The sequence below is a fragment of the Solanum verrucosum genome, unplaced genomic scaffold (genome assembly GCF_900185275.1).
Source record: "Solanum verrucosum unplaced genomic scaffold, falcon-dt-bn FXZP01000125.1, whole genome shotgun sequence".
NCBI lineage: Eukaryota > Viridiplantae > Streptophyta > Magnoliopsida > Solanales > Solanaceae > Solanum > Solanum verrucosum.
The window spans coordinates 1,617,920-2,722,643 of NW_026019923.1; the positions used below are offsets into that span (position 1 = coordinate 1,617,920).

General features: G+C 32.3%; 86 protein-coding genes, 2 long non-coding RNA genes, 5 other non-coding genes and 4 pseudogenes across 106 annotated transcripts; 53 read left to right on the top strand and 44 right to left on the bottom strand.

Moving 5' to 3' along the window:
* Positions 1-268: 268 nt before the first annotated feature.
* On the bottom strand, positions 269-2,323 carry LOC125823876 (wall-associated receptor kinase-like 20). Its single transcript, XM_049503244.1, has 2 exons — positions 1,488-2,323; positions 269-1,334 (listed from the first exon to the last, which is right to left on the bottom strand). The coding sequence occupies exons 1-2, from the start codon at positions 2,215-2,217 to the stop codon at positions 325-327; spliced, it is 1,740 nt and encodes a 579-aa protein (XP_049359201.1). The 5' UTR covers positions 2,218-2,323; the 3' UTR covers positions 269-324.
* A 731-nt stretch (positions 2,324-3,054) lies between these two features.
* Positions 3,055-9,673, bottom strand: LOC125823887 (peptidyl-prolyl cis-trans isomerase FKBP16-4, chloroplastic). Its single transcript, XM_049503252.1, has 10 exons — positions 9,570-9,673; positions 9,117-9,263; positions 8,513-8,568; positions 8,369-8,424; positions 7,995-8,052; positions 7,048-7,122; positions 6,046-6,135; positions 4,610-4,687; positions 3,496-3,536; positions 3,055-3,375 (listed from the first exon to the last, which is right to left on the bottom strand). The coding sequence occupies exons 1-10, from the start codon at positions 9,640-9,642 to the stop codon at positions 3,348-3,350; spliced, it is 702 nt and encodes a 233-aa protein (XP_049359209.1). The 5' UTR covers positions 9,643-9,673; the 3' UTR covers positions 3,055-3,347.
* An 855-nt stretch (positions 9,674-10,528) lies between these two features.
* On the bottom strand, positions 10,529-12,856 carry LOC125824442 (protein CHUP1, chloroplastic). The gene is made up of 2 exons (XM_049503820.1): positions 11,646-12,856; positions 10,529-11,009 (listed from the first exon to the last, which is right to left on the bottom strand). The coding sequence occupies exons 1-2, from the start codon at positions 12,732-12,734 to the stop codon at positions 10,545-10,547; spliced, it is 1,554 nt and encodes a 517-aa protein (XP_049359777.1). The 5' UTR covers positions 12,735-12,856; the 3' UTR covers positions 10,529-10,544.
* Positions 12,857-20,099: 7,243 nt separating this feature from the next.
* On the top strand, positions 20,100-25,376 carry LOC125824868 (threonine dehydratase biosynthetic, chloroplastic). Its single transcript, XM_049504221.1, has 9 exons — positions 20,100-20,547; positions 21,126-21,305; positions 21,458-21,605; positions 22,029-22,354; positions 23,034-23,282; positions 24,062-24,135; positions 24,235-24,352; positions 24,469-24,603; positions 25,024-25,376. The coding sequence occupies exons 1-9, from the start codon at positions 20,131-20,133 to the stop codon at positions 25,165-25,167; spliced, it is 1,791 nt and encodes a 596-aa protein (XP_049360178.1). The 5' UTR covers positions 20,100-20,130; the 3' UTR covers positions 25,168-25,376.
* Positions 25,377-26,194: 818 nt separating this feature from the next.
* LOC125824479 (uncharacterized) lies at positions 26,195-30,547 on the bottom strand. The gene is made up of 7 exons (XM_049503864.1): positions 30,332-30,547; positions 29,809-29,876; positions 29,566-29,706; positions 28,543-28,584; positions 26,946-27,085; positions 26,662-26,763; positions 26,195-26,589 (listed from the first exon to the last, which is right to left on the bottom strand). Exons 1-7 carry the CDS (start codon positions 30,406-30,408, stop codon positions 26,461-26,463), a joined length of 699 nt encoding a protein of 232 aa, XP_049359821.1. The 5' UTR covers positions 30,409-30,547; the 3' UTR covers positions 26,195-26,460.
* Positions 30,548-32,009: 1,462 nt separating this feature from the next.
* On the top strand, positions 32,010-34,041 carry LOC125823868 (GDSL esterase/lipase At5g03820-like). Its single transcript, XM_049503238.1, has 5 exons — positions 32,010-32,262; positions 32,354-32,484; positions 32,567-32,800; positions 33,277-33,532; positions 33,801-34,041. The coding sequence occupies exons 1-5, from the start codon at positions 32,025-32,027 to the stop codon at positions 33,992-33,994; spliced, it is 1,053 nt and encodes a 350-aa protein (XP_049359195.1). The 5' UTR covers positions 32,010-32,024; the 3' UTR covers positions 33,995-34,041.
* LOC125823857 (E3 ubiquitin-protein ligase UPL7) lies at positions 33,067-48,322 on the bottom strand. Of its 2 annotated transcripts, XM_049503230.1 has the most exons (15): positions 48,269-48,322; positions 48,001-48,123; positions 45,998-46,238; positions 44,661-45,253; positions 42,672-43,643; positions 42,234-42,568; positions 39,821-40,099; positions 39,471-39,723; positions 37,838-38,008; positions 37,665-37,757; positions 36,689-36,796; positions 36,323-36,439; positions 34,732-34,821; positions 34,479-34,573; positions 33,067-33,520 (listed from the first exon to the last, which is right to left on the bottom strand). In XM_049503230.1, exons 1-14 carry the CDS (start codon positions 48,290-48,292, stop codon positions 34,490-34,492), a joined length of 3,483 nt encoding a protein of 1,160 aa, XP_049359187.1. In that variant the 5' UTR covers positions 48,293-48,322; the 3' UTR covers positions 33,067-33,520; positions 34,479-34,489. The 2 variants fall into 2 exon arrangements, 1 of the variants encoding a protein (XP_049359187.1); XR_007442742.1 differs by lacking the exon at positions 33,067-33,520 and having other exon boundaries at positions 34,555-34,573; positions 36,689-36,786.
* Positions 48,323-49,514: 1,192 nt separating this feature from the next.
* On the bottom strand, positions 49,515-50,989 carry LOC125826702 (uncharacterized). The gene is made up of 3 exons (XM_049506053.1): positions 50,833-50,989; positions 50,277-50,359; positions 49,515-50,006 (listed from the first exon to the last, which is right to left on the bottom strand). The coding sequence occupies exons 1-3, from the start codon at positions 50,987-50,989 to the stop codon at positions 49,515-49,517; spliced, it is 732 nt and encodes a 243-aa protein (XP_049362010.1).
* An 8,788-nt stretch (positions 50,990-59,777) lies between these two features.
* LOC125825996 (probable glycosyltransferase At5g03795) lies at positions 59,778-64,310 on the top strand. The gene is made up of 5 exons (XM_049505292.1): positions 59,778-60,062; positions 60,147-60,334; positions 61,109-61,362; positions 63,123-63,471; positions 63,586-64,310. Exons 1-5 carry the CDS (start codon positions 59,915-59,917, stop codon positions 64,258-64,260), a joined length of 1,614 nt encoding a protein of 537 aa, XP_049361249.1. The 5' UTR covers positions 59,778-59,914; the 3' UTR covers positions 64,261-64,310.
* Positions 64,311-68,309: 3,999 nt separating this feature from the next.
* On the top strand, positions 68,310-73,271 carry LOC125825533 (GTP-binding protein At2g22870). The gene is given in 6 exon segments (XM_049504867.1): positions 68,310-68,431; positions 68,434-68,787; positions 69,843-69,912; positions 72,117-72,279; positions 72,459-72,702; positions 73,075-73,271. Coding segments are annotated over 5 exon segments (894 nt in total). The 5' UTR covers positions 68,310-68,337; the 3' UTR covers positions 72,672-72,702; positions 73,075-73,271.
* Positions 73,272-77,868: 4,597 nt separating this feature from the next.
* LOC125826713 (uncharacterized) lies at positions 77,869-78,531 on the bottom strand. Its single transcript, XM_049506062.1, has one exon. It carries the CDS (start codon positions 78,529-78,531, stop codon positions 77,869-77,871), a length of 663 nt encoding a protein of 220 aa, XP_049362019.1.
* A 10,789-nt stretch (positions 78,532-89,320) lies between these two features.
* LOC125824560 (uncharacterized) lies at positions 89,321-89,963 on the bottom strand. Its single transcript, XM_049503964.1, has one exon. It carries the CDS (start codon positions 89,961-89,963, stop codon positions 89,361-89,363), a length of 603 nt encoding a protein of 200 aa, XP_049359921.1. The 3' UTR covers positions 89,321-89,360.
* A 9,473-nt stretch (positions 89,964-99,436) lies between these two features.
* Positions 99,437-100,111, top strand: LOC125824807 (uncharacterized). Its single transcript, XM_049504156.1, has one exon. It carries the CDS (start codon positions 99,437-99,439, stop codon positions 100,109-100,111), a length of 675 nt encoding a protein of 224 aa, XP_049360113.1.
* A 406-nt stretch (positions 100,112-100,517) lies between these two features.
* On the top strand, positions 100,518-101,000 carry LOC125824851 (uncharacterized; annotated as a pseudogene).
* A 1,928-nt stretch (positions 101,001-102,928) lies between these two features.
* On the top strand, positions 102,929-104,547 carry LOC125824734 (late embryogenesis abundant protein ECP63-like). Its single transcript, XM_049504092.1, has 2 exons — positions 102,929-103,780; positions 104,197-104,547. The coding sequence occupies exons 1-2, from the start codon at positions 102,929-102,931 to the stop codon at positions 104,545-104,547; spliced, it is 1,203 nt and encodes a 400-aa protein (XP_049360049.1).
* Positions 104,548-124,374: 19,827 nt separating this feature from the next.
* Positions 124,375-128,891, top strand: LOC125824702 (sulfite exporter TauE/SafE family protein 4). The gene is made up of 12 exons (XM_049504090.1): positions 124,375-124,626; positions 125,212-125,371; positions 125,904-126,104; positions 126,192-126,253; positions 126,355-126,394; positions 126,477-126,532; positions 126,644-126,730; positions 126,846-126,896; positions 127,119-127,358; positions 127,825-127,918; positions 128,015-128,155; positions 128,264-128,891. Exons 1-12 carry the CDS (start codon positions 124,462-124,464, stop codon positions 128,344-128,346), a joined length of 1,380 nt encoding a protein of 459 aa, XP_049360047.1. The 5' UTR covers positions 124,375-124,461; the 3' UTR covers positions 128,347-128,891.
* Positions 128,892-131,494: 2,603 nt separating this feature from the next.
* On the bottom strand, positions 131,495-138,037 carry LOC125824627 (uncharacterized). The gene is made up of 4 exons (XM_049504028.1): positions 137,494-138,037; positions 135,531-136,493; positions 132,870-132,917; positions 131,495-132,782 (listed from the first exon to the last, which is right to left on the bottom strand). Exons 1-4 carry the CDS (start codon positions 137,719-137,721, stop codon positions 132,375-132,377), a joined length of 1,647 nt encoding a protein of 548 aa, XP_049359985.1. The 5' UTR covers positions 137,722-138,037; the 3' UTR covers positions 131,495-132,374.
* Positions 133,682-367,597, top strand: LOC125824718 (enolase). The gene is made up of 18 exons (XM_049504091.1): positions 133,682-133,692; positions 362,695-362,805; positions 363,417-363,480; positions 364,235-364,299; positions 364,386-364,433; positions 364,539-364,625; positions 364,715-364,795; positions 365,332-365,433; positions 365,511-365,591; positions 365,769-365,843; positions 365,930-365,992; positions 366,085-366,162; positions 366,270-366,464; positions 366,593-366,643; positions 366,745-366,833; positions 366,932-366,983; positions 367,068-367,124; positions 367,249-367,597. The coding sequence occupies exons 2-18, from the start codon at positions 362,740-362,742 to the stop codon at positions 367,327-367,329; spliced, it is 1,335 nt and encodes a 444-aa protein (XP_049360048.1). The 5' UTR covers positions 133,682-133,692; positions 362,695-362,739; the 3' UTR covers positions 367,330-367,597.
* On the top strand, positions 139,783-142,620 carry LOC125824824 (60S ribosomal protein L24-like). The gene is made up of 5 exons (XM_049504180.1): positions 139,783-139,917; positions 141,434-141,509; positions 141,614-141,715; positions 141,978-142,126; positions 142,253-142,620. Exons 1-5 carry the CDS (start codon positions 139,907-139,909, stop codon positions 142,404-142,406), a joined length of 492 nt encoding a protein of 163 aa, XP_049360137.1. The 5' UTR covers positions 139,783-139,906; the 3' UTR covers positions 142,407-142,620.
* Positions 143,830-146,972, bottom strand: LOC125824785 (putative homeobox-leucine zipper protein ATHB-51). The gene is made up of 3 exons (XM_049504136.1): positions 146,603-146,972; positions 146,100-146,446; positions 143,830-144,215 (listed from the first exon to the last, which is right to left on the bottom strand). Exons 1-3 carry the CDS (start codon positions 146,697-146,699, stop codon positions 143,925-143,927), a joined length of 735 nt encoding a protein of 244 aa, XP_049360093.1. The 5' UTR covers positions 146,700-146,972; the 3' UTR covers positions 143,830-143,924.
* Positions 161,751-172,643, bottom strand: LOC125824768 (F-box protein PP2-A15-like). Its single transcript, XM_049504121.1, has 3 exons — positions 172,189-172,643; positions 171,167-171,285; positions 161,751-162,617 (listed from the first exon to the last, which is right to left on the bottom strand). Exons 1-3 carry the CDS (start codon positions 172,498-172,500, stop codon positions 162,149-162,151), a joined length of 900 nt encoding a protein of 299 aa, XP_049360078.1. The 5' UTR covers positions 172,501-172,643; the 3' UTR covers positions 161,751-162,148.
* On the top strand, positions 182,887-184,856 carry LOC125824689 (nonsense-mediated mRNA decay protein 2). The gene has a single exon (XM_049504084.1). The coding sequence runs from the start codon at positions 183,280-183,282 to the stop codon at positions 184,771-184,773; it is 1,494 nt and encodes a 497-aa protein (XP_049360041.1). The 5' UTR covers positions 182,887-183,279; the 3' UTR covers positions 184,774-184,856.
* TRNAR-UCU (transfer RNA arginine (anticodon UCU)) lies at positions 186,272-186,344 on the bottom strand. The gene has a single exon. It is a non-coding gene; the product is annotated as a tRNA-Arg (tRNA).
* On the bottom strand, positions 187,318-194,785 carry LOC125824657 (pyruvate kinase 1, cytosolic-like). Its single transcript, XM_049504056.1, has 16 exons — positions 194,658-194,785; positions 194,439-194,535; positions 194,241-194,338; positions 193,304-193,459; positions 193,031-193,108; positions 192,382-192,513; positions 191,468-191,548; positions 191,003-191,074; positions 190,788-190,877; positions 190,278-190,422; positions 190,053-190,141; positions 189,213-189,308; positions 189,024-189,091; positions 188,837-188,936; positions 188,048-188,107; positions 187,318-187,614 (listed from the first exon to the last, which is right to left on the bottom strand). The coding sequence occupies exons 1-16, from the start codon at positions 194,724-194,726 to the stop codon at positions 187,462-187,464; spliced, it is 1,584 nt and encodes a 527-aa protein (XP_049360013.1). The 5' UTR covers positions 194,727-194,785; the 3' UTR covers positions 187,318-187,461.
* LOC125824646 (uncharacterized) lies at positions 197,837-205,205 on the top strand. Its single transcript, XM_049504047.1, has 7 exons — positions 197,837-198,723; positions 199,596-199,749; positions 200,911-200,964; positions 201,061-201,152; positions 204,063-204,298; positions 204,375-204,545; positions 204,684-205,205. The coding sequence occupies exons 1-7, from the start codon at positions 197,930-197,932 to the stop codon at positions 204,779-204,781; spliced, it is 1,599 nt and encodes a 532-aa protein (XP_049360004.1). The 5' UTR covers positions 197,837-197,929; the 3' UTR covers positions 204,782-205,205.
* On the bottom strand, positions 207,470-212,038 carry LOC125826724 (leucine-rich repeat receptor-like protein kinase PXC1). Its single transcript, XM_049506072.1, is given in 4 exon segments — positions 207,470-208,359; positions 208,885-210,296; positions 210,298-210,344; positions 212,027-212,038. Coding segments are annotated over 4 exon segments (2,151 nt in total). The 3' UTR covers positions 207,470-207,679.
* LOC125826746 (uncharacterized) lies at positions 232,422-233,531 on the top strand. Its single transcript, XM_049506088.1, has one exon. The coding sequence runs from the start codon at positions 232,422-232,424 to the stop codon at positions 233,529-233,531; it is 1,110 nt and encodes a 369-aa protein (XP_049362045.1).
* On the top strand, positions 251,964-254,474 carry LOC125826757 (iridoid oxidase). Its single transcript, XM_049506097.1, has 3 exons — positions 251,964-252,264; positions 252,632-253,236; positions 253,851-254,474. The coding sequence occupies exons 1-3, from the start codon at positions 251,964-251,966 to the stop codon at positions 254,472-254,474; spliced, it is 1,530 nt and encodes a 509-aa protein (XP_049362054.1).
* Positions 263,813-266,150, bottom strand: LOC125824669 (cytochrome P450 76A1-like). The gene is given in 4 exon segments (XM_049504066.1): positions 263,813-264,574; positions 265,218-265,976; positions 265,978-266,078; positions 266,081-266,150. Coding segments are annotated over 4 exon segments (1,536 nt in total). The 3' UTR covers positions 263,813-263,968.
* LOC125824679 (cytochrome P450 76A2-like) lies at positions 271,395-273,218 on the top strand. The gene is made up of 2 exons (XM_049504074.1): positions 271,395-272,306; positions 272,607-273,218. The coding sequence occupies exons 1-2, from the start codon at positions 271,395-271,397 to the stop codon at positions 273,216-273,218; spliced, it is 1,524 nt and encodes a 507-aa protein (XP_049360031.1).
* Positions 275,020-275,586, top strand: LOC125826768 (cytochrome P450 76A1-like). Its single transcript, XM_049506107.1, has one exon. The coding sequence runs from the start codon at positions 275,020-275,022 to the stop codon at positions 275,584-275,586; it is 567 nt and encodes a 188-aa protein (XP_049362064.1).
* LOC125824750 (heterodimeric geranylgeranyl pyrophosphate synthase small subunit, chloroplastic-like) lies at positions 275,505-279,685 on the bottom strand. Of its 3 annotated transcripts, none has more exons than XM_049504096.1 (3): positions 279,528-279,685; positions 277,838-278,217; positions 275,505-276,349 (listed from the first exon to the last, which is right to left on the bottom strand). In XM_049504096.1, exons 2-3 carry the CDS (start codon positions 278,177-278,179, stop codon positions 275,687-275,689), a joined length of 1,005 nt encoding a protein of 334 aa, XP_049360053.1. In that variant the 5' UTR covers positions 278,180-278,217; positions 279,528-279,685; the 3' UTR covers positions 275,505-275,686. The 3 variants fall into 3 exon arrangements, with proteins under 3 accessions (XP_049360053.1, XP_049360068.1, XP_049360060.1); XM_049504111.1 differs by having other exon boundaries at positions 277,838-278,220; positions 279,528-279,684; XM_049504103.1 differs by having other exon boundaries at positions 277,838-278,237; positions 279,528-279,684.
* LOC125824620 (protein PSK SIMULATOR 3-like) lies at positions 281,821-285,376 on the bottom strand. Its single transcript, XM_049504020.1, has 2 exons — positions 285,132-285,376; positions 281,821-283,830 (listed from the first exon to the last, which is right to left on the bottom strand). Exon 2 carries the CDS (start codon positions 283,778-283,780, stop codon positions 282,038-282,040), a length of 1,743 nt encoding a protein of 580 aa, XP_049359977.1. The 5' UTR covers positions 283,781-283,830; positions 285,132-285,376; the 3' UTR covers positions 281,821-282,037.
* On the top strand, positions 308,065-312,534 carry LOC125824858 (AT-hook motif nuclear-localized protein 7-like; annotated as a pseudogene). The gene is made up of 6 exons (XR_007442816.1): positions 308,065-308,146; positions 308,251-308,791; positions 309,245-309,312; positions 309,421-309,552; positions 311,252-311,413; positions 311,992-312,534. The product of XR_007442816.1 is annotated as an AT-hook motif nuclear-localized protein 7-like (transcript).
* Positions 316,731-318,101, bottom strand: LOC125824814 (uncharacterized). Its single transcript, XM_049504168.1, has 5 exons — positions 318,024-318,101; positions 317,852-317,918; positions 317,599-317,769; positions 317,455-317,515; positions 316,731-317,147 (listed from the first exon to the last, which is right to left on the bottom strand). Exons 1-5 carry the CDS (start codon positions 318,074-318,076, stop codon positions 316,969-316,971), a joined length of 531 nt encoding a protein of 176 aa, XP_049360125.1. The 5' UTR covers positions 318,077-318,101; the 3' UTR covers positions 316,731-316,968.
* On the bottom strand, positions 325,634-327,628 carry LOC125824778 (uncharacterized). Its single transcript, XM_049504129.1, has 6 exons — positions 327,349-327,628; positions 326,912-326,993; positions 326,732-326,798; positions 326,482-326,652; positions 326,338-326,398; positions 325,634-326,032 (listed from the first exon to the last, which is right to left on the bottom strand). Exons 1-6 carry the CDS (start codon positions 327,590-327,592, stop codon positions 325,833-325,835), a joined length of 825 nt encoding a protein of 274 aa, XP_049360086.1. The 5' UTR covers positions 327,593-327,628; the 3' UTR covers positions 325,634-325,832.
* Positions 333,326-334,024, top strand: LOC125824835 (uncharacterized). Its single transcript, XM_049504191.1, has one exon. It carries the CDS (start codon positions 333,479-333,481, stop codon positions 333,920-333,922), a length of 444 nt encoding a protein of 147 aa, XP_049360148.1. The 5' UTR covers positions 333,326-333,478; the 3' UTR covers positions 333,923-334,024.
* On the top strand, positions 335,921-336,364 carry LOC125824846 (uncharacterized). The gene has a single exon (XM_049504201.1). It carries the CDS (start codon positions 335,921-335,923, stop codon positions 336,362-336,364), a length of 444 nt encoding a protein of 147 aa, XP_049360158.1.
* TRNAA-AGC (transfer RNA alanine (anticodon AGC)) lies at positions 337,257-337,329 on the top strand. Its single transcript has one exon. It is a non-coding gene; the product is annotated as a tRNA-Ala (tRNA).
* On the top strand, positions 346,462-353,425 carry LOC125824636 (glucomannan 4-beta-mannosyltransferase 9-like). Its single transcript, XM_049504038.1, has 9 exons — positions 346,462-346,905; positions 347,505-347,603; positions 348,141-348,393; positions 350,962-351,072; positions 351,387-351,523; positions 352,180-352,293; positions 352,401-352,600; positions 352,908-353,102; positions 353,183-353,425. Exons 1-9 carry the CDS (start codon positions 346,576-346,578, stop codon positions 353,343-353,345), a joined length of 1,602 nt encoding a protein of 533 aa, XP_049359995.1. The 5' UTR covers positions 346,462-346,575; the 3' UTR covers positions 353,346-353,425.
* On the top strand, positions 357,127-357,972 carry LOC125824796 (peroxiredoxin-2E-2, chloroplastic-like). Its single transcript, XM_049504146.1, has one exon. It carries the CDS (start codon positions 357,141-357,143, stop codon positions 357,840-357,842), a length of 702 nt encoding a protein of 233 aa, XP_049360103.1. The 5' UTR covers positions 357,127-357,140; the 3' UTR covers positions 357,843-357,972.
* On the top strand, positions 358,224-358,910 carry LOC125826794 (peroxiredoxin-2E, chloroplastic-like; annotated as a pseudogene).
* Positions 367,598-369,151: 1,554 nt separating the features above from the next.
* Positions 369,152-369,234, bottom strand: TRNAL-UAA (transfer RNA leucine (anticodon UAA)). Its single transcript has one exon. It is a non-coding gene; the product is annotated as a tRNA-Leu (tRNA).
* A 2,462-nt stretch (positions 369,235-371,696) lies between these two features.
* Positions 371,697-619,875, bottom strand: LOC125823997 (uncharacterized). 2 transcript variants are annotated; one of them, XM_049503363.1, is made up of 9 exons: positions 619,100-619,875; positions 617,585-617,682; positions 374,420-374,448; positions 374,299-374,337; positions 374,058-374,197; positions 372,715-372,759; positions 372,532-372,622; positions 372,103-372,205; positions 371,697-372,006 (listed from the first exon to the last, which is right to left on the bottom strand). In XM_049503363.1, the coding sequence occupies exons 1-9, from the start codon at positions 619,862-619,864 to the stop codon at positions 371,943-371,945; spliced, it is 1,374 nt and encodes a 457-aa protein (XP_049359320.1). In that variant the 5' UTR covers positions 619,865-619,875; the 3' UTR covers positions 371,697-371,942. The 2 variants fall into 2 exon arrangements, with proteins under 2 accessions (XP_049359320.1, XP_049359313.1); XM_049503356.1 differs by lacking the exons at positions 371,697-372,006; positions 372,103-372,205; positions 372,532-372,622; ... (2 more) ...; positions 374,299-374,337; positions 374,420-374,448 and adding an exon at positions 615,124-615,990 and having other exon boundaries at positions 617,490-617,682.
* Positions 374,455-376,254, bottom strand: LOC125824044 (histone deacetylase HDT1-like). The gene is made up of 3 exons (XM_049503397.1): positions 376,118-376,254; positions 374,858-374,928; positions 374,455-374,773 (listed from the first exon to the last, which is right to left on the bottom strand). Exons 1-3 carry the CDS (start codon positions 376,128-376,130, stop codon positions 374,468-374,470), a joined length of 390 nt encoding a protein of 129 aa, XP_049359354.1. The 5' UTR covers positions 376,131-376,254; the 3' UTR covers positions 374,455-374,467.
* Positions 380,082-388,186, top strand: LOC125824007 (delta(14)-sterol reductase). Its single transcript, XM_049503368.1, has 13 exons — positions 380,082-380,231; positions 380,337-380,454; positions 381,136-381,206; positions 382,035-382,091; positions 382,238-382,329; positions 383,100-383,147; positions 383,751-383,871; positions 383,961-384,007; positions 385,089-385,170; positions 386,887-386,963; positions 387,107-387,226; positions 387,472-387,546; positions 387,635-388,186. Exons 1-13 carry the CDS (start codon positions 380,184-380,186, stop codon positions 387,786-387,788), a joined length of 1,110 nt encoding a protein of 369 aa, XP_049359325.1. The 5' UTR covers positions 380,082-380,183; the 3' UTR covers positions 387,789-388,186.
* On the top strand, positions 406,116-416,288 carry LOC125823897 (DNA glycosylase/AP lyase ROS1-like). Its single transcript, XM_049503264.1, has 20 exons — positions 406,116-406,264; positions 406,713-407,382; positions 407,884-409,632; positions 409,714-410,073; positions 410,649-410,739; positions 410,844-412,209; positions 412,334-412,413; positions 412,502-412,586; positions 412,667-412,758; positions 412,836-412,904; positions 413,203-413,239; positions 413,327-413,409; positions 413,856-414,320; positions 414,436-414,472; positions 414,597-414,654; positions 414,925-415,064; positions 415,197-415,262; positions 415,351-415,465; positions 415,552-415,590; positions 415,900-416,288. Exons 2-20 carry the CDS (start codon positions 406,860-406,862, stop codon positions 416,016-416,018), a joined length of 5,574 nt encoding a protein of 1,857 aa, XP_049359221.1. The 5' UTR covers positions 406,116-406,264; positions 406,713-406,859; the 3' UTR covers positions 416,019-416,288.
* LOC125823959 (serine/threonine-protein kinase CTR1) lies at positions 425,954-443,444 on the top strand. The gene is made up of 17 exons (XM_049503309.1): positions 425,954-426,733; positions 434,000-434,301; positions 434,389-434,533; positions 434,782-434,885; positions 436,188-436,396; positions 438,141-438,258; positions 438,347-438,552; positions 438,691-438,731; positions 439,033-439,101; positions 439,244-439,344; positions 439,428-439,512; positions 439,586-439,684; positions 441,112-441,180; positions 441,281-441,412; positions 442,474-442,568; positions 442,647-442,849; positions 443,090-443,444. The coding sequence occupies exons 1-16, from the start codon at positions 426,116-426,118 to the stop codon at positions 442,759-442,761; spliced, it is 2,508 nt and encodes an 835-aa protein (XP_049359266.1). The 5' UTR covers positions 425,954-426,115; the 3' UTR covers positions 442,762-442,849; positions 443,090-443,444.
* LOC125823949 (uncharacterized) lies at positions 428,269-511,270 on the bottom strand. Its single transcript, XM_049503298.1, has 5 exons — positions 509,385-511,270; positions 509,061-509,164; positions 503,115-503,270; positions 502,236-503,033; positions 428,269-428,279 (listed from the first exon to the last, which is right to left on the bottom strand). Exons 1-4 carry the CDS (start codon positions 510,961-510,963, stop codon positions 502,260-502,262), a joined length of 2,613 nt encoding a protein of 870 aa, XP_049359255.1. The 5' UTR covers positions 510,964-511,270; the 3' UTR covers positions 428,269-428,279; positions 502,236-502,259.
* Positions 449,461-451,802, bottom strand: LOC125823989 (heat stress transcription factor A-3). Its single transcript, XM_049503344.1, has 2 exons — positions 451,350-451,802; positions 449,461-450,617 (listed from the first exon to the last, which is right to left on the bottom strand). The coding sequence occupies exons 1-2, from the start codon at positions 451,800-451,802 to the stop codon at positions 449,568-449,570; spliced, it is 1,503 nt and encodes a 500-aa protein (XP_049359301.1). The 3' UTR covers positions 449,461-449,567.
* LOC125823904 (polyadenylation and cleavage factor homolog 4) lies at positions 455,640-463,562 on the top strand. The gene is made up of 7 exons (XM_049503272.1): positions 455,640-456,221; positions 458,067-458,168; positions 458,548-458,802; positions 459,542-459,658; positions 459,764-460,168; positions 460,838-462,711; positions 463,400-463,562. The coding sequence occupies exons 1-6, from the start codon at positions 455,829-455,831 to the stop codon at positions 462,698-462,700; spliced, it is 3,135 nt and encodes a 1,044-aa protein (XP_049359229.1). The 5' UTR covers positions 455,640-455,828; the 3' UTR covers positions 462,701-462,711; positions 463,400-463,562.
* On the bottom strand, positions 466,057-467,137 carry LOC125824053 (putative phytosulfokines 6). Of its 2 annotated transcripts, none has more exons than XM_049503407.1 (3): positions 466,934-467,137; positions 466,748-466,824; positions 466,057-466,328 (listed from the first exon to the last, which is right to left on the bottom strand). In XM_049503407.1, the coding sequence occupies exons 1-3, from the start codon at positions 467,031-467,033 to the stop codon at positions 466,218-466,220; spliced, it is 288 nt and encodes a 95-aa protein (XP_049359364.1). In that variant the 5' UTR covers positions 467,034-467,137; the 3' UTR covers positions 466,057-466,217. The 2 variants fall into 2 exon arrangements, with proteins under 2 accessions (XP_049359364.1, XP_049359372.1); XM_049503415.1 differs by having other exon boundaries at positions 466,748-466,809; positions 466,934-467,098.
* TRNAL-AAG (transfer RNA leucine (anticodon AAG)) lies at positions 479,258-479,338 on the top strand. The gene has a single exon. It is a non-coding gene; the product is annotated as a tRNA-Leu (tRNA).
* Positions 483,148-486,201, top strand: LOC125823914 (gamma-tubulin complex component 3). Its single transcript, XM_049503277.1, has 2 exons — positions 483,148-485,720; positions 485,815-486,201. The coding sequence occupies exons 1-2, from the start codon at positions 483,223-483,225 to the stop codon at positions 486,122-486,124; spliced, it is 2,808 nt and encodes a 935-aa protein (XP_049359234.1). The 5' UTR covers positions 483,148-483,222; the 3' UTR covers positions 486,125-486,201.
* Positions 487,342-487,422, top strand: TRNAL-AAG (transfer RNA leucine (anticodon AAG)). Its single transcript has one exon. It is a non-coding gene; the product is annotated as a tRNA-Leu (tRNA).
* On the top strand, positions 491,235-493,397 carry LOC125823978 (PAN domain-containing protein At5g03700). Its single transcript, XM_049503332.1, has one exon. The coding sequence runs from the start codon at positions 491,276-491,278 to the stop codon at positions 492,779-492,781; it is 1,506 nt and encodes a 501-aa protein (XP_049359289.1). The 5' UTR covers positions 491,235-491,275; the 3' UTR covers positions 492,782-493,397.
* Positions 495,812-500,312, top strand: LOC125823923 (uncharacterized). Its single transcript, XM_049503281.1, has 5 exons — positions 495,812-495,887; positions 497,006-498,628; positions 498,932-499,041; positions 499,246-499,422; positions 499,494-500,312. The coding sequence occupies exons 2-5, from the start codon at positions 497,023-497,025 to the stop codon at positions 500,310-500,312; spliced, it is 2,712 nt and encodes a 903-aa protein (XP_049359238.1). The 5' UTR covers positions 495,812-495,887; positions 497,006-497,022.
* LOC125824027 (tyrosine-protein phosphatase RLPH2-like) lies at positions 530,222-535,194 on the top strand. The gene is made up of 4 exons (XM_049503384.1): positions 530,222-530,773; positions 534,196-534,263; positions 534,508-534,687; positions 534,944-535,194. The coding sequence occupies exons 1-4, from the start codon at positions 530,245-530,247 to the stop codon at positions 535,112-535,114; spliced, it is 948 nt and encodes a 315-aa protein (XP_049359341.1). The 5' UTR covers positions 530,222-530,244; the 3' UTR covers positions 535,115-535,194.
* On the bottom strand, positions 536,930-546,544 carry LOC125823969 (dnaJ protein ERDJ2-like). The gene is made up of 11 exons (XM_049503321.1): positions 546,392-546,544; positions 545,072-545,291; positions 544,887-544,982; positions 544,219-544,339; positions 544,014-544,120; positions 542,801-543,018; positions 542,353-542,530; positions 542,107-542,226; positions 540,079-540,165; positions 539,371-539,481; positions 536,930-538,074 (listed from the first exon to the last, which is right to left on the bottom strand). The coding sequence occupies exons 2-11, from the start codon at positions 545,255-545,257 to the stop codon at positions 537,238-537,240; spliced, it is 2,061 nt and encodes a 686-aa protein (XP_049359278.1). The 5' UTR covers positions 545,258-545,291; positions 546,392-546,544; the 3' UTR covers positions 536,930-537,237.
* LOC125823934 (1,4-alpha-glucan-branching enzyme 1, chloroplastic/amyloplastic) lies at positions 555,881-576,578 on the top strand. 2 transcript variants are annotated; one of them, XM_049503284.1, is made up of 22 exons: positions 555,881-556,211; positions 559,460-559,617; positions 559,835-560,136; positions 562,150-562,248; positions 563,091-563,133; positions 564,315-564,374; positions 564,706-564,786; positions 565,043-565,159; positions 566,900-566,983; positions 567,985-568,106; positions 568,260-568,379; positions 568,609-568,738; positions 568,825-568,935; positions 569,115-569,243; positions 569,921-570,024; positions 571,027-571,171; positions 571,565-571,712; positions 571,831-571,931; positions 572,407-572,484; positions 574,871-575,026; positions 575,884-575,958; positions 576,056-576,578. In XM_049503284.1, the coding sequence occupies exons 1-22, from the start codon at positions 556,082-556,084 to the stop codon at positions 576,200-576,202; spliced, it is 2,640 nt and encodes an 879-aa protein (XP_049359241.1). In that variant the 5' UTR covers positions 555,881-556,081; the 3' UTR covers positions 576,203-576,578. The 2 variants fall into 2 exon arrangements, with proteins under 2 accessions (XP_049359241.1, XP_049359245.1); XM_049503288.1 differs by having other exon boundaries at positions 556,070-556,211; positions 559,465-559,617.
* Positions 576,757-581,054, bottom strand: LOC125824014 (growth-regulating factor 3-like). Its single transcript, XM_049503374.1, has 4 exons — positions 580,747-581,054; positions 579,957-580,142; positions 579,127-579,460; positions 576,757-577,364 (listed from the first exon to the last, which is right to left on the bottom strand). Exons 1-4 carry the CDS (start codon positions 580,955-580,957, stop codon positions 577,010-577,012), a joined length of 1,086 nt encoding a protein of 361 aa, XP_049359331.1. The 5' UTR covers positions 580,958-581,054; the 3' UTR covers positions 576,757-577,009.
* On the top strand, positions 599,668-602,673 carry LOC125824037 (uncharacterized). The gene is given in 5 exon segments (XM_049503390.1): positions 599,668-599,868; positions 599,870-599,956; positions 601,277-601,387; positions 602,128-602,208; positions 602,319-602,673. Coding segments are annotated over 5 exon segments (501 nt in total). The 5' UTR covers positions 599,668-599,721; the 3' UTR covers positions 602,394-602,673.
* Positions 619,876-638,156: 18,281 nt separating the features above from the next.
* On the bottom strand, positions 638,157-639,497 carry LOC125824590 (UPF0481 protein At3g47200). Its single transcript, XM_049503998.1, has one exon. The coding sequence runs from the start codon at positions 639,495-639,497 to the stop codon at positions 638,157-638,159; it is 1,341 nt and encodes a 446-aa protein (XP_049359955.1).
* A 1,942-nt stretch (positions 639,498-641,439) lies between these two features.
* Positions 641,440-642,051, bottom strand: LOC125824602 (ethylene-responsive transcription factor ERF024-like). The gene has a single exon (XM_049504008.1). It carries the CDS (start codon positions 642,049-642,051, stop codon positions 641,440-641,442), a length of 612 nt encoding a protein of 203 aa, XP_049359965.1.
* Positions 642,052-659,345: 17,294 nt separating this feature from the next.
* LOC125826804 (trihelix transcription factor PTL-like) lies at positions 659,346-662,233 on the top strand. Its single transcript, XM_049506148.1, has 2 exons — positions 659,346-660,018; positions 661,141-662,233. Exons 1-2 carry the CDS (start codon positions 659,531-659,533, stop codon positions 662,231-662,233), a joined length of 1,581 nt encoding a protein of 526 aa, XP_049362105.1. The 5' UTR covers positions 659,346-659,530.
* A 6,667-nt stretch (positions 662,234-668,900) lies between these two features.
* On the bottom strand, positions 668,901-671,179 carry LOC125823852 (fructose-bisphosphate aldolase 6, cytosolic-like). The gene is made up of 3 exons (XM_049503226.1): positions 671,000-671,179; positions 670,062-670,289; positions 668,901-669,871 (listed from the first exon to the last, which is right to left on the bottom strand). Exons 1-3 carry the CDS (start codon positions 671,025-671,027, stop codon positions 669,051-669,053), a joined length of 1,077 nt encoding a protein of 358 aa, XP_049359183.1. The 5' UTR covers positions 671,028-671,179; the 3' UTR covers positions 668,901-669,050.
* A 7,284-nt stretch (positions 671,180-678,463) lies between these two features.
* On the top strand, positions 678,464-678,838 carry LOC125826813 (agamous-like MADS-box protein AGL29). Its single transcript, XM_049506159.1, has one exon. It carries the CDS (start codon positions 678,464-678,466, stop codon positions 678,836-678,838), a length of 375 nt encoding a protein of 124 aa, XP_049362116.1.
* A 1,677-nt stretch (positions 678,839-680,515) lies between these two features.
* On the bottom strand, positions 680,516-681,832 carry LOC125825516 (protein ELC-like). Its single transcript, XM_049504845.1, has one exon. It carries the CDS (start codon positions 681,776-681,778, stop codon positions 680,570-680,572), a length of 1,209 nt encoding a protein of 402 aa, XP_049360802.1. The 5' UTR covers positions 681,779-681,832; the 3' UTR covers positions 680,516-680,569.
* A 3,962-nt stretch (positions 681,833-685,794) lies between these two features.
* On the top strand, positions 685,795-687,034 carry LOC125826824 (F-box protein At4g12382-like). Its single transcript, XM_049506170.1, has 2 exons — positions 685,795-686,263; positions 687,003-687,034. Exons 1-2 carry the CDS (start codon positions 685,795-685,797, stop codon positions 687,032-687,034), a joined length of 501 nt encoding a protein of 166 aa, XP_049362127.1.
* An 8,240-nt stretch (positions 687,035-695,274) lies between these two features.
* LOC125824505 (uncharacterized) lies at positions 695,275-696,311 on the bottom strand. The gene has a single exon (XM_049503901.1). It carries the CDS (start codon positions 696,295-696,297, stop codon positions 695,419-695,421), a length of 879 nt encoding a protein of 292 aa, XP_049359858.1. The 5' UTR covers positions 696,298-696,311; the 3' UTR covers positions 695,275-695,418.
* Positions 696,312-704,495: 8,184 nt separating this feature from the next.
* Positions 704,496-709,553, top strand: LOC125825492 (ankyrin repeat domain-containing protein EMB506, chloroplastic). Its single transcript, XM_049504820.1, has 8 exons — positions 704,496-704,996; positions 706,135-706,214; positions 706,449-706,547; positions 706,644-706,742; positions 706,840-706,938; positions 707,016-707,114; positions 709,347-709,453; positions 709,534-709,553. Exons 1-7 carry the CDS (start codon positions 704,609-704,611, stop codon positions 709,449-709,451), a joined length of 969 nt encoding a protein of 322 aa, XP_049360777.1. The 5' UTR covers positions 704,496-704,608; the 3' UTR covers positions 709,452-709,453; positions 709,534-709,553.
* LOC125825485 (cyclin-L1-1-like) lies at positions 707,503-709,089 on the top strand (annotated as a pseudogene).
* Positions 709,554-709,977: 424 nt separating the features above from the next.
* Positions 709,978-711,077, bottom strand: LOC125824069 (protein BUD31 homolog 2). The gene is made up of 3 exons (XM_049503423.1): positions 710,915-711,077; positions 710,621-710,808; positions 709,978-710,411 (listed from the first exon to the last, which is right to left on the bottom strand). Exons 1-3 carry the CDS (start codon positions 711,006-711,008, stop codon positions 710,256-710,258), a joined length of 438 nt encoding a protein of 145 aa, XP_049359380.1. The 5' UTR covers positions 711,009-711,077; the 3' UTR covers positions 709,978-710,255.
* A 58,366-nt stretch (positions 711,078-769,443) lies between these two features.
* LOC125824529 (double-strand break repair protein MRE11) lies at positions 769,444-781,197 on the bottom strand. The gene is made up of 23 exons (XM_049503932.1): positions 781,184-781,197; positions 781,010-781,049; positions 779,925-780,060; positions 778,429-778,586; positions 777,907-777,997; positions 776,608-776,727; positions 776,463-776,531; positions 776,285-776,380; positions 776,043-776,144; positions 775,836-775,943; positions 775,687-775,749; positions 775,502-775,573; positions 775,286-775,363; positions 775,118-775,180; positions 774,944-775,004; positions 773,869-773,951; positions 773,476-773,589; positions 773,271-773,348; positions 772,380-772,451; positions 771,991-772,253; positions 771,367-771,487; positions 770,430-770,633; positions 769,444-769,724 (listed from the first exon to the last, which is right to left on the bottom strand). Exons 2-23 carry the CDS (start codon positions 781,024-781,026, stop codon positions 769,692-769,694), a joined length of 2,202 nt encoding a protein of 733 aa, XP_049359889.1. The 5' UTR covers positions 781,027-781,049; positions 781,184-781,197; the 3' UTR covers positions 769,444-769,691.
* A 4,637-nt stretch (positions 781,198-785,834) lies between these two features.
* Positions 785,835-862,484, top strand: LOC125824878 (uncharacterized). Its single transcript, XM_049504225.1, has 63 exons — positions 785,835-786,091; positions 790,404-790,485; positions 796,912-797,015; positions 798,709-798,804; positions 798,946-798,993; positions 803,329-803,379; positions 806,787-806,890; positions 807,075-807,192; positions 809,325-809,426; positions 809,588-809,788; positions 810,560-810,717; positions 813,052-813,210; positions 815,407-815,499; positions 815,663-816,008; positions 817,283-817,396; positions 820,889-820,984; positions 821,082-821,149; positions 824,874-824,994; positions 825,068-825,277; positions 825,404-825,631; positions 825,715-825,824; positions 825,939-826,035; positions 826,745-826,843; positions 826,938-827,078; positions 827,240-827,308; positions 829,222-829,632; positions 829,741-830,064; positions 830,226-830,357; positions 831,158-831,271; positions 831,787-831,971; positions 834,436-834,544; positions 834,623-834,766; positions 835,069-835,344; positions 835,551-836,168; positions 836,366-836,578; positions 838,586-838,689; positions 839,160-839,455; positions 839,544-839,628; positions 840,977-841,672; positions 841,772-842,090; positions 842,253-842,411; positions 842,498-842,661; positions 842,765-842,942; positions 843,022-843,291; positions 843,383-843,589; positions 843,996-844,050; positions 845,276-845,406; positions 845,614-846,096; positions 846,172-846,990; positions 847,149-847,225; positions 851,469-851,919; positions 851,993-852,079; positions 852,900-853,052; positions 853,160-853,344; positions 854,125-854,652; positions 854,775-854,952; positions 855,054-855,196; positions 855,280-855,406; positions 855,902-856,123; positions 857,343-857,699; positions 861,048-861,206; positions 861,331-861,618; positions 861,800-862,484. Exons 1-63 carry the CDS (start codon positions 786,077-786,079, stop codon positions 861,923-861,925), a joined length of 12,603 nt encoding a protein of 4,200 aa, XP_049360182.1. The 5' UTR covers positions 785,835-786,076; the 3' UTR covers positions 861,926-862,484.
* Positions 862,485-863,487: 1,003 nt separating this feature from the next.
* On the top strand, positions 863,488-892,655 carry LOC125825387 (uncharacterized). Its single transcript, XR_007442852.1, has 2 exons — positions 863,488-863,534; positions 892,533-892,655. It is a non-coding gene; the product is annotated as an uncharacterized LOC125825387 (long non-coding RNA).
* LOC125824900 (serine/threonine-protein kinase KIPK2-like) lies at positions 887,623-892,495 on the bottom strand. Its single transcript, XM_049504245.1, has 2 exons — positions 890,239-892,495; positions 887,623-888,583 (listed from the first exon to the last, which is right to left on the bottom strand). Exons 1-2 carry the CDS (start codon positions 892,455-892,457, stop codon positions 887,740-887,742), a joined length of 3,063 nt encoding a protein of 1,020 aa, XP_049360202.1. The 5' UTR covers positions 892,458-892,495; the 3' UTR covers positions 887,623-887,739.
* Positions 892,656-907,416: 14,761 nt separating the features above from the next.
* On the top strand, positions 907,417-912,523 carry LOC125825076 (monodehydroascorbate reductase). The gene is made up of 10 exons (XM_049504423.1): positions 907,417-907,524; positions 908,793-908,864; positions 909,436-909,487; positions 909,855-909,935; positions 910,064-910,182; positions 910,269-910,488; positions 910,627-910,745; positions 910,830-910,955; positions 911,411-911,551; positions 911,980-912,523. Exons 1-10 carry the CDS (start codon positions 907,474-907,476, stop codon positions 912,298-912,300), a joined length of 1,302 nt encoding a protein of 433 aa, XP_049360380.1. The 5' UTR covers positions 907,417-907,473; the 3' UTR covers positions 912,301-912,523.
* Positions 912,524-912,734: 211 nt separating this feature from the next.
* On the bottom strand, positions 912,735-915,867 carry LOC125825117 (APO protein 3, mitochondrial). The gene is made up of 3 exons (XM_049504458.1): positions 915,471-915,867; positions 913,728-914,158; positions 912,735-913,416 (listed from the first exon to the last, which is right to left on the bottom strand). The coding sequence occupies exons 1-3, from the start codon at positions 915,830-915,832 to the stop codon at positions 913,007-913,009; spliced, it is 1,203 nt and encodes a 400-aa protein (XP_049360415.1). The 5' UTR covers positions 915,833-915,867; the 3' UTR covers positions 912,735-913,006.
* Positions 915,868-916,941: 1,074 nt separating this feature from the next.
* Positions 916,942-926,336, top strand: LOC125826835 (protein CIA1-like). Its single transcript, XM_049506181.1, has 10 exons — positions 916,942-917,143; positions 917,828-917,983; positions 918,231-918,443; positions 918,663-918,730; positions 922,747-922,812; positions 922,929-922,988; positions 923,932-923,994; positions 924,279-924,384; positions 925,389-925,472; positions 926,241-926,336. Exons 1-10 carry the CDS (start codon positions 916,949-916,951, stop codon positions 926,334-926,336), a joined length of 1,107 nt encoding a protein of 368 aa, XP_049362138.1. The 5' UTR covers positions 916,942-916,948.
* A 3,877-nt stretch (positions 926,337-930,213) lies between these two features.
* LOC125826846 (protein CIA1-like) lies at positions 930,214-935,684 on the top strand. Its single transcript, XM_049506192.1, has 10 exons — positions 930,214-930,408; positions 931,211-931,354; positions 931,617-931,832; positions 932,042-932,109; positions 932,544-932,609; positions 932,700-932,753; positions 932,964-933,026; positions 933,290-933,398; positions 934,419-934,502; positions 935,272-935,684. The coding sequence occupies exons 1-10, from the start codon at positions 930,214-930,216 to the stop codon at positions 935,362-935,364; spliced, it is 1,092 nt and encodes a 363-aa protein (XP_049362149.1). The 3' UTR covers positions 935,365-935,684.
* A 2,044-nt stretch (positions 935,685-937,728) lies between these two features.
* Positions 937,729-944,391, top strand: LOC125826856 (protein CIA1-like). Its single transcript, XM_049506202.1, has 10 exons — positions 937,729-937,995; positions 938,787-938,930; positions 939,199-939,414; positions 939,637-939,704; positions 940,113-940,178; positions 940,302-940,352; positions 941,791-941,934; positions 942,208-942,316; positions 943,335-943,418; positions 944,180-944,391. The coding sequence occupies exons 1-10, from the start codon at positions 937,801-937,803 to the stop codon at positions 944,270-944,272; spliced, it is 1,170 nt and encodes a 389-aa protein (XP_049362159.1). The 5' UTR covers positions 937,729-937,800; the 3' UTR covers positions 944,273-944,391.
* A 1,930-nt stretch (positions 944,392-946,321) lies between these two features.
* Positions 946,322-947,148, bottom strand: LOC125825315 (uncharacterized). Its single transcript, XM_049504662.1, has one exon. It carries the CDS (start codon positions 947,019-947,021, stop codon positions 946,560-946,562), a length of 462 nt encoding a protein of 153 aa, XP_049360619.1. The 5' UTR covers positions 947,022-947,148; the 3' UTR covers positions 946,322-946,559.
* Positions 947,149-951,349: 4,201 nt separating this feature from the next.
* LOC125825035 (cell division protein FtsZ homolog 2-2, chloroplastic-like) lies at positions 951,350-975,003 on the bottom strand. Of its 4 annotated transcripts, none has more exons than XM_049504386.1 (8): positions 974,880-975,003; positions 972,390-973,126; positions 969,329-969,628; positions 964,174-964,264; positions 954,380-954,504; positions 952,645-952,737; positions 951,896-951,961; positions 951,350-951,790 (listed from the first exon to the last, which is right to left on the bottom strand). In XM_049504386.1, the coding sequence occupies exons 2-8, from the start codon at positions 973,014-973,016 to the stop codon at positions 951,659-951,661; spliced, it is 1,434 nt and encodes a 477-aa protein (XP_049360343.1). In that variant the 5' UTR covers positions 973,017-973,126; positions 974,880-975,003; the 3' UTR covers positions 951,350-951,658. The 4 variants fall into 4 exon arrangements, with proteins under 4 accessions (XP_049360343.1, XP_049360350.1, XP_049360356.1 ...); XM_049504393.1 differs by having other exon boundaries at positions 974,766-974,963; XM_049504399.1 differs by lacking the exon at positions 974,880-975,003 and adding an exon at positions 974,652-974,709.
* LOC125825271 (uncharacterized) lies at positions 958,001-958,879 on the bottom strand. The gene has a single exon (XM_049504625.1). The coding sequence runs from the start codon at positions 958,877-958,879 to the stop codon at positions 958,328-958,330; it is 552 nt and encodes a 183-aa protein (XP_049360582.1). The 3' UTR covers positions 958,001-958,327.
* A 4,855-nt stretch (positions 975,004-979,858) lies between the features above and the next one.
* LOC125825335 (iron-sulfur assembly protein IscA-like 1, mitochondrial) lies at positions 979,859-994,318 on the top strand. Its single transcript, XM_049504684.1, has 3 exons — positions 979,859-980,143; positions 993,009-993,126; positions 993,983-994,318. The coding sequence occupies exons 1-3, from the start codon at positions 979,954-979,956 to the stop codon at positions 994,074-994,076; spliced, it is 402 nt and encodes a 133-aa protein (XP_049360641.1). The 5' UTR covers positions 979,859-979,953; the 3' UTR covers positions 994,077-994,318.
* Positions 994,319-995,861: 1,543 nt separating this feature from the next.
* Positions 995,862-997,999, top strand: LOC125825103 (F-box/LRR-repeat protein At1g67190-like). Its single transcript, XM_049504451.1, has 2 exons — positions 995,862-996,005; positions 996,303-997,999. The coding sequence occupies exon 2, from the start codon at positions 996,729-996,731 to the stop codon at positions 997,986-997,988; it is 1,260 nt and encodes a 419-aa protein (XP_049360408.1). The 5' UTR covers positions 995,862-996,005; positions 996,303-996,728; the 3' UTR covers positions 997,989-997,999.
* Positions 998,000-1,002,396: 4,397 nt separating this feature from the next.
* LOC125824990 (uncharacterized) lies at positions 1,002,397-1,004,718 on the top strand. The gene is made up of 2 exons (XM_049504338.1): positions 1,002,397-1,003,303; positions 1,003,433-1,004,718. The coding sequence occupies exons 1-2, from the start codon at positions 1,002,441-1,002,443 to the stop codon at positions 1,004,157-1,004,159; spliced, it is 1,590 nt and encodes a 529-aa protein (XP_049360295.1). The 5' UTR covers positions 1,002,397-1,002,440; the 3' UTR covers positions 1,004,160-1,004,718.
* A 5,679-nt stretch (positions 1,004,719-1,010,397) lies between these two features.
* On the top strand, positions 1,010,398-1,011,453 carry LOC125825237 (F-box/kelch-repeat protein At3g23880-like). Its single transcript, XM_049504582.1, has one exon. It carries the CDS (start codon positions 1,010,454-1,010,456, stop codon positions 1,011,342-1,011,344), a length of 891 nt encoding a protein of 296 aa, XP_049360539.1. The 5' UTR covers positions 1,010,398-1,010,453; the 3' UTR covers positions 1,011,345-1,011,453.
* Positions 1,011,454-1,012,780: 1,327 nt separating this feature from the next.
* On the bottom strand, positions 1,012,781-1,015,338 carry LOC125825085 (protein ABSCISIC ACID-INSENSITIVE 5). Its single transcript, XM_049504428.1, has 4 exons — positions 1,014,240-1,015,338; positions 1,013,809-1,013,880; positions 1,013,630-1,013,659; positions 1,012,781-1,013,220 (listed from the first exon to the last, which is right to left on the bottom strand). Exons 1-4 carry the CDS (start codon positions 1,015,335-1,015,337, stop codon positions 1,013,128-1,013,130), a joined length of 1,293 nt encoding a protein of 430 aa, XP_049360385.1. The 5' UTR covers position 1,015,338; the 3' UTR covers positions 1,012,781-1,013,127.
* A 5,253-nt stretch (positions 1,015,339-1,020,591) lies between these two features.
* On the bottom strand, positions 1,020,592-1,027,277 carry LOC125825157 (uncharacterized). The gene is made up of 5 exons (XM_049504497.1): positions 1,027,043-1,027,277; positions 1,025,186-1,025,445; positions 1,024,892-1,025,103; positions 1,023,931-1,024,195; positions 1,020,592-1,021,069 (listed from the first exon to the last, which is right to left on the bottom strand). The coding sequence occupies exons 1-5, from the start codon at positions 1,027,125-1,027,127 to the stop codon at positions 1,020,779-1,020,781; spliced, it is 1,113 nt and encodes a 370-aa protein (XP_049360454.1). The 5' UTR covers positions 1,027,128-1,027,277; the 3' UTR covers positions 1,020,592-1,020,778.
* Positions 1,027,278-1,027,971: 694 nt separating this feature from the next.
* LOC125825126 (uncharacterized) lies at positions 1,027,972-1,032,692 on the bottom strand. The gene is made up of 5 exons (XM_049504465.1): positions 1,032,479-1,032,692; positions 1,030,467-1,030,729; positions 1,029,623-1,029,834; positions 1,028,820-1,029,087; positions 1,027,972-1,028,450 (listed from the first exon to the last, which is right to left on the bottom strand). The coding sequence occupies exons 1-5, from the start codon at positions 1,032,570-1,032,572 to the stop codon at positions 1,028,145-1,028,147; spliced, it is 1,143 nt and encodes a 380-aa protein (XP_049360422.1). The 5' UTR covers positions 1,032,573-1,032,692; the 3' UTR covers positions 1,027,972-1,028,144.
* On the top strand, positions 1,029,625-1,042,017 carry LOC125825393 (uncharacterized). The gene is made up of 2 exons (XR_007442853.1): positions 1,029,625-1,029,788; positions 1,041,970-1,042,017. It is a non-coding gene; the product is annotated as an uncharacterized LOC125825393 (long non-coding RNA).
* On the bottom strand, positions 1,033,400-1,043,489 carry LOC125825143 (uncharacterized). 2 transcript variants are annotated; one of them, XM_049504491.1, is made up of 8 exons: positions 1,042,997-1,043,489; positions 1,041,804-1,042,015; positions 1,041,433-1,041,700; positions 1,040,904-1,041,116; positions 1,034,816-1,034,977; positions 1,034,480-1,034,691; positions 1,034,107-1,034,371; positions 1,033,457-1,033,777 (listed from the first exon to the last, which is right to left on the bottom strand). In XM_049504491.1, the coding sequence occupies exons 1-8, from the start codon at positions 1,043,252-1,043,254 to the stop codon at positions 1,033,472-1,033,474; spliced, it is 1,896 nt and encodes a 631-aa protein (XP_049360448.1). In that variant the 5' UTR covers positions 1,043,255-1,043,489; the 3' UTR covers positions 1,033,457-1,033,471. The 2 variants fall into 2 exon arrangements, with proteins under 2 accessions (XP_049360442.1, XP_049360448.1); XM_049504485.1 differs by lacking the exons at positions 1,040,904-1,041,116; positions 1,041,433-1,041,700; positions 1,041,804-1,042,015; positions 1,042,997-1,043,489 and adding an exon at positions 1,036,064-1,036,180 and having other exon boundaries at positions 1,033,400-1,033,777; positions 1,034,816-1,035,078.
* Positions 1,043,490-1,053,327: 9,838 nt separating this feature from the next.
* LOC125825167 (uncharacterized) lies at positions 1,053,328-1,081,902 on the bottom strand. Of its 3 annotated transcripts, XM_049504510.1 has the most exons (6): positions 1,081,857-1,081,895; positions 1,081,136-1,081,303; positions 1,056,911-1,057,005; positions 1,056,039-1,056,250; positions 1,054,719-1,054,986; positions 1,053,328-1,053,832 (listed from the first exon to the last, which is right to left on the bottom strand). In XM_049504510.1, the coding sequence occupies exons 2-6, from the start codon at positions 1,081,299-1,081,301 to the stop codon at positions 1,053,527-1,053,529; spliced, it is 1,047 nt and encodes a 348-aa protein (XP_049360467.1). In that variant the 5' UTR covers positions 1,081,302-1,081,303; positions 1,081,857-1,081,895; the 3' UTR covers positions 1,053,328-1,053,526. The 3 variants fall into 3 exon arrangements, with proteins under 3 accessions (XP_049360467.1, XP_049360461.1, XP_049360472.1); XM_049504504.1 differs by lacking the exons at positions 1,081,136-1,081,303; positions 1,081,857-1,081,895 and adding an exon at positions 1,057,984-1,058,083 and having other exon boundaries at positions 1,056,911-1,057,173; XM_049504515.1 differs by lacking the exons at positions 1,053,328-1,053,832; positions 1,054,719-1,054,986; positions 1,056,039-1,056,250; positions 1,056,911-1,057,005 and adding exons at positions 1,079,324-1,079,694; positions 1,080,154-1,080,421; positions 1,080,575-1,080,786 and having other exon boundaries at positions 1,081,041-1,081,303; positions 1,081,857-1,081,902.
* Positions 1,081,903-1,087,322: 5,420 nt separating this feature from the next.
* Positions 1,087,323-1,089,724, top strand: LOC125825281 (CEN-like protein 2). Its single transcript, XM_049504635.1, has 4 exons — positions 1,087,323-1,087,532; positions 1,088,078-1,088,139; positions 1,088,889-1,088,929; positions 1,089,507-1,089,724. The coding sequence occupies exons 1-4, from the start codon at positions 1,087,335-1,087,337 to the stop codon at positions 1,089,722-1,089,724; spliced, it is 519 nt and encodes a 172-aa protein (XP_049360592.1). The 5' UTR covers positions 1,087,323-1,087,334.
* A 5,273-nt stretch (positions 1,089,725-1,094,997) lies between these two features.
* On the top strand, positions 1,094,998-1,098,759 carry LOC125826868 (fatty acyl-CoA reductase 2, chloroplastic-like). The gene is made up of 9 exons (XM_049506213.1): positions 1,094,998-1,095,342; positions 1,095,686-1,095,789; positions 1,096,155-1,096,354; positions 1,096,467-1,096,567; positions 1,096,781-1,096,994; positions 1,097,090-1,097,251; positions 1,097,746-1,097,827; positions 1,097,912-1,098,297; positions 1,098,597-1,098,759. The coding sequence occupies exons 1-9, from the start codon at positions 1,095,000-1,095,002 to the stop codon at positions 1,098,757-1,098,759; spliced, it is 1,755 nt and encodes a 584-aa protein (XP_049362170.1). The 5' UTR covers positions 1,094,998-1,094,999.
* Positions 1,098,760-1,104,724: the final 5,965 nt, after the last annotated feature.

Here is a 1,104,724-nt window from a genome sequence, read left to right on the forward strand (position 1 = left end):
TCAAAAAAATTCAATTTGAATTAAGCTAGAATAGTCAATCTTTGGAAAAAGGGTAGCCCGGTGCACTAACCACAAGTTACCCTGCATTTGCAATAGAATGTTTCGGCAGCTCGAACCCTTGACCTTCCGCATGACAACAACTTTACTAGTTATGCCAACGGTCCCTTCTTTAACTATTCCAGTGTAAGAAAAAGAAGCATCTGATCCCAACCTCAAAGTACAACAAAAAGATCCATGCCTTTTATAAAATTCTTCTTTACACTAATATGAATTTTAAAAGATCAAGACCAGTGACATTTTTTTTCTTCTAGGACTATGATACTTCTAACTAACCTCAATAGGCTCTTCTTGATCAACTATTTCACTTATGCAGTGAAGTTGCTGAACAACATCTTTCATGCAGGGTCTCTCTGTCTTCGTTTCTCTTAAACACGAAAGTGCAAGCGCCAAGAACGAGTCCATACCAGTAGTTACATTAGTCAAAGGCTCCTCGCCAAGCAAGCGCCTGTCCACTACATCCATAACTGAACCGTGGTTTTCTTGCTGAATGACATAAGAGACCAAGTTGACACTATTTTCGTCTCGTGAGAAGTCAACTGCCTTCTGAGAAGTAAGAAATTCTAGTAACACAACCCCAAAGCTGTAAACATCACTTTTATCGGTTAGCTGGTAGTTGCGAAAATATTCAGGGTCTAAGTAACCTAATGTACCCTGAGCACAAGTGGACACATGACTCAACCCTGGACAAGCCAATCTTGATATCCCAAAGTCGGAAACTTTGGCATTGAATTCGTTATCTAGGAGTATGTTTGTAGATTTGACATCTCTATGGTAGATGGGAGGGTAAGCAGCTGAGTGAAGATAAGCCAATGCTTCTGCAGTTTGTGAAGCAATTTTCAACCTTGTTTTCCAGTCAAGAAAGGTGGAGTACTTACCATGAAGATGATCGTGGAGGGTTCCGTTGGAAATGTATTCGTAAATCATCAAAGGCTGTTCAGCTTCTATGCAGCACCCTAAAAGCTTGACCAGGTTCCTGTGATTGACTTGAGAAAGGATCCCAACTTCATTGAGTACTTGTTGAGTGCTCTTGACATTTCCCACTTTGGCTAACTTTACTGCTACAATCGTTCCATCGTGAAGCTCGCCTCTATAAACTTCTCCGAAACCACCATGGCCCAAGATTCTGTCTTTTGAGAATCCATTTGTAGCTTTCTTCATCTCCTTAAGACAAAACATCCTGGCCGGTTTTCCACCATTGTTTGATTTTAGAATGTCTTCTCTTGCCTTAGCAAGCCTAGCCCTGGCTGAGACTCTTCCTGATCTTTTCAAAGCAACTGCAATCACCACAACAGCAAAAGCCGAAAACAAGGCAATCCCAATAGATATATTTAATACAAAACCAGGGTGTTTCTTCTTCATGCAATTTCCTAGACTTTGGTTCCAATAATAGTCACGATTGCAAAAACAGCGAAAGACACCGTTTTTACCAGAAGGTGAACATGTAGAAGCTCCAGAGCAATCAGATTGTGATTTACAGTGTGGCTCGGGTGGAGGAGACCATTGAATTTCCAATCCCTCTTCCCATTCATTAGCTGGCTTCATAGCATCCAAGTGTAGAATGCTTCTAAATGCTTGGCAACCCGAGATATGCAGGCGTATCTTGTATGCTGAGGGCATACCGCCAGCAATAAATGTGCAACATGGATCAACATCACTTGCACACTGAAGTTCCCTTTTAGCATCTACATGTCCAGAGCTAAGCAGATATTTATGGCACAAGCTAGAAGGTGTGCAATTTAAAGGGGATACTAGAAGACGAGGAGAACAATTAAATAAGAAGATAGTGTTAGAAGAAGTAACATTAAACGGAAGAGTCTGGTTCAACCAGAGTCCCTCACTCACTGACATGTCTTGTGTAACACAGGTACCAGGCATCCAGGGTGATGGTTGCACCACCATACGCTGGAACGAGGCCATAATTCTGAGGATGACATAAGAGCTTCCATTAAGGGTATCAAGATAGAGCTTGTGAGAGTGAGGATCACAACGGATAGAATAGTCAGGGTTGCCACAGTTGGGATTCGTGCTCAAGGGATATGGAACTTCTAGAGAACCACAGTTTGGACATGTCTTTTGGGAACAAGAGTAACAAAAGAAGTGGAGTAACAGTAAGACATACAGGTTAGTTTTCCTCCTGTAAAGAATAGTCATGGTCATTTTGTGAGAGCAAAGAAGAGGTTGAAAATATTATGGTAGAAAGGATTTCATAAGTGTTTAAATATAGGCAAAGGAAAGAGAATAAAGTGGGTGAATGAAAAATGAAAAGGAAGTATTCAAAAGAATCTAGGTAAATATAGGCAAAGGAAAGAGAATAAAGTGGGTGAATGAAAAATGAAAAGGAAATATTCAAAAGAATCTAGTAAAAGCAAAAAGATTTGGCAATCATTGAGCAAAGGGATTCTTATCTGAAGGTGACAAACACAAAAAGGGCAGCCCAGTGCACTAAGCTCCCGCTATGCGCGTGTCCGGGGAAGGGCCGGACCACAAGGGTCTATTGTACACAACCTTACCCTGCAATTCTGCCTGTAGAATATTTTTATTATACCTGCAATTCAATTACCACTTTCTGGAAAGAGGTATATAATCTTTGCTTATTAAGGTAAGAACTTGCCTAAAGGAGGATAATGACAGAGAATCGAATTCTAAGGATGATTTCAGTTCCACATAATTACTTTGCAAGTTGTCAATAAACATACATGTGCAGCAGTCCTCTATTACTTCATCACTATATAATAATGCAGTCTGCAAGAAGTATGTAAACAACTGTGCCAATATAAAATTCAGTAACTAAAATCTATAAAGAGAGAGGACCGCAAGCCATAATGAGAAGTATAAGCCATCTTGGTAGACACTATAAATGTCATAATCTAGCCAATGAGAAGCTAAGAATTTTGTCCAAGACGGTGAAATTTGACACCTAAATGACTCTTACAGAGCTGAATTTGTCCTAAACTAAATCTTAATGTCTTTTGTACTATTTATATCTCTGGGAACTAGTTGCTTCACCCCTGGTTGATTCAGTTATCTATATCTGAATTTTCTCACTGGCATTTCTTTGGGGTTATTCTCGAACAAGTCCTTACAGCACTTTTATATGCTCAAAGCAATTTGAATCTCATAACATGACAATGAGTTTGAACTATACAATATTAACATATTTAGGGACATTTTCCTGGTAAAATACCAAATCAGAAGCAGATCTCTTAGTATTCTCAAAATTCATACAATAGGCTGAGTGCTTTTGCAGGTGATGAATCAATATAACATGAAGTAGGTGAACACTGTGGTTATCCTTCAACAATTTTGACAGGAGATCTGCACCGAAAGAAAAAAAAAGGAATTTACAGTAAATACATAAGATGCTGAGGATAATGAAGCTAAATCAAAGAAACAAGTCCATTAATTTTTTGAATATTCTAAAAGCTGGCTGCTCACCCGAATGGGCTTTGTTTAATAGACAGCAGTTCAATATCCATCTGTAGATTAAAAATTCAGTAGGTGAAAGAAGTAATAAAGATACAATGACCACATAATAATGTTAGAGACAATACCATCCATTTCGAGAATAAGTAAATTATGAGAGATGAAACTTGCAAAAAGGCGTGGCGGAAAACTGATATTTCCGTTCTTTTGAGTAGAGGTGGTGTTTGGGCTAGCTTGCGCGGAACTGGGGCAGAAAACTGATCCTATTAGATGTTAGGAAATGATGTTGTGATCCAAGGTGCAGCTCTTAATTGTGGGGGTTATGTATAACGTTACAGTCTTGACACAAATTTTAATCGAAGTTTCTCTACATTTGTTCTCAGTTTGAAGTTTTCGTTCAAACTACAAAGTTGCTAGGTTTATCAGGCTACTGCAATATCACCACTTTGTAGCCATATTATAAAACATGATGACACACATTATTACAAGGGGGAGAATGTGTAGGAGGTAGCAGATTTTATGTTTTTCATTTCTCTAAAAGGTTTAGCTCAAGCACATGCCACTCAGTTTGGAAAAGGACTTGAAAGAATTTTCATATAACATTTCTTTGGGGTCGTTCTTTTTTACAAAGAACAAAGCTAACAAGTGACCACATAAAAAAGAATATTTTAAAGATTATGTCATCTTTGTTTTCGGAGGTTTACACTTTTATGAGGCTGATGTATTTTGCACACCCACATACTTTTCCCAAGAAAGATAAAATTCCATACGTGCAGGATACACTTTTCTGTTGATAAGAATGTTCTGCATCTGTTAGATGCCAACACGATATTTCTATCAACACAAATCTCTGGTTCACGGTGAAGGCTCCCATTAAAAAGGTTTTCTGCTAGCCACATATTTGATGATTCTGATAAGTTATTCTAAAAGAGTGATGATGATGATCTTTCATAGCGAAAAGGTAAAGACAGCATTTTGAATTCCACAGACCAACTTAAAGGTTTGATAGACCACAATGGGTGCAAAACAGTTGAATCCAAATGGCCTTCAGAAACTATTTGATAAACAAGATTAGTCTTTCTTGGAATTTCGGTATAAGCACATGAATGCAACGACAAAATGATACCTCAATTGTTGCATTTGGAGGAATTTCCTGCACGCCTTTCTTCCCATAAGCTAGCTCAGGAGGAACGATGAGCAGGCGCTGCAAATACATAACATTTTCATTTTCAAATGTTTATCGCCTCCATGTAAAGTAATTAATCCATCATTATTGATGCAACTATGCTGAGTTATATTTCATCAGTCATCGGCATGACACCCTGAATTATGACTTAACTAGTTGTAGTTCATTATTCTAAGCTCAGGGAAAAGCTAGAACCTAAAGGACATTCTGATGAAAAGCCTACATATACTTAAATGTTTTGTGCACTGACTATCAAGTACAGGATGATCTCATTAATGTGACCACAATTATACTTTCAATCAATTATGCCTCAATTCCAATACATTAATATGAATCCTCTATATCCATGCTCTATTCGGGCACATTTCATTACAATAACTAAATAGTTTCTCTTTTAAGGCAAGTATAGTTTCTCTTTTAAGGCAAGTAGAGTTTCTCTGCAACTAGAGGTTCTCTAAAATCTCACATTTATTCTTATACTGATATTCAAGTCTTCATTTAGATAAGGAGGACTTGTGGAAAAGTCAAACCTTATGTGAGTGTAATAATAACAACTAAGTCTTATTCTCAACTAGTGGCATTACCTATATAGATCTTTTTCTTTTATCGTGCTTAGTTCTTAGTTAAGTCTGCACTAGATCTAGAGACTGCAGGCCTCTTGAGTTAACTTCCCCAATGTTGACTTTAGGTTTACAACATTTCCTTTAAAAACATTCAATCATCACATTGTTGCACCTATTGGATCTATGCATTTGTAGGTCTATTTAGGACATAACCAGACCATCTTAGCAGCATTCTCTCAGGTTATCTTCTATATATATCCACTTGTGCAAATTTGTTAGATGTTATAATTTCTAATCTTGTATGATCGCACATCAAAATTTAACATCTACATTTCAAGGGCACCCATCTTAAGCATATGTTGCACATTAGAAGCCCAATTCACCCCATAAAACATTACTCGTCTTAGAACTGCTCGACGGAACTTCAATTGTAGTTTGTCCGATCTCTTCTTACTGCATAGAAGTCCTGTATCATTCCTTCAGTTTGAGCTATCCTATTTTATTTCTTCTTCTTTTGATCTGACTTCAGCAATAGTGTTGGATTTTCATTTCAAATTGTTCCCATTTTCTCATTTTGAGGAAGCTAACACTGAAAAGCTTAGAAAACTTTAGCAGTTGAATATTGATCACACAATTAGAGCAGGAGGTTTGACGGGGGCATGAAGTTGACTCTTCAAATTAGAAAAAATAAAATATATAAAAAAACAAGCTTTAGCATATTCCTCTCCTCAGGAAACTCCATTAGAAGGTTATGCAGTTCAATTGAGAAATATCCTGAATGTGATGAAAGTACAATTAAGGTAATTGTCTCACCTGCCCTCCTACTCGCATCCCTTGAACACCGAGATCTAATCCTTTAAGGACTGTTCCCCTTTCTGATTGGCCAACGTCAAATCCATATGGCTACAGGAAGTAAAGGATATTGGATAAGAAACATGATGGCATCTCAAAAACAGAAAAAGTAAGTCACGTAGTTCATCGTACGATAGACGTAGAGAATACCACTCCATCACAAATACAAATTAATTCTCGATCATTTTGATATTATACCCAGATCAAGTACATCGTAACCATAATGCTGTCAAACCCAAGCAAATTGAATTAACGAAATCTTAAATCAAAACCAGGCAAACTGTACAAAGGTAGAGGAAAGAAAGAAAAGTTTCTATAGTTCTTCATATCTCTTAGAGGATGGATGTTCCCAGTATCACTTTCAAAGGGACGACTATGGATACTCAAAAACTTAGAAAGAATGACAATATATTTTGGCTCTTGCTTTACTCAATGTAATCATTTATTTGTAGTTTCCCATGAAATGATTCCTCTCCAATTAGGTATCATATAGAACTGGATTATGAGAATTGACAAAATTTCCAAATCAAGGACTATTAAATAAACATGAAGCAGAAATATTACATAGGCATTGTCCAGAAGCAGGGAAATGACATCAATCTATCAATTAAGCTAACGGGAATGTCATAACACAATTATACCTAAGGTTTCTATACAAAACATTTCAAATGAAGGTGCTTGAGTTCTAATCTAGCTTTCCAAGGTGCGCCTTGACTAATCATGCAATAGTATTCATTGTTTTACATGTAGCAGGTTTCCACACTTGAAGCTTGAATCTGATATTTCCAATACTTTTTTTTTCTAAAAGGGAAATGGGGAAGGGGATTATAAGGTAGGGAAGCGAATCCTCACCAACAAGGAGAAAAGTTCAGGTAGTCAGCCAACCAACTGAGCTGCTAAGATTTCCTGATATTTGCCATACAAATTATACAGGTTGGAAAAACTAAAGCAGATGAATCTTACTGTTCCACCACCAACTCCCATTCCTTGTCTACTTGTCATGAATGTGATGTTCCTCCATTTAGCAACATAGTGGATCTAGAATTATGACATAATAAACAATTCAGATTTTAAGAAGCATTCTGTAAATCTAGATTTCTGACAAATATATTATACTTGAGTATGAACGAAGAAACTGCAAAGTACAGAGAGACTACATGCATTACATTTTCAAATATATCATAAAATGACTCAAAATATAAGGTTTCAAGGGCAACATTGGCATGTGACATGCCTAACTGTTACGATAAACAAAGAGATCACCAATACCATTAAACAATTCATGAAAGGTCTATGGCATTCCTTGTAACCTATGAACTAAATAATTTAGATTGATGAAGCATTTACTGAGATGTCGTTTTTAGCTTCATTTGACTCATTGGTAGTGGGATCAACATGATTGGTTATTTCGGTTCTTGTATAATTCTATCCTAAATACCACTCTAACGATATCGTGCTGGCCTGAACTTCAGAAAAGCATTGTGGAGGGTGAAAGACAAGTAGTGGTTGTGGAATGAGAAGTGGCAACATGTCACCATAACAGAGATCCTTTTGGGGCTCAGTAGGAAATTTGAACCTCAAACAAAAGCCCCTGAAACTTCCATACAGGACAGCAATCTATTACATCCTGTTGTCTGATTAGTTCTTAATATAAATCCTATGAGTCAATATTAGTATACCACATGTGATGCAATGATCTCAAAGTGTTTTGCTCTAAACTAGAAAAGCTTGGAAGCTGTGGAACTGCTATCTAGAAAGCTCAAACAAAGAAGGTACATTTTACCTATACAATGCACTTAATGGTGGATTATTAATGATGTGGTGTTGCATATTAACTTATACAAATATGTTTTTCGAGATAAATCAAACATTGTACTTAGATACTCAATTCAACTTTGGCACAACCGTACTGCAACTCTAGATCCCTTCACTGCTTCAGCTCCAGCACCGACCTTCAAGTCATAATACCTGAGAGATTTACACCGAAGAATAAAGTGAATAATCCACAAATAAGGCAGGAAATCACAAATCAGACTACTGCTTCTAGCCTCGAAATTAGATGGACGAATACATATTTCTTTTCCTTTATTGTAGGAGGACAATGTTGTATATGAAAATGTGTACATTATATGTTGAGCTAAGATATTGCGTCCCTAGACTCAAGTTAGCTACAGTAATCTTGTTTCAAGTCCAAGGGATTTTATAATTTGTGTAACAACCAAATGTAAAAGGAATCCAAATGTAGGGAAAACAGTACTCAGATGCTTCAAAATTGTATACTAACTTTAGACCATTTGGAAGAGTTGTGTACTCGCTCTCTGGTATTTTTGCTCCCCTGAGCTGCAAAAAGAAAAATACACAAAATTTCCATAAATACAGAAGAGAGCATTCTCAGCATCCATATAAGGCAGATGGAAATTATTCTTACAGCTCTTCTGCTTGTGCTAGCGGCTCCAGCCACATCGCAGAGGCAAAGGCCAGCAGCTGAGTAGTGAAAGAGATCAAATAAGTAACAACTAAAAGGCAACCCAATGTACAAAGCATCCCACATTCATACAGACCAGGGAAGACCGGAAGGGCCGCATCCCAAGGGGATGAGAAATAAGTAATAATCCATCAAAAAATAATGAATCTTGAAAAGAAATCTGAAACAACTACCAATACTCTTAATGGACAGTCATACAATAAAATACCAATTAACACTTAACACAGAACTAGAAAGCAAAAGTATTAAAATGACGAGAAGGGAAAGTGATGGAGTTTTTCTTTTTCGTTTTTTATAAAGGTGGTGTCTGGGCCAGCTTACACGCACATCCACAAATTCCACGGGTACCTGCTTCCGTAGCGGTATGTAGGGTGCTTTTCTATGAACCAATCATACAAGTTTATTCTATGGGGTATAACATCTACAGATGATAATTAGCAACAAATTTCAAGAAATTCTATTGATACTAGCATTCTACAACTCAATGTGCTTCAAAATGATGAAATGTAAAGACTGAAAAACAAGAAATAGAAATGAAGAGAGCTACCAGCTATAAGAAAAGAGCCCATCATTGCCCTTCTTCCTTCATTCTGCTGAGAAATATTAATTTCTGGAACATCCAAAGATGATGATTTTGACAAGCAAACACAAGGTAAAGCTGTTCTACTCCAGTTGGCTGAAAGGGGTCTGTTTCCTGTAAATTCAACATTCAAACTTTAACATGGGTCTGTTTCCTACAAGTTCAAGATTCAAACTTTAGCTTCAATTAGTAACATGGGCCATCCTACAAGATAAAGATTCAAACTTTAGCTTCAATTAGTCACATGGGTCAGTTTCCTACAAGTTAAAGATTCAAACTTTAGCTTTAATTAGTGACATGGGTCTGTTTCCTATAAGTTCAAGATTCAAACTTTAGCTTCAATTAGTAATCTTTTCATCTTCTGTGTGTGTGTGTGTGTGTGTGTGTGAGAGAGAGAGAGAGAGAGAGAGAGAGAGTTACCTGAGAAGGGTGTTGAGGGGAGAGAGTTGAGGAAAGGGGTGGCTTTGAGAGGATGGTAGAGGAGAAGATCCATTCTTGACAGTTATGGAAGTAGCAATAAGATTATTATTTTCATCTTCTCTGTATGTGTGCCATCTTTTGTTAGAGAAGAAGAGGGAAAATAGAGATAACATCCTCAATATGAACCACAATTTGTATATATCACTTAGGACCCATGGCAATTTTCCCTTTCAACTTATACTCAACTTATTTATGTAAACAAGTGCAATAAGTTTTAAGCATTGAATACCTAGACCAAAAAATAAAAAATTGGACTAGCACATGCTACTCTATTTTCTCTTCTTTTTTCCCCTAAGGAATACTAGAAAAGATCATACTTGTGCTTGTGTTTATTATAGTAATTGAGTGATTAATTAATTGATATATGCATAAGTGTTCGACGTAGAATCAGTGAAAAAATGTGTTGATAAAGAAATTACAAATACAACATATAATTGGGCGCACTTGTTTCATGCAAACACATATTATACATTTACATTACTGTTTTCAAAATCGGAGATAACTCCAACTTCCTACTGAGGAGACTAGACAACCCTCACTAGACAAAGATAAATAAAACTCGATCAGTGGATTGACGGGATAGATCACTATTACAGAAGAAGGTAAAATCGTAGGAAGAGTTATGACTATAAAGGTCCCGAACCTCTTAAGCAAATGGTTCTAAAGATTCAATCTCAAATTAGGCAATAATAAAAGTAAAACATAACTAAAACTAGAGTTCTTTGCTCCTCCATTTGTACCAAGAATCAAGTTCAGAACACAAGGATAGTAATAGATTCATCTATTATACGGTACAAGTTTGTGAGACTATTTTGAATATCTCAATTAAAAAAATTTAGTGTAAACATTCAATGCGGGTAAGTTTTTACCAACCACAAATCATGAAGGAATTATTACAAATATATAGTCACATAATTAGGCACTAGAACATGATTTTCTAGCAGGATGAATCAAATCCTCAGTATGATCAGAAACACAATTCCTCTTAAAGCAATTTGTTTCATTTTTCATTTTATCACTTCCCTCTACCCATTTCTTGAACTTTTGCATTAATTTTCTCCTTTTTGAATGATCATTAATAGGTGAATTTAAACAAGATTCATTATGCCCAACTGATGAACTCCTCCCAATTATTAAATCATGTACTTTTGGTACAAATTTTTCAACATTTTCTCTATTTTCTTCTCCCAAATTCAATTCTTGATTTTTCCCTTGTTCCATTTGTTCTTGATTTCTTCTCATTAATTCATGTCTTAAACATGCATTGCACCATCTTAAGTATATTAGCTCTTTGTCTTCACTAGCTTTCTCCTTTTGCAATTGCTCAAGTTCATTTGCCAATTCTTTGTAATCTTCTATTGTCACAACTTCAACATCATTCTGCAAAACAAGGAATTAATAACATTTCAATACAATGTATTCACAATTTCATGTATGTGAAATAAATAAACGGATTAGTTTCGTGGATGGTCATTCAACTTTTTGTTTATTGCAATTAAAGTCATAAAACCAATTTTTATAACGGAAATATAACTCAATTAAGCATATATATCACAAGAAAAAAAACACCAAAAAATGATGTTAGGTGGTAGATATTATGTAACTTGAAGTTGAATTGTTTTTCTTGGTGGTGCAAAGTGGATATTACGATAAAGTGAGTTGTTGACATGGCTATACATTTCATACATGCGGCGATCTACTTGCATTTTTCCTTGTTATGATAGAAAACACAAATAAACAAATAACCATAAGGAACCAACGACTTTTTCTTCTTAAACAATCTTTATCCTCTGCAGTTAACTATTCATCTCCGAGCAACGTTATTTATTAGTGGAGGTTCGATTCGTTTGTTGGTATTTATAATCAAATTTTCATGTGCACGAGGTTGATTCTATGATATGTAAATATGATTAAATTATTTTTCTACTATTAAAATAGTTTTACGATTTTAATACGTTAAATTAACTAAAAGTTGAATGACCATCCATTAAATCACGGTTTATTAAAAATACCTACCTTTGATTGATTTGAAGTCTTTGCCAATTCCAGCTCCATTTTCAGCTGCTGAATTTCCAATTCCATTTCCTTGATGACATGATCTTTCATTTCTAGCCCCTCTTGATTTCTTGAAATTTCTTTTTCCTTAGCTTCAAGTTGAAATTTTTGTTCCTTCATAACTCTTGAATGTTCTTTAATCTTCTTCAAAAGCTTCTTAACTCTTTTTTGAAGCAAACTATTTTCTGAATTTGACAAATCAAGAAGTTCCATAATTTTCAAATATTCAATTACCATATTTTGAAATCTTTGGCTCTCTGCTTCCATTAGTGTAATTTCCTTACTAAAGAACTCAACTTTATTGATCTCTAGTAACAACTTGTATTGCATATCCATAAGTGCAATTTCTTTCTCTTTCAAGTGAGTATAGTGTTGAAATTTGGCCTTAATATCTTCTTGAATTTTGTGTTTTTCTTGATAAAGATTGAAACTTTCTGATGAATCTTGGTAGAGGGTATGTGTAGAACAATGATCATCATCATTAGCTTCAATACAAGATAAAGTTTCTGAATTTTCAAGATTTTGATGACCATCTTCATTTCTTGAAACCTCATGAGGATTTTCTTGAATTTTGCATTTTTCTTGATAAAGATTGAAACTTTCTGATGAATCTTTGTAGAGGGTGTTTGTAGAACAATGATCATTATCATCAGATTCAATACAAGATAAAGTTTCTGAATTTTCAAGATTTTGATGACCATCTCCATTTCTTGAGATTTCATGATGATTTGCTTGAAATTTGGATTTATTTTGATAAAGATCAAAACTTTTTGATGAATCATTGTAAAGGGTATTTGTAGAACAATGATCATCATAATCATGTGCTTCTATACAAGATAAAGATTCTGAAGTTTCAAGATTTTGATGACCATTTTCATCTTTTCTTGAGACATCATGAGGATTTTCTTGAATTGGTGAAATTTGAAAATTTAAGATTTTTCTAGTTGTGATTTTGGCAATTATGTAACCAGCTAAAGTGAGGGCTATTGGTATTCCAGCCTTGAGGAATACTGGCTTCATCATCTCTACTTTTGAGCTATTGTTTTCCATGTTTATGAATTAATCTAAAGTTTTTTGAGAGATGAAATTGATATATCAAGATTCTATAAATGGATTGTTTGGTGTGTGTTGTATAATTGTGAAGAAATAATGGTGTTTATAACAAATTTAAAGCTTAATAGATTCTTTACCTATGTGTTTGCTTTAAGCTATCTTTTGTAAAAAAAACAGTGTTTGTGTTTGCTTTTTGACTACTCAATAGTTCCTTACATATGCTTTTTTGGGGGAATCTAATTCCCTATGGCATTGATATTTAATATTAGTAACTTGTTTTTCCCTTGATTTGATTTCCACCATGATATGCATGTGATATTGTGTATGTAATAGTATATAGTGTCGAATTTTTCTTTTTCAATTGGTTTTCTTCTCTTTTGCATTAGTCCTTACTTTTAAGTTCATGTTTTGTTATTATCTGTTGTTTTTTTATTATTATACGTTGTTTCTTGATACTTTAATTATTTCTTTTTTTAAACTACTTTTGATTGTTTTTCTTTGAGTTGAACGTTTATCGAAAATAATTTCTCTATCTCTAAAAAAAAATAAAAATGTGTGTACACTTATCCTCCCCAAATCTTATTTTATTATTGTTATTGTTGTTTTCCACTAGTCCTTTTCTTGTCCAACTGACTATATTGCAACGTGTAAACGCGTGTGTATTTTGTAATGAAAGTAAATAGTGGGGAAACTTTTCCTTTTGCAAGATCTCCACTTTCTAGGATTGTATAGAAGAGATATTAGAAGATATATATATTCCATTCAAAAATAACTTAATTATGATTTATATCTATAGTTTGCTAATTACAATTCGTAGCTATATGTTAGAGGGAGGAGAGAGGTGAGCGAGAGAGGGCAAAGAGCGGAGAGAGACGAATTGTATCTATATATCTGTCGAATTGTATATGTATATATGTAGTTGGTATACATATGTATTTGTATATCTGGCGAGCGAGATTGAGAGAGGGAGGAGAGAGGCGAGCGAGAGAGGGCAGAGAATGGAGAGAGGCAAATTGTATATGTATATATATCAGCTAATTATATATATAACTAGTATACATATGTATTTGTATATCTCGCGAGCGAGATTGGGAAAGGGAGGAGAGAGACAAGCGAGATTCGGAGAGGGAGGAGAGAGGCAAGCGAGATTCGGAGAGAGAGGAGAGAGGCAAGCGAGAGAGGGCAGAGAGTGGAGAGAGGCTAATTATATTTGTATATTAGTCATATAATTGTATATATATGTGTATAATTTGTATTTATATATATATATATATATATATATATATATATATATATATATATATATATATATATATATAAAGTAACATAATTACAACTAAAATTAAGTTGTGACTGATCCATTTTACCTTGGCAAATTTTGATTTTTGATGAGCTTGAACGGATTAACTCTTCATTTATAAGGACCTTAAAAATGCCAATCCAATCCAATTCTAAGTGGGCCGCAAACTAAGATTTGCCTCAAGGGTGGCAAAATCGCATCCAACCCGCCCAACCAGTCCATTTATCAACTTAGTTAATTTCAACTGAACTCATTTTAGTCCGATTCGTTTTAGCCTATGAAAAAATTGGCTGATCATATATATTGAAATTGACTAATGAAAACTCTTGCCAAAATATTATCAAACGTAACCTTTTTTACGGAGTTCACTATGGAAAGATCAATGGATAATGCAAATAACATACATGAACGTAGTGAGGATATTGTGAAGTAAATGCTTTTGTAGAACCTAATTAGAAATAAATTGAGTTAAGCTCATCTAGTTAGAAATGTTAACAGCTTGAAGAAAAACAATTTGTTTATCAAGATCCAAATGTTCCAATCAAGATTATGATGAAAGAAGTATGTTATATATATAGAGGCGATACGAAAGCAAAGATTAAATTGAGACATATCAATATGAGACAAATTTGTTGATCGTAAGAGGATGAATGATCGATGTTAAAAAATATATAAAACACAATAAATTTAAGATATTTTACATAGTAAAAAAGAATCTGATTTGTTTCTCTAGATTTATTAAATCAAGACTAGTAGAAAAATGAACAAAAAGGCCTATTGATTAGTCACTTTAATTACTTTGGTCCTTAATTATTGATTATGAACCTATCATGATAATTTCGAAAGTAGAAAAGAACAAAAAAAATATTTTGAGGCCAATGTGAATTAAATAAGTATTTTAAGAACAAGAAAATTTATAAATTGTGAATAGCCACATCTTCTAATTAAATAATTTCTTTAATATTTTGGTCTCCCCCCCCCCCCCCCCCCCTTCCAATACAAATTTAAAAGCATCACGAAACTATATGTTTATTGGCATTTTGTTGAAATGTGTATATATACACGTTTTTGGTATATATGAAATTGATTTTTTTAGAAAATCACAGCAACGGCTTCCAGTTTTCAATTACAACCTTGCATTGAATTATTTCAAATAATATATTCTATTTTTATTTTTTATGTGAAATTAGTGATCAAAAAAGTAAAATATATAGTCTATCAATACTAATTAGTTGAGATTAAAGTTAAGTCGCTTCTGATATTCGTATATTACATCAGTGGCGTAGCTACATGGTGGATATCCTTCGTCGAAATAAAATATTGTATATATAAGTAAAATGATACACGAAATAATTAAATAATATATTTTGGACACCCTGAATTCAACAAACTATTGTAGCCTAATGCTTTAGACGATTGGAATGAGGTAGTATTCACGTGTTCAATTTTCACTAGTTGAATTCTACTTTTTGAAAAGAGCTTTCGTTGTGATATTTGAAATAAGTTTCACCAACCTTTACTCGCTCCAAGGTTTATTCTCTAAAATACCCCAATGCACGTAGAAATTAATGTAACACACATTAAATAATTGATATTTTTGATATAGAAATATTACATTGAAGATTCATATAAAACAAAACTTAATTTGAGATAGGTCACGTATACTCAGTGGATTTGTGGGCCTATATTTCCAAAAAACCAGAAAGAGAAAGGAAAGTGATAACAGATGGATACTCCCCGTCTCATATTAGTTGATCATTATATTAAAAATAGTTATCTCATATTGTTGTTCATCTTACTAAATCAAGTAAAAATTAATTAACTTTTTCGGCTTTTCCTATATTGCTCTTGCAATTAATTCTTTTTGAAAGTATTCACATTTGTTTGTAAAATTTCCAAGAAGTTTTTTAAGAGGTGAAATAATAAAATCATGTTCTTATTTATAATTTCTTAAGCACGATACAAATAAAAAGTCATCAACTAATATGACCTGAAACGGATGGAGTAGTGAATAATGGTTGGAAATGTAGATTTTTGACTATTAACTTTTCAATTTGTACGATGATATTTGATTGAATGTACGAAAAAAAAATTAAAAAATTAAAATTAAATTATAAATATTTATATTGTTTAAAATTCATTTCATTACATATAAAATATGAATTTTGAGATTAAACTTTTCCATGTGTATATTTATTATCGTAAAAAATTGTTTTTATGGTAATAATAGTGGCCACGGTGTCCGCGGTCGCGGTGCCCCAACCTTTTCTGTGCTCCAATAATTACTCTCTCAAATATCCAAGATCGCTACCTAACGCTTGTGGAGGGGGGGGGGGGAGGGGGGTGGATTTTTTAAAACAATAAAATAAGCTAATTTTTGGTTTTGAGAATTATGATATGTATATATAATGATACTTTATATCTTATTTAACTATTATGATAAGTAAAAGTATGTCAAAAATTTAATGTAATGATATTGTATAGTATGAAGAAGGAATGATGTAAAAAAGCAAACATCATTCATTTTTCCTCATAAAATTATGATCAGTGCATATAATGGACCTATTTAAATATAATTGTTTCCTTTTAAATATTTAAATTTGAAATTTATCATCTGCATGCATGACATTAATTATGACTATCATAAATATTTTAATATTCTTTATACATAATTCTTACACAATATATATTTGAGTATGGCTACTAGGGGTAATTTTACAGAAATTATATTGCTATAATGAATATCACTAGTATAGGTACAATGTTATTATAAGAAAAAAAAAAAAATGAAAAACCAATTTAGAGAAAATCAAACAATTATAATAAAATATTAATTTAACTGTAATTGCTTTAAATAAATCTAATGCCTCTCATAAATATTGATTTAGACCACAAATATATTCGAGTTGCCCCGTAAGTATCTCCATCCACAATAACTATTCCAACGGATTAGAAAAAATAAACATGTAAAAATAAATGTAACACTCATTAGAGAATTGATAGTTTTGGATATTAGTATGTTTTGATATAAAAAATGGTACAAAAAAAACAAAACTTAATTTGAGATAGGTCACTTTTATTCACGTGAATTGTGGACCTATTTCCAAAAACCCAAAAGAAAAAAATAAACGTGATAATAGATTGATAGTGAATAGTTGAAATGGTGTTTAATTGTATTTAAAACAATTTAATTATAATTTAAAATAAATTATAAATATTTATATAATTATAGTTTATCTTATTATAAATAAAATAAAAGGTTTGAAATTAAAAATTATTTATGTTTTAAGTGCCCGTTTGGATTGACTTATTTTAGGTGCTTTTAAGCCAAAATAATTTTAAAGCAGTTTTGAAGTGTTTGGGTAAAGTTAAAAAGTGTTTATAAACACTTATTTTAAAGTCAAAATAACAAAAATAAGTCAAAAGCCATAAGAGCGCGTTTGGATTGGTTTAAAAAGTAACTTTTCAAAGTGCTGAAACTTATTTTTAAAATAAGTAATTATGTGTTTGGATAAAAGTGTTGCAGTTGAAAAAAAAAGTTGTTGATGTGTTTGGCAAATAAGTGCTGGTAAACATTTTTTTTATCAAAATATCTGAAATACCCTTAAAGCTGTTAAACATGATCCACAAAAAAAACACAAAATAGGATCAGCGACAAAAGACACACAAAAAAAATACATAATAAAAAAAATAAAAAATCAAAAGATAATCAAGAAAAAACTTAAAACTATTCATTATTTTCCTACATCTGATACCATTGCTATCAATCGAGAGAAAAGGAATAAAGCTAATCGAAAGATAACTTACTTCACACTTTAGATCTTCACCCTTCAAATTGAGAGAAAAGGAAGAACACTTCACGCTTCCAGCCGCACAAACGTGAAAAAGAAATTTGAGGTAAAGAAATGTTAGGGTTTTAAGGGCAATTTGGAAATTGTGTAAAAGAATTAAAGGCAAAAAGGTAATATACTTGGTCAACATAAAATGACTTTTAACTTTTGACTTAAAATAAGCCAAGAGTGACTTATTTTAAGTCACTTTGATAATTGTCAAACAGTCTAATAAGTCAAAAACTGACTTTTAAGTCAATTTGACCAACTTAAAAGCCCATTCAAATAGGCTCAAGTTAGAAATCCTAACAGTCATAAGCCAAAAGTCAATCCAAACAGGCCACCCTTTCCTTCTTAGCTTTCTACAATTATTGATTTTTTTTTTTAACCTTTTCTCCTTGTAATCGAATCACGTGATGTTTCACCTTTTTCCTCTTCAAGAATGAATAACAATATTTGATACTTTGATACTATCTTTTTGTTTGTTTGTTTGTTTTGGTTTCTCTATTGGTACCCCGTATAATGTAATTGAGTCTGATCAATTTGAATTCACATATTATTGCAAGATACATTTTTGGAAGCCACACTCTAAATAGGGTTTTTTTTTTCATTCTTGCAGACTAGAATTCGAAATATTTGATTAAGGATGGAGGGATTTAAACCATCTCATAATACTTCCTCTGTTCGAATTTACTTGTCAAATTTTGACTTGGCACACCTATTAAAAAAATAATAATTAATATATTGAGTATTTGAGTTAACTATTTTACCCCTATTAGTTGATAGAGTTCTAAACAAATTTTACTCATTATATTTTTCAAAGACTTTATCTCAGTGTTAATAAATTGAGGATATAATTGAAAAAACAAATTGTCTTTTTTTGATTTGTCAAAAATGACAAGTAAAAATAGAAATCAAATAAGGAAATATTTAACAAGTGAACCCGAATGGAAGGAGTATCATTTTAGCCGTTTCTTGGGGTAAAATATTTTATTTTTAATCAAAACTTTCGAATTTGAGTTGTGAAAAATAAGATGTTTTGGTATGAAGCATTTTAGCCTCCATAGAGCCCTATCCAAGGTAAATCAAAGATTAATCAAGGGGGAAATTTCGGAAACAAAATAATTAAACCGAAAAATAATAATTTCACTATGGTTACATCTTTAAAAGGAAATTTTTGAGATTTACGTTTATATAGATTTCCTAACAAGAAATGTTTAAATATACATTTTCTTATAATATTTCAAAAATGCAATTATATGTCCCTAAATTTTCTATACTACCAACTTTAGTACAATTCAAGAGTCATGTTAGTATGTAGTAATCAATTAAATATATTCGAGCCTTTGCTGAATCAGAGGTGTCAAATTTTAGTTTTTGCTGAATCAGGGGTGTCATAAGATGCGAGCCTTTGTTGAATATGGAATCATCTCTATTAGAGTTTTTTCTCCCATGTGAGATTATTTAAGAAAAAAAAAAATCCTCCCATGTGAGATTTCTTGATAAAAATTTAAATTTAATCAAATTTTAATATGAATTTCATACACCAAATCAAAAAAGAAGAAGAAGATGGTACATTCTTTTTTCATAGACCAAATGTTTTCAATGGCTAGTTGTTGGCCACTTGTTTCTTATCCATTTTCATGATTCGGAATTTTATTGAGGAATTATTATTCCAAATGTTTTCAACTCAACCATCCCTAATTAAGGCTTAACTTATTGGAGAGTTTATAATTACTTTATTCTATTAATTCTCAACATGCCTGTTTCTACATACAACTCATGATCATATAATTGATGTCGAACACCCTCCTCCTTTTATCCCCATGCGTACATAACTAGTCACAAAAAAATATGAAATTAACTATAAAATTTATCAGTAATTTCTAACTAATCCATCGCTACGTACCTTCTAGCTAATTAATTTTTTATATGATCGATCACTAATTAATTCATAATTAAATAAAATTAACATTAAAATTTTATTATTTCGTCTCCCGCTAATTTATTATTTTCTTGTAGCCTCCCTCCCTACATAAACTAACAAGGGCGTTTTACACATGTTAGTATTTTCCATGTCACATCAATTTTAGGTGAGTCATAATTAAGTGTGCATGAAGTTCACGTAACTCCCCTTCTTCATATTTTACACCTATATATACCCCTTCAACTTAGTGCAAGTGATCATATCATAAAAAAAATATTTCTCTCTACTATAATATTGAATAAAATTTTCGATCTAGTATTATAAGTTACAATAAAAATGGAGTTTCTTTGTTTAGCCCCAACACATAGTTTTTCCACCAACCCCAAATCCACAAAAATTATTTCTATTGACCGTACTAGTACCACGGGTCGTATCATGAAAATGTACCAAAACATGCGGGGCTCAACGGTAAGACCATCGGCATTGCCGTTAAAAATGTCACGAATAGTTACTCTTCCAGATATTTCAGCTCCAGTGGTGGGTACTCCTACAATCTTGCCAAAAGTCGACCCCGGGGAGTTGGTAGTGAATAACCCAACGGGGGGCGATCCCGATGAATTGATTCAATATTTGGTTGACATTTTGGCATCGCCAGTGTACGATGTAGCGATTGAATCCCCATTAGAGCTCGCAACGAAGCTTTCGGCTAGGCTTGGAGTTAACTTTTATATCAAAAGAGAGGATAAGCAGAAAGTAAGTTTTCTCTACGCTCTATTAATTTTAGTTATTTTTTTTATCAGGTATCTGATATTTTTAGTAAAGATCGACACATTTGGATTTGTGTCATGGGGAAAGTGCTAGCCCCTTATCAAGTTTCATAAAGAAGTTTGATATCTTTTTTATTTTTTTAATAATAACTTGAACTTCCTATTTAAAATAGGAATTAGTGACGACTAACTTCTGTAACTAAACAATAAAAGTAACGAATTATTAAAGAAAAAATTTATGTTAGACATGTATTTTGAAAGTTATAGGTTTAAATTTACTACTATTTTCTTACTTTTCTTTTCAGCGTGTCTAAAAAAGAATGATCCCTTCACGTGACATGTTAAAATACCCCAAGATTAAATGACAATTTGATATATTTGACATAACTTTAATTCAGCACCACAACATTGAAAGTATTCTTTATTTTCATAAACTTCGTGTCAAGTCAAACTAAGTCATTCTTTTGTTTCAATTCAGTAGATTAATTCTTATATACTCTGTGTTGAAAGTACTGAATTCAGATGAATCTCACGTTGCAATGTTGCATTTTGGTATATATATAGGTGTTTTCATTCAAGCTTAGAGGAGCTTACAACATGATGAGTAACCTCTCAAAGGAGGAATTAGCTAAAGGGGTTATAACAGCATCAGCTGGAAATCATGCACAAGGTGTTGCATTAGCTGGTCAAAGACTTAATTGTAAATCTACAATTGTCATGCCTGAAACCACCCCACAAATCAAGGTAATAATTTATGTGAATCGATTTGATTGGATACCGTAAAGTTATGATATTTCAAATTTTTCTTAAAATAGTGCCATGTTAACTAAAACGAAAAAAAATAAATTATTGTGAAATTAAATATTTTCTAACAATCATATATTTATTTTCTACAGGTTGATGCGGTTAAAGCCTTGGGAGGTACTGTAGTTCTTCATGGTCAAACATTTGATGAAGCTCAAACATATGCACTGGAATTGAGTGAAAAAGACGGGCTCAAATACATCCCACCATTCGATGCTCCAGGAGTCATCAAAGGCCAAGGTACTAATGGGGGGGGGGGGGGGGTCCAGCTTAGATTATATGGTATTTAGTGATCGAAAATTTTATCATTTACAAATAAAATAAAAGAATTATTTTTCTCATGTTTTAACAAGGAAAAGAGTTTTTAAATTTTTTATTTTTTTTTCAAATAAAGATCTAAAATTGCCTATAAAGTTGATAATAAGGAGGGTAATCAAGCATTTACCTATAAGTAAAAGTTCAAGTAGTCAACCAACTGAGCTATCAAGATTTTAAAAAAAAAAAAAAAATTGGGGGGGGGGGGGGGGATTGGGCGTCAACAAGCTGAAAGTTCAGTTCAGGTAGTCAACTAATTGAGCTACTAAAATTTTTCGTCTTCAAGCTGTTTATTTATCTACTTGTTTAAATATGATCATTATTTACGAAAAATTATGTGTACGTCAGGTACAATTGGAACGGAGATAAACCGTCAACTTAAGGACATTCATGCAGTGTTTGTACCTGTTGGTGGTGGGGGTCTAATATCTGGTGTTGCTGCCTTTTTCAAACAAATTGCCCCAAATACAAAAATTATTGGAGTTGAGCCATATGGTGCAGCTTCAATGACATTGTCATTGTATGAAGGACATAGAGTAAAATTGGGAAATGTTGATACTTTTGCTGATGGTGTAGCTGTTGCACTTGTTGGTGAATACACTTTTGCAAAATGCCAAGAGTTAATTGATGGAATGGTACTTGTTAGAAATGATGGTATTAGTGCTGCAATAAAGGTTAGCCAGACACATCATCTTTTGTCCTTTTTATGTTTCACGTTAGATATTTGGTATCTATTTTGGAACTGTGAAAAATCTGAATTAGCATCGAGTATGACCTATTGAAGGAGGAATCAGTTCCTTTTAGGTATTTCTTTTTTTTTCATTTGTTGGGCTTGAATTTTAGACGTCTACCTATAGTCTGTTTGGCGGAGATCAAATTAGTCAAGCACTAATTACTACTCAAAAGTATTTTTTAAAAATTTATTGGTCAAACACAAATTGCTTCTCACCAGAAATACTTTTCAAAATAAGCTGATTTTAGAAGTTGAAAAATCACTTTTCAAAATTTATCGCCTCTTCTTGTAAAATGGTATCTCTTTTTAAAAAAAGGGAAAATAATCAAATTTACCTACCTAGTATCAGAAATTGAACCTTTATTCTAAAAGAATTTGGACACGTGGAATCCAATCATTTCAAGACAGAGTTTCACGAACGATAAAGTAAATGCACGAACGAACCAAAAGTGTAACAAAAAAAAAAAAATCGAGCAATTTCGACTAGTACAAAGGTATATCTGAACCTTTTTGAGTACACTTCTAAAGGTTAGACAAATTTTCTCGAAGAATTTGAACACGTGAAGTTCAGTCATTTCAAATCGGAATTCAATTATTATTTTTTTCTTTTTTTCAAATAGGATGTGTATGATGAAGGAAGGAGCATATTAGAGACATCAGGTGCAGTTGCCATAGCTGGAGCTGCAGCCTATTGTGAATTCTATAACATTAAAAATGAAAATATTGTAGCAATTGCAAGTGGAGCTAATATGGATTTCAGCAAACTACACAAAGTTACAGAGTTAGCAGAGTTAGGTTCAGACAAAGAAGCTTTGTTAGCTACTTTTATGATAGAACAACCAGGAAGCTTCAAGACATTTACTAAACTTGTAAGTTTCTTGCTCAAACTCTTTAAAAATATCGTTTGGTATCTATAGTGACGAATCAAGAATCATCATTAAGTGGGGTTGTAAAGAAAAATTTACTTGTTGCATCGTTGTTTGAATTCATTAAAAATATCGTTTGGTGTCAACTGCCAAACATAAGTTTAGAATTTTCACTAAGAGGGTTGAGAAAAAATTATATTAGCTTGATGCGTTGTTGTTTAAACTCTTTAAAAATATAGTTTGGTATCTGCAGTGAAAAATCCAGAATTTTCATTAAGGAGGTCATATAGAAAAATTTACTTGTTGTGTTGTTGTTTGAACTCATTAAAAATTATCATCGGGTACCAACTACCAAACATGAATATAGAATTTTCACTAAAAGAGTTGAAAAAAAAAGGATACGTGTTGCATTGTTGTTTGAATTCTTTAAAAATATCAATAGTGAATTTAGAATTTTTATTGAGGGAGTTCGAATTTACTTGTTACATTGTTGTTCAAACTCTTTAAAGATATTGTATAGTACCAGTGGTGAATGTTTTCACTAAAGGGGATAGAAAAATTTACTTGATACATTGTTGTTCAAACTCTTTAAAAATATTATCTGATAGTCGATCTAATGACGGATTTATGATTTCACTAAGAAGGTTCGAAAAATAAAAATATAGTATGCAAAATCTATATATAATAATAATAAATTTTTAAAAAAAATTAACTTTCATTTAACAATTTTACAATTTTTTTTTATTTGGGGATAAAAACTGAAATTTTAACTTGGATTACAGGTGGGCTCTATGAATATTACTGAAGTGACATACAGATACACTTCTGAAAGAAAAGAAGCTCTAGTTTTGTACAGGTAATTAAATTAATTTTCTTCAATTTTAAATTTTATTTATTATTTACGATTATATTCTATAATATTTTTAGATTATTTATTTATTTATTGAATTTGCAGAGTTGATGTTGATGAAAAATCAGATCTTGAAGAAATGATTAAGAAATTGAATTCATCAAATATGAAGACTTTTAATTTCTCACATAATGAATTGGTTGCAGAACATATAAAACATTTGGTAATGTCCTTTTTTTTAATTATTATTATTATTATTATTTATCAAATTTATTTTAAATATTTTAAATAATCAATTATTATATTATATTATTTTATTTCTATTTTCTTTTTTAATAGGTTGGTGGCTCAGCAAGTATCAGTGATGAAATTTTCGGTGAATTTATTTTTCCTGAGAAGGCTGGAGCTTTAAGCACATTCTTAGAAGCTTTCTCCCCTCGTTGGAATATAACTTTATGCCGTTACCGTGATCAGGTAAGTTATATATACTGACAATATAAGTTTATATTACATTGTTATTAATGTGCGATCATCTTATAAAAATGACCCGACTTAGAAACAAATCCATTATTTAAGTTTTGTGAATTCAACCTAGTACTTGTTGCAATTTTAATAGGTTTCTACACATATGCATTACCCATCATGTCGAAAGTATTAGGTTCATATAAATTTAGTGTTGCAAGACTGTATGTGACTCTGATTTGATTATATAAATATTCCTAACACCATTTCTACATGAAACTCACACTTTTATTTTAGGTGATTCGTTTACAATACGATTTTTTTCTTTTGCACCTATCGATATATATAGAAAGTAAACTTTTTTGTATTATATAATAATAACTTGGGAAGATTTATTATAACTTTATTTATTTTATTGTATTGCCATGACAGGGAGATATAAGTGGAAATGTGTTAGTGGGATTCCAAGTCCCTCAAAGTGAGATGGATGAGTTCAAAAGTCAAGCTGATGGACTTGGTTATCCATATAACCTTGACAATTCCAATGAGGCTTTTAACATTGTAGTAGCTGAGTGAAGAAAAAAAAAATTGTTGTTCTAAGTTGCAATTATTGCAAATCCTACTTTTTTTATAAAAAAAAATAACCGTGTTGTACGGATCAACTTATTAAGGAATAATTGATGAATTAACTTGTTATAAGTTAATTTCATATTGTATGAATAATAAGATGCATGTATCCAATGTAATGGCCTTTTAAGTTCCTTTAAGAAATAATTTATTATTGTCAATTACTTTTCTCAATTATTACTATTAAGTTGAAGTGACATTTTCTAATGTGGCCATGGAAATAGTATTCACTGATCACTTTTTCTTTTCGATCACATATTTATGAAATAAAAATTGTCATTATCATAAAATTTTACTTTTGAAATTCGAAACTCGAAAAATGGACGTTGATGGTGTAAAAAAGTTGGGACTACAAACATTTCAATGCAAGGAACTAGGAAGCTTTAAAGATTGTTCCACTCACATGGGAAGAAGCAATGATTCGATTGAGGATGAAGAACAAGAATTCTTGATTAAAGTTCCCCCTTAACAACATAATATGAAATCGATCAAATTCTATAGACTCAACTCATAGTGATTATAAATTTCTTGGATTAGTTCTACCCCTTAATGACATATATAAGGGTGATCAAATTTTATCAAGTCTGACTCATAGTGAACATAAAATTCTTGGATCATTTCTATCCCTTAAAGACAAAATATAAGATTGATCAAATTCTATCGAGTTTGACTCATATAGTGATCATAAAATTCTTGAGCAGTTCAACCCCTAAATGATAGAATATAAGATTGATTAAATTCTATCGAGTCTGACTCATTGTGATCATACAACTCTCGGATCCATTCTACCCTTAACATCATAATATAAGATTGATCAAATTTTATCAAGTTTAACTTATAATGATCATTAAATTCTTCGATCAGATCTACCACAGGATATAAGATTGATCAAATTCTATCGAGCCTTACTCATAGGGAACATGATCATTATCAAAAAAAAGACTGGCAAGCAAAAGGTATTTGAAAGTGAAAGCAAAAAGTAAGCGTAAATTCTAAAAGAAAGAAAGAAATGTGTACATCCACTTGATTCAATGTCATAGCAGAATTTAACAATCATATAACTTGAACCAATAATAAATACTACTAATCTAAAATATCATCATCTTCTTCACCTTCCCAAACTCATATAATTTCCAGTACTTCTCCCCTTTCTTCTGTCCCTTTTTCGTATCGCAAATGGCAACCTACTGATAAAGCTATTTGATGATTTTTCACCAATAAGAAACAGTAAGAGAGAACGAGTTAACGCACAAACTTCCAAACTTTGTGCATGATTTCATCGTCTATGTAGGGGCGCAATGACCACATGCTGGAGTAGCTCTCCAGTTCTCCAGAAGGTGAAGTGAGGTTAAGGGAAGAAACAATCTTTTCCTGATACAGGCAAAAAAATGGATTAAAATTACGCGCTTAGCTAATTCTAAGCAAACGGAAAAAGATTATTACCTGCATTGTGTAGTCACTTTTTACCATGGAGTATACCACTGCCATCATTATTGCAATATCAGTGATTTCATGTTCCAGAGGATCAACAGACGACGCTTCTGCCTACATTATTATAAAAGATCAGTTACTCGGGAAGCATAGATACGTGCAAGATCAGCCTAAAGATCATGATCGCTTTAGATATTTTTTTCCTTTAAGAAATAAGGACACATGAATGAACCATGTCTGTATTAGTAACTTAAATTGGAAATTTGAGTGAACATTACGAGTTAAAAGGATCTTACTTCATCATGACAGGTTTCCAACGGGTTTGTACTGTTGTCAACATTTAGTTCCCCCACTTGAGCCAAATTGCAATTTATCGATTGCACTACAGCTTCCGCTTCCTTTAAAAGACATGCAAGCTCATCAACTACAACCTTTGCTGCAATTAAATATCAGCATTTCATGATCTGAACTCCAAATCCAATTTGAAAATCACCTAATTGTTCACTTATCGTAAAAACTGTAAATGAAATTATTCTATGCAGGGTAATTCGAATAACAAACAAACCAATAGTAGCGCCATATAAGTTCTGAGGAAAACCCAGATTAACATCTTTGCATATAGAAGTAATGTGACTGTGGTCACACTCTTATACAACCTTCTCTAAAACCGAATGTATGAAGCCCCATATGTGTTCCAAATCAAGAGACTTTATTTGGTTTCATAAGTTGAATCAACCTTTTTATTCCTAACATGTTAATCTTAACGCAAGCCAATGTGTGTGGCATGTGCTGCTGAAGAAGACACCGCTTAACATACTTCTATTAGCCATACACAGTGGCAGAGCCAGAATTTTTAATAAGGGGGTCGAAATCTAGAAAAATAGACACACGAAGTAGCCGAAGGGGGTTCGACATCTACCAACAACAACAACATGCCCAGTGAGATCCCACTAGGTGGGGTCTGGGGAGGGTAAATTGTACGCAGACCTTGCCACTACCTCGTGGAGGTAGAGAGGCTGTTTCCGGGAGACCCTCAGCTCAAGAACACCAAATCTAAGTGACAGGAGAGATATATATAAAACATAACAGAAAAATACAAACGATAGCGTATAATCAACAAATGAGACAGTAACAACAAGAAAGTAATGCGATGCGTGAAACGCAATAAACATCATAAGGCTAGGTCTACTCCAAACTCTAACAACCCATAACCCTTGCAAGGGAAGACAACACGCTAGCCCTACTAACCTACAACCTTAATACGACATCTACCATATACCTAAAAAAATATTTTAACCATGTATAAATAATATAATTTTCCGCCAAAGGGGGTTCTCATTGTAAGGTGGCTCCGCCACTGGCCATACATAGATGACATTCTAGATCTCACAGGCAAAATTAACCGTGCGTTAGCATCTATAATTAACTTGGTGCGTTGGATCAGACGTTTTTCCTATCACTTCTTTGCTAGTTAGCTTAGTACAATTCAGACTTCCCCACCTATCCTACAATAGGGATTAATTTATCCCATCAAAATTCTCGGATGAAGAATTAGCAAGATAAAGCCATAAAAGCAAACGTACCAGAAACTTCTCCTAAACTAGCTATGTCCCAGCAACTATCTTGTGGTGTGTATGTGGTTGGAAAGGGACCGTAAGCGTTTTCATGGCATCACAACTTCAACCTACTCCCTCAAAACTAGATGCTTAGAAAGCCTATAGTTGGAACTACCTCACCCATGTTAATAGCGCAGACTACATTTTGGATTCTGTTAGCTCCATGACTTAAGAGCATAGAATGGATATACCCTGGTAGTGAAATTTCTTGCTACGTCCAGGTAAAGTAACAACATAAAGATGATATAGGAAAAAATTAATTCAAGACAGGGAATACCTTCATTTACGTGATTCTGAAGTCCAAGGTGGCTTGTATGTACTTCTGTGCAGAAGAAAACCCAAGTTGTGAAGAGAAATAACACCAAAACAAATCCAAGGAAAGAAATTGGAAACAAAAAAGGGGAAATTCGACTGGACTAAATGTGAAGACAGTAACAGCAACATAAATTAAATCATTAAGACAATTTTCCACGCCTCTTGTTAATATATACTATATAGATATGTGAAAGATTTGTACCAAGATATTTAAACAGTCTACTATATGGAAATGATATAAGCGAAACATAATTATAAAACCGAAACGCTGGAAGCGAAAAATAAAGATATAATACATTACTAAACACTCAAACTTTCCCACAACTGGCTGGTAAGTATTTCAACTTAGAGTATATATATCTTGACACCTCAACTCGTCTCCACTGTGTCAATTGAACACTCCATCTGATAAGATGATCATCTAGAAACCTCCAAAATTTATGTGCCACATCGGCATCAGGTGTTCGCGACACAATGGAGACGAGTTGAAGTGTTTAGTTGCCAATTGCCACCAAGTTAAGGTGTCTAGATATGCAATCTCAAAGTTGAACTACTACTTACTTGCCCGTTGAGGCCAAGTTTGAGTGTGTTTATGTATTATGCCAAAAAGAAATGACGAACCCCCTCCCCTTCCTCTTTTTTTTTCATTTCAAGCATGGACCTTAACTTACCGAACTGGCTTAGTAAAGTAGAAATCATTAGCTGTCAACTATTCATAGTCAGCAGTGGAAGAGGGTCATCGATTCTCCCGAGAGGTCACAATTGCTGCGAGCAAAGATATTAATGACGAGGAAGGCTTTTTTGTTATGCTACTAATCTGGTATGCAATACGTATCAATGCAAATAACTCAAATTATCGTAAAAAACAAGAGAAAAAAATTCTACAGCATCTTGTAAACTTACTCTGAAAAGCACCACCTCATATAATTCCTTCACATTAACTGTTCTTTTATATAGATAGATTCAAGATTTACGAAACACTTACACTTGGACATATTGTGTACAGAATCATGAGCATTCAAATATCCAGCTTCTATATAGGAGGAAAGCCTCTTGCTTTCATTATCTCTAATGATACGCTCGACCAATTCAGAATTCTTTTCAATTGGTTGACGCCGAAGATACTCTGACAAAAGCAGGCAAAATAAGCTATATTCATTATAGAGCACACAAAACATTAATTTTACTCTAGTAGTAGATTCATTCAAATGGATGCTACAACACTCACCAAGTCCTTGCTGAAATCCAACTAGTAATCTACTTCCCACTTCCACTAATTCATCAAACTTTGTAATCCTGAAATATAGAGAGAACTAACTTAGTGTAATACTTTGCAGAATTGTTCACCATTTTCAAATTACAACAAAAAACCCCGTGTATCCAGACCTTACCACTACCTCGTGGAACAGTTTTCAAACAAATCCTACATGCCAACCCATGTTAACAGTGTGAATTCTTTACTATCTGTTTAAACCCGGAAATCACATTCATTAATTTTTTTTAATTGTATATATAGCAGATGATGAACCCGTTAGCTGAGAATTCTGCAAAAACTACATTTTTAAAAATTTACAGAAAGTTCAAATCGGACATTTATCCATCACAAAATTCGAATTAAAATACATACAAATGTTGTTTGCTCGTGTAAATTGAATTAAAATAAAGTATAAAAGTAAGGAAGAACGAAGCAAATAATTTCTTGACTAAGAAAAAAAAACAGAAACAAAATCACGGTAGTCAGAGTTGTGTACCTAAGCATAAAATCTGAAAAAGTATGAAAAATCTTCTCTTTGGATTTATACAAGGTACAGCCATCTTCTATTTCCATGGCGAAGTGAACGGAAAACACTCTTTCACCGGCAATGGCTTCCGCCTGAAAGTTATCGGCGGCGATTTTGTTCTGTTTACCTCTTTAAGGAGTTTATAACCAAAATTTGAGCACATTTAGTCCAAAGTAACAAAATATACTCACTTCCCTCAGTAAATTAATTTGGAAACGTCATAAATGGTCCTGAACTATTGAAATAGCCCCTTAATTATACACTTATCGAATTTAGTCTTTTTAACTACTTAAAATCTATTAAGTTTGGTCTTTAAATGATACACTTATTGATTTTAGATCTTTAACTAATACACTTATTGATTTTTAGCCCCGTAACTAAAATTGTAAGTGTATAGTTAAATGATCGAATTATCTGATAAAGTTTAGGATAGTTTAAAGGGCTAAATTCGATAAATATATAGTTAAAAGACTATTTAGACCTACTCCAATAATTCAGGAACCATTTATGGCGTTTTCTTGAAAACCAACACATGTATAACTATAGGTGACAAATATGTAGATTGAGTTGAATTTAGACGGATTAAGATAGATTGAGTTAATAAGTTAGCGAGTTATTAAATTGTTCAAAATTATTTGGACTAAATGGACTATGCATTCATAACTCAACTTGTCTAACTCTAATTAAGTTTTAATTGTTCTATTTAGTTTTTATAATCTTTTTAATATCTTGTAAAACTATTATCTTTTGTTATTATAACTATATATAACATATTAAATTTAAAAAAAAAAAGAAAATTGAAACTATGTTTGACAAAATTTCTTATGAAGTGCTAGATATGGGCCCAAAGTTTAATGGATTGAAATAAGCTAATTTATAATCAATCAAAATTTCAACAGATAGAATGAATTACGATTTTATACACTGATTTTTACCATGTTTACATATGCATGAAGTTGAACTTAGATATAATAATAAGATTTAGTGGCGAAAACTACGACCGGTATTGAAATTGAACTCAAGTGTAATAAAATTTTCAGTTGCGCAAATAATTCTATACTTGAGGTGTTGTTGAAAGTTTGGTACGATTCAAGCAAATTGGGGTCTCAACTCTGTTATTGGTGCGAATTGGGGTCTCAACTCGATTATCATATTATTTGTTATTGCTATTGTTTTCCAATATGACTTCTTTACTACTATATTTACCTGACATACTTGATTTTTGATATTCATTACTATGGCTGAAGATCTACTAGAAACAATCTTTCTACCTTCACAAGAGTAAGTTGCGTACACAACACCTCTTCAGACCCCACTTATGAAGTTACACTAGGTGTGTTATTGTTGTCTTGTAACTTGTATAACTTGTGGTTGGATCAGAATAAACCAATATGAAGTTGCACGAGGAATGGTTCACGCCATTTTTGCTTCAAGTTTATACTAACACCTGGCCAATGGCCATACTCCTAATAATATACTTTATCCCCAATAATCTTACTTTACCATTACCTTTAGGAGGTGCCAAAGATGCCTCCTCACCTGGAAATGAGCAACTTTCTATCCAACAGTCATTTCACTTCAACCTTAAATTGAAATGTCCTCAAAATTCTCATACCAATAAGATAAAGAAAGAAGAAGAGATTTACTATAGGAGAAAAGAAAAATGAGTTTCTTGATGTCTCTCTTAGGAGGTTTTCTTCTCACGATGGTATTTTCTGTATCTAATGGAAACCCTTTAGTTCCAGCATTCTGCATATTTGGTGACTCTGTAGTTGATGTGGGAAACAATAACAACTTAAGCACTCTCATCAAGGCAAATTTTCCACCTTATGGAAGAGATTTTGTTACCCATAAACCTACCGGAAGGTTCTGCAATGGAAAGCTGGCCACAGACTTCACCGGTAATGTCTAAAACATTTCAATAATTGTCTCTGCAAAAGAAAAGTAAATGTCCTCTATTGTTTCTCATGCATGCATGTGTTTTATCCACAGCTGAATATCTTGGGTTCACTTCATACCCACCGGCTTACCTGAGCCGAGAAGCTAGAGGGAAAAGAGTTCTTACTGGTGTCAACTTTGCCTCTGCTGCTTCTGGTTATTATGAAAGGACTGCTCGACTGTTTGTAAGTACTCGAATATGTCTGAGAATAGAAATCAGTCGATTTTTAGAGGATGACTAACTTGGAAATGTCATGGTTTTTGCAGCGTGCTCTGACGTTGAAACATCAACTAAAATATTACAAGTTGTGGCAAAGGAAAGTAGTGAATCTGGTAGGGAGGACCAACGCTACTAACATTTTCTCAAGAGGAATACATCTTATAAGTGCAGGAAGCAGTGATTTCATGCAAAACTACTATATAAATCCACTACTCAACAGAGTCTACTCACCTGATCAGTTCTCAGATATCCTCATGAAGTCTTACTCTACATTCGTTCAGGTCCAACTTCCTCTTCTGTGTACTAATTGTTACCGCTTCTTCAACTGTTACCATAAACTAATTCTTAAATCCGAGCAACCTGCAGGGAATTACTTTGCATAACAAGAACATTATCAAATGAAAATGCAATTAGGACTAACCTTTTATAATGTCCTAACTCAAGATCATTGGACTAAAATTTACTACGTACGATAGTAAGAGCCCTAGAAAATAAATTTAAGTTCCAACTCTTATTTGACAAACGGGAGCAAGCAAGCACATGCACGAATCATAATAAGCACTTATCAAATTACAGAAAATTAGGATTGTTACAGGATGTACAAGGATGACATACACTTGACCACCAGGTAGACTTATCCTGAAACTAAGAAATAAGATCAAGCTGTATTTATATATCACAAACTAAGAAATATTATGTGTATTCATTTATACACACGCCAATCAGTATGTTAATATCAGTAGCGATCAATGTACAGAACCTCTATGATCTGGGAGCACGGAGGATTGGGGTTACAACTCTGCCACCAACTGGTTGTTTGCCAGCTGCCATTACTTTGTTCGGCAGAGGAACCAACAAGTGTGTTGCAAAACTGAACAAAGATGCTATCTCTTTCAACAAGAAGCTAAACAGGACATCTCAAAAGTTAAAGAGCAAGCTTCCTGGCATCAAGCTTGTAGTCTTTGACATCTACCAACCTCTCTTTGATCTGATCACAAAACCTGCAGAAAGTGGTAACATGCTGAGACTTTTTCTTCCTTCTCCTTTCCTACCTCTTTTCTCAAACTCGCTTATCCTTCAAAAGTATTGAAAGCACAAACATGTACAGAATTTTATTGTCAATTTTTTTAAAAAAAATTTGTCTCATATCTTGAAACTTGACATAGGAAGAAATGTAAATTTCTATAATGGGTTTCCTGCTACTGTACTAAAATAAAAAAGGTGAATTAGGAAATGTCCCCTTCTTGATCCATTTTTGCTGATAATATTCCTATTTTCCAGGATTTTTCGAATCAAGAAAGGCTTGCTGCGGGACTGGTACACTAGAAACATCATTCCTTTGTAATGCCAGGTCCATTGGAACATGCTCCAATGCTACAAATTATGTCTTCTGGGATGGATTTCATCCCTCACAATCGGCAAATGAGAAGTTAGCTCAAAGTCTGTTGGAACAGGGTTTTGACCTCATATCTTAAAGCCTCAACGCTGCAGAATGGTCGACTTTGTATGATAATGTTTATTCCTTTCGAACTTGAAAGAGGCTTTAGTCAGCCTTAGTTCATACAAGGGCTTAAGTATATTTCATATGATAGCAGTTACAGCAAGTACAAAATGTCTGACAGCTTTCCCAGCTTGGGAATATGTTTTTCGGTATTTGATGTACTGTCAAATGAAAGTCAACTGAAAGAACAGTATTCTGTAAGTCTTTGAGTCATCCCATGAGATGAGCTCTATTCAACACTAAATATTCTACTTGATTTCCTACCCATAATTTATTTATTTATTTTTAAAAAAGGAAGACCTGTTTAAATTAAAGTAAGTTATAAGTATTTCCATTTGTCATAAAAAAAAATAAAAAATCAATCTTCTGGTATCTTCTTTCTTTTGGCGGCGGGGAAGGAGAGGGAGTTGATCTTTTGCTAGCTCTAGTGTTCACAAACAAAGAGAAAACCACTTTACCTGCGCAATAGTTATGAAAGTTCGAAACCAGCATTGGAACTGATAGCATATAGAAGCTTTGCTCTCAAGGTGTTCTGGCGTTTGTATGTTGGAAGCTGTCAAAGGCAGAAGGAAAAATACAGATTATTGGAATATGTTCGAGTTAAAAGAGATCTTGTTGTTGAAAGCTACCTTGATTTTCAATTTGACAAAATATGAGTTGGATTAGGTCCATTCAATGCCTCAAACTTAACGTAGTTTAATTTAACTGTACCTTGAGGGTGTTGTAGCAAGTAGACGCTGAAGGGAGCCGATCAACATCCTGTCCCCCGAATGTCGCCAATAGTGGCAAATCACAAGAAACCTATATTTACAAAATTTCATTACTATTAACCACTGGTTATCAAGGCATTCCATTTAAATTTTGGTATGTACATTTTCTCTAGTTTTCCTTTCCCTTTATTTCAAAACTTTTTGGTATTTTATTTGTTTTCATGGCCATCTCCCCCCTCCCTCTTCACCCTAAAAATGAAAAACAACAAGATAAAAACAGGCCTTTAGAACATAAAGAAGTGCAACAAACATCAGGTAGCCAGAAGAGTAAGATTTTTAACAATGCTGGTGTTGAGTGATTACTGGGAAGACGAGAAGCAAAAACAGCATGTAATCAATAAAAGTATGTACGAGGAGCCACTTTCGAAAACTCACACACAAGAACAAGTACATCATGCCGATAAATGCCAGAAAGTTACTGAAAATGTGTAAATTAAGTTGTTTAGGATATTAATTTAAGAAAAAAGGAATATTCTTGCCGATTGTTAGTTTAAAGAAAACAGCATGACACATAATGTGGCCATATCAAGTGAAGCATTTGTTTCCTTTTATAATTTGATTATTTTATAAAATTTGGTTTCTTGTTAGGGAAGGGTATTTCTGATTAGTTTTAGTTTGTTCCTATTAGAGTGGGACAATCTACAAGAGTTTTCTCTGCATAACCTTCCTCAAACAACTGAGAAACATGGAAATAAAAGATTGTAAAAAAAAAGACTGCCTGGTGCACTAAGCTCCTGCTAAGTGCAGGGTCCGGAGAAGAGCAAGACCACAAGGGTATATTGAACGCAGCCTTACCCTGCATTTCTGCAAGGAAATGATAGATTGTATCCATACTTCACCAAAATCAAGACTGCCTCCTTTCTGCCTCCATAAGGCATAAGATACCGAAATACTGAATGAGTCTGAGCTCATCCAGACATCTACATATGACGATGCACTATTTAAAGTTTCAAACCTCAGCCACATTTGCACCTCTGCAACAGTCACTGTCAGCCAGTGGCTTGCAGGAGAAAGTTAGTATCCTAGCACTAACACATTAGGGTTGAACTCAATTAGGAGACATGGGTCCTGTTCAGTTCCACACAAATTTCCAATCTACGGAGAAGATAAAATCTGGTTGTTTGCCCCAAATTCCTGTTTCTTTATGAGGATTTTGCAGAAATTTTTTAAAAGACGCAAAACTGATAAATATCATCTATCCTGCATTTTCCATCCAAAGTGAAACACTGGAGCCGGTATACCAGTTTCACATCAGTTCACCAACCAATAAAAACTTTCCCTGCGCCCGGGTTCTTTCGGCAGCTTAACTCTCAATAATTTTACCCCCTTGTTATACTTTCACCATTGTCGGTTGACCATTTTGAATTAACACTGCCTATTTACCACTTCACTCAACATCCAGAAAAAAAAATACGGTGCTCATTATTAACCTAGCACAAAATCTGGTAATAAAAGCCTTCTTATCTGTTTATCATCTTCATGTGTGCTAGGTGGTTTCGTGATTTGGGGGGAAGGGACAAGAAAGTGTATACCTTGTGAATGGTGAAGGTTGGCTGCAGATATTTGAATCCAAGCAAAGGAGCTCGCGAACAACTTGTCACAAACTTAAGCAGCAAACACCGTTCTTTTGGTTCAAAACTAGCAAATACCTAAACCACAAGAACAATTAGTTAGAAATGCTTAATTGTCTTCAATGGTTTATTCTCCTACTCTAACACTTGCCACCACATACATATGACTAGATAACACCAAACAATAAAAAGATCTTTGCTTAGACCAAGTTCCTTCTGTCGAGAGATGTTTGTTTGAAACGGTTCAAGTAGACAATGATGGATATCACATTTGAAGTTTCTTAACATAAAAAGAAAAAGAGAAGGAGAGGGATAATTCATGCATACCTCCCAAAAGAGTTTAACTGTCCGACTTCCTTCGGTGTAACCTCCAGTATAGCGTGTATTCTTCCTTAAATCATCAATGTCAATATCATGGTTTCCCCCTGAAAGCAACTGGATAAAACTTTAGATTAGCTGAAATGAAAGCATGCAGTCCAGCAAAGAAGAGCCTTTGTAATTCATGTGGCTTTCAACTTATTCTCATACCACATAAAAGCATATGCACTCTATCTAATTTATTTATGCCTTCCATTCTATTGTCTGCATGTCATGTCAGTTCCTTAATTTTAAAGAAATGTGGAGAACCAGATAAGATAAAACAAAAATTGCAGAGGTATTGCCAATACATTCAGCATTTACAAGCCAATCGTTGATTCGAACAAGCAAAGAGATAAGGAAGTCTAAAACTAGCATGGAAAGAACAAGGAAAGATCAATTGATGGTAGAATCTCATACCCCATGAGGAATACAGTAACATTCTATGGATTGATGGTAGGATGACAGAGTAAGCGCATACATAACTCACCTTTGCCCACACACATAGCAACTACATGCACATGCAAGTATATATGCATCTGTAATAAAGCACAAGTCGAAATAGAGAGGCATCTGCCTCTATTTTGCAAGAAACAATAAAATCACAGGGTATGCAATCAAAATCTATGTTATGCATCCAATACAACTTCACGACTATTCCTTACAGGTGGATTTCATTTAGCAGGTTTTATTTGTGTTTTGCAGGATCCAAACTCATACCCATATCAGACCTGTTTGATGTAATTAAATTAAGTCAAATGAAGAGTCCATGTTACATAGATTTTGTTCTACTAACCACCTCCTAGGTCAAGCTTTACATGAAAACTCAGGCTATAACCTGCTACAGTATATGTGGAAGGGGTAAACAGTAGGGAAAGAAAATTGTACACAGAGCTACTAAAACTGAAACACAAAATTCTGCTAAAATATGCACAGACGGAATTACCGGATTAAATTCACTTGCATTAAACAACTTTAACCAGGAAGGGGATATAAGGTCCGTCAGTCCTCTATAGAATGCATTTGAGAAAGGAATTATCTGCCATTGAGAGCTGGAAACAATAAGTCACCAATACCAGCAAAATGGGGATCTCAAAGTAGGAGCACAAGTATCAATACCTGCCGATTTAATTTAAAATCTGCCATTGCATGAACATATTGCAACATGTTTTCTTTTGTTACAGAAATATCCTTGCCACCAGGTTTAAGCTCAATAACAATGTGTTTCCCCAATGACTCCTCAGTAACTGTAAAATCCAATGCGAGGTCCTTGACATCACCATCATAGTGCTGCATAGACCGAAACCAAATATAATTCTTCTGCACAGTTCCATTAAAATTGGATATGGATATATAGAGGCTTGGGGTTGTTGATTATGTAAGATTGAAACTTTATTACTGTCCTCATTAGATAACTTCTTTTGTTTTTGATAATGGTCATAACTTCTTCTTTTTTTGAGAATGGTAACATTACTGTCCTAGTTAGATAATTATCATTAATATAAGTACAAATAGGTGTGTCTATATTCCATATTAATCAAATCACTAATACATTTTTATCCTTAATTTTTCATAAATTATCGGAGCCATAACGATCTTTTAAGAGACGACTTCTTCGATTGGTAATGATCTTATAAGAGACCTAAGTAACTTCAGTTATCTACTGCAGCCCTCTTACTTCCCGATATAGTTCCAGCAGCACCATTCATCTTAAATTCAAATGCCTTCTTCAACGAGTGTTCTGGAAACACCACTCCTCTTATCAGTTACGAGCCCTGCAGTGTCACCTCTTTCCACCCATTATTTCGCCACTATATTAAGCAACTGTTGTAATTTTCTGATAGTCAGAACCTTTTTGCAACTTTTCTTTAGGCAATTCTCGAAAACATGGAATTCACTTATTGAAAGATTGACAGCTTATGTAGCAAATTACACTAAGTTCCTTCAGTTTCGAACACTTAAACAATCGTCTCCACAATTATTATATGACATTCAAATCAGTAATCATATTTCTTGTGTTTCCCAGTCCTCCACTCTGACCTAAAATCATTAACTCGGGAGCTTACTATCACCTTTCTGGTAACAATTCTTTTTTTCTTGACAAGTCCCTGGTAATAACTTTTTTTCTATGCTATTTCTTCATCAATAAATCAATATGGCATCAGAGTAAGTAGAGACAATTTACACAATTACAAAAGTGGGCACATTTATTTTATCATTTTAGGTTTCCAACATGTTCCATCACATGCAGGGTTAATTCTTTTTTCTTCACCCAAACACATGAAAATATTTCCTGACCAGTGACGGTGAAACTCAAACCTCCAAAATCTCAAGGTGCTTTAATTTGAAAACTTAACAGGAAGGAAGAAAGAGATTATTAAGCGCTGAAAAGGCACTTAAGAACAAAATAAATTGGAAATGAATGTTGAAATCAACTTCTCACCCCTAAGCTAAAATTCTTTGTGGACTATTTGCTTAAATATAGTAGAGATAAAGTGATTAAAGAGTTATTTTTTAAAGTGATAAAGTGCTTAAAGAGTTTTTAGAACCTTCTGTTATATGCAAATAGAAAAATGTTTTCTTCTACCAATGTTGATTTTGGGTAGATAGAGTTTCCTACCCTTTCAACAGCTCTTTTAAAGCACATCAAGGTGACCATCACAAGGAGTAATTAGCTACTCATTTTTGCTTGTCGTTTAGTCATCTGTAACTCTTAAGAATGAAATTTCTGGAATTGATTAGAAGCATTTACCTTAACATACATAAGATTCCTGTATAACTCAGGATCAAGTGTAGACAATTCATCAAGAAAGCTATAGCGGCCCAACAGCTTTTGGACAAAAACATGTGAAAAGGAATAATCTAGCAATATTCCTTCATAGAGTGCTTTGCCAACGATTCTCCCCAGAAACTCGATCATCTGAATTCCATTGTCCAAAAATCTTGCAGCTGTATTAGGAATTAGATGTCTATCTGAAGTCAAGGTCTGTGTGAACAGGCCATACCTTACAAAATAGAACCAATTACAAAGATCTCAAGTCATTTCAGAGAGCAAAAAAAGAGACGGCTAACTTGATAAATACATGAGCAAAGGCAACTCACTCAGGTGAGAAGGCTGCTTTGGCTATTTCTGTCAAGAATTCCTTGGATAACCCACCATAGTCCAGGCCAGCCTCTGGAAGACCAGACTCATTCACGAAAGAGACATGGATGCCGGACTTTAACTTTGATCCTAAGTTATTTAGTTGCTGAAATCCATCTTCAATAATATGACCACGACGAATTACTATCTCGACGGAACGTCCACCAGGTCCAAGAACTTCACCAGCCATTTTTCTCGATGCCTTATCCATGTTGATGAATTCTCTAAACATCTCAACCCTGCCAAGGACCAGAAATGATTTAGATCATTGCTAGACCAGAAGAAAACAACTGGGACCCTTTGATTTGAAAAGGCTACAAACACTTGCATGTGTGATTCCAAATTATACCCCTGATGCAAGAACTACACATTTGAATTCATGTAAGTCGACATAGCAACATCTCTTTGTCTAGAAATCAAAAGCAAATTATTCTTTTTATGATTACATTGGACCTACGAGACTGACCTCAGCGGTTTAAGCCACAACATGCAACATCATCATATACAGTGGTGACCAACATATAAGTATAATTCCAAATTATTAAGGAAATACACGGAAAATTCACACAACCATGTTGCACATGTATTTATGCCAGTCAAATATTAAAAGGACGGAGCATAAGTCCATAAAGCTTCTTATTGGCAACACAAAAAGGAGGTTAATGTATTTATACTGTAGACAAAGGGTCGAACCAAAACCCCAACCTAAAAAAATGAAGACTAAACTACCTCAATTCATGATTAGAAATTTTACACTCCAGGGTGCTAAAGGCAATAGCAGTCGGCGTTAAAAAATACTACTGTCCCAAATCAATTTGGTGGTGTTGGTGTCATTGACTTCCTCACCCCAGCAGGGGCTTCAAGAAGATACCTTAATCACATGATGATGACGTTCAAATGTTTAAAAATTACGTGCCTAGTAACATAAATTGGGACGGCTGGAGTACCATATATCTTAACGTGGACGAGCAAGACTAAGTAGGCGTTTGGCCATGCGATATCATATCACGATATGGTATCGTGAGATGAAATCAGCATTTGGACATGCGATTTTACGCTGACTTCATCTCATGATTTCATATCATGAGAGGTGATACCATATTCTCCAAAAACCATGATATGGAATCACCATGTGATTTCATATCATGATTTGAGATATTTTAATACAATAATTGATCCATGAGTTTATATTTTGTTAAAACAACCCCACATTTATATCTACTAACCATTTGTTTCATATGTAAATAAAATTTATAATCACATCATTACTTTTTAAAATTTATTATTCTCACCAATATAAAATTTATTATCACTTTAAATTTGGTGAATATAAATGATAAAGTAGAAATTCATTTGGTGAATATAAATGAGAACAAAGGGAGTAATACTTTTTTGATTTTTCATAATAAAAAAAAACGTCTTAATCTTATGACTAAGCATAATATTGATAAAAGCCAATTTTCATTGGCGGTGCCGCACTTTCTTAATCTTAGTATTTGCAAAATGTTCGTTCACATGACTGAAGGATATCAAGTCCAATTGATTGAGGACTTAGGAAAATTTGATCAATTAGTTATTAATATTTAGTCAAGTGGACTAGTTATAATTTTTTTGATTAAATTTTATTAGAAGTGTTTTTGACTCAAACTTGTGGTAACTTTTTAAAATTTCGTTATTCAATAATATTTAACTATTGATTTTTCTTGTAAATAGTTAGAAGTTAGTGATGTTTGTTAATTTTTATCTTAGTGCATTTAACTTCTAAGTTAATATTTACTCACTAATGTATGTTTTTTTTCTACTTTATAGGTTATTTGTAAGAGTAGTTGAGAGATATGAACATATCAAGTACAATTTATGTTCAATTTTTTTTAATTAAATTAAAGTTAGATGAAACAATTATTTAACTGAAGAACAAATAACTTTGTAATAATTTATTATGCGATTTTATATTTTTTGTTTATTTGATAAGATTGAATAAACAATTGGGGCTATTTTAATAGTTTTACAACTTATGAGATTTTTATGTTTATGAGAAAATATACAACACAAAAATTCCATATCACATGTCCAAACAAACCGTCAATTTCATCTCATGATTCCATATCATGATACCATATCATGATACCATATCGCATGGCCAAACGGGCCCTAAAACAAAAATAAGAACAAACAGATAAGAATCTTAACTAATTCACCCAAACAAGAAAAGATGAAGAGCACAGAGCGTCGCAGACAAAACCCGTGAGCTGTCAATGTCAAGCACAGGAAAGGAGCATTTGGACAAACTCTAGACAGTAAAAACTGTCAGAATAAACTTAAAAGGTAAATGAATGATGACAGCTTATGATGAGTTTTTCATGTCGAAACTACCTTTCTTCAAATGGGAAGATGTGTGGGATAACAGTAATGATGGAGCCCATGCTCAAAGTGGTTGAGGCATCATCACCGTTTGAAGTAGCTGACAAAACTTCATGAGTCCTGGCAGCTACAGCACTGGGTGGCCGATTATTTCTACCTGGTGAAAGCCACAAAGTGGGAGGGCAAAATTGGTGCCTGCAATCCCTTTCATACAATAAATGAAGACATTTGATAGCAGAATCTGTCAGAGGTCTAGTTTTAGGACCAGTACTGTGCGACATTGTATTATAAACCAATGTATTCAACACCGACACAATTTTCTGCTGCTGCTCCAATGTAAAGGGGACCTACATTCACGTAACTCTTACTTTTAGGACATATTAATATCATTCTAATGACATTGGAAAATCAAATATAACTTGAAATATTTAAATTAAAAAGAAATCTGACCTGTTTCTCATAAAACTCTAGGTCATCAAGAACTAACAACAGGTGTGAATAACTAGCGCAAAACAGATGTAGTAGACAAGACAAATCTTTTGATAGGCCATCAGGACCCTGCCTTAGCAATTCAATGTCCCACATATCAGAATAATGCTTGTCAATGTGCGCTGCTTTTGATTTTCCATCAACTGGATCCACACTTTTGAACTCAGTTTGTGATTTCCCAGTTATCTTTTGAAATACGCTAGCCCATTTGTTGCCTATATCTTTAGAAGAATGTTTTTGCTTTCTCTCAGAAGCTTCAAGAATCTTGTTTTCAGAAATTGTACTTTCATCCAAATATTTGCCCTTACTGACAAGATTCTTTCCTTGAAAAAGTGATTCATCGAGGGTTCCCCACAGGTTGGAAAGAAACCCAGGAGTAAAAGACAGCATGTTGAGGACTGGCATTGCCCCTAGCACCGGATTCAAAATAGAAAATATTCTGAGCATCCATGAATAGTAGTAAGCAACATCAAGCAATTCACAGCTCCCAGAAGATTCTGCTCCGCATAAGGGTAAACTTTCAGCTTTCTGAATGAGACCATCTTTCTCCAACACTAAAAGTTCCATCAGATGCCTCTGCAGCCAAACAGGCTTAAAGAGGCTCATATACGACATCTTTAAGGATCCAAAAGTTGTCTCGACTTCAACAGAATTTCCGTCACCTTGAACTTCTTGGTTCTCCTTTCTCACCCATCCAGCCCTTTCAATCTGAGACAATAATTTCTCCGTCAGCATAATCACTACACGGACATAGGATTGACGGTCTAAACCAGACACTAACTTTCCAGAATCTAAATTATTGCTTTCACTGCCTGCAGCAAGGTATATAAAATTTCCAAGAGCCCAACCAACTGGTGGCATCTCCCTGTTGTGAGAAGAACTTGTCATCTGATCCATATCTGACATATCCTTTAGAATTTGCTCCTTTGACATCTGCCATCACCTGTCACAGTTTGATCAGTCCCTTCGCATTCTAATAGCCATAACTGCATCAGAAATAACGCAAAATATGGATGCTAATTCAACTCTGGAAAGGTATCAGTATAGTAATTTGCACAACAAACTGTAGATACAGAGATGATCACCAAAATGGAATTGGTAAGTGCTATTGCAGGCTGCCTCAGCAATTTAGTTAATGTGAGTCATCATAAATTCAAGGAATAATACATAAAAACTTCTCTAAATTTGGCTCCATTTGCAACTTACACACCTAAACTAGGAAGTGATTATATTACCCCCTGAACTTCCTTTTTACCTATCTATTAACACCTTGAAGTGCCAAGTGGCATAGAGAAGTTTCAACTCTTGTATGGTGCACTCGAGCAAAGAAAGAAATATATAAAAAGAAACTATATTGACTTTTTGTTTTCCAAACGACTTTCATTGGTTACAACTATTTGTTCCAACTGTGTATCTTTTTTCTTGCTTTTTCTTGTTTACTTCTCTCATTTATTTATTTTATTTGTTTAGAATGTTGGATCAGATCCAAGCTTTTCACAGATATGATGGGGGAAAATGGATTCCATACACTGCTTTAGTTAAACAAACAATTTATTAGTAAAATGCCACATGTTTAAAAAGTCCACGTGATTAGAGTGTGAAAAAAAAAAAAAGGAAGTTCAAGGCTGTAATACAAGTGCCTCATAATTTAGGCGAATAAGTTGCAAATAGGGCCAAGTACTATAGCAAAATTCAAAAATAAATTATCAGTTAATTTCAAAAAAAAAGTTTATATATATATATATATGTTTGTTCAAAATTTGAAGTATTTCCATATGTTTACAATGAAGTGGATCTAATCAACTTATTCTTGTGGTTGTCTGGTAGATTTTCTAGCCCAAACTGACAATAATATTGTCCCATAGACACACTGCCTTAAAATTATGTAGGTACGGGCATATACGCTCATATAGTTAGTTGCAACAATTCCCTTTACTTTGACAAACTTACCAATAGTATCCTCAAGCAAGGCGTTAACACAGACTTGTGTTTCAAAGGAGGAATCAACACCACTGGTAACCGTTGAGCAAACCAAGGTATTGTGAGTAGATAAATACAGTATTGCTCCGCAGCACTCTGAACTTCTAGCAAGTCATTTTTATTATCCCCAACTAGATTCACGACATGAAATGGCCGTAGTGCTAAAGTAATTGCACTTGCAGTTATCAGTAACTGCTCATCTGTCTGAGAAGACAAAGTCACCTGAACGGAACTAGGAGCCTCAAGTTTACAAATGTACCTCCTTACAGAATTGTATAGTCCACTTTTAATACTTCCCATGAACTGAACTAAATCCCTAACAGCCATTAATGGACCCTGTATATTGGTATTGCTGATGCATTTCCAACCTTTCACATCAGTCAGAATTACTGCCAAGCGCATTGCTAATGATGCAAGTAGAGCATCGTTACTCTTGTGACAAGAATTATCATATTCTGTTAAAATAAACAAGCAAATGGTAATCAACTTCTTTGCTTGATAATTCCAAACTTTTCTCTCTTCCACGGATCCAGTAGCCATTGAGCAAAAGTTTTCATTGGGATCTAAAAAAGAAAGAAGTAGACAGATAAAGTCAACGTACGCTATAACATAATCAACTTAACTGACAAATAGCAATGGATAAATGCCAGATCATGCAAGGGGTAGGATTTTTAAAAATAAGGATTTATAGCTGGTATTTGTGCTTTTATGGTTCAAAAAAATAGGGAAACGGATTGTTTTCTTTCATCTTTTTATAGTATGTAAGTGAGTAAAAGGTAAACAATCATTATTCCATAACCAGCCATCGAATTGTTGAGAGTGTGTATGGTGCACAATTTAGCATCCTGATGAATTGTGATCCAGAGAGACGCTCAACATCATTGCAAAGTATTTCAGATACAGTCTTTATTATTTAATGTTTTATCTTTGATAAGGTTCTTTGTTATTATATGCTTCTAGAAGACAATGATTCTTCTTTCTTTCTGTTTTTTCTATTTCATTAATAACCCAATGCAGCTGGGAGCAGAACATCCACCAATTCAATGAATATAACTTTTTCGAAATTAAAAAAGGACTGGATTAAAGCACTTGTCAGGTGAAGCTTAGAAATATGGACATCATTCTGACAAAGAAGAGTTATTCTATAACCATATTTCATATGAACTCATAAAATGTAGAAGGAGACATCGAGACATGGGATACTTTTCTTGCCAAGACTTGCAAAACACAATTGTTATAGTAAGACAATCATGACTACAAAATTTGAATAGAAACTTAAGCACTTGAAATATATAAGAATAGCATACTTGTTGAGTTTATGCTCTCCAGGATAACTCCAAAACAACTCCTGATGCAATCTTTTTCTCTGGGTTGAATTCTTGGATATCGCGCCAACAAGAATGTAGTAAAGAAAAGAAAAGGCCTCAGAACTTGGCTGGATATAGACGATTTCTTTAGAGGAGAAAGATGACTATTTATCAATGATTCCCACTGCTGCTGAAACTCCAGGGCTATACGTTTTTTAACATGATAACGATGCCAAGCTCTCTGCACATATTTTAAGAAGCCGCATTCATAGTTGGCATCACACTTGAAGATGAGATCAAAACATTGTTTTCTTACAAGGCTTTAAGAATGCTACTGGTTTATATAAAAACTTCAAACAACAAAAGGATCATAATGAAAGAAAGCACAACACTATTTCTGCTGTATTATACAAAAGTGACCTCAACAAATAAAAAAATTGCAATGTGTATGCATATCAATGAATGATAAACCTTCAAACCACAGAACCACAAAAAGATTTATCATGTTTGCAATAAGAAAGAGATTACAGATTCCGAGTATCTATTTGTTCTTTCTAGTCCATTGTGATGGCATATTATTCAAGCTTCAATTTTACTTCTGAAGTTCATCCAAATAGCTAAATACATATCAAATTCTAAAACCAAAAAGATAGTCAACAAATAAAGTAAAATAGCCTTTCCTCTTTCTCCCGATAATTGACTTGGATTCCCCAAGTTTTCAACCCCCCATTATCTGCATTTGATTGTTATCTATACTGAGGTACATTAACCACTTAGGCAAAAATATACACCTCATCAAAATGAACCTTTTCCTTTTGCCTTTTCTTTTCTTTCATAGGTGACTTCACAAAAATTATAAGCACAAAATATACTCTTCAATATCAGGGTATAATCAGAGGCGAATCTAGGATTTTTCGAACATGGGTGCACCAAGTAAAATGTATTGAAGTGAGAATTGATCCTTAATTCTCAAGGTCAAAAGCTCAACATCTAACCATGTGGACCATTTAGACTTCTTGTAGTACAGGTGTAAGAATATAGTATTATACAAAATCTTAAAAAATATACATATAAAATATCTAATTTTACGAAGAGACCACGGGTGCGGGTGCCCTATTTTTTGGCTGTAAATTCGCCACTGGGTATAATAACTCCTCGGCTTGTTATTTAATTCAAAGAGAGTAAAGCACAATCAGAACATGGTCTCTTAAGATATTTCTAGTTAGGACTACGATCAATTCACTCTGAAACATAAAGTAACAAGACCATAACTGTGTGCCCCTGCCTTAAAAGATCTCAACTCATGAGCCTCACCTCCAACTTATTTGAGGTCTTTTCATTTTTAGGTAACTTATTTTTTTCATTAATCACCCGAATCAAAATTACAAAGCAAGCTAATTACCACAGTTAGCTTAGTCTCACTGCTAATAACTCCGTATCCAAATGCTATCTACCATCAACCTCACCAAACTAAATAACTAGGAGTCATTACTTTACAAAATCCACGACTGCGCTACATCTTTTGCACCCTTTGGTGCTCTAACATCACAAGCATAAGCAAAATTCCTAGTCAATCTAAGGTCATCCACAGCCAGTCATTTGAGGTTTTAAGGTGCTTTTGACATAGTAATTTTACTATCGCGACAATGAAAAGCCATTAAGTTTAGCTTATAATTACATGATCATCTACAACTTATTCGAGGTTTTAAGGTGCTTCTGACACAGTAGTTTAACTACTGTTACAATGAAAATCCACCAAGTTTAGCTTATAATTATCTGATCATCTCCAACCTATTCGAGGTTTTAAGTTGCTTCTGACACAGTAATTTTAACTATTGAGACAATGAAAAAGCCACTAACTTCAGCTTATAATTATATGATCATCTCCAACTTTTCAAAACATGTCGTGAGCACTTTACAAGCTAAAATAAAGTCATACTTCACGATCAAATCAAACATTGGCTCACGGCTATTTTTAAGCTAATAAATCCCGATTCACTGACCTGAATTAACCGCGCGGCAGCAGTAGCTCGCCGAGTAAAATTCCTCAACGCTCTCTCTTGTGAAACTTTTTCCAAAAGCACATCCCTCGAAATCTCCTTCGCACTTGAGCCTCGCAATGAAACCTGATCCAAACGGATAAACAAAATTCAACAAATTACTGGAATTCAAAATCATGCAAACAAAAAAAATGATCAATTTGATCAAATTCGCCGGAAAGGATAACAATTAACAACAACAATGATGATTATTATGCATATATAGACGAACCTGGTTCTTTCGAGATTCGCTCATGGCGGATTAACAGGAAAAAAAATGACTTTTGATGCAAAAGCTTGAAATGAATTGAGATTTGAGAATATGGGGATATGACAATTGGTTGAGCGGGTTTGTTTTTTGACCCGACTCCTAACCGAAAATGCAATATCCTTGTGGTGTTGTCATTTCGTAAACAGTTTAATTAATTTTACGAGATACTTATTATTTTCTACAAACAATGAATACTGTAACAAGTAATTTTATCAGAAAACGCTAGAACGGATTGAAGAAATTATCTAGTATTTAATTTCTACTGGAAATTGAATTTAAGAACTCAGAACAAATATTACTTCTCTTTTTATTTGACAAGAGGAAATTGTTCGGATGATAAGCACCCCTCACTTCCAACCCAAATGTTACGAGTTCGAGTCACCAAGGGAGCAAAAGGGATAGGAGCTCCTAGGGGAGGGTAAAAAAAAAAACTTCTCTTTTTATTTGTTAATGTTTACCCTACAAATCCAATCAATAAATAAAATACCTAATAATTTTCCTATATTACTTTTATGAATGGAATCAATAAGGCCTAGACTCTAGAGGTTTATCTGAACCACTTCAATAAATAAAAATATTTATACATAATTGAATCTTCTTTTAGCTTTTTCATGCGTTTGATCCATGAATCATTATCGTTTTTTAATTATTATATAATTAATTTTAGGGAAAATTATACGGTTGGGCAAACTTATACTACTTAATTACTCATCATAGCTATAGTTTGCTAAAATGACCACTCGCGACAAATATTATACAATAATTATGGTGGCTGACTTCGAGTTTGTATAATTAGCCACATTTGTGTATATATAATTCGCCAGAATATACAAATACATATGTATAATATACAATTATCTAACCGATATACACATAGAATTCACCTCTCTCCCACTCTCTGCCCTCTCTCGCCTCTCTCCTCCCTCTCCCAATCTCGCCTGCCATATATCAGTGGCGGATCCAGGATTTTCGTCAAGGGTGTTAATACTTTAGGACAAGTAAAAAAATAAACCTTGCTAGTCAGATTATAAAGATTGGCTTCAAAATATTCATACCTCAATATCAAATTAACCAACTATCCAAAATGAAAATTCTTAAAACGGAAACTTACAAAATATCAATGGATAAACTAATGAAGATGAAGTAGGACAAATATATTGACGAATAGTTTCATACACACCAAAATATGTAAATTGTAAAGTGGTAACTACAATTGCACTCGACGACACTTCATCTCTTGAAATGTTTTCATAATGCACTCATTAGAAACATCTTTAAATACTTTTTTCTCTACATAAGGCACTATGCAACCATCTAAGAATTCGTCATCCATTCGATTTCGCAAGTCATTCTTGATAATCTTCATTGCCGAAAAAGTTCTTTCAACTGTAGCAATGACAACAGGTAGAAGTAAAGCAAACTTCACTAAAAGAAATACGAGAGAATAGGTTAAATGCTTCTTTGTCTCAACCAACTTTCTTGAAAGTTCTCCAAGTCCACTCAAATTGGAGAACCTTTCATCAATATCACGAACATCAATAATGTAATTAACAAGGTGATTCTCAAGAGCTCTCATGTTGGAGCCATCAAAATCATCAGGATATATTTCAGTCATTCTCATTATCTTCTTTATGTCAAAATTAGAAAATGAATCAATTGGATTCAAGCAAGATACTCCATTAAGCAAATCATTTGTCACCTCATTAAAACGATCATTAAGTTCTTGCAGTTGCCAATCAATGATTTTATAAAACACATCCACACGATAATGATGCAAAGTAGTACAAATAACTACTTTACGTCATGATCTCTCAGAATTAGCATATGGATCATCAAAATTGGGTAATGAAATGTCATGTTTGATACAAAATGCTTCTACCTTTTCTTTAAGTGAATCCCATCCAATATTTTTTTTTAAGAAAGGATCTCATTCATTATCTCTTAAAGCTTGCAACCTTCTTTTTGCTACCTTTACAAGAATCATGGCATTTGCAATGTCTTGCTCCTTTTTCTGTAATGAAACATTAAGATCATTTGTGATTCCTAAAACATCTGTCATCAAATGCAACAAGAAAATAGTCTCAAACGTTTGACAACTTCTGAGAAATCCCAATGCGCTTGCTCTTTCTTTCAAAGTACTTGCATTTTCAACAAGAGTATCAAGTACATCAACAATAGAGTCAAAGCTACTAATAAAGTTTCCAAATGACTTGTAGTGAGATCCCTAACGAGTATCACCGGCTTTAACAAGACCAAGTTCTTGATTCAACCCTCTACCCGTTTCTAGTTCACCCATATCCAATGCTATTTGGAGATTTTTTTTGAGATTCTCGAAAATTATCCACACGTTTAAGAAACTCCCAACACATTCAAAATATTTGAAATTAATAATACAAGTTTACCTACTTGAACACACTTTTTAGAAACCGCAACAAGGGTCAATTGAAGTTGATGAACAAACCAATGAACAAAATGAGCCGATCTACTTTCTTGTCTAATCAACGTTTTAAGACCACCTAGCTCACCTTGCATATTACTTGCCCCATTGTAACATTGCCCATGTACATTAGATAAAGCCAAAGAACGGTGAGCAAGTACATCAACAATTGCTTTCTTTAGAGATAAAGCACTAGTATCTTTAATATGAACAAGTCCAATAAATGCCTCCATCACAAACCCCATTTTGTCAACATATCTTAGACAAAAAGCCAATTGCTATTTGCGTGACACGTCTCTAGATTCATCAACCAATAAAGGAAAGTAGTCACTATTTATATCCTTTATTATAGCCTTAACTGCTTCAATTTTACACGCAGTCACAATATCTTTTTGGATGTCATGAGAAATCATTTTATTATTTTTTGGAGCTTTTTCTAACACAAAAGGTTTAATTGCATCACATCTAGCAGCTAACCAAGAAAGAACTTCAAGAAAATTACCCTTGTTTAATGACGATTCACTCTCGTCATGACCACGAAATGCAAAACCTTGATCCAAGAGCAGTTTTACCACATCGATTGAAGTGTTTAACCGAATCCAATATTCATGCTTACTTTTATCATCCAACTTGTAAAATGCGGCTTGAATGGATTGTTGTTCTCGCATGAGATCTTCACACTTTCTTTTGGATTGATTATGAACGCTATTTGGTGGACCAATATGTGTAGCAAAACTATCCTTTCTATGCCAATTTGTAAATCCCTTAGTCGAAAATACATTACCACCACCTTGATTTAATGTTTTCCCCTTGAAACAAATAACAGGGTAAACAATAAGAAGCATCCACACTAATACTGTATTCCAACCAATCACGATATTCATCAAACCACGTATAAACAAAACGACGTGGTGTTCCAAAAAAATCAGTTTGAGGAAACTGATGATTTTGAGGTTGACAAGGACCTTTAATGATATATGCCCTCCTTATCTCATCACGAAGATTTGGATGATAATTCAAAATTGGAGTTCTTTCAGTCGGATCAGCCTTTAAATCATTTACATCAAATTCTTGTCTTTGGGAAGAGTGAGATGATATTTCTATTTGATTGACATTTTCATCTCGGCGTAGTTGATTTTGAGGCGCCAAACTTGTTTTGGGTACTCTAAAAAAATACTTCTCCAAACTCATTGAACACCAAACTGAAATAGTAATCAAGTTGAAGTATACCAAACTTATTAAAAATCATCCACAATACACCAAATAGTTGATCGATACTCAAATAAATAAAGTAGCTTTTAACATAAAAATTAAGATATTCAAGTCTTTCAACACATGATTAGAAAAAACTAAACTAAAGGAAAAAAAGAATTAAGAAATACCTTTTCACACTTCAATGGCGGTTGAGGAAGAAATATACAATGATTAAAGCTTCCAATTTCTTAAAACTTGCAAATATGTATGAAAGTTGAGAAGAGAGAAAGGTAAAGAGTAAAGTTGTAAAGGGTTTTTGGGAGAAGAAGAAGTCAAAAAACTAAAAGGAAAAGACAACTATGAATCTATTCTTTTTTTAAATTAAGAAAAGTCAAAAATAGACCTTTTGTTTCCTTAACTTAAAAAAGGTAACTTTTGTACTTTTTCTTAAGAGAAAAAGGGAACAAATATTAAATAAATGAAATGTTCAAGCCCCTGGGATCGAACCCAGGCTGAGTTTTGCCTTTTCTAAGAGAACAACGGAATAATGAAAAAATTTAAAGAAAATGTCAACACTTGGGCTCGAACCCGGAACATTGATGCATCTTTGCACAACCTTAACCGCTGGGCTGTCAACCTTTATTGTGTCAAGGTTGTTCAACAATTAGTATATATCCAAAAAACTCGATATTTAGTATATATACTCGTAAAAATTTTCCGACGAAGGTTGTTCATCTGACCACCCTCGCCATATCATAGCTCTGCCCCTACCATATATACAAATGCATATATATAATATACAATTATCTAACCGATATACATATACAATTCACCTCTCTCCCACTCTTTGCCCTCTCTCGCTCGCCTCTCTCCTCCCTCTCTCAATCTCGCTTGCCATATATACAAATGCATATGTATAATATACAATTATCTAACCTATATACATATACAATTCACCTCTCTCCCACTCTTTGCCCTCTCTCACTCGCCTCTCTCCTCTCTCTCCCCTCTCTCTCCCCTCTCTCCTCCCTATAACATGTAGCTACGAATTGTAATTATCAAACTATAGATATGGAGAGTAAATAGACTATTTTTGAGTGGCTATATGTGAAAGTTCCTCTTCAATTATTAGATACTTATGAAACATTTTTTAAATTTATATCTTTTTCCGCACAAGAGATTTGTTAATAAAATATAAAAGAGTTTTTTTTGTTAAAAAGAAGAAAACATAGATTCAAATTATAACTACTCATAAGACATTATTCCTCAAAACCTATCACTTCCAGTATAAAAATACATTAACGAGTCCTTAATAACTTGTGTTAATTTATTTTGGGATAAGGGTCTAAAAAATATCTCAATTTTAGTCGAATTTGTTGTTGCGATATTAAACTTTCATGAGGATCTATTACCTCCCTAGACTATTTAATACCGTATTTTTTACCCCCTGAACTATTTAATAGTGTATTTTAAAGGTATATATGTGCCCACGTGGACACATTACTATTTATAATTTTGCATTATTTTTTATATCCACATGGGCAAATATATATGTTTAAAATACGGTATTAAGTAGTCTAGGGAGGTAATAGGTCCTCATGAAAGTTTAGTATCACAACAACAAATTCGACCAAAGTTAGGATATTTTTCAGACCTTTATCCCTTTTAATTTCGATAAAGGGCCAAATATACCCTTGTACTATAGGAAATAGTTTAAATATACCCCTAGTCATACTTTTGGGCTAAATATACCTTTCCCGTTGTACTTTGGGGCTAAATATATCCTTATGATTAACTAACGACATGTGGATGGCCAAAATTAAAAGAACCATTCAATTAAAATAAATCAAATTTGATATGACCCGCCCCACCCCGCCCAATAATTTAACCCGATTTAATCTATTGACCCACCCAATTTATTTTTCAACCAAAAAACTTAACATCAAATTGAGTTCTCTCCAGAATTCATAAACCACAAACACAAGTCATAAATTATACACAAATATCTTAGTCTACAAAATAAGTCTAAGGATATGATTATGTGGTGGCCTGTTTTCCGCATGCTCCTTTCACCATCTTCATCAGTAGGCTCATCTACAAGACTTCGTACACCAACTATGGATTCCAAAGAGCAAGTGGACTGCTGCAATAAAAAAACGGGTAAATTACAGAAATCACATACTTTTAAGGCAAAATTATAATTTATCCCTTAAAAGTTTATAATTACAGAAATCCCTCAAACGGATACAATAATATAAACGCTGATACATTAATCTGATGCACGAGATACATTAATCGTTAAGTAAGATACATTACATTTTATACATGATACACTAATCTGATGCGCGAGATACACTAATCTGATGCGCGAAAATGAGGAATTTTGGAGATTTGTAAAACTCATAGGGGATAATGGTAATAAGTAAATTAAAAGGTGGGATTTCTGTAATTTTTCCATAAAAAACGCTAGCGTTTGTTGCGGCGTGAAAAAGTGCAGCAATTTAAGAAGTTAAAGTTGAAGTAGGTTTTCTGGAGAGAACTCAATCGGACATTAAGTTAGGTCGGGTTAAATTATTGGGTGGGGCGGGGCGGGTTATATTCGAATTTGATTTATATTAAATTGAATAGTTTTTTTAATCCTGGCCGTCCATGTGTCATCAGTTAATCATAAGGGTATATTTAGCCCCAAAGTATAACGGAAGGGGTATATTTAGCCCAAAAGTATAACTAGGGATATATTTTAACTATTTCATATAGTACAGGGGTATATTTGGCCCTTTTTACCGTTTTAATTTAAATGAGTAATTTTCATGATTGAAAATGAAATATAAAATAAAAAATTACAAAGACTCATTTCAAAAACTCAATTTACACATAGCTAAATAACTAAACATTTCGAAATTTTAATTCGAACCTCGTATATAAAATCATCGGTCATATTTACTTCGATCCAAGTTCAAGGTTGCACTTGACGTTTTTTTCTCAAAAAATAATAATCGAAATTCAGGCAAATTCATAATGTTTTAAGACTTGACATTTATTATTTTTAAAAATTAAAATTCTCAACTTTATTTCCTTCCTTTTTTTAGTGATGACATAAAACGTATAAAGCAAAAAATAAAAGACATAACAACTACAGTAGTAATAAAGATAGCACTTACCACCATGGATGTGTTCGAATCCTAGGTATGAATTTTTTTTTGATAATTTTAAATGGATCGTATCGATTATGGAGAGCGAATTCAGAATAATTAGGCTTTACTGTAGATATTGAACATCGGGCGAGAAATAAAAATAAAAGAAAGCACTTGATTTGTCCTATCTTTTTTCGATTATCTCAATTTTTTAAAACAAATTCACATTATTATTATTTCTGTTTTAATTTGTTTTTTTTTGATAAAATTTAATTTTAATTTTTCACGTATTTTATTTAAGGCTACATATTATAAGATTCAATTTTTATTTTTTAAGAAAATATTAGAGGGAATATTATTTTTTGTTTTTTATAAAGGTTTGGAAGTGATATGTGGCAACTAGCAATCAAAGAAGAACTAAAATTTGACACGTAATATGACTGCTTCGGTAAGAATTCTATTATTCTATGGACGGTTTTGTTTTTTAATGCCACCGATAAATATTTAGAATGTTAAAAATAATAATTAAATAATAAGACAACGTTTCTTTGGCTTTTAATGAAGAGGTATATAATAAATAATATATACACAAAATACTTCTTTCGTTTCATGTTTGAATTTTAAAAGTTGATTTTTTCTTAATTTTTTTTTATTGAGGTATCTGGCACTTCGATTAATTTCAGAAAATATTTATCACCTTTCATCAATAACATGTATTATTATCAAGTAATTTTATTCATCAAAGTCGGGACAAATAAATGAATCATATTTTCTCATATGTTTCTTTAAAGTATTTTTAAATATTTATTAATTATTACTATAACTTATAATTTTAAACGTTCCTTTTGATTCGTACACTTCCTACATTTTAATGTATGTGATGTTGTTTGATTTTTTGAAAGTTTATTAGTGTATTTTAATTATATTTTTCCTATGTTTTAAGTATATTAATTATATATTATGATTAAAAATATATTTTTAAAATTTTAAAAAAAATTGATATCTCAATTACTAACAAAACTAAAAAAAAATTAACTTTCAAAATTTGAACAGTACCAGATGAGTTGAGTGAGACAGTATATGACTAGTTTTGAATTATTTGATTAAGATTATTTTAGTTATGACTTGTTACAAAATTGACGTGATTATGACTTATGAGTATCGAGTATTTTGGTCAATATTGGAGTATTAATTTCTTATTATTAATGTCATTTAAGCTCTTTTAAATCATCTCATTTTAACTGTTGTTTAGGTTTTTTTTTTAAAATTTTATATTTATTAAGAAGAAATAATAACCACAAAATATAATAGCTAATAGCAATTTTTATTAAATTATTTCTATTTAATAAAGATTGATTATTTTTTTCTTAAATATTGTGCATATATACTTCTATAATGTCAATCGTATAGATGAAAATAATTATATTATTAATTTTGTATAGTCTTGATTTTCTAAAAAACCAATTATATTAAGACAACTTCTTTATGTTAGAACAATGTTAAAATGCGAAGAAAAGTGTTTCTTACGTTTAAATCAGCAAATCATTAATTTGATTACTAAAAAAATCATTTAAATCACATGTTATAGTACATTTGACTAAACCAATAATACTATTTAAAATTCTCTAATTAAATAATTAACTCGTTAATACAAGTCTTCATCGTACTTTTAGTGTTTTGTTTTTTTGTTTAACTATATTCGGATATAATTATTTTTAACAAAACATTACTCCCTCCGTTCAGTTTTACTTGTCACTTTTGACATATCAAGAAAAGACAAATATTTTTTTCTTTGTTTTACCCTTAGCATTAAATACTATTCTTCAAATTATTTTTCAAAATTTAATACTGAACATCAATTAATAGGGACAATATAGTAAAATACCTATATTAATAATTATTTTTTAATGAATGCGTCAGATCAAACCTGACAAGTAACCGTGAACGGAGAATTATATTCGAAATCTTTGATAGCAATTATTTAACTAACAAAGTTATATGGTGAGTGTGATTAAGACCTCATTCCTATCTTCGACAAGTCCTCTCAATAACGTCATAAACATGTAATTAATAATTAACCAAACCAAAAGAGTAAATAAATTTAAAATAATATTCGCATTTGTTATAACTAACTAAAAATAATAATGATATAAATAACCAACACAACCGTTCCTTTTTAAATAAACATCATATCATATCTCTTTAAAAAAAAACACAACGCTAAGTTCACACAGTGATAGCATATAATAGTGATCTCCATATTCTTATTTTATCTTCTATACACATAATAATAAATTCCTACGTTCATGTATAACTTATGCTGATAAAAAAAAGAAGATAATTAATTGTAACATACGCTAAAACTTAATTTACGCAATAATTTAAATGCTAACTAAATATTAAGGAACTTTTTCAATTTTAACAGAATGAAAAAGACATATATTGATCATTAAGGAAATTTAACAGTAGCTGAATTAATTACAAGCTAATGTCAAGATTAAACACTGTTTTTGAGATGCCAATAAGTGTTGTTCATCCTGTTTTTCTAAGATACTTAGAACAAAAACTTTGAAGAACTTGATAAAAACAAAAAAGTTTAAAGAATATTTTCAAAATAAAAAATAAAAACTAGTAGAGAGAATTGAATCAGAAACATATTAGAAATAATATACAAATATTTTTGTCAAGGAAGAAAATCGAGTCCACTGAATACACATTGTCCCCTTAAGAAAATATATCCTCCCAGAAAATTGGTTGTTTCAAAATGAGAGAAAATCCCTCTATTTATAGACAACAAAAGGTATGTGAACGAAATGCTTATTATTGTTCCTTATCAAAAAGGTCACAACCCTTTGGAAAGTTACAATCTTTTGTAAAGGTCACAACCTTTCATAAAAATCACAACTCTTCTTTTTCTATTCACACCTTTTAAAACCCAACAATATAGTTGTTGATCATCTAGCTACATTTAGCTTGAGCAGGACACTATATGCTTTAACAACTTCTATTAACAAATGTTTGTGGGGGCTAACGGTTACGTTATTTTTCTATAAGTCAAATGCTTTTGATAAAATTTTAATTATCTGGAAAAAAATTATGCTAATTAAAAAGAAGGTATGATTACTCCTTAAACTTACAAAATTCTCTCTCTGTCCCTAATTACTTGTCCACTTTTCCTTTTTTAGTTGTCCCTAATTACTTGTCCATTTTAACAAATCAAGAATGAACAATTTTTTTTTTTACCTATTATATCCATAATTAATTACGTTGAAAAAGATAGAACTTTTTGAAAATCTGGACAAGTATTTAGGGACAGAGGAAGTACAACCAAACCACTAACTTTCTCTTCTTGAAAAAAAAAACAATTTTTGAAGAGATTTGAGAAGTGAAGTAGAACCATATTATAGAGGACACAAAATGGCATGTATACCTTGTATGAAAAAGGAAAATAAAAAAGTCAATGACAAAAAATGTCATGATGCATGTCCTATAAAATTTTAGTAGTAATTGCATTTTTCTTACTTTGACAAAATATGTCAATGCAAATTTTGAAAACTAAAACTACTTTCCTAGTCATATGAGTATAGCCCCATCCTAAATAAATTCCTTGCCATAACCTAATTAATGACAACAATTAATTGCAATTATGGAGATCTAATACAAATTTCAGGTTCCAAAGTAAAAAAAAACGAATCTATTAATTACCTCCATTAACTTAATTTTCAAAAATTCAAAATTATACTCATTAAATAACTTCACATCCATCCCTTCACTAACCTCTATTAATTAGATAATGGTATGGCAAAATAAGTGAATCTTTTGGGACTCCTTTTAGATTACAACTTACCATTCTACTCATTTTAGATTTACTAATCAATATTGCTAAATATTTTTAACTATATTTACCTTAAGTGATTTGATTATATAATAAATATTATAAATAGAACTTAAAACACTAAAATATAGTATAGTAAGGAGAGATCGTAAAATGATGTAGTACAATCATACACGCATTCAAAGTCATGAATGTACCAATTTCATTCAATCTCAATTTCTATGACGTGAAACATAAATTTCTATAAAAAAAATATTTTTTAATTTTATTTTATGTGATATCATTTAATTTGACACGATATTTAAGAAAAGAGTAAGACTTGAAACTTTTAACATAATTATCAGATACTTGAGTGATTGTAAGTCATTTCGTTATTGATAAAGAAAATCTTAAAGTTGAATTGTTTCAAATTATGCCGAGTTTGACATTCTTTTTGAGTGTCACGTACAATATAATTCTTATTTAAATTTAAGATCTATCAATAACAATATCTCAATCTGTACGAGACAAAACTAAGGTCTACAAATACATTATTCTTTTGCAATTCAGATAAAATTACACTAAATATATCATTATTGCGATGAATATGAATCTATAACTTTTAAAAAATGATTTTAATACGAGAGGGACGGTGCTGAGCTTAGAAGTTTGTTTGTAAATACATCAAAGCCCATTAGTATGCATTATTTTCTGGGAAATAAATAGGAAAAGGACAAAAAAAGAAAAATAAAAGAAAACTAATGTATTTTTGCATGAAGAACTTGAAAATAAAGGTTTTTAAAAAATTATATAAGACGCTTGGCAGAGAATATTGCAACCATTATTCACCAATTGCTTCTTCTCTTTCTTCAAAAATAAAAATAAATTCTCTTTCCCTTCACTTTTCCCTCAAAAAAAATAAATATATAATTTTAATTTGAATATGTATATAAGGAAGGTTGTAATCATTATTAATTAGTACTATAGTTTCCTAGTTAGTAATTTTTTTTTTGTGGTCTAAAAAAAATATGAAGATTTGTTCATCATGGTGTACTAAATCAGCATCAACAAAACTTTTATGTATTATGATTCCATTTATTTTAATTTCTATTTATTTTGCATTTGGGAATTCAAAGAATTCATCTTTTTCAACTTCAACTTGGTTTTTCAGTTCAGGTTAATATTGATGATTTTTAGTGGTATAATAATAATAATGTTTTAAAGGGTACTTTGGTAATTATTTCTGTTTTTTCTAAACAGGAAAAAATATTTCAGGCGACGGCGGCGGTGAGCGGCCGGAGTTGGTGGCGGTGGCGGTCAACGGTGGCGCTGACCGTGAAGAAGCAATTTTGGAAGATTATAGTTTTAATAGTAGTAATAATTTTTCTCCACTTACTGCTGAAGCTGATCAAGAATTTCAAGAAGAATTTCAAGAAAATAAAAAACCAGTAAGTTTTTTTTTTTTTAAATAAATTTATTTTGATGTTTTAGAAGAATTTGTGATTTATGCATGTGTCATTTTTTTAAAGTTTTTTTCTTCTTGTTTTTCATGTTCTAGAAGAATTGTGTTTTTTTCTTGTATTATGCATGTAGTACTTTTTTTTTTCCTCTACTTTTTCCATTTTTAATGTTTTAGAGGAATTTTTTGGTTTCACTATGATTTTTTTATTTTTTTTCTTAAAGGTAGAGCTTGAAACGAGTTTTACTTAAACAACAATAACATACTTAGTCTAGTCTCACGAGTGGCATCTGAAGAGGGTAATATGTACTTTTTACTATTTCATTGAGAGGTTAGAACTTAGAGCCGGTTTGAATTGACTTATTTTAGGTGTTTTAAAGTTTTTTCGAGTGTTTTTATAAAAATTCTAACATAGCTTTTGACTTGAGCCCATCCAAATAGGCACTTAGAAGTTGTACTTTTTATCCAATGATAGGGGAAAAGAAAAGAAGAAAAGATGACTTTTCTTTTTATGTTTTTGTTTTGACTTTACCTTATTTTGAAGTGATTTCATAATTTAAAGCAAATATTGATATTAATACTAGTAGTTATTATTAGTATGGAAATAATTTGCATGTACAAACCAATTATCGTTACATATTTGATGAGCTAGTTCAATCTCTGTGATTTGGTAATTTTGTAGCGAATGTCGTGGATGAATCTTCCCTTTTTTTTTTTGGATCGAAGATCGATTGATTTAATTTATATGTGTTTTTTTAAGCAGATTATTACACAAAAGAATGAAACTTTTAACATTTCATTGGAGAAACCACATGAGTTGCCATCTTTGAATGAAACTCATGCTCTTCCAATTGAACCCAAAATCAAGAAAAAGTTAACTAATTTGGAGAAGTTAGAAGTCAAATTGGGGAAAGCTCGAGCCGCCATCAAAGAAGCTGCTATGTCTGGAAATCAAACGGATGATTCAGACTATGTTCCATCCGGTCCAATGTATTGGAATGCCAAAGCTTTTCATAGGTATGATTCTGTTTTTATTGGTTGTCGAGAAGTCTTCCACTCTTTTTTTTTGACCGAGATGACTGTTGTTATGATATGCATTTAGATAATTCAAAAGCTTTTCATACGTATGACTCTGTTTTTATTGGTTGTCGAGAAGTCTCACATTCTCTTTTTTGGACCGAGATGACCGTTGTTGTGATATGCATTTAGATAATTCAAAAGCTTTTCATAGGTATGACTCTGTTTTTATTGGTTGTCGAGAAGTCTTCCACTCTCTTTTTTGGACCGAGATGACTGTTGTTCTGATATGCATTTAGATAATTCAAAAGCTTTTCATAGGTATGACTCTGTTTTTATTGGTTGTCGAGAAGTCTCCCACTCTCTTTTTTGGTCCGAGATGACCGTTGTTGTGATATGCATTTAGATAATTCAAAAACTTTTCATAGGTATGACTCTGTTTTTATTGGTTGTCGAGAAGTCTCCCACTCTCTTTTTTGGTCCGAGATGACCGTTGTTGTGATATGCATTTAGATAATTCAAAAACTTTTCATAGGTATGACTCTGTTTTTATTGGTTGTCGAGAAGTCTCCCACTCTCTTTTTTGGTCCGAGATGACCGTTGTTGTGATATGCATTTAGATAATTCAAAAACTTTTCATAAGTATGACTCTGTTTTTATTGGTTGTCGAGAAGTCTCCCACTCTCTTTTTTGGTCTGAGATGACCGTTGTTGTGATATGCATTTAGATAATTCAAAAACTTTTCATAAGTATGACTCTGTTTTTATTGGTTGTCGAGAAGTCTCCCACTCTCTTTTTTGGTCTGAGATGACCGTTGTTGTGATATGCATTTAGATAATTCAAAAGCTTTCCATAGGTATGACTCTGTTTTTATTGGTTATCGAGAAGTCTCCCACTCTCTTTTTTGGTCCGAGATGACCGTTGTTGTGATATGCATTTAGATAATTCTGTTGAGGTAGACATGTTAATGGAATAGTATTCTAGTCGTTGCCATAACATTGCTGAAATATTATGTTTGGTTGAGATGTTCCAACTGGTCCAATCTATTAGAATGCCAATTCTTTTCGTAGGTGTGGCACTTTTTTTCCGATCATTATCAATATAACATGACTTTTATTAGTTGTCAATAAGTCTTCTACTTTTTTTGGTCCCGATATGATCGTTCCATCATTGTGATATGTGTAATGATATGTTGTTGAGGTAGACACGTGAATGGAATAGTATTCTAGTCATTGCGATAACATTGCTGAAAATATGTTTGATCGAGATGTTGTTAATGCTTTTCATAGGTATGGCTCTGTTTTTCGATCATTATCAATATAACGTGAATGTTTTTGGTCATCTAATCGATACCTCATTATCGATAAGTCTATTTTGATTATGTCTGATATGATGATCGTTTGGTCCTATATTTTTTTCTCTCTTTATGATAGATAATTCTTTCGAGGGAGATATGTTAATGCAATAGGTTTCTATTCTCTGCCTTGACGTTTGATGGAAGTATGTTTAGTCGTTGTTGCTGTAACTAATAGTTATGTTAGACTTTTCTCATTTTGCCTTCTTGCAATTGAAAGTATCGTCGTCCTTGTCATTTTAACTGTTGATGCACAGAATATGTTGTCGCGTATAGTTTTGAAAAACAAAAACAGAGTCAAATTAGTTTGCTATATAAATTATTCAGTAAGATTACAAGTTAAATTTTTGAGATTGCTTCCAATTGAAGCAAATTTATGAAGCTATGTTTTTGGTTCTAATTTCAGGAGTTACTTGGAAATGGAAAAGGAATTCAAGGTATTCGTGTACGAAGAAGGAGAGCAGCCTATTTTTCACAATGGTCCGTGCAAAAGTATATACGCGATGGAGGGAAACTTTATTTATCAAATGGAGACGAGCAAATTCCGGACTAGAGACCCCGAGAAAGCTCATGTGTTCTTCCTACCTATCAGCGTGACATCGATAGTGCACTTCATATATGATAGAAACTCCAGAGAACATTGGAATCCGATGAAACAAACACTTACGGATTACATTAATCTTGTTTCTGGGAAATATCCTTACTGGAATCGAAGCCTAGGCGCAGATCATTTCATGCTTGCTTGCCATGATTGGGTAAGAATCTTACACACTCCTAACATGAACCGTCTTTTGTGTATCATAATTAGCAACTTGGTAAAATATGTTGTCAAGAGTTAATGATTGTTTTGAAATGTGTTGATCTTGTAGGGGCCTGAAATTTCAAAGGCTGTTCCAGAGCTATTCAAGAACTCAATTCGAGCGTTATGCAATGCTAATACCTCAGAAGGATTCAAGCCTTCTAAAGATGTATCCTTCCCAGAGATCCTCCTCCCAGGAGGTACGATGAATGGCCTGATCGGTGGTCCATCTCCATCACGTAGATCAATCTTGGCGTTTTTTGCTGGAGGGCTTCATGGACCTATACGGCCTATACTTCTCGAGCATTGGGAAAACAAAGACGATGACATCCAAGTCCATAGGTACCTACCAAAAGGCGTCTCGTACTATGGCATGCTAAGGAATAGCAAGTTTTGCCTTTGTCCTAGTGGTTATGAAGTTGCGAGTCCACGAATGGTTGAGGCACTCTACACGGGATGTGTCCCGATCCTCCTTAAGGACCATTACGTGCCACCATTTAGCGATGTTTTGAACTGGAAATCGTTCTCCGTTGAAGTCCCCGTTGATCGAATTCCCGACTTGAAGAAAATTCTGGCTGGGATTTCAACAAGGCAATATATAAGGTTGCAAAGAAGAGGTAAACAAGTTAGGAGACATTTTGAAGTTAATATGATTCCACAAAGATATGATGTTTTTCACATGATACTTCATTCTGTTTGGCTTAGAAGATTGAATATGAGGCTTCATGGTCTTGAATATTTGTGACCTATGAGTTTTCATGTACAATATCCTCGTGGTCTGGCTTTTTCCGAACCTGGTGCATAGCAAAAGCTTAGTGCATCGGGCTGCCTTTTATTAGTTTGTATGATACTTCTTTTTGTGTTTATGTGTGCCACGTTTTGTGTTACAATGTAATTGTGTAGACTTTAGAAATCTACTTTTTGATTAATTTAGTGTAATAATTTGTTTTTTTAAGCGATTAATGTAAGTTTCATTATATATCAAAGTTTAGTTGGCCAATGGGTTATAATGAAGTGTTTTTGGTTTTTTCTTCTAAATTTCCCGTTTGATATTTGTTGTATATATATCGGTATTGTGGTTTGGTTAAATTTGAATTAGTGCAGAGAACTTTCACATTATGGTATAATAAGTTTTTCGAGAATGATTTTGTACTTCGATTTGAATCAAGATAAGAAGATAAGAAGTACGTATTACTCCATCATATTGATAATGACGTGTCATTCTAATTTAAGTTAATGTTTATATTTTGTAATTTTTTTGGATTATATGAAATGGTGACCTTCATTAATTGGTCATAGTTAGATCAAAGATCAAAAGCCTATAATCAGCATTGCAATATAGCATGTGAAAATTACTATACTTTAAGGGGTCGTTTGATAGAGTGTATTAGGAAAAATAACTCATGCATTAACATTGTGTATTACTAGTATCTTGTTTGGTACTCTTTTCCAACCTATGTATAATTAATGCTTGCATTAGTTATACACTCTATTGTGTATTAAGGTGTGTATTGATAATACCATGGATTTCTAGGTATTAGCAATGCAATGGTTTTAATGCATGCATTAGATTAACTAATGACAAAACTAATAATAATAATAATAATAATAATAATAATAATAATAATTATTATTATTATTATTATTATTATTATTATTATTATTATTATTATTGTTATTATTATTATTATTATTATTTTTGTAAAAGAATGTGGGGGTATTTTTGTAAATAAATATTTTTTTAATAGTCTTTATACAAGGTTTGCTATTTCCAATACATCAAACCAAACAATATATAAGAAATAATGCAAGCATTACTAATGCTTGCATTACTAATGCTTGCATTACTAATGCATGCATTACTAATACATCATATTCAGCATTATTCTTATACACTCTACCAAACGACCCCTAAAATTACAAATTCCAATTTAGTGTTGGTCAATGGTCATTGCATCACGGATTTGGAGGCCAACAAATTGAGGAATTCTGTGAAGAGCTGTACATTTCAATAATAATAATACTCCTTCCATTCCATATGAAGTTCATTTTTGAGGCATTTTTTTATTTTTTAAATTAACTTAGTTCAGTTTTTAAGATTATTTTTAGAGTGTTTTTTCAATTTTACCCTTCATTAGTTAGTATTGAAATTAGTAATTAATTAATATTTAGTTATTTTAATCATAAATTTAATAATAATTAATAAGGGTAAAAAATGGAAAACTAAGTTCAATTTATGTCTTAACCTGCTTTTCTTAAAGGGGATGAAACACCTCAAAAATTAACTTAATATGGAATGGAGGGAGTAATAATATACTACTCATATAATAATAATAATAATAATAATAATAATAATAATAAATATATATATATTTTTTTTAAAAAGGTGTTCAAGGTTATGTCACATTGGCCAAGTGGCTTTGTGCATGTAGATTGAAGATTGTCATAACGTAGAAGGTGGTCGTATATATCTTGCTATTTTTAGTAAAAAACATAAATTAAAACACGAAAAATGAAAAATAGAATCATATTATATTATATGGGTATAACAATCAATTACTATAATAGAAAAAAAAATCTCATAGCAAACGAGACTGTTATGACTTATGAGGATGTTTTGACTAGATTAATTATTTTTTTTGAATATTTTTTATTTAAAAAAAATATTTACATTTATTATCAACAAACTCGCTTTATTAGAGAAGCACACATATTCAAAAAGCACGAAAGGACATATTTTTGGTTAATAGTATATATTTTTTTTCACTCTCCTTCTCCCCCATCTCATTTGGTGAATATTTGAGTTTGATTTGAATTTAAAGAAAAATAAATTCACATTTATTATTAATATAAACTAGCATTATTCAAAAAATTTATATATAGCACATATATTCGAGACAAATGAGAAGACATATTTTTACTTAATTAATACAGTACTAATTTTTCCTCAAGGGTTAAATGTTGTGAAACGTATTAAGAGATTAACTTACCTATATAATGAGCGATTGAGAGTATGCGTACGACTTTTTCTAAATATTACTTAAAAGTGTTTAACAATAATCATTTCATATCACTTTCAATATAACGTTTTCAAGTGTTTGAATGAGCTAACATTTAACCATAAAACTCAAATTAGATTTTTAAAATTTTATTAGATTTTCTGTTGTGAATCGAGTTGAATCCGTAAGGGCTTATGGGCTAGAATTGATGAAGGAGACTGATTTAGTTGAGATTATCAGGTCGAGTAAAATATTGGAGAGTTTTTTATGAGATTTAGGCCCAATTATAAATTGATTAAAAAGGATTGTAGGTTAGAAAAAAAAAATTCATGTCTAGCTTTAGCTCAGTCTGTTCTTCTCAACCCTCTCGTGAATGTGTCTCTCATTCCCTTTCCAATTACACATCCTAATTCTTCTGTCGTTCTACAGTTTCACTTTTATTGTTAACATTTCATAGTTATAATCCTTTCAATATTGAAATCAATATAATATATAATACCTTAATGTTTTTGTTGAGAAATCCTGGTCATTACATTTTCAACTTCCCAAAAATACACACACACAAAACTTCACTTTTTAATAGTAAAATACATATTGAACACGATTTTAAATTTTAAGACTTATAATTTCACAAATACAAATATAAAGTTTCAATTTTTTAATTTCAAAATCGACATAGATAATATATTTTGTTGGTGTATATGCATTTTATTATTAAAATAAAATATTAAGTGCATATGTTAGTGGGTATAAATTGTGATAAAAGATGACTATTGATTTTTATAACCTATATGACCATTAGTTCTTGTAACTCATACGTCCATTAGTTTTAACTTATGTGACATCTATCACATTCATCTACGCCACATTACTACCCCTCCTTCTACCCATTGATTATATGAAAGACTTTTTCACATATAAATAGTGGTCTTCCTTTGGGTTGAAATATTTGGAGAGAAATAATGTAAGCAAAGATGAGAAGTTTATTTTGAGGTTAGTGTAGTGAAAGAGAGAGTTGAGACAAAGAAAACATTCTAAGTCTTCAACTATATTCACAATACAAAATAGAGTATTATATGTTGAAGGAATGTGTTCTTTTTGTGGAGCTTTAGACTCTTCAACTAATCCGGAGTTGCTTAAGTTGTACGATATTGTTGGGTTGTTGTATCCTAAAGGGGACAAGTCAAGTGTGATACTGCTGGATCAGTGTAGATTATGTGCAGTGGGCTTGAATCTCTTTAAAGAGAGCGAAATATCTGCGCCTCAGCATAAAGATTATTTATTCATTTTTGTTATTTTATTTTCAACTGTAATTTATATTATTTGTGGTATATTACACCAACATATTTTGCCAATTCTTATTTCTACTCTAGAAAGATAGAAATGATGTGTAACATTCATTTTTCCACCCACAATTGAGATCATAGACTGAGGAGAGATACCACTATATCTTATGATACCCTTATTGGAGAACACTTTGATTCGATTCACGCAGTTAGAGATTTTGGGCTTACCTGATAAGTAAGGCCCTATGATTTCCCAAACCAGCTCTTGGCCTTACTTGGCGGAACCGGTTAAGGTATTCGCACAGAGCTTTTTTCATAATAATAGTGGACCAGTTTCATGAGATTTATGCCAATTGTCAAAATTAAACGAAGATCGAAGGACCATTCGATTTATTAAGGGGCATAGCAGCGCCGAGACTTAAAAAAAAATAACAAAATACAATTTTAGAATTGAGCTAAAAAATATATAGGGAGTGATAAAGTAGTCTCGAGCCAGAGCAGCCATTGAAGTAAAGCTCAAAAATCATCAACAAGAAAATGCAAATAGCATCAAAATGCCGTCTCTTCAATTCCCATTTCTTCTCCATTTTCCCTCAATCCATCAAACCCAAATTCCCCTTTTCTCCCAAAATCCCAAAAATCCCCAATTCAGTATTTATGCATCATCTTCAAGAACCTTCAACTCTTCTTCTTCTTCTTCAGCTTCAATATTGGCCAGGAAAGTACTTTTTATGGCTCCTGGAGTTGAACCAGAAGATATTAAGGAAGATATGATTTTACCCGGATCCAATATAGTTGTCGGACCCTATGCGGGTGATGCGAAGATTAAGGAGGTTGAGTTTGTGAAGAGTAGTAATAAGCCTAAGGATTGTCCTAAAGATGAAAGACCCGAATTTGCTATGTTGGGTCGGTCGAATGTTGGGAAATCATCCCTTATTAATGCTTTGGTTAAGAAGAAAGAAGTTGCTCTTACTTCTAAGAAACCAGGTTTGAATAATTTGCAACTCTATTCTTTTATTTATGTTTTTATGTATCTTATGATTACTGAGCTTGGATATAGTGGTTATGCGCAAATGCTCACAATATCGAGGTGTGAGAGGTTGAATATAGTGGGAGAATGTGGAATTAGTCGAGGTGCCTGAAAACTAGTTGAATATGGTGGTTATGAGGAGAGGTAGCGGTTGAGTGAAGAAGTATTGGAGAGACATGATTAGATATGACATGAGGTAACTTCAGTTTATCGAGTACATGACTTTAAATAAGAGGGTATGAATGTAGCGGATTAGGATAGAAGGTTATTAGGTAGTTGAGTTTTGACTCACTTTTCGGTGAGATTAGGCTTGGTGTGAGTCTGGGAGCATTGTGTCTGTCGCAGTATTAGTCTTATACATGTAGTTACTTGCTTTTGATATATGTTACCAGTTGTTGTATATTGTGTTTCAGTTACTGCATTATTGAATGCTCTATATAACTTTACTTAATAATTGGCATGTTTTCTTTACTGTCGTATTCCCTTTATTCATAAATACTTTGATTTGTGTTGCACTTGAGCTGAGTGTCTTTTTGCGCCTTTTGGGATTTCATGGTGTATCTTGTTGTTGGTTTAATTATTGAGCTTGTTATAGCTAGCGGAGCTAGGATTTTCACTAGAGAGATTCAAAATATAATAAGTAAATGTAAATCACTGTAATTTTTAGGCCAAGGGGGTTTGGGCGAATCCTTGCGGTACCAACCTAGCTCCCCAAGGTGAAGCTAGGATTTTGAGACAACTGATAAGGTTTTGGATAATTTTCTTTATATATATCAAGTGGATTTTTAAACACAGATACACGGTCTAGGCCAAAGCTATTGAGTTCTGCGGCTTGTAGCTCCCGCCTGCTAGCTCCCCTGATTATAGTCTACAAGTATGGGTGTTGGATTTACATAGCCATCAAAGTAGGAATGGATGGCTAGCTTTGAGTGTTGTAGCTGGATTTTGGTAGTTAATTGGTACTTCTATGGATTAGAGGTGGATTCTGATGTTAGTATGTTTAACTGTACAGGGAAGACTCAGCTGATTAATCATTTTTTGGTGAACAAGAGTTGGTACATTGTGGATTTGCCTGGTTATGGGTAAGCCTTTCTTGATTTTTCTTTTGTTACAGTACCCTTTGATAGGTTGAGCTGTTTTACCATTACAATGAAATGTGTTGGGTAAAGCTATTTTAGAAAGTGTTAGCATTACCTGGTTGGGGACTAATAGGCTGAGGTGGAGCCAAGGTTTCAACTTTATAGGTTCTGGATTTTGAACAATGATTTCACTGCTAATAACCGGGTTCTAAAAGTAATATGTGTATCTATTTAATAATTTTTTAAAATACATACACTTTTTAAGCAAAAGCTCTTGGTTCGGCCGAACAGTGTATGGGTGTGATAACCTCCGTCCCTGCCAGTAGGCTATAGCGGTAATCTCAACTAAATGCTTACCGTACTTGATGCTTCTATTCGAACGAAGTAACACGACTTCAATTGGTATGATAAATGGCTACTGGTTTGTTACATTATGCAATAAAGTGCACCTCAAAACCAAACTAATTGGGGTAAACTACATGATTTACCATGTTAAGTAAAAGAAATTGTGCTCGTTTGGTCCTGCTACTTTCAATTTGTCATTCCTAGCAACTAAACTGTGTTTTTAATGAACTTTTAGTTTGTATGGGGAGCAGGGTGATGATATTACAGGCAGCACATTAAAAGAAAAAGAGGGAAGAGAAACAACTACTTTTCCTACAACAGAACTACCTTGATGGATTTTGAAAAGAGAGTGTTTTCCACCAGGAATTTGAGAATCTTTGTCTCAAGCCATGGAAACAGCCTCTTGCAGAAATGCAGGGTAAGGCTGCGTACAATAGACCGTTGCCCGTACCCTGCACATAGAGGGAGCTCTAGTGCATAGGGCTGACCTTTTTTTTCCTTTTTTTTTTTCAATTTGAGAATCTTTATAAAAAGCTTCAAATGAGAAAACACCTCATCTTGATCTCAGTCATCTAATTTTATGTTTGCCATCATCTTGGAGTTACAACCACAAACTATTAAAATTTCGGAAAACTTACTGTGGTCAAACATTGAATGTCATATCTTTACTTTCAGATATACCTGTTCTGGCACTCATAAAGCACATTGCATCCTTCTCCAAGATGAAAAATAGATTTGCAATCCAAAGAAGATCCACGTTCTTCTCTTTTGCATTGCTTACATGCTACTATTATTTGAATGTTACTGCTTTTACTACTGTTCCAAATAAAAGCATCACGGTTCCAACCTTACCTGGAAATAGTATCCTTCATTCTTCCCAATAAAAGCTTCACAGTGCGAATGCCCAATTACGTTTAATTAAAGTTTTCAATTCAAGAAGCTGTAATGTCTTCTCTCGGACCATGTGATATTATTCCACTAAACCATTGAGTATACCTTGTTGCTGCAGCAAAAAACCAGGTCATACAAATAACTTTCCCTCGTTACCTTTGTGAGAGACATGGCTTCTTTCACTTCCGATAGCTTTTCACATTTTCAAGAGCAGGAACCACACATAAATTGCTATCAGAAACAACTCTAAATATGTAAAAGGAAGGAGGAAACTGCTGTCAAACATAACGTCTATTGCCTCTAGACCGCAGAAATAGATGGTTGCAGACAGTGCCTCAGGGAGAAATTAGCATATTTGATAAGATCCAAAGAGCAGAACTCAGTTTACAGTTAGTATACAGTAGGCTAGACAAATCAGTTCACCTGGCTTCAACCTAATTCAGTGGAAGTGTTGTAAATGCTAAACCAAAAATCAGACATGTCCATTCTTGTGCACATCTTGATAAAACAGTCTAGATTATTCTGTTGTGATGTTTATTTGAAGATGTATTGGAGTAAAATAAAATGTTGTGTGAAGTTACAAATCTACCAGCCAAATGTTGACCAAGGCTATATTTGCTTCATTTTTTGTTCTTTTATAGATCTCGATAGGCTTCCCACTGTTTATGAATTACAAGTCTATAGAACCTGACCTTATTCAATTTCAACTTCTATAAAATAGCCAGAAGTGTATCATTCATCAAAGTAATTGAATCTGATTCCTTCTCCTTTATCTTCCCCTTCCCTGACTTAAGCATAGTTGTAGAAGCTCTCCTTTTGTAGTGAGTTTGTATTCTCTTATATTTGCTCTGTCCGCTAGGTTTTTAGCTATGCTTTTCCATCACTTATTGATAGTTCTTTGTACATTTTGCATTAATGCGGAAATCGACTATTTTGACTACTTCTAAGTTATTTCTTGTAACTTGTTTCAGTTTTGCTAATGCATCTGAAGCTGCTAGAATGGATTGGTCCTCCTTCACAAAGGGTTACTTTTTGAATCGAGATACCTTGGTGTCGGTTCTGCTTTTAATTGATGCTAGTGTACCCCCTCAGAAGATTGACCTTGATTGTGCTAATTGGCTTGGACGCAATAAGGTATGCTTCTGATTTGCTGATCTTCGTGGTCTTTGTTAGTATTTTCGTTCTTTTCACGTGGTTATTATCATTTATCCCGTTTACTCCTTATAAGTAAGTCATTTTGTACCATGGTGGACTTTCATACGACATGTTTCTCTTTTTTCCTGATAACTGACTTTCATGCAACACATTTGCAGATACCAATTACATTCGTTTTCACGAAGTGTGACAAAATGAAGGGAGGGAAGGCAAAAAGACCCGATCAGAATATTAGAGATTTCCAAGAGCTAATCAGGCAGAATTACAATCATCAACCTCCATGGATAATGACTAGTAATGTCTCTGGTTTGGGCCGGGATGAGCTACTTCTACATATGTCACAGTTGCGAAACTATTGGAACAATGAGTAGCTCAACTAAAACATCAGTCTTATTTTATGAGGTAAACCCCTTATCTGAGATCTTGATATTTACCAGGATATTGATCTTTTTGGCCCCTTAGAGGTGATGAACATAGCCACATAGAACTCGTAACGCTACTTCATGATGGAACGTAAATTCTCCCATGCATAATGATAAAATGTATTACCAGCCTTGCTTGTAATTTTCATATGTTACCTTCTCAAAAAAAAAAAAAAAGTAACTTTTTATAATTTTCGTGCCTGATTTTATGGTCGTTCCTTTAGTTGTCAATGTTGCCTATGATGTTGAACCTAGTGCAACATAATGTAATGGTGTGCTATATAGAACATTCTGATAGTTTCTTCTATTCATTTCAGAAGACGGGTTAAGTTTTCGTAGTCCTCTATGGAAGGATATTCAACCTGGTCCAAACACAACGATTATCTCCAAAAATGAAAACATGAAAGGAAGGATACTCTAGAGAAGATGCTGGAAACATTACAAGTAGAATCCACAAAGGAGTTTTTGCAAATATTTAGAGCTAGCGTTTGGGTATAGATTTTGAAAATTTATCTTAAATATCTGTTTGACGATGAAATTGGTTCATACCTAGTCATTTGTTAAATTGCCTTTGTGGAGTAATTTGGTCAGTTAAAGCATAGCTACTTTTTGTTATTATTCAACACTTGGGAATAGAAGGCCAAAACAGTACTTGTTCTAATGATGATACCTGATTTGTGGATAAAGACAAAGAAGGTAGCTTGGTGCACAAAGCAACTCGAGCTCAAGGGCATGTAATGTAGATAGTCTATCTTCACACGAGTATTTCTTAGCGTGTTTCTATTAAGTATTACTCCATCTATTTTAATTCATGTGACACACTTTTCTTTCTAGTTTGTCATAAAGAAAATGTCAATTAGAAACGACTTAATCTTGAAATTAAAGATTTATAATCACACATGTGGTCGAAGGAGTATTTTGGATTCACAACTTTTAAAAGTTTCTTTTTAAAAAAGTTGTGTCAAATCAAACTGTGCAATATAAGTTAAAACCGATGGAGCACTTTTCTTCCATTGACACCTTTTGATTGGAGGAGTAAAGATGCTAATTTGATTTGACTATTGTTGTAGAAGGGGAAAAAACACATCAAAGTAACAAATGAGAAGTTGGTTTGACAAATGTCATATCAAAATGTTAAAATTTGAATAAGTTAAACATGTATTTAAATTCTTGAAAATTGTATAAATAAAATTATTAGCGGAATAAAGTCAAAACTCTTTTTTATTATTTATAATTGTGTTGTCTGAGCCAAGTCACGCATTTAGACTTCATGAGGTATTTGCCGCCACCTACTACAAACAACTATTAATTCAACGAGATATTTGTCACCTCTCACTACCAACAACTATCAGGTAATTTTTCCATCAAAACTTGAATCGATGAAAAGAAATTACCAAGTGTTTCTCGAGACGTTCATGATGTATAAATTGGAAGAGTTGTTATGTGGTTAATATGGAAGTTGGGAGAGTTTTTTCATTTTGGTTTCCAACTCAGTCTTAGGCATTTAGGGCCTAATTAAATTCGAATTCACGTTGAAAAAGTTCCACATTGTGTTTTGAAATGGATAAAGTATTCTTTAACAAAAACGACTTCGAGCTCAGGCTATGTTGCAGGTGAAGTTGTTACCTGTTTTGTTTGGTCAAAACATGAAATGGGCCTACTTCTGATGCATGATCTAAATTTGGTTTGTATTCTGTTGTCCCAGATTGACCTGAATATAGATGGACTTGCCAGCCTGGGGGTGGGGTGGGGTGGGGTGGGGGTCATTATCCTTTTTAAAATTTGTCTTCTTTGGGACTCTTCTTTTGTCCTGAAATAATATGTTTCTATTATGAAATACATCATATTGTTGTAATGCTTGCATATGCAAAATAAGGATTTAAACTTTATAGATTCAATACTTTAATACATAGGGTTTGTCTATATAGTTAATCTTCTAACTTATCTTGATGCACTAAACACACAGTTACCAGTGCAGTGGTGTCTCTATACCACTACCTCCTTCATCAATGAGCGATCGTCTTAGACCATTGAAGGGTGATCTAGGTCTCTTTTGAATGTACTATTAAATTTTGATAGAGTTGTTTATGAATAACTTTGCGACCAGATCAAGAGGTTATTGGTTCGTCCCTTAGTTTCTTTGTTGTATCTATTTTTAATAAAATCTATATTTTCGCGATGGACTTGATTTTACAAGAGATGATGAGAAAGTGATAGATGACAAATATGTCTCAATATAATTTTTTTTTTCTTTTTACCCTCCCCGAGGAGCTCCCACCCCTTCTGCTCCCTTGGTGACTCGAACTCGCAACCATCGGATTGAAAGTGAGAGTGCTTATCATCCGAGCAACTCCCTCTCGTCCAATATAAATATTGATGGTTCTCCTAATTTGGAATATTTTTTTTCATCTTTGCTTATAGCAGAGAAACTATTTACCTAATGAAATTACTTAAATAATTATGTCAACAAACTTCATTAACATATACTAAACCCCATTTTTGAGAATTTTGCAACCAGTTTATAAATAGAAGTTCTTTTCTTTCTTTTAAAAAATAATCATAAAAGGTAAGAGGAGTGGAAAAGGAATAATAGGACCTTCAAAATTGGTAATTATGATATACATTATACTAATTACTTTCCAACCTTAAGACATGCTCAAACCATATAATATACTATTGTAGTCAAACGATTTTTTTCCTGATGGTCCGATATCTGATACTCGTATTGAGGTTTGACATTCTAGAAAATCTTATATCTGAGTAAATTATTTCCTAGCAAAAATGATTTTGTACTCGAGATTCGACTTTAAAACCTTTAATAAAAAATAAAAGATTACTTACTACTCTATCGTAACCTTGATCGGTCGGTCAAATGATATGCCTTGTTAATTAATAATACGACACCATCACGTAGGATTTATTCAAAAGTCATTTTTAGACTATTGTATATGGTGTGCACGCCCACAAGACTTTCAACTTTCAAATGACAACTGGATATTGAAGATTATAATTTATAAAAATGGAAGTCTTGTGCCCTTTTTTCAATATAATATTTGAAATTCCGTTAGTTCATATTATTCACATTCGTGCTTACGCAGGATATATTGATGGGGGATCGTTTTTTATTGAGGTTTTCTTTACTTTCAAAGTCTGAAGTTAAATTTTTTAATTAAGGACGGAGGAATCGATTCTTGATGGTGGAAATGTTTGAATCCCACATTAGTTGAGGTTGGGATGATTTGTCCCCTTACGAAATACTTTAATTTTATCGATATTCTAATTGTGACATCAAAATTACTCTTGACATAAATAAAATACCTAACTTTGCAACTAGTTAGTTGACAATTATTTTTTCATATATTTTCCTCATTGGAGAAACAGTAAACAACAATAACATATTCAATATAGTTTTACAAATACTGAGGCTTGAGAAAGATAAAATATACACAAATTTTATTCTACCTTTTTGTAGGGTAGAGGCAAAAATAACTAGAGTCTATAGGTTAGAAATCAAGAGCAAACACCTCACTAACTCTATAACACAAGGACAAATTTTGTTCTCTTTTAAAGAATAAGTCATATAATGTTCCTTGTTTTGCTTCTTGATTCAAAGTTGAATATATATATATATATATATATATATATATATATATATATATATATATATATATATATATGGATGTTTAATTAAAAATAGTTCTTCATTCAAATTAGTTGAATATTGATGATAAATTAAACAAATGGTTTTGTGTGTTGGCAAGACATTAATTTTCTTTTTTAAATTTCTTTTGGGCCAGAGATTGTCTTTGAGTTGTAGGACAAAAATATGTATTGTAAGAGGAAATTGATTTTAGTAGTATATTGAAACTGTAAACCTATTTATTAGTGTAAAATAGATGAGTTAAAAAGGTCAAAATGCTTTTAAATTATTTCAGTTTTTTGAGTTTCATACCTATATCATTGAAAGTCTGAGTTTCTTAGTTAGCGAAACATAACTTGACTAATTTTTTATGATGTGTGTACTACACTCTCTTTTATTTAAATTTTTTGTCACATAACACTCCATGTGGAAAAACAATTCCACATGACAAATCTAAATAAATTAATATTAAGCTAAAGGTTAAAACTATTATCGTATAAATTAATTTATTCCGATCGTGACATTCACTATCCTCTTCTCCACCTTCTTAGCCGTGATCTCATCTCTGTCGCGGCGTTGATATCTCTAACTTGGAAGGAGAGAGTTTAGGATTTTAAAGAATTCAATTAAAAATATATTTTAAAAGTTAATGTGTTAGCTAATAGAGTCGTTATATATGTCTGGTGGACGGAAATTGTATGAAAAAATGTGCCTATAAACATTTCAAGACAAATGTTTGGTCTAGGCAACGTCTAGAGGTTGTTTCGCTAACCTTTGGCTGATAGTTTAGCGTTTTAGGTAGGAAACTCACTCCCAATAGTTCAGGTATAAAACTCAATAAAGTGAGATAGTTTTAAGTGTGTTTTTTAAATCCTTAACTCAAAATAAAAATGTAATCAGGCATAAGAATTAACGACTAGACGTGCTAAAAACATAGGAATTACCTTGCAGCTCTTTCGCTCTATAAAGATTGATCGAGATAGGGGTGGGAGTCACAATTCTTCTTGAAGGAAGGTTGTTTGCTCAAATAACCAATTATGCCATAATATAGTTTTACCTATTATAACATCAACAATCAATTAATTCGAACCTACATATGATGACTACTTCATATGTTACTTTAGAGATAACATAAAATTATCGAATAATTTTTGTCCGAATTTCTCTATAAGTTTTTTGCTTAAAAACTCTGTTATGAGTTTGACTATTTTTGGTAAGCAATAAATAGTAAAATGTCAATGCTACAAACTAAAGACCATACTTGTGGAATAATAATACCAAATATTTGATATTTTGCAGTAGAAATTAAGTAAAAGTGAAAATGAAAAAAAAAAAACAACTTCAAGTGTTTGAATTGTGATAAGTTACAAACTCTCAAATGAGTTGAGGCTAGCGACGGAGCTAGAATTTTTGTCTTATGTATATATATAGTAGATGATATAGTAGATGTTGAAACCTCTTCAGTGAAAATCCTGTTTTTGTTGGTTGAGGCAATGACAATGGGAACTAAAGAACCGCGCTTGGTGAAGTAAGAGTACCCGGGCTTAGAAGAATAAAAGAACACCATGCAAAAGAAGCCGGCGATAGAGGGAAATTAGCCAATGGACTACACGATCCAAAATAATTTTCTGATGGAATCCGGGGCGTTACATGTGATCTTTCTTGTGCTCCATTATTTGTTGAGTCAATGCATATTTCGATTGATTCTACTACTTGGTTAATGTTAGAGGAAAAAGAAGGACGAAGGAACTCGCTCCATTGTGCAACAATATTATCATTACTTCTTTCTAAAGAAATCGGTGAGAGATCAAGTGGTGGAGGAGCAATATCTTGTAAACGCCTTGAGTTGAAAGAACTAGAGCCAATGCCAGAGCCAGAATCAAAACGAGAGATAGAATCATTGGAGACAGATTGAAACTCGGGAGATGAAGTGAGCATTTGGACAACATCCTTGAAATCATTAGGTTCAACTCTATATATTTTAGGAGGTGTTGGTGGCAAAGGTGCAATTGGTAGTTTAGTCATTGGTTTTAATGGGAGCCTTCTAACTCCATGAAGTGAGGAATGATATGAGGCTAATTTTTTATTTTTCTTTTGTTCTTGTTGTGGATATGTTGAAGAAGAATTAGAAGAAGATGAAGAAGAAATAGTATATGAAAAAATATCCATATTAATTTTTTTGTGGTAAGTTTATCTTAGCAAGAAACTTTAGTAAGAATATACATTTTGTTGCTTTTGCATTTTGGTTATATATAGAGAGAAAGAAGATTAATTATTAAAAGGAAACTTGAAAAGGATGTATGTGATTATAATAATTAAAGAATTTGTCTTTTAGCGTCGGCTTTGGTTGAATATATATAAGATAATTGAACATATATATATTTGACCTCTATTTAAAATTGCCCCATTCTTGTTTTTTTCTTACATACATATATAGTCCCTTAGAAGGTAGACAGATCGATGCACAAAATATTTTGTGTTTATGCAGAGTTTAAGAAAAGATTCGCACTTAAATAGGTGTGATGCAGATAGTCTGCAAGTATAAATGACTGTTTTTACGATTCAAATCGATGATTTATAGGTCACATGAAAATAATTTTATCATTGCTTCAAAACTTCGTTTTATTGAATTTAATAGCTATGCAAAATTATAGCTATGTTCCGTCCCATATGGTATTTGTAATATTTAGATTTGTATGATGTGAAGCTTATTTAAGGGGTAATTAGTCTCTAATGTTAATAGGAGATTCTTATTTCGAAATTTAAATATGATATCTCTAATTAACGACAAATTAAAATGATCACGTCCATCCCACATCATCCCTTGTTGGTGCTTTGTTCCATATATCTGTGATCTGTATTAAAAGAGTATGTTAAGGTTACATAATTAAATATTACATTACAACTTGCCATGTTTGTCTAGTACTACTGTTCATATTTGACTTCTATTTTAAAATTGCCTCCATTATTGTTTATTTCTTACATTTATAGTCCCTTTGAATAGCTATCTTCTACTCCCCCCACCCCACACCCCTTTTTTTTTTTTTTTTTAATATCATACGATATCAAAATTCACTAATCGACTAATTTAAAATTATGTTACGTTGGACTTATTTTAGAGAGAAATGCTCATTAATTATTTTTTTAAAATTCAGTTTCGAGGTTCAAATCAAAGACTTATGATTAAAAAAAAAGTGATCACATTCATTTTACCACATTCCTTGTTGGTGATGTGTGCTTTGGTTCATACATATGCATATTTAGAGCTGGTTTAAATGAGCTAATTAAACATAATAAGCATGAAGTCCTCAAAACTACTCGTAGGTGCTGAAGTTGATTTATAAATATCAATTACGTATTTGAATAAAAGTGTTGAAATCAATAAATAGAAATATTGTCCTTCGGATGGCTTAGTTGATTTGGAGGGTGATTATCCGTATGGATGATTCGGGATTGATCCCCCTCAATATCTTTTGAGTCGAGTCTATCGCATAGGGCTTGCCTAGTGCAGTTTACATCTCATATGTGGTTCGCAAGCTATTACACAACGGGGATTTAGCCAGTGCGCACGAAATCCTCACCGCAGAGTGCTCATCCGAAGAATAGTGATTGATGAGACCAACTTATGACTTTTGACTTAGTTTATATACCCTTCACTTTTAAACATTTTTTATGTTTATAAAACACATAAATAAGTTTTAAAAAAATGCATATAATCTAGTTTAACCAACTTATACCCTTAGGGTGTGTTTGGTATGAAGGAAAATATTTTTCGGAAAATGTTTTCCAATTTTCTCATGTTTGGTTGGGTTAAATGTTTTGGAAAATGTTTTTCAAATCAACTCATTTTCCTCAAATTTAAGGAAAATGACTTCCCTTCAAAACTTAGGAAAACATTTTCCAAAACTCTCTTCCAACTTCAAATTACAATTATTTTTTTGTTGAAAAAAATAATTTATTTTGTCCCTACCCTCAAACCAGCCCCCCCAACCACCTCCAAAAAAAATAAAATAATTTAAAGCTTGTTTTTAAATTTAATTTTATTACCCCACCCTCACCCCCACCCCATACCACCACCCCCTCCCAAAAAAATATTAAAAGTTGTTTTTAAAAGATATTTCTAATTTCAATTTTTTATTTTTTACCCCCTAACCCCTTTCAAAAAGAAAAAAAATTAAATTTGTTTTTAAAAAATATTTTCAACTTCAAATTTTTATTTTTTCATCGCAATCCTCGACCACCCATCCCCCTCCCCAGCCACCCCCCCCCCCCCCAAAAAAAAAATTGAGTTTGTTTTTAAAAAATATTTTCAACTTCAAAATTTTATTTTTTCACTCCTACACTCGATCCCCCCACCCCCCACCCCCCCAAAAAAAAATTTAAGTTTGTTTTTAAAAAATACTTTCAACTTCAAAATTTCATTTTTCACCCCTACCCACGACCCCCCATCACCCCTACCCACCCTCCCCTACCCCCAAAAAAAAATTTAAGTTTGTTTTTAAAAAATATTTTCAACTTCAAAATTTCATTTTTCACCCCTACCCTCGACCCCCCTCCCCAAAAAAATTTAAGTTTGTTTTTAAAAAATATTTTCAACTTCAAAAATTCATTTTTTCACCCCTACCCTCGACCCCCCCACCCACCCCTACCCAGCCCCCCACCACCCCCCATCCCCCAAAAAAAATTTAAGTTTGTTTTTAAAAAAATATTTTCAACTTCAAAATTTCATTTTTTCACCCCTACCTTCGACCCCCCTCCCCACCCCTACCAGCCCCCCCACACGCCCCCTACCAGCCCCCCCTCCACCCCCAAAAAAAATTTAAGTTTGTTTTTTAAAAATATTTTCAATTCAAAAATTATTTTCTACTCTAGTAAAAATAAAAGATATTTCTCAAAAACATTTTTCATTCATAAATCAAATACTAAAATTTTTTTCCGGAAAATATTTTCTAGTCATCAACCAAACATGAGAAAATAAATCAAAAATCAACTTGTTTTCCAGGAAAACATTTTCCTTCATACCAAACACACCCTTAGTCAAACACTTTTTTAGTTGCAACTTGATTCAACATCTAATTGTTTTTATATTCAATTAACTTTTAGCAATTATGTGGGAAGTGTTTACTCTTGGTGTAAAGCTGACTGCTTAGCCGCCAGACCCCTCTCTAATTAATAGGGTTGCAAATTTTCATATGTTAATTAATGATAATATCTTAAGAGTTTTGGGTAACGATAAAGTTATTTTCGTACAAATTTTCATAAGTCACATATCTGAGTCATGAAAGTAACTAATAATGTTTGCCCCCTTAAAAGTGTGATTTTTTCCAAATCTTATTAATGCAAGATGTTTTATGTATCGAACTGTTTTTTTTATGGTAAGAGTTTTTTTATTACTTAATATATATGTGTCTACTGAAAATATAATTTAAAAAAACTATACAATCTGAGTGTGATAGTGCATGTTTTAGATGCTAAGGCGTATTCAGAATTTTAAAACGATGAATGCACTATTATGAAAAAATGCATTTAAGATATAAATTTGATCGGTTTGACCTTTACGATCTTAATATTTAACCGTTAAATTTTAAAAAGTATAGGTCCAATTTCCAATATATATAATACTACTAGTTTTAAATTTTAATATACGCAATTGATTTAATTATGTAAAAATTTTACAGTGCTAATTTTTTTTTGGAATTTTCAGTGTCACACACTTGAAAATTTTGAAAGATTAAAGCAAAAAAAAAAAAGAAAAAAAAAATTGAAACGCCAAAAGTGTTACTGATAGCCATTTGGAGGGGTGTTACTAAAAAATATAAGATAGATATAAGATTTAAATTTCTATCTTTGCTTAGAGAGGTGCATTCCATCATATTATTTTATTCTACTTTTAACTTTGGTTCCCATCTCTATATTTAATTTTTTTTAAAAGTATAATATTTCTATATATGATCTAAAAAAGGGTGTATGAGTTCACGTGAACTCACGAAACCCCTTAGATACGCCTATGTAATTAGGTGTAAAGTAGATATTATAACGTGAATTTTTAAACGTACTACTAATGCATTTCAACTTATTATTAAAAAGTTATCTAATTTGATATGATACAATGAACCTTCAAAATCACATTTTATTAAAATGAATCCTTATTTGGATATATAATTGCTTCTACTTTTTTACACTACCACTCCACAGTTTTCAATTTATTCAACCTGTCGACTAAATCAAACCACAAATCATTTTTAATGATTAAATTAAAGGGAAAAAATTGCATTATATTAACATAACAACAACATCAACAATGCTATCAGTATAATCCTTCGAGTGGAGTCTCGAAAGGATGAGTAAATGCAATTTTAACCTTATTTTTGTGAGGCAAAAAAGTTATTTTTAACAAATCATCATTTCAAATAATTAAGTTAAGTAAATTATATTTTTATGGGCTAATTTTATCACGGGTATTCGTATTTCAATATTTACCATCAACGCAAGCATTGCATTTGGTGACGTCCAAGATATTACTATTATATAGAGAAATCTAGAAGCATGTACCTCTTAGTCGATGTGTCTGCTTCTAGTCAAGGATATTTATGTACTGTTAATGTTTTTTATTTAATTTTTTTTTTAGTGTTTTGAATATTTAAAAATTACGTAAGAAAATTCTATAAATGATATTTTAAAAAATATATATATAATTCAAGTCTATGATTGTGTGTTATGTTTTTAATCTTGAAAGTAATTATTAATGGGACCAACTCTTCCAATAATTAAATTTGATTATATATAATAGGATAAGTTATTCAAACAAAGAACAATTAATGATTTTTTTGCAACTTAAATCCTTCAAAGATCTTGTAAACATTATTTTTATGTGAAAATATGTCAGCACCTACGTAATATATTTACAACTTTTATCATCTACTTCTTCACTACATTCTTTCTTTAGTACTTTATTTAATCTTTTTGGTTACACCACCACATTTATTAGACTAATTTAATCTGAGAAAATGATAAAAATAATCTCTCATGTTTGAAGTAGGTTTAAAATACACCACATTTATTAGACTAATTTAATCTGAGAAAATGATAAAAATAATCTCTTATGTTTGAAGTAGGTTTAAAATAGTTCCTTATGTGCACTTATAATTCTGATCCTTTAAATTTGTTAAAAATTAACTCTATTTATTTTGGTAAAAAAAATGTTTATTGTATTTTCGGTAGGCTTGACGAAAACATTAAAATAAAAAGATTTGATTAAAAATAATGAAAATAGCATTAAATCTTTAAAAATGCAACATAAAGAATTACACTAAACACTAAATGGGTATCTTTGTCTCAAATTCATCATTAATCTTTCACTAAATTGTTCATATAACTAATTAATTTTTTCAAATAATTCATCGCTAAATAAAATTAACGATTGATTTTTCTGTTAACTACTGTTTTTTAAGTAGTCAATTATTCAGGAAACAGACCACCACTCTCAATATTTATGACATAATTATAACGTAGGGATGGTATCTATATAATAGTTTGTTAATTAACTTTAATTTTTGTAATCTTAAATCCTAAAAATATATAAAGATCTTGTTAAACATTATTTTTATGTGAAAATATGTCAGCACCCACGTAATATATTTACAATTTTTTTTTAATCGAATCTTTTTGGTCCTTTTCTTTTTCTTATAAATAGTGCTAAATGGAGTGAGGTATATATATAAAGACTAATTAATCAAAAAAATCTGTAGGCGGCTGATCTTGTTTTTTAATTTTATTACGTAATTCTTACTAAGCTTATTGAGTTTAATTATTACAAATCAAATTGGTTCATTTTAGTTATCGTGTTTTTATTTTACACGTTTTTAAAAAGAAAATATTAATAAAAATATTTTTTCTTTCTAAATTATTACTCAATTTATCTCAAATTATTTATCGTATTTTTCTTTTACCTTCTTCTAAAGAATGATTAGGAGGTATTTTTGATTATTTTATGTTATTTACTATGTCCTAAGATATAATTCTCTTCATTAAATGTTAAGGTGTTTGTGATTAGCTTTAAGAACAACTACTAAAACTATATTTTAAAAAAATTCTTGAACTTTTAAAATGACAAATAACTTGAGATAATTATTTTTAGAAAATCACAACAAATAATTTGAAACGAAGGAATCAAAATATTTAGTTATATCTTAATTTTTTTAATATAAAGATTTCATTATTAATAAACGCAACAATTAAAACGGATTGGTGGAAGTATTTCTTATAGTTCACACTTCTCCATGATCAAATCATATTATTCACGTTTAAAAAGTTTCACTCAATTACTTTATTAATATTAAGTTTACCTTGTTTTTTTTTCTTCTAAACATTACTATATAATATTAATCGAATTCAAATATTCACATTTGAATGCAAAGATTCTGTGTGTAAATGTGACTATAAATAGAATGCAAAATATTCACATTTGGACGCCTAATTAATAAGAGACATTATATAACTTGATGTCTGAATTCTTTTTTTTCATGTTCATAAAAGGAATTTATAATCGCTATTTTTTTAATGCATACAAAATAAAATTAATTTCGATATAATAGCTCATAAATCACACATAAAAAGTGGATTATACTAGACAAATTATATACGACAAGCTTGATTAAAAAAAGGGAAAATTGTAGATAATAGCAAACTATTAATTCAAATTAAATGCTATAAATATAGTTTGATTTAATTGTACCTCATAGCAAACTGTTGCTATTTCACCTCTCTCCTAGTGAATCTCGCTCGCCACTCTCGTCTCTCCCTTGCCTCGTTTTTTATACAAACGCAAGTGTATAAAGTGCGTTTGTGTTTGTATAAAGCGAGAGAAAATTGTATATATACATATATTTTTGTTCCCCTCTCTCCCCTCTCCCAGATCATGCTCACCACTCTCCCATATTTCGTTCTCTCACTCGCCTCTCTCACTTTCTACAAAAAATGCAAATTGTATAAAATGCGTTTGTGTTTGTATAAAGCGAGAGAAAATTGTATATATACATATATTTTTGTTCCCCTCTCTCCCTCTCCCAGATCTCGCTCGTCACTCTCCTAGATCTCGCTCTCTCACTCGCCTCTCTCACTTTATACAAAAACGTAAATGTAAAAAATGCTTGAAAATTGTATATATACATATATTTTCGTTCCCCCCTCTCCCCTCTCCCAGATCTCGCTCGTTCACTCGCCTCTCTCACTTTATACAATTGATCTTTTTGTATATGTATACCAAAGAAGATTATACAACTGCTTTCTTTTGTATATGTATAACGAAGTATACATATTTATGTTTGCTATGGAGCTCAATTATGCAAACTTTGCTATAGCATACAAATATGAATTTTGCGTTTGCTTTATGTGAAAGTTGCTCTTAAAAAAAACATACAGAAGAAACCTCCAATTAATTTGAGAGATCACATGTTCAATAAATTTGGATATTCTTACGAATTTGTCTCAAATTTAATTATTAAGAACTTAAATAGGTTATCACGTCATCAATATTATGACATATTTAAATATTAGGTAAAAAATTTTTATATGTCCTAATTTTGATGGACAGAATTATCTAATAATGATAAGTGTCTCATAAAATTAATTAAGGTGTGCAAAATTATCCGAATACCGCAATGTTAAAAAAAGGGATATATAAGAGCTTAATTAATTATTAGTTGCCCTGGCGACGAGATAATGACAGCATTCAGCTTGGTGCATGTATCAAATTAAGTACTTTTGAGTCAAAATGTAAAAAATTTCCACTATTAGACTTAATACTCTAATTAGCAATTACTTCAATCATTAAGGAAACAAAGACTTTCAAGAAGATTACAGAATTAGCTAGTTTAGAGTAAGTAGAGTTTGCCATATAGCACAAGCAAGTTATCATGCGAAGTGAATGAAGTTATGAATCTTGCACAATTTTTGAATTACCGCATACATAACTTTTTGATTTTTTCGTCAACAATAAGCTATTCAGAAAATTTTTAAATTACGATTGCAAACACAACTTTTTGGTAAAAAATAAGCTAGTCAAAAATCAAATTCAACAAACGAATAATATTAACACGTGGCAATGCAAGTGAAATTAAATGAATCTTGCACAAGTTTTGGATTATCACAAATACAACCTCTTGACCCTTTCGTCAACAACAAGTTTCTCAGAAAAAACAGATTTAGCAAACGAACAATAGTACAAACAAGTTAACAAGCCAACAAAGTTAAACGAATCTTGCATAGCTTTTGAATTATCACAAATACAACCTTTTGACTCTTTCGTCAACAACCTCTCATTTGTTTGACTACTCGCGGGATTTGCTGATGTGGCATCACTTAATTGGATAATTTCCATGTCTTTTTGCACCACCCACACAAGACTTTTCACTTTCCACTCTCCAAAGGACAATTGGATAGACTAGCCCCACATGAGGTGACATGCACCTTAGAATATATATTTTGAAATTATCCAATTAAATACATTTATCATTTACTATATATGTTTTTGAAATTAAATCCTTTGATTATTTTTTTTGGAAATTGTGTACAAATAATCATTTAATAAAATGTAACTGTCCCCGGAATATGGGACATCTTTATTTTAATCTTAATACTAATGAGGTCTATATATAAAACTATATCATCTTACATTTATATAAAAGTTTTTATGGTTAAAGCGCATAGTCATCTCATATTTTAAAAGTGTAAGTTGTTAAAAAGCTTTTAATTTTATTTACTTAATTTATTGATTGTATTTTAAAATGTCTTTGCATGAGGTAGTTTGATTATTTTTCGTAAGCTAAATACGTGATTTATTTTATAAAGATTGTGATGAGTCTCGAATGCAATATTTCTATTCATTCTAATGTCATGTTAAACTGTACGACTAACATTGTTAGGAAAAATACACTTTTATTTGTTTAACATAGTTATATTTGCTCAAAAATGGGTTAAATTCAATTTGAAAGTAGAATCAATAAAAATGAAAGTTTAGTTTCGCTAAAGAAATTTGATTATGAATTAAACCAACAAATTAGGACTCTTTACTAGTTGGTATGAGTAAGTGTTTAGTGCGCTGGGTCATTAGGGATGGTAATGGGGCGGGGCGGGGCGGGTTGAGCTTAACCCGCAATTTTTTTAATCCGCCCCCGCATAACAAACTACTCTGCATCCACTCGCTCCATTGCCATCCCTATGGGTCAATCCTAATCTGACACACTAAACACAAGTGGTGTTGATCCCAGCAATTTCAATCGTACTACTTTTAATGGGCCTAGTTGGGCCGACCTTTATAAAAAGACATGTTTGCATCACTAAGACAATCGTCTAATTTTAAAGAGGACATTAGGTTTCACAAATATAGTAACATGTTTAATAAATCTATTTGCAACTTGATTAACTAATCAAAAACCATATATACTTCACTCTAGATAATAATAATATACTAGAAAACTGAGTAAATTTCTCAGACGATAACTTAAGTAGGGTTCTTTCGGTTATACTATAAATAACTAACTTTATAAAATAGAGTGATTTTTATATCATATACACGTGGACCCCAGATAATAATACAATATCAAATGACCCGACCCAATAATCAAAATGGATCTTTAATTAAAAATCCCTCTTTGATTCCCCTGTTCAGAAGCATATTTAATTAATTGTTGATTCAAACACATCATTTTTCTTTTTACATTTCTGCTGGGGCATTAATAGTCTCTTGATGAGTAGTTGGGAAGAATTTGTTGGGATTGTATATCTAACTAATAACAATATTGATTTGGAAAATTAAATAACTTTCGATTTTCTACTAACTTGGTATTATAATCTTCAATCTCCGTGATAGGAGGTCATGTCTTCATTAAGTAGCAGATGTGTCGTGTCTTATTTAATCCTGACCTAACTCTAATACTTTTTCAGCCTACTTCTACCCTCTCCTCACCAGGGGCGGAGCTACACCCTAGCAAGGATGGTTAGATGAACAACCTTTGTCGGAAAATTTTGATGAGTATATGTATTAAATATCGATATTTTTGGATGTATACTAATTGTTGAATACCCTTGACATAATAAAGAAAGATAGCACAATGGTTAAGGTTGTTCAAAGTCACCTTAATGGCCTGAGTTTGAACCTAGACTTAGGCATTTTTGTTTTATCTTTTTTTGTTCCATTTTTTCTCTTAAAAAAAGAGCAAAATTGACGTTTTTAAGTTAAAAAAACAAAAGATTCTTTTTATAGAGATCAATAATTGAGGTATGACTATTTTGTAGCTAATCTTTATATTCTGACCGGCAAGATTATTTTTTTACTTGTCCTAAAGTATGAACACCTTTGACGAAAATTCTGACTCTGCCACTGCTTTTCACATCCATTATAGCTAACATCTCACACCTTCTTGTCAGAATATTTATTCATCTCATCACCACATGTCCCAACCATAATTCAATCTCGTCTCCCTTGTCTTGTCCAACATGAAGGCTACTCCACTCTATCCTGAATATCTTCGTTCTTAATCCTATCTCTCCTAGTAATACCCCACACATATATCTTAACATTCTCATTTTTAAAACTCTTATTTCCTGAACATGTGAATTCTTTATCGATCAATATACAACATACATAGCTTGATCTGACAACCATTTTATACAACATAGTACTACTTTTGCTTCCTAAGCTTTTTGTTACCAATTTGACTATTTAAAAAAGTAGAATAGTAATAAAGAGAAAATCCTCAGTGTGGTAGGGAGTCACAAAGAGACCACAAATAATTACATGCAAACCATACAATTGAAATGAAAATTTGGAAATACAATACATTTGATCATATTTTGGAATTGAAATTAAATGGTAATTGAATTGTGATAACTTCAATTTTTAGTTCCAATTCATATTCTTGATCGATATACAAAGTAATTAAATGTAGTAGTACTCACTTTGTAAACCATGAGGATTATAATTTTAAGTTACAAAACATTTAAATGATTTGAACCGCGCTTGGTGAAGTAAGCGTGCCAGGGCTAAGAAGAATAGAAGAACACCATGCAAAAGAAGACGGCGATAGAGGAAAATTAGCTAGTGGACTACACAATCCAAAATAATTTTCTGATGGAATCCGAGGCGTTACATGTGAGCTTTCTTGTTCATCACACGTTGTTAAGTCAATGCACTCGCGCCATTGTGCATCAATATTGTTGTTTTTATTATTTCTTTGTAATGAAACTGGTGAGAGATCAAGTGGAGGAGGAGCAACATTTTGTAGACGTCTCGAATTGAAAGAACTAGAGCCAGAGTCAGAGCTAGAATCAGAACGAGAGATAGAATCATTGGAGACAGATTGAAACTCGGGAGATGAAGTGAGCATTTGGACAACATCCTTGAAATTATTAGGTTCAACTCTATATATTTTAGGAGGTGTTGGTGGCAGAGGTGCAATTGGTAGTTTAGTCATTGGTTTTAATGGGAGCCTTCTAACTCCATGAAGTGAGGAATGATATGAGGCTAATTTTTTATTTTTCTTTTGTTCTTGTTGTGGATATGTGGAAGAAGAAAAAGAAATAGCATATGAATAAGAATCCATTTTATTTAACAAGAAATTAAAATTTTACTAAGAAAAATTCATTTGTTGCTTTTGCTCTTAACTCTTGCATATATATAGAGACACAAGGTGACAAGACTCAACAACTTGTCTTAAAAAATTAGGATATCTCAATTCTCAATACTGAGTCATTCCGTTTCAGAATTTTGAGTTTATAAGTTAGAAATTTTAGAAAAGATAGTATTTTACTCATTTTGGATAGAATATTTATACTTATAAGTGAATTACTTAATATTAAGACAAGTTTTTTATTAAAATTACCGAGTTTTATTGAATCTGTAACTAGAACTCTAGCTCCGCCTTGAGCGAGAATATTAGATAGAAGGAATAAATATTGTCTAATGCGTCGGCTATGGTTGAATATAATGTCACATTACAACTTGTCCTGTCTTTCTAGTGTACTACTTGTCTTATTTGACCTCTATTACAAAATTTCATCTATTTTTGTTTAATTATTTGTTCCATACATTATATTGTCCCTTTGAATTCCTCTGTATTATTAAGTCATAATATAATGTGTTATAAATTCATGATATGATTTTTTATGTATGATTTTCAGTTGTTGGAGTAGGAAGGGGACTGACATGATAAGTTATTATATGTATAAGATAATAAAGACATTAAGAATCTGAATAATTACATGATTTCGTATTTATTAGAATTAGGGCAAATAAAACTAAGACAATCTAGTTTGACGTAAGTCAGAAATGTCTAAGTTATGATCGTTGGGGTTCCTTGCTCATAGTTGGCATCCCTTAAGAGGGTGCGGAGAGTTCTGAGGCAGAATCAACTTTGTTATCTGATAATATGTTGCTTTCATAAGAGGGGAAGATTAATCATTGTGTCATACAACAGAGCAATATTCATTTATTTAAAAATTTCATAAGAAAAAAATATATATGAATCATAGTGTAAGATCTTATTGACATAAAAACTTTTTATGTTATCCGCAATTAGGTGGGGGGTGCTTACGAGTGGAAGTAGCCGATTGCTTAGTGGCGCTAGGTATAATTTGGGCAAATCTAATTAAATTCGGAAATTATTTCTCATTTGATGGTTGAAATTATGATTCGATGTTTGCTTAAGTTCTTGAGAAATTCAAAATTCTGTTTTGGGATGAAATTAACTTCTTGATACAAATTTGATATTTTAACTAAGGTCTTAACCAAGATTTGATGTATAAAAAACAATTTCAGGACTGCGGATTGAAAGTTCAGCACAATATTTAAAGTTCGAGCTTTAGAAGTGAAACTTATTGAATACTTTTAGAATATTTTTTGGAAAGCAACATATTCATGTACATAGTCGATCAATAGGTCTAAAATCAATTTGTTGACGTTAACTGTATATATTTGAATTTTATGATAAGGTACAATGAACCTTCATATATATAATTTAATTAATTTATTTAAAATAAATTTTATTGGATAACTATTTGTACTTATACTATATGCTAAAGTTTTGAGTAGAAACAGCCAATATAAAGATTCAACTTATTGACTAATAAGAAAATTTAATTCTATGACAAAGACAGAAGAGATTGCTTACAATTATATATTGTTTATGTGACCATCCCATAAATAATTACACTATTATTATTTGGAAATAAACAACTTTTATATTTGATTGCGATATTGTCATATATTTTCGATATGTATTATTTAAATAGGAGGTAAACAAAACAATTTTTTCTTATCTCTAAAAGATAAAAATAAGATTTGTGTATATTCTATTATCACTCTTATACTTTATCTGTGAGACTTCACTAAATTCAATGCTTCGAATGTGGATATTCTAAAACTAATGATTTCTGTCGAACTCACATATATAATACTTCCAACTCTTCGAATAATGCAACTAAATGTCTCTGAGTTTCGAGGCCAATCTGGAATTTAAATTCGATGAATTTAACTTTTATGATTTTGAACACTAATAAACTTATTATACTTTTTAAAATTATTGATCCATAACCTTGTATTTATTTTATTAAATATTTATGACTTTTCACATTTGAAAATGTTAGAACCTATTAATCAAAGTCAGCCAAATATTTACCTTCAACTCATGCATTAAATTTTTAAGTTTCTAGTTGTAGAAGTATTTAATGATCTTCAAGTCTATGCTTCTATGACTTCAACGTTATGTAGTACTCTCTTCGTTCACTTTTAATTGTCATGTTACCTTTTTTTAGAGTCAAACTATAAGAATTTTGACTAATATTTTACGATATGTTTTTTCATCGTATTGATATACAAAAAATTGCAATTTACAATAATTTTCGTATAGTTTTTAAATATTTTAAATTTTTTGTTTAAAATATCAAATTAATGTAATCTAATTTAACTTAATTTGAAAATTAATCAAATTGACTTTCGAAAATGTAACATGACAATTAAAAGTGGACAGAGGAAGTATATAGTTATGATATAGCAAATGGGACCAAGTCTTGCAATTTTCAAACTTAATTAAAATTATTTAAACAAAGAGCAATATGTTAGAAAAATTGCTCATCGGTCATAGCTAATAAAATTTAGAATTAATGGGAAATTTTGTTATTTAAGTACAAAATTTATCTGACGCTAATTTTATTTTTTTAATAGATAAATTTCAAAGATATCTTGTTAAATGTTACTCTCTCTGTCCCAATTTATGTGACTTATTTTTCTTTTTAGTCAGTCCCAAAAAAAATGACACATTTCTATATTAAGTAACCATTTGATTATAAAATGTTTATTTTACCCTTAATGAAATAATTTATAGTCACACAAATTTCTATCATTCATTTTGGACCACAAGTTTTAAAAGTCTTCATTGTTTTTCTTAAACTCCGTGCCGAATCAAAGTACCTCACATAAAATGGAACGGAGGGAGTATTTTTATGTGAAAATATATCAGTATTCAGTTACACATTTTAATTATTTAATCTTTTTGCTCAGTGCTAATTGAGTGACTAATCAAATCTAGCCTCTAGCTAGGCGGCTGGTAATTTTGTCGTTTTATTACATAATTTAATCTTTTTCAAAATAATTAGCTTGAGTTTAATATAAAAAAAAAAAAATCACATGTGCACACGTGAGAACTCATATTGTTCACAATTTCTTACTCAAATTAACAGTCACTTCAATTTAAAAAATTACTATTACAAGATCATTATCATCGTAATTAAGATGAAATTTGATAAATATTTTTTAGTGTATACTCTTAATATTAAAGTTATATTTTTTTTAATATAATATATTTATGTAAGTTTTCCTTTTTTTTAATGGTATGAACCAAAAATTGAGTTTGACATTTGGACGTATCAAAATGTGATATACATATACTCCCCTGTCCCAATTTATCACAATTTACACTTTTCATTTTTCAAAAATCAAACAGTTTAAGTTCGACAGGAAATTTGCGCATGGAATCTTTAAATTTTTTGAAATGAAATTTATATATTTATAAACTACGTAAAAAGTATTATAAGTCACAATAATTAACAATTCAAAATATTTAAAAATTATATGAAAAAATTGTTTGGATCTCGAAATTCAAAAAGTGCAACATAAATTGAGATAGAAGGAATAGAAATTAAAAGCTAATCGAATCCATGATGTCTAAAGTTAATCCAAATGGGCACTTAGAATTAGGCTATAAATTTATTTATAATCTCTTCACGATAAATAATAAAATGCAAATTTTCACTTTGGATATTATCGATGCTTCAATAGGACATTATATAAATTGATTTATGTAACATATATAATTTTTGTCTCAAATTTGATTATCAAGAAATAGACCATATAGTACATCCAAATATTTATTGCCTTTTGGCAGGGCTAGATAATGATAGCATTTAATGTGGTTCATGTTTGTTCTCAAAATATTTTTATTTTAGTCAAAATAGAAACTTTCAGTATCAGTCTCTAGACTCTTTGCTCCAATCATTTTAAGGAACAAACCTTTCAGATGATTTCATATAATTATACGGAGTCAGAATTTTTACGAAAAAAGAATAAATATAAGAAGAAATTAAAAAGATTTACATATGTACATATGCACGCAGAGTATATATAAAGACATCTGAAACCAGACGTATAGAATATAATCAATATAAGACATTATTACTCTTTCAAGATTATTTTAAATTTTTTTTTTATCAAATATAAAATAAATTAACTTCAAATTTTATCTTGAAATTAAATTATAATCCTCTTATATATTCTTATAATCTAACGTCCCCCAAAGAATAAGTTCTTACTTTCACTAATTTAACACTCAAGCATATTAGTATCTTATGTCGTGTCTAGGCCCCTTCTTCCTTTACCTGATTAATGAATCGATTCTAATTATTAACAACTTTTGTGAATTTAAAATGAAAAGAGAAATTTAATACTTCTCGAAGTATAATGTCAAATTTCTAACAAAAATGTTCAAGCTCAATAAAACCTCATAATTAGCACTTTGGAATATATATGATATTTTGCGGCTGATTCAATTTAAAGAAAAAGTTTTCTTGTTCAATTGTTATGAAATATTCTGGAAGTATTTTGGTTTAATTTATTAAAAAAATTGAAGTAATTAATTTGATAGTGAAGGTCTCTACTTTGACTAACGAATAATATTAAATACCAGATTAATAATGGTAGATTAATCTTATCTACCATAATTATTTATATAAAAAAATATTGAGGACATGATGGTCCATTTCTTGATAATTAATTAACTTTGGGACAAAGACGATGTTAGATCAAGTTATATCATATCATGTGCCATATTAGCATCCAAATGTGACTATTTTGCGAAAATTTATGTTATATATACTGATTATCTATGCAGAAAAAGAATCACACTATCAATAATTTATTTATTTATGATAGATCGATAGTTATTTTTATCCTATTACCAATTAATATTAATCAAGAAATTTAGTTACATGTAGTTCCTTAATTAACAAATGACATAATTGTGCAAATATTGTTACACCATTATGAAAATATTTATTAAGGTCTTGGCAATATTATAAATGCTTGAATTAGATGTTCAAACTCTTTCAAATAGAGTAAATGGCCAAAAACATCCTTTAAGTATACCTCAAATTCAAACTACATCCTTATATTATTATTGTGAACAAAAAACATCCCTGAACTATTTTGAAAGTTACAATTTACATCACTCCTTAATTTTCTGTCAAAAATCTAACGACCATCTCCTAATGAAAAGAGATTTTGTCCCCTCACCGTCTTCTTAAACATAGAACAAACATTGTCTTTGCTAAACGGATTTGTGAATGAATTTGAAATGTGGAGCTTTTTTCCCTACGTCAATTAGACAAGTCATTTTTTAAAAAAATTTTAAGAACTTGTTTTCTTAGATAAAATATTTTTCAAAAACTTTGGCCAATTAATTATGAAAAATTGAAAATATATTTTTAAAAATTATTTTTCCCAGCACCAAAACACATACTAAGAGTTCAAATCCTTCTATTTTAGTATCACATAATATTTTTTTTATGTCCAAAAACAAATCTGCAAGGTTTACATCTGATTTTTATGTTTAAAGTTTTCATTTAATTAGTTGAGAGTATAGGAAATTTGATGAAAGTTGTTGGAGGAGTAACATACCAATTAGAAAATGAGAAAATAAAGCAAACTTGGAATACTATGAGATCAATAAGATTCTTGATAGAAACACTAACAACATAATAACAAGCTCAGTAAAATAAAATAAAAAAAGGACAAACTAAAGTTGAACAAATCCCAAGTTATAAATCTTTAGGCCTTAATTAATTAATATTCCTACAATAATGCTAGTCATATAATACCTTTTAATATGATTACTAGTTTACTACTTGATAGAGAAGATCAGTGAGTGGGCAAAATTGTTTGCCTTTATCGAAAAGTTGTGTGCTTCTACTTAAAAGTGGTTAGTTTCTTGATAGAAAGTTAACAGAAGGATGTAACTTGCGGTTTTTTTAGATAGTTTAAGAAGGCGTTTTGTTCAATGTAATGATAAAAGGATATAGTCTGAGTTTGAGGTATAGTTAAGGAATATTTTTAGCCATTTACTCTAAAAACTCCTTTCAAATAATATAAAAAGTTATCGAGTTGTTATGAAATCGTATAATATAAATATTGAATAGGGATAAATTTAAGTTTAATATATTGGTCATAAAAAAAATATTAAAAAATAATAAAATATATATATATATGAGCTAAAAGAAATTGTGAACATCAGTTCACGTGTGCCCCACGATTTATTTTGTACAATAAATTCAAGTTTAGCTTGAAAACAAATTTAGTTACGTGATAAACCGACAAAACTAGCCGCCTAGTTGATTATATTTTTTCGTTCGGTGTTTGATATTTATAATAGTGTTCAAATAAACTTATTAAGTACATTACAAGATTTTTTTAGGAGCGGCACTTCTAATTGATTTTTTCCTATTTTTAAAAACTCAAATTTAAATTTTCTCATTAAGAATTAAAAAATAATAATCAACCAGTTCATTACTATCTATATTAATGTCTACCTATAAATTTGACTAGTTTTACTATCACTCATTTAACATAATAAATTTATTTTTTATTTATTTGTTCTAGCTATATGTTTATAGAAAATTATTTTTTACTTTTCAAGTAATGTCCTACTAAAAAATATAATTATACATATGTCGCTAATTTGTTATTGTCTCCATCCACTTTTAATTGTCATAGTTTCCTTTTTTAGAGTCAAACGATAAGAACTTTGACTAACATTTTACGATATATGTTTTCATCATATTGATATGCAAAAAATTGAAATTTATAGTACTTTTCGTATAGATTTTGAATATCTAATTTTTTTTTTGTTTAAAATATCAAATTAATGTAATCTAATTTAACTTTGAAAATTAGTCAAATTGACTTTCGAAAAGTGCAACATGACAATTAAAAGTGGACAGAGGAAGTATTAAATACCCTCTTGCTAAGATAACATTTCGATAATTTATCGTTACTTCATTACTAAATAGAATTATCAACACATTTTTAATGGACGTCAGTATCATAATTAACATAAAATAATATTTAACAAGATCTTGAAAGGATTTGAGGATTTCAAGCTTACCTAAGTCATTAATATTGTTCTTTAATTTGTTTGAATAGCTAAATTCAAGTTTGAATATTTTTAGACTTTGTCCCATTGGCAATATATAATTATAATATATGTTCATAATTTAGAAGTCATACAACCATAGATTTATTATTGTACAACTAAAAACTTAAACTAATAATTAAGTATATCTGAAACATTACAAAATTGAATGCATGAAAGTGATTGCTGATATGTTTAGCCGTCAGCTAAAGATCGAGACGGATTTAATATTTAAATTTTATCAATTCGACGATGTGTTTTGATATGTTCAATCAATTGTATAAATAAAATTTATTTTCTAATTAAACAAAAAATAAATAGACTTAATTAATTTAAATTTCTTTTAATAAAAAATTGAACCAAATTAAATATCGATCATTACTATCTTGTGTTATGTAAGAATTATTTAACAATAATAGAGGCAAATTTATAGTCCAGGTCAAATATATTTTAGATAGACGTGGCAAGTTGTAATGTTACATCGCATTCATCTATAGTCGATGCTAAATAATAATAATAACGAAAGTTTTGTAATGTTAGTCGTTTTGAATGAATCGTTGTCTTTTTTTCATCTTTTGAATGATTTAAAAAAAATATTTGTGGATACTTAATAATCGAAACGAAAATAACAATAATCAAACCAATAAATATATATTATATTTTAGTTTACATTAAATGTACATCCTATGCATCTTCACTAAAACCACACCCTACGTCAGAGGCGAAGCCAAAGTTGAAAGTTTGGGGGTTCTAAGTTAATTTTGTTTGAGGGTTCACATAATAATATACATATATTTATTTAATTTTCTAATACAAATATAGAATCTACAAAAAACTAGTGAATTCGTCTGAACCATGAACCCTACCTTACTCCTCTTCTAATGAAAGTTACTATGCATCACAAATAATCTAAAATTGAAACACTTTAGTATATGTGAAGAAATCATAATTAATATAAATACTATTTTTATAATATTCCTCAATAAATTCACAGTCGCTATTTTTCAGATGGAATGAACCTCCTCCTATGCAGATATTCATGAGACGCAACACGAACAATAATTTAATTAATTAAGCAATCTCTTTAGTCTTTGGTCAAGGGAAAATGACTGTGTTTGAATTAGTCAACAGGTTGATTTCCTATTTTGGCTATTTCCAATTTTGAACTATGATCAATACAAGTAGTGCAGAAGCAATCATAAAAATCGTGAATTCCTGAGTTATTTATGCTATAAAATATAATTTTTTATTTAATTTTTCATCAAATCGGTTCACTTAAAAATCGTATAGTGAAAAATATATTTTCATAAAAATAGTGGGAAACTTCTTAAGTTTTTTTCATAATTTCTTCTTTTTTTTTTTACTGATTCAATCAAAATATATATTTATGAAAAGAGTTACTAAACATTTTTTTAATAGGTAAAAATAGAGTATTTTTTTAATAGTAGTTCATTTTAATGATGTGTTTTGAGGTTCTTTGTAGTTTGTACCATATCATATTCAAACTATATAGTACCATCAACATTAACAAACTATATGATTAAAAAATTAGCACATAAAAATATATAATCTTAGGTTGATTTTGAACTATATATGTAAGGTAGTACGAGTAGAAGAATTGATAATATGATATTGTAAAGATTGCATACACTACAAATGTATTTTAAAATCTTACAACATATTACTTGTCTTATTTCATGTTATTAATTTCACTTATTACCAAAAAGAAAAGAGAAAACACTAACACTACAATCAGTAAACACCTCCCACATATTGGCGGAAAATAATAATAATTAATGCACATAAAAATAATAAATGTTGAATTAACAATTAGTGACTTAGTAGTACAGATATATTAACAGAAGAATTAAACAAGAATGGAGGCAATATTATAATATAGGTCAAATATAATGAACAGTTTTTTTTATAGACTAGACACTTAGACATTTTGCAAGTTGTAATGTTACATCATATTCATCCATAGCCGACGCTAAAAACAAATTTTATTTTGGCACGGAATTTAAGAAAAAAAATAAAAAATTTAAAATTTGTGATCTAAAATAAAATTTATTGATCTATTTGATTATAGATTATTTCATTAATTAACATCAAATTGAAAGTTTAAAGCTTAATTATTAGTAGTAAAAATAAAAATATATCATTTTTATGTAATCACATTAATAAAAAAAATGTATCGCATAAATTTAGATAGAGGAAATATCATTTTAAGACAAGTTGCTCAAGTTTGTCACCTTTCTCTCTATATATAGAAGCAAACAATTATCCAAGTACTATTTCATGTTATAAGACAAACTTGCAATATAGAAAACAAAAAAAAAATGGATTCTTATTCATATGCTATTTCTTCTTTTTCTTCTTTTAATAATTCCTCTTCAACATATCCACAACAAGAACAAAAGAAAAATAAAAAATTAGCCTCATATCATTCCTCACTTCATGGAGTTAGAAGGCTCCCATTAAAACCAATGACTAAACTACCAATTGCACCTTTGCCACCAACACCTCCTAAAATATATAGAGTTGAACCTAATGATTTCAAGGATGTTGTCCAAATGCTCACTTCATCTCCCGAGTTTCAATCTGTCTCCAATGATTCTATCTCTCGTTTTGATTCTGGCTCTGGCTCTGGCTCTAGTTCATTTAATTCGAGGCGTTTACAGGATATTGCTCCTCCTCCACTTGATCTCTCACCAGTTTCATTACAAAGAAGTAACAACAACAACAATAATAATGATGATGTTCTTGCACAATGGCGCGAGTTCCTTCTTCCTTCTTCTTCTACAAACGACCAATTTGAGGTGTGTGTTGATTCAACAATGTTTGAAGCACAAGAAAGATCGCATGTAACGCCTCGGATCCCATCAGAAAATTATTTTGGATCGTGTAGTCCCTTGGCTAATTTTCCTCTATCACCTGCTTCTTTTGCATGGTGTTCTTCTATTCTTTTTAGCCCGGGTACACTTACTTCACCAAGCGCGGTTCAAATCATATGAGTGTTTATTTCTTGATGTTTATTACTTGTGGGTTGATCAAGAATTTGAATTGGAATATCTAAATGGGAGATATCACAATTCAAATACTTGATGAAGTTGTTTTTTTTTTTTTCTTTCTTTAAGATGTTTTGTATTTCCTAAATTTATGTTAATTTGTAATTTGTTAAGTACTTCACATTTCCTAAATTTATGTTAATTTGTAATTTGTTAAATACTTCACTATTTTCTTCAATTGGGTTAACATGTGAAAGAGACAAATTAAGGGTTGCCAAAGTAGCCCATGAAAAAATTGACATCTCTAACCCAATCAAGTTTGGGAATGTCAATGACATGCTCAATTATTTTGATCCGTCCAATTCAATTCATCCAGAGTCGAGATGCAATTAAATTTAAATTATAAATATATAGAGTTGAACCTAATGATTTCAAGGATGTTGTCCAAATGCTCACTTCATCTCCCGAGTTTCAATCTGTCTCTAATGATTCTATCTCTCGTTCTGATTCTGGTTCTGGTTTTGGCTCTGGCTCTAGCTCTAGTTCTTTTAATTAGAGGCGTTTACAGGATATTGCTCCTCCTCCACTTGATCTCTCACCAGTTTCATTACAAAGAAGTAACAACAACAATAATAATGATGTTCTTGCACAATGGCGCGAGTTCCTTCTTCCTTCTTCTTCTACAAACGACCAATTTGAGGTGTGTGTTGATTCAACAACATTTGAAGCACAAGAAAGATCACATGTAACGCCTCGGATCCCATCAGAAAATTATTTTGGATCGTGTAGTCCCTTGGCTAATTTTCCTCTATCGCCTGCTTCTTTTGCATGGTGTTCTTCTATTCTTTTTAGCCCGGGTACACTTACTTCACCAAGCGCGGTTCAAATCATATGAGTGTTTGTAACTTATGATTATTTCTTTATGCTTATTACTTGTGTGTTGATCAAGAATTTGAATTGGAATATCTAAATGGGAGATATCACAATTCAAATACTTGATGAAGTTGCTTTTTTTTTTTCTTCTTTAATTAAGATGTTTTGTATTTCCTAAATTTATGTTAATTTGTAATTTGTTAAGTACTTCACATTTCCTAAATTTATGTTAATTTGTAATTTGTTAAGTACTTCACTATTTTCTTCAATTGGGTTAACATGTGAAAGAGACAAATCAATGGCCAAAGTAGCCCATGAAAAAATTGACATCTCTAACCCAATCAAGATTGGGCATGTCAATGACATGCCCAATTATTTTGATCCGTCCAATTCAACTCATCGAGAGTCGAGACGCAATTAAACTTAAATTATAAATATATTTCTTAAAATAGATATTTTTTGTTTGTTAGTTCATTTCAATATAAATAGCTTTTTAACGAATCGTTGGATCGCTCTTTATCATTTAGATCATTTTAACTCACCAGATTTGACACTCCTTAAACAAAACAAGAACTTAGAGAAAAGGCAATATATGGGCATAGGTAAAATGTGGCAAGAGTGAATGCAAACTAGTAGGTTTATACAATCAAGTGAGTGCCACTAAATTGTGAGGTTTAGGCATATTTCATACTTAGTGAGCACACTAATTATAGCAGAAAAAAATTAAATCCACGTAAGGAAAATTTAAATAATATTTTATAGGTATGTACTAAAGTTTTAGATTTAAAAATTATAACAATAAACATCTGATTTAAAAAATTCATGTGCAAATATTTAGAGCTTAAGCATAAATGTTTGAAGTTCATTACACATCTAAAATAAGATGAGACATGATACAGTAATTCACGTCTGTCCAACTTATATCGAGTGAATCGATTTAATGTAGAGATTACCCGCTGCTTATTCATATACCATAATTTAATTATCATCAATATTCAATGAGTAACTCAAAACGAATAATATCAAATCAACGTGTGTTCGTTAACTAAGATAGAAAATAAAGATGTCATTAGCAAATTCAAATGAGTACCGATAACCCAAAAGTAACACAAGTCAGACTAAACTCTAGTTTAAAATGTCAAAAGTAGATCTTAGCAAATCATATCAAATTTTAGACAAAAATATTCAAAATTTAGTATTCACTTCAATCGCAAATATTTAACTTCAATCGCATACTCCCTACATCTATCTATTGTAAATATTTAACTTCAATCGCATACTCCCTCCAACCCAATCTGTCATGACTCATGGGCTTCTTATCTTGTTATTGGACCTATTTACAAACATTTTCAGGCCAGCTAGCCCTCAAGCCACTGGATCCATCTTTTGTATAACCCAATACAATTAGAGGCTGATGTAAAATCAAATTTAGTCGAATTCAATATTTTTGACGTGGAGTATATTTGTAGCATTTGTAATTAATAATTAATATGAATTTGTAACTTTATAATAAAATAGTCTAACATAAATAACAAAGTTAAGAATTTTTATCAAGATCAAAAATAGTGTAATTTTTTTTTTTAATAATCCCCTCGATTCTGTCTAACTCCGCGCTCACGCATTGACGGTAAGCTAGAAACTTCTACTCTTATCCACCCACCTCGAATCATGAACCATTTCCTACATATTAAGCTTTATCCTTAACACATTACAAGTACACCTCTCAAATGCTACGTGTCAAACACCCACAACACCATCCACGTGTCACTTCATAACTCTCCTTTCCTCCACGTGTCCAATCCAATTTTCTTAACCACCTCAACATAAATACCATACCCCAATTCCTTCCCATTCATCACACTCCTTAAATCCCAAAAGTGCAAAAAAAAAAAAAAAAAAAAGAGTAAAATATTAAGAGATATTATCAGTGTTTTGTAATTAGAAAAAAAAATGGAGTCGAGGCAAGCAGTGAAAGAAGAAAGAGCAGAAGCAGCTGCAAAAATAGCAGCAAATGAACTTAGTGATGTGAATAAAGAACGAAGGGATGAAAGTCAAAGAGATGTTGAACAACAGAAACCCGGTGTTATTGGCAGTATAATCAAATCCGTTCAAGGTACACTTGGTCATGCTAAAGACGCCGTCACTGGAAAAGCCCACGAAACCGCCGAAGTCGCCACTGACACCTCTGATATAGCGGCGGAAAATGCAAGACGGTCTAAAGACGCTGCAGCTGATAAAATGGGAGAGTATGCTGATTATGCTGAGGATAAGGGTAAGGCCACTAAAGCATCTGTTTCAGATAAAGCACAACAAGTTAAAAATAAAGCAGGGGAGTATACAGATTCCGCTGCAGACAAGGCGAAGCAAACGAAGGATTATGCAGCGGAGAAGGCGAAGGAGGCAAAGGATACAACAGTAGATAAGGCCAAAGAAGCAAAAGAGAGTGCAACTCGTAAAGCAACAGAGTACGAGAAGTATGCAGAGGATAAAGCTAAGGAAGCTAAGGATGTGACGATGCAGAAAACCGGAGAGTATAAGGATTATACGGCTGAAAAGGCAAAAGAAGGGAAAGATACTACGATAGGGAAATTGGCTGAGCTGAAGGATAGTGCGGCTGACGCCGCGAGGCGGGCGATGGATATGCTTACGGGTAAAAAGGAGGAAGCTCAGCAGAAGGTGGAGGAAACGGCTGAAGCGGCGAAACAGAAAGCTGATGAGACGGCAGGAGCGGCTAAACAAAAGGCAAGTGAAACGGAGGGAGCGGCTAAGCATAAGGCGGATGAGACGGCGGGAGCTGCTAAGGTTAGCCGTTTATAGCCGTCTTACTTAGTTTTCTTATAAAAATTTAGAATAAGAATCAAATAATACATGGCACTTTGTTGTAGATTTTTTGGATGCCATTAATAATATGTTGCAACAAATTTTGAGTAATCGATCTTGTCTTATTTTCAAGTCATGATTAATAGCAATATTCTGCCTCTATGTGGGTAGCTTTTCTGTATATTCTATATTTGTACTAAAAAATTAATTAAATATATATGTATATTAATTTGTAAATCCTGACAAAATTGATTGACAGAAATAACGAAATTTAGAACTCAAACTCTTAATTTTGGCTTCGTCTCTGATTTGCGATTGCGAAATGTGAACCCATTGGCTATCTATATATTTTATCGTCTTGGATAAAAAAGATGAATGGTTAATAGTCTCAATTGCAGGAAAAGTATCATGAGAGTGAAGAAGCAACAAGAAGAAAAATGGAGGAAATGAAAATGCACGAAGGTGACGATGATCAGGATAGAAAAGTTGCTACCGGTGGTATTTTCGGTGCGCTTGGAAGCATATTAGCACCGAAACACACCACCGATGAGACAACTACTAGAGGAGGATCGAAGATCGTGGTGGATGTGGACGATACTCGGGCAGGTAAGACTGCAACGACGTTGAAACAGGCCGATCAGATGACCGGCCAGACGTTCAACGACGTTGGGAGAATGGATGTTGAAGGGAGTATTGCTCAAGTTGAAGCTAAGGATTCAACTGGGAAAAATGTGAAAGTGAAGTACTAAAAATAGATTATGAATGATGAATGCATATCTTTCTTTCTTTCTTTTTGGCTATGTGTTTTGTGTAACTTTTGAATTTGGTTGTATTTTGTATTTTGTGTGTTTTGGTTTGTGTTAAGAAGTTAGTAAAATCATATTTCTGTTTTGTTTCTTGTGATTATTTACTTTTCAAGTACTCCAAATTTATGTATAGCAAACTATTAATTTATGGAAAAATAAGTAAATATTACGGGTTTTAAATTTATTTTTAAAATTTTTTTGCTTATAACAAATTATTTACGGGCTATGACATATCAGTTAAATTTAATTTTATTTTAAAAACTAAATTATATTTATTTAATAAATTATTAATCTATTTATAGTTTTTTTTATTATTAATTAATAATAGATCATTAATTTTATTTTACTTCCTTTTTTAAAAAACTAAAATTTTCAGTTACCCAATTTTAGGGATTTCCTTTCCTTGTTTACCGTTACCATCTCCAATCATTGATCACACCACCATTCCACACGTTTCTTCACTCCCACACAACTCAACCCACAATTCACTATCAAACTTTCTTCATTCTTTCTCATCTAGTCCAACATCAAAATTGATTACCCAGTCTGCTGAGGCAAATTTAATGTTAAATGACATTATATGTTGAAAGGAATTTCCTTTCAAATTCATGATGGATTTCTTATTTCTCATTTTCTCTTACAGATTAAAGAAGGTCTTGAACTAGTATCTCAACAAGCCTATTCCAGTGAAAAGGCTCCTCTTTCATCAGATACTCGGACTACAACAGACTGGGATCCCTTGAGCAATTTTCAGAGGAAGGGGAAAAAAATTGTTGAAATCCTTTCAGAGTCCGACTCTGACTCAGATTCAAATTTTGTTGGTAACAGCATGTCAATAGCATTATGTATTATCTACGAAAGAAGGCTAATTACTCTTCAAGTCCATTATCATACAACACTGTTGATTGTTGGTTTATGTCGTGGGTCAATAACATTGAGAAACAGTGGAGAGATTCAAATTGCGGCATGAGATCCATCTCCCCCAACCACAATGTTGGACAGTGCATTAGAGGCTTCAAATTGCTTGCCAATATTCCATGGGACACTGTTGACGATGTAATTATTCCTGTGACAAATTTCGTTGGTTAAGAATTACATATTTTTTTTTTTAACTTTTGGATAATTTTTTCTGTTTAACTTTTGGATAATTCTCTTTTGTTTAAGTATTTGATGATATATACTACAATGTGTTATCAAAATAGTTTATTGCACCTTTTGATTCTCTTTTGAATGTTCTAAAAATTGTAACACTTTGTTGCTAATTGTACACATGGTGACTGACATGCACTAACCTATTATGTTTGGATATTATAAGTTCAGGACAAAAACATTATACAGACTTTATACAGTTTTGATACACTATTTTTTAAAGTAGCACTGTGTTTTTAATTTCTATAACGAATAGATGAAACGTGTATAAAATACATTTTATATGCATATGTCTATGATTTCAATATTAAATGTTGGATATTTGTATTTAGTCATGGTATAATTTTTATAGTTGTATTTTGTCTCAGTATGCATATGTCTATGACTTCAATATTAAATGTTGGATATTTGTATTTAGTCATGGTATAATTTTTATAGTTGTATACTGATACAATAATTTTGTATCAGTATGCATTCTGTATGATTACTGAATGAACAGTGTATAAGTGTGTTTCTATATGATTACTCATTAGTTGACACGTGTATGAAATCTATTACTATGACTTCAATATTAAATGTTTGGACATTGTATTTAATCGTGGTATGATTTTTATATACAAATGTTATGAATTGTGTTTTCACATTTGTCTTATTTTCTCATGAATTAAATATGATTAATATATGTATGACCAACCCCTAAACTAGTGTTGGAATGAATTACATAATTAACTTTTTATAATTATTACTAATATATACAATATACTTAATCTGGAACAATTTTTAGTAACAAATGTATGAATTTTGTGGACTTAATGAATGAATCGTGTATAAATTGAAACACAATATCAAGCACTAAATTTATAACAGTATGCATTCTGTATGATAACTGAATAAACAGTGTATAAATAATAACCAGTACGCTAAACACAAAATTATTATGTTTTATATCAAACCAAAACATTAATATAACCAACAAAAAAAATAAAAATTATATATAGTCTTAACAAAATGAACATTCATTATTTTTGCATAGGATAATTTGAATATGTTTTCCTGTTATGTCCAACTTGACGACATCTACTACAGCTAACTTTTGACCTTTTGAATTTCAAATCAGCAAACCCCCTCCATTTGAAAATCGACATAATCCCTGTTTCATTAAAAAAAATATAAATTAGTCTCACATTATAAACAAACAATTCGAAATACAAATAACATTCAGACAGACAGAACATTACAAAACAATTTTTATATTCAATCAAAAAATATTTCATACAAATATCATTCAAATAGTACATTCCAAACACTTTCATACTATTTTAATACAAATTTTATACAACAAATATGTGCATTTTTTTTACGAAAATACTTCATTAATGTCACACAAATTTATACAAAAATGTCAACAATAAAATTTCAAAATTAATACAACCTTAAAACACTTATCATACAATTCGTCAAAATTTCAAATAACTTTTTTTTTCCAGATTACTGGACACGCTTTCATACAAATTTCATACTTTCTTAATATACATTTCATACAAAATAATCATACATTACAAATATCTATATCTTATCGTACCAAATAATTCATTTCTAACTCACTAATTACTTTAGAAATGACAACATCTAATATAACACACTAAAATTTATAATTTAATACCAACTTAAAACACTTGTTATACAATTCGTCAAAAATTCAAATAACTTTTTTTACATCTTACGAAACACATTTTCTTACAAATTTCTTTCCAATAATTCTATTAAATTCATTCATAAATATACAATTACTTTATACTTTAAGAAAAAAATACACAAAAACAGAAAATCACTAATATTATACATTTCACAACAGTTAATACGTATTATGAACAACTGTATTGTTTATACAAAAAAATATATCACATTCAATATAGTGACGATGTACAAAAACAAAATCACAAAATATAATTTACAATTTCATTTTTTTTTCATTTCACTGAAATCCAAATACAAATAGTAAACAATTAAAAATACTAACCTGAAGGATCCCATCTTCCGCCATGTTTAATTAATATTGATACGTAGTTGTCCATCACAAAAAAAATAGGATTTTTCAAACAAAACAAAAACTTCAATTAGTCGCCAGTGATAATATTTCTGGAAGAAAATTGAAGAGAGAGAAACGTGGAAGAAAAATGGATAAAATCAGATTTTTGAATTAATTTTAACAAATTAGAGTGAATTAAGGAAACTGAATATTCTTACTTAGTTTGAGATTCCTTAATTCATGCTAATTAATAATTATCTTAAATTAATTCAAATTTAATTGACACCCCTATTTCCGTTTTTTTTTTCATTTTTTCCTTATTAATTACATATTATTAATTAATAATAAAAAATCATAAATAGATTAATCATTTATTAAATAAATGGAAATTGATTTTTAAAATAAGATTTTTGAATTAATTTTAACAAATTAGAGTGAATTAAGGAAACTGAATATTCTTAATTAGTTTGGATCCCTTATTTCATGCTAATCATTAATTATCTACAATAAATTCAAATTAAATTACAACCCACAATTTCAGTTTTTTACTTTATTATTTCTAATTCCGTTTTTTTTTAATTTTCGTTTATCTTTTTATTTATTTTTTAAGTTTTTTCCAATTAATAAAAATATTTCTTTTTTTTAACTTGTTATAACCTGAAATTTTTAATGTTATAGCTTGAAAGTCTAAATCTACTATTATAGCTTGAAAATAGTACTATAATATATGTCATATATGAAATTTACACTTATAAGTGTATAAAACAAATATATATATATTTGTATTTATATATAAAAATACAAATAAAAACACAATTTCTAGAAGCGAATGAAATAAATTAAGTGTAAATTTCATATATGAAATTGTGTTTTTATTTGTATTTTTATATATAAATACAAATATATATATATTTGTTTTATACACTTATAATTATAAATACAGAAGTTCTCTTTTGTCACTTTCTTGCTTTATACAAACACAAATTATTCAAATTACAATGTGTCATTTGCATAATTTGTGTGGTATAAAGCGAGAGATTTGATATATAAATATTTTATTTCGATTTATGTATACAAATTTAAATTTTATGTAGATGTACAAACACAATCATTTATACATATACACAATCATTTATACATATACATAGTAGTTATACATATACAATTATCTAAACAATATACATATACAATCGATGCACTTTTATATAAATGAGATCTCTGCTATATAAATGAGATCTCTGCTAGCTGCTTATATAAATTTGATGCTCCTAGCAAAATTGTAACTATAAAGCGCTAATATAATTTTTATATTTGCTAAACCTAAAATTTACTTTATTTTGAATTATTGCTAAATGAACGTTAAGCCATGACTCACATAATGGGCCGAGTTGAGTTAAAGCATTAAGCTATTGAAATGGACTCGGATACATCCATTTTGGCACTTCGAAAGTAGTACTTTTGTTTGTGCTTAATTTGACGCAATGTTACAATATGCTTTAATACTTTTGACTCTAAAACATATTTTAATGAAAAATGGAAAGTTAAGAAATTAAAAGGGATTCTATTTTATTTTTTGGAAAAATATCAAAAAAAATAAAAATAAAAACAAATTGAAACAGAAGAAACGGTAATAAGACAATATATATATATATATAGTGGCGAAGCCAGAATTTTCATCAATGGAGTTCATACTTTAGGACAAGTAAAAAATAAACATTGTTGGTCAGACTATAAAGATTGGCTACAAAATAATCATACCTCAATTATTGATCTTTACAAAGAGAATTTTTTATTTCTTTAACTTAAACTTTTTTTCTCTTTTAAGAGAAAAAATAGAACCAAATTTTTTTTGAACAAAATGCGTAAGTTAAGGATGACTTTGAACAACCTTTAACCATTAGTCTATCTTTCTTTACTGTGTTAAAGGTTTTCAACAATTAGTATATATTCAAATATATCAATATATAATTACAAAAAAAAATCGACGAGGGTTGTTCATCTGACCACCCTTGCTAAGGGTAGCTCTGCCTTATATATATATATATATGTGTGTGTGTGTGTGTTTGTTACTATCTTATTTCACGTGTTAAGATTGTTGTGTTGGTTAAATCAATGTGTCATGGCGATTGTTGTGTTGGTTAAATCAATGGGTCATGCGATAGTCGATTATAAGTTGGAGAGATTGACTCATTCAATTAATCAATAATTTTGGATCTATCTAAACATATCTTCCTAAAAAGATATGTTGTGCGAACAGGAAGAACGGATCTAGTGGTGTGATGTATACGTAGTGGCGGAATCACATTTACTTGAGATGTGTTAATTGATATGTTTTTTTTCGAGAAAATTATATTGTATAGCTAGATAAAAATACTTTTATAATATATGACATGCATGATGACATTTTTTTCTTTTCTTTATTAATATATCATCAACAAATATTATGTCACGATAATCATTGCAAAAGAATAATTGATTCGTTAATAACCACTCAAATAATTGAAACCATACTATTCTTATTTTATTTTTAATGATATTGTTTTATCAAACTGACATGACATTTTAAGATTATACGATTCAACAAGCCAGTAATCTTAAGACATTTATCTTAAAATTATAGGATCCAAAAGTTTTCATAATATTCTTTAATTTTGAAATAATTTTAGACATGCGATGTCTAAAATTAGGTTTAATAATATATACAGGTGAAGCTCAAGAATTTCTTGGTTAACAAGGGTTAAAGATTAATTAATTTGAAAGTGTAATTGAGTTACCGCAGTGTAAATGATATATTTCATAAGATCAAAGATCATAAATTGATTTTTCCTGTTAACGCATTATCAATTGATATTATCGCATCGAAACTAGACTACTATATATAATTTAATTATTACATTACTATTTGGTTCTCATAATTTCATTTCGTTACTTCACTTTCTTCTTCTTCTTCTTTTTTGTAATTTCATTTCGCCACTTCATTTTTTTTCCTTTTTGAAAAAAAAAACTATTTCATTTAGTCATTTCCCCATTTTTTTTATTAAAAAAAAATCTTGAAGTTTTAGAACGTTCTAATAGGTAGAATTAATGCATTAATGACACCTGTACAATCGCCTTAGATCACTCACAGCATATTCTAATTATAAATTGTTTACCTAAACTTTTAGGCAACAACATTATTTAAATAAGGATGTTTTTATATAATGATATTTGTCCTTATTTGTTTTATTTTATTTATATACTATGATTAGATTAATATCTATCTATATATAATAGGAGAAGAAAAAGTGACACATATCATCACCACATAAAATTAGATTTTTTAAATAATTTAAATTAATTATATGTAATTTGTTTAAATAGAAAATTAACAAATTACTATTTTATTTTTTTAATAAAATATGAATTTAAAGCATTTTCAATTAAATTTAAAGCTTTTTTTTTTTTTTTGTAATTTCATTTCGTCACTTCATTTTTTTCCTTTTTAAAAAAAAAACTATATCATTTAGTCATTTCCCCATTTAAAAGAATTAAAAAAAAAATCTTGAAGTTTTAGAACGTTCTAATTGGTAGAATTAATGCAATGACACCTGTACAATCACCTTAGATCACTCACAACATATTCTAAATATAAATAAATTGTTTACCTAAACTTTTAGGCAACAACATTATTTAATTAAGGATGTTTTTATATATTGATATTTGTCCTTATTTGTTTTATTTTATTTATATACTATGATTAGATTATGATTAGATTGTATTTAACGAACCAAGAGTTACGTGACACTTCTTTTAGACTAATACAACAAACATGCACAATAATTGACATCCAACAAAACTCGCACACAATAACAATAACATATTCAGTTAAATTTCATTAGTAGGTATTGGATGGTGGTGTTACGCGACTTTATCACTACATGAAGGTAGATAGACTATTTCTGATAGACACTTGACTCAGGTAAAGCATAGCTAAATCAATTAAAAAATCTATTTATAAAGAAATCATATTAAAATAATGGAGAAAAAAATACAACAATCATAACAAAAAAGTGCGATAAACAAAATTGTAGAGGAACAACGTGTAAAAAAAAATGAATAAAAAAAATTGTAATGGGGTGTACTAATTAATAATACTACTACTAATAAATAAAACACGATAACACTCAATTATCTGCTAATAAAATCAAAGAACAATCTCATTAGTGTAACAAAATACTGTAGTAATAACTAATACGTATCATACAATATAACCTAATACATAATATGAATTTTAATAAATGTTTAATCAGAAAGATCAATCTTCTAAAATCTAAAGATAGATCTCTCTTACTTTTTACCCATTTTTCTCCTTCTACTCAACATATATAATCTTCCTAGGGGGTGATAAAGTGATATTAACAAAATTAAAAGAATTTATTTCTTTATTTTTAAAAAGTGAAAACTTATTTTCTTACCTACCCCCTTTGGAACAACCTATGATTATTAATTAATCATTATTTGAAAAGTTAGACCACATTTTATAGCATGTGGACACCATATGATATACTAATACTTATCATTTTATAATATGGTCAATTTATCATGTAGTAATTAAATTTAAAATGATCCAATTTTGAAGGTGGCAATTACATACATGGAATGGACTTTGAATTCATGAGAGTATGAGACCACATGCCAAATTAAATAAGATAAAGTGAAAATGTATATTAATTAATATAATTTAGAAACAAAAATGTATATATGCAAATTATAGTTTTATTGATCTAATGTAAAAATAGAGTATATAGTAACTTTTTTACTATTAATCAAAATTATCATGAGCTTCTTTTAAGAGTTAAAGGGCAAAAAATAGGTTCGTTCATTTCTACTGTCGGGGGCAATATTATTCTAAAAATCTATAAAAAGATAAGTAATTACTTAATTTCAAATAGTACAATAGTAAAATTTGACCTTTTTCCATTTACCTATATTATTGAAGAAAAGTGATTAAAACGCCGCATCTATTACGACTAAGTGAGGGCGTGGGGTGGGGCGGGGGCTAAGGAACGTAAGGAGGTTCATCTGAACCCCTCTTCGCTTCTTTGTGTATTAATGTATATGTAATTTGATTTTCCTTAACTTCTTTATGTATTTATTTCCTTATATCGGTTTGGTCTTATATCTGACACACCCACATAATTACAAATATATATATATATATATATATGGATGAAATTCAAGAAAAAATTAATGAAACACCTCTATCACTTAGTATTGTTTAGTTGAGAAAAATGTGATTTTTTTTTCTTGTTTTAACCAAGAAATATCTCTTGTTATCACGCTATTTAAATATTGACCATAGCTATATATTTAGAAATCTAGTAGTACATACTTTAAAGATTCTTAAATGAATGATTAATGAAGAATTGAAGAGGGACGTTAATGATTAATCAACAATGTTTTTTGGGTCAAACAACTTTAATTTAATCAATTTTTTTTATGGGAAAACAACTTTAATCAAACAAGTAGCATGCATTACATGAGCATTATAATTGATGTCACATGTCTATCCACCTCAAAGTTTCACAATAATTCAACTAAGAAATTGTAGTAAATATATATATATTATAATAAGCTTAGCAGTCGGTCAATTGGTACGCGGGATAAAATAAGATTTTACATTTCATATGGAGTAGTAATTTCATCTTTTTAATAGTATAAATAAAAGGATAAAATAATTCTGAGATTAACTAATATTTTAAATCAATTATGAGATAAAGTTAATTTTAAATTTTTTTATTTTGAAATGGAAAAAAGGATAAATATACCCCTGAAATCGTAAATGGTATGCAGATACCTTCCGTTATACTTTTGGAGCATTGGTGCCCCTGCTGTCCAAAAACTAAAACATATATACCCTTTATACTAACTGACATACACGTGTCATAATTTTATCCACCGACCCGACATTTATAAAATATCAAATGGGCGGATAAAATTGCATCATGTGTCTCTATTTAGTCTTCTGTTAGACTGAAGGACATATATGCTCTAGTTTTTGGACGGCAGGGGCACCAATGTCCCAAAAGTATTAAGGAGGGTATCTTCATATATATCATTTACAATAATTCGGAGGTATATTTGTCCATTTTCCCTTTTGAAATTGATATTCTTTCTTATCTTACGTACCAGACTACTTTTTACTAAATTATTTTTTAATATTTTGTATTATCTGACTCTTTTTTTTTGTTGGGTGTGGGGTGGGGATGTCGTGGGGTTCATCTAGTCTCCAATATTCATATTAAAGCTCCAATTAAATTCAAATCAATCACTTACTTCATGATTGAGATGAAAGAGGTTTTTGGAATATATCTGCAGGTTCAGTGTATTCAAGTTGGTCAATATTTTGGCAGAAATATTCCATTTAGTTCAGTTTATTAATGAATATATATTATGTTGATTTTTTTGTTTTCTGTCTGCAGCAGCAAATTTTAAAATTTCAAGGTTATAGTAATTAATAGAATTGTTTCACAGTTCAATGTGTGTAATTTGATTTAAGAAAAAAGTAACTCTCTCCGTTCACTTTTTCTAGCCATATTTGACATTTTAAAAGTCAATTTTTATAAATTTTGATTAATATTTTAAAATATTTATTTTTGTAAAAATTACATAAATTTCATAGTGCTAAGAGCTAATTACATTTTATCCTTATTCTTTTTTCAATTACAAAAATTTCTTAAAATTATAGAATTTCGGATACATCAAGAAACATGCGGATACATAGCTCACAGATTGTAAATGATACATTACTTAATGCGAAGGATTTATCCTAGAGGGGATAGATATACACCAGAGGAGATTTTTGTTATTTTTTTAAATGGTAGAAATTTTAGAGTTTATGATATGATAAGATGTATTTATGTATTTTTTCCATATTTGTTACCAAATTAATATAAAAAGGATTGAAATTAGTATCGTTTTCAAATATCAAAATTTAAAATTTATAAAATATTGAATTACTATAATTTAATTTAGCTCCAAAAAATCAGTTAAATTAACTCCCGTAAAGTAAAATGTAATAATTAAAAACAAAATTTTTCTTATTTAAATTAGGTAGGAAGGCTTAACATTTAAAATTAATTAGAATTTTATCTTATATAAATCATTTCTTGTTTGACCTATGTAACATAAGGTCAAGTTTGGGTTTTTGGAATTGGAGCAGTAAGAATTGGTGAGTCAAAGTTTTAAGTAAGAATTGGTGAGTCAAAGTTTTAAGACAAATTGATTGAATTTTTAATTAATTAACTCCTCAAATAGAACAAAAGAAAACCACTTTAGAGATTAGGGTTCGAATTCAATTATTAAAACAAAAACAAAAAAGAAATCACTATCAATGAATATTATATAACGATGAAATTGTATCTTTCTTAATTAATACGTATTTATCGAATATCGAATGAGAAAAATGAAATCCGTTTCCCATTCATAAAGTTAATTTGATTACGTTAGACTACTATAGAAAACTTATCAATCAGTTACTTGATTCATGCATTAATTGAATATTAATTACTATATTTTTATATTTCTTGACATGTAAATTAAAACACATATAAGTCAATTTCTCTTTTTCACCTACCTACTTCAATTTCTTTTATATTTTAATAAGACAGTATTGACAATTAATAAAAACGTGCATACACTGTATAAGAACTCTTCTTTTGATATCCAATAATAGCTATAAATAATCATCGACTTTTGAAAAAGAATAGAAGAATGCAAAGGCGGAGCTAGGTGGGGATTTTTGGGTTCGGACGAACCCAGTAGCTTTTTCGTAGACCTGTATTTTTATTGGAAAATTAAATAAATATATATGTCTATTAACTTGTGAATCCGGTTCGATGGTAAAGAAGTGATTGTGAAACGCTAGAGTTGTGGCTTCGAACCCCCCTTAATCCGAACCACGATCTCTTTTAAAAACCCCAAACTCTTAATCCTGACTTCGCCTCTAGAAGAATGCAGGGACAAAACCAAGAGAAAACAAGATGTTCGTTTGATAGAAAATTATATTGTATCCATTGAAAAGTCGATCATGTTATAGAATATATACAAATGTACAAACATATGATCCATTATGTGATATTTTTGTTTTTTGTATCGTCACTATCATTCGATGTGCACCATATAAATTTATTCATAGCGATTACTCTTAAATCACAGATGAAATGTAATATGTTCTAGACAAATTTGAGATAATGAACCCGATTGAGAAGAGGTTAACATGGAATCATTACGTGATTATAAAACTATTACTATTATAACTAATTTTTTTGTGGCTATAAAACTCGTGAAAAAAATATTAAGTAAAAGCATAAATTAAGTTCTTACCAATTTTAGTTAGAGAGACGAAAAACGTTTTCTGTCCCATCAAGAAAAAAAACTCCTTTTTTTTCTTTAACTTAAAGTGAGATTTTCTATTTTAGTCAAAATAATTAAATAAGAATAAACAATCTAACAAATTTAGAGTTCGCAATAAATTTTAAATTGATAATAATAAAATATGGAGAAACATAATATTGATAAACAATATGAGTATAAATGTATTTGTTCTCTTGATTCTTCTCTCTTTCATGATACGATGAATGTTAGTAAATAACATATTTCTTGAACTAGATTAATTTGGATTTAATCTCCATAAAATGATTTTGGAAACCTTCTTGACATATTCGATTATCAAGAATTCAGTCATATTTCAATCTCTTAATGAAAATCTCCAACATTTACGAAATATTTGAGATATATAATTTCTTTGCAAATATCCAAGAATTTATAGGATATTTAAGATCTTCTTTAAGAAAATATAATATTATTTATAGAATAGCCTTCAAAAATTATAACTTAAATTCAATATATTTTTATAAAGTTCTAATTAAAATTGAACACGTCAAATAGTTATATTTAAAATGTCTGCATTTAGATAGAGATTCGTTTTTCTTGCAAATCTGTCCATATATTTTATATATAGTAAACGTATTCGATCCCAATTTGAATTCCTTAATGAATATTCCACATACATCCAATTCAGAAATTACCACGAAATTGCTATTTTCTTATATATTTTTTTCTCTTTTTGTACTTATTGCAATAACACAATATGTAGGCCACTATTTAAATATGTGGTCATAAGTTGCAAAAAACTACATCCAATTTTTGACTGGTCAATACTTGAATTATTAGGTTACAAACATCTACTTTTTTGTCTCAATTGTGATATATTTCGTTTTTCGAAAGTCAAACAATTTAAGTTTGATAGAGAATTTATTGAATTTTTTAATTTTCAATTTTAAAAAAAATGAAATTTATATACTTGTAATCTACGTAAAAATTATTATAACTAACAATTATTCACAATCAAAATATTTAAAAGATATATAAAAAAAATTACGGTAAAAAATAGACTTGTTTGAACCTCGAAATCCAAAATGTGTCACATAAATTGAGACATAGAGAGTATAGGATAATAACAAATTTAGTATCATCATAAGCGAAGTTCAGAAAAGATGATTCGTATGCAATTTTATTTTTATCTCATAAAAATAAAAATGTTTTTTTACGATAAACTTCATTCAAATAAAACATATCAAAATTAATATGAAAAAAAAATATAATAATAAAAAGGTCATATAACAAACAATAGTAACAATAAATAATACGATAATTGAAACTATGATTCCACATATAAACAACTACCATGTTTGTATTCAAACATTGTCTATTTTTTTCTGTATCACTATTATATATATTAATAATAGTGATAAGAAAAAACAAACAAGGCTCGAATATAAACATGCACGGTAAATGTGGAATCATAGTTTGAGATTAATATTATAAACAACAATAATAACAATAGCATATCTGGTGAAATCCTACTAAATAGGGTTTAAAAAGAATAAAGTATATGTAGACCTTGTCACTATCTTAAAAAGGTAGAAAGGGAAACGACATGGATTCCCCTCTGAATTTGTCCCGAAAAGTTAGTTACACGCTTAAACTATCATGATGACCTATTACACACATTAACTACTCAAAAGTGAATTTATTACCACCCTGAGACGTGTAACACCACTCTCTCATTATGTGGTGTATTACACTCGCTGCCACATCATCGTCATGTCATAAATTAGTATAAATTTTTGTTTTGTTTTCCTTTCTTTATTAATTAATGTTTCTTTTGTTAACTATTTTACTCTAACTAATCCCTAATTAATTGTTTTAATTCTCTAATAATTATATCTTCTTCATCACTAATCTCACCCATTTTCAATTCTCATTTAATCGGAAAATCATATCCGGCCCCATCTTCACCATTGATTTTGTTCTTCACCACCACTATATCACCTTCAATTCTTCTTCTTCTTTGTCACCCAACACCAAATATCACCACTACCATTATCAATATTGATTTTTTCTTCTTCACCACCTTCAATTACCTCTTTTAATGTTTGCCACCCGACACCCATCACCATTAAACCCATAAAGCTGCTATTACCACCAAAACGAAAAGTCAATTTTTTTTTTTTGAAAAAGATAGAAACAATCAATCAAATTTTTCACTAACAAATCTATGGGAATTAACCTAATTGCGAATAAAAAAAATTGTGCTTTAAGATTGTGATAAAAAATAAAGAAGTGTGATGAAAATAAAGAATGAAGAAGAAGAGGACAATGAGTGGGGTTTGAAGAAGAAGAAGTGTGGGGTGGAGGTGGAAAAGAGGATTCTAACTTTTTTTTTTACTTTAATTTCAAACTGACGCGCCTATTTTTTATTTTTGTTTTATTTTTTTGCCACGTCAGTTTTAGGGGGTAAGAAAATTCACTTTTGAATAGTATATGTGTATAATATGTCACTATGATAGTTGTGTAACTGACTTTTCGAGATAAGTTCAAAGAGAAATTTATGCCTTTTTCCAAGCTAGGTAGAAACACTATTTCTGAAAGACCCTTGTCTCAAGTGTATCAAATTCAAGTAAAAAAAAAACAATGACGAAAACATCCTCATTAATAAAAAAAGCAATATAAAGTCTAAACAAATTATAATAATAATTATAACACAATACACATCATATAATACTACAATAAACACTAACAAATCTAAATCTAGACATGACATGGTAACACTTTACCCCTAAAAAACGTAGGACAATAATGTGTTGAAAAAGTTATAGTAGTAAAGTTTTTTTTCATATATTCAAATAAAGTGAAAAAGGTTATTAACTTTCTAAAAACAGCCAATTCTTGATCTTTTTAAGAACCAAATAATTGTTATGAGACAAAATAGTGTGTATCACATGCTGTCAGGGTTGGTTCAGTATCTCATATAGTTTTCATCTTTAATTAAAAAATTTAAAAAGTATTAATAATAGGGAATGTTTTTTTTTTTTTTGGCTCATTAGCTTTGCGCGGTGTAAAGTTGTATTATTATTAATAATACTATATAGGATATTAGATGAGAAATTGGGCAGCACCACGTGGCATATATTTGTCCACTTTATATTTAAACAGACAAATGCAGATATCAAATATCAAATCATAGAGAAGTATTGAAAACTCCTAAATTCGACGTGAATTATTAGTTTGATCTATGGATTATTGACAGTTTTAAAATTAGCTCTTTACTTGATTAACTGAATTTAAATACACCTCCGATCTTACAACATGAGTGAAATACACCCCTAAATTCTCGTCAAGTTTAGAGGTACTTTAACACGGCTCTCGTCTTTTCATTAAGAGTCACATGCTTTTACAAGGGTTTGAGACCACTTGCTATGTCATGTGCAGATTAGAGGTATGTCAGGGATTTATCTAAATTTAATTAGTCAAGTAAAATAATATTTTTAATATATCAATAATTCAGGAATAAAACTAATATTTTTTGTCAAGTTAATAGATATTTTCAATACTTCTCTCTTGAAAAAAAAATTAAATCCGCTTGAACTATGCAACTTAAAAATACATTCACGGATTCATTTTAGCTCAAGTTCCACCCGCACACTATATAAAAAAATATTTTTTTTATTACGTTACGTTATATAAGATAAATATGGGTGATTTCTTGTCAAGCTATGGGCACAAGGAGATAAGGTATAATAAGTTACTTCTGCGTTGCTTGTTAAATACTAAGTCTAACCTAATATAACGATAACCAAATTAAATTTAAAAATATATTAATAGTTTAATTTATTTTATTAAATCATCAAAACATATATTTTTTCTATTTTAATTTAATACAAATTTTTTTTTAAAAAAACTTTTTAAATTTTATTGTCTTATACCAAAGAAAGATAATAAATACGAATATTATATTGACAAAGCAATCAATAATTTTTTTTTTGTCTATTTCATAAACTGCTAAGTTGTTACATGTGCCTCCATTAATTTATGCCCCCCACCAGAAAAAGAAAACTGTTTCAGAAATAATTCTATGAATGTGTTCCGTACAGAAGATTTTTTTTTTCTATTTACTAGATTAAATATTTTAGAAAAAAATATCATTTAAGAAAATAAATTTATTAAAAATGAAGAGTGTGACTTTTCAAATGAAAGTAGAAAAAATAAATTGAATTAGTAACTTAATCAAATGAAAGTAGAAAAAATAAATTTTTGTTTTGTTTTCCTTTCTTTATTAATTAATGTTTCTTTTGTTAACTATTTTACTCTAACTAATCCCTAATTAATTGTTTTAATTCTCTAATAATTATATCTTCTTCATCACTAATCTCACCCATTTTCAATTCTCATTTAATCGGAAAATCATATCCGGCCCCATCTTCACCATTGATTTTGTTCTTCACCACCACTATATCACCTTCAATTCTTCTTCTTCTTTGTCACCCAACACCAAATATCACCACTACCATTATCAATATTGATTTTTTCTTCTTCACCACCTTCAATTACCTCTTTTAATGTTTGCCACCCGACACCCATCACCATTAAACCCATAAAGCTGCTATTACCACCAAAACGAAAAGTCAATTTTTTTTTTTTTGAAAAAGATAGAAACAATCAATCAAATTTTTCACTAACAAATCTATGGGAATTAACCTAATTGCGAATAAAAAAAATTGTGCTTTAAGATTGTGATAAAAAATAAAGAAGTGTGATGAAAATAAAGAATGAAGAAGAAGAGGACAATGAGTGGGGTTTGAAGAAGAAGAGGTGTGGGGTGGAGGTGGAAAAGAGGATTCTAACTTTTTTTTTTACTTTAATTTCAAACTGACGCGCCTATTTTTTATTTTTGTTTTATTTTTTTGCCACGTCAGTTTTAGGGGGTAAGAAAATTCACTTTTGAATAGTATATGTGTATAATATGTCACTATGATAGTTGTGTAACTGACTTTTCGAGATAAGTTCAAAGAGAAATTTATGCCTTTTTCCAAGCTAGGTAGAAACACTATTTCTGAAAGACCCTTGTCTCAAGTGTATCAAATTCAAGTAAAAAAAAAAACAATGACGAAAACATCCTCATTAATAAAAAAAGCAATATAAAGTCTAAACAAATTATAATAATAATTATAACACAATACACATCATATAATACTACAATAAACACTAACAAATCTAAATCTAGACATGACATGGTAACACTTTACCCCTAAAAAACGTAGGACAATAATGTGTTGAAAAAGTTATAGTAGTAAAGTTTTTTTCATATATTCAAATAAAGTGAAAAAGGTTATTAACTTTCTAAAAACAGCCAATTCTTGATCTTTTTAAGAACCAAATAATTGTTATGAGACAAAATAGTGTGTATCACATGCTGTCAGGGTTGGTTCAGTATCTCATATAGTTTTCATCTTTAATTAAAAAATTTAAAAAGTATTAATAATAGGGAATGTTTTTTTTTTTTTGGCTCATTAGCTTTGCGCGGTGTAAAGTTGTATTATTATTAATAATACTATATAGGATATTAGATGAGAAATTGGGCAGCACCACGTGGCATATATTTGTCCACTTTATATTTAAACAGACAAATGCAGATATCAAATATCAAATCATAGAGAAGTATTGAAAACTCCTAAATTCGACGTGAATTATTAGTTTGATCTATGGATTATTGACAGTTTTAAAATTAGCTCTTTACTTGATTAACTGAATTTAAATACACCTCCGATCTTACAACATGAGTGAAATACACCCCTAAATTCTCGTCAAGTTTAGAGGTACTTTAACACGGCTCTCGTCTTTTCATTAAGAGTCACATGCTTTTACAAGGGTTTGAGACCACTTGCTATGTCATGTGCAGATTAGAGGTATGTCAGGGATTTATCTAAATTTAATTAGTCAAGTAAAATAATATTTTTAATATATCAATAATTCAGGAATAAAACTAATATTTTTTGTCAAGTTAATAGATATTTTCAATACTTCTCTCTTGAAAAAAAAATTAAATCCGCTTGAACTATGCAACTTAAAAATACATTCACGGATTCATTTTAGCTCAAGTTCCACCCGCACACTATATAAAAAAATATTTTTTTTATTACGTTACGTTATATAAGATAAATATGGGTGATTTCTTGTCAAGCTATGGGCACAAGGAGATAAGGTATAATAAGTTACTTCTGCGTTGCTTGTTAAATACTAAGTCTAACCTAATATAACGATAACCAAATTAAATTTAAAAATATATTAATAGTTTAATTTATTTTATTAAATCATCAAAACATATATTTTTTCTATTTTAATTTAATACAAATTTTTTTTTAAAAAAACTTTTTAAATTTTATTGTCTTATATCAAAGAAAGATAATAAATACGAATATTATATTGACAAAGCAATCAATAATTTTTTTTTTGTCTATTTCATAAACTGCTAAGTTGTTACATGTGCCTCCATTAATTTATGCCCCCCACCAGAAAAAGAAAACTGTTTCAGAAATAATTCTATGAATGTGTTCCGTACAGAAGATTTTTTTTTTCTATTTACTAGATTAAATATTTTAGAAAAAAATATCATTTAAGAAAATAAATTTATTAAAAATGAAGAGTGTGACTTTTCAAATGAAAGTAGAAAAAATAAATTGAATTAGTAACTTAATCAAATGAAAGTAGAAAAAATAAATTGAATTAGTAACGTATCATATTAATTGTGTACTCCTTTCCTTCAACACATTTCATTTTCATCCGAGCACCCTTGCCCTTTGTTCCCACCAATGGCGCAGAGAGAGATTTGATGAATAGTATACAAATTTTCTTCTTAGTTATGTTAAGAATGTTGCAAAATTAAATATACATTTATAATAATCACTCTCTTTATTTCATATTAAGTGAATTTTTGAAGTTTTTTTTCATTATTTAAAATAATTGAATTACTCAAAGTGCAAGATGGATGTTTGAAATTCCTTTAATGAAATTTGATATTTTTTAGGAGATAAATGACACTACTTACAAAATTATATTTATGATTTCACAAAGAACGATAGTGGAAAATATAGTTTAAATTATGTCCTTGAATATTTTTCTTAATAAATGTGTAATAACTCACAAATTCTATTAATATGGAATAGATAAAGTAATATTTCACTCATGTACACCACATAATTGGTGAATAATGCACTAGACCATCTTTCGCTTGCACTTTGTTTAGATGATTGTTACGTTTTGTTTCATAATGTATTGTATCGTATTGTATTGTATTGTGTTGTATTATTTTAATAAATATAATGTTTGGATAGACTGCATCGTTCTCCGTCGTTACATAATATTATTTATTCATAGTTTGAATGATAAACCTATAATAAAAGTAGGGTATGTGGTAAAACTACTATGAAAAGGTAAGATAAAAATGAAATATTATTATTACATATAAATAAAGATAAAATGAGAAGAAAATATTAAGGTATCGATCCGATCACACCAAATCAATCGTTATACAAAATAGGTCTTTTCGTCGTTATATAGATTTAAACGATATGATTTAATATAATTTCAATAACAATCAAAACAAACATTATATTTAAACTAACAATACAATACGCAAACAAGGTGTTAAGGTGGTTCCGCCCATGATTTCCACTCCAATCGCTTTTCACCCCAATTTTTATAATATATATCTAAATTATAAATTAATGTTTTTAAGCCAGTAATATTTACTTACCTAAAGAACACCAAAAGAAAGAAAAAAATTAAGTAAGTTTAAGAATTAGACTCCAAAAAAAAAAAGGGAAAATGCATAAGTACCCCCAGCCTATGCTCGAAATCCCAGAGACACACCTAACCTTTACTAAGGTCCTATTACCCCCGAACTTAATTTATCTATAATATTCTACTCCTTTTCGGCCTACGTGGCACTATCCTTGAAAAAAATGTCAACATGCACTGGGCCCACAAGATAGTGCCACGTAGGCCTAAAAGGGGTAGAATATTATATATAAAATAAGTTCGGGGGTAATAGGACTTTAGTAAAGATTAGATGTGTCTGTGAGATTTTGGGTATAGGCTGGGGCTACTTATGCATTTTCCAAAAAAAAAAAACTTTTTAGTTCCAAAAGGATTCTCTACCGTTCTTGTAATGTCCTATCCTAATATAAATATGTCGCAGCCAACTTTCTCTAAGCCAAATTTTTTTTCTTGGCGTTCAAATTGTTCATTAGGGAAAAAACCCAACTTTTATAGTTGAAAAAAATATTGAATTTTGGATTATGGCTACAAAAGGCTTTGTGATTTATCTATTAGCTGGCTTTTCTGTGGCAATTCTATCAGTTTTCTTTGTGCAGAACTTCAAAAATGGCGATTTTGAGCCAAAATTATATCAAAGTTCTAATCTTTTGCAACGACCAGTTGGATCTGAAGACAAAGTTTGGCCGGTAAATGATGTTTCTTGTTATAATATTATCAAAGTTTTAATCTTTATTGTTATAATGTTATCAAAGTTACAATCTTTCTTGTTTTTTCATTGTCATGTTTCTTTGCTTTTGTTTCATGTGTTGGATATATATGTGGAGCAAAACAGTTACCTTTAATGGTGTTTTGGTTTGTTTTTTCTTGTTTATCATTGTAATGTGCTGTAGAGATATGGAGCAAAACAGGGGTGTTGAGTTTACCTCAAATGGTGTTTGGTTTTTCTTTTTCTTGTTGTTTTTCTTTGTAATGGGCTTGTAGAGATATGGAGCAAAAAAGGGTCTCGAGTTTGCCTAAAATGGTGTTTGTTTTTTGTTTCTATGGTTTTTCTTTGTCCATTTGTTCTCATGTGGTGTATAGATATGGAGCAAAAAAGGTTCATGAGTTTACCTCAAATGGTGTTGTTTTTTTGGTTTTTTTCTTGAATTTAACTTAAGTGGTGTTTGATTTATGATTTTCCTTGAGTTTACCTTAAATGATATTTGGTTTATGATTTTTTTGAGTTTTTTCTTGTTTCTGTAATGACTTTTGTTGGTGATGGTGTGTGACAGGAATTGGAGTTTAGTTGGAGGATTGTTTTGGCAACTGTGATAGGATTTTTGGGGTCAGCTTGTGGTACTGTGGGTGGTGTTGGTGGAGGTGGCATTTTTGTTCCTATGCTTACTTTGCTTCTTGGATTTGATACCAAGTCTGCTGCTGCTATTTCCAAATGTAAGCATTTTTTTTTTCATTTTGCATTTCATATATAGATAAGAAGATTAATATTCATTGGAACTTGTGCTGGTGAAATATGTTGAGACTTGTGCAAGCTTTAGAAATAAAGTTACTTGGATTATCACCCAATCCTTGGTAGGCAAATTGCTCGATACTTGTGCTGGTGGGAACTAATAGATACCTCATGAAATTAGTTGAGGTACATCCAAATCAGTCCTGATACCACCATCCAAAAACGGCAGCCCGGTGCACATAGCTTTTGGGGAAAGGGCTGGACTACAAGGGTCTATTCTATGCAGCCTTGATGGATCCATAGCTTGAACCTGTGACCTCTAGGTCACATGTCGGCAACTTTACCGGTTACACGTAGGCTCCGCTACTCCTGATAACCACTATCATTAAAAAAGAATAACTTGGATGAGTCAAAAGTCAAAAAAAGATATAGCTGGAGCTATCTGAGATCTTATTTGTCTTTTTGCTTTTATAGTAACTTTTATTATGTTAGAAAGTTGATTTGCTTTTTTTACAGGTATGATAATGGGGGCATCAGCATCATCAGTTTGGTACAATTTGAGGGTACCACATCCATGCAGAGAAGCACCTATTCTTGATTATGATCTGGCTCTATTGTTTCAGCCCATGCTCATGTTAGGCATCACAGTTGGTGTTTCTCTCAGTGTTGTTTTCCCCTACTGGCTCATCACTGTCCTCATCATCATCCTCTTCATGGGTATAAACAATCATATCGAACTATTTTTTTCGCTCACCATGATAAGTTTTATTAATGATTGCTTAAAATGTTATTGTTTGGTAATAGGGACTTCATCAAGATCATTTTTTAAGGCCATAGAGATGTGGAAAGAAGAAACAGTTCTCAAGGTTAGCTCTACTTATCCAATCATTTTTCTCTCAAATGTACTTAACATTTATTTGATGGTAAACTAAGTCTTTTATCTTTGTCATTTTTGGGGAACTTGCAGAAATCGATGAAAGAAGTTCCAGTTAATTCACGTGGTGAACGTATGTCATCGAAAAACTAAATACCTCTCTCGTTTTTTAAACTATGTTGAAGTAACTAATGATTTGATCCTTGTTCTTTCAGTTGTTATTGATACAATTTATGAGCCATTGGTCCCTAAGGAGGAGAAAACCGCACTTGTGAGTTAATTTACCATATCAAATGGATCAAATTTATCCGTTTTCTTTCTTGGCTCCCCTTTTTAAGCTTATCTGGTTGATTTTAACTGTCTAATTCTGCTTATCTCACAGGAAATTTTCAAGTTCAACCTTAATTTGAAGAGAATTCTGGTGCTCTTTATAGTATGGTTCGTGTTTCTGCTTCTTCAAGTGTTCAAGGCAAGTGAATTCTTGAATATACATGTTTCTTTTTTTAATGTGCCATCAAATAACTTCTCCGTTAAACGCTCCTTGCTATGCACCTAATTTAACTCTTTTTGTGACATGTTTACAGAATGATCTAGTGGCTTGTACTCCATTGTACTGGGTGCTCAACTTAATACAGGTACATGAACATCTTTCATATTGAACACTACTTTTTATAATTCTATCATCTCAAGTATTCACTATGATTATTATGTGTGCAAGCGTTTGCCTTTTTTTATGTATTTACGAATATCGTGCTACTTTGGTACTTACAATATCCTGTCGTGTATTTGAGTCAATATCGGTAGTATTATCTTTGTATGGTGAGGTTGAGTCTTATTGAATGCATTTGTGTTTTCAGTTTCCTGCAGCACTGGCGGTGTTCGGATATGAATGTGTGAAATTGTACAAGGAGAGCAAGAAGAGGAGACTAGAAGGGAACCGAGAGTCAATATGTGAGGCTGACATTCAATGGACCGCCACAAACCTTATATTTTGTGCGCTTTGTGGTATATTGGGAGGCACTGTTGGAGGATTGCTCGGATCTGGTGGTGGATTCATTCTTGGCCCTCTTCTTCTTGAGATTGGAGTTATCCCTCAGGTATGGCCATCCTCATTTTTTCGTATCTCGATTAGGATCTCCTATTTTGGACAATGAAGATTCGTATAGCTGACCTCAGCTTACTTGGGATATTCAATTTGCATATTTTCCTCATTGGAATTTGATTAGGTCGAGCGGCATAATTTTTGAGAAGTCAACACATGAACATACTTTGTTAATTAGCGCACGCGGTGTCACCTCTGTCTCTTCCTCTTTAAAAATTAGTCATTTCTTCTAAACTTTACTGCGATTTAAGTCCATTATGTGTGGCGGGGGGACGGTAGGGGGGCCTTATAACTTCCAACAACTCGAGTAATGCAAAAGAGTTCATTTTCAAAATAACAATTACTTTGCTATAATTGTCATTCAAATCAGTCACTATAACATCATGTTATTGTGCTTATATTACAGAGAAATATTGCTGTTCCAAAATTGACAAAAAGGACCTATTTTTTCACTTCTACAGGTAGCTAGTGCGACAGCGACATTTGTGATGATGTTCTCGTCATCTTTATCAGTTGTGGAGTTCTATCTCCTCAAGAGATTCCCAATTCCTTACGGTATATTCTTAGTCTTAATAAGTTTCTTAAGATTTCGACATAAAACTTCTGCATCGATCATTTGCAACATTATCCATAACTAAACTCCTATTGCAGCTCTATACCTCATGAGTGTATCTATTGTTGCTGGATTTTGGGGACAATGCTTCATTAGAAAACTTATCGCAATTTTAAAGCGAGCATCAATCATTGTGTTCATACTCTCTGGTGTCATTTTCGCCAGCGCTCTCACAATGGGTAAGTCGATAAACTATTATACAAAAGTTCAAACTGCCATAAAATCTTGAAAAGCATAGAAAAGACTGAATTTCCCCCTATCTTTTGTTAATGTGGCGATGGTTTCAGGGGTGATTGGCATAGAGAAGAGCATTCGTATGATCCACAATCACGAGTTCATGGGGTTCTTGGATTTCTGCAGCAGTCAGTAATTCTATATTTTGACTAGAAAATTATTGGTGAACAAGAATATATACATGTAAAGAGCAGCAGCAGCAGAATAACAGTTGTTGGCCAATGCCTAATTGACCAACCATTTGAAGAAGTCATATTCATAACACAAAGTATAGTACATCATTGAAAAACGGGTAATTTGCTTGTGTTTTAGCCAGCGCTAACACCAGCATCAATCATTTTTCATACATTTCCTTTTAGAGTTGTCATACAGAGTAAGATGTTAGTGTGACTATTGTCTGTGAGTTAGCTAGCGCTAACGCCAGCTAGAGCCACTCCTATTTTCCATTTATTTGCTGTAAAATCGTGTGCCTAGGTTCTCTATGGTTGTGACTGAGTGTTAGCTAGCGCTAACGCCAGTGCATTATTTACATTTGCTTTATTTTTGTGTTATTGAACTGGTTCTGTCTGAGGGTTAGCTAGCGCTAACGCCAACAGAATCCTCCTCCACCACCACCACCATTTGTATTTTTACATGTTATATTGGTCACCTGATGTGGAATGAAGTTTATGATTCTTTCTACTATTTATCATACCTAATATGGTCCAACCCCTCTCTAGACTCTCCATAGCCCTCGTTTTATTTGTTATTTATTCATTTCTAGTTTTTAAAAGTCATTGTTGGTGACATAAGATGACTCTCTTCAATTATTCTTGGGATGAGAAGGAGTAGATGTATTCATTTCTAGTTTAGACGTTTGCTCGTAGCAATAGCTTAGTGCAATAGGCTGGAAAACCTAAAATATATTTGAAGTACCTATGTAATGAAAATAATGTAATTTGCTTGTGGATTAAGGTATTGTTATTGTATTCAAAATAAGTCATCACCATGTAATTTTAAAAATGAAAGGGATCTTGTGTTAATCCTGTTGTTAAGGTTTTGAGATTTTATCAAATTATAGGATCTGAAGTAGAATATAATTTTAAATTTTTGGTTAACATCACAAATATTATTAAACAAAAGGTGGCCAGTATTTTAATGCTTGTTGTCTTTTATCCCTGTGGTTTTTCATTCACCCAAATGGACCACAATTATTCTAATATAATAATATCACATGAGAATGAGGTAAAGGTGATGCTTGCTTGTTTCCCCTCTAAGCCCTCCAATCTTAAGTAGTTGTTTTGAAGCTCGACTAATCAGATTCATGCTAAGAAATTTGACTTTAGAAGATAAATGTGACTTCACTCTTAAATCTCATCAAATTTAAGATCTTTATCATAACTTTTGATAGTACAATATACATCGTCTTTTTCTTTTCTTTTTTGTTTTTAGTTTTTCACGTGGTGTTCAAAATTCACTTTGGGGAATAACAGCTCATATGAAAGGTCACTCAATTCACAAGTTTCAAAATCAAGATTTTTTTATCAAGGAGGAATGAGTATTTACCAGTCAACTAGAAATTGGGAGTCTATCGAAAATAGACTCTCTATCTCCACGAGGTAGAAGTAAGATTTGCTTATAACTTATCCTTTCCAAACTTTATTTATGGGATTACCTTGGGTATATGGTTGTTGAGTACTTATCGCCTCACACACTACAAATTCTGGTGGTACAATAATTGTTTTCTTTTTCTTTTTTTTGATTCAATGTTTGATATCTGCAACTATATGTTATGTGAACTCGCATCAAGAAGTTGTATTTTGTAGAATAAAATACTCTCTACCAAAGACACCTCTATTTTTAAGGCTCGAACTCAAATCCTCTCTTTAAAAATAAAGAAATATCAATGAACCATCACAGACTAATTTGGGGGTGCAATAATTGCTTTGTCCTTTGATAACAACTTGTATAACGTGAAGCACCACATGTACCGATCGTCGTCCATCGTCTTATTTGGGACAACTCATTTAATGATGAAAACGTAAATAAATATTTAAATTTAATCTCAGTTAATAAATAAATATTCTAACTTTGAAAGTGCATATTTAAACATCAGGTTAAACTACTTATGTCACATTTTCTTTTGAAATATCGTTTTTTCCCAAACCCTATATAAACGTGAAATACTTTGTTCATCCAACTGATAGAGACAATGAATTTGGAATAATCATTTTCATTTTTTGGCAAGTCTCTTTTCTTCTATTTTGTTCTTTGTTTTCCCACTTGTGTAGAGCAAGTGGAAGGAATTTATTTAGTAAAAAAATTAGTAATTTATGTGATAATTGAACACACACATATATATGGACCATGAGATTCATTAATTAATGCAATATTGACATATGAACAAAAAGATTCCTCTAGAAAAATGACATTTTCAACTTTGTTGCTTAAAGTGGGTTCCAAGATTAATAATGTTCTAATAATTAAGTACCCCTTGACTTGACATCATGTTGTCAAGTGCCAATTAGTTCTAATTAATAACCACAAGTCATGATGATTATAATTATAATTTTGGCATAATTACTTGTAGTTCAACAACTATGCTTCCAATTGGTTCACATATTTTTTTATTATTATTCAAATTATATATAATTTGTCAATGAAAGTAATGGGAGTTTAATCTGTTGTTCTATTCTAATTAACTAATTAAGTACCCCTTGACTTGACATCATGTTGTTAAGTGCCAATTAGTTCTAATTAATAACCACAAGTCATGGTGATTATAATTATAATTTTGGCTTAATTACTTGTAGTTCAACAACTACGCTTCCAATTGGTTCACATATTTTTTTTATTATTATTCAAATTATATATAATTTGTCAATGAAAGTAATGGGAGTTTAATTTGTTGTTCTATTTTTCTACTTAACTTATCACCATCAATATGTTTAAACACAATTCGAAGCCGATTAGGTTGACTATCAATTATTCCCTTTTTTAACTTGAACAATTATATGATGATATTTTAAGTATGAAAAAAAAAAAACTGATAAATTAAATATGAAATTTGCAAAAAAGTAACAATTCAGATATAATTTTGACCTCTTTAATCTACTATTATGTATCTTCAACCTCTACTTTAAATTAGAATTAGGCTTTAACTGATAACCAATAGATTTCAAATCGATGCAAGGCTTGAACAGACGGGAAGAGAGGCCTAAGGAAGAATTTCTTTTAACATAAAATCGCGCAACCAGATAAGTGTGAACTGAATAAATGGTACAAGCAAGAAAACAGAACAGCTATGAACAAATAAACTTTATATTAAAAATGCTCGCGATAAGCATTGTATCGAAATCATTTATGAATTTTATGTAAACATAACAAGGATTCATGAGCTAAGTGTGCTATAGTTGTATCCTTACCTGTACATGGTCCAATGAATTGATAAATTGCTTTCAGCTTTAAGAAATGGTCTGGACCGCGAAAATCTGCAGTGTCCTTTGCATGCTTGTTCTGGAGCAGCTCACATATTTGGTCCCCGCGGACACCTTTTCCTTCGCACATTCACCTAATAGTATCCTTAAGGTGGAGCCATGGCATTCGTTCAACGACAAGATGATTGAATAGCAGAAGTGCCACATAGTAGTAGAAACTCGAAGAGACACACAAAGAGGGGACTCACTTATATTGGTCCCCTCACACACACCTACCTTTTTCACTTTAACATTTACCTTGTAACATCTTCATTGTGAAGCCATGGAGTTCATTCAATGAGAAGATGATTGCATAGTGCAAGTGCAATTTAGTAGTAGAAACTTGGAGAGACAAGAAAGAGAAGAGACTCTTTTATTGTACCTGATAACTCTAGGATGAGTAGTAGGTCCCTTGTTTTTGGCAAGAAGAGTTACATGGTTCCCTATGCTAATGAATCGTAGAGCACGCTGTCAAACATCATCTTGGAGAAAGATGATGTAAAGGGCATGTTCATACTATGGTATATAGATTGGACATCTATTTGAGACGAAGTGGTTAAAACCTATGTTTGCTTGGACTCACCAAAAATGTTGTCGTGTCTGTGTTGGATCCTCCAGAAATGCACTACTTTTGAGGGATCCGACATGCACCCATTGACAATCTTGAAGAGTCCGAGCAACATAGGTTAAAACTTGAAATTGCCAAGTATCAGAATTTGACTGAGTAACTTCTGAAATTTTTCATGTTATTGTTGATAGATATTTTCCCAATTCCAACCTCCATTGCCTCCCTCTCTTCTTCATTTTGTTTCTTGGTTTGCTCAGAGTTTAGAGCATCAACGGCTTTAGATTGTGCATCAGGCAAGGAAAGTTCCAACAGGCGTGGACCTGCATTGATCCACGGATGAAGAAGACACTGAGCTGCAGTAGGCCGTTTCTCTGGGACAAAATCAAGTATTGGGACCAGAAAATCAGACAAGTCCTTTGCGTCTTGCTCGCTTAATTCATATTTCTCTACTAGAACCTTCTTTAAGGGCCAAAAGCGCAACCGTCTGATGTGCCTCAAATCACCATGTCTATTGAATAAATCACGTGAATAACGACCACCCAAGGCAATCTGAAAACAAAATAGCAAACTTTATAAAACTACAAGAGGACAAAAAACATAATTCAAAGTTGGAAGTGATTACACGAATTTTCTTACTTTTCGTGGCATCATTCCTAGAAGCTCCATCATCAGTGCTAAGTGATCCTGCAAAGATTAGGTTACCCCTTTAAATTTTATAACCATAAAAGATTAGGTTAAAATATGCTCTGTTTGAGTTGCTTCACCAAGTATGTATAGTTAGATGGTCCCAGACCTGGATAAAGAAGTGTCCCGACATACAAATCGTCTAACTATGATGCATACTTCTTTTATATAGCTGATCCAATCCCATCTAACTTGGCCATGAAATATAGTTGATTGATTGGTTGAAAAAGATAAGTTTAAAATAGAGCAAAACATAACTGAAGCAAGAATTTGCAACGACTTTATATGTACACCTCCCATTTCTTGCTTGACAACTAGAAGTATTTTCAATATCAGCCTAAGTGCATAATAGCATTCTAGCCCTTTGTTCATCGAACAAAGAGGATATGAAATTCCACAAGATATGTTTTTTTCTCTCAACAGTGATTAAAACTTGAATCCAGCATTCTGTTCAAATTAACAGGGTTCACTTCGCAGAAAATAAATAAAAACATTGACAATCAAGAGTGGAATAACTAACATGATGATCGACATTTTGGTGAAAAACAGAACCAAAACATCGTAAGAGAAAGTTACTTACCTTGGTACGGAAGAAGAGTAAAATGATTGCTTGGAAATAGTGCTCAGAACAGGATGTACTTTTTGTCCTCTAAATTTTAAATTTAAATGCAGGGAATAGCAAAACCACGTTTTCACTTTATCTTCTTCTCTTTTGGTCTATTTGTTCACATAAACCGTTGATCACCTAAATCACATAATTGACCAACTATAAACTAAAGCATTGGATGAGCTGATAAAAGAAGATTGCTAGAGTATCAACAAAAGACGTGTGTTTTGAACTTGACATGGATCTGTACGAAATGCGGAAGGAAAAGGAACTGGTCCACGCTACAATTTCACTTGTAGAATTTTGGGGAGACCAAGAAGGAGTGGAATAAACTGTCCCTAGCTTAATCGTGTACTTGGCACCCAAGGGTGTGCCCTAGTGGTCAATGAAGCAGGTTGAGCACCATGACATCTTAGGTTCAATTCCCAGAAGAGACAAAACACTACGTGATTTCTTCCCATCTGCCTTGGTGGGGTTGGAGGTGACACGTACCCCGTGGAATTAGTCGAGGTGCGCGAAAGCTGGCCTAAACAACACGGTTATCCAAAAAAATAAAAAGATTAATCTTGTACTTGTAAGGTACTATATAGACTACAAGCGGTATAATAATACCCAGGATGAGTAGAAGATTGTGTTCTTCCGACATCTGAACACCGTGTGCATACGAATCTCCCCCCTACTTTTCACAAATTCAGTCATCAAGAGAGACTATTTGCTGATCTGTGTTCCAACACCAACCATTAGAATCCTTAAAGCATATTAAATTTTCTTATAAAATCTATAGTGAAACTTTTGAGGTTGAGATGACTTGTTGAATAGAAGTTGACTTTTTATTTGACAGTAATAAAGCAATCATAGAAAAAATTAGATAAATGTGTCATCGAGTAAAACCATTTCTAGTATGTTGCAACTCTTTAGTTCAGCAATTTGACTTTTAGTAGAGAATTTATAGCATAATCAGCAAGGAAGTGGGACGCTAAAACATCGTTTAATTCACAACATGTCAAAGGTTTGGGTTGGCTCAAATACTCTGTCATTGAGATGGCCAAATCAAGTAAGGTGTGACCATCTCACAAATAAAATCTGCTTAAAAGTATCAGATGAAACTGAAATGGTTGACAATCGGTCATTAGCACAATTATGGGCCTAATAATGAACCTTTAGCTTATGATCTATTCCATCCTACTTGAGGAGGGTTAGAGTATATCCCAATTCAGTGTATATATCATGTTAATTTCATATTGTACATAATTTTTTAAATATTCGTGCCGCAATTAAGAATCCAATTAAATGAGTAGTCTTGTTTCAAGTCAAAACATCTTATACCATGAAGTAGAATTAAGCAAATGACTACTAGTGCTCCAAGTATGTGATATGATGGTCGAGTTGCTTAGAAAACTCCCAGACATTTTATATAACCATGCTTGAGGACAAAATCAGATAAGTTACAAGCTACAAAGCATCTCCAGACTAGACATATCTTTACTTATAAGGAAAATAAAACGCAAGGCTAACGATAAGATTCAAGGGCCTTCTATTTAGTTGATGCTTCTGTTTCCTTTGATGGAGAGGTAGTAGTTGCTTCTCTCGTCAAGTTCACGCGAGTTCTTGGAGTGCTTTTGTAAGAAGTCCCCTCCTGCTGGCGTGCTATAAAATGAAATTAGAGTGAACGTGAGGGAGGTGGGAAGCTACCACTTCTAGAATGGAAGCTTATCCTTTACTTTTTTTTAGAGTGTATCACTATTTTGAAACGGAAAAAGGTTTATGAATGAGTAATCGGAATGACAAGTGGTTAAGGTTGAGGAAATCGGAGAACAAAAAGTATAGACAGAGGCATCATAGACTTAGCAAACCACAATTTAATGCGCTGACAGCATCTTAAAGAGAAATCACCCAATATCAAAGTCGACACAAAGTTCTCTCCCAAAGTATGCAAATTTGCGCAGAACAATAACATTAAACAAACCAAGCAGAAAATAAGGAGTAATGAAGTAATGCACCTTTACCTCATCTCTGTCAAAGTTATCACCACTGTGAGGATCAAATAACACATCGCCAGTTGCAAGCTCAAAACAAATGCATGCGAAGGACCAAAGATCTGCTGAGGTTGAATATTTTGATCCAAGGATAACTTCAGGACACCTGTACTGTCTAGTTTGAATATCATCCGTGAACTGTTTGTACGTCCAACAAGCACTGCCAAAGTCAACAACTTTGCACTTAAGGTCGACTGCCTCCAAGAGCTTCCTCCTTGTAGAACGGCTGCCTCTCTTAGGACCCTCATATTCTTTCCCGCTGCCTTTTGCAGCATCGGCATTTGACATTCTATTAGAACTATTCAACATGTCCGAATTTGATTTTGCATTGACAGATGACTCCGCAGAAGCTGAGCTATCTTGTCCACCCTTGGTCCCGAGAGAAGCTTCTTTTCCCACAAAACATTGAGCTGCTTGTTTGGCCTTTCTTCTAATCTTCTTATTGTGGTTCTTACTCAAATTTCCATTTGATGTTACATAACCCTTCGCAGACCCGCCATCCAGCGTGGTTATATCCTTATGACTAGAAAGTATAAGAGGTGTTCCAGATTTTCGGGGATCCTTAGATGGATCTATTGTGGAACAGAGAAGTATGTTCTCGGGTTTCAAATCGGTGTGTATGATAGAAAGCTGTCTATGCAAATAATCCAATCCCACTAGAACATGATAACAGAGCTCTTTAACCATATGAATAGGCAGTCCACGATAATCAGTATATTTAAGAAGTGTCAAGAGATTGTCACCCAAATACTCAAAAACCATACACACATGTTGCCCATTTGGACCTGAGTGCTTAAAATTATCCAGTAACTTCACAACACATTTTTTATCATCCTGATCGCATTCTGCAATCTGTTTTAGAATAGTGATCTCATCCATCGCTGCTTCCGTGTAATGCTGAGCACTCTTTTGTACTTTCAATGCCACAAATTGCTGCATCATTAACAAAAATATACACATCAACTTCTTACTTCTCGGTGAGAGTAACAAACTAAAATTACTACCAACTCAGAATTCTAATCCGAGTTCTTATTCATTAGGTATTACAGAGGTTTGAGCAGGCATCCATCTTTATGCAGTTATGCACAATTAGTTAAACTTCGAAGAACATTTTACTCCTACATCAAGTGCCGCACACCACTTGTAGTCCACTAATAACCACCACAACAGTGTGTAATCCCACAAGTAGGGTCTAGGGAGGGTGGGATTCGCAGACCTTACCCCTACCTTGGTGGGGTAGAGAGGATAGAAACCACTTGTAGTCGACTATGATTATTATTATGATGATTATCTTGAAGATGTATAACATTTAAGCTCATTTAAAAGAAACTAACTGCTAAAAACTTGATAAGCAACCTAAAGATTCAACCTTTTTTTCCCATCATATCACACATCAAAATCACAATATACAATATAAACCACAATTTACTCAGTGTAATCCATAAGTGGGGTCTGGGGTCTAGGTAAGGTAGAGTGTAAGCAGACCTTACCCTACCTCGTAGACATAGAGAGGTCGATAGACCGTCAGCTTAAACAAGGCATACCACACAGTTTGAAAAAGGAGGGGATACAAACACAAGAGCAATAACAAAAACGACATAATGAGAATTACACAACAAACAAGAGAAAGAACAGTAACAACAACAAAATAATGCAATAATCGGAGCACAAAAAACACCAGTGATAGCTGAACTGCAATCATTGATCACCCTCCATCCTAAAACTTCCTAAAACTAGCAGACTATGACAATTCACATGAAAGGGTTTGCTCTAAACTAGGCCAAAGATGAATACAAAACAAAAGGTTCATCAGGTTCAATTCCCAGCTTCAAAGCCAAAAAAACACTAGGTGTCACAGTAAGTAACATGAAATTAGTCGAAGTGCGTGTAAGCTAGCCCCGACACTACGAAAAGGGGTCATCAGAAAACTTACAGACATGAGAGTATCCCAAGCCAACCAAACAGTAGAGAAATGGCCCCAACCAAGCTTACTCTGCACCACATATCTACCTCCATTAAAACTATCACCAATTCGAACAGCATGATAACCTCCCCTCCGGTAATCATCAGTACCTTCATCCTCTGAACTACAATCATCACTACTCTCCTCCACCTCCACCGCCGCAGCATTCAGCCGCCGTTCTTGATTAAACCCCTCCATTTTACCCCCAAATTGAATTCTGTGAATTGGGTCTACGAAAAGAATCAATTTTTCCTCTTTCTGAAGCAAATGGGGTTCACAATTCACACCAAAACTTTATAAAATCCTCTTTTTTTGAGGTATTAACTGATTAATTCAATTTAAAATGTTGGGGTTTTCTTCTTGGAGTTCAAACAGGACATGGGGATTTTGTGAATGTGAGTGAAAGAAGGAAAAGATGATAGAGATAACGACGAGGAAGCAGGTGAAGTTGTCTACTCTTCCATTCGTTTGCTTGTGGACTTGTTCCACATGTATACCACTGAATTCTTAACTCTCATTCTTCAATTACTTCTTTTATAACATGTGTTTTCCGTCTGTCCAATACCTATATTTGGACGGCCAATTTGACGTAAATTATTAGTTTCATAGTTGAACTATTAACAATCTTAAAAATACTTATCTACTTGACTAATTAAATTTAGATACACATCTGATCACCCTTGATTTGCCACAATACATAGTAAGTGGTCTCAAACTCTTGTGTGACATATAACTTTTAATAAAAAACTGAGAGAAGTGTTGAAAACACTCCTAAACTTGAGAAAAATTCAAGGGTGTATTTCACTCATGTTGTAAGATCGAGAGTGTAATTAAATTCAGTTAGTCAAGTAAAGAGGTGTTCTTAAAGTTGTTAATAGTCTAGGGATGGGATGAAACTAAGAATTCACATATAGTTTATGGGTGTTTTCAATACTTCTCTCTTTTGACTTTGATACGAAAATTTTAAAAATAATAAATCTTGTAATATATTACAAAGATGTGTTTAATGTACGAAAATAATTTTTGTTTTTGTTTAAATATGTCAAGTGAAAAGTTAAACGTGTCTTGAGATAGTGTTAATAAAATGTAAGTTTCAAACCAGTCTTATGCCCTAACATTGAATTTGGGTATTTGTGATCTTCTATCAATTTTTATTTTAAGAGGTAAAATGTTTTGTGTAAGATTTATTTATAAGGACGATATTTTTACAATAAGAAGAAAATAAAATGATACACTTTTTGTTCATTTTTATTTATCTATATATAAAAATAATTATTCATTTTAAAAATCGAGACATAATTTGTGACTTGATTCCTACTTTAGCCTTCGAAAAAGTCATTTCTATAAGCAATTTTGAACAATTTTAAAGTTATTTTACTTTAACACTTCACCAACTTAGACCAAGTTTAAGATGACTTTGTGGATCATGCTTCAATGTATTATATATCAGTTGTCAATTTTGTCCTTGTCACAAAAATCTAAATGATGAGATAAGTTATTTAATCCAATATGATTTCAACATTTACATGTTTTTGATGAATAATTCAATTTATATGTATTATTATACAATACCTAAGTATTAATATACTAGTACAAAAAAGATTTTAAATGAGAGTTGACGATGAAGCTTATCTCCATCGTCTTACTAAATGATCATATGTTATTTTAAATTCATATCTAATATTTAAAGTTTGTCGATTTGATTTATACATTAACATTCCATATAAACTATCTAATTTTTTTGACCATAGTTATCATAATCTGTCAAAGGTGTCTTCATAGACTTCTAAGCAAATTAAAAATCATACGAGAAAATATTAGACCGTATTCTAAAATTTTGTAGGTTATTGCAAACGTTAGAGAGCTTTTATTTAGTTGTATTATTTCGTATTAATGTAGTATCTTATTTTTTGATTTTTACTACTATATATTGCTACATTTGCTCTGTTTATCTTGTTATTTTATTGTCATTATTTTTCTTTCTATCATGTTTTGTGGTTTATCGGAAACAACCTCCCTACTACACAAGGATAAGGGTAAGGTTGTACATACTATCCTTTTCGAACCTCACATATTAAACTACACTGAGTATGTTATGATTATTATAAGATTGAACGATATATGAATTATATTTGAATGTAAGGTTGTCCTAAAAGATAATTTCCGAAGGTTAAAAATGGAATAATTGTGTACACAAGTCCATATTGAGGCCCATTAAGTTGGGCTTGAATAGTAGATCTGATATTCTTTTGGGCCTTTAAAAAACCTAACAACAAATCCCCAATATATAAAGTTAAGTCTCATTAGGGTTTTATTTTTCTTCCATTGAAGTACCGCACCGGAGGAGGAGCTCGCCGCCGCAGCAACAACAACAACATCAGACATGGTGCTAAAGTAGGTTATCTTCTCTAAGTTGTAATTTTCAACAATTTTAGTATTTTGGAGAAACTCCATTTGATAATTGTATTGCTAGAAAGTTTATTTTACCATTTTCATTGGAGGTGAATCAGAAGTGTTTATAGGTTGATCCTTTCTGGGTTTTGCTGATTTGAGTTTTTATTACGTGGGAAATGGTCAAAAATCGAATCTTTATTGATTTTGCTATTGATTTTGGGAGATTTATGGTCATGTGTAGTGTAGATTGAAGTTTATTGTAGGAGGTAAAGAAGTTCTTGAAACCTTATGTTGTTTGGACTCTTGGAAAGTATTGCTGACTGTGTGTTGTGTCCTCCAAAAGTTAATTGGGTTTTTTACTACATGTGAAATGGTTAAAAATCAAATCTTTATAGTGTTCATCATCTTTTTTGGGTGATTTATGAACACGTGTAGTGTAGATTGGAGTCTATTGTAGGAGGAGAAGCGGTTCATGAATACCTATGTTGCTTGGACTCTTTTAAAGTGTGGTTGGGTGTGTATTGGATCCTATAAAAGTTAAGGTTTTTTTGATGATCCAACATGGGTGTGTCAGCAGTTTTGGAATGTTCAAGTAACATAGTTGACACCCCTCTATTGGTTAAATGTAGCTTCACGCTTCTTGGATCTTGTGTTTGATTATTTGGGTGTTTTGGAGGATCCAACATGGGGTGGCAGCATTTTTGAAAGGTGCAAGTAACACAGTTGAAACCCCTCTATTGATAAAATGTAACTTCGCTCCTCTTGGATCTTGTGTTTGGTTATATTTGGGTTTTAGTTATTTGGATTGATTAATGCACGATTAATATGAGAGTGGAGAAAATGGATGGGAAGAAGCATTGTTACTGTTAAGGTTTTGTCCTTGTATATTGATTCACTAAGAGGTTAAATTGGATGTACCTGAGTATTGTTTCTCTGATTATTGTTAAGCTAGCTTAATTGCTTGGTCAAAATGGAGATTAATGCACTGACGTTTATGTTTTAATGAGCTCCTTTTATACCTTATGTTATTTGATTAACCATTGAATGTGATGTTACAAATTGTTTTATACTCTTTGAGGTGTCCTGTAGTTCCCTCGATGTGGAATTTTAGTATATATATGACCACTACCTTTATTTTATTGAAGAAACTTCTAAAGACCTTGAGAGGATGACATGTTTTTGCTGCATTGCTTGCCTATATATTATTTCTGAGAATTGTTCAATGTTTTCATGATTCTGAATGGTTACAATTGATTCAGCTTTACACTGTCTGAAAAATGTATACACTGCCTATGATATATATCATTGACAATAAGCACAGATGATTTATGAACTGCCTTAACGGGGGAGGTACTTGCTGGTTGAATTTGTAATGATTCAGCTAGTCATTGGTTCTATTAGAGGAGTTACCTCTTCCTTGTGTTATTGATGACATGCCTTTACATTTGGTTTTGCCCCGGTCCTTTGTAGCATTGTAATTGATGACTCATTAGTTTTATTCTTATTTCCATTGCAGGACAGAACTCTGCCGTTTCAGCGGTGCCAAGATATACCCTGGGAGGGGAATCAGATTTATTCGATCAGATTCTCAGGTAATATGAAAACCCATTTCTTGGTGATGGTAGTTCAAGTGATTTGTGTACTGATGGTAGGAGACAAAGTCATGATTGCTTATAGTATTTTCTGGTCCTTGTAGGTGTTCCTATTTGTCAACTCAAAGTGCAAACATTACTTCCACAACCGCCTGAAGCCTTCCAAGCTTACATGGACTGCCATGTACAGGAAGCAGCACAAGAAGGTGAGTCCAGAATAAAGCATTTACAAGCTTCATTTTCTGAACTTAACGTTCTGCTTTCCACTTTGAATTTTTCCACCAACATTCCAACATTGAACGATACAACTTTGTGATGTGAAGTTGTACCCAGAGATTCACTTTGTTTACGTAGTTTATTGAGGAAAAATGTTTTACAGATTTTACCGCCTTTATGTTTTGCCATTTGATATGCACTATTGCCAATTTTAATTTGTTTTTCTTTTGTGCGTGTGCTCGGTAACATTAGGATATTGCACAAGAAGCTGTTAGGAAGAGGAGACGTGCCACAAAGAAACCTTACTCTAGGTCCATTGTGGGTGCAACCTTGGAGGTAATCCAGAAGAAGAGAGCTGAAAGGCCAGAAGTTCGAGATGCTGCCAGGGAGGCTGCTCTTCGGTGCGTATTAACCAAGCTCATATTTTGCCAATGTGGCTTTGTGCATCTTTTGAAATGGGATTGTTGACCATAGTAGTTTTATCTGCTGACGATGGACTGATTAGTTTGTTTGTTCGGTTTCTGCAGTGAAATCAAGGAAAGAATCAAGAAAACAAAGGACGAAAAGAAGGCCAAGAAGGCAGAGGTGGTGGCTAAGTCACAGAAAGCTGGAGGTAAGGGTAATGTGTCAAAGGGAGGATCAAAAGGCCCTAAGCTTGGCGGTGGTGGTGGAAAACGTTAAGCTATTGTTTATGTTGTTCTCTCAGTAGTGCTAGAGTGATTTTGCATCTTGATTGAGTGTAGCTATTCTGATCCACCAGCGTTTAGCGCACTCTGAAACAATATATTTCTGAATTTTGGGCTTGTTTTTCAAATATGCAGATTGCTTTACTTTCATCATTCTGTTATGATAATTATAATCTTGTTTCATTATGAGAAATTTATCTTCCTTGCAATGTATTGATGGTAGTATTTGCCTATAGTATACCCTCATTCTATTTTGTTTCTTTAAGAAAGTTCAATGAATAAAAGAAAGTTGGTGAGCAAAAACATCATTTGGTTGAACGGAACAAACTTCTTCAACTTGTTGAGAAGTGATGCATGATAGATAAAAAAGAACAAAGTAAGCATTTGTTTTGAAGTTCGATTAATTTAGTGTTGTGTCCTTCCATTAAAGCGGAAGTGATCCCAAATAATTTTGTTTTCTCCGAACCAAGTAGAGCATGCATGAAGAGTCAGATTCTTCTATTTCTACTTCCATGATGTAGCTATGTCATCGTGGACTTGAATAAGAGACCTCGTTTGTGAAGTAAATCTCCCAAATATTTTTGTATTTTTTCGAGCCAAAAAGAACATGCATGAGGAGTCAGATGCTTCTTCTGCTCTACTTTCCGAGTATAGCTATGTCATCTTGGACTTGAATAAGAGACTTCGTTTGTGAAGTAAATCGTTGCACCTACTATCTAAATATATTTTGAAAAGTAGGGAGTACAATGTTACACCTAATGTTCAAGTATGTGTCCTAATAACATACCTGGAGTTGAATGGTGGGAGACTAAAGAGCAAGCTAGAAACACACATTGTGTTAAAGATGTATATTTTTCTACCATGTTGTATATTTGAATAAAATTGCATCTTAGATCTTACAAGAACTACTTTTCATGTAATTTTAAATATCTTAAGTTTGAAATTTAAAAATATTAAATTAATTTAATTTAGCTACAAATTTAATCCTTGATAATCAAAACATGACAAGTATTTCAGACGAAGGAAGAACAATTTATTTCAAATAGATTTCTTTTTTATTATTTCACTCATGTAATCGTCTTTACAAATTTATATATTTGATGCCACGACAACGACTGTCTGTGAAGATTACGTATCATATCACAATTATAGGAAAGAATATTTTATTTGTACCTCTATTAAGGCCTGACAAGATTCAATCAAAATTCAAAATTTGAAAAAGTATTATAACTAATGACATCAATTAAACATCACCCATCTTATACTATATTAAAAAAAAACTGATGATATTAATGTCAATACAACAATAAGAGTAGTACAACCTTACAAATGACAAACTAATAAAAACCACTTAGTACTCCTAATCTTAAATATAACATCAACTTATCAAACTAAACTCTGCTACTACTCTATTCTCAATTTCTAATTAATCTGTCTTAGGTGCTAATTAAAGAGAAAATTAAACCTAACAAATTAATTAGAAGTAGCACAATTAAGTTAAATTAATCTCACTTCATGGATATGTTGGCAAAGTGGCCCAATAAGGTGGCATCACTGGATTAAGCCCATCTACAACATTATTAAAAACATAGCTACATTCAGCAATATTATTATTATTATTATTATTAATAATATTATTATTATTTTGATGGTTACTTATAGTAATTCCTCTTGTAATTGTCTTGTTGGAACTTGGCATTGATGTGCTTTCAACTGTTTCTTCACCTGATATTTCAGTGTAAACTGTGGAATTTACTTGTTTCTTTGTGGCTTGTTCCTTCAAAATTGCTCTTAATGCCAATACCTATCAAGAAAAAAAATTAAAAAAGAAAAGAGTTTAACTTCTGTACATTGACGGTGTAAAGGATTTGTACAATATAATAATAACAATAATATATACAGTGCAATTATATAAGTGGAGTCTGAAAAGGATAGTTTGTACGCCAGTAACATAAACCTTAGGGTGAATTTTGAACATTCTAAACCACTGAGTCAACTTCTAGTCTTATGTTCAAGGGATTCAAAATTTATTTAAACATACAAAAATAATACCTCATTTATACAATATAATTTTTTGTTGAGGGTGGTCGGGTGAATCGAACCCCTAGATTCCCCCTGGACCGTACGCAGTATGCACAATCTTTATCTTACCTTTTTAGAGGTACAAAGATTGTTTCCAATAGATCATCAGCTCAAGTAAAACATATAAATCAACATGTATACAATTTGAAATGTTCGAATAATATAGCCAAAAATACAAGAGAAATTACAAATAACCATCCATAATTTTTTTTTAAAGTTGGATTTGTGAACAACCTCTTGCAAAATATATGATAAAACTACGTATAATATCTAATGGTCCAAACCTTTCTTGGCAACGACAGAACCACTAGGTTTAAAGATATTCAACTGACATCTTTCACCGAAATACTATATTATGTATATAAAAAAAAACATTTCGTATATAGAAAATGATACATATATCTAGGTCACATGTTATTTTTTATATTATATAAATTAATTTTTGAACACTCTTAACGAAAATTATCATTTTTCGTTGTTCTTTGAAATATTAATATACATAAGTTAAATCTGAAAGAAAAAATGAACATGTACAAAATTTAAACTGCATGAGAGAGAATAATTTTTTTTTTTAATTCAAAAGAAAAGGAAAGGGAAAGAGGGAACAAAGTTGTATGATGTGTCAATTTCAATTTTTAATTTTATTACAAGGTTTTAATAGGGGACACAAAAATTTATTTTTAACATTTATTTATTTGCATTCAATTAAGCCCACCTTGCTTTAGAATGATGTGGACTACTGTAGTAAAAATTGTCTCCAAGTTAATTATGGCACCAATTATTATGAGTTCAATAAATATTAGGTATAAGTTCTTAACTTTAAAAATATAACGAGTTCAATTTTATTTTTTTTAAAAATAAATTCCATAAAGAAATAATTTTGAATTCGTATTTGAACCACAATTATATACTATGATTTTTAAGTTTCACAAAAATAGTTTTTTTGTCTTCTTCTTAAAATAGACAGGAAGAAAATTTGATGGATAGTTCAATACATGAAGCATCTCTCGTCTATGAAGGAGTCATATTCTAAGATATATATCAATGATTGATTTTATGATTTGAATTCATTAATTATATAGGTCACACAAAGTTACTACAATGGACTTTTACTTTCAGTATTGACCGGGACTTGTAACCTATAGGTCCTGGTAAATATTGAAATTTTGTGAGACTTTACAAGACATGTTCAATTCGAGTTGGGATTCTACAAGGTGTGTTCAATTTCAATTAGGATTCTTGGATGCTACTTAACCCTAAACCCTAGTTCAGACCTATATATAAAGGGTACTATATTCCCTTAAAAAGGCATCTCAAATATTCTGCAAATTCATGGAGTATTCATAAAGAGATCAAATCCAAATCAACCTAGTTCGAGAAATACGCTATTAACGACCTTGATTAGGGAGTAACAAAATTGTACCTACATATTTATCAATAAAATTATGTTTCTTCATTTTTTTTTTTGTGATTGGGATTTATAATTTTCTGTGACTGGGATTTATAATTTTCTGTGACTTTAAAATTTGTTGCAAACGGTCCGAACATGCAATTGTGCATGAATTGCATGGATATACAAGAAATTAAATGGAGAAAGAATTGTCACCTCATCTTGAAGCTTTTGTTTTTCCCTTGAAACAACATCATAGTCTTGTTTAAGTGAATCATAGAGTCTTTCAAGTTGTTTAGCCTTCCATCTAGCTCTCCTATTTTGGAACCAAACTGCAATTTGTCTTGGTTGTAATCCAAGTTCTTTAGCCAATTTCATTTTCCTGTCTGGATCAAGTTTTATCTCTTCTTGGAAACTATTTTCTAGTGACTCTAATTGATCACTTGACAACCTTTTCTTCTTGTCCAATTGATGTTGATTGAGTACAAAGTTGTTGTTGTTGTCCATTGTTGGGACTTGTACTCCACCATGTTGTGTTTGCATTGCATGCTTCATTTCCATACCTTCAAAAAAAAAAAACTTGTTATAATACGAGTTTAAGTTTTATACACTGATATTCTAAATCAATGAAAAGTAACATTATATGTTAGTTTCTAAGAATGATGTATAGTATATGAATAAATAAATAAAAAATTTGCTATTTTTTGTAATATATTTACCTTGATATTGGTCATAATTGTAGTTGTAGAGAAAATTGAGAGAATTATCAATAACTGGTCTTGAAACAAAAGGTCTAATATTTCCATTCCAATCCATATTTTTTCCTTCCTTCTAAACAAGGCAAAGTTTCAAGAAAACACACAAATTCTACCCCCTTCAATATATTGATAAATACTCTTTTCTTTTTCTAGTACTCAAAACAATGGACCACCTTAAAAAATAAAACAATTTTTAAAAAAAAGGGGTTTTTATGGTTTTGTCTTATTGATAAAGTTTGAAGACTTTCTTGGTTTGTTTTGAAGAAACAAAAGTGAAAAATGATAAGAAGATGTTGTAGGGAGAGTTTACTACACTTGTAGATATTATGTCAATTTGTGAAAGAGATAGTTAGAGTATAAAGAACTTGCGAGGGCTCTATATATGCTTCACTTTTTGGAGCAACTCATAAATACCACTCCCTCTTTTGGTTCTTGGATGTTCTTTATTTGGGACCTTGGGTGGGTGAGGGTACTATAGTGATATTAATTATACAAAAAAAATAAAATTATATATATATATATATATATATATATATTTATGATTAGTTATGAGGGTATCAATCTAAAGAAATATGTGATTTTTGTAATTTTGAAATAAGACAAGTTATCTGCTATTAAAGATAAAAATTATTCTCTATTTTTTATTTTATGTGGCATCGTTCTACTTGGTACGGTGCTTAAGAAAAAAAAAGCTCTAAAACAATCTTTGAATATCTGTGTGGCTGAAAATTATTTTAATTAAGGGTAAAAGAGGAATTTTAAAGTTAAATTATTTTCAATTATAGTAGGTTATATTATTTTTGGGACAGACTGAAAAGAAAAGGGTATCACATAAAATGAGACATAGAAAGTGTACATATGCATATGATAGTGTAAATATTTCTTACACGGAAGATACATATTATATGAATGAGTTTAAGTTATATACAACATTGTTATAATAGAGAGTTTTTTACACTGCATGTTATTGATCAATTGTAACGATTAATCTATTTTATTTTTTAGATTATAAATTTCTTTGTTTTTTTTTTCTTGGAGGCTTACCTATAAATTAACTTAAACTGTTAATTAATTGGGGAATTTTATTAGTGCTAAATTTCAAAAACAGAATTTGGACTCATTGATGTATATTTAAAGAACCATAAAATATGTGCATTCTTTATTAACTTAGGAGTTATTAATTGAGACTTAAAATCATATATGGGGTGAAAAAAATCCACTCCATATATTTTATTGGGGATTTAATTTAGTACTGTTAATATTTTTTGGGACCTTGAGTGGGTGTACTATAGAGATATTAATTAATTGGGATTTAATTTAGTGTTAAATTTCAACAGGAAAAAATTAACTCCAATGGTATGTTTAATTAAAGACCATAAAATTTGCACTTCCTTCATTAACTAGCTAGGAGTTATTGAGATCATTTAATCCTATATGAAGTAAAAAAAATCCTAATTCATCAAGTGAAGTGGTAAAAGAAATTAAAAGATGGGAAATAGATTGAGATTTTAAAATTTATGATTTTTATAGTAATTTTGGGTTTATTATAATGACTAGATTTGTAGGCAAAGTTTATAGATATTTAATAATTTTTTTAGTATATAATAAAGTCTGTGAAAACTACTAGGTTTATGTGAATTCGCTTTCGACTTTCTAGATTCAACATATATATACACATAAAGTCTTTGGGAAAAGATACTAGACTTACCGTGAATTTGTAAACCCCCCCCCCCCCTCCCCCACCCCACTCCTAAATTTACCCTTGGATTTACCTTATGTACACGATAATATTGTAAATAATTTTTACACATATCAGCATAATTTTTCATGCTATAACAAGTTGTCTATCCGTATTCTCCACATTACTAGTTATTTTGAATAATTTAATAGTGTAAAAATCTCTTTACTTTATCTGTGTAAATATAAAAAGTAAAACGCAAAGACACTTTGTATACTTATTGATGCACCTTAACCAGAGAAGAACTAAAGGAGCAAAAAGGCATCATTCAAATTCTTCAATTGAAAAATCACACTATATGAATATATAAATTTTATTTATTTTATTTTATTATGTATAATATATGATAAATTTTCTTAATACAAATAATGTATCCATCACTCATCTTTGAGTAAAACTTGAATTATTATTTTTCTGGGAGTGAAAAAAAGGATATATCAAAAGTCACCATCTAGAGGAGTGAAGTAGGTCTCGAGTTTCTGTCATGGATATGAAATTGTCTTGATACAAAGAGTGCTCTAACTTTAAAATGAAATTTTTCGACACAAATCCAAACTAATCAGACTCTAAATCCGATATATAAGTCACCATCTAGGGGGAGTATATGGTCCCCTACAAGGCCTAAAAAAAAAAGAGACAAGATGCCTTGAGCTATTTTCACGCCTATTGTCTTTTTTTTTTTTTTTATCTTTCTGACAAAATTAACAACTTTCTCCTTCCCTCTTTAGTACTTCTACTTCTTAGTACTTGTTTTCTTCTATATGCACCAATATTGAGTGCTCTTTTCTGTCTATTTGTAAGAAGATCATGAGGTTAAAGTTCACAAAAAAACAGTATTAGCAAGAGACAAATAATGTCTCTCTAGGGGGGGCGGAGCTACAGGGAGGGAGGCAAGAGGTTCAATTTTGAATTTTGTTCGTTAGAAAATTATACTGTATGTATGTATTAATAAGACAAATTATAATTTTTGTGGTTATGTATAGACTATTGGATTTTCTTGACATAAGATTAGATTATCATAGTGTAGTAGTAAAGGAGTCACTTTTCTGAGGAGAAGATTATCCTAATGTAGTAGCAAAGGAGTCGCTATTAAAAAAATGTGATTTTTTTAAGGAAAGTTCTATTAATGTGAAATTAGGGACGGAGCTAAGGGACACAAGAAAATTTTGTTGAACTGTATATACACAAGGTCAAGATTATTCTATATATAATATAGTATTGAATCTTTTCAAACTCTTCCTATATTTATTCTTTTATATTTTGAACATGACAGAACTGTCATTTCAATTATGAGTTCGACAAAACTCATTATCTTTGAGGTAAATAAATATTTATGTTAGAAAATAGTCTTAATATATATAACTAAATTATCAAAAATTTAATAACTTTGATTTTCCAATCTTAGCTTTGCCTCTAATTAAAATCCTCTTAGATTAGTAAAAAATCCGGCTTCATCACTATGTGCAACAAGTTTTTACACGGATTGCCTATGACCTTTAGTTTTTGCCCTTTAAATCAATAGTCTTTAATTTTTGTCCTTACTTTTCATTTACTAAAAATTTATAGGTTAAAATATTTTTAACCATGACTTAATTTTGTAAGGCAAAAGTCCTTGTCCGACAAAAGTTTTTTTAAACAAAAAAGACATAACTTTGTGAGTTCTTAAAGTAAAAACTTATCCCCATAATACATAACTCACGCCTAGCGTTTTTTTTTTTTTTGCCTTATAAGACATAACATGTGTCTTATTTACTTTTTCTTCGATTTCAAGTTTATTTTTTTTATTACTCAAAGTGTTAAAAACAATTGAAGACCATCTTAAAATAGAGACATTCATGTGAATGGCTTTACATGTCATTTAACATTGAGTCATTATTTAGCCTATCTCAACCCAAATAAATCGTGAAACCAAATTGTATAATAACCTATTTTATTTACTTTATTCATATTAACTCGCTTAAATTCAGTTCAAATCGTTCATTTACCGCGACTAGTCATACCTTAGGAAGATGACAAATTGATGAAAGGGGTCATTGATTAAAGCAAAGGAGGAAAAAAAAAAGTGTAAATGCATCAGAAATATGGTAAGGAACGAGGTAGTAGTGGTTAATAATAAATAAAAAGAGTAATGAATTGTTCTGCTGCTGCTGCTGCTGCCTAAAGGCCAATGGGTAGGTCTCCTATAATAAATGAACTTGCATACAAAATATATTGATTTTTTTTTCCTCTTTTGTTTTTAGTGAGTGTTCGATTTTTATATTAGAATCTAAAGCGTATATTGATCGGTTTGATTCTATTCAATTTATTAATTTTTAATTTGTAAATGTGTTTTATAATGGTTTGATATCGATTAAACAGATAAGAAAATACTCATATGATCATATTTTATATGATGTTCATAAAATGGAAATAGAAGTAAGGATAGAAGTGCCAAATTTATAAATTGATCATTTTTGTATAGAATAGAATTGATCGAATTTCTTATAAAGACTTGTGTAAGAACTTGCGAAATTAATTGTTTGTCAAATCTAAAATTGAGAAGAGAGAAGGTAATACTAATTTATGTCGAGAAGAGAGAAGGTGTCCCAATAGAAAGGAAGAGGCTGGTTTGTGTTGCCTATGGACGAAAGTAATACTAAAATTTACGAAATAAAGTTGGTAAAATGTTAAAGTCATAGTTATATAATTAGGAGTAAAATAGTAATTTTAATAGAATCTTATTGGGTTATCGATTTAACCATTAACTAAAATAATAAAATTAGAAATCGAATCGATATTGACAATTGAGTTGTATTTCCTTTTTGGTTCAGTTTATTGGTTAAATCGATTTTTGCACACCCCTATTAGAGTCCGTCCAAATTTAGATTTCCATTGAAAAATTTCACACTAGTGCTATGTCATTGTGTTCATCATCCAAAATGGGCCTCGACTGAATCATAATTTCCGTCTTAAAGTTTTATATTGAGGGTTAGACGTTTCCTAACAAAGACGATCTCATACAAAATTAAGATTTAAACCTCAGACCTCTGATTATTAAACAATACTTATCACTCCACCATAACTCATAAAAATGTCAGTCAGATACACTAAGCTCCTGGTATGTGAAGGATCCGAAAAAGGACCAGACCCCATAAGGGTCTATTATACGCCACTTACCAAATATTTCTACAAGAGACTATTTTCACAGCTCAAATATTCATGATCTCTTACACGACAACAACCTTACTAGTTACATCTAGGGGTGTTCACGGTTTGGTTTGGGTCGGTTATTGGTCAAAACCAAAACCAAACCAACTTAATCAGTTTTAAAATTATCAAAACCAAACCAAACCAAATATAATATACATTTATCGGTTTGGTTGTTTTCGGTTTTGGTTTGGTTTGGTTATTAACCATACATAAAAATAAAAGAAACAATTCATTCAAAACATGAAAAAAGTGACAACAATCCATTCAAACAAAAAAAATAGTTAGAATGAGTGGCATTACAAAACTTTCAATCATTGAATTTACTGAATAAAACTTTAAAATTCACTATTTTGGCATAGAAGGAAGAGTCAATGACATTTTCAGACCCACAAAGAATTTGCATAGATGCTCATATACATGAAACCAATAAGAAAAATGTTCTCACCCTGAACATTTTTTCTTTCATAAGTAAATTATAAATAAATTTTGATGAAACATATATAAAATCTTTAAAATTGTTTACGAATATAATATATTATGTATGTATAATAATAAAATTTATGTATATAACTTGTTGGTTCGGTTCGGTTATTTCTTCGATTTTTTTTGAACAAAACCATAATCAAACCAAATACTATCGATTCTTAACAATCTAAAACCAAACCAAACCAAAACCCAAATTAAATCGGTTTGGTTTAGTTTTTCGGTTTGGATCGGTTTTTATCCAAGCCATGAACACCCCTAGTTACATCAAACTCCCCTTCAAATGTATTAAGCATGAATTGGAAGTATGCACCAACAACCATGCACCTACCAAAAAGAATTACTTATCACTTTACCACAATTCTTATGGATACAAATATTAAATTTCTTAATTTTTTGTTTCTCAACCGATACTCAATTTTTACATTGTATATCTACATACTAAATTTAAATTTGCATCGAAATATCCCATGTTAGGAATAAATCTCCCTAACAAAGACTATAACATATCCAAGACGGTATTAGTATAAACAAATATTTATCAGTCCACCACAATCGATTAGTCAATTTGATGAACCTTCCTTTTCACTTACACATAAAAATTTAACACACAGAGAAACAGTCTTTTTTCTTGGCTAGTTATGTATAAAGATCAGTAAGTGGACCTGTATCATGAACACATATAATTAATATTCAATATTTATATTATATATATATAACAGAGGGGAAGAAGAAATTAAATTAAAGGGTACTGTTAGAATCCCAAAAAAAAATGTGACCAACAGACTGAAATGGGGTTTGATAGGTATAGAACGTTACAAATTGTACGTCATAAACCTTCATTAGTTAAAAGGACACAAACACAGTAAAAATAATAATAACGAGTTTAAATTTTATATATTGACGATGTAAAAAGGACACTAACATTGTCACCTAAATGGTAAGATTGTGCCACCGGAAACTCTTAGGAAGTGAGTAATTTAAGTTTGATATAAAATATATATATAGGCATAATATGCCCTTTAATCTGGTCTTATCTTACATTTATAGAGTTGAACAAGTAGACATTCGCGTCCTATATGACAATTTGCGTCCTACACGACATTTTACATGTTGTTCTATGTGTAGTATGTCACATAAGATACATGTATCTATTTGTTCAACTCTATACAAGTATAAATGTCTACTTGTGTATATATACACAAGATTGAAAGATATAAATATCAGCTGATGGCAAGTTAATATTAATATATTTATGTATTATGACTAAAATATATATTAGACATTATCAGGTCATGTAAAAGGTAACAAATACCTAAAAAATTTAATTTTATATTGAATAAGGTGTAGGTCTTAATTCTTTAGTCTCATCGAATAATTTTGCATCATTTCGATATTTATGTCCTTGCTTCAAAAAAACGTTGATGGACCATAAAACAAAAGTTTTTACCATGTTTCAACTTTTTGGATAGAGTGCTTATGTTGTAACAAGGGCATGCAAATTGACCATTAGTATGTTATCTTGATAGAGAATTATATGCTGAAAAATTGTTTATGGTCCACATGAGAATACATAGCTCGCATTTGAAATGTCTTCTTAGTAAAAGACATCATATATTTAAGTTTTTTGGACCCATAAATTATTTAACTCTTCTATTAAAGGTTTCAGGAAAAAAATTAATATTATTTTCAAGTTTTTTGGACCCAAAAATTAAATAAAGATAAAATGAAGAACTCTTATTTCATACATAATCATGGTGAAAATTTATATGGTACAGACACTAGATAGTCGATTGCATGACATGACATGATATTATTTAAAATATATTAAAATTTTAAAATATTATATAAAGTTTAGTCAATTTTGACAAATTTTGTCATATGTTTCTTCCCATATATCATACACCTCCAAGGTGTTTTAAAATGAATAAACATTGACCTATGTTCATCAAAAAGACACTGTAAAACACTTCTAAGTAAATCTAGATAGGTGTTCAAATATACATTGGTAACTAATAAAATTGACTTATGCTCATCAAATATACATTCAGATATAGACTTATAAATCTAATATTTGAAACTTTAAATTTACGATTTTCAACTATAATTTTGTGAGTTTGAATTTAATTTTAAAATAACAAAAGTTTTTTGTAAACTTTGGCTATTCTTTGAGTATGAGTCTTAAAAACAATAATTTGTGCACTTCACACTTTAACTATCTGGTATCTGAAAGTTGACTAAGTTCTATTAACTCGAATTCACTCGGGGGTAAATTGACTAAAAAGATAAAAACATGTTCCATCAAAAAGTTTTTATTCCTTTTTTCCAAAGAATATAATAAAAAATTTGTTTGGACCTAAGTGGTCTTTCTTGTTGGACACATTATTTGACTTGCCTAGCTAGCTAGGAAGCATAATTATATATTTGAGCAAATGTGGTGGCAATTTAATGTCATGTACTTATTCAATTTCAAATGCATTCACATAAGCTCCTCTATAATTAATTCATTTGGGTACATTTATCTATTTCATTCTCATACAAGTTTGGAAAAAGAAGAAATTTTGGTTTTCAAATTTTACATTAATCGAACAAATGCATCTTTACACAAGAAATAAAAAAGTTGGTGAAAAGAATCATTAATAAAACTAATAAAAAAGTAGTTGTCACAAACTTTGAGGATACTTCAAAATGATTAAGGTGGAAAGGGAAAAAAAAGTGTTAACTCCTACATAACTAGTGAAAAAAAAAAGGAAAAAAAACTTACACACACATTAATATTTATAGTTATTGAATAATATAGAACATGTGTCTTTATATAATAAAAGATTGTTATCAATTAATTATAATTAATTAATACACATTCTTATATCTATTTTATTTACTAGCTTCATGATAAACTAATTTGGAATTCTTATATTGTATAGCCTTCTACCAAGATATACATATTATATACATAATTAATGTATATGTATTGTATATTGACTAACGGCTATAATTATTTTTAGCTGAGCGGCCAGATGTTCAAAAATCCTAAAGTAATTTTTTAACCTCATTAGTACTCCACTAAAAGCCCCCCCCCCCCCCCACAACCAACACACACACACACACACACATATATATATATATATGAAGTGGATTAAATTCAACCTTTCATTTTCTATTGTTTCCCACTTGAATCGTTCCGACTAATTTTTTTAGCAATTAAAAATACTTTTTACTAAAGATGATTTCATTTGTAAAGCTCGAAATCAAAATATCTGATTAAAGAATGAATGGAAGTATGGGTAAAAAAGGGTGATTGGTATTGTAAGTTAGTTGGTAGAGAATAGTGTTTGTTCCATTTATTTCAGTGAAATTGATTTTGTGGGCTAAGAAGTTAAGTATATATAGGGTATACTATTCTAAGTTTTAGAGTCAACACTAAAAATAGTACTTCCTATTTTTTGGTACAAAAAACTACTGCTATAATATATCATTTCTAAATAGGGCAGTAATTAATAAATTAGGTAGTAGTTGGATCTCTTGGGATAAATTTCTTCATCCTTATCCCTATAATTTAAAAAATGATAGTACTAGTATTCCTAATACATATTTTAAGTAATTTCATTAGGAGAATTCCTTTAGTTGGTGAACAAGTTATATCGAGATTATAGTGATAAAATTATAATATGAGGATTAAATAATAACATGATTATTTATTGAATAAATTTTGTTTTTATATGTTAAGTTTATTGGATTAAAAATGAAATATACATTGTATATCAGGTTGTGAGGCTTTTTCTTTGGGTGTTTTTTTATTTGTATTCCTGTTTTTTTAAAAGAGCAACTAAATCATTGAACCAGACAGACACAAGTAGCGCTTGGTCGTCTTATCAATCATTGAAACACAAGCTTTAATATAAATTATGTTTTGATTTCATACTAGATAAGTTGGGATAAACTTTTATTTTCAATTTAGTCTTCGATCTTCCGAAAGGCAATGGGCAAAGAGTCTCAAGGAAGGGCATCTTGGTAATTTTGATGCTTTACTCCAAAATTGTTATCCCACGTAGTATTAATCATAAGTATGGTGTAACTAATACGAGAATTGATAATCCAGAATAGATAGAATCAACTAAATGCAAAATAAAATAATCTAATATTTTATTTTAAAATTATTATTCTTTATTTCACGAATCAGACGACCCCCGAAGGATTAGTCTTTTAACTTCTATCAGATAATGATTTTAAATGTGAGAAACTAAATTATTATGTTACTTGTAATATTGTTATCCTAGGAAATAATTATAATGTATCTACTTAGGCCCTTCTATTGTGTACTGTCTATTCTACTAGAGCCTTCAACTAATTAAGTACTAAAATAGATTCATATTTAGAGTATTCTATTAGATTCTACTAACTATTTAACCTATAGAAAAGGACAATGCTTGGACTGCTTAAGGTTTAAGTTATATGTATTGACGATATAAATAATAACATTTATGATTACAAACTTATCAAGCAAGGAAAAACTTTTTCTATGAGATAAAAATATAATGCTAATTAGAAGTAGAAAAATCTTCGAAAGATGTTTGTTATAGTTTCATCGATAGTTCAATTAGGTTTTGACACACAATTAATAGTGTTAGTATGTCACTCAGTCTCACTTCGATTGCAAAGACTTTCTTAGTAATTGTATGCCTCAATAACACAAAATATAAATTTCGTTTTTCATTATAAAACTTGGTCAAACATCTGAAAAATGAGGGGACAATATTCATGCAATATATGTATCAAAGTTAATACCGTCATGTTAAAAATATATCTTCATTTACCAAAAGGTGGTAAAATTTCGTGTTATTATGAATCAAATTACATCACATGCTTCATCGTCGATTCCTTTTAGTTTCGAAATAGACGGCTTTTACTCTTTTATCGTCTCAATTTACGTGATATTTAAATTATGACTTATTTTAATTGAGTGTTTTAATTCATAGTAAAATGTTCCTATTAAATACTATTTTTGTGTGTATTCTAAAACGTTTATTAGATAGTTAAGTCAATTGCATAAAATATGATATCTCCTTTAATTAAATATATCAATCTTAATTGGAACATGCTTAAGAATTTACGACTTGTTATGCTATCTTATCTCATCTATGTAATGAGCACTTGAGAACAAGCGCAAAAATCTTTCGAAAATATAAATCAGAAGTGTTTAATATAAACACTTTATCAAGTGCTCAATTAAAATAAATTATATACAATTCAAATATCTAAATAAATTATCGATAAATTTAAAAGACCATTGACGTACAAGCCTACAAAATTTTAAAAAAATATTTGGGACCATATAATTAATCCAAATTTCAAATCATCACAGCTAAGAGGACTACAAAAATCTAATCAAACTTCAACAATTAATTTAATCCACAACGTGTTGCCTATAATGTTATATAGGCCTAATGTGACATAATTTTTAACAAGTAAAATGGTCCATATGCTATTTCAAAGTGTTTAATTATCAACCACAAAATTAATCTTTCTACAAAGGTACATTTTTTTATTTTTTAAAAAACAAAAGTACAATATTTGTTAATTTAATTTCTTCTCTGGATTTTCTGCTATTTATTATTATTAATATATTAAAAGAAGTTGAAAGGATCACATATTAATGAGATATTATGATGCGCCTCAAACATGAAGTAGCCCACAAAATGCATGGTCCTCTTTTGTACTAAGGAAATATTACCCCCATCTTATATTTATCATCATACGTAGATTCAAAATTTAAAATTTATGCATTTTAATTTGATCAAACTAGTTCATAGATTGTTTTAGTTATTTAAGTCATAATTAAAAATATAAAAAATGGCTCCTCTACTATTCAACGAGGAACGCTTTTATCCTTCGATAGAAAAATGACAGTTTATACCCTTTGCCGTGATAAAAAGTGGGACATTCACTACGAGTAATGGAGGCTTTTCTCATCGCAAATCGATCAGAAATTCATGATTTTTCCCATCGAATCAACTCACTAGAAAAATATCGGATGAAAAATAGATTCTTACTGAAATAGTCATGAGAAGCTTTCTAATTTTTTTTTGTGTAAAAACATTACTATTTTCTCATTTCTCTTTTCTCATTAATTCAATCAAAATATGTGTAGAACATGAAATTTAATTGTACTTTATGTGATGATCAATATAATTTCGATTTTTGAATGCTCAATCTTTGTCAATATAATATTCCTGATTATTCAAACCTTAATCAAATAATATATTCATCTATTCTGAATTTACAGTTAGAAGGAATTTAGTTGAAGCATAAATGCAAAGTAGTAAGTAGCTATTTGCTTGTCCTTTAATTTCTTAATATATAGTTAATATTTGCAAGTATATATGCCTTTACTATCAAAGGACAAGCCGCCCATAATGATGAAATCTTCACGTACACATTAAATATATATTGTTTTCTCGGTTTCAATTTATCTGTCTTATTTTGATTCGATACAAACTTAAAGAAAGTAATATATATATATATATATTAAATTTTATAATATTAAGTTAAAGATAGGTACAAAATCAAATGGTCTTAAATTGTCACATGTAAAATTGAAATTAAAGAATTGTCAAAAAAAGTCTTTTTTTAATAAATTGAAAAAAAAAGATAAATAAATTAAAACGAAGAAAGTACAATTTTTTTCTCCCTGCTTATCTATTGTACTTCTACATACACAACACTTCCTGATTAATAGGCTCATGCCTATAAATAAGTGATAATAATATATAAAAATATATATTATGTATTTATTAAATTGATATAAATATGAGAAAATTGTATGAAATAACAAATTATCAATTCAAAATAAATGTTATAACCACAATTTCATCTAAGTTTAATTCATAATAAACACTTTGTCATTCGTCTCTTTCCCCAGAAATATCGCTCACCACTCTCCCTGGATCTCGCTTGCCTCTCTCACTTTATACAAACACAAATGTATAAATTATATTTGTGTTTGTATAAAGCGAGAAAAAATTGTATATACAAATACAAATGCATATCTCTTCGTCCTATACACTTATAATTATACAATACAAATCCTCCCCTGCCCAGTTCTCTTTCGCTTTTCTCTCTCTCGCTTTATACAAACACAAATTATACAAAATACAATGTATAATTTGTTTTTGTATAAAGTGAGAGAGATTTGATATACAAACACAACTGTTTTAACTTGATTCAATTGTATACGAATTCAAATTTTATGCAGATCTACAAACACAAAGAACATATACATATACAAATGTAATTTTCATAGACACGAACGCCTGATTTATACAAATCACTGTGATTTATACAAATCAGATGCCTGCGATTTTATACAATCATATGTTACCTGCGATTTTTATACAAATTTGATGCTCCATAGCAAACTATGTTTGCTATGATAGTTTGCTATGGAGCGCAAATAGCAAAACCATAACTATAGAGCACTAATATAAATTTTTATGTTTGTTAAACCTAAAATTTACACATATTTATTTACTCAAATATTAATGTGTGTAAATTTTAATTGCATGGAAGATATTTTGATCTTGGTTGATCTGCCCAAGGGATGGATTACTTCTTTATAATGATAGTGTTTGGATTAGGTATTTGTAAAGTTTTATAGGTTCAATATTTTTATGATTTTTAATATTGAATCTAGTATATTTTAAAATTGTGGAATCATGTCTTTTTTTTTTTTGGTAATTTTATAGAATTTTTATATATAAATTTATACTTCATATCAAAAGTATTGAATTCGTATAAATCTGATGTTGATAAACTCTATCCGATCCTATTAATGTATAGATCAATTTACTCATATTTCGATTAATTAATTGGTGATTAACACTAATTATCTAGGTTAGTTTATTAGTACTTTGGCTATTTAATCATTATTCTGCTTCTTACACTATTATATAGGTATCATAACGTGGCAAGTTGAAATTTTCATTATGATATTCAAAATATAAAGATGTGAACACATAAAGAATCTAACATTTCAATATTTACTATTTGTTTTGACTTTATACATAAAAGATGTAATTTTTACGGTGACTAGTTTAAATTAGATGAAGAAAAGGTCACCCTATTATTGTTATTACTTTTTTGTAGTACTGGAGGTCGATGATTAGGATAAAAGATTAATAGGTACATAGTTGAACGTTGTTTAATTTCTTTATCAATTTGATTATTACTATTTATTATTATTCCTCTACTATCTTATTCTTCAATTTAGTATTACATGTTCTCTCCTTAGCTTCAATTATAGTACTATCACATGTTCTCTCCTTAGCTTCAATTATAGTACTATCGGTTGCTACTACGTTTCTCTTCTTTGTTATTTTTCAGTATGGTTTCTTCATTATTATATTTACTTTACATACTTAATTTACATTATGTATTGCTTGATTCGAAGGGCTACTGAAAATAACCTTTCAATTTTTTTCCGATAGAAATAAAATTACGTACACATTAAACTCTTCGAACCTTTTCCCAAGATAGGGATAGATTTACACAGGAGCTGGAACATCAAAAAGACAGCTACTTAATAATCAGTGAAGTACTGTTCAAGGTCACATGCACTATACAATTTTCTAAAGGGAAAAAGGAAAAATATATCTCCAAACTATCGTAAATGGTATGTACATACCCTCCGTCATACTTTTGAGACATTGATGCCTCTGCCGTCCAAAAACTAGAGCATAGTTACCATTTATACTAACGGACATACACGTGTCATAATCTTATCCATCAACCCAACATTTATTAAATATCGGATCGATGGATAAGATTGCGCCACGTGTCCATGTTTAGTCTTCTATTAGAGTGAAGGGCATATATGCTCTAATTTTTTAACGGTAGGGACACCAATGTCCCAAAAGTATGACAAACAGTATATGTATACTATTAACGATAGTTCGAGGATATATTTGTCATTTTTCCCTTTTCTGAAATCTAAACCACATTTCAAAAGAGTTGTTACAAATTAATGAACAAAAAGGTCTAGAGGAACGTGTTATGGTTGCTATTCTTTGAGTGCGCATAGTATAAACTTGTTTATATGCCATAGCTTATCAATTATATAAAAGATATAAAGCACACTACACAAATCTGATATAACGAGCTCAACTTAAAATGTGTTAGTAGGGAGATTTGAGCACAACTAATGCTACAACCAAACACTTCTGTAGGCCTCCCACAAGGTAACGGAGGCGTGCAGCCTCCCACAAGGTAACGGAGGCGTGCAGAGGTTTCTCAGGCCAGATAGAGATTAATGCTCAAATGCAGGGAGTTTGACAGCAAGACCCACCCATCAAACAGAAACAAAAATCGACTATAGTTCTCTCGAACAGGGACAAAAGTCGACCTTAGTGATCCAACGGTGCCAGGCTCCACTTTCAAGCCTAGCAAATAATCTCAGTACCTTCCTTCTTCAGAAAAATCACGTTCTTCATTACAAGCTTTTACAATACTTTTTGTTAATCTGTTCCAAGAAAATGTCATACGTTCATATTTAGAAACAATTAATATTAGACTTTAAACTTCTCACTTACCCTTGTGATTTATAGCAAGCTCAAGTTTCAAAACTCTTCATTTCTTTATTAAACTCTCTGCTCAATCAAACACCGGCACATATGTAGTTAAAATAACACAAGAACAGGGGTGCTTCAAATATAGCACTGACATAAATAATATCAGAACCTTTACATTATCAATGACCGATAAGCCAAGTATATTTTCTTCAACTTCTGCAGATGAGATTCTATGCAACAAAACTGGACCAAAGATGACATAGTAACATTTACATGGACACGGGGATATACCTCCGGCAAAAAATGGCAATGACTATCCTCCACGAAACCAATGTTTTTAGGTAGTATATGCCCCATAACAGAACCCCAACCAAAACTTTCTAGGACAACAACAACATACCCAGTGAAATCCCACAAGTGGGGTCTGGGAAGAATAGAGTGTACGCAGACTTACCCCCGACCTTGTAGACGTAGAGAGGTTTCCAAAGGACCAAAACTTTCTGAGAGCAGTGGAAAAAAATAGAAACAGATGACTTACTGATACTTTGACACCCCTTTTCTTCTACCTGCTTTCAGATCACTTGGGGCAATCGATACAGAATCTACACAGAGTCCACCTTTTGAATGTGTGCAATCGATCTGTTTCATTGAAAATCTAACTTCAGTAGCAGGGTCGGACTTACTCACTATAAATTCACCCACCTTGTACTCTATCCAGTCGCCACGCTTTAGATTCGCATTTGCATCATCTTGATCGCTATCATCTAGGGAGTACTCACTCACTGCATGTTGCCCATCAGATGTAAACAGTTCATATCGAACTGGCCCTAAATCCCATCCATGAGTATGCTCAAAGTTGCAAACACGTCGACCAAGTCTCTTGTAAAATTTCCCAAGGCGGACCCTAAATGTTAGTGTGTATATATCTGGAGGAAATGGGAACTTCACTGACCCGCTTACTTCAAACCACCATACTTGCTGGCAATACGCCACAACATGGAACCTATGGCAGCAGAAATATTAGAAGTCAAAGTCTTAGACATCCTGAATAATATATTCTTGGCTACTTTATTTGAGAAAAAAGCAAATGCACGCTAGCAGTTTCCTAACAGCGCATTATATGTGGACATACAAGAGGTAGTCTAACAAAAGTGAACTAAAAGGAAAAAGGAGGAAAAGCACAGGTCTTTAAATAGTCAGTATTGTCCAATGACTAAGAAGAATAAAAGACAAACTGGCCCTCTTTTACATCCCAATAAGCTAAAGACGGTTAACCAACAGAACAAAGCTTGAAGCCCATGAGTTATCAGATATTCCAAAGAAAAGGTTTAATCTAACCCATTGTCCTTGTGCAGTAATTAGTTGCCTGATAGGATAGATAGCACCATAGCGATAAACACGGCGAGTAATTTTGCAATTTTTATTAACAGATATAGAATAGTGAAGCCTAAATCAATTAAATTTATTAGCAAGAAATCCCAAGGAAATATGTGTTCTTACTTCTGAAACAAATAATCTGGTCTTATACACTATATAGAGTAAGTTTACTGGCCAAGTGGCCGAGTCAGAGAGAAAGAACCACCCGTTCCAATACCATAACCATTATTATCATCATAAATAACCAAGTAGTAACTTTTGCATTAAGCAAGAGAGTAAATTTTGAACTTTTGACCAAAATCCTAATTAGAAATTGGCTACAATAAACTAATAAGTCCTCTATATATCTTCTTCCTCATGCACAAATAGGAATTTAGAACTTGTACTGTCCAGCAAAGGCACACCGACCAAGACAAACTATCCACAAATTTATCCAAATCTTATTACCCCATATTATCAACTGAAAAGTTCATGTGCTATAGTACAGGATTCAAGGCCTCTTCAAAGAGTGAGGAAGAAAAGTGTAACAAGAGGAGGACCCTTGTTACTAGACTGTTGAAAATGGAATAAGAGAATAGAGAAAGGAAGAAGAGAGTAGAGGAAGATAAGATATTTTGATAATTTTCTACCTTTCTCATTGATAGTACTACGGATATAAGTAATTGACAGATACAATCATAAGACGACACCTGTCTACTTCCAAAACAGAATTTAGGACTGAAAAGAAATTACTAAGTGTAACTAATTAAAACTCGAGGGACTAAAACAATTTATTGAAAACTTAAATAAACTAAGTCACAAATAGACATTTGTGACACCCCATCCTCCTTGAAATCAGTCTTGCCTTCAAGAATCTTCAAACGTAGGAAATTGTGACCTGATAAACTGATAATCTTCCCAAGTGGCTTCTTCCGGCAACAGGTTGGCCCATTGCACTAAAATTTGAGTAGAAGCTATGTTTCCCTTCTTGACCATTCTTCTGTCTAGAATAGCAACTGGCTCAACTAAAGGCTGGCCTCCTGGAGAGCAAATGGGAGGGTCTGTAGCCGGAACTACATGTTTACCCATTTTTTTCTTGAGTTGGGAAATATGGAAGACTGGATGTATTTTAGCCGTGGAAGGTAAAGCTAGCTTGTAAGCTACTGGTCCAATCTTCTGGATCACTTGATAAGGACCATAAAATTTAGATGCTAGTTTCAAACTCCTCCTCACAGCTATAGATGTCTGTCTATATGGTTGTAGCTTTAGGAATACCCAGTCACCTACTTCAAACTCTCTTTCAGTCCTCTTTTTGTCAGCATACATCTTCATTCTGTTTTGAGCCTTTGCTAGATTTTCTTTTAATGCCTTAGCCATGATCTGTCTTTCTCTGTAGTACTGGTCAACGACATCAACACTTGATTGTGCAATTAACTCGAAAGACAACTGTGGTGGTTCATAACCATATAACACTTTAAAAGGAGCCATTTTGAGGGACGAATGGTAGTTGCTGTTGTACCAGAATTCTGCTAGAGATAGCCATTTGTTCCAATCATTAGGCTTGTGTCCTGTCATACATCTCAGATAGTTCTCCAAACACCTATTCAGCCTTTCAGTTTGTCCATCAGTTTGTGGATGATAGGCAGAACTGTAAAGTAATTGCACCTGCAGGAGTTTGAACAGTCCCTTCCAGAAATTACTTAAGAACACTTTATCTCTATCAGTGACTATACTTTTAGGCAACCCATGCAGCTTGTAAATATTATCCAAGAATATTCTAGCTACTTGGGAAGCAGTAAAAGGATGAGATAGTGCAATGAAGTGCGCATATTTGCTATACCTGTCTACTACCACTAAAATTGTATCCTTTCCCTCTGATTTTGGCAGACCTTCTATGAAATCCATGGAGATGTGTTCCCATACTCTATCAGGTACAGGTAGTGGTTGAAGTAAGCCAGGATAGGCAACTTGTTCATTCTTGCATCTTTGGCAGATGTCACATTCTTGGACTAAAACTTTTACTTGATCAATCATGGCAGGCCAATAGAACACAGCTTTCAACCTCTGATATGTAGCCCACACTCCAGAATGACCTCCAAGCCCAGAATTGTGAATTGTGGAAATAAGTTGTTGTCTCAACTGCCCATGCTTTCCTACCCAAGCCTTCCCCTTGTACCTCAACACCCCTTGTTGTAAGGAGATGTCCATCGTGGGATCAGGACTGCTGCTGAGAAGTGTAATAGCTTGTAACACCTCTTGGTCTCCTTTATAACTTTCAAGAATTTCTTCAATCCACTTGGGCTGTAACTGTGTGATCAGCATACATTGTTGAGTATCAGTTCTCAACTGATGTTCTTGCTTCCTGGACAGTGCATCAGCTACAAGATTTTCTACCCCTTTCTTGTAATGAATTTCAAAGCTTAACCCCATCAGTTTAGTTAAACCTTTGTGCTGTAATGAGGTAGTGATCTTTTGTTCCTGCAAGAACTTCAAACTAAAATGATCAGTTTTAATTATGAAGTGTTGAGGATGAAGATAATGTCTCCACTTGTCCACAGCATGAAGGAGAGCAATTAACTCTTTCTCATATGTAGACAACCCCTGGTGTCTGTTACTTAATGCTTGGCTCATGAATGCAATTGGTCTCTTGTTCTGCATTAACACAGCTCCTATTCCAGTGTTGCATGCATCTACTTCTAAAACAAAAGTCTTAGAGAAATCAGGTAGTGCCAACACAGGAGCACTAGTCATAACAACTTTCAACTGATCAAAGGCTTTTGCAGCTTCTGAGGTCCATTGAAATTCTCCCTTTTTCAGTAGGTTGGTTAAAGGCTTGCTTACTTAGGCGTATCCCTGTGTAAACTTCCTGTAGTACCCTGTCAACCCTAGGAAACCCCTTAATTCCTTCACTGTTTTGGGATATGGCCATTCCACCATAGCAGTGACCTTAGACTGATCTGTGCTCACTCCATAACCTGTGATAATGTGGCCCAAGTATTCAATTTGTGGTTGTCCAAACTCACACTTGCTTAGTTTGGCAAACAACTTGTTGTTTTTCAGCAACTTTAACACCACTTCTAGGTGTTTAATATGATCCTCCATATTTTTACTGTATATTAGTATATCATCAAAGAATACTAATATGAACTTCCTTAAGTGATCCTTAAAAACAGCATTCATGAGGGATTGAAATGTGGCTGGAGCATTAGTCAACCCAAAAGGCATGACTCTGAACTCCCATAAACCATGATGAGTTCTAAATGCAGTCTTATACTCTTCCCCTGTTTTCATTCTCACCTGATGATAGCCAGCTCTCAAATCCACTTTAGAAAAAACATTAGCCCCAAACAACTCATCCAGCAAGTCATCGATCATAGGAATTGGATATTTGTTTTTAACTGTTAGACTGTTTAGTCTCCTATAATCAATGCACAATCTCCATGTCGAGTCCTTTTTCTTCACTAACAATACTGGGGAAGCAAATGAAGATTGACTAGGAACCACAGTAGTTGCTTTAAGCATGTCATTGATAATGGATTCAATGGCATTCTTTTGGTCAAAGGAGTACCTGTAGGGTCTTAGATTGAAGGGCTGAGCTCCAGGGATCAAATTGATGACATGATCAGAACTCCTTTCAGGTGGCAATTCACTTGGTTCCTGAAATATGACAGCATGAGTCTTCAACAACATGGCTATGCCAGGGTGTACTTCTTCCCTCTTTGGCATAACTACTCCAGCATTAACCATTGACAATTCAGCAACCACCTCACAGGTTCCACATTGCAGCATCCTCCTCAATGCTTCAGTATCAACCGTGGTTACTTCAGATTCTTCTGTAATTCCATATAGAGTGACCATTCTTCTATCACACATGAAGCTCAAACTGTGCGGCCTAGTATGTAGAATGACTGGAGCCACCATATCAATCCAGTCCATACCAAGGATCATATCATATCCTCCCACTTTCATTAGTCTCAGTTTAAAATTAAATTGTTCATTCTGCATTTTCCATCCAAAAGAAGGGCACTCCAGTTGACAACTCATTTGTTGCCCATTTGCAACTGTCACTCTTATAGGTCGTTGCATTGGTTGAACTGGCAACCTCAACAGTTTGATAATGTGAGGATCAATAAAAGAATGAGTGGATCCACTGTCAATGAGGATTGTCATAGGTAATTTTCCAGCATAGCCTATAATTTTAATGGTAGAGATTCTGCCACTTGTGGTACTCAGCCCCAACAAAGCATTTAGAGAAACCTCAGCTTGTTCCTCCACTTCTTCTTCCAGGGTCTCAGGTACATCCACAAATTCCTCTGGTTGTTCTCCTTCAGGTTCCGCCTCTACCCCTTCTATAGCATGTAAACCCCTCTGTTTGCATTGATGTCCAGGTATTTTCCTTACACCTGTAGCACAGACCCTGTTCTCTCAATGCTTCCAAATTCGGTGGTAGGGTATTTGGTTTGAATGGAGCTCGAGTTTGCAACGACTTCTGATTAGGATAAGTAATCTTCAGAGGTTGCTGAGGAGTAACATTAGGTTTACTGTTTGTGACTTGTGGATTTCGGGGGTATGTAATGGCTAAAGGTCGTGTAGTAGTGGTTTGAGGAGGTCTGGTCGACACAAAGGGAATGAGAGCCTTGAAGGATTCTTCATACAGTTTGGCCACTTCATAGGCATCCAACACTGTCGAAGGATTTGCAAGCTTTACTAGAGGCTTAAGCTCAGATCTAAGACCACTGATGAAGCTTCCGACATAATGAGTCTCATTCAGCAAGGGATTAATGATGGTCATATAACTTGCAAGTTCCTCAAATTTATCCTGGTATTGATCCACAGTTCCAACTTGCATGAGTTTATTAAACTCATCAATGATGTCTTGAGGTCTAATGTTGCCAAATCTCCTACAGACTTCAGTGCAGAACCTCTGCCAAGTCATTCTTCCCCTATGGTTCATCACACAACTATCAAACCATATATCTACCCTTTCCCCTAAATGTACTGAAGCATAACTGAGTTTATCCTGCTCAGGTATGTTATACAATTCGAAGAACTTCTCACATTTCCTCAACCAGCTCCTTGGGTTTTCTCCTTCAAACTCTGGGAAATTTATCTTTGGTTTCAGGGTTCTTTGATTGTTGGTAGGTTCAGGGATATGAACAACGGGTGTGGGTAGTAATGGGGAAGTTGTGGAATGAGCTGGGTTCCTAAATATTGGTGGGCTTGAGAAGATAGGGGCAGGTGGAAAAGTGAATCCACGACCCACTTCAAACGTAGATGGAGTAAATTCGGTCTGGGACCTTACCATCGGGGATTTCGTGTTAGAGGTCTGACCGACTTCCCATCGGTGCAAAGTTCCTTCCGGTGTTGTATTTGGAGTCTACCTCGGAGAAGGGGTTTTTGCTGGTAGCTCCAAACTCGAAATAATGAGCTCTAATTTCTTGTTAGTCTCCTGCATCTCAGAAAGCTGGCTCTGGAATTGTCCCTGAGTTGATTCCATAGTTTCAAATCGTTTGTTCGCATCTCCTACAAAAACAGAGAGCTGGTCTCGAACTGCTCTTACGTCGTCTTGTAGGCTTTGAAATTCCGGTGAAGAAGCCATCGACGGCAGCAGAGGAACCTGCTGCTCTGATACCATTTGTAACAAGAGGAGGACCCTTGTTACTAGACTGTTGAAAATGGAATAAGAGAATAGAGAAAGGAAGAAGAGAGTAGAGGAAGATAAGATATTTTGATAATTTTCTACCTTTCTCATTGATAGTACTACGGATATAAGTAATTGACAGATACAATCATAAGACGACACCTGTCTACTTCCAAAACAGAATTTAGGACTGAAAAGAAATTACTAAGTGTAACTAATTAAAACTCGAGGGACTAAAACAATTTATTGAAAACTTAAATAAACTAAGTCACAAATAGACATTTGTGACAAAAAGCATTGTTTTGTAGTCTTCTATTCTACTCTCAACAAGTGGTGGACACGATGCGGGAAGAGAGGATGAGATGGTTTGTGCATGTAAAGTGGAGGAGCATAGATGCCCCAGTAGAAGGTGTCGGAGGTTGGTAGTGGTAAGTATAAGGAGAAGCAGAGGCACATAGGGGAAGAATTGGGGAGAGGTGATTAGACATGTCATGAGCTCACCAAGGACATGACCTAGAAAGGAAAGCATGGAGATCGAGGAGTAGGGAGTAGGTAGCCGAGCGATTTCTCCCTTTCCTGTGGGAGAGCGTGATTCTAGCTTAGAGCACCTTGTCTACTTAAAGGTATCATTATTGTTATCCTACGATTATCTTATTCTTCAATTGTATTACTACTGTTGTTCCTTTTACTTGGGTTATCTTAACTATTTTTAATGTATGTACTTTTATTTTCTACATTATTTATTTATCTTCAATTGTATTACTAGATTTTACTCTTGTATTTGTCAAACTTGTTTTTGAAAACGCTTTTCTTGAGTCGAAGGTCTATCGGAAATCACCTCTCTACCTCACAGAAAGTAGGGGTAAGGTCTACATACACCTCACCCTCCCCCAGACCCCACTTGTGGGATCACACTGGGTATGTTGTTGTATGTGCATATTCTATTTCCATTGAGAACAAATCTCAAGAATAGCTTCTATGTTTTCCATCTCCAGGATCTTGATTTCAAGAGTTTCGTTCACATTGTAGAGGGAAATATTGAAAAAGTGTGTGCTGAGGATTGCCTTGTCTTCCAAAGATAGTCTTTATGGGATTGGAATTGCCTGCTGCTCCTCTTCTTAGTTGTTTCTCCATACCCATACTGTCTAAAAACTCTAGCTATTCTTAAGCGAACATAAGCTTCTCACCCTACATCAAACGTAAGTTTCTCACCCTACATGACTGAATGTATGAAGTTCAGGCATATGGCAAGCCAAACTTCAGTTGTTTTTTCTGAAGTTCAAACAAACATGTCTGAAGTTTGCTTGCACAAGCAACATGCCAAACTTCAGAAAAAAATTATAACTTTGGTGACGGATTTTCACAACTTCAGTCGTGTATGTCTGAAGTTCATTCAGAAGAGAATAAGCTTACAAAACTTTGTAAACCTAGGCTATATACCTTAAATAGAGGACTCAAAATCAGCTATATGTGCACTTGCCCCACCAACAGATCACAGATTGGTCTCAAGGCCAAGCTATCAAAGCTCTTCTTTCAAGCCTTAACACCCAAATTCCATTCCCGTTGCAACCCATTGTCGCCAGACTCCCATATTATCCGATATTCCATTATGGTGTTTTATTTCCAAATTTGAATGTTCTCAGTTAAAAGTTTCAAACTATTTATGATATTAAATGATTGTTGTAGGTTTGATTTTTTTTCATTAACTTTTTGTTCAGGAAGATATAAATTCGCAAAGAAAGATGACAAATGTCCAAGTCAATGTTAGGTTGATCAATCACAGAAGCCAAAATCCTCTAAGAAATTACAAATAATCATAACCCCTATTAGTCAACTTCCTTTGCAGCACAAAAATTGTATGATTAGAGTAAAAGGAAGACTTGGATTAGAAATTAGCCGGTATAGCATACCTCAGTTAATATGCCTTCTGGGGTTCATAATTAGGAAGAACCCAAATTTCTAATCTGTTTCAAATAATGCTACATCAAATCATTCCCTTAATTTAGGGAAATGAGTTATCAATTTGTGTTTGTTCAATTATGAAATCATGTTGATTTGTGTTGTTTTACCCAAAAAATTAACTATTTCAAATCTTGCCTAATTCGTTTTCATTTTACCATCCAAGATAGATAAGGGAACTGCAATATGGGTATCCGTACTATCCGTCACTCTACCTGTTTCTTACCCGTTATAAAGTATGGGCAGGTCGGACATTTTATCCATTTTTCTCTAATCCTTTTTCAACCTGCCCATATCTGATCCAACCCGCCCATTTGTGGGAACTAGCAATGATTACCCTCATTGTAAAGAAACTATAGTCAAAGTTACCAGTTCCAAGAAAAAAAAAACTAGAGGTTATTAATCTCAGGCACTGTCTTCACCATATACTAGCAATGAGATCAGAAAAGTTCGACCCAAAGTCGAAACAACCTGTCTGAGGTTCACAAGAGAAAAGAAGATAAACTGAAAGCTAATGCCAAATCGGTACTCTAATCAAGTGATCTTATTAATCAGTTAAGACATTTATTGCATATAGTTAAACATACTAATCTAACCTTGACTCTTCAGTAGGAAACCAGCTCCAATGTCTTCTGTCTTCACCACTAGTTATCAACATTGCTTTCGTGGAGATAGACATGCAAATCCTTCCACTAATTCTATCCAACCAAACTTCCTGCAATTTCTCCCCATCGAAAGAAAAGTATACATTAGCAAAACAAAGCATCACCTTATACTTTATCTGCACAATTTTTAGCCAGAAAGCAAAAAAGATCCCCACAAACTTCTCATCCTTTCCCCACTAACCAGGTGCCCAGGAAGTCATCTTTTTTGTTTAGTCCGCAATTAAAAAAAAAGGAAGTGGACTCTTTCCCAATGAAGTTCACATTATCACTATTTGGAAAGTGAAACAGTTTCCTCTTGACTATGTTTTCTTCATAAACATTTTTTTGAGCCTATCTGAAACAACCTCTTTACCTCCCAAGGCAGGGGAATAAGTTTTGCGTACACTCTATCCTCCTCATATCACAAGTGGGATAACGCTGGGTATGTTGTTGTTTAACTATAAAAACTTCATAATTCATTATACTTCTTATGTAGTTTCTAAATATGTACTCCATCTGTTTCAATTTGTTTGCCTGATAGTGACTTGACACGAAGTTTAAGAAAGTAAAAAGAACTTTTTGAATCTTATGTTCTTAAACTAAAATGCTTTTTAATCTTGTTTTTAAACATGTCATGTGGAGAGTTGGAATTAAGGATTTGTTAAAAAAGGAAAGAGACGTTCTTTTTGGAACAGAATAAAAAGAAAAGTAAGACAAGCAAATTGAATAAGTTGACTCTCATACTCTTGAACACTATTCTTTTTGGAATGAAGAGACTTCTAGTTCTAACATAAGTAAATTTAGCACTTTGAAAACTCCCATCTCAACATGAAGCTCTATTTGATTCCGACTTAAATTCAACTCAAAAATGCATTTCTTCATCGAAACATAGAGAATATTATCCCAAATAGCAATTCTGATCCAGAAGCTCAAACAATGAAAATATCAGATAAACCCCAAGAATCAATACATACCTTATTGCCGTCATCAAATGGAACAGGACGAGATAAGAAAGCAAAGATGTCTTTTTTGGAAAGACCTTCGTATATTCTCTGAGGCAAAACGTCGAGCAGGTGGTGGTAATTAGACGGAAGCTTAGAATCCCAAACGGAGTCAGAAGATGCAGCTCCACGAAAGGCGTGGTTAATTCTAGCAAGATTACAGATTTCCGGTGGGGTAAGGTACATAAACACACATGCTACACAATTTTCCGGTATATCGCCGAGACCTGGTCTACCGTTGGCCGTCGATTCGTTCTCCGTTAGGCTGGACAATGATGCGCCCATGCGAAAATTACCTTTTAAGTCCTTCCGATTTTTGGTGTTGTTGTAGAAGAGAAGAAGGGTAATTTGGTCAATTCAAAGATGTCGTCGCCGGCGCCGGTGACTGGAGAAATGGAGTGTTTGGGCAGATATTAATAGGGGGAAGTGAGAAAGAAATTTCTAAAGATCCTTTTTCTTATTTTTTTATTTGATAATTTGTAAAGTTGCCTTTTGTAATGTAACAATTTTTATTTTTATTTTATTTTTAAAAAACATATGTACTCTAATGTTTCATCAATTCAATTTGATTTTAAAGTTTATTAGTTTAATTTATTGATTATTAATTTTTACATATGTTAAATTGTTATAGAATTATTATTGATAAATCGTTATCGATTCAGTTATCGATTTAACAGTTAAGATTTTATTCAACTTTTTTTTAATCGAAAAATCACGTAGAAACAAGGTGACAAATCAAGATGAATCATGCACATTGGTTGACAAATTGCATTTTGTTTAGAAACAAACACTACATCTTATATACCAAGAGTTTGAGACATATAGAAGTAAGAGTTTAAACTAAATACTAAGTTAAGATCTCTATATATATTCGAATGATTTATATAAATATAATCTATTAATTTACTATCGGGTTATCAGTTAATTTGTTAAGAGAAAATTTTAAATCCTTAAGAACTGATAATTTGATATAAAAAAAATTGTTACCAAAATTACTAAATTAAATAACTTTTCTTTTATTCAGATTATTAGTTTCTATTCAATTTTGAACAACTCTAATCATGGATATTTAGCTAAGCTTATAAGCTCAAAAAGCTTTTTAGTTTATATGTGTACTTGATAAACACTAGTAAAATATTTGTAAGTCAATTAGTTTATAAGTTACCCTAGGTGGCCCATCTGGGCTTGGGACTTCCATGTTGGAGGTCTAAGTTCAAAACTCATTGCCAGCAAAAGTAAGGAATTTGCCTTCAGGATCGAGCTCGTCGCACCGAGCTTGCCTAGTGAGGGTTACCTCTCTTGTGTGGTTTGCGGGCTATAGCATATGAACGGGGGTTTTATCATGTACGCACCCAAAGGGTAGCGGCTGTGGATTTCTCTTGTCATCAAAGAAAAATTAATTAAAAGTTATAAGTGATTGGTTATTTGTAATTTATCGTTTTTCAGTTTATGAGCATTTTTCAAATTCTCAATATATATATATATATATATATATATTATTTTTTCAAATTCTCAAAATATATTTTTCAAAATAAAATTCATGTTCCCTCCGTTTCAATTTGTTTGTCTTACTTTTATTTAGTCCATTTAATAAAAATGTCTCTTTCTTTTTGGACGATTCTTTAATTCAAACTTTTCAAGTGTAATGTTTCAGAGCACAAAATTTAAAAATATTTTAATATATTTTACATATATTTAGCTTTAAATTACACGATTTAAAAATCTTCTTTTTACGATCTAAAATCTCGCTTCAAAATGAAGGGAGTATAGCTTCATTTTCACTCTATATATGTTTCCTCCTTTTCATTACAATGATACTTTTAAATTTAGGCATTTAGCAAAAAAATTAAAGGTATTTTAATCATTCTAATAAAAGTTACTCTAGGTAATTATTTTTTAATAATTTTAATACTTCTATTCAAATATATAACTATATATTTATATTTAAAAAATAAATTTCTAATCCAAACAAACACTAGTTTTCTTTTTAGATTTTTATATTTAGCAGAGTAAGACCAATAGCCAAAATTGGTCATTGCTTACACTTTAAAGGAATTTATTATTATTTTATAGTTGGCTTGCTTTGACCATTGTGAACATTATTACCTTGATTAAATTGTTTGAAGAATATCTTCAAAATTATGAGCCAGAATTTATATATATGCTACATTACATATAGGTCATCGACGGGATGTTAACGTTATTTAACAACTCTCTTTTAATATCTGATAGTAATAATGTAATTTTATTTCTTAACTAAATTTACCAAACAAACGTTATATTCAGTCATGACTTCGATCTTGGTCATTCAACTCCTTCATAGGCATGACTTCGATAATATTGATGTTTTCAAAACTCCTTATTTATTAATGGCTAAAGTACAATTATAGCTCAATTCTATAATTAAAACTCAAATTTGAGACCTTTAATTAAGAACGAAGAAATAACTTTTGGTGCTTGGGCATATCTACTTTGTATTACATGCATTTTAACGAGTTAGTGTGAAGTGATAAAACAAGAAAACTACACTAACTTTATTTGGTTAAGAAAAAAAAAACATTTAGGTAGATATTAATATATATTCACAATATCTTACTGAAATGAATGACCAATTAATATTCGTACAATGTTACTCTCTCAGTCTCTAATTGCTTGTTCACTTTTAAATTAACACATATATTAAGAAAACAATAATAAACATATTGAGTTTACAACCCTTATTAATTATGAAGTTGATGAATAAAAAATTTATGATTTCAAGAAATTCTACCTTTTTCATAATTAATTAATTGAGAATATAATTGGTAAAAAAAATATTCTTTCTAAATTAGCCAAAATGAACAAGTAAAAAAAAAAAAGACAAATAATTAGAGACTCTTAATTACCCAATTTAGTCTTTATAGTACAAGTTATTTTCACAAAGATACGTAAAATTTTGTAATGCATCGATAACTGACCCTTTTCATAAATATGTTTTCTTTTCACTAGACATGACATATTGTTTATTTGATTTTATTGGTATCAAATATTTTCAATGATTTCTATTAGACTTTATTGAGAATTTTTAACTAGTACGATAATTTGTTGGCCGTGCAAATAAAATTTTACAATGAAAAATAAAAAGATGAAGATAATTCAAAAATGCTTTTAGAGCTTAAAAAGATTTGTCGTTTCTATGTTATCTCACCTTAATTATTCAATTATTTCAAAAATACACTTGAGGTAATCTCATTTACACTATATTAAAAATATATCGATGTCTTAAGCTAATATTTTGGGAGGCGCATGAAATTATGGGTTGCATTATCTTATTCTTCAATTTTTATTTATTTATTTATTATTATTATTATTATTTCACTTCAGTTATTTTTACAATATTTACTTCGATCGGTGGTATTTTTATAAAATACTATTATAACTTTTGCTCTTCCATTTCTTTCAAAGCATGCTCTGAAAAAATTATCTTCTTGATTAAGCTAACGGTCTAACAAAAACTACCTCTCTAAATTAAACCACAAAAGTAAAGGGCAAGATATGTACGTGCATCCAATTTTTTCAGATCTCACATCTAAAACTATACTAAATATATTATTATTGTATATTTGTATTAAAAAGCCTCTAGTTAATATATCAGTGTGCAAATAAAAATTTTCATTAAAGAATGTTTTTTAAAAAGTTAAAAATAATCTAAGAATACTCTTAACGTTGTAAAAAAGAAAATTTCTAAACAAATCATTCTATCTTTGACAAAACAAAGGAAGTTAAACGAACGATATTACACTATATTAAGAGTGTCGGTAATGCCTTGACTCTTTAGCAACATTTTGGGCTCCATACTAATGTCCAAATAGAGAAGAATATATTCCTCTTTCGTACAAATTAATCATTTTGGTTAATTGATTATAATTTCATGACGTTGATTTTTATTTTTTAGTGATTGATCCGATATTTTTTAAGATTGAATTTTTTCACTTTTAACAATTTGATATAAATGTTTTGGTGGATAAGTTTTTACGAAGAAAAATATCTAAACTTAAACTTGTTATAATTAAGGTTATGGTATGGTAAATATTGAACTTGAAATTTTTGATACCATAATTTCAGTATTATGATATTTGATATGATGTGTAATATACATTTAAAAATATTTAGTATTTGATATTTATAAGAGCAAATATTGAAAATACCAATTAAAGTACCGAAATATATATTCATATTATCATATATACAATTTATATTTTATCATTAATTATATACTGACATAATTAGTATAAAACTAATTAGGTAGCCATTGAAATTTTCTTTTTGTGTAATTGATTAATGAAGAGAATTGCTTGTACTTTTTATAAAATTTTCAACATGTTAGATGTGTAAGTGAAGTTGAACAAACTATGATTACTAATCGTATCGAAAAATATCAAAACTCAGACTTAAAAGAGAAAATGGTCAAATGCCCCCTTAAGCTATGATCGGATTCTCAACTACACACTTATTCTTCACGGGAGTCCTATCACCCCCCTATACTTTTTAAAATTGAAATTTTTAACCCCCTAAATGCCTACATGGCAAAGTGGGTGTATTGCACTTTCCTTGAGTGAGTGAAGATAAAAAAAAAAAATATTAAAATTTTGCTTTTAATATTTTTTCATAAATATATGCATTTTAATTTATTTTTTCTTATTTGTTTCTACTTTTAATTTGGCTTCTTTTCCATAGCAACTTAGTAGAGCATCAATGGCCGTCACCAAATTACACCACCTCTCACCATTTTGAAACCACAATCATTATTACATTAATCAATATACCACAAAGCGTAGATAATAATTCCATCCCTTTTCTCCACAATCAGAAACTACGGGCTCAAAATCTTTAAAAGCAAACAAATTTAAGCTTAATACAGTGACACTCAACTGATTTTCTTGAATTAAACATTCAATACAAGGACAATTTTTGATCCTATATTCAATACCCAAAAGACCCACGAAAATTTTTATATGCACTTGCAATTTTTGGGATTTGAATTTTCTTCGGTTCGAAGCTAGTTTCGATCGATGGCGGTTTAAATAATTTTCTATAAGTTTGACAATCAATTCAACGGATAAATTTTATTTCAGCTTCAAATAATACTCCTCAACTGATTTAGCAACTTGTAATTTTCTTGCAAATCTGAAAAAATGCAGTTCATGTTCTTCATCTTCTTTATATGATTGCTACAAAAAATTGATGCAAAACCACCCTAAATCTTCTCCAAATTGCCTCAAATTTTAGATATAAGCTTCTGTTAACATTTCGACTCTTTTGATTTATTACCCATTCAAAACGGAGCTAGTATGTGGTAAGTCAAAATTAGAACTCAAGCTTATAAACTAACTTTAATGGTGGTTTCAAGTTGTGCTTCAAAGTTGCAACCTTTAGCTTCGATTATCAGCCATACGAAATTCTTCAAACCATCAACGAACTCAGTTTCTCCTAATCTAAGAATATAGATTCACAAAATTCATACAAATGCTCGTCGATTTTTATGGAGTTCCGACATTCTTCAAATCCAAAAATTGCAGCTATATATAAACTCAATTAACCCAGTGTTTTCAGCTTCAAACAATTAGCAATCAACATTATAATAAGAAAGTTTCAATAAATGAAGATCCAAGACACAAATCTACAAATTTCAACCTTTTGACCTTCAACATATTTTTTAGAACAATAAATTAAAAAGAGAAAAAATAAAATAAAAAGTTTTAAATAAAATTTCCAGCTGTCAAACGCGTGCACATCACCTGCCAATATAAATGTGGTTGTGACTTTTTTAGGGGGCTAAAAATTTAAATTTTAAAAAGTATAGGGGGTGATAGGACTCCCGTAAAGAATAAGTGTGTAGTTGAGAATTCGATCATAGCTTAAGAGGGCATTTGACCATATTCTCGACTTAAAATGATCAAACTTACTAATTTAATTTGACATAGTATATATGTTTTAAAATGAGAGCTGTCAAACTGAAATTTTTCATCCTAGTTATAATAATGATTATGTATCCGAAATTCGATCTTCAATATGATTTTTGATTGTAGATATTATGATTATCCAGTTTGAAATAATGTGAGATTTGAAAAGAGGAATATATAATTTCTTGGTAAGAATATATATCTACTCTCTTGTTTTTATTTGATAACTATTTTGAGATTTGATTGATCCAAAATTATATTGGGTTATTTTATTTTTTTATTAAAATATATATTTTTTACTAAAAACATTTTATTTCTATTCCTCAAATTCGATATCTATAATAATAATGAAGGATATTAATACAATTCCCACAATATAACTTGTGGTAGTCCTGAGCCATATTTTAGAGGCGCACAAATTCATAATAAGTATATAAATTTTGAATTTTAGCTTAGACGTGATTTCGATCAAATTATTAAGTTCTTTCGAATACCCGCCCAATATATCATTCCGTATATATTGCCTATACTCTTTGTTTGATAGTGAGGAAAACATAATTTATTCGCTTCAGTTTTAATATCTGAACTCATATTGAAGACTTCTAATGAATTGATGTAAAAAGACGATTAAAACAAGAAAACTATGCTTCAAATGGTGGTAACAAGTCATTTAGTTAGATATTCATGATAAGTTATAATGAAATGATGGTACAATATGTTATTTCCCTATCAATATAAGTTCTTTTTATAAAGATACGTTAAATTTTGTTATGCTGCCATACGTGAAATGTAATACATTGATTAAACCCAATGGATAATATATGTATATTATATTATGTTATGATACGTTAATTTAGTTTGATGTTATCTAATTCAATAATAATAATATATCAGTATAATTTCACACGTAATACACCTAACGTCTAATTAATTAAGGATAAGAACTTAAAGTCGAGGAGACGTGCATTTTAATTTGTTTCCATATGCATGCATGGAATAAATAAAAACTTAATAGATGTTTGTGTACGATTTTATTTGTTATTTTCTCATGATAAAGACTATTGTCATGATTATGCTAAATGACCCAAATTAAAAAAAAATCTAGTACTACTTATGTTTTGATCACTAGACATGACAATAGACATATGATGTTTTATCTGAATTTGAAAATATCTCAATACTAGTATGATAAATTATACTCTTGTCTCAATCTTTGTGACGTTTTTCGGATTTTAAAATTCAAATAAGTTTATTATTGATCGTAATTTTTTCATAGATCTTTTAATTATTTTGAATTATCAATTATTGTGACTTATAGTACTTTTTACGTAGTTACAAATATATAAATTTCATTTTTTAAAAATGAGGATTTCACGCGCAAATTTTTGGTCAAACTTAAACTATTTGACTCTCGAAAAATAAAAAAATGTCACTTAAATTGAAATAGAAATAGTAGATCATTCCTTAAATTTCACTTGTCGATCCTTTAAATTTTAATATATTTTATCGTCGTATTTTAGTTAAAGGTATTTTATTTTTAAAAAAAAATTCCATATCGAAAGAGTGGCAAAATCGACAACCGTTATCTACTTAGGACTCATTCTTATCTAATTAGGATTTTATAATTTTCTATTTACTTTTATTTTGTCTATTAACCAGCGATTATGATGTATATATAAATATATTTATTATTGTGTAAATTAAAATAAGACAGATTTTGCGTATTTGTATTTTTCTATTATTACTATTATTTTTTGCTTGCGTCTCTGACAAGATTTGATATTCCTTTTAAAACTTATCCCATGGTAGATAATACAAGATACCTTTAATGTTTTGAGATCTTTTTAAAATAAAATATACAAATAAATATATAATATTACGTTATTTATTACTTATTTTGAAGATTAATGGGGCAAACAAAATAAAACACACGATGAGTCAATTAATTGGGGCGACCAAAATATAAAGCCTATGAAAAAAAACGGGACAAGCTACATAAATCCCACTAGTTTATGTTATAATTACTATGATTCACGATTAGAAAATTACTTTCTATATCATATTTCGGCCTTTAAATACATGTATCAATCCTCGTCAGATACATTATCCGTCAATTTTAAAAGTTGAGATACATGATGTATTAATTTGAACTAAAACGGTGTAACTTATTTTCTTGACTAAGTGAGTAATTAATGATAATTAATAATTTAAACGGATTTACTGCATCACAAATGCTTAATTTAAGTAGGAAATCACTCTTTTAACAATTTTTGAGTATAATTACTCTAACAATTGCTAAAAGAATTTTTTTTTAAAATAATCTAATTTCTTCCATTTCTTTTCCAGCAACAACAAAGTGAACAACTTTTTTCAGAAATTTGAATTTATTTCTTTGAGCTTTGAGATTATTTTTTTCAAAAAAAAAATTCATGTCTAGAGAACAATGTGTATCTTGTACTATGTACATGATTCATGTACCTAGTTTCATTAAATGTATTTCATTAGGTGTATCTTTATATACGTATATCTGATACATAATATGTATTTGAAACTTGTTTTGTATATGAAGTATGTATCTAATGATTCGATATTAATCTTTTCAATGGAATTTGATTCGATAAATGTGCATTTTGGCTTTGGTAGGTCTTTATTATCGCTAACTGCGCTAACAGTGAATTTGTGATTGTCGTAATTTCATAAAAGTGTGATCTACAACAATCTCATTGAAGTATGACCAAATACATGACAAAACCGTCTCATATACACTAAAGAAAACACACTATATCATAACATAAAGATCTCAAATACATAGAACAATATGCTCAGATATATGATAGAAAATAGCTCATGTATATTTAATAGAAAATACATATACATTTAATAAATAAACAAATATATAAAATAAGAATATATACATAGAAGAAAGGAAGATACATAAATAAAGGTCATATACATATAACATTTAGATACGTCTAACAAACATTGTATCTCTACACATCAATTGTAAATTCATCAAGTCCGGAACTGGAATCCAACGCTGATAAGGCTCTGCATCTTGTCTTTCAACTTTTTTTCCCTCCATTCTAATAACTTGTGTTCCGTTAACCGTATTTGTTGTAATATTCATTCCTGTTTTTTCGACGACGAAACACCATCACCATTTGTATAAAATAAATACCCAAGAAAGATTGTATTACTCAACAATCAGATTGTATTGCTCCGTTTTCAATTTATTTTTCGATGGTTTAGTAAAGAAGATCTACGAGGGAGAATGAAGAAAGAGAATGGGGTGATGAACTTGGGATAAGAGATTGAGGATGCATAAAGAGAGAATATGGAGAAGTGATGGCGAACGTAGGGAGTGGGGTGGGGGGGGGAGAGAGATATACAGTTGGCATGCAAAATTGGTGTGATGTGAGAGATAATAAAATCTGAATTGTTAATATTCCATTAATTAAGGAGGTTAGATTTTAAGATAATTATCCAATACCATATTTAAGAGATTTGTTTATTGATTAACTTTTTAAAATATATGGTATAATTATTAAAAAATAGTATTATATGTAATTTTTTAAAATTATAGGTAAATATGTATATATGGTAGTAAAATATGTCTAGTTATATAATTTTTCCAAAACAAATTTCAAAAGTTTCAATATTCACAATCAACTTTAGGCCCAATTATAAGTTCAACAAAAGAACTCTTAGCAAACTTGGATTTTAAAATTTTAAAATAATGGGCCTAGTCAGACTTGGATACCTAAACTAGCCCAAGTCCACCCACCCTCCCAAAAAAAAAAAAAAAAAAAAAAATTATCTCTATGTAGTAGGTCCCATAAGTTGATCCTTGGAAGACCTTAGAAACTCCACCTAAGAAAACCACCTATATAAAATGGATGGCACTATAAAACCACTACCTTAGATGTTTTAGTACTTTTTGCCTTACAAGTTGTACATCTCCTTTTATGATAATAAGGTTAAAATCTTCTTTTTAAGATTCTAAACTGCCTAATTAATCTAAGTTTACAATTTTGCCCTTCTTCACTTAGGGGTTGTTTGGTTAGTAAAATAAGGAAAATTCTTGTATAAAAGAGCATTTTGGCTTGTATTATGTGGGTGTTTGTTCATGTTTCATAACAAAATTTGAAAAAAAAAATAATAGTTTTTATTTTCAATGTGAATAAATGATATTTGAAAATTATAGTTATTTCGGACTTTTTGTGAGTAATTTGAAGTGAAACGCACTTTTGTTGTTTTTCAAATTCTTGAAAATTCTGAACTCAACTTAAAGTTAAGTTAAATTCTATTATAATCAAATGTGTTTTTCAAAATTCGACTTTGAAAAAAAAAAAGAAATTTCATGGTCAAACATCTCTTACCAAACAATCCCTTATCATCACTCCACAATCCACAATCCACATCCAATGGCTATAAACAGAACACATAGCAAAACCACAATAAATAGAAAAAAAGGTGATAGTTTGCAAAATTCTGTGGGACTCTTTCACTTTATTTTAAAAAAAGGAAAACCAAAGTTTTAGCTGACAAATTTGTTGAAAAGTGAAAAACCATGGGCAGTTTTTATCTGTATAATCACAAAACCAAGAATCCTCCCACAGCTTAAAAAACCAGCTGCTCAATCTTGTATAAACTTTCCTATTCTCTCTCATTTTCACTTCTCAAAAAACAAACCACCCCACTCACAAAATTGTTCCCAAAACATAAAAAACAAGTCTTGTTTGCTTTTCTTGAAGTTTTAGCTGCATTTTTTTTTCAAAGATTGAAACTTTATGCAGTGAAAAATGAAGTCTTGGTAGTCTGGTGATGTTTACTTAACTTTCTCTTTAGAATCTAGGGTTGTTTTGTTTTCTGTTGTTTAAGCTACTTTTTCCTCTGGTTTTTGGTACCATTTTGTGCTCATAGGATTATGAATGTTCCTGTGAAAGTTATAATTTTGTGCTTATCATAACATTTTGCCTTGTGGGGTTTTGAAAGCCTTGATTTTTTGTGGTTATCATAAGATTTTGCCTTGTGGGGTTTTGAAAGTTTTGATTTTTTGTGGTTATCATAAGATTTTGCCTTGTGTGGTTTTCAAGATTTTGAATTTTTGTTGATCATTTAGATGGATTCTGGTAGTTTATATTCAAATATGGGTCCTGGTATGTTAGGATTAGAAATGTCATTGCATCATCAAATCCCTCAACAGAACACTCACCATCACTTGCATCAACAACCTCCACCTCACCCCCAGCCCCCACCCCACCACCCCATGGTTTCATTTGCACATCAAGAAAATGCTGATAACCAACAACAAACATTGAGGCAAGTGTTTCCATTTGGTAACAACAAGGCTAAAAATCAAAGCTTGAATTTTAGTGATGATGATGAACCTGTTCCTGGTGTTAGTGCTGACAATAATAGTACAGATGATGGAAAAAGGAATGGTAATAAAACTTGCCCTTGGCAAAGAATGAAGTGGACTGATAACATGGTGAGGTTGTTGATTATGGTGGTTTATTATATTGGTGATGAAGTTGGTTCTGAAGGGAATAACAATAATGATTCTAGTGGAAAAAAGAAAGGTGGTAGTGGTAGTGGTGGGGGTGGGGGTGGAGGTGGGGTTGTAGGGGTTTTGCAAAAAAAGGGGAAATGGAAATCAGTTTCTAGAGCAATGATGGAAAGGGGTTTTTATGTGTCTCCACAACAATGTGAAGACAAATTCAATGACTTGAATAAGAGGTACAAGAGGGTTAATGACATTCTTGGTAAAGGTACTTCTTGTAGAGTTGTGGAGAATCAAAAGTTGCTTGAAACAATGGATCATTTATCACCAAAGATGAAAGAAGAAGTGAAGAAGTTGTTGAATTCTAAGCACTTGTTTTTTAGAGAAATGTGTGCTTATCATAATAGTTGTGGTCATAATGGTGGTAGTGGTGGTGGTGCTAGTGGGAGTGGAGTTGCTAATCCACAAACTCATCAAAACCAATCAGAGCAGCAACAAAGGTGTTTGCATTCATCAGAAAATACAAATGCAAGAATTGGTGCTAGTTTAGTAGAAGGGCCTAAAATGCCAAAAGGGGCAAGTGGGGAAAATGATGAGGAGAACGAGGACGAGGAGGATGAGGATGAAGATGAGGAGGACGACGATGATGAGGTGTCTGGTGCTAGAGGACACGACCACGACCATCAGTGCCACGGAGAGGAGGACGATGACATGAATGAAAGATCGAGAAAGAGGCAAAGAAAGTTGGGAACTTCATCACCAATTGTACAACAATTGAGTACTGAATTGGCTAATGTTGTTCAAGATAGAGGGAGGAGTCCACTTGAGAAGATGCAATGGATGAAAACTAAAATGATACAATTGGAAGAACAACATGTTAGCTATTTGTGCCAAGCATTTGAACTCCAAAAGCAAAGATTGAAATGGAAGAAATTTATAAGCAAGAAGGAGAGGGAAATGGAAAGGGATAAACTAATCAATGAGAGGAAAAAATTGGAGAATGAAAGAATGGTACTTTTGTTGAAGCAAAAAGAGCTTGAACTTCTTGATTATCATCAACACCATCCAAACAATAACAATAGGAATAGTGACCCTTCTTCTGTTACTGGATGATGAAAATATTGTACAATACTATCAGGAACTAAGCTAATAGATCAGATATATTATGTAAATATATAGTATGTATATATGTTTTTGCCTCATGTTTTTCCAAATTTGAATCAAAGTATATATTTTGTTGCTTCTTCATAGTCTTCAATTTATCTGTTCTGCTTTTAGTTTATATCTATGTTGTTTGGACTCTGTAAAAACGTCGATTGAGTGTGTGCTAGATACTCCTCAAGTAGGTCCATTTTGGAGATAATTTTTCCGACTCTTTAAAAATGTTGATGACGAGTGTTTAAGATACTCTTTAAAGTAGTCCATTTTGGAGAATCTTGATGCGGGTGTGGCAATAATTTTGAAATGTTCGAGCAACATAAGTTCATACTATATATGAATAGCATTTTTCTTACTTTTGGATTTATCTTCATTTGTTTTGTTTTTTGGGTGATAAAATTGCTGGTTTCTTGAATTGTTTGTTGTACAACTACATCAATGATATAATCACCAATGACACTACAAATGGTGCATAACAGAATGAACAAGAGTGCTGCACAAAGAAGCTAAAGGCAACTAACTTGTCTTTTTTTTTTTTTTGTCTGGTGTATGATATTGATACCTATATTGGAATTCGACTAAATCTGAAGAATTTCTTAGTCAATTGAACTTTTCATCTGCAAGTTTTAATCTAGACATGTAGAAATCATATCCCATGACTAATATACTCGATGGTTTCAATATTCTCATTTTTTATTGCAATGATATACTCTCCTTAGTCATTAAACAATGTTTTGACATAGGGGAAGAAACATATATGGTAGTGTTATGTGAAAATAAACACACTATATCAAAAGAAAAAATTAGCGGTAATAATTTAATTGTCACTAAATATGTATTTTTAACAGTGATTAACACACTCTTTTGCAAATGTTTCTAGCCTATAGCGACATAGGATCCAATGGTAATTAACTAATGTCGAAAAAATTTTTAGCACTCTTTATTAATGTGTATATTTATTGCCGTTAAAAACTGTTTTTATTGTAGTGATAGTTACATGACTTTACTGTTATAACGAATAAATATAGTTCATTTTTGTGGAATGTTTTTCTTTTTTACCTTGGAGGATTATTTTATAGTGTTTAGGGGTATAAAAGTAGGTGCCTAGTCAATACTGGTATGGCAATAATTCTGGAAAAGTTCGAGCAACATAGATTTATACTATATATGAATCATACTTTTCTTAATTTTGCATTTATCTTCATTTGTTTTCATTTTTGGGGTGACAAAATTGTTGGTTCTTGCTATCACCAATGACACCAAATAAAGAAGAATTGAAGAGGGGTTTGTATTAGTCATCAAACATATTAATGAACAAATAACTAAAATATTATAAAGATTGAATTTTGACTATCAAACAAAAATTAGTATTGTTAGTAATTTTTTATTTTAAAAAAAGAAGATAAAAAATGGAAATAATTTTTTTGTAAAAAAAAAAAAAGGAAAACAGATACACGCCCAGTGGGACTCGAACCCACAATCGCTTGATTAGAAGTCAAGCGCCTTATCCATTAGGCCATGGGCGCCTGTTGATTATGTTATGGTTGGTATTTTATGTAACTTACAACATTTATAATCAAACATCACACATCCATTTTTTTTTTCATTCGATGTACTATACTTGTATTAGAGCCCACTTATTCCGGATTAATATTATGTAAGCTTATGAAGAAGAAGCGTTCCCAAATAGAATTGGCTCTATATACAGAATTTGAATTTAAGACTTCTGATTAAAGGTGGAGAGATCTTATCCATTCCATCACAACCCTTATTGGTGATACACCCGTTTGTTAGTTTAGTCATTTAGATCATCTGTCCAATTTTTCGTTGTCCTTGTCATTTTATTTAAGCCTGTCGTAATTTATTATTATACAATTGTAATTTTCCTAACGCTAGAAGTTCTCTACATTTTTTAGTAGTGATATGCTTTTATATTTTAAAATATTTCGGAACTTAAAACTTTTCATTTTACCTTTAACTATATTATTTTATTATCACACAAATGTCACGACATATTTAAAACCAAACATTGTTTGATACTCATTAATAACTCTATTTGGGATAAGGGCAAAACTCACGTGGAAAGTACAAGTTCGACATAATTCAATAACTTTAATAATCCAACCCTATATATTTATTGAAAATTCTGAATCCACCTCTCCTTTGAAATAGTTTCATTTTTAATATTCAGTAATTTTGATTTCGTTTATAGTTTCTGCTGACATATAAATCTTAAAACAGACAAAAGACTTGTGAAAACATACTTCAAGATTTTTTATTATTAATATCTGAGTGGTAATAAAATAACAAAATAACTTCTTATGGACATCTCCATAACACCATGAAGAAAAATAAACAAGACTCATATACCTAAACTAGATAAGAGACACCATACTTCTCTTTCTTTTTTCTTTTTTTTTATAATCGTGATGTCGGGACCAGCTTGCATGCACCTCGACTACTTTCACGAGATACCTGCCTCCCGAAATTTTCTCAACTATTGCAAGTTCTGACCACAAGAAATGTCCACAATATACTAACTATAGGATATCACATATTGTAGCTACCAAAGCCTTAGATTAGAACCTCAACTTGTGATGACTTTAACACTCTACCATCACATCCAAAAAAAATGAGGATAACTTATCCTTCAAGTTCAATAATCTTAACCACCGATGCGTCTCCAACTTTCTGGCAGATGACAACTCGGTCATGGGACTTCACAACTCCTGAGGCCTTCCCGTGATCGAGGGCAACTTTCAGCACAGACTCGTTTGATGCATTCGTAGACTCAGCCTATGGAAAGAGTAAAGTAAGATTGAGATTCAGCTCAGGGGAAAAAAGAAGGTATAATCAAGATTCAGGGGCGAAGCTATAGTATAAGTACAGGTTTGGATGAACCAAGAAGTTGTTTAAATCCCGTATTTGTATCAGGAAATTGTGAATCCAATAACCAAAATGAGCTATGAGTTCGGTGGCAAGTTCAGAATTCATACCCTGCCGTTGGTAATAATTGCAATAAAAGAGTACTAAGAAAGTCTAGAGATTCTTTTATCTGTCTAATTTTATAGCTGAAAAACACTTCCATACAGCCTAAAGATAGCTAAAAGAACAACTATTCCAAGATATCAAAATATGAGTGAATATTATTGTTGTGAGGTGAAATAAACTAAATAAATACAAAGTGATGCAAACAGAAAATATGGAACACCGAGACGATGAGACTTACAGGATGTCGAGGATCAGCAAGCATTGGGAAAAGACCCCTCACAATAAGAGACTGCCTTGCCTAAACATGGAGAAGTTAAAAAAATTTAAACCTGTCAGCTTCAATGTCAATGAAATAAAAGGAACAACTTAAACTCAAATATTGCCCGAAATCCTACTAAATTGTTCGGAAGCAATGAGAACTGCAGGCAAACGGAAGAAGGTGAAAGGACACACTAAGAGATCATCCTATTAACAGTGGAAATGGAAATAAATGACCAAGGAAATTATGGAGGGCCTCTGATACTCGATATTGCAACTCTAAGATCTCGTTAGTCTGACTGATAAATCACACGTTAAAAAATCTATAGCAATAATTGAGCAAACAAATTGACCAGCAAGAAACGGGATGCATATGAAAGTAAGAGTAACAAGAGTCACTGTGATATTAGCAAAATTAAAAATAACTATAATCCAGTTCTCACACACTATCATGGCTTTAGTCGTTACTTGAGACCAAAACTGATAGGATTACCTTCTCTATTATTATCTTAAGGATTTTGTGTTGGGGTTGAGTAGAAATCATTCCATCATAAAATTTGACCAACAACAACAACAACATACCCAGTGAAATCCCACTAGGTGGGGCATCATAAAATTTGACCGATAATAGGTAATAAGGAAGTGAAGAAGTATTGGATAAGCTATGTTCTGTGAGGAACATAATAGTCCTTCTCAATCAAATGCATTAAAAAGGTCAGAACATCATGAACTGGATTTGATTCTTGAACAGATAATAATAAGGGTATACCTCAAATGCGCCGGTAAAGCTCCACTTCAATTGATTCGTCTTCAGTCGAGGAATTACAACAGACAATACTGGCATTGTTGGCCTATATTTGGCTATCAATCTGAGCACGTAAAGGTACCATTTACAGCTCTTAATAATAAAGATATAGTAAAAATTCTAAGAATTTTTGTAAGAACAGAGAGATTACCGTGCTGCCCTTCCAGATGAAGTGAAACAAATAATTACTGATGCTTTCACCTTAATTGCTGCCCGGACCTAAACGGCAAGTAAATAAATAGTCATATCTGTAAAACTTGTACGCAAATGAAGAAATCAATTAAATTTCTGGAATTCTCTCTTATCATTTCAAGAAACGGATTTATGTCCAAAAGAATACCGCAGAGGACGCAATTGATTCCAGGTGTGACATAGGCTCCCCAACAAATTTGACTGTTCTCTTGAAGTATAGATCTTGGTTAAAGACCTTCTCTGCCTGCAAGGAAATTAATTGTTAACTAGGGCTACTCCCTATACTCTCTGGAAAAAAAACCGGAAGGTGGTAAACACTACGAGAGGGTAGGGACTTAGAGTATCTGATACAATTTAGGGAGAACCACACCCCAAAAGCTAGCCATTGAGGTGGAAGAGCCCAAGGCTATATAGGCCCCACATCAGCTCCCCATTAAACCGGTGTGGGACTCAAGTCCCATACTTTATAATAGGATCATAACAAACCATCATGCTCAGCAGCCATTGTCCTTGATGGCTATGCGCTAGACCATTTCTAGCCCTGGGCTAACACTGTAATACCGGTGTCACCATCCAAGGCACGCCGAGCACGTAGGGCAGTGGGTGCCTCTGATACCCAAAAACTAGCTATTGAGGTGGGAGAGCCCAAAGCCATATAAGCCCCACATCAGCTCCCCATTAAACCTATGTGGGACGAAAGTCCCGTACATTGTAATAGGATCATAACAGTATCCCTCATCCCATAATCTGATCCTGAAGATAACTACTACGCCGTGTATTTGACAAGAGTAGACCTAACTGAGAAAATGTCCCTTAATATATCATAGAATAAACCAACTACTGATGCCTTGGCAGGTAAAAAGGTGTTCAAATGGAAAACATTGTAGAATGTACTTAACGTGGAAAATATTGCCAAAAGAGTAAACTGTAATATTGCACACAGATCCTCTTATTTCACACAAAGGTTAAGGAAAAAAATGAAAATCACCTCAGCACAAATTCTTCCAACAGTTGAAATAGTCTCAATTGGGTATAATCCACGTAGAGTTTCAGCACCAAGAAGAATTGCATCAGTACCTGCACAAACGTTAAATGTCAAAAGCTCCTACCAGAAACAAACTAACAAGACATCATATGAAGGATGACAAAAGGAACTGAAATCTTCAGAGGCAATAAGGGACAGTAGAACCACTAAGATGGGCAGCAAGATTACCATCCAAGACAGCATTAGCAACATCTGTTGCTTCGGCACGAGTTGGCCTAAGATTGTCAGTCATACTATCAACAACACGTGTTACTACAGCAGGCTTGCCAGCCATGTTACACTTGTAAACAGCTGCCTTCTGGAACAAGAACACCTGCGTACCACTCAAAAATTAGTTGAATGATGATCCTACAAAGAAATGATGATTATAATACCATTCAGTATTTTGCAACGATGATAAGTTAACAGGAGAGATTGGAGCGTTTGCCTCCATATCACTCAATTAAATTGCTAAATGGATCCATTGCACCCCCCAAAAGCTGAACCACTGGGGTTTGGTTGGTGGATAAAGATAATAATCCCGGGATAAAATGTGGGATTACCAACAAAACAACATACCCGTGTAATCAAACAAGTGGGGTTTGGGGAGGGTAGAATGTACTTAGATCTTACCCTAACTTGGAAGGTAGAGAGGTTGTAAGAAAAAAAGAGAAGAAAAATTAACAGAATCAAACTTACCTTCTCAGGTGGGAGATCTATACCAAGGTTTCCACGAGAAAGGATGATCCCATCAGCCTCTTGAAGTATATCATCAAAATGTGTCAAGCCCTACGTAAATCACCACGGAAAGAAGTAAATTGCAAGCCTGACAATTTATCATATTCAATACCGATCTCACAAAGAACTATCCAAATGAAAAAGATCAGACAGAAAATAACAGTTTACCAACTAACCTCTTCGTTTTCAATTTTGGCAAAGATCAGAGTTTGGCTTAGATCACCCAGCTTACATAAGAATTCACGTGCCTGAATTTATGAAAGAATAAAGATCCAATGAGGTTGATTTGGTATTCAAGCTGTTATAAACCTAAATGAATAAATAAATAATGTTGTCCCCTCTCAACGGTTTAACTTTTAGACGAGGTGCTCACACAAACCACGTATGGTACTAAAGAAGACAAAGGTCCAAAAGTCTTAGATTCAAGCCTCACCACTCATAAAGCAGAAATATTCACGTACTTGGCCATTAGAAGACAGAATCAAACATGAGCAGGGGCGTGTAACAGATCTAAATATAAATGAAAAACATGAACACTCAATACAACACTAACTATTAAATGTAGCATTATGAAGACCATCAATGTAGTTAATTGAATCAAGAAAATACATAAACAAAAAAGAAGACAGTGCAATCATTACCTCACGAACATCCTTAGCATGCCTGGTAAATGATAATGAAAGAAAATCAATTTTGTTTTGGACTCCCCATGTGCTAATAACCTGATTCAATTAGCATGCCAAGAGCACCACAAAAAATCAAAAAGGATTGCTGCACAAAGTCAAACCATTAAAGAGGCAGACGACAGAGAGATAAGTAGTTTGAGGGAGGGATAATCACTATAATTCAAAACTAATATGCTTGCATTAACATTAAAGTAGTATAGTAATTAGCCAATATTACAAGTACCAAAGATAATAGAGGAACCCTTGAAACTCTTTGAGTGTAATACAAGTTAAAACTTCAAATATCAAGAGAAAGGACATAATTTTGGCACAAGCAAGATAGTCAATGTTGATATTGAATATCGGATGAGAATAAATATTGTTGATGGTGCTTAAAATAAAAGCCGATTTCCAAGATATTGCTACAGAAAGTGGAAAGATGAGAAGAAGAGAATATGAGTAGGTCCCACCAATCCATGCTTACATAACTAAACAAAACCACATCCATCTTAAGACTCATCTGATGCATACACACAAAGCCTAATTACAATTTCTATCAAATAGATAAGTAAATTTTAACACTTCTATTAAGTGCCCAAGTCCCCAAGAATAACAACAACAATAACAACATATCCCGTGTAATCCCTTAAGTGGGGTTAGGGGGGGGGGGATAGTATGTACACAGTCTTCCTACCTTCTGGAGGTAGAGAGGCTATTTCAGATAGAGCCTCAGCTCAAATCCTCAAGAATAAACAGCCATATTTACTCAACCACAAAGTTCTCACAGAAATTTTTCCATAACCATGTGAGCTTGTAACATGAACTTCACTATTTGCACACATAATGAACAGGATGATTTTTATCGGTTCTAGGAAGTTTGAGTAACTTACCTTCTTATCTTTATCTGAGAGAGTAGGTAAATCAATATGAATCTGAGCAGCATGCAGAGTGAACAATGACCCAGTTAACGTGGCAGAGTTCTTTACAATGCAAACTACATCATCCCCTTTCACTTGATCTACCTGTGCAACGACATTTGGAATTCTTAATCAGCGGATTCAAACAACCTTAAACTGCTTTCTTACTGGAGCAGTAGAAATGTATTAATCCTTTTGTTTTAATTAGTTTGTCTTATTATCCTTTTTAGTTTGTTTAATAAAAGAATGCCTCTTTCCCTTTTTGGCAATTTTTTTATTTCCAACATTCCACATGAGATGGTTAAGATGACAAAATTAAAGGACATTTTGGTACATTCAACATATCTTTTTTTTTTAACATTAAATTATTTACATTCAACATATCTTTAGCTTTAAAAGTCTTTTTTACTCTCTTAAACTCCGTGTCAAGTCAAAACCAGACAAGCAAATTGAAATAGAGGGAGTACCTGTCTTTGTCAAAAAAATTCATAATTGTGCAGTTGCAAACACATTGCAAAATCTACTCATCGATCAACTTAAACATAAACAGCAGTAGCTAAACACAACGGATTAAGAAAACATAGGGTGGCTGGGGATATAAGGAGGCTTTCTAATGTTATACCTCCAGCCACACAGACGTCGTTTCACTTCCTGTGAAGAGGTATTGGCCAATAAAAATGGTGTCTCCCTTCTTCACTGCCTGCAAGAAAAAATTAACACCATAATTTAGTATCATGAAGGACATTCACCCCTCCTAATCGACAATATTGATGATATTCTCTCCATCAAATTCAGATTGAATTTGCTCTTTTCACTTCCATTGGAAACAGTTTTTGGTTAACAAAACGCACTGCAGAGGAAAATGCAAAGCAAAGACGAAGGGAACTAATTGAACCTTGGATAATCCACCAAAATTGATTGGAAACACTTCAGAAGATGCTTCCTGGCCTTCATCAGGTGTAAGAGTAATAGTTGCATCTGCCTCAAGTGAAATAGGTTTCTCACTCTTGTTAAGAACTGTTAGCTCCGGACCTGCAGTATCTAGCATGACCTGACAAAATGAAAACAAAAATAGTCTTAATACCCTTGTCAAGTTACTGGACAATGCTCAACAGATGCAATGACATAGTCGTAACTAAATCCGTAAATAGAGGCTACGCAAAATGTGGAAGGAAATTATATGCTCTACAATTTATCCATTTAATTGTTCACAAATGCAAGATAATACTCCCTTTAACTCAAAACTAACAACGCTACAACTATTTGACGAGTCCACTTTAAGTATCCACAGTTAACAGTTTTCAAATATATTTTAACAACCAAAACTTGTGATTTATAGAACATCTTATATAGTTTCTACATACACAGTACTTATTTTAAAAGGGTTAATAGCACTTTTATCACCTTTGTTGGTGATAAATATTAATTTTACTCCTTGTGACATCTGACTAAACACATTTGACTTCTAATGAATTGAAACGTGCACTTTTGATCCCTTTGCTTGTGAATATTCACAAATTTATCAATGATTCCAAATTGTTCCACCTATGATTACCCATTTCCCATGATAATCTTGTACTATTACTCCATACTCAACAATAATATAGTTCTAAATATATTCAAAACACAACATATTTCCTACGTAAAGGATCAAGAGGCACAAATTTCTATTAGTTGAAGGTTAAATGTGCTTTGTCGAATATCACAACGACTACAATCAAAATATAACTGAGTGACCGAAAGAGTTATGCAACAACGGAAACCAATACAATCTAACCAAACATTGTATTCATCAAAATAATACAGTCGATACAATACAATATAATACATACAGAACATAGCTTCTTAGTGCTCTTAATAGCACTCTTCAAATTCTCCAATGTCTCCTGATGATACTTAGTATCACCCAATGAAAAATCAAATCTTGCCACTACAAATCCAACAAAAATAACAATCAAAACAAACCCTTTTAGCCATTCATCACAACATTTCCAAAAAAAAAAAACTGAAATTTTTCAAGATATTAATACCTGACATTCCAGCTTTAAGACATGCTGAAAGAACCTCAACGGATCGAGATTTTGCACCCAATGTTCCAACAATCTTCGTCATTGCAGGAAAAAAACCCTGCCAAGATTTTAACAATTAAACAAACCCCATCAGTCATTATCACCATAAATACACAAATCATATGAAAAAAATACAGATCTAAAGTATGAAAAAAATGGTTTTGTTTTTGGGAAACTTACAGCTTTGGATGGCTCCAAAATGGAAGCCATTCTGATGGGTTCTTCAAGAAGTAAATGATTTGAATGCATGGTTTTGTTAGTGAAAAATTAACAAATTGAATCAGTTTTTCTGAAGAAGAAAGAAAAAAAATGAGAAGTTTTTTTATTTTTATAGAGAAAGAAGAGATCACAGAAAGCGCAAAACTGAATAGTTTGGTAGTATAGTTTTTTGGTGGGTTATGCACGTGACAATGTATAATATTTTTTTAATATATATAATCATGTGATTTGTTCTCATGAGAATAATGTTTTTCTTATAATCATGGCATTTGAGCAAATTGGTGTATATCTCAGACTAATTTCACGAGGTATCAGCATAGGTATCGAACAACAATATCCAACAATACTTGTACATATGAAAGAAATTGTCTAATGTACTTTGCCTCCATCAAAGATTGAACGTATAATCTCATTATTCTCAGTATATTTTATTGATTACTTGCTTACCCTATTAAAGAATTATAAAATCAAATTTTTGGAGATGTTTTAAACCTATCCACAAAAGAAATATTTTAAAAAGATTTGGATTAAATAGCTATTGACTTGTTGAGACGATGAAAGCAACGTTCTAAGATTGATGGTTGTGTATGGTTAATATATAATGATCATTTTTATGAATTTTGATTGTCGGAAAATTTTATCATTAATGTTTTTTTGTTAATACTCTGGTATATTGACATGATATATTTAATATCATAAGATTTAAAATATATTAGTATATTATATACCTTTTTAATTCAAGATGGTTAAATAATAATTTTTTCTTTTAATTTCGTGTTCCATTAAATTAAGATATAGACACAATAAAATGGATAAATTACTATATGTTCTGAGGTAAAACTATGGTATAAAGAATGATAATACGAAGAAAAGCAATAAGAATTGAGATGGTTGTTCTTAATCCTCTTTCAATATGTATACCACATGAAGTTAAATGTGTCAATTTATAAAAATATAAGTAGTAAAATAACATTTATCAAAATTCAAGGTCAGAAATTGACGCAAAACTTTAAAACATGCTATTGAAATTCTCGTAATTAATCATATAGAAACTATCTTTATGATAATATTTCAAAAAATATCTAAACATGTCTAACACTACAACATCATATTGTTGAGTTGAAAGTCTAAGAGCTAAAAGTGTAAGAAATAATATAGGCCCCTTTTATTTAACTTATTTTTTTTCACATTGATCAATTATCAAAATGTCAAATTCCATGGGCTATGGCAGTATGGCACTTTGTTTTTTTTTAATTAAATTAATGCATCTGATTAATCCATAAATGCTGAAATTTTACTCCAAAAGCAAAATCACCTACTCAATGATTCTGACCACAATTATAGGATAATATTTTTCATACCTACCAAACACATGAAAAAAAAATTCTTTCATATTGAATACACCCTATATCTACTTGGGTAATTATAACGGAGCTAATCTTAAGGGTGAATTTCTTTAGTAATTCATAATTCAAGTTTGGCGATTTAGGCCCTAAGATTCCATGTTGTCATGTTGAATGTTTAGTGAAGTGTAGGACTATTCAAAATCGAACCAAAATCGATAATTTGAATCGAAAAAAGAATCTTGGTTTATTGATAATGGATAATTGATTTAATGATTTGATTTTTTTTATTATCGGGTTATCAGTTCTTAACGGTTTAAGGTTCTTTAATTTCTTAACGGGTTATTTGATAATCCGATAGTAAATTAAATAATCATATTCATAACATTTGGTATATAGAGTTTAGTTTCATACTTTTATTTTTTATTGTCTCAAACTCCAGTTATTCTACTATGTGACAGTGTTTGCTTTTGATGCAATCTGTCAAGTCATAAGTATGGTTCATTTGGTTTGTCACCTTATTTCCAAGTGATTTTTAATATTTTTTTTGTGTCAAATCTTAACGGTTAAATCAACAACAATCAATAATCGATACACCAATAACCGATAATCTTTTAATGATTCTATAACAATTTAGCATGTCTACAAATCGATAAGTCAAATTGATAAACTTCGAAATCGAATTGAACCGATAAAATGTACATAACTTTTTTGCTAATGAGCACTATAGTTTTGTGACTCTGTCTCAAATACATTATATATAATCTTAGATAAATCATTTTAATAGATTATATGAGTGGATTATGGGTGTGGTGAAGTGGGTGTGATGTGTATTAGAGGGTTAAGATAAGATAATAATTGTGTTGTATTATTTGTAGAATTTGTTTTGCTACTTTCACAAGAAGACCTTTCTCTTCATTTTGAAAAACTTTTTTCTTCCTAGAGAAAATATAATTTAAATGTTTTAATCCATCAAATGTAATAATTAATAACATACTCAATGTAATATATTTCATAAGGTAAATAGTTTCTTACCTGTAGAATAATATTACGACTACTAGTATGTAAGGATGTTCAAAATCGATGACCTAAACTATAAAAAAAGTTATTGATTTATTGATAATGGATTATTGGTTTAGCGGTTGCAACAATGATTTTAATTTTTTTATTCGATTATCGATTCTTAAAGGTTTGGGTTTTTTCTTAACGGGTTAACCGACGACTCGATAGTAAATCAATAGATTACATTTATATCATTGGGTATATAAAGTTCTTGACTAAGAGTTTTGTTTCATATTTTATTTCTGGTTGAGTCAAACTCTCTGTTATTTTACAATATGTTAGTGTTTGCTTTTGAGCAAATGCAATCTATCAACTCATGTGCATTGTTCATTTGGTTTATCACTTTATTTCTAAGTGAAATTTCATAATTTTTCTTATGTCATATCTTAACGGTTAAATCGATAAATATCATAATCGATAGATCAATATCTTAATGGTTCTATAACGGTTTAGTATGTCTACAAACAGATAACTGATAAGTCAAACCGTTAGACTTCAGAACCAAACCGATCGATACGCAACTCAACCAGTATAAAAGGATAATCCCGACCACACTCTACCATCTACTAACCTGCCATACCAATACTAACTTTCTATCTAGAATCATCTTTTTAATAAGCAAGCTAAACCATATCGATCTCACTAGTACTTCTTCGACCTACCTTTACGATATGAAATTTGTAAGTTGGCAATAACTCACTTACCTAACGGACTCTCAACATTTGTAACGGTTCAAAGGAATGCATTGCATTAACGGTGAACCTCACAAACGTTACCTTTCACGTCGTCTATTCTCTCCGTTTCCCAAGCCCTAACGTACGTCGTCTCATGGCTTCTTGTGACGACGATTTCTCTCTCCTCGGTGACGATAACGCCGCCGTCGCCGTCACTCCCACCACCACCACCGCAAACCCTACTTACCACCACCAACCTTTCTCCTCCGTCCGGTACAAGCCTGTGCAAATCCATCCCCCGCCGATCTCCGCCGGTAGTCCGAAGAACATTTCCGGCGATGACGAGGACGGTGACGGATACAGCGATAATAACGCGCAGTCGTATCATATCGGAGTGAACCCCTACGAGAACGATTCAATTCCGTTTGAGAACGACACCAATGTTAATAGATCGAGAGGTAAATTATCAAACGACAAACGAGCCGATCGGGAAGATATCGGTGATAACGGGACACCGTATAGTTATAAGAGATCGAAAATCAGCTCATCCTCCGGTAGTGGCAGCGGAGAGTACCGGAAGGATAGAGAAGAATGGAGTGACACGGCGATAGCGTGTTTATTGGAGGCGTATATGGAGAAATTTGTGCAATTGAATAGAGGGAATTTGAGAGGGAGAGATTGGGAAGAAGTCGCGGCGATGGTGAGTGAAAGATGCGAGAAGCAATCGAAGAGTGTAGAACAGTGTAAGAACAAAGTTGATAATTTGAAGAAGAGGTATAAATTGGAGAGGCATCGGATGAGTAACGGCGGCTTAACGATTAGTCATTGGCCATGGTTCAAGCAAATGGAACAGATTGTTGGGAATTCGGTATCAGTAAAAGCTACATCTGAGGAAGACAAAGCCATTGTTCCAGTGAACAACTCCAGCACTGGCAGGCAATCGAAAAGGTAATACCTTTGGTATGATAACGATATGAAATGAGCTTAAATGGGAAGTGGGGATTCAATAGCTGACGTTAACTTGTTTGGGACTGAGCCGTAGTAGTTGTTGTTTGCCTTTAATAAAAATCCTTAATTTATCGAGTACTGTTGGGGTTTGACATAAAAATATTTAGTACGATGATGACGTGAAATGAGCTTAAATGTTGGAGTGGGGATTCATATAGCCGACCTTAACTTGTTTGGGACTGTGGTGCAGTTGTTGTTGTTGTTTGCATCTAATAAAAATGTTGATTTATTTAGTAGAATGGATACAAATGATTCATATAACCGATATGGCCTCAAAATATTGATGTTCGATGTAAATCAAGGTTGATACGACATTGGTGAAATGAAATTTCTCTGTTTTTTTTTTTCATTTTTAGACTAATTTTTCTGCTACAAGGATCACATGAACTTGTGCTGGAAAAAAAGATGAATCTTTGTATATGGTTAACGAATGAGTTATTTTGTCAATACACAGGGAACTGCTTATCTAAGTCGTTATCTTTCTTGCTTTTAGTGAGCTATAGTCCTTATGTGATTCATTTTATTAAGATGTGAATTTTGTGTTCTAATTTGGTAGGAAAATTCTAAATCTTCAATTGTCTTTTAGAACGGATTAATTACTTTTCGAGTTGTCCCTTATAGAGAACTAATCAGTTAAATGTGTATCAGTTTTAGCATAAATTGGAGTTCCTTGTCTTTTCTTTTTTTGATGTAGCAGCTATTTGCTAACCTTGTCGTATTCTAGTGAAAATCTGCATATAAAATACTTTGAAGTGTTCTTCTTCCTGTTTGGCGGATTATCTAAGATTTCTGTTCCTCCTAACCTTCTTCAGATATGGAACAGCGGTGCCTAGTCCCAGCGGACAGATTGTGAAGGCGAAATCTTCTATGAGTCCAAGGTGGAGAAGGGTAGTTCTTAAAATTAGTGGTGCTGCACTAGCTGGAATGACACCAAACACTAATGATGCCAACAACATTGATCCAAAGGTTAATTTACTACCAATATACTCTCATATTTTGAAGCAAAACTTGTTTAACCCTGGAAGAAACGAACTGGGCTTAAAATTTTGATGGTAGTTTGGAGAGGACGTGCTACATGATTATTTTCATTCTGAGTGTCAAATTCAAGATATTACATTATGTTGACATTTTTTACGTGCAAGTTTGGATGACAAATCAGTGGATCTATTGATGGAGACATATCTATTGCATGAATACAGGGTTGACTTATATTTGCAAAATGAAATTAGTAAAATTTATTTAGGTCAAGAAGCTAAACATGTCTTTTAAGTTTGAATTTCAGAATGATTGTAACGCTGAGGAAAGCTTTTTCCTTATAGTTTGACTATTAGTTGATGTGGCATTTAACAGTCTAGAGCACAAACCTTTACAACAATTACTACTATACCCCAATACCAATCAAGTTGGGGTTGTCTGTATAAACCCCTTACTGTCCATGCCGCTCCATTGGAGTCTGTCTCAGTCAAAATTTATAAACTTTTAGTTTCTTTAGTGCTAAAAGTAGTCGAGATTTTCTTCTGGCATAAAACTCAAAACACTGACAAAACTAAAAGACTCTTATCAACCATTTGGACCTAAAGTAAACATATTAACATGACTAAAACTTGAAGCTCAATTTTTTTTACGAGGAACTTAATCCCACCTTGTTTGTATTCTTGCATATAGATCTTTTTATTCCATTGTTCTCTATTTTTGCCTTCTCCTAAGAAATTTTACCAATTTAATCCAAGCTGCTGTGGAAGTAGGTTGGCCTACGACAAATAGGTCTATGAATTTTGGGATGACTAAGAACTTTAGATTTTCTTGTAGGATGGTCATTACTTTGTTACCCTATATTCAATGAAGAAATCATGTTATGACCCCTTGGTGATTTTCCCGTGACCTTCCATGGAAATGAATATATCACAAACTTGATGTCAATATTACCAGTGAGATGAATGCATAAAACCTTTTTAACTTGTGTAAGAGAATTCGATTGGGCAAGCAAGATGTTGTTATATTTATTGCTGCTACATTTTTACTCTGTTTCCTGATTAAGTGAGATGTAGTTATTTGTATTTGTAAATGGGGCAAGTCTCTACTTTATTGTCAATGCTGATAATAAAGTTTGAATTTTTAATATACCAGGTGGCCACGCTAGTTGCTACAGAAGTCTCAATAGCTTGTCGTCTTGGTATAGAGGTATCAGTCAGAAATGCTTCTGAATTTTTTCCCGAGGATTATTACATTTGTATGTAATCTGATCCCTTGAAATATGCATGTTTATTGTTGCCATAGGTGGCAATAGTTGTTGGCGGACGCAATTTCTTTTGCGGAGACACATGGGTAACTTCAACTGGACTGGATAGATGTACTGCCTATCAAATTGGGTAATTTCCCCGTCTCAGTTATAATTTGTTGTGCGATTGTTAGCTAAGTTTTACTGTCGTTCATTTGGTTTGTTTTCATATAAGAGTTGGAATGATAAACTCACATCCTCATATGCGGATGATCTTGATAGTCCAGTGAATGTTTGTAGCTTCTATGTTCTGTTTGTAGTTTTCGGTTTCTATGCTATTTATATCTATGGTAACTCTTTATTTTGGTTGGATACTTTTGATAGCTTTTAATTATTAAGATATATTATGATTGTTTCATTTGTATCTTTATGCATGTCAATATTGGAATGACTAAATAGTTGAAATGCATGAGGAAAAAGGAATAAAGAACACAAAAGAATTTAGAGAGTTTGGTCTATGACATGCAGATCATTTTTTTTTGTTGAATGATCTCTAATATGAACTATAGGGGCTTGTACTTTGTACAACCGTGGAATAGTCTTTAAAAGAAAGGGAAAGGGAAAAAAATTGAATCTAGAGACTCAGGTCTATGAACCCCACGCATAGTGGGAGGTGGGAGCTTTAGTGTACCGGGCTGCCCCTTTATTTTGTAATAACAATTATAGGGGCTTGTTTGGTTGCCAGCATACCCTCATTGCTGATGAATACAACTTTACCATTCTCAAAAAAAAAAAACAATTATAGGGGCTTGTACTCTTTACAAACGCGGAATAAATTTTTCAATGTGCTTTACCAAAAAAGATAAAAACTTCGGTACAAACAGGGGTATGATTATTTGATTTGAGGTTCCTTGGTTACGAGATTCTGGGTTTTTAATTTATAATAAGTGCAACAAATGTTTGGCTAAAATAATTAGTTTAACTTGAATAAACTGACAAAAAGTTCAATTTGAATATGGCTAGCCGTGGCGGATCCAGGATTGTAAGCTTGTGGGTGCTCTTCTTTTGATATAAAGTTACTATAATCGCATAATATAAGTGCACAACTATTTAAACATAGTAGTTTTAAAGAACTCTTCATTTCTTAGAAAATGAACCGGCCAAAATTTCTCAAGAAAAACAAGAGAACACTGATTTTTTAAGTCACACTAAATTACACTAGTATAGAAGAAAATTTACAACTAAACGTAAAGGTAATGAAGAAAGTTAAATGGGGGAGGAAGAATCACTAAGTTGAAACCAAATTAAAAGGAAAAACCATAAATAAAGTATAAGAAAAGGAATGAAGAATCTGTATTGGAGAAAAAGAAGGAAACATTTGACTTCAATGCAGAAAAAGATAACTTGAGTTATAAACAATTTGCAGCCACCTAGGTATCGAACCCCTTCGCACATCTCCCCAAGGTAAGACTTCAAGTCAAGGGTTTTTTATCACTGGGTGCTGATGTTTAATACATCTATCTGATAATAAGTTCCTATATAACAATACATAATTTACATCGGGTTAATGGGTGCTCGAATACCCGGCAGGTTATACATGGGTCTGCCCCTAATGGCTAGTGGAAGAACCAAGGCTACTTTTAACTTTGAGAAAATGAAGTTGGATTAAATCATATGATTCCAGCCCCAAAATTTGATTTAAAATGTCAACTAGCTTTGATAATCTTTACCTGCTTTTCTGCTACTCTGTCCTTGACCCTTGTACCATGCTTCCCTTCTTCTGCCCCTCAACATACTCACTAAGTCACCTTTTAGCCTCATCTCAATACCATACCGACGGCTGCTAACCCAATGGTTTGCTTGGGGTAGTGAATGGTGGTTTGCAGGACATGGTGGCAAGTTGCACAAGGAGAGTGGAGGGGATTGGAATGTGGTTTGTATAGTTTGAGTGAGGTTTAATGGGGGTTTGGGGGAGGGGGCGGATGTGGAGAAGGCAGGGGGATCTAGAGTTGCGGTCAATCTCTTTCTCATTTTGATTCAATTATTAGAAGCATAAGCTAGATTATTTCACACAAACTTTACCCTTTCATAAAGATAAAAAAATTGTTTCACACAATCATGTCTTAAGTATGTGTTGAACAGGGCAGATTTATTCTAGGACAAGCGGTGTCATGTGACACCTCTTTGTCAATTTTTTATACTAAATATGTACTCCCTCTGTCCCTAATTACTTGTCCACTTTTGAATTGACACACCTATTAAGAAATCAATAATTGACATAGTGAGTTTACCATTTTACCCTTATTAATTATGAAGTGGATGAATTTAAAACTTAATATTTTCAATAAGTTCTACCTTTTTCAAAGTAATTAATTTAGGGTATAATAGGTAAAAAAATTTGTCCTTACTTGATTTGTCAAAATAGACAAGTAATTAGGGACAACTAAAAAAGGAAATGTGGACAAGTAATTAGGGACAGAGGGAGTATTATATAATTAAATGGCAGAAACATAAATGAGGGTATATTCATTGACATGACACTGCTTGACACAACATGCTGTGTTGCTCTACTGGTCAGGTGCCACTGCTTTCAAGTAAAGCTCGCGAGTTCGAAGGCAAGCCACTTCATTTTGTATTTTAAATTTTTCACGCCTCATCTGTAAAAAGATGTTGTCTAGGTTTGAACCACTGACCTCTTGGAGCTTAACAAAAGGTTGAGCCTAATAGTCCAAGAGTTACACTTGTAAAGAACGACGACAAATGTTCATGGAGTGATGTTTCTCTTTTGTGGTTGTGCTATCATCTTCTTTCTTGCCAAGGAAATTGATTAAGAAGAGTTGTAGTAATATACGTAAACTGTGTTTAATTTTCGATATCTTTCTTAATATGATATTGTAATGTCTTATGTACCTGTTATCATTTTAAAATGTGACGCCACTGGTGTTGACTAATGGTCTAGTTCACTAATGTGAGATAGTTTGCCTCACTTCCAGACTTAATAATGATATTTTCCATTCTTCTTTAATGAACTAATTGTGCCTCTTATTTCCTAATCTTGCAGAATGATGGCAACTCTGATGAACTCCATACTGCTGCAGTCGGCATTAGAGAAGGTTGGTGTGCAAACTCGTGTGCAAAGTGCATTTAACATGCCCGAGCTTACTGAGCCATACAGCAGGCAACGAGCTATGCGGCATCTTGAAAAAGGTAGAGTTGTGATCTTTGGTGGTATTGGAGCTGGCACAGGGAATCCACTCTTCTCTACGGATACAGTTGCAGCACTCAGAGCTTCTGAAAGTACGTAATGTTACACTCGAAATGTCTGTTTTTTATTCTCGACGAGTGGTTAATGATTCGAACTTTTCCTTTTCAGTTCATGCTGATGCCGTACTCAAGGCTACAAATGTAGACGGTGTTTATGTCTGTGACTCCCGAAATAATAATGTTGTTGCTGAGCATATTCCCTTCAGGGAGCTGGTTTCCGGAGGAGATTCCCCATTGGACCTAATGGCTGTTACATTATGCGAGGAGAATGCAATTCCTGGTCCGTATTTTCTGAGCGTGCTCTTTACATTGCCAGACACTATCTTATAGAATGTTGCCTCTAATATCCATCTTTCATCGATATACTTCATGGAAGTGTGTCTAGTTCCTTTCTTGACACGCTTTGCTTTTCTTGCAGTTGTTATTTTCAATCTTCATGGGCCTGGAAATATATCAAGAGCGTTATGTGGAGAGCAGGTGGGTACACTGATCGATCAGACAGGACGTGTTAGCTAGCGTTCTCTTGAGATGTGTGGCATTTACCTTCATCTTTAAAGATAAAAGAGATTTAGGGAGAGCAGCATTGAGGCTTCAATGACCATGGAGTTTTCTGAGTTGAATGATGATCTCCCCACGACTTTATACTCAGACGATAATTCGATCCAACTTCAAACAGATTATTACAGAGATAAAGATACCATCTAGTTCATGGAACTGATGAACTGTATGTTGTAGTTTAGGTTTTTTTTTTTTACTGGACTAGTGTTATAGTTTGGATTATAAACATGTGTAGTGAGATAAGTTAATGTTCTTGGAAAGAAGGAAAACCTTTTTTTTTTTTTTTTGCTGTCTTAGAACTTGGAAGGGACTTAGTTTGCATTGTCTTAAATATACACAGATTTTGGGATCTTTGAAGATATGCAAGTCAAAATACTTTCTAGTTTTGGTCCTCTTTTTCATTTCTTTCCTTTTCCCTTTGGAGTCATGGAGCAATGGTAAAGTTGTTTTCGCTGTGACTTATAAGTCACAGATTCAAGCGGAGGAAACTACTACTACTACTTGCATTAGGATAGGTTGTCTACGTCATACCCCTCTTGTCGTCTGACTCTTGCTACAATTAATATTGTTAAAGAATTACTTACATTGGTAAAGTTGTTTCCGTTTCAATTTATGTAACGTTTAAAATTAGTATAGAGTTTAAAAAAGAAATGAATTTTTTGAAATGTGTGGTCTGAAGTATATCATAGCATTTATGTTGCTATAGAACTTTTAAAACTTATGATTTTAAATGTCATTAATATTTCTATGGTTATAAAATCTTTACATTGAAATCTTATACTCTCGTTGTTTCAATTTACGTAACATAGTTTAACTCGACACAAAGTTTATATAAAAAGTAGGCTTGGAAAGCTTCACGCGAAGGGTAAAATGAGTAGTGTACAAATGTTTCAATGTATCATCTTTTTAAAGATTAACTAATAAAGATACATTGCCGCATAAATTAGAACATAAGGGTTAGAATTCTACTCTTCTTGATGTTGTCCAGGGCTGGATCAACAATATAACATGCCGATCACGTAAACTCAATAATTTTTACCTAAATACACATATATACTATGAAATTCATTAAGTATACATACATATTTAAATTATGAATTCGTCTCGGACTATGTCATAAGAAGAGTACATGTTGTCATAAGTTAGGTATAACATCTACAAAAGTCTATCGGATTATGTCTCTTGTTTTTCTATATTATAAACCCCAAACTAAGGCTAAATGTACTATTTTTTAAACCCATATAATATATGGTCCACAAAAGGAACACAAAATATCACTGTCATAAATTCACTCTATTCATTTTTGATTGGTATGAGTAGAGCAATAAATGAGTGAATCAGATTGAATATAGACGGATCAAACAAAAATAAACAAACCATTTGATTCACTAAAATTTAATATGAATTAAAATGGTTAATTGACCGATAATATAAATTCATATCATAAGCTAAAAATTAAAATAAACTTAGTTTAGAAAGTAAAAACTCGCGAAAAATAAAATAAAATTGGATATCGATAATATGACAAATGTCCAATTCTTTAGTAAATTATCTATATTCAATTATTTTTATATGATCTATTATCCAACCCTTGTCTAATGGATCGAATTGGATGTGTTACCTTTTCTTTTAACCACTTTCACCCGATCACTCTGGTAATCGTCTATGCTGCTCAAATTCTTTACAGATATTATTATATTCCAATTGAATCCTTAAAATAAAATATATAGCGGTGAAGAATTTGACACTCATAATGTATTTTCCGAAAAGACTAAATAACATTGGACTCAACACACAATGCTTTTTTTTTTACAAGTCCGTAAAATCAGTTAATGCTATGTTGTTAGAACATTTTAAAAGTGTTATCATACCCATATTAAATTTGTCAAAAATATTTTATTGTTGAAAAAATTGACATATATACATTAATATTTTTATAAAGTTTGAACAATATAGATTCAAAGTATGTCTCAAATTTGTGAGTTGACTCATTAAACACCAAAAGTGGCAAGAGTGAAATTGCGCAAATCACGCCAAAGTGAAAATAATGTAAAGTCTGTTAAAAAAAAGAGGTAGTGTCTTTTGACAGCCCATCAATTTGCTTTGCTTTTTCCCATCAGTGATGAATACTTGACAGTCTAAAAATTGATAATCAAGTCATTATTATTATTATTTTGGACAGTCAAAAAGGAATTTTATAAATACTTAATTCATTGAGAATTACAAGTTTTGTATAGTGTACGCGTTCAATAGGAACAAGTTCTAGTTTAAATGTCAAAATAAAAGATAGCAGAAAATTTTAACAAGTTTCGAAGGTCAAACGTTGAAAATGGAGTCGCTTTTGGTAAGGAACATGTTGCTCTTCATAATAGGACTTTCTGATAAGAATCTGAATTAGTCAAACCAAAACGGACACCAAACGAAAAACCAAAAAACAAAGTTGATTGAGTGTCTAGTGTCATATTTGGACTGAGTTGCGAATAGCGCGCTATAAGTTACTCCTTCCCTTCATTTACTTTTACTTGTCACGTTTCACTTTTCGAAAGTCAAGCAACAAGGAGCTAGTAGAGTGAGGTTTTGCCTTAGAACACAAATCTTGAAAATGAATTAAATACAAAGAATTAACATTACATTACATTAAAAAAAATACATAATGGACTGATTGCTGCACTTCTTATATGCTTGTTGGATCATCAGATTTTCCAAAAGTGCAGTAATTTGGAATAACACAAAGCAATCAAATAACTACTAAACATAAGTCCATAGCTTTTGAACTTCCCAATTTGCAGTAAGATGCTGCAAATTTGAACATATACTACTAGGACTATGAAACATCAATGCCACGATGATCGAAAATTAGTAACCGGGGAGTCCATCTTCAGTGGTGGCAAGGGAGGGGGAAAGAGAATTGCGCGATTCGTCATAATCTTCACCTAATGGAGATTGTTCAACTCTAATCTCCTCAATCAACTTAACAACTTCAACCATAGTAGGCCTTTTTTCAGGTAGTGGCACTACACATGCCATGGCTACATGTAGCATTGACACCAATTCCTCCTCAATGTTTTTGTACCTCAACAGTTCTTGATCAAACACTTCAGCAGTCCACTCGTCCCTCACTACTGATCGAACCCATTTAGGCAAATCCACTGGCAATTCTTCCTCCTCATCGCGAGGCCTAGTCGGTGAAGGGTACTCTGAAGGAGCTCTACCAGTGAGAACTTCTAATAACAGTACTCCAAAGCTATAAACATCAGATTTTTGAGATAGCCTCTTGATTTCAGATTGTTCGGGTGCTTGGTATCCTCCTAATCTAGCTATGGCATGAACGGGATTCAAAAGCAATGACAACCCAAAATCAGATATACAAGCCACACCATTTTTGTCAAGCAACACATTAGATGATTTCACATTCCCATGTGGGATTCTTGAATCTGCATACTCTTCATGAATGTGAGCAAGCCCTCTAGCTACCCCTAGCACCAAGCTAATCCTTGTTGTCCAATCCAATGGAATTCTCCCTGGTCCTCTGTTTCCTATTAGAATCAAGAAAAAAAAATCCCATCAATATTAGTATCTTACCTACAACTTGCTTGGACTCTCCAAAAATGTTGCCATACCCGCATCAGATCCTCCATAGATACACTATTTCTGGAGATTTCGAGAGGATCCGACATGTACCTGCCAACATTTATGAGAAGTCCGAGCAATATAACCCTTACCAACCCCAAAAAAGACAATCTTGAATTACAAAACATGTCATACCCGTGTAAGTTTCTCCAAAAATGCACTATTTCTAGAGATTTTTGGAGAATCTGACACACATCCATCGATATTTTTGAAAAGTCCAAGGATTATAACCCTTACCAACCCCCAAAAAAGACAATCTTGAATTACAACGTCAGAATTCTCCAAAAATGCACTATTTTTGGAGGATCCGACACACCCCATCGACATTTTGAAGAGTCCGAGCAATATAGACCTTAACAACCCCCAAAAGAGACAATCTTGAATTACAAAACAATCTTTAATCTTTGACATGAACATTTACTAATGTTTACCATGAAGAAGTGAATGCAAACTCCCATTAGGCAAGTAGTCATAAACAAGCAATTTTTCTTCCTTGGCATAATAGTAAGCTCTAAGTTTCACCATATTTGGATGCTTAAGCTTTCCAATAACATCCATATACTGTTCAAACTCCTTTCTTGGACATGGATTTGCATCTTTCAATCTTTTTACAGCAACTGTAATCCCATCATCAAGAACTGCCTTATAAACAGTACCTAAACACCCTTTACCAAGCATCTCAGCTGATGCTCTTAACAATTCCTCAAGCTCAAATGGCTTCCTCCTATCGAAAAACACGAGTTTACTTCTATCAGTAGCTGTTGTACCATCACTATCACCACCACCACCACCATTGTTATTAGCGTAAACTCGTTTTTCGCTCGAATAACTACTCCTCCTCTTCCCACACTCACTTCCTGACATTGAAAAACTCTGAGTTCTTGAATACTTCCCACAGTAATATGCTACCATAAATGACACTACAACTAACAATGCCACCACATTCACCATCACTATTGCTACTACCCCTCCTCTACTCAACCCTTTTCGCGATTTTTCGTGGGGTTCTTCGATTGTTGCAGTGGAGGTTGTAGGCAAAGAGCTAGGGTTTGAAGGAACTATTTCCCCTGTATATGAACATTGAGGTAAATTCCCAATTCCACATAAACCCTCATTTCCATCAAAGCTATTTTCACCAAAATGATTATATAAACCATTTGGAACAGACCCATAAAGCTCATTATTCGAAAAGTTCAATTCTTTAAGATTTTGAAGAGAATTTAGGGATTTTGGGATTGTTCCAGAAAGTTCATTGTTCTGTAAACGAAGGGTGAGTAATCGGGTCAAATTCGCAATCTGGGTCGGAATTGAGCCTTCTAGGTTGTTATTTGAAACGTCAAGGCGGAGGAGACGACGGAGAGAAGAAATTTCCGGCGGAATTTCGCCGGAGAAATCGTTGCCGGAGAGGTAAATGAGCTTAAGATTAGTACATTGGGTAATGGGTGTGAGGGTTCCGTTAAGGCGATTGTTACGGAGGTCGAGAAGGCGGAGTAAAGGTAAAGAAGAGAGAGCGGTAATGGGTCCCCGGAGATTGAACGACGGGAGGATTACGGCGGAGACACGGTTGTTTATGCATTTTATACCAAGCCATTGAGCTCTGCAAGCGGTGGTGGAGTTCAACGGAAGTGTCCAATTGTGAAGGAGAGTGCCGTGGATGTCAGTTTGGGACTGAAAGAGGAGGAGTGCGGCGGTGTCGTTGCCGTCGCCGGTGGCGGTCACGGCGGAGATGAGAAGTGTGAGGAGGAGAATGGAGGAGAAAAAACGGTTCATTTTTTTGGGTTTAAGGCATAAAGCGCGGGAAGTTAGGAAGAGAACAAAAAAACACAAGTTGAATTTAAGGAACAAAAGAGTTGAATTTGTGCATAGTGTAGATGATGATCGCAGGTAAAAACTTATTCGTACCCGATATTTATATTAAATTATATTAATTTATTCCTGATCTTTTGTTTTAATTATTGTATTAGCTATTGTTATTACGGTTTATTTTTCTACTATTTTTAAAAATAATTCTTTTACTACTCTATTTTCTCTTCACATATGTTTCAATTTGCTTTATCAGAGTCGAGCGTCTATCGGAAACAACTTTTCTACCATCACAAAATAGAGATAAGGTTTGGATACAATTCACATTTTACAGTCTCAGCTTGTGGAATTATATTGATATGTTATTATTGTAATCTATTTTAGAAATTACTCCACGATGTTAAAAATGACTGATCATGAATTTTTGAATTCTCGATTACCTCACGGTGAACTTTCAAGGTCAAAATTAAATTTTTTTGCTTATAGAACAAAACTTGTTAAACTTAAAGTTATATCCATGAAACAAGTGAAATAAAAAATTTAAGATCACGTAATTTCAAATTCATTATGATAATTTACACCTATTTTTTTAGTTAAGTGATAAATTAAGAAGACAAATGTGTATAATTAACGATAATTTAGTTATTAAAGTTATATATTCATGTATATCATATATAAATAACAAAAGAGTACAAAAAGTAAAGTTGAATTTGTGGACAGTATGTAGATTAGATTGTTTGAATTTTTTGAAAGAAAACAGTACAATAAAGTTGAATTTGTGTACATTATCTTTTTTGTTTTGTCTTTCCATTTATATGTAAGAAATTATAAGATAGGGAGAAGACAATGTTGAGGATGAGAAAATAATAAAAATGGTCCCTTAGTTATAATAATTTTAAATTAAATGAGAAGGCATGATTGATAATAGTCAAGTGATAAAAGAGTATATAAATGTTACTCTACATTCATTGATTTAACGTGATAAAACAACTTTAAATTCTGTATTCGTTTCTGATCGAGTTAATCTTATCACTATGATTTCTTTTTTGTTTTGGGAGAGAGAGGAAAAGAAAAGTTGTGTGAAATGATTAAAGATGGTGCATGAGCATATGAGGGGTGGTTTTATGGAAATGATTGAAGTTCTTTTTCTCCACTCCCATAGCAAATGGAATCAAGTAAAGGCAAAGTGGGTTAAAAAAAGAGTGGACATGAGGTGAAAGAGTTTTCTTTTCCTTTTTCTAGTCTTTTCATTTTAGTGAACTTGAGTTTGTTTGTTTGTTTTTATGATTATATAGAGGGCGGAGAAGGATAGATGAGGGAGAGAATTACAAAATGAGGAATCAGACGCTAATCAATGAGGTGAAAGATTAAATTTTCAATTCACTGAGCTATTAAAGATCATTCAAGTGACTTTTAGTTCGACATATGATTCTTCCTTTTCAATACTAATTGAATTGAGATTCATATCTATATCACCTACAACTCGCTAAAGAGAAAAACACTAGGGAAAATACCATAATGATTGTCTCGATCCTTTATTTCTATCAGTCTCACACAACAAAACACCTGATTTTTGCTCAACATGATCATAAAGGAGACACAAAATTACATAGATAGAAGGATGAAACGAATCAATTCATTTGTCTTGATAAAACGAAGAAAGAAAAAGAATGACTTTCTATTAAAAAAATCTAATATTTAAAACTCGAATTCGAAATTTTTAATTAAAAATGAAATTCTATCTGTCTTACCACAATTCGTGTTGATAACCTGACTCGTCATTATAGGACAAAACATCAATGGCTTAAATTAACCTAAATTTGAATATTTTTCTCATCAAGTGAACCATGCAACTTTTTTTTTAATCTTATTCTCTTTTGAAAAGTTTCAATATTTGTCATACATACAAATATTATAATTTTAAACTTAATGAGCAATTTTTTCTTATACAAGGACCGTTTTCTAGGACATTCAAGTTTTGAATAAAAGAGCGGTATACAAATTTATATATTTTGTAAAGTTTGGGAATAATTAGTCCTTTTGTTACTTTTAACATATAATATAATGCACAAATAAAAGTAGTAGGCAGCTAAGGTGAAACTGACCTATCAACTTGTCAATTTGTCTTTTAGAAAGTTGTAACTTACTCGTAATTTTGATTTATGTGAAGTAATTTAACTAAACATAAAATTTATGATTTTTGAACTTATAATATATCATAATATTTGTGTGATAATAATTTTTTTTAAAACCTATGATTTAGACATATCGTAACGTTTGGTGTAGTTATAAAAAATTGTTACGATTTATGAAGGAGAAAAGAAAATCAGAAGTTTGAATTAAATTGTTTTGAAATTTAGAAAAATTTAATTATTTTTTAACGAACTTATAAGATTCTTTTTGAAATAAGAGTATTTTATTTAAAAAAATTGAATGTATGATATGCTCAGTCAAAAATAGTTCATAACCTAAATCAATCAAATAATCACGTTGTTGCAAAAAATTTACCCTATCTAATTCATATGTAGATCAATATCGACTAAAAAAGTGACAAATGATATCTTTTTGGAGAGTTGACTTGAAGAAAATCATGGATTGCGTTGTTAATTTAAATATAATATTTATTTTGATTATTACTAAAATTTTATTATATTATATCATTAAAATTTATTATTGTATGTGTAAAGGCGAAAAATCCCATTGTATGTAATAACTAATTGGGTATAATCACGTTGTTACTCTGTTCTCTCATTTGTTTTTGCTGGTTATATTATAATCATATTTTATGAGTTTTTGATTAAAATCACCCCTTAACTATGACTCAAATCTAATGTACATCATTATATTATCTAAGTGAGCAAAAAACATCCTTATACTATCCAAAAAATAACAAGAATCATCCTTCAGTCTATTTTTGTTAAGAAACTAATTGAACCAATAAACAAAATAATTTTTAATTTGGTCACGTCATGGCCACGACGAGAAGATCAAAGTTACCTAAAAAGGATAAGGATATGGATAGGAAATGAATCTTTCATTCTCAGAATTTAAATTTTGTGTGTTGTTAGTTTATATGTTTTTCTGCATCATCAAGTAAATTGACTTGCAACAATACATAAGTTTTGAAATATTTATACAGTACGTTTCGATGGTTAGAAAGATTATGTAAAAGAAATCATTTCAAAAATATTACGTCTAACTATTTATAAGAGATTTTCTTTAATAAAATATTTAGGGCGTATATATACTATGAATACAATACAATTCACATTTTATACAATGTACAAAAATGCTAGAAATTTAGTGAAATTACGTAGGTGTTTAGTTATGAAAATAAAAAAAAAAATTACTTTATTTGAAAATTTTGAAGTTGGAGTAGTATTTTGCCATATTTTTACAAAGAATATTTAGAATTTGAATAAATTTTGTCTAAATATGATTTAAACCCTCAATTTCTAAAAATTAAAAAAATCACCTAACTTGATTAGCTTAACCATGTGTACATATATTCATTCGACTTGGCACATTTTTTGTTGGTGGCTTGAGTTTCTTAAAATAAAAATAGACAGAAAGATGAATCTTGCAACTTTTTGTATAGTTCAAAGATGTTTTTTGTTCACTTATATAACACAAGGATGTACTTTAGGTGTAGGTCATACTTTAGGGATGATTTTAGCCAAAAACTTCATATTTTATCATTTATCATATTTTTTATAACTGTTTTACTTCGTATCGTATTTTGTTTGGTAATTCTATTCTTTAAATTGTTGATGTATGAAGAGTATTATATAACGATAGAAAACAATATAATACAATCTATTCAAAACTATATTCATCAAAAGAATATAATACAATACGATACATTAGCCTACATTAACGACCATCCAAACATATGTGTAAATCATATATTAGATGGTGAGTCTAATCACCATAAAAGTTTCCATGATAACATTTAACTTTAGAAACTTTAAACCCTACACCTTTATTAAGGTCAATTTGGTGACATTTTAACAGAATGGAACATAATAATTATCAATAATTAGCCAAAATTTTCAAATTTAATTATGCACCAAATTGAAATGATTGCAATATTTGCCACCATAATAAAGCTATTTTCTCCATTATTTCTTTCCTGCCAACCAATAATTTTCTAATTTTCCTCAAAAACCATTCTACAAAATAATCTTTTAAGAGCATCAAATTAGATTGAAAAATAAATGAATATAATGTTTTTAGTAAATATTTAACTAGTATCCAAGGCAGACCATCTTCAAATTAAAACAATTGAAGAATACTGCTCGAAAAAGTTGGTTATGATTTAGCTTATAAAAAGTAAGTTTAAATCAAGTAGGTATTATATTATATATTAATTAAGCTTGAAAACATTAACAAAGATAACGATTGATAATTTAAACACTAATAACACACATTTATGCTATTTCAGGCTCGTATGTCAGAAGTTATTTTCTAAGTAGCTAAACGTATATACAAGAAAATTCTAATAATTTTGTTATGACTTAAATAATGATCCTAAAATAGATTAATATAGTATCCAATATTTATTAATCCAACTAATTTGAATTTACGTTACAGGAGAACAATTTAAATTAAAAAATTCTTCATTTCCTAACTCAAATTTAAATTGTTTATTTATAAAGTGAAGAAATAAATAAAATGTATACCTTATTCATAGAAGATTCCCACAGGAAAAACACTTTGATGGAAATTAAGCAATGAGATCTTAAGAAGATATGTTGCTAATTAGATTGGTCGGATAAAGGGGAATAAAATGGATTATAACTTTAATATAAAGATTTTTGGTAATACTTTTGACTTCTGTGCCTTGTCAATTTTATAAAAAAAAATAGTTCTATTTTAATTATAATATTAATAAAATAAAGTGACATGCAACAAACCTTAGCTGTATTTTATTACCTAAGAAAAATAAATAACCTGCTAAAATACGTTAATGATAAAAGATCTTTACACTATGAACGTGTGGTGCAAAATATTTTATGATTTGTTAATTTTTTTTTTTTATGTTTGATAGATTAAAATGCTGTAAAAAGTATCATTTTGAAAAAAATAAATTGTTTAAGATGAGGAAAATGTTATGAAATAGAGAAAACAAATTACATAATCATAAGTGACATTTCAAGTTCATTGTCTCCTCCTCGCTCAACCAATATTCCTCTCGAGTCTTGACCATCACACTCATAACTACCTCCCGAACCCCACTCCCAGTCCCAACTAGGGGCGGATTTATGTATGAGATTGGGGATACGACACCCAGAGACCTCAGATAAAACTTTATATGTATATATGTATACGTATAAAAAAAAATAGAGTATATACTAAGTTTGAATCTTGCGTTTTTGCTTTCTTTGCTGGAATAGCTTCAACTCTTTTTTATTGTTTTATATTGTCTTTTTCATTAATTCTTCTTTACTTCAATTCTTTGTTAATTCAAAAATTAATTTAATTAATTTTCTTTCAAGTATACTTACATGTCAATCCCTCTGATTATATGGAAAAAATTTCTTGTCAAAATAATGGTTCCCATTGGTTTTGATTAGGGGTGTACATGACCGGGTTGGTTCGGGTTTTTCAAATATCAAACCAAACCATTTGTGTGAAAATTTTAAATTTATAAACCAAACCAAACTAATAAAATTCGAATTTGTTGGGTTTTTCAACCTCGGGTTGGTTCGGGTTTTTCAACTACCAAACCAAACCATTGTGTCGAATTTTTAAATTTATAAATCAAACCAAACTAACAAACCTTGGATTTTTTCAGATTTTTGGGTTTTTTCGGTAAAGTTTGCATACAAACATATAATTAACTTGTGCTCCAAATATTTCTTTAGTCCAACCAAAATACAATTATCTAAGGTGTTTCTGAAAAAAAAATAACACAAAATATGAGATGAGTACTGATGACACAAAAATATTCAATAAAAAATAATAATAAAATCATCATATAAAATAAATATTGCAAAGTCATAATGAAAATGGTCATAATTTAAAAGTACTAAATCATGCTAAAATAAGTTTAATAAGTATTAGTTACATTACTAAATATTTAAGAAAAATTAAAATTAGATTATGCATTTTAATTGTCTAAACCAATGTAAAACTAAAGAACAAATATTCAATATTATTGTCATTCTTAGTGTTGAATTGATTTTTGTTTTGCATTAGTATTAATTTGATTTTGATTTAAGTTTTATTATAATTATCAACATCTATGTACTATAATCTTTATTGGACCATTCTGAATTCTAAGTTTTAAACTTGAAATAATATATTAAAAGATAAAAACTATGAAATAGTATAAGAAATATTTTAAAATTATATCAAAGTAAATATTTTTATGTATAAAATAAAATTTTAAAATTACATATATAATGTTGGGTTGGTTTGGTCTCGAGTTGGTTTCTTTTAGTTAAAACCAACCCAACCCAAATATAGTCGGGGTTTTTTTCCAATACCAAACCAAGTCAAACCAAACCACTAGTCGGGTTTTTTTCCCGATTTGACTCGATTTGTGGTTTGGTTCGATTTTCGGTTCGATTTTGTACGCCCCTACTTTTGATATTGCTTTGGGCTTATTTGGTGATTGGAAACGGCCCAAACTTCTTTTGGAAAACAATTAGGTTAGTTCATGTAGTAAGGTCCATTAGTTTTCAAAGTAATTACAACTGAAAATTTTACACAAATCTCATAGTGTTAAAAACTAATTCAAAAATTCCTTAAATTTGGTTGAATCATGATACATCCCAAAATGCTCCAATACTTGGTGTAGATAAATAGAATTTTATTCAAATAACACTTATTTTTAGACTTAAAAATTACGCTATGTTTTACCCTTCTCATCTCCACTCAAAACAACAATTGATACAAAATCTGAATTTCTTGTTATTCTTCTCATTTATTTCAAGAAAATGTTTTTTACATGCATCTTACAATTTTTTAGATAGGAATAAGAAATGAGAAAATACATTGTTACGAATCTAGCCACGATGGAGGATCCAATTGATATACAGTCAAATTACATTTGAGATCCTGGTTAAAGGAATGAGCATGTGCACTAAAGATGCCTATATATACAGAGGATGAACTATCTCATTGGGGTTATGCTATGAGTTATGTTATTTCTTTTAATTAGCTATTTTGTAATAGCCGTCTGGAATCTCCTTTTTCTATTTTCCGCTTATAAGTTCTTTTAGGATCAATACAAACCTTAGTTTGTTACATACATCTCTCTTACATCATATGTTGGTTTGGAAAATTGAGTTATCCTTCGAGATATTTGAATTGCTTTCTTACAGAATTTAGAACGGCAAACTCTTTAAGAATAAAAGGCATACCATAAATCGTCATCCGAGTCTTGTATTCTATATGGGACATGGTTCTTCATATTGATTTGATGGTTGCTCTTGCAGGCTTTCGTTACACACGCCCTTAAAGTGGAAGGCATTAGAAGCATAATAGCTATATATACCGGCAAAGCTTGAGTCAACCACCCTCATCTTTGCTCACAAAGTGATCTCTTTTTCACTCAGCTTGCTCCTTCAAAGACATACGACTCTTTCACCGATGATTTCAATTATGCTTTGCTTCTCCTTACCATAGTTGCCCTAGTTATATTGATTTTCGTAACTTGTATATGGTCTGAGAGGAAAGATTTACCGGAGAAGTGGAGGTAACTTGTATGTTTTGCATATTAAGTAGTGTTTATCTTTTCACTAGCTCTTGTTGTAGGAACATTATATCTCTAAGTAGAAACCACCCTAGGGGAGGCTTGATGCCCTTTAAAAATGAGGCATCCGTTTTAGGCCCCTAAATTTGAGGGCCCCATTTTTTTAGTAATAACATAATTATTATAAGTATTATTTAACAAAAATAAATTATATTTTGTCTTTGTTTTAGTTCGTTTTGAAACATTAAAGAATGTTTCTTTCCTTTTTGTCAATTTTTAAATTTAACTTCCACATGACATGTTTAAGACTATAAGATTAAAAAATATTTTGGTATATATATATTTTTTAAGACCATAGAAAAAATAAAGTGTTTCCATTAAAAAGAAGAAATAACTTTGGATTTTTTTAATAAAAAAACTAGGGCACTAAGTAGCTTGACCCGCCACTGAAAACTGAATTTGTGCCGCCACTGAACCACCCGCATGTAATATATACAATTGAGTTATCGAAAAGATCGATAAGTACTCTGCACGAAGTTTTAGGTAATCAAATGAAACTGTACAACGAAAAGTTTCAATGAATTCCACGCCTGAAAGTGCCCTAAATAACATTGAACAATAACACCTATAATCTAATTACTCATTGCTTAAAGAGTCCATAAAAACCAATCCTAAAAAAGTCTCAATCACGCATTGTTGAAACACTCCATAAACAGTTAATCTATAAGGAATTTTGGAAAGAAAACTTTGATTTTGGTAGAGGGTTTCTCTCTGTTGGGTTTCTTCCGAGTTTCTTCTAACTTGGACAGTGTAACTGTTTCTTTGTAAATGAGGAAGCCTAAAATGTCTTTTAATAGTTTTTATTGTTAGCCAACTTATTAAAAATTAGTTATATTAGTTGTTTATTTTTTTTCCACATATCTATTAAAAAATATAAATAAAAAAGATAAATTTTATTTTATTAAGAAATGAGAATACATCTCTTTTACATCGTAATTCATATGTTGGTCTGAAAAACTGATTTGTCCTTCGAGATATTTAAATGGCATGTTTACAGAATTCAGAACGGCTAACTCTTTAACCATAAAGGGGCATATCATAAATCATCATTCGAGTCTTGTATTCTATATGGGACATGGTTCTTCATATTGATTTGATGGTTGCTCTTGCAACTTTCGTTACACACGCCCTTAAAGTGAAAGACCTTAGAAGCAAAATAGCTATACGGGCAAAGCTTGAAAGAATTCAATGAAATCTTGAAGAATTATTTGGGAAATTTTTCTCTATTTTCACTGAACTAAAAATTGTACAAAGAGTTGCTTACTTATCCATGTAAACTAAGGACTAGAAAGTCAATTTAAAAGGAAGTAGGTAACCAACTCTGACTATATACTTTACAGCTCATCCTATTCTAAAATAATCTAAAAAATCTTTTCCTATACAATGTGAATTAATATAAGCAAAGCTGTATATTGAAATGGGCTGCTGAAATGGCATTTGTGTGCTTCAGATGGGATGAAACCCAAAGATAAAATATCATTCCCAAGAGACGTTTATTCCAAAATAAGGCCATCAACCCATGTCTGAATGAAGCTTATCTTCTTCATTCGCATTCTTCATTCTTGGTACTGCCAGTCGGTGATCATGAGTTCCAACATTCCCCCTCAAGTAGGAGTCCAGAGATCGGACACCTAACTTGCCTAAAAAATGTCTGTGCAAGGGACCAACCAATGCCTTGGTAAAAATATCGACAATTTGAGAAGAGGAGGGGGTGAAATTGAGAGAGATGAGACCATCTACCAATTTTTCTCGAACAAAATGACAATCGAGTTCAATATGCTTCGTGCGTTCATGAAAGACTGGATTTTTGGCGATGTGGATCGTTGCCTGGTTATCACACTGCAAAGATATTGGGAGAGAAGGAGAGACAGAGAGATCTGAGAGTAAACGGACAATCCATGCAAGTTCAGCAACCAATCGACGCATGGATCGATATTCTGCTTCTGCAGAAGAGAGTGCAACAACAGGTTGTTTCTTGGACTTCCAGGAGATAGGACAACCACCAAAACTAATGTAGAAACCACTAACAGATCGTCGAGTATCAGAATAAGCCGCCCAATCTGCATCACAAAAACCAAAAATTTGGAACGAAGAATTCGAATTGATGAATAGCCCTAGTCCCGGATCCTTTTGTAGATAGCGAAGAGTGTGATAAGTTGCCTGGAGATGACATGTCCTTGGGTTTTGCATAAATTGACTCAAAGTCTGAACAGTGTATGAAAGATCCGGACGAGAGTGAGTCAAGTAATTCAATTGCCCTAAAAGTCGTCTATACATGCTGGGGTTGGAAAGGAGTTCTCCAGAATCTGCAGTCAATTTGATGGAAGAATCTAAAGGTGTGGAAGCAAATTTTGTCCCAATTTCTGGATGTTCAGCAATGAGGTCCAGGGCAAATTTCCTTTGGGTAACAAGTACTCCATCATGTACATGTAGGAATTCCATACCTAAGAAGTAATTAGCAATCCCCAAATCCTTAATTTTGAATTCTGTGTTGAGAAACAATTTCAACTCATCAATTTCCCTTTGATTGTTACCCGTCAACAGGATGCCATCGACGTAAGCAACCAGTATAGTGACAAGGGTACCTGAAGATTTAGAAAAAAAATGAGTAATCATTCAATGATGCAACATAACCTCGTGTACCCAAAGCTGCTGATAGACATGCATACCATTGGCGCGAGGCCTGCTTAAGTCCATAAAGAGACTTACGCAGCCTGCAAACATGCGAGGAAGATGAAGAAGGCATGCCCGGAGGAAACCGCATGTAGACCTCCTCATTGAGGTCCCCATGGAGGAAAGCGTTGTTTACATCAAGCTGAAAAAGAGTCCTATTGCGTTTAACCGCTATGCTAAGAAGGCAACGAATGGTTGTCATTTTTAATACAAGTGAGTAGGTTTCATTGTAGTCGATCCCTTCTCGCTGTATGTCTCCATGTACAACCAATCGTGCCTTTAAACGTTCCAAACTCCCATCTGACTTAAGTTTCATTTTGTACACCCATTTGTAGGGTAATGACTTCATTCCAGGTGGTAAAGGTACCACGTCCCAAGTAGAATTGGACGCAAGAGCATCCAGTTCTTGTTGCATAGCAAGTTGCCATCCAGGGTGTGAGGCTGCTTCATGGTAAGACCTGGGTTCCCTTATGCCACTTGTAGCATCACTAAGATTCTGGTTATGTGTGCTAAAAAAGAAATAAGGAAAAGAATCAAGAGGAAAATAAGAAACACTAGGTGAAATCACAGTAAAGGCACTATCACAAATAAAATCACCTAAATGTCTAGGAAAAATAGATTTTTTGGTTGATCTGCGCAAATCTTCTGCATGAGGTAGCACATGAGAGAGAATAGGTGAAGTGAGAGAAAAAAAATCAGGAGTAGACACGATGGGAGCTGGGGAAGAAACAAGATCGATAGGTGAAAGAGAAGAGTCAAAAGGATCCTCAAGATTTGGACGAGGGTTGTTTAAGGGAGTACAAACCCGAGGAGATGTGGAAGGAGTAAGAATAGGGGATTCTGGGAACAAAGGTTCATTTGAAAGAAAAGACCCTGGGAAAAGTTTAGACATAGGTTTTGATTTGGTGAAAGGAAAAATAGACTCAGTAAACTTCACATTTCTGCTCACCACAACTTGGTTAGTCTGAAGATTAAGAACTTTATACCCTTTCTTCCCAAAAGGAAAACCTAGAAGAACACCTGGAAAAGCTCTTGGAGCAAGTTTGTCCCTATTAGCAGATAATGTAGACACAAAACAAAGACAACCAAAGGGTCTGAGTTGAGAGTAAGAGGGAATCTCTTTAAACAATTTTTCATGAGGACTGATGTTTCCCAAAACTTTAGAGGGAAAAAGATTTATCAGGTGGGTGGCAGTAAGAAGGGCTTCTCCCCAATATTTGGAAGGTAGGTGAGACTGATATAAAAGAGCCCTGCAAATTTCAAGGAGATGTTTGTGCTTCCTTTCTGCTATCCCATTTTGTTGTGGGGTAGCAACACAAGTGGTTTGATGAACAATACCTTGTGAAGTAAAGAAATCTGAGAGGAGAACACCTGAACCTAATTCATAGGCATTATCAGATCTAATAATTTTTACTTTTCTATCAAACTGTCTCTCAACATAAGATAAGAAAGATCTCAATATTGGGAATGCATTGGATTTTGTAGAAAGTAGAAAGGTCCATGTAGATCTGGTGTAGTCGTCTACAATAGTGAGGAAGTATTTTTCCCCTTTGTAGGTTTGGGTCTTGTAAGGTCCCCAAGTGTTAATGTGCAATAATTCAAAACTGTCTTTAGTGGTAATATGACTTTTAGAAAATGGCAATTTGTGGAGTCTAGCCATTGGACAAATATCACAAGGAAAATCATATTTCTCACCTTCTGAATAACATATATCTTTAATGTGCCTCATAGAAGCGTAGGGTAAATGCCCCAACCTATAATGCCAAAGTTTTCTAGAGTCAAGAGAATCAGAAAGAGTATTCATTGCATTCATATTCTGATCATTACAAATTACAGGATTCTTGACTAATTTAGAACGAAAAGACTCAAAATCAGACACTACATGTTTGGACTTAACATGATGTTTGGGAGAAATTAAAGAAGATTGAAAACTAGAAGACTTCATTGAAAAGGGATTGGAATCTGATGTGCAATCCTTCAGTACATATAGACCAGCTGCAGCTTTACCAAAAATCTGTTTCCTGTTGAGATTGAGGTCCTGTAGAAAACATCCACGTTTAGTAAAAAGAAAACCAAGCTCGGTTTGATCAACAAATTGTCTTACAGAAAGTAAATTGTGTTTAAAAGAAGGAACATAGAGCACACTCTGTAGCTCTAAATTAGGAGTGAGGGAAACTATTCCTATGCAAGTGACAGAAACCTTATAGGAATTAGGTAGAGTAACCAAAATTGGTCTAGAAAAATATTTTATGTCATGAAGCAAAGATTTGTCATAAGTCATGTGTTGAGAAGCCCCCGAATCTATGATCCATGATTTAGTATTAAAAACAGTGAAACATGAAGAATATGCACTCAAAACAGTTGCAATACCAGCCATGCTTGCAAAATGGTTTTCAGAACCTGATGCTTGGGAATCTCCACTTTGGACATACTTAAATATATGTATCAGTCTATCACATTGATTCTTAGTGAAACCTTGAGAATTCACAATATTTGACATAGTGCTTGATCCCACATTTTTGCCAGAATGCTCATTGAGCATAATTCCTTCCTCAGAAGCAGTAGTGAAATTGTTTTCTCCTGTACCAACTGCATTAACTTTAGCATTGTTGTGAGGCTTCTTTGTCTTGTTTGTAAACTTGTAATCTGTAGGGTACCCAATCAACTTATAACAATTTAATCTTACATGGTTGGTCTTCTTACAGTAGGTACAGAACATGTAATTCTTCTGTCCACTGTTTTGGTAACCTGCTCCTGCAACTTGATTGTTCACCCTGGATTGTGGATTGTTCCTCTGTTCATTCCATCTTGTTACATTAAAGCCAACAGAATATGGAAATCCTATGTTTCCATTATGCACTTCTCTTTGAGATTCCTCATGTAAGATCATGGAATAAGCTTGATTAGTAGATGGTAGGGGTTTCATCATTAGAATATTCCCCCTACACCCTGAATACATTTCATTCAAACCCATTAAAAATTGCATCAATTTGATATCTTCATTCATTTGGTTGTGTGTTTTAGCACCACACTTACAATCACAGCCACAAGTCATAAATGTGTTCAAAACCTTCATTTGGTCCCATAGCTTCTTTAGTTTGTTAAAGTAACTAGCAACATCATTTGTACCTTGAGATATGTTGTTGAGATCTCTTTGTAACTGAAAAAGTTTTGCTCTATCAGGTTGTCCATACCTCTCTTGGAGCTCATTCCACAGATCAACAGCAGTCAGGCAATAGATAACACTCTCTGAGATCTCCTTACTAAGAGAATTCAACAACCAAGCAATGACCATGTCATTGCACCTTCTCCAGTGGTAAAAAAAATGTGAGTCTTCTTGTGGAACAATTGCTTTGTCATCAACAAAGCAAAGCTTATTCTTAGCTGACAGAGAAATTAAAACTCCTCTTTTCCAGTTTCTATAATTAGAACCATCGAAAATGATGTTGATGAGATTGTTTTCAGGCGAATCTAATGGAGTCAAGTAGTATGGATGACTGGAATTGACTACATTAGTGGTTTTCTCAGCTGAAGAGGAAGATTTGTCAACTACGGTCTCAATTGCCATCTCACTGAAATTGAGTGAAACAGTATAATGAAGAAAAAATAGGAGAGAAGATGATGAATTTCCCCTAAAATGCTCTGATACCATGAAAGAATTCAATGAAATCTTGAAGAATTATTTGGGAAATTTTTCTCTATTTTCACTGAACTAAAAATTGTACAAAGAGTTGCTTACTTATCCATGTAAACTAAGGACTAGAAAGTCAATTTAAAAGGAAGTAGGTAACCAACTCTGACTATATACTTTACAGCTCATCCTATTCTAAAATAATCTAAAAAATCTTTTCCTATACAATGTGAATTAATATAAGCAAAGCTGTATATTGAATTGGGTTGCTGAAATGGCATTTGTGTGCTTCAGATGGGATGAAACCCAAAGATAAAATATCATTCCCAAGAGACGTTTATTCCAAAATAAGGCCATCAACCCGTGTCTGAATGAAGCTTATCTTCTTCATTCGCATTCTTCATTCTTGGTATTGCCAGTCGGTGATCATGAGTTCCAACAAAGCTTGAGTCTCTCATCTTTGTTCACAGAGTGATCTCTTTTTCACTCGGCTTGCTCCTTCAAAGAAATACAACTCTCTCACCGATGATTTTCAATTATGTTTTGCTTCTCCTTACCATAGTTGCCCTAGTAATTAATATCAATTTTCGTAACTTGGATATGGTCTGAGAGGAAAGATTTACAGGAGAAGTGGAGGTGAGCCTTTCAACCAACAAAGTGGAGGCGAGTCCAAAGCCATTACACTTCCTTCAATTGTTGTAGTGTTTACTCTCCATTTCTTTTGGCACTTTTAACTTAATCTTCTTAGATTAGTAAGTTAGTTTAAAGCTGTAACTTTAGTAATTTTGTAAAAGAGGCCCTCGTTTTGATTTTTGTACAGATATTTCATATTGGTGGCAAGAGGTGCAAAAATTCACCCACAAGTTGCTTATCTGCAGTACTATTTTTGGGCTTTCGATTATGCTATATTATGTTTTAATTTGCATATTAAGTAGTGTTTTTTTTAATCTCTAAGCACATGAAAACATTAAGTTCAATTTACTATTATAACACGAGGCATGAGCCATAATCCGATTCCTCTTGAATATTTATTGTGCCATGAAAAATTGGATTCAATGCAAGCTTGATAGCACTTTCATTATCACATCTAATTTGAACAACATAATCAACTTTGCAACATCTCTCCTATTAATTAATCTATCTCTTTAACCACATACATTCTTCCGCAACCATAGTCGCGGCTACGTACTCAGCTTCAGTGCTAGATAATCTTACCCCACTTGTTGTTTCTTGTTAGCACCAAGAAACCAAGATCCTGAAGTTGAATGTCTATCATTTGTATCTTCAGCCCAATCCGCATCAATAAATCCATTTAACACGAATTTCTCATGTCTTATGTACATAAGACCATAATCTAATGGGCTCTTCACATAACGAAGAATTCGCCTTGCTGCATCTAGATGTGAGCTTCTTGGACACTGCATGAACTGAGAAACAATTCCATCAAAATAAGCCATCTTCCGGTCTTGTGATAGTTAAACTACCAACAAGTTGCTGAAATTCTTTGGCATTTTTTAATGGCTTTCCTTCCGCTTCAGATGTGGTTCCATTGGAGTTGCTTTTTCTTTCGACTCTCTCATACCAATACGTTGCAGCAGTTTCCTCGCATATGTCTTTTGAGAAACAAAATATCCTTGATCTATTTTTTCAATTTCCAAATCAAGAAAACAGCTCACTTCCCCCAAATTCTTCATCTCAAATCGAACTGAAAGATAATTTTTTAACATAGAAATCACAACTTCATTATTTTCAGATATCGAATAGAAAACCAAAAGGAAAGAAATAGTACTTCAAAACATGTCCACTCTCGTCATTAATCAATTCTCTCTGTAATAATAATTTGTACTGGGCCTGTAATTTCCTATATATGTATCAGACCCAAATTTAGATGTCAATACCACATGTATATTCAAAAAACAAAGAATTTCATTCAATAGTATCTATTTTTAGACATTAATAAAAAAACAGTGTAGAGTATTCAGGCAAGAAATAATAACACATCAACAAAATAGTGCAATCACCTAAACATAATAAACAGATGGACGAAATCACCTAAACATTATTCTATAATTAAACTACACGAAGCAACAAATAGTAAGAAACTACAAGAGTGGTACTACGTCCACTAGTCAGTTAATTAAACAAGACAATACACTCCTACTTACTAGTATACATGCATCCCTACATACTAAGCTTCTACCCTAATTTGTACGCTCCATGCCTTCCTATCTAACGTCATGTCCTTGGTAAGATGTAACTACGTCAGATTCTCTCTAATCACCTCTCTTCATTCTCCAATAATTCTTCGACCTACCTGTACCTCTCCTGAATACATCCATGTCCAAGGAGACGTCATGACCATTGGTTGTATATTGTACTTTGTATGGAAACATATATATTTTCTGTCAACCTCAAAACAAAAATTGATCATCTTGTCCCCCACAGAAGGACCACTTCTTCAAATGTATATGACCTATGATAAAATTCAATTAAATTGCCATGATGTATACAACTTGTATCAGTCCAAGAATATGTAAATTTTCTCAAATATGAGGACCACCTCTATTTTATTTATGCCATTTAGTACCTCCAGAGGCGGAGCCAAGGTTAAGAGTTTGGTGGTTCTAAATCAATTTTGTTTGCCGTTCACAAGTTAATATACATATATTTATTTAATTTCTTAATACAAATATATAGGATCTACGAAAAAGCTAATGGGTCCGTCTGAACCCATGAACCCCTCCCTAGCTCCGCCTCTGAGTACATCTCAAAAGATAAGTTAAACTCTGCTGAATGCAAAAAACATAGAATGTGTGTTATGTTATCCCTTCCCGGTTGGTTCAATTATAATTTCACAACTTCATATTACCGATAACAAGACTCTAGATAGGAAGAAGTGAAGATTGGGTATATAGAATGTTAGTAGGGGCAGATCGAGTGTTGTCTTACCTTGCTTTTGTTATCTATCAACACATGTTATGTATTGTATTTCGATGATCACACTATTTTGAGGGTATCTTTTGTTTTTAATTTGTTCTTACGCTGTATACTGCTTTTCGTATTAACTGTTATGCTTTTTTTTTTTACTCGAGTTTGATCCACTTATGAATTGAGAAAAACAACCTCTCTACCCTCCACGAGGTAGTGGTAAGATCTGCATACCCATTTGGTATGTTGTTATTTCAATTCAGCGGTAAAAAATTAGGGTCGACTAACATAAATAATGAACTTGATTTCAAGATATATACCATTAGACAAACTCTTAAATATGAACATCGTTATCCAAGTATGAAGCAGGACCACTAAGTTCAAAATAATTTCACTTCAACAGTAAGATCCTTTTAGTTTATATCCAAAACATCAGAGCACTAAGAAACATAACGATATATTAAATGAGGAATTTTCGCATATAGTCATTCAAAAATAATTTAATTATGCTCGATAGCTATAATTTGCTAATTATGATTCGTAGTTACACGTTAGTGGGAGCAGATAGGCAAGCGAGATTGGGAGAGGGAGGAGAGAGATGAGCGAGAGAGGGCAGAGAGTGGAGAGAGACGAATTGTATATGTATATCTGTCAAATAATATATATATATATCTAGCGAGCGAGATTGAGAGAGGGGGGAGAGAGGCCAGAGAGTGGAGAGATGTGAACTGTATATGTATATATGACAGATAATTGTATATATGTAACTAATATATATATATATATATGTATTTGCATATCTAGCGAGCAAGATTGGGAGAGGCGAGCGAGAGAGGGCAAAGAGTGGAGAAAGTTGTATTTGTATATCTGTCATATAATTGTATATGCATAATTTGTATTTGTATATGTATAAAAGAGGAGAGAGGTGAGAGAGAGGAAGAGAGGAGAGAGACGAAGTAATTATAGCTAAAATTTATATAGTACAAGCTATCACTATAATACACGAATCGTGTTCATAAGAGACAAATAAAGAAAACTAATGAAGCCCACATTTTTATAAGCACTTCACTAGGATAATGTGGAATAATTCTCGATTAAGTTAGGGATATGATTTATGCCATGTTTGGTAGACATTATTAATTTGTCTAACTCTTAATTCAAACACAATATAAATTTTATTACTTAATTCTGAAATATCCCATCTTATTTCATTCAACTGAAATTATTTAATTTCATCTCTCATATAAATTAATATAATCAAATCTCTCTTTAATAGTGATCTTGCATAACCTTATTTCACGATCTCATATTTTTTGATATTATTGATGACTCATTACTTTAATGAATAATTTCTTCGAACAAAAGAAGATTATTATATAAATACTTACTCAAATTTTTATTTCTCAGATTCTATTATGAAAGGCACAATCTTTTGTGAAGAAATCTGCAAATTGTTGGTCCTCCATTAACCATGAACACCTATTTTATCTGTCATTTTCATTTGCTTTTAATTTCAAAATTTTATTATACTCTATAGGTTGAGTTTAATTTCTGTTAGAACTTTTGAAGGTTACTCTAAGAGTAATATATATTTTAAAGCATCTTGAAAATTTCAAAGCTCTAGAAATATTCACACAGATCAAGATATGACCAAACTATTATTGACAATCAGAAGATTCTCAAAATTCTTTCATGGAGATCAAATAAAATCTTAAAGAGGTCCACATTATCATAGTTCAAAAATTACGTCACTAGCGACCTTCAAATCACGAAAAAAATTTAATAGAGAAAAAATCAATAAATAAATAAATTTATACCCACATTATTTTATTAATAAAATTACATTTCTTTATATTTTATTTATAATTACGATTTAAAATTTGTTGGAAACAACGTCTCAATAAACGTAATTTGAAGGAGTTTGAATTGAAGAAGGAGTCTTACTTGAAGTAGAACTCTAAGTCAAAAGAATTCAAGTCAATGAGGAGTTTGAAATAAACAATAACTCTATGAAGAATTGTGCTTAAATAGAGGCGAAGTCGTTCAGAATACTAGTGCACTTACAGAGCAAAAAGAGCAATTGAGAAATTGACTTCGCAAGTACTACCAACGAACTGAAGGAACACATTGAAGAACCTGATCCTTTTACAAAGTTTATGTGGTAGGAGTTTTTCTTTGTGATTGAGTCTTGATGTAATCTTAATTTAGTGAGTTATAAACTGAATTAGAAGTGTTGTCTTCAGGTTTTGATAACTTGAAGAGTTGGGAACACATACCTTGAGAGGTTTGTGTTGAAGTTTGGGAATTGTAGTTCGTAATTCCTTAGGTTACATAGGCTTGTAATCTGTTTTCTGTGAAGACTCATGATTTAGTGAAGTTGAAGTTAAATCCTATAGGATTACATGTCGTGGTTTTTTACACCTTTTGAGCAGGGTGTTTTCCACGTAAAAATACTGTGTTTTTACTTACTGTTCTTACTGCTTTGCTAGAACATGTTAGTCAACCTGTTTCACACTTAGACGAAAAGTTAAAATCAGTAAGTTGGTCACTAACAATTATCGGTTTTAGTGTGCTCATTAATCAAAAACCAATGAATTGGTTGATGCACACCCCTACTGATCCATGTTGCTCAAGTTCTCCAATAAATATTGTGGAACTCGTGTTGGATCCTCCAAAAATGATTATTCTTTGGAGGATACGAAACACACTTAGCGAAATATGTTGGATCCCTTTTGTTGTTCTATAGCACTATTCAAGTAGCTTCCAAAACCCTTGGTTTTTTAAGCAGAAGAAATATGTGCATACCATTGACGAGAGGCCTGCTTGAAAGACTTACTGAGCCTACAAAACAAGGGAGGAAAACCGTGCATATACACTAATTCTTCGTCAAGATCTCCATGTAAGAGCGCGTTGTTTACATCTATAAAATACAAATTCCAGTTCTTATTCACTGCAATAGTAAGTAAACATCTAATTGTTGTTAGTTTAACCACAAGAGAAAACGTTTCAGTACTGTAATCCAATCCTTCTCTCTTATTGCATATTCAGGTTTACAACAAAGCATTTGTATGGTAAATGATTTAATTATTTCATTATAGTTTGGAGCTTCTTGTGCTGTTCCATTATTTTAATTTACAACGTGTTTCAGGGCTGAATTTCACAAAATATATCTTTAAGCCTACGATGGGAGAGAGTGGTGCAATGTTGTAAGTATGCAAAAACAGTTATAATGTTAAACAAAAGTTCCCAACATTGTCTTGAATATTTGCATAGCAAGAAAAGATGTTCAGCGCTCGAGTACAACAAAATTTATTTAAGTAACCATCAAAACAAAAATGATACTTAAACTAACAAAAACACTTTTGACATCTCTGTGAAGACATTTGGAACTTTTTCTCTCATTCAAAGCTGTTTCATCTCACGCGTCCGTCCATAAGCTTTAACCAATACGAGGGTGGCTTTGTCTTGGAAATATGTGGGCAAGGAAGGGATACTGATATGCTCTGTGTTTCCAAATTGAAAATACAGAGATAACGTCCCTTAATGAAGTAGATGGATTCTTTTTTAATATTAGTGCCTCTTGTACAACATGTTGTTCCCCCAAAACAAGGACCTAAGAAAATTGCAGTTTCACCAATGCTTTTCTTCTCTTCCCACACTTTATTTACAAAGTCAAACCGGAATACTATAATTTTGTAAACATCCTCAAACTCCCTTCCATGGAACAACATGCGAATATATAATAGCTCAACCTTGTCCTTGTTGTCGTCTTCAGATTGAATGAGGTAATTTCCAAAGCGTGGCATGTCTAAGTATTCTGTGAAGTAATTATATGGAGGTTCGTAAGTCATTGGTGTAGCTGATATTGTTCCTGATGAATCATCTACATCCAAACGGAGTAGAATTCGAGTCTGCATTGTTAATGCATAAAAATCTCCCTTGAAAACTGTCCATACCGAAAAACAATTATCTCCAATAATTGATTTCAGATCTTGTTTATGAAACTCCTGACTATAACCTGGTTTGCACAAGTAAAGTGCAGCCGCATTCTCATCATTGTTCACGTCATCATCCTGATTGTCATCGTTCGCCTCATTGTCTGTGTCATCATCAGTGGAATCCAGGTCATCATCATCGCGATTCTCATTGTCTGTGTCATCATCATTGGAATCAGTATCATCATCATCATTGGGATTCTCATTGTCCGTGTCATCATCATTGGAATCCAAGTCATCATCATTGAGATTCTCATTGTCCGTGTCATCATCATTGACATCTGTCTCATCATCATCATCATCGGGATAGTCATCGTTTGTGTCATCATCATCTAAATTCTCATTGTCTGTGTCATCATCATTGGTATCTGTGTCATCATTGGAATTCTCATCCTCTGTGTCATCATTGGAATTCTCATCGTCATCGTTGTCAGGATGAGTAGTCTCATGAATTAGGAAGAGAATGCAACATTCAGGATCATTAGGTGGTGCAGACAAGAGACACAAAAGTTGGTCGTCATAAGGGAGTGGTGGGAGCTGAATTTTGTCGTTTGAAATAGCATTCCAGAGATAACAATTACTAGAATCAAAGTCTTCTAACACAAGCCACTCTTGAGCATAAGCACGTATTAGTGCGTTACCAAGCTCAGGTATACTTCTTATATATGATTGATCTTCTGATATACTGAAAAAAGTTTGTGTTTTTCTTGACGGACATATAACAAGCCACGGGTGTGGTTGTGAAGAAAGTGGTGGTCCATAGTATTCCAAGTTTTCCTTCTTTTTCTCTTCCAACCTCATCATCACGAGTTCAACAGAATTCAGTAGATACAAATTACAGATTAATGAATAGCTAGTATCGTCTCATGTGTATTTAAAAGAATGTCATTCAAATTAAATATAACAATAATAATGAGTTCAAATACGATAAAGAAAAGGAATTAGAGTATCTCTAGGACAAGCAAAATTGTTTTCCTTTCCTTTCAAATAAATTATTGGGATTTTCCATAAATAAATAAAATAATTGGGATTTCCGATTCAAATAAATAATGCAAAAAAAACAGTTACACGTTACTAATCTTGTTCTATTTAAATAGGGTAATAACATGTCCTTTTTCCGATTCAATTAATAGTAATTTAATCTCTCAAGTTCAAAGTAATATTTTCTGAATAATGATGGAGAATGCAAATTATGACAAATTGTGGTCAGATTGTATTCCATCAGACGTACTCGGATTAATATCATCCCATCTTGTTGCTGTTGAATACTTTATTTTCCGTGCAGTTTGTAAAAAATGGCGCTATGCTCCCCTAATGCCTCCTCTTCCCCAACCATCATCTTCGCAATGGCCTTGTTTGATGACCTTGCATAAAGAAACAGGCATGTTAGAATTCTTTGATCCGGTGTACAATGTCGTAACTACTCACAAGATGGGTATTCAAAAATTAAGGGGGGCCCGAATTCGGAGCTCAAAAGCTAATTGGTTGCTCATGAGTCATGGAAATCGCGGCATGTTTTTCTTCAATCCGTTTAGCAATGGCATAATTGAACTCCCTGATCTACTGGAGGAGCACAAAAATTCTTGCTCTGCTTGGACTTTTTCGTGTCCTCCTGACTCATTATCGGATTGTTTCGTTGTTGGTTTTGAAGCCATTGGTTATGTCCCAGATGTGTACATCATCAAAGTTGGAGATACTGAATGGACGTATCACTACTCCTTGAACCCAGGAAAATTTATGGCAACCGGGTGCAATAATCCGTTATTTTTCAAAAACAATACTATCTACTTACTCGGAGATAAAGGTAACTTGGGAACACTACGCATCAACAAAAACTCAGCTGCACAAAGACCTAGGTGGAAATTTTACGGGAGTTATTTTCCAAGTTCAAAACAAGGATTAATTAGAAAGGCATACACAGCAGAAGATGTGGATAATGGAGGAATGTTAGCTGTGATTTTAAGTCGTGAAAAAGGGGATGTAGGGGTTTGGAGGTACAAAATAAATGGAAAAGAGTTGGAAAGGGAAAAAATAACAAGTTTGGATAATAAAACATTATTTGTGAGCTCCGGAGGATCATACTTGAAAACATGTGTTGCACCGGGACTAGGAAACAAGATATATTTCTCAATGTTTCACAACAACAACAAGGGCGTTTTCTATTGTTTGGCCAATCGCAAATATTACTCTTTCGATTACTCTGTCAACAAAGCTTACTCAAGTCCAAATATTTTTAACTTGGTCCAACCAAGATCCTGCATTTGGATCGAACCAGAGAATGATTAATCGTTCCCCTTTTGTTGCTATTTATTTTTCCATTAGTTAGCAATGTTTTTTTGGGCCAAACTAACATGGTTTTTAATTTCTACTCAGTAGTATCGGTGTAGCAAACAAACTTTTCATATTCTATCTTCCAAGCCTGCCTATAGATCACACTCGACCTAAAATGTAGAAAGAAGGAAATCGATGTTGAAGCTCAGTATTACACTTTTTAATGCAATGTATCTCACCTAATACTTTCTATAAACCATGTTTTTGTGTATGAAAATTTATGTTTGCTTTGTAAGTTTGGTTAGTTGACATTTAAACATACGATGAACAATCAAAATTTGCTCAGAAGCATAGTTTTATTTTACTTATTTTGACTTTATTTAAATCAATAACATATATAGAGATTCGTGTGCATATGTAACGTGCAGGGGCGGACCCATCCTTACCTAAAGGGTGTCAAGCGACACTCTTTGTTGGAAAAGTATGTTATATATAGAGGTCAAATTTTGATTTTATATATATAAGTATTGACATCACTTGACATAATTAGCTAAAGATTTAATCTAGTGATTAACGTGTTGTAAAAATTCCTTTAGGTTGTGTGTACTAATCCTACTAGCGGCCTTTTGTTTGGCGTGGTGAGAACATATTTAAATTGCAACTAGCTCAACTACATTTCATGATGAAATTTTTGGAATTGAATTTTGTTGCATTGCATAATAGTTATATGGCTTTGATCAATAATTTCATTTACTGAAGTTTGCATCGATTTGGTGTTTTCTTTTATATAAATATTTTTTTCTAAAAAAGACCTTCCAAAATTTGCCTATTGGCATCATATTCTAGGAACCAGATGATTTCATGCCTATTGATATTTAATTTACTTGAAAGTTGTTAAGAGTGTATTTAAATGTCCATATAGTTATAGTACTAAAGTAAATTTTACATTCAAGTTCAAAAGAATTTGATGTTTTTACTCCTTAATTAATTACATACTAGGAGTCAGCGATAATCACAAAAGGCCGATGGTTCATGCTTTGTCTTCACTTTAGAGTCTCATGGATTTACATCAAGGAAGATTTCTCTGATGGGAGTGAAAATAGGGATTTTCTACGAACGAATGCACTACATGAAAATTTGTTTGCTTTTCTTTCAACCCAGTGGAAGAAATTTGAGTTTCCATTAGTGTCCATCTATTTAAGGAATTTGTGAATCATTCTAAAACAAAATTAAAATAAAATAAATTTATAATTATACTTTTATTGAAACTAATCTAGTGGGATAAATAAAATAAAAGTGTTAGAAATCATACTACAAAAATCTAGATTAATAAGACTCATGTTTCATTTTATTTGTCACTCACTGATTTTAGATGACCTTACCTAGAGAAATCGACATTGTAGAATTTTTTCATTCGATTCGTAACTACTCAAAACAATGATATCCAAAATTAAGGAGTAGTTGCTCAAAAGCTAATTGGTTGCTCATAAGTTCTGGAAACTACGACAGATTATAATGGGAGATTGTGTTTATGCTTTTTGGGATGAGAGCGATTTTAGAATCCTTACCTTCATGGTAATTTTTTTTGGACCACAATTATCGTTGAAGAACAAAATAAAAATAAAATTTATGTAGTTGGAAGACTTTGATAACAAAGCTTTGATTATGGTCTTCCGTATTGATGTTCAAAACACTGTACAAGTCTGGAGATATAGGGATGCTACGAATTATAACATCTTCTTCTGTTTGGAAAAATAAAAATACTTTTTTTATGATTACTCTAGCAATAAAGATTCTTCCAATGCAAATTATCTTCGCATGGGAGAGCCTGTATCGGGTATATGGATTAATGACGACATCTTTTGATCTGATATGGTTGCTTTAATATGAATTAGTCCTTCCCATAGTTATTTTTATTTTTGTATTTCCTCCCTTCTCTTTACATTTTGTTACATTTTTTTCTCTCATGGCAACGAAATTTTTTAATGGAATCTTGTTATATCATCCAAGATTTTACATTTTAATTAGCACACAATAAATGCTCAAGACATAGTACATGTTTATCTTTTTGAAATTATTGTATGGATGAAGATTAATTGTTTATATATATATATATATATCAAAGAGGCATGATCCGTGCTGAGGACATGCCCAACGTTTTATACTTTTAGCAATGGTTAATTTTGAATGATTTGCATAGTCATTTGATCACGAAGGACAATAGAAAAGAACGAAAAACTAACACACCAAAAAATATAAAGATAATTGAGTTGATGCTAGGCCATTAGCAGATGAATACCATATAGGTGAAATGATTGGCGTGCGATAGATGGCTTAATATAGGGTGTATTAGAGTAACCGTCAATATATAAAAATTGACTTAGGTATCGTGCTTACAAATGTGCATTTAGCTGACTGGACTAAAATGTGAAATCAAAATTAATTTTATCAATCATATACTAATTCAACCCTCAATTAAAGAGGAAACATTCAGAACTAACATTCTTGCTAAAGATACAATAAGACATACATACCACATGTATATTCAAAAAACAAAGAATTTCATTCAAATAGTATCTATTTTTAGACATTAATAAAACAGCAGTGTAGAGTATTCAGGCAAGAAATAATAACATCAACAAAATAGTACAATCACCTATCTGTAATAAACAGATTGACAAAATCGTATGTACAAGGAATTGAAATAACTGCAAATGAAGAGAATTAAATGGAGTAAAACTATGCCAATATAATTATGTTAGACTATTTTAAAGTTTTCCATTCGTGGAAGAAAAATATGTAATTCTAAGTTTCTAATTTAGTTGACCACTTTACTTATGCTAAATTCTAACCTATTGTTGCTAATGACTAACAAATTCATCCATAACAAACAATACTACATCAATAATTCTATAATCGAACTACACGAAGCAACAAACAGTAACATAAATCAAAGAATAAGAAACTACAAGAGTGGTACTACGTCTACTAGTTAGGTAATTAAACAAGAGTACAATACACTCCTACTTACTAGTATACATGCATTCCTATATACTAAGCTTCTACCCTAATTTGTACCCTCCACTCCTTTCTATCTAACGTCATGTCCTTGGTAAGATGAAACTACGTCATGTTCTGTCTAATTATCTCTCTCCATTCTCCAATAATTCTTCGATCTACCTCTACCTCTCTTGAATCCATCTATGTCCAAGGACACGGCATGACCAATATTGATTTTGAAAAATTTCACTTTCAACATTAAGATTCTTTTAGTTTACATCCAAAAAATCAAGTTCATATAAACACAAAATCAATTCCAGGAGTAATAATATTTTCTTCCCCCTTAATTGTATCTTGTACTTTGTATGGAAACATATATATTTTCAGTCAACCTCAAAACAAAAATTGATCATCTTGTCCCCCACAAAAGGACCACATCTTCAAATGTATATGACCTATGATAAAACTCAATTAAATTGCCATGATGTATACAACTTGTATCAGTCCAAGAATATGTATTTTTTTTATCAATTATGAGGACCACCTCTATTTTATTTATGCCATTTAGTACATCTCAAAAGATAAGTTAAACTCTGCTGAATGCAAAAACATAGATTGTGTGTTATGTTATCCCTCTCTTGTTGTCTCTATTGTAATATTTTAATGTCGCAGTGTCACATTACCGAGGATACATGACTCTAGATAGTAAGGAGTGAAGGTCGCGTATTATGGTATATGGAATGTCAGTAGGGTAGAGTGTTGTCTTGCATTGCTTTTGTTATCTATATATAGCATATGTTATGTATTGTGTTTCGATTATTACACTATTTTGAGGATATATATTGTTTTTGTTCTATATGCTCTATACTGCTTTTCGTAATAACTGTTATGCTTTTTTTTTCTTTTACTTGAGTTTGATCCACTTATGAATCGAGGGAAACAGTCTCTCTACCTCCACGAGGTGATTGTAAGATCTGCATACTCCATTTAGTAGGATTTCACTAAATATGTTGTTGTTATTTCAATTCCGCAGTAAATAAGAAATTAGGGTTGACTACCATACTTGATATATTTCAAGATATATACCATTAGACAAAATCTTAAATATGAACATCATTAATTCATTATATATCCAAGTAGGCAGGCTGGACCATAAAAGTTCAAAATAATTTCACTTCAACAGTTAGATCCTTTTAGTTTATATCCAAAACATCAGAGCACTAAAAACCATAATGATATATTAAAATGTAGCATAGTCTTCCATACACATTTCTTCCCCCTAAATTTACATCGTCTATCAAATGCAGTATAAATCATATGAATTTATATTTTCAATTAACCTCAAGAGAAAAATCAATCTTATCCCCGCATCCAAATAAAATAAATTAATACAATTAAATTTCTCTATAAACAGTAATCTTGTACAACCTTATCTCACGATCTCATATTTTTTTATATTATTGATGACTCATTACTTTAATGAATAATTTCTTCGAACAAAAGAAGATTATTATATAAATACTTACTCAAATTTTTTATTTTATCAGATTCTATTATGAAAGACACAATCTTTTGTGAAGAAATCGCCAAACACATAGTACCTAAAATTGATGGTCCTCCATTAACAATGAGAACCTATTTTATCTGTCATTTTCATTTTTTTTTAATTTCAAAATTAAATTTTATTAGACTATAAAATGAGTTTAATTTCTGTTTGAACTTTTGAAGGTTACTCTATGTAAAAGAGTAATATATATTTCAAAGCATCTATCAACATGGGTTGTGGTGCACTCAGGGCCGGCTCTTGCCTTTGTAAAATAAGGCTTATGCCTTAGGCCCCCAAATTTCGGGGCCCCCAAATTATTATCAAGAATAAATTATGTGTTAAATTTTTATAGAAAAAAATGATTAATTATGATAAAAAATGTATTATTTTACCCACTTTAACATTTTTTATACTTGTTAAAAATAAAAATTAATAGTGAAAAGTGTTGAACAAATTGAATTACAATTTTTTTTAATTTCTTTTTAAATTTCAGTTTCAAACATTACAATAAGCATATTAAAATGGTGTATATCAAGTCATCAACTTCTTAAATCAGATTCAATGGTTCTAACTCTTATCTTTATTTAATATTTGTCAACTTATTACTTATAAAATTATGTTAACAATTCATATAATAATTGTCTCACTGAAAGGATGATTTCAATGTTAAGTTGATAAAATCTTACCTAAAATCAATAACTGAAAAATAATATTAAATACTAATAATTTTCATCTAAATAGTGTAAGAAAAATAAATTTTGAATAAATATGTATACGAAGTTTGTTTATATTTTAGGCCTCAAATTAAAATTTTGCATTAGGCCCCCCAATTACGTTGAGCCGCCCTTGGGTGCACTGGTGGGAGTGCTTCACCCTTAACTAGAGGTCTCGGGTTCGAGCCCTGGGTATGGAGAAAATCTTGTTGGGAGCGCCACCCCCGAATGGGCCCTGCAGTGCGCGATTTGGATTTAGTCGGAGCTTCAATGTGGGCTCCAGACACCGGGTGGGAAACAAAAAAAATAAAAATATTTCAAAGCATCTTGAAAATTTTATAAACTCTAGAAACATTCTCAAAATTCTTTCATGAAGATCAAATAAAATCTTAAAGAGGTCCACGCCATCATAGTTCAAAAATTACGTCTCTAACTACCTTCAAATCACGAAAAAATTTAATAGATTTAATCTAGTGATTAACGTGTTGACATAATTAGCTAAAGATTTAATCTAGTGATTAACGTGTTGTAAAAATTCCTTTAGGTTGTGTGTACTAATCCTACTAGCGGCCTTTTGTTTGCCGTGATGAGAACATATTTAAATTGCAACTAGCTCAACTACATTTCATGATGAAATATTTGGAATTGAATTTTGTTGCATTGCATAATAGTTATATGGCTTTGATCAATAATTTCATTTACTGAAGTTTGCATCGATTTGGTGTTTTCTTTTATATAAATAATTTTTTCTAAAAAAAACCTTCCAAAATTTGCCTATTGGCATCATATTCTAGGAACCAGATGATTTCATGCCTATTGATATTTAATTTACTTAAAAGTTGTTAAGAGTGTATTTAAATGCCCATATAGTTATAGTACTAAAGTAAATTTTACATTCAAGTTCAAAAGAATTTGATGTTTTTACTCCTTAATTAATTACATACTAGGAGTCTGTGATAATCACAAAAGGCCGATGGTTCATGCTTTGTCTTCACTTTAGAGTCTCATGGATTTACATCAAGGAAGATTTCTCTGATGGGAGTGAAAATAGGGATTTTCTACGAACGAATGCACTACATGAAAATTTGTTTGCTTTTCTTTCAACCCAGTGGAAGAAATTTGAGTTTCCATTAGTGTCCATCTATTTAAGGAATTTGTGAATCATTCTAAAACAAAATTAAAATAAAATAAATTTATAATTATACTTTTATTGAAACTAATCTAGTGGGATAAATAAAATAAAAGTGTTAGAAATCATACTACAAAAATCTAGATTAATAAGACTCATGTTTCATTTTATTTGCCACTCCTGATTAATAAGACTCATGTTTCATTTTATTTGCCACTCCTGATTTTAGATGACCTTACCTAGAGAAATCGACATTGTAGAATTTTTTTTCATTCGATTCGTAACTAGTCAAAACAATGATATCCAAAATTAAGGAGTAGTTGCTCAAAAGCTAATTGGTTGCTCATAAGTTCTGGAAACTACGACAGATTATAATGGGAGATTGTGTTTATGTTTTTTGGGATGAGAGAGATTTTAGAATCCTTACCTTCATGGTAATTTTTTTTGGACCACAATTATCGTTGAAAAACAAAACAAAAATAAAATTTATGTAGTTGGAAGACTTTGATAACAAAGCTTTGATTATGGTCTTCCGTATTGATGTTCAAAACACTGTACAAGTCTGGAGATATGGGGATGCTACGAATTATAACAACGTCTTCTTCTGTTTGGAAAAATAAAAATATTTTTCTTATGATTACTCTAGCAATAAAGATGCTTCCAATGCAAATTATCTTCGCATGTGAGAGCCTGTATCGAGTATTTGGATTAATGACGACATCTTTTAATCTGATCTGGTTGCTTTAATATGAATTAGTCCTTCCCATAGTTATTTTTATTTTTGTATTTTCCCCCTTTTGTTTACATTCATATTCTGTAGCAGCGACTCAACATACTGTGATTGTTAATAGAGAATTTCTATCTAATTGTCTGTCTATTTTTTTTTCAATATCACATTCTCTTTTCTTTTTTTTAATTAAAGGATGTTGTGTCGTAATTTTACTATCTCTAGAAAAATCACTTTTTTTGAAATATTCTAAGTATAAAACAATTTGAGAAAAATACTTAGAAAAAGAGTCGCCACTTAATTTTTTAAAGAAATTAAGAAAAACTTATAATTTTCAAAGATTTAAACAGAAAAAATCATTTGAAAATACCAAAGAGGGTTCGTGGTTCAATTTACACTTCGAGAAGGGTTTAAGCATTCGAAGTGCCCGCTAACATGCGGTTGACCTGCGACTTGACTAAAATATATTTGACTATTTTTAGGAAAATAATGATTTAACATAAAAATAAGAAATTTACAATATTTGATTAACTTTGAGAAAATAATTAAATAAATGACGCATTTTTTAATTTTTAAGAAAATTGGAACTTAATTGTGACAACTTGGTCAATTAAGATTTTAACAAAATTAGAGTAATTAAGATTTAATTGAATCATTTTAGAAAATAATAATTTGCACTTAAACCATTTAAATTGGTTGGAGAGTAAATTGAGTTAAATTATTATTATTATTATTATTTCGACAAAATGACTAAGGAAAGGAAAACACTTTAATTATTTTTAAGTTTATTCAAGAAAATTGTCTATCTTAAATAATTTTTAAAAATGCATAAAATATGTTTTAAGTGAAGAAGCACCGAAGAACATTTTTCCTTTTTTGAACAAAAGATTCAACTTACTTAAAGTGATAAAATTTGACCGACTACTTGCTTAATTAATAAATCGCCACAAAAGAAAGAAATTTATTGAAAATGGATCAACACAAAGAAAATAACTCCTCTTTTGGGGAATCTAATTAAGTTAATTAAAATAAATTAAGGTTAGAGATAAATGAAGTTAGTCAAAATAATTAGGAGAGTAAAAGAGAATGAAATTGGGCCCCTTTTGGGCCAATTTTGCTACAAGTTTTTGGGTTTTAACCCAATCCCGTTTTTGTATATACCGACTGTATATCAGTGTATATGAGCGCATATATTAGCTCTTTTCAGGTATTTCTTGCTTCCAAACACTTGTATTTCACTCCAGCCCTGTTTTTTATTGCGTTTTTGACCTGTATATAAGTATATACAGCTGCATATAGCGTATATTGAATGTATACAACGTGTATACAGCCTGCTTTTGGACTTCCGGGGCCTGTTTCAGCTCTCAATCTTGATCCATTTAGAAACAGACTTAAGGAGATAATTAGGCCACCATGGCCCCACAATCAGAAATGCAGTGGGATGAGAGTCCAATGGACTCGGGATGACATTCGCAACAAAACACAAAAAAGAAGACAAATTAGCAAAGAGAAAAGCACATTCAACTTTAAGCTTCTGTACCTAATTAATGTATGTGAAAACAATAAACTTAAATATACATACAATATTAGTAAGTGAAGGCAGTAACCAGACGTGTTTTGAAGTGCTTAACACACCATCTAAGACAATTCAAGCATAAATAAGGAAGAGTTCCAATCACCCATGTTAAAATTAAACTTATACAAACCAAAGGAGGGAATTAATCACAAATCAGTTAATTTGAACTTAGTTAAATCATATTTCCAACCAACTAACTATAGAATTTAGACATACACATAAGCATAGTTAGATGTTTGCACGAGGATCTCATCGAGGAAACAAACACATGAGGATGAGGAATTTAAGCACTAGCATTTGGTGACTTTATTAATGCACAACTTAGTTCCATATTACCGTAATATAAAAATCGGACAGTGACCAATTCTAACCATCAATTTTGCCGATTTTGAACAACAATGCACAGTATAACAACAAGTTTTGGGAAGAATAACAGAGGTTTAACAAACCTTAGAGCATGATTAAGCTATATCAAACCTAATGAATTAGCGACTAACATCTAAACCAAAGCACGACTCAAACATGACATGGTAAACAATAAGACGAAACACGAAATAAAAAAAAATGGATAAAACGAGATACTACATCAACAAACAGTAAATAATACCAATAACTATTTCATTAGCAAGAAGAGTAACACTTAGTCATATTCAAATGTTAAAACCATAACTTTATATCTTTGTTAAGGAAATCCGAAAATAAACAGCAGCAACATGAACACAAAAATTGGAAATTTCGACACAACAATAACACGAGATGAAAAAGAACTTAGCAAAGGGAAAGGGATATTACCTTCGTCGGGGCAACGAGACTAGGACAACGAGCTTGATCGTGAAGCAATACACCACCACAAATAAATCTCCGATGAGTTTCGGAAAATTCCAGTTAGGGGCAACGAGAGGGAAAATATAAACCTATTCTTGAATATCTAATGAGAAATTATTGTGCTTCCCTCTTCTCTCACCAGTGATCAAAAGAGAGCAATATATAGCTGGAAAATCAGGGGAAATCGGGTGAAATTTCGAATTTGAAATCCAAACTTGTATGCATTTTTTCGAGGCAACAGTGGGAGGGATGGGGAGTTCTGAAAAAGGAAAAAAAAATGGCCATGGTGATGGTAATTGCAGACGCCTGCTGCTTTCCGGATTTGCTGGGATTTGGACGTTGCTTGCTAGTCGTTTTGGAAGGAAGAAGACGCAGGGGTTAGGTCTATGTCGGCTACTGTTTGTTGTATTAGTACTGATGTATGTATTGAAATTAAAGGGGAAAAGGGGTTGGGTCGGGTCAGGAAGTTAATGGGCCGGGATGGTGGGCTGTGTCTTGCATCTAAGGGCTGCTGGTTGATGTTTGGATCACTGGGAATTGGGCTGAAAAAAATGGGATTGGAAATTTTGAGAAAGGGAAAGAGTTGGGCCTTTAGGAAGTGGCCCAAAATTATTTTTAAAGATGGGATAAATTGTTATTAAATAATGGATTTCCATTATAGCCTAATAGAATTTAATTGTGAATTCGGCTAAAATTTAAATAAGAGGAGTTAATATAAATTAATTAATGAGCTTCTTAATCTTAACGAAATAAAATAAAAAAAATAATAATAAACTTAATTATATACTAACTAATTCAATTACAAAGCTAATTAACTCGAAATTATAACTATAACTTAAAGTAAATTAATAAAGTATTTAACTAAAATGTAAAATCTTTTGTGATGATATTTTCAAATATTTATAAAATAACGTGATTGCAAAAATATACATGTTTATTATTAAGAAAAGGTAAAATTACTTTAAAAACTGACTTGAAAGCATCTTGAATTTCATAAAACTCATTAATTCAAAATTATAACCATCCCTAACATTTAAAATATAAAATCTTTTTTGAGACGATTTTCGAATAATCATAAAATATACTAATTATATACATAATTATGTAAAACATATATATTATCTAAAAATTATGAAAAGTGACAAAACTATTTAAAAATCTTGCAAACTATATTATTATTACTATTTATTTATTTTTTACTATTATTAATATTTTATTTTATTTTTAGAAATTTTATAAAACTAATAATTTTAAATCGTTTGAAATTGGAGAAGCTCGAAATGATTAATTTATATTGTGGAGGGTCAAAATTGGGTGTCAACAAAGGACATATCTCGTTCTCACTGAAGCATTTTGTTACATTTTTTTTTCTCTCATGGCAACAAATTTTTTTAATGGAATCTTGTTATATCCTCCAAGATTTTACATTTTAATTAGCACACAATAAATGCTCAAGATATAGTACATGTTTATCTTCTTGAAATTATTGTATGGATGATGATTAATTGATTGTTAGTATATATATATATCAAAGAGGCATGACCCGTGCTAAGTACATGCCCAACATTTTATACTTTTAACAATGGTTAATTTTGAATGATTTGCATAGTCATTTGATCATTGACTTCTAATACAAACTTATGGCTAGTTTTGATAGTTTTTAAAACTTATGGGTATAAATCACATTTTTCTAAAAAAGTCAAATATGTTTCTCAAATACTATAGCCAAACACATGGTGAAATTTCACCCAAATTTTCACCCAAATAATATTTGCCAAAAATATTTGAAAATCAATGACCAAACGCTAGCATAATAACATCAAAAAAATAGTACAATCACCTACAGATCGACAAAATCATATGTACAAGGAATTGAAATAACTGCAAATGAAGAGAATTAAATGGAGTAAAACTATGCCAATATAATTATGTTAGACTATTTTAAAGTTTTCCACTCGTGGAAGAAAAATATGTAGTTCTAAGTTTCTAATTTAGTTGACCACTTTACTTATGCTAAATTCTAACCTATAGTTGCTAATGACTAACAAATTCATCCATAACAAACAATACTACAACAATAATTCTATAATCGAACTACACGAAGCAACAAACAGTAACATAAATCAAAGAATAAGAAACTACAAGAATGGTATTACGTCTACTAGTTAGGTAATTAAACAAGACAATACACTCCTACTTACTAGTATACATGCATTTCTATATACGAAGCTTCTACCCTAATTTGTACCCTCCACTCCTTCCTATCTAACGTCATGTCCTTGGTAAGATGAAACTACGTCATGTTATGTCTAATCACCTCTCTCCATTCTCCAATAATTCTTCGACCTACCTCTACCTCTCCTGAATCCATCTATGTCCAAGGAGACGGCATGACCATTGATTCCGAAAAATTTCACTTTCAACATTAAGATTCTTTTAGTTTACATCCAAAAAATCAAGTTCATGTAAACACAAAATCAATTCCAGGAGTAATAATATTTTCTTCTCACTTAATTGTATCTTGTACTTTGTATGGAAACATATCTATTTTCAGTCAACCTCAAAACAAAAATTGATCATTTTGTCCCCCACAGAAGGACCACATCTTCAAATGTATATGACCTATGATAAAATTCAATTAAACTGCCATGATGTATACAACTTGTATCAGTCCAAGAATATGTAATTTTTCTCAAATATGAGGACCACCTCTATTTTATATATGCCATTTAGTACATCTCAAAAGATAAGTTAAATTCTGCTGAATGCAAAAACATAGATTGTGTGTTATATTATCCCTCTCTTGTTGGCTCTATTATAATATTTTAAATGTCGCAGTTTCACATTACCGAGGATACATGACTCTAGATAGGAAGGAGTGAAGGTCACATATTATGATGGTATATAGAATGTCAGTAGGGGTAGAGTGTTGTCTTGCATTGCTTATGTTATCTATAGCATATGTTATGTATTGTGTTTCGATTATTATGCTATTTTGAGGGTATATATTGTTTCTATGGGCTCTATACTGCTTTTCGTAATAATTGTTATGCTTTCTTTTCTTTTCTTTTTTTACTTGAGTTTGATCCACTTATGAATGGAAACAGTCGCTCTACCTGCACGAGGTAGTTGTAACATCTGCATACTCCATTTAGTAGGATTTCACTGAATATATTGTTGTTGTTTCAATTCCGCGGTAAATAAGAAATTAGGGTTGACTACCATACTTGATATATTTCAAGATATATACCATTAGACAAAATCTTAAATATGAACATCATTATATATCCAAGTAGGCAGGCTGGACCATTAAGTTTCAAAATAATTTCACTTCAACAGTAAGTTCCTTTTAGTTTATATCCAAAACATCAGAGCACTAAAAAACAAAACGATATATTAAAATGTAGCATAGTCTACCAACATTTCTTCCCACTAAATTTATATCGTCTATCAAATGCAGTATAAATCATACGGAAGCATATTTTCAATTAACCTCAAGAGAGAAATCAATCTTATCCCCGCACCCAAATAAAATAAATTAATACAATCAAATCTCTCTATAAACAGTAATTCTGTATAACCTTATTTCACGATTTCATATTTTTTTATATTATTGATGACTCATTACTTTAATGAATAATTTCTTTGAACAAAAGAAAATTATTATATAAATACTTACTCAAATTTTTTATTTTATCAGATTTTATTATGAAAGACACAATCTTTTGTGAAGAAATCGCCAAACACATAGTACCTAAAATTGTTGGTCCTCCATTAACCATGAGCACCTATTTTATCTGTCATTTTCATTTGTTTTTTAATTTTAAAATTTTATTATACTCAATAAGTTGAGTTTAATTTCTGTTAGAACTTTTGAAAGGTTACTCTACGTAAAAGAGTAATATATATTTCAAAGCAACTTGAAAAATTTCATAAACTCTAGAATTTAGAAACATTCACAAAGAGCAAGATATGACCAAACTACTCTTGACAATCAGAAGATTCTCAAAATTCTTTCATGGAGATCAAATAAAATCTTAAAGAGGTCCACATCATCATAGTTCGAAAATTACTTCACTAGCGCCCTTCAAATCACGAAAAAAAATTAATAGAGAAAAAATCAAAAAAATAAAAAAATTTATACCCACATTATTTTATTAATAAATTTATATTTCTTTATATTTTATTTATAATTACAATTTAAAATTGGTTGGAAATAACATCTCATATTATTTGGTACAACAATAAACTAAACCACAATCCATAATACCAATAATTTATTAGTGCATAATTTTCAATATGGCCCTCCATTATCACATAAATAAATGAGAAAGCAACAAAACGATCCTCACATTGTAATATTTTATCACATAAATTGAAGCCATTCCTATGTAAGGATAAAAAATGATATAATATATCTAAATAATTGACTTATCAAAGCATTGCAACACATTGTGAAATAATATATAATATATACTAACGTCCATCCAAATAAAGTGTAGAAGAAAAATAGGAAGTACTAATTTTTAGAGTGAGAATGGGGTATTGATATGTGATTTTTAGAGTTTTTAATGTGTCATTAGGATGAATCTAATATTGAATACGACTTCTCAACAAATTAATACTGTATATCTTTTTTTTTAAATAAAATAAAATTCTTTTGTTTAAGTATCATAAATTAATGAGCATATTTTAAATAAAAATGGTGTTATTATAAGGTCGGAAAATGGCAATGAACTCCCATAAACTCCATATGCAACATATTAATTTTAAATCAAATAGTCAAACCAATTGAAACAAATTGCATGTTTTCTAATTAATATATATTTTATTTTAGCATTTATCATAAGAAATTATGGTAAAATACCAAGTATAATTTTACTATTACTAGACATAAAGACTTTTCTAATTGTGAATTAATAAAAAATGTATGTTATAAAATATAAATTTTTCTATTTATTTTTCATCGAATCAGTTCATGTAGGAAATAGAATTTCACTAAATTATTGAAAAGCTTTCTAATTTTTGCAGATAAAAACAATATTTTGTGTGTGGGTGTGGGTGGGGGGAGGGGGGTAGGGGGCATGGCAGAAGTGGAAAAACCATGACAGAATATAAAAAGCATGACAAAATACAAGAGATATGAAAAAGAACAAGATAAATAATTTTATATTTACAGAACCGGGTCGAACCGGTCTGCTACATGATTATGAGAATATCATATTTATTACATTGTCTATACAACAACAACAACAACAACAACAACAACAACAACAATAACAACAACAACAACAACAACAATAATAATAATAATAATGTAATCTTATCAATGAGTTTAAGAAAAATAAAATATACGTAGACTTTATCCCTACCTCGTGAAGTAGAGAGACTTTTCGAAACATCTTTGGCTCAAATGTAACAAATCAAAGTAGTGATGAAAAGATACGGCAATAGAGAAAAGGAAAACTACATAATTAGACATACTTAACTACCATATATACATATTTTACCTATAGTTTAAAAATATTACTTATAATACCACTTTTTAATAATTATACCATATATTTAAAAAAATTAAATTAGATACACAAATTCCTTAAATATAGTATTGAATAATTATCTTAAAATTTAAATTCCTTAATTAAAGGTACTTTAACAATTCAACCTCCCTGAATCCCCCCCCCCACAATATATCTCCCCTACCTCATGTTCTCCACCATTTTCTGTCTCTTCCTTCATCCGTTCAACACATAATTTCTTCAGAATATCTATCAAAAAAAGAATTTGTGTTCATCCTCTCAACACATAAATGAGGATTGCTCCTATTCAAACATCAATTGTTCCATATTAATATTCGTCTGAACTATTCAAACTAAACAATTTCACGGCCAAAACTTGCAAATTCTATATATATAGGAAGAAAAAAAAACCCAACAAGAAGAGCGGATCGGAGTAACTGAAATCATTATCACTGTTATACCTAGACTCAGCATCGGCACTACTACTTTCTTGACTATAATAACCATCGTTGCCGACACGGTCATCTCTATTCAGCCAATTTCCTCCGCTTCCACCGTCGACGACTATGAATTGTGTCTGATTTTAAATATCTTATGTATCTGGTTTGTTTGTTTCATGTATCTGATGTAATATTTTATGTATTTGATCTTTTATGCTAATGTATCTAAGCTTTCAATGTCTTGTATATGCTTTCTATTAATGTATCTAGTCGTTATGTCTTGAATCTGATTTTCCTGTTAATGTATCTAGTATGTATATGAATTTGGCTATTGTGAAAACAGCTTCACCGTCACAGTTTTGAAATGGAGTAAAAATGGCTATTGTGGAAAAAAAAAAACAGAGATTAAGATTCAAAGAAATAAAATTGAATTAATGGAAAGAAGAAGATTTTATACATCTTTTATGTTTCTCAGAAAAGAATGAACGAAATTCTATATTTTTGGATTTTTTTTTTTGAAGTTGTTATGTTGCAGATCCTCAAAAGTTATTAACAGTAGTGAATTACTCTATTGATCGATTAGTTATAATCATTTAATTCAAACACTTTAAAACATGTATCTAGCTTCAATTGTATCTCATAATTTACTTCGCTAATTGAGGCATTAAGATACAATATTTAATTCAAAAGTATTTAAATTGCGTATCTCGATCTTATACACCCGACTAATACACGTATTTGAGTCTTTAAATCATGTATCTCAGCCTTATACACCCCACTAATACACGTAATTGACGTATCTCAACACATGTATCCAACAACCAAAAATAGTATAGAATGTAAAATTAAAAACTATCGAGATTCCTAGTAATTAAGATGTAAACTAGTGAGATTTATGTAGTTTATCCAAAAGAAAACATGTCAATTAATAAGAAAAGCAGTACAAAACATCAGGAAAAAAAATAGTAACAACAACAAAACAATATGATAACTGAAACTCAATAAAAAACATATGGTAACAAATATCGAAAGTAAGAAACTACATATATAAGACTAATATTACGACATATACAGTATTTTCAGACTTCCACCAGATTAAAAAAAAATAAGACAACTCTTTTTATTAGTTTTGAGAAGATTGTTGGTAAACAAATCATTTGATTATAATCAAATAAAATGTGCGTACATTCTTTTTAAAACTATATATTTCTTCCTTTTTTTAATTACTCATTATTCGTTAAGAATTTTATTTAGTTATAATAATTTGGGAGTATCTCTTTAATACGACAATGATATTTCGGTCCAGGTTGATACGTCGTCATCTTCTTTGACAGGGACTCGGAAAAGAATATACGCAAATTTTATTTTTATCATATAAAAGTAATAAAATTATTATAATAGTTTATAACTTGTTACTTTTGGATACTCTAATGAGTCAATTTGAATTATACATGTAATCTAAATTGACGGCATAAATTAATCATTTAATACCTCTGCTTAGTTCATCAATAGACTCACTTTTTATAAATTAGAATTTTTATCATTTCATCAAGAATAAAAATGTATCTTATTGACTAATCTAGATAACATTACACTGTGAAAAAAATGAAATAATTAAAAAATATTATTCAAAAATATATACTAAATGTTAAAATTATACATTGAATTTATAATCGATATTCACATTAAATTAGTAAATGCATGATATGTGTCGTCACACTCATAATTATTATTTTAATTATAATTAATTTTGTTCTTTTCTAAAAGAAAAAAAAGATACTGAACCAAAAGGATGAAGATGCCATATTTCTTGTCTTCATCACATTGGCTGTAGAAATGTGTTATTACTAGTTTGTCATTTTATGTATAAACTACATTATATTATGGTAGCTAAATGTAAGTCGTTTACATTTAAGAGCCATTACATTGGCAGTAGAAATGTGTTATTACTACTTTGTCCCCACATGGCTGTTGAAATGAATCATTACTACTCTGCCACTTTGGGAAAATTCTTTACTTTGAATATGAATAATTAATATTTCCTCCTCCTTATTACTCTGTACTCTTTTCTTTTTAATTCGTTGAAAAAAATAATGTTACTTTACTATAATTATAAATAATTTAAATTTGAATTTTTCTTTTATTCTTAATAAAATAATTTACAATCACACAAAATCTAATAATATTATTTTAGGTCATAAATTTCAAAGGTTTTTTTTTCTCTGAAACATCATGACAAACCAAATGCCACATAAAATGAGACGAAGGAAGTATTAATTATATAGAAGCCGATAGTTGTCCGTTGACATGTCTGCTTCTAGCGTAGGGTATTTTAAAAAATTTTGTATTCTCTTTATTTTAATTTTATCTTATTTTTCTTTTTAATCTGTTATATTAAACCCGTGCTAGCACGGGCTCATATATATATATATATATAATTTCCCAAAAAAGGGGGAAAAACAGCACTACAGTATGGTACTATTCTCTATAAATACTCTCATTGGTTAAACACAAAATTTGTACATCACTCAGGTTGATTCCTTCAATCTTTTTTCTCAGAATTATTTTTCATTCTTTAAATTCTTTCTAATTTCTTCATAGCTAGTCTTTTTACCTTTACTATCAAACACTTTTTTTTTCAAAAAATTGAAAATATTATTGTTTCATAAAGTAAGCTATCCTTGCTATTTTGCTGTCATTTTTTCTTGCAAATTTGTTTTAAAAATATTTCTTTTGATTTGAGTCTAGGGTCTATCAAAAATAATTTTTCTACCTCACAAAACTTAAGTGTAATTATGCATGTCCAAATACGACTTCAAGCTCCAAAAACTTTTCTTCTTTTTTTCTCTTTCTTTTTTCAAATTTCAACTAAATTTATGGTCAAACGCTAGCTTTATCTTAGAAAGTTATTCATTACTTGTTATTTCTTTTGATATGTGCAGATTATATACTAAAGAAAAAAAAAGGTGAAAATGGAGTATGAGATTTTAGGTTTGGTCCTACTTTTACTTGCATGGGTTGCATGGGCTATATTGACAGAGCGACGACAACGACGACTCGAGGAATACGGACGGTTACCACCAGGACCACGGTGGTGGCAACTAGTAACCAACATTTTTCAATCAGGTTTTGCACCACATGTATCATTTGCAAAATTGGCTAACAAACATGGTCCTATAATGACCCTTTGGTTAGGTTCAATGACCACAGTGGTTATTTCATCTAATGAAGTGGCTCGTGAAATGTTCAAGAATCATGACATCGTGCTTGCAGGTACAACTTTCACGTACCTCGATTATATATAGACATTTTTTTTTGGTATATAGTGAAATTTGAACCCTGATCTCTCATAATTTTCATAACTATACGCATGACTATATGTGGATGTTTTTCCTATATATAGTGGAATATCCCATGATTTTCATCGCGCAAATTTATGTGTACTAAAATCAAATTATCAAATAACTTAAGGAACAAAAGTGTATTAATATTAATTATCAACTTGTGTTTACCTCGACTTTTCAGGTTTGGTTAAATTTACTCTACTTTTCTTCCATTATTTTCATATATACTTCATTAGCTAATAAAACTATTTTAGTAAACTTAATTAACCGCTAGGCCACACCTCTGGTGCTGTCAGGTAGAAAGATATACGAATCCATGAAAGGCGATATAGTAAATGAGGGTTCACTCATCACTAATCAATATGGTCCACAATGGCGTATGTTAAGGAGATTATGCACGACAGAGTTCTTCATAACAAGTCGTCTTGATGCCATGAGAGGTGTACGTACAAAATGCATCGATCAAATGATTAAATTCATGGAAGACGCGGGGAATTCAGGCACAACTTCCATTGATGTTGGAAGGTTTTTCTTCTTAATGTCATTTAACCTAATCGGAAACCTATTGATTTCAAAAGACCTAGTTGATCCAACATCGGATAGAGGTGCAAAGTTCTTTTACCATGCAGGAAAAGTTATGGAGTTTGCAGGAAAACCTAATATCGCAGACTATTTTACTATTTTGAGATGTCTTGATCCACAAGGTATAAGGAGGAAGACGCAATTTCATGTTAGAAGGGCATTTGATATCGCGGGTGGATATCTTAGAGAAAGAATGGACGATATCGAAAATGGTGAAGAGAGAAAAAAGGATTATTTAGATGTACTTCTTCAATATCGTGGTGATTGTGTGGAGGGTCCTTCTAGGTTTTCATCTCAAACGATTAATACCATACTTTTTGTAAGTATACTCTATATGCTCGAATATTTTGAGATTTAACTTATGTATACTATATTATAACATGTTATAATAGATAACATATTTTATTATCAAGTTACTAACATCATTTAATTTGTTGGTAGTTAAATGAGTCCAATAATAATGATCATTATTTATTACCTAATGATTTCAAATTTAAATTATTTTGTTGAATATGATTTTGGTGTTCAATAACCACCAAATAATAAATCAAATTAATAATATTATATATTTTGTTGGGCTACACTTTGTGTGGTGGTTCTATTTATTTGGATTGAGGGAAAAAAACAGAACTCAAGCCAAACATTTGACTAAATGACAATGAAATTGTATTTAGCGTACACTTTCATAAGTAATGAAAAAACTCTCCAAATGGATATCAAAAGTGCTTGTTTTTGACAAAATTTACTAAAGGACCAAGTTTACTATCAATATATTTAGGGGATTTATACTTTGAAGCTTCGTTAAGAGGCTTTAAGTTTCTTTTAATTAGTGGTATACATATTGTTTTTAAAAGCTAGAAGACATAATCAAATAAATAAAGCATGCTATATATATTAAGATTATATAAAGTGTTTGATTTGTCTTTTTATCAGGAGATGTTCACAGCAGGGACAGATACAACTACCAGTACATTAGAATGGGCAATGGCAGAGCTACTCCACAACCCTACTACTCTTCAAAAAGTCCAAGCCGAGTTAAGAAGAGTCATCAACCCCTCGAATAAGCTAGAAGAAGAAGACTTAGACAAACTTCCTTACTTAAACGCGGTGATCAAAGAAACCCTAAGGTTACACCCTCCACTTCCATTCTTAGTCCCACACATGGCCATGGACTTTTGTACCATGTTAGGTTATCACATCCCAAAAGAAACACAAATTCTTGTTAACGTTTGGGCAATTGGTAGGGATCCAAAGACGTGGAAAGATCCTTTGAAGTTCAAGCCAGAGAGATTCTTGGAACCTAATATGATAGATTATAAGGGTCATCATTTTGAGTTTATACCATTTGGTTCTGGTCGAAGAATGTGCCCTGCAATTCCCCTTGCTTCTCGTATGTTACCACTAACTTTAGGGTCAGTTTTACACAAGTTTGATTGGGTTTTAGCTAATGGAGTGAAACAAGAAGATTTGGACATGAATGAAAGAATGGGGATGACTTTGAAGAAAGCAATTCCATTAAAGGCTATACCATGTTTGTACATAAAAAATATTGTGTAACCCCCCTCCCCTCCCCCTCCCCCTCCCCCCAAAAAAAAATAATAAGTAGAAGTTGTAGTTCAAATAATTGTAATGTATCCCTTTGAGCATGATTCAATGTATGTGGTGTTTTTTATTTTTATTTTGAGATGTCATTACACAATTATTATATACATATATATACACATACTAGATGCATGAGTTCATACAAGTAGTTTTATGAAGATATTTGAAATATTTGAGAAATATTAGCCCATTAGAAACATTTTTGGTCCATTTGGATAGTCTGATACAAGTCATATAAGCCGAACTTTTATTTAGGCAAAAATAAAAAAATCCAGTCACAATGTGAGCAATAGCTATGGTATTGGATTATTTGCACAATATAGCTTTTTTTTAGGCAACTCTTTAAATTTTTTCCCTAAATACAAGTTATAAAAATGTAATTTTCGTAGTAATGTTTTAGAAAACTATTTTCCACATGTAGGACTTCATCAAACATCATGGGCAAATGTAGGAGTACATGCCGTGAGTTCATCCGAATTCAATAACTTAAACTCAAAAATTTACAAAACAAATATAAATAATATATTTTAATAGTAGAATTTTACTCATAAAACTCATTTTTTGTCGGTTGTCGCCATAAAAGGTGGAAACAAAGGGTAGTATGATATATTGCTTCAACTCTAGTAGTTCTAATTAAATTGTATTTATATATTCACATTTGGTGTTTATATCAAGTCAATAAATACATAACACGTGTTTGTACATGACTTTTAACACTTAATCATGATTAATTAACATACATTCTCACCTCATTAAATCATCCAAATTGTAATAAATTTACATGATTTGATATAAGAGACTACCAATCTCATAGAATTTCAACCAAACCAATACTAATTCATGAGAAAAATTATAAATACACAACTAATATCAAACTCTTTTTGGTATCACTTTCAAAGGTTGTTTTTTCCTTGCTGTAATTCGCATACTTTCCTCCATGTTAATGGACTTAGGAGAAACATTATGAGGAAGCTCCCAATCAAATTCATGAAGCAACAATCCAAACGCGAAATGCATCATACGATGACCTAAAGGAAGGCCAACACACATCCTTCGTCCAATACCAAATGGATTAATTCGTGATTATGCCCCTTAACATCTACTTTTGATTCTAGAAACCTCTCGGGCTTGAACTCTAAAGGGTCGTTCCAACATTCAGGATCTCTTCCAATTGCCCAGATGTTCACAAGCACTTGAGTCCCTTTTGGTACATCGTGCCCCATGAACTTTGTGTCTTGAATTGCTTTTCTTGGAATTAAGAAAGGGAGTGGAGGGTGTGTGACAAGGCTTGGGTTGAGATAGGTTTGTCATTGGCATGCCAATCATGGCAGCAAAACTATTATTGGGACTACTCCCGCCAGAACCTCCTAAAGTGCCACCGCTATCACCTTTGCCATTCCTGAGAACGATAAAAGAAGATAAAGAATTTTAAACATACAAAAAAAAATAGACAGATACTCACAACTTTTCAGTATCGTTAATCACAACAGAATGTCTTGGGGGGCTTGGGTATGTGACGAGGCTTTGGTTGAAACACCTGGTGGTGGGGGCACTTGGGGGATGTTGAGTGGACTTGGGTGTATGACAAGGCTTGGGTTGAAACAGGTTCGTCATTAGTATGCCAATCATGGGCAACAAAACTGTTATTAGGACTACTCCCACCAGAACCTCCTAAAGTGCCACCGCCACTACCTTTGTCATTCCTGAGAACGATAAAAGAAGATAAGGAATTTTAAAACATACAAAAAAAAAAAGAGAAAAGAAAAGAAAAAAACAGACAGATACTCACAAATTTTCAATATTGTTAATGACAACAGAATGTCTTGGAGGGACTTGGGTGTATGACGAGGCTTTGGTTGAAACACTTTGTGGTGGGGGCACTTGGGGGATGTTGAGGGGACTTGGGTGTTGGCATGCCAATCATAGGAAGCAGAACTATTATTAGGAGTACTCCTGCCAGAACCTCCTAAAGCGCCACCGCCACCACCTTTGTCATTCCTGAGAACGATAAAAGAAGATAAAGAATTTTAAAACATACAAAAAAAAATAGACAGATACTCACAAATTTTCAGTATCATTAATCACAACAGAATGTCTTGGGGGACTTGGGTGTGTGACGAGGCTTTGATAGAAACACCTGGTGGTGGGGGCACTTGGAGATGTTGAGTAGACTTGGGTGTGTGACAAGGCTTGGGTTGAAACAGGTTCATCATTGGCATGACAATCAGGAACAACAGAACTGTTATTGGGACTACTCCCGCCAGAACCTCCTAAAGCGCCATCGTCATCACCTTTGTCATTCCTGAGAACGATAAAAGAAGATAAAGAATTTAAAAGATACAAAAAATGAGAAAAGAAAAGAAAAAAATAGACAGATACTCACAAATTTTCAGTATCGCCAGAACCTCCTGAATCGCCACCGCCTCTGACATGGCCACGAACTGGACCCTGATTCGGGCCCGAACCCGGACCCTTACTCGAGCTTTTACCCTTATTCCTAAGAACAATAAAATAACTTTACATACCAAAAAAAAAGAAAAGAAATAACAGTTTTAACAGATACTCACAATTTTTCAATATTATTCATGACATTAATATCAATAAAAGAAGATAAAGAATTTAAAACATACAAAAAAAACGGACAGATACTCACAAATTTTCAATATCGCCAAAACCTCCTGAATCGTCACCGCCTTTGACACGGCCACGAATCGGCCCCTGATTCGGCCCGAACCCTTACCCAAAATCGGACCCTGATCCGAACGAGGACCCTTATTCCTGAGAACAATAAAAGAATTTTACATAGCAAAAAAAGAAGAAGAGAAATAACAGTTTTAACAGGTACTTACAATTTTTCAATATTTATTCATGACATTAAAATCGATAAAAGAAGATAAAGAATTTAAAACATACAAAAAAAAGAGAAAAGAAAAGAAAAAAATAGACAAATACTCACAAATTTTCAGTATCGTCAAAACCTCATGAATCGCCACCGCCTCCGATATGGCCACGAATCAGACCCTGATCTGGGCCCGGACCCTTACCTTTATTCCTTAGAACATTAAAAGAATTTTACATACCAAAAAAAAAAATAAAAAAATAACAGTTTTAATAGATACTCACAATTTTTCAATATTATTCATGACATTAATATTGATAAAAGAAGATAAAGAATTTAAAACGTACAAAAAAAAAAACATACAGGTACTCACAAATTTTCAGTATCACTAGAACCATCTGAATCACCACCGCCTCTGGCACGGCCACGAACTAGATCTTGATCCGGTCCCGAACCCTTACCCAAAACCGGACCTTTATTCCTGAGAACAATAAAAGAATTTTACATACCAAAAAAAAAAGAGAAGAGCAATAACAGTTTTAACAGATACTCATAATTTTTCAATATTATTCATGACATTAATATCGATAAAAGAAGATAAAGAATTTAAAACATACAAAAAAAAAGAACAAAACAGATAGATACTCACAAATTTTCAATATTGCCAAAACCTCATGAATCGTCACCGCCTCCGACACGGCCACGAACCGGACCCTTACCCTTATTCCTGAGAACAACAAAAGAATTTTACATACCAAAAAAAAAAAGAGGAGAAATAACAGTTTTAAGATATACTCACAATTTTTCAATATTATTCATGACATTAATATCGACTAATTTCATTCTCATCCAGAGTTTAAGGTCGGTAGAATTGACAACATATCGATAGTGAATGACCTCTTGGAGTAAGGGGTATCCATAGTGTTGAATCATTAAGTCAAACTCATCTGCCGCCTTAAAGTATTTCTAAAATAAACATTATGGACAAACACAATCAATTTCGACGTCGTCAAAGCAGACATACTCTTCTACACAAATCGAACAAAACTCATCTATATGATCTAAGTCATAGAATCTGTAAACAAATAATTTTTTTTCAAAAATAAACTTCTTTTTAAAATAAATTAAGTGTGAGCATTGAAGTACAGAACGCAAAGCAGAGAACCAAACGGACGCAGAAAACATGGAATCACAATGCAGTGACATTAATGAAAGATAAAAAAACAAAGCGAAAACAAAACAAATACCCAAGTACAGAAAAAAAATGCCGTGAAGCTTAGCTATCTTGGAAACAAAATCGTTTTCAAACAAAAAAAAACTTCAGAAAAAATGGAAATGAACAAGGAAATTAAGTCATTAAACCATCAACTACAAAAACAACTCCATCAACAAACAAAATGAAAATAACACCAAATATATCCAAAAAATTGCAGAAAAATGTCGTGAAGTAACCGATCCCTAAAAGCATTACTACAAAACGTCCAAAAATGTCAAAAAAAAATGAAAATAAATGTCTGAAACTAGTAAAATGGAGATTATCAAATACACTTTTAGAAGAATCACTATCACATTGAACATAATACGCATTATAAAAACAAACAATTGATACCTTCGTAACAACAATGGCCACTATAAGAAAAATAACCTTTAGCGAGGGGACATTTGGTCGTTAAAAGTAAAATATGATCGTTAAAGGTCATTAATGACAAGAATAAATCCGGTCGTCGCCCGTCGTTAAAGGCTTAGACGTATAAAGTTTAGCGACGACTTTCTATCCGGTCGTTAAAAAAAAAAATTAACGACAACATGAAATCTTGTGGTTATATGTCATTTAGTGGCGATAGGATTTTCCCTACGCTAATTTATAAATATGGTCTTTAAAAACATTAGTTGCACCTAACATCTAACCACTACAAGTATTTTTAACGATCGAAGTTACATTCGTTAATTTGTATTAAATTGAACTTTGATCCTAATAAAATCCTTGTAAAATAAAAGTGTTAGTTTAATAACAAAGTATTAATAGTTCAAAAAAAACACGTAGGATCTCAAAATATTAACTATAAAAGATGTAACAAAAAATTAAAGCCTCTAAAAAAGCACGTGAACAATAACTAATATACTTATCGGAGAAAAAACAATGAGTAGGGACTATAAGGTTTTGATAGAATACGTGCACATTAATACATATTATCAAATGCACATATGTAACCCTTATCCATCCTTAGAAAAGCATTAAAAAGATCTAAACAAACGGTAAGAACAAATCTGTAAGAATCATACATTTAATTCAAAAGTTATATATTTATCTTCATTTTTAACATTTTGGTATTCGGTGGGATAATTGGAAAAAATCACAGGAGTTAACTAACATATTTTTTATCCAACATGTGAAATTCAATTCAGTTATATCTTGGAACTACCTAGTGCATGAAGGTGAATTATAAATCTTTACAAGTTAAAGAACCTCAATCTAATGCATACATTGATCTTATTTATGAACGTTACTCCACTAAAGAACAAGCAACACTTGGACCCCATTAGTTAGAAGAAATTTATAAGATTAGAATTGCTTGATGATATACTCAATTTGCTGAAAAGGTTGGAAAATTGGACTGCCAATAAGATCAGATTTTAGAGGCTAACTTGACAGAACCTTACCTCAGGCATAAAATAGTACAACCAATGCATAAAATAGCACAACCAATGTTGGTGAAGACGCAATAATATAGAATAGATTACATAGTCATTTGGCAAACTTGAACTACTATCCTTAATTAATAGTGAAAAGCTAGTATAAGAGATATTTAGACAAAAAGTGGTTGATAGATTTAGGGGATGTCCACTGCTAGTTTTTTCTGATTTGTAAAGTTCATTTAGTAAATAAAATCTTTACTTACCAAGTACTTACTCATAGTTTAAGATTAGACAAGATTCAAGTACATATTCATACTTTTTTCGACGTGATTCCATTTTAGTGATTAGACGAGAACTTTCCTTTTGATTTTCTACAATACATTAGTTACTTCTATGTTCCACTTGCAGTTCATTCTTTATAGAATGAGACACAAATCAAATTTCTACAATAATAATCATAATCTTACCTCCTTTTATTTTCAATCAGGAGTGTACTATAACAAACTAAGGTTCGTATTGATCATAAAACGATCGAAGAACAAAAGAAAAATAGAAAAGAGAGATTCCAGAGTGCTATTACAAAATAGCTAATTAAAATAAAATAACATAACTCATAGCATAACCCTAATGAGATAGTTCATCCTTTGTGCATAGGCTCATTCCTTTAACCCAGGTCCTAAATGTAATTTAACAGTATATCAATTAGGTCATGCATCGTGGCTAGATTCGTAACATTACTTTATTCCTCAAAAAGAACCTTGCCCTCAAGTATTAAGTAAAGTAGCACAAAGATCATATTGTTGTCATTGTTGTCTCTATCCAAGTTAGCATCCCAAATGAAGTCCTGTCCAGAAACTCCAATTGCCAAGGCAATACCTCTGTGCATTTGATCTACCAACCAATTGAGCCAGTTTGCCTCAAGGACAGCCAAATTGTGAAGAATAACAACATTGACATCTTGAATAACTAAGCATCCGTTCCCCATCTCTGAAGAGTTACAATCACAACTGTTTGTGTTGTCAACAATGCTGGTAGAATAGGCCATGTCATTCTTAGATCTTTTCCAATAAACTATGTGATTTAGTCCATAACCTAATGCACCAGATGTTTCACAATACTGTGTATAGCCCTCACCAACAAACATTAGTTTCAGCAGTATTGGAAATACGTTAGTTTCATCACATTAATCAATTGGGATATTTGTGTCCTCTATATGAGGTAGTTTGCTGGCTTAAGTTTAATGAAGCAAGCGACAATGAGTTGGTGAAGTAAGGAGGTCGACATATTTTTGGTAGAAGTGGTCATTGCAACGTGTTTTTTTTATCAATACTCAGAGTGCAGAAAAGCTTTTATGCTCTGATACCATGTAGAAATCTCACGTCTAGGATTAGAGAAATCAAGGATTGTATTGATAAAAATAATGTTGAGTTACAATCTCCTTATATATGAGAGAATTGTAGAGTCCTAAGTTAACTATACTTAGAGTCCTACTACAATACCTATTACTACTACTACAATAATAATAATAATAATTCAATTATAAATAATCTAATCCTAGTTGTACTATAATCCTAATCATAATATAAATCCAGACGAAATATAATCCTAATAAATATAATTAGTCTAATTCTATAGTAGTGCAGTAAACTTGTCAGTTAGCTTCGTTGGACCTGTTCCTTTGACATGTTCCAATCATCAGCTTCCTTCATCTTCAACACTTCATTGTAGACACGTCAGTCAGCTTTGTTGGACATGTTCTTTTGACATGTTCAATCGTCAGTTTCCTTCTACTTTAACATTAATAAAAAATTTATGTTATAAAATATGATTTTTTCTATTCGTTTTTCACCGAATCAGCTCACTAGGAAAACGTGTGGTAGGAAATAGATTATCACTGAAATATTGAAGTGTGTGTGCGTGCGTGCGTGCGTGGGGAGAAGGGGTTAACCATCGAACATATTTTAGTGACAAATCAATGGGAAAATAGTATTTTTTGTAGTAGCGCACAAGTGGAATGCAAAGAGAGTAGAATGGCAGAAGTGGAAAATTGACAAACTATAGAAAGCTAGACAAAACAATATGAAAAAACAGAGCAATAATAATTTTTAAAATAAATTAAAAGATTTATACAAATAAACAAGTTGAAGAAATTAATATATAAAACATACAAAAGGATAAACAAAAAAATACAAGAGATATGAAAAAGAACATGATAAATAATTTTATAATTACAGAACCGGGTCGAACCGGTCTGCTACATAATCTATGAGAATATCATATTTGTTACATTGTGTATACAACAACAATAACATGTTCAATGTAATCTCATCAATGAGTTTAAGCAAAATAAAATGTATGTAGACTTTATCTCTACCTCGTAAAGTGGAGAGACATTTGTTAAAATATGACACCTAGGTCTAACTCAACCTCAAAAGCTAGCTCATGAGGGAGGTTTGTCCAAGTCCATATAAGGAGACTAAATTCCCATCAACCTACCGATGTGGGACTTTTTAATACTGCCCGGCGTGCCCAGACCTCAACTGGAGCGTGAACATTTCTAAATGGGGGCCCACCATCGGTGAACAACAAATTGGAATGGGTCTGGCTCTGATACCATGTTAAAATATGGCACCTAGGCCTAACTCAATCCCAAAAGCTAGCTCATAAGGGGAGGTTTGTCCAAGTCCATATAAGGAGACCAAATTCTCATCCCTCTACCGATGTGGGACTTATTAACAACATTTCGAAACATCTCTGGCTCAAATGTAACAAATCAAAGTAGTGATGAAATAAATACGACAATAAAGAAAACGTGTTAATTAATAAAAAAAGTAGTACAAAACATTCAGAAAAAAAGATTAGTAACAACAAAGTAATATGATAACTGAAACTCAATAAATAACATATGCAGTTCCCCTTGCTTCTTGTATGTTACCAATTACTTTAGGGTCAGTTCTACACAAATTTGATTGGGTTTTAGCTAATGGATTAAAGCCAGAAGATTTGGACATGAATGAAAGAATGGGGATGACTTTGAAGAAGGCAATTCCATTAAAGGCTATACCATGTTTGTACATAAAAAGTTGTAGTTCAAATTGTAATGTATCCTTTTGAGCATGATTCAATGTATGTGGTGTTTTTTATTAATTTTGAGATGTCATTAATTATACATTTATTATATACAGATATATATATACATACTACTGTACTAGATAAGTACATATGAGTTCATACAAGTAGTTTTATGAAGATATTTCAAATATTTGAGAAACATTAGCCCATTAGAAACATTTTTGGTCCATTTGGATAGTTTAATACAAATCATATAAACCAAACTTTTATTTAGGTAAAAATAAAAAATTTCAGTCACAATGTGATCAATAGCTATGGTATTGGATCATTTGCACAATATAGTCTCTTTTTTTTTTTGGTAACTCTTTAAATTTTGTCCCTAAATACAAGTTATAATAAAAATGTAATTTTCGTAGTAATGTGTTGGAAAACTATTTTCCTTCCACATGTAGGACTTCATCAAACATCATGGCAGATGTAGCATACATGTGGTGAGTTTATCTAAATTCAGTAACTTTAATTCAAAAATTCACAAAGCAAATATAAATAATATATTTTAGTAGTAGAATTTCAAATTTGCTCAAACTCAAAAACTCAAATTTTATCGGTTGTCAGTATAAAAGGTGGTAACAAAGGGTAGTATGATATATTGCTTCAACTCTAGTAGTTCTATATTGTATATATTCACATCTAGTGTTTATATCAAGTCAATAAATACATAACACGTGTTTGTACATAGACTTTGAACACTTAATCATGATCAATTAACATACATTCTCAACTCATTAAATCATTCAAACCTTAATAAATTTACATGATTTGATATAAGAGACTACCAATCTCAATGACTTTCAACCAAACCAATACTAATTCATAAGAACTTATAAATACACAACTAATATCAAGCTCTTTTTGGTATCACTTTCAAAGGTTGTTTTTTCCTTGCTGTAATTCCCATACTCTCCTCCATGTTAATGGACTTAGGAGAAACATTATGAGGAAGCTCCCAATCGAATTCATGAAGCAACGATCCAAACGTGAAATGCATCATACAATGACCTAAAGGAAGCCCAACACACATCCTTCGTCCAGCACCAAATGGAATTAACTCGTGATTTTGCCCCTTAACGTCTACTTTTGATTCAAGAAACCTCTCAGGCTTGAACTCAAACGGGTCGTTCCAATATTCAGGATCTCTTCCAATTGCCCAGACGTTCACAAGCACTTGAGTCCCTTTTGGTACGTCGTGCCCCATGAACTTTGTGTCTTGAATTGCTTTTCTTGGAATTAAGAAAGGGAGTGGAGGATGTAAACGTAACGATTCCTTGAGAATGGCTTGCATATAAGGTAGACTGTCTATATCACGCTCTTCGAACTTTTTATTAGGACCAATTACTTGTGAAATTTCTAATTTCACTTTGGTCATTGCTTGTGGATGGCGCAATAGCTCAGTCAATGCCCACTCCACACTGCTGCTAGTCGTTTCTGTTCCAGCCAGAAACATTTCCTAGAAAATTTCATATGCAAAGTAAATTTTCAAAACGAGTTTAACTTGTATACATCGTCAGTCTAAAGAATTTTTATACTATTACATCACAACCTGATAAATATGTATAGGAAATTCTCTATAAAAAATGAGATTTGTAATATTGAAAATGAGGTTATTAAGTTACATGTTACAACAAATAAAAATAATATAATTATGTAAAATTCTTTATACTCGTGTGTATATAAGTCAAATTCTTTCAAGATAAAGTACTACACCTTTTGTTTCATATTATGTGACACTTGTTATTTTGAGAGCCAAATAACATTTTTAACCATATATATTTTACTACTTTTGAATATTTTGAATTGTTCATTATTGTACTATAAAGTACTTGTTTTATATATGTATATTTTATTTAGAAAAAAAATTGAAGATCGTACGTTTAAGTTCACACTAAAAATTAGTCAATATATGACCTTTGCAGGCCAAATCATATCACATAAAGTAGAACAGAGAGAATAAAATTTAGGACCTAGGCAAAATCTCGGGATTAACTATATATCACATCATAAAACAATTGAACGGCAAAAATATCTCTCTTTAAAAAAAATAATTAGAAATCACGATAGATAATTTGAGACGAGGAGAGTAAAGAAGTTACCAATATAATAATTGTGATTTCATGTTCTGATAATTTAGCTGGTTCATCTTTTCCACTTCCTTCAAAATCAAGCAAAACATCCAATAAATCTTTAATTGATTTATTTTCTTCACCTTTTTTTCTTTCTTCGATACGTTCTTCAATAAATTTCTTAGTAATTTCTATAGCTTTTCCCATATCACGTTTCATTTTTTTTCTTAAACCTTGTATATCAAACATTTTTAGACATGGAAAAATATCCGAAATATTCGGAACGCCGGACCATTCCATGATCCCTATCATCGCGTTAAAAAACATTGACCCTTGTTCAGATTCTGGATCCGTCACTAAGTCCTTAGACAAAATCAAGTTACCTAACATATTAAACGATGCTAGAAACACATAACGTGTCACCTCAATCCCCTCTAGTACCCCTCCTCCCGAGGTCGCCTTTTTCTCAATCCATCCAAGCATTTTATTCATCGATTCTTTTCTAATGAGTGTTGTCTCGTTTATCCTTTTATGTACAAACATTTCCATGGTACAAATTCGCCTTGAAAATCGCCAATAATTACCATAGGGAGCTAAAGCCATTGACCCTTTATAGAAATTATGTGCTAAATTAACATCAACTATGTTCCTGTCTGAAAATGTAACATCATGATTCTTGAATAATTCACTTGATGAATTTGCTGTTTGAATTACCATTGTGTTCATTAAGGGACCAATTTTTAGCCACAAAATAGGGCCATATTTGTCTTTTAAACTTGCAATTTTTTTTGTATGGTTCTGATCCAGCAAGATCAAACATGTTACCAAAAATTGGTAATCCATATGGTCCTGGAGGTAAATTGTACTTAGAAAAAGAGGATTTTTTTGGTAAATCATGAAGATAAAAGCTAATAAAAAGATTATAGTAGAACAAAGTATGTAAAAATTCAATTCCCAATCCATATTTATTTTTTTCAAGAATTTGAGGAAGAAGATTGATTGATTGATTTTTTGTATTTAACAATGGTAGTGTGGTCCCTTAAATAAGGATATGAAGACATGCTAGCTATTATAAAAATATTGAGTTTAAGTTGTATACGTTGACGGCAGGAGCAGAGTTAGCTAGGAGTACAAGGCGTTGAAAATTTGTATTGTATATATAAAGTTAGTATTATGTGCATGTATATATAGTAAATGTTGAATTCAGTCGACTTTTTCATGTGTTTACTTCTTTATATTTTAAATCTCCTTAGTGAAATTCTAGCTCCACAAGATTTATTTTTTAAAAAAAAAATATCAAAACAATCAAGTCATGTAATTGGTATTACATATAAATTGCAAGTTTAAAAAAAATCATATGGTCAGTGTATGTAATTTAAATTATCTTAAATTATTTCAATTACTATTAAAATCTTATAAGATCCACGTTTACTTTTTTCAATTAAAGAAAACAATTAAATACAATCCTGTCCTTCCACATGGTTAATAATTTATATTTTGCAATTAAAAAAAACACAAAATATAGTCCTATGAGATATTTTCAAAGCTGGAAGAATATATAATTGGTATATTTAATTATTACAATACCTGTCATTTAGAAAAATGAACATTTTTATTTTATTTTATTTTTGTTTGTCAACTTATGAAAAAATATAATAATTTGGTCATTACTAGGTAACAAGAACAAAAATAGTAATATTATAATATCGCTAAAATATACAGCACCCACCGTCCATTTAATATATTCTGTTTCTTTATTTCTTATTATTACTGTATTATAAATATCAATTAAGCAATAGGTTGAAAACTTTATTATTGTTAATTCATTTGAAAATGATATAAAACAACTACGACAGAAAAAAAATAATATTTATCTACATTAAATGTTTGTGTCAAATTAAGTAATCTAATCTCAAGACTTGAAATTTTAATTGACGATACATATATCGCTTAACCATGGTTAACAAATATATATATATATATATATATATGTCTTATATTCAGTACTTCAATGTATGATTAGTCCATGAAAATAATTAACTTTCCCAATTAAGTTATTTCTTAATTTGTCATAGTTCATAGAAGGCAAAGGTCTCTAGGAGAACAAACATGCACTCTTGACACCCAGGAGCGGACCCACGTGGAGGTCAGGGGTTCATCTGAACCCCTCGTCGAAAATTTTTACTGTATATATAAGGTTTATTTTTGATTTTATGAGTATATATATTAAAATGAAGCCCTTCAATAAAAGAGAAGCATGGCTCAGCGGCTAATGGGTTCAACTTTGATCGAAATGCTTTGGGTTCGATTCTGGCTTGCAATATTTTCCCATTTGTTTTTTTTTTTTTGCTTTGAAAGCTGAATGGGCTCTTGTTTTGGGCTCAAATCAGACTCCATTTCATTGGTTTTAGAAGGCTGAATGGGCTCCTTTTTTTTTTCTTTTTTTTTTGGGGAACTTTCACATATAGCCATTCAAAAATAGGGTAATTACTCTCCATAGCTATAGTTTGATAATTACAATTCGTAGCTACATGTTATATGGAGGAGAGAGGCAAGCGAGACTGGGAGAGAGAGGAGAGAGGTGAGAGAGAGGGGGCAAAGAGTGGGAGAAAGGTGAATTGTATATGTATATAGGTTAGATAATTGTATATTATACATATGCATTTGTATATATGGCAAGCGAGATTGGGAGAGGGAGGAGAGAGGCGAGCGAGGTTGGGAGAGGGAGGAGAGAGGCGAGCGAGAGAGGGCAGAGAGTGGAAGAGAGGTGAATTGTATATGTATATAGGTTAAATAATTGTATATTTTATACATATGTATTTGTATATTCTGGCGAATTATACATATACAAACGTGACAAATTATATAAACTCGAAGTCAGCCCGCGTAATTAATGTATAATGTTAGTCGTGAGTGGTAATTATAGCAAACTATAGCTATGATGAGTAATTAAGTAGTATAAGTTTGCTTAACCGCGTAATTTTTCCTTTTTTTTTTGGGCTGAATGGGCTCTGGTTTCGAGCTCAAATCCCAACTCAATGAAATGCCTCATTGTTTTTTATTCAATGTAAAGCTTCATTACTATTGAAAAAATTACTTGGATGGACACCTTTTAATAAATAATTACTGATTTTAACGATACTTTTCATTTATTACCATTTATAGCAATATATAACAATAATATGTTAAATCTGCAATATGTATTAAAAGTGAATTAAGTATGCAATATATATATGTATTATAACTGTTTTTAAAAATATATTATGCTTGTTTGGTAAGAAGTTGACACATTGTATTATAAGTGTATTAAAATGTGTGATAAATGTATTATCCATCAATAAAACTTGTATTATATGTGAATAATAAATTATTCTTTGTAATATGTATTAAAACTGTATTATAAATGTATTAAAAGTGATCAAGTGAAAAAAAATTGTTATTGCTATAAATGGTAAATATTTTTTTATTATAGTATATTTATGTAAGTTCTCCATTATTTCTGTTATCATTATTTCTCTCTCTATGCTATTTTTTTTTCTCAATTTATCTTTATTTAAATTTATTAGACATATTTTAGATAATTTTGTCTTTTATTCTTCTTATTTATACTTCTCATTTTATTTCTACAAAAGTCTATTTCCATGTACTAACGATGAATTATTATTAAATTTGAAATTGATTTACAAAAAATATTATATAAAATAAATTAAATTAAAGTTAAAACTACAAATTTAAAAGTCGTGAATAATCTTTTAGTAAAATCTAATTAATTGATTTCCCCCCTTAATTTTATAGTATTTCTTTCTTATTTTTTTCAGTTCGATTTTAAAAAGATGAAAACTAAACTAAACTTATTTGTTCTATTCATCATTTGTCTTTTTCACGAATGACTAACCTATTAAATTGAATTAAATGAACTAAAAAATCGACAATGTCAATTATTTATCTTATGAATATATATTATAATATCTTAGTGGTTGAATTTTTTAAAAAAAAAATCAAAAAATAGAGTAGAACACTGCAATATAAAAGAGAAAAAAATCACAAGAAATATTTTTTTAAAAAGCTCGATGGAATAGGGTAAAAGTAAAAAAAAAATAAACGCAGCATGACAAGGCAAGTTAAACTTATTAGATTCAGATTACTAGTTTCCTTCTATCTCGCTCAGTTTTTCATCTTGTAATTTTCACATGTTTACTTCTTTATATTTCGAATCCCCTCCACAGAAATTCTAGATTCGCCACTGTTAACACCCCTTCGTTAGAAAACTATATTGTATAGATAGGTAACTTATTTATTATATATATATGTGTGTCGAAGATATCATATAATAAGAAAGGGCTTACTTTTCTAAGTGATCTTTCTGTGCCAATTATTTAGACGTCATTTAGATTGTCATCTATTAATGATTTTGTGCCAATTATTTATAAGATCGCATAAGATATAAACATTCTTTTTTAATTTGACCTCAATTGATATATGTCTATGTTTTTTAACTTTGGATTCAAGGAAAGGAAAAGGTTACTTTCGGATAAAAAATAATAAATAAAATGAAAACAAGATAAAATCTTATATCAAAACGACTTCTGGCATCATCGGAAGGATCGAAATTAAACCACATTCGTATATAAATAGACACTTGAATTTGTATAAAATTGAACAAATAGACACATCTTATGTGACGTCTACATGTCAATTATGTGTCTTATATATATATTATACCACGTACGATACATGTATATATCTACTTGTTTAATTTTATAATACTACATCATAAATGAGTTGAATTAAATTAAGGAGACTAGAGTAACTACGAGTTGATTCTATATGACGCGGGGAGAAGGATATATGCGTTGACCTTTCTTTAAATGTAAACACTCATTGGGGGCAGTGTCGGAGCCACCTTCAATTAGGGGTTCATCCGAATTTCCTTCGGCGAAAAATTATATGATTTATACATGGTTAAAATAATTTTTTAGGTATATATAGTATATGTCGAACCCCCTTCGACTACTTCGTGTGTCTATTTTTTTAGATTTTGAAAATCTTGGCTCCGCCACTGGGGTAAATACTTATCAAAACATGTACTCTTAAATGTACAAGTATTATGCTAATTATTAGACAAAAGAGAAAATCATTAAAATTAACTAATGATAAACTTTGTAATGTGAGCCAATCTCATCTAACATGGGCAGATCAAGTTCTATGTTTAATACCTTAAAAAAGTTGCAGCTAATTCAGTTTAAAAGCTATTTAAAAAATTAAGATTGCATCTAATAATATTATACACCTTTGTTTTTTATAAAGAAAATCCTATTATTATAATCAATGAATATCTCGAAGTTGGCAAATGGCAGCACGTTCAGTACATTCTAATTTTTCTGTTTTAATTTATTCTATGTGAGATTTTAATTTAATACAAAGTTTTAAAAAAATGAAAAGATTTTTGAAACTTATCATCTTAAAACATGTTATATCATTTGTATGACTATATGTATAAAAGCTTACTAGTGTGATAATATTGAGTTCTACTTTTAATGCGGAGTATAAATTTATGTGCTAAAATTTATACTGATTATAAATATTCATAAAACGATAATTATATTATTGTCACTAAATCCTTTATTTATTGTAATGTATGTCGGAGCAACTACTATCTATATCACAATCTAAACCTTAATGACTTGTGGTAAAGAGAGGGAGTGGAATGAGAGATCTTTACGTCGTATATCCTATTCATCTATTGTAGTTTTACTTATATAGGAGAAATTAGTGCCATCGGTGATCTATATGCTGCTGATCAAACTCTTCAAATATGTCGACGGATACATATCAAACCCTTCAAAAGTCATGCATCTTCTGCAAGATCCAACACGAATACAACATTTTTGGACAATCCAAGCAACATAGAGGGTAATTACTAAAAAATACCCTCAAAGGCTTTTAATTAGAGCACCATAATCATTGAAGTTATACTTATATAAGAAAAATTAGTGTCATGTGTGATCTATGTTGCTCAGACTCTTCATATATGCCAACAGATGTATATCAGATCTTCCAAAAGTAATACTCATCTTTTGCAATATCTGACACGAATGCAGCAACATTTTTAGACGATCCAAGCAACATAGAGGGTAATTACTACTATAAATAAATGGCATCTTGAAGCAACACACCAAAAAAACAACTTGAAAATTTGAGGAAAAAATGGAATGGGAGTGGAACTATGTTGTTTGGTCTATAATCATCATAGTACCAACAACTCTAATCATAGTATTTTTCAAAAGAAATTCTTCTTCTTACAAGTTACCACCAGGACCACCTGGTTTCCCAATTTTTGGCAACATGTTTGATCTTGGAACATTACCATATCAAACAATTGCAGAATTTAAACAAAAATATGGCCCTGTTGTATGGTTCAAAATTGGCTCTGTCAAGACCATGTCAATTTTATCAGCCAACACAGCTACAGAGTTTTTCAAGAACCATGATTTCGCCTTCGCGGAGCGCAAAATCATTGACACCATGTTGGTTCATGACTACAACCTAGGGTCATTAGCTATAGCCCGGTATGGCACATATTGGCGCGTGCTAAGAAGGATATGCACCGTTGAAATGTTCGTGCACAAACGGATCAATGAAACAGTGGATATCAGGAGGAAATGTGTTGATGACATGATTCATTGGATTGAGAAAGAAGTGAATTCAGTGGAAGTCAAGGGAAGTGGGATTGAGGTAACGCGATTTGTGTTCCTCTCAACGTTTAATATGCTAGGGAATTTGATGTTTTCGCGTGATTTAGTCAATCCAGGATCAAAGAAAGCTTCCGAGTTCTTCAATGCCATGATGAGGATCATGATTTTGTCAGGCACTCCAAATATCTCAGACATTTTTCCACGTCTTAGGAGGTTCGATTTACAAGGTTTGAAGAAGAAGATGCATCGCGAAATGGGAATAGCTCTTGACATTGCCTCTACGTTTGTCAAGGAACAGATGAAGGAGCGCGAAGATGGTGAAGAAAAGAAGAAAGATTTTTTAGATGTGTTGCTTGAATTTGAGGGTAGTGGGAAAGATGAACCAGCTAAGTTATCAGAACATCAGATCACCATATTCATATTGGTAAGTCTTAATGCACATACAACTTATCTTTACGCTCCAGTCCCAAACAAGCTACTCCTTCTGTTTCAATTTGCTTGTCTGATTTTGACTTGGCACGAGATTTAAGAAAGTAAATGAGACTTTTGAATCTTGTGGTCTTAAACATGTCATGTGGAAAGAGATATTCTTTTTCAAACAGACTAAAAAGGAAAGTAAGACAGACCAATTGAAACAGAGGAAGTAATTAAGACGGTGTTGATATCAAGAATGCTAATGTACATAGTTTACTTGAGATGAGTCTTGATTAGATATGAAATGCAGGAGATGTTTTTAGCCGGATCAGAGACGACTAGCAGCAGTGTGGAATGGACGTTGACAGAGCTCCTACGCCACCCTGAAGCAATGGCAAGAGTAAAAGCAGAGATCTTTCAAATTGTAGGACAAAACAAGAAGTTTGAAGAAAGTGACATTGACAATCTGCCCTATATGCAAGCTGTGGTTAAAGAAGTGCTAAGATTACATCCTCCACTTCCTTTCTTAGTGCCAAGAAGAGCGATGCACGACACTAACTTCATGGGGTATGACATACCAGAAGACACTCAAGTGTTCGTGAACGTTTGGGCAATTGGAAGAGATCCTGAATACTGGGACGACCCTTTGGATTTCAAGCCCGAGAGGTTCCTTAACTCGAAGACTGACTTCAAAGGACAGTGTTACGAGTTCTTACCATTTGGTGCTGGCAGGAGGATGTGTGTAGGCCTTCCTTTAGGTAATCGAATGTTACACTTTGTTTTAGGCTCGTTGCTTCATGAATTCGATTGGGAGCTTCCTAGTAATGTCACTCCTATATCAATGGACATGAAAGAGAGGATGGGAATGACAGTGAGAAAATTCAATCCTTTGACAGCAGTACCAACAAAAACATCTGGTTAAATCGAAATCGCTTTAAGGTTGTCCTTTGATGCTGTGAAATGAAGCCACAGAGAACATGAGATTCGACTTTCTTGTGAATTTTCTTGTAATAAAAAGCTGAGATATTAGTTCTGTTTATGCATTTGAGTTATCTTAAGCTTAGAGTTGGAATATTTGCCTCGGTAAGCTTTCAGATCCTAGATTCGCCTCTGTTAAATGTATGGACGAATCATCAACCAACTAGTCAGGTACTCGAATCTAAGCAAACTACGAGAGAGTTACACGAAAGCATACAAAACTACTATAACGACCCAAGTACATGACACGTACTGTACGGTTTGGCCTAATAGACTTCACGTATTTGTCTTTTGGGCTACTTGAGTCCAAAAGTATGTGTAACATCATGTGACCTTGAGCTATGTCTTATAAAGCTCTTCACTTTTCTCTCATTTTGATGTGAGATTCACCTAAGATGTCATGTGCACCTCATCTTCAGAAGCTTGTCAAGTCATGTTTGACCCGCCCTCTATATACTACTACTACAATTTAGAAGGCCAACATCAACTCTCCACAATATGACGTGAATAATTAAGTGATAATATGGCGATCCACATTAAACATTTACATAAATTTTATATTTTTTTCTTTGATGTATAATTATTAACTCACATATTTGTTTTAATACTTTTAATATTATTTTATGATAACGTATTTTGTATGACTTGACATACACATGCAACACACTTATCAACAAAATCAACTCTCTAGAAACTGTGAACATTTTAGTTAAAAATATCACGCAATTCAATGTAATATTAGAGCAGGCAAATCTTGCTTGAATTATACTGTAACTAATTACAAAAATAAAAAATAAAAAAAACCACATGGTTACTCTTAACAAAAACAAATATAGGTCTACATGTGAGTGAATATGCCCAAAAAAAATAAAATCAGGTGTTGATCACGATTCCCTAATTTGGATCGTGACAACAAACATATAAAATAAGAATAGAAAGAAATATAAATTTGCTATTGATTTTATAAATTGCTTATATCATACTACTTTGAAGTCTTCGTCTTTTTGGAATCTTAGGTGAACACAAAATGCTTAATATACTACTATTATTAATAATAGTGTTCAATTCTGAAGAAACATATAATAAATAAGCACAATTTAATAAATAATATATATATTGTATTTATTTATTTTTTTAATAGGTGTAAAAAATCTAAAACGATACTTATTTTGAGGGCGAAGAAGTATTAGATAAAAGAGAAACCGTAGAAATTAACAGATGATTATGACTTTGTAATGTGAGTCAATCTCAAACTAATTTCATGGCCAGATCAAGTTCTATTATTTAATACCTTAAAAAATTGCAGCTAATTCAGTTTTTTAAAATAATTTACCCCGTAATTTCTTCATTTCAATTCATGTGACATATTTTAACTTAACATAAAGTCAAAGGAAAAAAATAAAAGACTTAATATTTGTGTCTTATTAAACTTATTGCATCATTTGTATGACTATAAAAGCTTCTTGTAGCGGAAGACTAGAACACATCGCGATTATAGAGGGGTTGGTAGGTGGCGGATGTCATGTTATGTTGGAGCAACTACTTATATCACAACCTAAACCCTAATGTTTTGTGATAGAGAGATAGTGGCGGAGCCACCTTATGCTAAGGGGTGTCAAATGACACTCCTTCGTCTGAAAATTACATTGTTTACCTAAGTCATTAAAATTTTAGTTTTATGTTATTCCACTACTAGCACCAGCGTGGAATGGACGCTGACAGAGCTCCTGTGCCACCTTGAAGCAATGGCAAGAGTAAAAGCAGAGATCTTTGAAATTATAGGACCAAACAAGAAGTTTGAAGAAAGTGACATTGACAATCTACCATACACGCAAGCTGTGGTTAAAGAAGCATTAAGATTACATCCTCCCCTTCCTATCTTATTTCCAAGAAGAGCAATGCACTACACTAACTTCATGGGGTATGATATACCAGAAATCACTCAAGTGTTGGTTAACGTTTGGGCAATTGGAAGAGATCCTGAAAGCTGGGACGACCCTTTGGATTTCAAGCCCGAGAGGTTCCTTAACTCGAAATCTGATTTCAAAGGACAATGTTTTGAGTTCTTACCATTTGGTGCTGGCAGGAGGATGTGTGTAGGCCTTCCTTTAGGTAATCGAATGTTGCACTTCGTTTTAGGTTCATTGCTTCATGAATCCGATTGGAAACTTCCTAGTAATATCAATCCTAGATCAATGGACATGAAGGAGCCAACATTTCATTGGACCGACTTTAATATTACATTTCTCTATAGCAGCCAAAATATATCCGGACAAAACGTCAATGCTATAAAGAGGTGTGACAGTATTTAGCTGGGGATATAGAAATTATAGCTTCATTAACAAGACCTCTCCATACAACAAAGTTAAATAGTTCATGATGAAACACAAGACAACAATGCTAAATATTGATCTAGACTTGGTCGTCAATGCTAAAACCTCTATCTGCAGCATAATCAAGAAAACTGTAAAGTGGTATGACTTTATCGCCGTATTTCTCGAGACCATCTAACTCTCTCTTAGCCTGCGCTCTAAGATCCTCAGCAACTTTCACAGCCTTCTCAATGCCATAAACGCTGACATAGCTTTTGCCTTTCTTTTTCTTCCCCTCGGTTTTGTCCTCTGTCTTCTTTGCGTCCAATATATCGTCAACAACCCGATATAAGACACCAACAGCTCGACCATATTTTCTCATGTGTTGGATCTCCTCATCTGAAGCACCAGCCAAGAGAGCTCCACAAACGGCAGAGCACTCACCCATTTCACCATATTTCTTCTCTTGAACAAAATCAATAGCATTTGGTCCACCCTCAAGGTCAAGGAACTGGCCAGCAGCCATGCCAGTGGACCCCACAGCTCGAGCAATCTCTGTAATGACCCTGAGGACTCGATCCTCGGGAACTAGATCACTTGGAGTATGGGCCACAATATGCTGGAAACCAAGAGGGAACAAGGCATCCCCGGCTAAAATTGCCATATCTACACCGAAAACTGTGTGATTTGCAGGAAGACCTCGTCGAGTTGTGTCATCATCCATGCAGGGCAAATCATCATGAATCAATGAAGCAGCATGAACCTAATATAAACAGATCCAGGTCAAATATGGAATTAAGATATGGCGTCAAATGTAAACATCAATACAACAGCAAATCTCAAGCTCAACCAGAGGATCAACCCACAAAGATATTGAGTTAGAGATCGCCATATCATATACAGTTAAAATTCATTCAGTGAGCACATTACACAAAACCAAACACAAAAATTAGTGATGCAAACGTGATGTAGCAAGCAGCTGAACCTACCTACTGTTGCATGTTTAGTTGCCTCAAGAATTTGGTCAAGTTTTATCATGAATAGAACAAAAATAAACGCATCCTTTTTTTTCTTTGATAAGTCAAAATAGACCTCATTGAACCTGAGTACAGAAAGATTGTGCAGAAACAACAGTTGCAAGAAACGTCGGCACCTTCTACTCTACAAGGCAGATGAAGTTCACTATACTTCTTTACATCACTGGTGTTGCTCACTTTGCACCAAAAAGCCAAAAAAAAGACAAACATCTGAACTTGATCTAATAATATTTCAAACTCTAAGAAATTGACCAAGCGGTCGAAAACATGAAATAGCCTTGGAGACCAAGGTATGAATCCCAAACAGAGGTGTCACTAGGTGTTTCTTTCCACATGTCTAGCTTTAGTGGCTGAGTTACCTGATATTTGTTCTTGTAGAATTTACCAGGTACCCAATGGATTAGTTGAGGTGCATACAAACTGATCTAAGATACCACCGTAATCAAAAAACAAAAAGTCAAAATGTTATATTTCTGCTTTTCAAAACTCTTTTTTCCTTAAACTGGATAAGCATGGCTAATACAAAAGTAAAATGGTTCGGGTGGGAAAGCTCAAGCATTAGATCATAGAAGCTTAATTTAAAAAGGTTATATATATATACACGACTGCTGCAGTTCAAAGGCCAGAAGGCAATAGTATCAAGCAGTTCATTTACCAGAACCACACACCCGACACCACACCCCAGCCAAATTTAATTTCTGCATTGGTTCAAGGATATATTTGTGGAGACAAGCAAGGAGAAGATACTCAAGTTATTCGGTGCAGCTGTGCAGGCTATGAGAGTCCTGAATAACAAAAACTAAAGGTTAACCCTACAACGTGGATGCTTTGCCTTCAGTTTATTATCCAACAAAAGATCCTCAATCAACTTAAGTAATGTTTGCACCTTTCTACCAAGGCTACAACGAGTGGAACAAGCAGAACAAAGTCTTAAGAAACAAATGAGGGTCAACCAGTGGTGTCCTCTATAATCCAAAACAAATAAATGAACAATACAAACAGAAAATTAGAAGGAAGAACAAGTTTTCATCTGTAAAATTCAACAAGGAAAATATCCACATACCAAACCATATACATAGTTTCTCAGTAGTTCCATTTGACAATTTTCTTTGTAAACACCCCAACAACATCAATTTTATCTTCTTTTTTTTTTTTTTTTTTCGTGTGTGTGTCGTGGGGTGGGGAGCAAAGCGAATAAAGATGAAAGAACTAACCATCTCTAAGGCACAGGCAGTGGGAAAGGCAGCAAGCCGATTTCCACCAAAAAGCTCACATGCTGCGACACACATGATGGGTGGGGACCTTTTGGTACCCTTGGCTAGGACAGAGTAGCGCATTGCCTCATAAATCTGATTTGGGTACTTAACTGGAACCGCCTCATCAAGTTTCTGGTTGATATCACTAATTAGAGTTGTCCAATAGGTCTTAAGATCAAACTTGATGGACTCAGACGCTGTCGAAACAGAAGAAGAGCACCGGATTGTTTTCTGCATAACCATGCGGCTCCTTGGAAGACATAAACTAGGTGAACAGCTCATCACCATAGAGAAAACCATAATTGATCTCTGTTTTCTTCTCTTTCCTTGATAGCTTCCTGCTAATATTCACAACCATCTGAGATAATTTGCAGTTAATTATGCATATTATATTACCCAACGAGCTTTCTCCACACAATCATCAACATTTGAGTGCAACATTGAAGTAAATACGTTCAACATGCAAATCAACACCGCCTAAATTACACTTTTTTTAATTTAGTGACATCTTCCAACCATCATCGGTTACAGTTACGGCAATCAGAGCCTCAGACAATAAACACTAATCAAACGGGAAAAACAAAATTTGAAAAATAAGCAAAAATATCAAGATTGCTACTAAAAAAACAAACACGTTATACACAAGCTGGAATTACAAAATTACTGCCAAGTGTTCCATCACTTCACCACATCACACTATCAACTCTTCATCCCAAAAGAACACGGCAGACAACACAAAGTAATTAACTATTAGCAGGAAATGAAATATCTCCCATCTTGCAGACAAGCTTACACAGGCCACATGGAAGAGTGAACATGACCCAATTTACTAAACGTATCACCCTGAGTCCAACTGATGGCCTAAACAATTAATCACAGTTTATCCTTCTTGCTCACCATTTAAAGTCTAAGGTGGCTAATATCATCAATAAATCACTTACCCCTCAACCCCAAATTAGTTGGGGTAAGCTAAATCAACCTTTTTATCCATTCCGCTCTATGTATTCAAAGAACTCATCGTGGTTAGACTATAATTAGACTTAGAGGTTGTTAGTTATGGGTTCATCTGAACTCATGAACCAAATCGCTTTGGCTCAAACTCTATATATGTGTTAAAAACTTCACTACATAAGTACAAATCATTGATTCCCAACCCATTTAGAATCCTGAACTCGACCCATAAAATTCAAACCCTGAACTCGCCTCCATGTAGACTGGCTCGGACACGTCATATGTATCCCGAATTCCATTCTGCTCTATGTTTTCAAAGAATTCATCATAGTTAAGACTATCATTAGACTATGGGTTTGTTACTTACATGTTCATCCGAAACCTATGAACGTGAACCCAATAACTTTGGCTCATATTCTATATATGTGTTAAATACTTCACTAAACAAGCACAAACAATTACAATTCCCAATCCATTTAGAATCCTCATGTCGAACCCATAAAATTCAAATCCTGAATACACCTCTAGTTAAACTACTCATCAACCTATCGCAACCCTCCTACTTTACACTAATACAACATCGCCGAGTTCTAAGGAGTTAATTAGAAACAAAGAAATTAAACTTGTTGGAAATTTAACAAGGAGTTAACTAATGTAAAAAAAAAGTTTTTTTTTTGGAGAGATTCAAGAGTTGTACCTTAACAGCAACGGGGAATTTGATTCGCCGGTGAATCTGCTCTCCGGCGCCGGCGAAATCGGCTTATCTACTCTCAGTTCTCAGTAATTTCTATCTATTTAGTTCGGATCTCAGATTGTGTATGTTAAACGGATTTTAGTTCAGATTCGTTAAATAACTATCAATTCTTACCAAATGGAAATAATGTGTCACTACCTAAAATATGATTTTAAGTAAATATTTTCGAAAACAGTCTCTCTATTTTATAGACAGTGGTAAGGTAACATATGCATCTATTTTATCCTTTTTCGGATCCGCTTACACTTTATTCAATTATTTGGGTTGTTATTACGTATTGTTTCATATTGTATTGTATTGAATTTGTTTTAATGAATATAGTGTTCGGATAGATTGTATCATTTTGCATCGTTACACAATGTCACATATCCATAATTTGAATGGTTAACATCCCAATAAAGTAAGATATGGGGTAGAGGTACTACGAAAGGTAGAATACAAGATTAAATATAATTATTAAATAATAAATAAATAAAAATAAGAAGAAAAAAAATTAAAGTAACGACGCCATCACACTATTTGAACATTACCTAAAATGAAGTTTTTTCATCATTATCGATTATCTAATGATGAATTTAAAAGATATAATACAATAGAATCAACGTATCAATAAAAATACAACCACGGTATTTTACTCCAAAATACATTGAATTAATATGGTTTACTATGAATATCTAGTGTAGATAATTTTTTGTCAATATTCACATTTAGTAATAACCTATTTGGTTAAACTTTAAGAAAACACTTCCTTTTAAAATTAAAAAAACAGCTTTTTTTTTTTAATAATATGCAAAAGAAAAATGTATTTTGGGAATAATATAGAAGTAAAAGTAAAATATGAATTAAGAGTTTACTTATTGAGTTTTTGATATATACATAGAGTTTGATTCATATTAATTGCATTTTGTTAGGAATCTGAACTTTACCCCTATTAGTATCCAAGTAATAGATTATGATATGATGGTTGAAATTATTAGTGTGTATATATTATGATCACGAACTTGAATTGTGGATATCGTTTCTTTAAAAATGTGAGATAGAGTTACATTGAATAGATCCTTGTGAGTGGATTCTAACTTAAATCTCATGCCTAACGAAACCTAATGCATTGAACTATTTTTTTTTTCTCTAATGTTTATATACTATATAGCAGTATGCACTTATTACACATTCTTAAGAATTTATATCCTAACACATAAATAAGGATTAAAAAAAGTCATGCGTACACCTTTTTAATAAGTTTTTTAAGATATATGTAAATGAAAAATACGATAAGTATTTTGAGTCGGTGGAAGTAATACTTTTTGGGAGTCAACACCACACCCCATTATCTCTTTAAGTACAAAACTCACCAAGAAAGTAATTCAAGTCATTTCCCAATTAACTAAAATTTTCTTCCACTAAAAATGTATTATATTATTTATTTATTTATTTATAAAGTAACATTTTCCACTAAAAAATGTAGTATTAAACATCACTAACCCATTGTGGACCAAGAACTTTTAAAGAAAATAATGTAATACTAATCTGTACTAATGGCCCAACAGCCTGGATAAATGTTTTATTGTCCAACTGTGTCTTCCTTTTTGTTCTTCAAAATGTTTTCTTTCCATCTCTTTGGAATGATTAATTTTTGTTTGTCCATACATATATGATTTCAAATATAATATTTGCAAATTAGGGTTTGGTTATGATATTTGGTCCATGACCTAATCTAGAGTCAACAAGTTCTGAATGAGCGAAATTTTAGTACATATATTACTTTTATATAAGTATGTATAATATAGTTCGAGTTGAAAACACTAGCTTCAGTAAAAGCCATTATGTAACTCTGGCATGATCATAGACTATGAATTTATACAATTATGTTTTCAAAGAAAGCATTGCATTGTTTGACTAATGAAACAAAAGCATTAACATATCCAGTGTAATTCCAGAATGGGAGATCTGGAGAGAGTAAGATGTACATAGGCATTATCCCTACCTCGTAAAGATAAAGAAATTGTTTCTGATAGACCCTCAGCTTAAAAAAAAAAAAAAACTATAGAGATGAATATAGTAATAACGACAACAACATGCCTAGTGAAATCCTACGAGTGGGGTCTGGAGAGGGTAGAGTGTACGCAAACCTTAACCTTACCTCGTGGAGGTAGAGAGGCTACTTTCAGAGGACCCTCAGCTCCAATGAGAACAATAACAATAACGAAATAATGTGAAACGGAGAGCAGTAGACAACATTCATTAATTCTCCAAATAACAAAGTTCTTGAGTATATATAAATCAATAGAAGAGCACAAGTTTTATGTCAACATGAGGAATGAACAGTTTGGTTATCAGATGGAACCTTAAGCAGCAGCAGGAAGAAACAAAGAATGTACAAAACCTCACTACAAACTCAATCAAGCAAACAACAAACTCATCTTTAAGTGATTCTGATCAGTCATTTAGGTGTATTAATCATGATACATGTGGTACGCGTTCGAGTTACTATCCCTGTGGAGAAAATACTCACTACTAGTTCTACCGCAAGATGACTCCATCAACGGTTTTGCACTAACCTCTCTTCCGAATCTTGAAAGGTAATTCAGACCCATGAGAAGTTCAATGACTGCTGCTTCAGTTCTGGTTTGGTTTGCAAAGTAGAGAGTCTGCACGAGAAGCACGTTAGCCCCATAAACCAGTCGTTGTTTCTCAAAGTTCCGTTCAGAATGCCACCTTATCGTGTTATGAGCGAGTGGAGACAACCATTCTAATATCCTTCCGAGTGCCAAACTCCACTCTGCTGCAAGAGAAGCATCATAAACAGATGAAGTCAATGATTTAGCGAACAATTTTAATCTTAACCTTAGAGAGTTTCTAATGCTAGCAGGCAGCATATTGTATAGATCATCTCTTGCATCAAGACTGATTAAATGTGGAGCCGACGCCAGTTTCTCTATAAGTATGATGATGTTCGCGTACTTGAGTGTCAAAGCAGCATAACCAAGAGTATCTTCAGGAACGATTAACAGCTTTCGCTTGAAATTGAAAAGAGAAGCTTTAGTCAAAATTACGCTATTGGAGGAGGCAGGAACAGGATTCGTGTCTTCAAACTTATCGGTATCTTTTTGGAAACTGTCATCTGATTTTGAGACGTCGCTGTTGGAAGGCATGCAACTCTCAAGAACAGGTGAATCAGTGCCACTATTTATGCATCCTTTAAAAGATCCAACATTAGCAAATCGCCTGGATCTCGGCTGTGGTGGCTTTCCGCAAAAGACAGATGACTGTCGAAGAAGAGACTTTCTATTAGTTGGTCTATCTTTATTCCCACTTAGACCAAGGCTTGAAAATGACCTGCCTATAGAACCTAAATAAGATTCCGACGTGCTATTTTCAGATGGATAAACAGAGGACAGAGTAAGAGCAGATATAGACCGGCTACGATCAAGATAACCGTTATCGATGCCCTCAAAATGGTTGCTTCCTCCGGAAACTCCTGTCTGATTTGTCCCGAATAGGTACTTAATCCTCATGATTATTGTGAAAATAGATCGAAGCAAAAGACGAACAGTATAGTCATATGTTCTAACCCAAGGAGACATTTCTCTCAAATTCTTCACTTCCTCTCGTTGCCATATAACCTTTTGCCTAAACTCGAGCAGTTTCATCTGACCTGAACTAGCACCAGCCTGCATCCGCCTCAATGTTTGCTCAAGCTCTGCGAGCACTTCGAGCTCCTGATACAATTGAGTCGTGGCTGCAACAAATCTCTCCATTTTCTTAACCTTGCGCTCCATTTTCTTAAGCTTATATCTCCATGCACACCCATTAAGTTCGATTTCGACTGGATCTTCAAATATTCGTTCAAGATTGTGATAAACTGGATCAGAACATCTCTTACCGAGCGTAGTCAATGACTTCGTGAGAGATCCCAAATTGTCAATTATCTCTGCAATAGCAAGATCCATAAGATATTTGTCATCTTCAGCAACAAGCTTCTGAATGCCAAGTGAACTCGAGATTTCTTCTCTTAACTTGTCAATTCGCCTTTCATTTAGGCACTGCCACAAGTTAACCACCTTAGACATCAAAGTTGCAATTTCAAATGCAAGAATTCCTATCACATTCTTCCTCTCGGGCTCTGAAGCAGAGCTCTTCCGCGAAGTTCTCCACAAATTAAAAAATGATTCCGTCACAGTTTCGACTCCCATCATGCCCCAGTACAAAAACAGAACTAGATTATAATCTCAGGAATTCCACCTACCTGTTGAAAAGAGAAGAGATAGCATTAACCACCATGACAATGACAAGACAACAACTTTGAAAAAACATTGCTTAAACCACCATAGTGTGGATTGTTATGATGATCTGACTAATAAAGCTCATCTTATTATTCTAAAAGCAACATTCACACTCCGATTCTAAATCTCGCAACTTAGCAATTTATATTCAGAAAAGAAAAAGGACAAGAAGACTAGCAAATATTCTTTCCTTTCTGGTGTCCAACTAATTGTTGAAATCCCTTTTTTTCTTGTTCTCTTTTCAATCTAACTCTTCGACATCCTTAAAGATGCAATTTTTATCAAAGCAAATAACTAAAGTCCAACAAAAATTACTTTCACTAACACATTTTCAACTTGTTATCTACAGAAACTTGAAAAAGGCACAAGGCTGTGGCTATTTACTTCCATTCAGGTTTCAGGATAACTGAAAGAACAAGAAAACAAAACTCAAACGGAGAAGAAAAGTCAGAAATAAAGAACAAAACAAACCCCACAATCTAGTTTTTCCATATCTTTTGCCAATTAAGAAAAACAACCTCAAGAAACAAAGAAAATACAAAACCCTATTTCAAAAAAAAAATTAACAGAACACATCCATGAAATTTCAAATCTTTAAATTGAAAAAGGGTTCTTATAAACTGATTATCAGCCAAAATTTTAAAAAAAAAATTCTTTACAAAAAAAGAAACATTAAAAACCATCACAAAATACTTTTGGAAAATCAAGATTCAAATTTGACCCTTCTTCTTCAAACAATAAATAAGCAAATACATAAATTCTTTGCTACAACCTGAAGATCAACTATAGCCCCAAGAAAAAACATGAAGATTCCATTTTTAGCCCATTTTGCACTTAAATCATCTTCACCATCAAACAAACAAAAACAAAATCTTTACAACAAAAATGCAGCAAATAAATAAATTCTTTTGCCACAAACTGAAGATTAACAGTAACCCAAACAAATAAAGATTCCATTTTTACCCTTTTTCTTCACTAAATTCATCTTCACAATCAAACATAATATGAACATCACAAAAATAAAATAAAAAACAAATCTTTACAACAAAAATGCTTCAAACAAATAAATTATTTGCCACAAGGTGAAGATTAACTCTACCCCCACCCCCAAAAACAAAAAAAAGATTCCATTTTTAGCAATTTTTTTGTCATCTTCACCATCAAACAGCATATGAACAAAAGAAGAAGAAAAAACATATCTTTACAACAAAAATGCAGCTAAAAGAACACCAAAAAATCCCAAGAAAAGAAAATTAAAACTCACCCTTCGTTTGGAAAATGAGAAGTAAGCTGAAAAATCTGAAGAAACATTTGATTCTTTGAGAGAGAAAGAGAACTGAGCTGTGAGGGTGAAGGTTTATAACGTACGCACCCAGCGCAAAATAGGAAGGATCCGTAACAGAAAAAGGGAGAAATGTAGAGTTTGTGCTACTTTACACTTGAGATTTTATGAGTAGGCTAATAATAAAAAGGGGAAGATGCTAAAGTGCGCCGTAAGAACCGAAGAAATATAATTTGTAATTATCTGATATTTTTATTCTTTTTTAAATATATTCACTTTTACGAAATGCCACTGTAATTTTTTCTTGTTTTGGCTGTCTCTTGGGGAATTTAATGGAGCATATCCCTGTTGGAATGTTTTTTTCTATTTTGGTTATTGATCGGGTTGAATTCGAGTTTTGAGAATGAAGAAGTTTTTGAATGAAATGTATTTTACCTTGAAAGTGAATTTTACGATATAAATTTGAATTAGTTGGATTTCAAAATAGGTAGTAGATATCGAGGAAAAATAAAAGAGATAAGTTAATCGTTGAAGGCTATTGTATAGTGGTACGTATTCTTCATTGTTAATCGAGAGATCTTGGATTTGAGTTATGATAATGTAGTCGTCTTTGATAGGGATTGTTTTTACCTCCAAAGTAAAACTTTACTGTATGAATTTGAATTAGTCGAATCTCAATACAGACACTGAACATTAGGTAAGAAACAACATAATTGAAGTTATTCGTTAGAGGTTATCATACGGTAGTAAGTATATCCTTCATTTTTATTTGTAATTAGAGGTAATGAATTCAAACTTTAAGAATTAAATTATTTTTTATAAGTAGCACATTTTACCCTCAAAATAGAATTTCACGGAATAGTCAGGCATTAAAATGGATACAATATATCAGATGAGGAAAAACAAAAATTACTAAAAGCTGTGAAGTTAATTAATAGAAATCTATGGGCTGTTTGACCACAAATCTTTCATTGTGATTTCAGAGATACTAGGCATATGATGTGTCTAACAATATTCTTATTTATTCATTTTATTATTTTATATATATTCATTGTTATTGATTATGATGATGTGCTAGTTGTTTTAATATGTTCTTGCATGTAATGTGTCTCTTCAAGTGCTTGTTGAGATTAGTTTTATACTATAGTTTTGTTATTAAATTTTATAAAACACGAGGAGACTATGTGTCTATTAGGAAAACATCAAGATATGTCATATCCTTAATCATTGATTTATCCAATACAAACTCTTACTAATTTGTTTTAATTAGACATGCCTCATTTAATCAATAGAATAGCTCGTTCGCTTATATTGGGAAGAGATGATTAAATAGGACATGATATATCACATATTACTAAGGATATGATCATAGATGAGAGAACATGGAGGTCAAGGATTATAGTAATAAATTAGTAATAGTCGCGCACCGTCTAATTTCACTTATCAATGGTACTGTTATTTCCTTGTTCTCCTACCTTCTTAGACTTTGAATTTGTTATTGCATGTTGTTTTCTTTCTTTTGGTTCTTATATTGATTGTTGTTACAACTGCTAGTTTTTTTTTTACTGTATTTTTTTCCTACTTGTTTGATATGTTTTACTTGAGTCAATGGTCTATCAGAAACAGTCTCTATTCTTATATGGTAAGGTTGCGTACACTACAGTCTTTTTAAACCTCACTTGTGAATTTTCACTGAATATGTTAATTGTTTGAACACTTAAAAATTGTATTCTTGCATACCTAAATTAATGTCTAGTTTCTACAATGAATGGAGGAAATTTGGGGGCATTTGAGAAATGGTCTTTTATGTCACTTTTTAAATTACGACCCTTTAGCTCATAATTGTGAAATTTGTCTTCAAAAGGAAAAAAGATAAATCATCCAACTACTCCCTTTTCAAAGGGAAAGTTTTGTCCACTAGATTAATGAAAACATAATCTAAACAATTGCCTCAAAATTGGTCATATAATGCAAATATTCTGAAAATTAGTAAGATTATAAACACATATTGTAGTGTGATTCTTCTATAATGATCCATCAAATGTTGTCCTTTGAAATATTTTAAAGAAACGGAGAAAGAGAAGAAATAATGTGATTTAACTTTGTCAAAAAATCACAAGGATGACTGAATTGATATAGCAAGTGATATTCATAAAGGATGATGTCTTTTCAATTGTACACATCATATTGGGTTTGTCTAGTGAATTGTACATCTCATGTGTGGTTTGCAATTTTTGTACATAAATAAATTTATTCCGTGCACACTAAAAAAATAGTAATTCCAGATTTTCTAAGGATTTCAGAAAGAAAAGAAAAAAGAACTTTTTTTCAAAAGAACTTTAAAATTTCGTCATTTTAGTCAAATCAATAATTTGATATTTGGATAAAACAGAATTAAAGATAAGAAACAAACTAAAATCAAGTAGTAAAATTACCTCATGAAATTATATAGTGACATCATGTTTCCTTTCTATAATAAATCTTGTGGGATAAAGATTCCATTTGAATTAAATAATTAAAAATATCTAATACTAACTAATAAGTATATAAGATATTAAAAAATATTTTAAAAAATTATTAACATGTCAATTCAGTAGAACTCCGTAATTTTATCCTAAACCACATATTATGCCTATGAATTCTCTTATTGTGTATAGTAATTTGTCAAGAAACTTATAAGCTTCATTTTTTAGAATTCAAAAACTCATAAACTCAAAAGTTTTGTTTAATCTTTAGTTATCAATCATGTGTTTGAATAGAAGTGTTTGAAATTAAAATAAACAACAAATTTATCAATATTTGTAGCTTCTCATTTGCTTGTTTAATTCGTTAAATAAATTAGCCAATAGCCTAACTAGTACAAAGATATCAATGTCAAGGATTTTTAAAAAAAAATAAAAAAATTGCAGAACTAGCCATATTAATTAGGTGAACCATCCTAATCTAAGATTCTGCATATTACATTCCATTTATTTTAGGTGAATGTATTTAGAATGGCGGCCAATAATGTGGTCCTTGGAATAATTTTTTCTTCAATAAAAAAGGAAATACATAAAATTATAAAATTCTTTATTTATCCCGTCCAACAATTTATGGAGATTTGATTAAATTCAAATTCATACATTACAAGTTTCATTTCAAAAAGTTATCCATTCCCAAAAATTCCAATCCAAAATTTCTTATTAAGGATAGAGAGATTTCAAATATCTCATCATAATTCAGGTCGGTAGAAAAGTAAGAGAAGAGGAGTCGTTTTTGTGTGAATGAAGAGAGAAGTCATGGGACCGACATGGGTTGTGGTGTACTGGTGGGAGTGTTTTATCCTTAACCAGAGGTCGGGTTTGAGCCCAAGGTATGGAGAAAATCATGTTGGGAGTACCACCCTCGAATGGGTCCTGCAGTGCGTGATTTAAATTTAGTCAGAGCTCCAACGTGGACTCCGAACACCGAATGGAAGAAAAAAAGAAGAGAAGTTATGGGTAGTAAAAATCCAATATGAACCAAAAAGATTGAAGGAAATCGAATATAATCCTAAGGGGATAATATTGGACCATTGGTCCATAAATTATTGGTAGCTACTTATTTTGGTTCTTATAATATTTGGTTTAAAATGATTAAATTTTTAAAATTATTATTCTAAATTATAGAGTAATAGTACAATTTTAACATATTAATTATTATATATTTCTCTGTCTTTAATGGATTAGTTTTGTATCTCTGAGTTAACCTCCACCCTGTCTATAAAAGGAGAAATGTTCACTACTCAAATTTCTTGTGTTTAAAACTTGAGTTTGTGTCTCTGCTTTAAAGTGAGAAAATCTCATTCATTTCATGATACTCTGTAGTAATTGATAATATGTCTCGATTAGAAATGAAATATGATTAAAATTATTGAAGAATCAAGCATGTAATAACTTAATGCTTTTATCAAATTAAAACGACGATTTCTTTTAACCTTAATGATATGTGTTGTCTTTAATTTGTTGTTTTTTTTTCCATTGCTCTCATGGGTGAAATCATAAGTTACGGTGAAATATGTGTTATAATAGGGGGTGGAACTAAGGTTTAAAGGATTCGTCTAATTAATTTTGCATGTGTTGTTATAGTTTCACAGGACTCAAAATTGCATGATTGTCTTGTAAAATAGAATTGTATTTATTAGGAAACAGAAAGTGTTACCTTTCAAACTGAATTTTTTTTATATAATTCTGTATTAATCAAATTCCAAAATAAGTATCAAATAATACTTGATGAAATTTTTTAAGAAGAAAATAAAATGTAGGAGCACTTTCAAATTATAGTGATTTTAACTTTAGTTGTCATGAAATGATATCATTAGAAGTTTGTAATGAAGTCGTAATCATACACTTTTAACGTCTAATATTCTTCTAAAAAGTAGAAATTAAAGATTTCTTTTATATGGATTATTCACAAAAATAATATTTAATATATATTTTTTATGATTATTGAATATCTCAGCTCTGTCAAAGGAATTCAACAAAATACCTCGTAACTTGAGGAAAATGATGCTTTCGTATCTTTTGATTATAGGAAAGTGGCATATATCAGGGTAGAAGCTGATAATTATTTATTAAGAATACAAAACTGTGCAATATGTGGTAACACAATGTATGAAATCTAAAACATATTTGGTGCTAAAAGGTTAAAATATTAGTAAAAATGACTTTTAAATTTTATAATCTTAAATTAAAAATATATCATATATATATATATATATATATATATATATATATATATATATATATAACGTATAAAAAATATCACTTGAAACTTATAATTTTAAGCATATAATCCTATAAAGATTATCATTAAAGATAAAACAGAAATATTGTTATTTAAACTTAATAAATATATAAAAGCTAATCTTTGAACTAAAATAAAAGGTAGAGACATAAATTTAAACAGGGGAAATTTCCCTTTTAGATTAATCATGTTGAAGTCAAATTTTTGTATTACATTGTGTTTTATCTGAATTACTTTTTGATTATTATAGCAAAATTTTGTTATTGATAACATTTAACATAACATAATGTTCAAATTGATTTCTAAGGAAAACTAGTAAAATGTTATTATAGGAAATAATTATTATAACATAGGTGGCCAAAGAATTTTTATTGCTAATTAGTAATTACTAGCTCTCCAACCCTAGTTGGAGGTGGGCATTTTTTTCTATTTGAGACATTTAATATATTATGTGATGTTTTCGGGGCATTTTTAAATTCATGCATCTAAGTATAGGGGTGTAAGGTGTTTCTAGTATTAGGTATAGTTCAAAGATGAAAATAATAATTTGCATTAAATTTAAGAATATTTTAATCACTTCAACTATAAATCAAATAGTAATATTCTTCCTCTTCGTAAAATGCAAGTTCCTTTCTTAACTATTCGAAATTAAGTCCACTAATTAGTGGAAGTTAAGAAAAAAGTTCTAGGGAAAAGAGGTTTGCAAAATACTTTAATTTTGGTCGAAATTACTGTTACGATATCAAACTTTGGAAAGGACCTTTTACCTCATGTACTATTTAATAGTGTATTTTAAAGGTATATATGTGTCTACGTGGACATCATAAATATTGCATCATTTTAAATAGTAATGTGTCCACGTGGTCACACATATACCTTTAAAATACACTATTAAATAGTTCAGGGGGATAAAAGGTCATCCATAAAGTTTGATATCGTAACAGCAATTTTCGACCAAAATTAAAGTATTTTTCAGTCCCTTCTTCCAAAGGTCTATGAGCAATACTCATGTTGATTGTCTCTTTTTTATCCTCCAAATCACTTCCCCCTACCTCGAACCTCTAAATAATGTTTATCTGCATTAGATATAAATATTTTTGAAGTGAATTTTTTTCAGACTTATCAAATATAAAAATTAAATAAGAAAATTATTTAGTTACTTTAGAGATATTTTTATAAAAAAATATTTTTCTTCATAATAAACACAATCAAAAATATCGAAAGTCAACTAGTCACCCTATCTCCCTAATCATCCATGTCTCAATCTTCTTGAAAGGATAGAACAAAGCTATCTCCCTTTTCAATAAATATAGGATTGAAAAATCATACTTACAACCCTATTAAAGTTCTATCTAAAGTCATATCACTAAATCCCTTTCAAATATAAGCATCAAATATTTTTATTTTTAATTATATATAAGGGAGAGAAAAAACGAAAATGAATTAAGAAATTATAAGATGTGGAATCAAAATTTTAAAATTCAGACAATCCATCAATTAAAAAAACTAAGATTCTCCGTTTATTAGGGTACATTTTTTCACTGGTTAGAGTTATTTAGAAATTAGTATATTCGGGGGATTAAATATTCTATTTTTTACCCCTAAAAATTAAAAATGCATAGTAACTCATACTACTTATTTTATTTATGTCAGATTGTCATTCACCTACTTGATGAGCTGATTTTTTGAGAAAATGAAAAGGATACGTCATAGGAAAGAAAATTAGTTTTTTTTTATAATGGTTTGTAGCATATTTTACTATTTATTAAATAAATTGTGATCGAGAAATTATTGCACGTCTTTGTCGCTATTTACTTGGAAATATTCAAAACAAATTACTCCATATTATATTTATTAAACAAAATAAAAAATATATATGAAATTGACAGATTAATGCAGAATGAAAGAGATGGTATTTCAAAAGCATGAGATAAATTTTCTTAATTTTTTCCTATGGAGAAAAAAATCTATACACACATAAAATAAAACTCATATTTTCCAAATGTAACAGGAGATTTCGAATTACTAAACATAGCCAAAAAAAAATTCCAAAATATATATGAAATTAGATTTCAAATCTTACCTAAAACTTAAAATTTCAATCATAATTCCATAGAAAGAAAGAAAAAAAACAATCTTCGAATCTCGCTCAGGATGTCACGTATAAAAAGCTGTAATTTCAAACTGAAAATATCAGTAAAAGGCCCATAAACTTGTCTGCCTAAACTGAAAATTTGTTGTGGGCTTATTTCCAAAACAAATTTAAAAGCCCAAACGTTTTTGTTCCACTTTTTAAGGCCCGCTTAGTTTATCGGATACCGGGTGATCCCGTACCATCATACAATAATAATATGAAAAGAATATAACATCGCGTTAGCTCGAAGGTGTCATTTTAATAGAATAAGTATCGTACGAGGAACGACGTATTATACTCGTAATCGTAATCATAAGAAAGTGGGCTTTTTAGTACTATGTAAGGTGTTTTAGTATTCCATAATAAGTTTCTTCATGGACTTTTGACAAAAAACTAAAATGGTTGATCCATTTATAAACCTAGGCCCATCCACTAGGATTTGAGAGTCCATTTTATTATTGCCTACCCACTTTGCAATAACTTCAAATATACGGTATCGTACGGTGAAGTTCAGAAATTTCTATTTAAAAAGTCTAACAAAAATAACTAAACTTCGTTATATATGTATGAACTTCAAACAACAGGACGCATTAACTTTAAGTAATAACGACTTAATTCATTCACACATGACTGTAATCTGCAGTTTAACTGCACTTCAACCATGTATATCTAAAATTAAGGTAAAAGTAATAGAATTTAACAACATACAACTAAAGTTCAATAAAACGAGTTAACTTCAATCATGCGCCTGATGTTCTAACCAAAATGATTAACCCTAAGATATATAATAAATGTCGTATGTCTGAACAAATAAATTTAATTTTTTTACCTACTACAAATATGACTTAAATAATGGATCCCAATTCCCAAATTGACTATTTGTGCACTTCGGCCACCTATAATTTTATTTAGAAGGAAAAAAGAAAAGAACTTTAGTAACTTAATTAATAAATAAATAAAGTCTCGTAAATTAGCTTTTGACCCTACAATTTCTTTATATTTTTCAAGTTTAAGCCATGACATTTTTATTAGAATTAAATTACAATAACTTTCGAGAAGCGAGTTATATTTAGTTTAATAGTTTTTTACAAATTTAATTTATTTTATGTTTTTTTTCACGAGATATTTAAAAAGGAGATATTTTTTAAATTCAATTTATAATTTATCATAAGAAATCATTTTTTCTAAGAATAATAATTGTCAACATAAAAAACACTACTCAAAATATATACTTACTAGAAAAGTTGTATTTTCTTCTAAAATATATAATATGTTAAGAAAAGGAAAAGAAAGAGTAAAAAAAAATATACTACGTACTCCTATTCTATATATTAAAATTAATGTTTGACCATAAAGATTAACAATTTAATCACTCTTCAAATTACCCATAATATTAACAAATTAATCACTCTTGTCCTTATCTTTAAAATTGATAATTACCCTTATTATCATGATTAATTGCCTTGTAAGGAAGTACTAATATCTTACAATTCAACTATAACCATTTATTGTTATTTTTAATTAATGCAAGAAATGATTAACTTTTGATCTTATCTCTAGCATGCCTAAATCTATTAAATGCCAAAATACACAATATATACAATATTTTATTATTATTATAAGGTGCACACTTTTCGTTGGGGGTAAGATTTGACTAAACGTGAGAAAGCACAAACTTTGAGTCCAAGATATTTATGATTTATTTTTTCTATTATAAAATTAGTAACTTTCTTCGATTTTTGTAAATTAATGAATTAATTAATTAATAATAAGGTCTTGGGGCGTGAATATTAAAGAATCAAATCACATGGGGAGGGCCTTAAAGTTTTATTAGATTCTGAATTTATAGCCTTTAATTATCACATTGCAGCTTTATTATTTTCAAGTTTATTTTTCATGGGGCAAAAGAACAAAAAGAAAATTGATTTAAATAAAATTTCATTTTTTTTTATACTTATTTGAGAAAGACATTTGATACCCTATATGAAAGCATGTTTGAGTTACGATTACTAACGATTCCAACTTCATGTTTTTGAGTTGTGGAAAATAATTTAAATTGTGTCACATATTTTAAGTTTACTTTAAAATGACACATTTAATATGCTATATGAACTATTTAACGGCATATTGAATCGCAATTACTAACGATTTTCAATTTCATATTTCTAAATTGTAAAAAATAATTTGAATTGTGTCGATCTTATTAAATTCACGCTATCTGTAATTATCATTATAGTATGTGTGGCCAGCCTAAATGCTTTTATCAGATTTAAAGAATGTATTTACTCAATTAAATCACCTAACTATAATAAATATCTTAATTTGATATAAACAAGTATTTATCACAAAGGACACAAATTTGGGTCAACAGATTTTTAGAAATATATATTTTGAAGTGATATCACGGAAATTATATGTAGTATTAGTTGCTAATATGATTATATTATATAGTCTTTTTTTTTAATGTGACAACTTACAAATGTTTTTTTTTATTCATTTCACCTTTTTTTAATATACATATTTTATATTGTGATAAAAAAAAATTATTTTACTTGAGTCGAGAGTTTGTTGAACTTTTATTTTGTATCAACAGTTCAGGACATAAACACCTTTTGTATCATGTTCAGTCTAGTTTTTTTTATATATATATATATATTATCCTGAATATATTATTATTGTTAATATATATTTTAAGATTTATAAGCATTAAGTGAGTTATTTTTTCATGATATAACTTACTTTATGTCTTTTGATTTATTAAATTGCAAATTGGATAACAAGTGGTCCCTATTGCACTATAAGATTGACAACACAAATGAATTATTATTAGTTTAATAATATACTTGTCTATAGTATACTTGGACTTTCTTCCTTCTAAAGATAAAAAAGCCTATTTTTTAAAATTTTCTTTTTAGTAATAATTAATTTGTTGTTGGGACTATTGAATACTCTAATTTTATTTTATTTTTGATGCATGTAGATGACCTACTGCTTTACCAAGACAATTCTTTTGGAACTCTAAATAAATTAAAGTTTTCAAATTTAATTTCTCTTTTGTATTTTAATAGTAAACTCATATTTGGCTGTCACACCAATGGCTTGATTAAATAATACAAGAAAATAATTAAATTTGGTAAAATTAGATATTTTCCACCATGCTTATCACTAGGGAATCTGCTTCTTTTCATATTATTACTTCTCCTTTACCTCTGTATATTTTCTATTTTCAATTCCTACCCCCACCCCCAAAAAATAAAATAAAATAAAATCTCCTTGTTTTGTCTTTTCCTTTTTGGTTGATAATTTTTTATAATTACAATACTAAGTTAAGAAGTATATTTTTAACCTTTAATTAAGTTATTTCTTTGACTATTCATTTTTATAATTTTAATGAATTATTAAATACTAAAATAAATAATTTAATTATCAAGGTGCTACGTTGAATTTGAAATATTATTCATGCTTGAGGGTAATATAATTCAAACAATATTTTGAATATAATAAAGAAGAGGATTTAAGCAATTTACTTTTTTTTTGAGTACGGATAAGTCAATTGATAGGGTGTGTTAGGATTTTTCACCTAGGTGATGGATCGAAATGAAGAATTGATATAAAACGAAACACATCTGTTAAATTAGGTTTTAGGTCTAATCACACCCCAAAAGTTTGCTCGAAGGGAGGAGGATTGTCCAAGGCTTATAAGGAATCCACTCATCTCATTAAACCATCAATGTGAGACTTTTGTTTCAACACCCCACCTCACGCCCAATGTGTAGCATCTGGTGTGTGGGCAATATTGGGCAATTTTTGATCCACCTCACGCCTAATGCTTAGCATCTGGTGCGTGGGTAATTTTGGGCGATTTTTTATTTTTTGGACCCCAGCATTGGGTGAGATGAGTCCTGCTTTAATACCATGTTAAATTAGGTCTTAGGCCTAACTCACATCCCAAAAGCTAGCTCGAACAGAGAAGAATTGTCCAAGCCTTATAAGGAGTCCACACATCTCATTAACCACCAATGTGGGACCTTTTACTTTGACAACATCATTGGTCTAAATTGTAGAAATAATAGAATATAGACCTAATCGTTTTGCTTGAATCGCTTGATGTTAAGAAGTCTCACATCAGAATAGAGATGCGTAGTTGGTCTCTTTATATGAACTTGGACAATCCCCATTTTATAAGCTAGCTTTTGGGGTTGAGTTAAACTAAGATTCATCGTTACATGATATTATAGTCAGATCCATCCTAATTCATTGTTTATCAATGGTGGGCCCCCATATTAAATAATTTACACTTCAGTTAATGAGGTCTGGGAGTGTGGGGGTATTAAGAAGTCTCACATTGAAAAAAGGGTGACCAATTAGTCTTCTTATATGAACTTGAACAATCTTCACTCTATAAGCTAAATTTTGAGATTGAGTGCTACGACGGATAAAGGGGAGAAAGGGTCAACCAGAGAAATGCAATACAATAGAAAAGTTTGTTCCGTCATGTCAGATCCTCGAATCAACCATGACTATCATTTGTTGTCTATTTTCATTCTTTTAATCCTTGGAAAATATAAATCAAACAAAGATACTAACTTATACTTTTTCTAAATAGATGACGACTTATGTGGTGGTCAGCCTTTTGAAGAGGATCAAAACTATATATTTGAACATTAGACCTACACAATTTTATAAATTTAATGAATTATTAAATACTAAATAATTTTGTTGTCAAATGTTATGTTGAATTTGTAATATTATTCATACTGGGTAATATGATTTCAAAAATAGTTTGAATATAATAGAAGAGAGAATTTACGGATAAATCAGTTGATAGGATATGTTAGGATTTTTCACTGAGAGGATGGATTGAAACGATTGCAATGGAGAATTGAGACGAAAAGAAGCACGTCATCTGTCTAAAATGTAGAAATAATAGAATATGAATCTAATCATTCAGCTCTGTAGAATTTAGTGAAAGAATTCATTTGGGGAAATTTTCATCTCTATTATTCTGTTAGATCAAAATGAGAATATAAGTCATGCATATATACAAGTCTGTCAAGGCTGTTAAGCCAGCTGTCAATTCACTCCACTAACTAACTCTTCAACTAACCAATGGAATATATAACAAATTAACTAACTGACTAATATGCTAATTAGATAATTGTATGCTAAGTACTATTATTATTCTCAATACTCCCCTTCAAGCTGGAAGTACTGAAAATGTTCAGGACTTCAAGCTTGGCCAAAAGAAAAGCATGATGAGTACGCCCAAGAGCCTTTGTTAATAGATCTGCCTGTTGATCCTTGGTGGGGATGTAACTGGTTTTGATCAAGCCCTGTTGTACCTTCTCTCTGATGAAGTGACAATCGATCTCGATGTGCTTAGTCCTCTCATGGAAGACAGAGTTAGCAGCAATTTGAATAGCTGCATTGTTGTCACAATGAATAGTAGTGGGAGTGCACAAATCCACTTGTAACTCCTTGAATAAACTTGTAACCCAAACCACCTCTGCTATCAAAGTGGCTAAACTTCTGTATTCTGCCTCTGCAGAGCTTCGAGACACAGTATTTTGCTTCTTGGATTTCCAAGAAATAAGAGAACGACCAAACTTCAACAAATACCCAGTCACAGACCTTCTAGTGCTAACACAACCAACCCAGTCTACATCACAAAATCCTGTTAGTGTGTGGTCTTTATGGGAACTCATAAGCAAGCCCAATCCAGGATTGGCTTTGATGTATCTGATAACTCTCAGTGCAACATTTTAGTGTGAGAGTTTGGGTTGTTGCATGAACTAACTCAAAGTCTAGACAGTAAATGCAATGTCAGGTCTGGTGTTAGTCAAATAGAGCAACTTTCCTACCATCCTTTGATATCTACCAATATCCTGAAACAAGGAATCATTGATATTGGTATCATAAGCTGCTGAAGTGAGTTTTATGTTGCATTCTAGAGGAGTAGAAATAGGTTGTGCACCAGCAAGACCAGCCTCAACAATCAACTATAAAGCATATTTTCTTTGATTCATCACTATGCCAGTGGATGATTGACATAACTCAATACCTAAGAAATATCCCAACTCTCATAGGTCCTTGATCTTAAAATGGTTGTGTAGCACCTGTTTTGTGGCCTGAACCAATGCAAAATCACTTCCTGTGATTAATAAGTTATCAACATATACCAAAATGATCACTAAACCAACAGTACTCCTTTTAGTGAATAGTGAGTAATCCAATTGACTTTGACTGTAGCCTGAATTACATAAAGCTTCAGTAAGCTTGGCATTCCACTGCCTAGAAGCCTGCTTGAGGCCATACAAAAACTTAACAAGCTTGCATACATGGTGCTTATCTCCAGTGTTAAAACCCTTATGCAACTTCATATACACTTCTTCAAATAGATCACCTTGTAAAAACGCATTGAACACATCCATTTCGTAAATAGGCCAGTTCTCAACTGCAGCCAATGCAATGAGGGATCTCACAGTAACCATTTTGACTACAGGAGCAAATGTTTCTTAATAATCAATACCCTCTGTCTGGCAATAACCTTTTGTAACAAGTCTTGTTTTGTATCGATCAAGCTGTCCATCTGCTTTATATTTGATCTTAAACACCCATTTACAACCAATAGCAAACTTGTGCTCAGGCAATTTCACAATCTGCCATGTACCATTTTCCTCTAGTGCTTTAATTTCCTGCTGCATAGCTACCACCCATCTTGGATCTTTAATAGCCTTTTCATAACACATAGGCTCAATATCAACAAAAAATTTACTAAGGAAAGCTTGATAACCAGGGGACATATGGTTATAGGTAATGTAGTTGGCCATGGAATAAGGATGATTATGAGTAGTAGCAGTAGTGACAAAGTACTTTAACCATACTGGTGGAGTAGTTGTTCTGGTGGAATGTCTTGTACTGTGCTCAATTGAAGGTACATTAACATTATCACATACAACATCATTTCTTGAATCATTTTCCAAAACAATATCTTCTTGCCCCACTGTTTCAATATCACCAATCAGAACTTTTGGATCATCAGTCATAGCCTGTAAATCATCATCTGCTTTAATGTCCATCTTCTGTGGAAGAAATAAAGGAATAAAATGATCCCTCTTCTGTGCAGCAAATGGAAAAATATCCTCTTTGAAGGTGACATCTCTACACACCATCAACTTTCTTTGATGTAAACCATACACAATATATCCCTTCTGATTAGATGAGTAGTCCATGAATACACAAACATCAGCTCTAGTAAAGAATTTATCAGGTTTAATAGGCTTTGTAGCATAACACAAACAACCTAAGGTTCGTAAATGAGTTAAATCAGGCTGGTAACTATGGAAAATAACATAGGGTGACTGGCCCTGCAACACTGTGGTTGGCAACCTATTGATTAGGTGAAATGCTGCTAATACACATTCTCCCCAAAATCTAATTGAAAGGGAACCTTTGAACCTGAGAGCTCGTGTTACCTCAAAGATATGTTTGTGCTTCCTTTCGACCACCCCATTTTGTTGAAGGGTATGAGAACAACTAGTCTCATGAATAATACCAAAACTTTCAAACAATGATCTACAATCTCTGTTAAGGAACTCAGTCCCATTATCTGATCTAACCTTCTTAACAACTGTATTAAACTGAGTCTTGACCATAGTAATGAAACACTTTAGAATACAAAAAACATCACATTTGGATTTCATGAGAAATAACCAAGTCATTCTGGAATTATCATCAACAATAGTAAAAAAAAATATGTAACCAGCATGAGTAGGACATCTATATGGTCCCATACATCTAGGTGAATCAGATAAAAAATAGAATCTGTTCTAGATACACTTGAAGGGAATGGAACCTAGTTTGTCTAGCAAGAGAACAGACAGCTATTACAAATGTCGAAATCATCATTATTTCTAAGCAAAGATAAAATGTGTAACACTTTTGTTGAGGGGTGTCCAAGTCTATTGTGCCAAAGTAATCCTCCTGAATGCTTGGTATGTGCCAAGAAACTGTGTTCAGCAGATTTGATCTCTCTTGGAAGATGAGTGGGAAGATAATAGAGACCATCCTTCTTTTTACCAATCCCCTTCACCATTCCATTTAAGAGGTCCTGAAATACACAAAACTCAGGGAAAAATTTCACAGAACAATTCAGTTGTCTTGTTAATTGAGTAACCACTAGCACATTGTGTAAAACATCACCAGTTGATAACTTGTAGTCACCAATTTGAGTTACTAAAGATGTTTGACCATTAGGCAAATTAACTTGTCTATCTATATTCTTACTGGATGCTTCAATTAGATTAGTAACCTTGGAAGTCATATGACATGTTGCCCATGAATCAATTATCCATGATGTACTAGTAAATCGCAGTTTAACACGTTCTTTTCTACTAATATTATTTACTGACAATGCAGTAGCATAATTAGTACCTGCAGTGTTTGCCATGTACTCCATTGTGTTCTGATTAGGCTGAGGATTTGAATGTCCTGTCATCTGAGAATTATCAGCTCCACCAGAGTTGTTGCTGCTTGATCCTTGACCTGAATGAATCATACCATGACCTGTATGTACTAGTTTAAAATCATCCCTAAATTCTCTATCCATGTAAACATGATTTGTTGCTCATCTTCCAGCATTCATCATTCCTGAGTTTGGACCAGATTTCTTCTTGAACTTCCAGTCAATAGGATAACCAATGAGCTTAAAACATATATCATTAGTGTGACCATGTAGTTTGCAATAGTCACATACTAGGTGCTAGTTTTTCTTCTGTCTAGGATTGTTATAGTTACTATTTCCAGCATTTACATAATCGTAGTTACCATTTCCAGCATTTGTGTAACCTCCTCTTCCAACATACAAAGCTAGAGATTCCTGAAAAGGACAACCAATTTTCCCTTTGCTAGAATGCTCATTAAATCATTTCCCCTTCCTGCATATAGAGCCATAGATTCATGCATATCTCTACCTATTCTGGAATCAGCTGTCATACGCTGACTTTCATCAGATGTTATCATGGCATAAGCCCTGCTCACATTAGGTAGTAAATCCATCATTTAAATCTGACTTCACGCATGACTGTACACCTCATTCAGACCCATCAAAAAAGCAAACAATCGCAGGAATTGTAAATGATCAACATACACTTTCGACTTATCACAATTACAAGCAGGAGGTGGAACCAGTGCATCAAACTCATCCCACATAAGTCGCAATTTAGTAAAATACCCTGAAACTGTCAAATTACCTTGATTAATTATGTAGATCTCACGATAAAGCTGATAATTTCTAGATCCGTCAACCTTGTTGAAACGCTCATTCAGATCTTCCCAAACCATTATTGCATCTGATGCATATACGATTCCACTCAATAATTTCTTTGATACAGTGTTCATAATCCATGCCAATACGAATGCGTTGCATTTCTCCCATTGCTCCTACAATTCAGGTTTGTAATCAGATTTGCGATAAGTTCCAAGTACGAATCCCAGTTTGCTTTTTGCACGAAGGTTAATCATTAATGATCTACTCCATAATGAGTAATTTTCAATCCTTGTGAGTTGTACTGATGTCAATACACTGCCCGGAGTATCGGAGGGATGAAGATATAATGGATGATTTCGATTCTTCTCAATTCTGTCAAGAGTATCAGCTGAAACTCCTGAAACTGCAGCCACTACATTTTCCTCTGTCATCAATGTCATCTTCTTCGAGCTCAATCAATGGATGCTTCGAAGTTTTCCGATTGAACCAATTATGAATCTAAATCTCATGGATTCACTCCTCTGATACCATGTAGAATTTAGTGAAAGAATTCATTTGGGGAAATTTTCATCTCTATTATTCTGTTAGACCAAAATGAGAATAGAAGTCATGCATATCTACAAGTGTGTCAAGGCTGTTAAGCCAACTGTCAATTCACTCCACTAACTAACTCCTCAACTAACTAATGGAATATAAAACAAATTAACTAACTGACTAATATGCTAATTAGATAATTGTATGCTAAGTACTACTATTATTATCAATAGGCTCGAATCACTTGATGTTAAGATGTCCCACATTGAAAAAGGAATGGGCAATTGGTCTCTATATATGGAGTTGGACAACCCTCACCCTCTAAACTAGCTTCAAGGGTTGAGATAGCCGCAATATCCACCTTTACATGATATTATAATCAGGTTCATCCCAATTCTTAGTTCATCGATGTTGGGCACCCATATGATATTGTCCACGCTCCAGTTAACGAGGTTTGAGCACCCATATGATATTGTCCACGTTCCAGTTAACGAGGTTTGGGCATGCGAGAGAATGTTAAGAAGTCCCACAGTTGAAAAAAGATGACCAATTAGTCTCCTTATATGGACTTGGACAATTCTCACTCTATAAGCTAGCTTTTAGGATTGAGCTAGGCTCAAAATATATCTTTACACTCTAATACAATGGATCAAGGGGAGACGGGGTACTGAACTAGGGATGGACATTTAGAATTCTCAAATTTTGGGATCGATAATTCGGTAATTGGTAGTTAGAAGTAGATACCAAATATCAAAATTTTAATTCGATTCCGTAATTTGGTAAGCGGTAATTTAAACTTCGGTAGTTCGGTTTGATACAATATTCAGTAATACCGTATTGAAGTTGTAGCCGATTGTATTACAAAGTTAATATTATTTCTCCCATTATTTCTATTTTTCTATGTGGAGACACAATATAATAAAAAATCAAAAAGTAAGAAGACATCAAGAAAGACAAATTGATACCGTTGAAAGACATGTATTAGGGTTGTTTATGTTTATTCTTTAACTTTCTCTTTGGACTTGTACTAATGAGAAATTGACATGTTGATATATGACCTTCATTAAGTAAATACTTTGATATTCAAGAAATACCGAATACCAAATGGTACTAATGTCTCATATCGACCCCAAGTCTGAATACCATGATCCTATAATTTAACTCCCGAATATCGAATTATTGAATAACGAATTATTAAAAAGTTCAGTTAAATTTGATAATTCGATTTTCGCTATTTTACCTCAAGCCCTATAGTCAATCATAGAAATGCTAACACAATAGAAAAGTTTGCTCTGCGTGTCAGATCCTCGAATCAACCATATTACCATTTGCTATCTATTTTCGTTTTTCCCTCCTCTGAAAAAATAATCAAAAAACGATACTAACTTATATTTTTCCTAAACAGATGACGACTTATGTGGTAGTCAACCTTTTGAGAAGGATCAAAACTACATGTTTTACTTAATTGGATATTAGAAATACACAATCTATTAAAGAGAAATTTTACACAAATCTCATAATGTTAAGAACCAATTATATCATATTTCTATTCTTTTCTAAATTACAAAAATTCCTTAAATTTGGTGGAATCCGGATACATCCCAAAACGTCTCGGTACATTGCGTTCCCATTTTGAATACATCCCTCAACATCACATTTCAATTTCGAATACCTCATTCAACGTCCGCGATACATCGCGTACATCCCGGTACATTGCGTAAAGTGATGTATCCGACTAATACGTCGCGTAACGTGATGTATCCGACTAATATATCGCGTAAAATAATGTATCCGACTAATACATCGCAAAAAGTGATGTATCCGAAAATAAGAGAGTAGAAATTTTTATAATTTTTTCAATTAATAGAATTTTTTAAAATATGATAAAATAACTTGTATATTTAGGTTATTTTTCCATTAAATTTATCAATAATTGAAGATCAAAAGAGGAATTATCCCTTCCTCCTTTTATGATGTGTGCAGATTTTTTTTTTTCTTTTTCCATTTGGTTTAAGAAAAGTAAAATTGAAGATTTACATAAAGGGGTGTCTAGATATAAAATAGGAGGGTTTTGAGATAACGACATCCAAAATAAATATTTATAATTTAATTTATATGAACAGGCACAGCTAATATTAGTATAATTTAATTTGAATTTATTATATTTATTGTAATAGAAGGTCTATTGTACGAGTTATCTTAATGAGGTGTGGGGTCTTACATTTAATATTTATTGGGCTTTTCTCTTAAGAAGCCTAGAACAACATAAACTCCTCGAAAAATCATCCGCTTAATACATCAAATCAAAGTAAAAAAATATAAAAATAATAAAGAAAATATAGTAGTTAATAGAAAAAAAATGTTGTAAGGTCTACAAGAAAGAAATAACGGTCACAACAAAATAATGGGATAATCAAAACATTATAAGCTATATGATAAGAACTATAAAGGTACGACTAGTACTACGGCAAACACTAACAAGTCTAAACCTCCGCAAGGCAAGACAATACTCTACCTATACTAACCTTCTATATTAATACAAGATCTTCACTCCTTCCTATCTAAAGTCATGTCCACGACAATATTAAGTCACATCATGTTCTATCTAATCAAGTCATTTACGAATACTTTTTCGGCCTATCTTTACCTCTCTGCATACCCCCTACAACCAAGCTCTCACACCTTCTCATTGAGGCGTTAGCGCACCTCCTCTTTATATGCTCAAACCTTCTCAGTCTCGCTTTCCTCCTCTTATCCGTCACAGAAACCAATCCCACATAATTCAATTATACATTTTTTTCAAAAGAAGACGAGTTACTATTTTGTCTTTTTAATAATTATTTGTAATTATCTTTTAAATAATTTAATAATATAAATATTCTTTTACACTCAACATATAGAATTGGTAGTTGAATGAATAAATGGTTTTTGTTAATTTTGACTATGCAGGTTTTACATTCATCCACATTATAAGTGCTTGTCAACAAATGAAAATCATGAGAATATTCTCAATTTGTTTTAATCAAGTTTGTCATGAAAAAAATGTGAAAGATTACCTGTTATCATAAATTAATTTGTATTACACATTTTTAAAATTATTATATATATGGATTTTTTTCTTCTTTCGTCTAATCTTTAATTCTGAATTTATATAAAAAAATTTATAGGTCTTTTGAGATAGTTTTCTTCATATAATTTCAGATTGATCATTTTTTTTTAAATACCTTCACTTATCATTGTTTTACTCTATATATTGATACATTTATAAGTTTATACATAACATACACAAATAACCTTCTCTCATTTTATCTTCAATATCCGCTACTTCGCACTTCGAAATTTCAATGAAATAATATTACATGATAAATTTAGCCCCTAAAATGGGAAAAGTAACTTATAATGCTAGGGAGTAATTAGGTAAAGAGTCAAAATTACAGTAGAGAAGGCCATAATTATGTTTGATTTTTTCTTCTTTTCAATTTAAATATCTTAATTGCTTTTTTTTTTAAAAAGAATAATAATAAAAATGTATAAAGTATATAGTGTAGTGAGAAATAAGCAAACCCAATGTTTCTCGAATTTTGATTTTTTTCAGTTATCTTATAATATTAAAATCGAGCCAAGAGGACTTTGTTTGGGGATTTGTACTTTTTTTATAAAAAAATTATTTGTATATTTTATTATTCAATAGAGTTTTGATACAACTAACAAAGTTATTATCGAATTTGAGTTATAAAAGGATTTATTGTAAAAATGTTGAGTAAAACTATGTAATGCAAATCACATATAATAATCCTTTTTGATTCGACCTTTTAAATTATAAAATTAATCTATCGCAAAAAAAAAATATAGGATAAGATTATATATAATAATTACGACCCCTTTTTCAACTTAGAATATAGGGAAAACTTAGCGTATGTACTATATTTTTAAATTTTTATTACTAATAAATAATTGAATTAAAGCATTATTTTATTGCAGGATTTTAAGCTTTAACAGCACATCATACGTTGACTGGCTTTTTGTTGTTTGAATATTTTCACCGGTTTTATTTATTTGTGTATTAATAATATTTAAAGTCGCTTTTACCCCCCAAATTATTTTCATTTGTCATTTATGTGCATATCAATTGTCATTTTCTTTTCTCACACTTTTATTTTTCTTCCTTTAAAAATTCCCATCTCTTATATCAACTACTATATACCTAAATTTACTGACTCGACTAATTAGTATATCCATTTTCAAAGAAAAACGCTCCCTATCAAGAGTTTTTGTCCATTTACAAAGCTCAAACCCAGTTTTTTAAATTAAGATGGGAAGAATTATATTTATTCATTACTTAATATATATTTTAAAAAAGATTTTTGTTTTTTACATTAAAAAATGAAAATAACACCCAAAAAATCTAAGTAGGGTTATTTTATTTTTTAAATCGTGAAGGTCTATGTTATCTTTTAAATGACTTATCATCAAGTTTAATACTTCTACCCAAATATATAATTATTTATTTATAAAATATGTTTTATTACTTAGAAGTACATTTATTTTTATTTTATGATTTTTAATTCTATATCAATTAGAACTCTCGATTAATTTAAATTTGTGTCACATAAAATCAATTTAAGAGGAAAGCTGTCAATAACATTTATCCTTATTAAACTAATATTTAATCAACTAATTTTTTTTTAGTTCTAATCTACTGTTATTGTTTTTGCTCCATCATTTTTAAAATATGCTAATAAGATAATTATATCATTTTAAAACTTTTACGATGAACATTAAACTTGTTTTATTTTTAGAATAAATTTTAAATACATACTAATTAATCTAAAATAATCTCTTTTGTAACGGAAGAAAAAAAAGGTATAGTATAAGGAATCATTTTTATGGTTAAAGGGATTGCATTTTATTTTTTTATTTTATTTTTTTGGCCAAAAAGCATACGTTTTTATTTGATTTTTTTGGTATTTCTAATTGAGAAAGAAAATAAAATACTTTCTTTTTCCACATAAATTATAACGTTTCCCGGAATTTTATGATATAATATAGACAAATTATTGACAACTAAGTCAAAAAGATACAAAAAGATATGACAGAAATTCTAACTTTAAAACTTATCAAATCACAAATGAATTTAATTAAAATATTCTAATAATGAGTGAATATGATAACAAATAAAATATTTTCTTTAAAAAAACATATCCTTCTATAGTCTATTTACGGAAAATTAATAAGATTTGATAATTACAATTCATAAATCATAAATCTCTAAATATGAAAACAAAATATTGTCATTCATCTAAAAAAAAAAAAAAGGCTCAAAACTACCCTTTTAACTATACTAAATAGAATAATTTCACACCCATTAAACATAAGTGTTAAATCTATTTTTCTTTCATGTGTTTGGACCACACTTGATAGAAATAAGATTTACGTACGCATAACTCCTTAAATCTTACTTGTGAGACCAAATTGAGTATGTTGTTATTATCACTATGTCTGAATATATAGCTTTTTTCAAATACTAAATACGTTAACTGATAATTAATTAATCTTTGACATGTTAATCTAAAATGACAATAGACAAGTCATACATGTTTGTGTAAAACAACACATAGCTTTTCTTGAATTCCAAATAAGTAACTGACGATTAATTATCTTTGACCTGTTAATCAAAAAGAACAAAGGCACAAGTCATAGTAGAAATTTACTCATTTTCGCGTAAAACACATATAGCTTTGTTCAAATGCTAAATATGTCAACTGAGGATTAATTAATCCTTGACCCCGTTAATCGAAAAGGACAAAGGCAAGTCATAATATAAACTTACTCAAGTCCGCGCAAAACAATCGATACATAACACGTGTTTGCATATAAATTTCACATTTTGACTTCATTTAAACCTCTGGTATTTACCACTCGTAACGAGAACAAATTCGAGACCAATTTTTAACAAAGGGTAAAATTACTTTTTTCCGCATAGTTTAAGGACAATTTCGACCTTGTTTCGTTTATCTACAAAGGTAATATACGAACATAAAAAGTAAAGCCAGGGGCATTTTTGTCATTTCATTATCTATTAAATAAACACTTTTGGTGTAATAGAGTCCAGACAAAAGGCAAATATTATATTTATATTATACATATAATATAATATACATATATATCAGTTTATTTTATTTTATTTTTTTTATCTTTCACTTTTGTTTTTCTATTTTTTCACTCCATTAATGGAGGGAAGCTCGAACTTTACAAACTCCAAAAACACAATTTTTTTTTACTGAAAATCAGATATCAGTACTAATCTGAAAACCCCTTTTTTTTTCTTTGTGGCGCCATTTGTTCACCAACCCTTTTCAATTTGAACTTCATTCTTGATAGTACTCTGTTTTTTTTTGTAGATGATGGAAATGGAAGATAAAGAGAGTACAGAATCTGGGTCACTAGGGGTTAACTCGGAGTATGATTCACCACCACCACCACCGGCGGCACCAGTGGTGGCAGCAGCAGTAGCAGGAACAAATGGGAGTTTTAACAGTGGGGGTGGTGGGGTAGTGGTACCCCAAGTTATGAATATGAGTTTAGGAGGAACTGGGGGTGGAGGGGTGGTTGGTAGTGGGGGTAATGGGGTAGTGGGTAGTGGTGACAAAAAGAAAAGAGGAAGACCAAGAAAATATGATGCTGATGGAAATTTAACACCTCAATATATAAAAGCTGCTGCTGCAGCAGCTGCTAAAGCAGCAGCTGCAGTAGGAAGTGGTGGTGGTGGCGGTGTCGTCGGCGGAGCTGTCACTTCACCGGGTGGTGGTGGTGGAGTGACATCGCCGCCGACTGGTTTTACTATAACGTCGCCGGTGCTTTCTTCCGGTGGCTTTTCTTCATCTAAAAGAGGACGTGGAAGGCCTACTGGTGCTGGTAACTTGCAATTAATTGCTTCTTTGGGTAAGTCTAAAAATCCCCAAAACAATAAAAAAACAAACTTTGTTTAGCTCTGTATTTTTTTTGGGGGGTTCATGGAGATTTTGCTTAAAGATCTGTTAAAAAAAAATTGGGGGTTGGGGTAGGGGTAGGGAAGCGGAAATGGGGGAGACGATTACAAGGTGGGAAATCGAACTAACAATTGAGCTACTAAAATTCCCCCATAGAAATTTTTTCTTATGTTTGTGTTTTTGTTTCATTATTTTCTTTGGCGTTTTTGGGGTATTTTTTTGAAATTGTTTTGTTGATTAGAAGGGAGAAGAACCCTAGAATTTCTAAAAAAAAAAAAATTATTTTTTTTGGGGTAAATCTGAAATGAGCAGTCAAAAAGATCCAATATTTGGTTTTGTTTGCTTTAGTTTGTTTTACCTAATGTCTTTATGGTGATGTTGAGTGTTTGCTTTTTGGTCTATGAAGGTGAATTGTTTGCTCACACAGCTGGAGGTGATTTTATGCCTCATGTGGTTACTGTTCATACTGGAGAGGTAAAAAAAATTCTTGTTTGTTTTTTCTGTTTTTCAGATCTGAGATGTTTGTTTACTTTTTGATTTTCTTGTAAAGATTTGAGAATTGTACTCTGGTGTGTTATGTAGGATGTGGCAGGAAAGGTTTATTCTTTTGTGCAGAAGGGTTCAAGAGGGATCTGTGTTCTGTCTGCAAATGGTGCTGTTTCGAATGTTACGATTCGTCAGCCTGGTTCTTCTGGAGGTCTATTGACATATGAGGCATGATTCTTGTTTTCATTCTTTTCTCCTAATCTTGTGTTTTGTACTCGTCGTTTTGATTTGTTTGTCTCGTTTTGACTTGGTAGGGAGTTTAAGAAAGTAAAGGTAGGTAGAATGTACCGAAACGTTCTTTAATCTTTGGTCTTAAACATCCGATGTGAAAAAGTTGGGAACTAAAGAGTTGTTAAAAAAGGAAAAAGACATTCTTTTTGAAACAGACTAAAAAAGTAAAACGGACTAATTGAAACAAATAGAGTACTTGTTATCTTTTTCAAGATTGCATCAGCTTTTACTGGATTTTAGTTACCTGGGGTTCTTCTGTTATTGTTGTTGCCCTACCTCAACCACCTTACATGAAAAAACAAAGAAAAATAATTTGGAAAATTGTCATGATCAAGAATCTAATTATTTGGAGGATGGATTCTCTGCAGGATACGGTTCCTCCCCCCCTCCCCCCTTCGAGGTGCATTCGAGTTGGTCTAGAAAACACTGTTATAGCTATTAAAAAAGCAGTATTAGTGGTAAGGGCACAACATGTGATGTGTGGGTTAGGTGAATGTCTTGAGTTCGAATCTTGCTGTAGACAAAAGTCTGGTATTTAAGTGGGGAAGGGGAGAGAGGCAGGCTGATCATCCAAAAAAACAGATAAATAAACTTCCTCGAAGAGTTGTATTACTACCGTTAAAAGGAAATTTGACTAAATCACTCCCTTAGGGCTTAGTGTACTTGCTAGCCTTGATTTAGTGCAGCATTTACATGTGCATAGAAAGATTAGCTTATTACTGAAATCTACTCCAAAGTTAGTACGAAATCGCTTTGTAGAAGAATGCTAATTACTGTCTGAATCATTGTATTAATGGAACTCTGGTTGAAGCCTGAATCCTATGTTGCTTTTACATGGTTGGACTTGTAAAGTAGCAAAGTTTACCAGGAGTTCCTGTGCTTATTAATGAAAGCACAATAATGACGAGGAAATTCAAGTTTGCAATTGCATGTGCAATGAATCTTTAATTGATAATCGTCACTTCTCTTATTTGTTCTAGTAATTTATTTTAAACGGGATCAAGTTAATTTACCTTTTATGAGTTCAAATCTCCTGTATATGTTATTTCTGTGTTCATTCTGAAGGACTTCGCTTATGTTACAGTACTAAGCATAAATCAGTTTCTTGTTTTCGGTAGTTGTGTTAAAATGTTCTTCTTGTTTTGCAACAACTGTTTTGACTTGGACCCATCGTACTGAAATTCAAATTTAGAATCACAAAACACATATCACCAGAATTGTCGTAAGCACCCAGATTTTTGCTCAGCATAGCATCACGTAATGTTTGGAAGGCTTAGGGTCAGATAGAGTTGACACTGACACTACATGCTCAATGAAAATGGTTATCAGATGCCCTATAATCGTCTCACTTCGATGAGGCTGTTTCAGTTTTTTTTTAAGAAATCAATGCTCCCTAACTCTTTTCAGCAAGAAAAATATTGTTGCAGTCTAGAAAGGAAAAGTAGGCCTTTTTTTTTGGTTCACCGATATGCTTTCTACTATAATTATATAGCCTTAGAATCTCACTCTCCATCTTTTTATTAGATCAGCTTTCATGTACTTTTTGTTTCAGAATTGTATTATCCCGTCTGAGTAAATTGAAGTGTATCACCTTCCATGTCCTGAAAATTTATGTTAAGTTACTCTGACAATGCAGGGACGCTTTGAGATCTTAGCATTAACAGGGTCATACACTGTTTCTGATAACGGTGGCATGAAAACTAGGTCCGGTGGATTGAGTGTTTCTCTAGCTGGCCCAGATGGGCGTGTTATTGGTGGTGGTATTGCTGGTTCGCTTACGGCTGCAAGCCCCATCCAAGTAAGTCCTTTTATGTGTTTATATATATAAAATAAATTACAAGTCCCTGAGAGCTCTGAGCTCTGCCTCTGTTTGCTTGTTCCCTATCCAAGTAAGTCCTAGTTAGCCTCGCTTGTCAAGTGTCCACCTTTGTTCTACCCGTGAGATGAGGATGTGACAGAATCATTTGTCTGCAATTTCAAAAATGTTTTACAACACATAACATGTTAGTCCGAGATATGGTCATATCGTGTTCAATAGATCCTAAAGCCTGTTATGACTAATGATGCCACTAGTTGGAAATTCAGTACAAAATTGTTTAACAAAGTATCTATATTTCTCGATAAGTAGTCTACATCCATTGCTTAACTGAAGAACACAACAAATCTGACTATCCTTTGACAGAAGATGATTGTCTTCTTTACGAGCTAAGTCGTTGATTATGTTGGTGAATCAGAAAATGATGGAACGTGTATCATCTGCGTAGGCCAAATATCCTCTCCGATTTAAGTTAATGCCATGTAGTATACCTCATTCACAACCAACATCGTTACTTGTTAGCATACTTATTGAACATAATTTCTTCTTATATTTGCTAGATGGTGGTTGGAAGTTTCATGCCAAACGCTTTTAAAACACACAACAAAAGGAAGCATCATCAGATCGAACCAAGAATGCCTCCAGTCATCCACAGCTCTCCGGACCCTGTTTCAATGATAAGACCTGTCTCACAAGCACCACCGGCGAGCAACATTACTCTGACTCAGACATCTCACATACCAATCCACAACCACGGTGAAGCTGACAACAGCACGAGCAACAAAGACATGCCGAATTCCACCTCTACAGACACTTCTGACTGTAATGGATCTGAACCAACATTCGAGCAGAGATCATATCCAGATATTAACGTGTCTATACCTATGGAGTAAAGTAAAGCTCGACGAATCGAACCAAAACTTGACTATAGTTCTTTTCTGCTTAGCTGATTCCTTGTTTTGTGCTCATGTCTGTGCTGATTGTAATTTTGAGGAATCATTAGGACTGCTTTATTAGAAACTTTTTTTAAGTATTATGCTGACATGACTAGAAAAAGGGCTAATATATCTTTTGTTTTTCTGGTTGTTGTAATGTTTTTATACTCTTTTTGGATATTATGATTTAGGAAGAGATGTTGACAAAGGAAACTGATTCATTATTATGTTGTCTTTTGGAATAGGGTATAATAACCATGGGTATCAATGCACGAGATCTTGTAGCACTTATGAACGATAGTGTTATACGAAAGAAATCAATTATCGACTCTAATACAATTAGATTAGCTTGTCATATAGTTTTGTGATGAAACTATATAGCCAAAAGAAATCATGAACTAGAAATGATGAGCTCTTGTTCCTTGCATGAGTAAATATTTCATAGTAGCTCTGATATGATGGTATATCTTTCTATCTTATCTTAGATATAATATAATAGGTAAGAGTATGAACTAAAGTATTATGGGGCTAACAAAAATAACTTGTTAAATCGTTAGCATGGCATGAAAACATCCCTCTTAGAGTATCAGCTGATACGAATAAGAGTAACTCTGTAAATGGTCATTTGTGTATAAATTTACTAAAATATTCTTAATTATTCTAGGATAGGAGGTTTGATTAGAATTAAATAATATATGGTAAAGGGTAAAATAGTATTTTGAAATATTATGTAAAGATATAATTGGAAAAAGAAATTAAGTAACAATGGGAACACACCAAATCGGTTGTTCCATAAAATAGGGTTTTCATTGTTACGTAACAACGAAAATTAACAACACAATACAATACATTTTAAGTAACAATCAAAACAAACGTTGTAGATATAGTAACGATACAATACAATACAATGGATAACAATGATCCAAACAGAGTGTTAGAGTTGAACATAGTAAAACAAGTACATATCTGAGTTTATGCAATCCGACATGATGAGATTGAAAAATACTTGAGAGTTTTTTTTTTTTGAGAAATACTTAGAGTTGAACATAGTAGATATTGTGAAATTAAGTAACTAAAACAGTAACATAATAATAATATTCCATATAATTTCTACAAAATCTCTTTTTTTATGCCAACAAAACATATAATAATCTTAGCATAGTAATTCCAATCAGGATGAGAAGTTGTTATGGCAGGTTGTCCAATCAAGGAATGTTCTTCAACGTACGTTGGAACATCGTTTGCATCAACAAGACCATCTAGAAACTTCTGTAAATCACCCTTGGGACCTACATAAACAAATCAAATCGAACTTATTATATACATTGACAGTGGAAAAAAAAGTACATTAATCGATCTACTATGATTAACCTACGATTAGGTGTGTGTTTGTTATGAATGAAAATGATAGGTTCAAATATAATCTAGACAAATATCGAGAGCAACTGAGGATTGAGGAACATACAATGAGGAGTTTGAAATGCAATTTATTGAGGTTTGTTTCCCTACTCTCTCTAAATACATCGTTTTCGTGATTATAAGAAATTCATTTCCTAGATAAAATGTTTTCCAAGATACTTTGACCTATTACAAGAGAAAATTTAAATTTGATATTTAATTTTTCCACCATTATACTAAACACACCCTTAATGTATATCAATTAGTGAATATCAAGGATATATTATTAGAATAAACAATTTGTTACCAAGAAATGTGTCTTTGCCATTTCCTACTTTGAAAACAGGAGGAAAAATAGCAGTATTAGGCTGCAAATAAAATCAAACAAGAAATATAAATTAGTCTCAATAAAACAATTTCTATATATTATGTACGAGTTTAAATAATATACATCGTCAGTATAAAATAAATTACTAAAACCTTACAGGATTTATTAGAGCAGTATGTGGCTCATCATCAATCATAAGTGTGTTGGATTCTGAAAATTTTCCACCACGAAAAGGAAGAAGATTATACTTATTTTCCCATATTTTTTTCATTTGCTTCAAGAATATGGGCTTTTCTTTTTTCTCCAAGCACTTAAATCCACTATCAATACATTTTTCTTGATCCTACAAAAAAAATAAATTGAATTGTTACTATTTTCATTAAAAAATATTAGAACGGTTGGATAAAACTTTTCGAATTAACTTCTCATTGATATATCATTGTTCATCATCACTAATAGGGGCAAAACTTTTATAATTAAGTATATAGTTTCTTTAAACAAATTTAACCACAATAATTAAGCAAAATTAGTTCTTAGCTTAGATTAAATTAAAGATACTTACCCAAACAAATAACAACTTTCTTCGAAGACCAACCATAATGTTATCTAAAATAGCATCCATGTTTCTCCTATAATAATAAAAATATAGTTTCAATCGATTATAATAACAATAACAACATAACATACTCAATATAATCTCATTAGTGAGATTTAAGGAGAGCACAGTACACAAACATTTATGATAAACCGTCGACTCAATCGAAAACATTTAAGCAAATTTAATTAGGGAAATACTAACTCCATTGCAGAAGACCATATACCAACTTCAAATCTTTCAAGGCAAAACTTCAAGAATTGGTCACAAAAAGGCCTCTTGAAAACTGCATTGAAGTAGACATCATATAACATAAATTGAACAAACAATAACAAAAAAATTATGAAGAAATCTTATTTTATGTCATAATAGATTACACTTATTTAACATGTTACTAATCATACCACTTTATTATTATGGTGATACACACAAAATCCTTGATCAACAAATCAAAGTTTGCTTCATTATTGTGTATTGAACAGAAGCAAAAACATCATTAATAAAATCGATCAAACAACAATAATGTCAAAGAAAATTCAGTAGCTACTTGTACTAAAAATAAATAAATTATGTAGTACTTACCATAATTCCACTAAACAATAAATTAAAGTATAATCCCCTCCCCCTCAAATCTCAATTATGTGCCATAGTTCAGATTTGAAGAATCAAATTCTAAATTTTACACATAAATTCAAACACAATTATATAAGACATATTAATTAACAATTCAAATTATCAGTTCGAGTCTCTGTAATTCAAACAACGTCACATAAATTGAGACAAACCTGTGAAATTTCCACAAACCAAATCCGGTTTATAGGTTTGAACACTGAACCGGTTTTGTCGGTGAACCCTATGAACCAATAAACCGCCAAGATTAAACACAAGGAGTTTCTTTTTTGGACCAAGGTTCAACTTATCTAGCGGAAGGTACAACTCTAATTTTCCACTAATTTTATTTTTATGTTTTTCATCTTCATCATCACTATATTTATCATTATAAGAAATTACATTCTTCAATTTCAAGTTGGGAATTTTTTGAGCCATTGTTGAAGTTTGAAGAAAATAAAAAGACTTTATAAGTGATAGTTTGTTGGAAAATAAACCTCGGTGATTTTATATTTAAAGTGGTATTATGGTTTATTTTTAATTACTAATAGAGGAAATTAAACCCTTCAAATTCTTTAATTAAATGAAGGAGCTTTTTCAATTTTCGAGGAGCAAGAGTTTATCAAGGGTTCGGATGGCTTTTCTTTTACTCTTCCGTCTCAAATTATCTATCTTATTTTTTTTTTACACGTTTAATTATTAAAGATTTAGATAATCTTATATTTTATTAAGATTTCATGGAATATATTGTTGCTATAATAGATACCCTTTGTTAAAATATAATTTGTATTCATTAATTAAAATATTTATCTGTTTATGTGTCATCACTCCATATATATAATTGATGATTTTAGTAGACTTTTAAGAACAATTCCTACTAAAAGTGAAAAGGGAGACTAACAATTAATTGTATCTTTGACCTCTAAAATAATAATTATTTTGACAGTATTATCTTCAAAAACCACGACAAATAATTTGAAACAAGCGTAATATACGAATTACTAAAAGCACTCAATGAATAGAATGTATAATCGTACTCTCGTTCTTTTATATTACTTGACCCGTTTTGAAATGACATGCTTTTTAATAAAACTTTAATCAGAAGTGTTTGTACCAAACTAGCTAACCTTATATTTTTAAAAGAAAATTAAATTGGGAGTAGGGGAAGGGGAAATGGAGGAGGTAGACTGTTAGGTGGAAAATCGAATTCTCACCAACAAAGTAAAAGTTTATGTAATAGACAACCAACTCAATTGCTAAGAATATTCATCAAACTTTATTAGTGATATTTTGAAATAATAGTTTTCTAATACAAAAGATAGTAACGAAAAAATATAGCAAAACTCTTCTGATTTATTAAAATGAACAAGTAAACTGAAACGAAGGGTTATATAATAAATATAAAACATTGGAAAAAGCATAAAAGATCATTGACAATATGAACATAAGATGATAGAAACATTATCAAAACATAGTAATATCATTAACAACCCATAGACAAATAAAGTCCCAAAAGACTTGCAACATGCAAAAAACATAAGACAAACACCAAAACATCACAAGTACACAATTACTAAGAAAAGATTTACTTAATGTTCTGGGAAAAACCATTAACCTTCTTCGTAGAACATAATACTAGTAATTAAAGTCCTTAATCAGAGTACTCAGATTCTTAATCAGAACAACCAAAGCTAGGATCTTCCGCAACGCGAATTATCTTAGCATAATAATCCCAATCCTTGTGAGTATTTGTTATCGCAGGTTGTCCAAATTGATGTCCTTTAACGTACGTTGGAACATCATCAACATCAACTAGTCCCTCCAAAAACTCATGCATTTCACCCTTAGAATCTAACAAAAAAAATGAAAACAATAATTTTTTATCAAGTTATCATATCAGGATTGATAGAAACAAACTTTACATATCATTGTAGGCCAAACTTTATCATCAGTGCATAAAACTTAGAATTTTGAACATGAACCTAGTTATTATATAGAATTTTATTTTATTTTTGAGCTAGGTAAATCCGCTAATGTACAACAACTCATTAGAATTAGATCCCTAAAGTCAATTATCAGATACCACATATTGCACTAACTCAGCCAGGTACAAAATTGAAATTCTATTAGCTATGAATATCAAGGACAAGTTTGTTACCTAGAAATGTGTCTCTCTTATTTTTAACTTTGTAAGCAGGAGGAAAAACAGCAGTATTAGGCTGCAAATCAAACAACAATTCACAATTAGTCTCCCTAGACATCTTGTTAATTAATAAATTCATGAAAAATAATTAAAACTTACAGGGTTTAGTAGAGCAACATGGGGTTCATCATCAATTAAAAGTGTGTTAGATTCTGAAAATCTTCCACCATAATAATTATTTTCCCATATTTTCTTCAATTGCTTCAAAAATATTGGCTTATTTTGCTTCTCCACAGTTGGAAAGCCACTATCAATACATTTTTCTTGATCCTAAAAAAAAAATTAAAAAAAATCAAGAATAATACAATTTTAATTTAATTAATTAAACTAAATTAAATAAAAAATGGCTTACCCATACAAATACCAATTTTTTTCGAAGGCCAATCATGATGTTGTCTAAAATTGGTTCCACGTTTCGACTATCATATGGACAAAAGAAAAGTTAAAAAGTAAATTAGATTAATTAATCAATTAATAATTCACTAATTAAAAAATAAAATTATATTAATTTAATTAATACTAACTCCATAGCAGAGGACCATAGTCCAACTTCAAATCTTTCAAGGCAAAACTTCATAAATTGATCACAATAAGGTCTCTTGAAGACTGTTCTAATACAAAAAAACAAAAAAAAATTATAATTATGTTTAACTTATAACATAATAAAAAAAATCAAACTTTATGATTTGAAACACATCATCCTGGGATAGAAATCAATCCATGAATCTTGAACAACGTGACTTAAAACAACATCAGATCAGAAATAATAAAATTGTGATTTTTCATCTTGATCCAAATATTAGTACTAAACATCAGATCAGAAATAATAAAAACGCGGACACACGTAAACGTACTAACCTAGGAAATTGCCGTGAGCAAGGTCTGGGGTGTATCTCCGCACCGCAGACTCGTTGCGGCGATGCACCCTATCAACTAGTACCCCACCAAGATTAAGCACAAGAAGTTTTTTTTAGGACCAAGGTTCAATTTCTCCAAAGGAAGATCCAATTCTAATTTTTTAGTAACTTTTTCATCTTCACGATCACTATTATCTTTATCAGAATCAACCACAACATTTTTCAACTTCAGATTACTTGTCATACTTGAAATTAATTTGAAGAAAAATTTAGAGATAAAAGATTGTATGGACACAAATGAGTGATATGATCCTATAAAATATATATAGTGGCATAAAAAGGTCTATTAATTAATGGTAAAAAAACTAAAATTATGTATAGTTAAGCTGGATTTTTGGTAAGTGGTATTCTCATTTAATCAAATGAAAAAAAAGAGGAGATCAAATCAGTGTAACATCTTTAAAAATTCATTTTTATATCTCATCTTTTTAGATTTCACTTGTATTAAAAAGAGATAAGGGTCTGAAAAACACCCAACTTTGGTCGAATTTACTGTTGCGATACTAAATTTTCATGAGAACCTATTACATCCCTAGACTATTTAATACCGTATTATAAACATATATATATTTGCCCACGTGGACATAAAAAATAATGCAAAATTATAAATAGTAATGTGTCCACGTGGGCACATATATACCTTTAAAATACACTATTAAATAGTTCAAGGGGTAAAAAATACGGTATTAAATAGTCTAGAGAGGTAATAGGTCCTTATGAAAGTTTAGTATCGCAACAGCAAATCCGACCAAAGTTGGGGTATTTTTCAGACCCTTATCCCTATTAAAAACTAAGCAAGTTAACAATTCTACCCTTATTTAATGTTTTTTTGAAGTCAACTTTTCAATAGATGATAAATAAATCCATCTTTCATTTTTAGTTTGTTTGTTAAAATTTCTTTTTCAAAATCAGATTTTATAAAGTAATGCAATGGTGACAGTAATTAATCAATGTATGAAGTAATTACAATGAACATTAATTACTTATTAATTTTCCTAGATTAATTAACTATTAAAGATATAATAGGAAGAATATTGTAATTTATGTATCAATTTTAAGAAATGACAAGTATTATGGACCAACTATTTATAGTATTAATGACTTATAAAAAGAAACGAAAGGAGTATAATATTTCAAAATATTTGTCATGATTTTAAGAAAAAATACTTATCTCAAATTATTTAAAGAAAATGGTTAAAAATTCCTCTCTAGTTTCATTAGTTAACGTTGTGCTTCTTTATTTTTATCCCTTCCGTCAATGAACTTAATATGACAAGATGAGAGAATTTTTTTATTTTAATAATCCATATGTCATCTTTAAATTGAATGATATACATTAATTTAAGAGAGAAGTAATGGAAATATTTCTAAACTCGGTGTGAATTATTAATTTCATCTTTGATCTATAGACAGTTTTAGAAACACTTCTTTATTTGACTAACTGAACTTAAATACATTCTCGATATAATGAGTGAAATACACCCCTAATTTCTTGTCAAGTTTAAGAGTGTTTTCAACACTTTCTCTACTTTTTTTATTAAGAGTCTCATGCTTCTACGAGAGTTTGAGATCACATGTTATTCACGGGACAAATTGAGGGTGTATCTAAGTTTAGTTAATCAAATAGAGAGGTATTTTTAAGACCATCAATAATTCAAAAATAAAACTAATAATTTACATCAAAATTTAGAGGTGATATTCAATACTTTTCTCCTAATTATATTATACTAGGTAATGTTGCCCGTGCTATGCACGGGCACGGGCCCAATAATATAAATGGTATGTTTTGGGGCTAATAACGGAGATTTTGAAGCGATTGTTTGCGTGGATAAAGGAATAAATTTTTTTATCACAAACTTGTACTTTATTTGACGCTATTCAAGGCACAATAAGACTATCCACATACAACATTTTTGAAATATTTTATGTTGTCAATTATCATGATTTATAGTATTTTTACGATAGATTTACTTAAAGAATGAGTGGAAATTTTTGTATTTTTTTTCAAAACATATTTTATGTTGTCAATTATCATGATTTATAATATTTTTACGCATTTTTTAAATATAAAAAACCCAAAAAAAATAAGACAAATAAATTAAAATGGACCCAATATATGTTATTATTGTTGTCTCAATTTATGTCACACAAATAAAATTTGGAGAGTCATCCAAATTTTAATTTTTTTTTAAAAATGTTTTAAGTTATTAATTATTGTGATTTATAATATTTTGATGTAACTTTCAAATAACCAACATTACTGGTCACTTTGTCCTAATTTATGTGATATGGATAAAATTACAAAACTAACCCTTTTAAAATGTCTTTCAGATATTTCAAGTTGTTAATTATTATTATTTATAATACTTTTTTGGTAATTTTAAAATGATATGTGTTATTTTTTCTGTCCTAATATATGTGAGCCTGAAAGAATTCTGAGAGTGAACCTATTTTATTATATAGCTTTTAAATATTTTAAATTGGTAATTATTGTAATTTTTAATGCTTTTTAAGTCATTTGTAAATGATATATGTTGCTTCCTTTGTCCCATTTTATATAGTATAAATAAATTTCCCAAAACCAACTAAATTTTTAATATATTTTTTAAAATATTTTAAATTATTAATTATTGCGATTTATAATATTAAAAAAAAAGTACAAAACTTGTATCAGCCTAAAAAATGATCACGATAATTCGAAGCCTACAGAAAGCAATATGGTTGTACGTAATTTTTAAATACTTAATATATATTACTCCACTTGTCTGAATATATGTAGCATTGATAAAATTTCAAGATTCAATCAAATGTTGTTAATTGTTAACATTTATAATACATTTTACGTAGTTTTCAATAATTTCACATTAAACAATACATATTACTACTTTTGTCTCATTTTATGTGACATTGATAGATTAATTTAACAATCAATCAATTTATTTTTTCTGTTTTTTTACTAAATATTTTAAGTGGTCAAAATCACGATTTATTGTATTTTATACATAATTTTTAATGATAGATTAATTTCAAGAATTAATCGAATTTTTTTATATGTATTTATTTTTGAAATATTTTATGTTGTCAATTATCATGAGTTATAGTATTTTTACGCAATTTTTAAATATAAAAAAAATTAAGACAAATAAATTAAAATGGACGCAATATATGTTATTTTTGTTGTCTCAATTTATGTGACACAAATGAAATTTGAAGAGTCATCCAAATTTGCATTTTAAAAAAAAATGTTCTAAGTTATTAATTATTGTGATTTATAATATTTTTATGTAACTTTCAAATAACTTACATTGCTAGTCACTTTGTCCTAATTTATGTGATATGGATAAACTTACAAAATTAACCCTTTTAAAATGTCTTTTAGATATTTTAAGTTGTTAATTATTATTATTTATAATACTTTTTTGGTAATTTTGAAATGATATATGTTATTTTTTCTGTCCCAATATATGTGACCCGGATAGAATTTTGAGAGTCAACCTATTTTATTATATATCTTTTAAATATTAAATATTTTAAGTCAGTTGTAAATGATTTATTATATTATATTATTATATATTATATTATTATATATTATATTATATATATATATATATATATATTATATTTATTTCTACTATATAATAAAAGGGGTTTTATTATGATATTACATATTATATAAACTCCCTTTTATTATATAGTAGAAAAATAAATATATATTATATAGTAGAAAAAATGATTTCTTATATATATATTATATAGGGAGTTTATGATGGGACACATAGAATGTGCCATGATAAACTCCCTCTTATATAATAGTAGAATTACAATTACAAAATTAACCCTTTTAAAATGTCTTTAAGATATTTTAAGTTGTTAATTATTATTATTTATAATACTTTTTTGGTAATTTTAAAATGATATATGTTATTTTTTCTGTCCCAATATATGTGACCCGGATAGAATTTTGAGAGTGAACTTATTTTATTATATATCCTTTAAATATGAAATATTTTAAATCATTTGTAAATGATTTATTATATTATATTATTATATATTATATAAACTCTCTTATAGTAGAAAAATAAATATATATTATATAGTAAAAAAAATGATTTATTATATTATATATTATATATTATATAGGGAGTTTATGATTGGACATCACAATGTCCCATCATAAACTCCCTCTTATATAATAAGAGAATTTAGATATTATTACAAAATACTTCTTTATTAGTCGAAGTTCTATTCTTTTTCCTTTTCTTCTCAGTGTTTTTTTCTTTTCTTTTTCCAGTGGTCCTTCTTGTTTTTTCACATTTAGCAAGAAAATTAGTGGAGTTACTTTATAATTAAGTCCGATGCAAAATTATGATTGCAATTTTATGAATTTTAAATGTTACAACAACAAGTTTAAGTGATAATTATTAAGTTTAAAATTTAATAAATTTATTAATATAAATATATTATTTAAGCAAAATTTATTAAATTTGAACGAACTCACTGCCATTACTGGCTCCACAATTTTTTAATTATTCCATCTATCAAAGTACCTTATAATGGGGTCAAATATACCTCCTTCTTTTTGACAGAAAAGTAGTCGATAGTACTTATTAGTCTTTTTATTTTTATTTTTATATGATTGAATTTTTCTACTTGAGAGTTTTAAATTAATTTGTACTGTCACCATTGCATCAATAAAAGTGAGGTACGGACATCACATAAAGGGAAAATTTGAAAAAATCAAACCTAAATTTTATTTTGGGTGTAAATAAAAAGTGGGCTATAACTATTGTAATTAAAGCATAATTTTCCTTAATTGTAATCAAAATAACCAATACGATCCATTCCTAGTTAATTTTTTAACATAAATTACATTAAAATATAATTCAATATTTAAATATCCAAATTCTGTATGTCCCAATTTACGTGACAATTTAAATTTAACTTAAAATTTGGGTATGAAATTTTCACAATAATTGACAATTAAAAATATTTAAAAGATATGAAAAAATTTATGATAAAAAATAGACTTAATTGAAATTCAAAATCTGAAATGTGTCACATAAATAAATTGAGATGGAGAGAGTAGAAGTCAATTAACTAGCTATATATAAGTCAATTATTTAGCTATTATTACTATTGTTAGTGTGGAAGAAAAAACTTGTGACACCAAGATTCCTACAGTGCAGTTAACATGGTTATCTCACTTTGTTTCACAATAATTTCTTATTAGTAGTACTTTTTGATGTAATGGTGGGGTCTTGTGTTTTTGCAAGTTGCAAGATCGATATGAATTAAATTATAGTAGGATGATTGAGATTTTTTCATTATTAATCAGAGATTTTGAAATTTTTATTTCGAGAATATAATTTTTTTTGTAATTGAAACTGTCATTTATAAAAACAGGTTCTGCTTTGTGCAAATTTAAATTCACCTAGCTTGCAAATAATATACTCTGACGAATTTAGAAGCAAAAATATAAGACACATGAATTTGTGGTCTCTTAATAAAACATTAGCAAAACATAGTGATTTATCATTAATAACCCATAGACAATTAAAGTCACAAAAGACTTGCAACATGCAAAAAAAAAAAAACATAAGGCCACACTAAAACATCAAAAAGAAGTACCAACAACTAACAAGAGAATTACTTAAAGTTCTAAGAAAACCATTAACCTTTTTCATAGAATATAATAGTAATTAGAGTCCTAATCAGTGTAATAATCAGATTCATAATCAGGACAGCCAAATCCAGGTTATACTGCATGAGCACGAACTATCTTAGCATAGTAATCCCAATGATTATGAGAATTTGTTATCGCAAATTGTCCAAATAAATGTCCATTAACGTAAATTGGAACATCATCAGCATCAACAAGTCCTTCTAGAAACCCTTGCATTTTGTCATTCGGACATATCAAGAAAATAGTTAAATATACAAGATATGTATTTACGTTATTTTCTAGGTTTTATCATAGAAGGCTTGATAGAAAGAGCTGGTACGTATTACTATATTTACATCAACTAGTTGCTAGAAGGTATGTACTTACGCAAAAAAATGACTATTTATTTATTCTTTGAGAAAGTACGTACTTACGTGCAAAATCTGATGCACTAACTCAGCCACCTTTACTGATACAAAATTGAAATACAATTATAGTCATGAATATCAAAGATAAGTTAGTTACCTAGAAATGTGTCTCCTCTATTTTTAACTTTGTAGGTAAGAGGGAAAATAGCAGTAATAGGCTGCAAATAAAAAGTAATTAGTCTCACTAATCATCTTGTTAATCAATAAATTAATGCAAAATAATTTAAACTTACAGGGTTTAGCAGAGCAACATGAGGTTCATCATCAATTAAGGAGCCTTTTCCATTTTCGAGGAGCAAGAGTTTATCAAGGGGTCGGATGGCTTTTCTTTTACTCTGTCTTAAATTATCTGTCTTGTTTTTCTTTTACACGTTTAATTATTAGAGATTTAAACAATCTTATCTTTTATTAAGATTCCACGGAATATATTAATGTTATAATATATACCCTTTGTTAAAATATAATTTGTATTCATTAATTAAAATATTTATCTGTTTATGTGTCATCACTCCATATAAAATTGAAGATTTTAGTAGACTTTTAAGAAGAATTCCTACTAAAAGTGAAAAGGGAGACTAACAATTAATTGTATCTTTGACTTTTAAAATAAAAATAATAATTTGACAGTATTATCTTCATAAATTACGATAAATAATTTGAAACAAGTGTAATATATAAATTAACTAAAAGCACTCAATGAATAGAATATATAATCATACTCTCGCTCTTTTATATTACTTGACCCATTTTGAAATGGCATACTTTTTAATAAAACTTTAATCAGAGGTGTTTTACCAAACTAGCTAACCTTATATTATTAAAAGAAAATTAAATTGGGAGTAGGGGGAGGGGAATTGGAGGAGGTAGACTGTTAGGTGGAAAACCGAATTCTCATCAACAAAGTAAAAGTTCATGTAATAGACAACCAACTAAATTGCTAAGAATATTCTTCAAACTTTATTAGTGATTTTGAAATAATAGTTTTCTAATACAAAAGATAGTAACGAAAAAATATAGCAAAATTCTTTTGATTAATTAAAATGAACAAGTAAAATGAAACGAAGGGTTATATAATGAATATGAAACATAGAAAAAAGCATTAAAGACCATTGACAATATGAACATAAATGATAGAAACATTATCAAAACATAGCAATATTATTAACAACCCATAGACAAATATAAGTCCCAAAAGACTTGCAACATGCAAAAAAACATAAGACCACACCAAAACATCATAAGTACACAATTACTAAGAAAAGATTTACTTAATGTTCTGGGAAAAACCATTAACCTTCTTCATAGAACATAATACTAGTAATTTCCTTAATCAGAGTACTCAGATTCATAATCAGAACAACCAAAGCTAGGATCTTCCGCAGCGCAAATTATCTTAGCATAATAATCCCAATCCTTATGAGTATTTGTTATCGCAGGTTGTCCAAATTGATGTCCTTTAACGTACGTTGGAACATCATCAGCATCAACTAGTCCCTCCAAAAACTCATGCATTTCACCCTTAACATCTAACAAAAAAAATGAAAACAATAAATTTTTATCGAGTTGTCATATCAGGCTTGATAGAAACAATCTTTACATATCATTATAGGCCAAACTTTATCATTAGTGCATAAAACTTAAAATTTTGAACATGAACCTAGTTATTATATAGAAATTAAATTTTTTTTAGCTAAGTAAATCTGCTAATGTACAACAACTCATTAGAATTAGATCAATAAAGTCAATTATCAGATACCACCTATTGCACTAACTTAGCCAGATACAAAATTGAAATTCGATTAGCTATGAATATAAAGGACAAGTTTGTTACCTAGAAATGTGTCTCTCTTATTATTAACTTTGTAAGCAGGAGGAAAAACAGCAGTATTAGGCTGCAAATCAAACAACAATTAACAATTAGTCTCACTAATCATCTTGTTAATTAATAAATTAATGAAAAATAATTAAAACTTACAGGGTTTAGTAGAGCAACATGGGGTTCATCATCAATTAAAAGTGTGTTAGATTCTGAAAATCTTCCACCATAATAATTATTTTCCCATATTTTCTTCAATTGCTTCAAAAATATTGGCTTATTTTGCTTCTCCACAGTTGGAAAACCACTATCAATACATTTTTCTTGATCCTAAAAAATAAATGAAAAATAATTCAAGAATAATACAATTTTAATTTAATTAAACTAAATTAAATAAAAATTCACTTACCCAAACAAATACCAATTTTTTTCGAAGGCCAATCATGATGTTGTCTAAAATTGGTTCCACGTTTCGACTATTATATGGACAAAAGAAAAGTTAAAAAGTAACAATAATTAGATTAATTAATCAATTAATTAAAACACTAATTAAAAACAATATAATTAAATTAATTTAATTAATACTAACTCCATAGCAGAGGACCATAGTCCAACTTCAAATCTTTCAAGGCAAAACTTCATAAACTGATCACAATAAGGTCTCTTGAAGACTGTTTTAATACAAAAAAAAACAAATTCTAATTAAAAAAAATATCAATATAGTATTACCTCCTACGTTCTGATTTATGTGATTATATTTAACTTATAACATAATAAATAAATAAAATTTAAACTTTGTGATTTGAAACACATCATCGACATTTTTATGCTTAAAAAAAAAAAAAAACTTAACAAAATGTCTCAAGTTCAAATCTGTAATAGAAAACAATCCATGGATCTAGAACAACATGACCTGAAACAAAGTAAAATAAAAAACAATAAAATTGTATTTTTTCATCTTGACCCATATCCACATAGAAGTACTAAACATCCAATCAAAAATAATAAAAACGTAAATATACAAACCTAGGAAATTTCCATGAGCAAGGTCCGGGGTGTATCTCCGCACCGCAGACTCGTTGCGGCGATGCACCCTATCGACTAGTAGCCCACCAAGATTAAGCACAAGAAGTTTTTTTTTAGTACCAAGGTTCAATTTCTCCAAAGGAAGATCCAATTCTGATTTTTTAGTAACTTTTTCATCTTCATAATCACTATTAGCATTATCAGAATCAACCACAACATTTTTCAACTTTAGATTACTTGCCATTCTTGAAATTAATTAGATGAAAGTTTTTTATAGATAAAAGACTACTTTGAGAAAACTATGGTGATCCTATATATATAGTGGGATAAAAAAAAGGTCTATTAATTATGTATAATTAAATGATAGGGCCTTTCCACTTTCCAAGTAAATCTATAAGTAAAATTAAATGTACATGATAGGGCCTTTCCACTTTCCAAGTAAATCTATAAGTAAAATTAAATGTTGACTCAGTTGTTTAGAGAATTTTTATTTATCGTAAGGTTTTAAATTTCAAACAGTACATTTCATTTTGATAATACTAGCATTAACGCATAAAATTTCATCAGAATTCCAAAGTTATGTATGCTTAAGTTGGGTCGGTGACCCCAAAAAGTTCCCGTGTTGCATTCCTTTTTTATATCCTTCCGAATAAGGTTTATTTTTATGAACCGAGGTTTCAAAAATAATCTCTCTATCTCTAAAGTGAAAGTACACTCTAAGTATATTCTACTCTCTCCAAATTCATTTTGTGGGAAATTAGATTATACTGATTATTTGATTGTTGTTGTATATATTGACATTTAATCAAGTACTGAAGAAAGATCAACTTATCAGCTGTGGTTTCTAAAAAATACTTCTCATAAATTATTTTAGAAATTTAAAATAAAATTAATTATTTTTTTCTAAATAAATTGTTTCTTGAAAACTACAAATTCCTTAGTTATGAGGCGATATTACTTATGTTAAAGTACCAACAAAGCTTAGGTCAACATTGTTATCTTAAACATACTTGATACTTCATCATGTTTTTACACGAATGCAAGTTTAATTATAGTTGTACATTGAACACAACATTTTGAATGGGAGTAATTAAAATTAAAACAATCGACCCATTTAATATTTGTTGAAGTGTTGTTCTATGTATGTATTCATTCTTCTAGTTGCTAATTTAGTTTATTCTTAAAAGGATTCAATTCATTTGGTTGGAGACAAGTTATTTTTTAAAAAAATATTAAATAATTTTTTTCAATTTTCCACCCGATGTTTGATATCCACTTTGAAGCTTGACTATATCCGAATTTACGTCGAAAAGTTCCATATTAAAAGTAAGACGCTGCTATGTATCAAGTGAAACTTCATACCCAAAAATTCGAATCCAAAATCTCTGAGTAATTACTACTCCATCCTAATTTTGTTTGGTTACTAAATAATTCATCATTAGACAATAAAATAGAATATTACAACTGTAATTAAACTTGCATATAAAATTATCTTTCTTGTTTTTTACATTTAGGGCCTATTTGGAAGGACACCCTGGTAATTGGATTTGGTGTAATTACATTATCTGTCATATTTGGTTGGACAGGGTAATTACTTGGTCAGCAGGTAATTGGTGTAATTGGCAGGGGGTAATTACACTCTCCAATTCACAGGCAGATGTTGGGAATTGTTGGTAATTACATGATGTAATTACTAGCTGATTACTTCTTCTTTTTTTAATTCTATTTTTTTTATTAAAAAAATCACTTTTATTATTTTAAGTTCTATTTTGATTTTTATTATTCTAAAATTTTCTAGAAGTTTATTTTTTATTTTATAATATTATATTACATTTTCTTCTCGTTCTCAATCTTACTTCACGTGATTCTATGCAATTTTTCGTCTTATCTATTTATTTATGTCATGCTTATTTTCTCATTAGCACAATTTTATTAGTATTCTAATTTTCAAATTAAAATAGAATTTATTGTTAAGTAAGGTTATAGACTTACATTTTTTTTAAAAATAAAATAAAAAAATAAATCATATTTATGTATATATTAATATTTTTATCAAACATGCATTTCACAATGTTCGTAGAAAATTCATACTTTTAGTTTTTATGATCAATTCAATTGAAATATATTAATTTGAAAAAATATAAATCAATAATTTTTTCATAGTATTAGTTAAGAACATATGTTTATTAAGTAATATATATATTTTTTAAATGTATATCTCTTAAATATTTAATTTAATATTATTATAAAGTTTCTTATTTGTCTAGTATAAATTTTAAATAATTAATTTTTATTTTTAAAATTTAATATAATTTTATGATTGTAATTGTGCATCCAAACACAACATTTGTAATTACATTGTGGCATTCAAACAGGACATGTGTAATTACAGTATAATTACACTTTGACAACCAAACAGGTCAATGTAATTACTAGACTGTATAAGTACTATTTTGATAATTACTACCCTAATAATTACACCAATTCCAATTATTAGGTGGCTTTCCAAACAAACTCTTAAATTAAAATTAGTGGAGTCGGAGACTTGGAGTCACATGAAGAAAATTAGTGGAGTTTACTTTTTCACACACAACTCTTTCTTGTTTATACATGCTATAGAATTTTAATTATTGCATCAAGCAAAAGTTACTTTATAATGGAGTCAAATATATATATATAATTTTTAAATGAAAAGTAGTTGATAGAGCAATTTAAATAATTAAAAATACTAGTCATCTTTTTCTTTTTTGATTGATTGCATTTTTTAGGGTAAAAAACTTAAATATACAATTTAAGCACCTAAATAACCTCTATATAACAATAGTTTGACTTTACACCAACATAGCAATATAATCTTTACAAAATAAAACAAAATAAAAATAAATTTAAAAAAAGGGTAAAAAAAAAGAAGAAGCAACGCATCATTCAATATTAAATAAGATATTAATTCCTTAATTTACTCCAATTCAGTTACCTTCCATAAATATTCATTACTTAATATTTCTCTCATATCTCAAAACAACGTATTGTAACCAAAAACAAAGTCTTTATCTCCTGTTTAAGGTCGTTTCAATGGTTGAAAGCAAGAACGTGTCCGTTTTAATTCAGCACGACAAATATGAGATATCACCGGTATGTATCATTTTTTTTAAATTACTTTAGATTTATTTTTGTAAGATTATATAGTTTGATTTTTCAAAAAAAAACAAACAAATGTTTCAGTGGCTGAAAAATCTCTTTTTAAGGCTTTTTTGTTGTGGTTATTCATGGAAATTTTATTATTTGTAAATTGATTTTGATGAATCATTCATGGCACTAATGTTATTTGTATAATTGTTAAAACGAACATTTCGTATGATTTGTAGATTATGGTATTATGAATTGTAGGATTGCAAATATAATCAAAACCAAGATTAATACCTAATATAACTCGAATTCTATAAATTTTACCTCTGTTTAATGACAATATTAATATGGAAATCTATGTTAAATAGTAATGTACTCAATTTTTAATTAATTTGGTTATCCAAAATAATTTGATAAAATTCTTGGTAAGATCATGGTGTAATATTGGTTTAAAATATGTATTATTTATCATATTAAATTATACACCATAATGTACACCATTCAAGTACACTATAATTAATGTGTAAATTTTAAAAAATAGATATTATATGATGGTATTATGCATTTAGTTGATTGTTTAATAAATCTATTATATAAATAATCTAGTTACTTTTGGTTTGTTTGTGGTGTGGTGTAAATGTTTGGTGTATATCATACATTATATATTAGATTGAAATGTACACCAAATTGTCACCATAATGAACACCTTAATCATATAATCATGGTGTTATGCACCGTTGGATTGTAACATATAATCATGTTCAACTTTATCAATCTTCATAAATCAATGTTATATATATAGTTGGTTATAAGTTGGTGTTCGAATTTCATTATAAGAATAATGAAGTGGACACCAATTTTTAACCTATTTTCTTTTGTGCTTGAAAAATCTTCATTTAGTTTCATTATGCGATAAAAAAGTTAAGAATTAAGGAAATAAACATCCAATGTAATGGTATGTTCTGCCCTTAAGCAAATGCACTCCTACTTAGTACTTACTTTAAATTTTCTTCCATTAGTCAAGATACACACTTTGTAACTTATTTAATCGCTAAATTTATGAAAATGTACGTACGATTTGAAAGCAAATATCAAATATTATACAACTGACAACCTGATGCACTTACCTAATATCAATTGTCATTATGTTAGGGTTGCTCTTAGCAGGTGAAAGGGTATAGTTTGATGAAAATTAAAGACCTAATGAAATAAAAATACAAATCAATCTATGACAAATATATAGCTATGTATGAAGTTAAGAGTACGACAATCCAAAAATCTTTCATGAAGGATTAATGATAAAGATAGTCAAGAAGCAAAGACTATAATTATTGCGGCTGTTCTGCACTAATCACTTCTACCAGAATGGAAGAGATGTTTCGTACTTTCAGTCTAAAAGTTAAAATATCATTCAGGAGTAAAATTACGATAGTGTCCTTGGTCGTCCTCAAACTTCACATTTCTATATATCACATCACAAGAACAAAAATGATGAGACATACAAAGAGTATCACAAGAGAGTTTTCTTGAAAGAGAGTCAATAAAGCCCAAAAAAAAAAAATGAAGGTTTGAGTTGTATTTGTCAGTGGAAGAAAGTACAGTAATAATGCTTCGAGAATTATGTGGAGTATTTTTTTTTAGTCTCAAATGACCAATATACCCTTGGTCGTCATGCTCTTAATGTTTTCATATAATAAATGTCTTCGTGTAATTCGTTATTTTAATACGCTATTGATGAGTGTATTACGCACTTTGTATAATTGAATAATTATCAAAAAATTGTCAAAATGACATAGTACAATCTACAAAAAATGTCTAAAGTGAATAAAATATATTTAAATTATCTTAAATACTCCTTCTGTCTCTAGTTACTTGTCAATTTTTGAATTGACACACCTATTAAAAATCAATAATTGCTATAGTAAATTTACCATTTTTTCTCTATTAATTATGAAGTAGATGAATTAAAAACTTATGATTTTCAAAAAGTTCTATCTTTTTCAAAGTAATTAATTGAGTGTATAATAGGTAAAAAAAAGTTTGTCCTTTCTTGATAGGTTAAAATAAACAAGTAATTAGAAACAACTATAAAAGAAAAAGTAAACAAGTAAATAAGGACAAAAGTAAACAAGTAATTAAGGATGTAGTGAGTAAAACTTATGTCAATTTTCGAGAGAAGGCCCAAAATACCCCTTCATCTTTGGGTTAAGACTCAAAGTCATCTTTCAGCGTTCACATGGAGCACTAATAGTCTCTCATGTTTGTAATATTGGTGTACTTTTAGTCATCCCCTAAACTTTTGTTTATCTTTTAACATTAATTTTGTTCATCCCATCGTCTTTTTATATATTTAGTAGAAATAATAATTCTATGTGAGATAAGGTGAAAAAAAGAACACCTTGTTCTGTTCAGTATAAATATTACTGCAGCTAAACTAAGAACATTTTAACATATGATATTGCAAGAAAAGAAAAAATTGTACTATTGTACGTGAAATTGTCGTGATGAACCTCCCGACTTTACCTGCAATACGATTTCTACTAAACAAAATAAGGTATTTTTCTTCTCACAATCTCTCACATGGAGTTATTATTTCTACTAAATATATAAAATAACAATTAAACATCCCATACATAAATTGTGAATAAAATCAATGTTAAAAAATAAGCAAAATTTTGAATGAGGAACAAAAGTGCATCAATATTGCAAATATAAGAGACTATTAATGTTCTATGTGAAAACTCAAAGATGACTTTGAGTCTTAATCCAAAATGATGGACTATTTTGTGCCTTTTCTCTCAATTTTCAGTTCTTTTTTGATTTGTCTCTACAATTATCCAGAGTTTTTCCAGAAAGCTCCCACGTAAGGTTCCTTAGCAGAACCTTCTAGCATTTCCAGCACCTTCCAATTTCTAATTATAAATACCCAATTTACCCTTTAACTCATTCCATCTTCACTGAAAAAAATAAATAAAACTTCAATCAATTCAACAAAAGCAAAAAAATGAAGCCAGTGGTACAGGAGATCAACAATGGCAAAGTTACGATCAAAACAGAGTGCAGAGCAAACGAAGAAGGACGAAAACACGTTGAAAAGCTGGAACTCGATACTAAAAACGTCGATACTGTTAAGTACGTTGAGAAAAAGTTGACGGAAAAAGGGGTGCAGAGATTGGAACGGCATCCATCGGACGGGCTGCCGTTAAAGCATGATCCGAAGAAAGGACACGGAGGTAAGTATACGTGGGAAGGACCGGATAAGGAAGCGGATAATGAATTGGATCCAGCGCCGCCGGCGTTGGATGAGAAGGATCCGAATTATGTGAATGAAGAAACAGAGGAAGATGAAGAAGAAGGAGGAGTTATTGTGGGTGAAATTGAAGTAGCAAAATTGGCTGAAGAAGGTGTTGCTAGAATTGAAGTTGATCCTAACTTGAAAATTGATTAATCATTGTTGAGATTTGTGTGATTTGGGTTTGGTAATTAGTTGTATTCTGCTGTATGTAAAGATGATGATGTGATGAAATAATAAGTGAAGTTTTTTCTGGTAAAATTCATACCTAATTACTAATTAGTCTTTTTTTCAGCTTGAGTAACAAATTTCACTAACTGAATTTTCGAGTTCACGATATAGATATTTTAATTTTGAGAATGCGCATTTTATAAACTTACATGGTTAATGAAGATGAGTTTAAATATTCATTCTCAAAATTAAATATTTTTAATAATTCATTAAATAATTAAATTTTAAACGATTAATGTCAATTATATAATTGACTAAACAATTGAGTTTTTGTTCCGTTGCCAATTGAATTTTGTCTTCAAAGTTAAAGGTGTTCGCTCAGCGCTGAGCGAGTAAAAATTAATACATAAAATAATATAATGGATCTAATTTATGAATCTTTTTAATTAACTGAATGTTCTAAATAAAGGTTTAATATTTTGTTATTGTTAACTTCTTTGGCTACAATTTTTATCCCATTCGTGTTTTACAACTAAACATTTTGACAAAAAAAAAGCCCATTGCCCACTTACCATTCGACTGGACTAGAGAAAAGAAAAAAAGGAAGAGAAAAGTCGAATCCAATATAAGTTGGGTCATTTGAACTTTTTGGAGAAAATTTTAGAAATAACAAATATAATAGACATAATTGTGTTGTATAGCTATAGTTTTCATAATTGCGTTTCATAGCTATAGTTATGTTTGCTATGGAAGTTGCCGTTTGTATAATTTTGTTCGATTGTATATTTCGCTTGCGAATATACAAATAGGGTAAGTATAGACAAATTTCAGATTTATACATTTAGGAATTTTTCAGAACTATGTTTTTATAACAAGGTAATTTATTATGATTTTTTCATAAATTATATACAAATAGATAGGGTAAGTATATATAAAATTTTGAATTTGTACAATCAGGAATCGAATTATACAAATTTTGAATTTATACAAATTATACAAATCATGTGAATAGACAAATTCTGAGTTTATATAAATTATACAAATCAAGTGAATAGCAAAAATTGAAAAAACTGTAACTACGAATTATAATTTTCTTAAATTATAGCTATAGTACCTAATATAGGCAAAATATTTGTTATTCTGCGTAATTTTTCCAAACTTTTTATAGGATATCCAAGAGACCACTTCAAAAAATATATATTAAAATGAACATGAAAAATTCAATAAAATAAAATATTAATTTATTGATATATGTTATTTGCTGCTTTCTGACCAAAGAAAGATAAGACTCACTGAGTTAATATAGTAGACGATATTTAAATGGAGAGTTAAAACCTTTTGCATCGAGTTCATCACATCAAATATATCAACTAATTTCTTTGTCCAACAATAATTATTCGATAATATTTATTCAACTTATAAAATTAAGAAATAATTTAATTTTTGTGTTTATTTTACTCCTATTATTAAATATTATTTATCTTTTAACATATTTTTTAAAACATTACATTTAATAAAATTAAAGAATAAAATAGTAATATAACTTTTAATTTTATTGTTTCTTAAGAGTTAAGGGGTGTACCACGTCAATCGTGGATAACTATCATTAAATAGAAAGAGTACAATTTATATTTTTTGAATACAATTTATATTATTTTTATATAATTTGCTGTACCCAAAGAAATAAGAATAACGGCGACAAATTTAATTTTAATAGGTACCAAAAAAATAAAAATAAAACTTTAATTCTTAGTATTATCCCAAATCTCATCACCATAGATATTTCAGTTATTCTTTAAAAATTAAAGTTGTGTCTATACACCAAACATAACAAGTGGCAAATTTTCTTAAACCTCCTCATCATGCTACACGTGGCACACTCCCACCGCCTCCCATCTCTATATATATACACAAATAATACACACATCAATCCATTTAAAATTTTCAATCACAAAAAAAAAAAAAAAAAAAATCAAGAAAAAAATGAATCCCATAGATGATAAGAAGGAAACAGTAACATTTAGAGCAATAAGCCATGACGAAGAAGGCAAACCAAAGATAACCAAGCTTGAAACTAATACACATAACATAGAAACGTTAAAGCACATCGAAAAAAGACTCGTAGAGAAAGGCGTACATAGAAAAAATCATCGTCCGATAGATGGAATTCCGTTAAATAAACAATCGAAATCGGGGCATGGTGGGAAATTCACGTGGGAAGGACCGCGAGACGCGGTGGAATATGAACTTGAAGATGATGTGCCCGTGGCTATAGACGAGAACGATCCGAATAATGTTGATGATGAAGATGAAGAAGTGAGTGGAGTTGAAGGTTTAGTTGTTGGACAAATTGATGTTGCTAAAGTTGGTGATGAAGGTGTAGCTAGAGTTGATGTTGTTGATCGTGTTTTACAAGAAAATATGTAAGATCTAGTTACGAGTCTAACTTATATATATCATAAGTTTAATAAGATAATATTCAATTTCATCGACTATATATACAACGAACGTAACGTGTGATTTTCTTCTTTATTTTTTATTTTTCGGCAAATTACGATAGATTTTATGACCACTCCTATCGAGATGTTCGTGGTTTGGTTTGGATCGGTTATTACTTAAAATTAAAATTAATTTAACCTAGTCGATTCTTAAAATTTTTAAAATCAAATCAAACGAAAAAATAATCGTCGGTTTGGTTATGGTTATTGTCGGTTAGGTTTGGTCTGAGTTTTTTATTTGAAAGTAATAAATTCTTTTAGTATTTTGATAAACGTGAACACCCAATACATGAACAATTCACGTGAAAGTAATTATCGATTCAATTAAGAAATATTAGAGTTATTATTACACGAATAAAGTGATTTTAGTTAAGAAAAAATGTGTCTATTAAATTATGTGAGGTAGGGTAGGTAAAGAGTAATTAAATAAAGGATTTAGATGGACTTGATCCTGTAATAGTTGGATTAAAATTAATTGAAGTGTTGAGCTTGAGAAAATGGTAAAGTTAATGACTTTACATTAATTAATAAAATATTTTATTTATTGAATAATATATAAATAATTATTAAATTTATATATTTAATCTATCGGTTTGATTTGATTATTTCTAGTAAATCAGACCAGATTTGTATCGATTTTCAAAGTTTAAGTCAAATCAAATCAAATGCTAGTTCTTTTAATCGAATTAGTTCAAATTACGGTTCGATTGATTTATTAACAATAAACAGCCCTATATCCGAAAAAATTGAATGGTGAGACGGCTAAAACGAAGGATTAAGGATTTCACTAACATTCTAATGAGAAAGAAATTTAACATAATGGGGATGTAGCTCAGATGGTAGAGCGCTCGCTTAGCATGCGAGAGGTACGGGGATCGATACCCCGCATCTCCATTTTTATTTCTGGGCTCTCACTGTTCCTGAGTTCATTATTTTCGTATCAACGAACACAATTGTATCACTATTGTTTTTCGTATTCATATGTATTTCTATATGCATTTTGACGTTAGGTGTGTTTTGCAAATGTTATCATATGTATAGGTATTTTGTATTATCGAAAAAGATATGTATAGTTTGACAGTTATCATTTGTCCCTTTTTAAGTCCATCGTGAAATAACAACATATTATTGGCATCTTCAAAGTTAATAATCTTTCAACTACTAGTTGGACCTAAAAATTTATCTTACAAGGTTTTAATATGTATTTTACCCTAAACTTAGTCAAATTATATCTCTCACACACATTTTAAACATTTTATAATTAATTAAGCTACTATACTTTTCAAAAATTTTGCTTTTTCATCAACTTGTATTTGGTGCAGTGTTTGAACTCTATTATTTTTGTTCTTTTGCTTTAATTTGGAATAAAGTGTAGCAATAATTATTTTTAATTTGTTCGTGCTTTTATATATTTCACGTAAAAACATCAACCAAACAAGTAGAAGGAAAAGACAAGAATTATTAAGTTAGAAATTTTATTTTTTATTAAAACCATGTTTCTAATGTCAATTAAAGACATATTTAGTTAGAAATATGATTATTTGACCATATTTTAACGTCAATTTTAATCTTATTAGGACAAGTTATTTGGCCAGTCAGTAGATATTAATTAAGTATAAAGTATATTGGTTAGCCAAATATAAATAAAATATATGCTATCATATGTGTCCATATGCACATTTATAAGGGGAAATTATTAATTGTTTTTTGATAGTTGAAAATGGTTGTTGAGTGCTTTTAATTATGAACATGCATACTAGAAAGGCTACAATTTAAATTAATTGGATAATAATGTCAGATTTCAGTATAATATTTATTTATATATTGTTCAGTATAGTTTTAGATAAAATATTTTATCGATGTCTAGTGTAATATCAAGATTTAACATTTTTCCCTAAGAAAAAATATTTTACGTAGAAAGGATAAATGAGATCATTTACTAAAAGGGATAACCGATGAAAAATTCACTTCCCGATTCAAATGATAAATTAAAACGAGAATAAAATATTAAATGGCCGTAATTAAGTGATTTTAATGAATCTGTACACATTGGTCAATGTAAACAAATAAATGAATAATTTAATTAATTAAAATATTTTTATTTTTTTAGATTCTTCACTTGTAAGTAATACTCCTTCCACCACACAATAGTTGTCATGATTTGCTTTGCAAAAGTTTATTTAATCAATATTTAAAGTTAAATTATTGAATTGAATTAATTTAAGATTTTTACATTGAACTTTAAATATTTAAAAATTTATGAAAGATATTTTATGTTTTGCTTTTAAAAAGTTAATTTAATCAATTTTTAAAGTTAAATTATTGGATTAAATTAGTGTAGGAGTTTGAAAATGATATTTGTATATTCAAAAATTATATGAACGATATTAAACATTTTGCTTTCCGAAAGTTAATTTAATCAATTTTAAAAGCTAAATTATTGGATTAAATTAACTTTTTAAGATTTTGAAATTTAAATTTAAATACTATACGATTTTTTTTTTATAAATTATATGTTTTCTTTTATTAATATAATAAATAAATATATTTTAAGATATTATGAAACGGAGGAAGTAGTAGCATGTTTTTTTGGTGGCACCGACAATTAGTGACCTTGACTAATGTTATATTTTAAAAGGACAAAATTAAAAGGATTTTAGATTTGGACACATTTTATAATTTAATTTGATGATGTTTTACCCAATATGTCCACAACCCCACCATATATTAATTTGAATCATAATGTTCATGAAACATAAAGTAATTAAATATCTCCTATGTTGGGGTTATATCAACTTATGTTAATCATTTTATTTTATTTATTATTGATACCTTTTATGTTATAGTACTACTATTTTTTGTGAAGGATTATTCAATTTGAGTTGGTCAAAAGAAAATGAGAAGAAGGATTAATCAATTTTGAATATAGCCAAATGATAATCTAACTAATTGCTCTAATTAGTATAATAAACCAAAGTCTTAACAAAAAGAATGAATAACAAATACTATAAAGGGTGCATGGGATGGTTATGAGTTTTCGAGGTCAAACCCTGCTAGTTATGAGTCGTTTTTGCTAGAAAAAATATTAGTGAATTAGTGAAGTATTTAAATTTTGTCAATTTTTCATAGAAATAACGATTACCGAACAAAAACTAAAAAAAAAAAGTGAATTAGTGAAGTATATTTTTTGCTACTTTTGAGTCATTTTATATATATAACTACGTTGCATGCATTTTAATTTTTAATTGCTACTGACAACTCAAAAATAGATTCAACTCTATTGATTGGTAAGCTAAGTGAGTCGAAAAAAAGAAGAAGATAAAAAGTGATTTTTAGTGGAGAATTTTAAACATATATGATGAATTTTGGACATAAAGTTAAATCCATTATTTTGGATATATTATAACTTTTCAGGTCAACTTTTTTAATTTTGAAATAAAATTTGAAATTAATTTTATCTTATGTTTAATTTGAGGTATTAGCTAATTATCTTACATATCATTTATATTAAAATGGAAGAATTATTATCTCATAATAAAATATGATAAAATATTTTAATCATAAGATATACTACCATTTATGAAATATCCTTATTTTAGTGATCTATTTTTTTTCAATGACCTAGACTTGAAATATTTTTAGGAAGAACCTAGAGAGATTCTAAAAGCATTTATCAAGTTTTAATAACAAAATTAAAAGAAAAATGAGAAGAATGATCTGTCAATTTTAGATGATCAAAGGAAGTCAAATAAATTAATCATGATGTGATGAACAAAAAAAAATTTGGAATGTGGTTTAAAGAAATAATGTTTATATATGTTTTCTCATTAGAGGTGAAATTAGAATAAACTTTACGCATTTTGAACTTGTCAAGTTTTATTTTATTTTTGGATCGTATTGAAGATAAATACAAAATATAAGATTAATTCGTCCAAACATATTATATTACTTCATTTATTTTTTTCTTGAGATTAGAGGTTTCAAATCATTTTACTTAGTTATTTTTTTAAAAAAAAATTCAAATTCAATCCAAAAAGCTAAAGAATTTCGTATTAGGAGCACTTTCTCTTAAATAAATCAGTCGAATAAGTAAATTTCGAATATTAATCAAGATAGCTTTAGAGTTTCCTATTTGTTTGGTGTACCTTAATTTATTACTTTGGTCCGACGTACTAGGAATGTTTTCTTCTTTTCTTTTCATGGTAAAATGGGGACATACCATAACTTGGTTTTTGTTTGAAAATAACATAAAATTTGCCTACCATTTACTATACAAAGATATTTATAAGATAATTTTGTTTTTTTCCTTGATTTAAGGAATGTTACACGTGATGTTGTAGCATTTGGGAAATCAAATTTTTTTTTAGTACATGTGATAAAAAAAAATGGAAGGCAAAGTACATTTATAACCTTTTAGATTTGTCACTCGATACATTTATATCGAGTTATGACTTATTTCAATTGAGTATCTAAACACATGATAAAATATTTCTATTAGACACTTTCTAGTTTCTACTTAAATTTTATGAAACAATTATGTCTTTCTCAAGCGATGATTTAGATAAGTTAATCGCATAAAATATATCAACTTAATTCTTTAATTATACACATTAAATCTCAATTAAAACAAGCTTGCAGTTTTAAAACTTATGCAGATATTTAAAAAGAATGTTGTATTTTAAATAATTAATTTATCTATGTAATAAACGTTTTAAAAGAGGTTTCTATCGAGAAGTTTTCTCCACTGCTGATTAATTATACTTGAGGTCAACCCTATAAAATATTTAAACGTCCCACAATTTTTTCTGGCTTAATTAGTACTAACTGACTTTATAATCAAGATTTATGATAATTATCCTTCTCTTTCCAATCATTGCATGCTTTATGTGAATTTTAATTTATTTTTTGACATTTTATGTAAATATATAATAATAATTAAATTCACAATATATTTATATATTTAATAAAATTTTCAAAAATTATAGTGCAGATTCAGGAATTGGACATTATGATTTTGGAATTAGTTTGACTAAACACGAAATTAAAGAAAAGTAATAAATATAAAAAGGATAATTTCTAAACAGATTAAAAAATAGAGTAAAATACGTAAATTAAAATAAGTGGAGTTTATATAATTATATAAAAAAAAAGTTTTTACATGACTGATGAAATTATTATAATTAGGCCATATGATCAAAGCTTTGAGAACACTTAATGGAAATCTTTAATCAAAATCCCATAATAAGATCCAATGATAACCAACCATTATACTATACTATATCCCTACATATATTAAATTAAAACAATGACAACTTTTCTAATTAGTAAATATATATATATATATAAACATGATTAGGGACATATATAATTAATGTGGCTTTTGATTCAAGTTGTATTATGTCCAAGTTAAACTTATTTTAATTATGAAGAAGTTGTTTTTAGGTCCCATGTTTGCTATATAAGGTTGATATAAGAACAATTTAATAAAAATCAAACTTTATTTTTAAATAATTAATTTAAGAGTAGCTTAACTCATTTATAATGAAAACATATTCAAAACAAAAAAACTTTTATCCACTGGAATTCTACTTCGTCATATATAAATTTGTATTTATTTTTCATTCTATGTTTGATATCTATATTAAAGCTCAATTAATTCAAATTTTGAATCAAAAGCTTTTAAATAAGAATGAAGATATCTCAATTATCTATCATAATTCATATTGGTTTGTTTTATATGATTAGTTTTAATCATATATTTCGAGTTTGAATTTTGAGAATGAAATCACTTTTCATAAGAAACATTTTATCTCAAATAAAACTTTTCAACACAAGTTCAATTTAGTCAAACCCCAAAGTAAATACCGAATAACATATGGAAAACCAGCAACAATGTCTAGTGGATATACTTGTAATTTTAATGTTCGTGATAATAGGTGCACATCTCAACTAATTTTACGGAAGGTGTATCATTACTTCCCATCTCCTACCAACACTAAAAGTATGCTCGTGATAACATATGCATATCTGATTAATTTTACGAAATATCTATCATCACCTCCCATCTCCTACTAGCAATAAGTATTGTCTAGGTCAATTGAGACATTGAGTAAGTGTTGAAATAAATGAGGTTAGGTGTTTATTTCCAATATCACTGCCATACAGCAGTTTCTTTAACAAGTTTGAAGTTAATGCAACAGTTCAAACTAGCCATCAGTTTTAATTTGCTAGGGATTTATTTTTACAAAAAATTAGATAGATAAATAGATATTAATATCAATTTCATGTCTTAGTATCTTTGAGTGCATTTTGTACTACCAACCACATTCCTATAAACCCTACCTGTGCAAAATTGATGATGATAATTAAACTAGGCTCGTTTAGTAAGATGTGTAAAAATAGTACTGAATATAGTATGTTAAAAATATTAAAATTATAAGTTATATATAATCAGATTAGTTATGCTGCTATTCTTTATCGAATGTTTTGTTTGTTACATTAAATAAATATGATGTATTAGACAAGAATAGCTAATACCTCGTATTGTTAATATCGTGATTTCTTACGTATAAGTGTAGTACATAATATGATACATGTGCTATTAAGCTTGATGATGATACGATTTAAAAATAATAATTTGAGAGATATGTTTAACTATTACGAATAATGCGTATCATGAATTTGGATCACAACATTGCTAGCTTCTATCATTCAAAGGTGACAAACTTTTTTAGTTACAAGTTCATCTTTGGATGTAATTTCAATTTTTATTCCCCAAAAGAAATTGCATCTTTAGTTCAAATTCTCCAAATAAAAGAAGAAAAATATATTTAGTTTTTTTTATTTAATAATATATTGGTGGATGATTTAACATCACAACTGTATAGGGTCAAAGAGAAGTCCATTATTTATGTGACATAAAAGTAGCATGTGCCTAGAAAGCTCCCTTTTCTCTGCCTTTTGTATTAATGGAATTTATTTTGCGTGGATGTAAATTGGCAATTAAAAAAATACTTTAGAATAAATAAATATATATAGTTTCATTTATATTATAATCATGATTGTTAGGTAGATATATTATAATGAAATTGAAAAATGATGTTATCTTTTATTAGAGATTTCGAATTTAAAGTTTGAGTATAAAATTACTTGTGTTAGGAAGCGTTCACAGAATTGATTCTAACAATTTTTTCCTTCTTCTTCCTCCTCCCTCTGAAAATAACGAAGAATTTATTAACGTGAAAATATATATATATATATATATATATATATTAATCATAATTAAATAATAATCATATAAATTTCAATAGATGTCATGTCATATATTCATATTGAGTCGAAGTAAATATTAGAAAATTTTACCCTAAAATTGTACTACTAATTTTTATTTTTTAAAAAAAGAAACTTAATTAGTTATGTCTAAGTATAATAATTCAAAAACTAAAACTAAAATTGTCCTATCACTTGCAACAAAATGCATTTATGTGTCACTAATCATAAAACATTCCAATAATCAAGGAACTACATCTCCTTTTTAGCTTACTACATATTTGACTTTGCTTAATTAGAACATCGACCACATTTATAAGAAAAAAAAACATATCAAAAATTTAGATGGGATGCTAAATATTTTTTCAATTTTAATTTAAAATAATGAATTCAAGTCTCGAGAAATAAGATAATTTTTAGTAAAGGGTGTTATACTTTTGAGCTGATTAAGTGATTATTTACCGTTAATAATAGACGTGTGTATATTAATTTAATTACTCCTATTATTTTGAATCATCTCTCTCTATCGACTATCGTACACTACTAGCTTCCAAACATCTTCATAGAACTACAGTAATAAGAGTTTCCCCTCATACTTTAAATATATAAGTAGTTAATAATTTTATCATAATTTAAATATGTTATTATGCCTTATCCCCTCCCCCCTCCTCCCACACACAAAAAAAATTAAAAAAATTACACAAATTCATGTATTAAGAGCTAGTGACATTCTATCTCTATTTTAAAAAAAAAAAAATTACAAAGATCCTTTAAATTTGGTGGAATTCGGACATATCCCTCAACGTCCCGATATATCATGTCTCAATTTCAGATACATCGGGTATGTCCCGATACATCATGTAAAGTGATGTATACGACTAATACATCGCGTAAAGTGATGTATTTGAGAATTTTACGCGGTGTATCTGAGAATAGGAGAGAGAGCGAGAATTTTTGTAATTTTTTCAAATGTAGGGAATTTTAAAGAATATGATGATATAGGTTATGTATTTAAGTAAAAAAAAATTAAAAGATAAAAAGAGACGTTGAGTGATCATCAAATAACCCATCCCTCTCCATTGTTCCTACGTAAATTTACTTAAAAACAATAATGACTTTTTATTTTGGTTTAATATGGAAATTTATTATTTTGCATGCCAATTTTTAAAAAAAAATATAAACGTTAGTGACCGTTGAATAAACAGTTAATTACCTACTAAACTTGTGTTTAGTGAGTTTATACAAAATTAAATTTGGACAATTCACACGATATGTGTTTTTTTCATACAAGTGGGGGCCCATAACTGCCGTACGTATTGCCGGCGTGCACTAAATATTTGAACCGTTCAATTGTTGTTTGGAAAATTTTAATAAATAATATTTGTCATGTGTTTTCCTATTTTGAAAATAAATGAATTACACTTTTAATCCCTTGAAATATTAATAAATTACAATTTTGGTCTTAATTTCTCATTAAACATATTTAAACTCTCAATTTTATGAATTTTGGTCTTATTTATTTATTTTATTTTATTTTGTAAATCTTCACAAATTTAACGAACTATTAAGTCCTAACCTAGAGTGGAGGGTTTTGAATTGTTTTTCTTCTCGGCTGAGAGCCTGCAGAAAACAACCTAATTCATGATAGAGGTAAAGTATGTGTACACTTTACTATTATATATTTCAATTTGTGGGATTACATTGAAATGTTTTATTGTTAGTAAACCAATATCGTGGGTGTATTGAAAAAACAACCACTTTACCTCACAATGACAAGGATAAGGTTGGGATGATCGTACCTTTTTCAGACTCAACATATAAAACTACATTGGATATATTATTGTTATTGTATTAAGTTCTAAACTATTCAATTATTGATATGTAATTTGTAATATTACTAGTGATAGGATCATGATTTTCACTAAGAAGATTCAGAATATGAAGAAGGAAACACACAAATAAGTTAATGTAATTCAATATCTATTACGTATACATAAGAAAATAATTTTATTTTTGTATACACATCATATTTGTCCTTTATCTAGTAAATGAGGTTCAGATGAACCCCTTAACGCTCCCTAACTTTGCACCAGACTATTGCTCCATATTCAATAGTTATATAGTTTTATTTAAAAGGTTCAGAATCACACATTTTAATTAACAAAAAGTTTAATATACTTAATAAACTATTATACTAATTACATATAAATACCAATTAAAATTTATAATTGAGGGATCAAAAGTGTAATAATATATGTTTTAAATATTAGAACATAGAAAGTTAAAAAAAAAAAAAAAAAAAAAAGACAGAAGCAACACAAACCAGAAGGCAAAGTAGAGCTTCTATAAAAAGAGAACCATTCCTCTCTTTCTCTCTCCATCTTCTCTCTTCTAAAACATTTTTCAATAGCCATTAATACAGAACTCTCATACAAAAAAACAAACAAATTTTTGCTTTGTTTTTTGTGCCCATTTCTCTTCTTCAAACACAAAATTGAACAACCCCATTTCCTTCTTTCTGATTTTTTTGTTGCAAAATTCAAATTTTTTTTTGGTTTTTTTCCCTACATTTTCTGAGAAAAAAAAAAGAATCTTTTTATTGTTGAAGCATAAATTTAGTGGTGAGTTTGAGCTATTTGTCTGTCTTTTCTGACATTCCAATAGCATTAAAAAAAATCTCACCTTTTTTCTGCAATTTTTTAGAAGAAAAAAAAAAACATTTTCAAGAATCCCCTGTTTCCACCACCCCACCATTTTCTGAAGAAAAAAAAGAATCTTTTTTGCTTTAGAGCAGAATTTAGTGGTGGGTTTGAGCTATTTTCTGTATTTTTCACATTTTCAAGAATCCCCTGTTTTTTTTTTTTTTTAATAATGGAGGGGTTATCAAGAACAAATCTTGTTTCTGATACATTTTATGGAACAAGAGATGATATAACAGAACAATTTGGTATAATGTGGGGACAAATCAAAGCTCCATTGATTGTTCCTCTTTTAAGGATTTCAGTGTTTTTATGTCTTGCTATGTCTGTAATGTTGTTTATTGAAAGAGTTTACATGTTTGTTGTCATTACTTTATTGAAAGTTTTTGGTTCAAAACCTCAAAAAAGATACAAATGGGAGCCATTAAAAGATGATGTTGAGCTTGGCAATTCATCTTATCCTATGGTTCTTGTTCAAATTCCAATGTATAATGAAAAAGAGGTTTGCATTCTTTATTCTTTTCATTTTTGTCTTTTTTTTTCTTGGTGTTCGAGTCCGTTTGCGTGCACCTCAATAAACTTTCATTTGATAATAGATTTTGAAATTTGAAATTTTGAAATTGTGTTTGGACATATATTTATTTAGGGAAAAAAATTTAAAGTTTGAGAGCTTGAAAATTAGATTATGAAAATCTAACCAAATTTTATGGTGAAAAAGATATTTGAGGATAAATTTTCAAAAATTATCCTAACGTTAGCCAAGTTTCGAGTAACTCTATTCACCAAGAGTCGGTATGCACTCATCTTAATTATTTCATTAGGTATCTGCTATGAAAAGAAATCGTCTAGTTTATTTGTGAAGTATTTTAAGTATTCCAATGGATATCTTCTACCTCTCATCGATATATGTTTAGGGAAAGAAACTGTTTAAAACTTCTTTGATGCATTTTAACTATTTCATCAAATATGTGCTACCTCAATGTCTTATACAGTATATGTGTTAGGTAACTTTGTCCATTAAAATTAGTATTTTTTTCTCGACGTTTGCTTATTAGAATTTTGTTTTAGGTAAAATTCTAATTTTTTTTTTTGTTTACAAAGGTTTATCAGCTTTCAATTGGAGCTGCATGTGGACTTTCATGGCCTTCTGATCGTATTATAGTGCAAGTTCTTGATGATTCAACAGACCCCATTACTAAGGTATTGTAAAAAAAAGTGTAAAAATTGTTTTATTATTATTATTAATTTACATTATGGATAAACCCTGGAAACCCTTTTTTTTGAAACTTGAAATTGGTTTAGGATTTATAAAGTTTGTAAAAATTGAACCTTTTCTTGAATGTCTCAAATCGAAAGCTTATCTGAAACAATCTCTCTGTTGTCTTAGGTAGAGGTAATGTCGTCTTACCTTTCTCTGATCCCACTTGTGGAACTACCTGAGTATGTTATTGTTGTAAAAATCGAACCTTTTCTTAATTTGGAAGTAAACCCAACATTTCGGAATCTTGATTAAGCATAAATTGCAACTCTTATATTATTAAAGTTACTTTTCAAATTAATTAATCGAACACAAGTTGCTATTCTTCGAAAGTGCTTTTTGTGACACACTTTTTTCAAGCAAACAGTCTTTAAAGTTTGGCCAAACAGACTATAAAATTTTGCAAGTTTTTTATTATTTTTTTAAATTTGGATTTAAACCCTAAACCCCCTTTTGTGATTCTTGAAATTTGGTTGTAGAATTTGGTGGAAATTGAATGCCAAAGATGGGCAAGCAAAGGGATAAATATAAAATATGAAGTGAGGGACAATAGGAGTGGATACAAAGCAGGTGCTTTGAAAGAAGGATTGAAGCATTCTTATGTGAAACAATGTGATTTTGTTGCTATTTTTGATGCTGATTTCCAACCTGAACCTGATTTTCTATGGCAAACAATTCCATTTCTAGTTCACAATCCTGAACTTTCCCTTGTTCAAGCTAGATGGAAATATGGTAAGTTTTACTTTTTTAACTTTCCTCATATAGTAGTTGTAGTACTCTCTCAGTCTCAATTTATGTGATTTACTTTTTTTTTAGTCAGTTTAAAAAAGAATGACACATTTCTATTTTAAGTAAGAATTTAACTATAAAATGTCTATTTTATCCTTAATGAAATGATTTGCAGCCACACAAATTTCTATAATTCATTTTGGACCACAAGTTTTAAAAGGCTTCCTTTCTTTCTTAAACTCCGTGCCGAGTCAAATTACCTCACATAAAATGGAACTGAGGGAGTAATATTTTTGATAAAGATGGTGTCCGGACAGTCTTGCACGAATCCTGAGTAGTGCAAATGGTTAGTTGGTTTAATTGTATTCTGAACTCATAAAGTTTAAATCTTGATTATGTATTTAGTGGCATACTGAACCCATAAAGTTTAAAGTTTGATTCCGTCTTTAGATGTAGTCCGAACCAATAAAGTTCAAATGCTTATTTAGCCTTTAATGAACCAATGACATTTTGATTCATTAAAGTTTTAATCTTGACTTCGCCTCTGGGTGAAGTTTAGGGTTTTAGGATAGGAAGATGGCTAAGTTCAAGTCAAAGACGCTAAATTAAGGGAATCCATTAGAATTTCATAGCGCACTGAGCGAGTATTTAGTTCCGTTTTTTTATATGAGAGATCTCATTCCAATAGTTTTTTTTTCTCGAAAGGCCACTCCTTTTTCTTTTTATCAGGATGCGATAATTTTGTCTACCAAAACTTAGTTTGTGGAAGAAGTCATCTAGCATTTTGTGATTTTCATTAATTAATCCACCAAAATGCTAAATAAGGGCATTCACTAGAATTTCGTAGCGCATCGAGCGAGTAGGTAAGAGATCTCTTCTCGATACGGTAATTCTATTTACTAAAGCTTAATATAAATCTTGAAAAAGTCTTCTATATATCATTTTATGATTCTCATCTTTTTAATTATATATAACCACTAGCTAATAATAACCTTTATTTTTTTTCACTTTCATGATATATTTATATTATTTATCTACTAAATAATAACTCATCTACACTGTCGGTGACTTTTACATATTACCAATATTTTTGTGTGTGTACATAATAATGACCAGACTTAGGTACAATCTTTGTAGGCCAGTATTTTTTAGGCCACATATAGTCATGTTGTGGTGGCTCATGAAATTTGGCCCTAGTTCTGAATTGGCAGTTCAAGTGTAGTCGTAAAAGTTTGTGGTGAATCGGTAAGTATTTTTTTTATTTTTAACTAGAGGTTTCAAATTCAAATTTGGAATATGAAATCATCTTTGATAGAGAATCATTACCCCCTTTTAATTAAATCTCAAGGTTGATATCGAACACCATATGGAATTAAAAAGAAAGTACTCATTATTAGTAATAATTTTAATTTTTGATAAAAAAAAAGAATTTCTATGCTATGCTAAAAGTTGTTTTGTCTGGTGCATGCTAAAAAAAGGAGTTGATTAAAGTGAAAAAAGTATTTTTGGTTTCGTAAGAAACACTTAATATTACAAAGTATTATTACTAGGACAATAAATGCCCCTATCACCTACCACCTATGTTGCTTTGCTTTTTCCAATATTTGATACGTATGTGTCAAACCCAATAACATTTTTAATGAATTCGAGCAACATAATAATCTATATTGGTTTTGACTTTGAAAATATTGACACGTTCATGTTTGATGTTCCGAAAATATTATGTTGCTTTGATTCTCCAAAATTATTGATGAGTCTATTGTACGAATTTACAAAAAATAGATTATATTTGTAAATTCTGACACTCACCCGATGACATTTTAAGAGAATCTAAAACAACATTTACCTATTGCTTTTGCACTGTGAATGGAAGCTTTTTTTTGGTACTTAAAGAAGCCAATTAGGAAGTGCTATTTCTACAAAGAAAAATCTTTTTACATTCTTAAAGGCAAGGTCATTTTTGGAATTACTGATAATAATGACAAGGGTATTTTTGTCCTTTTGTCTTATACCTCTTTAAGCAACAATTGCATGTGCAATAAAAATGGTGGACCTAAGAACATTCTTTTTTACTAGCCGACACTATTTTTGGTGTCTTTGAGAATTTTTTTAAATTGTTAAATTAAATAAATGAATATAACTCAAACATTTTAAAAAATGCCCGTTAGAAAAATATTGGTTTATTCTTCGATTGTATTAGTTAGTACCTGTTATTTTCTTTGTTTCAATTTTCACATTAATTCTTGTGTTACCTTATGTTATACTCGAATCGAGGGTTAGAAACAACTGTTTTACCTGCACAAGATTGGAGGGTAAGATCTTTATACACCACCCTTTCTAGCATGGGCGGAACCACCTTAAACGAAGGGTGGTCCAGTGCACACCTTTTGTTAAAATATTATGTCGTGTACATAGGTTAAATGTTAGTTATTATGAGTGTATATTTTATTTTGCACATTCTTCACCAAATTTCTAGCTCTGCCATTGCTATCACTCGTGGGATTACACTAGATATATTATTGTTATTGTAATGAAATAATTTATTTATTTATTGGTTGGTGATTTTTGCAGTTAATGCTGATGAATGTCTAATGACAAGAATGCAAGAAATGTCATTGGATTATCATTTCTCTGTGGAGCAAGAAGTTGGCTCTTCTACACATGCTTTTTTCGGATTTAATGGTATTAATTCTCCGTATACATTATTTATAAATATTTGATTGTGCATCCAACTACTATTGTATTATTAATTAACTTGGAAGTCGCTATAGGAACTTGTAGCTTAAAATTCTGAATCCGCTCTTTACTTGAAAGTGACAAGTCAGTAAGCAACATGTTAGTTTTGTGTAAATTGTCTTCAATGAAGTTTTAAATGAAACAACAACTAATAATAGTAGTGGTCCAAGAAAAATATTGAACTCTACATGTTCTGTGAATTCATTGTGGTCCAACGAATGTAACTATGAAATGTTGTGTCTGGAACAAAAAAAATACAGGCACTGCTGGTGTTTGGAGAATCGCTGCAATAGATGAGGCTGGAGGTTGGAAGGACAGGACAACGGTTGAGGATATGGACCTTGCTGTCCGTGCTAGTCTCAAGGGCTGGAAATTCTTGTTCCTTGGTTCAGTCAAGGTACATACTCCCCTGTCTGACATTTCTTTTATCCGTTGTCTCGAAATGAAAGATAAATAAACACTATAATGTACTATCTGTAGTTCGTATTATCTGTCTTTTAAGGTTTCTAAACATATTCCCCATCTGATATTTGTTGTCTGTTGTCTCGAAATGATAGGTTAACACTATAAAATACGATCCCAGAGTCCATATTATCTGTCTTTTAAGGTTTTTGCACATATTCTCCGTCTCACATTTCTTATCCGTTGTCTTGAAATGATAGATAAATAAGCACTATAGAACACGATTTGTAGTCCATATTATCTGTCATTCGTATTCGCTGTCTCAAATGATAGATAAATAAACACGATAATGAGTGGTCCGTAGACCATATTATCCGTCTTTTAAGGTTTTCACACATATCCTCATCTGACATTTCTTATCCGTTGTCACGAAATGATAGATAAATGGATGCTACAATATACTATCTCTTGTCCATATTATCTGTGTTTTAAGGTTTTGGCATGCCCTTTAAGAAAGACGTTCATTAGCCTTAATATGGTATGGACTGAAGTCGTTGTGGTGATCATTTATCATGTATACAAATCGAGAAAATGACATAGAGTATGTGGCCGTTGTTAATAACATGTTGCTACCGTTGTTCAATCATATAGGTAAAAAACGAATTACCAAGTACATTGAAGGCCTATCGTTATCAACAACATCGTTGGTCCTGTGGCCCAGCCAATCTCTTCAGGAAAATGTGTATGGAGATCATAAGAAACAAGGTAATACTAAAATCGCCATTCCCATATTTCGATTTCCTAAAGACTGTTTATAGTACTCAATCTAAGTCCCCGTTGAACTTCTGTTTATCGGCTTTGTTTGCTTGCAGAAAGTGTCTTTGTGGAAGAAGGTTCATGTGATTTACAGCTTCTTCTTCGTTAGAAAGGTTGTAGCTCATATTGTTACTTTCGTATTCTATGTTGTGGTATTACCCGCCACCGTATTAGTACCTGAAGTTGAGGTTCCGAAGTGGGGAGCTGTTTACATTCCTGCCATCATTACGCTGCTCAATGCTGTTGGAACTCCAAGGTCAGTTCTCCCTATACTCGCATTGCATCACTCCTACTTCGTTTTCTTGATAACGCTGTAGTCCTAACGGCTGAAAGTTAACATGATACATTAGGGGTCATTTGGTTCATAGGCTATATAGTTCTGGGATGGGATGATTCAAAACTTAATCTTGAGATATCCCACCTTATCCTTAGATTTTCAATCATCGAATATTATACATGATAAATATGCCTGAGTGACATTGTAGTGAGCAAACGATACCTTACTCCTTTAAAACTGATGCATTATTAGTTTAACTAATTCGTCGTTCCTGAAATGAAAACAGGTCACTCCATCTGCTGGTATTTTGGATCCTTTTCGAGAATGTAATGTCACTGCACCGTACTAAGGCCACCTTCATCGGCTTGTTGGAGGCAGGACGAGTGAACGAATGGATTGTCACAGAGAAATTAGGGGATGCTCTGAAGTTAAAATCAGCTACCAAAGCGTTTAAAAAACATCGAATGAGGCTAGGTGACAGGTAACATTTCATCTTACAAATACGAGTTTCAGTTATTGTTGGACAATTTACAAGACTAATAAAGTTTTCCTTATCGACAGGATTCATTTGTTAGAGTTTGCTGCTGGTGCATACCTCTTCTTCTGTGGATGTTATGACATTGCATTTGGTACTAACCACTATTTCCTCTACCTCTTCATTCAGGCATTTGCCTTTCTCATCGTTGGATTTGGTTACGTTGGCACTTTCGTCCCCAACTCTTAGTCAACGAGCATGAAACTGATTTTATGGTATGAATCTTAAGCTTTTTCGCCCTGTGCTCCCCCTCAGTAGCACCAAAAGAAGTGGCGTTGCGCGTCTTTCTTGTTTTGGGGTGTGTGTTTTGATCATTTGTAAAGAGATGAATAGTTGGGTATATTCTTTTTAGGTAATTTCAAACATGAAAGTGATTCGAGCCCTGTCCCACAGGGCTCGAATCCTGTTTGTTCTCTTTGTGTATATTCCCAGAAAGAGGCCTGTGGTTAAATGCAGCATCATATTACAAAGAAAGAAGATATGCAAAAAAGATTGAATTTTTTTCCCTTTCCTTTTTACTTAGATGTAATAAATTTGGTTTCAAATTTCACAATACAGAGCTAATATCTTCATAAAACATCAGCGGAGCCAAAAAATTTATCAAGAAAATTTGAAAAAAGTAGATGAACTCTGCGCGTGGTTTGAACTTATGAGGTAAATTAACCACGATGTTACCATGGGTGGAGCTAGGGACGCAATGGGATTCATACGATTTTTGAGCCATTGCTACATCAGAAATAACCTTTCTAATTTTGCGACACTTTATTCCCACTTACGAGTTTACGCTGAATATTATATACTCATCAATATGTCAAGACAATAACAAATATGAGTTACAGTAACTGAATCAAAGAAGTTAAAAAGGGTTTAACATCCACTATAATATTATTAATCAAATATAAATAATGTAATTTTTCACTCAAGGAAGTTTGGATGAACCCTTAGGGGGCGTTTGGTTACTGTATAAGTTGCATTTTATCCATGTATAAAAAGTTGCATTACTTTTACCATGTTTGGTTGGTAGAATTCTAAATATTGTATAAAAGTTATTCATGTATTAATTTTATACGGTGTTTGATTGTGTTTTTTGTAGTCCTACATAATTAATACCAACATAACTTATGAGGGAATCTATGTATAAGTTATGCAGGGTAGAACGTAGAATAAGTTATACAGGTATTAGTTATACATGTATTAAAATAGTAAATTACACATTTACCCTTATTGATTTATTTTTAATTATTTTCATTGAAAATGTTATCCAACTATGCTATTTTCCTAACTTTTTTTTAATACACGAACAACTTTTTTTTTCTGTTTTCATTTGAAATCCAAATGTAATATTTTATTAATATTACAAATTGAATTGTATATAGCGTTATATATTATTAAATATATTCCACTTCTTTAATTAACATGTATTATTATTTTGTTTAGGATATGAATTTATACATAATTCATTTATTTGGTATATTAAAACTGTATAAACAATATATACAACATATTGATAGAATATTTACATTATATAAAATAGGATATTATAATGTACTTGAAATATATTAATCGTATTTTATTTTTATAAGTTATAAACATAAAAAAATAACAAAATCAAAAAATAGCATTCCCAATTAAGTATAGAGGGAGAATTTTTTTTCTTTACTTTCTATTCAAAAAGAGGGAAAATTTATACTATTTGCTTACTTATTTATTTGTAAGTAATATATATTAATTTACAACAAATTTAATATTTATTAGTTCATAATTTATGCATTGTGATCTCTACATAATTAAATAATATATGCATAACTAATACTTGCATAATTAAACCCTGCATAACTAAATCCTACATAACTAATACCTGCATAACTAGTACCTGCATAATTAAACCCTGCATAACTAACACTTGCATAACTAAACCTTGCATAACTAAACCCTACATAATTAATACCTGCATAACTCTAACCAGTAACCAAACGGCCCCTTAGTCCTGAATCGGCTCCTCTCCATTACACTTTCTTTCCATTCCGTCAAACACATGAAATTTATGCTTGAACAACTATGTCATTGTAATTCTTCTACTATCATACAGATATTAACTTAATGGGCCTAACATCATTTTTAGCTACTGTTTATATGGGCTAAGCCCAACATCCATTTTCAAAAGGTCTTTTCAAAATGTGGACAAAAGGGATTGGGCTTTAATTTAGTTTCAATTAGAGTTTGCAAATTATTTAAAATTTAACCACTCACTTTATTCTGTTTCGTGACCAAGCAAGCAGATGATGAAGGTTTAGCTAGGAGCCAACCTTAGGACGAGAGGACTAGGTCGATTTTTCTCCTCTTGAGAAAGTGTACAAATATTGGAAGGCGCTTATTTAGTTGCTTTAAAATTAACTTCATACTTATAAATTGAAGTGAAAAATTTTGTGTTTAAAGTTAGACGTTTTAACTAGGGGTGTGCATTCGATTTGGTTTTATATTATTCGGTTTGGGTTTTTCAGTTTTTGGTTATGAAGAAGTGTAACCCAATTCGAATCAAAATAAATTTGGTTTGGTTTGGGTTTTTCGGTTCGGTTAATCGGTTATGTAAATAATTAGAAACATAACAAAGTTATATTTGCAATTTGAAAAAAATTATATATATATATATATAATATTGAATTTCTTAAATATACTTTTTAATATAAATCACAAGTAAAACATAAAACACAATACTTAAAAGTATATCAATTATAGATGTCCAAACATAAAAAATAAACTAAACTACAAATAACTAAAAAAGGACAAAAATGGTTAACTCCAACTTAATTCTAAACACACACACACACATATATATTTCGGGTTTTTTCAGTTTTTTTATTTTTATTTTTTTAAATCTGAAACCAAACCAAAAAACCAAACAAAGTAAAAAAAACTAATACAAATTAGAATTTGATTTGATTTTTCGGTTTAATTCGTGCAACACCCCTAGTTTTAACATCTGAATTCAAATAAAAATTTGTATGGCACATTTTTTGTTAATTCGAAACAACACTCCTTTTTCGTATTTAAAATACTTTTTTAAGTTTAAAGTTTTCACATTAATTTTAGTAAAGTAATTTGTACCATTACAAACGTGTATGTCTTATGAATTATGATCAATCTTATTATCATCCGTCATAAATCACAAAAGTTTTTATTTTTATATACATTTTATTTTATATTAAACTATGATGGATGAGTAATATACACAAAGTAAAGGAATAAATGCCATGTGTCAACTTCTTGAAAATATCTTTGCCACTTTTCCAAAAAGTGGCCAAAAAGCCACATAAAAGGCCAACTCGAAATTATATTTATAACTTATCTCAAAATTAGATTTATTTCAAGGATGAAATAATAATTTTAAAATAAGTAATGCTCATTAATTCTGAAATAATTTATTTCATAACTAAATAAGTCCCAAATTACATAACTAAAAATTGATCTAACCATCTTGAAGGACAATGTGTAAATTTAGGACGTATTTACATATTGTCCTTCAAGATGGTTAGATCATTTTTTTCATAATACCTTTTGAGTCGAATTTGTCACACAAAATTTGCTTATGTTGATTTATATCTTTGATGTGGTTTCAAAATAATTATTTACCCCGAAGGATAGAATTTGTGATAGAAATTATAGTTGCCGTGAATTTTATATGGATTGTGATGCACTGATAGGAGTATTTCATCCTTAAGCATAGAGATCTCGAGTTCGAGTCCTGGGTATTGAAAATATTGTGTTGGAAGCGCCATTCTCAAATGATACCTCAAATGATACCCAAAATATTGTGTTGGAAGCGCCATCCTCAAATGAGCCCTGAAGTGCGTAATTTAAATTTAGTCGAAGCTTCAATGTGTTCCGAATACCGAGTAAAAAAAACAAAAAATAAAAAAGATAAATCACAGACAGCACAAATAATCTCAAAAAACACACACAGTGACACACTCACAGAGCTCAACAATGGCTGCCACCACTGCTTCTGCTTCCTTCATCCTCTCAAAACTCCTCCTAAAACCCTCAACCCCAAAACCCCTTTCTCTTCTTTCCCCCATAAAAACCAATCTATTCTCCTCTTCTTCCCAATTTTCATCTCTCCCTCTAAAACTCAAACAACCCATTCACCATTTACCATCTCTGAAATACTCCACCTCCGCCACTTCAAGAATCTCCGCCACCATATCTGTCGGAGACAGACTCCCCAATTCCACCTTTTCTTACTTCGATTCCTCCGATGAACTCAAGACCCTTTCAGTTTCAGACCTCACAGCTGGAAAAAAAACCATTCTTTTTGCTGTTCCTGGTGCTTTCACACCTACTTGTTCACAAAAACACCTTTCAGGTTTTGTGGAGAAGTCTAAGGAGCTTAAGGCTAAAGGGGTTGACACAATTGCTTGTATTTCTGTGAATGATGCATTTGTGATGAAATCTTGGAAGGAGAATTTGGGAATTGGGGATGAGGTGATGATGTTGAGTGATGGTAATTTGGAGTTTACTAAGGCTATTGGGTGTGAGCTTGATCTTAGTGATAAGCCTGTTGGACTTGGTGTTAGGTCTAGAAGGTACTCTATGCTTGTGGAAGATGGGATTGTTAAAATCTTGAATTTGGAGGAAGGTGGAGCTTTCAATGTTAGTAGTGCTGAGGATATTCTCAAGGCCCTTTAGAGGTTTTTTCTTTCTTTTTGTTGATTATGATGATGAGGCTACTAAATCTTGCTTTTTTTGTTTTACTAGCTTTCTTGTGAACATTGAATAATACTCTTGTTTTTGGAGATGATGAAGTTTAGTTTCTAATTATGGTCTAAAATGTATGCTCTTTTATGTGTTTGGATGTTTTACTGTGATGAATTATTGGATTGTCTTTTTATGAAGGCATAATACATAAACATACACTCACTTTAATTTGGCCTCCAACTTTGAGTATGCACATCTAGATATCTCAACTCGTCTTTATTTTTTCAGTTGAACACTAAAACTTACCAAATGATCAACTTGACACCTCCAAAAATTATGTGTCATGTTAGCATCGGGTGTCCACGAGAAACAATGCGACGAGTTGGAGTGTTTAGTTGTCACTTGAGACCAAGTTGAGGTGTCTAGACGTGCACTCTTAAAGTTGGAATGTTTACGTGCCTGGTAGGCCAAATTTGAGTGTTTGTTTATGTATTATGTCTTACAATATGAACGTTTGTTCTGATTCCTGATAATGCCACCCAACTTGGATTCAGGAATGCTTTCCTAAATTAACTTGGAAGTAAAAGATTAAAACTTTGGCTGAGTACATTGTGAAGAGATTTTGGGCAATGTAAGTAGTTCTAATAGTTTCTTACCTTACTTCTGGTAAAAAAAAGACTCTTCTTTTTGTTGTTCTTGGTGCTTTTACACACACTTGTTCTCAAAAGCATCTTCCTGGTTTCGTGGAGAAATCTAAGGAGCTTTACGGCTACAGGGGTTGTCACAATTGCTTGTATTTCGGTAAATGATGCATTTGTGATGAAATCTTGGAAGGAGAATTTGGGAATCAGTGATGAGGTGATGATGCTGAGTGATGGGAATATGGAGTTTACTAAGGCTATTGGGTGTGAGCTTGATCTTAGTGATGAGCCTGTTGGACTTGGTGTTAGAAGGTATTACATGCTTGTAAAAGATGGGGTTGTTAAAATCTTGAAATTTGGAGGAAGGTGGAGCTTTCAATGTTAACAGTGCTCTGAGGATATTCTCAAGGCACTTTAGAGGTTTTTTTTTCTCTTTTTGTTTAGTATGATGATGAGGCTACTAATTCTTGCTTTTATGTTTTACTAGTCTTCTTGTGAACAATGAATAATACTCTTGTTTTTGGAGATTATGAAGTTTAGTTTCTAATTCTGGTGTAGAATGTTTGATCTTTTATGTGTTTGGATGTTTTACTGTGCTAATTTATGAAGACATAACACATGAACACACACTTAAATTTGGCATCGACTGACTATTAAGCACTCCAACTTTAACTCTTTGAGAATGCACGTCTAGATACTCACCTCGCCTTCATTATTATAGTTGAACACTCAAACTTACAAAATGATCGTACCATGTCAGGTCAGTTATCGAGGTCGAGGACTGGGAGACACTGAAAAATACCTTTGTTTGTTTTTGGAGATTATGAAGCTTAGTTATAATTCTGGTGCAGCATGTTTCATCTACTATGTTTGAATGTTTTACTATGATGGATTATTGAATTGTCAATTGTTATTCCTGACAAGGTTAACCAAGTTGTGGTTCAGGAATACTTATTACATATTACATCTAATCCATAGTTTATCGGACTCTCTGAAAATTGTTGTTGCATTCATTTCAGATCCTCGAATAATGCACTACTTTTAGAAGATCTGATAACATAGCTCCGAACATTTGAATGGGAGTACATTTTGAACTTTGAACTAATGATGATTCTTCCAAAATAAGCAATGAGCTTATCGCCAAATGTCTCTTTTATTACGAAGATCGCCTGATCGTAATTATTATTCTCAGATGCCTTAAAGCATATTCCTTTTTGGGTATTTCTGTTACATACTTATCATTTGTCAAAAGTCTACTTCTGACAGTGACTATTGCTTGATTAGTTGGGAAAAACATGAGCCCAAGTAGGGATGAGGTTTGTATACAGATCTCTTAGTAAAATTATATTGAATATGTTGTTATTATATATAAAATCAATACTTATATTATAGTGCTTTTATTTGCGATGGGGTTTGTTGAAAATAATTTTTCTACCTTTTAAGGTTTGGATTTTGCTCAATATTTTTGTTTTATATGGAACCGATAAAAAAAGAGAAAAATATATAAATACATAATTAAAGATATTATAATTAAAATCCTCTACTATTTAATAAACAGATATTATAATTAAAATTCTCTACTATTTAATAAACATTACAAAAATCTCCTCTCGTAGACATTGCAATTCTCTCTCGCATACATCCCTATTCCCTCCCGAATACATTTCTATCTCTTTTCGGATACATTCCTAGCTCTCTTCGGATACATCCCTATCCTCTCTCGGATACATTCATGAGCTATGTAACTGCAGATTTTTTGCTATATTCGAGATCTTTTATAATTTGAAAAGGATTAGAAATATTATGTAATTAGCTCTTAACTTTACGTTTTTTTTTTAAAAAAAAGGTGAAAATAAAGAAGGAAAACGTCATAGAGGTAGGTGGAATAAAAGGTTTGTGTGAAAATGGCCTTTAATTTAAGCTTTATTATATAGTTTGAAATATATTATAAAATTGATATTATGAAGTATGACGAGCCAAACCACGCCTCAAAGTATCGTCATAATTTATAAATTATCACATTATTGCCTACTTTAATTGCTAGTATAATATTTTTGCCATTAATTAAACAATTGTTCTTTTAACTATTGTTTTATATTCTCTTTTTGAGTTTACTTCGTATTAGAAAGAATATTTTATTTCTAATGGAAAGTCTACTTGTCCAAGACGACATTTGTTCATCCTTTTTATTTTTTTATTTAGTTTTATATATAATTATATATAAGAAAATATGAAAAAGGAGAAACATATATGAGTCGAATAAAAAGTCAAAAGCTAACATGGCAAAAACAAAGATTCTCCTTAATTAATTATCTTTTTGTACTGAAAAAAACAAAACGTTTTGTAAACGATAGAATTGGTGTTAAATGGACAAATTGAGCTAAATTTGAACAAGTTAACATAAGTCGAATTAATAAATGACACACTCAAAAAAAAATTGGGTTAAAATAGGTTAAATAACGCATCATAAGTCATAACATAATTAATCTATTCAACTCTTAGGATCCGTTTGGCGCCAAGAATACTTGGGAAAAAATTGAGAAGTGGTGTTTGGTCATATAAGTTTCCAAATGCTAGAAAAAACTAGTATTTGGGTCAAGTTCTAATATTTGAGAATTTTGAAAAATTCAAAAATTACCCCAAACATTTATATTTTATAAAAAATATACATTATTTATTAACTCCAACTAATTTTTGTTACTACCTCCTCCGGAAATGTTTGAATTTTAATTTGAATGATAAAATTGAGAAAAAAGAACAATTTATGTTTAATAAATTATTATTATTATTATAACTAAATTCGTAACAAGTTTGAGTATGCGATTATTATTTTGTTTTTGTAAGTCTTAATTCAAGATGTAAATGAGCAGCCCCTTACATTTTCCTCGTGAGTTGTGCCCCACAAAGTAAGACAAATGGTACACAAATGGCACAATTTAGACGAATATTCTCGTGATTTTGAACTACCAAGTGTTCTCTTCTTGTTGCCCAAGAAGAGTTATTTTTTTACGACATATGTTAAATTAGTATTGAATAAATAAAAATAGTCAGACAAGAATAATATTCGATTGAATTTAAATTTAATTCAAATTTATAATATTATGAATGTTACTCGTAATAATTAGCTTCACACAAAAACAATAAACAAGTATTTATTTCACTTAGCTTGTTAATCAAGTTGTAATTAATTAATTATATGCACAACTCACAAGGCAATATCTCAATATCAATTTATATCTAATTTATAGTTATTCATTAATTGTACTATACAATTTCTCCAAACTATCACTAACTTTATATTGTATCCTTCCTAAATAAAAATAGTAACAATTTATATAGTATTAATTTAACTAAGTATTAAATTTGAATTATTTTATTATATATATTTGAAAAGACAAAAACTACCTAACAACTTTTTCTTCATTGGTAATCCACCCCTAGATCTAGAAGTACATAACAACATTTCGACACACTCGAGGGGAGTTTTCTAAAGCACATAGATTTGGAATATACAATTAGCCCACTTAATTAAAAAGGAATTGAACAATATTTTTGGTCCCTCATTTCACCATTAATTCTAATTTTAGTTTATATAAAATTTGATTTAATCATATTTAAACTTTAATTACTTATTTAACATGCACTTTATTAGTTTCTTTTACTTATTATGCGTATTCATAATATTTAGAGTCATTAATCGTTTTACCATTTAATTACTTATATATTATATTAAACTTGAGTGTACTTCATATTTGAGGTTAATAAAATGGAATATACCATATTTCCTACGTATATCAATAACTTGTATTGAATCATATATCAAATTTGTATAAATTGAACGAATAGATAGATGCGTTTTAAGTAACATCTTACATGACAGTTTGTGTCCTACATGGTGTTCAATTTGTATTATGTCACACAAGATGTTTCCGTTTATTTGTTCAAATTTATATAAACTTAAAAACTGACTTATGCATACTCTAAGTTGAAAGACATAAATATCAATTAAAGTCAAGTTAAAAGACGTATTTTTTTATTATACCTAACTAAAGGACCAAAAAAGTAATATAAATACTTCAAAAAAATATGAAAACACTAATCAACATCATAACGAAATCAACGGTTGTAATTAACCCAATTTTCTCTACATATACGTGCTGCCACTTCTCATCCCATTTGTTCACTGAAAAAAAAAACCAAACTTTTTCTCTTCACTCTTTTCTACTATTTCTCTCTTCATAGATCCAATGGCAACTATCAAATCCATTAAAGCTCGTCAGATCTTTGACAGCCGTGGTAACCCCACCGTTGAGGTTTGTTTTCCTTCAGATCTCTCTTTTTTTCAGAATTTTTTGATGTTTTTATGTTATTTTCTAGATTTTTCGATCTGTTTCAAGATTCGAACTTTTTGAGCTTTTTATGTTTACCCATTTACTGATTTTGCTTAAATAATTTGTTGTTGTAATGGGTTTTGTTTGGATTTCTGAATGGAGTTTGTTTTGAGAGTGTTTGGTTTTGTTAGATTGGTTGTTGATGCAGATTAGTTGTGTTTTATCTGTTTCAAGATTCAATCTTTTTGAGGTTTTTTATGTATACCCTTTTGCTGATTCTGCTTAAATTGTATGTTGCTGTTATGGGTTTTGTTTGGACTTTTGAATGGAGGTTGCAGATTAGTTGTGTTGTATCTGTTTGTTGCTGCTATAAGTTTTGTGGGATTTGTTTGGATTTTTGAAAAGATCTTATTTTTTAAGAATGGACTGGTTGTGTTGGATTGGTTGTTGATGCTGATAAGTTTTGTTACATCAGTTTGAAGACCAAGGCGGATTCAAGATTTAATTTTTATGGGTTCAGACATGTCAGTTGTTGCAATAGTAGAGATGTTTTTCCTCAGATGTATTGATTTGGTTGTTGTGTATATGTGCAGGTTGATGTACATGTCTCAAATGGTGTATTTGCTAGAGCTGCTGTTCCAAGTGGTGCATCCACCGGTAATGATCGAGCTGTGTTCTTGTATATAGTGACTTTTTTAAACATTGATTGATTAGAATGTGTTGAAAATTGTGTGCGTACATGCGTAATTAGTTCGTTATTTTACTTGTGTAATTGAACTCAGAGTTTCTTGTTTGTTTGTTTGGAAAACATAGTAACTTTCTTTCAAGTGTGTATTGAATAAACTTCACCCTTTTGATGAGTTTATGTTCAGCTATAGATACTTGTTCTTCACTAAAAAAAATGCATTTTTAGTATCAGCATGTTACTATTCTAAAACAGAAGTAACTCCCTGTGTTTTTAATTTGTTTGTATGGTTTTGACTGGCCGTAGAGTTTGAAGACTTTTGAACCTTGTGGTCTTAAACTAAAGATTTGTAGAATGTAGCAAAATGTCATTTAATCTTGTGGTCTTAAACATGTTGTGGAAAGTTGAAATTAAAGAGTTAGCAAAATAAGGGAAGAGACATTTTTTTATACGGACTAAAAAAAGAAAGTGAGACAAACAAATTGAAATGGTTAGTATTATATAGAGACTACTCTGTCTTGTTGTAGAATCTATTATATGGACTGTTGATTTTCTTGTAGCTCATCTGATCCACTGATTTTGCATATATCAGTTTGGGTGGAAATGTGAATCTTTGCTACTTTCTGTTCTGTCTTCAACGCTGTCAACGTTCTTGGCAAATGTGTCCTTTTGTTATTACCTTTTGAATTGAAAGATAATTCATCCTCTTGACTTGTTGTATAATAGGAATTTATGAAGCCCTTGAATTGAGGGATGGAGGATCTGACTACCTTGGAAAGGGTGTTTCAAAGGTTGGCATTTCACTGCAAAGCTTTAGTTTGATGATTATACTGATCATTGTTGATTAATATTTTTTATGCATGTTCTTACCTTGTAGGCTGTTAACAATGTCAACTCAATTATTGGCCCTGCTCTCATCGGCAAGGTTTGTTGTTTTTTCCCCGTGAATATATTTTTTCTTAATAGGTTATTTCTTTGTTAAGTTGCTTTTATTGTTCATTTCTGACATACAAGTATTACTATTTTCCAGGACCCAACCGATCAGACTGGTCTTGATAACTTCATGGTTCATGAGTTAGATGGAACTCAAAATGAGTGGGGTTGGTGCAAAGAAAAGGTGTTACTATTTATGCCAAGTATAAAGTTAATTCTTCTATTAAGAGAAGTTCACCTTTCATGAATTTAACTGTATTGGCTTTTCTTCAGCTTGGTGCAAATGCCATTCTTGCTGTGTCACTTGCTGTGTGTAAAGCTGGTGCTGCTGTCAGGAATGTTCCATTGTACAAGGTATACTGGAGAATCACTTCTTTTTTGAGTATCTAACTTCCCCGAGTAGTTGTCTTTTGTATATTTGGCGGAAAATGTTTACAGGCCCAATTAATATTTTGTGCCTGTGAAGAATGATGTCTCATTTTCACTTAGTCATTTCGTAGGATGATTTATCTTGATTCTTTAAACAGCAGTCAAGAGAGGGATGCATTTCTGTGATTGTGGCAAACATTAAATTGGTTTTCATGGAGTCCATGCACATTCTTTAGATTTATCTACACCCTAAGGCCTAAGCCTTGCATCACTATTGAACTATTGCCAATTGGCAAGGCAGAAACCGCATGAACCTTTAATCTTTCCCATGTTTACTGTTCCCATATATGAATCCCATTCCTCCATCCCCATGCAAAAGAACAATAGGAGATAAAAAAAAATTGCACCATTTGATTCTCTTCATTACCACAAGGCTACTAGGACAAATTAAGTTTCTACTTGCAATTGGATTAATCTGCGACCATGTGGTTACTTATATAAATTGCCCCCTCTCTTTGCAGCACATTGCTGATTTGGCTGGTAACAAGAAGTTGGTATTACCAGTTCCTGCCTTCAATGTGATTAATGGTGGATCTCATGCCGGAAACAAACTCGCAATGCAGGTATGCCATTGGTTTGCGTCAACTATGCATCTGTGTGCTCTTTACTAGAACGATTCTCATTAGTAGTTATTTTGCAGGAATTTATGATCCTTCCTGTTGGAGCTGCTAATTTCAAGGAGGCCATGAAGATGGGCTGTGAAGTCTATCACCATTTGAAGGTTCGACAGCTTTTATTACCTCTAAATACTGTTTTAGGTGGCTAGTATATATTTGAATTTAGGGGATCGATTGGTGTCTTTGGCTCCATTCAGGCTCACAATCTAATTTGAATTTGTTCATATTGTTCTTTGTCCTCTTTATCTTGTTGTCTGATAATAGTTATACTTTAATTGCAGGCTGTGATTAAGAAGAAATATGGTCAGGATGCCACAAATGTCGGTGATGAGGGTGGTTTTGCTCCTAATATCCAGGTGAAGTATATTCTTATGCTGCTGTATTACATCCTGTTGAATGTTACCCCAGTGCACTGACATGATTATGGTTTCGAAAAATTCAGGAGAACAAGGAAGGTCTTGAATTGCTCAAGACAGCCATTGAGAAAGCAGGTTACACCGGAAAGGTGAGTATCTCAATTACTTTTTGAGTCGCACAATTCTTTGTTTTCATAGCTGTTATTAGATGATCTGGTGGCTGAGATAATTTTCTGTTTAGGTGGTCATTGGAATGGATGTTGCAGCATCTGAATTTTACGGAAAGGACAAATCTTATGACCTGAACTTCAAAGAAGAGGCAAGTACTGACTATTGCTTCTTTCACACATGCTTTTTCCGAGGTAGTCTCGTGGTCAAACTGTTCATACGTTATTCAGTTTTGCTCATATTTATTCTTCTTTGCAGAGCAATGACGGCTCACAAAAGATATCAGGTGACCAACTCAAGGATTTGTACAAGTCATTTGTGTCCGAGTACCCTATTGTCTCAATTGAAGATCCATTTGACCAAGATGACTGGGAGACCTATGCTAAGCTCACCACTGAGATTGGGGAGCAAGTACAGATTGTCGGAGATGACCTCCTTGTCACCAACCCTAAGGTAAGATTGAAGCTTTAACAATATTGCTTGCATAGCAGAGTTGCTGTTGCCATTGAAAAGAAAAGGCAGACGTCAATTTCTCTAGGTGTTAATGTTTACCATGTATACTTATTTATAATGGTGTGCAGAGGGTCGCCAAGGCAATTGCAGAGAAGACTTGCAATGCTCTTCTTCTCAAGGTATCATCCTATCCAGCTTATAGGTCGTATATTTCTGCCATGATAATGAGAGTTTCCTCTTTGAGATGTTATTAAATCATTTCTCTCTCGATATGTGTCAGGTTAACCAAATCGGCAGTGTGACCGAGAGTATTGAAGCTGTGAAGATGTCTAAGAAGGCAGGTTGGGGTGTAATGACCAGTCACCGCAGGTAAAGAACAAATGATCCTCCACGATATCACTTCACAGAAAATATAATAAATTTCAAGTAGTCATGTTCTGATTATCTCATAAAACTAATTGGTGCAGTGGAGAAACAGAAGATACCTTCATTGCTGATCTTGCTGTCGGTTTGTCAACGGTAAATTTTGTTACTAAGCATTCTAGATTATGATGATCTACAGATTTTAGTCATACTAACGAGTATTCTCCCGGAAATAATCAGGGACAAATCAAGACTGGAGCTCCTTGCAGGTCAGAGCGTCTCGCCAAGTACAACCAGGTAATTTTATCCTTCAAAAATACAGCCGTTGAACTCTTTATCTTTGTAACGAAAAAAATGTTGTTCTCTTTCTCAACTACTTGCATTCCCAGCATACTTCTGATTTTTCGTTCATCCTATGCAGCTTTTGAGGATCGAAGAGGAACTCGGATCAGAGGCTGTTTATGCAGGAGCAAGCTTCCGCAAGCCCGTTGAGCCCTACTAAATTTCAGCAGTTAAAAGATGTTGAGATTGTTGAGTTCTTGTTCTGCCAAAATAAATTCCTCTTAGATTGGTCATTTTAGGATATAGTATATGATGACCTTCGTGAAATAACAAGCAGACTCAAAACAATTTTTGTTTTGTGAGGTTTTATTAGTATTTTGAATTCTGAAAAAAAAAGAGAGTTCTTTTTTTAGGCTTGGTGACTGTAAAACTTTGATATGCAAGTTTGTACTATGTTCTAATTAAATATTTTGATGGTTTTGCTTTTTCTCAAATCTCAATCTTCTCTTTGCTATATACATGAGATGTGCTCTTTCTGGAGAAACTATTTATTGCATTAATTAGAAAGGACTTCAACAAAAATAACTATAGGTAATATTCCTTTCATATTATATTTCATTCCTTTTTTAAAATAGTTGGAACCACAATATATATCATTTTATAAAATTTATGCATAAATTATCATATTTTGTCCATTATATTTTTGATAGATTAATTAATTAATCTTGAAAATGTATTTACTTTGACTAACCTAGGAAATCTACAAGTAATTAATTTCATTGGGAGAGTACTTCATTCATTAATTAACTACTTTCTTTATTCACTACTTATTCTATAAAATTTGATTTTGAAAAATAGTATCAACAAACCAATATTTGTATTTGACTCTTCCAATAATATATCTTCTTCTGTTGCAGTTTGCAGCCCTTCAAATGGTACTGTTAAAATGAATTAAGTATAAAAATATAAATAAAACAATTAAAATACGAACCAAAATCTTAAACAAAACAACAAACCAATATTTGTATTTGAATCTTCTTCAATATGCGTCTCGGTGTTTAAATAAAAAAATAAATGATTTATCGAACTAGAACTAAAATTCATTTGTCGTCTAATTTCATTATCAATTTGAAGTAATGGAATTTGAATATTTTGTGATGTTGTCATATTTGCTTTAAGAATTTATATATATAAATTTAAAAAAACATTTTACACAAAATATATAGGAAAATTGAGGTGGGAAAAAATTGATTTTTAAATTTTTTTGGATCAATTGGTGAAAAAGTTTGGCTCCAAAAATAAACTCTAAAATTTAAATAGTCATCCAAATGCATTTATATTTTTGAAATCTAACTTATTCATCATTTATTACAAAGTTATCTTAGGCAAACATTAAATAAGGACATAAAGGTAAAATTACCTCATTTCTTAATGCAAGTACAAATGAAAAAGGTGATATATAATATGCAACGGAGGAAGTAATACAATTAAACTAAGTAGAGGAAATAGTGTAAAACTTCTATACAATTTTGTGAGCTATCAACTACAAAGAATAGTAGGACCAAGTACAAAAAAAGTACACAAAAGTTTATTGGAAAGTAATACAAAAACCAACGTACAACTAGCATCACATCTCTTTCTATCTATTTAAAAAACAAAATCAACTTTGATCATTGATATGAGCAAAAGTACAACTTTGAGTTTGGCATCCCAAACTTTGACATGATTAAGGGATAATAATACTGTAGGACTGTTCTACTAAGTATCACCAAAAAAAGGGGGTGTCCAGATTAGCTCAAAAGCTAACTGAACACGACATATAATTTAGGGGGGCTCGTAAATAATGTTGGCACGGCTCATGGAATAGATAAGATTTCTCTGTTATATTCATGTTCGAATTATGGAAATACAAAGAGTTTTGATAGATTATGCTTTCCCATTCAATCGGCGTTACATAGAGCGAATTCGAAAGAAATATGAATAAAGAGGAAATTAAAAAACAAAATTAAAATAAATAAAAATAAAAAAATAAAAAAATAAAATGCTGGCTATGGGGTTCGAACCCATGCGCACTTATGTGCAGAAGATCTTAAGTCTTCCCCCTTAACCTCTCGGGCAAACCAGCTCAATGTTTCATTTAACCAGAAACAAATTTTATATTTATTTTGTTTATGAATGTGGTATAAATTAATATACTAAATAAATTATTACTTTTAAATTCCCACTTGAAATAGATCACGATTTCATTTTATACTACTCTCAGAGAATACTTAGGCTCCTAATTTTGGAGCTTTCAAAATTTTATCAAGAATAAATTATATGTTAATATTATTTATGTACTTATTATGATGAACATATCTACAAATACTAATTATTGTTATATATTTAAATATTATAAATTTAATTATATGTACACAAATATTTATCATAATAAAAAGGGATAAACTTAAACCCATTCAAAAGCAATTTGGGAAGACATTTTAATTAACCGACTTAAATATACTTTAATTAGGAATATATAAATCCTATTCTTGTTAGGATCGGATTATACAAACTAATCCTACTTTTATTAGTATTAGGATTTTAAGAAAATAAAAACTATATATAACTTACATGTTTTCTCAAAAGTTACTAAAATACTCACAAGTCTTTTCCCTCTATTATTTTTTTACTAAAAAGTTTTTAGGTTAATTCATCAATGGAGGTTTTTGGTTTTTGCAAAAGGATTAAGGAGATGTTGATGAATAATAGTAATAATAAGAAGAAAATTATAAGTGCTAAGAAGTTGCAAAAAAAATGCAAGAACGCATTTTTCATTGTGTACGTAAGCGAAAACAAGGTGAATTATGAGGTTCCAAGAAAATATTTGTCTTCTACTTTTTTCAAGCGATTCATCGATGATTTTCAAGAAGATATTGAAATTCGAGACATGAAGAAATTGGAATTTTTGGTGAAGGGTTGCACTGTTTTTGAGTTTGAATATGTTCTTCAATTTAGCAAGATTCAACTCAACCCTTGGTGAAGGGTTGCACTATTGTAATTGTATTATTAAAATTTTATTCTTCAAATAAATTCCAAATTATTAATTGTTACATATTCAATAAAAAAAAATTACAATTCAAAATTTAAATTTAAATTACTAAATTTGATCGAACTCGTAATTAATATGCTAACGAGAGAAGGAGAGAACACAACTAAAATATAGAGAACGTGCTAGTATTATATTCAATATTCTAGATCATAAGAATTTGATTTGTTAGATCATAAATTCATAAAAACGAACAAATTGTTAGCCGTATTGTCTTCTGTTGTATCAAATATTATTTGATTTGATTTTGTATTATTTGGGTTCAGTTTAGGTTTTTGATTTTGGAAAAAATCTAACCCAATTCGAATTAAAATAAATTTAGTTTGGTGTTTCTTTTTCTGAGTTGATTTTTTTTCAATTTGATTATTTGGAGATATATTTATCAATAATTAATAACACAATCAAAGCTATATTCGCAAGTTGAAAAAAATATATAATACAAGGAGAAGTAGTAATATTAAATCCCTTAAATATACCTTTTAAAATAAATCACAAGTAAAACTTAAAATACAAAAACTAAAAGTATACCAATAGATGTTCAAACATAAAATATAAACTAAATCCTAATAAAAGGCAATAACTAAAAGAAGACTAAAGTGGTTATAACTTATAACTCCAACTTTAATTCTAAACCTAAAAGTTATATATTTAATTAAATAAAAAAATATGGAAAAAAAAACCACAAATCCTACTTTAATTAAATAATCCTATTTTTATTAGGATTATAAATCCTACTTTCTGTTGGATTAGGATTTTAATTAAAAATAACTACTCCCTCCATCCACTTTTATTTGTCATGTTACGCTTTTCGAAAGTCAATTTAACTAATTTTTAAAATTAAATTATATTAAATTAATTCAACATTTTAAACAAAAAATTAGATATTCAAAAACTCTACGAAAAGTACTATAAATTGCAACTTTTTGCATATCAATATGATTTTTAAAAATAATACATTATCAAATGTTAGTCAAAGTTTTTATCATTTGACTCTAAAGAAGGAAATTATGACAATTAAAAGTGGGCGGAGATAATACTGTATAATACCTTATGTCCATTCCAAAGTTTCAACAAATACTCGTAAAGTTATTTTTTCACTAAAAATTTTAAGGTTAATTCATCGATGGATATTTTTGGTATTTGCAAGAAGGTTAAGGAGATGTTGATGAATAAGAAAAAGAAGAAAATTATAAGCATCAAGAAATTGAAAAAAAAAATGCAAGAATGCATATTTTATTGTGTACATAGGCAAAGACAAGGTGAAACACGATTTCCCAAAAGAATATTTAGCTTCTTCTGTATTCATACGATTCATCAATGAATTTCAAGAAGATATTGAAGTTCGAGAAATGAATAGTAATTTGGAAATTTTTGTTAGTAGTTGTCCTGTTTCTGGATTTGAATACATTCTTCGAATTATTCATCTTTACTTTCGTAATTTTAGATTTTATAAAATCACGACTCAAAGTAGCAATAATCCAATTACTTATAACATATAACAAGATACCAACAGGCAATAACATTCTCTGATTCAATCCAAAACTCTCATTGAAAACATAACAAGTCTTAAACATCAAAATAGATGATTGACCTAGAGATAGATGATAGTTCACCATAGCAATAGATGTAAACTCATCTTTCCTTTACATCAGATGAACCAACCGAAACGGGGAAAAAAACAACTAAAAAGCTCTCTTCTGATCATAGTTGAAAACCAAACAAAGACCAAATGTCTCCATGTCTATTTACTTTCCAGCACTGTGTTTAGCTTTCGAGTGAGAATCGAGAGCACCTTCAGAACCAAAACTCCTGCAAGGAACCCAATACATGAATACACCAGACATCCAAATGTGCTTTACTTAAAACAAATCAAAAACTACTTTTGTTGTGATATAATCTATGTACCTGTTGCACGGCTTGCAGTGATGAGATCCAGCTGATTTTGGAGTCTTACTAGCCTGTTTTGAAGGGTGCGGTGTTGCTACATGGCCACCACCTTTTTTGCCATCTAAATCAACCACAAAAGGGAGCAATTACAAAAAGATTATACTCCTATAAACTGAATTTTACTAGTTATGCTTCAAAATTGAGCCATTTGACCACCAGTACCAGCAAACTACTTTTATCTGATACATCTTGCAGGAAAAAAAACCGGCAATTTTACTTTTCCTGGTACAATATCTATAAATGGACAGCCCGGCGCACTAAACTCCCACTATGCGCAGGGGAAGGGGAAGGGCCAGACCACAAGGGTCTATTAGTCAAAAACCTTCTTAGTTTCTTGGAATAATACGGACCAGAAGAAGTAAACAAAAAAAATAGGACAGAACAAACCAGTTTTTTGAGGTGTTGTCAATTTTGCCTTTTTATCGGTGACCGGTGTTTTTGTAGCTGAATCTGCCTTCCTCTTTTTTGCAGGCTCAGCCTAAAATAGAGATGAAACCACATAACAACAATAAATCATACAACAAAATACCCAGCAAAACAGTAAATTATCCACCCCAGAAATATCACTACCTTCTTTGGCGTCTCCTCCTCACTGTCATCAGAGTCGTCTTCATCCTGAATATACAAAGTTAATTTATACAATAAATTCATCAAAGTATAACTCAAATTACACAACCTAGATAAAAGCAACTGCATAGCATATCAGTTTTGCAATGCATCATTAGGTACAGTATGCTTCTGAGCTTAAAGAGATGAAAATTGTTCAGTCATTCAATATAATTCAAAACCACAAAAGCACTTTTAACCAGCCCCAAATACTGTTAACACAACCTCCAGCCCAATCTAGCAGAGGCAGTAGCCTTATTAGCTGGAATCAGATGTGTATTTCTAAAAGATGTCAATAGGTCCAAGTTGAAAATGACTCGAAACTGCTGGTAGACACTGTCAATGGAAACAATATGATACCTTGGAGAACTATGAATGAAATAGAAGAATTGAAGAAGGCTAACAACGAAGTAAAATTATTGAAGCTTTGTTTTTGGGGAAGAAAACCAAGCAGCCAACATCCCTTAGCCATGCCAAGTAGCCGCCATTTTCTTCCCCAAAAAAATGCTTATGATCAATCTCAAAGTTTTACTTCCTCGGTTTCAATTGTCTAATTATGACTTGGCACAAGTTTAGGAAAGTAAAGGAGACTTTTCAATCTAGTGGTCTTATGTATAATGTACCTAAATGTCTTTCGATCTTGAGGTCTTAAAAATGTCAGGTGGAAAGTTGAATTAAAAGGTTGCCAAAAAAGGAAAGAGAAGTTTTTAAAGAACCAAAAAGGAAAGTAAGACAAACAAATTGAAACCAATCGCTGATTTAACAAGTCCTGTTAAAGGCCTCATGAAAGTTGATAGATGGAGTCTACCAACCATGCGCAATTCAAAAAAGAATAACTCTGAATATCTTTCAGCCTCCATGAAGAATGACCTCCTTCCACAAGTGCATAGTCATAGATTTATTTTTGGGAGGAACCCCACCTCTTGTATAGGATGGACCTCATACACATTACTTTGTCTAGAAGGTGTTCTTGCCAAAGCACATTTTTACCACATCTCCTTATGTATTAGTGAGTGATAAGCTTTCCTTCCACTACTTTTTTGTTAAAGAGAATAGATTACATAGTACAACTCTCTCGAAGACCTTGCAATGGCATGTTGAAGATAAATATAATGTGCAATTGATTTTTTTTTAAATGTCGTCGGGACACCACAATTTAGTAGGCCATTTTAGCATTTCAGTTAAATAACCAAACAAACTTAAACAAGTGGTACCCATTTTTTGTCCTTGTATTGGATGCCCTAACTAATACTACAAAAGACCATGACAATAATTTAAACCCCGTGAACATATAAAAACAATTGTACCTCTCCCATGTCAGAATCATCATCATCAGAGCTCTCATCTTCATCATCTTTAGTAGGCTCCACAATCCTCACTTTCTGCTTTCCTGAAGCAGAATCCTTTCCAGCATTAGACTTCCCAGCCTCTTTAGGCTCAGGTTTACCTGAAGTCAGTTAACCATGTGGACAATAACATTAGCCAATTAAAATGTATAACGCATCTATTAAATTGACATAATATCGTGGTAAAAAGCATTTTCCATACCACTGTTTGCAAGAGTGAGGGGGATGTCCTCATCAGACTCTGAAAACACAAGAACACCAGACAGTCAATAACTAATAACAGAACAGTATGGATGTCCAAACAAAAGAAAATGTGCATTTACCATCATAATCATCTTCGTCATCCTCTTCCGTGAACCACAGAAGTTTGGTCAAGGAAACAAATACACAGAAAATTTTACATCGAACGAAAAATAAATGCATAAAAGAAATAAAAGTTCACAGACAAATAAAAAAGGATATTCCTCAAACGGGTTAGTTGCCTTGTATCCAAAAAAGTAGACACTGCCACTTTTCAAGTTGTGTGATAATTCAAAGTCTCTATCAAAAACCAGGTCAAATTGCTGTTGAGGCACCTTCTCTGAGTTGAGTGTCCCAAGAACAAGTTTCTTGCCATCAATATTCACTGACAAGCAGACACTTTCTGATTTATCCTTCTTCAACTCACCTAGAGATGCCTGTAGATAACAACATAGTAATGAGAATTAGATAAGGAAAATTACGAATAACTAAGCTTGTCAAGTTGTAGCAAATTATAAAACCTGTGAAAGATGCAAAACCATCCCATCTCCAGGCTGTACAGTTAAGGGCTCTCCACTTTTCACCTCAGCACCTATGCACAAATAAATATTCAATTCAGAAAACTGAGAGTTCAGGAATTGCATGAATTAAATATGTTCTAATAAAAGTCTACCAAAAACAGAACACAAATAAGAGGAAATTTGCACTTTGAATGAAGGAGACATAAACCCAAACAGATATTCCATGAAAAGAAACTTTATCCTTTGTATGGTAAACTTCACCCCCACCTCCTCAAAAGTCAAAAAACCCTACCAAGAGACAAACAGTTTTTTTCCACTTTGCCCTTCTTGACTCAAAACCCCCAACCTCAGGCTATACCTCATCATTTCTTCCCAGAAAACAAACATAGCTCATCTATGTCAAAGCATGAAAGATACTAACTTGAGGCTTATAGTTAAAATATAATAACTTTTAAGATAATACAATAAAATATTTCCACTCTATCTAACGGGAAAAATATGGTGAGTAGCCTGTTAAAACAATCTAAAAACTCAACCATTTCCGCTGATAAGATCACACAAAACATTTTTATGATAACATAATAAATTTGATTGATGCTTGGGCAAAACACAAACAAAATAAAATGTAAAAAAAAATGTTAAAAATCACATACAACATTAACAGCAAAACATACATACATACATGAAAGAGCAATCGGTATCAAAACAATCAAAGATAGAATACGCAAAATGCATATATCTGCACTAATCCACTAACCTCAACATTTCTAGTACCCAAATCACACACAACATTATAACTTCCTGATAAAGTAATAAGATTTCACTGATATTTGAGCAAAAACAGCCACACGCATACAAACCAAAACGCCACCAAAAAAAAAAAACATCAAAACAAACATACGCACATGGTAGAGCAATTGAAATTGAAGGACACAGTAGCTGTCCAACGCAGGAAAACTCTTTCAATCAAGCAAGCCAACAAAAAATAGAAAATGCAAAATGCATATATCTGCACTAACCTCAACATTTCTAGTACCAAAATCACGCACAAATGTTTTTATATATACAGTAATAATATTTCACTGATGTTTGAGCAAAAACAAACGCATGCATAGAAACTAAAATGTTAAAAAACACATAGAACATAAACAGCAAAACGAACACAAATACATGAAACAGCAATTGAAATTGAAACAATCAAATACAGACAAATGAAATTGAATTAGTTTGTGTATGTAAGAGAGATAGAAAGAGATTCACCCCAAAACTCCATAGCTGCTTTTAGGGTTTTAGAGAGAAATTAGGGTTTTTGAAGAGAAATGGAGGAAGAGAGAGACTGCTAGGGTATTTTGTGTTTGCTGGTTTATAAGCGGGAGAAATGGAGTTTGGGTTTTGATATTATACTTCGCGGACTACTGTATCTTTCTAGACTAGAACAAACTTATTTAATTAATTAACAAAAAAATATATCTAAGGTTTAACTAATGATCAAATATTATCTAAGAGGTCGTTTGGTAGGATTATAAAAATAATGTTAAATAGATTGTATTAATAATGTTTGTCGTCCTTTGGAATGACTCAGTTGGTTGGAGGGTGGTTATCTATACGGATGACTCAGGATCAATATCGAGCCTTTCGCAAAGGGCTTGTCTATTGCAGTTTACATCTCATGTGTGGTTTGCAGGCTATTACACAGTTGACGGTTTACAGCTGCAGGTTATCTTGGGTTCCAAAAAAATGTTTGTTTCAGTTATGCTTGCAATTATATGAGTAATATTTTTTATGCATTGTTTCGTTTGGTGTATTAAAAAAACATGTATTGTATAAAAAAAATTGTTTACAAAAGTATCCTCCATAATTATCGTGCAAAAAGATGTAAAAGGACTTTTGAGGAGTAATTGGGTCTTTAACCATACTAATGCGTGTATTAAATTCATTGGCATTACTATTAAAAATTAATGATATTAATAATACATTCCTCAATACACAATAGAGTGTTAGTTATACATAACATGAAAAATATCCCAAACAAGGTACTATTGATATATAAAACTAATGCATGTTATTATTTTTGCTAATACATTTTATCAAACGACTCCTAATAGTGTATTTGGTGTGAAGGGAATTTTTTTTCATAGATAACGTTTTATTGGAAAATAAGTGTGATTTCTTATTTATTTTTTAGTATTTGATCAATAAGCAAAAGCAAAATTTTGCTATCATAATTCATGAGCATTTGTATGTAATCTAACAAAGAAATTAATTAAAATGATCTTTCATGTATGGGTAATACTTTATATTGATCTTTAATATATTTTGCTTGATTAACATAGTTCTTCTTGTATATATGATAAAGGTATTCATTTTGGTCTTTGATATATCTCACCTGATTGAAATGGTTTTTAATGTATAGTAAAATGTGTTCATTTTGGTCTTTTACTTTAAGTCTAATAAATTTTATATATAATTTTTTTTTATTAAATTTAACTATGGACCTTGCGTGGTTAACAAAATCCACCATTATTGTATGATTTAACACCAAAGAAATAACTCCATAAAATCTACCACCCTTTTCTTTTCTCTCTCCAACAAAGGATCCAAAAAAAAAATCATGTACCATCCTTTTTGTGTGTGCATGCGCATTTTAGAGTTAACAAAGAGTACAATAATGGTGAATAATGTATTCACGTGAGGTTCTTAGTTAAATTTAACACATTTTTATATAAATTTGTTAGTTTTAGGATAAAAGGGTTAAAATGAATACATTTTGTTATACATTAAGAACAATTTCATTCAAGTAAAATATATTAAGAACTAAAATAAATACATTTATTATATATTAAGGATCATTTTAATTAAGTAGAATATACTGAGAACTAAAATAAAACATTACTCATACATGAAGAATCATTTTTATCATTTTCTCTAATTTAACATTATAGGGTGGGGAGTGAGTCCTCTAGGTTTGGCGGAGTTGAAGAATGGTCACTGGGTAGAGATTGAGAGTGTGGGGTGGATGGGAGGCGACAATATACCTAGAATATTGTTTGTGAATTTCGTGTATGGGGTTATTTTTCTTATTGTGAAGGAGACTTGGCTTCTTAGAAAAAATATTTTTCAAAAACTTTGTTCAATCAAATAGGAAAAATAACCTCCATACCAAACACACTGAAATTATTATTTTTTTGTCGAGTTTCATACATTTGTTATCCATTGGTCTCCTTATTTATCTAAATTATAATCCCTTTTGTATTAAAACATAACTCAATGATCAAGTATTTATTTTCAACAGATAATAAGTGCATGTAGGTCAATTTGCGTCGATTTATGTCATATAAGAGAGTGATGATTAGTTGGTCAAATACTTTTTCGGCATATTTTTCATTATATTTGAAAAAGGGGTATTTGGTAATGAAAAATCCAAATTGAATTTGAAATTATATTACAAAATTATAAACAACTTATAACATATTTTTCAATTCACTTTTTACTTTTAAAGTCGCATCTAAATACATTCAAATATGAACATAATTACAAAATATTAACAACAATATATCCGATGATATCCTATAAATGAAATGTTTTTTTTTTTTTGGTAAATAGAAATATTTTATATATATCTTAAAGCATTACAGTAGTAACTAGTAACCATAGATGGAGAAGAAATGTGAATTGTGGTGCGTGCGAAACTTTATCATACCTTATGAAGGGTAGATACAACATTGTTTCAAATGTTCTTTGTAAAAATAAAAATAAAATGATTAAACATAACTTCAAATTCAACTCCAATTTCCTAAAATTCGTTAAAAGTAAAAAAAAAAAAAAAAAACATTTGAAATCAATTGTCATGTGTTTTGAGAGTCTGATTTCAAACATCATTTGTTTATGAATTTGTACAATAATTCAACTCCAACTTCAACTTTAAATCACAATTTCAAATCTTAAATTCTCCAATAAATACTAGTATTTAAAATTTCAAATCATGATTTTTAAAAATGTAAAATTTGACCATAAATTTATTTATTGTAAAACACGACTTATTATTTTAAATTTTATAATAAAGACTCATATTCGTTGTAAAGAAATTGTTTGTACCACATAAAAGGTATATTAAAGAATAACAAGTTATTAATATTGTTAACCAGTGAATCTTTGAAAAATTGTATGTATATGAAAGTTTGTAATTGTAAATATTTATTTATAAAAAATATATAAAGAAGTGTGATTTAACAATGTGGCATCTTAGGATATTCTGATATCATGTTTATGAATTATGATTTGTTTATTAGGTAAAAAATATATAAGAATTGAAGAAATTTTTCATAGTTTTCACAACTTGTGGATCATTATGTTTACAAGAAAAAAATATAACTTAAGAAATACAAATTACATGTCCAAACAAAACTTCAACTTCAAAACAATCCAAATATATTTAGTACGAAGAAAAATATTTTTCAACTTTCTCATATTCAATTTGTCAAATATTTAAAAAAACTCTATCTTTAGAAAAACAAATTGCCTAAAATAAAAAAATGATCTCCTAATAAAAGTACGAAAATAGGTTGTATTGTAGTGACATTTCACATTGATTGTATCTCCACACCTTCAAACACACCTCATATTCACCCCACCATCCGACACATCTACATCCTCGACTTAGTCTGTCTATCGATTGGTTCGATTTGAATTTGAAGTTTATTGATTCGACTTATCGTAAACATGCTAGATTATTATAGAACCATTAAGACATTCACTTGTCAGTTTACTGATTATTAATTCGATTATTGATTTAACCATTATAGTTTTCACACATAAAAAAATCTCTAAAGATTACTTAAAAATAAGGTAACGAACTGAATGAATTATACATGTGAGTTGATAAGTTTGCATTTCGCCCCAAAGTCAATGACTTTTTATATCGAAGTTAAAACTATTACCAAAAGCTTTAAATCGACAACTCATTATCAATAAGCCGATATCCTTTTTTTCTATTCAAATTATTGATTTTAATTCGATTTTGAACAACCTCATCCCAAACCCCATCTTCCATATTGCTTGCCTAAAATCTACACAAATAATTTTTATTTAATTCTCAAACACAATAAAATCATCAAAAATTCTCTTAAAACATATTTTCTTTCGTATAAAACAAACTCAATTTCAAATCATTATTTCATATCGCATCCCCAACCTTCACTATGATATTGTGTAAATTTTCAATCACGTTTTAAATTAGCGCCCCTCCAGTAGCTCTGCATATTAGGCGGACATCTCCACCTTTAACATATACTGATACTGAACTGAACTGAACCTTCAATATCTGCTAATGGATCTCAATTATCTCTTCATTTCTCTCACTCCATCATGGACTTCGGTCAGCATGTTTTCTTCTCTATTTGACTGTATATGTATCTATACAATCTGTGTGATTTAATTTTTGTTTTTTTTGCTGATTTTGTTCCTGTTTTGGTGAATATAGGTTGCTATGTTGATCGGTTATTTTCTCTATTTAGCTACCGTTGGATCTATTCTACCCGGAAAACTTGTTCCTGGGGCGACTTTATCTGATGGAACTCGACTCCATTATCGTTGCAATGGTAAACCTCATGTCTTTGTGTCTTTCTATGTAATGTGAATTGGTGTGTATTTTGACGGGCTGAGTCAGGATTTGAAGTTTTTGGGTTTTGAGCTTGTTATTGAACTCATTTAGTTAATGGGTTCGAGAAATTTAAGCAAAAGCTATTGAGTTCGTCTGGACTTTTTGGTTAATGCTGTAGTTTTGCATAGGGGATTTGAAGTTTATGGATTGTGAACTTGTTGTCGAACCCGTTCAGCTAAGCTATTGAGTTTGTTTGGACTACTAGGGAATATTTTAGTTTTGCCTAGTGGGATTTGAGGTATATGGATTCTGAACTTGTTATCGAACCTGTTTAGTTAATGGGTTGTCAATTGAATATTTATGCTTATCTAATGGATTTCCTAATACAATTATAAGGTTTAAGCAAAAGTTATTGGGTTTGTTTGAACTCATACTTAATAATATAGTTTTGCTTGGTAGGATTTTGAAGTTGATGGATTCTGAACTTGTTGATGAATGTATAGCTTGTTTTTGGTAATGGGTTCGCGATTAGTATATAAATGCTTATTTAAAAGAGTCCGTGCAAAAACTATTGGGTTGGTCCAAGCCCGTAATTAATACTGTAGCTCTGCCCTTGTATATTTTCATGTTTCTCCATGCGGGTCGAGCTCAGATTATGAGTTTATTGTTGCTATTTCAGGTTTGTTATCACTTCTGTTGTTGGTTTTGCTTCTTGGAGTTGGGTCGCAGATGAATCTTGTTTCACCTACTGTGAGTGTGGAATTTTTCTTTTGTAGCAAAGGATGTAATTTGGGTTCATTTGCATTCCCTGTTTATAAGTTTGTTTGCACATATATTGTTTGTTAAAGCTTCTTATGCGGATGAGTGAGGAACAATTTCTTGCTACACTTTGTGTAGAATTGATGAGAGTGAGGATTTGTACTCATTGTTCTCAAGAGTCTCGTCTTCGGTGGAACAAATATTCTGTTGTCACTTTTTTTTCCTTGCATGGATGGTGAGATTGAGAAGCTGCGTAATTTCACGTGAATTTATTGTTCCTTATAATATCATTAAATTTAGGAACGGGGTTGTCATTTCAGTGAAAAAGAAATAATTGTGATATTATATGGCATTCTCATTTCAATCCAAAAGCTTCAACAGAATTGGTGGGATGATTTCCAACTGCTGTAGTACCTATCTGTTGTTTTTGCTCCTGCTTTTTTGATGACAATGTACTGTTAGCTTTTGTTTTTTTGTTATCTTTCTATTGTTGTCAATCTGATTTATCTTCAGCATACCTGGAGAATTACTTGGTTAAGTACAAAACAAGTTGTCAATCTATTCATCTTCAATATCCCTATTGAATAACTTGGTGAAGTACAAAAACTGACATAGAAGGCCAAATTCTTCTTTCTACATGAGTGCACAAAATGATTCCTTAAAAGCACTTTACTTGAATCCAAAATTGCTCTCGATGCTGCATCTTCAAATGTTGCTGAAGACATGAGAAGTTCCAGAGTGTTGTATGTTTGGACTACTGGAATGCATTTGTCCAGGTTTCTGTTTTTGGTTTAATCATCTATTTGTAATGCATTGCAGGCTATAGCAGATAGAGGACTTGAGCTTTTATCCACAACATTTATCTTTAGTGTTCTTGTAAGTGAAGAATTTCATACCATAAGAAAGTAATATATTCTTGATTATGCTTTTATTGACACAAACTTTCTTGTTCTGCAAAAAATTCTAGCAAGTTAGAAAATTCATTCTGACATCTTAATTGTTAATGACTGAACGATATTTAGGTGACATTGATGCTTTATTTGGTTGGCCTGAACTCACGTGCAAAGAGTTCATCACTGAAACCTCATGTCTCAGGAAATCTAATCCATGACTGGTAATTCAATTGACTCTATGCTGGAGTTTATATTCTGAAAAGTTCTTAACACTAATAAAATGGTAATGTCATTCTTTATTGAACTGTTTTCTATCCATCCTTTGATCTATCTGTGTATTTATAATTATAAGACAATTTGTGAATTGTTGTGAAGTTACCATTCAACATAAGATTTTTATTAATATAAAATAGTACGAGCAGGAGTGAATAATTTTAATTTCCTCAATTAGTACCGGCATTTTGACCTTTGTACCCAAGATGCTTAGATTACCATAGAATCGAATTCTAATATATCTGTAATAATATATGACTATTAACAGCCGTTAATTTTCTCACTTAATTCTGAGTGCACCTTAACAACTGGGAGTTTCTTTTTTCGAAAAGAAAAGAAAAAGGAGAAGAATTTAGCTGTGGAAATTCATTGTTTTCAACTTTCATTTAAAAAGAGTAGTTTGATCTAGGTTGACACATGACAAAGAAAGTTTGTCGTTGAAGAGAACACTTCAGTATTATGAATCCTCAGCTCAGTGCAGGAAAACTTCTGCAATAGAAATCAGGGTAACCTGATTTTGGCAGTTATTCTCGACATACATAGATGGGTCAAACACGGTACCAATATGGTGAGATTAAGCCGACAGTAGACTGATATCATCTAGTGTTTTCACCACATTGGAGCAAGATATTTATTTTGTTCTCTACATTCAGATTCTGTTGTCTTTATTGTAATGAATACTCTCCTAATCTTTCTTCTATCCTCTTTCCTTGACTAGGTGGTTTGGGATACAACTGAATCCTGAATTCATGGGCATTGATCTCAAGTATGTACTCATATCTCAGTCCTTGTCTTTCACCATTGTGACAAGTGAACAATCAAGAATTCAAAGTTTTCATCATGCTATAATTTGATTATTTAGTTTATTTTTGTTGGATATGTCTGCTAGTAACTTTGCATTATCCTTTTCATGTTAATGACCAATCCATAAGCAGTCATGCCCAGTGAGTTGTAAATTTTGCATACCTTATTTAGTTTAGCTCTAGAAATGGTTTCTTCTGATTCCTGAAGGAAGAAAATATAGAGAATCCTTAATTTGTTTGGAGTGAACTATTGATGTTTGGAGTGAAATGGGTCTAAATGGATATTGATGATTCATATAGCCGACTCCCGACTAGTTTGGGATTGAGGTTTAGTAACCTGCTTTTTATAAGTAAAATAATTTCTTGGCATGAAAAACTTGTATTTTTCTGATGAATCAGAACTCATTTTCCGGGAACCTCAAGCATAGTTGAATTCCTAGTCAAAGAGATTTTGAGAGGCCAGAATAGTTATTTTTGTTGTAATGAACTAATGACTGTCAGCTTCAATCAAGGCTATTTGGTTATTTCTTTTGACTTCTCTGCTTATGACAAACTTTCTGCTGTAGATTTTTCTTTGTTAGAGCTGGTATGATGGGATGGTTACTAATCAATCTTTCAGTTCTTGCAAAATGTGTTATAGAGACTAAATTAAGCCAATCAATGATTCTCTACCAGCTATTTTGTGGGGTAAGTCGCTGGTTGTACACTTCCAAGTATACGTTCTTGAGTATGTGCTAGTGATATTTAAAACTTCTTTTATATGTGTTTAATTGCAGCTCTACATCCTTGACTACTTCTTCTATGAAGAGTTCATGACCTCCACGTAAGTTGGCAGCTTCTTCTCTGTTAACTTTTTTAAGATTGAAAAGTTGATGTGAAGCATAGAACTATTGTTTCTCTTCTTTCCCCTTCTTTAATTTATGTCAGCTGTCGAGAATTTCATCTCCCTTTCACTCCCAGTTTCTTCATCATTATTTGTTGTGTGGTTATTATGCTTTGATCTAAAATTCAAAATAAATCATCCATATGACAAGAATACCACATTGTACGCAACAAAATTAGAAGAGGGTTGGAGAAGGTTTAGCTGTTTAGCCACGAGAAGCATTAGCTTGGGCAGGATAATATGGTTGCTGGTCATTTTCGTGAATTAATAAGGTAATGCTGGAAGCTGTATAATTAAAGGATTATGAGGTTTGCCGGCCGAACTTGTTTGAGACTGAGGTGTAGTTGTTGTTGTTTATGAGGTAGCTGGGTTTGGTCCCTGGTGTCATGGTCAGAGAATCAGCAACTGGATGGAAACGGAGGGAGTTAGGGCAGCATAGGTTGTTTTACATGGTCTTGGGGTTGTTGATTAGTAGCCTGGTCACAAGGGTTAAAATTAAAACAAGAAACTTTCTCCAAGTTTTATACATCCAATAACATGTCAGTTGAAACGAAGCGACTCCGAAGAACCTTTGATAGTGATGCTAACATTTGAACCATACGGAACACAACTACTGCCAGAAACCTTGGAAGGGTCTGGCTGGGATACCACTATTCTAATGTTAGGATTGATTAGAGGGGGGGGGGGGGTGTTGAATTATGATATGATCGTTTTTTAGCTATAGTGAGTGGTTTTAATTGTACATTAAGTTTTTAATGCTTCTTGAGCATGTACCAATTCAATATTATTGGGAGCATGATTTTTTATCGAAAATTTGTATTTATATGGTTTGACCTTTCTAAGCCCTAAAATGTCTCATAATTGGCAGAATGGTATGTTTGTTTTGTTAACCAGTGATTATATATTGATGGTGGTCACCCTCATCTGTTCCTCTTACTTTTCCCTTTGTAGTCTTAGTATTATCTTCCTCCATTAAGTTTTTCAGCTACGGTTGTGTAAAATCTTGTTTCTCCATTCTCAGATGGGATATAATAGCAGAGAGGTTGGGCTTCATGCTGGTTTTTGGTGATCTTGTCTTTATACCGTTCACCTTCAGTATTCAGGCATGTATTCATAACCAATTCTTATTGCCACATACAAATCTATCCTTGTTTATATATGAATTATGACACCTTTGATATCAGTATAATACAAATGTATGACACCTTTGATATTAGTATAACACAAAAGTATAGGTTGTAACTGAATTCTCTTCAAAAACATAGTTTTGAGCTATCACTTCTTGTGTCCTTCATTTCCTACTAAATGTAATGATGCCTAGTTTCGTGCATGCCAACATATTTTTTTTTTTGAAATGGTAAAGGTTAGGCCATGCAACATATTCTTTTTCCTGGAATTTATACCTCGCCTCATGCTATGATATTTTAATGGATATACGACTTGTTTGATTACCCAGAAAAGTTTTTGTTTGTGTTTAGTTTAAAAGAATTTGAATCAAGGGCCTGTCAATGAAGAGAAATGGAAAAGGAGAAACACATGTGTTTGTTTATCTTTTCTTTTCTGAGAAAACTATGTCTGGAAACTGTTTGTCCCCTTCCTGAAAATGTTCTGAACAAGTTTTGTGTTTCGTAAAACACAGACGAATATTTCCATGTGTCCCCAGTAATCAAAACATGAACTTCTGTTGGTAAAAGTACCCATTGCGCTGTGAAATCATACGAAATGAGAGAAGTCTTGATAACTTTGTTGTAGATAATATCCAATAGGGACCCTTTGGGGTGACTCAGATGGTTTGGCTTGAGACTTCCATTATGGAGGTCTCAAGTTCGAAACCCCTTGTCTGCGACAACAGGATATTAGCCTTCTGGGTTGAACTTGTCGCACGGGGTGTGTCTAGTGCTGTTGACCTCTTTTGTGTGGTTTGCGGGCCATTCCATAGGAGCGGGGTTTATCCTGTGCACATCCAAAGGGTAGCAGCAATAGGGTCCATTGTCATTAAAAAAAATTAAAACAATATCCAAGAGGGTATCCTGATAAAATAGTTCTACTCTACTTATAATAGGGTAAGTAATTATTCTCTTTGATTAATAAGACAAGTAACTATTCTCCTTCATTAAACACAAAATAATTAGAAATAACCTGTAAAATTTTATACGTAACATTCTCCCACTCGAGTTCAATGACCCTAAACATATTTGCAACCTAGAAATATACCATAGTGGCCCTAAACATATTTGCCACATTAATGTTCTTGATTTTCAATTGTAGCAAGAATGTTTTTGTATTTTCTGTTGACCTGGCAATTGATAGTTCTGTGGCATGATTGATTATCATGGTGTCAATTTCATGGTTGGGTTCATTGTGGAAAGGAGTCTAAACAATCCGTGTTCGGGTACAATGGTGCCCTGATGTGTGACAGATAGTATTTGGACAAGTTTGATAGTATGTCCAAGGACATGTGAAGAAGGCTTATGACTTTACCTTATCAAGAGAAGGGTTAAATATTATATAGGAGCGGGAGTTCTCATTTCGCTGCAGCCACTACCTAATTTATATTTGGAAACAATGGCATACAGGAGTAACAAACAGAGATAGATGAAGCTGATTCTGGTTTCCAACTTGGGGTTCTATTACATCTGTGAGAATATAACACTGGAGAAAAGGGTGTAAGCGAATGCGTGGATTTCAATGTCTCACACTTCTATCAATATATATAGAGAGACTTTATAATGAAGATATTTACACTTGTTCAATGCAGGACAGTATACAAAGCTAAACTAGCCTGTTTACTATCTGATAATATTTCTCTTCCTTTTCAGGGTTGGTGGCTTTTGAGTAACAACGTGGAGCTAACAACAGCAGCAATAATTGCCAATTGCCTCGTCTTTCTTATTGGGTAAGCATGCAAGGCCATCTCAATACTATTTTTTCCTCCACCATCTGTATTGTTCACTTTTGTTATGTCTTTCAGACAATTTTTTGTTTGTTTGTTTCTTTCACTAACATTTCTTGACATGGACCCCTGTTTCGGATTGAAAGGTACTCGGTGTTCAGAGGAGCCAATAAGCAGAAGCATGTATTTAAAAAGGATCCCAAGGCACCCATATGGGGTAGTCCTCCAAAAGTTATTGGGGGGAAGTTGCTTGCTTCTGGCTATTGGTAAGCTCTTGATCTTACTTTCCTACTCTGTGTTATCGGTATCTTAATAATCCAGAACACGAAATGACTCCAGATTGAGAAAGGCTTTGTATTTTTTAATTTAGCTTTCTGTTGGAAAAACACATGAACTATATCAAATATTCAACAGAAGTAGATTAGTGTTCGTGAACATTTCATTCTGAACACTTATTTCTCTTCAGTTCTTCAAATTTTTGAAATTCTAAATCATTATACATTTTCTGAAGGGGCATTGCACGGCACTGTAATTACCTTGGGGACTTGTTGCTGGCATCGTCTTTTAGTTTACCTTGTGGTATAAGGTAATAATTTTGAACTCTTGCTAATTCAATTTCAAAGACAATTTGCTTAGTAGTGAAAAAAAATCACATTGCTCATGTATGCCTGCAGCTCTGTGGTTCCATACTTTTACCCCATATATCTTCTCATTCTACTCATATGGAGGGAGAGAAGGGACGAAGCTAGATGTGCGGAGAAGTACAAAGACGTGTGGGCTGAATACCGTAAACTTGTTCCTTACAGGATCTTACCTTATGTTTACTAGCTCAGTCGTTTGTCCACGTTGCTGTGCATTAGAGTCAGAATTAGCCTCACTGTACCGTACTACCCAAGCAGGAGAAGGGACAAGCTCATGAATGAATATTAAATCAAAATCCGAGCTTTTGCCCTATCTATGCGCTTTCTCATCTCCTCTACGGAAGTAATCTTTTAATCTATTTCAGTTAGGATCGACACTGAATCGAGTTGTAAGTGATTGCTTAGTTTTTGAAAGTTTTTCCCGGACCAACTTGTACACTAGATGTACTTTATCATGGCAGGATTTAAATTAAAACTTATGTGCTTCTTCTTGTATTGAATGCCAACTATGGAATTACTTCACATGGTTTGTAATCTTGGAGCAGGTTATTAATGTGTCCTGCAATTTTCGAATGATTTTTCCAACTTCCCAGTTTTCTGCAGTTGTTCTCTCTCTCTTTTTTTTATAACGAGCGTGCACCTTGACTAATTTCAGGAGATATTTGCTACGTTCCACCAAGCAACATGTATCTGGTAATTTAGTCCACTAAGCTTAGGACAAATTTGAATCATTCTCTTAATCTACTACAGATTGAAGCAAATTTAGATATGTAACAGTACTGTCCATATCAAATTGAATTGTTGCTTATCTTTTTTTCTATTTATGGTGGTTCCCGGCCATGTGGCAACGACGAGGGGAACTCAGTGTATAGTAATGCAAGGAGACATTGCTTTTGCTAATTCGAATTGAAGGGTGATACAAAATCGGAAGAGTATAATGCATACACTCTGATTATACACATTGTATGTACTATGAATTATACACTACATACAAAGTGTATAATATGTGTATACAAGCAATGTAAAAAGTTAATAAGGCCCACTATGATGAATGTATACTAACATGAAGCAAGCTTAAGCCCTTTAAGTTCTAATTGAAATCCAAATTAAGGCCCAAGATGTTGAATGAACACCAGGATGATACAAATCAGCCCTCTTATTATGATCCAAATTTGGCCCAGTCAATATTTGCACTTCTGTTTCAATGCAATTTTTTTTAGGGAAAATTACGCTCATAAGCAAACATATACTAGTTATTTAGTTAACATAGCTATAGTTTCCCTTAATTACAATTTGCGACCTACTTTTAGCTATAGTTACGCGGTTCAACCTTTTAGTTTTGTATAATTCGCACGTTTGTATAGTTTGGAATTTGTATAATATAATTTGTATAACTTTTTGTATAATTTGAAATTTGTATAATTGTTTACATTTCTGATGTTTGTAATTGTATAAGTTCGTTATTTCGAGTTTATACAAATATAACTGAATTATACAAATGTACCTGCGAATATACAAACCGACGAATTATATAAATCCGCGAATTATACAAACAAGAAAGCTTAAACTATAGCTACAACTCGTAAATATGTAAACTATAGCTATGGAGCATGATTAAGTTTATTATAGTGGCTATTTGTGAAAGTTCCCCAAAATTTTATCACCTACTGAAGCAACAACAACAACAACGACAACAACATACCCAATCTATCTTGATGGGGGTAGAGGGGTTATTTTCGATAAATTCTCAGCTAAAAAAGAAGCATATCAAAGCAGCTGAGGAAAAAAGACAACGAGTGTGGAACATTTTATTGAATTATTGAAAACAATATAATTTGCGTGTCTTACACTAATCAGTAGGGTTAGGTGAATCCTTGCTTCAACTTTATTCCTTAATTTTCTATAACTAAAAGGCAATCTACTACGTTTATTTAATTTTAAGAATCTAGGACTCTTGGTTCATTTGATTGGAACAAGTTATTTCAAAATTATAATAGGAAATCAAATAATCATGACTTAATAATATTTAAACTTGTGAAAGGGCAAATGTCTCTTATTGTTCTTTATTCCAAGATGGTTATTCTTTTGGTTTTTCGTCTGGTGTTCAGTATCCATCTTGGAGCTCAACTAAATTCAAACTCATATTGAAGCTCGACTAAATTTGGATTCACGCTGGAAAGTTTCACATTGGGGTAAAACACTCCCTAACAAAGATGATTCCGTACCCAATAGGACTTGAAACCGAGACCTCTTAGTTAAGGATGAAGGAGTACTTACGACTCCACCACTACCCTTGATAGTTAGAATGCAAATTTTCAACATATTCTCTAGGCTACTTAGATGAAAGTCCTTTAAAATAATATTCTCTCTGTTTCAATTGGTCATGTAATCTTCAAATTTTTCAAAATAAAATTTATATATTTGTAAACTATATAAAAAGTACTATAAGTCACAATAATTGACAATTCAAAATATTTAAAAGCTGTATGAAAATTTTACAGTCAAAAATAAATTTATTTGAATTTCGAAATTCGAAATGTGTCACATAAATTAAAATAGAGTAACTATACTACTGGATCGGTTCTCGTCTTTATATGCTGCTATATTTTTAGTGCATCACAAAATTATTCTGATTAACATTATTATAAATATTTAACTTTACTAGTACATTGTTGGTCTAACTTTCAGAATATAAATTATAGTATAATGTCTTCACATTTTAGTTGCCTTGAAAATTTAACAATAGACTTACACGTGCTATGCTTAATGACTCTCAATTTCTGGGAATCTAAATAACTAGTGCTTAAAGCTTCAAAATAAAATAGAGGCCAAGATAATAGATAGTCATATATATCCTAATAATGTGTATAGAGGTGAATACAAGATCTGAAATGTATAAGCTTGAATTAAAAAAATTTGGGTTTAGAGGTCTTTTGTGATTGTTCCTTGACCTTTTTTAAAAGCACTTTGGGTTAAGGATAATTGTAAAATAAGGAAGAATGATATACTTTTGAGTTCAATTTATTTTAATAGAAAGAAGAATCTTGTTCCACGAGTAGTGGGTTTGATTTTGATTGAAATCGTATTCGATAGAAAATAGAAAGATATTGCACCTATAATTGAAGATATGCCCTTCTCAACCTAAGAATTGTAATATTTTCGTTTTTTTATAACTAGTTTTAACTTTTTTTTTAGTTGAGGGACTATCAGAAATTTTTTTTTTTTTTATTAGATGCATATATTTTATCCTTATTATATTCTATTTGGTGAAACTATACTGAATATGTTGATGTTATCGTAAATTCATAATACTATACCATTATATCTTTTTTGTTTTTTAATGCATGTTTCAATGTTTATGGCTGTGGATATATATATATATATATATGAATGAATGAATGAACAAGACAACTCGGTAATTGTGTGGAAATATTTTAATTTATAACACCATTTTTGGAGTTTTGGCAAAGTGGTGGGGGTTGGCAATGACTCCAATGCACAGACAAAAAATGAGTAAATTGACATATATGAAGGTAGCTGGTGGTTAAGTTATAGTAGAAGGTTTTAGTACTTATATCAAATCAAATAATTTAATTTTAATATTTAAAAGTTAAAGTATAGACAACAAAGGGTAGTGTGAACAAATATTTATTGTGCCTTATCGGAAAGGTTACAATTATTTGGAAAAATTGCAACCTTTCATAAAAGTCACAACATTTCATAAAAGTCGCAACTCTACATTAAAATCACAACTTTTCATAAAAGTCATAACTCTTCATAAAAATGACAACTTTTCATAAAAATCGCAACTTTTCATTAAAGTCACAACTTTTCATAAAAGTCACAATTTTTCATAAATTTCATAACTTTTCATGAAAGGGGAAAGCTAGTTTTGTAAATAAATAAATAAAAGGGGAATTCTAATTTGTGATGACGTCACGTAGGAGGGCCTAAGATTCTCTTTTATATATATATATGATTATTTAATCACAATAAAGTGATATATATATATATATATATATATATTAAAAGTATATAATTATTAGTTTGATGTAAATATCGACCGCGAATAAGTTTTCGGTAAGCATAAGGCATCTTTGTATGTCCCATCTTTAATGAATGCTTTTATCGTCTTTACTGATGCTGGCAAAAAGATAGGTGCATTCATACATGCTTCATTGTCCCTACATAAAGGAACCACTTGGGGTTGGGAACTAGGGTGGGTGGGGGAGGCGGGGGGCGGGGGTGTTATATATATCTACAAAATATCTATTTGAAAACATGCAATTTCTTTATGGACGTTTTCATTGGAATACCATCGGAAATATGGAAATTTCTAAAAACAAAAGGGAAAAAGGACAAATATATTTTTGAACTATCGCAATGGTATATAAATATTCTTCGTCATATTTTTTGTTCATTAATGTCCCTGTCGTCCAAAAAGCAGTGCATATTTACCCCTCACTATAACGAAAGACTTATTTGATACACGTGTCTCAATCCTATGGAGGGACCTGATTTGACCAATTAATTAAACCTAAATTTTAAAAACCCACCCATATCCACTTAACCCACCCGTATAACCCATCCAAAAACCTAAAAAAAATCTTCAATTCCTCACACATAAGATCACACAAACAAACCAAATAACCAAAAAAAATCCAATTTCTCCTTCATCTCGACATACCAATTTCATCATCGATTCGTTTTTGTTTTCGTTAATTCTTCGTCGTTTCTGTCGATTCGTCGTCCATGTTTTCTTTTCTTAGTCAATTCTTGATCGATTCTGCGACAATCAGAGAAATCGCGAAAAAATACTACGCCAACTATTTCAATTACGCTAAACCTAAAACCCAAAATGCACAATTTTTTCTACAAGTGATAACCTCAACCATACAACCCAAGATCAGTGATAAACGAGAATGAGCTTGTTTTCGGCAACAACAAAAAAAGCATATTAACAAAAATAAAAAAAGTGAATTTTCGTTTTACTTGAAAAATAAAGTGAATTAGGGGAATGAATTAAGGGAAAGAGTGAGAGCTGACCATTGTGAGTGAAAAGAGGTCTGAATTGAGGTTAAAAATGGCTACGTGCAGATGATATTGGCAAAAAGAATAATGAGGAGAAAGAGATGTAAGTCATATTACAATAGGCATTAACACGAGTCACATAAATCAGGTTGTACATTTGGAAGTAAATCAAATCCAATGTTAAGATATATTCTACAACTACAAGCCATGGATATTTGAGAGAAGGGGATTTTTCTTTAGGTTTTTAGATACGTTATTTGTGTGGGTAATGGGGTATCGGGTGGGCTAAGTGGATATGGGTAGGTTTTTAAAATTCGGGTTTAATTAATTGGTCAAATCAAGTCCCTCTATAGGATTGCGACATGTGTATCAAATAAGTCTTCCGTTATAGTGAGGGGTAAATGTACACGATGAACGAAAAGTATGACGGAAGGTATTTATATACCATTTGCGATAGTTTGAGGGTATATTTGTCCTTTTTCCCAAAAAAAATAATCCATAAAAATATTTTCGACAAGTCAAATTGATATTTCTTTTCTTCTATATGTTTTTTGATGTGCGTTATTTGAGTTTAGGGTCTTTTGAAAACAATTTGATGTTAATAATGTATAACTTAAAACCATATATAATTGCATGGTGGTTTAGTTCGTATTAATTTTACTAGTAATTGTGTGAGAAAATAGTCTCATATAATTTGCCAATGTCATAACTAATATAACATTTGCTAACAATTTACAAACACAAAAGATAACTTTTTCAATTTCCATTGTTGGTAAAAGTCTTCGTAACAATTATTATCCAACTTTCCCGCCAATTTTTTGCGACGACAATTGGTAGTGAAAAATCTAGTTTGTTGCCACAATAATTTATTGTTGCAAATATTTTCAAATGCCACGAAAGTATGATACTTTACCAACTAAATATACTTCATTGCAACGATATTTTACCCTTCATTATCAAAAGTCTTAAATTCGAATCTTAAAAAAAATAAAAATCCTTATAACAAGCAATTACTACTTTTGAGAAATTTTACACCGCACAATTCATGATTAGTTAAAACTTCAGAACAAATACCGTGCAAAATCAAATAACAAAGACCTAGGAAATGTTGCTTTTGTTTTAGAGATGGAAGAGTTTGGTTTATATATAGAAGAAAAAAATTCATTCATAATCAAAATTAAAAATCTCAAATTCGAACATTAAAAAAAAGAAAAGATTTGACAAGGAGTGATTTCCATTTTCCACTATAACAAATCTTACACAACGTGATTTCTGATTAGTTGAAACTTCCGAACAAATACCAAACATCGATAATAAAAGTAAAAAAGATTAAAATTGGGTTAACTTAAAGTACAACCAACTCAATTATTCAATGTAAAGTATTTTTCTTTTACATTAAAAAATCTTATAAAAGATGTGAGAATCCTAGTACTCTGTGTATGAGAGAGACCTCACAGTTAAACAGCAGAGTATAGTCTTTTTTCTAATACAAAAAGGCTAAAATGGTCATATAACAAAAAAGATGAACAAAGAAATTAACCAAGTACTACTACTGGTTTTTTATTCTTTAGTATGAGTAAACAAAGTACTTAATTTTTTATTTTTTTATAATCGTGATCAATTCACTTTTTATTAATTACTAGACCACATCACGAGTAAACAAAAGAATCTTCCATATTTTAAAAAAAAATAAAAAAATTTCTGAGCTCTCCAAGAAAGTATGCTATAAGATAACCACAATGGAGTAGGGATGGACCATACTTATAGTTCTTAATAATTTCGATTTGAGAATAAAAAACTTTTTTGGCGCGCTTTTAGCTTTTATAGTGAATCTAATCAACACGAATTCAAACTATTCAGGCAATAAACTTTTAAATATTAGATAATTACAACAACAAAGAAAACTATAAAACAAAGTTTTTGGCATTGTTTGGTATAAAGTGCATGCAATTGGTAAATTATGATAACAAACATTAATAATAATATAGTATGTATAATCTTATAAGTATATTTTAAAAGTTAAATATATGCCATGATATATTTTATTTCTATATTTATGAGATAAGAAGAATTATTTCCGCTAGACCTCGACTCGAAACGAAGTGATGATAGACATTGAAGAACAAATATCTCATATCCACTTGCATAGTCATTGAATAAGTACACTTGCCACACATTGGAATAAGTTCGAAGCGGTGGTGGTCATCAACTTCTTAGTCATAATATTCTTCCACAATTCAATGCTTTTTTAATTTTTTAATCAAAGCTAGAAGGAAAAAAAAAGAAGAGGAATTTGATATGTATTTCAAATATATATTTGATTATTCTAGAGTGGAACTAGTTTTAGGTTTTATAATGTTTTGTAACTTATTATAAAAAAGTACTACAAAATTTTAATTTTATAGAGAAAAAAACAACAATTTTATAATGTTGCGGGATAGTAAAATGTTAGGTACTAAAGATTGAATTTGCATAACTTTTTTATTTACATAACTCACATCTAAATCTTTATGCTTTGCCTTTTTTAATTTGCTTCAAGAAAATTAAGTTTATACTTTTGATATTTCAATATATTGATATGTATGATTTGTTTCTTTTGGTTTTCCGCTCAATGTTAGGTATTCACGTTGAAATTTGACTATTTCAGTTTTCAGATTCATCTCTCCTACTAAGAATTTTTTCACATCTAGAATTTAAACTTGAAACCTCTAATTAAGAGATCAACAATCTTATCTGCTGCATCACATTTTAAGACTCTTGATATGGATATTTTTGTCAGGAGAGAAAAAGAAACAAAAAATTGAGCAGCTCTTATCACCTCAGTAAATTTTTACCCACATTTTAGTGTGTGTGTAATACTTCTCCATTTCTTTTTCTTCCATCTATTATTGTTACTATTCTCTTCTTTATTCGTTCAATATGAATTCTTTATTTATGTATTTTATTTATATAGATTTTCAACATGCTTTACTTGAGCAAAAAATCTAATAAAAACTAACTATTCTTACTTCTCAAGATAGGAAAAAAGACAACGTATACACTACATTCTTTGGGCCTTTTATGATATTACACTGAGTATGCATTATTGTTATATATATTAATTTGATACGAATATCAAATACAAATAAAAATTGTATCCATTATTTAATTACTAATTATTTTGATAGTTCATACATATATTGGATATCCAATCAAATACCTTCACAAAAAATAAAAAATAAAATCAAATACCTTTACCGGATGCCGGAAGGGAGTAATGATCTCCCGGGACGTGGGAAGTGGAAGTGTGGAACTATAGAAAAAATAAAAAATACGTTTGTTTGGGATAATGAACTTTTGGATGATAAAATTTTGCTCCCTCCATTTAATAATAGTTGTCCATTATATTATTTTGAGATGTTTAACAATACTTACCCATTTATGAATTTAATGAATAATTTTATACTTAGTTCTTAATTCACCCTTATCATTAATTATAGTCATTTTCGTATTACATTATTTAAGACATTGTATTTATTTATCTCTCAATTTTTATATGTCACCTTTTTAGACTTCACTTGCATTAATAAATTAAGTAAGTTTACAATTCTATCATTATTTAATGTTTTTTAAACTCAACTTTTCAATAAATAATAAATTGAGCAACTTTCATATATAACAAACATAAAAATCATATTTGTATGTTATAGCTATAGTTTGCATAATTGCGCTCCATAGCAAACATAAATATGTATATTTCGTTATACATATACAAAGAAAGAAGTTGTATAATTCGCTATACATATACAAAGAAAGCAGTTGTATAATTCGCTATACATATACAAAAGAAAGCAATGTATAATCCATTTCGGTATACATATACAAAAGATCAATTGTATAATTTGTGTTTTTATAAAGCGAGAAAGAAAAAAAAGACAAAAGAAAACTGGGCAGGGGAAAATTGTATTTGTATAATCATAAGTGTATATGACGAAAATATATGCATTTGTATTTGTATATACAATTTTCTCCCGCTTTATTCAAACACAATGTATACATTTGTGTTTGCATAAAGTGAGAGAGGCGAGTGAGAGTGGCGAGCGAGATCTGGGAGAGGGGAACGAAAATATATGCATATATACAATTTTCTCTCGCTTTATACAAACACAAACACATTTTATACATTTGTGTTTGTATAAAAGCGAGAGAGGCAAGCGAGACTGCCACCAAAACGAGAGTGGCAAGCGAGATTCCACCAGGGAGAGAGGTGAAAATAGCAATAGTTTGCTATAGGGTACAATTAAATCAAACTATGTTTATAGCATTTAATTTGAATTAATAGTTTGCTATTATATACAATTTTTCCTAATAAATATGCTAGATTTCAAAAATTGAAATGCATTTAGATGACTATTTAAATTTTTGAGTTTGTTTTTGGAGCCAATTTTTTTTAGTATGAATCGATCCAAAATTTGAAGAAATTAAATTTTTTCCACCTCAATTTTCCTATATATTTTGTGTAAAAGATGATTTGTTTATAACTTTTTAAAGCAAACATGACAACATCACAAAATATTCAAATTTCATTCCTTCAAATTGATTTAAATATTTTTGCTGATTCCGATGTTATTTATAATAAAATTAGACGAGAAATTCCTGATCTTAACAGTCTTAAAGATATGACGACGACATGAATTTTAGTTCTACTTCAACAAAGAAAAACATGACAATTCAAATTTTACAAAGTAGTGCAATGATGAGAGTAAGTAATCAATATACAAAGTAATTATAAAACATTAATTACTTACTATTAATTTTCCTAGATTGATCAAATATCTATTTTCAAGACTAATTAACTATCAAGGGTATAATAGAAAGAATATTGTAATTTATGTATTAATTTTATAAAATAACAAATATTACGGACCAACTATTTATAGTAAAAATAACATATTAAAAAAAATCTGATAAAGTATATTCAAAGGATGATATATTAAAATTATCCTTCTATTTATAATTTCTTAAGAAATGTATAAAATTAATAGTAGACATGTATTTGTTATACGAAAAATTAGTAACATAATTCAACTCTATCTTTAGAGGTTTAAATAATTAATTAATGGATAATTGATGTAGGTGGACCTCCTTTCCAAGTTCAATCATTTAGGCGTGGAGACAAAGTCCTTTAAATCATTTACTTATTTTAGAATTGCATCAACCTAGTCAATGATGCACTCCAACACTTTTCTCTATTAAAAATTGGACAAGAAACCTCTTTTTTTTTTTTTTATAAAAGATAGATTCCACTTTCGTATAATATATAGTTTATATAAATTACATATAAGAGGCAAATTATACTAGACAAACTTTATATAATAAGGATGATCAAAAAAGCATATAGTAAAAGATTTTGAACTTGAAATTCCTATTTAAAAAATTATCGACTCAATTAATTTGATCACTTTTTTTTGCAAGTTAACTTAAAATGTTATACGCAAAACATATCATTTTCCCAAAAGAACGAGGCAAGACATAAATTCCAAAATATAGGAGTATATATACCTCATGAAATAGAGAAAATATCCCTTAGGATGAGAAAGTTATAATTATAGATCTCACACTTTAAAATTAATAAATTCTTATAGCAATTTCAAATGGACATACAATAATGATTGAGTTTCTATTATTTAAAAAACTCTTTGAAATGTAAACGAAAAAAATTTCTCATCTTATTTATTATTTATTGACAGATTTAGAACTTATGTTATCGAAGCAATATTAAACTATTGACCTTTTATCTATATCTTTCTTTTTAAAATAACTTTTTTTCATTCAATCAAAAAAAGAAAAAGAAAAAAAGATAAGACTTATTGTTGACTTTTAACTACACGCAGCGGCTATACTATGTATTCCAATAATTGCAATAATAAGTAGTTGTGTGTGATTTGATACGAAAGCTCACCTATAAAGTTATTTTAAAGTCGCTTATTTTCTTGAAAATTTGTGGCCTTTGAAGACACGAGGTGAGGTTGAATGTGAAGGGTTACTAAATATAATATATTTATTTAAAACAAATTTACTTAAAAAGATATAAATTGAAATTGAGAGAATTATTAGACAAGAATTTGTGTTATCTACAGTAATATATGACTAAAGCTTAGATAAAATTATGAAATTTCAGCTATTATATCTAAAAAATTATCTTCAAACATCGCATATCTCAAAATTATCAAAAAATAAACACATGTAATTTTTTTATAAAACAAACGTAAACTATATGATGGCGATAAAATCAAATATCCATAACCTCCCCCGCCCACTCCCACCCAAATTAGACAACACTCCGTTGCTTGGGGCCCATTTCAAATGACCCATTTAATATCCATGAAGCCCAAATGGAGCAAGTGCACAAGATAGACAAAGTCCAGGATTAGAACAATTTGCACAAACAGAATATTGTAATTTTAATCATATTAATAACTTTACGCCAAATTTTATCCCCGTTCAAATAAACTTTACAAAAATAGCTATATTGTTAAATATAGTGAGCTAGTTGGTCAGAATTTGATCGCTTCGATTTTTTATCCGGTGTCCGATACCTACATTGGAGTCAAATTAAATCTAAATTCACACAAGAAAATCTCACATTGTAAATCGCTCCCTAACAAAGGCGACTCCATACTCAAGAAGACTCGAACATGAAAACTCTTGATTAAGAATGAAGGAGTACTTATCACTCTATCACAATTCTTGTTGTAAATTAACAGACTTATCATAATCATGTCATGAATTCCGATAGATCGCCAAAAAATAATTATTTTATTCAATACGGTAGAAAAAAATAAAATCTTTTCCTATTTTTCTATGTTTAGTTGGTCAAAACTTTGCTTAAAAAATTTATTTAAAAATGAAAAAAATGACTTTTGCTAGTGAAAGAAGAGATATTTCAATTTTAATTATTTCCTCCTAATAATATCTCATTTTCACCCGGCCTTTCAATTTCCATAATATAAATTTAAATTATATAATAATGCTTTTAGGGTAATACTTTCCATCCTACCAAACACATTCAAATATTATAATCAATAATTGACTTATTATATAATCTTTTTTAACATTATGAATATGTATACTCTATAACTTAAAAGACTTTTGTGAAAAAAGTTTTGTCATGCCCAAATACCGGAGAAAGACTTGAATACTATAATGACTCATCTATAAACCGTTTCTTCATACATCATATAATCAACGTTGGACTCATGAGACAAATACTTATACATGTCAGCTTTGCTTAAAGCATCTTCCTACCAAACACTCACATAAATACAAATTGCCAAAAGTAATAATATAACATGACAAAATAGAGTAACTAACCATACTTTTTTCATTAGTGATAACAAATGAATATCAGGTGAAATAGGAATTGGGTGAGCCTCATTTGAATACCACGACAAGAAATAGACTTTTGATCTTAACTCAGAAGCAATATAGAATTTAAAGTTTATGAGTTGTTATAGCGGTATCAAGTTATTATTACAATAACAATTGGGTTTATGATTTAATAGTTATAAATATTTAATAAATTATTACTATATTTATCAAGCACATAGCCTTAGATATAAACATGTGAAAAATACATATTAAAGTAAAAAATTATAGGTAGTGTAGTGTTGTCTTGCTTAGGATGATTGATGTTTACCTGTATACTAGGATAATTGTATTACTATAGTTCTTGCTTTACAATAATCTATCTTAGTCTGTTTTTTATTGTGTTTCGATTGCAACACTATTTTATCGTTGTTGTTGCTCTCTTCAGGTAGACTTTGTACTGTTTTTGCTATATTTTCTTCTTTATATCGCAATAGTAGGATAGTGAAAAAATCTATATATATATTCTACCTTTTTCAAACCTCACTTGTGAAATTTATGGCATTAATATATGGAAAAATTACTGAAATACACGTTTTATGTTTCCATTATTTCTAATATTCCCTTCTATTTCTAAAAACCTCTAAAATCCCTTATTTCTCTCCTAATTCTAAATTATTTTTTAATGTATCTGAGCTACATATTAGGTATCAGGTTTGTTTTACTTTTTCAGGGATTAATGTAATTACAAACTAAATAGGGATAAATTATAATTTTATATTAAAACTATGTGATTCCTAAAATTTAATATATATTTATTGATTTAAGTAAACTCATTTCCAAATTTTCTATTTACCTAACTTAGTTCTAAAAATTTACTCAAGAAACGAAAATTATCTAAGAAGATATAAGGAGACAAAGTAAACTAGGTATTAGTTAATACTATATCATTTATTTAATATGACAAAATAGAGTAACTAACCAGACTTTTTCTCGGATCCACGTGTCAGCAAGAGGAAGAGTAGCACAAGAACCCCCCTGATGGTATGAGTAGCTTTAGCAGTGAACAGTGGAAAGCACTGGGCCCAAAACACAATCAAACAGCGAAATGAAAGTGAAAAAAGGCAGATAAGATTCCCTTGGCCCTCGACATTCACGAGGCGTTTTTGTAAAACAATGGCCGACTGGTTCAAACAATGAAATCGAATTTGTTTATTAATCGTTTAGGTAATAAGTAGGTTACATGTGAACTTAGGGTGTCGATTGGACGGTTGGATTAAATTTGGAAGGATCATAATAGGTTAAAATAACAATCAGATCAAGACTCAATTCAATTCAAATTTGATTGGATCAAAATGGTTAGGTAATAGATTATATTACAGGTCAAAACACAATCTAATTTTTATTAACCTTAATTATTTTATTTATTCTTTTAAACTATTTTAGTTCCTAATAAAGTTATTTTTTTTCTTTATTATTTCTATATACAACATATCAAATTGAAAAAAAAAATTAAAATATTTTGACAATTTTTCATGAGTCAATTCAAGTTATATATCAATCCAATTTTTAATGGATCGAAATGGATTAAGGTAATGAATGGACAGATCAACAACCCGCCCAAACTCAAATGAATTGGGCGGGTTTGATTTTGCCACCCCCAATTTGAACTCATTCTATAAACATGATATTTGAGTTAATTTAGATGCACATTGATTGATTTTATAAGATGTGCTATTCTTTTTATCATAATAAATCTTGAATAATTTTGTTTAACAACCTTCGAATAGAAGATTTTTTTTTTTTAAAATAAATTTGAATTGTGTGATCATAAACTAAGAACATATAAAATAAGTAAAATCTCTTTGAATGCTGTGAACATGCCACATGAAAAATTAAACTTAAAAATTGTAAAAAAAAAAAAACACACAAATTAAAACAAAGAGAATAATATTTTTGTTTATGTTTAATTTTCACTTTATTACTCACTAAATTACCCCAAGACCCTTAAATGTTATTTGAACTATTTTAAATACTATACTACCATTTAACATAACATAATACTCGCTCCGTCCTATTTTATGTGATGTAGTTTAACTCGACACGGAGTTTAAGAAAAAAAGGAAGACTTTTAAAACTTGTGGTCCAAAATGAATGATAGAAATTTGTGTGGCTGTAAATCATTTCATTAAGGGTAAAATAGACATTTTATAGTTAAATTGTTACTAAATATAGAAATGTGTCATTCTTTTTGGGACTGACTAAAAAAGAAAGTAAGTCACATAAATTGGGACAGAGGGAGTAGTAAATAAGTGGAGCAATCAATAATTATGATACGTTCACAAATCTTCACAAGCAAATGAGACAAGAATGCATATTTTAATTAATTAAAAGTTAAATTGCTTAATTAAATATCTCAAAAAAAACTAAAATATTTTTTTTATCAAGAATTAAAAGATGAAATACTATTAACCATGTGTTTACCTTGAGAGGTTAGGTAAACTTTTGGCATGAGACTCGCACTTGTGTACGCTACAAATCTGCAGATTCATGAGATTTTAATTACTATCATGATAATTGAGAGACAAGTTAAAATTAATTAATATCATTTAAGAGCTAATATCACATAATCTCATAATAATTGTAACTAAAGTTTATTTACTTGTGAACCCTTCATAGGAGCATCATAAAAGAAGTCTAGTTTTAGTTACAGAACTTTCAATTAAATAGCTATACATATGTAATAAGCTTTCTAATATAAATACAGAATTTGAACAAAAGATACTGATAAATACTAAATTTGTTTGAATTCATACTTAATATTGTATCTCTACCCTAATCTTATCGTATGAACTTTCATTAAAATGGTGATTATGTCACTAAACACTCCCAAAACTTATACAAATAAAAGATATTAAGTACGCATAAAATAATTTTATATGAATAAACTGACTCATGCACTACCATTATTTAGAAAAAGCTAAAAGTTCATCTAAGAAAAAGAGAGTTGAGAAGAATATTTTAAATATCAAAGTTACCCGCCAAAAGCATCTAACAAGTCAAATCGAAAGAATTAATTCAATATTAACTCAAAATAAACTTGACCAGGAAAAAGTATAAGTTGGAGAGACAAATATATTATTCCCTCCGCTTCATATTTATTTGTTCACTATACTGTTTTAGAATATCTAAAAACTTGTCCAGTTTATAAAACTAATAAATAATTTAACATGTTATGTCTATTTTAGCCTTCTTATTAAACATTATTCATTTTTCAATATTTAAATGACTTATATTTCAAGAATATTGAAAAATAGTCTGTACTAATTTTCACTATATGCAAAAGAAAATTTTTAAAAAAAGACTAATTTTCAAGAATCTATTGTATGCAGACTTATTCTAGGTTGTCAACCAAAAGTACAATTGGCTGCATGCACTACAAGTTCAATCAACATAAGTAAAGTAAGTTGAGGTTAGACGAAATTGTGGTGCAAAATACAAACAATTTAAATATTTTAGCTCGTTATTTCAAGAGAATGAAATGAGATTCTCAAAATAAACATTCTTATCCGCTCTTAACAAACAACATATTGTATCTAGTATTATCCATAAATTAGGTTTGAAGAGGAGGAAATATACGCATATCTTATCCTTTGTTTATAAGGTAGAGAGGTTATTTTCAATAAATTTCGGCTCAAAAAAAAAAAGAAATCAATACAAAAAAATAAAAGTTGTAAAGAAAGATACAAAGCAAATAAAATAATTAATAATAATAAGCACTAAATAACAATGAGGATCTAAAAATAGCACTTGCTTGACCAATGCCAGTATAAACAAATATAGGCTCCTCCTTTGTTGGAGGTGCGGAATTTAATTATATTTTCAGCACATTCAAATAAAAAAACAAAATAACAATTCTTAAAGAAAAAAAAAATAAAACACTTGTTAGGTAAGTCATGTGTGCATATCACTTATCCTGAGTCATCATTGGACAAAACTACATCAATATTTTACTTTTTTGCTCTAAAATCTTAAATCAATAACTATAACAATAACAATTGTATATTTCATCCGTTTTATATATTTAATTTAAAGCAAGAAAGTTACAAAATTGAAAAGAAAAAAAAAACAAATCTTGAGTAATTTCAAACCAAAAAACATAAACAACACACACCAAAATACTTCTTAGTTCTTATAATTTTAAAAATGTTCATAGCATGCTTAAGTAGACAAATGTCAAAAATCTATTTTCAAAGGTTAGGACAAATGAAAAGAATCACTTTCATATTTTTTGTCTTCACTAAGTTTTAATACTAAGACCTCAAGATTCTCAACCACTTCATTAACCACTAGACCACACCCTTACCTCACATTATAATCTATCTAAATCCTTTATATTAAACTAGTTACATTTTATGAGACATTTTGAAGAAAATTTGAAAATCATGATGCAAAACATCTCATAAACATTGATACGGATAAATTATTTTTAAATATAAAAATATGTATGCATGAAAGAAAGAGAGTATCAAAATACAAAATAAAAGTTTCTCAAAGCTTTCAAGCCAATAAAACAAAGAAAATACAAAGTTCTATTTTAGAAGAATTAATAAAAGAGGAAAAAATGGCAGCAAGACATAAATGGCCTTCTAATCTGCTTCATTAAGATTTAGAATAGTCTTCCCAAATTTTACCCAAATAACAATACAAATTTCTGTCCGAAACCATGAGTCTCTACGATAAAACTTTTTTGTTCAAAATACTGTGTTTAATCGAATACTGTAATTAAAATTAAAAATAGAGTTGTAAATACTTTTTAATAAATATATTTTTTCTATCAATTAAAAAGTATGTATAACAAAATTATTTTGAAACATGAGAATATCAAAGTTTGCTTAAAGAAGTCGCAGCCGCCAAATTGCGCACGATGACCATAATAGTAACAGTACTAACAAACTGAAACTAACTGATTTTTGAATGGAGGACCCACGAAATAACCCGCCAAAACTGCCTTCCAATATTTAGTTATGTTATCCCATGATGACCAAAAGAACCGGTGGCCCTTCCTGATCACATCCATAAAATACACATCAGCTCACCGAATGGAGCAAAAGTAAAATACCGAAACTAACCCTCTCACACTAGAAAAGCATGCTTCATTGTACTATTGAATGGGGACCAGACAATAAACGGCGTCACTAACGGTGCCGCGAAAGACCTTGGAACTCATGCAAACCAATTTAATAATGCAACCAGAAACCCTAACGGCGTCAAATGCACATATATAAAAATAATAATTAAAATATAGTGGACAGGTCATGCGATATTCACGTACCAAAACGTCCCTAAATGAATCAAGTCTTCTTTAGCCGCTTCACACGCCGTGTTAAGTTGCTTGACCGCTTGAATTACTTCTATACCCTTGGCTAATATGTTTTACCTAAAGTACGTAAGCTGCATGAAGAAAAACTTAACCACACCCGTTGTTTATATAGATAAAATTGTAAAATAATAATATAAATTATAATAATAATAATTATTATTATATATCCAATGTAATTTTACAAAATAAAATTTGAAGAAAACAAAATATAAACAAACCTTACTCTTACATTAGAGATAAATCGACTCAAGCAATCCTAAACAATACCAAAAACAAGTAACTTAAAATTAAGAACTATGGCAAAATGATATGCATTTTACGCACACTTTTATCATTGAGTTAATGCTAAATGTATTTTTAGTGTAAACAATTTCTTACATTGCACTCAAAAACAGAGGTAGAGTATAATATATCAGTTCACAAAATTTAATAATTTTTGCTCAAATATATATATGTTAGTTTCTTTAGCACAAATATTATTATTAGAGCAAACGTTATGCATATTCAAGCTTCTAGCTCAACCTATATAAATAGTTGATTTGTGATTTCAAATTTTTACATATATTAACTTAAAATTATTATAAAAAAACTCATAAATTTCAAATCCTAAATCCATACTCTATCTCTGCTTGTATTAAATTCATTAAATATATATATAAATAAGACAAACAATAAAATATAGGAATATTTTATGGTTTACCGGGAGAGGAAGTAGTAAGTTTCTCAAAGAGCTTTATCTCAGTATTATACAAGAATAAAAGCCCTGGTATTTCTGTTTGGCTTCTCTCCTACTTTCTCTCTCTTTCCCTCTCTCCCCTTTATGGAATACTCAGTTTCATTTTTTCCTTTAATTTGCCGTCCACTGCCTCTGTAAGATCTCCGGCAGAATTCCATTTATTCAGGTGAGTGTAAGAATTCACTGAACACCCAATTAATTACATGTGAATTTTCTCTAATTTGTAGATAAAAAAAAAACTGAAGAAAAGAAGCAGCATTTTCCTTGTAAAGGATTAAAGATCTTACACAGATTTTGTTTGTTCAGCCAGATTGCTACAATCTGTCACTGATCAAACCTAATTTTGTTACTGATATGTTAGAATGAATTAAAATGGAATTTCTGATTAAATTACATTTCATTTTCACCCTCCACTCACTGACTCCACCATGGCAGGACCAGTAGATAAGCTAGTCTTTGAGGGATCTGTACTGGAAAAAATGTTTTTGGTATAATTTTACAAATTTGAGTACATGTGGTTCTTAAAAATTATGCTTTTGAAGATTCTTCAGATGTTCTGTTTGTTTTCCTGCAAAAAAATTTTTTTAATTTCCTTATATGGTTTTCTTTTGCAGGATGATTTCATAGAACAGTTTTATTTGTTGTTTTCTATAAGAGGCTACTTTGAGTTTAGCCCTGCAAACTTCTGCTTATCATTTCTGTCAAATTAAGAGAAATAAAGGTAGAAAGATTGGATTTTTACCGGTCACTGCCGCGGCGGTATGGCCGGAAGGGAAGGAAGCTTGATTCCACAAGCAGATGATTTTCGGATTGGAACTTCGTGGTTTTCAATGACTCCAGCAAAACCAAGCTTGCCACCAATCTATGGGAATAGGCAACAAAATCGGCCAGGACAAATTAATGGCGTGGAATCACAAAGAATTTCACAAGGGCAAGATCTAAGTCAAGTGAACCAGATAGAGTTGAGAGATTTCTTGCAAGAACCTCAAGCTCAACGTGCGGCTACATGCTGTGGTTCGACGAATTCAGCAACTGTAACGGAGTATTTTGACGCTTGGGAAGCAGCAGCAGGGGCAGAATCCAAAATGTATGGTGAGAACAATATTAAAATGTGCAATAACGTGTCTACCGATGATGTAGATGAATGGAGCAATGTGTCTTTCGGACATCTCTTGGCATTAGCACATGCTGCTGGCTCTACAGCCATCACTGAAAATGCAAATGCAGAAACTAATTTTGCCGTGAATGGTTCCTTCAATTCCCTCATCAGTTCCCAGGATGCAGGTAAAGAATTGAAATATTCATTTGACTCATCATCATATAGCATAACTGAAATGCATAATGCCTGTAGAAACTTCAAAGTTACGACAATCACATTACTTGTATATGTCATAAGTGTCTTTAATGTGGCTCAATGGTGTGTCTTCGCAGATAACTAAGACCTGCAAAAGGATAGAGAACGGAATAGAATAAGATCAGTAATCAGTTTAGTTAAAAGAAAAATCTTTACCTCAATGGACAAATTAATAGCATTGAGTTGAACATCCTAGTGAACACTCTATAAAGTTCCAATTAGATGAACTACTGAATCAGGTTCCTCATACTTAGATCAGAGGACTAACAATGATGTGTAGCCACTATCTGACGTGTGTTTTGTCTGATTTACCATACAATGAGTGATGCTTTCTCAATTAGTCCTGTGGCAACTGGAATCGTTCAAAAAGAGTTGTTTCCATTCTGAGATTTCCTCATTTTACTAATATAATAAAGGTGCTTATCATGCAGATGGAAGCTCTATTTGCTCGAGATTCCCTTTTAACCTGAATTCACCAACTAGAATGACAGATGAGGACTCGAGCAGCAACAATGCATTCCCATTTGAACCAATAACACCATATCAGATCAAGAAGAAAGGGCCAGCATCTGATGAGCCAAGTCTAGACATTAACGCGACACCAATACCAAGACACGTACAGTCAAGCAAAGATACATTAAAGAGGGCAGAAGCAAATGATCTCCAACAGAACACAGAGAAGTCGGGGCTGGTCTTGAACATATCAGAACTGTCGGAGAACATGATTGACAAGGTAGTCGATCAGGATGCTGAACAGAATAATACACCACAGCAGAAACGAAGGAAGAAGCACCGACCTAAAGTGGTAATAGAAGGCGAGCATAAAAGGACTCCCAAACCAAAAACTCCCCAGCAGCACAGTTCAATGGGAACAAAAAAAGAAAAGAGGAAAGATGTCCAAAGAAACAAGATTGAGGACCCTCCAGGCACACCCTCAGACGAGGTAAACTACATGACTAAACATGAGTGCCATCTTCCAAGTTCTGCAAAAATCCAAAGAGCAAGGAGGACCTATATAAGAAGAAATCAAGTCAACAAGTTTGCACCAAATCCTGCCGAAGAGGGAACCATAGATCCACCAAATGTTTCTCGACCAAGAAGATACCCCAGGAGATCATTGAATTTTGATTCTGAAAACATATTAAGTGATGAAAACTCATTACACTGGCCATCTTCAACTGTGGAGGACTTGCATGAGAATCAATCCAATTCTAGTGTGAATCCTGGAAAGGGTATTGAAGCCACAACAGCAAAAACAAAACTGGGCTCAGTTTATGACCTCACATGTTCAAATCAGGAGCTGAAAAATTGCCAAACTCATCATGAAATGTCACACCCTGGCCCTTCCACTCTGAAGAAGATTGGCCTGAATCATGGTAAATTTACCATGAACAAACAAAATGGAATCTCAAGAGGGAAGTGTAAAATCATCTTCTCAGATGAAACTCATGATAAACTGGCAAGCATTTTAGAAATGACACCAAAGAGCCCGAATAGTTCCAACTGCAGCAGCAGTGCATGCTTGATCCCGGAAACACCAGAGAGAGCCTTGAAAAGACGACGTTCTTTTAGAACTGATCAAGCAAAACTTTACAGCACAAATATCAGGGGAGCCTATTTCAACTCCATGCAGGCATATCAAGCAATTCTCCCAGCAACTGAACCTTATGCTCAGAGTACCGAAGGGATGCATTTTCCTATAATTTACAAGAAAAAGAGGACAGAGAAGGGCCATCCCTCAGCAACATCTTACTCTAAGCCTTTTACATGTGAAATTAACTATTTGTCTTTGTCTCAGAGCAACATTGGTCTTTCCCAAGCCAGTACATCTTCAACTGACAATGCTAATAACTTAATGCCAAATCGGGAACTTGTACCAGCATTTGTGGAAGCAGAGGGGTTAAGACGAAAAAGATCAAAAAACATAAGTAAAGTACGTGACCTAGCATCACTGCTTGAAATTTGTAAACACTTTCCTACTTCTTCAGTCAAAGAAACAATGGTATCTGAATTTGGAGAAAGATATGAAAACTCAGATCAGCCTAATACATGCATGGAAGCCCTGGTTGCCGACACCCGTGCAATAATGAAAACAAAAAAGAGGTCAAAGAGAAGCATCCTAGTCAGTTCCACAGCATCTCATATGTATGCCCAATCACAGTTCACAACAAATGCAAGAGGTAGTTGAAGCTATATTTTTAACTTTCAGATAACCTATCAAATAAGATGTTGACTTTAATTGCTCACGAAATTGAATGCAGGTTCCATACCAGCTATAACTTGGAGATCTCCGGTTGATGAAATTGCTGAACGCTTACAGCATCTCGATTTGAATAGAGCAAGCATCCATCCATACCAATATGAGGAAAATGCCCTTGTTATTTATCAAAGAGATGGAAGTATTGTCCCTTTTGCAGGACCATTTGTCAGAAAACGACAACCGCGGCCCAAGGTTGACCTTGATGATGAGACCACTAGGGTATGGAAGCTTTTGCTGCAAGACATAAATAGTGAAGGCATTGATGGTACAGATGAAGACAAGGCAAAATGGTGGGAATCAGAACGTGAAGTGTTTCATGGACGAGTAGACTCATTTGTGGCACGGATGCGTCTTGTTCAAGGTAAGTATATAAAGTTTTCATATTTTGTAGTGACTATCAAATGAACATCCCCCGATTCCTTTGACTAGAAAAGCAGTCAACATTTAATATTCCAACTTGTATTCTAAGGATGCACTAGCAATAAGTAAACATAACTATTCCAACCTGAAAAACACAGATGCACCTGTAAGGTCAAGAAAGAAACCTAAAATCCAACCTGACACAGACATATACACATGTATGGTCCCATAAAGAGGAAGTGGATTATGATGGAAGAAGCAACTGTCTCCCTATACTTCACATGCAAAAGTATTATATCATTACACATTATTCATATAAAATTAGCAAACTATCAATTAATAGATTTCATTTGTGATGCAAAACAACCTGAAACTAAACCCTTGTCATGCCAATAGAAGACATGACTAACACTAGCATTGCACATCAATCAAGATTCCATGTTACCTTGTTTTTTCTTTCAGTCATCTATAAAATTATAGTTGACAATGGGCCATACAAGAAGCAAACGAGATGTGCATGTGACATTGTTATCTTTTGTTTCATTGACCATATCTTCTATTCTTTGGGTGAGCCAGGAGACAGGCGATTCTCTCCTTGGAAGGGATCTGTTGTAGACTCTGTAGTTGGAGTTTTCCTGACACAGAATGTCTCAGACCACCTTTCTAGGTAAGCTAGACTTGAAACCACAATTTTTTGTTTTCCCTTTTCTGGTACATCCTTAAGAAATTTAAAATATTGAGTTCCAATAAAGTACTTTATCCACTTTATAGCTCTGCATTCATGACACTTGCTGCTCGGTTTCCTCTCAAGTCAGACATCAGTGTGAAAAAGAACGAAGAGAGAACAGGGATCATTATTGAAGAACCTGAAGTGAGTACCCTGGAACCTGATGATACAATTGGATGGCATGATTATCAATCAACTCAAACAACTCTTGGTCAGGAGTTTTTCAGAATCTCCAGTGCAGAGTCAGATGATGAAAAAACAGCTATTCACAGCAGTGAATCGAGTGAAAATAGCACTAACTGCACTAGTTCAACTGAAAATTCTATATTACAGCAACCTGGTTCTTCTAGAGAAAGTTCATGTGTGCATCATGAATCAACAACGTATGGATCGGCTACAGCGAACGCAGCAACAAGTTTTTTGGGGGATCAAGTAGAACCAGATGATTTGCTCTCTTCTCAAAATTCTATTTTTTCTTCTCAAGACTCTGCGAATTTTTCAGCTGTTCAAACTTCTGAAGGAACTGAATCAAGCAACTTTTCAGGCTCTGCTTCATTTTTGAAATTATTACAGATTGCAGGGACTTCGAAATCGCATGGAGTCCAGGATCAGAAAAGTGAAAACATCTTACTGGAAAAGGATATAAATGGCCAACTAAAACATGTGGCACGTTGTTCACACATTCAGAAGGATGGGGAGAATCACAGAGGCTCAATAGGAAATGACTGTCCTTGTAGCTATTTGGGCTCATGTACAATGTCTAATTCAGGAGCACAACAAGCCAAATTCAAAAGCGATTTGGAAGAAGCTGCAAAATTCTCAGACCCCTCAAGGGAACTCGGTGAGCCCGAACAAAGTAAATTATCAGCAGAACCTGCAAATCAAGCATCGTATGGAGAGATAAGTGAGGCTTTCATCTCACGCGATAACCATCAAAATAAGGTGTACACAGCAACAATTGATGATCCAGTAGTCAATTTTGAGCTACAGGTTCAAATTGAAGAGAGCAACTACAACACGCAGCGAGTAGCAGAAGCACCAAAAGCACCAACATTTTCAGAAGCCATTGTAGATGTCAGAGAGGAGGTCAGTGTAGTTGTTGATTCAAGCAAGTCTGAGCACACAGTTTTGAGGTCAAACTCAAACAACGGAAAAATCCATGCTGGTAGCACATTAGACAGAGCAAATCACAATACTAAAGCAAAAAAGGAAGGCCCTGGAAAAGAGAAGCAGAATGTTGACTGGGACAGTTTAAGGTTACAGGCTGAGAGCAATGGTAAGAAAAGAGAAAAGACAGCAAACACAATGGATTCACTAGACTGGGATGCAGTGAGGTGTGCAGATGTCAATGAGATAGCCCATACCATTAGAGAACGAGGAATGAACAATATGCTAGCAGAGAGAATCAAGGTACATCAGTGAAAATTGCAATTAACAGCCTAATTGTTTTAAAATCTGAATACCTTCATTATTCATCTACCACAGTAATTCCCTAACCTTAAGAGACTGTTCAATGAAAACTGAACAATTGCAGGATTTCCTTAATCGGATTTTTAGAGAACATGGAAGTATTGATCTTGAATGGCTGAGAGACGTTCCACCAGACAAAGCAAAGTAAGCTTTCAATTGACCAAATAATTTCTTCCATGTTTATCTATTATTCCTCTGCACTGACTAAACAAATTCACATGCATGGTATCAGAGAGTATCTATTAAGCATCTGGGGCTTGGGCCTGAAGAGCGTAGAGTGTGTGCGACTTTTAACACTTCACAACCTTGCTTTTCCTGTAAGATTTCTGAACCAATTTTTGAAGACATAATTAATATGAAATGACCTGTGTTTCTCACTAATCATGTCTTTAATAAGGTTGACACAAATGTTGGGCGTATAGCTGTTAGACTGGGATGGGTGCCCCTGCAGCCACTGCCAGAGTCGCTACAATTGCATCTTCTGGAACTGTGAGTATCTTGTGTAGTGTGTGCATAAAGAATTTCTAAAGTGTCCTACACAGTCTAACTCTGCTGTATTTCTTCAGGTACCCTGTGCTGGAGTCAATTCAAAAATACCTCTGGCCACGTCTCTGCAAGCTTGATCAAAGAACATTGTAAGTAACATCCTATTCTCTAATATTTTGCCCAGCCTGGTTGACAAGCATCAATTTACTGTTAAATGTAGGTGGTTCCATTTCATCTTATTGAAACATCCAATTGTAACAGTATACTGCATAGTGGATGAAAATATTTTGATTTTAAGGAAGTGCAGAGGGACTTGTAGATTAGGGTAGTTGATTTCTTCAAAGGGAGTAATAAATGATATACATGCATAGTACTTGTAACTAAAAAAGATATTTTTTCTTCTAATCAAGTGATGCATTTACTTATTCAAATCCTACTTGATTACAGATATGAGTTACATTACCATATGATCACTTTTGGAAAGGTATGTCTATACCACTAGTTACTCTCCCCTAAAACTAGTGTATATCTGCAATCACAGTTTAAATCAATTTCATTGCTACTTTATTAGGTCTTCTGTTCAAAAAGCAAACCCAACTGCAACGCATGTCCAATGAGAGGAGAATGCAGACACTTCGCAAGTGCTTTTGCAAGGTTTGCCTATTATTCTATATACTTTCATGCAAGAGATTAGTTCTCTCTTGTTTGTCTATCTTTATCAGTTCTTCTCAAGCTTCTCTACACCTAATCCAAAGAATCATATCCAGAATGTGGCTGCTGAAACTAGATTTGACAAATCTATTTACTCTTTACTCAGACAACATAAAATTTGCACTTAAGCTAACCTGGTAGTATTTTACTCATCCATGAAGTGTATGACAAACTGTCAGTCACTCAGTGATGAAGCAACTCTGGCAGAAACTTTAATATTCACGGATCTCTTCTTGTATAAGATAGAACTCCTACATTTTCAAATTTAAGCTAAGACTCTTCTTGTTAGCACATTCAAGTAATGCATTATAACTAGATTAGCAATTTCATAGTCTAAAACTGAATGCACTGTTTTTTCATATATGATACTTGACACATTTCTCTTTCAGCGCAAGGCTTGCCCTGCCAGCACCAGAAGAGAAGAGTATAGTGAGTGCCACAGAGAACAATGCAGCTGGCCAGAATCCATTCCAGAACTTCAATCAACAGCCGCTGCCCTTACCCCAGGCTAATCAAACACCATTAGAGAATCCTAAATTGATCAACTCCACACCTATTATTGAGGTGCCAGCAACACCACAGCCCATTGTCGAAGAGCCTGCCTCACCTGAGCCAGAGCAAGAAGCTCCTGAAATTGACATTGAAGATGTTTGCTTTGAAGATCCTGATGAAATTCCTACAATTGAATTGAATATGGCACAGTTCACTCAAAATGTGAAGAACTTTGTGCAAAACAATATGGAGCTTCAACAGGTCGAAATGTCAAAAGCCTTAGTAGCTTTAACTCCAGCAGCTGCTTCAATTCCCACACCTAAACTTAAGCATATAAGCCGGCTCAGAACTGAACATCAAGTGTAAGTGGATGCTCCAAATAACTTCTGATAGATCACCCAATGCAGTAGGGTAGCCAATTTTTCCTAGGCTATGAAATTTGTTTTTACTTAATATCAATTGTTTCTCCATCCACAGATATGAACTTCCAGATTCTCATCCTCTTCTTGAAGGGGTTAGTTTTTCTTTTCTTTTTTTGATTGGTTAAATACTACATCAGTTTTATATCCATCTATAAGCAGCATGTAAGCTTAATTTTAAATTGATCCTCCTGATAATTACATCTTTTCATGTTGCAGTTCGAGAAAAGAGAACCAGATGATCCATCCTCCTATCTTCTGGCAATATGGACACCTGGTAAGATTTCAATTAATGTAATATAACACATAAGAGGAGCCCTTTTAAAACTATGCAAAGTTACCGGTTCCTATCTGTAAGCTGATTAATTAGAGAACTCATGATTGTAAGGAACACTTCTGCATAGCTAAGCTGGACTGAGCAAGTCCCAGGTTCCAATCTCAGTAGTAGTATGTGCTGCAGTGGTAGAGGGTAATTTGGCTAAATAGGTTAGCTTTTCCTCAGGCAGTCTATAGATTAATACTCCCTTATGTACCAAACCCATATCAGGTGAAACATCGGATTCTATTCAGCCACCGGGAAGACAGTGCAACTCCCAAGAAACTGGTAGACTATGTGATGATGAAACATGTTTTGCATGCAACAGCATACGTGAAGCACATGCTCAAACTGTGAGAGGGACAATTCTGGTAAGAGGAGAACAAACTGTTTTAGTGTATGTCATGGGAAAGTGATATGATAATTCTGAAAAAAAAAAAAAAAAAAAAAAAAAAAAAAAAGATATGATAATTCTGATCATCTCTGAATATACTTTCTAACAGATACCATGTAGAACAGCTATGAGAGGTAGCTTTCCGCTCAATGGTACATACTTCCAGGTTAACGAGGTGAATACAACCAACTTTTCCTCTAACTCAAGCAAGCATATTTTGCATTTGATAAGGTTTTAATAGTAGCATTTTTGCTATTCCTCAGGTGTTTGCAGACCATGAATCCAGCCTCAAGCCAATTGATATCCCAAGAAATTGGCTATGGGATCTGCCACGACGGACAGTTTACTTCGGAACCTCTATACCATCAATATTCAAAGGTAAACAAACTAAAGGATGAAACCTTATTTATTTTTTAAAAAGATTTGGGAGTAAAATAACATTAAGTGTGTTCTCTGTTAATCAGGCCTAACCACAGAAAGTATCCAACATTGCTTTTGGAGAGGTATGTAGATCGAAAACCTCAGGTTCACAGAGGTCCAAATGCTTGTCTTAGCTTCTTATCCATTTCTACTAAGTAAATCAATGAAAAGCATGCATGTTACATCATTATGCAAATTCAAAAAGACTCAAATTAAGCCGGCATAAGCACCAAGCATGTCAGCGAGTTTCCTTTTTGCCTTACTCTTCGGAGCAAATCATAAAAACAAAAGTATAAGGAAGTAGTAATCGTTCATGTAGCTAGGGGAAAAAAGTGTTATCCCTAACTGCAAAACCTTTTATTTGTTTTCTGATAAAGAACCGTATTTCGCAGGATTTGTTTGTGTGAGGGGTTTTGACAAGAAGTTACGAGCCCCAAGACCACTGATGGCAAGGTTGCACTTTCCAGCCAGCAAGTTGACTAGGACAAAAGGAAAGCCAGATGAAAACTAGGGTACAGTGTCCAACTGAATCAGCAAGGCAGCCATCCGGGCTGAAGAAGCTAACAACATTCAGTACCATGATGTTTTAAACCTTAGAAAAGAAAGAAGATAGGTATTCTCTAACATGTAAGTAAGTTGTAGCAAGAGAGTAAATGAGATGATAATCGATTACTTGTAGCTGATACTTAGGGTGGTCATTTTTATTACCAACAATCATTGAATTCTTCATCAGGCTAGTGCTCTTTTAGCCCAGTGAGATCTCAAATTTAGTTAGTTTTCATTTTCCCTTCAAAGGATAGAAAGAGTAATAAAAATTGTTTCTCTTCCATGGCAATCAGTACACTGGGCTCCTAACTTACAAAAACTAGTTTGGCACCCCGGCACAAAACATGAGGCAAATATTAAAACTAAATCTCGTGGTAATATGTAAAAGGAACGGTTTCTCGTAAGCAAAAGCAGTTTTATATACGAGCATGCAAAAATATATATAAACCCTATTTTGTTAAAGACGGGAGCTGCACCAACATGTTATCAAGTAGCAATAGTTTGAACAAGTAAACAACGTTATAATGTGAACTGTCTCAACTAAACATAAGGAAGACTCAAGGGTAAATATAAAAAACAGGACTAGCAAGGAGTATACGAATATATTCATTCTATTCATGATACTAGCACCCTGGTAGAGATTAGCTTGAATTAATACCCTATTCATACTTCATAAGTCAGCCAAGACATCACGGAAATACATCTATTAACGCATCTGCTGTTTGCAACTACTAGCTAGACATACAGTTTTGAAAATCACAACTGAAAGTAGATGCATAAAGACACTTAAAGTCCTAACAGCTGTTTTGTTCTTACATCATACCTTTGTTTGAAGCTGAGAAAACCTTATTAACTGTCATCGGAAGAACATGGAGAACATCTCTCAACCTGTACATAGGAATTAGCAATAAGATGAGCATAAACATGTGCAGTAGCATTAGCATATTGAAATTTAAGAACGAATAATTTTGAGTGAGAGAGTGGATTTTGAACTATATATCTGATTTCATATTTGAGCCAAAAGACCTTGAGTTTGACGTCTCAATGGATCTGTCATTAACTTTCTGTAGCTTTTGACATACAGAACATATGAAGAAGAGATTTTAGAAGCAAACAAACTCATATAGCTCGTTCTTTTCGAGCTAAAGCACATTAACACCAAGATATATAAGGAAACCAACTAACGGAATAACTAATATTCATCTTAAACCACGATCAACATATAACCACTTTACACTTTAATTTGTAGTTTACAAACTAGTAATAAAGCAATCATAAAGGCATATATATTCGCCTCGCAAAGAAACATGTATATCACTGCAAAATCCCGCTGCCGACTGCAGATTCCTCTAGAAATTGCCATCGATGTTAATATCACTGTGTTACAACTTCAATCTGACTACACCTACCATGCACGTAAATCACCTCAAAAGGCATCTATTTTCATGTTTTCAAGTAATTACTTAACAGATATACCAATCACAGAGAGATCTCATGTACTAATAATCAATGCGATAAATTCAAATAAACTTCATTTCGACTACAATTCACACGTCAATCACCTCAAAAACATCTATTTTCATGTTTTCAAACAATCACTTAACAAATACCTCAATGACAGAGAAATAACATGTACACATAATCAATGCTACAAATTCAAAAGAACTTCATTGGGAATACAATTTGCACACCAATCACCTCAACTGCATCTATTTTACATGTTTCAAAGTAATTACCTAACAAATATCTCAATGACAGAGAAATCTCATGTACTCATTATCATGCTATAAATGCAATTAAACTTCATTTTGACTACAATTTGCACATCAATCCCCTCAGCTGCATCTATTTTTCATGTTTCCAAGTAATTACCAACAATATATCTCAATCACAGAGAGATTTAATGTACTCGTAATCAATGTTGTAAATTCAAATGAACTTACATTTCGACTACAATTAGCACATCAAACACCTCAAAAGCATCAATTAAGTGTTTTCAAACAATTACCTAACAAATATCTCAATGACAGATAGATCTCATGTACTCATAATCAATGCTGTGAATTCAAACAAACTTCATTTTGACTTGCACATCAGTCACCTCAAAAGCATCTATTCTCAAGTTTTCAAATAATTACTTAACAAATATCTCAATGCCAGAGAGATCTCATGTACTCTTTATCATGCTATAAATTCAACTATACTCCATTTCGACTACAATTTGCACATCAGTAACCTCAACTGCAGCTATTTTCATATTCTCAAATAATAACTTAACAAACATCTCAGTGACAGAGATCTCATGTGCTCATAATCAATGCTGTGAAATCAAACTTCATTTCGACTACAATTAGCACATCAATCACTTCAAAATCATCTATTTTCATGTTTTCAAGTAATAACTATCTCAATCACAGAGAGATCTCATGTACTCATAATCAATAGCACAGGGGGAGAGATATCATAATCAATGTTATAAATTCAAATAAACTTCAATTCCACTACAAGTAGCACATAAATCACCTCAAAAGCATCAATGAAAGAGATCTCAAATAGTCATAACCGATGCTGCATAATCAAGTTGAAACATCAATCTAAATCAACAACGCTCTGGAGAACTTCAGAACAATCATGAGAAGCTGAATATCCGTAGCTCTATATAGAGATTTCGAAGTATATCCATGGTAGATTTGGATTATGAAACTGTTCAGTGTTTGGGGATGGAGAAGAGAGACAGAGTTAGATGTGTTTCAACAAATTTGGTAAATTTTGCCGCCTCTCGTCTTTTGGAATTCCCTCGCTTTTGATATTTATGATTGGGGATTCCACCCGTTTCAATATGAGCCGAAACTTTACCCGACCCGATTAGTTGATTTTCCTTAAATAAAAATAGTATTTACTGGTTACTTTTTTATTTTATTTTTTAAGAAATAACCATTTTGTTAAAATGTCAACCAATTGTGCATATCTCCAAGTAGGGGTGTTCGTGGTTCAGTTTGGATTGATTATTGGTTAAAATTAAATCAAACCAATCTAATCGGTTTTTTAAGTTTCTAAAACCAAATCAAATCAAACGATGTAACCGTCTGTTTGGTTCAGTTTTCCTAGTTTTTTTCGGTTTGAAAGTAAAAATAAAATAAAATTGAGGACATACGTATTTCGATAGACACAAACACCTAGTACATGAACAATCAATAGGAAAGTTATTGTCGGTTCAATTAAATAATTAAGCAATACTAGAGTTATTATTACACGAACAAAGTGATTCAAGTAAGAGAAAGTGTGACTATCTTATGTGATGTAGGGTAGGTAAAGACTAAAGTAATAGATTTTGATGGACTTGGCCTTAGGATTGTAATAGTTAGGCTAAAATTTAAGTGTTAGGCTTGAGAAAATGGTAAAGTTAGACTTAAGTTGATTAAAATTTAACAAAATATTTATATTTTATTTATGAATGATATATAAATAATTCTAAAATTTATATATCTAATTTATCGGTTCGGTTTGGTTATTTTTGTGGTTGTCTTTTAGTAAAATCAAAATCAAACCAAATAGTATCGATTTTCAAAATTTAAACCCAAACCAAACCATATATCAATTTTTTTTATCGGTTTAATTCGAATTACGATTCGATTTGATTTTTTAACCATAACGATGAACCCTAACTCCAAGTGCATTAACTGCCAAAACATTAAAGAAGTCTAATGTAGAGAATGAATGGATAAAATATTTTACTTGATGGTAATGCAAAGTGTCATTGTAAAATGTACTAAAATGAAGAGAAATTAGACTCCGCATCTCAAGATAAAAAGGACTGGCAACATACATTAGGACAGATGATAATATTTTGATAGTATTTGATGAATTATTAAGCTATAAAGGAATTGAACATTGCTCGAAATAGCATGTGCATAGCACGAGCCAAATACGAAGGATATTTGTGTTGACGTCATAATTACATCTCAATTAATTAAAATTTAAATGTTACGAGAAACATAAACGCTTCATATTGCAGATTTCAAGCTTGGTTATTTATTAATTATTCTTCTCAATATTACAAAATAGATCAGAGTATACCTTAGTCCTCTTTTCAATTCTTATTCATTCATGTATATTTTTACTTGTCTATTATGACAAAACTAAATTTAAAACTTCATCACTTTTACCATTGTGAATGTATATCAGAGAAAATTACCTATAATGTAAAATATTTCTTATTAACCACATTGTATCAGAATTATATTTATATATCATGATTCTACAATGGGTCCCTTTCCTATTTACTTATAGGCCCTTCAAAAAAAGAGCATAAAAAATGATAGGCCAAAAGGCTATCCAACTTATAATTAGTAAAATATCGTAAGATGTCAATAATATCACACTTCCCCCACTTGAGGAAATTTAAGTGTTAATAAGTACTAGAGATATGATTTTAAATATAGCAATTTGGGGAAGTATATCTAGTTGGAATATTTAAGAGTATAATATAATACTTTCAAGTTGAGTATTTTTTAGGGATATCAATCTTAATTTTGGAGGATCCCATGTGTTTAGCAAATCATAATCCAAAGAGGAAAAAAAAAAGTGTATAAGTCATATAAATTGTAGTGTATAAAAAATTAACAGCCTTATTCATGTTTTTTCTTTCATTTTCTTTGAGAAATGTATATACTAATAAAATTGAGGTATATAGTTTTTACTCATTTATTTTATTTTATAAATTTATAAAAGGAAAAAGCAACTATACATTTATTGATGGATACGGTCCAAAAATGCTGTATTCGGTACAAAATAATCATCAAATTTGGGTATGATTACACTCAATTTTTATATTAAACCGCACTTTTTTATTAAAAATATTACAGTAATTAGGTGCCCTAGTAAATTGATGAGCAAAAAAATGTTGATAAATCATATGTAATTAAGTGATGGAAGTGTCAATAGAGGATGAGTAATTGTGTATCATGTTACCATTGATTTAATGTGAACGCAAAGTGTGAATAAATTATTTTCTTAATTTGTGGACTATAGTCTATAGAGTCGACCTGAGGACAAATGCAAACATATCTAAATTCGTTAATTATTTTTGATGCGAGACATATGACAATTTAAATAAATATTAGATTTTAATCTATAATTTTTAAATTGATCACGACAAACATAAATCATAAATACATTTTAGAATGAAGAGCTTGCTCATGTGGAGATAGGCATTATAAAGCTCGTCAAGCCTCAATTCCCTTTTTTCTTTAGTATTCAATCGAATATAGTCATCTATATTTTATAGATAACTTATTAATCGAGTTTATGAAGTTTTGTTTTTCTTGTAATCAAAATAAATGTTCAAGATAATAATAGATCTATCTTATCGACAACTAAGATATTACGTGAAGTATATATATATTGTGGTTACTTTCACTTAGAAACTAGAGAACCAAATCGAAACATCAAGAATGCAACTTTTATGTCTAGATCCATAATATTGTTTGAGTAAAAACGTGTTCAAATGAATCTAAGCAAACCTCCACCAAGAAAATACTTCAATGATTAACAGTACTTGACAAAGTAATTGTAGTAATTACTAAGCCATAGCATAACAAATTCATATATATTGGAGTCATTTCATTTCCAACAAACGAGACAAGTAATCAAAGTGATGCAACCTCCACTAAGACACATTGTTTCCATGTGATCGACCATTAATAATACTTGTAGGAATATTGTTAGCCCCAACTATATGAAAAGGAACATAAGGTTACAATGTCACAAGGGATCGTTTGACAACTGGATAAGAAATAAGTTTTTTATCGTTTGATAATGTCACAAGGAGTCATTATTTTTTTATATAACTTATACGATACTTAATAAGTAAATAAGAAATAAGTCATTCGTATATAAAATTAGTACGATGTTTGGTTGACAATTTAGAAATTTATGAGGGACTCTTGTTATTATTTTGTGCAGGATAGAAGGTAGAATAACTAATATATTCATGAATAACTAATCCTTATGACCTTATATAACTAATATATGTATAAAATACAATATAGGGAAAATTATATATATATACACACATTTACTTACCTTAATATCCATTTATCCCTGCCTTTTTAAAAAAATTCAAAAAAATCCCTTAATTCCCCCAATTCATAAAATATTCCGGATACATAAATATTTCATTCCTATTTTCAGCCTACACCCACATTTCCCACTCCCCATTTCACTCCTCCATTTTATCCCTAAATTCTCTCCACTTCTTAAGCAATTACAAATTTCAAATTTCATTTTGATTTTAAGAAGGTGTCTCTGTCAAGTTTATCAATTAATCTATTTTTGAATTTCAAATCTTTTTTATTTCCAATTAATGATTTCAAATTATTCAAGAGGTAGATTTCTTTCCATCACTTCAATTTTCGATTTCTTTTATTATTATTTTTTTATTTTTTCATCTTAAAAAATAAAAATAAAATTACCTCCGTCCCCTGCCCTCATTGAAATCTTATTGAACCTTTGCAATTTTAGTTAATCATATTGTCGTTGAATTTTTTTTTTGAAAAATTATTTTTCTTTTAATGTTTCTACTATTGAAAAACGTCAAAAAAAAAAGAAGAAAAAAGTTGGATCTGCCATAGCATGGCCATCACTATCAAAGATACATATTTTTAATGTATCTCATTTATTTTGAGTCTTAAATTAGCCTTTGTTAGTGTTATCATTGATCTAATACATCACTGCTACAATAACATTTGTTTTATGCAATGTATATTGTTCATATTTAAGGTATTGATACATAACTCTAATGTTGTTGAATCTTTGATTGGTGTTTATCGTGTTCAATAGAAATGTACTTGATACATAAAGTTTGTGTTATTTATCATACACACAAAAAAGAAGCTATTTTGAAACAATTACATGTATAATGTATTTTTAAAATTTTAAAATATAATATTTCTCAAACAAAATAAGATATATAAATAATAATGCATCATACACTAATTTTTTAGTTATGATACGTAAATTCAAATTTATACTAAATGTACCCAATACATAACAATTACCAAATAATGTATCGATCTCAAACTTAAAATCTTATGGGCAACACTTTCTTATTTAATGTATCTAGTAGAAATACAACGCTTCAATTTAAAATGAAAGGATCTTCATGATCTCAAACAAAATAAGATACATAAATAATAATGTGTCATGCACTAATTTTTTAGTTATGATATGTAAATTTGAATTTATACTAAATGTATCTGATACATAACAATTATCAAATAATAATGTATCGGTCTCAAACCTAAAATCTTATGGGCAACACTTTCTTATTTAATGTATCTAGCAGAAATACAACACTTTTCAATTTAAATTGAAAGGATCTTCATGATGTATCTTCTCAAAAAATTTGATAATTTTGAATCAAAATTGAAAGAATCTTCAATGAACTAGGAGAATAATTTTGAAACTCAAAATTTTTAACAAATTTGAATCAAAACGGAAAGGATCTTCAATGAACTGGAAAAGAATTTTGAATCTCAAATTTTTCGACAATCTTGAATCAAAGCGAAAGGATATTCGATGAACTTGAAGATTCACAAAACAAATCGTTTGTCCAACAACAATTCCATCACTTTTGTATTCTTCATAACTCACCTCACTTATCCAAAATTTTGACAAAAGTTTTTATGAAATAGAGAGAACGATGAACAAGAAGAAGAAATTTAATTTTTGAATTTTTTGGTTTGTTACACTGTAATATTTTGAATTCTTGACAATAATTTGGAATGGAATAACCTAATTTATGGGATCTTAATTTGATTTTCAGCTTCCCCCCCCCCCCCCCCCCCCTTAATTAGTGCAACAATGGATACTATGAGATTTTAATTTGATTTTTCAATTTTTTTTTCCCTTAATAAATGCAACAGATTGACACATAATGTATCAACAATAATGTATTCGGATCCTTAATTACGTATATCCGAAATGCCTAAAAAATATGGAATTTATGTAATTACAAAAATAATAGGGATAGAAGGTAATTCAGATTTTACACTATGGTATTTATGTAAGTTATACTAATATATATATATATATATATATAAATTCCCTCGCAAATAATTCTTACATTATTAATAGAGATACATGTATAAATCTAACAAGCTACCAAACAAACTCTTTAAGTTATAATATTATTGACGATCAATATATATCTTTTATCAAGCTTATAAACAAACAGTTCATAAGAAGAACTAATAGATTGACGATTATTTTTTTTCATCCAAAAAATATTAATTGTGATTTTTGTAGATCTATTAGTCCATACATATAATCTACAATGCTACATTTGTTAGTTCGTCTTATAAATATTGTACTATACTAAACTTTGAAGTTATATGTTCTAATATATTCGTAATAATTTTTTGACTATCAAAACAATTAACTAAGGAGAATTGCATGAAGAGTACCACTAATTATATGAAGGGAATTTCATATTGCTACGCAAAACAACTTTTTTTGGTCATTTATTTTCATTCAACACTATTCCATCTAACAACTATCCATAACCGACTATTAAAAACAATCGAGAATTATGATGGAATAAATATGACTAATTCGTTTTTAATTAAAAAACTTGAGTTTTAGACATGAAAAGCAATATTTTTTCCTTTATTGGACATCTTGATATGAATTTGAGTTAATTCACTATTAAAAATCACTAATTTCCGGCGTGAAATTAACTAATGCATGCCATGTATTCACATATTTACTTCTATTACTTTGCCACATTTTATAAATGTACATTACTAGTAATTCACTAAATCACACAAGAACAGTAAATTGAATTAATTTGATATAAATACATGTTATGAATAAGGCTTTAAGTACCATTTTTATATTAGACAATAATGCATAATATGTATTTGATTCAAACGACCCCTAATTGAATATTTTTAAATAATGCTAGTATTATAACATATTTTGGACAAAATTAGATTCATAACTTGACATTTATGAATTTAGATAGACTTCAAATCAATACTACAATAACAATTGAATTCACAACTAGTTATATTTACTAGAATTCTTATATAATATATATAAACACATACAATTCAATGAATCGTTTACAAGCTTCTATCTCTATTCTTGATTTTTTGAAGTATTAAAAATTTATTTAACTTTATCAACACATGTCTTTTACCCATCAAGAGCGTGTCAAAAAGCCAAAAAATCCTTCTCACCTCTTGTAACCGTTCCTATGAACTCAACACAAAAAGCCAACCTTTTTTCCAAATTAAGTAAGAAAGCAAAAAAACAAATAAAAAGTCCAAAATTATGAACAAACTCATTTGAATTCATCACAACAAATCAAGATCCACCGTTTCACCTACAAACAATCCCATTTGAAACTCCTCACAACAAAGACTAATCCTTCAACTTTTACATAATTCAAAACACATCCACTTGTTTCTTAAATTACACTTAGGCCCAATACGTTGTTTCAATTTACATATCAATATTTAATTAAAAAGGTGTTTGCTAAGTTTATAAACTGATCAAACTAACATAAACCGTATATATTTTTTGACATGTTTACGCATTTGATAAATACCCGATATGCTTATAAGTCAAGTGCTTACTTGCTTATAAGCTCAAATTAATCAAAAGTCACAAGTTCATCATCTCCAACTCATGATTTTTCCGCTTATAAGCATTTTTGGGTCGATCGAAAACGGAAGAAAGTGAGTAAGGCTAAATGGGTTCTAAGAGTAATTCTTGACATTACATAGGGAATAATTTGAAATATGATAAAGTAGAGGGGAGGTTAATATAATTAAGTTAAACTTGTAACTTAAAGTCGAAAATTCCAGGAATATTACGACTAAAACAAGACTTCCCCCATCTTTTTTCTCTCTCACTTCTCATTCGACAAGTACGAAGAAGAAGAAGAGAAGAGAGAAAACTTTTAGTGAGAGAAAGTCTTTGAGAGAGAGGGAGATGAACTTATAGTGTAATGAACAATTTCTAGCTAGGGTTTTGTTGAATTGATAAATTATTCAGATGGAAATGTCTACTCGACGATCGAATTATACTTTGTTGAGTCAAGTTGCCGATGATAATTACCTTCCTCCGCCACCGAAATACTCCGTCACTGGCGGTGGCGGTGGAGGAGTAGCACCGTATTATGAGTCTCATTCTGGTGAGAAGGGTAAAGGAAAAACAGGTGATAATAGAGGATTTGATTGGGATTTGAATGATCACCGTAGTAATATGATGCAAGCGCCGAATCGGATCGGTGCGGCGGCATTTCCAGGTTCGATTGGCTTGCAGAGGCAATCAAGTGGGAGTAGCTTTGGTGAGAGTTCGATCTCCGGGGAGTATTACATGCCGTCGTTGTCTAATGCGGAGGCGTCGTTTGGATATCTCAATGATGGCGGTGGCGGTGCTGAAGTGAGGATGAAGCCGTTGGAAGCTAATTTGTTCGGTGGCTCGTCTTCTAAGAGCTGGGCACAGCAGACTGAGGAGAGTTATCAGCTGCAGTTAGCTTTGGCGTTACGGCTTTCTTCGGAAGCTACCTGTGCTGATGATCCAAATTTTTTGGATCCTGTGCCTGATGAATCCGCATCCCGTGCTTCAGCTTCAGCTGCTTCGGCGGAGACCCTTTCCCATCGATTCTGGGTATGGTTGGGTTATTGTTTTGTGTTGATTTTCCTCATCGTCTATATTTTTTTTCTATGTCAATTGCCTTAATCCAATTATGAATTTAGCTGCAATAGAGGGAAATGTGTTCCTATTATGCTTAAGGTATGCGTTGAACAATTAACATTGTACTCAAAAAAACAAGAATTGGTTTAGATTACAAATCTTTGAATTAGGTCACAGTTTGATGTAGAGGAAAATGTTTGATCAACTAGGACTGTTTGGTTGGGTATATGTAGGTGACATAGACGAGTTGTAAAAAGTGGACTATAAGGTGTTATGGTAGTGTTTTGGTGATACTTCTGAGTATTAATAAAGGTTTACAATAATGTATTAGTGTGGAGAAGTGGGAAAGTGACTTCTGTCCAGAAGCAAGGGAAGTCATCTCTTTGTTTGCTGAGACACTATTTATTGGGTAAAAAACATATTTACCATGTAAGGTGATATTTTCCTGGAAAGTGTTTTCCGTCATGCCAAACACAGAATTGACAAATGGATGTGCTTCTTCAAATGTAAGTGCACTTAAATAGTTGTGATATATTTAAACTACTAGATCCTTTCAGAACTCCAAGAAAGATGAGTAGCTTCTATATTAGTACTGCATCCGGATATTTCTAGAATACTAGAATATGTCGAGACTAATGCGTCAAGTAATGTGGAGTTCAAGAACAAATTTAATGCTTTTAGTCTCTCAGAGGTTTGCGAACATCTCAAGCTACTCTGGAAGTGTTGTAGCCGATATACAACTGATGCCCATCTTTTGTTCTCCACAAAGAAATTGGAAGTTTTCTTTGTGTAAAGTCTGTATGTCAGTTCTCTTTCTCGTTATATAATGCAACATCAATGTGGAATGGGTTCTTTTCAAACCTGCAGTGTATATTTAGGGATCGTTTGGTAGAGTGTATAAGAATAATTCTAAATAAGGTGTATTAGTAATACTGATATTGGTTATGCTTGCATTAGTTATGCGGAGCTTATGCAGTGTTTAGTTTGGTGTATTAAAAACGACATGCATTGCATATTTAAAAAAAAATATTATTCCCTCTGTCCCAATTTATGAGACTTACTTTCCTTTTTAGTCAATCCCAAAAAGAATGACACATTTCTATATTAAGTAACTATTTAACTATAAAATGTCTATTTTACCCTTACTGAAATGATTTACAGCTACACAAATTTCTATCATTCATTTTGAACCACAAGTTTTAAAAGTCTTCTTTTCTTTCTTAAACTCCGTGTCGAGTCAAACTACCTCACATAAAATGAGATGGAGGGAGTATTTATTTACAAAAATACCTTTTTTTTATAACTGAGAAATCTGTCGGTGACCCGCCTCCCTTTGGACAACGAAAAGGATGTGGAAAAGATTTTGAGGGGTAATTGTGTCTTTACCCTTGCTAATGCATGCATCAAACCCCTTGACTCTGTGCAGTTGATGCGCCTACAACTTAAGCACAATTTTAGAAGGGAGATGTTTACCTGTTCTAACATGATTTCTTTACTACAGACTCATCCTTACTGGAAACTGTGATGTCGATGAACTTTCATTTATACATAGTTCAGCTAGTAAAGCACGTAGAAGTTAATAAATGTTAAGACCCTTTACTCTATGTTGCTTACACTCTTCAAAAATGTCGATGGGTGTGTGTCACATCCTCCAAAAATAGTGTATTTTCGAAGGATCCAACACGGGTGCGGCAACATTTTTGGAGAGTCCGAGGAACCTAGTTATTACTGTTTTTGAAACATTGTATAATGAATCAATGTGTATGACACAAACTACCGAGAATATTCCCTTTATCAGTCTATCATGAGATCCAGACTCGTTTTACGTACATCATGTACATATTAATGAAAAAGAATCTAAGATCCATTTTCCAACTAACACACCCTATATTCAAAAACAATATTGCAATATGGGAATTAATGCAAAATTTATGACCACTCCATAAAATTAGTTAAAAAGAGGATTAAAAAATTTCCTTGTAATCGTGTTTCAGTAAAAGGAGGTCTAGAAGTAGAATTAATTGATTTGTTTTGAGTTTGAGTTTTAATTTTAGTATGAAGTAGATCACACTATACCCGTCAAAGAAGATAAAAGGATTTTACATTACACGACTTTCACAAGGTGTTAATGGAAATCTTTTGGTTATTGATCAATAATCATGTTTTTCATTATGTGTTAATGAAAACTTTTGCTTACTAACTAAAAAGAAAACATATTTGTGGAAATGGAGAAGAATTAAAGAGTGTAGATAAAAGTTTCTCTTTTGGAGAAGTGGACAAAGGTTTGGATAAGTGAAAAAGGAAGGGCTTTTATTTTTGGATCAGATGAGTTGAAGATATCTACAAATATTATAGTGTATGAGATTGTTTGTTGTTGTATTGCATCTAACACATAAATATTCATTTTTTTGGGTGTTGATTGCCTAGGTTAGACTTGGATTAGTCCAAGTCTAATGACATACATATTTCGGGTGTTGATTACCATTCCGATCGTTTCTCTTGTTCCTAAACCTTACAATGTCGGCAGGAATGTAAGGGTGAAATGAAGTAATACAATAAAAAAATAGATTATAGAAGAAAATGGCTAGAAGATGATTCACTATTTGACGCCCTAGATAAATATGCAAAGGATCTTGATGCCGAAGGTCACAAATCACAATTTAAAACAATGTACTTTGTTTAGTAGAAAAAATTGGAAGAGCATAGTAAAAATGGAACCCATGTCCAACAACAATAACATACCCAGTGTAGTCCCACAAGGTGGGGTCTGGGGTTAGAGTATATACAAACTTTACCCATATCTCACAGAGATAGAGAGGTTGTTTCCGGAAAGACTCCCAACTCGGTAACGCATATCAAAGAACATATAAAAGAGAAAAGATATAACAAGTACTAGAGGAAACATCAAATGGCATATAGGAAAATAAATAATAACAACAAAATAGTGCAATAGTCAAACGACAAGACACAATTGGTAGTAACATAAATCGTAGAATAAGGAACTACGCCAAAAAGTTAATACTACTAGTATTAAAGGAGAAACAAACACGGGGTGCCAAATTACCACCGAGCGTAACTCGTAGGAAAGCAAGACAACAATCAACTATCTACTAACCTTCTATCCTAATCTGCGACCTCCAAATCCTCCTATTTAAGGTCATGTTCTCGCTGAGTTGAAGATGCGCCATAACTTGTCTAATTACCTCTCCCAATACTTTTTCGGCCTACCTTTACACTTCCTCGAACCCATTATTACCAACTTTCCGCACGTCCTCACTAGGCCTCTCCACATTCTCGAATCATCTCTATCTCACTTCTCATCTTGTCCACCACGGAGGCTACTCCTACCTTGTCCTGGATGTCTTCATTCCTAATTTTATCCCTTTTAGTATGTCCACATATCCACCTTAACATCCTCATTTCCGCAACCCTATCTTCTAAACATGGGATTTCTTAACTAGTTAACGCTCCGCCCACTACAACATAGTTGGCCTAACCGCCACCGGTATAACTTACCTTTAAATTTGAGTGATACCTTCTTGTCGCACATGACTCTAGAGGTGAGCCTCCATTTACTCCATCCTGCACCTATACAATGTGTGACATCATCACCAATCTCTCCATTTTCTTGGAATAAAGACCTAAGATACTTGAAACTTTCTTTCTTGGGGATGACTTGCATACCAAGCTTTACTTCCACGTTAGGCTCGTGTTCCAAGCACTAGCTTACTATTTGAATGCCTAGTTTTTATTTGGCATGAACTAAATTGAGAGTAGAACTTGTGGATTATTACATATCAATTGCGAGCATGTTGAGTTAATAGCCGTCTTTTACTGTGTGGTTAAATTAGGACAGAAGAAGACAAGAAGTGGAATATAACAATTTGTTAACTTACCTTTAAGGAAAGAGGAATGTGTAGTTTGACAAAATATTGAAGTGAGTAAAAATGTGAAATTTTCACATATCAAGTAAGAGCATGTTGAGTTTGTAGCTCCTTTTTACCCTTTGAAATTTAAGATGGATGAAAGTGGAATTATTATAAGTAGTTTGACCTCCCTTTTAAGACATTATAAGTTATGTACTAAATTGAATGCTCAGATTAGTGGGCTCTATCATAAAGATTAGAACATTCATTCTCTTTCTTCTATTCTACATTAACAGAAGTCTAGACAAAGTCCCATACAAAGAAAGAATCATTAACTATTGAAAATATAAATATTGTTTTCATCATACGAATGTCAAATATCTACTAACCATAGGCTTGATATTTGACCATGAATCTAGACAAAAATGTTGGTATATAGTAGAAGTAGTTGGTAGCGGATTCACAGGTGTCATTGCAACAAGCAAATGTAATAAAGAGGTGGAAGTTGGGACATTGATGACTTCACGTCTTACATGATAAGTTAGGGAGGGCCTTTCTACTCTATCAAAGCAAAAAGGCACGAGAGACGCTTGTAATGACTGAGAAGAACATGTCTCTACCCTTAATTAGAGATCTTGACATCGAGTTCTGGAATAGAGAAACTATTGGCAAGGAGCATTACCCCTTTAAGTAGGCCATATGTGAGGTGATTGGTATTAATCATGCCAATGGGTTTTGAATACTAGATGGTTAAGCAAAAGAAAAAACGGAGACAAAGTTCACTTTTTGATAATGTTGGTGCGCGGGCTAACTTTCTTTTACTTCGACTATTCCATCGAGTACATGTTATTTCCATTTAGCACAAGTATTGAGTAATTTTGTTTAAGGCTTAAAGACTTAGGCAGATGAGAAGAAACTACTTATCGTCCTTTGTGTCTCCTACTAGGATTTGAATCCTGATCTCCCATGTTTTTCACCCTTATTGTACTAAATTCGGTGGAGAAACTTTTTGGACATCTTTGCGGTAATGTGCCAAAACCCCTTTGGAAATATTTCCTAAATGTGGCCAAGACAGTTATTGTTACTGGGCGACAAAATGGATTTCAACTTTATTGACTGCTAAGCCTCACTTGGGTTAGAGAAGAATGTGTCATTTTGAGTGGAATAAAAAATCGATGAGCAAGTGGTAGTTGATACAATATGTATGCCTTGTTTGCTAAATTCATTAATAGTATCTATGTTATTATCAATGAAAACCGTGCTTGATAAAAAGAGTTCATTAATAGTATCTCATAAGCCGGTTTTTGTGGATATTCCTAATAAAGATCTATTTTCCAATACTAGACTCTTTTTACGGAAGTAAGAGTAGAGACGAAGGACCTAGGTATTGAATTAGAAGCCTCACAAAGGAGCTCTCGATGAGTTCAACTGGTGAAAAAATTTACCCGATTGTCTCATTCGGCTCATTTTGATACAATTTTCTATTTCTAGAAGTGTTTGATCTTTCTTGTATTTTGTATTGGAGATATGAATTGATGCATGTAAATGAAGGTGAAGAAAATGATGAGGAAAGGTGCGTTCTTGTTTCATGTAACCTTATTGGTGACCGTTCTTTACTTTTTGATATACTGCTTGTATACATGAACTTTTGCCAACATTTTGATAGAATTATTTACGTTATTTGTTGTGTCATGTGCCGTTGTTCTTAGAAACATGAGCACTAGGCATATAAGGAAGATGAAGGAATTAGCTCGTCAATTCATCATTAGAAGTTTTCTTTTCACATGTGTGTTAATGTAATTTTTTGCCAATGATATACATCTATTACTCAAGCTGATAAAATAATCACTATAATAGTAGGGTGTATGACAACGCCCAATATATTTGATTACATTGTATCTTGCTTGAGTTTCTGAGTAGTGGAGATAAATTATCTCAAGAATTGGGGAATTGTGTTTGACCTGGCCTTTGTTTTTCTTGAGAATTTGCCAAAATCAACATGGATTTTATTTTTTGATAAGGTAAAAGATTTTGTTAATAGTAACAAGGCCAACTTGGCCGTATACAAGTGGTATACCAACATAGGAGAAACCTACAAAATTTGGTTCTCTCCAAAGACACCCAGTCCTTTATACAAACCGGAACTGCATGGATGCACCAAAAGAAAACAAGGGGATCAGAGACTACTCCTTTTGATGAAAGGGATCAGAAACTACTCCTCAAATGAGCAAAGCTCATCTCCACTCCTTCAAAAGCTCTCCTATTTATTTCCTTCCAAATGACCCACATCAAAGCAAGAGGAGTAACATTCCTAACATTGTGTCTTCTTTTCCTTGCTCCACTCTTCCAGCTGAACATCAACTCCTTCACAGATCTTGGCACTACCCAAGAAACACCAAACATGTAAAGATATCCTTCCATAACCACGTAGCTAATTTGCAATGTAACAGAATATGGTCCACATCCTCATCCGCCTCCTTACAAAAGGAAACACCAGCTCATGCATACAACCTTTCATTTCCTAATATTCTCTGCCATCAAAATCACTCCTTTAGTAGCTAACCACGCAAAGAAGAACTTCTTTCTCGGCACCTTAGAAATTCAGACCAAGGCATGTGGAAAACTAACCTCTGCCCTAACCAGAAGCTTCTCAAGAAGGACTTCACTGAGAACAAATTGTTAGAACATTAGGCCATTGAAGTCCTAAATTATGAAGGTTAAGAGAAAAATAGGTTCCTCCTTCTGAGCTGTGATTCATAGACACTGTTAAATAGTCCTGCCGTCTTTGCTGTGTTGAGTGACATTTGTGTAGTTCTGATTTGTCATTGGATTAGAAATACTTTCTCCTTCAAATTGTTGATTACTTTCTTCAATGAGTCCTTGGAATTATGCTTTCAGACTTAGCGAAGATTCTATCATATTAAAGACAGGGAACTCTCCAGAAAGAGGAGTTTTCAACAGAATATAGTAATCTGGTTGTTGGAGAAGAGAGTTTTAGGTTTCTTGTACATAGGATGTGAGCATAATAAACTCTTTCTCTTCCTGCATCAGTCCCTAAAAATGGTAAAAGTATGTTGATCACTTCTTCTGTGTTGTCGTGTTTCTGTGCAAATAGGAACAACTAGATAAATAGTTTCATTGATGATTTTGAATCTTGTCATTCTCACCAGTCGAGCCAGAGCATTTATTGTTTTCTATTTTTTGGTTATTCGTTATGTTATTATTTTCTGGCTGCTTATTGATTCTATTTTTTATGTTATGTGTTTATGTTCTTATGATCTCTCTTTCTTTGATCGATTCAATCATGCTTTCCAGGCTTCCTAGTTTTTTTGCTGAAAGCCATTTTCTGCTTTGAATCGTTGTTCTGTACCAGGTAAATGGATGCTTGTCGTACTTTGACAAAGTGCCTGATGGATTTTACTTGATCCATGGGATGGATCCATATGTCTGGATTGTCTGCTCAGATCTACAAGAAAATGCCCGCGTTCCATCTATTGAATCATTGAGAGCTGTTGATCCCTCTGTAGTACCATCAGTTGAAGTGATTTTGATTGATCGGCGTACGGATCCAAGCTTGAAAGAATTGCAGAATCGGATCCATAGTCTCTCTCCTAGTTGCATCACAACAAAAGAAGTAGTTGATCAGCTTGCTAAGCTGGTCTGCAGTCATATGGGGTAAGTGCCAGAAACTTCTTACTAGGGGACTCCGTAAATTACTTTGTTTGTGTTTTCTCCTTTTTGTAATTAAGTTTTATTTTTTAGGGGCACAACCTCTGCCGGAGAAGATGAGTTGGTTCCTTTGTGGAAGGAGTGTAGTTATGACCTGAAGGATTGTCTAGGATCCACTGTGCTTCCCATTGGTAGCCTGTCTGTTGGCCTTTGTAGGCATCGAGCTTTGCTATTTAAAGTATGTTCTAGATGTGATATACTGGTTTTTAGTTTGCTGTTTTAGTCTCAAGATTTACTTACACAGGAATTTACGGATCAGCATCTGATGAATGGTGTTCTTTTAAAAAAAACTAAAGAAAAATCATGTTTTTTGCAAATTGTTGTCTTCTCTGTCAGAGTAAATGTACGTTCAATCAGGAGTTTCTTAGTTTTGGTGGTACTATGGAAGGTTGATGTGATATCATGAATTTCACATGATTGTTGCAGGTGCTAGCTGACGTCATTGATTTACCATGTCGAATTGCCAAAGGATGTAAATATTGTAACAGAGCTGATGCTTCCTCGTGTTTAGTTCGATTTGGACTTGACAGGTGCGAATCCAAATTATAAATGATCTCGGAGTATATTTTCATTTCATCTCCAAACTTGCATATTTGAGGAAAAGGGTAATGACAAGTCTACTTTCACTGACAGACACCTTTACTAAATATGTATTATTTTGTTAGCCATGTTTGTTTAAATATTTAAAGCAATGATAGATGGAAATTGATGTTCCGACTTCCCTTTTGTTTCAAAAACCATTTATATGTATTTTGTTTGTGATAATCAATTTTTCCTTCCCTACTCATATATTCCTGTGCAGATAACATGTGCAATTTATATGGACTTTGATCGTGTTGCCTAAATCTTACCTCGTATTCAGTGTATAATATGGCCAACTTCTGAATTTCTTAATCTTTCTGGTTTAAGCTTTCTTTGAAATGCATAGAGCTAGTATATGTGTAGAAACGGAACTTAATATATATTCAGGTCTGGAAGATGACAATGATGATGTTTTGAATATTTTTGTGTTGTCTTTCTGCATTCAACGCTGCAAGAGGTCTGTAAAGATCAGTCACTGTATCTAGTTCATGACCTATGTTGGTACTAACTGAAGTTTCTCCTTCGTCCTGATAGCTGCTCCTCCTAGTTCTTTTTGTTGTTGGAAAAGCCATATTTATTTTTGGTTTTTACAACATAAACTACCGCAACCTCAGTGCCAAAAAGAACGGTGGCGCTTCGAGTAAGTGGCACGCTGCATTCAATATGAATTCAGACATGGTTCTTTGAATGGTTTCTAGAGAAAAATTACACATCTAGAGACTGCATAAGAGTACTATATATAATTTTTTTTTAAATAGCTAAAATTGTTTTAAAAAAGATTACATAAAACATCGTAGTCAAAGAAAAGGTTGTTTGATTCCTCCAAATAGTAATGCTGCCATTCTTTTTGGATGAAAGGAGGAGTATATTGGAGTGGTGATGGGAGTCTTAATATTTGAAAGAACAGATCCCATTATTAAAGGAATACCTTATACACTTGTAATATAATAGATTCTAAAGTTCGTGATTGAATTGCAAAGATATGTCCTCCTTTCTTCTGCTCAGCCCTAAAATGTGGAGGAGAAGAAATTAAATGGGAAAAAGTATAAGCAATTAAAATTAGATATTGTGTAGCGAACAGCAGGATGCTATTTTTCTATGCTACTTTCAACTAGGATTTAGCCTGAAAAAAATGGTGGTTCTTGTAAAGAAATGCAAGTGTTAGTTTTTCTGTACACAGTTAGATATATGCTATTTCTTTTGATTGTTAAAGAGAACACAGTCTTGACATTTCGCTCTTCACCACACAGGGAGTACCTGGTTGATTTGATTGGGAGCCCTGGATGCTTATGCGAACCAGATTCCTCGCTCAACGGCCCATCTTCTATCTCAATCTCTTCACCATTGCGATTTCCGAGATTCAGAGAAGTTGAACCAGCAACTGATTTCAGGTCACTTGCCAAACAGTATTTCTCGGATTGTCAATCGCTTAATCTTGTGTTTGAGGATTCTTCAGCAGGTTATCCTCTAAATCCTATCTGCTTTCATGAGCAAATACATCTTTGCTGCTTGTTTTGGTTGTTTTCCGGATGTTAAGCTTGGCGTCTACGATACTGTGATGAGAGATGTTCAATTCACGCATAATTTTATAATGGCTTCAGACAGATGTTTCTCGGTTCCTAGCCAAGAAGAAATATCCTATTTCCTCATGTTAAATGTTCCTCCTTTATTTTTTTCATAAAAAAAGTTTAACCCTTTTATCTTTGGATCTGAAGGGTTATCCTTGGTTTCTCTAAACATATACTAGAAAAACTCAAATCTTATTAGTATTTATAATATAAGAATTTCCTTAAAATTTTTGGCTGTACTTATTTGTCCTATTTTTGAAGGGCATTCTTTACAACTGGTTTCATGACTTTATTCACTCCCGGGATTCCCAATTCCCATTACTAGTTGTACTTAAACAAACCTACAAGCATATTTGCTTTCTCAGAGTTCTCTCACTATTGTCCCTTCTACATGATGTCACTACTATCTGACTGTAATGAAGCTGGAACCTCACTAACCATAAAACTACTTGAACCTACGAAAAAAAAAAGTAAAATTATAATGGAGATAACAATACAGTTGTTTCTTTTCCCTCCTTCATTTTATAGGTTTTGATTTATGACGACTTAAGTTTTATTTTTCAGCAAAGTGGAAACCAAGAATCTATGGTTGTAGAAACTTATAAATATATGTCTCAAATCCCAAGGTAGTTGGGGTCAGCTATATGAAACTCACTGTCCATGTTGCTCCCTTAAAGACCAGTCTTAATTCAATTATTTGGGTTTTCTAACACTAGAAGTTCTCTACATTTTTTACTGGCAATGAAATCTACGTCGAAGGTATTCCATATTTTGAGGATACATCGTGAAATGAGTAGTTTTATGGTGGCTGCTAACTTACTAGAACCCTCCTCATTTATTGGGCTTGAGATTGGCAAAGGCGGAGCTCTTTTAGTAACTTATGAAGGGAGAAAAAGAACTGTCTTTGCTTTTAGAAAGCCAATTCGACCTCTTGTATGGTACAAGAGACCTCCAGATTAGACAAGATCCACATTTCTGAACCTTTAACACCCAGAGGTCTTCTTGGCACCTATAGTTTCATAATTTCTTCTCTTCACTAATTCTCTGGTTTACTGTGATGTTTACCAAAAGGTTTGACTCAAATCGATGAAATTAAGATGTTGAGACATTCAGATTTTTTTTTAAAAATGACTTAAACTAACAGAATATATTTCTCATTCTTTTCTAATATTACTGTATTTTATTTTCTTTCACAAACTATACTTTATAATTTACTTAGAGAAGTTGATTAATAGTTGTCTCCCTGCACTGAAGCTGGGAGCTTTTATGATCCTAGTTACTTTTTTTTTTTTTTGAAACTGGTAAATGTGTATTCTTCAGCATTGTGGACATGCTGGACACCATAAAAAATGTTAGATTAAAAAAATAAAAAAGAAGATACTTACGCTTTCTTAATAAATCTACAAAATGATCTATATCCTCTAAACCTACTTCTTTACACCAAAAGTAGAAAGATATTGTACAATTCCATTTAACTTTTCTTAGTCACTTTTAGCATGTCTATATAGTTGCCTTTCCTCTTCCCATACAAATAAGTATTATTATCTTGACAAACTAATTCCCTTGATTTTTTCTTGAATTTTATACCCAAACATGTTCTGTTTCAAGGTTCTTAATTAATATTGTTTGTCACAGGAGCTGCTGTTGATGGAGACGCAGGACAAACTGACCGAAATAACATTGAGAGAAACAGTGCTGTCACTGGTCCAAGTAACCGTGATGAAATTTCTCGGTTACCTGTGCCTGCAATTAGGTAAAACGGTCATGACGAAGACTGTCAACTTACTATTTACTAGTGTATATAGTCCTCAAAATATCTTAAGCTCAATGAACATGGACAGGGACATGGCTCCTGTGAAGTATGTCCGTCCAGTTTTGCATGGAGATACACAATTATCAGACCCAAGAGATATAGGGAATGATATGCGATTTCTTGAGAGAGGAAGTCAACTTGTTCCCGCTAAAATAAGTAGAGACATTGCCCTTGAAATAGAGGATTTTGATATTCCCTGGGAAGATCTTGTTCTGAAGGAGAGGATTGGGGCAGGTAATCCCTGCCTGCTATCTTTTGTATCCTCATTTAGTCTCGTGCTATGATTGTCTCAGTACATGTTAGTGATATTGGGATGCTAGAGTATCATAGCATCCTCTTCTCATGTACCTAACACTGTTTGTTGAATTTCAGGGTCTTTTGGTACCGTTCACCGTGCTGATTGGAATGGTTCTGTAAGATATCTCCTTTTAGTTCTGCATTCTTGATACTCGTCTTTGTTATATCAATTAACTCATTTAGCACTTCGGAGAAGCATTTATATTCAGTGTTATTTTTGTAAATTATTTGGGCGTTTATTTATTTCTATTTTGTTTTTGGCCTGATCCACTTCTCGAATAAATGTTGTTGGTTATCTGTTAATCTCTCTCTTTTGTTTCTTTTTTTTGTTTTCCTTATTTATTTCTGAATTACTCTGTCTCGTTTGGTTTTATTCCTTCATAATTACATGCTGATGGAAGTTTGCACTTACTTTAGGATGTTGCTGTAAAGATACTCATGGAACAAGAGTTCCATGCAGAGCGATTCAAGGAATTTTTGCGGGAGGTAACTCTCATCTCCCTATCTCATCAACTATTGATAACCAAACTGGATGAAAGAGAGAAAAGGGTGTATGAAAATGCCAGTTTTATTATCTATTTTCCCTAGACCAAATCCACTAATCTGACTTTCCTTTCGTTTTGTTTAGGTTGCAATTATGAAGCGGTTGCGACACCCAAATATTGTGCTTTTTATGGGTGCAGTTACTCAGCGACCAAACTTGTCCATAGTTACAGAATATTTATCAAGGTTTTATCTTGGCAAACCCTACAAATAATCGGACTTTTGATTTTTCAGTTTAGCTGACAGTGCCCATGTTGAATGTATTTCAGAGGTAGCTTATATAGACTTCTTCATAGACCTGGTGCTAGGGAGGTTTTGGATGAAAGGCGTCGGTTGTCTATGGCATATGATGTGGTATGAATACTTCCCTGCTCTGCCTCATTTTATTTTAAATCTGGGGCTCATCTCCTTATATCATCTTGTGCAGGCAAAGGGGATGAATTATCTACATAAACGCAATCCTCCCATCGTTCATAGAGATTTGAAATCTCCAAATCTTTTAGTGGACAAAAAATACACAGTGAAGGTGAGAATAATTACCTCTATGGCACATGTTAAAATTGCAATCCATCTTTTTTCTATTGATACAGTTCTTGACTTGCGCTGTCAGAGTGTGGTTTAAAGGAGAGAAAAATGGAGAGGATGTCTTAGTGTCAAAAACTTGTATATACTTATGCATAATTATTGAAGAACAAAAAGCAAGTTTGGAGGGGTAAAGCTTATGTCAGATTTCTCAGATAATGGAGAACTAACGGCGTGTAATGTTGTGGGGAGGATTAAATTATAACAGACAGCATATATCTTGAAGATTGTACATTATACTTCTGGTTTTGTAGGCACGTGCGAGTCAGAGGTTTCTTTTGTCATCCAAATGGACATTGACCATCTGGAATCGTGGTAATTCAATGTCCACGTGGCAAGGATGCTGGTATTTGTTTATCTAGCACCATGTTAATGTGCTGGACACCTATCATAATTTTTTTTTTTTATGTTCTGGATGCAGCATATTTCCAGATATTAGAACTCTATGAGGGTGAAGGTTTTTAGTATATTTTAGTTTTACTATTGAGATTAGTGTGAGATAAAGGAAACTTCTAGTCCTAGAAAAACCCTTAATTTGTGTCAACAAACAAATTATTGTGTAGTGGAGCGAAACGTGGCCCAATAGAGCAGAATGGATGTATTCTGTATTGGAATGAAATATCATCAAATGGAGCAAAATGGATATAGAGGATTCATACAGCTGACCCCCACTACTTTGGGATTGAGGGATAATAGTAGTAGTTGTTGTGTCGTATTTACGCATTTTCCTTTTCCTTATAAAAAAAAAGTAGTAGTTGTTGTGTTGTTTTTTGTTTCATTATTCATTATGTTTCATATTTGTGTCATTTCCGTCTTATCCAAAATCTCTTATTAAACCAGTTTATTTAGTTCACTAATGACTTGTATTAGATATCTTTCCTCTTACATTAGAAGCATGTATCTGGGCTGTTCCTAGTAACACAACTTGAACGAAATCTAATATCTTGATTATCTTATTTCTTTACAACATGCCTGTAGGGAAATTTCTTGTGATCTGATTGATGAGAACTGTTTTGCTGTTGTCAAGCAACAAACTAAGAAAGGGATGCATTTGATACATGTCATTGCTTAATGTCAGTAATCTTTTAGGAGGGTCTGTTTTTCATAGCGTTTTAGGTTAGCAGCACACGTAATGTAGTGTGGCCTTAGTTGTTTGTGTCTATAATGCTTATGCTGACAATACAACATAAGTTCTGCATCCAATCTGACTCTACTGCATTCTGGAACAAGTCTTAATGAAAGTTGTTTATGATAGATAATTGAGTTCTGTTATGGTGTTTATTTATGCATATTTTGTACTCTTATATTATTAAAGCCTTCTCTTTATACAAAGATGTTGAATGTCCTTGACCTGTCTGATGTCTTCGTCAGGTCTGTGATTTTGGTCTTTCTCGTTTAAAAGCGAATACATTTCTCTCATCAAAGTCTGCTGCTGGGACTGTAAGTGCTTGATTCAACATATGATTTATTTAACTTTCACTTGTCTTTGTCACTTCACGTCATCTATGAATTTTTTTTATCTGGTTCTTCTTGTGAATAGCCTGAATGGATGGCACCTGAAGTTCTTCGTGATGAACCATCAAATGAGAAATCTGATGTATACAGCTTTGGTGTTATTTTGTGGGAGCTGGCAACGTTGCAACAACCTTGGAGTAATTTGAACCCAGCACAGGTTTGTATTTCTTATCTCTATGCTCTATTGTCCTGGGGGGTGGGGGGGTGGGGGGAGGATTTTAAGGTAGACATTCTGATGTTTGTGCTAGCAATCCAGAGGGAATAACCGTGTATAGGTGAAATGACCTAAAGCTATCTATTGGAATGTGCCAATGTATTGTTGTGGGAAGGCTTTTACCAGTGAAATTAGTTACATAAGAAGTCATTTTATTCCTTGTGTCTAAAATGGCTCTTCCACGGAATACTGAACACTGTTCACTGGAAAAGCAAATGCAGGAACTTTAGTTTAAAGACTGGATACTGGGCTATGTCTGGAGCCATTCAATTTTGTGTCAGGAGTTGACTGAAGTCATTTTTGTTTCTGTTTGTGTCTGGTATGACTCATACCAGGGGATGGAGAATAATCCAATTTGCTTCAGCAATTGTCTGAAGAGTCATTTATTCCTCATTTTATATACCTCTCTTCTCCATTTGGTTTAGGGAGAGAGCTAGTCATTCATTGGGCATTGAATGGAGATGTTATAAGGATTCTTCATGCTTTGATTAGTATTCTCATATCAGCTTCTTTATAGCTACCTGCTGTCAAAGATCTTTCTCTGACTAAGATACAGTCAATTAAGAAATGTGGATAAAACGATATCAATCGCATGGAAGATATTTCTATAAGCTCTCTGTTATGATTTCAGAATTTCTGATATTTCTCTTTGATTAAAAATCAGGAAGGGCACTCAATCTTGTGTCTTGGTATCTAGGTGGTAACAACTTCATGATACCTCTGATTGAAAACATTGATTTAATTTTAGAAAGACAACTTGGATATGCTGATTATTTGCAACACTATTTGGCACTTGCATTGCATCTTGGCTATATTTTAAAATGGAACATATGCATTGCTATCTTTATTGGTACGTTCATTGTTAAGAGATGAGATAAGAGAGGGTGTTATATCGATTCTTGTGAATTCTGTATTGGTTAAATGCATCTAAACCTGTAGGTTGTAGCAGTTGTTATATCGATTCTTGTGAATTCTGTATTAGTTAAATGCATCTAAACCTGTAGGTTGTAGCAGCTGTGGGCTTTAAGGGGAAAAGACTCGACATTCCACGTGACTTGACTCCTCAAGTGGCAAGCATTATTGAGGCCTGCTGGGCCAAGTATGTTGCTATGTTCTTCGATAGTTCAGTCACATGGCTTTTGGTTTGCTTTTGATGTAACTTTTGGTAATGTTGCAGAGAACCATGGAAACGTCCCTCCTTTGCTGCAATCATGGATATGCTGAGACCACTAATTAAACCTCCTGTAACACCTCCTCAACCAGGCCGTACAGACACGCAGTTGCTTGCGTGAATGCGTGTAATAGATGTATGATTTCTGCACATATTTGGCATTCTTTGTTAATCGTCTTCTGGGAGGAACAAATCTTTGTTTACTTCAGGTTCGTGTATCCTGAAGTCTCTCTCTTCATTCTGCTAAAATTTTACATCTGTCCTGATGTGCACATATTACTCCAACTTAAGTCGGCATCACTGCAATTAGAAGTTGCAAGTGTTGGTGATTGTATAGACTTTCTGACATCAACTTGGGAGATGTGGAGAGGGTTCACCTCTTAGCTTTCTTTGCTGTTTCTTTTGATAGTATGTGAGCTTGTAACAACCTTTAATGTGTGTTTTTGCAGGCTTTTGTTCCGTACATATTAGTTCAGAATGCCCGTCTAGAGCCGTTTTTTTCTTCACAAATTCAATCTGTCATTTCTCCCAGAAGACCATTTGCAATTGACTTGTACGTTTCCTCGTGGAAATAATGTTTAGCCATATGATTTTGTTAATGCCAGCAAATAACAGTTCTTTAATTTTCTATCAAGAAAATATTTTGTATGTATAAGAATTTATAATGGGAAGTTGTCTTATAGGAATGCACAGTTTGTATCACGTCTTTGAGAGTATGTGCTATCAGATACATGTAGCTTCTTTCTCATATGTTGTGTCCTCCTGGTCCCATTAGATATCTTACAACTAGAATCCCACTTTTTTCCGATCCAGTTCCCTCCGCCAACACAAAACCCCAGTTAGATTCGGCATGCTACACTTTTTAGTTATGGGAGAACACAAGTACTCAAAGAACATAGACAAACTTATGTTCTGTTTTCTCAAGATCCCTTGTTGCTTAATAATGTGGATTACTGATTGTTAACTCAAATCTAGTGTTTTTACAATGTGGTCATGTTCTCTCCTTTGAAAAGACTCAAAGTCATCCTTGAGTTTTCACATGGAGCACTAGGGCTGTACAAAACCGAATCGAAAACTGAACCAAATCGCAAACCGAGTCAACCTGAAAAAAAAGCTCAACTAGTGGTTTGGTTTGAAAAAAAAAAACAGACTATATTTGGGTTGATTTGGTTTTAACTAAAAAAAATCAACCTGAGACCAAACCAACCCGACATTATATATTTTAAAATTTTATTTTATACATAAAAATATTTATTTTGATATAATTTTTAAATATTTCATATACTTTTTCATAGTTTTTATCTTTTAAATATTATTTCAAGTTTGAAACTTAGAATTATGAATGGGTCAATAAATATTATAGTCCACAGATATTGGTAATTATAATAAAGCTTAAATCGAAATCAAATTAATACTAATGCAAAAAGAAAATCAATTCAACACTAAGAATGACAATAATATTGAATATTTGTTCTTTAGTTTTACATTGGTTTAGACAATTAAAATACATAATTTAATTTTAATTTACTTTAATATTTAGTCATGTAACTAATACTTATTAAACTTAATTTTAGCATGATTTAATACCTTTAAATTATGATCATTTTCATTATGACTTGTTAATTTGCAATATTTGTTTTACGCGATTTCATTATTATTATTTTTGTTGGATATTTTAGTGTCATTAATCATATCCTATTGTGTTATATTTTTAAAAAACATCTTAGATAGTTGTATTTTGGTAGGACTAAAGAAATATTTGAAGTGCAAGTAAATTATATGTTTATATGAATACTTTACCGGAAAAATCCGAAACAACCCGAAAAACCAAAAAACCCAAAAAAAACCGAGGTTGAAAAACCCGAGTTTTATTGGTTTGGTTTATAAATTTAAAAATCCGACAAATGGTTTGGTTTGATATTTGAAAAATCCAAACCAACCCGGCTATGTACACCCCTATGGAGCACTAATAATCCCTCATGTTTGCAATATTGGTGCACTTTTGGTCCTCCCCTAAACTTTTGCTTATTTTTTAACATTAATTTTGATCATAATTTTATGTAAGGAATGTCCCATCGTCTTTTTATATATTTAGTAAAAATAATTACTCTATGTGAGAGAAGGTGAGAAGAAGAACATCTTGTTCTGTTCAGTATAAATATTACTGTAACTAAACTAAGAACATTTTTACATATGACATTGCAAGAAAAGAAAAATTTGTACTATTGCACGTGAAAACGTAGTGAAAACTCAAGGATGACTTTGAGTCTTAACCCAAAGATAAGGACTATTTTGGGCCTTTTCTCCACATAAGGCTCATATATGTTATGTAGGAGGGGTCTGATCTTTTTGACATGGTGAATCGAGTCATGGGTATCTAAGTTTCATGGATGACAATTTTCCACAATGTTTAAAGACTATCAAATTGTCCCACATAAGGCTCACATATGTTATGTACGAGGGGTCTGATCTTTGACATGGTGAATCGAGTTCACCATGTCATAGGTATCTAAGTTTCATGGATGACGATTTTCAACAAAATGTCTAACTAGTACAGATCTTTCCATTATTCAAGTCAATAGTGAAAGATACCCCTATAATGAATCGTGAGGAACTAAGGGTCCAGAAGATAATACTTCTCAACCGTCGTTATCCTAGATATATTATTTAAAACAAAAGGAGGGTTTTCCGCATGTACTAGTTTATAAAATTTGCCGCATAAAATATAACACAGCCGTATGTACGAGTTCGAGTCCCCTCTAGGTACGAAGTCATCTTTGTTAGGGAGGATTTTATCCCAATGTGGGGACTTTCGGCAGACCCCAAAACAGACTCCAATTTTATCACCAAGACTACACTGACAAACTCAGTTTTCTCTCAATCAACTTGACCCTTTTGGGATGAATACTGAATGGCGAATGCACTCGTATTTTTAGCATTTTTCCGCAACAAAAAAACATGTGAAATTTAGAGGGTGATTTGTACGCAGTCTTACTCCTACCTTATAAAGGTAGAAAAGTTATTTCTGATAGACCATCGATATAAGTCAAGCATATCAAAAGCAAAGTATCAAAACAAACAGTAGTAAAGAAACACATGCTAAAAAAAAAGAGGAGAATCGTATGAACAACAAATAATATGGTAACAAAAATAAAAGGAAACAACATATAATGATAAAATCCTAGAATACGAAATTAGGAGAATAATAATAACAATACTATTAAGGAAACTAAACAATGTTGGACTACCTACTAATTTCAATCCCAATATCCTCTTAATAAGGAATCATATCCATGGTAAGCTCTAGGTTTGTCATATCGTGTCTAATCACCTTTCCCCGATGACCATTTTTTTCCCACAAGTATCACAAAATGCTTGCTAGAACATATAATTTAGTTTTACTGTTACTCTACATGTTGAACCCCATCAATGTCACAATACAAGCCAGGGGATACTTCTCAAATGGTTTGCCAGAATAACCCATCAATTATTACATGACACAAAATATAATCAGATTACTCCTGATGAACATCCTACACATTTAGAAATATACAAATAAGCAAAGGGAAATCAAATAATTGAGCAGGATCTTTTTCTTGATGACCGATAAATCGGTCTGGGCCCAACCCTTAGAACCAACCGCAATCTCCACTTAAATATCAGGCTTAGTTCGCATGATGCAAGGCTCGAACTCCCCTCAACCTTTGCCACTTGACCAAAGCCCTGAGCAGGACTTTGCCTGCTGTTTCTGATATACATCATTGCTTTACCTAGGCAGAGGCTCCACAAGAAAACTGGTTTGGTTGAGGGTACAAGATCCAAGCAAGCAATTACAAAAGAATCGACTGCACTGAAAGAGAAGTTCAACATAAAATTTAAGGGTTCAAAAATGTGAACACTGTTTGGGTAAGCTATTTAAGCATCAAACACTTCTAAAAGGTCAACCTACTCGACATGACACAGATAGGATTGTTTGACATCAGCCCAACGATACTGAATATTGACAATTTTTCAATTGATCAGCAAAAGATGTTGCCTTTAAAGTGTCCCTGAAAGGGATGGGCGTTGTGAGTCATAACATTAACTCTGGTTTTTTGGACTTATGATTTGAGCGAGGAAAAGCAGATAATATAGGAAGAGATACATGTAATGCTTGGTTGATTAATTAGCTTGGAAAATCATTTACTCGAACCAACTTGGTATAAGAGCCATGACTTCATCTTTCTCCAACACCACTCGACTCACTCCCTCTTAGTCCCCCCTTGGACTTCCAAATCCTCCAGTCTATAACCTCAAGGTTCCATACCTATTGAAGCTATGTATCTGAATTACCTAACTTGGAGACAAGTCAGAACCTTCTTTTGTCGGTTGAAGGTTCAATATACCTTGCCCACCCACTACACATGAAGAATGTCATTTACGGATCCAATATGATACTATTACACCCAGTTGGATAAATGTCACCTTTTCGCCACTAGTTCTTGATTCTCACCTAAACTTTGTATGTGAAACTTGTAAAGAAGTGTGTGATACCTTGGTGTCTCTTTACCCTGAACAATTGTCCTCAACTATTCTTCAAGAAAAAATTCATAATCTCAAAAGAGGCTCACTTTTCTTTTCTTTTTTGATAACCATGGGGTCCACCAAGACTAATTTCAGGAAATACCATCTCCTAGCATTGCACTCATTGCTTGTTCTCTGACGGCTACGGAGAACTTGTCAAGGGGGAAGATCTTGTCGCTCAGGCATAAGCGTCGCCAACTTCCCACTCTACTTTTGTTTCAGGACTAAATGCCACTGGTCACTTCCTCCCCATAGTCACGGGACCAATCTTTTTAACAGAAGAAACTCTCAAGTCTTATCAATGCAAACGTCCCCTGAGGCTACCATAGCAGAGATCATGGTCAACCCATCAACCCTTTAATAACTCTTGTCGCAGATTTTGCTCTCAATGTACTAGAATGTGACATCTTGCTTAAAGGTGGTTTTTATCGTTCTCCTTTTCTTCCGTTGAAGCAGTCAGATTTGTTTTGACTTCCATACATCCTTAGAATGATGAAATACCCATGAACAAGCACTATTGTTTAGATGGAGTAACTTATCAAGCTGATGCCACAAAGCACGAAATCATCTTCCAGATGATCAGAAAATCATTAGATCCTGCTGAATCTGATAAACAGCGCAGACGATGTGAAATTTGTTTGTTTTGTTTCTGACTCCATTCAACGGCTCAAAAGTTATGCCGGACATCAGGAATAAATCCCCCCACCCCCACCCCCAGCACTTTCTGTAGCAGCATCTTAAGGAAACAAATTCATTGACTCTACCAACACTGCTAGAGTCTTCCGTTCCTCCACCTCGTCTTTCTTATATTTCTATATTAAACTACCTAGGACCGTATGAGCAGAGTCCCCTAAAGTGTTCTTCAGTAGGTTTATGGTTGAAAAATGGGAAGGAAGAGGAAGCCTGAAGGAGTTATGCTAATTCACCTTCTTTTTATCTCATTTCACTCTGAGAAAGATTAACTTCAGCAACCAGCAGAGCTTGGCAAGTCAAAATACAAAAGCTAGTGCACTAACATAAGAATCAAATAACCAGAGCATCCAATTCAGAAACTTAAAGATAATGAATGCAATGGCCCTGTACATTATAAAACCTTTTGAAATTTTTTACACACTCGATGAGAGACAAGTGCTCTAACACCCTCCTGCACATGTAACTGAGTTCTTGAGTCTACACGTGGATTCAAAATCTCTTTTTTTAGCACATTGAAGAGTAGACATGATATAGAGAGACAAAAATCAGTCTCAACTGGCTGAAGAATGGGCCTGGAAATGAGGAGAGTAGGCTCAAATGGCTAAAAAGTGGGTCTAGATCAAAGTTTGTGGCTCGATGAGCTGAATTGAGAGAGAAGAAGAAGCTCAGAGTCCATAGACCAAGCTGAGAGAAAGCTCAGAGCATTGCAGTAGATAGAAAGAAGATTATTGTACAAATTGGCTTATCAAAGTTCAAGTCTGATACCATATTAAGAGAATGGACCTCGGGCCTTAACTCAACCCTCAAAAGCTAGCTCATGAGGTGAGGATTGCCCAAGACCATACAAGGAGCTATTTTGCTTGGACTCTTCAAAGATATCTATGGGTGTGGGTCGGATACTCCAAAAATAGTACTTTTGTGGAGGATCCGACACAAGTACGGCAACATTTTTGGAGAGGCCAAGCAACATAGACAAGGAGACTAGTTAACTATCTCACTACCAATGTGGGGCTTTTAACATCCCTCCCCCTCCAGCATTGCCCATACCGAGACATTTAAAGTGTGAACAGTACAAATGAGGTCTAACATCGGATAAACCAAGAATCGAAATAGGTCTGACTCTTATACTATCTCCACGTTGGTTGAGGAAATTGGTTGTAGTCTTGGAGAATACCCCCCTCATGAGCTAACTTTTGAGATTAAATCATACCCAAGGTAACAATCAAAATTGTACACATTCTGTGCATGTTATTCATCTTCATCTCAAAGAATTCTGGTAAAGTAATAATTCATCAAGCAATCATATGATAAGTCACCACAAGATCTCCTTACCTGGAAAAAGCTTGAGCGAGCAATGTCATACACTCATTCTAGTCCCAATTTCTCAAAAGAAGTCCCATACTCGCCTTCAGTGCTGCAAACCTGCATATTTCACAACTTTAAAGAGTATATGTTAGCAGGATATATCTACAATTTATGCCATCAAATATTCACAGTTCAGCACAATTAGCAGAGAAATAGCAGACCAAGGAGAGGGGAATAGAAGAAAAGAATCAATCGAAAGTAATTATCAACTAAAATATTTATAATCACTCATTCAATATTATGTCCCATCAACTAAATGATGGCTAGTATCCCAATGGCACACTGAAGGCCCAAGGGTACTCTTTCCTAAAAACTATCATTCTTGGGCTGGTTGGCATGGCTTTCAGACTGACCAAAAGGAGACCCATCAGCTGGCCACTTATCAACCCCAGAACTTCCAGCTGCCTGCAAGGGATCTATATCCCACAAATCTGACAAACCAGAGCTAACACCGAAGTCTGGGACATAGCTGCTACAACTATCCCATAACTCGGCGCCAGCACTGGCTTCAAAACCCATACTCCAAAGTTCCTCGTCTTTCACCATACTTCCAATAGCTGGTGAGGAAAATCCTGAAATGTTTTTCTCCTTCCCCATCTCCTCTGGAAAAGAGGCAAAGTACTCAGGCATAACTTCTAATTGAGGACTAGCTACATTCTTCCCTTTGAAATGAGAGCCTTCGGGGTTAAAGAATGAAGCTCCTCCTATTTCCCGATCTGAACAATTAAAAAGTTCATGTGCTACTGCCAGTCCCTCAGATGCAACAGTACCACCTTCAAAAGGCATGGCTTCCACTCCTAAACCAGTTTCTGGGAGTTGTTGATCCACAACTGGATTGAAATCTGGGTTCTCAAACCATGCTGCAAGGTCTTGAAAGTCAGACCTGACCTTGACTATCTGCCCTTCCATGGAAGACGACCCCACTCCATCCGGACCATGTGGCTGATGTTTAACAAATTTCCTCATTGTTCTTGGACAAGTAATTTCTCCTTGCTCCTTCATCTGCCGAACACGAGCCAAGAATGCAGGATTCTGAAGCACCTTGGCCAAGAATGAAACCATCTGCTTCTGTCTTTGTTCTGCTGCCTGAAGCTTTTCATTAACAGATTCCATTTGTTGAACTGTCCCACGCTGCTGCTGCTGCAACTCAACAACTTCCTGCATCATCAAACTCTTCTCATTCCTGAGTTTCTCTATCTCATCCATAGTACCTTTCCCTGATTCAGCAGATAATCCAGAAGAACTTCCAGCCTGATGTGACTTTCGCCTCTGTATATTCTTCAACAAATGCCTCTTCCCTCTCAAGAACCCTTCATTTGCAAACTCCCACCTGTCAGCATCGATTTTGCGAAATCCCTGAATAAAGTTGCCCAAAAGTAAATCAGAAACAAAAATTGTAGAAACTATCAGACCAACAACATGAGCATAAATCATTATTCATATAACAAAATGAAATTTTTACATAAAGCCAGATGCTAACTGTCAAATTTTCAAGAGTTCCAGGAGCTGCATTACACTATAAATACACAATTAGTAGATCTTTTGAAGTAAGACCATATATAAACTGCAAAGCTTAAACACTCTGTTTAATCAGAACCTTAGAATTCTACCTGCAGCATTAGATGAACCTCCCAAACTCAGCAGATGCATCAATGCAGGGAGCTTTATCTACAAGCCCAAATCACGAACAGCGCACCTCTTAATCATTTTCCTTAAGAACCATCCACTTTAATATCCACTAAAGATCTCAATGACATCATTTACACAAGGTACCAAAGACATTGAACTATCAAGAAGAAAAAGCAGTTCTCTAATGTTCATTTACAATCGCAGGAGCCTATACTGTTTACAACGCGAAAAATCTATTTACATTTACATCCTAAAACATCATTTTTACAGTACATCAACAAGATAAGAGCAAACAAACTACAGAAAAATGAGGGGGGGATAAAGATACATGAAAATCTACAACAGAAATTACATACAAGAAAAAAAATCACAAAAAAAGAGAGAGACAAGAGTTAGAGAACTAGAGATTTAACACATTAGCCAAAAAAAATCGGCCAGTGTGCTAAAATTAATACCCACGTATGTATTAAGCTGTCGAACAAAGCTGGAGAAATTGCTGTGCTTGAAATTCCTAGGAAGAACCAATCTTGAAAACTCCACTGGATCCCAAACTACAAAGCTTTCTCCATTTCTACCCCAAGAAATAATCGAATCCAATAAAGGGTCCTCAACCAAATCAAAAGTCTTTGACAAAAATGGCGGAATTTGTATCCCATGTAAACACTCCATAGGGTGCGGCACACCCAATCCTTCCTCAGCTGGCTGTTCAATTTCTCCTCCCTCTCCTTCTCCTTCTCCAACTGGGTGTTGGCTCAAAGGAGTGGCAAAAGATCCAAAATTGATAAAAGGAGAAGATGGGTCAGCAAAAGGGAGTGAAATTGGTGAAAGCGCAGCAAATTCAGAGTCCATTTCAGTCAAAAAGGGGTTTTTTGTATTAGTATCAGATTCTTGTTTTTTATCAAATGGGTTCATATGATACAAAGAGATTTGTGGTTTTATGGATCAAAGATTGAAACTTTATAGTTTTTTTGGATCAAAAGATTGAAAATTTCGAAAAGGGTGTTTGATAATAAGTCGGTAAAAGGGGTTTAAGGGAGGTTTATATAGGTAACGCCGACATACAAACCAAGAAATATCTCCTGAAAACAACTGTGTAAAGTCGGTGGAGTTTTTCTCTTGAAGCTCCATTTTAATTTTTTTAATTTTTTTTTTTTTTTTTGATTCTTGTATGGTTTTCTGGAAAATGAAAAAGATTTATGAGGAAATAACCAGGTTGTTTCTGGGGATTTAAATATTGTGGAGGAGGAAGAAGAACAAATGGGGTCCATTTATACACAGAAAGCAGATATTTTTGTGAAGATTTTTTGTAACTTTTTGGAGACAAAGTTTAAGAATTAAGTAATTGAATTCAACAATGGTGGTGAGTTGGTCCAATGGAAATGGAGATATTGAATAGAAGAAGATTTTATTAATGGAGTTTGTGGGGTGCCACTGTCTGTCTTCTGCATTAAGTAAAATACTATTTGTTGAGGATTTTTTTAAAGAGTAATTGACAAAAATGGCCACTTTTAGTAGGTACAACATCAGAGGGATAATAATTTCGAAAAAAATATAAAATTATTATCATATGCTAGTTAATTTTGAGAGTCCTTATAGTATAATAATTGATTAGTTAGTTTATGGTATATAATGAAATAATTTACCTCGTGAATTTTTTTTAAATTTTTTTAGATAACTTTATTTATTCTTCCATCTCCATATCAAACATTATCTTGAGTCTTGTGTTGTTTTTCAAGCAAATATATATTTTTTATTTAGCTTATTATATTTTATATACAAATAAAAAATATTATCCTAAAATTATGTAGATAGTGGTCAAGGGTAGGGTGTAAGGGATGGAGGACAGTGTGAGTGTGGTTATAGGGTAATTTTGCTATGTTGAAATTATGTCCGAGGTTAGCTTACTATAAGGCAATTAATGTTTCACTTGACTTGACTTGTTTAGTTGTTTATCAATATTGCTTAATATTTGGATTTAGATTTTTTTTTTATTGTGGAACTCAAATGAATACAATGATACACATGAAAAAATTTAATTTTTCATATTGATTAAATAACGTAATTTTTTTTATGTACTTAAATAAAATTTGTCAAATTTCAACTTTAACTTTGGCATAATCATAAGTCGACCCCCAACACTTTATTGAAACTCGCACATTTTTTACCCTTTGATTTTTTATCATGGCCAAAGTTGCACATTTATGATACATGTCACATGTGACAGTATTTGACTTACAATTAATAGTTTAGCGATATTTATCTCAATCAAGATAAATTAAAACTAAAATGCACAGTATATAATCAACTATCTAGACAATTCAAATTCGAATTACAAAGTTAAAATGAGAAATAAAAAATTTACTCACAAACATGAAAGAAATTGTCTCATGTGTGCGGCATGTGTTGCCAAAATTCAACACCACCACGGACCTATGTTGTACACAAATTTGGCAAACTTTTGTTTAATTTGTATTGTTCATTAACTTTTTTTTCTTTAGCTTTGTCCTGACATTAGTTCAGACCTTAGAACTTGCCAACGTGTCATCATGTTCACTATCGGCGTTATTCAGTGCTCATGTCATGATGCATAGTCTTCTCGCCTTGTTTGTTTCCAGTTTTGATAATGCCACCACATTATTCACGTGAATGATTCAATCCACATATAAATTTTTAACAAAGTTATTTATATCAGTTCTTTATCGTAATTGTACCATTTGTCGAGTTTAATAGTCATATCATAAAAGCAATTGTAGTCGTCTCATTAATATTTTATTTTAAAAAATTCTATTTCACGTCCATTACATTGATGTTCAAATTTAAATTTTTTTAAAAATACATATATCAAATTACCCTTATTTAGAAATTTGGGAAGGAAAGATAAAGACAAATTTGTAATTTTATTATTTACTTTCAAATTTACAAATTCCTATATATGTTATGTATATACACACATTTTTCTTCATTGTTTATATCGTCAGACTCTAAAATCCGCTCTAGAGATCAATTCTCTCTCCCCTAATCTTAAATTTTGTTCATCATTCAAGATACTCTATTTTGATTATAATTTATTTTGATGTTGTTGTATTAAAAGTGTTTGTAAGTTCTTCTTCTCCTTTAGATTTTTGTGCTTTGGTTCTTGGGGAATTGTAATATATATATTTTTTGTTGTTATTTGTAATTATAATGATTTTTTGAGTTATTACAATATAATGTTATTGCACAAGATAAATTTCACTAATGTATAATAACTCGTAAATCATATAGAAGAGATAAATTATACTAGATAAGTTTTGTGTGACAAACTCGATTTCAGAGTCGCCACCCCTACTATTGTAGACAAGAAATTTTTTACTTGAGACCTTCAATATAAAAATTTCAAGGTAAATCTTCTGAGTCATCCCTAATGCTTGTCAAGTATGAATTGATATATTATAAAATGGTGTATTCATATTATATTTTAAACTAGACAAATAAAAAATTGTAAAAAAAAAGAGACTAAACAAACTGAGTAGGACAGGGCAAAACAATTTTTTTAATAGGACAGAATAATATGAATCAAAATCTCTACGGATTAAGGCTTGGTCTACCCCATCTCATCCTAATTGTCATCCCTAAACTGTTAAATAAATATTACTCAGTTTCTTATATTTTATATACAAATAAGAATTTTTATCCTAAAGATAATTATATATTTAAAATAAGATTATGAAGATCAACGGAAATAAGAGTAGGGTATAGGTTTTGGGGAGGGGTAGGGGTAAGGGTTAAAGGGAAGGGTGAGTGGATGGGATCTATAGCAAGGGTGATGGTTGCTATGTCGAAATTTTGTTCGATGCTAGTCTGCTATGAGGTAACTAATGTCTCGCTTGACTCAATTGGTTTATTGAGCTTCTTAATATTTGGACATAGATTATTTTTTGATGCGGACCTGAAATGAACATAATGATACATACGAAAATTTTCAATTTTTATATTGATTAAAAATAACGCAAAAGACCTTCATTCGTTATGACAATAAATCTGTCATAACTTCAACTTGCGCATAATTATAAGTTAACTTGTTGCCCAAAACTTTATTGAAACTATCACATTTTTCATCATTTGATTTTTTATCATGGACAAAGCTGTACATTTATAATACAAGTGACAATCTTTGACTTATAACTAATAATCTCATGATATTTATCACAATCAAGGTTAATTAAGCTAAAGTGCATACGATATAACCAATTGTCTAGGCAATTCAAATTATAATTACAAAGCTAAAATAAGAAATAAAAAAATTGCTCACAAGTAGTTACATGAAATGAATTGTTTTACGCGTGCGTCATGTCAACCCTCGACCTCTTTAGGGTATGGCCTACCGGCCTGCAAATATAGGAAGGCTACCTACCTGCTAATCAAACTGCGTAACCACAGCGACTCTTTATTGGTGGTTGATAGGTGTTGGTCCGATTCACCTATGTCAGTTCAAACTTGACGGGTCGTGTACGTCGAGTATTTGTTAACTTTGGGCTTCACAAACATCCAAGAATAACAGCCCAACTAAACTCATGGGCTCCAACAAGGCCCATATATCTACCCCTTTCTCTCTTCTCTATCCTCCTTATTAACGAATTTTTGCCCCGACCCATATATATATGAGCTACACTTTTTCCCAAATCAATCAAAAACCCTATCTCCCATTCCAATTTACAGCTGAAAAATCCCCAATTGAAGCTCACAACTTTCAGTTTATATCGGTAAAGATCAGATTTAGTCCCATTGATTCGAGTTGTTCTTAAAATTTACATGGATTTAGTAATAAGTAGTGATTTTGTTGTTTGTTTTGATTTTGCGTTTTTTTTATAGCAATTTTGGATGTAACCGATGTAAAATAATTCGAATTTAGGGTTAGTTTTTTTGTTTTTCTTTTTTGATGATTGTTTGGATAAAGTGATGGAAATGGAGGGTTCTCGTAGACCATTTGATAGATCAAGATTGGAGCCAGGACCTAAGAAACCAAGATTAATCGAAGCCCCAATTGGAACTGAGCGAGGTTCTAATGGGAGAAGCTTTATTCCTCAACGGGGAGCTGGGAATTCGAGGATTCGAGCTAGTGATAGAGGGGGAGACTCGGAAAACAGTGATTCGATTCGCGGGTCTTTTCAACAACAACAACAGCAGCAGCAGCAGACACAGCATCAGGAGCTAGTGAGTCAGTATAAGACGGCTTTAGCTGAACTGACATTTAATTCGAAGCCGATAATTACAAACTTGACTATTATTGCTGGTGAGAATTTGCAAGCTGCCAAGGCAATTGCTGCTACTATCTGCAACAACATTATTGAGGTGATATTCCGGTTTTAAATGCTACTGTGTCAATGTTGTTGTTTTTGTTTAATTTAGTGTGTTTTATTACTTGTTGTACAGAAGTGAAATCTGATAAAGAAGGTAAAGTTAGATTTATAATTTTTTAGATTAGTGCAGCTGGTGTAATATGAGTGTTGTAGCTGAAAATAGAGTAAAGATTCTGTAAATGATTTCTTGGTTAGTGATAAAGTTGGTGGATTTGGAACAAATTTGGTCTCTTTATGAAATTATATAGTTGCTTTGCTATGGTGATGGAGATGTCATGATTATAACTTTAGCTGGTAGAATTTTCCATTCAAAGTTATCCGAATAGCATTGTGATTCAATTCCAAAGTGCAGTCACAGTTTTTCCACAGCATTGATGAGAATGATTATATGTGAGCCGTTGGGGAAAAAAAAGTACTTGTATTTCCAATTTCTAAGCTTTTCTCCTGGATGTATCTCAAAAGTATCATATTTCTTTAATTAAAGAATGATTCGTGCAGTTGCTATATGTGACTGGTTAATGTCTGGCCAATACAGACTCATTTCACATTTCCTTTTAGGTTCCCAAAAGGCCAACACCGATTATGCTATAACTTCAATGGTGAAGGGATGATCCAATTCCTTTATTGCTAGGCAGTTTATTAACATGCACCTTACATATACTTATGATTTGTCGGGCTCACGTCTTTGGCGTAAATCAGATACTCAGCATCATCGAGGTTCACTATTTAGCATTTGTTGTCAGATGAAGGATGTATCCTGTTATTTAGTTGTATTCTCTGCAAAATTTAGTATGCAAGACATGTCAAGTTCAATCCTTTTCGGAAAAAAAAAAAAGAAGACATGTCTTCAAGACGTGCTGTTATACAGAATCTTGCTTCCTGCAGTTTCACAATTTTTGAAAGTTAGGATATACTGATCTTGAGCCTTTGCTTTTGGATCAGACATTGAAGGTCTGGCAATTCTTGATTCAAGTAACTTGTCTGGATTGTGCTTCTTTAACTAGTGGATGCCTGTGATTCACATTAACAAATTGCGATTAATTCCAAAATGATAGAGAAAGAATCATCCAGACTCCACTTGTGGGATTACACCGTGTATGTTGTCTTTGATACAGAAAGAATCACATTCACTCTATGTTGTGTAAATTGTGATATTCATACCGGAAACATTTTTTAAGTCCAAATTAAATTCTGATTGAAGTTGCAGATGCTTTTGTTTAAATGGATAAAGGAACGACATATCTTTGAAAGTCTTCCATCCCTCAATCCGAGTGGTTTTGTTATCTGTACAATATATAATTTTGCTGTGCTAAAATGAAGGATGTCCATGGTTATATTTGTTTTTATGATATCAATTGATGCGATACAGGTATAACTAAATTTCTGTCTAGATTTTGTTGAATAAATTTTGCTTGTATAAAGAGAAGGTGAAATGAGTGAGTGCAGTGCAGAGCTGCAGGCAGATTTGGTCTTCCCATGTTAACAGCTCCCTTCCCTTAACTGGTTTATTCTATTTTGAAATTGTTCTCTAGCTTTGCCAAAGATGATTTCTATGTTGATACTTCTACGGCCCAGTTTACTATTCAGTTTGTCTGCTGAATATTTAAGTAAGTACTTCAGAGCTGTATTGCATGTCCTATCATGATTTGCAAAGATGTCGGATATAATGGTGCTTGTAGTCTTTGCTTTGCTGCTTTGAGTAATGTTTCTGTCTCTATTTCTTTTCCCGTTAGGAATTTCGTTTTTTTTTGCTTTGTCCCCTTGGCATACAGTTTGCATCAGTCAGTGTCAATGGATTTTACAAACTCATTTTAATATAGCTGGAAATCATTCGCAGGTTCCTACTGAGCAAAAATTGCCATCTCTATATCTTTTGGACAGTATTGTGAAGAACATCGGGCGGGATTATATTAAGTATTTTGCCACCAGGCTACCTGAGGTCAGATTTGGATCTATATGTAGTAGATTGTTGTGATCATGATTCTTGCAACCGTTGCATTTTCTCATCTGTTAACTTTTTTCTAAAGGAAAAAGAAACTCTGTAACATACTTTACTCAGCTGTTGTTACCATTGCCATTCATTTTGATGAAATCTTCTCATTTTACCTGGAAAAAAAACTCTGTAACGAACTCTTCTCAGTTTTTCCTGTGTCCTGTGAATGTGACATCCATCTGAGTGGATGATGATGTCGAGTACTATGAATCCTATCTTACCTTGAGTAATTAATTGTAGTTGGGTTGATGTTTCTAGTTTAGGGAGATAGCTGCATTACTGCAAGCTAATACATACTTGATCATCATTTTTTCGTGTGTTTTAGGTTTTCTGCAAAGCTTATAGACAGGTTGAACCTTCAGTACATCCTGGGATGCGGCATCTTTTTGGAACTTGGAAAGGAGTATTCCCCCCTCAACAACTGCAATTAATTGAGAAGGAGCTCGGATTTACTACCGGTGTCAATGGCTCATCATCAGGGACATCTAGGCCTGATCCACAGGCTCAACGACCTGCACATAGCATTCATGTAAATCCAAAATATCTGGAGGCACGGCAACGCCTACAGCAATCAACCAAGGTAAGTGAGAGTAGCCATTATGGTGCTCTCCTTGAAAAACATTTTCTTGAGCACGTTATGTGGTGCTGCTACTAAGTCACATTTCCCTAACTTTTCATCATCTCAAATACTGAGTTTATCCCAGTTCTTGCTCTGATTGAATGAGATTTTGATAGCTGGAGGTTTAAGCATTGTTGTTCCCTTAATACAAAACACATACAATACTGCCCTTCGTTTTAAACTTAGCCATGGTTAGGGGATACCACAAAACCTGAATGGTCTCTCTATCAGAGACTTCTCAGTAATGGATGAATTCTCAATGTAATGGGTTAAGACACAACCTGCCATGTCAACTGGTTCTCAGGAATTAGTGTTAGTGCCTTGGGTTTCCGAAATCCTTCTCTTGAACTAACGTGAACTTCTTACTGCTTCATCTAAAAACATGTTTCAGAGAAGGAACACTTATATTTTTCAATTATTCTTGATCAATATTTTTAGTTATAGTGCAACCCCAACCCCCCCCCCCCCCACACACACACACATTTGGTCTTGAATTTTGTTTTCTTGGGTCAATTTGTGGAAATATTTTGTTGATGGGTGGTGGTGGGAACTTGAATGTCGAACTTAGACCTGTATTTGGTTATGTGAACCACCTCATCTAAAACTTTAACTGTTAAGAGACACTGTTTTGTTCATTGTAAAACACATCTTTCCTGCAAAATACTCTTTATGTTTATCAATGTTCTTTGTTATAATGAAGTCAAAAGGAGCAGTTAGTGACATCAGCAGTACTCCTAATGTAAATGAGGATGCAGAGAGACCAGAGAGAACGACCAGTGTTAATTCTGGAAGATCATGGATTGATCCCTCCATTAAGGTAGTGATATGGAGTATGTTTTAACTATTGAATGTCTGCAGATATGCATGCTTGAACTTTTATTAAGTTAAGGAATCTAAGCCATTTAATATTGCAATATTGTAGCGTGCTCAGAAAGAAAAGTTGAATGAGCATGTTCCTGAGAAAACTATCAGTGCAGCATATGGAGATTCGGATTATGTTTCTGATCTGTCGAGACGTGCTGCCTTTGGAGTAGGAAGAGGAGGCGAAAGATTTAAAGAACAGGGGTTCGATAAACCTTGGTATGATTCCGGGACTGGTAAAATATTGAGCCAAAGAAGCGGCATGGACGTTAAGCATGGTTTCCAAAGTATACCCCAAAAATCTGCAACCTCTGATGCACATCCACAACTGATACCGTCCTTACCAAATAGAACCAGTACTTTAACGGATAGGAGCTGGAAGAATTCTGAGGAAGAGGAGTACATGTGGGATGATGTAAATAATGCAGCTAAAGACCGGTGGGCATCTGAGGATTCAGATAAATCTGTAAGAGAATGCCTAACAAATAGTTATTCATATTAGTACTGGATTCGTTTCTAAAAGAATTACATGCGCTTTGCCCACTGTAGTTCTAGTTCTGGACAGATAATCCACCTTAATAAGAAAATGCAGTAATAATCTCCTTAAAGTTAATAGTGTCTAACCCATTAACTTTTTGTCTAATCATTTTCTTGCAATCTAAATTTTTTGTTTCTAATGCTTGTTAAAATTCTCATGAAACCAGCAGGCTTACTGCTCATCAAGCACACTTTTTGCTTTTGATAGAAATTACTATTTGTGCACCAACTTCTAGCCCTTCAACATGGATCAGCATATTCTCCTGCTTTTAGCTGCTACTCTCTCTCTCTATAACCTTTTTCTTGACATCTGAGATCCCCTTTGGCAACTTTGTCTATCGAACCGATCTATTCTATTTGTCATTGTAACTATGAGCTTGCTTTAAGATGTCTTAAGTACTGCAAAAGTCATTTCTTAGAAAGAATAGGTTACTTACTAATATGCTTAAACTAGTTTGTTAAATTGATGATTCCAAACGTTTTTGGCTCTTGTTAATTGAGCTAGTTTCGTAATTTCTTCTAGTAGCTACTTTTTTGTTGTGTAAAATGTCCATGCTGTTTTTGACAGACCAACCTTGTTATTTTCCTGAATCTGCAGGACTTAGAAAATCAATTACGGAGACCACAAAGCACAAGGGAGGTCGGGTTAAGGGCTGATAGTGAAGCCTCAGCTGATTCTCTTTCTGCCGAAGAGAGAGGGTCAGCTTCTTTTGGGAATCAAATGTCAGCAATGTGGTCCAGGGAATCACATGCTTTAGATGGAGCTAGGCATTCAGCTTCTGTTCAAGGTGCTCCAGTTCATCCAGAAGGCTATCAAACTTCTTTCAGCGGGTTGTCAAAAGCTGCAAATTCAGTAAGTAGGGCATCTTACAAGTTACAGACAGGTTCAGGCCATGTTGGAACGCCAAATATTGGGCCGATGAATGCAACTCTGGAATCCAGGGGATCCATAGTGCAACAGGGAGAGACTCTCAGAGCTGCCTCTCCCTCTGCTCAGTCACCAATGCATCAGCGTCCTCCATCCCCATCACTTATAACAAGCAACACTAATCAAGTAATTAATAGTCCCGGTGAGCAGTACCAGATGCAGACCAGTTCTCGTTCTGATCCAAGACTATCCCAAATCTCAAGGAGGTCAAATCTAGATCCCCGTAACCAGTTTGCCCAGGAATCTCTGGCAATGCCGTCTCGGAATACCGTTTCAGTTAATTCACAAAGACAACAGCCTCCAAGTTTGCAGAATTCGTCTGCCTTGTCTTCTTCTCATCAGTTGAGACATAAGGTTCAGCGGGAAAGCCTGGAATCTGAATATTCTGGTCAAACCAAGAATTCAACAGCTCCTCAGATTTCAGGTTTTCCTGATCCCTCTAGCACTAGCAGTTTGTTGGCTGCTGTTTTGAAGAGTGGAGTCATTGGTAATAAATCAAGTTCTGGTACTACATCGAGTTCTCTTGATAAGGGTGCTCTGTCATCCCAAGCCAGTGCACAGCCTCATCCCTCCCAGTTTTCCTCATCTGGGCCTAGGATCCCACCGGCCTCCGTCACTAGTCTATCGATGGACAGAAATGCTTCAAATCCTCCAAATTATTCCCAGAGAAATGTAGAACAGCCACCATTGCCACTTGGTCTACCTCGAACTCTAGTAGGGAGTGCATCATTGCAGATGCCGAATGCACCAAATACTGCTTCCAGTCCTCTTTCAAGTATTTTGAGTACATTGGTGGCGAAGGGGTTAATATCTGCATCAAAGAAAGACCCACCTATTTATACTCCTTCGGATACACCTCCTCAAACTCAGAACCTTATTCCACCTGCAAGCTCCATTTCAACTCCTGCTTTATCTGCTCCAATATCTTCATCTGTTCCTTCTTCAGCTCCTAAGGATGAACTTTCTCACTCAAAACCTTCTGCTAAAACTCCTGAGGTCTTACTTCAGTCCACGAAAGAAGATGCAAAAAGTCTCATTGGGCTTGTATTTAAGCCAGATGTGATTCGGAATTCCCATCCTGCTGTGATCAGTGACCTTCTTGATGACGTTCCACATCAGTGTGGAATATGCGGTTTTGGACTAAAACTCCAAGAGAAACTTGATAGACACTTGGAGTGGCACTCATTGAGAAATCCAGATGTCAAACTGTTGAATAATTCAAGAAAGTGGTATTTAAATTCTGGGGAATGGATTGCTGCATTTGGTGGCCTCCCTTGTGGTGATAAATCCAAAGTGCCAGGTTCTAGTGAGACATCAGGATGTACTGAGACCATGGTTCCTGCAGATGAATGTCAATGTGTGTGTGTTTTGTGTGGTGAGTTTTTTGAAGACTTCTACAATGAAGAAAGTGACGAATGGATGTTCAAAGATGCTGTTTACATGAGTATTCCAAGTGAAAGTGATTGTCAGGGTCCGATAGTCCACAAGAACTGTATTTCAGAAAGTTCTTGTCAAGAGTTGGGGCTTGCCTAGGATATGAATTGGTAAGTGATATGATGTTAAAGTTGATTTTAGATATTTTAAATACTTCACTAGATACTAATTATGAAAGAAGCCTTTTCATGTGGTTTGTTGGTGCTGCTGGTAAATGGGTGGCATCTGTTTTCATAGATAAGAATCTTCCATCGATTCTTAATGAAAAACAAATATGTGGTATTTTTCATTTAAATTATTCCCCAAAATATATGTTTAGCTGATTTTGATCCTTCAAGTGTCTGAAAACTGAATACAAGTTACTTGTTGGCACCTTGAGTAAAATATGGATCTAATTGTCTGACAGCCCCGTTTTGGAGTGCGTTGCTCTTGAGAATTAAATGCTTTTCAGAAGAGAGCACTTTCTAAAGTTCTTAAATTTTCGAAGTGCTTTGAATTCAAATTGATTTTGGGCTGGCAATAAAATGGTTAGACAAGTTATGCTGCCCGTGAAAATTGTAAGTTGAAACTTTTGGACTGGCAATAAAATGGAGGAAGCTTAAGTTTTGAAATGCAATTTAGAGATGCATTATTCTTTTTGATCTTCCTTTGGACTTGCGTACGTGCTCGAACATTTTAATCTTGCCATCCTTGCTAGTTTGTATGTTGGTATTTATACGTTCCTTGCAGTTCCTTTATTTCATTAGTAGCCACTGCTGACTTGTATTGTATCATATTGTCCATGGTTTCATTTCTCAGGTGTTGGATGCTTGATTTTTGTTCTATTAATCGAAGATAACCAGGTTCATTTTGAATTACTTGTAATGGTTATACATCTTCTTGCTTAGTAAGCCTCTTCCATGCTTTTATTTGAAATGACAACGAAATGGAAATTCTAGATACTAGAACAGTTTGCGCATCACATCTTCCTCAATTTGATACTTTCTGTTCACTTACATTGTCCTCAGTGACGTTTTCAGTTTCAGTTACTGATGCTATTGAACAAAAATCATCCAGCTGCAATTCTATTCAAGATCCAACTTAAACTTGCCCAAGCAAAGCTACTGAGTGTGCATTCACTTTGTTAGAACATTAAGGGCTTAAAACTTTTACTAATTAGCTAAGCCTCAGCAACTGTCCCTTTTAAGTTCTCGGACACTTGGGCTATCATCGCAACCATATTGTTGGTTTTAGTCTTTTAGATAATGGATATTTCCAGATTTTGATAGTAGTTCTTCATTTACTGGGATGTAATTTCATTGCCTGTATGTTTTTTTGCGAGTCCTTGGTTTTTACTTCTGGTAGAAAGTAGGTGGTTCTTGAAGCTGTGGATTGAACGTTCGTTCACATTAGTTGCTGCTCAAGCTGATGAGGATCTTTACAGGCAGAGACTTCTGTGGAATTGTTCATTGTGAATTTTTTTTGTTGTCAACACCATAATCCTCATTTTACTCTCTCTTACTGCATATTAAATGACGCGAATATGACAGGAGTGTTTTCGAGAATTGAGCATAAGAATGTGAATATGCTTTGCTATAACAGTTTTTCCTCTGATGTTCTTGAAAAAAAAAGGGGGATCAAATTCATGTTACACAATTTTCCAGCTGCAGTTTCTTCTTTTGTTCCAAATTTTTAGATTTATTAATTTTACTTCTGTTCATGTTATCCACTTGATCCAAGCATTTCTTCCCTGATTCTCCTATGAACACAAAAATGTTGGTACTTAAACTGCAAAACATTTAATTTGAACTTCTCATTTCATCGCAATGTACATAGTGCAGTTTCACAAATTGAGACTAAGGAGGATTGCATGGACACAAACCTTACCTTTACTCAACACTTGAAGCATTGACATTGACTACAGGGGTAAATTAGTTACAAATTATTATTTTTCCAATAATTAAAAAACTAATTTTTTTATAAATAATGTGTGAAATGCATAGTATAGTAGTAGTATTATTGCATAAGCATGGTTCAATCATACAGCTGTGTTAAAAGACAAGACACTAATACCAATGAATGATTGTACATTTGGACTTTAAAGAGAGAAACAGACTAAGGTGCAATAATTGAAGGAATCTGTTAAAGGTCAACTGTGGGTCTACCAATTTTCTCTTAATTGGAATTTGAAATTGACCCCTTTTCTCATGCTATTGTCCCCTTATCAACAAATTACTCCCTCCGTTCGTTTTTACTTGTCATGTATTTTTAAAATAAATTTTTATTTTTATTTGTTACGTTTAATATATCAAGAAAAAACAATTATTTTTCTATGTTTTTCCCTCATCATTAAATACTTATTTTCCAAATCATTTTCAAGACTTAATACTAAACATTATTTAACAGGGATAGTTTAGTAAAATATCTATATCAATAATTGTTTTTAAAATGGATGTGCTAAATCAAACAATGACAAGTAAAAATAAATGGAGGAAGTATGCTCTTTCTTTTCACCAAATAAAATAAGTAGTATTTTTCTTAATCCACCCTAAATAAAAAGGATATCGGGAATTGAGCCTTTGTGGTTAGTTAATTTTAAAAAAATATATAGAAAGAAATTTTGGAAGGGCTTCTCGCTCAACGAATCAAAGGCACACTAAAAATCTTCCAAAAGCTTTTAGCGATAGAGTTGTTTGACACCTTGTTATCGACTCATCACTCTGGAAAAAACAAACTAACCCTAACTTCGAACTATTTTACATGGGATACCTCCAAGAAAATGGTTTTAAAAAGTTCACTACTTATTACTAAATCCATGTAATTTCAAGAATAACTCGAATAAATAGGACTCATACTCAACAACCCATTGTATAAGTTGAATAAAATAAAATGACTAGTTTATATATATCACCAAAATCGACGGTGCAAAAGTATAATTTAAAGATACATTTATTTAAAAGTTGGGGTTATAAGTTCAAAGTATTGCTGCTAGGGAACATATAGGATAACCGACAATTTCTTTTTTGTTTTTTTCTCCATCGGTATCTGATACCCTCGTTAAGTCTGATTAAATTTAGATTTGTGTATTGCAAGACCTACTCTTAGACTCCTCTCATAATTATTTTCATTTTCATGGATTGAAACCCGAGACGGCTAATAAGCTTTGGGTTGTACCCCTTCGTTTCATATTAGTTGTTCACGTAATTAAAAATAATCATTCCAAATTACTTGTCAATTTATAAAATTAAGATATAATTAATTAATTTTTTTCTATTTTACCCTTCAATTTATTCCTTTTTAAAGGATAAACAAGTTTGTAAAATTTCAAAAAAAAAAAGTACATTCATAAAATTACTCTTCTCATTTATGATTCTTTTTAAAGAGCGTGTAAAACAAAAATTAAACAACTAATATAAAGCGGATAAAGTAATAAATAGAGATCAAGACTCAAAGAGTAATAAATTAAACTTTTGGCTACAAAACATAGTACTACAATCTTATGATACATTGAAATACAAGTTTTAATAAATTAAAGTTTCTTTTAGTACGTAGTACTCTAATTTAAGGTTTTCAAGTATAGGAAAAACATTACTAATTAATCATCCTTAAGAAAAAAAAAATATTAATATAAACTTGTTCAATGTTTTGGCTTGTGTTGAGTATAAATATAATCCAAATGAGCCTCTGCAATCATTCTTCTCTTGAAACAAACTTCATCTTTTTCTTCACATTCTTCTATTCCCATGAGCTGTTCCAAAATATTCCAAAAAGAAAAAAATAATTTGATTCAAGTTAGAGTCGGATATATGAATTTTAGAGTCGGAGCTAAAATATTATAACAAGTCTATTAAAGAAAATACAAAAGAATTACTCTATATTGTTAGAAGTTACATGTATATAACTAGGCCTAAACACCAAAACAAATTGAAATTGTTGCTTAATTATTCATAGCTAACATAATATTTTACTAATTCATCGCTAAATGGTATTAGCAACGATTTTTTTTTACTAATTACAAAATTTTCCTATTAGCAATTTTTTTATTTTTGTAAGTGAAATCTCAAATTGATTATATGAATTTTCACTGGTCATATCGATTCGGATAAGCTCATATACCATACATAAAAGAGGGGGTGGGGGGGGGGGGGTATAAGAGAAAGAACTTACATCATTGAAATCTTCTTGTACTTGTGAGGAAATTGGATTATTACTAATAATCCCATTAGATTCAATCTTCTTATTCTCTGTGAAAAAATAATAATTAATTAATTACCATTCAACAATAATTTAATTTTTGAAGCTCTATAGAAATTAATTAAAAAAATAAAATAAAATAAAATAAAAAATCAGTACCTTGAGAATTAATTGTTGGCAATAAACGAGCTGAAGTTGTGTAGGAAATTAGTAGTAAAACCATAAGAGAAAGAAGAAATACAATATTTTTTTGCTCCATTTTTTGCCTTTGATTTATTGATTTTTTTGCTTAAATTTCTTCTTTTTATTGTCTCTGTGTGATGATGAGAGAGAGAGAAAAAAGAGAGAGATGAGAGATAGAAGAATAGAGGTGTAGGGAGTTGTATAAATAGCAAGAATTTTAAGAGAATGCCAGCAAAATATTGTTAGTCAAAGTTAGTGTCATCATCGAATGAACGGGTTGAGTTAAATTTGAACAGATTAAAATAAATTGAGTTAATAAACGAATGAAGTGATTTACAATTATAACATTGGAGATAGAATGATTATAAACTTTTGACTCTGTTTGCTTCAAGGTTAAAAGTCGAAAGTTGTTAAACATGAAAGTTTATTTATTGAGTGAGTTAGTATAGTAAGAAGTTCAAAACCGTGATTAAAATGAACCGAATCATGGATCATATGGAAATTTAATAGCTCAATTGATCAACGATTATAATTTATAATTTATTTATAAATGTTCGATTTACTACATCCCGACCTTCGATTTAAAAAAATCAAAACAATCAGGGGTTGTAACATGACTTGTCCAACTCTTATTTAGTTTTTTTTTTTTTTGTTTATTATAATTTATTTTAGTACGTAATAAATTATTTATTTATTTATTATGATTATATAAATTGTATATCGTATAATTGTTTTTAAAAAAATTAATAATATTTTCTTATAAGTTAATTTTAGCTACATACATATTTCATTTGCATCAACCAACTTTTAGATAAATTGCATTAAGTTAATAAATAAATTACAAAAATCTCAGCAAATTAAATTATATTTTTTATGAATTAATTTTATTATTCATAAGCAAAAAGCCAAAAGTCACGTGAATAAAATAAAAGAAATGAAAAGAACTTAAAACCACTCATTTTCTCATTAGTTATTAGTTGCTATCTAATATTGTACCTGATGAACTTTTGGATACACCACATATATTATATATTATATGTATGCATCGATCTAAATATATACCTGTAAAAATTTGACACGTATATTTATGCAATAGCCTAATCTCATGCAAAGAAGAAGAACATATTAAATTTTCTTTGACGAAAAATTATATTTCATTTGTTCTTCTTATCATAATTTTTGGTTCCACAAGACCATAACTATATTTATGTGCACCTTTTGCTATATTTTATAGAAATTCTAAAATATATATGCACCTATGACTAATTTAATTTTTCATACATTATATATTAAACAAATATTTCTTTCTTCAATTTAAATTTTAGTAATCAGTTATTTGTACATATACTAGCGATAGTAAACTAGTAAGTCAAAGACAAATATTTTTTCATTTTAACTAATTGTGTTCTAGATAGATTAATTATAAGTAAAATTATATAAATACAAATAAGGTTTTTAAATTTTGTTACAATTTTATAAAATTAATCAAGTTGTACATAAATTGATACCATCCATTAGCACAATTATATAAAAAAAAAATCTCGAATCATAAGTTAGGATTATTCAACACCATATAAGAAGATTTGCAACTTATTCTTTCCATATATTCCATATTTTCCTACTATGATTTCATTTTAAAAAAAGTGTTCTGATTAAATACTTTCGAAAAAAGTGCTAAATTTTGAAAGGCCCAAACAAACAGCACCAAAATTGTTTTATAGTAAAAGAGAATCATGTGAACATACTGCAAGGTCATAGAAAACAGTAATTACAGATTGTCATTATCAATGGTCCATATTATGGTTTTTTCATAAACAAAGAAAGTATATTGTGGGTCTTTCTGCTAGAAAAAAAAAACCATATAATTAGAAAAAAAAAAACTAGTTAGGTCAAATATTTACTGTAGTAATTACAGAAAGGAAGTCAACTAGTCAAAAACTTTGGACAAACAGCTGTTTTCAACTAACCCAATTCATCTCTACAAGATATTTTTAAAAAAAATCGATTTCTACTTTGTGTTCAATATTCATTTGTTTTTTTAGAAGGCCAAACATATATACAGCCCCTCTAATTTGTTCATATTTTTCATTTTGACATTTTATCTTAGTCTTGTTTTATTTTAATCCTTAAACTCCATTTTTTATATACCATTTTAACATGAAATACTATTTTTATGATTTTTTTATTTTTATATATATATTCTTCAATTGCAACTTCTTATTTTAAATCGACATGTGTCAGTTAATTTTAGTTAAAAAATGAAAAATTAACAAAAATAATTCTTTTTAAAAATAATAATTTCTTTTTACGAGTGTTACGTATTTTTGTGTGAAAAATAACCTACGAAGTTGTGTTGGTTTCCTTTCTTTAAAATCAACGACAACCTAACAAAGTCAGTCGAGTTTTAACATTGTTTAGTAGTGTTATTAGCAATGAAGAAGAGTCTTTTTTTAGTAGTGTTATTAACAAAGTCAGTCGAGTCTTTTTGAAGATGAGTTTTTTTATTTGTATTGATTATATTAAAAATTAAAAGTGAGTATTTGCGTTAAATTTAGATAGCGTAGATGATAAGAAAAAATAAATAAGTAGTGTTATTTAATTTAATTGAATGTTTAATAAACAAAATCAAAGAACTTTCGTCAATTTATTTTCATGCAAAAATACAGAGAAATATCAAAAAATAATATTATTGTTTGAAATTTTTTATGTTCGTTCGCGAATATTTAATTTTTTTACAAAAATTAACAAGCACACGTCTATTTTTTTCAAAATAAGAAATTGCAATTGAAGAACATAAATAAAAACAAATCATAAAAATTAGTATAAGTATTTAAATGGTACAGAAAAATGGAGTTTAAGGATTAAAATGGAACAAGACTAAGTTGGAGTGCCAAAATGAAAAATGAGGACAAGAAGTGTTGTGTATGTGTTTGGCCTATTTAGAATGACACTTTCAACATAGTTCACATCACATATAAAATATTGTTACTCTAGGAGTTTGGTTATATCAATAAGTTATTACAATATAAAATTTATTTATTTCTATTTTTATCGAATAAATTGTCTTTTTACATAATTAATAAAGAAAATATTTTTTAAAAAGAACCTCCATAAAGATTCTCTAGTTCTAACATTTATTTTTTCTATTAATTAACTATATATACTCAAAATATATATATATAATATTTGTATGCATATGTATGGAATATAAAAAACAAAAAAAATAATCAAAGAACTTTAATTTTGACTTCACATTAAGGTAGACGTATAATTTATTTTAATTCCACTACAAAGTTAAATATATACTTCTGATATTAATAATCATGGTTTATATGATTTGTCTTTTTATTTTGTTTTCTTACTATTTAACTCTATATAGAGAAGTATATATTCTCTGTCCCTATTTATTTGTCAAATATTTTCTAATTTAATTTGTCTTTCTATTTAGTATCATTTTTGTCAAATTAAGAAGAACAATTTTTTTTTCATTATATCCTCTACTTATTAACATTGAGTTAATGTCTTTGAAAATTATAGTAAGTAAATATGTTTAAGACTCTATCAATTAATAAGGGTAAAATGATAAACTCACTATATCGATCATTATTTTCTTAATAAATATATCAAGTTAAAATTTGATCAGTAAAAAAAGACGGAGGGAGTATATAAAATTCGAATCATATAAAAGGATTATGCTTGCTGACTTTCTAACCACTAGCATGCCGGAATATTAAATATGTAAGCAATAAAATGTGAATGCTATTAATTAACCAAATAATAGTACATAATAAAACAAAAACACACGCTTAGGTTCTATTCATTGTATTAATTATACAATCAAATCACTTCATTGTTTTTATAAAAATAAAAACAAGTGAATTTTTATAATTTGTGTTTATTATTAATCTGAAAAAAGAAAAAGAAAACATGACCAAATTCAGTGGAAGCAAAAATATTACTATTCTTGATGTATAAAAGTTATAGGATACTTATATTGACAAAGCTGAGATTTCAACTTCATTAATTTAAATTTTAGAACGCTAGCTTCAAATATTAATAATTAGGTTCTAAATATAATGATTTATTAATATAAATATATTATTTAAGCAGAAATTATTGAATTCAGTTGAGCTTTTAATATATTTAAATTTTTAATTGACCTCGCCCTTACTTGTGTTGATAACAAATTAAATATATATCAAATATTTTTTCTGTTAAATGAGATACGATATGTGCAAGGCTGTTCAATCAAGTGATAATAAGAAACTCCCTTTGCATAAATACCATACTTATCGTAACGGAGGGTAAGTTTCTGAAGAAGGGATATATTATTATATTTTAAGAGAAAAAAGTTATGAATCTTATAAGAATAAATTTAAAATTAATTATTGAAACATTTTAAAATTAAATTATAATAAACAAATATATATGAATAAACAGACAATTGATATTTGAAGATTAATCCTTTTCACACCTTTTTAAAAAGATTAACTAAAAAGAGGCTTAGAATTATTTTACCTCTATTGATATGTGAAGATTTATCCGCACATCACCTCATGATTAATATAGTAATTATCAGAGTGAAATGAAAAAAAAAATTAATTTTATTTAAAAATTTTAAAATGATAAATACTTCCGTCATTCTTTTTTACTTATCTTATTTGAATTTTGTATGCCTTTAAAAAATAATGATTTTATAAAATATATGGTCTTAGATCTTGAATAAATAAATTAATGTTGAGAGCAAAATGAAAAAAAAATAAAAAATTCTTGATATGTTAATAGTGATAAGTCAAAATTAAATAAAAATAATGAATAAATAAAAATATGCAAAATAAAATATTTTGATATAATTATTTTTTAAAAAGCAATAGATAATTTAAGACGAAAAGAAAAGTCATAGTGGTGGGAATGGGGGTGCGGGGTGCGGGTTGGGGGGGACAGTCCCAGGTTAATATTTGTAGTACTTGTCCATTATTAAAGTGCATAAAATGCGTAAATTTTTGGGAGTTATTTGGTTTGAGGTTTTAGTTATAATAATTCTAAGAATAAAAATGTATTATTATTTTATTTTATCTTTGATTGGAGATACTAGGTCTCGCTGGATTATTTTTTCCATCATTTATATTTTAATAATAAAATAATTTATCTCATATACAAAATAAAATAATTTATCTCAAAATAATTAATTCAAGATAATTTATTTCCAATTAAACTCCCCTTCATAGGTTTGACTTTTCCTGAGAAGAGCTACCCTATGCATATTTTTAATTATATACTACTGTTTGTAAACAAAATATATTACTATTGTAGTAATATCGAGAAATACATTTTAATTGTTTTGTTTTCCCAAAAAAAAAAAAAACACAATCAAATCCTTGATGTAAATGTATATCGATAAGATCAAACTATATAAACATTTTAAAAGTATTTGCCAAAAAGTCCAACATTTGGACCATGAATAATTTAGAAGAGCCGTACGAACTCTATCTTCTAATTTATTTTTAAAAAAATAGTAACTCGATAAGTCGACCCATCTATACATTTTACTTTTATTATTATATCAGGAAAAAAATCATAAATTTTTTTTCCGATAAATGTAAAAAAAAATTATGTGATTTTAATTCTCTATCTTATTCTCTTTTATCATCTTTCCTTTATCGTAGTTTCATACATCAAAAGGACAATATTTAGATGAAAGGTGGAAGCCGTTAATCGTATATAGGAAGTGCAGCCTGACATGCATGTTCCTTTGTAAAGGGTAATATTTGGATGGAAGGTAGAAGTCGTTAAATCGTATATAGGAAGCGCAACCTGACATGCACCTTACAAGGTGGCGTGTGCCTTGTAAGGCACATTCGGCGTACACCTTACAATTAAAAAAAATGTTTAAATTATATTAATATTTCTCCTCCATTATTTATTCAATCGTTTTGTTGTGTTTTTATTTTTTTTTCTTTATATTTTAACTATCTATATATAAATAAAAATGTAAGTGATGTGGTCAAATCGCTATTTAGGTGTATCGTTCAGTTTCGTTCGATTTTAAAGTTTATCAATTTAACTTATTGATTATCTATTTGTAGACATACTAATTCATTAAAAAAAGTCTCAAATCGTTAAAGAACCGATAACAGAAAAATCAAACCGTTATCTATTAAATTTAAGTTATGACAAATAAACGTATAACTTATGTCATTTAAATATTATTTAATTTGTATTCGCCTTAGCTTGCCTCATTTTGACAATTTTTTGAGCTATAGTAAGAACTTTCTGGATTAGCTACTCTTTTGTAATAATATTTTATTAATAAAAGATTGTCTAAACAAACAAACTAGTATTATTAAAAAAAAAAAAACTGACTGTATAATCCTTGTGTAATTTAAAATATTAAATTGGTTTCAATCTTTTCCATTAATTCTGGGAGTTGAGTGGACCTTTCATGCAGTACAATTCAACCTTGTTTGTGACTCAGCACTATACATAAATATAGTATGTACACGTACTTCGATAAAAATAATTTTTAGCAGCGATAATTAGATAATATTAACAAATATTAATGTCTTTATTGATGTTAGTTAATTATCATTAGATTTAATATCGTTATAACTTTAGCAACTTACAAATAATATTAAAATATAATTATCACTAGTAATTATCTCTATAAACACATATAACAACAATTAAATTAGCCGTTAAATAATTGACGCTAAAAGTTATAATGTAATCGATGCACCTTGTATAAGAGTAACTCGGCCACATATATAAATACTAATATTTTTGCTAATCAAATTAAGTTGACTTGAAAAAATGTGTAACTTTTCATATCATACAATAATTAACCTAGAAAACAAAGTATGAAAGTGATTATACTTTACTCTTTCCTTTTCAATTGGTACAATGCGCTCTTAGAGAGTCAATTTGACTTACTTTTAAAGTTAAATTAGATTAAATTAATTTAATATTTGAAATGAAAAATTAGATATTTAAAAACTATAAAAAAATATAATAAATTGCAAATTTTTTTCATATCAATATGATTAAAAAAATATATCTTAAAATATTAGTTAATCTAATCGTCATCTGTATAAAACATTTATTATTTAACTATATCGAAAAGAAAACTATGACAAATAAAAAGAAACGCAACAATATATTTTTATCAGGGATTTTTCTCTTTTTAGGGAATATACAGGGAAGTCTCAAATTGGTAAATTAATTATTACTCTACAAAGATTTGACTGCAAATATTTTTTTTTAGTGGGTTGGTTGTTAAAATATTGTAATTATTTGCTTGGAAGTGTCTCATTTGTCAAGAAAAGAATTTTACAATAAAGTATCAACATGACTACGCGTGGAAATTAGGAATTATTAGTACCTTCACATATAACCATAGCATAAAAAATAAAAAATAGAGCATGATGGATATAATTTTTTTGAATTTACACATGCAAAAAAAATATAATAAACTCCGTATGTGTTAGCTAGATTATTCTTTTAATTATTTTCAATAAAAATTATGTTAGTCTGATAATCTACATAAAATTTATTGAATCGTAATAAATTCTCATCATAACGATATTATTAGGATGTATTCATTTAGTAATGACATGAATTGAACTTAAACAAAATAACAAAGATTGATATGATTTCAACTTATTTATACACTAAAATTAAAGTATAGATATTTTTTTACATTATTATTATTATTATTATAATTATAATTTAACCACTAATTTTTTAGGCTATTATTTCAAGTTTGCAAATTACTTAGGTTTTTTAATAAATATTTTTAGTGCTACTACTACTATAGATTCTAATGAATTGAATGTCATCAAATCATCAGTTACCTCATCAACTTTGGAAATATTTTCCAAAGTCTAAAAGTAAGACCCCTTTATTTCATGCAAATATTATAAAAATAATACAATACTGATAGGTCTTCCTCTTAATTTCTTTGTGGAAAATGTGAACATGTAGTCTTTTCTAAAAGCTTTATTTATCATAGGGAATAGACATATATATCATTCTAATATGATAAGGACGAAATAACTATTCTAAAGTTTGAAAATAAGAAATGCTTTTGAAAATTAAAAAACAGATAAGACATAGGGCCATGTCTCATTCTTTTCACACCACAGATGCCTTATCAAATGATGTACTTTATTTAATTCCCTTTTTGTTATAGTGAATTAAGAAATTAAATATGGAACACTAAATTTTGATCCTTAAAAAAATGGTAACAAAATCCACTTGACGAATCTGTTTGATGGTTGTACGTTCTAAAAATTTAATACCCTTCGTTTTAATTTAATTTGTTTCTTATCCTAGTATTTTGCAATACTTGAGGTCTAGGACCAGAGCTAAAGTACCATTCGTTGTGGATTCAACAACATTTAATAACTTTTAATAAAATTTCTATGTTAATTAAGAAATTCATAAAATATTTGTAAGAAATATTTTTCAAGAACTTAATGAACTATCTTTTAAAACTTTAGAATCCATAATAAACTCAAAATTTTGAATTTCTCTGTGATAATTAGGTCTCGACTTTTTGGGTTTGATCTTCTCAATAATTAATATAGGAGCTTTAGTTGATCAACTCATTCTTATTCATAGTTTAACGTTCTGCGTACATTCAAATAATCGATTAAAAACTCGTATGTTTAGAAGATATAAGAGTAGCAAAAAAAGGTTGTTGAGAAAGATGTGCATACTAGGAGAGATGTATATGAACAAGAATGAAACTATCCAGAGTAAGGTAGAAGTGGTCTTCATCATGGACAAGATGAGAAAGGTGAAAGTGAATTGATTAGTACATGTGATCTAGGAGAAGATGCACATATGCCCCAGGAGATGCGGGAGATTGGTTATAGTGAGAATGAGAGGAGGTAGAGCTAGGTAGGTTGAAGAAGTCTTGGGGTGTGTGAGATTAGACATAACATGAGGCATAACACATTTGCAACTTATTGAGAACATAGTTCCACATAGGAAGATTTGAATGTTGGAGATTAGGGTAGAATGTTAGTAGGTAGTGTTGAACATGTCTAGTTTTCTTTAATTTTCAGTTTTGTCAATACTAATCTCCTACTATCTTATTATTTCATTTTAGTATTACCTATTCAGTTATCATATTATTTGTGTTGCTATTGTTCTCATCACTTCTGTATTTATTTTACATATTTGTTGTTTGATATGTTTTACTTAAGCCGATAGTCTATCAAAAATACCTTACCTTCACGGATTAAAAAACAAACTGATATACACCACCTTCCCAAAACCCTACTTATTGAATTATGCTAGGTTGGTGGTTGTTGTACTCACAAATGGGTGGTATTATTAGACTAATTTTTAATGGTTTTTCATTTTTTAAATAATAATGATGTTTTATTACAACCTACCAAATCAAGGGATACAATATCTTTCACCAGTCACCACACATGCCTTATCAAATGAACGTACATTATTTTTTCAAAAATAATATGAAACACTAAATATTAAACCTAGAGAAAAAGAAAATTATAGTAATAGAATATTTCAAGTGGCTTTAGTCAAAATATTGTACTACTGTTTCAAAGGATCATAATTATAACGTGTCACAAGAAGCTTCTTCCTTAGTTTTAGCTTTAAATTTTTTTATTTTTTATTTTTTAAATAAAAACTGTTTTGTCTTCTAAAATTATTAAAGGACGTTAGCATGACACAACTTTGTGCTTGTATTTTTCATTCATAAATATTTGAAAATTCATGATATATCTAGGTTATACAAATATTTATACATATTCATATATTTTAAAACATAGTAGCTCACGGTAAGAGATAGAATCAAAATTTAAAATGTATGTAAATTTTAAATTTTAAAATAGTAATATAACGTATTAATATTGAGTTATGAATTTAATTTTTGTGTATATTATTCAATGACATTCTTAATACACATTCAGAGTTTTGACTTGAAACTATTAACTTGAATCGAATATATAGGTGTAGCTTAATTTTCTGACTCGGTCACTATTCATAGTTTACCAAGATTTTTCATATCCCTCTTACCTACTTCCTTTCTTGTAGTCCTTTTGCCTTCTATATATTTTCATTTTAATTTACAATAAGATGAATTGTAATTGTAGAAATATGATCATTTAGAATGTCATAATCTTTTATTCTGAATCACAATTTGAGACATCAATTTCAACATGTCAAAATCATTTGACTTGAATTACATTTTTTTTTCAAACTTCTAAAGTAATTATTGTACTCAATTTTGCACCATGGAAAATTAGATCTTCAATTAATATTCCATTCTCTCAAAATGCCTATATATAGACAATATAAGAGTGATCCTTAAAATTATAGCCACAATTAGGAAGGAATATAGAAGAGGGCAAGGGTAACTTAGGTTTCCTCAAATTTTTGAAGTCCTTGAAAAGGATGCTACATAAATAAAATCTTTTCTAAATAATAATCTTTAATTAATACTCCAGCATTGATTTGATACTCTTCAAGGATTGATAAATAAAATGATAATTTTATTATATCACCATAATATTGCTCACTCTGTTAATTTTTACTTGTCCAGTCTATTAGAAATGGATATTCACTTTTAATATATCAAGAAAAAAAACATATACTGTATATTTTTTGGGAAATGAAATGAAAGAAAACTTATAGCAGAGTATTAATGAAATGCAAAAAAATCAAAACATTAATAACAAGAGTAAAATAAGTCTAAAATAAAAAAAAATATCTCTTAATTAAATTGAATAAGTAAAAGTGAACGGAGGAGAGTAGATCTTTTCAAATTGTTATTGTCTTATTAGTTTGTTAGACCATAAAATATGTGAAAACATATTGTGAGTGACGTGTTATAATGTCCACATGCATGAAAGTGAAAGACAATTACTTTGGAGTTGAAAAGGCATAAATTTCCTTCCAAATTTGTACTGAAAAATTAGTTATACGCTTTAATTATTATGACAATCATTACACACATCTATTTTCGATCTTCATTTAATTTAGCAAATTAAATTACTGTACTTGCTTTCCATGAGAAAAAATAGTTTATGAATTGATGATTATATATACACAAAATCATGATCGGTGATTTACTATGACAATTTATAAGGAGTTTACACTAGAGAATTCGATGCACAAAGTATTTCATTATAAGGTCATATACATGTCATACAAATACAATGTTTTGTTACATTTCAAGTAAGTTTGTAAAGTTCAACATGTTTTTCTTCCATCATTACATATAGGACTTTGATCATAGTTCAATAGGCAGAATATGGTAAACATGCTAAAATATCTTGGATGGTTTATACAGGAATATTATATATATTATTATTATTATTTTGGTATGAGAGAAAATTCAGTGCTAATTAGCCTAACTTAGAATTTTAACTTTATTGAGAAATATAGAAAATGACGATGACCCCAAAATGGAGATTTGGTTATATTCATGATTATTTCCATATATAATGGATTGGTCAATAATTGACACAAATTAGGAGGTATTCCAAGAATTTTATGTATAACTATCGCTATAAAAATTGGTTGGAGTGTTCGAGCAACAGTAAAATTATCTTTATATATGATATATTGAATATACGTTTGAGTCATGAAATTAATCATTAATATTTACATCAGGATAAGCTATCGATGTTATGATTCCTTAAGATACAAATACGATTCTTCTCAAATTTAATGTGAACGTGGAATGTTTAATGCTCTCCAAATTGGTATTACCCAAATTGGAGATGTTCACACCACAAAGAAGAAAGAAAAATAATAATTCTCCTACCCACTTAGATGAAATGTCATTGTTCTTCATAATCTTTTATGGTCTTGGATAAGCTTAAAATAGTTGTTTCTCCTTTTATTGCATCTCTTCATGATTGATGGTGAAATTTAAATAATTTCTTTTGACTTGTTATACTTCACCTAAAAAAAAATATTTAACTACAAATTTATCATTAAATAATTTGTAATTAATTATTAATTTTTTCCGAGACATTGTGCCTATAATCTGAATGAATCGTAATAATTCGAGTCTCTTTCTTGATTAAAAGATAAAGAATTATCACCAATAAAGACTATGGTGAAATGGTAAGAATTTTTCTATCAGTAATCAGATGTCTTGAATGTGAATGTTTTACCCTCCAATACCGACTTTTCGGCGTGAATCTAAATTTTAATGGAAATCCAGGAGGATACTGAACACGGGATGGAAATCGCGAAAAAAAGAATTTTCACATCAAACAGGTACATATAAGATTTATTTGTAATAATTAATAACAAGTTGAGATGGCCGAGTTGGTCTAAGGCGCCAGATTAAGGTTCTGGTCCGAAAGGGCGTGGGTTCAAATCCCACTCTCAACATTTTTTTTCTTAGAAAAAGCCCAGCCCAATCTGCAACTGGATGGGTTTAACTTTGGGCCCAAAAGAACTCCGTTATGTAGCCCATTACTACTTGAGTGGAGGCCCATTGACCAACTTGCTCTCAATATCAACTATTAAGCCATGAAATATTTAGAGAATATTTGAACTTTTTGTAAATTGAAAGAAGTTTATAATAACATCACCTAAGATGTATATGGAGTAGTCTTTTGATATTTGTTCTTTTTTTATGGGGAAATTACATGGTTAAGCAAATATATACTAATTAATTAGTCATCATAGCTATAGTTTTAGTTAATTATCACTCGAGACTAACATTTAGTGATAATTACGTGGGCTGGGGTTTCGAGTTTGTATATTTCGCACGTTTGCATAGTTCGAAATTTGTATAACTTTTGTATAATGTAATTTTGTATAATATAATTTGTATAACTGTTTAAATTTTAGATGTTCTTGTTTGTATAAATTCGCTATTTCGAGTTTATACAAAAATAACTTAATTATACAAACGTACACGCGAATCAAACCCGTGAATTATACAAATGAAGCAGCTTAAATTGTAGCTACAACCCGTAAATATTTGTATTTGTATAAATTTGCTATTTCGAGTTTATACAAAAATAACTTAATTATACAAACTCACCCGCAAAATATATAAACGAGACAACTTAAACTATAGCTATAACCTGTAAATAAGTAAACTATAGGTATGAAACATAATTAAGTTTATTATAATGGTTATTTGTGAAAATTTCTCATTTTTTATTGTGTAACTTACCTAATTCTCATAGTGTAAAGACCTAAATTACATTGTATTCCTACTTTTTTCCAATTTACAAAAATCCCTCAAAATCAGTGTTATCCGGATACATAGCAAACAAGTCGGATACATTAATTCCAATACATTAAAACAAATTCAGTTACACTTTTAAAGGAAATGTAATTAATTTTGAATGTGAGTTCCCCAAATCACGCTAATCAATTTGTTGTCAATCTTTCTCAAATGGTAACTGCTTTAATTAATTCAAAATTCAAATTTTCTTCTGTTAATTCTCTTCCAAATCCTCCCAGCTTCAAACAATTCAATCAGAAGCAAATCCTTCCAGAATCAACAAATTCAAAATTCATTTTTTTCTCTTTATTCATCGTCTCATGTTCATCGAATAATCATTCAAATTAGATTGAAATTTATCGAAAATTTGATAAAATACATAATGAATAATTGTTGGACAAATAATTTCTTTTATGAATCTCAAATCCACCATTGCAGTAGATCGATGAGATGAGGAAAACTTGAAAATCTGATATATAGTAGAAGGAAATCTTTCCGGAATCTAAGAAAGTGAGGATTTCCTTCCGAAATCTGAAGCAAATCCTTCCGAAATTTGATAAAGTTAGGTGAGGTATGAATGATACAAAAGTGATGAAATGGTTGTTGGTCAAAATATTGATTTGTGAATCTCAAATCAACCATTGCAGCTGAATTAAAGATCGATGAGTTGAGGAAAAAATTGGAGATCTGATACATCGTTGAGGTGAAGAATCAAGAGTTTGGATTTTCAATGTATCTGTTATGGGTTCATACAACAAACATAAACTCTAAAGAGATCCATACCTTTGATGGATCATTCATACCTTTTATAATTTTGTGTAATCGTTTTTTGAATTTTATTTCCAAGATGGATAGATTTATCAATACATTACTATTTATGTATCTGGTAGTTGCTACGTATCAGATACAATTAGCGTAAATTCGACTTTATGTATCATGTCTAAAAAATTGTGTATTTGTTCATGCAATAATAGAATGTTGTGTATCCAATACATAGCAATACCTAGATACATGATACATTTAGTAGAAGTTTTATATCAAGTATCAAAATTAATATTTGAACACGATACACTGTGTATGATAAAATTGTAATGTATCATAGTGTTGAAACAAATGCATTACACATTAATTTAAGAAACAAAATTAACTAGATACATTAAAAATCTAGTTAATGTATCCCAAACTATAACCGTAAGATAATTTAGTAATTTGAACACGATACATTGTACATAATGAAATTTTTTTGTAATGTATCATAATGTTGAAACGAAGACATTATACATTAATTTAAGAAACAAAAACAACTAGATACATTAAAAATCTGAACACATATATATTAGAAAAAGATGAACAAGAAAAAATCAGGAAAAAAAATTCAAATTGATATGAAAATTGTAACTAATAAGATTGTAGAGAATCCTTTTGAAAATCAAATTGATATGAAAATTGTAACTGATAAGATTGTAGAGAATCCTTTTGAAAATCAAATTGATATGAAAATTGTAACTGATAAGATTGTAGAGTGAAATTAGGGAAAGATTAAAGGAGTGAAAAAGGGAAGGAAATCATGTGTTAAGGCTGAAATACTTATGTATCCGTTTGACTTGAGAGTTGAAAAAAAAAGAAGGGATTTTGGAAATATTTTGAAATGGTAGGGAATGATGAAAATTATGGAAAATAAAGATGTGTATATAGGTAATCTATTTGGGGGATGTGTGTGTGTGGGGGGGGGGGTGGGCATTTTAAATTAACCAAATATTGTAGAGGATATGCTTTAAACCTCAAATTAACAATTGAGTAATGAGAGTAAAACGTAGGAACAATAGCAAGTAATCACTTGTGAAGACATTATCTAAAATATAGTTTATTTTTTATAATTATTTATAAGTTGGCAAACTTCATATATGCATTTGTTGTTGCTACTTCACTTCTTTTTCTTCTGCATTGCAACTTCACACAAATACTTGTATAATTCATATTTAATGTGTTTCTGAATTATTTGTATGTAATCTAAAACGAAATTTGATTTTCAATTCGAGTGCATACTATAATCTAAAAGTAATTGTGATTTTAATTACCATCTTCATCGATTAAAAGAAGTATCTAATTTCAAAGATAGATTCTGAAATTGGAATATATCCAAACTTTATTCAACTTCAAATATGAAATCAAAAGCTAATAATTATTTTTGAATTAACTTAGTCAGTGCAAGACTTTGTTCTATATAGTGTTGACTCTACCATCATTATGGATCAAGTTTAATTAAATTCTAGATAGTTTCTATTATGTCCATCCTTATTATGAAAAAATATCTTTGATTAGATCATGATATATTTTGCTAGATCAAAGTGAAAAAGTCTATATTGGATGTAACAAGCAACAACTTATAGGAAAGATCAAATTACATTTAAATTTTACATCTGAGTGAGAAAAAAAACTTATTCATAGCAAGGTAAAGATGACTCAATAATATATAAAATATGATCACGTTAATAATAGTCATCAAAGGAGATAACATCCGAAACCTATGACCCATTAAGACTAACCTATCAAGTATCAATCCACCTTATATTTATATAAATATGAAAAAGACTAAGAAAAAAGAAGAAGAAACTGAAAACATTCACTCTAGAAAAGGAAAGCAAAATTATACAAAAAGATAAAGAGGATATACGATATTATCGTTTCTAGACTAACGAATTTTGTATATTCAAGGGCAAATATATCAAATTTAGCAATAGAGCATTACAATTCAAAAGTTTGCTAAGAATTTCAATTTATAATACATTAAATTGTCATACTTCCATAATTATGATTTTTTAACCTTTTAAGTTTTAAAGTTTCCAACAAATATTTCAATTGATTTATATAAATAAATATGAAACGAAATCTCATTTCCGCGCCCATATTAAATCAAAATTAAAATTAAAATTATTTTAAAAAAAACATAAACAAAAACAGTTCGTTTAGGCATTTTCACCAACTTCTCTCACTTCACTTCACCATTTCCGCCGCCGGCCACCGCAGATCCACCATGGACGACGGCGACCGAAGAGCACTAGATCTAGTCAAAGAGCTAGTACACCGTTTACTTTCCACTTCTCCGCCGTCCTCCACCGCCAACTCCCACCAGTCCACTACCTTAAACCCTAACCCTATCATACCTTCCGATCAACAGTATCACCAAGCTCTGAGATACGCCATTCGCATACTCTCCAGTCGAATGACACCTTCAATTGCTGCGGATGAGTCCGCAATGGTGGAATCCATTAAGCGACGGTTAGCTACTCAAGGTAAATCGTCTGATGCCTTAACTTTTGCTGATGTATATACCAAATTCTCGTTGAAAACAGGACAGGGTAGTGTAAGAAACAAATGGGCTGTTCTTTATTTGCTTAAAACTGTCTCCGAAGATCGGAAAATTCAAAAACATCAGTCTACTTCTGTAGCACCTAATGGATTTCTAAGCTCTGCATTGTCGGGTGGTTTACCGGAATTGGTTGGAAGTGAATCGAATCGTAATTTCGGGCTCAGAAATGATTGTTCTAAGGTTTTGAATAATGTGCAGGGTTACACGGATAATAGTAAGGATTCTAGGGGTTTGGTGGGTAAATTGGGTAAAATGGAGAAGGGCTATAGTGATGGTAGTTTGAGTGATGATTTTCAGAGTTTGAATTGTGTAGGTGATAATTCGAGAGTTTTGAGGGGTAAAGGTGAAGTAGGGAAGGGATGGAGTGGAGGGGTTTTGATGGTTTCCAAGGATCCAGAGAACTTACGTGATATGGCGTATAAGGAGTTTGTGAACTTGTCGAAGGAAGAAAATGAGGTATCTGAGGATGTTTTGGTGAGGGATGTGCTGTATGCTTGTCAAGGGATCGATGGGAAGTATGTAAAGTATGATAAAAATGAGGATGGCTATGTGTTACCTGATTGGATGAAAGTTCCAAGGGCTACGAGAAGTGTTGTTAGGAAGCTTTGTGAGCTCGGCTGGTTGTTTAGGAAAGTCAAAGGGTACATCTCAGATAGTATGAATCAGTTCCCTGCTCAAGATGTAGGCACAGTTGGACAAGCGTTTTGTGCTGCATTGCAAGATGAGCTTTCAGAGTACTATAAATTGTTAGCGGTGCTCGAAGGGCAGGCAATGAATCCAATACCGTTGGGTTCCGAGAGTGCATGTTCAGGGAGTTATATGTCTCTAAGAAGACTGTCAGTTTGGTTTGCTGAGCCAATTGTGAAGATGAGATTGATGGCTGTTTTAGTTGATAACTGTAAAAGCTTAAAGGGTGGGGCAATGGCTGGTGCAATTCACATGCATGCCCAGCATGGTGATCCGCTTGTTAATGATTTCATGAAAAGGTTGTTGCGTCGGGTGTGTTCCCCTCTTTTTGAGATGGTGAGGAGATGGGTGCTTGAAGGAGAACTTGAAGATATATTTGCTGAGTTTTTCATTGTGAGTCAACCTGTAAAAGACGAGTCCCTTTGGAGAGAAGGTTACCGACTTCATGCTGCCATGCTTCCTGCTTTTATTTCTCAGTCTCTTGCCAAACAGATTTTAAGGACCGGTAAATCTATCAACTTTCTCAGAGTTTGTTGTGATGATCGTGGTTGGGCTGATGCTGCAACAGAAGCAGCAACAGCTGTTGGAACTACAACCACGAGAGGAAGTCTTGGGTATGGCGAAACTGATGCACTTGAATCTTTGGTTACAGAAGCAGCAAAAAGAATCGATAAGCATTTACTTGAACTTATGCACAAAAGGTACAAGTTCAAGGAACATTGTCTTGCCATTAAGCGCTATTTGCTTCTTGGTCAAGGTGATTTCGTACAATATCTAATGGATATTGTTGGTCCTGAGCTATCTGAACCGGCTAATACTATTAGCTCATTTAAGCTGGCAACCTTGTTGGAGAGTGCTATCACATCATCTAATGCACAGTATGATGGTTGTGATATACGCGCTAGATTAAGGGTTAAGATGATGCCACATAAAACTGGAGATAGAGGGTGGGATGTCTTTTCTCTGGAATATGATGCAGGTGTTCCTTTGAATACAATTTTTACAGAGTCTGTAATGACAAGATATATAAGAGTCTTCAATTTTTTATGGAAGCTCAGAAGGGTAGAACACGCGCTAACCGGTACTTGGAAGACAATGAAACCAAATTGTATCACTTCCCACTTCTTCTCCAAGTTGCCACAGGCTGTTAAGTTGCAGTTGATTTTGACATCAAGAAAGTGTCAAGTTCTTTGGGATGAAATGAATCACTTTGTTTCTAATTTGCAGTACTACATCATGTTTGAAGTTTTGGAGGTCTCATGGTCTAATCTTGTGAAAGAAATGGAATTATCAAAAGACCTTGATGATCTTCTTGCAGCACATGAAAAGTATTTGTTTTCAATTTTAGAGAAGTCTTTGCTGGGAGAACGTTCTCAGGAGCTTAATAAGACACTCTTCGTTTTATTTGACCTGATATTGCGCTTCCGAAGCCTGGCAGATCGACTATATGAAGGCATTAATGAGCTGCAATCAAGGTATCAATCTTTTCTCTCCATCTCTACATGAAATTTGGATTTTTTTTCTAGTATTCAATGTTTCTAACAGTTTGTATCTCCTCATAAATTACAGGACTTCAGAAACATCAACTAACTCTCGTGATAAAGTCAAATCACGGGGAAAATCAAATGATAAAACTTCAGAACCAGGTTCATGGCTTGGTGAAGGCAGAAAAGCTTTAACTCAACGCGCTGGAGAGTTCCTCAAAAATATGGGAAATGATATGGACGTGATTGGAAAGGATTATACAACCATCTTTGAGGGGTTCATTTCTCAGTTGCCCGTGCAGCAGCACATTGATTTGAAGTTTCTTATGTTTAGGCTCAACTTCACTGAGTTCTATAGTCAGATACAGCCAATTACAAGAGGGAAACTTTTCTAGAGTCGTGTCTATTTTACATTTACTGATTTGCAGTTCTCTTTCGTCACCTGCATCCAGTTATAGGGAAGAAAACTATGGGGATCTGCATTTATCGCAGATGTTTCACTGGCTTCTGAAAGTGTTCAGCCTGTTTTCATTTGTCAAATCTCTACCATGACACGATGAAAGACAGCTTCTTGGCCACCCTAATGCAGGTCTACCAGTTTGCTAGTTGTTGTTTAGGTTTAGGTGTAATGTGGACTTCCCTTGAGAGTTTTTCTACATCAAGTTCTCTCCAATACCAGTTTACATCATTCACCGATACGTTTCTTCCTCTTCAGAAGAGCACTTTCAGCCTCCAAGATGGGTACTGGTTGGTGCTTTCTTAATTAAGGCGACGGGTATATTGATGTTACTAACCATCATGATGTTACATTGTAGTTCTGTTTGGGGTTCTAATTATTTGTTTTTGTTTTTTGTTCTTTTTTGGCTGCTATAGCAAGCGGCTCGAAGCTTGTATATCTGTAATATAGTGTTTGTTCTTCAATTGGTAAAATTTTGATTTCCTTTTCAATTGTTTGTACTGTCTTAGTGATTAGAAGATAAAGTGTTGCTTCATTTGCCATTGCTTTTGTTGAAATGGACAATTTTGAGTTTTATCTCTTTTATGTACCAGTGTATAGGCTCTTAAATTCTTGTTATTTTCGTTTTTCGAACTGCTTGAGCCGAGGGTCTATGGGTAAGGTCTGTATACATACTATCTTCTCCAAACCCTAATTGTGAGATCATACTGGGTATGTTATTATTATTGTATATAAGCCTGTTAAAGCCAAAATAACTTGTTAACTTCTAACAGAAAGAATGGATGATTTAGTCCTTATTTAGGATAATTATTTAGTAAATGATCTTATTTTTTTCTTGCAACTTATGAATTTTTGTAGTCTAGATCCTTTTGAACAAATTTGAAATCTTAGGATAAAATGTTAAATCATGTTCTAAAGTTTGTATGTTATTGCAAATATTAGACGATGCGATATGTTATTGCAAATATTAGACGATAGTATAATGTTTTATCGTTAAGGATGAACAAAACTCAAAGGGAATCTTTCGAGGGTTATAGTTGTAAAACTTTTGAAAATAAGAACAAAATGTAAATTGGGGGTATTTCCATAGATTAGCCAGTGTATGACATTTTGTTTAATTTATATACATTTTTTAGTTTTTTTTCAAATTAACATGTTGAGATGGCCGAGTTTGTCTAAGACGTCAGATTAAGATTCTGGTCTGAAAGGGCGTGGGTTCAAATCCCACTCTCAACAAATTCTTTTTTATTTTCTTTCTACTAATTATTTTAATTTTTGTCATCAAGGTTTACCTGTCCAGAAAAAAAAAACAAATCATTCAAACAGACAATTACTAACTGTTTATTGTTGGATAGTTAAAAGGTAGTTCGGTATATTATACTTTCATTACGTATGAAGTTTGAAAAAGGATAGTATTATAATGGTCTATAGTAGACAATTTCACTCTACATTTCTGCTAAAGGCTTATTTTCATAATTTAAGTCCGTTAAAGGGTAATACTATAAAGAGCTTGTAAAGGCTACATTTTCGAATCATATGAAAATAACTTTACCAATCACGTTAAAGTCTCCTCTTCCATATTGCTATAATTTTCAGAAACAAATAGTACTTCAAACCTGCAAGTAACTAGGCAATGAAAAGTGTGTTACTTTTTATATGATTTTTTTTTAGTTTGCTAAAAAGAAGACACAATTTTGTGTCTTATTATAGTAGCATACTGTTATGGAACATAATGTCCATTAATCAATAAAGAATTTTTAATAAGCATTTTTATTGGAAATCCAAAAATATTTAGTGTTGACCCTAAAAAGTTAGAATTAAATACCAACTTCAAAATCAAATATCATAACAATTAATAAAACTTTTGGGCAACTGGCATAATTTGTTAACATGCATTAATTAAATTAAATAAATAGTCAACAACCACTTATGAGATAGCCAAGTTGAACTTTATTTACTAGAGTAGAACTTGAATATGAATAAAACTATTGGTGGGAGATATTAATTATTCAATAGTAGGTGAGTCAAATAATACAAACTTATAAAGATACTTTAGGGTTTATATATTCTAAAATATTTTAACATAAAATTATTATCTAAAAAATATATAGTAATATGAAAAATTATTGGACATGTATTAATATTGCATAATCTGGGGAGAGTGGTGTGAATGCAGTTCTCTAGTTTTTTTTAGAATAAAAAAGTAATCTAGCCTTAAGTAAAGCATAAGAAAACAAGAACGAAAAGAGAATACAATAGGAAATACTAGTAGCATAAACAAATAATAAGATAGCTTGAACAAGAAATAACAGATAATAATAAAATTGAAGAAGAAGAAATAGACGGAACACAATAACAATAATAACAATAATAATTCTAATAAGGAAAACTAGATAGCGAGATTGTCTATTAACCTTCTACCATAATCTTCAACCTCCATATCCTTCTATCTAAGATCATCATGTCCTCGATAAGTTTGACATTTCAAATCTGATATAAATCACAAAAGTCCCACTTATAGAAAAACATATTGTAAAAGTTAAAATCAAACTATCTACTCAAAAAACTTTTAAAAATAAATATTCCAATTCAAGTTTAACGGCTAATTAGTTAAATTAAAATTGTTTAAGAAGTCAATTGCCACAAAAAGTTTAGGTTAGAAGCTTTGTCCAATTTTTAATCTTTTTTTTCTCTTTTCAGGTTAACCAAACTCAACAATATGTGTAAAGAAATTTATATATATATATATATATATATATATATATATATATATATATATATATATTTATTTAGGTAGAAATTAAATGAGCTAGAAAACTAAATTGTCATGGTTGACTTTTTGCTACAGAGTCATAATTAAATTTATTGAAAGGCACTGTGATGTTCATATACAAATGGGGGAAAAGTCAAAAAACATCTTTAAATTATTTAAAATTGATCGATTTTATTCAATATAATTTCATAAGTGAGATTTAGAGAAGGTGATATGTAAGTACATAGTCTTATTTATATCTTAAGAAGTAAAAAGTTAAATTATTTTTTATACTCTCGAATCAAGTAAAACATATGAATTCGATCTAGGATCCACCTGTTCTAATCCTTGCCTATTAAATAGCTGCACCCCTGGATGAAAAATCAAGTATGTAAAAAAAAATATCAGTGACGAATCCTACTTAAAATAATATGAAGAATAAAAAAAATAAAATTTATACTCTCGAATCAAGTAAAACATATGAATTCGATCTAGGATCCACCTGTTCTAATCCTTGCCTATTAAATAGTTGCACCCCTGGATGAAAAATCAAGTATGTAAAAAAAAATATCAATGACGAATCCTACTTAAAATAATATGAAGAATAAAAAAAAAACAAATAATATGATCACTGAAGCCAAATAAACAATAATATCAAAGATTCTAAACTAGTAGGAGAGTAATAAAACATATTTAAAAAAATTAAACAACGTTCAACTATCAACTAATCATCAACCTTCAAATCTTTCTTTTTAGAATTATATCCTCGATAAACTCATACTTATTATCAAACTATGACGTTCATATAAAATTTTTAATTAATAAATAATATAGCTCACACTTATAAATCGAACTACAATCTTTATATCATACATATTTAATGTTCAACTATTACTATATATCTACCAAAAAAAAGGGGGAAAAGGTGATTTTAATTATGAGGGACATGATACATAAATAATGGAGAGAATAAATAGTAACGTGATTGTTTGACTTTGTAAGAATTTGACTTTTGGGATCAAATTGTTAGTAGAATTTAATTCAAGAAAAAAACTATCATTCACATTTATGGCATGATATTGCCTTTATTCATTTTCCTTTAAATTTCAATTAAATTGGACTTATATAGTGAAGAGCTTAGCTTAATTAGTTTGAATCTAATTTTTTTAATTAAAATTGAATTAAACAATTGTTATGATCATTTCATCACACTACTCTTTGACAGTGTTGATCACTAATTTATTTTGCTTCTAATTTCTTTTAAAAAAAATCTTTCTTCTTTATTTGCGTTAAAATTCACTGATTCGATTAATTCAAAGTTTAAACTTGTCTATTATTTTATAAAAAAAGATTAACATTTTCTATCAAATAAAACTCTACTCCTAGGTTGTGTGTCTATATATTGTGGCTTCGCATGTTACATGGTTTAACCTTTAAATTATTATATATATGGGCTCGTAGTTGTAGATGTGAACGGTTTTGAAAAATAACAAGATAAACATATGCAATTATATTAATGAAAGTTATCTTGGAAGACATATAATTGATTGAAATTTATGTAAATTTAGTAACTAATGGGGCATAAATGTAAAATTATGTGAAATAATCTCGAAATTCATGCAAATTAATACTCCCTCTGTCCACTTTTATTTGTCATGTTGCGCTTTTCGAAAGTCAATTTGACTAATTTTTAAAGTTAAATTAGATTACGTTAATTCAATATTTTTTTTAAAAAAATTAGATATTCAAAAACTATACGAAAAGTACTATAAGTTGCAATTTTTTGCATATCAATATGATGAAAATATACATCGTAAAATGTTGGTCAAAGTTCTTATTGTTTGACTCTAAAAAAGGAAACCATGACAATTAATTGTGGACGGAGGGAGTAGCAAATAGGGTGCAAATCAAATTTATATAGCGTATACGAGTTAGACTAATAGTTTTTGGCTCGCATTGAGTAAACTCAATTGCATGTAAATCACACCTAAAATATAAATCACACTAATCAAATTCAATACAAGGAATTTGATTAAGAAAATATTGATAGAAAAAATCATTTCAATCTTCCTATTATGTGTTGCACCTACTCAGCCACCCGACTCGTTAAACTATATATAACCATTATATATTCATTTGTTTCTTCGAGATCTTCATGATCCTCTTTCACAATATAATATTAAACTTTTTCGACCCATTCGCAATCCGATGAGCTTTTCGCTTCTTATTTAAACCCCCAATCAAATATATTTCTTTTTACAGCAAAACAAAAAACTCAACCATTTCTAAAAAAAAATTCTTCATGCATATTTCTTTTTTCATACAATTTTCATTCTCATGGACTTAGTTAACTCAATAACTCCTTTGAAATTAACTCAGTTTTTCATTATTTCCATCTTTTTCTCAATTTTTTTTCAAATTAAAGTTGAATCTGAGACACCCAACCAGTTTTTCAAAGGATTTAAAGCAAACCCAGATCCCCAAATTTCGAATTTTCAGCCTCTTCTTACTGATTCTACTGGAAATTACTCACTGAGTTTTCTTCGAGTTGAAGAAAATCAACTCAGTCTTGCTATTATCCATGTTAAATCTTTCGAGTCGATATGGGTTGCTAATTTGACCCGTTTAGCTAAATGGGCTTACCCGACTGAGCTCTACTTCAATGGCAGCCTTGTTTTGTCTGATTCACGTTCAGGGGTATTTTGGTCAACTCACACTGATGGAGACCGTGTTTGGCTTTCAAATACATCAAATTTGCAAGTTCAGAAGGTTGAAAATGGAGTGACGTCACCTTCTGTTTTATGGCAAAGTTTTGATTTTCCCTCAAATACCCTTGTGGAAAATCAAAATTTCACTAGTGCCATGACTTTAGTTTCGTCAAATGGGCTTTATTCCATGAGATTGGGCTTTGATTTTTTCGGGTTGTATTTTAAAGGTGAATCGGGTTCGGGTCCGGGTCGGATCTATTGGAGGCATAAGGCATTAGAAGCTAAAGCTGATGTGATGGAAGATCAAGGACATATTTATGTTGTATTAAAGTCAAATGGATTTTTGGGAATGTACCAAAATGAGTCAGTCCCAGTTGACATTGAATCATTTAACAGCTTTCAACAACCCGTATCCGGTGTCCGTCGGGTCCGGGTCGAACCGGATGGTAACTTAAAAGGGTATTTTTGGGACGGGTCGAGTTGGGTATTGGACTATCAAGCGATAAAGGAGACATGTGAATTGCCTAGCCCCTGTGGGGCATACGGGCTCTGTCATCCAGGCAAGAGTTGCTCTTGCCTGGATAACAGCACGGACTATAGTATCAACGGGTGTGTCCCGCCAAACACTCAGGAGCCCCGCGATTTTTGCGGGGCCTCCTATGATCTTGATCACAAGAAGTACAAGGGGTTATCAAGAAATGGTGTTGAGTTGCCTAACACTGAGTTAATGGACTATCAACATATGGTTTCTTTTCAAGAATGTCAAAGTGCATGTGAAGGAAATTGTACATGTTGGGGTGTGGTGTACACCAACACATCTGGATTTTGCTACATACTAAATTACCCCATACAAAGTTTAGTAGGGGTGAGGGATGAATCCAAGATGGGGTTTTTCAAAATGAGGGAGGGTGTAGGAAAAGATAAGATGGGGATGGGGATTGGGGTGGGGGTAGGGCTGTTATGTGGGGCCATATTGGTATTAGGTGGGGTCATAGGTTTAGGGTATTATAGATATATAAAAAGAAAAAGAGAAAGAGGAGTTAGTGGTTATGTTGATGATGATGGAGTAGTGGTTGGACCATATAAAGATTTGGGAAATGCAAGTTTTAGGTCAATTGAACTAATTGAAAGATGAGGTAAGGGATGACGTCTTTTGAGATAGAGACCTAATCATCATACTATATAAAAACATTTACAATATGGTGGAAGTGGGACACATTTTGAGCTTTTGGCTAGTGGGGCCTACTTTTTATTATCATATTTCCTCCATTCCATTTTACGCGATACTTTTCGGATTTTGACTCTCACACAAGTTTATTTTTGACAGTAAATTTTTTCATAGATCTTTTAAACATTTTTGAATTATCAATTATTGTGACTTAAAATACTTTTTACATAGTTTACAAATATATAAATTTTATTTCAAAAAATTTAAAGATTCTATGTGCAAATTGCCGATCAAACTTAAATTGTTTGACTCTCGAAAAATGAAAAGTGTCAGATAAATTGGGACGGAGGGAGTTTTGGCAAGTGGGATCTACTTTTCACACATGTGGAGGTGCTTTTGGCAAAGGAAGAAGATTGATGTGGTCAAAGGACAAAAAGATAGGCTAAATTTGGCAAAATGATATTGTATTATATTCTTGTAATTGGAGAAAGACTACTTTTAGATGTTTTTATATTATAGTTAGTTAAAAATGACAATGACTTGCAAATTGTACTTATTTTCTTAGTGATCACTTTCTTATCTACATGACCAAAGTAGCCAAACTTTGTTGGAGCTTTGTAAGGAAATTAGGGTGTGATTTTCTTTATACAAATTATCTTCCATATTACATAGTTCTTTCTCCTTGGAGATATGTCACATTTGTCAATGTTTCAATGTTTTTTTTTCTTAAGGTGTCACACTATTGCCTTTTATTATAATCTTCTTCTTATTATTTTTAGATTTGCCTTATATCAGTTTAGATATAGACTTTAATATTTCAAATCTAGAATTGTTTTTCTCCGACTGAAGTATAGTAGGAAGAAAGGAGAGGCGTATGCAGGAGGTGGTCATCAGGTTCACGTGAATCCATGCTCCCCTCCTGAAATCATATATAGTAGTGTTATATTTTTTAAAAAAGTTTTTGTTAAATATAGATATGTAAACTCAGAATCGAAGTATCATATAATGTGATAATGATTGAGTGCACTTCTCAGTGATATTATAATTTTGAATTTTGTATCTAGTATTATTTTTCTTTCTAAAATTGGGTAACATCTCTCTAAGTGATTATTGGTAGCACTTTTGGCGTTTTAATTAATTAAACATTTCAATTTTGGACCTATAATTTTAAAATTTTAATTGTTTTCAATGATACAAACTTAAATGTCAAACCGATTACATCCACCTTTTCATAATATATAGTACATCTATCATCCTGAAATCCTGAATACGTCTTTAGAAGAAAGGAGAGGTCATGCTAACATGCATGGTAAAGTGCATGTTTTCATTCAAATTTGAGCAAATGAAGTCTCTGAAAATTAAAATTTTCTTATTTTAGCCTCTTAAGGAGTATTTCCTATAGGAAAATCCAATAGAGGAGTAGAAGGGGGAAGGAGGGAGAAAAACAACGATCCTTATAAAGGCGGGTTTCGATGAAGGAGTATATATATATATATATATGGCGATATATTTTAAATATCTATCTGTGTATTTAACCCTTTTATTAGTGAACGTGAATCTAAAGGCAAAAGAATTTAACATTTATTGCATAGTATTTAGACCAGAAAAAGATATAAAATTTGAAGAAAAAAAAACATGTTAAAAAAATTAGGAGAAAATATATAATTAGGCATACTTCACTATTATATATACACTTATTATTTATACTTTTAAAATATTACGTATCTTACCAGTAATTAAGAGTTTCCTACTATATATTGAGAAAGATACACTAAAATAGGAAGAGAGGCTAGCGAGATAGGGAGGAAGGAAGGCACAAGATTTTGTTATGTATTTTAGATACATGCAAATCACCCTAGATAGACACTATATACATATATCTATATATATTTGATGTGATTCGCATATATCTAGGATACCAGATACATAGGAGAGTGGCAAGCGAGATTGGAGAGAGGCGATGGAGATTTGTTGTGTATCCAAATACATGCGAATCCACTTGGATACAATGTAACTAAAACAAATTTGACCCAATGTATTCTGAGATACATACATATGGATGCACCAAAATCTGATAAGAAACGTAATATTACAAACTAAAATATATCTAAATAATTATCTCTTAAACTAGTGAGATTTATGTAAGTTTCCCAAAAAACTAAATACTCCATGTACATATACAACGTGGGTCAATCCACAATAGAATTGGGTTGGGTCTCATTACCTCAAGGAAATTAGAGTTGGGTTGGGCTTGGTAGCTCTTCACAAATAATCACTTTACTATTGTCATATAAAAAAAAAAAAGAACTCAAAATTAATCGAAAGTTAATTAATAATTGGCACGTTTCAATCCAATTTCCCACATACTTAATAAATAAATAAAATATGAGAAATTACCTAAGTATACATTTTATTTTATCATACCATTTAGAAGAATTTCAAAAATTCCTTCTCGGATACATCACTCTTCTCTCGCTGATACATCCCTCATCCCCTCTCGGATACAAGACTCTCCTCTCGCTGATACATCCCTATCCTCTCTGATACGTCTCTTCTCTCTAGGATAAATCTTTTCTCTATGTATCTGGATGTCCAGTGATGTATTCAGAAGTCCAGTAATGTATCCGAAATGCATAAATTTTAAAGAATTTTTGTAATTTAAAAAAGAGTAAAATAATAATATAATTAGCTCTTAACACTTTGTTTCAAATACAAAATAATCATTATCAATTAAACATTAGACATCCAACTCGTAATCACAACAATTTACTAAAGCTAAGTGAAGCATGTAGTCGGATTTATTTTTTATCGAACGTTTTTGAACATCATATTTATTTGTTTAATAATTATTATTATTTGTCATAGTATAAGAGTTCCTCAGTGCAGTAAAATTGAGCCCATTTAATGGACACGTGTAAACCAGCAATCATCTTCTTATACTTCAATTCTAATTACTTTGTGACAACAACTTTCTTTATCACTTTTGGATTATACACTAAAAAAAAAAAAAAGAGCTCTAATTTTCAAGAACTAGAAATTTCAACTATGAAAATCTAGTAACTCATCAATTGGGGTAAGTTCTTTTTTTTCTCCAATTTTAATTTCCAATTTTTGTTTTACATTATGTATATTGTACTTAAGTTGATGTAAATAATGTTAATTCGTAAATTTTTTGGTGGACTTCAAATTGAATTTATGGTTTTCTTGATATTGCCCTTCAAATTGAATCTTGCATGAACATTATTTTCAGCACGACTTCTTCGCTATTGTATTTTCTTTCTGTTCTTGTTTTTCTATTTGTTTTTATATCTCTTACTTGAGACGAGGGTCTATAGGAAACAATCTCTTTAAGTTAGGTTAATGTTGCGTACACACCACCCTCTCTAGACCCCACTTATGAGATTATACTGAATATGTTATTGTTGTCACTTGAAAATTCTTGCTTAGGTTGTAATATTTTCAGCCTTTATATATAGTTCTATGGTTATTGAGGGAGGAAATCTGTTAGAATTATGTAATCATCTCATCTAAAAGTTTAATCGGTAAAAGATAATACATTTTTATCTACTTATTTTTTAAAACCTATATGTTGCTCAGACTCTTCAGAAATGTTGTTATACATTTTTAAATTATCTGATACGAGTGTGGCAACATTATTTTTGGAAAGTTGAAGCAACATAGCTTAAAACACATCTACTCACATGTGGGTTTGATTCTTTTTTCACAAGTCCAAACATGTGACAGGTGAGAATTGAAATTCAGGACCTCTGTCTCCTCTGATATCAAGTTAAGAAAATAAATTTTGGTCTGAACTCGACCCTAAAAGCTCGCTAATGTGGTGAGGATTGTCCGAGACCATAAAAGACGACAATTACTGACAATCTAACAGCTAGGAACAGAGGATTAATCATTTAACAAAAAACTAAATGAATGAAGATTCTTAAATAATGAGGTAAACAAGGCTGAAATAATTTATTTGCTGCCAAGTTTCAGAATTTTGAAGATTATATAAATGGTCACAATGCTACTTTCGGAAATAACTGTTACAATTTCTGTTTTTTTGATTTTTTTTTTCCAGACAAGCATATAGTAGCAGATTGTTTAATGTGAGAACAGATAATGTGGTATACAAGTTATGTGAACATACGATTGAATTAATGTTGTTTTTTTTTCCGTGTTAACTTGCTCCAGTGGAGAAAAACATAGAAATGGCCGAAGATAAAGTTGCAAGCTTAAGGACTGAAGTTTCCGAGTCAGAGAAAAAGTTGGCTGAGAAAATGCAAGAGTTGAAAAGAAAGTTGATCGTTGACGAGATATTTGTTCGTACTCCTCGATTGCCCTCTAAAATTATATTAGGCCCGTGTTTTAAGAATGTGTTCACTACGGAGCTGTCTCCTCATTACCCGTTGGCTGAAGGAGAAAAGCTACTTCTACACTCGGCGGAACCTGATTGGTTCAGAGATAAGACTCTGAGATCATGGCCTAATGTAAGTGGAATGTGGATTGATTGGGTAGATAGAGTTGAGAAGGCGAAATGGGAGGTGTGGAAATCAGCTGATATATATGACGCCATTCAGTTGTCGAAACATGATATCCCGCTGGACAAAAATCTTCTTTATGCTGCCTTGTGCTATTGGTCAATCTCCACAAACTCGTTTCATTTTAGGTTTGGTATGATGGGGCCAACAGTACTAGATATTGTTGCCTTGACAGGACTTAGGCCGCATGGTGAGGATGTTAGCGTCCCTCTCGGGGTGGCTAAATCGGCTCGTGATCTTCCCGAGTATAAAAAAATTAAAGAATGCTTGACTTACTGCAAGTTTCTCGACGTGTCAATGGGAGCAATGGCTGTGACAGAGGAAGAACATATATCCTTTCTGGTTATGTGGCTCTGCAGATATCTCTTTTGTAATTCTTCGATTACCATGATTGAGCAATGTACAAAACTGGCTCTTCCTCTTTCTAAGGGTAGAAAGCTTGCTTTGGCACCTTTTGTCTTGTCGAATTTGTATCATGCCTGCACAGACATCGTTACGGGCGGATTTGATGATGCACGGGGTCCATTCTGGATCTTGCAACTCTGGCTACAGGCTTACTTTCCAGAACATCAGCCTTTAACCTCGGATGACGGTAACCCTCTCACCTACGGGCATGCCTTGGCTGTTGGTGTTTTGAGACCTAAAACATTCAGCCAATACTTTCTCTTCTTCAATAAATGCCCATCTCGAACAGCCAGCCAATTCACGCCTTTTTCGTCTAGGAAATTTGGGCCTGAATGGTTTAAGAGGTCACTTGATCCTTACTTCCAAAAACTTAACAGAACAGAATTAAAAGACATTTGGGCTAGTTATCTTATTGCTCGAGACCTCCCTTACAGCATCCGTGTGGACGAATCTTCGAAATGCAAATGTGGGGTCGAACATTACTCACCAAATCAGTTTGCTCGACAGTTTGGCATGACACAAGCTATCCCCTTCTACAAATCAGCAAATGATTCAATCAGAAGAGAAAAATTCCGAGATTGCATTGAAGAAACTGAATCACGGTTTTATCAATTAAAAAGGGAGTTCTCATTTGTTCCATTTAATGTTAATCCGAGCTCTACCGATTTCTTCGATTTCTGGTGGTCAACTTATATGACCAATCGGGATAAAACTACTACTGCTACTGATGTCCTCAGGAAGATCTCACTGTATGTTACGCCTCTCAGTCCATCTGAAAAGCAAGAAGTTGCTGTTCATAGGTCCAACGGTATTAAAGGCAATTCTCAGTCTGCAGGAAAATTTGTCCGGAATATGAAGAGGAAATATAAAGGTATGATAACCTTCTTGATAGAACAAATTATAAATCTCTATTTGGCTGGTATACTCATAGAATACCTTATTCTGTTGGTTAAGGAGGCCAAAAATATTGTCCTTCAAAAATGCCGCCAGGTGTGCATCGGATCCTTTAAAAGTAATGCATTTTTTTTTGGAGGATCCGATACTGGTGCGTATTTTTGGATAGCTATCAGTGTTCTCTATGCTTCTTGTCTTTCCCTTCTATTTGTTTCTTCTTTTCCCACCTACATTTTGATATCTAGTATTGCTCCTTTATTCATGCCTTAAATGCTTTTAGGGTATAGTATTCCGTCAAGATCGTTTGTACAGCAAGATGACGAGTCCAGACAACAAAGGAACTCGTATGAGGTGGCTGAAAAGATATCTATAAAAAGTACAATATGCAAGGTAAGATTTTCCTTGCACCTCCCAAACAAAGGTGGATCCGTAGATTTTTATAACATGTTTAGAGAATCTGAGCCAAAGCTACTAGGTTCAGCCGAACCTGTAACTTCTATTGTGCATCTGGACACTACCAAACAGGCTTCTGAGATTGTAAGGGGGATTAGCTTGTCCTGATTCCCTCACTTTACTGTTGTTTCATCATTTCAGAAGATGAAGACTTCCGCGATGAAAATGCCGCTACCTAGGACAACTTCTAGCATACCTTTTTCATCAGCCTTCCCTACAAGCGATGCTTCTGCTGATGAAGACAAGACTAAGGCAGACGAGCAAGTTTCTCATGCTGATGATACATCAACCTCCGCCTTATCCTCTACTTCTGAAAAAGTAAGTTCTCGTCTTACTCGTGGCGTTAAGTTTGATTACTCTATCTAAGTTTGGGATCTTTTTGTTTTCAGGAAGGCGAAAAGTGTACAGTTTCCCCATCGTTAGCTGAGACTGAAAGCAAGGCATCTGATGTTAGTGAACCAACCGACTGTCCTGTGAAATTTGACAATCTAGAAGACTTCTTTGCTCGAGTTAGCGGACAAATTAAACAAGCTCAATCTCTTGGATTTCCTGCTGATCATTCTTCTCCCATAGACGAAAAGACATCTGCCATGCAAAAGTCTACACCATCAGCAGAAATGCTTGCCACAGCGAAAGACGACATTGAGAGATTACTAATCATGCCTTCTCAAGACTTGCTTCAACCCGAAAACTGTTCAAAGCTAAATGCAGCACTGTCAGTATACACTGCATCACCAGATTTATCGGTTGAGAGAGCACTCGCGTTTGAGAAACTCAAAGAGAACCTTCCACACCTTTCCTCAACGTACCATAGAGCTAAAAAGGACAAAGAAGATTATTACAAGAAGGCTGCCAAGAAAGTGATCCTCATCGACGAGCTCACGAAGGGTCAAGAACACTACGCCAACCTCAAAGACTACAGCGACAAACTTGAACGTACAACTGATTCCATCAGCAACCAAATCCACAAGTTGAAGGCAAGCTTGAAGGATGCAAAGACGAAACGAAAAGCCATCCAGGACCAAAAATTGAGTTTGGCTAAGAACTGTTTTGAAAAGTCTAATGCACTAGATGAAATGGAAGCTGAGTCTCCTGAGATGAAGGAGGTAGCCGATTCGGACATTGCCCGAGTGGAAGAAATCTTGATAGAGTTGAAGAGTAAGATAATCGAATCGCCACACGCTCTTCTGTGTGAATTTGCTGACTAGTGATCCATAGTATAAGAGCATGTAAATGTCATTTTTGTGATGTGTAAAATCTTTGTTTTGAATGGCATCCTAAAGTATAGCCTTGTTGGTCCAAACTTGTTAATTGAAACAACAAATGTAGACATACTTCCCAAAACATGGTTTCTGGTGGCATAGATTGATGAACATGGATAATTTGCATGATGACAGGGTAAAAATGCATAGGTGGATTTAGAATATATTGAAACTAATGCATATAATTAAAATTTGTGCAAGGAATACATAAATAAATAGAAACACTTTAGTTTTTTTTTTTTTTTTTGTTTTTTTTTTTTATAATTTTAAGCCATCACCATCACAGCTTAAAGCTATTAGGTGTGGGGGGTTTGGCTTGACCCCTACCATGTCTATAATTTCCAACATAATTACACAAAAACAGAGTGGGGCATGTACCTAACCTCTGGCAAAAATAGAAAATGGAAATTAAGACATCAAAAAAGGGAAGGCAACAGACGTATAACCTTCCACTCAAGCAAATTACAGGATTCAACTAACAAAAAAATTACATTTGTCATATTTTCTTCTTATACAAGGTAGTTGCCATCTATCCAGTTGAAAGAGTCCCTTCGCTTCTTTCGGGAGTTGTTGATAAGAGAAGTAGAAGGTACCATTTCCACTTGATGAAGCTAATTTGGCAAGGAAGTCAGCCACCTGGTTGGCTTCTCTATAGCAATGTGAGATGCTCACTTCTGCCCCTTCCATGGCGTTGACAGTTCGTTTGATAATGTTTTTCAGCTTCAAATAGAAACACTTTAGTTACTCAATCGAAACATGATATAATTTCAATATCTGAATATTTCTTTTGTCTTAATTTATGTTACAATTTTTCCTTTTAGTCCCTCCAAAAAAGTTCTCGTTTAGGTCAACAGGACGTGAAAGCTTGAACTTGTGGGGAGTGCTCTTGGCCCAACAAATATCTCTTTTCTAATGTTTATCTTGTATACAATCGATTTACGCACTAATATTAATACCACTAGCTTCAAAAGCATTTATTTATTTCTTAAAAAAGAACATGAACAATCAAGTACAGTGTAATTTAAGTTGGTGTAACAGGCCACATCCCTTACTTTTCATGTACTTAATTTCAGAGGCGTATCTAAGGGGGTCACCGGGTTCACGTGAACCCATGGTCCCCTCCCGAGATCACATATAGTAGTGTTATATTTAAAAAATATATTAAATTATAGATGTGTGAATCCGTACTTGAAGCATCACATAATGCAATTATGATTGGGTGCACTTCTCTCCGCAAGGCTAGAAATTTGAATTTTATATTTTTCTTGTTTTATTTTTCTTTCTAAAATTAGATAATACTTCTCTAAGTGGTAATTGATATATATATATATATATAAGAATTAAGTTTAGATCTATAATTCTTAAATTATAATGGTTTTCAGTAGTAAAAATCTAAATGTCGAATCGACCAAATTTATATCATAGATCAACTTTTTTATATCAGTGCACCCATCATCTCAAAATCCTGAACATGCCTCTGCTTAATTTCTCTTATTATGAACAGTTATTTATAGGAGGTAATAGAAACCTGATAGAGTAGTTGATAACAGTGCTAGTAGAGTAGAAGAAAATGCTTCAGCACAAAAACAAATGTAATGAAACTACACTTAGACTAGAGATCAAAGGGGGTAGCTATGTACATTTTGTAGTTTGTACTTAGTACCATGTCATCATATCAAAATTAGTGCTATTTTGAAGCATCCATGTTCCATCAACCTGTGCCACCAAATAACATAACTAGAAGTACACTACTGGTTTCACTTTACATGTTTGGACTAGCTTGGCTTTACTTAGGTATGCCATCAAAAGAGAGAAAGTTAGTACATAGCAAAATATATTTACATGATCTTACTGGCCAGCAAAATTAACATGAAGAATGGTTTAGACAAGCGATCACTCGATTATCTTACTCTTGAAGTCTCTCAAGCTTTCTTCCAATCGAGCGATATCCCAATCAGCTAGCTCCTTCATCTCCTTCAGGACAGGAAACTCAGCTTCCATTTCATCAAGAGCATTACACTTTCCAGAACACTTATTGGCCAAACTCAATTGTTGCTTCTTGATTGCTTCTCTTTTTGTCTTTGCAGCCTTCAATCTTGCCTCCAGCTTGCTGATTTTGTTATCAAGTCTGTTGTTTCCATCTTTGAGGTTAGTATAGAGTTCTTGATCTTTTGTGAGCTCGTCGATGAGGAGCACTTGCTTGGAAACCTTCTTATAATACTCCTCTTGATCCTTCTTAGCTCTACGCAAGGTCAAGGAAAAGTGTGGAAGGTTCTCTTTAAGTTTCTCCAAGGCAAGCGCTCTCTCAGCTGATAAATCCGGTGCTCCAGCATGTACTGATAGTGCTGCGCTTAATGCTGAACAGTTTCCGGGTAGAAGCATGACTTGAGAAGGTATGAGTAGTAATCTCTTAATATCACCTTTAGCTGTGGCAAGCATTTCTGCTGACAGTTTAGACTTCAGTGTGGCGGATTTCTTGTCATCTATGGGAGAAGATCGATCAGCAGTAAAACCGAGAGGTTGAGCACATTTAATTTTTCCACTAACTCGAGCAAAGAAGCCTTCTAGATTATCAAATTTCGAAGGACAGTCAGGTGGTTGACTAATATCAGATGTCTTGCTTCTGGTATTATCTAAGGATGGGGAAACTGTGCATTCCTCAACATTCTAAAAAGAAAAAAGCTCTCAAAATTAGATGAAGTAACCAACTAACCGGACGTAACAACATAAGTAATAAGGAGAACTTACTTTGTCAGAAGTGGAGATTGGTGTAACAGCGGAAACTTGGATGTCTGCCTTAGTCCTGTCTTCATTAGCAGGAGTACAACTTGTAGGGAAGGCTGATGTAGAAGGTATGTCAGAAGTTGAGCCTGGTGACAATTTCCTCGAGTAAGTCTTCGTCTTCTGAAAAGTCAACAAACGGTAAAGTGAAGGAATCAGGCCAATCCATACCATTATAATCCCAGAGGCTTGTTTGGGGGTGGGAATTTTTACCTTGCATAATGTTGTTGGAGCTATCTGTTCAGCTGCTTCATTCAAGTTCTTTTGTTGTATGGGCTCGTCTTGCTGAGCCAAAGATTGCGATGGAATACTATCCCCTGAAAGCAATTGAGGAGGCAATACAAGACATCAAAATCAGAAAGCTATCACAAAATCTAATGCAATGGTATATGCAAAAATCACCAACAAGTCAAACACATTTTGACGGCTCCATCATTTGTTCAGCAAAATAGAACTCTTATAATTTGTTTAATCAAGAAGGTTATCATACCTTCATATTTCCTCTTCATATTCTGGCCAATTTTTCCTGCAGATTCAGAATTGCCTTTAATACTGTTGTGCTGGGGAGCAGCAAATTTTTGCCTGTCAGATGGACAGAGGGGCATGACATGCGGTGAGATCTTCCTGAGGACATCAATAGCAGTCTTGTCCCGAGTATAGATATAAGTGGACCACCAGGAACCAAAGAACTCAGTAGAGCTAGGATTAGTATCAAATGGAACAAATGAAAACTTCCTTTTTGTTTGGCAAAACCTTGACTGAGTTTCTTCAGTGTAATCTGCAGACTGGAAATCTTTTCTTCTAACTGAAAGTTTATTGGCTGATTGATGGAAGGGGACAGCCTGAGTCATACCGAACTGTCGGGCAAACTGATTTGGAGAATAATGTTCTACCCCATATTTGCACTTCAAAGATTCAACCAGAAGGATACTGTAAGGGAGGTCTCGAGCAATGAGATAACTGGCCCAAATATCTTGTAGCTCTGGCTTATTAAGTTTTTGGAAGTTAGGATAAAGTGACTTCTGAAACCACACAGGTCCAAACTTCCTAGAAGAAAACGGGGTGAATTGGCTGATAGTTCTAGATGCACATTTATGAAAAAAGCGGAAGTATTCCTCGAAAGTAGCACAGGTGGGGAAATTACAGGTATCCAAAGTAGCAGGTTGGAGTTCTGGAAAGTAAGACTGTAGCCAGAATTGCAAGATCCAGAATGGACCTCTTCCATAAATAAACTTGCTCATAATGATTTCAGTGCATCCATGATATAAATTAGACAAGAGAAAAGGTGCCAAAGCAAGCTTTCTACCCGCAGCAAGAGCGAATGCCAGTTTTGTGCATTGCTTAATCATGTTTACAGAAGAGTTACAAAACAGATGTTTACTGAGCCACGTAAACAGAAAAGATATATGTTCTTCCTTTGTCACAGCTGTTTCTGACTTTGACACATCAAGATACTTGTTGTAAGTTAAGGAATTATAATAAATTGTTCCATGATGAGGAAAATGACAAGTCGATCCAGCCATCCCAAGAATGGCACTGACTTCCTCCCCATGTGGCCTAAGTCCTGTCAAAGCAACAATATCTAGTACTGTTGGCCCCATCATGCCAAATCTGAAGTGGAACGAGTTTGTGGAGATTGACCAATAGCATAAAGCAGCATACAGAAGATTTTTGTCCATCAGGATATCATTTTTTGACAACTGAATGGCATCATATATATCAGCTGATTTCCAGACTTCCCCTTTGGCCTTCTCAACTCTATCTACCCAATCAATCCATAAGCTACAATAAGAAGGCCATGAATACTGATACTTACCTTTGAACCAACCAAGTTTCACGGAGTGTAGAAGTAGCTTCTCTCCTTCAGCCAAAGGGTAAATAGACGAGAGCTCCGTAGGAAGCATAGTCTTAAAACATGGACCTAATATAAAATTAGAGGGTGATCCAGGAATAGGAACAATTGTCTCGTCAACTATCAGCTCTTTGTTCAACTCTTGCGTTTTCTTGGCCAATTTTTCCTTTGACCGGAAAACTTCAGAGCCTAAACTTGCAACTTTATCTTTTGCCATTTCTAATACTTTTCTCAGATGGAGCAGGTTAAGAAGAAAAAGATTGTAAACCTCTCAGAGAAAAACCTGCAGACGTGAACACGTAATTTGAGTTCTTTAAACTATTAGAATTATTAACTTCTAGGCGTCAACAAGGAAACAAGGCACATGCTGAAAGCTGTTTCACCAAGATTGAATTCAATCATCTACTCACAATATGTTCTCACATTAAACAGCCTGCTACATTATATGCTCTTCAAAAAGATTCCTTATCAAGTGCTCTCGGTCTAAACAACAACAACATACCCAATGAAATCCCACAAGATGGGTCTAAGGAGGGTAGAGAGTACGCAGAACTTATCATTACTTCGTGGAGGTAGAGAGGCTGTTTTCGGAAGACCCTTGACTCGTGTACATCAATCAAATCAAGTATGAAAAGGAAAAATGACAGTATAAAATATAGCAACTACTATAGGAACAGTAACAACAACAAAATAATGCAATAATGGATACATCATAAAAATAGATGCTGGTAGAAAGCTAAAGCTAGACAGTACAAGAATAAAGCTACTACTATGACAGACACCACTAAGCCTAAACCCTTCAGAGCGCAATAGACCACTCCACCACCTATTAACCTTCTACCCTAAACTGCGACCTCCACACCCTCCTATCTAAAGTCATGTCCTCAGTAAAGTGGAAGTGTGCCTTGTTCTTTCTAATAACCTCTCCTCTGTACTTTTTCGGCCTACCGCTACCTCTCCTTGCACCCTTTATATCCAACCTCTCGCATCTCCTCACTGGAGCATCTTAATCTCAGCAGCAAATAAATGGATATCATCATTTTATTTGTTTGGTCAAACCAAACAAATATGAACTAAATCTACCATTCAGTTCTCCCTTCCCTTCCCTTCCCTCCTCCTTTTCCTTTTCCGCGATAAAAGTGGTGTCTTTGGTCAGTTGGGGCATACCTCGATAATTCTATACACTCCCTCCAACCAACACAGATACATGTGACTCGGACCATTAAGGCACCTACTTTTTTTTTACTTTGTCGTAGGAGCTTCCACTTTTTTGCCCCTTTAGTTGCTTGAACCCACAACCATGAGGATGAAGATGGAGGGTGTTTACCACCTGAGCAACCCCTCTTGCCCCATAAAGGGTGATAATTGATATATATCACTACAAATTGTAGAACAATACAATTTTCATGGAAGTTCAAGAAAACCATAGTTATAATGCCAAGTTCACAAAAAAAAAATTACATCTTGAATAAACAATATACATTACTTCAACTTAAATACAAAACTTTTAGTATATATAAAACTAAAAGGCACGTATTACAACTTTTTTGAATTTTATATTAAACTATCAATTATGCGAGTTTCTTGCCTAAAACTATCACCAAATATTTATCAAAACACACCTCAACTATCTTTATCATTTGTTCACCTTTCCTACCTAAAATATCTATCATTATTCAAATACGAAAAGTGAACCATTGACAGTTGAAGCGTGATTCTATAACCATTCCATAATAATTTTATAGGAAATTCACACAACTGATAATTTAGGAGTGTTTTACCTATTTTAACTCTAAAACTAATGGATTACTATTGAAGAAAAAAAAAGTTACCTCATGGCTGAAATTGCTTGTTCTTGACAAGGAGAGAGCTTCCTTTTTTCTGAGTGTTTAACTTGTATTTAAAAGTTGTCCAAAGACTGTTTAACTTATTTCAAATAAATAGAGAGAAAGTGAGGCTCTTAGAAACCTGTAACCACTGTCAAATCATAGCCCCCTCTGTTTTTACTTAAACTCTCTCTATTCCTAGTTATTTATCTATTTTTTACTTAATACACTTATTAAGATAATAATAATTGATATAGTGAGTTTATTATTTTATTTCTATTAATTGATAGAATTCCAAAATTAATTTATTCATTAAAGAGTTTTTACTTTTTTTCAAAAATATTAACTCTCTAAATGAATTGAGGATATCATTAATAAATAAATATTATTATTTTTTGTTTTCTCAAAAATGACAAGTAAAAAGTCAAAATTGGACAAGCGAGTATTTGCCAACGGACTAAATTTATGTGAACAATTTTGTCTTTTAGCCCTCGAAAAAAAATATGTCATATTTCCATTATTAAAAGCTCTCGTTTTGGTCAACTAGGCATGAAAGCTTTAACTCAAGGAGGGTGCTCTTGGCCCAACGAATATCTCTTTCCTGGTGTTTATCTTGTATACAATTTACGCACTAATATTAGTACCACTAGTTTCAAAAACTTTTATTTATTTCTTAAAAAACATGCCAAATCAAATAGAGTGTAATTTAAGTTGTTGTAACAGACCAGATCTCTTATTAATTTCTCTTATTATGAACAGTTATTTATAGGAGGTAATAGAAACCAGATAGAGTAGTTGATAACAGTGCCAAGACAGTAGAAGAAATACTTCACACAAAAACAAATGTAATGAAACTACACTTAGACTAGAGATCAAAGGGGGTAGCTATGTACATTTTGTAGTTTGTACTTTGTACCATGTCATCATATCAAAATTAGTGCTATTTTGAAGCATCCATGTTCCATCAACCTGTGCCACCAAATAACATAACTAGATGTACACTACTGGTTTCACTTTACATGTTTGGATTAGCTTGGCTTTACTTAGGTATGCCATCAAAAGAGAGAAAGTTAGTACATAGCAAAATATATTTACATGATCTTACTGGCCAGCAAAATTCACATGAAGAATGGTTTAGACAAGCGATCACTCGATTATCTTACTCTTGAAGTCTCTCAAGCTTTCTTCCAATCGAGCGATATCCCAATCAGCTAGCTCCTTCATCTCCTTCAGGACAGGAAACTCAGCTTCCATTTCATCAAGAGCATTACACTTTCCAGAACACTTATTGGCCAAACTCAATTGTTGCTTCTTGATTGCTTCACTTTTTGTCTTTGCAGCCTTCAATCTTGCCTCCAGCTTGCTGATTTTGTTATCAAGTCTGTTGTTTCCATCTTTGAGGTTAGTATAGAGTTCTTGATCTTTTGTGAGCTCGTCGATGAGGAGCTCTTGCTTGGAAACCTTCTTATAATACTCCTCTTGATCCTTCTTAGCTCTACGCAAGGTCAAGGAAAAGTGTGGAAGGTTCTCTTTAAGTTTCTCCAAGGCAAGCGCTCTCTCAGCTGATAAATCCGGTGCTCCAGTATGTACTGATAGTGCTGCGCTTAATGCTGAACAGTTTCCGGGTAGAAGCATGACTTGAGAAGGTATGAGTAGTAATCTCTTAATATCACCTTTAGCTGTGGCAAGCATTTCTGCTGACGGTTTAGACTTCAGTGTGGCGGATTTCTTGTCATCTATGGGAGAAGATCGATCAGCAGTAAAACCGAGAGATTGAGCACATTTAATTTTTCCACTAACTCGAGCAAAGAAGCCTTCTAGATTATCAAATTTCGAAGGACAGTCAGGTGGTTGACTAATATCAGATGTCTTGCTTCTGGTATTATCTAAGGATGGGGAAACTGTGCATTCCTCAACATTCTAAAAAGAAAAAAGTTCTCAAAATTAGATGAAGTACCAACTAACCGGACGTAACAACACAAGTAATAAGGAGAACTTACTTTGTCAGAAGCGGAGATTGGTGTAACAGTGGAAACTTGGATGTCTGCCTCAGTCCTGTCTTCATTAGCAGGAGTACAACTTGTAGGGAAGGCTGATGTAGAAGGTATGGCAGAAGTTGTGCCTGGTGAAAATTTCCTCGAGTAAGTCTTCGTCTTCTGAAAAGTAAAGTGAAGGAATCAAGCCAATATATCTCATTATAATCCCAGAGGCTTGTTTGGGGATGGGAATTTTTACCTTGCATAATGTTGTTGTAGCTATATTTTCAGCTGCCTCATTCAAGTTCTTTTGTTGTATGGGCTCGTCTTGCTGAGCCAAAGATTGCGATGGAATATTATCCCCTGAAAGCAATTAAGGAGGCAATACAAGACACCAAAATCAGAATCAGAAATCAAACTGAGAAAAGGGCAAGAATGAGATATAACATTGAAAGCTATCACAAAATCTAATGTAATGATATATGCAACAATCACCAACAATTCAAATGCATTTTGACGGCTCTATCATTTGTTCAGAAAAATAGAAATCTTATAATTTGTTTCATCAAGAAGGTTATCATACCTTCATATTTCCTCTTCATATTCTGGCCAATTTTTCCTGCAGATTCGGAATTGCCTTTAATACCATTGTACTGAGGAGCAGCAATTTTTTGTCTGTCAGATGAACAGAGGGGCATGACATGAGGTGAGATCTTTCGGAGGATATCAACAGCAGTCTTGTCCCGAGTATGGATGTAAGTGGACCACCAGGAATCAAAGAACTCAGTAGAGCTAGGATTAGTATCAAATGGAACTAATGAAAACTTCCTTTTCAATTGGCAAAACCTTGATTCAGTTTCTTCAGTGTAATCTGCAGATTGGAAATCTTTTCTTCTAATCGGAAGTTTATTGGCCGATTGGTGGAAGGGGACAGCCTGAGTCATACCAAACTGTCGGGCAAACTGATTTGGAGAGTAATGTTCTACCTCATATTTGCACTTCAAAGATTCATCCAGAAGGATACTGTAAGGGAGGTCTCGAGCAATGAGATAACTGGCCCAAATATCTTGTAGCTCTGGCTTATTAAGTTTTTGGAAGTCAGGATCAAGTGATTTCTTAAACCAGACAGGTCCAAACTTCCTAGAAGAAAACAGGGTGAATTGGCTGATAGTTCTAGATGCACATTTATGAAAAAAGCGAAAGTATTCCTCGAAACTAGCATAGGTGGGGATATTACAGGTATCCAAAGTAGCAGGTTGGAATTCTGGGAAGTAAGACTGTAGCCAGAATTGCAAGATCCAGAATGGACCTCTTCCATATAGAAACTTGCCCATAATGATTTCAGTGCATCCATGATATAAATTAGACAAGAGAAAAGGTGCCAAAGCAAGCTTTCTACCCGCAGCAAGAGCGAATGCCAGTTTTGTGCATTGCTTAATCATGTTTACAGAAGAGTCACAGAACAGATGTTTACTGAGCCACGTAAACAGAAAAGATAAATGTTCTTCCTTTGTCACAGCTGTTTCTGACTTTGACACATCAAGATACTTGCTGTAACGCAAGGAATTATCATAAATTGTTCCATACTTGGGAAAATGACAAGTCGATCCAGCCATCCCAAGAATGGCACTGACTTCCTCCCCATGTGGCCTAAGTCCTGTCAAAGCAACAATATCTAGTACTGTTGGCCCCATCATACCAAATCTGAAGTGGAACGAGTTTGTGGAGATTGACCAATAGCATAAAGCAGCATACAGAAGATTTTTGTCCATCGAGATATCATTTTTTGACAACTGAATGGCATCATAGATATCAGCTGATTTCCAAACTTCCCCTTTGGCCTTCTCAACTCTATCTACCCAATCATTCCATGATCTACTATTAGAAGGCCATGAATCCAGATACTTACCTCCGAACCAATCAAGTTGCACGGAGTGTAGAAGTAGCTTCTCTCCTACAGCTAAGGGGTAAAGAGACGAGAGCTCTGGAGGAAACATTGTCTTAAAACATGGACCTAATATAAAATTAGAGGATGATCCAGGAATAGGAACAAATATCTTGTCAGGAATCAGCTCTTTGTTCAACTCTTGCATTTTCTTGGCCATTTTTTCCTTTGACTGAGAAACTTCAGCACCTAAGCTTGCAACTTTATCTTTTGCCATCTCTAGTACTTTTCTCAGATGGAGCAAGTTAAGAAGAAAAAGATTGTAAACGTCTCAGAGAAAAGCCTGCAGACGTGAACACGTAATTTGAGTTCTTTAAACTATTAGAATTATTAGCTTCTAGGCGTAAACAAGGAAACACGGAACACATATGCTGAAAGCTGTTTCACCAAGATAGAATTCAATCATCTACTCAATATATGTTCTCACATTAAACAATCTGCTACATTACATGCTTTTCAAAAAGATTCCTTATCAAGTGCTCTCGGTTTAAACAACAACAACATACCCAATGAAATCCCACAAGTCGGGTTTGGGGAGGGTAGAGTACGCAAAACTTACCACTACTTCGTGGAGGTGGAAAGGTTGTTTCCGGAAGACCCTTGACTCGAATACAACAATCAGATTAAGTATGAAAAGGAAAAAGGACAGTAGAAAATATAGCAACTTCTACTGAAACAGTAACAACAACAAAATAATGCAATAACGGAAGCATCATAAAAATAGAAGGTGGTAGAAAGCAAAAGCTAGACAGTACAAGAATAAAGCTACTACTACGACATACACCACTAAGCCTAAACCCTTCAGGAAGCAATAGAATACTCCACCACCTATTAACCTTCTACCATAATCTGCAACCTTCACACCCTCCTATCTAAGGTCATGTCCCAGTAAGCTGGAATCGTGTCATTTCTTGTCTAATAACCTCTCCCCAATACTTTTTCGGCCTACCTCTACCTCTCCTCGCACCCACTATATCCAACCTCTCGCACCACCTCACTTGGAGCATCTTAAACTCAGCAGCAGTTATTCGAATACCATCTTTTTATTTGTTTATTCAAACCAAACAAAGATGAACTAAATTTACCATTCAGTTTTCCCTTCCTTTCCCTTTCCTCCCCTTTTCCTTTCCCTGCGATAAAAGTGGTGTCTTTGGTCAGTTTGGTCATACCTCGATAATTCTACATGCTCCCTCTCACCAAGACAGATACATGTCACTCTGCTCATTAAGGTACCTAGTTTTTTTTACCAGCTAGGCCACACCAAGTTCCTTCCTACCAACACAGATACATGTAGCTCTGCCCATTAAGGCACCACCTAGGCCACACCAAGTTCCCTCCTTTCCAAGAAGAAATAACAAAAATATACCTATAAAAGTACTCCACTAAAGCATTTGGAATTTTCTATAATGAGAGAGCCATTGAACTATATAAAGCTTCCACCTTTTTTGCCCCTTTGGTTGCTCGAACCCACAACCATGAGGATCCTGATTGTTTTACCCATTTTAACTCTAAAACTAATGGATTACTATTAGAAGAAAAAAAAAAGTTACCTCATAGATGAAATTGCTTGTTCTTGACAAGGAGATGGCTCTTCTTCTTTTTTTCACGTGACTCTATATATGGGTTAATACCTTATATAATATAACATGGTTATTTAACTATCCAGTCTTTTCTCAGAAAATTCTCACATGATAATTTTTAGTGAAAATTAAAAGTTAAAAGGACTTTCTGAGATAAAAATGAATAGTTCAGTGACCATATGAGAATCTAACCCCTCTATATATTCAAAAGTTATCAAAAGACACTTTAACTTATTTCAAATAAAATACAGAGAAAGAGAGGCCTGTACCCACTGTCAAATCATAGCCCCGTGTTTTAATTTTATCTGTCACCAAACTAATAAAAAATTTATACTCCCTCGGTTTCATTTTATGTGACGTAGTTTAATTTGGTATGAAGTTTAAGAAAGAAAGAATCTCGGTTTCATTTTATATGACGTAATTTGATTCGGCACGAAATTTAAGAAAGAAATGAAGACTTTTAAAACTTGTGGATTGTGGTCTAAAATGAATAATAAAAATTTGTGTGATTATAAATCATTTCATTGAGAGCAAAATGAATATTTTAAAGTTAAATTGTTACTTAATATAAAAATGTGTATTCTTTTTGAGATAGACTAAAAGAGAAAGTAAATCACATAAATTGAGACAGATGAAATATGTTTTTTCAAATATATGTTACTTCCTTAGTTCCATTTTAGGAGGAGTTTTTTTTTTACTTGACAATATATTTTTTTTTTAAAAAAATTGTGTCTAAAATCATTCTTTAACTTTTTGTGTAACTGGGAAATGAGAATTATTTCATTAGAGATAAAAAGAAATTTTAAGGTTAAATTGTTTCTAAAAATAGTAAAGTGAAATTATTTTTTAAACGAACTAAAAAGAAAAGTATATCACACAAAACAAGACACTGAAATATATTTTATAATATGTTTATGTAATTTTTGAATATATAAATTTAATGTAAGAAAATTAAGGCTTTTATATTTTAATTTATGATCAAAATTTATAAGTTTGAATCTCAAATTTTTAATTGTACCGCTTAAATTAGAACAAAATAAGCAATAAATTGAAAATGCATACTTTATTAACTGTATTTAATTTAACAGGAATAGATGTATTTGTTGAGTTAACAATCAAAACACACTTAACTTATTAGTTCAACTAGTTTAAAAATAGATTTTTATTTTTATTTGACATACTAATAAGAATATGTATGTATGTATGTATATATTTTATTATTCTTAACATCAATTATTTATTTCACGAATTATTTTTTAGACATAGTACTAACTACCCGTTTGGCCATAGATTTCTTAAGTAATATTTGGGGGGAAATTTGGCAAATAGTGTTTGTCCATACAATCATGGGCGGAGCTACCCTTGCCCGAGGGATGTCAAGCGACACCCCTTCGTCGGAAAACTATGTTGTCTAGGTAGGCTAAATTTTGATTTTATTACTATATATATATATATATATATATATATATATATATATATATATATATATATATATATATATATTATAGTTGGCACTCTTTAAAACAAGATGAAGAGTTAGCTCAGTGGTTGAGGGGCTGCAGAATATCTCCTTAATCTTTGGTCTTGAACGTCAGGGGTTTGAACCTGGTTGGGATTTCTCATTTTTATAACGTCTTTTTTTATTAAAATTAAGACTTCAAGAAGCATCTTTTGTTTTAAAATTTTAGAAAACTTAAGCTTTTTTTTCCGCCAATTTTTGAGCGATTGACTTAAATAAAGTTGACTTTACTATTTTATTTTTTAAAAGAGTAAATGTACTTTATAGATTAAACAAATCCCTAATTTCAAAAATTAAAGGGTTTGAGGAGGAAGAGCCCCAAAAAATCATTTTTGTTCGCTACCTTCGATGTGACTCTTCGTCGGGCGTCGCCAAACGATTGTGATGATGTAATTATTTTTTGCTTTCATTAGTAAAAAATTTTTTGTTGATTTTTATGTGTACTTACTACTTTGTATTTTGACACCCCTCAATGTAAATTCTGGCTCCGCCACTGCATACAATTTGCCACTATTTGGCAAATATTTTTGGCAAGTATCCCAAATTCCCAAATACTAGTTTTTTCTAGTATTTGAGCCAAATCTCATTATTTGGGATCTTTTAAAAATTGAAATTTTACACCAAACTTTTATCTTTTACAAAAACACTCTCTATAGTAGTTGTTTGCGTTACATTACATAATTTTTTACGTGAACACCAAAGTAGTGATGAAATATGAAAGTGATGATATGGTTGTTGATGAAAATGATGAACAATCGGCTCATGGTAACAAAGTCATGTCTTTTGTCTACTTCATAATGTATGGAATGATGCATGTTGCACTTACTCCAAACTACCACATTGCTTCAGTGTCATGGACACTACTTGTAATTTGTTCAATGAAGATCCAATTGACTTGCAATACAAACTTATGGTTAGTTTTGATAGTTTTTAAAACTTATGGGTATAAATCATGTTTTTCTAAAAAAGTTAAATATGTATCCCAAATATTATGACCAAACACATAGTGAAATCTCACCCAAATTTTCACCCAAATAATATTTGTCAAGAATATTTGGAAATCTATGGCCAAACGCTAGCTAAATATCAATAAATATGAATAGTATGGTAAAATAGTCAAATTATCAAGTCTAATTATGACAAATAAAAGTGCACGAAAGAAGTACCTTTTAACGTGTTTCATATCTCAACTGTGCATTGTTCTTTTTACCTATTCAAGCTATCATTTTTTTTGTATCAAAATACACATTGATGAGTTGGTAAATATTGTTTTCTCAATCAACAACACATGTGTGTAGGCCAATTCAATATTTATATTTTCTACTAACGGATACTATATCAAGTGTATTCATTCGTTAGACGAGCATAATAAACACAAAATACCAAAATAAATAGAACTGTCAGGCATATATAAAAACAAACAACAATAAAATAGAAAATTGTACTCATTCACTTTATTTCATTTACTCTCTTCGTTTCAAAAGAATAATCCAATATATATGATAACGTAATCATAAATATATAAAGGTTTAAGTCATATGCGGCTCTTTAAAGTTGTCCGCATATTTTATTTAAACACTTCAATTATAGGTTGTGCCTATTGAACACCTCAACTGTTCAAAAGTCATTCCTATTGGACACAAAATGCTGACATGGCAAAAAACGTGTGGTTCACTCTCTTTAAGCACGTAAAGCTATCAAAATATTTGTTTTTTTTTTCCTAACATATAAAACTAAACTATTTTTTTTAAAAAAAATAATTAACAAAAATAAAGAAGAAGAAAGAGTCGTCTTCTTCCCCATCCAAATTCCTTTCCCTACAACTATTTTCAATTTCTCATCCACCATTTCCATTAGCTGTTTTACGCACGTGCTCAACCCACCCCATTTCCTGCGCCCCATTCCGGCGAATCTTCATTTATTTCGATAAGAAAAATATGAATTAATTTTTCGGATAAAAATTTGTTATTATATTTTGCAATTTTGATAAATAATTACTAATGGAAAGAAGATGAAGACAATGAGTAACAGATTTGATGCTATCAATATGAAGAAAACTGATCGGTTCTAGTATTAGCTAATTTCTAACTTTCATTATTTCACTAGCACTTGAACTATTCAATGGAGAATCCAAATTGCATCTTTACACAGAAACCATAAAGGATAAAATTGAATGAAGGAGAAGAAAGAGGTAGGGCGACGATTTGTTGGCGTCGTAGTTGCCGCCGGCACCGGTGAAGAGAAAATGGATCTCGGAGGGGTCGGGGGGTTAAATAAAAAAATAAAAACAAAAATTAGTTTTTATATTCATAAAATTATTTTTGAATTATTTAAATAGAGATTTTTAAAAATATTGAATTCAATGCCATGTGTCATCATTTTATTGGTGGGTAGGCTTTTTAGAAAAAAAAATTTAAATTTTTTTTAGTTAGTAAATAGATGTTTTTTAGAATATCATTTTTTAAATAAATTTTTGGATTCAAAAGCCACGTGTCATCATTTAATTCATCATTTTGCCATGTCACTACCATGTCACAACGAGTGTAGTACACACATCTCATATTTTTGGTTGATTGTCAAAAAAATGTCAAATAAGTATCAATTTTAAGGGGCATATGTGTTCAATAGGTACAAACGTTAGTTGAGGTGTTTAAACGAAATATACGGACAACTTTAAGGAGCTACGGATGACTTAAGTCAAATATAAATAACAAAATACATCTCATGCATACATGATGTGTATAATTAAGGCAAAAATAAAAACACAAACTTGCCGTAAAATTCCTCTATAATCGTAACATCGAAATTCATGAATAATCGGGGTAAAATTACTATTGCTACTACTGATGTCCTCTAATAAAAATTCGTCTATATGTGAATTGATTCATTAGCTTCGTAATGTGTTTTGATAAATGATTGATACTAAGTTCAAGTAAAAAATAAAAATATGATATAATTCAACTAGAAAACACACAAAAAATATTATATTCAGATGTAACTGTTTTTAATCATTATCTCTTGTTTTTTTAAAGAAAAAAACTTCTTTTCAATGTAATTATCTTCTTGGAAACCTAAAAAGAGAGTACAATGATACAAACTTAAAAAGAGAGTACAATGATACAAACCTAAAATTGGGTAACATCTCTCTAAGTGATTATTGGTAGCACTTTTGACGTTTTAATTAATTAAACATTTCAATTTTGGACCTATAATTTTAAAATTTTAATTGTTTTCAATGATACAAACTTAAATGTCAAACCGATTAGATCCACCTTTTCATAATATATAGTACATCTATCATCCTGAAATTCTGAATACGTCTTTAGAAGAAAGGAGAGGTCATGCTAACATGCATGGTAAAGTGCATGTTTTCATTCAAATTTGAGCAAATGAAGTCTCTGGAAATTAATTTTTTCTTATTTTAGCCTCTTAAGGAGTATTTCCTATAGGAAAATCCAATAGAGAAGTAGAAGGGGGAAGGAGGGAGAAAAAACAACGATCCTTATAAAGGAGGGTTTCGATGAAGGAGTATATATATATATATATATATATATATATATGGCGATAAATTTTAAATATCTATCTGTATATTTAACCCTTTTATTAGTGAACGTGAATCTAAAGGCAAAATAATTTAACATTTATTGGATAGTATTTAGACCAGAAAAAGATATAAAATTTGAAGAAAAAAAAACATGTTAAAAAAATTAGGAGAAAATATATAATTAGACATACTTCACTATTATATATACACTTATTATTTATACTTTTAAAATATTACGTATCTTACCAGTAATTAAGAGTTTCTTACTATATATTGAGAAAGATACACTAAAATAGGAAGAGAGGCTAGTGAGATAAGGAGGGAGACGAACAAGATTTTATTGTGTATCCCAGATACATGTGAATCACACTATATACATGTATATGTATATATTTGATATGATTCGCATATATCTAGGAACCCAGATACATAGGAGAGTGGCGAGCGAGATGGGAGAGACGCAAGAGAGATTCGTTATGTGTCTAGATACGTGCAAATCCACTTGGATACAAATGTAGCTAAAAAAAATTTGACCCAATGTATCCTGAGATACATGCTTCTGGACGCATCAAAATCTGATAAAAAAAAGTAATATTACAAATTAAAATATATTTAAATAATTATCTTCTAAACTAGTGGGATTTATGTAAGTTTCCCAAAGAACTAAATACTCCATGTACATATACAACGTGGGTCAATCCACAATAGAATTGGGTTGGGCCTCATTACCTCAAGGAAATTGGAGTTGGGTTGGGCTTCGTAGCCCTTCACAAATAATCACTTTACTATTGTCATATAAAAAGAAGGAGAACTCAAAATTAATCAAAAGTTAATTAATAATTGGCACGTTTCAATTCTCTTTCCCGCGTACTTAAAAAATAAAATAAAAATTAGGAGAAATTACCTAAATATACATTTTATTTTATCATAATCTCTAAAATTTCGTACCATATAAAAGAATTTCAAAAATCTCTTTTTGGATACATCACTCTCCTCTCGTTGATACATCCCTATCCCCTCTCGGATACAAGACTCTCCTCTCGCTAATACATCCCTATTCCCTCTTGGATACAAGACTCTTCTCTCCCTGATACATCCATATCCCATCTCGGATACATCCCTATCCTCTCTGACAGAGGTGTATCCAGGATTTTAAGATAATGAGTGCACTGTTATAAAAATATTGATCTATGATAAAAATTTGATCGATTCGACATTTAGGATTTTACTACTGAAAACCGTTAAAGTTTTTAAATTATAGGTCTAAAATTAATTCTTATATATATATATATATATATATATATATATATAGTAGTTACCACTTAGAGAAGTGTAACCTAATTTTAGAAAGAAAAATAAAACAAGATAAATATAAAATTCAAATTTCTAACCTCGCGGAGAGAGGTGCACCCAGTCATAATCGCATTATGTGATACTTCAAGTGTGGGTTCACACATCTATATTTTAATTATTTTTTTAAAAGGCAAAAAATATAACACCACTATATATGATCTCGGGAGGGGACCATGGGTTCACGTGAACCCGGTGACCCCCCCCTTAGATACGCCTCTGCTCTCTGATATATCTCTTCCCTCTAGGATACATCCCTTAGTTATGTATCTAGATGTCCAGTGATGTATTTGGAGGTCCAGTTATATATCCGAAAGTCCAACTGATATATCCAAAATTCATAAATTTTAAGGGATTTTTGTAATTTAAAAAAAGAGTAGGAAATAATGTAATTAGCTCTTAACATTATGTTTCAAATACAAAATAATTTCATTATCAATTAAACATTAGACATCCAACTCGCAATCACAACAATTTACTAAAGCTACGTGAAGCATGTAGTCGGATTTATTTTTTATCGAACGTTTTTGAACATCATATTTATTTAGTTAATAACTATTATTATTTGTCATAGTATAAGAGTTCCTCAGTGCAGTAAAATTGAGCCCATTTAATGGACACGTGTAAACCAGCAATCATCTTCTTATACTTCAATTCTAATTACTTTGTGACAACAACTTTCTTTATCACTTTTGGATTATACACTAAAAAAAAAAAAAAGAGCTCTAATTTTCAAGAACTAGAAATTTCAACTATGAAAATCTAGTAACTCATCAATTGGGGTAAGTTCTTTTTTTTCTCCAATTTTAATTTCCAATTTTTGTTTTACATGACTTTGTTACACAAACTATCATATTTTAATAAATAGTTGTTAATTTATTAATTAAAAATATATATGAATTGTGTTTTTTTGACATTATTATCATTAAATTTACATTATGATTTTATAGTTGATTAAGGTTTCTAAGCAAAACCCTCTTGTGAAAAAAACAAAAAAGAGCTCTGTCGTTGTGAAGAACAAGCAATTTCAGTTATGGGGTAACCCTAAAAAAGCTTCTTCTACCTCATCAATGGTAACTCAGCCCTGTAATGTACGTTGTTGATTCAAGATGTTATTATTTTATTTTTTTTGGTGAAATTCACATTGAGCTTTGCATGATTTATGTATCACCCTTTAGTATACTTCAATGGTTCTCTCATTAATGTAGTATAGGTAGCCAAATGCATAAGTTTTATTGTTGTATTCTTGCTGTTTCTCCTTTTCCTGTTGTAAAGGAGGGAACTTGATCTAAGGGTATGACCTAGTGATTAGCAAAATTAGGTGAATTAGTATGCCGAGTTACTATGCACCGATATGTACTGGATATTTGTTACCCGAGGCTTAAACAACGGGTAGAAGGGTAGTAAGTAGCCGAGAGTTGTCATACTTTTATGTGGGAAAGGTAAGGGGTCAGTTTAGTTAGTTATTAGTATTCTTATTCTTCAATTTTCACTAGTAGTCTCGTTATTTTCCTTTCAATCTTGCTTTGATTTCACTTATTTTGAGCTGAGGGTCTAGCGGAAACAATGTCTATACCCCACAAAGGTAAGGGTAAGGTCTGTGTAAATCTCAACCTCCCCAGACCCACTTGTGGGATTACCATGGGTACGTTGTTGTTGTTGTTAGTGGATAATCAACACAAGACTTCATTTGTTCCATTAATGTATTTGGGGACAGTGGAATAACCATTTAACAAAAATTAAATGGGTGAACATTCCTAAAGAAATGAGGTAACAGGGCTGAATTCATTTATCTGCTACAAAATTTCAGAATTATACAAATGTTGTAGAGCAACAGACAACAAAAGTGAACTTCTTTGGAAGCATACAATATGTTTCCCATGTTTCGTTGTTTTTCGCCTAGAAGCTAACAATTCTAATAGTTGAAAGAAGTCAAATTATGCATTTTTGTCTGCAGGTTTTTCTGTGAGGTGTTTACAATCTTTTTCTTCTTAAACTTTCTCCAGCGGAAGAAAACTAGAAATGGCAAAAGATAAAGTTGCAAGCTTACGTACTGAAGTTTCCCAGTCAAGGAAAAATTTGACCAAGAAAATGCAAAAGGTGAACAAAGAGCTGATTGTTGACAAAACATTTGTTCCTATTCCTGGATCACTATATTAGGTTCATGTTTTAAGACTACATTTCCTCCGGAGCTCTTTCCTCTTTACCCATTAGCTGAAGGAGAGAAGCTACTTCCACACTCTGTGCGACCTGATTGGTTTGGAGGCAAGTATCGGTATTCATGGCCTTCTGTAACTAAAAGATGGATTGATAGGTTGAGAAGGCCAAAGGGGAAGTCTGGGAATCAGCTGATATATATGATTCCATTCAGTTGTCAAAAAATTATGTTCTCGTGGACAAAATTCTTCTGTATGCTGCCTTGTTCTATTGGTCAATCTCCACATACTCATTCCACTTCAGATTTTGTATGATGGGGCCAACAGTACTAGATATTGTTGCCTTGACAGGACGTAGGCCCCATGGAAAGGAAGTCAGTGCCATTCTTGGTATGGGGATCGACCATATATTTCTCAATGTGTAGAGGTAGAAACGGTTGTGACAGAGAAAGAACATATATCTTTTCTGTTTACGTGGCTCAGCGATCATCTGTTTTGTGACTCATCTCTAAACATGATCAACTAATGCAAACAACTGGCGTTTGCTCTTGCTGCGGGTTGAAAGCTTGCTTTGGCACCCTTTCTCTTGTCTAATTTATATCATGGATGCACTGAAATCATTATGGACAGGTTTCTTCAGGAAAGAGGTCCATTCTGGATCTTGCAGTTCTGGCTACAGTTTACTTTCCAGAATTCCGACCTGCGACTTTGGATAAACGTAATTTACCCACCTATGGGTACCCCCCAGCTGAAGGCGTGTTGAGACCTAAATTGTTCAAGGAATACTTTCTCTTCTTTCATAAATGCTCATCTAGAACTGCCAGCCAATTCACCCCATTTTCTTCTAGAAAGTTTGGGCCTGTGTGGTTTAAGAAGTCACTTGATCCTAACTTCCAAAAACTTAATAAGCCAGAGCTACAAGACATTTGGGCCAGTTATCTCATTGCTCGAGACCTCTCTTACAGTATCCTTCTGGATGAATCTTTGAAGTGCAAATATGGGGTAGACCATTATTCTCCAAATCCGTTTGCTCGACAGTTTGATATGACTCAGGCTGTCCCCTTCCATCAATTAGCCTATAAACTTCCAATTAGAAGAAAAGATTTCCAGTCTGCAGATTACACCGAAGAAACTGAATCAAGGTTTTGCCAATTGTAAAGGAAGTTTTCATTTGTTCCATTTGATACTAATCCTAGCTCTATAGAGTTCTTTGGTTCCTGGTGGTTCACTTATATCAACACTCGGGACAAGACTGCTAACCATGTCCTCAGGAAGATCTCACTGCATGTCCTCTGTTCATCTGACAGGCAAGAAGTTGCTGCTCCCAGATCCAATGATACTAAAGGCAATTTGGCCAGAATATGAAGGTATGATATCCTTCTTGATGGAACAATTTGTAAGATTTCTATTTTGCTGGTGTATAGAACCGTCAAAATGGGTTTGGCTTGTTGGTGATTTTTGCATATTGGTTAGATTTTGTGATAGCTTTCAATGTTCTCTGATTCTTGTCCTTTTCTCAGTTTGGTTTCTGTTTCTGATTTTGATATCTTGTATTGCCTCCTTCATTGAGTGATCGCTTGCATAAACCTCTTCATGTAAATTTGTTGGCTAGTAAGAGCATGTAAATATTTTTTGCTATGCACTAACTTTCTATCTTTTGAATGGCATACCTTAGTACAGCCAAGTTAGTCCAAACATGGAAAGTGAAACCAGAAGTGTACTTCTACTTATAGTTTCTGGTTGCACAGGTTGATAGATCATGTATGCCTCAAAATAGCACTATTGATGAACCACTGGCATGGGAAAAAAATTACTTCTCATAGCCCGAAGAGGATGTGTATGCACATTTATTGTACATAAGTTATATAGGAGTGTTCGATTAATGAACAATTCTTTTGAGCCGAGGGTCTATTTATGTTGTTGGTTTTGTATTTGGCTAGTGCAAGGAAAAAATTATCCGAATTAATTAAGGAAGGTCTTTTTACCTTAAGACAAACTATTGTAAAGAGGTTTCTAAATATATGTTTTTTTTCTAACCTAAGTAGGATTCTTTAAATGATTTGTAGTATATTTATATATGTTTATAATAACTATATTGTCATCTGATTTAATTAATTTTAAAAATAAAGTGCATTCTTCTGAAGCTATTTTGACATTTGATAAATTAAAAATCCCGGTAAAAGGAAGATTAAATCTCGTCTTCAGCTCACCGAGGACTTAACCCTTGATAAGATGGTCTGGAGGTCTAGAATTAAGGTAGAAAGTTAGTAGGTGTACGTTCCCTTTCTCAGAGTATTATTATTATTCTTAATGTTTTCCTTATTTTTAGACTTCTATCACTACCGGTTGTTTCGTGAGCCTCGGTATATTATTATCTTCTTGTTGTTTCTGCTTGTTGCTTCTGCATTTTTCTTTCACTTTTCGTGCAGCCAAGGAACTATCAGAAATAACCTCTCTACCTTCTCAAAGATAGCCCTCCTCATACCCTACCAATGGGATTACACTAGGTTGTTTGTTGTTGTTCATCAACAACTCCTTGCTTGTCAATAAATTTTGTTTAGACACTGAAACTATTATTTGTTCTAATCGAGTACCTGAACAACGGATAAAATGTTCATATTGCACATTTGTACGTGTGTTCGCAAATGCCTATTAAATAGATAAGTTTAGCCACATAAAATATATCACATCCTTTAATGATATATATTAGGCTCGATCAAGAACTATAACATATTTTAAATGGTTAACAAGCACGTGAAAACACACATAAAAACATATACAAAATTTATGTCAAAAAATCTCTAATAAAAACATATATTAAGGTACTCAACCAGAACATACAAGTATTTAAATAAAATTTTGTGTGCAACTTTAAGGGGTTGTTTGGTTTGAAGACAAGTTATGTTAGGATTAGTTCTTTTGAGATTACTTTTATTGGGATATCTTGATATTATTTCTTGTTGACTGTTTGGTTTGTTATATTAAGAAAAAACATGCATTGCATAATTTTTAAGAAGTTGTTTGTATACAAAAATACCCTTTAAAAAAGGATTTGAGGGACCTCCGGAGTCTTTATGCCATTTCAATATTTTACAAATTCAAAGAGATTTGGAATAGAGTGGTGGAGAGATGTGAGAAGAGACTGTCCAGATGGAAAACAAAATATTTTTCGAGAGAGGGGAGATTAGTCTTGATCAACTTAGTCTTAGATGCCTTGCCAACTCATCTGATGTCAATTTTCCCCATTCCAGCCAAAGTTGAAGAATGAATTGATGCCATAAGGACAAATTTTTTGTGGAATGGAGATAAGGAGTATGTAAGATTTCATTTAGTTGAATGGAAGACTGTAATCCTATCTAAAAAGCATGTGGGGTTAGGAATAAAAAAATTGAGAAAACAGAACAAAAGCTTTACTTATGAAATGGCTGTTGAGATTCCCTAAAGAAGAGCAGACACTGTGGGTTAGGGTGATTCAAGCAAAATATGAGAAGGAAGATTATTTTTTTTAATTATAACCGAGAAATCCGTCTGTGACCCGCCCTTTGGACCAATCACAGCCTTCTAACGGTGGATAATGGGCCTGCCCCTCTACCCTTCTCCACTTAAATACCGGGTTTCGCTTTGCATGGTGTGGGGCTTGAACGTGCGCCTAAGCCACAAATCCTTCACCTTTTGCCACTCAAGCTAGGCCTTGGGGGCGAGAAGGAAGATTTTTGGTAGACTAAAGAAGTAATTTTTGCTTACGGTATCAGTCCGTGAAGGTTAATCAAAAACTTACGGCATATTTTCTTTGAAAGAACAAGCTTTAATGTAAACAGTGAAAGGAAGATCATGTTCTGGGAAAATGATTTGATAGGAGATGGCAGTCTCAAGCAACTTTTTCCGGATATTTTTCTACTAAATCAGCAACAAAAGTCTACTCTGCAAAAAATATGGACTCCTCAAGGGTGAAACCTGACATATAGAAGACTGATGCAAGGCCGGGAGGTGGAAAGACTGGCGGAATTTTATGGCACCTTAGATCAGTATACAGGACCAAAGGAAGGAGAAGATACTCCTGGATGGAAATGCCATAACAAAGGCTTTTTCATAGTTAGCTCTGCTTATAAGAATTTGAATAAAATGCGGTCTCGAATCAGTTTCTTACCGAGGAAGCTTATATGGAAAGTGAAAATTCCTTACAAAGTGGTAGCCTTCACTTGGATGGTAGTGAAAGAGGCTGCTCTAACGCAAGAAAACCTCATGAAGAGGGGCATACAATGTGTCCAAGATGCTATTTTTGTGAGCAAAAGGCAGAGACAATCAACCATCTGTATCTTCACTGTGAAGTGGTTAGCCAACTATGGAACCTGTTTACTAGTTTCAGAGGCATAAGGTGGACTATGCCTGAAAGGGCAGAGCAGGCTCTAGTAAGCTAGAACAATGAGATGGAGTGGTGGCATAGACAAAAACATATGGAGAATTGTCCTAATAGTGATATGGTGGACCATTTGGAAGGAGAGAAATTCAAGATGTTTTGAAAGTGAAATGAATTGTTTTATCACTTTTTGCTATTGGTATTGTTTGGAGTATATAGATGATCCTATAGCAGCTGTAGACATCTTAGGATCCTTGTAAGATGAAACAAGACCTAGAGATAGCTTTTCTTTTTTGGATTGTTGAGCCTACACCTTTGTATGTAGCTCTGTGATGTAAATTCTTGGGTGGGATCCTTGCCTTAGTGTTGAAGATTTATATACAAAATTGTTACCTTTGTCAAAAAGAGTATTTTATCCTGGGATAACTAATCCTGATACTATTATTCCACTTTCTAGCAGGAACAACTATTCAAATTATTGGTTTTAAAAAAAAATAAAAGGAAAGAGCGTATCAACATTTAATTTAGTATCCCTTTAATTGTTTTTCTTAGATTCTTATTTGTTCACAAATCTTTTTGGTCAAATTTGTTGGAAAATTGCCCCATATATATAGTATACATTTAAATTATTAATCTTTGATAGAAAATTCATTTAAAAATAATAATTCATTGTTCTATGTGGTACTTAAAGATAAGTTTATTGATGTGACGTTGGAACACGTGTAAGTTCATAAGTAAGAAGGTGGTTACTTTCTTTAGTATTTGCTTTGGTATAAGGAAAGTAAAAAAGAAAAAGCATGTTAGGCATACTACAAAGAAGGTAAAAACTGCACTTGATGTTTACACCTAATTAAGTAATACAAGATATGTGTCTTGCATTCAATAATGGTTTCGGTTTAGGAAAATATCAATAGATTTTGGTAGCTTCAACAAGTTGGGATGTAGAAGTGAAAATATTACAAATATGTACAATTTATTTTTTAGCACAATTTAATGAAGAGAAACTTGATGTTGGATACCCGCATTGGAGGATGACTATATCCGGATCGTGCTTGCTGGGCCCGGCCCATTTTCGTCACTTTTGAATATATATACCATGAAAAAGTGCTCACAAGCAATTTTATTTGTGAGGTAAACCCTAAAGAAGCTTCTACTCACTCATCGGGGTAAGTTGTTTTTTCTCTTTTATTCTTCTTCTAATAGTACTCTCCATTAGTGTGGTATTTTTGTTTTTAGATTTGTTTCCATGGACAATTAGCTATTCGTTGATTAGGCAGATTAATCATTTTGTAAGTTGTATTAGCCTTGAATAATCCTTTGTTGTTGCCTAACCACCAAAAACATCTTCCCCTATTTCTAGCCCACTAAACTGCTTAAGTGTGCTAAAGAAATCAACCACTTTTTGTACTTCCGAGTCATTGACTTGTCTTCTGAAAATGATGTTCCAACCTTGAGTGTCCACATTTCTAGATGCATTTGGGACAGTGGAGTAGCCTTTTAATAAGAATTAAATGGATGGAGATTCCTAGAGAAATGAAGTAACCGGGCTGAATTCATATATCTCCTACTAAGTTTCAGGATTATACAAATGGTTTAGAGCAGTGTTTTCAAAAACGTTTTTGGGGCGAGTCTCGGGGCGGGGCGTACCATAAATGCTCCTGGGCGTAAATTAAAGACATAGATCCATAAGGCGTAAGTTCTAAAATTTGAGGCGTAAGCCTCGAGCATAAAAACGTAAGTCTTGGGCGTAAAAAACGTACCCAGGCATTTTTAAATTTTTTTTTAACCTTTTTTGCTTTAAATCATATTTTTTATTATTGGTGTAATGATATTTCTCAAATAGTAATTATAATACTTTTTTTATTCATTATTGATTATTAATACTTATCTCAAATAAATATAGTTTCTATATATTATAGGTTATTTATAAAAATTTATTTGTAAAATCATTGAAAGGTTCACTTTTGCTTATTTTATTAGTAATAAAACTATAAAATTGAATATACATGAGACTACGCCCCATAGATCCATGGGATTTACTCCCCGTGTCTCGGGGCTTACGCCTCGCCCCGTACGGTATAAAACGTCCCGCCTCACCCCCCTGCCTTTTAAAACACTGGTTTAGAGCAACAACCAATAACAAGGAACTTGTTTGAAAGCATACAATATAGTAGATTGATTAATGTGAGAACAGATTATGAGGTATTCAAATTTGTGAGTAGATGATTGAATTCAGTCTTGGTTAAACAGCTTTCAGCATATGTTTCCTTGCTTTTACCTAGAATATAGTGATTTTAATAGTTTAAAGAAGTCAAATTACGTGTTCAAATCTGCAGGTTTTTCCCTGAGGTGCTTACTATCTGCTAGAAGAACATTTGGCCAGAATATGAAGAGGGGATATGAAGGTATGATATCCTTCTTGATGGAACAAATTATAAGATTTCTATTTTGCTGGTATATTCCTAGATAGAGCTGTCAAAATGAGTTTGGCTCATTGGTGATTATTGCATATACCATTGCATTGGATTTTGTGATAGCTTTCAATGTTCTCTGTGATTCTTTCATATACCTTTGCATTGGATTTTGTGATCGCTTTCAATGTTCTCTCTGATACTTGTCCTTTCCGTCTGGTTTCTGTTTCTGATTTTGATGTCTTGTATTGCTCCTTATTCATGCCTTAATTTCTTTCAGGGGAAAGTATTCCGTCGCAATCTTTGGCACGGCAAGATAAGCGCGTACAACAAATGAACTCGCATGAGGTAAGTGAAAAGATATGTATGAGAACATTATGCTTGGTAAAAATTCCCATCCCTCAAACGACCCTCTGAGATTATAACAGGATCAATTAGCCTGATTCCTTCACTTCACCATTGCTCGACTTTTCAGAATGGGAAGACTTGCACAATGAAAATGCTGCCAAAAGGCACAACTTCTACTCCTGCTAATGAAGACAAGACTAGAGCAGAGAATCAGGTTGCTTCTGATGATGCACCAATCTCCACTTTTGACAAAGTATGTTATCCCTTATTACTCGTGTCATTATGTTTGATCACCCCATCATTTTGAGAGATTTTTCTTTCAGGAGGGTGTGGAAGGCACAGTTTCCCCATCATTAGCTAATACCAGAAGCAAGACATCTGATGCTGTTGAAACACCCGACTGCCCTATAAAAGTTGAAAATCTTGAAGACTTCTTTGCTCGAGTTAGTGGACAAATTAAACGAGCTCAATCTCTCGGTTTTTCTGCTGATCAATCTTCTAATGACAAGATATCCGCCACGCAGAAGCCTACACCATCGGCGGAGATGCTTGCCACAGCGAAAGGTGATATCGAGAGAGTACTAAATATGCCTTCTCAAAACATGCTTCTACCAGAAAACTGTTTAGCATTAAGTGCAGCACTATCAATATATGCTGCAGCACCAGATGTATCAGCTGAGAGAGTGCTTGCCTTGGAGAAACTCAAAGAGAACCTTCCGCACTTTGCCTTGACGTTGCGTAGAGCTGAGAAGGACAAAGAGGAGTATTTTAGCAAGGCTGCCAAGAAAACGCGCCTCGTTGACGCGCTCATAAAAGATCAGGAACTCTATACTGACCTAAAAGACTGCAGGGGCACGCTTGACATCCAAATCAGCAAGCTGGTGGCAAAAATGAAGGATGCACAGACAAAGATCAAAGCAATCGAGGAGCAAAAACTGAGTTTGGCGAAGAGGTGCTTTAAGAAGTCTAGTGTTCTTGATAAAGTGGAAGCTGAGTATCAATCCCTGAAGGAGTTGAAGGAGCTAGCTGATTCGGATGCTGCTCGAGTGGAAGAAAACTTGAAATACTACAAGAGTAAGATAATCTGAGTGATTGCTTGCATAAACCGTTCTTTAAGAGCATGTAATATTACATGCCAAGTTAGTCCAAACATGTATCTGTGGAAGCAGAAGTGTACAAGTTATGGTTTCCTGTGAACTTGTGGATTTTCTGAACATATTGTTAGTAACTTTGTTGTTAGTGTTCCTTTCTTTCAGAATGCTATCTAATGTTTTCCCTAATATTTGTCATGAACTTTAATAATTTATTTTTTCTATAATTGTTTTTAATTGTTTTCCTTGATCGACGGTCTATGAGAAACAATATCTTTACCTTAGGGGTAAAGTTTGCTTACATATCTCCCAAGATCATTCCTATGGGATTATATTGGATTTGTCGTTGTTGTATTGTTTGCAACTTTGGTAAATGACAATGGTAAGAGTTCTTTTTCTCTCTCTTTTTTCTTTCCAAATTTAATTATTCTTCATGCACTTTGCCTTTTTGTTTTTGCATCATCTCCATTTTCTCTAACATTTCCTATGCTTTGCTTGAAAGAATTCATGATTATGGTTGAATTATTTGTATTGGTTATATCAAATTATTTTTACTTTATACATTGTAACAATATGAAAACATTTTGTTAAATTTAACCCCCTTTTTAAAAATTAATTTGTTACTAGGAGGTGGATGGTGTGAGTGTCCCTTCAATTTTTACCAACTTATTGAGTTGACTAGGAACTTTCATGCATTATCATCAATTATAGACTAATACATTCATGCTTCTGTTTGAGACAGTTTCAACTTTCAACTAGTGATACGGACCGACTCGCATATTTTGTATTTGTATTTTTTAACTGAATAATCATAAATTGTTATCAAAAAAACATTTGACGGTGTAGGGTGTACATTCTCTCTTTTGATTTAAAAAATAAGTCAAATGGCACTCCGGATAATTTGATTTGAATTTTTTTCACCGATGAATTTGCATTTAGCATATGCTATATTTTTTGAGAAAATGGCAAAAATGGTACTTAGTTTTTGGTTGTACGTTCACAATAGTCCCTTAAGTATTGCCTAAGCAATTTTAGTCCTCTAAATTTGTAAAATATAGCAAATTCAACCAAAAAAAATCAGTGAAAAAATTAATCAAGCATCTCCATCCTCCCATTTTTATAAACACAAAAACATCAAAACAATGGAGGACAATAACCCACCCCCCACAAAACCCAGGGTGGTCTGTTGTATAGGTGATATCCATGGCTACACAACAAAACTCCAAAATCTATGGTCAAATCTTGAATCTTGCATTAACCCATCTGATTTTGAGACTGCCCTTGTCATTTTCTTGGGTGATTACTGTGATAGAGGTCCAGAAACTAGTAAAGTTTTAGACTTTCTCATTGCTTTACCCTCAAAATACCCAAAACAATCCCATGTTTTTCTTTGTGGGAATCATGATTTTGCATTTGGGGCATTCTTGGGTGTACTTCCAAGTCCACCTGATGGGTCTGAATTTTGTGAGACATGGAAAGAGTATGAGATGAATGAGGAAAGAGAAGGGTGGTATAAAGGTGAAAGCTTTGAGAATATGCATTTGCAAGGGAGGAGATGGGCTGGGAATCATACTGTTAAGTTTAATGCTGTAAAGGGTATTGATTATAAAGGATCTATTTATGATGCTGCTCCTACTTTTGAGTCTTATGGTGTTCCCCATGGTTCTGCTGGTATGATTCCTTAATTATTATCTTTTGTTGGTTGCTGATTAGGATAGAAGCTTAGTTGGTAGTTGAGCGTTTTCTCGCATCTGGTGCTAACGGAGGACATTACCTTAGATAGGAGGGTTTGGTGGTCACCGCTGATTAGGATAGAACGTTAGTCGGTAGTTGAGAGTTCTCTCACTTTTTTACGGGATAGGATTGGTGGTCGTACATGTACTTACTTGCTTACCAATAGTATTAGCACTATTCTCATAATTCCTAGTCCTTTGATTCGATTATCACCTGTGCTATTTTGTGCTTCGGTTATCGCGTCATATGATTGTCGCTATTGTTCTTTCTGCTGTATGTTGTGTACTACTCTCCTTTTCACATTATTTAGTTGTTGTTACTGCTTTTTTCTCTGTATTCTCTTTTTCAAATTGTTTTGCTATGCTTTGTAAGCTGAGGGTCTATTGGAAATAGCCACTCTATCCTCTTTAGACCCCACTTGTGGGATTACACTTGGTATGTTGTTGTTGTTGTTGGTTTTTGTCTGTTGAATGGGTTGCTAGTTCTGTCCTGGACAACAAGAGTTCGAAAATTAGGTGTTATTTCTGCTTTTTCCTTCCTAGCAGATGGTTAACTTTGGACTCCTGTTCTAATTTTGAGAGAATGAAGGTGATTTTGGATCACTTTTTTAGCTGATGGTAAGTTGATCATTTGTATTAGTGCTTCGGAGTGATACCATTTATCACTGGCTTGTCTTTAGTCTTGGGCGTGATGCACGTTTCCCCTCATATTATGGTTCCTAAGTTCATATTATGAATTATGGGCCGGTGTAGTACCAATAGTATGCTGATGAGGTTCCAATGTACATGCTATTTGCAAATGATATTGTTCAACTTACTAAATCTAACACGGGAGTTTTCCAATTGGAATTATTGTTTAACTTACTAGGTCTGAAAATGGTTTATCTTTATTTTTCATTTTCTGGTCTTGTGTATTGGATATGTTTCGTTTGATGACTGTGTCATGTAATGATAGGATCCCGGATCATTCTTTTTTAGCTGATTGTAAGTTGAGCTTTTGTACCGGTGCTTTGGTTCGTTTTGTCAATGGCTTATCTTTTGTCATGGGTGTGATGCACTATCCCCCCCCCCACCCTCTCCCCAAGTCCTAATTAAATACTCGTTTACTTTACTTATGGATCCTCATATTATGGTTCCTAATTACGTAGTACTTGTTTACCCTACTTATGGATGGGGTAGTACCATAATATACAGGATGATGCCCCAGGATACAAGCTATTTGTTATTTATATTGTATTAATTGAGAATATAACGAGGGAATCATTCAGAAGTTGAAACTGCTTAGAAGTACTATAAAGAGTAAGGGTTTTAGGATAAGTCAAAGTAAGACAGAGTAAGCTTTAGAATAAGTAGAACCAAGAAGAACTATGCGCATGGTAGTTTTATAAGAAGAACAAAGGTGAGGTGAGACTAGCAGGATTGTGGTGCATAAACAAAGACAATTCAAAAATCTAAGCTCAATCTTCCAGGAGAATGACATGATAGACAAAAATGTAACCCATTGAGCTACAATTGGATGGTTGAAATGGAATAGTTTTATGCAAGTGTTATGTGATCGGAAGATAACTAACAAAGTGGAAGGCAATGTCTATAGAATGCTTGTGAAGACAATATTTTATATGGAATGTTGGGACTCTGTAGCCCACCATATCTACAAAACAGATGTTGCAAAATGCAACTGTTAAGAAGGATATGAGATTGGGCAAGCCCTCTAACAAGGGTGCAAGCAACACAAATAGATTATAAATGAGAAAAAAGATATCCTAAGATTGTTTGACCATATTCTACATATGCACCAGTCTGTAAGGTACGACTCTATAATAACTGAAGGTGATAAGAGGGAATGAGGTGGACCTATAATCACATAAAGGAAGTTGTCTCAAAGACATATCTTGAATAAATGGATTTAGCTAAGACTAGATACGTGGAGCATTATCAATTAGCTAGATTAAGACTTAGCTATTATTGCACTTACATTAGGTTTGATATTTTCTGGGTGGCTTCTTAGTTCTTATTATAGTTACGCTTATATGTCCATCTAGAAATAAGTGTGAGATTTAGAAACCCTTTAATTTCGGAGAACTATTAATTTACTTTAAAATACAAATCATCTAGTATCAGGAATGAAATGAGTTTTTGTTGAGCACAATTAATACATAGGATTCATATGACTGACTCTATCTAAGTTGGGATTGCAGCATATGTCAGTTCTTGATTGATTGACTATCATAATGTGCTTTTCTGATTTTGTTTCAGCGGATTATTTGTAATGATTCCTTGTTGGATCACCTACTCCAATTTGGGTGGTGATCACTCAATTTTTTTGATAATTGTGGTGTCCGGGCTAGCTTTCACGCACCTCAACTAATTCCATGGGATACCTGCCACCTCCCACTAGCAATAGGTACTGCATAACTCTATCCACCAAGGCGGATAACTCTGTCGACCAATGCTAGAATAGATGGGAAGAAATCACCTAATGTTTTGTCTTTACTGGGATTTGAACCTGAGACCTCATGGTGCTCAGCCCACTTCATTGAACACTTGGCCACACCCTTGGGTGCGGTGATCACTCAGTTTAGTTCACGTTTTGTTTGGTTTCTCTTGTCTATCATTGTAATGTGTTCTATAGTTAATATCAGAAAGAAATGTGTAGTAATTTTTTGTTTTCCTCCAATTAAAAAATAGGGGTGTAGTGTGAAATGCAGCTCTTTTTGAGTAGGAATGCTCATCTAATATAGGTGTTGTTCCTTCCTGTCATGCTCAAGATTGTCCCTTTTTTCATATGGCGTTGGGTGGACCTCCGGAGAACTTTTGCTGATAGTCCATTCTTTAGTTCTATTACAACAACATACCCAGTTTAGTCCCACATGGGGACTTCCCGTGAGGGTAGTGTGTATGCAGACCTCACCCCTACCTTGGAAGGTGGAGAGGCTGTTTCTGTTAGACCCTCCGCTCACGAAAATAATAGGAGTGAAGAAACCAAAACAAAATACTACACAAGACATGACAAAGCATACTAAATAAGGAACAGTAACTACAACAAAATAATATGATAAACGAATTACAAGGGGAAATATATAGTAATAGAAATCAAAGGAACAAAAACCTACAAGAGTAATACTACGACTACTAGTATGAAAGGATAAGTGAGAGTATGAGACTACCTACTAACCTTATACCCTAATCCGTGTCTTCCATAAACTCCTATCTAAGGTCATGTCATTGGTAAACTGAAGTTGCTCCATGTTATATTACCTGTTATAAAGAAAACTATGAGAATCCTTAATTCTGCCTATTGCAATATTACGTAATCACTTTATAATCCTTCTGTTAACAGTAAGGTTTTACTCTTTACAGATCTTATGAAGGTAGTTACTGATGAGCACAAGAAATTCCTTGCCAATTTGGTTTGGATCCACGAAGAGGTAATGCTCTTTTGCCTTTATCACTCTTCCGTTTTCAACTTTTTTCTTCATTTGATCCGCTCCTTCACTTTTCCACGGGAACTTTAAGTAAAGTGCTTATCTAGAAAAGATGCTTTAAGTTTGATTTGTGCTTTATAAATGAACTCAAGAGTGCTCTTATATTGATCATGTCATTGCATAGCCAACATGCAACTCTAGCAGGATTCAAGATTTAAAAAGTTTGTCTCGTTCTTTTGCTTTCTAGGACGATGTTACCATAAAAACTGAGGAAGGAATTAAAAGGTGCAAACTAATTGCTGTTCATGCTGGCTTGGAGAAAAACAAACCTGTTGAACAGCAGATTAAAACCTTGAAAGCAAAGGACACGAGGATTCCTAAAGTTGCCCCCCTTAGTGGAAGGAAGGACGTATGGGAAATCCCTCAGGTCACTTCTCTTTAGTGCTTCATTTACAAAATTTTCATTGTGACTGCTAGTCTATGTTGCATGGACTCTTCAAAAGTTCCATTGGTGCATGTCATATCCTCCAAAAGTATCCGATACAGGTGCAACAACATTTTGAAGAGTCTGAGCAACATAGTTTGACGCTATTCATTATATCATGTCCTATGCTTTCTAAGAAGATCATGCTAAACCGATTCTCCAACTAAATTTGATTGTTGTTGCATTATTTTGTTAATAGGAACTGACTAAAACTCCAACGATTATCGTAAGTGGCCACCATGCAAAATTACATATTGAAGGCCTCAGACTGATAATAGATCAAGGTGGTGGATTTGAAGATCAGCCAGTGGCTGCAATAGTGCTTCCTTCACTGGAAATTGTAAGGGATACTGACCATTTGGTGAAGTAGATTATGTTTTTTGTATGTTATTGACCCAATAATCAAATTAAATTGCAAAAATAAAGGTGACTTTTGGACCAGCTACCAAAGTCTCTAGCACCAGTTATATTTGCTGTGTGTGTGTGTTTAATCTTTTATTGATGATTATTTGGCTAGACTTTTGTTGAATGCAGGTCAGAGATTCAATAGAGAATCATATTATATTGTAGATTCTCTACTTTTTGGTATACTATACTCGTATACGTATACGGAAGATCTTCATTTCTACGCTTAAATATATGAAGTTTTTTTTTTTTTGAAATTGGTAATGTTTTAAGTTCAATTTAAACTAAGACTCAATTGAAGGGGAGTCGTTGAACAACAGTAAAGTGGTCTTAGTATGACCTAAAAGTTAGGGGGATTTAGAAGCAACCATTAATACTTGCATTAAGATAGGTTGTCACATCATACTCCTCGGGATGCTAACACGGGATCAGTTAACTTCTGCAAAGTCTAGATAGTATGCTCTATTTTAGCTTGATTGTGTCAAAAAGAAAAATGATTATTCTTTTCCATGATTGGTGTATCTTTTATTTATTTTTTCACTTTTCAGGGTCTTGAAACATGAATCCATGATTATTAAAATCTTCGATACGTATTAACACATGAGTTTTCTAAAATTAGGAGGGTCTAGATTTCGCCATGATTAAATTTGCTTCTTTTTCTTTTTTTTGCGGGTTTTGGGCCTTTGAAACACGAATTCATAATTATAGAAGTTTTTTTTTTCTGTGTATTAGATGAATATTTTATGGAATTGTTGCTGAACCTTTTTTTATTTTAAATTCAAAGGGTCCATCACAAACTACCGAGGCTTCTCTTTGACTAGCGTAACTTTTTTCGCCATTTTGGGGTATATCAGAGTTTTCGATGTGTATTAGCTCATGGATATTTTAAGATAATAATTATTTTTTTTGAATTTTGGGGTCCTAAAATGAGAATTTCAGTATATTAAAGCTTTCGATGTGTATCATGAATATTTTGAGAAATTATTGTCGAACTCCATTTATCATGAAATCCAAACGACCTAGTTGTCACTATGACTTGGCGTTGCTTTTATTTTATTTTTGCATTTCAGTGTGCTGAACTATTATACTAACATTCTTAGAGTCGGTTTAAATTGACTTAAAAAAATAACTTTTAAATCAAAAAATAAATAAATAATCCAACTTAAATGATTTTTAAGTCAAAAAATTAAAAAGTAGAGAATCCTACTTTTGATTTCTTAACTTTTTTAAAATCATTTCAAAGTTATTTTTAACATTTCCAAACACTCTCAAAAGCTAAAAATGACTTAGAAGTAAATTTAACCAACTTTTAAGCCGATAAAAGGAACCTTCTGATATTTTCTTTTTTTTAGCAGATATACCCAGCCAGTTTATTAAAGCAGTACATTGAACACCAACGCAATATCGCTAGTGAGACAACGAGACCAAAGTAAGAAAAATGTGAGTGAAAAACCCACTTATTTTAGTTTACATTCAAATCAAAGTAAATCCTTGACAGCCTTTGTTCTTGACACATACTATATAAACATATAGATAGCTTAAGCATGTGATAATAAGCAAAAAAAAAAAAAACGAATTGATTGACTAGTAAGTGCAAACCTGTAAATTGACTATTGATGCATTTAAATAGAAGCCATAGATGTCATTTGTGGATTGAAGTTTTAACCACAGAAAGTGAGGTAGAAGATTGCCTTCAATTGACAATTCTTTTTGGGAGGGGATAAAGAATTTGAGGTACAAACAAGGCAAAAATGAATGTCATAACGACAAGAACCATCTATAGTCGGACCAAAAAGGACTAATTTAAGCTCTATGAAGAGTACAATGCTATTATTCATGTCAAATTACAGTATTAACTGTTCTAAGTATATCAACGGTAGAAAGATGGTCCAAAGTATGTAAAAGGAAAGAAAAAAAAAACTATTAAATACTCTTTTCTTACCTGCCTCTCTCCACGACCCCAGCTCCCCAAACATTTGGAGTGAGAGGATGTTTTCTCACTGGCTTCGTCTTCTCTTCTCCCCTGGGAATTGGAACATCGTGTGAACGGGGAAATTGGGAGAACAAACAACTACCCAAGAAAGGAAGTTAGTCGGCTTCTGAACCAGATTCATCAGAGCCTGAACTGTTGCCCTTGTTATGGGCAGTGCCGTTGGCAACAGCTCCTTTACTCTTTGTTTCCTTTGTATCTTCTTCATCTTCGCTGTATTCACTTTCATAATCATCGAAATCTTCTTCTTCTTCTTCCTCGTCCTCCTCAATTCCATCCTCCATGGCAGGAGTCTCATCTGCTGCGAAACCACCTCTCGTTCCAGCTCTGCTACGTTTCATAACCTTTAACTTTATATTCGACTTTGCATCACAACCAATCCAAGAGTCACATAAGCAGAAAGAGCTCAAGTTGTAGTTCCCTTCAGCTGGAGCTTGGAACTTACCCATTACCAGTCTTGAACCATTTTTCACTTTCTCAATTGCTTCTTTAACGGCAACATTTATTTCCCTTGCACTTGCACCAGACCCTTCCTTTGACTCCTGAATCGTTTTCGATACAGCAATTATCGATGTAGCTTCATCCATGAAACTAACCTTCTGGGAGAGCCACACATCATTTGAAAAGGAGTCCGCAAGCATCAGCCAGAAATTCTCCTCTTTGTCAAAAGGAAAATACGGACAATGTGGAAGGGCACGTATCAAGCCACTACCACGGTTAAGAGTGACCCAAGCATGCATGGTAACGATGTCACCCTCTTGAATTCCCTCCTCACCTTCAGTCTCACATGTGATATCAATTGTCACTGAAGGCATCATTTCAAGAACCATCTCCACATCGTGGGATTCACCATTGGAGAACCCAGCAACTTGAGTCAGCAGATCAGCACGTTCATCCGGTGTCATGTCACGGAAGTCTTGAAATGTACGAACTTTCTGTCCATAGAAGAAAGTATTAGGGATATTCAAAACAAAAGGTTTCACTTGGCAAGCCTGCGTTAATACTTTCTAATCAATACAAGCATGCTGCCACATGAAAGGGGGAAAAAGCAGGCTGCACACCATTTACATCACAGGTAAAGAAAGAAGTTGCTTCAGTATGAATAGAAACATGAAAAATTAACACTCCAGGATAAATTAACCTGATAACCGCATGACCAATGTACATATTGATTTCTTTAATTAGGACAGTCCACGATATTCCTATGACTACAAGAGAAACACCACTAACGGAAAATATTCCAAGGTAATCCCAAAAGACCTTATAAAATTATGATTTTCATCTTCCATAAATGTGAATCAAGTTCACACCAGTTTCACAAGACATTTCACAAGGAAATAAAGAAAGAAGAAACTGATTAGAGATGCCATTAAGACTTCACAGTGAAAGCATCCATTGCATAGACTAGCCACTGACACACTCAAAGCACATGTCAAACTTTAACTATTGAAAGTATAATAAATTTGTAACATGCTAAAAGTGTAACCGTAAACTCAAAATTAACGAAACACTACTTGATCACAAAAAAGAAGCAGAGCATCTTTCGTGATATCAAGGAGTCATGAAAGTAACCACCGTATAACTAAGTGTATAAATCAAAACACTCAACCATTATTAAGTAGAAATTAAATTTTCCTGATAAATATTATTGGAGTGTAAAAATTATCGCAGACAAAATATTTGGATAAACCGAAGTACTATCTTAAGAACACTGTGTATAGAGAAAAGTTCAGATAAGCAGCTACAACTAACAATCCTCTGTAATGGAAAATCAAGTTAATAACATCCCGAACACTCAAAGTCTTCTGTTTTATTCTTTTTTTAATCTCAACACATTTTGGATCGTCTCTACTCAAGACCTCTTTTTGAGCCGGGATTACAAGGATAGTACAACCCTGCTGACATCAACGGGAAAATTTCCTTTATTCTTTTTTTGTGAGTCTATGTGTGTGTGTGTGTGGTGGTTGGGGGGTGGGGGGTTCGAGTTCGATCTCTACAGACAATTTCCTTCCTCCAACTATTGAATTAAACCAAAATTCAAAACCATAAGATGGCAAAAACTTCCCGAACACCACCAAGGAACCAATCAGAGATACAAAAGCAAGCATCTGACTGATGACGCATTGGAAGCACCAATACAGATAATTAACAACAATCTCCGTTCCAACATTCAGTAAGAGGCAGATGTGATTAGAAAGTTTGAGGAAGAGATGAAAAGCAATAATTGCAACCTTTCTCGCTATCTTTTTAACAACAGCCTCGCTAAAGTGTGGCAGCTGCAAAAATGGTGCATACCCTTCACTGGATGCACCTGCTGCCTTCCTTGCGCTGAGAGGTACTGCCTGAATCAATAACAGTAAAGTGCGTTAGAAATGAGAGGAGGAAAGAAAACCAATGCCAGCAATGTAAGTAAATGAATTTGAGTAGTTCATTGGACTTCCTAGGTCCTAAACTTTTTTAAAAGGGATGGAAACAGCCTCCAACTCCCAAACTAATAGCTGTTAGAAGTCCAAATTTTGTGCATAAAATCCTCATCGAAACAACTGAGAAATAAAATGAATGCTGACAAGAAATTTATCTTATTATCTTAATGCATGAACCTCAACAATATTTGACGCTAAACAAGAATAAGCAATGATGCCCATATGAATATGTATCCATAATTATGTCTTCAGATAATATGATTGAATACTAGCAGATACAAACATAGAGCCAGAAGAGGATGATCGCAGTCAAAATCATGGTTAAGGTACACAAGATGATATCCCACAAGTTATCACGAAATTAAGTTACTTTTCTTGCATTCTTCTGGAATAGGGAAAAGGAGAAGAAAATGATAACAAATATGCTGATAAGACGGTTAAGCACAGTTGCACATAATAGATGTAGAAACTAGTGATAATCTTTCAGAAGAGTACTGGCTCTCTAGAAAAACTAACCTGAACAATACTCTGAGACAGTTCCACCACTCCTATTGCAGGTCTTAGCCATCCATGCCCCACTGGAGGACGTGGAATAACAGCCATCTGCATGCAACAACACGAACTCCCTCAATTACCATAGCAACTCATATTATGTTAAGCAACAAAAAAAAAAAAACATGACATATGGACTTGATACAGATTAAGAGAACAGAGCACAAGAAGAATGAAAAGCTGAACAGTCTTATCCCTAGGTTATATAACGCCATTGCCGCTCCCCTCTCCCATGCACAGCTCAAAGAAAAACATAATAAATTGGAAGTCTCTGAACAATCCAACACCAAGCCACTGTTTAAACCATTTAAGGGTCATTGCTTGCATGTACTTAATGACCTAGACATTATGTATTGACATATCTTCACAATTTTAGAATGTGCCTACTTTTTTTGACATAGTAGTGCATTATTCTCATTCCCCTTCCTCCGTCTTCTCTCTCCTATTGCTTACTATATCTGTTATTTTATTTGTAGTTAATTATGCTCCAGACATTTGTTGATTTATTATGGTTACTTCATAGTTCATACAGTAACTAGAGTAATACTGAAATGAATCAAGTTGACCCTAAAACCCAGTGTAGATGTTACCAAATTTGAAAGGGCTTCAAGAATATGTCCAATAATCCCCGAACTACAAGTCCATTATTTTTTTTTTGATAAAAGTTAAAGTTGTATTCTTCAGCATTAAGGGTATGCTGGCTACCTCCAAAAAGTTACAAGCTGAAACCATAATTACATAGATCCTAGGAACTACAAGTCCATTATTATGATGTTGAGGAAGTGAATTTCTTTTACAAGTGATGCTGAAGAAGTCAATTAATTCACATGATTGACGTTAAATCCAATTTAATTCAGGACTAGACTTAGATATTAGAATTAGCATCGGGTTTCGTATTATACTAGTGATGGCAAATGAGCGAGTTGAAAATTGGTTGAGAAAAAACAGGTCATAATCCAACATGCCCATGCTTAGGCGGGTAAAAAATGGGCTCTTATTTTGGTTCAAACAGATGAGTTTGATCCATTTTATATATAGGGGTTATGGAAACTTCTATAATATTTTATATATTATCAAACATGAAACTACGCATTACTCTTGTTAATAGAGATACTTTGATAACACCATTGAATCAGTGGATTTATAAAGAGGTAGGTTAGTTACAAACTTCTTAATTTGATGCGAGGAAAAACTCTTGGATTAATTCATAGTCTTCAATAATAGATACTTCTATGTGATATATAGTTAACTCTATCACATAGGGAGCTTATTTAGGATCATAAATACCTTGGTACACAATCTCGTAGCTATCTTTTTAAGTTTTTTCCTTTCTAGTCAGACCAAGTTCTTCTGTTTAAACTATCTCACAATATATTTCTATACAACACCATTGATGTTGTATAGCGATATATTCTAGTTATTTCCGTACAATTATATATGTTTTCAAATTAACTTCTCATTTTTCGCAATCCTGCAGCTGAAACAAAAATGCATTAAAACCCAATCCGCAGAAGAAATGACAGCAATCTGGTTACCAACTCGTTCCTGCTGCTCCTACAAGTCAAGAAAGTAATGCCAGATGCCCCAAGAAAAAAAAAACTCACTGGGTTTAGTTCGAACTGGAATAGAAACCTTTTCCCTGTGATAGAGACGCATTATATATATAAATATATATGTGTCTCTGCTAACTAGTTAATACCACAAACCTCTTCTTTGGGTAAGATCAGTTGGCTATACCATGAACATTTAGATCAATAGCCATTTTAAAGATAATAACATAATGGTATTCCCCTTTAACCCTTTTTCTAAAACAGCTCGTCATCCTATATATATTTCCCACCTTGTTAGTGAAAATTTTCCTTTTCTAATGAGTCAGTTACCACCTATACCATGCAAGCAGTAAATGAAAAGTAGCACTACCAGTAACCTTATCAAAAAGAAAACAAGCACTAACAGTAGTAATAGGACTACAAACAGAAAGAATGGTGATACCTTCATCAATTCTTCCAGAAGCCGAGGTGCAAGTTCAAGCACATGTCTGAAATCACGCTGTAAAGTTGGAGACAAGGCTGCCGTCTCACGTGTCAATTGGGTTTGAAGCAACAATTCAGTCTGCAAGCAGAAAAGTACTTCTAGCTATATTCTCTTTTTCACAAAAAAAGAAAAAAGAAAAAAAAAAAAGAGGACAATTTTGACGAGGCTTTTTGACCTTGGAAAAAGAAGAGAGACCACTCATACCTTTACTAAAGCAGGATGCTGCTTCCAAAACTTAGCCTGTTCTTGCCGAATATTCTTAAGATCCAGATTTAGCTCACTTCTAACCAAGACAAACAGTCTCTGCAGAGGTTCTTCGTCAGACCGATGAACAGGAATATCCATGAATTCAGAAGCCTTAATGAAAACATCCATGACCTTGCTGCATCATTGAAGCAACATTACAAGAGACAGAATGGAGTAAATAAAGGCAACATCATCCAAGAAAGCGACGACTACCGCATAGTGGAAGGGGGGAGAGAATTATTTGATTCAAGACGATAAACTAGAAACCAAAGCATCGCTATGCAACTATTACATTTCGACAACATTTCAGCCAGCAAATGTGATTTTCAATCTTATGAAGCAATCTACAAACTTAAATGTGTATATCCTTGAGTAGAAAGCAAAATAGACTATTTCTCTCACATACCTTGGAGCTAAAGAAGGTTTCATTAAGTGGTAATATGCGGCTAATGTTGAGTGCATGACATAGTTTCCAGTATACTTTGACGACCTAGACAAGTATATAACAGAAACTGTCAAGGGCAGAATTATACAGACTCCAACAATTCCAAGCAACAGTATTCCTTCAGATGCTCCATCGATGTTTAGAAGGAACTGCGGGAGGGCAATGCCCATTTGAAGCCCCTGCAGGGAACACAAAAAGAGAATTTTTTTTTATTAAAAATGAGTACATTCCTCACAAATGAAAAGATCATATCTCGGACAAAAAGCACTGTGGCATTTCCATGTCCTCCTATCCCCCACATCCACATGACGATGATCACGTGCGGACCCACATAGAGCCTTGTGGGTGCTCGAGCACCCATTGAACCCGACATGAAATATATATACGTATATAAAAAATACTATGAAACCTAGATAATTAATTAGTAAGAACTCAGAAATAACTGTTGGATGTGCCTCATTGGTTAGCAGCCAGGTGCTGAAGAAGCAGTACCACAGGTCGTGTGATCAATTCTCCAGAAGTGATCTTTTTCTATTGCAATTTTCTTTCCCTAATTCTAGATTTCTAGTTCCTTTTTGCTGACTTATCAAAGAAAGAGAAAAATCGGCATTCAAAAGACTTCAAAATACCTTCTTAAGACTTGAACAGTTTCTAAAACAATATTTGCAACTTAGAAGTTCATAATTAGCAAGAATAGTCTTATTTATTTTAATTTCAAAATATGGAAAAATCTTTGAGTACAATCGTAATTTGTGCCGAAAATTCCGCCACCGTGGTTTGTAGCCACATACTCTTAACTTTTTGAACTACATGTTCCACCCTCTCTCCAAGGAATTGCAAATTTTCTCATCCAAACGGCATAAAAAATGACTTATACATTTCTAAAGTTGTTTAATTCACTATGTAAGGTGTAAGATATTCGCAAGAGTAAGCGATGTTATTATTACTCATTTTAATTTCAAACTACGAAAAGTCATAGAGTACAATTTGTGACTTGATACATTCTTTTGTGATGGTAATATTAAACATAACTTTCTCATTTTTTCACGATTGCGTTCAAATAGTTCTTGCACTTATACTAAGTGAATGGTAATGATTTTATGTTTAAAAAAGTGAAGCACCCACGACCTTCAGATCTTGGATCCACCACTGACGATGATAGATGTGGAATTACCTGCCGTCCATCGGGATGGCCATATTTTTCAAAATTTTCCCTAGATATTGGATCCGTTAGAGCCTGATAAGCCTTTGAGATGAATTCAACAAAGTATGAGTGTGCCTCTGCAATAGAAGAGATAAATAGTCATGGCCAAGTGGCTGCAAATATAGTTCATCACAGTAATACCTAGATGTGAACACATGATAGCTCTGTGTTCAACCTGGATCTGGATTTTTATCGGGATGATACTGAATGGAAAGTCTCCGATACGCCTTCTTTATTTCAGAGTCAGAAGCTCCATATTCCAGTCCAAGGATACTGAATGGCTCGAATATTTGGACCTACAGAATAAAATGTTTAAACTATGTAGAAATGGAAATCCAAGAGGCCAGTGTGTAGGTTGATAAAGATGGTGCTTACAATAATGCTTTCTTAAGACCAATGGAACTTGAACTTTTATATATATATGACCATGAGAATTTGACATCAGTAAAAGAATACCTCAATGCTTGTGTAAGTAAAACATTTATGATGTGTGAATTCAAAGACTTAACAAATATGACCTACAGAGACGAGCACTAAGAAATTTAAGAACACAAGTGTTGTACTGTTGAAGACAGCACTAGATTTAAGAACATGCAAACAATCATTTATAAAATAAAACCAAATTGAATCCTATCCAAAGGTAGCTTAAAAGCACAAGAACACCTAAACTCTGATAAATTTGCACATATAAACAAAAAAGCTATCGCATTTTCTGCAACTATTTACCAATAGTATCATTTTTCAACTTAAGGAGTTCTTGGAAAGAGGTTGCCACACGCTTGCATTACAAAAAAAAATATGGCTATCAAGTTTAAGAAGAAGAACCAGACAAACAGCAATTACCTCAGTGCTGATCTGCTTGATGTAATAAACTAGAACAGCCATGACGACCCACAGAAGTACGAGGGTCAGATTACTGTATGTTGAGAAGTTTGAAATCTGAAAATCAGAAGTAAAATTATATAAATCCGATTACAGAGTTTAACTTTAATATTAAAACCCAGAAACTAGGTTATACAGAAACTTGCCCGCCTGAATATGGATTTGTGATACTTTCCGGACCGAACGCAGACTGAACACTGGCAGTTGATTTTGGCAGCCTTTTTCTTGAAAGCACCAAATAAATTGACTATAGTGTAAGGAACTAATGGCAAAGCCATTAAAGTCAAGACAAAGATGGGAAAAAGTGCGCTGTTCTCTTCAGAAGCCCCCATATTGAATTTTTCTTAGAATCTAGCAGAGACACTCCTGAAATGATGATTCTTATTAGAGTACAATACATCCAAAAAGGGCTCAAACCAGCCTTAATACACAATTTCAAAAAATTATATACTTCGAACCAAGCTTTCTCAAACTCTGCCTTATATCATGACAAGTTCAGCTAAGCTGAACTAAGCTTGATATACTACTGAAATGCTTGTTTCCATTGAGCATAACTCATCAAATATAAATTCAGGACAGCCTCCAATTCAAGGACAAAACAGTGGTTCAAAACTGCAGAACCAAACATTAACTACAAAAATGTACATATTGGTTCAACTTCAAGTATTTTCATCATGAGAAATTCAGCTAAGCAGAACTACGCTGAGTGCAATTCTGATCCATCATAAACAAGCTAGCAAGATGATAACAAATTGCAGAAGTTCCCTATCTACTTCCAATAAATTGTTTGTTCTAAGCTACCAAGGGTGTGACCTAGTGGTCAATGAGCTGGGTTGAGAACTATGAGGTCTCAAGTTCAAATCACAACAGACAAAAAACACCACGTGACTTCTTTTCGCCTGTCTTAGCTTTGGTTAGACAAAGTTAACTGATATTTATTGTTGGTAAGAGATGGTAGATACACCATGGAATTAACCTAGGTGCCCACAAGCCGGCCAGACACCACCGTTACCAAAGAATTAAATGAACTGTCTATTCAAACTTTATGAACACTTATTTACCATTCACAGAATGAGCTAAGAAAAAAGTACTCCAACAACTCCTGAATATGATGATCCCGATTCATGGAAAAATGCTCACATATCCTCCAATTCAACGGCAGAAACTATTATTCAAATTTAACCTAAAGTCCTAACTTGAACAGAAATTTCTAAATTCACGCCTACTTACGTTTCGAACATTATCAATCCTACTACACCATGTTAAGAACGAAAAACAGCTCGATATTGAAGATCAATTCATCAGTTCACACAGATATTCGATATTGTAATATACATTACGAAAAAAATGTCAGCTATTTGTTTGACCTAGCAAACTGCATCAAGATAGAAATGAAAGGCTACTCCTATTTGTTTGCCCTACCAAAACTGCATCATATATAAACGGAAACGAAGGAATTGACTCACCGTGAATGCAGATCACCGATGTTGTAAGTCGACTGAAGTTCGCCGGAGATAATCCCACGGTCGCCGGAGTAGCGTAAAATCGTGAAGCAGCTACCGGGCCGATTTAGGCGGCTTAAAATTAAGCAAATTTAGATCGGCTCCAGTTTGCTTTCTACTGAAGTACTCCGTATATCAAATTTGTGTTATTTGCTATTATAACCTCAGAGTTACCTTTATTATCCAATTTATCTCAAATTATTCCTTATATATGTTCTGACCCCAAAGCTATAACTTTGAATTAACTTTTACTCATTTAATTAGTCACGATTCACGTGTTATGTTAAACTTATATGCTATAACTTTATTTAAGTAATGACATCGACTTCTTATGACCACTTATAATTCAAGTAGAAAAATAGATATTTTCACATTAAGTATATATTTTTTAGATTTCTTATATAGAAAAAATATACAAAACAAGCATAAGATTGAAAATAAATTACTAAATTAATTGGCCCTATAAAAGGTCCAATTGTGAATTCTTCTTCTTCTTTTTTGCATCAAAAGTAAGAAACACATATTTAATTAATTTAAAATTAAATATATAGAGGCATACATTACAGGAATTAAAATTAAATAATTAAAGGACCAAAGATGTTAGTATCTCCAAAGTTGTTATATGTAATGCAATTTTTTTGGAACATTAAAGTTTGTTAACTTTGACCAGTAGAAGCCTCATTCAATTGGTATACTGACTTCATCAGACCAATTACATCCTGCCACATCATCTATTTGAGGTGGCCTATTTAATTTTTGGTATAGACAAAACTTAAAATTAGTAAAGCTATTGGTAATTAATGGTAAATTCTTTAAAAAAAAATACTCCATATAATAGTACTGATCCCCAATTACTTGTTCAATTTTCTTTTTTTACTTGTTCAGACAAATTAATAGAGGACACTTGTTTTACCTATTATACCCTCAATTAATTAACGGAAAAGGGTCAAAATTGCCCCTGAATCATATGAAATAGATCACTTATACCCTCCGTTACAGTTTGGGATAAAAATACCCCCGCCGTTATCTGATATACCGTGAGTTTACGGTATTTCTAATACATTTCACTTACAAGTTGTGTGTGTCTAGGGCCTTTTTATATTGTGTTTTTATGTGTTTTATCATGTTTTGCAGGAAAGGTGTTCAGGCGCGGAAGTTTAGAGACAGCTGAAGGAAATGCAGAAAAAGGCATCCACGGAGGTCATCTACGGACCGTAGGTCCATTCACGGTCCGTAGGTGATGACCGTAGATCAGCAGGCATGGTGTTGAGGACAAATCAGGGAAATCTGACCAAGTGTGGAACCACGGTGCCCATTGACGGTCCGTAGATTGATCTACGGACCGTACTGTTGATCCGTAGAGTGAGATTGCGAGAGTTCCAGTACCTGATTTTTGAAGATTCTAAGTATGGAGCTACGGAAGGGATTGACGGACCGTAGGTCGATCTACCGTCCATGCTGCTGGTCCGTCGTTTGCTTCAGAGAAGCTGATTGTTGGATGCTGAAATATTTTCTAAGTCTTGAGTGACGGAAGGGACTTACGGACCGTAGATCCATCGACGGTCCGTAAGTCAGTCTCGTGGATCGAAGACGCGTACCTGAACAAAACTTTTCTTAATTTGTTTCTTTTTTTATTTAGGATTTGTTTTCTATAAATAGGACGTGTAAACCTCATTTTTGGGGGTTAGACACTATTATTCTATTTTTGCTTGGTAACTTTGGAGATTAATTTGCAACCCTAGCAATTATTGATTTCCCAAGTTCGTTTTGAAGATTTTGGCTTTGTAATTCAAGTTAATTTTCTGGGTTTATTATTCTCTTTACGTAAGTTCATGATTTCTTCATCTACAATTATGAATTGTGTTCTTGCCAATATGAGTAACTAAATCCACAACTAGGGTTGTGGGAACCATGATCAATTAACAAAGTATGAATAGTAAATAAGCAATTCTTGACTAGTATTTTGCATGCATTGATAATTCTTTCGTTTAGAAGTCTTTTTAACGGTGGCCAACGTTAGAACTCGCCTTGTTACTACTTGCCGGACCAAGGAGGTAATTAACAAGAAAAGAATTATCAACATAGATTTAGTGTGATACTATCTAATAGGCTAGTATCGATTAGTGCGAAGTAATAACTAAGCCAAACATTGATTATGATGTCTAATATGAGGTAAAGGTAAGGGTTAGTAAATTATACACACGTAGCCGGACCAAGGTGCGGGGTGAAATTCTCTAGATGCCGGACCAAGGATTTAGAGATACCTAACTTATTACTTTGCATGTAATACACTAGAAAAGGATTGTTATTACTAGGATTACTGCGTTATGAGATTATGGGGAACATGTATACCCTAGTTATTTCTCTTATCTTGATAACAACCAAAGTTGAGTTTAATTATTGACTACTTATTAAGTTCTTACTATTTGTTTCACACAAGCACAACCCCATTTTTATTACCTGTTTCTGGAAATAATTTGACTAATTGATATAATTGTTGGTTAAAAGTAAAGTCTAAACCATTTTCCTCGTGGGATCGATCTCAACCTACAAGTTGGGTTCTTTACTTGATAACGATCGCTTATGCTTCTGAAAGGAGGTGTAATTTGAGCGTATCATTATCCCAAGAGACCACAAATACCCTTCAAAAGTTAACATTCTAAATTTTTAATGACGTGGCAAGCCACATAGGACTGATTCCTCCACCTAAGCTGCCAACTAGGATTTCCACTAACCCATCAATTCATCCTCCCAAAAATTAACCTCTATAAGTTCCATAACTCAAGCAATGTATTCAAAGTTATGTATTCTGTTACTAATTCTACATTTCAATACCATGTGGCACAAAAAATGTTGAACATATTATTTATTTTGATAAACAACCAGATACTAAGTGTGGAGTTTTATCCAAAGTTGTTGTAGGAAAGCTACCAGCTCATCCGCATAATCAAGAACCATTTGTCGAGCAAAACAATATTCAAAATAATTTCAGTGCTCAGTTTAGTTATCTAAATAACTATCGATATAAACAATTAACTTGATCTTGAAAATTAAATCACTTCCTCAATTGAATTGATGGAGCCTCTGACATTGCTTCAATGATAAAGAAGATTCGATTTTTTTCTCTCAAAATTAGGTTTGATTTGGGAAGATGAATTGATTGGTCAGCAGGAATGAATTAGTGGGAATCCTAGTTGGTATCTTAGGTGGAGGAATTAGTCTCAAGTGGCTTGCCATGTCATTAAAAAATTGAAAGTTAACTTTTGAGGGGTATTTGTGGTCTCTTGGAATAACGGTGGGGTATTTTTTATCCCAAAATGTAACAGAGGGTATAAGTGATCTATTTCATATAGTTCAGGGGCAATTTTGACCCTTTTCCGATTAATTAATTTTGAAAAACATAAAACTTCTTGAGAATCTTAAATTTTTAATTCATCTACTCCATAATTTATAGGGGTAAAATGGTAAACTTACTATGTCAATAATTGTTTTCTTAATAGGTGTGCCGACTCAAAAGTGGACAAGTAATTAGGAACAGAGAGAGTGATATTTAGAAAAATTTGTGGGGACCATTTTCAGGACAATTATTTAGTAAATAATTAGCTTTTTATTTCAGTGGTTATTTATGAACTATTTAGATTACGGTCTAAAAAAAACTTATATAATTTGAAATTTTATGAGAAAACTATATGGGAACGGTTCAGGACTATTTTATCCTTGATTATTTCGATTTGAAATTTTTGAGAATAAAAAAATATAAAAAGGATATCACCTTTAGAATTGATTTTTATAATGTGCAAATTCATATTTAATCAATCAAAAACATCAAATAGATAAATTAAAAATGTTTGTTGGGATTCAACCTATATGATCAAATTGTTCCATTTACTACCCTTATAAAAAATCCTCACATTTAACTCAAATGATATGGAAGTAATTTGCATATTATAACACGATCGATGCATAAGAACTATCACATAAAGGACCATGTATTTTGTTTTCATGATTTAGATATCTTATACTAAAATATCGATAACTTTGTATAAATATAATGTATTTGTGTATATTAAAGTATAAATTTTTGGAATCATATATGAAATTACAATCTATCCCTATTTAGTTTGTAATTACATTAATCCCTGAAAAAGTAAAACAAACCAGATACATAATATGTAGCTCGGATACATTAAAAACTAACTCGGATACATTATAAAATAAACTTGATACATAATATGTAGCTCGGATACATAATAAATAATTTAGAATTAGGAGAGAAATAAAGAATTTTAGAGGTTTTTAGAAATATAAAGGAAATATTATAAATAAGAGAAACATAAGACGTGTATTTCAGTAATTTTTCCTATTAAATAAGGTACAAAAGGAGAATAAATTAATGGACCAACTCAAAAACATTTTTCAATAAATTAAGGGAAAATTTTCAAAACAACAATATTTTAGCTTTTAGTGGGACTCCTTAGCAACAACTTCATTATTTATTAAAAATGTCATTATTGTAGTTTGTTAAGGGATTAGTTATGTATTTATTTTATTTTGATTAATTTGAAAGAATACAAATAATTAATAACAAAACAAATAAAATATGGAACAAAAAAATTAAATACAAATCAGTTACGTTTTGGAAAGAGCATAAATAGTCATCTTTCCGTCAAGCGTTTTTTTGCTTTCTTCTTAAGAACATCAAAAAAAAAAAAATTAAAATAATTTAGTTTGTCTTGCGAATCATTCACATGATAACTTTCAAAGCTTCTTCAAGTTGAATACGACATATTTTTGAAACAAATTTTTCAAAATTGACAACTATAAATTTGTCGTATCCAGTGAACAATCGAAAAACAATTAGGTATCTTTGTATGCATTGGGATTTATAGTTTTTTTTCGGATGTTTTGTATCTAAATTATGATGTATAACGAATGAAATTGATTTTTTTTTAGTTTAGTAGCTATTTTTTCTGTTTGAATGCATACAATAATTTGTATCTCATTAAGTTAATGTAACTAATCGATCGTGAACTATATGTTGAATACAACAATATATGAATACAAATGTGAGATGAAAATACAAAGTTATAAATACAAAGTGAAATTGAATATAAAGTTGTGAATACAAAAGAAATACTCTCTTCATTTGAAATACAAAGTGACTTTGAGAGGTAAAATACAAACTAATGAATCATGAACTATATGTTGAATACAACAATATATGAATACAAAAGTGAGATGAAATACAAAGTGAGATTGAATCTAAAGTTGTGAATACAAAAGAAATTAAATACTCTCTTCATTTGAAATACAAAGTGATTTTTAAAGGTAAAGTACACACATAAAATACAAAACTTGTTGGTATACAATTAGGTTGAATACAAAACAAAAGAGAAATACAAACTTGTTCACATATAAATTGAGATTGAAATACAAAATGAATACCCAATAAAATACAAAATTGTTAGCATACAGTTAGGATGAATACAAATTAAGAAGGAAATACAAACATGTTGGTATACTAATTGAGATTGAAATACAAACATGTTGGTATACTAATTGAGATTGAAATACAATGTAAAAAACAAAAAATGTAAAACTTGTTGATATATAGATAGAATGAATATACAAATAAACTGTTGATTAAGACATTGTAGATAGACATATGCTTTCCCCAAATCTAAAATCCTAAAAGAAAATATAAATGTATTAAAAATAAAACAAAATAACCATATGAATGAATTTGTAGATTCTAATAAATCTGAAATATTAAAACGAAATTAGAAAAAAATCGAAAAAAAATTGTTTAATCGACTAAAAATCTAAAATACATAAATTTTACATAAATATGTAAACAAACTTGCATAAAAATCGAAAAATTAACGAAAAATCTGTAATATGTACAATGCGAAATAGAAATCATAAACGTTGATATTGAAAATAAATCAAAAGAAATCTAAATAACTAATTGAAATACATAAATATTAGATGAATATGTAAAAAAAACTTGCACAAAAATTAAAAAAATTGACGGAATATCCGTAATATGTACAATGCGAAATATAAACCATAAACGGTGATATTGAAAACAAATCAAAAGAAATCTATATAACTAATCGAAATGGATAATAGAAATTACCTTGTCAACCGAGAAATCTGCTTGAATTAATAAAGAGATTTTGTTTAACAATAAAGAAAATTTCTGGATGAACAACAATATAGCACCTTGAAGAAAGATAAACTTGAAACGTGAAAGGTGGGGAAGAAATGTGAAAGTTGGGGAAGAAACGTGAATGGTGATGAAAAAAGATTAATGGTATTGGTTTAATTTTATTTTTTCACTTTAAACGGTTATTGGTATATAATTTGGTCCAATATAGGACTCTTTCCATAAATAAAATTAATTTAAAATACTAAAATTTGAATACATATTATTTTATAAAAATATTGTCATTCTGCCATTTTAAATAAATTTTTTAAAGTGTTGTTATTTTAACTAATTATGTTAGGTATTATGACTTAATTGCTAATTTTTCCAATTTTAATTAACTTAATTCTTTAATTTTACTTTTTTTTTGAAGCCCAACACTTAAATTTTAGCCAACTATTAAAACCTTAAGTTTAAATCTCTCAATATTCATTACTTCAAAGATCACGCTATCTCTATTCTTTATAAAATTTTCTAATGCAACACTGAATAATTTAAAGCTCAAGCTATAGAAGATGGTAATTGATTAGTTTTGACTATTAAATATTGTTTGTTTTTTTGGAGAAGTAATTTCTCAATATTTTAAGGTGTAATTTTATTGAAAACTCTATTGATAAGATGTTGAGATCTCCAAAATATTGAATCAACTTTATGCTATAGACAATGAGTTTTTTTAGTTTCTGAAACTTGGTACATTGGATGAATCACTTTGTTTGTGTAATAGCTTATTTGTGAATTATTCATGTATTAAGTGTTTCTGTCAATCGAGATGTGTATGTCCTTAACAAACTTATTACTTTTGAACCGAAAAAATCCAAAAAAACCTAACCAAATCGATGATAACCAAACCGACGGTTATTTTTTTGGTTTGGTTTTAAAATTTTAAAAACCGATTTAAATTTGTTTGATTTTAATTTTAACTAATAACCGATCCAAATCGAACCATGAACACCCCTATTCTCCATGTTATCATATCATATATATAAAAAAAGAGTGCCTAACCTCGACTTACTCGTACTAAATGATAATTACAATAAATTGATGAATATATGACATATATAAAAATATAGACATTTATTATTTAATCATGAATAATATTAATTTTTTACTTCACTAAATTATTTCACCAGAATAAATTTGATTTAATTCAAACAAACGAGATTGGTAATTACCCTACCACAAATTTCGAATTAGTGAATGAAATTTTGATCCAATAGCAAAGCCAAAGATAAAACTTTTCAACTCATTCCAGTGGCACTTAAAATAAAGATATTATTGGTATTTTTCAATATATAAGTATATGATGGTAAATTAATGGAACTAAAAGAATATCCCATCAAAATGCTTTACAACAGAAACACTTTTAACTTTTAGTAGACATTTTCAAACTGAAAAATAATATTTAAAAATTAAAATTGTGTTTAGGTATAAATACAAAATATATATTTTTTTTAATTGTGAATAATTTAAAGTGAAAACACTTTTTTTGACATTTTAAAATTTTTGAATTCAAAGCTTTTGTTCAAGCTTTAACTACAAATTTTGAATTTTGAATATTATGCAACTCAAATATGAATATTAGTTTGTGATTTCAATAGATATATTGTATATAAATGAAAAAAATGAATAATGCCACAAATTTTACTAATGGTCAAGATGAGTGGTAAATGGTAAGTAACCTCCATCCTCAATTGAAGGTGACTAGTTTGAGCTTTTGAAAATAGTCACTTTACTCTTCAAAGTAAAAAAATAAATAAATGATCCAAATCCGTATTAATCCAACTTCAAAATGGTTAACCCGACATTGAATACCTCAACGTTCAGATTCCAGCAAACACACAACAATATTTGGTGATTTCTTTTCAAGTGTTTAAGTCTTGATGCAGAGTCACTCAATACATGTGTTAGTGAAATATAACAACTATTACATCAAAATTAGCATATGATCTGTCTGAAATAATCTCTCTATTTCTCGTAAGTATACAAATAAAATCTACATACACTATATTAATCTTCTCAAACTTTACGCATATCAAACACTCACAAGCTGATTTAGACGCGACTATTTTTATAAAGGAATATGATGGAATAATGCCATTAAGATTCACAAAAAGATCATAATGTAAAACTCGAAACCCCACAAGTTAGAAAAAGACAGCTAATCACTTGCACAGGACTTACATTAGTAGCCTTTCATTCCTCATCTTTTTTCAAGATTCAAATAATATTATCAATTTCTACAAAAAATAATAATAATTGTGGGCCCATTTGGCACTATAGAACTCCACCTTTTTAATGGAAAAAAATAAATATCAAATTGACGATGGAGAAATTTGTGTGTGGACCCATTCACTCCAATCTCCATGCGACCCATCACAATAAATTTGGAAGTTTCCACAAAATATGGACTCTATAAACTCATTTCCCAAAAAGAAAAAGATCCTCAATTTTATTTATATTCATATTTATCACTAATAATAATTGTGGTTAATTAATCACTTTAACTAATACTACTATATTACTTAATCATGGTAAAATTAAAAAAGGCCCTTAAAAAGATATCTATGTTCAATAGTGAAATTAGAAAATTGTTAAAGTAGATTAAAAAAAGTAACTTCGTATAATAATTTGTAGCATGTTTCGAACCATCTTTATCACTATAAAGGAATTTAAAAATTAATATATATACATAAAACATAGTATAATTTTTCATCAATGCAGCTTCAGTTAAAATGACTTATGTCTAATTGCAATTTGAATAGAAAAAAATAATAACAAAGATATTTCGAATTATTTAGAGATCTTATGCGTTATTTTCCCCCTTACTAATTTTTCCATGTAAATGATCTTATAATTGAAGTAATACTTGTAACGAATTACACAATCAGATCTTTCAAGATAGTAATAAAAAAACCACAATTCAAATACGTAATATTTTAAAAATTCGAACAAATAATTTCACAGTCAATATATCATTTAGGAAAATAATCTTAAAATTAAAATAACGTTTATTCAAATCTCTCGAAGTAATGATTAAATGATCATAATTCAAATAACAGTATTTAAGGATGGAAGAGAGAATATACTTATTATTCTAAGAATCCTACTGTAGGTGAACCATTCTTCTTAAATATATAATTATATATATAAAAAATAATATCACATAAAATAAAATATTAGAAATGATATGAAATATAAAAATCTTTAAAACCCCACAAAGGTATAAAATCTCTGTTTTTTTTTTTTTCAGTAAATAAAAACCTCCTCCACTCAGTCTTTGTTTCTCTCTCTCTTCACGCTTCTCTTGGCGCCTTGAACTCAGCAATTTGACACTCAGTTAGTTACACTCCTATCACTTATCAGATCTCTATTTTTTCTCTTAATTCCAACCAAGGAATGAATTAAAAGATTAGATTTGTAAAAGCCCTAAGGAGAGAAGAAGAAAGATGGTGTATACACTCTCTGGAGTTCGTTTTCCTACTGTTCCATCAGTGTACAAATCTAATGGATTCAGCAGTAATGGTGATCGGAGGAATGCTAATATTTCTGTATTCTTGAAAAAGCACTCTCTTTCACGTATGTCTCACTGTGTTTGTGGCTGTGTTTTTTTTTTCTCTGTCTTTTTGTGTTTTGTGTAATTGGGGGCTCTTTAAAGTTGGTATTGTGTATACCCTTTTAAGTATAGTCTTTGAGGAAGCAAAAATGATGAATCTTGATTGACATTAGTAAGGGTTGTAACTTTTTGAAGTTTGGTTAGGTGTAATTGCGTTTGGCTTGTGTGCTGTGTGTCAAGGTTATTTTTTTGGTTTGTGATATTGGGGATTCTTAAAAGTTGGTATTGTGTATACCCTTTTGAGTATAGTCTTTGAGGAAGCAAAAATGATGAATCTTGATTGGCATTAGTAAAGGTTGTAGCTTTTTGAAGTGTGGTTAGATGTAATTGAGTTTGGCTTGTGTGTCTGTGTGTTTTGGAATCCTGATGTGTGTCAAGGTTCATTTTTTGGTTTGTGTTATTGGGGTTCTTAAAATTTGGTGTTGAGTATAGTCTTTGAGGAAGCAAAAATGATGAATCTTGATTGACATTATTAAAGGTTGTAGCTTTTTGAAGTGTGGTCGGCTGTAATTGAATTTAGCTTTTGTGTGTGTGGAATCCTGTTGTGTGACAAGGTTCTTTTTTTGGTTTGTGTAATTGGGGGTTCTTAAAAGTTGTTATTTTGTATATCCTTTTAAGTATAGTGTATATAGAAGCAAAAAATGATGAATCTTGATGACAGTGTTTTCTTAGAGAAAGAAAAATTGAGTTTTCATGGAGAAACTTGATTGACATTACTAAAGGTGGCAACTTTTTTCAAGTCCTGATATGGGTCAAGGTTCTTTCTTTGGTTTATGTAATTGGGGGTTCTTAAAATTTGGTATTATGTATACCCTTTTAAGTATAGTGTCTGAGGAAGCAAAACTGATGAATCTTGATTGACAGTATATTCTCTGAGAAAGCAAAAATGGTGAGTTTTCATGGAGAAACTTGATTGGCATTACTAAAGATAGCATCTTTTTCAAGTCCTGATATGGGTCGAGGTTCTTTCTTTGGTTTGTGTAATTGGGGGTTCTTAAAAGTTGGTATTATGTACCTTTTTAAGAATAGTGTCTGAGAAAGCAAAATCGATGAATCTTGATTGACAGCATATTCTTTGAGAAAGCAAAAAATGGTGAGTTTTCATGGAGAAACTTGATTGACATTACTAAAGGTAGCAACTTTTTCAACTCCTGATATGGGTCAAGGTTCTTTGTTTGGTTTGTGTAATTTGGGGTTCTTTTTAGTTTTGAGAAAGAAAAATTATGATTTTTCATGGAGAAATTTGATTTACATTAATAAAGGTAGTAGCTTTTTAAAGTGTGGTCAGCTGTAATGAGTTCAGCTTGGTTTAAAGGGGCCCTACATATGGTGCTTTCTGGTGAGATATTTGTTGCTCCACCATATGAGTTATAAGAATCATAGTGTTAGGATCTTTTTTTTTTTTTTTTTCATTTTTCAGTGATTAGTTGTTTTTCTTTACGTGTTTTGTTGATTTTGGTGGAAGTTGAGATTTTCATGGAGAAACTTGATTGACATTACAAAAGGTAGCAACTTTTTCATGTCTTGATGGGTCAAGGTTCTTTCTTTGGTTTGTGTAATTGGGGATCCTTTAAAGTTAGTGTTATACCCTTTTGAGTATATTGTTAGAGAGAGCAAAATTTTGAATTTTCAAAGAGAAACTTGGTTGACATTGCTAAAGGTGGCAACTTTTTGAAGTTTGGTCAGCAATCATTGAGTTTGACTTGTCTTTAAAGGGACTGTCTTTATGGTGCTTCCCGGTGAGATCGTTATTGCTCTAAAATATAATTTTCTGTTAGAATCTATGATAGGATTTTCATACTTCTTCTTAGTGACTGCCCAGCCTTTTTTCTTTACATGACGTGTTGACACCTTTTTTCTTTACGTGATGTATTGACTGAGTGGTGAAAGACTGAAAGTTGAGGTTTTTGTCTGAAGAATTGGGTCTTCTTATATTAATAAAGTTGTAACGTAGTTTGGAAATTCAAGTTGCCGAGGAAGGCGTGCTTTTTCACTTGACTAGCTACTAGAGGAGTGATCTTGACGGCGGAAAATCTTAGAAAGGGGAAGGCTGTTTGCATCAACTGGTGTTATACGTGCAAGGAGACGGGAGATGATGTAGATCATCTTCTTCTTCATTGTGGTCTTTCCATGAGGTTATGATGTGATATGTTTGAATGGTTTGGTACTTCTTGGGCTATGCCAAGAACTGTGAAAGAATTGATATTCAGTTGGAAGAGTGGAAGAATTGACACTTGGTTCCATTAGCTTTAATGTGGGTGGTGTGGAGAGAGAGAGAAATAGGAGAACTTTTGAGGGGGTAGAGTCGAGCTTTCCTCAGTTGAGAAGTAGCCTTTGATCTCTTTTTTTTTGTTTTTTGGTAGACCCATAGAATTCCCAATTGTATAGAAGATTGGGTGGAGTTTGTAGAGAATCATCTTTTGTTGTAGATTCTTTACCTTTTGGTATATCCATTGTATACAGCCAGGCCTTTGACTATGTTTATGAATGAATATACATTTACTTGAAAAAAGAAGAAGTGAAGCCAGTCTGTTGTACCTTTGTAGACAATGTTGTTGCAGCATCTTGATAATTCCCTGAAAATTGTCTCCCTGAAGGAATAGTTTGGTTGATATGGATTATTTCTTGGTTTGTTTAATTCGGTGTTCTTGAAGTCCATTTTAAATCCTTTGACATTGTTAAAGGTGTTTACGAGTGTTGGTCTGGGTTTAAAAGGACCTCTTGTGTGGTGCTTTCTGGAGTGATCTTTCTTCCTCCAAAAGAGAAGTTGCAAGAATCAGTGTGTGTACTTTTTTCTCTTGTATGATCAGATCTTTTTTCAATTTTTCCGTTTTAGTTGATTTATCCATATAGTGAAAGTTGATGTCATAGTTGCTGTTTGTGGACTTCCTGTAAAAGTTTTTTGATATACTTCAAAAATTGTCACACAGAAGAAAGAATTTTTTACCATTACTTTAAGCTAGATGGGACTGTTTGATTCTTAGACCAAGTAATGAACCTTTTTGTTCTCTTAACGTGTACTTGAAATAGTTTGGTAAAATTGTGATAGGAAAAAAGATAATTCTTGATTTCTTCTGGAGCATCACTTCTAATCATAAAAGTCTTTTTTCTCTTCAACCATGAATGATTAATTGACACTTCTGTGGCCTAAGTTGCTCTCAGTAGTGGTCTTTAATTGTAGAGATATAACTAATCTGATATATGTATGTAGGGAAGATCTTGGCTGAAAAGACTTCTTACGATTCCGAATCCCGACCTTCTACAGTTGCAGCATCGGGGAAAGTCCTTGTGCCTGGAACCCAGAGTGATAGCTCCTCATCCTCAACAGACCAATTTGAGTTCACTGGGACAGCTCCAGAAAATTCCCCAGTATGTTACATTATTCTCTACCCGCATGACAATAGACTTTTTTTTTGGGGGGTTATGGTGGTGGGGGGTGAGAGGTGGCAGATTTCTTGCAGAAAGCAGTTCTAAATAAATATCTTCCTCAGTCTGCTTAAATGATGTTGTTATTGCATTTTGTTTCTATGAGAAATGAATTTGGTGATTAATTTTGTCACTTTGATTATTACATTTTATGTTTTAGGCATCAACTGATGTAGATAGTTCAACAATGGAACACGCTAGCCAGATTAAAACTGAGAACGATGACGTTGAGCCGTCAAGTGATCTTACAGGAAGTGTTGAAGAGCTGGATTTTGCTTCATCACTACAACTACAAGAAGGTGGTAAACTGGAGGAGTCTAAAACATTAAATACTTCTGAAGAGACAATTATTGATGAATCTGATAGGATCAGAGAGAGGGGCATCCCTCCACCTGGACGTGGTCAGAAGATTTATGAAATAGACCCCCTTTTGACAAACTATCGTCAACACCTTGATTACAGGTAAAGTGTTTTTATTCATTGAGTAATTTTCCTATAATAGAGGCAGCATTCATCTATAGGCTATGGTACTTTTTGCCTGTGATGGTCATCTGGTTGATGATGTTTAGGCTTTTTGTCTTCGGACTTTCATATGCTATTGCTTACCAATCCATTTTTGGACATATATGTGATCTTTCTGTACATTCTTCAGCAACACAGTTGCAAATTATCGGCCATATCATAGGATTGGGAACTCTACCTTTGAGGGTAATATGGCCCTGCTATGCATCTTGTCAAACTTCAATTTATTTTATTGCCCAGTCAAACTGTACAACGGAACAAAAATGATTCCTTGTGTTTTCCATAGGCAGACCCCATAAGATGAGTAATCACGGGATGAAACCCCACGGAGTTGACCAACCATTTACTTTGCTGTAATCACTACTCCAAATTCTTTCTTGTTGAGACTTGGGAACTGTACCTTGATAGCCATTTGTATAAGAGGCTTCTGTTATACTATTTCAGGTTTCTTACACTAAGACCACGAGCCTCCTTTCACTTCTGCACTTAGCCCACCTATGTAGATGGTACCTTTTAGTTTCTGCATTTCTATCCCGTAGAAATGGGATAGAAATGCCTTCTAAGCTTGTCACTAATTCCTAGGACTCAGGAAGGTAGTGGTATTGTTGGAAAAAGACTATATAGGATGCTATTAATAAGTACTAGTCTGCTACCCAGTGAAAGATAGTGCCTCTTCCAGTTTAATAGTCTCCTCTCCACCTTCTCTAACTCCATTCCTCAGTGCTGTCCCTTCATATTTGGTCATTAGAGAACTCTCTGTCCTTGGGAAATGGGCAGTTCACGAATTCAGTATCACACCATTTCAGCCAGTGAATGTATGTTGTGAACTTCATTGACTGGGAAGAACAAAGTTTGGTTCATGCTGATTCTGAGACCAGGAACTTGCAAAGGCATATCAAATGACTCTTAGGTGCATCAGTTGCCTCTCTTCAGCATAATATGATGTTATCATGCATAAAATACGGGGTAATGGGTACATTTTGCTGGTCTACTGGCTCTACATTTTCCTTCCCTTTTCTACGTCCACTTCCAGCATATTTCTAAGTCCCTCAATGGCCAAATTAATCTTTTGGCCGGACAAAAAGGGAGATAGGTGGTGAATGAAGTGGGCTGAGCACCATGAGGTCTCAGGTTCAAAGACAAAAGCACTAGGTGATTTCTTCTCATCTGTTCTAGCGTAGTTGTTGCTGGTGGGAGGTGCAAGACTGTAAGGTATCCGTGGAATTAGTCGAGGTCTACGAAAACTGGCCTATACACCACGGTTCACAAAAAAGGGAAGATAAGTGATCAACACTTTTGTGAACAAAGAGGGAGATGATCACCTTGTGCCAAGCTTCTTTTGGAGGGGATATGACCAGATATGGTACAATGTTCCAGGTGGTTGTCAATCACTCTATGATTGACAACTTCCATGCTATTGTTGCTCACTTGAAATTTTGTCCAAAAGTGTACTGATGTTGGTATTCAATAGCAGGAAAGTATATCTATTATGGAAACATGCTTTATTTGAAACTCTGATTGCTGAGCAAGAGAGACACCTCCCATTTAAAATGCTTTATAAAATTTTAGTCATCATTTGTTTGAAACAGAAACAGCCTCTCTATCTCTACGAGGTAGTTGTAAGGTCTGCGTACACTCTACCCTCCCTAGACCCCACTTGTGGGATTCCACTGGGTATGTTGTTGATGTTGTTGGATTTGTTTGAAACAGAAACTTCTTCAATTTGAATGCTCTTAGTATTTCTGTTTTATCTTTGTTAAGTCTTCTTTTCAGTTGACGTGAATCTATGTTTGGTTTTGTTTGTTCTTCTGCCTAGGTTTGATTATTTGCTTCATACATTCTTCATTTTTGTCTCCCAAGTCTAGGTCTTGAAGACACAATAGGTCCATAACACAACAACTATGGCCTGCAACAATCTAAAGTTCTTTTTTTTTCTATGCTGTCCACTTTTAGGTATTCACAGTACAAGAAAATGAGGGAGGCAATTGACAAGTATGAGGGTGGTTTGGAAGCTTTTTCTCGTGGTTATGAAAAAATGGGTTTCACTCGTAGGTAATAACTGCTTTTTTCTTTTTTTCTTTTTTTTTCTGAAGGTAATCGAGACCGGCTGCAAAACCTTGTCAAACATTTCATGCCATAATGTGATTCTTTCATGCCAATTTGGTACTTCGTTGACCCACTCCCATACCTATACAATGTGATACAGAGGATTTAAAAGGTGATTAGAGGTTGTTATAACTGCGGGAAAAAAAAAGAGAAATTGATTATGCTTGTATTTGGAGACATGCATATAGCAGCGAGTAATTCTTGACATGTTCAGCCTTCCTAAAAATAGGTGTTATCCAGTTCCTATCATTCTTTAAATATCATCTATTGTTGAAAGTTTTTCTTGAGTATCTCGTACTTCCCTCCTGTGTTAATTACTCGAATATGAAAAGGATGCTAGCCCACGAAGGTCTTACATTGACTAAATTTAAAAGAAGCCATGTTATATACTCCCTCCATCCCATTCCATGTGGCACCCCCTTATTATTTTACACCACAAGTTTCAGAAGTCCTCATTTTTTTGTAAACACCGTGCCAAGTCAAATGGTGCCACATAAAATGGGACGGAGGGAGTATTGGAATTTGAAGTACATATCTCGAACAACTGGAGTGAATCCTGGGAAGTGATCTTCCAAAGCTAATGTAACACCTGATTGTTGGAGAAGAATCTATATAATTCAGTGATATAGTTTTCCCTTTATTGTTGAATCGTTTACTTTCCTTTTTTATCTTCCTTGGATTGTTTGAACGTTATATATTGTAGATGCTCCTCCTTTCCCTTTGTAAGTTTGCTCTCCTCAGAGGGACTGAAGTACCTCATTCTGACCGCCTATGAACTTTGTTGCCAGTGCTACAGGTATCACTTACCGTGAGTGGGCTCCTGGTGCCCAGGTTAGTGTTTCATTTCTTGTTTTCTTTTAGATTCCCTATGATGAAAATCCTCTACATTAATCCATGTCCTCCATAATCCTTAACTGTGCGGGGTGTGGTCCAATTGATGCCAAAGAGACAAAAAAACATGCTCCATAATTCTGAGGCCACCTCACAACAAATAAAAAGGTGTCTGGGGGTTTCAGCCTCTTTTTTGCACATATAGCATCTGTTTGGGAACTGGATTTTTCTTTTCTTTATGTTGTCTTGGGTGAGACATGCCTCATATAGAGCTGTCCAGGTAAAAAAGCGACCTTGGGAAGTAGCTTGGTCGAAAACTTTCTTTCTCTTTATGGATAACCAATTCATTTTCAAATATTGTTGGGAGACTTACCCAAGAAATGGGTCAAAAAAATGGAAAGATCGGAACATGGTAATACATCTGATACCAATATGGACTACCTATATCAATTGCTGTGCTTTCTGAAATTGCATGCGCATACAAGGGTTCAAGTTTCGATCGATATTTGCAGAGTTGATTGTCCCTCTCGAAAACAAAGATTTGAAGTGGTCTATCATTTACTGAGTATTCGGTATAACTCACGCATTCGTGTACAAACCTTTTTCTGTTAGCAAGTAAAGTATCTAATTTGGCATGTAAGAATTAGCTCGCAGGATACCTAGAGGACTAATCGACTTAAAATCAGCCAACTAAGTACAAATTTGTCTCAAGGAATGAAGGCATTATATTTTGACCTGGCTTGTGTTCTGCCAGTATAGGTACCTATAACAGCAAACCGAGTGGTTTGTCTTTTGGTTAGTGGGTCCTTCTATCAGAATAAAAATTGTTTCTAGATATTTATGAACTCAGATGTGTTCAGAATCAGTATGCTAATTTCATCAAGGAAACTTCTAAAAGATAGGAGAATCCGTTTGGCAACACATAGTTGTTGGGTTTATGATAGAACATTTTTCTACCAAAGCTGCACATTCTGACGTTTTGTGTAAACTGATCACTAGAAAAATAAAGTTTAGCTGCAGTATATGTTAAATGAGAGGCAGATAATTTAAAATAACCTGGAAAGTCATTGGTGGTCTCTACTTTTGTGTCCGTCAGTTATACCAACTTCTGTATTTTGTTCATGATAATATAGGTTTGTTGAAAGTCTGATTGCATGTATATCCTCTCCGTTCTTTTGCAGTCAGCTGCCCTCATTGGAGATTTCAACAATTGGGACGCAAATGCTGACATTATGACTCGGGTATGTTCCCCATAGTACATACCCAAGTGGTTCTGTTTCCATTTCTGAAGCTTTGTGTTCTCTTCATTCAATTGTCTTTTCTATTCCTTTCACAGTTTCTATCAAATTGCTCGTATTCTTAGTTCTGTTTACCTTTTCATCTACCCCCTTTTTGATTGAGTTGTATTGGCACGTGATCCCCTTTTCAAATTTGCATGTTACAAGGAAGTCTTTGCAAGAAATGTGGATTTCTTAAGATGTTAAAGTAATCTTTCTTGACTTGTTTCCAGTAATGTTAAGCTCTATGCAGTGCTGGAATGTTGCATAAAACTAATTCATAGTCTATAAGCAGAATGAATTTGGTGTCTGGGAGATTTTTCTGCCAAATAATGTGGATGGTTCTCCTGCAATTCCTCATGGATCCAGAGTGAAGGTATGACTCATTTTCTACGGTGCTCTGATTGACTTTCAGGTTTCCTATGCCTTGGCTGTCGGTATCACTGTTTTCTACCTTTTCAGTTAAAATACTTATGCCAAAGTATGTTCAAGATTATTTTTTTTAGTTTATATAGGTCTATTCACTTCTAAACCTGATAGCACCCCCCTCCAATAGCTTATTGTTGATGTATGATCATGGTGGTTCTATGTAACTATTTGCTAATATTTGCTCTTAATATACTGAAATGTAGATACGTATGGACACTCCATCAGGTGTTAAGGATTCCATTCCTGCTTGGATCAACTACTCTTTACAGCTTCCTGATGAAATTCCATATAATGGAATATATTATGATCCACCCGAAGAGGTTACACTCTTCTCTCTGTTGTTGCTAATAGCCTAGAATATTGTCTTGTATTTGATTCTGCATTTAAAGGAGCGTGGTGAATCCTATGTTACTTGGACTCTCAATTATGTCGTCGCCCCAGTGTCGGATCCTCCAAAAAATGCACTACTTTTGGAGAATCTGACATGCACTGGTCAACATTTTTGTAGAATTCAAGAGTCCAAGCAACATAGGGTGAATCTCACTTCCACATGGTAGCAGAGGAGGTAGATATCCTGGGTTCGAGCCTCAGTGCCACCTATTATCAAAAGAATTTTCTCGTACTGGACCTATGAAAATAAATTAGATGCACTTGTGAGGGGCATGTTGAAGTAAATTAAACTGTGCTCTTTCTAATAGCTCAAACTTTTAAGCGAGATGGTGACACTTCAATGTAATGGAAAATCTATAGTACTTTGAACTTATATGTGAAAAAACATACCAGAAAATTCACTCGTAGCTGTATTTAAGTCATCCATGTTTTTCTATTTAGATGGTAATTTATGTAATTGAAATGGCCAAATGGGTTTTACTGGAAATAAATAAAGATTGCTACCAAAAAACATAATTGTAGAGATGCGAGACAATCGGGTTATGTAAGGAGTATGCTACCCATTTGTATAAGGTTATTATGTAATTATTTATTTATTTTTGATAAGTAATATGAGATTTTATAAATATTTGATAAGTAATATGCATAACCATTTCTTCAGCTTCCTTGTGGAACACATTTCAAGTTATCACTTCAAAGTGCAACCTTTGGAACTCGAGAAACACTAGACCAGCTTAGTTGTCGTAACTCCGAAACCTTCCACATGAAGAGATTCTCTCCGAGCAATCATAAAGAGATTTGAGTGATCTTATTCTTAAGATTAGCTTATTCTCATAGTTATTTAGCAAGAATTTGAGTGATAAGGTGGATGAATACTCACTTAGTACTGGTTGAGGTAGCATGTGTCCCGGTGGAATAGTTGAGGCACATGCAAGTTGACCAGGACACCACCGTCATAAAAAAGGAAAAAGGAGAAACTAAAAGTGATAAGGAAGTATTGTGTGGCATAGAGTTTTCAATACAAAAACTACAGAATATGTTGACTTGTTAACCTATGGATTGGAGTTAGTCCATGGAAAGCATAGATTAATAGTCTTGTACAGTGTTATCAAAAGCAAAAAGCGCAAAATAACTCTAAGGTCCATTGGCTTTAAGTGCAAATAAAGTGTGGGCTTTAATGAAAAAGGTGCAAAGGGGGAGAAAATACAAACCTTATATGTTTAGTCAAAGAATAATAATCAAAAGCATGAGTGATTAATATATGAACAAAGAAATTGACAACAGATTACAATAAAGTGAAATATCAATTGTTAAGTGTCGCCTCTTCAGAAGAGGCTCATTGGTAAGGAAAAATATGTCTTAGAACCTTGATGACAAGACTGAACCACACATTAAGCGAGGCAAAGCACTCAACATGTTTTGAGTCTCACTTCAAGGCTTAAGAGCTCCTTTGACAACACTGGTCTTGTTCTCTTTGTATATTAGTTTAGTTGGTTTTGTTCATTAGCTTATTTGTTAGTGTTCTTGCATAGCAGTTTGTGAGCTAGAAGTTTTTTCTTTTCTTTCCTCTGAAATACTTGTATTCCCTTGCTAATTTCTGCATCCTCACAAATGCTATTTCATTTCTGTCTTTTGTTTTCGTTTTTATGATTCGTTTTCATTCCTTGTAGGAGAGGTATATCTTCCAACACCCACGGCCAAAGAAACCAAAGTCGCTGAGAATATATGAATCTCATATTGGAATGAGTAGTCCGGTGCGCATCCTTCCTCTTTCATGTAATTTATAATTTATGAATCAGAGTTCTGTCTGTCAAGACTGCCGTATATGTGAACATTTAGTCGTCAGAGCAGTTATTTCTCTAAAGTGGTTGTTGAAAGGTGAAGTAAAGTGATTACTGGTTAATTAAGGTTTTGCTGTGTGGTGTCCTGGATGTTAACTTTATGAACTTCAGATGTTAATTTTTTTTATTGCTGTTCTCGAAATGGCATCTGAAGGTCCGTTTTCACATGCCAATGTTGTCCTTTACGAAGAAATTATCTTCCACTATAAAAACATGACGGGATAGGGTGGCTAGAACATACTGAAAAATTGTCCTGTGCGAACCACTAGTATTTCTTACTCTTTTTATTCTCCTATTGCTATTCTTTCTGTTTATATGACCTAGTGTTCGAGAACTAAAAAAGGGCAGCACGCCCCGGTGCACTAAGTTCCCACTATGGGGTCCCTGGAAGGGCCAAACTACAAGTGTATATTGTGCGCAACCTTACCCTGCATTTTTGCAAGAGAGTGTTTCCACAGCTCGAACCCGTGACGTCCTGGTCACATGGCAGTAGCTTTACCAGTTATGCCAAGACTCCAGTACGAGATACCTTTTCGCTGTACCAAGATATTTTGAATATTTCCAGCTGTTTATATGGACTTCTAACTTCTTCATTTTTGTGATACTTTTGTAAATTAAAATGTTATGATACAAGAGCTGATTCCTCGTGCATATATATTGTATCTGAAAAATCTTATGCACTTTGAATATTTGGACGCTTTGTCTTTATCTAAAAAGCAATAAAATAAAATATTTGGCCCCTTTTTCTATTCCTTGTTCACCCAAGATACTGGGATAGGATTTGCATGCTACATGCATTTTTGAGAAGCTTTTAGTTATTTTCTATCTCAATCTCCTTAATTTTGCTGTTTGTCTTAAGTATTGAGTGTGTGTTGTTATCCTCTTCCCTTATTGTTCCATATTTGTGATTGCAGGAGCCTAAAATTAACTCATACGTGAATTTTAGAGATGAAGTTCTTCCTCGCATAAAAAAGCTTGGGTACAATGCCGTGCAAATTATGGCTATTCAAGAGCATTCTTATTATGCTAGTTTTGGGTAATTCTCATTTTTGCTGTTTGCATTTGTTTCTCTGGTTGCTCTATATCTTCAGCAAGATGTCTTTCTCATCTAATCACTTGGGGCCACTAAGTGTTTAAACTGATAATTTTTAGTATTTCTAATGAAACTCGTTATCCTTTTTTGTCGCAGTTATCATGTCACAAATTTTTTTGCACCAAGCAGCCGTTTTGGAACGCCCGACGACCTTAAGTCTTTGATTGATAAAGCTCATGAGCTAGGAATTGTTGTTCTCATGGACATTGTTCACAGGTATTAATTAATCTTTTACTATTGCAACTGTGTTTAGTGAAGCTATGGATGGGGTTTTTTGTTGTCATTTCTTGTTTTTGATTGTTGACGTCTAATTCATAAATGAAAGAAATGCTGCATTCTAGAATCTAATCATAATAATGGTTAGCCTTTTTTTTACTGGCACTTATTTTCTATTGACATGCTTTACTTTGTCCTTAACTCACTGGAATTATGCAACCTTTTGCAGCCATGCATCAAATAATACTTTAGATGGACTGAACATGTTTGACGGCACAGATAGTTGTTACTTTCACTCTGGAGCTCGTGGTTATCATTGGATGTGGGATTCCCGCCTCTTTAACTATGGAAACTGGGAGGTACTTTCTTCCGTTGAAACATGAGTCAGCCAGAACCTTGTGCCTCGTGTCAATGTGTGTGACAGAAAATATGTTTCTTGTTATAGGTACTTAGGTATCTTCTCTCAAATGCGAGATGGTGGTTGGATGAGTTCAAATTTGATGGATTTAGATTTGATGGTGTGACATCAATGATGTATACTCACCACGGATTATCGGTAAAGTTGGTTGACATAATTTTAATCTTAATTGTGTGATCACAAGTGGCAACTTTTAGACAACAAGGTGCCTAGTAACATCCAATCAGGGAAAAAAGGAACCTAGTTTACCTTTATATTACTCTATGGTCTCCAGTATTCTGCTAAATTACTTACCTAATACATTTTAATTTCTATAGGTGGGATTCACTGGGAACTACGAGGAATACTTTGGACTCGCAACTGATGTGGATGCTGTTGTGTATCTGATGCTGGTCAACGATCTTATTCACGGGCTTTTCCCAGATGCAATTACCATTGGTGAAGATGTAAGTAGTTCTTGATCTTGACCTTATGGTACTCAATTGCTCTGAGATCATGAGTAAAATTGAAAGAGACCTCAATATGCTGAATTTATGATAATAGGATCATCAAGCTGGAGGATGCCATCAGCTAAAACCCTATAAAGTATACGAAGAATGAATTTTTTACTTAAAACAAAAAACAGTATGGAGAATCAATTTGGTTTTGACGTTAAGGCATACGAGTTTTTGTTCTAAGAGGAGTCTAGTTCACTTTTCAGAAAACTACTTGGAAAAGTTATTTTTTAGTGCCTCCTAACTGATCCAAATTCTCTTCTTCCTGAACCATGTTCAGAGTGAAAATTGAAGTTCCATTGTTCCCCCACCTCTAACATAGGTATAGATCTCCCAATGAATTCAAGTAGAATCTGGCATAGGAAGTAGAAGCAAACTTCTTCATTTGTAGAAAACCATGCATTTTGTAAGGTTCTCTACTTTGGACTTTTGGTACTTCTATATGCTTTTCAGTTTTCAGAGGTTCTTCTTTTATGAAAGAAATATTTTTTTTGATAACCTTATGAAAGATATATTTATATCATTGCAAAATGCAAATTATGCAATGTGAAGAGAACGGACATTTTACTCTATATGGACTGTGACTCCTTATCTTCCCTTAATGCTTCTATTTTTTCTACTAATTTCAGGTTAGCGGAATGCCGGCGTTTTGTATTCCCGTTCAAGATGGGGGTGTTGGCTTTGACTATCGGCTGCATATGGCAATTGCTGATAAATGGATTGAGTTGCTCAAGTATGTTTCTAATCTTTATATACTTATCCCTGACATTATATAGATTTTTTTGATAAAGTAATTTATATGATTAATATATGGCTAGAGAACCTACAAATAATGTCACTGATGTTGATTTGAAGTTTGCAATAGATGTGTAGACTCAAGCACAAGCACTGAAACATTTTAATGTGGTCTGCACTGCGTATCTTGGTTGTTGTTCCTTGTACATTTTTCTTTCCTTGTCTAAGAGCTCCTTTTGTGGAGCCCTCATTCAACTCGTGAAGTTCTCTCATGAATGATGCAAGATAAGATTCTTAGTAACCAGTAATCTGAATCACTCAAGAGTCAACAGGATGCTTTCCGGGCAAAAACCACCTGCCTCGGCTCCTTTTGCCTTATTATTTGTTCTCAATGGGGTGCAATTCTGATGGTGATGGTCCACTAATCCTGTACATGGATTCTTGCAATCAAGCCATCTTATTCCCTCTTTAGCACTAGCCAAAACCCGTATTTGATTACAATTTCTTGGTTCACATTTCAAAAAAAAATTCTAATCTAAAACCATCCGAGCCATTCCTATCGGAAGGCATAAGTTAAACAAAGGGACAAAAGTGGAGGAAGTTTGTTTACCTTGTATATGTAGGAAGCGTTTTTGTAATTTCTCAATGTCTGAGTGGTGTAGGATTTGGTTATTTGGAACTGGTACTAATTTTGAAGTATCTCTTAAGTGGGACAAAGGTGCATGAACTCTTGTTGCGAGACAGTTTTAGAAAGATTATTCTCAGACTGTTTGTTCAACTTTAATCAGATGTTTTCAATGTTTACGCTATTATAAGCGAGAGTTATTTCATTGATGTGTTTCAATGTGCCCCAGTACAATGGCAGTACATGTCTGCTACTTGTTTGACTATATGCTCTATCTATACTCGCTTGCTCTCAGGATTTGCTCCTAGTTTTGTGTTTGACTTTTATAATTTCCAGCAGTTGATAATTATTTTTTTCTAACACTGTTTTTTACAGGAAACGGGATGAGGATTGGAGAGTGGGTGATATTGTTCATACACTGACAAATAGAAGATGGTTGGAAAAGTGTGTTTCATACGCTGAAAGTCATGATCAAGCTCTAGTCGGTGATAAAACTATAGCATTCTGGCTGATGGACAAGGTTATATACACTTGTTTTTTTGTGCGTTTCTCAGCAATCAAATTGAAACTTAAAATTGGGAATGCCACTTGAAGGAGAACTTTAATTCTGCATTAACTCATCCATTAATTTGAGGGAGAATTCTACTTTCTTTCACCTACAAGTTCTATTAGACATTCTATAATTTCATGAAACTATCAGCTTAATTTCTGAACTAAATTTTCTCTAAGGATGTAACTAATTAACTATACATGAATCCACTGCTTTCTCCCTTTCAAAATTACTACCTATTTCTATAGTAATAATGTGTGAGCATGAATATCCCTTTCAAAGACTAGAGCTGTATGCTTTATTGATTTAGTTTATCAAGTTCTCATGTAATGCTTCACCCCTGCCCCCAACTATCATTTTCAGGATATGTATGATTTTATGGCTCTGGATAGACCGTCAACACCAGTAATAGATCGTGGGATAGCATTGCACAAGATGATTAGGCTTGTAACTATGGGATTGGGAGGAGAAGGGTACCTAAATTTCATGGGAAATGAATTCGGCCACCCTGGTATAGATTGCTAACCCTCCTTGGCCATATATCTTCTCTTGGCTGCTGTTGATCTTATACAATTTTCTTTCCTGGTATTCTTTATAGTACAGTAATACATTCATTAATGTTTTTCCAGAGTGGATTGATTTCCCTAGGGCTGAGCAACACCTCTCTGATGGCTCAGTAATTCCCGGAAACCAATTCAGTTATGATAAATGCAGACGGAGATTTGACCTGGTTAGCCCTTACACTGTTTCTTATCTAAGTTACTCCCTCCTTTTCAATTTGTTTGTCTGGTTTGACTTGACATGGAATTTAAGAAGGCAAAGAACACTTTGAATCTTGTGGTCTTAAATTAAAGATATGTAGAATGTATCAAAATGCCCTTTAATCTTGTGGTCTTAAACATGCTAGGTAGAAAGTTAGAATTAAAGAGTTGCCAAAAAAGGGAAGAGGCATTTTTTTAAAAATGGACTAAAAAGGAGAGCAAGACAAAAATTGAAACGAAGGGAGTATATGATTTACCATTCTAGCTTTTTGGTGCATTGATATGGCGCTGATGCGAATACTCCCTCAGTTCCCAAAACAAATGATGGGGTTTAGAGTATGAGGGTCAAAATATACTTGGAACTTTTTTGCAGCATTATACCGTGTTCCTTTTTAACATTTTCAGTCTTAATCTTTGAGTCCTTATCCTTTGCTGGATCTTTAGGGAGATGCAGAATATTTAAGATACCATGGGTTGCAAGAATTTGACCGGGCTATGCAGCATCTTGAAGATAAATATGAGGTATATATTTATGTTGTTCCTGCTTTCTCAGTTTTGTGCTTCTCGATTTCCCGTACCAGTAGTTCTCATTTTTTCGGAGGAATTTCGGGTCTATGCTCTAAGCATCTTCATATAGTGTCTTTTACTATCTATCTAACTACAGTTTGCTGAAAATGCTTGGCCATAAGCCATAATGATTCAGTCATTTACTGTGCAGATTGATGAGAATTACTTTCCAATTATGTTAGTCCGGTAGATGTGATATCATTGGGAAAATGCAGTTAAAGTTTTGAACTTGTAGAAATATTTTGAAATAAAAAGTAGCTACCTGCCCTAATTACCAAAGTCTTAACCAGCCATAACTAGTTAATTGGTCTAACAGTCAGTTCGAAGGTTATAAAATTCATAATCCTTACCTTGTAGCTTGAGCTTTTAGTTCTTTACCCTGTTTGGTGGTGGTGGTGGGTGGGTGGGTGGGGGGGGGGGGACTTGGATTGAAAAGATGAAGTAGACAATTCCTTTTTTTTTGCTGCTGTTGGAGAAACAATTTGTCCGTCAGCCACAAAGGCAGCTCATGGAAAGAATGTAAAGAAAAGGGAAATCGGATCTAACTCAGCCGTAAAAACTAGCTCATGAGGTGAGGATTGTCCAAGACCATATAAATGAATAACATCCCATTCCATCATCCAATATGGACACAATTTGACGAACAAGCACAAGATTGAACAAATAACTCAACATCCATAAAAAATAAGAAGAATACAAATACATTGAATGACATGGTTTCATTACAATCTTAGAATGAAAAACATAGCCATGTCTAGGAATATTCATGCACTTCTCAATTATAATGAAGGAACTAAGAAAAACTAGAAGAAAGTTGTCTGGAAGGGTCATCTTTTCAAGAATCTCCTTTCTTGCCTTCATTATTTTCTTGCTCTAAACTTTGTCAGCTTTGCGTTAATTGTGAAATTTCCTTATAGATGTCATGGAGCAAGTTTGTGGCGCCTATGATGGTGCTCAAGCCTTCTGTTATCCTCCTATTGTGCTCCATTTGTGACTCTTGGCCTTCCAGCTCCACCCCTAGCTTGAACATCCTTCAAAACCTTAAAGGACCTTGTCACAGTGCAACCAAATCTCGAAGAAACCACCATTGAAGTGTCAAATAAAGGTTAATTGTATATTATCACATGTGACATGCAATATCATCACAGAATAGACACATTTTACCTCCAAATGAAGCAAACACAGTATAGAACATCGTTAAAACTACCCGAATATGAGCATTATATCCGTTCATAGTCCCATCACCTAGTTTCAGAACAAAGGTTTAAAGATATCCTGGATTTACCAGTATAGTTAGCACTTCCTTTGTATGGAAAACCAGCTCACGGTGCATGTATGGATTTCTTTCCCAATATATCAAGCACAGTTTGTGCGCGAATCTTTCAGAAGAACAAATAGAACAATGTTTATCGTAACACTCTTCCCTAGAGTTTTAAAATGAACTTGCTAATTTGACCTTACTGCACCTTAGATCATGTTGAAGTTTCCGATTGTTCTTTACATATAGTTCTAGGCTTCCAGTTTCATTTTCAGACATGTAAATCCCCTAAGGCTCATTCCTCTTTTTCTTTAGATTTCACTACTCATATCTGTTTTAAATAACCATGGTGTCCAGGCCAACTTTTGTATACCTCGACTAATTTTACGGGTCCTGCTACCTCCAACCAGTATAGGTACCGGGTATTTGTCCACCAAGGCTTGGACAAATGGGAAGAATCATTTGGTGATTTTTTTTCGTCAGTTAGGTTTTGAACTTTGAACTTCATGGTTTTCAACAAACTTCATTGACCATTAAGCCACATGCTTGGGTGCTCATATCTGTTCCACTTGGGTTGTCAAAGTATCTTCGAGAACACATGGAACCTGATAATGACATTTCGAGAACACATGGAACAAGAAGTTATTTTTATGCCAATCTCTTGGTATTCATCTTTAGAAAACAATCATGATAATAGTCTGATGTGCAGCTTTATTTGCTTCAGTTGTCATGTATATTTACTTGTGTAAAGAAGACTTTTGAATTTGTTTGTCTGATTTTGACTTGACACGGGGTTTAAGAATGCAAAGAAGACTTCTAAATTTTGTGGTCTTAAACTAAAGATATGTAGAATGTACCAAAATGCCCTTTAATCTTGTAGTCTTAAACGTGTCATGTGGAAAGTTGAAATTAAAGAGTTGCTAAAAAAGGAAAAGAAACATTCTTTTTGAAACAGACTAAAAAGAAAGACAGACAAAAAGATTGAAACTGAGGGAGTACTACTGTATTCACTATTCTTTCATAATTTGTTCATATTTTGTTCTTCTGTGTAATGGACTAATTTTTATCTATTCTTTCTCGCAGTTTATGACTTCAGAACACCAGTTCATATCACGAAAGGATGAAGGAGATAGGATGATTGTATTTGAAAGAGGAAACCTAGTTTTTGTCTTTAATTTTCACTGGACAAAAAGCTATTCAGACTATCGCATAGGCTGCCTGAAGCCTGGAAAATACAAGGTATGCTGAGTTGAAACCTTTCTTTTTTCCTAGTACATTTACTCAATCTTTCATTTGAAATGGAAGTCATCACTTTTGTATTAGCGATACAACCAATTAGTTGACCTACGTTAGAATGAAAAATCAGAAAATGTTCTTTTGATTAATGAATTGTTACTGTTCCCCGTCTTGATCCAAACCATTCAATTCCCTTTTCCTTCTCTTTTATACCATCACCTTGGAACCTAAAATAAATCCAAGGACTTCTGTTCTTTGCAGTAGTGTATATAAATATGAAATGCTAAGTCTGAAATGCTGGTATTCGTTGACTGTTAGTTTGGCTCTTCCCATATCTTTGCTTGCAATAGCCAAATCGTAGGATGATCAAGTGATAAATCAAGAATTGACACCTCACGGTATTACTTCCATATAAAGTGGTAGAGCGTCTCTACCTTCCCAGGTAGTGGTAAGGTCAACGTACACACTATCCTCCCCGAAACCACTTGTGGGATTACATTGGGTGTGTTGTATGGTAAGAGGGCTACGAGGTTTTGTTGGATGGTAGATAATATTAATGCAAATGTGAAGACTGACATTCAATTCAAAATCAGTACTTTCTTGGAAAGCAAGAATTTTCGTGTAACACTTTAGTGAAACTCATGTGCTCTAGTTCGGAGCTGGTCCATTTCTTGTATTTAACAAAAAGGGACATTGGGCTATCCCTCGAATTATGTGTCTTTTTGACGTCCTTACTGTACGTGATTCTTAAGAACTTAATATCTTTCAGAATGTTGCCTTAGTTTCTTCGTCAGCTTCTTGATGTGCTCTATGAACTCGATTAATTTGATGTGATTTACTGCAAAATGTTGCTCCTCTAGGTTGCCTTGGACTCAGATGATCCACTTTTTGGTGGCTTCGGGAGAATTGATCATAATGCCGAATATTTCACCTTTGTAAGTTAAAATCTCCCTTCGTTATTATCTCAGCCTGTGACTTTTAGTTTCGTTTCAGAAAGAATTTTCTAATATCTACACAACCTCATCTAAACAGGATGGATGGTATGATGATCGTCCTCGTTCAATTATGGTGTATGCACCTAGTAGAACAGCAGTGGTCTATGCACTAGTAGACAAAGAAGAAGAAGAAGCAGTAGTAGAAGAAGTAGTAGTAGTAGAAGAAGAACCCATTGAAGAATGAACGAACTTGTGATCGCGTTGAAAGATTTGAACGCTACTTGGTCATCCACATAGAGCTTCTTGACGTATCTGGCAATATTGCATCAGTCTTGGCGGAATTTCATGTGACAAAAGGTTTGCAATTCTTTCCACTATTAGTAGTGCAACGATATACGCAGAGATGAAGTGCTGAACAAATATATGTAAAATCGATGAATTTATGTCGAATGCTGGGACGGGCTTCAGCAGGTTTTGCTTATTGAGTTCTGTAAATTATCATCTCTTTATATGTACAGCCAACTAGAAATCAACTATGTGAGACCTAAAATACAATAACCATAAAATGGAAATAGAGGTGATCTAATGATGTTTTATTCGGCTCAAAATTTGTGAACGTAGTTACCTAGTACTTGTTGCTAGTGGGAGAGTTAATAGGTATCCCATGAAATAAGTCAAGGTGCACACAAGCTAGCCTAAACACCACAGTTATCGGAAAAAGAAAAGTTGTCTAGTACTTACTCTAGTAAAGTGATCATTAAATCAATACAAATAGGCAAAAAATTTAACACCAGGAAAAAAAGTTCAATCTTCACATTCTTTTTGGGATGTCGTTGAACTGAAAGCTGACTCAAACAGTACGATTATAAAAGGAAAGTGTAGTTACATCCACTTGTCATACAAACATAGCTAATACAATGCACCTTCATAGTATGCTTTCAATACAAAAGATGGAAAAAAAGTAACACAACAAAGAGAAAAATCAACAGTGCCACTTGTCTAATCAAGTGCTAACATAACTAGCCTCTGACGTGCTGCCACGCGGCAAGTGTTACAAAACGCTCGTTGGCGATGAGTTGGACATCGATGACCTTAAAGCCTCGGCTAGTGGTCCATTCATCGATGCCACTTGGTTCGTTCCCCACATGGAACGTTCAACGTTATGGACTCGAGTACCAGAGTTATATCTTTCTCCCGTAGAGAGCTTTAACGAGATGTCAGAGGAGGGATTTCCGGGCATCGAAATGGAGAGACTGGTGGCAGAAGCCATTGAAGTAGCATTTTCATTTTCTTCAACTTCTTGTATAGGCCAATCATCAAAGAAATGGCGAAGGATTTGGCCACTCGATTTACTATCATTTTGGGATTCCATTGGACCTTTTTTCTCAATTATAGATGTTGAAGGCCTACAAATCAAAACAAGAATTAACTTAAATAGTCGTCTAGTCAACGATATTTATAATCTATCTATATGTAATGTGTATAATTGTATATAATCTAGATGTATATCGGGCAGAAAATTAACCATGAATCCAATTGGCTATTTGTTAAGATCTCATAATACCCTATTACTATTTAATATTTATCACATATAGTTATTTTATATGTGACCTGATTATATAAATATTTTTTACGCTATCCGTACATAAAACTTACACATTAGTACATAGGGGGGACCTTTACAAATGCAGAGACAAAGAACAAGTGGATGGGGTGCAACTATGCACTAAAGGCTAAAGCAAACTCAAGAAAAAATCAAGAATGTGGACCAAAACAATCTTGAATGAGATTTTAACAATCACAAGAAAAAAATTCAGTAAGTGGACCCCTCCATGAGTGAAAAAATAAATAAATTTAAATATGATTATGGAATTTGAAATAGATAAAGATAAAGCTATTTGATCAAGGTTTTAATTTAGATATTCTCCCTTCTTGTGTCAATAACAATAAGGTCCAGCGTAATTTCACTTAGAAGGGTAGTCATAGAAATACCTTATATCTACCTTTATAGGTAAAGAGGTTGTTTCTAATATACACTTAACTCAAAACATATACAATCAAAGCATGATAGGAAAAAAAAGACTGCAACAAAACAACAAGATAATCATAACAAATGAAATGAGAGGTAATAGTGAAAGTTAGGAGAATATGATACTACGCTATGTGTATACTAACTAATACTATACTACAACACTCAATTATCTATTACTCTTTTATCCTTATTCTCGAGATCCAAATCTTTCTATTTAGGTCATGTTCTTAGTAAGTTGAAGATATTCTCCCTCTTGTGAGACAAGTATTAATCAACAACGTTTATGGTCGAGTTAGAAGTACTCATTCATCTTTAATTAGAGTTCTTAAGGTTCCAATCCTCGGTATGAAATCATCTTTGTACAAGAAAACTAAAATCGTTAATATAGAACTTTCCAATGCAAATTCAACTTTAATTGACTTCAATACATATATCAAATACCGAATAAAAAACCAAAATAATTTAATATTAGCTCCTCTCAATAAGTGCCCCCACCCTCCAAGAGTGAATAAAAGAAAGAATATTAGGAAAATGTGATAGTGGAATTTGAAGTAGATAAAGATAAAGCTATTTGATCAAGGTCTTAATTTATATATTCCCCCTTTTGGGAGACAACTATCAATCAAACATTATAACTTTGAGATGTCTCTTTGGAGGTGGTAGGGAAAAAGATAAGGATGGGGTTAGAAGAGAATAATACACACACATAAATTAGTCCCTTTAGAATAAAGTTAAAAGAGTTCAAATTTCAATGTTTGTCATTGCATTATTGAACTTCTTGTCTCCCTCTTTTGCTTAAAACCATTCATGTTTTTAGTGGGAGGCCAAAAAATAATTGACAAAACTATTCGATATTTGTGTTGTTGGAAAGTAAGGTATTTCATGAAATTTGTTAAAGTGTACACAAACTGACTTGGACATCATACTTGTAAAAAAGAAAAAGACTAATCATGTCGACGTTTGTTAAAAACCATCCGTGTTCTCGTTGAAAGTAAGAAAGAAACTAGATGATTTCTTCGCATCTATTTAAGCTCTAGATATAAAATCATGTTTATTGTAAACAATTACTTGATGATTTAAAACATTATATATTATCGATGCACATAACTTAAACTCAACATTTCAAAAAGGTATACCTTTGATTGAGTTGAAGTAGATCAATTGAATTTGCATGTCCAGATAGAGCAAATTGAGGAGTAACCCTGCCATGACTTGCCATGGCGGAGTTGACTTTAAGGACTTCACTGCCGCCCCTGCTGCTCGTGGCTGCAATGCAGCCACGAGAGGCGGTGGTTGTGGGGATTTCCACTGGCTTTCTTGAACGGTTCTTACCACGATGGACGTGGCGTTCACAGTACTTATGTCCACTCACAACATCTCTTGAACATCTCCATTTCTTCCCATCAGTTCTCCTACACCTCCCTGGCTCTGGATCCATATTTGTTTTTCCCCAATACCCTGAGTGTAACACTTCATAATTTACAAAAGAAAAAAATGTTAGTAACTTTTTGTTCTTGGCATTCATGTATGACTAGTGCTGAAGTCAAGAATTTCGTTAAGAGCATTCAAGATTTGACATATATATTTATTTTATGTATATACACTTGGTATATCTTTCTAGATGCACCGTATATATTTCAAACCAAATATTGTTCATCTGACCACCCTTCATTGTTTACAACTTCGCCACTATATATATCGTACAAAATTCAAGAATATGTGATTATGTAGATAAAGTAAAAGTATACTAGTTTAGCACTTCTTATTGTTATATTCTCCATTTTGCACACCATCAGGTCATTCAAAGGATATATAAACGAAGTGCTTCTTAAAATATTAAAAATAAGATACGTTACCTACTACATGTCTACAACAGGTAAAAATGACCTGATAGTGTGAAATTTTTATATATTACTTAAACTCTGTAATAAACAATTCAAATTTGGAAAAAAAAAAAAAAACTTACTAGCTTGTTGATAATGATGATATTGTTGAGGCATATTATAATAAGGAGATGAATTGATGAGACTTTTTTTAATAAGATGAAGAAGTTCATGAGGAACAGGAGCACCAGCTAACATATGTTTGTAAATCAAAGCCTGTAGTTCAAGTTCTTGCCACTGAGCTAAGCTGAAGTAACCATTTCCCATACCTATAGTCCAAAACAAGAGGATAAAATAATTGTTAAGAATTCCCACATCGGAAAATGGATGGGAATTTGGTCTCCTTATATGGAGTTGAACAATCTTCCCCTCATAAGCTAGCTTTTGGGGTTGAGTTAGGCCCAATTAGATCCATCTTTACAATAATTATGGATATGTTACATAACAACAAAAAAGCTCTAAACTTTAACAGACACAAGGAGTGAAGAAGTCAATAATTTCGTTAAGAGTGTCTAAATTCAATACTCATAGTTCAAATAATATGTGTGGTAAGAAATCTACTATATGTATATACAAAATGGTAATCCAAACTCATAAAGATAAAATCTTGAATACGTTCTACGAATAAAAATATTTAAAACTTTAAGAGACACAAGTGATAGAGAAGTCAGAAATTTCGTTAAGAATGTACAAAAAGTAATGTTTGATTTCAACTGAATTCAATAATTTTGACTCACACTCTATATATGTGTTAAAATAAATCTACTAAATAGATAGAAAAGTCACATTTCGAACTCATAAAGTTTAAATCTTGAATTCGAACGGAGTAAGATAAAAGACAAAGGGAGTAAAGTAATAGTAGTATTTACTTACTGGGAAGTTTGGTGGGAGTAAGTGTTGAATCTGCAAATGCTGACAATTTATTGATAGGTTCAGATACAAATAATGGAAGAGCAAAAGAATCAGAATCAGAATGTGAATAACAAGAAGAAAAGGAGTCAAGATCAAGAACAAGTCTTGGTAACTTTGTTGATTTTTCTTCTTCTGATGATTCATTTCTCCATTGCTTCAACTTGAAGTCCATTGGTGGGGTGGGGTTTGGAGGGGGGGGGGGGTTGTTGAAGTTTAAAGTTTGGTTGTTGATGAAAAAAAGAAGCTTTTTTTGCAGTGAGTTTTTCTGTGGACCATTTTTGTATGTATCTTTGGCAGGAAGAGTTCAGTGAGAGAGAAGGGAGGATAAAAAGCTGCAAAGTTACAGACTTTGTTGAGGCCACTCAAAGGATTTGAAAACTATCTTTTAAGTAACTCGGTTGTAGTGCAGTGGTGGTGGGACTGTTTTATTCTTAATCAGATGTTTCAGGTTTGAGCATTGAGTATGGAGGAAATCATGTTGGGAGTGTTACCTCTGAATGAGCTCTGCAGTATGCGATCTGGATTTAGTCGGGAATTCAATGTGGGATATGGACACCGAATAGAAAACCAAAAAAAAAAAAAACTAACGTTTAAGCTACCAACATGGATTGTGGTGTAGTGATGATGAGACTGTTTAATTCTTAATTAGAGGTTTCGGGTTCGAGCCTTGGGTATAGAGAAAATAATATATTGGGAGTTGCCACTTCCAAATGGATTTTACAGTATGCGATCTGAATTTAGTCGAGACTCTAATGTGGGCTTCAGACACCAAATGGAAAACTAAAAAAAAAACTAACTTTTAAGGTTGCGTTGCAACATGTGAAATGAAGTCGTAATTTTAAAATTGTGTTTATATTAGATTTGATGTTAAGAATTTTAAAAGTTGCATATATAAAATTTAAATTTTGATTCTATTGTGAGTGGGTGAGTCAAACATGTAGTGAATATCAAATTTAGACTTTTTTGCATATACTACAATATAAGAGAGATTTAATAGCAATATATAAAATACTTAGCGAGTTTCTTAAGGTTTAAGTGTTATTTAAAGTGTTGATTATAACTATGCATTTATTGTTGTCACTAAATATAATATAGCAACAATTGTATTATTGTCGCTAAATCCTTGATAGTATAATTATAACAAATCTTAGGTATTTTTTCTTGTTTTAACAACAATAGCATGATCTCATATAATCTTATAAATGGAATTTAGAAAGGATCCTTACCTCGTAAAAAAATTATTTCGATAAATATTCGGCTCAAGTAAAACATATGAAAAAATGAAGTGTATATCAAAATTGTCCAATAATTTTCAAAGGAAACAAAAAAAAATGTTATACACCAATTTCTACTTACCTATAATAATCTTAGCTTTCTTTAGAAGGTAGGGTAATATTATTATTATTATTTGGTCAAAAGCTATAAGATTATGTTACAAGTATTGGATGAAAAAAAGTTTAATTAATGATATTTTGGCTTGATGTGAAAGCCTTTTTACAAGTATTTTTCTTTAGAATGGAACAAGATTATAAGTTTGATTAATTATTAATTAATTACAATTACCAAGATATTCTCTGTTAATATGTTTCTCTAGGTGTTATTTAACAGAGATAAGATAAGATAAAATATACAATTTTTAAAATTTTCATCTTTTTGTTAATAATGTCAAGTGCAACAATTTGACTCCAAACTTTTTTAACTTTAATTTGTGGTCAAATGTCTTCATTGTGCTTCTGATTACTTCTTGTCATGATAATCATAAATTCTTAATAAAGAATGTAGTCGTTTACCTTCTTATTGGACGGTCATGATACTTTCCAAAAATTAAATTTTTGATTAATGAAGGAACAATATCACCATTTTTATTCAATAAGATACCAAAGTGGATGATTGACTCAGACAATTTCTATGGGGCGTAGGCCTCCCAAAAGGTAACGGAGACATACAAAATCAAGTCGATACATACATACATATGATCGATTGGCAAAGGAAAAGCCCTGACTTAGATATTTACTTAATTTAAGCACAAAGAGTGAACTGCTCGTTCATGTTGTTTCGCCTAACAACATGATGTTTGTATTACTCTCCCACAATCTCATTTTAAGGTCCTTACTTCCATCAGTTTGATTGATCGTTTGGCAGTAAACCAATCCCTTGGACTACCATAAAAAAAATATGATCTTATTATAAACTCGCTTGTTCATCGAACATGTTTGACGTATTTTCATAATAATCAAATTTAATATTTGTAACGTACCTAATGAATATGATTCGTATCTAAACTTTTAGCTCCACTCTATTTTGCTGTCATATTTTACATCTACTTATTCAATACTATACGTCAATAAGAAAATTATATATTTATACAATCAAACGTTTTTTTTTTTTTCTTAATAAAGATATTTGTTCATATTAATAGGAGTATAAAGTATATATATTTTTTAAATCTGAAAAATAATTAAAGAAAAGATTGTAGTGGTTGGTCACATGTCTGTGAGTGAAGGAGACTACTCTATACATAACTGACACAAAATGTCAAGATAAAAAAATCACAGTTTTGTGTCAGAAATTTAACAGCTTCTTATGTGGGTCCTATCACCCCCACCCCACACCCAAGTAAACTCATATTCGAATCGGAAAATTTCATATTGGGAGTAGAGTTTTCTTTAACAAAGATGACTCCGTACTCAAAGGGACTCGAATCCAAAACCTGTACTTATCTGTTCATCACAATCCTTAGTTGTCCATTTTTTTACACGACTTTAAGAACTCATTTGATACGAGGGATAAAGATAACTAATTCCGAAATCAATTTAGGATGTTTATCTCATGTTTGGTTGAGATAAATCTGTGGATTAGCTGTAACTTATTTTAAATTACTTATTTTGAGATTGTAGTATTATTTCTATCTCACTTTGAAAATTGAGGGTGGGATAACAATTCTGAAATAACTAATCTCGAGATAACTAATTAGGTGATTACTTATTTTCCAACCAATTTAGTCATGAGAAATTATAATTACCAAGGATAATTTTATTAATTTACCACTTAAGAAACCTTTTTTAGAACATGATAAATTTGTATACACTTTCAAAAAAGAATTAATTATAATGGTAGAGTAGAATTTATCTAAAACTAATTTTATTTTGATTTTTTAAAATTAATAAAATAATATAAAACAATTATTAATCAAAGTGAACATGTAAGCATGCGATTAGTAACTTAAATTAATCACGTGCTTGCACGTGATTATTTTTCCAAGGTCTTCCTTGTTTTCATACTACTAAAAATTTGTTTTGTTATTTTAAAGTTCAAACATTGATATCTATTCTCCGCGCTTTAAATATGTCTGCCGTTTAATGTTCTAAATCATTATCTCATAAAGTCATATTTTCTAAATCATTATCCCAAAAAGGGTTAATCGGTAAAAAAAAAAATTCTAGTCTAACAAGATAGATAGAATGAAATGGTACTTAGTCATATTGATTTAGTATTTAAACAGATAGGTATAATGAAGATAGACTCAAGTTATACTAATTTATCATGTCTTGTGAATTACTCAATAAGATATGACATGTGAATAATTTAACAAGAAAGGTAGAAAATAGCACTAAGTCATACAAAATTTATCGCGATACATGAACAATTTAGCAAGGTTTGTAGAATAAAGATACTACCAAGTCATTTTTATACTGTTAGCACTTGTGAACGATTTAACAAAATAGCCAAAATGAAGAAATAACACTAAGTCATACCAATATGTCGTAAGTTTGGAATAATAGTTAAATACAAGCAAGATTTACCAATCCGACAAAACTTGTGAATAATTCGAGGATGAAATTAACAAGAGTGTGAAATCAACTAACTTATTTGTGCAAATTAACCCATTAAAACCAATTATTTCACACACCAAAACTTGGCCCATTTCTTTTTGTAGAGTTTAAGCCCAGCTAAAATATGAGGGCTTTTTGTTATGGATCATCAGGTGTTTTCACATGAGAAAGGTTCAACAAAGAGGCAAAGTAGTGATATATTTTTTGGGAAAATCATGAAGAATAACAAATATTTAGCCTATATTAGTTACTATAGCTACAACTTAAGAAAATTATAGTTCCCGGCTACAGATTGATTCCTGATTATATAAATCCAGAATTTTGTATATGTTTACCGTAGCTATTTTATATAATTTACGAAAAAAATTATAATAAATTACCATGTTTGTATATTGGCAAGCGAAATATACAGACGGAGTTATGAAAAAAATTCATAATGTATAAATACAAATTTTGTATATACTTACCCTATAAATATACAAACCGTAGCCTTCATAGCAAACAAAACTATACTTATGGAACACAATTATCGATATTATAGTTATACAGCCTTATTATGTCTATAATGTTTGTTATTTCTAAATTATTCTCATCTTTCTTTTCATTACGAACAATACACTTCACCTGTTCTTTTTCTGTGTCTACTAGCGCTCATGTCCAAAGCGAAGAGGGCAAAAAAGTGTCGACAAAGCAGCATAAGCAAGCTTCTATTGCTAAGTAACAATAAAACAAGATAGTATTTTGCGCTCATATATTTGAATGGGATAAGAAAGGGAGTACATAAGAAAGCTCATAATACCTTTTGGATAATTTTGGCATGTTTGGAACTATGGGCTATTGATTCTGGCCCAATTATAATAGGATCCTTGAACATTCCAAATATTGAAAATAATATCTTCTTAAATCTTACTTATGTGAAATTTTTGCTTAAAAAGATGAAACAGACCTATTGAGAAACAAGAAAATATCATCGCGATTTGTTTTCTTTCCTCTTCAAGTCAATATATCGCCTTCTTAGTTAACGGCAGAATCGCCCTTTGTTCCTCACCTTCTTTTCCCCTGGTCGTGTACGTGTGGACTATACACTTCTTAATAAAATCATTCTCGTTGACAATTATTTATTGAGAGCTATATTTTCATGATGTTTTAGCTATTAATTATGTTTACAGTGTAAACTAATTAGTAATATTCTAAAAATAAAAAAAAAGTAATCGAAAGGATAAATTGATAGAATTATTCTTCTTATTTATAACTTTTAGAGAGCGTAAAAAAAAAGTCAAACGTGAATAATTATATATAAGAAGAAGTGGGTAGTAGGTAAAGCTTCAATATCACATAAATAAGCAGTTCAACAGACTAGAATTCTGTCATTCAACCAATCAATTAATAAATGTACCTCCAAAAATGGTAGTTTTTAATTTCTTAATTACTTGGTGAGTTGAAATATAATTACTAATTTAAATAAATTTAAATTTGTATCACGTAAAATTAATTAAAATATCAAATAAGTTTCGTTAAGAAATTTCTCAATACTCAGGATTGAAATCGAGATCATTGATAATGTGCTTTACAACTTTATTTACTAAATTAGGAAAAAAATATTTGTCACGTAACATCTAAGAACCTATTAATTTTTAAAAAATAAATACTATTAAATGGGGTCCAATTAGGATTTTTATTAATACAAACAAAAAGAAAATGTGAACAAATAGGTGGAACTAAGGTATCAAAAATGTTGGATTATCCAACTGAATATGATAGTTTAATTATTTTTCTGTTTATAAATGATCAAAAAGATATTAATTGTTTTTTATTTATTTTTATAAAGAAACAATAAAGTCTCAATCGTTATGGACAAATCCACATGAATAAGACATGTTAGTTGTCTCTTTTCTTTTCTTCAATTTCTCACTCGGTATCTGATATTTATATTAAAATCATGACTAATTAAAATTTATGACACAGAAGACTTGATCATTTAAGGAGTACGTGTTTTCTAACATATTTTTTTCACGTCGAAAGCTCAAAACTGAAAACATCTAATCAATGACGAAGTAATCCTAATACTCACTATTTTAACTACACATCATTTTCAGGTCTATGTATGAGTTGAGACTTATGAGTCGTGACTTTGTTATGAAATATATTAAAGTCGTGAACTAATCATAAATCATAATTAATGGATTTTTAATTTAGACCTATATTGTGATAACTACTTTTTAAAAGGACGTTTTGAATTAATTTTTTGGATCAATTTAGCTTTTAATTTTTTCCTAAAGAGTAATCTAAATGCATGAATTCTCTACAAAATAGTTTTCCAAAAACTTTTCCAAATTCAAATTATGGTAAACCAATTTTTTTCAATTGATTTTAAAAAACACCAATTAAAAAAGGCCAAGACAAAGTCTTCTTATTGTTTATCAATTTAATTTGCTATCTTCTAATATAGTATTAAGAAAATTATTTAATCCCTATGATAATATTTTTTTGAGCTAATAATTGGATTTAGGTCAAGAATCCAAGAAAAAACAGTTGGTTAACTACCTTCATTTTCAAGCAGTGGATTAAATTTTATATGAGAATTAAAAGAATACTTAACTAGTACTTAATTAAAATACCAATTAAGTATCATAATATTATAAATTTTTGGTCTGTCATGACAGAGCAAATGATTGAAGACAAAGTTTTGAAAATGAAATCCAAATCTTTGAAGAAGTAATACAAATAAAACAAGGATTATCATTATTTTGTAAGCATCTTTAATTAAATGAAAAGATAATTAAGTACTATTTAAATTCATAAAGAAGGAATGAGTCATGAAGTACTCATAATATATTGCTAACTCTGTCTCAATTTATGTAGGACAATTCGAATTTCAAGAGTCAAATAATTTAAGTTTGATTGTGTGAATTTGAGCATAAAATTTACATGTTTTTTGAAATAAAATTTATATAGTTGAAAGTTATGTAAAAAAACACTATATAAGCATAATAATTGACAATCAAAATTTAAAATATTTAAAGAATGTATGAAAAATTACAATTAAAGATAAACTTATTTAAATATTGGATTTTAAAATGTATCACATAAATTAGGACGGATAAAGCTAAATTTATATATCAATTCTTTTTAATATATTCAAAATTTTCAAATTCAATCGATTCAAAAAATTATTTCCGTCGTCCTTAAGGAAATAGTCACTAAATACTCATATATTGACATCGCCATTTTTTCTAGTATATTCAAAACAAAAAAAAATCTAGACAAATTCATAATTACTATCATCATTTAGTCCTTTATTTCACCAACAAAAAGTCACTTTTTTTAAAAAAAAATTTATATCGTAAAGTTCTAAATTTTAATCGACTCGAACAATTATTATTGTCGTTTAAATTTTTAGTTCACCAAATCTCCTTAATGAATTTTATTCTTCCCTTTTTTATGTTTACAACATTTTAAATTTTCACAAAAAAATAATAAAAATGATTAGGTTTTGTACAAACAACCACAAATAATATCAACAATATATTTGCACGAGTAGACAAATTAATTAGCACGCGAAATTGATTACTAATTATTACGTGCGTTGATCATCCACCGTTGATGGTCCCACAAAATAGATTCCTAGGGCCATGATCATAGTGATCGATTAATCTCAACCGTCTGATAAAAAATAAAATTTAATTTAAATTTTGAATCTCGAAATGTCAACTAGTCAGGTAGGAAGAAAATGGTCCCCAAAGAAAATAAAAAAGATTAAGCACTATCAATTTTATGGTTATAAATATTTTTAAAAAAATAATAATAATATTTTTGAATATGTAAAGTACAACTTGACCTCATCATAACCAACTAACAAGTAAAATAAAATGTTAAGAAAAATAATTTGGAAATAATATGTGTATATTTTATTCCTTTTTATGACAGACAACGATTCTTCCTCATAATAAATAATATTCAATATTGAAAAGTTGATCACATTTGTTAAGAAAGTTAGCTAAAACTTTCAAAATCATTTTCTTTATTTTTATTTCTTATTCGGTGTTTAATATACTTTTAGAGTTCAATCAATTTGAATTTGCACATAGTAGTGTCTTTACTCTGAGTAAAACACTTCATAGTGAAGACAATTTCATTATTATATTTTGAATTCGAAATATTTGACTAAGAATATAAAAATACTTACCATCTCACTGTAATCTTTGATAATCAATTAATAGATATAATTTTTTCTTCTTTCTCAAGGCAAATTCTATTATCATTTATTTATTTATCTCTGATTTTTATTCATTTATTTTTCTTTTTAGTGTTGGTGAGTCATGCATGCCACCCTTTCTGCCCACTCTTTACCAAACTTTTTTCTTAAGCACCCTTTCTTTAAGAATTGAAATTATTATTATTATTTTTTAAAAAAAAAACTTATTAAAAATCATTTTTCAATACAATAGTTCCCATACCTCCCATTCTTCCAATAGTTGAAAAGACAGACTAGTAAAATGAGAGGGGAAAAAAGAGAGACTAAAAATTAAAAATAATTAAGTTAGTTTTTTCAGTAGTTAATTAAATAGAATAAATTTTACTCCTATGTTTAATATTTAGATTTTCTTAATTATTAAATTTTTCTGTAGTAGACTAGACTTATTCACTCTTGTACTTTTGACTTTCTATGGTAAATAAAGGCGCAAGGATTCATTCAAATTCTTTTTGTCGGAAAGTTACATGATATATTATCAGGTTATATTAGATATTTATTTATTTATTATTATATAACATTTTGAGTTTTTTTAGTGAAATTTCTGGCTTCGCCTCTAAATGAAATTATCTCATGCAAATTTGAATAAGTGGAGTTAGTAAATTTCACGTATTAAATACATATATCAACAAAAATAACAATATAATAATAGTCATGACTCAGTCCTAAACAAGTGAAGTAACACAAATTAACTAGCTTTACGCTTGATGACAACCGATAGCTACTCAATCCACCAAACTGCCTCTCCTTTATTTGATCTTAGAAGACTGATAAGTGAGCAAACTCACACAAACGACTCACCAAATGGTACCTTACCTAAAAGTCTTGCAAAGATCAAACGTAAATTGTGGTGGAGTGATTGGAATTCCTTCACTATTAAACAAAGATCTCACATTCAATCTTCATAACTAGACCTTGCAATGCACAAGTATAAATTTAATCGCTCCTAATTATATAAGTAGGAAACACCTCTCTTTCTTGCTAGAATTGGAAATCCAGTATTTTACATATTCATACGATTGAGTCTTTGGATTTTCGAAATAGTGTAAAAAATTATGCTTCAAATCATTGTTATTTAACTCAAACATGTTATAAAAAAATCAAGGTATTTCGAGCAATGTCCCCATACAGTCTTGAAAAGATAGAGTACTCAAGTGAACAATGTCAAGCTGTCCATTATCTTTATGGCATGCAACAACATCACTTATACGTTACAATTTGCCTTAGCAAAAGAAGTATAAATAAATTAATAAAAACCTTATTGTATAATTAATTCAAGTAATGTAAAGTATTGAACACCAAAGCCATGTGGAGGAAGTGTAAGAGTTAGTTGGAGTTGGGTAGTAAAAGCTCAATAGAAAATATAACAACAAAAAAGGTTTTGTGCAGTATGGACCATTGTTCCATTAGAGAACAGTAATAAAATATAATAAAATAAGAATATATGTTCGGTGTAATTTCATATAAATCGAGTATATGAGACACAAAATGTACTCAGATATATTATTCTTGAATATCTTTATGGGATAGACATATTGTTTTAGAATATACTCACATATAGACATGTTGTTTAATCTTATGGATCCATGTGTCATGTTTGTGCAGTATGGACCATAGTTCCATTAGAGAACAGTAATAAAATAAGAATATATGTTCGGTGTAATTTCATATAAATCGAGTATATGAGACACAAAATGTACTCAGATATATTACTCTTGAATATCTTTATGGAATAGACATATTGTTTTAGAATATACTCACATATAGACATGTTGTTTAATCTTATGGATCCATGTGTCATGTTTGTGGAGTATGGACCATAGTTCCATTAGAGAACAGTAATAAAATAAGAATATACTTGGTGTAATTTCAAACAAGTTTTTTTGTGATCATTTGGATGACATGAATCGTAACTTTATTCGTAACGCCTTGAGTTCATGCAAACTATTTGTGTTTATTCGCTAAGGGCTCAAGGTCTTATGATACGAAGATCGATGAGGGGCTAATCTGTTACTTACTATAAAATTAAGGATTTGAGAACATGATCACCAAAACAAGGGTTTAAGTGCTAGCTCACTCATTGAGCTTTTTGATTTTCGTAATTGAGGCGGAGGGTTCAAACACCATTGTAAAAATTCTTTTTTCGTATGATTCTCATCTTTGGTATAATAATAATATTTTTTTTCTTATATAAAATAATTATATTCCAAACAAGATATTTTGTCTTCAAATGGGGATAAAAATAAATATTTTGCAATCTTTGAAAAGATTCATGACTAGTCTGAGCAGTGAGTGAAGACAGGCTTTGAAATCTCTTGTTAGTAGTACAATTCTATTGTACTAGTTTTATGGTAAATGATTGTTTGATTTACCGATTAAATTATCTCATAATTCTAATTTTTGAAATAATTTATTCTATATTGAAGGTGGAATAAAATAATATTAAATTGAATAAATAATATGAAATATTGAGAATTCAGTTCTGATTAAATTTGTACGTTGATGATATATATATTTTTGAGATAAATTTCTTCCTTCAATTAAATATAACATAAATCTAGTTCTAAATTTAATCATATGATATTCTATCTTGTCTCGCGTATCAATCAACCCTAATTTGATATATTGTATCTAATAAATGCTATTCCATATATAATAGTAAAAAAAAGAAAAAGTGAATAAAGACAAGCTCTGAAATGAGCAAATTAAAGCTATGAAATTCTTATCCAATGATACTTTTATGAATAGTTTGCCTTGTTGGTGGTTGGGACATTTCTTGTTGATTTTTGCTTTTTTACATTCATATATATTTACTTAGTCGTCGGTCGATGTATCGAGATGAATAAAATTATCTTATATGATGTGTAGTTAAATTAGTTTATGTTTGATTGATACTGATGTCAAATAAAAGATATGTTGAATAACAAATGATTAATTTGAAGAAAAAAAATATGTCTTTACTTAGCCATGGATGAATAAATGAAATTCTTCTCTCTTCTTCAACTAGAGATCTTGAGTTTGAAATTATTATTTTTTATGAGAAACGTTTCTCTTCGTGAGTGATATATGTGGTGTGAATATATTTAATCAAATAAGTCAATTTTGATGTTGGATACCATAGTTAATCAAGGAGAAAATGCATCTTTAACTTAGTCATCGATAAAAATATATTGTTTCTATTCTTAATTAGATATCTTAAATTTAAATCATGTGAGAAAAATTCTTTATGGGGAAATATTTTCCTTTGTGGATCCTATATTACGTGGACCAAAAATTATTCGAATAAATTAATTTAGATGTTTAATACCAGAAAGTTAACTAGGAAAAACAACAAAAACAACAACGACAATGACATAAAATGGACAAATAAGGAATAGACGAAGATCTATTCTGAAACTCTAGAAACAAAGGGAAAGAGGTTCATCATACCCGACAGCAATAACATACCTAATATAATCCCATAAAATATGATTTGAAAAGGATAAATGACGAGCACAAACACACTATAAGTTTAATGCTTCGCTAGTCAAAGATAGTATAGTATAAAGATCGTTTCCACAGGGATTGGTACAAATAATAATTCAATCAAATCTTGCTAATTATTATTCAGGTGATCAAAAGAAAAGAGTTGATTGTGGTTATGAACCACTTTTATAGACTAAATGATAATTAAAATCAATTGGTAAACTATGAAGATTAATATCAATACTAAAAGATAGGGTACAAGACTAACAAGTGCATAATGATAGTTAGGATTTGATTCATTCATTTACCACATCTAAAGTTCTATCGATTCTCTCGAATTCGATAGCTTATTAGAGTATCCTTTAAGCCTTAGATTTTTCTTTCGAATAAATCTCAAGTTAAAGAATAAACCAATTATACCCAAGTGATTCTAATATGCAAAAAACATGTTAATGATTGTTCTTAAGGAAGTAACGTCCTTCGACTATTTTTCCTTTAGATTTAATCAATAATTATCAAGAAGCTCCTTCGATTACTTCAGAGAAAATATATCGATTCAATCCAACCAAACTATGCAACAATATTCACCAAGATACTCCTCTTTCGATTAAATAAAATAATGAACCAGGTTGCAATTTAATTCCAATTTCCATAACAAGTTCAAGCATAAGAATGAAAATCAAAATCCCAACAGATTCATCAATACAACATGTTTGTCAAATACCCTCTAAGAATCTACTCCATGGATGAAAATAAGTTTACTAAGAACAAAAGAGAAAAAGAAAACATAGCCATCAAACTTTGAATCCCAACTTCCGTTTTGGATTCGAGTCGTGTACCACGTCTTCCCCTTCCTCTCCTAGTCGTCGCCTCTCTGCTCCTCCTCCTGGTTTGGGGAAAGCTCCAACATCATATAGCATAGGGTTTTCCTTCGAAATTCCAAAAACACCCTTCATTTAATGATTTCACGCCTCCTCGCCGCGCGGGGGCGCCGCTGGAAACCCAAGCGCGCGACCGGTGCGCGGAGAGGTAGTAGCTGCTTTAATGTGTCCACACGGGCGCGCTGCCGAACACTTGAGCACACGACCACCGCGTGGGCAGATAGCTTAGCAAATGTACATTTTGTTCTCTTTTTTCTTTCTTTAGCATTCTTGTTGGCCTTTCTCACTAAACATGCTTAACACTTGAATTTGCACACCTACACATATGAAACATAGACAATTAATTGCAAAGTTTACATTTAAAACTTGTCTAAATTCATCTCATTTAATTACCCATCAAATACCCCCACACTTGAGCTTTTGCTCGTCCCGAGCAAATTAGAACAACTAGACCCCCTCAAGAGTTTGACGCACAAGTTACTAGAAACAATAATTGACTTCAACCATCCCTATAGGTGTATGCAACATTCATCGTTAAATGATTACTCATCGACAATGAAATTTAAGCACAAATCAATCCATGAATTTTCTCACAACAAAGAGGATGCAATTTTATCATTAACAAACTTTTGTTCATGCATCATTGACACAATCTCTCATTTCACTCTCTCTCACAAAGAAATACATCATGTTTTTCCAGAATACCATAGGCTTGGCAATTGAGTAATTCTCCACTAATGTAGGCCTTCTCGAGTTAAAATCATGTAGGACTTGCACATATGTAATTTGTGACAAGGGTGTTGGTAGAATATGAAAATAAAAAGTCATATCCCCCATCTTTTTTTTCACTTTTTTTTTCTTCCTTTTTCTTTTGGCACCTTTTATGTTCTTTTGAAAAAACATTCAACAGCTTTCATTACTTTTCACACATTGCTAGAATCAATTGCTTTTTTTTTTTTTTTTTCTTTTTTTGAATTCGATTCTCTACACTTCCGCTTATAATTCCAATTAAGAGAGTGACACACAGGGGGATTAGACGAAAGGGATGTATCGGCTAATCAAAGAAAATGGATTATTATAAGGTTCAAATTGGTTGACTAGGGATACTTATCATCAATGGTCGGTGAATTTAGGCTAGAAGTGGGTTAATCAAAGAAAGCTTACAATCATATTCTTCCTCAAATAGTCCTAGAATTTCGCCTCAAAAAACTACCATGCCAAGTTCTAGATTCTTTCAAACATGAGTACATATCAAAATCTTCTCACCACACAGTATTCAAGGATTGATGATGCCTCAACTTCACATGCCAACAAGTAAGCAAATTTCAATTAAGCAAGCAATACAACCTCTAGATAAGAATCAATCAATTTATACCTCTAGCACTTGTTCAACAATTATGCTACGACTTTTATCCTAAAAAATGTCTGATTCAAAATAAATACGACTATGGTAAAAGAATCAGACAAGAAACCCATAGAAGTACAACAAAGAAGCTACCCTAGAAAGAAAACGAAAAAAAATCTTTTTTTTTTATAGTTATTATTTACAACCCCTTCACCCCCACACTTAAGCTATGACATGTCCCCATGGCATAAAGAAAATGCAAAAGTAAAGGAAACTTCCCTGACTCTCTTTAGTCGGTGTCGGAAATAGTGTCTGGATCCCTTGTGCAGGTTTGGCCAAGCGCACGCACCCATGCTATAATCTTTTTATCCGACTTGGTTGTCTTAAATGTGAGCTCATCCACCTTCTTCATATTGAATACTACCTTTTCCTTTCCAACTCTAAGCATCAATTTCGCTTCATACACATCAAGTATTGCTCTACCAGTAGCTAGGAATGGTCGGCCAAGAATTAATGGAACCTCCTTATTTTCTTCCATGTCCACCACGATAAAATCTACTGGAAACACAAACTTGTCCACCCTAACTAGAACATCTTCAACTATCCCTTCAAGAATAATGGTGGATTGGTCAGCCAACTGTAAGGACATTGGGATAGATTTTATGATTCCAAGCTCTCTTTCCAACTTTTTGAATATGGCCAAAGGCAAGAGGTTTATAGAGGCTCCTGAGTCGCATAATGACTTCTCAAATCTAACATTTCCTATAGCACAAGGAATAGTGAAACTACCCGGATCACCACATTTCTGAGGTAATTTATTTTGAAGGATGGCACTACAATGAGCATTAAGCTTAACTACTGATGTTTCCTCCAATTTTCTCTTGCTAGATAGAACTTCCTTTAGGAACTTTGCATATGCAGGAATTTGCGTGACAACCTCTATAAATGGTATATTTACATGTAGTTGTTTTAGCATCTCAAGGAACTTTCCAAAACATTTATCAAGCTTTTCTCGTTTCATCTTCTGTGGAAAAGGCAATGGAGTCATATGTTTTGTATCCCCATCAACTTCCGACTTGTCCTTACCCTTCTTGATTTTATGAGATTCTTTTGTCTCCACTTGGCTTTCCCTTGACTTCTCTTTTGACCTCTGACAATTTTCACTCAACATCTTCCCAGAACGCAATGTTACAGCCTTCAAATCTTTTGGATTCTTCACTGTGTCACTTGGTAGAGTTCCTGGAGTTCTTTCAGAAATTTGATTTGCAATCTGTCCCACTTGCTTCTCCAAATTGCGAATAGAATCACTTTGATTTTCAAACTTCTCATCTACCTTGGTGATGAAACTTTTAAACATCTCCTCCAAATTGGATTGGTTTCCTTGTTGTCCCTGCTGAGGTTGATATTGTGGTCGCTGATAATTCTGATACCCCTGGGGTGCTTGTCCCCGTCCTCTCGCATTGTTCTGTTGCCAAGCATTCAAACTACCATTCGGTGCACTCCACGAGAATCCGGGATGTTTTTGCCCCATTGCATTGAAATTGTTCCCTCTATTATAGTTTCCAACAACATTAACCTCTTCATCCGCAAGTGGAACTTGTTGACATTCATGAGTAGGATGTCCTCTTGCACAAAAATCACAGATTATTGATTGTCTCATTTGAGCCTGCGCAAGAGTCAGCTGCTTCACATCCTTTGCAATCGATGCAATTTGCGCTTGCAAGGTAGTGTAGGTATCTACTTGATGCACCCCTGCACTCTTCTTTCTTTCAGAATTCTCTACAACCCACTGATTAGCATCCTCTGCAAGTTCATCAAGAATTTCAATTGCTTCTTCAGCTGTCTTCTTCATGATTGGTCCTCCCACTGCATTATTTAATATCCTCCGTGACGCAGGCGATAACCCTTCCCAGAAATTTGTCAACTGCAACCATGGCTCTATTCCGTTATGTGGACACTTCCTCAACAATTCTTTAAATCTTTCCCATGCTTCAAACACTGTTTCTGACTCTAGTTGACTGAAATTGCTGATCTCCTTCCTCATTCTAGCTGTTTTTGCTGGTGAGAAATACTTATCAAGAAACTTTGTCGTCATTTCATTCCAGGTGCGGATTGATCCTGCAGGTAAACTTCGTAGCCAGATCTTAGCATCATCCTTCAAAGAGAAAGGAAATGCCCTTAAGTATATAGCATCGTCTGAAGCTCCATTGTAGTGAAAAGTGTTCATGATTTCATCGAAATCCATCAGATGACTGGTTGGATCCTCATTCTGCTTCCCTCTGAAAACACAGTTATTTTGTATTGCTTGGAGAACACTATGTTTGATTTCAAAGTTATTTGCAGCAACTGGAGGACATCTTACACTGGACTGCATCCCATTGTAATTTGGCTTAGCATAGTCTCCTAGCAATCTCCCCGCCCTTCCATTATTTTGATCCATTTGATCTTCCACTTCAACAGGAAGGCGGTGGATTCGTCGGTTAACAACCCCAGGATTTTCAGCATCATCTTCAATCCCCAGTCGATTCAGGTTATCCGGATTGACTGGGTCATTCAAACCTCTATTACCAGCATTTATATCACCCATTGTATTAAACCCTTGAGGCTGCTGTGAAACCCTTTCTGCAAGTTCCTTCTTAAGCAAGCGTAAAGTTTTTTCCAACTCTGGATTGTATTCGATAACTTCTTTTGAGGAAGATCGTGTCATGCACCAAAGTTGTGGTTAATCCCTGTTTCCTGCAATAATATGAACTTGAGATATTAACTAAACAAACAATTAAAATAAACCTGAATTAATACACAAAACTCTATGAAAACTACTTGTTGCCAATCCCCGGCAGCGGTGCCAAAATTTGACGAGCACAAACACACTATAAGTTTAATGCTTCGCTAGTCAAAGATAGTATAGTATAAAGATCGTTTCCACAGGGATTGGTACAAATAATAATTCAATCAAATCTTGCTAATTATTATTCAGGTGATCAAAAGAAAAGAGTTGATTGTGGTTATGAACCACTTTTATAGACTAAATGATAATTAAAATCAATTGGTAAACTATGAAGATTAATATCAATACTAAAAGATAGGGTACAAGACTAACAAGTGCATAATGATAGTTAGGATTTGATTCATTCATTTACCACATCTAAAGTTCTATCGATTCTCTCGAATTCGATAGCTTATTAGAGTATCCTTTAAGCCTTAGATTTTTCTTCCGAATAAATCTCAAGTTAAAGAATAAACCAATTATACCCAAGTGATTCTAATATGCAAAAACATGTTAATGATTGTTCTTAAGGAAGTAACGTCCTTCGACTATTTTTCCTTTAGATTTAATCAATAATTATCAAGAAGCTCCTTCGATTACTTCAGAGAAAATATATCGATTCAATCCAACCAAACTATGCAACAATATTCACCAAGATACTCCTCTTTCGATTAAATAAAATAATGAACCAGGTTGCAATTTAATTCCAATTTCCATAACAAGTTCAAGCATAAGAATGAAAATCAAAATCCCAACAGATTCATCAATACAACATGTTTGTCAAATACCCTCTAAGAATCTACTCCATGGATGAAAATAAGTTTACTAAGAACAAAAGAGAAAAAGAAAACATAGCCATCAAACTTTGAATCCCAACTTCCGTTTTGGATTCGAGTCGTGTACCACGTCTTCCCCTTCCTCTCCTAGTCGTCGCCTCTCTGCTCCTCCTCCTGGTTTGGGGAAAGCTCCAACATCATATAGCATAGGGTTTTCCTTCGAAATTCCAAAAACACCCTTCATTTAATGATTTCACGCCTCCTCGCCGCGCGGGGGCGCCGCTGGAAACCCAAGCGCGCGACCGGTGCGCGGAGAGGTAGTAGCTGCTTTAATGTGTCCACACGGGCGCGCTGCCGAACACTTGAGCACACGACCACCGCGTGGGCAGATAGCTTAGCAAATGTACATTTTGTTCTCTTTTTTCTTTCTTTAGCATTCTTGTTGGCCTTTCTCACTAAACATGCTTAACACTTGAATTTGCACACCTACACATATGAAACATAGACAATTAATTGCAAAGTTTACATTTAAAACTTGTCTAAATTCATCTCATTTAATTACCCATCAATAAAGTGTCCACATATTTTATTCCTATATGCATTGTGCACCTTTAGAAGAACGACTCTCCGAAATTCTCCTCAACAAAGCAGAGATATTGTTTCTTTCCGATAGATCCTCGGCTAAACAAAATAAGTATATTTTAACTTGAGATCACCCATAGTATTTTAACTATTTACACTTTTCATAGGGATAAATCAAAAAAAATATATTGAGGAAATGCGATGAGACAAGATATGATGCAATTTTGGATTACTAAGAATATGATCTTACATAAAAATGGTGTTGATGACACGTATGGGTAGAAGGTTAGTAGGTAATATAGTGTTGAGCTTATGATGGTTAATGTTTGCCAGTGTACTAATTGTATTACTACTATATATAAATCTTATTTTTGATATCCATCTGTATTTATTATCGTTTCATTAATCCATCCTAATATATAGTTTATTGTATCTCGATTATTGCACTGCTTTATTCTTGTTGTTGCTCTCTACTGGTAGATTTTGACTGTCTTATTGCGACGTGCTATATTTTCTTCTTTATATCTGAAATAATTGTATTTGAGCCAAAGATCTTTCAAAAACAACTTTTCTATCTCCACTCAATAATATTCAATAGTGATAAAGTCTATATATACATAAAATTTCACTGAATATATTATTATCGTCGTCAATACTTTTCACCCCTCTCTTTTGTGGGTCACACACACAAAACCATTTTTTTTTTTGAAAAAAATGATGAGATGTGCTGTCAATATAACTTTAAACAATAAGGCCTGTCCATGCCCCTTGCCCCCCACCCACTCCCCACCCCCACCCCCACCCCCTCTGTATATTGTACCATCCATAAGCACCTTGTAACAGTTAGAACCCAAAAAAAAGTGAAAAGAAAAAGAAGGGTCCATTCCATTTCCATCATACCAAAAAAGCAAAAGCTAAAGAAAAAAAGCAAAAAAAAAAAAAAAAAAAAGAGATTAAAAAGAAAGAATTCAAACAAGAACAAGGGTTTTCTTCTTTGTTTACTTTCTTAGTGAAAAAAAAAAATAAGAAAAAAAAATGCAGAATCAACAACAGCTACAGACACTGATGCAAGCTGGTCAGATTTCAGGGAGTTTGAGTTTTAATGGAAATTTAAGTAAAGAAGATGAAGAAATGTCAAAATCTGCACTTTCAACCTTTAAAGCTAAGGAAGAAGAGATTGAAAAAAAAGAAACTTGAAGTTAAGGAGAAAGTTCAAGCTCAGTTGGGTCGTATTGAAGAGGAAACTAGACGTTTGGCTATTATTCGTGAGGTTTGTTTACATTTTCTTGAAATTTAGTGATAAAGTTGGGATTTTTTGTGGGATTTTATGTATTTTTTTTTATTAAAGATTGTTTTTTTTAAGTATGGGGTTTTGATTTTTTTTAGGTCAAGAACTGTAATTAGCTTTAGAGTTGTTAGTGTTATGAGGTTTGTTTACTGTTTTTGACAAAAAAAATTTAAGCTTCTTGAAATTTAGTTAAAAAGTTGAGATTTTTGGTGGATTTTCTGTATATTTTAAGATTAAAGATTGTTTTTTTAAGCATGGGGTTTTGATTTTTTAGCTCAAGAACTGTAATTAGCTTTAGAGTTGTTAGTATTATGAGGTTTGTTTACTTTTTTTTGACAAAAAAAAACATTTAAACTTCTTGAAATTTAGTGTAAAAAGTTGAGATTTTATGGTGGGATTTTCTGTATGTTTTAGATTAAAGATTGTTTTTTTAAGTATGGAGTTTGAGATTTTAGCTCAAGAAGCTGTAATTAGCTTTAGACTTGTTAGTATTATGAGGTTTGTTTACAACTTTTTTTTTTGGACAAAAAAAGCTTACAGCTTTCTGTTCATTGCCTTAAAGTTGGAATTTTTTTGTGGGGTTTGTGCATATTTGAAGATTAAAGATTGGTGTTTGTGTGGTTTTGATTTTTAAGCTCAAGAACTTGAAATAGCTTGTTATGAGGGTTTGTTTACTGTTTTTTGACTAAAAAGGGTTACAACTTTCTCTTCATTCTTGAATTTTGAGCCTGGGAATTTAGCCTTAAAGTTGGGAAATTTTTTTGTGGGGTTTTTCTGCATACTTGAAGATTAAAAATTGGTGTGTTCTGGGGTTTGATTTTCTTGGATTTTGAACTGGAAGTTTGGCCTGTTCTTTGTTTTTTTTTTTTTACAAGTATGGGGTTTGATTTTCTCTTATTTTTGAGCATTTTAGGGAAGAAGGAGCTCTAAAAGAACTCTGATCTATCTAATCCTCTTCTATAAAATTATGGTTTTCTGCATAATCTGGTTTTGTAATTATATTTTGTCAGTTAACATTGGTACAACAATGTGTATAAATTTTGGAAATTTGTACTGTTGACAAGGGTAGCTCTTGTTATTGTGGAAAGATCAAGATTTGCCAGTTTATACAACAACATACTCGGTGTAATACAACAAGTGTGGGGGTCTAGGGAGGGTAGTCTGTACGTTTCCGAATTATTGGTACAATATGTCGTAAATTTGGGAAAATTTGAACTGTTGTGAAGGGTAATTTACTTCAGATCAAGTTTCTTCACAGTCTATATATATAAAACTCATGAAGTTCAAACTAAATTTTATCAGGAACTAGAAGCATTATCAGATCCAATGAAGAAAGAAGTTTCAACGGTCCGAAAGAAGGTTGATATTGTCAACAAGGAGTTAAAACCCCTGGGCCAGACTTGCCAGAAGAAGGTATAAAACATATTATTTGCCACTTCATTCTTGACTTTACTCTCACCATTTTCTGCTTGCATTATAATATATAGTCTAGGCGTTGTCTTTTTCCTTTAATAGACCGATCCATGTCAGTTTGTACTCACCTCGACTAATACTTGCTACTTCCAATTAGCTTAGGTATCTGGTGATTTGCTAACTAAGGGTTGGGTGGATGTCGTTGATTCACTTAACATTTTTCATCTACATAGCCTGTACGATGTACTTTTGTCCTTTTGTCGTGTTAGTAGTTAGCTCGACTTGTGCTTGCTACTACATCCAACTTGCTTTAGTTATTAGGTGATTTTACCAACTAAGGGTTAGTCGATGGCATTAATTCACTGTGTTTTTTTCGTCTACATAGCCCGTTCGATGTATTTTTGTCCTTTTCTTGTGTTTTGAACTCTCTATTTATTGTTTAAAGATCTTTTTCATTGGCATGGGGGTCATGTTGGCTGGGTAATAATTCTTCTAGATGGTAGATCTATCAATCTATGTTGTTCGGAACTTCCAAAAATGTTTTTACACCCATGTAGTATGCTTAAAAAATGCATAGCTTTTGGAGGATCCAACACATACGTGATGATTTTGAAGAGTTGAGCAACATAGACATTAATATATTGAATTCATCTGACTTTACTTTACCGGCGAGATGGGATTTACTACTTATACTGATATACGAGATTCTTGATTGTGGCAATTTCAATCTGTGACTACAGGAGAGAGAATACAAAGAAGCTCTCGAGGCCTTCAACGAAAAACACAAGGAAAAAGTACAACTTATAACAAGATTGATGGAGGTGAATACAAATTCATTGATGTTCTCGTTTTCAAATTATTTTATTCGTGTGAGTACATTTAGAACGTTTTTCTGTGTCTGATCGTAATGTTTCATCGTATGTGTAATTAGCTGGTGGGCGAAAGCGAGAAAATGAGGATGAAGAAGTTGGAGGAGCTGAGCAAGAGCGTAGAAACGATTCGTTGAAAGATAAATCACCTTTAAAAAGCTCATCAGTGACTACTAAATTAGGCTTGTGTGATATATTTAAGATCGATAATCGAAATTTCTATTTATTATATGGTTGTTTTCGCGTTTGGTGGGGTGTATTCTTTCTTCTTATTTTCGCGCTTTATGTCGTTCTCTGTTCATTTTTAGGCTTTTGAAGGATGATGATCTAATTTTAGGTGTCAAAAGGGAAATACCCTTGTAAACATGTTTGTAACTAAAACAGGTCTTCTCTCAAGCTGTGGATTCTTTGGTTCAATTATTCTCTTCTTTTATATCTCTGTATTTTTCGATGTATCGTTTAGTTTGGTTGAAATTGAATTATGTGAAGAAAAGTTAACGATCGAATTGTCTTGTATTTATGTGATTTAGTTTGATTCAGCACAAAATTTAAGAATGAAAGGAAGTTTTGATTCTTCCTAATTGTTGGCTAACTTTTAAGTGTTTTTTTTAATATCAAGTTATTTTGTATTTGTGGAAATGAAGCAAAATATGTTTTGACTATAAAAGCATGTTGCTATGCATGTAGTTTGTTGTTCTTTGATTTTGTTGATATTTGTTGTTTCTTCTAGTTCGATTGTAGTATTTGTTTTGCTATTAACTCTTGTCTTGAGACTTGTATTATGTCTTTTTCTATTCTATTTTCGTCTCGATCCAATGATTTATCAAAAATCGTCTCTCTACCTTATCTGTGTATATGCTATCCTCTCTTGACCTTGTGGAAACACATATAAAAAGGTACAACTCTTTTCGAAGTGGATGGGAAAAATGATGTCATATAAAATGAAAGAGTACATATCAAACACTTATAATACCGAGCAAGAATAAAAGGTATTTATCATGCACATATCTTCTTTGTAACGTTCTAATTTTATCGAACGTTCTCAAAGACAATCATGCTAATATACTATTCATTTGTGGTCCTTCTCTACCTCCAGACCCATCTTTGTGTACTCTATCCTGCGTTAGGATTGCTTTTCTATCTAACTAATTTGAATTCGTGCTGAAAAATTTCACTCTAACGAGTAAAATACTTAATATCAAAATTGTCAAATGCATTAAAGTAGTAGTATAGGAGGAGTCTCTAGAAAAGAGTAAAACTTATTAGATTCCATTGGGAATTAAAGCTATGATACAAAAAAAATAAAGAAGTCTAACTTTAGCTATAAAAGCTAACAACTTTACCTAGAAAAAAAAAAAGTAAAAGCTAAATTGATTACTTGCAATATACTATATCTTTAATAGGGATTTTAACCCTATCTTTTAAAAAATTGACTAACTTTATTCTATGTGACGTGTTTGAATAAACTTAGATAATACTATATGGTAAAATAATTAATGTATTTTATGAGTTAATTTTAATTTAATAGTTGTAAGGAGAAACCTAGAGCTTTACAATGTTGACATTTGAGGAGTTTTTGTTTATAACAAGAAAAAAAGGAAATAGTGTTCAACTACTTCCTCACACCAAACGTGATTTAATTATGATAACGATAATTTTAGTGAAATTTTACAAGTTGAGTATAGGAAAAATAGTCTAATCTCATTAGTGAGATTAAGAAAGAATAAGATGCATGCAGATCAAGTCCAATCTTTATAGGATAGGAAAGATGATTCCGCAATATCTTTCATTGTAAACATCAAAAGTGGAGCATATTATGAGCATGATGAACTCAATTATTTTTTTTATCTTTTACGAGATAGCGATAAGTCTGTATACACATCACTTTTTTCAAATTTGAGTTATGAGATTACGCGGACTACGTTAATGTTCTTAGAAGAAGGAGGAGAAAATAGTAGGGAATATAACCGTTGGAGTAGACAAAACTGATACCAACTATAACATGGTGCCAATTTGTATAGTATTTGGGGATTTGAAAAGAAAACAGCCAAAATATTTCTTTTATCTTATACTCCAACGGTACTATAATTGCTCTCAAGTCAACAAGACTTCCAAACATAGTCATATGTGGTGTTCAGACCAGTTTACGTATATTTTCAATTAATTTATTTCAAGTTAAATGATGTCACATAAATTGAGACGAAAAAAATTATAATTAGGGATAGTATGATAAAAATATTATTTTATTTAGAACTACTTTTTAAAAGATATGTCAAATTGAATATGAACAAGTAAATATGAACGGAGACATGAATGACTTCATTTTAAGTTCTCCAAGTGTCTTCAAAACTAGTACTTATTGATTATTCTAAGGTAAACTTGGCTTTCAAGTTCAAAAATCTCAGTCTGCTTAATAAAAGTATGTAAAAGAGGTGCCTAGTAAAAAGCAATCCCTTTTGTTATTTCACATGATGCTCTATTCCTATTCGTTTTGAAATTCAATTAATTTGTATTTATGTCAAAAAAAGAGGGCAAAGCTAGGAAACTCAATAAAAGTTATACGAAACCTCTTAATTTAACGTAAAATTACATTACGTATAAAAAGTTATTAGATGTTGAATCATCTACCATTCTTTGTCTGTTTACTTTATTATATTTTGGATCTTCTTTATAAAAAGTTCTTATTCCACCCCTAGCTAGAAGTTTCACTTTAAGGGTAGAGATCGAACTTCATACCAAAGGAGATTACTTTTTCAAAACTCGTACCCAAGACTTTTAATTAAGGATGAAGTAATATTTACTTTTTTATTTCTTATGCCTTCAAAATTCGGAATTTGAACATTCCCTTGAAAAATATTATTTACAAAACTCAAACACGATATATCTGATTAAAGGGTCATTCAATTACTTCCAATAATGTAAAGCCAAATTGGGTTTAGGAATATACTCTCTTGAGCCCATTTTGCATTTTTTATCCTAGTCCATTCTTATTTGGGCTAAATCAATCAAGTATCTTGAAGTTGTGTAACCATAATTCATGATTTTAAATTCCCTTTTTTAAGGATCACTATTTAAAGCCTAACCAAAATTCATCATTTTTTTTTATGTAATTCTAGTTGTTTTAAAATTAAACTTTAGCAAAAAAGTTGTGTAACGAAATTCCAAAGATGGTTCATTAAGTTAAATAGTTTGAAAAAGCTAATATCACATAAATAGTAGGATCACTTCTAGAAAGATAGACTTTTTTTCTCCGTGATCACTGAGAAATTTGTGTTATAAAGCATAATTTTGTCACCCAACACTTGGAAAACATATCGTGGAAAATAAATTCTCACAGAAATACTGGAAAACTTCCTAATTTTTCCGTATGGAAACACAACTATTTTTTTTCTCACTAATTCAATCAAAATATTTGTGATGATATCCATTGAATATTTTTCGGTAGAAAATATTTCAAATGAAAAAAGTAGTGATTTTTAGTAGCGGATGAAAATAAGTTACCAAGTATATAAATCTGTTCAAATTTGGGCCAGTTTCTATTTGGGCCCATTCAATTAGTCTTCTTAATATCACTACTTTTGGGCTAATCTGCTTTGGATCAGTAAATCCATACAATTGGGCTGGTCTTAGTTTAGAGCGTAGTTACAAAACGTAAATATAATATATGAAACATAGCTACAATTATTGTATCAGTAAAAAAGTTGTATTCAGAAGGATATTTGTTGTATCAGATGGTATATGTCGTATATTAATTAGTTTTATCAACATATATCATATCCATTAAAGCGCGTGAAAGACCTGTATCAACGCGTGTGTATGTATTATTAATTTGCTACTTAATCCAAAATGTAAATACGTTACATAATTTTCTGAAATTATAACTATGTATCGTAAATACAATCTAAATATTTATCACCTCGGTATAATTTTTCCCTTTTTACCAAAGATGTATTACTGATTTTTTCATGGCTCAAACTACTCTTGCAAACATATGTGAATTCAAGATTTGAACAATGATTAGTTCAATTATGTCACTATTGGAAATTTCAGTGGTTGTTTGAGTGTGTAATATTCCTAATATTATTTTCTTTTTAATTGATTTCAATAAAGTTCGGAACCTAAATGATGGAAAAATATTAGATAGACCAAAATTATTGTGATATACATCTCCTTAAGTCTCTATAACCCCATTTTACATGTACTTTTTCAAACTATCAATTTTTTTTCAAAAAAAATTCTGTTATCTTTTATTTTATGTTGATTAATTAATTAGATATTTGTTAAATGAAGGTTCATTTCATGTAGTCATGAGGTGGGTAGATGGCTAGAGAAGAAGTTTTGGAATTTATCCAAAGCAGACAACAAAAATCATGTAATTTTGTTTTATATTTGACTGAATATTTGGCCTTACCTAATTATTTCACCATATATTTTGTGCAATCCAAATACCATAGTCCAAAATTAGGAAAATAGAAATAAAAAAAGAGAGGACATATGATGACAAAGTTAAAGATTATGGTATGATAACACTAGGACATAAGAAACTATCCTATACAAAAAAATAAAATCCAGTTATGAAATTTATCGTTAATTTACTATTAAATAGTATGATAATACTGAGACATAAGAGACTATCCTATATGAAAAATAAAAATAGTTATAAAATTTATTGCTAATTTATTGTTAAAAACTTGTAGTTAACAAGATTTTTTAATAATTTGTTGTCGATTCATAGTTAAATATGATAAATCGTGAATTATCTATCGTTTAATACATAATTTATGTAAAATTACATAATTTATCTATCGCCCATTTTTTTTTATAACTATCCGATTTTTGTTATTTAGTCCTTTGGGAACATATATATTAAATGTCTATGGAATTAACCTTACTTGAAAGCATTTTAAGATTTAAATCTTCAAGAATAATTTTTTTGAAGAATAAAACTAATTCCTTCTTAAAATTTTAAAATCACTTATTTTAAAAAATAAATAACTAAAAACATCACTTATTTTAAAACGAAGAAAGTATACGATATCAGAAACTCGTTGGAAATGACCATTGTGGTCATAAATAGGAGCTCTTTAATTTATGTTTCCTCCAACAATAACATGCCAATAAATTAAAAATGAAAATACAGACTCATCTATCATTTTAAATAAAATTATAACGTTGGATAATTAATGTAATCCAGACATATATAATTTAATTGACCCCATATAATATTAAAATTTCAGAATATTATTTATTTTGAATAAACAATCACGAATTTTACCGTTAGACAGTGCATGAACGGAGTGGCGTACCCGTTCTTGTGTTCCATATATAATATTAAATTTGGTCATGGTATACTACAAAATCTCGATACGAACATGAATTACGGTAGAATAGTTATGATTTATTTACCTTTAACAATCAGGAGTGTAGGATTCGAGACCTTGATCAGAATTGAAAATATCCTATTTTAAAATGAATATTATAATACGTGAATTCTAATTCAATCGAATTCTAGTATGAATATCAAATATCGAGTAAATCATATATATGAATATATGAAGTTTTAATAGAAAATGGAATAAGAATACATATTATTAATTATATTACATGGATAAAATTGTTTGACTATGCAAAAACAACTTTCTAGTGTAATTAATAATTTATATAATAAGAATCTCTTCATTATTAATAACCAATTTAAATACATTGAATCTACTAATAATACTTAATAACAATATAAAGTTCATTGAAATAACGGTGCGATAATATGGCCACCCATTCTGAGCTCTTATTTAGAAGTTAAAAAAATAAAATTAAATCAAAGGAGAAATTTTTTATTATCAATCATGATTGGGTAATAATTGAGGTTGTCAACCTAGGAATACAATCAAATTTTTGTCAATATGTACATCAAATTAAACCATATATAATCTATCAGTTTTAATTGTCCACTATGTTTTAAAATAATTAGTGTAACTATTTTATCGCAGTAGTCGTTAATTAATGTATTATCTTTGATTTTAAGAGATAATTTGAAAAATAAATAATTAACATTAAAGATAAAATATGAAAAGCAATATGTTAAAGTGAATATTATTTTTAAAATACTGGATAAGCAATATTTTCATTAAGGGGGCTAAAAAGAATTTTTTTTTAAAATAAAAATATAATGATTCTGATTTGAATTTGAAACCTCAACATAAATTTTGAAATCCACAACTACTAAGCCGATCACTAGTTTTACTTTAAAAAAAAATTCTAAAATCTATATAGTTTCATTTCAATCGAAGAAATTTGTGTGAACTCTCTAGATCAGTCTCTATATAGATATAATAAGTAAAAATAAACGGAGAAATTATAATTGTACGTACGTGGAATAGTTTTGATTTATGATCTTGTCGACATTGTTTTTCTTTCTTCTCACGACCAAATTAAATGAACCAATCACATATTTATTTCACTTACATATGTAGGGTATTGTGTAAGATTTTTGAATATATGTCTATATATTTAACTTTTTATAAAATATTTTGCTATTCAAAATCTACTAATAGTCTAATACTGATTAACCAATTGAAATTCGTGTTGCATAGAGCTCTTTAAAAGAGAGAACGTTTCGTATCATTAATTTTTTGATATTCTCAGAATTAGAACTCGAATTTTTAATTGGTTAAAATATTATTTAAAGTCTTAAGATTAATGAAATTAAAGAGACAAATGTTCAAAAGAGTATTATTACATGAACGAATCTAGTAACTTTTGTTTAGATTATAAATTTGTGTGAAATTTATTATTAAATATGTATTGATATTTAATTATCAATCTAACAACTATGATAACTATGAGTTTGATAACAAGTTTAGAACCTATAAATTCTAAATTTTGATTCCGCTTTTTTACCGAGCTATAATAATATCCCTTTTTGGACGGCTGAATTAATATTTAATCCTTTTTAACAAGTGATGATTAGCTGGTCCATTTATCCACATTTAATTAATTAAGCTCTTCTGTTATCTATTGAAAATTATAAGTTTTTGAAAAAATTGATTTCTTATTTTTGAATTGAAAAGTGATATTTATGTTTGCCTATGAATATTAATGGGAATTATTTTTAAATTTGTGAGTAAAATGCAATGAAAAATAGTTTTTGGTGTTTTCGGTGGGCGTTTTACCATAAAAATAAAAATAAAAATAAATCACTTTCTTAAAAAGCATACAAAATTGGAGTTATATTTGATCATATTTTTTGCAATAAAATATAATTCAAATTGGATTATTTTATATAATAAATCTAGACTAAATTTAAAAAAGAAAAAATTATGAAAATGAATAAATAATTTTGGGTATCGCCATAGAAAAGCAAATAATTTTTATCACCAAACAAATATTTCAAAAAAAAAAAAAAAAAACCAAAATTCAACCTCAAAGTCGAATTTTAAAAATTTCATAGATAAATATATTAACATATTTTTCGAAATTTAACTCTGGCCAAACGCCATAAATTCCTTCTTACAATCTCTTTGAGACAATTATGCTTCTATGAACTATCTATCACATTAATTAATTTGGTAAGACACAAACAAAGTGTTTTTTTTTTTTTTTTTTTAAAGCATTGGCACAGAGAGCATTGAATTTAACAGCTGTTTAATTTCAAGCATGCATTGTTGTACTTTATAATTCTGCAACCAGATAGATATGACACTATACCTACTGTCATTATATAAATGTTCAAGTACGATTAAAGAGAAGGACTGACATATTTTTTAATTGAAAAGTTTTTATAAAAAGGTAAACTCAATATGTTAGGTGAATTTGATCAAGTTTATATTATATTCGTAGCTTTGAGCTTGATGATAATGTAATCTAAAGGATAAATATATGTATTATAAATTTGGTTCGTGACACAACATGAGGAATTCGTGGATTTAGTTTCTTGAATAATGTAAGATTTCAGGTCGATAAATTTTACTTGTGAAACTTGGAAAATTTCAGAGTTAATGGTTAATTGACACACCTAACTATCTAAATTGTTATGTTATTGTAAATTTCATATCTCAACTATTCGTTAAAACATGAATGAATCGGAGTGACATCCCCATTGAGATGTTCTAGTATTCAAACAACTCTAAGATAAGGCAAATTTTATGTACACCAACGCGGATGGAGAGAATATTATTGTTTCAGATTCATTCACTCAGTACTTCGTATTATGTCGATATTTAACTTGATACGAAATTTTGATATTCATGATCTAAAGTTGGGCATGGGATATTCTTTCGAACCTAGCCAAGAATGTGTGATAATCGGTGCTAGGTCGGAGTTTGATGAACTAACCGATTGCTCCTTTGATTGAAGTATTAATCCCTTTTTCATTGTTTTGATGTGTTAAGCTAGTTATCTTCGCACACGTAAATTAAAACAGAAAAAGTAGATGCTCCCAAATGTTCTTTTTGGGAATTTAGTATATTGACTAGTTAAATATTGGAATCGATTTCTCATCCACATAGAGCAAATATATGTTTGTATTTATCTTAAATAACAATTTTTAAAAAATAAATATAATACATAGCGAGAGTTTGAATTTTATTTAATATAAAGCTAATAGATACACAAATACATTACGAATCGATACATATACTGATAGAGAACGAATCAACACATTGTATTGAGAATGTTTTTAAACTAAATTATTTATACATTTGATAATAAGTTAAACCATCGCTATGAATGTCAATTTATAAGGCTCAAAATACCACTATTTCTAAATATTGTTCTTAATTCAATAGCCTTTTCAAAGGTGGAGCCATAATTAGAAAGTTATGAATTCAATATAATTTGGTCCTTTGATTCAAACATTGTATTTGTTTAAAAAGGTTCATTGAATATATATAAATAATATATTTTAAATTCAATAAATAAATAAAAGAAAAAAATCTATAAACTTAAAATTCTAAATCTAACTCTATTTTTTCCCCACAATTAATCACAAGTTGGAATTATTGTAGTATCGTGTCAAAGTTTGCTAGAATATTTCTTCTTAACCATACACATGTTAATTAACTCTTATCCTTTCTTCCAAAAGTTCATCATGAGGCATATAGACTTATCTTAATGATCGACAATTTTTGTCATGATCTCCCTTTTCATCAAATAATAATTAATATGTAAGTATATATATAGAGAAATATTATGGCCACCACTTATTAATTTTTTCATTAGAATTATAGTGCGGTGATAAGATTGTTTTATTCTTAATTAGAGGTATCAAGTTCGAACCTTGGGTATAAAGAAACTTTTGTTAGTAGTGTCGCTATCGAATGGACCTTACAATGCGCAATCTGATTTTAATTGGTACTCCACTATAAGTTCTAGACTCCTAATGGAAAACAAAACTTATTATTTTTCTATTTATTTTTAAAAATATTTGTTGAAAAAATAATACCAATTGATTGTGAACTGCAAAATATTTGATGTGCGAGCCATATATATATTTTCCGAGTTTCAATTTGTTTGTCTTACTTTTATTTTAATTTGTTTTAAAAATGTCTTTCTCTTTTTAGTAATTTTTAATCACAATTTTCTACCTGACATATTTAAAATCATAAAATTAAAAAATATTTTGATATATTTGACATATTTTTAATTTTAATATGATAAACAAAGTAAAAGAGGAGAATCTATATTACTCCATTTTGTTCTGATTTTAGTCATTTAAGCTATTTTCATAATAAAAACATTTAGTGGTAACCAGATACTTCTCCATCATTATCCATGTATATTTTTTTTCTCATTAGTCATTAATTCATTATTATACTTCTTTCATATAATATATGAAAAGTAAACCCAATCATGCATGAACATTTGTAATATCTTTTTGTTCTTTTTTGTGATCTCTAACTTATTCGATAAATTAAAATATATTTGCATCGATTATTTATATATATATTTACTCATACAATTTTATTATTTAATTGTAATTAATTCGTATATTTTTACTTTATTAAATCATTTAACAATAATAAAACGAATTGATTTGATATAAGCATCCGATAAAATCTCGTCCTCCTCCATCATTATCCCATTATTACTATGCATTTTCATATAATTTTCCAAAAATAACAAGAACTAATGATAGATCAACATCTCTGTTATCTTATTGGTGGGCCTTCATTCCTAATTACAGAAAAAACTAAATAAATAAAAAATAGAGAAAAATAATAATAATAGATCAGTGATGATAAGAGTGAGATACATATTAATTAATCTGAGAACTTATTTTTATTATATTAATACTTATTTAAAATGTTTATTCTCTATCTCCATTTATGGAACATATATTTTTTAGTCAGTTTCATTTTCATATTTAGTATTCATTTAACTTTTAAAAAAATTATTTTATCTTATTGATTGACATAATTTATAGCCACACATACTTGTTTATATTACAATCTTTTTAAAAAAAAAAATATTTCTTTGTTAAATTACGTATCAAATCAAATAAATTCATATGAATTAGATCAAAGGAAATAATTCGTTGAACTTTGTAATTTTGCCGGTTGTTGGAGCATGTTAGTCACTATTTATTGTCAAAGCTTATTTGTCTGGACTATGGTTTAAAAAATAGGTAATATTTTAAGCAAATAAATATTGCTACTTTCAAAGTTACGCATGCAATAAAAGTTTCCTACTAATTATTTTATTATGTGTAATATTTTAAAAATCTTAATTGTTTAGATATATTTAAGTTGAGATCAGTCCTAGATATGTTTGTCCAATTTGAGACTAAGCTTGTTCTTTATTTAATAGTCGCAATGCTTGAATCAATTTGAGCGCATAATAAATTATATTTAATTATTATTAATTTACTATCTCCATCAATATTGCTATCGAGACATTTATCGACTTAAATGGAGTATATATATCGTTCAATATATATAAGAAATATAGAAATATATAACCTAAATATACTTAAAATAACTGAGATTTAGTGTGTGTTTGATTAAAGAAAAACATTTTCCCCCGAAAATATTTTCCTAAAACCCATTATTTATTTAGTTTCCGGTGTTTGACGGTTAAAAAGAATATTTGAAAATATTTATATATAATTTAAACAAATATGATACGGGTTGGAGAGAGGCAGTGGGAGGGTAAGGGTGAGGGGTCGGGTGTTGGAACAGGAAAGGAGACAATGAACGTGTAATACCTATTACGAAATTTGTTTTTCTTACTCCTATCAAGAAAATTATTTTCCTCGTTTTGAAACAAAATTAATTTTTTGAAGAAAAGAAATTTCAAGAAAAATATTTTCCTCCCTACCAAACACACCCCTCTATTTTTTAAAAAAAAAAACTCATTATAAAAATTTATATCCATTATTGATTCTTGATAGATTGGGCAATTTAATACTAACACTATCATTATTATCCATAACATAAAGCACAAATAAAATTTTATTCTGAACTTTATATTCCTCTTTGCTTTATATAATATAATATTCTCTTTTGAGCAAAAAGTTAAAATAAAATAACAAAAGTAAGAAACAAAATTTAAAAGGTTTAAAACAACAAGAAGCATCTATTCTTATATCCTATGGTTTTAATGTACATACCTTTTTTTTATATTCTTTACTTCTAAAGGGTAATTATAGAGGCAACAACCACTTCTTTTTTAAATGTGACACATCTATAATCTATAGTACAAAAATATATGAAGTATTATTATTCTCTAGCTTTTGCTATAACAATTATGAGTCATTAGTTGGATTAGGTCCCATTATCACTTTTAACATTTTTGCAATTCATAACTATACTATATAATTCACTATGAAATTCTTTAGTATATTTCATTATGTAAAGTAAGCTAACTAATAATTGTGAGAATATTTTTGGTTGGTTTTGGTTGTTTGCTAGTGGTAGCTAGAAAGTATTTATATAAAGATAGAGTGGATAAGGTTAAAAGGTTGTAAAAAGATTATTCCTTATTAGTTATCAAACTTGAGTTACGGTGAAATAGTTAAAATTTCTCCATCTTTAACTAATGTCTCTGATGTGAGATATAGGTATGAAAAAAATCTTGTTAAAAACATATGTCGCCCCCATGAATCGGCCTTGCAATATGCGAATTAGAATTGATCAGACTTTGATATAAATACTGAACATTAAGTGGAAATAAAAAAATCTACTTTAGTTGATTTTATGTTGTGCTATAGGACTAGAATCATATTCTTTTCTTAAAATCTTATCAAAGAATTGACTTTGATTCTATTATGGAGGAATTTTCTTTTTAAGTTCCAAGTTTATATGAAATGGCATCAATTTGACATCAGCCAGCACTCTTTATAGGGAAAGTTCACAAAAGGTCAATATTTGGTGCCAAGTGAAAGTGACATGATTTCCTTTCCAAAGACTAATTAAGTTCAATAAACTCAACTTCCCTTTTTCTTTGTGATAAAAGTAGTATCTAGACCAGTTTGTGTGAACCTCGATTATTATCAATTACCTTTGAATATTTGTTGAACAATGTGTGAACACCTCGACCATTTTACCGATTAGTACTTGTTGAGTTGTTCGTGTGCACATCGTGTCGATTACTTACTGAACAACTTATATGCACCTAGACTATTCCAATGATTACTCGTTGAACAACTTTCGTGCACCTCGAGTATTCTATCAGCTACTTTTTGACCAACTTGCATGTACCTTAACTATTCTGTGAGTTACTTGTTACCACACGCTAGTCTAAGTTTTGCATAACTTATTTGTACTTTAACTATTTCACCGATTACTTGGTTCCTTTCACTAGCATAAGCTTTGCATAACTCTGTTCATCGAGACTTGGACAAATACCCATAGATTGAATTAAAAATATACCATAATGAAGAGTGATCACATGTAAAGAAGCAAAGTCTTGATACAAAGATTATTTCCTCTAGTAAGAAAATTGAGGGCTATACTTTTTAGTCTCATGAAGTAAGATAGAATTTACCTTCCCCCCTCACATGTACATGATAAGTAATTTTTGCTACTAAATACTATTATCTAACACCCCAAAAAACTCTTTGGGTTGCACTACAAACTATAGCCTAAGTCATAGTACAATAAGTTAGACTATGATAGATTAAAATACAAAGGAGATCTCTATGTGTTCTTTTATGGTTTCCCAATCCGGTGTCCAGAACCGACATTGATACTCTGACTAATCTGGATTCGCGGAGAAACGCTTAGGCCAAAACTTTATTGAAATTACCATGATGTCCACCAAAATGCACTATCTCCTCTGCTAATTCTTCTACTAACAACCTAAAGATTGAAACTTCAACTTCCAATGCAGCTTCTTCCCTTTGTTCATGAAACTTTTTCCAGTCATCAAGCTCGGTTTTAAAGTCCGATTCGATCATCATGTCAATGGTGTCTGATCTAACATGTTGCCATGAATCTAACCTCTTGCATACTCTTCCAAAGACAACTTCTTCTTCCCTATTGTTTGAGTTGTTAGTCTCGGTTTTCTCCTCGGATATAAGGTCTGAGACTAGCCTTTTCATGTCGAAAGGGATTGTCACTTCACTTGCAAACGTCTCAAAATCACGGTCTCTGTATGATAACAACGAATCATTATCATATTCTAGATCATCGTTGCCTTCTTCTTCTTCCTCGAGCATTAGTTTCTCGAGCTCAATAGGATCCAACTCTGCTAGCTTCTCGAATCTACGAAGCTTGGATAGAAGTTGTTGTTGTGCTCCTGTTTAGCAATGCAACACAATCAACATAAGCTTCACTCATTTTCAAGTGAAAATCCAATTGCAACTATAAAAAAAAGCCATTTTTCCTCTTCCATTAAATAATGTAGTGAGCAACCAAAAAAGTAACAATCTGTGTTGCTCTGACTCTTCAAAAATGTCGACTAGTGCGTGTCAAATCCTCCTGAAACAGTGCATTTCTAGAGGATCCGACACGTTTAACAACATCTTTGAAAAGTCCGAGTTGCATAGGTGCAAATGAAAGTAACAACATCTGCTCCTTTGTATGTTGCTAGAATACAACTTAAAGAACCCTACTAATACAATGAGCAACTAAACATAAGTGAGAATCTGTGTTGCTCTGACTCTTCAAAAATATTGACATGTGCGTGTCAAATCCTCTTGAAAAATCCGACACGAATGCGACAACATTTTTAAAAGTAAAATGAAAGTAACAACTTTTACTTAAATGTGATTTTTAGACATCTCTGTCCCTTTTAACTTTGTATTTATTGTTACTGTCCAAAAAAAACAGCAGAAAAAGGGATCTTATATTATACAACTATTAATGTGATTTTCAACTATGAACAAATGGTAAAGAGGGAATTGTAGAAAACAACATAAATGACCCTACTAAATGTACCCTTTATTATTTAATTAATATGTTTCTCTGAATCATAGCAGTCTGAAAAAAAAAAAAACACTGAATAAAGCAGAGCCCAAAATTAGCAAATATATTTGAAATTCAAGAAGTTTGATATTAATTTCTTCTCAAAGTTCAATAAATTGAAAGAAAGGACAAGCCATATCAATTAAGTGAATAAACCCCACATGGACTAAATGTAGGGTCATCATGCAATTAAATAAATTTAATAAAAGATTTAAGTTATAAACACTGACACTGTAAAAAAATGAATCGCACTATATATGTTAGTCATCATTTTTATCATGTTACGAAGAAAAGTCTTAGCGTAATTGGTATAGCTGACTGTGTCCACTAAAAACTTATTACTCTGATTAGTGTTTTTTTTTCATAGAGATTTACTTATAATGATCTGATGGTGTACAACACACACATACAAATTGTTTTTATAAAGATAGAAACTTTTTATGGATCCCACATCAAAATAATTCAAAATATATCAAAATCAGCATGATTAAGTTGGTTATGACCTTACAATTATTTAATATTAAAATCCAACCAAACATATCCTTAAATTGAAAATGACTTCACAACAAATGATATATTACAAACTACTTAAATTTATTATATTCAATATATTAGGAACTATCTATTATTAGAACATCTATGGCATGTACTTATATTACTTAATATTTAATTTACCTAATTTTAATCATTTATCACAATAATTATGTGTGAGTCTCAAACAAGAAATCATCAACGATATGAATCCTTACTTACCAAGTTCGTATTTATCACATATTACTCATATATCGCACATTACTATTCAAAATAAGTTCGAGGAAAGGATTTACTTACTCTGTACGAGTGCATAGTTGCACTCGATACCACAATCATCGTCTTCCTCATCTTCATCCTCATCCTCGTACTCGTATTCACATTCATGTCCATCGTCATCAAACGGAGGATCCAAGACGGAAACCGGGCTGCATTGTTCTTTTTCATCTTCTTCTTGTTCAATATTTGCCAAACCTTCATAGTTTTCTTTGTCCTAAACACACACAAAAATAAATAAATAAATTATTAAATACAATCATATATAATAAGCTACATAATTTCAAGAAAATATAGTATAGTGGTTTAATTATTTGATGGAATGTTTAATTATTAGGACATGAATTATATGAAGTTGATTGCTAATGTTTATTCTATATATACTCTAGAATTTGTCAACGATAATACTCTTTCGCTTCTGATTTATATGTCATATTTTTTTTTATAGTCTGTCCCAAAATAAATATAATGTGAATTCTTGTTAAAGGATTCTCGACTGAATTAAGGTCCGTCAAGAACGTTTTTGACGAGTCAATTACCTATAAATAATAATTTAAAATCACACAAATATCTATAATTTATTTTTAAACATAATTTTTAAAATTTTATGTTCAGTCAAACACTAGCTACATGCCAAATATAAATTGGTATGGAAGGAATATGGGAAAGAGTGATGTTGAGATTATGATATTATCAATTAGATCCAAAAGACAAAAACAAAATATTTTATTTTGTTCTTTTATGAAAATTTGTGTCTTTTTTTTTATAAATAAATAATTTCGTCCAATTAAAAAATGATTTTGGTGGCAGAAGCGTGAAAAAAAAGGTCCAATAATCAAAACAAATAAGAAAATTTCTAGCCATATAAAATAAAATGACAAAATTCTCCCCTAATAAATTTGTTTGATTATTAAAACGACAAAATATTCAATGGGCATTTTTGTCTTTTACCATCGACACTCCGGCCACCGTATCAGACCAACAAGATCCTTTTGCCGACAGGTAAAAACCAGGTCAAACTCACAAGATTCATTTTCAGACACAAAAAATAATTAAAAAATACACTAAAAATAAAAATAGTTATATTAATTAACAATATTAAATAGTAAAAGAAATTACAATTTATTTAGAAGAAAGTTGCAGCTAATTTTTTTTACCATGATATAACAAATTACTAGTCGTGATGCGATGACATCAAGACTATATGCATCACATCCCTTAAATGCCATTTTTTTTTTCAATTCTTGCTGATTCAAAATGCTTTGTACATCAAATTATCTAGTGTATAAGTAGAAAAATTGATTTTTTTATAAGCATATGAATTTACTCCTATAATAAGAAAAATAATATACACATAAATTAGCAAAAAATTAAATGGTAGAAAATTCAATTAATATAGGAGAAATAGGTTTCCGAAAAAACAAATTATGTAATTTAACCCATTTTATTTCTATTTGATATTTGTATGGAGATTCAACTAAACCTGTACTAACATTAGAAAAGCTCATATCAGTGTAAAATCTAACGAAGTCGATTTAATATCCAGAGCTTAAATCCGAGCCTCGGATGCTCTTAATAAAAGTTGATGGGAATAATATTTTATACTGACAAAACAGAGACAAAAAACGACAAACCTCTCTTTTGTGGCGAACTGGAGATGCTGCCGGCGATGAAAAATCCGGCGTCCGGCAACCAGTCGACGACGGGCATTTCTGAAGAGAAAATCGAAAAGGGCTTATCGGACTCGAAGAATATTTTTTCTCACAAATACCAAACTCAATGTTCTCAACTTCTTCATTTTCCGATCTGCAACTACTCGAAGTTTCGAAATCCATCGATTTTTCTTCATTACTCTCCGACCAACCTGCACTACTAAGCCGACTATGATTACATGAACAAGACGCACTTGTCAATTCCGCCACAATTTCATTTTTCTTCATCCCAATTCCATTGTTGACTTCGCGTTTCTTATTCATAAATTTCTTCAAAATCGACCCAAATAAACCAAAACCCATCTGGGTTTTCTTCAATTTGGGTCGATTTTGCTGCTTCTGAATCCTCATTGCTGCTTCGAGGAGCAATGAGGAAGTTGAAGCAGGTATATGTAGAAACACCTTCCTCACTGGACTTTTTGTTGATATCGGGAAATTGATTGGTGATAATCTCTCTGAACCATTTCCATCTGAATTTTTTCGAATCGATGAAAAAAAACAAGCGTGTTTGCATAATAATGTACTAGTATTACTTGGAGAAGAAATCGATTTTTGTTTCTTTACGGTTTGTAATGAATATTTGGAAGGATTTCTATTGAGCTGACAACGCCTATCGGCGATGTAATGTTTAAGTTGAAATGGCTCTTGATCTTCTTGTAGAAGTTCATGTAAATGCTTCTGTGCCATTGCGGAATTCTTAATCAAACGTCGCAGATTATGAGTTTTTTTTTTGTTGTTGAAGAGTTTTCAACTTTTTTTTTGAAACTAAAAGAGATTTTTGGAGTTGGGAGGTGGTGTGGGGATTGTTATGTGTGGGTTTTGAAAAGTGGTAGTGGAGAAGTTGTGTACATATAGTTAGACTCAAAAGAAAAGAAAAGAAAAAGAGAGTTATGGTCCGTTCGTATTTAGAATTTGAACTTTATAAATTTTAATGTTCATGTTAAATTATGAATACTATGGTAATAATTGGATGTATGGTGAGGTATCTATGTTATTTAATACATTTTTTTCATTCCCAAATAATTTTTTATGTTTTTACTTCTTGAGAGTCGGTTTTATTTTATTTTGGAATTGAATTTGATTAAATAACTTCAATAATCAAAATTAAAACAAAATATAAATCGAAAACTATTATAAATACCAATTCTTTCCCATATTAATAAAAAGTAAAAGAAAACATTCTTAAATACTAATAAAAATTCATATTGTGAAACAAAATACGATAAATATTTTGGATGGAGAAAGTATATAAACCTTGTCTGACTCAATTTATGTGACACATTTTCTTTCTTAGTAAATTTATCCCTGAAGAATGTCATAGTTTCATAATTAAAAACAATTCAACTTTAAAATTTCATCTTTTATCATTAATAATCACACAAATGATCCAAGCGTGTTTTTAAATCACAAATTTGAAAAAGCTTTTGTTTTCTTAAATTTTATGTCAAGTCCGACAATATAGTTAAATAGAAACACATATAGTGCATATATAAATAACTCGATAAAAATTACTGAGCTCACGTAAATTTCGAAAGTGATGTAGAATTGGGGAGGGGGGAGGAATGAGGAGACTTCCTGATTCAAATCTGGAGTGTTTACAAGATCGAGGTAAAATTGCATGGTGGCTGATAAATATACTAAATAATTACACATAAAAAACATGAATTTTTTTTGGAATGGTAAATAAAAAGTGTAATATCTTATGGACATATGGTTAACTGAGGTGGCCAACAGTAGATATATAGAACTGTGGGGTTTGTAGTAATAGTGTACCACAACCAGCAGGCAAAAATAATAATTTGTCTATAGCATTTTTATTATTTTACTTCATCAATAGAAGGAGGCAAATAAATTAACTCAACAAAGATGGTGCCACAACAAATTGATGTTGATGGCATGGACGGAGCCAGATAGGATCGATGAGGTTTATCTAAATCCATTTTAATGAAAAATTATAATGTTTAAATATGGCTAAAATTATCTTTTTTAAGAAATTGTTGAACCCCTTTAACTTCTTCATATGTTTACTTTATCATATTTTAAACGTTTTAATCAGAATTCTAAATATGTGATCACTTGATTGTTTGGTTGGGAAGGTGGTGGGAGGGAGGGGGGAGGGGATGGAGGGGGGTTGTCTCTCTATACAACTTTACGAACATAATTTTTGTGTATATATATATATGTATCTATATATTTCTATAGGTGGAGTAGAGAGAGGGGGTTATGGTGGGGTGGTTAGTAATGGAAAAGGTAAAAGTGAAAGTTATGTCCATTATTCCCACTGACTGGAGCGGACGTAGTCTTCAAATTTAGTATTATTATTATTATTATTATTATTTGTTTAATAATTTAAGAGTTTTGATTCAAATTATATACGTATTATTATTTGTTAAAAAAGTTATTTAGCATGCATAAAAATTAAATTTCGAATTCAATTACTGACTAAAGCGTATGAGATGGTGATGAAATGGTTAAAATCTTTCCAATTTTTATTGAGCGCCTTATTTGATTAGTTGGGAGTGGAATTTTTTCATAACATAATTTTATCTCACTCGATAGAGTAGTTGTGATCCTTCCACTCTTAGTCAAAACTGAAAAGCTTCGAATTGCTTGATATAGAGCAACTCTTGCTAGAAAATGTTTTTTTTAATGAATATTACATTGTGAATTTCTCGGTTTTGAATATCACACAATTATATTAAAAACGTATTGAATAACTTTAATCAAAATAAATTCAAATTAATCGAGACAGTAAATTTTGAATAATAAATAATTTTAAAAGGAAATTGTGGACCAATTACACTTTTGCGCGTATTTTTTCTCACTTTCCTTTCATAAACTACAAATAATTCTTGTGATTTTTATGATTATAGGGCTCATTTAGTTTGGGAATAAGGTATTTCAAGACTAATTATTTTAAGATTAGTTACTTTAGAATGCTATTCCATCTTTAATGTGAGATAAAAATAACATGTCAATTCCAGGATAAGTTCTTTCGCGATTTTATCCCAACCTAACATGAAATAAACTCATTCTGAAATTAATTTCAAAATTAATTTTCTGAACCAAACAAGCCTATAGTGTTCGAGTACGATTACACATACCTCGATTAATTTCATGTAGATACCAAATAATTTTATCCATCTAAATTTGGATATTAAAAAAAGAAATTATCTAGTATATTTTACCTCGATTAAAAATTAAATCTAGAGTTTATGATCCATATTCTTGGACTTAATTTTTTATGATTTTAAAATTAAAAAAAAGTAGCACAAAAGCTAAACAAATGTGATATATGGACAGACCTACAAATTCTATGGTGCGCCGGTCTTATGCCGGTCTCTTAGATTGGGCTCCTCAATTAACATAGTGTTTTATTTCGTGGAACGTGTAAATAAAGGCTTACATTAATCATCGAACTGAAAAGAAGTTTCGTGTGATATGTACAGATACTCGTTTTCGAAAAATTCATGCGACCCTAACTCGAAGCAGCCATTATTGATACATATTACATTAACTGACTTTAATAAGAGGTGATAGTGATTTTTGACCCTCGTTTGTTCCATGAGCAAACTTTTAAGATCAAAAGTCAAAATTTGTTAGATTTTAAGTTGTCTATTGAAAAAGTGAAGACAAAAGTTAAGAACCATCTTTCAAAGTCATTCTTTTAAAGGTGGAAACAAATTCTCAGGTATTACTCAATAATCTAAATAAAAATATTCACACACACGTGGAGGAATCAACGTTGGATCACATATCAAAGGAGGTTAATATAGTAGAGGACCTACTTGCAGTATACAGAAGGAAATCTAAGGATCTGAATATCTATAATGTACAACTTTATGTTTTTGATGCATCTCCTTCATTTGTATCTTCCGTACTTGAAAGAGATGCTATGGGAACTACATCGTTTAGATTAATTCCTCTTTTGTATGAATAAACCTATTATTATCATTAAATAAAATCCTTCAATTATCGTGCAAAAAAAATCATAATTTATTTCAAACCAAGGTATGAACTTATTTTTGTTTCTTTTCTATTGATTGTAACACTATTTTCTATACAGAGTGTGGTAAAACAGTTGAGAGACTTTATATTCAAATTTCAAGACTTATAAGTTAAATGAATGAATTGACACTCATGACAAAGAGTGCTTTCATGTTTCAAAGGATGTGAACCCTAATTACTTGAATTAGTGAATTTCTAACATTAAATGGTTTAAACAAAAAAATAACACAATTTTCTATATAGGAGTACATGTGGTGAATAGTTGAAAATCACTTATCCTGATTAAAATCTCAACTTCAATACAAACTCATGGTATAAAGTGATTTCACCTTTAAAAGTTTTAAACAATACAAATCTTAATCAGTCGAATCAGTAAATTTTAAACGTAAAATAATCAAAACCAAAACATAACACTATCCATCCTTCATTTCACTAGAGGCATCTAGTTCCATTGCTTAGTCATTCATTATAAAATTTTGTACCAAAAAAGCTGTGAACAAAACAATTTTGTCAGTGTACCATAATATATGGCATTTATGATTGCACAAATCACTTATTATACCAATCTAACTAGGCTTATAATTATGATTATGATATATACCTGCATTTTCACAGCTTGTTAATGTAGATGTTACATGATGATTAACAATTATTTGAGTTGGCAATAAAGGTACAAGAAAATTTGAATACAAATCACAAATATCCATTTTTGAATTTTTGTAATTGAACAATAATTACTATTATGAAGGTTCAAATTTCTTAAGGTGAGCATTATTTTTATAGGTATGGCTAAAATTTACAAATAACCACTTTTTAGTCCTTGTAATGAAAAAAAATAGTCGCAGCTTCAAATTTTATATCTAAACCTCTAGGATATTGTCATGGAGTTTTACTTGTGAGATTTAAATTTCATGACAATGATTATTTTTCAAAGATAGTCTCAAAGTGATTGTAACGGCTCAACCCGCTAGTAATCTTCTCTGGGCCTATGCCCGCACGGCTTTAAAATATGTCACTAGTTGATAAGGACTGCTTATTTATATACCTAACATATATCTTGTGTTTTGTCAATGTGGAACTTCTAATCTTAAGATGGGGTATCACAATGATATATAACCAAATAGGTAAGATACGTTTACCTCTAATAAGAAAACACATTTTAATTTCAACAACAATAATATGCCTAGAGGTAATTCGGCAAATGAGTCTGAAAGGGTGTGGTTGGTAAGCAATCTTATCTCTACCATGTAAAGATAAAAAGGTTATTTTTGATGAACCTAGAAATAACGAAACTCCTAATATATATAAAAAGTGTTTTTCCATTTAATAAGTTTTATCTAACTAGCGAATCTTGATTAATCGAACCTATCAATACATTTTGAATAGATAAATATAAAAGAAAAAGTAGCATAACCATTAGCATAGCTACTCATTTGTTGTACAAAAAGGAGCTCAATTACCATCATAAACAAGTTGTTAACCTCAAGTTGTGATTATAGGTGTACTATATCTCAATAATTGAAGTGGTTAGTTGTTCAATTAATATCACAAATTCTCATATGATTGATTCATTAAATGTAACCGTTTTGGCAGCTCACAAATTCTCATGAGGCTCAGGGGTAAATTTATCGATAAAGCTATCGATTCAGTTGAATTTAGTACGTTTGACTCATATTTTATTTTTTTAATTAAGAAATTAAGTGTAAATAATCTATTTAAAATTACAATAGCAAAAAAGAAAGAAGAAGAGAAGAAGTTAATGTCTAATATTCATAAATTTAAAATTCAGAATTTGAAATAAATATAATTTGCAGTCGTTAAATCGACAAAGTTTTAGAATAGTTTTTTAAATTAATATCACATGATTTAAAATTTGATAAAAAAATTTTTCCAAATTTCTTCAAATTCAGAGGGACAATTGATTTTTTTTCTGCAAAAATAGCTTTAGTACTATATATTCTATGATTTGGTAGGAAAAAAAACACGCACAAAAAGTTTATTATTTTATTTTCATTCTGTTATGAATAATTTATTGAAACATTAGGGAAATGAAATCTTCTTGATTTGATTTGGAAAAAAGAGGAAGATACCTGTCCCACCATTCCTATGTACAAAAATTTGAAATTCAAGTTTTTTTTTCCTTTGTAAATTTGAAAATGTTTACTTTATTTTTTAAAAAACGATAATAATCATACTCATAACAAAAATAATTTATTTTTAAAAAATACTAACATTGTCATATAAACAAGACAAAGGAAGTGGAGTATTTGGTAAATGTTAATAACCCCACTAATTTGAAAATCAACATTACTTTTAATTAAATATCTTTTAGACATGCAAATATTTCCCTTTTTAAAATCTTAGAAAAATTGACAATCGCTATTTTTTTTATATAAGTTGTGTAAATTTACTTATGTGTAGCAACTTGTAAACCACATAAGAAATGTAAATTACACTAAATAAATACAATGCACCGAGATCGATTGAGAAGAGTTGACAGAAAAAATTAATCGCGGATCTTTTTTATGAAATATTTATTTATTGCACCAACTCAAACATCTTTACACATGTTAACTTGTAAATACTATTAACTACTAATTCAAACAATTTGCCTTTTTTCATTATTCTTTCAAATCTTTTAAATTTGGGAATGTTTGTGAAAAGAAAAAAGGACAGTCTACTTTCTACATATTTTGAATTGACACATTGCTTTTTATATTCTAAAGGGGTAGATATATTTCAAGAATGAAAAAAAAAAGTACTAATTAATTTGCAGATATAAAAAAAATCTAAGAATATTCTTTCTATTTTTTCACTAAGGTTGAAATATTTTATCTTTTAGTCCCTGTATTTTAGTGGCATGCTTATATATTTTCTGGATTTCAGCTTACATCTTTGTCAGATTTAAGTTTTAACTTTTACAAGATATAGTCAATAATAATAATAATTTATATTTATGTTTACAGGTACAAAATCTAATAATTTAATTTGAATATTGTATTGTATTAAGAAAATTTACTTTATATGTATAAATCATTTATATTGAACCAACTTGTTGTTCTGTCTTAAAATTCAGAATTTATTAAGTATGTAAATTTAGAAAAAATCGTCTTCTTCCTCCTTTAACTTTTATGTTTTCATTTAAAAAAATTAGACCAATTTATATTTTGTTATTTAATCCATGAAATTAGGATTAGAAATATCCACTAGTTTTAATTTATTTATTTTTTGAAAAATTGTCTGTATCACATATTAATTTATCTATTTTAAAAAATAAATTGTACATTTAGAGTCTATATAAGAAAGTTGGAAAATAATAAATAAAATTTAACAATTGGCTCTCAACAAATAAATTCCTTGATAACCTAAATTATAACTAGTCAAATAAACGTAGAATCGGAGTTATAAAATATTGATCATGCTTTATCAGAAAAATATATTGTGTAAATAATTTTATATGTGTTATATATTTTTATTTTACTTTTTGGCTTCGTCATCAAATAATATGCCTATAGCGCACGATATCCTAAAATAAGCTAAATTTTTTTATTTCAAGTCGAATAAACCATTTCTTTTTTATGTAATTAAGAATATTTCTAGTACAAAAAAATAATATAAAAAGACACTACTTTTAACATTAAAAGTTACTCAAAATTTTAAGTAGTTGTGCATGCTTAATTTTAATTTAAAGAATCGATAAAATCTTTTTCGTATTTGTTCTTTTTATGCCAACAAATTATTGCCTCTTTGCTGTTGAATATGTACTTTTTTCCAATATAAAAGAAACAGAAGCGTATAGTATTTTGAATCTGTGTCATCCTCACAAGGAGTACAAATTTGGAATATATATATATATTATTTTTTTTCTTTATTTTTTAATTTTGTGTCATCCATATCAATTGAGTATTTGCGATTATATTATGCATGAGTCTTCAAAATTACATGTAAAAATAGCAAATCAACATGTAGACATGTAAAAGGTATTAAGTTGCGCAGTGGTATGGTTTTGGACACCCTTCGTCGAAAAAAATATCGTATATACAAATAAAATGATACACAAAATAATTAAATAACATATTTTGGACACCCTTAACACAACAAGCTGTTGTAACCCAGTGGTTTCACCTCCTTGGAATGAGGTAGCGCTCGTGTGTTCTACTTTTTGAAAAGAGCTTTTATTGTGTTATTTCTGAACATCCTTTGTGAAATTCCTGACTTCGCCACTGAAGTTGCGCCTTACACCATCACTCCACACTGTATTGGTAAACCATTTACTTTGATATCAATAATTTAAAAACAATTTAAAAAATTCTTAACAAAAAGTAACATTATTAGTTTGAGCCAAAAATACAATTTTCCACAAAATATTCAACCCTTTATAAATAACTTTTTTTTTTCTTTTCAATTACCTCTTCAAGACTTAGCTAGTACTCCCAAAACTTACAATGAAACAATTCCTTTACCATAAATCAACTTTTTTTTTCTCTTTTCACTATATTTTTGGTTTATCTATTTTTGTAAAAGGACTCAATTACTTAATTTGGTCAACTTTATGGAGAAGTTTTGGAAAAAAGGAAAAAAATAACAGAAGACAGAAAATTAAGACAATTGTCATGTCATATAAAAAAGGTAGATGAGAAGGCTTAAAGTACAACACACAAAACCAAACATGTAAGAGGTATCCTATGCTGTTTTTTTTAAAAATAATAATAATGTATTTTATAGTAAAAAAAAAAAAGAAACACAAGTTTGCAAGAAGATAAAAGAATTACTAGAACTTTTTATGTGTATTAAATGACTAGCACTAGTAATATTTATTCAATCAAGAGATTTCGATTTCGAGTTTCATCAAGAAATCTCTTAATAATGAAGCGGGACAAATTTGGATTAAACGCACTATATATAAAGAATTTAGATAATAAATGCCTAAAATAAAAAAAACTCACTGCAAAAAAAGGAAACTTTTTTTTCTGTTAATTCATTGCTAAATAATCTGTAAGTAATAAAGTTTTATAATACTTCATTTTACTAAATAGAAGTATTAATAATTAGAAAAAGATGGATTTTTGGGAACTCGGTAATTTTTGCTATTATTTTATATATGTATTAAAAATTCCATTAAAGTTTTTATAAATATTTAATCATAAATCTAATTATCATTGTAAATTGAAATAAGATTATAGTAGAAACTCATAAACTTTACATTTTTTTATGCTTTTGATTAAATAAAAGTAAGTATTAAAATAGATATTAGTATAATGCAACAATTATTCACATGTCGATGACTTTGAACTGTGCTAATTAGCTTTTGTCCCTAATCTATTTTCCCTATGTTGCTCTTTTTTGTCATTTTCCTCATTAATTAAATGTTCATTAGCTTTTATTATTGGACTTAGGTCAAATTAAAGGGAATCCCTTAATTATACTGTGCATGCACATAATCGTGACAAAAATTATACTTAATTTAATCAATTTTGTCTAGAATTTTACCTTAGATCCTAATATTTTAATGTCTAGCAGACATAATTTGTGTTTACAACATTATTCTTATTGTAACAATTTGGGATCTTAGGCCAAGTGTATTAAGCTTTTTTGTCACTACTATTACAATTACTAGTATCACTATCTATTTTTTAATTAATTCAATTAGGTTGTAATAATGGAACTTAAGGTACTCATGTGATGTTCATGATGGTGAGCAGATCAGTTAATGATAAGACTTATAAATTGACAATTTTTTAAAGAAAATTAGATGTATATTATATCTTAGACGAATCTGATAACATTGAACTAAGTTGATAAGCTTTTGAAGAAGGTTGAATGTATATAACATCTTAGACAAATCTGATAACATCAAAATAAGAGAAAAAAATGAAAGTTTAATTTATAAGGCATAACACAAGAATTTTATATGGTAGACATGATTTTTGTAACTCTTTTATTTTGTTTATTTAATTTTTTTGTCATGGGTCTGTGAATAAATCCTTAATTTCCACGTATATTTTTGTATATTAATATTTGTCATGTGTATTTCCTATTTGGACCCAACTGTTATAAATAAAAATGATTTATAAGTGTCAAAATGAACGTAATGTGGATTTACTTATATTATTATATATGTGTCACTTTATCAAAAGCTTGTCAGTTTAGAAATCAATGGATCATGCAACAAATTCGTACGATAACAATGTCACCAAATGCTACACAAAAATTTAATGAGTCGTGGTAATTAATGATCAATTGAGGTGTAACTTTGAGTATCGTATATTTTACTGAAGTTAACTGATTGGACTATTTCAACTTCGTGATGGATAAATCTATTCATCGAAGAGTATATGTTAAATCTATTTTGAAAAATTCTTTATTCCCAAAATACAAATTTGAAACCTCTAGTCAAAAATAAGTTAACAAATTTTATCTATCTCTCATAGCTAACAAAATTATTATTTTATGTTGCTTAATAAGATTAATAATAAATACAGAATTTATCATTCATTAATTATTTTTAGTGTATAGTGTATACAATAATACAACACTTTAGAAAGAGAGACATGTAAACACAAATTTGTTCCTTAGCTTTTCCCATTCAATTTCATTTCTCAAAAAACACTTTTCAACAACAAAATTAAAGTTGCACAAAGTCACACGTATATTTAAAAGAAAATCTACTTTAATATTGTTTTTTTTTTTTCATTCATATGGGTTAGAGGCGAATATGAAATTTCTAAAAACGGGATGCAACATTAAAAAGAAGAAGAAAAAATGTGCTAAATGGGAATCGACCCCTTCTTATTTTACTAGTTGCTTTGGTAGGCGGTTACAGGAGCTTACACATGAATAATAATTCCGCAGGAGATTAACCTACATATTCATAATCCTTTAAGTAACTGATTCAAAATTCAATCAAGTACTATTTAATCATCTTATTGCATGAATACCAACAAATAAACTATATATATAACTCTATCATTATTTAATCCCAATTACCTCCTTGGTATAAAAAATTAGCTTTAAGTAGCTAACAAATAATTTAATTGTATAAATATCTTTTATATCGTCCAAACGTAAATTTATATTCTAAATGCACTTTATTATGAAAGGACTGTGGAAAGGTCGAAAAAAAATGGTCACAAAATGATTGTGTGTGTATATAAAGAAGATATACTTTGTCTCTCTTTTAATTTATTTGTGTGAACAAATATATATATATATATATATATATATATATATATATAAAAGACAAATTAAAAGCTTATTACTCCATATATATGTAGTGTTCATATACCACTTTAGCCCTCCAGTCACGGCATAAATAAGAGGTTGTTTGATTAATAGGATAAAAGATAATAATTTCGAAATAAAATGAAAAATTATTTTATCCCCTATTTTGTTAGGGATATAAGTTATAATTTCATTTCTGCTTAACGTGGATCTTTTCACATATTTTCTCAAGCAACGGAAGACTCAATGACCAAGAATATTAATTAGTTTCTTTATTAGTTTAATCATAGAATAGGTGACCCCGTAAAATAATATCTCAATGCATAATTATTTTTATTTATCTCATTTCATATATCAAACGACCCTCTATATTAAACTCTTGCTATGATATGTCACATACACACAACAAGAGAAGAAATAGTGAGTTTATTCGCTTTTGTTAGTGGTTGATCATATATTTAGTTGAAACTTGAAGAAGAAAAAAGAGTTTTTGAAGTTTTCTAAAAATAGTTTTTGAAATTTGAAGCTGAGTTTTAGACATGCGTTTTCACTCACAGTACATTTTTTTTTTTCCAAATAAAATGCATGTACGTTGAAACACAATATCACGACTTTAAAATTTAAAATTTTAAATTTTAAAATTCAACTTTAAAATCTATAACTAAACGGACGCTTGATTTATGAAAAGAAAAGAGCAGCTTTTTGATAAAATTGGAAAGATATGAGCGTGCTACAAACTGAATTTGCAGATAAAGAAAAGGTGTAAATGTCCCTTTCTATTTTTCATTCATCACCATTATGAAAACATCTATTTATCTTTTAGTTTATGTATTTTAGTGGCATAAATATATAAAAAAAAATATATATTTCTGAATTTCATGTATATAAACTTTATCAGCTTTGTGTTCTAACTTTTGTATCTTGTCAATTGTCATGATAGATTTGTTTGCCCCCCTTGTGATATCTTTTGGTTAACTAGAGTCATTTTTAAAAAATTATCAGTGTCCGATACTTGTATTATGTATGATCTTATTAATTTGAATTCATGTCACGTAAAATTTATTAAAAGAGAAAACATTTTCTATAAAGAATAATAATTTCATATGCAGAATTTGAACATGATTTTATTGATGCCACCCCTGAATGGGCCCTGTAGTGCGCGATCCAATTGGGGCTACGATGTCGACTTTGAACACCAGATGAACAACTAAAAAAATAATAATGAGGTCATATTCATCTCACGATAACCCTTAGTGGTAACTAAAGTGAGTCATGACTATTTTGAAAGATTGGAATTGCGTGGGAGTTTGAAAAAAAATTACTTTTTCTTGAAATACTTATTTCTCTCTATGTTTTCAATTTTTTGATTTTTCAACCTATTTATAGTTTGATATTCATCCATGATACTTACCGGCAAAAGGAAAAGTTGACGGGATGTGATTCCTTCATTTTTAATTAGAGCTTTAAGACCGATCTGTACATGAACAATTTTTTTTCTCATAGGATACACTTCTCCTTTAATAGATTGTGCGCAATGCACATTTTCATTCATTCGATTAGTGAGTTTCAAATATTTTTAAAAAAGTATCTATATAAATTTGTGTTATGTCCTACAAAGCAACACTCCCCTTTTTTCGATATAGATGGTATAAGGTATGATATGCACCTTCTAATTTTTTTCAAAATTTTCCCGAAATAAAACTCTACCCGCCCTTGTTTTTGACCCATCTATCGTTCCATCTAATCATCATCATCATCAATACACTCTCTTTAGAGATTCAACATAATAACAATAACAATAATAATAATTAAACATATTCAATATAGTCCTACGTATCGTTATAATACCCTCAAATGTGATTCTTCAATTTCTTTTAAGATTAAATCACACCTAAAGTGGTATCCTATGCTATTTTTAACCATCCATATTAAAATGTTTTCTCAGTTATAACTTGACAAAAACAGAGATTTAATTGTATTTATAATTTGGTCAAAATTGTCCAAATATGTTACTACAAGTAGCTATAGCCATATGGTTAATAAAAACTAGATTCTCATTGTACTTGGAAAAAAAAGAGAATCCAATGTTGTCCTCTCCTTCATAGAAAGTACATAATCAAATTTTCCTATAATGAGAAAAAATTTATGCTAATTTTCTTGGTCAAAGATAAGATTCCAAAATTATTTTCTACAACATGTCATTATAACATTCAAATTTTCATTCGAATTGATTTCAATGTGATATTATATTATATGTTCTTTATAACAGCTAAAACATATTTGAAGAAATGATGCCGTTATAAAGAGGTTTGATTGTACTTTGTTCCAATTTATTTTTCACTTTGTATCCAATATCTGCTTTGATCCCTGGATTAATATGAATTTGTGTCGCGTAAGGCCCATTCAAGATGGAAATTCTCAATCAATTTTTTCTTTTTCATTTTGTATGCTCAAATTCGAGATGTTCAATTAAGAATAAGAGAATTCTATTCATCTCGACATAACTTTGATAGTGATAAACTATTATATTGTTCTCATTCAAGTGAGACAAAATTATCAAAATAAACAAAGAAGAATCTGTCAAATTTATTGGAATTTTCATCAAACCTAAGAAGGCAACAAAATGCCTGCATGTCTATGACTTGGACTGTGCTTATATCTCTTTGCCCTAAACTATTTTCCCCATGTTTCTCTTCTTTGTCTTTTACTTTATTAATTTAATCTTAATTAGCTTCTACTTGTTGGACTTTGGTCATATTAATTATACTATACATGAGCATAATTGTGATAAAGTTTGGATTAATTAGTTGTATCTACTTAATTAGTCTATGAGGGGAGATAGGTAGGTCAACGAAATATTGAGGATGAGAGATAATTAGATAAGAGATGATATATCTGCAGCTTATCGAGGATATGACTCTAGATAAAATGATATAGAGGTTGAGGATTAGTGTAGTAAATTTAGTAGTTAGTCGAGTGTTGTCCAATTTTCCTTGTCAGTATTGTTTTTAATTATTTCTCACATACTATCTTCTTCTTCGATTTCATTTTTACATGTTGTTTTCTTTACTTCGGTTACTGTATTATGTATGATTGCTATCTTTTTCTTCATTATGTTCAAACTGCTTCACTACTGTAATTTCCTTTCCTTATTTGATTCCATTATGCTTAACTTAAGTCAAAGGTACTATATTGAAAACAACATCTTTACCTTCACAAGGTAGGGATAAGATTGCGTATACATCACCCTTTCGAGATCCTACTTGTGATAATATTATACTCGATATGTTCTTGTTGTTATTGTTGTTGTTATACTTAATTAGTCTATGGTTTTCCCCTATATATAGTTTAGTTAATTTAATCTTCTAGTAGATACAATAATTGCATTATGATAGAAATAATTAATTGTACTAAGATCATACTTTATATATAGCTTCTATATTTTGATATGATATAGTAACAACTAAGATCTTGGCTGGGCCAAGTGGAGTAAGCTTTGTCATTAATCAGTCAAAAGTCAAAAAAATGAAATGAAATTAAATTAACATGTTTGGAAAGTTTCACACTGTATCATTTTATCTCATATAAAGTATATATATATTGTATATTTTTTGTGTTAGAAACATTTTTTTTTTACATTGACTATCTATATTGTTAGTTCTCATATTCAAAATATTTTATGAATTTGTTTCTTGAGCTATCGCGCATCAAGTTGTGGATTACATGCGTACCATATAAATTTCTACTCGATTTTATCTATCGCTACATTTTTTCCTTCTCCAATGTGAATCTGCCTAAAGTATCACACGTATACGATATACCTAGGACCCGTCATCTGTCATGGAGACGTTACGTAGAAACACAACGTTTTTGTTGAAATTTTTTCTACCATGCATTTAGAGACTGATTCATAATTTAAAGTTTACGGCTCTTTCAAATTCATAGTACGTATTTTCCACATTGACTCAACATGCTTAAATATTATATTTTGAGTAGCGTCATATCGACCCCATCTCATGTTTTATGTAAATTTATAATTCGAACTTATATATCACATTACGCTTAATTTTTCCTTCCTTTATATTCATGATATAAGACAAATATCACTAAAACGACATATAATTTGTTTTATAGTAAAATACGTCTTGTTATATATTGTGTATTGATTGAACACGTACTATAGTAACGTACACACAATTCATCACATAAAAAAACAAGACAAATAAATGACAATGTGATAAATAGGGGGAAAAAATGAGGAAAAAAACAAATAAAATAAGGCATTTAATTAATTCGTTTGTGTTCATATATGAAAAACAAAACGAAACCAAATGAAGGTGAAGCATGTATCATTATTATTGGGAAATTAATGGAGAAAAAAACAAGTATTTTTTTGGAAAGAATAAATCACAAACGAGACAACATTAAAGATAAAATTGAGAAAAATAAAAGAATTGTATTTGGACTTTACTAGTTTAATTAATTTTAATTCGCGACAAATAATATTGAAAATCTCTCCTACCAAGGTCTAAGCCTATTAGATTTGACTATAAGACTTGCCTTTTTAACATTGCTTTCTTTCATAACAAACTCGTTATTCTTGACTTGCATAGAAGTCTCTCGCACGGACGAAGGAGGTGCATAAGTTAGGTTTCAAGTTCATGTTCTTATCATAGTATCAAAACTAGATTTATTTTAATAAATGATTTAAATATCCAATGTTGGGCATGTATCTTAAATTCTACGTACATAGGAATTTTGTGTCTCTTTTAATTATACTCAACATACGAATTATTTTTTAGATTGAGTTATATTCACAATTCATTCTCTTATAGTCAGTCTCAAATCTTATATATGCATTAAAAAATGTATCAAAATATGTACAAATGTTAAAATGTGAACACAGTAACTCAAACAATCAATGAATTTATTGACATCTACTGATAAAGTTCAAATTCGATCTTAAACCGTTATTTTACTCTCTACCATTTCTTCTTTCTTAAGTCTCAAACCCATAAAGACCTCTAATAAATGGCAGAAGGATCTCATCCATCCGAACACATCCGTGCTCGTATACCTTTATTCTAATACTTATATGTCTCATTCCTTGAACACTTTTCGATACCAAAAGGTGCAAAGAAAATTACACACTTAAGAAAATCATACACGTCTCTTGCACACATGCAAATATAATATGCCACATTTGTTTTGTCTCAATATATTTGTTTTGTTTTTCTCTTTGTCATGTGGGGCTAACTAGACCTTAGAAGTTATGTACATGTGGACTCATACATAACTTATATATATATTCCTTTCATCTTATATTAATCGTTTACTTTTTCCTTTACATATCTTTAAAGAAATCATATATATATATATATATATAGTTTCTTGAAGAAATGCAAATAACACTACATACAATTAATCATTATGATCAATACTTAATGAGAGTTTTAGTGCATCAGATTACCTTTTTTTTCCTTTTGAATCATAAAGACAGTAATAACCTTTTGTTGCTAGTACAAATTTTGTAATAAACATGGAAAAGACAAGGCCAATTCATGCATGCTCAAAAAGTAAATACTTTGGTCAACTTCAAAATTTTAGTGGACTTGCTTTAATTTAAATCAACCAAAAGGTACTTTGTACCATATTTTTATTAATTAGGAACTTATTATAAAAGTACTACAAATCATATTTGATTAGAAGTACTACTATAAAGTTTGTGGTAAAGTGTTAGACTCACTTCGTATTCGAATCTTGAGTATGAAATATATCGTCTTAGTTATAGAGTATTTAACCCCTAATAATACTAATCTCAACAATTCTCAATAGATTGATTCAACCAAAACCTTCTAATAAAATGTACTTTTTACTAGGATTTTTTCTATACGTAAAACTTAAATTTGGATATCTAACTAAAAATAACAAAATTTTATCTATCTCACCATAATTCGTGACGGTATAAATTGAGGATAGAAAGGAAATTTTCTTGAAGAGACACAGTGTGACCACGTATTTAATTGCAGAACCAAATGCTGCATCTTGAACTTTTTAAGGGGACCATCACATAATTTTGTTTTATAGCAAACAAGAAACTTTATTTAGTGCAATATTTTTTTCTATTCTTTTTAATTATTAGAATATATATATATATATAGTAAATCCAAAACGTGTCTGGTGGAATTCTACGTTAGAGACAAACATTTGTGACAAATGTATTGTTATTCATTGAATAGAGTTATAAAAGTATTTTTGATGTTTTTTATAATAAAAAAGTAAAGATCGACAGATACAAATATATCTAATTAGTAATTTGTGAGTTCATTAGAATAAAAAATATCTCGCTCGAACCCTATATATAAAAACGGATGCATGTTGAACCAAGTGATTTTATTTGACAACGCTTGGTTGGAAATTTTTATTAGATATGTGATGAGATATACCATTGGTCGACAAAGGATAGTGGTGTGTGATCAGTAGCGAAGCACGGAATTTTAAGTAAACGAGATTCGAACAAACGATTTATATTTGTAAAAAAAATATTTTTTTTCCTATATGAATAGAAAAATTACCACATTTCTAATGAAGTGCTAATCTTTTCTATTAATAAAGTAACAAGGAAGCAATTATGATCACTGGGCCTTGTAACGTGGGCCTGTAACCCAAGTGGGAGCAATAAGGTGATGGAGCATTAGGCCCATTTAGATGATTTGTGGGCTTTGCTTAATGCTAGCCTTGCCCCTATCCAAACGTTGAGTTGGGCCTTGTTGTTGTGTCTGTGCGGCGGCACAGGTGCCGTGCCCTCTTTGCAAAGGAGGGCACGGTGTCAGGCTGGTTTCACGGAGCAGTGATATTGTCCTTCTCTGTGTGGTGGAAGGAGAGGGCTGGTGCTTTTCAAGCCCACTAACTTATCGGGATGGGTAATTGGACCATCACCTTTTTTGTTCCTCTATCATACATTGTTCGTGATAATTTATGAATATGTTTTTATTATATTCTAAGCATTCATTATGAACAATTTAAAAATCTTCTGAGAAAATTTTATGTTACGATCTTAATCTTTCTAGTCGTTGAAGAATTTTTGAAAAATAAAAAGAAAATTTAATAATGACTTAAAAAGGGTTATTTGCGTTGATATGCCATAATCCAACAACTAGAACTTTGAGTTAAGAACTTATTTTGAATAGTCAAGGGCAAAATTGTCTCATTTCTTTTTATTAAGGAAAAACAGTTAGTAGGGAAGGATATTTTTGGAGCTATTTAGCTAGTTGAGGGGTATTTTGAGTAAAAAATGTAATGGCGAAGGCATTTCTAAACCAAAAACATAATAACAAAGGTATTGTTGAACCAAAATTATAAGTTGTAACGTAACGTAAATTTGACCAATGTTGAATAGTTCAAGAGTATTTTATAATCTTGTTCCCTTAAATTTAAAACTTCTCCACTAACTACAATAGTTATATATAAAATAACATAATGACTAGAGCTTATAGAGCTTATTTGTGCTATCCTTGTTCATCTCAGGTCAAATATAACATCAAACAAACAGTTATGACAAGAAAGTCATATTGTTTAGTACGAGATCGCTTCACACTTTGGAATGCTTCCATCTTTCACCTGTTGAAGTTTTGTTCAAAAACCTCATTCAAAAATTTGTCCATGCAATTCCAACTAACAAGAAAAAAAATAAAATTCCAAGCTCATATAACCAAAGCCACAAAGATTTCAAATGATTTGTAAGTCCCAATCAAGAAAGAGGGTGAACATAACTCAAAATGGAATAAAGTGTTTGTAGAATGGCCAATACCAATAACACAAGAGCAGCCAATGCTGAAATAAAAGACCATGGTGAACTAAAATAAGTGTACTTAAAACTTGCCCAATAAACATGCCAACTACTCTTATAATAATCATTCACCTTAATAAACAATTCCAACAAGTAACACTCATCAATGTCAAACATGACATCTTTCCCAAGATTGTTGATGAAATTAGCAATTTCAAAATCTGTCCCAAAATAATTCTCAATTATATTGCAATCACACAAATACTCAACATCATGTTGTGTGTTCACCAAACAATCAAGAAATGTTGCATATGTTGTCATGTGTTTTGTACAATCTACATGACATTGCTCATATGCCACACAATTTATCAAGAATGAGCTCATGAAATCATCTATTGTAATTGTTGGCATCTCAATGAATCCATTATTGAATTTTATAGCCAAGAATGTCTCTTCTTTCCTAGGCCTAAGCTTAATCCCCGCGCGACGAAGCTTTGAGATGCATTGTATGACATTTGTAGGTGAATCCTTTCTATTTTTAGGCTCTTCATGATCAAGAAAAATGTAACTTGATCTAAGAAAATCAAGTAAATGTTTCCCTTCAAGATTACCAAACTTTTCAAGAACTTCATTAGGCCTTTGTAATGTGTAGTTAAAGAAAGTCAAAGCTAATTTGGCTAAAGAAGGAGTACTACTTGATTGGCTAATATTGGTAAAGTCAAACAAGAATTGAAGTATGAAAAATGGGATTTGATTTTCAAGTCTAATTAAATCCCTCAAGAAAAAAGGATATATCCAAGACATTGAGATAAGTGGATCATCTTTTTCAATTGGAATTACCCCTCCAATTTTTCTAAAAAGTTCAATTATAAAACAACCATCAAGAACCAACATTTCAAAAAACTCATCTCTATTAAGAAGTATTGCCTCAGAGTAACATTCTCTAGCTCTCATTTCAAATGGTTGAATTGCCTTCAAATAGTCCTCTAAATTAAGCCCTTTTTCCTTTGTTCTCTTAACCAAATTGCCCAAAAATCGCCATTTATGCTCTTCGATCATCTTAACGTTGTCTTTTCCACGATGGTATGGACCAATTGACACTATTTGAGGCTCGTAGGATCGACCATTGACATTAATAAAACTTTGAGGTACTCGAAAAATGCAACAAGAACTCCGCCCCGCGGATTCACTTAGGAGTTGAGGTGATTGGGAGATTTTTTGTTGCATCAATTCTAGTTGAGTCTTGTTTATTTCCCAATTGATTGTTACAACATGTTGTTCTTCAATTGAAATTTCACTCATTTTGACTTTTTGATAGAGAGATCTTCAATTGATTGCTAAATAAAGAGGAGCAATATAATATGTGCATGTTAGCTACATTTTGTGGGGGATATAGTATATATATATATATATATATATATAATGAGTTGGAGAGTGTAATTATTATGAACCAAAATGATTGAGAGGATAATATTTGTTTAAAGGCAATAAGTTGAGCACCTTCAATTATTTTATTGTTAAAATTAGTTGGAACTAATTAGAAAGCAATTAATCATCACATGCAAGTTTTGCCAATTGATTGATAGGGAAGAGGACCAATAGGTGCATTGTGGTGGTTAATTCGAGTTTAATATTCGTTTATATATTACTCAAAATCTTACGGATAAAATATTAAATTGTCGTCTAATATTTGCATAACTTACACAAAATTTTAGATCGTAATCTCTAACATTTTTTCATAAGATTTTCGACTTTTAAAAGAAATATTTAGACCATAATCTACAGTTCTACACAATTCAAGTTGGAAGACAAACAAAAAGGACCATTTGTTAAAAGTTTCATTATTGGTTAATTTTTTTTAGAAAGAAATAACAAAAAAACTAACAATTTTTGGGCTTTATGAATCACTTGAGCTTCTTGGGCTTCGTAAAAGCCATTCAATATGTTTGGACTTGGCCCAATAGTGCTCCATCAAGTATGTGTATTTGAAATAGCTCGAAACTCATCTATTTATCAAAGTATACCAATATAAATGCAATCGTTAGAATGAATATTTTAAAAGACGATGAAAATATTAAAATGTGAGGCAAATAATAGTTACATGTATGTATTTGTGGTCAAACATCACTTATCATGCTTTGTTCAATAGAACGATTAATAATATTGTAATTTTTCCAATGGTACTACTCTAACACGTGGCAGCTGATTGTAGATTAATATGTTAACATGAGGTGGACTCAGAATTTGAAGACGAAGAATGGAATCACTAATTTTTTTTTAAAGTATTGCTAATTAAAGTAGAAATCAAACCCAAGTAATCTAATAGCATAAGAACTCAAGTAAGAAAAATCCGAGATCATCTAGTCAGATAATCTTCTATGATAAAATGAAATGATTTATAAACATACAAATGTCTATGTTATAACCTTGTTTTAGCACACAAATTATATACTTTTTTCTTTCTTTCGTATACTATATCTCCAAACAAATACTGCCACATAAATTAGAATAGAGAGTATAATATTATCGATGTTATCCAATAGAAAAAAGAAAAAGAGAGCATAGAAAAGGGGCAGAATAGTAAATTACTTAGAAGGTTAGTTGTACAAAACCCTAGCTAGCTAAAATCTAAACTTCAATGATCCTAATTGAGAAAACTTTCTAAAATTGGTTGCTCCAACTACCAAACACACAAATTTTAATGTCTCTCTATAAATATCTTTGCTTCAAGTTCAAGCTTCCAAACTTTAGAACTCACTATGTGTAATTAAAATTCTTTGATCAACACGGAAAATTATACTGTGTAGATAGATCAAGCTTTTTCTTATCACATATATGTACTATTATTGTGAATCCTTTTGACACCATGTACATCTATACACTTTTTTTATATTTTGATATATTTCCCTTCATAAAAATCTTGATTAAAGAACATCATAATCATCTTTATCAAACAAGAACATATAGAAGACTAATAAAAAGAATAAAATTAAGTTTAAGTGAACATGGTTTATCCTTGTGCGCACCCAAAAAGTAGCAACTACAGACTTCCTTCGTCAACAAACAAAAAGATAATCAAGAAAGTAAAACACAAGTAGTTGCTTCCTTTGAACCAAACCCTTTACAAGCAATAAAAGAACATCATGCAAATTAACACACACATCATTATAATTTACATATATATCTTACTTATTTAAGTTCAACATTATGTTAAACTCATGTTGCTTGTAGAAATGGCAAATTATTAGGTATAATTCCACAAGTTTTGGTAGGCAATAGTAGTGTGATCATCATCATCATGCATATTATAAAACCTTGGTGGACTAAGTAACATCCCTTCAGCCATATTAACAAGAACATTTGGCATATCAAATATCAAATCCTCATCCATAAACTCAAAATTCTGAATTTCCATATTCTCCATTTTACCCTTTTCATTAATTACTACCTCCCTATGCACCGCAGCCGCAGCTAACAACGCGTCCCCGGCTGCCCCAACAGCTGCAGCCGCCCCGGCTGCAGCTATCTGGATGTCACGAGCAGAGCTCGTGGCAGGAACAGGAAAAGAGGCAGCCGAGTTTGGGAAGTTGAGGTCCGCCTCGGGACCTTTTAGGGCTATAGCTGCCACATCATACGCGATGGCGGCCATTTCGGGGGTGGGAAACGTCCCGAGCCAAATCCTATTAGGGGATTTTGGCTCGCGAATTTCGGACACCCATTTTCCACTACTTTTTCTTCTCCTTATTCCTCGGTAAACGGGGTGACGCCCCGAATAAGATTTATTATCGGGGGCAATACTAGAGCTATTACTGCCCCCGATAATGATGTTCTTTCCACCATAAGTAGTCGTTGCCATTTATAATTATATGTTTTTTTTGTTTGAGTATAATTAGGGGAAAGTTCTTGGAAATTAGGGTTAAGATTATTGAAATGGATTAAGGAAGCCATTTATGGAAAGGGAAAATTTTGTGGATTAGAGATGAAAATTGAAACCAGTTATTGATGAACTTGCAAGTAAGTGTGTTTTGTGTGAAGGATTTTGGGTGTAAGGCAAAAATGGTGTTGGATTTGTGAGTTGGATACTTAAGTGTTGGAGAATAGTTACCTTTTTATACATTTAGGATTAGGTTTAACAGTACTATTATCTTTTTGTTGTTTTGATAAGATAGTTATATTTGTGAACCAACGTCTAGACATCTCAATTTGGTCTCAATTACTTTAAAATTCATTTATATTGTGTTTCGTGGACATCTGACGTTGACGTGTCACAAAACTTTTGATGGTATCTGGATGATCGGAAGTTGGAGTACTGTCCAATTGATGTGCATACTCAAAATTGAAATGTTTTTATTATCAGTTGAGACCAGGTCAAATCTATATATTATATATGTCTATATTTATATTATGTGTAAATATATATTATAGTAAGTTTAAATATCATGTAAAATAGTATGCAAGAAGCCATCTTTTTCTGTAAATCTTCCTATCCAAAAGATAATCTCTATAATGAAATTACAAGTAAAACTTATAATGATTGTTTCTTGTGAATTTATTTTAGTGCTTAAGCTAAAATGCTCTAGACACTTGCTGTAAAACTTAAAACCACTCTTTTTCCTTCTAACTCTATAGATTTCAAGTATCTTTCGATAGTGACTGCACCTTGGTCTAGTTTGATAGATAGTTCGGTAAACAAAGCATTTTGTATTTGTTAATAAGGCTCGGGAAATGGTAGTATGCAAGGGGTGTATGCGATGTAGTCATGTAGACAATCTATTGTATGAGAAGCATTAATGACGATTTTCATAATTCGAACTCATGACTTATATTGTCACACGTAAAATTATTTTATCGTTGTTTCAAAATTCCCATTTTCTCTATGTAGTTAATTAATTCCTACAAATAGTAAATCAAATAAATTCAATTATTATTTTCTATGCTTCAATATGTGTATTTTCTGTTTCCTTTTTAGTTTGTTTCAAGAATGACCTTTTTTTACATTTGCAAATAATGTGACTTTAAAATCTCATTTAATTATTAGTGAAAAGGTTTTATATTCACACAAGTATTTTTGATATTTAAGATCATAAATTTTTAAAAAAATTTAGTCGTATAAATATATTTTATGATATATTTAAGCTGGGGCCGAGCAATAATGTCTATGACGAGTTTCATAGAATCCATTAATTTTGATGCAGATTATATAATTGTATGAAAAAAATAATTTTATTTAATATGTATATAATTTATTATAACTTAAATATACAAAAATATTTATGGTTCAGACCCATAATTGGAATTCTAGTATTGTTTCCATATTTAAAATAAAAAATTATGCGTCTAATTAAATAAATTCATATAAATTAAATCAAGGAAGTAATATATAGTTTGTGTATTTTCCATCTGCATGTTCACTTTTTGGTCGAATAATACAAAAGTATAATTACAAAAAGGAAAAAGAAAAGAAGGATTACACAGAAATAATAGGAACATCATCAAATACAATAAAAAGATTACATGGAAAATAAAATAGAAAACTACAAGAATAGAAACGTTGGAATAGTTTGTAACAAATTACTTTCTTGCTACCCTCTTTTGTTAGGAAAAAGTTTATCGGTATCGATGGTTTAATTCAAACTACATCAATTTATGTGTTTAATAAACTAAAAGTATTTACTAATTATTCATGAAAAGTAAGCTGTAAGAGACTCTTTTATACAACCATGTGTTATACATATATCAATTTTAATATAAATATCCGATACAGATAAATTTTTACTTAAAGAGGAAAAGCCTTCCCACTAACCCTAATTTTCAGCTTTGTGACACACCTTGAAGGGAACACCCAAAATAAATAGATTTGTTAAATGTATGGAAAGTAAAAAGCGTCACACAAGTTCATAATAAAATCTTTATTCTCTATTTCACTTAATCTCATGTAATGGTTCTTGGATATTTGATTTTCTCGCTCGATTTTGTTACTTATTTTTAAAGCAATGATTAATTTGAATTTACGTCGTATACAACTCAGTAATGATTCTCAGCTTATGTGTATATAAGGAGCCATGTATTGTATAACTACAAAAATGGGCCTCGTGTTATGTATATTAGCCCATACTAGATGGACATAAGACACGAAGATAATAAAGCCCAATAACAATGGGCTCATAATGGTTCCTTTCTCTCATTACCCCGTTAATGTTGGATTTTGTTAGGGGGCATTTTACTCACAAATCACAATGCAAGATTTTTCGATATATTTTTGAATTTAGTCGGAAATTGTATGAAAATCAAACACTCGGTGGAAATTCATGCTTAATTATTTCTAAATTTTGTTTAATCATACATACATTTTCAACTAGTTGTTGGGATATGGAGTACTTCCTCTATTTTATTTTATGTGAACATGATATTGTTTGGAAGTTAAATATTATTTTTTTAATGATCGTCTTTTATAAAAAATAAAATATTGAATTTTGTGCTATACTAACGATGTGTAGTACTTTTTGTATGATTTCAAATATATAAATTTTATTTTAATTATTTAAAGAATCTATATACAAATGCATACTCAAAATAAGTGTTTAGACTCTCATATTCTGAATAGCTTCACATAATTAGAGATAGAGAAAATATTATTCAGTAGATATAAGATTAAATAATTTAATTTTGAAAGTTACTCCCAAATTAAAATGTGAATATATATCATTTACTTACTTGGACGAGGTCAATCAGCAATAAAGGTCCATGGCTTGGTTAATAGATGACCTCTACGCACTTGTGGGGTGCTCGACTAAAGTTGGCTAAAGTGGTCGAGCATATATCATAATTTCTATGGAGGCAGAAGCTTATGTCACGGGCCCTTTAAAAAAAAAATATATATCTATCTCTTGTATTTGTATAAATGATAAATGTGTTTCATTTATTGTTTTGGTGAAAATATCAGATTCGAGAAAATGTTTAGCTAGTGTTTGATCATAAATTTTGAATTAAATTTTAAAAGATTATCTTCAAATATTTGCTTAGCCATATATTCTGGATCATCTATTAAAAATGTGTCGTTAAAAAATTTCAAGTTCCAAAAATTGGTCGAGAAAATAAAACACAAATACTTTGCCATATTCTTAACCATCGTTTGATCGACACGTGTCATGTTAGCCCGCGTTTTATTTATTCAAATCTCAGAATTTTCAACTAAAAGGTGCTTTTATTTATTCATAACTTAAAAAAAAAGTTAGTAATAGGTTTCTTAAGTATAATGATTATACTTGTTTTTTCTTTTTCTTAGGGTTAACAACTTACTCTCCCATATAATGATAAGACAACCTTTTAAAACATAACCACTAATAATTCACCAAGAAATTTTGATAGATATAGGATTGGTTGGCAGCCTCTAATAAAAAAGACTTGGCTATAAAATTTATCGTCAATCTGTCGCTAAATTATCTGTAATTAATAGACGTTTTTGATAACTTATTGGTTATTTATCTCTTAAATAGGACTAGTCGTTGTTTTGTGACAGAAGTTATTCATTGCTAATTTTTACTTTTGATCACTAAAGCTAACATGACGTTGTTTTAATAATTCTTCACTAGTCTATTGTTAATATAAAATTGACTGATGAAATTTGTTGTTTAGCAATGGAACTTATTGGAGTAGTTTTCTAGCCAATAATCATTCTTTCAACTAAACTATGCAAAACATTCTTCTCACACTCTTTAGTGCAACAAATGATTTTTCTACAAAGAAAAATTTCCACATCACAAAAGGGCACTTCTCATTAAATTAATAATGACTATTTAATGATAATGACCTCTATGTTATTTTGGCAATAATTTTCTAGCCTTTTTGAAGAAATAAATGAGAAAAATACTCCCTCCGTCCACAATTGTTTGGCAGGTATACTAAAATAGATGTTCAAGATTAATTGTCAATTTAAACAATCAAGAAATAATTAGTCACTTTTTTCCAATTCTACCCTTAATGATAGTGTAGTTCAATTGAAAAGTTATGTGGACTTTTGATATTCTTGGTATTGTAGGGTTATATTAGTCAAATTACACCTTGCATTAAATTTTCCTTGAGAAATGTGCATGACCTTACCCTGACAAACAATTGTGGACGGAGGGAGTAATAAGCATCATTTTCAATACATGGGGCCTTTAATCGATCATGCTAATTATATATTCCATGTGGGGTCCTAAAAAATATCTTGATAAACTCAAAATTATTCATAGGTTGATCTATCCTTATCAATTTTAATTGGATAGATGTAATTTCTTCGAATTTTGATGTAACTAGTAAAATTATTGTCATGTGATCAGGAGGTCACAATCTTTTACATGTACAAAAATATAAGACAAAATTATACATAATAAACTGTTATAATCTAATTATTTTTTAATCTCACATATAATAAAAGCTTAGTGTATTCAAAATCTCGATCCTCAAAACACTACATACTAAAAGAAAATTAATGATTCAGATGAATTTAGACATGATCAGTTGTTGGACAATATCTTGACATGAAAAGCACTAGGTGACTTGTTTTTTTCTTATTATAATATTAATTCTTCTGTGTAAAATAATTGGTTAAAGTAAAACTATTGGCAATGGAGTATTAATTAATATTTGCTGTTTGTTCCAATAGGAAAAAGGGGTCTTGGACCATTACCAATGTTTTATTACTCTTTATTTCTAAATGAAACATTATCTATGGTCTAATATTATTTATTTGTATAATCATTGGTGAAATATCGTTGATTAATTATATTTAAACCCTATTAATTATAAAATATTTAGTGACAAATTAACAACGAATGACATAACTTATTCATATATTTTAATTTGTGTAGTGAATATTAAACATATAGAGCTTTTAAATATATGAATATGTCAATTTTTATTGAGCAAACAAATGAAAGCATGTTCAATTATAATCCTAAATGAATGGAGAACTTAGTATGTACTAGATGTACATAAAATTAGATTAATCGGATTTCAGTGCGGAGATCTTCCCAAATTATGTTAATTGAAAGGTCTAGGAGAAGTCAAGTGGTACTATCAACTGCAAGCTGTCTTTTTATGTATAACAAGGAACAGCCTCTCAGAAGAGAGTCACAAATCAAATCCATCCATCCATCAAATTAGAAACATTGTTTTTTGGTCCCACCCGGTGTAGGTATTTATTTTATGACACCGACGATTAATTCAGATTCTCGTTGATAAAATCCATTAAAGAAAAAAAATGATCGAACCGTTGAATAATTCGAAATAATTAATTTCTAATCATAAAGTTTTGTATCGAGTACTAACTTCATAAGTAGAAGATTATAAGCAGACTCAAACCATGGTAATTAAACTACCGTCTCTCAAATCCTCCGATTAATTCTATCATAGGAGTCAATGAACTGATAATAGAACTATCTCTCTATCTCTATGATTCACTAATTATTTGACTGTAACTGACAAATTTCTCTCTATAAAAATTATTTTTCATGATTTAAATTCGAGACCTCTGATAGAAATTTTCTTTAACTTACACTAATATTGTATCAGTTTAATTAGAAAAGTGCCTAAGGAATATGGGAGCCATATTCCAATTAAGCAAAACAAGGACTCTAAAAATCTTGCCCATATATATATATGAATTAAGTATTGGTAGGTCCCACAATTATGCAACTCAATTTAATTATTGTACCAAAATTTTAACTTTTTTTCACAATTATTTCATCTTTGAGAAGAGGAACTTAAATTATTTTCCATCATTCTTTGGTTGTCTTTCCTAGGAGAAAACCATAGGGAGTAACTGTTAAAAAGTTTATTACAATTGTAGTGTCATTCGTGTGGCAAAGTTAAAAATTTTGTTAAAGAAAAATTAAGTAATATATAAATAAATAAATAAAGTGACATTCTTTTTAATTAAATAGACTACAAAAAATTACGTAAGACAAACAAATTAAAATTAAAAACTATATTAATAACACATTAAAGACTTCTAACTGCTACTAGTATTGTATATGGTAATCCTTAGATATAGTCGTTATGGTAACTATTATTTAAAATGACATTTTCTTTAATAATATGTATTAATTTCAATAAATCATAAATTTTCACGCATATGCCAATTGAGATTGTGATGTGTATAAACAAAGAATGTGTAATATTTTTTTTTTATATGAGATTTATCTACATAATAGAAATACACGCAAAAAAATTCTTCAAAATTTCAGCACCAAGTGTATAACAAAAACATTTTATCATGCACACTCAATCAAAATGCATTATAATTCAAGTATCTAAATATAATTTTCTAACAAATGAAAAAGTTGTCGATGTATCAAAGCCATTTTTTTTTAAACTATATGTAAATACAAAAAGGTCCACCCTTCACAAAGTAGCCACTATGCATCATAAACATAAATAGTCTATATTGTCTTGTTAAGGACTAAAAAGAAAGAAAAAAAGGTAGTTCGATACATAAATTTTAGTATTATTATTTATTAGTAGTGTTCGAAAAAGAAGCTTATTTCAAAATACATGATATAAATAAATATATCTTAATATAAATATTAGTCATTTTTTTAAGATCGAATTCATGACTTATAAATTACAGGAGAAGGAACATTGTATAAGTTCAAAAATATGGAAACTCAGTAAAAGTTGAATAAATACAGAGAGGTCAGGGCAAGTCAAAATTGTACAAGTAGCAAATAAATGGGAGATTACGATCAGAGCCATGCATGCCATGCAGAAGAAGAAGACACAAGAGTGTGCATAACCTGGTTAAATCAGAAATTTTGTTAAAAATATTTCAATTTAATTTATAGATATAAAAAAATTAACTTATTAACTTATATATATAATATAATACGATTTTTCGTCTAAAGGTATTCACTATCACTCACTATATGTGGTCTCATTCAGGACAGATCTAGAGATGTCGTTAAAACTTATAAATATATGTGAACATAATAGCTTTTTTTTAGATTTTGTATATATCAAGAAATCTATTGAATGTTTATAAATATAAATAATTTTAAATTTAATGATATTAAATTTGAAATCGTTATGAAAATTAATAAAATTTAAATTTTGAATCTGTTTTTCAACCGCGAGATATAGGAGACAAGCTAGAGGGAGTAGGAGGGACAGATGGCACCTGAGATCTAGCAACATGTATTATATTTGGGCCACTCAAACTCAGTGCTACTCCTACTACTCTTTGTAGCTCTATAGCTAAGACTTATTTTTATTTTTTTTGTTTCTTCCGCTATTTGTTTTGAGGTTCGATTAATTTAACTTTGCACTAAAAAAATTATTTTGAAGTGTAAATTGCTTTTTAGAATAGTTTCATATTTATGTCTCGAACTTAAATATCTGATTAAGAAGGAGAGAATATTTATCATTTTATCATATGCACAAACTTTGGTAGTAACTAATACTACTAAAAAATGGGTCAAAACCGAAAGACAAAGTCGGTTTTGTAAGAAAAAAGCAATATCATATCAAATTTTGGTGCCTCAATTTCAAAGAAACGATAGACAGTCGATCGATCATGTCCATTGATTTTTTGAAGAAGGAAAAAAATCGACGGATCGAATTAGTTTTTCCTCGATTTTTTGAACTGATCCTATCCGTTGATTTTTTTTTTTCTCCATAAGTTTTTGCATTATTTTTAGTAGTGTAATAGTCTCTATGACTATGTACATACTTTCTCTGTCCAATTTTATATGACATATTTTCCTTTTTAGTCCGTTAAAAAAAAATGACATGTTTCAATATTTAGTGACATACAATATAACTATAAACCCAATTTAACCTTGATGAAATGGATTCTAGTCACACAAACGTCTTTCTTTCTTAAATTCTGTACTAAATTAAACTAACTGATATAAATTGAAACGGAGGAAGTATCACTCTGCAAAACTGACCAACTAGCAAAGCTAGCTAGATGTGTCATGTTTGTGTATTATTACAACATTTACTATTACTACTAGTATTATTATTATTATTATATATATTTGCATGGATGTAACACTTTGTCTTCAATTACAAGCCATCAGTATTATTTCACTATTCAGTGTGTGTGTATGTGTTGTGTAATCTTCTCATCTCTGAGCAAACACACACTCAGATGTAATTTTTTGTTTTTGTTTCTCTATAGGAGGCATTAGGCCACTACTCACCTGCATCCCTATAATAGGCATCAATTTCTTTTTTTTCTTTTTTTTTTGGTTTTCCGTCCCGTGTCCGGTACCTACATTGGAGCCCGATTAAATTTAGATTCGCACAGAGAAGTCCCACATTGAAGGTAAAGCACTCCTTAACAAAGACGACTCCGTACTTAAGGGGGCTCGAACCCAAGACCTCTTGATTAAAGATGAAAGGGAATTTCTTATTTTTATATCAACTTAGGATAGTGGCTTGGCTAGCTCTAGAAATGGATAAAGGGTAAAATGGAGAATGTAAAGTTATTTTTTCGAAATTAAAAAGTGTGTGATTCTTATATAAACGATCTAAAAAGAACTAGAATATATGGATTGTAAAATTTATTTTGTAAGACTCAAATATGATAAGGCCAATTATTTATATATATATAGTTAGTTAGTTAGATAGGTTGGTTGGAATGACTATGTTAGCTTTACCTTCTCTCTTTTAGAAGGAAAAAGATTGTATCCTTGTGTTATATTCAATTCTATATATATTTTCTCTGTTCTAATTTATGTGATACTTTTTAAATTTCAAAATTCAAATAATTTTTTTTTAATTATAAACTGTTTGACTTTCAAAATTTAAACTGCGTCATCTAAAATGGGGTAGTCCTTTTAACTAGTTTTGTTCTTACTGTACAACTGAAAAAAGATGCAGAGGTAGCTGGAATTTTAATAAGAGTAGTAATTAATCCATTGATATGGAAAAATGGGGGCAGTTTAATTTGGGTTTTTCTTTTATGTGTTGACATTTTATAGGGCCAATTTTTACTGTTTTTACTATAGTTTATCTCTTACTTTTTAGTTTTGTTTGGATGTGAAGTGGTCCATGGACCTATAACGCTTACTATTTTCGAAGTCGGAGATAGTGTATAACTAACGAGTTAATCCGGAAAAAATAATAACATTAGCTCGCATTTTTGTATGGGCTATTTAATGATGAATTAAGGATGAATTATCAAAAATCATAGTAGTTATGAGCTATTTAGTAACAGATTAGCACCAAATAGCAAAGAGGAGGTAGCCCTACTAAGCCATGTATGTCGCGCTCGATGAATTTAACCTTTGTCTAGCCATCAAAAGAAGATAAAAGATCTAGAAAATTTTAGTATAACATAAAAGAAACAGATATTCCAAACTCAGATATCTCGAGCTTTGAAACTATTCAAATCTCTTCTCTTTTATAGTATTAAAAATTCAAAATTTCTAAATTTAAATTTTGTCTTCACTTCTAATAATTTTTGGGGAAAATAACACTATTTATGTGAGTTGTAACCTTTATATGCATACCTAAAATACCGGGTCCCGACCAAAATGGGTCCTTTTTAGCCCATCAATAATTGGTTATATATGTTGACGACCTACCAATTGGGACGTTCATGACAGAAGGTACTGATCATCTAATTAGGTTGGTCAAAGAAAAAAATTGACAGACTTTTAAATTGACAAGTCGTTAAAGAAATAGTGTATATGATATCTTAAGCAATTTTTACGAAGCAAAAAAGGGTGAAAAGAGCTACATGCTACGTATATTGCATAACACAAATTCTTTAGATTAGTAGAGCTAAAACGAACAATATATGTCATGAGCTTTGATTTTAACTACACTAATAAACAATGATGGTTGATTTAAGAGGATGTTAACTTTTAAACTCTTGCCGTCATAAGTTTGGGTGGGTTATTGACCCGTTCATTTATTAGTTTAGCCCATTTCAATTCGTTAAAAATTAGGCTGATATGTAACTAGAATTGACTCATGAGAAATCTTGATAAAATGTTTTTTTAAAACTTTTTTATTTCAATTTGATATGTTATATATAGCCATTTTATAAAGAATAAAATAATTTTATTAGGTACTAAAATAGTTTAAAAGAACAAATAAAAACAAGCTTAGTAAAAATTGGGTTGGATTGAATCTTGATCCGGTATATAATCCATTACCTAATCCGTTTTGACCCGAGCAAATTTTTGTTGATCCAATTATTGTTTTAATCCATTATGACTTGCCTAAATTTGACACAACTCGCCCAGTTACCACCCTTAGAATCAACTAACAAATATTATTCGTGAATATACACAATTTTTTAATAATTCATTAATAACTTGTCACTAAATAGAATTTGTGACGGATTTTATTGTTCAACTAAAAATAGAAAAAAAAATCAGAAATAATAACAAAAATAAGTGGAACAGAAAGTAGTAACAGTCCCTTTGTTGCAAAGGTTTTAAGAGCTAATAGATCAATTGAAGTACAATTCATACATAAAAAAGGAGTAGCAGAAAAAGTACTTTTATTTATTTTTTTGTATCACGTGGACTGATAATTATGCGATGGTGTTTATAATATAAAAAATATAAAAAATATTATGTACAATAATTGATTGCCACCCACCCCTTCATTCTCCAATCCACCCGGGACGAAGTCGAGTGGGAGCAAGGGAGTTTATTCGAACTTTTCTTATGATATACTATTGTATATTGTAAAATTATTTGTATATATATAACGAAATATTAAAATTTTCTAAATATTTTGTATTTAGCTTTTTATATTTTTAATTTTTATAGTGAAAATTTTAGTTCTGCTACTGTAATTCACAAATCTTTTAATATTATTATTTTTTGATAAGTGCGGCCTATAACCACTCTTGTATATAATTTGGTGATAATTCTCTTTAGCATAGTATAAATGCATGTACCTCTTTTTGTGGGATTGAAAGGATAATATATAATATTTTATCGTTTTAATTTATGAAAAAATATTTAATTCAATACAAAAATTTAACATTAAAAATTGGTTTTGAAATTTATTGTCTAATTTAATAAGTCAGAGAAATTATGTTGGATATTATAAATTATTTAATTAATGATGGTGAAATAAAATTTAAGGTTAAATTTTTATTACTACTAAATAGTAAATATAAAGAAATATTACTCTTTCTTTCAATATGACTAAAAAAAATAATGTCCTATAAATAGGGACTAATAATGAATTAAATATATATATGTATGTCCTCTTTTTGCGGGTTAATAGTAGGATAATATATTCTATCTTTATGCTCTACTTTACTCTAATGATAAGTACATATTCAAGATTGAAATATATACATGTTTTTAGAATTTTTCAATAGCAACTTTATGTGTTAATAATTGAGTTCGAAATTTATTTTTCATATATATTTTACGAATTTTTAATGCATAACAAATCTAAATCAAAGCTATTAAATTAGATTGAACCTATATATTACCTTCTAAATTCCCCCCGATATTTAATTATTCAATTGAGCAGTATATTATCTCTATAATTGAGAAAATAAGAACATTATTCTTAATCACATGATTTACTTCAGAATGAAATAAAACTGAATGAATTGTGATGAATGTTTGAGATCTTTTATCGATTTTAGATATAAGTTTTTAAAATAAAATAAAATATCTTTTCGAAATCGGCGCTCCAAAAAATTGATCCAACTATGTCTTAATTCAACTTTAATTTAGCCTCAATATATCTATCAAAAATATCGAATAGGAAACTAAAAAACAAGTCCACCATATCTTATAGGTCATTTTTAATTGTTCTAGCTAGTACTAGTATATATATATTTTTTCCTTTTATATAATATCCAATGATGTTGAAAGACAAATTTAACTGTTTCTTGTTTTAATTCATACAAATAATAATTGGTTATGGTGAGCACCTGCGATTGGCAAAAAAAAAGTGTTAGAACAAAATAATTTAAAAAGGCAAAAGGGTTCATAACCTATAGTTATGAAAGGAGGCACAAGTTTTCAAGATATTTTAAAAAATTAATTAATTTAAAAATATTTCCTTTGACCACTACAGTCTACAACTAACATGTGAAAGCCATGAATATATTAAATTAAAATAAATTTGGAAACTATTTTCCCAACATTTCTTTTTAAGGAAACTTTCTCAAAATTTGTAAAGTTTGCTAAACTAATTTATAAGATTTTCAAGGGGACCATAGTGATCAATGTTGAGACTTGAGAGACATATGTAAATAAATCTCATTTTTGGTATTTTAAAATCTTCAGACTCTAAAATGAATTACGAACACAAGATGGAAAATCAAGAAAAAAGAGTTAAATTTTAACTTAATTACTCTCGAATAACTTAACTTTAAAGTGAGATAATCATATAAAACGACATAATGTCAAAGAACGTAAAAAGTTACGAGTTTAAATCTATTAGTGTCGTTGAAGAGAAAACAAACTAGTATTAGTATTATAATGCCTTTTAATCTTAAACAAATGGGCGTTGACATATTTTACATAAATATCTTTATGATTTGTCTGTATCGATTTGCGATCGATAATGTAAGCAAGCTCATACAATGAATGTTGCCATCCAAGAGAAACACTATTTTTATATTTGGTCCAAAATATTTAATAATTTAAATGTTTAAATGAAATAATGCACATAAAATAGTTAGAAAATATAAAAGAAGTTTTAACTAACATACAAGGAGATGATACAAATTAGTAATTGTAATGCAAAAGTTAATGCTCTTTGCCTCATATAATCATTGAAGCATATGGCTAATAATGATGAGCAAACCAAATATGGAAATTCTTTTGATGATTTTTGCCATAATGAATGAAATTCTTTTGATGAATTTTAAAGTGTTTTCTTAAAAAACTTTATTTGATAATAATTACTTAATTAATAAATTTGAATAATTTAAACGATTAAGATGTAATATATATTCAAAAAATTCTATTGAGATAACTATCGATCATTTTTCGGTCCATTATTATCACTTATTATCACTATCACTCTATACCAAAAATAATCTTTAGTGGTAACTAATTAATGATAATAGTTTAAGTTATTAAATATACAGTTTTAGCGGTAATTATCACTTTTGGTAAATGTCTCTAAAGACTATATCAAAATGAAATTTAATGACGATTAACTAATGTCGGTAAAAACTTACCATTCTTCATTAATGTAATTATTTATTATCACTAAAAGTTACTTTTACTATAGTGTCACCTCAACTAGCACCATCATCGATGTCATCATTTATCACTTTCAATTAACACCATTCACAATCACAATCACTATCATCTTCAATCACCATAATTAGTCGTCACCATTACTAGGTATTGTATACAATTATTACCATCGATCACAACTACCACAATAGCTATATCAATCAAATAATCACACTATTAATCATTACTATCATTAATTATCACTATTATCGACCAACGCCAATTACACTACTATTAATTATCATCACCATTAATCAGTATATACTTTTTATAAAAAATATTTAATATAGTATTAACTCGATTATTATTATAAATATTTAACTACTAACATGCATCAATATGAACCATGTGAATAAATTTTTTTTACATGAATTCAACAAAGGCAAAAAGACAGACTGCAGTATGCCTGCATTAGATGTGTTTCATCATTTCATTGACCATTCTAATCATTTTCCTTTTCCATAATATATTGTTTTTTCTTTACTTCTTGAGAAGAAAGTCATGTGCAGGAAATACCTCTCTTCTCTCATATAATATTTAATAAATATATATATAATTTATTTATTTTAAAAAAAAAACAGTTTTACCAAATGTAGAATAGGCTAATTAAATAAGCTACATTTTTTTTGAAATTGGACATAATACTTGTTAACCCATCTATTTTAGTCTCAAATAGGACACAAATTATATATGTTATCATACAGATCTCAATCTAACAACGTTGTCCAGATTGTTATCATCACAATTCAAACACACCTCCTACGCTCATGCACTTTTCTTGATATGATATAGCTAATATGAGAAACAATTCTAATTCAAATCGATCGATAGACTTGAATCCTATTCTTAACTGATATAATAAATTCAATCAGACACTCGCCATCTATTAATATTATATATGCAAATCTTTATTCAATCAAAATTCCTTTTTTTTTCTTTGGTCAATACCTAAATTCCATTATATATTGTTAGTGGACAAAGCTAAGCTAAGGGAACAAAAAGGAATTAATGTGTGGCTGGTAGAAATGCAACATCAATTTACTTTTAGCCATATATACATCTTTATCTATTACACCTAATGTTAATGTACTATATAATATAGACAACATAAATTAATTCAATATATTATCTTGATACCTAGCAACTAGACCAAATATCCTAATGAATGTTAATTTTTTTTAACTTTAATTGGTGTTTTTTTCTCATGTAATTAATTACATATATAACAAAATATATATATCATTGACTAACGAGTAATTTATGAACAAAAAATCTTAATGATACCAATACAATATATATATATATACTGATTTAATATCAATTAAGCGAAATTATCAGCATTAATATCTCAAAAGAAACATAAAAGAAACAAAAAAAGATATATAACATTGGTCAAATCTCAAAGGTGAAACATCCTTTTCATTATTAAGCTAACAGTACTTGTTGCCCTCTTTTTTGTCTTAAAAGTTGTCAAGCTAACTAATCAACACTATTCTGTTATTCAAATCATCTTTTTAGAAATAAAAATCATTTGGTATCAAATATATATCTTGAGGTCTTAAATATGAAATCACGTTGTGTAGGGTAAATTATATATATAAAAAAAAAGCGCTCTATCAAGATTCTCTAAATACTTGAAGATGAACCCCATTGTGTCCAACAGATAACCCTTCACTGGAATATTGCACTGTGTAGAACTCTATATGTTGAATTTTCTTGATAGATTTTTTTTAATATATATTTTATTTCTTAGTGAAAATTCTGACTCTACGACTATTGAGTGAATCTTGTTATTATTACACTATTAACTTAAGATTAGTGTAGGAATTCATAAATTTTAATTTTGAATCTGCAGTTGATAAAAACTACCTATGGAAAGGGCATATTATCACACTCTTTAGGGTTTGATCCTTCTCTGGACTTGCGTGAACACGAAATACTTTACGCACCAAATGATTTTTTTTTGGTCTTTGCTATGTTAATTAACCCCACAACTCACTGAAAAAGTACTGTTAATTAGGAAAACAAAAAGAATGTAAGTAAGTAGAAGCTTGGAATAAAATTTAAAAGCCAATAAATAAACAGTACTACTAATTAATGATTTTATTATTTTTAAAGAATTTATATTTATATGCATGCTGGTCCTGTACATACACTGTAGTGTCATTACGTATATATATAAATATAAAAATTTATATACTTTTTATTACTACAAGTGAGAGTCAGTATATTAATTCCACTGTTGTAAGTTTGAGTAGCAAAAGGTCAAAAAAGCAGAATCCAAAGCACTGTTCTAACCTAATCTAAACCCTGCTGTTATAAAGCAAACTAACCCTACTTTTGAATAAGACACGAGCTCGTCTGGTAGAATGTATAAAAATAGTATTGAATATAATATAGTATTGAATATAACGTATACATTAATTAGCTAGTATTAGTATTGTTCTAATACACAGTATTGAAACCAGAATTTTTGCTAAGGAGATTCAAAATATGAATAGGTGAACATACAAATTAGTCGAAGGGGATTCCGTATTTACTATATATGTATAAAAAATATTTTTAATCATGTATAAATAATAAAATTTTCTATTGAAGGAGGTTTAAATGAATATTCCTTTAAAACTAACCTAGCTCCTCCACTATTTATACACCTTGTTAAACAACCATTACAAAAGTGTTCACCATCTAGATGAATAAGATGTTGAACTCTTAATTAGCGATTTTGGGTTTAAGCTTGACAATGAAGAAAAGTTTGTTATGGAGCAAATGTGGAACGAATTTATATTAGTGGGCCAACCGAAATGGTCCAGATATTGGATGAGAAACCAAAAAAAGAAAACCTTATATATGCATTCGCCACCGATAGTTGCCCCTTTAACGAGCCTTGTGAATTTGTATTAATCGAAGTTCAAAAACAGACATTGAATACTGGGTGAAAAATAAAAAATATCTTATATATGTACCCATAGTATATACATATTGTTATTCTTTCAAATTACTAATCCCACTCTCATAAATTACTTCCATTCAAATTTTAACAAAGATAAAATATTAGGTGATTTTTTCTCAATTGTGTAATCTTAACAGACAGAGTTATCCATTACTTCTTGCTAGTGGCGAAGCCAGGATTTTCGTCAAGGGTGTTCATATTTTAGGACAAGTAAAAAAATAAACCTTGCTAGTCAAATTATAAGATTGACTTCAAATATTAAATAAACAAAATGTTCAAGCCTGGGATCGAGCCCAGGCTGAATTTTGCCTTTTTCTAAGAGAACAAACGGAATAATGAAAAAAATTAAAGAAAACGCCAACACTTGGGTTTGAACCCGAAATGATGAGGCATCTTTGCATTGCCTTAACTGTTGGGCTGTCAACCTTTATTGTGTCAAGGTTGTTCAACAATTAGTATATATCCAAATCACTCGATATTTAGTATATATACTCGTAAAAAAATTTCGACGAAGGTTGTTCATCTGACCACCCTCACCATGTCATAGCTCCGCCCCTGCTTCTTGCATATAGGAGAGATAAGTATATCGTAAAACACCAACATGGGTTGTGGTGCACTAGTGAGAGTGTTTCACCCTTAACCAGAGGTCTCATATTCAAGCCCTGGGTATGGAGAAAATCTTGTTGGGAGCGCCACCCCCGAAAAAAAGTATATCGTAAAACTAATCAAGATACGCGCAAACTGACTCAAACACCGCGATTATAAAAAAAAATAAAAATTTAAACTATAGTAGTGATTTTGTATTCTCGTGACCTTTCCACTCTTATTTGTCCTTTCTTCACTTTGATCAAATTTGTCCCAAAAACACCCTTCACCTTACACTATTTTTTCCTGTATATCAAACAAAATATCTTTATAATCTTTTTATAATATTACTCCAATATTTTTATAAAGAAAAAAGTTTCTAAAAAAAATGGGTCCATTTTTTCCAGTACTACTCCTTTTTCATACTCAAATGCAAAGCTTTTTTCTCTAAAGAACACGATTCAAATCTAACTCCTCCGCTCCCCCCTCGAAATTTCTGAATATATATAGAGTTTGAACCAAAATTACTGGATTTCAAATGAGTGACGACTCATAAGATTTGATTTGTTGAAATGGAAGATCAATATGGAATGGCAGATCTAAGACAATACATGAACGGTGGGCGTTCGATTTTCGGTTCGATCCAACAAGTACCACCAGAGTTGTTACCTGCTACTTCTCACCAGCAACAACAACAACACAGGAATCTCGGGCCGGGCCATCACCAGTATGAGATGGTGATGGGACTGGCCCAAGTTCCTTCGTCTTCATCTGGTCACGGGCTTACTACTCCACATCACCACCACCACCAACATGAGTTCCTTACGGACTTGAGTACTCCTGTAGCTGTAGCTGCTACAGCTACAGCTACAGGAACTGCTACTACGAGTGCCGGATTTAGTGGAATGGATCAGATGGAGACTGGTGGTGGTGGTGGTGGAGACGGAAGCGGACGGTGGCCGAGACAAGAGACACTTACACTACTTGAAATCAGATCAAGATTGGATTCAAAGTTCAAAGAAGCTAATCAAAAAGGACCCTTATGGGATGAAGTTTCAAGGTACCATAAAATAAAAATATACACACAAAACCTAATATTCTTATTATTATTATTATTATTATTATTATTGTGTGTGTTTTTTATTCACTTGTTATTGTAAAATAATTTCCAAAAAATTGTTATTTTTGAGTTATTACCCTTTTTTTTTCTTTTGATGAGGAGAATTTTGGGCTATGTTGTTCCTACTCTTCAAAAACATATATCAACAGTTACATGTTGGATCCTCCAGAAATAGTACATTTTCTGGACGATCCAACACGGGTGGTGCGACAATATTTTTGAAGAGTCGGAGCAACATAGATTTTTGGAAAATCTATACATAATTTTGTGTACACTGTTGAAAAGAAAAAGGAAACAATCAGTTTTCTGGAGAAAAAACAGCACTTTTAAGCAAAAACTCACACAGTGAATAAGTTGCCAATTTTGTGTTAGAAAATGACACTACATTGAAGTACAGTTAGAGAATTAGGAGTTTTTCTCATCTTTATTAATACATCACATACCCTTTTTTTTACTTCTTTTTACCTAGATCAAAATTCCTTTTTGCTTGTTTTTTTAGCAAAGATAAAAAATAAAAATTTGTAATTAACTATATATATTCCAAATAGGGGTTTTGTATAGTCTCTATCTCTAGGAAATATCAATATATCATCACGTGACACATTGAATCATTTGGGGATTCAAAATTAGGGTTATGTCATGAAATATGAAAAAATCTTTCTGTCGGTCCATAATTTGTTGAATTATTGTTATTACCTTCCTTCCAAAGTAATCGTAAATTTGTGCACTATATACAATTCGAGATGAGAATTTTCAAAAAATTAAACTTATTTTCTTCCGAGAAATAGTTTCAGAATTAAATTAAGGATCCCCTTAACATGATTTTGTTACAATGACTCAATTCCAAATAAGTTGTAATTGTAGTTTATAGATTAAGCCATTCCTTATTCTTTGATGTCAGAAGTCATTTTGATATAAGATTTTATTTTCTTTCGTCTTAAAATCCCTATATATCTTACTAATTAGATCATGTCGCTCCATTTAAACTTTTGATCAACCTTAGCTTTCTTTAATCTACATCTTTTTACTACTAAGAAATTTCACATTAACTAATTATTATAGGATTATGTCTGAGGAACATGGATACCAAAGGACTGGAAAGAAATGTAGAGAGAAATTTGAGAACTTGTACAAGTACTACAAGAAAACTAAAGAGGGTAAAGCTGGAAGACAAGATGGAAAACACTATCGATTTTTTCGACAACTTGAAGCTTTATATGGTGAAACAAGCAATAATATTTCAACGGAAGTTCTTCATCAGGGAAGTCATTTTCCTTATAATTCCGTTAATAACAACATGAATCAAGATCCTCATAATTATCATGACCACGTCCATCAAGCTCCTAAGATATCCGATAGCATGAGTCTATCTAATTCATGTGAATTCAATACGACTTCCTCAGATGATAGTGATCAAGAGAAGAAGAAGAAGAGGAGGGGGAAGAGGAGTTTAAAGGCGAAGATAAAAGATTTCATTGATGGACAAATGAGGAAGTTGATGGAGAAACAAGAAGAATGGTTGGAGAAAATGATGAAAATGATTGAACATAAAGAACAAGAAAGGATATTGAGAGAAGAAGAATGGAGGAATCAAGAAACGATTCGTATGGAAAGGGAACATAAATTTTGGGCTAATGAGAGGGCATGGATAGAAACACGTGATGCTGCTTTGATGGAGGCTGTGAACAAGCTAAGTGGTAAAGATTTAAAGAGTAATCTTGATGAAGAAATGGTTGACCAACACTGGCCTGATGGTGAAATAACTAGGTTAATACAACTTAGGACTAGCATGGAATCAAGATTTCAACAATTGGGAATTTCATCATCAATAGATGATCATGATCATGATCATGTATTATGGGAAGAGATTAGTGCAAAAATGGCAATTTTGGGATATGAAAAAAGTGCTACAATGTGCAAGAAAAGATGGGGTAGCATCAATAGTTACCTAATGAAGTGCAACAAGAAAAGAAAAGAACAAAATTCAACAAGTTTGTTATGTTACAATAGTAATGTACAAATCAACAATCAATATTATGAAGCTGATGGATCATCATGTTTTAGGTACTTAATGGGAGATCATCATCAAAACTTATGGGAAAATTATGAATTCAAATTAAGCAAAGGTGGTGATGGTGGTGGTGGAAATAATTGAAGATGTGTCGTCACAACAAGACAATTTGTAAGTTTTTTTTTTTTTTTTTTACTTAAAAAAAAAATAAAGATTGATTGACATGAAGTTATTTGTCTTGGGTTGCTAACTGTTTTTGTGGAACATATTATTGATTTGAAGTTAACTTGTCCTAGCTAGGAAGTTGATCAATTTGGCTACCTAATTTTACTATTTTTATGAGATGTTCTATTTATACTTTGTATTCAAATTAAGTAATTAATGTGGTACTTGTTCTCTTCAATTTGCTAATTTTCTTGGTGTTTGATTATTTTTGCAATACAATGTTTATCCTTTCTTAATTCGGAGGTGTTTCATTTGTGGAATTTGAAATTTTAGAAGTTGAGTAATCGCCAATGGATTATTGATCCATTATTCGATAGGGTGTCAGAGATGGGAAATAGTTAGAGTGTTGGATGGTAACAAAGTTTTTATTTGAAAAATGTTTGATATAAAATATTTTTCGTCATATCGAGCATGTCCTAAGTAAGCCTTTTTCAGAATAACGCTTTGCTTTTTATAATTAGGGAGATATGTCAAAACCAGTATGAACCATTAGCTCTTGGTTGGGCCACACATAATCTTTCTTTTCAATTATGATCGTTTTTAATATTTAAAAGTCGATATAATATTAAATTCGAAAGACATGATTTTCGATGTGCATTAAAAAAGGGTTAAGTTTGTCTCATAAAACCATGTGAATTTGGGCTGTTTTCAACTAAGATTTCACATCAAATATTTAAAACACATTTTAGGATATTGTAGCAAATGATTTCGTTTTTTGTCAAAAAAAAAAAAAAAAACTATTTTAGCAATTAAAAAGATATTCTTTAATTAACTTTTCATTCATGATAAAGATGATGTGATTATATTCCACTCAAGTGATTTTACTGTACTTTTCTTGTTTTGTCTAACACTAATTGACGCGAATAGTAAAATAACAGCTCTATGAATAAAAATATTAAATTAGTTTTATAACATTTTATATTCCTCAAATAAGCACTATGTGAGTAATCTATTATAAATTTTGTACTTGAGAATTTTAGAGATTAATAATAATGTAGATACATAGAATATGGACACCATCCTACAAATTAAATGTTACATTGTGGTTCTTGAAGTATATCACAGCCTTAAACACTATGTGTAGGAATAATTCCAAATTATATCTTAAACATGAAGGACCTTAATTTCTTTTAAGTAAATTGAAATCATCACTGTTGAATGACAATATTTCATTAGTAAAATGAAAATTTTGGCAAACTATTCATCCACATTCATAATGTGAACTACTGTTTAACTCAGTGGGTTTGTCATACTTTCTTATCTTGTCTGCCACTAATTAATAAAACGTGATATTATAAGGTTAAGTTAAGCATCTTTATCTTAAAATAAGCTTTTTCCCCCCTCAAAATTGCATCTTAGGATTTACACACTTTTTATGATAACCCTCCACCAACCCCCACCCCCACCCCAACAACTTCTTAGGTCTATTACACTCTTTATACTAGTAACTTTAGCACAATGTATATATGATGTTAAATTAGCACTATATATTATAAACATATCTAAGATTTTATCTCTCAAATAATGCAATAATATATGCAATAACAAGAATCATTAAAAGTTTAATTCTCAAAATATGCAGAAAAATTGAGACTTTCGTGCATTTTTAATTAATAAGTTCTCTGAACTTGTCTTGATTATATAGCTGCAACCACTGGCCAAAAACCATAAATTGGGAATAAATAAGACTTGATTTTTATTTTTTTCTATCAATATGCTAAATCCCAGAGCCAATTGTTATATATTTGGATCAACCAAAGGGAAGAAAAAATTGTTATGTAGGAGGAAGATTAGTTATGTTACTTCATTTGAAGTTCTAGCTTTTGTAATTTATTTCTTGTTTTTATGTCCAATTCGAAGCGAATCATTTAAACTCCGCTTGCATGAACTTGATTAGATTATCAATTTCGAGTCTAGATTTTTTTTTTAAAAAGACCTAATAGTTTGTGGGTGTAGTGACAAATTCTGAGAGATCAATTGTCAAAATCCTTAAACTTTAAATTTTAAATCCGCCTATATTTTAAGTTGTGAATTAAATTTATTATGGATGTTAAATATGCTTATTTATAGGTGATCTAATAGGGGAAAAAAATTCTTACAATCGTCAATAAATAAAAGTTAAACTCACTAGATAAATGACATGATATTTATTATATTTATGTATATATAATAAACGTTGAATTTACTTGTTTGATGTGTTTATTTCTTTTTATTTTGAATCCCTTTAGTGATAATTTTAATTTTTCGTTATTGTCTGATAGTGAAAAATTATTTTACACTATGGTATGTTATGTGTTCTATTATAATGTTAAGAGTAATGAAACACTTGAAATAGCAAAGGTGATATATTTATTTTTTCAGAAGTATTTTCTAAATATTTCCTGTTTCATGTATTGTGTCATTATCTTTCAGTCCTCTCCATTTTTGTTATTTCCAAAACTTAGATAATTTACTCATTCTCTACTTTTTTTTCCTATTTCGTATTCGATATTTAATTAAATTCTAATTAAACTACAATTCATGAGGGAAAATCTCATAAAGTTTTTTATTGAGTTTTTTGATAAAGACGACTTTATACTCGAGACTTCTTAGATAATGTATTCATACTCCCAAGGCTGCCTAAATAATCTCTTAGCTAGATAATCTACGTACTCAATTTTATTTTATTTTGTTTTTTGGTTTTCCATTTCAACATCAATATACTCAGTGATTTTTATCTCTAGCTTATGTAGATATAGATGTTACTTTCGATAAACAATCAATTTAAGTAAAACATATCAAAACAAACAAGAAAAAGAAGTACAGTAATATAAAAGTCATGATAAAACTCTTGGAACTCAAATTATAACGATTTGATTAAATTTGATTCACTCTAAAAAGTCTTTTATTGAGGTTAAAGAAAACTCTCTAACAAAGATAATGTCATACATTAGATACACACCTAAAATTTTAATTAAAAATGAAAAATAACTTACTATTCTATTGTAACCTTTTTTTTTCAGATTTTTTGATAAAAGAAAAAAATTCTTAATTTTTTTTAAAAAAAAATCTTGTGATGTATGATGAGGCAATTTGATATGACTAGTAACTGAGATCACAAAGCTATGTACTTGTCTAGTTTTCACTTCAAATAACCTAATTTAGAAAATCTGATCATGTATTTTGCTTAAAGTATGTTCTCTTTATAACTATGAATGGTAAATACAATTTTTTCAGACTTTATTATATGACTTTTCAGAGATTGTTGGAAAAATAAATATTAATATTATTAGCATATTATATATGCTTCAATAAATGTACCGTTCAACAACAAGTAACACAGGTTGATGACGTTTTATGACATAAAAGCTTTTTAGGTAATTTTCAGAAATTATCAAATGACAACTTAATAATTAGTTGACCAACCCTTCCAACAACTACAACGTATCAATGTAATTTCACAAGCAAAATATCGAGAGAAATAGAGTGTACGTAAATTTTATTTTTAATTCGTTAAGATAGATAGATTCTCAGTTTAAGTTCAATAGTTAGGAACGAATGAATACAATAATAAAGAAAATATGACAATTATTATAGAAAAAGATCAATAATATCAACGTCATTTGGTTAAATATCAAAAGATAAGAAATTACATGAATAAAGCTAATACCATGATGTATAGTAGAAAATTAGTATGTAATTGAGTATTATTTCACTTTTCAATAGAATGAGCTTGATGGTTATCTGGAGCGCTAAGATCATGTTCTCTATAAAAAAACAAAAAAACTTACCAACTCTTCAGAACTTATATTACGCAGCATGGTTGGTACAATGGAAGTTAATAATTTTCATTTATATACATTAAATATTAATATTAGTTATACTAGCAAATCAAAAAATGCTTTGATGGGATTTAGAGTAAGAAAGATTAATGTTATTGATAAGTATTAGTTGGAGAAAGTATATATTATGATTAAAAGTTAAGATTATTCTAAGGAAATTGAATTTCGCTCGCAAAATAATTTTATTAATAATACACTTAAATATGTTTTATCATTGTCTTGAATCTTGATATAAGAAAAGTTGTAACTAAAGTATTTTATTTGTACTTTTGAATCTCGTGTAAGAGTTTCGGAAGGCCGAAAGAAAACAAAAAATGATTGAGAGAATAAAGTGTGGCATCCATTCTTTTCGTTTATAAGATGTCATGCCAGCCGAAAATTTTGATAGGATGCTCTACTGTAATGAAGACTCTATTATGAGAATTAATCTCTTACTCGAATCTATGGAAGAGAAACGTTTTACTCTCTTAATCTTTAGGTTATAGTGAATATTATGTAAATATAGAATAATTAGTCTATTATGATGCCTCAGACAAGATAAGATGAATAGAAATATTGAAAGGACACAAAGCTCAGTTAAAATATAAGGGAAGATCTTGATCACCTAGGTCATCAATCTTCTTTTTTAATCATATATGTTTTAGTTACAAAAAAATATTTTTTCAAACTTTAGCTCTGAAAATAGACACATTTGATTATAAATTAGTGAAACAACAAATTTGAAACAGATTAAGTAATTAAAAACTCAATTTCTCTATAGATATTGCGGGTCTTAAATCATTCGATCATCTAATTTGCAAAAAATATATAAAGTGTATAGATAGTATATAAGTTATACTAATTATATATTTCTATACATACAATATAAGTGTAAATACTATGTATATTTCGAACATGTTGATAAACTAATGACTGAACAATATATATTGCTGAAGTTATTGTAAATTAGAACTTCACATGGCTTTGGGCTTTACTCATTCTTCCTCTTGAAAAGGCTTTTGGGCCTTTGTTAAGGAATAGCATTGAGAAATACCAACATAATAGGAAAATAATTTTTATTTTTATTTCCAAAAATAGGTATTAACAGGAAAAAAAAAAGTTTCACACACATATTGGCTTGACGAATGTCCGACCACCTTTTATGTTAAAGAATGTTAGGACTCTAGTATAATGAATCGATATGAATGAGTAAACTTTATTGCTCGAACATGAGTGTAGAAGGATAGCAATAGGGAGGGTGAGGGCATGAACAAGACAACAGAGTGAGATATAGTTAGTTAATTTAAACACTTCCAAATAACCAGTGTTTTTATTCTTCATAAAAGTCGCTAAACTCTATCTAGTAGTATAAATTTACCCCCCAAAAAAGAGAGAAGGATCGGCCACACCAAGCCCATTCTAGCATCCCAGCCCATTTAAACAAATGAATTTACTACATATGGGCCTTGTATAAATAGCAGCCCAATCAAACTCTCAACAATTAAGAAGAAGAAGAGGGTCGATCTCTTCTCCGTACCAATCCTTATTTACTATATATCTTCTTTGGGATTGAGGTTTTAATCTAATGGGAACATGTTCAAGTTCTTCTATAGGCAAACCTACGTTGCACTTTACTATGAATGTTGAATATTGATTGACGGGATTTGTTTATTTTGAAATTTGGTGGGTTTATAAACGATTTGGTAATCAATACTCATTATGTTTGTTACGACTAATGTGATTATTTTGACATTTCGAGATCATGAAACTCAGATTCATGAACTTGACCTTTTATGTCTGTATTAACAAATGCTGATTTTTCTTAATTTAAAATTCAACTAACCCTCATAATTCCTTGTCTCGTTAAAGTTTAAACCTGAAAACTCATAATTTCCGCGATCTTGAATTGAGCTATGACAATTGACAAACCAAGAACACCAACCCAAAAGAAAAAAAAAACATTACTTAGAAAAGGGATTTAAACTTTACACCTAACCCCACAAAGTATCACATGATAGATAAGTTGAAAAAAAACAGTCAATGTAAACAAACAAATAAGGGACCACAATTAAGAAAATAGATTAGATAGCAAACAACCCCACATGTAGAAAACTACATTTCACGTACCAAAAAAAATTGGGACCAATTCACATATTCCTATACCAAAAAACTAACCGTTGGAATTTATTTATTTATTTATAAGAATCATTTTCCCCTTAATGTCATTTTTAAACCAAGAATTAGTTTTAACCAAAGAGAGTGATAGGCACTCCAAAATCCGTCTAACGCTATCGAGGTTGGTCCTTCATTGAATCAAGTATGAATAACGAGGCCACCTTCACAACTTCTATCCCTATATTAGAATAAGGTCGGTCAGTCCTCCATTCATCTAAGGTACGAAAAACTAAACCACCTTCACAACCTCCATTCATCTAATTATGAATAACGAGGCCACCTTCACAACTTTTATCTACACCGCTCTCACAACCATCTCCCTTTTGTCCCTATGGTATAAGGTCAATCGAGTCGATCCAACAGAGATCGGTAGGTCAATACTCTATACATCTAGGTATATTAAAGGAGGAACAAAATGAAAGTATGGATAACGAGACCACCTTCACAAACCGACATGAAACATTCGAAACAATAAAGTAGAAACTAGAAAGAAAGGCAATGCATCAAGAATCATTGAACCACACACAATTAGTAAGTTTTAAACCAAAAGATAATATTTTAATAAACCCAATCCCAAAAACTGTTACATGAAGATGTGAACAAAGCCAATATTGTTACTCAAAAGTTTTTTATTAAACGAAAAATAAAAAAAAAAGCCTTACACATTATGTCCACAGATAAAGACATTTTTGTAAAACCATATTGTCATCTCATTTTCAAAACATAAATCAAGAAATAACATGAAAACTAAAAACTTTGATCTAGTACTTGTAGTCCTTGACATGGAGGCTCTCGGAAGCGCCCTCGCTTAAGTTGGAAGCTCCGGCATACTTTCCGAGTGTAGCATCGGAGTTGGCCTTGCACCTGGTAAGGAATGCAGCTTGTGCTTTCTGCACATTCTCTTCTTTTCCGCACCATGCCTTGAGGGTACTCTGCTGAAGAGCACGTCCGAAGGAGAAGGAAAGTGACCATGGCTTCTTGGTCTGGAGCTTGTTCATGGCGTTGAGGTTGACGGTGGCCTCCTCTTCACTCTGTCCACCAGACAAGAACACCACAGCGGGAACAGCAGGTGGCATTGTGCGCTGCAAAGCACGGACGGTGTACTCAGCAATCACTTCTGGTGCAACCTTGGGGGATTCAGAACCTGGAGTGACCATGTTAGGCTTCAACAAGGTACCTTCAAGGAGGACATGGTGGTCATTGAGAGCCTTGTAGCAAGCAGCAAGAACACGCTCGGTAACATCAGCACACTTCTGAATGTCATGGGCTCCATCAACAAGGATCTCGGGCTCAACAATGGGTACAAGACCATTCTGCTGGCAAATAATGGCGTATCTGGCAAGGCCATTGGCGTTATCATTGATGGCGAGCTGAGATGGCTCATTGGCACCAATCTTCAACACGGCACGCCATTTGGCGAACCTAGCACCAGCCTCGTAGTACTTTTGGCATCGTTCTGCAAGACCATCAAGACCTTGGGTGGTGGTCTCACCATCGGTCCCGGGGAGCTCAACGGTACCCTTGTCAACCTTAATACCGGGAAGGACTCCAGCTTCCTTCATGACTTCAACAAAAGGCTTGCCTGCCACCAATATCAGATCATCAATGTAATGCTACTACTACTACTAATCCTACACCTCAGTCCTAAACAAATTAGGATCGAGCACTACTATGCCTCAGTCGTAAACATAAACGAGCTCGAATTTACACTAAATTCAACAATCAAATAAAACGCTTTATCAGTGGTAACAAATCAATTCTTCTAAACATACCAGCAGCAGTCTTCTGGTAGAGTGTTTCCTCGAACAAGATAACACCGCTAAGATACTGAAGACAACCAGGGGTGCAAAAGAGAAGCTCACGGAGAGCCCTCCTGTTTGATTCTACATTCTCGACATTGATGCTCGAGAGACGCTTTCCAATTGTTCCAGTGGATTCATCAGCAGCAAGGATACCCTTTCCAGGGGTGCCAATATATGCAGCATTCTTGATAAGCTCATCTGCAGATAATCAACCATTTATTACCTCTTAACAATCACTAATCACTCATTTTTAGTCGGATTCTCCAAAAATACACTATTTTTATGGATCTAAATCTATCAAGCTTATAGCAACATAGACTAAAACATAAACCAAAAGCACCCAAATTAACAGATTTAATCATATAGCCATACTAATCAAGAACACTGTAGGCAATCAGATCCTAATCATAATTTTCAAGGGCAATTAGTACCATTTGTTAAAAAGATATCAACTTTAACCAACTATTAGATTCAAAAACTATAAACAAATCAAATCTGGGCAAGTTACAGAAAAAAATTGAACTACAGCAGGAATTAACATGCTACAACTGATTAGAACAAGATAAATCAGATCCAGATTAAACATGCAACAGAGATTATAAAAAAAAAAACTCAAAACTATATATGATTAATAATTAAGCAACAAATGAAGCAAATAACAATCACAAAGATAAAAACAAACATAAAGATCTACTAGTGGGACCATGAAAGGTATCCTACAAACACAAAGATCAAAACTTTTTTTCTTCAAGAAAGTTGTAGTCTTTACATCAAAACAAAAAATAAAAAATACCCAACAACCAAGATCCAAAAACAACACAACCCCAGATGACAAAACAACAAGATCTATCAAAAAAATCAAATCTTGGATCAAAAAATCAAGATTTGAGCAAGTAAAGAGTACTTACCAGCATACTTTCCCTTGTAGCAAGACATGATTAATAAGCTTAAAAAAAGTAGATTTGAAGAAAGTGAGAGAAGTTTATAGAGAGAATGAGAAAATTGGGAGAGAAAGTTAGGCTTTTATAATACGGCATATAAGGAGTTGGTGGGGGGCTGCAATATCATCGGTGTTATCGACCCCTTGTGCACGCAACAAGCGGTTTTTGTCATTTGACCATTTTGCCCTCGCACATTTTTTTTTTCGATTATTCATTTGGTGTTCGATCACGTTACACCGAATATGTTTTTGGGATGGATTGGACATTTTTTTTCCGATTATTCATTCGGTGTTCGATCATGTTACACCGAATACGTTTTTGGGATGGATTGTATTAGATATGTACCGAGAAAGCTTCATTTTAGAGTGAAATGTTTTCTATTAAAGTCGACTCTATTTCCAAAGCCTCGAGATCGTTTCTTCATATTAAGGATAAAGGAACATTTATTACTTGATAAATATGTTTATCTTCGTACATTTTAATTTCATTCTTCATTCATCGTTCGATAGATGATTTAGAAATGGATCGATTCAAATATGCACTGCAAAAGCTTCAGAGGTGAAATATTTTCAATTAAAATCGACTTTATTTTTAAAGATATCGAGTCTATTTCTTTTGATTAAGGATTAAGGATTAAGGGACACTTATTACCTATAAATACATTTATCTGCATTGTGTTTTGATACCAACTTAATAAGTAAAAATGAAATACTTGACAACCCTTAAAGCTAGTTAGCAAAATTTATTTAGATACTAGAATTAAAAAATATTTTGATTGAATACTGATTAAAAGTAATTGTATTAACTATTTTCAACTCAAATTTTGAAGAAAAAATTTCATAAAGTTGATTAGTTATTTGAATTTTCAATTTAGATGATATTTTTTAGTTGAGAGTTTGATTCTTTAACTTATAATTTCTTCATCTTATAATTCTCATCCATTATGTCATTAAAAAAAATGGTTTCCCACTTGATGTCTAGTATCCATATTGGAGCCCGACTAAATTTGAAATCACACTAGAAAGTTTCACAATGGGGTAAAGCGCTCCTTAACAAAGACAATTTTGTATTCAGGAAGACTCGAACTCAAGACCTCTTGATTAACGATAAAGGAATACTTACTGCTCCGTCAAGATAAGGTAAAGTGAGTAATTAATGACAAAATTAAGGGATAGTATTTTATAGAATTTTATTTTATTTTTTCCAACTATTTAAACAATTAAGAGGGGGGGAAGGAAATCAAAACAATGGGTAGGAGACAAATGGGTGGTATTTTTGAGTGAAAACAACAACTTAAAAGCCCACAAAAATCATGTGAGGAGAAGAGCAAATTTTGCCATATAATTAGTCTACTTTTTGAGTTTTGTAGTAAAAGAAGAAAAAGAGGATTTAATGGTAAGTAGAAACCAAGTGCTTAGGTCCCTTGTTTTCTCTTAACTTTATGGTCTAGTGTCAAAATCTTCACTCATCTCATAGGAAATAAATAAAAAGATTTTTTTAAAAATCTTTTTTTCTAATATTTGATAAATGATAAGTAATAAAAAAAATTTATTCTAAAAATAATTATGTCTATGTAATTTTAACAAAATACTATGAGATGAAATGGTATGGTGAGTAAAAGTTTGAAGGTGGAATGGTCAAGGAATGGAAATTAAGTGCGCGGAGGAGATACAATGACTAGGAGTGTTATTAATGGATTTGTTTTACTTTCTTTCTTATTTTAACAAACTTGTTTTCAGGAGAAAATGTTTTTCACAATATTTTGACCAATCAAAAATCAGAAAATTAAACACACCCTCCTTTCATGTGATTTTAGGTCAATTTTGTCCTCTTTTAACACATTCACCATAATTTTACATATACATATCAATAAATTTGTAGATCAACCCAAGATATGACTTGACCCATGGGCGGCTCTGCCTTGTAAAAATTAAGGCATATGCCTTAGGCCCCCAATTTTGGAAGGCCTCAAATATTTATCAAGAACAAATTATGTGTTTATTTTTTATTAAAAATAATAATTATTTATAATAAAAAGTATATATATATATATTACATTTCTTTGCTAACATTCACACTATTTATTTTTTAAAACTCATTTTTGCTTAAAGTTTGTCAACTTATTACTTATAGAATTGTATTAACAATTCATATAATGATTGCTTCATTAGAATAATATTTTTCCACATTAAATTGATAAAATCTTACATAAAACTAATAATTTTAAATAAGAAGAAGTACTCAAAAAATTCATCTATAAAAAAAATTAAGTAATAATTTGCATCTAAATAGTTAGAAAAATAAATTTTAAAATAAATATGTATGAAATTTGTTAGGTCTCAATTGAAATTTCGCTTTAAGCCCCCAATTACGTTGAGTCACCCCTGACCTGACCATCACGACTGATCCTCACTCATTTCATTCATCCTCAATAGATATGGTACTTGAACCTTCTAGTGACTATGATCAGTTTCAATATTCTATATTATATGGCCATACATCCATTTTAATATTCGAAATTTTGCAACACTCATCTTGTATATATATAATAAGATTTTCGCATTCAAAATTCCTAAACATAGTAATATAGTTGATATTATAATTATTTTCTCGAACTTATCTTTCACTTTGACATGTATCATTATGTCATAAAACACTCCATTAATATTTTTCCACTTCAACTAAATTAACCAACTAGTTAATAGTCATATATATTAATAACTCTATTTTGTATACTTTTTCATTAGCATCATTAATCATACAATCATGCTTAGCATTAAAAAAAACTAAATTATCATTAGAAAAAAAAGAGGAAATGTATCTAATGTTTTAAATTTTAAATTACATAGCTCATCTTTGTGAATTAGGTATAAAGTTAACAAGTCTAAATCAAGATGATGACATGATGTGCACCAACAAGAATAAAGTGAAACAATAATACTAAACCTTTAATTTTCTTTATGCAATAACATATTCAATTAAGAAAAAAAAATATTTATTAATTAACAGACTTTAAAGGGCAAGAATAAAAGTCCTGCATGCCTTAGTTCTCACCAACCAAGACAAATATATGAATAAATAAATAAATTTTAAAACAAAACAAAAAGGAAAAGACCGTTAGAGGAGGGGACCAAAGTACAAAGAAAAAAAAAGAAGATTCCATTTCAAAATAGCATATTCCATGTAATTTCGTAAATAGTATCTGAAGAGATTAATATATACGCAAATTATACTTTTGTGGTACTTGGTATAGAAAGGTTATTTCCTATAAACTTTCGACTCGAAAGAGCTCGTAAAATGAAAATAAGTGGAAATATATATATATATGAATATAAACCATGATTGCTTATCTTCTTAAGTTAGATTTTAAACGATATCCAATCATTTTGACTTCAATTAATAAGTCATTATAGGAGATTATTATCTTTTTAATAACCATTCATTATTTGCTATTTGTGTTTTTAATTTTATTTTTAAAAAAAAGAATAAACTATACTATTCTTATTATTATAATAAAGGCCAAAAATTGACTCTTTTTCTTAAATTTATTTATAATAATGAAAAGGCACACAGAGCATGTTGGATCTTGAAACTTAATGCTTTGTCATTCTCCATGTTTCTACATATGGAGCTACTACTCACTTTAATTTATTTTTGAAAATAATAATAATTGAAGTTAGTAACAAAGTCAGAAGATACACCAAATAATAATAATACTTTATGATAAGTCCAATTGATGATTGATAAGTGAGTTTTAATATTTTATTTAAAATGAACAAACAAGCATGAATAGTGACAACACCTACACGTCTTCCTAATTAACACTTCATAAGTTTTAAGGGACAACATTCACTAATATGATTAATAATATTTACTATAAAGTTTATAATTTTAATTATTTTGGATTCGTCTTCCATTGTTGAGAATATGGAATGGACCTCTTCACCTTTAATTAGATGTCTCTGTTCGAGCATTTTCACATTTACTAGGTTATAGTTGACAAATTAATCGAGACCCCAAAACTGGTGGCAAACAAAGAAAATACTACAAAGAGCGGCGGACAAAGACGTATTCACACATTTGACTATAGGTTCGACATTTAAAGTTTTTAGTACTAAATTCATTAGACTTTTAAATTTATGGATCCATATCTACTTTAGTATTTATTGTAAGTTTTAGCGAGTATTCACACATATATTATGCTACGCCACAAAAACATAGGTTTCGAAAAAACCCACAACTACAACTTCAGGTCCTAAAACTTTGGTTTTGCCTCTATTAATCTTAGAGGTCTCGAGTTCAAGCCGTTGAAAATAAATTACGTTTTTGATAGAGAGAACTTAAGATCTTGTTTAAGTGTCCCAAACGTTGATCTCAACACGTGAAAGCATAGGTTTTGTTAATTAATCCTTCAAGTTGGCATTAATTTGTAATTGGGATGATATCTCCAAGGCAATATTCAAATGCCAAGGGCCTCGATAGATAGGTATCGTGTGAGTCAGTAATTCACGTATCAAACATTAAACTGATAAGAATCGATACTACTACTACACGTTGATCTTAACCAATACACTGAGAAAGGTATATTATTGGTTAAGAGTTCTCTTTCATCGCTTGTTGCAAGCAATCCTCTATCGACCTTTTTTCGTCTCCAGAAATGTTCTATATCAACTTCAAACATTAAATACTTTGTAATTTTCGACTCTTGATTGGAAATGTTTTCGAAACAAGTGAATCAAATAATTCAAAAGTTTTTGCTCAATTCAACTGAAAAGAGTTTACTTAGGGAAAGCATGATCATTATCAAACGATAGCAGCACCCAAGCAGTCTTTGCTCAAACCCTCCAAAAATGTTGCCACCCGTGGAGGATCCTCTAAAAGATACATAGCTTCGATACACATCAGTTGGTATTTTTGAAGAACCCGAGCGTGATTCCAACTGTCCCACTCCACCTCACAGTCAGAAACTCACTGACATCAATTCCAAGACATGTCTCCTTTGTGAATCTCCAGAGTCAGTTATTCCTTTTTAACTGCAAGATTAATCAAATCCGAGTAAATTTTCTTTACTGAGACTTCAGGACGTGTTTATTTCCAAAAACTATCTTATCTACAATTGAAAATTGGAAAGAATAGTCCAAGTACATATAAGAAAATCTCAAATCATTACCCAACCAAAGTGGGACTCTACCCCGCTCAAATACCCCCGCACGCCCAGACCGCCAACTAGAGCGTGGGAATATAACATGGATCCTCAAATAGGGACTATTCATAATCCTAGTGTCAACTCAACCCTAAAAAGTAGCTCAATGGGGGAGGATTGTCAAAGTTCATATAAGGAGACTATTAGCTCATTTTCACACCAATGTGGGACTCTAACACACTCTAATACCTCCGGCACGCCCAGACCGCCAACTGAAGCATGACAATATAAAAACAGGACGAACTAGACTCCGATACACTCAACTCCAAAAGTTATCTTAAGAAAAGAAATTGCCCAAGTCCACGTTAGGAGACCACCAACCCAACCAATTCAGGACTAACCCACTCAAGGATAAATAAAGAACCACTACCCATTCTCAAATCCAACTTAATTCAAATTTCCATCTAATTCTCTCCTTTTGTATTTAGTTGTGTTGAACACTATGAAAGGAAGAAGAGACTGTTTATATTTTGAAATGAGGGGAAACAACTTGCAGATGTTCACAAAACGCTTGGGATTTCTTTATTTATTTGTTTGGGTCTAGGGGGGATCAATGAGGTCTAAGGTACTAATCCCAGCAAAGGCAAAAACACTAGGTGATTTCTTTCAATTTGTCCGAGCTTTGGACAAAGTTATCAGAATCTATGTACTGTGAAAATAGTCGAGGTGCACGGAAAATGACCTAGACACCACAGTATCAAGAAAAACAACACTTGCGGATTTCTTTCAAAATTTTGAGGTCTTAAATGAGGTCAAACCTTATTAACCACTAGTTCAAAAAAGATCCCTTTTTATCTATGATTTAAAACTTGAGTCCCTTTCTTTAAAAAAAAGACTCAACAATCCCTTTTAATTGAAGGACCTAACAAGAGTGTTTGATGCTTTACCTTTTGTTAAGTAACAAAATCTCTGCAGGTTATCATATTCTTCCTTCCCCCTAATTTATATGAGTTCTTTTCATTTCAAGTCATCCCAAATATACCTTATTAAATAAGGTTCCAAAATATTCTGCACCATCCTACTAATAATATAATTGTATACAACCTCCACAACTTTCAGGAATTTAAAATTCCTTAATCAGAAAAAGGTAACAAAAAGAAATTTTAAGGTTTCAGATTCACAATATTAAACAACTTTGAACCTTAATGTGATGGTTCTTTTTTTTGCTAATTAACTATCAGACATCAGTATTTTCTTCCTTTCCCATTGATGTATTATAAATCAAACTAACCAAATAAACCACTATCACCATGGGAGAACCAGTGTTATCAAACTAGGAAAGTGCAAAAAAATCTCTAAGGTCCACCTGGCTTTAAGAGCGAATATACTGTGAACTTCAATGAAGAAACACACAAATGAAGAACATATACAAATATGTATGGGTAGTCCAAGACAAATAGGAATAAGCATGAAAGAAATTGGAAATTTTTTTGGTGATAAAGTGAAATAGCAGTTTTTGACCTCTCTTGGACACTACATTTGACTATAAAGGAAGGAGTTGAAAGCTCGAATTCTTGGAGAATCAGCAAAGCCATAAAGAACATCTCGAAAATGATCCCTAGCTGTATTTTCCAGCGTGTTTGGATAGAAAGGAATAGAAGATGTTTTGACGGGATTTCAACAGAGTTTTGGTTTAACCACCACTGTTGAGATTCCTGGTAATCCCGTAATAGATTCACATAATAAGAAAACACCAAATAAACATGAGTATGTGACAATACACGTCACAAAATAGACTCATAGTGTGAAAACAATCAATAAACATGAAAATACATGTGATAAATAGACTCATAACATGAAAGCATTAAATACCAGTAACAATTTAATTTTCGTTTATCTTTAGATACAATCCAACATTATTACTTAGCAATTGTAGTGGAAAAAATAAGAAGGCAATTTTTGTTGGATTCATTGTAATCGCATCATAGATTCACATATTATTAGAACACTAAATAAACGTGACAATACACATTGCAAATAAACCCGTAATGTGAAAACAATAAATAAACATGACAATACACGTGACAAATAGACTCATAATATGGAAACATTAAATAAACATGACAATACATGTGACAAATAGACTTGAGCACCTACTATAAATTACACAAGCATTCCTTCTCAAAATTGCTCAGGTTTATTCAGCCAAAACATCTTATTTTCTTCTTTGATTATTTTGTTTTTTTGCAAGGGATAAGAGGACCAGGAAGGGTAGGCAAAAGATTGATATGAAATTGTTTGAGTCTAAGGAAGCACGCATTGTTACTTTCTCGAAAAGGAAAAAAGGCTTGTTGAAGAAAGCAACTCTGACCAGAGCAGATGTTGGTGTTTTACTCTTTTCACCAAGTGGAAAAACATTTTCTTGTGGCTCCACAAGTATAGAAAAAATAATAGATAAATTTCTTGAATTGAAACTAGACGATCTCCATCATGATCATGCTGCTGTAGGCAAATCAAATGTTTTTGAGGCATTTGAAGATCTTTGTAAAGAAGTGCAAGCATTGGAAGAGAACGAAAAAGAGAGCCCTCACTCAAAATATACTGTCAGTCAAACTTATGTTGGAGCAGTTCATGGCAATCAAGTTGTGGTTGGACAAAGATAAAAAGGAAAGAAAAGGTAAATGTATCCCCAAACCAGAAGAGGAGGAGAGTTCTTAATTAATAATTGTCATGGAGGTGGTATTTGGAGTTGTGTTGGAAGAAACTTACCAGTTATCGACTATCGAGTCTTTTAACATGGTCAAGTCTTGTATTTGTTAGTAAGTCAATTGTTGTTAGTTTTCAATCCTCCATTTATCTGAGCCTGGCTTAATAGCCCTCTTTTGTTTTTGATTAGCTCCCTATGCTTTAAGGTCTGTTGTTGTAAGAGCTAACATATCTTTTGTAACTTTGCATCTTCTTGATGCTAGCTATACAAATCTATCTTCATAAAAAAAAATAAGATAAGGCTCACTGGCAAGGAAAGTTACGTCTTAGAGCCTTGATGATGATATTAAAGTGCACACTAAGCGAGGCGAAACACTCAACATGTTTTGCACCTCGATTTAGGGCTTAAGCACACCTTTGACAACACTAGGAGTAACCCACCCACCCTCCCCTAAAATTGGATAATAAGGCAGAAAGTATAGTTTAGGTCAAGCAACAGTCTCAAGTATTTTCTTCAGATGAATGACTAGAAATAAACTACTTAACATACATTTTTGTCCCTTGATACTTGAACAAAGTCAATGTGAATTAATGATTTTCTCTTCACTCTCACTTTAAAATGTATATGTCTAGTTCATACTGTGGAATAAATATCACAAGAACACAATTCTATAAGGAGTTGCTTAGTATTTCCCACTCTAGCTGAACTTTATGGCACAAATGTGTAGCAGATTCGGTAAAATTCCAAAGATGTATATCTAATTCAACTAATAGAAATTATTCACATAAATGGCATCTTATGTGACTTCAAGCTCTAATACATTCAAAAAGTTGTAGTCCCAAATAGTTTTTGTCAATTCAGAGAGAAAACTGGCTTACAGAACTCCTCAACTGAAATGCCTTTGAATCATAACTAGACAAACTAGTATGGGAAAATGCAAGTGAATTAGGAAAAGATTGTGTTCACAATAACTGTATCTTCCGAATGGACCAATTATAAAGCTATCCCCTCTATAAACCTTCAAGTTCACTTTTTTTTTATCAAATCAAGCAATTAAGCTTCACTTACTGAAGTTTCATGCCAATGTGACAACGAATGAACATACCTCCAAACAGCTTTAGTAAGAAGGATGCGTTTTGGAGCTTTTTTTTACTTTTGGTAACCGAGAAATCCCCGAGAGCCAGTTAGGGCGCGGTTCAAAACTCGGTCATGGGTCAGTTTTGGATCTTCTGATGATAAATTTATAAGTGGTGAGCAAATGAAGCATGGATAGTACAATAAGTTATGTAGTATACAAAGATATGATAACTTACAAAAGGACTCATTGGTACAAATATCCATGGCAAAAACCATCTTAGACAGAAGTATAAATTTAGTACTTGTTACAATTCATTTCTTTGAATATAATGACATAAGCTAATCATTGGTCCCAATGCCAATTAGACTTGCAAAGACTCGAAAAGAAATTAAAATATCGGGGATACCAATTATCAAGGAAAATCTCTTAAATCACACTATAGTTTTGCTATCTAACTGATACAATCATTGAAGAAAATACAAAACTTATGCCAAAATTTCTTTGTGCAGAAATAAAGCATTGACATATTATTCACAAGTAACCTACCTCGGAAAAAAAACTAACCTCTTCTGTCCATAGTGCACACATAATCCAAGTAAAATTCAACATCTATGACAAAGCATATTGAGACAGCCTAGAAGCCATATGAGAAACTTGAGCCTGCATCTGAGCAGCCTTAACCTTTGAAGCCGTGGCACGATGAATGAATTGTTCACGCGACAACAACCTTACATTCCTCAAGTACTGATCAAAAGGAATTGCCCCATCCTGTATAGCTTTATCCATCGAATAAATCACATCCTCCATAGCCAAATCCGAGGCATTACAATCCGACATCTGTTTTGAAAGTCTATCACAAAGCTCAAACGCCTCGTCCACATCCACATTCCCTATTTTCTTCACTTTCGTTTCGTTATCTCTAACCCACCCTTCCAACACATCAGTATTCATCAAAACCATCTGTAATTGCTGCTCTAATCCCTCCTTTTCATCCAGCATTTCCTTAACCCCTTTCCTCAACTCCTCCTCTCGACGCCTCAACACTCCTTGTGCATTAAACAACCCTTCCATATCCGCCTCCCTCGCCTTCCCCAACCCTTCAATATCACTATGCAGTTTCACCATAAGCTCATCTATTGCATTCTTCTTATCCACCTCCGACCGATCATCCATTTTCCTCCCCACTACCCCACCACTCCCACTCCCATAAGGTGATGGTGGATACACCCGAGGTGGTATCGCGGGTCGAGTCGACCCACTATTCGAAAAACTAGTACCCGGAGGAGGATGCGGATTCGGGTTCGGGTTCCGTTTGGTGTACAAAGGGGGATCACGGCTAAAAAAATTACTCAAATTACGAACTAATTCAACAAGATTCGAACTTGGGTATACCCAATTTGTCAAATAAGGGATCGAAACAATACCAGAAGAGTTCACAAATGGATGCGAGTCTTTGACGACCATATGACGCGTGGGGTTCACGAATACCAACGGTGATTGACGAGGGTAAGATTCCAGTAACCAAATAATGACCGGAATATTGTAGGTTGCATCTAGATAGACCATCGGAACGGTGCCGTTCGCCTGAAGGAGATTCACAGTCCTGCCGTCGTTGTAAGTGAAAGTAGCGGTTCTGGGTTGAAGAGAAGGACACATGTCGATTAACGAAACGAGGTGTTGACGGATCAGCCATTTGACGTCTTCGGAGTAAGGGAGAGAAGAAGGACCTCGTTGGGAGAGAACGTTGCTTAAGAATTGTTGAGTGTATTGGGGAGATGAAGGAGAGTGAACCGCCGCCTCCGGAGGTGGTGGTGCCATTGTGATCGGAGGAGAAAACGGCGTCGGATTTGGTAAACTCCGGCGATCGGAAAGAAAAAGGAGAACGACGGGGAATATTTTTTAGCTCAGAGCTGACTTTTTTTGTAAGCTACCTTTGACTTTATGCTATTGTTAGGTTTTATTTTTATCTTAACAAAACCCTTGTATGTAATTGAGAGGAATAGTGAATCTCGAACTTGTCCATGCTCATTCAAATCGTCTCAAAAAACATTTAAAAAACGAAGTTTTTCTTTTTCAATCCTTTTTAGACTTACGAGATTGAAGTTGATTTTAGGGGTTTGATGTTTTAAATAAGGTCTAAAGTTATTTAGGTCAAAAGTTAACTTTATATCGTTATGTCTGGAGTTATAACAAACAGATTTAACTTCATATTTGAAAGTCTAAAGTAGGCATAAATATTTAAACTTTGCATTATTAATCGCTTTATATGAACTTTGTACATAGAAGATTTAATAATTTCATATAAAACATTAGTAATAACATGTTTAAAAGTGCTTAGAGTAGAGTTAATATCATATTTTGCTATTTACATTTCACTAAGAAGACACCGTCTCAATTTGTTCGAGCTGAATTTACATTCATCATGTTATGATAAAGAAGAAGCAGGTGAGGTCTGAAGTTTTCCAACACTCACTAAACTTTAAATTTAGGGGTCGTTTAGTAGTTGTTTTGGAGGTTAGTTATGCAGACATTACATATATATGACTAAGTAATATCATGTTTGATAGTTAGTTATGGAAGTTAGTTTGTCTTGAAGAACATAACTAATATTACATGTATAAGAAAATCTATGTATCATTTATGCACAACTAATTCCTGCCATAAAATATTACTATATGAATTTCCTTATAGCTAATCCATAAATTACTAATATTTGCATAATTCTGATCAACTATCTAACGACTCGTTAGATTTTAAAACGGATAGAACTTAAATAGAGGTGCCCAAAGTGGCTATCCGGTGTAATTCATACCTAGAAAATGCAACTCATATACTTGGGCTGTTAAGTTGAATTGTTAGCCCACGTAAAACCCAATTAAAATGACCCAATCATACATGAGTTTCACTTATTTTTGGGTTATTTTTACAAAATATTGTAATGACATAATACATAAACATGACCCTTAACTTGACTTCAACGGACAACTATGCCCTCCAACTTTGAGTGTGCACAAATAGGCACTTAAACTTGTATAAAATTGAACAAGTAGACACATTTGTCCTACATGGCATAATACACATAGGATGTCACGTAGGACACAAAATTTCATGTAGGTGCCATGTAGGACGAATGTGTCCAATTGCTCAATTTTATACAAGTTTAAGTGCCTATTTGTGCACATCCAAAGTTAAAGGTCATAATTATCAGTTGATGCCAAGTTAAGGGTCACGTTTATGTATTATGCCTATTGTAATAAGTGACAATGAAAGAAATATAAAAGTGAGATTACAAATAATTTATTAACGTCTCTACACCTGCTTGATTTAAATTTAGGATTGAAAAAGAAAACATGAGTAACTGTTAGCTTTTCCCCTTAATTTCAAACAGAAGTTGCCAATTACTTGTCAATTCCTTTTCTTTAACGTATTAATTTGAGCTCAAAAGTAACAAGAAAAAAATAATAATATATTTTTGGAACAGTGCCAACTGCTAAGTAAAAAAATATATTTTTGAAAAGAAGTATTATTGGCAATGTTTTTAATTATGGAAATCCCAATTATATTTACTAAAGGAAAACAAATCTCCTTTTCCTGATAGTATTTGGCCTCATTAATCATTATTTAATATAAAATTGATTCTTTTAACCACACACGTACTCAAAAGCTTGCAAAACCAAACATCATTTTTTTCGTTTTTTCAGAGATGGAGTTGGAAGAAAACAACAATGCTCAACCTCCTTATTCTGCCCAACACCCTTGGCTTCTTATTTGTCATGGTGATGTTATGCAGAAACAAACTTTTTTCAGTGTATCGGAGAATCGATATTATATGAAAAGTATACCTGAACTTAAAGAAAAAACATTATCTGCTTATGCGGATGAGTGGCTGGTGTTACAAAGCATTAATTCTAATGATTGTTACCTTTGGAATCTTATTTCAAACGAAAAAATTCAGCTCCCACCACTTCCTGCTAAGTGCGACATATTAAACTGCCTCTTGTCTGCACCACCTCATGATCCCGAATGTCAAGTTATCTTCCAAATTGAGACTTCTCTGGATGATGATGACACTAATGAGGATGAGCATGAGAACTCTGATCATGAGGATGGGGATGAGAACTCTGATGGGGATGAGGGCTCTGATGAGCATGAGAATGACAACTCTGATGAGGATGGGGATGCAGACTCTATTAATGAGGATGAAAACAATGAGGACGATGAGGATGACGATGAGAATTTTCTTGCTTTTTACTTCTGCAAACCAGGTTATAATGAAGAATTTCATAAACAAGATGTCCAATCAATTATCGGATATTCACGTCTTGGGGTCTGGACAGTGTTCAAGAAAAAAATTTATATATTAATAATCGGGATGCAAAAAATTCTAACTTGTTTGGATCTAGATAATGATTCAGGAAGAATAACAGCTACACCAATGGCTGACGGATCTCCAGATCTGTCGAAATCATATTATGCTTTTTATAAGGATTACCTCATTCAATCCTCTTCTAACGATATGTTGTTATATATTCACTTGATTGGTAACGGAAGAGAGTTTGAAATGCCATACCATTTTCAAGTATTTCAATTTGATTTTATAAGAGGAAGATGGATAAAAGCGGAAAGCATTGGAGAAATAGCAATTTTTATAAGTTTCCCTCTGAAGACGGGCACAACTTGTTCGACAAAAGACACAAATCTTAACAAAGAGTGCATCTACTTCACCTACGGTCGTTATCTCTACATCTACAACTGGATAACACATATGATATCATTATCCCTCCCTTGCCCACATGTTAGCAAGACAAAGGATCACCACATGCACTGGTTAACATTAAATTAGTAAATGTTTAATTTGCCTTTTGTTTGTATACAATAAATGTTTAGTACTATTTGATATAGTTTTCGTTGATTTGCATCATGTTAACTTCTTATAATTGTTTTCTCTATTTTTATTCATGATTTCTGGTTTTTGTCTTTGTAAATCTTCTTACTGAAAAGTTTAATGACGAGAATTACTCTCTTTACATACACTGGTCACTATTTAAGTACTAACGTACAAGTAGTTTATGTTAGTTTTAATTGTATCAATTTATCAAACTAGAAATTAATTTTATTGTAACAGTGTTTAATGACAAATTAAAATATTATCTGGATCCAAACACATTAGAATACATATATGCATGTTTACCTTGTTAATACATAAAATTTTCTCTTCAAAACACATCCTCATCGTTTGTTTCATCATCAGGAGTAGTCTTAGTCTCTTTAATTAGAAAGAGAATGTGACACGTATGATTGTTACCTTTGAAATTTTATTTCAAAGATAACAATCGCACGTATTACTTTATTTTTAAGTTCAGATATATGTCTCATATAATACCAATTATAAGGGTGGTGTTGTGCAGAAAAAGAATGTCAGGGAATTTTACTTTTTCGATTATGAAAACAATAATATAATGTGTGGTTAAATTAAAAGAATCAACTTTAAATTAAATATTATTATAATAATATGATTAAATGAGTTCAAATACTACAAGGAAAAGGGGTTAATTAGAATAGGCGTAGAACAAGGAAAATTGTTTCCTTTACTTCCTAGAAAATATAATTAGGATTTCCATAACCAAAAACATTGCCAATTATAGTTGTATTTAATTAATCTTTCCGTTGACTTTTCCAAAAATAAATTCACTTCTGACATAAAAATATATAAAATAATAATGAGTTCAAATACGTTAAGGAAAAGGAGTTGGCAATTCTTATTCTAGTTTATAAATAGGGTAGATCTCATAGCACGTAGTGTTCATAATTTTTCTCAACGACAATTTTTTATAATGGAGGATGCATTGTGGTCGGATTGTATACCATCAGACATACTCGGATTAATATCATCACGTCTTGTTGCCGCAGAATATTTTGTTTTCCGTGCCGTTTGTAAAAAATGGCGTTACACATCCGTGACCCCTCCACATTGTCCTGCTCAACCAGAAAAATCGCCTTGTTTGATCACATTGCGTGGAGATACCGGAATTGTTGATTTCTTTCATCCCGTGTACAATGTCATGACGACTACGTCTATCCCAATTCCGAAATTAATGGATTCCCGAATTCGAAGTTCAAAAGCTAATTGGTTACTCATAAGTCATGGCAATCACAACATGTTTTTTTTCAATCCTATTAGCAATGACATAATTGAACTTCCTGATCTACAAGAGGAGTATGAAAATATTTGCGTTTGGACATTTTCATGTCCTCCAGACTCGTCGTCATCTGCTTGCTTTGTTGTTGGTTTTGATTACCTTGGTAATCCCCCAGACGTATGCATCATCAAAGTTGGAGAGACTAATTGGACGTTTCATAACTTAAACAATCCAACAGATAGATATAAATGTTTTTTTTTAACGGGATGCAAAAGTCCAATATTTTTCAAAAATAATATTGTTTATGTACTGGGAGATAAAGGAAATTTGGGAATACTGACCATCAATGAAAACTCAATTCCTAGTTGGAAATTTTATGGGAAATCCTTTCTACGTAGAAGACTAAATTCAATCCAATATGTTTACATGGCAGAAGATGTCGATAACGAAGGAATGTTAGTTGTATTTCTATCTCACCACGAAGGGAAAGTAGAGGTTTGGAGGTACAAAATGAATGGAGAAGTGTTGGAGAGGGAAAAAATAACAAGTTTAGACAATAAAACATTGTTTGTGAGCTTGGAAGGATCCTGCTTGAAAACATGTGTTGCACAGGGGCTAGGAAACAAGATATATTTTTCAATGTTTCATAACAACAAGGGAGTTTTCTATTGTTTGGCCAATCGCAAATATTACTCTTTTGATTACTTGGGCATCAAAGCTTATTCAAGTCCAAATATTTTTAACTTGGTTCGTCCAACATCATGTATTTGGATCGAATCAAAGAATGATTAATTGTATTGTTCCCTTTTTGTTGGTGTTTATTTTTTCCATTAGTTAGCAATTTTGTCTTAATAAAAGCGGAATTGTTTTGCCATTTTATCTTTTATTTTTATCTTGTGCAGTTTTTTATGAGTATACTTTTTCAATTTGCTAACTTAAATTACTTCGAACTAAAATTTAGTAAAATTACACTGTTGAAATTGTTTAATTTTGGCATAACAAGAAGGGGGAGTTCAAGAAAGCTTTAAACTTTATAATTATCATATGCTCACATGCATATATGTATATGTTAAATTGAAACAAGGAGATAACAAAATAGCGATAAAACTTAAGGAGACAACAAAATAGCGAGAAAAAGTATACATTAAAGGGAGAAAACTATAAGATATTCGATGATAAGAAGTAAGAACAAATCATTGTAACCTAAAAAAAAGACCTATATTTTGAAATAATATACCTCAAAAGATTGACCAACACTTGAACCAACTTTTCAATCTTTAAAATACTCGTAATATCTAGTGTAAGTGCTCGGGGGAAAAATTTCTCAGGAGAAAAAAATCTCGTCCATGTATGCAAAGCAATAATGTTGTCAGAGGGATCCCAAGTAGGGACGATTGTTTTATTTTGGACTCCTTATAAGGCTTGGACAATTTTCCTCCTTTCGAGCTAGCTTTTGGGGTGTGAGTTAGGCCTAAGACATATTTTAATAGTTATGTTGATATTCCATTGATAAATATTGATTTCATTTGCTGAGTAATACAGTCTTCAATATCATTCTGGTTCTTACATTTTTTCTTGATTGATGCATAGTTAACAACATTATGTGTCTGAAGTTTGACTTTGCTAGGGCCACATCTTTAACAACGAAATATTTGAATTCGTTTTTGCCAAGATCATAACTTTAGTAAAAAAAAAATGTCTCACATTGACCTCGACAAGCAATTGGCAGCTTCATATATTTACAACAAAGTAGCCAGTTTACACACAATCTTCTTTACATAAAAGGTAGCCGGAAAAAAAAAAACGTTAGGTCTAGCTAGGGGTGTGCATTCAGTATTTGGTTCGGCATTCTCAAATTTTGGTTTCGATCATTTGATAATTGGTAGTTAAAAATAGATATCAAATACTAATATTTTAAATTTCGATTCGATGATTCGATAATCAGTAATTAAACTTCGGCTTGGTACGATATCCGATTACACGCCATATTGAACTTTTAGCCAATTGTATTACAAAGTTAATACTATTTCTCCATTATACTTTTTTATGTGGAGGCACAATATAATAGAATATTAACAAATAAGAAGACATCAAGAAAAACAAATCGATACAATCTAAAAGACATGTATTTGAGTTGTTTATATTTACTTTTTAACTTTGTCTTTGAACTTGTACTAATGAGTAATTGAGATGTTCATATACGAGCTGCATTAAGTTAATAATTCGGTATTCGAAAAATAGCGAATACCAAATGATACTAATGTCTAATACCAAAACAAAATTCGAATAATATAATTCTAAAATTTTACTCTCGAATATTGAATTCCAAATACCAAATTATCAAAAAAAATTGGTTCGATTCGATATTTTATGTCCAGTCCTAAGTTTAGCCACACAAGAACCGTGGTAATATGGGAGAAAATGTGGGTAAGGGCCACATTTTTTTTATCTCAAGGTATTTCTCACATTAAAAATGAAAAGAACGTGATGAAGTAAATTTCTAACTCTTCCATACATGTGACAAAAATAATTTCAACAAAAATAATTATTGTGCATGTAATGTATCGATATTGTATAAAATAGTAATGCAATGTATCAGTATTGTATACATAATGTATAATCATGCATATGTGTTGTATGTAGATGTATAAAAAATATATACATATATCCATATACATTATTTATACAATACATTTATAAAGGGCTTTCAAATATATACGATAAAGATATTAGCTTATACTTCCTCCGTCCCATTTTATGTGGCAATATTTGACCGGGCACGGAGTTTAAGAAATATATGAAGACTTTGAAATGTTTACCAAATTGCCCTTTAAAAAGTAGACTCACTTTTCTCTCTTCTCATAAATGTATTGGAGTACTATCTTTAAGATTAAGTGGGATCAACAAGGGTAAAAGAGGAATTGTACCTTTAAATACTTACCATATAAGGAAATGTGACATTCTTTTTGGGACAGACCAAAAAGGAAATGGTGCCACATAAAATGGGACGGAGGGAGTAATAAATATAGTCATCTTTTATTTTCATTAAAAATAGTCAAAAGTCATAGGAAGTATATACACATACTATACAATCTATCTTGTCAAAAGTCATAGAAAGTATCCATTGATTATACTATATAGTTATCCAAAAGTCATAGAAAGTATACACTGATTATACAATATAGCATACTTATACATGCACTAAGTATACACTCTATACATTATGATATACTAAGAAGTTGAATAGAGATTAACTATACATGAGTATACATGACTATCTACTGACTATATAGTCTCGATTAACTCAAACCACTTTTAAATAGTCCCAAATTTTAGATATGAAATCCTCTCAATGTTTCAAATATTTGATATGTAATTCACTTATTGGCCCTAGATAAGATACGTAATTGTTTTCATGAATATTATTGTTTTAGTGTTAATTCATTCCTCTCCTAATTTTCTCTTATATATTATTGTTTCTTTTTGGATTATGTTATTCTCCATGCTGTGTCTTTGTGCATATTTTATTGTGCACTCAAAATAATATTTCGTAACAAAAATATCATGTATGATCCTATTTCTTAAATTTTTTATTTAGTAGATTAGCATTTTGTATTTTATATAAATTTTAGGCGACAACGTAGTTTGTGAAATTTTAATTATATAATTTCTAACAATTTTTATTTAGAATAAACCATTTTTTGTTTAGTATTTCTTATAGGGATAAGGAAAAGATCAAACAATGCATATATAAAAAGAAGACTAGAAAATCACTACGGAAAGATTGGAAGAGAAGCACAAATGTTTGAAATAATATGTAAATTTATCACATAATTGTATATATGTAACTGGTATATATATGTATTTGTATATCTGACGAGCGACATTGGGAGAGGGTGGAGAGAGAGGTGAGCGAGATTGGGAGAGGGGGAGAGAGGAGAATGAGAGGGGGCAAAGAATGGAGAGATGTGAATTGCATATGTATATCTATCAGATAATTGTATATATGTAACCGGTATACATATGTATATGTATATCTAACGAGCGAGATTGAGAGAGGCGAGCGAGACTTGGAGAGGTAGGAAAGAGGCTAATTGTATTTGTATATTTGTCATATAATTGTATATGTATATGTATAATTTGTATTCGTATATGTATAAAAAGGAGAGAGATGAGAGAGGCGACATAATTATAGCTAAAATTAAGCCATGAGTGGTAATAAATGGAAACTAAAGCTATCTTAGCTAATTAACTAGTATATGTTTACTTATCCGCATAATTTCCCCTAAAAAGAAATAAGAGACTTTTGCCTGATGATATGGCATAAAAGGTCAAAAATACCCTTAAACTATTCGAAATAGCTCATATTTACCCTTAAACTATTAATAATAATGAGTTCAAATACGTTAAGGAAAAGGAGTTGGCAATTCTTATTCTAGTTTATAAATAAAAATAGGGTAATAACACAGGAAATCTCTTATAACACGTACTGTTCATAATTTTTCTCACAATTTTTTTATAATGGAGGATGTATTGTAGTCAGATGGTATTCCAGCAGACATACTTGGATAAATATTATCACGTCTTGTTAGTGCAGAATACTTTATTTTTCGTGCCGTTTGTAAAAGATGGTGTTACGCATCCATGACACCTCCACATCGTCCTGCTCAACCAGAAAAATCCCCTTGTTTGATCACATTGCGTGGAGATACCGGATGTGTTGATTTCTTTCATCCCGTGTACAATTTCATGACGACTACGTCTATACCAATCCCGAAATTAATGGATTCCCAAATTTGAAGTTCAAAAGGTAATTGGTTACTCATAAGTAATGGCAGCTGCGATATGTTTTTTCTCAATTCTATTAGCAATGACATAATTGAACTTCCTGATCTACAAGAGGAGTATGAAAATATTTGTGCTTCTTGGACATTTTCATGTCCTCCAGACTCATCGTCATCTGCTTGCTTTGTTGTTGGTTTTGATTACCTTTGTAATCCCCCAGACGTATGCATCATCAAAGTTGCAAAGACTAATTGGACGTTTCATAACTTAAACAATCCAGCAAATAGATATAAATGTTTTCATTTAACGGGATGCAATAGTCCAATATTTTTTCAAATATAATAGTCTATGTACTGGGAGATAAAGGAAATTTGGAAATACTAACCATCAATGAAAACTCAATTCCTAATTGGAAATTTTATGGGAAACCCTTTCCACTTAGAAGACTAAATTCAATCCAATATGTTTACACGGCAGAAGATGTCGACAACGAAGAAATGTTAGCTGTATTACTATCTCACCACGAAGGGAAGGTAGAGGTTTGGAGGTACAAAATAAATGGAAAAGTGTTGGAGAGGGAAAAAATAACAAGTTTAGACAATAATAAAACACTGTTTGTGAGTTCGGAAGGATCGTGCTTGAAAATGTGTGTTGCACAGGGGCTAGGAAACAAGATATATTTTTCAATGTTTCATAACAACAAGGGTGTTTTCTATTGTTTGGTCAATCACAAATATTACTCTTTTGATTATTTGGGCATCAAAGCTTATTCAAGTCCAAATATTTTCAACTTGGTTCGACCAACATCCTGCATTTGAATCGAATCAGAGGATGATTAATAGTATTGTTCCCTTTTTGTTAGCAATGTTGTCTTAATAAGAGCGGAATTATTTTCCCTTTTTGTGTGTCAATTATATTTTAAGGAAAATATATAAAGTTGAGTGATAGTCCTAAAACAAACATAAGTGATATTACTAGGTAATTTCTCAAGCATGGATGATTATCTAGGGAAATCACTCAATCAAATTGAATTTACAAGATTAAAGTTGATGTTAGGTGTTTGACGTTTCAAACAAAGTTTAAATTTTATTTTGTTAAAAGCTAATTGGAGTTAAGGTTGATAGAATTAACTTCATATTTTAAAGTCTGAAGTAGGCGTAAATATTTAAACTTTGCATTACTAACCGCTTATATGAATTTTGTACATAAAAGTTTTAATAATTTCATATTAAACATTAGTAATAACATGTTTAAAAGTGTTTAGAGTAGAGTTAATATCATATTTTGCTATTTACCGTTCACCAAGAAGACACCATCTCAATTCGTTCGAGATGAATTACATCCATCATGTTCTGATAAAAGAGAAGCAGGTAAGGAGGTCTGAAATTTTCCAATACTCGCTAAACTTTAAATTTAGGGGTCGTTTATTAATTGTTTTGGAGGTTAGTTATGCAGACATTAAATATATGACTAAGTAATATCACGTTAGATAGTTGGTTAAGAGGTAAATTATTCATTTAGAAAATTGATATAGTTTGTCTTGATTTTTTTTTTAAAAAAAATCCGCATAACTAATACTACATGTATAAGTCATAAGGGACTTTATGTATCATTTTTATGCAAAATAAAAGATGGAATAACTAATCATGCATCACTAATTCTTACCATAAAATAATACATGTATTTCCTCATAACTAACTCATATATTACTAATAGCTTTGAGACATTTGTAGCAAACGAAACCTTCATTCCTTATTGCCATGCCAGCAAGTTAGTTTCATGTCGACTTGCGGATAGCGTATCACATATGGAAAGCAAGGAACTGGAAGCATTTCAAAGGAGTACAAATACAGTATACTGACATAGTGGAGGGAATAATTCGAGAACTTATAGTGAGGATAGAAATGTATAACAAAAAAAGCAAATAGGTGTAGGAGTTTTTGGCAGAAATTATGTAATTAGTTTGAGTTGATGAGGTCACTCCTCAAATACCTATTAAGGTACTGAGGTTGGGATGCTCTTGGACTGTAAGTTTATTTGTTTGTTAATGGTAATATTCACATTGGTTGCCAATCAATCACAAAAATCAAAATTGTAACTGGAACTTGATAACGAACTTGGACTAACCCAGATAAAGTCGTGGACAATATGAATTCGTGACATATCGAGATTGATTCATTTCATCGAATTTGCATAGTTCTAACCAACTATCAAACGACCTGCTAGTTTTTAAATGGATAGAACTTAAATAGAGGTGCATAAAGTGGCTATCTGATGTAATTCCTACCAAGAAAATGCAACTCACAAACTTGGGCTGTTGAGTTGAGTTGTTAGCCCATGTAAAGCCCAATTAAGATGGCCCAACATACATGAGTTTCACTTATGGTTTTGGGCCTTTTTTGTTCTATTTCAATCTATTACATTAGTAGCCGCCTGATCTTTCTTCTTCTTTTTTCCCACTTAGTTAAAGAAATAGCCATAATCTAGTCAACTTTATTAATTTCTTTTTGCAATAAACATTTAATAAATTGTAACTGGAAAGACTTATTATTGTTTTCACCAAAAAGTAGTGATATGGATAGTCATTCAAGTTATAGAAATGATTCGTTAAAAATAATTTTATTTATTTTGTATACATGAAAAATACTAGAAAATGACATTAATAATTCCTTGAGTTTGTGAGTAGGTTTAAAATTATCCTATAAATATACCTTTGTGCATATTAGAACCTTAAATTTATCAAAACCAAGCATTTCTAATAAGGTCTGAATCTTTCATCTCATCGAGGATATGACCCTGATAAGAGAGCAACGAAAATTAGGATAGATAATTAGTAAGTAATAGAATGATTTTCCTCTTCCCAGTGGTAAAGCATGGTTCTAAGGGGCGGAGCCACCTTGAGTTCAGGGGTTCATCTGAATCCCCTTCGGCGGAAAATTATACTATTTATACATTGTTAAAATACTTTTTTTATGTATATATTAGATGTCGAACCTCCTTCGGCTAGTTTGTATATCCACTCTTCAGATTTTGAACCCCTTTAATAAAAATCTTGGTTCCACCACTAATTCTAGCCATAACATTTGCCTGCTCCCTTATTAGTAGTATTACTATTATGCATTATTTTATTCTTTAATTTTATACTAATGTTGTTACTTTTACTTTGGTTATCTTTCCTTTTTTTAACGTTGGTACTTTACTGTCTTCAGATTTCCATCATAGAGTTTTCGTTGTTACTGTCGTTTTCTTTTTTGTATTTTTCATTAAACTAGTCTCGAAAACTATTTTCTTGAGCTGAGGGTCTAATCGGGAACAACCTCTCTATCTCACAAATAGAGATAGAATTTACGTATATCCATCTTTTTCCAAACTTTATTTCTGAAATCATACTGAGTATGTTATTGTTTTCGTATATATTCATAAGATGTAGTTAAAGGAAATTTTACACCAGACAAATGAAGCCCATGTTATCCACTTTTAAGGTTCACAATAAAGAATCTTTTTAGCCCATCCTATGCCATATGCTGTTAATTTTTGTACCTTTCTATTTTTTTATATTAGGAAAGTCTACCTCATATCTTTCTGCAATAAATTCTCTTTAAACCCTTTCTGACACAAGAATTCTCCAAGAAACTACTCAAACTAAAAGAAAAAAGAAAAAGAAAAAAAAAAGAGGAAGTTACGTGAACTAAATTTTCGTTATGCGTGGGGTTTCAGAAAAGTCGGACCATAAGAGTTTATTATACAGAACGTTATTCTTCATTTTTTTAATAAAAAAATATTTCCATCCTAAAACTCGTGACCTCATGATCAATAGGAGTACCTTTAACAAAAAGCAAGAAGAAGAAGATAAATAAGAAACAAAGAACTAAAATGAAAACTAAAAGATTGAGTCTTTTACTTCTTCTGAATTAATCAGTATTCCTACTAACAGAAATCAACAAAGAACTCACAAAGTTGAAGTCTTGCAAAAGTAAAATTTTCATTTACAATTCCATAATCAAACACCTTATAAATCATAATAGCCATAACCATTTCCTATATTGCTCGAACTCATCAAAAATACTATTAGATCTCTGTCGAATCCTTCAAAAACATGACTACTCTTTGGAAAAAATCAACAGACACCCAACGATATTTTTGAAAAGTCTCGACAAATGAGCAACATAAACCATTCTTATCTTCTTCAACAAAAAAAGAAGGTCAAGAAGATAAACAAACAAAGAACTCAAAAAGTTAGAAGTCTTGAAAAGTAAAATTTTCATTTACAATTTCATAATCAAACACCTTATAAATCATAATAGCCATGAACATTTCCTATATTGCTCGAACTCATCAAAAATATTGTCACACCTTTGTCGAATCCTTCAAATTTATCACTACTCCAACGATATTTTTGAAAAGTCTGAGCAAGTGAGCAACATAAACCATTCCTATCTTCTTCAACAAAAAGGAAGAAGAAGATCAAGAAGATAAACAAACAAAGAACTAAAAAATGAAACTTAATAATTAAAGATTAGTTTTTTTTGTGAATTAATCAGGACTCTTAGTAGCACAAATCATCAAAGAAAATCCATCTTTTTCTTCTTCTTCTTCATTTTGCTCCAAATTCTTCTCTTGATCAAACCACAACCTACTATCCAATCCACTTCTTGTCCTAAACATAAACATTGCACATCCAGATTTTGGATTACACAACCAATCATGAACATCCCACATAAAATCCACAACCAATCCATCTAAAAATATCGTTTGATTTCCGCGAAAATTCCATTGTAATCTCTTCACTTGTATCACACTCTTCTTATCAATCGATACAAACAACATTGAAGATGAATTCTTGATCAAAATGTCATGACATTTTCCATTTTCACTAAACTTACCCTTAGTAACCAAAACAGAACTACTTGAAAAATGTTCATTTCTTGAAACCAATCCAAATCTTGAAAATTTATCATCAAGATTCAATTTTTTTAACTCAAACTCATGCCCCATGTCACCAAGAATCAACCCCACCTCACAATTCACTAATATCTTCACAAAGAACCCGTTGATCGGTTCTGGACCTCCTTCATACTTCGCGTTAGAAAGATCCCAATAAACGTCGAATCTTGAAGAATACAATTCAATTGTTTGTGAACCTTTTGACTTGTCTAATATTGTAACTACTTTCTTGAAATTTTTTGTGTATTTTTCACTTATACTGATTGAAAATACATGTTGTAATAAACAACACCATGTAATTTTAATCAAGAATTGCTTCTCTATTGATGAAATTTTCACTTTGTAAATACATGTAACAACATTTTGTAGTGAAGGAATGTTATATACTACTTGATTTGATGGATTTGAACAATATGAATTTGTTACTTTTATAGCATGCTCATTGTAACAACTTGCTATATTTCTCATTCTTGATCAAAAAAAAAAAATCCCCAAAAAAAAAAGGAAGAAAAGGGGTGTTTCTTTAAGTGTTTGATTTTTTTGGGACTATACTTTGCTTTTGTAGAAAGGAAATAATGGAAGATGAAGAGTGGTTTTTGATAGGTTCTTTTCTTGTATAAACAGTTTAGTTTATAACTTGAAGGAGTTGTTTTAATATGTAACAATAAGAGAGAAAATTGAGGTTTTTGGCCAGGTCATAGGCCAATTAATAAGGGATTCTCTGACCTGAACAATTCTAATAAATATATACTAATACACCTAGTATTTCGATATTTGTATTAAGATTCGATTAAAACTGAAGAAAGTTTCACGTTTGATCAGGGTAAAGCGTTATGTTGATTTTTTTTTGGTTTTCCACGTGGTGTTTGATATCTATATAGAGGTTCGACTAAATACGGAGTCGCACTTGAAAAGTTTCACATAGAGATGGTAACGCAAATGGGCGGTAAGATGGACTGGATTAATAAATGAGTAGGTTATTGATCCATCCAAAAGTTATATGGATTAAAATGTGAATCCAAACTCAAAGTTTGATAGGTTGAACTAATAAATGAGCGGATCAATAATCAGCCCAGACGTCATGCTTGAGCGGTTGGTGGTTATGATTTCATGAACTAATTTTATCACGTCTAATCCAAATTGAGAGTAAATGCTCCTTGACAAAGAAAACTCCATGCCCAAAAATTTGAACTTGTAACATTTGGTTAAGGATAACAGAATACTTACTATTTATCATTTCACTGCAATCCTCGATAATTATATACATTTAAGTTATATGTAGTAACAATTTTTTTTACACGACTAATGTAATTTACCTTGTTATATAACATACAACTTGTCATTATAAAAAATCAAAATTAAGTAAGTTATTTACACCATCAATGTGAAGAATTTTTATACCATCATATTACTTCTAGCTATTGTAGTACAATATATAACACGTCTTATTTTTAAGACTATAAATCTCACATTTAAGAAAGATTTGATGTTTATTTAAGTAATTTGATAGTGTAAAATTTATTTATATTAACGATATATATAATTGTAATTACTTGTGATGACTTAATTTCATTAATGTTGTTTGCATTGTCTCTACACAAACTCTAATTTTTTTAATTAAAAGTCAGAAGAATAGAAGGACCTTATTAATTTCAAAGGATTTCTTTAATTAAAGAGTACTACTACAAATTTCAGTGACAGTTCATCTGTTTTTTTCCAAAAAATATATTTAGAAAAAATTGTTAAGTTGACTTGATCTGATTCTACAGAAATAAAAAATAAAATGTTAGGTGTTGTACTTTATTCTTTATATTAATTATTATTGTGCTTAATTTGTCCTTTTCTGTGTGCTAATGTCAACTTCTGAAAAAAACAAAACATTTATATTTATAGTTTATTTATTATATTTCTATTGGAAACCTTTACTGGTTACATGTGATCATCCTCTTTTTTTTTTCATTAATAAACATGTCATTGAGATAATTCAGTTGCTTTAGAGGGTGATCATCTGGAGTTAATTTTTCCTCAACGTCTTCTAAGTCAAGTCTGTTTGCAGGACTATTATACAGAGGGGATGTGATTTACCCAATGTACATAAAGTGTTCACCATAGACGGCTCACCAGAAAGACAGATTGTAACAGAAATTGTAATGACTACGGATTATCTTGAAGTTCGAAAAATAATACTCCCTCTGTCCCTAATTACGTGTCCACTTTTCCTTTTATAGTTGTCCCTAATTACTTGTCTATTTTGACAAATCAAGAAAGAACAATTTTTTTTTACCTATTATACCCTCAATTAAATGATTAATTACTTTGAAAAATGTAGAACTTTTCATCCACTTCATAATTAATAGGGATAAAATAGTAAACTCACTATGTCATTAATTGTTTTCATAATAGGTGTGTCAATTCAAAAGTGAACAAGTAATTAGAGAAATAGGGAGTATAAGGTAATTTTGTTCCCCATATTGTACAACTGTTGATGATAAAAACAAAAAAAATGTGATGTTGAGAGATGGGCCCTGTAATTAATTTAGTCAGAAGGAACCACCAATTACAAATCATATTTATATACTTGTGCCGACTATTTTAATTTAATTTTTATGAATCGATCGAATTAAAAGAATTTACATTATGAGATCGTTTATTAATGATTGCAAGTAAATTTTATGATTAGTACTAATTGATAATTTGATAAAAATAACGATAGTGACTAATATGCATTACAAGTTAAACTAAATTGATATGTTATTCTAAAAAAAAAAGTTACTATTGTAGTTCGTATAATTTATATCGAATTGCCTTCACATCCTAATATTCCTAACAATATTTGCCTTCACAGTAAATTGCAACTTCAATCCTCCCTTGCATCCTAACATTACTAACAATATTTTCCTTCATACTAAACGTACAATAAATTACGACTTCAATTATATAATCTATAAATTTTAAATTTTGAATTTACCTTTAATTTCTATTTAAAAGGATAAGGGATTTCTTTATCACTAAATCAATCTCAAAACTCAATTACTAATTAATTAAGATGGCCCATTCAAAGCAAAATTTTATATATATATATATATATATATATTATGAAATGAAACTTTGAAATTTTATCCAATAAAAAAAGTGCAGTTGAGAACATTAAATTTTGTGAAAATGAAAGAACATTGAAGAGTAGACTAAAGAATGGTTCTCTTGAGCTTGTGTCTTTTTCCAAACAAACACTCAACAGACATAAAAACAGCTATAATAATTATTATTATTATTCTTTTTTCTACTATATTAAAAAAGCACAAAACCTATTAAATACAAAATATCAAAGTATGAAATGTTGGTGTATGGGCTTATGTTTTTTTCAATAATAAGAACATCATCATTTATTTTATATGTTTTGATTTGATTGAATACAAGTGTTAAAGAGAAAAATAAAGATTTTTGAAATTTGAGATTTTAAATATGTCATGAGGTTTTTTGTGAACGATTATAAAGTAAAGTTTATTACTTAAACGGTCATTGAATTATTGGAAATAAATGAACATAGTAACTTTTTTCTTTTGTATAAAAAAAATCACTTATCTTATGATATTATGCCTAAAAGATCAATCAAATCGGAATTCAACCACTTTCAATGACGTGTGTTAGGATCAAATGTTTACCATCATGCCAAAAACTATAACTGATTGCAAAGACACAATTTTATTTCTTAACTAAATCCACCAAGCAAGCGTCATATTCGATCAGACTCCGTTCTGGATTACCTTATCCTTTATTGGTGAGGGACTGCAGTAATGATATGTCTCATTGCATAGAAGTAGAATGTTTCATTGTAACATTAAGAAGGGACAAGTTTAGAGGGCCACTAACGTGATATCCATTATTACAATTTACAACATTTTAGCATATAGTTTGCATCGACAGTATCAATCTTCACTATTTGTTATATTTGTGGCCATAATATTTCAGTCGGAGAATTTGATAGCTTTGATTTAGATAATGTAAAGAAGTTTAGTTAACACATATAAATAATACATTCCTAATCGAGTATGACAATATATATTGATCATGGGATGCCAATTTTAACATTGATTGTCAACCTATCGTAATCGTCTTCCTTATATGGATTTGTAACCAATAATGTAAGCAAACACATATAGAGAGTTGTTATTCATGTTGGGCGAAAAACAACCCAAAAATAATTTAGCAATCATCACCTAAGTAAACTTGAAGAAGGAGAACATTTAAGGCCTTAGTTAGACTTTTCAAAAATATTATCACACTCGTATTAGATCCTTCAAAAATACACTATTTTTGAAGGATCCAACACACACCCGCGAGCAACACAGATTAGGACAACAAGAGAATTCATATAAATAAATTATCAAATTTCAATGTAGTCAATGGTCTAATTATTCTTTGCTTGTTTCATGTCCAAAAGAATTCCACTTGCCCAAATATTTAAATTACATTTTTTTATTATCATTAAGAAAATTTATTTAAATGGCTTTGATTAATGAGATAGAGTATTTATTAGGGTTAGAGTAGAAAACAGACAGCCCTATCCTGCCAACTCACCAATTTCTCTTAAAATAAATCAATTTGAAACAAAAAATAATAATTCCAAAAATGGAATTAAAGACTGAAATTCTTTAGAAATATAATACAAAAAGTGAGACTTCAAAAATATCCACAATTCTATCCACTAGTACTGCAGTGAAACTATCTCTATAACAATATCGTTCGTTTTGAAAACTTTTTATTGCTATAAAAATTGTTTGATATACAATTATAATAATATTCGGCTATTATAGGTTAAAAAACCCATAAAATCAAAATTTTCATTTTTTTTAAATATTATGCACGTAAGAATTTTAATGTAGCTTAATTAATCACATTTCTTAATGATAAAAATTTATATTCATATAATATTCTTTGTCATATAATAATAAAGTATCAAAATATTTGATCGGTATTTCTAAAGCTATTATCGGTGATCTTACATAGAGATAAAATATAACATAAAAAATCAGTTTCGTGAAAAATTTAATTGTTATAATAAAGTGTTGTTATATAAAAATGTTATAGAAAGACCTGTTCCGACAGACTTTTCGTTGGAAATTTATGTGTTTCAAGTAGTGATTCCATTAAAGAAAATATTTTCCCTAATAAAAAAAAAAGCTAATAAAATAGAAGTGTAGGGTAACTGACTCGAACATCATTATTTGCGAGAAGAATTGTTTCTAATCAAAATATATTGATATTTTATTTAATAATAAATTTGAAACAATCATCAAGGTACCTATAAGAAAATAAAAATTATTGACAGCTACTATTACCAAAACAATAAAATTAATAGTGTGAATTTCAGATTGTTACACAACCAACTAGTCCTGCAAGATAATTAAGATCCATGTGTTTATTAAACATCATTAATTAGATTAGTACCTATTTGTTGCATATATTATTGTTGGCCATAAAATATTCATCATTCCATTTATTATAAGTATATAACTAATAATTATTATATTCATAAATTGACTAATCAATGTAAAAAGATTCTTTTCTTTTCTCAATTAATATCTGGTATTCATATTGGGTCGACTGAATTCGAATTCACACATTGTAGGATTTATTTTTGGGAACGGTGCTTCCAATGGAATTCTTTTTCCATTCCAAAATGGATCAAATCCAATACCACTAATCAAAATGAAGAAATTTCAACCATCCCGCCACAACTCAAATTAGTCGTTAAACTTCTTTTTCATCAACCTACAAGTAGGTTGTCTGTAGTTAAATATCTTTACTAAGAAATATTGATTAACGGCAACGATATCTATGCCATAAGCAACAAAGTCTATACAATTAAATTTGTAAATAATATACAACTTGGTGATAAAGAAATTAGGAAATTGTACTACCAGTGGAAAATTTTCAGCTAGAACAAAATTCAGATTTTTTATTTTAAAAATTTCTATATTATGAATATTCATCATAAAGTTGACTAATTTATGATGATTTTAAGCCGATAGTAAGGTTTATTGCAACCATTCTTTCTTTATTCAGGCTTAAGACCAATGATGTGTAAGCTATGCAAATTAGCTCAAACACAAAGCTCACTGATGCCGACATTTCACCCCATCGTTTTTCTGAAGGACTCTCGATTCAAAAGGGAACCATCCAACATAGAAAAGAAACAACAAAATAGCAAGAAACAAAACCATCTTTGCAACTATATATTAAGAAGTATATAAGCTAAGTAATAACAACAATTAATAACATATCAAGTGTAATCTCACAAGTATGGTTTGAGCAGGGTAGAACGTATACAATCTTTGTCCCAACCTTTTTGAGGTAGAAAGTGTTTCCGATGGACCCTCAACACAAAAAAGAAAGTATTCGACGCAGTATTATAAGAAAAATGATAACAAAAATAGCAAGATATAAAACAATCTCTATATCAATATTGGTTATTAAATTTGGCATGGTAAAGTTATTAAATGTATGTGTATTTATGTGAGAATAAATTAATAAAGTGGTGAAATATATGCAATAAAGTAAAGTTCTTGTATAATAATGGAGAATATAGGCTACTTTGTAAATTCAACTAATGCCATTAAGAGGAAAAACAAGGAAATGCAGCGAAAATCATTAACTAAGTATAAAACGCATTCACTAAATGCGAGTAATGCATAAAATTTGAAATTTTCAAAGATGTACGGTCCAACATAAATATTACGTTATGTTTTTCAATATATAATATCGGGTAATGCTAAATGGCCAAAAATTCAAAAAGTTTATAATATCTTTTTCATTTTAAAATAAACTGATCTTTTTACCATTTTTAAAATTAAAATGTATTAAAGTTAAAAGGGTAAAAATGTTCAAAAAGGTAAAATAACATAGTGTGAAATATGTTATTTTACCATTCTGGCCAAATTTTATGGCCAAAAGGATTTTTCCATATAATATTATACAATATTATATCTTGGGAAATTCATATTATTTTACTAGATAATATATAAATTCTCTTGACATAATTATTTTTTTGGCTTCATACCAAGCACACCCTTTATGTATAATATTATATGTATAACCATGTATAACAAGTATATAATATCTATATATCAGTTAAAATAAATAAATAAAATTCCTTTTATACTACACAACAACGCACAAATCCCTTTTATAACCATATATAACAAGTATATATAATATAAATACCATTACCTTTTGTTTGGAATTGAAGGAAATTAAGAAAAGGAAGGAAAATGAATGAGAAAGTTAAAGAAAAAAAAAGGTTTTATTTCCTCTATTCCGATTTATAACATTTTCTGATGCATGGTGAAATACTGAAATTTTAATTCAATCTGATGCATTGAGTAGAAAATATATTAAAAATATATTTTAGTACCTTTTATTTAATTTTTGTATAGTATTGACATGAGATGAGTTTATAAATCGTGTAATATATGGTACCCAAATCAAGAAAGAAGGGAGCAAAACTTTGCTTTCAAAAGAATTTTCATTCAATAATAATAATTCATCAGTATGAGGAATTTGGTCCATTTGTAATACTATTTGTCTTACATTTTTTTCAAAATAAAAAATAAAAAAGTGCATTGAAGCCTTTATTTATAAAAAAAAAGAATTCTTGATTATGACTTTGTGTACAATATATTTATAGCATGCATCTGACAGAAAAAAATAATCATGCTAACAAAGCATAATGAACTAATTGGAGTAACTACCAAGATATCAAAATTATTTTTTCTCAACATACCTGACTCAAAAAATCCATTCCATCTTCATGTTATGTTGCTTATATAAAAAATCTTGTCGCACCTATATAAATTCGATAAAATTTAGGTGTGGATATGAGATACGATAGTAAATTTGATCAATTTAACTTGGGTGTGATTTGACTATACATCTATGATCAAGAAGTAATTTAATTTAATTTAGGTTTATATCATATATATTAACGTAAAGTACTAGAATATTTTGCTATCATATGAGAAAATAACTTATAATTGAAAAAAATATGAAGTGTTTACATAAAAATTTCATTATGCTATCTTTAATTTAATTTAACTTCAATTGATTGTCAAAAATATACCTATATAAATTGTAAAATACGTATTTCAAGTTTGACTTGAAATGACTTCAGACATATGTGATTGAAGTTTCAAAAAATTGCATCTGAAGTACTAGCAAACTCCGAACAAGTTAAATGGAGGCGATCAAATAGAATGCCCCGTAAAAATCTAATTATCATCAAACAATTCAAAATTTCTAGACTTTTGTAAAACAAGTCCAATAAAAATACATTTTGATTTCGAAGGGGAGGAATTGACCTTTCATAACACTTATTCAGTCGTACTAGCATGACCCCATTAATTAATTTTTTATCAGAGCTTAAGGAAAGAGACAAAATATTGAGGCAAATCTAGCTCTCCGACAAGCTAAAACACGAGTGGAGGCTATCAATCCGATTTCAAAACTAGTTGGTACATTCGAATAATGATAATAAAAAAGTTTTTCGGGTTTTCTATTGTTTTGTATACATGGGCCATGACAGCCCAAATGGATGAGGCCCATTAGAGAAGCCTAAATTAATGGGCGGCAAAATCTTATCTAAACAGCCCATTTCAGAAGCCTCTTACATGTTCGATGAAATGCCTCAAAGAGAGTAAATTATCCAAGTTCTTGATCAATCAACATTCTTGGTTAATGGGAATCTTCAATTTGGTGTTATAGTTTAGTATAAAGATTGAAAATGGAGAAAATAATGGTGTTGCAGTGTAATTCATCTTCTCCATTTACGCAGCTATGGCCAACTACAGTTACAGCTACGGCTTATACCTGCAGTTTTAGCTGCTCTAATGTTGTTTCTTTCAGATTTCCAAGAAGAATTAACATGGGTTTTCGTTCTTTTCAAGAAATTTCTAGAAGGAATAGTGTAGTTAACTTAAGAAAAGCTAATTTTTGGGAAGATCCTGATGATGGTAGTGATAGTGAAGAAGAAGAGGAGAGTGAAATGGAAGAAGAAGAAGAAGAAGAGGAGGAAGATATGGATGTTGAGAGTAGCTTTGAATATGAAGAAAATAAAGCTATGGCCAATTCTACAAATGGTTTGTCTAACAGGGAAGATGAGTTTGTGAAAGGTACTTCCTTTTTCCTGTTTTCAACTTGAAAAGTGATAGTTTATTCAATAACAACATAAGCAGGGTAATTCCACAAGGTGGGTATGGGGAGGATAGAGTATATGTAAACGTTTAGATTAGAAAACATGGAAACTAAATCATAGAAATTTTATATATATTGGGAAGCTAGTTATAGTAGAGATAGGAGCATGGATGGTTCGAGCAAATAATGTTAATAAGTTGTGTAGCAAAGTTTCTTTCTTGATTTAGGTCTGTACCCCAAGACCTCTTGTCAGTGCGAAGCTGGGATTTTTACAAAGGATTTCAAAATATGAAGAAGTTAATACATGAAGAAGTCAATAGGATTCAACATCTAGTAATATTAACCTTCCGTCAAAGGGGGGTTCGGATGACCCCCTTGTAGCCACGTGGCTCCGCCCCTGCCTCTAGTGATTGTCATTCTAGGAAAGTGTCTGATATATTTTGAATCTCTAGTATCTGTTGTAGTTGTTCGGAAAGCAGGGCGGATGTAGTGTATATGTTATGGGTTCGTCCAATACCAGTAGTTTTGATTCAGAATTCAGACATATGATTAATTTTGAACCTAGTAAATTAGATGAACCATGTTAGAATTCCAACCTCGCACCCATAAAGTTCAAATCCCGAATCCATCTCTGATTCTGTAGGTTCAATTAGCTGCCCCCACTCTCCCCCAAAAGAAGTTCATTATGCTGGGAAGTGAAAGATAAAAGTATTAATATCTACTTTTTGTTTTTATTTCAATAATTGAACAGCTTTTGAGCCCAGAGATATACTATTATTACAAAACGAGGAAACTGAATCCTAGAGATATTCTGTTTGGGAAACTAGAGTAGAAATTGAAGAATGGATGGTTCCAGTGAATGATGCTAATAAGTTGTGTTGCATAATTCATCTGCAATTTTTTTGGTAACAAGCTTAAGTTGGCAGGAGCTCTAGTGCATCAATTCAGCTTATCTTTTGAAAACCTGATTAGTTTCTTTTTTCCTTGTGATGAAGTATCTCGTGTCTTTTGGATCTGTAGAATCTGTTCTAGTTGTCTCGAATGTTTCACGTATAGTTGTCTGATACCTTTCGAATCTCAAATATCTGAAACTAGCATGTTCTTTTTGTTTTTCAGAGGTTGAACAGCTTTTGAGCCCAGAGGAAAGGGAAATTTTGTATCGCAATCAAACTCTAGAGCTGGATAAGATATCAACTGTAAGTTCCAAGGAGATTCAACTGCTTCTTTCATGTTAACATTCTTCTCTGATAAATAGATTAGTTTGCAAGCTACAGACTTGCTATTCGTACCGTCTTAGATACTACCTACAGTCTTTAGAGACCAAAATCCACATTATTCAAAAGAATCTATGGATATGCTAGTATAATCGCGTATTCTTTTGCTGGTTTCTGGAGCAAGTCCTGATACTCTCGAACGTGCTTCTACTCCAGGAAAAATGGAACCCTCTTCACACTTTTGCACTAGCAGGGCAGATACGATTTATGGATAGACTTCTAGAGGAGGGTCTTGATATTGATGCCGTTGACAAGGTATTTACTATATCCATAATATAGATGGTGTTGATTAACGTTCAATACTTGTTTGTTCATTGTGTTTGAAGTAGTTATTAAGTTAATTGGTGACAGGAAGGGCAAACAGCTCTTCACCATGCCGTTTTTGGTAAAAAAGAAGCTGTGATCAGTCATCTTCTAAGAAAAGGTGCAAATCCTCAAGTTAGGGATACGGTGAGACAACTTGTTTTTGCTTCTCAACTCCATCAACAACTTGCTTAAAGTTTCATTGCGTTGGGTCGTATTTAGATCTTTTTAATCATGTTAACAGGATGGTGTCACCCCTCTACATTATGCAGTTCAAGTAGGAGCCTTGCAAACGGTTAAAATGTTAATCAAATACAAGGTTGATGTGAATGTTGCTGATAATGTAAGTGGATGTTTTATTTCATTTTCTGACATTTTTGTCGTCTTGTTAGCTTAGCAACGAGTTATTCTTTCTTACAGGTTGGTTGGACGCCACTGCACGTGGCCATGCAAAGCAGAAACAGAGACATAGCAAAAGTTCTTCTTGTCAATGGAGCAGATAAGTACAGAAAGAATAAGGTAAATTTGTGTATAATTGTAACTTGAGCGCGGGACTAGAGTTATTGCTGGTACAATCTTTAAGGGTTAAAATGGTGGAGAACTATGAAAATGGTAGATGGACTATATTTTGAATCTCCTTAGTGGAAATCCCGACTTCACCAATAGATGTGCCATTCCAACTCAAATGGTAGATGAACTATAAAGATTTATTATCCACTATAATCAAAGTGAAAATGTGTATACCATAAAACAAATTACATGAAAGTCAAACCTATATTAGGCTGAACCGAACTACAGTAGTAGTTCGAAAAAATAAATTAGTGCTTCAACAACGATTTCTTCTTCTTCTTTTTTCTCAAACGTCGTCACTGAACCCCATTTATGGGTAGATTCTTGAATTTCAACTATGATTTACACGGCAATAGACACTTCTATCTAGCAGAGGAGCATCTTATAAACTCGCCTTCTAGGAAAGATGGAATTGATGAAGTTACTGAAACAGCACTTCGAATCTATGGCTGTGATCTCATCCAAGAAAGTAGGATTTTGCTCAGATTACCTCAACCTGTAATGGCCACTAGTCAAGTATTACTTCATCGCTTTTTCTGCAAGAAATCATGTGCTCGTTTTAATGTGAATAGTGTTGCAGCTAGTTGTGTTTGGCTTGCATCAAAACTTGAAGAAGTCCGAGAAAAGCAAGGCAGGTGCTTGTTGTTTTCCACAGAATGGAATGTAAGAGAGAAAACTTACCTATAGAACATCTGGATACATCTTTGGAGAAATATATTGATTTGTAAGCAGACCTAATCAGAACAGAGACGCATCTTTTAAAAGAGATGGGTTTCATCTGCCATGTCGAGCATCCTCATAAATTTATATCAAACTACCTTGCAACTCTTGAAACACCTGCAGAATTGAGACAAGAAGCTTCGAATCTTGCAAATGACAGTTTGCGCACAACTCTCTGTGTAAGATTCAAGAGTGAGATTGTGGCATGTGGAGTTGTATATGCTGCAGCCCGTAGATTTCAAGTGACTCTCCCAGAGAATCCTCCTTGGTGGAAGGCATTTGATGCAGACAAGGCTGATATTGATGAAGTTTGCAGAGTTCTCGCTCATCTTTACAGCCTTCCAAAGGCACAATGCATTCCTGTGTGCAAGGAAGGAGACTCCTTTGCTACATCAAACAGATCAAGGGACTCGCCATCGCTTCCTGTATCTAAGGAAGGTTTGTTGGATGTTCCACCAGTGGATGAAGATACTAAGGAAGTTGCTAAGGATGCAGTAACAAAAGCTGCCCTTAATAAGTTAAAAGGACTCAAAGAAGAGCGATGATGACTCTAAAAGCGTGCCTTCAAAAGGGGAGTCAAAAGAAGACCCTGGAAGAGCTGACAATAGAACATATGCTGGTGGAGAAAAGAACAAGGAGAGAGAGAGGGAGAGAGAGAGAGAGAGAGAGGGACAGGGGAAGAGACAGGGAGAGAGAGAGGGACAAGGAAAGACTAAAGTCTCGTGAACGTGATTGGGGAAGGGAATCTGATAGGGAAAGGGAGTGACACGACTTTGAAAGGGACAGACAAAAATCCAAGGAAAGGAATCATCATTCAAGAGACAAAGGTCACTCAGAGAAACCAAAACATCACTCTTCTCGAGATCGTGATTACCACTCTTATTCATCACAGGAGAAGGATCTTCGTAGACACCATTAGCTTGGAGCGGCCTCGCAAAGTGTTACCATGCCAAATATGTTTGTGGTTTTTCTGGAGCATAGCTGCAGCTCTTTGCATATAGCTGAGAGTGCCTTCTTCGTGAAACATTGGTTTTACCTCACATATATATATCATCTAAGGTCTCCTATAATTGAGACATTGGTTTTACCTATTTGGTTTGAGTTCCCCTGAACAATTGACTTACCTTTGCTGTCCAAATTGCTTGTAGACTAAAGCAGGATTGTTAACTTTCTGCACTACAGTTATATACTTACGTAACTGGAAAAAAAATGCATATGCCATAGTTTACTAATACACATTTTCACTTTAGTTTATGACTTAACCATGGTATAGTAGTATGATTTGGTGTAAACACGGGTTGCAGGTAAGATTTTTCTGATTATTTAGGTGGGATGAAAGCGGACTTTTCATAGCGGGGGACTTCTCTTTGCACTACTTATACCCTACCTATGTTTCTTTTTTCTTAAAGATTATGTATGCACACGAAAATTTCATAACTTCTGAACATTTACATTTCACAGGATGGTAAGACACCCCTTGATATTAGCCTTTGCTATGGCAAAGATTTCAAGTCCTATGATCTGGCTAAGTTACTGAAGCTTGTTCCTGCTAATAGAGAGCTGTGATTGGCTTCTACAATTTACGTGCAGTTCTTCCGAAGTCTCAAGAATATTAGAACCGTGATGTTGACATTGACGTCTATTCTTCTGCATTTTTACTCCCAGCAAGAAGAAAACAATCAATTATAGTCTAAGAGGACGTGTTGAGACGGATACATAGAAGCACAATTCAGATAAACTTTCGGACATGGAATCACTAGAATTGTAAAATATTTGGGCATTTGTGTAGTCAGTCTTGTAACAGATTTGTAAAAATAAAACAGAACCTGTTTTCTTATGATATATGTGTCCCAATGCTGATTTTTAGCACATTATATTGAGCAAGTATCAGGTGAATAGGCAAGTCGTGGATTTACTTCTTCGACAACGACATGAAGTCCCACAAATTGGGGTTGGGGAGGGTAGAGTATACGTTCACTTTACCCCTACCTCATGGAGAAGAAGAACCTTGACTCAACTAAAGCAAATCATGGTAATGAAAAGGGAAAAAGGCAGTGAAAACCATTACTTCTATGAAAGTGTCAAATAACTTTTTAAAACATGGATCCTGATATGGCTGTAACATATGATTTACTTGCAAACAAGCATATCAAAAATATTTCAACGCAAGTTAAGTAGTTTGAGATAAATAAGTTACACAGTTTACAGTAGGTACTGCAATCATAATTGTTATCTCATCAAACACTGCCTCTAGCATTTTACTGACCGTGATGTGCTAGACATCGTTTGATCGGTGCTTTGAATAGACGGAGGTTTACTACAAGTACAATAACATCTAAAACAATGTACTTGCTGATTCTAAGGAACAGGTCAATCTCCGCTTGCACAACCTTTACAGCCGCAATGGACACATTCTATAACCTTCTCCTCCCTTAGATGCTGTGGAACTCGGCAGACACAGGTTGTTTGAAAGTTGTGATCCCGCGGTTGCATGCACCTCAAACAGCAGAGACGTTCATAACCAGGCTGTAAATCAAAGGCAAAACCATCAAAATTGTGACAAAGTATACACAACTATGGAACCCCCACCCACACACAGAGGAGAAATGTACTAAACAAGACGCAAACCGGAAATACATTCAGAAACAAGAGATACACATTGACATATGTTCATGCCAGTGCACTAAAAAAAAGTAAAAGGTAACACAAAACTGAAGCAGAGAGGATGAACATACCTTTTTCCATTTCGCAATCAAATTTCGATCAGCATATCCTTGATCCATGCAAAACTCATATAATTCCTTGGAGATCTCTTTCCTCCTGTGAAAGAGATCAAAAATATACCGGCTCTTCTGATGAGCAATTTTGAAAATAGGCCACAAAGCCTCGCATTTTCTTTTGCCATCATGAGGATCATTCTCAGCTGTACCAGCAGTCAAACAACAATAAAATTCATATTGACGTTAGGAGGTGACATCATTTTGACTACATAGAAACAACAAACACAAAAATAGATTTTATGACAATACCTTCCCTCATTTTTGCTTGTAGTTCACTAAGAGTAGGTTCAATCAACTCCCATCCCTCTGGATATTTGACACGGTTTGTTTTTACTTTAGGCATGACCTTAGCTGCACCAAACACACATAAATGCAAGACTTACTTATCAGTGACCTTAACAGAAGAAAATGCATGTAATTGTAAAACATAACTGACAAATTTATCTCAACTTTCGACTTAATCCAGAGAAACGCCACAAAAAATTTTGGTAAATTATAGAAGATGATAGCACAATTGGGTTCCAAAGTACCATTTGACCAACAAAAGCCAAACTGATTTTCTTATGTGATCATGAAACACTACTCAATACATAATCTAGATAAATTACATGAGCAGGCTTTTATGCTCGATGCTTCATGCTTAAATTTCACGCCAATCATGCTGAATTATGTGTTTCAAATTCAAGAAAATTACAATTGAAGGGGAACTTGTTCCCGATGGGAAAGAAGAAACAAGTGCTCATGATTGCAGGTGACATGATAGAAGAAATATATGCTGGCTGATATCTCTTTCAGTTTTTCTTTTGTTTCTTTCCCTTGTTGCCAAATACACAGAGAAAAGACGTTTAACAACTTAGTAAAGAGGCTACAGGGGAGTACAAAGAAAAAATTCTGTGAACTGCAAGCCATTAGTACTCGTAATTAACATGACAATAAGGGAGATTAAAGATAATAAGTTTTGTTTGTAATGATATCCCCTAGGCAAATATGATGACAATATTAAATAAAAACTTTACCAATTAAAAGAATAAAATAAAACAAAATTCTTCACAAAAATATAATGATGACACTTTTATCTTTTGGATTTCTCCACATATTGGCACTATTACACAGTAATAGGTCATAATAAGAATTTTAGCAGTAGTGCCAACAACAACATACCCAATTAATCCCTGTGGGGTCCAGGGATGATAGGATGCACCCTACACTTGTGGGGTAAAGAGGTTGTTTCCGACGGACTCTTGGCTCAAAAGAAAAGTATCCGACGCACGATGATCGTGAGAAAATAAAACAGTAAAATTGCAAAGATACAATACAAGTACATCAACATGTAGTAATACACATTGAAGTATAAGAAACTACGAGATAATTAAATAGTACTACTAAAAAGGAGAGGAAGAGGCTAGCCCGCTACCTCTCCCACAAATTAGCAGCAGTGCCATTAACACAAACTAGCATGTCATGTTGACAAAGTTGGGTGTAGAACAACCTAGCAACCCAACTGGTATCAGAGCAGCTGCAGCGCAGCAGCAACACTAAACTGAAGGGCCTCAGTAAGTGTAGTTTACTTTAGGCTTTGGTCACCCAAGCTTGGGCGTCAGATGTGTGAGGATAGGGAATTCGGTTGGGCAGATAGAATCTTGAAAAAAAAGAAGAGATTAGCCTTAAGGAGCCCAGCAGAAGCTCTTTATAAACTTGGGTTAAAAACCAACAAAAAAACCGAGTGCTTGACAGTGACAACTAAACTGAAATACGAAAAAGAAAAAAAATTACAAACAAAATTGACCATGTATCTCTAATCTTCCAATCTCTTCACATATCTCATCCATCACTTGCAATTGTCTCCATCCCTTATAACCCAATCTTGTTCCACCTCTCTAACTTGTTTATTTATTTAGGCGCATTTCTGGTTCCTACTGCCTCAATTGTTGAGGTTAAACGTCATTGTGGCAGCACAAATATGACATCAAAATAATGAAATATAAAGACACTGATGATAAATATATTGTCTCAACTTTTGCTTCATTTCCTTTTGGAATAGCTATTCTATATTTAGAATACATGACGTTTAGATTTAGTTCTTTTAAATGGTTTTCTTCTTTAGATCACCAAATATGTAGCACCATGGCTTTAGTTTTGTTTTTTCATCAGAAACTTGTATGATATATAGGATTACTCTTTACTTGAACTACGGAAGACCGAGACTACAGTTTTGCACCCAAGGGTGTGACTTAGTGTCGCCCCTTCATAAGAGGTTCTTTGGCAAGGAAAAGTATGCCTTAGAACCTTGATGACGCTCAACACATTTTGAGCCTCGCACCAGGGCTTGTGCCTTTTTCACATTGGCTACACAACCGTAATTGTTTGTGCATTTTTCACTCCAATACTAAATGATCTGTCTCTTAAGAAAAATTAGGGTTTCTCGGTCTTGCAACAGTAACATAATCATGTCCAAAAACTCATAAACCAAATTATACATTAAAATTGCAATTTAGGGTTTCTCTCGGTCTTGCAACAGTAACATAATCACGCCCAAAATATCATAAACCAAATTATACACCAACTTGACAGTAATTGCAATTTAATTTTTTTCACTATAATTTAAATGCAGCAAATAAAACGTTACTTCCGAATTTCAGAAAATTTAAACTAAATTCCTACAACACTATTCTCAAATTCAGCAAACATTGTGTGAGATAATCGAATACAAAGAACTTATTAAAAGCTTACAAATTTAACCAAATATAATCCACTAGAAAGGAAAAGGACACTTTAATTGTTCAAATAACACAAAAGCAACTTACCGGTGTCGAATATTAACTTCCGATCAAACGTAACGACGGTGGCGGTGAAGACGACGGCGTCAGAGGCGGAGGAAGCTCCGGTGAGGTCTGAATCTGGAAACTTCGATTTCTTAAAGTTGATTTTGTTCTTTTGCCAATTCAAGTCGGATCTTGGAGCGGAATACGTGGGTAAACCGAATCCGGATATGATTTGACCCTTTTTAAATAAAGAATAATGTGAATACATATGACTTTTGATCAGTTACTTTTTGTGAATAATATTAGACTCGATTTTTTATATTTGCTAATATATAATTCAATCTTATAAATAAATTATTAAATTATGGTCTAATTTCTATAATAACTTATAAAATCTATATGTTGCTTAACGTTTTATCGAACTCCTTTCGTCTCATTTTATGTGATACTGTTTGACTTGGCACGGTATTTAGGTAAAAAAGGGAAGATTTTTGAAACTTATGATTTAAAACAAGTAAATTATTTCATCAAGAGTAAATGAGAATTAAAAGTTAAAATATTTCTAATTATAGTAAGGTGATATTTTTTTGGGACAGACTAAAAAGGAAAAGATGTCACATAAAATGAGACAAAGGGAGAAATATTTTCTGTTTGCAAACCAAAAAAAAAAAAAAAAACTTAAGAGAATGGTCCAAAAGTAAACAATACAACTAGAACCTAATAGTGTGATATATAATCGAAATACAATCAATAATATACTAGAATAGATTATTGAAAACAATAGTAAACAATACAACAAGCAGGGGCGGATTTATGAAGAGGTGTGGGGGTGCCACGCCACCTCCGAACTTCGACGGAAACTCTCTCTCTCTCTCTCTCTATATATATATATAATATTTATATAAATATAAAGCGTGCCACCCATAGAACAAAATTGGCTTGTGGTGCCACGGTAGGAGGGCAACTTTAGAAGGCTGATGTTGCGGGTTCGAATCCCATTTGTACCTATTTTTTTGAGAAATTTGCTGCAGACGTTTTTTAAGAAAAAAAAAAGGCTTCAAGCACGTTTTTTAAGGAAAAAACAACTGGCACAATTTATTATTATTTTTTAAATAATTTTTATTGACTTAAATTAAATTAATTACATTATTATTCCTTTGACTTTTCTTTTAATTGATTAAATACTCAATAAAAGTGTAATATCTTATTATTTATATTTTATTGATTGATTTATGATATATATCGAAAAGACAAACAATTTAATCAAATATAAAATTAATTTAATCGAGAAGTCTATTTGACACCCATGGACTCTAAATCTTGGATCCGCCACTGACAACAAGAACCTAACAAAACAATCAATAATCTTATTTGAATTATTCATTACAAAAAAAATATGATTTAACGTTAATTTTTAATTTTCAAATAAAATGATTTTTTTAATTATTATTTTCATGGTCAAACATCCAAAAAAAACACTAAAAACTATTTCATTCCATTTTACTCACACAAATTTAAACAATTCCAATTAATATTTATGATCAAATATAATCAAATTAATATCATTTTTAGTTTATAAATAAAGGAGACAATTTTCCAAAAGAGTATTTCAAGATCAAAACCTATTACAAACGTTGATACTTGCTCTTGCACACCCAATAAAAGTCGAATCCTAACTATGGAGCCTTAAAGGTGTATTTATAAGAGTTGGAAAAGTTGGAGACAAAACCTACTATACAATTAGGAATCCTATTTAATGATATTTAAGCTGAAAAAATCAGCAAAAGGGGGCTTCGCGCCTCCAACTCGCCTTAGAACACTTCATTGTGGCGCGGCACACCTGCTGAAAAGGGCTTCAGAACTTTGAGCCTTGGCGCGTTGCGCCTAGCAGCACGCCACAAACAGGGCTCTGATCTCCAGGCCTTGGCGTGGCGCCCCCAACAGTACGCCAACAAAGGTACTCTGATCTTTCGGCTTTGGCGCGGCGCGCCTCTCAGTGGCTGGAGCCACTGTTGGTTTTTGCCTTAGCCACTTTCTTGCACGTCTTTGCTTCTTCTTTCTTCGTTCCAACTCCAATTCCTTCGAGATATTCCTGAAACAACTAATCATGTGTGTAAGTGCACAATCATCACAAGTTACACCAAAAATCAAGCTAATAACTAAAAATCATTCTTCAATCTAATCAATTCATGGACAAATATTGACAATTAGGCATATAAATATGCCTAAGATCAGTGATAAAACTGAAAAATCAAAGGAAGTCATCGTCATATACAAATACAAACAATCGCATACAAATAGAAATCAAACGAAAAATTGTTAGTTGTGAATTATACAGATGTGGTGAATTATACAAATATGGCTAATTATTCAAACTCGAAGTCAACCTACGTAATTAATGATTAATGTTAGTGCGAGTGGTAATTATAATAATTTTTGCAACTTATGAATCTTTTGAATTATTAGATTAAAAACTTTCTCTGAGAAAATTGGAAATCTTATAATAAAACATTAATCCTTAGACCAAAATTTAATACTTTATTTATAAGATTGAACTACATAACAGAATGGATGGACACATTTATCCAAAATAAAAATAACAAATCTTTCAATCCCACGGGAAAAACACTAAGCAAAACAAAAATCGTACAGAGTAACCAAATATTGAATTATAATGAAAACTAATGCAATCAAAATCTGTACACTTATCAAAGTTGTTGGTTTTGAGTTTAGTGGTACTCCCCCAGACGTTTACATCATCAAAGTTGGAGACTCTAATTGGACGTATCATGACTTATACGATTCAAATAGTTATACGCGTTTTAATTTAACGGGAGGTAATAATCCAATATTTTTAAAAAATAATATTATATACGTACGGGGAGATAAATTTTTTTTGGAAATACTGATCATCAACGAGAACTCAATTCCTAGTTGGGATTTTCGTGGGAGCTACTTTCGACGACGAAAACAAAAGTTAATCCAACATGTTTACACATAGAAGATGTCGACAATGAAAGAATGCTAGCGGTATTTCTATCTCACCATGAAGGGGAACTAGAGGTTTGGAGGTACAAATTGAATGGACAAGTGTTGGAGCGGGAAAAGATAACAAGTTTAGGCAATAATAAAACATTGTCTGTGAGCTTGAGAGGATCATACTTGAAAACATGTTGTGAGTATAGATGTTTGAAATTTTTTTCATATTTGCTCTTTTCTTTAATGGAGTTTGATATTTTTTAAGAGATAAATTGCACTACTTGCAAAATTATATTTATGATTTTACAAAAGGTAATAGTGGAAAGTATGGTTTAAATTATGTCCTTGAATTTATTTTTTTAATAAGTATGCATTATCTCACAAACATGTAATATGTATTTACAATACACCACTATAGTTTGAAATAATTACAATTTGTAGTTATAGTTTGGATTTTATTGCTATTTTCTCTCCTCTCTTCCTCTGTCCCCTCTCCCTAGAATCTCGCTCGCCTCTCTCCTTTTTGTCAGTCATTTCTCCCTCGCATCTCTCCTCTCCTTGCCCAGTCTCTCTCTCGCTTCTTTCTACCTCCTCCTCTCTCAACACAAATACGAATAGTAACAATCACTTATACAAATACAAATACAAATACAAATACAAATGTTAACAATAGTTTATACAAACGCAAATGATAACAATCAAGTACACAAATACAAATTATAAGTGTCAACTATAGAGATCTCTTTAGTGATACAAATGCAAATACACATGTATGCGTTGATACAAATAATGACAATCAATTATATATGTACAAATACAAATGTTGAACCCGATATAATTGTATTCAGATACAAATTGTATTTGTTAATACAATTGATAATAATCAATTATACAAATACAAATGTTGAACTTGAAACAACATGTATTCATTGATAAATTGTATTCGTCAATATTATTGTATTCATTGATACAAATAAAATAATTGATACATATACATACTAGTTACATATATATAATTATCTATGATCTCGCTCACCAGATATACATATACATATATATACCAGTTACATATATATAATTATCTGACATATATACATATACAATTCATATCTCTCCATTCTCTGCCCCCTCTCGCTCTCCTCTCTCCCTCTCTCCCAATCTCGCTCACCTCTCTCTCCTCCCTCTCCCAATCTCGCTCGACAGGTATATAAATACATATGTATACCAGTTACATATATACAATTTTGTGACAGAGATACATATACATTTCACCTCTCTCCACTCTATGCTCTCTCTTGTTTGCCTCTCTCCTCCCTCTAACATTTGTCCTTCTCATCAAATCTTTCTGTAGTGATTTTCTAGTCTTCTTTTTATATATGCATTGTTTGATAATTTCTTTATCCCTATAAGAAATAATAAATAAAAAATGATTTATTCTGAATAAAAATTACTATAAGAAATTATATAAGTAAAATTTCACAAACTACGTTCTCGCCAAAAATTTATATAAAATACAAATTACTAATCTACTAAATAAAAAATTTAAGAAATAGGATCATACATGATATTTTTGTTACAAAATATTTTTTTGAGTGCACAATAAAATATGCACAAAGACACAGCATGTAGAATAACATAATCCAAAAAGAAACAATAATATATAGAGAGAAAATTAGGAGAGGAATGAATTGACACTACAACAATAATATTGATGAAAACAATATTATTTGAATATTTGAAATAATTCGCTTATAGGGCCAATAAACGAATTACATATCAAATATTTGAAACATTGAGATGATTTCATATTTAAAATTTGGGACTATTTAAAAGTGCTTTGAGTTAATCGAGATTAAATAATCAGTGTATAGTCATATATACTCATGTATAGTTAATCTCTATTCAACTTCTTGAGTGTATACAATGTATAGTCAGTGTATAATACATGTATAAGTATGCTATATAGTACAATTAGTGTATACTTTCTATGACTTTTGGATAACTATATAATATAATCAATGTATACTTTCTATGACTTTTGACAAGATAGATTGTATAGTCAGTGTATATACTTCCTATGACTATTGACAATTTTTAATGTAAATTAAAGATGACTATATTTATTGTAAGCTAATATCTTTATCGTATATATTTGAAAGCCCTTCATATAAGTATTGTATAAATAATGTATATGAATATATGTATATATTTTTTATACATATACATATGTCACATGTGCATGATCATACACTATGTATATATGCAATACTGATACATTACATTACTATTTTATATAATATCGATACATTACATGTACAATAATTATTTTTGTTGAAATTATTTTTGTCACATGTATGGAAGAGTTAGAAATTTACTTCATCACGTGTCACATGTGCATGATCATACACTATGTATATATGCAATACTGATACATTACATTACTATTTTATATAATATCGATACATTACATGTACAATAATTATTTTTGTTGAAATTATTTTTGTCACATGTATGGAAGAGTTAGAAATTTACTTCATCACGTTCTTTTCATTTTTAATGTGAGAAATACCTTTGAGATATAAAAAATGTATCCCTTACCCATATTTTTCTCCCATATTACCGCGATTCTCGCGTGGCTAAATCTAGACTGGACATAAAATATCAAAAAGTAAATTATCGAATCAAATCAAATTTTTTGATGATTTAGTATTTGGTAATTCAATATTCGAGAGTAAAATTTTAGAATTATATTATTCGGATTTTGTTTTGGTATGAGACATTAGTACCATTTGGTATTCGCTATTTTTCGAATACCGAATTATTTACTTAATGAAGCTCGTATATTAACATCTCAATTACTCATTAGTACAAATCCAAAGACAAAGTTAAAAAGTAAATATAAACAACTAAAATACGTATATCTTTTAGTTTGTATCAATTTGCTTTTCTTGATGTCTTCTTATTTGTTAATATTCTATTATATCGTGCCTCCACGTAAAAAAAAGTATAATGGAGAAATAGTATTAACTTTGTAATACAATTGGCTACAAGTTCAATATGGTGTAATCGAATATCGTACCAAGCCGAAGTTTAATTACTGATTATCGAAATTGGGACATGGAGAGTAACACACTATTTGAAATTACGTAAAAAGTATATTAAATCACAGTAATTACTAAAAATTTACAATATTTAAAAACCATATCAAAATTTGATTGACTCTTCAAAATTTATGTGTATCACATAAATTAAGATAAAATGAATAATATTATCCGAAATATGCTATGCACGGAATCCCATATCTAGTATATTAACACAAAGTACCTTATCTAGTATATTTAACACAAAGTACTAGAATATTTTGCTATTAGACGAGATAACTTCTAATGACTAAAATATTTAGTGTTTATATAAAAGTTTTATTATGCCAATTTTAATTTAATTTAACTACCTATACGAGACTGAAGTTTCGAAAAATTGTGGCTAAATTTGGCAAACTCCAAACGTCTTTTGCTTGAAGTTTGGCCTGTTTGTCAAGGCCAACTTCAGTTTTTTTTTTTTTATTGAAGTTATGGACGCTTGTCGAGGTTAACGCGAGACATTTTTTTTTCTTTACTTAAAGTTATCATCTTGGCAAAGACGAATTCTAATATTTCGTTGTTAAAGATGTGGTCCTAGCAAAGTCAAACTTCAGACACATACAGACACACAAGTCTTAATTACTACACTGAATCTTCAACTTATGTCAAGATGTGTTAATTTGTATATATATTCATTAAATCAAATTTTGATCTATATATACAATGTAGTTTTTCTGATGAAGGGTGTCGCTTGACACCCCTTGCTCGCCTCTAGGGTAGCTCCGCCCCTGTCTGAATCAACCATTCAACCCGCCCTGACCTTATCAATGAGTTTAATGGCTTCCTTGGTACGCCGAATGGCAAATTCAATGAAATATGCAGGTTAAAGATCTTAAACCTAACTCAATACCAAAAGCTAGCTCAAGAGGAGTGGATTGTCCAAACCATATTATCAGACCACCTATCCCAGAATTGACCAATGAGACTTCTTCAACACGCTTCATACAAGAGGTATACTCACAATGGAAGAAAACTGACAAAAGTATGATTCTCTACAAACGATACCCAATCTTCTATACAACAAGGAACTACACAGGTGAACCAAAAGAAAAGGGATCGGAGATTACTCCTCATTTGTGTAAAACTCATATTCAGCCCCTTGATTGCGAATATCAGACCACCTACCCCATCGCTGGTCTGAGCCAAGCGTTAGATCACATAGCCTGAAGTTCCCAAGGGTTCCTTCTATAGATCACAAAGCCAAAATCGATCAAAGCAACAAGAGTGGGTCTGTTGCTAAAGAATTTTATTCTCTTTGTACCAACATCTTGAGAAAAAATTGTAAAACTTTCTTAGATTTTTCTCGATGTTGAAACAATACATAGCAAACATAACCTGATAATAAAAATAAACTTTTAGCCTAATTCAATTTCAAAAAATAGCTCAGAGGGAGAAAATTATCCAAGATCATAAGGAAACCAAGTCCCAAACTCAACATGACACAAGTTGCTTCATTGTCATACTACAAAATAAAATTATAATATTGAATCTGACACTTTACATTCAAATTGGTAATCTACAAGTGATGATGATTGGATAGAAAGGTTAGTAATTTCTTCATTGCTTGAAGTTATGTCGTGTCATTTCAAATCTGTTGTGCATCATCTTGAGCACAAGTGTCGTCTTAGAGTCCAAAATAAAACAATCGTCCCTTCTTGGGATCTCTCTTTTCTTCATGGACAACATCATTGCTTTGCATACATGAACGGGATTTTTTTTTCCTGAGAAATTTTTTCCCCGAGCACTTACACTAGATATTACAAGTATTTTAAAGATTGAACATTGGTTCAAGTGTTGGTCAATCTTTTGAGGTATACTACTTTCTAGGCACACGTCTTGCGCGTGTTACCCAATTTTATTGACCACAAAAGTTTAAAAAATTTCATAAATATGCATATTAAGAAACATGTTTGAGTCATAAATTTTATACTAAAGAAGAAGTGCAAATTCTTAAAGTGATATCTTAATCCTACTTGGTGAACTCTCTAAAAGGAAGAAATACTTCTCCAAAGGAATTCTTGTTTTTTTTTTTACTTTGATTTCTAATTTTGCCTTTAATTAGCAAAGTTACTGGACCTTGTTTCTTTTGGTATAATGTACAATCTCTTCTTTACCTATTGATTTGACAAAAACAACATTTTAAAATACCAACACTCAAGCAGAAAACAGTAGAGAAATAGAAACATATGTTTATAACCTCCCAAACAACTTAAAATACCTTTGCTGTAATTATGTTTAGTGTCATGTGTGTGTATATATATAATGTGCATCAATTGAATAAGGTATACATAATTTGATAAAGAATATTTATGTTTAAACGGTTGGAAGCTGAAAGTGAAGAAAATAAATACACGACACATATTAAATTTGTAAATAAAAAGTTAATAGAATATGTACAGGTCTAAAGTTAGATGAAAAGTCTTTCCAACTAAATTTAATAGACAATTAATATTTATGAAAAAATAAAATGATAAATATACTTTTAAAAAATATTTTAATTATTCAACTTTTGACTTAGACTCTTTCCACTTTTAATAGTGATCTTGTTGACTTGTATTACTAAAATCTAAACAAAATGAAGCTTAATTACTCCATTCTCATAATATTTTTGACATGATTTTAATTTGAGGAATAGTTTGTAGTAGTAACAATTAAGGGTAGAAGGAATTCATAAAGAAACAACCAAAATATCCAAAAGCAAAATTGTCATCATACCAACCATTTGAATTTTAACACTACGGAAAGCTACTGTAAATATAGAATGTTTATGTTTAAGAAACCTATTAGGTTTAGTGCCGCATAAATGTAAATGTAACTCTCATTTTTATTCGAAAATTAAATTGTTAAATCTCATATTGTATAAATTGTAGAAAAATAAAAAATGAAACAAAAGGGGTGAAAATGAACAATATATGTATGTGTTTGCAACACTATGTTAGATAGACGACAAAGTAACACAATCAAAATCTTTCATTCAAAGTAATTGTCACTTTCCGAGCCTATACCCTGGGCGGGACATGCACTCGAAGACCATATTGCTGGCCCCAAGCGAACCCTTGACCTGACTTACTAACTCAGCGGAAGATTTAACTCATCACATAAACATTTATGAAGAAACTAGAATGTTAAAAAAGGAACATTCAACTGACAATTTAGACAAACCCAAGTCTTTAACATAAGAAATAAAAAGTAAAGACAACTGAAATAACTAACTGACTGTCTGTCTATGAAGCCTCTAAAACAACTGAGATGGATGTCGGGACAAACCCCACAACATCCTAATGAACTAAACTAGAAATCAGTGAAAATAGATCATCCGGAATGCAAGGAGGCTCACCGACTGACTCTGAACTGCTCACTGGATCAACGGTGCACTGAAATGCCGATCCTAGTTACCTGTGTCTGCATCATAAGATGATGCAAACACATTGAATGTACGAGTATGCGAGTTGGAATGCTAAAACAACATAGGGTTGAAAAGGAATCTGAAAGAAACTGGAGAACTTACCTGACTCAACTCAACTCAGCATAACTGAACTCATTTCAATATAAAGCAATTTAAAACAAGTGTAATATAAAGAAAAGTTGTTTAAAAACATGATGTCAACTCTGTGTGCATGCAAAGATACATATAACTCTGAGATGTATGTAAAAAATACAATAAACTGATGTATATAAAAATACAATAACTTCTGTGGGAGTTTTTCTAACCGACAACCATCACATAAGAGCTACAGTGATGATACAACGATCTACCTCACGCTGCTAGCGCATCCTATACCTGACCAAAGGTATAGGACCTGAACTGCCTAATGGATCCACTAGTCTATTTCGAAAAGGATTCATCTAAAAAGTATGACCCTTTTCTACCCATGGTGGCTACATGGTTTTATGGTGACGTAAGCTATCTGAACTCATAATCGTCCCCAATTCGGTTCCCAATACTATTCCCAAAATATACTAGCTCTTATGTTTTAAAAAAAATATACTTCTTCTGTGATTTGAGATTGTGCTCAAAAACTTAGCTCAAAGGCTATCTTGGGAAATCTCAGTTTTCCTGCTTGCTTCATTTAGAAAGATATTACTCTTTTCTGAAAACTAGCCCGAAGGCCCTTGGAAATATTTGTTTCCTCTCTTATTTAAATGTGTAAAACATTTTAAATCTCATTGGGAAATACTTAGTCCCCATATGTTTCTTTGAAGAAAAGAACTTCAACATTACTCTTTACTGAACTCAAAACTTAAGTCTTAAAATAAAGTTAAAACGTTTGTAAAAGACTTATGAAAACTTGAAATGAACTTCTCTTGACTTTGATCTTAACTGCTCTTGACTTGACTCTTAACTGATCCTTGAATTGAATTATGGATTTAAAGATTAAGATTTGTGATTGGAAATATCTTATGGTGTTTAGGAATGATTTTAGATAGCTAAACATGAGAAAAGACCGAAACTCAAGATTTGAAGGTGGGTCTGCGACGCGGAGGCATAATTAAATTTTGGTCCGAAAACGTCTTTTGAGGCAGAACACCTTGTGTCAGCTCTGCGACGCGAAGCTAAAATGTTCAAATCTGGGCACTAGGCGCGCGGCCACCCATTTATTTCGTCTGACGAAATTTCTTCTTCGTTTTCCAACCCCAAATCACCGAAACTCATTTTTTTTCCAGATTACTTTTAGATATAGATACCCAGTAAATGTACCTAAGAACCTAACTCGAAACGACCCTATAATGCGACGTAACGAACTCAGAAACTTTCCAACTCAGTCAAATTAAAGAACAATATATGAATTCAAGAATAGGTATCAAGATCATCAATATTCATATGCTTTTAGGACGAATCCAAACTGAAATAAATATGCTTGGCACGTGGGAGAACGATCCCAACGTTATGAGAGCCTCACATACCTGATAGATGCAAATCCTTGGCGAAACACCAACTTCCTTGATCGATCTTGATGAATTTGCCCTTTTCTCCTTCCTCTTTTCTCTTCTCCTTTCTCCTTAGCCCTAGCATGAAATTCCAAATTCTAAAACAGACTAAAATCTAATTTGACCCATATTAAACTCCTAAAAAAGGATTAAAATAATAGGGCAATGAAAAGACTAAAATACCCCTTAAATTTCCGGATTGGGCATTTCCTTAATCCAATAGCCCAACTTCCAAAGGGCATAACTCACTCATACGAACTCGGAATTGCGCAAACTTGGCGGCGTTGGAAAGATCGTTCGAAGAGATTTCCAACCATATCTAGAACTACACCTAACTCATCCTGATCTAGGAGTTATGACCGATTGAAGTTGACCACAAACTAAATTTTAACTTACTTGCAATTTTTCCAGATTTCCTTATACTTTCCAAAAATAACTATTTCCAGATTTTAAACTTCCTTCTAGTTCTTTCTAGTTGCGAGATGTTACAGTAATAATCTTTTAGCAATCTTTATTTAAATGGAAAAGGGTCAAGAATACCGTTGACCTTTTGGAAAAGGTTCAAAAATACCCTCCATCCACCTTTTGGTCTAAAAATACCCTCCATTGACACTTTAGGTTAAAAAATACTCTTCCTTCCACCGTTTGGTCTAAAAATACTCTTAACCCAAATGCAATTGAATTAAATTCTTTTACTAATTAGTTGTTTTGAAAGATAAATTTTATATTTATTCAAATTCTTAAAATTAGCTCATCTCAAAATATTAAAAACTTATTAAGTCTAATTATATTTAAAATTAAAAAAAAAGATTCTTATGTTATCAATTTTTTTAGAAAAAAGAGAGTATAAAAAGGACAAAACTTGACAAAAAAAAGACCCCCTTTTTATGTCTTATTTACCGTTGTCACTAACCCAAAACAACAACAACAACAGTATATAAAAAAAACTCCTTTTCCCTATTTACAATCACTGGTCCTAAATAAGGACACCATCACAATTTTTTGAAAAAAAAAAAAACTGCTTTTTTGTTTCTTATTTACGGTTAGTAATCATATCTAAAATCCTAAATATTAGCTTCGTATATAATTAGTCAAATTTTGTCTGCTTCCTTTATTCCCTGTTACTAAAAATATTGACAATATAACAAATTTATTTTTTTATTTTTAATATTTTGGGGTGAACTAATATTAAGAATTTGAATAAATAAAATATTATCATTAAAACAATTGAAAGAATTAGCTAACTAGTAAAAAAATTCCATCCAATTTGGGTTGAGGGTGATTTTGGACCAAAAGGTGGATGAATGAGTATTTTTGAACCAAAAGCAAAAGTGGAGGGTATTTTTAGACTAAAAGGTGGATGAAGATTATTTTTGAATCTTTTCCAATAGGTCAGGGATATTCTTGACCCTTTTTTGTTATTTAAATTACTTGTATTTAAACAAAAGCATATTGCATAAACTATTCAAGTATTACCAAACTCATCATGTATTAATAATAGAAGTTTTGTCAATTAAGTAGCACTTAAAAGAATAATAACACAAAAACAAAGAAATAAATTTCATAACAATGCATAATGATACAGAATTACATAAAATATGGGTTGCGTACCAAATTTATTTTGGATAATCATACCTTAACTCCAAAATGAAAAACTTAAAATCATTAGCTAACATAAAAAAGATCTAAAGGAATACATAGGTCATATCTTATACTTCTAAGCTTAACACTTGAGCTATATTGTAAGAAAGCTTCTCTTTTTAATTTCATAATGAAGCTATCTGTTCTTTTCCTCAGTTAGCTTCTTGATGACATGTATCTATATCATTATCTAGGAAGAAGAAAAGTGAACAATAGATGATAGAAAACCAAAAGAAAAAAATATGATAATCTATGGAGCAATTTACTGGTATTTATAGTAATATTTAGTTGTCTTTTCACCTACCAAATTAATGTGGCACATTGAATCATGATACATAAAATTTATTTTGATTTTAAAATTCAAAGAGTCACTAAATTGGAAGAGTAATTCATTATTTAAGTGTAGTTATTGGACTTCATATTCCCATTATGTAATTAAAATATTAGTATTTAATAAATTAATTAATTTTAGTTTGATTTAGTGAAGAGGCAAAATGGTAATCCAATTTTGAATGTTGGAGTTTCCCACTTATAATATATATATGATTATTTCAAAATATTGGTTTTTTTTTAGGTTACAATGATTTGTTCTTATCATCAGATATCTTATAGTTTTCTCTCTTTAATATATACTCTTTCTCGCTATTTTGTTGTCGCCTTATTTCAATTTAACATACACATATATGCATGTGAGCATATGATAATTATAAAGTTTAAAGCTTTCTTGAACGCCCCCACTTGTTATGCCAAAATTAAACAATTTCAACTGTGTAATTTTAATAAATTTTAGTTTGAAGTAGATTTAAGTTAGCAAATTCAAAAAGTATACTCATAAAAAACTGCACAAGATAGAAATAAAACATAAAATGACAAACCAATTTCGCTTTTATTCTGACAAAATTGCTAATTAACGGAAAAAATAAACACCAACAAAAAGGGAACAATACAATTAATCATTCTCTGATTCGATCCAAATGCAGGATGTTGGTCGAACCAAGTTGAAAATATTTGAACTTGAATAAGCTTTGATGCCCAAGTAATCAAAAGAGTAATATTTGTGATTGACCAAACAATAGAAAACACCCTTGTTGTTGCGAAACATTGAAAAATATATCTTGTTTCCTAGCCCCTGTGCAACACATGTTTTCAAGCACGATCCTGCCGAGCTCACAAACAGTGTTTTATTATTATCTAAATTTGTTATTTTTTCCCTCTCCAACACTTCTCCATTCATTTTGTATCTCCAAACCTCTACTTTCCCTTCATGGTGAGATAGAAATACAACTAACATTCCTTCGTTGTCGACATCTTCTACCGTGTAAGCATATTGGATTGAATTTTGTTTTCTACGTGGAAAGGGTTTCCCATAAAATTTCCAACTAGGGATTGAGTTTTCATTGATGGTCAGTATTCCTAAATTTCCTTTATCTCCCAGTACATAGACAATATTATTTTTGAAAAATATTGGACTATTGCATCCCATTAAATGAAAACATTTATATCTACCTACTGGATCGTTTAAGTTATGATACGTCCAATTAGTCTCTCCAACTTTGATGATGTATACGTCTGGGGGATTACCAAGGTAATCAAAACCAACAACAAAACAAGCAGACGACGAGTCTGGAGGACACGAAAATGTCCAAGAAGGGCAAATATTTTCACTCTTGTAGATCAGGAAGTTCAATTATGTCATTGCTAATAGGATTGAAAAAAAACATGCCGCGGTTGCCATTACTTATGAGTAACCAATTACCTTTTGAACTTCGAATTCGGGAATCCATTAATTTCGGGATTGGGATAGACGTAGTCGTCATGACATTGTACACGGGATGAAAGAATTCAACAATTCCGGTATCTCCACGGAATGTGATCAAACAAGGCGATTTTTCTGGCTGAACAGGACAATGTGGAGGGGTCACAGGTGCGTAACGCCATCTTTTACAAACGGCACGAAAAATAAAATATTATGCGGCAACAAGACATGATGATATTAATCCGAGTATGTCTGATGGAATACAATCTGACCACAATGCATTCTCCATTATTCAAAAAGAATGGTTATTGAAAAAATTATGGGCCGTGTTATAAGATCTCCTGTGTTATAAACTAGAATAAGAATTGGGAAAATAAGTTAATTACTTGCCAACTCCTTTTCCCTAACGTCTTTGAACTCATTATTATTATTATTCTTTTTTTTTTATAAATATGTCAAGAGTGAAAATTTATTTTGGAAAAATCAACGGAAAGAGTACTTTAAATACAACTATAAATGACAATGTTTTTATTTATGGATCCCAATTACATTTTCTAGAAAGTAAAGGAAAACAAATTTCATTATCCTAGACCTATTCTAACCCCGTTTCCTTGTAGTATTTGAACTCGTTTAATCATATTATTATAGGAGTATTTAATTTAAAGTTGATTCTTTTAATTTAGCCACACGTTACATTAATATTGTTTTTAGAACCTGAAAAACAAAACAGTTTTGACCTCATTTTCCTGCGTAACAACACCCTTGGCTTGTTGCTTGTTATTTGTCAAGCAAACTTTTTTAGTGTTTCAGATATTTGATACTGATATTATATGAGACGGATTTTTTTAAAACAAATTTAGTGGCTTTTTATTAATAATAAACATTCAAAAAATTCTCAATAGGAATAAGTACAAGCAAGGGAGGCTAGATCTTACCTTACCAATCCTAATGAGATACCTATCCTCTATTAATTAACAACTATGAAGAAAATACAAGGTAAAGAGAACTAGATATTCTATGTTCATCACAAAGTTTACAATACACTCTGTGATGATATTACAAGTGAGGATTCTTAAGTAAAAAAGTTTCATAAAAGCAAGGAGAAAGTTGAGTTATCAACCTCAAACTTCCTTTTAAAAATGTATGAACTAAAAAAGATAGATTGGCCTTCTAAAGGAACTTGAAGTATGTTTCTCTTGTCCTCTTCTTCAAATTTGTCCAGTAACACTTGATAGTTCATCACTTGTTGACTTTATTGGATCTTGTTGAAGTTGTTGAAACTGTCATATGATTCTGTTTTGCCAGTCGCATTGGTAGGTGCCTTGGAACAAACTCCTCAGTCAGTTTACCATCCCAACTATGCTTTCTTCCATGCTTCATTTTGTTGTTACCTAGGAGAAATATCAACATTCCTATCTGCATTTGCAAAACAATAATCTAGCATTTCCTCTTCCTCACCTTCCTCAGAGATGTCCTCATCATCTAGGTTAAAAAATTTATTTGGGGACAAAGTACTACTACCACCAACTTGTAGTTGTTTGTTAGTGTTAATAGGTGTAAGAGAAGCCAATTTTTCAATATTAGAACTCACCAAATGATCACTTAAGATTGCAACAACAGTTGTTGATGATGACAAACCTTGTCGGGGAGTTACTAACTAGGCACAAAAGCAGGAGTTGTTGGACTCAATTTCTTTTGCATAGGAGCGAAAATGACTTGTTCTTCCTCTTCATTTGCTATATATGCCCACCTCGGAGTACTTGTCGCACCCTGTTGTTCCTAGAAATAACTAATTCATTTGTAGAGTTAACTTCATATGATTGATTTCATGCACAATATTATTCGTAAGAGCATCAAAAGTGTTAAAACAAAAGACCTCCTATGGAACATTTCTCGAGCATCTAAATTCATAGTTTGACTATCTATAACCGGTTGCAATGTGTTAAGAATAGGCGAACCAATATCAATACTTGGAGATTTTTTCTTTGTCACCACAACCCAATTAGATTCATGTACCAATTCCACTCTTTTACCTGTACGCTTGGCATTCATCAAGGCAATTGAATTAATTCCGACATCACTTTCAATTTTTTATTGGCATTGTCAACCTGCTGCGACATGTTGTCAACCAAGCATTCAGCAGTTTCAACACCCCAAGCATTATGTTTCACTCCATCTGCCACTACCTTCGCATTCGCGGGATCTAATGCTAACTCAATGGTTGCGTTAATTACCAGTGGATGTCCTGATTTTCCAATAAGCACCACATCACCTCTGGTTCCGTTTCGTTGTTGTATGCCCATCATCTATTGTCGACGCCACGATTGTAGCTTACATTATTTTGGCCCTCATCATCAATGTGAACTAGAGTGAGATTTGTAGTCAAAGAAGTTGATTCTCATTCAAATTTTTCTCCAATGTTTCAGTAGCTCCAACTTTGTTTTTGTTTTTTTAAAAAAAAATTAAGCCATCACCAGGGTTGTGAGCCCTTAGTGTGGGGGATTAGGCTTGATCCCGATCGACCATGTCTATTCGTCCAAAAAGGTACAAAGTTAGAGGGGAACATGGACCAAACCTCCAACAAGAAACCAACTACACAAAAAAATTCCGAAGAAATAAAGAAAGGATTAGCCTATACAATATCCTTTCCTATAAACAAAAAGCTTTTTAGCTAACAAAAAAGTTGCATTTCTCATATCTTCTTCTTATGGACGGAAATTGCCATTTATCCAGTTGAATTAAGCCTTTAACCTCTCTGGAAAATTGACTATGAGAGGAGTAAAAGGTTTTGTTTCCATTATAAGAGGATTCCAATTTAACAAGAAAGTTGGCTACTTGATTCGCCTATTGACGGAAGTTCCATAGTTGAATTGAATTATATCAGGCATAAACGTCTTCAGTTTCATGTTGGTAGTGTCTCCGTTGATAAGCATGTTTGCCACCACCAAAGAGTCCATCTCCATGTTATAATTGTCCAGGCCATTATCTTTGCACAGTTGAGCACCAAATTTTAATTGCAGCAATTGCTTCTGCTTGGTTGCTACTAGTACAATGAATCTTTCAAGAAAATGCCATAATAAAGTCACCATGACGATCTCTAATTATTTCACCTCTACCAGCAAGTCTTACACATTTACCATGCCCTTGTTAAGATATCTCACAGTGGCGGAGCCAGAAATTTCAGCAAGGGTGTTCAAGAATTTTTCTTTTTAATAAGTGAGTTGAATGTTATTGTTTAACCTAGGGATTCTACCATGAACGATCTCAACATTTGTCAATATCAAATATAAACAATCGAATTTTTTAATTTCTTTCTTTTTGATGCATTGATTTTATATGATAAAAATATATGATTATTGTTTTTAAAGTGAAATATTGATAGAACAAATGCGTCTAGCTTTACGAAACATAAATCACACCAATAGAAAAAAAAAATTCTTAAAAAAAGAAGATAAAACGCATGTATTGATTTTAGCTTTTGGGTTTAAAGTTGTTAACATATATAAACACAAACTTTTTAAGGTAAAATGCTGGCTTTTTTGTTTTCACCATTCGAAAGTGCATTATATCCTAGATAAAAATTAGAAATACATGATATCTGAATATTCAAAATTATAATAATGTATTCATATATGTAAGAAACTTGAGGAACATAATAATGGTGTGTAAGGTTGTGTTGTGCTCTCAATATTATTAAAATTGTAAATATTAATAATTAAGAAACTTGAGGAACATAATAATGGTGTGTGCAGGGGCGGACCCACGTGGTATCCAGGGGGTTCACCCGAACCCCCTCGGCAAAAAATTACACGGTATATATAAGGTAAATTTTCTGTATTTCTGTAGATATATAACTTTTGAACCCCCTCAATAACAAATAGAAATTAATAGCACAGTGGCAAGTATCCTTGAAATTAAGTTGTATGTCACTGGTTCAAATAATGAATAAGAATAGAAAAAATAATTATAAAAAGTTAACATGATGCAAATCAACAAAAACTAGCACTAACAAAAAGCTAATCAAGCATTTACTCATTTAATGTTAACCAGTGCATGTCGTGACCCTTTCTCTTGCTAACATGTGGGCAAGGGAGGGATAATGATATGCTATGTGTTATCAAGTCGTAGACGTAGAGATAACGACCGTAGGTGAAGTAGATGGACTCTTTGTTAAGATTTGTGCCTTTTGTAGAACAAGTTGTGCCAGCACGCATATGGGAACTTATAAAAATTGCTATTTCTCCAATGCTTTCCACTTTTATCCATCTTTTTCTTACAAAATCAAACTGTAATACTCGAAAGTGGTATGGCATTCCATACCTTCTCCCGTTAGAAATCAAGTGAACATATAACAGCATATCCTTAGAAGAGGATTGGATGATGTAATCGTTATACCAAGGATGGTCTGAGTATTTTCTCGACAGATCTGGAGATTCGTTAGCCATTGGTGTAGCTGTTATTCTTCCTGAATCATTATCTATATCCAAACAAATTAGAATATCTTGCATCCCGATTAATATATAAATTTTTTTCTTGAAAACTGTCCAGATCCCAAGACGTGAATCTCCGATGATCGATTGGACATCTTGTTTATGAAATTCTTCATTATAACCTGGTTTGCAGAAGTAAAAAGTAAGCAAATTCTCATCCTCATCCTCATTAGAGTCCTCATCGTCCTCATCGTTTTCATCCTCATTAATAGAGTCTGCATCCCCATCCTCATCAGAGTTTCCATTCTCATGCTCATCAGAGTTGCCATTCTCATGCTCATCCTCATTAGAGTCCTCATCCCCATCCTCATGATCAGAGTTCTCATGCTCATGCTCATCCTCATTAGTGTCATCATCATCCAGAGAAGTCTCAATTTGGAAGATAACTTGACATTCGGGATCATGAGGTGGTGCAGACAAGAGGCAGTTTAATATGTCGCACTTAGCAGGAAGTGGTGGGAGCTGAATTTTTTCGTTTGAAATAAGATTCCAAAGGTAACAATCATTAGAATTAATGCTTTGTAACACCAGCCACTCATCCGCATAAGCTGATAATGTTTTTTCTTTAAGTTCAGGTATACTTTTCATATAATATCGATTCTCCGATACACTGAAAAAAATTTGCTTGTGCATAACATCACCATGACAAATAAGAAGCCAAGGGTGTTGGGCAGAATAAGGAGGTTGACCATACTTTTCCTTCTTCTTTTCTTCCAACTCCATCTTTCGGCTGAAAAACCAGAATCTGCAGAGATAAAAAAGGCAAAGAAAGGTCTGTTTGGTTTTGCAGCTTTTGAGTACGTGTGGTGTGTGGTTAAAAGAATCAACTTTAAATAATGACTAATGAGTCCAAATACTATCAGAAAAGGAAATTTGTTTTCCTCTAGTAAATATAATTGGGATTTCCATAAATAAAAACATTGCCCATAATAGTTCTTTTCAAAGGAAATTTGTTTTCCTTTTAGTAAATACTAGTATACGTATCCGTGCGTTGCGTAGTCAGTTGATAAATATTATCGTAAATAATTTGTCGATAATTTCAAAATTCAACTTATTACGAAATGATATTATAAAGTTTATATGAGAGAATGTTAACATTTAACATTTTTAACAGGTTATAATAAAATATTTATGAAAATAAATCAATATATAAGCTTATCATTGTCTAAATTTGACAAACATAATTCTTAGCATTATTTGATTTATTTATTTTTCAAATTATTCAAAATCATAAATACAATCACATAATCCATATTATCCTCTTGTTAGAATAAGGAAATTATAAGAAAATTTAATCGCTAGTTAAAAAAATAAAATGTAAAGATCTACTATTATGATAATGCTAAACATAAAACTAAGAAGTTTTAATCCAAATTGTAGGCATACTATTCAAATTTTTAAATTTTGTTTTTCAATTTATCATAAAATCATATATTTAAAAAAATCATATAATTATACTTTTGTAATTATATTTTAAAAAATCATATAATTATATCAAAATTTTAGGAAATATACTTTTGTAATTATTGTTATCATAGGGAGGGAATAACCAATTGCAATGTCATTTTTTTTTCTCTAAATTCATCATTACCATTATAAAAACATTTTTGCTTAATGTGAGTGCTAAGTAGATAACTTTGTTCAATAAAAGTATTCAATTCAAATATTTATTTTTCTGAGATTTCAAAATTGAAGCTTCTGTCATACATACCCTATTAGATATATCTATATATTTGAGTCTTATAAAATAATTGATATGCAAAAAAAAAAAACTTACAATAACACTTTCATCAATTATCCAAAATTGCAAGTGGTATTTCTCATGGATAATGCTAAAGAAGTTAAATTTTTTTTATGAAGACATTAGATTATTCCGATTATTGTATTACTTAACAGAACTAACGACATTACTTATAATATAAATACTACCTTATACAAAAGAAAAGTAATATTTGAAGCTTTAACTAATATAAAATTCAATTATTCTTTGTCATGGTATTTTATTTTTAGAGAAAATGAAAAAGTAAGTGAGATTTAACTTGTATATAAAAGTTATTTGTCTGCGCAATAATCACGCCAAAGTTGATGTGTGACTTGAACACCTACATACCAAAATCATAAAACATTATAATCCACCAATGCAAAAGATGTATACAAAGACATGATTCACACACGCCATAAATTTAATTAGTATCATTTGAATATCATATGCATAAAAAAACTACATTATATATATATATATATATAATTAAAAAAATTGATATGAATTCAATCAATCGATAGTATTTTGTGCTAGGAGTCATCCTAGTAAATTTCTCAAGTCAATATTTAATACTCTTTCTATTGCCCAAAATAAATTAAAGTTACCCAAAATTACCATCGCTATTATATATAATGGAATTAAGATGTTTTGTTCAAATTCTTATTTCATATACATTGACCAAAAAATATACACACATGTAGACTAGTAGTTGTTTAGTATTCACCTTCATAAATTTTATTAAATTAACAAATGTCACATTTTTTCCATATTCCAGTATTACTCTTTATTCTCTTTTTTTATTTCTTTTTTACCTTCTGTTAAGATTGAAATTATGCACAAAAATTAAAAAAATGAATTAATAAAGTGAACAAACTATCTAAATTTCAAACATATGAAATATAAATACATACCTCAACATTAATTCAAAGTTGCTATTCTACTCTAAGAATCCCCCAAATACGAAAATCTCATTTTTGGTATTCAAAGGCATAAATAAAAAAAGATATAGAGTTTAACACTTGAATTCAAAAATTGGATTAAACGCATTAAAATATCTCAGGTTAAGAAAATATCTAAAGATCATCATATTTTTCAATGCAATAAATATTCACTTTACACTAAGAATTAGTTGTGCGTTAGTATGAGTAATCAAATTAATGAAAATATAATCAATTACCAAAACTTGGAGTGATATATTCAAATATTTATTGCATTAAAAAAATCATCAAAAAAGTAGCAAAAATTTGCCAAAGAAATAGATATCAAACGTTTAGGAGATATAATTAGTTATTAATTTATATATTACAATAAAGATAGTCAAAATCTGCAAAAGAAATTTTTAGCACTGCTTTATATTGAAGCAAAATTGAAGAAATTTTTTTAGAAGTATTAGATTTGATTATGTTATTACTACAAATTATGAAATAACAATAGTCACTAAAGACATTATAAATTCTTTATTTGTCTGTGTTAGAAAGATAATACATGTGATGCTTGGAAGAGATTGAACCCCTATATAATAGGGGTCCCTACATCTAATATAACAATTTATATATATATATATATATATATATATATATATATATGCGAATAAAAATCACAAACAAAGCAAAAAGAGATGTCGAATCATAATTCCTATAACTAACCCGTGAATAAGAAGATTTCATCTAATTTTATCACTATTATATAGTATATCAATATTTATCATAATTCCTATGTCTCATCAACATGTTAAGCAGATCAACATGAGTTACTATTATATAGTATATCAATATTTATCTTTTTGATTAAAAAATTAATAAATTACATAAAGTTATGTATGAACAATCAATCAAGTTGTTTCCTCACAATCAATATTGAGATTTGAGAATATGTAAAGTAAAGAGAAAAGAAGAGAAAGAAAACGTTGGGAATAGATTTAAGGATAAAATTGAGAAGTTATAACAGCTTTAAATTTAAAAATTTAATTATTTTTTATACACTGTTCGTGAGGTTGTTTACTTTTTTTATTTTTCTTATTCTTTTTTTATTTGTCTTTTTAAAGGAGAAAACTAAAGTAAAATAAAAAAATAGGATAGTAATTCTTGTTTTTAAAAATTTAAATAATTAATAGTATTTAAAAATTCGTGTTCTTTGCACTAAAATGGATATATAATTGAAAGAAATAAGACAAAGCTATAATTTGCACAGTTATTTCTCAATTTTACATTTTTAAAATTTATTTTGTTGAATTAATTGTTAGACTTTCAGTTTTTATGCTATAAATAAAGAGGTTGTGGAAAGATAGTTAAAAATATATTTCCACAAAAAAAATTTACACATGTCACATTACCCTATTTTCTAGAACTATTTGAAAATTATTTATCAATTGTAAAAATGCATTAAAATCATTTAAAAATAAAATAGTAATTTATTTTTACTAATTTATAAATTGGATTTAAAAAAAATATTAAATATGTTTTTTTAAATGCCGACATCTGTCATTATTTGTATATGTTGATGACATGTATCTATTTTTATTTCTAATTTTGAATTTATAATATTTAATTAGTTATATAATATTTAATTAGTTAATTGGCAACTTTCGTTTTCAAACGGTAAGGGGAAAAACTAATTAGTTACTCATGAGTCAGGGTAATCGCATCATGTTTTCTTTTTCAATCCTATTATTAATGACCCTGATAACATGAATATTCTCTCTTCTTGGACATTTTCATGTCGTCCCGACTCGTCGTCATCTGCTTGTTTTGTTGTTGGTATTGAGTTCTCTGGTTGTCCCCCAAACGCATACATCATCAAAATTGAAGTGATATAACTGGTTTGAGTTAACAGGATGCAATAATCCGATAAACAATACTGTCTACCTACTAGGAGATAAAGAGAATCAAAAGTAAAAGGTTGCGAGAGAAGGCCCAAAATAGTCCCTCATCTTTTAGTTAAGACTCAAAGTTATCCTTGAGTTTTCACATGGAGCACTAATAGTCCCTCATGTTAGCAATATTGGTGCACTTTTGGTCCTTCCCTAAATTTTTGCCTATTTTTTAACATTAATTTTGTTCATAATTTTATGTAAGGAATGCCCCATCGTGTATTTATATATTTAGTAGAAATAATAACTCTATGTGAGAGAAGGTGAGAAGAGAACGTCTTGTTCTGTTCAGTATAAATATTACTGCAGCTAAACTAAGAATATTTTAACATGTGACATTGTAAGAAAAGAAAAAATTGTACTAGTGCACGTGAAATCGTCGTGATGAACCTCTCGACTTTACCTGCAATATGATTTCTATGAAACAAAACAATGTGTTTTTCTTCTCACATGAAGTTATTATTTCTACTAAATATATAAAATGACGATTAAACATTCCATACATAAATTGTGAATAAAATCAATGTTAAAATATAGGCAAAATTTTGAAGGAGGACCAAAAGTGCACCAATATTATTGCAAATATGAGGGACTATTAATGCTCCATGTGAAAATTCAAGGATAACTTTGAGTCTTAACCCAAAGATGAGGGACTATTTTGGGCCTTTTCTCAAAAGGTTGCTGTTAAAAAGAGAAAAAGGGAAAGAGAAGATAAGAAAATTTGTTGAGATAAATCGATAATCCAACCATACTGAAATACAATTTATAAAAGTTCCCCAAGGATGAGAAGAAAATGAGACAATCTTTCCAGGCCTTGGTATCTATATAACTGGCGACACTCTTTTTAAAAAAAAACTTGTAATGTTGTATTCCTCAGCATTAAGCTATGCTGGAGACCTTCAAAAAGGTAGTAACAAGCTAAAACAAGAGACTAATTACAGTAATCCTAAAAGATCTACTAATTGTTCAGCATTTTCTTTACAATGTTCTTACACCAAAAGTAGAAAGTTGCAATGCAACTCCCTTTGATTTTCTGAATGTTGTTGAATCTAACTTCAAAGTTTCTTCCATTCCTTTCTCTCCAGATAGTCCACCAATAAGGATTTTCTCTCATCCAATAATATTAAAGACAACAGATGGGTGCTATCTCACTAGAATGAAGTACAATAGAAATACCTAAAATTAGAAGAAATTAATGACACAACTCAAGGATTAAATGCTCCCAAGGGAAGAAGCATCACAACTGAAGAATGTGATGACAGTCAAACCTGTACTAAGGACTGGTGAAGGAATTGGGTCGAAGTATAACTTCATAGCGGAAACTTTTTGTTCCGCTTCTCAATTCAACCTTGAGATACATTAGCTTATGAGTGGTCTGATTTTTCAAGCAAATACGCATAAGACCTTCACTATCAACACTAAATTGTGGACTTCAATCATATCCATCAAGCCGTAACTAAGAAAGAAAATAAGAATGGATCATTAGAAAGAAACAACATACCAACTGAAGAAATGACACTTTGAAATGACATTGCATTGTGTTAACCATATTAATTTTCAATTGTTATCTAGAAAGCTTACTGAAGAGATGTTTCACTTTGAATATTGCAATGTGTTAAAAAGTTTCCATTTTCAGTTGAGATTACTTACTTAAGTTGATTGCAATTAACGAAAATGTGATTTGGCATGACTAATGTTTGCTAATATGAAACAAGGAAACATGACACAACCAAAAGAAGGGGTAATAAGAGGGGGAAGGACACCAATTCAGATTGGGTATGCCCCAAATGCAAAGAGAAGGTGACAAAAATGGAAGATGTATCTCCCAAGACATCTGTGAGAAGAAAATGTTAAACATACAAGTTTTCTGATAACATTAAAATGTTACATTTAAACCCTAAACCCTAGTTAATATTTTAATTTGACAGAACAACAAATCAAAGGAAGATGAGGCAACTGCCCGAGCAAGGAAGAACAAGAAATTATCTAAGAAGTGAAAAATCAAGAATGGCAAGGAAAAAAGGCTAAAGCAATGAAACATTATGCTTACGAGTATGAAAACTTTCCAAACATACCATAAATGCTTCCTTTTCCTAACCTATCATCCTACTTTTATTCTTAGAACTAAGGTGTTATTAAATGTTTTTCACTGATCTTAACTTTAGTTATTTGTCGTTTTACCCTTCTTGTTTTAATATGTGACTTTTTTATCGACTTAAGTGCACTATATGTTTTACATGACACTATGTTTCATAAATCTTTCAAATCATATACTTAATGAAGTTAAAATGCAGCATGGTACCAATGAAGTATATGATATTGATTTAGTATATATTTACGCAGAAATTATAAGTCTTAATTATTTAGTAGAGAATTGCAATTTCAGAAACTACTTGAAATTAGGATATGATCTTGTTATTATTTTGGACTTATAACCCATTGATGTTGTTTTTACTTAAATATTACTCTCTATTTTTAAGTATATGTTATGATTTTTACACTTAAGAAACTATCATAATTATTCTAAAAAAAACGAGAAGTGTTTTTGACTAATTTATCACTGAATAAAGAAAAACCAATTAATAGTTTCTAGTTATAACATGGTTATTTTTGAAGAAAAAATTTATTAATTCCTTCTTAAAATTTAAAATCACTTATTTTAAAATTAATTAATTAAAACATCAACTATTTTAAAACGAATAAAGTACCTCAATTTAGAAACACTTTGGAAATGACACTTGTGGTCATATATAGGAGCTCTTTAATATATGTTTCCTCCAATAAATTAAGAAAGAAAATACAGATCATCTATAATTTTAAATAAAATCATGACGTTGGATAATTAATGTAATCCAAACATGTATAATTAAACTGACCCCATATAATATTAAAATGAGATCTGTTCAAGAACAGTTGAAGGGAGTAAGGATATAACTTTTACCAAAAGCCTTCAAATAATATGATTTCTAATGTGACTTATATCAATGTAAAAGTCATTTCAAACATATATGTTAAATGTTAGATACACATGCAATACTTTGCACTATCCTATCATCTTACTTTTCCACACCGAAAAGATAAAAAAATAGTCAGTTCGAACCGCTATAAGGACCTCAAATTTAAATTATTTATTGATTGAATCTTCTTCTTTGGTGAGTTCACATTTACATCTATTGGAGTTTATTTTTAACTTTCATGTTTAATTTCCTTTTTCTGTTACAACCTCTTTTGGGGTTCATCCAGAAACATTTATTTTATTCAGAATTGTAATTATTTACTTGAATAAATTTTTTTTTCTGTATTTAAATTATACTAAGTTGGAAATTGTTTATTTAAATTTCAACTTTGCAGTATCCAATGTCAAATTTGAATCATTTATTGATTATATGCCGCTACAATAAAGAAAAAAGTAGTCAGTTTGGGCTGCTATAGTGGCCTCCAATTTGAATTATTTGAATGAATAACTCAGATAATGAGTTTCATTCATTCCATTTTTGTTCTACTTTGATATGGATAAAAAATTCACTCTATGAATCTACAAGCACCACCTTAAATGAATCAAATAAACACATTTGATAAGCTAATTCAAATAATCTAAGTTCGCTTATATTCTAAGTCCGCATATATTCACATACGACATTTATTCCAAGTTTTAATACCATGGTTATGCAAGAAGTATAACCTGAAATTCACAAAAGATACTGATTATGTTGTGCATAGAAATAAATATACAAAACCTACAAGGTAATAAAGTTAAAAAATTGAAATGGTTTCAAAAAATTTCTTGAAATTGGTATATGTGAGTACTTAGGAACACCAAACACTTCAAAAGACAAACTAATAGAAGAAGAACACATGTATATGGATGACTTCAACTTGACCAATGTCACTTGAAATCTGTGTCCTTCATAGGTTTTTTGTGAATTAAGCAACTCTGCACATAGAGATTTCACATGTATAAATCTACCCTTCAAATGTATAAATATTCTATCATGAAATTGGTATGTTAGTATTTAGGACCAACAAACACTACAAAAGACAAACTAATAGAACACTTGTACATAGATGACTCCAACTTATATAATGTCAGTCTTGACAGTGGAGGAATGAACTACATTAAGTAGAGGAAATGAAAAAAAGGAAACAAAATAGTCTCATGTATCCATTACCAATTTGTTCCCTGATTGAAAAAAGTTAAATCTCAATAGTTGCATGCATTGTGGATGAATGAACAAATACTACAAAATAGTCTCATGTTTTATCATTAGGACTCATTTAATTTTGCAATGTAGGATACTTGTTTAAAACGCGAGTGAAGTGTTGTTCAAATTTAGCAGCAAAATTGGCTCAGTGTTTACATTGGATTAGATTTAATTAAATATCTCTTATTGTGACTTGAAATTTGTAAAAATCTGCACTTCAGGTTTTTTTTTAATTGAGCAACACTTCACATATAGATTTCACATGTATAAATCTGCCCTTCAAATGTACAAAATCTTGTATCATGAATTGGTATATGTGAGTATTTAGGTCAACCAATCACTTCAACAACAAACTAATAGAAGAAGAACACATGTATATAGATGACTCCAACTTATATAATTTCACTTGAAATCTGTATAAATATACCTTTCATGGGTTTTTTTTTTTTAATTAAGCAACACTGCACTTATAGATTTCACATGTATAAATCTTGTATCTTGAAAATGGTATATGTGAGTATTTAGAACCACCAAACACTTCAAAAGACAAACTAATAGAAGAACACATGTATATAGATGACTCCAAATTATATAATGTCAATTGAAATCTATATAGACCTGCCCTCCATAGGTTTTTTGTGAATTAAGCAACACTGCACTTATAGATTACATGTATAAATCTGCCCTTCAAATGTATAAATATTCTATCATGAAATTGATATATGTGAGTATTTAGGACCAACAAACACTACAAAAGACAAACTAATAGAACACTTGTATATTAATGACTCCAACTTATATAATGTCAGCCTTGTATATAAATGACTCCAACTTAAGAAAAGGATATGAAAAAAACAAAACAAAATAGTCTCATGTTTACATTTCCAATTAGTTCCCTTAGTGAAAAAAGTTAAATCTCTATAGTTACATACATTGTGGGTGAACTAACAAAAAGTACAAAATAGTCTCATGTTTTATCATTTGGACTCATTTAAACTTGCAATGTAGGATACTTGTTTAAAACCAGTGAGTGAAGTGTTGTCCAAATTTAGCAGTTAATTGGATAAGTGTTTGGATAGGATTAGATTTTATTAAATATCTCTTAAAGTGACTTAAATTCTATAAAATCTGCCCTTCAGGTTTTTTGTGAATTGAGCAACACTTCACATATAGATTTCTTATGTATAAATCTGCCCTTCAAATGTATAAATCCTGTATCATGAAATTGGTATATGTGAGTAATTAGGACAACCAAACACTTCAAAGACAAACTTATAGAAGAACACTTGTATATAGATGACTCTAATTACATAATGTCAGTCTTGACAGTGGAGGAATAAACTACATTAGAAGAGGAAATGAAAAAAACGAAACAAAATAGTCTCATGTTTACATTATCAATTTGTTCCCTGATTGAAAAAAGTCAAATCTCTATAGTTGTATGCATTGTGGGTGAATAAACAAAAACTACAAAATATTCTTATGTTTATCATTAGGACTGATTTAATCTTGCAATGTAGGATACTTGTTTAAAACGTGAGTGAAGTGTTGTCCAAATTTAGCAGTAAATTGGATTAGATTTTATTAAATATCTCTTAATGTGACTTGAAATATGTAGAATTTGTCATTCAGGTTTTTTGTGAATTGAGCAACACTTCACATATAGATTTCACATGTATAAATCTGCCCTTCAAATGTATAAATCTTGTATCATGGTAGTGATATATGTGAGTATTTAGGACAACCAAACACTTCAAAAGACAAACTAATAGTGCATTTGACCGGGTTTTCATTTATATTTCAGTTTCAACATGTTATTTACTTGGTCATTGCATTGAGTTTAGTTAATATTCAGTATGTATCAGTATTTTCATCATGTTCAGATTATATCATTGCTCAGGATGCTCTGTTCAGTTATATATTTGTTCAGCTTTATCCTATCTTGCATTCTCAGTACCTTTCAAGTACTGACACATATTCTGCGCTACATCTTCTCGTGATGTAGATTCAGGTCCTCAGCATTCAGATCACGTGTAAATCGGTTCCTGATCCGTATTCAGCACCATCAGTGGTGGGTCCTCAATACTTCGAGGACAATAGACATGTTTTCTATTTCAGTCTTTCATTTTAGTTTCAGTTTACTAGAGTTAGTTGGGGGCATGTCCCAACATCTCTAGTCAATTAGAGGCTTATTTCAGACATAGTATTGGATTCGGCTTTAGATTTGAGTTTGATCTTTCAGTTGTTATTAAACTCTTAGTATATTTTATATGTTTAGACCAGTTTGGGTATTCCCCATCATTCAGTTTATCTCATGTTCTAAGCTTCCGCATAGTATCTCTTTATTCGGTATATTTTAGTATGCTTATGATATGCCTGCTCAGGTTTAGCTTGGGGTCACTCGAGATCTTAGGTCCCGTGTTTACGTCAAGGGGATAGTCTCGGGGTGTGACAAGTTAGTTTAGGCTTCCATTCATTTCTCAATTCTGATTTCTCATAATAAAAGTTTCAAACAAAGATTACGATAAAAAGATTATTTAAAAGAAGATTAAAAAAAATATTAGGAAGAGGACTTTTTTTTCCTATATTTATATATGGACAAGATAATATATTGCTAAGATTGTGAGATCATAATAATTTTTAACACTAAATATATAATGTATTTATTAGTTAAATCATGGTTAGAGATTTATTTTGGGAGATTAAATCTTTGCCATTTATTTTTATGTTATCTTCTAACATCAAAAATCTTTGGGAAATTAAATCCACTATTTTTTTATGTTATCTTCTAACATTACGGGTGACATTCTATCTTTACTCCATTTTTTATCACCTTGCGTGGAGATATCAAAATTGTTATTTTTTTCATCGAGTGTACAATGTCGTGACTCGTGACGACGATGTGTATATTCCAATCCCAAAATTAAGGGGTTCCCGAGTTCAAAGTTTAGAAGCTAAATGGTTACCCATAAGTCATCGGCATGTTTTTTATTCCAATCCTATTATTAATTGTTGGAAAACAATATTATTATCTCAAAAATACAATATTTATTCTTGAGAACTTTGAACTCAACAAACAATTGATGAAATAATCCGATATTTTTCAAATAAAATATTGTCTACCTATAGTCCTATACTAGGAGATAAAAGGAATTCGGGAAAAAATAACAAGTTTAGATAATTATAAAACATTAATGTTTATGAGGCTTCAACAAACAATAAGGTGTTTTCTATTGTTTGGTCAATCGCAAATATTTATCTTTTGATTATTTGGCCATTGAAGCTTATTCGAGTCCAAATATTTCTCTTAATGGGTGTCTTGAGTTAACCTTCTAATTTGCATTGATTTCTAATCTGTACATATTTTCTTGATTTGCTTAGTTAGCAGTTTGTAGACATAGAGATAAACATTTACTAATTTAGTGTTAACCAGTGCATGTAGGGGTTTTTCTTGGGAGCATGTGGGCAAGGGAGGGATAATGATATGCTATGTGTTATCAAGTTGTAGACATAGAAATAACGACCGTCGGTGGAGTAGATGGATTCTCCGTTAAGATTTGTGCCCTTTGTGGAACAAGTCGTACCCATCCATGTAGTATTACTTACAAAAATTGCTATTTCCCCAATGCTTTCCATCTCTATCCACATTTTTTTTTCAAAATCAAACTTGAGTACTTGAAAGTGGTATGGCATTCCATGGTCCTTCCCGTTAAAATACAAATGAACATAAAATAACATATCATCACTTGCGTTGGAGGATTGAATGATGTACTTCTCATAGCGATTCATGTCCAAGTATCCTCCGAACATAATTGGAAATTCGTTAGCCATTAGTGTAACGGTTATTCTTCCTGAATCATTATCTGGATCCAAACAGAGTAGAGCATGTGTCTTGCAGGTTAATATATAAAATTTTCTCTTGAAAACTGTCCAGATCCCAAGACGCCAATCTCCAATAATTGATTGTACTTCTTATTTATGAAACTTTTCATTACAACCTGGCTTGCAAAAGTAAAGAGTAGGCGGATTCACATCCTCGTCGTTCTCATCATCATTCTCGTCATCCTCGTCCTCATCCTCGTCATTCTCATCATCCAGATCCACATCCTCGTCGTTTTCATCATCATCCTCATTCTCAGTTTCTTTAATTAGAAAGAGAATTTGACATTCAGGATCATGGGGTGGTGCAGACAAGAGGCACATCAGTATTTCGCACTCAGTAGGAAGTGGCGGTAGCTGAATTTTTTCGTTTGAAATAAGATTCCAAAGATAACAATCACTAGAATAAATACTTTCTAACAATAGCCACTCATCAGCATAAGCACGTATTAATTTCTCTTTAAGTTCAGGAATTCGTCTCATATAATATCGATCTTCTGATACACTGAAAAAAGTCTGATTTTCCAGTTCCCCTCCAAAACAAATAACAAGCCAAGGGTGTTGTGCAGAATACGGAGGTTGAGCAGATTCCATATTCTTTTTTTGTTGTATTCTTCCAACTTCATCTCTGGTTTCTTTTTTTCAATCCTATTAGTAATGACATAATTGAACTCCCTGATCTACAACAACAGAATGCGAATTCTCTCTCTTCTTGGACTTTTTCATGCCCTCCCGACTCATTGTCATCTGCTTGCTTTGTTGTTGGTTTTCAGTATATTGGTAATCCCCCAATAGTATACATCATCAAGGTTGGAGACAATACATGGACATATTATAACTTCTACGATGACTATGACGATGACTATAACCTATTTTTAGTTCAACCGGATGTAATAACCCCATATTTTTTAACAACAATACTGTCTACGTACTTGGAGATAAATAAAATTTGGAAATACTAACTATCAACGAAAACTCAATTCCTAGTTGGGAATTTTATGGGAGCTCCTTTAGGAGTCGAAAATAAAAGTCAATCCGACAAGTTTACACAGTAGAAGATGTCGACAATGAAGGAATGTTAGCTGTTTTTCTATCTCACCATGAAGGGGATGTAGTAGAGGTTTGGAAGTACAAAATGAATGGAAAAGTGTTGGAGAGGGAAAGAATAACAAGTTTAGACGATAATAAAACATTGTTTATGAGCTCTGGAGGATCATGAAAACATGTGTTGCACCTGGCCTGAGAAACAAGATATATTTTCCAATATTTCACAACAACAACAAAGGTATTTTTTATTGTTTGGTCAATCGCAAATATTATTCTTTCAATTACTTTGGCCTTAAACCTTATTCAAGTCCAAATATTTCCACTAAGTTTGACCAAGATCATGCATATGGATCGAATCAGAGAATGATTAATTGTATTTCTTTTTTTTTGTTGCTGTTTATTTTTTCCATTAGTTAGCTTGTCTTGATAAGAGTGGAATTAGTTTGCCTTTTTATGTTTTATTGTTATATTATGCAATTATTCACTTTTTTGTAACTATACTTTTTGAATTTGCTAACTTAAACCTACTTCATAGTAAAATTACACTATGGAAATTGTTTAATGTTGGCATATATAATTTCTATATATTAGAAAGGACAGTTTCAAGTCCTTTTCAACATGTCAGTTTTCTGACATCAAATTAAAGTTTGGAAGTATTAAAGTCTTTTAAAAAAATTGCAAGATAAGTTTACTTAAAAATGTTATAACTTTTGCATTGTTATTTGAACCTAAGTAAGAGCTCTTAAAAAGATCCTCTTTTTTCTATTTAATTACAAACTATGCCCTGCCTATGGTGAATATGATGGGTCCCACTTTCTATTTGCCATAAATGTTATTAAAATCTTGCAAAAGATTTTGCAAGATAAACTTGCTTCAAAAAGTTGTATTTCTTGCTTTATTTTTTGTACCTCAGCAAGAGCTTTAAGAAAAGTTCAATCTTTTTTACTTAGGGCCCATTTGGCCATGCGATATGGTATCATGATATGGAATCATGATATGATATTATGATATGGAATCATGAGATGAAATTGAAGGTTTGTTTGGACATGCGATATGGAATTTTTGTGTTGTATATTTTCTTATAAACAAAAAAATCTCATAAGTTGTAAAACTATTAAAATAGCCCCAATTTTTTATTCAATCTTATCAAATAAATAAAAAATTATAAAATCGAATAATAAATTATTACAAAGTTATTTGTTCTCCACTTTAGTAATTGTTTTATCTAACTTTAATTTAATAAAAAAAATTGAACATAAATTGTAGTGTACTAATCTTTAATATAATCCTCCCACATAGTACAAACAATTTCTTCACGTTGAACTTGCATTTCTCGATCATGTGATCGAGAAGACGAACCAACATTGTTACTTTGAGTCATTTGTTGGTCAATATCCTCCGCAACTATATCTTCATGTTCATAGACCATAAATATTTCATCACTACTTTGGTATTTTCGCAAATAATTATGTAACACTGCACAAGCTATGACAATTTTCACTTGTGTATCAATATCATAATGGTTCATCCCTTGTTTCAGTATTCTAAATCTATTTTTCCAAGCTCCAAAAGTCCGTTCAATCACATCGCGCAGAGATGAATGCCTATAATTAAATAGTTCTTTGGCATTTTGAGGCTCTCCTTCACTTCCTCGATAATCTTGCAAATGATAGCGTAGTCCTTTGTATGGAACTAAAAATCCTTTTGTGTTTCGGAAACCAGCATCAACAACATAATATTTATCTACCAAAAAACATTTTATAAAGAATTACTAAAAGCATATGTGACGTAAATGAGACAGTTTTGTGTAAATAAATAATTTTTATTCTAAGGATGTAATTTAAAGTTACCATGTGGCGGAAATATGTAACTAAATACTAATAACTTACACATAAAATATAAATGTGCACTTATTAAGGCCATAAAATAAATTTATTAATGTGATTGAAATTTTACCTTAAACCAAGGCCAAAATCGAGTATTATGTCGAATTTTGGAATGTACACCAGTCATATTTTTTGGTTGTATAAATGTTGGTTATCTTACTAATTGCCTCGGCAACTATTTTAACATGCCGGTTAATTGTTTCAAGTGAATGTTGAAAAGTTTCACAATCGTGAGGTGTGAGTTAAAGTGACTATATGTGGGTGAGAATAATAAATTTTATGTCGGTGAGAATAATAAATTTTAAAAAGTAATGATGTGATTATAAATTTTATTTGCATATGAAACAAATGATTAGTAGATATAAATGTGGGGTTGTTTTAACAAAATATAAACTAATGGATCAATTATTGTATTAAAATTTATTATTTTTTAAAAAAGTAATGATGTGATTATAAATTTTGTTTGCATATGAAACAAATTGTTAGTAGATATAAATGTGGGGTTGTTTTAACAAAATATAAACTAATGGATCAATTATTGTATTAAAATATCTCAAATCATGATATGGAATCACCATGTGATTCCATATCATGGTTTTTGGAGAATATGGTATCACCTCTCATTATATGGAATCATGAGATGGAATCAGCGTAAAATCGCACGTCCAAACGCTGATTCCATCTCACGATACCATATTGTGATATGATATCGCATGGCCAAACGCCTACTTAATTACAAATCCTGCCATGTCATTGAAGAATATGATGAACCTCACTTTTCTATTTGCCATAGGTATCATAAGACGTGGGCTTTGGTCCACTTCCGTTTTTTCCCTCTTCCATTTGTCATAAATTTCATAGATATTTTCTCCGTTTTTATTTATTTGTCAAATATATTTGACAAATCAAAAAAAAAAATCTTTTCTCCTATTATATTTTCAATTTATTAACATTAAATTAATATAAATAGTAGTGAGTAAATATGTTTAAAACGTTATCAATTAATAAGAGTAAAATGATAAACTCATTATATCAATCATTATTTTCTTATGAGGTGTATCAAGTCAAAATTTCAAAAGTCAAAAGGGTCGGAGGGAGTACATACTCCATCCGTCTTTTACTTGTCCATTATTTAAAAAAGAAATATTTTATTTTTATTGTCAATTTTCATATATTAAGAATTATTTTTTTTAAAAAGTTTATATTATTTGTTTAGTATTAATTATTTAACCTATAAATTATTTTTTTAATGAATATATAAGTTCAATATGACAAGTAAAAATGAGCTGGCATAACATATAATGTGAAGATATGGTAGAAAGGATAAATAATGAAAAGAATCAAAGAAAATGTTATCCTCTTATTGGCTGAGAGTTTTCTCGAAAATCAATTCATATCCACTAATTATAATTAATAAAGTAAATGGTAAATGTTATCTTTAATTTGACTCTTATAATAATATAATAAAATAATATTTTACTTTTTTATTTTAATAAATTAAGAAAATTAATTATTTTTTCCTGACTTTATCATTATCGTTAAGTAATTCTATAAAATACTAATAGTCAAGTTAAGCTCCTAGTTAATTGAGGGACTAAAATTAAATTACTTAGTAGAGTATGCACATTTTCTTTATTTTTATCCTAATTGTTATTTTAACGAAAGTTTATTAATTTGACTCTTATAATAATAAAATAATATTTTACTTGTTTATTTTTAAAAATTAAGAAAATTAATTATTTTTTCCTGACTTTATCATTATCGTTAAGTAATTCTATAAAATACTAATAGTCAAGTTAAACTCCTAGATAATTGAGTCTAAAATTAAATTAATTAGTAGAGTATGCACATTTTCTTTATTTTTATCCTAATGTTATTTTAACAATGATATATTAATAATAAATTTTAAAATATAATTAATAAAATTATTCTGTAATATGTTTTTGGTAAAAAAACTAAAAATAAGAACCTTGATGACTATTGAAAAAAATGTATTATCTTTCGCTAATATATAAATAGTAATACTCTATATGTGTATAAAGTATCGCTTTAACAATCTAATGGTATAATGTTTCCATGCGTATAATAATTTATTATTTGACAATCAACATCTATTCATGAATCAAGAGCGTATTCAATTTTTAGTATGCAATACTATGAGTATATGATTAATAATTACTTAAGATATGTTTGTTAAGATTAAAAATATTATTTTAGAAATGATTTCTACGAAAATAAATATGTTTCTTATTTATTTTCTTGTTTTGATGGGTAGGCAAAAATTATTATTCTAAAAGCATTTTTATATAATTTAGACAAATATTATAAGAGGTGAAGGTAGAGAGTAGGGATGTTTGTGTAAGAAGATTCACAAAGGTAAAAACGAGAAATAATGAATAATAATATAGACAATAATAGCTAGGAAGTTTACATGAAGTCTGAATGTGCAAAATGCAAATCAACAAAAACTATATCAAATAGCACAAAACATTCATTGTATACTAACAAAAAGCTAATTAAACATTTACTAATTTAGCGTTAACCAGTGCATGTAGGGGTTTTTCTTGGGAGCATGTGGGCAAGGGAGGGATAATGATATGCTATGTGTTATCAAGTTGTAGACATAGAGATAACGACCATCGGTGAAGTAGATGGATTCTCCGTTAAGATTTGTGCCTCTTGTGGAACAAGTCGTACCCGTCCTCGTAGAATAACTTACAAAAATTGCTATTTCCCCGATGCTTTCCATCTCTATCCACATTTTTTTTCAAAGTCAAACTTGAGTACTTGAAAGTGGTATGGCATTACATGGTCTTTCCCGTTAAAATACAAATGAACATATAATAACATATCATCGTTGGAGGATTGAATGATGTAATTCTCAAAGCGATTCATGTCCAAGTATCCTCGGAACATAATTGGAGATTCGTTAGCCATTAGTGTAACGGTTATTCTTCCTGAATCATTATTTGGATCCAAACAGAGTAGAGCATGTGTCTTGCAGGTTAATATATAAAATTTTCTCTTGAAAACTGTCCAGATCCCAAGACGCCAATCTCCAATAATTGATTGTACTTCTTGTTTATGAAACTCTTCATTATAACCTGGCTTGCAAAAGTAAAGAGTAGGCGGATTCACATCCTCGTCGTTCTCATCATCATCCTCATCCTCATCCTCATCCTCATCCTCATCCTCGTCATTCTCATCATCCAGATCCACATCCTCGCCGTTTTCATCATCATCCTCATTCTCAGTTTCTTTAATTAGAAAGAGAATTTGACATTCAGGATCATGGGGTGGTGCAGACAAGAGGCACATCAGTATTTCGCACTCACTAGAAAGTGGCGATAGCTGAATTTTATCGTTTGAAATAAGATTCCAAAGATAACAATCACTAGAATAAATACTTTCTAACAATAGCCACTCATCAGCATAAGCACGTATTAGTTTCTCTTTAAGTTCAGGAATTCGACTCATATAATATCGATCTTCTGATACACTGAAAAAAGTCTGATTTTCCAGTTCCCCTCCAAAACAAATAACAAGCCAAGGGTGTTGTGCAGAATACGGTGGTTGAGCAGATTCCATATTCTTTTTTTTGTTGTATTCTTCCAACTTCATCTCTGGTTTGCAAAAAATAGAAACACAAATAATTAGACCTTTTAGAGAAAATTAATTTCCATTGCAAATTTGTATTTGTAAGAGAGAGAAAAAACAAACCAAGGAAGTTTTTTACCCATGGCAAAACTCTGTTTTGTTTTCGAGGTTCTGAAAACGATAATTGTAATAATATGTGGTTAAAGAATCTAACTTTATATTAAATAATGATTAATAAGTTCAAATACCACAAGGAAAATAAATTAGAATAGATGTAGGACAACGAAATTTGTTTTCCTTCCTTTTTCATAAATATACTTGGGAGTTCCATAAATAAAACATTGCCTATTATGTTTCTATTTAAATTAATAAATAAAAACATTGCCAATTATATTTCTATTTAAATTTAAATTACTCTTTCGGCTGATCATGAGTTCAAATGCGTTAAAGAAAAGGACAACTTTTATTTGAATAAGAACAGAACTAACGCAATTCTTGTTCTAATTTAAATAAATAGGATAATAACAAGTCGATAACTTTCACAAACACAATTTTTCTCAACGACGATGGAGGATGCATTGTGGTCTTGTATTTCATCGGACATAGTAGGATTAATATCATCACGTCTCGTTGCTGGAGAATACTTTAATTTCCGTGCAGTTTGTAAAAGATGGTGCTACGCACCCATGATAACTCCACCTCGTCCTTGTCAACCAGAAAAATTGCTTTGTTTGATCACCTTGCGTGGAAATACCAGAATTGTAGAATTCTTTCATCCCGTGTACAATGTGGTGACGACTAAGCAATATTGAAATTGAGGAATTCCCGAATTCGAAGTTCAAAAGCTAATTGGTTACTGATGAGTCATGGTAACCGCGGCATATTTTTTTCAATCCTATTAGTAATGACATAATTGAACTCCCTGATCTACAACAACAGAATGATAATTCTTTCTCTTCTTGGACTTTTTCGTCCCCTCCCGACTCGTTCTCATCTGCTTTGTGAAATCCTAACTATCACGTTTTGAAATCATAAACATAATAAAATAAGAAAAAAGATTTATTAACCTACAACCACGAATATCCACTTTGAAAGTCAGCCCCGAAGAAAGCTATGAAATCCTAGCCGGGAACTGAGGGAAAAGTTGTGAAATCCTAACTTTCATGCTTTGAAATCGTAAACATAACAAAATAAGAAAAAAAATCACTAACCTACAACCACGAATATCCACTTTGAAACCCAGCCATGAAGAAAAACTATGAAACCATAGCCGCGAAATGAGGGAGAAGGGATGAAATCGTCTCTGCAAAATAATGAAAGGGGTGGAGAAAGTAATTGGAATTTAGTCTATGTGGCTGTGAAACCCTATTGGCATGCAATGTGGCATCCACATGGCATTTAACAACTTTTGTTAATAAGAAAGGTAGTTTTGACCTAATAGTTTGATGGGAAGGGTAGTTTTGAGCCGAAATATAGTTTAAGGGTATATATAAGTTATTTCGGATAGTTTAAGGGTATTTTTTACCCTTTTCCGTTTACTCAATGTGGCAGTTGAACCCTATTAGCGTGCAATGTGGCATCCACATGGCATTTAACAACTTCCGTTTATAAGAAAGACACTTTTGACCCAATAGTTTGACGGGAAGAGTAGTTTTGAGCTGAAATATAGTTTAAGGATAAATATGATCTATTTCGAATAGTTTAAGAATATTTTTGACCCTTTTCCGTTCATTAAAAGACTAGCATTAAGAAATCTAAAATATATGGAAAAAAATTAAATGTTTATTTTTATTATTAGAAGCATAATCTATCTTTCTTTCACCGTGAAAATCTAAATTCTTTCATAGTTGTAGATGCAAAATCTTACCGTAATCGTGCTTCTATTTTCTCTAAAAAATAAAATTTAAAATAATATATGGGATAAGGCAATAGTATCCCTAAACTATCTATTTTTATTTTTATTTTATTACTATTAATAAGAGTGATTAGTGAATGTGAGGAGAAATTGACGGAAATGCTCAAAGAGGCTATTTTTGTAATTTAACATGAAATAAGTAATTTAATTGATTAATTAAAGAAGTAGTGTGGTTGCGATTCAATTTTTTGCATCTATTGTACTAATTTGTCCCTCGGAAATGCAAATACTCCGTATAACTTGAGCCCCTTCACCCTAATAAATAAATAAATAAAGGGTTTCATTTGTGCACAATAATAGTATGTTATTTCGTAATTAATTTTTTCTTTTTATTTAAACGTGGAAAAAGATCATTAAGAATATTCAAATTTTAATCTAATTAAATTATATTATATATTCTTAAAAAATTTATATTTAATCAAACTAATAACACTTCGTATTTAGAAAAGCCTGGAAAAGAGGGAACTTTAACTTTGATTGAAAGGTAGCTTTTCCAGAAAAAAAAAAATAACAGAGAATCCAAGGAGATAAATTTTGGGAATAAGTAGGTACGATTTATTTCACTAGGCCCAAAACATTTCTTTTTTATTTAAACTAAAAAAAATACTACTACTTTACTCTATATTTTTTATATTTAAAAAAACATATTACTACAAATTTGGTCGATGGCGATGGATCGGAAAAGTTTGGGCACTATCGGCAAATTAAAATATTCATTGAAAATTAGGACAAATAATTAATAAACATTTCATTAAGTATATACCTCAACTTTTAATTAAAAAAATGAATTAGTTAGACATATAGTACTAACATGTGTCTATTAATTTTAAAGATATTAGAAATGTGAATTTTTTAATTATATAAAAATTAGATATGAATACTTTTAAGAGGAATACTAGAGGAGGGTGTTTTTGGAATTTACTCTATATTATCTTTTACTATTTTATTTAATTTTGTAGACTTAAGCATTTGACACTTGTATGATTTTGCTTTTTCCTTCAAATCTTTCCCAAAAGCTGTTTTTGCTAAATACCAATTTCTACCAGCTTCCATCCTTGCCCTCTATATTATTTTATTCTACCCTCATACGATATTTAGAAATATATATTAAAAATCTAAATTTCAAAATTTTATTTTTGTTATATAAATTGAAACCGTGAAAGTAATATATATTATAGGTCACAATAATAAATAATTTATGATATTCAGAAAACATATTAAGATTTTTGTTTTACTTGTCAATTTCACGCGTACTATATAAATTAATTCTACAACTCAACCATTCAAGATGTCAAAAATCAAAACTCTGAGATGTAAATTGAATTCTACAATTCAACTATTCAAGATGTCAAAAATTAAAACTCAGAAGAACACAACTCAATACTTGGAGGACTTAGAGATACAAAAAATTCTACCATTCAATAGATCAAACATCAAAACTTTTGATGAGCACATCAAAAATCTAAACTTATGATAAAAAAAGGAAAAATAACAATGAATTATCTCAAGGATATTACAGGTAAAAAATCATGACATACGGTGTATTCTTCTTGAATTTAGATCGAAGACAAGCATAGATTAAACATGAGAATTAACAATCTAGATCTATTAATGGGTTTATATTTTTGATAGAGGGTAGAAAGTAGGAAGAAGAGATTCGGCAACACTGCAACGGGTCCGACTGCCAGTTGCACTTCCTGGCAACCCTAATGTACTTCTGTGTTAGATTATTTATTTTACAGTCCTTTTCTTTATCTAAAATATTAACTTGAGCCCCCTTCTACCCAATAAATAAATAAAGGATTTTACAATGTCCGCGTATCGAGTGCACTTCTTTCTAAACCTAATAGGACCCACATAATTTTTTATTCATAAATTAAGTAGGCCAGGAGAGAGAAACAATAATATTTAATAGGAAAAGTGGGACCTACATACCTTTTTAATTCAAAAATAATGCCTCGTACATATATCAAGTTAACGAATGTAGAGTAAAATGTATGGGAAAAAAAATAAAAATGTAAAATAAAACGAATAGGACCCACATAATTTTTTATTCATAAATTAAGTAGGCCAGGAGAGAGAAACAATAATATTTAATAGGAAAAGTGGGACCTACATACCTTTTTAATTCAAAAATAATGCCTCGTACATATATCAAGTTAACGAATGTAGAGTAAAATGTATGGGAAAAAAAATAAAAATGTAAAATAAAACGAATAGGACCCACATAATTTTTTATTCATAAATTAAGTAGGCCAGGAGAGAGAAACAATAATATTTAATAGGAAAAGTGGGACCTACCTGCCTTTTTAATTCAAAAATAATGCCTCATATATCAAGTTAACGAATGTAGAGTAAAATGTATGGGAAAAAAAATAGAAATGTAAAATAAAACGAATAGGACCCACATAATTTTTTATTCATAAATTAAGTAGGCCAGGAGAGAGAAACAATAATATTTAATAGGAAAAGTGGGACCTACATACCTTTTTAATTCAAAAATAAGGCCTCATACATATATCAAGTTAACGAATGTAGAGTAAAATGTATGGGAAAAAAAATAAAAATGTAAAATAAAACGAATAGGACCCACATAATTTTTTATTCATAAATTAAGTAGGCCAGGAGAGAGAAACAATAATATTTAATAGGAAAAGTGGGACCTACATACCTTTTTAATTCAAAAATAATGCCTCATATATCAAGTTAACGAATGTAGAGTAAAATGTATGGGAAAAAAAATAAAAATGTAAAATAAAACGAATAGGACCCACATAATTTTTTATTCATAAATTAAGTAGGCCAGGAGAGAGAAACAATAATATTCAAAAATAGTGCCTCATATATCAAGTTACTAGATATAGGACCCCGTGCCAGCACGGGGCCCAATATATGTTACTGTTTTTGTTTTAATTTATGTGGTACATATGAAATTTGAAGTTAATCAATTTTTTAGTAAGTTTTTATATATTTTAAATTGCTAATTATTTGTATTTAGAGTATGTTTTACGTAAATATATTAGAAATCACAATAATTAACAAGTTAATATAAAAAAAAACTTATAAAAAATTCATTGACTTTTGAAATTTCATTTGTATCACATAAATCAGGACCGAGTAATATATATGAAAATTACATAAAACGTACTATAACTCACAATAATTAGCAACTTAAAATATCTATATATCTATATTTCTCCCAATTTATGCGGTATAGATGAAATTTTGAAAGTTAACAAAAACTTTTTATATGTTTTGAAATATTTTAAGCTATTAATTATTATGATTTATAATACTTTTTACATAAAAAAATTATTTATATAAAGTATAAAAGAAAAAAATTAGAAAAAGGAAACATAAATGTCAGTAGGAGTCCAATCTATGTTAATTTCTATGTTTTAATTATTGTAATACCGATTGAATTTGGAGAGCCAACTAAAAAATTTTAAAGGATTTTTTTTATAAATTTTAAGTTGTTAATTATTATAATTTATAATATTTTTTATTAATTTTAAACCAATATATGTTTTTCTCTGTCTCAATTACATGAAACGTATGGAATTCGGAGAGTCAACTAAAATTTTAAAATATGTTAAGTTGTTAATTATTATACCTTATAATACTATTACGTGATTTTCAAATAAAATATGTATTTTTTAATTTCAATTTATATGTCATTGATATAATTACATATATTAAGTAATGAAGAATTAATGTGTAAATTATGTGACACCTATGAATTTTGGAGTGTAAATCAAATTAGTTATATGATTTAAAAAAAAAACGGTTAATTATTACAATTTATAATACTTTTTATATATTTTTTAAATGATATATATATATCTTTATGATATTGATATTAGTATTATAATAAATTAAATTTTATTATTTTAAATTTATGATCTCAATTGTCAGCCTATACCACATTATAAAATGTTCCAAAGTAGATATCAGATTTACAAAAATGTCAATGCCAGCTAAAGTAATAAAATAACATCTAAGGGTATGAACCTATATATGTATATATAAAGCTGAATATTGACAATTTGATGTGGCATCTCTCTATGACCAGTATTTGTATTCATCGTTTTTTTTCCTTTTTTTGACATTTTATCTTTGTTTTGTATTTTTTATTTGTATTTAAAAAAAAAGTATTTATGTCATACCCGATTAACTATGCCCTTTATAACATCCATTACACTAATATAGATTTAAGTAAATGAAAATGGAAGATGAAAAGATAAAAACTATTCATTTTTTATAACTGTTTATAATTATTTAGCCTATAAAATAAAAACAAAATAGTTGAGCATTTGTAACAAATAAGAACAAATTTCTTCACTTTGGCTCTTCTTCTTCTGACGATAATGATCAATATATGGTATCAACTTTTGTCACTAAGATGTCCATCAAATTTCTAGGTCATGTGATTTTTTAACAAAAGAGAAAGAGAGAATATCTCATTATTCTTGTGAAGACATTGATGTAAAGAAAGAGATTATGTAACAAAAAATTCTTTTCAAAATAAAAGACTTTTTGAAAAAATGTTTATTCCTCCTACAAGGAGAGAAAATTCATTGTGGTTGAGAAATTATAAGAAGCCTGATTAGTGTTTCAAAGGGTAAGAAAAATTATTTGGAGAAAAAATCATTCTATTTATGGAATTCGTATCAAATTAGGAGGAGAACAAATAAAAATTTATTTTGTGATTTGGAAAGAGAGAAAATTAGATATTATTTCTTTCAACCTCATTATTCTTCTAATTTCTTTCTTCTTTTATTTTGTCTTGATTTTTGTATCTTTAATTAAAGTTTTTTTTTCTTATTTATCTTTAATTAAAGTTTATATATATTTTCTTAAAAAAGAATTTAAAAAGATGATCATACTTAGTTAATGCTATTAATCTCATAATTAGTGTTATTTATATTATTTTCTTAATTACTTTTTTTCTTTCATTTAATTATTTATTTGAAGAAATTAGTTATTATAACTTTATAAGAATTACACATGTATTTTTACATAATTGATTTGTAATTTTTAAAATTTTTGGATCATTCTTCATCTTAAAGTTTCTATCTATATGTAATAATAAAACTAAAATAGAAAATGTGGGGTGACACCTTCTTAGCAATAGATACTTATTTATTCTGATCAATGTTTCTGACATTTTTTGTTATTTTTTCCTTAAAATAATTATTGCCTCGATTTTTAGTTTTACTTTTATTTTTTTAGCATTTTCTAATTTTAAAAGACTGAAAAATTTATATTGAAAATTTACAAAATATAAAAAATGATTTATTTAACTCCTATCATCATCAATATTATTATTAATTTGTTTTACTTCTTTTCTTAATCTTCATTTCATCATTAATGTAATTTATATCATTTTCTTAGATAGATATATATATATATTTGTGACATTTCTTAGAAGTTAGGATTACTATTTATTTAATTTTTACAATTTTTGAATTATTTTGTCATACTAAATACAACATGTTTTATTATAATTACATTTAATATATTAATCAATATGTTGTACGAATGAAAAGAAAATTATCATTTCACAAAAACAAAGGTTAAAATAGAATTTATTATGATTAAGGAAAGATAAAATTATTATTCCAATATCCATAACCATATATAATACATTAAAAAATAATTGAAAAGCTGTAAATGGAAAAGGAATCACCATTTAAGGAATCATTATTTTTAAATTTTTGGATCATTTCTTCTTGTAAAAGTTTCTATCCATACGTAACAATAAAGTTAAAATAGAAAATGTAGTGACACCATTCTTACGAATAGATAGTTATTTATTTTTATTAATTTTTTTTGACAATTTTGGTTATATTTTTCTTTAAAATAATTATTGCCTCGATTTTTTTTTTAACATTTATTTTTAATTTTAAAAGATTGGAAATTTTATGTTAAAAATTTTAATAATAGAAAAAATGATTTATTTAACTTTTATCATCATCAATACTACAAATTTTTTTGACGTTTTTTCTTAATCTTCATCTCATCATTAATGTTATTTATATAATTTTGTTTAATCACTTATTTTTTCTTTTTTAACTCTTTTATATATATAAAGTTGGATATGTAAATGATGATGTGACATTTCTTAGAAGTTAAGATTACTATTTATCTAATTTCTCCAATTTTTGAGTTCTTTTGTCATACTAAATACAATATGTTTTATTATAATTACATTCAATATAGTAAACAACATGTTCTAGGAATTAAAACAAAATTATCATTTCAGAAAAATAAATGTTAAATTATAATTTTATTATGATTAAGGAAAAATAAAGATATTATTTGAATATCCCATAACCACATTCAATACATTAGAAATTAATTGGATATAACTGTAAATGGAAAATGAATCACGATTTAAGGAAAATAAATGTTTGCAATACCATAATAATTAAGGAGAGAGTAAGATATTATTTTAATATCCTAATTCAGAACTTTTAATCTACTACTCAATTAAAAATAAAATGCATTTAATAACATGAAAAAGTTATTAGTTTAATATTTTTTCTCATTGTACTAATTCAATTCAATCAAACTTAATTTTAAAGATAAAATAACAGCTTCATTTTAATTGTTGTCAATATATTTCAAAAAATTATCGTGAAAAGGCTTTTCTTGCACCTTATTTTAATTTTCATATACTATTATTATTTTTTCTGTCATTTTTCAATGAATTTTTATTTCGATTTAAAATTTAATGTTTATTCTTAAAACTCTGATGGTACAAATTAAGGTGGAGTAGAATATAATAAATGATGATTCTTCTACTAAATAAGAAGATATAACGAAATTGAAAGGGTGAAGGTTTTCTTTTTGTAAATGGATAGGAAATTCTATTAAGGTATCATTACGTCATTATTCAATATATTTTTAATATAAATTTCATTTGTTGATGCATTTGTTTAGTACTCCCTCTGTCCCTAATTACTTGTTTACTTTTCCTTTTATAGTTGTCTCTAATTACTTGTCCATTTTGACAAATCAAGAAAGAATATTTTTTTACCTATTATACCCTCAATTAAATGACTAATTACTTTGAAAATTGCAGAACTTTTCATCTACTTCATAATTAATAGGGGTAAAATGATAAACTCACAATGTCATTAATTGATTTCTTAATAAATGTGTAAATTTAAAAGTGGACAAGTAATTAGGGACAGAAGGAGTATTACAGTCTTATTTGACATTATGAGATATTTCTTAGACATTTAAGGAGAATGGTAGACCGAAATATATATTATATATTAAAGGATGAACTTCATGCAATGGAAGAATTTGTTATTAGCAAATATATCTTAACTTATTTGATAAAAAATATATTCTTCCTCATTTAATAGATGTAAAATTTGTGAAGCTTTATTTTTTTTCACAATCTTCATATAATTAAGACAAATAATAATATTACGATTAAACAACAAAGTAAATATAAAATTAATCAAAAATATTTAATTTAAATGATCGCGCGAAGTGCGGCCAAGTTCTCTAATTTAAAACAAAAAAGTAAAATTTAAATGGGTCTACTATAGAATTCCTAGAAATCCAACTTGAAAAATTATGTTAAAAATGGAAAATAAAAAGTGAAATAAATTTAATTGAGAGTTATCCTTCGTCTGTCCCATTTTATGTGAGACTTTTTATTTTTCGAGAATCAAATAGTTTAAGTTTAACCATAAATTTGCGTATGATATCTTCATTTTTTAAATTTTTTTTGGAGAAATTAGATAAATAGTAATCTTAGCTTCTAAGAAATGTGACATCATCATTTACATATCCAACTTTTATATATATAAAAGAGTTAAAAAAGAAAAAATAAGTGATTTAAGAAAATTTTATAAATAACATTAATGATGAGATGAAGATTAAGAAAAAACGTCAAATAAATTAGTAGTATTGATGTTGATAAAAGTTAAATAAATCATTTTTTCTATTATTTAAATTTTTAACATAAAATTTCCAATGTTTTAAAATTAAAAAAAAATGTTAAAAATTAAAAAAAAAATGGAGGCAATAATTATTTTATTAAAGAAAAATATGTGTAGAAAAAGTAGAAGTAGATGAAGTTACTTTAGTTCACCTTTTTGGTGGGCCTCAATGTACAATTTCTATAGCTTTTAGTCCAACTCTTTAGTGCAATGTTGGTCCTCCAAACTCCCATTTCTAAATAAGAGAAATATTTTCGAAGAAGATATAAGGAAAAGGAGAAAGAAACGGAAATAACACATTTTCTGCAAGTGGGAGCCAAACTCCACTTGGCAAAATCTGAGAGGTAGTCATACAAGTATTGTCTACCACGTAATTTTATACCTCTCACAGAATAAAATTTTTCTGGGCTTCAGATTTTTGAACACTAGGCCCAAAACATTTCTTTTTCATTAAAAAAAAAAAAAAAAAATTTACATAAATACACATATTAGTCTTTTATAATTTCTAAAAAAAAATCAAAAAATTTCTTCTAGAATACATCTTACCCATCTCGCATTAATCCCTCATCTATCCGAATTTTAAATTTTTTTATGAAATATTTGTAATTTTGAAAAAAGAAATAGGTAAATGATCCAAAAAAATAAAGATACTACTACAATTCGCTATATTATTTTTATTTTTTACCTACTATTATTTTATTTTTATTTTTTTACTATTAATAAGAGTGATTAGTAAATGTGAGGAGAAATTGACGGAAAAGTTCAAAGAGGCTATTTTTGTAATTTAATATGAAATAAGTAATTTAATTGGTTAATTAAAGGAGTAGTGTGGTAACGTTTCAATTTTTTGCTTCTAATTGTACTAATTTGTCCCTTGGAAATACAAATACTCCTTATAACTTGAGCCCCTTCAAATAAATAAATAAACGGAAAAGGGTCAAAAATACCCTCAAACTATTCGAAAAGGTTTAAATATACCCTTCATTCATCTATTGGTCTAAAAATACCCCTCAATCCATCTTTTTGGCCTATTTTTACCCTTAAAACTTAACAGATTTTTAAAGATTATTATTATTAGTACTACTTATTACGTGGCGTCCTCCTATTGGATAAAATAAAATTCCCAATTAACCAATTTTTTCCAACCCGCCCTGATCAAAACCCGCAACTCCGTGACCCAAATTCCATTAAACACAATTACACAAGGAATCCCAAATTTAATATTCTCACCCTGTTCGTCTTCTTCGTGGAGCAGCATTTCTTTTTTTTTTTTTGGAGCAGCAATTTTTTTTAACAATCCATGAAGCAGATGCCAGAGGCAACCTCATCATTCCCATGACGAATTCATTGAAGAATTTTAAAAAATTATTTCTCCCTTATTATTTTTTTTTCATCTTGTTGACCTTTATATGAATAATTATTGCCCCTCTTAATAATATATTACTCCCAATACAGTCTCATTCATATTTGGTTTGTTCTGTTTGATCCGATCTAGTTGAATACTTCAATAATTCATAATCTATTTAAACTTTTAATTCTCTGATTTCCTTATGATCATATTAAAATTCAATTGTTCTTCGAAAAATACGTGCTTTATTTGAAAAAGAAAAAATTAATGGCGACGGCTACGAGGAAAGTTTGGGGTTAGTTGTCTGCCTCTACTTCATGGATTCCTTTAAAGAATTGCTCCAAAAAGAAAGACGAGAGGGTGTGTATTAAATTTGGGTCACTTGTGTTTAGTTGGATTTGGGTCATAGGAATGTAGTATGGGTCGGGCAGGCTGGAAAAAATTGGTGAGTTGGGGATTTTATTTTATCCAATAGGAAGACGCCACGTAATAAGTAGTACTACTAATAATAATTTTAAAAAATCTGTTCAAGTTTTAAGGGTAAAAATAGGCCAAAAAGGTGGATGGAGGGGTATTTTTAGCCCAATAGATAGATGGAGGGTATTTTTAAAACCTTTTCAAATAGTCTAAGGGTATTTTTGACCCTTTTCCGATAAATAAATAAAGGGTTTCATTTGTGCACAACTTAATCTGAAATATTATTATTATTTTATTAATCGGTTGAAACCGGAAATAATATGTTATTTCGAAATTAATTTTTTCTTTTTATTTAATCATGGAAAAAGATCATCAAAAATATTAAAATTTTAATATCTAATTAAATTATAATATATATAAAACTTATAGTACTTCGTATTAAAAATTATTTCTCCGTTTACCGTAAAAGACGCCTGGGAGAAACCAAAACTTTATCTTTGATTGGACCTTTATTTAGAAAAAGCCTAGAAAGAGGGAACTTTAACTTTGATTGAAAGGTAGCTTTTCCAGAAAAAAAAAAACAGAGAATCCAAGAAGATAAATTTGGTACTCCATAGGTACGATTTATTTCACTATGCTCAAAACATTTCTTTTTTATTTAAATTTTAAAAAAAATACTAGTACATTACTCTATATTTTTAATATTTAAAAAACACATATTACTACAAATTTGGTCGATGGCGATGGAGCGTAAAAGTTTGGGCACTATCGGCAAATTAAAATATTCATTGAAAATTTTGACAAAATAATTAATAAACATTTAATTAAGTATAAACCTCAACTTTTAATTAAAAAAATGAATTAGTTAGACATATAGTACTAACATGTGTCTATTAATTTTAAATATATTAATAATGTGAGTTTTAATTATATAAAATTAGTTATGAATAATTTTAAGAGGAATCCCAGAGGAAGGTGTTTTTGGAATTTACTCTTTATTATCTTTTACTATTTTATTTAATTTTGTAGACTTATGCATTTGACACTTGTATGTTTTTGCTTTTTGCTTCAAAATCTTTCCCAAAGCTGTTTTTGCTAAAAACCGATTTCTACCATCTTCCATCCTTGCCCTCTATATTATTTTATTCTACCCTCAAACCAAGGGGTACTAACTAACAGCTGAGTCCTCTCCGAACCGCAGGAGATAGTTGCCCATCATACGGCTCACCAACTTCACTTGCCTCTATGGGAGGCTCGCTCCGGGCAGGTTCGGATCACTTACAATACACGGGCTCTACGAAGGAAGGGGTTGGGTTAGGAGCGCCGGGTTCAACTTCCACTGGTGATGGCGATTCCTTCTTGAAAACAGTATATTCAATTGAATCTGAATATTCTAATAATAAGATCGAATCAATTCCTATTCGAAAAGAGGATTTCATCATACCTGGCGCATGTATGCCTTTGTCGAAGAAAGAGGGGGAATCACAAGAAATTTTCATACAACTAGGCCTAATTCCATCGATGAATCATTCGAGAACGAATTTAAGAAGCCCTCGTGACTCGGCTGCATAAATTAGCATATCATCCGAATAGATTTACAGAGAAATATTGTCAATCAAATCGACTTTTTTGTGTTAGCTTATCTTATTCTTCTTGAAATGTCTCGAATTACCTACGGAGTTTGAGGGGTACCGGCTCGCCGAAGACTCATTCTTTCCTCGGGGATGACTTCTTGCTGACCTAAGCTCAAAGAGGACAAGTAAGGGAACTGAGGTTGCTTACTAAAGTAAGGGATTGTTGACCCTTTCAATCTTGTTTGTACCCACGGGGCACATTGTGACACATCAATCCTTTGTACCGAAGTAAGGTTGACTGCGGACGATAGTTATACGTCCGCCAGCAGTCAAGATTGATAAATTGTACAGATTTCATTCGACGATTCATGTCTTCATTGGTAACTAAAGTTAAGCTGTTGCGCGCTAGCAGTTACTCTTCAGAGATATGGAACTCCAAGCCGATCAACAGGCCCAAGGAAAGTTCAAGGACTTCTTGCTTCGTTAGATGCTTTTCCGGACACTCGAGCGAAGATTTTTTGTTCTTCCTTAGTTCAATCGAGATATATTTTATTGTACAATTGATGCAGAACGAACTGCTTTCCTTAAGCTAGCGCACCGGCACCGCTCCGTGGAAAAATGCTCAAAAAATCCTTTCATTTCTCTTTAAAGGCCTTTGTCCTACTTATAGTATCAGTCCTCTGGGGTTTAGCGAGAAAATTAGCTCACACCTATCTTTGATGAAAGAAGCCGCAAGTTTAGGTAGAAATTTCCAGAAGGGAGTTTCGAAAGGCTGCGAAACTGGTAACCTTAGCCCAGAACTCGATCTACGGCCCCCTCAAGGTTAGGGGCACTCAAAAGCGCTGTTGCCAACGGTGCAATCTATGGTGCCTCCAAGGCATCCAGCCGATCCTTACCCTTCCAATTGATAAAAAGTACACCACATTTTTTGATCAGCTTTGTTCGTTCAGAACTCAGTTGACTGCTTCTATAGAGAAGGCGGAGCGTCCTTGGCTCAGCATTATAGCACATAGGGCTTCAGCGCTACTACAACCTTCGCTAACTCGAAGCGCCTCGCTAACTCGAAGCGCCTCGCTATGAGAATCTAGCTTCGCTAACGCTCGTCTAAGTCTTGAACCTTCGCGCTGACCGTTCGCTTTCTCAGTAGCAAAAGCGCTTCTCTTTGAGAGTCAAATCTGCTCCCTTTTTTTTTTCGTTGCAGAACCTTTTGTAGTAGATGCCGAACCTGTTGTGCCCCATTGACTAAGAAGGGGGCGGACACAACAGCTACATGGACCCCTTCCTTTCAGTTGTTGCCAGCGCTTTCCCGGGCCGAGCCGGAATTTTTTATTAGAAAGGGCAGGCAAAGCCCGAAGGCTGCTACCCAATAGGAAGGGCGGAACGAGGAGAGAAGCTGAATACGATATTTAGAAATATATATTAAAAATCTAAATTTCAAAATTTTATTTTTGTTATATAAATTGAAACCGTGAAAGTAATATATATTATAGGTCACAATAATAAATAATTTATGATATTCAGAAAACATAGTAAAATTTTTGTTTTACTTGTCAATTTCACGTGTGCTATATAAATTGAGATAAAATGAGTAACAGTATTATTTGACAATTAAGTTAAAATTATCATAAATTATAATAATTAACAACTCAATCTTTTTTTAAAATATTGAAATTTTGGTTGAGACAGGCAATAATATACATCACTTGAAAATTACTTTAGAAGTATTATAAATCATATAATTAATAATTTAAAATACTTAAAATTTAACGACTTAAAATATTTTTAAAAATATATTAAAAATTTATTTGACCTTCAAAACTTTATATTTGTCCCATCAATGGTAACAAAAGAAGTGACATATATATTTTTTAAAATTACATTAAAAGTATGACAAAGTATAAGAATAAACATCTTGTTTGCTTGGGAACAAGTTATTCTAGGATAACTTATCCTGAGATTAGTTATTCTGTGATAACTTAACTCACCATGTATATGGGATAACTTATCCCACCACTATGGTTTAAATGGTGGGATAAGTTATCCTAAACATGGCAACCAAACAAGAAACCAAAATTTAATCCCATGACTATTTATTCTTATCTCTCACACCAAACGACCCTTTAAAGTATCTAAAAATCACATAAAAATTTGGTAGACTTTCTTTATTTCATCTTTGCCACATAAATTAAAACAAATAAAGTAATATATATTAGATCCGTACTTGCACAGACTTTTTTAACTAGTTTGACATTATAAATTTAATTTAATATCATAAAATTAAAAAGTGTCCACCCCCCCCCCCCCCCCGCATCTCCATTTTTTCTCATATATTTTATCAACATGGGTTGTGGTGCAACGATTATTTCACTAACCAGTGATCTCGGATTCGGTCTAGGACATAGAGAAAATCATGTTGGAAGCGCCGCACCGAATAAGTTTTGCATTGCTCTATCTAAATTTAATTGGAGCTCCTATACGGACTTTAGACACTGATAGAAAACAAAAAGAAATTGTTAAATTAAATTAGGTATTTTTTAAATTAAAATAGGAGTATATTTTTTTATAGTGCAGTTTAAGACCCGTTTATTTGTATATAATAATTATTTTTGGTTAAAGGTTTATTCGTATTATTTTCACCTCACCTTCACTCAACGGTAAAAAGAAAATGAATTTAATTTTGATTGGACCTCTTTCAAAAAATGTGAAGTTTAAAAGTTCAATCTAACTTCTTACCTATTCCCTAAAAAATTTACCTATATACCTATTCCCTAAACCATCTTTGCTTTCTTTACTTTCTTTTACCATTTGAATGTATTGAATATTAATATGATATTCAATTTAATTTATTAAGTTGTTTGTTTGATTTTTTAATTTTATTTTTTTTTAATTCGTTTTATTTTTAAACTTTTTCATATTTACACCAATTACTCCTACTTAGCACAATGTATAATATCGATGGGATAAATTCTAAATTTCTAATGAGAGACAAGGGGGACCAAAAGTTGCTTTAATTTGGATCATATGGAGTATACAATATTTTTGAAAATGTAAAGATCCAAACCAAAATAAGGTCGATGGTTTCATCAATCAAGTATATATATTTGTTATAATTAGTCTATTAAGTCAATAAATGATATCTTGAAAAAAAATGCAAAGACCCAAATTAAAATAAGATTGACAGCTTAATTAAAGAAGTCGTATATGTCATGTAATATTGTATCAATTTGGCTTTTAATAATTTTATATGAAAAGATTATCGAATGATCTTTGGCTTTGATTTTTTACTATATACTCAATACCTCATAAAGATAGTAATAATTTACTACTTTTTTCTTTTAAATAAATATTAAATATTAATATCAGTACCTTACTAATTGCTACTATTATCCTTTAGCTTTCAATTCACATTATTGTCATATATTCTTTTATTTGTATTACACTTATATATTTCTTTTCATATCAGTTATTTTTTTTATTTTACGAGCATTGTGTAAAGTTTCGTACATTATTATCCTATCGTGCCAAATAGTTAAAAAAATCATATATTTATTTCATCAACAGTTTTTTATTGGTTAAATAAAAAACTGAACCTAACCAAAATCGACAAAAAATATTTTATTGATTTGATTATTAGTTAAACACATTAAAAAATCGAAAATCAATAAATGGACTGATAGCACATAAAATCATACCGCCGGCCAATACGAAAAAAATATGTAAATATATATTTGAAAAAAAGATGTAAATGTCCAAATTAAGACAAGGTCGATAGCTTGATCAAACAAGTACGTATCCACACGGAATTTGCTCTGTTAAGCCAAATTATGTCATACACCGTATTAAACTACCATGATCACGGTTGACCGGTCAAACCCCAATAAATATTGTGTTTCTCAATATATGAGAGTTTTCTTTTGACCTACTTCAAAGTACAACGTTTGATTAAAGCCAAACCTTGAACAGACTTTGGACAATTACATCTTTGCCCCCACACTTGGGTTATAAGCTCACGTTACTGAGTTTCAGCACTTCAATAACATTTTATCGAAGGATATAAAGGTCGTGGGCTAGAATATAATGTTAGTAGATAATTAAATGTTGTTGCGTAGTTGTTTCTTTGTTCATACCAGTAGTAGCATTATTTTCATAGTTTCTTGTACTAAGTTTGCTTTAGTTATCGCATTATTTAGCTATTATTACTACTCCTTGTTTTCTGAATGTTATGTAATGGTTATCCAATTATATGTTATGTTTTCTCTATTTTTGTATCTCTTTTTCAAACTACTCACAAGATCATCATATCAGTAGTCTACGTACTGAGATAAAATTGAATACTATAGTCAAAGAAATAAGTTTTTAGATATATGTTTAAGGAATAATTTGATATATTTCTCCCAAGCCTCATTACTGTGGTCATTTGATCTTCCATATGATGTTTTGTAGTACCAGCATTGAAGCTTCTAATGTGTTCAAAATGCAGCTGTTTTATGTCTCAGATACATTCAACACATCTGCAAAACTCATCACAGTTCATAGTAACATTATTACTTTTGAAGTATGAGTTAATCGTGAACGTAAAGAAGGTTCTTCTACATACCGCACAAGAAGAAACATAACCATGTCGTTGTTCATTAAAGCAAATGGATGTCCAAAATTGGATTACATTTTGAAGCCATCGGTATATCAATGTATACTTCAAAGAAACGAGACCTACTCTCCGCATATCAACAATGACAAATACAAAAAACCACTGCAATTGAAACCGAAAACACTCTGTAACTTACTAGTGTATTTACAACTCACTACGCAAATTTGGTCATCATAATCAACATCCCTGAATGGAACAAATGGTATCAGAAGTTCCAGTTACGGTCACCTCCTTAAAGCACCATAATTCCTAGTTGCCTGCAAAGAACATTAGTTATGCATTAATTCTCCTTTACCTCAGAACTCAGAAGGAAGAAAACAGCAAGAGTATGAAATCTTAATTTACTTTGATCACTAATTAATTCTCCAATAACATAGTTTAAAATTTATTTCTTCAAAAATGAGCCACTAAAATTTATTAGATTGCATAAAGATATTCAGGTAATCATGCAGAAAGATAAGATAGACTCAAGCAGCATATTCTTGACCGAGTTTCTCACTAAGATAATTAAAAAGACATAACTATAAAGAAGGCAGCATAATTATAAGTACACTCAAGAAGAAGCAAAGAGCAAAATTCAACTTCAATGTGATAACATATTTCATGGAGAAGAAATAAGTTTCAAATTTTATTTGTCATATTATAAGTGTGAGAAATATAGGAAAAGGATATTATTGAATTGTTGTTGTGTACATTATTACATTGAGACCCTATTTATAGACCCTAGAATACAATCCTTTACCAAGTAGGATACTATTTAGTATTCCTATTTCTATTTCTATTTCTATTACTATTCCTATTCTAATAGAATTGTATAAACCTATTCCTATTCTAACAGAATTGTATAAACATATTCCTATTCTAATAGGATTGTATAAACCTATTCCTATTCTAACAATAAGCATTGCCTTTAAAGCATCTATATGATTCAATCCAAATATAATTTCTAATACATCACTTACCCGTGGTTGAGGTCTTTTCTCTTTCTTTGTCATGTCGTCATCATCATCATCGTCATCTATATTAACATCCATGAGCATCCTTTGAAGTGAAGATGAGGAGCTATCTGGTTTTCTTCCCCTTTTAGCCGCTGTTGCTGAACCTCTACCCCTTCCCCTTGGAGCAGCCCTTTTGCGTCCTTTGGCCTGAACTGTCTTATCATCATCCTAGCAACAGGAGACAGCACATAAAGGCGCAATTATGTAGCATACAGCAGGAGGAAGTGAGACAGAAAATTATGACATGTCTAAGAAAAACTTTTCACCAACCAGTTTTTGCAATTTGCATGCACACATCCAAGAAAATTTCACAGGGGAAAATAGATTCAAACTGAAGTGGTGATGTTTTCTGTTACAGCACTGGCCAATATTACATTCATCAATAGTAACAAGCAACTGGAACTCCTAATTCCTAACTCTCAATGCAAAAGTGATCATCAAATAATAGGCGGCTGAGAAGCACCACAGATAAGTGTGAAAATGTGGACTAAGATTGAGTCAGAGTCTGCACAGATCATCAGTAAATAGAACAGACATCCATTGTCTTCCTTCTTACTCGAATTTAAGTTCTTTTATTCACATTGGCAATTTCTAACTTCAATTCTCAGGCTACGAAAGGAGAGGTGGAATTTAGTAGTCATCAACTCATGCTAAGGTTTTTTATTGCCATTTCTAACGCTTCCAGTCTTTTGCTTTCCATTTGTAGGCAGTGTGAGGAATGCTGCCGTTGATTGTACAAAATGCAAATAATGCTCACATAAGACTGTAATTAATTTGTGTGCAAGCTAAATGCCTTTACTTGTTTCCAATATTCTTTTTTCCCTTCTCTAACACAGCGTTCTAGACCAGGAAGGGAAGTGCTTGGGCAAGAAATGTACACAATAAGGAAGATAGGGCATACTGAGCTTTCGTCAATAACATTAGTGTCCTGTTTGGCATCTTCATCACTTGAAGGAGATTCCACATTCTCATCATCTGCGGCAATACTTCGCACTGACGCAGATGCGGCAATTGATGCAGATCTGCAACAACAAACTCTATGTAAAGGACTTCTACGACATGGAGTAACTGCAAACAATGGTTACATTACCTAAAATTATAGCAAATTCTAAAGTAGATGCAAACTGTTAGTAAATTATTGATGAAAGTTTAAGTTTATGTAGGAATTGAAAAATAAAACATAATAAAACACCAAAATGTTAAAACACCAAAACTTTCATAAGTAGTAACCATAATTGCGTATTTGCACTGATCAAAGCAAAATCAGTGTTGTCTATTTGCTTATTTAAGAAAAGCAGCAGAGAATTTAGACATAATGAAACTTCACAATATTTGATGCTTACAACAGCAACAAGCCACATAGGAAACCTTTCGATGCAAAAGAAAGTAAGATACAAGCACAACCCAAAGCAAAAACCTCTGCATGTGAAAAAACTATAGGTAAATTGGAATATATGTAAAGAAGACTATAACAGAACAAAAATACGTTAAACTGGAGCATGACTTCTAGGAATCTAGGACAAACCTCTGTGACTGACGGAATCCCAGAGATGCATCAAGGGTTGTCTGCTTCAAGCTATTGGAAGCCCTTCCTCTGCCTCTACCCCTACCCCTTCCCCTTGAAGAGGTCTTGCCAACTTCAGAAGCTTCACGAGAGGATCTAAAAGATTGAGATGACTCTTTCTTTCCTTTTCCAGCAGTAGACTTTGAGGCGGAGAGCATAGAGGCATCCTCATCATCACTGAATGAAACTGCAGATCCTACTCCAGTACTTTTGCCTCTAATATCCTGAGAACCAATACAATGTCCTTAAACATTATGGATCAGATGCCTTGGATTTTATGTGTTTGGACAAAATAAAAATGGAGATTGACTCTATAAGATCATCCTTAGCTAAAAAAATACAAGGAATACCTCCAAAGACTGTCCACTAAAGGAGAAAGGTTGATCATCTTTATTTCTTTCAGTTCTTTGTTTGACGCGTTCCTACACATGCCATGTAATGACATATCAGAACATTAGATACCAGTAATGATATTGTGCAATTTACAAGCCCAGGAGAAGCCCACAATGATAAGTACAATGAAGAACAATAGATATCAATATGTAAAATTATGCAAAATAGTGAATCGCAGTCATAGAATGTTTGGAAGAACTTCTCCATCTGTCCAATTCCAAGCAAATAGAGTACAGCTCTAATCATCATCCCAAGACCGATGCATTCCATCTTTGGCCAAATTTTAACTAGCAACACATGTACAGTTGAGATGACTCAAAGTGACCAAGCATGTGCAAATTTTTGTGTCACTCTGAACTGTGTAGTGAACAATCATGAATGGACCTTAAGGACCAACTTGAAAGCCATCTTTCTATGTGTTGACCTGGACTGCACTATCCCCCCTTTTAAGATAGTGAACGGGTGCCCAACCTATCCCTTCCCATATGAAAAAAGGCTAACCACACCTACGAGATCACACTGGTTATGTTGTCATTGAGTTGAAAGTATATGTCCCCACCATGCAACCAAGGGTTTGTCCTAGTGCTCCATGAAGTGTGGGGGTCCAAGCCTGGGAGACCAGGGTTCACATCCCAACAAAGATAAAAAAACTAGGTGCTTTCTTCTTATATGGCCTTATGGGCAGAGTTACTCATATTTGTACTGGTGGAAGATAGCAGGTATCGGCTGAAATAGTCGAGGTGCACGCAACTTGGCTTAAACACCACCGTTAAAAGAAGAAGTATTTGTCCCCACCACAACAAAAGTAGTACATATAGTCTCACAGTGAAAGAGTTAAAAATTCGTACCTCTAAGCACTCTCCAACTTTTAAAATTATATCATATTCTTCGAATTTCACCGGATCTGAATCACGAGCTATTTTGCTCTGTTAAGAAATGTTTCAACCTTAGTATCACAAATTTAAAGTAACAATACGTAGGTTCAGAAGAAAAATGGAATGTAGCAATATCCCTGATTATAGTGACTACCACATAAGAAACTGACATACTTACTCGAGTTTCCTCAAGGTTGTATTGTACACAAGAATAAAAAGCCATTTTCTCATCCTTGTTAACAAAATTGTGCAGGGCAATGTCCAGATCGCTCACTGGAAGTACCTCCATTTTCTGCAGCATAAAGTCATTATTAGATAGCTCCAAAATATTGACAACTAATGAGGACTTTGATGTGCTGTTCTCAGCATCAAAATGCTTTGATGTGATGGAATAGAACCCCGGAGATTGGGGGGCTTGATTTTCCAAAGAAAACTTTTGTGAACTCAAAAAATAAGAACAATATATGCTTCTGTTTTGGATATAAGATAATGAAAACCCAAACACTGAACTACTTAATAGGTGATTAAGGACATTGAAATGAGAAGTTTTCAAACTTGACTTGATACCCACCAAATTGCTCTCAGCAACTAAAGCTTCAATGTTTTGCTGATTCAATTCTTCAGGGCGAAGCCGCTCAGAATCATCAAATTTAGCTACAAGAAATTAGGAAATGTTCATAGAAATGGGGTAATGAAAAATACTGTAGTTTACCATATTATTAAACACAAAAGAATCAAAAATCTGAAGCTTGGACAAGGAGAATCAAGGTATCCAAATGATGGATGAATTATCTTTTAGCACTGCAAGTACCATGTATCTGCATTACAGATGGTCTAAAAATTTAGAAAGCCCGGAATGGTAAAAGTATTTTGAGCAACTATAAGATACTCTATACTAGTCTTGTAGATGAATTGTAAAACTCCTATGGACAAAATGAAATGTTCCATTTCAACTTGGAATAAGCACTGATACAAAACTTGGAAGTGTAAATGTTCCTGTTCAACTTGGAATGAACACTGATACAAAAGCTGAAATATCTATTGTTTAATATTAAGCAAGGGGGAACATTCAAACTGCAAGATACTGTTTGTTCTCTAACAATCTAGGGCAGGAAATTGAATGTAGAAACTTATGACGGCCCATATAATCTTTTTTGTTGTGAAGAATTTCAGCATCCAACTGAAAACCTTAATGTAATTGATGGAGTAAACCAAGACCTTTTAAATTTAAACCCCATTTGATGCACTTACAAACCAACCCAAGTGGGACATTTTATGTTTCAAAAGTATATAGATGATACAAATTTCCTTCTTGACAAATTGGAGATTATCTTAGGAGTTATGAGTCTAAGATGGATAACTTGAGATCCAGTTTCAGTAGAGCAAATGTTAATAAAGTATCAAGCTCAGGATGTGCAGAGTCTCCATGATATAAATAAATAAGATTTGTTCAAGTTATGGACAACAATTAGATTGCACCAACAAAATGATCATATGGTCACTTAGCCAGAATTAAGCCATTAAATTGTGAAACACAAAATACAGTCATCAATGGAAAGCCATGGAAAAGCGGAGATTGGTGGCCCAAACTTGCATGGCGAACAAATGTAAATAGATTCTTCACACCCAAGAAAACTTTAAATTACCTTCCTTGCCAAACTTTTTTGAAGATTTTGAGAATATGAGAATATCCTGTGGATTGGCAACCTATAAATTTGAAAGCGTCATAACAAAAGTTTTGCATGCATCTCTATAGAGGAACGCCAGGATTTGTAAATAGCGATTAGAATCGTGATCTAGGGATAAGTGTAAGAAAGTACCTTCCCCACATATTTTTGTCCGAACCTTTGAGGATTTATAGTCATAAACCCAGAGTAGTCTACCTGTCAGATTAGTCATCCACAAAGGAACATGAATTTGGCACTAAAATTTAAAAAAGGGAGAAGGGCAATGAATAAAAAGTGAAACACATCACATAAGAAACCCACCTTTACTCGAACTAAAGGGAGCTTTACAACAGATCCATTATTAGCCTTTTGACTAGATCTTTCTATCAACTTTTTGACCTATCACAATCAGGAGTGGTTAAAATGCAATAACGGTCATAAACTTCTCAATTATAAGAACAGAAGATAACAAGCCTACAAAAGGTTTATCATATCCTGAACAAATAAAAAAGATGAAAAAAGGAGGACAATACATACTACTTTATCCAAATGTTCAAGAATCGAACTGTGATCATTAGGATCAATATCAGGTTCATCCTTCAGCACAACCTGAACCATGCACCATAGCAAAAAAGGAATTTGAAATAAATCCTTTGTGTAGGGATGTAGTTACAAAAGGAAGCTACCTCAGTATAGAGGAACCGGTGGATAAAAGAAGCTACCTCAGTATATTCAAAAGGACGCACTGAGTTCAGAGGTATCTTTGTTGGACGATATTGATTTCCCTAAGTAAAGTAGAAACTATTACTCAAATATAAAAGCATGAATAGCACAGGAATAAGAGTTAAAGATGGAATTCGTGAAGTACAACCTTAATTTCTAATAAAAGTACATGTTTTTGTTTTGATTCGCCCTCAATCAGTGATGTCGCAACAGATGAACCTGGCTGAGTAATGTGAAAACCCATACCTGGAACCTCCTGTAATAAGGGAAGCTTCAACTGAAACCTACTTCACAAGAAGGGGAGGTAATTGAAAGAGCGAGTACAGAAATCAAGAAGCTTCAAAATTACTAGCACCTGAGGATCCACTAAACATTCATGTTCGTGACCCCACACAATAAAATCCAGAAACCGAGGCAGGAAATGCTCATTTATTGCATTTTTGGATTTGTCTTTACTCTGGAGAATGTGGCGAGAAAACAGAAGAACATTATTGCTCGAACAAAATTGTCAATCGTTCTACTAAATCTTAGCACAGATCTTAAATAGGTTAAGTTAAGAGATCTTCAACTATTATCATCAGTATCTAAAGTCTAAACCAACCTATTTTGGTGAAGTACCAAAATGTTGAACCAGTCTGATACTTGACACCCTTCCCGAGCCTCAGGTCGTATCCATTGCACAGCATGTGGTGTCTTCAAGTACAAAAAGAAACACAATTAAAATCTGTTCTTGTCAAGCAGCCAGCCAGATCTGAAAAAGAACGAGAATTTATACTTGAAACATTCTATTCAACCGTTCATCTCTGATATTCCCAAGACCATAAAGAGCAACTGATGTTAAACCCTGCAAAATATGTAGTGAGATATAAATCCATGCTTCAAACTCAGAAGCCTCTTATTGAAGATATCCACAAGCAGACCTTCCTGATAAGAATAGGGTGCAGAGCGATCTGTCCAACACCAGAACCACCGAGATCCATTTTACCAAAATAGTTGACAAGATTGCATGCCGAAAGGATGTCAACTGCAGATAGGTTGTCCTGTAACATAGGTGGACAATAGTAACTCCAGATCAGCACGTAAGAAAGAAAATGGTAAGTTGGTATTCAACTTCTCCGATTAAGTTTTCTGGATAGCTGATCCATAAGAATAATTTCTAAATGCTAGTCCAGAAATAACGCTGGTATCCACCTAAACATTAGCTTTATCTGGAAACAACAAAGTAAGAGTTGTTTGAGTTCATTAGAACAAAGACGCAGACAAGTTGGATCTTAAAATAATCAATGTAAACCTTCCCTGCAAAATCGGATATCCATCTTCCCTTTTTATTCCATTCCAAAACAATGTTAAACTTCCTAAACAAGGATCTTCAGTGAATATTCTATAAGACAGTCATGAAGGCTCACTTTGATACTTCCTTGGACTTACCATCACTTCTCCATATCCAATTAAAGTTTTTCTTTTAAGCCTTAACAATTTTCATAATGACATTCATTTTTTTAATTTTGTTTTTAAAATGGTAACACAACCTAATGACATTCAATTATGAACTACAAAAAGGGTAAAACATGGCCAGTCAGGATTGATAAAGCAATCCCCAACTTGTTTGGAAATGAGGCATACTTGTTCTCGCACAATCAATATGTGAGGCGGTGTTATAGCAAGCATCCAAACCACACCCTAGGGAGCATAACCCAAATTCGTCTGAGAGAAAACTTGTAAAATCTAAAGCACCCATATGAAATTAGAGATTGAAAAGAATAAGGTTTGCCATTCACAATGATGAATTATTACACATAAGCAACTCGTGAGTAACTTTCAAGGACCCCAGTTATTTCCATCTTAACATTTCAACAAATTCATTTTCTGCAACAGGAGTAGCTGAAGCCCAATATTGTCCACCTTAAATGCATGAACAGATAGCATTCTTAGACGAAAACAACAAATTATATTTCTGTAGTTATTGTTTCTTGTTGTTTTTTGTACATTCTCATTAGTATTTTAACAAAATTAGCATCTAGCTTTTCAGCTATACATTAATTCCCTGCAAAGGAGGATGAATAACTGCAAGCCATCTTCGGAGCAAAGTTGATTTGCTATTTCATAATTAATTTTTAAGAAGATAACATTGCACACCAACAGGCAAAGGTATGATCACAAATAGTCCATCCTGCTGTTCCATGAAAAGAAAAAGTAAATAAACTTTCATGGGTTCATACCACACCAGCTGGATCATCATGATTGCCATGAATGCTGAAAACAGGCAACCCCACATTAAAGTGAGGATCTTCATAATTTACATGACCAAATCTGAATAAGACCCACAAAAGATTAAAAAGAGAAGAAGAGAAATATTATGCTAACAAAGAAGTAAACATAAAGTAACTTAAAGGAGCATTAAATGTAATCACAACTTCAGATAACTTTGCAGGAGAATCTTCAGATAGAGCATAGAAAAGGGGGAGCAAAGGATGAAAGAAGAAAACGAAGAAGAATTTGAGATAAACTACTTTACAGGAAAATCCCCTGATAGAACATAGAAAAAGAGGAGCAAGTCGAGCATAAGATTATTGTTTCAAAAGCTTCAATTACTTTTCCACAACAAAGCATATAAGTAGTTTTCATACTTATCAATGAAAATAACAAAAAGAAATGAAGAAAAAGAGGTAAAGCATGACAAATTGACAATACAGAAAGAATAGCGACAACAAGTTAGCAGAGTTCAGATAAATGGTTATTACAGGTTAGCAAAGTTCACTGTCTGGTCACTAACAACTTGGAATTGCACCGGTCGATCATTGAGACAATAGCGGCGAAGAATCTCAATGGCTTTTACCAGTGTTGCCCTGGATGGCTTATTCTCATGAAACAGATCACCACCGAGAAGCACAAAGTCCACCTAGAGCCAAAGTAAAATCAATTTAAGTGATACGAATACATGTGTACATAATAACTGACAGATGAAATTTGAATATAGAGATAAACTATTTTTCAATGTAGACACTACCACTAATCTATGTACAATATAACATAATCTACAGGCAAGACGCAGGTTATTTTTTAGAAAACCGTTTTCCAAAAATTCATGTCTTTAGTTGTCTAAACTTAAGGCAAACATTCTCCAACTAGGAAAGACAATACACCAGAACATGCAATGGTTTTTAGGTCTTTCAAGGACAAGTCATTTTCTCCTACTTCCTCCAATCACCATCGCTTGCCTCATACTGCTCCTGGAAACTATTCTCAGCGATAGATCACAGTCGCTTGTTTCCCACAACTGTCACTTAACCACAGCCAATTTTAGCCACCATCCAATGCCTCGACCTCTATAAACAATCACTTATTACAGCATGCCCCCATCTTATCTCCACCACTCATCATTGCAATCAGAAACAACCAACACGATCTCACCTGCCCTTGAAAAAGCACAAAGTGGGCTTCACTCATGACACCAAAATACTTTGAATATCACAAGGGGAACAATACAATGAAAAAATGGAATTGAAAAGCATTAGTGATTCTACATTTCCCTTTATCGGTTTGATCGATAAGTTTCATTTCTCGAGTATGGCAGATCACTGGCAATGGGGGGTGTAGTCAGACAGAAGAAATGGTGGAGATCCGTTCCTACTAGTATATGGTGGACAGTTTGGAGAGAAAGAAATTTAAGAATTTTTGAAGGAAGAAGTAGCTCATAACAGAATTTTAAGATGAAGTGCTCTCTTCTTTTTCATTTTTGGTGTAAAGAACGTTTTGTAGAGGAGGCAGTATCCTTAGTAGATCTGATAGGCGCTCTGTAACTGTTAGGATTTCATAGTTGGATCTGCTGTCCTTTCTCTCTGACTCTGTATTTATGATTTTGGCACTATCCTAGTGCCTTTTTTCTTTAATACTCAAGTTACCATTCTCAAAAAAAAATAAAAATCTCGAGTATGGGAATTGGGAAAGATGAAGAGACAAAATCATGAAAGCACCTGCCGTTCCAAGTTATCCTACTGGTCTGACTTGCATGCTTTCATGTTTCTCTGGAACAACAACTCATGGGAAGAAACAAATCCTCTCAAGTATTCACTAGATTCCAACAAAATTTTATACTTAGTTTCGCCCATTTTTGGTAAACAGACCATAGATAATTGTCACAAAATATCGAAACAAATGACAAGGGAGTGGGATGTTAACTCCGCCAATAGATAAAAGCAATTTGCCAAACCAAGTGGAGAAGAGAAATCATTTTTGCCTGTTTTTTCTCCGCGATTGAACATATCTCTTCAAATGCCTGAAATGAATCATGCCTACGTACTTCATCCTTCTCCATATAGCCCAAGTGACAGTCTGTAGCAACCAGGATCCTAATGGTGTTGCTCCCCTCATCCCTGGAGAAATTTTCCATTTTGTTTCAAATTCACATTAAATCTAGTAAAAAAAACTCAAGTAAATTTCTGCAAATTCAAAGGGAAACAAATCTAAGGATTTCATAAACACATAAACCAGGCAATTTGAAGAACACACTGATCAATTCAACTTAAAATAACTTTTAGAACATGCTTAATTTCATATATTCCACTATGAACATACTAAAATTTCTACAGATTACTTAACATGCATTATATTATTTTCCCTTCCAATTTTTCCTATAAAAATCACATTGCATATACTAAAAAAACTCAAGTAAATTTCTATAAATTCAAGGGGAAACAAATCTAAAATATCTCATAAATTCAGAAACCAGGCATTTTGTATAACAAACTGATCGATTCAACTAGAAATTACTTTCAGAAATTTCTTAATTTCATATGTTCCAATTTGTGAACATGCTAAAAATTTCTATAGACTACTTAACACGCATTATATTATTTTCCCTTCCAATTTTTTCCTGTAAACTCGCATTGGATATACTAAAAATACTCAAGTAAATTTCTACAAACTCAAAGGGAAATAAAATCTAAAATATCTCATAAATTCAGAAACCAGGCGTTTCTAGAACAAACTGCTCAAATTAACTTGAAATAACTTTTATAAAATGCTTAATTTCATACATTGCAATTTGTAAACATACTAAAAATGTTACTCCCTTTGTTCCAATTTGTATGGTACAGTTCAGATTTCGAGATTCAAAGTGTGACACATAAATTGGAATGGAGGAAGTATTAACTCCTTAAACTTGTTAGAATCTCAAAATCCGAAATGTGTCACATAAATTGGAACGGAGGAAGTATTAACTACTTAAAATTGTTTGAATACCACAATTCAAACATAAATTGGGACGCAAAGAGTATCAACTACTTAACATGCATTACATAATTTTTGTGTGGTTTTTTTTACCTTGAAGTATCGTCCATTTGATTGAAGATGAACTCTCAACCTGCAGAAACAAGAGGAAAACAAAAAAACTAAAAAACAATTGAACACTATAGAAAAAACATGAATGCCGTAGTTCAAAAAGAAAAACCCTAGATACGTAAAAGGAAATGTGCAAAGAAGTAATAGAAATCTTACTTTGATGTCTTCGAACAAGGAATTGAGGAGCTGAGATTTGAGAAAGAGATGATCTTTCTCGAAAAATTGCAGGAAGACAAGTTCGGAGCTATTTTAGCTATGGCTGCAACTCTTGATAGACTGACCGGTTGGAATGGGGGAGGAGCCTGGCGGGGAATTTAAAAGAATATTTGCCCCAAAATAAATAGAGAGAAAAATATATACTAGTTTTATTTTATTAAAAAAAACATACATATTTTAAAAATTATGTTTGATGACAAATACAAATTGAATTTTTTTTAAAAAAAAGAAAAGAAATGGTGAGTGATTTGAAGTATGGAAAAAAATTATAGATTACTCGTAGCTAAATGGACACCTAATATATCAAATATTTCGTTTTTAGAAATATTTAATTTTTTATTTAAAAAACAAGTGGCTTGAAATTATAGATTTTTTATATGGACATTTTCTATGAGATATATTTGAGATTATTATTATTTTTCAATTATGGATCAAGCTCAATTATGGACCTTTCTTCCACTTCTTGCTCCCTTCTTCTTTTTCCTAGTCTTCTTGGTCCCTTCTTTTCCTTTCTTCCTCTTCTTGCTCTCTTTTCTTCATTACTTATTATTGTTGTATCGCAAATATAAATCATTTTGAGCAAATTATATATTAAAACTTAAAACATCAAGAGAATTTCATATCTAAATTTTGAAACCTATTAGAGGAGGTTTTGAGTCGGTGGAAATTGAATAGTTAGTGATACTCCATGTTTAATCAGTGTATACTTTATGTATAATTAAGTTATATTCATTGTTTTTAGTGTATCATAATATATAGTCAGTGTATAACTCACGTATATGTAAGTTATATTCAGTTTTTTTAATATATCATAATCTATAGTTAGTATATGTTTTTTATGACTTTTGACTATTTTATATATAAATAAAAATATGACTATATTTATTATAAATTAATTACTTTATTTTATATATTGGAAACTGCATTTATGATATATGAAAGGTTGGTAGTCCAGAAGATGCCCCTAACCAATTGACTTGGTATCAGGTCCAACAAATAGGTATTATGAAGGAGAAATTACCTAATTACAAAACATCTCTGTCATATTTACCAATTCTCTCGGTAGTTTGAAATAATTATATTTTTATCTCACTATTTAATAATTTCATACCAGATTTTCAAGTCAAATACACGAATCACACTAGATATACACTTTATATATATCTGGTTTGATTCATATGTATCTAAACGGGAGCGAGATGAGAGGGAGGTGAGCAAAACTTATTTATGTACTCTAGAATCTAGATACATATGAATCACACTAGATACACAATATATGCACATATTTGATACACCAGGTACACGAGCAAAATATGAGATACATGAGTGGGATCGGAGGAAGGCGAGAAAGATTTGTTCATGTATCCCAAATACATGTGAATCCACTAGGATATAAGTGAATCTAGAACAAATTACACCTAATTTTAGACCTTATGTATTTTGAGATACATGTATTTGAACGTATTCAAACACACCTAAATTGGTAAGATTTGTAATATAATATTGCAAACTAATGTGTAAATAGATAATTAGCTTCTAAGCCAGTGAAATTTTTGTAAGTTACCATATTATAAAAGTTTTACAAAAGATTAGATATAAATACTGAAGCTGACTAAAAAAGGAGGCTCTAAAAGTTATTCAATAATAATAAAAATGTTAATTTCAAATATATATAATAAATTAATTAGCCTACAATAAATGTAGTCTTATTTTATTTTTTCGGGAATCTACATTAACCATACAATATAGTTTGTCAAAAGTAATAGAAAGTATACACTCACTATACAATACAACTTACCTATACAATGAGTTATACACTGAATGTGACACTCCAACTTAAGATAAGAAGTCCACATCGGCAAAATACATGAGAGATGTTGAGTATATAAGTAAGCAAACCTTATCAACTAGTGGTGCACTTTAAAGCCATGCGGGCCTAGGCCCAGATCGAACAATATCACTAGCGAGCTGGACTGCTACAAATGGTATCAGAGTCAATCATGTGTCAGCTTTGTCGACGTGGAACATAGTACAATTGAGTTTATATAAATCCTGGTAAGACAGGGTAAACCTCAGTGCCGAGTCTAAGAAAATTCCATTCGGTGGGGCAAACCGCAGTAAGGACGCTGAGTCCATAGATTGGGTGTATGTAACATCCCAACTTAAGATAAGAAGTCCCATATCGGTAAAACACAAGAGAAAAATTGGGTATATAAGTAAGCAGACCTCACCAACTAGTGACACTTTTTAAAGCCGTGTAGGCCTAGGCCCAGAGCGGACAATATCACTAGCAAGCTGTGCTCTTACACTGACTTTACATGATTCACTCAAAAGACTGAATATAACTTAATTATACATGAAGTATACATTGACTATATACGAAGTATACACTAACGAATTCAATCTTGATCAACTCAAAATCACCTATAAATAGTTCCAAAATTTAGATATGAAATTCTCTTGATGTTTCAAGTTGTTTGATATATAATTCGCTAGAAATTCACGTTTTAAGTACGTGGTTATTTTTTAAAAATAAAGAAGATAAAGCACAATGACGACGAAAAAGATACATAAACAACCATTAATGGCGAAATTGAAATGAAAAAATAAATAAATTAGAGGACCAATGGTGAAATTGGAAGGGAGAAGAACATTATTTGGTCAATTTTGATAATTTTAAACATTGGGTCAGTTTTTTGATAGAACCAAAGGCCAAGTGACCCTTTTGCATAATTTTCCCAAAAAGTTAATTCATCAAACATGAATGACTAGAAATTGAAAGTTTTGTAATTTAATAAGTATAAAAGTAATTAAAGAAAAAATAAATATGTTCAGAAGATAAAAGAGAATACATAAATTCGAGTAGTTTATATAGCAAATTTATAGTTAGTGCATCTCGAGACTGTGTCATACACATCCTCGAAGGTGGTATTGGCAGTAGGTAAGGTACTATATAAATAGATAATTCCTTTTTATTTTGAATAGTAATATTTTACAATTATTATAAGAAAATAATTATAAATGATACCAAGTTTAAATGTTTTCATAGTTGATTTTTTTTTTCTTTCAGCTTGTTATCATACCTGCGAATGGCTTAAATTGACACATATATACAGACACAATAATGTCATTCAGGAAATTTTAAGTAGAGAATATTATAGCACAAAAATACAAATAATACCATAATTTAAGTTTGAAAGATACAAAATTTCAATAGCTTAGAGGATTTTTCTAATTACACATAACAATAAATATATATTTTAATTCTTAAATTATTATTTTGAATCAAAATATTATATAATTATTATAATTGTGTTGTGATAAAATTAGATAATGATCAGTGATGTAGGTGATAGTTCTACAATAGTAGATGTCGATTTGCACCAGTAGTTGGTAAAGTAAAGATGGACTTTCACATATAGCCACTCAAAAATAGCCTAATTACGCTTCATAATTATAGTTTACTAATTACGATTCGTAGCTACATGTTATAGAGAGGAGAGTGGCGAGCGAGAGAGGGTAGAGAGTGGGAGAGAGGTTTGTATAATTCGCGTCTCGTTTGTATACTTCGTAGGTATGTTTGCATAATTCACGTGTTTTCGTATAATTAAGTAATATAAAGTATGAAATTATACAATATAATAAAACTCGAAATAACGAATTGATACAAACATAAACATATCAACTTTAAACAATTATACAAAATCTATTATACAAATTATATAATACAAAATCTGAAAACTACACATTTACACAAACTTTTAAAAGTTATATACAAAAATATTGAATGTATATGATGACAAAACTGAAAAACCAAAGAAAATCATTGTCATATACAAATACAAATCAAACAAATAATTGTTAGTTGTGAATTATACAAATGTGACGAATTATACATCTACAAACGTGACTAATTATACAAACTCAAAGTCAGCTCACGTAATTAATGGTTAATGTTAGTCGCGAATGATAACTATAACAAACTTTAGCTATGATGAGTAATTAAATAATACAAATTTGCTTAACTGCGTAATTTGACTGACAATATTGGTTTAGTAGTGATAGCTACTATAGAAATACTCGGTGCTTGTAGTTGACATTGACTATTGAAAGTGAAAAATAGTGATTACGAATAAATCATATTTACTGAAAACAAACAAATAGTTCTAAACTAGAAATAAAAGTACTCAAAACACGCTTAAAACTTTTAAACTAGCTGATTAAAATTAGTTGACAAACAAAACAACAAATGATGAATCTAACTTTATAAATTAACAAGTATTACATATGCCTTTATAAAATTATTAAAATCGACATTTTATTAACGCCTAACAATAATTCACAAAAAGTCAAGAGTTTGTTGCTAATACATGCTATCCAAGAAAGGTGGATCAAATCCTCAATATTTTCAATTGTTACAAAACAAACCTTCAAGATTTAGTAATTACAAAAGCACCCAATATCCAAATAATAACTAACCCGACTCATTACACAATCTGTAGAGCCGACCCGACCCGTTTAACATGAAAAAACCGCACGGCCTGCAATGCACAGTATTAGGAAATGACCGCTTATTATACACTTCCATCGACCCCTTATTTCGCCATTTTTATAATTCTTCACTTCTCTCCCTTCAAGAATTCCAAGTACTCCAAAAACTCCTTGTTTTTACATTCCAAAGCTTCGATCTTTCTCTCTCTGCATTGGACAAAGTTCTAGGGTTTCATCAACAGCTTCATAAATGGATATCTTTTATTGAGCGGTGATCGCCGCTAGTTATTATCTCGGCGTTCGATTCCTCCTGCTGTGAAAGATCGCCATTGATTCATCATCATGTTCGAAGCACATGTAAACAAACTCTCATCCTCACTTCATTTTTGTTTTGTGTTGTGAATTGCTCAAACTTTGTACTGTATTCAATCCTCGTTAATTGAAGTTGTAGTTTTTAATTGATTAAAATTTGGAAATCATGAGGTGAATTAGTTTCAGTCTATTTTTCTGAGTATGCATTTGAAGTAGTGAATTTTCTCCCATACTCACTTTTTGTTCGTCTGTTTTTTGTTATGAATTGTTCAAAGTTTGTACCGTATTTAATCCTGGTTAATGGAAGTTCTAGTTTTTCATTGATTAAAATTTGGAAATCATGAGGTGAATTAGTTTCAGTCTATTTTATGAGTATGCATTCGAAGTAGTGAATTTTTTTTTAATTCCAGTCAGTGGACTACTATTTCTTATACCTATTGTGTTATATGCTCCTATTAGTATGTTTGGCCAAAAGGTCAAAAATGTTTTTTTTTTTCTAATCATAAAGTGTTTATGTTAGAAAAGTAAGGCGTTTGACTAAACTTCTAGGAGAAAATAAGCACTTATGGGGAGTAGCATAAGCTCATAAGCTAAAAGAGTAGTTTCTTTTTCTTTTCGAAAACACTTTTTTGAAAAGCATTTTTGAGAAAAATGCACGTAGAAACCTTTGAGAAAGCTTGGCCAAACACTAATTTTGTTCAAAAGTGCTTTAAAAAGCTATTGTCCAAACACAAACTGCTTCTCACAAATATATACTCTTTTAAAAAACATTTCTAAAAATAGGACTTTTTAAAGTAAGCTAATTTTAGAAGCTTAGCCAAACAGGCTATGAGTTTACACCTCAGTATTTTTTATTTGTGTGTTGTTTAAGTTGTTTAAAGTTTGTATTTACTCCTCGTTAATTGAATTCTTTTTGAAGTTCTAGGTTTTCCTTGATTAAAATTTAGAAATCACGAGGAGAATTAGTTCCACCCTATTTTCTGAATATACATTCGAAGTAGTGGGTTTTTTTAAGTGCCAATTAGTGGACTACTAGTTCCTCATAGCTATTGTGTTACATGCTTCTAGTAGCCTGTTTGGACAGGCTTTTGGGAGGTCGAAAATGCTTATTTTTTTCCTTCTCAAAAGTGCTCATTTTAGAAATGTAAGGTATTTGGCCAAGCTTTTGGGATAAAATAAGTACTTGTAGAGAGTACTAGAAGTTCAAAGGCAAAAAATGTAGTTTTTTTGAAAAACACTTTTGAGAAAAATGCACTTCGAAGCACTTTGAAAAAGCTTAGCCAAACATTAATTGCTGTTCAAAAGTGCCATTTCAAGGCACCTATCACTGTCACAGTGACAAATAAACGAGAAAGGTAGCAATGGAATTTCTTTTGGGATGCAGCGGATGGGATAAGAAAATTTCACTTAGTTCGTTGGGAGACCGTGACATCTCCTAAATAGTGGGGAGATCTTGGGGTCAAGGACTTGAAATATTTTAACAAAGCACTTTTGAGTAAATGGTTGTGGAGATGCGTGGTGTACGGAGAATTTTTATGGATAGGGGTGATTGCTGGTAAATATAATGTAATAGAAAGGGGGATGAAGAAAAAATGTGATAACAATGCCTTTCAGGTGTGGTGTGTGGAGGAATATAATGAAGGGGTGGGAGGATTTTTTATAGTACTACTTTTTAGGTTGGGGATTAGAGAAGAGTTAGACTTTTGGGGCAAAGTGGTATGGGGAAATGGTGCTTATGGATGAATTACTAGTGTTGTATAGAGTCTCTTTCCAAAGGGAGTTGTCCGTTTAGCAAGTTAGGGGGACAGAAGGGGATGTGACCTTTTGGGATTTGAGGGTTAGGAAGAATTTTCAGGATTGGGAGGTGACCGAGCTTCAAAGAGTGCTAGATTTACTCCAAAACCAAGGCGAGCCAATTGACAAGTTTGATGCCTTGAATTGGAAGCTCGAGAATTAAAATTCGTTCTCCCTTAAGTTCTTCTATGAGAAGCTCCTAGTTAGGACAAATGTTAGTTTTCCACTTGCCTCGGTCTAGATTCCTAAGGTGCCAAGAAAGGTGTGCCTCTCCCCGTGGCTAGCTACTAGAGGGTGATTTTGACGATGGAGAATTTTAGGAAACGATTTGGTTGAGTTGGTGTTTCCTTTGTTAGGAGACATGAGAGGATGTGGACTATATTCTATCAAATTGCAAACTAGTCTCAAGGTTATAGGAGGATATGTTTAGATGGTTTGGTGTTTCTTGGCAAATGCCACGATCCGTGAGAGAGTTGACATGAAGAATGGAAATAGGAGAAGAAAGCACAAGGCTTGGAATGTCACTCCTCTTGCTTCAATGTGGATCATTCGGTAAATGAGGAATAATAGTTTTATGGCTTTCGAAGGGGTACTATTTTGCATATAATTTTTGAGGATGGCCTTAAAATTAATTTTGGAAGCGTTGGGAGGGGTGGTGGTGGTACTATTTGTACTTTTAATACAGAGAAAAAAGAGTTGAGATAATATTCAAAGTAAAAGCCAGTAGGGCATTTAGTATTTATGTGATGATGAATAGCATCTACAACTAATATGATATTTAGAAAAGTGGAGAAGTGGAAAAGCACGTGCAAAGATAACAACGAATGAGTTAAGTGAGGTGGAGGGAGTTGAAGGGATGCGAGCATTGAGTGTTAGAAGAAAGAACGAGAGCTAGGAAAGAGGACATGAATAGAGAGTTAGCCTCGTTGGTGGTTGCGTAAGAGACTAGTTCCAGGCAAAACTATGAAGGCATTATGGTTAAATGACGAAATGCTAATATAAACTTTTTTCCACATGATAGCTACAACGGATGGACATGATAGATTATGGTGGAGCAGTAATAACGAAGGCAAATTCAAGGTAAATTCTGCATATAAGTTGCTAAATCAAGGTGGACAACAACCTTCTCGTTGGCCTTGGAAGCAGATATGAAAACCTAAAATCCCTCTCAAGGTGTGTTTCACTTAGCTTCTGGCAAGATAAGTAGTTTTAACACATGAAAATCTCAAGAAAAGGAAGTTCTCCATGTGTTCTAGATGCTATATATGTGGGGAAGAGGTTGAGACAGTCAACCATTTGTTTCTCCAGTGCAGAATAACATCCCAGCTGTGGAGGATTTTCATTAGTCTCGGGGGTTTTGCTTGGGCTATGCGTAACAAAATCACACACATCTTTTGTACACTTGGGGAGAAACAGGGGTGGGAGTTGCAGATAAAGATAGATGGAGGATTGACCCGGCTTGTATTTGGTGGACTGTTTGGAAAGAAAGAAATTCTAGATGTTTTGCGAGCAGGAGCTTTGATCTTCAAAAGATCAAACTAAATTGTATCTTGGTTTTTTTGCTTCTGGTGTAAACATGTATTTAGAGGACACTGAATCCATCATAGATATCCTAGGTTCCGATTAGGATTCAGATTTAGTTTTCTTACTTTTTTGACAAGCTGTACATCTGGTTTTTAGTGCAATCCCTGTTAAGGAGTAGCCTTCGTTCCCTTATTTTCTCTTGGTGCACTAAAAAATTCCCCTATTGTATAGACGAGTGGGTGGAGTATTTAGAGAATCAATTGATTGTGTAGATTCTTTACCTTTATATATACCACTTATATACGGTCGTTGTATGGTCTTGTTTATGATGAAATACGTTTACTTGATAAAAAATATCACCTTATCATGGGAAAAAACAGTAGTAGTTGGTTCACTGCTACTATATGCGTGAGAAAAGATTTGTGAGAGGGATAAACTCCTAATTATTTCAAGAGAGAAATTTGTTATATTCACTTAATGATAATAGGTGAAATCTTTTCTAGTGACCACACTTCTCAATGTTTTTAGGATTATTATGTATATAAAAACAACACCTTAACAGGGCAAAAAATAGTTGTAGTTAGTTTATGTTTACTAGACGTTTGAGAAAAGGGTGTTGTTTTTCCCTGAGATTACAACTTGTGAGTGATAAACCTTCATTTATTGACAAGAAGAGCAATTGGTCATTAAGCAGTAAGAACCATAAAGTACGCAGTGGGTTAAGAAACCAAACAATTTATGACATATCCACTCCTAACCACACTCTCAATGCTAAATGTCTTTTACGTTTATATAGCTGCCGTGATCTTTCCCCTGACACCTTTTTGGACTTTGTTAGTTCCTTATCTTTAGTATAGGGCACATTTAGTGAAACTGCATCTACTCGATGAATCACCTACTTCATAAATTTTTTAATGATTTTTAGTAAATTGTTTGTGATAGAATGAAAGGAAAAAGTATGTATAATGTCATGTTTAATTAGCCGTGCTTCTTTTTCCTCCTTATCTTTTGTATTAGCTTTTGAATGTACATGGTGTAGGTTCTGCATTTGCTTCGAAGATATCTTGGTGAATATGTCCATGGATTGTCGGCGGAGGCTTTGAGAATCAGCGTATGGCAAGGTATATTCATATTTTCTCTTTCCTGTTTGGTATTTGAATTTCCAATTCAATTTGTTCATACACATTATACGAGATTGTAGCTGAAAGGCTAGTGACTTTTTCTTCTTTGGCGAAAAGTAGTAGTGTAGTGGTTTGATGAGAAAAATTCAGTCTAAAAGGAAGGTATTTCTAATTTCCATGTCATGTGTACATTTATCCACTGTCTCGACTTCACTTTTTCCCTGGTCACTGATTTATCCTTGAGCTTTACAGCACCCTGTCCAACTTGATACAACTTCTTTAACTATGCATGCCTTCACCCACTGAAGATGAAAATGTCTCAGTATTTCCCACCACAAGCTAGTCTCCAATTGACAATGTAGAAGGAGATGATTCACGTTTTCTCGCGATTATTTGCACATGAAGCACCAAGTGACACATGTAATTCTCCGCTTCCTCAAATTCTCAGCCATCAAAATCACCTAGCCAAGTGAAAGAACAAAGCTTTCCCGGCACTCTAGGGATCCATACCTATAAATGTGGGGAAACTTGCTCCAAATGCACAAAAGTTTCTCATAAAAAGACTTGACAGAAAAAATACGCCATTACTTTCCTCTTCCCCACTGCATGCATCATGAGTTGCTTGTGTAATTTCTTATTTATGAACCAACTCAATCAACCTTAACTGTGTGACCTCCTAAACCTCAAGTCCAAATGAACTTCTCTAAATTGTAGCCTTTGTACCCGTTGGACTGACATCTTTTTTTGACATGAGATACTGTACTTATTAGGAGAAGTGATTTTTTTTTTTCTAAAAAAAAAGGAAAAGTGATGCTCAAAATGCTGTTTCCCTGCATCACATATGTCCCAAAAACTTACCTTACTCCTATTACCTACCCTAAATGACACATTCCATTAAACTCTTCCCATCCTTTATAAAATATTCCGCCAAAGCCCACATCCATAAGGAATAGTGATATTTTTAGTCCTCCATTCCCCTTCTAAGATACCATATTTCTAAGCAATCACCTCCCTCCAAAAAACATTCTACTCTGCCCGAAATTTCCACAACCACTTCCAAGTTGCACGTTGTTAAATTCCTTTAAATCTTTAATCCCAAGTCCACCCTAACACTTTGATGTCGCGTCAGTATCCCAATTTACCAAGTGAAACTTCCTCTTCACACTGAATCATCCCATATAAAATCCCTCTAAATTTTTTGATTCTGGTTCCCTGCGCTTTCTCATTTAATCCAAGCTGGATAACAGTCTCGGATATGGAGCTGGAAAGCAGTCTGGAGAAAATACCCCATAAGGTAGTGTATTGTGGTTGTTAGTGGTTGGTAAGGCCTACCTTACATAAGACAACTTAAAGAGAAGAGGAATGCAACTCTGTTCCAGATGTTATCTATGTGAGAAGGAATTTGAGAGCAATAGCCATCTGTTCATACATTGTCAGGTCACTATATTATTATGGCATTATTATTTCTAAGTAAGAAAGAGATGTAATGTATTATGCCCAACACTACAACCCAAGACTACATAGGAATTACTGGTCTGTTGTAACCTATCTGGTGGACTGGTCAGACACAAAAAAAGTGGTGGAAGACCATATCGGGTTGCATATGGAAGGAAAAAATAGCAGATAATTTGGAGGAATCAGCAATTCCACACAGAAAATTAAGATGAGTTGTCTTTTTCCCCCCACTTCTTGTGTAAAGAAGATTTTGTACAGTATGTCGACTCAATGTTAAATACATTATAGAATCCCTATAGTAGGATCTGGGGGAGTATTTGACTCGTGGTTTTTTTGTAAGCTGAAAAGTTGACACAGCACAGTCTTTTGTGCTACATTAATAATATTGTTACCATTCTAAAGATACAATATTCAAATAAAATAAATGTGGAAATGTATCAATCTAGATACATATTCACTTGATATTTTAACAAATAGCAAAAATCTATGCAAGATACTTACTCTTGTCTAATACATATCCATACATCATTCATTTTTAGATAGTAGAAAAGTTCATGAAGGATGCTCTCTCCAATTGGACACCTTGGACACTTAGAAGAAGGAATAGAAGTTGAAAAGTGTGGGATGTCGTAATGTAAGCACTCATTTGGGTTGTGTGGATTTTATGGAATGAGAGAAATATGAGAGCTTTTGTAGGAATAGAGACCAACCTTATACATTTGGGGATTAGCCTCTCAATTCTAGTTTCTTTTTGGTGCATCCATGAGATTCCTATTTGTATAAAAAATTACGTGTCGCTCATAGAGAATCATGTTTTTTTTATTCATTAAAAATGAAATAATTGATTCTCTACGAGAATCATATTATGTTGTAGGTTCTCTACTTTTTGATATACTTCTTGTAAAAGGGGAATTTACCCATTTATTATCATTTTTTTAATCAGGCAAATATTTCATTAGGCACAAGACCAAAATCGTCCGTATACAAGAAGTATACCAAAAAGTAAAAGAACATACATAACCAAATGGTTCTCTACAAAAGACAGTAATCCTCTATACAACCCGGAACTACATGGATGCACAATAAAAAAGGGATCAAAGACTACTCCTCAACCTCCCCAAACTCTATTCTATCCCTTAAAAGCCCTCCTGTTAAACTCTCTCCAGATGATCCACATCAATGCCATAGGAACATCATTCCACATCCTACACTTTCTCCTGCTTTTCTTCCAACTTTCCAGCAAAATAACAGGTCTTTTACGGATCTTGCCATTGCCAAGACATAGCAAACCAGCTAAATATGGATGGCAATGGGGCGGATGCGGGGCGGGTTGAAGTGGGATTTTTAAAAACTAATGTGGTGCGGGGCGGGTTGCGGGTCTATGCGATTTTATGTGGGTTCAAACTTAATTTTAACTTTTTACATGTTATAAGAGTGATAGAACATTATTTATTCAAGATAGTAAATGAAAATGGTTCAATAAAAACTAATACGGTTTTTTACATGCTTCCCAATTGACCTTTAAAAAATAAAATTTTAAGTTATTATCTATTAAATTAATACAACTTAATGAGAAAAATGAATTTATTTTTAGTATCAAACTTAATTAAAAAAGGCAAATATTCAAAAAATTATGCGGGGCGGGTTGAAAGTGAAAAAAGTTGTTATGCGGGGCGGGTTAAAATTTTTGCGGGTTAAACTCGCCCCGCCCCGCCCCGTCCCATTGCCATCTCTACAGCTAAACATATCCCACTACAGCCTTGTTGCCAAGCTGCAATGTAGAAGAAAATGATCTACATATTCGCCGCCTCCTTGCATAAGTAACACCAGCTGATACAAACAAATTCTTTTCCTAGGGTTCTCTACTGTCAAAATCGCCCCTCTAACAACCAACCATGTGAAAAATGCACACCTTCCTAGGCACTTTAGGAAGCTAAATCAACTTTACCAAAAAAGTCTCCTCTGCCCTCACCAAAAGCTTCTCATAAAAGGACTTGACACATAAAGCACACTGGTTTCCCAACTTCCATCTCATTGAATGAAGGTCTATCAATGGGCTCGCAATGCTGATGGAGTAAAGCCAACCTTCTTCTTAACGCATTCACCTCCCAATCCTGGAAGTCCCTTCTAAACCTCAAATCCCAAAATGTTTCTTCCCCAGGTATCCCCTTATATGTTGGACTACCGCCTCCTTTTGAAAAGAAACCTATGAATACTTGGAATTCCTCTTTTAGCTGCATGTTTCCACACCATTTATCTCCTAGAAGCTAACTCTGCTCCCATCCCCTACCCCGAAAGAAATATTATCATAAAAGAGACCCATCCCTTCATCATATTCCTCCACACTCCACACTAAAAAGCCAACTTGATATCATTAGTTCTCCTTCCCTTTCCATCATCCCATATTTATCTACTATCACCCCTTTTCATAAGGATTAGACCTTCACCCCTATCTCCACAACCATTTTCCCTACAAAACTTTGTTAAAAGCCCTCAAATATTTCACTTCCAGCCCTCCCCAACTCTTAGGAGTTGTCATGGTCTCCCATCAGACCAAGTGATACTTCCCAGCCCCATTCGCCGAATCCTAAAGAAAGTTTCTTTGAAGCCTTTTCAATTTTCCTCTCACACTAGTGGGAGCATGGAACAGAGACATAAAATAAGTGGGGATGCTCGATAAAGTGCTCTGAATAAGCAATCCAGCTCCCCAAACAGACGTTATATGTGCAAAAAAGAGGCTGAACCACCGGACACCTTCTTATTCATTGTAAGGTGGCCTCAGAATTTATGGAGCATGTTTTTTTGTCTTTCTGGTCTCAATTGGACCACACCCCTCTCAGTTAAGGATGCTTATGAGAGTTGACAAAGCCATCAAGAAGATCTGGATCATGATACCTGGTTGTATTTCATGGTGTATTTGGTTAGAGAGGAATAGGAGATATGTTTTGATGGGGAGTCAACTACTTTAGGCATTTTGAATGCTAGGCAGGTGTATTGCCAATTTGTTTAGTTGGTCTAACTTGTATCTTGCTGATACTGCAGAACAACTTCAGGACTTTTTTGTAAGCTCAAATGCCATATCTTGTAATTCTTGCATCTCCTTGATGCTGTTATAATACCACTTACTTTATCAAAAAAAGCACATTCTTCTCGCCTATACACAAATACTTCTTGTGCCAACCTGCATGCCTTTTCTTAACCCTCTGAAGTACTGGATTCCTTACCTTATTTGATGCCCCCAAGGGTAAACCCAGATAAATAGTAGAGAGAGCCGTACCACTCAATGTAAAACCTGAGCGAGCTAAACAATGTTGTCCACCTGACCAATGGGAATATCTCACATTTCCCTAGTAAATTTTTAAGGCCCGACACCATCTGAAACCAAACAAAACTTGGCCTAGAAAATCTAGCTGACCTCCATCTGCATCACAAAAAATCAGGGTGTCATCTGCAAGCAAAATATGAGAAACGATTAAGGAACTACCACCCCCAACCGCACCAATGAAAGCCTTTATAAGTCCAATCATCCTATTCAAAGCCACTGAAGAGCATAGGTGATAAAGGATACCTTGCCTCAACCTCCAAGAATTTTTTTTTAAAAATCACACGGCTTACCATTCACCAACACTGAGGATACTCATAAACTGTTCCACTTTCTCCATTTCTCCGCAAAACCCATCTTTAGCATAATGAAATCAAGAAACTTCCAGCTTACATGGTGATAAGCGTTCCCAAGTGCTAGCTTGCACAACACTCATGACATACCCTGCTTCCTTTTCTAATCTACCACTTCGTTTGCCATCAAAGCAACATTCAAAATCTATCTACCTTAGAAGATGAAATCGTTTCATTCAGGACTTTCTTTATTAAATTATGGGATAAGGGTCTGAAAAATACCCCAACTTTGGTCGAATTTGCTGTTGCGATACTAAACTTTCATGAGGACCTATTACTTCTCTAGATTATTTAATACCGTATTTTAAACATATATATTTGCCCACGTGGACATAAAAAATAATGCAAAATTATAAATAGTAATGTGTTCACGTGGGCACATATATACCTTTAAATACACTATTAAATAGTTCAGGGGGTAAAAAATACGGTATTAAATAGTCTAGGGAGGTAATAGGTCCTCATAAAAGTTTAGTATCGCAACAGCAAATCCGACCAAAGTTAGGGTATTTTTCAGACCCTTATCCCTTAAATTATTAATTCTTTATCTATGTGAAACTAAATAGGCGAGTCTTATTTATTGATTTTGGCCTTGAGCTTAATGAGAGCGGGGATTTGCTCCTCTTCGGGAAGCTCATTGACGTCCCCAATATACCTGATGGCGTCTACTAATTTTTAAAGCGTGAGGTCGTCCCACGTTCCTGTCTGATGGAAAACAAGTTCTTTTTGCCTGCCCACAATTTTTGTTTTTGATGACCGTGGTGTTCGGGCCAGCTTTCACGCACCTCGACTAAAAACTGGTCACTCTTAGTAGGTAATTCGTCACTATGTAAGATTATGTAATTTTTATATACATTTCATCTCATCGATAAAATATTAACAGATTATTAACTACATACCGTTTATGGGATAGAGTGAGATTCTGTCCTCTTTGCTATGATGTTTATAGGCTCTCTGAGAATATCCGTTTGACTGATCTTAAGCGTTTATTGTTGTATTTTGTTTACTTTAGTGGTATCTAGTCTTTTCCCCGTTCCCTTCTTCTTGATGCACATTTCCTTTTTGCAACTGAAAAAAAAACTGCAGTGGAGATGGCAAGTTCTGAAACACTTCTTGAGCTTTCCATGAAATGTATATTTTATATTATGTAATTTTAAGATCCTTAATGTGCTTTTCCAAAATTCGTGGTTCCTGCTAAATGATTAATAAATTCACCTTCAGCTGTCAAAACAAAAGGGGGTTCGCTTCCTAAATTTGTTCTGGTATCCCCTGTTACAATCTTTCATTCTTTTATAGGCGATGTCGTTCTCAAGGACTTGAAACTGAAGGCGGAGGCATTGAATTCGCTGAAACTGCCAGTTACTGTCAAAGCTGGTTTTGTTGGAACCGTAACTCTTAAGGTATTTTTTTTTTTTTGAAATAGGTTACTTTGTATTATATCACAAAACAATACATGGGTTGTTCTAAAACCATTATATACAGATGTCTCCTTTTCCACTTGTTTCAGTCTATATTAAGTGTAAAACATCAATTACTGATACAATGTCATTGGAGTATACTTGATAACACCAAAAACATAACAATAAAATGCAGTTTAACTTGACTTTCTGGACATCATTCTCTATGCTCTCAAAACACCTAGAATTTCTTTCTTTTCCAAATAGTCCACCATATACTAGCAGGGATAATTCTCCATCTGTTTCTGTCCTTTGCATTCACCCTGCTGCCTCCCAACTCTTCAAAGCCTCAGAGACCTTCCTGGGCATGGTCCAGGAGATGCCTTTGAGGTTCAAAAGAATCCTCCATAGTTGTTGGGTATACTTACAGTGTAGGAACAGATGGTTCACTGACTCTAATGCCTCCCCACAAAGAAAACAACTAGAGCATAAAGTTATCCCTCTTTTCTTCAAGTTATCTTGAGTCAGAGCAGCTTCTTTGGCCAATAACCATATGAAGCATGAGATTTTATGAGGTATTCTGCTTCTCCATATTTGTTTACATGGCCAACTGTATGTTTGTTGGTTTATCTGATCCATCAACTAGTAGGCCGAATTAACTTTGAATTCCCCTTTGCTATTTCCCTTCCAGCACGTAACACCTTCCCCTGTTTGTAACCCATTAAAAGCTTCCACAGTGTTGAGAAATTCCGCCACTCTTGCTATAACTTTTAAGGTATTTTGATAATTGATTTCTTTTCAGATACTTTTTGTCACTTTCAATCATCCTTGTTTAAAATTATTTACTTGATAAGTATGCCTTTATGATTTTCATGGGTTATAGTTCTGATGCATGCTTCTTATAGGTTTCTGTTTGTTTCTGCTTTACTTGTTATACCTGTTGTAGTTACTCAAGTATAAACGTGTCACAGTTTTACTTTAATTGTGGTTATATTTATTATTCATAATTAAATTACAATGATGCTGTGCTCACTGAGCTCTCCTTATTTTGTGCTTGCTTTGAGTACCTTGGGTCTAATTCAATATTCAACCATAAAAATTAGCTCATGTGGTGTTGAGAGTTTTTTTAATAATAATAATATTACTGTGACCACTCTAAAAAAAAGTAGCTCATGGGTTGAGGATTAACCGAGGCCAAAGACCATATAAGGACATACCAAACTATTTCCTCAATCAGTGTGGACACTTAACACTCCTCCGACATGCTCACGGTTGGAGATTTGGAGCATGACCAACATAACATGGATGCCCAACATTGTTAAGTTTTAGCCAAAAATTTGAACGGTTTTGGCTCAGATATCATGTTAAGTAAATGAACCTTGGGCCTAATTCAAAGCCAAAGCTAGCTCATGGGGTGAGGATTGCCCAAAACTATACAAGTAAGAGAGTAACAATCCACTCTCCCAACCAATGTGGGACCCTTAACATGATATATCAAAAGTTGGTATAACTTTTTGCCTTATGTTGTTTTACCTTTTAGATAAGTTAATGGTATATCATTTACATACACCAAATTGGTACCAGAGCATTTAGAAATCAGGGATGTGGATCATTTTGCTTTTATAACTCTCACTTTTTTCCCTACAGTTGTATGTCATGTGTTTTTCTTTCTAATATCACTTCTGTCTGATTACAGGTTCCTTGGAAAGGTCTTGGCAAAGAGCCTGTCATTGTTCTTATTGATAGAGTCTTCATTTTAGCTCATCCTGTTGTTGATGGAAGGTCTCTTAAGGTAGGAGCATACAACATTTGTTTGATTTGATTGCAATGATGTATTGCAGCCCTCATTATTACAAATCTTTGATGTTCAGAAAGCATAAAATTTAAACTAGTCCAGAAAATTAATTTATGTTTACATTTTTGTTTTCATCAGGAAGAAGACCGGGAAAAACTTTTCGAGGCAAAACTTCAACAAATAGAGGTGAACACTCGTTTCATGCAATTTTTCTTTTGTCCAGAGAGAAAGAAATAGGAGAGCTCTTGAAGGGGGTAGAGATGAGTTTTACTCGGTTGAGTAGTAGCCTCCTCTCCCTTATTTTCTTTTGGTGCACCCATGTAGTTCCTCGTTGTATAGAAGATTGGGTTGTAGAGAATCATATCTTTTTGCCGTATCTCTATTTTTGGGTATACCCATCATATATGATTTTTGGTCTTGTTATTAATGGAAACACATTTACTTGATTAAAAAAAGGAGACTAGGACGCATTCCTTTAACCAATATGCGACTTAACACTCCCGCACACATCCAAGATCGTTCAACTAGAACACAAGTGGCCAACAATGTGAAACACAATAAGGGACAAACACTCCTCCACACGCTCAAGACTGGAATATAGAGGCCCAACATTGAGAAACACAATAAATGGGACCAATGGGCCTGTCCTAGATACCATATTACTTTAAGGGAAAGAGCAGCGTCAATGAGAGAATTGAGAAGCTTAATCATTCTCTCTAGCTTGATTGGGAATATATAGTATTTACAATGTACGCATACATAGTGTGTGTATACTCACAAAATAAATCCCTAAATCAAATCCTTGAATCCCAGATCAAGTTATCATGATTTAATGCCAGTCATAAAATATCTTAACACTTAGGAAGGCACAACTGCGATTGTGTGGGGAATAATCTCCGTCCCTAACTTCATCCCCATCCCTCTGAAGGAAATTTGTGATTCACTATTTAGTCTCATTTGCTACGGTTAATAATTTGAAAATTGTTATACCTCTTATATACGACCAGGCAACCTCATTATAGAGCAGCCTATAGTTGGAAGTGAAAGAGGAGGTTATTCTCTCATTAACATAATGCTCACCAGGTCTCTTCAAGTATATCTGTGATCTATTTCTTCACTTAGATTCCACTAGCTTGGGTCATCACAGAAACATTGTGATTGATAGTCTTTGCATTCTTAGCTTCTTTAAAGACTACCAAGTTTTTAACGTGAACGGTTTTTGACTCTTCAAGCACTTGTGCCTTGTGGATGTGTACAAAAGCTTTCAGTTATCAAACATTGTTTTGTAATGTAGCTTGATTGTTTCTGTTGATTGGATGATATGGAAATGAGATGGAAGCACTAGAGGATGATAGTCATAGAATTGTGATGTAACGGGAATCAAAGAACTATGTGGAATGATGAATTTGACATTGATTTGAATCAATGGTCTCTGTATTCATTTGGATGCTGGATCATACCACTTTCAGTTGTATATTCAAATCTTTAGAAAGCGAACTAGCATTATTTAGTCTGCCCAAAACTGTGTAAAAGTTCTGTGAATTTTAAGGGATATCATGAGAACGGAAGAAAACAGATGAGAAATTCGTTGATGCAAGTTCACAGATTTATTGTGACAAGAACATACAATAAGAGGTTACTGAGAAACAACAGTCAGAACTGAGTAGTGTGGGTGTGAGATTAACTATGTGACTAGGCATTCTTAAAATAAACACAAATGATTGAACAGAGTAAAGTATGCTAAGTTCCATGTTTGACATAAGACTAGGAATAATTCAGTGTAATTCCTTGGACATTCTTGTGTTCCGCAGAATTCTTAGCGATTAGTTTTTTTTTATTTTGAGAAAGGTAACATTACTTCTATATATCCACAGGTATACTACATCAAAGTGTAGTCCCCCTCCAAAAAGTTTTACTTACATCATTCCTAGGATCTTCTAGTTACAACCAGTCAATAATATTAAACACATTTTCAGCATCTCCTATCACTACTTGCTTACACCAAAAATAATAAAGCCCTAGTCAATTAGTCTTTATCTTCTGGATATTGTTCTGTTTTCCTTCAAAACATCTTTGATTCCTTTCCTTCCAAATTGTCCACCAAATGCAAGCTGGGACAATCCTCCATCTCTTTTCATTTTTTCTTGCATTTCCATCCCCGTTCCAGCATTGTAGGAGTTCTATAATACTCCTAGGCTTTTTTTTTGACAAATGTAACAGTTTTGTGTATTAATATTTAGCACTAAAGGCTGGGATCCCAAATTTACATCATGGAGCTACATACAATTGCGTGTACTTAAAACAAAACTAAACTAGATTCTACTTCATCTTACAAAGGACCTAGGATATCTCTAACCGCTATAGGGTCATCTACATACTCCGAACTACACCAATAGCAAAAAGTGATTATGCAGTTCATTTTAATTGTGTGTAAAGGACTACTACTACTCTCAAAGCATCTCATATTTCTCTCCTTTCATAAGGTCCACCAAATCACTGCTGGGACAATCCTCCATCTGCTTTGGTCTGTACTGCCACTGCCTTCATTGTTCCAGCTTTCTATAGCCTGACTTGCCCTTTGTGGCATGGTCCAGTTTGTGCCCCTGATGCTGGTAAATAAGTGCCACAGTTGTCTAACCACCTTGCAATGAAAAAACAACAGATGGTTGATTGTCTCTGCCTGTTGCTCACAAAAAAAACATCTAGGACACATATGTATTCCCCTCTTCATTAGATTCTCCTGTGTTAGTACCGCCTCTTTAACTACCAACCAAGTAAAGACTGTCACCTTATGGAATTTTGACTTTCCAGATAAGCTTCCAAGGCAAAAATCTGAGTTGAGTCCCCATTTGATTCAGGTTCTTGTAGGCAGAGCTAACTGTGAAGATACCTTTGCTGTGATGAATCCATAATACTCCCAGGCTTTGTCCACTTAATCTTCCTCTTTTGGATGAACATCTGCCACAATTGATCAGTCCATTTGCAGTGTAAAAAGAGATGGTTGACTGTCTCCATCTGTTCTTCACATAGATAGCAACTAGAACGTAGATTGGGTTTCCTCTTGTTTAAGTTCTCATGTGTCAAGACTGCCTGCTTTGCGAAGAGCCATGTGAAGTAATTCACCTTGTAGGGAATTTCTGTTCTCCAGATCATCCTCCAGGGCCATCCTGCATGCTGCTCCTCCGTAGACCTGAGTTCTCTGTATGCTGATTTTACAGTGAACTCTCCCCCTCTCTCCCCCTTCCATACTAGTCTATCTTCCTCTCCTGTCAGATTGGTAGCCATTTGCATTGTATCATGAAATCTTGCTATGGTTGTCATCTCCCAGTCATTTAGGCCCCTTCTTAGAAACAGGTTCCACCCTTGTCCTGTCCATAACTGCCACTGTTGCTTCTTGTCCTTGGCTCAGACTATGTAGTACAGGGAAAACATGTTTGAGTGCTTCCTGTCCACACCAAATGTCATTCCAAAAAGCTACTTTTTCTCCATTGCCCACCTTGCAGCTTGTTTTCTCTTTGACCAGCTGCCATAGGTTCCTGATAGACCTCCATACACTACAATTGTAAGGGTTGGTGACCACCTCTGTCATCCATTTATCCTCCATGCCATATTTTTCTATTATTACTTCCTTCCATAGAGATCCTTTTGGTGAGACAAATTTCCACCACCATTTCATCATCAAACTCTTGTTTTGGGTTTAAGGTTTTTTTTTGTTGATTAAGTAAGGTATTTCATTCACAAAAGGGCATCAAGAAGATGCATACTTACATTAATATAAATACAAAATAAAAAGCTGTTAGTCCCTTTAACAGTGTCAATCTAAGACAAGGGAACTAACAAAGTTCCAAAAATTGATCCATGCAAATTACAGTAGCTAACTTAGTCCAGCAAAAAAGATTGTGTAAACATTTAGATTGTGTAAACAGTTGAGAGTGATTTGGAGTTGAGGTTCCATCAAAGTATCTCGTATTCCTCTCATTCCATATGTTCCAAAAGATGACTGCGTGGATCATCAACCAGATTTTTATGATGGTTTTATCAACTCCCACAAGCTCCAACTCAACTGTGCATCTTTCATATTCTGTGGCATGATTCACTTAAAACCAAAAATACAGTAGAACAAACTCCACAGATCAGTGGCAACTGGGCACTGCAGAAACAGCTGGTTGGCAGTTTCTCTATTGTTCAAACTAAGATATCATCTGTTGGCCAGCTGAAATCCTCTCTTGTTAAGGTTATCCTTAGTTAAATATGCTTCATTAAGGACAATCCAATTGAAGAATATGACTTGTCAATAAGAATACTTTTGATGGATAATACTTTTTAAGGTGTTTTCCCTTAGGTTAGCCTTTTCTACCTATAATTTTGTTACCTGCCCCCCCAAATAAAAAGAAAGGTTGCGTTGTAGTGTCTGCAGTGTTGTTAAGCTCCTCTACTTGAACTTCTCTGAATGACACCTTTTTAGAACTCTAATTCTTGAGTAGTCTCATTTTACATTGATGCTGAATGCACATCATGCAGGAAGCAGAATCAGCCACCCTTGAGGCATTATCAAGATCAAAGTTGGGAAGTGTATGTTCTTAAACTCTGCCTATTATTTACAAGTTGAGATGATTTTTTAATGGTTGGCACTCTTGTTTCACTGACTCCTCTAATTTCACTTTTTTTTTTTTTTTTTAAATTTTCATAAATTTTTCCCTCATCAAAGACATTGTAATATCATCTTTCTAGATAAAGTCTGTTAAGACGTTAAATGTGTCTCAGCATATGCTTTTTGTTTCATAAATGGATGTCAAGTGACCATCATACATTTGTGCTCGTTCTGCGTCATCTGACGTTTCTTAAAACTTTGTGTTTGTATTGTGGAATGTAAATATTTGGCCTTTTCGGAGTTCGTTTTCTCCACTAGATCTGACCCCCCCCCCCCCCCCCCCCCCCATAAAAAATACAAAAAAGAAGAAGAAAAGAAACAGAGAAAAAAGAAAATAAGGCTCTAAGATATTCTTACAGCAGATAATCTGTGAAAAATAAGGGCATGCCTCTAAGTTGCTACATGTTTCATAGTAAATATATGAGCGAGGATGCAAATAATTTCTTGTCAAAAGAAGATGTTAGTCCATTGGTTATGGAGTATGCAAGGGGGAGCAGTTAGGATTTGAGGTTTAGGAGAAATCTAAAAGACTAGGAGGTTGGAGAATTTCAAAATTTCACTGGATTTGCTTCACCAACAAAATGTTTTTGTGGATATTGCTGATGTATGGAGATGGAAGACAGGAGGAAGTGGTGTTTTCTAGTGAAATCTTTTTACGAGAAACTCCTATCTAGGGAGGATTCAACTTTTCCACACAGTTCGTTATGGATCCCCAGGATACCTTGAATTGTTTCTTCACTTGGTTAGCTGTGAGAGGGGTAATCTTGATGGCGGAGAATTTGAGGAAAAGGAAGATCACTTGTGTCAGTTGGTGTTTCATGTGTAAAGAATCTGAAGAAGACGTAAACCACCTTTTGTTACATTGTTGATTAGCATCTTCTTTGTGGGGGGGGGGGGGGAGGGATCCTATTTCTCAGTTTCCAAATAACCCACATAATTGCTAATGGGGTAACATTCCATGCCTTAGGGCTTGTCTTTCCCCTCCTGAACCCCAACTATTCAAAGCCTGCTTCACTGTGCTCGGCAACACCCATTGCACCCCAAACTACTTAAGAACCACCCTCCACAGTTGGTTGGCCCCTCGACAATGCAATAGGAGATGATCTACATCTTCACCCAAACTTTTGCACAAGAAACACCAGCTAACATAAGTGATCTTCTTCTTTCCCTGGTTTCCGCTGTCAATATCACACCTCTTGCTGCATTCAAGAACCTGGAAATACATAATCAAATTTAATGATGAAATGGTTATGGTGGTTTACTTCTGATGAACAAACATTACGGAAAGAGGTTGGTAGAGCTAAATATGTCATGGAAGGTATGCAGAGGACCAATACAGGAAGGGGAACTTATGGGGTTAGTTTATGGAAGTCCATAAGAAACCTATGGATGAAATACACGGCAAAAACCAACTATGGGATAGCAATGTAGGAGGATATCTTTCTGAGAGGATAACTGGCTAGGAAATGGATTTTCGGGAACACTCTTTCCAGACATTTACAACATAAATCAGCAGCAGGAAGCAACCAGAGAGGATCTGAGGGACAATCAAGGATGGAATCACACTTTCAGGAGAATGGTTTTTGACTGGGAAATTGGGAGAGTAATAGAGTTCCATAACACTTTGGAACAATTCAAAGGTACAAACAATCAAGAAGATCAGATGGTCTGGCTAGGGAATAAAGAAGGAAAGTTCACTGTTAAGTCTGCTTACAAGGAGTACAACTTACAAACAATCTGGTAGGTTTGTGGCTATGGAAGATGAAAATTCTACTCCAGGTTTTTCCTGGTTACTGGCAAAAAGAGTTGTTTTGACACTAGATAATCTATGCAGGAGAGGGTAGCAATTATGCTCTAGATGTTTTCTGTGTGAAAGGGGAGGCTGAGACAATTAATCATCTCTTTTTACATTGCAAATGGACATCATAATCATGGAGGATATTCACAGGTCTGAGAGGAATCCAATGGGTCATGCCAAGAGGTATTTTGGAAGTTCTAGGGAGCTGAAACAATGAAGGCCTTCTGGCAAGCCAGAAAGAGAGATGTATTCTTGTCCACTTGTCCTAGCTTGTATTTGGTGGACAGTATGAGGAGAGAGGAGTCAGAGGTGTTTTGAAGACAAATCCAATAGTTTACAGAATCTGAAGATCAAGTGTTTAGCTCTTTTTCACTTTTGGTTTAAAGGGATGTACCTTGAGGATCATGTCTGAATTTTGATGTCTTAGATTCCTCGTAGGAAGAAAAGGATCTGAGAGTGCTTTTAGGCACTCATTTTGTAATTATGGGTGGCTTCACATTTTAAGTGGGCCATTCTTATATCTGTATAAAAAAAGGAACATGTTATCATTCTCAAAACAAATAAATCTCCTTAATAACCTTTCATGATAAGATTTAACGGTGAATAGACCAACTCTGCTCTCATGCAATCTCCATACACCCGATCTATCGATTAGCATATCCTGCCCAAACAGTAACTAAACTGAACTATGAAATTCTTCCAACTCCCAATCCTGTAAATTCCTTCCTCCTGAGCTCAGGACTCAGATCCCAATGAACTCCCCTCCTCATGAGGATGCAAATCATCTGATTATGTCTTGCAAAGTTGTCAATAATCTCTGGAATTTAATGCTCAGTAGGTTTGGTATTTCCTACTTAATGTTCCTTGACTATTATACAACATTTGTAGTGTTGGAACCTGAATTGAAGGAGAATGATTAGCAAACCATATGATATCCTCAAGCAGTTATGTTGAAAGGTTGGAGAGTGGAGGCCGGAGTGAGAAAATCAAAGGGATTTTGCCTTTTACCTTGTTGTGTTTTATAATGATTCTTTGAGCACGAGAACATTGTGAAAGGGGGAAATGGTGGCTGTCTGTGCACTTTCCAGAAATGACAGAAATATAGTTCAGTGCCGCGAAGGTGATAATGTCTTATAATCTGGAGATCTCTGCGGAGACAGATACGGAAACCCTCCGCAGCTGGATGGAGAATATAAGGGGGACCTTTATCCCCTAAAGCTACTCATTAGGGAATACCAGCCAAATTAGTTTGTCTGCCGCCTTCTTTCATAACAGAGCTGTTATAACCTGGTTGCCTATTCACTATGATAGTTAGCAGCTTCAAATGATTGTGACAGGAATAAAGAACATCTACAGTAAACTAGCATTTTTATCCTCTCTTCGGATTGATTCTTTGAATATGTATCCAGCTGCAGTATCTGATCAATTTCTTTGCAATATTTACTTACATTGGCGAACTGTTTACCTTCGTTTGATATTCACCAGCTGTTGAGTTGCCTGGGAATTTAATAATACTCTTTCCATTAACAGCCCCCTACTGGAAATTCTTGGCTTGGGTCATTAATTGGTACTATAATTGGAAATCTCAAGATTTCAATTAGCAATGTCCATGTCAGATATGAGGATTCTGTCAGGTTTGTTTGTGTCAGTTATTGATATCTTTCTAATCTGACTATCTGAGTTTAGTTTCACTATTTCTTTGATTTCATTTTCTCCATCATTTAGCTTTTTAAACTGTGATACTTTGACTTTTTAGCTTCCACTCTTAGCTTGGTCTGCTTCTCTTCTTTTTCATGTTATGGGTGGCCACAAATTTAGCAATCCTGGGCATCCATTTTCTTGTGGGGTTACTCTTGCAAAGCTTGCAGCAGTTACGATGGATGAACAAGGGAATGAAACCTTCGATACTAGTGGTGCTTTGGATAAATTGCGTAAGGTGAGTTTTCTCTCTTTTTTCATGCGAAAGGTTGGTCAAGAAAATTGACTTTCAGGTCAATCAACTGGTGATAACCTGGCTTGAAGGTTAGAGGGAAAAGAAAATATTTGTATATTTTAATTGCGTTGTTATCCATGAACATCCCAATTTTGTGTCTGGTTTGTGATATAGTTATTCCTTTCTTCTTTTTTACAGAGAGGTAAATATCATACTTCCATAAGGATTGTAGCGAGAATTTTTCATGGATTGAAGCAGTTATTTCTTTTTTTGTTTTGAGAAAAGTAACAGTTAGTCTATATTTATCCACAGGTATACTACCTCAAAAGTGTAGTTCCCCTCCAAAAGTGTTGAAGCAGTTATTTTTTCAAATACAGGATTAGATTTATTTCAATTATCTTTGCAATTTTTCGTTGAAGAAGAGAACTTTCAGAGAAGTGGCAATGTTGCTGTCACTCTGCATCAATATGTAGGAGATGCATACATTTTTAAGTACTTAGGAATGACGTAAATCTAAGATCGGATTTTGGGGAGACTTATCTGGTGGGTCGATTCAGTATTTGAATTGCGGGGTGAGCTGCAAACCTTGGGAGAGTGACATATGAGCCTAAGGTGTCCAAGTTTGCTATCTTTAGGGTACTTATTTTTTTTTTGATAAAGTAAAGAAAATTTTATTAACAATGGGCACAAAAAGCACCCGCATACAAAAGTATTAACAAAAAAAAAGAAGACTTTGCAAAATGATATTGTTATCTGCGAACAACACACAATCTTTTATACTTACCAAAACCTCATTGTTACACCAAGGAGAAATAAGGGATAAGAGGCTATTCCTCAAATGACCTAAATACTTCTCTGTTCATCAAAAGCTTTCTCTGTTTCTCTTTCTCCATATGCCCCACATAAGGGCTTAAGGGGCAACATCCCACACCCTGCGTTTTCTCTTCAGTCTAGTAAAAAGGCAGCTATACAATACTTCTCTGACTGTGCCTTGCATCAGCCATTGTAAACCATACCAAGCACAATTTCCACCACAAGCGAGACTCTATCCGACAATGAAAAAGTGATTTTTGGGATACTGAATACTTATATTGCAGTGATTCTATATATCTAAAACATCTCCATTAAAGTAGGGATGTAATGAAAACATGATTATAGAGTGATCTCTGGATAGGGTAGCCTAATCTAAAAGACAATTTCCCTGACCTCCATACCTTATGCCTCCAAAGAGATGTCACAATCTCCTAGATCTGTACTGCTCAAGGTTGGAATCTGGGTTTCAGGAGGGCTTTAAATGATTGGGAGATTGACAAAGTCTCAAACTTATTGCTAAGTCTGCTCTCTTTCACTGGCACCTCCCTCATCTGACAAAGACAGTTCATTATGGAATTTGTGCAACAAAGGCAAATTCACAGTTAAATCAGCATATTGGAACCTGAACACTCAACCATCATTGACAGTTCCGTGGCCTTGGAAACTTATATGGAAGATCAAAATCCTTCTCAAAGTTTCATGCTTTACATGACTGGTTATTAGAGAGCTTGCCTAACTCATGAAGCTCTATAAAGAAGGGGTCTGACAGATTTTCTCAGGGTGTCTGCTATGTGGTCTAGACTCTAGAAGCAGAGACTAATGAACACCTGTTTTTACAATGCAAGCTAACTGCAAATCTGTGGTGCATGTTCTTTTGTATCCTCAGAGTGAGCTGGGCAATACCTAAAACTACTTTTGAGATGCTGAGTACTTGGAAAGGAGTGGGCAGAAGAGGGGAATAGGAGGATTGGTGGCAATACAGTCCAACAAGCATATGGTGGACTGTGTGAAAGAAAGAAACTCAAGGCATTTTGAAGACAGAAGCAATCACATCCAGAAGATCAAGATGAATTGCCTTAGTCTTCTTTACTTTTGGTGTAAACGGGACCTAATGGGGTATATAGAAGATTTAGTAGACTTCTTAGGAGAAGTGTAAAGTTTTGTTTTCAGTTTTTGCTCACCACAATGTCCATTTTGGACTGTGAATCGCCTCGTACTCATTCTTTGGATGATGGGTTTTTGTGATATATGAAATAGTTACCTTAATAAAAAAAAAATGATGGTCATGATTGCTGAACTAAGTGCATTATTTCCTCTTATAGTTGGTGCAACTTGAAAGGCTTGCAATGTACCATGATTCAAACAGCAAGCCATGGAAGTTGGACAAGAAATGGGAGGATCTTACTCCGAAAGAATGGATTGAGGTACGTTCTTATTTTGCCATTTACTTTTTGTTGTCCTGTGACGTGGTTAGGAGGTTTGCAGCAACACCTGTGACTTACATGTTCATCCATTTGATAGGTTTCATGTCCACTTCCATGGTTTTCTCTGTTTATTCCTTTCTAATCCTTTTCTTGCTGCTCAGATATTTGAAGATGGTATTAATGAACCATCAAATAGCAGTAGAAACTTATCTGGATGGGCTGAAGATCGCAACTACTTGGTGTCACCAATTAATGGAGTCCTCAAGTATCATCGTCTGGGAAATCAAGAAAGAAATGATCCTAATGTCCCCTTTGAGATGGCTTCTCTGATCGTCAGTGACGTATCTTTGACAGTTAATGAGGTGCTAGTCCTTCACCTTGTTTTGTTGCCAAATCTTTCTAAATTATTTTTTCATAATTGTTCCATTTTAAGAAATGATTATTGAAATGCAATCCGTCAAAAATATAATGCATTTGGACACGCCTTTACATCATGCACTGCCCTAGCACCTTTACTGTGTTTTGAGGCACCCTATTTATTTTGTTTGTACCATAAACCACAGTGCTCTTCAGTCTTTTTTGTTCACGTTCTTATTCTCTGTCCTCTTCAATCCTTATCTTCTATCATCGATTTATATCAATTCCCTGAACCTTTATCCTATAGCTGACATAAAATTCTTTCTCTGAATCCTGAGTAGTGCTTATTTCCCCTGAGAGGAGAATAAACAAGGTATCCAAGGAAACTGGAGCCTACCTTCTCTAATGCAATGTTCAAGTTGGCTTGGAGGAATCACCCTTAATTTTTTTCTCCTTTTCTTTCACACTCTTGTTTATAAGACCTGCTGTTTCTATGAAGAAAGGTCTGGGGTTTTCTACCTCCGGCCAATCTGAAATTTTACCCGAATAGTGTGTGACTTCATCCCATCAAATTCTTCCCCTTACTTTTGCCTTGCTCTCATGAAACTTCTTATTTGTGTTCTCACTTTAGAATTCTTTCTTTTCTTTTTGTACACTTTCTTTGGTTTGCTTCGTGAAATAGGGAATCTCCACTACCTTCCCAACATCGAATGGACGGTAAAATAATAGAAACAAACATTTATTGTTGTCTGTGCAAATTATGTTAACCATTACAGGTTCAATATCATGACTGGATAAGACTTGTGGAGGTCATTACAAGATATAAGACATACATTGAAGTTTCTCATTTGAGACCAATGGTGCCTGTTTCGGAGGATGCCAGTTCTTGGTGGCGGTATGCTGCTCGTGCAGGATTGCAACAAGAGCAAATGTGGTAAGTGTTTGATGGCCATAAATGATCTTTTTGAGAAAATGATTAGCATCAAAATTGTTGCATGAGTTGTGCTTGAAATAATTACAGAATGATCCAGCTTCACATCAGATCAGCATCGGCTAGTGTGTCATCTAAAGATTCTGTATCACTAATCATTTCCTCTCTACACCAGAAAGAAAGCAAAATATATAGTTGTTTTTTTATTATCTGCATAGAGCTGGCTGCACCTTCAAGGCATCTTGCATTTCTCTTTTTCCAAATAGTCCACAACATAATGGCTGGTTTAGTTCTCCACCATTTCTGTTGTTCTTTTGGCTTGTCCCTTGTATGCCAGTTTTTTCTCAAATCAGTTGTATCTTCAGGCATTGTACATTTATTTCCAGCATATTGAGAAATGATTTTCATAATTGTGAAATAGTATGGAATCCAAGAACAAGTGATTAATGGTTTCTGGATTTGTTCCACAGAGATGGCTTACAGGGTTGAAAATCTCTTTTCGGGAGGTCTTGTGTCAAGCATGTTTTTCTTATAACTAGCCACAAAAAATATGTCTTTATTGGTGATTGTGATCTCCGTATGTTCTCCCAAGGCCATGAGTTAAGGTGTGGGTGGGATTTCGAGGGTGTTTGGATTGGCTTATTTTAAGTAGCTTCTCTTTTTATTTTTGGAGGTGTTTGGGAAAGACAAAAAGTGCTTTTAAGCATCTACGTTTAGGTCAAAAAAGTTCAAAAATAAGCTAAAAGCCAAAAGTTGGATATGACTAACTTATGGCTTTAAACTTTTAGTTTTTAACTTTTAAGCTACTTAAAAAATACCAATCCAAACACCCCCTTCATCTTGTAAAGTAAACAATCGAGATGAGACAGTTATAGATATTGACCCTCAGGCCTCGACTGGTAGACCTCTTATATTTCTGTGTCCTAATATAGCATCAAAAAAATAAAATCGACAGCTCTACAGATTGTTACCATGTCCTCCTTGCCTACCCTCATACCATTTATGCCCCCAATGCCTGCTTGAGCAACCTTTATTCAAATGCTTTCTCCAGCTTGCTGTATTTTGATTCTTTACTTGGATACTATAATCAAACAGTTCTTTTGCTGTTTCGCATATGCCATGTGATGCTCCTGATGATACCTGCTGAAGGAAAGTCAATTTTTGGTTTTAGGAAGGAATCTGAATGTTTTTCTTTTATCAAAAAATCCCTTTAACGAAAATCATGGTAGTTAGGTTGAAGAAAAAGACAAGCAGGGTGTCGAGTTGTGTCAGCGAACTTTTGAGAATGGTAACAGAGTAATGGACTTAAGTAAAGGAAATGACATGGACAAGGAGGTGAAATCAAAGGGTAGACTACTCATTCATAAGGATGGGTTAGTGCTTATTGGAATTTCAACATTAGTCTTTTACAATAGTTGAGAACTCTTCCTTTACCAATATGGGAAAAAATACAAAGCGTGTAATTGATCAGAGGAATTGAGTTCCATCGGAGGGTGATAACACAAACTGTCACTTGAATTGTTGACATTTTGTAAGAGAAGAGAAGGCATGCTGAGATAAATAGATGACTAGTATACAGATTTCTGTAGCCTTTCTGGTGATAGTTAGACCAGTCGTCTGCTAGTTTGATTTATTGCATAGACAAATGTTAATTGGAGGATCAGGAGAGTGGAAGGAAAACGAGAGCAGATAGGTACACAACACCACTCTGCCATATCTTTGGATAGTTTGGAGTAGGAAAAAAAATAAAAAAAGATTTTGTTAATATAAAGGGGGGTATGGGGACGGTGGAGTATGAAGAGATCTCTTTTGTAGTTTTGTTTGAATTATACTTTTGGCACAATGGAAGAAAAAGATCCATATAGGTAGTAGCTACTAATTGAGGTTAGATTGTAGACTTGTTATGTAACTTTTATTATTATTATATATATATATATATAATTATTTATTTTTTAACGTATTTTTCACTTTCATTTTATTTAGTATGATGATGATAGGATATGAAATGAAGATTCATATCGCCGACCCCAACTTGTTTGGGAGTGAGGCATAGTTATTGTTGTATACTTTTGGCTTAATGAGAATTATTTTTCAAATATAAATGATAAAAAGGGTATGATAGGAAGCCAAGGACCCTATATACGTTTGACACCACATTGATTTTATCTAATGATTATTGAGGTAAATTCGTGATTCCTCAATCAAGATTGGTGAAAGCTTTTTAAACATTTTGAAGGCACTTTATCTTTGCTTAGATTTCCTGTCTTAAATGAATTATGTCAATCTGTTGTATATATTTTTCACGTTTCTTTGATCAAAGTTTGTGCATTTTTGCAGCTATAGGTTCTCTTGGGACCAAATTCAAGCCCTATGTCGTCTTCGTCGGCGTTATGTACAGCTATATTCTGATTCATTGCAACAGCTGCCAAACGTTAATAGCTCAGAGATCAGAAGCATTGAGAAAGATCTTGATCCTAAGGTTATTTTACTGTGGAGGTAGGTTGCATAATTTTTCTTCCTATTACCGGCACATTTTAAACATTTTTTATGTTTTTTGATATTGGAATAGCTGGGGGATTAACTTCCTTCTTTTTGACTTTTATTAGTGCTCTCCTTTCTCTTTCTGTAAAATTCTCACTAAGCTGATAGGGGTCTCTTAGCTTGTACCACAATGTTTCTTTGTTTTGTTTTCTCTTTTTCCATATTTTGGGGGTTCAAATAAAGGTTTTAATTTTTCAGCAAAAAGAATGGAAATCCACGTACATATGTATACACAGTCATAACAAAACTTCAAACAAAAACATAAATCTCTGAAAAAAACAATTAGCCATTACATTTCTTGGAATCTCATACAAGCTCCAAAAATGTATGGAAAACATAAAGTCCTCAACTTTGCACGAAAGAGCGGTCACTTTGCCAAAGACACTCTCCCAAAGTGACAGCTAAATATAGATACCTTCCTCACAAGGTTCCTCTATGGAGACGAACTATGATGGGAGTAAATGGCTTTTCAACAATATCGGCTCATGATTGGAAATGGAAATCGCAAACGTTCAGCTCAATGTCGTGCAGGGAGTTTGTTCCTGCTTCAGTAGTGAATATTAAGACGGAAATAGTGGATTTACATGTTAAGGATATTTATGAAACATATTGGGATATATTATTTAGGAGGCATAGTCCAGTTCGAAAACGTGAAAAGTGAAGTATCTTCTTCATAAAATATGTTAGTGTCGAGTTGATCTGTGGTTTCTCTGCCTATTTGTTTTCTTTGGTGGACTCAAATCAACTGCTTGCTGTTGCATTAGGAGAATAAGCTACGCAGACGGAATTCAGGGTGCATGTAGACAATAGGCTTAGCAGATGGAATCAAATATTTATGTAGCTTTACCAAGCCAATTTGGCCACAATTTGATCGAAAGCATTGACATACATGAACCTACATAAGAAAATTAACTTTGCCGTGAGCATCCAATCTCTTCAAGCATCAAACTACATTAAAATGTCAAAGCAGTATGCCCCTTGTAATGGAGAGGGCCAGTGACAAAATCTTTCTTTGTGAAGTCCTATTATATTTGCTTGATTAATGAGTAAGATGTCCAACTCAGATAGCGAGATCTTGGGAGATGGGTGCTCTCCAAAAGTAGCTTTATTTGCTAGGTGTGTTGCATGTGATGCTATTCTCGCAATGCACAATTTAAGGAGGGGATATGTGGTGCGATTCAGTACAAAAGATTAAGCTAAATTGTATTTTGTTATTTTGCTTTTGGTGTACTAAATTGTACTCTGGGGATATAGACTCAATCCTAGATGTGCTAGATACCATTTAAGTTTGATTTACTTTTGACATACTCTGTATCTTATCTCACTCTTGTAAATATGGGTTTTTCAGTACTACCTAAGTACTAGCTGAATACAAAATGTTACCTGATTCAAAAAAGGTATGTGGTGTTGCAAGCAAAAGAAGGCGGTGAGGACAAATGCCATTTGTTCCTTCACTGTGTGTTCATGTTGGAATTAAGGAATGCTATACCCGTTGTTTAACATTTCTTGAGGAATTCCTGGAATAGTGACAGAGACTGTAGCAACTTGGAGGTTGGACAAAAAGGGGCGAGGAAAAAAAGTTTGGTGACTAGCACATTTGTGCATGTATTGGATGATTTGGAGATAGGAATAGAAGAGTGGTTGAAGGAGTTGAAAAGCTGGCGTAAAAAATTATCCTTGTGTTTCGTATGAAAAAAAGTTTTCTACTTTTTTTTTTAGATAGTTGGATATATGTATTGGAGTTCCGTTCTGAACATTATGGAGTATAGTGGTTGACAGTAGTTATGAGAAGAAACAAACAGGTCTCCTTTCTTATCCTAGAGTTGTGTATCGGGATCTCAAACATGAGTTTTGTTAAGATATATTGTGAAATTGCAACCCAACATAAAAGAAGCGTGCTTATTTATACTAGAGGATTTCTTAAAATGGAATTTTGGTGTCAATGGGGATATCCCTTCATTTGCAAATCTTTGCCTTTTGATATATAACCCTAGAATCAGTTCTCAGCCTCCTAAATCCTTGTCTTCTTTCAGCCCTCTTGTATTTGCCATACTGTTATATCTTCGAATGCCCTGAAACTTCATGTAATTTCTAGATTGTATTCACTTCAATTAGTGATAAGGTTTTCTAATTTGGTGGATTGTCTTCTAGGTTTCTTGCTCATGCAAAGGTTGAATCTTTGAAATCAAAGGAAGCAGCTGAACAAAGAATGCTTAGAAAGAGAAGCTGGTTTTCTTTTACATGGTTGGTCTTAAACTACGTCCTTTGATCTGTTCACAAACAATTTTGTATTTTATCGTGAACTGTTCTGAAATTCCTTATTTCTTGCTCTTTGTGTCTGATCTTTTCCTGATGTTTATCTTTAGTTATCTTTCACACATTTAGATTTTTTTGCTCGTTACTTTAGGAGTACAGATACTGCAGATGTGTCTGCGGGGGACACTTCTGAAGAAGCTAATACACTGGAGGACCAATTGACTCGGGAGGAATGGCAAGCAATCAATAAATTACTTAGTTACCAGCCAGATGAGGAATTGGCACTGCAGCATGGAAAGGAAAATATGATCCACTATTTGTTAAATGTTTCTATCAGTAGGGCAGCTGCAAGGATAATTGATATAGATCAGATAGAGATCGTTGGCGGTAGATTTGAAAATCTTTGTGTGTCCACAAAGCTAAAGCATCGAAACTCCCATTGCGATCTGACACTGAAATTTTACGGATTGTACGCTCCTGAGGGTTCCCTTGCCCAGGTCTGCCTTTTAAAATGTCATCTTTAATTAACTGAATATGTGAATCTAAAAGTACAGCATAATGTGTCTGTATAGCCTTTTAGTTGGGTCTCCTGTTCGAGTCATGACGCGATTAGAATGTTTCGTTAGATCCTGTGGCTGGTGCTATCTCTGATTAAACCTGGTGATATTTGGTACTTAAGTTCCTTTTCCAATCCCCTATCCGTCGTTCACTTGTTATTTAGGTTCCTTTGCCAATCCTCTATTGTGATTTTTTCTCTTTATTATGTTTATTAATGTCAGAGATTCTATAGTTGGTGTTATAAAGTTTTGCAAAAAGAAGTTAACCTTTTGCATATATAATCCTTGATATTTTTTTCCAACGGTGGTGTATGGCTAGCTTGCATGCTCCTTGATTAATCCACCATTTATCTGCTATCTTTGATCAAGACATACACTTGGGCACACTCTCCACCAAGGCTTGATGCAGAGATGGAAAAAATTACCTATTATTTTTTTTATCACTGTTGGGATTCGAACTATGATCCGGTGCTAGAATCATGGCTTAACTTGAGCATAAAATTGCACTTGCACATCTTATGGTGTGTGTGTTTTAGAGCTTCCATGTTTGATTTAAAATATGTAGGATTAGTTCTTTAATGTAGTAATGTTAGCATGGAAATATATTCTTGTTCTTGGTTATGCATTTTCTTGTTTTTGGGATTCAGCTAGGCGTATTGGAAAAGGAGAAATAGATACACTTCGATTGAAATGAAATTCATCATTTTCTTATTCCATGAACCTGAGGAAAGTTTTTTTAATATGTTCTTGCTCTGTAAACTCAGTTATCATTAGTGATTGTACTGCAGACAGAGTGCTGTCAGTAATTTGCTCCCAAACAGAGGCAACTCCATTGAAGTAACCTTGTGTTGATTCTATTACCTAAATGATCTGAAATTATATGATTTAATTCTGTGGAACAGCGCCAAAAACACAAGAAAATGAAGCAAACAAATCCTCATAATTTAGCACATTTCATCACAGGAATGCACCAGCAGTAAATGTTCCAATGTAATTGCTCTTTTTCTGCTAAAATAAGTTAATAATGATAAATTCCGTGAGTATTAAATCAATTGGGATGTCCCCATTTGAGCACGACCTAACCTGAATAGTAGGGTGGAATGGATATGATTATATAGCTGACACCAACTAATTTAGAATTGGTGCATAGTTGATATATTTGTTTTTTGCTATACATATGAGCAGTTGTGATTAGTGGACGTATTTGTTTGCAGAGTGTCGTTAGTGAGCAGAAGGTGAATGCTCTAGAAGCTAGTTTCATACAAGCACCTTCAGGGGAAAATGTTGACTGGCGTCTATCTGCAAGAATCTCTTCTTGCGATGTTACGGTATTGGGTTACGCTTTCGTTTCCTGCCTGTTTGTTCAGATGCATGTGAAAGTTTCTGTTGATTTTGTATTGTCTTTGTCAAAAATAACTTTGCAAGTTAGAAGATCTTGAAATGTTGGCATATAGGTAACTTAATTCCATGTAATTTAGCATTTGTTATTCAATCCAATATATTTGAACTTGTGAGATTTCATTCTCAGAGTTTAATTAATTGATATGGTTTGAATTTATGGTTCCTTCTTATATATTGACCTCACCCTGGAATTACTGGATGCTGCTGATGGTAAAGGCTATGTGATTTTAAATGAAATTTTCATTTTTGGTGATAACTGACATGTGATCAAGATTTCATTTGATTGGATGTGGGTTAAAAAGAGCATGAATCTTGTAGGATTCCTGTTTGGGTTGTTTTACTGTAACATACTATATTATTCTGATGCTTGAACGTTTTCCTCTTAATGAATTCATTGTGTCTAGAAAAAGAAGAATGGATAAGGATATAGATGTTGATGTCAGCCCCTCCTCGCTTTTATTAGTGTGTTCTTATTTGTTCGTCTTGGTATTTGAGGCAGCAGGGACTTGTGATTGTTTGACACCCCAGTTGAGAACTTTCTTAGCCACTATATTGCTTTATGTTTTGTTGGTCATGGTCTACTGTTGACTGTATCAGCCTCCCTCAATGCGCTTTACTTCATCTTATTGTTTTGATAAACTTAGTTTTATCAATGTAATATTAAAATTTCTGTATACGGGATGTACCACACTATACACCTTATCTGGAATTGTACTAGATGATTAACAACCTTTGCCTACCCCCAAGAACGACATACCCAATGTAATCCCACAAGTGGGGTCTGTGTAGGGTAGGGAGGGTGGGCTGTACACAGACCTTACCCCAACCTTAGGAGGTAAAGAGGCTGTTTCCGAGAGACTGCTAACCCCATACTATGAAATTCCAGCTAGTGTATATATGTATTTCTTTTTCTCAAGTTTCTGCCTTACGATAGCTTAGCATGCTAATGCAAAGAAGCTGATATGCTCGGTATTTTTGGAATCCACACTGAGAGGTAAGAGAAGTCTGTCTTAGTAATTGTTGGATGGATGATCATTCAGATCAATCTTTGTCATTTCCGTTTTGAATTGTAATTTATAGTTGTTCATAATCAAGATATTTAACCCTCAGGGGTTGGCCTGCTGGCAATTGACTTGAGCCTTGGGGTTTGCTGGCAATTGACTTGAGCCTGCTGGCAATTGACTTGAGCCTTGGGGTTGGCCTGCTGGCAATTGACTGCTGCAAACAATTTTTGAGGGCCATCGGACTGGGTAAAAACCTGAATTAACCGTGGTGCACTTGCGGGAAACTCTTTGCCGAGGGCCTGTGCACCCCCGGGATTAGTCGGGGCTCAAAGAGACTCGGACACCCGGTGCAAATCAAAATAAAATAAAATAATCAAGATATTTAATTTGTAGATGAACCCAAGTAAGTTGTGAAGTTCTTCCATCTCAAACCTTTAAATTTCTTCTGAGTTTTGTGGTTGCACAGAACTCTTCCTTCCTACACCCTGCATGTGGACCATTGGTTTCTTCTTCTGGCAAGAAATACCAAGTATGGCAAGAAATACATTGCATTAGGAGCTATCTCCGCAGAACCTCTGTCTCCAAAGGCTGACTCTAATGTCATCTCCTTTATACTAGACATGTCTGTAACAATTATCCCACATTTTCATGATGCTTCTCCACAAAAGGCTACTCCATATGGTCCGGGTATCTGGTTTCCTCCAGCTTCTTTGTTGTGCCCCAATCATGTCAATGATGATATTCTCCATAAAGAGTCATTAGTCCTCCAAGCAAAGTCTCCAAATCCATTTGTTCGCCAAGGCACTATTGCAAACCTTTGTTCCATGAACCCAACCCCTTTATGAGCGATTTTACTACATTCCAGTTTATGAGATGGTATTTCTTCGCCTCCTCTTTCACCCAATAGAAGTTCTTCAATTTTTCCGCCACATTAGCTGGTATAGTCATAAATGATATAACGAGTCGGTAAAGAGTCTAGATAATTTACTCTTAATCATATTTCATTTCCCCCTTCCTATAAATCTCTTTGGTCATTTTGTTAGGGTTTTCTCTATTCTATTGTTAGTTTCTGTAATCTGTACTGGAGAATCTTTTAGGATTGCACCCAGCTGTAAGTAATCTTAAGTTGTAGGAAGCAATCCTCATTATACCTAACGACACCAGTAATCTGTTTTATGTTCTCCCTCTTCTCCGTTGTATAATCTCATACTTCTACAAACTTACCTTCTCAAAACAAACTTACCTTCTATAAAGAAATGGATCTTGGGCTTAACTTAACCTCAAAAGCTAACTCATCGGGTGAGGATTGTCCAAGTCCATATTAAGAGACAACATCTCCCATCCCTAGTTGATGTGGGACACCTAGCCGATGTGGGACACTCAATACCCCCTATCATGGCCATGGCTGGACTTCTGGTGCGTGGACCATTTTAATATGGGGGTCAAACATTAAGAAATTGATTTTGGGCCTAACTCAACCTTTATAGCTAGCTCATGGTATGAAGATTGTCCATGTCCATATAAGGAGACCAAATATCTCTCATCCCTAGTTGATGTGGGACACTTGACACCTTCATATACTATAATATCATGTATCTCAACTACTGAATTTGAACCACCTATGCATTACAGTTGACTAGTTTTTTCATCTTATATGGAACCTTTTTTGGAATTTATACTATTTGTCTGAACTGTTAACCTAGTTAAGCATGGCTCTTAAAATGATGAAGTAATCTTAACATAGTAAAACATATAGTGGAAGTGCTATGAAAATTATGATATAATATCTCTCGTAAATTAACTGGGAGCTTGTCTATTCTTTGTATGTGACTGGTATCCCCATGGGTGCCTTTTCTTTTGAATTTACTTCTGTTTATCATTAAGAATTGATTGGTTGGAAAGAAAGGAATTTTAGTTTTGCATTAGTATTTGTATGGACAGTGGAGCAGATAGTGTGAACAAACTGTATATGATGTATCTCTTTGTCCCCTTTGTTAAGCTGATTTTCTTCCCTGTCATGTGTCAGATTGTGACATACAAGTCCCAAGAAAAATAACATGCATAAAAATAACAATTATTGTTGGGTTCCATGTCGAATTTACAATTTTGCATATGCATTGTATTGGTTCTCATGTCAAGGTTATTGTTTATCTTATTTTGTGTTTTTGGGCATTGCATTGGAGGGGAGCCTTGGAGCAAGTTGTCTCTGTGTGACCTATAAGTCACAGGTTCGAGCTGTGGAAGCAACCACTAATGCTTGCATTAGGGTAGGCTGTCTACATCATACCCCTTGGGATGCGGCCCTTCCCCGGACCCTGCTAACGCGGGATGCTTTTTGAACCGGGTTGTCTTCCGGTCATTGCATGTGAATATTAAACGAATCTACATCACTCATCTTTCAAAATTACTTGACAGGTTTTCAGGGAAACATATGACCGGTTTTTAGAATTTATGAAAAGGAGCAATGCTGTTAGCCCTACTGTAGCATTAGAAACTGCAACTGTGTTACAGGTGATCTTTTATGAATATCCAGTATATTATTTTACTTCCATGTAATGTAGCATTTTGTGAATGAAGCTAATGTTTTTATAATTAATGGCTAATGCAGAAAAATATTGAAAAAATGACTCGCAGAGCTCAGGAGCAATTTCAGATGGTACTCAAGAAGCAAAGCAGGTTGGTTAATTTGCTCTATGATTTTCCATATTTTCCTTGTTCTAACGTAGAAGGTGTAGTGCCTAATGCACAAGGGCTATATATTATTCTTTTTTGCATTTAACATACTATTGTGATAGGGTGTAAAAGCATACCCTAGAACATATATGTTTCCTGGCAAAAGTAGTTGGCGGCATAAGCCTTCTTATGATGTCTGTGGTCTGAATAATTATGTGTGTCTCGGAACAAGCCTTGTGTATGAATTCGAGAAGTTTTGAGTTACTTTATGTGTTGCTCTTTATTTTTAATTTTTTTTTTTCCTTTAAGTGATGGGAAAGTTTAGAACAGCTAACAATATTTTATGGGTGTGAATGTTCGTTCTTAAGGCTTCAACACATCCAGTAGAAGAAACCATGAATGTTAACTGTTCTGCTGTTATACAACATTGGACAAATCTAATGTTCACATTATAGCACACATAAAGGAGAATGAAATGCCTCAGATTGTTTAAACATGTCTTACTAGACCTTCGTGTGGTTTGGTCCATAGGTGTGACGAAATGATGATTGAGGGTGGTGATAATTGATGAGAAGACCTAAAATCATATGGTGAAAAGATGTCTTTGACAACTTAAATATTTTGAAATCAATGTGAAACTTAGTCAAGAATGGAAAAGCAAAGGATTCCAATATCAACTAGGCGTTGTTGTTATTGTTGCCACTCTTCCATTAGGCCGGCCATTGGTTATTAGGAACATTTTTAGTTTCAAGAGTTTTATATCCGCACAAAGATAACTGGAATTTTGAGAATTCCTATTTTGGAGAATGTCTAATTTGTTTTTAAAGGCAAATTATTTTGGGATCATTAGGTTCACATACTAGTTGTGAAGATTTTATCCAGTGGTTGCATACTTTATATTGGGTGAATAATGATGTGGGATTGTTATGAGGTGAATAGTATTGTAGGGATTGTTATTGTTGAATATTGACTCAAGGAATGTCATGCTAGTATTAAGTGAAATACAACAACAACGCCGACATACCTAGTATAGTTTTACACGTGGGTACTTAACTTTCGAGAGATGTCCCTTCGTACGAAACTAACATTCTAAAATCTTAAGAGGTTTGTGATGTAGTTAGGGATCTATGACAACCAAGCAAATAGTGGCTGATAATTTGGTTATTTGGATTAACCTAACATGGGACTGATCCACGAAACAATTATCACAACCAGGTATAATTTGGTTATTAGCTGAGGTGTAATTCATAATAAGTGATCAATCAACAAACGCCCACCTTGGATCAACATTTTTTCAAATTTTTTTCCCCATTTTTTTTTTTTGAAACTGGTAACTTTGTGTCTATTGATAGAAACAGATCAGTACATGGGCTGTACTAGGGAAAAATGTATCAACCCTATTTCCCCATTTTTTGGAGAGACACTCCATTGACAGGGAAAAATGTACAATTGAAGAAGTTTCATGTGGTTTCCAAAACATGCTTCCATGTGGTGGTGGTTGGTAGGTAATATGTGGTAGTTGGGTGATGGGAATAGGGTTGAATATGTGGTGAAAAGTGGTGGGTCATATAGGGGTTGAAGAGCCTTGACGAACTCCACTTGTGTGGCCGTAATAGTGAGGGCGAGGAGTGGAGAAAGTTTCCCTACTTCTCTCCTCATGGCTCTCCATTCGAGTATCCAATCGATCCATCCGCTCATCCATTCGAGTTGATAAGGCGGTGATCATGGTCTTCATTTCGAGTAAAATGGATTCCCCGATGGTAACCCGATTAGCCTCTTCATGGTTCTCCATGGTACCTATGGAAGACACACAATCACAGCAAGCAAACGCGTGAAGTTAGTCAAAACAAAAGCTCACAAGCACTCAAGAAATCTCACCTTTATTTGCCTCACAAATTGCCTCGGTCAGTGGTTGTATCTTGTTTAGTTCCGATGAGTTGCAAGGTTCCAATCTCTACTTGAGGTCAAGAATGGATTCTTGTTGACTAAAGAAAGAATGCGCAAGAGCTAAGGGATGGGACCCAAGAACTTTCAACGAAAAATAAGCAAGAAAATTGAAGGAAAAAAAAAATTGGACAAAAAAAGTCGGCTCAAGAACTAAGTAACAATAAGTAGAAGAAATTACTTGTTGTTATTTAGTTGTAGGAATCAGAGAAATGAGATGAAGAACTAGTTAACAAGTAATTAAAATCAACAATTAGATGTTAAGTAGTGGAGAAATTGGAATAGAAATGAGTGTAGAAGAAGAACTAGAAAGCCTTGATACTTGGAAAAAATTTGGGTCCAAGAATTTCCCATACTTAGTTTTTTTGAGGAGTCCCAAGATCTGCAGTTTTTTTGGTCTCTGAAGTTTAACCAACACGGGGGCACGTGGGACCAAAAGTTTTTTTTTTTCAACTGATTTCCATTTGTGGACCTAACAAACACTTTTTGGCAAAAATAAATTCGTAACTTGAATCAAATATACCATTGTTGTCTTCCACTTCTTCAAAAATACATGAATGTCTTCAAGAACAAACCCTAATTCAAATATTCACCAAATCATCCCAAATTTGAGAAGTAGTTCCTCCTCGACCTAGAGAACAAACTTCAAATCTGTTCAAGCTCAATTGCAACCGAAATCAACAAGTCCCATTTGAATTTTTTTCAAAGATTCAAGGATTCAATCTTCTTTAATGGTAGAATATTCTATACAACTCGAAATGACATGAAACTTGAAATATAGACTCAAAAGATACTAGGGAACAAGAATCTAGTGTCACAAACAAGAAATTAAATAAGAAAAAAATTGTTTTTTTTTTTTGTGAAAATATCAAATTCCCAAGACTAGATTTGTAAAAACAAATCTAATCCAAGCTCTTGATACCAATTGATACAATTCTAAGGACAAGACTAAGAATAAAAAGAATAAATTAAAAGAAGAAAAAATAAGATAGGAGGGTAGACACAAGAAAGGAATCAAAGACAACCAATTCAATATTGAAATGACCTCCTTTGAATATCCATTCAAACACATAACCTATTAGAAAGACCTCAAGGGAATTAGAATTCCCAAGCAACCCTTCTTTCTAATCTTCAACAAAACCAAAAGCTTCAAGCAAGCACTCAAATCTCTCAAGGAGTAATAATTTTTAGGTTTGATAGTAATTTACCTTCCAAAATAATAAGAATTACTACTTATACAAGATAGCAAAAGGAAGATACTAACTATTACAATTTTACCCTTAAATGAAATAAGGGCCTTGTTTGGTTGTCTTCCTTTGGGATGAATTCATGAAAATACATATAGTAGCATGGCCAACTTGTTCTTTCTCCTTTCTTTTATCATCCCAAGCTATAATAAATACATAGAATCCTCGGTATGGCTCCATAATGCACTCAAGTGCATCTCTCTTCATTAATAAGCCTCGTAACACTTGGAGGTCACATGCTTGGCTCCTTGTGAAAGGCCTTGAGGCACCTTGGGTTGCATCAGGACACCTTCAAGGGGATTTTAGTTTTCCAGATTAATTTCATTGAGATCAATTTGTGTGTTACTGTTTGAACCACACATTTCTCGTAAGCTAATGGCTTTGCGCATTAAACAATGACCTTATATTTTATTGCTTTAAGTGATGACGCACTGACTTTTACTAACAACGCATATGATTGATAATTCGATTCTTATGATTTGGTTCTTGCTTCTTGGGGTGGATTATTCTTTGGTGCTGATAACTTTGTTTCTCAGATTTGCACTTGATATTGATCTTGATGCTCCAAAAGTCAGAGTTCCTATTAGACCACATGGCTCTTTCCAATGTGATAGCCATCTGCTTTTGGATTTGGGTCATTTTACTTTAAATACCAAGGTATGTCATGTTCCAAAAGCTAAGTTGTTTTTGGACTATACACAACCAATTAGCATACGTGTCTTTGATATAGGGTGATGGCCTACTGGGTGATCAGAATCATAGTTTGTATTCTCGTTTTTACATCTCCGGAAGGGACATAGCAGCTTCTTTCACAGACTGTGGTTCTGATAGCTGGGAGTGCAGTTTGTCATGTCAGCCTTCGGCATGTCATAACCTGGAAGATGCCAAGAACTTATGCTCTCTTGTTGATAGGTGTGGAATGGTTGTTATTGTGGATCAGGTACAAAATACTTTAGTAGTTTATTCTGTTTTGACTTCACAATCAATGGTGTTCAATTTGCAGTTGGATTCTGATGTTCTCTTCTTGTGCTTGCTTAATTTTGTTACTGTTTATCTTTTTGTGAAGATTAAGGTGCCTCATCCCGGCCATCCATCAATGCGTGTTTCTGTTCAAGTTCCTAATTTTGGCCTTCACTTTTCACCAGCAAGATATCGCAGGCTGATGGAGCTGTTTGACATACTATATCGAACAATGCCAGAAACCGAGCAGCCTGCTATTGAAAATCTCCCACCAGAATATGCCCCATGGTATCCCCCTGATCTTGCAACTGAGGCTCGGATCCTTGTTTGGAAGGTATGTAGGTGTTGTATGAATTGCAGTTACTATATTAATCAATGGGTTAATATCATTAACTTTACTTTGTTTTCTTGATTTAGGGGATTGGCTACTCAGTTGCTTCATGGCAACCATGTTATCTTGTGTTATCTGGTTTATATCTTTATGCCTTGGACTCTGAGCTCTCCCACAGTTATCTTAAATGCTCAAGGTGCATATTTTAGATTATAGATATTCATCTTCCGTACTTTTATCCTCTGCCTTGTTTCTTTCACCTCTTTATATGGAAGTTGTCCAACTTGTTTTGTCATTTTGAATCCTATAGTATGGCTGGTAAGCAAGTACATGAAATTCCTCCTGCAAACATCGGAGGTACCTTTTCCTGTATCAGCATCAGTTCCAGAGGCATGGATCTGCAGAAGGTATGCAAGTCTCCTCACTGAAAACCTTCCCCAACACATAGATGAGCATGATGCACAGACTTGCAGTATAGGAAGAAGATAGGTCATGGAAAGCGAGAGATATCGAGAATCAAGAGAAAATGTGGAGGCAAAAAGTGTGTAGCAATTAGTTGATAAAGACCTAAAAGCAGATAGAGAAAGACAACACGTAAACTATTGCTCTATGGGAGTTTCAGAGAAAGGAACATCTTAATATTAAACAGTCAAGTAATTTTGAAAAGAGGTCTTGTGTGATGAAAACCATATTTGAAGAAAATCCTATAATTCAATGGAAATTGGTACAATGCAATTTGGAACTGGAATCACCCATCAAAAAAAATAAAAATACCTTACCTCTTGAACTAGCTTTTTTGGGGTTGGGTTAGGTCCAAGGTCCATTTCTGTATAGGTTCTTTCCGATGAAATCTTTCCATGATTGTAACAAAACCTTTGTGCTTTAGCTATATGCTTACATACTAGATGTGGCTAAATTAATCCTTAAACCCTTATTGTTCCTGCATGTACAGGATGAATAATGCTCTTTCTCATTTATTTTAATTCATTGTAAATATTGTGATACCACTACCAATGTGTTTCTATTGTTCTTTCTGCTTTGTATTTTACTTTCTTCATTAGGTTCTGAGTCTGTGCAACTGTTCTTCCTTCTTTGTGTTTTACTTTTCTTCATTAGGTTCTGGAGTCCACTAACACCATGATAATAGAGTTCCGTGATGAGGAGATGAAAGCTACTTGGCTGAGAGAACTAACAAAAGCCACTTATCGAGCTTCCGTATGATTATGCAACTAATGTCAATTGCTTTTGTCATTCTTCTCTGTCTTACTTCCTATAACCACCTAAAACTCAATACTTTCTTTGGTTTTAGGCTCCTCCTCCCATGGATATACTTGGAGAACTAGGTGATGGCGTGATGAAAATTACCGAATCTCAAGCTGTAAATACTAGGACAGCAGAGCTTGTTGTTAATGGAACACTGATTGAGATGAAGTTATCATTATATGTAAAGGTTGGTTGTCAGGATATCATCCCTGCTAATCTTTCTTCTGTCCATATTTTGTAGAAATATTTTGCTTTTACTTGGTTCCTTGTCCTCCCTCATGATGATTCAAGTAGTTGTATCTACAAAGACTTATTCTTCTTCTATTTCATTTCCCATCAAATTTGCAGGCTGTAGATGATCTGGCAGAGAGACTTGATGAGACACTACTTCTTGATGTTCTTGCTGCTGGTGGAAAGGTTTTTCTGACTTCCTATATATTAGTACAATTTCTGGTTCTAGTTATATTTATGGTGTTGTAAATAGTAATTTCGTTTTATTTAGGTTTTGCTCAGGTAAACTATTTGTCAGTGTTTTTCGTGGGTGTGGTGGTGGTTTGGGGGGCGGGGGGGAGAGAGAGATCAAACAGTTTTTCATTGATGCAAGGCATGAGCATGATTGATGAAATGAATCAAGAGCTGCTGCTTCTGTGTGAAATGTCTTAGTAAAATAATCCATTCAGGGAGTATGACTAAGTTCACTCCATTTTACTTTAATTCATGAAGAACTTTGCCTTTCTCTAAGTCAATGTATTTGAAAACTTATTTTCTCCTCTTTGATCAAATCTTCAAGTCCTTGGTCAATCAAGAGGTCTATGACGTTTGAAGTTCCTTTCTCTTAAGTTAGATTCTGCCATACTTTTAGAACTATGTACAGTCATTATAGATTAAATAGTGATGATTGAATAGCTGCATGGATTGATTAACCATCTCACCTGCAATGACTTAAACATAATATTGTGGTATGTGCTGTTGTAAAAGACAACAAGTTGTGAAATATGAATTGGACCTTCATAAAAAACTTAAATTACTTTTATCAGGTAGTCAGTCAAGCTAGAGCAACTTGTTGTGTGTACTTCTTTCTAGAAGCTAGGAAGTTGGACTCCCAGTCGTACAGAGGAGAGGATCCCTAGAGTGTCCAGCTTTGACCTTAGAGGGACAGTGAGAGAACTGACAAAGGCTTTGAGCTCACTTTCAGGCTTTCAGGGATGCATATCGAGGCAAGAAAGGAGTTTCTGAAGATTTGGTTGGTTGGGAGATATGAGAACAAGGTTGGTAACAGGGAGATGATTATTGAATGGGCTACTGACAGGCCGAAAGTTTCAGGGATGGGGGATGAAACTTTTGTTTTTCGTTTCGCCAGCAAGGGTAGCCTTGTGGGTGTTGGGAAAGGACTCAAGGTGGTTGGGGGAAACTATCTTCTGCTTGATAGATTGTGTTAGAAAGCTGGTTGCTTTAATCAGAGAAGGGAAGATTCGTGGTTGTGAATGTGATTGGTCTGTCGGCTCATCTGTGGTGTTTCAAGCTGTTCAAAATGATCGGAGATGCTTGTGGAGATCTCTTTGATGTCTCTTGCAATTTGGTACTCATTGCATTCCTGCGGCGACTGCTTTTCTCTTCCCTGGTACAATATCGGTGTTCAGAGGATACATAATTCGACGGTAATCGAGACATCCAAGTGGACCAAGTTGGTTAAAGCATGCAAGACTTTTGGAGTTATAGTAGGTTTGAACATGAAGTTCTTGACATGATCCTGAGGATGTAGCAGAGGAGACAACTTGAATAAAAAAATAACAAGCTATGAGAAGGGGAGATAAAAAAACTAAAAAGTAGAGTGCGAAACTGAGGCTAAAAAGCTGATATGCATGGTGAATTATGATGGGGGAGAAACGAAGTCTAGGAGAAGGAAATGCCATTCTTCTTCTGGATAAAAGTCAAAATTCCCAGCTGGAACATAAGGGGTTTGTGAAATAAAGGAACGGGATAATGTTATTAAGATTTGTAACTCTATTGTATTGACTGCAATAGTCTTTGTTCGTGCATGTCTGAGAGACCACTACTCTGCATGTTATGTATTCAGTAGAGACTCCAGTGTAGTGGACTTTACTCATGTTCATGTTGGACGATAACCCTTTTCTATGTACAGATACTTATTTTGTAGGTAATTTAATTTGTATGTGGAATTTACAACCCCGTTGATAATTTAGTTTCACATGTTGTCTTGTGAAACTCCCTTCACAATTTAGCTTTGACCAGTTAAACTGAAAATCATTTGCTACTGTGCATCTTTGTGTTAGAAATTGATCATTAAATGAAGTTATATTCTTTACCAGGTGCGTGTATTGCATTCTGAAGGCGACTTGGCAGTTAAGATGAAACTACACTCTTTGAAAATTAAGGATGAACTTCAAGGTTCTTTATGTCCGGGTCCCCAATATCTGGCTTGCTCTGTTTTAATGGATCATGGTGCTTCCAGCTGCTCTGACCCCTTAGAACCTCATGGGAAAGAACCACCTTTGACGGTTATTGATGAGGATGATATTTTCAAAGATGCGTTGCCAGATTTCTTGTCCTTTACAGATTCTATTGAAGCTACCACCCCTGAGAAGGAGCTATCAAGGGGAAGAAGTCTTTCTAGTGATATTTTCTATGAGGCATTGGGGTCTGATGACTCTGATTTTGTCTCTCTAACATTTGCAACACGGCATCCTGATTCTCCTGACTATGATGGCATAGATACACAGGTAGCATAATTGTCTTAAACATTGCTTTCTTGAAGAGGAGTAAAAGCTGGACAGATTCCTTATACCGAACTTCACTTAACTGTTGCTTTACCCTTCAAAAATTTTCAGATGAGTATTAGTATGTCCAAGCTGGAATTCTTTTGCAACAGACCTACTCTCGTTGCCTTGATCGATTTTGGCTTTGATCTGAGTTCAGGAAATAACATGGTAACTAGTAAAGATCTCCCGAAAGATCCTGATGAATCTTCAGTGATTAAAGAGAAAGCAGAAGAACTGGGCCAAACACATGTCAAAGGGTTGCTTGGTCATGGAAAAAACCGTGTTGTGTTTGTCCTAAACATGAATGTTAACAGTGTTACGGTGTTCCTCAATAAGGAGGATGGTTCTCAGCTTGCTATGTTTGTGCAAGAAAGTTTTCTTCTTGATATTAAGGTGGGCCCCTTGCATGATATTAAATTCATATTGCTTTTTATCTCTATTGAATTCTGATTGGTCATTCATAGACATTTCTGTTGGATTCCCACCCATGTGATTCCAGCTTTAGAATTTGTGCCTTTTTATTGTCTTGATATTTTACTTTTATATCTAACAAGGTTCATCCAAGTTCTACCTCCATAGAAGGAACCCTTGGGAACTTCAGGCTATGTGATCTAACGCTTGGCTCAGACCAGCGATGGGGTTGGCTATGCGATATTCGCAATCAAGGGGCTGAATCACTCATTCAGGTATTCAGTTATTCAGTTATTTTCTGAACAGAAATTTCAGACTACCGCTTTTTTATCGATGAAAGCCAGTTGTCCAATTTCTCACGTAATTTCTCACAATCACCAATTGATATATATGTGTATATGTGTGTGTGTGCTTTGAAGGGGTAGATATGAGTTTTACTCAGTTGAGGGGTAATCTTTGATCCCTTTTCTTTTGGTGCACCCATGTAGTTCCTTGTTGTATAGAAGATTGGGTATCATTTGTAGAGAATCATATCTTTTGTAGGTTTTCTTCCATTTGGGTATACCTCTTGTATGTGGCCTGTTGAAGAAGTCCCATCAGTCAATTATGGGATGGGTGGTCTGTTTATATGTGGCTTGGGCAATCCTCACCTCATGATCTAGCTTTTGGTGTTGAGTTAGGTCCAAGATCCATTTCGCAGGAGCCATCCCAATTCCTGTTCACGATGTTGGGCGTCCATATTAAAATTGCCGACACTCCAGATGTCTAAGCCTGGATGTGAGGAGGGGGGTTGAAGAAGTCCGACATCAGTCAGTTATGGGATGGGTGGCCCTTTTAGATGGCTTGGGGAATCCTCACCTTTTGAGCTAGCTTTTGGGGTTTAGTTAGACCCATTATCCAATTCTTTACATGACAATTTTACCATTTCATTACTAATAATTTATTTAGTTGATTAAATAATATATATATATATATATATATTGAATTTGGGCTCCATCCCAGCTACCCTTTTGTTATATCTCTTTAACATATATATTTATTACTTTGTACTAAGATGGTTTCTCCCCTGGTTCAGTTTGTATTTAAGTCTCATAGTACAGAAGATGATGATTATGAAGGATATGACTACAGCTTGCGTGGTCGGCTTTCAGCAGTTCGTATAGTTTTTCTTTATAGATTTGTTCAAGAGGTAAGTGTTTTGTTTTTTTTTAACATATTTAACTTGCTCTTTCCTTTTGCTTCTTTGTGACCTAGCATTTCTTGATGATGGCTTTGGTCTAGTAAAAATTTGTGGATATTCTCACTGTCAATTTCATTAAACTTGTTTTCTGATATTGTGTACCTGTAAAAAATATGGAATGCCTTCTTTCAATACAGATGCGAAAGAAAACAATCATTGTTCTTCATTTGAGAGGTGAACATGCACTGCACAAGGAACTAAAAAGAGCTACATCAATTTTTCTTTCCTTCAGTTTTTTAAAGCAGGAACTATGAATGCAAGCAGGATTAGAAATCATGCATTGTAGAATTTCCCAGGTGGATGTCTGTTAGAAGATAAGAGTTGTTAGGTATTTTCTGTGTGTGTATCTGCTAGGATTTGTTTAATCAATGGGGGGGGGGGGTACTTTTGTGGTGTGTATGTCTGAATGAAAATTTCGGATTCTTAAAGGAATTGACAGATTCGTGCTTTTTCTTAACCTGCAGATTACTGCGTATTTCATGGAGCTTGCCACTCCCCATACTGAGGAAGCCATTAAACTTGTTGATAAGGTCGGGGGAATTGAATGGTTGATTCAGAAATATGAGGTTGATGGCGCCTCTGCAATAAAGCTGGACCTTTCACTCGACACCCCCCTAATAATTGTCCCAAGGAATTCCAGAAGTGAAGAGTCAGTCATTAACCAGCTCTCTTTAATTATTCAAACTTTAACTTGTCTATCTTATGCATTTTCCAATTTAGAGTTTGTCTGTCCTGGAGACTGGGATGCTAACATTGAATGTCATCTTCCAGCTATTAAGTTATTCGAACTCTGGTTTGTCTGCATTTTCAATTTCTCAATTAAGAGTTTTTTCCCCTTGAAACTGAGATGCCTCACATTAAACTAGAAACTGAGATGCCTCGCATTAAGCTAGAAACTGAGATGCCTCACATTAAAATAGGAAGTGATTTGGTGCAATAGCTTTAGATAATTTGGACTCTTTGTTTCTGTTTTGTTGATGATCAAGAAATCCCCGAGTGTCAGGCGGTGCACGACTCGACAATTGCTTGAAATGGGCTTGTTCCTCTACCCTTTCCCACTTACATACCAGGCTTTTAGCCCGCGAGCTCATGATGTGCGTCTAACTCACATATCATCATTGCGCTCTTACTACTGAACCAAAACACCGGTGACCTTTGATAATTAGGACTCTTACAATGACTTCATTGCCTGATGCTGCTACTTTTTGTGTACATTGATATCAACATGTTTTTTTTTTTGCTTATTACCTTTTTCTTACAAGTATCCGTCAATATGCCACCTTATCACTAATTCCTGGAGTACTTAAGCTAACTGAACCGTGCTTGACCCAATGATTGTATGAGCTACAAAGATCAGGGCAATTGTGGATGATGATCTTGCAGTGTTTTGCCATTTTCTCTTTCATTATTTTTGGCTTTATCGGGCAAGAGCTCCTAAAAAATTTATGGCACTACAACCCCCTCCCCCCAAAAAAAACGAAGAAGTTATGACAAGGTTCTGACTTTCCGTTGGGAATACCTTTTGTTAAGCTCAGGAAATTATGGTATTCCATTCTTTATGTATTTCTTTGATGGATAAATTACTGAATTGTTCCTTAAGCAATTTCAAGTTCGAATGTTGTGGCATTTGTGGCTCACACTGGTATCAATATTAGAATGCCATTTAAAAGATCATCTTCAGGGTTAGTATTGACAATCCCAACGCTTAGTGTCTCTGAGTTTATAATTCTGACACTTCAATTCAGCCAATTGAAGTCTATTTCTCTCTACTAAGTCCTTCGAACTGAGTTACTTTTATTTATAGCTTTTTCTCCATGTTTAAATCTCACAGGCACATAACTCTTGCTCCTTTATCAGCCTTACACACCATTGTTCTTCTGAAGATGACTCCTGTTTGTTTTACCAGTTTTTCTGTATTTTTGATTATTCACTGCTTTTGGTTGTCTTATGCTCTCTACCATTTTTTCGTTAAGTAATTTTTTATTTTTAATAAATAATGGTAAGTCCCTAAAATGAATCTATTGGTTCTCTCCCAATTGGTTGGACTGAAGGTCGATGATTTATTTCCTGGGCTATTTTTTTACTAATTTTATTTCTTAAATAGCTTTACATATACCTGTATATGAGCAGTATACCAAAAGTAGAGAAACCACAATATAGTATGATTATCTAATAACTACACTCCAGTCTTCAATATACACTGGAACCTCATGGTTGCACTAAAAAGAAACCAGGAATGGGAATATTTCTCAAATGTACATAGTCATTCTATACTCCATCATAAGCTCTCCATTTCTTTCCTTCCACAGGTGCCACATGAGTACTAATAGGGCAATATCTCAGGCTCTTTGACTTCTCTTCCTTTTTCTAAATGTTCAGTTGGTGAGTGCCTCTTTCTCTGTGCTTGGCATAGCCCATTGCTTCCTGAACCATCTCAAAATCTCATACCACAACTGAGTTGCCACAGTGTAGTAGGAAACGGTCCACATCTTCAACTGAACATTTGCACATGAAGCATCAGTTGACATATGCAATCCACCTTTTTCTCAAATTTTCAACTGTCAATCTAACACCCCTTGCTGCCAACCAAGTGAAAGCATACCTTTTTTGGTGTCCCAGGAATCCAAACTGATAAGCATGGGAAATGCGACTCCTTCCTCGCTAGAATCTTATGATAAAATAACTTCACTGAACAATCTCTTCCCACCTTGTACTTCCATGAGTCCTGACTAACATGAGTTGTTGCTCTCTCTATCATATCGACTGGCTAATTGTGTGTGCATATTTTTTAACGAAAGCAAGAATAAGGTTCATGTAAAATATTTTCATACATATTTTGATGTTAGAGGAATTGAAGATTTCTCAGCTGACCATTGTCACTATGTTCTACAAAGTGGTGCTTGCTCTTTTCTTCATCTTTTATCCCGACATTTTTTGTTGAACATATATTTGGCTCTTTGTTAGCCAAAGAATTTTAGCAAATTCTTTGTATGCTTGAATGAAGTACAAAGGTTCACTTCTCTTGGATTTAGCACTTGTGGCTTTTGTTTACTCGTTTTCTTGATTTTCTCCCGGTTAATTTGCAATGACAAATATATTTCCTTTGTGTGCAGTTTCATGCAACTTGATCTTGGCCATCTGCGTGTCCAAAATGAATTTTGTTGGTTTGGATTTCCTGAAAAAGATCCTTCAGCTGTCCATCTTGATATTCTTGATGCAGAGGTAATTGATTTCTGCTTTTATTGGTCAACTATCCTGGAATAAAAATTAGCGCTTTCTAAAATCTTCTTTAACATTCAGATTCTGGGGATTAACATGGCCGTGGGAATTAATGGACGTATAGGCAAACCAATGATTCGTGAAGGCAGAGATATTCATGTTTATGTTCGGCGCAGTTTGCGAGATGTTTTCAGGAAGGTCCCAACGTTTGTTCTGGAAGTAAAGGTTGTATTCTGTCAGTAACCTTTCTATAAGTGGTTTCATAGTACCTTCTGTGAAATATTAATTCTTAAGATTGTATACTATTATTGTTTTTTCGTAGAATGACATATTTATGTGTGGCTCATATTTGCTTGCTATTTTATATACAAGTCAGTTTACCATTATTTGGCTGTTTCTGGGCAGACGTTTCTTGATTCAGCATTTGCTATTTCCTCATTTTCATAAGAGCCCTAAAGTAGGATTTTGTATCTGATGTTTGATTCCTTATGTTACAAGTCTTAATGTTATCTGAACCTTTCAAACAGGTTGGATTATTACATGGAATGATGACAGATAAAGAATATAATGTCATTCTTGATTGTTTCTACATGAATTTCTCAGAGAGTCCGACACTTCCACCTAGTTTCCGCAACAGCACTTCTGCTTCCAAAGATACCATAAAAATGCTGGCTGATAAAGTGAATGTAAACAGTCAAATACTCCTATCACGAACGGTTACTATAATGGCTGTGGAAGTGGGATATGCCTTGTTGGAGTTGTGGAATGACGCTCATGATGGGTCATGCTTGGCTCATGTTGCGGTGAGTCATTTTGTATGAGACACTAAATTATGATATGTATGGTCCCAACAATTAGCTAAATAGTCTAACAATTAGCTACTGTCTTCTCTCCCATTCTCTTCTGTTTTTCTTTCAGTAGCAAGTTGTTGTTTGGTCATTGTATCATTGTAAATTGTAATTTGTATCTATGTCACGTTTTACCTTACTGTAGTCATTGTCTTTTGCAGCTTGAAGATCTTTGGGTGTCGTACCGAATGACATCATTATCGGAGGCTGATCTCTACATTACTATCCCAAAATTCTCTATTTTAGATATTCGCCCAGATACAAAGGCTGAAATGAGGCTGATGCTTGGGTCATGCATTGATGCTCATCGACAGAACTCTCCTGAAACTGGTGTTGACTTTCCAACTTCAACAATGGTTGTGATGGACTGCAGATGGAGATTGGCATCCCAATCATTTGTTCTACGGATACAGCAGCCTCGTATTCTTGTTGTACCAGACTTCTTACTATCTGTTTGTGAGTTTTTTGTGCCATCTTTGGGAGCAATGACTGGTAGAGAGGAGATCATGGATCCCAAGAATGATCCAATTAGTAAAAGTAACAGCATAATCCTCTCCACACCTCTTTATGAGCAGAAAGAGGATTTAGTATTATTGTCTCCCAATAGACAACTAGTTGCGGATGCTGTAGGGATTGATGAATACACCTATGATGGTTGTGGTAAAACAATACGCCTGACTGATAAGGTGGAAGTGAAGGGGATTCACTCATCGGGAATTCAACATATTATCATTATTGGTCGTGGGAAGAAACTGAGATTTGTGAATGTGAAAATTGAGGTACCAACAACTCTACCTCAGTACTGGCTTGGATAATGTCAATTTGGAGAGCACCCATTATGCAGCACTTAAATATTTTTTTGTGTGTTGACTTGTTGCGTTTGTGAATATGGAAGGTGCATGATCATCTTCGTAGTCATGGAAAAGCTCTTAGTCCAGTGAAATAACCTCGTGGCTTTAATATGTGTATTTTGCAGAATGTCTTGCTTTTAAGGAGATATACTTACCTAAGCAACGAAAGCAGCTACTCGGTCTGCCAAGAAGATGGTGTTGATGTAAGGATTTCTGACGGTAATTCTGACAATGATGAAAGTATGAAGTCCATGGAAGCATTGTTGTATAACTCAGATGCTTCCGACTTTGACCCTAATGGATCAAATAAAGTACAAAGTTACAGTTTTGAGGCCCAGGTAAATCAATTATTTTAAAATTCTCTCTGTGATCTAATATATATCTTTGTTTTTCTTCATATGTAAATTGTGGGAATGGCATTATGGTGTTAGCCTTTGTTTATATATTTCCAGACTAGTTGTACTTTCGGATATAATTTCATGATTAGCATCATTTGCACATACTGAATACAATTGGGTGCCCAACAACAAAAAAGTCAAGAAATGAATAAACAAAGCAAACATTGTCTAACTTCAAGACCTACCACCTGACAACTGAGTTTGTTCTTCTTTTCTTGTTAGCATCTTAATTGAATTTATTATGTGAGCTCCTACTCTCGCAAGTATTATTTTATGGTTATAATCAACCTCATTTCTGGAAAATATATCCCATTGATCTTTTTAATAACCAGGTATTGCATTGATCTTAAAATTACTATTTTCCTTTTTCTGTGCGGTTAAGGGTAGATGTATATGAACGATTGGAAATGTGATGTAGTTCGTTTACATGAGAATGCTTGAGTACCTTTTTAGAACTTTTTAGAAGACGGGAAACAGTGTGCCTTACTAGTGATATGGATTTATGAAAATGATAAAATGCATCGTCAATAGATTTCATAGGTTTAACCATCTGTTAGCTAATTTTATTCAAGGGCTGTCAGTCTTTGCTGTTAATGCTAACTATTTCTTTACCCATTAAGTATACAAGGTTGACTCACACAGCTAGTGCTTTGGCTGCTGTAAAGAAAAGATTGAGGGTCATAAACTCACACATTCTTTTGTGGGATATTTTGGTCATATGGAGTGAGAGGACCTATAATTTTTTTTGTTTATATAGAACTGTGAAAGGAGAGAAAAGAAAAGAAACTTCTTAATGACTTTCTTGAATAACAATGTACAGGAAGTGTTCCTTAGTCTTGAGTTAGTACAATATAGTAAGTATTTATTCTCTAATTCTAGCAAGTTAAGTATTCTACTATAAATGCATAATATTCTGCAGTATTCGAGAGAATATTGTGTAGTGTTCTCCAATATTCAGCTATTTAAGTTCAATGGATCTAGACACACAATATTATTTATTCTCTTCGCCAGTGGGATGGTTGAGTGATTGAAGCATAGGAATAACATCCTGGAGATTCTAGGTTTAGACTCCAGTTTGAACAGAAGTGTGAGCCCATCTGCTCCATCTTACAAGTTCAATTCGAACTTGTGCGTGTGGGCCATAGTAGGAGTAGTGGATCAGTTGAGATCCATGCAAAATAATGGCATATTGGCGCTATGGTGAATTCATGAGAATTTTTGTTCCTTAGGAACAGTGACAGGAAATTCAATGGTTAAATAGCATCAAGAAGAAGACTATCTGGATCAGTGACTGGGTAATGTTCAGAAGAGGGACTAAATATCTAACATGCCCCCTCAAACTCCAGATGGAAAGCAACTTGAGTTTGAGTTACTGGAATTTAGCAACATAAAAAGTTTTTCCATCTTTTTATCCTCACCTTGGGGCATAAATAGTACATTGTTGGGGATGGATATTTGGATCCTTGTAATCTAATTTCAACTTACTCCCTACAAACACTATTCATGTTGGATAGCGACAGGAAATTCAATGGTCAAATAGCATCAATAAGAAGACTTTCTGGATCAGTGTCTGGGTAATGTTCAGAAGAGGACTAAATATCTAGCATGCCCCCTCAAACTCCAGATGGAAAAGCAACTTGAGTTTGAGTTACTGGAATTTAGCAACATAAAAAGTTTTTCCATCTTTTTATCCTCACCTTCGGGCATAAACAGTACATCGTTGGGGATGGATGTTTGGATCCTTGTAATCTGATTTCAATTTATTCCCTACAAATACTATTCATGTTGGATAGTTTATCTGTAGGACTTATTCTTCTTCTTCAACTTGTTATCTTGGTATTCCATTGATTTCGTTTGCAGTGTAATACACTCTTCAATATCATTCTGGCTCTTACTTTTTTTCTAGTTTGAGGCATAATGGATTGATTGTTATATTGCCTCTCTTAGGTTGTCTCTCCGGAGTTCACTTTTTTTGATAGTAGTAAATCATCTTTGGATGACTTTGCTCATGCTGAGAAACTCCTCCGGGCGAAAATGGACCTTAATTTCATGTAAGATCCTTGTCACTAAAAGCTATCTTTATTTTCCAGTTTTTCTTTTTTAATAAGTATGAGTATGTTATCACTGGAGGCTGATAAAATTTGGCCATTCAGAGATAATGGTTGAGTTAAACATATCATATATCATATTTTAATTGGTAGTTTGATGTTTGCCCTAATGTAGTACGTATAATGAGGAAGTAAATCATCAGTATAGGGATCCAGTTATTTACTTGCATTTATATCCAGACAACAGCTGATTTTGATGCTAAGAATGGGGTGTTCTTTCGTCTCTCTCCATTCCTGCACACCGTCAGGCACTTTTAATGTCATACCATTTGTTTCACCTTGACCTTAACTCTATCATTATGGTTTGCATGCTGAGAAGCTGATTAAATGTAGCGAACATGCGAATAGCACATTGAGCAACATAGTTATGTATCTCCTTCATTTTCCAGACACTTATTGATTTGATGCAACAGGTATGCAGCAAAAGAAAATGATACATGGATTCGGGGACTTGTGAAGGATTTAACTGTTGAGGCTGGTTCTGGTCTTATTATTCTTGACCCAGTTGATATATCTGGCGGATATACTTCTGTTAAGGATAAAACAAATATTTCTTTATTGTCAACGGATATATGTGCCCACCTTTCTCTTGGTGTTGTCTCCCTTCTACTCAATTTGCAGAATCAGGCAACCGCTGCTTTACATTTTGGAAGTGCTGATCCCTTGTTGCCTTGTACTCAATTTGATAGAATTTGGGTTTGTCCCAGAGGTGTTTCTTTTCTCCATTTCTTACAAGTTTGTTTTCGTTAATCTATTTTTTGATAGATCTTGATGTTTGATCTATTGCACTTCTGCAGAACATGGGCGTCTTAACAACCTTACATTCTGGAGGCCCAGAGCACCGTCGAACTATGTTATTCTGGGAGATTGTGTCACATCAAGGTTAGAAGATCCATAAAATGTGCAAGTGCTCTGATTTATCTACAGCTTTCTGACTTTGTTTTGTGAATTTTTTTAATGCAATATTTTTAGTGTTAATACCTGATTCTTGGTTAATCTTTTATTGGAGGATGTCAGATTGATGCTCTCATTTCATCTGGCCGAGTTGAAATAGGATTGGTAGTGGTACAATTTCAGGGATAATGATTTCCCCCTGCTCCGAAGTGATCTGATATAACTTTATTAGAGTTATAACTGAAATAAGAAACTTATGTAGTAGTTTTTTCTATTCCTTTAAATATCATGCTGGTGGTACTGCATAATAGCATCCAAGACGCCTGCATAACTATGGGGAAGTAAAACACTGTTAGCCGTTAGGATTTTATTTTTTCTGCACCAAAAGAATAATAACCATGCATAAAATCATAAACAGTTAAAATAAAAAATGGAACTTTACTTGGCTAGTTGAGTACTGATATGCACAAAATAATTGTTGACAAGGCCCCTTTTTGGAGATTAAAGCATTGCATTCTTCTCTGGGGTGCTTAATTTTGCTTCTGGTTTTCCATAGCTTGTATTCGAAGCTTAAACCATGAACCTTCAGCAAGATGTATGGTTGTAAACTGTGAACTTTTTTATTTAGATGTTTCCTCCATCCATATGCCCTGAAATATCTTCTCAGCCATTACAAGTTCAATTTCATTTCAACTGTCATGTGTACTTTAGGGGGTCATTTGGTAGAGTGTATTAGAAAAAAATAATTCATGCATTAGCTCTGTGTATTAGTAGTATCTTGTTTGGTACATTTTTTCAACCTTTTAGTTATACACTCTATTGTGAATTGAGGCGTGTATTACTAATACATGGAAATCCATGATATTAGTAATGCAAGGGGTTATAATGCATGCATTAGCATGATTAAAGACCCAATTGCCCCTAAAAACCCCTTTTTTACATCTTTTCCACTATACTTGTGGAGGATATCTTTGTAAATAAATATTTTTAAAACAAATTATGAAATGCATGTTATTTTTAATACATCAAACCAATCAAACCAAACAATGTATAAGAAATAATCTTTGCATAATTAATGCAAGCATAACTAATATAAGCATTATTAATACACTCTATTTAGCATTATTCTTATATACCCTACCAAACCACCCCTAACATCTTTATGAAACATAGTAGATTTTTTTGTTGACATAGTTTTTTGTTCGTCTTCTTGTGCCATTCAACTGCTGCTACTGTTCCCTTTGCGAAGAGCATGTTAATGGACAGAGAAGCTATAATTGTGTTTGCTGGAAGAACTTTGATCCCTTGCCTAATGCATATCATTTCTCATTCTCAGACCCAATCCTCCTTCACAAGCAGTTGTCGCTGTGAGCAATATGTATGGCCGTGTCAGGAAACCACTTGACTTCAGGCTAATAGGTCTATTTTCTGACATTCAAGGATCTGAGACGGCACAAGATGTTGACGATTGTTCTCTTTGGCTGCCTATTGCGCCACCTGGATATGTCGCAATGGGTTGTGTTGCTCATACAGGAACACAACCACCTCCTAATCACATAGTTCATTGCATACGTTCTGATCTTGTAACATCAACGAAGCTTTTGGAATGTATCTTCAGTGTTGCTGCTAATACTGCATTCACATCAGGTTACAGTATTTGGCGTTTGGATAATGCTCTTGGGTCATTCTATGCCCATCCAACTAGTAGTCATCCTCAGAAAAGCTGTTGTTTTGATCTGAATAACCTTCTTCTTTGGAGCTCAAGCTGGTACACTTCTTCATTAAAAGTACCTACTGTTGATTTAACTAGTGAGAGCGAGCACCTGCATCACCAGACAAGTAAACAGAGTGCAACTTCATCAGGATGGGACATTATCAGATCGATTTCTAAAGCGACCTCTTGTTATATTTCAACCCCAAACTTTGAGCGGATCTGGTGGGACAGGGGTAGTGATCTCCGCCCTGCAGTCTCTATATGGAGACCTATAAGACGTCCTGGTTATGCAGTACTGGGTGACTGTATTACTGAAGGGTAAACACTTATTTTGCTTTCCTTTCAGTTGATATTTTCTTTGCCCACTTTACACCAGTACAACTTTTTTTTGACATGTGGGATCACTCCTTGCTTCAGCTTAGAACCACCTCCCCTGGGTATAATGTTCAAGGCTGACAACCCTGAACTTTCTGCAAAGGCTGTGCAATTTACAAAAGTTGCTCATATTGCGGGTAAAGGACTGGAGGAAGCTTTTTTCTGGTACCCAGTTGCTCCACCTGGTTACGCTGCTTTAGGATGTGTAGTGACACGTAGCAATGAAGCACCTGATTTGGATAACTTTTGCTGCCCAAGGATGGATCTTGTTAGTCAAGCTAATGTTCTTGAGATGCCCATTTCAAGATCTTCAGGCTCCAGGGCTTCTCAGTGCTGGAGCATTTGGAAAGTTGACAATCAGGTCAGAGATACTGTATTCTGGATGACCACTTCTGTTATAGCATCTTAATCATCCTCAATTTTTAGTATCTGCATTGCTGCTATATATTCTCCTGGAATGTGTACTTTCTTAACCTGCTGCTTACTTTCCTTGATCACACAATCATCTTGTACTGCATTGCAGGCTTGCACTTTCCTTGCACGCTCTGATCTGAAAAAACCTTCTAGTAGATTGGCATTTACTCTTGGTGATTCAGTGAAACCAAAGACAAGAGACAACATAACAGCTGACATGAAAATCAGATGCTTTTCTGTGACTCTATTGGACAGCTTATGCGGAATGGTCTGCAGCCCTCACAAACTGCCTCTTTACCCCTATAATTTTTTTCTCCTTTTTCATCTGTTTATCACTGCATTTATGTATTACAGGTAACACCTCTTTTTGATGCAACAATCACTAATATTAAGCTTGCAACACATGGGCGACTAGAGGCAATGAATGCTGTTCTCATTTCTTCAATAGCTGCGTCCACCTTCAACACACAATTAGAAGCGTGGGAGCCACTTGTTGAGCCTTTTGATGGAATATTTAAGTAATATCTTTCACCATCCACCCTTTGTCATTTTGTTACTACGTTGACCCATTTTTCTTCTGTTGTTGCTGCTTTACCACAACTGTTATTCTTCATTTTACAGGTTTGAGACTTATGAGACGAATTTACATCCGCCTTCCAGAGTTGGTACAAGGGTAAGAGTTGCTGCAACCAGTATTTTGAACATAAATCTGAGTGCAGCAAATCTTGATGTATTGGGGCAAGCTGTTGAGTCATGGAGAAAGCAGAGAGAACTCGAGAAGAAAGCAATTAAGATGAAGGTGACAATGGGTGATGCTCAAGATATTCTTCAGTTATTGTTGAAATGTTTCAATTTCTGATTATTTCTTGCTTCTGCAGGAAGCTCGTCGTGGGGATGCACATCAAGATAATACTAGTTTTGTGGCACTTGATGATGATGATTTTCGGATGGTGGTGGTCGAGAATAAACTTGGATGTGATATGTACCTGAAAAAAGTTGAGCAAAACTCAGATGCATTTGAGTTACTGCCTCCTGATAATTCTGTTTCTGTATGGATTCCACCTACAAGGTATTCTGATAGATTAAATGTTGCCAATGAATCAAGGGAACCTCGACGTTATGCTGCTGTTCAGATAGTTGAAGCCAAGGTTGTCGACCTACTGATTTCTATGAGTGTGGTTTGCTGTCAATGAACTTTAGTTACTTGTGAGGTTCTCATTTTGTTTCTCTCTCTAACAGGGACTGCCTGTCAATGATGACGGCAATAGCCATAACTTTTTCTGTGCTTTGCGCTTGGTTGTGGAAAATCAGGATTCAAATCAACAAAAGCTTTTTCCTCAGAGTGCAAGGACCAAATGTGTGAAGCCACTAATTACTAGAAAAAATAATGTGGATGAAGCCACTGCTAAATGGAGTGAACTCTTCATATTTGAAGTTCCTATGAAGGTAATCAGCTGATCGGAGTAAAGAGAGATGTGTACTTCTAGAAATTTCTTTGTTTCCCCATTTGCATAGTTAACTTTCATATGAAATGGAAATAAGAGTAGAAGGGCGAGAACAAGGTATCCTTAAAAAAGATGGAGGATATGTATAGCTGTTTTAGTAGAGCCCTTCCCATATCTTTGGAGGTCTTTCAAGGCTATTCTTGAACACCATAAGGTAGTCTTAAACAGAATGCTCAAAAACCTGTTCTATTCCATGAATAACCTGAAGAAATGATCCTACATGAACATTCTCAGTTTTGTTTCAGTCCAAATCCTCCACCTGTACTGGGAGCATTACGATTACGTTCCTTTTGGCATTTCCGATATGCATTTGTCATTCTTGTAATCAACCTTTCATTTTCTTATAGGGGCTGGCAAAGCTGGAAGTGGAGGTGACAAACCTTTCAGCGAAAGCCGGAAAAGGTAAATTGGTGCTTTGAAGCATATAATTCTTCCATATAAACTCCTATTCTTGCTTGATTTGTCAAGGTAACTGGAAATTTAGAATTCGAAACTCCCTTTGCATGTTGATTTTATGCTTTAAGGCCTCGTTTGTTTGCATTTAATGAAGGTCTTAATCTTAATCATTCATATCTCAGTCATTAAGTCTATTTGTTTTTTAGGGCTGAATCTTAATCGTTCAGTGCATTTGTTCTTATAATTTTACTACCACTTAATGGGACTGAATCATTAAGATGCCTATTCAAAGGTTTCTACAAAAATGGCATGCACTTCATCACTACTCCATCCATTTTCACCAGTAACCGGCCCATCATTATCAACTGACACAACTCACCACCTAAAACCACTATAATCAGCCACAACCACCACCACCACCAATCATGTAAGTTGTCACACCATCATTAGCGACCATTTTCAATCACCATCACTTTTAGCCATCACTCTCGTCAACCACAATTATTAGTTTCCACCACCATCTACCACGACCAACAATCACTGTTAATCACTATTGTCAGTCACAATCACAATTAGCTACTACCAAGAACCAGCACCGGCACCCAATGGCCAATACAATCCTCAATCAGCAGCCACAACTGCTATTGCTAGCGATCATCACCTCCTACTGTCATTGGTTATTTAAAAATATTTAATTGGTAGAATGTTAGATCAATTTAATATTTTACTTAAATTTTATTTTATTTATTTTTTAAATAAAAACATTTTTTATATATTCAGATATTGTTAAAACAAACATCACATGTGCATTAAGATTCAGACAATCTTAATATTCAAATGTGCATTCAGATTCAGACAAATCAAAATTGGAGTGGAAAAACATTAATGTTTCAATTTTTCTATAGCTTAACTGAAAATGAACTATATTCTTTCTGAAAGATTATTCATCAGATTAATGCAGTAGTATGCGGAACTCAAAGTTTCTTTATTGCAGATAATCTCATGATTTGGAGTTCTTATTTTCTGTTCTTAGCTAATTTTATCACTTCAGTGCACCTTAGCGGCTTAGCATTCCTCATTCTCCTCCATCTCTTTAACAATATTTTTTTTTTGGTCCCAGAAAAGCTAAATAGTAGGTTGAGTTCTCCAAAATCAGATCAGCAAGGCTGAATTTTGTTTTTAATTAAATTATAAGATTCTAAAATTTGTAGTTTGAATATGGTCAACACAGGTGAGGTTGTTGGCGCATCGTCATTTTCCGTTGGACATGGTCCAAGTATTTTAAAGAAGGTTGCTTCACTCAGAATGCTGCATCAAGTGTCTGATGTTGAAAACTTTGGATGTTATCCTCTAAGAAAAAGGGTTAGTTGCACTGCTGGCTCTTTTGTCTTGGTTCTTTTTTTATTCTATAATTTTTTCCCTATAATTCTCCACTATTAAACATATCACGATACATCATATGTGTAGATTTTTTTTCCATCTGTTTTTTTTAACGAATGCATCTCAACTTGGAAATTTTACTGTGGTCAATATTACCTCCTTGTGTACTCATATTAATATCATTTCTAGGGCCAACTTAACAGTAATGATACAAATTCTTGTGGCTGCCTTTTTGTCTCAACAACTTACTTTGAGAAGAAAATGGCATTAAACTATGAAAATGATGAAGGAGAAAAGGCTGGTGCTAGTGATATAGGGTTTTGGGTAGGACTTACACCCAAAGGTCCATGGGAGAGCATCCGCTCCTTCCCACCCCTGTCAGTGGTCACCAAAACACTGGGCGATGATTATGTGGCTTTGGAGGTTGTCACCAAAAATGGAAAAAAACACGTAATTTTCCGGGCTCTCGCTACAGTTAGCAATGATTCAGATATCACATTGGATATTTCATCATGTCATGAGTCTATGATTCATACTCAAGATCTGTCTTCAGAAGGTCGAAATTATAGCATATTTGTTGAAGAGATTTTTGAGAATCAACGGAATCATCCAGTTTCTGGTGTAAAAGACCCAGGGCGGTGGAGCACTAGGGATTTCGCTTATTCCTCAAATGTGAGTATATACTGACTTCTGCTTTTAGTTAATGTTGATTAGCTTTTGTTGACCTTTTCCTCTTCTATCATGAAGGACTTTTTTGAACCTACCCTACCTCCTGGATGGAAATGGATATCATCTTGGACTGTTGACAAATCTCAGTTTGTTGACGTTGATGGATGGGCCTATGGGCCTGATTTTCAAACCTTGAGGTGGCCACCAAATTCTCCTAAGTGTAGCACAAAGTCAGCTCACAATACTGTCCGTCGAAGACGTTGGACTCGTACAAGGGAGCAAGTTAAGGAGAGGGGTGCGAATAACACAGACAATATTGTCACATGTCCTGGTTCTTCTGCTATCTTACCTTGGACATGCATCTCCAAGGGCTCTAACCACTGTTTACAAGTCCGTCCATGCCTTGGTTATTCTCAGACTCCTTATTCATGGGGTCGTCCTATTGCTGTGGGCTCTGCCTTTGCCTTGGGTAAGGACCAAACGCCTATTGAGAGCAGTACACTTTCCCGACAAAATACTGCAAGGCATGGAAACAAGATGCCTATTTCTGTACTGAAGCTAAACCAGCTTGAGAAAATGGATCTACTTTTGTGTTGTCCTGGTGGCAGTGGTAAGCAGCTTTGGCTCTGTGTTGGTACAGATGCATCAGTTCTACATACAGAGCTAAATGCCCCGGTTTATGATTGGAAGCTATCAATTAGTTCTCCCTTGAAGTTGGAGAATCGGCTTCCTTGTGGAGCTGACTTTACAATTTGGGAAAAATTGAAAGATGGAAACACTGTAGAGCGACATCGGGGTTTTATGGCATCACGGGAGACCGTGCACATATATTCTGCTGATGTGCGTAATCCTATATATCTGATGTTATTTGTTCAAGGTGGTTGGGTTATGGAAAAGGTAGATGTTCTTGAAGTAAATATGTGCATATTTATGCTTCTGGATGTAATACTTCTGTCCTCACACAGACGCACACATGCACATAGCATTTGTACATGTTAAGAAAAGGATTTTGTTTGTAGACCTGCTCTGATCTACTTTTTCCTCCATGCAAACAGGACTCTGTACTGATCTTGGATCTTACGAATAATAATCATGCTTCCTCATTTTCTATGGTTCACCAACAAAGGAAAAGGTGTGTATTGTCTTACGTTTTGCTAGAAGCATATGCACCAAGAAATGGCTCCAACATTCTCACTGCACTCTCTTTTTGCATTCAAAATTGGCACCAGACTTAAATGGCCATCAATATAGAACTTGGGAAAATATTTGAAAGAAAGAAACAAAATAAGTACGTTGAACTATCAATTGTACCTCAAACTAGAATTAGTTGGTGTTGGCTATATTAATCCTTCGTATCATCATCTCTAAAAATAAATATGCATTATACCAATTATAATAATAGATCATTCTAAAAAAATAAAAAAAATAATAGGTCATTCACTATAGGGATGCGGCAAGAACACTATTGATAACAAAATAAGTGGAAGATAGTTTATCATGATGTACTGGGTGGAATAGTCTAGGTGCACAAGCTGGTATGAACAATAGCATTGTTTTAAAGAAAAGAGTTTAGCATGATGTTTTGTCAAATTATTCCCATTGATTAAATACTCTGACAGTTATTAATAAGGCCAAAACCATAAAACTCACCTTAATGCAAAACTAATTAGGCAACAAGCAATGTAAGAGTGCCAAGAACTTTAAGCAAACAGATTTCCCTGCATGTAGAAACTAAGAAAAACAGAAAAAGATTACCTCTTTTCTAGTCTTATTAAAAATTGTTTTAAATTATTATGATTAATATTACTATTATTATCATTATCTTTTTCTTATCAAGTAAAAGATTTGATTACTATTAACAAGGTCAACTTGCCATATGCAAGGGGTTTACCAAAAAAGGGGAAACCCTACGAAATATGATTCTCACCAAAAGACACTCAATCCTCAATACAAACAGGAACTGCATTGGTGCACAAGTAAAATATAAGGGAGCGGAGGCTACTCCTTAATTGAGCAAAATTCATCTCCACAGTCCACCCATTCAAAAACTCTCCTATTTTTATCCCTCCAAGTGGCCCACATCAAAGCTAGAGGAGTTACATTCCATGCCTTGTGTCTTCTTCTCCTAACTTCACTCTTCCACTTGAACAACCACTCCTTCACAGATCTTGGCATTACTCATGAAACACCAAACTAAACACCAAACTATCTAAAATATCCCGCCATAACCTTGTGGCTAGCTTGCAATGTAACAAAATATGATCCATGTCCTCACCTGCCTCCTTACAGAGAAAACACCAACTTATGCAAACAACCTTTTACATGCTAACATTATCCGCCATAAATATCACCCCTCTAGCAGTTACCAAGGGAAGAAACACAACTTCCTTGGCAACTTAAGTATCCAAACCGAACTCAATGGAATGCTATCCTCCCCCCAACCAGAATCTTTCCATAGAAGGACTTGACAAAGAACACTTTGCTATTCTCCACCTTCCAACACAAAACATTGAGTCCGGTGACTGGCTGATTATGCTTATGAAGTAAAGCTAGCAATCTCTGAAGCTCTATCACCTCTCAATCTTGGAAATGGAAATCCCTCCTGAACCTCAGATCCCTAAAAGTATTTTCCCTTGTGTTCCCCTAACCTATTAAACAGATAATTCTCTTTGGCAAGAGATCCTATACAAGCCTGGGAAATCAACTTTTAGCATCAAGTTCCGCACTATTTTGTCCCCTAAAAACTAACTCTACTCCCCTCCCTCACCTTGAAGGAAATGTTATCATGGAAAGCTTTCCACCCCTTAATTACGTTCCTTATCATTATTATTATTGTTGTTATTACATCAAAAAGAAAACATTCTGCCATTGAAATCAAAAGAGCCTACAAAATAGTGATTTTTCTTGTAATGAAAATTGTAAGAAAATGGACATTGAGCATAACTCAACCTCAAAATGAGCCCGTGACTTTAGCATTGTCCGAAATCATATAAGAAGAGAACGACTTGTTCCCTTGACTAATATAGGGTGCTTAACACCCCTTCCTCCTCGGATTAAGGATTGGACATTTAGTGCGTGAACAATATAATATGGGGGCGCAACATTAGGTAAATCATTAATAGAGATGTGTTTAGCTCTAATACCATCTTTTAAAAAATAGATATTGGGTCTAACTCAACCTCAAAAGTTAGTTCATGAGTTTAGGATGCACAAGACCATAGAAGAGGCAACATTATTCCCCCAACTAATATGGGACACTTAACAAACTTAAAGTTAGATACTTTAAGCTTTTTGTTAAAATTAATAAAACCTTGATTGGATGTGGTGAAAGAAGACTATCTAGATGGAAAGCACAATATTTGTCTAGAGGTGGAAGATTGACCCTGATCAACTCAGTCTTAGATACTTTGCCAACATATTTGATGTCAGTTTTTCCTCTCCCCCCTAAGGTGGAGGAAAGAATTGATGCATTAAGGAGGAATTTTTTGTGGAATGGAGAGAAAGAATACAAAGGATTTCATTTGGTCAAATGGAAGACTGTAATTCTTTCAAAGAAACAAGGTGGTTTAGGCATTAGAAACTTGAAGAAACAGAGCAAAAGTCTTATGATGAAGTGGTTGTGGAGATTTCCTAAAGAGGAGCAGGCCCTTTGGGTTAGAGTGATTCAGGCCAAGTATGAGAAGATAGATCACTGGAAAACTAAGGAAGTGACTTCTACCTATGGTATTAGCCTATGGAGATCAATCAAAAATTTGTGGCATTGTTTCTTTCAAAGAACTAGATTCAATGTAAACAATGGAAGAAAGATTTTGTTTTGGGACGATAATTGGTTAGGAAATGGCAGCCTCAAACAACTCTTTCCAGACATCTATCTGTTGAATCAGCAACATGAGGCACTGTTCAAGAAGTTTGGTCCATTCATGGATGGAACTTAACATACAGAAGGAGGATACAAGACTGGGAGGTGGATAGACTAGCTGAATTTTATGGCACCCTGGACCATTTTGGAGGATTGAAAGAGGGAGAAGACATTCTTAGGTGGATTCATCACAGCAAAGGTATCTTCACAGTTAGCTCTGCCTACAAGAACCTGAATCAAATGGGGACTCAACTTAGATTTTTGCCTTGGAAGCTTATCTGGAAAGTCAAAATTCCATAAGGTGACAGTCTTTACTTGGTTGGTAGTTAAAGAGGCGGTACTAACACAGGAGAATCTAATGAAGAGGGGAACACATATGTGTCCTAGATGTTTTTTTTGTGAGCAACAGGCAGAGACAATCAACCATCTGTTTCTTCATTGCAAGGTGGTTAGACAACTGTGGCACTTATTTACCAACTTCAGGGACACAAACTGGACCATGCCACAAAGGGCAAGTTAGGCTATAGAAAGCTGGAACAATGAAGGCAGTGGCAGTACAGACCAAAGCAGATGGAGGATTGTCCCAGCAGTGATTTGGTGGACCATATGGAAGGAGAGAAATATGAGATGCTTTGAGAGTAGTAGTAGTCCTTTACACAGGATTAAAATGAACTGCATAATCACTTTTTGCTATTGGTGTAGTTCGGAGTATGTAGATGATCCTATAGCAGTTAGAGATATCCTAGGTCCTTTGTAAGATGAAGGAGGATCTAGTTTAGTTTTGTTTTAAGTACACGCAATTGTATGTAGCTCCATGATGTAAATTTGGGATCCCAGCCTTTAGTGCTAAATATTAATACACAAAACTGTTACCTTTGTCAAAAAAAACTCTATGACTAGTAAAGTTTGAAATGTATTACCTGTGTTTATTAAATGCTTTGGGTTTGAATAGGAAAATGTCCATTCTTCATTCTCAATACTATCATATGTGATGCACATCCCTACAATCTAGACCAAATAGAAAAATCGGGTTTGATACTCCTCGCTCTATAATATGAATAATCTGAATTAGTAGTTTCCATGAGCTTCTCTGTTTCTATTGACCTTTAAGAAAAATAATTTGCATATGATCTTAGAATTCTGAAGAGGAGCTATATCAATGTGCTTCTCACTTTTCACCTGAATGGTAACTTTGCCCCTTTCCTTTTGCTTCCCTTATTTTCCTCTTCCAATGTGAATCAGTGAGTGTTACATGGGTGAACTCATTGGCAGAAGCTGGTTTCAGTGGTTTATCAATCTGGTTTCAGGAGTGAAAAGCTAGACCTCAGTCTTTCAATTACGTAGAAGCTGCATTTCTTACATAAGTTAAATAAGAAAAACTATGTTTCTATGCCAAGTGGAAATAGGTCTCTTTGTGCGTATTTACACACACACACTCCATGATTTACTCAGAAATTATCTGTTTACGGGAGACTATGTGTGATTCTAATTTTATGTGGGGTGGTGCCTTGTACAGGAGGTTGCGCGTTAGTGTTGAACGTGACATGGGAGGAACTACTGCTGCTCCTAAAACCATACGATTCTTTGTTCCATATTGGATTAGCAACGACTCATTCTTATATTTGGCTTATCAAGTTGTGGAAATTGAACCGTTGGAAAGCTCAGATGTAGATTCACTTTCTCTTTCCAGAGCTGTCAAATCAGCTAAACTAGCACTGAAAAACCCCCCTACTTCAGTGAGTAGACAGATTGGTGCAAGGAAAAACATTCAAGTACTTGAAGTTATTGAAGATTCGAGTCCAACTCCCAGCATGCTTTCTCCACAACACTATGTTGGCCGTGGTGGTGTCATGCTGTTTTCATCACGTAATGATGCCTATCTTTCGTCCCGGGTGGGCATCGCTGTCGCTCTACAAAATTCTGAGAACTTCAGTTCTGGGATATCTCTTCTTGAGCTGGAAAAGAAGGTAACATGGATAAACATTGGTTTATTCACAATGGATAAAATTATGGGACTCAATAAACTTGGATTTCCTGCAGCAACGTGTTGATGTCAAGGCCTTTGGTGTGAATGGATTTTATTACAAGCTTTCGGTGGTGCTGCGCATGACTTCAGACAGAACAAAGGTATCCTCAATTGTTGCAACTCCTTATCATATTAACTGGGTGAGTTTTCCCTCATGAATATAGGAGCTTATTTGAGTAGTCAAGTATCCTGCACTTGACATACAACTACATCGAAAAACTGTGTTTTTATTTGTACGAATTTACAGCACACAAGCCTTTTCTACTAGTTTGCTAATCCACACCCTTTGAGACTGTAACATGTCTGGCCCCTCCGACAAACACCAGATTTGTGTATATTAATAAATTTATGTATTTATTAAAATTAAAGATATGCCTAGCCTCTTTGTTTGTTCTGGCACTAAATTAGTCACAGAAAAGTCAAAGAAAAACTACGATGTCCATCATTAAGTAATGCTGATAAATACACCATTACCATTCTGAACAAAAAGACTATGCTAAAGTAGGATTTGCCTTTGCCTTTGGCAACAGGTTAAAAAAAAACCAACATTAAAGTAGGAAAATTTTCTCTCAGTTAAGGTTTCTCAACATTAGGCATCATATTAGAAAATCCATTGCTCCCAACTTACAGAGTTGCAAGCGCGGGATCGAAGCATCAGAATAATACAAAATTTTACTCTCAGTACCAAGTTGTTAGGAGTTGTGACATTAAGTGAGAAAATCAATTATTGTGCATAAAATGGTTAGTCTTTGAAGGATGTGCATAGGAATCACTTTTATATCCAGACCATATCCTAACCGACAGATCTGAAACATGTAATATCCATGTATTCTGAAATAGCTGGTCCTTGAAGAGGTCAAATGAAAAGTAATGACTGAGATGTCAATTTCATACTGAATGAGTTATTGGATTCATCTGCAGGTTGTGCATTTTCAACCACATAGCTTATTCATCAATAGGGTTGGATGTAGTGTGTGCTTGTGTCAGTGTGATTCTCAGTCAGTGGAGTGGATTCATCCTACAGATCCTCCAAAACATTTTTCATGGAAGTCTAATAAAGTGGAACTTTTAAAGGTTTGTATATAATCAACATTGTCCTTTCTGTTATTCATAATCTCCCTCGATGTAAAAGTTAGTATGTTGTTTTACATTCTTATGATCCATTTTTATTTTTCTCTCAGTTGCGGCTTGATGGATATGATTGGAGCCCACCATTTAGTGTTGATAGTGAAGGTGTTATGTGTATTTGCTTGAAAAATCAGACCTCTCATAACCTAATGCATCTCAAGGTTGAAGTTAGAAGCGGAACAAAAAGTTCCCGCTATGAAGTTATACTTCGCCCCAATTCCTTCACCAGTCCTTACAGGTTTGACTGTCATCACATACTTCAGTTGTGATGCTTCTTCCCTTTGGGTTTGACATTTAATCCTTGAGTTGTGTCATTAATTTCTTCTGATTTTAGGTGTTCGTATTGTACTTCATTCTAGTGAGATAGCACCATCATGTTTGGTGTTGTCTTCAATATTATTGGATGAGAGAAAATCCATACTTTTTCTAAGCTTGAGATAGAATGTCGCCAGTGATAGAGATACCAAGGCCTGTAAAGCTTGTCTCTTTTTCTTCCCATCCTTGGGGAACTTTTATAAATTGTATTTTAGTATGGTTGGATGATCTCAGATTCATCTCAACAGATTTTCTTATCTTCTCTTTCCCTTTTTTCTTTTTAACAGCAACCAATAACTTTTGATACTCTGTTTGCGTCCGTTTAATTATCCTGTTTAAACTGACATTTGTATTAAGTTCGTTGGTTAATATGCAATAACCAAACCTGTTGAATTAGTCATCTAGACTAGAGTAGAGATATGAACCAAGTGCTCTGAACATTAGAACCGGAGAGTGCTGCTTTATTCATTATGATGAGGAGACATGTCATTCTTTTTTATCTTGCTTGTTCTCCTCCTTGTTTCAGATCACATGTGTCCTTTGTCATTTATGAAATGGCTGCCAGGATATAGGACAGTTAGAGTTGACCATTGACTTCTTCTGACATTATATCTTTCTTTACTTTCAGTACATTAAAGATTATCAGATTGGAATATTCTGTCATGATCTTCTCTGAAAAATTACTGACTAATTGTGTTTGCAGGGTCGAAAATCGCTCATTGTTTTTTCCTATACGTTTCCGGCAAGTCGATGGTGCTAACGATTCTTGGAAATTCCTTCCTCCCAATGCTTCAGCGTCATTTTCCTGGGAAGATCTTGGTCGCCGACGATTGTTGGAAGTCATGATTGATGGATCTGATCCTGCTGCATCACTGACTTATAATATTGATGAGATATTTGATCATCACCCCATCCATGTTTCTGGAGGACCAAAGAAAGCTTTACATGTCATAATCCAAAAGGAAGAGAAAGTTAATGTAGTCAAAATCAGTGATTGGATGCCTGAAAATGCAACCTACTCTATTTTGAATAGAAGTCTTTCTTTGTCTTCTGGAAGTAGTTCTGTGTCAGAGCAAACACTTTCCAACTCAGAGAGTGAATTCCATGTCATTGTTGAGGTCGCGGAGCTTGGATTATCTGTTATTGATCATACGCCAGAAGAGATACTATATCTGTCGGTGCAGAGTCTTGTGCTCTCATATTCAACAGGATTGGGGTCTGGAGTTAGCCGGTAATAATATATTTGTTTCTTCTATTTATGTGATGGAGGCTATACTATGTTATTTCTTCTCAAACTTGCAATAACTATCTATGAAGATACTTATTTGACAGATCTCAAATTTTATGAGTCAGGTTAAAAGTAAGAATGAGGGGTATTCAAGTGGACAATCAATTGCCTTTAACTCCAACCCCAGTTCTCTTCCGACCACAGAGAGTTGGACAAGAGAATGATTATGTTTTGAAATTTTCACTGACGCAGCAATCTAATGGATCGTTAGATCTATGTGCATATCCATACATAGGTTTCCAAGTTAGTAGATGAATCCATTGCTCTTTTCTGAAAGTATGTTCCCATGTATTCATTTTTGCTGTTCTTAGTATTGCTAATATCATGGGGCACATTTCTTTCAGGGACCTGAAAATTCTGCCTTTCTAATTAAAATTCATGAACCAATAATTTGGCGACTTCATGGGATGATTCAACAAACCAATCTTACTCGATTGTACGATACAGAAACTACTTCAGTGTCTGTTGATCCCATAATACAAATTGGGTAAAGGTTCAGTTCACTATGCTACTATTTAGTTTCTGAGGTGTCCTAAGCTTTTATTATAGAAGACCTTTTCTTATTGACAGTGTTCTCAACATATCCGAAGTACGCTTGAAGGTTTCTATGATCATGTCCCCAACACAACGGCCAGTGGGTGTTCTTGGGTTTTGGGCTAGTCTGATGACTGCACTTGGAAACACTGAAAATATGACTGTAAGCATTTTCTGGTGCTTCAACTTAAAGATTTGAATTTTTTGATTACTGGGGTTCAGTTTGGAGTCCCGGATTCTACGATCAGGAATCCGAATGTTCTTATTGAGCTAGCTTAAAAACTACTTGTAAAAATAGATAACTTATTTAAAAAATGAACTACTAAAAGAGATAGACATCTCTCAAGTCCTAGGACCGTCGATAATTCTTTATTAGAAAAATCTACACCCTTTTATATGTGCATTGTATCATTAAGAAAAGTTTTGTGCTCATTTATTTACTTTGTGCAAATGAATCACTTATTAACAATTTATTCTTGTTCACCAACCACTTCAATGTTCAGCTGGCATGGTTATCATTTCTTTTTATTCAATACTAGGACCATTATGTAAGATTGTTTTTTCCAACTTAGTGGTCAAGTCATTTTTTGGCAACCCCTTTGTAATCATAGCTGTTTAATTTGAATTTGTTTTGTGTGATTTTCTTATATCATATCAGGTGCGGATAAACCAAAGATTTGTGGAAAATATATGCACGAGGCATAGTGTTATGATTGGTAGTGCTATTGCGAACATCAAGAAGGATCTTCTTAGCCAGCCTCTCCAACTACTTTCTGGCCTTGATATATTAGGCAATGCCAGTAGCGCACTTGGACACATGAGTAAAGGTGTTGCTGCATTGTCGATGGATAAGAAATTTATTCAAAGTCGACAGAAACAGGTTCATCAATGTCTAACTTTTCTCTCAATTCATTTCTATTTTCTTGTCTGTCTTTTCTTTGTGCATTTTGCAAAAGATGAATGGAACTTTAAATACTCGAATGGCAATATAGTACCAAAAGACGTTCTAGCTCTTGGAAATATTGTTGAAAAGATAGGGAGGTGTAGGAATAAGAGAGTGCTGCAATTGAACTATGATCAATGAGATGGTGCATGACAACTTAACATGTTATTTAGCAGGGCTCTTTTTATAAAATTTTCCTCACTCCAGTTACTGTAGAGGAATTAATGAGATTGGATCATTGATTTACAATCCGAGTAAAATTGCTGAAATTTTGAAAATTTAAATCTTTGATTTTACCCATGACATGTAGGGTCCATTAAAATGCTTCCAAGGATGCACTCTGCCTTGTAATTATGGGAGACTACACAATCTGTGTAGCTAATTTTTATATATACAAATATGTTACCTTTCTCAATAAAAAAAAATCTTCGTTTTTACCTTTTTTGTAATGTAAATAGTTTCCTCTTTATGACATGATTTGGGCATGTGAAAAGAAGATGCGCAGATGCTCCAGTGAGGAAGTGCGAGATGTTGGGTAAGTGGGTATGAGGAGAGGTAAAGGTAGGCTGAAAAAGTAATGGGGTGAGGTAATTAGACAAGACATGGTGCAGCTTCTACTTACCGACGATATGACCTTAGATAGGAGAGTGGAGGTCACGGATTAGGGTAGAAGGTTAGTAATGTAGTGGAGTGTTGTCTTGCTTCCCAGTGAGTTTAGGCTAGGTGGTGTTTGTCGTAGTATTAGATTTCTTCTTGTAGTGTCTTGCTATTGATTTCTATCACCATCTGTTGTTTATGGTATTTCGGTTACTGCAGTATTTTTTTGTTGTTACTGTTTTCGTATTAGTTGCTATGTTTTCTTCATTATCGTTTTCCTTCCCATTCTTTGATTTGTTGTACTCGAGCCGAGGGTCCTCTGGAAATTGCCTCTCTACCTCCACGAGGTAGTAGTAAGGTTTGCGTACACTCTACCCTCCCCAGACCCCACTTATTGGATTTTACTGGGTATGTTGTTGTTGTTGTTGACATTATAGCATTTCCAGATAATGTCAGTTTCGTCCTTATTGTTATGTTACTACACTATATTTACTTATATGTTGCGGAAGTTTAAATTCTATTTGGTATTCATTCTCACTGATCCATTCTTTTGTTTCAGGAAAGCAAAGGTGTGGAGGACTTTGGTGATGTTATTAGAGAAGGTGGAGGAGCATTTGCAAAGGGTCTCTTCCGAGGTGTCACCGGAATTTTAACAAAACCTTTGGAAGGTGCTAAAGCTTCAGGAGTTGAGGGTTTCGTACAGGGTGTGGGAAAAGGGTTACTTGGTGCTGCTGCTCAGCCTGTTAGTGGTGTTTTGGATCTTTTGTCAAAAACAACTGAAGGTGCCAATGCGATGAGAATGAAAATAGCATCTGCTATTGCTTCTGAAGATCAGCTCCTTCGAAGGAGGCTGCCTCGAGTGATAGGTGGTGATAATCTTGTTCGACCCTATGATGAGTATAAATCACAAGGACAGGTAGAGAACTTGGTTGTTACTTTGCTGTTGTGTCTCTTGTTTTTCTCTTCTTTCCTACTTTGTGACATTCGAATATGCTTGAACATGAGATTTGATGAGGAAATATAGCAATATGCTATACATTAATTTGGACCAGCTATTATGGATCCTTGCTTCCTTTCTTTCCTACTATTTGACAACAACAACAACAACAACATACCCAGTGAAATCCCACTAGGTGGGGTCTGGGGAGGGTGGAGTGTACGCAGACCCTGCCACTACCTCGTAGAGGTAGAGAGGCTGTTTCCGAGAGGCCCTCAGCTCAAGTACATCAAAACCAAGTAACAGGCGAGGAAAACATTGTGTAAAACATCACATCCAATAAGAAAGATAGTTATAATCAACAAGGGGACAGCAACATCACTAAAACAATGAGAGAAGTGAAACGCAATAAAAACCAGAGGCTATATGTAACACAAACAAGAACTGCAAGTGTAAGGCAAGGTCCTTCCTATGGTATTGATCATAAGGCAGACCAATATAATTGATCATAAGATCGAATGGGGAAGTACCAAATATTTGAGTCATTGAAATAGGAATAGTACCAGTGATGTGAATCTTAACCAAGTTAGTGGGAATTATAAGCTCCCTGTACTTGGAAATAATGGTAGATGATAGGTCCTTCCTATTGTCAAAACATTGTAGAGCAGAGAAAGTATGGCATTTTGGATGTGCACAATAAGATTCATGAGAGAGCATTGAGCATGAATCTTATTGTTAGTCGAGATAATATCTCTCTAACTAGCTAAATATAGAGCAATCTGAAGCTTCGTGTTGTACTAATTTTGCTACAGAAGAAGGTAAGCAACCATCTAAGGCATGTTGCTGAGATTTTCCTAAAGCCATAGTATAAGAGTCAAATAAAAGTCCTAAAGTCAGCATCATTTCTCAATAGGGAACAAGTAATAAAAGAATCTCTAGATGTTCGGTGGGAACCACACTAGTAACTTTAAAGTTATCAAAATGCTTTCCAAGTTCTATACATATTTTATTTCATCTCTTTAAGTCTTATTTCTAGTGCAGACCAGAAATGCAGTAGCAGTATAGTTATCAAAATATTTTCAAGTTATGTGGACACATTTTGTTTCCATCTCTTTAAGCCTTATTTCTAGTCAAACCAGAGGTGCATAATTGTGTTAATAGTAGGGTGCAAGCAGTAAATATTTTTCAATGGGTGGTTGCATCTGATCAACTGATTTATTATCTGAGCTGTTAGTTTCTGGTAATTCTTCAGTTACTCTGATGAAGTGTTAATATATACATGTAAATTCCAGTAATCTACTTGAAGAACCACAGAGCTGATTTTCACGAGAACTTTATATTGCCTCTATTCATTTTATGTGATACCATTTGATTGAAGACAGTTTAAGATGTTAACTCACTTGTGTATATATTTGTAGTAGTGGAAAATATTTATTAGCAGTTGAAAAATTAGTTTGATTGAGGAAACATTACATGGAAATTTAAACTTGAAGCAAGTTCAATTTGATGAATTTTTTTTAAGTTGTATAAACTATTAGATCTAGGTGACAAAGTGATATATTCATTATTAAGGAAAGGGGCTAGTCTCCCTTTTTCCTTCCTTAGTTGTATTATTTAGTATTTGTGTCATATCTTATTTTTCAATTCTTACTTCTACTATCGCGTCATTTGTGTTGTCTATCTCGCTATTTTGTTGTCGTTATTTTCCTTCCTATCCTGCTTTGATTACTCTTTTTTGAGCCGAGGGTCTATTTGAAACGGCCTCTCTACCCCCTCAAAGGTCTGCCTGCATATATCCTACTTTCTGTAGAACCCAATTGTGGGACTGCACTGGGTATGTTGTTGTTGTGAATAGTGACCATTCCCGTGCAAGTCTTCTAGTTTATGGTTTCTGGAGAGATCTCAAATTTCATTTGTAAAATCCCCGTGTGTATAGCCACTAGCCAGTGATTCTTTTGTACAATTGTGAGAAATATGGGACAATAATATTATTGAATTGTGTATCTACATTATTACATTGAGACTCTATTTATAGACACTACTTTAGGCTCCTTTTCCAACTAGGGCACTACAATATAATCCTTTTATAAGTAGGATTCTATAACTATTTCTATTCACATTCCTATTCGAAGTATATATTATTCTTGTTCCTATTCCTATTCTAACAGATTTGTTGGGTTATTGCTTTCTTAAATACCATGAGTATCCATAGACCCAATTATCGTGAGTTTTCCTAGATAATATCCGACCCTTCTTCCTCCGTTCCAACTCAATCTTATTTTAATTATGTAATTCCTACTACGCCTCATAAAATGAACTCCAGAATAAATTTGCAAAGAAGTGAATAGTTGAAGGGGTAATTCATAAAAAATAAGTGATTAAGATGCAAATTTAAAAAGTAAAAAAAAATGTACATGATTAAGGGTTCAAAAAACTCCCATTTCTTCTGTCCATATTGTTGTTTATTTTTGGGGAAAATACATATTTTGCGGCCTAAAATGTTACCGAAATGTCAGTTCTGGTTTTTGCTTTAAGCCCGAGCAGAATTTAGTGCTTTTCATCACTTCACCTTTAACAGCACCATGTTCTTATGTTTATTAAGATGAACTAAGTTATGCCATATAGGTTTGCCATCTTTATTCCAACTTCCTCTGTGTTATCAAGTATCTACACACGCATATGTTATAGTTATAGGGTGCCGCCCGTAGCCAACCCCTATATGCCAGCATTGGTGTTATAAGAAAACGTCAAATTGATTGTTGGGTCTGAACCAAATTATCTTCCAATTAAAAGGAAAAATAAATGGGTATAGTGATGAGCTAAGTAGCTTGCACAAATTGTGGGTGTACCTGCAAAGAAAGAATAGATTTGAGAATGAATTGCTTGCTTATTTCCCTCAAGCATTTTGGGGTTTATATAATAATGAGAAAGAATAGATTTGAAAATGAATTGCTTGCTTATTCCCTCAAGCATTTTGGGGTTTATATAATAATGTTTACAAGTAATCCTAATTTCTATATTTACAAGGAATAGGCTTTAGCCAATAAATAATTTCCTAATTCTCAACAGTACCAACAAAAAGTGTGTTAATGCAAAAGGCGAAACTGAGACAACGGTGCTACTCGATTGATATATGTAAAATGCGGATAGAACTGTTGCTACCAGATCAACTTTCTTCTTTGTGGATTACAAGAATGAAGTCTTTCAAGCGCTTCTTGTACATGTTTCCTTGTTCCTCATGTTTGCTTGTTACTTTAATGGTCGTATTTTTGGGTTGAGATTTACAGTCAAGTATAAACTAATAGTTATTCGCTTCCTTCTGTGAAGGCAATCTTGCAACTTGCAGAATCTGGATCATTTTTTGGCCAGGTTGACCTTTTCAGAGTACGTGCAAAGTTTGCCTTGACTGATGCCTATGAAGATCATTTCATGCTGCCTAAAGGAAGAATAATTCTTGTTACTCACCGGAGGGTCATCCTGTTGCAAGTAAGTGAATAGTCAGTTCACTTGAATAATTGAAAGGGGATTAGAACTCTTTTGCCATCCCAGTTATGCACTATTTCATGCACTTGTCCCCTCACTGAAAATATTTTCTACTATTTGTTGCCAGCAACCTTCCAATCTTATTGCACAAAAGAAGTTCAATCCGGCTAGAGATCCATGTGCAGTTTTATGGGATGTCCTCTTGGAAGACCTGGTGACGATGGAATTAACTCATGGAAAGAAAGATCTTCCAAATGGTCCCCCTTCACGGCTTATAATGTATCTTCAAAGTCGAACTCTTGAGGCAAAGGACCAAGTTCGTGTTATAAAGTGTCATCGTGATTCGAATCAAGCGTTCGAAGTTTATTCTTCTATTGAGCAAGCAAGGAGCGTTTATGGACCAAGTCAGTCAAAGGTATATGCTTATGATTTGTGTAAGAAAGTATGAGTACTTTGTGATCAAGGACTATGGTAACTCCAGAGTAGCAAAAGCTACTGAATACTTGGAAGATGCACAACAATTATGTGATTATTGCTGCTACTATTTGTCTATTCATGTATATATGTTTGTGTAATTGTTTTCCCCTGATGTTCAGGCATTGGTTAAAACAAAAGTGACTAGACCATATTCTCCTTTTGCCGATGTGGTCAGCAGTGAAGGAATTTGCTCCTGGTCTCCTCAGCAGATGCCTACTTCAACTTTTGGAAGCAGTGAGCAGTGAAGCAATAAACAATGATGGTAGCAAAATGAAGGATGTTATGACCAACTAATATCATTTCAAGAAAGCTATCATTTTCCATTGCTAAAATGGCAGAACCCTCACAAGGTACAAGTGGCAAGAACCAGGACTAGTCACTTTTCATCTTCATAGTGTAGAAATGCATGTATATATAATATATCTGTGTCAGCATATCAGTAGGTGTGCTAGAAATATTAGGACCAGATAATACCCCGGAAACTTGTACAGCTTTTCTCGTCCCTTTTAAACCTATACCTATACTATAAGTAGATGGTGGCCTGAAACCCCATAATCCGGGAAAAACCCTATGCAACTAAGCTTCACCATGCTCCATTGCTTAGAATCTGTATAGCTTTTGATTTAACTTGTATGCCTCCATTAATCTGAATATTTCCTTACATATATACGTAGTCTACGTATTAAGTCAAAACTGAAATTCTCAAAAAGGGGAAGTTTTTGTAGCAATTCCCTTGATGTTGTTGACTAATTTCTCAGCAGTTGCAAGTGAATTTCATTTCAAGTGGATTGTTTTTGTTTGTTATGTCCATGATGTCCCTTTATAATTGTATTAATTGTTATGGAATAGTTTAGGCTAGAGAAATGCACTGCCGTCTAATAATACATGGAAACCTATGTGGGGATTACCTACTTTTAGACGTAATTATGTTGAAATAGTTTTATCCAGAATCCATGCAAGTATAAGCATAGTACTGCAGCAAACACAACATTATTCATGCGGAATTATTTTTTATATGTAAAACTGACCAACCAGTGTATAAAGTAAATTGGTGATTGAGGATCGTTTTATGTTGGTGTGTGTGAGGTTTTGTTTCAAATTTGAGGTCATCTGGAGTGGTTTGATATATATTGCACATTCAAAGAACACCTTGTCTAACAACACAGAAATATTGCGTCATTCCGATGAGATTTGTGAATAATTTTACAAGATAGGTAGAATGTATATAACGCAATTATGTCAATCTAGCAGGATCTTGTGACCATTGAACAAGAACAAAATCATACCATTGGGTGAGATTTGTGAGCAATTTAACAAGATAGGTTTTATTTATTATGGATATAGCACAAACTCATGTTATGAACAATTGAAGCCGCACAAAATCATGTCAATTTAACGAAATAGGTAAATCAAACAAGCATACGTTTGCTCTAATTTATAAATCCATATGGCCAAGAGAAAAGACATTTTTGTGCCAAAAAGCAAACAAAGGACATAATTGCTCTATTTTCAATAGTTCATGTTGCTAAACACATTCTTCTCTTAGCTGCAATCCTTACTTCAATTTGTCAAAATTGAATAAGCGGCACTATTAGCTGCAATAAAACACCAAAGAAAAAATAAACCCAAAACAAAGAAGAATTGATCTTTTCCGTCTCGTAACAATATATCTGCCAAGATTTACCACAAGTGAGCCTTGCTCGAGTGGTTGAGCCACTTCCACCATCAGCCACTAAGTGGACATCACCAGCTCATATTTCACAATTACCAGAATATGCACCCATCACTTATAGAACTGGTCGGACAAATCACCAGACACTCAGCAATCAGAAGGTGAAACGATTAATTTTGGAGGTCTAAATACAACCATCATTCAACTGACAACCACCTTTACAACCATAATGAGCTTCATAGGTCACATATAATTTATAATATCAACCCAATCATTTTGCTATCTACCATTCAACCTGTAATGACAATTAAATGCTATTATGAAATAAGTAAAGTACCAGCTTGAAACATCTATTTATCACATAAAATGCTTAGAATAAATACACATAAGAGGTATAAAACATGAGGATAATATAAGAAGATGGATGACTATCAAGTATTTCATTTAGTAGCTTAGAAATCAATGCAAATTACAAGGTTAACTCAAGAGACCCACTAAAATTAAGCAAAAGGGTGCCCAAAACTATGAGTTATATCTTATAAAGTCATTCAACTATGAATTTTTTTTTAGCAAAGTCATTGAATTTTATTTTGTATCAATAAAATCACTCAACTAATTTTTATCTTCAAAAATCACTTAAGCACATTTATTATTAAAATAAATTTGACATGACAAAAATAAATTATTTTATATGCATAAACATGGACCTCACAAGTAAACAATTTTTTGTAGGAAAAACCACCGAACTATGAGTTAATATCTTAAAAAGTCATTCAACTATGAATTTTTTTTTAGCAAAGTCATTGAACTTTATTTTGTATCAATAAAATCACTCAACTAATTTTTATCTTCAAAAATCACTTAAGCACATTTATTATTAAAATAAATTTGACATGACAAAAATAAATTATTTTATATGCATAAACATGGACCTCACAAGTAAACAATTTTTTGTAGGAAAAACCACCGAACTAGACATACGTCACTACTATATATACTTACATTACCTCTACTTTCAAAAAATAACATATAATACCATTTTAATACTTTATATCATATATTTTAGGGATAAGGCATAAGTAGCCCCCCTAGACTATGATCGAAATCTCAAAGACACACCTTAACTAAATAAGGTCCTAATACCCCGAACTCATTTTTTGGTAATTTTGTACACTTTTTGGCTTACGTGGCTCCATGAGATGCGTGGAGATGTTTGAATGTCACGTAAGTATAAAAGGTGTACAAAATTACCAAAAAAATAGATTTGGGGTAATATATAGGATCTTAAGGTGTGTCTCTACGATTTCGGTCATAGTTTAGGAGATACTTGTATCTTATCCCTATATTTTAAAAGATATAATTAGATACACACATCCGTTAAAACAAGAATTGATTAATTATATTTTAAAGACTACCGTTAATGGTCCAATAACAATCAATATCTTTATCTCTCATCAACCATCCCCTTAGCCAACCATATCTCTCCCTTCATTGTAAGGGAAAGATAAACTCCCGGAGAATATATCAAAGGAGCTATCATTCTTTCATAGCTTCAAAAGCAGTGTTCACGTAACTAGATTCACAACTCCACAATATGCTCATAGCTTGGATCTTCATATCCAATATTATCTCCTAGTAGGTAGACAATATTATATTTGAAAATATCAGATTACTGCATGAGTTGAACGTTCTCAAGAATAAATATTGTATTTTTGAGATATTAATATTGGTTTCCCAACAATTAATAATAAGATTGGAAAAAAAAAGCATGCCAATGACTTATGAGTAACCAATTAGCTTTTGAACTTTGAATTCGGTGTTAGGACCGAAAATAAGCATGTATAATGAGGAAGCTAACAAAGCAAACCCCGAAAGACCATGAGTAAGAAGACAAACGAGAAATATATCAAAAGACACAGATTTAACGTGGTTCGGTCAATCGACCTACATCCACAAAGGAGATGAGCAATCCACTATATATTTATATGAGAGTACAAAATATAGAGAGAAATAACTTCAACCAATTCACTCGGAATACAAGTAGGTTCACAAATTCTTCCCCATAACCGAAACTCTCAAAACCCTAGGACTACATTGTGAATGTTGATTAAGTTAGAAGGAACAAACATATATTTATAGAGTCCTAAAACCTTTCCTACAAGAAAAAAAAATAGTCAAACTATTAAAACTTTTTCCTAAAAGGAAAACCTATTTATGGTAAGAAATCAGGACAAATAAACCCCAACATTCGGAACCCCTTAATTTTGGGATTGGATACACCTCGTTGTCACAACATTGTACTTGGATGAAAAAAATAACAATTCTGCTATCTCAAGGTGATCAAATAAGCCGAGGAAGAGGAGATGTCGCGGGTGGTTAGAGTCAGCCTTTACCAATGGGCACGGAAAATAAAGTATTCAACAATCGCGCGGAAAATAAAGTATTCAACAATCGCGAAGATAGATGATATTAATACAAGTATGTATGATGGAATACAATCTGACCAAAATTTATCATGGACTTGCTACTATCCTATTTATTTAAACTAGAACTCGAATTGCGGCAATAAGTTTGTTCTTTATTCAAATAACTTGTCAACTCCTTTTCTTTGACCTATTTGAGCACATTATTATAAAATTTTATTATTTACCAAAAGCAACCAGAAAAAGTAGAAAAGTATTTCTAGAACAATAGACAAGTAAAAATAGCTAAAAAGTACTATTTATTTTTAGATCTTCGAATTTCAATCAAACATGAAGAATTTCAATCGAAGGTGAGTGATTTCAAACGAACAAAAACGAATTCCAAAGAATATTTTAACCAAAACAAAGAGTTACAGTAACACAAAAGTATTTCTCAAATGTACAATATTTTTTCTACTCTTAGAATTCGATGTCTTCTTTTTTCGAAATGTTCAATTATAAAGTTTGTTTCTTTCTCTTTTGGCACTGAATTACGGATACTGTGACTTTAATAGAATTGCAACCTAACAAGAAGTGCAACCTAACAGGAAAGTGCATAACGGGAGGTGCAACCTAACATAAAACAGACTTTTTAGGCTTTAATTCAATTAAGGCAGGGCAATATACTTAGGCTTTAATTCAATTCCGGCAAGGCAATATGCTTAGGCTTTAATTCAATTCAGGCAGTGCAGTGCAACATAACAACAACCTAACTTACGCAACCTAACAGGAAGCAAAGCCAAACAAGGAGTGCAACCTAACACAAAACAAGCAGTGCAACAGGTTCATTATTTTTACAATATACTTAGGCTTAAATTTCAATTCATGCAGAGCAATATATTTAGGCTTTTATGCAATTCAGGCAGGGCAATATACAATTCAGATAGTGCAGGGCACTCGATTTTTTAACAAAACATGAAAGGGAGGGCAACATAACAGCAGGCAGTGCTGCCTGCTACAGGTTCATTTTTCAATATACTTGGGCTTTAATTCAATAACTTAAGGTAGTTTTGATACTATTTATAATAGTTATTTATAATAGTTACTTGTATTAAACATGCATACATGTTTCTCTATGATGTAAAAGAATAAAATATTTTTTTTATAGAACATTTCACACAATTTTTATATTAGATTTGAGATATATTTGTCTACTTATAATAATTTACACGTTTGTCTACCTGAAAAGATAAGGAAAAAGAAAAAAAAAACTCCTAATTGTGTTTAAATGCAAACCAATTGAATTAGATTATATGTGGTATTAAGTGGTTATTTGACCTTTTCTCTTAGAGATATTGCTAGTGGAATTTACTGTAACATTTATGGTGTGAGGATTTTATTAAGTCATTAAGGCAGTAAATATTTATAAAAATGGTGAAAAAAATGTAAAAGTATGATATTATGATTGATGATAATGTAACTTTTCATTTAAGGTCTTTCCACTTGTAATATGATACATGTTTTATTATTTAATGATTTATTAAATGATTTATAATATTACAATTTAGTGTAGGGGCAAATTGGAATCCAATTTTGCATTTTAAAGCTTCCTACTTTGGGCACGTGCAATGCATGTGTACTTCATAACAATGAATATGAATTATTAAAAATCACGTTCTTTTAAAATTGTGTTTGAGTTACAACAAAATATGAAAAGTAAAATGATAAATGTTTATAGTGTATAGTTAACTCATAAGAAGAAACTTTTTTGTATTTTGTCACGCCCCGAGCTACCCCCGAGACGCGGACACGGGACCTAGGACCACAAGTGATCCCAAGCTAACCCTACTGGCATGATCATGAGCATACTAAAGATAATAAACTGATGCGGAAGCTAATTCATAAATAAATCTGAAAAGATGGGGAATACCCATATACTATAACTGAATATATCAAATCTGAGAGTTTAATACAAAAGAAATATCAAACTCAAAACACTAAGCTGAATCTAACTGTGTCTGAAATAAGCCTCTAAACTGACTAGGAATGTTGGGACATGCCCCAACTAGATCTAGCAAAACTGAAACTAAAGACTAAAAGCGATAAAGATAAACATGTCACTAGTCCTCGAAGAATAAAGACTCACCATTGATGCTGCTGAACTGAAGATCGAGAACCGATCTAAGCGTGATCTGGATACTGAGAACCTGAACTACATCACGAGAAGATGTAGCGCACGTATGCGTCAGTACTTGAAAGGTACTGAGCAGGCAGGATAGAGTAAAGCTGAAAGAACATATAACTGAACAAAGCAATAAAACAATGAAATAATCTGAACATGATATAGATACTGAATACTGAGCTAACTAAATGCAATACCAATTTATAACATACTGACTGAATACTGAATGAACTGTACATGTGGTCAATGCAATAGAGTCTGATTGAACTGTGGGAGCTACTAATAACCGACATAAAACCACATGAGCTAAATGTGGAGTCCGATGTATACGCCCCATCGAGAGGACCCAATATACCCGGCCAAAGGTATAGAGGCATGACTGGCGTGATCACTAAACTGATGTTGCCCACGGAGGGGACTTACACCTACGTGGCTCGTAGTTCTGGGACTATATGGGTACGCTGAAACCCTAGTCCAACTCGGTATTATGCTACTCCCAATAGATTAAGTGGTTAACACATTATGACTGAGTTTCTGTAAATACTGGATAGCTCGAAACTGAATATGCAAACTGAGAATGCAACAATTAATCTGATAATGATGCATTCATAAATTGAGGCATGTAAAACTGAATACTGAAATATCTGACCTAGCATGTGTAATTCAAGAACTAAAGAAATACATAGCTAGGGTTCTGAAATTCATGCGATAAACTGAGCAATAACATGATAATCTGATTTGGAACATTTAAATAACTAATTCATGATGATCTGTTCAAATTCTAGAAACCCTAAGTCTGTTCATAATCATGGAATCAAGAATCTGACTGAATTCTAGGGACCTAATGGGCGAAAGGAACCCACTAGTGAAATCCCACATACCTGGTGACGAATTCCACGGAGAAATCTTTCGATTTCGGGGCTGGAACTGAAGAAACCTCGTTGCGTTCTTGAACTAGGGTTCTTGACCTTTTTCTCCTCTCTTGCTTCTAATTTTCTAAGTTTGATTAATGATTTTGACTAAGGTAAGTTCTAGTTATGTTTCTAGGCTTAAACTGATTAAAACCTCATGATTTAGGGTCTAAACGACGTATCTTAGGGGTTAAATGAAATAGGAAAAGACCAAAAGACCCCTGAATTAACTGTTGTCGGAGTGACTGACGGAATGGACCTACGGTCCGTCAATCAATCGACGGTCCGTCGATTGGGTCCGTAGGTCGAGTCTGCCCGACAGGGCTTCACTAAAATGGGCATAACTTTTTACTCGGAGTTCGAAATTTAGCAAACTCGGTGGCGTTCGAAAGATAATTCAATTATCTATCTAAACATAGGTCATGAGACACATAATTCATTTTGTGCTAAGAGTTATGACCATCTGAAATTGACCCATCAGAATTTTCAGCTAACTGGCTGCTGACCCTCGTCTACGGTCAGACCTACGGACCGTGGATTGAATGACGGTCCATGCTGGTCGACCGTAGTTTGTGTCAGAGGATGGGTAAGGGAAGTCTCGATCCACGGACCGTGGTCTGATCTACGGACCGTGGGTCTGTCCGTGAGTCGGGACTTAGCCAATTTTCTGAGCTAGTTTGGGGAGGGGTTGCAGTGATGAACCATGGACCACCAGCACGGGCTGTGGTCCGTGGATGGTGACCGTAAGTTGCACGTGCAACTTCTCAAAATCTGCATTTTTGGTCCGTTTCGCATACGGGGTGTTACATATTTAGTCATTGGGACCATTCGTCCTCGAATGAAGACTAATCTAGCTGAAATAGAGGGAGAGGGCTGCAATCCCTACCACTAAACACTGAGAACTGAATTTCTAACTGAACTGAGTTCCAAGAACATGCAAATACGCTGAAAATGCAAGTAAACTGAAGGAACATGATTCTAAGACTGAATTTTTGCATGAATGACTGAAAAACTGAAGAGGAACTATATTACCTCAAGCTGGAATGGAATCGGAAGGAAAGAGGTGAGGATACTTGGACTTCATGGCTGCTTCTGCTTCCCAAGTAGCTCCCTCTACGGACTAACTCCTCCACAAAACCTTGACTGAAGCGACTTCTTTATTTCTCAACCTTCTAACCTGACGATCGAGAATCTCAACTGGTACATCCTTATATGAAAGGCTATCTTTCACGGCCACACTCTTTAATGGCACTATGGATGCTGGATCACCCACACACTTCTTCAAAAGAGAAATGTGAAAGACTGGATGCACTGCTGCTAAATCTGCTGGCAACTCTAACTCATAAGCCAATTTACCAATCCTTTTCAAAATCCAGTAAGGGCCTACATATCTGGGGCTGAGCTTTCCTTTCTTGTCAAATCTCATCACTCCCTTCATGGGTGACACTTTCAGGAAAACCCAATCATCAACTTGGAACTCTAGTTCCCTTCTTCTCACATCTGCATAAGACTTCTGGCGACTCTGAGCAGTCTTAAGTCTATCTTTAATGAGTTGCACTTTCTCCATAGCATCAAGGACCGAATCTGGTCCTATTAAGGCTGCTTCACCTACTTCAAACCAACCAACTGGAGATCTACATCTACGCCCATATAATGCCTCATAAGGGGCCATCTGAATGCTGGAATGGTAGGTATTGTTGTAGGCGAACTCTATTAGAGGAAGGTGATCATCCCAACTACCCTTGAAGTCGATCACACAAGCTTTCAACATGTCCTCTAAGGTCTGAATGGTACGCTCTGCCTGACCATCCATCTGCGGATGAAATTCTGTGCTAAGTTTAACCTGAGTACCAAGACCTTTCTGAAATGACTTCCAGAAATGAGATGTAAACTGAGGACCTCAATCTGAGATGATAGACAAAGGAACTCCATGCAACCTCACAATCTCATTAATGTAAAGATTGGCGTAATCCTCCGCCGAATCTGTAGTCTTGACCGCCAAAAAGCGAGAAGACTTAGTAACCCTATCAATAATCACCCAAATGGAGTCATGTTGCCTGCGAGTACGAGGTAAACCTGTGATGAAGTCCATGTTGATCACTTCCCACTTCCAAGTAGGAATGTCAATCTCTTGAGTCATACCTCCTGGTTTCTGATGTTCTACCTTTACTTGCTGGCAATTGGGGCACTTAGCCACAAAGTCTGTTATATCTCTTTTCATACCATTCCACCAATAGACTTCCCGTAGATCACGGTACATCTTAGTGGCACCTGGATAAATAGAATATCTGGAATTATGGGCTTCTGCGAGAATATGTTGTCTCACTTCACCCACATCAGGAACACACAATCTACCTTGATAGCGAAGTACACCATCTCCCCCTTGGGAGAAAACCTCCACTCTCTGATTGTGGACTGCACCCTTAAGTTCAAGCAAGATTGGATCACTATCTTGCATTTCCTTAACCCCTACTACCAAAGAAGATTCTGCCCCATTCTGAACCGTTACACCACTATCTGATATGCTCATAAGACGAACTCCTAGGCGAGCAAGTCTGTGAACATACTTTGCTAGCTCTCTCCTTTCTTCCTCAACATGTGATACACTACTCATGGATAATCTGCTAAGAGCATCTGCTACTACATTCGCCTTACCCGGATGGTAATGCACACTCATATCATAATTTTTGAGGAACTCAAGCCACCTTCTCTAGCGAAGATTCAACTCTTTCTGGGTGAATACAAACTGAAGGTTCTTATGGTCTGTGAACACATCTACATGAACACCATACAAGTAGTGTCTCCAAATCTTAAGTGCAAACACCACTGCTGCAAGCTCAAGGTCATGAGTTGGATAATTCTTCTCATGTACCTTAAGTTGTCTAGAAGCATAAGCTATAACCTTACCTCGCTGCATCAACACACAACCTAGGCCGACTCTGGATGCATCACAATAGATCACATAACCATCTGAACCCTCTGGTAGAGTCAAGATAGGAGTTGTAGTCAACCTAGTTTTCAGTTCTGCAAAGCTTTTCTCACAATCATCTGACCATTGGAACTTAACCTTTTTCTGAGTTAACTTAGTCAATGGAGAGGCTATGGATGAAAATCCTTCCACAAACCGTCTGTAATATCCCGCTAGACCCAAGAAACTTCTGATATCTGTAGCAGAGGTAGGTCTGGGCCAGTGTTTCGCTGCTTCTATCTTCTGGGAATCTTCTTGAATTCCTTCACTAGACACAACATGCCCAAGGAAGGCAACTGATTGTAACCAAAACTCACACTTGTTAAATTTTGCATATAACTGGCGATCTTTGAGAGTTTGGAGAACAACTCTCAAATGACTTGCATGTTCTTTCTCATTCCTAGAGTAAATGAGGATATCATCAATAAAGACGATAACGAACAAGTCCAAGTACTGCTTGAACACTCTGTTCATCAAATCCATGAAAGCTGCAGGAGCATTGGTTAGTCCAAATGACATAACTACAAATTCGTAATGACCATACCGAGTTCTGAAGGCTGTCTTCGGAATGTCACTATCTCTGACTCTACGCTGATGATAACCTGATCTGAGGTCTATCTTTGAGAAATGACTAGCACCTTGAAGTTGGTCAAACAAGTCATCAATCCTGGGGATGGGATACTTATTCTTGATTGTGTCTTTGTTCAACTGCCTATAGTCAATACACATTCTGAGAGAACCATCTTTCTTCTTCACGAACAACACTAGTGCACCCCATGGCAAAATACTGGGTCTGATGAAGCCCTTATCTAGAAGGTCTTTCAACTGCTCTTTCAATTCCTTAAGCTCAGCTGGAGCCATTCTGTAATGAGGTATAGAGATAGGTTGGGTATCTGGAAGGAGATCAATTCCAAAGTCTATTTCCCTTTCGGGAGGAACTCCAGGAAGATCTTCGGGGAACACTTTTGGAAACTCACTGACTACAGGAACTGACTCAAGAGTTAGGGATTCGGAACTAGAATCCTTAACCCGAACTAGATGATAGAGATAACCCTTAGAGATCATCTTTCTAGCCTTAAGGTAAGAAATGAATCGACCCATAGGTGCTAAGCTACTACCCTTCCATTCTAGGATTGGTTCGTCTGGAAACTAAAAACGAATAATCCTAGTTCTACAATCGACTGAGGCATAACATGAATGTAACCAATCCATGCCTAGAATGACATCGAAGTCTACCATTTCTAACTCTACAAGATCTGCTGAGGTGACTTTTTGAGAGACTGTGACAGGGAAATTTATGTATACCCGTCTTGCTATAACTAGGTCACCGACTGGAGTAGAGACTGAGAAGGGTTCTAAAAGAGTTTCTGGACTAACACTGAATAGGACTGTTATGTAAGGACTTACAAAAGACAAAGTAGCCCCTGGATCTAACAATGCATAAACATCAATATCAAAGACTCGTAACATACCAGTGACTACATCAGGAGAATCTTCCTGATCTTGTCGAGCCTAAAGAGCATAAAGCCTGTTTTGGTGCTGTCCGCCACCAGTACCAGAAGAGTTACCCTGCTGAGTCGGGCGACCTGCTAGTGCTGCTGAAGTTGTAGACTGAGCTCTACCATTATTTCCTCATTGACCTTGTCTTGAAGGACAATCCTTCAATCTTTGACCAGACTGGGCACACCCAAAGCATCCTTCCTTACCTGCAAGGCACTCGCCCAGATGGTTCCTACTACATTTCGGGCAATTTGGGTAGGTTTTGGTGCCTAAAACACTACTTTGAGACTTAGAGCCTGACGCCCTACCTTTCTGATCATTACGGAACCTGGGGGATGGAACACTAGCTGATGAAGGGGCTGGAGTCGAAGACATCAGCTGAAAATGCGAGCGGTTTCCACCACCCGATTTCTGGTGGGAATACTCGTAGTTACCTGTTCTTGCTTTCTTAGTCTCCTTAGCATGTTCCCTAAGCTTATCACCCTCAACCTGCTGAGCATGAGTCATGAGCCTAGAGATGTTCATGTCTCCCAACAACATAGCATTCCTGCACTCTGTTTTCACTAAGTCTGACACTCCATAGAGAAACTTATTCATCTGAGCCCTGGAATCAGCAACCATGTGAGGAGCATACCTGGAGAGTTGGTTAAACTTGAGCCCATACTCTTGGACAGTCATGTTACCCTGCCTTAAGTTCATAAATTCCTGGGCCCTTGCTTCTCTCAACTCTATGGGGAAAAACCTGTCTAGAAAGGTTTCGCTGAAACATTCCCAAGTAATAGGAGCAGCATCTGTACCCCTGTTCTCCTTCCACTGAGTATACCAGATATGAGCTATATCCTTAAGTTGGTAAGATGCTAACTCAACCCGATCATTCCCAGTGACCTGCATCACCTCAAAGATCTTCTTGATCTCATCCAAGAAATTCAGGGAATCTTCACCAGTCTGCGATCCTAAGAACTCTGGAGGATTCATCCTAACAAAGTCACGGACCCTTGCTGCTGCTGATCCACCGTTCGCATTCACAGGAGCTTGAACCCGCTGATTGTTCTGGTTAGCGACACTTTGAGCCAACATCTAAATGGCATTCCTGAATTCAGCATTTGAGACTTCCTGATCTGGAACTGGAGGAGCTGCGTTTGTGTTCCTGGCATTCGCATTCTTGGCGTTAGCTCTACGGGGAGACATGATCGCTGAAATGTAGAACGTCGAGTTAGAATAGAATTAGATCATACCTTACGCACGATAAGAATATCAAGAAAGTGAAGTTTTCCTAAAACACTTCATAGCCTCCCTCTCATTAGATGTGGTGCACTTCACACCCATGAAAAGGACTCTACTTAGTGCGGCTTTTCAGACATCCTAGGACATTTAAACCTAGTGCTCTGATACCAAGTTTGTCACACCCCGAGCTACCCCCGAGATGCGGACACGGGACCTAGGACCACAAGTGATCCCAAGCTAACCCTACTGGCATGATCATGAGCATACTAAAGATAATAAACTGATGCGGAAGCTAATTCATAAATAAATCTGAAAAGATGGGGAATACCCATATACTATAACTGAATATATCAAATCTAAGAGTTTAATACAAAAGAAATATCAAACTCAAAACACTAAGTTGAATCTAACTATGTCTGAAATAAGCCTCTAAACTGACTAAGAATGTTGGGACATGCCCCAACTAGATCTAGCAAAACTGAAACTAAAGACTAAAAGCGATAAAGATAAACATGTCACTAGTCCTCGAAGAATAAGGACTCACCACTGATGCTGCTGAACTGAAGATCGAGAACCGATCTAAGCATAATCTGGATACTGAGAACATGAACCTACATCACGAGAAGATGTAGCGCACGTATGCGTCAGTACTTGAAAGGTACTGAGCAGGCAGGATAGAGTAAAGCTGAAAGAACATATAACTGAACAAAGCAATAAAACAATGAAATAATCTGAACATGATATAGATACTGAATACTGAGCTAACTGAATGCAATGACCAATTTATAACATGCTGACTGAATACTGAATGAACTGTACATGTGGTCAATGCAATAGAGTCTGATTGAACTGTGGGAGCTACTAATAACCGACATAAAACCACATGAGCTAAATGTGGAGTCCGATGTATACGCCCCATCGAGAGGACCCAATATACCCGACCAAAGGTATAGAGGCATGACTGGCGTGATCACTAAACTGATGTTGCCCACGGAGGGGACTTACACCTACGTGGCTCGTAGTTCTGGGACTATATGGGTACGCTGAAACCCTAGTCCAACTCGGTATTATGCTACTCCCAATAGATTAAGTGGTTAACACATTATGACTGAGTTTCTGTAAATACTGGATAGCTCGAAACTGAATATGCAAACTGAGAATGCAACAATTAATCTGATAATGATGCATTCATAAATTGAGGCATGTAAAACTGAATACTGAAATATATGACCTAGCATGTGTAATTCAAGAACTAAAGAAATACATAGCTAGGGTTCTGAAATTCATGCGATAAACTGAGCAATAACATGATAATCTGATTTGGAACATTTAAATAACTAATTCATGATGATCTGTTCAAATTCTAGAAACCCTAAGTCTGTTCATAATCATGGAATCAAGAATCTGACTGAATTCTAGGGACCTAATGGGCGAAAGGAACCCACTAGTGAAATCCCACATACCTGGTGACGAATTCCACGGAGAAATCTTTCGATTTCGGGGCTGGAACTGAAGAAACCTCGCTGCGTTCTTGAACTAGGGTTCTTGACCTTTTTCTCCTCTCTTGCTTCTAATTTTCTAAGTTTGACTAATGATTTTGACTAAGGTAAGTTCTAGTTATGTTTCTAGGCTTAAACTGATTAAAACCTCATGATTTAGGGTCTAAACGACGTATCTTAGGGGTTAAATGAAATAGGAAAAGACCAAAAGACCCCTGAATTAACTGTTGTCGGAGTGACTGACGGAATGGACCTACGGTCCGTCAATCAATCGACGGTCCGTCGATTGGGTCCGTAGGTCGAGTCTGCCCGACAGGGCTTCACTAAAATGAGCATAACTTTTTACTCGGATCTCGGAATTTAGAAAACTTGGTGGCGTTGGAAAGATAATTCAACTATCTATCTAAACATAGGTCATGGGACACATAATTCATTTTGTGCTAAGAGTTATGATCATCTGAAGTTGACCATCAGAATTTTCAGCTAACTGGCTGCTGACCCTCGTCTACGGTCAGACCTACGGACCGTGGATTGAATGACGGTCCATGCTGGTCGACCGTAGTTTGTGTCAGAGGCTGGGTAAGGGAAGTCTCGATCCACGGACACAGACCACGAACCGTGGTCTGATCTACGGACCGTGGGTCTGTCCGTTAGGCGGGACTTAGCCAATTTTCTGAGCTGGTTTGGGGAGGGGTTGCACTGGTGAACCACGGACCACCAGCACGGGCCGTGGTCTGACCTACGGTCCGTGGATGGTGACCGTAAGTTGCACCTGCAACTTCTCAAAATCTGCATTTTTGGTCCGTTTCGGATACGGGGTGTTACATATTTAGTCATCCCCTTATTATAATTTCGATGTATAAATTTTATATTTCCTTTAAAAGAAAAAATAAAGTAGCAAAAACAAACATAGAGGCACACGACCTTATGATTAACTTCCTTAAAATGTCTCTCTTCAAAAATCACTTAAGCACATTTATTATTAAAATAAATTTGACATGACAAAATAAATTATTTTATATGCATAAACATGGACCTCACAAGTAAATAATTTTATTTTTTTTAGGAAAAATCACCTAACTAGACATACGTCACTATCATATATACTTACATTACATCTACTTTGAAACAACAACATATAATACCGTTTTAATATTTTATATCATATATTTTAGGGATAAGGCATAAGTAGCTCCCTAGATTATGATCAAAATCTCAAAGACACACCTTAACTACATAAGGTCTTAATACCCCGAATTTAGTTTTTGGTAATTTTGTACATTTTTTGGCTTACGTGGCTCCATGAGGTGCGTGGAGATGTTTGAATGTCACGTAAGTAGAAAAGGTGTACAAAATTACCAAAAAAATAGATTTGGGGTAATATATAGGATCTTAAGGTGTGTCTCTACGATTTCGCTCATAGTTTAGGAGATACTTGTATCTTATCCCTATATTTTAAAAGATATAATTAGATACACACATCCGTTAAAACTAGAATTGACTAATTATATTTTAAAGACTACCGTTAATGGTCCAATAACAATCAATATCTTTATCTCTCATCAACCATCCCCTTAGCCAACCATATCTCTCCCTTCATTGTAAGGGAAAGATAAACTCCCGGAGAATATATCAAAGGAGCTATCATTCTTCCATAGCTTCAAAAGCAGTGTTCACGTAACTAGATTCAAAACTCCACAATATGCTCATAGCTTGGATCTTCATATCCAATATTATCTCCTAGTAGGTAGACAATATTGTATTTGAAAAATATCAGATTACTGCATGAGTTGAACGTTCTCAAGAATAAATATTGTATTTTTGAGATATTAATATTGGTTTCCCAACAATTAATAATAAGATTGGAAAAAAAAAAACATGTCAATGACTTATGAGTAACCAATTAGCTTTTGAACTTTGAATTCAGTGTTAGGACCGAAAATAAGCATGTATAATGAGGAAGCTAACAAAGCAAACCTCAAAAGACCATGAGTAAGAAGACAAACGAGAAATATATCAAAAGACACAAAGATTTAACGTGGTTCGGTCAATCGACCTACATCCACAAAGGAGATGAATATAGAGAGAAATAACTTCAATCAATTCACTCGGAATACAAGTAGGTTCACAAATTCTTCTCCATAACCAAAACTCTCAAAACCCTAGGACTACATTGTGAATGTTGATTAAGTTAGAAGGAACAAATATATATTTATAGAGTCCTAAAACCTTTCCTACAAGAAAAGGAATAGTCAAACTATTAAAACTTTTTCCTAAAAGGAAAACCTATTTAAGGTAAGAAATCAGGACAAATAAACCCCAACATTCGGAACCCCTTAATTTTGGGATTGGGATACACCTCGTTGTCACAACATTGTACTTGAATGAAAAAAATAACAATTCTGCTATCTCCAGGTGATCAAATAAGGCGAGGAAGAGGAGATGTCGCGGGTGGTTAGAGCCAGCTTTTACCAATGGGCACGGAAAATAAGTATTCAACAATCTGACCAAAATTTATCATGGACTTGCTACTACCCTATTTATTTAAACTAGAACTCGAATTGCGGCAATAAGTTTGTTTTTTATTCAAATAACTTGTCAACTCCTTTTCTTTGACCTATTTGAGCACATTATTATAAAATTTTATTATTTACCAAAAGCAACAAGAAAAAGTAGAAAAGTATTTCTAGAACAATAGACAAGTAAAAGTAGCTAAAAAGTACTATTTATTTTATCTTCGAATTTCAATCGAACATGAAGAATTTCAATCGAACATGAATGATTTCAAACGAACAAAAACGAATTCCAAAGAATATTTTAACCAAAACAAAGAGTTACAGTAACACAAAAGTATTTCTCAAATGTACAATGTTTTTTCTACTCTAAAGAATTTGATGTCTTCTTTTTTCGAAATGTTCAATTATAAAGCTTGTTACTTTCTCTTTTGGCACTGAATTACGGATACTATGACTTTAATAGAATTGCAGCCTAACAAGGTGCAACCTAACATATAACATACTTTTTAGGCTTTAATTCAACTAAGGCAAGACAATATACTTAGGCTTTAATTCAATTCCGACAGGGCAATAGCTTAGGCTTTAATTCAATTCAGGCAGTGCAGGGCACTAAATTTTTTAACATAACATAGAAGTGAGGGAGTGCAACATAACAACAACCTAACTTACGCAACCTAACAGGAAGCAAAGCCAAACAGGGAGTGCAACCTAACACAAAACAAGCAGTGCAACAGGTTCATTATTTTTACAATATACTTAGGCTTAAATTTCAATTCATGCAGAGCAATATATTTAGGCTTTTATGCAATTCAGGCAGGGCAATATACAATTCAGACAGTGCAGGGCACTGGATTTTTTAACAAAACATGAAAGGGAGGGCAACATAATAGCAGGCAGTGCAACAGACTCATTTTTCAATATACTTGGGCTTTAATTCAATAACTTAAGGTAGTTTTGATACTATTTATAATAGTTACTTGTATTAAACATGCATACATGTTTCTCTATGATGTAAAAGAATAAAATATTTTTTTATAGAACATTTCACACAATTTTTATATTAGATTTGAGATATATTTGTCTACTTATAATAATTTACACGTTTGTCTACCTGAAAAAGATAATGCAAAAGAAAAAAAAACTCCTAATTGTGTTTAAATGCAAACCAATTGAATTAGATTATATGTGGTATTAAGTGGTTATTTGACCTTTTCTCTTAGAGATATTGCTAGTGGAATTTACTGCAACATTTATGGTGTGAGAATTTTATTAAGTCATTAAGGCAGTAAATATTTATAAAAATGGTGAAAAAAATGTAAAAGTATGATATTATGATTGATGATAATGTAACTTTTCATTTAAGGTCTTTCCACTTGTAATATGATACATGTTTTATTATTTAATGATTAATTAAATAATTTATAATATTATAATTTAGTGTAGGGGCAAAATTGAAATCCAATTTTGCATTTTAAAGCTTCCTACTTTGGGCATGTGCGTTGCACGTGTACTCCATAACGATGAATATGAATTATTAAAAATCACATATTTTCTTTTAAAATTGTGTTTGAGTTACAACAAAAATATGAAAAGTAAAATGATAAATGTTTATAGTGTATAGTTAACTCATAAGAAGAAACTCTTTTGTATTTAGTCATCCCCTTATTATAATTTCGATATATAAATTTTATATTTGCTTTAAAAGACAAAATAAAGTAGCAAAAACAAACATAGAGGCACACTACTTTATGATTAACTTCCTTAAAATGTCTCTCTTGAAATTAAATTAATAGTTATACATTTCAGGAAGATAAAATGTTTTAACATTAATTAGTAGAAGATAAAACTCTCCTTCTCATTAAGTAGAATGCAATTAAGTAATTCAAATTATGACTAAGAAAACTTAATTAGAAGGAAATAACTAAAGAATTAAAGTGCAACAGAGATGACAAATTTGTATGTGGTAGTGGTATATATTGATTTAGCTACAACTCCTCATATTCTTTAATTTAAGATTAAAAGAGGGAAAGACTTGATTCATGTACTTATTTAAAATTCTAGAAATCCTAATTGACTCTTGTTCTTCCACATTCCCTTTCTAATAAATAACTTACAAGTCAAAAAACAATTAAAATAATATTATTTAATTAATTAGAAAAAAAGGGGAAAACCTTGATTCATGTACTTATTTAAAATTCTAGAAATCCTAATTGGCTCTTGTTCTTCCACATTCCCTTTCTAATAAATAACTTACAAATAAAAAAATAATTAAAATAATATTATTTAATTAATTAGATGATTAAGTAAAATGGTAATCCAACTTTTCTTAATTCAATTCAGGCAGGGCAATAGACAATTCAGGCAGGAAGTGTAACCTAATGCAACACAGGCAGTGCAATAGGTGTGTTTTTCTATATAATTTAATTCAATTCAGGCAGGGGAGGCATATCACTGAATTTTCTAACACAACTTAGCAGGGAGGGAGTGCAACTTAGATGGGAGGGAGTGCAACATCGCAAACCGTGGAACAGAACAGTCCATTGCAGAAAGTGCAACCTAACAAGAATTGAATAAGGGAAGTGCAACCTGACAAACAATGCAACTTAACACAACACAGGCAGTGCTTTAGGATCATTATTTTTACAATATACTTGTGCTTTAATTCAATTCAGGCAGGGAACTGAATGCAACTTAGAAAGGAGGGAGTGCAACTTAGAAGGCAGGACACTGAATGCAACTTAGAAGGTAGGGAGTGCAACTTAGCAAACAACTCAACACAACAGCCCCTAACAGGAAGCACAACCTTACTGGAAGTGCATAACATGAGGTGTAACTTGACAAATAGTGCAACCTAACACAACAGAGGCAGTGCAGGGCTAAATTCAACATAACATAAAAGAGAGGGCAACATAACAGCCCCAACATGAAGTGCAACCTCAGACCTAACACAATACAGGCAGTGCAACAGGTTTGTTTTCAATATACCTGGGCTTTAATTTAATTCAGGCAAGGGATATACGGAGCACTGAATTTTCCAACACAAATTAGAAGGGAGGGAGTGCAACTTAGAAATGATGGAGTGCAACATATATAGCAAATTGTGCAACATTACAGCCCTTAACAGGAAGCACAGCCTAACAGGAAGTGCATAGCAGTAAGTTCAACCTGACAAACAGTGCAACTTAACACAATACCGGTGGTGCAGTGCAACTGGTTCATTATTGTTTTCATAAACATAGCAGGGAGGGAATGCAACAAATTAGGGTAAGCAGGGAGGGAGTGCAACATAGGAAACAAGCCAACATAGCAGGGAGATAGTGCATCACAAGAAGCAAGGCACTATAGCAAAGAGAGAGGACAACATAGCAAACAGTGAAACATATAACAGCCCTAAGTGATTCATTATTTTTACCATAAGTGTCAACAGGCAACCCTTGAATATTTTGTAGACTGATAAGATTTGATAGGGCAAAGTGCAAGGTATTTAATGCCTGAGAATTTAAAATTTCAACAGAAAATAGGAAGGACTTCTGTCTTATTCAATCAGTTTATCCTTCCACACTTCTTTCAGACCTTTCTCGCATCGTGTTCAAACTTTTGTTTTACCCTTGGTGGTAGTTGCCTTGACAGCAGCAGCATCCTTCTTCTCCATTTTCTGCAAGAAATTCATTAGGATTTTCATCATAATTTTGATCTCTTTTATAATAATTGAATGCTTACCTTTTTCCTTTCTTAGCGATGTTTACTGTATCTTTCAACTCCCTTTGAACAGATGTCGCAAGTCCAATCATCACTTTTACTTTTTGTTTCATTTGTCACTTTGTAATTCACATTCTCATTGTCTTTTCCCTTAAGATTGGCTTCTCTGTGAGGTGTTGACATCTTTTCCTGCTTATCAAGAGAAACATAGTAACTGAGTAAATCGATCCAAGCAATTTTTTTTCTTTTCAAACTAGATCTAGCAATAACTAATAGTACTTATTACTAATCTATACTAAAACATTGACATTGAACCTTGAGGTCTCTAGTTCAATCCCAGCAGAGACTAAAATAATTGGGTGATATCTTCTCATTTGTCCTAACCTTGATGGACAAAGGTACCAGTGTTGTTGGTGGGAGGTGATAGGTATCCATGGAATTAGTCAAGGTACATGAAAGCTGCCCCTGACACCACGGTTATAAAAAAATAAAAGTAAAAGAGAGAGAACTTTGGACTATTGTTATAAAAGTTATCTTCGTCGTGACGCTATCTTTAAACAGGTTGAAGGATTATTAACAGATCAATTCTAGTAGGGATAACTGAGTCATTGTCTTATTTATCTGGCTTCCACATTCCTATATTTAGTGATTAGTTAGTACTTTCAAACTCATGGTAATTGCAGGTTTTATGTGACTGAAATCTTCCTTGCACTGGAGTATTTGCATGTGCTTGGAGTTGTATATCGGGATTTGAAACCCGAAAACATACAGATTTGGAGTTTAGGGTTTGTGCTTTGTTATTACCTTTTTGTCCTTTACTTTTAGGTTGTTAACATATTGAAATTACTAGTTTTGGTTGCGTGTGTTGCACGTATATTTCTATTAGTTTGTGTCAAAATCTTATATACAATTTCAACTGATATGTTAGACAATAAAAATAAATATTAAAGTATATCGAAAAATACAAGTTTCTAAGGATAATGAATATTAATCTTATATTTTAATGTTGTTACACTTACATTCAAAATTGATTTAATATTTGTAAAGTTAAAATATAACTTAAGGTAGTTTTGACACTAGTAAACATGCATACATGTTTCTCTATGATGTAAAAGAATACAATATTTCTTTAAAATGTTTTTATAGAACATTCCACACAATTTCTATACTAGATTTGAGATATATTTGTCTACCTATAATAATTTACACATTTGTCTACCTGAAAAAGATAATGCAAAAGAAAAAAAAAACTCTTAATTATATTGTGCTTAAATGCAAACCAATTGCATTAGTATTATATGTGGTATTAAGTAGTCATTTGACCTTTTCTCTTAGAGATATTGCTAGTGGAATTTACTTCAACATTTATGGTGTGAGGATTTTATTAAGTCATTAAGGCAGTAAATATTTATAAAAATGGTGAAAAAAAATGTAAATGTATGATATTATGATTGATTATAATGTAACTTTTCATTTAAGGTCTTTCCACTTGTAATATGATACATGTTTTATTATTTAATGATTAATTAAATGATTTATAATATTATAATTTAGTGTAGGGGCAAAATTGGAATCCAATTTTGAATTTTAAAGCTTCCTACTTTGGGCACGTGCGTTGCACGTGTACTCCATAACGATGAATATGAATTATTAAAAATCACATATTTTCTTTTAAAATTGTGTTTGAGTTACAACAAAAATATGAAAAGTAAAATGATAAATGTTTATAGTGTATAGTTAACTCATAAGAAGAAACTCTTTTGTATTTAGTCATCCCCTTATTATAATTTCGATATATAAATTTTATATTTGCTTTAAAAGACAAAATAAAGTAGCAAAAACAAACATAGAGGCACACTACCTTATGATTAACTTCCTTAAAATGTCTCTCTTGAAATTAAATTAATAGTTATACATTTCAGGAAGATAAAATGTTTTAACATTAATTAGTAGAAGATGAAACTCTCCTTCTCATTAAGTAGAATACAATTAAGTAATTCAAATTATGACTAAGGAAACTTAATTAGAAGGAAATAATTAAAGTGCAACAGAGATGACAAATTTGTATTTGGTAGTGGTATATATTGATTTAGCTACAACTCTTCATATTCTTTAATTTAAGATTAAAAGAGGGAAAGACTTGATTCATGTACTTATTTAAAATTCTAAAAATCCTAATTGACTCTTGTTCTTCCACATTTCCTTTCTAATAAATAACTTACAAGTCAAAAAATAATTAAAATAATATTATTTAATTAATTAGAAAAAAAGGGGAAAACCTTGATTCATGTACTTATTTAAAATTCTAGAAATCCTAATTGGCTTTTGTTCTTCCACATTCCCTTTCTAATAAATAACTTACAAATAAAAAAATAATTAAAATAATATTATTTAATTAATTAGATGTTTAATTTAGTTTAGGGGTAAAATGGTAATCCAACTTTTCATCTTTGGAGCTTCCCACTTTTAGTAAGAATAGTCCATGCGAAAGATATGAATTACTGTCAAAATCACATTTTAATCCGTATCACAAGCTAGTAAAAAATATATAATTTAAAATAGGTGAATTCAAATAACTTCTTTATTGTATGTCAAATTGATTAGACATTTGATGAACCTGCAAAATTTAGTTTGGTAACTAAAATAATGAGTTACATTTTTAAGTTATTAGGTTCAAACATATGATATATTAGTATGTGCAAAAATGAATAACAAAAATGATTAATGTTTCTCATTTAAATGCACAATAAGAAAATTTCTATGTATACCTTAAATTGATATCTATACAAGTCCAACATTCATACAATTCTAAATGCTTCATGGAAGAAAAATTCTATAATGGAGAAAGAAAGCAAGAACGAAAAGTTGAGGATATTGCAAAGAAAGTCCTCATGCTATGAAAAGAAAACTTTGTTATTGTTAGAGACAACATATCAACATATCAACATAAGATTGTTCACTGTTTAATACTACAAATGTATTAAATTTTCTCTCTTTTTTTTCGCTACTATTTTTTCTTCTTGATTACCAATTTTCAGCATTTTTTTGGTTATCTTCACTTGCAACTTCTAACTCTCTTATCTTCTTATGTTGAATTGTGCAATTTTCCTAATTCGATTTCCTATTGTGAGCTTCCATCTTTGTAAGTTGGTTCTTAAATAGCATTAAGAAATGACCCTTTAAACTCAAATTTTAATTCTAAAATTGATTTCTACATTAAAGTGATGAATGACTTTCCATATCATAACTTTTCAAATTCTTCCATTATGAGATTTATGATTACGATTAAAAGCAATATCAATGTACTCATTTATCAAGAAAGTGATAATTTAATTATTTAAAGGCTTAAGAATTTCAAATTCTACCATTATGTAATTAAAATATTTATATTTAATCAAATTTTTAATTTAGTAGAGAGGCAAAATGGTAATTCAACTTTTCACTTTGGAGCTTCCACCACAAACCAGAATTACCTTTTAATTTATTTATTTCCAAAACTAGTTTTCCCCTTTCATAAAAAGTTGTGACTTTTATGAAAAGTTGTGACTTTTATGAAAAGTTGTGACTTTAATGAAGAGTTGCGACTTTTATGAAAAATTGTGACTTTAATGAAGAGTTGCGACTTTTATGAAAAGTTGTTGCGGCTTTTATGAAAAGTTGTGACTTTTATGAAAGGTTGTGACCTTTCCGAAGGGTTGCAACTTTTCCAAATAGTTTTAACCTTTCTAATAAGGCACAATAAACATTTGTTCACACTATCCTTTGTTGTCTATAAATAGAGGGATTTCCTCTCATTTTAAAACAACGAAAATTCTGAACCTCCTCCTCTTCTTCTTCACAATTAAATATTTGTGTACTTTGCTTCTATTGAGTGAGTCACTGACACCGTTGCTTATATTGCAGATCATGGTATGTATTTTTACAGTCATTAATTTATGATTATGTTATTAAGGATAAATGATAAGATGTAATAATTTTAATTTTCCTTTACATTATTAATGTTTGTTACTACGTAATCTTGTATGTAAGATAATATAGTGTTTAAGTTTTAATGACTGATAGGTTTTAAGTATTATTTCATAAATTCCGTGAAGTTAAATTCCCGCGCGAAGCGCGGATAATTTTACTAATAATATATGATATGTGATAAATTACTTGAATTTAAAATTTAATTTCTTTGAATTGTAAGACTAAAGCAGATATAAATATTTCGAGTATTCGAATATTAAAAAAAAAAAAAAAAATCAATTTATAAAGATTTATGTAGGCCAATTTTTTATAAGTATCAATAATTCGAATATCAATTTTTTAATAGAATTTTATTGGTTTATATTGAAATACTTTCTTTCTAATAATAATTATGTAAAGATATTGTATCCTTTGTAATTACATCTGTAAAAATAGTATTAAATATATACTTAAGTGAGCATTACAAAAAGGGTGAAAGAACAAAGAGAAACACGAATTTTCTTGACTTTTGTTCTTTATCCCTCTTTCGTTAAAGAGAAACACGAATTTTCTTGACTTTTGTTCTTTATCCCTCTTTCGTTAAAGAGAAACACGAATTTTCTTGACTTTTGTTCTTTATCCCTCTTTCGTTAAAGAGAAACACGAATTTTCTTGACTCAAATTTAGCTCAAAACGCTTAGACATTTCATTAAGGTTTTCAGCAACAATTTCAATTGCTATTAAAGATAATTGGCAGCAACAATTTCTTATGCAATTTCTTTTAATTACTATATATGTAAGTTGTTGTGAATGAATATCCAGATATACTTTTACAAATTAAATTACACGACAGTTTTATATCAGTTAAAGTTCTTTAAGATCTTCTGTTATTTTAATTACTTGTAAGTAGTCTGTCATTTAAAGTTTACCATGAATTTTATATAAAGTTTTTATTGAACTATACGTACAAATTAGTTATTTGAACTTTTGTTTTTAGCTTTCTTCTTATTATGTTATTTCACATTGTTTAAAATTTAATTGTAGATTTGGTTTAGTTTTCAAAATTAAGGATAGACTTGTGTAGTTATAGTTTGTATTATCTTTTTGAACAAAATATATTTTTAGATTACTACAAGTTTATACATACCTTTTACCATAGCGCGAAATGGGAACAGGTTTACTAGTTATGGATATAGGCATATAGCACAAAACAACAAAATTAGATCTTTTCAATCATCGTAACGGTATCCGCCAAGATTTAGCTAAATTAGCTAAATCGACACAAGTCAGGCTGAGCACCTCCACCATCCACCGGTAGGTTGAAGGCTCAAATACTATTGATCCTCTTGAAAGAGATAAAAAGGTTAAATAAATCATTTTTCATGGGAAATAAAGTGGTAATTGCATAGATGGATGTTATGTAACTTTGATTCTTGTGATGTAGATGAAAAATTCCCATGTTCTCAGCATTTTATATCACATAATTACAAGGAGTGGATGCAGAGGGTACATCCTAACCAGAGTGGTATAGAGATTTACTAGAACAACTCAAATTCTGAATGCTCTTTTGAACTATACTCTAAAAACATGTTGCTCTTCTCCTTATAAGCTAGTTTTGTAAATCCAATGTCACAAAGATCAGGTACTTCAGGTGGAATGGCACACCTTATCAATGCCCAGTTCATACCATCGAAGAAGGGGTGTCGTTTAATCTCAGCAGCCCCTGTTTCTGTTCCCAATCGATTCTCAGGCTCCTTCACAAGAAGTCTTCTGATTAGATCCCTTGCCTGAAGACTGACAAGCGGGCTATCGGGAAATCTGAGGTTCTGCATGACCACATTGGCCAAAGTTTCTTCATTTCCAGAACCTTTAAATGGTGTCTTCCCATATAGAAGCTCGTAAAGAAAAACACCTAAAGTCCACCAATCAACAGCACTCCCATGGCCCTCACCTTTAATGATCTCGGGAGCCAAATATTCATGTGTACCAACAAATGAGTTGGACCGTGCTTCTGTTGGCTCTACCACAAGCTGAGGCAATGATCTGTTAAAGGCTGCAGCTTCTGCTTTCAGCCTTCTTGCTCGTGCGGTGGCAGGTAAAATTCTGGGGCTAAAGCAAGAAACTTGACAGGACGGTCCAGAACAAAATGGATCAATACAATTAGAGCCCGCGCATGGACCAGAAATCCTGGGAGCTTCAACCCCCAATGAAGATGATTTTAGAAGAGTGGCATTAACTGAACATCTGAGTGAGAGGTCAAAATCTGTAAGCATGATGTGACCATCTTCCCGGACCAGTATGTTTTCGGGTTTCAAATCCCGATATACAACTCCAAGCATATGCAGATACTCCAGAGCAAGGAGGACTTCAGCCACATAAAACCTGCAATTACCATGAGTTAGAAAGTACTCACTAATCACTAAATATAGGAATGTGGAAGCCAGATAAATAAGACAATGACTCGGTTATCCCTACTAGAACTGATGCTGTCAAAAATCCTTCAACCCTGTTTAAAGATAGCGAGGATAGCGTCATGACGAAGACAATTTTTATAACAATAGTTCAAAGTTCTCTCTCTTTTTCTTTTATTTTTTTATAACCGTGGTGTCGGGGCCAACTTTCATACACCTCGACTAATTCCATGGATGCCTACCACCTCCCACCAACACCAGTACCTTTGTCCACCAAGGTTAGGACAAATAAGAAGATATCACACAATTATTTTAGTCTCTGCTGGGATTGAACTAGAGACCTCATGGTTCTCAACCCACGCCATTGACCACCAGGCCCATGTCAAATTAATATAGCCTCACCACAAAGTTATTAGATCTAACTTATGCAAAATTTAGATTTTATATTTTGGCACAGCAACACTAGATTAAACAATTAACTGTGTTCCCACAACAGATAAACTAATTATCCACATCTAAGACAACCACAAAACATTTTCCAATCAAATGAACTCTCAATCTTCAGTTCTTCCTTTTTGATCTTTTTTCTTATTTTGGAGGAAATGCAGAATTCAATTTCTACCTTATCCCTTTCTCCTTTTTTGGTTTGGGGTTGAGTTGAGTTAGGAGGAACAGAGGAAGACATATCTAACCAAAGAAGCGAGCCAGCAAATTAAAGAATTTGCCTTGTCAATAAGCCTCAAGACATTGTAAGGCTAAAACCAATTAAGTTTTCTTTTTTAAGGTAAATAATTATATTCCTGTTGGAGAAATCCCCATATAGAAGTAGTATACCAAAAAGTAGAGAAACCTAGACCAAAAGATGATTATCTACAAAATGTCATCCAAACGTGTGTGCGACCAAGGAGCTCATGGGTGCACAAAAAGAAACTAGAGACATGAGGGTACTCCTCGAATGTAGAAAATCATTGTTAACCTTTCAAAAGCTCTCCTATTCCGGTCCCTCCATAATAATACTTATATGAGAGCTAGTGGGGTACATCCCATGCCCTGGGTCTTCTTTTCTTCTGAAGCTCAGTTATTCAGTGCCTCTGTTGTACTCAGCAATCAGCATGACCCACTGTATTCTAAAGCAATTCAAAACCTCCCACCACATCAAGCTACTTGACAACATAATAATAGGCGGCGCATACTAGACCACTTAAGCTTATGGTGGTGGGTATACTAGATTTAATGTCTTAAGTTAACAAACTTATTAACAAGTCTGCGTCAAACTCTATATCAAAGCCACGACAAAGGTGGCATTCTTCTCCTCTTCATTCCTTTTTTTGGGGTGGGTGGGGAGATGGGTTACTAAAATTTAATGGGTCTAAACATTAGATCAATCAAGTGGTGTTGGTTTAGATTAGCTCTTTGTAAATAGAAATAGAAAAAATCACCAATGTATAGACAAAATCCATTTATTCCAGTAACAATTTCAGACTAGTTTATACATTCTACCACCCCCGAACACAAATCAAAAGAGAACAGAGATGCATTATGTTTATGCTGAAATGCAGATTTTTCCTACCAAAGCTTCATTGTTGTAATTTTGAGTATAATTTATTAAATTGGAGTATATCATACCGTGCTGCTGGTTCAGGAAAATTTCTGCAAGGCTGCTTCTGCCTGAGGACATGCAAATCACCACCTGGACAAAACTCCATAACTAAGCATGATAAGTTGTCCGATGTAAACTGCGCATAGAGCGTAGGTAGAAAAGGGTGATCTAGCATTCTCAAAATCTCTCTTTCAGTTTGGGCCCTTGGCAACTTTTTCCTTCTTGCCAAAAATTCATTATCCATAACTTTTATTGCAAAGAAGCAATTAGTTTCCAGCAGCTCAGCAAGATACACTGTGCCAATGTCTCCACAACCAAGCTTCTTCAATAAATTGAAATGATTTAACCCCAAGAACCCGTGATGTTTCCTCACCTGATTGATAGCCTCCCACCTGCCGTCTTTAGACATGTGTGGCCTATTCCCAGTACTAGACCCACTTAGATTGCTCTCGTCACTGATGGTTGTGCTACAACTGTAATCACCAATACTACTCTTTGAGCTCTGTGAAAAGTCCCCTGGCTCTCTAGATTTTGATGCCTTGTTGAATTTCAAGACAGGGGTAACCCTGTCATCATGGCAGTTATTGGCGAAGCCTGGTTTAGTAGCATGACAGTTATTGCTATTTTCACTTGCTTCAGCGGCTGTACATCCAGAACCTTGAATTGTAGGTCCCTTACCAGACTCATTTCCTACATTCTTGAGAGCACACTGACATTGCTGACAGATAAGTTGCTTAGGTGATTCCATTGGACCATTTACTTCATAGGTCAGATTAAAAGTGCCGGATGTTGCTGTTGCTTCTGGTTTCGCTTTCTTCTTGACAAGGGTCTTGTGCTTGACTGCTGGCTTTGCAGTCTGAGTGGTGTTTTTGTTTGATTTGCTCTCCTTGTTGCTTCTCGTGGCAGTAGATGAAGAGACATTTTGCAATATGGCTTTCCGTCTCAGCTTAGGAGCTTTTTTGTTTGCTATTCTAAATGATGCAACCGCACTTCTATTGGAATTATGCTGCAAATTTTTTGGTCCAGACCCCAAAACATCATTATTAGAGGTAAATGATGATGAGGATGCAACTGAAGTTTGGACTTCTTCCTCAATTGACACAGTTCGTAGTGATTTAATCTCATGAAGATTCGACACAGATGCATTCTCCTTTTTCAGGTGAGGGGAGTTAAAACTCTGAATAATTGGTACTTCAACCGATCTAGGAGAAGACAGGACACTTTGGTCTGGTAACTTCATCTTGGGTTCTTCGGGGTATCGAGGCATCTTTTGTGAAGTGCTTGATGTGCTTACTGCTGGCATTGTCCTCTCTTTTCGCCGCACAGTTGACTCAGCAGACACAATAACTGGCTTATCAACAAGTCTAGGCGAACGTGAAGTGTTTTGGTTTGGTAACCTCACCTTTGCTTGTGTAAGCTGTTGAGAGACCTTTTTACCATAGTTCGGGACATTTTCTTCCAGAAATATTCTCTCATTTTGCTTGGCAACGGACTCCGCACTCTTAATAGTCTGTTTACTAACACATTTAGGAGAACAAAGGGTACTTTGACCTCGTGACTGTAGCTTTGGATCTCCAATGTACTGAGGCGGCCTCTGAGAAGAGTTAGACGTGCTTTCTGCCGGCACTATTCTGTTATTTTGGCGCATTGAGATGGATGGCTTAATGACAAGTCGTGGAGAAGAATGGGGACTATGGTTTGCTGATTTAACATACAGTTCTTGGCGGTAATGGGGCACTTTGTCGAGTGTTCCTGAAGTGCTTTCATCTTGTACTAGTCTCTCTGTGTGAATGAAACCAGATTCGCTTGGATCTGCAAACCTGTAAGAGCTTGTAATCCTTCCAGCTTCTGTAATGCTTGGAGAACCCGGTGGCTTGGATAGCCGCTTCATTGCCGCCATTTCTGCCGCCTGTGAAATGCATAAACCCCGTAAGGCCTGCTTCAGAGAGACTGGCTCTGAAAACCCAATTCCTGGAGAATGAGATCCACCGCCCCTCATCGGCCTTTTTGAGGCATCTCTTCTCACATGATCTGACAAATCCAGACTTTTTGATGATCTTAGATCGATGGATGCAAAAAGATGATTAATATCATCTTCTAAGAATTTATTAGGTCCTTTTCTAACCAAAGGAGGCTTCTGTTTTCTGCCTGATTCTCGTACTTGTCCTGACCTTTCAGAACGTTGGAACATCACCAGCTCATCTTTCACCTCAATAATTTCACAACTACCAGAATATGAACCCATCACTTAGAACTGGTCGGACAAATCACCAGACACTCAGCAATCAGCAATCAGAAGGTAAAATGATTAATTTTGGAGGTCTAAATACAACCATCATTCAACTGACAACCACCTTTACAACCATACATGAGCTTCATAGGTCACATATAATCCAAATTTCTAATTTGAACCCAATCATGTTGCTATCTACCATTCAACCTGTAATGACAATTAAATGCTATTATGAAATAAGTAAAGTACCAACTACTGTGTATTCCTTAAAACATCAGAATCATTGTCACATAAAATGCTTGGAATAAATACACATAAGAGGTACAAAGCATGAGGATAAGAAGATGGATGACTATCAAGCATTTCATTTAGGGAACAAAATTATAGAAACTCGGATATAATTACTCAGGAATATCTCTAAAGAACCCAAGTTGCTAAGATCTCAGTAACTATTGGCCAAAATTTTGAGACCAAAGATTCCACATAGATCCATTTATGGTGCTGTGAAATCTTTTTCACAATCCCAGATCTCCTTTCATTGTCACATTCCTCTCAAAAGCAGGGTCAGGGTCAGGAACGACGAATCTCTTTATGATAAACAGATCTACAGAAATGTACTGTCGTTAAATACTTGCAGAGTATTATATTTCTCAATGAACTCTTAGGCAGTGTTAACACCCTATTGCTTAATCAATTGTTAAAAATGGTCCTTAGAAGTCTAACTCAGCTATAAATATACATTCAGTTCAATGGCATAGATCCATTTCAATTGAAATACAGCAAAATGCTCAGAATAAGAACAAGATTACAACTTTCAAGAAAAACAGTTCAATATGGGATTTAGTTTTCAACTTCCACCATTTCTGCAAAGAGAAAATGGAAACAAAAACAACTTGAAACCCAAAAATGCAAACCACTCACCTAGCTGACCCCCATCCTGGAAGAAAAAGAAAGAAAATGCTAGGAAAATGAAGAGAACAACAAGAAAAACAATTAGCCAAATGAAAGTCCAAAAGAACTAAAGGCAAAAACTTTTGCAAGTACAAATTACTTTCCCATAAGGAGAACACAAAAAGGGTAAAACTTGCAAGTATCAGTACAAATCCAAAAGCACATAAAGTCACACAACAACAAAATAATGCAAGAAAAAAAGGTAGTAGCTTAGAAATCAATGCAAATTAGAAGCTTAACTCCAGAGACTAACTAAAATTGAGCAAAAGGGTGTCCAAAACTACAAACAAATAGTTCAAAGCTCAACAAAACTAGCAAATCAAGAAAATATGTAGCTTAGAAATCAATGCAAAGAAGGTTAACCTCAAAAAACCCACTAAGATTAAGCAAAAGGGTGTCCAAAACTCTGAACAAAAAGTTCAAAGCTCAACAAAACTAGCAAATCAAGAAAATGTGTAGCTTAGAAATCAATGCAAAGGAGGTTAAACTCAAATGACCCACTAAAATTAAGCAAAAGGGTGTCCAAAACTACAAACAAAAAGTTCAAAGCTCAACAAAACTAGCAAATAAAAAAAAAACATGTATAGCTTAAAAATCAATGCAAATTAGAAAATTAACTCAAGAATACCACTAATTAAGCAAAAGGGTGTCCAAAACTACTAACAACAAGTTCAAAGCTCAACAAAACTAAGCAAATCAAGAAAAATATGCAAAGAAAAAGAAGACATTACCTGCCAAAAAAGCAACTGATACAATGAAAGATCTAAAGCTCAAAACTTTCATAAATTACAGAAAAAATGGTTTCAGAATTCAGATTCTCAAAGAGTGAAAGGAGAAAGAAAAGGGGTGTATGTTATTTCGGTGGACAAAGATGTGAAGAAGGAAGAGAGAAAGGGACACACAATTTTATTTTATTTTATTTTAAATCTTTTTTTCTAATTTCATTTTCATACACTGAAAATTTTTCTTTCATTCTGTGTTTTTATTTTTTCTAACATTTATGTGGTCCTTCTAAAGAAAAAAAAAAACATGGGGTCCACTCCCTGGAGGTAGATAGTGGGTCCCATGTATGTTAGGATTCGAAAAAATTTATTTTGTATTTTTAAAAAATATTATTTGATTTTTTACAATTTTTGTTCATGTTTTATTATATTTCATTTATTTTTGGAACTAATTGCATATCGAATATAGAATATCTGATTAACAATACAAATTCAAACATAAGTACATAATATATCAGTATACTTAAGTAATATAGCGGTTAATGATTAAATTATAAGTTTGTGATATTTGATTATGCATATATAATCTTTGATATATTTGAGCTTTTTACTTGTGAATATTCACAATTTTATTATAATTACTATTTGTTCCATCACTTAATTAATGATGTGTTATATATATTAAGTTTGTATCGTTGTTTTATATTCAATAATATAATTATTTAAAAAATCAAGATGAATATTCTATGTAGTAGCCAAAAATTCTTTAGCCTTAAATCAAGATATTAAAAAAAAAAGTTTCAACTTGATATCGATCTAAAATTGAATGAAAAAGCATATCACTTATCAAAAAAAAACTACAATTAATTAAAATATTAGTGATTGAATAAAGATGTTGACATGAGAAAAGAATGTGAGAACTCAATTCTAAACATCCATAAGCATTGGAATTAAAAGTGCATATTTTAAGTAATTAATAGCGAAATATATATAATTATATATCACAACTCACGATCACATGATTAAACTTTAACTTTATCAATAATCAAGGGATCAAAATATCATTAGCCTATTGTTAAATGTACCAATCAGGCAATTAATTTTATATTTTTTTGTTTACCTAGAAGATCAGTGTATAATAAATTATTTGATTAGAGAAATATTAAACTGTTGTTCGAAATCTTATTTGGTACTCACGGCGTGCTTGATCTCTAACATTTTGCATTCAAAATAATAAATAAATACTATTTACTTTCTTAGGATGCTTTATTCCTTCAAATTTTTTATTACTTTTTTTTTTCATTTTTTTATGTCTTGTGATCCAATTTTATTATTAATAATAATAGAGAACCCCACCTCACCCCATCCCCACTCCTCTCCATACCCTTTTAATAATATTATATATTTTTTATTTCAATTTATGCAGCATATTTTCACTTTTACTTATATTGAAAAAAAACTCATTTTTTTATTAAATTTTAATTTATTTTTTCTGAATCAGATATCTATAGACATGTAAATATCTATATAACTTATATTAGAACAAAAATTTCAAATATCTCTTTTTTTTTAAAATTAATGTTCAGTCAAGTTCATTCATGTCTAATAAACTTCAAACAAAAAAAGTTTGTGTATTGGGGTTGAATGTACAAGCAGTTGAAGAATGAGAAAAGAATAAAAATAAGACGAAAGCGAAAGTTTTGATATCTTATTATCATTCCATAAATTGAAATAAAGAGAATACTATTTTTCTTAACCTAACATGACCTTTGATTGTTAGACACTACTTCAGTAACACTCTTTATTCACAAAGTAACAATTATCTAATCTTTTGTTCAAAGAATTAATTCATTCACTTTTGATGGGAAATTGGATACTTCCTTATGTAACTGCATGCAAATATCATAAGTAATATATTTTTCAATAAATTAGTACTTTACTCAAGAGGCCTAACAACAGCAACCAATTAATGGTCTTTTCAAACACTATTAATAAGATTGGAGAAAGTTTTTTTTTAATTTTTAAAAACAGCTCAATTATATATAAGTAGGTGAAGTTATTAAGAAGCTCAATTATGAATCATTATGAGATTTTAATTACATTTAAACTTTGTTGGTTCTATTGGTATATTTATAGATGTTAGTATAATTTTAGTCTTATCAATATCTCATTCAAAAAATATTATCGATCTATAAATTATGTGATTTCTATCCTTCTGATGAAGTTAGAAGTTAGAAGTTGAGAGTTAAAATTTTAAAATATATGACCCTCAAACACATTTAGGCTATTGAATTTGCAGCTTATTATATGTACATATTTTTGGTGAATTTCTCAACTTGTATTTGGATATAGCTAAAATTATGGAAATATTATTTAAATACACAACACTTCTTTACCTATTCTCAATATTTCCCTACTCTTTTACTAAAATACAAAAATCCCTTATTTTCCCCCAATTCAACTTAACCGGATACTTTATTAGTTTAAGTATCCGCCCGTTATTAATTAAAGTATCCGCGCTGCTATATTATGCATCCGCCCGTTAATTAAGTATCTGTGCTGCTAACAGCTTAATAATTTAAGTATCCACCCGTTATTAATTAAAGTATCCGCGCTGCTATATTATGCATCTGCCCGTTAATTAAGTATCTGTGCTGCTAACAACTTAATAATTTAAGTATACGCCCGTTATTAATTAAAGTATCTGCGCTGCTATATTAAGTATCCACACTGCTATATTAAGTATCCGAAAAACACTAAAAAAAGGGAGTTTTGGTAATTAATGAAAGAGTAGGGAGAGGAAGTAATTTCTTTCTTATACTATGTCATTTGCCTAATTTTTACTAAAATTATTGATTCTTCAAAACTTGTATAATAAATTACGTATTTGCCCGTTAAACAAAGTACATATGTTCGAACATTTAGTACAATACTTAACATAGATAATTGTTAGATGGAAAATGTTACCATATTAGCACTACCAAGTACTAATCTAAGTTGAGATTAATTACTTGCTAAACTATTTATGGCATGAGTGATATTATTGGTTGAATTATATGACAAACTAATTAGTATATTGTATACACTAGTCAGGATTGTGATGGACCGGATGAATTCATTGGTCTTTAATTAAAGATATTGAGTTAAATTTTTGGATATGAAAAAGATTCTAATGAATTTTTTTTTAATAGGTTTTATATGATATAGATCTGAATTAATCGTGGTTCAAGAAGATAATGACATTGGACGGGAAACTAAAAAATGACAAACTAATTAGTCATACTTCTTTATACCGTTCGTTCTATATGATAATATCTCACTACAACTACTAAGTTTTCTTTAGAATTAATTTCTCATAATATGCTATATTATATGTGCTTTATAACAATTTTTTGTTATAGTAGATCAAGCAACTATAAAAAAAAGTCTATAAATAACATTGTTATAAATAGATATGATTGTAATTCTAATACCACAGAATCACCTTCAATCATTCACCCTTAATCAAAGGATTTATTTATGAGTCTTGAGAATAGATCAAAGATTATTTTTTTATAAGAAGTGATTTTTCTTTAATGAACTCTACTTGACACAAATCTAAATTAACTAAACTAGTGAATTTTGAATACGAATTGATTTAGGAAACAAACTACTTGATTAGCACTACTAGCACACCAAGAAAGAATCGAAAGTAATTTTTTGTACTTAAAAGAGAACAAAAGTAGAGTGTTAATCAATTATCAATTACTCCATGCACCAAGAAGCTTCATGATTATGGAGGCTTTTTATGAATGATATCAATTATACTATATGATTTGAATTCTTTTTAAAAAAAGATTTAACTCTTCTAAAGTTGGTGGTTAGAATAATTATATCTTCCTTTTCTAATTCATTTGTTTCTCCCTTTATTCCTAGCATATCTTATCACAACAACAAGCACAACCTACTCAATGTACTTCATATTCTAGACACTCATATTTTTACAATAATTATTGAGAGCTTTTGATTCTAAAATGTGTTGAGTTAGTTTAATATATTTTCTTAGAAATACTCATTAATTGTACTTGCCACAAGGATTTTTTAAATTAAAATTTAGAAGTCTTATCAGATTAATTTAAATTTGTACCGTTTAAGATTTATTTAATGAGAAATCACTTTCTATCGACAATTTCTTTAATTTCAGGTTTGAATCTCAAATCTACACTTAAAAATCTAGAAATCTCATCCATCCTCTATATTTATGGGTAGAGAAATAGAAAAAAAAATGAATATTGACTTTATTGTGATAATAATAATAATTTGGATCTACTACTATCACACTCTATTATATGTAAATAATTCATTGCGTTATAATCATCTTTATATCACGAATTTGTATAGTACAATTTATATGTTACTAATCTTTATATTACACTCCATACATTTTATAATTTCAACATAATTTTTTTTTTAGTTTTTCATCTTGGTATTTGACATGATGAGTTAAGCATAAACGAAGAAGCGGAGATTCATATAGTTGTTATATTTTCTTATTTTCTTTTGGATCTAAGTAATTTAAATTTGTACAATAATTAATTCTTTGAGAAAGCCCTTTGCCTCTCCCTACCGGTTTTTTCCTATTTTAGGACTCCAAAATTACACAAATATTTGTAAAAAAATAATTACCACGTAAGTATTAAAATATTTATCATTTAACTCTATATTTATTCAAACTTTGACATATAAATTGAAACGGAAAGTATATTACTTTCCAAACCAACCAAAGTCAGCTCATTGATTTGCCACATTCATAATACCATTAATTAAAAAGGACAATATACAGACAATAAAATTGGCAAATTTGTTACTACATATGCAATAAATTTTTATTATGCTTCATCTTCAAAAAGAAGAAGAAAAACATGGACTTTAAGACAATTATTTCACTATATTTTTCTTTGAAGTATATATATATATATATATATATGAGCACAATAATACTAGTTAATTTAATTAATTTATTAAAAACTTGTAGCTATCTTTAATTAGTTCACAATAACTATCCACGTAAATAAATTTTACATTTAAAATTTTTCCCTTTTTTTTAACACTCTCCTTAGTCTCTCGATTAAGGAGCTATTACGATATATCTTATTTAAAAATTTGAATAATTTTTGAAGAAGAAGCAAAATAACAATATGGGGAGAATATTAAGCATCAACTAATACAGTGACAACTTAGGTCTTAACATTTTCCATATGATCTTTCCAGTAATTTATACAAAACCTATATTTGAAATCATATTTTTATTTATTTAATTATATCTTTAATATATTTTTTTTATAGGTCAATCACATGAAAACTTTTTTTTATAATGAATGGCGTTGAAATTCAAACTCAAGATCTCTCTATATATACTCTAATGTCATGTTGAATTGTACCCCTGATCATCTCATAAGAAAACTTAGATAGTTAGATATTGCACTTCATTTTGATTTAATTAATCGAGATTCAAAACAGATAGCGATAGTTTTTTTTTTTTTTAAAAGGTACGAAACAATGTCAGAAGTAGCAGCTTAGGAGATGAGGTGTATGTCAGACTTTAGGTACAAATTATTTTTGGATGGTTCTGCCTATTTTTGGACTTTTACATTTGAGAGAGTCACCTTTTGGTGTGTATCCTAAAAGGCTTAAAACCAAATAAGAATAATTCATAAAGTTTCAAGCATAGGAGTACTTTTTATTTTTATGATGTTCTAATCAGTTTGTGATGTTTCAATTAAATTTATTAGATAATTATTATATTCGTTAACAATAAGTATTAGATAACAAATACAGTAATAATGTATTTTCATCTCAGTTCATTAGTTATTTTAATTTATTAATAATATAAAACTTTTTAAAACTAGTTTTTGAGTTCTCAAAGAATTGAGGAAATAAGATAAAAGTAATCTCTTATATTTGAAATAAGTTCAAGATGGACCTTAAATATAGTCATTGATAGTTTTTGATCCTTTTAAGTTCGCTAAAATTAAACACTTCTATTTTTATTTTCATCAAATATTCAAAAAAAAACTTAGATTATTAATCAAACTAAAGCTAGATTAAAAAATGTGTATTTTTTTTATTAATACTTTTCATACAATTATGTTGTTGAAAAAAAATTAAAATTCTAAATTTTCAAAATTTATTTATGTAATAAAAGCTAAGAACAAACACCAAATAGTGAGGGCCTCGGTTCAAAACGGTAAAAGTAAGATTGATTTCGCGATAACAAAACTACCCCCCGCGGCTTGACAAACTTGATATTGAGTTAGAAACTTTTCTACTTTGTAAAATATTTATGACAATAAACATTAGTTAAAACAAGGATATTTTGACCAAATAAATTATTAATATTTTAAAAAATTAGGATTTTGGTGTTATTCTATTTAAATCATTTTAGGACCACTCTAAGTGTTATTGATCACCGAAAGAAAATATGCAATCATAAAAAGAGGTTCAAGAAAAGCAAATCTACATGCTAGAACACTAAAATATAGTAGACAAATATACTGTGTACATCTTTTTCTTATATTATAGAAAACATGTGCCCATGGAGGGGAACCTACCAAATGGCTAATATGATTAACAAAAAAAAAAGAGAGTAAAAGTAGACTAAGGTATGAATGCATTAACCATCATACACTTTAATCAGTTCTTAATAATATTTTATTGCTAATTCAATAATAAAGAGGCTAAAATGAGTATGCATTCATTTTTACTTTAAAAAAATTGAGTTTAACATTTCTTCATAATTAAAAAAATCGAATTTTTGAATCTAAAAAATTTAAAAATCTCTTGATAGAGAGTAACATTTACTCCCACATGACTTAATATCAAATGTATCATGTACAATTAAATTATTTTCACCTCATAATATAATAAGAGAAAAGTGAAATATAAGTCAAAAATAAATAACTTTAACTATTTATCAATATCTAAGGATGGAAAGTTACTAATATAAGTGTTATACTTGTAATCTTAAAAGAAGAGAGAGTAAGGTTTAAGTATTCATCATATCCATCAAAGATTTCGATTTTGAATTCAGAAAATAAAATCGTATTTTACAAAGAGTACACCTTTATCTCATAAAATGTGGCTATTTGACAACAAATCTAAATTAATTACCAGACTTCAAAATAGATAACAAATATGAGATAGAAAAAGAAAAAAATGTAATTATCTTCCCCCCCCCCCCCCACCCTCAAATCCTTAGTTGGGATTCCTCCTTAGTTCCCCTCATGTATGTTCTCTTTGTTTGAGCGAGGATTTCGATAAAGAATGTAGATTCTTTTTAACTCATTTCATTTTTATTTGTCATATATTTTGTGTGTAACATACTAAAATATATATAAATATACTTAATAAAATGAAACATACCAGAATGAGGATTTTTAAATTTTTTATTTTTATTCAAATTTCATAAACAATATTTGTTTCTTCTCTAATATCCTCCCCTAATATGTAATAGTAAAATATAAAAGTTAAAAAAGATCTTATATCCTCTTAATCTTAATTGTTTTGACATGACTTTAAGAATAGGAATGTGACAGGAAATTGTTGGGCATAGCAACAAATGATTGTGACCAATTAGAACGTACTTTTTGTTATTTTCCCAAATATATAAATAACATACACATGCCAAAAGAATTGTCTAATCTATCTAACTTTGCCCCCACTATCAACAAAAAATACAAAAATCTAGAGAGTCAAAATAACCCCTTGGTTTCAACTTTGTTATGAGGCTTTTATTTATGTAAAAAAATTGAATAAGAATCGCCATTGAGGTGAAATAGTAAATATTCATTCATGTTTAATTAGTTTTTTTTTTTGAATTTTGAGAAAATTACATTTGATTAAGATTTGTCAGTGTAAATTTAAATTAGTGAAATTTAAAATAAATATCAGATCAGATTAGATAAGAAATTAAAAAAAAAACGATGTATTATATTGCATCTAACAAATTTTAACGTGCAAAAAGGGAATTGAGCTTTCAATTAAAGTTAGATTAAAGGGAAAAGTATTACTAGTAATAAAATAAGTTAAACAAAAGTTAAGTCAATTTACAAAAAATAGGAAAGAAAATTATAATAAAAAACACTCATTAGAGCTAACCAAACTCCTTCAAAACATTAGTCTCATTCAACATAAAAGAATACTTGCCTGATGCTTATCCAATCATTATTATAATTTTTATAATAAAAATTACATATTTTTTTTGCTAAAAGCTTATTTAATATTATGTTGATCTTCCACATGCTTAGGAGCCACAATAAATTAAAGTTGTGTTTGTGTGATCTAAAGATTACGAGTTTGAGTCGTGGAAGCAATCACACATATTTGCATTATGGTCTATCTACATCATCTTCTTGGATTGCGATCCTTTCCTAAATCCTACATGAATGCGAAATGTTTTATGCACCGAGCTGCCCTTTTATGTTCTTCCACATGCCAATTCATCTATCATGTTATTCAAATACAATTTTTAAGCATAAATTAATATTGACAATTTTGTTACCTTTTGAATTAGATTTATATATAGTTAATAGTTCTCCTAGAGAATATTAGCAGTTGACCTGGTTTAATTCCCTAAAAGTTTTTAAAGAAAAAGGTGGAATATGGAATATAATTTTTTTTTAAAGTAGAGAAGGTAGTTTCTAGACTTGGGCCAAACTTTTGGGGTTAAAAAAATAAAAAGTGATAGTTGTAGGTCTTGATTTGTCATTTGTCAAAAAGTAGAATAACTATCACTTTCTTGAGAATTTTTCCTAGGGAAAGGGATAGTTAACTCACAATATATTTGTTGGTCCCCCTCTCTAAAAAGTTATATATACAAAAATCACTAAAGATATTGTTAAATGAACGAATATAACTAAATTTAATTAGTTAAAATGATTTAAGTTAACAAACGCTAAGGCTGAGTCAAAAATGAGCAAAATAATGAGTCATACTCATCAAATTTTAACTTGTTTGTATACCTAATAAAAAATTGTTTTCTATATTGTGGTTATATAAAATAAATGAATCAAATATAAAGTCTTTTTAAAATTATTTTAATAAAATTTATCATGAATCAATTTGAGCTACATATTTAGCACAAATCAACTAACTCTTAAATATACTGAATTGACGAATATCAAAATGTGTTATTAATAAATGAATGGATCATACTCGTTCAAACTTGAGGAGTTTGAGGCAGATTATCTTTTATAAACTAATTTTGTCATCATTATTCAGAATCTATTGGCATGTGAAGAATAACATTCTTCTAACTTTAACCAAAAGTCGCGGGAATAAAGAAATACCCACTTATATAAGGAGCCTTTTTGCCTTTAACGTGTCTTATATACCATGTGAATATGAGGTTAGTATTGATTTAACATGATTTTTTTTATGTTTGTAAGTTGTAATTATTTTTTTGCAGAGTACTTTATATTAGTATTAAAATATATACATATTATCACAATTCTATAGTTTGTGTGGGGGTGGGTAAAAGCCTGCAATTCTGCAAAATTCAACAGTGAAGTTTAAGTTTTGGTAGTTGGTACTTGGTACTTATAGGACTTCATTGACACCAAACAAAAGTTATAGCGGAGCGATAAATATCACTTTATCAATTTTAATTAGAAGTATCGAGTTCGAGATTTGAGTATGAGATTGTCTTTATTAAAGAGCTTTTGAATAAAAAAAACTAAAAAAAGTTCATGGGCAAAAATATCACAAAGGGGGGAATTAGAAGGCCCTAAAGGGTCTTTTGCAAGTGGTCCTTCCCTTAACCATTTAATGCTTGTTTCACTATGGGAAAATTGGACCAAAAAGGAACTTTTACAAGTTTCAGTTTTTTGATGATTTATTTTTGTTTTACTTTACTTTAAGCCCAACCTCTCTTTGGGCCAAAATAACAGCCCAAATCTGTTTGATATTTGAATCCATTTGATGAAATTTATTTAGAAGTGTTACTGAAGGAAGATTTTTTTGTGGTAAACTTTAAACGTATACTTATATCAAATTATATTAATTTATTATGATCGACTGATTTAGTAAGGTGGAAATATGGATAAATATTGTGTGTTTATCAGTGATATAGTATGATATGGGTAAATACTTATCCGCACTAAGCTTTTACACCTAACTGAATTATTAACCTTAAGATTCAACAAATTCAAGTAAAAATACATATTACTTAACCATAAGTATTAAAAAGTCTATATGTTTTATATTTATTTATTTGGTGTAGGGTGGCTTAATACATTGGTGGTCTAAAGTTGAATTTTAATGAGGGGCCTTCATTTTTTTTTCAAGAAAAAGATTTTTATAAAAGGGAACGAGGGGTAATTGAAGTGTGAACCTCACAAAAACTTGATTATGTAAGTAAGTTTTTTTTTTTTTTTTAAAAAAAAACGTTGTCTCTTTTTAAAAAGAAACTTATAACCTTATTATGCTAAAAAATAAATAAAAATGAGGCGCCTCAAATTTAGGGGCCTAAGACACTTGCCTTTTTTATTTGTCTCTAGAGCCGCCCTTGATTTAGTGTAAACACATATTTAAAAAAAGTTTTTTCCATATTAATACAAATATCAAGTGTGAGTAAGCTTATACTTATCGGGATCATTTGGTTGGTAAAATAAATGATAATAAGCCTGAAATTAGATATAAAATTATACTATTTCAGGTTTGATTGAATTTCATTATCCAAAATTAGCAATTCAAGGTTTAATTTATACTATATTATAATAATATTTATTCTATGCAACAATGAGGGTGAAATAATAATCCCATAATTATTCAATTGCAAAGCCCAAAACACAATAATTACAAAGATGCCTCTTCCCACAAAATTCTTTAAAAGATTCAAGGTTAAAATCAATTTTTTTTTATTAATTCCATCCATAATTTAACCTGTCTATAATTAGTACAACATGAAAACTGCTGCAAAATTAGCAAATCACTTGAATAAGATTATATTTATTATTTATGCTTATATCATAGTAATAAAAATATTCATATTCTTCTGAAAAATTCCAGGTCAAACTTTTGTTTTGACCTTTCTAGTTCTTGTGTCAATGGTCATACATTAATGAAGGATTTGGTAGTTGGTTACCTTATCATTTATACCTTTCACACGTGATCATACTTTCCCTTTTATTTTTTAATTATGTTATCCCATTATTTTGATACTTGCATCGATTAATTTAAAAGTACATCATATAAAACTTATTAAAAAAATAACATCGAATGAGGGAATACTTCCGGTCTATGTTTAATGGGATTGAATCCAATTCACTCTTAGATCCGGGAGTAAGGGTGAATCCACACACATATTCAATCGTTACGTTAATTCACTTCTAGTTTATTCAACAAAATGATTCAAACTTTTTAGCCATCTGGAACCTCAACGCGACTAAAATCATTAGTACTTGTCGATTTTCTCAATCTTCAATTTGACCTCCAACATTACCAAAAATAAATAAATGTCTTTCTCAATGTTCATAAGTGAGTTTTTGGCCAAAAACATTCTTAAACTTTACCCCAAACTTAAACTACATCCTTAAAGTATCATTATTAGCAGAAAAACATCCTTCAACTATTTAAAAGTGAACAATTTTCATCCTTCTGTTAGATATCGTCAAAAAACTAAGGGATCCTACAAAAACATGAGCAGTTCACGTGACTATCAACAAAAATTTACGAGCATAATTTCATTACCTGCTATAAGAAGTTACTGAAAAAAATATTAAAAATCTTAGACACTATTGCTTATTGAAACAAAAAATGTTTGAAAGGTGTGAGGATACATGATTTGCTCTTTTTTTCATTTAGTAACGAAAAGAAGAAGGAACTTAATTATCTTTACCTTTTTCATAGTTAAACTGTATATAGATCAATAAATTTTTGGGCCAATCTGATATTGAAGTGATCAAAATATCGATTATTTCTCGCATTTGAGTTTCATTCTACATTATTAGAAGCGGAAGTCTCCAACAAACGACACTTCTAGCATATTCAATTGAGAATAAACATATTTCAACTAATAATATTTTTAATATCAAATTATATGAAAAATAAATGGAAAAAAAACTGTCAAATTAAAAGACTTTGCATAATGCTAAACTCAATTACCGAAAAAGTTCACGATAATATTTTTGGCGTATCTAAGAATAATAATTACGAAGGAATGATTTAATTCTTGTGAAATTTGTTAGTTTTCTGATAAATTCAAGTAGAAAAATGCAAGTTGTTCACTTTTAAATACTTGAAAGTATTATCTGCTAAAAATGATACTTTAAGGATGTAGTTTAATTTTGCAATATAAATTAAGGATGATTTTGGCAAAAACTCTTCAAAAGTTGATTTTTAAATTTTTGCAATAGTGGATTCGAAGTTTCTTAAATGAAAAATGGTTCAATTTATTAATTTAGTTTTAATATTTAATTGGTTATATTTGACCAAGATACCTTTCACACTTTCTCTCCCAAAATTAAAAGGAAAAAAAATACTTTTCACACTTGGCTATTTCCTTTATAGTACAATTGTTTTGTCTCAGCAATGACGTCAATGATTATGACTTTTCTAAAAAAAATAAATAAGTAAAAGACAAGTGTCAAACCTCATTGAATTGAAAATAAACCCACAGAGCAATTAACTTAAAAAAAAGAAAAGAAAAGAGCACTTCTCATCAATTAAATTCCCACTTCAAGGCCAAAAATAAATAAATAATTCCCACTTGTTTACTTTATTAATTTTCAGAAAAATACCAATAATCTATAAAAAAACAATTTTTCTATCTCATAAAAATAAGATTTATGAGATTACACGATTATATTACTATTATATAAAAACACTTTTTGAATAGACATTAATCATGCTATTCTCATGATAAAAAAATTGAGCATTAAAGGTAGATAAGAACCAAAGTTAATTGTTAATTCATTAAAGATTATAATATTTTATTCGAAAAAATATTCATTTTATTGCCATTAATATCTTGTATTAATTTATATTAAGAAAAAATTCTTTAATTGCATATTATAAAATAAAATGATACTATTATTATTGTTATGTAATAAATCACATTTCCAATTTGACTTGATCTTCTCTCAACGGTCGTGGCAACTGTACAGTCAGCAAATCAATCGGCATATAACGTGCCACGTGTACGTTCGTTATTGACGACTTTCCTCGTCTTATTATCTTTTTTTTTCCTTCCCATTTTAGCCAATCAAAAATTGTATCCATTATAAAATATCAGTCCACATTCATCATTTCTCTTAACAAAACTTTTTTTTTCATCTTCACAAAAAGCTCTAACTATATTCCCCTGTGAAAGTTCATCAATGGCGGAGAAATCATTCAAATATGTGATCGTCGGTGGCGGTGTTTCTGCTGTGAGTATCGATCATCAAATTTAGCTTTAATTTTTGAGTTTTTTTTATCAATAGACTTTAATTTTTGAGCTGACATGTTTGATTTGAGTTCGAAATTGCGGAATTCGTATGCTAGTTTTTTTTTGGATGATTTTTCCGGTGAGAATTATTTGATGTGGTATATAGTGCACAGTAGATCTGAAAGTTAGCATAGTGAAATGACGTTTTGGTTTCTGCATCTGTACACAAATACACTGATAACTATAAGATATAGGAGTAGTTTTATTGTTTTCTGATAACTGAGAAATCGTGTGGTGCACGGTTCTGCACAAACATAAATTCATGTATTTTTAGTTTTACTTAATATTTTGATAGTCAACTGTTAGATTATGAAGTTTGAAAGCGAGAATTATCTCCATTCAGTGTTTCAATCTGCTGTGGAATGGTTGATTTGCTTAGGAATGGAGTTAGATCATAGATGCTTTTAATACGAAGTGATAATAAATATAGAGACGGATACTCATGCTTGTATACATCCTTGTGTGTGTGTTTGTGTTACTTTATTTTTCATGTCAATTTTTAGATTTTGGAGAGTGATAGCTAGAGTGTTGTTGTAGGTAATCTTATATCTTCATTGTTTTGGCTTTATTGTTGGAATGAGTGACTTTGAAATGGAGTTTGGAGGGTTTGAGTACGAAGTGATTTGAAAATGTAGAACCTACTAGTTGTCTTGTTGAGATATTGGGAGCAAGAGATCATGGCATACTTATTTCTATTTACTTTGGATGGTTAGAACCAGTTGACACAAAATTAAATGTGATTTGATGAGTTAAAGTATCCCAGTTTCCTCTATTTTGTCCTTTGGCTTAGAAATTGTAGATATCTTCGAATGGTTGGGTACTGAACTCTAAATCTTTCATTAGAATATTGTAATTGGCATATAAGTTTCCTAATTTGTCATTCCTCTTATTTGGGATAACTAATGATTAGGATTCTATTAGAGATAATATGTATTGCTACTTCTCCCCCAAATTATTTCTCTGTTTTGTATAGAAGATTCCTTATTGCATTTACTGTAACTGTACGTTTCTTTTTTTCCTGGTATTGACAAAGAGGGCTACAGTTACCTTTTCCCCTAGGATGTGGAAAAAAGTTTATTAGGAACTAGCTGAAATAAAGGATTATAGTTTTGTTTCTGAAATCTTGTAGGAACAAACTTGTTGTTTATGCATTCAAATTTTTTGAATTCATGGTCGTAAATGAATTTAACAAGTTTGTTGCATTTGCAGGGGTATGCTGCTAGAGAATTTGCAAAACAGGGAGTTAATCCTGGGGAACTGGCTATTATTTCCAAAGAGGCAGTAAGTATTTTGTACTGCTTTCTTGCCTTCACTAATTTAATTTTAAATCATAGTTGCATTGCTGCTTGTGTGGACTTCATTTTGGAGAAGGGAGCATTTGTTTTGTTTTCTGTAAATATCGTATCATTGGTCTCTGGATTTATATAAGAATCTCTAAGTTCTGTTGTTGATGTTATAAGCTAATTTTTCATCAGCTTATACTTGTAAATTCCCAGAAAGTATTCATTGATGATTCCTTAGCTAATATACAAGATTGTTAAATTCCATTTGATATATTCTTGTCTATTTGGATAGGAAAAGTGTCTTGGTACTCTACCATTTGCTTGTAAATTTGTACTAATCTTCTTCGCAAAACGAGTTCTGATCACACCTCTGTTGTCCCTAGTGTGTTAGGCTATGCCTATCTTTCTCTCTCTTTGGTTGATTTTTTTTTTTTTTGCAACTTATCTACTCTTATGTCCATTCTTTCCTGCCCAGCCTGCCTAAATTTTACATCTAACAATCTTTCCTTCTTTCAGGAAAATAATGTTAGATTTGATCTGATTGCTAAAAATGTTTTTTTCTACCTCAGGTGGCTCCTTATGAACGTCCTGCACTTAGCAAGGCATACCTTTTTCCTGAAGGCAAGTCTTCTTTTTTCCTTGGATAGTTAATTTTGACTTCCGTAAGTGGTAGTGTGGATGTGGACTTGAATACAAGTCGTATTATAGAAAATGCATATCATCTTTCTTTGTAGTTAAAGTCCTTGCACACACATTTGAAAATGTATCTCAACTTTTCTTGTAGAATGGTCATTGCTTCTCCTCTAGCAAAGAAAAAAAAAATTTAAAAAAAGAAACACAATTTGAGCATGATTTATTATACAGAATGTCATCTCATGTGGTTTTGGCACAAATTGCTAAGTCAAAAAGCTGCTGTACTTTTTAAACATTTGAAATTGACCTGGTATCATAAAATCTTTTCCCTAACACATATCCGTTTATCTACCAGGAGCTGCTAGACTCCCAGGGTTTCATGTGTGTGTTGGAAGTGGAGGAGAGAGACAGCTTCCTGAGTGGTATGCAGAGAAAGGTAATAGTCTTTGTGTTTAAGCAATTATTTGCAGACATATGGCCATGCATGACTTCTGTTAACTTTACATATGGTGGTATATATGGTTGAAGACACATCTTTTATGAATCACATGGCTCATCTTGCAGGCATCTCGTTGATCCTGAGTACTGAAATAGTGAAAGCAGATCTTGCTTCAAAGACTCTTGTTAGTGCAGCTGGGGAATCTTTTAAATATCAAACACTTGTTATTGCAACAGGATCCACCGTGAGTCTCTTGGAAATGTGGTTGTGTTGTTTAATTTTAAATTTTTCTTTGGTCATTAGATTAATTTATTGTTTGTGTCTGTTCAGGTTTTGAAGTTGTCAGATTTTGGTGTACAAGGTGCTGATTCCAAGAACATCTTTTACTTGAGAGAAATTGATGATGCTGATCAACTTGTGGAAGCATTAAAAGCTAAGAAACATGGTAAAGCTGTTATTGTTGGGGGAGGGTACATCGGTCTCGAGCTTAGTGCTGTACTGAGACTGAACAACATTGAAGTCAATATGGTTTACCCAGAACCATGGTGCAGTAAGTAAATTGCTTATAGTTTGCACACTGCATGCATAGCATGAAACGTTAAAACTGTTTCATGGTAGTCAGTTATGGAGAATATATTGTCCTGCTTAATTGTATTGTTATCTTACTGTAATCCATATGCTTTTCCAGTGCCTCGGCTTTTCACAGAGGGGATAGCTGCATTCTATGAAGGTTATTATCAAAACAAGGGAGTCAATATTATCAAGGGTACAGTGGCTGTTGGGTTTGATACCCATCCAAATGGAGAGGTTTTTCTCAAGACTGCACCATTTTGAGAAATCTGGTTGAACTTTAGAGCATTACCTCACTACATTCTTGTTTCCAATTTGCAGGTGAAGGAAGTCAAACTTAAAGATGGCAGAGTTTTGGAAGCTGACATAGTAGTCGTAGGAGTTGGAGCAAAACCACTCACGACTCTATTCAAAGGGCAAGTTGAAGAGGAGAAGGGTGGAATTAAGGTGTGTGCTCACTGTTCAGTGCTCATCTTTCTAATATGTTCTGGCTTGTGTGCTTTTTGATAATTTTGTCATTGTCATGGTTAAACCTTTGAATTTCCAGTATAATGTACCAAAATAAATTAAATAGTTCAGTATAAACTTCAAAAATAGATGAGAGCAACTGGGATGATTTGTTGAAGGAACAGCCAATGGATTCCAGCAATTCTTGTGCTACTTTAGTCAATACAAAGAAATAAACTAATCGCACATGAGAAAGAGAAATTGTATCAAATAGTGGAAATCCTTGAACTTGTTGTTAAGGAAACATCATAGTTTCCTTGTTGAACTAAAACTGTGTGTTCTTGTCAAGCTATAAGCTGTCTGTTTCTCGTATGTATCAGAATTACAATGGATTGTGTCATGTTCCATTCAAAATTACTTTATTCCTGTACTTACGCCAAGGCTTTTATTTGCAGACAGATGCATTCTTCAAAACAAGCGTACCTGATGTATATGCTGTAGGTGATGTTGCCACTTTTCCTTTGAAAATGTACAATGAGATTAGAAGAGTTGAACATGTTGATCATTCTCGCAAATCTGCTGAGCAGGCTGTCAAGGTATGTGACAGCTCCCTGATGCTATCCAGAGTTGATATGAAAGTTTTATATCGTCATCCTGCTTATAATATGTTAATTCTTTACTGGTCAACTATGATTGCTCTCATGAGTCGTGATATAAACTGGATATTTGAAGCACACTACACATGCAGATTAGGGTGTTCAAATACTGAAAACTATCGCAACTCTACATGCCTACTGATTGTTTATATCCTGGTATGAGTACAAATTTGTAACAATACAACGTTAAGTTACACTCACACAGGTTATCTTTTGCTTCCACTGTGTGACTTCTTAGAACAGCTTTCTGCAGTTTGCTAGTGTCTTTCTACTCTGTCAATCAACTCGGTCAAATGTAGTTACAAATTCTCAAACTCCACATCTTCTTATGAAGTAAAAATGCTAATGTTACATTGTTGCTGGTGCAGGCAATATTTGCCAGTGAGCAAGGGAAGTCTGTCGATGAATATGACTACCTTCCATACTTCTATTCCCGTGCATTCGATTTGTCTTGGCAATTCTACGGTGATAATGTGGGTGAAACAGTGCTCTTTGGGGACGCTGATCCCAACTCTGCAACTCACAAGTTTGGACAATACTGGATCAAAGATGGAAAGATCGTTGGTGCATTCCTCGAGAGTGGGTCACCTGAAGAGAACAAGGCAATTGCTAAAGTCGCAAAAGTCCAACCCCCTGCTACCTTGGATCAATTGGCACAGGAGGGCATCAGCTTTGCCTCAAAGATCTAATTTTTATACCTATTTTGGATTTTAAAACAGCTCTTTGAAGTTTCTGCCTTATTTACAATGTTGTAATCGTTTGACATTTTTCGTGGCTGGTTGATTGGTAAAAATATGATGTTTCTTCATCTGAGTTTAGTTGCAGAAGATCACCCTGTAAGGCATATATATACATACCTTAAAGTGTGACATCTCTGTAAATAATGAATGTTAGAAGCAATGGTTTGTGAAACTCTTCTCCAGAAAAATATGAGCATCTATTTACTTGGATTTTGTTGTGCTTATTGAATGAAAGCGGCACACTTGGGTTATGCACAAAGTGAGTTCTGTGGCACTATTTCCTCATAGTCCGTTTTATAAAAGACATCAACATTAAAATTCACATTTTATCCTTAATGGCATGCTTATATAGACACAAAATGACATGCATTCAAAACATCTTAAAAGGTTGATGTGAAACTATTGTTTACTTTTCCTAATAATAGTACCTTCTATACATTGTCCTAATTTTAAAGGCAAGAAAAGTTGGATATATCTCAACATGAAGTTGAAGTTTCAACTGCCAGAATCTGCGTAGATTACCCTAACAACAAACGAGCTCTGGCAACGATATAGTCTTGGGTAATCCTCACTAGCAGAAATCAAACCAAGGAAACAACGTCCCCGGTCTAATGTTGATTCTACTCTGCCAATATGTTGGCAGCATTTCAGAGCTTTATACAACTAATTTTTCTTCATCTAGTCCAGGAACTACAACATCATCTCTCATCATGTGATAGTAATCATCTCCGACCTGTGCTCCAACTTGACTAAACAGTTCCACGACTGCAGGTAACTTTCCGTAATACCTCTTCATAGAATCTACCAAAACGTCACCAGCATGCGGGTTTTGGACATGCCAAACATATACAGTGGAGAGAAGATCATCTATTGTTGCCTCTTGCCAAGCATGCTGTCCATCCCTCATCTGGTGCTTGAAGGCTTGACATTGCCTAACCCTATGACCCTTTGGCCCGACTTGCAACTCAGGACAATATCCACATGTTTGAACGCCATACGTTTTCATGAGCTGTATAGCTCCAGTACGCATAATCTCCCAAGCTTCCATTCCTCGCATGGCGAATCCTGGAGAAGTGATAAGTAAGTAGTGGAAAATCAAACTAGAAGGTTTGTCGTACCATAAGAAATAACTCTTTTTTACATACTTTTAAGTCATGATGCTTAGACTTTTCAAAAATGTCGACAAGTTGTGTCAGATACTCTAAAAGTTGTGCATTTTGGAGAGCCCGACACAGGTGCGGCAACAATTTTGGAAACTCCAAGCAACATAGCTTGAAGCTCTAGAGAGGAAATTGATGTATTTGAAAAGGAAAATGCACATTGAAAAATGACTTAACAATTATAAGTGAAAACATTGTAGTAACATAAAGACAAACCTTTTATGTCATCATAGGGTAAATTCAAATAATTTCTATCTCCGATGGGCTTCTTAATAGTTTCCTTAGACCTAAAAGTTTCTATGTCCTTCCCGAACAAATCATCCTTGGGAAACCTCTTCTCAAAATCTATGAGTTTTCCAGCAACCCGGTAAATGGGGAACTTCCTTCTTTGGGTTGGGTACTCAGGTAAGTCCACACCAGCCTGAATGCATAATTCTACAAGGGCTGGGATTCGATCAACTTCAAGTCGCTCATTATGTGAAACAGCTCTTCCTAACCTGTCATAGAGATGAAAAGATTGTACAACAGGTAATACATGATCTACGCCCCCTCTTTGCCATGTATGCTCTTTGTTCTTCTGACTGCCGCTAACATTGCAAGTTCTGATCTTATGTGGTGGATGACCAACATGAACTTCGGTACATAAGCTGCACAAAAGAACAGAGATCACAACATAGACCTGCTTGCTCGACAATTTTAACAGTTGAATTTCATAATGAGTTGCTATATAGTCAATCTTCCATCAATTAACAAGGCCTCGACTCCAAATCAGCAGGAGTCAGCTATATGAATCTTCTATATCTGTTGTGTTCTAGTCAAGTCTAATTCATTCCAATACTTACATTTGTCCCCACTAATTATTTCATTATTCCAACTTAACTTGATATATTATTTGCAAATCAATGTTTACTTGCAATTTGATTCATTATTTCAAACTTCAACTTGAAATAGAGAATTTGAAGTTGAAAACTTGTTATAGAACTATAGAAGTATAACAATTAATCGATTTTACTCACTATACTTCAACAATTTTTCCAAGTTAAATTCATGTAAAAACACAAATATTCTAACTTCAACTTCACATGTTTTTTTTTTTTCCAGCTTCAACAAACTATTGTTCTACTCCCTACTAAATAATTTGCCTTCTATAGCAAAATTGGGTTCTTAATCTTGCACTAATTTCTTACCTTGATAACAAGTTTAATCTGAATTAGTTGATACCACCTACAAGGATCATTACTTCTATCGTGTTATGATCTTAGCTAAGTCTGCCTAAGAATAAGTAAAATGAATATCATATTCGACTATTATTAAGCTAATCCTCAATTACCACAACCCTACTCCTTTATTGGGACTTCAAACTGGCTTTACTCCACAAAAGTTATGCTCCACCACATAACCTTAGCAGCAAAAATTCGCCATATTTTTTCCATGCTTCTGTTCTACTAAAACCTAGTTCCATTATACAGAGTAATGGTCAAAATACACTGAACTATCATTTTCCTGATAGTTTCACATCCCAACTATTAGATACTCCCCTTTCCTAGCTGAACTATGACGATCTATATGTTGAAACACACCTAGTTGAGTATATGATGAAAGTTCAAATAGGAAAAGGGAACAACTGATAGTTGGCCTAGCCAACTTCAAGGTGTGTTTTAATATACAAATTGTGATAGTTCAAATAGGAAAGGGAACATGGTAAGAAAATTATAATTGGAGTGTGAAACTAGCAAAAAAGTGATAGTTTAGGTGTGTTTTTGACCATTTACTCTTTTACATATGATTAGTTGCAACAAAGTTTGCTTAAGTGCAAGATTGCTATGTTGCTCAACTCTTCAAAATTGTTAACGGGTGTGTGTTGGATCCTCCAAAAAGTAGTGTATATTTAAAAGATCCAACACCGATACAACAATTTTGAAGAGTCCGAGCAACTTTTGGATGCAAAATGAATCTTACCTGCAAAAATAAATAGGAATTTCCTCCGAAATCCTTGAAACACAAGCTAACAACTGAGCTCTTGAAGCTAACACATGATGAGCAACAGGGATTAGCTTTTCAACTAATAGCCCATTTTCCGGTGGCTGCAGTGCAACTTCACGTACCACCCTTCTCTCTTGCTTGTCATATCTTGCTCTCCGCTTAAGCTCATTAACACTCGTCACCCATGGTTTTTTTTCAGCCTTTTTCAGCTTTCTTGGTAGAGCTTCCATGGCTGATACAGTTGAATACAATGGACCAACATTGCCCAGCTCCTTCACAGTGGATAATATCGCATTCCCACGAAGATTTAAGACTGACGTAACTCGCCTATGAAACATTCTGAGAAGCTACAGATGTGAAATACTGAAAGTTCTCTCAATTTTATTTTGAAATTCGTCATCTAGGCATTATAACAAACAGTTGGTGTGCAGATGGCATTTGGAGCTTAATTAAAATTATATACAGTACAAATAAGAGGGCAGCCCGGTTCACTAAGCTTGGCCTGTGAGTTTTGATCTAACTTTACGCGTCAACAACTTTAGCAGTTACGTCAAATTCACCTTCAAAAATAAAATACAAAATGAATTGCAACAAAGAGTAGAAATTCTAAAGATGCAAAGAAGAGAAGGAAGAAATGAAGAATTACAAGTGGCAAAAGTACAAAAAAATAATAATCAATTTTAGTAGCATCTATTTGCACCTTAGAGGTAGAAAATTAATTTTAATTTTGTATACTAGTTTAGTGGGGATTAGAAAAATAGTTCTAGTATTTTTTTTATTCTAGTATTAAATCACACATACGACTTTATGGAAGTTTGTTTGACAATATTAATTAGGCATAATATAATCATATATAAATGTGTTGTTTAGCTTGGCATCAACTGACGTATTTATTTTCAAACTTTAATTGTGCATAAATAGACACATGTCATATGTGACGTTTTATGTGAATCTCACGCGAATTGCCATGTAGGAAATTGATTTGTATATGTTTACTTGTTTAATTTTATATGAATTTAAGTATCTATTTATGCATGTCCAAAGTTGGACGGCGCACGACACACTTATGTATTATTATGCCTATTAAAATAATACATGTATTTCTTTATGCTGAATCTATGTCGTTATTATTTTAAGAGATATTATGTGAAATAAATGTGTGCTTATCAACGATGTCAGATTTGAGCGAATGTAAACAAGTAGACACACACATTATCCTAATATTACAAGATATAATATAATATGTTATATATTATCATGATAAAGAAAAAATTATAGGGGCGTAACTGTCGGTACATAAACTAACTAACTTGGGAAATAGGCCCACTTAAGTAACGAATAAGTACTCCTTTCTCAGCTCACTGTACAAATCCACTCAAACATCACCAAAATCTGATCAAAATTGCCCAATTTATTGAGTAGCACAGTCAGTTCGCCGCCCCAATTCCGCCGCGATGAAGAATTTCAGCTACGACGATTTTGAACTGAGAGAGATTCAAAAGCTCGAAGGTCATACCGGTAAGGTTTTGGGGATAGCTTGGAAGGAGGATACCGGAGTATGGGGTTTTCCGGCAGTAATCACATCCTGGAGTGATGATAAAACCATACGAATCTGGGAAGAGAACTTCTCCGGCTTTTTCGTCTGTAAGGTTTGATTATTATTTTTTTTTTTTTCATTTTTCTCAATTTTATGATCATTTGGATTAGCTGATGTAAATAACTGATAAGGTTTTAAATGTTGAAAAACATTTTAAAGTGATGAATCTGATGTTATAAATAAATAGTTACGTGTTTGAAATAGAAGTGCTGAAACTGTTAATAAACATTTGTGGTAAAAAAATGTTGTCCAAAGAGCTAACTTTTGGGGTTGAGTCAGGCTAAGGTCCATTTAACATGATATTAGAGCTAGGTTCATTCTTGTTTGGGCTTCCAGTACACGCTCCAGTTGAACCTGAGTATGAAGAGGGTGTTAAATTTGGTTAAAGTCCCACATTGATTGGAAAATAGACGGGTGATTTGCTTATATTGACTTGAGTAATCCTCCTCTCATGAGCTAGATTTTAGGGTTGAGTTAGGGTCAAGTTCCATTCAACAATTTTCTAGTAGAAACTTGTAAACTTAGAGGGTGTATGATTCAGCTTATAAGCTAGTCAAATTGACTTATACACACTTTTTAGCTTGTCTACGCATTTGGTAAACCCCGTTGAAGATTTTTTTTCCTTTATGTAATTTCTTTATTCCTTCTCTAGCACTCTTTCCATGCTCAAGAAAATATAGCTACAATGACTATTTGAACCTATACATAAAAAAAGTGCTGTAATAACTCTTAGAAGGAAATTTTGCACGCTGTTTTGGAGGCATCATGTACTGTTAGATCGTGTGCCTGGTCACGGGGAAGCAAATTGTTGGCAGCAGCTTGCTCTGATGTCACCACTGCCATTTGGAAAAATGTCGGTGTTCATGCCTATGAGCATATCTACACTTTAAAGGTACAATGACTTTGTGAGACTATCAGAGAAATTAACTCTCTGTAAATATTGCTACATATAAACTTCAAAGATCTATCAGCACTCAGCAGAATAAGGGAACTTGTTACTACGGAGTTGTTTTTATTTAGCTTATAATTGATTTGGATGGACCTGTATATTAAGGATTTATTTTTCATTTTCTTTAATGAGTTATAAATCTACTGAAATCCTGTCTGCTTTCTTATTTTCTTAAGTGGATAATGTCCAGGGTCATGAGAATGAAGTGAGAAGTGTTTCCTGGAATAGGGACGGGCAATTTCTTGCGACATGTGGAGGTGATAAGTCAATTTGGATATGGGAAGTTTTGCCTGGAAATGAGTTTGATTGTACTTCAGTGTTACAAGTACACACAGAAGATGTTAAGATAGTTCATTGGGATGAAAGATTTTTATTCTCCGGTAGTAGTGATAACACCATTAAGGTATATATATTTGAGAGGTTCAACTTCACATTCTTTGTGTGTGTGCATGTGTTATTTGCTTAGGATTCTCGCATGCTTTTCATACCCACATTTCATGTAAGGCATAGAATTGGTAGTCAACTCGTTTCTCCTCTTCTTCTTCTTTTTGGGGGGTGGGGGTGGGATTTGATCCTTCACCAGTGATATTATCTAATCTCTAGTGGTTCTTGAAAATTTTAGGTGTGGAAAGAGGCAGATTATGAAAGTGGTGATTGGCGTTGTATTCAAACTTTGGGTGAGTCTGACAGGTAAGAGTTATTATTTGGTGGTATATTTTTCATTTTAGATTGGCGTTGTATTCAAACTTTGGATGAGTCTGACAGGTAAGAGTTATTATTTGGTGGTATATTTTTCATTTTATTATGTCTAGATAGTGTATAAGTGTATCTTATATACTGAAAAATCTTCCATTGTGTGACTATTTGGAGGCTTCTTATAATAGTCATAGGTCAGATTGTAGTTCTAGAGATTGTCTGAATTCATTTGGAAAAACTTTTTGTGAAATGTTTCATTCATCCTACTGACAGTGAAAAGTGGTCTATAATTTTCTGGAGAGTCCGAGCAACGTATGACAGAAGTTTTCTATAAGAAGTAAATAATTAAGGGCAAAGCCAAACTTCTACTCTTTGAAAGTAATTCAAAAAAAACACTTTGGACAGGTAAGAATTATTATTTTGCAGTATATTTTTCATTTCGTTATATCTAGGTAGTGTATAAGTGTATCTTATATCCTGAAAAACCTTCCATTGTGTGTCTATTTGGAAGCTTCATGTAATAGTCATAGGTCGGATTTTAGTTCTAGAGATTGTCTGAATTCATTTGGAAAAAACTTTTTGTGTGAAGTGTTTCATTCATCCTATTGACAGTGAAAAGTGGTCTATAATTTTCTGGAGAGTCCGAGCAACGTAGGACAAAAGTATTTTATAAAAAATAAATAATTAAAGGCAAAAGCAAACTTCTACTCTTTGAAAGTAATTTTTCAAGAAACACTTTTCAAAATAAGTTGATTTTGAAAGCTTGGCCAAGAAGGCTATCAGTAACGTCGTTTAAGATTGTTTGGGAGCTTATACCGCTACATGGTTGAACTTTCTGTCACGCCCCGAGACTACACCCTAGACGTGGCCGGCACTCGAAGACCATTGCTGGTCCCCAAGCGAACCCTCATCCTGGCTGACTCCAAGCGGAATACTAACTTAAGCATACAAGAGCTTAAAACTGAAAAAAAAGTTTATAAACTCAACTTTACAAATCTTTAACTCAAAAGAAAACTCTGATAATAGAATATATATACAACTCGCCATAAAAGGAAACTTTAGTCTTCAAAACATTTAACAAAATAAATGAAGAGACTTTTGAAACTCTATTGTCTATCTATGAAGCCTCTAACTGATAAAGATGGAAGCCGGGACAAGACCCACGACCTCCTAACAACTGATACAACTGAAAGGTAAATGAAATCCTCCGGAAGCAAAGAGGCTTGTCATAGCTAACTGGAACTCCCGGATGTATCAACGAATCTCCTGTTGATGATCTTGAATACCTGTGTCTGCATCATAAAAAGATGCAGGCCAAATGGCTCAGTACGTGGAATGTACGAGTATGTAAGCTGGAAATCTAAACAACATAGGCTAGAAGAAACACTGGAATAAACTGAATAACTTACCTCTTTTTCAAACTTTCTCAACTCAAGGAATACTCAAAACTACTCAAACTTACTCAACTCAAAAGATAGATACTGGACTCAAAGACAGATACTCAACTCAAAGATATATACTCAACTCAAGATATATACTTAACTCAAAGATACTTAACTCAAGGATACTCGACTCTTGAATAACTGAACTCAACCTGACTGACTTCTTTCAATATAAGGTAATTTAAAACAAGTGCGATATAAAGAAAGACTGTTTAAAACATGCTATAAACTCTGTGTGTATACAAGGATACAATAAGCCTGAGATGTATATATAGAAATACAAATGAACTGATGTATATAAAATACAATAATTTCTGTGTATAAAAATACAATAACTGTTGTGGGAGTTTCTCTAACCGACAACCATCACATAAGAGCTATAGTGATGATACAGCGATCGACCTCACGCTGCCAGAGCATCTTATACCCGGCCAAAGGTATAAGACCTGAACTGCCTAATGGATCCACTAGTCTAATCTGAAAAGGATTCATCTAAAAAGTATGATCATTTTCTACCCATGGTGGCTAACATGGTTCTATGGGGGCTGTGGGTTCTTTGAACGCTCCCCCAATTCGGTGCTCAATACTACTCCCAAAAATGTACTGGCTCTTATATTTTTAAAACATATGTTTTCCTGCTGATATGAGATAATTACTCAAAAACTAGCCCGAAGGCTCTTTTGGAAATCTCAGTTTTCAACCTTGTTTAAATGTAAAAACATTTCTTTAAAACTTCTTTGGGAATACATAGTTCCCTAATATCTTTGAGAAAATGAACTCAACTCTTTACTATTTACTTTACTTGAACTCTTGGCTTGATGTGAAATTCTTAACTTAACATGAAACTCTTAACTTTTGACTTGACTTGAAACTCAATACTTTTCACTCGACTTGAAACTCTATACTTAACTTGGAACTCTATACTAACTTGGAACTTAAGCCTTAGAATGAAGTTAAAACGTTCAATGAAGACTCGTGAAAAGTTTGAAGACTTGCTTTGACTTACTTAACTTCTCTAAGCTTAACTTCTAACTTCACTTGACTTGGAAACTAACTTCACTTGACTTGGAAACTAACTTCACTTGAATTGGAATCTAACTTCACTTGAATTGGAAACTAACTTCACTTGAATTGGAATCTAACTTCACTTGAATTGGAAACTAACTTCACTTGAATTGGAAACTAACTTCACTTGAATTGGAATCTAACTTCACTTGAATTAGAAACTAACTTCACTTGAATTGGAATCTAACTTCACTTGAATTGGAAACTAACTTCACTTGAATTTGAAATTTGGATTGATCACATGTTACGGATGAGTTCTTGACTTTTAGAAGTACCTTGGAGTGTTGGAAACAACTAGGAAACATAGGTATAATACCTAGGAACATGTATGAAAATAATGGTAAATGAAAGGGAAGGATTGGTGTCCTTGGCACTAGGAGAGGTGCGACAGCCCAGCCCCTTTTTCCCCAAAAATCCTTCTTTTTCCCCTTGTTTCTTTCCAATTCTAAACCCTCTCAACCTCAAGGTTTCAGCAGCAATACTTAGAATCATAAAGACCCTTATTATACAATAGATTCAACTCAAAAATCACAGCCAGAAATCTGTACTAAATCAGCAAGAACTTCAACACAACACCACTACAACTTCAACAACCAATAAATCTTCTCTTGGAATTGAAAACGAGTTGGTGTGTGGGGGTATGAACCAACCAACACTAAGGATCATCAATCTCTCAACATACAATAGATCACAACTCAAATACACAGCCCAATCCTGTCCCACAACCAACAATAACTTCAACAACACAACTAACAACATCAACAACAACTAACAACTTCAACAACTTCAACAACAAATCCAATCTCTTCTCAAATCATAAAAACGAGCTTGGTATGTGGGGGGGAAGGATAAACCCACACTAAAGACTCACATACCTGATTAGGGATCACCCCCGATGAAAATCCACGACGATCCTTAGCTTCTTCTTCTCTTTCTCCTCTTCTTTTCCTCTTCTTTCTCTCTTATCTTCCAAGCCCTAACTCTCACTCTTACTCTCACTCTTTAAAATGGGACAAAAATGATCCAAACATCAGTCTAACACCTCAATATAACCCAAAGAAATTATTAGGGAAAAGACCAAAATACCCTTAAAATTTTCGGACTAAACAAACTGCACTGTGCGACTGTGCGACTGTGCCGACAGCCCAACTTCCAAAGGGCATAACTCACTCATACGAACTCAGAATCAAGCAAACTCGGCGGCGTTGGAAAGATCATTCCAAGGGCTTTCCAGAAATAACTGGAAATTCGCCTAAATCATTCTGAGCTAGGAGTTACGACTGCTCAAAGTTGACCAAAAACTCACTTTTTTTCCATAGCCAAATTTTCCAGATTCTTTCCAAAATGACTATTTCCAATTCAACTCTTCTTGGAACTCAATGTGCTACATCTAGGGATCTTAACTTAACACTCAAGAAATTTTATTCCTCGGTAAAATCTCACTCCACATAAAGGACAGCTCGAGTCTTAGTTCGAAAATTCTCTAGGGTGTTACACTTTCAGAGAACATACATCTGCTGTGCTGTCTCTCTCTTTCAGTAAAGAAAGAAGAAGAATGGTATCATGCAGGTATTGCTTTCTCTCTGCTGAATTCGTTTTAAAATATACACTCTCAAGTCTAGGGTGTATCTTAAATAGGACAGTTGTTGTAGTCACTACTAAACAAATTTTACATTGACTTGCAGTGATGACCTTACCATCAAGATTTGGAAAAATAGTGATGATGATCATTCTATAGAACTTTGGTAAGCCCGGTCTTATCCTCATTTTCCTAAGCATAATGCAATCCTAAAAGTTGATTTATGTGATCCTATGGGAGAGTGTCCCTCATTGATTGTGAAGAGCTATTTTTTTTTGCTTTATTAACAATTATCTTTCTTGTGGGCTAGTAAAGAGTAAAAAAGTAGATTGGCCACACATGCACATGGGAACTGGGCCGCAAGGAAAAATGGTCGATTTCCTCCATCCCACCCCCCCCACCCCAGGGCACAAGGCCTGATCCAAGTCACATATTGAAACCTGGGGAATTTTCTGTTCTCCATAATTATTCTATTAAGTTAGCAAACTGAAATGTTTGCAACCACTGGTATTACCGAGCAGAATGCTTTAAGAAACCATCTCTGTTTATTCCCTTGGTCAATGTAAGCCTCCAGATTCTTCCAAGCAAGCAAAGGTTTTTTTTGGGGTTATCCCCGCGCATCCAACCCATGCTCCGTGACAACAACAGGGGTGCCCCGAAATCCCTAGTATATGAAAGAGTGAAAAGGTGCTTTCGTTGTTGTGGAATAAGAAGCCTTTGTATCTTAATGCACATATTTTTATTTTTTCCAAAAGAAAGGAGGGTGCAAGTCCTTTTGAACATCATCTTGATGCATTCAAATGGACAATTACTTTTGTTCACTTCAGAGACCACATTTATTGCTTTGTTTATTTTGTCATTCCTCAGGCAAAGAGTGGTCTTCATTCATTTAGTAAACTATGTTTGGTATAATAGTACTCAGCAATAACTATGTTTTCCGAGTCGAGAGTCAATTGGAAACAACCTCTCTATCTTTGAGGTAGGGGTAAGGTTTGCATACACTCTACCCTCCTGAGACTCCACTTTGTGGGACTACAATCGGTATGTTGTTGTAATTACTATGTTTTCCAATTGCTGATTTGCTACCATCTCCTTTTGGTGCTTGTTAGGTCTCATGCTTGCACTCTATCTGGATATCATGACACAACAATTTTCACAGTTGACTGGTTGAGGTAGCTACTCTATATCTATTTCTTATCATGCTCAAGCTAATATATGCTTCTTCTGTTTTTTCCTTCTGTTTGGACTCCTTAATATTACCTTTATTTGGACAGTTTTTCCTTTTCTACGAAGTGTGTATTTGGAGGGGAGGGGCAGTTTAAGATTTACGGTCTATTTTCCATGAATCGAGAGTTTCATAGCTAGTTTGACTGTCTAGATTTCATGTTTGATCTTTTTTTATCGGGTACGTTATAGCTATTCCTACAGGCTTACACTGGACATTCTAATATGTTAGGGAATTACTCCGTTTTGTACCTTATGAAGACAAGGACCCAGAAATATTTGCGAGTGCAGGAGCTGATGACGCTATACGTGTATTTATCGAGGATACGGACAATGAGGTATTGGAAAACCTTCTATATTCCTTATACAGTTTTGTACTTCGTGCTTATTATGATGTGTATAATGTTAATCCTCTAGTGGATCAATTCCAACGCGCCTTTAAAACTAGTACTATTAGTAATTGATTATATAGCTTCTTCAATATATGGATCTTTCAATCAAGTTTTGAGCTCCGTACTCCAGAACGCTCTTCCTATTAACCCAAATTTCTTGTGGGATCTGGAGGAAGCTGGTGTGTTCTTCTATGCCACTAGGTGTGGGCCCGTCGTCTCCAGCCTTGACATGCAGAATGCTGCCTGTCTTGCATGCTAGACATGCTGTGCCCGTGGATTAGTTGAGATACACACAAACTTGCCCCAGTGTTCACTATTTTTTTTTAAAAATTAGAAAAAAGAAAGAGAAGATTAGATTACAGTAATATCAGAATTAACTGCTTAGGACAGAAACCAATTTACAATTTAAGCTCTATGGTTTCAACCTTTAACGTTCTCAGCAATGAACCCATTATGTTTTAAATTTATGGGTTCATATCTACTAGTAATTGCAATTTTTATGGGCATTTACACATAAATTTATGCTCCACTTCAGAAGTACTTGATTCAAATGAACCCGGTAACTTAAAGCTGCATCCTCCCCTGGCGTAAGGACAGTTCTTGGATTCTGATTTTGTTCTTCTCGCCAAATCTCTCTCAACTTAAATGTCTCGTCATCAGGGTTCTAAGACATACTTTTCCTGGTCAACAAGCCTCTTCTAAAGAGGCACCACTAAATAATTGATATTTCACTTCATCGTAATTTTTATTTCAATTTCTTTATTCATATATTTGACATTCATGCTTATAATTATTAGTCTTGGACTAAACATATATATTTGTATTTTTTTTCTCCCTTTGAGCCTTTTCATTGAAGTCCATGCTTTGTTTGCACTTTTCGCTTAAAGACGTAACGGAACTTAGAGCTTTTTTGCATTTTTTTGCTTTTGATAACACTGGTCTGATGACAGGTTGATGGGCTTACATTTAAACTACTTTTGAAGAAGGAGAAGGCTCATGAAACAAACGTAAATTCTGTGAAATGGCACTCTGGGGTAAGTCACCGGAATACCACAGTGATAGGATATTTACATTTACTTGTTCATCTGTCATTGCCTTCAACTCAGCAATTAGTATGCTGCAAAGATGCTTTAAGCTTTGAGCAGAAGATGAGATCATCTGTAAACTTCTGAGAGCGTTACTGATCAGAGGCGAATTAAGGATTTAAGTTTTACGTGTTCAACCTTTAAGGTTCTTAGCGTTGGACCTTGAAATGAACATTTGTTGACCTCAATTTCTGTTGACAGATGTGTAATAAGCCATGTTGCTTGGACCATCCAAAACTATTGCCTCACCTGTGTAGCACCCTCTAGAAATGTATAGTTTTTGGACGATCCGACACACACCTTGTGAAATTTTGAAGAGTTTGAGCAACATAGGTGATAGGATATGTGTGTTAGAGCTGACAAATGGTGTTTGGACAACAAATATGTTAGACATTGCAATGATTGTTGTATGGTTTTTTCAAGGAGGAGAAATGTTTGTCTTCTGATTTATTCTCAAATATTCAGTCGTGTTGTTTTATATCGAAGACTAGAAGGGTGAATTCACTCTATTATGCTTACTACCTTCAGTTTGATCGGTATCTGTCTTAATTCAACCCTTTATTCAAGTATTTTTTTCCTTCAACAAATTGCTCGAGGCCTATGTGTTTGCGTATTTTGATTTTCTCCTCTATTTCCCTAACAAAATAAAAAACAAGATTCTTTTTTGGTCAAATAAATTCTGCAATATGTTTACTTTCTTCTGTCAAAACCTTGCAGGATAAAAGGTTTTTGGCGTCGGCAAGTGATGATAGAACAGTGAAGATATGGGAGTTGGTTTGCCCCTGGGGGCCTGCTGGCCACATAGCTTCATAGTTGATACTGGAAAAACAATTTATATTGTTATAGAAATTTTGAGCATGTTGAAGCCTCAAACTTCGGGAAAACTATCTTTTTTTTTTCTCGAATCTGAGACCTTTGCTTATGGGTAGAGGGACCCTATCTATCCGCCAAAATCATTAATGATATCATTACTACATATTATACTAGAAAAACAAGAGAACAGATCTGCAAATTTTCTCAATAACATTAAAGATGATTACCATCATTTCTGCTGTCAACATTATTTATCAATGATGTAATAGTTCACAGCAAACACGTATCCAATATTTGAAGATTATGAGTTTTGGCAATTTATGGCCAGCCTTCGAATCCACTAATTGTGTACACCCAAAGTTGAAAGACATAAACAGGCCAAGTTTTTAGACACATTTATATATTATACCTATTTAATAATACACTTATTCCTTCCGTCAACTTTTAATTGTCATGTTGCACTTTTCGAAAGTCAATTTTACTAATTTTCAAAGTTAAGTTAGATTACATTAATTCGATATTTTAAACAAAAAAAATTGATATTCAAAAACTATATGAAAAGTACTATAAATTGCAATTTCTTCCAAATCAATATGATAAAAAAATATATAGTAAAATATTAGTCGAAGTTCTTATAGTTTAACTCTAAAAAAATAAACCATGACAATTAAAAGTGGACGGAGAGAGTATTTCTTTATGCTAAATCTATGTCATTATGTTTCATACGAGATATAATGTAAAAAATAGTTTTATTATATATATATATATATATATATATATATATATATATATATATATATATATATATATATATAAGAAGACCCCTTACCGCTCTTTGGGGAGCGGGATGAGTAATACATTTGGCGAGCGCCGGTGAAGTACGCAAGCAAGGCTGGAGCTCGGTTATTGATATATTCCATCAAGAGAAAGGAGGCAGACTGGTAAGAAGGCCACATATATATATAAAAGAGAACCCTAGGACCGCCTACGTGACTCCACCACAAACCAGGATTTCCTTTTAATTTATTTATTTCCAAAATTATCCTTCTCTTTCATGAAAAGTTGTGACTTTTATGAAAAGTTGCGACTTTTGCGAAGAGTTGCGACTTTTATGAAGAGTTGCAGCTTTTACGAAGAGTTGCGATTTTTATGAAAAGTTGCGACTTTTATGAAAAGTTGTGACTTTTATGAAGAGTTGCTACTTTTATGAAAAGTTGTGACTTTTATGAAAGGTTGTGACTTTTTCAAAGAGTTGTGACCTTTCCGATAAGGCATAATAAGCATTTATTGACACTGTCATTTGTTGTCTATAAATAGAGGGATTTCTTCTCATTTTAAATTTTAAAACAACAAAAATTCCGAACTTATTCTTCTTCTTCTACACAATTGAATATTCATGTACTTTGCTCCTGTTTAATGGCTCACTAACACCATTGTTTTTGTATCAATACACTTGTGAATAGAATCGTTCTATCCTGAGATGATCTATTCCTTTAAACCTCGGGTACTAGAGGGGAATAATTTCTTAAGGGGACAATGTGCATTCAGTGGACTCGATTTTTTCCTTTATGTTTCATTCTATTGTTACAGATCTTTGTATGTTTTTACAGTCATTAATTTATGCTTATGTTATTGATTGCTTTTTTTGAGTACATATTTTAAATTTTGTTGTTTATGTTTATGCTTTTGATCATTATGTTGAAGTAAAGATATGTTAATCCAGAGTTTGATGTAATCATTAGACTATTGGTGTCATGTAGATCAGAATTCTTAAACTTGTAAAATAAATGACTTAGATCTTTATAGAGTTTTTAGTGGCTAAAATATCCATGGGATGTCAAGGGACTTTTGAGTGTTCAGAAGTTATGGTGGTTCCACACTACCTTGGAGTTTTAGTTATTCAACTTTCTATTTTATCGAGTCATTCAATCGATTAGTGACATAAAAAAAATAAAGGAATGTAGTGGGATGGTAAGTATTGTACTTAACCTTAATCAAAAGTTTGAGGTTCAAATGTTGGATTGGAGTCAATGAATTATCCCTCAAAGTAGGATGAATTCATATTAATCAAATATTAAAGAAATAATTATCTCCTTATAAACATTAGATTAAAAGTCGCAATTTTATTTTTTTTTTACCTTATTGATCGAAACATAAACAACAAAATATGCCTTTTGGCTATCAAAGTAGTGTCATCGACTACGAATGATTTTGAATAAGGGACTTGTCAAGACATAATTTAATTCAAATTATTTGAGCGACATACATTATTTCATTGAACTCCAAAAGATGTGTTTTTAAATTTTAATCAACTTATCAAGTACACAACTAATTATATAAGATGTATAATATTTAGATACTGTATGTAGAGGCCTTGAATAGGAGAAAAACTCTCGCAATTGATGAATAAAATGTTTGTACCACTTTATGAAAATACAAATATAGACAATGAAACAATTATATATCTTTTCTAAAGACTTTAGTGATGAATAATTACAGTAAAATGTAGAATTAGTAACAAAATGCATAAACACTAAGAATCAATTTTATTTTATTTTTGATTTTAAGATTTACAAAAATATTTCATTTCATTTTTGGATAAAATATTCTTGACAATTTATCGTAGGGTTGTACCCACTCGAAAACACTTATATTATTAAATATTCAGAAGTAGATTATTGATGTAGTTCACCACCGTGCGAAGCGCGGACAATTTACCTAGTACATATATAAAAGAGAACCTTAGGCCCGCTTACGTGACACCACCACAAATCAGAATTCCCTTTTAATTTATTTATTTCCAAAACTAGCCTTCCCATTTCATGAAAAGTTGTGACTTTTATGAAAAATTGTGACTTTTATAAAAAGTTGTGACTTTTATGAAAAGTTGCGACTTTAATGAAGAGTTGCGACTTTTATGAAGAGTTGTGACTTTTATAATAAGTTGTGACTTTTATGAAAAGTTGTGACTTTAATGAAGAGTTGCAACTTTTATGAAAAATTGTGACTTTTATGAAAGGTTGTGACCTTTTCGAAGGGTTGTGACTTTTCCAAATAGTTGGAACTTTTCCGATAAGGCACAATAAATATTTGTTCACACTACCCTTTGTTGTCTATAAATAGAGGGATTACCTCTCATTTTAAAACAACGAAAATTCTGAACCTCTTCTTCTTCTTCACAATTAAATATTTGTGTACTTTTGCTCTTGTTTAGTGGCTCACTGGCACCATTGCTTATGTTACAGATCTTGGTATGTATTTTTACAGTCATTAATTTATGCTTATGTTATTAAGGATAAATGATAAGATGTAATAATTTTCATTTTCCTTTACATTATTAATGTTTGTTATTATGTAATCTATTACTCGTATTTAAGATAATATAGTGTTTTAATTTTACTGATTGATAAATTTTAAGTATTATTTTATAAATTTCGTGATATTAAATTTTCGCACGAAGCGCGGATTATTTTACTAGTTAAACATATAAGAAAACAATCAACACTTCAGAAAAAATTGAACGAATTATGTTATGACCCTCATTTTAGTTCATTTCAATCCAAGTAACTTTTAGACGAGTCAATAAATCACTCATTTATTAACTTACCCCATTTTAACCGGTGCAATTGAAGTAGAGGTGGACTTTAAATAGAAAAATGAAATGACAAATTGGGTGAAATCTTTAATTAACTGAAACTTTTATTTAAAAACTTTAGGGGTCTAACTGTCAGTTCATAAACTAAGTAACTAACTTAGTAGGCCCTCTTAAGTAACGTATAAGTATGTACAAATCCAATCAAACATCACCAAAATCTGATCAAATTTCCCCAATTTTTATTGAGCAGCACAGCCACTTCGACGCCACAATTCCGCCGCCATGAAGAATTTCAGCTACGACAATTTTGAACTGAAAGAGATTCAAAAGCTCGAGGGTCACACCGGTAAGGTTTTGGGCATAGCTTGGAAGGTGGATACCGGAGTATGGGGTTTTCTGGCAGTAATGGCATCCTGGAGTGATGATAAAACCGTACGGATTTGGGAAGAGAACTTATCCGGCTTTTTCGTGTGTAAGGTTTGATTTCTTTTTTCATTTTCTCAAATTTATCATTTGGATTACCTGATTGTGAATAACTGATAAGGTTTTAAGTGTTGAAAAACATTTTTAAGTGGTGAAACTGATGTTATAAATAAATAGTTATGTGTTTGAAATAGAAGTTTTGAAATTGTTAATAATAGTTGTGATAAAAAAAATGTTGATAAGCAGTTGTTTTGTTAGAATGACTAAAATTCTCTTATTGTTTAGTTAAAGTAGGTTAGAGTCCTACATTGGTTGGAGAATGGGCATGCGATATGTTTATATGGACTTGGACAATTCTCTCCGATGAGCTAATTTTCAGGATTGAATTGGCATCTAAGGTCCATTCAACATGATATCATAGCTAGGTCCATTCCTATTTGGGCTTCTGTTACATGCTTCAGTTGGACCCGGGCGTGAAGAGCGGTGTTAAAGTAGGTTAAAGTCCCATATTGGTTGGAAATTGGACTAGTGATCTGCCTATATTGACTTGAGTAATCGTCCCCTTATGAGCTAGATTTTGGGGTTGAGTTAGGGTCGAGTTCCATTTAACAATTTTCTAGCAAGAGGATGTCTTATTAAACTTGTAAGCTAGTCAAATTGACTTATACATACTTTTTAGCTTATCTATGCATTTGGTTAACCACATTTCCTTATAAGAATTGTTTTCCTTTAAGTTCCTTCTCTAGAACTCTTTCCATGCTCAAGAAAATATAGTGACTCGTTCTCTAGCTACAATGACTATTTGAACCTATACATAAAAAAGAGCTGTAATAACTCTTAGAAGGAAATTTTGCAGGCTGTTTTGGAGGCATCATCTACTGTTAGATCGTGTGCCTGGTCACAGGAATTCTATTTGTTGGCAGCAGGTTGCTCTGATGCCACCACTGTCATTTGGAAAAATGTCGGTGATCATGCCTATGAGCGTATCTACACTTTAAAGGTACAATGACTTTGTGAGACTATCAGAGAAATTAACTCTCTGTAATTATTGCAACGAATAAACTTCAAAGATCTATCAGCACTCAGCAGAATAAGGGAATGTGTTACTACGGAGTTCATTTTGATTTAGCTTATAACTGATATGTGATCCTAATTTGGATGGACTTATATATTCAGGATTTTTCTTTTCATTTTCTTTAATGAGTTATAAATCTATGAAATCCTGTCTGCTTCCTTATTTTCATTATGTGGATAATGTCCAGGGTCATGAGAATGAAGTGAGAAGTGTTTCCTGGGATAAGGACGGGATACTTCTTGCGACATGTGGAGGTGATAAGTCAATTTGGATATGGGAAGCTTTGCCTGGAGATGAGTTTGATTGTGCTTCAGTGTTACAAGGACACACAGAAGATGTTAAGATAGTTCAATGGGATGATCGTATTACTTTATTCTCCGGTAGTAGTGATAACACCATTAAGGTATATTTGAGAGGTTCAACTGCACATTCTCTGTTATTTGCTTATAAGGAGTTTAGCATGCTTTTCATACCCCTATTACATGTAACATAAAAATTGGTAGTCAACACATTTCTCTTCTTTTTCTTTTAATGAGGGCAGGGGCAGAGTAAAGGGATTTGAACCTTCACCAGTGATATTATCTAATCTCTAGTGGTGCTTGAAAACTTTAGGTTTGGGAAGAGACGATTTATAGGGGTGTTGATTGGCCTTGTATTGAAACTTTGGGTGAGTCTGACAGGTAAGAATTATTATTTGGCAGTATATTTTTCATTTCGTTATATCTAGATAGTGTATAAGTGTATCTTATATCCTGAAAAACCTTCCATTGTGTGACTATTTGGAAGATCTCATGTAATAGTCATAGGTCGGATTTTAGTTCTAGAGATCGTCTGAATTCATTTGGAAAAAACTTTTTGTGTGAAGTGTTTCACTCATCCTACTAACAGTGAAAAGTGGTCTATAATTTTCTGGAGAGTCCGAGCAACGTAGGACAAAAGTACTTTATAAAAAATAAATAATTAAAGGCAAAAGCAAACTTCTACTCTTTGAAAGTAATTTTTCAAGAAACACTTTTCAAAATAAGTTGATTTTGAAAGCTTGGCCAAGAAGGCTACCAGTAACATCGTTTATGATTGTTTGGGAGGTTATACCGCTACATGGTTGAACTTTCAGAGAACATACATCTGCTGTGCTGTCTCTCTCTTTCAGTAAACAAAGAAGAAGAATGGTATCTTGCAGGTATGGCTTTCTCTTTGCTGAATTCGTTTTAAAATATACACTCTCAAGTCACTACTAAACAGATTTTACACTGAATTCTCTAACTTGCAGTGATGACCTTACCATCAAGATATGGAATTGTGAACGTCATTCTACAGAACTTTGGTGAGCCCATTCTTATCCTTATTTTCATAAGCATAATACAATCCTATAAAGTTGATTTATGTGATCCTATGGGAGAGTGTCCCTCATTGATTGTTGTGAGGAGCTTTTTTTTTGCTTTATTAACAATTACCTTTCTAGTGGTATGTGTTGCTGTAATTACTATGTTTTCCAATTCCTGATTTGCTACCATCTCCTTTTTGTGCTTGTTAGGTCACATATTTGCACTCTATCTGGATATCATGATACGACAATTTTCGCAGTTGACTGGTTGAGGTAGCTACTCTATATCTATAACTAATATATGCTCTTTTTTAAAAAAAAATTCTGTTTGCACTCCTTAATATTACCTTTATTTGGACAATTTTTTCCTTTTCTACAAAGTGTTTAATTGGGGGGAGGGGCAGTTTAAGATTTACGGTCTATTTTGCATAAATCGAGAGTTTCATAGCTTGTTTGACTGTCTAGATTTCATGCTTGATCTCTTTTTATTGGGTATGTTATAGCTATTCCTACAGGCTAACACTCTAATATGTTAGGGAATTACTCCGTGCAGTACCTAAGGAGGAAGACCAGGACCCAGAAATATTTGCTAGTGCAGGAGCTGATGACGCTATACGTATATTTATCGAGGATAAGGACAACGAGGTATTGGAAAACCTTCTATATCCCTTATACAGTTTTGTAATTCAGGTGCTTATTATGTTGTGTATAATGTTAATCCCCTAGTGGATCAATTCCAGTGTGCCTTTCAAACTAGTACTATTAGTAATCAATTATATAGCATCTTCAATATACACTGATCTTTCGATCAAGTTTTGAGCTCCGTACTCCAGAACCTCCTCCTATTAACCCAAATTTCTTGTGGGAGCTGGAAGAAGCTGGGGTGTTCTTCTATGCCACTAGGTGTGGGCCCGTCGTCTCCTGCCTTGACATGCAGAATTATCTTTGCTGCCTGTCTTTCATGCTAGACATGCTGCGCCCGTGGATTAGTTGAGATACACACAAACTATCCAAGTGTTCACTATTTTTTTTAAAAAAAAATTATAAAAAAGAAAGAAAGAGAAGATTACAGTAATATCAGAATTAACTCCATAGGACAGAGGCCAATGTAGGATTTCAGCTCTATGGTTTCAACCTTGAACGTTCTCAGCAGTGAAACCCATTATGTTTTAAATTTTTGGGTTCATATTTACTAGTAATTGCAATTTTGATAGACATTTACACATAAATTTATGCTCCACTTCAAAAGTACTTGATTCAAATGAACGCGGGAACTTAAAGCTGCATTCTCCCCTGGCTTTAGGGCAGTTCTTTGATTCTGATTTTGTTCTTCTCGCCAAATCTATCTCAACTTGAATGTCTCGTCATCAGGGTTCTAAGACATACTTTTCCTTATCAACGAGCGTCTTCTAAAGAGGCAACGGTAAATAATTGATATTTCCCTTCATCGTAATTTTTATTTCAATTTCTTTATTCATATATGTGTCATTCATGCTTATGATTATTAGTCTTGGACTAAACATATATATATTTGTATTTTTTTCTTCTCTATGAGCCTTTTTTCATTAAAGTCCACGCTTTATTTGCACTTTTCGCTTAAAGCCCTAGCGGAACTTAGAGCTTTTTTGCATTTTTTGCTTTTGATAACACTGTGTCTGATGACAGGTTGATGGACTTCCATTCAAACTACTTTTGAAGAAGGAGAAGGCTCATGAAACGAATATAAATTCTGTAAAATGGCACTCTGGGGTAAGTCACCGGAATATTATAGTGGTAGGAGTTTGACAGTTGCTTGTTCATCTGTCATTGCTTTAAACTCTGCAATTAGTATGCTACAAAGATGCTTTAAGCTTTGAGCAGAAGCTGAGATCATCTGGAAACTTCTGAGTGTTTTACCGATTAGAGGCGAATTTAGAATTTAAGTTTTATGTGTTCGACCTTTAAGGTTCTTTGCATTGGACTTTAAATTGAATATTTGTTGACCTCAGCTTCTGTTGACAGATATGTAATAAATTATGTTGCTCAGATTATCCAAAAATATTTCAGTACGTGTGTCGCATCCTCCAAAAATGGATAGCTTTTGGACGATCCGACACACACCTCGCGAAATTTTTGAAGAGTCTGTGCAACATATATAGGTGATAAAATATGTGTCAGATCTGACAAATGGTGTTATGTTAGATACTGCAAATTTGCAATGATTGTTGTATGGTTTTTCAAGGAGATGAAATGTTTGTCTTCTGTTTTATACTCAAATATTCAGTCGCGTTGTTTTATATCGAAGACTAGAAGGTTGAATTCACTCTATTATGCTTCCTACCTTTAGTTTGATCAGTATCTGTCTTAATTCGACCTTACCCTTTATTCAAGCATTTTTTTCTTCACTAAATTGCTTGAGGCCTATGTGTTTGCATATTTGAGTTTCTCCTCTATTTCACCAACAAAATTGAAAACAAGATTCTTTTTTGGTCAAAAAAATTCCTCAATGTGTTTACTTTCTTCTATCAATACCTTGCAGGATAAAAGGCGTTTGGCGTCCGCCAGTGATGATGGAACAGTGAAGATATGGGAGTTTGTTTGCCCCTGGCCTGCTGGCCGCATAGATCCATAGTTGATACTGGAAGTGTTGTTATAGTAATTTTGAACATGTTGAAGCCTCAAACTTCTGGAAAACTATCTTCTTTTTTTCTCGAATTCGAGACCTCTGCTAAAGGGTAGAGGCCCCCTATCTATCCGCCACAATCCTTAGTGATATCATTACTACATATTATACTAGCAAAACAAGAGAATAGATCTGCAAATTTTCTCAATAATATTAAAGTTGATACCATCATTTCTGCGGTCAACTTTATTTATCAACTAGTTCTGGAAACGTGCGTTGGACGTTTGTCCCCTACTACTATTGTATAAAATCTGTATAGCGGGTGAAAAGGTCACAATGATTTTCAAACAGAAACAACTCAAACACACTAATTAACTAAAATATATCCTCAAAAAGCAATTTAAAAAAGATGAAGACACTCAACTAATATAAAGGAGAATTCTTCTTGCCTTTATATTACATATCTTAAAATAAAAAAATATTCTAAAGTTTCTTTCATCATTTTCTCCTATAAATTCGAAGTGTTTATTAAATTTATATCCTAAAGGTGGAAGAAATGAAGAATACGGAAATATAATAACCAATTATGAAGTTATATTTGAAAACTCAAAAATATGAAAATATAAAAAAAAACAAAATTTACTTACAATTCCGTATCGATAGAGCTTTCATCTTGATGACAATTTACATATTTCTCAACAAACAGAAGATAAATATGCATGAAATAATAAAGAATACAAATAAATGAATTCGTAAGGATTCTTACAATTACAAATTGGTAATGAGAATTTTACAAATGATGCATATTAACCTAACATAGAGGGCAAGCTGATCACAAATTTGGATGAAAGAAGAAAATATAAATAATGTTGTTGGAGTGTCTTTTTGATAGACTCTTCATTACCCCACTTATTACAAATTAAGATTGAGGGTTATGTTTTAACACTTCGTTAACCACATTTAGTACATGAATACGATTATTGCATTAAGATCCTGTTTGATGCATGAATTTAAATATAATAATAATTATTATTTAATATTTAATTAATTAATTATATATTGATATTTAATTTAATTTAGTGATAAAATAGGGGTAAAATGGTAATCCAACTACGAGGTTAGGAGCTTCCCACTTTTGGTAATATATGATGATGATGTAATAATTCACAGCAAACACGTATCCAAGACTTGAAGATTATGAGTTATGGCAATCCATGCCTAGCCTCCGAATCCACCACTTGTGTACACCCAAAGTTGAAAGACATTAATAGGCCAAGTTTATAGACACATTTATATATTATACCTATTTAATAATACACTTATTCTCTCCGTTCAATTTTAATTGTCATGTTATGCTTTTTAAAAGTCAATTTGACTAACTTTCAATTAGATTTCATTAATTTGATATTTTAAACAAAAAATTTAGATATTAAAAAACTATACGAAAAGTACTATAAATTTAATTTATTGCATATCAAAATGATGAAAAAATACATCGTAAAATGTTTGTCAAAGTTCTTATAGTTTGATTCTGAAAAAGAAAACCATGACAACTAAAAATGGACGCAGGAAGTATTTCTTTATGCTAAATCTACACCAATTTATTTTATACGAGATATAATGTAAAATAAAAGTTTGCATCATTAAATACATCAAACTAGATTGAATGTGTACAAATAGATATACTCATTACCATAATATTACGAGATATAATTTAATATGTTATATACTTTCTCTTCTATGTCCAACAATAGTTGTCTGTTATTGACTTGACACGCCCCTTAAGAAAGATAAATAATAGGGGTAATACTACTATATTATTGTTTGACTTTATTAAGTTTAATGCTTTAAAAAATGCTAGATGATAAATGAGTACTTAATAACAAGGGTAAAATAGACACAAAAGGTAAATTATCTCTTAATTTTCTAAATTGGACAAGTGGACAACTAATTTTAGTATAGTGAACAACTATTTTTGGACAGAGTGAGTATTTATCATAATAAAAAAAAAGTAGTTTTATTAAATATATTTAAAATATAAGAAAACAATCAACACTTAAGGAAAAATTGAACGAATTGTGTTATGACCCTCATTTTAGTTCATTTCAATCCAAGTAACTTTTAGACGGGTCAATAAATCACTCAGTTAGTAACTTACCCCATTTTAACCAGTGCAATTGATGTAGAGGTGGACTTAAAATAGAAAAAGGAAATGACAAATTGGGTGAAATCTGTAATTAACTGAAACTTTTATTTAAAAACTTTAGGGGTGTAACTGTCAGTTCATAAACTAAGTAACTAACTTAATAGGCCCACTTAAGTAACGTATAACTACTCCTTTCTCAGCTCACTGTACAAATCCACTCAAACATCACCAAAATCTGATCAAATTTCCCCAATTTATATTGAGCAGCACAGTCGCTTCGCCGCCACAATTCCGCCGCGATGAAGAATTTCAGCTACGACGATTTTGAACTGAGAGAGATTCAAAAGCTCGAAGGTCACACCGGTAAGGTTTTGGGCATAGCTTGGAAGGTGGATACCGGAGTATGGGGTTTTCTGGCAGTAATGGCATCCTGGAGTGATGATAAAACCGTACGGATCTGGGAAGAGAACTTATCCGGCTTATTTGTGTGTAAGGTTTGATTTCTTTTTTCATTTTCTCAAATTTATCTTTTGGATTAGCTGATTGTGAATAACCGATAAGGTTTTATGTGTTGAAAAACATTTTTAAGTGGTGAAACTGATGTTATAAATAAATAGTTATGTGTTTGAAATAGAAGTTTTGAAATTGTTAACAATAGTTGTGATAAAAAAAATGTTGATAAGATGTTCTTTTGTTAGAATGACTAAAATTCTCTTCTTCTTTTTTTGTTAAAGTAGGTTAGAGTCCTATATTGGTCGGAGAATGGGCATGTGATATGTTTATATGGACTTGGACAATTCTCCCCGATGAGCTAATTTTTAGGATTGAATTGGCGTCTAAGGTCCATTTAACATGATCCATTCCTATTTGGGCTTCTGTTACACGCTCCAGTTGGACCCGGGCGTGAAGAGGGGTGTTAACGTGGGCTAAAGTCTCATGTTGGTTGGAAACTGGACTAGTGATATGCCTATATTGACTTGAGTAATCGTCCCCTTATGAGCTAGATTTTGGGGTTGTGTTAGGTTGAGTTCCATTTAACAATTTTCTAGCAAGAGGGTGTCTTATTAAACTTATAAGCTAGTCAAATTGACTTATACATATTTTTTAGCTTATCTATGCATTTGGTTAACCCCATTTCCTTATAAGAATTGTTTTCCTTTAAGTTCCTTCCCTAGCACTCTTTCCATGCTCAAGAAAATATAGTGGCTCATTCTCTAGCTACAATGACTATTTGAACCTATACATAAAAAAGAGCTGTAATAACTCTTAGAAGGAAATTTTGCAGGCTGTTTTGGAGGCATCATCTACTGTTAGATCGTGTGCCTGGTCACTGGAATACAATTTGTTGGCAGCAGGTTGCTCTGATGCCACCACTGTCATTTGGAAAAATGTCGGTGATCATGCCTATGAGCGTATCTACACTTTAAAGGTACAATGACTTTGTGAGACTATCAGAGAGTTAACTCTCTGTAATTATTGCAACATACAAACTTCAAAGATCTATCAGCAGTTCAGCACTCAGCAGAATACGGGAATGTGTTCCTACGGAGTTCATTTTGATTTAGCTTATAATTGATTTGTGTTCCTAATTTGGATGAACTTATATATTTAGGATTTTTTTTTCATTTTCTTTAATAAGTTATAAATCTACAAAATCCTGTCTGCTTTCTTATTTTCAATATGTGGATAATGTCCAGGGTCATGAGAATGAAGTGAGAAGTGTTTCCTGGGATATGGTCGGGCTACTGCTTGCGACATGTGGAGGTGATAAGTCAATTTGGATATGGGAAGCTTTGCCTGGAAATGAGTTTGATTGTGCTTCAGTGTTACAAGGAAACACAGAAGATGTTAAGATAGTTCAATGGGATGATAATAATGCTTTATTCTCCGTTAGTAGTGATAACACCATTAAGGTATATTTGAGAGGTTCAACTGCACATTCTCTCTGTGTGTGCATGTGTTATTTGCTTATAAAGAGTTTAGCATGCTTTTCATACCCTTATTACATGTAACATAGAATCGGTAGTCAACACATTTCTCTTCTTTTTCTTTTAATGAGGGCAGGGGCAGAGTAAAGGGATTTGAACCTTCATCAGTGATATTATCTAATCTCTAGTGGTGCTTGAAAACTTTAGGTTTGGAAAGAGACAAGTTATAACAGTGGTGATTGGCGTTGTATTAAAACTTTGGGTGAGTCTGACAGGTAAGAATTATTATTTGGCAGTATATTTTTCATTTTGTTATATCTAGATAGTGTATAAGTGTATCTTATATCCTGAAAAACCTTCCATTGTGTGACTATTTGGAACATTCATGTAACAGTCATAGGTCGGATTTTAGTTCTAGAGATTTTTGTGTGAAGTGTTTCACTCATCCTACTAACAGTGAAAAGTGGTCTATAATTTTCTGGATAGTCCAAGCAACGTAGGACAACAGTAATTTATAAAAAAATCAAAATTAAAGGCAAAAGCAAACTTCTACTGTTTGAAAGTAATTTTTCAACAAACACTTTCCAAAATAAGTTGATTTTGAAAGCTTGACCAAGAATGCTATCAGTAACGTCGTTTAAGATTGTTTAGGAGCTTATACCACTACATGGTTGAACTTTCAGAGAACATACTTCTGCTGTGCTGTCTCTCTCTTTCAGTAAAGATAGAAGAAGAATGGTATCTTGCAGGTATGGCTTTCTCTCTGCTGAATTCGTTTTAAAATACACTCTTAAGTCTAGGGTGCATCTTAACTAGGATAGTTGTTGTAGTCACTACTAAACAGATTTTACATTGAATTCCCTAACTTGCAGTGATGGCCTTACCATCAAGATATATTGTGATCGTGATTATACAGAACTTTGGTAAGCCCAGTCTTATCCTTATTTTCATAAGCATAATGCAATCCTATAAAGTTGATTTATGTGATCCTATGGGAGAGTGTCCCTCATTGATTGCGAAGAGCTTTTTCTTTTTTTTCGCTCTATTAACAATTACCTTTCTAGTGGGCTAGTAAAGAGTAAAAAAGAAGAATTGCCACACGTGCACATGAGAACTTGGACACAAGGCAAAATGGTTGATTTCCTCCCTCCCACCCCAACCCTGGGGCACAAGGCCTGATCCAAGTCGCATTTTGAATCCTGAGGAATTGTCTGATCTCCATAATTATTCTATTAAGTTAGCACACTGAAATGTTTGCAACCACTGGTAAACGGAGCAGAACGCTCTAAGAAGCCATCCATGTTTATCCCCTTGGTCAATGTAAGCCTCCAGATGCCTCCAAGCAAACAAAGGTTTTTTCAGGGTTATCGGCGCGCATCCAACCTTCGTTCTGTGACATCAGCGGTGGTGCCCCGAAATCCCTAGTATATGAAAGAGTAAAAAGGGTTTTTCGTTGTTGTGGAATAAGAAGCCTTTGCATCTTAATGCACATATTTTTATTTTTTCCAATAGAAAAGAGGGTGCAGGTGTTGGAAATCTTACGGAAATACTTCTCCACGAACGCTTATAGGAAATTCTCCATAGCTTGAGGCATGTCGTAAGACACTGTCCCTAAGGATATTTCACCCAGTATAGGTGTATCCCCCAGGATACAACAAGTTCTTCTAGTATTAAACTAGGAGCCAGAAACTAACAAAGATTTTTAAAACGAAAATCCAGCACTACAAAGTATGGGAGGAAGAATTAAGAGAAAAGATTATTATTCTTGTTCCACGACTTCAATATATAAGTGGAAGAATATAAAATATTGTAGAAGAAAATGGACATCTCTCTCCCTCCTTAATCCCACAGATGACAAAGGACTTACTTAGTGAAGATATGAGCTTCCTAGTATGTAGCCGTTTAGGAATAATGGCATTGGTAAAGCCATTCAATTTCTATTCAAGGCTGGCCATTAAATGGCCAAATAAATTTGAACAAATCAATGTCTGTTAATGAAGGAATTAAAGGCTTATAAATGGATTTAATATGGTCACAAAATAGTGTTGAAAAGTTCTCAAACATGAATATTGTGTATTTGAGATATTTATATTGTTTTTCCAACATCAAGTCCTTTTGAACATCATTTTGATGCATTCAAATGGACAATTATTTTTGTTCACTTAAGAGACCACATTTATTGCTTTGTTTATTTTGTCGTTCCTCAGACAAAGAGTGGTCTTCATTAATTTAGTCAAATATCTTTGCTATAATAGTTCTCAGCGATAACTATGTTTCCCAAGCCGAGGGTCAGCGATAACTATCTTTGAGGTAGGAGTAAGGTTTGGATACACTATACCCTCCCAAGACTCCACTTTGTAGGACTACAATGGGTATATGTTGCTGTAATTACTATGTTTTCCAATTCCTGATTTGCTACCATCTCCTTTTTGTGCTTGTTAGGTCACATATTTGCACTCTATCTGGATATCATGATACGACAATTTTCGCAGTTGACTGGTTGAGGTAGCTACTCTATATCTATAACTAATTTATGCTCTTTTTTTTTAAAAAAAAATTCTGTTTGCACTCCTTAATATTACCTTTATTTGGACAATTTTTTCCTTTTCTACAAAGTGTTTAATTGGGGGGAGGGGCAATTTAAGATTTACGGTCTATTTTGCATAAATCGAGAGTTTCATAGCTTGTTTGACTGTCTAGATTTCATGTTTGATCTCTTTTTATTGGGTATGTTATAGCTATTCCTACAGGCTAACATTGGATATTCTAATATGTTAGGGAATTACTCCGTTGGGTACCTGAGGAGGAAGACCAGGACCCAGAAATATATGCTAGTGCAGGAGCTGATGACGCTATACATATATTTATCGAGGACAAGGACAATGAGGTATTGGAAAACCTTCTATATCCCTTGTACAGTTTTATAATTCAGGTGCTTATTATGTTGTGTATAATGTTAATCCCCTAGCGGATCAACTCCAATGTGCCTTTCAAACTAGTACTATTAGTAATCAATTATATAGCTTCTTCAATATACACTGATCTTTCGATCAAGTTTTGAGCTCCGTACTCCAAAACCTTCCTCCTATTAACCCAAATTTCTTGTGGGAGCTGGAAGAATCTGGGGTGTTCTTCTATGCCACTAGGTGTGGGCCCGTCGTCTCCAGCCTTGACATGCAGAATTATCTTTGCTGCCTGTATTTCATGCTAGACATGCTGCGCCCGTGGATTAGTTGAGATACTCACAAACTGTCCCAGTGTTCACTATTTTTTTTTAAAAAAATTTAGAAAAAAGAAAGAAAGAGAAGATTACAATAATATCAAAATTAACTGCTTAGGACAGAGGCCAATTTAAGATTTAAGCTCTATGGTTTCAACCTTTAACATTCTCAGCAATGAAACACATTATGTTTTAAATTTATGGGTTCATATTTACTAGTAATTGCAATTTTGATGGACATTTACACATAAATTTATGCTCCACTTCAAAAGTACTTGATTCAAATGAACCCGGGAACTTAAAGCTGCATTCTCCCCTGGCTTTAGGACAGTTCTTTGATTCTGATTTTGTTCTTCTCGCCAAATCTCTCTCAACTTGAATGTCTCGTTATCTGGGTTCTAAGACATACTTTTCCTTATCAATGAGCGTCTTCTAAAGAGGCAACACTAAATAATTGATGTTTCACTTCTTCGTAATTTTTATTTCAATTTCTTTATTCATATATGTGTCATTCATGCTTATGATTATTAGTCTTGGACTAAACACATATATTTGTATTTTTTTCTTCTCTATGAGCCTTTTTTCATTTAAGTCCACGCTTTATTTGCACTTTTCGCTTAAAGCCCTAGCGGAACTTAGAGCTTTTTTGCGTTTTTTGCTCTTGATAACACTAGTCTGATGACAGGTTGATGGACTTTCATTTAAACAACTTTTGAAGAAGGAGAAGGCTCATGAAACGAACATAAATTCTGTAAAATGGCACTCTGGGGTAAGTCACCGGTATACCATAGTGATAGGATTTTGACCTTTACTTGTTCATCTGTCATTGCTTTAAACTCTGCAATTAGTATGCTACAAAGATGCTTTAAGCTTTGAGCAGAAGCTGAGATCATCTGGAAACTTCTGAGCGTTTTACCGATCATAGGCAATTCAGAATTTAAGTTTTATGTGTTCGATCTTTAAGGTTCTTAGCGTTGGGACTTTAAAATGAATATTTGTTGACCTCAGCTTCTGTTGACAGATATGTAATAAACTATGTTGCTCGGATTATCCAAAAATATTTCCATACGTGTGTCGCATCCTCCAAAAATGCATAGCTTTTGGACGATCCGACACACACCTCGCGAAATTTTTGAAGAGTCTGTGCAACATATATAGGTGATAAAATATGTGTCAGATCTGACAAATGGTGTTATGTTAGATACTGCAAATTTGCAATGATTGTTGAATGGTTTTTCAAGATCTTTGTCTCCTGTTTTATACTCAAATATTCAGTCGTGTTGTTTTGTATCGAAGACTAGAAGGTTGAATTCACTCTATCATGCTTACCATCTTTAGTTGGATCGGTATTTGTCTTAATTCGACCCTACCCTTTATTCAAGCATTTTTTTCTTCACCAAATTGCTCTAGGCCTATGTGTTTGGGTATTTGAGTTTCTCCTCTATTTCACTAACAAAATTGAAAACAAGATTCTTTTTTGGTCAAATAAATTCCTCAATGTGTTTACTTTCTTCTATCAATACCTTGCAGGATAAAAGGCGTTTGGCGTCCGCCAGTGATGATGGAACAGTGAAGATATGGGAGTTTGTTTGCCCCTGGCCTGCTGGCCGCATAGATCCATAGTTGATACTGGAAGTGTTGTTATAGTAATTTTGAGCCTGTTGATGCCTCAAACTTCTGGAAAACTATTTATTTTCTCGAATTCAAGATCTCTTCTTAAGGGCAGAGGGACTCTATCTATCCACCACAATCCTTAGTGATATCATTATTACATATTATATTAGAAAAATAAGAGAATATATGTGCAAAGTTGATACCATCATTTCTGCTGTCAACATTTTTATCAATGATGTAGGACTGTAGAAGCATAATTCATAGCAAACGCGTATCCAAGATTTGAAGTTTATGAGTTCTGGCAATCCATGGCTAGCCTCCGAATCCACTTCTTATATATGCTACTGTATTCACATTTGGTTGTATATACGTATTGTGGATTTCTCAACACATTATACAAGTTTTGAGCCAAAGCTACCGAGTGATACCCTCCCCTAATTCACAGTAATTTTGAGCCTTATGACTACTATCCTTTCCCCCCTTCTTATAGGCAGTCTAATTCATATTTAGTAATATCACTACTATGAATTGTACTAGAGAATTAAAAGAAGACATAATGGTTAAAAATACACATGAACTGTTATTTTTTCGCGAGTTTTGTTCTTTTTTTCTACTTGAACTATCACCATATATATAGTAAAACACATCTCAACTATCTTTCTTTCTTTTTTCTACCTGAACGATGGTGATAGTTCAGGTAGAAAAAGGGAACAACTGATAATTTAGTGTGTTTTAATACAGAATATGGACTATGGTGATAGTTCAACTAGAAAAAAAGGAATAACCGTTAGCTAAAGTGTGAAGCTCGTGAAAAAATCGATAGTTCAATGTGGTTTTTACCATTAAATCTAAAAAGAATAAATTGCAAATTTCTAAAGAACTTATTAAAGCTGGGACCATCTTTTTTTGTCTGGGTTCATTATTACTGTATGATATTCTTATGCACGCATGCTGTATAACAAGTTGGATTTTAGCATATATGGATGCATCTCTCAAATAGCCACATTATGTGATCTATGTTACATGTTGAAATTCTGTTTTGGCTTTTTCTCACCTTCTTATTATTATGGTTTTCCATTGGTGTTTCCACCTCGTTTTGAGACCACTTTAGATTCGTATCGAAAAGTTCTACTTTGAAAATAAAGTGCTCACGATCGGTGGCAATCCAAGAGATTCAACATATATTATATGTACATAAAAAGATTGACATATCTACATAATATAATTTTCGATGGTTAGTTCCAATCCCTATTTCTTTTTCCTTATTTTGACTTTACAAAAAGAAAAAAAATCATTTTCCTTCCTTGGAAAAATTAGGGTACATGTGAAAAACAAAAAAAAAGACGTTTACTGGTCCTCAAGTTGTCAGCTTGTGGGGCGGGGAAAGGAACGCGTCATGATAAAACAAGAGAATGAAAAGTCGTTTTTAAGCTAAAAATTCTTCAGAACTTATTAATTGATCGATGTGATCCTTAATTATAGATTGATTAGGTCATGATCTTTCAATTAAGTTATCAATATAATAAGATAGTGGACTAGTCACTTTTCAACTTTATAATTGAAAAATGGTTATTATTTTCGAATTTCACATTTTTATAAGTCCAATTCCATAGCAATATCAAAGAATTTTCAGGATAGTAACTATTTTTCAATTATACGAAATGAAAAGGTGATTTCATGTGAATTTTCACATACAATAAAATAGATGCTTGTATTGATCGTAAGAATAGAGTTCCGTGACCATTTTTCGGCATTATCTTTGAAAAATAACATAGTTATAAAATTTCAAATTTAATAAATAAAAATAATATTTTAAATACATGAGCTGAAAAGTGACTAATCGTGAATTTACCATTATTGCTCTGTGGCTTTTACCCCTTTCCCCCCTCCAATTTTTTTTTTTAGAAAAAGGAAAATATATAAGTCCTACTAATATCCAACTAAAGTATATTCAACTTTCAATTAATAAAAAATATATACTATTATTTCATATTTGATGGTAATAGAATTCTAAAATAAAATTCAAAATAGCATATTTTCACATAAAGGAATCACATGAATCGAAATAAGAATTTACCTATAATTCAGGGACCAAAAGTGCTATTATCCCCAACCATAAACATATGTATTTCTTCAATGTATTAACATGGAAACACACAATTATTATGATAATAAAAATAATAAAACAGTTCAGTTAAAGAGTAAAAAAAAAAACCCCAAAAAAATAAACATCAGAATAAAATAAAAATGCAAAAAAAAAAAAAAAAACTCATCTTTTTTTTTTTGGAGCATATTTTCAATAGCTATTTTCAATTCTCAATCTGCAAGATGAATTTGTTCTTCTTTCTTCAACCAAAGCAGCTCTAGCTGACATTATATTATTATTATTCATCAATTTTGAATCAAATGCACTACAATCAATCCAATCTTTGAGTAATTCCTCTTGTCCCCAAATTTCTGGTATCCATACATGTCCTGCCACTGCAATTCTATGTCTCTTCAATCTTTCACGTCCACTATCCTCTGTCCTCATCGACCCGCCCTCTTTATGTGCACTAGCATGTCCCACGTGCACATTGATCATGTCTGACATAGTTTCTGCATCGTTGAATTTTTCTTGATCACGCTTAATCGTGACGTTGTTTTTCTTTACTAGTAAATTATTAGTCCTTGTTGACTCAACCTTGTCATTGTTAGGATCGGGGCGTCTTGAGGGATGTATAGAAAAAAATGATGGATTTTCACGTTTGTTCGTCATAATGAACGTATCGTTGAATTTATGTTGTTGGTATTGAATGAATTTGAAGCAAATTGTAGAAGGAAGATTTTTTATTATTTTTTTTGGTTTGACTAGTCTCCAAACTATAGTATTGGAGCTAGCCAAGAGGGAGAAATGATGGTTTTATTGTGGTCTACAAACTATAGTGTAAGAGAGAGAATATATTCTTGTGTTGGAGAAGAATGCAATATGAGGGGATTTATTAGTATTAATATTTTGTGAGGGGGGGGGGGGAGGGGGGTGAGGGGCAAAGATTTGTACTTAATATTGTGTGTAGGGGAAAGGTGCAAGGATTTGTAATGGAAAAAAAAATCGTTTGATATCTGATATCTACATTGAAATTTAATTGATTAAATTCAGATTCACATAATAAAAAAATCATTTTTAGAAGTAATATTTTCCATAAAAATAATTTCATATTCAGAATTCGAACACAAAACTTCTGATTATAACATCATGACCACAAAATATTGTTTTTTTTTTATGGCAAGTGAGAATAAATAGTACATGTCTTTTGTGTGGAAATTTTGATGCTCAAATTTGTGTGGTTAACTTCAATTCTTTTTTTATAAAAAAAAAAATACTATTTACCAAAAAGAGAATGGACAAAGATAGGCCTCTTATTAAACAACCAAGAGGCATACAGTGATTGGTCAGTTGATTTTTGGAGGATTCTGAGGTTGACATTGATTTTTGAGTGCATGTAGGGTAGAGTTGTCAACAAAGGCGTTCTAGTGCGTTATAGATTTTAGCCAATAAAAATAAAGAATATGATATCGAAGATTCTGAGGTGAATGTAACTTTACTACATTAAAATCATATAAATTACTATGTATTTTAAAGGGATAAGAGTCTGAAAAATACTCCAATTTTGATTGAATTTATTGTTGCGATACTAAACTTTCATGAGGACCTATTACCTCCCTAGACTATTTAATACCATATTTTAAACATATATATTTGCCCACGTGGACATAAAAAATAATGGAAAATTATAAATAGTAAGGTGTCCACGTGAGCACATATATACCTTTAAAATACACTATTAAATAGTTCAGGGGGTAAAAAATACGGTATTAAATAGTCTAGAGAGGTAATAGGTCCTCATGAAAGTTTAGTATCGCAACAACAAATCCGACCAAAGTTGGGGTATTTTTCAGACCCTTATCCCTATTTTAAACATTGAAATGTAAACTCATGTGTAAAAGTATGTTAAACTTGATTAATAGACTTTTGGAGGATTGTGAGGTCTGATATCAATTTTTCGATGTGGGGGTAGGGGGTGGAGAAGTAAAATTATTTCTAAGTTTTTTGATCAATGAAATATAATTTGATATAGAAATTTTAAGAGGTGGATATATCTTTATGGCATAGATTTATATGAATTCAGTATTTTTTATATGAAACGTAAATTTATGTATAAAATTTATCAAATTAAATTAGTAAATTTAATTTTTCGAGTATGGTGAGGCTGACATTGATTTTTGAGTGGGGATGAGGAATATATTGAGTTGTTTCAAAGTTTTTTGGCCAATGAAAATATATAATTTTATATACGAGACTCAAAGGTACATGTAACTTTGCGATGTCAATTCATAGAATTAAATATTTCTAACGCAAAACATAAATCTAGGAGCAAAATTTTACTAGATTTTGGCCAGTGGGTTTTTGAAGGATTGTGAGGTTGACATTGATTTTTGTTGTGTGTAGAGGGTGGGGTAGGGAATAGAATTATTTCTAAGTTTATTGGTCATATCTAGAATGAATCGCGGATACAATATTATGATATTGAATTTATATGAATATAACTTTTTTAACATGAAATATAAATTCATAAACTAACAAATAACAAGTAAGAATGCATAATTTTATAAATTTAACACTTAAAATTTTAAAATAAATGATTTTAAAATTTAAATTTTAAATCTGTCTCGAGAAATATGTGATGTGTGTGATTCACAGCTATAGGTGTTGATCGTGTGGTAGTTGTATCAATCATTTAATGAGATGGAGACTAGTTTGGAAGGGTGTGTGAGAAGATATTTTTTTAATATAAAAAATTCACTCTGCTTTTACCTTGATTAGTATTGGTTAATTATTGATATTCAGAATCAACTATATGATCTAATTGATTTAAATTCGCGTTATATAAAATTTATCAAAGCCTAATTGCTTTCTAACTTAAAATTCTTCTATCTTTCTTATCGAAGATAGAAGAATTTTATTGTTTCCACCACATTTGGAGATGAGCTATTGTACGATTAAAAAATCATGTTTTTTTATGGAATAAATTCTACCAACTGAAAGTAATATATTACTTGTAATAATTTCAACCTGTATTTCTTATCTTTTTATAATAAAATCATTTTCTATGACTAGTTACAACTAAACTAGACAAAAATAATTTTATAAAAATCTTCTATTTTTCATTTATGTCGTTTCATCGAGCTTCTAAAAATATATTATACAAATTAAAATTAATTATTTGATGTGTCATATAACCGGATCTTTCCTTCTTCTTTTTACACGAAAAAACATTTTTAATTATTCACTTTGTCTGTATCAACTCAACTAATGATATGGCATGTAAAAATAATAATTTTGTACCCTAAAAAACAAAATATTCTTGTCATTTTAGTTTTTGTATGTACCATTTTGGATTTTCAAATCAATTTCAACATCATAATAGTGAAAAAACTATCCAACTAAAAACAAGAAAAATAACATAAAAGGAAAAATTAATTTATTTATTTTTAGTAAGAGAAAGATCAACATTTACAATAAATCTTTTTTTATTTTTTATTTATTTTGAAATTTGATTATCCGACCTTCGCTGAAAAGCCTTTGAAGAATAAAGCAGAGTTTCCATTCTCAAAATTTAAATCCAAAACGATGAAATATAACATGTACTTACCATCTCATCACGATCCTAGAAGAATAACCAGCTGTGTAGATTCTTTTTTTTTTTCCTCTTTTAATCTTGGATTTTGTACCAAGAAATTAATTTTTATTTTTATTTTTTTGGTTTTTTGTGAGGGTCACCACTTTTCTTTGTCAAGTCATTGCACTACTATGCATCCCACATGGGCTTGTCCATAATTGTGGGCCTATTATCAAATTGTCACATCAAATATTCATAGTTTTTAGAATTTACATCTCTATATATACTTTTTTCGATTTTCATTCGTGGTTCAGTATTCATATTAAAATTTCACTAAGTCCGAATAAGTATATTGCAAGGTTAATTTCTAATAATAGCACTCCTAACTCAAGATCTCTAATTAAAAATAAAAGAATTTCAATCATCTGATCATAAGTCACGTCGAAACATTTTTATATATTATATAATATGTATACATAAGAATAAGTTTGTGTTGTCATGTCAAAGCCACTTGTGGAAATTGAAAAGACAAGTATAAATTCTTTTTTTTCATTTTTTTTTGGGTCAATTTTGTAAAAGTTTGAGTTTGACATAATATATAAATAAACACATCCCAACGGACTTAAATACTTCAATTTTGAGAATGCATATTTAGTCATCACAATCCATCTCGTGAACACTCAACGTTAATGTGACACATAAATTTTAAAAGTATCTAGCTGATCATTTTATAAGTTGGAATGTTCAATTGATAGACGATTTTAAATGTCTATGAAGTGAATTGAAATATTTAGTAGTAAATTAAAACTAAATTTTAGTGTCCGTGTGTTATGCTTCAAATTCTACTATGTCTAGATTAATGATATAGACTGCGAGTCAATTCAAATATTTGAGATATTTTCCTTTGAATAAGACCTTAAATTCAGCGACGATTTCAATAGATACATTGGATACAAATAAACTTATCAATCATCTCCCCTTTCATGTAATTAATCTATATTATAAAGAAAAAATGACCGATTAACCAACCAACGAAGAAAAGTAAAAATCTTCTTGGTGCATCTAAAGTTTCTCTTCTCGATGAGATTGATATTGATGATGGTGACAATACCATCAATAAACAATCACAAACCTAATTTGAAGCTAGAACCGCGAACTAGAAATGAACTAACTATAAATATGAAAATAAATTTCAGATCACCCTTTGAATCGACAATCTATTCTAAGTAAGACAAAATTTTGGATTTGACAAAAGAGTCCTCCAAATATTTTGGTCTTACACCCAATGTGATAAGCCAGAGTGTACACAGACCTTACCCCTACCATTGCCAAAAAGATGTTAAATACTTATCCACGCGGGGTGTAAGCTGATGAACAAGTTCAAAACTGATCCTAAATCACATATATGTGCAAAAGTTCATCTCCAGATATCAACTTTACAGCAACATTTTACAGATCACAAGGTGAAACCAGACTGATTGTGCTCCTAATTGTCTACCTTTGATAGTATCTCCAGCTTATTACACTCACTAGCAAACTAACATGTATAGGCACGATACATTATTATTAAGAAAAACGAGATGGACAATGGTTTTTCCATGAGATAAACTTGATGCATAACCAAGATCCTGTACGTATAGCGCATATGTATCACTTTGAAAGATAGAGATGGAACTCTGTGGAGAACAAGAAGAAAAAGGGAAGTACTATACATGCAGGAAAATGAAGGACTAACTTAAGCTCTTGGATAGCGCGATCGTCCTTTTTTCCTGAGGAACTCAGGAATTTCCACTGAACCACCTTCCAAAAAGGACGCAGGTCGTCTGTTAGTTCCAAGTGAAGCATCTCCCTGTGTTAGTTGGTTTCCCTGTTAGTCGAACATCGTGGAATGTGTATCATAAAATGATCGTCAAAACCAAAGATTTTCACATGTAGTGTAGATGTGAAGGGAGAGGGTGGAAGAGAGGAATACCTGAAGGGGCCTCATATCACTTTCTTCTTGGCGTTTGAAACCAGTGGCAATTAGCGTTATGCTGACCTGCATCACATGGATAATGATGAGACTGACCATGCTGCAAAATGTAAATTCGACGGAAGTCCAATTGAACTTCTACGCCTCAATACCATTGAGACAAATCAGAGATGTAAACAAGTTCTCCAAGTCTCATCTTAACCCTACACTAACATACAAACCCAATAACTTGGGGGGGGGGGGGGGGGGGGGGAGGTGGAGGAAAAAGACTCTTGGCAAACATCAAATCTAATGCAATTGTAAAAACAACAAAGCCTTAATCCTAACTAGATACAAAAACAACAACAAGATACCCAGTGTAATCCCACAAGTGGGGTCTGGGGAGGGTGGTGTATACGCAGCCTTACCCTACCTTGTGTTTTTATAAATAGCTGGTGATAGTTCAGGTAGGAAACGCAATGCAAACACCTGGTAGTTCAGGTATGAAACTTGCAAAAATGTGATACTTCCGGTGTATTTTTGACCATTAACTCTAATATTATATAATGCAGCCAACTCTTTATTCTTTCTCATCTCTGATTAAATTAAAGATCAGTTTCCCAATTTATGACATAACTGCTCAATCTTTCAACTGTCTAATAAGAAGCTTTGGAATTAGTCAATACTTTTTAGCTTCAGTGCATGTCAAGACCTGTAAAGAATCACGTCAACGAAGGAATATCGTAACCTAGTGAGATATACGAACATACCTGTCCACTTATCGATGGGTCTATCACCGCCCCAAAAATGAGGTTAGCACTTGGATCCACAAGGTCATATATAACCTCTGCTGCAGCATTTACCTAAAAAAGTGCAAAGAGGACATGCAAGGATATGAGAGCTGACTTCGCGAATCAGATAAGTCAGAAATTAGCATCATCCCAGGAATGCTCACAAACATAAAATACCAAATGCATACTATGAAAGCTTTTTATTATACTAAGAAAAAACAATTAACTTTCTGCAAACTTGGAGGTCAGGAAGGCTTTGAAACTGATAATAGAGAAAATATGGCACAATCACCACTACAATGACGTTATAATGATAAATTGGTATCTGGTCCAAATTTAAGAAAACAATGATCATCACTGCTGAGCTATGCGACATGGCCAAGGACACCTATGTTGGGTACACGAGAGGATCAGACATAAAGACACTTCGAAAATCAGAACATAAATTCACTCGTATAGATATTTTAAATTTGTACATAATTCTGGTCAAGGCTTAAATATGACCCCAAAATCATAAACTATTAACAACATATTTCAACTGAAGATACAAAGACTGCTTTGCATACAATTGTCTCTATCTAACATAAGATCAAGAGTTTCAAGATATATTATTACCTAGAAGCCATGAAAACAATTTTCTTCCTTGCATTAATAAGTTTTGTTCAAATGCAGACATGAAAACAATTTTCTTCCTTACATTTAAAAGTTTTGTTCAAATGCTGTGATTCTCATAGGAAGTCTACAAACTTAACATTATAACTTGTTTTTATAGCATACAATATGCAATTTTTCACTTCTGGAAATTATATTTTGGTTTAAAAGCTTCATTAAATTGGATAACAACTTATAATCTTCACATCCCTTTCAGAGTCTAACTTAGGGGCCGAAGGGTCCAAAAATTATCTAGAGAAGTTTGGAACTCCAACTTGGCAGGTGTGGTCATGTCCAACTGCTGTCTGACATGATTTTGATGCCTAAAACAAGCATACATTTGGTGTGCATGCATCAGTTTTATCAAAAGTGAAAAGAGTAAAAAAGCTCTAAGGTCCTTTAAGGCTTTAAGCACAAGTGAAGTGTGGCCTTTATTGAAGAAAGGAGCAATGGAGAAAAATACAAATATGTATGTGTAGTCCAAGATTAATAATCACAAGCATGAATAATAAATATATGAACAAAGAAATTTATTAAAAAAATAACGCAAAATATCAATTGTTTAGTGTCGCATCTTCAGGATTACACTCACTCTCACTGGCAAGGAAAAGCTTGCCTTGATGATGACACTGAAACGTGCATAGAGCGAGGCGAAGCGCTCAACATGTTTTGCGCCTCGCTTCAAGGCTTAAGCGCACTTAAAAATGACAACATTGGCATGCATAAATGCTGAGAAACAGCAGATAAGCAAGCAGGATAGACCAGAAGCATAGGTAATTTGATCTTTTTACAACCCTCATGTGCCTTTAGATAAAGTTTCTCTCTTATTGTCATCGTAAGAAACAACCACACAAGGAAATTCACACATTCATATATGCCATCTTCAATAGAAAAATCTCTACACTGAAAAAATTAAAAGGCATCTACTGCCGAAATCTTTTCTACATTATGTAATATATGTCTGCCTTTTTCAGTCAACAAGAGGTGCTCAGGTGCATCCTACGGATGATTAGTAAGTGTATGGGAAGAGAGAGAGAGAGCAAGATAAAAAATAGTTGGGTACCTCAAATAATGTTAGATCACTACCACCAGTTATATTCCACACAATTCCAGTAGCCCTCTCTATACCAATGTCCAGCAGAGGAGATTGAATGGCGTTCAATGCTGCATCTCTTGCTCTGGTCTTTCCTGTAATATCAACAAACAATATCAATTTTCATCTTGACTAGTTAGTAGCAGCATCAACATATCAATCCATTCTCGCAAAAAAAAATAAAAATACTTGTTAGCAATAGCCTCACTACTAAATCCAACTATTAGGGAGATGCACAAAACCATACATGGACAATATACATATATGAAATCTTGATATGCATATTTTGCATGCGAACCTGCTGGAGTTACAGATGAGATTTATGTGCTTTACATTGGACATGACATGGCGCAGTTTCAGCTTACCAAGGGCATGACCTTAGATGGGAGGGGGTGGAGGTCATGGATTAGGGTAGTAGGTAGTAGTGCATTGTCTTGCTATCCATTCATATTAGTAGTTGTAGTATTGCTCCTGTAGTTTCTTGTCCATCGATTGATGTTAATATCTATTGATTCCTTAATACCTCGACTAACGTATGGTTTTGTTATTATTTGTTGTTTTTTGTACTTTTGTTACTTCTATTTTGGGACTGTTTTCCTTGAGTTAAGGGTCTATTGAAGACAACCTCTCTACCTTTGAAGGTAGGGGTAAGGTCTGCGTACACTTTACCCTCCCCCAGACCTCACTTTGTGGGACTACACTGAATATGTTGTTGTACATTGGACATGAAATATTTTCAAATAGCCAAAACAACGTAGAAAAATGCATAGAGTTTCTACCTTCCACAAAAAGAAAAGCCAGAAGTAAGAAGGGGTCCAGCAAGAAATGGACCATCAATCACTATTGTCAGCAAGTGACTGAATTGAAAGAAATCTTAAATCTGCAGCCAAATAGCATCCAATAATAGGAGGTAACTCACAGAAACATGTCAGATGTGTTCAGTCAGAAGAATTTATTTTCCAATTTCCCTAATGGAAACATCAGCAGATAAAGATGTTACTTTTTAGATTATATTCAATTTTTTTAAAGGAAACATGACAAAACACTATGGGTTCACTATTTGAAATTTCTACAAGCAGCTATTTATGTCAATGAGATATCTGCTTAGACTGAAGGGGATCATGTCATGGGTACGAGCTATGGACACAGCCTCTTGCAGAAATGCAAGGTAAGGTCGCATACAATAAACCCACCTAGTAGTCCGGCCCTTCATCGGACCAGTGCATGGCAGGAGCTTAGTGCACCGGGCTACCATTTTTCTTCAGATGTATGCTTAGATTTCTCTTCATAGCATATTGGGATGGAAGGCTATAACTCCCTCAGAACCTCGAGCCATGAATATGGAACCCTTTTCTCCCTCCATGAAGGCCAAAAGTCTCCCCCCACCCCACCCCATGGTTCTCTGCCTTAATGGATGGTGTTTCAGTTGGCAAATGTTTCTTTTAGCAGAAGCTCGTTGAGCCAAAAGATCTGAATTGTCTGCACACAGGCACCACGATCCTTGTTGATTTCACTCTCCCTTCATTTGGTTAGCTCAACCATAACTAGGATAAAAGTGAGCTTAAGGAAGATTCTTGGTATAAACTAGTGGTGGCAAATGGGCAGGTTGGGTCAAATTTGGGCAGGTTGGAAACGGGTTGAGCAAATATGGGTCAATACCCAACCCGCCCATATTTCATGCGGGTAAAAAATGGATTGGGTCATTAATGGGCGGGTTGAAAATGGGTTTACCCAAATTACATAGTATGTGGTTTTGGAACAAATAATATTCTTCAGTTATGTTTAATAATTTGTAGCCAGTGTATCGGTGAAACTGGATATCCACTTTTGTTATATCACAATAGTATGTTTTTTAATCTACTTAGGAATAATTCAAGAACTCAAGACAATATGATCAGTCACATAACCATTTTTTCGATATAAAAGAGCTCGTATAAAACGTGTTTTCTCCACAGACATTTGAAATAAATAAGAATTGTATTGAGAAAACTGTTTGTCTTGTTGATAAAATAAGTACCCCATCTTATATAACTGACTTTGTGTTCTTTTAAAATCTAGTAATACCGTAACTTGATGATTTCTGGTATTTTATGTGTGTGTGTGTGTTAGCGTAAGTGAGTGAATGTGCATTTATTGAAATCGTCACTGAAATTAAGGTCTTATTCAAAGGAAAAGATCTCAAATATTTGAATTGACTCGCAGTCTATATCATTAATCTAGACATAATAGAATTTGAAGCATAACACACGGACAATAAAATTTAGTTTTAATTTACTACTAAATATTTCAATTCACTTCATAGACATTTAAAATCATCTGTCAATTGAACATTCCAACTTATAAAATGATCAGCTAGATACTTTTAAAATTTAGTATTTTGCCGTGGCCTCTTCACTTCTAGTACTTATTTAATCAGACTACTTTGTTATGCTTTTTCTTGAGTTGAGGGTCTATTGGAAACAACCTCTCTACCTCCCAAGGTAGGGGTAAGGTCTGCGTACACACTATCCTCCCCAGACCTCATTGTTGGTTTACAGTGGCTATGCTATTGTCTTTTAGTAATGAAGAACTCTTCTATTTTAGTTTCTAACTTGGTGGGTAATTTCGTCTTCTACATCTTTTTTTGTAGAAATTGGATTTATTGAACTTCTACGCCTCAATACCATTGAGACAAATCGGAGATGTAAACAAGTTCTCCAAGTCTCATCTTAACCCTACACTAACATACAAGCCCAATAACTTGGGGGGGGGGGGGGGGGAGGGGGGGAGGAGGTGGAGGAAAAAGACTCTTGGCAAACATCAAATCTAATGCAATTATGACAAAATAATATTATGATTGAAGTACAAGAAATAACAGATAGTAATAGAAAATGAAGAACAAGAAACTATTAAGAGCAATGCTACAACTATTACTATGGAAGGGTAAGTGAGACAACACTCAACTGCCTATTAGCTTTCTACCCTAATTTATGTACTTTATAGCCTCCTAAGACTCATCTAAAGTCATGTCCTCGGTAATTTAACGCTGAGACATGTCTTGTCTAATCACTTCTCACGAATACTTCTTCGGCCTACCTCTACCTCTCTTGAAACCATCCATAGCCAACCTCTCACACCTCCGTATTGGGGAATCCATATATCTCCTCTTTACATCCTAAACCATCTCAGTCTCAATTTCCGCAGTTTGTCCTCCATTGATCCTACTCCCACCTTGACCTAGATATCTCCATTTCTAATCATATCTCTCATAGTAAGCCCACACATCCATCTCAGTGTCCTCATTTCCGCAACTTTCATCTTCTAAACGTGAGAGTTCTTGACTGACCAATACTCCGCTCCATACAACATAGTTGGTCTAACACCACTCTATAGAACTTGCATTTATGTTTTGAAGACACCTTCTTATCACACAAGACTCCAAATGTGATCCCCCATTTCATCCACCCTACACGAATATGATGTGTGACATCATCGTCAGTCTCTACACTACCTTGGATAGTAAACCCAAGATGTGTCAAAGAGAACTTAACAACAGAAAAGATATAATTTGAGCATACCATATTGAAATAAAAAATTATATACAACTCGACATTGAAAGAGAGGCATTAACAGTAAGTGAGATATAGTTGAATGAATAATTCCAATTCCTCTATTCGCCAAAAAGCATCCCCTGAAATAGCTGAGCATTCAAAAATAGAGCGAAGTTGCAAGATGCCAGCAGCCACACAACAGAAAAAGAAAAAAGAAAAATCTTATACAGCATTGTTTTAGAATTGAAACTACTTAAGCTAAGCATCAAGGGTATCACAATCATCTGCATCTATTGAGAGGAGCATCCTTTTGCTTCATTTATCTTTTTCCCCCTGTGTCGTTACCTAGAGTATTAGAAACAAGTGTGGACGAGAAATTGGAACCAAATTAATGATCTTGGTTGTCCAACAAATTCTTTAACCTATCCAAAACTTGGGCAGCTTCGGCCTTAGCTGACAGAGCTTCCTGGACCCTAATGTCGGTGTTTATCCTGGCCATAACAGCAACATTGTGGATAGACTCAGAAGCAATGGTAGCAGCGGCAACCAACTGTTTAGCCAAATGGAGATTGATTTCAATGGCGTTATTAGCAGGATTGGGAGTGACATGGAAGAAAGTAAAATTAGGGTTAGAACAAGGAGGGCACAAGTAACTAGGGGAGGAGGAAGCAGCATCAGAGACACAAGAGAGGAGTGAGATAGAGATGCATTTTGAGCATCGGAGATGGAGGTGAGGGGGAGGAGGACTGTGGAGGAAGACATCAAAGCAGATGGGACAGAAGGAAACGGGGTAGGAGTCCAGTACGCAGGCGGTGCAAAGATGGAGGTTGCGAGCTCTGAAGGGGAGAAAGTGGAGGATGAAAGGGCGAGTGGCGGTGCAAACCGCGAATCGGCGTCCAGAACCACCTTCAGATGGCTGCTCCTCCACCTGCTGCAGCATCAGAAAAAATAATTTGCTCTATCCCTATGGCCTATCGTAATCTCACATTTATTTATAGGGACCGATATGGGAAACTAGTTGAGATTTTAAGAATCCAACCCCCTCCTTTGATCTCTTATGTTCTGTATGCATTCATAACTGATTGAAATAGATACATATTTCCTCTTTTACATGGAAATTCTGAAATATCACACGAAATTGTTCCGGTTATCTGCAGCAGCCAGTTCTCTTTGTTATTAAATGAAATTCCTTGAATTGCAAAATATTTTGTCTACTGAACATGACCTTCATTTCGCCTCAACTTCCACATTTCAGTAAGTCTCTATACAGATGAAAAAAGAACTCCATAGTGTCCCTACCAGTTTGCGCGCATCTCAACTAATTCCATGGGGTACCTACTAATTCCCACCAGCACAAATACTGGGAACTCTATCCACCAAGGCTTGTACAGATGGGAAGAAATAACCTAATGCTTTTGGCACCACTGAGAATTAACCTGAGACCTCTAGGCCACACCCTTGGGTGAGGCTGCATACGCGCACCTCAAAAACTTCTCAGGAAATTAGCCTTGAGCTTATTTGTTATTTCAGTTTAGATTGTTACAACAAACGAAGGAAAATAAAGCTCAAAGCCAGATTACACCATGGAATAGGGACGATGGGAAACTGGAAGTTGCGAGACATATGGTAGACATGCCTGGAAAATATAAGAAAGATTTGGGGGAGAAAAGTACAGCGATAATGGTACAATCATTGGCAGAGGAGAATACAAATGGAGGAGCAGAGGATGTTATTCCACTGGGTATCCAATTCCCAGAGGAAGACTACAACACACTGAGCACCTCAGAATGGATACAACAAAATATAATCAAACTGAGCTCGGAATTTGGGGTTAATTTCAAAGGATGTGAGGAGAGAGCGAAGGAATTATTGATGAAAATTGACAGTAATAAGCGAGAAAGTAAGGGGAAACAGAGTGAACAGTCAACATGCAAGAAGAAAGGGGGGTATTTGTCCATCATGGATCAATGAATTTAAACATTGTTTCCTGGAATGTGAGGGGACTGAATTGTGGGAAGAAAAGGTGTATGCTCAGGAATATGTTAAGAATCTGGAAAGCAGATGTTGTGTGTTTTCAAGAGACAAAACTGGAGAGGGAGATTGCAAACATAGTTAAAGAAATTTGGGGTAGTAGATGGGCAGATTATGTGCAACTAGAAGCTAGTGGGACTAGGGGAGGCATACTAATTATGTGGGATAAAAGAATATGGGAAGGGGAAGTAAGTAGTGTGGGAGCATACTCAGTTGTTGTTTCTCTGGCAAAAACCAGGATTTAAAATGGCACCTAACAGGAGTCTACGCCCAAAATGACAGAGTTGAAAGGGAAGAAACTTGGTTGGAAGTGGGGGCAGCTAGAGGTCTATTTACATGTCCTTGGGTCTTATGCGGGGATTTCAATACAGTGAGATATCCTTCTGAGAAGTTCAACTGCAGTAGAATCAGCAGGTCAATGACAGATCTTTCAGAGTTCATTGAAGACATGGAATTAATGGACTTAGACTTAGTAGGGGGAGAGTTCACACGGAGGAAAGGTGAAAGACATTCCACAGCAGCAAGACTAGACAGGTTCATGATCTCTGAAGATTGGGATACAAAATTCAGGAATATCAAGCAGTCTATTCTGCAGAGAATTGTCTCTGATCATTCCCCATTGATGCTACAATGTGAAGAATGGGGGTCAACCAAATCATATTTCAAGTTCGAAAATTGGTGGCTGACTACAAAAAATCTCAATGACAAGAGTAAAGGGATGGTGGGGGTCTTTTCATTTCCAGGGAAAACCAGATTTTATACTGGTAGCAAAGCTGAGGGCATTGAAAGAAAGTTGAAAGAGTGGAGCAAGACCAGTCTGGGGAATCTGAAACAACAAAAGCAACTTGTACTCAATCAATTAGCAGAACTTGAAAGGATACAGGATCAGAGAATTTTGGAGGAAGGGGAGATAGTTTCCATATTAGCTCTTACCACTGAGTTGGAAGAAATAGTCAAAAATGAAGAAACAGCATGGAGATAGAGATCTAGGGCAGTTTGGCTTAGACAGGGGGACAGGAATACCAATTTCTTCCACAAGGTAGCAAATTCACACAGAAGAGTCAACACTACTGATAAAATCAAAGCCAGGGAAGAGTTACTAACTGAACCTGCTGAAATTCAAAGAGAGATCACTCTGAAACTGAGGATTGGAGGCCAGAATTGGAAATGAGGGAGTGTCCTATGATTGATGAAGATGACAACAACCAACTGATGGCCCCTTTTGAAGCTCAGGAAATTCTAGAATGCATCAAAGCATGTGCGGGGGACAAAGCCCCTTGCCCGGATGGCTTTTCAATGGATTTTTTTTAGACAGTGTTGGGATATCATCAAAACAGAATTGGTTGCAGCAGTTCAAAACTTCTATGTGGAAGGAGTGTTTGAGAAGAGTATAAATGCTACTTTTGTGACTTTGATACCTAAGAAGATAGGGGCAGAAGAACTTAATGACTTTAGACCAATAAGTTTAGTGGGGGGAGTTTACAAGATAATTGCAAAACTTTTGGCTGATAGACTAAAGAAGGTGATGCATAAGCTCGTGAACAAGCAACAAATGGCCTTTATCAAGAGAAGGCAGATCATGGATGCAGTGTTGATAGCCAATGAATGTGTTGATTCCGGGAAAAAGGATAAACAACCAGGGATCCTATGCAAGCTGGATATCCAGAAGGCATATGATCACCTGAATTGAACTTTTTGATGAAGATGATGCAGAGGATGGGTTTTGGTCAAAGATGGTTAAAGTGGATCAGACATTGCATATGGGTTTTTCCCATCAAACAGGGGTTTGAGACAAGGGGACCCCCTATCTCCTTTTCTTTTTATCTTGGCTATGGAGGGGTTGCGCAACCTATTCCAGACTGCAAGAGCAAATGGTTGGATCAGAGGTTTCAAAATAGGGGAGAATACAAGAAACTCTAGAGATCACTCATCTACAGTATGCAGATGACACTTTTGTATTTTGTGGAGCTGTAAAGGAGCACAAGCTAATTTTGGGAGTCATTTTAAATATTTTTGAGGCTGTGTCAGGTTTGCACGTAGACTGGAACAAGAGAATCATTTATCCAGTAAACACAATACCAAATATTGAGGACTTAGCTTACAAGCTTGGAGGGAAAGTAGGTGAACTACCAACAACCTACTTGGGAATGCCTTTGGGGGCTAAGAGCAAATCAAGTGGAATATGGAGTGGTGTAATTGAAAAGTGTGAAAGGAAGCTCGTGAACTGGAAATGTCAATATCTATCCTCAGGTAGCAGACTAACTCTAGTTAATAGTGTCCTGGATGCCTTGCCATCATACATGATGTCAATATTCCCTATATCAGCCAAAGTAACCAAGAGGTTAGATGCAATTAGGAGGAACTTTCTATGGAAGGCAGTGAAGATAAGAAGAAGTATCATTTGGTCAAATGGGAGGAGTTGCTAGTTAGCAAGAGAGGGGGTGGAATAAACATCAGAGATCTGAGTACGCAGAATAAGAGCTTGATGATGAAATGGTTGTGGAAATTTGCCTCACCAGAAGTATCTCTATAGAAGAAAGTAATAACAGCAAAATATGGCATGGAGGACAAGTGGATGACAGGGGGGGGACCAGCCCTTATGATTGTAGTGTATGGAGATCAATCAGGAACTTATGGCTACTGGTCAAAGATAGAACAAAATGTAAGGTTGGTAATGGAGAAAAAGTGGCCTTCTGGAATGACATCTGGTGCGGACAAGAGACACTCAAACAAGCATTCCCTGAGCTACATAGTCTAAGTCAAGCACAGGAAGCATCGGTGGAAGACTGATGGACAGGACAAGGGTGGAATTTACATCTGAGAAGAAACTTAAATGACTGGGAAATAACATCCATAGCAAGATTTCATGACACAATGGCTAGGGCTACCAATCTAACAGAAGAGCAAGATAGACTGATATGGAAAGGGGAGAGAAAGGGAGAGTTCACTGTAAGATCTGCATATCGAGAATTGAGACCTATTGAAGAGCAGCAAGCAGGATGGCCTTGGAGGATGATCTGGAGAACAAAAATCCCATACAAGGTGAATTATTTCACATGGCTTTTGGCAAAGGAGGAAGTCTTGACACATGAAAACTTGAACAAGAAGAAACACAACCTTTGCTCTAGATGTTATTTATGCGAAGAACAGGTGGAGACAGTCAACCATCTCTTTTTACACTGCAAATGGACAGATCAATTATGGCAGATGTTCATTCACAAGAGGAAGATCAAGTGGACAAAACCAGGGAGAATCACAGAAGTTCTAAAATGCTGGAATAGTGATGGAAATGCAGGAAAAAAGGAGGAGAGATGGAGGATTGTCCAAGCATGCATTTGGTGGACAATTTGGAATAAAAGGAATCAAAGATGTTTTGAAGGAAAGAACAACAATATTCAGAAGATAAAGATTAACTGCCTAGGTCTTTATTATTTTTGGTGTAAGCAAGTAGTAATAGGAAATTCTGAAGATGTTTCTAATGTTATTGACTGGCTGTAACTAGAAGATCTTAGGGCTGATGTAAGTACACTTTGATGTAGTATACCTGTGGATATATAGAAGTAAATGTTACCTTTCTCAAAAAAAATAAACCTTGAAATATGTCAAGGACTGCACTTTTGCACAAGAAAAATGGAACTGGTGCAAAATATGTAGTGATAGGCACAGGCACGACTAATATTTTACACTAGACTTTAACAGAATACAATATTTTAGTCAACTGGTGGATAACTTTTATTAAGTAAAAGCATATAAATTTAGACAACATGGATAAATTCTGACAGCTGCATATGTCCATTTTTTGTGATAACCATAGCGTCCACACCATGTTGCGCACATCTCAACTAATTCCCACCAGCACAAATACTGGGGAACTCTATCCACCGAGGCTTGTACAGATGGGAAGAAATAACCTAATGTTTTTGGCTCCACTGAGAATTGAACCTGAGACCTCTAGGCCACACCCTTGGGTGAGGCTGCATACGCCCTTTTTATCAGTAACAATACATAGTTTTTTTTTATTTAATGTCTTGTGAGGTTCGCATAAATAATGATTTAGCCATGTAGGTTGTATGTGTGTCTCATTAAGCCACGTCATCACATAACCTAGAGACTTTAAAATCACATGACATTATGAGTTAAAAGGGAACCAACAAAGAGAAATGGCTTAGTGCCAACAACCATCAAATGGCTTTTTGAACTTACCCGTAGCAGTTCCTATTCCCATTAAAGAAGACCCAGCATTTGCCATAATAGCACGCACATCAGCAAAATCCACATTTACTAGCCCGGGAATCTGTAATTCATGCCAGATATATCATGGATAAATAAATACAAGCCTTGATATTCACCCACTTAGCAAAAGAATGCACTTTGGAAAGAAAATCCAATTTATGCAGAAGGAAAGAATATGCCAAATATAGAAAATTGACATGTATTTGCTACATTAAGGTCCATAACTTCAGATGCATTTAAGTGAAGATGAACGCATGAAGAGTACATGGAGTTATCCTCCTAAGGGGAGTGATACTTATGAGCCTCATTTGCCTTGGAAGTAGTAAGAGGATCATATGGTAAGATTCAGAAGCTTGTGGTGATAAATGAGCCATCATTTTACTTCTTTTATTTTTTGATAAAATGTGTTAAAATCCTGGAAATATTCTATAGTATATATGTATATGTAAATATAGTAGGTAGCTTGATTTAATCCTAGATTTATTCCTATTTTAATTAGGTATTAATTACCTTTCCTTTTTAGGACACGTAAACTCAGATATTTAAACCCCAATAGCTTGTGGGAATAATCAAGGTGAATTCTCTCTCAAACTCTTATTCTCTATTAGAGTTTTCTTTAGTGAGGAAACATGAATAAAATAAGGGAACAAAATTGTTGAGCGTTTTTCCAGCAAAACCTCCATTGCTCCACAATTTCGACATTCTCCAGGGGTACTTTGCATATATCAGTACCACCATTACAATCGGAATCCTCGTTTGTGATGTTTTCCGACCACTTTTCCGGCAGATCCCTTTTTCAGTAGATTCGTTGCAACATTCCGACCCTACCCATTTAATTTCTTTACTAATTTCAATCACTTTCCAGCGGCCAGATCTAATTTTCCAGCGAGACAACAAGCAGTTTTTCCAATCTATTCTTCAGGTGCTTTTCTGGAATTCGCGTTTTTTTTTTACACTAATAGATCTGTTTTCATGTCTCTTGGATTCGACATGTTTGGCACTAAATTAATGGGCTCCAACAACCCTCAAACTGAATCCACTGGTAATCCAACCAATCGACTGGTCTCTTTGTCTGAGATAGAATACAATGACTTTCTTCAGTACCAGGCGAGTAAGCAGACATCTTCATCAATAGCTTCTGTTGCCCAAAATGGTAATCATGTTAATCCTGCTACTTGTATCTCACAATCCACCACACATGGTTGTTGGGTCATGGACTCAGGCGCTACTTCCCACGTTACTGGTAACAAATTTGTATTGTCTGATATTACTTACTCTTGGTCCCTTCCCACAATTAGGTTAGCTAATGGTTCTCAAACCAAGGCAACCGGAATCGGTCAAGCCAATCCCTTACCTTCCTTGACTCTGAATAATGTTTGTCTTGTCCCTGGTTGTTCCTTTAGCCTCATGTCAATAAGTCGTTTGGCTAAGACTTTAAATTGTTTCGTCTCATTCTTTAGTGACTTCTTTGTTATACAAGACCTCTGTACGGGAAGGATGATTGGAGAAGGGCATGAGTCAAATGGACTTTATTATCTCAATTCTCATAGATCCACTACAGTTTGTTCAATATCTGACTCTCCAGATTTAATCCACAGACGATTAGGACACCCTAGTTTATCCAAACTTCAAAAGATGGTACCTAACTTGTCCAAATTGTCTAAGTTAGATTGTGAGTCCTGTCAATTGGGGAAGCACACCCAAGCTACTTTTTCACGTAGTCCTAATAATTGTGAGGAGTCTCTTTTTCATTTAGTTCATTATGATATTTGGGGTCCTAGTAGAATTAGTTCTACATTGGATTTTAAGTATTTTGTTACTTTCGTTGATGACTACTCAAGGTACACTTGGATGTTCTTAATGAAAGATCTTTCTGAATTATTTTCCATATTTCAAACTTTTTGTGATGAAGTAAAAACTCAGTTTGGTGTTTCTATTCGCACTTTTCGTAGTGATAATGCGCGTGAATATTTATCAACTCAATTTAAACAATTTTTGTCTTCCCATGAAACTCTTCATCAAACATCTTGTCCTTATACTACACAACAAAATAGGGTTGCAGAGAGAAAAAATAGGCATATTGTTAAGACTGCACGCACTCTTCTCATACAAGCAAATGTTCCATTGCATTTTTGGGGGGATGCAGTGCTCACCTCTTGTTATCTGATTAACCGTATGCCTTCCTTTGCTATTCAAAATCAGGTTCCGCACTCTGTTTTATTTCCCCAATCACCCTTATTTTCTCTTCCACCACGTGTCTTTGGGAGCACATGCTTTGTCCATATACTCACTCCAGAAAAAGACAAATTAGCTCCTTGTGCTCTTAAATGTGTCTTTCTTGGTTTTTCAAAAGTACAGAAGGGATATCGATGTTTCTCACCTCACCTCCAGCAATACCTTAAGTCCGTTGATGTTACTTTTTTTGAAGGTCAGCCCTACTTCACATCCTCACCTGTTGAACAATTAGGCATTTATGAGGTTCTACCAATTCCATCTTTTGGAGATCCCACCATAGTCTACCCTTCCACCTCATCTTCTATAACTCCATCTTCCTCTTTTGCACCTCCACCACTATTGACCTATCATCGTCGTCTGCGCCCAAATGATTCAAACCCTTCACCAAAATCCTTGCCTACTGAGGACTTGTCTACAAAGAGTTCTTCCGTTGACACTCGAAAAGGTAATCGCTCTACTCGTAACCCTATTGTTTGAGCTATCATGGTTTGTCAACGGCCCATACTGCCTTTGTAACATCACCATCCTTTGTGTCTATTCCTAAGACTATAGGTGAAGCTTTTTCTCATCCAAACCAGCAACAAGTTATGATTGAGGAGATGCCTGCCTTACGATCTAGTGGTACTTGGGAGCTTATTCCTCTACCTCCAAATAAATCTACAATTGGTTGTCGTTGGGTATATACAATGAAGGTTGGCCCCAATGGACAGACTGATCACCTAAAAGCTCAACAAATGGTCAAGGGTTATACACAGATTTTTGGTCTTGACAATGGTGATACCTTCTCTCATGTGGCCAAGATTACTTCAGTCCATCTCTTTTTATCCATGGCTAATGTTCGTCATTGGCCTCTCTACCAGTTGTATATCAAAAATGTCTTTCTTCATGGAGATCTCGAAGATGAGGTATATATGAAACAACCATCTGGTTTTTTTACTCCGAGGGAGGTTAGTAACATGGTGTGGAGACTACAACGAGCACTCTATGGCTTGAAACAGTCTCCTCAGGCATGGTTTGGGAAGTTTAGCATGGTTATTCAAGAGTTTGGCATGGTACGAAGTGAAGCTGATCATTTTGTGTTCTATTGTCACTCCGCTCCATGTTTGTGCATGTATTTGGTAGTGTACATTGATGACACATTTATCACATGTAATGATGATGAGGGAATTACCGAATTCAGACATCACCTTTTCCAGCACTTTCAGACTAAGGATCTTAGTCGATTGAGGTACTTCTTGGGCATTGATGTTGCTCAATCCAAATCAAAAATTGTCATTTCACAGAGGAAATATGCACTTGATATTCTTGAAGAGACAGGGATGACAAATTGTAGGCCTATAATTCTCCAATGGTTTCAAATGTTAAGCTCTTACAAGGTCGAGGGGGCCTCTTAGCAATCTTGGGAGATATATTTACTCATATGCTATAGAGATCGATTTTCATTTTGCCAGAGAAAATGTACTCTCAGGAGACATCATCACAAGGTTTGTGAGGTCAAGTCATCAGCTTGCAAGCATATTCATCAAGTCCCTAGCCGGTCCCAAACGAGTTATATATGTAACAAGCTTGGTACATCTAATTTGTAATTTTGTATGCATCAACTTGAGGGGGAGTGTTAAGAGTCCTAAAACTATTCTATAGCATATGTGCAAATATAGTAGGTAGCTTGATTTACTCCTATTTTAATTAGGTATTAATGTGTATCGATTTCCTTTCCTTTATAAGACATGTAAACTTAGCTATTTAAACCTCAATAGCTTGTGGGAATAATCAATCTGGTTCTCTCTCAAACTCTTGTTTTCTCACAAAATGTACTATCATTTTACATTATTGATAACGTACCAAATGAGTGCTAACAAATCGGTGGGTGTGGGTCGTATGCGGGAATTGCCCTTTCCACTTACTAATATCAAGGTCAAAAACACTAAAAAGAGACGAGGGCAATCAGCATTTGTGAGCCAGGCTTCATTAAATGGCACCCCCTTAAAGTTGTATTCACATCATTTTCTCCTAATGTGATTCAAGAAAAAAATCTCGACAATTCCAGCTCAATAAAACCTTATAAGAAGATTTTACACCTCTAATTAGTTACATTTATTGCTACTTTTTAACCTTGATTAGCTTGATTAAAGTTGTTAAACTAATTACTTCCCTTTTTAGGCATCATCTTCATCACTTTCAGTGTTATTTTCAAGATTTCCTTTTAAGCAATATCACAATTATATGCCCAATAACACTAAATTCACATAGTGCATACATTACAACTTAATATTGTGCTCCCTAATACACTTTAGACCTATAACTAAATTATTCCATAGAAATGCATATGCTTTTTTATATATTCCATCCGAAATACATAAGGTATCATTTAACACCTAATCTATTTCGATACAAATCCTTAGATTGGCAATGTGTGGTGGCATAACCAATTCTTAGTTCTTATTTCTCCTATCTTGCTTAAACACATGTAAGATCAGTTCTAACTTTCAATTGCATTGTTTATATTTACTACAATGATTTTTACCTTATCATGAGCCGAGGGTCTATCGGAAACACCCTCTCTATCTTCACAAGGTAGGGGTAAGGTTGCGGAAACACCACCCTCCCCAAATCCCAGTTGTAGTATTACGCTGGGTATGTTGCTATTTTTGTTGTTATACATCTTTGTTTTACACTAAGGCGCGAGGAAATCTAGAGATTTATACTTCACCTGTGTATAGCTTAAGATTTCCCTTCAAAGCATAGAACAAACATAACACATCCTGGTGATGCATATAAAAGTAAGATCCTAGACGTAAAGCATTATCAGGCAAATGCTTACTTAGGATCATAGGCACTATGCAAGCAGAAAACAGAAAATGAAAGATAAGACTGTGACCAACAAACTTACCGTAATTATATCAGAAATACCACGAACACCTTGCCGAAGAATATCATCAGCCAGGTTAAAAGCTTCAGTTACTGGGGTTGATGGAGAAACAGCTGTCAATAATTTGTCATTTGGAATGACAATCAGAGTATCAACATTTTCTCTCAAAGCTGCAATTCCTTCTTGGGCTTGAACTGCTCTTCTTCGTCCCTCAAAAGAAAAGGGGGTTGTAACGATACCAACAGTTAAGATACCCATTGATTTGGCAGTTCCTGCAATTATAGGAGCCGCACCAGTCCCTGTTCCTCCACCCATTCCAGCCTGTACATAGCATGTTGTAGCCCACATATGAGGAAGGAACAAAAAGTGAGAGAATAAAGCCTCCGGAAACTCCAAAGATATGTGAGGAATTTTAATTTACATACAATAACACGTAAGCATCCCACATTTAGCTTTACAGCACTTTCAAGCAAATATATCCTTGGTATTGAATGCAGTGATATCAAAAGCAAAAAGTACAAAAAAGATCTAAGGGTCCATTGGGGCATTAAGCACAAATAAGGTGTGGGCTTTAATGAAAAAAGGCACAAAGGGAGAAACATACAAATATACATACATACATATAATATATATATATATATATATATATATATATAGACAAACATATGAACAAAGAAATTGAAAAAAAAAATGATCACGTGAAATATCAACTGCTTAGTGTCACCTCTTCAGAAGAGGCTCATTGGCAAGAAAAAGTATGCTTTGGAACCTTGATGACAACACTGAAGGGCACATTACACGAGGCGAAGCGCTCAACACATTTTGAGCCTCGCTTCAGTTTTTGAACAAGCACGCCTTTGACAAAACTGATTGAATGACATTTATACCATATCAAGGGGGAAGGACTCCTTCTCAAGGATGATAAGCATGGCACGAAAACCAAAAGAACGGGAGATTAGATTCCTCTCTTACACCAAGAAATGGCCTGATACCATCTCGAATGAAGGGTAGGTATACACTTTTTACTTTTTTATGGCGTACTATATGATGCCCTTCTTGGATGCTTATAGCACCATGTTGATGATTAATAAGGCTAATGCAATCTGACAAAGTCTTGGAACCAAAAGTCCAAGGGAGAAATTTGAATTACATTCTTGGGTACATCCTCTTTTTATGAGTATGCTTAAAAATGTATCTTCACATTAAGAAACTTAATTGTGACTTCCGGAAATAATTTGAAGTTCAAAATATCTTGGTATTGGATTGATACTAAGATCTAGCCATGCTACAAGCACCGTTTTAGTTACCATCTATTTACGCTTGTAGGCTTGTACCAATATAGCCTCTCATTCAATTAAGCATGCTTTGTTTTGAAAGTTTATCAACTCTTTGCAAGGATGATACAATACGCCAGATCCTTCCTCATGAAATATCGTTTATTTTTGTCCTATCAGATAAATCAAAAACAATTTTCTGATTGCAATTTTAAAAGCTAAGCATAACAAAATTTATTCTCTCCAGCTCCCGATTCACCTAATGATCCTTTTTGCTTGGTATCAACCCTTTCCTTTTAAACTAAGAATACTAATTACACACGTATTTGGAAACTTATGTTACTAGAAATATCTTCTCATTGCCTCACAAAATAATACGATATATAATTCTCCCTCCTTTCCGAAATGAAGGTACGGCTTGAAGTACGAAAGGCAAAACATATAATTTTCGGTGTTAATTTAAATATTGATTCTTAAAAAAAAATTGTGAACAATTAGATCTTTAGAAACTAAAAAAAAAAGTATGTAAGTCACAAGTTAGAGATATTTAGAAAATTATTGAAAGAATCATAATCATAGAAACATATAAAATGCCTATTAATAGCCATTAATAGATACTTCAAATTTATTTTGGTAGTGTTAATGGCTATTAAGATACTCGTGTTTTATATCAAAAACTAAATGATTCCTTCCTCTACTAATTCTCCTTAACCCTTTAGCTTATGCAATACGAAGGCAATAGGCAGTCAGACACGCTTCAGGTTGAATATTAGCATTTTCAAGTTGGTAGATCAGAGAAGCTATAAGGGATGGAGCAGACTAATGTGACACCTATCTTTCTAATGAGCACCAAAGACACTAAACTTTGTTTATAAAAAGCATATTTAAGGTGTACTTTCCTCCAACAGTCATCCTTTACTGTATCAAGTGTCTTTATGGTCCAGGGAAAGAGCTCAGAAATTTTGCAAACGGGGTGGGAGGAAGAGCGTTGCCAGGTTTAAGTGAGTATACTTTAACTGCATTTCATTACATAACGTTACATTTAACATATGAATTCTGCATGTTATTTAACCAATTCAATCTGGTACTATAACTAGAAAAAACCTTTCAGCTGCTCTGCACAATGGACAGAAAGAAGCTAAGTTGTTCAGATTCGAGTGTGGGTGTTCAATACGGGTGTGGATCTAGATGTTGGATCCTCCATGGTCTAAATTTTAAGATTCAGGAGCATGGGTCCAAGTATGGATACAGATGTGGGGATTCAACTAAAAATAATATAAATATCTAAAAATAGGGTTATATGTCTAAATTATGAGATATTATGTGGTCAATATACAAGGTCTTCAGATGAGAAAATATTGACCAAGAGGAGAATCCCAAAAGGAGATATAAGGAAAAAGACTGACATAGAAATTTCGATATACAAGGTATTCCATTTTCTTCATTTCACCTTAGCTTTTGGTTTGATTATAGAAATCATTGCATCTGTCCCAAATTTATCCGATTTTGGTCAAAATACCCAAAATCAATTGACCATATCCGCTACAGATCCCACACCCACGTCGTGTCAACACGGGTGCGGAACCGAAACTGAAGGGGTCCGAGCAACTAAGGAAAGTATTGTCTCACGAAAAGAAGATACTTAGTTTTACTATAAAAGAAAGAATTAGAAGTTTCTATACAATAGTTTATGAAATCTAAGTTTCTGACAAATGAGAGGGGAAACGAAACAAAGGAAAGAATAAAGTGTATTTCATATAACCCAAAACTTCTTTTTCCAATAAAGTTATTACATAGGTTGAACTTACAGTCACAAAAACCATGTCTGAGCCGTAAACTGCTTCCTCAATGGCCTGCTTACTCTCATTGGCAGCATTCATCCCTATATCTGGATTACCGCCTGCGCCAAGTCCCCTTGTGAGTTCTTGACCTATTGGCAGTCTATGCTCAGGATTTACAGGTGACATCCTCATTGCTTGAATATCAGTGTTTACAATCCAAAACTCTACACCCTTCATAGAGCTCTCAATCATGCGATTAACTGCATTTGATCCACCACCTCCTACACCAACCACCTTGATTTTGGCCTCATTAAAATTGTTCGATCTTGATGAATCCATCAAACTCTCACTGACATTTCCACTTGAGCTTTCTTGTCTAGAGGTAGTCATTGTATTGTTACCTTCGCCTCTGAGCATAGAAATTTCGGGATGTAGATTGAGAAAGGGATCTTTGTTTTGATACTGATTGACACTGTGGGAATTGGCTGAACATTTGAATTGAGGCAAACTTGAGGTACCCTTTTGATTAACGCCCAGATATCCAATCTTCTCATCTTGAATTTTCAAAGGGCAAACTCTACCACCAAGAATAGTCAATACCCCTCGTGACCGTCGCGTATCAGGAGGCATAAATACAGCTGATGTACAAGCCATAACAGAATTTTCCCACACTCAAACTCAAACTATTCTGATTAATCCAGAAAAAATATAATCGACCTCCTAGATAATATCTGAAGTTCCAGTCCAGTTTTTTCTTTCAGCCCCTGCCAATCAATAAAACAGGAAAAACAGCGCACACTGTTTAAAGGAAGCTTGTAACTGGTAGCTATAAAAGGGGTTCTAGTCCTCAATAATCAAAATTTACTAACACATATGAGTTACCAAACTCCAAAACTGTGCCACAATTTCAGATTTAGTGAGTATAATACAGCACAAAGTTTAACACAGCCCTAATAGCAGCAGAGCAGAAATTAGAAGAAAAAAGACAATCTTTATCGAGTAGCATTACACAAACCCAAAAAGAAATTAACTCCATAAGAATAAAGAACCTTATAATTGTATAGGTTGAGAAAATGCAATAGCAGGAAGAAAAAGGCAATATTTATCAAGTAGCATTACACAAACCAAAAAGAAAACAACCGCATAAGAATAAAGAACCTCACAATTGTATAGCTTGAGAAAATGCAATAGCAGGAAGAAAACTTAGATGGTTTGGCTTGGGATTCCCATAATGGAGGTCTTAAGTTCAAAACCCCTTGCATTCTGGGTCAAGCTCATTGCACAGGGTTGCCTAGTGCGGTTTAACTCTCTTGTGTGGTTTGCGAGCTATTGCACATGAACGGGGTTTACCCTGTGCACACCCAAAGGGTAGCAATTGTGGGATCCCTTGGCATAAAAAGAAAGACCATCTTATCAAGTAGCACTACACAACCCCAAAAGAAAACAAACACCATAAGAATAAAGAACCTCACAAGTGTATAGATTGAAAAAACCAGTAGCAGGAAGAAAAAGGCAATATTTATCAAGTAGCATTACACAAACCCACAAAAGAAACAACCTCATAAGAATAAAGAACCTCACAATTGTATAAATTGAGAAAATAACTTTACCTTTATCAAAAAAAATAAAATTTGTATAAAATTGAGAAAATTCAATAGCAGGAAGAAGAAAAAATGCAATGTTTATTGAGTAACATTTACAAACCCACAAAAAAAAACAACCCCATAAGAATAAAGAACCTCACAATTGTATAGATTGAGAAACTTCAATTACAGGAAAAATAAATGCAATCTTTATCAAGTAGCATTACACAAACCCAAAAAGAAAAAAACCACATAAGAATAAAGAACCTCACAATTGTATAGATTAAGAAAATTCAATAGCAGGAAGAAGGAAAAAAAGCAATCTTTATTAAGTAACATGACATAAAGCCACAAAGAAACAACCCCATAAGAACAAAGAACCTCACACATTGTATAGATTGAGAAAATTCAATAGCAGGAAGAAAATAAAAAGCAATATTTATAAAGTAACATTACATAAACTCACTAAGAACACAACTCCATAAGAATAAAGAACCTTATAATTGTATAGATTGAGAAAATTCAATAGCATGAAGAAAAAAAATGCAATCTTTATCAAATAGCATTACACAAACCCAAAAACAAAACAACCCCATAAGAACAAAGAACCTCACAATAGTACAAATTGAGTAAATGCAATAGAAGAACACAAAAAAATACAGTCTTTATTAAGTAGCATTACACAAACCCCATAAGAATAAATCACCTCACAATTGTATAGATTGTATCAAGATTCTCAAAACAATAGCAAACCTAACACTTCACCTAAAAACTGTGGGAAAAAAACAAGAAATGGAAAGAGGAGAAAACAAAATGGCACCTGAAATTGAAGAGACAGAAACCCAAAAGAGAATTGTAGGATTCTTGATCAAAGAATTGCAGAAATTCTTTGAAATTTTGAAGAAAGTTAGAGAAAGAGAAGAGTTTTGGCTACTATTGGTGCTGTTGTATTCAGCTCACAAAGTAGAGTAGGACTAGGAGAAGTGTTGGCAATTCCCCTTTTTGCATATTTTGTTAGTTTGTTGGGGGAATAGTATGAGAAGGGCCAAATCTTGTTTGTGTTTGACCCTTTAGCCCATTTTGAGAAAAATATCTTTGCACTTTCTACCAAAACTATTACTCTCATTCACATGAATTTGCTTTAGAATCAATCTTAGCTTTTTTCTCTTTACCAAATTTGTTCCTATCTAATGGAATGTTGTTGGATTAAATGACAAAAATATTATTGAGTTGTTTTATTTCCTTTACCTTATGGAAATAAAAAACAAATATAAGATTTCATTTTTAAACTTTTTAGAACAAATATATTTGAGAAGAAATACGTTATACATATATCTTACATAAGTTCAGCTCCCGCGTAATCATGATTAAGTTTCTAATTACTATTAAATTGGTTGGGTTAATGTGGAATTTGAGTATATATATAATTTTTTATCTAATTTAAATAATAACCTCGAAAATCAAGATTAGATTTTTATTGTATGTAGCTAAAGGTACCAAATTTTGTGTTGATAAAAAATACGTATACTCTATAATTAATAAAGATATATGTAAGTTGCTCTGACATTATTAATCAACTAATATATATGTGGTGCAAAGATAACTTGAAACTATAAAGTGTGAATGTGAGGGATTTCAATATTATGTATCTCATATGCATTTATTTTTAAAGAATTTGGAATTTGATATGGTATGATATTTAATATTTATTTAAAAAATGAAATATCAAATACTCTATCGAAGTATATATTCATGTATACAATGCACATGTATCATTATAATACTAACAAATGCATATATAAATTAATATTGGTATAAAATTATTATTATATAAGTAATAAGTATATGTAAGTTAAAGGTCAACTTACAACGTAAATTAACGAAATCAAACGTAAAACTACCAAGTCATACCAATTTAATTTAATAGAAAAACGATTGAATATTTTTAAAAATCAAAATTATCAAATAAAAATTTTCAATACCATACGATGACCCCCTAAATTTCTGAATGGCAAAATCCCGTTAATGGCATCAATCAAATGGCATATTCCAATTTTACTTATTATTACTTACCTTTTATTTATTTCCTTCTCTTTTACTACCTTTCCATAATCAAAAACAAAATCTCACAAAGAATCAAATTAGAGGTTAAGAATTCATTTTTTTTCTAAAAATAGTCGAAATAATTCCAAAATAAGATGTCTTAAAAATGTTAAAAATTACTAATAGCAATTAATGCTATTAAATAAAACTATACACATGCTAAAAATATCTACATTTTCTCCCCTATAAATCAACTGATTATTGACCATCCCTTTACAAAATCATGGCTTCTCCAAGCAACTTGTTACTTTTCGCCATCACTTTCTTTTTATATTTATCTGTTATCGTTCTCTCTTCACAAACTATATCAATTTTGTATTCCCATAGCTTAGTTACTAAAGCACGTGGTAGCGATTTTAAAGATTGGTATACCAAGTTATGTTTGAGAATTTTAAAGTCATATCCCAAAATCACGTCTTCAACTGATCGAGTGAGTCTTGCGTTGAACATTATCGATGTAGGAATCAAGAACGCGACGAATACAAGAAATACTCAATGACCCAAAAAATTAGCACCAAATGAGTGTGTTGATTGCTTCCAAGCTGGAATTAATTCTTTTAAAAGTGCATATGGTGAGATTAAAAATGATAAAGAGTATTTGACAGCAGATTATGATCTTGCTGTGGTTTATGGACAAGTACATAGATGTGATTATTTTTTGAATGATTATAAGGTTAAAGAACTAATAGTTTCTATGGGAATGGAATATGTGGCATATTTTAGTCATCCAGCATTAAATGTTGTGCAGGATCTTGAATATACTTCTCCTCCACCATAAATTTTTTAAAATTATTTTGATGTATGGTATGATATTTAATAATTATTTAATAAAAAAAGCTACATGTTTTTTTCTCTTAAGGGTTAAGATGTTTTATTTCTCATAATGTCTATGAAATTATCCTTATGAAATATAATGATGGCAAAGTTTTTTTATTTTTTTATTATTGTTATTTTTAGCTAAATACATGTAAACTAAATCTTAAGCTGAGATCACAAAGAGCATAATAATAGATGCTTACTGAAAAATGTTATTTTAATTAATAATAGAATTTGTTAAAAATAATTAAAGGCAAAGAAAATTAAGATCAATCATTTGATTTATGAACAGTCTATCTAGTAGTAGTAGATTGATGCAGTACCAATTTTGAGTTGTGTCAAGGGCCACGGTCCTAAATTCTCTTGAATTGAGGTAAAAAGGACTAAGTCTATTTGGTTTCGATCTAGCGGATGGACGTTCCGTCTTTAGTTCGGGATTATTAAATTTCATGTTCAATATTTGATAGTTAAAAATAGATATCAAATATCAAAATTTTTAATTTCGATTTGGTATGGTATTCGGTAATATCGTATTGAAGTTGTAGTCAATTATATTACAAAGTTAATACTATTTTCTCCGATCATTCAATTTTTTTTATGTAGAGGCACGATATAATAAAAGATCATAAGTAAGAAGACATAAAAAAACAAATTGATACAACTAAAAGACATGTATTTGAGTTGTTTATGTTTATTCTTTAACTTTCTCTTTGGACTTGTATTAATGAGTAATGAACATGTTGATATATGACCTTCATTAAGTAAATAATTCGATATTCGAGGAATACCAAATACCGAATGGTACTAATGTCTCATACCAAATCCAAACCCGAATACCATAATTCTAAAATTATACCATACAAAATACTCAATTACCAAATAACAAATAACAAAAAAAATCGATTCGATTTGATTCGATTCAATAATTCGATTTTTGGTATTTCATGGCCAGTCATATAGCCACGTGTCCTAATTTGATTCATTTGTTAATCATAATACGAACTTTACCCCTGTTCATTACGTATACCAAAATTGTTTTGGTATAATCATTTCTTATTTGTAATACATTGACCTAATTAATTTGAATTCTTATAGGGCATATTAAACAAACATGTGAACATAAGAGAAGGAACTTGGGGTAGAGCTTATTCAGATTCGCTTGTTATGATATTCATAGCATCAATTTGCATCTCTCCTATTAGTAAGGTACTAAAGCTCTGCCCACTTAGAGTAGACAAACTTTCTAGTTTTCAGCAATTTATTCTATACGAAAGTTATCCTACGATAATTATGAAATGTAATAAACTTTATTTAGAGGACATTCCTCACATATAAAGAAATACTGAACTCAAAATTTTAATTAAAATCTATATATTGTTGGTGGTCATATATAGAGAACTATAAATTAATATATATATATATATATATATATAAATTAATCTACATAATTATGACTTTTAAAGTTTAAACAAGATTTAGCTCAAATATTCAAGTATTAAATTTTTCCTTAGCTTGTCATATAAGTATGAATTCCATATTTTTGTATGTGTGAAAAATACAAACATCTTTTTATAATGAATTTCAATGTAAGTAGTGGATACGAAATAAAAATATCTTCCTATGACGGTTGCTAATAATGTAATTTACATTTTCATGTTTTCTTAAGTAGGTGGTTGGCCATGCGATACCATATCACGATATGGAATCGTGAGATGGAATCAGCGTTTGGACATGCAATTTTATGTTGATTTCATATTCTCCAAAAATCATGATATGTGAATTCCATATTATGATTGAGAAATTTTTAATACAAAAATTGATCCACAAGTTTATGTTTTGTTAAAACAACCCACATTTATATCTATTAACCATTTATTTCATATTTAAATAAAATTTATAATCACATCATTACTTTTCAAAATTTATTATTCTCACCAACATAAGATTTATTATTCTCACATATAGTCACTTTAACTCACACCAATCGATTGTTGAGTAATAAATTTGTTCCCTTCATTTACCCCAACACTAATTTATTACTTCTACTGATTTGTATTTAATACAACTCAAAGTAACAATGTTGGTTCGTCTTCTCGGTCACATGATCAAGAAATGCAAGTTCAACATGAGGAAATTGTCCATAATATGTGGGAGGATTATATTAAACACCAATACACTACAATTTATGTTCAATTTTTTTTAGATGAAACAGTTACTTAAGTGGAGAACAAATAGCTTTGTAATAATTTATTATGTGATTTTATAAATTTTTGTTTATTTGGTGAGATTCAATAAATAATTGAGGCTATTTTAATAGTTTTACAACTATGAGATTCTTATGTTTATTTCCTTGTCGCTTACTGTTTTCTCTGACTCTGATTGGGCTGGTTGTTCAGCCACTAGACGATCCACAACTGGCTTTTGTATTTTTCTTGGCTCTAATCTTATCTCTTGGTCTGCTAAGAAACAACCTACTGTTGCACGCTCAAGTACCGAGCTCTTGTTGTTGCCACTGCTAAAGCTACTTGGCTTCAATATATTCTTCGGGATCTTGGTGTTTTTCTTACTTCTCCGGTATCTGCCAAATGTGACAATATTGGAGCCATTCATCTAGCTCACAATCCAGTTTTTCACTCCCGTTCCAAACATGTTGCTCTGGACTATCATTTTGTTTGTGAAAAGATTAGTCATGGTGATTTAAACACAAAAATTCTATATCGCATGTCCAAACAAAACTTTAGTTTCATCTCATAATTCCATATTATGATATCATATCATGATACCATATCGCATGACGAAATGGACCCTAAATCTCCTTAAAAACTCCCATCATTTTGCTCAGATGACTCAAACGCACAATCTTACAATTGAAGGTGGAAATAAGGTGCTTACCATTTGAACAACCTCCGTTGTACATTTTCGTTTATTTTTAATATTTACTTCTTTATATTAACATCGTTAATAATTTTATTTATTTTTTGCGTAAACACCCCAGAAATTTCAGGTAACTATATTTACAGCCCCCAATTTTTTCAAAAGAGGAATAACAGGATACATTTGCGTTAGTGAAGAACCTGCAAAACGGATCGATGGTGTCTCCGGTGCTGGCAAAGGCGGCAGAGAGAATCGGAAATTCAGTCCGGCGGCAAGCAATAACTATTACGGACGCCGCCGCTGCTCGAATTAGCAATCTCCTTCAGCAACGGCAGCGTCCTTTCCTTAAGCTCGGTGTTAAAGCTCGTGGATGCAACGGCTTATCATACACACTCAATTACGCCGGTAAATATCTTATTTTTTTTATACTGTTATCATATTTGTATAGATGAATTTACCGGTGGAATTCCTATTCAATATAACTAATTCGATCAATTCTATTGTCGCAATTTTTTTAAAAAAATCATATTAGTATGATGGAAATATGTACCTTAAAACGTTAGGTCAAAGTCCATACAGTTTGATTTACAAGAAGCGAAACACGACAAGTTAAGTACTGTATGTCACTTTTTTTTTGGGGCCAAAATTTGTTAGATGTATTGGACCTTTGGTGTAGGTTACCCGAGGTGAATTGAGCATTTTTTTTTGATAAGGTAATTTGTATATAAATCCAGCATCAAATTGATTGCTTGTTATATTTAAAAGTTACAATCCAGCCTAGTTTCTATATCCATCATATACATCAGCATTGAGCTTAAGAAATCGAGGTGAATCGAGCATTTAGAGTCAATAGGTTTAGAATACATAACTGCTTTGGCAAATGTATTACCTGGTTTGATTCGGAGGCAATGGATTAAGTAAATATGTGTTCAACTTATGTGGTAATCTTTTGGAGCCAAATTGTCAAATTTGGTTGATGTTATCCTACTGCTAGGCGGATATACCATCAAAGCGTGTCAAAAGACAAGTAATACTCCCTCATCCCAATTTAAGTGTCTTACCTTTCTTTTTGGTATGTCTTGAAAAGAGTGCCTTTTTCTATATTTAGTAAGTTATTCCAATTTTAGCATTCTACACGGCAAGCTTAAGATCATAAGATTTAAAAAACTACACACATATTTAGTTTAAAGCCACAAGATTCAAAAGTCTCCCTTTATTTCCTAGACTTCGTGACCAGTCAAACTAAAGACTCTTAAATTGGGACGGAAGGAGTAATACATTTGGCCCTTTTTTTAGTAATGTGGTCTTCGGGTACTTGCTACCTCCCACTAACACATGCTAACTTGATCTGGCCTACTTAATTGACTTATAGGCCATACCTTTGAAATTTGAATGCTGTAATTTGTTCATTTATTTATCCGTTAAGCAATTGAAGCAGGAAACTAATCAAAAGAAAAATGGTGTAATCTCTGCAGTCAGAGCCGAACCCAGTATTTGAAGACGACGGGTACACCATCAAAGAGTAATGCACGTTAGTTAAAATATGCCACCCAATACTGATTAACTTTATTAAACATAGAAAACTAATGTACTAACGTATAAATATAAATTAAATGAGTCTTCTACATAAAGTTTTCTTTGGAGAGTGAAGGTTTTGAACTTCAATTTGCACCATGAAGTCACAAGTTTAAAACTAGTCAGCCCCCTTCTTTTATTCAATACTTTTAAACTTCTCAGATAAAAACGAATAAAGAAACAAAATAAACTATAAATGGGATTTGAACCCAGTCCCTCACCTAGGAGAGCAGAAACACGCGCCATTTAAACTAGTGCACTCTATCAACTTTAGTATTTTAAGATTCCTAATATAATATGTCATATCTCAAGGTGTGTGTGCATATATATATATATATATATATATATATATATATTATATATAATTTTTTCCAAAGTTAGCGGATGCATGTGCACCCTCACATTAACATGAGGGTCCGCCTTTGTTTGTAGTTTGCATAAACTCAGATGGTGAAGTAACAAAAAATAGTGTTTAGACTGGACTGAATATGATTAAGGATGTAACTCTGCCAGACAGTTTCACATGACTATATAACACCTTTCAGCTTAAGAAGAAACTTGTGTAACATTGCTCATCAATCTATTGCAACTCCCGCTTCAAAGACGTCACGCATGGCATCAAAAAGCCTTGGCTGAATGCCTTCGTAACGGAATGGGTATCCCTTTGGATACTCCTGCAAAAAAAATTGGCACATAAAATTGGTGAGTTGAAGTGGACTGAAACACTTAAAAGTCTTTATATCCTTATTGTTAAACAAGGAAAATAGTTAATAGCAAACATGAAGTTAGTGCTCCCTTGAGTTTTGAAAAAATTGTTTGTGATCAGTAGTTCCTTTACTATAATTGCCAAGTACGATATATCCTCCTTGAGAAATAATTTTTTTATAAAAAGCATTTCATTGTTGATGAATGTTGACGTTGATATGGTTATTCTTAGTAAGAAGTTTTTGTGGCAAGGAAATAAGGATAGGATAAGCTACCACTTGGTCAAATGATATTTTTTGATAATTGACAAGAAGTTTGGGGGTTTGGGGATAAAGAATCTGAATACTCAAAGTAAGGCACTCATAAGGAAATGGCTATGGAAGTATGCCAATGAAAAAGAGACACTGTGGGGGAGAGTCATAGTAGCTAAGTATGGGGAGGAAGACAAATGGATGGCGAAGAAAATTACAACTCCTTATGGAGTTAACTTATGGAGATCCATCAGAGATCTCTGGAATGAGCTGAAGTGCTTCTTCAAGATCAAGGTGAGCCATGGGGCTAAAACTAGGTTCTGGACAGATGAATGGCATGGAGAAGGCAACTTAGAAAGGCTATTTCTAGATATCTACTCATTAGTACTATACCAACAAAGAACCATTGTGGAATTATGAACAATTGAGGGATGGAGATTCAATTTTAGAAGGCAATTCAATGATTGGGAAATACCAAAAATGACAGATTTTATCAACAAGATTGAGCTATTTAGTGGATTGGGAGTAGATGAAGATGAACTATGGTGGAAGGGAAATGAGAAAGGCACATACAAAGTGAGCAAAGCGTATAGGAAAATGAACCACAACTAGCAGCCGAGCAGTTGGCCATGGAAGAATATTTGGAAAACCAAAATACCATATAAAGTGGCATGCTTTGTGTGGCTTCTGGCAAATGAGGCATTGCTTACCCAAGAGAACCCAATGAAAAAAAGGATAATTTTAATCCCCAGGTTCTTCTTGTGCGGGAAGCAGGCAGAGACTGTAAATCATCTATTCCTACATTGTAGAATCACAGGACAACTATGGAGATTGTTTTTGAACCTTAGAGGAATAGCATGGAGCATGCCTGGGAAAAGCAGAGGCCATAACAAGCTGGGAACAAGGTAGGTTGTTGGCCAAGAATAGAGGCAAGTGGAGGATAGTCCCTACAAGCATTTGGTGGACAATATGGAAGGAGAGGAATTCTAGGTGTTTTGAGAGCGTAGAGAACAATATGCAACATATTAAGCTCAATTGCATCTTGCTACTGTGTTTTTGGTGTAATCAGTTGCTTTTAAATGATCTGTGTCTATTATTGATGTTTTAGACTCCTTATAGACATAGGATCATAGAATCATAGATGTAGGTAGTACTTTGTAAATATGGAGTTACTACAACTCTTGTAAGATTCAGATTCTAACATATATAGGCAAAGTTACCAGTTTCAAAAAAAGAAAGAAAAAGTAATGAAGCAGAAAGCAACCCTTACCAAGGAATATGATATCCACACTCCTGGACGGGCATACGTCATTGAGTTAGTCCTTCTATCCCATTGGACTCCTCGTCTGGCCAACAAAGTTGAAAATAACCAGTATTTTCTCGTGAAAATTCTTAGTTTTGCCTTCAGATGAGCAACTGAAAGGTGTGGATTCATTCTCTGCATCTGGTTAGTTACGATACTCCAGCTTTCCTCTTGGAATGTACTTCCAAATTCATAATCTTTACTGATCTCCTTGGCCAACAGTTTGAGAAATTCATACTGTTGTTCTTCTGTCATAAATACATGAACGTTTGGGCTTGGTAGGTCCATCTGCAGTAAAGTAGGGGAAAGTGTACTCATTATGTAGCATTTTCACATCATTATAAAAATAATAGATTGAAACTTTTGTGCACGTTTTTGTCTGGTTATTTGATAATATGGTTAATCTTTCTAAAATAAATGTTAAGAAGCATCTTGATGCTAACAATCAATTAGAAAATTGGAGCATCATGATCTGCTTAATTAGTATTGGCAGAGCAAAGTTAGGCTAATAATATGCTCCTTGCTACAGATTTGTTCTTTTTGAGCTTAAATGCATTTGAATTTTGAGGCATAAGCTTCATTCGGGTATACTAGTGTCGGGTATCAACTAATGAGCTACATGATGAAGAAACAGAAAAAAGAGAGATGTTTTAGTTTTGAGAAGGTAAATGTATTTCATTCAGAAACATGGCCAAAGAGCTGGCCGTATACAAGGGGTATACCAAAAAGTAAAGAATCTACAATACATGATTCTTTACAAAATTCACCCATTCTTTTATACACCATGGAGCTTTATGGGTTCACCAAAAGAAAATAAGTGACCGGAGGCTACTCCTCAACTGTGTAAAACTCTATACTACCTCTTCAAAAGCTCTCTTATTTCTCCCTCTCCAAACAACCCACGCAAGAGGAACCATATTCCATGCCCTAACAACTTCTCCAACAAAACATCAATTCTTGCACAATTTTTTGGCATTGCCCAAGAAGATTCCAAACCATCGTAATATGTCCAACCATGACCTCATGGTAATAAAGCACGTAGGAGAAGATGATCCACTTCTTCAAGCCCTCCTTGTACATGTAATACCGATTGACACACACAACCTTCTGCTTTCTAAGATTTTCCGCTGTCAAAATCACCCTCTAGCTGCTAGCCAAGAGAAGAAGCACACCTTCCTTGGCACCTACGATACCCATATTGCATCACATGGAAACACGTCCTCCATAATCAGATGTTTCTCATAGAAATATTTAAGAGAGAAAACTCCATTATTCCCCAAACTCCACCATAGAGCATTCGGGGTTATCCACCGGAGTGACTTGCCTATGTAGAGGGGCCAGAAATCTTGGGAACTAAGTCACCTCTCATTTGTCGGAATTCCTTCTAAATCTTAGATCCCAAAAAATATCTCCACCATATGCCCACCTAATTTCTTGGACCTTCAGTTCTCCTTGACATGACATTCTAAACAAATTCTGAAGATCATCTTTCAGTGAGTTATCTCCACCCCATCTACGTCCCCGGAAATTCTCTCCTTCCATTCCAACCTTGAATGAGATATTTTCGCTAAATCATCCCATCCCTTCATTATGTTCCTCCACAAACCGCACCCAAAAGGCATAATGACATCTCTAGTTCTCCAATCTCTGCTTCCCACTAGACTAGTAAGTCTATAATCCTTCATGCACAATGCTCCTCCCTCTTAGGGGTAATGACAACAAACGAAGCATTCAAACTCTTTTCGAATTCACCACTTTCCTGGAAGTCAACAACTGTATCCATCAAATCAGATCTGACCATATTCCAGCAGTGCTTGAAAAAATCCGTAGAGACATCAGGTGCGAGAGCTTTGTTACTGGCACAACCCTCCACCGCCCTCTTCAACTCTTCCTCCTGAATTGCCCTCTCTAGCCATTCACTCTCCTCCCTGCCAATATGACTGAACCCTAAACCCCCCAATTTAGGCCCCCAATCTGCTACCTCGAACAAACGCTTGTAAAATCTACAATTGCCCCTTCTACTTCTTCCTCCATTCACCTCCACTGACTCTATGAAAATCCTTCTCCTATTAGCAATTACTACCCTATGGAAATGTTTTGTATTGGAGTCCCCCTCCTCCAACCATTATCATCCTCGAGTTTTGTTTCAAACTAATCTCTTGGGCCAAAGCCAACTCATCTAGCTCCCTTTTCAACCCCTCTAAAATTGTTCTTTCCTCAGTTATTACAAGACTAATGACTTAATTCATGTGTAACTTCGTTCAAGGCTTCAAGCTTCAAATTTGTGATGATCGTCAAATGGGGAATATTGCCATCTGATTTTTTGTTTTAGAGTAGAGGAATAAAGAAGTTGGCAAATGGGCTATTCTAGTGGTATGATGTAAGCAACTTTGAAGAACTTGAATGATATTTTATCAGGTAACACCTTTGCCAATTCCTTCTCAAAGAAAAGCACTAAAGCAATTAAAAACAAACGCTGAAAAAAATGGAAACAAAAGGGATTTAGAAATGGGAATTTGTGCAACATTTCTGAAGTAAATTTTACTTCATCATGGAGTCCACTGAAACTATTCTGTGGATTTCATAGAAGTGAAACACTTAAACATGGATGATTTAGAAATGGGAATTTGTGTATTACTACTATAGCTTAAGATATTGATGCTTGAGGTAAGAATTTAACATTTTTCCTATTATGGTTATTTTTGCCACCTTGTGTGATCTAAGTTCTTTGTTTTTTCCCAAACCAGTGTTATTAAAGGCGAGCGCCTTTCGCCTTTGGAGACAAGGCGAGGCGAGGCGTCGCTGCCTATTTCCAGTGAGGCGAGGCAACCTCTAAAAGGCGTGCCATGGCGATCAAAAGGCAACTGGCGTGGTGATGCAATAGGCGTTGCCTTTTTTTTAAAAAAAAAAAATTTTTTTTTTTTAAAAAAAAAAAGTCTGATTTAATAATTAGAAGCCAAAATTAGGTTTTTTTTTGGGTATGTTTTCAAACTCACCTTAGATTAGGCGTCGCGATTGCTGCTTCTCTTCTCCTCAGATTTCGCAAGTCGCGACCCCTAGAGACTTACGTGACCTTTGCAAATCGCGACGCTACTGCTCAGGTACGACTTACGCGACTGTTGTTCAGGTACGACCCCTGGAGACTTCACGCGAATCTCTTCTCTTCTAGTCCTTCCCTTTTCTTCTTCTTCTTCTCTGTTTTTCAGCAGTACGACTATGTTGCTCTATTTTTCAGACCTCTATTTTTAGTGGTAGACTGGTGGTGAAGTGTGAACTGAGTGCTCTGTTCTTCTGTTATGTTGTACTGCTCTGCTGCTCACTGCCTATATTTTTTTTAAAAAAGTAATAATTTAATTCTTCTATAATTATTTCTTCCCTACTTAATTTAGTTTTATACTAATTAATATAGTATTTTGAATTATTGGTTCATTCAAGTTCTTGACTTTTAATATCTACTATTAGTTTTTGAATTGAAATGTTTGCTAATATATGTTATTGCTATTAAGATTTTGGATATTTATATATGCAATTAAAAATTTTAATTTTTGATATTAATTGGCGCCTTAATTCAAAAAGGCGAGCGCCGCGCCTCGCCTCGTGGCGAGGCAGGCCCTTGTCGCCTTTCGCCATCCAAAACATTGTCCCAAACCAAGAATTATCTAGAACTAGTAGGAGAATATGAAATGATTTAAATATTGCTATAGTTATAATCTAAAGGTGAGACATTCAATTACACTTGTCAATAGGTGAGAATACACGTAACACCCTCTCCCCCCGTGTTATGAAAGGCGCTCACCATGTCGCCAAAGGCGAGAGGCGAGGTGAGGCCTCGTCGCCTATTATAGGCATGGCGATGCAATTTTAGAAAGGTGAGAGGCGACATGGCAAGGTGGGGTGCCATGCTTCGCCTTTTTGTTTTTTTTCAAATTTAATAATTAAAAGGCAAAATTAGGGTTTTTTGGTGTTTTTGCAAACCTGGGATCCTCTTCTCTCTACTGCGACCTGCGCGATCTCTTCTCCTCTTCCAATCACGACTCTCTAGCCTTTGAGAGGACGAGACCTTTGCTGCTACTCAGACCTTTGCGTCGCGAGTTGCGATTCTCTCAGGTACATTCTTCTTCTTTCTTTTCCCTTCTTCAGCTGTTCTCTTCTTCTTTTGTTCTTCTTTTCTTCTCTACTATGTTATTTCAAGCAGTGGCGCAGGGATCTGTTTTTCTTTTACAATTTATTAGCTACTGAACTGACTGCCGTTCTATTTCTGCCTATATATTTTTTTAAAAAAAATTCAATCCTTCTATATTTATTTCTTCCCTACTCAATTTAGTTTTATACTAATCAATATAATATTTGTTTGTCCATAAATAGTGAATTCAATGGCGTATGATTGTAACAAAAAGGACATTGGAGTATTGCCTATCAATTGTCTTATGAATTATTGAGCCATTCAAGTTTTAGACTTTTAATATCTACTATTAGTTTTTTAATTGAAATATTTGCTAATGAATGTTATTGCTATTGAAATTTTGGATATTTATATATGCAATTAAATAGTTTAAATTTTTGGTATTAATTGCCGCCTCAATTCAAAAAGGCGAGCGCCTCGCCGCTCAGGGAGGCAGGCCCTTGTCGCCTTTCGCCGTCCAAAACACTGCCCCCCCCAAAAAAATAGAAAAAAAGCCGTGCACGGAGTTGAATTTTTTTTTACTCTTGAAATTGGTAACTTTGTCTATTCCTCAAAAGTCGGTACTAATACTGTATTGGTCAGTATTTACAACATGTACTTCAAATTATACTATCTTTTACTAAATTGAGTCTAGTACATCAATTATGGAGATAGTATCATTTGAGTATAATTGATTACACCCAAAACATAGTAGCATAAGACAATTTAGTTTTATTTTTTGCATACTATTCTCAACACTATCAAAAGCTCTAGAGTTCCTTTCCTTCCATATAGCCCACCATATACTAGCTGGGACAATTCTCCATCTGTCTCTATTCTTGGATTGGTTTCCTGCTTCCTCCCAACTCTGGATTGCTTCTGTGATCTTGGCAGGCATGGTCCATGACATACCCTTAAGATTCAGGAATAACCTCCATAGTTGGCTAGTGATCTTGCAGTGTAGAAAGAGATGGTTAACTGTCTCAACATTTTTCCCACAAAAGAAACATCTAGAGCATAATGGTATCCCCCTTCTCTTTAAGTTGTCTTGAGTCAGTACAGCCTCCTCCTTGGCTAACAACCAGACAAAACATGCCACTTTGAGTGGAATTTTTGACTTCCAGATTCCTCTCCATGGCCAGTGACTTTGAGGCTGATTGGTGTGGTTTAGCCAGTTGTATGCACAACCCACTTTAAAGTTGCCCTTTTGATTGCCTTTCCACCACAAAATGTCTTGACCTCCTTCCAGTCCATTAAATTGCCCAATGGTGTTGAAAAAATCTGCTACCCTTTGAATCTCCCAATCATTTAATTGTCTTCTAAAGTTGAAGTTCCACCCTTGAGGAGTCCAGTGATCTACTATGGTCTTCTGTTGGTGAGATACTAGAGAATATATATCAGAATACAAGACCTCTAGCCTACCTGCCTCATGCCAAACATCTTTCCAAATTTCTGTTTTCTCTCCATTCCTCACTTTGATCTTTGTGTTCGCCTTTAACTCAGACCACAGAGATCTAATGGATCTCCATACACTAACCCCATATGGTGTAGTCACTTCTTTGGTCATCCAGTTATCTTCCTCTTCATGTTTTGCCTTAATGACTTCCTTCCGGTAGGACTGTTCTTCATTATTGAACTTTCACAACCATTTCATCATAAGGGCTTTGCTTTGATTCATCAAATTCCTTATTCCGAGACCTCCATGCTTCTTTCCCACTATCACAACATCCCATTTAACCAAGTTGTTGCCTTTCCTCTCACTGTTTCCTTGCTAGAAAAAATTTCTTCTGATTTTATCCAACCTAGTGATTACACTTTTGGGAATTGGGAATACTGACATCATATAGGTTGGTAGTGAATCAAGAACAAAATTAATCAAGGTCAACCTGCCACCCCTGGAGAGATATTGTGATTTCTATTTTGCTAACTTCATTTCATATTTCTCAACCACATTGTTCCAGATTTCATATGACTGAGATTTGGCCCCCAAAGGCATCCCAAGATATGATGTAGGTAGTGCTCCAATTTCCCCTCCCATAACAACATTTAAAGCTTCCATGTTGTGTACTTCATTAATTGGATAGAGGTGGCTTTTCCTCCAATTAATGTGTAGACCAGAGAACCCTTCAAACAACACTAGGATCACCCTCAACATCTTTAGTTGGCCTTCATCAGCATCACATACTATCAATGTGTCATTCGCATATTGTAGATGGATAATTTCCACATTATCTACTTCAGGTCTACTGACCTCAAAACCTCTGAGCCATCCCCTCACTTTAGCTGATTTGATCATATTGTTCAGCCCTTCCATAGCAAGTAGGAAAAGGAAAGGAGACAAAGGGTCTCCTTGCCTCAGTCCCCTCTCTGCACTAAAGAAACGAACAGGGGATCCATTCATAAGTACTGAGAATCTCACAGTGGTGATACAATGTCTGATCCATTGGATCCACTTCATCCCAACTCCCAATCTCCCCACTGTGGTCAAAAGATATTCCTAATTAACATGGTCATAGGCTTTCTCCATGTCTAGCTTACAAAGTTTCTTTTGCTTTTGTCTGGAATCCACTGCCTCATTAGCTATCAACACTGCATCCATGATTTGTCTTCCTTGGAGAAAATCCATTTGTCTGGAATCCACAAGTTTAGCCATTACCCCTTTCATTCTCTCTGTCAGAACTTTAGCAAAAAGCTTGTAGATGCTGCCTATTAAGCTTATGGGTCTGAAATCTCAATTCTTTAGCACCCTTCTTCTTTGGGATGAGAGTAATAAATGTTGCATTCAAACACTTCCTGCTCATAGAAGTTTTGGAAAGCTTTCATGTTCTCCTTTACCACCTCCCAACATTTTAAGAAAAAACCCATGGTGAATCCATCAGGCCCAGGTGCTTTATCAATTGCACACATTTTAGGACTTAACTCTCCTCAAAGTTTCTTTGCAGATTCTCCTTTTCCTCCTCTGTTAACCCGGGGAAATTAGCATTAGTTTAGTCAGGTCTCCAGTAAGTAGTCTCAGTATATAACATCTTGTAGAAATCTACTATCTCTCCTTCAATTCTTGCAGGATCTTGGGTTAGTTGATCTTGGGTTAGACATGACACAACACATCTTCATCTCACCGACGACATGACCCTAGATAAAAAAAATATAAAGGTTGAGAATCAGGGTAGAGGGTTAAGTAAATAGTCGAGTGATTTCTCTCTTTTCTGTGGGAGAGCATGGTTCTAGCTTAGAGCACCTTATTTGATCCCTCTTCTACTTATCAATATCACTATTAGTATTGTATTATTATTTACTCTTCAATTATATCACTATTGTTCTTGCTAGGGTACCGGGTGCGGGTTCCCGAACCCGGTAACTTTTGTATAGACCCTATATTTATATTGAGAAATCCATTAAATATATAAAATCTATTTGTTTCTGGTAACAAAGTAAGCTCTTGGTCTAGAGGCAGAAATGGAACTTACTTAATTTTTATTTTCCGCCTCAGTGAGGGTTCGATTCCCTTGGGCACTTCCAATAAAGTCTTTTTTTTTTAAATTTAAGATCGATGAGAACCATAAACTTTAAATCTTGGATCCGCTTCTACCCGTAGAATAATCTTTCATGGATTTTGTCATCTCACCGTGCATTTATTATTATGCTACTTTAAGATGTAACCAAGCTCACAAAATATAATGGTTGTGAGGTGATAAAACCGAGGTTGGTGACTTCAAATGAACACATTGCACCAAGGAGTTTACAAGCGGTAACCGCACTCCTATCATCTATCAGACAACTAGAAAGGACCTCCTGACTGAACAAAGTGAGCGCCATCTGAGTTTTCTCTTATCAACATTCTCGCGATCCATATGAAACTAGGGTTTTTAGAATGTAATTAATATTGATGTACTTTTGCTAAGGATTTGTTTTCTTTTTTAATCATCATCTTGTTTCCCCTGATTAATACCCATTTGATGATTTCACGATTTTTGTTAGACGAGAAACATGATATCTCCCATTTTGTAATTCACCTTTTTACCTTATTTCTTCAAATGTAACTTTAGTTCTTAATGATTGATATGTCGTACATCTCGACATGTTTTAGAAATAAAGATCTCCTTCTTTAACTATTGAATACATGATCTTGATTAAATTTCTTGCTCAATCTATCTTACACTCATTTGGTATGTGCGCCATAGGGTTTTAGTATTCTGCACAGTCTTTCTATTTCAGTTTGGAGGAATCCGCAAATCGTTTCTCTACGTTTGGTGCATATACGTTTACATGTCCCGCAGTTTTGTGTTTTTTCCCTTTACAGGTTGGCCAAGGATAAATTCCAGCGTAGCAGGATCTTTTGCTTCGAGTTAACGGATTTTCTTTCTGTGATATAATTTGTTTAAGATACCACACTATCCAATATAATTTACTTCCTTAAGTGCCAGAGCTATCCAAGAAGGGAAACATTCTAAACCTCTCTTCAAATGAGCAATGACTAAATGCTATGTGCAATGCAGGTTGGGTGCCCCGGTCATTCAAGTGGTGTTCTGTACAGTCAACAAGGCAGTACTATGTTTATCTTATTACTCATTGACAAATTTAATATGGGTGTCAATTCTTTCAATTTGTGGTTTCTTCAAGTGGACAACCTTAAAAAACAATATAATTGGCAAAGTGACATATTTATTATTAATTTTTTTGAATTAGGAATATAGAATTAGAAAATTATAATTTTTTTTTTTGTTAAACTTGAATCTGAAACTTAACTGCGCGTTTCATTTAAGAATGGTAATAACTCCTATGCATTTAGAATTGTCTTTTTGTGTTTACAGTTAACCATTGCATTTATACTTTTCATCTTTTAATCCATTTGTGCCACCTTTCACTAACATTCACACTTCAAATATATGCAAAAAAAAATAAAACACATTCACACTTCAAATTGCTTAGTCCATGGACAATCTTAGCACTTTTATACTCTTTTTGCGTTTGACATTGACAATATTGTTGCAAATTGTCAGTTACTTAGTTCACTTGTCGCAAGACTCGAACTTGTGACTTTAAGTCGCAAGTTCTTCAACTTTTTCCGATTGAGCCAAGCCTGGGGGACAATTTTATTTTTTATTTTTGATGAACTTTCTCCTTTGAATCTATTCAATCTCGTTATGCTCGCAAAATAATCCATCAGCAGGACTAATTAGTCTATGGCTAATGATGTTATACATCATCAAACTGATTATGCTATGGATTTCTGTTGTGGTTCTATTTCTAATCACAACCCTTTGAACATTGTAGATGAGAAGGGTAAATTTGATGAGTTGATTGAAGAGAAGGGAGTAAAAATACTTATTGATCCTAAGGCATTGATGCACGTGATTGGTACCAAGATGGATTTTGTGGATGATAAATTGAGGTAAGGGATTTACTTGTCCGTTTCTATATTGTTGGTACTAAGCCTTTTATTTTTGTGCACAAGTGGGTCATTTTGCTTTTGGATGAAAAGGACTGGAAACACCTAATTTAAGTAATCTTACATATTTTGAACCCTAAGTAGCTTTCTCACGTGTCGCGTTATCCAACTCCCATCTGTTGCTGTTGATTTTTCTTTGGGTGTTCAGCAGTTAGTTTTGTCGTCGTCTGCTTTGGTTTATACTAATGCCATGTAACATACTCCATTAGCTGTTCTGATGTCATTGAAGGTCTAATTATTGTTTGTTTATGTGCAAATTATTCTGGGAAAGTTTTGCCATTATAAGGTTAGTTTTGAGAAATATGAAGTTATCGACTCCAGAAAACCTTAGTATCAAGACTTACTGTTGGATGAAGGAGACAAAAGTCTTGCATGTTCTTGTTTATCTTCTCGTTTATTGGATTATCAGTTCATGTTAGTTTTTTGGTAATTATACTATCTATCTGTGTTTCTTTGAGCCGAGAGTCTTTCGGAAACAACCTTTCTACCTAACAAAGTAGAAATAAGGTCTGCGTACACTCTACCCTCCCCAGACTCCACTTGTGTGACTATACTGGGTATGTTGTTGTTGTTGTACTATCTATCTGTGTTGGTTTCTGCCGATGAAAATTTCTGGGGGCAGGGGGTTCAGAAGAGAATCAAAATGTTGTTTAGCATGATACCTCAGATGCAGCAGCCCTGTGAACTGCTGCCCTGAGACAAATCCTTTAAAGATGTTTCGACTTGTCCAAACCTGTCCCTGTTTCATATGGTGTCCTCCGCAAGTAACTCTTGACGCGTTCTTACATTTTATGTGCAGGTCTGAGTTCATTTTTATTAATCCCAACTCGAAAGGGCAATGCGGTTGTGGTGAGTCTTTCATGACAACAGCCAGTAAAGGTGCTGGAAAGTGAAATGATTTTCACTGAGACATGATGTTTATAATGTACTTTTCATTAGGTAGACAAAGGATGAAATAAAGATTTATTCCTGGAATTAATATGCCATATCTTATACATATATCTTTCTATTGTGTTTATTAGATGTAAAAATTGCCAGTCATGGCATTTGTATAATCTACTGATACTGATATTACAGAAATGGAAAGATTTTCTTGGAGTTCTAAAGTTCCAGAACTACCAAACAGTAAAATTAACTTGTATCAAAGGTGTCACCTAGCGTTTAATGAAGCGGGTGAAAATTATGGGAGATTAGAGTGCAAAGTGCAGCAACAACCCCACTGCAATCACACAAGTGAGGTATGGGAAGAGCAGAGTCACGGATATAGTATTGCACCAGTATTCAAATTTCAAATATATATTATGTCCCCTCTGTTGGATATAGTATTGGAGGGTAAAAGCTTACTCACATCTGATGTAATTGTCAAATTAACGAATGCATGTTATGTGTATGAATATACACAATTATGAATTAATTATGTTAATTAATATATAAATATTCACTTTGTTAAGTTACTTGATTATGATAAATTATATTAATTTGATGTAGGTATTCAATGTCGGTAAATATTTATAGGGAGGAGAGTAGAAGTAAAAAACATGATAATGAGTGTGCTGCAACAACTCACAACCTATCAATTTTTCATAGAGTATTCTCGTTGCTGGTTCACTGAAGTTTGTCTTCCTCCCTTAACTGGACTTTTCTATAAAATAAATAATAAAGGGAAAAAAGATAATATATCATCGAGCTATCGTAAATGGTAAACATATACCCTTCGTTATATTTTTGGGACATTGGTGCCCCCGCCGTCCAAAAACTAGAGCATACATGCCCTTCACTCTAACGGAAGACTAAACAAGGACACGTGACACAATCTTATCCGTCCATCCGATATTTAATAAATATCGGGTTGATGGATAAGATTATGACACATGTATGTCCGTTAGTATAAAGGGTATATATGCTTTAGTTTTTGGACGGTAGGGGCACCAATGTCCCAAAAGTATGACGAAGGGTATCTGTATACCATTTACGATAGTTCGAATATATTTGTCTTTTTTCCCAATAATAAATAAAAAGCCACCAATGAAAAATCATCTTTAAAAATACCAAAAGAAAAGAAACCTCCAATCATAGTTCTTTATCCTTGTCTTTTCAGGTGTATGTTTATTGATATCTGACCCCGTCAACTCGATATTTTTGTTACTAATTTTCAAATAGAGATGACTTTAAGATTTGAAGTTCTGACTTTAACTATGTACAAATATAATAAAATTTATATTTAATACAATATATAAATTTTGGAGAAAAGTTATTGATGTGAACCTATTAGATATGCCTATGTTACTATACGCACTTAGTCAAAAAAATTCTAGTAGGTGGTGGTTGGTTTCTGAGATTTATGTCGGCAAGTTCCATATTAAGAGATTATTAACATCAACAATGATAAGCCTAGTAAATTAAGGGATAACTAAAGCTCTGTAAAAATGTAACTCTATATTCAAAACAAATTCAAGACAATTGATTAAAGATAAAAGAGTTTTTATTGCTCCACCGCGACCAAAAAGCCACTCCCCTATGATTGGTCAGACGAAAGTTCCATTGTGACATTGATCCTCACGTGCGACCCACTTTTCACACACCAACACACACGTTACTGTGTGTTTTTGTTGTGTTTTGTGTGAATTGTGTCTGGTTCCCCGCGCCCCCGCCCTCTCCACCCAAAGCCCCCAACCCACAATGCCGTCTTGACCCTTTTTTTCACAGAAAATCGAATCAGATTCCTTCTGTTGTCCCTCTCTGTTCACTGTTTTTTCTTGTTTTTTGGTTTGATCGATTGATGTCTTGTTGTGGGACATGATCATAATCCTATGATTTATGTGGTAAGCTTTTTGTTAAATTATTTTTGATTTTTTTGGTTTCCTCATCTGATATGTTATCAGTTTTTTTGAGATTCTTGATTTAGTAGTTTATATTGTGGAAGTTGATGAGTTAAAGATGAGATTTTTATTGTCCCAAAGGTCAAAACTTTATCTTGGTATGCTCTTTGTGTCTTTCTGATTCTTGATTTGAGTCTCAGGATTGGAATTTTTTTTAGTTAAAGATGGGATTTTTGGTTTCTAAAATATTTCCCTAAAGGTCAGAACTTTAACTTTGATTGTGCTTCTGTGTCTTTTCAGGAACCAGATTCTTGATTTAAGGTTTGTGGATTGGAAGTTGATGAGTTAAAGATGGGATTTTTGGCTTCTCAAATATTGCCCCAAAGGTCAAAACCTTAACTTGGTATGCTCTTATATTATTTCAGAAACCAGATTCTTGATTTGGGTTTTTGGCTGACTTATAGTGAGAATCAAGAAATTGTCTCTGGTAGAGTTATCATTTGCTAGTTTAGTTAAAAGGGTTTCTGGATATTACATTTTTGGTTGATAATCTGGGGTTTGATTAGCTTATGAATGAATATTTTACACCACATGTTGGCCTTTTCCTTGATAAGAATCCCTTGGATAGTATTGTGATGTAGTTTGGAGATTTAAGTGGAATTGCTTGGACTGTAACATTGTTTTCTAGGGGCCCGCTAGTTGTATTTGTTGTTCGTATTTGAGGGTATGGAGTACCTTCCTGTTGAGGTGATTGGGAACATTTTGTCCCGTGTTGGAGCTGCGCGAGATGTTGTGATAGCATCTTCTACTTGTCAGAAGTGGCGAGAGGCTTGGAGGAATCATCTTCATACACTCATGTTTAACTCGAATGACTGGCCTGTTTATCATGAGCTCACAAGGAGCAGACTTGAGATAATTGTAACTCAGACGATTTTCCAGACTAATGGACTGCATTGCCTTTCGATCATCATGGATGATGTCGACGAGTTCTCTGCTGCTCCGGTAATAGCTTGGCTAATGTATACCAGAGAAACGTTACGCCAGTTACATTACAATGTCAGGACTACCCCAAACATTAATATACTTGAAAAATGTGGTCGCCAGAGGCTAGAAGTGTTGGCTCTTGCACACAATACAATCACGGGTGTTGAACCTAGTTACCAAAAGTTCCCTTGCTTGAGGTCTCTTTCACTAAGTTATGTTAGTATATCAGCTTTAGATCTGAGTCTTTTCCTCACAGCTTGCCCGAAAGTTGAGGTCTTGAGTCTTGTTAGTATAGACATTGTCATGTCTGATCCACAGGCAATGATGGAGCTGACAAGTAACTCGTTGAAAGATATCTATGTTGAAGCCATTAGTTTGGATAAAATCATTCTGGAAGCGGATAGTCTTGAGAAGCTGCATCTGAAAGATTGTACACTTGAGGTCTTTGAGCTTGTTAGCAAGGGTTCATTGAGTCACCTTAAGATTGATGATGTTAGTGTCATCCATCTTGATATTGGCGAGAGTGCTGAAGATCTCGAGATTGTGGATGTCAGTAATTTCACAATCATGTGGTCCAAGTTCCATCACATGATAGCAAAATCATCGAAGCTAAAAAGACTGAGGCTATGGGGAGTTGTGTTCGACGATGAGGATGAGGCTGTGGATATTGAGACGATTTCCGCTTGCTTTCCACAATTAAGTCATCTGTCATTGAGCTATGAACTAAGAGAGACAGCACTTCATTATGGATCACAAGATTCTTTTCAATTGGGAAATGTGGTTGTCTTGGAGCTTGGATGGATGGTCATTGGTGACCTGTTCTCCCATTGGGTAGCAGGACTACTGGAAAGGTGCCCTAACCTGAGGAAGTTGGTAATCTATGGAGTCGTCTCAGAAACCAAAACACACGAAGAATGCCATACATTAGCCAACTTCACATCCTTTATTGTAAGGCTTATGAGGAAGTATTTGCATGTAGATGTTCAGTTCGAATATGAGTAGATTTTGAACAATTGCTGAGTTCAAAATTTTTCCTCATCTCGAGAGGGGAAGGAGGTACATGATCTTTAGTAGTGATTGTCATTTTCCGTTTATTGTTACAACATTGTTTTCTATGATAAATTTTGTCCTTCGTCAAATTTTGGACTCATCTTTTTCTTTCAATTCAAGTAAACATATCGTTTGCATTTCTTCTATCCTTGTTGTTCCTAGTTTGCGCATTGATATGAACGGCTTTATTATTGATGTCAAATGTAAAAAAATGTAGCTAAGCACCAAGACGTATGGAGGTTTAACTGCAAAGTCAATTAAAATGGTGCTTTAGTGAAAAAATAAGTGTTAAATGAAGAAAAGTAAGAAACGTAGAATGTAAAGAAAAAATTACTATAAAAATAATTTAACTGCAATGAATTGAAAAATACAAAGTAAAATTATGTCAATCAACTACAAAGACCATCTTCCGTTTCAGTTTGTTTCTTACTTTCCTTTACCCCCAAAATCCTACATGACATATTTAGACCACCAGATTCTAAGGGCATTTCGGTTCATTACTCACATCTTTAATTTAAGACCACAAGATTTAAAAGTCTTTATTTTCTTCAACTCTATTCCGAGTCAAAATAAGGCAAACAAATTGAAACAAAGGGATTTGTAGAAGCATGTCAAATGTTTTGAGATGCTTAGAAGTTTAAATGGAATGTGTACCTAAATTAGGTAAATTGGCCCTTCCCTGCCAGTTGAGTTCTCTTTGTTATTGGTTGCTTTCTATATGACGATACCAAGTCGGTTTTCCATTCAAGGAACCTTTGAGGTGTTTTTTTTTTCATTTTGTCTTTTCAACTTCTGGATGATGCCTTATGGGCGTATAGGACGACACATAAGGACTCCTGTTAGGATGTTGCTGTACTGATTGTTGTTTAAGAAGGCGTTTGTATTTGATTGTTATTTCAAGAAGGAGAAGCTCTGGCTAGAGAGGATGTGTTAAAAGAACATGAATCATCGGTTTGTTGTAAGTTCCCTTACCAAATTCTTTGTTGCTCACATTGTGCCTGCCTTTAATGAAAGTTTTAAATCTCTTATCTTTTTCTTCCGTTGTCAGCAATTTATGTGGCTCTTAGTCTTCTTCATTGTTTAATATTAGCATGAGATGAGTTTGAATGGCGTAGCATGGTCAGTGATGATTCATATATATAGCTGACCCCAATTTGTTTGAGACTGAGGCGTACTGTTGATGTTATTAGTCTTCTTCACAGCTAATCCCAATTTGCTTCTCTATGACCCCCGTCTTCTGTCGAGTCTTATGGGTATTAAATGGTTCTGCATTCCTAGTGAAACACATCACAAGTGGATATGGAGTATTCCGCAAGTTGGATGGACTAAAGGCGGATCCAGAATTTTAAATTTATGGGTTTTGGCCATAACCCTTTTTGCTTATTGAGTTCTTAATAGATCATTTATACATTACATAAATACAATGATTGAATTCTATATAATAATAAATGTAGAAAGGTGGGGGCTTTCATTAGGATGATATTCCTTTCATCCGAATGGCAAGGCTTGCTAGTTTTTGTATTACTTCTTGTTGTTAATGTTCTCTTCTTCATTCTTTTTCAACATAGCTCTTCACTATTGTATTTGCTTTACTTGTTTGATTTTTGATATGCTTTACTTGAGCCGAGGGTTTATCGGAAACACCTCTTTACCTTCACAAGGTAGGGGTAAGGCTGCGTACACATATCTGCCAGATATCTGCCAAATATGTTGAGCAAACTTTGTGCATTTTGGATTTAGAATCTATCTAGGTGAAACTGTACTTACAACGACAACAACATATCTCGTGTAAGCCCACAAGTGGGGTCTGGGGAAGGTGATGTGTGCACAGCCTTATTTATCTCTACATTGTGAAGGTAGAAAGACTGTTTTCGAAAGACTGGGTGAAACTGTACTTAGTAACTAATGTTAGCATTTCCATTCCTTTTAACAGAACTTTTTGATTGAGGAAATTGAAATGCTTGTGCTGTTTTGAGAAATGGAAAGGTGAAAGTCAAAATTTTGTTAGAAACTGGATGAAGGACAATTCTTGTAAAAAGGTGGTTGTCTTCTCAGGTTCAAATCCTAGCGGAGACACCAACAAAATAACATTAGTTAATTTCTTCTCATCTACCTAATCTTTGTTTTACAAAGTTACCCGAACAAGTGTTGATCGGAGGTAATAAGTATCTGGTGGAATAGTATGATATGCGAGCAAGCTAGCTTTGACCCCACCGCTGTGAAAAAAAAAAGTGATTGTCACACTCAAGTGTCACCTAGTGGTCAATGACGATGTTGGTTGAGAACCATGAGGTGCAGGTTCAAATTCCAGCAGAGGCGAAGACACTAGGTAATTTCTTCTCATCCACCTAAATCTTAGCGGACAAAGTTACCCAATACCTATGTTGATGGGATATAGCTGATATTCGTGAAATTGTCGAAGTGCGAGTAAATTAGCCCGGACATCACCCTATTAAAGAAAAGGTGGTTGTCTTCATTACTACAATAGATTTTGCTGCTCCACCATAGTACAACTTCCCAGTATTTTCCATAGAAAATTCTACAAGAATTGTTTGAGAGCAAGATCATAAGTATGAATTTATCCGCATCCGATGTTTACATCAATACTAATATAAATATCATTATGTCAACATGAGACGTTGAACATACCACATATCTGCACAATGTGGTGTATAAACAATGTTAAATGTATGAATAGAACTATCTGGTATCTAATATTGATGAGAAATAGTAAATATTCGATAAAATAATTGATATGTATGCAAGTTGATTCCCATTCTCCTTTTTATCATTGTTATTTGACGGATTTATTCCAAAGACTAAGATAAATATTAAGAATACAAATAAGCTGAAAAATACATCTGATAATTATTTGATATTTAGTGTTATTTATTGGTGAAATAGAGACAGAATAATAAATCATAAATCAATTTCATTGACTAAAAGAAAAAGAATCAATAAGAATCTTATTGTTTTTGACAGATTTGAATATAAAATCTTTTATTTTATGAAAGGAAATAATTAATATTAAGAATCATTTAAGAGTTTGTGCCCACACATTTTGATTTTTTTTTTCAAGTTGGTGCCTAGGTTGTATGCACCTATAAGTATTTCATTGATATTTTCTATTTTCATCAGTATAAATATCGAATAATTTTGCAAATTAAATTTTAAAATAATCACATCACTAAATATTATTTATATCGATGATAACACCACTTAGATCAAATGAATGAATTTTTTTTTTTTGATACTCCACAAGATTTATGGTCAAAATTTTGACAATTATCATAATAATTTTGACGATTCATTTAAAAAATTTAAATTTTTTTGACAATTATTATAACTTATTATTTATTTTAGTCTTCTTGACAACTGGCAACCCAAAAAATCATTTTAAATATGACTAGTAATAAAATATATAAAAGAGTAGCACCTCAAGCATGTTTCATGATTTGCTTGGTAGTTGGGAATATAAATCATTGGGTGGCCCAAAGAAAAATTGTGATGTTACGTCAAGTTATATAATTGACATATGATAATTAAATTAAAAAAATGAAGATGAAAATACATACATATTAATTAATTAATTTTAAGATGATAAGAATATTTATAAAGGACACTTTTGTTATTTATTGCGTCACACATTGCTAAAAAAAGTTTCAAAAGTTTAAGAGCCGATAATAGAGTATTTTTTAGAAATTTAAGGTCATATCGATTCATTCTATCAATGAAATTTATTGAGAATCATGAGATCTTGGGTTGAAGTTTCATCAAAGGCAAAAATACCAATAAGTAATTTCTTTTTATTTGTCCAAAATCCTGATTAATAGAGTTATTTGATATTCTATCTATGTTGGTGGAACGTAGCAGACATCTCACAAAATTAGTCAAAATAAATGCAGGAGTAATAGATACCTCATATAATTAATCGAGGTACAAACAAATCGGCCTAAACATCACACTTATATATAAAAAAGTTATGAGTACATCCTAACACAATAAACTCTTTTAATCATGACCCTATATATATGTTAACATCTAAAAGACTTCAAATTTAATACATTTTCCGTTACAAAATAAGTGTCATTTTAGGAATTTCAACAATAATTAATAGTAATTGTTTCATCTATACCGTTATATTAAAAAAAAAAATCTTCTCAATAGTGTTCAGTTCTCAAGAAACATATACTAATAAGTAGATACAACTTAAAAAATGACACGTTACATTTATTAGAACAGAAGTAAATCAAGTGAGATGTGATGAAATTCTGAGCTCGAACCAATAAAGTTTAAATCTTGAATCCACGTCATCGGGGGACATATATAAGAAGACTTTTGAGCAATTGAGGTCACAATAAGACATTATATTATCCAACCAAAGAAACAAACATTTATTGCAAAATGGAGAGATTTTTTACAAGGTTTGATCAACTTCCAGAAGATATAATCATGGAGATATTATCAATTTTGCCTGTGAAATCCATACTGAAACTCAAATCTGTGTGCAAATACTGGTACACACTTATTCAATCTCCAAATTTTATTATCAAACATTTTTTCCACAAAAAAAATTATGAAATTCCCTTTGTTCATCTCTATTTTTTTGACACTAATCAATTATCTATTTCAATTGATGAATACCCTATGCTTCAAGATTTTTACTTGCACAAATCCACTTCTTTAAAGCCATTAATTGGCCCTTTGAATGGACTTTTTTTTGTGCATAATCTTGATAAGAATGAAATGTCTATGTGGAATCCTGCAACTGAGGAAATCAAGAAAATATCAGTACCAAGTCCACCTTTGTCTACTTGTTTTAGTGGTATCTGTTGTTCGGACTCTTCAAAAATGTTGCAGCACTCGTGTCAGATCCTCCAGAAATGCACTGTTTCTGGAGGTTCTGACACATTTTTGAAGAGTTCGAGTGACATAGATTTGAGGTTATGTTGTTCGGATTCTTCAAAAGTGTTGTTGCACCCGTGTTGGTTCCTCCAGAAATGTTCTGCTTCTGGAGGTTCCGACATGCACCCGTCGACATTATGTTGCTTGGACTCTCCAGAAATGTTATTGCAATCGTGTCAGATCCTCAAGAAATATGCTTCTTCCTCTAGAGGGTCTGACACACACCCATCGATATTTTTGAAGAGTCCAACCAACAATAATTTTGATGTATGTTGCTCGGACTCTCAAGAAATGTTGCCGCACCCGTGTCGGATCCTCCAAAAATGTGCTGCTTCTCGAGATTCCAGCATGCATCCGTCGACATTTTTGAAGAGTCCGAGCAATAATGATTTTGGGCCATCTTGTTGGGACTCTACAGAAATATTGCCGTATTCGTGTCGGATTCTCCAGAAATGTACTGCTTCTGAAGATTCTGACATGCACCTGTCGACATTTTTGAAGAGTCTGAGGTCTTATGCTCATCATTTTGGATTTGGAATGGACCCTTTGAGTAAAGATTACAAAGTTGTATGGATAAGGGATTATTTTTGGAAGGAAGAAACATTTACAAGAAGTGCATCAGCTGTTGTTTCAGTTTATTCACTAAGTACTGATTCTTGGAGGCATTTTGAAGACAATACATTTTTGAGTAGTCATATAATCATGTCATATTTTGATTCATATCTTGATGGATTTTATTACTGGAAGAAAATCGACGAAAAACGACGTTGCGAAATTCTTGCATTTGATTTTAGAAATGAAGAATTTCAAGTGATACAAACTCCAGATGTGTTCAATTCAAATTTAGGAACACTTGGTTTGTATGATGGTTATGTTTCTATGTTGTTTCATTATCTTGTTGAAAGTAAGACATGTATTGAGATTTGGGTGATGGAAAAGTTTGGATTTTGGACTAAAAAATTGGTTCTTGAATCCACTTTGATTGTTAAAAGACCAATTGGATATGGTGTCAATGGGGAAATTTTTGTTGAAACTAAAAGTTCAAATCTTGAAATGATTGATCCAAGAACACAAGAGATTGTTGAGTGTGTTGGACCAATATTGGGAAATGGCTACTCTTTGCAAGTTCTTGTTTACAAGAAAAGCTTAGTTTCCATCAACAAATTGACTACTTGTAACTTAATCAAAGGTCTCGAGTTCGAGCAACTGGGAATCTGAGTTAGTTAGAACGGTAAAGTGAGTAGCCGATACTGCGTGAGAATCAAGAATGAGAAAAACTTGCCATGATTGATCCAATAACACAAGTAATTGTAGATATGGACCATGGGAAAATGGTTACTCTTTGCAAGTACTCTTGTTTACAAGAAGAGCTTAGCTTCCATCAAGAAATTGGTTAGTAGTAACTTAATCAGAAGTCTCAAGTTTGAGTCATGAGAATGGAAAGAATCCCGCAGGTTGTGAGTGCTTCCTCTTTTAGTGGATGTTACACGATGTGAATTTGAATGAGTCAGAACAGTAAAGTGAGTACCGAAAACAGGGTGATCACCCCAAAAAAACTTGCAATGATTGATCAAAGAACACAAGAAACTATTGACTGTCTTGGACCATGGGAAAATGGCTACTCTTTGCAATTAGTTTTTGTTTACAAGAAGAGTTTAGTTTAGTTTACATCAAGAAATTGAGTTTAGTAACTTGAAAACATTTTATGCAATTTTTCTTTAGCTATCCTAATAATTTATTTATTAGCAAGAAGGCTAAATTTCTATATATTTCCTTGTATTTTGGAGTACTAGCATGTTCATTTGGTAAGCGGAAAATTTCTAAGAGTCAGTAAACACAATTTTATAACAAATCCGCCTTTGTTCATCACTATTTAAATACTAAATTTTTTATCTGCGATAAAATTTGACTATAGAATTTGTGTCTAGATCACTTTACGCTCTTACCACTAAACCAAATTTGAATCATTGATAGATAGTTTGAATTAGTTAGTAAATTGAAACATGTTCTCATAGCATTAAACAAAGTGTGAACAAAAAAATAGCGGGAAAATAATGAGACAAAAAAACTTGAATACCTCAAAAACACAGACACATGTTGCAAAACCCTATTTTTCAAGTCTTTTAATTTTTTCAATTTTATTTTAAAAGTTTGCTTTTTCTATGTGGAATATTTCATAATTTTTAAGTACATAAAAGACAAAAGATTGATGTATTTTAATTTTATTTTTGGATCTGTGTGGAAAGGGAATATTTTTTTTGGAGCAAGGACAAATTTGCATTGATTAAAATGAAATGGGTTCAAATTTCAAAAGGTAAATGAGTTTTTATATAGCATTTTTTTTATGTTCCTAAAAGATTTTGAATTATCGTGATTTATAATATTTAAATTATATATTAAAAAGTTATGCATCAATTTAAATGAAGGTGTTACTGTTCGAGGAGACAAACTATTTTTTCTCTGATTCTTTGAACATAATTTTTAAAACTTTTTAAAATATTTTAAATCATTAATTATATAGTCTTGTAGTAATTTTAAAATATTTATAGAGTTTATATCCGAACTTATAATAAGAATTTAGTGTTTTGACCTTCAACTCTAGACTCTTTCACATAAATTTTGACAAATAAATAACTTTTATTTAAAAATTCATGACTATTGAACTTTTATAAAAATAGATTATATCAAGCTTATGTTTCAAGTCAAGGGATTCAATCCTCATATATATCATATATTGTTTTTTGTGATTCCCCTGTTTATATCGATGTAATTTTATCTTATTCAAAATTTAAGTTGTGTCATATAAATTAGAACGGAGAAAATATTTATAAGATGTATAATTAAAAACTCATCTACGACACAACATGTGCATTTTTTAATTGTAGATTCAATCATCACTTTTTACGATGTGCTTTCCAATCTCAATAAATATTTTTATAAAAATAAGTCTGCATTGTACTTTCAACTAATTAAACATTGCAATACCTGTCAAAAATTCACTAATTAAATATTTTTTTATTTTTTTTTATGTTTTGGTACTTTTTAACTTTGGAGTAAAAATTACATATGCCAATGCTAACTAATTAGTGTAATACTAATTTTTTTTATATTGTCAATATAAAGTTTTATGTATAAATTAAATTCTTAACAAATTATCCTAGCCTTTATTGATTTATGAGAAAGCTTATTTTTTACTCTTAAGTGGTCATCATGTCATTCTTTTCTGTAATTCCTCACTCTTGAGTCAGCGTGGATTATAAATGAATTAGATCTTCTTTTTTATTAATTCTTTTGATAGGATGTCATTATACTTGGAAAATTGTATATAATAGCAAATTATTAATTCAAATTAAATGATATAAATATAGTTTGATTTAATTGTACCTCATAGCAAACTGTTGCTATTTCACCTCTCTCCTGGTGAATCTCGCTCGCCACTCTCGTTCTCTCCCTCGCCTCCCTCGTTTTTTATACAAACGCAAGTGTATAAAGTGTGTTTGTGTTTGTATAAAGCGAGAGAAAATTGTATATATACATATATTTTCGTTCCCTTCTCTCCCCTCTCCCAGATCTCGCTTATCACTCTCCCAGATCTCACTCTCTCACTCGCCTCTCTCACTTTATACAAAAAAACGCAAATTGTATAAAATTAGTTTGTGTTTGTATAAAGCGAGAGAAAACTGTATATATACATATATTTTCGTTCCCCTCTCCCAGATCTCGCTCGCCACTCTCCCAGATCTCGCTCTCTCACTTGCCTCTCTCACTTTATACAAAAACGCAAATGTATAAAATGCATGAAAATTGTATATATACATATATTTTCGTTCCCCTCTCCCAGATCTCGCTCGCTCACTCGACTCTCTCACTTTATACAATTGATCTTTTTGTACATGTATACCAAAATAGATTATACAACTGCTTTCTTTTGTATATGTATAGCGAAATATACATATTTATGTTTGCTATGGAGTGCAATTATGTAAACTTTGCTATAGCATACAAATATGAATTTTGTGTTTGCTATATGTGAAAGTTGCTCTATATACTTTTACCTTAATGGTAAAATGTGTAACTTCTCCATTATCGGAACTCTAACGAGTCCTTCTATTACGAATTTTATTGGATCAAGCCTACACTCACCGCATAAATGGGAGAAAAAGAGTAAAAGGTTGAACCGGTTAGGGCCACGACCGAAATCGAACCGTGGCCCAAACTAGTATTAGTGGGTTAGAAGTTGGGTTATGTTTTGGGCCCTCCCCTTCTTGCAAATAGCCCAAGATTCAACAAAGGTAGTGGACTGGGCCAACAAACAAAGCCCACTAGCCTTTGAACTAATTAGTTGGGCCTGAAGACAACAGCCCATTGGACACCATTTAAGAGCATATAGACATTTTGCAAATGCTAGCTAATCCATTTAAATAAGGGCCAATCTCCACTATTCAAGGAAAATTTGATTTTACGATCCGTTACAAATGTTATTTTAGTTATATAGTATTTTTTGTCAAATATTATGCACGTATAACCTTTTCCCATAGCGCCATTTAAGGCACAACTACATTTTCAGGAAATTGCATTCACAGCTGAAAATTGATCGTTCAAACTTCAGAAAAACTACTTTTATTTTCGAAACATATATGTTTGAAACTTCTAACATACATGTTTGAAATTTGCAACTTCGATTGTGTATGCTTTAAGTTGATTCCAAAGCAAGTTAAAACTATAAATTTCTATGTAACTATAGCTTAAATAGTAATCTCAAAATTAGATATCTATATTCTTTTTTACACCGAAAATCAATAAAATATAATACAAATGATCAATATATGATATATTAAAAAATTATATGGTCATTTTCTTCTATTTAAATTGTGCTTGTCAATTATATTAAGTGGTCATTTTCTAAATATGATTTCCAAATAGGGAAAAAGTTTTACTCTATATTCACACAAAGTTTCCACATTTTATTAGGTGAACACCATAGTGTTGAATTTTGGTACATAATAGGACCATAGAAGAAATTTGCTAGATGATTAAAAAAAAGTGTAGCCTTCAACATTATTAAAAATAGATTGGTAATGATTATGAAAGGACAAGTGGCCAACTGATATAAAGATTTTATAAAGTTTTTGTTGAAGTCTATATTTGAATAGTAGCTCTTATAATAATCCTTTTTTTTTTGTTTTATTTACTTTAAGCTCTTTGTGTTTACCTTCATTACCACATCCAATTTCTTTCTAAAATTCTTTTTTCAATTGATAGTATAAATAATTTATTTAATATTTCTTGAGATAATTGGTTTTTGTTAGATTTAATTTGAAAAGTAACTAAAGATATCAAAAAGTGTCGTTAAATTTCAAAAATTACATCAGACATCTGAAATAGATCAAATATAACAAATATTGTACCTAAAAACACTATACATGACAATAGAAATAAACAAAACGGAAAAGGGTCAAAATTGCTCCTGAACTGTGCGAAATAGATCACTTATATATATCCTTCGTTACATTTTGGGATAAAAAATTCCCTCGTCGTTATCCTAAGAGACCACAAATACCCTCAAGAGTTAACACCCTAAATTTTTTAGTGACATGGCAAGCCATGTGGGACTAATCCTTCCACCTAAGCGTTGCCAATTAGGATTCACTAAAAAAGAACTAGACCTTTAGCGGCGATAGTAGTCACCACAAAAGCCCAGAATATCGTTACTAAAGGTTTTTTAACATTAAATTCTGATTTTGTGTTTTTTTCTTCATCATTTTAAAAAAACCAAAAATGATATCGATTAAGAAGGAGTTTGAAGACACTATATGTTTTATTTTTATGTCATATGTAAATGTATAAAATGTACAATGATGCATTATGTAGTAGGAGATTTGAATCAAGAAGTAATTTTGATGATTTTCGTAATAATATTGTATGTTTTTAATGTTGATAGTGCAAGTTATTTATTTTACAAAATTAGGTTGCAACCAAAAATTAATTCTCATAGTATTTTGTTGAAAAAATAAGTTTTACTAGCGAATGGTTAAGTTGCAGCCTTAGTCACCACTAAAAATCACTCATAACCTAGTAGCAATATTTCGGGATTTTTTGTGGCGACTTTGTCGCCGCTAAAGGTCAAGTTCTTTTATAGTGAATCCTAGTTGGCAACGCTTAGGTGGAGGGATTAGTCCCATGTGGCTTGACACATCACTAAAAATTTAGATAGTTAACTCTTCAAGGTATTTGTGGTCTCCTGAGATAACGATAGAGGTATTTTTGATCTCCAAATGTAATGGAAGGTATAAGTGGTCCACTTCACATACTTTAGGGATATTTTTGACCCTTTTCCGTAAACAAAATAGTAAGAACTTTACCTCTTAATCTGAGTTTACGATAAATCAATAATTTCCCCTCCCCTCCCCAAATCTGGTCAAAATCTAACGAGCAACACTATAACTTGGTTAAATATTTAGAAGAGAGTCAAAAATACCATTTACAATTAATTAATAGTAGAAAATGACTTCCACTTAACCTAATCTTTTATTTGCAATATTAATAAATTGATCTATTTCTTGCATTTGTCTTCATAAAAGAAAATAACCCTTGCCTTCTCCCAAAAGCTATCCTTCCACCATCTTCACTTTTAATTTTAACTTTTTGGAGTATATCTTGAATTCATGTTGACCAAAAAAAAAAGCAAGAAATATAATATTCCCATTTGATAAACTATTATTCAAATCCAATGTATAAGAAACAAATTGATCTTAATCAAGTCTTAATTTATTTTAACCAAAGTCTTAATTTACTTAATTAAAAACTCATCTCTATTATGTCATCATGATGAGTGTTCGGTAAAGAATCATGTTGTCTATTCTTTAATTATTGTAGTACTTCCTATCTTTATAGGCAAGTTGATAAGGTGGGACATGCCTTACCTTGAAAACCTATGGCTATATTATATAAACACACATACAAATATGGGTGTAAGTTATATACCTTATCGGTGTAAAAAATATTTTAATAATATTATTTTAAAAACATATAAGGTAAATTATCTACTAAAATAAATAAATATAGCTTGATGGTGTAAAATTTTCTTAAGCTAATGATGTATATTTAGCTTAATTTTATGTATTGACGATATAAAAAAATATTAACACCATCAAATTACGTATTACGTAATTCTAAGTAAATCTCTCGATAAATATTACTCTCATATGCTTGGGAAAAAAATAATGACTAACCTATTATTGCAGATAAATTTCATAAATAATATTTTTTATTCCCTACAATTTAAATATTATGAGATTGGAATAAACTTAGAAACCTATGGCTGATATTCATTTCACACACACATGTATATGTGTCAGTTTGTGCATTTTTTAATTATTATTTTTATTATATACACAAAACATATATATACATTCCTCTTATAAAAAGTAACTCTCAATATCTTCATAATAATTTCTTCTTCTTTTTCCCTTTTTCTTTATTTTCTAGAAGGATTTGAAGGTTAAAAAAAAAATGGAGCAAAAATCAAATTTTAGTGATTTACCAGAAGATATAGTGATGGAGATTTTGTCAAGATTGCCTGTGAAATGTCTCTTACAACTCAAGTGTGTCAACAAAAAATGGTATGTTTTAATTGAAAATCCAATTTTTATTCAAAAACACCTTCACAACACAAAAAATCATACTACAAGTTATTTTGTTCATCATTATTTTCTTGATACAATGAAATCTGGTTTTACTTTATTTCATCATGATGAACAAAACCAATTAATTCCAAAATCCCATTTGTACCAAGATGTTTTAAACACATCTACACATTTGTGGCAAGTTCTTAGTCCATTAAATGGTTTATTTTTGCTTTATAATGATCGAGAAGATGTAGCACTATGGAACCCTTCTACTAAAGAATTTAAGCCTCTACCAATTTCACAACCCCTAAATTGTCCTTTATATATGTTGTCTTCATATAAATTTGGTTTCGGGATCGAGCCCTCGAGTGGTGACTATAAAGTCATTTGGATGAGAGATTATTGGGACGTAGACTCTGAAGACTGGCATTCTCCTACGATTATTTCAGTCTATACATTGAGTATGAATTCCTGGAGAACTTTTGAGGAATTCAGTGTTTCTAGTCGCGACTTGGTCAAGTCAAACGGTAACACATATTTGAATGGATTTTACTATTGGAGGGCATGTCAAAATGATAAAATCTTTGCATTTGATATGAACAATGACAAAATTGTTGAAATTCAAACACCAAAGTCATTTGTATCTAAACAAGGGGACTTATCATTGTTTAATGATTTCATTGCTATGTACATTTATGAGCCAATAATTCTTGGTAGAGAAACAAGTATTGACATATGGATTATGGAGGAAATGGCTATTGGACTAAAAATGTGAGAATTGGCCCTTTTTTAAATATTAAAAGATCACTTGGATATGGAAATAATGGGGAAATTTTTCTTGAAGTTGTTACATGTCAATTGGACATATTTGATCCTTTTTTAAAGAAAAATAGAGTTCTTGGCCAACAAAAAAGTGGCTACTCTTTGCAAGCTTTTGCTTACAATGAAAGCTTAGTTTCATTGAAAAATAATTGCATCTTGTAATTTAGTTGGTTGATAATAAATGACAATGATGGCTATGATTTAAATTATACTTTATAGTCCACCACTTATTTATTTTTATTTGTTTATTATTTATTTATACCTTTTGTTTATTCAAGAAAGCTACTAGGTACTAATTTATTGAAAAAAAACTTTGAATGTTTAATATAACAATCTGTGACTCAAGGGATACAAAATAACACATGTGGTCGACTTAATTGACTTTGTGATCCATTACAATTTTTTAAAAGAAGTTTATATCAATTTTTTCAAAAGATTTTTATTTTTATATGTGAGTAAAGAGATATGGGAACAAAACATAACATTTTTTTTGGATAGTTATTTTCTTCTATTTAAATTAGAAAAAAAGTGCAAATATACTCTTCAACTCTGCGATTTAGAACTGATTATCACTCGTTAAAAAAATGTTTCACTTATACCTCTACCATTATACAAATGACACAAATATATTATTTTCGTCTGAAAGTGAAAATATCAATTTGTGAATTGTGACCAATAAAGGTTGTATGTGGGAGAGTAATCATCCTTAACCAAAGTGTCAAATTTATATTAAATTGAAAAGTCCATGATATTATTTCAAAGTTTCATTTACTTTTCTTATAAAAATAATTAAATTAAAAATACCAATTTGTGAATTGTGACCAATAAAGGTTGTATGTGGGAGAGTAATCATCCTTAACCAAAGTACCAAATTTATATTAACTTGAAAAGTCCATGGTATTATTTCAAAGTTTCATTTATTTTTCTTATAAAAATAATTAAATTATATGACATAGATGAAAGATACATCCCATTTAAAATTTATGTAAGTCCATAGATTACAAAAACTTCTAATCTTTTCTATTTCATTTACAGGTTTCAAAATATGTGAGTTTCACTCAAAAGTGGTTTCAAAATATGTGAGTTTCACTCAAAAGTGATTTTAACTAGAGACGGATTTAGAAATTAAATTTTATAAACTAAAGTTTAAAAATTACCTTGATCATCTCGATAAGAATAATTTACAATTTGATCGATTTGATTAGAAGAAAATCCCAAATTCATAATTTGAACTCTATGAATTACTAAAGTCAAGATTCAATCTATTTAAGTTAATATTAACTTATACTTTAACATAGAAAAAGACATTTTATACCAAGATTTGAATTTTAAGAGTTCGAGTTTGAAATTCCACTACTGTCAATTTGCTTTATTGAGTTCAAATTTATTATTTGTACTTGTTGACTTTCTTAAAACACATGCAAGGTTCGAGACAAAGTTATTAGGTCGATGAAACCTATAACTCGTTACACTGAATCCGTCTCCATCTATAGCTCGAAAAATAAAAAATAAAACTTTTTAACTCACTCGATATTATAACTACTACTACTAATACTGCTGCATATATATTTGAAACGAAACATTTGCACTTCCAAAGCGCAAATGCACGTTCCGCCTGCTCGATTGCCTGTATAATTTTACCTGGTTAAGAGCAACATTCGAATCGCGTTTGAACGATTTCCATCAGCAGGAGGAAAGCAAGAACCATTTTTTGTGTGTTTTGTATCATTTGTCATTCAAGGGCAACTAAAGCTCCTTCTCATCCCTCTTAATTTGCCATTCGCCTTTTGCGCCTTTGTTTGAGCTTTCATTTTCGCATCATCAAAGTACTGTTACCACAAAACAAGTCTTAATTGGAGTCGATACGCAAAATTAACAAGGACTATACTATTTTATAATGTGGAATTTATCGCATTAACAATCACATAGCTATTGGAATTAGACGAACAAAGTCATATATCTGTGTTTCGTGTCAAGAAAAATAAATACCTCAAAGTCTTTTGCTATATCACTCGATGCATTCAAGCCGGAAAATGATATATTTGGCCCTTTGTTGATTATATTGTAGCTAATATTTTTCGTAAAATCCGGTGCTACGTCATTATATCACTTCCCGGCTCCGGCTCGAGTGAACTTTTGAGTAACATAGCAAAAGATAACGTATGTTCGTTCACCTAATTCCAGTAGTTCAACGACTGTCTAAGCGATACACTATATAATGTGAGTAAATGTAATTACCTGTTGTTTCCTTTTCCTCTCAAGCTCCGCCTGCAGAGTGAAAAAAAGGAAAACAAGAAAAAGAACATTTTTAGTTCATAATATAAAATGTAATGATTCTATATATGAGCATTTGATGTAAAGTTAGTAATAAAATCATACTCCAAAATTAAGGACATTTCTGCTAATATATTTACTACCAGGGCCTGTTTTAGATGTGCATTTTCTTCTTTTAGCTGGTTCAATTCTGCCTCAAGTTCAACAGTGTAAGCCTACACAAAAAAAAAATTGATCATTAGATAGGTCAATCAGGAGCGAAATTAAGCTACGTCGCTCGGACTGTTCAAAAATGCCACTAGACGCGCGTTGGATCCTCCAAAAATAGTACATTGTTCTAAGATCCGACACGGGTCCAAAAATTAAGCTATGCTGCTTGGACTTTTCAAAAATGTTGGAAGCGTGTTGGATCCTCCAAATAATACATTGTTTGAGGATTCGACACGGGTCCAAAAGTTAAGCTATATTGCTCAGACTGTTCAAAAATGATGGTAGTTTGAGGATACGACACGGGTGCAATGACATTTTTGAAGAGTTTGAGTGCCATATATAAAGGGGAATGAAATTAAGTTACCTGTTTCCTTGCTCTTGATCTTGCTGCTGATTCTCTGTTCTTGATCATCCTCCTTTGCCTCCTTTCAACAACTTTCTCTACTGGACCGTCTAGTACGCGTTTTCGCCCGCCTCTCATTCCTATTTCCAACCCGTATTGGCCCACGTTATCGATTTGATTCACGCATAGTCCATCTGACGACACCGGACTTAGTGGTGACCCCATTCCGGTCACGCCTTGCACTACTTGCCCATAGCCAACCCCACTACCGTTTCCCATTCTACCACCGTAGACTGGGGTTGGCTGTTGTGGGAATCCACTGCCTCTTTTCATGCTCATAGGGTACACAGGCGCCTCGACCACCCCGGTTTGTGGAAGTGGCGGATAACCGGGAATGGCGACACCGACGCCAACACCGCCCGTGACTCCACCGAGGCCGATAACAGGCCGAGCCATAGTGGCCATAGTGGGATTTGCACTGTTTGGATACATCATATATGATTGCTGCTGAGGAGGTGCAGGGGCTGAATTGCCCTGTTCGCGCACGACCCCTGCTTTAACCAAGAAATCCTCGAGCGTCATCTCACCGAACGTAGTCTGTCGTTGAGTGGAACTTCCGTTACCGGTGTTCTGTATGCTGCACCCGTTGTTCTGTTGCTGCTCTTGTTGGGTCTTATGAATTTCTGACCAAACTTCATCTACAGTTTTACTACACAACGGTGCAGGAAGCGTAAGTGAGCCTTGTCTTGGCAAGCTTGGCTGCTCGACAATAGCTTTCTGTAACGAAACATTGCCCTGTCCTAATGCAAAACGTGGCGCGCTAGTTGCTTCCCCAGTACTTGCAGCCTGGCAGTGAGGCTGAGCGTGCACGTGGGCATGGGCGTGTGCTTGGTTTTCTTCAGCAGTCCAAATGCTGTTAAGAAATTCATCCATGTTCATCGACCCAAAATTCTTCCCACTCTCGCAAACAGTGTGTTGGAATTCATCAAGCGTGAGGGAGTAAATCGACGCTTGTCGACCGAGGGACGGGAACGGGTTGTTCTTGTTCTGGTTTTGGTCTGGTTGCAATGGTGATTGAACCTCACTTTGTGACACCATCTCTGATTCTGGTACTCCCATGTTATTAACTTTTTTCCTAACTACGGGTTCGGATCTTTAACAAGGGACCTGAAAAATGCGTATATCAAACAATTGTAACAAAAGAAATGATAATACATGTAAAATTGTAAAATTCCAAATGAAGTATATCTATCATGAAAAAAATAAACCAAACTCAAATAATACAAAGTTAGAGAAATGTACATTCTTAGTACACTAGAATCTAGCATCTACCCGTGCCAGCCACGATTTTCATTAAGCGGTTCAAAATATTAAGAAGTTAACACATGAAAAAGCTAAGAGGATTCAACATCTGTTACATAAATGATAACTTACACCTACTTGGCTCCGCCCCCGACATCTACCCTCTAATAGCATATGGGTACTCACGAATACATAGTTGGGGTGGATCGAGTTCATCTAAATCTAGGAGCTAAAGCTCAAACTCCGTATATGTGCTAACAATCCATTAATGTTTAAATCCTGAATCTGCCTATGATTTCGTCTTCATCTATTTCTCCTCCCAAGAAAATTACTCCCATTGTCTCATTTTATATGAGGTACTTTGACTCGGCACGAAGTTTAAGAAAGGAAGAAAGACTTTTAAAACTTGTGGTATAAAACGAATGATAGAAATTTGTGTAGCTATAAATCATTTCATTAAGGATAAAATGAACATTTTAAAGTTAAATTGTTACTTGATATAAAAATATGTCATTTTTTTGAGACCGACTAAAAAGAAAAATAAGTCATATAAATTGAGACAGAGGAAGTAATAACATAGGAACCTAGAAGGGACCTTATGGTTCAAAGGATAAAGTGTGAATAAAGCAAAATCAAAATATATATTTACACTATATATTCAATTAATATTTTATTAAAAAAATATACTTAGTGGGTCTAATCAAAGTGGACAACTAAAACAGAAACACATTTTTGGCATGTGGCCTGTGGGGTTAAAATACCTTGGGAACTTTCCACTTTTGTTTAATGATTTTTTATTGGGTCATAGATCTAAAAAACAACTTTTTTCTTCAATTGTTTTCACACATTAGTACTAACAAACAAGATGTATTTAGTAATATTATGAAAGTTACCCAAAAGGGAAAGTGAAACAAACAAATCATGTGACCATGAGGTCAGAGGTTCGAGTTGTAGAAATAACCCCTATAAAAATGCAGCATGAGATTGCATACGAACCCTTGTGATCCTACCCTTTCCCGAATCCCGCATACAACATAAGCTTAGTGTACCGAGCTGTAGTTTTTAATGAAAGTGACCGTGGCATGATACTATAGTTTACAATCTTGAAACCCTAGCTATAAATATCTTAAATAGAAAAAAAAATTCGAATATCCCCCCAAAATCCTTATAATAGCTAATCCTTAAATACAATTGTTATTTATATATGGCTACTATATCATAGTGTATACCAATCTATGCATTATTTATTATTCGTATATTGTGATACGAGTAGTTCAATTGATTAACTATCTGAACTTTTATTTTGTTTGCCCCACGCGACTCATATTATTATTTAATGTGTTACAATTTCTGTATAACTAAATCATCAATCACATCATGATCCCTTAATAGACATCAATACCCCCCCCCCCCCAATCCCCCCCAAACCAAAAAAAACCCATAGTACAAAACACAGTGTTGAAGATATTCATTATTGGTAAGATAAAAGATCTACCTCCCTTGCTCGTACTTATTCACGTTCGAGTTTTGAAAATTTTATTATTAATTAAAAAACTACTAGAAGTGGTATAAATCTTACAAAAACAAATAAACAAAGATAACAAATAGTGTAGAGAGTTTCAATCCTCAAATCTTAAGCTCAATACAAGCTAAAAAACTAATAAAAAAATGCACATTAAAGTACAATAAAAATCAAGAAAATAAAACTTAGGGATACCTTTTTCTTGATTATTTTTTTCAGCTCCACCAAGATTTTAAGTCTCTCAAGAACATGTCATCAAAACCAAAAAAAAAAACCAAAATTAAAATTAGAAAACAAAGTTTTTTTTTTCTTTTGGTGCAAGAAGAAGAACAAAAGAACAAAACCAAAGAAGATACTATGTATTCTCCTTCATTTTGGTCACATTTTTTCTATTTAAAAGACTCAGTTTTTTTGTTTTTGTCTCTGAATTTTTCAGGGGGGGTTGGGGGGGGGGGGTTAAGTGGGGTCCATTTTAGAAGATGTAAGCAAAAGGGGTGAAAAATTGTAGTACATAGAAATAATTTTGGGAAGTCTTATAAAAAACCAATACTAAAAATAGGAAATTTTGGTCATGCATGGAGAGATCGACACGTATTAGACAGGTGTTATTTTGGTAATCGTTAAAATTGGGGTCTTACTTCACCCTACTTCTCCACGTGTCCCTTTTTTATTTTTATTCTTATTAAAGGGTTAAAAAAAGTTCATGTTTTAAAATAATACTTTGCATGCTTTCACTTTTCATCTTTTCACTTATAGGGTCCTTATCCTAGTATAGGTAGTAGGAGTTTAGAGCATATTTGGTTTGACGGTCAAAAATTATTTATTTTGAGATTATTATTTTTTTTATAGAAATAAGTATTTTTGAGAAAAAAATAATTTATGTTGATTAGTTTGTTTGAGATCATTGTATCTAAAATTGTTGTATTTGAGTCAATAATCTTTTAAAAATAATTATTTTATTTTTATGAGTTAGTGGTGAAGTTTGAGTACATTGTATTCTCTTCAAACTTCATCTGTGTGATTTCACTGAGTTTGTTGTTGTTATTATCAGTGACATACTTGAGGGGTATTGACTTCGACACCCCTTCATCAGAAAATTATATTATATAACTAGGTAAAAATATATTTTTAATGTGTATATTACTAACATTTTTTTATCTTTTACACGATTTTACTTCTTTATTTTTGTCATTTCTTAAATAAATTTTTTCATGATTGTTAAGTAATTGATTGTGTCTGATTAATTTTTTTCTTTAAAATATCCTTGAATGTTAAATTTTGAAAATGGATAATTATTATCATGACATATTCTACTATTATATTATTTATACAAAGAGTTAACTAATTTTTTCTAGCTATAGTATATTTATTTTAGAAAAAAGAAGAGGGAAAATAGAGGAAAGAACGGTAGAAAACAAAGTAAAAATAATTACTAGTATTTATAATTGATGGATTATGTCAAAGAGGAAAAGAAGAAGGATGAGATAACGAAAATAAATAAATTTATGAGATAGTATGGCAAATGCAAATTTTATGATAAGATTTTTTTATTTTTTAAAAAATAATTATTTGAGCACTGTTGCTCCTGAAAATCAATTTTTTTTATTGGTCAGGTACTTCAAATCTAGAAAGATCTTGGGTAAAATATTATTTATTTTGTGTAAAGTACAAACCATGTTGTCTAAAAGATCTTACATTATATATAAAAATAAAATAAAAACTTTTTTTTCAAAATATGTTACCATCATTCAAATTTAGATTAACCTAAGTCAATTTAGGTGAACTCGTAACACCGAATGACTAGATCCATCCGTGGCTAGATACTACTCATTCGTTTTATATGTTATGTCTTAGTTTTATTAGATACATTGTTTTAGAAATGCAAACAAACAAAGAAACATTATAGTATGAAATGAATTGCAAGTTGCACATATTGTCCCTACAAAGAATTTGTCTCACGTGGAATTTGAAGTCAATAATTATCGAGTTGATCGTTTGAATCTACAAGTTATTTTTTCTTCATTTTCTTTTCTATGGGTCTATTTATAAACTAATTAATCCTTTAGATTCTTTATGTTAGTCTAAGGACATTGTTGTTGTGTCTTTGCTACCTCTTGAGAAAATATGTAGACCGATGGACAACCCTTCAATGTCGCAAACTTGCAATGGTGTGGGATCGAGCATTATAATTAGTAGTTGTTACGTAGTGTCTCTCTTGAAGGAGCTAAGGTTTGACGTCAAATTTTTTTTAATTAATAAGTTATAACAGGACTAAGCAATATTCAACAATGTAACAACAACTTAAATCCTTCCAAAAATGTAAGCCTCAATTATGAATATTGTTGAAAAACCCTTTAGTATACAAACAAACAAATGTGTCATAAATCATTCATTACAATCCTTTTGAAAGAAAAAAAAATAAAAATAATTCATAAACATAAGAAGGGTATAATTGAGAACAAATTACAAAAAGATGTAAAAAAATAACTCAACCGGTTCACCGACACGGACATGCAATTTTTATAGAGGTACCATTCTATGCAAATTACTTTAATGTCCCTTCTTTTGAAAGCAATGTGAAATTATGTGAGATTGATGTTGTGCTTTATCGTGATGGTTGGATATGGTAGGATGGATGCGATTATTTCACCATTAGTTAGAAGTATCGAATTTAAATTTTATGAATAAAAAGATTTTTTGTAGGGAGTGATTTTTCATAAACGTCATACATGATATGAAACTGAATCAGTAGGTTCTGTATATATACTAGATGTTGCACCTTGTGCTTTACCATCAAAGGTATGGTGGGATGAATGATATCTTTTCCCATGTGATTTCGAATTTGAGTCCGATGAAAAAATATATTTTGTTTTTTGATATTTTTCCTAAAAAATAAATCCATAAAATAGCAATATTTGAGTTAGTATTAAATCAAGAAATAATTATTACCGTAGTTAGGCAATACTCTTTTTTTTGGTTTTTGCCCTGGCATTGAAATCCGACTATTTCAATTTTCCGCCACATAGGGCTCATTCGAGGAAGTGGTCCCCACCAATATCATTATTGTGTCTTCATTTTTAATGAATATATTCAGACACATAATTATTTCAGACTCAAATACACTTATAAGAATTGTGATAATAAGCTGATATTGTTTATGTAAAATTATGCATACATTACTACTGGTAATGAAATAAGAAAAAAGTTGATAGATAAATGATAAAAATTAGTGTTTTTCTTTGTTGCTTTATTTGATTTTGTTTGTGTTTAAAGTTTAAACGTAAAACATTGGTTAACTTTTTTTTTTTAAAAGAAAGATAAATTTTGCAAGTTATACATCCTGCAAAAGAATTTCGACTTGTACTAAATAACACCAATATTCTATCCATGACGAGGCCTAAGAGATGGCCCGAGTCAAAATCATGTCAAACATAACACTTGATTGATGTGCTTGGTTACGATACAATTTTGCATCGTTACTATCAGCTATAACTTTTGACATGATGGTAAGCACATGAAATACGCTACCATTTAAAAGGAAAAGGAAAATGTTTAAACATCACTATCCTTGATTACAAAAGGAGCACAAAAGAATTTCTAATACAAAATATTTCTCTCAAAGTCAAAACTTTGACATCAAAATATGAAATCGATAAAACCAGAGATATGTAGGCAACTTAAAACACATCACGACGTGCAAGATGAAACCTTGCACGTAGATATAAAAATGGTGAGTTTATGCGGTTAAAAGAGTCTTGATGATTTTCTCTCCAATTCCATCAATCATTGGAACCAAATGACCAGCACCTGGAATTTCATGATATTGGATCCATGGTAATTGCTCTGCAATGTACCTTTGTAGTGTGACGGGCGAGAGCCTATCCTCATCGCCTTGCCATAAGTGAACGGAACCTTCATTTTTAGGGAACGGGCTCTCAAGATCCATTGGATCGAATTCCCATGTTCCGAATCCAATCATTAAGTCGCGGTGAAGGGATTCGTATTCTCCTTGTTGTCTTACCTGTGCCTGCAGGAGAATTGAGTAAGCACAAGAAAATTGAAAACTTTAGGAAACGAAAAAAAGAAAGAGAAAAGAACACCAATTGAGTTATCTGTTTTCGATACAAACTTATCGGACAAAGCCATTAAGCCTAGTCAAACACTTGCTTCCCTTGAAAGCACGGTCTAGACAACGAGAAGCAAGTGTGAGAACATGACCAGACACAATAAGCAACTTTGCACATCGATTAAAATTTCTTAGCCTGTGGAGTTTAATCTACTATTTACAAAGGCGGCATAAGCTCACTGATATCTGCCTCTAGGAATGAAAGCTTCAAAATGTTGATGCATAGAAGCTATGTTATAAGCAAACAATTGTCAATCAAAGGGATGTCTTATTACTAGATTGACGATGATATCATTGAGGTGAGAATGAAAGATTGACTAATCAAAGCATATATTACATTTCCAGCTTATGTAATTATGGCAAGGCAAGCAGGTCCGTTTACGGGCTGAATTTTATGATGTCTCAGATGAAAGCAAAGAACTTGCAAAAGAAAGTAAGAAATTCTCCTACATTGCCATCATCGGGAGTCAATGTACTCCCTCCATTCCAAAGTCTGATGTTTTTAGCTTGGGCACACTCCTTAAGAAACTACTCATTCCTAGAAGATAAGAAGTGGTTTTGCTAACATACCCCTAATTAAATGTCTTGAAGAAATAAGTGATTCTTTAAAGGTGTAAAAACTCCATGAACTAAAACAAGGATAATTTTGGAAGAATAAGATCAATTCCTTCTTAAGACCCTAAAACATCACTTATTTTGGAAAGGGGGAGTACTGTTTATTACCACGAATTCTCGTAAGCTTGAAAAGTTCATACGAGAATAGGCCACAACTAGAATGGACTACTATTTGAAAATGGCTAACGCTCAAAGATATAAGCATGATTATGTAAAATCCTTCACGGTTAGTCCAACTGCTAAGTTAATGAAATGGCATCCCAATAATGTTACCAGCCAAAAGGGTGTTCCCTCTCGAATAGAAGTGTCAATATCATCCCTCTGCATGACTCCCTAGGTATGCAAAGAGTCATTCTAAGGCCCGTTCTCTTATACACCACATCAGCATAAACAACAAACATTTTCAACATAAAGATGGTATTCGGGCCAACTTGGGTGCACCTTGACTATTTCATTTGGTACCTGATACCTCCTATCTACACAAGTAGCAGAAACCTGACAACTAAGGCTTAGGCAAATGAGAAGAAATCCCCTAGATTTTCTTTTTTTGTTAGCTCCAATAGGATTTGAAGCCTAGTCTCCCATGGCTCTTCTTCTCCATATACAATAACCATATTAGGCCTCATTTTTTGTTAAAGGCCTCATAACTTAATAGTGAGACTAGGAGGTTTCAACAAATGTGGGTCCTCTCAAGAACCCCACCGAGACATCTTTGGCCAGCAACACATTACTCCCTCTGTTTCAATTTGTTTGTCTTACTTTCCCTTTTAGCCCATTTAAAAAAAAGGTCTATTACCTTTTTTTGCAATCCTTTAATTCCAACTTTCTACGTGGCTTGTTTAAGACTATAAGATTAAAGGACATTTTGGTACATTTTACGTATCTTTAGTTTAAGACCACAAGATTGAAAAGTCTTTCTTTCTTAAACTTCATGCCAAGTCAAAACCGGACAAACAAATTGAAACAGAGGGAGTATGTCCTAATTCAACTATGAACCATTACAGCGGACTACATTATTCACTATCCCTAACAATGTCTCCTTATTAAACACCAGTTGATGCTTAAACACAAAGTATTGTTTCCTTATTCAATAAATGATTCATTAAACTGAACTAAATTGGCTGATATGCTTTATTTCCAAGGGGTGATCTAATGGTCGAAAAATTGGAGTAATGAATCCTAGCATATTCAAAACCAAAAAAATTATTCTTATTTGTATAAATGTTGGTGGACAGAGTTAATAAATATGTGTATAATGTATTGGTAAAAGATAAAAGGCATCCATAGATTAGTCGAGGTGCACAATATTGTCTGAGCAGCATCGTCATCAAAAGGAAAAGAAAGTTTAACCATTATGCCTTGCTATGTCTATTTGTTGAATGTTGATCAATCCTTACCATTGGAAGTACTATGATTGCCTCAGTGTATATTTTCATATCAATGCTTCACATTTGATACTCAGATACAAATACGTATTCCTTTTTAAAAAAAATTGTTAACATGTATTCCTCACATACCTAAGCTGGAGTTGAGAGTTGTAGATTAGCCAACTTGTGCGTGAACAAATCTTGATTCAACTTCTATAAGCACAAACTTGCTACATTTTGGTGAGCATGAATTTGTCACATTTACTCTTGTAAACTTCGATTGCACTAATCCCAAACAGGAGGTTCTTATTCTAGGTCTAAAAATATAAAATTAGCATTTCCAAGTGACTCAGTAGACCGCATGCTATACTCCAAAGCATAGGCTAACTCCATAACACACTTACAAGAATGCCAACCATCATTTAGTTAGCCTTTTGTTCGTCTCTCTCAGTATCTCTCAGTTACACCCACCCACCCCACCCTGCCTCTACAGTTGATAGTAGAAAGTTATGTTGGTCTATTAACGGTTGATTCCAGAACTTGATTCTGGATTGAAGAAAATAGGCGAAACTAGATATTAGCATACCCACGCTAAGCTAAAGCTTGAGATGGGTAAATATTCCTTGGCAAAGTTTGAGGTGGTTTCCAAGCTCAAGTAATATGCAGCCAGGCTCAAGCTCAACTCGAATAATTTTAAACCCAAATTTATAAATGTAGCTGCAATATCATCCTCCTAACATCTTTTTTTAACAAATTGATATTAAAGGAAAGAGCTCTTACACGATAGTCTTGGCTCGAACTTTGCTTGGAAACTAGCTCTAGGTCCTTCGAAGAGAAAATTGCAGGGTTGCGACCTGCAGCACTACATGAAGGAAAGAACTTCTGAGTGTTCCACCAATAGGTGAGCCACGGAAGGTAATGAGCAACACGAAGAGTCCATTTGTCTTGAGGAAGTCGAAGGTTGAATGCTTCTTGGGACATATTCACAGGTAACCTAGGCCACCAATAGTTGACAACTGGTGCAATAAGAGCAGCACCTGCCAACCTATTTCAAGTAACGAACGTGATTCTTGAATCTTGATATTCATTTCAAATAACTTAATAAAACAAATAAACAATCATATAACAAAAATCTTAAGTTTGTGCTCCTGACAAAAGGAGTTGAGACTCCTTTATAGAGTCTGCTTTTCCAGAAAAATTTCAAGCTTTTCTTCCACAAACTACTGAACCTACAAAAATTCCATATGAACATGGGAAGAGCTAGGGCCCCTTCGCGGAAAGTTATACTGTATTTTCAAGGTCAAAGTTATTTTTTTAGAGTTAATGGTCAAAAACACATCCAAACTATGACTTTTTCACGAGTTTCATACCTCAACTATCCATTGTTCTCTTTACCTATCTAAATTGTCATTCCCTTAGTATTAAGACACACCTCGATGTTGTGTTGGCCAAATATTTGTTCTCAATCAACAACAAGCACATGTAGGCCAACTCAACATCGAGGTATGTTTTAATACAATTGAGTGATAGTTGAGATATGAAACTCGCGAAACACATGATAATTTAGGTATGTTCTTTCGCAATTAACTCTATTCAATTATGTATAAATAATAGATGTCACTGGCTTCTTTGTGTGTTTACTTTTTTATATTGTAAGGGCCCTTAGTAAAAAAACTTGGTTCAGCCATTGCATATGAGGTAGAACGCTCTCCTAATGTACATGTAACAAAAATGAGATTACCTGTGAGGAATGTATCTGAGGCAGGTCCAAACAGCCTGTCCCCCCATTGAAAATCCCATAACATAGAATTTGGATCCTAGACCTAATTGATCGGCAAGCTCCTGTATATCAAAAGCTAAACTCTTGACTGTTCGTTTTGGATTAGGATCACTTTCTCCATAACCAGGTCTGTCAAAGGAAACAATGTACACTCCTAAACTTTCAATGACATCCTGCAAGAAAAACAAAAATTATGATCCAAAATACATAGTTGGTCCATAAAAGAATACGAGCAAAAGAATCAAGTGACGTTACTTGAGAGAGGATGTTAATTGGAACATCATGCCTACAACCATCGTACCCATGGATATACACAATCTTATATTTTGCATTATCTCTAGATACACCAATCTCCTTGTAAGCCAAGTGTCTTCCATCACTAAGTTTGATTCTAGGTGCAGTGACGGGAGGGCCATCTGGGGACCCACAGGTCTTAGGGGGAGGTGGTCGTGTTGCCTGATAACCCCACGCTAATAACCCAATCAAAACAACCAGAAGAATTTTCGCAAACGCCCCTGAAATGATATCATTTGGGTTGCAAGATTATTGAGAATTCAAATAATTTGGAAAGACAAAAAGACGAGCAATAGTATTCAAGCATCTTAAAAAAACTTTTTTTAAAATGGACATTGTTTAGAGAAACATTTGCACACTCAAGCAACTTAAATAAAGTTAAACTAAAATCTTCGATTTTGAGAAAATACAGAATATATCCAGTTTCAAGATTGATGAAGAGCATCTAATAATACAAGAATTTTCTTTGAAATTTTGAATAGAAACATATGCAAACTCAAGCAAGTCAAATCAAATTTTTGGTTCTAAGTAAACAACCATTATAATTTCTATTTGCAGTTTCTAATTAAAACGATACTATTATGGGCATTCAAATGTAAGAAAAAAAGCAAATGCATATTCAAAAATAAAAACTTTCCACCAAATGTAACAAAGTTATCAACTTCTGTTTTTTGGTTTCCCAACCCAGTGTCCGGTACCCACATTGGGACCTGACTAAATCCGTATTTGTGCCGGGAAGTCCCACATTGAAGGATAAAATGCTCTGTAACAACAGCGACTCCCTACCTCGGCTCAAACCCGACACCTTTGGTTAGGAAAGTTATCAACTTTACATAACAAAGATTCAGTTCATCACTATACTTTCTACATGCCTCAACAAACTCATTCAGATGTGAGAAAAGAGTACCAAAATCATAATCAAAACTTTCCACCAAATGCTACAAAGTTATCAAGTTTTGTTTTTGATTTCCAAACCCAGTGTCCGGTACCCGCAATGGGACCGACTAAATCCAGACTCACCCCGGAAAGTCCCACATTGGGGATAAAATGCTCCCTAACAAAGGGAGACTCCTAGCCAGGCTCGAACCCGACACCACTAGTTAAGGAAGTTATCAACTTTACAAAATAAAGATTCAGTTCTTCACTATATTTACTACATGCTCCAACAAACTCATTCAAGTGTGAGAAAAACTTTCAAAATCATAATCAAAATAAAGAACTCCCCACCAAATGCAACAAAGTTATCAACTTTTGTTTTTGGTTTCCAAACTCGGTGTCCGGTACCCACATTGAGATCCGACTAAATCCAGATTTGCATTAGGAAATCCCACCTTAGGGATAAAATACTCCCTAACAAAGGAAACTCTTTACCTCAGATTGAACCCGAGACCTCCAATTAAGAAAGTTATCAACTTTATATAATAAAGATTCAATTCATTACTGTATTTTCCACATGCCCCAACAAACACATCAGATGTGAAAAAATATAAAAATCAAAACTTCCCACCAACTGTAACAAAATATCAATTTTTGTTTTTGGTTTCCCAACCAAGTGTCTGGTACCCACATTGGGACCCGATTAAATCCAGATTCACATCGAAAAATCCCACCTTAGGTATAAAGTACTCTCTAACAAAGGCAATTCTCTACCTCAGCTCGAACCCGAGAACTCTAGTTAAGAAACTCACCAACTTTACATAATAAAGATTCAGTTCTTCACTATATTTTCAACATATGATAAAACAAAACTGGAAAATTTATACCAAAAAACAAAAAAACAAAAAAAAAGAGAAATAAAAGGAGAAAAAGAAAACCCACCAGAAGGAAAAGGAAAAGAACTTTTTTGCTTAGCTTTACGAGTATGAGCCCTAGCTGAAGCTGCTGAAATCTTCTTTGTTGCCATTTTTTTTCCCCCTTCTTTTTCAGCTGAATCAAATTCTTGATTTTGAAATTACAAATTCTGTATTTTACAGTCTAGATTTACAAAAATTATACAAAAAGGAAGATTGAAGAGATCTGTGTCTCATCTCTCTGATCTAATAATTATTGCTATTTTTAGCATATGATCTATCCATAACATTTGGCAAAAACCTTTTTTCCTTTCTTTCTATTTTTTTCCTTTTTTTAAAAAGAAAAAGTTTAGGACTGTGGAACTGGAAACAATCAATAATTTCTTTATAATATATAGTACTATTAATAAATATTACAACAGTATTCGTATAACTCTAACTTACGTACACCTTAACTAATTTCACACTAAAGTTTAAGTATATGTTTGATGTATTATGTCCTTACTAATTATTAACAAATATTCAAGTTTGTTCAATGACAAGAGCGGAAAAATGAGTTAAAAGTGCCTTATAAGTTTCCAATTAAAAAAAGGGACAAGTGAGCCCCCTTTATTTTTTCTCTACTTTTTTATTTTTAATATTAGTAAAAAGACTAAACTAATAATATCTTTCGTAGTTGTCTAAACAACTACTGAAATTGTCTAGACAACTACTGAAGTTGTCGGACGACTAAAGAAGCTATCCCCACAACTATGACAATTGTTGGACAAAAGTGTGTAAAAGTTAACAGTTTGGGACTATTTAAAAAATATTTTTTAACCTAATTAATACTATTTGTCACTTCTACCCAATTTTTAAGACTTAAAGGACTCCTACCGAATTGACTAACTAATTTATCCACAAGTTAGAAAGTGTTTATGACTATATCTACTACCTGATCGAAAAAAACAATGTTGGTCAAACTCTTCAAAAATGTATAGCATTTAGAAGATTCGACATACATACAGTAATATTTTTGAAGAGTCTCAACGACTTAAGTAGAATTTAATTATTAACAAAATATTCAAATTTGTTCAATGACAAAAAAGATCATTGAATCCAATACTAAAACCAATAGCCCTTCATAGCTTTTACATAACAAAAGGCTCTCCAAGTAAAAATGTCTTCATGACTTTATCTCCCATTCCTTCAGCCCATGGAAACATATGTCCTCCTCCTTTCATTTCATGATAGTGAATCCATGGTAGTTTCTTCGCGATGAATCGTTGTAGAATGACTGGTACATGACCGTCTTCATCACCTTGCCAAATGTGAACGGAGCCTTCCCCGTTAGGGAATGGGTTTTCTAGTTCCATCGGATCAAATTCCCATGTCCCGAAACCTACCATTAGGTCGCGATGGATGGACTCATACTCCCCTTGCTGTCTTACCAAGTCCTAACATCAAATCAAAAAACAGAACAGAACTCAGAGTTAAGTACTTGTTAGTTGCTAGTATGCATTAGGCAAGAACAAGAATTAGGAGAATTAACTCAAACAATTTGCTAATCAAAATCAACACATATAATTGTGGAATTAAGTTATATACAATACTATCAGCGTAATTTAACTAGTTATAACAAGTTATGACTCTATCTTGAGTGTTACTATATCAGATTTGATATGAAGCGTCTCCTACTGTCGCTAATGATGCAAAAAACTTATATGTAACTCTATTTGAAGCCATTGTTGATCCACCATTGATCTTACTTCAAAGTCGCGTGAAAATGAAATGTGGATATGCTAAGAAGCTAAAGGAGTGCTCACCCGATATTTATTCTGATATGAATCAAAGATAGGCATTAGAACTCTGTCTTGCTCTAAAAGAATATCCTCGCTGAACGTTGCAACGCTGGAAGAAGGAAACAATTTTTGAGTGTTCCACCAGTAAGTCAGCCATGGAAAATAGTGTGCAATCCGAAGTGTCCATTGATCCTGCACGAGCTGTTCATAGTACGCTTGTTTAGTCAAGTTTGCAGGAAAACTACCCCACCAGTAGTTAGTCACGGGTGTTAGAAGAATTGCTCCAGCCAATCTGTTACACATTTCAAATGTCACAAGTTAAGATGGAAACCTATATGCACCCGAGAAGGTCACCTAAAAGATAACTACAACAGATTAACGTAAAATAATAATGTAAAAGTCATTAGCATCGTCAGTGTCTACAAGTTAATCCGAAGAACTAAACTTTTTTCTCTGAAAAATCAATTTATACAGAGAAAAAAAATAAGCCAATCCGTAAGATGATTTCTTCGCACCGGCTTAAACATTGATAGACAAAGTTACCCGTGTATGTGCTGGTTGGAGCTAGCAGGTACCCTGTTAAATAGTTGAGGTGCGAGCAAACTAATCCAGACAGGATAAATTTAACTATAAAAATCAGTGGCACCGTCAGTGTCTATAAGTTAAGCCCAAAGAACTAAACTACTTTCTCTGAACAATCAAGCCAATTCATAAGATGACTTCTCCTCATCTGCTTAAGCATTGGTAGACAAAGTTACCATATATGCGCTGGTGGGAGCTAGCAGGTACACAGTTAAAATAGTCGACTGTGAGCAAACTAACAGTACCTGTGAGGAATATACTTGAGAAGGCCCCAAACAGCTTGTCCACCCATAGAAAATCCCATAACATAAAATTTAGATCCCAATTCCAATTGATCAGCTAATTCCTCTATATCAAGAGCTAAGGTCTTTGGCGTTCTTTTTGGATGAGGATCACTTTCACCATAACCAGGTCTATCAATTGACACAATATATATTCCCAAGCTTTGCATAAGCTCCTGCAACCACAAACAAAATTTCATTAATAGCAGCCACAAATATATTCGAGCAGACAGTAAGTGTCCCTCCATCCTTAATCAAGTTCCAGATCCAAGCTCTAGAAATAAAGTCGCTGTTGTTAGGAGCCTTAACCCTCAAAGTGGGACTTCCCGATGTGAATTCGGACTAGTCATGCTCCAAATCGGGTGTTGGACACCAGTTGGGAAACTAAAAAGAATACTAAACACAACCTTTATAAGTACCCCTCAATCGTTAACCAGAGATCTAAGGTTCGAGCTATGAAAATGTAGTTGCATTGGGCCGGGAGCCTTAAAACTAGGACTTCCGGACACAAATTCAGATTAGTAGGGCTCCAATAGATGCCGGACACCTAATGGGAAACCAAGATGAATACTAAAACAACCTTTAAAAGTATCCCTTAATCCTTAACTAGAATCACCAGAATCTTGGGGGTTGAGCTCTGAAAGTAGAGTAATCTTTGGTCGGAAGCCTTAAAAGTGAAACCTCCCAACACAAATCTAAATTAGTCAGACCCCAAAACAAATATCGGACCCAAACAAAACGAAAAAGAAACTAAAAACTATTCTAAGGGAGGGCGGGGGGAGAACAAGTAAAGATGAAACATACATACAGGAGAAGTAGTTGTGAGCAAAGCAACATCATGTCTAACACAATCAAAGCCATGGATGAAAACAAATTTGTGTTTTGCTTGGTCTCTAGGAACACCATTTTCTTTATATGCCAAATATCTCCCATCAGAAAGCTTCACTCTTGGTGCTGTAATTAGAGGTCCATTTGGTGAACCACAAATTTTTGGTGGCAGTGGCATAATTGCCCTATAAATCAGTGCCAATATCACAATTCCAAAAAGGGCTACCATATTTCTCATCATTCCTGAAAATGGAAAGATTTCAAGAAAATAATAAGAGAAATCAAGAAACCTTTTTTGATGAATGTTGGACCTACAATAAGAACCTTCCCTTAGAAAACATCAAGAAGAAGAAAAATTATGCCATGTAAACATGCACCCCCACAAATAAAAGAAATTTCAAATAAACTCATGGCATATAAAATAATTTATGTATTTGTATAACACAAGTTTGTTCAACTGCTATACAATAAAAAGGAAAAATGAGCAAAACACTAGTAAATTTTGTTTGCTGAATATTTATATTATTGAAACTTCTATTTTGAATATTTACACCAACACAATAATTTTGTGTTACTTTATTATTCTTAATGTGCATGTTTCTTTTTCCTTTTTAAGTCTCATAAGTTCAATGACCTTTTAAGATATTAAATGTAATACTTCAAGCGTGTTTTTTTTACCGTTAACTCAAAATTTAAAAGTCCTACTATTAAACTTCAATAGTTGAGGGTAGGTGCTTCGCTTTAGATGACCACACAAGAAACAAGAGATTCTTTTTAATAGTTGAGGTAGGTGATTTTTTAAAAAAAAATTCATGCATGTGTGTATATATATATCATTTGTTCATTACAATATGGTTTCCCAGCCTAGTGTTCAGTACCTAAATTTCGGCATTGAAACCTGATGAAATGCAGATTTGCGCCGGAAATTCTACATTGGGGGATAAAATGCTCTCTAAACAAGGGTGACCATAATCAAAATCTAAACTTCCCACCAAATGAAACAAAGTTATCAACTGGTTTCGGTTTCCCAAACCAATATCCGATGCAGGACCCAACTAAATCTGGATTTGCGCTGGAAAGAAATCTTACATTGGAGGATAAAATGCTCCCTCTAACAAAGGCGACTCCATACCCCGGCTCAAACCCGACACATTTGGTTAAGAAAGTTATTAATTCATATAACAAACTCCTCCAAATGTGAGAAAAACTATCATAAGCAAAATCAAAACTTCCCACCAAATCTAACAAAGTTATCAACTTTTGTTTTTGGTTTCTCAACCCCGTGTCCGGTACCTGCATTGAGATCCAACCCACCTAAATCCGGAAATTCCTACATTGAGTGAAACAAATACTCTTAAACAATGGCAACTCCTTACTCTGGCTCAAACCCGACACCTCTAGTTAAGAAAGTTATCAACTTTTGTTTTTTGGTTTCTCAACCCCGTGTCCGGTACCTGCATTGAGACCCAACCCACCTAAATCCGGAAAGTCCTACATTGAGTGGAAAAAAATACTCTTAAACAATAGCAACTCCTTACTCTGGCTCAAACCCGACACCTCTAGTTAAGAAAGTTGTCAACTTTTGTTTTTTGGTTTCTCAACCCAGTGTCCGGTACCTACATTGAGACCCAACCCACCTAAATCCGCAAAAGTCCTACATTGAGTGGAAAAAAAGACTCTTTAACAATGTCAACTCCTTACTCTGGCTCAAACCCGACACCTCTAGTTAAGAAAGTTAACAACTTTTGTTTATTGGTTTCTCAACCAAGTGTCCAATACCCGAATTAGGACCCAACCCAACTAAACTCATATTCGCGCCAAGAAATCCCACATTAGAGCTAACATACTCCCTAACAAAGGCAACTCACTATCTCAGCTCAAACCCGAGACCTCTAATTAAAGAAAGTTATCTAACTTTACATAATAAAGATTCAATTCTTCAATATATTTTCAACATAAGATAAAATAAAATTGAAAAATACGAAAACCCACCAGAAGGAAGAGGAAAAGAAGTCTTTTGCTTAGCTTTACGAGTATGAGCCCTAGCTGAAGCTGCTGAAATTTTCCTTGTTGCCCCACCTGCCATTTTTTTTCAGCTGTAGCAAATTCTTGATTTTGAAATTACAAATTCTGTAATTTACACTCTAAATTTTACAAAAAGGAACACTGAACAGATCTGAGTCTCAGCTCATGTACTTTTAATTATTTTTTTTTAACATATGATGTAACGACAGCTTATGACCCAACCCATTTTTTATTGCTATCACCAACTTGTCCTTTTAGACTAAAGGTAGTTTGTGTATTAACCCCAACGATAGCTTCAGCGTGTTTTAGAAAGAAAAAAAAAAAATTAAAAATTATCTTATTTTATTTTATTTTAACTTAATTAGTGTATAATTTTTTTATATATAGTCCTTTCTATTTCTTCCCTTTTTTGTAATAAGTGTCAGTTTTTGTCTGAAAATTTCATCGGTTTCATAGTGACGTGATGTTATATCAATTTATTATATATTTAGATTTTATTTGATTGTTATAAATAAAAGGTTTACAAAATAAATAATTTAATAATTTTGTGTATCCAAAAGAAAGAAATGTATTTGTTAATTAAATTAATTAAAAACAAAAAAAAAACTATGAATGTAGAAAATCATCATATATATATATATATATATATGTGTGTGTGTAGCTTTTACAAGGTGAAGTTAGACACTATTTAAAAACAATGGGACAATATAAAGCCACAAAAACATCAATCCTCACAAAATATACCATTGAAAATGTCTATAAATATAACATTCTTTTATTACAAAAATGACTAGTCGTCTACATTGATCAAAACTCTCTAAAGATATCGTCACACTCATCACATCATCTAAAGCCAGAGTAGCATAGCTAGCCGTATGAAAGGTATAATCAAAGCACAATCGATGTATTAAAAATGATATGCATAGTGTAACGCGACAAACGACCTAGTGTAAGCAACTCTTACGATACATTTTTCTCTCCGATCAAAAGAGCTTTCACAATTTTGTCTGCCATTCCATCAAGAACTGGAAACATATGACCAGCCCCCGCGATTTCATGATATTGAATCCATGGTTGTCGTTGAGCAATGTATCGTTGTAGAGTTACAGGGACGAGCTTGTCCTCGTCCCCTTGCCACAACTGTACTGAACCTTCTTTGTTAGGAAATGGATTTTCCAAATCCACAGGGTCAAATTCCCATGTCCCGAACCCAATCATAAGGTCGCGATAGAGTGACTCGTGTTGTCCCTGTTGTCTCACCTGAGCCTGAGGGTGCAAGAAATTTTGTTAAAGGTATATAAGATTTAACATATTTGGGTAAAAAGTAGTTTAATTTCTTGATCTATACATACACACAGTATAATTTTCCGACTAAGGATGTTCAACTGACTACCTTCAATCAAAGCATGGAGACAAACATTGTGAAGTATCACAAACTTACTTGGACGGGGTCAATGGTGATATATCATAGAGGCGTATGGCTTAGGTTCGTGACCTTCATTGCACTTACGACCAGTGTTAACTGATGAGTAATGACATTGATATTTTACAGCTAAATGTAACAAGAGGTATGATCTGAAGAGAAGAACACTTACATAAAGATCTCTGTTGGCGCGATACTTGGGCATTAGTTCTAGGTCCTGGGACGAAAGAGCACCGGGGTTGTAAGCAGCAGCACTACAAGCAGGGAAAAACTTCTGAGTGTTCCACCAGTATGTAAGCCACGGAAGGTAGTGAGCAACGCGAAGATTCCATATATCCTGAGGTAGCTGATGGCTGAACGCTTCTTTGGACAAGTTCGCGGGGAAGTTAGGCCACCAGTAGTTGGTAACAGGTGCTAGAAGAGCTGCTCCAGCCAATCTGTCACATATCACACAACATGAGCTTATACAAGCCAAACACAACACTACAACACAGAGTTCATCTGAACCCATTACTTTTAAAATTTGAGTCCATATAGGTGAGTACCTGTGAGGAATATATTTGAGCAAGGTCCAAACAGCTTGTCCTCCCATCGAAAATCCAATGACGTAGAATTTGGACCCCAGTCCTAATTGATCAGCAAATTCTTGTATATCAAACGCCAAGCTCTTTACTGTTCGTTTCGGATTAGGATCACTTTCTCCATAACCAGGTCTATCAATTGAAACAATGTATACTCCCAAGCTTTCAATAACCTCCTGGAAAAACATCAATTTATTAACACAGAAGTTATAAAACGAGAACAAGGTGAAAGTTCAGCTAGTCAACCAACTGAGCTACTAAGAAATGAAGACAGAGTTGAGGTAAACGGATGAGAGTTACCGGAGAGAGACCAGTTGCAACAACAGCATCGTGTCTGTTAGAATCATATCCGTGGATGAACACAATCTTATGTTTTGCTTGATCTCTTGGTACACCATGTTCTTTGTAAGCTAAGTATCGTCCATCGCTAAGTTTAATTCTAGGAGATGTAACAGGAGGGCCATCAGGGGTGCCACAAATTTTCGAAGGAGGAGGCTGCATTGCTCGATAAGCATACGCCACGAACCCCACGAAGAGGACTGCTAGAATTTTCCCAAACATCCCTGAAATTTTTCCCCTTTTATAAGCTTGGAATGAAGTTTTAAAAGCAGGAAAACAGAACACACTTGCTCTGCCACAAGAACTTTTATGCTATGTTGCTCGGGCTCTTCAAAAATACAGGTAAGGGTGTGTCGGTCCTCCAAAAGCTATTCCTTTTTAAGGATCAAATATAGGTGCGACATCATTTTTGAAGGGTCCGAGCAACATAATATCATGATTTCAAGAAGATTTCAAGCTAGAATGTTAACAACTCAAACAATTTCAACAACATTTTTCAAGAAGATTACAAGCTAAATTCTTCACATGCATCACATTTATTTCTCTAACAACTTAAGTATTTAGACGAGATGGTTACATACTTCACATGGTATCAAAACAAGCAGAGATCTTAGTATCGAGTCTCACAACCATACATTTTCAAAAAAAAAATCAAGTGCTTGACCCATAAAAGAATTAGGTCCTGGTCACATGAGGGGCTAACTGAAGACATAATTAAATAAACAAAAATGTACTCTATCTAAAACCTTTAACCTTTCAGAAGAAATGGTCACAAGTACACTTCATGGACGGGAGCCACAACAATTATTTTGACTAAACTCTAACCTTTAACCCGAAGACTAAAAATTCTAACTCCACCTCTGATCGTACAAAACAATCATTAACTCATTTTTTTCAACCAAAACAAACCCAATATCATATTATATCTGCGAGCATTAATCACCAAACTATACAAATGTAAAAAATTTCAAATGAAAATCACAACTTTCTGAAATTCATTATAAGTAAATGTCATTCTAATAGCTACAAACATATCATGAATTTTTTTCTAGTACAACAATAACAACTAGGCCTCAGTTCAAAACAAGTCGAGATCGACCATATAAATCTTCATTCTTCATTTATGCTCATATCATATCATTGTCATACTAAATAAAAATAAATGTGTCCAATAAAATAACATTAGAAAAAAATTGAAAAATTGAGTACCTGAAGGGAGTGGAATTGAACTCTTGATCTGTTTAGTTTTCCTAGTATGAGACCTGGCTGATGCTGCAGAAATTTTTTTGCTCATTTTTTTTTTCTTCTCTTAAAGAATTTAAAGCACAAAAATCAAGAATTTTTCAATGGTCTATGTGGTAAGGTTATCAACTACTTATATCACATTATAATATATGGTTTCAGAATTTCATTAAAAATGAATAAAGAATTAAAAAGTTTTTTGTCAATATTCAATCAAGTGTTTGTTTTTATTCTCAACATGTGTTTTCCAGTCGAATTGAATTGTCAAAACAACCTTTTTAATTAGGAAAAACTTATTCACATCGGATATTTATGTTAAATTAATGGAGTAAAAAAATAAAGTGAACATATATATTATTTAACCGTGGCTTAATAAGCACAAGACACGGATTAATAAGAATTATGGTTGAGTAGTAAATATTCGTTCATTCTTATCCAAAAGTCTCACATTTGAGTTCTGGACATGAAGTCCCATTTGTTAGAAAACGTTTTACTTCTCTCCATATGAGATTTTCTAATGCGAATCTGAATTTAGTGAGACCAGAATATGGATAAAAGACATATGTCTTGAATTTATTGGCTCAATGCGGGATTTTTGAAGTGAATTCAAATTTAATCGAACTTTGATATAGGTATTGAAAATCGAATAAGAAAACAATGTAAAAAAAAGAAAAGTAAAAGACACATGAGGTGAGAAAGTACAACATGAAAAAGAATAAAAAAAAAGTTGTGTTCAAAAAGAAAAGAGAAAATAGATGTAAGACTTTTGTTTCTCTCTTCTTCTTTTTTTTCTCATTTTATCAATAATTTAACTTTAATGTCTCTCTTCTTTCTCATTTTGTCAATAATTTAACTTTAATTTCTCTCTTCTTTCTCATTTTGTCAATAATTTCTTTTTAATGTGAATTTAGAGAAAAATAGATATTTAGTCAACTTTGGGTTGTTGAACAACAATTATCAAGATTAAAAAATTTCTACCTAATCACCGTGTTTTGACATTTTCATGTTTACATTATTTTATAAATGCAATTATTTGATTCGTTTTCAGCAGAAATATTCAGTCGATATTTGCTAGCTCTCTTTCCTTGAATTTCCATTAAAAATATAGATATGATCTCTTACCTTTAATGAGATGAGAGGTATTGGATTCGAGTTTTGAGTATAAAAATATTCATGTGAAGCGTTTTCTCTTCAGTGACCTATACATAATGTGAATCCGAATTAGTCAAGGCTTTAATGCAAGTAACATATATTAGGTGGCAAACAAAAAAAAAGATATGTATGACCGTCAAAGATTGTGATGAGATGGATAGTATCACTTTCCTCTTAGCCAAAATTTTTAGAATCGAGCCCTAAATATGATTTTAAAAAATCATGATAAATCGTGCCTTGACACATCTAAAATTAGTTGAATCCCAAAAATCAAAATAGGTATGGACATTAGATAAGAAATCAAAAATAACGCAATTGTATCAACATTATGTTAAATTTATGAAAGAAATCAAACAAAACAATAAACTATACATACCGTAATATATGAGATAATATATGAAATAATGTTGAAAGGGTCTCAACGAATAGTTCTTAGTTGTTTAATAGAATGGAAAATCATTTGAAAACTTTTTGGATCGATTAATCTGAATTCACATAGAAATATTCTTCTTCGAGATAAAGAGTTTTTCTATCAAAGAGGATTCTATTTCCAGGACTCGAACTCAAATTTCTCTGATTAAAGATGAAAGAATATTTATTACATTCACCACAATCTTAGTTTTGGTGGTTATATGAACTCTACAGATTAAAATACAGCAAGACCTTTCAATAACAGTAATCTTCTATAACAATACTTCACTATAACGATCAAGTTTTGTTTCAAATTCATTTTATGTTATATATATAACAACCAAAAAAAAACATCTAAACAACCACGTTGTTAATGGGCTTAAATTAGATATGTGAACTAGAAATATTTGGACTGGGCCTATATAAGGCAATTGGCCCAATGGGCTCATAAACATGTATAATTGAGCTAAGCAAAGAGTTTTTCAACTGCACCATGCATGATTCAAATCAAATCACTTGGACAAATAGCCACTTTTAGAACTGTCAATTGGAATATAACTAGAGACATTGAAATTTTGTGGGACTCTACAAGACGTGTTCAATTCGAGTTGAGACTCTACAAGATGTGTTCAATTCCAATTAGAATTCTTGGAGGCTACTCTACCCTAAACCCTACTTCATGCCTATATAAAGGGTACTATATTCCCTTGAAAAGACATCTCAAAAATTCCACCACAAATTCATGGAATATTCATAAAGAGATCAAATATAAATCATCTTAATTCAAGAAATACGCTACTAACGGGTCTCAAGTTATGAAGATCAAGTTCAAATTATCATAGTTCGAAAAATACGTCACTAACGGCCCTCGAATTATAGAAATCAAGTCCAAATCATCCAAGTTTGGGAAATACGCCACTAACGGCCCTTGAATTATGGATAAATCTTATGAGCGAGGAATCAAGGGAGGAACAGAATTGTAACCACAATATTTATCAATAAAGTTATGTTTCTTCATAATTTATTTGTGATTGTAATTTATTTTTTGTTACTTTAAAATTTATTGCAAACAATAACCTATGAGGATATATTTAAGAATGCATGTCTAGACACCTCAACTTGATTTAAGTTGACCGTGTAAACACGCTCGACATTCCATGCAACTTATGTGAAATATCATGTAGGATTGTATGTTTAGAGGGTCAACTCAAATCAAGTTGAAGTGTCTTGACGTGCATTCTCAAAATTGGATACTTATCAATTGAGGCCAAATTAAGGTGTATATCTATGTATATGAATAGTCGAATCAATAAATATCGGTTTCATATGATAAAATATAAAAAAAAGTAGCCAGAATGTTTTTCAAATAATCTTTATTAGATAAATAATATACAAGATTCCTTTGAAAATGTACTACATATATAGTCGTGGACCACCCCTCAATTTTATTTAATTCTGGCCAGCCCTTTCTCATATTCAAGGTAATATAAATTATAATCTAAGGTGTACTTTATAGTCCTAGGACATTAGATGAAAAACATAAAAAAAATTATAATCATAAAATAAAATAGTGAAGATTCAAAAACACATCAAAATAGAGGCAGATCCACGTTTGAGGGAGTAGGTGCATGTACACTGTTGCGCTTGCATTTCATTTACTTTTTAAAAAGGCATATTAAAAACCTCAGGCAAGATTCACACTAGCAACTTCAAATTGTACACTGAGGGTCAAGATCATCTAATCATAGAGTGAATTATGTTATACTTTTGTTTAATTTATATTTATATATACCTTCGATTTTATACTCCTTTGACAATATTTTCCAATGAAGTGTCGGTGCTTCGACAAACTCAAATCCGCCTTTAGTAGTATCGCCGTTATCTTTATATCCTGAGTTCGTCACTACATCTAAAGTTGAACTATCAAGTTTTTTGAGTTTCATACTTAACTATTAAGTTGTGAGTTTTCTACCTGAACTATCACCAATTATTTATCAAAATAAACCTCAACTCTTAGTTGTTCACTTTTCAAACCTGAAATATATAACAATCATTTAGGTAGGAAAAGTAAACAATTGATAGTTGAGGTATGTTTTGATAAATAATTAGTGATAGTTCAAATAAGAAATTCGCATATATGATAATTCAAATATAAAACTAAAAAAAAGTTACATATTTTAGATGTGTTTTTTACCGTAAACTTAAAAAAAAGAAGGGAAATTATATTACTTACATTATTTGTTCATATAGGTACCCCAATAATTGGATCATTTTTAATGACCCTACATCACTTAAATCAATCACTTCTAATTGACCCTAGACATACATAAATAATAAAGAAATATCCTTTTACTTTAAAGTGGTGATGTAAGCTCAATAATTATAGTTACATGTCTTGATGTATCTATTCAGAAACTTTATACATAAAGTAGTTGTTAGTTGCTGTTCTTGCCCAATAATGAAGCAAAGCTCACTAAATATTATTTATGCTAATACATTACATTTTTAGGATAATGTATCATAATAATTAACTTGGAAATTCAAGAAAATGAAGTTATAAATAGAAAACTCATCAAATCTTAAGTCTTCAAGTTTTGGTTTAATGGTAAGAGTGTAATATGAACGAGTTCAAATCACATCGCAAACAAACATATGAAATTTAAGTGTTGAATGACAAAGGCAAGTCCATTATTTATTGAGTTTTGAATGGTGCGTCTGTTGGCCCTTAGAGATTTCTAGATCATCGAATAATAATAATTTAGTCTTCAAGTGACATAATAAGTATGTGATCTTCACAACGTAAACATCTTGATAACAACAACGATTCAGTTCCAAACAAATGACCTCAAAATTTTAGTTTATAAGTGTCATTATTTGAATGTACGACAAATAGTGATCTCCACTTGTGTAAGTTAAGCATTCCAACTTACAAAATGATCATACAATCATCTCCAAAGACCAAAGTATATGTGTCATGTAGCGTCAGGGGTGCATGAGACACAATGAGAACGAGTTGGACTATATAATTGTCAGTTGAGAGACCAAGTTAATGTCTTAAGTAGAATTTTATTATTAGCAAAATATTCAAATTTGTCCAATGACAAAAAGAGTCATTGAATCCAATACTAACACCAATAGCCCCTTATAGCTTTTACATAACAAAAGGCTCTCCAAGTAAAAATGTCTTCATGACTTTATCTCCCATTCCTTCAGCCCATGGAAACATATGTCCTCCTCCTTTCATTTCATGATAGTGAATCCATGGTAGTTTCTTCGCGATGAATCGTTGTAGTTTGACTGGTACATGCCCGTCTTCATCACCTTGCCATATGTGAACGGAGCCTTCCCCATTAGGGAAAGGGTTTTCTAGTTCCATTGGATCAAATTCCCATGTCCCGAACCCTATCATTATGTCGCGGTGGATTGACTCATACTCACCTTGTTGTCTTACCAGATCCTAACCTCAATCAGAAACAGAACAGAACAGAACTCAGAGTTCAGAAATGTTATCCACACGTATCAAGTTATATACACTGATAATGTAAAGAGTTTTTCCACTATCTTTAAGGGCACTATACATTACCATATCAAACTTCATACGAAGAGTTACGTATTGTTGCCCAATGATGTACAAACATCAATACTGACAATGCATATAACTTAAACTCTATCGTTGTTATTACTCTGATGACACATATATCTGTTCTTGTTTTCACATTGTTAGATCCACCCATTGAAATAAGGACATGCTAAATAGTTAAACAAGTGCTCACCCGACATTGACTCTGATACGAATCAAAGATAGGCATTAGAACTCTGTCTTGCTCGAAGAGAATATCCTCACTGAACGTTGCAACGCTGGAAGAAGGAAACAACTTTTGAGTGTTCCACCAGTAAGTCAGCCATGGAAAATAGTGTGCAATTCGTAACGTCCATTGATCCTGCACGAGCTGTTCGTAGTATGCTTGTTTAGTTAAGTTTGCAGGAAAACTACCCCACCAGTAGTTAGTCACAGGTGTTAGAAGAATTGCTCCAGCCAATCTGTTACACATTTCAAATGTCACAAGTTAATATGGAAAACTATACACTTAATCATTGGTAGACAAAGTTACTCGTATCTGTGCTGGTGGGACGTAACAGGTACCTGTGAGGAATATACTTGAGAAGGCCCCAAACAGCTTGTCCACCCATAGAAAATCCCATGACATAAAATTTAGGTCCCAAATCCAATTGATCAACTAATTCCTCTATATCAAGAGCTAAGGTTTTTGGTGTTCTTTTAGGATGAGGATCACTTTCACCATAACCAGGTCTATCAATTGACACAATATATATTCCCAAACTTTGCATAAGCTCCTACAACCACAAACAAAATTTCATTAATTGCATCCACAAATATATTCAAGTAGCAGTAACTGGTAAGTATCGGTACATCCTTAATCAGAAATCTTTGATTTGAGTTATGGAAATAAAATTGTTTTTTTTAGGAGCATTTACCCTCAAATGAGACTTTTCGGCTCGAATTTAAATTAGTCGAGCTGCAAAATGAGTGTTGGACACTAAGTGGGGTCCAAAAAGAATACTAAAAACAATCAATTAGTCGAGCTACAAAATGGGTGTTGGACACTAAGTGGGAACCAAAAAAGAATACTAAAAATAATCTTTTAAAGTATTCTTCCATCGTTAACTAGAGATCTAGAATTCAAACTTTGAAAATGGAGTCGCATTTGGTCGGGAGTCTTAAAAGTGGGACTTTCCTACATGAATTCGGATTAGTCTGGGGCTCCAACGGGTGTGGGACATCAAGTGAGAAACCAAAAAAAATACTTAAAATAACCTTAAAAAGTATTCACCTATCGTTAACCAGATATCTAGGATTCAAACTCTAAAAATGGAGTCACAATTGATCGGGAGCCTTAAAAGCGGAACTTCCTAACACAAATTCAAATTAGTCAAATATCAGAAAACCAAAAAGAATACTAAAAAGCAACCTTAAAAGAACCCCATCATCTTGGGATTGGAGCTCTAAAAATAAAGTCATCTTTTGTCAAAAATCTTAAAATTGGAACTTCTTGATACGAATTTAAGTTAGTCAGACCTCAAACAATAGAAAACCAAAAATAATACTAAAAAACAACCTTGAAAGAATCCCCTCATCTTGGGATTCGAGCTCTGACAATAAAGTCATCTTTGGTCAATAGCCTTAAAAGTAAAACAATCCCAACACAACTTTATACTAGGCAGACTCCAAAACAGATATCAGATACCGAACACAATAAAACAATCTAAAAACTATTCAAAAAGGGGTAAAAAGAAACAAGTGAAGATGATACATACAGGTGAAATAGTGGTGAGCAAAGCAACATCATGTCTAACACAATCAAAGCCATGAATGAAAACAAATTTGTGTTTTGCTTGATCTCTAGGAACACCATTTTCTTTATAAGCCAAATATCTCCCATCAGAAAGCTTAACTCTTGGTGCTGTAATTAAAGGTCCATTTGGTGAACCACAAATCTTTGGTGATGGTGGAATAATTGCCCTATAAATTAGTGCCAATATCACAATACCAAAAATTGCTATCATATTTATCATCGTTCCAAAAAAAAAATCGAAAGATTTTCAAGAAAACAAGAAAATTTTGACCAAAATACCCTTTAAAAATGTTGATATTTAAGTTGAAGAAGAAAAGTTGCTCTTATTTAACTTTAAATAAAAAGTGGTTGAACAATTCAAGAACACAAAGTAAATATCCAATAAAAATGATAAAGAGATACGAAGTGGATGGTCACAACTGAATTATTTGCTGCATAGTACAGAGTAGTGATCTTCTAATATCTTTACTTCCTCTATTATATATAGGTCTACCTCATTCAAAAAAAAAAAATTAAAAAGAAAAACAAATATGTCTAATACTTTATTTATTTTCCATTTGTTGTTTGATATCAACATTGAAATCCAATTAATTATGATTCATATATTGCAAGACTCATTATTAGGGACGGTGTTTCTAGAAAAAAAAATTCATTTATGAGGGTTTGAACCCGAAACTTCTGATTAGGAATGGAAAGACCTTAATCATACCACCATGACGAGTGTTGGTAAATTTTTTTATCATTCCTTCGTTTCAATTTGTTTGCTCGATTTTCACTTCGCACGAATTTAAGAAATTAAAAAATGCTTTTGAATCTTGTAGTTTAAAATTAAAAATATATCAGATGTACCAAAATATCTTTTAATAATATAATATTAAATATATCAAATGTAAAGTTAAAATTAAATAATTGTAAAAAAATAAAAGATAAAAGTTCTATTATTGAACATCAATTGTTGAGGTAGGTAAGCTTTAGATGGACCCTAACAAGAAACAAGAGAGGTCACTAGTAATCTTTAAGTGACAATAAAAATTTATTCACACTCGATATTTTATATTAAAGCATTATTATTAAATAATAAATTGGGATAAAATTATGTATTAATTAACTATATTTTGTATACCATGTCTCTTCTTGCACACATTATGCAAAAATAGTTGAACACTAAAAGAGTAGATGGAAAATCAACTTAAGTTACTATGATATTCTTAAATTCGTTCAATTCGTATAAACAACGTACTTTAAGGTGTGTATTTTATTTTTTTTAAGTTTATTCGATTTACATAAATAAAGTATTTTAAGGTGTGTACTATAAATTTTTTTCCTAAAATAAAATAAAGCCACAATAATGTTGTATTTAAATGTTCTTATATGTGTATTGAATTATTGTAGTGCAGTACAAAGTTGATGTTGAGTCGGCTCCTATATATGTCATTAGATATGCGTTGCTTGAGCTCCCTCCACCTTATCGATATTGAATTGGTTTAAATATACCATTATAAAACGTGATATACTGACATTTAAAATTAATCAAAAAATGAGGTGGATAGATGAGATTGCATTCTTAATTACACATCTTCAATTCGAGCTCTAAAAACAACAAAATGCGTATAAAGAAATCTTTTATCAACTAATCTTACGAAATATTATACAAATTTTAATTAATCAGATCAATAAATATTAAAAATAAAGTGACACACCAACTATAATAACGTATCATAGTATATGATTTTATAAAAAAGTGATTGGTTGGGTCACTAATATTCTTGCTTTGCTTTGAGGAAAAATCCACTAAGAATGACAAAACTAATTTAATTTGTTTGGTGTGCTGACAAAAGAAGATAGACATCCTCTCATTGAGCCACCCTAATTATACACACTTGTACCTACTTAAAAATAATATATATATATATAAATATTTTTAAAAAAATCAAATTAAATATGAAAAAATTGTTTACATTTTTTTTTCAGTAGGGGCAATTTATTTGGAATAGTAATATAATAATAATATTGTGTTACAAATTAACAAAATGAGATCCAAAACTTACCAAATTTTGATTCTCAAATACGTACTAGCATAGCTCTAACTCCGGCAATGACCTCAAAAGGATATTAAAAAATAAAATCGGAATATGAATGAAATATAATGAAATAGGAAAAAAAATAATGAAGGCAATTGCAGATGATAAGCTAGGAAAATGATTCAATATTAGGCTACATGAATTATTAATTAGGTGTATGAATTTTGTATCTGAACTTTCACCAACTATTTGTCAGGACACATATATAATTGTTTGAGTTTCATATATACCTGAACTTTTAGATAGGAAAAGAGTATAAAATATTGCGTTTACATAAGATTTGAGAAATTTAAATTGTATCCTAATAGGTGTAACGTAGATAACGTATTTGATACATGCAAATACTAGCTAATACTTCTTCAGTTCTATTTTATGTGAAAATTACTATTTGAAAAATCGAATAATCTTTTTTTTGCTATAGTTTTCTCAAGCTTTTTAACATTTTGATTATTAGTATGTTGATATTTAATAATTTTTACATAATTTTTAAATATATAAATTAATTTATAATTCTAATTAAGTATTTCAATCCTTAAACATGTTTTATACTCCTTCACACAAATTAGAACAAATAAAATAACTAATAGCACGGCTCGAACCATAATTTATATAAATCACACAAATATAACTTTATCAGTTATTCAAAATTACTCCAAATAAGATATCATTTTTTCACAAAATTAAAATGGAAAAAGCCATCAAAATGAAAAGAGTGCCGCAAAGCTGAAATTAAAGAAAGTTATCGACACATTTAAGCAAAGAGCTTTCGGTGTCAATTATTATATTTTGACTCCTTTATAAAAATTCCGACTTCACCACTATTATTAGATTACTCTCGTAATTTGTTTCAATTTTAACAAATAATATGTCATATTATATTTTAAAATTATTTATGATTTATCTCAATTGATATTTTAATTTGTTATTCTGACCTCATTATAGTAATTTCATTTTATTTCTTTAAATATCGATATCGTTTTTTAGAAAAAATCACATGTCCACTGCATGTAACTATATATTCTTTCGATGACTTAATAATACAAAAAATAAAAATAACTTATATTAAACAATTTATATAGCATAAGCTCATTAAAAAAAATATTCTAGCTCCACAACATGATTGTAGTTGTTTGTTGAATTGAGCTACCATTATTACAAAAAAAATAAATGGAAAAAAGTAGATAGTAGTTGTGATTTCCAAGTAATTAATATTATAATCATGTTTTACTTTGTGAGTTTGCCTTAATCCTTACGTTATATATAACATGCAAAAAAATTATTATGTACTTTATTATTAATTAATTCGATTCTTTATGTATTTTCTTTGTCATGTTTTCCAAATTTTTATGACTTTTTGACACTATAAAATTGTAATAATTAGTCAATAAAACCTGCTGGGGTGAAAACAATAAAATAAAATAAATCTTAAATTATTGTGATGTGCATAGTAAAATATTTAGTTTTCAAATTGGCCGCCAATATTGCGCATGTGAATAAAGTTAATACATAAAAAGTAAGTAAAAGAAAACTTATTAAGTGTTGAATAGCATTTTTAATAGTGTGAAGCCTTTTGAGAAAGATAGTGTACGTTTGTCTCAAAGAGAAAAATACAAGTGATATTAAGAGTATTTTTGAGATGTTTTATTTTAATCGTTGATATCATAGTCAATGGTTCAACAAGACAAGTACGGAGATGACACTGAAAAATATAGTCTTACGTGCTACTCACACTGAAAATACCATTTTGGTAGGATTTATTGCAATATAATGAAGTTGATTAGTTAGTTATAACGTAACGTAATAATTTTCTTGGGACAAACTTTAGAAGATGAAAATGACGTGTAACAAAATCATGGAATCTTTTTATGTTGGATACAAAATAATTCATGGAATCTAATCAAATATAATACATTGAAAATGAAAGGATTGAAATAGAAAGGCACATGAATATTCCTTTCAAACGCAACTTTTTGTTAACCATTCAATATTTGAAATTTATAATTTTGCATAGCATTTATCATATTAAGGGATTTTTTAAATATTTTTATTTTAGAAAAAGGCAAGAGTAAAGATATAATAGAAACGTAAAATTGTTGTATTTTCAATTCGATCTGTCGATAATCGGACTTTTCATCAAATTTTTTTATTGATGAGCCATGATGTTGCTTGGAAATTAGCGGTATTTTGGTAGTGTTTCTCTTACTAGCTATCAATGACGGTTGCAGTGTGATGTATGAGATCCCTACACCTTTAATCATATGTTTTATGTTCGAGTATTGGGTACGTAAAAAATCTTGTTAGATAGTGTTTTTTCCTTAAATGAACCTTACGTGACGTGAACCCAGATTAATCGAATCCCCAATGACCCTGAGTGAGAAATCAAGAAAAATATGTTATTATTTGAAGATAATTTGTTGAAAGAGACATAAGAGTTTTCTTTTGGGCTACAAAAATTTCACCATGGAAGAGTAGGAATTTTGTGGGCTTTTGGGCTGCTAATGTACATACAAATGGGCTAGGAATTAGTTGTGGGCCTAGTTAATGAAATATAGAAGAAACTAGAGAGTGGGCTATTTAAATCTCTTCCCCCTCCAAAAATTTTCGTCGTAAATCTCTTTTAGAAAACCAAACGTTAATTAGATGACAATCTAATATTTTATTAGTAAGGTTAAACTATGTATAAGCCAACGTTGGACCTTAGTTTAACATTGCTCACGAGATTAATTTTTCAAGAGCTATATTTATATATATTTTTTGAAATATGGATAAAATTAAATGACGAACTTCAAAGAATACTTGATCGTAAATTAACCCTCCCCCTCTTCGTTTTCTTTTTGTTTCTCTATCAGATATTCGACATTCACTTTAGAGTCTGACTAAAATGAATTCTTGTAGGTCGATAAATCTAAATTTGTGCCAGATAATCTCATTTTGAAAAAATAAATGCTTCCTACTAACAATAACTTTATTCATGGAACTCGAATATGAAACATTACCAAACTCAGTGGCGGACCTATGTAGTCACTTATGGGTGCTTAAGCACCCACTACCTTTTGTGTCAACATTCTTATTTATGTACAAAATTTAGAAATGTATTGAAATATATTAACTGGCACCCATTATATGTAGCATTTTTTGAGCTAAAAATAGTTGAGCACCCATGATACAAAATTTCTGAATCAGCCACTGACCAAACTAATTTTAGATACTAAACCAAATTCAAATATAATATCTCATTTGTCCCTTTCATGAAACTTCAAGCACAATTCTGAGCCCAAATAGTAAACTCATATAATTTGACATGACTTTTCATTTTTCAAATATTAAAAGGTTTTCTTGAATATGCACTCCACCTTTTTATGCATCTTACTTCTTTTTTTTAATTTCCCGTCCGATATTCGGTCTGATTAATTTGAATTCGTGTCGAAAAGTCCCACATTGAGAGTAAGCGTTCTCTATCAAAGGTGATGTACCTAGAGAACTCGAGCCTGAAATCTCTAATTAAGAATGAAATAGTACTTATCACTCTACCACGATTCTTATTAGTACTGTTTTATTTGTTGGAAACGGATGACTAAATAAAATTGATAAATATTACAAAACGGTGGCCACGTAGGCGTGATTCATGCTCTACATGACTACATCACATAAAAAATAAATCATCAAAGATTATCAATGTTTATGTATTAATTGAATCAGTAAGTTAAGGGTACAAAATGATTATACATGAAAAAAAATTTGAATATTATAATAGTCTCATACATACAATCATGAATAATAATTCCTCTGTCCCAGTTTATATAATCATATTTAATTGAACGCGATTTGTAAGAAACTAAAAAGACTTGAAAATGTAAATCAAATGCATATAAACTGAAGTTATCTTTTTTATATGAAGTTATTCATTCTTAAAGCTATAATATAAAATCTGTTAAAGAATAAAAGAATCACAATCATCTTACGATAATCTTTGAAGTTGAAAAACTTAAAAAATAGTTTTATATAAGTGTCATCATGCGATGTTTTGTAATATTATTTTTATTGAGTGTTTATCTAACCAAAATCATGCCTCAGAACGTCACTAATGTTTCATCTAGAAGTTTTATTTATTTTAATTAATTAAATAAGTCTTCTTCTTTTATGTCCTGTTGTTGTATCAAATAGATGAGTCTATCAAGTTAGAGAAAGGTTTTCTTTTAAGAAAAAAAAATTCTCTAATATTTGATATTACAGTTTCGATTAAATTGAATTCGCACCACGTAAGATCTATTCAAGAGGAAACCATTTTCTAACAAATCTTTTTTATATACAGCTACATGTAGGGCTCATATTCAAAACCTTTGATTAACGTGAATGAATCTTATCTATTTTAATACAATTTTATCGATTAAAAAGAACAAATTATTTATGCTTCAAGATAGTCAACTAACTACATCATGCATTAAAGTCTCAAACAATTAATTAGGAATCTACTATCTAACTACATCATGCATTAAAGTCTCAAACAATTAATTAGGAATTTATAAAATAATAATAATAAAAATAAAAATGTATCATGCCATTTGAGCCTTGAAGCTGTTTCTTATTATTGTTGGGGACTTAATTTGTCGGTTAGATATGATACTTAAAAATTATGATATGATATTTTGATTTTTATATTGTACTTGTTCAAACGTAACACGATTTGTTTTGTTTTTTTTCAATTTTAAAGTGCTATTCAATAACTTTAATGTATATACAATGGCGGATTCAGGATTTGAAGGTCATGGGTGCTCACTTCTTTTGACGCAAAGTTATTTTCTAAGAAGGATTTTCTTCTCAAAGCTTACTAGTATTTTTATAGTTTAATTAGTAAATGAATATTAAAAATAGAAAAGTGAAAAAATAATAAATTGAAAAAAAGAGAGTAAGCAAATAGCCGTGAAAAGCTATAAAAGAAAGTAAAAATGTAAGAAAAAACTTTCAATTTGCCTTTTTTCAATTAAAATAAAACTTTGGCTGTACTGGGATTCAAACCCTCACACTCAAGGATATAAGCTGTAATGACTAGGTAGGTTATTTTTGAGAATTTTTAACTATTCGTTTAACTTGAGTTAATTAATTGATGGATAATTGTAGATAAATAACTTAATTGATAGTTAATGGGCTAAAGTGATAATTTATTTAAGACCCTATACCATTTAGCCTAATTTAATAAAATACGTGAGTTAAATTTATAACTTTTAGAAGCTATTGCTGCTTTCAATTAATGTTGCTGCACGTGCGTTCTTTGAATTTGGGGGACTAGTTTTAATGGGTAATTGTTTTTAGGTAATTATTGGAATGATTATAAGGTAGTCATAAGGTGATAGTTGGTAGATGATAGTGGGGTGATTGGCTCATATTGAAAATATTGCAAATCTTTCATATAGATTTGAATGATGTTACTGTTCTTTAATTGATATACACGTTAGTCCGTAGGTTAATTTTAGTGTTTCTCCAGATTTTTTTTTTATTATTATTATATTATAATTCGAGTTTCATTATATTAAGATAAGAAAGTAATTATTGGTGTATTATATCATACGAGAACTATTAGGTTGATATTGAAAAAATTGGGACTTAACCCTAGGCTTGAAACTTAAGAACTTGATTTTTGGCTTGGGTGAGTTTTTGGGTCAAGGTTAAACATATAGCAATATGGGTGTTGTTAGTTTTGAAATCTTATTGTGGTCATTAATGTGAATAGATTGCTTTGAGTTGGAAGTACAACGAAAGGGGAAGACTCAAGTCCGAGAGCAAATTCTTGATTGATTGAGGCAAGTGGATTTCTAAACCCTTGTTAAGTGTATTGAATTCGTGTATTTCCTTGTAATAAGTGTTTGGGGTAATGAGACTTGGTGATGGGTTGACTTGTCCACATTGATTAATTGTAATGATGAAAAAGGGGTAATAAAAGACAATGTGATTAATTATTTGTGTGTGATGTGTTTAAAATAGTTTGAAAGACTTCGTTGAAGGACATTTTTCTGATAAAAAAATTAAAAATGGAATAGACCATGGGTAAGGGCGAAGGATGGGGGTCTCGTACCAATGGTGTGACGGGCATTGGTACGAGTACCGGTGTTATAAAGGGAAAGTTTATTCCTATAGAATGCAGATTGTAATTCGAGAATGCCAAAGCATATGGGCATTAGCAGATATATTATTAACTTGATTTATTATGCGTGATTGTGTTCTTTGTTGAACCCATATACTTGTGATAGCTGAGGTGATTACATATCATATTGATATTTGATTTAGATGCATCATCTCTTTTATTGAAATCATATTGTACACATGCATTGACATGAGATTGATGTATAAGTTGGGAACGTGGAGATCGTCCGTGCTGGGAATGGTGAGATGTTAAGATTATATTTTGGGCACGTGGAGATCGTCCGTGCGAAATTTATTTGATTTATGATAGTGCGTTGAGATCGCCCGTACAGACACGTGAAGATCGTCTGTGTCGGTATATGGACCTCGCGAGTCTCCCATGGGTCATGAACTCTAGATGTATTTTTGAGGAGTATCATGTATATACGGTTGAAAAGTACTTGGTATTCTGAGGCATATCATTTCATAGTTTCATATTGCATTGCATCCCATGACATCCTTCATTCTTGATTATTATGTGTTTTATTGGTGGTTGGAAAGCACTTGATATTTGATTACCTCTACTTGATGAACTTGATCTTGTGAGTGCCTTTTTGTGGAAGTTGTGATTGATGAATATTGAGTTTGTTGTTGAGGATATGTAATTTGTTAAAGTGATTGCTGTTGAGCTGGGTGCTATGTAAATTGTGAACTGGTAGGTTGAGCTGGTTTTATGCAGGTTGTAGTTGTGGAGGCTCGGTTGGTGTGTAAAGAGTACCCGTATTCTATCCCCTTAGCTTGTGTTTAGAGGTTTACTTACTGAGTACCGTGTGGTTTGGTACTTACCCCTTGCTTCTATAATTTTTGTAGGTTATGAACCTAGATTTTTGTGTACTTTTCACCCTATTCTTTTCTGAGGCTTCTTATGGAGGTTTGTGAGGTAGTTGCTTGTAATTTCAGCGGACCTTCTTACTCCTATTTATGATCTTGTTCTATTCTAGAAACTATGTCATTTGAGACTTGTGTTTTTTCTTATGAATCAATTGTAATACTTTAAGGCTTGTACACATGACAACCAAATTTTGGGGTATTTTTGAGTTTATTATAAAATTTCTGCATTTTATCGTAATGGCTGAGCTTTAGGCTGACTTGTCTTGGTGGGATAAGACGAGTGTCATCACGTCCATTTTTTGTTCGTGACATAAGCACATTGAGGGAATTGTACGTATAGAGATTCAAAAAAGTATCGATTAGATTCAGGTCATATTTTTATGGAATTCACAAAATTATTAATAGAAAGTCAATCGCGCAGAATTGAAGAATTACAAATGACCTTATAAAAAGAATTCTATTGTATAAATCAAAATCTGAATATTGCTGTCATTTAAGAATTGCAAAATCTTACGGAAACCTTGCAGAATTTATAGCTAGACAAGTAAAGAATAGAGTTTCATTTCAAAGAGTAATGAAAAAGTTTGAAAGTTCAAGAACTTTTTTTTAAAAATAGAATCAATTAATTTTAACGAGTTCTTAACTTTCACGAAAGATTTTTATAAACGTCCTTCTATAGATATGAAATATAGAATAAAAAAACTTTAACTTCATCTTGAGAATCAAAACACCCATCAACCGTTTTGGCTAATAGGTTCTCATGAATACATTATTTTAATTTTTAATTTTTTCTATATACATATACACAGTCTCCGTCAGAATCAATGGGTGCTCAAGCACCCGATACTGTATACATTATATATATATATATCCTTAACGAAATTCTTATAAAGAAACTACAAATAACAAGACCATATACCTGTATTAATTTAGACCAATTTCCAAATATCCTTTTTCAACTTCGACTTCAATCACTTTTTTTCTTTTCAAAATTCAACCAAATCATACCCAAATGACTATACAATATACTTCCTGTATATCTTTACGGTACAAAATTTTCACCAAATAAAAATATCTTGATATGTTCACATGATTTGATTTTGGTAGTGTTATTCGATAACTTTGATATACATATATCTTAAATACCTTTAACAAAATTTCTAATTTCGTCAAAATAAAGAAACTAAAATAACAAGATCACATAGATGATGAACTTTGTATTAATTAATTTCATCTAGGACTAGTCCCCAACTAGTGCCATTACACAAAGCACACAACACATGTTACATGTTAAGTCAAATCCAACTTTCAAATACCCTTTTTCAACTTCGACTTCAATCACTCTTTTTTTCTTCAGAATTCAACTAAATCATATCTGAACGTCTATATTTCTCCGTACATCGTTATACTTCAAATTTTTCACCAAGTAAAAATGTTTTGATAAGTTTATCTCCCATTCCATCAGCATAAGGAAATAAATGACCACCACCTTTAATTTCATGATATTGAATCCATGGTAATTTTTGTGCAATATATCTTTGTAATATAACAGGTACAAGTCCATCTTCATCACCTTGCCATAAATGAACAGATCCTTCATTTTTATCAAATGGATTTTTTAAATCCATTGGATCAAATTCCCATGTACCAAATCCAATATTTGTATCTCTATGGAGTGATTCAAATTCCCCTTGTTGTCTAATTTGTGCCTGAAAAGGAATGGATTAATTAACAAATAAGTTACACTCAAATAAATTAATATTAATATTAAAAAAAGAATTGAAATGTCGAGGGGGGTTCGGATCTAAAATTTGAGGTTATTTGGGAAAACATTGAGCTAGTTTTGAATTGAATTTCAGTTCTAATTTGTTAGAGTTCGAAGTAAAGTCGTGTATTGTGAGGGGAAAGAAATGTCACCCAATTTTACTAGATCCTCGTAACCTCCTACCAGTATATGTACGAGATAACTTAGCCCATCAAAACTTGGACAGAAGAGAAAAGATAACCTAATATTTTTTTGACACGGAAATTTTGTAAAAATCATTAATATTTCAATGCCCATTTGTTTTATTTTACGTGACATTATTTCCTCTTTAATAAGTTCCAATTAGAAAGAATGACCCCTTTTGTAAAATATTTTATCTTTAAATTTGTCATTCTTTTTATCCTTCATTACATAATTTTTTAACCACACAAATATCATGACAAGTACCAAAAATCTTCTCTCCTAATCTTCGCGCCCAACCAGATAGATTCACCTAAAAATGGAATCAAGGGAGTAATGAACCCCAATCACAACATTTCAAAAATATAACGAGTTCAATGGTAAGAACATAAAGATTAAACCTATCAAACTAAAATCTTGAATCTACATCTATGCCAATAATTTGACGAAAGTCAATCACTCTTTCCTAACCTCCGTACCCAGTCAAACAAACACCTAAACTCAACAAAAGGAAGTACCAAACCTCCAAACCCATAATTTTTTTTATTTTAAAAAAAAAAAGACAAACGTAACGAGTAAGTACTAAAATTATAAAAATTGAATAGCATAACGAGTCAAGTTTAAATCCTGAATCCACAAATAATACTTACCCTGTATTTTTCTTGTGAGCCATCAAATCTTGGTCCTAATTGCATATCTTGAGTTTTAAAAATACCAGGGCTATGAGCTGCAACACTAGAAGATGAAAAATATTTTTGAGTGTTCCACCAATATGTTAACCATGGAAGATAATGAGCAACTCTAAGTGTCCATTGATCAGGCAAAAGTTGATCATAATATGATTTTGTTGACAAATTTGATGGGAAACTAGGCCACCAATAGTTAACCACAGGTGTTAGAAGTGCTGCTCCTGCCAATCTGTTACAACACGAGTTTACGTTATGTTATATACACTGACAATATAAAAAAATAAAAAATTCTACACTAACTCTTGTTCAGACTCTTCAAAAATGTTGACTGGTGTATGATGGAAAGTAGTGCAGTACTTTTGGAGGATCTGACATAGTTGTGACAACAATTTTAGAGAGTTGTTACAAGTTGAATTTTGTTTTAGTGAATTTTATCCGGGAGAAGGTGGGAGTGGCCTCTGTGGTGGACAAGTTGAGGGAAGCGAGACTGAGATGGTTTGGACATGTGAAGAGACGGAGCGCAGACGCCCCAGTGAGGAGGTGCGAGGTAATGGTGGTAGAGGGTACGCGGAGGGGTAGAGGTAGGCCCAAGAAGTATTGGGAGGAGGTGATTAGACAAGACTTGGCTATGCTTCACATTACCGAGGACATGACTCTAGATAGGAAGGAGTGGAGGTCACGTATTAAGGTTGTAGGTTAGTAGGGCTAGCGTGTTGTCTTCCCTTGCAAGGGTATGGGTTGTTAGCGGTTGGAGTAGACCTAGCCTTATGATGTTTACTGCGTTTCACGCATCGCATTACTTTCTTGTTGTTACTGTCTCATTTGTTGATTATACGCTATTGTTTGTATTGACTGTTATGTTTTATATATATCTCTCCTGTCACTTAGATTTGTTGTTCCTGAGCTGAGGGTCTCCCGGAAACAGCCTCTCTACCTCCACGAGGTAGTGGCAAGGTCTGCGTACAATTTACCCTCCCCAGACCCCACCTAGTGGGATCTCACTGGGCATGTTGTTGTTTGTTGTTGAATTTTAACGCGTGATAGCATGTCAATTACCGTTTTTACCAAATTACTTATACATATTTTTTAAACCGTTAGTGCATCAACAATAAAAGGCAAAAGAAATGCAACAACAACATCCTATCTAGTATGATTCCACAAGTAGGGTCTGAGGAAGGTGGTAGACGTACGTAAAACTTACTTCTACCTTTGTGTGAGATAGAGAGACTGTTTTCGATAAACGACCCTCAACTCAAGAAAAGTGAATAAAATGATCAATACCTGTGAGGAATATATTTGAGACATCCCCAAACTACTTGTCCACCCATGGAAAATCCAACAACATAGAATTTGGATCCCAATTCCAATTGATCTGCTAATTCTTCAATATCAAGAGCTAAACTCTTTGGTGTTCTTTGTGGATGAGGATCACTTTCACCATAACCAGGTCTATCAATTGACACAATATATATTCCCAAACTCTCAATAACATCCTGCACCACAACATATCATTGTAGCAGTGTCAGAGTCAGAAATTTATATAAAAGGGGAGTACGTTGCTCGAATTTTCCGAAAATATTATCGCACCCGTATCAGATCTACAATACATTTGGAGGATTTAACACACCTCCGACTATAATTTTTTGAAAAATTCAAGCAACATAGGAAGGGGAATTTAGAAAGAAACTACAATAACTTGTGACCAAACTTAAAATATTGAACCCCCTTTGTCATTATACAGTGATTCAACAGTTTATATATATATGTAAAAAAAATCATTTTTTTTCTTTTATCTGCACGATTGAACCCCCTAATTCCTACCTTGCTCTGCCCTCCTAAAAAAATTGAGAGAAAAGAGTTCGAATAAACCCTCTTCCACCCTTCAAACTCCGTTCCTGCCTACGACAAGCAATGACAGAGCTAGGAATTTATATGTCATGATACCTAGTATTTGAACTTGTGACCAAAATCAATTTTTGTCAATACACTAGAATTTATTTTTTCATAGCAAGAAAATTCAACCGTTCATATTGACCGATAAAACTCATTTTTCTCTATCCTTGAAAAAAATAATTGACGTATGAGGTTAAATAGTCTTACCTAGCTCTGCCCTTGCCTAAAAAAATTGAAAAGAAGGGTAAAGAGGGAATTACATGAGAAAGAGTGGTGGCAATAACAACGTCATGTCTACAACTATCAAATCCATGGATGAACACAATTTTGTACTTTGCTTCATTTTTCGAAACACCTTGCTCTTTATACGCCAAATGCCTTCCATCGGAGAGTTTTATTCGTGGTGCAGTGATGGGATTGCCACCGGGGGAACCACAAAATTTCGGAGGAGGTGGTGTAATTGCTTGATAAACATATGCCAACAATCCAATCAAGAAAAGTACAAGAATTTTCCTAGTCATACCTGAAATGGTTACAAATTTAGTAACTAATTTTTAGAGCTAAAAATCAAGAAAACAAGTTAAAATTGTCATGAACAATGCATAAATAAGAATAATTAAAAAAAAGAATGAAACAATTCGAACAAGATTGCAGCGAATTGAATGAATGACAGTTATAAATGTTTTACCTACCTCCAGTATAACTATTTTTGACATTGGCATTAAAGACGTGTGATCGAGTGATCAATAAAGTAAATCAGACGAAAAAGATAAAAATAAAAAGATGATTTCTTTCCATCTCACTAATTAAATGTTGGAGATCAAAGTTATTCATAATCGAGAGATAGTAGGTAACTCATAGAATAGTCTAGGTGTTCAAAGTGACCGTTACTAAAAATAAATAACAAGAAGAATTTTGTGCATTTACTATAAGGTGATTTTTTTATCACCTTGCTCGCATCTCGACTATCAGTTACCTCATGACATAAGTATTGAGTAACTCTGACAATTACTAAGATCTAGACATATGAAAAGATATTGACTTTTAACATATTTTTGTCTCTACTAAAATTTTAAACCTCGAGTTCTCGTAATTTTCACTCATTTCATTAACCGCTAGACTCTTTCCTTTGAAGCAAATTAAGGGATGCAACACAAGACCTTCCTCTTATTAACTCAAACATATTGTAACCAACAACTAAAGTAAATAAAAAAGAAATCACAAGTTTTTTTCCACATAAAAATGCTTAGACTATGTTTCTCCAATAAAAATATAGCAGCATTTCAAATATATATGAAGAAAAAAATAAGAAAAAAAATGAAGAAGAAAGAACCTGAGGTAGTAGGGGACTCTGCCATTTTTGTGAACTTAGTGAAATAATAGTGGTGACTCTTGTAGATGCCCTTGTTTTATAGGAGTTATAAAAGATCTAGAAGAGAGAAGAGCTACATAGTTGGACTAATAGACAGGTTCGTGACGGATTCAGAATTTTGACTTTATAAATTCTTCTTTTTAAGAGTTTTTAATATATTTTTAAATTTTATAATATTTTTCTTGTTCAAATTTATGATTGAACTTAGGTTGTTTGACTCTCAAAATCTGAATAGCGGCATATAAATTGAATAGAGGGAGTGATTATTTTTAAATACAGAAAAATATCTTTCTTTTTTAGACAAAATAACAAGGTAAGTGTATCACACAAATCAGGATAGGAGTAATTGTTACTCCCTCATTTTCCCCAAATTTATGTGATATTATATCTAAAATATGTCTCAAATAGAATAATATATTTTCATATTTAAAAATTATTTAATTTTAAAATTCTCATTATAGCTATAATGTATCTTTCTCTTATCTTAATAAAGCATGTATTTTAAAAGTTGTTTTTAAGTAAACTTTATATATGTTTAATCAAATATTATCATATTTATTAGAATAAAAAAATATATTTATTCCTAATTTTGAATAAAAATATATATTTTATATTACTGAATTTAAATACCGAAGCCGTCCCTAATAAATACAAGGTCAACTTATTATACACTTGTAAGTTGTAACCCCATGTGCACTATGCCGTTGGTTCACCTAGGAATATAAGAGGGTGATAATATCAATGTATACCTTTTATTGATAAGTAACGTTAAATGGTCAAAAAAAATTGATCAGAATTTGCTCAGAAATTTAAAAAATTTATAATATTATTTTTATTTTAAAACAAATTAATCTTTTTTTATTTTTTAATTAAAATGTATTAAAGTTAAAAGGGTAAAAATATTCTAAAAGGTAAAATAATATAGTGTGAAATATTTTATTTATCATTCTGACCAAAAGGATTTTTCCTTTATTTATTTATTTATTTATTATGTTTTAATTTATGTATTTTACTTTTTATTTTAAGTGAATTAATATTTTTCTGTGTCAATTTATATAGGCAAACGTCGAAGTTTTGCACCACAATTCATATTGGTCACATGATATGTTAAAATCATAAGATTCAAATAATGTTTTAATATGTTATAGGTATTTTTAAATTGAGATTATAAAATTTTAAAACTCTTTTTTTTTTAAAAAAAAATAATAATAATAATTGATCACGTCACAAATAACATTAAATAAAATGGGGACTACTTGTTATATGGACCACTTGGCCTTGGAAAAATTTGTACTAATCAAATTAAAAAATTCTTCATCACGCAAATTGAGATATTAATTTAATGATGAATACTTAAATGAAATTTAGATGTCTAATAGTAATTAAATGAAATGTAGATGTATAAGCAATAAATAGTTTTATGTATACATGTCAACGAAAAATTAGAGTTAACTATATAAATCTTTAATATTCATCGATTATATTAATCATATTTGAACTAAATTAATTTGTGTTAGAAATCATTTTTTCGTTTAACATAATAAATGTGTCACATATTTTGAAGTATTTTGGGAGTACTTTTCATTCAACGTGTTTTACATTTTATAAAGGATCACAAAAATTCAAAAAATATTTTATTTTTTCCATTATTCTTGACTTCATTTTCATTCAAACCATAGAGAGATTAACATGCTTTGGAGATATGATTGTGAAACACGTTAAACGAAAAGGTAATAGGATTTGTGAGTTGTGACTGATAAAATTAACCCATGAAACACAACATAAGGTTAACTTATCGGATCAATAATTTATTTATTTATTAACTCAATTCTTTTAAAAAAAATATTAACTAAAATTTATAAAATTTGATCTCGATAATAAATAAGTAGCACATAAATTAAAACATATTAAATTTGACCAACACCATGTGCACTCTGCCCTTTGGTTACCAAAGAAGATCCACTTTTAGATAGGAAATCTTATTTAATGCATTACTCTTGAGAATGAAGAAGAATGTACTCTCAAAGGACCCATCAAATCAGTTTTTGATTTAGCGGTTTTGGTAATAGTTTTAATTATTTTTATTATCAGATTATCGATTTTTAATGGTTTTGAGATTTTTCTTAATGAGTTAATTGATTTCTCAATAGTAAATTAATAAATTATATCTATGTCATTCAGTATATAAAGTCTTTGATTAAGAGTTTAGTTTCATACTTTTATTTTTTTGTAGTCTCTCAAGTTCTTAATTATTCTACAATGTGTCAGTATTTGCTTTTGAGCAAGATGCAATCTCTCAACTACTCTTGTGCATTGTTCATTTGGTTTTCCATCTTATTTCTAAGCGATTTTAATGATTTTTTTTATGTCAAATCTGAACGGTTAAATCAACAACAATCGATAGCAATGGCCGATAAATCAATATCTTAATGATTGTATAGCAATTTAATAACCGCTAAATCAAATCAATAAACTATAAAATCAAAATAAACCGACCGAAAGAGACAGAAGTCTCATTGTTCGTGATGTTGCAATGAATTCATTGGATGATAATAGCGTATAAAGATTTTATTTCTACTTCCTCCCCCAGGCGGAGTGTTTCACGCGTTAGCTAGGCCCATTGCTCTAGTAAAAAATAATATATTACTAGTAATTGTTATTCAAAAATGTCAAATATTTCTATGTTATATGAAGACGTCTCTATGGAAATGATTAAACTTTATATTGATTATTTAATAGCTTTGGACCGGCATCTCTAAGCCGCCACTTCAAGACTTTTGGTTTCACTATTTTATTTTTTGAATTTTAACTCAAAAGATGGTTCAATTGTACTCGGTGTTTAATGTTTATATTAAAGTTTGATTAAATTTTGATTTGTGCTAAGAAGTTTCACGTTAAGGAATAAAGTGCTCTCTAATAAATATAGCTCTATATATGAAAAGAAACGAATTCGAGACTTTTGATTAAAAATAAAAGAATACTTACCACTTTATCACAATCTGTATAGCCTGAAATTAGATTTATCTCAAGTCAAATATGCTTTTTACCTCTTTTTCATTTTGTCTTTAATTATGTTTCTTTTTTTCAATGCTTTCTACTTTCTAGACGTTTTCTGACATTTACACGTGATTATTTTACACAATATGTGATTAAAAAAAGTAACGGAAAATATAATTGGCAAGACAGATTTTTGACACGAAATGACACGAGCAACAAAAGTCAGAGTATTTTCGTAATTTCGGTGAAAAGTTAAGGGTGTTTAGGTAAATTCAATTATTTCGTATACCTAAATTACCCTCAAAAGTAAAACCACTTGTAATACTTTTAAAACCACAACTTTTGAAATATCCATGAGGCACAAATATGATGTGACAGATAAAAATTGTATAAGGCCCATTTATATTTTGCCAAGTGGATCCATTTCAAATGGCCAAACATCTTTCTCTCTTTACCTTTTAACGTTTTCTTTTTCTCTTTCTTACTTTTTTTACTTCAGTTTCTTTTCTATCAATTCTTCCAAATTTTATACTTCCACTTAAATAACTTTATTCATGAAAAATATGAAATCCAAAAAAATTTGCCGGACTCATTCTATTTCTAACATTTTGATATTATTTTTTATCTCGATATTGATTATTTATATTATTAAAAATAGTTATATAAAATTATTTGTTTAGTTACAAAGATAAAATTAATAATAAAAAAAGTTAACCAAATAAATTTGTGAAAGCACAAAATAATAGTAGTATGAATAAATGTTTTTTACACTGAGAGGTAGAACTAAAAAAAAAAAAAGCTTTAGAAGATGCAAAGATAAAATGAAAAATGGATTTTTGCATTGAAAAAAGATGAAGAACGAAAAATTTTATTAATATTAAACATTAAAAACATTAAGTGGTAATAGAATAAATAAAAATAAAAATATATTTGGCAATTAAAAATTGAGTGATTAAAATTGAAATCTCAAAAAATAAATTTTTGACTAAAATTTAAATAGTTAAAATAATTGAGTGATTTTTTACTTTATTGGTGAGAGTTCAATTTATTTTTTTTAATTTCACTATCTTCAATTTCTTTGAATTCATCCAAGAAAAATTAAAAAATTTCTAACATATCACTTTAATTTTCCCTCAAATAAATGATATATATATATATTATTTTTATTTTTTTTCTAACATATCACTTTAATTTCATACTTTATTGAGTTTTTTCATTTTTTTTTTGGGTAAGGTTTACTTCTATTTCTACCAAATTTGGGTCTCCATACGTTGTCATTTTAAAAAGTGTTTTTTTTGTTTCCTTTTCGTTCATAATTTTAATTTGGAATAATAAATCAACGACAAATCCGAGTTGATTAAACTACCTTTGTTCAAATATATCAATCTTCTATATATTGTAGTTGACAAGAATGTGCAAGTTTGACCATTTGACTTGAATATAGGCGGTAAATATAGCCGCGAGGGGTTAAAGACAATTGGCGAAATGAAAGTCACTCAAAAACAAAGAGCGATAACAAGGCAGTATCAACATAGATTTAAAGATATTTTATCCTATTTTTTTCAGTTATTTGATTTAGTGGACTATAATAAACTACCACGTTGTTGCACTATTAAGCATGTTCCTCTTGTTCGCAAGAATGGGATAGTGCAGAGGATGAAGAAGAAGAGCACTGCTATGGATGTACCAGTGATGAAGAAATTTGACATCTCCGACATAATTATTACATGTTCAAGATAATTGGATTAGTATGAACTATATTATCGTTATTGTTATTATTGATTTGTCATATATATACTAGATATAGGACCCCGTGCCAGCACGGAGCCCAATATATATTATTTTTTAATTTTAATTTATGTCATATTATAAAATTTGAGAAATTATTGAAATTTTTATATGATTATAAAAATATTTTAAATTTTTAGCTATTGTGATTTGTAGTACTTTTTTTTAACATAATTTTGAAAACATTATTTATTACTTTGTTTGTTCTAATTTATGTGGCACACGCAGAATTTCAAATATTAACTATTTTTTATATGTCTCTTTAATATATTAAGTTGTTAATTATTGTATTTTATAGTACATTTTTAACCTAATTTTTTAATAATATATGTTATTTGCCATGTCCCAATTTATGTGGCATTAATTGATAGATTTGTTGGAGTCGAGAGATTTATTTTGTTAATTATTGTAATTTATAGTTTTTTTTCCGTCAATTTCAAACAATATATGTTGTTAATTGATAGAATACTTTTAATGTAATTTTTAAAAAAAAATATGTGTGACTGTCCATGTCCCAATTTATGTGGCACATGTAAAGTTTTGACAATTACCCAAAATTTTAATACATTTTAAAAAATATTTTTAAGTCGTTAAATTTTAAGTAATTTAAATTGTTGTATTATTTATTACAATTTATAATACTTTTAAAGTAATTGAAATATTGTACTATTTATTATGATTTATAACACTTCTTTTTTAATTTATGTCATATTATGAAATTTGAGAAGTTATTGAAATTTTTATATGATTTTAAAAATATTTTAAATTGTTAGCTATTGTGATTTGTAGTACCTTTTTTTTAACATAATTTTGAAAATAATATTTATTACTCTATTTGTTCTAATTTATGTGGCAGATGCAGAATTTCAAATATTAACCCTTTTTTATATGTCTCTTTAATATATTAAGTTGTTAATTATTGTATTTTATAGTACATGTTGAACCTAATTTTTTAATAATATATGTTATTTGCCATGTCCTCATTTATGTGGCATTAATTGATAGATTTGTTGGAGTCGAGAGATTTATTTTGTTAATTATTGTAATTTATAATTTGTTTTTCGTCAATTTCGTCGACTATTTTTTTTATTAATTATTGTAATTTATTGTTTCTTTTTCGTCAATTTCAAACAATATATGTTTATCATATAATCCATTTTATGTGGTACCAATAGAATTTAGAGAGTCAATTAAATTTTTTATATAAGTTTTAAATAATTAAGCTATTAATTATTGTAATGTATAGTATTACTTATATTATTTTTAAATATATTTAAATATTATATGTTAGGTTTTTTATCCTAATTTATATGGCATTGATAGAATTTAAAGTGTCAAATAATTGTTAATTATTGTAATAGATAATATGGAGTATTTAAGTCATTTATAATATAGTAATTAATATATAATATGTAGTATTTAAGTGTTATATTATGGAATTTGAAAAGTTATTGAAATTTTTATATGATTTTAAAAATATTTTAAATTGTTAGCTATTGTGATTTGCAGTACTTTTTTTTTACATAATTTTGAAAATAATATTTATTACTCTATTTGTTCTAATTTATGTAGCACATGCAGAATTTCAAATATTAACCATTTTTTATATGTCTCTTTAATATATTAAGTTGTTAATTATTGTATTTTATAGTACATTTTGAACCTAATTTTTTAATAATATATGTTATTTGCCATGTCCCAATTTATGTGGCATTAATTGATAGATTTGTTGGAGTCGAGAGATTTATTTTGTTAATTATTGTAATTTATAGTTTCTTTTTCGTCAATTTCAAACAATATATGTTGTTAATTGATAGAATACTTTTAATGTAATTTTTTTTTAAAAAAATGTGTGATTGTCCATGTCCCAATTTATGTGGCACATGTAAAGTTTTGACAATTAACCAAAATTTTAAAATACATTTTAAAATAAAATTTAAGTCGTTAAATTTTAAGTAATTTAAATTGTTGTATTATTTATTACAATTTATAATGCTTTTAAAGTAGTTTAAATATTGTACTATTTATTATGATTTATAACACTTTTTTTAAAATTTATGTCATATTATGGAATTTGAGAAGTTATTGAAATTTTTATATGATTTTAAAAATATTTTAAATTGTTAGCTATTGTGATTAGTAGTACTTTTTTTTAACATAATTTTGAAAATAATATTTATTACTCTCTTTGTTCTAATGTATGTGGCAGATGCGGAATTTCAAATATTAACCATTTTTTATATGTCTCTTTAATATATTAAGTTGTTAATTATTGTATTTTGTAGTACATTTCAAACAATGTATGTTGTTAATTGATAGATTTTTTGGAGTGGACTATTTTTTTTAATAATTATTGAAATTTATTGTTTCTTTTTCGTCAATTTCAAACAATATATGTTTATTATATAATCTATTTTATGTGGTACCAATAGAATTTAGAGAGTCAATTAAATTTTTTATATAAGTTTTAAATAATTAAGCTGTTAATTATTGTAATGTATAGTATTACTTATTATTTTTGAATATATTTAAATATTATATGTTAGGTTTTTTATCCTAATTTATATGGCATTGATAGAATTTAAAGTGTCAAATAATTGTTAATTATTGTAATAGATAATATGGAGTATTTAAGTCATTTATAGTATAGTAATTAATATATAATATGTAGTATTTAAGTGGAAGGTGATGGGTCCCATTTATATAATTTGATAAATATATTGGATATTAGTAGTGATTTATAGTATAGTAATTAATAATATATAATATGTAGTATTTAAGTGGAAGATGGTGGAGCTCACTTATATATTTTATATAGTAAGTATTCAAAATTTGTAGTGATTTTATTAGAACAATGGTAGTAATTCCTAGACTCTTCTAATATATAGTAATATACTAGACATCGGAGCCTGTACTAGCACGGCCCAATATATATCATTTTTTATTTCAATTTATGTGACAAGGACAAAATTAAAGAGTTAGTCAAACTTTAATATTAATTTAAAATAGTTTAAATTTTTAATTATTGTTAATTATGGTAAAAAAATTTTTTATGTCTTTTAACATTCTAAATTGTCAATTATTGTTGTATGATTTATGTAAGGTATTTATTACATTCTCTAAGCTATCAACCCCAATTTAACCTTTGAACTCATTAATGTTCATTAAAACGTGTCAAAATGTATTTATTATGCATTTATTAATGTCATTCAAAATGCATTTATTTATTCTACCCATAGCTTATTGGAACTCAATGATTATCAATTATTTGATAATAGATGTTCATTACATGTTGATTGTGGAGTTGTTACAAACTATACTTATATGTTTATTTTATAATTTGAAAATTAGATTCAAACAACTCTTTTTATGATATATATAAATAACATAAAATCTAAAATATACTAATATAATAAACTAAAACTTCACACATAATATATTGTTCGAACTATATTATTGCAAGTATTTTTTTGTCATTAAATTAGCTTAGAAGACAAATCTTTCATTATAAAAACGGATGAAGTAATGAAAAGAGGAGACGATGCGGCTCCTCTCAAGCAGTAGCTTTTGGAACGAATGCCTAGACAATTACGCAATCCGCTTCATTAAATGATCTGATTTCTGGAATAACTTCCAATACACTGTCAGTACAATTCATTTTCATTCATTGTTACACAGTGTAATCTGCCCGCAAAATAGTACATCACTACACAAAAAGAAAAGTCACAATTTGTCACTACTTAAAAGGGTTTCAAACTCTTCGTTTCACTATTACTGCCAAACACTGAAAAGTTCATTTTGAATTTAAACTTTTTTGAATTCGAAAATTTGCCTTTAATCAAAAAAATGAAGAGAGCGAAAATTTCGCTGATGTGTGTTACATTTAATTTTGTTTCCGTTTGTATTCGACTTCTTAATTCATTTTAATTTACAGATGTGTGTTTAATTTAATTATTTTTTTAAGTAGAACTATTTTAAAAAAAATATAAATCCAGATGCTGCCCTAAAACTAATTCACAAAGCTTCAAAAGGAGGATACGGCGCTGCAAAATATGCTTTTGGCATAATATCTATCTTCATAGGCGGTGTATATGAAGATCAAGGGGTAAAGACAATTGGTAAATAAGATTGTAACAGTTTATATTTAGATCTTCTTGACAAAATTGAAGATTTTTGAGTATTCCAAGTTGAATCCTTGTGATGAAAATAAACCTAAAGGATATAATATTAAATGAGTTATATGTAATGATAAAAGTTATAAAATTAAAAATGATACACTCATGATTATATGAATTAAAAAATGTAGGGATTTTATTACATTAAGTTATCTAGCCGAATTATTCCTCTGAATTCAATGATTTTCATTAAATGTGGCAAACTGTATTTATTTTGCATTTATTAATGTGATAAATTTTTATTTTTATTTTATTCTTCCCATAGATCAGACATTGGAACTTAATGATCATTAAGAGTTCCTTATCATTAATTGAAAATGGATGTTCATTCCATGTGGATTGTGATTTTGTGATAGCACATCCTATAAAATAATTTGTAGGGTTAAAAGAGATACTTATATGTTTATTTTGTATTTTAGATACAAACAACTTCACACATAATATTTGTATTGAATTAACTTAGAAGATAAATCTTTCAATAAAAGAGTCGGTCAATAAAAATATTCAGTAATGAAAATAGAAGAGAGTAGCTTTTTGAAACGAATATCTAGACAATTACTTCTCACAATCCCCTTCATTAAATGATCTGATTTATGGAACAACTTCCGAAGCACTCTCAATACCATTCATCTCAATTGATAAGTCACAACTCTTCAAACTTGAAATTCTTTGAATCCGAAAATCTAACTTGAGTGTTTGTCTTCCCTAAGTTAATAGCTTGTACATAAAGTTTCCACACACTTCCCAAAGGCAGCTAGCTACTCCTTCTACGAGAGAGTTGATATTCATTAAGAAGCGTAAATATAGTTCTTTTCGTAATTATAAACGAATGCTATTGCAACGCAAATGTTTAAAGCAAGATTAAACGTTTAGTCAATTAGTCATGAGTTCGAGTCTAGGTTAGGTCTCCATATTTATGTTATTATTTTTGCGTCGCTTCCGTTCATTTTATTTTAATTTTCGACTCAAAATTTTTGGTTAAATTTATTATCTATGAAATTAATAATTAAAGGTCTGAAATAACTTATATCATAATAAATTTTGATAATGCATTAATTTAATTATATTTTAAATTACTATCTTCCAATAAAATTGATCTTAAAAAAGAAGAGTGTAAGAAATTCAACTTATCAAATCAAATCTTGTCAAAATTCTAGGTGTACTCAAGAACTTATCTTAGACTTGAAAAAATAATAAAACTATTCCGTCGATTCACTTTTGTTATATTTACTACTACAAATTTTTGATATAAGAATAAGTTTATTTTCAATAATAATAATAACTAAGGGTCTGAAAATTTTTATATCATAGAATATTTTGATGATTAAATTAATTAATTAATTAAATTTTATATTCTTACCTTCCGATAAAAGATCTTAATTAATGGATTTGCCTTACAAAGGAAGAGTGCAAGAAAATTCAAATTTTGTCAACTTCCTAGCCTCTAGGTGTACTCAAGTACTTCTTTTAGGTTTGAACAACCAATTCATTCCGTCATTTCACGTTATTTACCTTTTGATATAAGAATAAAATTTATTTTTCATGAAATTTGTATTTTAAACGCCTCAAATAATTATTACGTAACATTGAAAATATTAATGATTAAATTAATTAATCGAACTATATTTTCTTACCTTATAAAAATTAGTCATTTATTTCTCGTCCATTCACAGATTTTATTTATTTTTCTTTTATTTTTCGACTAACAATTGTTAGAGACCAATTATCTAGTGACAAATTTACTCGTATCAAATAATCATTTTTGAACACGCGTAACGTTTTACATAGTTCTTTTCGTAATTATAAACGAATGTTATTGCAGCGCAAATGTTTAAAGCAAGATTAAACGTTGAGTCAATTAGTCATGAGTTCGAGTCTAGGTTAGGTCCCCATATTTATGTTATTATTTTTGCGTCGCTTCCGTTCATTTTATTTTAATTTTCGACTCAAAGTTTTTGATTAAATTTATTATCTATGAAATTAATAATTAAAGGCCTGAAATAACTTATATCATAATAAATTTTGATAATGCATTAATTTAATTATATTTTAAATTATTATCTTCCAATAAAATTGATCTTAAAAAAGAAGAGTGTAAGAAATTCAACTTATCAAATCAAATCTTGTCAAAATTCTAGGTGTACTCAAGAACTTATCTTAGACTTGAAAAAATAATAAAACTATTCCGTCGATTCACTTTTGTTATATTTACTACTACAAATTTTTGATATAAGAATAAGTTTATTTTCAATAATAATAATAACTAAGGGTCTGAAAAATTTTATATCATAGAATATTTTGATGATTAAATTAATTAATTAATTAAATTTTATATTCTTACCTTCCGATAAAAGATCTTAATTAATGGATTTGCCTTACAAAGGAAGAGTGCAAGAAAATTCAAATTTTGTCAACTTCCTAGCCTCTAGGTGTACTCAAGTACTTCTTTTAGGTTTGAACAACTAATTCATTCCGTCATTTCACGTTATTTACCTTTTGATATAAGAATAAAATTTATTTTTCATGAAATTTGTATTTTAAACGCCGCAAATAATTATTACGTAACATTGAAAATATTAATGATTGAATTAATTAATCGAACTATATTTTCTTACCTTATAAAAATTAGTCATTTATTTCTCGTCCATTCACAGATTTTATTTATTTTTCTTTTATTTTTCGACTAACAATTGTTAGAGACCAATTATCTAGTGACAAATTTACTCGTATCAAATAATCATTTTTGAACACGTGTAACGTTTTACATAGTTCTTTTCGTAATTATAAACGAATGTTATTGCAGCGCAAATGTTTAAAGCAAGATTAAATGTTGAGTCAATTAGTCATGAGTTCGAGTCTAGGTTAGGTCCCCATATTTATGTTATTATTTTTGCGTCTCTTCCGTTCATTTTATTTTAATTTTCGACTCAAAATTTTTGATTAAATTTATTATCTATGAAATTAATAATTAAAGGTCTGAAATAACTTATATCATAATAAATTTTGATAATGCATTAATTTAATTATATTTTAAATTATTATCTTCCAATAAAATTGATCTTAAAAAAGAAGAGTGTAAGAAATTCAACTTATCAAATCAAATCTTGTAAAATTGTAGGTGTACTCAAGAACTTATCTTAGACTTGAAAAAATAATAAAACTATTCCGTCGATTCGCCTTTGTTATATTTACTACTACAAATTTTTGATATAAGAATAAGTTTATTTTCAATAATAATAATAACTAAGGGTCTGAAAATTTTTATATCATAGAATATTTTGATGATTAAATTAATTAATTAATTAAATTTTATATTCTTACCTTCCGATAAAAGATCTTAATTGATGGATTTGCCTTACAAAGGAAGAGTGCAAGAAAATTCAAATTTTGTCAACTTCCTAGCCTCTAGGTGTACTCAAGTACTTCTTTTAGGTTTGAACAACCAATTCATTCCGTCATTTCACGTTATTTACCTTTTGATATAAGAATAAAAATTATTTTTCATGAAATTTGTATTTTAAATGCCTCAAATAATTATTACGTAACATTGAAAATATTAATGATTAAATTAATTAATCGAACTATATTTTCTTACCTTATAAAAATTAGTCATTTATTTCTCGTCCATTCACAAATTTTATTTATTTTTCTTTTATTTTTCGACTAACAATTGTTAGAGACCAATTATCTAGTGACAAATTTACTCGTATCAAATAATTATTTTTGAACACACGTAACAGTTTATATTCTTACCTTCTAAAAAACTTGTTCAATAAATGGATTAAAAAAGAAGAGTGAATAATCCCATCCATTCTCACATTTTGGTTCTTTATTATCTAGTGACAAATTTAATAGTAAATTTTTTAATGTTGTAGTAAAAAATAGATAAATAATCGTTCCTTCTCTTTTATCTTCAATAAACAAATTTTTGGGAGCCAAACACGTCACTTTTTGCCTCCAATCTTTTCACTATAAATTGAAACTCCCAATAAATGTATTCCTCACACACAGAACCATTCCAAAATATAAATTTATACTTACTTGAAAAAATATGAGTTCTGAGAACTACGTAACTCCTTATAACAAAAGAAGGGCAATGTCATTCCCAACCTCTCCGGAGGTTGTGGAAAGGTTATATTATATAAAACGGGAGTCATACCAGAAAATGGAGGAGGAAATAGCAGAGTTCCTGAAGCGGCTGATCGAATGGAAGGGTAAGAGGTGGGTCGAAATGATGCTTTTAATGGATGAACCACCCCTCACCCAAACTTTCGAAATATACGAGAAGGTGATTGCTAAATCACTAAATGGTTTCGCTGTTGGCACTAACGGAGTTTCTGAAATTACTCCACGAGTTGGAGAGGGAACTTCACTTGATGGTTGGTCCGAGGAAAAGAGGGCTTGCAAAAGGAACCTGGAGTTGTAGGTTTCGCACAAGGACGTTGGATGAGGTCCTTTTTGTTGTATTTTATTTTCATTTTTTTTTTTTTTTTTTTTGGTTATGTTTACTCCCATTGCATAATGCATGGGTTAGTATGTAAATTTTTTTGGTTTTCTATCTATGATTATGAAATAGCCATTATCTACTTCTAGTGTTAGGTGTGTTTGCTAAATTTATTCATAAAATTTAACATAGATCCATGTGAAAGTAAACAATGACGAACCAATATACCATTAAAAAACAAAGCTACAAAACGGATAAAAAGACATAATTAAATCATAAGAACTGTTACCCACCATAAAACCATGTAATTTCTTCATCAGCACTACAACCCTTTCTACAATTTCACCAAGCAAACCATTATCAAAGGATGAATAATCTACGTCATTATACCACTGCCTCGACCACCTCTACCAGCCCTTCGACCTACACTCCGTCTCCCACCACCCCTCCGACCTTGACTAGTCTCACCCAATTGATCTGCATGATAATATGTTCTATTCCACCTTCCACCACCTCTCCTACATCTATTAGTCGGAGGCCTTCCACGTGTTCGGATTTCCCTCGGGTTCCTAATGAATGTTACATCTTCTTCCGAGTTTGGATCACCAACGCTAGAGACTGCCATTTCGTCATTCCAATTACAATATGCATTGAAACGTCCTTTCAAAACATTTTTGAAATCTGCATATTTAGCGTTGTTGTCCAACACACCATCACAATTCCTATCAAACCATTTCTTCAAGGAATTGTACTTCTTGTACTCGTCCGTCATAGATGGATAGCCTCCTTGAAAGAATTTACCTATGTGTGGTCGAATTATGTCCCTTCTCCACCGGCGTAAAATATATCTGTCATGTAACATTTTAATTCTACAATGAGACATAGTCTTTAAAATGTGGCAGCAGACAACACATTCACTTTGAAAATTCTTGCAATTGCAATCCAGATACTGATTCCGTGGCCGATATTCCACAATGTAAACAAATCGATTTCCATGAAAATCATTAGATATGGAATAATCTGTTACACTGTACTTCTCAACTCCCTCCACGACATTGAAGTCATGGTGTCTTTCAATTTCACAGTGGTACAACCGCTTCAAATGCTCTGCTGCAAAGGCATCGTAAATAGGTCGAGTATAATGGGTTTGAAGCTGCAAATCCCAATCAAAACCACTACAAGGCGCTGCATGCTTTTTACGTGAGTCAGCTTCTGCTTGAAGTTCCTTCTCATATTTAAATCGCAAGGCTAACTCATACTGCTCGACGAACTGCTTTAAAGAGCTTCGACCGGATATATAACCATAAAAAAATGCATGCATTGACTCACTTCTTTGGGTGTACATCATGCCAGCCCAAAAATAGTGGTTTAGGAAGACAGGGATCCATTTTTCCTTCTCCAAGTATAGATTATGAAACCATAGTCTATGCTGAAGCTCGTATTTTTGAATAAAGCTAGCCCATTTTTCCTCAAATTCGTTGATAGTAATGCTGTTATAGATTATTGATTTAAATTCGGACTTGGCAGTCTTAAAGTCCCACACACCCTTAATCTTTGCAGGCAGCTTTGTCATAATATGCCAAATACAGTACCTATGGATGGTGTCTGGAAGTACCTCTGCAATTGCTGCCTTGATACTCTCACATTGATCAGTGAGGATAGCCGTTGGAGGTGCATTGCTCATTGCTGCCAGCCAAGTAGAGAAAACAAATTTATATGTCTCAATATCCTCACTTGTGAGCAAAGCGCAACCCAAAAGAATAGATTGTTTGTGTTGATTCACACCAACAAAAGATGCAAACGGCATGCGCCATTGATTCACCAAGTACGTTGAATCGAAACAAACAACATCACTAAACTCCCGATACGCATACTTGCAATGTGTGTGAACCCACACTACGTTGCGAAGTCTACCAACATTATCCGTGTCAATTACATAAAAGAATTCATCGTCCTTCATCTGCATTAAAGCGAAAAATTTCTGTATTGCCGCAGCATCGCATGACAATGTCCTCATCCTGCGTTGTTGAAGAATGTAGTTTCGACAATCTTTAGGTGTGCATCCCATTCTATCTGGACCACCTGCTTGTACTTCCAAAAGTCTAATACTTTTGGCAGGTCTAATTCCTGCGATGTCATAAGCTTCAAGTTTTCGTTTTAATGACTTACTTATTTTCCTATGGCAACCAAAAAAACGTGTTAAAGATGGTTGCAACTCATGGTTGTGCTCCTTCGTAACTGTTGTTACGCGACATGAACCATCAGGCAGCACAACACAATTAACTTTGCATTTGCAATCAACCCTTTTACTATAATTCTTAGCAGTTGGTTTTCTACTCTTATCACAAGCGAATGAGACATATCTAGCGTATTCACAACCTCTCTTTTTCGAAGTCTTTTTAAGAACTCCAAATCCATTTAAACGACTATATTCTTTATAAAAAGCAAAAAGAGATTCTACACTACAATAGACCATATCTACAAGAGGGCCTTCCATATATTGTTGGTCTGAAAAATTATCATCATTGGTTGAATCTGTCTGTTCTTCACATTCTTTTTCAGCTTCATAATCCTCTCCGTCACTAACACTTATTGATTCCTCTTGCTCCGATTGATTCATTTCTTCAAAGAGCTTGTTAATAACATCTTCATCATCACTATGCAAATAATGTTCTGGCCCATCGTATGCATCATCAGAATCTTCATGATGTTCATCATTTTGGGATAACAAACTATCATCCTCCTCTAACCCCAAAACATTATTCAATAATTCGTGTAATTGGCTATTCTGACTAGTCGATTCCATTTTGTTAAAATTATATAAAACCAACAACAAAATAAATTATTGATCAACAAATTAAAATAAGAAAGGATGAGAGTGAAGAGTGATAGATGTAGGATAGGTGGTGGAAGGTGATACTCCCTCCGTCCCTATTTACTTGTCCATATTTCCTTTTTTAGTTGTCCCTATTTAGTTGTCCATTTTGACAAATCAAGAAAGGACAACAATTTTTTTCCTATTATACCCTTATTTACACTTCTTGAAAATTGTAAAAGTGTATGTTGTTTCCCTCCAATTTATTTCACTTGAATTCAAATAAGTGATTGTAATTTTGAAGTGAAAAGTTGTCATAAGGGTAAAATTGTAACTTCACTGTGCTAATCATTGTTGCCTTAATCTGTGTGCCATTTCTAAAGTGGACAACTAAAAAGGGACGGAGGGAGTATAAAGAGTAAAGTAAGAGAGAGCAAATAATTATTAAAATGTCAAAGGTGATTTTCATTTTTGGAGGGAAATATAAGAGGTTTTGGAGAAAAAGGGACATTTTCGTCATTTACCCGTGTCTTGTCAATTCATGCCAAAATTTTGACTGACCATCGGCTCCACTTATATTGTGCCACGTGGAAAGTGTTGCGTCCCATTTCAGAAAATGATTTTCTCTCTCTTCTTAAACGTTTTTTTTCCTCTTTCCTACTTTGGTTTTACTTCTTTTTCATTGACTTTTCTTTTCAAATTAATGTTTCAAATTTCTCTACTTCCATACTTGTATAATTTTATTCATGGAAAATATAAAAATATGAAATCCAAAAAGAAAATATTCATTCAATTTCTAACATTTTAAAATTAATTATTTATATTACTAAAAATAGTTAGATAAAATGATTTGTTAATTTACAAAATATAATTAATTACAATTTTTTTTATTATAACATTTTTTTCTTTTTGTAAGTGTAAATAAAATTTATAAATTTTAAATTACATAAGTTTTTATACTAATTTCATGAAATTAAAAAAACGGAAAGCATCCATAAATACCTATATAAATACATATTCTTTCCGTTAATTTATATGATATTTTATTCTTGAAATTCAAGCTAGGTGAAATTTTTCATCACTTTAACCTTTTTTATTTTTCTTGCTATTTAATTTTTGTGGACTTCTCAAACATATACGATACTATAAAATTTTTATAGGGTACATCTATATAGGATCCTTCAAAAAAAACAAATTATGCATTATCTAAGAATTTAATCATTTTAAAGAAATATGATAAATTATTTCCAATGATTTTATTATTTAACGACGATATATTAAGATGTCTTGTTAATATTTGATTTAAATAAAAATAATCAATAAAATTACGAGTCATATCAACAAGAAAAAGCACTATCAACAATATCAAAATAAAACTATAAATTAAATTACGAAGTAAATGCAATAAAATTTTATTATTATAAAGAGAAACACATGAATACTAACAAAGAGAACAATTATTTTTTTTCAGTTTTGAAGAGGGTTATACGTAAAATCATTACGGACCATTTATTAATAAAATAATAGAATGTAAAAATTTATCCTAAAAAATCAATGTCTATTAGTACTTAAATAATTTTTAATTTTATATTACTTTGGTAAATATGATTGTAAAAGTTTATATTTGAATTGTTTCACAAAAATTGAAGATTTTTCACTATTATAAGTCGAATCATTATGATGAAATAAATGTAATAGATATAGTATTATATGAGTTATGCTCTCTCACAAATACAAGTCAGTTGAATGCGATTATAGAAGCATAATCAATAATCGGATAATACAATTAGTTATGGTACATGTCAACAAAATAAAATAAAACTAATGAGTGAAGTAAAGAAAAAAAAAGAGTAACGTAAGAGAGAGAAAATAAGAAAGAAAAAGTCAAAGAGTGGTTTTCTATTTTGGAGGGAAAACCACAAGTAGTTTTGTCACCTAAGGGCTATTTGGTCATTTCGCCGTGTCTTGCCAATTCATGCCAAAAAAGTGTCTTGCCATTTAGCACTACTCAAAAAGTAAATACAGAAAGTAACATAACTTGTAGATGATTTGCAGATTTCTCATGCTTTTGAAAACTCTTCTGATATAAAATATAATATATTTTATTTAATTGTATTATTATATAAATATAAATAAAGCATATCATTGTCCACTATAATCCAATTTTTAGGAGAATTAAATATGACAGATAAAGAATATATATCTTGAGTATGGAACACATGTTGGATTTTATTGTCATGACAAAATCTTTCCAAACCCTAAAATAATATGCTACACACTATTATTTTTTATTTTTCGGCCCATGGCTCGATTTGTTTTATGGTTTGATTAATTTAAATTTATGAATTTTTTATGATTTTTTTTTTTGAGATAGTATTTTGTAAACAGTTTTTTTTTTATACTTCTCTTGTGATTTAAGAATATAAATCTTGTAAAAAAATGTTGGACTACGTCACAAAAATTTGCAATTGATTTTGTTTTGACATTATTAGCCGTACACACAAAATAGAAAATAGATTTGGTTAATTAAGAAACATTTTTTTTAATTTAGCAATTTCTTTTAATTTTTCTAAAGCACATTAGTTAAAAAAAAATTCCTAATTATACTGAAAACTACCTAATTAGACCTATATCTCAAATAATTACATATCTTATCACTAATTAAGACTTTCCTATTATATATTACATAAGATACACCTAGTTATATATATTTTTGCTACCAGATAAATTAAAATAGGGAGAGACGCTAGCGAGATAGTCATGTATCTCAGATACATATGAGAGTGGTGATCAAGATGGGAGAGATGTGAGCGGGATTTGTTATGTATCTTAGATACATACGAATTCATTTGGATACAGTGTATCTAAGAACAAACTACATCTAATTTTGACTCCATATATTTCGAGATACATGAACCTAGACGTATCTGAATGCACCAAAAAATCTGATAGAATTCATAATATTATAAATTAAAGTGTATCTAAGTAATTAATTATATTGAAATCTAACAAGTGCCAAAATAACATAATTAGAATATATATAAAGTTTGACAACAAATCACTTCATTATTGAATAATAATTATATAAATATATCAAATATAATTATTGCAAACACTTTAATTCACAAAAAAGAAGAAGATAGATTTAAGTAGCTAGAGAATAAGTAATAACAAAACGAACCTTTAGATTCTTTTCGATCAATCGCAGAAAGTAACGCATATATCCTATAGGATATTTTCATAACTAACTTTTAGATTCACGAACTTGAAACAACAAACGAAAACCTCAAACTTCAATTTAATTTTCAAACTTTTTTTTTTGGAAACTCTTAAAATAATTTCTATATATTTTTGTGTTTATATAATTGTGCGTGGAACGGGACGTCAGGGAGTTCAAGTTAGCTGGTAAGGTTATTTATAATATTTTTCCTTTATAGCTTCTTTTTTTTCCCTTTTTTTAAAAATTCATATCGAAGAAAAAGTTTTCTATTAATTCAAATATCGTATTTATGATCCTTATTTTGTCTTTTTTTTTTTGTCCTTTTCCCTTTTTAGCAGTCAGAAATTGAGGATTTTCAATCGTGTATCGAAGATCAAGTCTTCAATACATACTCAACAAGACGAGGAAATAAATTTATCATTTCACTATAAATAAATTAAAATTTCTACAAGAAAATGCTTAATCATGATCAATAATGTTGTAAGTTATTACTAATATTAGACAACAACCTAATTTTTTGTCTATAAAGTTGGACAATATATCTAAATGATGACCTAAAAGTCGTTTTACTCTTAAACTAGGCAAACTATAATTCAACCAATCGTTAAATTTCAAATATCAGATTATTATAAAAAGAATAATAATATCAAATCAAATAATAAGTATAATAACAAGAGAGACCAAAACAAAAAGACAAACAATAATTCTCAACTTATTTAATTGGCAAGCTACGACAGCTAGCATTAAATGTTTGGAAATTTAAAAAGTATATCTTCTTGTAGCATAATATACACAAATTTATTATTATTTAAAAAATATATATATTTTATATGCAGAATTTATTGTTTGATTTGAAAAATAATATTTATTTATTATAATATTAAATGATGAAATAAATACACTAGCCGCCAACGCTATTTATAACTTGCCCTACCTAAGTGCATTAATTCCGAGCTTATCTGAATCCAATAATTTTAATTTAGATACGTATCATATGATTAAAGAATTTTGAACTAAACAAATCAAATAAGTTGATTATCAAACGCAAACTGATAAAATTCAAATGAGTTTATTTCACCCCGATCTACATAAAATTTGAACTAAAATTACTGAAGTCTACTAAACGCATAACTATCACTCTAGCTCCGCCCCTGTCTATAGGTTATTAAGGCTGCTTCAAACAAAGTTGTGCCTCGTTTTCATCGTCAAGTTGGGTTTTCCTGTAGATTTGTTGGCTTATACTAACATTTATTGAAACCGATATCGGTATGTTGTCACAATTCTATTGATATACGTGTACGTTCAAGATTAGAATTGTGTACACGATAATATTTTTAATTCTTATTTCGAATTGACGTTAGTAAATATTGCCTAGTCTAAAGTTGTTTTCAACCCAAATTTCATATTCAACCAATGAGTACATTAGAATAAACTGTTTGTCTACTTCACAATTTGTTTCATCGACTCTGCTAATGCGAAAAGCTTTGTAAAACTAAATTACTTATGAATTTATCTGCATTTACTATTTTTAATATTTGTTTATGTGCATAGGACGATAATATATTATTAAAAAAAATATGACTATATAATAATTTGATTGATTAGGAAACATATATATATATATAAGAAAATCAATACTTATTCAAATAAAAAAATCTAATCCGATGTGATTGAATTTTATTTTATCAATTATAAGAGCCTAAGAGGTTTGAATTAGAGATTAAATCTCAATACAATGAAATATAGAACAAAAAAAATTAATTTTCAAATAGAGTACATATAAATTACAAGAACATAACATATGTTGCTCGAATCCTTAAAGAATATTGTTAGCATTTGTGTCAGATTCTCCAAAAATACATTCATTTTGGATGATCCGACACATGTTCAAAGATATTTTTTTGAAGAGTTCGAGCAGCATAGACATTTATAGAACGAAGGTCTCTCCAAGTAGGAATGTCCTCATAATCTTATCTCCCATTCCATCTGCATAAGGAAACATGTGACCACTACCTTTAAGTTCGTGATATCGAACCCAAGGTAGTCGTTCTGCAACATATCGTTGCAGAACGACTGGTACAAGACCGTCTTCATCCCCTTGCCATATGTGAACAGAGCCTTCATTGTTAGGGAACGGGTCCTCGAGATCCATAGGGTCGAATTCCCATGTCTTAATTCCAATTATCATGTCTCGATGGATGGACTCGAACTCCCCTTGTTGTCTAATTTGTGCCTGAGGCCATGAATAAACATTTTTTTCGATACTCAAACATGTAATATACTAAAAATATACAGTACTATACAGAAAATTTAAAAATAACAGAGTATAGTTTATGTACATCAACCAAATATAGCACACTAGAAATAGCTTTTTTAGTACTGACACCGCGGAACATTATGCAAAGTTGTACATAAAGGAGATAGTCAGACTACATGGGACGCCCGTCTCCATTATTTCAGACAGAGGAGCATAGTTCACAACACTTTTTTGGAAGTCGTTTCAGAAAGGACACTTAACATCAAGCTCTACCTTTACATATATTATGTTCTTTTTTTTCAAATGAACGAACGATGGAAAATGAGGGCACGAGAGAAGGGGTGAACGTAGTCTTGTTACAACAACGCGATAGCTATTCATTATAAGCTTGTGTACTACATTATATCAACAAGATTAACACAATCAAGTTCTCACCCGATAAGGTTCTTGCGAGGCATCAAACCTCGGGGCTAATTGTCTATCCTGAGTTGAAAAGATATCGGGGCTGTGAGCTGCAACGCTAGAAGAAGGGAAAAACTTCTGAGTGTTCCACCAATAAGTCAGCCAAGGAAGATAGTGAGCAACTCGAACTGTCCATAGATCCGGGGCTGGCATATCGTAGTATGATTTTCCTGTCAAATTTGCAGGAAAACCCGGCCACCATATGCCAGCCACAGGCGCTAGAAGCCCTGCTCCCGCCAATCTGTTACACATTTGTTAAGTGAGTTGACACAATTTGCAGACAAAATAGTATCTATTACAACAACATACACAACGTAGTCCCATAAAGTGGAGTCCAGGAAGAGTAGATTGTACGCAGACCTCAGAGGTAGAGAGACTATTTCCGATACATTACCTATGAGGAATATATTTAAGACAGCCCCAAACTGCTTGTCCACCCATGGAAAATCCTGTTACATAGAATTTGGATCCCAATTTCAATTGATCAGCTAGCTCCTCAACATCGAGAGCTAAGCTCTTAGGCGTTCGTTGTGGATGAGGATCACTTTCCCCATAACCAGGTCGATCAAACGAAACAATATATATTCCCAAACTCTCAATAACATCCTGCACCATCATAAGAATTAGCGACAAACAAATTCTATAGTGACCTATAACTACAGTGTCGGAATCAGGAATTTATGAAACTAACTACAATGTCACATCTTTAGACCCTTTTGCCATTGCACTAGAATATTTTCAAAACATAGTATAATATTTTGACGAATGGGATACATAATTGAACCTCGATCCCTTATTCCTACCTAGCTCCGCCCCTGCCTACAAGATCACGAGAAAAGAGAAGGTAACAAATGGATTACATGAGAAAGTGTGCTGGCAATAACAACATCATGTCTACAACAATCAAATCCATGGATGAACACAATTTTGTACTTTGCTTCATCTTTCGGAACACCTTGTTCTTTATACGCCAAATGCCTTCCATCGGAGAGTTTTATTCGTGGTGCAGTGATGGGAGGGCCTCCGGGGGAACCACAAATTTTCGGAGGAGGTGGCTTAATTGCTTGATAAGCAAATGCCAAGAAACCAATCAACAAAATTACAAGTATTTTTCCAGTCATACCTGAAGAGCCAGAGCACAATATGGAAAATAAGGACACAAAATGTTTGTTACAAATCTCACATCAGCAAAACACAGGTGACATGCTATAAGGAAACAAGCATTAAACCCTTCTGACACATTTTAAAGCCGTACAAGCCTATTGCAGACAATATCACTAGTGGATTCGGCTGTTACAGATGACTTACCCCTAACTACAATTCGAAAAAAAAACACAATATTTGTATCAAAGTGCATTTCATGAGATTAATCAACCCAAAAATGTTGGCTCAAACCTTGTAATTTTTGTGCTAAAAATTTCATTTATTAAGTACAAATAATCTATTTAGAACACAATAAGCAAAATCAAAATTGTGATTCAGAATTCATAAACTAAAAATCCTGATTCCGCCTCTGAATCAAGAGGGGTATCTCATTACTTATCTCATCATAAAGCAAAAATTAGAATTAAAAACCACAACTTTACACAAATAAATAATAAGTTTCACATTCTTTAAAATATGACCACAGTTAAAACTTTTAGAAAAGAAAACAGAGAAAATTAGAGGTAAAGAACCTGAAAAACTACAGAAATTTGCTATCTCCTTGTGAATGATTTTTGAGATGAAACAATTATTTTTTTAATACTACCATTTCCAACAGTTCCAAACAAGGCAATTAAACAACAAGATTGGGACAGACTAAAAGACAAAATTAGGTAAGAATTTAGTACTCTTCATGAAGGTCAAGTTGGGCCGGCCCATGTTAATGAAGCCCAAAGAATTGTTTGAATGGAACAATTTCATGAATATACAATAATAAAGTAGTTTTATTTGTATTAAATATAGACAAGTTTTCATTTAAATTAAAAATAGCCTAAAATTAGCGATAGAGGCAACAAAATGACCATATTCATATATAATGTATCGATATGGTATAAATATTATATACTCATATATAGATGATGTATAATTATATATAAGAGATATGTATATACATTATTTATATAATAAAGTACACATTGCAAAAAAAAATATTCAAGTTCAACCAACTAAAATCTCCTCCTCCATGTTTTATTAATTATAAATAACTTGCAAATACACATAATTATACAAAGATTCACAAGTCCAATAAATGAACAATAGTAAACATAATAGTTAATTAATATTTTTTAATATAATCCTCCCACATATATATATGATCTCTTCACATCGAACATGAGTCTTTTTAAAATGAAATTAAAATTATGAGTCATTTTTTATAAAATATAAACTTCTGGTTTACATTTTTTTTTGTAAAAAATGAAATCACAAACATGAAACTAATTAAATTTTATAATTTATTAGAATTTGAGATTTGAAATCAAAATTTCAAATTGAAGTTGAAATTTTATTCAAATATTATAAATAAACACTGATTCTAAATTTAAATTTAAAATTTGAGCAGACATCTCCATAAATTATTGGGGCAAAAAGCAATTTTATTTAATAAAATTAAAATGCTAGAATTATAGCATGAAACTTTTTGACTTGGTGTAAAGTCATATCAATTTGCCAAATGGACTTGTTGATTATAATTCAATTCATCATTTAAATAAGTTGCTATATATTCTCTTGAACAATTTCAAATCAATGCTAACGATGTCACTAATATTCGAAACAAACAAAAAATATATTTATTTCAAAATTCTGAATTAATATTCATGCAATTGATGAACTATTTCCTTGAAATTAAGTCACAAAATAATTTATGCCGGGAATATTCAAAGATATACCAGAATTCATGTTTAAAATATGATTGAAATTTAGTCATTTTTACTTAACTTATGTCATTTCAGTCTGAAGTTCATATATATATGACTAAAATTCAAGTAAAAATAATAAAATCAAACAAAAATGACTGAAATTTAGTCATATATAATTAAATTTAGATGAAAATAATTAAAGTCCAATCATTAATTTAATTTTTTAAAACCAAACTTCATACACCACATATGTATGGAATCTTTTCTTTCTAGACTAGAATAAAAAAGGTGTACAAATAATGGGGTGCTGCCTTCCTTTTTTCTTAAAACCTTGAGGCACATATATGCCTATTTAGATAATTTTAAGGATGTGTTTGATAGGAAAAAAATATTTTTTGAAAAACATATTTTAAATTATTTATGTTTAGTTGGTCAAAATATTTTTTTTTAGGAAATAAGTTACTTGAAAATCAAGAAAATAACTTTTCTCATAGAACCATGTAAAATAAATTCCATAAATGACATTCCACAGCCCCTCCACTCCTATCCATCCAACCGGCACCAATTAACGCCATAGTTTGAGATACATTTTTTGTTTATTTACCAAACACTATAATTTTTTTATAGAAAATTCTCTAATTTTGGAGATCATTTTCCTCGATAAGCATACAATAAAATGTTTTTTTTTTGTTTTTCATCAGGTGTCCAATATTTATGTTGGAGTTCAATTAAATTTGAATTTGCGCATTGCAAAATTCATTTATGAAGACGACGTTTCCAGATAGATTCCATTTCTAAGATTTGAACATGAAACCTTTAATCATCCCACAAAAAAAAGTTAGATTTTAAAAATTGTTCTAAGTTGAAAGAATATAATAAAGAGTCCATTATAATGCAGCTGGTTTTAATTAATTATATGCTGTATGAATTAGTGCATTGACATGAGTGATGACTTAGGATATTTAAGAGTGTACTTTGGTTACTAATTAAGGTAATACCACTTCCTATGAAAATTTCCAAAACAGGAATTATGGGCAAATCATCTTTACATTTTGAAATGACTTGTCAGTCCTTTTATATTATATTTATATATTTTTATAATATATGGTGGAGTTCCTTTATACTCTGAACAGTGTGCCCATACTTTGATGATCAAGATTCTTACTTAAAAAGAATTAGTAGTAATTTTTTTCCAAATTAATCACAATCATAATTTTTCTAAAAGTAATTTGGGAAAGGTTCTCTATTAAAAAGACAAGTCTTATTACTCTAAATATAAAGGCAAGTTATTCCTATTAGGAGTACTAATTGAATGCTTTTTAAGGAGAAACCCTACCACCGGATCATGGTGGAATGAATACGATATCGTTCTATCTTCAACTAAAAGTCTTGTGTTCAAGTCCAATATATGGAGGAGCACCAACTTTCCATTTATTGGGCCTTATGCGGCCCAATTATCAATTTATGCAGTTTAACGCACGTATTAGAAATGAAAAATTACATAAATACACAATTTAAGATATTATAATTTCCAATATTTCCTAGATTTTTTTTAAAAAAAAATCTCCTCGAGAGAGGATAGCTATCCCCTCTCGGATATATCCATATCCCCTCTCGTATGCATCCCCCCTCTGGAATACATACTTATCCTTTCTCTGATACATCTCTTTTCCCTCTCAAATACATCCCTCCCATTAAATAATGTATCATTTGCAATGTATCGGACAACCAAGGAATGTATCTGAGAGCAATGAAAAATCTGAAATTTTTGTAATTGGAAAAACTTTTGAGGTAGGATGTAATTAGCTCCCAAATGTATGGGATTTCTGTAAGTTTCCAATTAGAAAATATATGATTTTTTTTCTTAAAACAAAAATAGGAACCCTAGCTTGAAGTGTTATTAAATCATATTAATTTACTAATATGGGTAATGGTGCAATGTTAGGACTATTTCGTCTTTAATCAGATGTATCGATTTTGAGCCTTGAATATCAAAAAAATCATATTGGGAGTGTCACTCCTGGATGGATCCTGCAATGCACAATCCAAATTTAGTTAGGACTTCAACACGGGCTCTAGACACCGAGTGAAAAAACAAAAAAAATCATATTAATTTTTGTGAATTTATTTGACTAGACACAATTGTTTAATTAAAAAAAGTAGGTTTAAATAAACTAAATTAGAAGGAGTGTTTAAAACAAAATGTTAGTTTAATGTGACAACTTGAATAGTTGGGACCACATGCCAAAAGCTAATTTAAGGAATTTCATCTGACATTTATATATGGGAGGGAAGAAAAAAGTATTGCTTAGTTTATTATTTTTAAGCTGTACAACAAATAAAGAACCAAATCCTAGAATCCAATTCAGGTGTTAAAGAATACTGACAACATAATAATAATAATGATAATAATAATAATCATAAAAGCATACTGCATAGATAGTACTTTAACCGAAAACTAATCACTCCAACTTTGATAATGTATATTCTAGAGAAACCTCAATCGTTTTTGTGTCTTGTGGATTTCAACCGCTTATATAACACTAAAATTTTGAAAATATTTGGATGATCATTTCATTTTGCAAGTTGAAATATATACAACTGATGACATAATAGTAATGAGTTAAAGGTATTTAAATATGCAAATTCAAAGCTAAAGTATTTAAATAATTAATTAAGACCAATTTAACATGTCTATATATTAAAAAATAAAAATCACCATTGGCTCTCTTTTAGATAATGGACAGAAGAGATGTGAGTGGTGTTTTGTAGTACTTTGGATATGTCAAGGATTTATTATTTTCAAAAGACATAATATATAAACATGATCCTTAACTTGATTTCAACGAACGACTATGTCCTCCAACTTTGAGTATACACAAGTAGACACTTAAATTTGTATAAAATTGAACAAGTAGATACACATGTTCTACATGGCATAATACACGTAAGACACAAAATTGTCACGTAGGATGCCATGTAGGACGAATGTGTCTATTTATTCAATTTTATACAAGTTTAAGTGTCTACTTGTGCACATGCACCCAAAGTTAAAGGTCATAATTGCCTTTTCAAAACTTTTTAAGGAACTAAAAAAAGTTGATTTGCTAGGTACTTACAACTGTCAAATTTGCAAGTTGTTTGGTACATGTTCCCCCCTTGAGTTAGAAGGGGAAGTACACAATATAAGTTGGCATAAAAAGAAAAAAAACAAAAGACTCAACAAAAAGTTCAACAATATTGTACATGAGTTATTTAGTGATATTGTTTGATTTGATGCGATGTTTAATTAAATATTTTTATATAAAATAAAATAGAGAGTGTTAATATATAGTTTTAATTGTTACTTTCTCCATTCACTTTTAATTATCATGTTATGTTTTTTCGAAAGTCAATTTGACTAATTTTTAAAATTAAATTAGATTTCATTAATTCGATTATTTTAACAAAAAATTTAAATATTCAAAAATTATACGAAAAATACTATAAATTGCAAGGTTTTGCATATCAATATGATGAAAAATACATCGTAAAATGTTAGTAAAAAAAAGTAAAATTATGACAATTAATTATAGACGGAAGGAGTATTATTGAGGTTGTAAACTTACGTATTATGTGAACTTGTGAGATATTTTTTCTTCTTTTTGGACATGAAATTCACATTTAATGTGTAATATGCAACATGGAAGTCTGTCAGTCTTTCTCCTTGATGCATTCTCAATACGGCCCCCCTCCATAATAGAGCATCACATACAACTCCTTAGGAACTCAGCTTCCTCATTGAGTTTTGCAATCGTACTACAAGAATTTAATTTAACTCTGATATCATATTTTTGTCACAATTCAAATTCATAGCTAATATTGTCTATTTTTCCCATAGACCTCACATATTTAGCTTTTAAGCTACAATATTATCAAAACTACTTTTAAAAGGAAAATTTTATCAAGTAGTAATACTTTATATGGATCGACTTCATATCATAACAACTAGAATAACATAGTTATATCATTTGTTACTCCCCACCCCATCCACTAATTAAAGTTGGGTGTTGGGTGGGTTGTGGTGGGGGGGGGGGGTGTTTGGAGGATGGATTGTAGTAGAGCTTAAACAACAAATAATTTTGTACTAATATTTTTTGAAGTTTCCTAAGGTCCCATGTTTTTATGCTTTCTTTTATTTATTATCCTATACTATGATGGCTATAACTTAGTAGACACATATATATAGGTGGCCCTCTAATCTATTTGTCCAATACAACTAAGTCTTTCATCACAACATAATATTTTAAAATATTTTTTTCTTTTATCAATATGGCAAGAAGTTTAGAGCCTCTAATTGTTGGGAGAGTAATTGGTGATGTTATTGATTCATTCAATCCAACAATAAAAATGTCAATCACTTATAACAACAAATTAGTTTGCAATGGCCATGAACTTTTCCCTTCTGCTGTTTCTTCTAGACCTAAAGTTGAAGTTCAAGGAGGAGATATGAGAACTTTCTTCACACTGGTACTTTAATTAATTCTTACTATACATCTTTAGTCGAGGGTTTTTCAGAAACAATATCTCTATCTTCACTAGGTAGGAACAAGACTGTTGTTGCGTACATACCACTCTCCTCAGACTAATTTACTTGTGGAATTACATTAGATTTATTGTTATTGTTGTTGTTGTTGTTTACATATACTAGCAGTATCTATAAACTAATTTTAGAGGATCAAGTTATATATATGTTATTCGGATTTTTTAAGAATGTAGTCACACCTATATCGGATCCTTCAAAAATGCAGTGCTTCTAAAGATCCACACATATAGTAGCTCCTTGATATTTTTAAAGAGTCTGAGTGACAGAGCTATCAGATCATATTTACATGTTACAACAAATCATAACTCATCTTATTTTTGAGATTATGAAACTCAATTTTTGTAGAGTCTTATCTATAGATATCGATTGTTGATATGATAATGTAATTTTTTTTATACTAATGATATATATAACTTAATAAGGTCTTTTAATATGTATAACAATTATCTTTTTTTTTTTGGTTTTGCAGGTCATGACAGATCCTGATGTTCCTGGACCTAGTGATCCTTATCTGAGAGAGCATCTACACTGGTATGCCCTAAATTAACCAAATGATGAACTAGAAAATGATACGAGTTTAACTTTTATACATTGATAAAATAATTTTTTATGTATATTATCAGGTTATTGAAAGGATATTTATAACTAAATTTTTTTATAAAAGATAAAATTTGTAGTTCTATCAGTTAAAAGTTATTTGATAATATTGTCGGTGGATATTAGTTAAACTCAAATTAAAAATATTTTTACTTAGAAAAATTACATCACAATTCCCTCGTCCAAATTACTAGCCAATGGCTATGCATATATACTACTAGATTTGGATATGAGGGAAAATGGGCAAAAAAATACTCTTCTGTATCAAAATAAGTATAATTTTAACTTATTTCACGTCTATTAAAAATAATAAATATAAGATATAACTACGTAGTTATTCCTATTTATTAAGCCTTTTTTTTCTTTTTAAGAATTGAGAACTATTTTTTTAAAAAAAATTCTTTAATAAAATGCTATAGTTGGAAACATAAATTACTATTTTTTGTCTTGAATTTCTAAATCAATAATCATTTTGGAATATTTTCTTGCTAAATTGACACTTATTTTGAGACGGAGAATATAAACCCTAACAATACTAAGTATTATTGTAGTGGTTCCTTAATGATAAACTATCACTATGGAAAATTAAATAGAATTATGTTAGCTACGAATAATTTAACGATGAAGTTTATTGCTAATTCTGACAACAAAAATTAACAGTGTTTTACTGATTTGTTTAACAGGATAATAACTGACATTCCAGGTACAACTGATGCTACTTTTGGTAAGTTTTCAGTATTTTCTGCAAGATTAATTACAACCACAAATATGGCAAGAAGATAAATTAAGATAATTTTTTTATTATTAGTACTTTAATTTATATATATATTCTATTAGTTATAAGATCAACAATATTATATGAGGGTGAATATTGTAAGTTAAACATGAGAAAATCATTTTCAAATGTTTTATACTAATATAAAAGTCGTTATTTCTACAGAATAAAAATTCCTTTCGAAATAAGAAATAACCTCTCTAGCCTATGGACGGAAGTCATTTTACTTATAACTATTTCAATGATATTATTACTCTTTTCTACTACTCAAAAGTGTCATCAAAACATATTGCTGATAGTGTTGTTAATATCTTTAATATATATTTTATCTAGAAACTAATTTTTACTATCCTACCTAATGCAAGAAAATATTTTTTTAGCAATACAAAAAATGACTTTTGTCATATTAAACACATTCTAATAATGATCACATTCGGAAAAAAAATATAAGTAACATATAAGATGATAAAATGACCACTTTTGAAATAAATATATAAATTAAATAACATATACTTGATCAAAACAGGAAGAGAATTGGTGAGCTATGAGATCCCAAGGCCAAATATTGGGATTCATAGGTTTGTGTTTGTTCTCTTCAAGCAGAAAAGCAGGAGTTCAGTTAGTCAACCAACTTCTAGAGATCATTTCAACACTCGAAATTTTGCCCAAGAGAATGATCTTGAACAACCTGTTGCTGCCGTCTTCTTCAACGCACAACGTGAAACCGCTGCGCGGAGACGCTAAATAAATATTGATATTTCGTTAGTCATTTTTCTTACAACTATCTTGATCCGACTTAACATATGGTATGAACCATTGAATTTGATATCATTGAGTGTTGTCTTGTATTTCAATATTTCTCTGGTCAAAAAGTTTTTGCTTTATATGCCTGTGAATCTCAATTTATGTGATACATTTTTCTTGTTAATGTGTTTTATAGAAGAATGACATTCTTATATAAATAAAAATAATGTAATCTTAAATTTTCAAATTAAGTTATTTAATGAAATAGCTACAAAAATATCTATGACATGTTTCTTTTAAAAGCCTATATTCTTTCTTAAATTATAGATGTGTTTTTCAATGTTTGGTTTGAATTAATCTATCTTAAAAAAACATGAGACCCACCCATTTGATTATAATACTCCCTTCGTTTTATTTTATGTGATACTTTTCAAATTTCGAGATTCAAACAAGTCTATTTTTTACTGTAAGTTTTTCATAGATCTTTTAAACATTTTGAATTATCAGTTATTGTGACTTATAATACTTTTTACGTAGTTTGCAAATATATAAATTTCATTTCAAAAAAATTAAAGATTCCATGCGCAAATTACCGGTCAAACTTTAACTTTTTAACTCTCGAAAAATGAAAAGTGTCACATAAATTGGAACAGAGGAAGTACTATGTATATACAAGATACGTACACTTTTGTGTCCAGACAAATTTTGTTAATACTATAATCAAACTTTTGTATGATGACACATTTGCTTGAATATTTTTTGGATGTTATAGTAAGATGATGTTACAAAACATATAATATCAAGCCAAAATCAAATAAAATTAGGATTTTATAGTAGTGTTACTATAATAAATGACTGTTATAAAAAAGACCAATCGTATATAAATACACTAGACGACATTCAAGATGCTAAGAATTTATTAATTTTTACTCATGTGGTTGGACACTTTTTTATGTCCCGAGATTTATTGAAAATAACATTTATATACGATAGAAGTAGGGATAAGGTGTATATTCAAACCCCACTTATGATTCTATACTAAATGTATTATAATTGTTTGTAGACAATTTATCAAAGTACATGATATATTTTTATGTGGACAAAAATTGAATATTGAAAACCCTAAAAAACATTAAAAGAAAAAAACAGTTCATAAAAAGAAGTGTTTTTTTCCCAGTTGTGCACGTAGAATAATTATTAGTACAACTTTTGAAATTGATTGAATATATTGACTCCACGCTTGTTCTTTTGTATATACGTACCTTTTCAATACACTAAGGGGTCGTTTTGATAGCGGCAACTAATAATTATGGTAGATTATATTGATGATTAATAATAATGATAATTGTCGATAATGAATGATGGTTGTTATGATAATATAATTGATAATGGCCATTGTAAATATGTGATGGCTAGTAGCGATGACGACTGACAGATATTGATAGTTGATAATGGTGATCAGTGATGATAACGTCCTGCAGTAAATCATTTTATTTTTTAAAAAAAACACTTGAATGGATAGCGTCTCAATGATATTAAGATGTTATAGCTTTAAAGATATTTATTTCTATTTAGACTCATTAAGTAATTTTATAATCATACAGTTTGTAACTAGAATTTATTCTTATTTTTAAAAGTTGTATAATATAGCTCTTAGAAATTTATTTTTCAGGGGAATGTTAGACTATTGTCTAATATATATTCGTAATCTTATATATAAAACATTAGACTATTGTCTAATATTTTATAATAACTTATAGAATTTTAGTCCATGATTAAAAAAAGATTCAAAATATTTTAATTTGACAAAAAATAATTGAGACTGTGATCTAAGAAGTCCATAATTACAAAAATAAAATAAAAAGAGAATTATTTACTAAATAGTTGTTCCAAAAAGAGACCACCGATGAAAATTTCTAAGTGATCCATGGTTTACTTTGATCATGGCCCAATATTGTTATCACCCAAATCCAATGGGCTTTTAGCCCATCAGAATTCATATGTTTTTAGGGTTTTTGGCCCATTTAGGTATAAGATCATCTATGCTAGATATAATCAATTCGTATATACATCTATATCTATATCTATATCTATATCTATATCTATACGTATTAGAAGAGTGGGTAAGCTCCTTAGTATCGACATGTATGCTTGATGTCTCTTAAATTATTTTTGAGGGTATTTTTGTCTTCTTACCATCTATTTGTTATTTTTGTATAGCTTAACATGAGTGTGTCCTACTTTTTTACTCTCTATTTTGTTCCTATCTTCTTTTTATTGCTTATATAAATAAATTATTCCATGCAAAATATTACTCCCTCCGTCCACAATTAATTGTCATGATTTCCTTTTTTAGAGTCAAACAATAAGAACTTTGACCAACATGTTACGATGTATATTTTCATCATATTGATATGCAAAAAATTGCAACTTATAGTACTTTTCGTATAGTTTTTGAATATCTAATTTTTTTTTTAAAAAACATCGAATTAACGTAATCTAATTTAACTTTAAAAATTAGTCAAAATTGACTTTCGAAAAGCACAACATGACAAATAAAAGTGGACAGAGGGAGTAAATAGAACAAACTTTATTACCTTTTTAACACTCTTAAAAAGAAATTATATAAAAGTTTTAGTTTACTCTCCTCATTTCATCTGTGCCACATAAATTCTATATTAAATGGATTTTGAGGTTTTTTTTAACTTAGTTCAAAATAAATGAATTGTTCAAAGTTCAAAATAAATGTTTGAATTTTTTCCCCATTTTTTGCCCTTCATTTACATTTTTTAGGTAATAAGTTCAAGATAGTTAATTAATTGCTCATATTTATAATTTTACTTTGAATTATTTATATTTTCAAGAATAGTATGACAATAACTAAAAGCGTAAAACTGAAAAATGATGTTCAATTTATATCCTAAACTTTTTTAAAAATAGATATGCATTACCATACAAATTCACTTAATTTATAGACTAAAGAGAGTAGCGTCTATCGGCCCGTACTTGCACAAGCTCCTTGTGTCTAGTATGAATATAAATGTTGATTCAGATACAAAATAAATACTTTTTTTTCATTTAAAAAAAAATAAAAATCTCTATGAACAGCATACACAATGTTCCAGCAATAAGAAGGAAAAAAAATTCTCTGCTACGAGAACATGCAAGTCCGATATGATGAGCTCAATTGAAAAAACATTAATAGAAATAATTGAACTTTATGGTTGAGATCATTAATGAATACTAGGATATTGATATTTGTATCAGGAGTAGAGATAATTATGATTTATGGGCAAGTAACAGTTTGGAGTTGCAGTGCTTTTAATGTTTCTTGTTTTTTCTTCTCCTTGGTTACATGGAGAGATGGGGCGGAGTTATAAATTCAGATTATTAAAATATATAATATACTTTTTTTTGAAATATTAAAAGTAACAAGTAATTAAAGTGAGATATATTTTTAACATAATGAACAAATAAAAATAAATGGAAAAAACGCAAATTAACTATTCAAAATTTGATATTATGAGAATCTTGGATGAGACTGACTTTGATATTATGACATTCAACATACCTTCATTCTAAAAGCTTGCTCAAAAGAATACTAATCTCTTAATTGCCCGGTATAAGACTCTTTCACACGGACGTCCTGAGTTTATTACCAAAAGAAATATAAATTAGCAGCAAATGAATTTTGTAACCAAACGACAAAATTCCTCACTAATCCCATTTAATATTGTGATGAATTTTCTAAAAATTCAATTAGCTACTAGCTGTTTAACAATAAAATAGCAACAAAGTTCATACTCCCTTGATCCACAATTGATTGGCAGGTATACTAAAAATAGATGTCCAGGATTAATTGTCAATTTAAACAATCAAGAAATAATTAGTCACTTTTTTCCAATTCTGCCCTTAATGATTGTGTAGTTCAATTGAAAAGTTATGTAGACTTTTGGTATTCTTGATATAGTAAGGTTATATTAGTCAAATTACACCTTGTATTAAATTTTCCTTGAGGGATGTGCATGACCTTACCCTGACAAACAATTGTGGACAGAGGGAGTAACTAATTTCTTTTTCTAGGTAGTCGAGTCTCACCATTAGCTATTCTCTTGATCCACAAAAAAATCAGACCTGAAAAGACGTGTTAAAGACATTATTAAGTATAACAAAATATATTTTCCTTAACCGTTTAATTTTTTAAACAAGATCATTACAAACTTCAACCGTCTAAAAAAATAAATTTAAATCAAACAGATCTCAAACAAATTAAAAGATTTGTTCAACAATATTATCGATACTCATAATCTGGTAGTTGTTATAGTTTTTATTGTAAAAGACAAGTACACCATCAAACATCATATTTATAAATGGAAAAGATCATTTTAGATCATATCCTTAAAACTCTCCTTTTTTGCCAATTGGCAAATATACTTCTCTTCAAAAATGTCTGTCCTCTTAATTAAAAAAAGGAAAAAAAATTTCATGGACCAAATCGATTTCTATTGATTTTTTGGATCGACGCAGTCCATTAGTTTTTAATATTCAATTTTGACCCTATAATATACTTTATTTGAGAACCATAAAAGATCAAAAAAAAAAAAATCCCTTTACATATTAGCCCGAAAAGGTTAGACACTTTCAACACTCTTTACTCAAAGCAGGTAAAAATAATTCAAACGTTTTATATATAATATAATTTTTCGAAAAAAGAGATTAAGAAAAATCTTCTTGTGTTTCCGTTTTTCCTCTTAGCTCCAATAATGCTTTTGAATATGAATTTAAGTTATATACATTTATAACGTAAATATATTTCATTACACCACATGTAAATTTTAGCCTATTTATATAGCAAGTTAGTGTAACGATTCGTCCCGGTCTAGTGACTTAAATTGGGTCAGAATACTTTTCGAATAGTGACTTAAATTTTTTAGGTTAAGTCAGCTTCAAACGGAATCTGAGTTTGACACAGTCTAGGGTCATCCAGAAATGGGTGGGGTGGAATGTGTCTAGGCTTAATTGGCTGTTATTTTATTATAGCCAAGACATTAAAGAATCCTTAGGACTTCACGAAATCGAATTCGACCTCCAAAAATTAATTTTTAGAAAAATTAAAATATATGGTCCAATAATAGTACGGATAATCATCACATGGTACACCAAATATCAGATCTTATTGCTGTCTTTATACTCCCTAACTAGCTCTATAAATAGAGAATATATTTTAGCTTCTATATATCCCAAAACTTCTCTTTAATTTTTTTTTTTTTCCAATATGCTTCTCTTAAAAAATATTTTTCCCATTAATACAAGGAAACATACTTATAATTTATTTTCTCAAAATCATGTTTCTACTATGTTTAAATATAGTAACAATTTTTCATCATTTGAGAACCAAAAAAGATCAAGAAAAAAATTATGTTACATGAAGTCTGAAAAAATTGGACACCATCAACAATATTGTCAACTCAAAGCAATCACTAACGTTGCAGCCATAACTATGGAGGATGAAAAAGAAATAATTATAGCTCAAAAAGGCAGCAATGGAATAGGAATTGTTGACTTTTTTGAAGGGAAGAATATTCTTGTAACTGGTGGTACAGGGTTTCTTGCAAAAGGTATGTCCTGATTTTTATTAACGAAATTCAAAATATAAGGAAATAATAACATGCATATGAAGAAGTGTAAAGGAAAGTCAAAATCTATGACATATATGGTGTAATTTTGCGATGAAGGAAATTTGAATTAAGCCCCTTGCGTCTCCCTAGCTATGCTATTGCTTAAGAGCATGGATTTAAGTTTTATACACTCACAGTGTAAAGATAGTTTGTTACATGTGAATCTTAACCTATTCATATTAGTTATTATTTTTAGAAAATTTTCGATTAATGTTTATCAAGAGATCTACATGTAATTAATACCTTATTAGTGACCTAATTGTGTACTATATATTTTTTTCAGCTTTGATTGAAAAAATGTTGAGAACAACACCAAAGGTAAACAAGATCTATTTGCTCATCAGGGCAAAGGATAAGGAAGCTGCATTTCACAGAGTAAAAATTGAAGTATGTTTAAAATTAAGTATCTTTTAAATATTTGAGTCCCATCAATTTATTCAAAATTTAATATATGTACAAAAGGAAAGTACATCTAATTTCACTTATATACGCAACATAATTTTTTCACAAAAATGTTTAACTGACCATCCTATGACGGATATAGCTAGCTCTAAGTGGCCGAGCCACGGCCCTTTTCCAAGGGAGTGTTTATGTCCACTGAAATATTACACCATGTAGATAAGTAATTTTTCTTTAGTATATATGTTATATAATGAATCATCGTGTCTTCTTTAGTGAAAATTTTAGCTTTGTCACTAATTGGCGAACAATGTGAATAGACTATTTACACGTTGATTTTGTTTAAAATTCAGATTATGGAGTCAGAATTATTCAAATGCCTAGAAGAAATGCATGGTGAATCCTACAAGTCATTCATAGAAAATAAATTGATCCCTATAGTTGGAAATATATATGAGCCAAATCTTGGTATGGATATTATTACTAGTGACAAAATTGCTCAAGAAATTGATTTGATTGTTGACTCTGCAGCCATCACTACATTTGATGAGAGGTTAATTCTCTCTCTTTAATAAAAATAAATAATTATCAACTATAGTATATATACACAATTTAATTAACAATTTTTTTTTTAATTTTAATTTTGGTTTTATATATGTTTCTAGGTATGATTTAGCTCTTGATACTAACGTAAATGGTCCATATCAACTCATGATGTTTGCCAAGAAATGCAAGAACCTTAAACTTCTTATGCATTATTCTACCGGTACGTGCGTATGGTGAAAAATAGATTCTCGCTAAAATATTGAGAAGTTTTCTAATTTTTTTCATATGAAAACATTTTATTTTCTTCTTCTCACTGATTCAATCAAAATATCTATGAGAATAGTCACTGTATATAAGCTCTACTCTTTCTAGATTTTATATATGAATTTAAATTACAATAATAATGATATATCTTATTTATATTACTTTGAAGCATATGCTAATGGAGAAAGAGAAGGATTAATATTGGAGAAGCCTTTTATAATGGGAGAAAGCATAACAAAGGAAAAAATCACTTCAATTTCTCCCTTTACTAATTTTCCATCATTGCATGTTGACAATGAATTTGACTTAGTTTCAAAATTGAAGAACAATATTATAAACAATATTGACTTGGAGCAAATAATGAAGAATTTAGGAGTTGAGAGGTATTTACTCTTTTTTATATAATTATATTGATATAATATAAGAATTCTTTTTTTTTTTTAAAAAAAACATAATTAATTGTTTGTTGATTAAATAGGGCAAAATTATATGGATGGCAAGATACATATACATTCACAAAGGCAATTGGTGAAATGATGATAAATAATATGAGACATGAAATTCCAATACTTATTATTCGTCCCTCAATAATAACAAGTAGCTATAAAGAGCCATTTCCAGGATGGATGCAAGGATTCAGGTGACATATTATTTATTCAAATATTTATATGGTTGAATATATTGATAGCTTCTTAAATTTATGAGTAGTGAATTTTATTTAGGTAAACACAAGATAAATTGTTCAGACACTTCGGACACATTTTGAAAAAAAGATTATACGCATGTTCTCAAACATCTATTACCTAGATAAGTTAGTTATATTATACACAATTAATTGGAGCATGCTTGAGATTTTATGATTTATTGAAGATAATGAGTATAATAAAAGAATGTGACATATTTTAAGTTGACAACACGCATAAAAACTTTTTCAAAAGTTTGAGTCAGAAATGTATACTTGGAACATTTTATCATGTGTTCAAGGTGCTCGATCGTAACAAGTACAGTTCAAGTGTCTAAATAAAATTTACTTACAGATTTAAGAAATTATCGATGTGTTATGCCTATTTATAATTTCCAAGAATATTAATGTTTCTGAATTTTATTTTTTTTAATTATCTCTTTCTTAATTAGGACAATCGACCCTTTAATCTTTTTCTATCGAAAGGGTGACCTTCCATGCCTTTTAGGTGATCCAAATTGTCTTGTTGATTTGGTAAGTGTACATTTTCAATAATTTTATGTTTTATTATTAAAGTGTGTGATCATCTCGATTTAATATATATTTTACTTTATTTAGGTTCCAGTTGATATGGTTGTAAATGCAACAATGGCTGCTATGGCAAAACATGGAAATTTGCAAAATTCACAACTAAATGTTTATCATGTGGCATCATCATCTATAAATCCTGTCTCATTTTCACAAATTTTTGACTATTCCTATAATTATTTCAAATTATTTCCTTTTGTTAATAAAAAAGGAGATAAATTTGACGTTAAACAAATGAGATATTTTGACAAAATATTAGATGTTGAAAATTATATTTGGGAGGTATTATCCAAGCAGCATGAAGTACGAGATGAAAAAGAGCTTACAAAGATTCAAATACGTTTAATTGAAAAGAAGGTGGAATATTTGAAGAATTTCAGCAAACTTTATGAACCCTACTTGTTCTACAAAGGCTGGTATGTGTGATATTTTCATTTTTTATTTTTTCTGAGAAAAATGATACATTTTTTACATTCATAAACAAGTTAAAAACTTTAATACATGTAATTGATCAATTTGTCCTTTGATTCTTTATTAGGAGCAAACGATATTCTTCAAATTCAGTCAAATATGTCGCATAAATTAGTGAAATAGAGATAATATATAATTAGATGTGTAATTATTAAAAAAAAATATTTAATTTCTCGCCTGATGTCCAATGTTCATGTTTAAATCCGGCTAGCCAATAAATAACTCTTTCTTTTTTTTTGGCTAGGTTTGACAATGACAACACAAGAAAGCTAATGGGAGATATGTCTGAAGAAGAAAAAAGAAGCTTTGAAATTGATGTGACAAAAATTAATAGGAGAAATTATATTGAAAAGATTCATATTCTTGGTGTACAAAAATATGTACTAGAAGGGAATAGGATAAATTAATTCTTAATATTGTAATAATGGATATTATTTGATTGTACTCATGTGATAAACATAGAGGTATTAAAAATGAGCCCTAATCCATTCAATTCGCTCAAAATTTTAAATGTTGGAGTCAAGATAATTTGACTTGGGTTCAAAGAGAATCTTCAATCGAGTCCAATTTAATCTCCAATTTCAATCCATTTTAAGACTCTTTATTTACATTGATTTAATGGATGTTCCATTTGTAACTTTTTTAAAAAAAATTTCTTTTGTTGAAATTCAAATTGTAGTTATAAAACTTAAATAACAATAAATTAAAATTATTTAGATTGAGCGGGTCAAATTGGACGGATCAAAATCCAACCCATTTTAAGCCCATTGAAGCCCAATCCATTTGAGGCCAAAGTAATTTGAGTGGGTCAGAACCCAACCCAATTTCTATTTCAACCTAACCCACCCGCCCATTTAATACTCCTAATTATTCCCGATGTGAGAAGAATTTCTTGTCCCATGTGAATGTCATAAAAGAGAATCAGATCCTTATTTGACAGTTTAAACACTATTTTTTACAATAATAAAAATCTCCAATGTAATTTGTCAAAAAAATATATTAACAAAGCCAGACGTTAGTAAATTTATGACTTAACCTCCATTGAAAGTTTCCTTTCTTAATGATGAATTTTTTAGATGAGATCAGTGTTTTAAAGGGCGGAGTATTTTATTTAGTATAGGGTGAGGCGTAAGCCTCAAGATGTGGGCGTAATGTATCTTTAAAATTTTAATTTACAATATAGTATAATAATATAATAACATAAAATTATGAAAATACATCAATAATTTGAAATAGTTACAAACATGATTAAGGAAACTCATAGAAAATAAAACTTTTAACATGATTATACAAGTGTAAATAATCTAACTTTTCTAATAATAAAAGAATCATTATTTCTAAAATATTTTTTTTATCATACTATACAATTTACCCTCCCCCTAAAAAGAAAATAATCAATAAAGGAAAAACTGCACTTTTAGTCCCTGTATTAAGGCTATATTCTTATTTTTGTCCTTGTGTTATCTAACTTAACACTATTAACCTTCAATTATATCAAGTGAATGATTTTGATCCTTCAACTAACAGATCCAAAAAAACTAACAGAACGCTCACTGCTAAAAAGGGCAATTCGGGTATTTCATTTTAATTCACACTCTTTGAAGAACAAATCCACCTGGATCTACTGAAACATCAACAATGTATTTGTGATTCTTGGTATGTTTCTGCTCTGATTTATTTATCTTCTCAATTTTTCATAATTTTGAGCTAGGTTTTTCTATTCATAAATGGGGATTTTTTTAATTTTTTATTAAAGCATGTTGTTCAATTGTATTGCTGCAACTTTTGGTCATTTCTAAGTTACTCAAACAATTCAAAGAAAGTAAATTTATCATCCCTTTTTAATCGACTAAATGAATTGATCTCCCGATCGCTACTTTCCATGTCCAAATGGCAAGATATATGTGTAGTTTTCAAAGCTACTTTTCCGTTTTAATCGTTTGATTGAGACTTGCAATTTAAAACAAGCCTTAAAAAAATATTACTAATGGATTTCATAATCTTACATTTGTTAATCTTTCAGTTTTCATTTCCAAGATTGATTAATACAAATAAAGAAGCTTTTTCATCAGTTGATATTGTACCAATAGTTGATAATAAGACCAACACCACAAGTGTCCTAATGCCAAGCATTTAATTGAGAGGTGATATTGAAGATTGGGAGTGAAAGTTGTTCTAGTCATGTAAGCTACAGAAGCAGAACTCTTTAATTGCTCTCTAGGTTGTGTCATTTGATGGTTGATCTGGAATATGAAAATAAAATATGATAATTTTGAATGACAAATCATATGAAGACCAATGATAAGTTAAAAAAAAGGTAAAAATTTAGGTATGGATTTTTAAAAGAAATGTTACGTAATATATAATCACCTTCACAGTGTTACCAAATAGTAAAAAGATGAGATACTATAATTGGTTATTTGAGTTACTCTCAATCTTCTTATCTCTACACATTAAAAAATTATAAGGGAAAAGGGACAAATATACCCCCGAACTATCGTAAATTATATGTAGATATCCTCTGTCATACTCTTGGGACATTGGTGCCCCCGCCATCCAAAAACTAAGCATATATACCCTTTATCCTAACAGACATATACATGTCATAATCTTATACATCAATCCAACATTTATTAAATATCGGATCGATAGATAAGATTGTGTCACGTGTCCCTATTTTGTCTTCCGTTAGAATGAATGGCATATATGCTCTAGTTTTTGGACGGTATGAGCACCTATGTCCCAAAAGTATGACGGAGGGTATTTGCATACCATTTACGATAGTTCGGGGGTATATTTGTCTTTTTACCCAAAATATAAATATCATTCATTTATTCAAGATTTATGAGGGTCAACAATATTAACTAAAGAAATTAGGGCAAATTACAGAAATCACATACTTTTAAGGCAAAATTACAATTTATCCCTTAAAAGTTTATAACTACAGAAATCCCTCAAACGGATACAATAATATAAGCGCTGATACATTAATCTGATGCGCGAGATACATTACATTTTATACATGATACACTAATCTGATGTACATTTTATACATGATACACTAATTTGATGCGCGAGATACAATAATATAAGCGCTGATACATTAATTTGATGCGCGAGATACACTAATCTAATGCGCAAAAATGAGGGATTTTGAAAATTTGTAAAACTTATAAGGGATAATGGTAATAAGTAAACTAAAATGTGGGATTTCTGTAATTTTTACAAGATATTAACACATAAATTTGTGTAAGATCTGTTAGCAAGCCCCAAGCGTTAGCCATTAGGCATTGGACATGCTTAAGGCATACAAGTGGACGCTTAGGACGTAAGTCTGATAGAACTAAACCCCACACTTGAGTCTCAGCATTTTACTAGAGCCCCACCTCAGAACGAGCCTAAAACAAATTCCAACATAGTCTTTTAAAACACTGAACGAGATCGTCATAGCTTTAATTAATAATCACACTTCACCTAAAAGGTAAATTAAACAAATGTCAGACAAAATAAAAGATATGGTCAACAATATTACTGATATCATCTTGTGGTAGTTGTTATAGCTTTGATTATAAATTATGACATATACACAACCAAAACAACAGATTTTATTACTGTCCTTAGACTTCACTTTTTTAGAAATGTAAGGGATCATTTTGGATCATATCCCGCGACTTTCGATTTTTGGAAATTACCAAATATGCTTCTTTTCAAAATAAAATATTTTTCCTCTTAATTTTTTTTTTACAATAAATAAAAATCGTTGAGTCGATTGGTTGCTTGAACTTTCGTTTTATTCGTGAGGATTCAATTCTCCATCTTGTCATCCTTTCTCTTATTTTTCTTTCCGCTAACCTTATTTTCTTTTACTTATTCTGTATACTAAAAAAAGATGTCTACTTTTTATTTGTCTATATTTAGTAACCAAAAAATAATTTATCACTTAATTTTTAATTTATCATTATTATGAATTATAATCATTTTCTAAAATATTACTCCCTCTGTCCCTAATTACTTGTCTACTTTTCCTTTTATAGTTGTCCCTAATTACTTGTCCATTTTGACATATCAAGAAAGGACAATTTTTTTTACCTATTATACCCTCAATTAAATGACTAATTACTTTGAAAAATGTAGAACTTTTCATCCACTTCATAATTAATAGGGGTAAAATGGTAAACTTACTATGTCATTAATTATTTTCTTAATAGGTGTGTCAATTTAACAGTGGATAAGTAAATAGGGACAGAGGGAGTCATTTTGTTTTTCCCAATGTGATCATATGCATCTACCACTCAACCCAACAGCATACCTTTATTAATTATGGAAACATTTTTTATTGGTGTTTTTATTTATTTTGCATTAAATTAGGCATAGCACTTGTTCTATAGTTGGTTGATAAGTATTCTGTTATAAAAATAGTAGTTATGAACCCATCGTCTTTATAGCCAATTATTTGTCTAAAATATAATATTCATTCATATTTATGAATTATGGGGGAACACGAGTATTAAGTATTAACTATTAAGCTTAGCTTGCCCATGATGAATTCATAATATATATATTTATGATATACTTGTATACATCTGCCTCTATGTCTATTTATACTATAATAATAAAAAAAATTACGCAATTGGTTACGACAATAATAAATATAAGTAAAGAAGAAAATACTACATAATTAGACATACTTCATTATCATATATATTATTATTATTATCAATATTTTTAAAATATTATGTATCTTACACTATACATGTATCAAATACACAAAAATAGGGAGAGACGCAAGCATGATTCCAATACATTCCAGATACATGCAATACTATTTTGTCACGACCCAAAAATGGACGTGATGACACTCGTCTTATCCCACCAAGACAAGTCAGCCTAAAACTCAACCATTACAACAAAATGCGGAAATTTTATAATCAACTCAAAAATACCCCCAAAATCTGGTTGTCACGTGTACAAGCCTCTAAAGTATTACAATTGATTCAAAAGAAAAACACCAGTCTCAGATGACCTTGTCTCTAGAATAGAACAAGATCATAAATAGGATTAAGAAGGTCCACTAAGATGATAAACAGCTACCTCACAAATCTCCAAGAAGCCTCGAAAAAGATGAGAATGACAAGTACCACAAAATCCAGGCTCGTAACCTACAAAAATTGTAAAAACAAGGGGTGAGTACCAAACCACACGGTACTCAGCAAGTAAACCTCTAAACACAAGCTAAGGGGATACAATACGGGTACTCCTTACACACCAACCGAACATCCACAACTACAACTTGTATAAGATCAGCCCAACCTAACAATTCACAAGCACATATCTCAACAACAACATTCTAACAATTACATATTCTCAAGAACAAGTTCAATATTCATCAATCAAAGTTTCACAGAAAGGCACTCACAAGATCAGCAAAACACAATATCAGGTTCACTAATGATAAATATGTGCAATGCAATGTTAAGTATAGTGATACATGTCTGACCTAATGATACACACCCGCTGTCTCTCAGTCCGGAACCCATGGGGGACATATCTGTCCATGCATCCATCGCGGAGCGCGATACGTCCCTCGAAATGGTACATCCTCTTTAATTTCTTATTCTTTCTCAATTCACATAACACTTGTCACAACCATGTCTCAGAACAATGCAAATGACATGTTCACACAAATAATTAAGAGATGACCATTTTCATAACATTGCACAATTCACCACAACACAATCATGATACAACATCAACATTGATTCAACAAGTCTTTCAAACCATTATCAATTCTCAACATATCACACACAAACAATTATCACATTGCCTTTATTACCCCTTTTTCATCATTAGAATTAATCAATGTGGACAACTCCACCCATCACCAAGTCTCATTACCCCCAAACACATATTACAAGGAAAAACATGAATTTCATACACTTAACAAGGGTGTAGAAATCCACTTGCCTCAAATAATCGAACAATCACTCCGGGACTTGAGTCTTCCCTTTTCGTTGTACATCCAACTCAAAGCAATCTATTCACATTAATAATCACAGTAAGATTTTGAAACTGACAACACCCACATTACTATAGGTCTAGCCTAGACCCAAAAACTCACTCAATTTATAATCAAGTTCCTAAGTTTGATGTCAATTAACATGTCAACTCTCATATTTTCAAATTCCAAATCTAGAGTTAAATCCAGTTTTCCCAATATCATAATTCGAATGGTATTCATGTAATATAATATACTTAATACTTCATTATATATCTCAATCTTTCTTCCATACCGTAACTATCGAGAAGGGTAAAATAAAAATTTTACAAAGATTTCCAAAAATGACCTTTCGGGTCATTATATATATCGACTAA

Excerpts from the sequence above, each read along its gene's own strand:
- LOC125823969 (XM_049503321.1), bottom strand. The coding sequence starts at position 545,257 with ATGGGGGCTTCTGAAGAGAACAGCGCACTTTTTCCCATCTTTGTCTTG. Across the intron at positions 544,340-544,886 it reads TCAAGCAGATCAGCACTGAG|GTCCAAATATTCGAGCCATT; the intron begins GTAATTGCTGTT and ends TTTATTCTGTAG. Across the intron at positions 542,531-542,800 it reads AAACCTTCTTTAGCTCCAAG|CAAGGTCATGGATGTTTTCA; the intron begins GTATGTGAGAGA and ends TCAATGATGCAG.
- LOC125825076 (XM_049504423.1), top strand. The coding sequence starts at position 907,474 with ATGGCGGAGAAATCATTCAAATATGTGATCGTCGGTGGCGGTGTTTCT. Across the intron at positions 910,489-910,626 it reads TTACCCAGAACCATGGTGCA|TGCCTCGGCTTTTCACAGAG; the intron begins GTAAGTAAATTG and ends ATGCTTTTCCAG. Across the intron at positions 911,552-911,979 it reads CTGCTGAGCAGGCTGTCAAG|GCAATATTTGCCAGTGAGCA; the intron begins GTATGTGACAGC and ends TTGCTGGTGCAG.
- LOC125824044 (XM_049503397.1), bottom strand. Across the intron at positions 374,774-374,857 it reads TGGTTTTGCATCTTTCACAG|GCATCTCTAGGTGAGTTGAA; the intron begins GTTTTATAATTT and ends TGTTATCTACAG.
- LOC125824807 (XM_049504156.1), top strand. The coding sequence starts at position 99,437 with ATGGATTCTTATTCATATGCTATTTCTTCTTTTTCTTCTTTTAATAAT.
- LOC125824505 (XM_049503901.1), bottom strand. The coding sequence starts at position 696,297 with ATGAGAAATATAGCAAGTTGTTACAATGAGCATGCTATAAAAGTAACA.
- LOC125824868 (XM_049504221.1), top strand. The coding sequence starts at position 20,131 with ATGGAGTTTCTTTGTTTAGCCCCAACACATAGTTTTTCCACCAACCCC. Across the intron at positions 21,606-22,028 it reads AGGAGTCATCAAAGGCCAAG|GTACAATTGGAACGGAGATA; the intron begins GTACTAATGGGG and ends TGTGTACGTCAG. Across the intron at positions 22,355-23,033 it reads GTATTAGTGCTGCAATAAAG|GATGTGTATGATGAAGGAAG; the intron begins GTTAGCCAGACA and ends TTTTTCAAATAG.
- LOC125824636 (XM_049504038.1), top strand. The coding sequence starts at position 346,576 with ATGGAGGGGTTATCAAGAACAAATCTTGTTTCTGATACATTTTATGGA. Across the intron at positions 348,394-350,961 it reads TCAAGCTAGATGGAAATATG|TTAATGCTGATGAATGTCTA; the intron begins GTAAGTTTTACT and ends TGATTTTTGCAG. Across the intron at positions 351,073-351,386 it reads TGCTTTTTTCGGATTTAATG|GCACTGCTGGTGTTTGGAGA; the intron begins GTATTAATTCTC and ends AAAAAAATACAG.
- LOC125823897 (XM_049503264.1), top strand. The coding sequence starts at position 406,860 with ATGGCCGGAAGGGAAGGAAGCTTGATTCCACAAGCAGATGATTTTCGG. Across the intron at positions 412,905-413,202 it reads AAGCTTGATCAAAGAACATT|ATATGAGTTACATTACCATA; the intron begins GTAAGTAACATC and ends ACTTGATTACAG. Across the intron at positions 414,655-414,924 it reads TCTGGCAATATGGACACCTG|GTGAAACATCGGATTCTATT; the intron begins GTAAGATTTCAA and ends AACCCATATCAG.
- LOC125825335 (XM_049504684.1), top strand. The coding sequence starts at position 979,954 with ATGGTGTCTCCGGTGCTGGCAAAGGCGGCAGAGAGAATCGGAAATTCA. Across the intron at positions 980,144-993,008 it reads ATACACACTCAATTACGCCG|ATGAGAAGGGTAAATTTGAT; the intron begins GTAAATATCTTA and ends TGAACATTGTAG. Across the intron at positions 993,127-993,982 it reads TTTGTGGATGATAAATTGAG|GTCTGAGTTCATTTTTATTA; the intron begins GTAAGGGATTTA and ends TTTTATGTGCAG.
- LOC125825117 (XM_049504458.1), bottom strand. The coding sequence starts at position 915,832 with ATGTTTCATAGGCGAGTTACGTCAGTCTTAAATCTTCGTGGGAATGCG. Across the intron at positions 914,159-915,470 it reads ATTCCTATTTATTTTTGCAG|CTTATGTACCGAAGTTCATG; the intron begins GTAAGATTCATT and ends TCTTTTGTGCAG. Across the intron at positions 913,417-913,727 it reads ACCCTATGATGACATAAAAG|GATTCGCCATGCGAGGAATG; the intron begins GTTTGTCTTTAT and ends TCACTTCTCCAG.
- LOC125825143 (XM_049504491.1), bottom strand. The coding sequence starts at position 1,043,254 with ATGATAAATATGATAGCAATTTTTGGTATTGTGATATTGGCACTAATT. Across the intron at positions 1,041,701-1,041,803 it reads CTCAAGTATATTCCTCACAG|ATTGGCTGGAGCAATTCTTC; the intron begins GTACCTGTTACG and ends AATGTGTAACAG. Across the intron at positions 1,034,372-1,034,479 it reads CTCAAATATATTCCTCACAG|ATTGGCTGGAGCAGCTCTTC; the intron begins GTACTCACCTAT and ends GATATGTGACAG.
- LOC125824657 (XM_049504056.1), bottom strand. The coding sequence starts at position 194,726 with ATGCATTCAAATCATTTACTTCTTGAAGAACCCATCAGAATGGCTTCC. Across the intron at positions 194,339-194,438 it reads TCTTAAAGCTGGAATGTCAG|TGGCAAGATTTGATTTTTCA; the intron begins GTATTAATATCT and ends TTGGATTTGTAG. Across the intron at positions 187,615-188,047 it reads TTGCTGATCCTCGACATCCT|GCTGAGTCTACGAATGCATC; the intron begins GTAAGTCTCATC and ends CTCTTTCCATAG.
- LOC125824785 (XM_049504136.1), bottom strand. The coding sequence starts at position 146,699 with ATGGATTGGAATGGAAATATTAGACCTTTTGTTTCAAGACCAGTTATT. Across the intron at positions 146,447-146,602 it reads CAATTATGACCAATATCAAG|GTATGGAAATGAAGCATGCA; the intron begins GTAAATATATTA and ends TTTTTTTTGAAG. Across the intron at positions 144,216-146,099 it reads AACAAAAGCTTCAAGATGAG|GTATTGGCATTAAGAGCAAT; the intron begins GTGACAATTCTT and ends TTTTCTTGATAG.
- LOC125826835 (XM_049506181.1), top strand. The coding sequence starts at position 916,949 with ATGAAGAATTTCAGCTACGACGATTTTGAACTGAGAGAGATTCAAAAG. Across the intron at positions 918,731-922,746 it reads ACTTTGGGTGAGTCTGACAG|AGAACATACATCTGCTGTGC; the intron begins GTAAGAGTTATT and ends TTACACTTTCAG. Across the intron at positions 922,813-922,928 it reads AGAAGAATGGTATCATGCAG|TGATGACCTTACCATCAAGA; the intron begins GTATTGCTTTCT and ends ATTGACTTGCAG.
- LOC125824014 (XM_049503374.1), bottom strand. The coding sequence starts at position 580,957 with ATGGACTTCAAGTTGAAGCAATGGAGAAATGAATCATCAGAAGAAGAA. Across the intron at positions 580,143-580,746 it reads TACTCCCACCAAACTTCCCA|GTATGGGAAATGGTTACTTC; the intron begins GTAAGTAAATAC and ends TTTGGACTATAG. Across the intron at positions 577,365-579,126 it reads CTACTTCAACTCAATCAAAG|GCCTTCAACATCTATAATTG; the intron begins GTATACCTTTTT and ends TTTGATTTGTAG.
- LOC125823852 (XM_049503226.1), bottom strand. The coding sequence starts at position 671,027 with ATGTCTTGCTACAAGGGAAAGTATGCTG. Across the intron at positions 670,290-670,999 it reads CTACAAGGGAAAGTATGCTG|ATGAGCTTATCAAGAATGCT; the intron begins GTAAGTACTCTT and ends GATTATCTGCAG. Across the intron at positions 669,872-670,061 it reads CTACCAGAAGACTGCTGCTG|GCAAGCCTTTTGTTGAAGTC; the intron begins GTATGTTTAGAA and ends TATTGGTGGCAG.
- LOC125825315 (XM_049504662.1), bottom strand. The coding sequence starts at position 947,021 with ATGACGAACAAACGTGAAAATCCATCATTTTTTTCTATACATCCCTCA.
- LOC125826804 (XM_049506148.1), top strand. The coding sequence starts at position 659,531 with ATGGAAGATCAATATGGAATGGCAGATCTAAGACAATACATGAACGGT. Across the intron at positions 660,019-661,140 it reads TTATGGGATGAAGTTTCAAG|GATTATGTCTGAGGAACATG; the intron begins GTACCATAAAAT and ends TAATTATTATAG.
- LOC125824702 (XM_049504090.1), top strand. The coding sequence starts at position 124,462 with ATGGCTACAAAAGGCTTTGTGATTTATCTATTAGCTGGCTTTTCTGTG. Across the intron at positions 126,254-126,354 it reads AAGAAGAAACAGTTCTCAAG|AAATCGATGAAAGAAGTTCC; the intron begins GTTAGCTCTACT and ends GGGAACTTGCAG. Across the intron at positions 126,897-127,118 it reads GGGTGCTCAACTTAATACAG|TTTCCTGCAGCACTGGCGGT; the intron begins GTACATGAACAT and ends TTGTGTTTTCAG.
- LOC125825281 (XM_049504635.1), top strand. The coding sequence starts at position 1,087,335 with ATGGCAAGAAGTTTAGAGCCTCTAATTGTTGGGAGAGTAATTGGTGAT. Across the intron at positions 1,087,533-1,088,077 it reads TGAGAACTTTCTTCACACTG|GTCATGACAGATCCTGATGT; the intron begins GTACTTTAATTA and ends TTGGTTTTGCAG. Across the intron at positions 1,088,930-1,089,506 it reads TACAACTGATGCTACTTTTG|GAAGAGAATTGGTGAGCTAT; the intron begins GTAAGTTTTCAG and ends TGATCAAAACAG.
- LOC125826768 (XM_049506107.1), top strand. The coding sequence starts at position 275,020 with ATGGCAAGAGTAAAAGCAGAGATCTTTGAAATTATAGGACCAAACAAG.
- LOC125824069 (XM_049503423.1), bottom strand. The coding sequence starts at position 711,008 with ATGCCTAAAGTAAAAACAAACCGTGTCAAATATCCAGAGGGATGGGAG. Across the intron at positions 710,809-710,914 it reads ACAAGCAAAAATGAGGGAAG|CTGAGAATGATCCTCATGAT; the intron begins GTATTGTCATAA and ends CTGCTGGTACAG. Across the intron at positions 710,412-710,620 it reads TGATTGCGAAATGGAAAAAG|CCTGGTTATGAACGTCTCTG; the intron begins GTATGTTCATCC and ends TTTGATTTACAG.
- LOC125825157 (XM_049504497.1), bottom strand. The coding sequence starts at position 1,027,127 with ATGGCAACAAAGAAGATTTCAGCAGCTTCAGCTAGGGCTCATACTCGT. Across the intron at positions 1,024,196-1,024,891 it reads CTCAGATACATTCCTCACAG|GTTGGCAGGTGCTGCTCTTA; the intron begins GTAATCTCATTT and ends TACTTGAAATAG. Across the intron at positions 1,021,070-1,023,930 it reads GTTCGAGCCAAGACTATCGT|GCACAGGTAAGACAACAAGG; the intron begins GTAAGAGCTCTT and ends ATTCTCCTGCAG.
- LOC125824990 (XM_049504338.1), top strand. The coding sequence starts at position 1,002,441 with ATGGAGAGATTTTTTACAAGGTTTGATCAACTTCCAGAAGATATAATC. Across the intron at positions 1,003,304-1,003,432 it reads TCCAGCATGCATCCGTCGAC|ATTTTTGAAGAGTCTGAGGT; the intron begins ATTTTTGAAGAG and ends GCACCTGTCGAC.
- LOC125824814 (XM_049504168.1), bottom strand. The coding sequence starts at position 318,076 with ATGAAGTTTTGCCTTGAAAGATTTGAAGTTGGACTATGGTCCTCTGCT. Across the intron at positions 317,919-318,023 it reads CTATGGTCCTCTGCTATGGA|TCGAAACGTGGAACCAATTT; the intron begins GTTAGTATTAAT and ends TCCATATGATAG. Across the intron at positions 317,770-317,851 it reads AAAAATTGGTATTTGTATGG|GATCAAGAAAAATGTATTGA; the intron begins GTAAGCCATTTT and ends TTTTTTTTTTAG.
- LOC125825167 (XM_049504504.1), bottom strand. The coding sequence starts at position 1,058,008 with ATGGCAGAGTCCCCTACTACCTCAG. Across the intron at positions 1,057,174-1,057,983 it reads AGAGTCCCCTACTACCTCAG|GTATGACTAGGAAAATTCTT; the intron begins GTTCTTTCTTCT and ends TAACCATTTCAG. Across the intron at positions 1,053,833-1,054,718 it reads GCTCACAAGAAAAATACAGG|GCACAAATTAGACAACAAGG; the intron begins GTAAGTATTATT and ends ATTCCTTTTCAG.
- LOC125826856 (XM_049506202.1), top strand. The coding sequence starts at position 937,801 with ATGAAGAATTTCAGCTACGACGATTTTGAACTGAGAGAGATTCAAAAG. Across the intron at positions 937,996-938,786 it reads CCGGCTTATTTGTGTGTAAG|GCTGTTTTGGAGGCATCATC; the intron begins GTTTGATTTCTT and ends GAAATTTTGCAG. Across the intron at positions 939,415-939,636 it reads GTAGTGATAACACCATTAAG|GTTTGGAAAGAGACAAGTTA; the intron begins GTATATTTGAGA and ends TGAAAACTTTAG.
- LOC125824627 (XM_049504028.1), bottom strand. The coding sequence starts at position 137,721 with ATGGAGGGGTTTAATCAAGAACGGCGGCTGAATGCTGCGGCGGTGGAG. Across the intron at positions 136,494-137,493 it reads CTTGGGATACTCTCATGTCT|CAATTTGTGGCATTGAAAGT; the intron begins GTAAGTTTTCTG and ends TTAATGATGCAG. Across the intron at positions 132,783-132,869 it reads TAGGAATGATGCCACGAAAA|ATTGCCTTGGGTGGTCGTTA; the intron begins GTAAGAAAATTC and ends TTTTGTTTTCAG.
- LOC125824734 (XM_049504092.1), top strand. The coding sequence starts at position 102,929 with ATGGAGTCGAGGCAAGCAGTGAAAGAAGAAAGAGCAGAAGCAGCTGCA. Across the intron at positions 103,781-104,196 it reads AGACGGCGGGAGCTGCTAAG|GAAAAGTATCATGAGAGTGA; the intron begins GTTAGCCGTTTA and ends TCTCAATTGCAG.
- LOC125825996 (XM_049505292.1), top strand. The coding sequence starts at position 59,915 with ATGAAGATTTGTTCATCATGGTGTACTAAATCAGCATCAACAAAACTT. Across the intron at positions 60,335-61,108 it reads TTCAAGAAAATAAAAAACCA|ATTATTACACAAAAGAATGA; the intron begins GTAAGTTTTTTT and ends TTTTTTAAGCAG. Across the intron at positions 61,363-63,122 it reads AATGCCAAAGCTTTTCATAG|GAGTTACTTGGAAATGGAAA; the intron begins GTATGATTCTGT and ends TTCTAATTTCAG.
- LOC125824620 (XM_049504020.1), bottom strand. The coding sequence starts at position 283,780 with ATGATGGGAGTCGAAACTGTGACGGAATCATTTTTTAATTTGTGGAGA.
- LOC125824778 (XM_049504129.1), bottom strand. The coding sequence starts at position 327,592 with ATGGCAAGTAATCTAAAGTTGAAAAATGTTGTGGTTGATTCTGATAAT. Across the intron at positions 326,653-326,731 it reads AAAAATTGGTATTTGTTTGG|GATCAAGAAAAATGTATTGA; the intron begins GTAAGTGAATTT and ends TTTATTTTTTAG. Across the intron at positions 326,399-326,481 it reads ATGTTGCTCTACTAAACCCT|CCTAATACTGCTGTTTTTCC; the intron begins GTAAGTTTTAAT and ends TTTGATTTGCAG.
- LOC125824560 (XM_049503964.1), bottom strand. The coding sequence starts at position 89,963 with ATGGATTCTTATTCATATGCTATTTCTTTTTCTTCTTCCACATATCCA.
- LOC125824053 (XM_049503407.1), bottom strand. The coding sequence starts at position 467,033 with ATGGAGCAAAAAAATATTGTATTTCTTCTTTCTCTTATGGTTTTACTA. Across the intron at positions 466,825-466,933 it reads GCCAACAATTAATTCTCAAG|AGAATAAGAAGATTGAATCT; the intron begins GTACTGATTTTT and ends ATTTTTTCACAG. Across the intron at positions 466,329-466,747 it reads TACAAGAAGATTTCAATGAT|CTCATGGGAATAGAAGAATG; the intron begins GTAAGTTCTTTC and ends ATTTTGGAACAG.
- LOC125824027 (XM_049503384.1), top strand. The coding sequence starts at position 530,245 with ATGGAGGACAATAACCCACCCCCCACAAAACCCAGGGTGGTCTGTTGT. Across the intron at positions 530,774-534,195 it reads TGTTCCCCATGGTTCTGCTG|ATCTTATGAAGGTAGTTACT; the intron begins GTATGATTCCTT and ends TACTCTTTACAG. Across the intron at positions 534,264-534,507 it reads TGGTTTGGATCCACGAAGAG|GACGATGTTACCATAAAAAC; the intron begins GTAATGCTCTTT and ends TTTGCTTTCTAG.
- LOC125825516 (XM_049504845.1), bottom strand. The coding sequence starts at position 681,778 with ATGGCACCACCACCTCCGGAGGCGGCGGTTCACTCTCCTTCATCTCCC.
- LOC125824846 (XM_049504201.1), top strand. The coding sequence starts at position 335,921 with ATGAATCCCATAGATGATAAGAAGGAAACAGTAACATTTAGAGCAATA.
- LOC125826868 (XM_049506213.1), top strand. The coding sequence starts at position 1,095,000 with ATGCTTCTCTTAAAAAATATTTTTCCCATTAATACAAGGAAACATACT. Across the intron at positions 1,096,355-1,096,466 it reads ATCACTACATTTGATGAGAG|GTATGATTTAGCTCTTGATA; the intron begins GTTAATTCTCTC and ends ATATGTTTCTAG. Across the intron at positions 1,096,995-1,097,089 it reads AAGAATTTAGGAGTTGAGAG|GGCAAAATTATATGGATGGC; the intron begins GTATTTACTCTT and ends TTGATTAAATAG.
- LOC125823876 (XM_049503244.1), bottom strand. The coding sequence starts at position 2,217 with ATGACCATGACTATTCTTTACAGGAGGAAAACTAACCTGTATGTCTTA. Across the intron at positions 1,335-1,487 it reads TTCTACATGTTCACCTTCTG|TTGCTTTGAAAAGATCAGGA; the intron begins GTAAAAACGGTG and ends TGGTGATTGCAG.
- LOC125823887 (XM_049503252.1), bottom strand. The coding sequence starts at position 9,642 with ATGGATCTTCTCCTCTACCATCCTCTCAAAGCCACCCCTTTCCTCAAC. Across the intron at positions 6,136-7,047 it reads TGGGAGTTGGTGGTGGAACA|CCATATGGATTTGACGTTGG; the intron begins GTAAGATTCATC and ends TACTTCCTGTAG. Across the intron at positions 3,376-3,495 it reads ATTAAACAAAGCCCATTCGG|ATCTCCTGTCAAAATTGTTG; the intron begins GTGAGCAGCCAG and ends CTTTCGGTGCAG.
- LOC125826824 (XM_049506170.1), top strand. The coding sequence starts at position 685,795 with ATGGAGGATGCATTGTGGTCGGATTGTATACCATCAGACATACTCGGA. Across the intron at positions 686,264-687,002 it reads TGTTGGTTTTGATTACCTTG|TTTTTTATGAGTATACTTTT; the intron begins GTAATCCCCCAG and ends TATCTTGTGCAG.
- LOC125825492 (XM_049504820.1), top strand. The coding sequence starts at position 704,609 with ATGGAGAAAATAATGGTGTTGCAGTGTAATTCATCTTCTCCATTTACG. Across the intron at positions 706,743-706,839 it reads ATCCTCAAGTTAGGGATACG|GATGGTGTCACCCCTCTACA; the intron begins GTGAGACAACTT and ends TCATGTTAACAG. Across the intron at positions 706,939-707,015 it reads ATGTGAATGTTGCTGATAAT|GTTGGTTGGACGCCACTGCA; the intron begins GTAAGTGGATGT and ends TCTTTCTTACAG.
- LOC125825035 (XM_049504386.1), bottom strand. The coding sequence starts at position 973,016 with ATGGCTTGTACATCAGCTGTATTTATGCCTCCTGATACGCGACGGTCA. Across the intron at positions 954,505-964,173 it reads GGGAATAGGAACTGCTACGG|GAAAGACCAGAGCAAGAGAT; the intron begins GTAAGTTCAAAA and ends TTGATATTACAG. Across the intron at positions 951,962-952,644 it reads ACCCATCGATAAGTGGACAG|GTCAGCATAACGCTAATTGC; the intron begins GTATGTTCGTAT and ends CATGTGATGCAG.
- LOC125824796 (XM_049504146.1), top strand. The coding sequence starts at position 357,141 with ATGGCTGCCACCACTGCTTCTGCTTCCTTCATCCTCTCAAAACTCCTC.
- LOC125824602 (XM_049504008.1), bottom strand. The coding sequence starts at position 642,051 with ATGGCAACGACTACTTATGGTGGAAAGAACATCATTATCGGGGGCAGT.
- LOC125825085 (XM_049504428.1), bottom strand. The coding sequence starts at position 1,015,337 with ATGGGAGTACCAGAATCAGAGATGGTGTCACAAAGTGAGGTTCAATCA. Across the intron at positions 1,013,660-1,013,808 it reads CACATCTAAAACAGGCCCTG|GCGGAGCTTGAGAGGAAAAG; the intron begins GTAGTAAATATA and ends TTCACTCTGCAG. Across the intron at positions 1,013,221-1,013,629 it reads AGAGGAAAAGGAAACAACAG|TACTTTGATGATGCGAAAAT; the intron begins GTAATTACATTT and ends TTGTGGTAACAG.
- LOC125823857 (XM_049503230.1), bottom strand. The coding sequence starts at position 48,292 with ATGAGCGAATCTCGAAAGAACCAG. Across the intron at positions 42,569-42,671 it reads TAGAGTTTTATGAGAAACAG|GTCCCCTTTACATTGGAGCA; the intron begins GTCAGATTTCTT and ends ACGTGAATGTAG. Across the intron at positions 38,009-39,470 it reads GGAATCTTATGTATGTTAAG|CACTATGATGGTGATGTCAA; the intron begins GTAAATGCTTCT and ends CGGTCTATGCAG.
- LOC125823923 (XM_049503281.1), top strand. The coding sequence starts at position 497,023 with ATGGCCGAAGATAAAGTTGCAAGCTTAAGGACTGAAGTTTCCGAGTCA. Across the intron at positions 498,629-498,931 it reads TATGAAGAGGAAATATAAAG|GGTATAGTATTCCGTCAAGA; the intron begins GTATGATAACCT and ends AAATGCTTTTAG. Across the intron at positions 499,042-499,245 it reads TAAAAAGTACAATATGCAAG|AAGATGAAGACTTCCGCGAT; the intron begins GTAAGATTTTCC and ends TCATCATTTCAG.
- LOC125823949 (XM_049503298.1), bottom strand. The coding sequence starts at position 510,963 with ATGGCAAAAGATAAAGTTGCAAGCTTAGGTGCTGAAGTTTCTCAGTCA. Across the intron at positions 509,165-509,384 it reads TATGAAGAGGAAATATGAAG|GGGATAATATTCCATCGCAA; the intron begins GTATGATAACCT and ends AATTGCTTTCAG. Across the intron at positions 503,271-509,060 it reads CTACAACAACATTATGCAAG|AAGACGAAGACTTACTCGAG; the intron begins GTAAAAATTCCC and ends TTGACTTTTCAG.
- LOC125823868 (XM_049503238.1), top strand. The coding sequence starts at position 32,025 with ATGAGTTTCTTGATGTCTCTCTTAGGAGGTTTTCTTCTCACGATGGTA. Across the intron at positions 32,801-33,276 it reads CTTACTCTACATTCGTTCAG|AACCTCTATGATCTGGGAGC; the intron begins GTCCAACTTCCT and ends ATCAATGTACAG. Across the intron at positions 33,533-33,800 it reads CACAAAACCTGCAGAAAGTG|GATTTTTCGAATCAAGAAAG; the intron begins GTAACATGCTGA and ends CCTATTTTCCAG.
- LOC125823959 (XM_049503309.1), top strand. The coding sequence starts at position 426,116 with ATGGAAATGTCTACTCGACGATCGAATTATACTTTGTTGAGTCAAGTT. Across the intron at positions 426,734-433,999 it reads CCCTTTCCCATCGATTCTGG|GTAAATGGATGCTTGTCGTA; the intron begins GTATGGTTGGGT and ends GTTCTGTACCAG. Across the intron at positions 439,513-439,585 it reads TGTCTATGGCATATGATGTG|GCAAAGGGGATGAATTATCT; the intron begins GTATGAATACTT and ends CATCTTGTGCAG.
- LOC125826702 (XM_049506053.1), bottom strand. The coding sequence starts at position 50,989 with ATGGGGTTTGTGATGGAGGCATTTATTGGACTTGTTCATATTAAAGAT. Across the intron at positions 50,360-50,832 it reads TGGGGCAAGTAATATGCAAG|ATGTTTTAGGAATCACAAAT; the intron begins GTGAGCTAGGTG and ends ATTTGATGACAG. Across the intron at positions 50,007-50,276 it reads ATGCCATGATTCTTGTAAAG|GTGACAAATGATTTGCTTAA; the intron begins GTAGCAAAAAGA and ends CGTTTTAATGAG.
- LOC125825103 (XM_049504451.1), top strand. The coding sequence starts at position 996,729 with ATGGAGTACCTTCCTGTTGAGGTGATTGGGAACATTTTGTCCCGTGTT.
- LOC125823978 (XM_049503332.1), top strand. The coding sequence starts at position 491,276 with ATGGACTTAGTTAACTCAATAACTCCTTTGAAATTAACTCAGTTTTTC.
- LOC125823989 (XM_049503344.1), bottom strand. The coding sequence starts at position 451,802 with ATGAACCCATTTGATAAAAAACAAGAATCTGATACTAATACAAAAAAC. Across the intron at positions 450,618-451,349 it reads TTCGACAGCTTAATACATAC|GGATTTCGCAAAATCGATGC; the intron begins GTGGGTATTAAT and ends AACTTTATTCAG.
- LOC125823934 (XM_049503284.1), top strand. The coding sequence starts at position 556,082 with ATGGTGTATACACTCTCTGGAGTTCGTTTTCCTACTGTTCCATCAGTG. Across the intron at positions 568,739-568,824 it reads TTAACTATGGAAACTGGGAG|GTACTTAGGTATCTTCTCTC; the intron begins GTACTTTCTTCC and ends TTCTTGTTATAG. Across the intron at positions 569,244-569,920 it reads CAATTACCATTGGTGAAGAT|GTTAGCGGAATGCCGGCGTT; the intron begins GTAAGTAGTTCT and ends TACTAATTTCAG.
- LOC125824750 (XM_049504096.1), bottom strand. The coding sequence starts at position 278,179 with ATGGTTTTCTCTATGGTGATGAGCTGTTCACCTAGTTTATGTCTTCCA. Across the intron at positions 276,350-277,837 it reads CTGCCTGTGCCTTAGAGATG|GTTCATGCTGCTTCATTGAT; the intron begins GTTAGTTCTTTC and ends TGTTTATATTAG.
- LOC125824824 (XM_049504180.1), top strand. Across the intron at positions 141,716-141,977 it reads ACAGGAAGCAGCACAAGAAG|GATATTGCACAAGAAGCTGT; the intron begins GTGAGTCCAGAA and ends CGGTAACATTAG. Across the intron at positions 142,127-142,252 it reads GCCAGGGAGGCTGCTCTTCG|TGAAATCAAGGAAAGAATCA; the intron begins GTGCGTATTAAC and ends CGGTTTCTGCAG.
- LOC125826713 (XM_049506062.1), bottom strand. The coding sequence starts at position 78,531 with ATGGATATTTTTTCATATACTATTTCTTCTTCATCTTCTTCTAATTCT.
- LOC125824529 (XM_049503932.1), bottom strand. Across the intron at positions 776,532-776,607 it reads ACCCTATTCTTATCAGGAAG|GGTTTAACATCAGTTGCTCT; the intron begins GTCTGCTTGTGG and ends CATATTTTGCAG. Across the intron at positions 773,952-774,943 it reads AAAAAAGTTTGGCAAGGAAG|CTAAATTTGATGATTCTGAG; the intron begins GTAATTTAAAGT and ends AATTTCTTGTAG.
- LOC125826846 (XM_049506192.1), top strand. The coding sequence starts at position 930,214 with ATGAAGAATTTCAGCTACGACAATTTTGAACTGAAAGAGATTCAAAAG. Across the intron at positions 932,754-932,963 it reads CGTCATTCTACAGAACTTTG|GTCACATATTTGCACTCTAT; the intron begins GTGAGCCCATTC and ends TGTGCTTGTTAG. Across the intron at positions 934,503-935,271 it reads CTGTAAAATGGCACTCTGGG|GATAAAAGGCGTTTGGCGTC; the intron begins GTAAGTCACCGG and ends AATACCTTGCAG.
- LOC125824007 (XM_049503368.1), top strand. The coding sequence starts at position 380,184 with ATGGATCTCAATTATCTCTTCATTTCTCTCACTCCATCATGGACTTCG. Across the intron at positions 381,207-382,034 it reads TGAATCTTGTTTCACCTACT|GCTATAGCAGATAGAGGACT; the intron begins GTGAGTGTGGAA and ends AATGCATTGCAG. Across the intron at positions 385,171-386,886 it reads CGTTCACCTTCAGTATTCAG|GGTTGGTGGCTTTTGAGTAA; the intron begins GCATGTATTCAT and ends CTTCCTTTTCAG.
- LOC125824590 (XM_049503998.1), bottom strand. The coding sequence starts at position 639,497 with ATGAGTGAAATTTCAATTGAAGAACAACATGTTGTAACAATCAATTGG.
- LOC125824835 (XM_049504191.1), top strand. The coding sequence starts at position 333,479 with ATGAAGCCAGTGGTACAGGAGATCAACAATGGCAAAGTTACGATCAAA.
- LOC125825237 (XM_049504582.1), top strand. The coding sequence starts at position 1,010,454 with ATGGAGCAAAAATCAAATTTTAGTGATTTACCAGAAGATATAGTGATG.
- LOC125824878 (XM_049504225.1), top strand. Across the intron at positions 820,985-821,081 it reads AAACTGCAACTGTGTTACAG|AAAAATATTGAAAAAATGAC; the intron begins GTGATCTTTTAT and ends TGGCTAATGCAG. Across the intron at positions 852,080-852,899 it reads TGACTTCAGACAGAACAAAG|GTTGTGCATTTTCAACCACA; the intron begins GTATCCTCAATT and ends ATTCATCTGCAG.
- LOC125825126 (XM_049504465.1), bottom strand. The coding sequence starts at position 1,032,572 with ATGGCAGGTGGGGCAACAAGGAAAATTTCAGCAGCTTCAGCTAGGGCT. Across the intron at positions 1,030,730-1,032,478 it reads TTCTTTTCCTCTTCCTTCTG|GAATGATGAGAAATATGGTA; the intron begins GTGGGTTTTCGT and ends TTCCATTTTCAG. Across the intron at positions 1,028,451-1,028,819 it reads CATATCAGAATAAATATCGG|GACTTGGTAAGACAGCAAGG; the intron begins GTGAGCACTCCT and ends ATTTGATGTTAG.
- LOC125824768 (XM_049504121.1), bottom strand. The coding sequence starts at position 172,500 with ATGGGCGCATCATTGTCCAGCCTAACGGAGAACGAATCGACGGCCAAC. Across the intron at positions 171,286-172,188 it reads CATTTGATGACGGCAATAAG|GAAGTTTGGTTGGATAGAAT; the intron begins GTATGTATTGAT and ends GAGAAATTGCAG. Across the intron at positions 162,618-171,166 it reads TTTCCTACTGAAGAGTCAAG|GTTCCATGTTGTGGCGTATT; the intron begins GTTAGATTAGTA and ends CTGCTGCCATAG.
- LOC125824900 (XM_049504245.1), bottom strand. The coding sequence starts at position 892,457 with ATGGGTTCATATTCTGGTAGTTGTGAAATTATTGAGGTGAAAGATGAG. Across the intron at positions 888,584-890,238 it reads TTTCCTGAACCAGCAGCACG|GTTTTATGTGGCTGAAGTCC; the intron begins GTATGATATACT and ends TGGTAATTGCAG.
- LOC125824679 (XM_049504074.1), top strand. The coding sequence starts at position 271,395 with ATGGAATGGGAGTGGAACTATGTTGTTTGGTCTATAATCATCATAGTA. Across the intron at positions 272,307-272,606 it reads AGATCACCATATTCATATTG|GAGATGTTTTTAGCCGGATC; the intron begins GTAAGTCTTAAT and ends TATGAAATGCAG.
- LOC125823914 (XM_049503277.1), top strand. The coding sequence starts at position 483,223 with ATGGACGACGGCGACCGAAGAGCACTAGATCTAGTCAAAGAGCTAGTA. Across the intron at positions 485,721-485,814 it reads ATTAATGAGCTGCAATCAAG|GACTTCAGAAACATCAACTA; the intron begins GTATCAATCTTT and ends CATAAATTACAG.
- LOC125826746 (XM_049506088.1), top strand. The coding sequence starts at position 232,422 with ATGGAGAATGCAAATTATGACAAATTGTGGTCAGATTGTATTCCATCA.
- LOC125826757 (XM_049506097.1), top strand. The coding sequence starts at position 251,964 with ATGGAGTATGAGATTTTAGGTTTGGTCCTACTTTTACTTGCATGGGTT. Across the intron at positions 252,265-252,631 it reads TCATGACATCGTGCTTGCAG|GTAGAAAGATATACGAATCC; the intron begins GTACAACTTTCA and ends TGGTGCTGTCAG. Across the intron at positions 253,237-253,850 it reads CGATTAATACCATACTTTTT|GAGATGTTCACAGCAGGGAC; the intron begins GTAAGTATACTC and ends TCTTTTTATCAG.
- LOC125824479 (XM_049503864.1), bottom strand. The coding sequence starts at position 30,408 with ATGGAAATAGAAGATGGCTGTACCTTGTATAAATCCAAAGAGAAGATT. Across the intron at positions 28,585-29,565 it reads TGTACACAATATGTCCAAGT|TACATACAAGCCACCTTGGA; the intron begins GTAAGTGTTTCG and ends TCTGCACAGAAG. Across the intron at positions 26,590-26,661 it reads AAAGTGACTACACAATGCAG|GAAAAGATTGTTTCTTCCCT; the intron begins GTAATAATCTTT and ends TGCCTGTATCAG.
- LOC125824646 (XM_049504047.1), top strand. The coding sequence starts at position 197,930 with ATGGCTTCTTGTGACGACGATTTCTCTCTCCTCGGTGACGATAACGCC. Across the intron at positions 198,724-199,595 it reads ACTGGCAGGCAATCGAAAAG|ATATGGAACAGCGGTGCCTA; the intron begins GTAATACCTTTG and ends AACCTTCTTCAG. Across the intron at positions 201,153-204,062 it reads TGTACTGCCTATCAAATTGG|AATGATGGCAACTCTGATGA; the intron begins GTAATTTCCCCG and ends CTAATCTTGCAG.
- LOC125824718 (XM_049504091.1), top strand. The coding sequence starts at position 362,740 with ATGGCAACTATCAAATCCATTAAAGCTCGTCAGATCTTTGACAGCCGT. Across the intron at positions 362,806-363,416 it reads GTGGTAACCCCACCGTTGAG|GTTGATGTACATGTCTCAAA; the intron begins GTTTGTTTTCCT and ends GTATATGTGCAG. Across the intron at positions 366,644-366,744 it reads GCAATGCTCTTCTTCTCAAG|GTTAACCAAATCGGCAGTGT; the intron begins GTATCATCCTAT and ends GATATGTGTCAG.
- LOC125824689 (XM_049504084.1), top strand. The coding sequence starts at position 183,280 with ATGGATTCTGGTAGTTTATATTCAAATATGGGTCCTGGTATGTTAGGA.
- LOC125825271 (XM_049504625.1), bottom strand. The coding sequence starts at position 958,879 with ATGCTGCAGCAGGTGGAGGAGCAGCCATCTGAAGGTGGTTCTGGACGC.
- LOC125823904 (XM_049503272.1), top strand. The coding sequence starts at position 455,829 with ATGGAAATGGAGGGTTCTCGTAGACCATTTGATAGATCAAGATTGGAG. Across the intron at positions 458,169-458,547 it reads TTGCCACCAGGCTACCTGAG|GTTTTCTGCAAAGCTTATAG; the intron begins GTCAGATTTGGA and ends CGTGTGTTTTAG. Across the intron at positions 459,659-459,763 it reads GGATTGATCCCTCCATTAAG|CGTGCTCAGAAAGAAAAGTT; the intron begins GTAGTGATATGG and ends GCAATATTGTAG.
- LOC125824442 (XM_049503820.1), bottom strand. The coding sequence starts at position 12,734 with ATGGAAAACAATAGCTCAAAAGTAGAGATGATGAAGCCAGTATTCCTC. Across the intron at positions 11,010-11,645 it reads AGACTTCAAATCAATCAAAG|AATGATGTTGAAGTTGTGAC; the intron begins GTAGGTATTTTT and ends CTTGTTTTGCAG.
- LOC125826813 (XM_049506159.1), top strand. The coding sequence starts at position 678,464 with ATGAAATTGTTTGAGTCTAAGGAAGCACGCATTGTTACTTTCTCGAAA.
- LOC125823997 (XM_049503356.1), bottom strand. The coding sequence starts at position 619,864 with ATGGCACAGAAGCATTTACATGAACTTCTACAAGAAGATCAAGAGCCA. Across the intron at positions 617,683-619,099 it reads CAGTTCGCCACAAAAGAGAG|GACAAAGAAAACTATGAAGG; the intron begins GTTTGTCGTTTT and ends GTGTGTGTTTAG. Across the intron at positions 615,991-617,489 it reads CAACTATGCACTCGTACAGA|GAGCACAACAACAACTTCTA; the intron begins GTAAGTAAATCC and ends ATTGCTAAACAG.